The sequence below is a fragment of the Rhinolophus sinicus genome, linkage group LG07 (genome assembly GCF_036562045.2).
Source record: "Rhinolophus sinicus isolate RSC01 linkage group LG07, ASM3656204v1, whole genome shotgun sequence".
NCBI classification, from domain to species: Eukaryota; Metazoa; Chordata; class Mammalia; order Chiroptera; family Rhinolophidae; genus Rhinolophus; species Rhinolophus sinicus.
Genome location: NC_133757.1, coordinates 110,929,727 through 111,973,580, shown reverse-complemented (window position 1 = coordinate 111,973,580; position 1,043,854 = coordinate 110,929,727). Strand labels below are relative to the sequence as shown.

Genomic DNA, 1,043,854 nt, shown 5'->3' with positions numbered 1-1,043,854 from the left:
TTCAAATAAAGCATGAACATAATACTTGGGGTGGAAAATTATTTGTAGTTAAAGAAATCAAAACAGAATTTAAGCATGTATTTTTATTCCATATTTTGATTATTTTTTCTTCACACAATTCTATTCTGCTGTTTTGTTTGCTTTGCCCAGATGGCAAATGCACCATTAAGTTTATCCAGCCTGAATTAATTATCTTTTTACAGTATAAGAAAATCCTTTTCTTCTGACAAGTGAGATGTTTGTGCTGTATTTATGAATAAATAAAGGCAGTTGTTATATACAGCATTATTAATAGCATTGCTTTAGACATCTCAGCTGAAAAGAAATCCACTATTTTCAATATAATGTAAGCTCTTGGTGTCCCAGAGTTTATTAAAGAGTGAAAACCACAGACCTGTTATCTACACTGCAGTCTAATAAGAAAAAAAATCACACTTTCTGTTGAAGAAGCATTCAATTCAAAATTGCAGACGTAAGGCTGTACTCTTTTAAATAGTTATTGTCTGTGCTAGTCATTTGGCTCTGATTTTCAGTGCTTCACAGGTTAAGAGTGGAGGTCAGTGAAGTGGCTTTCTCTGGAAACAGAAGGTTAACAGGCAAGCACAGACATTATCTAAATGACCACAATCGTGCTATTACTGCTTTTCAGTTGAATGGCTTTTTGATGGGTGTCACCGGCATTATAGAAGGGATTTTTCCTCTGCTAAGAGAGAGTAGGTGTGCAAAGCACAAGACCACTTTCCCCTCCCAGAAAGGTCTTCTGAACTCTGAGCCAGAAAAGGGAAGACAAAGAACCTCCGTAAGAACCTCTCTTGGAGGCGTCTGGTTGGGTTTCAGACTTGCCCTTTTTGAAGGAACTTGGTTTCCCACGAGGCCACAGTTTCTCAGAAGAGCTGGCTTGTCCCTCAGGATTTATTTCATTTCTTAGTCATCTTTATTTTATTTCCAACAACAAACATAAGATATGCTCAAAGGAATGCATATTTGCAAACAGTGGTATGCTGAGGGTTGGCAGCGGGAGCCCCAGGTGTAGTCTTCAAGGAGATGCATTGTCTGTAGAGAATTGAAAAACAATAATAAAACTGACTGAAGGTCTGTCTGTCTTTATGATCACTATGTGTCAACCATTCTAAATAATGCCAGTGGTAAAATACGACTTCGATGATTTTTTTTTTTTTAACTTTACTGTGGTATGAAAGTGATATGCATTCATGTAGAAACCACACTTCAAATTTTGAATTTTGATCCTTCGCTGGGCTAACAATATGTGGTACAATACTCTCTCATGATGCAGAACAGAGCATGTTTTTCACTTTCCAAACTCTTTATACTGCTTTGATTTCTCTGTTACCTTAATCACCTGTCAAAAACTTTCTAACCTGGAGTCTACAGATAAATAGTTTGTCCATGCATAGGTTTCAGGGGGTCTCTAACCCTCAGGAAGTAAATATAAGTGTGAATGTCATTGTGCATATAATGTATTTCAGAAGAGGGTCCATAGTTTTCATCAGATTCTTAGGGTGATACGTGAATCAAAAGGATTTAATTATGCCTCTCTAGGAATCCCCTTTTCTCCCTATTAAGTTGAAGCGTCAGTCAGTGTTGTATCTTTTGAGACTTGAATCATACTTTAATGTACATCTGAGGGTCCTGTTAAAATGCAGATTCTGTCTCATAACTTCCCAGGAAATGTATTGCTGTCGCTCCTTTAATCACACTTTGAGCCACAAAAATGCAAAACTCATAAAGATTGGCATTTGAGAGCTTTTGCCTCTGAGCTGTCCCAGGAGGCCACAGCCAGTAGACACCACCCAGAGACATGAAACCAAATGTGGTTTCAGTCATCAGATCCTGGGCAAACTGCCTAACTACTCTGAGCCGGTTCGCTTGTCTGTAAAAAGGCAATTATGATATTTAACAATCTCATTACCAGGATTGTTGTGAGTTAAATTAGATGCCAACTACTGTTCTCAGTACAGAGTAGGTACTAAATAACTTTCTTCCCTATTCCTCTTCTCTGAGCACTTTTTTGTTTCCTTTTACTGTATTGAGGTGATTACTGAGGAGTTATAACCAGCAAAACTGAGGATAGCCTCACGTTAAAACAAGTACAGTATTTCATATGCCCAGAGTTTCCTTGAAAAAGTTCTCTCTATTTTAGTACTTCCTGATCTCAAGCAGAATTAGATTTCTAGCCTTTCTACACATCAATTTTCACCAATCAACTGCCAAAACAAATTGTCTGTTAGCTGGGCCTTTTGGCTTAGCACCTGGTTGCCCTGGGAATGCTGCCTTTAAGCTAATTGATCACTGTCTTCTCTCACCCTCATCCCAACGTTAACACTTTTTTGCACCAATTCCACTGGTTGATTGTCACCTACTACAGCGGATACTACAATATTCCCAAATTCTTATCCTCTCTCCCAACTCACTTTAAGTCATTCCATCTGCTGAATTTCACCTATCTCATCACAATAAAAACTGTAATTTTACCCTATTACTGCTCCTGAATGCAATAGCTTATATTATTGATATTAATTATTGATTGGCTGTATGACCTTGGTTACTCATTGTCTTATTTTCTTGTCCTTCTCAGATTGTCAAGAATCAAATATGGCTAGGTTGCATGCATCCCAACTCCCAAGTGTCAGGTGAAGCTGGGGCACGTGTTTCGGAATAGGTTATGGTTATTTCTTCTGATAGTTTATATCACTGCCTTTGCTAGTGAATGATTTCATGCTCTCATTAAGCTACAAAGGCAGGATAATTTGGTCACTACTTTTTTATTAGCAAAGTATCAAGGTCATGATTAATATGGAACTTACACTAATTTGACCTACTATCAAATTCTCCTCATTGGTAAATTCTCTGAATACATGGTAGTAAACAAATGTAGTAGAAAACAGAGGTCCTAATCTATAATTTTTCCATTTTTAAAGTTACCACTTGGAGAAAGAGATCACAATGTAAGAAACAGAGAGAAAGAATGACTCTTGTGTTATTCCTGAAAAACTATTAGGCTCAAGGTTACCAGCCAAGCATAATGCTTGTTTAATTTTCCCATTACCACCTGATCCTGTTTATGTCAGGAACACCTTTAATAGAATGTCACTTCAAATCACTGTGATACACAGGCAGGCACTGTAATTTACATTAGCTACAAAATGAATACGCTTTCCACGGAGACCCGTGAGCTAGCAAGTGTATCAGTGACGATGCATGTTGCCTCTGAGATCTCCCTGCAAGCCACAACCATGAACTTGATGGATACCGTCCCCAAAAGGTCACTTCCTTTTTTCTGAGACATAGGTCCAAATGCTCTTCTCCCTCTTTCTGAAGGAGGTTCTGGGTACTGCTCCAGGGAAAAACAAAGACTTGTGGTTTCTAACACTATTATTAAATTTTAGAATCTCTGTCTAAAAAGGGAAGATTTGACTTATCTACCGAATTACTGGAAGTTAGTTTTGGAGTCTGGAGTGTTTCAGTGTTTTCAAGGGCCTATGGCTATTTTCAGTGAGTAGTGTGACCCCATGAGAGGAATTCCCCAAATGTTTGATTGCTCAGATGTAATTGAGGAAATCTGTACTAGTCTCTTTAACACTGTACTGGTCCTAATATATATATATATATGGAGGCCATGTATGTGGTTGGTCATTGGCAGCTGGAGACCAGAAAATGCAATAGAGTGAAGTTCATTAACAGAACCTCAAAAAGACAATTTGAAGAACCCAGCTCTAAAGATAAAACTCCTTATAGAAATATCATCTGTTCTTTTTTTCCCCCAGAAACTCTATTATTACATCGATAAAGCAAGGATATAAATTGATGGCCATGCCATTTGGTGACAAGAACAACCCTGATGATTGTTCTTAGCCATAATTGGGACAGTGGAATATTCTTTCATTCTAGAAGTAATTGAAGTTTATGGAAACCATTGTTAGGATAGCTAATAGCATTTGTTGCATGGCCAAAAATTCCCACAGCAAAGTCACCATCTTATAGATAACTTACCATTGGACATACTTTGCAAGTGCAAAACCACAGCAATATTCCCCTTAGTCTCTTTGATGTGTTTTGCAGAACTTTGGGTCATGACTCTGAGTTTTCCGCCTTTCAGAGCTACATTGCTCAGACCTCACGGAGGGCAAGGTGGGGGAAGAGGAGGCAGAATCACACTTGTATTTCTGACTTACAAAGTACTAAATGGAAGCACACTAGCATTAGAGATATTCTTGGGAGTGTTATAGGAACTCGAGTCTTGAAAGGAGTCTGGCAGAGGTTAAAGCGTGTCTCTCAAAGGAGCTAAGAGCAACAATTTAATGGATGAAGAGAAGTTTACCAAAGGGGGTGGGTGGACAAGGCCATTCCAGTATCTTTGCTATGACCTCAGGGTTTTCTGCTGTTGCCACTTTGCTTGTCATTGTAACCTCTCGGGCACTCTCCCCTGTCCACTGTGACCATCTCAACCTCCCTCACCCTCACAGAAGAGTGGAGGAAGGCAAGCGCCCTGTTCAGTGCATGCATCTCATTCCAGGCTCACTCTCGAGTAAAGTTTTTACTGTCTTTTGACCGTAAGTGCTGCACAGATTATTCTCTGTTAGAATAGGGGATAAAACTAGATTTTATTTTCTACCCACCATCACTTTCCCCAAGGACTTAATAATTTGAGCTTTACTGTACAGCTATTTCCCCAAATAATTTAAGAACAAAATTGTTACTCTGGAGGGTCTGGCTTTAATGTCGCAGCCATCACACACAGAAAAAATAATCGCCCAAAATTATGATTGGTATTTGAAAAAGAAAGCAGGGCTCACAGAGCTTACGTCATCTGCCAGAGAATTCTGGTGGCTCATCCCGCATGGAAGCTGTTATAGTCTGGGAATTATCAAGAGTTTATGACCCCTGGCTTTTCTAGTAACCTTTGAGATTTACTTAGATTCTTTTGTGAGTAGTGGCATTTCTGAGAGATTCTGGTGACATTTTGAGGTCACTTTATGGTTCTACGTAATACTCCACTTAGTCCAATGTCTCATATCAATGGGACAGGCACTCTGTAGTCACAGGTCCCACTATACCTGCCTGGTTTGCACATCTGTGTAACTCCCTGGTCTTGTGGCCATTGGATTGCTAACTACTGAAAGACCTTGACACATGTTTCCCGTCTAGGTGTCGTCTTAGAAACCGTAGAATCAGAGTTTCAAATCCAGGCTGTCAAAGCCATCTCATCCAGAGAGTTTTCTGAGAAAGATCTATGTACAAAAGAAGGCAGACAGGAACTTGCATTAATAGCTATCACAGCTTGGGTTTGGTACCTCCAAGCCCACGTGTGAGATCTCCGCCAGCTACTCTTGATGACAGGACTACGGTCCCTCTTGCCTTTGACACTGTAAGCCCACTCCCGGAATCTCAGTGCTCAGCGCCAAGGTCAAGAGAGTTTTTGAAAAGTAAGTGAGGAAAAGCAAAGAATGGACATTTTCTTCATACTGAGAGGACAGTTAGCCTGGCTACACAGCCCAAGATTCCTTACGGTTGCTTACATTGCCAACTCCTCTAGAAGAGGAGAGTCCCTAGAGAAAAAAAGTGTCAAAAAGAACCCACACACACACACACACACACACACACACACACACACTGACTCAGACCTTTAATCCCTTCCCCAATCAAATCACCTTCCAGTCTTATTTAGCACAATGGTCCGATGGGACATCTTTAAGCCTAACCGTACTATGTCTGAGAGTTTACGGGGTGTTTCTGCATGGCTGAAGAAAGGTGTTTAGGGTTCATCTTGCACAGGTTCCTGGAAGGGTCTTGTTGGTTGGGGGTGATATTGCCTGGGAATGGCAAAATGGAGAAGGAACAGCCTTCAGCCCCCTGCGAGTGTTCAACTTGGGCTCCATAGAAAATTTGCAGGAGAATTATGGAGATTTGAAGTTTTGAGGCCAGTTCAAAAATTGTTCTTCATTTTTGAAGTGAAATAAAAATTCTCCAGTCTGGACTCTGAAACTTGACATAAAATGGGCCCCTGTTATTTTTCTAACTTCATCTCTCTCTTTCCTTAAAGATTACCCCTCCCCTAACCTCATCAGCTGTGCCCTCCTGTAATAACGGGGTCCTCCCGCTCTGCAAGTCTACATCCCATGTGCTCTAAGCTCAGGTAAGCTGGTCCTTCTCCAAGAATCTTTCACCACCACGGTGCCCTAGGACATCCACAGCTGTCCCACTCTTCCTAATCCTTGGTAAAAATCTGTGCTTCACGTAACATTGTCATATTGTACTCAAGTCATTTTTCAAACAGGTATTATTTGTTTCTCAAAATCGGCATCACGTTTGCAGCAAGTTTCTCTCAGGAAAAATCTTTTACTTTTTTGCATTCTCAGGACACTAGTAAATCATTCATTCGTTCTCCTTATAAACATATGTGACCAGATGGACAGATGAGTGAATCTGCTTATCTCCAAAATTAGTCCACTTACTGGTGACAGTGAATAATGTAAGGTCAAAAAGGAAAAGGTAAAATCAAGTCACATTTAGTGCTTTAGAAGAAGACCATTTGAGAGAGACTGGTAACAATTTCTAAGAGGAAGCCCAGATTAAGCTTTTTGAGTCATGGTTTCTATGTAAACTAGATGTTTACAATGTTCCTCAACTCCTGACACAGCTATGCCTTTCATTTTAATTGACTCAGTTAACTTGTTTCAATATTATTTTTTTAATTATCCAAGCTCTACATTTTTGTTACGGGAAGATTAGATAATTCAGATTTTAATAAAGAAAGAATTAAAATTAAAATCATGCATAGCACTACCACTTAGAAATACTCACTGTGAACAGTTATTTTTGAAATAATTTGACCCTTTCAGTTCATTATTTCCCCCAAAAGTTAATCAATTGCATTTTATGAAATGATTATTCTTCCATACATATATACACTTAAATCCCTTTCTAGACTCTCTCTATTTTTTTCATCTGCCTGTTAATCTTTTTATTTGAGCAGACCAAAACATTCCACTGGTATTGTGATATTAACAAGGAACTACGTGGAAAAATAACTTTAAAGGTTAGATTTGAAACAAAATATAAGGGAAAAATTTTACCCTGCACAGAATGGTGAATTTCAAGTTTTGCCAAGTCTTTTAAAAGAGGCAATGAGAATAGGACTGTGTAGGTAGAGTTAATATAACTATAAAAGGAGTGTGTCCATGATAAGAAGCTTTGATCATAAATGGAACATAGATAAAGGAGAGTCATGGAAGCAAACAAACATAGGGGAAGGTTTATGTTTGTTCCTTGGAAAAAGGGTGTTTCAGCTCAAGATTTGAATTATTGCTTGCTGAGACAGCTATACTCCTCTCCCAGTGACCCGGGCGCCAGCCTCTCAGAGCCTGACCATCACTAAACAACGTTTGCATTTTGCTTGTTCCCTTCGCTCTGGCTTGTCGCTCATTGAGCTAATCTCTGAGTGAAAGCTGGCTTCCCATTGTCTTGCTGACAGGGAGAGAAGGTGCTGGCTTTAGGATGCAGGACGCATGTGTCTAGTCCCTTGACAGTTATTCATCTCATTATTAATTTTGAAATTGCCATTCTCTTGGGAGTTTGTGTATATTGTAGTCACTGAGATGGGTCAGCACATGTGGAAGCAGTACAATGACTCTAAAATAATTTTTCTCTGAGACCAACCAGACTTAGGTAACCAATAGTATTCAACCTTGGTTTCAACCGAACCAAACAATTTAGATACCTAAAAGTATACTTTCTGTATTTCCATAAATTGGTGTTCACTTTCACTTGTTTTGTATTTTAAATAGGGAGAAAAGAGGGCCTCTGGGACTCCCATTTTAAAGTTTATTGGGGAAGGGGAACAGGACTTTATTGGGGAACAGTGTGTACTTCCAGGGCTTCTTTTTTCCAAGTCAAGTTGTTGTCCTTTCAGTCTTAGTTGTGGAGGGCGCAGCTCAGCTCCAGGTCCAGTTGCCATTGCTAGTTGCAGGGGGCACAGCCCACCATCCCTTGCGTGAGTCGAACCGGCAACCTTGTGGTTGAGAGGACGCATTCCAACCAACTGAGCTATCTGAGAGCTCAGCAGCAGCTCAGCTCAAGGTGCCGTGTTCAATCTTAGTTGCAGGGGGCAGAGCCCACCATCCCTTGCGGGACTCAAGGAATTGAACAGGCAACCTTGTGGTTGAGAGCCCACTGGCCCATGTGGGAATTGAACTGGCAGCCTTAGGAGTTAGGAGCACGGAGCTCCAACCGCCCGAGCCACTGGGCCGGCCCGGGACTCCCATTTTAATGTCAAATGATTTTAAGGAAGATTGAAGATAAAGACTTACAGATATTAATTATTTACCCCAAGAAAGCATAGTCAGGTTAAAAATGTGTTAACTCCTCTTAAAATGAAACCCACGTGGTAATGGCCACTTGTATTACACCAACTCAGAGAAATCCTCAAGTCTAAGTAAAAGTTTGTGGACTGCTCAAAGACACACAAAAAAAGTTGAAGTCAATGTGTGGACAGATCCTATCTCATTTGTTTTTCAAATCCCGAAAAACAAGTGGATGGCATTGCGTAGCCATTCTCTGTTTATCACGTAGGACGAGTTGAGAAAAAAAGGAAATTTCGTTGCAAGTCTGTTTCTTTTCTTAGAACCATCTAATTCGAAGTGATTGCTCAAAAAGTACTTGCCTTCTCTCACATTCATTAATCTGTGATCCAAAAATGGTGGAAATTATTTTTTAAAGATTTTTTATGAGGGTAAAGAAATGCGGTGTATTTCTTTTGGTCTTAAACTTTGAGGAGGGGAATGGTGTTTGGTAACAAGGTGGCAGTTTCAGAAGATGCTAAAAGGTCTCTAACTAGATCATAAACTATCCCACCTCTTCCTTTCTTCTCTCATTCTCTCCAACCCATTTAATTTCCTTCCTTACTTAATCAAAGGGAATTGGACTGTCCTCCTCCTTCAGTGTGTGTCTTTTCCACTAACAGGATGACTTATTTTCCCTCTAGTGTTGCCATTAATGATGTTTTTGCCTGTACAAAATATAGAAAGAGGGGATCACTGTGTTTCCCCGAAAATAAGACCTAGCCGACCATCAGCTCTAATGCGTCTTTTGGAGCAAAAATTAATATAAGACCCGGTCCGGGTCTTATATAATATGATATGATATGACATGATATGATACGATATCATACAGGGTCTTATATTAATTTTTGCTCCAAAAGATGCATTAGGGCTGATGGTCCGGCTAGGTCTTATTTTCGGGGAAACACAGCATTTATTTGGAGCGATATGTTACTTGTGATTATTTAAACTTGGGTGTTGGTATTACAAAGTAAAGCATGTTTCAGCTTGTTCATGAGGTTTTTTATTTGTTTTTTTTTTGTTTGTTTTTGTACAGAGTTGTCCTCTCCTATCTTAAAAATTACTAAAATCTCACTATTATTCATAATTGAAAAATTATGTTTTGCCATGAAATCAGGGAGGAAAGGTAATTTTGTACAGACTTGTCTATACACGACGGTTGCTCTATTACATTTGTTTCTTGTTTATTTCTTTTATCATAATAATCTATGTACATACTTTTTCACAAGCCAAACAACACACAGAGTCTTATGATTGAAGTAAAAGCAGCCCCACACCGCACACCTGAATCCTGCTCCAGTCAATATCCGTTATCAATAATTTTAACACATTCATCTTTCTCTTCATATTTCTAAATACTGAGCTTATACTTTATTTTTAAATAGAATGCATTTTTTAATCTTAGATATAATCTGTTGACTCTCTTGTTTGGCAGATGAGATTTTGCACTTTCATTTACCTCTGTTCCCACCACACACTTTCCCTCATGACAATATCCAATACCAAAATGTAGGGTTAAATTAATACTCAGGGTTTGATTGTTATTACTATGTAAAAATTGTTCATTAATGAGCCAATTGTGCAATCTATTCTGTTAAAGAGCATGTTTGTTGTTGTTTGTTTTAGGATGAATTAACTCAAATAACATTGGTAACTGGGAAATGATGTCAGTGTAATTCAAGTCATCTTGGTTCATATGATGCTTGTTACTGTATGTTAATATTTTGAGGCCATCAGGGGAAAACAAAGTGACCTTACAATTAAAACAAAGCCTTAGTATTCTACTAAGTACTTTACAAAACTGCTGAAAATCCTATAAAATACTTTCTTTTAGAACAAGAACTTGCTGGTTTAGTGGCTGCAAGACTACTATACTTTCCACAGTTTTAAACAGTATATGTTAAATATTTTCGGAGGCCAAGTGCAGAAGACATTTCCTCTGGTGTTAAACAATTACTGATGGTGAAGGCTATCCCTTTACCATATCTTTAATTTTGATGAAATTGATCACTCACAACATGAGAACAAGCCAGGTAATCTTAAAAAAAGAAAAAAAAAGGAAAAAAAAAGAAATATATATATAATTTGAAACCCATCAAAGACCTGAGTGCTCATAGTAACATAATGAATTAAAATATGAGAAATGCCAAGTTCTCTTAGGAGAGATGAAACCCCTGGATATGTTCATCTTCAGCAAAGCAGCGAGGAGAAAGGGAAACTGTGATAGACCTAGAAGGAGGAAAACAGGCGAACGTCTAAGGATTTGTAAAGACTGAGTATAGGCTGGTGTAAGAGTTCAGAAATCCTGAAGGTCCCATACATGGGGGAGTGTACACTACCTGCCTCCTCAACACAGGACTTTGCTGAGTGCTCACCAGAGAGATTGGTGGCAAGGCAGGAAGACTGAGAGACCCTTCCGAGGTGCAAATGTCCCAACCTGCTGTAGGCTGAGGGCAGGGCAGAAGAACTGAGAGAAACCCTCCGGCCCTCCATGCTTTATACTGAATATGAGATGGCAGCAGTCTGTGACTGGGGATGGGGCAAAATAGCTGAAACTCTTCTGAGGCACACACACATGGCGCCTGCCTAACTATGGTGGAAGGAAGGAGATATGAGAGAAACTTCACAGGAACTCCGAGCCTTCCACCGAGTGCTATGTAATGGGAGTCAGTCACTGGAGGAGGACCCCGGGCTGAGAGAAACCCTCCACACAGGTGCAGAGGCATTGCGGCTGAGAAGGAAAACTGAGGGGAATCGCTAGCACCCCAGGTTTTATACCAGAGATCAGGCAGTGTCTTCTACCACCTGGAGTCTGGAAACAGACCTGCATATATAAAGTGAAATGGTTTCAAACAAGGATACCAAAGCAATTCAATAGAGAAATCAAAATCGTTTCAACAAATAATGCTTGAAAACCTGGATATCTATATAGAAAAAAGGAACAACTTACAGCATAAATGAAAACTACTTTGAAATGATTTTTTTCTTAGACCTGAAGCTAAAACTATAAAACTTCTAGAAGATAACATAGGAAAACCTTCATTAATTGAGGCAAAGTTTTCTTAGACCAGACTCAGAAAGCATTAACCATAAAAGAGAAGCATTGATAAACTGCATGTCACCAAAACTAAAACTTGTGCTCATGAAAATTTAAGAAAACAGGTGAGCCTCAGACTAGAAAAAAAGTATTCTTAACACAAGTATCTAAGAAAGGATCTCTTTCCCCAGAATATGTAAAGAACTCTTACAACTTAATAATAAAAAGACAAAGAACCCGATGTATGAATGACTTGACAGATACCTAGCCAGAGAAGATACACCAATAAGCAAATGAAAAGGCTCTCAACATCATGAGTCACCAGGGAAATGCAATTCAAAACCCCAGTGAGAATCTGCTACATACCAACTAGAATGGTTACAATGAAAAAGACTGACAACACAAAATGTTGCAGAGGCTGTGGAGCCACTAGAACTCTTGTGCATTGCTTCTGGATGTTTTAAATAGTGGAACAACTTTGAAAAACAGTTTGGCAATTTTTTTATGAAGTTAAGCATGCACTTACCATATAACTCAGCAACTGCACTCATAGGTACAAAAATTTTTATAGCTGTTTTATTCATAATTGCCCGAAATTGGAAACTGACCAGGTTTACACCAACAAGAGCATGGATTCACAAAATGTGGTATAGTCGTACAATTAAATACTACTCAATAATAAAAAGGAACAAATTCCTAAAACATACAACAATATGGGTGGATGTTGAAATTCACTATTAAAAAATTCACCAATATCATTATGCTAACTAAGAGAGACCCAACAGAGTACTACTTATTGTAAGATTCCAGAAAAGGCAAAACAAATCTATGGTATTTACTTCAAGTGTTGTTTAAACTGGAAAGGACGTAAGGAAACTTCCTGTGGTGATAAAACATTCTCTGCCTTGATGGAGGTGTGGATTACGCGAGAGTATGTATTTGTCAAAACTCTTGACATGTACACTTAAGACTTCTGTATTCACTGTAAATCATATTCAACAATTTTTTTTTAAGTTTTTCAATCTTATTTTTTATCAAATACACATGACTTACACATTTTCTCCATTGTAGAGTAAATGTAGCCAAATTTGATTTTATCTTTTAAAAAAGTTTTAAAGACTGTATTTTTCCTCCTAAGACTTTGGGGATATACATAATTCATGTCCACAGATATGAACCCAACCTTACATTGAGCTCAGCGAGTGAAGTTCACTCACGAGCAGGTGTAAGGCAGCTTGCTCAGTGGGGAAGTGTCTGAGCATTACAAGCAGTCTGACTAATGGATTCATTATCACACGGAGCATGATTTTACAGTGTTGCAGATGTGTTAAAATTTGGAAGTCAGTGGTCTTAATCTCTATTTTGCTGTGATGTCTTAAACAATGGGCTATTCCAAAACATTTAGTCAATAAACATTTTCTAAGAACTCACAGGAGACACAGTCCTACCCAGAGCTGCTTTGCAAATATCAGTAGAGCGCTGAGACTAATTTGTTAACAAGCATTGCAATCTCATTTATCTAAGTCAGCAATGTCCCTGAAAGTCCTTGGGTCTAGGTCCTCATTTAAATGATTGTTTTTTTCTTAAAACGTTAAGAGCTAATTGTTAAAATAATGGAAAAACATTCATTACAGATTTCTTAAAATCATTTAATTAATTCTTTATTCACATATAGTTCCAAATTACAGTTGATTATTATTTTTTTAAATTCTATCCTCAAAAGATGGTGATTTGCTACCATTACGAACATTTAAGAGCCCCATTTGTAGGCCCTGGCATCATTTCTAAGAACTACCTCTTATGTAGCTGAAAAATAGTGAAGGAGCACTTTCCAGGTAATTGGCACATGATGAGTGCTAGAAAAATAATATGAAAAACATGCAACTTTAACCTGTTCCTGCTCCAACCCTCAAGAGACTCAGAAACACCTCATGATACTGTCTGTGCTAGAATTATGTAAAAGTTGCTATGTGGACAGTGAAGGAGTAAATAACTTCACCTGAGATAGGCTTTAGAGAGGCAGTAACAAAGAAGGAATCTGAGTTTGGTAGGCAAACAAGGCAGGAGGATGTATCCCCGATAGAAAGAACGGCATGTGTGGTAGCAGAAGGCACAGAGCTGAGAAAGATACTCTGCTGTATGTAGAGATTTGCAAGCACTCCAAAAGCACAGAAAAGTAGTTAGGGCATCATGATGAAAAAGGCCTTAAAGGACATGTTAGAAGTTTTGGCTTTATCCTACAGAAGTGCAGAAATCAAAGATTCTTTATCACGGAACTGATATGTTCGTATCTCTACTTCAGAAAGATTCCTTTGCTGCCTGCGACGAGGCCTTCAAGTTTCCTGCAGCTTGACTAAAAGATCAATGTCTTGAAACGTGGTGTTGGAGGAGAGCTCGACGAATACTCTGGCGCGCCAGAAAGATGGACAAGTGCGTCCTAGAGCAGATTAAGGCTGGAGGCAGAAATGACAGAACTGAAAGTGTCCTACTTCCCGCACATTGTGAGAAGACAGTGTTCTTTGGAAAAGACAATAATGCTGGGGAAAACAGAAGGCAGCAGGAAAAGATGAAGACCAAATGTGTGATGGATTGACTCCATCACACAAGCCGTAGGCGTGAGTCTCCAGGAGCTGAGCAGGGCTGTTGAGGACATTGTGGATGTCACTCCTTCAGAGGGCATGTACCACACAGGGGCCCCTGACCTCCCTTTTCTTAGAGCATTTACTTCAAAAAACTTGTCATTGCAAATTTTTCCTCTGTCCTTATGAAATGTATGTAAATCTCCTTAAAAGCATATTGCTAGTTTTACAACCCAGGGAATGTTTTTCTCAAGGACCTTTGAAATGTAAGCATCAAGGAAGATAGCTCCCCTATTTCTCAGTCTCTGTGGGTGGTAGGAACCTAATTACCTTGAGCTACTTTTCCAAGTTGTAAAACTACCTCCTATCATGGAGATGGTAGGAAATTTACTTTTCCTTTGGGTAAGGCCATTTGGCAAACCTGGGTGGCATACAGTCCATCTCACCCAGGCTCTTAAAAAATTTCCAGCCTTTTGTTTTAGCAGAGTTGAGTTGAGTCTCTCTTCACTTTTGCAATAGTCTTAAAGTCAATAGAAGTAATAGAAATAAAGTCATCCTTCCCTGTTTAATTTTATCCAGTGCATTTTTTTTCTTTTTTTTTTTCTTTTCACTTTGACACCAGTTTGGACAATGGTTTTACAGGTAACAGATAAGGGGGAAGAGGCATTAAGTGCAGGTGATTAATTATGAATCTATTGCTGTAATGCAAGGAGAGCTACTGAGATTCTATGAGAAATTAGCAGAGGAAGAGACAGAAATAAGAAACATTTAGAGAGTAGAGTCTACAGGACTCGATGACCATGGATTTTTAGATATGAATGGAGAATGATTCTCAGCTTGTTGTTGCTGTTGATTTTCAAGAATCAAAACGTTTGACTGGGTGAATGGAGCTAAGACTCACTGATGAAGAGTATAAAATCTCATATATGAGAATGGCAATGAGTAAGTACATTTTCCTCACCCCACCTTCCTGGGTTGGTATTTGGAGGACTGTACAAACTATATATCTCAGACAAAGTTCTATGTGTATTGAAGGCACACAGTCCACAGAGAAAACAATGTGGTAGTCGGTGATGGTGGCAGACTTCATACTGAGAAAATGGAATTTCTCTCACATAGTTCTTCCTTTCAGTGCCCATCGTGAGTTCTCGTAAATACCTTGAGGGTTGTAAATACATCAGGACTGTTAGGGGATAGATACTGTGTTTACCCAAAAATTAGATCATGCCGGACAATCAGATCTAATGAATCTTTTGGAACAAAAATTAATATAAGACCCAGTCTTATTTTACTGTAATATAAGACCGGATCTTTATAATATAATATAACATGATATGATATGACATGACATGACATAATATAATATAATATACCAGGTGATATGATATGATATGATATGATATGATATGATACCAGGTCTTATATTAATTTTTGCTCCAAAAGATGCATTAGAGCCGATTGTCTGGCTAGGTCTTATTTTTGGGGAAACAGGGTAGGCATCTTGCATCTGACCTCAAAATTGATCAAGGCCATCTCATCCCTTCTATTACTTGATTAGATTTAATGCTGGAACAAAGAGGCCATTTGAGAGATATTGGCAAATAATAGCATTGAACAGATTCAGATTTTCTGCATATTTTCAACCAGAACATAAAACTCTGTCTCCAGGGCCATTCTCCACATTTCATCAACAGACGGTGTCCCAGTCAATTGCTGTGCTCTTGTACCAGCATATAAAATCTGAAGCAGCTATCCAAGGGTGCATTAAATATAAAACGCCTGAATCATTCTGTCTTACAAGGAAACATATGGGAACCTTTGCTTCCTAATAAAGAAAACAATGGGGGTGGAGGCAGTCGCCACGGGATTAGTCTGCATCGCAAAGCTCCCAGACTCAGCAAACAGCTTGAAATGTGCAAGTTTTCGGCTGCTAACTTTCAAGCATAATGGAATTTTGGAGGGGAGGTATTCATTTCCCCAAATTTCCAATAAACTCAATCCCTCATTGGGTCCAAAAGGCCTAGGTGAGCTTCCTCAGCTTCGTATTAAGCTTCTCTAGACAATACTTTATTAATCATGTTCAGTACACACTTCGTTTCTCTGAGTATAATCCCAGTTTACTCCCAAATGTGAGCCGTCCTCTCACCACAAAAAAGCCAGAATGAACATGCTGGGTCTCATCATCCCACAAAGCCTTGGAGTGAAGTCAGGCTGATGTGGGTGAGGCTGTTTGGCTTTGTCACTGGGATAACTTGTACTTGGAATGACGACAGCAACACAAGAACAAAGAACAGTTGTTTGAAACTGGGATGATTCTAAAATTCCAGAAGTCCTGTCATTGCCTTAGGGACCACTGAAATGGTTGCATCACCGTTCATGGAATTGGAATTGAGCAGTAGCGTGATGAGCTATGCTGTTCCTACTTGGAAACGTGCGGAGAAGAGAAAGAATACTTTTGCCTTCCCGGACGTAAATTTACGGAAGCGTACCCTCGGTGATAATTCCGTGAATTTAACGTGTGCTCAATATTAAACCCATAGGTTAGAGGATGGAGCTGCTTTGTACACGTGGGTCATCTCTCCTTCCCTCCCTCCCTTTTTCTTTTCTTCTGTCTGAACTTTTGTCTATCCTTCCTTCCTGAGAAACCACGAAGGCACCCTACAGCTGCTTGATGCTGTTGGCAAATCATTGAGGCCTTGAAACAGTTTTGACTTTATGGCCTAAAAATTTCATTTCTCACTAAAATCAAGATGAGACTTGAAAGCTTCTAGTAGAAATACCCTATCTTTGAAGGTCTAGACATAAATCATATTGATGGTATTATTTACTATGTTCTAGTTCTAAAGTATTGAGAAATCGTTTATTTTTGTGTCAGTAGTCATGTAACCAGTGGGCTCTGATGAAATAGAAAATTCTTATTCTTTCCTTCATTGTTCTGTTTCATAATTCAAAACAACAGAACTCCAAATGATTGGGTCTCAAGGATATATTTAGGCAGAAAGAATGTGCAATTCTAAGTTGGAGTATGAAAAATGTTAGCTAATTTTACAACACAATTTAAAATACATATTTTAAAACAATTTATTTTGAACAATTAAAACTAATAAAATAAAGATTAAATGAGAATTTTCTTTCCACACAATCTTCCTGATCTTTCTCCCCTCCCCCCACTTTCTGAAGGTCCCGTGGTTACTCACTGACCACTTTTCCTCCAAGCATCTCCCTGCAAGGGAGGTCAGATTCCCTCCTAACTAGACCTCTGTGTCTTTCAGAGTCTTTTTGCTCCTTGGGGACAGAGATACAGAACTCCAAGTCTGTGATAGATCTTGAACTTCCTTCTTCCACAGCAAATGTCTGGGTATCACGTTTACAGAAATCTCAGGTTAGCAAAATGCCTCATGTTTTTCCTCAGGAAACATTAGTAGAGTATTTCAGCTGTTCAGCAAATGTTAATAACCCAGTCTGCTTATTCAGAAATTTTGTATTTTCTCCAGTGAATGTGTTTTCAGTCAGTTCTCTATTAATTATCACTGGTTCCTAATTTGAATTTTATCTCAGTTTTTTTGAGGTTATATTTTTACTTTCTTAAACAAGAAAACAATAGAAATGTTGCGATGCTGAACGAAATGTTAATTTTGTGATTTATGAAAGATTACTAAGACTATTATTTCCTTTTAGAATTTTTTTAATGTGATTCTTTTTTCCCCCTCTAAAATCTACTTTTGCAAACCGTTTATCTTTATTCTGTCTGAGTGACATCATATGGTGACTATAATATGAGTTAATTCCAGGAAGCAAGGAAAAGATGACTATACACCCAAATCAGCAATCTGGCCCTCTTTTATAGCGCATCCTTTCAATATTACTCTCTTTTCAGCCTTATACCTCTGGGTATGGCATGCTGATTTCACTACTACCACTTACAGCGTGAGGCGCCGGGGGGTGCAAAAAACGTTTTCCCAAATGATTTCCAAACTCAATCCATTCTTCAGTAATTACATTTGTAGATAATGGAAAAGAAGCCATTTACGTAGAGTGCTTTTAAATCATAATTAATTGCACATGCAAATGCACTGCTAAATTGGGATGCTCAATTAGACAGCTAATTGCATCAAAAATGAAAGCGTGCCCTTAAACTGTGACATGGGCTCTGGCCCACCATGTGCAACCTCACACTTAAAGAAGCAACTATCTCCTTTCTTGATGTACTTGTAGGTATGGAAAGGGAAAAAAAGTGCCACCTGCAGAAGGTGGAAGTCGTGGCCAATCGTCACTGTCCCGCAGTTTAGATCTGTAATACAGATGGTCTATTTTAAGCCAGATCCTCTGAAGATGAGACACCCTGGAGATGCCAGGAGTTTTAGAGCTCTCTAAAAACATTTTACTCATGAAGCAAGTACTATGCTTCTACAAATAGCTCATTTTTGAAAACACAGGAAATATTTTCCTATAGGCCTTTAACTCCTATAACATTTAGTATCTTGAAGCTCTGAGATGAGTAACTAGTAGTTAAATTGGAACATTTAGATGCTCATAACCAACATTATTGCCAATAGATACATTGTCTCGTATTTGTATAGAAATGACAATATTTTAGTATATATTTGCCCATCTCATAACTCCACGAGATGAGCAGAAAATGTACAATTATCCTCATGTTATAAGCAGGAAACTACCCTTCAGAGAAGTGAGGTGATTTGTCCCAGAAAGTCAATTGTAGAAAGGGAACTACAATTACCATTTTAAAAATCAGTATGGTGGTATTTCATGAAACTGGTGGTGAGTAGTAAAAAATATACTTTGTGAAATAAGTGAGTCTAAAATCTCTAGCATTCTCAGATAAGTTTGCAAAACTTGAGATGATTTTGTAATTTAAATAATAAACAGTCTTAAGAGCAAAAGCACTGTGTTAGGCAGAATAATGGCTCCCAAAGATGTGCTAATCCCCAAACCTGTGAATATGTTAGGGTTACATCACAAAGGGGAATTAAAGTTACTAATCAGCTAATCTTAAAATAATAGGACCTGAAAATAGGTCCTGGATTATATGGGTGGGTCCCAAGTACCATATTTCCTCGAAAATAAGACCTAGCGGGACCATCAGCTCTAAGGCATCTTTTGGAGCAAAAATTAATATAAGACCCGGTCTTATTTTAATATAAGACCGGGTCTTTATAATATAATACAGTATAATATAATATAATATAATATAATATAATATAATATAATATAATATATACCGGGTCTTATATTAATTTTTGCTCCAAAAGATGCCTTAGAGCTGATGGTCCGGCTACGTCTTATTACATCTGTAATACAGTTGGTCTATTTTAAACCAGATCCTCTGAAGATGAGGCACCCTGGAGATTCCAAGAGTTTTAGAGCTCTCTGAAAACATTTTACTCATGAAGGAAGTGCTGTGCTTCTACAATAACTCATTTTTTGAAAACGCAGGAAATCTTTTCCTATAGGCCTTTAACTCCTATAACATTGAAGTGGCAGAGGGAAATGGAAGCAGAGAGTCAGAGGGAGCTGTGACCCGAGGAGAAAGGCACAGGCAAATGCAACATGGCCGGCTTTGGAGATGGAGAAAGGAAGCTATGAGCCAGGAAACATGGGTGACTTCTAGGACCTAGAAAAGGCCAGGACATCAGTTCTCCCCTAGAGGTACCAGAAAGGAGCACAGCCCTGCTGACACCTTGGTGTCGGCCCCATGAGCTCTGGCTCAGACTTTGGACATCCAGAATTATAAGATAAAAATCTGTGTTGTTTCAAGGCACTTAGCTGGTGGTAATTAGTTATCACAGCAAGTAGGAAACGAAGACAAATTGTGTCTAAACTGTATACAGCTGAATGGCAAATACTTGTAAAATAAATGAAAGATGTCTCCTAAATGTTGTGACTATACCAGGGTGATGTAACTAAACATGGCATTTGCCTCTCAATCCATCTCACTCCATTAGATCTCAAAAACCATTCCTGACTGTTCCTGAGAGTGCACTCACATTACTGCTATTGCTGGTTACAGGAGATTCACAAGCTTTGCAAACACTTTTGTGTGTGTGTGTTTTTGTTTTGTTTTGTTTTTCTCCATTTTACCCAGATAAGGCTCATCAAGCTCAGTCAGTAAGGATCCACTGCATGTTGATGTAAACTGTTTTGAGGGCTGACTCTCTAACTCTTTTATGGACATCAGACTTAGTATTTTGAATTGATTTCTTGATAAATGTAAAATAACATAAAAGTTGCGTGAAGGTATAACAAGTGAGGGGAAAGAGCCTGATTTGGTTTTAGTTAGATCAAATTGCACCTTGAAATGAACCAGGTTGTGTCCCACACAACTACTGTCAGAGTAAAACTTGGCCAGTAACAGAACTTGATCAATTCCGAGACAGTTAGGTTTTCATATTAACATATTAGAAACCAACATTCATCATAGAACCAATGGCGTTTTACCACCACTCCCAGCCTGGTGCATGTGTACAACTTGGCCATAACTGGTCTTATTTTCATCGCTTGTATTAACTTACTAAGATGTGCAATGTTCCTACTGCAGGTCACATGTAACTGGCATCAAATGAAAAGTGAAAATGTAAGCAAAAAGGCAAAGATACTGTGCAGCAGGGCATAAGTTTCTTCTCAGTGAAACAAATATTAATTGCTGGCAGAAAAACTGAAATTATACATTTCTTTTTTTGGCAAAGTAGTAACCAAGGAAGTGAGAAAGAAAATACTGACAAATTGTGAAGCTCTATTATGTTTTCTTAATGGGATGTATGCAAAAGGATAGCCTATTATATTCCAAGCAATGTAATTGAAGGCAGGGGAAATTGACAAGTTCCTCAGAAGAAATGAAAGAAATTTCAAGGCAATGCGACTAATTCATGAATTGTGCAGGACATTCATTAAATCATTGTGTCATAATTTAATCAGTAGAATTATTTCCTGGTATAATTATTGATATCTCAGATTAGGTAAACAATAATAACAAGTAGACAAATGGATGAACAAGATGGGTGATTTAGTTTATATCTTGCTCCTATAGCATGAGACAGAGGCAGTTTAAAATAGAATATGGAATCATTTGCAATCATTATAGATTAGGTTCTCCTCAGCCTTATTACATAGTAAATAGAGCAAGGTAACTTTTCTGAACCTCTGTTCTGACATATAACATGAGATAATAATATTTACTTAAAGCTATGATGAAACGCTCACATTTAGAGCTCTTGATCTGCAGCCAAAAGGAAAGTCTATGGGTCAGTCTGACCTTCCAAGGAATTCAGAGTCAGAGCCAGTCCCACTCTGTGACCCTACGCTTGTTAGCTAACTTCTCAGTTCCTGTGGTAGTCAGTCCCCAAAGGCCCTCAGTGAGCCCTTGTGTAATCCCCTCCCTCACTGGACAAGGTTTCATCTGTGTGACCAGTGGTGTACGGCAGACAAGATGTTAGGTCGCCTTTGAAAACCACAGCTTCTGTCTTAGGCAACATGTGCTTTGGGGGAAGTCGGCCTGCCTTGTTTTGGGGGTCCCCAGGCAAGCCTGTGGAGAGGCCCACATGCAAGAAACTGAGGCTTCCAGGCAATAGCCATCCGAGTGAGTCTTCTGAGAAGCAGAACGTGCAATTCCAGTTGAAATATAATACAACCCCAGGTGATTAAAACCCCGTGAGAGACGCTGAGCCAAAATCATCTAGCTAAGCCACTCTGGGGTTCCTGACTCATAAATCATGAGACAACACTTGTTTTTTGCATTAATCCAGTGAATTTTGAGGTAATTCTTTTACATAGTACTAAATAACTAATACAGTGTCATCTAAAAAGTGAGGCTAAAGAGAGAGCCTGTTGTAAACTATCAAATATCAATACACATTCTGATTACTATGATTTTTTCCCAAGTCCATTTCCTCAGGTAACCTGAGTGCTCTTAGACTTGTTATTAATTCAGAATAAGCCACCAAGAGGAATTGTATCGAGGTCTCCAAGATTAACCCCCACGTTTAATGATTTGCTGGAAGGGCTCACAGAACTCAGATAAGCTTCCATACTCGTGGTTATGGTTTATTACAGTGAAAGCTTAGAGATTAAAATCAGCAAAGGTAGAAGGTGCGTAAGGCAGAACCCAGGAGACACCAGACGCAAACTTCTGGTTGTCCTCGCCCAGTGGAGTTGTATGGATAGCACTTAATTCCCCCAGTAACAATGTGAAATAAGATGTACACAGTATTGTCAAACAGGGAACCTTCTCTGAGTCCTGGTGTTCAGAGGTTTAATGGGAGAGCAGTCCCGGAGGCACAGAGCACTCATGTGGCTGACCTTAGCTACTCTCCAGCTTCTTCAGAAGTCAAACTGGTACAGTATGGCCCAAGGCCCCTGCCAGATATGACATTGTTAGCATAAACTCTCTGGCGTGGGGCAAGGCTCAAAGCCCCTACAAAGATATCTTATCAGGGAAGATATTCCTAGGGCTTTGACGTAATCTCCCAGGAGCTGGCAAAGACCAGCCCTTTATTTGGAATGTACAGGGTTTGATCTCTCCAACCCTGTTGAGTTAACACTTGACTTCAAAGATATGGTCCTATAGATTCATAGGTCTGCATTTATTCCTTCATCTATGCTACATCCTCACCAGGCACTCTGGTCTACCTCTTATTTCTAAATATGATGGGGGCAACTTGGAATTATGCTATTTTCATGCCTTAAGGAAACATCTGGGTGGCTTTGGTATGCAATGGAATGAAATTACCAAAAAAACTCCATCTTTTTGCAGAGAACCACTGGGAAAGGTCCAGGTGTCATATGTATAGCCTCAGTAGTGCTGGGGTGGTGAGCTGGTTTCAGTAGCCCAGCAGAAGGAAGGAACACACTCTAGTGCGAAAGCTGCAAGCATCAAAGTCAGGGCTTGGCGTTCTTTTCTTTTTTCTCCCCTGGTTAGTTGTAATTTTGCGGCTTTGTTTGAAAATTAATCATGGTTGCAAATTAAAAAAAAAAAAAATAGGCTCACCGTATATTACATTTAATGCACTATGCTTTCGGTGAGAAAAAAAATGATGACGCATGCTTTAAATATTTTTCTTAGGAACTGGAGAAAGCTTTGCAGATTTTTGAGTCAGACACTGGTGCGATTAAATCTGATCTTTGAATGGAGTAACATATGGAATGGATTGGAAGTGGGAGAAAGTGAATAAGCCAAACTGTTAGGTCAGTACCACCCTCAGTGAGATTGTGCCAGTGAGAAAGAAGGTAGGAACGGATTCTGGGTAGGCAACCGGAAAGGATGGCTAGTTTCACTGTGAAATCATGAGGTTAGAGTTTTAGCAGCCCTAGTTTAGGAAATTGCAAACTCAGTCAGTTCCATGTCTAAGTTATTAGACATTTTTAAGGAAACACACATTGGTCTCAAATCAAAGGAAAAGGAAACATGTACCCCCCACCGCTGACCTTTTTTTCCCTTTAGCCTAAATAATTCAATTCATCTACCGTGTTTCCCCGAAAATAAGACCTAGCCGGACCATCAGCTCTAATGCATCTTTTGGAGCCAAAATTAATATGAGACCCCGTCTTATTTTACTATAAGACCAGGTATAATATAATACAATAATATAATATAATATGATATAATATAATACAATACTGGATCTTATATAAGACTGGGTCTTATATAATATGATATGATATGACATGATATAATATGATATAACATAATATAGTATAATGTGATACCGGGTCTTATATTAATTTTTGCTCCAAAAGATGCATTAGATGGTCCAGCTAGGTCTTATTTTTGGGTAAACACGGTAAACTCAGTCTTTTCATCCGATTGTATTTTGTTTCCAATCTCTGTATTGCTACCTTTTAACCTCGCTGCTTTTTCTGTCCCTTTTTATCCTCATCTTCCTATTTGGACTTTATCTTCAGCATTTTTTCTGTGCTGGCTCTTCTCAACAATCGATCCATATTTTCCCACTGTTCCTATATGTCCACTGCATGCCTCCCCAGGTAAACGCCTCAGCTCTCTCATTTCCAGGCCCCTCTTCCTTGGACTGCTGACAAATCCATGTGATTTATACCAACTATACGGGGCACGGCCTTAAATCTTGAGACAATCCACTTTGTATTTGAAGGTATTTGTTTCTTCTGTTCCCATCAGGTGAACTCTCCTGCCTTTAGGTGTGTCTCTACAGAGGCTTTATTAGGATGAGGAAACTGACTTGTGGCCAGAGGCCCTACGTGGCCCCCACACGAAACTTATTTATAGGAGTGATTCACTTCCCATCTTCCAGATTCCTGTTCTGCTAGCATAGACTTTACATCATATGTTTCAACCTTTGGCCACAAAAAATGCCTCTTATCAGCTGCACAAAGAATGCACGGTTATCCCCACAAATGGGGCTTATGTATGGATGCAGGAAGAGATAAAGCAGAGACTAACTGGTGCTGCCCCAGTGCAGCCTGAATGAAATGTCACAAGGAGCCGCGTGACTCGCAGGTCAGTGGGGCGGCTGGCTTTCTCCCTGGGAGAGGAGTCCAATGTCCATTGTGCCACATGCCTGTCAGGGGCCCACCTTCCCCCCTGCTCCAGCAGTGTCTCCTTTTCTGGGCAAAGCCTGGATGCCTTCCTGTGTTTTGGTTCAGGAAAATGTAAAGCAACTGTGGTGGTTTTCAAAGATAAGCAGTCACCCTGTCAGGGGCTTCAGATGGCATAAAACTAAACGTGGTGTCATCTGTTGCAAAGAGGTAGCCACTTTGAGCATCTAGAGCTCCCTTGAGTATAGTCCTTTAAGAGATCAGCTCATCTTCCCTGACCACACGCTTTGTCTTAAGTTGTCTCCTTGGTTGCTGGATCACTGCTTCCAACACGAACGTACTTTCCTCCCTCTTGTAATATACCCTCTCTGATACCCCTAAAGTTATTAAGTAGAACAATCCTTAGAATTCCAAATAATTTACTGCTTGATTTGAGGTACAGCCAGGAAGCAGAGTACTGAGATCAATGGACTCTACTCCTCGCCTCATTTTAACAGAGCACACCTCCACGAAATAAATGGCAAAGCTATCTCACCAGAGCTATAAAGGAAAGCTCTAGACACTTGAGAAGGAAGAAAACACGGACCTTTAGCCTCTTAAAAAATGGTTAAGAAGCTTGATTAGAGCGAGCTTAGGTCCTGATTTGCTTAGGACAGAATCTGCTTATAACTATTGCACTGGATTGATTACTTCAAGCACCTCCTTTACTCTAAGAAGTATCCTGATTCAGATGATAAGTTATGTGGTTCCCCTAAGCTTATCTAGCAGGTGGCCCAAGTGGTCACTCTCAGAGAACTGAAAAGCAGGCGGAGAGCTCTGAGAAGACGCAGAGGTGTGAGACCCAGAAGTCCCTGAATGCTGCAGGGTGAGACTTGGCAAGTAAGGTCAATGCTGCAGAAAGAGCAGGAATTCTGATTGGGAAGACACGATCAAATGGAGTAATTAGGAGGTCACTGGTGACTTCCAGGGAGCAGCTTCTGAGCATTTGTGAGGCAGAGGTTGTAATTTCAATGGAAAGGAAAGTGAGTTAGAGGTTCCACACTGGCCAACTACACTTTAGAAAAATATGAGTTAAAGGGAAGAAAGGAATAAAAAGTGGGACAAGTATATAAATGAATTGATCCTAAAAAAAGAGAAACAGAAATGCGAAAGGCTGTTAAACATACACGGAAAAGCTTAGCATAAAAAAGTAATTGAAATTAGAATTATGCTATAATATTTTTAACTGTCATACTGGCAAGAGTGAGAGGAAAGAGGCACTGTCATATCACTGTTGGTAGAGAATAAATGATTATAAACTGAATGGAGAGTGGCTTGGCAATATGTATGAATATTTAAAATGGAAGTTCCATTTGACCTAGAAATTTCTATTTCAGAAATTGTCCTACAGATATTCTTGCATCAGTACAGAATGAGTTTATATGAGGATATTTCTTATAGAATTATTTGTGATATCAAAATCTTGGAAATCACTTAATGCCTTTCAATAGGGAACTGGATAAATAATAATAGAAAGTGTTGAGTGCTTAGTATGTATCAGATGCCGTTTTAAGTCTTTTATTTGTATTGACCATTTTATTTTCTCTCAATAAACCTGTTAGGTCAAATGACAATTACCCTCCTTTTATCGACGAGGAAATTGTAGCACAAAGAGGTAAGTAACTTGCCCAGGGTAATATAGCTCAGTAAATGGTAGATCTGGGATTTGAACTCAGAGCTTAGTCTTATAACCATCAGTATAGACAAGACTTGCTCTCCAAAAGAATGAGGTCTTTTATTGTTTGCCTTAAAAATAATGAGGAAGACCTATATGTACTTCCATGGAATGATCTCCAAGGCACAATTTTAAGTTAAAAGAGGATGGTGCAAAACACTGTGTTTAATATACTCTCATTTGCATGAAAACAATGCGTTTATATTTATGCAGAGACTCCATCTGGAAGACTATGCAAGAAGTAGGGGTTGTCTTCGAGAAGACAGTTGGTGGCTGCAAGATAGAGGACACTTACATTTTGCTGTACACTCTTGTATCTTTTGGATTTTATACTGTGTTTCTACTACTTCTTTAATTTTTAAAAATTATAGTTGACATATAATATTATATTGGTTTCAGGTGTACACCACAGCGATTCGACACTTATATACCTTATGAAGTGATCACCACCATCAGTCTAGTAACCATCTGCCACTGTACAAAATTATTATGATGAAATTGACTGGATTCCTATGCTTACATTGTACCCTTGTGACTCATTTCTTTTATAACTGGGAGTTTGTATCTCTTAATCCCCTTCACCTTTTTCGCCCAACCTTCCACTTCCCTCCCTTCTGACAACCACCAGTTTATTCTCTGTATCTGTTTTGTTTTGTTTGTTCACTTGTTTTGTTTTTCTAGATAAAATTATTTTAAGAGTAAAAAGAAAATAATGGTGATACAGAAACAATAAAATAAGATATAGATAATAATGACAAAATATAGGGGAAAGTTGAACAAACCTAGGCTGGAATAGGACATGGGCTTAAAGGAAAGAAACACATTGGAGCAACATGAGGCTTTATAGAAATACCACTACATTTTTTAAAATTGAGTAAGATACATATAAGATGAGGTCTGCTCTCTTCACACATTTTTAAGTATACAGTATAGTATTGTTAACTAGATGCACATTTTTACAGCAGATTTCTAGAACTTATTTATCTTGCATGACTGCAACGCAACACCTATTTGTGTTAGTCAGTTCAGTCTTCCATAACAAATTACATTGGATGGGATGGCTTAAACAACAGACACTGATTTTCCCATAGTTGTGGAGGCTGAAGGTCTCAGATCAGGGAGCAAGAAGCATCATGGGTTTCTGGTGAGGTCTCTCTTCCTGGCTTATAGGTGACTGCTGTCAAGCTCACATGACTTCTTGGGGGTGGGGACTGAAAGAGAGAGAGAGAGAAAGAGAGAGAGAGAGGGAGAGAGATGTCTTTGGTCTCTTCTTACAGGGCATCAATCCCATCAGATCAGCCCTCATTTAACCTTAAATATCTCCTTAAAGTCTCTGTCTCCAAAGTAGTCACACAGGGGTTAGGATTTCAACATGTGAATTTGAGGGGGACACGATTCAGCCCATAACACCACTGAATGACAACACTCCATTTCCTCTTCCCCTTAGTCCCTGGTAACCACCATTCTACTTTCTGCTTCTGTGAGTTTGACTACTATGGGTACCTCAGATAAATGGAATCATGCAGTATTTGTCCTTCTGTGGCTGGGTTATTTCACATCCTATAATGTCCTCAAGATTCATCCATGTTGTAGGTAGCATGTGCCAGGATTTCTTTTTTAAGGCTGAATGATATTCCAATGTTTTTATATCCCACATTTGTTTATCCATTCGTCTATCTAAGGACATTTAGGTTGATTCCATATCTTGGCTGTTGGGTATAATGCTGCCATGCAAATGGATGCATTTTCCCTGGATTTAGGAGGGTAAATTCCCACCTAGAGGGGTTTGCCGATTTCTTTTTTAGGAGCTCGTAGTCACTCGAGCCTTCTGGCGTCTCCAGTACCGCAGAAGAGGTAAACGCCTATGTCTTTATGTTTCTTGTGAGTTTTCTGGAGCAGCTGTAGGCCGGCCACTTCTCTCTTGTTGGTGGTCTCCAGGCTTCTAGAGTACGCTGGTCCCATCAGCTCCTTGGGTTGGGAAAGACAGAAATTAGTGCCCCCAGCAGTCCGTGAAAAGTTGGAACATTGGACACATGTCCTAACTCTTTTCCTACCCAAGGAGAAGCTGGGAGTGGGGTTTTCTCTCCCACTCTTCCCCGGTGGAGCAGGGAGGGCTCTAGTGAGGGAGCGTGCGTTAGTCCAAACCTTTGCCTTTTTTCCCAGGAGCTCCCAACCTGATGCTCCGTTCCTGTCAGCACTTCGATGCAGGCCAAATAAACACATCCCTTGGGCATAGAAATTCTGAAAATTCTCAGAAAAAGAATGAAATAAATCCAAAAATATTGCAAAGGACTCACTGTCCTAGTACTGACCTTTGCACACAGAGAATCTATAATAATGATGAGGATGTCTTAAAGTTGAAGAGAGAAGTTGTGAAATCATTGGAAGCAGAGTAAACAACTGGAAATAGCAGGTGGGAATAAGGCTATCTCCTCTTAAGTTTTTGATGCGTAAGAATTGGGGTGGGGAGAATGTCCATTTCAAAATGTCTTTAAAGGTTAAGGAGAAGTGATTTTCTCAAATCTTGTTTGAGTCAATGTGTGTTCCACTGACTCCAGAGGGCTCAGAGCAAGTGGCCATGGAGTGTATTTAAGGAAGCAGGGAATACATTGATGAGGAAATACGAAAGTGGTGAGAGTTAGGAATGAGACCACCAAGAGCAAAAATGATGTGTAGAAGTTCCTTGGTGCTAGTAATCGTGGGTCATGAATTGCTAGAGGTTACAAGCTGGGAGGAGGCTGAAAGGGTAGGATTGCTGAGTTGAAGACTATTTAGATATATGTGTGAAATGGACTCATCCCAAGGTACCCATTGGAAATAATGCTCCTCAAAGAGTTACAATGCTGGTGCTGACTTCTTAGTACTTAAGATTTCTTGGGCTTCAGTAATGGTGATTTTGATGGGGCAAGCTGACGGAAGCTTAACACATTTTTGTTCACCGAAAGTAGAAATAATATGAAGGAACTGACCTGGCCTGCCTGCTTCAGCATTAAAGTGGGACCTTCCCCTCAGCCTCCTCAGTGTAGGCTGTCTCCCCAGCCACCGTGATGTTGAATCTACCTCCATCCACTAATCGCCAATGCTCTAAAGCCAGCTCCGAGAACTTTCTTGTGTTACCATTCCAGGCTTTCAGATCTCAAATTACGATGATAGGGTTCCTGGTAAAATTTTTATTTGTGAAAGGAATATGACTACGTCATAGAAATTCTAAAAAAACAGAGGAAACAACACCTCTGATTTATTCATAATCTACTATCTTGAGAATCACTGATATAATTTTGGCATACTTTTTCTGGACATTCATATTTTTATATATTTTTGATTATACAGTAAATTTAGCTTTGTAATTTGCTTTTTTGTGTGTTAACTTATGGTCATCATTTTCCATCATTGCATAAAATTGCCTTTATTTACCACTCTTTAACAGTTCTCTAACATTACACATCATTATAGGTTTTCACTTCTGTTAATATCAACACTGAATATCTTTGTACATAGGAATTTTTCTATATGTTAGGTTATTTCTCTAGGGCAGTATCTCAAAAGCAGATTATTGTTTAAACAGTGTAACATAATGCTATTTTTTAAATTCTTATTAGTGGTTCTGGTAAACACTGTAGGCACTTTTTTTTTTTTTTTTTTTTTTTTTTTTAAATACTCACTATCTCTATATCTGAGGCTGGCATTTTAACCCCAATTCTGGATAGAGAATTGTAAGCTTAGACCGGTGAACTAGCTTACTCAAGACCACACAGCTGACAGATGGATGAAATTGGGTATGGAACCCAGAGTAGAGAACCAGAGTAGAGAAGCTAAAACCTTGTACAAGTTGCAACCCCGTAAAGAAGGTGGACATGGAGTTTGCTGTTGAGATCTGCCGTTTCAACGCTCTTTAAAGGGGAAAGCCAGCCTTTTGACCTCAGTGCCATTCTGCTCTGTATAAGGAACTTAATAGACTCTATATGCCCCTAGAATAATATCAAAACATTCACTTTATCATTCATTCATTTTAACTGACAAGATTGTGCATAATATTAACAGCTGAAATAGACGTATTAGCCATTAAGGTAGATTTAATTATTGGTTTAATGGATGATGATGTATGTCAAACCGAAAGCTTTAAGGACTGCATCTCGGGCTCACTTAATTCACTGATGTCCTTTTTAATCATAGATATCTGAAAGATGTAGTTCCTTCTAGAATTAAACTTCTGCCCATAAGCGGAACTAAATAATAATGATAGATTTCAACAATGGATCCCAACCAGTGTAAATGTTAAAGTGCCATGGTTAAAATTAAGCAAAAATGTTGAAGGATATGGTCAAGAAAAATGATATATCTACTTTTAAATGGGGGCCTCATCATATAGCTGTGGATAGGTAAATCAAAATTCCAGAAGTGCATTATGGATAGCGAACAAAAGGACCCAGGATTTTTTTTCTATAGAAACCATTATCTGTACGTTAGTTACAAAGCAGAGTCTTTGCCCAAGAATCTGTTTCATTCTGTTTAATCTCTAACCAGTATTCCATACATTAGTGATGAGTCCAAAAATATGATCTGAAACCAAGCCTATAGACTTTCAGGTGTTTTTTTTTCTTTTTTCTGATTTCTCAGAGGGATTCAGCCGAAACAGAATGAAATTCAATCTTATAAAAAGGATTTTAGAAGCATCTGCAGTGGACTGAAATAATATGAGAGGAATGAAAAAAAAATAAATCATTCACCAGAAAAAAAGAAAGAATAGGCTTTTAAAATCCTAACAGGAAAATATCCTGCTGCTACCTAAGAAATGGATCATTGAGCCGGTACCCACTCATGGGGATGTTATTCCTTTGTCTTTCTAGAACATATGAGCCTGAGGTAGACTTTTTTCTTTCTTTAGCAGACCTGATGTAATTCTGTTTAAGTCTAGAAGAGACTAAGCTTTCTCTGCTGTTTGCTAGCTTCTTTCTCAAGGTGCCTTGACTTTAATTTGCTTACTTGAGATTTTTATAAGATTGTACAGGTAAACATTAAGGAACAAAGTTTGAAGAAAAGGAATCCATAATGCTCATGAACATTTAAATAAAGATATGTATCCTATATCAAATACAATGAAAAGTCTTTGCTATTTAAAGTGGATACACAGCAAATGTCCCTTTAGAAAATACATGTGCTCTGCAAGAAGCTTTTCCAATACATTGAACTTTGAACTCATATTTATCAGAACTGACTGAACACTCTGGGTTTGACTTTGTCACTTCACAGGCATACTTCTAAGCATAGAAATATAGCTGCTGATGTATTTCGAACAGATCACAGAAGTTTATATCGTTAGAGGGAGTGAGTAGCAAGGCCTGGAGGAAGTGTGGGAATCAAGCTGACTATAGGCCAACCCACAAGAAGGCATATCGCAGCCAGAAAAGTAATCCAAGTGGGAAGTTCCCTCCCATCGTTAGCCAGCCTGATATACGAGGCCAGGACTGGGCATAAGAAATAAAGGAGAACTGACAGCTTCTGTGCCATCCACTCAGTCCATGTTCAATTGTTCATTTGGGGTTGATTTGACTTGTTGGTGCAATGCATTGACTTTTAATGATTAAAAGAACTAGGTTCATATGACATATACCCAGGTATAAACCATGCTAAAAAAACACACAAAAAACTGAGGCTCACTGAGTTAATGATAAGAGATATAGAAATCTTTTCTGTCACGGTAAATGTAGGTAAAATTCAAAGCTTAATGTCAGGAACCAAATGATTTTGAAGGATAAATCTTCTTTCCTTTCTCTGTACTCGGTCTAATCACTGGAGAACTTCACCACTTACAAACAGTCAGGTTGGGTAAGGTGTACACAAACCCATGGCCCTGAAGCCCGGTCATCCCACACAATTGGACTATTAGTGGTGGACGCCAACAGTGCTTGATTGGTTGTATACATAGCTTTGTTTCTATGACAATTTTACATAAAGGAGCTTCTGTGTTAAGCTCTGTATCAATTAATATTGATATTACTTAAATGCCATTGAAATGGGGGAGGGAATAAACTATTTTATTGAGATACTCTGCCAAATGTAAGGTTAATTTTATCCCATGTGTCAATTCTTGATTTCTGGAAATAGGATGCTAGAGACAGAATTAGAAGTTTGAGATGCTGATTGGGAAAACACCTATGAAGGCTACGGGGAGAGAGAGGACGGAAAGAAAACAGAAGTAGGCAGAGAAAGCCATCAGATGACATTCAAGTATGATGCTTGCCAACGGCGACAGGAAAGAAAGGACAGCTGGGTAAGAAGAGTCTCTGACTGCAGTGCATCTCCGAGAAAGTCTAGGTCAGGCCAGTGAGGAGCCCCCCAAGGCAAAGATTGCTCCTTATAAGAGATTCACATCAAGTAGGACCTGCCTGGCCCTAGGTTAGAGCCATTCTCATTCATTAGCTGGGAGCAGCCAGGGCGCTCAAGGCTTCAGTGTAAACACTGCAGTGGATCCTAAAACTGGCAGCTGGGTCACTCTTGAAGGGAGTTCATGTATCTCCGTGACTGACTGTGTCATGTGGGGTTTCTGCTCCCGCTCCCCAAACAAGAACACAAGATATGGTGAGGCCAAAAAGGAACACCCACGGAGCCATAGATATGGGAGTCATATCACTATATTCTTGCTGGCAGCTGGGCTGGAGACACAGGAAGCAGGAGCCACATGACCCTCAATCCACCCTCCGCTTCTCTGCCAACCAACCAATCCCCTTGTGAACAGCAATCCGCACTTGCTAGCTCAGCCACCATCCTCTGCTAGCATAGCCACGGCAGGTATATTAGTGGCTAATGGCTGACCGGTATCAGCGGATGGCCAACTAGTCACAGCTGATGGCCATCTACTACCCAAGCCAGCACCTTGCCACATGAGGCCAAAAGCCTGGAAACTGCTGTCTGAGATTCTGTCCCCACAGACTGCCACACCACTTCCATCTCCCCTGAATTACAAACCCACCCCCTCCATCTATTTTCCAAACTTTGGCCCAGAACAGAAATGAAAAACTCATAGTAAAGTTTTCCCTTGTGTGCCATGATAGACATCACTGACCAATCAGTGTAATCTTTCCTGCTGATCTCAGACACAGATGCATAATTCTCCTCAACATAGCTCTCCAGGAAGTCACTCTCCTAGACTTGGGATCTGAGATAAAACCTAATTGCTACTTCTGGTTATGTCTCTGAACTTTATGGACAGGAGCAGGGATATCGGTTAGCGTGAAATAATGCAAAAGTGATATTTGGTCTCCCTAACGAGACAAGTGTCCATCTGATACCCTACAAAATCTTTACAACATTATTGATTACATTCCCTAAATTAAATTTCATAACCCCGTGGCTATCTTGTGGTTACTGACTGTGCTTTCTAATCCCCTCACCTTCCCCCTTATCCCCACCCCCCACAACTAGCAAACATTAGTTTTTCCTCTATGTCTCTGAGACTTTTTCTGATTAGTTCATTCATTTATTATTTTCTTTAGATTCCACATGTAAGTGAGATCATACGGTATTTGTCTTTCTCTGTCTGACTTATTTCACTTAACATAATGTTCTCTAGGTCCATCCATGTTGTTGCAAATGGTAAGATTTCTTTCTTCTTTATGGCTGCGTGATACTCCATTGTATAAATGTACCACAGTTTCTTAATCCAGTCATCTACCGATGGGCATTTCGGTTGTTTCCATGTCTTGGCTATTGTGTATAGTGCTGCAAAAAACATAGGGGTGCATAAATTTTTTTGAATTAGAGTTTTGGATTTCTCCGGATAGATACCTAGGAGTGGAATTGCTGGATCATAAGGTAGTTCCATTTTCAGATTTTTGAGATACCTCCATACTGTTTTCCATAGTGGCTGCACCAATCTGCAATCCCACCAACAGTGCACAAGGGTTCCCTTTTCTCCACATCCGCGCCAGCACTTGTTGTTTGTTGATTTATTGATGATAGGGATGCTGTAGATGCCTGATCACTGCACTGTACACCTGAAGCTGAAGCTGAACAATAATGCATGGCAACTACATTCATTATTATATATATGAATTATACATATGAAGCTGAACAATAATGCACGGCAACTACATTGAGCTACAAGAAGCAAAGTACAGCATTAGGAATAGAGACAGTGGAAATGTAATGTCTGTGTGTGATGTCAGAGGAGTAGTGGGGGGGGAGGGGTTTGACACTGTGTGAGGGATATAAATGATAAACGTCTAGCTATTACATTGTTTTATGCACCTGAAACCAAAAAAAAAAAAAAAAAAAAAAAGTGCTATTTGGGCTTTCGTGTATGGATGGCTCTGCTGGACAGCAACACATTTTCAGTGGCTCAACATGACTCATCTCAAAAGATACATACACTATGCTAAAAAATATATATGTATATATGTGTATATATATATATATATATATATATATATATATATATATATATATAGTTCTATCTTTCTATCTCTTTATATATGTATGAGATACATATTTTTTTCCATTAAGGAAGCTAAATTTATAACCATTTCATACTTTCAGTATACCCATACCCATCTGGGAGACAAACTCTTTAACCTCCCAGCAATAGTGTGTATATACAGGGGGTGCCAAAAAAATGTATACACATTTTAAGCGATGTTAATACTTTGGTTAACGATGCTCAAGCAGCAGTTCACCATAATCAGAAGTGTCTGGATATGATGGTAACCACTTTGAGTACCTCTTGTCATTGCAGAAATCAAACGTGACTTGTATTCATCTTTTGTTATCGATATATATTAATACAGTTTTTTCCTTTCTGAGGATGTGCTTACATTTTTTTTTGGCACCGTGCGTGCGTGTGTGTGTGTGTGTGTGTGTGTGTGTGTGTTGCTTTCTGAATTTTGGGGGTAGGACTCAGCTACCTATTTCTTCAAACTGCCACCTGCAAATGGTTTGCTGACACTGCAGTTCTCAACAGACGAGTATCTTTGTGTGTGTCGTTCCAAGCACAGTTGGAAGCAAGTCAGAGATGACTGCCTCAAGGTTTGTATCCTTTTATAGAGTACTTGGCATAATCTTCACATTACAGATATTATTCTTTAATGCAAAAATGCAATAATACCATTACAGTGGAGATCAAATTGGGTTTTGCCCATCTACTTCTAACATCTCTGAAATTTTTCATTTCCTCAAGTTCCCCTTGGTTGGGGGGTGGGGGACCCTGGAGCAGGAGCTCTCTAAAGAGTTATGCTTATGTATTAAATTCTTGCCACTGGGCAAATCTCCTGACCCAGAAAGATTTATTCTAAAAGTTTTATAAATAATCCTATCCCCTTTTATATGTTTCTCCCTGCATTCTAATTACGCTTTTGAGAAAGGGGAGAGAACAAATTTGATTGCCACTATTCTTATAAGAGATGACGCTGGTTTAACCTGAGCTGAGTACAGACCCATTGTCCTTCTCAGTATTTCCCCCCCAAAATCTTTATCAATGTGTCAAGCAGAATTTATTTGTCCTGATTTGATAGGATTTTTGAAAGGAAGAGGATTTGGAAATATTGAATTACTCATTTATGACTCAGTGGGGGGTTATTCTGAAACTACACATTGTGGTTCACGCAGGTCCAAGGCTGAACTCCAATTTCAATTGGGTTGACTGAGAAGTGAATTCGGCCCCTGGTCACCATAATTAGAGGCACTTAAAATTTGCATTTGAATGTGTGTTGAATTCTTAACAAATTAAGCAAGATGTGTCCTAAATTAATTCCTGACCAAGTAATTAGGCAGAAAAGAGGGAGTAGAAAATGATATACATTGATAGGAGGGATAGAAACCGGTGGGCCAAAGCCATGTCCTTGACATGAAAACACCAAGAAAAACAGAATCAATGCAATATGTGCTTGATTAATTGCATCTAAACTTACTGAATTGCTGTGTCCCACATTTATTGGAGAGATGCCAAATGTGTGTCAAGGCTTCCTGTCGTGTACAGCACATCTAGGAAAGCGCAAGGGGTGGGGGTGGTTATGTTGAGAGAAGTTAGTACCTCTCACTTTTGCATTAGGTCTTCTCTTCTGTGGTCTGCCCAGTTCCCTTTATGTTCACGTGCATTCATGGATTACACCGAAAGCAGAGAGGCTCCTACAATTGGAATAAAACAAAGATCTGGATTTTGTTTTAGATGAAGCTTTAAACATACAGACACAACCCTTTAAGGTGTGGTTAGTGACATCCTTATCCAATTATAGAAGGGACTGCAGAAGAGGGGAACATGTTTTACAGGCAGAGCCAGCCTCTGTCACGAGCCCTGAGCTGGGGTAGGAAGATTGGTCTCAGATATGTGTGGTTGATACTGGAACCAGGGCCAGCTCCGTGGCTATGCAACCTAGGTGTAGTCACACAGGGACCCAGGCTCAGAAGATTTAGTGCTCTGCTGTCACTGTCTTCAATTTTTGAACAAGAGGCTCTGCATTTTCGGTTACACTGAGCCCCGCAAATTATGAAGTCAGTTCTGACAGCAACTGTTTTTCTAGTTCCTCCCTCGTTTCTATCTATTTGAAATAGGTCTAAACTGGTTCCTCCCTCAGAGGAAATACTGTATGGCGGGGATAGGGTTGGAAGTTGAGTTTTACTGGCTTATTACTTCCTATAACGTAGTCAGAAAAAAAGGATAATTGCTCAGGGGTTGGGAGAAGAACTGACTGAATTACTATTGGATAACTGTTTTGATCTTTCATAAGAAAAATGACATAATTAAAACTAATAACAATTTTCTCACCAGGTTGTATTGACCAGTACAAAAGGAACCATTTTTCATTTTAAATTAAGGAACACAATTAAATTCTCTGAAATACCCTCTCCAGAACAAGAACGTCTCACTTCTTCTACTGAGCCTAAGTTGTCAGTATGTCCTCTTGACGTCCATTTCCAAGAGGAGAAAAATGTAATAATCTGCAACTGTAGAATAAGAAAGTAGGCTTGAGAATTCTGAATTGGGCCTAAGTTTGGACAAAGTATGAAATGAAATTTAATCTTCACATTCCCCAATAGGAGGCATGGCTGGTAAAAGAATGTTTTGAGTAAATGTCTAGATACCTGACATTTTGAATGCAAACATTTTGAACTTGGAGTTTTAGCTTCTATAGATTTGCAAGTTTCCCCTCACATTTGAAAGTTCGCATTATGCCACTTTGTTTTTAGGAAAGACCTATATTAGTACTTGCTTTCGATAACTGAAAGAAATCCAAAGATTTTCACTTTTAGGGGGAAGAAAAGGGAAAAAGCTGAAAGATGGTTCCCCGTTTGTTTTGCACGAACCATTATAAAGCCAGCATGCACAGCAAGAGGGGCCCCACCAAGTTCCTTCCCCGGGAACCATACTCAGCATCAGGCCACCAGAGCCTTGAATTGCGTCTGTGAGCATCTGTGCTTTATGTTGATTTATTTTGTGCATCTGTTAGCAAGATGTGTCCTAAGTTAATTCCTTCTTCGGCGTACACCATTTTGGCTCTGGAAAGGTTGCATAGGAACACTGTACTTTTGGAGAGTGAGGGAAACCTGCAGTCTGATCCAGGCTTTGTTCGTGTATGGACAAAGTCTGTACCTACTGCTTCAGTTTGCACTGTCACCCGGCTGTCTCTCTGGGTTTTTCAATATTCTCTGTTTAGCTTTTCTGAGGCAAGGACTGTCTAAATTGTTTAGTTTTGTACACATGTTCCAACACCACAGGTTAATACGAAGTGATGTGAATCCATATTCCGCCTCAGGCCAGGCTTTACTTTGATTATTTATAAAAGCAGTTATAAAAAGAATAAATACAAATCGTTAATAAAATTGAAAATACTGTATATGATATCTTTGTCAAATTTAAGCCGGATGAATATTTTTCTTAGAGTTTTCAGTGGAAGGATTTCACACATGAAGGGTACCGAGTGCAATAACCGTAAATGAAACATTTGTTTTGAAGGAAAGACATTGTCGAGAACTTGGGAGTCAGTCTAAGAGATGTCACCAACAATGGTGTCAGGTTCTGAAGGTGTCATAGCAGCAGCTATGAAATTAGAAGCACCCATATGATTATTTAGTCACATGCATAGTGCAGGAATTCCTTCTTTAAAATCACAAAATCTTGTGAACACAAAATTCCTCTGACATTGTTTCATGAACAAATACTCATTTAATATTTTAGACTTTGGCTGAATATGTAAGCATGAGTAATTGTGGAAGAGCTATAGAAAATGTTGTGTTTCTTTTTTTTATTGCTTGAGATGAGAACCAAAGAAAGCAAGATACTTTGAATATAAATCAGAAGCTTATTTAAAACCGTGAAGTTAAAATCTCTGTAGTACTTGAGAAAGTATGTATAGTGTCAGATGGATACTAGACTTATTGGCAGTAATCACTTCATAAATTATATAAATGTCTAACCACTACACTGTACACCTTAAACTAATATAAAATAATAATATTGAGTGTCAATTATAATAAAAAAATAGTCACGGAGATATAAAAAGCAGCATAGGGGATACAGTCAATATTGTAATAAGTGTATACAGTGTCAGATGGGTAATAGTTTCATTGGGATTAAATGTCTAATCAGTAGGTTGCTTTGTACACCTGAAACTAATAATAAAAAATAGTTAAAAAAAAAAAATGAAAGTAACTACAGATGCAAATTTAAAGTTTTCCCCAAATTATCTTCTGCTTTTTCTAAGTCTGTAAAGTAGGAATGCAGATTATAAGAACAATTTGCATCACCTCATTCTTAAATCCTTTCTTCTGGCTTCCTATGCTCCCCGGGGAGAAGTTCTTGTGTGGGAGAGGGTAGTTCAGAGAATTTAAGTGTATTCCTTAGCGGTAAATCAGACTGGTCTGCAACACTTCAGAACAATTAGCAAATTGTCATCCATTTTCCTCTTCTTATGCACTGGCCCCCAGGGAAAAATGGAGAACTGCCACAGTGGTAATCACAGGCATTCTTTTCCCTTTACCTTTTCCTGCTGACTCCTAATCCAAGGCTCCTGCAAAAACAGTTTTAGGGCTTATAGAAGAGCAGCAAATTTAGCCCTAAAGAGACCAACTTATTTTCCGGTTGCATGGTGTCCTCCCTCTTGGTACTTCGCATGGCAGCAGACTTTCATTTCAGACCCCTGGGAAAGACAATTATCACATCGTCAGGAAGGACTGAATAGCTCCTGTTATCCCTGAGGTCGCCTATTGGAATGTATCCTTGCTGGTCTTAGAGCTGGAGCTGCTGGGGAAGAGTGAGGCCAGGCAGTGAACAAAGAGTTACCTAGTGTCCATTGGAGGACACAAAACATGACTATACTTGGATCCCTGGAAAGAGAAGTCATTTCATGCCAAATAACGTTTACCCTGTGATCTGAATCTTTTATAATTTGTTATTATTTCTGAGAGCCAACGTTTTTGAGAAAGATCAGTACCCCTCACTTTTCAGCTTTCTACATTAGGTTGACTCAAAGGCCTGGGGGAAATAGTTCAGTAATCATTGCCTCTAGTTGTTTCATGGAAGAGCCTCTCATCTTCTTTCTTTCCCTACACATTTCGTTTTTTTCTGCCTAGGTTCTGTTTGGGCCAATGTCAGTCACAAGGGCTGGAAGTGTGTTACTTTCAAGCTAGCAAGGTAGGCCGAGTTAACACAGCAAGTCTGAGCCCGTGACCCTTTGGATAGCAAGTTAGAGCCGCTTGTGAGGTTGGCCCTTGGCTGACGTCTGAGACCTTGGATTTAGAGAGGGTTCCCATCAATTCCGAGAACTGATCAAACTAACTCACTGTGCCTAAAGTATTTGTATAAATAATGTGGTTTATGTTGAACACCTACTGTCTTTCAAGGTATCTAGAATTTTGGCATGTGCTAGGCAGAGGGTGCATATATGGCCAGCCCCCAATAAAAGCTTTGGGCACCGAATCTCTAATGAGCTTCACTGGTGGACAAGGCCAGTGAATTAAGATGTACTACTAGAGAAATTAAGTGAATCCTATGGGAATCCGCTGGGGGACGACTCTTGGGAGCTTGTATCTTGTTTCCTCCAGACCTCACCCCATGTGCCTCATCCTTTGCTTTGTATCCTTTCACTGCAGTAGAGTCACAGCCATGAGTACAATTATCTGCTGGGCCCTGTGAGTCCTTCTAACGAACCATTAAATCTGGGGGGCGGTCTTGGGGACCCATCAACACATAAGGTATAATAAAAAGGATGCTCGCTCCATTTTTCTCCTAGACTTTTAAAATTAAAGACTTATGATCTTTTTTATTACTTGCTATCACTTTAGAGAACTTGTAAAAGAACTCAAACACAGCATTGTGATTTCTGAGAAAGCTTCAGTACAGGCTATAATCTTCAAAATAAGACATAATTATTGATTCTATATTTAAATAAGTTATTTCCATAACAGTGTGCTGTACTCTACTCAAATTGGATATTGTGGTTGCTTTTATTTTTAAAAAAGTTATCTTATGAAAAAAAATATTTCCTCAGTGACATCACTGGTTCCTGGAGTGCTACACTAAAAAGAATAGGGGTTTTGACGAATTAGTGTCCCTGGAGAAGTTGAGGTTGAATTTTCTGAGAAATAGAAATAAAAATATTATGTGTGAGAAAATATATTAGAAACCAGAAGCTGTAACACTCCCAGGATATTTTTTTATGTTGTCTGATATAAAGAACGATAGATTTAAGTGGTTATATTAAACGTTACATTAGGTTATGTCAAAATCCTTCATAAATTCTCCAGATGGCCATGGATATTACTTAAAGTTTTAATAAAATTTAAGTTCAATAGAACGGGTGAGGGGATATTAGATTAAGTTGGCTACACAGCAAGTGGGGCAAAACTGGGAAAATGAGAATTCTCCTAAGAATCGTCCACTACCCAATTCTTTTCCACTTGTGGGCATGCTGTATTGAGGGGCACAAGAATCCAAGGGACCTCTTGGAGGCCAACACCATGTGAATAAATGCAAAGCTAGGGCATTTTGCTAACTCATAGTTCCAGACCCAAAGTCCTATTTCCACAAAACTGACTCCTCTAGAGTCAGAATGGATTGTTTCTACTATAGGCACGCAGTATTATGCTTCAACCCTCCTCTAAACAGAACTCTATCTAGATTACTTACTAGAATCAATGTGCTTAGAAGCTTGAAATTTGGAGCCAAATACCAACTCTGCTTACTAACCACAGGATGGGACTTAGGTCACATTTTTTAAGTCTTGTTTTTGTAATCCATAGAATGAGAATGATACCACCTAATGCACAGGGCTGTAGGAATAGCCAGATGAAAGACCAGTATGTAAGTACAGAACCTACGTGTGTGGAACACAGTGGGAGGCATTAAATAAATGGTGGCTTATCTCTTGTTGTTGGGGAGAACCATAACCTTTGACAAACAGACCGTGAAGGAAGCATAAATAAATAAACTACATTTCTACTCACTCACCCTAGAGCAATTAATTAAGAGAAGCAATTTGATTGAAAAATCACAGTTTGGAACTCAAAGACTTCCTCTCTTGACTTGTGGTTGGAAGCCCATTTTTCTCTACTACACACGATTTTAACACCATGGCATGTTTCTCCTGATTAATAATCGTGTGGGCCTGTACTAAACCTATCTTAATGAGAAAAGGAAAGCCTATTTCTTCATGATTCCTCCCATCCCTAAATAATGTCATGGCACCTCATATTCCATACTGTAGGTCAGCCCAAATTTGGTGAAAACTCATTCAATCATTTCCTTGGAATGTAACAACAGATAAACAGGTAGATGTAAATTTCATTTAATTTTCATTGGAGATAATAACGACAGACACCGATGCTTCCTCTTCCCCTGTCTCTATCAGACATACTGACAGTGCTAATACCTGTTGGACGTCACTGGTGCTCAAGCACAATATGGTCCAGAGTATGGATTTAAAAGTTTCTTTGGAAACTTCACATCATATAAAAATGTTTGGAGGTAGAAAATTTACAAAACAAGGCAAGCCTTAGATAACAGAATTAGGGCAAGTAAGGGTTAAGAAGTGAAGGGAATGGGTTTGTGGGCAAGCTGAAGAGTTTGTGGAAAGTCAGACAAAACATTTCATAGCACTAACATGGGAATGTGAAAGAAGAGAGTTGGAGAGATGTGAAACCAAAGAGAAAAGGCAACTTTGCTTTGAGAATGCTGCAAAGAAGTTCTTCAGACTCTCAGTAAGCCAGACTTCTCACCTGTCATAGGCTTCCTGTACCCTTGTCATACTGAAGGATGTGTGGTGCCCTTGATCTGCCATGTTGACATTGCCAAGCTATTGATCACATTACTCCCTCAACCCAGGAGAATCTTTACTATTGGTCTGCTTACCAGGCATGTGTTCATCATTGAAGACTCAACTCATGCTTCACTCTCTCTAGGAACTTTCTGACCCCAATCCAGGTAAAACTGATCAGTTATTCCTTTGGATCTCCTCTGTACTAATAATACTTACATCAGAGTACCCGTAACATACTCTTGCATTTGTTCATGTGGCTCTTTTCTTCCTGTAGATTGTAATCTTCTTATGGACTAAGAACCGAATTCATCTTTGTATGTGCCTGACACAAAATATATTTCAGATTAATGGCAATTTGCATGAACAAACACAGCAAGAAAGGAAGGAACTGAGAAATGAAATAGAAATGCCAAAAATCTCATTAATTTAATAAAATGGTAGAAAAGCGGTGTTATTCTCACCTAGGTTTCCTTAAGCTATGATACAAAAGTGTCTCCTTTCAGGCCAGTGTTTAAAGATGTCTGATTACAAAAAGATTTGAAAAATTAAAAGAGAGAACCAAATACAAAATTTTTGTTTACTAAAGTATTTATAGAAAAATTGCAGCTCAGGGGCCTAAGTAACACCATGAACACAGACGAAAAAAAACAAACAAAAAAAAACACTAAAACCCAAGTACTGGCATTCACATTTTTTTAACAGCAAAACCTTTCAAACTGAAGATAATTCTCAGGATTTCAGTTGAAACGTTCAAAAACCAGGTGGACACATACGCTAACGTTTGGCAAAACGTTAGGAGACGCTTTGCTTTCCTCAAGGTCATAAGTAGCCCCCAGAGTATTACCTTAGTGTTGTCTACCTCTTTCACCTGTTTATTTTTCTACTCTGAAGTTGCATTTTAGGCACCAGTGATTTTCCACGATATTAAAGTATGGGCTTGGCAATCACGGTTCCTAAGGCCATCAGAGCTCTACATTCCAGCATCAATCACATGAGAAGTTTATTGGCACCGAGACATTTTCTCATTATGAGACACCCATGAGAAAATGTTTCTTAATGAATGTGAGCCAGAGCTGGCAGTGTTAGTCTTGAAGAAAACAACAAACTTTCAGCAGCCTCATTATATGTAATTATCGATTTTGAAGTTATGATATTAAGGTCTTCCATTGGGCATAACCAAACATATGGATTTGCTAGCTGCTGAGGCTGGGGGTTTTGACACCCAACCACACCTGCTCTTATCAGATGGCCCTTGTGTTCAGACTTGTTATTTAACTCTTTGTGAGGCTGTCAAACTCTGGTTTTCTAAAGTAAAACTTGAACAAATATTTTATGTGTAGAGCATGTCCCTTAATTTACCACACCAAATGTACATTATATATAACTGAACAAGAAAAGGGAGATGAAATGTATATTTATTTAATTTAAATATACTCATATTAAATACCTATTAAATGCCAGAAAGTATAGTGAGAACTTAAAGCAATATAAAGATGACTATTAACCCTGTTTCTGCTCTTAAGAACATGCAAATAATGGCAGAGGGAGGGAAAGATAACAGTGAAACATGTAACTAAAGCAAGAAGGAAAATGATCATTTAGAGTTATAACTATTTCTGTAGGGGTTCAAAGAAACAGAAATTCTCATCAATCTGAGGATGAAGGCAAAGGATGAAAAGTAAGTAATAGTCTATGGAAAATGTGAGATGGAGGTTCAGGGCGAACAACAGATTTGAAAAGCCAAAAGAAAGCTTCAAAAGGGCCTAGTATGAGCGTGGAGACTGGGAACTATGTGATTCACTTTGGATGAGTAATGGGGATTTGAAGACTGAAGGAAGGAAAGATGGGTTGAGTCACGTAGTGGAGGACAACAATTCTAAGTAGAGGAAGCTGCATTCACTTTAGCATTCAAAAGGGATTTTTTGGTGGGTTTTGAGACACCTGATAACATGTAATAACATGATCAGAGTTGCATTCAGAAAGATTAATCTAAAATTGGGATCACTGGAAGGTGAGAAGTTGATTGTAAAAGTCAAGGTAAAACCTAATAAAAGCCTGAACTTGATACTTGAAAGTGAAATTGGGAAGGAGGAATAGCAGTAGAGGAATCTAATATTTGTCAAATTATTGGATATTAAGAATAAGAAAGGAGTCAAGGATCAATCTGAGATCTTTTTTTCTTGCCTAATGAGGATAACAGTAACAGAAGTAGGACCAGAGGAATTCTGGGGGTGGAGAATGGCGTAGCCGTGACATTAGATTAGGTTTTAGATGTGCTGATTTTAAGATAATGTTGGATGCTTCAGGTAAGGGTCTATAAAAGTTCATGAGATACATGGGTAGCAATTTTGAAAAGTATACAGGGGAGAAATAAAATCTGGGTTCACTGGCCTACCAGTGATAAAACTGTTGGAGTTGGTGAGTTCACCCGCGGAAAGAGTGTAGTGACGGAAGAGAGGCCCGAAACAGGGAACTTTGGAAAAGAAGGCGACATGAAGGAAGGAACAGATGGGTACTGTAAGCAGAGAGATGGAAATTTTAAGACAAACACAAAGGAAATGCTAGAAATCAAAAACACTTCAACAACAATGAAAATACCTTTCATGGGCTGAGCAGGAAGCTGGGCACAGCCCAAGAAGGAATAAGGGAGCTTGAAGATAGGTCCATAGAAACTTCCCAAAACTAAATGCAAAGAGAAAAAAGAATGAAACACACACACACACAGACACACACACACACACACACACACACACACACACACACACACACAAAACCCAAACCAAAACAGAATCCAAAAACTGTGTGGCAATTTCAAAGGCATTCTCTCCCTGTGTTTAAATTTCCTCATCTGTAAAATGGCAATAAATACTAACATTTCTCTCATACGAGTGTCAGGAGGACTGATGGGCTAATACTGGAGAAGAGTACTTAGAACATTGTCTGGCAGAGACAATTCACCATCACCATTGTCATCAAATAAATTATAGACTGCAAACTTGAACACGTGAGTATTACATGTGCAGTCTTCTCCGTACTCTTTGAAACTGAGCGATGGTTTTCCTCACCCTTCAGGCTTCTGTTAGGCACCTTTCACAGACAAGGGCTGTGCCTCAGCCCATCGGGCATGAGCAAAACTGGGGGCATTGGGATCTTCTCTGTTCTTCTGTACAGTCACTACCATGTTTTCCTTCTGCTGTTTCTTTGGGACCTGTTATTTCTGAGAGGAAGGAGAAAACCATGTACAATATAAATAAGCTTCAGGTTGGGTTAAGGTATGAAGGGACGAAAGTATCCTTCTGACAGTAATGCAGGGCGATAGGAATTTTGGCTTGAATTTTCGCTCTCTGCTCTCAGACAGGGACAAAGCTTAAAAGGACATCTTTTATCCAGGGCATGATAGCTGTTCTCCAAAGATGAGCTATTAGTGTGACATCCCTTTCCAGTTGTCACTTTTCTTTGTGTCACCTCCACACAAGCTGACAGAATCACTTAAACTATTCGATTCAAGCATTCAAATATTGAATTAGCTAAGTTTAAGATGTCTTCAAATTCTGGGGTTTTATGATTTCAGCCAATGAAGGTAATGTGGAGAGAGAGTTTATTAAATTTTATGTTTCTGTGATAGTAACCAGAGTCATTTTTCAAACAATGATAATGTCATAATTAGGAAAACCAATCCTTATATTCATTAGAGATGGGTCTAATATTCTGAGGTATCATTTAGCATTTTCTTTTTGTGTCAATGCCTTTTCTAAATGCAAGAACAATATTTGATGCTTATAGGAGAAAAATTTTTATAGAGCAGGTGGTAATTTTGAAGGTTTAGATACAAAATATACATGTATATGCATATATATGTACACGTGTGTATGTATCTATACGTATATATTTGAGTTAAGTGGAAAAACAAGTAATAATACATTTATTAATAGTCATTAACTATCTTAAGATTAGAATGATGATTAGTTGTTGTTCCTCAATGAATCCAGGACAAGAGGCAATAATTGTTAACAAACCATTGGAGATTTCAATTTAGTATCTGTAAAAAAAAAATTTCTAGAAAACTGATGACAGTAAAATCAGTGCCAATGTAGAGATAATTTTATGTAGAGATAATATGAAATTGGAGTGGATGTCTTGGGTGATCAAATGAGAGTTTGAAGGATGGGCTGACTGTCCCATCTACAATTTGAGACTTATTCAAATACGTGTCAGCATCTGAATTGTAACAACTAAATCCTTTTTTAAATCCCTTGTGAGCTGGAGAAAATATAAATAAAATAAATACAGTCTAGGTTAAACATAATGCTACATGCAAATGTCGTAATTTTTGGTGGCTTCTCATTTCCAACTGTCACCATATCAGCATGGAAAGTACAGGTGTATTTATTTCAAAGCTCATTGTGTTTTGATCCTATGTGATTGCTTTTTACTAACTAGGTAATCCAATAAACACTTACTGACTCCCCTCTCTATGGCAAGTACTTCTCCAGATACTGGAAATATAGCAGTGAAGAAACCAAACAGTGTTGCCTGTAGGCAGATTACATTTTAGTGAAGGGATGAGGCTAAGAATAAAAAAAAAAATAAAAAAAGTAAAACACATAGTATGTTAGAGGATGATAAATGTTGTGAGTAAAAGAAGGCCTGGAAGGGGAATAAGTTTGCGTGTGTGTGTGTGGGGGGAGGTGCTATTACAATTTTAACCAAGGTAATGAAGGAAGGTCTTGCTAAATATGCAGTATGGAAGGTTTATTAAGACATTTTATCATACAAGAAATGAAAACACATTTCAGAGACACCATATACTATAAAGACCATGAGAGCTAATGACAGCACAATTAAGTTAGAAGTTATTTTTTAAAAGACACAAGAACAAAATGTTCTGTATATTTGAATTGTTTTAGACAACAGCGAAATCATCCATGATGTACAAATGAGAGTAAGAGAAATAAATAATCCCTAGGCTTGTATGATAATAGAAGGTAATGAAGAACTTGTAAAGCAAAACCTATGAGCTGTGGTCAAAGTGGTCCTTTGAGAGAGATTCATTGCTTTCGATATTTATATTAGAAGAGAATATGTGACATCAATTGTGCCAATATTTATTTTTAGAATTTAGAAAATAAATCCTGGAGTCAACCCAAAGAAAATGGACAAAAAAAGAGCAAGAGTTGTAATTACGAAAACAAAGCTGCAATTTTCACTAGAACATGGTTATAAGGAAAGTATATCAAACAAAAGGAAACAATGATCTGAAAAACTGAGCTTTTCTCTTAATCTTTCTCTTCGGAAGATGAATTCCATGTCTCCCTCCCCCTACTGTCAGCTCTCTCCTCTGCTTTAAACTGCAGGGTCTGCTACCACAGGAAAGGTGAGCACCAATTTGTGACAAGAGTGGCCACCGTGGGAGGTGAGAAGCATTTGCCCACAGCGACCCACAGGCCCCGTGGGAATCACTCCCCCTGAGGGTTTAACTTGCCCACACAATACCTCATTTTTTTTTCAGAGAAAAAGGAAATCTGGGGAATCAGAAGTGATCAAACACAAGCACTCAGAAGGTTGGGCACTGCTGGCGCTGGGCAGCCTCGCAAAGGCGGTCTGACCTGTACCATCTTCCTGCAGCTTTTGCCAGCAGCGTAGTCTCAGCTCATCACTGAACGAGCTTCTCACACTCCCTCTGTTTGCAGGGACTGAAGAAAAAGTTTATCCTACGTGACCATACCTCTAAGTTGTGTTAAATATAAACTCTGGCAGGCTCCCTTATTTTCCACCCTATTAATGCATTACATGACTCAACAGTGCCGACGTTACCCTGGCGCCCTGATTATGGTAATGTGAATGCTGGCTCGTGCTGCTGTTCATAAATGTCCTGTTCTGTGTCGGATCCAAACGTCTGAAACAGTCTCACATTGTTGTGAGCAATGGAGGGGGGTGTGGGAAATGTATATGTATATATTCACGTATATGTATGTGTATGTATGTGTGTGTATGTGTGTGTATATGTGTATATGTATATGAGGTGTATATGCATATGTGTATGTACGTAAATTAAATGAGGAAATCTCTCCTAGGAAGAGTAACTAGAGCACCAAGAGTTAATTGTTCTTTGTGCACACTAAGGGACACAGGAAGGACGTATTCCTCCCATCTCCAGACAGTCTGGGGTTTTTTTAAGATGAAATGTGTCCTGGCTCAGTGTTTCCCAAACTTGCTCATCACTAAGAGTCATCTAAGTGCTACTTAAAAACACAGATTCCCAAACCTTCTATGTGAGATGTCTAGGAGACAGCCTGGGCTTCTGTATTTTCAATGTGTGCCCCCAACGTGACTTTATGATTGGACACACTTGGGAAACATTCCTCTACCTAGTTCCAAGGAATAACAATTTTAAAACATATGCACACACAGTCTTTTGGGGTTGTTTTAATTGTTTTCTATATGACTTATTTGACTTAACCAATTACCTCAACAGAAGACAGGGACATTCATTAATCTGCCACTATCATTTAGTACACCTCAATTCCTTAAGCAGTCTAAGCCTCCGTTTTTTCACCTGAATTGTGGAGATAACATTAATAATAACATCTACCTTCAAGGGGTTTTTAGAGAATGCAATAAACTAATGCCTAAAAAATACTTAGCAGGAGACTCGGAACAGAGGAAGCCTCCAATAATGTTAGCTATGAGTATTATTATTTTACGTAGCAATCTTTTGCTTATCTAATGTGATAAATCATTTAGCAAACTGTTGCAATTATTCTCCTTCCTGAAGTAAGTCTCTACACACTGTGGCTTCTTCCTTGCAAGGTCATGAGCTGATAACGGCTGCAGTCCTGTGCCAAAGGTCACATCTGCTGGGCAGCTGTCCCCTCAGCTGTCTCAGAACTACAATTCTCTCCACTTCCCAGGAACAATGCCTTCCCGTGTCCATGCTGCCAGCCGCTGACGCTCAATCATCCCCTCTGAGGTTCCTTAATTCTGCCCCCACCATGGGAAAAAATGATCCTCTCCAATCTCTCCCCTTTTTTATTTAAAGGAATAATCATTTTATTGAAATGTAATTCACAAATCATACAATTCACACATTTTAAGTATATAACTCAATGATTTGTAATATATTCACAGACTTGTGCAACCATCACCACAATCAATTTTAGAATATTTTCATCACCCTCCCAAAAAACCTTGTGTCATTTAACATCATCTCCCTATTTCCTTCCCCCGCCCCCCCCCTCCAGGCCCAAGCAGCCACTAATCTATGTTCTATCTATTTTCGATCTGTATTTGCTTAATATTGAAATTTCATAAATGAAATCATATAACATGTGGCCTTTTTGTGAGTGGCTTCTTTCACTTAATGTATGTTTTCAAGTTTCATCCATGTTGCAGCATTTATCAGTATTTCATTCCTATTACTTGCCAGATAATATTTTCTTCAGAGATGTACCACATTTTATTTATCCATTTATCAGTTGATTGATATTTGGGGTGTTTCCACTTTTTTGGCTATTATGGATAATGTTGCTGTGAACATGTGTGCACCCATTTTTACATGGACATACATTTTCATTTCTCTGAGTATGTATCTAGGATTGACAACTCTATGTTTAAACTTTTTTGAGGAACTACCATTTTATAAACTGTTTTATAAATGAATATACCATTTTACCTTCCCACCTGCAATATAGGAGGGTTCCTGTTTTCCACATACTCCCTAACACTTAACTGTCTTTTTTTAATTACAGTCATCTTAATGTGTTTGAAGTGATAGCTCATTGAGGTTTTGATTTGCATTTCACCAATGAGTAATGATGTTGAGCATCTTTTTATGTGTTTATTAATTATTTGTCTTTTTTGGAGAAGTTTCTATTCAGATATTTTTGCCCATCTTAAACTCCCAATCTCTTATAAACTTCATTTGTTATTGCCTGGATTGCTGTGAGGATCCCACCTGATATGGACTGCGGGACCATCCAGATTTATAGGGCACGCCCTACTTCAATTTAGTGAAAGATTCAGGGCAACCCACTTGTGCTAGTTGTACAAACAAAAAGAAAATTTCCGTATTACTACAGTGACTTCATCAATTTCTTTTTAATTGACGCTATATCTCAATATAATCTCTCAATGATCTACTTTTCATTTGAATCACTTATTGCTAAACCATTCTAAAAACACAAGACTTGGTCCCATTAGGTCCAAGTCATAGGAAGTGAAATTTTTGGGTTCCAATTTTGTCAAAGCAAATGTTCCCAGAAAAAGTCCTGGCATTTGAAACATCTTAATAAGAAAAGCTACAGATTGAAGATGGCCTCTTCTTGTCAAAATAATTCAGACTTTGGTAAAAACCCAAAGCTCCAATAAAGTTGGGGTTTGGGGCCACACAGAGCTGGGCTTGAATATCTATTATTAATTGGCTACAAGACTTTGGGCAATTTACTTGACCATATCAGCCTCAGTTTCTTCATCGGGAAAATTAGGATAATAGTATTACTATATATAAAATAGTTGTGATATGTAGGTAAAATAATGCAAATGAGACCCTGGAAAGATTAATGATAAATAATTATTGCCTTCCCCACTATTCTTGCATCACTATTTCATGTTAGCTGGCTCTGGCTCTGAAAATTATCTCTCCTCCGTAATGCTAAGCTTGTGACAAACAAATTTATGCATTATGTTCCAAAAGACACATTTATCTATTTATAAAATTATAGACCGAAAAAAAAATTGTGCTTAGGGGTCTCTCCACCAACCTATAAGCTTCAGAAATAGCCTTGTTATTTATCTACAATATGGATGAGGTCACGAGGTTGGGAAATGTAGCATAATATCCTCTGTTGATAATTTTCAGCATGTTAATATCTTGTACTAATGAAATGCCAAGTAAAACAGAGCAGTTTTCCTTTTTAATTCATTTCCCTGAGCTGATGAATTATGAATATGAAGTGAGGGGCTTGTCTTAGGATACTAATGTTATATCTCAAGGAAGCAAGAGAAAAAGCTCTGACCTTTAGGAACACAATGAATTTATAGAAAACCAGTCCTTCAGGCATCCACCCTGAAAAGTGCAGTCTTATCTGTGAACCACAGAGAAGAGGTACCTTCTTAACTCAAAGAATAGCCGTGTCTCCCTCCTAAAAATTGTGGAACTATTCTTGGACTATATAAAAGAGTCTAATTGTGCAAAGAGCTATGGAGGAAAAAGCTACACAAGCATTTAGACTGGACCCTGCAAGGAGAGATATTGCTTGCCTGAGTGCAAATGGAACATCAAAAACAGGCACATTTTAAGTACCGAGGACATTGGCAGTTGCTGAACCTGGGTCTGCATGCTTTTGTCCTTAAATTATATATAACTACTTTATTAAAGTGAGTCAGTTTGAACTCAATAGGATACTTTATTCTTTCTTGCCAGTCCTGACTAAATTCACTGTGGAATGTTTTTTCCTCCCCCTGGATTAAAATTCATGTAAATTCCATAGCTTTCCCAATCACTCTCAGATGATAACATCAATCTCTCTTTCTCTCTCTTTCAGCTACGAGAATTTCCAGTCAGGTTAACTGTCACGTCCATCAAGCCTGCACAAATGTTATCTTCCTTGACCATCTTTTTACAATTTCAAAGCTCACTTCCACCCCAGTGTTCCATATTCTCCTCTGAGCTGTTTTTTTTCCGCCTTCTAATAAATAATCTACTGATATTACTTATTTTCTGTCTTCCTTCTCCAGTAAGTCCTTGAGGTCTAAAAAGTCCTTGAGGTCAAAGACTTTTTTTTCCTATATGTGTCATGCGGTTACTGATTTATTCCTTGAACCTAAAACAGTGGCAAGCACATTGTAGGCCCTCACTCAATATTTGTTGAAAGGGAGAGTGAATCAGAAATCCAAATTCTCATCCAGTTTAAAGCTTTTCTCCTCCCCCAGCATGGGCTCACCTCAAGTGGGAGTGTCATGGACAGGGAAGTTGCAGGCGGCTTCTCTATTTTTCACTCCTTCACTTTCCCCCACCAATCAGCTGCTACTTGTGGCTGCAAGAGGCAGGAAGGGAGGTAAGAAAATACAAAATTACTTATGGTTTTAATTCGTCATCAGGCACACTTTAATAACAACTGTGACAGATACACAATTTACTGATACTTTCCTTTGTGGTTCTGTAGGAGATACCACATGGCTAAGGTTCTCTCACTTTCTTGACATAGGTGATGTCTTGATCAGTTGGTGGGCTGCTTGTGACATTACTTAGCTTCTGCAGCCAAATGGTTTATTTATTGTGCTTCCAATTTAAATAATATAAGCTTGTAATAACAAGTAAAATACTAATGTAACATAAAGGCAAAACAAAACCTCTCTCTTTATTCTCCAAATAAACCAAGTAATCAATGCCAATAACTTTTTTCCATAACTTTCTGCTTGTTTGTATATACGAAGTTCGGACAATTAAGTTCTCGAACTTGCTGCTATGGTGTTGCTAACCTTTTTTGATATCAGAGGGATGATTCATTATGAATTTGTACCAATTAGACAAACAGTTAACCAAGTTTACTATTTGGAAGTGCTGAAAAGGCTGCATGAAAAAGTTAGCCGACCTGAACTTTTTGCCAACAGTTCATGATTTTTGCATCACGATAATGCACCAGCTCACACGGCACTGTCTGTGAGGGAGTTTTTAGCCAGTGAACTAATAACTGTATTGGAACACCCTCCCTAGTCACCTGATCTGGCCCCCAATTACTTCTTTCTTTACCCAAAGATAAAGGAACTATTGAAAGGAAGACATTTTGATGACATTCAGGACATCCAGGGTAATATGACGACAGCTCTGATGGCCATTCCAGAAAGAGTTCCAAAATTGCTTTGAAAGGTGGACAAGGCACTGGCATCAGTGCATAGCTTCCCAAGGAGAGGACTTCAAAGGTGACCCTAGTGATATTCAGCAATGAGGTATGTAGCACTTTTTCTAGGATGAGTGCACAAACTTAATTGTCTAACCATGTATGTACAATCATACGTGCAAACATGGGATGTCTTTTTGTGTGTATTTATTTTTACTTAATTACAACCATGCTCTGATCATTACGTTGGTAAATTGTACAGAGCATGGCTCCAGCTTTTTTTTTAACGCCTTTATTCAGATAAAATCAGTATAATGAACAAGCATGATTAATGACACAATCAAACTTTGCTTTCTGTCTCTTGTCTCTCACTCTTCTTTATCAATTACTTAGGGTGTTTAATCTTTCTTTGCCCCTGGAATGAAGACTAAGGTCGCTTTAAGTCTCAAATACAGACTGAATTATATATATATATATATATATATATATATATATATATATATATATATATATATATATATATAATTATTCCTAGATATTAATCAGACATTCAGACCTAATTTAACATTAAAATCCTCTTCCTTTTCCCTGTGTGGATCCACCTTATCACCTTATTTTAATGAAACTTTCTAATACAGGTGGAATTATTGCATGTTCTGTGAGAAGGCTTCCAAGCAGGATCACGCATGGGGCTGTACCTGGGGACAGGTGACAGCAAGCTGGAACTGTAGAAGTAGGCAAATGGGAAGAGGAAAGCTAGGTTTCCTGGGCTTTCTGGCAATTGGCTAGTTTGAAAAATCACACAATCTCTGGGGCATAGAAGCTATCCCTAGTTGTTTGGTACCTGGCCCAGGGAGCAAGCGGGATGCGTGCCTCATAGCCCCTGAGTTTGGGAGCCTGATAAAGGAAGTGGTTGGGGTGGGGGCTTAGCAAACTGCCCACAAAGGGGAATTGAGAGTTTTAGCCACAACTTTAATACTGGGTCACGACAGCACTTGTGAAATATCATATTACCAGAGACATCAGCTTTCTAACACAGCAGTGACAAAAGTGTAATTTTGGAGTCAGATTGTGTCCCCTAAACCTGATTTTCTGGCCCTCCTAGAGATTCTCAGCGACACCCTGTGTTAAGTTAGGGTTCTCCACATATACAAAGAGGTTTATAATAAGGCATGGCTCATTCAATATGGAGGCTGGCAAGTTCCAAGACCTGCAGGGTGAGTCAGCAAGCTGGAGACCCAGCAGAGCCAATGGTTTAGTTCCAATCTGAATCCAAAGGCCTGAGAACCATGACAGCCGATGCTGTAGTTCTAGTGAAAAAGCCAGCAGGCTCGAGACCCAGGAAGAGCCAATGTTTCAGTTAGAACCTGAAAACAGGAAAAACCAATGTCCCTGTTCAAAGGCAGTCAGGCAGAAGGGATTCTCTACTACAGCCTTTTGTTCTAGTCAGGTCTTCAACTGACTGGAGGAGACCCACCACCGTGCTTTGCTTAGTCTACTGATTTAAACGTGAACCTCATCCAGAAACACCTTCATCAAAACACCCAGAATAATGCGTAACCAGATATTGGACCCTATGGCCCAGTCAAGTTGACACATAAACTTAATCCTCACACATTCTTTGATATATTCATTTTCTATTTATTAGAAATAGGTTCTGTGAATCCTTTTGATTTTTGCTAAAAATCTTGACCGATACAAGTACTATTTTTATTTTAATATTTAATCTTTTATCTTTAATAATGTAAGTATTTAAGTCTAACATTATATGTTTTTCTCTGAGATGAACTTTTGATAGATCCAATAGAGTTTTGTATAACCATTTCTCCTTTTTATTATTTTTTGATAGCTTGTCCTTTTAAAGTTTAAATTTCTCTTCAATTTAACCACTATTTCAAAGTTAATTTTCTAATTTTTATGTAATAAAAGTTTTCCCCTAAACCTTATGTCTAGAATGAGAGAATTTTCCTGTAAATTTTATACTTTTTTTAATTTAAGGTTTTATTGTGTTTGAGTTGGTAAACAGGATTTTTAGAAGCTCAATCAACATACACAAAATAATTTTTACTCAAGATATTTGAAGTTCTATGTATCACTAGAAAATTTGAATATTACTTATTTCTTATTTATAAAATCTGATATGAAGCAATATATTGAAATCTATTGTTTCTAATAAGTTCTCCTTGCTTTCTAAATTGTTTTTTATTTTATATATGTATAAGGTTCATTCAGATATATGATTGTTTCATAAATTTTGCTTTTTAATATCTCTCTCTATTCTGGTAAGTGAATTTAATTTTAAACTCCTCTCTGCATGTTAATATAGCTGTTTCTGCTTTTTTAGTGATTGCAACTACAGTTAAAATTTTTTAAAATTATTATCTTTTTTCAGTTACAGTTGACATTCAACATTATTTTATATTAGTTTCATGAGTACAGTATAGTGGCTAAACATTTACATAATTTACGAAGTGCTCCCTAGTACGCAACTGGCACCATACACAGTTATTATAATATTATTGACTATATTCCCTATGCTGTACTTTACATCCCCACGTAGCTACCAATTTGTACTTAATAATCCCTTCACCTTTTTCACCCAGTCCCCCAATTCCCTTCCATCTGGCAACAATTAGTTGGCTCTCTGTATCTGTGAGTCTTTCTGTTTTGTTTGTTTGTTTATTTTGTTCTTTAGATTCCACATATAAGTGAGATCATATGGCATTTGTCTTTCTCTGTCTGACCTATTTCACTTAGAATATACCCTCTAGGGTCCATCCATGTTGTTGCTAATGGTAAGATTTCATTCTTTTTTATGGCCAAGTAATATTCCATTGCCATTCCATCAAAGTTTGTATCTTTTGTGATATCCATACACGTCTCTAGTATTATATAAAAAGAAGAAAACTAATAATTCCATATAGGATACTTTAACCTCCCCAATCTCTATCTCTCTTTCCCTTCCTACTTACTCTATCTCTCCACTTTCCTTTTTCTGCCCAGTATCCATTAATTTCAAAGTTTTGCTGAGCTAGCTTTCTACTCAGACCTATTTTTTAAATTCTCTTGCAGTTTCTCATATCTAAGCATTCCTATTTAAATCATTTATATTTTGCACTTCACTTTGGTGATATTTAACCCAAAATATTTTATTGCAGTTTTGCAAAGGCAAAGGCCAGAGAAGTCAGTAAAGAGTTAGACCAAAAGCACTTGATTCCTGCAGAATTTGCAGAATCTGTGTTGACCAGAACACCAAGCTAGGTCAAGGAGAGGCCTCCAAGTGAAAAGGTACAGCAGGGTGAGTTACTGTAGCTGTCGTTCAGCACACACTTGCACATTTCAACCCTGCTTCTTGACGGGAAGTGGATGGAGTTTTTGATAAATCCTGGCCATGGGGTATAAAGGCAGGAGCATGGGATTTATAGCCACGTAGATCTGGTTGCCAATGACTCCTCTACCACTACTTTGCAGGTGAGAACAGACAGTCACTAACCTCTACAGCTTCAGTTTCCTATCTGTGTAAAGGAAATGATAATAACCATCTCACAAATTGCTAAGACCACAGCCCTCTTAGGCAGGTACTATTAGGCACTCAAGTAAGATTGGGTCTCTCTTTTTCCCTTAGACACACTGTATGCTGATGTTTGCCTCAAGATAGTAAAACTAATTTGAAATGCAAGCCTCACCTCCCTCCTGCTGAGAAGAGTAGCAAGTGGAAAAAGAACACCTCTCCCCTCCAGCCAAGCATGTCTGTTTCCATTTTTGCGTTAGCTCTCTGTCTTTGTCCAGACACAAATATAGAGAGTTGGAAGTACCTTGAAGTGGCAGATTTGTGTCTTACAAAAATATTCTTTTGTCTTTGATAGGCAGATACTTTTTTGGCTTACCTCTTTCTAGTAAGAGATGTTTATAAATCACTAGAGTTTTCGATTTGAACCCAGGCTCTCCTCAACTACAAAGTAAAACAAAAACTCAAGATAGCTGAAGGACAACATTAAATTTTGATTAATCCAGTATCTTAGAGTGTCTCTAGGCAATGCTAACATCCTTAAAAAATGATTTATTGCCTGACATGTCAGCTTGGGAAATATACAAGTTTTCAGCTGAAAGGGACTTTCATAGGGTAACAGGCCCACACTCTGCCTCCAGGCACAAAGGTTTCTAACACTGTCACTAAGTTCTCTCAATTTTTTTTCCCCCTTTCATAGACCTCAGGTTTGAAAAACTTTTTCTGGACATAGGTTAAATAAAAGCTCATTTCTCTAATGTAATTTACCAAGGAGCCTTTGGTTAACCTCATTTAACCAGTTATCGATGTAAACATTCTCTTTTCGCTATGAAAAGGAAATAAACACTGAATTCTGGTTTACCTTATCACAGCTGTGTTATAAATAAATATACAATTCTTGAATTATTTTTAAACTTTGCAGTACACAGCTGTCATGCAGGGTCTCAGCTCCTGCTCCCCGCACAAGAACGCAGAATATGGTGAGGCCAAAAAGGACCAATGGAGCCATAGATATGGGACTCATACCACTATAGTCTCGCTGACGACTGCGTTGGAGACACAGGAAACAGGAACCACACTATACGCAGCCCGCCGTCCACTTCTCTGCCAACCAAGCAACCCCCTAACGTAGCCACGGCAGGTATATCAGTAGCTAATGTCTTAACCGGTAACAGCTGATGGCCAACTTGTCACAGTTGATGTAGGTACTACCCGAGCCAGCAGCTTTCCACGGAAACTGCTCTCCGGGACTCTGCCCCCACAACAGCCTTGTGTTAGAATCACCTCCTCCCGTTGTTATGTGTGTGACCTTGTCCTAGGCATGTAATTGGGAGAACTCCACATAAGGACACAGAGGTTCTCAAATTGTGGTCTCTAGATAAGCATTATCAGCATCACCTGAGACTTACTAGAAATTTTCAGACCCCACCACAGAACCTACTGAGTTAGAAATTCTGCATTCTGTCTTCAAACGCTCTCCAGGTAATTGTGATCCATGTGAAAATTTGAGAACCCATGGATTAGAGGACAAACCATCATAGTTTTAGGGTTTATCATAGAATCAATGAAAAGTGCATACAAAGCAACAAACATATTGTACGGCACATGGTAGGTACACCAAAATGTCAGGTAGTAACACTGTCATTGACAATCATCTAGAGATCTTCCCTGTCTCCTTTTGCACATCCTAGGTTGGGAATCACTGATGTAAGCCAACAAGGTAGAAAGTGCTAGCCATTGTTTCATAAATTAATTTTTTTCAGTGTCACTAATATAGACTGCAAGAATCCAGGGATGCTTGTGAGGAAAAGCACAGGGTCTGAGATAGGAATTCCAGTCACTAGAACTGTATTCCCAAATTCTGGAACGCAAGTTACCTGGCCTCTCTACCTAAGAAGTCATCAATTTGGGAAATCAAATAGAATTCTCTTTGTCCATGGACTCTTCCAGTTGTTCTCCAACTCCAGTGTGGACAGAATGTCATTTGAAAAACATACTCCCGGATCATATCTCCAGAAATTGCATTTTTAACAAATACCGAGGAAATGTGGCTACAGCATCCCAAACCATATTTTGATAAACATTACTAACTCTACCACCTCTATCTATTCTTCCTGTGATGCCAGGGCACTCATTCTATAGTGCAAACTTGACCATGTCAATCTCCTCCAAAAAAAAAAGGTTCATAATGTTCCAATGCCTTGATGAATGATGTCCAGACCCCTAGCTAGCAAGAGTTCCTATCTTTGTATATGTGTGAATGCTTGCCTGATCTTTTCCCAGAAAGTATTTAAAGTGAATTACAAAAGCATAGATGCTGTAATAAAATGATGACAGGTGTGGAAATCTTTACAGACAAAGATACAAGTGGGAAAAATAATATAAAGTCAAGAGTGAGGGCAATGCCCAGATGAGATATACCCAGTGAGGCCTTGTATAATTGCTTTGAGTGAGCCCCAAATTTGGTTCAAAATGGTCTAGCAGAAAATGCAGAGACATACATAACTGGCTAAATAAGCCACAGCTTCCAGAAGAGGAAATATATCTAGTTAATGAGGAGAACTGTGGGTTGTCTTGATATTGAGACCAAAGAGAATTTGTTCGTGTGAGGCCTGAGAAAAGGGACAACTTGCAATGTAATGAATGCTCTCCTTATGATAACTATAGCAATGGGTTGCCTAGGGTTGTTTCTTATGTTCTTACAAGTTGATCAGTTGTATAATGCCTGACACAAAGCGTGGGTCTATCAATGCCTTGGACAGATGGGGTGTTCACACCTCTGTTTTGATCAAGGGATAACATTTTAAAGTGTCTAGAGTAAAGATCCACAAAATTTACTAGGAGTGGGGCATGAGTTGAACAAATAAGATATTAAATTTTCATCTAGCAGCTGTAAAACATCACCTCCCTCCACTGAGCTTTAGGAAAGTATTAGGCAGCAATAAATTTCAGGTTGTACGCAGAAAAATGCCGGCAGTACAGTCCTTGTACAATGTTGTTGAAATGCATGTAAACATATTTAACCGTCTTTGAGTCTAGGTCAGGGTCGCCATTCTCTTGTGAAAATCGAGTAGCCTAACAACAAAGACACCTGCTTGACAAGCCCTGCTGCGAGGTGGGCCAATGCAGTGGGAATGATTACGCTCAAGAAGTAATGTGTGCTCTTCCCAGCACAGAGACCTAACGAACACCCATTCCCATGATTGACTTGGAGCATTTATAAAGTAGAACAATTTAAATCTCTGTGGAGAGTACAGTTATCCTCATTTTATGATAACAAAATGAAACTGAAGAGAAGTATCACGTAGCTCAGCTATGTGACAGCTTTGTATCCCTATGTGACAAACCTGGGATACAAAGGCAGACCTAGTTGACTGCCAGACCCATCTTGTTAACCCCCACTCTATACTAACTCTTTGTCAAAAAGACCCTTCCTTTCAACCCTGATTCCCATGGTATTAAGGTAGATCATTAATGGGAGAAGTTCGTATTGAGCTGATTCACCTAGTCCATAACCAACTTCTCTCTCTAGAACCAAAAGCCTGGAGAATTTTAACACAGTATGTGAGGCTGTCATAGCTTAGCTAGTACTGCCTACCCTGTCAGTCCTACACTTTTACCTGAGTCTCACGATATCAAGCCACCTGTGCCATGCTTTTTCTCTGCTCTGTACCTCAGCCTGCCATTTATTCTACAAAGAATGCTTTCCCTATTCCAGTGTAACGGGCAGGCTCCTACTCACCCTTCAAGTCTCAGTTCAAATACAACATCGACTTTACTGCCTGTGGGATAATATACTTTATATAAAAGTAAGATGCGTGTGCTTGTCTAGGATATCTCTAATCTATATCATAGGGGTGGTTAGCATTCTAAAGTGCCCTAATAAATAAATGACACTATAGAGGTAGGTATTTAGCACTTCATAGATACGGGAATTATTTGAATCTATACCATAGAGTTTATAAAGCAGCATAAAGGATAGTAGAAATATATATTTTTTCATGATATCAGTGCATCTCAAGATAGGTGGTGAGTGAGGACAATTTCTAAAGGCCACACTGCACTTTCATGAAGGTAGAAGAAAAAGTTTGGCGCTCTTGTAGACCAGACCAATATCATTGGTGCCCACTTGGTCTTGCGTCCCTCCACCTTTTGGAGGCTGGCTAGTCCTGAGAACAGAAGCGATTTGTAGCGTCCTTCAGAGTGAAACTTTCTTACATGCCAAGGACTTGCCTGAGCCATAAGAACAAGCTGTATTATTATTTTGTCCTACTTGTCAATAAATATTCCCACAATCAAAAGAATTGAGTCTGAGATCTGTTTTCATCAGAATGTGCCACCTGGTAGGGTGGTAGAGGGTGAGGGGAGTTATAGGCCCTACATATCCCAAATCAACTAAAGTCTACTAGATAGTTACCCAAATAACCAAACTTCACTGTGGGGCCAAAGTAGCTAACATTTGATTTTTGTTACATCATCTTCGTTGGAGCCTTTGTGAATTTCCCAAATGGATATACTCTATTTCTACTCCATATTTCTATCTTGTTTTTATCCCATTAAACCAATGATTGTAACATATTACAAGAAAATTTCTTGGCCTTTTCATATTGATAACTTATCAATGCCATGAAGATTTTTGTTGAACTTATTAAAACGTAGCTATTTTTAAAAATTATAAATATAATGGAACACAATATTACGTATGCTTTTTAAACCTCTATGCATTATTACTCTCAACATATTCTGCTATACTTATTATATTAGATATCTTTAGATTCCTTGCTAGACTTACACATACACACACACTTTCTGACAAATTTTAATCAGAAATGCTTTACGATCAATAGGCTTGCCATACATCTGTTATTCAGGTGACTAGGTCTAGCGCAGGCAATGAGCAGGTAAATAAAAGTATCTGATGCCACGAAACTTATAACTTAGACAGTTGCAGTGAGTGTGAAGAAGAAGGGGAAAGAAGAATAGTTGCCCGAAAGTAGGTTGTAGTACATTAGCTGGATGATTAAAATCTTGAAATATCTCACATGAACTACATGAGTGAACTGTCAGGGAGCTGCTGTACATGCAGTGGTTTTCAAGCTTTGCTATCTTGAAAAGACCTGGTGTTCTGACTGCACCCTAGAAAATATATCAGTATCTCAGGGACTCAGCCTTCGTATTATTTTTTTAATTCCTCGGATGATTTCAAGGTATAGCAAAGGTTTCACCCCACTGCTATTATTGAAACTGACCTAAATACAAAACTTTGGACTTGTGAGAAAAGCATATGGTGGTAACATATTAGTATGGCTCTGATATCAATCCTCAAGAGGCTGAAATCTCTCTTATGACAGGAGCTAAAGTTTTAAACCCTACTAATGGTAAAATGTTTGCATCACAGAGTTTATCTGGTTTAGGCTGAAAAAAAAAAAAAAAGATCTGGTTTGGGATGCAAAGAAGGAACACTTGGAAGTGAGTTAGACGCCTCTAAGGGCGTGACAGCTCCCTTCCCTTTGTGGTGGGAACAGGGAGACTTTTCTTCCAGATAGCCAGGTAGAAGAGAAAACACAACAGATGTAGTTTGCATTGAATAAAGATCACACATTCTCCTTAATCACCACCTTTCCTTTCTAAGAAGTAAGTGTAAATTATTGTCAGCTTTACCATTTGTAATCAGAGCCTGAAACAGATGCTGAAGGTTTAGTTTAAAATGATATGTGTGTCTTATAACAACCTGCAATATGCTCCCCAAGGACTATTTACCTCCTACATTCCATAAACTCAGCACCGGGGAGCTTATTCTTAAAAGCATTTGAGGTAAATTAAGCACAATGAATGCACTTTCTTTAGAGCTAGCATTTAGTGGAGTTATTATAGGGCTTCCTGTGTCTGCTTTGAGTGGGCATTTGCCTTAATGACTTTGTTTAACAAGCTTTCATTTCCTTGCTTATGTGATTTAAAGTGCTCTTAACAACTGTTTGTCCTTAGGAGTTTCCGCGACCAACATGTGGCAATCACAATTTGACTTTCTTGATATTTAAACATATCAACAGCTTTATATCAGCTATAATCAATTAAAATCAAATAGTAAGTCATAATAAAATGTTGACTAAAATATGAAATAGGACCAATCATTATAAGAACCATATGGCGCACAAGAAAAAAAACAACACTGAAGTTTTACTGAATACACAGAGAGTGCCATACCGCATTTCTTGATGGCAAAACAATATTTCAAAGAAGCACATTCATCCCAAATTAATGTTTTGATTTAATGTAATTATAATTAAATCTTAGCTAAATTTATTTAGACTTTAACACAATAACCAATTGAAAGAATAAACAAGAAAGGCTAAGAAAAAAGAGATTAATATTGGAAAGATTTAAAATCAAAACTGTATAATACTGGTAAAAAAAATCAATTGCTCAATAAGACAAAATAGGTAACCCTATCATTCATAACAATTTTGTTTAGAGAATGGAGGGCTATTTATAAAATGGTTGCAGATTATAGATGATTATTTAGAAAATTATAACATTTGATATTTAGTTCATACCATATATCAAAGGAAGTTCTAGATATACTGAAAGTTGATATAAAAAATAATACAAAATGCTACATATAATCAAAATTTATATGAACATTCTTCTGATCTCTGACTAGAGAAGAACTTCCTAAACATACCAGTTATATGTTTTTTAATTATAAAGGAAAATCCTTATATTTTTCTTCATAAAAATAAAACATTTTTGTTCATAGTAACATTGATGTAGATGAAAAGATGTTTCCAGGACAATATTTGTTATAAACACAATGGATATGGTTTTTATCCTCAATGTTGTAAAGGAGATGTTATTTTTGCTCTTGTTAATTCCTATATGAGTGCTGGCAGTTCCCCCAAATACTCAGGCATGAATCATGAAGTCCTCGAGGACAAAAGGGAGATATTCTTTTGTAGAGAGAGGATATGTACGTGCCTTTTGGCCCAAGGAATTGTGGAGATGGAAAAGAAGATATACGTGGCGAAGGAAGGTAGACTTGTGTATTATTGACCACTATCTTCCATCCTATACCCACATCCCTTGAGTCTACTTCTTGGGGAGCTGGTTTTAAAACATCCAAAAAGTTATGGAGTAGACCAGGTGGAGAGTGACTTGTAATACGCTAGGAGAATTACATGTGGCTGCTTCCATCATGATACTGGAGTGATGGCTCAGAGGTGACATTGGACAGAGAGAGAGCCACTCAGGAAGTGCTTCTGGTTCCCACCAGCTTGTGTGTGTCAAGCAAGGGACACAGAGGTGCCCATGTGCCTGTTGAGGAAACAGAGAAGTACTTGGATCCCGGTGAAGAGGCCACGGTGGGCAAGGGTTTAGAAACCAGAAGCAAATGGGCAGAATCAGGGACATCCATGAAGGGTGCCAACACATAGAGTTCAAACTGCTAATCACACTCAGCAGTTACTGGTCCAGCCCAACAACTCCCCAGTGCAGACTGGGGAGGACCCTGAGAAGTCAGAGCCAACTTGATGACTGTCCCCTCTGAGGCTGTGAGGTCATAAAAGGGGGAGATGGTAGAGTGCACAAAAGGAAAATGACTTGTGAAGATCAGAGTATTTGTAGGTAAAATTAGGGGCTTACCATTTCTTCCTCTATCTGTAACATGAGCAAATTTCTGGCCTAATTACATGTGTTGCTTATCTGTATATTTCTAAAGACAAAAGCATTACTCTCCCGGAAAGTGATTCTCTGAGGGTCTGGAGTGAGGGATAGACCCCCTTCTCCCTCCTTCTCTCTCCTTTACTGCTCTATCCCTTCTTTTCCACATCAGTCTTGTCCAGGAGGGGAAGGTTCTTTCGTTCTCTCTGTCATATCCTCCTATGCTATGGCAACAAGCCTCCTGGGTTAGCTTTCATATGGAAGGGGAAGGTGGAAAAACTCTCCAAAGACCATGGAATAAACACGTGCTTTCACGTCCTCCAGGTGTATCTAACTGGAAGCTCTGGAGTACGAAGGAAGTAGGGATCTCTGGGAATGAAAATGATTTGATTTACTAGCTTCTGAATATTGTCTCCATTAAATATAGCCTTAAAGAACGCATACCAACTGATGATAAGAATCCCCCCAAAAAAGCTGATCAAGGAATTCTCAACAGAAGGAATAAGCATATTAAATCACAAATAATTTTGTGTTCTCCATTTCATCTCCTTCAATCATATTTTTTTGTGTGTGTGTGATTAGAAAAGAAAATAAATATGCATCTAAACAAAGTTAAGTAACTTTTACTGGCATCAGTCATTATTGACCATAGTTGCCTGAGTGGGGTTGGTGTCTTCCATCTGGAATTTCAGAGTCCTTAGCTGCATCCACTAGGCATTTACATCGGTAGCTGATGACAGGCCGCCAGAGAGAGGGATGTTGTAATAAGAGCTAAGTAGCCCTAGTTTTTCTGCTCTGACTGAAATTCTATGCATTTTTTTTCAAATATGTACATAGTCAAACACAAAGTAAATCAATGCATTGAGTTGGAAATAAGAATGATAAAATCATTTTCATCAAGAATATTTAAACTTAGTAAGTAAATGAATGGTAGCAGACAAAATCTTTCCTTAAAGATCTAGTAATGTGTTGCACATATGAAAGCTCATGAGGCAAATTTTGTAAAAGAACCTAACAGTAACAGTGACATGAAAAATTATCAAAATACAGATGAAATCCCAGATTAAAGTGGCAAATGTTTAAGTAAATCACTGTCTTCCCTGACAGGTGACTGACTTTCTAGCATCTTAGAAAAGCAAGTAGATGTCCCTTCTTTCTTCAATTCCATGTTTTCTCACTAGGGAATTGGTACAAAATTACTATCATATATACACACAATTCAGAAAGACCGAACAGAGCCAGAAAAATACTAGTATCTTTATACCTTTAACCTTTCTCCAGGAAACTTGATATATATACACGAATATATATATATATATATATATATATATATATATATATATATACACATATATGTATGTATATGATCAACTTTTTAAAAATTATAAAGGTACTTTTTTTCTTATATAAAGCTAAGTAATGGGGCCTAGCAGAAGAAGTGTACATTTATCTGCAATGTAGATGTGACCAAGAGAACTCTTATTCCAAAGCTGGATTCCTTTAAGCTAAACAAAGAGATATTCTTTCTCTTTCGTTCTACATTTTTCTAGAAAACATGCATTGGTTCTCCAGTGTAGGATTTTTCTGAAGTGAAGAACGAGTCTTAAAAAACACTTTATTTTCAAACGTGAGAAATATTTTCTAAGAAGCTCTTATGTGTGGGATTAGCAGAATGCTGGAGGTCACGTCAATGCCTTTATTTTACAGGTGAGCGCTCAGAGCCTCAGGAAGCACAAGCCACATTTGGGAGGTTAGATAGCTAGTCACTGCCAGGAGATCTTAGCAGAGCTGTGACTGTAGCTCATTCCCTTGCATCAGTCGCCTAGGAGTATCTACAATGTCTTTCCTTGAAGTTTGCCGATTGCCAGGCAGTGATGCACGTGGGGCACGTGACTGTAAGGTTAATAAACGGGGGGTTGAAAGTGCAGAGTACAGTGTTTCAGGACATTTGCTCCTCTCTCCACTCCCTCCATTTCTCTGTCCTGAGACCACTGATTTGCTACAGCGTCTGTTACTTGAAGCCTCGGATCCTGGTTGCAGCTTTGTATCTTATCCAAGTTTGTTGGGTAATTCCACGGAATGAGATTATTTGGGGGGGGAAAAAACCACCTCAAATGAAGTCAAATCTTTCTGCGACTTTTTCTCAGCACACAGCCTTTAACAGCTAATATTCCACGAGATAATACATATACAAGAGCTAACACAGTGCCTGTTGAACAGATATAAACCCAGCTGAGTGAGGATAATATGCATTGATTTTAGAATTCCGGTTCTTCTTCTCATGGCCCTGGAACTTTGGAGTCTCCCACGGTGTTTATAATCCAGACCAGGAAGTTCTCATGACATAACGCTTAAAATCCTAAGAGGGTTGAGAGATTATTTTATTTTTTACTCATCCATCCTAAGCACCTGCAGCAGTACTGGGCACAGTGTAGACTCTCAAAAAATAAATCTGAATGAAGAAATAGCAGAGTGTGGGCAGAGGAACCACTGCCTAACATTCACGGTGAGTCGACCAGCTCACAGGTAAAGCAGCTGCCCAGGTTGGCAAAGATAAAACTTATTATTTAGGAACGAAGAGTCTGATTAAGAAACACATCTCGTGAGAGTGTTTCCTTTCACAGTCTAAGAGGGGTATGTAGGAAGATAAGAAATGTCAGTAAGGATATTTACGATATCGCTTCCATTGTGAGAATTTTTCGGATTAATTCCTATTCCAGCCAAGATGACTTTTCTTATATTTTGGGCTGAATTTTTTCAGGGATATTATTTCAAGAAGAGTTGAATAATACTGGCCTCAAAACCAATGCAGCACTTTTGGTACAGCTGCATTGACTTGAAACTCTCACCAAATTTGAACAATTTCTCCAATGGACAGCATACATTTTTCTTTAAAATTTTTTTTTACAAGAAGTCCTTAAGGAACAGAGACATCATCTTTTATTTATTTATTTTTTAAAACACACCAGTATTTAATTTACGAATGTGATTCAGATTTTTTAGAAATAAACTCTAATGAGTGGTAGTCCTAGAAACTTGCCTTCAGATAATTTAAAAAGTAATGACTAGATTTACTAAGTTAATTTGAATTCTTTGAGTTAATTGAAAACCTGTTATTAATGGATATTAACAAGAAGGTATTTCTAATTTCCATAAATGTTTCTAAGTACTAATTTTGGTTTTGGTCAAAACCTGTGAGATTGTTAATGATGACGATATTGTCTGCATTATGGATCTTTATAAAAGGTAGTGTTATATAGAGTAATGCTGCCCATGGAACAGTAATGTGAGCTACACATACCATTATTGAATTTAAAATTTTCCTGTAGCTACATTAAAACAATGAGATTAACTTTAGTATTTTAAAAAATACCCTAAATACTATTTTTTCATCCGGCAGTCAATATAAAAAAAATATTTGTCTTAATCTGTTCAGGCTGCTGTAACAAAATACCATATACTTATAGGGCTTCTAGACAACAGAAATGTGTTTATTCCTCACAATCCTGGAGGCTGGAAGTCAGAAATCAGGTTGGTAGTGTGGTTAGGTGAAGGCCCTCTTCCAGGTTGCAGAGTTTTCCTTGGATCCGCACATGGCCCGGGGGCAAGGAAGCCTGGTGGAGTCTCTTTCATAAAGACACTGATCCCACTCATGAGGGCTCCACACTGATGATGTGAGTACCTCCCAAGGGCCCCACCTTCCAATACCATCACACTGGGCATTAGGGTTTCAACATATGAATTGTGGGGGACACAAACATTCAGACCACAGCCCTATTGATGAGATCTCCTACGTTTTGTAGTTGGAAGCCTTTAAAATCCCACGTTAAGTCAAATGTTAGGTACTCAAAAGCCATCTGTGACTAGTGGCTACCATCATGGACTACACAGGTTAAGAGATGGAAAGATTTTGGATTTAGACAGTTCTGGATATATTTCCCAGTTCAATCACTTACTAACTGAGAGACACTGAAGAAATTTAAACTTTCCAAGTGCCAGCTCCAGCAACTATAAAACAGGAATAATTTATAGCTCCACCATTTTTGTGAAGATTAGAAATACTATATATAAAACGTCTACTACAGGGCTGGGATCTCAGGAGCTATTACTTCCTAAAGAAACTGAAGTTTCAGTATTTGAAACATAATTTCTATTAAATGTAGCTGCTATTACCATCGTTACTTTATACCTTTGAAATTGCAGAAAAATTCTCTCAGCTTAACTTTCTTCACCAAGAAGCCAATATCGCATAGATAGGTGGAATGAAGCTCCTGGTTGTGAAACATCTGAGAGGTGACCTCATTAGCATACAATAATAGAGATAATACTGGTGTCACTTATTGTTAATATGCATTTACCTTGAGGCAGTTCACTTCATTATAGATCATAAGAAAAGTGATAGGTGATATATTCATTTTGGGGATGTTATCGTTATTACGAGGCACATAATGCCTTAGTAAAATAATACAATTCATTCTGAAATAAATTAAAATATTTCTATGCACTCTGAAAATTCATTTCCTTTTGTTTCAATTCACTGTCATACCTCAATCATTTCAGTCTAGATATATAAGCCTGATTTCTTGGGGCCACCATTTTTAAGAATATCCTTGAGGGGACCAATTCTGAGTTCCTCTGGAAGAAGAGTGTGAATTTACACTTCTAGAAATGGTGGGGGCAGACTCTGGAGGGAAAGAGACTGAAGATTTAGTTTGAAAACATAATGGCAAAAGAAAGCATATTTTCTAGTCATACTTGAGTACCAGGTGACTTGGTCAACATCACAGAATGGTAACAAATTCAATAAAATCAAATATAATATGTTACTTTTTAAATCATGCAAAATGTTCTCATGTCAATTTTACTGAATCAGAAGGATATGTGTGTGTATATATATATATATATATATATATATACATACATATATATATTCAGTTAATATTTATCCATATAATCGGTTAATATTTATCCATATATACATATCCATATATATATATATATGGATAAATATTAACTGAATTATGGTAAAACTTGCTTGTTTGGTCTGCATTACCCAAATAGTTAGCTCTATGCAGAGGAAATTTTTTTTTCTATGAGGATGCAAAGGCAGATGGCAGATTTTAGAAAAGTCTGCCATTATTATAAAATAATTCAAAGGAAAGTAGGCTTTGTTTGTTTGTTTTAGAAAGTAGATTTGTAAAATGGATTTTGATCACTCAGCCTAAGGGAATTCAATGTTAACAACTTCGGTTTTGAAATAGAGACAAACATTCTGGATACTTAATTGAAGCCTACAGTTAGAAGCTTCCTCCTTAAAAAGATAAAATAGAATTACAGAATCATAGGAGCAGTTGGAAGTCCTGGTCATCCCATCTTCCTCACCTTCTAGGTGAGACCCACAGAAATGGAGTGGCTAGGGACAGAAGGACAGTAGTCTGATGCTTAATCCAGAACTCCTTTCATGGCAGGAAGTTGCCTCTAAGGAAAATGACACACAGGCTGGGCTGGGGTGGGAGATGACTAAGCAGAGCAAATGGGATATTTCTTGACATTTTATCCCTTTGGCTGAATGTGTTCACACATGAAATAAAGAAAATAATTTTTGTGACAACATGGATGGATCTTGAGATTATAATGACAAGCGAAATAAGTCAGACAGAAAAAGTAGAGAACCATGTGATTTCACTGATATGTGATATATAAACCAAAAACAACAAAAGAACAAGAGAAGCAAATGAGAAACAAAAACTCATAGACACAGACAATAGTTTAGTGGTTACCAGAGGGTAAGGGCGGAGGAGGGTGGTAGGTGAGGGTAAAGGGGATCAAATATATGGTGATGGAAGGAGAACTGACTCTGGGTGGTGAACACACAATGTGATTTATAGAGGATGTAATACAGAATTGTATACCTGAAATTTATGTAACTTTACTAAAAATTGTCATCCCAATAAACTTTAATTAAAAAAAAAGAAAAGAATTAAATGTTTTATTCTCAAGTACTACAAAGCTTCAAACTGAGCTATGGAAAACATGGGTATTTTTTAGAGGGGAGAGTTGTGATTCATTCAAATAATTATTTCAAAGCCATGCTTTATTTTGACTAGAGATGCCACTGTAATATTTCCAGTCTGACTTTCACTTTCAATTGTTTTGTTATTCATGGATCACAGGCAGAGGAAAACAAGTTGTTACTCCTGAAGCATCTCTAGGAAATTCTCCTGGGCAATTAAGCAACCATATTCTCCCTCATGAATTGCTGCAAAACCACAATGCTTAGGAAATGGATTAGATGAACCCTAGAAAAGAAAAAGATGGACAATATAGGTTCCTGACCACTGCAGTGTACACCTGAAGCTGAAGCTGAATAATAATGAATGTCAACTATAATGTAATATATATATATATATATATATATATATAGTCACAGGATATAGAGGACAGTATAAGGAATAGAGTCAGTGGAACTATACAGCTATATACGATGTCAGAGGGTGTCATGCAGGGACTCTGGTCCTGCTCCCCGCACAAGAACGCAGGATATGGTGAGTACAAAAAGGGACAGCAACGGAGCCATAGACAGGGAAGTCATACCATTATGTTCTCACTGGTGGCTGGGTTGGAGACACAGGAAGCAGGCTCCACATGATGTGCTATCCACCGTCTGCTTCTCTGCCAACCAACCAACCCCACTTGCTACCTGCAATCCATGCTTGCTAGCTCAGCCACCATGCTCTGCTAGCTTAGCCACGGCAATTATATCAGTGGCTAATGGCTAACCGGTAACATCTGATGATGGCCAACTAGTCACAGCTGATGGCCATCTACCACCTGAGCCAGCACCTTTCCATGTGAGGCCGAGAGCCTGGAAACTGCTCTCTGGGACTCTGTCCCCACAATGGCATTGTGTCTATGAGCAGCAATTCCTTTTATTATTGTTGTATCTTTTATTACTGTTTCTTTTGTTACTGACATATCTCTCAGCCTATACTCTCTATTATTATACACTTCTTCAGCAATACTTATATGAACCCTCTCTAGGCTCTCTAGTTCAGCTGCCATACATATCCTTTTGATTAGTAGAATGAGTGTTGGTCAAAATTAAATTTTATACAATATCCCTCTCTGGTATTCTTTTGTCTTTTTAAGCTATAAGACTAGGTCACTAAGCAAGCCTCCTAGCCCCTCCCAAGATTCTGGAATTCTTCGTGACTACAGAGAAAGAGGAAACATAAGAATACCAAAGTCAAGAGCCTTTAGAGTCAATTCAGTACAAGCCTTTCTAATTCTTTTCCTACTTCTCGTTCCTCAGTGTGGCAAGTATTGGCTAATCACCCACTGGAGCCCTGTTTTCCTCCTCCTGGGTACACAGTTGGGTCACATTCCACTTTAGTTTTGTCATGGCTGATGTTCCATTTCCTACTTAGCCTTGGCCATGCCACCGAGTTCTGGCCAGAGCTGTGTGATTGAAGGTATGCGGTCACTTCCATCCTTGGCCCATGAAAATCTCTTACTCGTGATCCCTTCATTCATTTCCTCTCTCCTGGCTGCTGTGTGCAGATGGGTGTGACAATCTTGGAATCCTCATGATAAAACTGACGGTCTTCAGATGGAAAGAGTATGGCTTTCTGAATCATTGCCTGGAGGAGAGAGAGTCGTTAATCAGAAACATTCTTTTAAAACTTAAGTAGAAAATAAAGTAATATATAAAACCTCACTAGTATTTGGTGATTTATATACTACAATGGCTATAACTATCTTATTAATATCAAGGCACACAGTCCTACAATAAATTCCAGCTCTAATAACTTGGTCCCTGCCTTGTCCCTGTTTCCTGGCCCTCAATCTCAATTGCTCTGTGGGGCCCTGCCTTCTCTCTCAGTCCTTCCCCAAACTGAGCTCTGCTCTGGAAACCAGATCCATGTAACAGGCATTGGACAGACCTTCTAGAGTGAGGAACAGACTGACTTAGGTGCTCTCTCTTAAGCCATAGTTAGGCCAGGAGCAGAAACCTTATCTTAAAAGCCATCTTGTCTTGATCCTGTCCTGCTTTATCTCCTAGGGGCCTGTGATCAGCTGGCCTGGGCGGTCTGGATGCCGACCTGGGGCCAGAGTGGAGCTGGAGGGCTTGTCATGCCCTGAAACTCTTTGCCAACAAAAACCCCCTGAAGCATCGTTTACCCCTTCCTATGAAACTCCATACCCCTCTTTCCCCGGGGAGGTTATGGTCTTTTCTAGCCTGACCTCCCACAGCTCAAACACGCCAAATAAATTCTAATAGACCAATTTTGGTCTTCGCGACTCATTCCTCCAGCTGTGCCTAGCACTCTCTTCTTCCTGGAACTCAGGTCCAGGAACGCCATCTGCTCTTCCAGGGTTCTACTCTGGAATCCTTTGTGCACATGCCTGGCTCTAGAGAGTGTCACAGCACCCCCCAACTCGTTATTACCATCTCTTTGTGGTCATATAAGCATTTTACATTTTTAAGGTTTTCCTGCTATGGAAGAAATGGATTCTATGTTGTGCTTTAAAAATAAATTGGCAGAATTATTTAGTAAGACTGAAAAATAACACATACAAGGAAGAAAGTTTCTCATATAGTTTTGAAAATGGAAAAAGAATTAAACTCATTGAATAAATTATGATATGTGAGATGAAATCATCATAATCAGCAGTTATTATCATAAGATTGGTCAGGAGATTTCCTCTTCCTATGACAAGCAATTACAAATTCAGGTGAACAAATATATTTCTCTCTAATAAACATCTGCATAAAGTTTCCTATAACAAACATTCATGTTTTCCACATTACAGGTTGTGGCTAACTCTCCCACGTTCAGTGTACCCAGGTCCCTGGAATTGGCGTCCTTGTTAGTCCTGAAGCAGGGCCTGGTTGGGACCCCTGTAATAGAGGCTTTGCAAAGCCCCAGCCTCACCTTTCCTTGACCTATAGTTTAAGGAAAGATCATCCTCCTGCGGCTTGAGCTGGGAATGTCACCTGTCCCACCCAGTTTGGTTTCCTTTTTTAGAAAATTACCCTGAAACTGTTTAAGTTTATTGATCACAATCTCTCTGGTCTAGCATTCTTTCTGGGCTACTCCCATCATTATTCCTGAGTTACTGATGCCACCGGAGAAAAGGCTCCATGCAGACCCCCTGAACAATCATAGCCTGAGGAGGAATGCCCAGATTTTCCCTTAAATACCCCAAGCCTGTCTGAAAATGTTAAGGCAGTGTTTTGAAGGTCTTCTCAGACCACTGGTGCTCTGATAATAAACGCTCATTCTATAACCCAACTCCTGTATCAGTCTATTGGCTGAGCGGCGCAGGCAGCACAAGCCCTGGACTCAGTTGCCCTCCGGTTTTAGTCTCTCCTACGTTGAATTTAGACTGTCCCCACATACTCTGTAGAATGCAGCAGAAATGATGCTTTATGACTTTCAAACCTAGGTCAGAAGAAGACTTACTGTATCAGTCTGGCTCTCTTAAAACTGTGGATGGAAAAGGGGCCACATAGTAAACCTGACAAGCTCAGGAGACTGAAAATAACCACACAAAGTGGCGTGAGCATATTTTATAAGTAAGTGGGCCATGGCGGGAAGTCCTATCTTCAGCCAAAAGCTTCCTTTATAAAGTTAATCTCTGCCTTTAAGTGGGCCTGTCTATTGTCTTTTTGCACCTAAAATGACATCCTTGGAAAGTCAGTAATCCCCTTTTCCAGGACCAGAGCAGGATAGTACAGAATCCCTCATTATTATTCTTGTCCCTTGATTAACATCTCTGTGTGAACTATTAACTACCCTATACCCATCTATGTGAAAGAAGGACCTGTCTCTCCAATTTACTGTTATCCAATCCCAGAGATTTCTTCTGCTTTGCTTTCTCCCACCCCCTTAATCTGTCACCAGTGGGTTTCATGTAATCCTCCTTTGATTCTATGTATAAAGTAAGCAGCAAACTGTCATTTCGCGGAACATGTTCTCAATCTTTGAGATTTTGCTTCCTAGCAATTGTCAGTTTGGCTCAAATGAACTCGTATAAACTTTCTCTTAGGCTGGATATTTTTCGTCAACAGAACACATATACTGGGAGAAGCCAAGCACCAAGGGAAGTCTAACTACCATGAGACCCCCACTTCCTCTTATGTGAGGAAGCCCCCAGACTGTGTAGAAGGAGCTCATGGAGAAAGAGAAGTGATCTTGCCATCTCTGCTGACTTCTGAGTCATTTTACACATCCAGCCCTAGCCACCCTCTGACTACAACTGTATGAGAAATGCTAGGCAAGACCTGCCCCACTGAGCCAAGTCAATGCAGAGAATCGTCACAGATAATAATAAATCATTTTAAGCCACTGAGTTTTTTTTTAATTAAAATTTATTTTTATTGGGGAACAGTGTGTTTCTCCAGGGCCCATCAGCTCCAAGTCATTGTTCTGCAATCTAGTTGTAGAGGGCGCAGCTCAGCTCTGAGTCCAGTCGCCATTTTCAATCTTCCGTTGCAGAGCGTGAACTGGCAACCTTGTTGAGAGCTCGCGCTCTAACCAGCTAAGCCATCGGGCTGCTCCTCCGGCAGCTCAGCAGCAACTCATTTTCTTCAATCTAGTTGTGGAGGGTGCAGCTCACTGGTCCATGTAGGAATCGAACCGGCAACCCTGTTGTTCAGAGCTCACACTCTAACCAACTGAGCCATACGGCCGCCCCCAAGCCACTGAGTTTTGAGGTCTTTTGTTACACAGAAGTGGATAACAGGCCAACAATTCTTTTAAAATACCAAAGGAAACTTACAAATATAGACAAGGTCTTTGTTATTCAGCAAATGTTGGTGGGATTCTTTTCCTCCCTGTCTCTATAGGAATTCTGAATAAATAGGGGGGAAAAGTAGCAAGTAGAGTCCGGTATATCACCTTCATTATTAATAAAGGCAAAGGTGGAAATTGCTTGGGAGCCAGATGAATTTCATGATACTTAACAGCTAAATAATCAGAATTATCTACCTTGTCACAGGCAACCATCTCCACCTGGAGGGGACTGCCTGAGTATGTTTCATGGCACAGAAAACAGAAGAGAACCTGTAAGAAGATTTGCTTTCAAGAGGAATAAAGAGCAATTTGTACTTCCCAAGTTACCACTCAGATAATTTAATCACCTCATCCAGTTCACTCCTTCCACATGGAGGGTCAACTAGGAGGGAGGAAAAGTTTCTCTAACAGTAAACAGATTTGACAAAAACTGGCCATGAATAAGCATTGTTGTAACTGAAATTTTTGACATAAAAGGATGTAAATATTTTCTCATTGTCTCCATTTTCTTAAGTAGCATAATGGCTACTTCAGTGCTTTGCACTCTCAAAGTCACTTGTGACAATTTCTTTACTTAAATTTTCTAATTAATTACCTTTAACACTTGTGCCTATGGTTTTATTTATAATTTTATCCAGTGCCATACCCAAGATCTGGGGCTCATAATTTTTATTTCTTCATTGCTCATTACCAAGTGCAAACAGGCTATAAAAAATGCAAATGATAAGTAACAAAGGCTTGTAAATATTCCAAGGTTCTTGCCATCTTCGATCAATTTTATAACTTCAGTGCACATAATCTCCATATCATAAACACAACTTCAAGAAATTCAAGGGGCTGGGGAAAATGGGAGAATCTAAGATTCTATTTAGGTTACAATAGAGAATATACCTTTGTGGTGCCATAAATGAGTGGAAAATAAGATATAAAAACAATTTGGCTTGGAAAATAGGTTTTCCTAGGGCCACCGAGAATGTAAAATTTAACTAGGTGGCCATTAGTACTGCACGAATAGAAATGATTTACTGAAGTATTTTAAGAAATTGAGACTTGGGGTATAGTTATGCCTTAGGTTGTAAGGTTTTAAAAAAATTATATGAAAATCAGAAATATGTGCCCATTAGCCATTTATCCAAATGCAAATTATACATTACCTAACAGTAAGTACACATTGTCTTTGTGGAGGAAGAAAGATAAGAATGATAAGAGGTATTACAAGGACATCTGTAACCTGCGTCATGCAGGGACTCAGTTCCTGCTCCCCTCCCCGCACAAGAACATAGGATACGGTGAGGCCAAAAAGGAACACTGGCAGAGCCACAGATATTGGAGTCATACCACTATATTCTCGCTGGCAGCTGGGTTGGAGACACAGGAATCAGGAGCCACAATCTGCCATATGCTTCTCTGCCAACCAACCAACCAACCAATCCCCCTAGCGTAGCCATGGCAGTTATATTAGTGGCTCATGGCTAACTGGTTACAGCTGATGGCCAGCTAGTCATAGCTGATGACCATTTACTACCCGAGCCGGCACCTTTCCACGTGAAGCTAAGAGCCTGGAAACTGCTCTCTGGGACTCTGACTGTCCCCATAGCCTGTGAAGATAGAAGAGAGCAATTTCCATTTTACATATGCCCATGATTAAGATGCACTTAAAGGAAAGGTGCTGCCTTTGCTCTTGAACCTTTCACATGGATCTTTCACCCTTGATTTTCATCAGTATTACAGATTTGATCAGTTCTTTAACAAGCAAACCTCTTTCAAGCTGTAGCTTTATTTAACACACTGTAGGTTTATTTAACTTCCCATAGCTGTATTTTACTCAACAATATACTTATATTTCATCATATAAATGACTGCTCTGATAGTTCTCTTACTCCCTCATGGCTAACAGGAAATGTAACATTACTGACACGGTTTGTAGTTAGAAAGGATAGTTAAGGACCAACTACTTACAGCTTGAGTATTGTTTTTACTGCTCCCAGGCCAAGCATAAAAACTGAGCAGTGAGAGCCTCTTCAGGAGTATTTAAAAGAAAGGAATGAGAGAAAGAGAGAAAGAGATAGAGACAGAGAGAGGGAGGGAGGGAGGGAGGGAAGGAAGGAAGGAAGGAAGGAAGGAAGGAAGGAAGGAAGGAAGGAAGGAAGGAAAGAAGGAAAGAAGGAAAGAAGGAAAGAAGGAAAGAAGGAAAGAAGGAAAGAAGGAAAGAAGGAAAGAAAGAAAGAAAGAAAGAAAGAAAGAAAGAAAGAAAAAGACTGAGCCATGATGTCTGAATAGCATGTGGATCTGGGAACAGTGATGAGGATGACCTTAGAGACCTTGGGGCCACTGTGGACCAGATAATATGACAATAAATATATTAGAAGTGGTGAGATGGACAAATCAAACTATCGCCATATGTAGACGCTAGATAGCAGTAACCCGTCTTTAAGCAGTGAATCCTGGAGGAGATACAGAGTTACAGTGAAGACTCCATGAATTAGCCTGTGTACTAAACGTTGTCTGTATGCCTAAATAATTAGAATTAGTCATACATGCATTTACATTCCAAAAAACATAGATCTTACTTGGATTAATAAATACATTTATACTTTTTAACATCTTTTAAAATTTATAATACACTTTAACACGAGTATTATGCTTTTTCTCAATCAAGGAATTCTAAAATCTAGCTGTTACAAATGAAAATCTGTGGAACTGTTTAATGTGAGACAGGAAAAACAGTCTCCATACTCAAAAGTATCTATATTTTTTTCTTCCTAACTTTTAGTACGCTGCTCATCCCAAACACTTTTACATCCACAGACCAGGTTAACACTCTATGCAACAAAAGCATATTTTTCTTGAGGGAGAATGGTGACTCAAGGGGAGCACCATTAAGCTTGAAATGAAGCCCTAAGGGGGAAAAAAAAAGTTCTCAATTCCAGGACCGAGCTGTGTGACTTCACTTGAGTCTGCAGAAAGCAGGTGTGTCTGTTTTGGACAACCTATAAACAGAAAAAAACAAATGCATTAAGACTTCCAAGAGACCCTCAAGGAGTGATTATTTCTCTTGGCTGAATATTAGAATTACTCAGGGTGTTTTTAAAACTCTGGATACTCAAGCTCTACAGTAGGTCAATTAAATCAGAAGCTGGGGGTTGAATGGGGATGGTGGTGGCTAAGGGTGGGAACAAGGCCTCAGTCATTTTGACAGCTTCCAAGGGATTTCAGTGTGTTCCCAAGGCTGGATGTAGTTGGCTGCTCTGAGGTCTTAGAGATTGGGGAGCCATTACCTTACGTGGTGCCTGATAAGCTCCTCAAAGGGAAAACAAGCTTAAAGGTTTCACATCTGCAGCCTGTTAATCATCTAATCTCTCAAGAGACAAGATAACAGAATTTGTTGATTTGGCAAGAGGAGTTGTTAGCGCCTCTGAGGAAATAGGCACATCTCACTGTGTTTCCATAATCACTTTGCCTAGGCTCCATTCCAAACACGTTCCCACTATTTTAACTCCCATCAGAGGCAATGTGCCAGAGCCTCATCGAAATCTGCTTCTTTATGGAATATGGTGTTATTTTTAAGTCTTCCATAACTGCCTTATTGACCCACCGCATGACCATGGTATGAAATTACCTCATTGCATGTATCTGTGCGCGTTGTTTTTCTCCTATTTTCGGGAATTATTTCATTGGTATACAATCCAGTTGTCTAGAAAAAGTTTCCGTATGGTAGAATCTTGCTATCAATAAATCTTTAATGAGTGCTCAGTGTCTGCAAGGCACGCATGTGTGTACATGATAAAAACTTGAATTAAGATGACATGACTCTTCTTCTTAAGTGGGTTACACTGTCACGGGGGAGACCAAAGGGTAAAACACATACGCCGAATAAAACAAAATAAAATACACTGAAACAAGTTCTCGTGAGTTTCATGAAGTCATTCTGTAAAAAGAAAAGAGTAACTTATGCGGAAAGGAGAAGGAGACAGGACACAAGTTATGGTGACAAGTGAACTTAGTCTTTTTAACACCGTAACTTTTTACTGGTTAATGAATTTACATAGAAAAAAATTGAAAATATAAAAATGTGTAAAGAAGATAAATCAAATATTACCTGTAATCCCATGATCCAGATGAAACAAATATATTTCATATGTATGTATTTATATGTCTTTGAACTTGTGGATGTATGTATTGTTATCTACCATGTGTATATATCATATATAGGTATACATATATCAAATATTAACATATGTGTATATATACATACACGTGCACAAATATAGTATATTTGAACACATACTTGTGTATTATATATACATATATACTTATTTATTTATATATGTGCATAAAAATTCATGTATTACACATGCAAATACACTACTGTGATATTATCCAAGAAGAGCTAAATAATGACACCCCTCTTCACTGCCCAGGTTCTTAACTGAAAAATAAAAAGTAGAAGATGAAGCTTATTGAAATGTCTGTATTATTGATAAAGACTATGTTAAAGAGCACAGCTTTGTGTGAGAAACCAAAGGTTCAGCTAACTCAAGTCCAAAATTATGCACTTACACCCCCCCACACCCCGCCCACCGCCCACTACAGGCAATTGTGGATGCAGGGAGACCAAGCTCCACTCGGGTATGGCTGGGCCCTGGAGGAGCACAGCAGAACTAAAGCTCTCTGCAAGTAGGCTGCTTCCCAAAGATGAGAAAAATGGGAGCCAAGTTTAGTCTTTATAAATTTACAGATATATGAATAATTATGCACTATATATGTAATAACATTACATATACTATATGTGACATATGTAATTACAAATGATGTAGAGAGTCAACATAGTATTGTTATTATTGCCATTTTCAAACTAAAGTCCATCTAGCCAGGTTGTTCTGTAGAGGATATCAGAAGTTTAGCAATGAGATTAGGTGGCAACAGTATGTTACTTCAATCATAAAACGCAACGAAGACCTTCTATTCATAAAATTCCAATGATAAAGATGCCCTAAATTTATCTTTAAGCCTTCTGCCCATATGAAATTTCCAGGGGGAAAAAATTAAAGTTTCAAAGAATAAATACTCTTGCAAGTTAAATCCAAATGATACAAAGTCCAAAATCAAATACCTTTGACTTTCAAAAGTAAAGTCCAAAAGTCTTCCTTCCCAATTTCTATTTCTGTTCAGTTCAGTCAGAGGAGTTTACCACTCCTGGGTAGAGTTGAATTTTTTTCACAGCCTGGGATGGGTGAGGATCTTTTAGGGTCTCAGAAATTCCTAGTTCAGTGTCAATATAATCATTTCTCATTCCAATTGGACTCTACAACAGGACTCAGAAAATAACCGTAACTAAATTCAGAATATAAGCCAAATTTAGAATATAAGCCAAACCCTAACTCCTAGAGCAATGAGCCACGGAAACAATCCTCAGCCCTACACCCAGTATGTGGTGTTATCAAAGGCCATCCACAGGTGTCTGAGAAATAAAGGTAGATGGGAGATGATGCGTATCTTGGCTTCTGCTTGACTCCTTTGCCAGCCAGTCTACTTTTCTGGTATCCACATCCTGTGAATTTAATTGGTAGGAGCCTCCCAGCAAGTGATCAATTCTGTCACTGTAAGTTTGCCATATGTGGGGTGGGTGAAGGGCATCCAAAAGCTTGCTGTCTCCACAGGGGGATGGATGTAAGATGATATTGACATCTTTCTGTGCAGTGGCAGCAGCCCCTCCCCCAAACCAGGTGTTATTGGAGAATCCTTTCTTTCTCACCCAACCTGTTCGAAACCTCCTAACTCCCATTTCCATTTAAGCACTTCCTTCCTGAGGATGAGCTCCACTGTTAGTACTGACTCCTTGATATTCTATGAGGTACTGTGCGCCTGTGTATAACAACATACTTCCTTCGATTCTCAGAATGGAATTAATTCGGCCTCAAGAAACACTGCCTTCCCCAAAAAGACTTCACCTTAGAGATACATGTGTTTTAGCTGAAAAAGCTCCTTCAGAATGTCTGAACTGAAGCTGCTTTTGAGACTGTTGGAGGCGTGTGCCCCTGAGGTCCTAGTGACAGCTGGTGGCTCAGCCATGTGGTCTAGACAATCACCTTCATCTTCGTTTCCATCCCATAACTTGCTTGGGCACTGTGATACCCATGTGCCCAGCTACAATAATTATCATTTTGAAACTCACCCAAACATTTTTTTTCTGCTATTTTCATTTTCTATGATTGAGCCTTTGGATGAGACATGAATTTAAGGTCAAGTGCTTCACCGTTTCAACCTGTGCCCTGAATGCACAATGGAGTGTCACTTACAGCCACCGCAGGCAAAAAACCTTAAGCCTGAGCCACATGATATTCTAACAGTTTAAAGCTAGGAGCCCTGTACTGTTCTGTGGCGCATGTGTAACTTTGCTGACTTGCCATACATGCAGGTAACAGTCCCACTTTGGCCTAGCCAGTGATACCAGGCCAAGCTGTGCCTGCATCATGATAAACTACAGCAGCTTGCTGCCTGAGGCCTTAGCACCAGCCAAAGGTGCTGCTTTGCTAAAAAGCCCTTGCTTTGTACTACAAGTTCAAGTTCACTCTGTAGTAAAAGGCACTCTCCAGGGCGTGTTGACCAGAGGCCTTTGGTCCTATCTCAAAGACAAAAGGTCTTTTAGGGTCAAAACTACAATAAGTTACAGCCTTCTGGGAAAGTCAGAAATATTTAGTGACTAATGTTTAAGGACTCTTAGCTAGATAGATGTCAGCAGTTAAAAGCTAACTTTGCAAGTTAAAAATCTACCTGGCCTCCTATAAACTCTACAGACCACCAATGTCAAAACTTACCACTTAGACACTAAATACTAAGGTTGTTCAGAAGTTCATTCCACATGAAATTTGCTTTCCAAATTCTTCTTGTCTCCTTTCTCAATATTCTCAGTCACCAAATATGGCTTAAAAAATATATCTATATATATATATATCTCCAAATTAGTAAAATACATATTATATATCAAATTTAGTAAAAAATATATAATACATAGACATACTAAATTTAATAAATTATAGTAAGTAAAACAAATACCTGACATATAAAAGAAAAACATATATCAAGTGTTTATTTTACTAAGTTTTGATCATACTATACAGAGAATATGTATTCTGTGTTCATATATCAAAAGTATTTAAACATATATCCTAATATTACAAATTTTAAATATTAGAAATTTTTAATCACACTACCCCACGATCCTGGTGAAAACACCAAGTAATACAATAAAGTTCTATGAAAAGGTACATGCTCCTCCTCAGTCCCCGCCCCCTCCCAGTTTGACTGTCTAGAAGCAACTAGTTTCATTTTTTTTAGCTGATTCTTGTATTTATTTTTATTTATTAAATTGGAATATAATTGACATATTACATTAGTTTCAGGTATACAACATAATGAATCGACTTTTGTGTGTATTGATCATAATAACAAGTCTAGTTAACATCCGTCACCCCACATAGTTATACATTCTTTTTTTTTTTTTTTATGAGAACTTTCAAGATCTACTCTCATAGCAATTTTTAAATATGCAATTCAGTATTATTAACTATAGTCAGTATGTTGTACATTACATCCCCAGGACTTATTTATTTTATAACTGGGAGCTTATATCTTTTGATTTATAACTTGATTCTTAACTAATTCTTTTTGTTGTTCTTTCCATAATCCCTAAATACTATCAAGTACTGCTATTTTTCAGTGATTCAGTTTTAGGAGTTATTTGTTACTCCTTTGGCTCAATCCACCAATCTCCTAGATTAGTTAAATCATTACGTTGAATTAAGTCAATAAACTATGTAAGTGTAGTTTACTTGAAAGTCAAATAGCTTATTCTTTCGTAGCTTTTTCATTTACTAAGAGTTTCTGATTTTCTTTTTTTACCCACTATGTCCTTTTATCCTAATACTATATTTAATCTGTTTATTTTATCAGACATTCTATGGAGAGTTCATTTGTTTCCTTTACAGAATTCCCCCTGGAACACTCTAACCTTCATCTTTCATGTGGACAAGTCACTGTTTAGGAGAGCTTGGAGGTCGTCAGCCTGGGATTTCCTCTTGGGTAGCAGACTTCCTTTCCTGGAACTTGTTGTCTCTCGTGAATTACTATCTTATTTTGCTAAAGTGAAAAATGCGTGGCAAGTGATGTTTCTGAACACTTATATGTCAGAGACTGTGTTTATTGCAAACATTTGCCTGAAAATTTGGCTAGACATAGAATTTTAGTCTAAAATCTGTTTCTTTCAGATCTCAAAAGCTTTGCTCCAGGACTAACGTAAGTATTATTGATAAAATGGCTGGCACCAATCTGATCATTCCTCTGTGCATGACCAACTCTTTCTCTCTGGAAACTGTTAGAACCTTGTTTTTATTCCTTTGGTTCTAAAATTATACAAATAGTTATCTAGGAATGGAACTTTCTCATGCATTTATTTGGCACTTAGTTGCTTTCAATCTGGAAACTCATGTCCTTCAAACTTGGCAAGTTCTCTTGAATTCATTTATTTTACAACCTTCTCTTTTCTATGCCTTCTCCTTATGAATTGCTGTTAATCAGATCAATACTGATTATTTGTTATTCAATGAATGATTTCAATGACAAGGTGCAAGAGCTTGGTTTGAATGATTACCTGTGTCTGTAGAAATAAATTAACAGTTCATCGAGTGTCAAATTTTCAGACATTCCCTTAGACAAGGTCACAGAACCAGTAGCTGAACTCCTCTTCTCAGTGGTCACATGGATACCAACACCCTTGTTGTGTAGGTGGAGACACCTGGATAATTTAGGTAAAATTTTCAAGGTCTTATAGCCAGTTAGTGGCAGAGCCTGGATTAGACTGAAAGATTCTTGTTTTCTAGCTAGGTTCCTTTTCCATTGCATAATGTTCCCTACTCTGTCACAATCTAGTGGCTTGACGCACAAATTCACACATCTTAGTTCAAATATTATGGGTACAGTTTCAGGAAATTCTAGAGACCGTTATAAAAACAGGAAACAAACAAACAAACAAAGAACAGAGAAAGGCTACTGAGATGGTAGAGACTGAAGACATCCTTCAGAGGACTGGATTTTAATTCCCTTTCTGCATCAATCACGCTGACTCCTCCTTCTGCAACTGCTTATGGAGCCATTTGCTAAGACACACAGTGGACATTACGTATATTTAATATTTAAATATAATATTGCTTCCTTGGAAATGATTGTCAAAAAAATTGTTTAAATTATATAAAGTTTTAAATGCATATAGAAAATGTTTGTAGTAGGACAGGGATCTTAGAATAAGCATCAAGGCTGAATAGTGGTGTTAAAGCAAACCCCAGTGGAGCCCACAGTTGAAGTATACTGTTAATCCAACCCCTAGAGCCACAAAACCAAAACTTAAACTGTCCTGATTTCCCCGAAATGCTAACTCTGACCTCAAACAATCTTTCTTCATGTGAATGTCACCATATCCACAACTGGAATGTAAGTTTCTAGTAACCAACCACAATAGAAAACAATGTACTTATTATACTTCCTCATTCCAGAGCTGGAACTGCTGAGAATGGTGCACTTTTGGTTTTGAAGTCTCCCTGTTTGTAAACAGTTTGCTTCTTGCTCAATAAAAAATTCACATCAAATAAAGTGCTCTGAATTATTTTTGACAGTTTCTACCACACCTGCTATGTATGCTACTATGGATAAGTTAGTTAAACTCTGCAAGTTTCTTCATTAGTAAAATGTGGAAATGATGCTAAGATTTATTGGAATAGTCTAAACATTGGATGAAATTATGCATATAACTTAACAAGCATAGTGGCTGGTACATGGAGTGTACTCAAAAAATGTTGTTAAATCAATGTTAGTTTATGTTTTTTGTCATATGGACTTCCCATAAGATTTCTCATGCATATAATTATTTGATAAATTGTACATATGTCCACTAAATGTTAAAGGGTCTGGAGAATTACATTCACATTCAAAGTTGCTCACAAGCAGTGTTATCTCACTTGACTTGCTTATAAGCAAGTAAGAAAAAAGCTGCAAATGACTAATACAAACCGAAAGGACAGTTCGGGATATATATCATTTTTGATATTGTAAGGTTAGAATATTTTGCACTAGGCTTGAGGGGTGTCTTCACTGAATATAAATATTTTCTTCTCTAACTGTATATTCACAAGATTATGGGATGTATAGGTACTCAAACTATACTCTAATAATTGGTCATCAGTGATAAAGATTAAATGTTTACATGTGTGATTTAGGTGCTGCTCAATATATCAATTCATTCAAATGATCACTCAACTCATATGTTCATTTCTTTATCATATATTTATTTAGTTCCAAATCAACAATGTTGAAGCTATGAAAAGACAGTCACTGTCCCAATGCTAACGGTCTTATCTCCATTACCTAATTCATTTGGAAAAATAAGGAACTATATGGGAAATTAGAACAGAAATAGGTAAATGTTCCTTGCTGCTCCTGTGTACTTAAAATTAGTCCCTCATTTTCTAAGAACTAAAGTCAAGGCTGTAAACCACACTGTCCAATAGAAATAAAATACAAACCATTTGGGTAATTTCAAATTTTCTAGTAATATTTTAAAGGTTAAAAAAAGGAAGTTCATTTTAATAATATATTTTCACATCTTATTTTCAAAATATTACCATTTCATCACATAACTGATACTAAGGTTATTAATAAAATAGTTTAAAATGTTTTTTTTCGCACTAAGTCTTTGAGATCTGATGCGTATTTCGCCCTTAAGACATATCTCAGTTGGGATTAGCCATATTTCTAATACTCGGCAGGCACATGTGACTAGTAGCTGCTATATTGTGTAGACTATAGACAAGGTGTAGTGTACGGACACACCTTTTTGGAGGTCACCATTCAACACACTATACTCCCCTAGAGTCTCTAGAAGGAATGCAACTTCACCAACACCTTGATTTTAACCCAGTGATACACATTGTGGACTTCTAACCTCTAATACTGTAAGATAAAAAAAATGTGTATTATTTTAAGTAAGTTTATGGTAATTTGTTACAGCAGCCATAGGAAACTACTAGAGTTCACTTCAAATTTTGTTTCCTCCAGCCAATACTTTTGATTGAAACCACTGAGGAAGAAGCACTCTAGTAATCTACGAGTAGGAAAGGAGGATGTGACGATATCCCCGACAAATGGAATTCTGGTTTGGAACTTGGGAGCAAAGTAATCGTTATGAAACCAAGTAACTGACTCACGAATGGTAATGATCCAGACACTTGCAGTAAGAGTTGCAGCAAGGCTTGGACTAAAAGGTTAGTTGGTCAGTATATTCCGTCTTCTGATACATTTTTGTATCCAGCCATTGTCCTGCTAGGGCAGCAAATGGCCCCAGTCTGAGGCTTCCTGAAGGAGGGGATCAATGAGTTTGCTTAACCAGGGGAATTACATGGGATAGGAAGGAAGGAAGGAAGGAAGGAAGGAAGGAAGGAAGGAAGGAAGGAAGGAAGGAAGGGACAAAGGGAAGGAAGATGAATCTGTGAAAATTCAGGAGAATTCATCAAAACAGTAACCTAACAATCAAGTTATTATTTCTCATTATCCAATGTCGGCTAAATAATGAGGAACCATGTGGCCCTGGGACCATATGATATCAAACTTTTAACCCTATAAAACAATATTAAAATAAATAACATTTAGATGGTACTTACTAGAAAAATAAGATAAGCTTCATTTGCAATATTCTTAATGTCAGTATCAGATGGGTTGCTTAATTCAATTTTGCTGAAAATATAACAAAAGACTCCCAGGGACACACATTTGCTGAATGTTTCTGTGACTATAAATTTCCTATTGTCAATTTTGCTACAGAAAGTATATTAAAAGAATATAATGTAAGGTATACTTACGAATTAGCAAAAAGAACCTAGACCAATAAATAAGACCCTAGAGCTCATTATTAAACAAAACTCTTCCTGTTTTTCAGTGTACTGGAAACATCAGAGACAACATAAGAAAGCTTTTGGTGTTTCTACTGTCACTCAACAATTGTTGAGAGTCAGTCACCTCACAAGAGGGCAGAAAGGACTTTGTTAGATGAAAATAACCAATGGGCCACTCTAAAGGGATGCTAAGTAAACAGAAAGAAAGCGATTCAGAGGATTATACGGTTAATACATCTCTAATAATAGATAAACTTGTGGATGGAATTACCATTGATATATATTGTAATTGTTTTTTGGGAATAAAAATCTTACAGTAGAATAAAATTAATTTGTGAATTTTGATAATACTATCTTTACCGTATAAAATGTGAAATAATGAACATACATTTTCTTTAATAAACTTCTTCCCAAAGTGGAAAAAATAGATTAAGATTTTTACATTCATAATGTTTAAAGTGTTTGCATATTGATATTCATTGGCTTTTCCCAAAATAATTTCAAAAGCTTCATAATATATTAGAATGTCCAACTCTCTCTTTCCAGACATTGATTACCAAAGATATTTAAGCTTGACATATATAGCATTGACAATTTTTACAACCTAAGAATATTTTAATCATAAGCATAGAAAAGTGCAAAATGAAGAGAACTTTAGTCCAATTAATTCTGACAGAAATAAACCAATGGGTACAGGTTTATAAGAAAATGTTTTAATAGCACATGTTTTGTGTTTATTTTGTTTTACAAACATCAATAGTTTTTAGATGTGATGTTGGAAGATGTTTTTAAATTTGGCAGAGTATACATGTCTTTTAGTAAGATTGATCTAAGAATATTCTATTGCTGCCACAATTCAGCCCTTTATTGCAAAAACAAATCCACTCAATTTATTTGCTCAGTTGTTAGCAAGAGACAACATAAAGAAGGCAGGAGTGAAAAATTCCATCTCATTCATTGGAACAACAACAAAAAAGCTGTGCACTGTTCACCTTTCTTTTCATATCAAGGTAATTATATATTTTTGTTTTTCTTCCAATTTTCTTAGAGTTTTACCATTTTATCTACTTCCAAAGGCGGAAATTTATTCTAAGTCATGGTATTTCTCTATTTGAATGATTTATGCCAACAGGTACCTATTTCTTCATTTCTTATATAAACATCAGTTCACTTTTCAGATAATTGAGTGAGATGGATATAACAATGGCTATTGACACAGGTTTAGGCAGAGATAAGCAACTTGCCTGAAATAGTAGGCAGGAGTTTCAGGATTTGAATCCACTTTCTATTGTACGGCAATAAGTCTACCTCCATCACAATTGCCGCTGTCAGTCTTAGACATACTCTGTAGAAAAGATTATACAGGAGTTCCCTGTCACCCTACTATAGCAGAGGTGGGCAGAGTATGGAACTATTTGAGTGTTACCTTTAAATAAGATATTTGTCTCATGTATTAAGCTCTGATTATTAAAAAACAAATATATTTAAATATATTTAAAAATTCAAATATTCAAATATTTAAAAATTCCTGAGTACACTCTCTCCTACCATTATATTGTATGGTTCTGATAGTCTCTCGTAGTATCTACTGTTAAACTCAACGCAGTATCTGTTTCTTCTAGCTGACTGAAATGGAGAATGGCCATAACACTGAGGAAAAAAGTATTTAAAACGTGTTAGGAATGAATTACATTTTCATCATTTTGTAACTTTCATTAAGTCAGAAATTGGAAATGCTTGTGTATAGATGGTATCGTTTTTACTGAAGCCAATCACCTTGCCTTCAAAATAAGTAACGGCAATGTCAGTGCTGAAGACATTTTCAAAATTATCATTATTTCCCTTCCCTTCCCTTCCTTCCTTCCTTCCTTCCTTCTTCCTTCCTTCCTTCCTTCCTTCCTTCCTTCCTTCCTTCTTTCCTTCCTTCCTTCCTTCCTTCCTTCCTTCCTTCCTTCCTTCCTTCCTTCCTTCCTCCCTCCTTCCTTCCCTTCCCTTCCCTTCCCTTCCCTTCCCTTTTCGATTATCCATAAATTGTGACAGGCTGACTTCTCAACTCTTTTGATTAAATGCCCACTAACTCATGTAGGAAAATTAAAATGTTCTTAATAGGAAGCCAGTTTATTAGGTAACACCATGTGATTTTGTTTCTGAAATTCCACAAAAATGGATACACCAATTAAAACTTAACATTTGTGTAGTGTAGCCTAAAGGAAAGAGTGTTCTCTGTCAAAAAAGACTGTAGTTCCTTGGTACCTACACAGATTCAGTCTCTTACCCTAGATTTGTCTCTGTGATTTAATATTTTGCCTTCTTAGCAATATGTTGGAACGAGTAGCAGATGATTTTTGTTAGAAAAACTTTCATGAAAATAATTAAGCATAATTTGGAAAGGAAAGAAATAATCTATGCTGCTAAAAAGGCTGAGGTTGCTTTTGTATGATTACATAGTCTTAGCAGTTTAAATTTAGAAAACATTTGTCAAAAAGTCAACATTCAGCATGCTTAAACATTTCTATTAACTCTGGTTAACCCTATTAACTACTTCAATAAAAATAAAAACAACCTATGCTCTCATGAAGCCAAGAAAAATGAGACTTGGTCTACATAGAAGGTCTTTTGAATGCATTAGTGCCTAAACCTTTTATAGAATTGAAAATAATTAGGTCTGCATAAAAAAGTCAGTGTCATAACAAAAATTTGCCTGCAAACTGATGGAATAAGCTGTGCATTGTAAAACTACTTAACATATTTTTATTTTATTAGTTGACTAATTAAATGAATTACAGAGATAATAAAATTGACTTTAAAATTTTACATTAACATATGCCCTGAAGTCTTTCTTAAAAATCCATTATGGTGTAAAATATATCTATCTAAAGGAAAGATATCAAGTAGGCAACTTACCCTTTAAAATAGGTGCTGTTTGACTGACAAACAAAAACAAAAATAAACAAAAACAAAAATCTGTAACCTAGAATGTGGAATGTGCAGGCAGCAAATCCAGAGAGATTACCAGGTGGGAGACAATTCCAACTTTAAAGGTGGTTATTATTAGAAACAAGATACAAGTTTATATTTTAGCAAATAAATGATCTCCCACACTGAATGGCAACCCCATTTAAGGTGCTGAAGAAAAGGGCCGAGTTCTCTATAGCATGAGCCCTAGTGGTAACTAATCAAAACAATCAATGAATTGGAATGACACCTGTCATATTGTGTGCAATGATCCACCTGGGCTGCAGATGAGAAGAAGCAACTGAATATCGAGGCATGGCTAGCTGGGTGTAAGTATAACAAAGAAATCTGGGATTCACCACGGGTCAAAAGTCAACATGTGCATAGGCAGTGTGGTAGTGTGGTGCTGTTTTCAAAACAAGCAAAATAATAGGCTGGATGTAGTGGGATAGAGCCCACAGGAAATTTACCAGGCTCGTAAAGGAGGAATACAGAAGGTCAGTTAATAATGTAGAAGAAATTAAAAGATTACCTAATTGTCATTTTGGAAGCCCCTCGTGATATCATTGATCCAGGTAAGGATTATCACCTAAAACAATTAAGTGAATGGTTGATAGGGAACACGCAAAACTGAAGTGGAACACCATTCTGAATATCTCTGGCGTGCAAAGGAGGAAAAATAACTCTACAGTGAAACAACTGGTCTGTCAGCCCCTTAGCCCAATGTTTAATCTTCACACACCAATGGCGGATCAACCAGAACATACATTTTCTGATGTGATACAATGTAGTATTCAACATTACTTATTATGCATACTCAACCCAAAAGAAGTTCTAATTTCTGATTTGTAGGCATTACAGGCGATAGAGGAAGAAGCCAGACAAAGAGAGAGCTGAGAAAATCCTTTGTTGTAAAACTGGGCAGGATGTGGCACGGCTACGCTTTTGGAAAATTTAGACGAGTGAAGTTTTGAAGAGATTGACATTATAGAACCACTTAAGCTGAAGTCAAGAGTTTCTTCACGACACAGCTCAGCTCCATTTTACAGACAAGGAAAGTTAAGTTAAAAGGCCACCTAAGACAGTAAGACCCAGTCGGTATTATACTCCAGATCCTAAATGAAGAGCTTTTGCATGGCCTCATGCTATTCTCCAAGGGTGTGGCAGGACCTCACAGATACTGCAGAGAAGGCTGGAGGATAATTTGCAAATGTTGCTACGTACAGAGAAAATTAAATATCACACTTGAGCCTGGACTAGGCAAACCTCTTTAAGGTCTTCTCTGAGAGTGCACGGTTGTATGAATAACTTATAGCTAATCTAGCAGGTTTTAGTTGAATAATTTAGAAATCCTACCCTCATTTGTACTCTTGTCTTTGAGTGTAAATTTTGCACAGGGAGTAATTTTAAGAAATGTCTGACCGCCATGGACAATTACATAAAATAGCGAATTTTTTTTTTTCAGATCCCTAGGAATGGATAAAGAAAGCATGATTGTTGTTTATTTTTCATTACCTTCAGATAATATTCACATAGAAAAATGTATTTCCATTCTGCTGTCAAATTCAATTACGTACTCACTTCATTTGTACTTCTTTTATGAAGAAAAATAAATATCACATTAAAAATATCTGCAATCAATCTAATTTATAACACGGCAGCTACATACCTTTCCAATGTGGAAGACTTTTTTTTTTGCAAACTGTAAATTGCAACACAAATATTAGTAATTATTGCATTCACTTCTATAATGACCTTCATAACTCTTTTGTACTACAGCATGCTGGGTAGCTCTAGTTTCCAAATGGAGTTAAAACAAAGGACCGAAGTTAACATATTCCTCGTCAGGATAATGGGAATCAGTGCCAAAGATGGGCTCTGCATGAAGACACAAAAATGGTTTTAACAGATTAGGTCATGAGTTTCCTTATGAGATTATTACAGCCTTTTAAAGCAAACTGTTGTTGGACATGGCCCTTTAAGCCCTGCTGGTAAATCAATAGCCTAACAATTTTATTCCCTGTCTTTTACTCCAAGTATATTGAAGATCTGTCCTCAAGAAAGGACTCTTGGAGAGGTGGTTCTTATATCCGCAGAGTAGAGGAGTGTGCTATTGATCTGTTTATTAAGAGAAGAATAGGGCCTAAAAACTTTGGATATAAGGTCTGTATTCCATTTTCTGATCCAGCCAAGAGGAACAAAATAGGATAGAGGAAACCACAAACCACAACCGCAAGGACAAAAACCCTTATTTTCTACATTAATTGTAATCTCTCCTTTTTTGTTGTAACTATAATTACAACACAGTTTCGATGGGTAAAATGCTAATAAACAATTAAAACTCCTTTTCAGGGCAGGGGAAATTTAAAAAAAGAAAACAAAAACCAAGAACATGGATAGTCTACAGTCAGACAATGAACAGTTTTTCTGCCCGACTTCCTTTTACAAACCCAGGACACTCATTTCTACACTCAGAACAAAGAACAGTATTGGACTATTAAGCCTTTTGAATTGTAGGTCTTACTTTACCCCTTATTTAGAATAAAAAGTACTAACATCTTATTCTATTTTTATTTTTAAAATCATCCTGATAATAAATATGATAATTCCTATTTTATAGCTATCTCTTAAGTGCCAAGAACATGTTTGTTATTACAATCTCTTAAGTGCCAAGAACATGTTGTTTGTTATTACAATTAATCCACCACTCCATGACATACATGTTTCCCCGAAAATAAGACCTAGCCGGACAATAAGCTCTAATGCGTCTTTTGGAGCAAAAATTAATATAAGACCCAGTCTTATATTACAGTAAAATAAGACACCTGGTACTATATTATATTATATTATATTATATTATATTATATTATATTATATTATATTATATTATACCCGGTCTTATAGTAAAATAAGACTGGGTATTATATTATATTATAGCAAAATAAGACCTGGTCTTATATTAATATTTGCTCTAAAAGATGCATTAGAGCTGATTGTCCGGCTAGGTCTTATTTTGGAGGAAACACGATAGACATTATTATCTTCATTTCACAGATAACGGAACAGATTTTGCTTTGACAGGGTGTCCAAGTTCACACACTAAGAAAGTGGAAAACCGAGATTTGATTTCAGGTCTATTTGACTCCATAGTTTCTTTTCTTTTGTCTATACCATAGTCTTATTTCCTTAAGAAAACTAGATGAGGTGTAGTTTACAAATGGGTTAGATTCTTACTCTCTTTTAACTCTTAAGAAAGTGTCAATACTGTTTCCTTTGAATCTTAAGTTCTTGAAGTTGTATAAATGAATATTTTAGACTGTATGTGATTATAACTAGGAAGAGCTTACTAAATAGGTAATGTGGAATTTTAAGTAAACAAAAAAATCTCCTCCAACTCTTTGATGATCAGGTATTCTATAAAAATATATGACATGAATCCTAATTCATGGTTTATAAAATGTTGTTCGAATGAAAAAATGAAAACTATCTGTAACTTTCTAGTTTCCCATTCACATATACTGTCTGAGAGGGTTGCTCACTCCCAGGGTTGCTCACAATTGCAAGATTTCAAGTGGAAGGAAGTTTGGGCATAGGCTGCAAAAGAGCTAGTTGGAAGCAAAGCAGGTTCTGGGCTCCCTCTCAGGGCAAACCTCATATTTTTCTCTCATTGGTATAATAGTCAACCCCATACAATTATCTTGAGAGTTAAATGAGATAATTGGCGTCAAGCATTTAGCACAGGCCTGACACACAGTAAACAGTCTAAACTTGTTTACAAAACAAATATTTAGACTTCCCATTCAAATTCCTTTAAAATACAAATATCTTCTAATTTTTGTAGCTCATAAACTGGGGTTTTCACAAATTTTATCCTCTTGTGGGAGCAGCTCAAGCATATTACCATCATTCACCCTTCCCAGGGGTGTAATTGCTCAAAGTGACAGTGAGGCAGCCGTGTACACAGCACTCTGGGCCGGACTCAGAAACCCTGATTTGAATTCTTGCGGTGTGACTGACAATAGACTGTTTTCTCTTTCTGAGCCTTATTTTTTCACCTTCCAGTGGTGTTCTGAAAAATGAGGTATAACAAAATGCCTATCGCTGAGCCAGCATATAATAGATGTTCAATCAATAATAGGTGATTCTCCCCTTCTGAAGAATATATTTCTGGGGCATAGGAAGTATGATTTGGATTTCTCCGTATCCCTTGGAGCTCATTCATTGATCTGCACACCCTTGGTGTCTACTTAATAATTAAATAGTCCCAGATATCATGGGTAGAATGTATTTCCACCTTCATTTGACTGTGTGACCAAAGAGCTGAGGATGTGAATGTATTTGATTGTTTTCTCACTGAACGGTCTGATAGACTCCTCTGCATCTTACAATTTCCAGGATGTTATTTTCTTTGTTAATGATGTCCAAGAAATACAATGTTAAAAATAAACTGCAGGAAAACACAATGGGAAATGCAATTTACCAGGTGGAAGATCAGGCGGGATAAAGTGCCAATGCTCCAGCCCACATCCTGCAAAACTGATTCACTTAACGCTGGTAGAGTTGTGTTGTGTTGTATACACACACACACACACACACACACACACACACTCACACGCACCTTTAACCATATGAGCACATCTTGCTGTTGCCCATTTAGAATTCTCATGAATAAATAAATATAAATAGGCTGTTTTCATTTTTCAAGATCAGCTTTTTATTTGACATTTAAAGCTGAGCATATACTCGTGTATGAACAGACTTTAAAAAACATGGTAAATTGGGGAATGCCAAAAGGCAGCTCTGGATTGCCATACTCTTCCGGGAAAAGAAGGACTTTATCTCGTGTCTCATCTTCTTGATTAAACGTGTTTGTTTTTTACCCTTCGTGTACATCATTTTGTTGCAACCACCACTAGATGTAAAGCGTGGAGCTGCTAGTAATCACACCAATTTTTCACTCCAAGGCTTTGCTAGGTGATTTGGTGCAAAACGTTTCAGGCTGTTCTCCCAGCTAACGCTGAATATCTTTCAGGATTGAACTTCGGTGTTCTCCAACAAGATTTCCTTTATCCCTTCTTCCTATTCAGGACTAGCACAATATCCTTCCTCTGTGCTCTGAAATCGCTCTGCATAATATTAAAAGTGTAGCTTTCTTGTTGGTCTCACCCACCGCCTTGTGAAAACCTTGTTTACTCTTGAATCCAATCCCTTACCACTGTACCCAGAAGACAGGACATGGTCAATAGGTATCTGTTGAACTGACATGAATCTATTCATGGACTCCTTTGTGTATCTAAGTTTATTTCAAAGTGACCCCCAAATTTCCACTAGCCGAAGAAGAATGCTTCTTTACATACAACTTATCTGAAGGAGGCATTGATATGTACTAGTATTATGAAAGCAAATTCTGATTTGTGTTGCAGTGATGGGTTTCCAGCTTTGTACTCTGTTACCGGGGAGAGAGATACATACTCAGATCATGAAAGTTGGAACACACAACTTGCAATGGGCTGAGTGCAGTGGTGTGAGCTCTGTACACATGGGATTAGTTCCACTCTCTGTTTTTGGTTTTCTGCTTTGCAAAATAAAAATAACGATTACTTCGTTCTTCCTCACAGAAGGGACCATACCCAATCAGGTAAATAAAATGATTTCTTAAATGATCACAGACCATCCTCTCTGAGAGGGTTCTTTCACTTACCTGATGGTCCCAATTATCAATATGGCAACTCTGCAACATAAAGGTCGAAATAACATGATCTGAAGAACTATGATTTGGTAATAACGTATAAAGGGTGGTTAACAGGAGAGAGAAGAATGCCAGCAAAGGTAAATATATAACTCCAAGTTAATAAAAGTCCATCAAAGATTCAATAGGATTTTGTTCTTTTAGGATAGCTAAAATCTTAAGGACAATTATTTCTAGTTATTTTGTAGAGCTAGAAAAAGAAGATGCATTTTTATCCTTTTATTAGGAAAATGAAAAATCAGAAAACAATTTCACTCAAGTTGATATAGATCTCATCTATCAAAAATACCACGGAAAAATAATTCACGATACTAATACTATCTTATCCATAAATGATACCCAAGATCCCAGGGCTCCAGATCTTTTTAAATATTATATTCATAGAAAAACAAACAAACAAAAACAAAAAAAACAAATCACTGTTTTCTGTATGCTTGGATAGATAGTATTGACTCCATGTAAAAATGGAGGAAACTAAATAAAAGAAAAAATACCTTTTCTGACATAGGAACACTAGTAAGCCAATAGAATTAACTTACGTCACATTTTTACTCCTTGTATCTCTGGTTTTCATTTTTCTAATATGTTTATTTTAAAATAACACTCAGAATAAAAACCAGCAAAAATGGGTTCCATTTTTAGTGGAACATTATCTTTTTCAGATAAAGTAATACCTGCATCATTTTAGGCAGATGGCTGCCGGTCCAAGATAAAACAAAAACACACACATAAACAAATGCAAGATAAACAAAAACTAGGAACAATATTTCACAAACCCCTATAATTAAAAGGAACATTATAGAGAGTTGCTGTACAATAATCATCACTCAACAGAAAAGGGTGTGGTGGTGGTAAAAACAAGACTACAGGTCCAACATGGAGTCGCTTCTCCTAAGCCCCATGCTACCAAAGCAAGACCTAACTAACTTAAGATTTCAGTACTCTCAGAAGTGGAATCTTAAACCAGTCAATCAAAAATCACCTGATTAGCACTAGTTAGCTAATCTGCCTGACTGACCCCTGCCATGCCCTAACAGAATGTGACTTTGCAATAGCCAACCTGCTTTTTTGTCTAGTATAAACTTCCTTATTCCCACTCCCTTCTGCCTGTAAAAGTCTTTCATTTTGCACCACTCCTCAGAGCTCCTTTCTATCTGCTAGTATGGATGCTGCCCGATTCATAAATCATTGAATAAAGCCAATAAGATCTTCAAAATGTACTCAGTTGAATTTTGTTTTTTAACAATTAATTTATTGCCTTTATCCCACTAAAGAAGAGATATATTTTACCTTATACCATAACACTAACACAGCCTTCTCTGATCAAAGGTCAATTCAACTCACTAAGTAGTTCTTGAATACCAATAATGTATTAAAATTTACATCAAAATCCAGGTTGAACCTACTAGTTAAAATTGTATTGTGTAAGGAAGTAATCTCTCTTTGCTCATCTCCTTGCCTCTGGATTTAATGAAAGCAGAATGACTATGGATCAGCAGCAGGTGCCTTTTAGCTTCCTTGATGACTGACTCCATCTCCCACAAATGTTTTTCTAGTGCGGCATCTGTGAGAAAAATCAATTGCACATTCCAGGTAGGTTATTATTATTATTTTTTTCTCTTCTTGAAAATTCATTATGTATCTTAATATATTTAAAACGTTTTTCTTTCTTTTTATTTTTATTACCCTATTGGTTTTGGGTTAGATTATAGAGTCAGATTGTATGTTCACTTGCTTACATTTGTCTAAGTGCTCCCCCCACCCTGTCCAGAACATTTTTTTGCATTTGGTCTAAGCTGATCTAAAGATTTAAAACTATTGTATATGCAACATCTGTGAAATTTGAATTAATTTATATAGGAAAGCTTTTTCAAATCCTCTCAGCTCTAAATGTCAAATGCTCACATTCTTTCAATGGAGAAAAATCCATGCTAGAAAATATATTAATATAAAAACAATGTAAAGGCAGAACAAACAAATGTGTGTTTGTTTATGTTAAACATATAGAGTTAAAAAGTAATTTCTATTGTTATCCCTCAGGTATAGAACAAAATCATTCAATATTCTTGTAGTTTTGTTCCTCAGAAGAATATTCTAGGAACTATTAATTTCAAGAAATGCCTTAAAATAGAAATTTCTCATAAGCCATATTCATACATTAAGAATTTTTAAATCATATTTAAACTATTAGTTTTTTCTCTGTATATATTATCTTTTGCTCCAGCCACTCCATAAAGCAATCGATTTAGAAAAGATATTTACTAAAAAGATTTTCCAAAGAGTGAAACAATTCAAATAAAATCCTCATAAACAATCTTCTTAGGTGTTCTGACAGTTTTTAAAAAGATGAGTGGTAAAGGTTGGACCAGAAAAATCCCTTAATCTATTATCCATCATTACATTACGTAGTTTCAAACTAATAAATCCTATAAAAGTTATTTTTTAAGGGAGATTTTAGGGAATTCATCTATAGTATCTCATTTTCCTTTCTATGTTATGAACAAATTAGGAGGTGGACAAGGAGTAAGGCTGCCGGAAATGAAGACGTAAGCATTTTTATTTTTTTTATTTTGTGACAATTTTAGACTTACAGAAGAGTTGTAAAGATAGTCCAGGGAGCTTCTGTACACCTTCCCCTGGCTTCTCCGAGTATCAACAATTTACATAACCATTGGTACAATACCATTATCTAAACTACAGAATTTATTTAGATTTCACAGATTTCCCCACTAATGTTCTTTTTCTGTTCCAAGACCCAATCCAGGGTCCCACGTTGCATTTAATTGTCATGTCTTCTTTGTCTCCTCCAATCTGTCACAGTTCCTCAGTATTTCTTTATAACTTAAGACCTTGGCAATTTTGAAAAGTACTGGTTAGGTATTTTGTGATTACTCCTCAATTTGGATCTGCCTGATGGTTTTTCATTATTAGACTGAGCTTATAGTAGATTTGGAGGAATGCCAAAGAGGTGATGTGCTCATCTTATTACATTATAACAGAGGGTACATGACATCAATATATTTTATTACTAGTGATCTTTGGAGTAATTTTAATAAGGGTGATTTTCTACTCTTATTCTTTCTACACTCATTAACTGGAATTCTATGTAAGGGTAAGTTGTCTCATTTCTCTCATTTATTTATTTATATGGTCATTTATTTTTATCACAGGTGCTAATTTTATTTTTTGGTTAACAAATCAATGCTATTGTTATTTATTTTGTGGCACTAATTGTTCTAGCTGTGGACATTGGAGGCTCTTTCAAGTTGACCCTTGTAATCTTTTGACATGTTCTCTTTGTACTTTGTTTTGATTTTTTCTTGCTTTCTTGATTTTTTCCTTTTTATTTTTTTATCGTATTTATTTTGTCTTTACTTTCTGACACCTCAATTTGATCTAGATTTATCTTTTGTTTTCTCTAACCTCACCTTGGAATAAAGCATTTATCTAAATAATCTTGGTTCCTTGTATTGTTCAACTTATTCAACTTTGCCTTGTTTTTTTGGTACTTTTTGCATTCCATATAAATTTTAGAACCAATTTGCCAATGTTCACCAAAATAATCTTCTAGGATTTTGTCTGGGATTGCTTTGAATTTATAGATGGATTTGGGAAGAATTGGCATCTTTACCATACTGTGTCTTATTAGCCATAATAATATGTCCTCCATTTAAATATTCTTTAATTTCTTTCACTAATGCTTTATAACTTTTGGCATTGATGTAGTGCATTTTTTATTAAATTGATTCTATTACATTTGATATTTTATACAATTGAAAATTGTGTACTTTTAAAAGTTGCATTTTCTAATTATTACCTACTAGTATATGCAAATGGAATTGCTTTCTCTAAGCTTCGCTTAAATTTAATGACTAGTTAAATTTATTTCTTAATTGTAATGTTTTATCTCTAATTTAAAATTTTCACATTAAAAATCATGTTGCCTATGTATAATGAGTTTTATTTCACCATTCATGATTCTTACACATACATTTTTTTCTTTTCTTAAGGTACTAAGACATTTCCAAGTGACTGATATGAATATTTTACCCTTCAGTATGCTGTACGTTTTCAATATATCTCTTTATCAGGTAAAAGTAGTTCCCTTCTACTTCTAGTTTATGGAATTTTGTCCTATACTTTTTTGGGGGCATCTTTTGAGAAAATCATATAATTTTAGTCTTTTGTTCTCTACATGTCGTTCATGATACTGATTGAAACCTGACTGTTATGCCAACCATGAATTCCTGGAATAAACTCAAGTTGTTTGCGATACATAATTTTTTATATCTAATAGATTCAGTTGCTAATATTTTATGTAGATATTTATATTTATATTAATAAGGATAATTGACCAGGGATCTTTTTCCTTCCTTGTAATTTTTTATCAAGTATTTTAATCAAGATTATGCTGGTATCATAAACTACATTGGAAAGTGTCCTCCATTTTTATATACTTTGAAAAAATTTTTGTAAGATTGGTGTTTTTTTCTTTCATTTTAAAACATTATTATTGAGTATAAATTTCATACAATATATGGCACTTGAAGTGTACAATTTGATGAGTATCATTTATAATCTATATATTATCCATCTATATCTATTATCTATCATCTATCTATCAGTCATTGATATCTATCTATCTATCATCTATGTACCGTGTTTTTTGGAGCAAAAATTAATATAAGACATGGTATTATATTATATTATAGTATAGTATAGTATAATTATATATTACGCGGTCTTATATTATAGTAAAATAAGACCGGGTCTTATATTAATTTTTGCTCCAAAAGATGCACTAGAGCTGATTGTCCAGCTAGGTCTTATTTTCGGGGGAACACAGTATATATCATGAGTCATATCTCTCTATCTATTATCTATCTATCTATCTATCTATCTATCTATCTATCTATCTATCATCTATCATCTATCATCATCTCTATTTACCTAGCTATATCACAAAGCCATCAGCATAATCAAGGTAATTCATTGCCACCAAAAGTTTTCTTGTGGCCTTTTATAATCCATTTCTCCATTCCCAAATTCCAGACAAGCACTGTTCTACTTATATCACTATAGATTAGCTGGTATTTACATAACTATAATCATACAGTATGTACTCTTATTTTGTCTGCCTTCTTTCACTCAACAATTACGTTGAGATTTATCCACATTCTTTTCAACACTTGGTATAGTAAGTCTTTTCAATTTTGGCCATTCTAGTGGGTGTGTAGTGCTATCTCTTTGTAGTTTTAATTTGCATTTTATTCTTTTTTATTTTAAAATTTTAATTAATTTTAAAGTAGGTCAGTTTAGTCCCCTACTTGGAACCTTGCAATTGCTTCTAATTTCACATAAAATAAAATTGAATTTCTTTTCCTGGTCTAAAAGACTTTTACTAACTCTAATCTCATCTCTCCCCCAGCTTCATACTCTGTGGCCCATCCACTGGCCCCACAAACACTGTCTGTCCCCTCCCTTCCTTTGCTGGATGATTCTTTTTCCTAACAGCTTAAGCTAAGTGACATCTCCTCAGAGAGATGACCCCTGAGCACCCCATCTAAAGCAAGAAACACCCCCTCCCATCCTATACCATGATTCTCTGCTCAAATTCCTAGATCATTTACTTCATATCATACATGGTAATTAATAATTACTTGTTTGTTTTGTTTTGTTTTTCATGTCTGTCTCCATCGCTAGACTGGACTGTGAACTCCATGAATGGAAGAATCAGGCCACTTGTTAACTCTAAACATCCTGTTTCTAACTGCCTGCCAGCAACATACTCAAAAGTATCTGCTGAATAAATGAAAGAATAAAAAATGAATGTACAAATGAATGAATTATAAAGTGTATAATATGGAAGAATTAGAATAGTGGAGACTAATTCCACTTAGAGTGATGGAAAGATTTCTTTGGAACAAGAAACATATGAGTTCAACTTGGAGAGTTTTGTGTGTGTGTGTGTAAGAGACATGCTCTGCGTATGCAGATTCCGCATGTGGGTGTGTGTGGAGGATAGACTTGCAGGAGATGCGAAGTACACCTTGATAGAAAAGGGAAGGCCAAATTGTGGATTTGATCGCATACTTATCTTTATTTAGTTTGGATGGAGCTTTAGTTACAGGGGTAATAAAGGATGCATATGAAAGAAACAGCTGTGGCAATGAAAGGGGGAGAAGTAACAGATATGAGGTGAAGTGGTAGTAAAATTTACAGACCTAGTGACACAAGAAATATTATATGTCAATAGAGATGGAAGAGTTAAAGCTGATTCAAGCTTGTAAACCTATGTAATAGAATGTGTATTCCATTAACAGAGCCAGGAAACCTAGGAGGAGAAAGGCAATGAAAGTATGACTATCATAAAACATACATATTAAAAAATAGCCAGTAGATACCTGGAAAGGTGGTGCTAAAACCCAGCTGAAATATCAAAGATAAATAAGATAATCAGCAACGATTACCAAAAAGAAATTTATCGAGGATGTCCTATCAGCGGAGGGCATCAGTCAGGATTATGTGCAGAAAACAGAATCCAGTCAAGTTATTTCTAGCAGAAAACACTTTAGCACAAGTAACAGGGGGGGAATTAGATGGTTACACAATCATTGTAAAGATTGGAGGAACTTCCTTTAAGAAGTGGACCCTTATCAGGCTCTGGCTTCAAGCTCCTCTGTCTCACTCAGTTGTCAGGAACTACTATTGCTGCCCAAAGGTTAGGAAAATGCTGCTGCTGTGGCTTCCACTACTGCTCAAGCCACAGCCACCCCCTAGCAAGCTGAGGAATTGACAATAGATATGGGAGTCTACCTGCTGCTTATACGCTACTGCAATATGCCTGTCTGCACCACAGTGGTGCAGAGGGGTGCACACCTCCCAACCCTTGTCGCCCTTCTAAATATGGCATAGGTGGGTCTCATTGGCAGAACCTATATAATATCCCGAACTCTCACGGTATGTGTGCCAAGCAAACATAACTTTCAGTCTTCAGCCCTTAAGTTCTAAGAGGTTGGAGGACTTCAGGGTACTAAACCATGGTGGCAATGGATGCTGAGTGCTACCAAATAAGTCCAGCACCATGGGCATTGGACAAAGGGCTATACACACAAATTTTCTTTTATTTTTTCATCAAGAAATACTAAGTCATACTACTATCCTCCTTTGACAAATAAGAATGTAACGACATTGAAACATTGGGTAACTTGACATATGACTGCATGTAGTAAAGTGGGGCAACCATGATTTGAATCTAGGTATTCTGACTCAGAAGTCTACCTTCCTTAGCCCCGTACTGGAGTCTTCTACTTAGTAACAATGGTTAAAAACCTCGAAAGAGAACATATCAAATGAGAAAGGAAGAATGCTGAGTCTAGACTTTTGGGCTATTCTTGAATGTAAGGAGTAGGCTGAGGAAGCAGCAGCTGTAGGTTGAAACTAAAGAATGTTTAGAAAGGAATCAGGGTGATGGAAAGGAGCACCATCAAAGTCAAAGGAAGAGAAGCATCACCAAGAAGATTTACGGTCAGTTGGTTTAAAAACTGACAAGCCACGATACCAAGCAAAAAGCATATCATTATCATCATTGTTATTATTTAATTCTGAAACTTAGGGCTGTCATGACAAAGTCATATGTAGTTAGGAGACAGAAGGTAGCTTTTAGTAGTTGAGTTCCAAATCTTAGTAGTCTACTCAAATGAGCTTCTGCCCTCCCCTCCACTTTTCACTTAACATTTATTTAAAAACTTGTTCCTGAGTCAACCTTGTTCATCAGAAATGTTGAGAGAACAGAGAACTTAGTGCTTGGGATTATAAGAAGCCACAGAATCAAGTCCACGGGGCTCCTTTGGCTTCGAATGGGTGTGACTTGACATGTTCCAACTACATCAACCCACCGTCCTGCTTCCACTCCCTGGAGATACCAAAATACAGTCCTGGAGCAAATGTCCTGAGACCCTTACTCTGACTTTGAGTGGGAGTGTTATCCCCTTACAACACACAAAGAACCATCGCATTGATATTTAAGATGACAGAGTCCTACCACTTCCTGCAGGCTGCTCTTCTGGTTTGATGGAGGCAGCATTTTGCTATAATTCACTGTACATTGTTTCATCACAGGATTATCTGATCTGAACATTGTTCCTGCTCAGATGTAGAAAGACACGTTAGCACGAACAAATACTGACGATGATGTCACAGAAGGGGAATGTTTCTTGCTGCAGGATCAGATGTGTTCTTGAAATTCTCCAGGTGGCAAAACTTTATTCTTTCTTTACATAAAAGCAGGGGCTTCACTTGGTTAACGCCTTTGCAACAAGATCTAATTAAAACCCTCTGAGATTTGCTTTCTACTATCAACTGCTATAATGAATTATAAATGATCAGATCCAAATAGCTATACAGAAAAGTTATCGCCTGTACTCAGTTGACTCGACATATATTCTTCACCACAAAGATCAGTAATTTGCCCAGTGTTGAAGCATTGGTATTTGGTTCTTGAACTTTTCAGAAAATTGTGGTTGATATGGCTCTCACACAATAGCCACTCTGAAGGTGCATTCTGCTAGTAACGATGAGACTAAAATTGTACTCATGTAAAATTTGCACTGTTATTGTAGTCCTGCATTCAATTATTCTGTTCTTTATGAAATATTGTTTGGTCTAAACTTCTAATATTTTCATTAATTTTTGGACATCGCTATATTGATGATAATGGAAAAAATGTATAACAGGGAGAAAAAGACAGAAACATAAAAAATAAAAATCACATTTATTTAAACAAAAAATATACACACAGTGTACAATGAATATGGTGTCCACAGAACAATAAAACAAAATGATATTTCTCCCAATGCCAACATAAAATGATCTAACCTATTTGTGCCTCAATTCTTAGGAATACACATTAGTTCATCTATAATATATATTTAATATAAAAAGAAAACAAGTGGCAACACTTCAGATAAGTAAATAGATAAGAAAACAAGATAAGAAACAGATAAGAAAACAAGTGGTGACATTTCAGATCACGAGAATCTGAAAATTAGCTGTTAGGTTAAATAAAATAATAAATAGTCGCATAAGAAGTATATTGGGCAGAGGAGTACATACACAAGTACAGTGAAATGGGTGTCTATACAGTGTTATAGATACATGGAATCTACCTTTTAAAAATATGAAGTTCTTTGATGGGAAATATTTTTTAATGACAGTGATATAAAAGCATCACAGATCTATATAGATAATATAGCAATCTTGCCAATAGTTGAGTTAATATTGCTTGCCAGTTAACAAAACCACATCATTAAAAATGTACTGTTGGATTGTGTGCCCTTCAGAATAATTTAGATGATTTTAAGAAGACTATGAATCTATTCAGACTTTGTGTGTGAAAATGCAACATCTTCTTAAATAACTCTTTTTACCAAAAGATAAGCCAGAAAGGGTTTATCAGGCAGTGTCACTGGTATTACGTCTTCTCTCCCTTGACATTCACTCTCTCTGGGTACTACACTTAATTGTGAGCCTTGTTTTACTTTTTTAATTTAAAATTATAAATGTTCATGTAACCCATACCAATTCAAGGTCAGGAGGAATGAGGGCATGTACATTGTTTTGTGTTAATATTACCTCACAATTTTTTCTGCCTCTTTGTTACTAATAGCCAAATATGATTTGTTTCTTTGACATCAGAGATGCTTTAGGCTTTCTCTTACTTTCTTAGAAACAAAATTCAAAGAGTGACTAACGTCCATTATGACTCAAAAAGTAAAAATCCAAATTTCCATACCTTGGCTCTATATCTAATAGGCTTGCAGTATTTTATGTGAACCAATTTTATTTTCCTGTTCTGAAAGACAGCTTCTGTTTGGTGAGAAGGTTCTAATTTAAAACTGCCAAAGAAATAAAAGATATTAACATAGTGGGATTTCCTTTATAAAGCAATGAAACATAAACATGAGGAAAAAAGCATAGCCTTTGCAGTTTACAGCTGGGCTAAACGAAGGTGAATTCACACTAAAATTGTCAATCAATGACACAACTCCCAGCAAATCATTCTCTCCAGTAGTTTTTAATTTGTAAAGTCTCTAGCTCTTAAGAACAACTTGTGTTCAATATGTTTGCTTCCCTCCGTAACTGCTGATCACAGTTTTTCTCAGACCAGCTTCTTAAATGTGTGGTAAAAGTTAATTTATTTCCTCCACAATTACAAAAGGAGCCCTGTATATGGAACTAAACAATTGATACACCATCCTGTTTGGAAATCAAACACCTAAAACAGCAGCAGTGATTTAGCACACTGCCAGAGTTTAATTTGTTTAACCTAACAGTTTGAGTTTCCATGGAGCTATATTTATTAGAAACAGGGTACAGTAATATGTTACTGTTTGTGTTTTTTCTTGTGTTTAGCAAATGCTAAAATTATAAACTAAAAAATTGATACTGAAGCACATTTTCAGTGATACTCTAATTAAGCTAACATCTCCCTGAATTTAGCCTGGAGTTGTTATTGCTTACACTGAAGTTGCATTGCCAAGATTTTGCTTGCCAAACATCATAGAGAGATGCGGTTTTAAATGCATCTCTGTGATTAAATTATTTAATTATGAATAAAATATGAACATCAAATGTTACTTATAGTCCAATCGGAGTCTTTAAAGAGGGTAAAAACTAGAACAAAATTGCAGCCATCTGAAGATGAGTGATTGCATTTAATTTCATTTTAAATACTGTATACGGCTTCCAATGATCTTCTGGAGAAAAAGTAATGGTGGCATTCAATTGTATGCCAATAAATACTGAACAATGGGATTTCCAGGAATTAAAGGCCCTGGTTGGTAGCAGTGGTCAATTTCCAGCTGCCAACGTGTTGTTACTGAACATGGAGCCAGCGGGGGTGTGCAGGGACATGCTATACAATACAGCGTGCAGATACAATGGACATAAATGACCTCAAGAGCAGAGGTACATTGTAAGATGTAGTAAAATAATTAGAATGTGTAGTTTTGATTACAACCTTTGCCTTTAATAAAATGCGGTCAATTGTATTTGAATATTTAATGATGGTTGTGTTTAGCAAGTGGCTTATAGAATTGCTGATAATTTACTGATCCGCTGTCGGGAGTCAGTTCCCATCAGTGCCAGCACACCACAGGTACAGCCTCTTCTCGGCACCTGTCAAACTTTACATTGGGAGGGGTTTGATATACTTGGCAAGAAAAGCAGTGCTTTGTAATAAATAGCTTTCTTTTCTATCTGTTAATCTTATGAAGTAAGGACTGGAGGTTAGGTACATGGTATACTGCTCTAACTGAGCTGTTGGTCATTTTAGTCCAATTTGTCAGCTGGGTCAAATGGTTGCTCTGATTCACCAGCTTATTGGACTGACCAGACTATTTACATCAAATGACTGTTTTGGCAGGCTGGAGACAAACTCAAGGCAATATTTACAAGAAAAAAACAACCACATGAGAAATAAACAAATGGTTGCCTGTAAGGGTGGGGCTATTTCAATAAAATATTTCAAATGTTTACGCTCAGCTGCTCTGGGGAGCACTCCCGGGTGCTGGATCTTTTGTCATTGGGCCAAACATGACCTGGATTCCACCTTCCCTTGTTTTTAAATATGCTCTCTGTAGGACTGTAAATAGCGAATACAGAATTGATATCTACATTTGATGACATTAAGGGAAACATTTTTGAGCAAAAAAAGAAAAATTTCTTGTTTGGAAATGTCATTTTCTTGGTTCACTTTCTGGCTCGACATGATCTCTTAAAATAGGACTGCTGATGTATCTTTCAAATGAAAATATAGACAGAAAAGCATTACAAGCTGTGTCTGTACAAAGGAGATTTTACACTTATTGTTAAACTTTGGCTCTTTGATTTAGAAAGCCTTAATAACTTCAGAAATAGTGATTTTTCAAGGATACATGGAATATCTCTCAGGAAAGGGGAAATATTGTCGACATGAAACACGAATTTCCTTGATAAAAATCCACTTTTAACTATATGAATAAATATAGGATTCCTGTAAGGAAATGCCGATGACTATGTTAATAATAAACAGAAAACTTTTATGCATTTGTACTACAGTAAGTTCTACACTTTGAAACATCTATTTAGTAGTTACTATAAAAGAAAAAAAAAATCTTTGAAATGTATTCCCCAAATTAAAAACCCTATTGGTGGCTTTCTACTTAATACATATTTTTCCACATGTGAGTCAAGAGGTTTCATTTTTACAAATGCAAACAAAAATTCTTGTTTATAAGAGTATTTACAGAATAAGTCACTTAAAGTCTCTTGGAACTCAGATGACCATTTGATATACTGAAGAAGGCTTCACAGTTATTCAAGGAAACCTCTGTCATCCCAACCTCTTTACCTTAAATCCAGTGGAATAATGAAAATAACCACAAATCTTACCGTTATCAAATGTAATTGAGCAATTCAAAGATTATACTTAATCACTGAAATGGAGACTGAGGTATAAGGGAGAACACCAACATAACTTTATCCATGAATAGACATACTACATAGCCCCTTTTATTAAAAAGATAGTTTAGCAGCTGCCTCAAATATAATGCCTACAGCCATTAGCTAAAATAATAGATTGATAATTCTAGTATTAAAAGTCCCAAAGAGTTATCTAAAATTTAATTTGAAAAACCCAACACGAACTTAGAGATCGTTATGGAATCCTTATCTCAACAGGCGTCTTAGTGAAGGAGCTATCACATTAGCTATGGAAAAAGCCTCATAGTGTCACCATTGAATATGATCATAGCTGAGAGATGTCTATATAACAAGCCTCTGGCATTTCCAAGGGAGATTTATGCTTTGGATGACATGCTTCTCTAATGAGAAAGGAAAAATAACAAATCCTTAAAATTTGGAGAAAATAGGTTTCATTTGTCCAGGCTGTTGTAATCTAAGCTTTAATTCCAGCAATAAATGTCAATTTATATTTAACTAACTAGCATTATCCCCTAACTTTCATGTTTACTTGGCAAAGGAATTTGGAGAAGAGACAAAGCTAGGAAGGTAAGGAGAGATTGTAATCATGGCTTTAAAATTATCCAGCTGGCTGTTTAGGGGCATATCTTCCCTGTGCTTTATTTCACCCATTTACAATCGTGTTATACAAGATAATTTCTAAGGCAACTTCTAATTTGGGATTTAGGATAATTTATGGTGTTATTTTACTACGTAAGGACAAATTTGAAATTCAGATTAACAGAAATAATTGTTTTGCTTTACCATTAGTCACGGTTGCATATGTTTTAAAATGTTTATTCACATATATTAATCTATGCTAGATAATGCATACTTACACCATCTACATTATATACCAAGATGGCTGCTAGAAAACATCTCAAGGATATCTTATTGACTTTCATGGGCTTGACTACAAGGTTCAGGCTGATGGGAATTTCATTCTGAACATCAACAGGCTGATTATCTTTAGTTTCCTTGCAGGTTCAACTCCTTACCGTGCTTTGCTTATTACACTACTAAACTTCCTCTGTTGCTACTTCTACAACTGAGCCATACAACCCAAGTCAGAGTTTTGAAAGGATACTGTTGTGCAGGAGACCCTGCTCTCTGTGCCATTTGTTGTGCGGGGCAGCCTGAGGGGTCTCCGGTCCCTCTCCCCACATAAGAACACAGGATATGGTGAGGCCAAAAAGGAACACCCACGGAGCCATAGATATGGGAGTCATACTACTATAGTCTCACTGGAGGCTGAAGTCACACGACCTGCAACCTGCCCTCTGCTTCTCTGCCTGCCAACCGACCGACTCTCAGCTCTCTGACTCCCCTCGACTCACTCACCAACCAGCGCAGCCCCGGCAGTTGTATCAGTGGCTAATTGACTAACTGGTAACAGCAGAGGGTCAATTAGCCACAGCCTACGGCCACCTACTACTCGAGTGAGCACCCCTCAACGTGAGGCCGAGAGCCTGGAAACTGCTCTCTGGGACTCTGTCCTCACAGATACCATGTTTTTGAAAAGTATTTTTATGGCTTTACTAACACTGTTTAGCTGCCTGTTTAGGAGGAGTAGTCACATTTCAGCTGGAGGGCAAAAGTCTTGACGAGCATACCTGTAAACTGTTCTTTAATTGAGATCATGAGTTAATGTTACCTACTTTCAATTCACTAGAAAAATTGTTTTGTAAATCTCAAAAAGGGGCTCCGAGGTTATCTGTGAGAAAGAAATATGAAATAATACCACAAGGTCCCTCTCCCCTTTAAACACTCCTATCTTCCTTATGGAGGGAGAGAGCCACCGTAACTCACCTTGAGTCTTCTGTGGCACCGATGTTTTCTCAGAACGTCTTTTCATTAAAATACTCCATGAATGAAAGTTACAATTTTTGAGCTGATCTCAACCAGCAAGAGTCAACACTTAGAAATTTAGGACTAGAAAGGGCAATATTACATAAGTTTTTTAAATGGGTTTCGTTCAGAGTAATACGCTCATAACTGATTCAAGTAATTCCTAGATTTGGGCAAACATCCTTGATCATCTCGCTCCACCAATTCACAACAATAAAAAAAATAAAAATAAAAAAGGTAGAGATTATCCCACTGAAGCGAATTTGTGTTCCTGTTTATTTACATGTTGGTAAAGTTAGGTGTCAGCTTTTCCGTAAGTCCCCTCTGGAGGTCTGTAGTACTTGGGGAAAGCCATCAGCTGTAGCATGTTGAAAGCATACTTTCTGCATTTGATATTCTTCAGTACATTCTCTATGCGGCATCCTTCTCTGGTGAAAGGGGAAAAAGTACAACTTCATGAAACACAGAATAAATAAATATGCTTTATTTGTTCAATGCAGAGTTGCGGCAACAGTCCAAGTAAAAATAACAAAGATTCAACTCTACATTTTTTTTTTTTCCACAAATGATGATACATCTTACAAAATTAAATCCTAGGCCAGGCCCAATACCATTATTGCCTTCGGAAAGAGATGGTTCAAGTCTCTTTGCTCTCAACAGACATTTAAGGTTTAATAAACTCTTTAAATATAATTTGCTCCACAATACAGTTTCACTTTAATTTCATAAATATATCTGCCTTTTTATAACGTTTCCACAAATTAATTTCTTAGTCTCTTTAAAACACATTAAAATCTATACGTAGCCCTAAGGATACAGGTTCTAGGAATAAGGCATTTAATTTATTAAGTCTGGCCCTATAGATTTTTAAAGGAAAGTTCAATTTCTAGTTTACTTCATTATGTTAGCTGTGCAATGAAGAGAAAAATGGCTTTCGGAACAGCCTGGTCCAAGTCTCTGCTTTATAAAGGAAGAGTGCTTGTGCACAGACAGTACAGAAGTCACAGGTGCTGAAAAAGGGGCATCGAGACACAAACAAGACCTTGTTAAGAAGAATAGAAAAGTACTCTGAAAGCCAAATCAACCCAAACAATATTACAAACAGGTTAATTTAATTACAAAACATAAATGCCATTCTCTCCATAAAGTTACTTGACAGAAAGGGGTTAATTGCAGCAAAGAAATAACAAAACCAACAGGTTAAGAAATCAAACAGCAGATTCTGTCAGCTGATGGCAACAATGACATTAGCACAGTGGAAATAAAGTCTGGAACCTCCCACATATTTAGGACTTGTATTAGGGTTTCAGGGTGTTGTGCAAATTCCATCTTAATTTCTTTAATAAATTTAATGGGAAGAGGAACAGGAGGTGCAGAACGTCAAGCTTTCAGGATTCTGTTCTTTGTCTTAGGCCAAAGACATTAATTTAAAAATTCTTCTTGAGCTAGTTGACAGTGGGAAACACTTTTCCATGAACAAAAGAGCAACATAATTCACTGAATGCATAGTACTTCTTTTTCTTTCTTTCTTTCTTTTTTTTTTTTTTTAGATTTTAGGAAAAACAAATGAAACACAATTCGAACATTTGTTTGTTTTAAATTCTGTGACTCTTAAAATGTAGAAATATTACAGCATTGTCCCCATAATTTAAAGTCCATTGTCATTTGTAGAAAAGAAAGGAACACAACGTAAATCTTATTGGTATTTGGCTAATAGTAATGCGAGACTTAAAATGAGCCACACAACTAGCAGGTGTGAGCTGACAAGTAGCAAGGCGACAGGATAGAAGTGTCGAGAAGTTGGCTTGTTATCAGACAGACAGCCTGTTTCAGGATCATCGGATTCATTCAGTGCTCCCTGGGTTTGTCTGCTGTTAAACAGGGTAGGGGAGTTAGGGGAGAAAAGAAAATAGTAGAGCATTCACACAGTAAAGAAACTCAACCTTAAATATTCTGAACTAGAACACATTATCTTATACAGGGGAGCTGTTTCAGAGGCAGTCGTGTGCTAAATAGCTCCCAAAGCATCCTATCTCTTGTTGTCTCTCACTGACAAACGTATTTCTCATAGACAGATGTATTAAAAAAGGAAATTCCTTTTGCTTTTGGTGTAAGAAGGAAGAAAGACATACTATGATGACAGTCACATGGGTTGAATCTGTATGTACAAGAAAGGATCCAATAAGCGTCAAAGCACCAGCAAACACGACTGCGTGAATAAAACTAAAATATGGATCAGCCCATAAAAAATAATCGGTTAAGTACATCGTTGGAAAATGAAATGAGAAACACACTATGTAGCAAAGCAAACGAACATGTCTGACACATTTAAGCACACCCTCCATTGGTATTGTACCTATATAATGTATTTAACATTATAAAAATGATTTATGGAAATGGTTTGGTATTTAAAATGAATGAAACATCTGACATGTCATCCTTGCCAGCCATAAGATTAGTTTAACAAAACCCGACTCAGCATCCTTCTGTTACTTCAGCTTATAAATTACATTGTCTCCTGCTCATCTTACTTAAATGAGGCCAAATCTATGTCATATGGACTCCTTATCTTAAAAGAGATAACATATTTGCAGAATGACACTTTGGACAATAAAAGATTCTAAATTTCCAGGTTGTGTAGGTTAAAAGTAAGCCTTGGTAATTGGGCTTAAAAGCAGCTCCAATTATGGCAAATCTGAAATATGCCATACTACTATTCATTGGAAATAAAAATTATTTTCTATGATCTATCTCATGAATATTCACAGTATTCAGAATTTCAATCACACTCAGTTGTCAAGGGGTGGTTTGATCTCTATCAGTTCCTCCAGGTTTTAAGGCAGAAAACTGGTTATTGCTCACAGTCTTATGAAAAGTGCCCTGTAAAGGTCACGTCAGTTTTAAAGAAGCTCCATAGCTTCCAGGGCCTCCTTTCAACCAACTGCAGCCCCTGAAAACCTCCTATACTGAAACTGTTGACCAGGCGTTGACCACATCAGTGGCCAAATCCAGACAAACAACAGTCATAATTGTTTCGCACAACAATCTTAGTTTAAAAGACCAAATCGTTTAAAACACCAAGCGTTTCCTATTGTTTGGTAAGACCTACAGGACTTAAAAGGACTGTAAAGCCAGTGACAAAGTGAAGTAGAAGCTTGTCTGGAAGACAAATGATTAACTGAGCAAAAGGGAGCCTTACATAATTTCTATTGTCAATTGTACAAGTAATTTGTCTACTTGTTGAACTTTGTGCTGCACATTAAGTAGGAAATACACAGTAGATTTTAAGATATTGATAACTTAATGTGACTAAGAAAAGTCTCCTTGTCCTATGTTATTTCTTCTATTGGCTTGTCAGAGTGCTTGAAATCCCTACACTGCTCATCCCAGAGAAATATTTTATTCGTTTGTTCCATCAATTATTACCAATGTGTATCTCATTCTTTTAAAATTCCTATTTTTCATATATTCCATAAAGTATATATTAGTAGAGTAACACATGTTACTCTGAGTCAGACTCTGAGTCTGAGTAACTGGCTCAGAGTGTGGGCTCTGGAGTCAGAACACCCAGCTTCCAGTTTGGTTCAGGCTTTCAACTTCAGTGGCCCACGGAAAATTATTTAATATTTAATGTCTCAATTTCCTTATCTCTACATGGTGTTAATCATAATAATACCTCCTTCAAAGAACTGCTATGAAGTGTTGTAAGTCAACATTTACAAAGTTCTTAGAACAGAGAGTGGCCTATAGGAAACATTTAATAATGGTTATGATTGTTGTATTGTTTGTATATAAAGATATAGACATATCTTGGTTGTGTAGTCTGAACCTTTCTAAGTAGTAGGGATAATATATAATCAAACAAGGTTACAAACCACTGATCTAGCCGATTGATCAACCGTGGACATGCCATGAGGGTGGTGTTGGAGGCACAGAGGGCTGATCAGAGCAGTTTGCTTTGGTCGGTGTTAAAAGAAATTCTGCAAAAGAATGTCTTTGTGTACCACCCAGTGGCCACATATGGACAAACGACACTCATAATTATTTCAAAGAGACCACATAGCAATCTGATTTAGTTTAAAACACCTAATCAATCATGCTGCGGTTGAAAAGAATAGTTGAAAATAACTGGTCTGCCTCATGATTGAAGAATTCTGGGAACGAGGAAAAAACACTTCCGAAGAGGTCCATTCCCGACACTGGTAGCTGTGGAGGGGGTTCAGTCATACAACGTGTGTGTGTGTGTGTGTGTGTGTGTGTGTGTCTGTGTGTGTGTTGGGGGGCCCTGGGATAAAGGGCCGTGGGGGGCTGAATAGGTGACTATAAGGTCCCCTTGGATTTTCAGATGCACAAAGTAAAGAGAAAGGCTCTGAAGTAATGCTTGCTTTTTTTCCTCCGCCCAGTTTCAGCCCCTACTAGCTGCATAAACTTTAGCAGATACTCCATCTCTTCCCATTACAATTTCTCCATATGAACAAGAACAACGAGATTGTTATAAGGATTAAGTAAGATGATTCATGCAAAAAACTTAGCACAGTACAAGTCATAAACAAGTCCTGGATAAATGTCAGCTATTGTTATTACTATTATCACCAATATCATCCTCACTAACACTCCCTCCTGTCCCGTTTTAAGGTGAAGGTTATCTGCAGCAAATCTTAACAACTTTGTTGAAATCTTGGTTCCTCTCCAATGTTCCCCATTAGGAGGGAAGTACTGAGTCCTCTATCTATCTATCTATCTATCTATCTATCTATCTATCTATCTATCATCTAATTATTTATCTATCACAGTGTAAATATTACATGTGATCACAAATTTAGGTTAAATATTAACCACAATCTATCAACATAATACTATAGAAATACTCTCTTTCCCAGAGGCCACATATAGGTTGGCTCTGGCTGAGGAGTAGACCACTGGCCGAAACGACCTTGTAACAGTCCTTACTCCAAGTACAGGAGACTAACTTATGCCAGATGCCTTTCCCCCTACAATTACCACAGTACATTTAACAGTTCCCAGTCTGTTTGTTGTATAGGCTTTCTAAGCAAAAAATTACTACATTAAAAGCTTGTCTTTTTTGGGGGGAGGGGGGTCAGTTTTATAATTGAATTAATTTGTTATATACTAACTTTAATCTCTGGAGATCACAATAATACATTAAAAATACCTCACACACAGAGTGGCCGGTTAGCTCAGCTGGTTAGAGCGCGGTGCTCATAACATGAGGGTTGCCAGTTTGATCCCCACATGGGCCACTGTGAACTACGCCCTCCACAACTAGGTTGAAACAACTATTTGACTTGGAGCTGATGGGTCCTGGAAAAACACACTTAAATAAATAAAAGTTTGAAAAACATGCTTCACACATAATCCTTCTATGATTCAGCTGGAATTAAAAGCAACATGGCCTATGAGGCAGCCAGAAAACTTTGAGCTGGAGGCCCCTGACTGTGTCAGAGTGTGGACACAGGTGCTCTTGGGGCTGTTTACTTGCTTCCTGCTAAGAATAGAACAAATGGTCATTTCTTCATGACCACAAATGAATTTTTAAGCACCCTGTATGTGCAAACTGCAAAGGATGTGTTCAGTAATATTAGTAATTTCCTCACTGGGAGATTATGACAAATCATTAATTAGTGGCTGCCTTGCAAGGTACCCTGACAATTCAATGTTACTGGTCTCAGCCATCGCTGGCAGGTAGATCACCATGGAAGCAAATCACAATGTTGTTGTCCCCACTGAAAACGTGACATAATCAGACATTTAAGGGCAGTTACTGAATCTGCAGGAAGGAAAATGATTTTTTCTTCAAAGACCTGTCAAAGCAATCACTTAAAATAGAAACAAGTAAAGGAAATGTCTCACTTTTAAACACATCACTGCCTACATGAGGTGACATTTCCTTAAATAAAACCCAACGTGCGTGACTTGATATTTGCTTATTCTTCCCACCCCGCCCTTTTCTGTCACTGATAACTACTGTATCCTGGATCACAAGTCCCCCACTGCAGGCGTCCTGTCAAATCATTCAGGCCTCTAAAAATAAAAGTTAGAGTCCTCCTAGCTCTCTCTGCTGGGTGGTTATTTATTAACGGTATTGCCATTTAATATTTTATTCTTTTAACTACTATAGCTCTTCAAACTCCCACAAAGGGAAATTACCAACTAAAAGTAAATAGACAATGGAATACTACTCGGCCATAAGAAAAGATGAAACACGCCATTTGCAATAATATAGATGGATCTTGAGATTATCATGCTAAGTGAAATAAGTCAGACGGAAAAAGATAAGAACCACATGATTTCACTCATATGTGGGATATAAAACAAAGCAACAAATGAACAAACAAAACAAAACAAATAAACCTCATTGACACAGACAACAGAAAGGTGGTTACCAGAGAGGAAGGGAGTAGGGGGAGGTGGAAGAGGGTAAAGGGGTCAAATATATGGTGATGGAAGGAGACTAAACTTTGAGTGACGAGTACACAATGCAATGTATAGATGACGTATTATAGAATTGTACACTTGAAACTTGTATAATCTTATTAACCAATGTCATCCCAATAAATCTAATTTTAAAAAAAACTTAATAGGAAATCTTTCCTTTTGATCAAAAAGCTGATTTCCTCCCATGCTAAACTGAGACCATTTCACATTTAATTACATCTAACTTCAGCACTATGGGCATACCATCTTGAAATTATGAGCCAAGGTTTTATAGCTAATATCTTGCAGAGCTTTATTAGACTCTACAGTCATCTGATGAATTGATCTTAACAGAACATCATTTTTCAGGCCATAGACTGCTGGACTGTGTCAGATTTTAAACCGGCAGGTCTGTGTAAAAATGAATATAATGTAAGTATGGTGTCAATAAGAGCTTTGAGAGTAGTACAGAAATCACAGAATCATAGATTTTGCAGACGTAAAAGTGACTTTAAAAAATCTTCAAGTTGAATTATACATTTTATAGATGAGAAAATAAATTCAGAGGAATTTATAAATTCAGAAGCACAGACCTTGCCTGTGCTTCTACAACAGCAAGTTACAAGAAAAGGATGACGTGAAGGTAGTTTCATTGGTTCACAGTCGGCTGATATCATAGGCTGGTAAGATAAAGGGAGGACTGTGGGCTTTCAGTTTAGATCAAGGTCCACGAAATTTAACGACTCAAAATACTCTTAGATGACAAAACACCTACCAAATTTTTTCAAAAATTCAATTTATAATTAGAATAAGAAAAGTAGATTTCCAGGACTTTTAAAAACCTGTACAACTATTTAAATATAGGGAAAATTTTAATAAAGCATGTCAAGTGTGGGATAATTTCCAGTGGCATAGAATTAAGATTAGACTTTTTGCCCACTGCATCACTAGCCACATTTAAAATGCTTCTTTATTCTAATTGGATTTCAGAATCTAAGTCAAAACACGCTATGTCAACCACAGAAAAGCTCCAAAATGAAGAAAGGACTTAAAAGATGTAAGACTATGTTGCCTCTTTGAGTGACCAGGTCACAGAGTGTTTCTAATAATCCTGTATAAGTTTGCTATATAAGAAAGAACAGTATTAAGCAACATATGCACTCAGAGGAAGGATGAGTCCTCTCCACGGGACACTACATGCATTTCTGGACATGCCATCCTAAAAGGAGGGTTATGGTGAACTCGAGGGTACCAGAGCATGGTAACCAGGAAGATGACGGTAGGTAGGCCTGGGTATCTGGCACATCGGGAAAGACAGAAGACAGTGAGAATGAGAAGAATTCCACCTGCTTAGAGAGGAGAAAAATTTATGGTTACAGGGTTGTCGATTTCAATTGTCAAAGGTTCTATAGTTTCAAAGTCTGGGTTACCTTAAAAAGCAGTGTAAGTATTTGAAGTAAAGAAGGAAGTCTCCTATGTACACGCCGTGCCCTATCTAGTGATGGCTGTTTTATAGATGTTATCTCATTCATTCCTTACAAAAGGTCAAACTGGTTGGGTGTGATTATCTCCACAGGCTCAACAGGGCTACAAAACTTGCTCAAGTAGCAGACAGGGGATTTTTATCCCTGTCTGTCTAATGGAAAAAACATATTCCTTTCACTTGATGATTGGGATCTTCTAAGCATAGGTTTCATGCCATGTATCAGAAAATGGCAGGTATACTTTCTTGCTAGTTGTTAGAGTAGGTTAAGTGACTTCTAAAATTACTTTCATCTCTACCTTCCTGTGGTCCTTTGATTCAATTAAAACATAACTGCAGTGCTCTAGAGATGCATATATATATATATATACACACATACATATGTATATATGTATATAATTTGTTTTTATTTTTAATTTTTTTCTACTAATGGAATAGGTGGCAATTCAATAAGAAATAGTTGGGGTAGGGTGCAAAAATCAGAGATTGCAAAACCATGTTGACATTGTATTTGGTCTAAACTTGTTCTTGCTCATTCTTATCTATTTTCATATTCTAGTTTCAGAATTAAAAAAAAAAAAAAAAGAAAGAAAAACCTGACCTATTTTACTGTTTTAATTTAATTTCTCCCTGGTATCACTTTCCGCACTTTTTCTCATTTCATTCTTTTAGTTTTATAAAGTGACTGGACAATAGAAATATCTTCTTGTCAGTAGAAGCAAGGTTCCAGCAGTGACACTTTACGATAATATCTAAACACTGCTTTGAAGAGAAAATAAGTACATACGCCCAGAAAAAACAACTCAGTGAAAGATAGGAAAGTGGCCTGGTATCAAATCTAAATGTGTTTTATAATTTTTTTTTTTAAGAAAAAAAGAAAGGAGAGGGAGAGAGACATAATGAGTTGAAAATATAATTGCTGCCATCAGATCATTATCAGAGAACTGATTCCAGTTTTGATCTTTGAATTTTAGAAAGGAGAATATTTGGATGAAGTCCAGAAAGAAATATCATAAATGATTAAAGGACTGAAGAAAAAAGCTTATGAGGAAGTATTTAAGGTTCATTTTGTTTGGATTAAAGAAGGCTAATATGCAATGTGCTTGCTATATTTAAATGTATGCAAGACAGTGGTAAAATAATTTTTGAGATATTAATTTGTGTTTTGCTCTCTTATATTTTTGGCTGTAGTATAAAGCTCTGTGCCTCAATGATTTTAGTAGTGCATAAAACAAGAGGTGCCTGAACGAAATAGATTTGCCCTTCTTTAATCTCATGATAGAGAAAATGTGAGGTGTCCATTGAGGGGGAAACGACCTTTGAGGTTCGAGAGAGAAAAGAGAAGGTAGGAAAGAGAGGAAAAGGGAGAGGAGAGGGAGACGGGGGTGGGGGAGAGAGAGAGAAAGAGAGAGAATCTTGAAGTATAAGCAGTGAGTGGGGAGAACAAATGGACAAAGGTTGATGCCAAGAGGGTGAGGGAGTCTTGTGCATTGTTATGTGCCTGTGCCTGGTGAGGGAGGACCACCGAGGTGGGGGTGCTGTGAGATGCACCCAGGGAGGCTGGCCCTGGGTCATGGGTCAGCTTCACCCAAGATTCCGTTGGTTGGAGCTTGGCTTGGATACAAAGAAATGGAGGGGTTTAAAGGAACGGTAAGCAATAGGAAATGGCTACATTAGTGGCTGATGACTGATACAGGCAAGCTTTCTAGAAGTTACAGTGTAAGACAGGCCTGTGGCAGGAAGAGAGCTCAAAACAATAAAGATTGGCTTTCCATCAGCCTGGCTGGATAGGAGCTGAAACATCAGATGAAGATTGTTTAAAGAAATTTTGAAAAAAGAAACAAAACAAAAACCAAAAACACATTGCACCTTACACACCTTAGTTAGTGGGCAGATAAATAGAGCAGTTCTCTACAAAGAAATGAGTACATATGTAGATGCAGATATACACCTGTAACTCATTTTCTATTTCCCATACAGTGCAATTAGCTTTTCTTTGTACAGTAGCGCCACCGAGATCAATGAGATGATTCAGTTTTCATTGTTTCAAAATAGCAGTCAGAGAGAAAAAAGGAGACTAGCTGTGAAAACATTGTATAAGTGGCTATTGCTGAGGTACTTAAAAGTATAAACAACCATTGTCTCACTGCTCCAGTTGTCACTTTCCTGGAGCTGGGGATAACTTTTATCCCCCAGTTAAGAGGAAATTAGCATGTAAAACCGTAAGACTTCTGATTCTAGTCTCCATAAGCACCAGACAGAGTAATGAAGCAGGGGACCTCGCAGAGCAGGGGTGTCCAAACTTTTTTCAACGTTTTTTACCACGGGCCATATGCGGTAAAATACACAAATAGCTGGGCCACTCACTCGAGGTGAAGTACGTATTGCCTCACCTGGTTTATTTAAGTAAACTAAATCTATTTTTGGAATTTGTTGTGGGCCAATTAACAATGGATCGCGGGCCGCAGTTGGCCCGCAGGCCGCAGTTCGGACACCCCTGTTGTAGAGCCTGACTCGGAGGACAGGTCTTAAGCTTTAAAATGAAAGTAAAAGTCCACATATACTGAGAGACCATGGCCTGTGTGATTCTGAAAGTGGCCTGGGAAACGTGGCAGGGATCAGTAACAACGAAGAAATATTTGGACATGTGTAACATGAGAGAAAATCAATTCAGCTCCCCATTATCTGTTTGATTAGGGTCAAGTCTTCTCTTTGAAAGTGAGAATGTTAACATCTATCCTACAGGATTATTGTGAGATTATGTAAAGGCAACTACCACATTCTCAGTAGTAAAAAAAAAAAAAGTAAATAAGCAAATAAATAATTCCTTCTCTTTCCCCCATTGCTACATCTCAGTTTTTGTGCAGACTCCTTGACCAGACGTGCCCAGCTCTTTCTCCTCTCATTCTAATCCTGAAGTGTCCAGGTAAGGACAACACGTTAGCTTCTTATACGAGATGTACTCTCTCCAGGTCATTGCAACCAGCCCCAGGACTTTCGTATCATTTTATGCTGACGAACCTTACATTTCTCTATCTAGTTCAGATCGCTTCTCTGAATGACAGGCACGTATACCACATCTTCACTCGAATGCCTAATAGACATTTTAAGGTAGTGAAGGGTGGCAGGACATGCCACTGCAAAGTACGCCACATTGGCAAACGGATTATTTTGAGCTAAAGACACTTGAAAAACAGCAGGTACAGAAGGGGCTCGGACCTCCCCTTTCCTTCCGGAAAGCAGGAGATAAAAATCCCATGTAAAAATGTCCTCCCTGTACCTGGATGAACGGAACATTCTTATCACCAGAGACAGGAAGTCAATGCTGAGAGAATTCTACATGCACAGACTTTGTTAAAATAACTCCTATCTTCCTTTAGCTCTCTTCCCCCTCCCCTATATATTTTAGTTACTTTTCCATAATTGCCTCTCTTTGTTCACCCTTATATAAAAGCATTTGGGTGTTGATGATTCGTTGGGTCTTCATTTTCTTGTGGAGATTTCCATGAACAGGTGAAATTTGTATGCTTTTTTCCTGTTAATCTTGTCTTATGCCAATTTAATTTTCAGGCCCAGCCATCTATCCTAATAGGGTTGAGGACAAGTTTGACCTCCCCTACAATTTCAAGGCCAAATCTTAACTTCAGTCTATCTCCTCTGCCACATTTCCAAATCTGCTCCCCCTTCCTTTCCATACGGAAATGACACTCACCCACGCTCAGGCATTCATCTGAAGCAGCTAAGTTCTCCTGGGTTCTTCTGCATTCTTTATACCCTCACCTCCATCCATTAACCAGTCAGAAACTTCCCACCATCTTTACTGCTACAACCTGAATGCGACCCACTGTCACCTTGATCTTGTACTAACAGAAGAGGTTTCCTGCCTTTACCACTCTTATGTGTCTATTAAGTTGCACTAAATCCTAATGGATCCATTTAACACATGACAAAGCCATCAATGCACAATTCTAGTTGCATTCGAAAACCATTTCCTGAAGAGTCTTATGGAATAAAAATCCAGTTGATCCCAGTTGCCCACAGAGAGCCAAATGTGGTTTTTCTTCATCTGCAGGGAGATGGAAATATGTACAACTGTTCATCACTGAGACCAAAGCTCCTGAATCTCAGGGAGGAAATGCAGCTACGCCCTGTTGCTCCACAATCTCTCAGACTTTCAACCCTCTCCCAGCACTGCCATTTCTATGGTATCGCAGTAAACTAGATGATCCTGCCAACCTTTACAGAAATAGTATCCTGCTCTTGGCCTTTTTGTTGCATCTGAAATGGATGGAGTTCAGTGTGAATCAGCTCAACATCAGACAGCACCATTCAGTGTTGCATATTCTCAAACATTCACTCCAGCCACTCTTTGAATAGGACCCTCCAAAAGACTCAATTCAGAGTTTGGCCCTGGAAATGTTAGAGTATTCACCCTCTTCTCCACAAGGACACAACCTCTCTCTTTTCCCCATCTTCCAATCTTTCCCCATTTCTGTTTCCTAATTCTTCTTTTACTCCCACCATTGCATGCAAACAGCATGATGCTACAATTAATATGTTATCAATGCCTGGAAATAAAGGCTGAAAATCTTAGGGAAAAAGATACACTCAAGAATATGAGAGTTTAGGTTTGGATACAAGTACATGGCTAAAAATAACAATAGTTACACAACTATGAAAGAGGCAGAATATAAAATATGAAATACACCGAGGAGGAATGACTCCACAGTGTAACTTATAGTACTTTACACATATTTATCACTAATCTCTTCTACAAGAAAGGTATCTTAGAGAAATAGAGTTTTGTGATGGACAGTAAAGACTGAATAGAATTTCAATGGCTAGAAACTGGGTGGGGGTTTGGGAGCATGTAAATCACATGGAAACAGGAAAATGTCAGATGCACTTGGGAATGACCCACAGTCTGCTTTGGTTATAAAAATGAGGAAGCAAGGAAATAAATGAAGGCAGGAATATTAAAGGTTAGGATATTTTCTTTTTAGTTGCTTATATATGTTAGACATTTTCTAAAATAAACATATTTTGCAATTATAAATGCAACCACATTGTTTTAAAATGAGGTGGGGTTACATTGCACATGTTTGTGGTTGATTGCACAAGCACTATACCAAAAAAACTCTCACAAAAGTGTGAATGGCTACGTGCTGTAGCACAGTGCCTAGCCACAACGGGTAGGATGGTTTGAGCTAGGACTGCAGCAGGAATGGAATAAACTAGAGATACAGAGACTAATCAGGAGGCTATTATAATAGTCAGGCAAAAAAACGATCAGGTCTTGAACTTGGAATGAAGGGCCAGGGCAAAGAAGTGACATGCTCTAAAATAGAAGTAATTTGAAAGAGAAAGTATATGCTGAATTTAAATATTGGGAGATCAGGAAGAGAAAAAAGTAAAAACAGTGATGTTCAGATTTTAGGGGAAAATACATTCTAGTTAACTATACTATGTTTGATGTAGGACTTTGGTCAGATATGTACAATAGAAGGAAGATCTAGACAGACTTTATACCATAGTTCTACACCCTAAATTTGGAAGTTTCCTGGAAAAAAAAGTGGGCTAGTTACCGTAGTTGAGGTGACCCATGTAGAAAATATATGGTGAGCAGAGACGAGGGCTGAGGGGAAGCGTCCTGGGAGATGCCTGTATCGGTGAGGCCCGTGAGGAAGGAAGCAAAAAGCAGAGAGTCACATAGAAACTAGCCACAGATTCAAAGAAACCACAGTGACAGCTGCTGCAGCAGGAACGAGGAGGTGGCAAAGTAAATAAATGTCACTGGACTTGATGATTACACAATGATTATGTCACTGGTAGCCATTGCCTTTCAGTAGAATTTTAGGGATGGAAGTTCTTTCAAACGGCTGATGAATGAGTGGTGAAGCATGGGAGGTAGAATTCTCTTCTATTTCAACTACGATGCCCAGAGCTTTGACATAGTAAAGGAAGAAGAAAGGCAGTACAGAGCCTCAAAGAGTCAATCGGGCTGATGAAACACTTTTAGAATGAATGAGATATGCATGTTTGGAGGCACAGAGGAAAGAAGAAATGGGGGAAGATTCAAGGCTGTGGGATAGTTGGCCATCTTATGCTTTTTCAGAGAAAAGTAGATATTTACAGGTTGAGGATTAGCTATAAAGTAGGGTGCTTTCCCTATTTATCAAAAAGTCTTTACTAAATAGGAATCCACTAACCTCAAAGCATCACCTGACTCTTCAGTTAATAGAACATGGAACTGAAGATAAAGGTGTCTGGGTACTGGGACTTAGGGAATGTGGGAAAGTAACCTAATTAGAAGCTTAACCTCTTGAAATTTTTGGGACATAATCACAACTTTTTGCAATATGGTCTTAGCGGTTTAGTAAGAAAATAGAGCCAAGACTGACTATCTGATCACCTAACCATTAATTCACAGTAAATGAGAACACCTGTGTTGATGCTAGTGTGTTGGTGGAACATCTCTACATATCATTTTGAAGTCCAATGTCAAGTACATCCCTAGAGTTTACACTTTACATTCACATACACATTTCAAACCAGTACACTTCTCCTGAACTGATTCCTTTTTCATATGATTACCTGGATGGAAGCCTTCCAATGATCCTATAAACACTACTAGCTAGAATCTCTTTATCAACACAGATGACTATTCTAAAATTCGTTGTTCCGCTTCCTTTTTAATTTCTAATACTGCTATTAACATTTAATTATCTGGCACTAGATTTTGTGTCCAACATACTATTCTTGGTCATGGTTCTTGGGAAAGCCTTACATCTGGCTTCCCAGAACTTCAGTATCTACTCGGGATGAATCAGTGATCTTAAAAGACACCTAGCTGTTTTCTACAGACCAGATGGATACTTCCTCTTATTTTTCTTTTTAATGCTGAGTATTTTCTTTCCATTTTTTTAAATTGGTACTGTCCCGATAAGTTATAATCAACTGATCGTGGATCTTGATTAATTTCTCTTTTTGATCTGTACCTCTCAGCCCCTCTAAGGATATACAATACAACTCCATGAAAATAGTATTTCCCAAGACATCTGTGATGAAGTAATTGGGGGTTAAGAACTCAAATGGAATTTTTTTATTTACTTATTTATTCAAGGACTATTTTTTTTAGTACCTACTTTGTGCCTTCACTAGTCCAAACTGACTACAGTTTAAGAGTGATAAGAAAGAAGAGGGGGTGATGATGTAGGAAATGTTGATTGATCCCGAAATAATGGAGGTCCCTAAATTCCAGGCTAAAGAATTAGCATTACTCTCTATGCAATGGGGGGGCGGTAACATGGTTAATGTTGAACTTCAGGAAAAACTCTGGGAGGAAGCTATAAAGTAGATTGGAAGGTAAGGGACTAGAGAAAAGAAAACATTTAAGAGGTCATAGCAGTGGACCAGCTGACATGTAATAAAGGTCAGGAATAAAGCAAAAGAAAGAGGAATGAATGGAAGTTCATAAATTAAAGATGGGAGTGGAGTGGATTGACATCTTGGAGAAAATGCCTTAGAAGAGTTATAGACCGAGGTAGCAATTATAAATTGTAAGACATAGGAAAGGGCATTTTATCGTAAATGCATTTTTTTCTTCTCTCTTCCCTTTTGTAACTACACTGATACAGATAATCAGAGTCTAACAGAATCATCATTTCTGACACTTGTAACAATTTCTGCAATAATTCTGAAAATATCTGTGTTGTTTGCCAAATAGATGGCTATCAGCAAGAGTACAATAGAGCACTCAGAGCCAACTGAGGTAATTGCTTGGAGTTAACTTTTTTGATTAAAATTAAAAAAAAAAAAAATGTGTCAGTAGTTTCATTCCAGTGGAACCAAAAGAATTCTGAGGGCACTGCAGTTTCTTTTACTATCCATTCGGTTTGTGCTTTGTTGCACATCAATCAGAAACCCTATTCTGTATCGACTCTCCTCTGTTCAATTGAGTAAAACATAAAGACACAGAACTTAGAAAAAGAGTATTTTTTCCACTACTTTTCTTTTGTTTTGGCTACCTCTAAATTGCTTAAAGCTTTTCTTCAGCTTGATTGTTGGAGTTAGAAGGGAACCTTTGAGATCATCAGGTCCAACCCCTTCATTTTTCAGATGAGAAAGCTGAGGCCTCCCGAGAACCAGGATCGTATTAGTAGCCCAGAGGTGTAGACTTGGGATTGTGTGCAGAACAATTAAATGAATGGTATTCTTCTGCTCCCACACATGAAACAACCTCCTCTCACACCCCACCGCTAACAGAGAAGTAGTCACTTTCTCACTCCTCAGCTTTTACACATTGTGAGGACAATTCTTGTGGGAAAATGCTCCTGGGGATTAAGAGGGAGCAAAGCTGGAGACCACGCATATATGACTCATTATGATCTCTTTGTTCCTCAGCAATCCCTATGGCTTTTGGTTCCTTTTCCTAGACAATTATGATGTGAAATTAGCCTTTTTGAACTTGCTGCTCTGGCTGCTCCTGCTCTGACTTAGAAACCACGGAGAATTCCAGGAAGGAAAAAAATTAATGGCTGGGTTCATACAGCCCTCATTCATAAAGCATCAACTAAGCTTACGGGAAGTTAATTGATAAAAGTTGCCTTTCACTGAGTACTGACTATTTCACAATTGCCGTTCACTGTACCCCAGGGATCTTTAACTTTCACACCACGACTGTGAGGTAGGAAGAAAGACCCATCTTGCAAATGGGAAAACTCAGAGAGATGAGGTAAAATATCCACATGTACACTGGTACTAAGAGACAGAGATGGCATTTGAATCTGGCTCCTTCTGTCCCCTAAGTCTGTGCTCTGAACAATTGCGTGATACTTTTTCTGCATTCTTCACTGTGCAAGAAACTATGTAGATTATAGTGCTTGCATAGATGGCCTTACACTCTAACCTAGGACAGCTCCACATACTCAGAATATGTAGAGAAAAACATGTAGCATCACCGTAATTGAAATGAAGGTTTTCAATCTAAAGAGTTCTCAGTGTGGGCTTAGGCTCAGAATGCCTGCACACCTGGTTTACCCCAGTTTATTCCTATTGCTCCAGCAGGATTTCGATGGAGATAAGAGGAAGGGCATGTAGGTAAAAGGGTTTAGTACGAAAAAGGAAATGAAGAGAAAGAAGACAGAGGCGAGGATTTGTGGTGTTTGTTACATGTTTGCTGCAGGAGTGTGTAAGGGGTGCGTTTTTTGTAAAGAGATGAGGGGGAGAGAGAAACAGAGAGGGTATGGTCTGACAAAGAAGTAAGGAGGAGATGAAATGATTACTACAAGATCATATGATTCTACATGATATAGTTGGGTTTTAGAGAAACTAGTTTGAAAATACTCTGCAGGGTAGATTGGAGTAGAGAGATTAGAAGCAGGAAAATCAGTGAGGAGCATATTGAAATAACCAAGGTGTTAGGCAAATAACCTAGGCACAGGAGGGCAGCAAGAACTTGTCAAAGCCAAAAGACACAGTGAGGGGAAGAAATGGCAGAACTTCCATCAACGGACCAGTAATTGAGACTTGCATCATTGTTTATGGTTCCATTGGCCCCAACTTTTAGATGCTATCGCCATGGGAAGTGAGCGAACAATAGAAGTTGGCTGAATTCACTCATGGAGCTAAGTGATGGGAGCCAAAATGTTTTTATACTTGTCAAAAAAACAAACAAAAAAGTGATGGGAGAATTGCATCACATACCACAGAAAGTACAGGTAAATTGTACTGTGGTCACATGCAATTTAACTTCGGCAAAACAGTATCATACCATAGTAAATGAATTATGCTAACTCACATTTTGTTGTTTTTCTTCTGAGTAATTTGTACATTTGTTTTTACACTTGTACAAGAGCTAAAAGCATAGGGAGTTTATGCCTGGTTTTATGTTTGGGAATATCTATGAAACATTACACTAAAAAATAGTTTATGTCAGAAAGGAAGGCATGTAATAATTATTTCTTCTTAAAGAGGTCAACACATGACTCAAGTTTGAGAAACAACAATGTCTACAAATAAGATTGTTTTTCACATTCCCAGCTTTGACAAGGAGGTAGTTATTAGTGATCTGCCACTGAACAGTTTAAGTGGACCCATGGATTGGAAGTCAAACTGCAAAGGGATAGGAAGAAAACATGGGACTGAAAAGTAACCTCAACCTCAGCAGTTGAGACAACATCAAGAAGAATATATTGTGCATTATAAATTATAAGGGCAGAACATAAAATGAAAAAATAATAAAACCAATCACATAAGCTTTGATTGATACTCAAGACTTAGTACAATAGCTGCACTTGGCTAAAATGTGAGTTTGTGGTTATGTGGTGAACAGTAAATATATTTCCTGCCAAAAAGGTGAATATATCAATAGGCAGGAATTTATTTTATGGCCAGATTAATAAATGACAATTTTCAAGATGCATTAAAAGACGAAGCATCGAGAAACATTGAAAACAGTCCAGTTGTCATATTTAATTATCCAAAACCACAAATCAATTAACAAATGGTCCATGGGTCACATCCATTGACTTAAGGAGCTGATTTTAGATTTCAAGTCAGGTGGTGTTATTGAGCTTCAAAACCACATAGCTCAAATACTTACTTTTATTTAATCCCTTTTTCTAAATAAAAACAAGTAATTCATTGAAAACCAGCTGTCAAGAAGTTGGTTAGGGGATCATGAAGAACTGACTTTGTAGAAATACGATTCCAAAGCCAATCTAATAGTGATCTAAGACATTCTTAAATAGATACATTAAATTAAATGGATCAGGTTTAGGTGCTTATCCTTTCATTTCAGAGAATTGTATTCCAATGGTTCCAATCTAGTAGAAGAGAAATTAGCTGTCATTCACATTACCTTAAAATACTTCCCATTGGAGAAACATTAATAAAAAGTCAACAGTTCATTAAAAACCAAAATACAGATACTTACCCTATACTTTTCTATTAATTATATAAATTATCAGTCTTTTTAAAGATTCCCCGTAGATCGTACCATGCATCATATAAAGAGATCCTATATCTATCTATATATAGCATGGCACTTATGTACTAGAGAGTCAGACATCCCTAGATTTGAATTTGACTTTGCCTCTTGCTACCTGTGTTAATTGGACAAGATACATCATTTTGATAAACTTTCATTTTGTCATCTTTAAAATGGAGATGATGTACATAGGTTGACATGAAAGTTATTGGGTTGGTGCAAAAGTAATTGTGGTTTTTGCAATTTTTAACCTTTTAAACCGCAATTACTTTTGCACCAACATAATAAACACATACACACACACACACAAACAAGCATACATGTATATAGTATGTTTAGCATCCCTGGCATGTATTACACACTCAGTAGATGGTAGCTATAATTATTAGTGTCACTATAAACATAGATAATTATTTATTAAATAAATGACAATAAATGAAATAATCTACAAGAATTCTCTACCAATGGCTAATCAATTTTGAAAAACATACAATGTAACATAGAATTATCTCCATAAAAGTCATAGTTCACAGCAATGATTTCAAGAAAAGAGTTTTTAGCTATGATTCCTAATGCTTTGTTCTTATGATTTATGTAAAGGAACAATGAATATTATATTACTCTAACTATTTTTCTAAACTTTACAAATCAAAATTTGATGGGATGTTGAACAGAGTTTGATTCTTTCTAACCAAAAAGATGTTTTACTTATAGAATACTGCTTGCTTACTTTTTAATTGCACATTTTATGGTACTTATTTCTCTTATGTTATTATTTCATCTCTAATTTAATCATATGTATAACAAAAGAACGGAGTAATTCAACCTTATAATTCATTTTAGTCTACCTGAAATAATCATTTAACTTTGATAATGTTTTGTTACAATATTTTCAATCAAAAATTATTTATATTGGAATTTTTGTTCAAATATTTATACCTTGAATAATTATAAGTATTTAATCTCTTATAATAGAGATAATGATAATTAGAGAGGTTGGATACAGACTGAATTATTAAAATGCATAATGATTTCTAAAGAGAAATAATGTTTCTCTTTTATTGCTAAACTAGCTATTTATTCCCTAGGCATTACTTATTTAAAATTTAATTCTGTAGAAATTGCTACCTAATTACTTAAGTATAACCCATGTTCTTCTATATTAATAAATATAAACTAGAACAATTGCACATAGGTATAAATTAAAAACTACATAGGTTTAGTTTTCTTCCCTCTACTCCTCAATAAGCAGGCACATATTCATAAAATAACATTAATTCTCTGAAAAATTCTAGTAAAAAATATAAAGAACACTTCTTTTGAATACAATACCTTTATTTTATCTACAGGTCAAAATTTACAGTGCTTAAATTACCTAGCTTCCTAAGACACAATTTCCCATGTTGTGTTCCACGAGTATTGATAGATCTATAGTGCTGAGTTAACAAAAGTCCAGTTTCTTTATTGTGGAATTTTTCCTAAGACTTTAATATATAAATGTGTTGGGTGCTTTTAGGAGTTGGCAACATGTGATTTCTTGGACTTGGGTGATCATTTCTCAGGTATTCATTTTATAATTATTTGTTGAAATGTACAATTCTGTTTTATTCACTTTAATATCAAAAAAATTAAGAATAGAATTACCATATGACCCTCTCCTGGGTATATATCCAAAAATTCTGAAAGCATTTATCCTTAAAGATATATGTGCTCTGATGTTCATTCCAGCTTTATCTACGGTGGCCAAGATATGGAAACAACCAAAGTGTCCGTTGATAGATGATTGGATAAAGAAGATGTGGTATATATACACAATGGAATGCTATTCTGCCATAAGAAAAGATGAAATAGTGTCATCCGTGACAACAAGGATGGATCTTGAGATTATTATGTTGAACAAAATAAGTCAGACAGAAAAAGTTGAGAACCATATGATTTCACTGATATGTGGGATATAAAACTGAAACCAACAAAGGAACAAGATAAGCAAATAAACAAAGAAAAACTCATAGACACAGACAATATTTGAATAGTTACCAGAGGGTAAGGGGGAAAAGGGATGGTCAATGCACTGAGAGGGTAAACTGGATCCTATATGCGGTGATGGAAGGAGAACTGATTCTGGGTTGTGAACACACAATGAGATATATAGATAATGCATTACAGAATTGTACACCTGAAACTTATGCAACTTTACTAACCATTGTCACCCAAATAAACTTTAATTAAGAAAAAAAAAAGTACCTAAATTTAGGTCTTTCTTGTGTTGATTTTTACCGGGGGCATAGACTCCAGTCACCATTTTCTGATCCTCTGGAGGCTTAACTTATCCCTACTTGAATTTTAGCCCATAAAATGGATAAGTAGGCACAATCATTCATTCATGTCCATGGAATATAATTTAGTACTTTAGTAATAAAATACTAATGATGCCTAGGATAGCCCAAGGAAAGAACCTGTCTTCCTAAAAGCCTAAATGGTTTAGGGAGTTATTTGGCTACTGGGAGAACTGCTCTTTTTCTTAGAAATATTTCATAAGTCTACTCAACATATCACTTAATATGTTTAGTTATATATTATCATACATTATCAACTTTTGCCTTCCTATATTTCCTTTAAATAATACCGCTGACATTATATGAATTGAGAAATGTCTTGCAGAAATGTTGTTCTACAGGTCATGTAAAAAAAATTCTCTGATTGTCCTATATGCTGTTCTGTCATCCTCTGCTATGTATAAGGTAAAATACATTAAAATCTGGCTGACTTCCCTGTGCTCAAGGTAATAATATGCTAAGCCATAATATTCTGTTTTGCATCTGTTTCTGTGGAACGGAATGACTTCAGAGTAGCATCTGGAAACACCACTCCTGCATCTGAACACTTTTATATGCATGTATGTATGAGATAATCACCCCTGCAAGTTCAAGTTCCTTACAGCCTCATTTCAAGTTCCAGCTGGGAAATAAACTTAAATTGAGATGAAATGGGTTTTGTTATCCCTATTGTGATGGGGAGAGTGATTGACTCTGGGGCTGAAAACACAGTTTGAAATAGTTTACAACATACACCCCTACTCACGCTAATCTAAAAATCAGATAATTCCACAGATAGTCCAGAGGGTCTTTTTCTTTTTTTTAATTGAGAACTGACTTAATCATGGGTGATCGGTTAGATTGCTTAGATTATGGACCTTTAACATTTATTTTAATATTTTCCGATCTATTACTGAAACGAGTGCTGTGATTATAGGAGCTGGAGAGTCACAAAGGATTCCTCAAACATCCTTAAATAGATCCTCAAACAGATAATGACATGGTTGGGCATCAAGAATTTAAGAGATGGAGATAATATACACAAGGGACACAATCTTTAGTATGTACTGTCTGTAAAAGGGAATAGATGAAGGTCTCTATAGCTGTGGTAACTTATTCAGAATAATCTGTTCTACTGAGCTGGTACAGATGCTTTAAAATCAGCTAATTTAAACTATAATCATTAGCTAAAGATTGGCCACTGAGGCATTTTATGACGTAAGAGTGACCAATACGTACGTGTGTGTGTGTGTGTGTGTGTGTGTGTGTGTGTGTGTTAAGACCCCATTCACTAGTTTGAATCTTCTAGATTCTTGTCTTTGGTTCATTAATTCAATAGATAGTTTTTGTGAACTTATTCTGTGTATTTGTAATTCCAAAGTTACAGGAACCATGGTGTTGTTATGCATCTCTTTTCAATAACATAGTGAATTAAAGTTGGTTTGATGGTTAAATAGACCACTGTTAATACTAATAATCACTCATTTCTAAGAAGCACTTAAAGAGATTCAAACTCTGCATTCCTTCTTTTCATTTATAGTGATACACCTGATCCTGGGGTACAGATGGACTCTGGATCTCTCCTACTGAAGAGGCCATGATCTATACAGCCATCAACCCCAAATTCATAAAATATAGCAGGTCTTTGTCAAGCAGCAAAGTTATTTTCTATCCCTTATCTGATTCTCACATATGCATTAAGGATAGATGAGCGAAATGATGCACATTAAATTATTAAACAGCACAAACAGGGACTGGTGTTGGTGTTTGTGTTCCCTCAAGAGACTGTTATATACATCATATCCTGCGTCATTAGGATCTGTGATCATAAAATAGTCATTTTAAATCAAAATTTTTGTAAATAGCATTTGTTCAATGTTGTAAAAATCTTATTTAATTTTCTACAAAATGTCTCTTTTTTTACAGAAAGTTTTATTCTATGGAAGGTAATATGAATCCTTTAACAAAAAGAATAAGAAAAACAATTAGAACATGAATAGTTTATGAGAAGGAAATGCTTTCTTTTAAATGGGAGAGATTTAAACTATAAACATTGCTACTGTAAGTAAATTTGATTAAAAAAAATTCAAGCTACAGAAGATAAAATGTTATATGGTGTCTCTCTTTTCCAAAATATTACATTTTCAAGGAAACCTTTGATTAGTAAATTAGATACAATGGTTTATGGAACCGAGACTATATAAATAGAACAAGATGATGTGGTATCTGTAAAAACCTAATGTCACTAAGGAACTGATAGGAAGATGAAGAAAGCCAGCTAGAAGGACTTTTAATTCCCAGGACAACCGAAGCTCCAGGCCCCAGAAAGAAGCTGCTATTGGATGTTTTGGTGGTTCACAAAGTTTCAAAGATGACTGGAAGCCACTTAGCCTAAAGACACACAAATATTTTACAAGGGAATGAAAAGCCTCAAGTGCTAAATTGGCAAATCTAAATCTGCAAAGGGTTGGTAACATTAATATTTTATGTTCATGGTTATAATAGGATATTGATTAAATTGGAAGTCTACTGTCCTCTAGTCTCCTCTGGAAATCTCAACAACACTAGTTGACAAGAGGAAATTAAGGAGACACGTCAATTTTGTGCTGAATTTTGCAACTAAAGTATACCTTTGGTTTTGTCCTGGTTACTTGGGAACCTTGAAGGCTCTGATAGGAGAATTTTCTCATCGCTTACTTGTCAACCACACAAATGACTGAGATGAAAAATGCTAAGGAGGCAATTTTTTCTCTCAAATTTTATTATACTCTGTGATGTCAGGGTACCCATATTCCAAACAGACAGGCACCATGGAAATCATTAATTACTGATGGGAACCTATGAATACATCCTCACATAACAAACCTACAATTAGAAAATGGAGCACATTTCATAGGAACGTTTATAATGATAAAAATATTCCATTTTAATATGAGAACATTAAAAAAAAAACTGCCATAAGCTTTTTCTATCTGCATTATTTTTATCTGTTTATTTCATGCCAAAGTTACAGAAACTTAATTCTATAATTAAATTTTTCATTGGCTTCCACTAATACAATTCTTCCTTTCCAGGGTTGGTTAGGGTTTGAAGGTGAGAACTAAAGCAAAGCCAAGTTCAACCAAGTAGCTGCATTGATCTCTTTCCACCTAAGATTAAAAAAGGTAGTCTCAGTAGCTACTCCGTGTGTTGTGGACATTTTGACACATACACTCCCAGTATTGAACTTGAAATTAAGAACATGGACAAAGACTCCAGAAAGAAATCTGCCTGGACATAAAGATCATGGACATTCTTACCTACCCACAGGCAAAAGATGGAGGCATAAAATTCAGAATGGGTAACATTCTTTTTCCTTGAGCTACCGATGCTTAAAATGATATCAAACTTTGCTTTCTTATTCCCTAAAACTTTCTGCAAGTTTCCTCTGTCTTTGTGCAGTGCTTCCTTTGCTTCTTATTGAACATTTCTAGAGTCCATTATTCCCAAAGATATAATACAAATAAAATACATATATATGTTATCAGTCCACTATTCCTCAACTCAAGTGCTCCAGGCAAAGTGAGTATCAGAGGCTGTTACTCTCCTGGGTGCACTTCCAGTACTTTCTGGATCCAGCCAGATGGCATTCACCACATGCAGCCCTGCATTTTCTTTATTTGTGTATGTCTTGCTTCTCCTACCAGACTGGAGCTATTTTAGGATAAGGAACATACTTTACCTACCTAACGTGCCTTATACTAAAGAACAGTATATAAAAATACCACTTCAGTCAAGGCCCCCTAGAGAGCCAAGCATTGCTCTCGCTGACAAGTATACTGCATTTCGGTCATGTTCATGCTAGTTATGACATAAGAGAGTATTCAGAGCTACGTGTTCCTTATGGTAAATGGTTTCTGCCATGGGGTAATAATGATCCAGAATAAAACAAAGGGGTTTTAGTAGAAACAATTAATAGGGCTGTGATCAACCACGGTCAGCCTATGCAGACGCTATGAAACAGAACACAGGAGTAGGTCATCATTGTGCTGCAAACTGCCTTTTGTGATGGGATGTAGACCCTTGAAGCAGACATGGCCCCAAGGGTTATACCAGCCATGGCTCCCCCCCACAATGGTATAAAATAGAACTAGCTCAGGGGTCTGACTTCCCACCTCACTTTCCCACCCTGGTACTTAGTGTGGGCCTTCATAGGGAAAATCAGGTCTAAGGTAACTGTAACTCCTCACTGATATCCTGTTCTCTCTGACATCATTGCACCGTTCAGTGGGGAACCAAAGTGAACTTGAACCAATCCAAATTGTCTGTTTCACAAATTTTCAAACTTGGTAGACTTTGTGGTCCAGTCTAGTCTAAGAATCAACACAAATTGGTTCCAGTGTAGCTATATGCTATGTACACATGACTAAATTTTGGTTTTGCACCTCCCATGATTTTTCAATGTATTTCATCATGCTCAAAGAACTTGACCCATAAAATTTATCTTTAAATATGCATTTACTTACTTATCTATAAAAATGTTTGGTGCAAGATCCCTTAAATTACCTATTAATTTGATATCATTATGTAGAAGTACATTCTATTATAAAACTCAGCGCATTTCTTAAAGCACAGAAAATATATAATGTGGCCACCATATTTATTTAGGTCACCCATACTTATGTCAGCGATAAGGTTGACAAGAATAAAAATATATACATTTATATTTCATTGCAAAATATCAATTATCCCAGTGTAGCTCAGGGGAAACCTTCTTAGATAGCAGTATATATGACAAAGGACCACATGTTTCAATTTATTATGTAGTAAAACAAAGTTCTTTCATAAAAGTCATACCATGTATGGATCCAAGAACAAAGAAATAAATATAGATCAAGAGAGGCTGCCTAGGCTCATAGAAGCATGGACTTGGTACAGTGAGATGACCTCACCCCATTTCCTAGTTGTGAGGCCTTGAGCAAGGCATTTAAACCCTCTGTGGCTGTTTCCTCATTTTAAGACCTAATTTTTAGGATTAAAATAAAGTGTAGGGGAGATGATATTTGTAAAGTGCTTAGAAAAGTAGCTGGTGCAGAGTAAGCATTATATAATGGGAGGGAAGAAGGAAGAGGGAGGAAAGCAGGGTGGGAGAGACACACAGACTTTTGTCCTATATTTTACTTTGTGTTTTCATATTACATTCAGATCGTGGTGTCCAATTTTGCTTGCAATTATTTATAAAGGGCATTGAAAATGAAGAATTCATTGAGAGAAGGCAGAAATAGCTTTTAGGAAGGGCGGCAGCTGTATCTACTTTTACGTTTTAAACAATTAAATAGAACACAGCAACCATCTTCAAGTACTTGCAGGTTGACAGAAGGAAAGAGATGCTGACTTACTCTCTGTTGCTCTAGACAGATGAGTGGATTAATGTCTAGACGGTACAGGGTGACACATTTCAGCTTCACATGAAGGGAAGTTTTATAAAACATATAGCTGTCCAGTCACGGGACGGGCTGATACACAAGATCGCTGCTATTGGACACACGCAAGTAAAGGTTACCTGACAATCTGTCAGCGATGTTGTATAAAGAATTCTTGCCTTAGTTGGCAGGGTCACAGATAATCTCTGAGGTCCTCTCCAAATGTTGCAGTTTTAAAATACCATTAATATGAGAAGTTACAAGTGCAAAGAAATGGAAATAGTTTCAAAACTGACTTTTAGGAGAATAACAATCAAATCTCGAGAAAAACATCTTATTCTGTACCAAAAGCTTGTGGTCCTTAACAACCCATAAAAATAATGAGCTAAGTTATCAGTCTGGCATATTTGGGGGAAGTTGATCTGTCAACTTAGTAATTATTTTCTCAATTTGTCTCATTTAAATGAGATAACATAATGTTGGATTTCTTCTGTTTACTTAATATTAAACTTAGTGGCTGAAACAAAAGTGTAAGAATAAGCACATCTCTCACAAGTCATAATAATTGGGTCACCTGAATAAAAGGGCCATTTACAAACAAGATCAGATTAGGTCTAAGCAAAACAAACATTAAAATTATACATATATATGTGTGTATGTATATATATCATATATACACATACAATTTTCCTTAGTACCTATAACTTTGGCCTCCAAAGCAAGTCAAAGAGTAATATTAAAAAGGCTCATTGCAATCCACTTTTCCTTTTCAGTTACTTTACTTGGATCATAAGTCTTACAAGGCTGCCAAAGTCATTTTGTTGGGGAAAAAAAATGTGGCTTTATACCATTTTCTCAAGTGGCTTTAGATTATTTTCTCAAACACAGAGAGCTAACCTTGCTCTAGTAAGTAATTCCATATAAATTTTCACTCTTGCTCAGAGAAGCATATCTGCTCACAGCTGAATCATTTCTGACTCAGGAAGACACTGTTCGATTGCACCCAGCATGTCTGCGCTTGCCCACCATCACGTTAGATTCAAAGGATAGAATGTTCAGCTGAAAACCTTCCATAAGACCTAACTGAAGGGCTAGTATAACTTTAAGAACACTATGTAGATTTTTAAAACATTGCTTTATTAAACGTGGTATTCATTAACATAAGCTATTGTGAGGCGGTGGGCCAGAAGAAATCTAGCTTCCTTTCCAGCACTGACTCAACAGGAAAACATATTCATAGACCTCGGGTATATGTATCCTGACAGAAATGGGAAAAACAAGGTTGACTACATTTGCTCAGACTCTTCAGTAACACTTTTGGGCTAAGTTGAAATACGAGTATTACATTTTACCTTAAGTTATCTTGGTACCTATGGAGATGAAAGGCCACATGATGACAATGATGCAAAAGTTTTCTTTTATATGTGAATAAGAACGCTGCTTCAACACTCATGTATGTTATTTTACATTTTTTTTTCTTTTTTTGCAGGTGCGTGGCAAGAATATCAGATAGCCAAGCATTTTCCTTAGAAATCAACATCGATTGGGACTGCAGACTACCTTCCTTGTAGCAACTATCTCTTTTAGCTGCTGGGGGAAATATCCAGCCCACGTGGTCTGTGCAAGCAGAAGGTTTTGCCAATACAGGGGAGAGCAAGCCCTGCCTGCCTGGAAGACACTCACCATACACCCTGGCCACGCGAGTTAGAGATGAAACCTGACACATGCCTTTACCTTGACAAATCCCATATTAATTAGAAAACTGCTTTCTTCTCTCCCATCCTCCCCAGACATAGATCCAGATTCTTTCAAGATTGTTTTAGTTTTGTTTTCTTCTTGATTGTGATAAAATTAGTTATGTGAAAATTTTGCTTCCACTGCTAATCAAACTCCAGGAGGAAATTAGTGGAGTTCAATAACTGGCAAAATGTACTAATACCATTTTTACATTTAGTTGGAGATAAGAATATTCAAGAACAATTACTAACTTTCAAAGTCAGTTTAAAAATTTAAAACACACACACAAATGAATTCAATAAATTCATTTTCATTAACACAAATATTTTAACATCCCAACATTCTTAAGGATTTTCAAAATATTGAATGTTTTTCATTTTCGCTTCATCCAGCATCCAATGCCAAGACTGTCAATGTACTCTACTTTTGTTCAATGGATGTGGGCAAAGGTGGCAAAATAAACATGCACACATTTATCATAAACTTATATAAAGCAGATTGCAGAGAAACATGACTGTCTTTTACCTTTTCACAAACAGAAATGCAACACAGTTTCCATTAGGGTCTGAAACCATGACTGAGGAGGAATATGAATTTTAACTTATAAAAGAACTTTAAGGATTGTGTTTTGAGGAGGTTGCAACTGACAACATAAATATCAAATCGTATTGTTTTCTAAAAGTATTTACTTAACCCCTAAATAAAGCCACATGATTGAGAATTATTTCTAATTATGTATAGTATCTCTCTGTTCAGGAAGTACACAATGCATTAACAACTTTAAAGTTACTAAAATGCACAAAAAAACATATTCATGTAGTTAAATCACAGATGTGGCAAATGCTTACTGGAGTTCAGGTTTTCAGAGGCTGTCAACCACACATTTCTTATGTGCTCACACTAAAACCAGGGAGGGTCTTCACAGCTGCCTCGGTTGCTTTTTGACTTTATGACCATATAATATTTAATCATATGTACCTTGCATATATGCATGAGAGATTTTCATTCTATAGGAAAAATGATTTTTCTTTTTTTATAGTGACTACAGATAGTAGGAGTTTTCAATAAATGTATCTATTTCAAGAGCAACAGCTGTAAAATCAGTGCAGTCTTATGAAAAGGAGGGCATTTTCCCCCTCCTTTTCTGGCAAAAAGAATATCTCTTGACAGCTCTAATATCCTTTTTTCTCACTTTTGTTCTACTCTTTCCAAGAGAAAAAATAAATCATTATCACAAAATCTAATAAAACTATCTGTGTTATAAAAATTCCATCTTTGAATTTATGTTATAAAATTAAATTATGAAACAGAAACTGAACAAAAGATGATATCTATTGTATTCCTGTTTTCTAAAGAAAAAGAGCAGTCACGGTGATTTGTAAACTCTAAAGCATATGAACATATAATGCTATTATTTTCTCAAAGAGTTGACAAGGGGGCATCATTTGAAAACATAAGTGCACATGTAAGACACTAATTTTTTAATTTTTTTTTTGCATTTTGCAAAAAACTATAAGTCAATATTATCCAACTTGATTCGACACAGGCTGAGAGCAGATTTCAGAAGGGCTCTGAGCATAGGATAGAGAGAATGCTCCATGTGATTTTATTTTTAAGTATTTAAATCCTGCCTTGTTTTAAAAATAATTTAAGGCAGTTTAAATGGATACATAAAATTCAGTAAGATATCAAAAATGGAAAGTGAGAATGAAAGAGTAAAGGCAAAGGTTATGCCATAAAATGGAACTAGGAATGAGGCCGCTGTATTAAAAAAGAAAAATTACAGAAAGCTGTACATTTGAAGTAGATGGATCACAAAATTGGCCTTAAGCTTTTCAGTAGTCTCTAAAAAAGGGAAAGTGAAAAATTAAAACATGCACATACATAATCACACCCACCTCTCTCACCCCCAACCCCAACCCCTCCACCTGTGCACACCTGTACCCGAGTTTTTCTGGAGAATCAAAAGCAAGCCTCATATTAAAGCCATAGAAATGAATGCAAAGAATCTTCACAAAGAGGGAACTTTACAAGGTAATGAAAATTGTCTGACAACATAGATGAACTTTGAAAATATGCTAAGTGAAAGAAGTCACTCACAAAAGACCTCACGTTATATGATTCTATTTATATGGAATGTCCAGAATAGGAGGGATGGAGGTTACAGAGAGATCGCTAATGGATATGGGGTTTCTTTTAAGGTTCTAACAGGTTCCGACATTAGGTTGTGTTGATGGTTGCACAACTCTGTGAATATACTAAAAACTATTGCCTTGTATACTTTAAATGGGTGAACTATATGGCAATGAAGGTGTATGTACGTTAGTTATTTCTTAATAAAACTGTTAGCAATACAACACTATCCTTACCCTCAACCAGTAGTTATCAAAATTACATTTGCATCACTATCATCTGAATAAAAGCACTGATTGCTGAGCCCCTACTCGAATTTCTGATGCAGTAGGTGTGCGGTGAGGCCCGAGAATCTACATTTCTAGCAAGTTCTTAGGGGAAGCTGATGCTGCTGGCTGGGGGAACACTGTTTGAGGACTAGTGCACAGATATTATGAATAGCTGAAAAGGCTGTTCCTTTTACCTTCTTCAATACAGTTTGAGGATATCACACTAAGGCACAGTGCAGTAAAAACAACTCAATGGAAAGCCATTATGACAAAGAAGGTAGCATCAATAATTGTAATAATAGTAATAATAATAATAATAATAATGACAATTGTCACCACAATAACATCCATGATAGCCGTGGCAGCATTTAATAGCTACTGATCCTTACAAGTACTGGGTTAAGGGCTTCGATGATCACTGTTTAGTTTAATTCTCACAAAACCATGAGATGACAACGCTGGTGAAATGACCACAATGACAGTTACTTTATCAAGTTTTTACTGTATATTATATTCTGGTATCAATTTCCTTATATACACTTTTCACCATACAGATAAAGAACCTAAGCTCTTAGCATTTCATCCTACTGGTAGGAAGTGGAGAACCTGGTCTAATGACAAACTCCGTGCTCTTAACCATTGCACAGTACCAATCTGCTCTCTGCTGAGCTGGCTTAGGTGTTAGATTTTAGAGGATTCAAAGCAGTGGCGCTGCCAAAACAATGTCAGGATACTTGAGAATGATTTGTTACTACGAATAGACTGCTAATATTGCAAACGATATGCTTTACAAATGAAACTCTTGGCCCCTATAATGACGTCATTCACACTCATGAGTTTCGTTAGGCTCAATGAATGGAAAAGGATGGAGTCTAACTGTGCATAATCTATTTTTGCCCATAGGACTTGAGACCATGGTCCTTCGGGCATAAATGTATTATCCCCTGGCATTCGAACTTTTCTGTCATCTGTGATCTTCCAATCAGGAGAAAAGTTTGCAATATTTTGGCTGTTTTCCCATAAATACTATTGGCTCCTGGACCAGTTTTCACTAGAGAGTGGCCTGTGAAGACATCTAGTTTGTTCTCCTGGGCTAGAGACTGGAGCACTACAACAAAATCCAGGTTAGACAGGGGCTTTGACAGTGTTTATCAGAGGACAGTAGCACTCGGATGAAGGCAAAGTGTGACACTGAGCGTACGTCAGTTTTAACATGGTACACTGTGAGTACAGTGATTTCAATAGTTTGGGATTTATTCTCATGTGCATGAGGATAAACATAGCAGGGACATCAAGTGCATAAATCTATGCTGGCTAAAAGAAATGATTATTCACATGACACTTATTAGATGGTTAAATGAATGACTGAGATTTGGGAAGCATTCTTATATGGGAAAGGAACGCCTTAACAAGCTGCAAACTTTCAAAGTCAGGAAGATTTGAAGTAAAGCCTCGATATTTGTTCCACATCCACATGTTTAATTTTGTGTTGCTTTTCTCTTTGAACGAGGGATTCAGGTTCACCTTGATTCTTGTGTCTCAGCCTTCCACGAGCATAAACAAACTTCCTGGGTTTCGGCATAACTGCTCTCCGCAGATCACCCAGGCCCGCGCTGCCGGAATCTCAAGCTTCTTTAATGAGAGAGAACAAGCCCTTTCTAAGACTAGTTCCTGTTACACCTCACTTTCCACGTGCAAAGGCATCAATCATGTCCCTAATGTCCTACAGGCTTTTGTTCATGTCTCAGCAGGAAGTTTCTTTCCCTCGTCTGTAAAGGTCCTTCGGCCCACTCTCTGCTACAAAGCTCATATCCTGTCACAGGCTCCTGTTAAAACCTGGCATTTTTCTACCCAAACCTGAGACCCTTATGTCCTAATCCATCATGCTTCCATTTTTTAAAATATAAAACAAATAAAAAAAACATTTTTAGAAAACCACCACTCCTGAAACTCTCTTTTCTAGAATTTCACTTAAACACAATAACCCAGTATCCTTTCTTAACTTGCAATTATGGGCAAACTCCTAAAATATAAAGCACACAAATGAGGTACTGGAAGTGGAAACCTAGATGGCCAATCAATGTTTAGAAAGATGTTCAATATTGCTTATCATGGGGAAAATGCGAATTTAACCAAGATCTTACTTTTTACCCATCGTATTGGTAAAAACTCATACAGTGCAAATATTTAGGCATGTGGAAAAATGAGACCACATGTGCCTGGCTTTTGGGATATAAATTAGTACAGCTATTTTGAAGAGCAATCTGGTAGCACCTAGAAGAGCAATCTGGTAGTAAAATTGAAAATATAAATACCCTACCACCCATTCCACTTGAAGAAACTCTCCTACTTGTATTCACGGAAATACATGTGAGAATGTCTTACACCATTGCTTGTAATAGTATCAGACAACCTAAAACTCAACAGAGGACTAGATAAATTGTGGTCTATTCATACAATGGAACGCTATACAGTAGTTAAAAGGAGAGGGCTAGACCCCATGTATGAACAGAGGTCTCAAAACCATGCTTTCAGCTAAAGAATATGTTGTTGAATGTGACACACATTCATGTACACAAAACACTTAACAAATGTGATGAATTAATAAACACTACTCAGCTATAACCACTTACCCTGTTCCCCTGAAAATAAGACCTAGCCAGATAATCAGCTCCAATGCATCTTTTGGAGCAAAAATTAATATAAGACTGGGTATTATATCATATTATATTTTAAGACCCGGTCTTATAGTAAAATAAGACTGGGTCTTATATTAATTTTTGCTCCAAAAGATGCCCTAGAGCTGATTGTCCGGCTAGGTTTTATTTTCGGGAATACATGGTGGATATTCCTACTCAAGAACTCCTAACTCCTTTCAACTTACGAATATCATACTCAGTTTCCATGCCCTCTCTCCCCCCCAGGACCACCCCAGGCCACAGTGATTCATTCCTTTTCTCCTCTCAGCCACTCTACTAACTCTTACTTCCTAGGTATGTGGCCTCATCTACTTCATACGAGCACTGTGAGCATTAATAGAGGTTCCTCACACAGAAGGCTTAGTGGAATTTCAGTGAACAGAAAGCACTCATTGACTGTTAGCTGCTGCCACTATTATAATTTATTTCTCCCTTTGTTCAGCATGGCATTCTGCCACAGTAAATACTCAATAAATGTTTACTTTTGACTATGAATATGACGACGACGTATTTCTGCTAATAATATATTTGCCCAGGTTGTCTCCTGAGAAGGGGTTCCTGGCTCGTTATTTATTGGATATCCTGAATTGCTAATGAAGTCTGTGGGCATTCAAGAGTTGGACACCCAGAATTCTTCTACCTGAGTGCTAAGGCACTGCTGTCTGCGGACCACAGATAAGCCCCCGTTCCAGGCTCAGCTGCTCCTATAGTCCCAAACCTTTCATGCCATCATCACGGAGACATAGGTTAAGCCTTTTTTGGAACCAAGTATTAATCCTGGGACTTGGAAGAGCTTGAAGACCTGGGAATCTCCTCAATTTCAGGAGTTTCAGAGGAGGCACTTATAAGAAACATGGGGTAGGGAAGGATACTCAGGATAGAGCAATGGGGAGAGCATGGGAGAGTAAGGGTAACATTTGTTAAGCAGAGTACCTAATACCCCCAGCACAGAGACTTTAAATAAGGATCTCATTGAACAATACCGACAGGACAGAAAGATATTGTTATCCCTAGTTTACAGGTTAGGAAACTGTGGCCTGGAGATTAATTAACTTGTCCAAAGCCACACAGAAACTAAGTGTTACAATAAGGATTTAACCCCAGGTCTTCCTGATGATAGAAACCGGTATTTGTGGCAGAAGTTACATCTATTTATTTTAACTAGATTCATTTATATTTATATTTGTTTTCAGCAAATTAAATAAAAACATATATTCCATACACTTATATGTCTAGGTCCTCAGTTAATAATTTCAAGAATTGACAGAAATGACTTATTTGGAAAGCTGTGTGTAAAGTTGGCAGGTGTTCTGGATGACACGCTCCAAACTCACAGGGTGTCAAGTCTACCACCAGAAAACAAATATCCCATACCAAACAATGTAGGGAGAAGAAATCGACCTACAAACCATCACTTTGATGGTAATAAAATAGTATAACACACAGAAACGGAAGAAGATTGCCTAAAATCAGCACGTATATTTTGTTCAGGAAGTTGAAAGTTTTTGCAGGTTATTTTTTGATTTGTCTAGTAAGATCGGTTCTCTGTCAGTGGTTCATCTGTGGCTATCTTGTTAAGAGATACTTGTTCCAATATGATTTCTAAAGAAGTATATTCTTTGCAGTATCTTGTACCTTACCATCAGCTGAATCAAAAATACATCCTAAACAAGGTTGGTTTTCACATTATTAGCAACCCTAACATGATGGTGACTCCATCTGGGCTTATTACTGTTATTTGTCACAGGTAAGAACTGAAGTAATGTAGCAAAGATAGCACTGAAAGAGGTGACACTTAGTGATAATGGGAAAACTGTTCCCGCTTACGCTGCTTCATGCAAACACATCCTTTTCAAGTAGTCAAGAGATTACAGAAAGCTTCAATTACCTATTCTACAATGCCTATTTACACACTTTAATATTTGAAATAGGGGAAAATATGAAATAATAGCAACTCTTCTCCAACGAGGACAATCAAACAAAAGCAACGAAAAATAAGCCAAAATGGAAACAAGACTAAGGAAAGAAGGAAGAAGTTTTTCTATTTCAACAGGAATGCACTACATCATTCAAAAGTGACACCAACAAAAGAGTACGCCATGAGAAATAAAAAAAATAAAACCGTTACTGATATCAGTTAAGGGTCACTGATTTATAAAGCAGAACATTTCATAAATTATGCTCCCCTGAGATATATATTTCCGGTGCAAGACGTTGGGAATGTGACATTCAACGAGATAGTAAAACTCAAGAGGGCTGATGGACCTTTTTGTCTCTCTCTTACAAATTAAATATTTACTAAAATGGAATTGTGTGTTAAATAGGTTGTAGTCTGAAATGTACCCTGATTAATTTTACTAATAACCTATCAACTATCTTAATTTTAAAAATGCATTATAGAAGGACAGATTTCAGAGTAATATAGCATAAGGAAAATAAAAGCTAGACGGATAACTAGGCAGAATGTTACACTGTATACACACATTATCCCAGACTTCCTGTAAAGGAAGTAACAGTGCACTGACATGTTCATTTTAATTTACTTTTTAGTGGCAATTAAGTTTCCCAACACAATTATTTTTTGATAAAACATGACATTTTATAATCCCGTCAAATTTAAAATTTTAAATTACAATCCTCGTCATCTATTAACCAAATAGAAGTTTGAAAGTCCCAACCAAAAATGCTTTCTGCAAATGCACTGGGAAGAGATGGCGCGTAGCATTCAATGGAGATTCCATAACTGAAAATGGGAGTGCTGATACTGCATTCTCCCTTTCTTTGAAAAACAATCTGTCGATTATGGAGCTGCTACTTTGTAAATTTCTGTTATAGGTGATGAAGGGAGAATTTGGCAATACACATACATACACACCAAAACTCAAAGAAAGGAAATATAGACCAGGCTTAGAGTCTTACCACAAAGCCATTAAAATCAATTATTGATGGGTTGTTGGTTAAATGAGGCAGACTTTAGTCAAGTGGTTTTCTATGGGACTCCTTCCCAGAGGCGTATCAGTGGTGGGACTCCTGCTGTTCCCCCCCATCCCTGGCCCCTAGGCTATCAAATGGGCAGTGAGGGTTGAGAATCATTGCTTTGGTCTTGCAAGATAGGCAACTACCAAGGGCTCCTTACAGAGTCAGATCTACCAGATGCCTTGCTAACTCTCTAATCTGAAGAGGGTCTTTGCAGTTTAGATCAAACAGATTGTAACTATAGGTGCTTGTCGGGAGTGTGCAGCTGCAAATAAATATTGGGTATGTAGGAAAAGAGAGAATTAAATTTTTGAAAATTGTCCGAAGGGTGGATTCAGACTGTGAGTTAAGGCAGGCCCTATGTGCCCTGTTTCTTTTTGAATTTGTATTTTGAATTTGTATCATAACTTCTCCAAAGCTTTCACTTTCATCTTATGGAACTTTGGGCTTACAAATATCTTATAATTGAGTAATATGTGATATATTGAATTCCAAATGCCTACGTATGTATAAAACTTCCCAAAATATAGAACTTGAACATTTTAAAAACCTATGTTATTCATTCATTCATCCATCTGTCCACCCATGCATTCATTCATTGAATAATAGCTGAGAATCCAGTATACAGGAGGCTTTGTTCTAGATACTGGTGACCCTGCAGTGAACAAAGGAAAACACAAATCCCTACTCCCATGAAGCTTATGTGGGTGAGGATGTTTCTGAATAAGCAGCTAGATGAAGCTTTCTTTCTTTACATCAATAACATTGTGCTCATCTATATGTAATAATTTGAAACTCTTACAGAGATAAGGGCAATTAAAATGGAAAATTTTAATACAGATACAGGAAAAAAAAACAACCTAGGAAAACCGATGATATTATAACCTTGGTGAACTCTAAAATCATCCAGAGTAAACAGCCTGAAAGGTGGTTAGAATAATTCAAAAGTAAAATAAATTGCAACTGATGTTAAATAAAATTAAACACTTCAATTAAGTACATTCAAATAAATAAAACTCAAACTCCTTTAAAACACTGATTTTTTTTTTTTTTAATTGATGGTTGTGTTTCAGAATATTTGTGAAGTCCTTAAAACATTTAGATCCCTGGGTCTCAATTATAAACCACGTGGGGTCCAAATATATGTAGATTCACGAGCCCTAGAAGTGGTTCTGATGTGGATTTTAAAGCCACTGTCTGGGGGTAGGGCGAGGTGGGGTGGGGGGGTGTCCCCAGGTGGTGGAGTGAAAAGCTCTGCAAATCCTCTTCCTTTCTAAAAAACTATGACACTAGAAAACATTGTCAAAAACCACCATTACCTCCACCTTAAACAAACAAGTAAAAATTTTGCCTTCCAGATAATTTATGTTCGTTGAAGCGTTTTAGTGCTCTGGTGTCTCTGGCCTGTAATAATGCCATGTGTTCCTGCTCTCTTCTCCCAGCCCCTTTGTTCATCCACAGTGACACTTTTACTCTTTTTATGCACGTTAGAAAATTTCAGACTCAGATTCTGAATTTCCCCCATTAGTGCTGAGATTATTTTTGAAAGAGAGACTTTTTGAAAGAAGATTTTTTTTTTATCAACCAGACGTGTTTATATGGCTGAGATGTTCATGTCAGGCTCCTCAGACATCCTCATACATCTATCAAAAAATTATGATAGAACTCCACTGAACAATGGAAATGCCAAGAGACATGAAATGGGGTAAAACAGAGGACTTCAGAAACCTCTCGTTAGTGGGGAAAACATACAGGCACAAGAACACGCACAGGCAAGCATCGACGTCTCCAAAGACGTGGCAGTTAAAAGAAAAGTGGAAGCTAATGACATGGCAGATAAGAGGCAGCCCTCTCAAGAGCATCACATGATGTGCCTTTCTGGGAACAAGGAGCCTGTCCCGTGCTTCCGGTGTGCTTCTGAACCAGTCTTTGTAGCAAAGAGACAATTTGGCTAACATTTTTTTTTTTTGGCTAATTTTTTAATTAACGTGTGTCCTTGCTAAGAGACATTGTGAATGGGCCACTTTTTCCTTCCCATTTTGGCTTAGACTTTAGATTTAATTACTGTGGAAATGAATCAGGAAACATGACTTCAGGCATTGCGTTTTAAATGTCAGCACAGTGACAATGTTAATTCTCTATTGCAAAGTATCAGTGTCATCCCATCTTTATGATGAGTGATGTGGAAATAATTTTAGGAAGGAGGTTACTGACCCAGAGACCCTGCAAGCCACAGGAAGATCACCGGGTAGTTGTAATTTGGAAAGGTTTTGTTTGGATAATGACTTCGTTTTATTTTGTGCATACTTATAACTACTTATATATTAATATAAAGAAACAGTGCTCTTCAAGTGTTAGATATGAAAGAACCAGAGCCCGTTAACTTGGGTCGAGATGAGCTAATGAAAGTTATCCTCTATGCATATTATCATATCCAGCCACATTCTCTTCTACGGTCTAAAATGAGTAGGGGGAATATGTACAATTATTTTATCTTTCATGTCATGAGCTATAAGCCATGGAAATACAGTGAAGTTACTAAGTGGTTAGTCCTCTAGTAAAATGTGCATTTGGAAAACCAACAAAGTAAAAACAACTAAAACCTTACAATGACCTGCAAAGAAAGAAAGGTGAAGACAAGTGGGGTACCTTCTCATACAGTCCAGTGCTCGGATAAAGAAGTCCTTGTGCAGCTGGTGCTCGTCTCTCAAGATGGCACACTGTTCAAGCGTCACGGACATGGACGTCCTGTCTTTGGCACTTTTACAGCAGGTGAAACGGATACCATTTAGTTTGCGACAAATCTGTAACACAGACATATACACGGTGTATTGTGCATTTGTAGGTTACTCTCCAGTATGGGGCTCCTCTAGACTCTTCTTCTCTAAACACGCCCAATCTATGGGAATCTATGATTGTCAGTGGGTTCAATCTGCCCTGTTGGATGTAAAAACATTACCTTTTCATTTCGAAAGCTAGTGGAATATGTTTAATTTAGTTAGTTCTGTGGACAGTGTGAGGCGTGGGACTGTTGAAGCCATGTGAGATGATAAATATCCAGAAGAGGCAGGGGGCCTGAATGGCCATGGGTGAGATAACGCTCACAGTTCAGGAAGAAATGCCTTAACTGTGAACGGGAAACCCATCTGTATATCCTGGATCAGACACTTTATTTGAATTCTACATTACTAATATTTTCTTACTTTACATTTTTAAGCCACCTTTGCTAGTCTTGGTTTCATGCTGTGAGATTTCAAACAGCCACATGGTGCCAGCACAGGAAATAAGCGAATCACTAACCACTCATTAACACAACTAATAAGAATAAGGAACCCCAAGATGGCCTAAGGGCATATCTGCTAAGTGCATAGTGCATATCTACTCTGTACCAGGTACCCTGCGAATAAATTTCATGTAGATTTGCTCTTTTCATTAACTGCACATGAACCGTGGAGGAAGGTATAATTATTCTCACTTTACAGGTGAGGATTTTCAGGTGTAGATTAAGTAGCTTGTGTGTTAAAGAGCAAAGCCAGGATGCTAATGTAAGTCTGCCCAACTCTTTGACTTCTGTCCCATCCTGTTTCTCTCTGGAATTCTTTCTTTTTGCTCTTCTGATGAAAATCAGGATAAGACTGAGCACCAAGAATCTCTTTTCTCATTGCCTATGGTTGGCAGGTGAGTCTTTCCACTCCTTCCTCGTCCCTATCCCATGGTAGGGCTCTGATATGAGATACCAATAATCAAATTCAGCATCAACAAAGTTAATCAACATGCACTTAAAATAAATCTACTGTGACATAATACATCTCTGCTTCATAGCTGCCATTAAGGAGGTCTTAACAGTTGTCTGTTTTGAGGAGAGGATATAACAATAAAATTTATGAAGGGTTTTTACCATGTTTTAACTGTGATTCTAATACTTAGACTAAGATTTCCAAGTCCCTATTAGACCTTTGGTACTTTCTCACCACTTCCCATACAAGTGACTAGAGAAATGAGAGAGTGGTATTTCACTGTATAATTTTTTTTTCATCTAGAGAAGTCTAATCCTTTCAAATAATCAGTATCTCAAATTTTTTAATATAAAATAACAAAGGCTTGACTATGTGTAGAGTGATAAAATACAGACCTCAATGATTTTTTAAAAGACATTATTTTTTAAAAGATATGATTTTAAAAAAAGATACGATTTTTTAAAAAGAATGAATATTTAAAAATATATTGTCACCATTATATGCAATATCCTACTAAGGATATTTAGGGTTCTAAATTTAAAATCAAGAGGCAGCAGGGGCAATTCCATCAGAGTAGATAGGCTAGATCTTGCTTTCTGCATTTCCACCACTCTTTTAAACTACATGAGCTTAATTTAATATACTTGTTTGGCTTTTGGTCTCCAGATTCTTATTTTTATTTCATTTTTTTTAAATTCAGTTAAGATAAAACTAAATAGCTTTATATTTCTCAATTAGGATGTATTAATAAAACTTTAGCAAAAGCAGTATTTCATTAATAGATTTAAAGAAGAGGGGAAAATGAAATAGAGAGAGAAATAAATGCTTTTTGGTAAATGCCAAAAGGGATTTCTATATTTCTTCATTTTAAGAGTATTATTATGGTCCTTGGTTTACAAAGAGGATTTTCGAAAAGGAGATATCAGCCTACAGAAATGCTACTAAAAATAAAGTCAATGTTCCCAAGAAATGCAAAATTTGCACCTTATGGGTGTTGTGTATTCATCAAGGCAGGCTCTCATCCATTCAATGGCAGTTGTAAGCCATATTTGGTCGGTACACACATTTCAGTAAAATATTTCAGAGATATAGAGGAGGTATGGGAAAATTTTTTAACAAATATATTCAAGTGAAAAAAGTTCACATACTAAGAATAAATATGTGTTTGTGTTTGCATGTGTAAACCCTTCCTTTTCCTATTACATAACTGCACGATATGTATATAACAACATGTATATAGTCCCAAGGTCTTGGTAAATGATCACACTTCCTTCATGCTACCACATTATTAGTAAAATAACAACAATAACTTACAACCTGCCTTGGCGAAAGTTTTGTGAGAATTAACAACCATAGCAGTCTTTGAAGATATAAAGAGCAGCTACACTGAGGAAAGAACTATTAAAAACCACCTTCATGTAATGCAATATGGCGCTAAACGGGACCAGTGTAAATGAACTGCCTGAAAGACACATTTCATGTTGTTACTTTGATGTTCTTTCCCGGGGCTCCAAGAGTGTAAGAAGGGGAACTAAAGCAGTTTTCCTCTGCCTTGCTTTGGGTCAATTATTTTATATCTAGACTCATGGTAAATTATCCATTCCTTTTTTTCCCGGAAGAGAGAAAATAATATTGGGTTATAATTGAAGCACTGTCAGGAGGGCGAAAGGCTCTGTTTTAAATGCTATTGACAGAGAATGAATAGAGTATGCTAGAAGATTGGTTTACCTAACTCGAAATTACATGAGCAATGCTGAGAAGTAACTACAAACATGCAATTCCTCATAGAGATCTCCAATGTGTGCCTTTCCTGATGCAAAGATCTGTACCTTAGGGTCTAATATATAACAAATTTGTTAAGTTCATGTGAGTTAGGCCTGAATGGTTGCCAGATAAGAATTAAAAAACACAGGCAAGATTCTCTCCCTCATTCTTGTAGAAATCCTGGGTGGGAAAGCAGGAAGATCTGCTACCCTAAGGGTGCCATTAAATAAGAAAGAACCACACAAAATATAGCTAATTAGTACAAGAGCAACCCATGAGGAATAAATTATATGCCAATATCCAGTATTAAAAACAACCTTCATGTAATGCAGCATTAACAAACACATTTACAAACTCATTCATTGAAATATGTCCAGGAGCCTTACTGAGGCTGTGAGTCAGAGATCTGATAACCACATTCCGTTGAAATCATATATCTGTAGAACAGAACTTCAAATTCCTGGCAGATATGGGTGGTTGACATTGCAACATGCAATATCAGGAAAATGACAGACACTTCATTTTTACTCAAAGTGTCAAACACATCCAGGATTTAAGAGAAAAGCCAAAATTCTTTCTCATGGAGTCATCTTCCAATTTGTGTTCTAGTTTATTGACAGAACTACCAACAACACTGAAAACACCTAATTTCCTGGATAATGGAGGATGATATCTGGTAACTAAAAGGGCAGTGGGTGGCCCTTGCCGAGGCGACACCCATTATGCTTGCTGGTCCTGAAGGTGATAGCGAGTACGATCTGACAGGACAGTGCTTACCGTTGCGGCCAGCCACATGATTTCTACATTCTTCCTTTTTTTGGCTTGGATATTTTGATGGAGATTTTCTAGTAATCCTTTTAAATCATGTTGTTCCTGAAATTGTGAAATGTCTGAAAAAAAGGAGAGAAAAAAGGAAACGCTGTCAAATATTAAGCTGCTCATGAAATTTTCCTTAATATATGTGCAAAAACAATCTCTATAACAACGAATGCTATTTGGAGCAGACTATCTGAGGACAATCATGCTTATTAATCCCTCCAGTTTTATTCTTTACTTCAAAATATACCTCAGTTTCCTCCATGTCCTATTCTGTGTCATTGTGATAATGTCAACTGGTCCTATAATATTACTATTATACTAACAAGGGAAACATTCTTAATGATGATAGCTGCTATCTCACTTCAACCAAAGCATGACATAGATGAGACATGAGCTATAACCTTCCATTTTCTACTACTCAGTAGCTTTGAATCAAGAGAATACACAGGGTTAACAAATCACTCATACAGGGCAACCCCTTGTCCAAAATCTTAGGTGACTTTTTCGCAAGGTTCATAGTCAGAGTTATAGTCATTTCAAAACTTAGTATCCCAACTCCTATGCCAATAGTTTTCCCAAAATCTGTGCTAGTGTCCTCACAATTAGCTGGTGGTACTAAAAAGCAGTTCCAGTATTAACACAATGGACCAGCTTCTTCAGAAGATTGAGACTCCAGAATAAAGTATAATGATTTTTCAAAATAATTTAGTTCATGGTTGACAAGGAAATTTTTTTAAATCAGCCATTTAAAACAAACTATAACTCTTAAACATGAATCAACCATTCTTTTGACCATTCCTACCCGATAAAGATAGTGCTGTAGGATAGACAGACATGGTATTCCTTAGCAATTTCACCCCCTCTCCCCATGACATGCTTTTCAGAAGGAAATCATTTTGATGTGCTTAAAAATTTCAGGCCACTATTTCTATTTCTGTAATGATAAAACTTGCTTTATTCAGAGCACGTCCCTATCAATCCAACACTTTGCTTGCTGACATTTTTTTCTTTTTCTTTTTTTTAACCCTGACAAAAATCTTGCAGGCCACAGAAATTCAGGTTTGGTTCTGGAAAAGAAGTATCATTAATAATGACTAGTTTGTGGATTACTAGGTGTGATTTCAAGATATGATAGATCCTGATATATCAACTGAAAATCGTGGTATACATAGAACATGGATTAGTTGCCTCAAATGTAAATATAGCCAATAAGTCTTGTTTCTGCTACTTACCCTTCATTACTCTAAAATCAAATTTAGACAGGGCTATTAAAACTCTATGCCTATCTCCATAGGGGTATTCTTTTTATAAATGGGGTTGAGGAAAGTAATCAAAAGGTGAGAAGTACAAGACTGCTCACTGTATTATTGTTTATATTAAATAACAGCAATAAAACTTAAATGTAATAAAGAGAACAGTAAACTCATATATTGATGGAATGTACTATTATATAATATGTAAGATGGATAAACAAATGCTATACGTATCAACATGGACATTCCCTAAAAACGATGTTGAGAAAAAAAAATGCAAGTTACAGGAGAATTGATACAAGATAACAGCAATCACGTAAAGCTAAATGTGCAAAACTATACCACATTTCTATGGTTACATACATTTGGAATAAAAATGTGTATGAGAATGTAAAATACCAAATTTGGTGTATTGTTTTTATCCGAGGAGGGAAGGCTACAAGCAGGGCTTCTCCTCTATTTGAAAATACTTTCTTACAAAATTTGTGAGGCTGAGTGATGGGTTCCTGAGCGTTTGTTGTTTTATGATCTGTTCTTTTCTGTTTGTTTAAAACTTTCATAATTCTTATTAAAGAAAGCACTGAGCCAAGCTTCCAGGAAAACAATTTCTCATGCCAAATCTGCCCCGGCTTTGACGCGTGGTCTTAGGTGATTTGCTTAACCCTCTGTTCCTATTTTCTTAACTGCAAAATGAGGACAATAACCTTGTCAAGCTTCATCGACTTGCAGTGGAAAACAATTAATAAAAGTCTTGACAGAAGAGGCTACATTATTAAATTCTGTGTCAACTCTGAAAAAGCAGAGGGAGACATTAGTTGCTGTTAAGAGAGTTCACAGCCTGAGATAGGAGGCCTACTTTCTCAGGCAAAAGTTAGAATTTATCCAAAATTGAAAACATTCTCTCTCACACACATTGGCGCACACAGCAGACATTCACCAACCCACTGACTGTATTCCCACCACTTCTTGATGGACCAGAATAGCCAAATTCAGAGTCACTTTTTAGTACCCACTTCCTCCTTGTTTTGTCAAATGGACTTGCTTCAATAACGAGCGTCGTGAATATGACATTGACATATATCAAAGACCGGATGCTGACAAATGAACAGGATTGGGACTCCGAACTCTCAGCTGATTGAACAGTGATGCTAATGAGGCCGAGGCAATAGCCTCATCACTTCATGGTCAATGACTTTAGGTTGCCAAGAGAGTGTTCCAAGATGAAATGGAAATTATGGCTGCCTTCCCAGCACCTATCCCACCCGTTCCCACTGCGTGGCAGGCATAAATATGTTTACACGGGATCAATCACATTCTCACTGGGAGTCAGTGCCATCCCGTCAGCCTTGAAATCAGAACTTGTTCAAGGATGTACATCTAAATCGAAGCCAATCAGAACTTGACTCTACCACAGCAATTGTTTCAGGGGTATGCAAGTGACCTAGGCTGTTCCAGCTCAGTGAAGCTCAGGACTCTGAAGAATGGAAGGGAAAAGAAAAACTTTTTATCTCTGTGGTTCAGCATGGGAATAGTTCATGCCAGCCATCCTTCAGTCATGAGAAGACTGGATGTAGGATGAAGTCAACACTAAGAGTAGCAGAGTGATGCAATGGGGTGTGTGTGGGTGGGGGGGGCTCTTTTCAATATTTCTGAGCCGCTACACCAACTATTTATAGGGCAGGGATATCAAATATTGCAAAGATAGTTTATAATAGTTAGCTCCCTGACTGATTTTCCTTTTTAGCTCACAATGCTAGACAGCTCACTCTTATAGTGCTATCACAGGAATCAGTAAGTGGGCGTACTCCAATAGACCTATATGATAATATCTTTCTCTTCTGTTTTGAAAAAAGGCTAAGAGATGGACATTATTATCAAGAAAGAACAGAGATATTTGAGACAATACATTGACACTTGGTCACTCATTTAAAGGATACATACTGAAGCATTTCATCTGCTTCCAATCACAGTCAAGAGCTCCAAATCATGTATGAAATGTGATGGTGACTCTAAAACATGGAACACTTTGTGCTAGTGATTTATAGAAGTGCATTTTATTTTTTTATTTTATTTTATTTTATTTTATTTTACTAACCCCAAATTTAAGTGTCTTAATGCTTTACGTGGGCATGAAAGGGGCTTTGAAAGGTTTCTGAGATCATAAAACCCAATGAGAAGATCAGAGCAAGAAGAGAGAGAAGCATTCGTATTTGCCCCACTGGAGTTTCCACAGTTGATGAAAGAGGCCAGGTATGGTTTGAGGGGAAGTAGATCTTGATGATTTATTGTGCCTTAGAGCCAAAGCAGACAGAACAACTGTCTGAGGGCTTCATTGCTATACAAAGAAAATGTGGAGGGAGAAATCCACAACACATAGTACCCAAAACAGAGCAAACGGACTTCACAATCATCAACAGCTCTATCTGAGACCAATTTCAGATATTTACTTCTTGATTCAGATGAAGATTCAGCAAAGAGTTACAGGAAAGGGATTTTCCATTCTGGGGATCTCCATACTTGGCTCAATAAATCCTTTTGTCATTAATTACTAATGCAAAATAGCTTTGTTTATATTATTAACTTTTCAAGTAATTAACAAATTTGAAATCTATAAGTATGCTGGCTGCCAAAGAATCTCCCTGCACTTAATTTCATTTTAGCATTAAAAAATATTTTAGGTGAAATAAAATAATAAAACTATAGCTGAAATGTTCTAACTATACACACATGGACATGTATATGCCATTGTAATATTTTGAGGTAAGATCCACTGCGTTATGAAAAGACCTACACACTCTGCCACCTAAGATAGCTCAAACTGAGTATCAGAATATAAGCCAGTGAACCACTTCCCAGTGGTTTGGTGACAGGTAGATTTTTTATTACAGCTTTTGGTTAAAAAAATATTAAAATATTTCATACTTTAGTAAAACCTAGTTTCATATTATTGTGACTATTGCAACATATTTATACTACTTATGGGTAAACTCCAAACACAGTCTTGATTCTCTAACTTTGGACTGATCAAATATTAGGTGCTTTATTTTGTGGGAAAAAGAACTACAGAACTGAAAAATGCCGCCCCCACCCCCCATGTCCAAAAAAAAAAAATATCCAAAAGTTTAAAATACACTTCGATAGGCTTGGATGAATTAACATTTTCACATAAATATTGCAATATGTATATTTGATAAATTGGTTCCTTACTTTATATCATTTTATATTCCCTATAGAACTTGAATGTGATCTGTCTCTCTGTATGTGTGATGCAGCTGATGTAGCTTATAAATCAGAAACCTAAACCTTTATTAAAGTCTTTTATATGATTAAGACTGTACAGAATGTCTTTTGAACTCAATTGAGATTTCTAGCGATAAGTTCCTTATTTTAACTTTTGGCATTTTCCAGAGGCACTGAAATTAATGTCCTAGCATGAGCAACAGGACACGTTCAAGACAGCAGTCAGGGCAATGAGGCAGGTGTCGGCCATGCCCCCTCGGCAATCAGTCTTTTGGGTTCAGATAATCTCAAAATCACTCTCACACTGCCATGCCTCCTTCTTCCATCAACCTCTACGGCTGACCTCTCCTGAAGATTTATAATCAAGAAATTATTGTTGTTTTCGGTAACTCGCCTACTTACAATCAGGGGGCATCTTTTCCATAAATGTTGTGTAATATTCTTTCAGAAGTTCAAAATTTTCCTGATTAATACTTTCTTGCAAAGAGACATCTCCAAACCTAAAAAGAGAAAAAAGAAAATCGTTATAGGTTATAAAATAGCACCTGAAAGTAATGCGTTTTATCTCTCCTTTTTAAATAGATGGCAATAGTTTCCTTAAAGAGTTTAAGCAACGTTGCACAATGGTGATTTCAAAATGCTCCAGTCCCCACGGGCCCTGATTCCACCAGTGCTTTTGGCACACCAAAATACTCTCACAATCAGCAAATGTAAATTTGAATGAAATAACAAGTCTAAAACAGCAACCCCTGTGTACAGAACTGATATTCAGTTAATGTCAGTCTCCCCACCTTTGCTGGGCTGTATCTCTGAGATATAAAAAAAACTTTCCCTGTCTCTTTTTTCCCCTCCAATCTTTCTGCTCACTCAAGCTGTCTGAGAGGAGGTCCCGAAGACCAGCACTGAACACTAGGCTGGAAACAATCTCCTACACACTGTCAAGTACTGTGGCCCATGCAGAGCCCTGCAATCTCCCAGGGAGTAGTTCTGCCAACATTTTTTTCTGTCCACAGGAGAAAGGCTTATAGCCTCTGCACAGGTGCTCTTCTGCCTTTCTCAAGATAAAACTTTCTACCTGTCTATTACCAACCTTGTGTTTTCTTTAATATTTTAATATTAGTAAAATATTACTCCTAAATTGCACAGCATATATAACGGGTAGACATTGTCTGCTAAAGCTCAAAATTTAGAATCAGAAAAATGAGGCTCAGAGAACAGAGAATAAGTGATTAACTCAGTGCTTGATATCAGAGAGCCAGCCTTCCCGCTTCTCTACGTGTTTTTCTCTACTTTGCCATTTTGCGTCCTTTTCAAGCCTTACGTGTCTTACACAGCTTTCAAGTGTGAAATAATTCATTTGTTGATATCTGAGAGAAGAGAGAGAAACGAAGCGACATTTTTAAAAAATAAAGTGACTAACAACTGAAATAGTCACAATGACATGAATGATGTAAATAACCGAATCTAGACGGCTTGAAAATACCATGCTAACTATTCTGTGAAAAGTCTGCAAATGGAGAGTCTCAAATCTTTCTCAAGACCACACTCACAGGCCTCAACTTATCAATGAAAACCCCAAACACTCTGTACCCTAGTGTACCAAAGAAAACATAATTTGCTTGCTGGTTCTTTTCCCCCCAAAATTGTATGTTATGTTAAAAAGTGTCATCCACCTCAACCACTGAACTTGTTGTCAGACAAATATGTCAAGATGACTGGAATATAAACTGATCTTCTATACTGATTTGCAAAAGTGCTTAATTATCAAAGAAAACTTCTTGTACACTACAATGAATAAAATCATATTCTGATTTATGCATACTGTAAGAAAAGAGAGTAATAGCTTCTACATAGCTTGAATTTCAACATGCAATACAAAGCTGCCATCTAATTTTGTAACTGACAAGTGAGAATTACAAAACCTATACTGTCCAGGAAATATCTCTTGGATAAGAGAGAGAAAATGAGAAATCGTTGGAAAATAAGCGATAAAAATAGGTGCGCTGACCATCTTTGAAATTCAAGAGGACAAACAATGTAGTGGTATTTTCAGCTTAGTAAATAACATCAGTAAAGGCCTAACACTTATTTACCATGTCATGGCAAAGAATATGCTAGAACATGGGGGAAGGAGACATTTAGAGACGAAATTATAGACAAGAAAGCACTTTAAATATAAAAAACTACCAAACTCTCCAAAAGCTTTTGCCTGTGGGGGTACTTCTCCAGTCAGGCTTTCCAGCAAGATGGTAACTATTTCCTCTAAAATCTTTTAAAAATGTGTTCTAAGAACCTTACCTCTGATCCACATTTTCGATAATCTCTACATGTCAACCCTGTAGCTACAAAAGTACTTCCTCTCTCTGCTCCAAAGAGCATTTCTGACAGTGACTCGTGGGATACAAAGAATCACCAGTTCTCTGACCGAGCAAGTTACTGTGAAGAGATGTGTTAACATCCCCCAATTACAACTATTTTAATAAATAAAACAATAGGGGAAAATGGACTGTGATTTAGGTCCAGAAAATTTTGATACAATTAGTTACATTTATGATGTTGAAGTGCGTAGGAGCATAAAAAACTCTAACTTTGATGTACACATAGGTGTTTGGAAATATGAAAAAAGTTAATCTATGTGACTACATTAATGTTGGCAACAATATGTTGATCGGTGTTTTGCCACATTTAACTTTGATGTTGGGCCAGGAATCTTTAAATATGAGTATTTCTCCTTGCTGCATCAAATAACTTGGTACTGATAAAACGAAAAATGTTAATCATGAATCTACTGTGTTTCCCTGAAAATAAGACCTAGCCAGACAATCGGCTCTAATGCATCTTTTGGAGCAAAAATTAATATAAGACCTGGTATTATATTATATTATATTATATTATATTATATTATATTATACCTGATCTTATAGTAAAATAAGACCGGGTCTTATATTAATTTTTGCTCCAAAAGACGCCATTAGAGCTGATTGTCCGGCTAGGTCTTACTTTTGGGGAAACACGGTAAGTTCTTTGTGTTAGATCATGTGGACTTGCTCAGCACATACGTAACAATTAGAAAGAAACAACCAAAGTGCCAGTCTAACACTTGAGGGTTACCTCTCAGCCAGAGTCTGCTGCTCATTGATTCCCACGTTAAAAAGGACTGGATACACATGAAGCAATTGTCCTTCTTTAATCTGCAGAGGCAGCGACTCAAACATTCTCGCTGGAAGCTTCACCTCTACCACATAATGCTCACTGTAGAAAGTGGAGGACAAAGAGAAGAAGCATTACTTGTTTCATTCGTTTTTATATTCTTTCAGATTCACTGGAAATAAAGAGTAAAGCAGTTGGAATACAGCGCTGATTTGTTTTTTTTTGGCTGCTATCTGCTTATTTTCTGTTATTAGTTCATTCAATAATCATTTCATTCACTTCACTATTAAATTACTTGGCATAAAGAATTGTTTGCACGTAGGATTTCTCTCCATTTACTCTGAGCTCCTTTAGGAAAGAAAGAATGTTTAGTTAATTTTTGTATACCAAGGCCGTGTGCATAGTAAGAGCCTCAATATTTATTTTCTTGATTTCGTTATTTTTAAAACCCAACTAGTCTCAAGAATAAGTAGTTTAATGACAAATTTTTCAATCTAGAGACACTAATACACCTGATCATTTACAACCTTTTTTAACAGTTATGACCTCTGTTGTTATTAGCTTTGGTGAACCTCCCTGTTTGCGATGGCCTGATGAAAAGGTAATGGTTTCATTATTGAAGGTTAACCTTGGGGAATTCCTGATCATTTGGCAACATTAGCATATCACAGGTATATTTTCTGGAAATTGGAAATTTCCATCAGAAATTACCCCTAGTGTTTAATGTTGAAATGTTAAATTAGGATCCACAAAATATGATCCCCAAGAAGAGTTGCTTGTAATATTTGAAGCTTGACATCTTCTGATGCAGTATGAATTGAGTATAGAAATAGAGTTTCACCCAGGATTTAGGAAAATGCATGTGTTTTCAGAACTACATAGAACGCTGGGGTTGTAATACATGTATTGGGAAAAGAAGCACAGGGCAATTAGAGAGTTTCTTTGTGAAAATCTTTTTAGTTTCTCCTATGCATATGGATAACCAATTGTCAGAGCAACATTTTTTTTTTTTTTTTTTTTTTAAAGCAAACAAATTTCTTTGTGGATGTAAATTTTCATTTGTGGAGGGGATAAATGCTCAGGAGTACAATTGTATGGTAAGTACCTCCCATTTTCTTTTTTTGAGTTTTCACTTCTTTTTTTTCTTTTTTTAATTTTAGGTGTACAAAACAACATAGGGACTAAACATTTATATACCTCACAAAGTGACAGTCCCAATAAGTCTACTACCCACCTGACACTAAACACAGTTATTACAATATTATTGAATACACTCCCTATGCTGTACTGTATCAAACTAAGAAGTTTTTCCACAGCAAAGGAAACCGTCAACAAAACGAAAAGACATTTTACTGAATGAGAGAAGATATTTGCCAATGACACATCTAATCAGGGGTTAACATCCAAAATTTATAAAAAACTCATACAACTCAACACCAAAAAAAACAAAAAAACAAAACAAAACAAAAAAAACCCAAAACAATCCAATTGAAAAATGGGCAGAGGACCTGAATAGACATTTCTCCAAAGAGGACATACAGATGGTCAATAGACACATGAAAAAATGCTCAATGCCACTAATCACCAGAGAAATGCAAATAAAAACAATGAGATGTCACTTTGCACCTCTCAGAATTATCATCAACAAACAAGTGTTGATGAGAATGTGGAGAAAAGAGAACCCTTGTACACTGTTGGTGGGATTGCAAATTTGTGCAGCCACCATGGAAAACAGTATGAGGGTTCCTCAAAAAATAAAAAATAGAACTACCTTATGATCCAGCAATTCCACTCCTGGGTATTTATCCAAAGAAATCCAAAACACTAATTTGGAAAGATATATGCACCCCTATAATCACTGCAGTGTTATTTATTTACAATAGCCAAGATATGGAAGCAACCTAAGTGTCCATCAATAGACAACGGGATAAAGAAGCAGTACAACTATAAAATGGAATACTACACTGCCATAAAAAAGAATGAAATCTTATTATTTGTGACAACATGGATGGACCTAGAGGGTATTATGCTAAGTGAAATAAGTCAGACAGAGAAAGACAAATACCATATGATCTCAATTACACGTGGAATCTAAAGAACAGAGTAAATGAACTAAAGAAACAGACTCATAGATAGACAGAACACAAACTGATGTTTACTAGATGGGAGGGGGGTTGGGGAGCTGGGTGAGAAAGGTGAAGTAGAAGAGATACAAATTACAAGTTACAAAAGAGTCACAGAGATGTAAAGTCACAGCAACATTATTGGAAAAGACCATCCATTCTTCATTGAATTATCTTGGCACCTTTGTTGATAATGATTGACCCTAAAGGTAAGAGTTTATTTCTGGACTCTAAATTCTGTTCCACTGATCTCTATGTATATATACTTATGCTGGTACTATATGGGCTTAATTATTGTAGTTTTATAGTAAGTTTTGAAATCAGAAAGTATAAGCCCTCTTAGTTCCTTTTTAAAAAAATTGTTTTTGGCATTATGGGTTCTTTGCATTTTCATGTAAATTTCAGATTTAGCTTGTGAATTTCTGAAAAAACTATAACAGAGTTAGATAGTGAATGATTACATTGAATCCATAGATCAATTTGTGGAGAAATTGCCATCTAAATAATATTGAGAATGTCAATTTGTGAACATGGATGGTATTTCCATTTATTGGATCTTATTAATTTCTTTAAGCAATATTTTGTGTGTCCTGTGTTCATTTCTTTGAACACAAAAGAAATGAGAATGCAAAATAAAGTGAGGGGGAGCTTACCATACAATGCAAAATTAGAGTACTTTGCTGAATTTAGAATGTAATTACTCTCTTTGATGCTATTGTGAATGAAATTATCTAAATCACCACCGCTTCTGACAACTTCATGAATGTGCTTTTTTCTGCTCTCCAATCCAAATCAAGTCAGCCTCCTCCAGTCGTGAATCTGCTGGTTTTCATGGAGTCTCTTGCCCTAATGAAACTGTGCTAACAGAGCTGGGGTTGGTGGGGGCAACCCTTGGCAAAAATGTCACAGGCTCCAAATGGTTTTAGCCAATGCTCTCCGGTTTTCCATGAGTAAGCACTTCTAAATTTGTGTGTGCGTTATTCCCTTAGCCCTAACACATGACTGTCTTAGACAATTCTGTCCAACTGTAATGCTGTTTTCTGGAGAGGATTTGCCCAAACTGCTCACTTCGCTGTCCTACAAGTCCCATTCCCATCAGTGTGATAACCTTTGAAAGTAGATACAGACTGAATTCCCTCCGAAATCGCATCCTGTACTTTGCCTATATCGAATTGCCTGCCTGATAAACATCCCTTATAAAATGTGATAAAAGTATCCGTTTCTCACTTTTGATAATAATCTACATAGTAATGTAGAGTGGTACAATTTTCCAGGTGTGTGTATGGGCAATTTTACTCCTCTTTCTTCCCATGAATGGTAAATTCAGCATTAGTTTGAAGAAGAAATATTTAGTAATATACGGATGTGGTTTTTCTTTATGTATAAGAAGCAGTCACCTTTCAATCAACCATGTATCTTGGGGTATCCTTCACACAAAATTTAAAATAATTATATGTTTACCATGTGAAGAAAACAAGTTTAGTATGAACTTTTATACTAAGTCTCTCTCTCTAGTATGAACGGGGCTCTCTTTTTAGTATAACACTCATATTTATTCATTGTGGTCTGAGAATTTTTCACATTTCAAATATCCTCAGGCAGCACTGAAAAGTGCTAACACTAGGATGGTTAAAATTTGGAGGATTTCTGATTGAAATGATTTACCATACGATGTAATTCTTCGATTGGAGGTCCATACAACACACCATCATTTTTCTTGATTATTTTTGATATTCTGCCCATCATACATTGACCTTTGAAGCTACTTATTTAAAGCCATTCTCGGAAATCTCAGTCTGGGAGTAAATGGTCAAAAATAATTAAGAAAAACAGTGGTATATGCCCCTGACATAGAAATACATCTTTTCTAAAATGTTGCTGCTTTTAAGAGAATTTAATATAAAGTCATTTCAAGAATTATGATGCTATTAACCAAATGATTCCAGCAAAAGTAAAAAGAGTCAGAGCTTTAGAGTAGATAGTAATAAAGAGAAAAAAGTTCTCCTCATGCAGGCTGTTACTGTGAATTCCTCATATTTCAAGGGGAAGCGTTACCATAGTCACCTGACTAGAGTATAAGTTACAAACATTGATGAGACTTCTAGGAGTTTTTTCAGGATTTCCCCCCGGCATGTCACCTACATTTATTTCTCACCAAAAATGAAGAGAGAACAACAACAATAAAAAAGTTTCCAAACCAAGCCTGAGTTCTCCTTGGTTTCTTGGTCAGGATTCAATACGAATATCTAACAAAGTTCGAGCTTTAGGGAATGGGCACCACTTACCGCCTTCCTGTTATAACTGGCAAGACGTCATTGGATTTGGCTTCGATGATTTTAAATGCCACTTTCTTCAAATCTGAAACGCCAACAGCCATGTCCTCTAGCATTCCGATTTCATCACCTAAACAAAGAAAAGGAGCCTTGTTACTAACACACTGTTTGAAGAAAATGTCACCCCTGGAACTTGTCCTAGCATTTTAGTCAACGAGGATGTGAAAGCAGTGAATGCATTCTAAATGCTTTTCCTCAGAGGCTGAAGGTTTTCAGTGTGAAGTAAAAGCCATTCCAATGGCCTCCAGCGGCTCCTGTGCCCTTCGAGGGATGGAAGAAACTATACATTTGCAGGGAGGCTAGAGAGACATTTTAACTCCTTTATGAAACTGTCGGGCTGATCTCTTTCCATTGGCAGGACTGATATTCAATCTTAAAGATAATAGATTGGTTATTATCTATTAATAATTGAAGATCACTGACCTAGGCTCATGCCACTTTTATTTCTTACTACACTGACAACTAAAGCCTAAGGCGGAGGGAGTTAAGCACGCTTTCTAGTTCAGCACTGTGCAACGGAAGTATAATGCGAGCCACATATATATATCATTTTCAATTTTCCGGCATATTTTTGAGAGTAAAATAAAAGGTAAATTTAAGATTAATAATATATTTTACTTTCACTCAATATATCTAAAATATCATTTCACCTATTATAAATCAATGTAAGATAATTATTAATATAATAGTTGTTTTTACTAGTGTTTGAAATCTGGTATATGTGTATAGTACATATTTATGTGGACTAGATACATTTCACGTGCTCAATAGCCATACGACGCTGTGTATTGAACTGTGCCGCTGTAGACATTACAGGGTTGAGACTTTAAAAATCCAGTCATTGAAACTATGTTGGCAAAGAGCCTTTTATATTAAAAAAGCCAGATGGCTTCTCAGGACTCCACTATGAACTAATCTATAATTCCATTTTCATAACATAATGGGAGTGAAAGTATAGTTACAAGGTGAATGCAAAGAACTACAAGTCACATGGTTTCTGTAAAGCTGGATGAAATCAAGTTTTACTTCTCATTTTTAACAGAAGAATCTATGGATCAAATACCCTTATGAAGAGGGATATGATTTGAACGTGTATTAAAGCCATACTCACTGTAGGTACTTAGCAGTCCTTCATATTGTACTATCAACCCCACCGTGTGAAGCTGCTGTAGGAATCCAGGGTCATGCAGACTTGTGTGTAATTTGATGATAAAACCACAAACCAATCCAGCAAGCTAAAAAAATAAAATAAATAAACAAATCACTGAAGAAATTGATGGGGGTCAGCAAACTTTAATTTAAAAATATTGAAGACTTCTGAGGCATCAGATTTAATAAAAAATTTTCAAGTATGTGTAACAAAGCTCTAACTATTTTTATATGTATTTTGAAACCAGTTGACAGTCTTTGATCTGGTAAAGCTTGTGGAAGGCAGCATTGTGAAGTGGAAAGAGCATAGACTCTTGAGTCACGTTGTTATGTCTGCAAATTCTGTCTCTACCATTTCTAGCAGTGAAACCATAAAACCTTATTGAACACTTCCCAATATTATTTAAAAAATTCTTTTTGCACACGTAGACTAGAGATGAGAATACTCATTTCATAGAATCATTGGAGAAATGTGTACCAGGCAGAGCATAATGCCTGACACATCGTTAGCTCCATCTGTCACTGGACCATCCATGAAATAGTGAGGGATGGGGACAGTTTGGTTAAAAGATTCCCTTTGCCTGGAAAGTTTGGAAAAAGAGGACTTCTGTCTCTTTCCCTCCCTTTGTCTGTCTATAAAACTCAATCATCAGGGTGAGGCAGGAGAGGAGGAGGAAGGCCCCAGCACGGCCTCTGACGGACGCTCGCCGTGGTGTCGTCGAATTGGGCTGGGTGCAGGCAAAGGAGGGAGTCCTGTCAAACCTCCCATTCAAGCCTTCCTGCTGGCAAATTCATTTCATAAACAAAAGAAAGCATCATTATGAGGCCTGGCCTGGGATTTGTGAGAGAGGTGTATAAATCGGAAGTTGGAAACAGGGCCCTTTGCCAGTCCCTGCAGGCCACCTGCAGTGCAAGGCAGCTGTCCCTTTCCTTCCACTGTACACTGTGCGGGGACCTCAAGACATAACACGATGATAGGATGGGTGACCCTTTCCTTCACAGACGCTCCCTTCTGTGAAACAGAATGCACATTTCAGAGATTTGGCTGCCTCTTGGCAGAAATAAATACATAAGGTTTTATACACTATTTCCATATAATAATCGGTTCATATTTATTATGAATAAGAAAAACTGGGTCCCAACAGTAAGGAAAGGATCCCTTTAACAATAAAACTGCTCAAGGAAGATGTCTACCCTCACCAAGGCGAGCATTGCACAACCCAGCAGTGCTATGCTTGCAACAACAAGGGCACCTACTGCTTGGCTGAAGACGACGTCTCTTCTCAAGGTCAGCATCAGACACTGGGGCAAGCTGTATGCTAGTTCCTGAAGGAGCACGAAGGTCAGGGACTGCTTGGCTCGGCTCACCACTTCTCCCATGCAATCCTTCAGGGTAAGGATGAGGGGATACAACTGTTCATACCAGTCCTCTGGGAGGGGAAAATGGAGTGTAAGAATAGCAGGATAAATGAATGAGAGAAGGTCTTGGAGAATAGAAAACCAATTTATTACTGTTTCAGTCAAGTTATATATATTATTAAGGATTCACAAAGACTTGATTCGAAGACCTCCGATGCACATCTCTCCTCTGACCTCCAGATGTCTGTAATCAGTCACCCATCAGACCTTTCCACTTGGGTGTATTTAAGATATTTACATTAGAACCCCGCTCCTCTCTGCTCATCTCGATCTGTGCACTGCCCTTATATTAGTGGATGGTGCCCCCAAAGTCTTCCCATGCCGGAAACAGAAGTTTTCCTGAACTTCTACAGTCTTCACAATTACTAGGGCATTAAATGACGCCTACTACTGTAGTCCCCATCAAACCTTCATCTTCTCCTTGCCCTCTCCAACCAGCACTTATGCTCTTCTTGGATCCTTTCTATCCCACTGCCTAACTGACCTACCTCCTTCCAGCCATACTCCACTCAACTCCTTCTCAAGAGTTGCTAGAGGCAGCTTTCTAATCAGTTTGAATGCCATCCCATCACTCACTCTCTTGCTTAAAATCTTTCAAAAACACTAAAGAGTTCAGAATAAAGTTAAAATGCATAACAGATCCCCCATTATCTGACCTCTGCCTACTTGTCTGGTCTGGTCTCATCTCTCAGAACTTCTTCACTTTCAGTGTTGAGTCCCAGGGCACTGAACAAAACCTATTTCCCAAAACCTAACCTGCGCTCTCATCTCAGTGTCTCTGCTAATCCTATCTCCAACCCCTGGAACACCCTTCCTCTACTTAGTTTCCTGAAGGACACTTTATCTTATCTGAAGACTCAGTTCAGATTTTCTCTCTACTCTTTTATTTAGTTATTGGTCTCAAATCTTCTAGGATTTCCCCCCTAACTAACCTAAGTAATGTAACACATTTACTAAAGTTTGGGTTGATTTCACTCCCTTTCCTGTCCACAGCTCCTTTCTCTTACTGTTCTAGGACTATCTACGCACTGTTTGCTCTGCAAGAATGGCAGCTCACTGAGGGCAAGAAACTTATGTTTTAGTTACCGACTCTCCAGAACCCAGCACAGTGTCTAATATATAGCAGGTATGCAATCAGTGTTAATTGAATGAGTAAAGTTACAATATATATAACAAAAGTCTTTTAAGATACAGACAAGTCTGAGAAAATCAATCATGTTTTTTTTGGCAGTATTTAGAATTTGAATAGGTCTCGCTTCAAACCAAGATATAAAATTGAAACTATCTGTACTTTTTGTATGTCTAGATTGCTAACATGTTTCAATTATATAATTATGACTTTGGCATAGGATATATAAACAATGTATATTCTATTTCAGTTTATTTGAAAATCAAAGCCCTGAAAAATGTGAAGTATTATAAATTCCAGACTGTGTGACATGCCATTAAAATATAAATAAATTGTGTGACAGATAGGATTTAATAGAAATGAGTGCATGCAGAAAAATTAATTATGAGTCAGGATGTGAAATGATATGAACTTCTCAGCATAAAAGTGTAAGCTTCATCATGAGTAATGTGAGTGGTCAATCACCAGTTAAGACCTTGGAAGAGTTATAGGGAACGATAAAAAGAATCATAATCACTATTGTACCATGTCTACTGTCACTTATTTGTTTTATGTTGTGGTATAATAAACAGATGAAATAAACCAAAATTGTTAATACTCTACGTAAATGTTGATGTGATGCTATAATGAAAAATACATTAGGAACGTTAGGAGTTAGTATTCAAAATATTGTAGAGTTAAGTGTTATGATAGGAATAGAAAACACCAGAGAAAGGGACATTCAATGAAGTCCTGTTAAATCTGTAATCATTTGATGAAGGACTCGTGCGTAGTTTAAACACGCTTGGGTTAACTATTGGTTCTATGTCATTATTACAAGTAAAAAGGCAAATGGAGGTACACCAGACTTAGTTTCAGAATAAAGACCTATCAATAGACACAAAGAACTAATACTCTGCGTTCCTAGTTTTTTTCATGTTTATATTCTTTTATCTCCCCTTCTCTTCTACTCTTTTATTTAGTTATTGGTCTCAATATGAATGTATAGACTGACACATGCACATACGAAGAAAACACATATTTCAATAAATTGATCCAGATGTAGATCTTAAAAGAAAACAGACTACAGACCGATTTTTTTTGCTTAGGTCGGTAGAGATCAGTTTCTCCTGAAGAATTCTCAAACATAAAATAAAGCTTGTGTGCAGTAGATGGCGCTGCTTTATCAGGCTGAAGTAGAACTACTGTGTCATTCCATTCAAGTAACTGATTTAAAATTTTTCATACATGTGCATAGTCCCCTAACAGCGTTTATATATTGTTTAGGCATCTTGCATCATGATATCCTGTGTCCACCATTGGCTAAAAACTCAGTGATGAGTGTGATACAGTTTTTCTAGTTAGAAAATGGAAATTTAACTTGTGTCCACTTTTTTCCCTTGAGAAAAAGTGACAGCTCAAATTAAATATAGCTGTTGGTTTTTCTTGAATGTACTTAAAAGAGAAATCATCACAGGTTTGTTCGTTAGCATCAGAATAATTTCTTTACTCACCTCTAAATCTACTCTGACACTTATTTAACCAGTTGATTCTTAATCATAAATTACAATCAGATAGTCAAAAACAAACAAACAAAAAAGAGTCTGATTTCTAATCCTACTAGAATAAAAGCAAAAACCTGGGATAAAAAGAAACACAGTGCTATTCTAAACCTACGAGCATTGATAGATACTTATCTGATACTAACAATATTCCAGTCTCCATTTCTATCATTATACATACTTTTTAATGGCTAAAATTTAAGGAAAATGACAGTATAAGAAAACATTAATAAAGAATGAGAAAACTATAAGTTTTTGAGCAAGGTAGACTGTCTTAAAGACAGTAAGTAGTAAGTTTCTTATGGAGAAGCATACATGAGGGTTAAAAATGCATTTTTTATTTATTTATTTTTTTTTTTGGTCTAGAAAAGACATAATTTAAGTTTAGCAGGTAAAGGAAAATGGCACTGGCAAATGTAAATTGCAGTGATGACACATTTTGTTCCATTAATGTTCACTGGGTGTAAATCTCAGGTTCTGAAATAAACACAATGTGGGATGACAGGCCAAAGGAAGAACGAAGTCGGTTCATAAATGGTCTTTTTGCTCCAATGAGCAATCCAAATCACTCTCTCAAAGGAAGAGTAAATGCTTTAGTTTTCTCATGAAAAATATTTTTGGGAAAAGAACAAAGCTGCTGCAGTGCTTGACACTCTTGTGACTGTTGTCACTCCCCCTTCATCTTCGTGTCTCTGTCTCTCCAGACCTCACAACTGACATGGTGTTTATACTGTCCTCAGGATCAAGCCATTTCCTAATAGGGACGGAGGTGGTATTCATTCTGTATGCTTCAGTCAGGGTAAGAAATCCTGAAACGCACACGTCCACTCTTCTGAGTTCAGTTTCTTCGTTTCAGCTGAGATTTTACACACACACACACACACACACACACACACACACACACACACACTGTATCCAGTGAAGCACGTAGCTAAGGGCTCACCAGTCCAGTCACTGCACCAACACATGTCCAGGAGCTAACTGACTGCCCAGTCGGCACTCCCACACTGCTGATTCTATCCCTGGGATCTTTCCAGTGACAGAGCAAAATATGGAAAGCATGTTTCAGTGTCTTTACAAAAACTTGCTGAAACGCCTTAGCCCTGAGACCAACAAGCAGTCTTTTCTCAGGAAAACAAAATGTGCATGGCTTAGCTGAGCTTTTCCTGAGCTTTGTGAAGTGTGTTGGAAGCCATCCAACAGAGCCTGTTTTCTGGCCGTTTATTCATTTCTCTAGCAGAACACACTCAAGTGAATCTCACGGAAGGATTCCAAGGACAACTGCTGGGTGCCCCACGCACCCCCTCCACACACCACCCACTTCCTGTACAGGATATCCATGTCCCCTGAGCTCAGTGGCACTTCCGTGACTCAGGAGGAAAATAAAGGAGCCAAATACCAGCCAACGATCACAGAGCATAATGCTTGCTGTCCAATTTCTGAGCCATTATCTTCGCAGGGGCTTGGTCTTCTTTGCTCATTTAAAATGATTACCTTCACGTGAGCTTGTGGCCATTGTACTTTTGTTATCACAACTTTTTAGACAGAGCAAAAAAGAGAAGCTAAAAGATTACATGCCCATTAAACTCTATGCAAAGCGATAAGCGAAGAAGTGAACCCAGCGTGGAGGATTCACCTAAGTTAAGAAGACGGCCTGTGACGCCAACCAATTAGACTGGCCTTTAAGGAGGATGATAAAATCGCCATGGCTGTGAGAAGAACAGAGGCCAAACTCATGGCCAACAGCACTTTCACAGGATGCCCAAACCTCAGGTAGCACAGAACAACTGCCAGTGGGTCCACGGTTCAGGGCTGGAGGTGAGGGATAATGATATTTCTGCCCACAGAGTGCTTGCTGCTTGAGAAGGGCCTGTGCCCCACATCAACCGAGATACGGCCGTCTACGTGCCCCTCTGAGTGAAGGCCCCACCTTTCAGTTACATCATGAACATCGCAACTGATTAATGATAAGTCTTCTTCTCCAGGTGCCTTATAGCCAAACTCCTTTGGATGAGTGTGATGTGTGTGGCCAACTTCGGTCATAGACCCTAGACACCTGCCCACAGGATGCCTCCAAATGTCTGGAGCTATCCCAGGTTTATGGAGCACCGAAACCAGGCTGATGCAGACAACAGACAACTAATCAGGGAAAGACAAGTACCTTCTGAAGCTTGGCTGCCTAGACTGTCTTCCCTGGTCACTCTGAATGTCCTCCTCTGAGTCTTCCTAACTCCAGGCCCATCTTTATCATCCATCTCCTGACTTTAGTCTAGGAATCTAAAAATCAACCTGCATTCATCTTTCTTTAAAAAAATACTAACCTATCTTCCATATATCACTTTCCCCCTCTTTTTTCACTACCACTATATTTCTCATATAGTATATGAGAAATATACTCCTTCGATAGACAGACAGAGCCTCCTAGCTGTGAGGTCCTATGGGGTGATACTGATATTGATAACTCATGGCCCCTGCCCTCAAGTAGCATAACATATAGAAGGGAAGGTAAGAGGTATAACGTAACACCTACAATATCAGGGTGTAAGGTTAGTGCTAGAAAAGCTCGGACAGGGACAAGACACATTTCATTGTGAAGAGTTCAGAGGCCAGAGAGGACGTGTCTGGTGAGCAGCAGATCATATTCCTTCCTCGTTGTGTTGTTCACTGGACACCGAAGGGTTCCTGTGTGGAGGGAGTACAGTGGAGCTGAGGGCCTGCAGGTAGTAATTACCTGTAAGTGAGGCTTTGTAGGAATAGTCTGGAAGGGTGCCTGGTGTGATGATACCAACTGCCATAAACAGATGCCATAAACTGCCTGGAGGGGCCAGAAGGGGGGCTAGAAGGGAGGAAGGAGGGAGTTGAGATGACTCAGGACTTGGAAAAGGCTGAATAAAGTATTATAGAAACAAATACTGAGCCTGAAGCTAGGGGGGAACAAACAAACAAAAAACAAAAATTAAAAAAACAAAAGTTAAAAAAACAACGGAACGCTAGGTGGGCAAGCACCGCCGCAGGGATAGAGGATGGGGAAAGTACGGGTGGGGGGAAAGAGGGAGGTGCAGAGTAAGGGTGAGCAGAGAGCCAAAAGCTAAAGCAAGACCAAGGCTAGAGATCGTAGGGATCAAGCAGGGCAAATGGAACAAGCTTTATGGTGACGAGGCAGGGAAGCTGCACGTGAATGTTCCACCTTCCTTGGCTTCTACCTCAGGGCCGTCTTAAAAGCACCGACAGTATTCGCACAAAGGACAACATGTATCTTCAAATGTACTTGTCGTCGTGTCCACTGAGCTATGACCAAGGTAAGTAAGGGATTGATGGCGGCACCCTCCAGATGTATTAAAAAATGAGTGTACTGCTCAACTTGAGACACACGGCTACAAGAAGAACAAAGGCGACCTTTTACTCATGTCACGGGAACCTTGTTTGTTTAAACCCTGCCAGCCTGTGAACAGTGTCATAAAACTTTCCAGTCTTGCTCTTAGAAAAATAGCCAAGGAAATGCATCCACTGATAGACTGGTTGAACTTCTCATTTCGTAACACAAAGTTGGAAGCCTTGAGTAAATCCTGCTAAGACAGTATTCAGGAACTAAGTCCATTCATCAAACAAGCTCTGTATTTGGTGTAGCACAAAGTTTTGAATTGGGGGTGCTGCTGGAGCGGGAGTCACCCACTCACATTCACTGGGCTTAGTTTGCCTTTTGACCTTCAAAAAAACTGCATCCTACCAATATGCTGAGCATTTAAGAATAAGCTGCATAGGTCATTGAGCAACCTGCAATCACCAAGACACCTACATCAGAAAGCTCCTGTCATTTAACTTTGTCCAGTAACTAAGATGGAGAAGACAGAGGGAGTGGATACTGAGTTGACTGAAGTCTGACTGGAGCCCAGGCAGCCGGAGGAGGGAAGAGGGGATATATTTTATCCTGAAGGGAACTAGGGGAGTTCAGTTGTTTTCTAGTAGAGTTCAAGGCCAGTGGAATAAAGTGTACCATTCAAAAAAAAAAAAGTTTCTACAAATACAACAAAGCCTCATATAAATAGATTTAACTTGTAAGTGCTGAGTAAGCAAGTAACCAAACATAATGTAAACGGTACCATTTCTCAGGCCACTCCATTCTACAATCAGATGCCCCAAAGTTCCCAGATGGGAGACAGGAATCTCTGTTCTCTGTCTATCCTAGTTTCTCTGTGGGTGTGAGCGTCAGCAGAGGTATGAGAAAGTGAAGTAATGCTTCAAGAGTAACTATGAATATGTGGCAATTCTTCTGCCATGCATAAGGTACAATTCCATAGAAAACCTTTAAGAGATACCTACAGGATTGATTTTCAAGAAGTTATCTCATCATTAGACTAATTTGTGTCCGATAAAACTTAACATTTTGTTAAAAGGGTGATAGCTAAACATTATTTGTACAGAATAAGATTAGAGATGCTTTTCCCTGGAAAGAACAGAAGCAGCATAGTGAAATGGCTAAGATGGCAGGCTCTCAACTCAGACGGGTAGGGTCGGAATCTGGGTGCTGCCACTAGTCTAGGCGTGATAGGGCTCAGGTAGCTTCAACTCTCCGCTTCTAAGTCCACTAAATGTATAGAAACACTCCTGTAAGTGTTGCAAGAATTAAATAATACAGGCAATATTTTAAAAACTTTTTAGCACACGTTATGCCACCCCAAAATGTTAGCTACTATCTTAAAACACTTGAAACAATCATAAAGTAATTTACATGTGACCCAATGTCCACGCACCTATCGGCCTTATTTTCTTATGCTCTTCCTTGTCTCCCATTTCTGAGAGAAGCCCCATAAACTTCTCTAAGACCAGCTCCTCTGTCCGCACACCAGATTCTCATCTCTCACCTATTTGAGTATCACTCAAGCAATTCTCTCCCCTTCCTCCCACATTATCAATATTTCCTTTGTTGCTGGATCATTCCCACTACCACACAAACATGCTGTTATCTCCCCGTCTGCAAAAAATAACCCTCTCTTGACTCTCTGTCCCTCTACAGTTTCCACCCTATTTCTCTGCTTCCTTTCACAATGAAACTCATCAAGATTTGTCTATACACGCTTTCTCCAGTTCCTTTCCTTCCTCTTCCTCAACCCACTCCACTTGGGTATGAATTCCTATCCACTCTAGTAAAGCTACTCTGTCGATGTCACCAATGGCCTCCCCACTGCCAAGTGTAAAGTGATTTCTCAGTCCTCATTTCACTTGACCTGTTGGCAGCATTAGGCATGTCAATCACTTCCTCACGGAATTCTTTCTAACCCTGGATATCAGGATATCGTAGTCTCTCGGTATCCTCCAACCTTACTGGCCATTCCTTATCCAACTTTGTTGCTGGTTCCTCCATGTCTTTTGGAGCCACTAACATTGGGATGTCATTGGTTATCACCTGTAGGTCATTTCTCTTTTCTCTGAACACTCAGTTCTTTGTTGACATTGTTCAGTTTCATGGCTTTAAGTACCATCTCTATGTTGACAATTTTCAAATTTATATCTTTAACCTGAACCTCTCTCTTGAATTCCAGATTCTTATATCTAACTGCATACTTGATATTTCCATGTAAACATGGCATGTTCCAAATGAACTGCCATTCCTGAACACAAAAGCTATCCTATCCAGAGTCTTCCTGAATAAACACATGGCCCTCCAGCGTTGCTCAGGTCAAAAATTGTTGAATCATTCCTAACGCCTACTTTTCTCTCACTCTCCCATTCCAATCACCAGAAAATTCTGTTGCCATTACCTTCAGCATAAGTATAGGGTCCATTCCATCACCCCCCACTGCCACCTTTCTTAGTCCAAGCCACCATTAGGTCTCACTGAGATAATTATATTAGCTTTCTAACTGGTCTATACCGGTTTGACAGTCTAATCTCAACACAACAGCCTGTTAAAATCTAAGTCAAATAAGGCTAAGCCTCTGCTCAGGATGACTCTCTTCCTCCCCCCCCAATTGCTTCTTATTTTTCTCAGGGTAAAAGCCAAAGTCAATACAAAGATCCTACATGATCCTTCGCCCACGTTCTCTCTTTAAATTCATTGTCTACTTTCTCCCCTTCAGTTTCTCTATTCAAACCAAAGCAGCTTCCTTGCTGTTTCATGATCATGGCAGGCACATTTCTGCCTTTTGCACCTCCTGTTTTCTATACCCAGGATGTCCTTCCCTCAGGATCCATATGGCTCACTTCCTTACCTCCTGTATCTTTGCTCAGACATCAACTTCTCAATGGCGCTTACATTGACTACTCCACTAAACTTCAATGCCTGCCCCCCAACAATATTCCCAAACTCTCTTAGTTTGCTCTGTATTTTTCCCACAGTATTTGTCACCATTAACTTGTTATGCAATGCCCTTATTTCTTATGTTATTTTTTCATGTCTTTCTGCTACAAGAATAGAAACTTTAGGAGGGCAGGTGTTGTCCCCAATGTCTAGAATAGTGCCGGACACATAATAGGTGCTCAATTAAAATACGTTAAAAGACTGAGGGAAAAGAAAAATATAACTTCAAATAATATGGCACCTTTACTTTAGAACTGGAAGAGATTTTACAATTTTGCAGGTGATATTTGTTTTACCAACAAAGTGAGTTGAAGTTCGCAGATAATTTAAGTGATCTGCCAAAGGTCATGTACCAAATAAAGAAACTGTGGACTTGCCAAGTATTTTGGCTCTGAGTCAAGGTTGTTTTGTTACATCATAATTAATTGCACAGTTTTAAGGGAAACATTAGTTTTCCGATAAGACTGGACATTCAAAAATGTCATAGTGTATAATTATTATTAGAACTCTAAGTTTATAATAAAGATATTTGTGGTATCTTTTGATGATTTTTTACTAGGTTTTTAAACTTGTAAGTATACTTTAAAAGTTATTTCACCTGATGACCTATGAGTTTTAAAAAGCCTGTTTCTTTCCAATGAAATTCTTAACATTCATGTGTAGAAATTCATGGAATTCAGAAGTGTTAATATTTAAGCCATTTGATGAAATGATACCTTGTGCTTCAATCTTTGCACTTTACAAAATAAAACAGAGTTGTTACATATTATGAAATCACTGAAATAATCATCTAGTAGTAAGTATAAGTTCTGGAGTATAATGATTTTTATGCAATTATTCATAAATATACACATGTTGAAGATATTCACTTAATATCAAGAAAACCTGCCAAAATGAAATAAATAAGCCATGGAGATACAGTACACAGCACAACAAATATAGTCAATAGCATTATAATAACTTTGCCCAGTGACAGATGGTTATTAGACTTACTGTGGTGATCATATCATAAGGTATATAAGTGTTGAATCACTATGTAATACACCTGAAATTAACATAATATTGTATGCCAACTATAATTAAAAAACAAAACAAAACAAAACAAAGCACTTCTCGTCATGGCTTACAGCCGGGTAGATTAGAAAAAAAGTATTCAGTTATAATGGGTATTTGGTCTTTCCACAGGGCATTTCATGCTATTCTTGTGAAAGACAGAAATACAGGGCATGTAATAACATGAATGAGTGAATATATAGCTGGTTGAACACATATTCTCAAAGAGTAGTGATTAACAAGTGTATTTCAATGCATACAGTTTTTTAGTGATGTGCCCCAAGGATTTGTATGTATCTCTGTATTCCCATCATTTTTATCCATTACTTCTGTGGATGGAGAGGAAATATTCATAAAATGTGAATAAAATGAACTTGGGTAGCACAGTAGATATGATGATGGAGAAACAGGTATTTACTAGCGTGTACTCGAAAGTGTATTATACTGCAGTCATGGGCTTAGACATCTATCTTTTGTGTAGAATTGAGACAGACTGTGTCTTAATCTCCTGGTGCCCCTAATGTTTCACAATGTCTAACACACAGTGCTTAAATATCACTTGCATTTTGAGAAGCCTGAAGGATAGGTCAAATTTAGCACGGATTATGGCTATCAGTGGAGTTCATAATAGTATGTGTCTGTCAGAGCAGCTACTATGAACTTAGATGTCATTAACAGAAGAATAGCATCGAAAGATAAGGAGGTGGTCCTCCTATGTTACTCTGCATTGGATGCTACTTTGAAAAATGACCCAAAATGTGGCAATTCACAAAGGGCATGATGATTGCTTTCAGATATGTTAGGCTATAATGTGGAAAAAGGAAAGTAAAATTTTTCTGTTTGTGCCAAAGGACTGGATCTGGGCCAGTGGGTGAAATTAAATGAAACATATTGAGATCAACATCTGGAGTATGCAACTCTAGAAAATAAAAATGGTTTTCTATCAGCGGAGATGTGTAACACAGGTTGGGAGAAAAGTGGCAGAGAACCTGGAGGTAAGCTTCTTAACATAATTTAGGAGATTTAATTATATAATATTTAAGAGCACATCGAAATCTAAGATTCTAACATTTGCTGATTTTATCCTTGAGTCCTCCATTTATTATGAAGTTGAAGGCATGCGTACTATACACAGAGTAGGTGCTTGTAAGTATGTTTACGTGTATGGAAAACAGAAGGACAATCTTGTTCATTAAGAAAATGCAAGTATGTATAAGCCATGAACATTTGGAACAGTTATTCCATTATTTGTGTTCAGTACAGTGGAGAAGGTTTCACCTCTTTCAGTACTATTGTAGTAATCCTGAAAACAAATGTATGAAATAAGATACATTGTAAAATCCTGGACCTAAAAACAAACAAACAAAAACCCTTCAAAACTACAGACTTCAAACATTATTAAATACATGTAAAAGGAAAATCTGCAGCCTGAAAAGAAAAAAAAAAATCTGCAGGTTATAGAGGAACACAAAATATGGATAAAGGTAGTGACAATTCAGAAGACCGTCTATTTAAACAGTGTTAGATATATACCAGCAAAACAAACACAGATCACAGCTAAAATGTAAAGGTAAACGATGGTGATGAAGAAAGAAAAACTGACTGTCCAAGGGTTGATTTACCCTATGAGATTTCAAAATGTGCCTCAATATAAAACATAAATGAATCAAAATTCCAGAAATTGACTAAAAATATTTGCAGGACTTAATATGTAAAGAAAAAACAAAATTAAACAAAGCCGATAGAACATAAGGAGAGGAATCACTAATAAAAAATGGTAACAAATGTCAACCAGTATTTACCCCACCATGCATTCCAATAAATTCTAGATGACTCAAAGAATTCACTGACTCAGTTCATTAATTAATGACAGAAAGAAAAGAATGAAATGGCTTTCCCACCCCACCTATGGTCTGGGGATAAATTTGGGGCTATTGGAGAAATGAATTTTACTATCACAAAAAGTATTTTGAAACATAGTATTAAGTTATAGAATGTCAACCTCCACAAATAACCAGAAATTACAACATGATATTTTTCATCAAAAGTGGCATGAAATCAGTGAAAATACTTATGGCTGGAAAGACTGTAGTTAAAAGGGTGCTTGTAGATACTGATGGTAAGAACACCTATTGTCAAAAAGAACCATCAAAATAGAACCTACCAACTCAAAGGTTAGTTTTTAAATGCTATTCTGTAATGGAAGAAACCAGGTTCCTTGAAAAGGGCTGAACCGAGGGCCAGGGGCAGGGAAAATACAGATGAGCCTAGAATATTTCATGGCGTCAGAGGATAAAGGAGTGAGTAAAAAAAGTAAGAAAATAAGTAAGGGAGAAAGACAGAAAGACAGAAAGAGAGAAAGAGAAAGAGAGAAGGAGAGAAAGAAGAGAGGGAGGGAAGAAGGGAGGGAGGGAATAAATAATTAAAGTATCAGATTATAAACCAAACAATAAAGTAAGTATTCATGAGACCACACTGATATAAACAAATAATTGTATAAATAAATACATGGGAGAGAAGAGATAACTCTTTCCTATAAAATAATTCTATTTCTGCAATCTAACTTAGGGGAAAATAGCTGAGATATAGTTAAAAATTTAGATGTTCCAAGATGCTTATGGGTTAATTGCAACACTGAATTAAATATAAATAAAATAGTGGTTTCTCTTTTGATAAATTAGTGTACAGTCACTATAATCTCACATCCAGAGACTGTTTATAGGAAATATTCAGAATATAATGATGTGCAGGATAGCAAGAAGTACATCTGTATTTACAATGCGAACTCCAGGTTGGTACTTTGTGTGTGTGTTTGTGTGTATATAAACATACGAAATGTTCAAAATGGTTACGTCTGATTGAAATAAGAAAATAAAAATCATACATAATCTTATTTTTCTTTGCAAATTTTCTAAATCATTATTTTTCTAATAAAAATAGTTTAGTGGTTACCAGAGGGTAAGGGGGGAGGGGGGTGGGAGACAAGGGTAAGGGGGATCAAATATATGGTGATGGAAGGAGAACTGACTGGGTGGTGAACACACAATGGGATTTATAGATGATGTATTACAGAATTGTACACCTGAAATCTATGTAATTTTACTAACAATTGTCACCCCAATAAACTTAAAAAAAAATTAAAATACAGGTAAATTGGGGCACACCTCAGTGAATGTATATCCCAAATACCTTTATCTGAAATAGTTTGGAAATTAGTGTAAGTAAATATGTGACTTTAGGTAACTCATTTACTTTTTATTAGTTCAAAATGCCACTATTTATTTCTCTACCACATTGCTTTATCTGACAAAAGTCAGGGTAGAAACTTAAAGTGTTCTTTTTTCCTAATTAAAGAGGAAGAAAAAATTGTTACTCTACTAAGTATTATCATTTTTATTAAATAATAAACTTTTATTCAATAATCAAGTTAATTAATCTCACTCCAATGTACTTATAAGTATGTTGAAGTGTATGGATGCAATAGCCATATATAAGTATTTAATACCATATAATAGGTAATATTATTAAATAGGTAATACTGTAACAGGTAATGATACCATATATAGGTATTTAAGTATATTTGAGCACAGATTCATTTGTAAAACATCTACTTATATATGTAAAGCATCTCTTTTACATACTAATATCCTCTTCAAAATATGCACTCAATATGCAATTGTCGAACACATAAAATGTTTAAACTTTGATATTGTTTGACAATATTTATTGTTAAATAATTACTGACCAAAGTATATATTTTATTTTACCTATTTAACTAGCATCTTATCACCTAAAAATGTTTATAACAAACACACACACACACAGACAAATGGAAGAAACAGACATGGATAATAAAATAAAAATTATAAAATCAATTAGAGGGCTTTATGTTGTAATTAATCTGACTCTAACCATCTACAAAGCTGATCTAGTTGTGAATTCTACATTGGCAGCAACTTCTATCTGGTTTTAGACTCTATCCAAACACTGCCTCACATTCAAATAAAAGTGATTCATCTAATCTTAGATTATTTATCTGCCAAATATTTTTACTTTTTAAAATGTAATTTTGATCACACAGATACAATCTTCAGATAAAACACAAGATATGGATAAAATACATAATTTCAAATATTTTAGAACTCTGTTTTCATCAAAGAGAAGTTTTGGGAACATCAAAACAAAACAAAAGTGGCAAAATCTAGTATCCCTTATCTAATTTCCAAAATCTACTATCCCTTATCTAACTTCTACTAAAAAATATTATTTGAAAACATCTCAATGAACACAACAAGTCACTAAAATGGATTCTGCCTCCTTACATCACTTTGCAGATAATGTCTGGCTTATACTTGATAGTCAATGTTCAGTTAAAGAAAATAGAACTATATGATTTTCTTTATGACATATGTCATGTCAAGCTTTCATTTTGATTCATATAAAGTTACGGAACTGGAGTAGATACATTAACTAATAAAACTGATATTATTAAAAAAGAAAATTCCCATATACACTTAGACCAAGTAGGTGTGAACATAAAGAACATTAGTGTAGACTTTCCACGTATGTGAATGTGCTGTAGAAGGTGAGGACCACTTACAATAAGAAAACTCTAGAAAGCCATAGTTTCCCAAATGATTTAGAAATGGTTCTACTGTTACGCGATGAAAGATTGATATTTTACATAATTAAATTGCTGATGAAAATGTGAGTAATGAAAAAATCAAGAAAATAAATTGGAAAAACATAAATTCAATTTTATAAGCATTCATATTTTCTTATAATTCACTTTCTTCAAGTAAAAGGAAAAGCAGATTTCAGAAGAGGATAGAGAGACACTATTTATTTTCTCTGAAGACTTAAGATATCAAACAAAAGGGTTGGGGAAACTCTAACAGAAGTTCTTACTACCATAAAAAATATAGATATCCATCTTGGTTTTTGTTGTTAAGATTTAACAAATTAACAACAACAAAAAAGCCATTTATAGGGACACAACCATAATTAAAATTTTGATTATATTTGCTAGTCAATCTTGTAATAAGCCATATATTTGAAAGTATCTATTATATATCTGTCTATCTATAGACACACACACATATATATATATATACCCACAAGTGTATGCACATATATGCATGAGTGTATATGTGTGTGTGTGTATCCATGGATCCATGAAAATCTACACTTACCAATATGTCTTTGGAATAATGCACAAACATATTCTTCTTATATGAAATCAAATCTTATATGTTTTTTAGATAATTCACAAAAATATTCCTCAGAATAAGGCAAAAAGCATTTTATCATATTGCATTCTTTTCAGGAACCATTATGAGATACTGTGTTCTGATATCCCTCAGTTTATAAGACTTGTAAGAGCAGATGCTTGTTTTTCTTCCTAATAAAATTTTGGAGGAATGCGTAAAAGTAGATTAAACTATGTCAGACTCTTTAAAAGAAAACACTGTTCTTCTTTCAAGAAGGTTGTTATGTAGCAAAAGAAAAAAAAAAAGAGCATTGCAAGCAGTTCTGAAAACACAACTGAGATGCAATTTGATAAATAGCCTTCCATCATCCAAGCCAGAGCGGTGGAAAAGCATGCTATCAGCACTTTCATCAAAGGCACTATTGACTCCTCTTTTTCTATCTCGTTTTATCATGACTTTCTCATTTTGTTTACTAAATCAATGATTGGGGGGAAAAAAGATTCCTTACCCCTTGGATGAGATATAACGGAGTCCACCACAGAAGGCTGCTTTTCTCCATCTCTGCTGCTGCCACTGCTGCCTTCACTGGCGCCATCCCTGTCAATCAGCTTGTCCACCATGGCAATGACGCAGTTCAGGCTCTTCCCCACGTTGGCCCACACTCTGTCCTGCAAAGAGCATGAGCATCACTGCACATTCTTATTGTACAAACAGGATAAGGCAGAAGCTGATAAATCCATTTCAGAGAAGCAGGGAGAGGAATAGACATAAGAATGCAGACTGAGTGACTAAGTCTATCACTCCCATTAATTTGGCCAGACGATGGCTATACAAGAAATCTATTTTCTCTTAATAAAGCAAAATTTAAGTGTTCAGAATCTTTTTATTTAGTTCATTATTTTTCTCTGTCATAAAGCAATGATGAATTACCATACACGATGAATCCATAATTGAGCTCAAAGTGTGAAATTTTAAACTGGATATATCTATTTATCCTTATCAGTACTAAGAAAGCGAAGACACGCCAATATTTTTAAAGACTGGCCACCACTTGCACTAGAAATTTTTGTTTTTCTTTTTGCTGAGATAACATATACATAACCTAAGCTTAGCCTTTTAATCATTTTTAACTGTACAGTTAGTTCAGTGGCATTAAGTATATTCACATTGTTGTGTAACCATCACCACCATCCATCTCCAGAACTTTTTCATCTTCTCCAACTGAAACTGTGTACCATTTAAACATGAACTCCCCATTCTTCCCTCCCTCAGCCCCTGGCAACCATCATTCTACTTTCTGTGTCTATGAATTTGACTAGTCTTAAAGTAGAGTAAAGAAAAAGTAACGTTTCTAGCGAGTAGAGAGATCTTTATTGGCATGAGTAAAGCACGTTCATTGATGACAAACAACCATATAGTAAGAGGTTATGTGGTAAACAGCAAAACAACATCTAACGCATTAAATGCTTAGAGGACACGGGCTGGGAGGGTGTTTGTTGGGGGTTAGAAATTGAGCAGTTTATTATGCAATACTAATACACAATGCATACATAATCAAATATTTTATTAAAGGCACACTGAACAGCTGACCCTGAGCAGACTCATCTTATTCTTTATCTTTTGGGGAGGTGATCCTGACTAGCTGGTGGTGAGAATGCTGAACTGTTCTGGTCATGCTTCCTTCTCTGTTACGGCGTCTACAAAGTAAGTTAAAGTTATCAATTTGATTTGCACTTCTGTCTCTAATACTAGACTATGAGTTACTTGGGAGCCGTGTCCTCAGTATATTGTGCATGGCCTGAAAGAAAGGCAGAGAGAGGGGAGGGAGCAAAGGAGGGAAGAGGAGAGAGAGGACTCCACACAGAGACAGATGAAGACTGCTTTTATATCACCTGGCATATGAACACGAGCTAGTTTAACCTCAGACACCATCAAATATGTTTAGTGTTCCTGATTCAGTTTAAGAGATGAGGGGGTATCAGGTAAAAGATGGTGAATAACATTTGATATTAAAACATTGTAACCAGACTAGAAGTTCCATTTGACTGCAAAGACTTGACTCTTCCCCTGCGATTTCCCATGAAACTGAGGCACACAGCAGGAATTCCTCTTTGTGAAATTACCAGAACTCCAGGGACAAGCTAGACAAAGGAAGGTGAGGAGAGGACGCCCAGGAGGGGTCCGGGAGAGGTGTGTGTCACCTCACAGGAGCAAGATTCCGTTTCAGTTATCTAAGACTTGAAAATGAGCCCAATGGCAGGCTCTGGATGAAGAGACGACTCTGCACAAAGGACGGGGTGGTCACGTGTACTCTTAAGTCTCGAAGAAAGAATGTCATATAATCAGGAATGGAGCAACCACTTGGCTAAAGGGTCAAGGGACATTAGTGGCCAACATTAATAGAGGACAGTGTCAGTATCAAGGCCCAAAATCCATTCATGTGACCGGGATATAAAACAGGGAGGAGAGATGACAATTCAATTCCTACGAGAGTGGGGTGCAAGATAATTATTTTGGAACTGGGAAGCTAAAAATGGGTGGGTAAGATTCTGAAGAGGAGTTTTGAATATCGGATTTCTCTCCTAAATTCGCCATTTTCTGTATGAGCTCTGGGAAAACATATACACAAAGGAAAACAACCAGCCAAAACAATCTTGTTCTGATGATTATTTCTCACTGGGTTGGTTCATGGGGTAAATTCTTTTTGCTTAGATTGCTTCTACAGCTGGGTCCTACTCCACTTTCTTCCGTAACTGAAATCACACAAAGTATTTTAGACTCTTCCCATCAAGAAGAAAGGCTGGTTAGTAGGGAGAAGAGAATGGCAACATAAGAATGCCGCAGCAGTACCTGGGGCTTCCAAACCCCTTCCCTTCCAGGCCTGGGGAACAGCCTCCAGACGCAGTTCCGCTCCTCAGCCACAGGAGAGGTTTAGAAACAAAACACAACAGTAAACAACAACCACCTGTCAGAATAACAGCTTGCTAGGCCTTTTCCCCTTAAAACAGTAGCCATTATTCTACTATGTCCCCTGCTGTATGAAGGAAATAATGGAACATCGGAGGGTAGGCTCCTTTATTAAATGGAGTCTAACTGGTGTCCTTGACCTTAATGGAGGCTTCAGACAACCCAACTTCTTAGAAGTGAAGTAGCGATAAACTCTTGCAATGAGGGGGACCTAGCAGCAATCTTCATTCCATTCTGAGTCAGGTGTTGATCTGGGTCCATATTTATTTCTGGGTTAGGATCTAAGATAACATGCAGGTCAAGTTCAGTAGCAATGGATGCAGAAATGTGATGGATGTAGCAGTGAGTAGCCAAGAGGAAATTACACGTGGCAGAGTGATCCATGAGGGCAGGGGCCATGGTGCTTACTCAGCACACCACACATTTATGATCTTGGTAGCATTAAGACAAATCCCAACTCCTTTGAATCAGCAGTTAACTTACTAAAAAAAAAAAAAAAGTTCAGCATTACTTAGCTGATCAATTTTTCTAGGGCAAATTTTTGATTAGCAAGAATGAGAAGACTAAACCAGAGCTGATATGGGGGGGAGGGCGGGGGGGGTGTCCAAAGTACCCCTGTCATTATCTATAGCTCCATGTACAATTCCCCACTTGTCATTGCCAATTTCTGAGGGCTTTTGATTAGATCCAGCTGCTGAATTAACAAGGCCAACTGCCGTCTTTATAAAGAAGCTTCAATTTATCCTTGAGTTGACTGAGCGCAATTTGCACTATACTGGCCTAGTTCAATACTGCAAACCTATCTTTACCTAGACTGTTAGATGAAAGAAGTTGTACTTAAAATACTCCATGGCACAAACTGGCACATGTATGGCCCAAGCTACATAATACACACACATCTGCACACACGCACACATCATGTCCACTAAAAATAGCCAGACAGTGACATCCATCCGGATTAAGTGAGGTTCCCCAACCTTTGCTTCCTATTGATCTTCCTGTTTAACTTCACCTATGCACTCAGGTAACAATCCCTGACCTTCCTTTCCCAGTAGCCAGACTGCTGGCCTTACCCTGAAATTCAGTCCCTGGACACACAAGGATTCAGATAACCGCTAGCGTTTCTCCAGAATTGACCTCTCGATGTTCCGCTGGTTTGGATCTTGCCCAGACTGATATATCAGCTATCACACCAACAGGTCTATACAGGACGGCCACATTTATCTTCATCGATCAACGTGCTCGTGTGATCAGGCCTCTGATCAAAAGCAGGCCAGTACTGCAGCAAGCACTCCCTCTTCTCTCAGCACAGAGGCAAGTCTATGCTTGGGTCGTCCTAGATAATTCTCCTTATTTCTCGTTGGTCTTCAAAATGAAAACTTCACCCAGGTCCATCTCCTAATATTTGTATCTTGACACATGCTGCTCTGTAGGCGTAGAATGCCTTCTCCCTTCTCCTCCATCAATCCCAAACCTCACCCCTTCAATTCTCACCATCTCCACGAACAGTTCATGCTACTTCCCTCTGCCTAACAGCCTAACACATTTTTCCTTTCTAAAGTGGGTTCTATGAGGGGAATGACTATTATATATATATTAATCCTTTTATTCTCGGGTCCTAATACTCATCAGGTGATAAATAAAAGAATAAATGAATGAATGAATGAATGAATGAATTAAAGAAAGAAGTTCTTTTTTTTCATCTTCACTACCCTTCATATAACTTCCATCTGAATCTTTTTGGCATTTTTAATGACGATCACACAACCAGCTCCATTCTGGGAATCTCTCTCTTTACCTCTGCTTGTTTTATGAGTGCTGGCCATTCACTTGAATTGAATGCTATGGGTGTTGAGGTCAGGATCCATATTACATCCTTCATGTGTTCTTCCCCAAGTACCTATAGCTTTGCTGTGTAACATGCACGTTTAATTAACATCTGTGGGTGGACTGAATAACCTGATACTTAAGAATAAAAAGAAATTAAGATACAATGATGGCCACATGCTTCTTGAATTAAAGTGAGAACTAAGCTCATACTCTGAATGGCTGAGTTCACCCTAATAAATGCCCCATCAGGCTAAAGCTTTCAATTCAGTGAAAATATTAAATAAAGCATTTTGTTTAATAACAAGTAAAAAAAATTCCACTGACAGACTAAGGCTTTCAATTTTGAATTGGTAATTGGTAATTGGATGTTATCTGTACACCATTAGATAGTTGCAAAACTGGGTGAATTATATGATGTTATTAGTTAGCGTGCTACGTACAACCAATTTCCAGGATTGATAATTTTTTTTAAAACTCAATATACCCTGATATATCAATAGTCTGCCTGTATATACCTCAACATTTCTTTCAACAATTCATTAAGTTTGGGGGATTTAAAATTTCTGCCTGGAAAGTAATGTCTCACTATTCACATTAGAATGTATTCAAGTTTAAGGACACTTCATCTAAATGTAATCATAGATTTCTAAAGTGAGTGTATGCAAGTTTGCATTTTTATTACATACAGACACATCCAAATATCTGACATTGTAACAGGCATCGTAAGAGTCGGGAAAGTATCCAAGGAGGTGATGGTATCCAATTTAAAAGTACAGGAAAATCACCATCACATTAATAAAAATAAAATATGTCTGTGAAAAACACTGGTTTGACTTGAAGAATGAACTACTGATTCAGCAGATCTATCCATTCACTTATTCCTACATTCACTCTGGAAAAAAATACCTGGAACCGATATAGACAAAACACTGTGTTAGGTACTATTATAAAAACCGGGACTGAAGGTGAATGTATAAACTGCATGTGGGGAAATCTAGAAATTGGCAGGATTTCATGAATATGCATGCACATAAAGATCTCATTTGGGGTTTCTCTTCTTTAATAGAACATTTGTGCATTTTAATGGGCAGCCATGAACTTTGCTTAATCACCTTTTGCGGACTTTAATATCAAATAAGTATTCAAAGCACATTTTTCTTCGGTGAAATGGACTGGAGAAGTTCAGGAATGTTCTCATCCATCAAAAAAAACAGATGATAGAACACAGTCAGTTGCCATAAAGGGAACTGGCCTCATTCTCCCTGTCTTTGCCTGCCCTTCCTGATGGGGAGAATGGGTGCTTTCAATGTCCTCTCTTCATTATAAGATTAACAAATTCACACAACTTAGCGATAAAAAAGAAAAGGCTGGGACAAGGGATAAATAGTTGCTTACAACTCATATTTGATGAGAAAAATCTAAAATTATTTCTTTGTAACTAGGACCTTTGTAATTGGCACATGAATAATCCAATGAAGCTAAAATTACCAGCATTGGGTTTCTGGAAGCTTCTGGAGGCCTCAACTCACCATGTCCTTAACTTTGGTCATCTCTGAGTTCTGTGTCCATCTTGACTTTTACCACTTTCTAGGGAGATATTCTGAAGATGACTTGAACAGTCACCACAAAGTGGATTATGACACTGGTAAATATGCACTAAGGAGGAAATGATATAATGGTACTTTTGACTGGAAAAGAGAAACAAAATCCTCAAAAGAATTCATGAATTCTAGTGGGGAAAAAGGTACCTCACCTAGTACAGAGATATATTAAATTTAAATACTCTATGCTTCAAGTAGAAAGGTAAGTACAAACAATAATCTGAGGGCAAATTTCAAAGTCATTAATATATTCTACAAATGAGTATTGAGCACCTTTTGATGTGCAGGTATTCTGCTAACTGTGGAGATACAATAGTAAACATGGTCTTGTTTTTGCCCTTTAGGAGATGATAAAACTTATGAACACATGGAAGAAACAGATCTATAAACAACTGATTGCAATTCAGTGTTCATGAGGCTGAGTGATCATGGAATGCAAGAATAATGCTTTAATACACAAAATGTTTTGGAGCTAAATGCATATATATATTACATTATCTATCTATTTATCATCTATCTATCTATCTAGCTATCTAGCTATCTATCCATCCATCTATCATATAAAATTTGGAAATAAATGGCCATAGTTTAGTGGACATTTTACTCATTTAGATAACTAAGCTATAAGGTGTTGCTTTAGAAAAGTTAAATCATAGGTTAGGATTGAGTTGTCTGTGACAATTACCCCCCCAAAATGAGAATAATTTATTTCCTTCTTATTAAGATCAGGTCAATGATTTCACATACCTGAACTGAATGTCAATTTACGCAGGTACTTCTGCATTATGCACGGCCTGAACAATTTTCCCTACAGGTAAGGTCTAAGATGGAGACAGAAGCTGGCAAGGATGTGGAGAATACGGATCACTGCAGATTGCCTGTGGAGGTATCTGGCAAAATATCTTTTATCCTCAACAGTTAGTAGTATTTTGTAATTGTCTCTGCTCACTGCTACCACTTACGGTGATATAAATGACTCTATCAATACTCCTGTCAATCTCAAGCAGTCCTATGTGTTCTAGACATCGTTAGAGAAAGGTATAGTGCCAAGAGAACGGTGAGACGTTGATAAAGAATACATCAGAAAGGGGTTCATGTAAATCATACTCCAAAATGCAATCTTTGGGAATACTGAGTTACGGAGGAGCCTCATTTTGTTCATATTATATGTGGACTTTAGTAACAGGATGCCTGACATAACTATTGCTGTGAATTTGTGCACTTGTTTCTATAATCTATAAAATTATTGAAAAATCATTATGGATGATTGTGGCTCATCTATTTTTTATGTGACATAAAGGCATTTTACCTTAATAAGGCATAGCAAATGTTCTCCTCCCTTAAGAATGGAAAATACAATTTAAAATTTGATCCCACTGTTCTAGAGAACAGTTTAATTACTGGAAGTCACAAAAACTGGGTCAACTTAATACTTTGGTTGGATAACATGCTTTCATAGTTGGGAACAAACTAATCTTGGAATCCCAGCTGTTGGAAGCATCTGCTATAGAAATGTAGAGGGAAAAAAGCAATATGTAATCTTTACCAGCTAAAAGATGAAAAATGCTATATTAGCCTATTTCTTTGCTCAGATTATCATAAAATCCCAATATTCCTTTGGAATTTAATTGTTTATTAACTTTTTAGGAAAATCAACCTTTAAATAACTCAATCATTTAATAAGTAAAATTCAGCAAATAACAGACTTTTTCTGTCAGTGATCATTTGAGTTTCAATCTCTTCCATATTGACTAGATAATTACTGTCTAGATTCATGTCGTCAATTTTGCACCAAAATAAGTTTAAAAGAGGAATGCTTTACACTGATTTAGAATTAATATTCTTTCTTGTGACCTCAAAATGAAAGATTTTTACATGTATCAGCAGAGTAGAATTCAAGAGTAATTTACTAACATACATTTACTTTCCCAATATTTATTATAAGAAGCTACATGCAATTGTTAACATTAGGCAATTGTTAAAACTGTAGTTATTGTAGGAAATGAAATAAAACAAACAGATTTTTTAAATGGAGCTTGTGCAAACCTAAACCAATCTAAATGATCAGAGAATATTTTCACATGATATCACAGAAACCCAATTAAATTAATTTAAAACACTGAATTATTTCAGGAAGTTGACTGGACTTGTAATCAGTGCTGAAACTTTTCTAACACCTAATTAACTGAAAAAGTGGTAACAAAATTATGTTTCCAATTCATTTGAAGCACAATCTCTAAAGGCATTTTCAATTACCTACATTTTCTTTGAATTTACTCAACTTTTAAAAGTTAGATAAAGCTTTCAAAATAATGTTAAATGGTTATAACTTTGGTGAATTTTTTTTTCTGTAATTTTAAAAGGGATTTTCATCTCTTGACAAAAAAGTCTTTTGAATAGAAAGTAGTTACTAAGGAAAATTAATAAGCATGTTATGTAACAATCAAACTTGTTTACCGTTGGCAAATAGAGTAAAATTATATTAGGAGGAGAGAGTTACAAGTAACTTTTCTGATTGGGAAAGATTTTCCTTATAATTGTAAATTTAGACAAAGCATTGATATGCTTTCTAGAAACAGTGGGTTCTGGAGGAAATACGGGAATTATATGAAAGTAGATGAAGTGAGAAATGCAGATCTTCATTATTACATTTCTGTTTGCCTTTGAAGGAAACCAAGAAAAGCTGAGAAACTGAGAAGACACTCCTGCATCACCTAGAAGAAAACAATCAGGACGACTTTGTCCTGTGTCAAAACTACCAAAGTATTCCCATGAGAAAGATGGAGGGTGAGCCAATAACCTTACAGACTCCTGCAGCGACCTGGCTGGCCGGCCCTTCACAAGGACGGAAATTCTTCCTGATTTTTTCAAATCTTGCATAAGCTCCTTCACCCATTTTCTTTGATGCCTATTTGAAACTTTAATCAGTCTCCTCTGCCCATTCTCCCTGTTCCTTTCTCTTTGTACATGATTCTACTTTAAGGATAAAAGACACCATCCAGGTTAGTATTTAATATACAAAGAACTCATACAACTCAATAGAAAAAAATAAAAACGTGTAGAGGAACTGAATAAACATTTTTGCAAAGAAGAAATACAAATGGTCAACAGGGCAGTGAATAGGTGCTCAACATCACTAATCACAAGGGAAATGCAAATCAAAACCACAATGAGCTATCTTGTCACACCTGTCCTCAAAAAGACAAGAGACAGCAGGTGTTGGCAATGATGTGGAAAAAAGAGAACCCTCATACACTGTTGGTAGGATTATAAACTGATGCAGCCACTATGGAAAACAGTATGGAGGTTCCTCAAAAAACTAAAAATAGAACTACCTTATGAACCAGCAATTCCATCCTGGGTATTAAACCAAAGAAAACAAAAATACCAATTCAAAAAGATACATGCACCCCCATGTTCATTACAACATTTTCACAATAGTCAAGGTATGGAAAAAAAACCCCAAAACCTAAGTGTCCATTGAAAGGTGAACGGATAAAGAAAATGTGATATATATATATTTGAACACACACATATATATACACACACACATATGTATATGTACACATACACACACACCACACACAATGGATATTATTCAGCCATAAAAAAAGAAGAAAATCCTGCCATTTGCAACAACATGGATGGAGCTTGAGGGCATTACGCTAAGTGAAATAAGACAAATGGAGAAAGACAAATACCATATGATTTCACTTGGAATCTGATAAAACAAAACATAGAAACAAAGAACAGATTGGTGTTTGCTAGAAGTGGGAGGGTGGGAAAAATGAGTAAAGGGGGTCAAAAGGTACAAACTTCTAGTGATAAGATAGGTAAGTTCTGGGATATAATATATAGCATTGTGATTATAGTTAACAATACTATATTGTATATTTAAAGTTGCTAAGAGAGTAGATCTTAAAAGTTCTCATCACAAGAAAAAAATGTGTAACCATGTGAGGGGATGAATGTTAACTAAATTAATTGTGGTGATCATTTCCCAATATATATCAAATCATTATGTTATATACCTAAAACTAATACAACGGTGTATGTCAATTATATGTCAATCAAACTGGAAAAATATTTTAAACAAACAAAAATAAGCCCACCAACCCTACCCACTCTCACAAAACTCCATCTTTACAGCTTCCCTGCAGTCGCAGAAAAAAAACAACTTCTGCCTCGGACTTGTTTTCTACCTGCATACTAGAATTAATTCTCTTCTCTCCTTACTCTATTGGTCTTCTCTTCTCTGACTCTCAAATGGCTTTTGGAGTATACACAGGCCCAATTTTCACCACCTTTAAACCAAAACAAGTAAACAAAGAATAATAACACCTCTCTTCCCCCCCTCCCCCACCCTCTGCCAGTTAATACGTCTAAAAGGCCAACTTATACTCTTTCTGGAATGGTTAACTTCTATTCACATTTTAATCTTAAGAATTATTTCTGGAAATTCCACCATGACTACCAGACTCCTACTTGATTCTGTGTACAACCCACCGTGCACGGCAACTGCCATTTGTCTTGCAAGGCTGTGGAGAGGGTGGTTCACCTCTGTGCCCTTATGAAAAGTGGACATTTGGAGATAGCGTGGGACACCAGGAGACCGTCCCGTGAACATGTACATTGTTGGTTCCCAGTAAACCTCCTCAGCTCACAGTATGTTTCCCACACTCTTCCATCGTTTTCCATCACTAGAGGGTTCTGTATAGAAGATGTTGAGTTGACGTCATATTGTAGAGCCTATCTTCTACCATCTGTCTCTCTCCATCCTTTGTACAAAATGTCACAACATTTTGTAGCTATTTCTTAACATGTTTTTATCTACAACTAGACTCTGAGCTCTAGGACCTAAAAAGACCTAGTGTTCCTTCCCTTCACATCTGGAACACCTACGATTTAGAAGTCTCAAAATTACCTGAAGAAAAGGAAATAAGGAAGGAGGGAAGGAGAGGGACATTTTGCGTAGCAGGAGGAAGGTGAGGTGTGGGGAGGGTTTGCATAACACAGTAAGGGAAAAATTATGAAAACAAGAGACACCCAATTCGAAAATTCTCACTTGATTTAATATAAAATGGTGGTTGTTTGTCAAAAGTTGAATGCTTTATGTTTGGTGAAATGAAATACAAATTCTTTTCTGCATTTACCTAAATTCTTAAAATTCACAATACTCATTTTATGAGAAATCGATTTTTCCCATTTCCCTCAAGGGATCGTATTGATCCTCATAGTAAGATTATATAATCTACATATCCTGAAAAGGAAAACATACAGCAATAATACTAAAGTCATCCGATGCATGTGCCCAGGCCTCTCCAGGTAACGGAGCATTATCACCCAGGTACATCATTAATCTCACGACCACCCTAAGAGCGAAGCAGAACAGCTGCTGTTATTTTCACTCTACAATTGAGAAAATTGAACTTCAGAGAGGTTAAGAGGTGCGAACGCCTCGGAGCTGTGAATAAATTGAAGAAGGTGAGGTAAAAGGGAGAAATATTAGATTTGCTCTTTTGAAAATGCTTCAGTGAGAGAAATGCAATCTTAATCAGCAACAACAAACACTTATTCAGCATTTACCTCTTGGAACCCGGCTCTGTTTTTCCTGTGATAGAAATTTTATCAGAAGAAAGAGCAGGCATCACTTCATGGTCCTTCAGACTGCAATTTTTTCTTGAGAGATCTGGGCCTTTCAAATAATTTACTCCCTGAGCATTTTTAAATTTTAGGGTGGCAGGAAAAGTAATTGTTAACTGTTTAACATCGAATACAGCTAGCATACATATTCTTGGTTAAACATGATACTGTAGAGAGTTTCCTTCTGTGTCTGCGTAGGACTTACAGAGACCTTGGATAATTAACAGGTATTGACTCAGGAATAACAAACACCCTGTTCCCCCTCACTTTCACATTTCTTCTGTCTTATTCTGACCAACTAGAGTTCCAATCCACCCTGGCTTCTTTTGTTTACCTGGCTTTACTAGCTCTTTTTTCAGATGCTTTTATGTGGCTATGCTTCTGCCAATTTTAGAGGACCTGAAGCAACATATTTTAAATCATAGAATCATGAATGAGAGGGATTTAAGAGATCTCGATGTCCACAGCCATTTAAATGTTAATAAAATCTGCAGTGTGCCCAGAAATAAAACACTGGATTGCCACAATGAAAATACTTGTTGCATTCAAGTAGTGCATTATGGATAATTTCTGACTCTTTCTAAAAAACAATTTTAATGGATTATATTACCTTGGCAATAAATAAGAAAAAAAGCATTATAGTCTTGCAATTGTGACATCTTTGCTTTGATGGCATATTCTTGGTTATGTATATATGATTTATTTGACAGCAAATAAATTTTTATGTCAAAAAAATGCGATCAGGAATAAAACTTCCATTTATAATTTGCCCCTAAGGAAAAATGTGGTCTGTATAGCCACAATTTGTATTGTGATGGCTTTCCACCTTGTTTTGATGAAAAGCAGAGATTCTTATCATTCTGGCTTTCCTTCTCAGGACTGAACGTTGGGAGGCAAACAATGTGAAGAGACTCACCCACTCTTCCTCATCGTAGTCTGAATGATGGGGTATGGAGTCCTGCCTCCTCATTGGCGGGGGTGGGTCCTGGGGACAGCTCTCCTCCGTGCTGTTTTTAGGAGAGGGTGGCTTGTTCAGGACGCCTCCTGGCCTGGCAGTGTAAAGTGCTAAAAGAGCGCTTCTCACCAGCTGATCCTTAAAGGCATGTACAAAAAGCTCTGTCTGGAAAGAAATTGACAAAGATTAGAAACACCATGGTAGGCATCTCAGCACAGCGCTAGGGAAAGCTCAGCTGCAGATTTGTCGGTACTTCAGTGGCACGGTTGGTGGAAACAGACAGAAGGAATGGTTTACACCAACCAGGGGAACACAGTTCGGTTCTGGGACGCTGCCAAGGCCACGTCCTCCTGCTCTAAAGTTAATAGCGAGATTCTAAGTACACTGTCAGCACCGTCTGTGTTCTTGGCCCCCTTTCCTTCAGTTCCACATCCTGTCTGTGGAGATGGACTTCACTGGGGATAATCCTCTGAATACCATCTACCTTTCAAGTCATTCCAAATATACCTTAAAAGAAGATGTGATCGGACTATGGCTATTCTCCATTTTAAACAGAGGTAAAGGCCAAAGAAAGAAAGACATGTCTTCAAAAAGAAACTAGAGGCAGGAGACTTTTCTCTTTTCAGCAGCCTGGACAGATGCCAACAGTAGACAGGATATAGGCAGTCTTCCCCATGAAAACATTTGGCTTTTATTCTTATTATCACCCTCTAGCTGTCTCCTCCACCAAATGGTTTCAGTAATGCTCAGTGTTAACGAGGTTACTGTAAAACTTGCCACTGTAGATTTTACAAGCTGATGGTAAATACCTAGTAAGTACTAGAGTAACGATGGCTTCTCAACAATAAAGAACTTTACAGCTGTCCTTTGCAATTTCCTGATGAAATGTTTAGTAGCTTCACCCTGTAATACTGGAGGGTTCAGTAATTGATTTTCTGTGTTATAGTACACTTAACAGGCACGTGGCCTAACAATCTGTTTCAAGAGCAGAGAAATAACTCAAGCATTGACCGATATTGTTATCATATTCATATTTTGTAATCTGTTAGGAAGGGGCCCTTTAACTCATAGCATTATTTTCAATAGCAGATAATAGAATCACCATTTAATGAGACACTCTTGGAGGTAAAGCTGTAACTCAAGGTAATCATTTATTGGTGTACTCTCCACACGCAGTCAACAGTACAATGCCAAACGTGTGGTTACTAAATTGTCTCTAAATCATGCAATTAAAGAAAACCAATTAAACCATGTGCGAAACAAGTGACTCATACAATAATGTCCTATCTGCATAGTTACTTCTTTGCAATAGATCATAAAATTCTACTACAGGAAGGGACCTTAAAGTAGATAAGGAGACCAAAAAAGAAGTGTGGTGACCTCTCCGAGGGCAGTCGGCTTATTGGCAGCACACATGGAACAGATCCTGTTTTCTAACAAATCCAGTAGCTTCTTCCCTTACTCTATACTACCTACCAGCCACTAGCAGACTAATTGTTTTTGTCTTTCTTCCCCTTCTTCCCAACCCAACTCCTCAAGTGTTTTGAATAGCTACCAGCACTCATAATTAATTGTGTCCACAATTGCCCATGTAACTATCTTCACTGTTAAACTTTATTGGAGAAAACATAAAAAAAAACCCACAACCCTTTTTTAATCTATTAGTTATATTGAAGTCACGTTCAAGGTAAATAGTAAGAAGTATGAGAAATATATAAGAATAAAATGTTGGGAAATATTTTGATAAAAATTAGGAAATCAAAAGACAGCATTTTTATTAAAAAACAACAACAACTGATGGAAAAGTTGGCTAGACACTACTCAGACAAGTCAGTATCGTTATAGCAAAATGGGGAAATGTGTTGTTTACATAATTTTCCATATAACATGCATGTGTCCACTGATGTGAATTTAAGTATTAAAAATGTGAATTTATTTCCATTCAGCTTAACTGAACTGTTTCTCTGTTGATAGATTCAATAAAATCTTTTGATTCATTTTTAAAGCAAAACAGCTTGCCTTCTTTGAATTCCTGCTACTACAGCTCCAGTCTCCCTAACATTCACATTATTACTATGTAGCTGAGTATCACACCTAATGAAATCTTCTACGGTTCTTATAATTGTAATCATTTGCTTCCCATAGCATGCACACACAGAGATTCTACTTCATTTATTCAAATCTTATTTGCGGTGATTTATTACCAAGATATGGGAGATAATACAGTAGATTATTACAGTTTTAAAACCCTGAAGTTTTTTTTTGGGGGGGTAGCTGAATATAATACACGAAATCTTAAATGCAATAATTGCTGATCTTTTACTTTGGATCTATACTGAAACATTTATCTGACACCTTGGAAACTCTCTAGCTCACCTAGATCCTTTGCATAGAAATCACATTCTTTTAGAAAATTAAAAAAATTCCACCACGTGATCTGGAAAAATCTTAATTTTCTTGACCACATTACTTAGTAAAATGTAGATCAGTGTAGAATCTGATGTTTTATAGTCAAAATAAATCAGCTTGAAGAGATTAATATAGTTGGTGAATCCTGACTCATCTGTATGTTGCTGTGCTTGCAAGTGAGATGGTACCAGGAAGTTAAAAGTCATGGCAAGGATACGAGCATGTCTCTGAGTTGCCTGTCGAGTCATAGTTCTGAAAACCTTTTTCCTTTTCTGACTCAGCTCACACTACAGAAAATGCAAAAAAAAAAAAAAAAAAAAATTGTCTAAATGTTACTGTACGGGTAGGCAACACAATTCATTTAAAATACCAGTGTAATACTGTACTAAAAAGCATACATTGAACAAAGGCAGATCGATTTCATTTGTTTGATATTAAAGAGAGAAATGTTATCAGAAAAATGAAATGCTTTCTTGCCTTACTGACATCTCTCCAATCCATATTCTCATACATTCACTTTCCAAAGTAACTTACAGAATTATCTGCAAGTATTAAAATACTAAAAAGTACTTCTCCTGGGAATGAATTTCCCAGTTTCCTGAATATTAATGGCAGAGGAATAGTTAGGATATGTTCATTGAAAACCACTCTTTCAAAGCAGAGAACTCAGCAAATTAAGCAAAGCCCCATTCTATCTAGAATCTCTTTATTGTCACTGAAAAAATTCAAAGCTATGCCTAATCCCACGCACAGTACAGAAATAGCCAATGTCATAAACAAGTGATTATAATTTTAGTAGTCATATAGATGGCAAGAAAACATCTTCTTTATTTTTAAATTTGATATGCTTAATTATTTCATAGGGCAATAATGCTATGCTCTGACTTTGGTGTACTGATGTATATTTACATATCCCATATTATATAACACATAACATTCCCTGAAGGAAAGAACATTGAACTTTCAGCCAAGAGTTATCTGACATCTGGGTAGCTCATATAAATTATTCTCTTGACCTCGGATAAATCACACAACCACTTTTTCCCAGTTTGTACAAAATTATAAGGCCTACCTGTGAAACCCTTCTGGGAGTTCATTGTAAACTGTAAAGTGCACTCTGCTATTTATGCTTCTCCTTTTTGACTGACCTTTTCAGTTTCCTTTGTTGATTCATAATCCCCTGATCACTCAGGGGACCCTAAGGAACCTTAAACTACTTTCTTTAAAGTATTTTTTTCCATTGGTAATGTAACCTCTTCTTCCATAACTCCAAGTATCATTTATGCGCCACGGTCTTTAAAATTCATTTCTACCCACCTCTTGGACCAGCACTGTCAACTGTTTTCACTTGAAAGTCTTTTGAGTTTAGAAGTCCCAGCCTGATTTCAAAAAAATTTTTTTTGTAATAAATGTGTTTTCCCCACTCTTCCATCTAAGTGATATCATTACTATCCAGCAACTCAGAATCCAAACATCTGGATCATCTGTAATAACACTTGTCTTTTGAATTAGTGATCAATTTCTACTAGCTATACCTTTTTAACAATGTCAAAGATTGACCCTTACTTTACATTCCCACAGTTAATCCCAGTTAAGATCCTTTCTATATTCCATGTGGGTAATTTCCATAGTTTCCTTACCAGCTGATATACTTTAATTTCTCTTTTTTTTCCCAGGGTGTTAACCAAGGCCACCGGTGTTAAAATCCAGAGTTCGGAGTCCCAGGTTAGAACTGCTGCATCAAAATCTGCTGCAGCTCCCCAAGCTCCTTTTAGCAAGCTCCCCAAGGAACAATGCTGACAGTTTGCGATGCTCAATAATTCAATAATTCAAATCCTCTGTCCTAGCTCACCCTACCTATTGCTATCGAGGAGAATTTCACAGAGCATGCCTCCAGTCCTTCCATACACAACAAACTTCTTGGTACCTACAGAACAGACATTCTCTTGGGTAAATAACTAGGAATGAAATGACTAGATCACATTTTTTAAAACTTGAGATACTGTTGAACAGTTTTCCCAAATGTGCAAATAATGGTGTCCCCATCAGTGATATATGAAAGTTCTAGCTGTCCCATATCCTCCCCAACTCTTCATAAGCTCATTCATTTTGATCTTAGCTATTCTAGTGGGTTGTTAGCTGTACCACATTTTAACTTATATTTTCATTTCCAAATAACAAAGGACGATGAACATCTTTTCACGTCCTTATTTGCCAACCATCTTTGGTGAAATGTCTTTTCAACATATTTGCCCATTTTTAATTGAGTCGTTTGTCTTATTAAGTTGTAGGAACACTTTATATATTCTGATACAAGTCTTTTGTCAGATAAATATTTTAGAAATACTTTCTCCTGGCCCATGACTTTCCTTTTCATTTTCTTCATAGTGTCTTTTGAAAACTTTAATGAAATTTTAAATTTGGTGAAGTCTTACATATCATTTGTTTTCTTTGTTTTGGGTCATGCTTTTTGTGTCCTATCTAAGAAATCTTTGCCTAACCCAAGACAGCAAAAATGTTTCTCCTATCTTGTATTCTAAAAGTTTGTTTGATTTTTTTCTTTTAGCGTGTATATTAAGGTCTATATTCCACTTTTAAATAATTTTATATATATGTAAGGTAAAGATCAAAGTTCATTTATTTTGCCTATGGATATCCATCCAATTGTTCTGCATTATATGTTAAAAAGATATCCTTTCCCCAATACATTTCCTTTGCACTTCTGTGTGAAGTTATTTAAATGTGTATGTATGGATCTATTTCTAGATACTTTAGAATCCCTACTTTCTAGAATCTCCCAGATTCCATTTCATTTGATCTACATGTCTATACTTATACCAGTATGTTACAAACATTGTAATGAATTGGTATTTTTTAAAGAGTAAATATGTTTAAGTAAATTAAACATTTGGATTTTTTATTCTGTCCACATATTTACCATTCCTGGCACTCTATTCTTTTGTGTAGCTCCAAATTTTCCATGGTATCATTTCCTTTTGCCTAAGATTTTCCTTTAAAATTTGTTATAAGTCTGCTATTAAATTTGATTTTATTTGTCTAAAATAGTCTTTGCCGTTATTTTCCAGACATCTTTTGTAGATCTGGAATACCTTTTAATGTATGTCAGTATTTTGAAGATATCACTCCACTGTCTTCTGGTTTGCATAGTGTCTAATAAGAAGTCTGTTATAATTCTCATCTGTGTTCCTTTGCACCTAACGTGTCTTTTTTCTTCTTTCCTGGTGCTTCACAGTTTTCTTTTTTATCTATTTCTCAGCAACTTGATAATTATGTATTTATTTATTTATTTATTTTTAAATGTTTATTCTGCTGGAGTACGTTTTGCTCCATGAATCTGTAGATTCATTGTTTGACAAAATTTTGGTGACCATTTCAGCAGTATTTTTCTGTTCCCCTCTTCTTTTCTTCTGGGACTTTAATTACACGTATGTTAGATTTCTTGGTATTTTCCTATAAGTCATTCATGTTGTGGTTTATCTTTTACAGTCTTTTGTTCTGTGCTTCCTTTGAATGAATGCTGAGTTTACAAGTTCACTACAAAGTAACCAACCTGCTAATTCCACCCAGTACATACTATTTCAGAAATTGTATTTAACACTTTTCTGAGTTCTTTGTGATTTTGTTAATCTTCCATTTTTCTCCTCATCCTATTCATCTATCTACTAGCTGTATCATTTCTCATTTTGGGTCTGTTTCTATTGCTTAATTTTTCTTCAGGTTAGGAGTCATAATTTCTTCTTCATTGAATGCTTGCTATATACTTATTAAATGCTATTTTGTATTTTCCATTCTTGGTTGCTGGATTTTATTGTATTCTTTAAATAATGTTGGATTTTGTTCTGATGTGAAGTTATGTTACTTGGAATTGGTAAGGTCCTTTTACAAGACTTATTTTTAAGCCTGTTAGAGTGGAATCAGAGTAGCCTTTAATCAAGACTGATTTATTCCCACTACGGGGGCCACATCCTTTTGAGGGCTCTACATATGCTGTATGTGTTACAAAGTCTTTTCCTCTGCTGGTGGGAAGATCAGCTATTCCCAGATCAGTGTGGCCAGCAGGGATTTTGCCTGCTTATTTCTGGTATTTCTTTCCCTGCTTTTGGGTAGTTTACTCTTATGCATACATATATCAGTACTTAAAGATTTAAAAGTACCCATTTATAGATCTCCAAAGCTCTCTGTGTGTGAAGCTCCCTCCTTTCTGGTACTGCATTCTGTGAAGTCCAGCCATCTTGGCATTCCCAAATTCCAATCTCTATCTCCTCAACTTGAGAAATTACTGTGTGGCTCCCCACACCTGGGTGACAGCCTGGAAACTGCCACCAGGGAGTAAGCTAGATGATCATAAAAATCACATCATTTTGTTATCTTTCCATGCTGCCTATTTTCCAACGCCTACAAATTAATTATTTGAAACATTTTGTTCAGTTTTCCTGTTTTTTCAGGTGAGAGGATCCATGTTACTCCATCATGGCCAGAAACAAGACGTTCTAATTCCATGTATTTTAGTGGACAAGTCTCATTTTTAATATGATTTTTCTTTCTTATCTTTACTTTTCCAATTATTTATGATTCTAATGAACACAGTTTTGTTTTCTAGATAATATTACTTATTTCATCAGTTAAATATTTACCATATGAGGGAGAGTCTGAACAAAAAAGAGAAAAAGAAGTTCTATTCTGAGGTTACACCATCATTTATACCAGTTCTTTTCAAATTCCTTAGAACACATACATCTATGTAAAACTAAGAGTGATTAAAGTGAATAAACAAATAGAAATTCCTTCTCAGCTCTGTAGGAGTATCTTCAACTTAACATACTGACTTCCTGGCATCTTTATTAAGGAAAATAGGGCATTTAAGAAAATCCTGAATTAAGTTTTAGAAAATGCTGTTACTTTTATTTGAATACATTAGAAGGCTTTGGTATACTATGTTAAAGCTGAACTTGACTAGGAATTGTGACAAAATCCTTTTTGTTGTTGTTTACCATTTCACAATTCTAATATGCTAAGGTACTCCATTCTTTTAAAAACCACTTAAGTTGTAAAAGTTAAGGACCAAGTCTACGTAGCATTAATTCATTAATTCTATAGCATCGAGTATACTACCACACACAATTAGGTGCTCACTATTGCTTTTTGATGAGCAAGAGAATGATGACTATCTCAACAAGGTCTGTAAATCTCTGTAGAATGAAGAATGCAATATATTTTTTTAGTTTGTATTTTCTTACATTATCCCTTTCTTTCCTTCTCTCCCTTCTTTTCTCCCTCCCTCCCTCCCTCCCTCCCTCCCTCCCTCCCTCCCTCCCTCCCTCCCCCCTTCCCACAGATTTGCACACTATTAGTCTAGGGAAAAGGAAAATGCATTTTTATCCAACTTTATTATTAACCTTTCACATCTTATGTTAGAAAGTTGGCCTATGCTTTGTCTGTTGAAACCATTCGGATAAACTCAGAGTATGCCTTTGTAATGACCCTATATCATAAGATTAAAAAAAATTAAATATTTTCATAAACTAACATGTAGCAAACAAGCCTAGTTATCCATCAGGAGATATACTAAGAATGGAAGTATTAGAATAATTTAATTTAGTTTGTGCACTTTAGGCCATGAAACATTTATAGACAACTTTTTCTCATGAAATTTCAGTTATGTCCTCCACACCCCCACCCCACCTCCCCACTTGTTTCCTTACTTCTATATAGTGCCCATCTTAGCACTCATGGGACATTTGACAATACGAGGTGTGGTCAAAAAATATTGTGAATGTTTAATTTAAAAAACATTTTTATAGTAAAAGACATATTTCCATTAACTTCTCGCAAAATACTCTCCCTGGCTTTGAACTCATGTATTCCATCATTCTTGCCACTTTCTGAAGCTGTTCTGGAAATCCTCTTTTGTGAGTGTCTTTAGATGCACTGTCGTCACTGCCCTGATGTCCTGAATTGATTCAAAACATTTACCTTTCATGGTTATTTTGACTTTGGGGAAGAGCCAGAAGTTGCACAGTGCCAGATCGGTGAAAAAGGTGGATGTGAACACACCATAATGGTTTTATTTGACAGAAATTGCCATATACAAGAAGCTATGTGTGACATGGAGCGTTGTCATGATAGAGAATGGAGTAAAGACACTCACGAAAGAGAACTTCCAGAACTACTTCAGAAAGTAGCGAGAATGATGGGATAAGTGTGTTCGAAGCAAGGGGGACTATTTTGAGGGGGATTAACGGCAATGTGTCTTTTACTGTAATAATTTTTTTTATTTAAACATTCACCGTGTTTTTTGATACCTCATATAGTATAGTGGTTAAGTTCACAGAATCTGGAGCCAGATGCACAAGGTGGGTGATTTTTGGCTCATTATATACATTCTGTACCTCAGTTTCCTTTACTGTATAAAGTGAGAATATTAAAAGTACCTACTGCACAGAATTAGGAAGATTAAATGTTGAAAATTTTGGTACCCTCTCATGAACTTGTGAACAGTTAAGACCTTATAATAGTATCTCAAAATTAGTAAACTTCCAATAAATACTAGCTATTATCATCATCATTAGCATCGTAACCATTATCATCAAGAAACTTGACTCTCTTGGGAAGACCGAGCCTGTGTCTTATTGAGTTTTGTGCCCCCAAATAGTATGCATTCACTAAACAGTTTTACTTTTTTATAAATTGTGGGGTTTTGTTTGTTTGCTTGTTTCTTCCATCAGTACACATTTAGCAGGATATTATTTTCCTGGGGAGTCTTAGTCCTGTGGTTTGGTTATCAGCAGCAACAGAGATAACATGAATTTCCTTTGGATCTACAAATATTGCTTTGTCTGAGACTCTGACTATGTCCTATTGGTGAGTTATATTTCTCTGTTGCCCCTTCCATTTCCCCCCGATTCTGAGTATATATTTAAGTGATGATGCATTCATTGCTATTATCTCTAGATGCAATAGCTTACCTAAGAGGAGAGACGCCATCTCATTACAGAATTGAATGCCTCCTTCCCTACGACCCATGGGCTTCCCTCAGCTTTCCCCAGCTCCCCAGTCTACCACAGCAGACTGTGTGGAATTCTCCCACATTCGGCTGCTCAAGGACTATATGACCTTCAGAGTTCTCTGATAAATGGGAATAACAAATTCCTATTATATACTGAATATCCTATATAAATGAATCCCTAAGAAAACAACTCAAGTACTTATGTTCCAAACATACCAGTTCAGATTCAATAAAAGAAACGAGATTATCAGTGAAGAAAGGATTTTTATTCTCTAATCCAGTGTGTAAGACCCTGATCTTAAAAGTTTTTAAGCTAGATTGTGCTAATATTAAATTATACTAAAATGTAAGATAGCACTACAACTATTTACAACTATTTACCCTTTATGCTAAATTTTTGGATCATGTTTTATTTTAAACCATGAGCACTGTCTTCACAGACTACGCAAAACTCTGTTACTTCAGAGAATTCTTTGAAATTCCAGGCGTACCTGGCAAACTTAACTTTAAAAAGATCCTCCTGATTTCAAGGGCTGACAGATTTATTAGTATATGCAGTAGAAAAATATAGGGGAACAGTTGGAGCACTGCTGAATTAAAGGAGGAGAAAGTACATGCCCTGTCCCCCTACCCAAATCACTGCAGCAAGTTGTAAATGATACATTTGAAATGACGAGTCCCTGCCAAATACACAGGAAGTTCCTGCCCAATAAACCCTGCTCTGTGATCACTGCAGTGACGTGCTACTGTGTTTCCCCGAAAATAAGACCTAACTGGAAAATAAGTCCTAGCATGATTTTTCAGGATGACATCCCCTGAACACAAGCCCTAAATGCGTCTTTTAGAGCAAAAAGTAATATAAGACCTGGTCTTATTTTGGGGGAAACATGGTATTTGCTCATATTTAGTACTTAGGTGAATCCAGAAAACTTCACCTCATCTACAAATCCAAAACAGAAATGTACCAAAATGAAACTGTTTTACTGGGTGCAACTCTCCTCTTTTTGTCCTTTATCCTGGCCACAACATATTTATTATTAGACATATCCATTGACTACTGGAATACTTAAGTGTTGCTGAGGAGTTGATCTATTTTTATTTTTTAAGGAAGTGTCAAAACACATATATTACACCGAGGATACCAGAAAGTTTCCACACCAGAGTCAACCAGACCCAGATGTAAACCCTGGTTTTTTCGGAATCCTGGGTTTGACTCTAGCCACATGATTTTTGCACGTTTCTTAACTTCTCTGAGCGTCAATCTTTTTCTTTGTGACATGCAGATAATATGCACCCGCCGCTGGAAGATTATATGAAATAACATCAGTCATGAAGCTCCTAGCATAATATTTGACAACATTGGTACTTGTGAAATTTGGGTCAATTTTTCCCTTTCTTGTCATGATGGAGACACCTGTTCTGACACGGAGAGGATGCTGCATTTTGAACTGGAGCTCTTAGGTTATAATTGTTCACTTTTTAGTTTATTAGACAATTCATTTGACCTTTCTGAATAGATATTAGCTGATTTTTAATGAAAACAGATATTAAGTTATATCCTATGAGAAAAATATGCGATAATGTACATTGTAAACTAAAATGTTAAAAAAGTTCAAGGTATTATTATTATTACACATTAGCATATCTGAATCAAAAATATATACATATGTAGTATTCAGGTTCCTATTATCTGTTCTTCAGGGTCCTGAAGAACTATATTGCTATTTGATTGTAAAATAATACCACAAGAATTTTATTTGGTCAGTTTCTTCAAGGGCATATTTATTGGAAATATCTCATAATAAATGGCAAGGTGTCCTCAGAATGCAGAAGCTATGGATGAGTGTGTTGGAACTTGACTCCAGGACATCTGGTTTTACATAAAAATCGAGCTGCAATTTGTCTTGTTCTATCTTGGTTCTCTCAGCTTCTCTAATTAGTTATGGACGTTGATGTTGAATATCTATGACCCGCCACACTACCTTTCCCCCTCTGTATATAAGGTGCAAGTCACCTTTGGAAAAATTAAGGCTAATGTCCCACTATATTTCAGATAATAATGAATACTTTTGGACAATTTTAGAACCTTCTCTCAGTAAATAATGTTGAAAGGAAATTCAGGCAGAGGAATTACACCACACTGCCCCGATATGAATCCACATCAAAGTCCTGCGTTCAAATGAAGTCACATTCTTATTCAAATGTATAGCTTTACATGCATAAAAATTAGATGATCACCAGAAGAAAGTCAAGTAATTTTTAAAATCTAATTTAATTCATTTTATAAGACCATGAACCAAAGAAAACGAAGGATGTCCAGGAGAGGAAAAAATATATACCAACCAATAGTAGGTTTCATTTCCTACTAGGAAAAAAAAAAAAATTAGTGCTCAGTAAGATTTGGAAAGAGAATTGAGGCCAATTCATTTTGATCCTGTGGCAATACTTTGAAGCTTACTTTTTAACTTAGTCAATTTTATACTTGCAGATGCTATGAAAGGCAGTGTGTGCAGAAAGCAACACCAATGGGAATAGGGGTGTTTCGTTTTCCCCACTGTAGGGATGATTTGGATCTTACTTTTTCTGAAAGCATCTTTAAAGAATTCTTCAAGCTGTCTGGAGAATGCTGGCTTGCAGAATTAAGCAGTAGGTCTGCATGGGTTGCTATCAGAGGTTGTAGTTGATTGATGTTGCTGAGAACTTCTTTTGCTTTGGCTGTGTTTTCAGGTGAATAGTAAATAAACTGGTATCCAGTACTGCAACAACACAGATAAAGGCGAGTTAAACACGAGGCAGAAAGAATTTGCAGCCCTTAACATCAGATAGCAAATGATAAACATAACTCCAAATATCATTACTTCCTGTTGAACTGTTCCAAGAGATGTTTACGATGTCCTAAGAGATTTTTGAGTAAAATAACCAAGATATCTTTTAAGAGTTGGTAAAATAAATGCAGTCCTTATGCAACCACTAGGAATATTCTTTATGATTACATCCATCAAGTATTAGTCATCAAAGCAGATTAGTATTAATATTAGTTACTAATGAACTTGAGGTCACACAGTGTGGAGCTTTATACATGGGGGTATTCGAATATAAATCCTGGCTCTGGCACTTACTAGCTAGGTGACTTGGGCAGCCTTCTGTTTCCTCATGAGGAAGGTGGGACTAATTATCAAAATAATTCTAAGAGGTGGGTAAGACTGATGATCGTTCATGTGAGGTGCCTAAAAGAGTGCTTAACACAGAGCAAACATTCAATCTCTACAACCTATATTTTCTCCCACGATACTTGGAGCAAGGGAGTAAATTTTAATAGCTGAGAAAAGGGGATAAGAGAAATCAATGCCAAGTGGCCACATGGGGAATTTTATTGGCTAGAAAAAGGACTTTTTCAGCAGAAAAAAATGTCATCATACTATTTTATCACCACCCTTTTTGTTCCTTGTGGTTTTTTAATTTAACTTGTTAAAAAAATCTAAAGTTGATTACTTGTTACAATTACTGACTTTCACAACCATCATGTAGGAATTGTTCAAGCATGTTATGGGGGTAAGGATTCCACAGAGGGAAACAATCTTTGGCCAATTTCATTAGGAAAGACCAAGGAGGCATTCTAGCATGGAAAGAATAAAACCGCAAAACACCAAAATGAAAGAAAAGAGCAGCCACGGGTGGTGCATTCACATGGTTGCTGCAAAGCTTGCTGACATCCCTTTACATCCAACTGTCAAAGCACTTTGCATCATATGTTGCAACCTGTGTTGAGTATTTATTGAATATTTTCTCTATATTTACCAGCTAAATTAGTAAAACTCCCATCATTCCATTTCTTATTTTCAAACTGTAGCATTCACTCAGAAAAGTTAACATACAGGAAGCCCTCTCCTTACATCAATGATTTTCAGGGGAAAGTGTCAGTTTCCTCAAAGAGACAATATTCTTACAAACATATAATGTATATTTCATCTACCTATCTATTATTTATTTATTTATGCATAGTGATTAAAAGAAATGTCCTTAGTTGCTCGGGCTATTCATAAGACAGGACAAGAAGCCAAGCCGGGGTAGGTTTATGAAGAAACACATTGTTTGTCTGCAACGCTTAGAATTTGCTCTCAGTTTTGTACTGTAGACTTTCAAATGTCAGAAGCTGGCACTGAAAAATAAAACACACATTAACTACTTATTGTATATTTTAATGAAAATTGAAGTACATGATGAATAATGATGGCGAGAAAGAGAAAGGAAACAATAGCTTCTGCCAATGATATATGTCTCCTTCTGACTTATCTGCTCTTATGCAGGGGTGTGTTAAGACCTTTAACAAAAACCATGAACTGGGATGTCCCCTACTCATCTGTACTCAGACTTGGTACAAAGTTCCATCCACTAGTCTTCAGTAACTCAAACAACCTTGCAAAGAAGATGATTATTTAAAGATATTGGTGCATCGCCAGGGTGGAGACAATGCTGGACGCCCAGCAGCTCTGGGGCAGAGTAGGACTTCCTACAGACCTGACACAGAAAGCAGTCAGGAGTAGCTGCTCTGCGATTCCTTTTCACTGATCTGTTCTTCTGTCATTATAATGCTTTCTGGTGTCATTTTATGGGTACTGACAGGCCTCCCACGGCTCAGCTCTTGGAAAGCTAGCGTTCTCAAGGCCATGTGTAGTCTCTCATCTTTCTCTTCACATGACCGTCTTCTCTGAGTATGTCATTCCTGGCCTCTCACACACTTACTCCCATGCATTCTTTGATTTATGTCACCACTGTCATCCTTCTTTAGTAACATCACGCTTTCCTGGTGGTTCACTGTCACTTTATTCCCAAACATTATCTACTATCATTATTTTTTTCCTACACATTTCTTATTCTTCAAATTCCCTTAGTCTCTTCTCCATTTGAGTTGAACACATACATTTTCAAGATTTATTTCTCACATGCTCTTTCCTTTTATCCCAGTTCAGCTATGCTCAAATTTTAACAGCCATAAGAGGTACTTGAGGATGGGGACAGGCCCTAGGTATTAATTTTTTTAAGAATGCAGATTCCCTGGCAACACCAGGAAATTCGGCTTCAGTACGTTGTGGTATCTGAAACAAGCAGGTCAGGAAATCCTGATGCTGGTGGAAAGTAGAGCACTTTCCGAAATGCCTGTTGTCACTGTTTTGACTGCGATTCCCTCTAAACCCTTGATCATTCTGCACAAGGACTCTGAAAAAAGTTCACTATTCTTATTCTAACTTATCCTAATTTTCATGAATGGTTTCCAAGGCTACTTTCGTACTCCATCATTATATTTGCACAAGATGCTTCGGTTCCCACCTCATTCCCAGCGTTGCCTCCCCTCACCTTTCCCATCATCCTTCCATCTTTTCTCTCCCACTATACTCCCTACCCTCTTCCTCTCCTCCCCCGACACATTCTTCAATCACCATCATGGGACATAAGCATAACTCCTGCCCCCTGCTCCTAAGTCACTCTCTGTTGGAGTGGAGTTATAGAGCAGGCATCGGTTCTCCTGATTAAGTCTTTTAAAGATGAGCACCTTGCCTAGTGAGGCTGAAAGATTCATTTTCCACAATAAAAGCCACTGTTGGTGTCCAGGATGAAATATCATGGTACGGAAAAAAAAAATATCGCCACCACAAAATAATTTTAAGTATACATAAATTCCATCTACCTATTCAGGGCCTTACTCTTTAAACATGTCATATATTTTAACAGTTATAGCTTCTTAAATGGAAGGTTATGTGTATAATTTAATTATCGAGATAAAAAGAATATAGCTAAACTATTCAATAGTGGTCTAAAATTTAAACTGAATTTAGACACTTGAGTCAACTATCAATCAGACAAAAACAGCAGAAGGACAAAATATTTGCTTGGACAAAACCAGTTCATAGGATATATACAATAGAGCAAATTATAGATAATAAAAATTGAAATTGGTTTCATAATAGTTTTCTATTGATGAAACAAAGTGTATATATGCACATATACACATTTTAACTTAATTTGTTTATTTAAATTCTTTAATATCAATTAATTAGAATACACACACACACACACACACACACACACACACACCTGCTCATATCTGAGTGTGTGCATGTTGTCACTGGGGTGTCATATTTAGGAGATATAAAAAAAAAATAAAGCACATAGTTAAATAATATTCATATTCATGTACTCTAAATTGCTAAACACAGTTAAAATACAATCAAAAAATGCTTATACAGTCTTTTTATCTTTGAAACTTCTATTTTTAAAAACATATTAGTTTCATGTTAATTCTAGAATCAATGTTTCGAACAAGGCTGATTCTGCCATTTATTAGCTCTGACCAGGAATGCCAAGTAAGAGGGATAAAACCTCAAATTCATTGTGGTTCAACTTGCCCTCAGAGGAAATTTACTTACTGAGTCTGATCACAGTGGCCCCTACTATCCCACTATTTAGTTTGCAAGCCCTTACTTGCAATTTCTTGGCCATTAAACTTATCTCTATATAACCTTAGGCCTATTCTTGTTCTGATAAAGATTTCCCAAGCACTCTAATAGGGCCTTTACATAAACAAAGTCCAGTGTGGTTTCACTTCCTGCCATGGCCTATTCCCATTTACCCCTGAATTCATGTGCTCTGATTTCCTTCGCCAACTTCCAAGGGGCTGGCTGGTTCTATTTCTCCTAATTTGGCTTCTGGTATTTTCATGCTCACTCCTCTGCGAAGGTGTGATGGAGTTAACACCCAAATCAGGTCTTCCAATTCCTCCCATCTAAAGAATATCTCAAGTCCATCGTGGACTTTATCCACTCCTTGCCTAATCAAAGTATAGAGGAAGATAAGGAACAACAATAGAAACCATTCCCAAATATCTTACAAAAGCAAATATTCCCTGGACTGCAAATGCGCATAGGGACATTTACAGGTGATGGAAATGTCTTAAAGTTGGATTGTGAGGATGACTGCACAACTCTATAAATTTATTAAAAATCACTTAATTGTACACTTAGAAGAGGTCAGTTGTATGGTATGCAAATTACACTATAGATGCAGAGAGTTGAATGGTGGTTGCTAGGAGCTGGGGGGAGGGAAAATGAGGAGATGTTGGTCAAGGGGTACAAAGTTTCAGTTATGCAGGATGTGTAAGTTCTGGGAAGCTACAGCATGGTGACTACAGTTAACACCACCATATTGTTGTATATTTGAAATTTGCTAGGGTAGATCATAAGTGTTCTCACCACAAAAACAAATAAAAACAAAAAAAGGAAAATGGTAACTATGTGAGATGATAGACAGGCTAATTATTGATTGTGCTGATTATTTCACAATGTAAACATATATCAAAACATCAAGTTATACACCTTGAATATATAAAAATGTCATTTGCCAGTTATACCTCAGTGAGACTGAGGAAAAACAAAAACAAATGTGCCCAGTGCATGATATTATAGTGCTGGTGATTATGATTCTGGGATACAGAAAAGCAGAAGGGATATTTAGGAGCCATTTAAATTTTTGTCCCTGTTAAATCTGATGATATTTTTGGGGAGGGTATCTAATAAAACCAATAATTTACACTGTAGAATTAACCAGAATATCTCTCTCTCTCTCTCTCTCTCTCTCTCTCTCTCTCTCTCTCTCTCTCCCCTTCTCCTTTCTCTCATTTCAATAGCTAATAATTATTGGTCTATGCTATAGGACAAGCATTATGCTAAATTCTTTTCAGGGACTATTTTATTTAATCTTGATAACAATTCTTTAAAGAACAAATATTATTCCATTATACAGATATGGAAATTGAAGTCTGGAAAGGTTAAGTAACTTGGCCTGGATCACACACCTAGTATGGATGGTAGAACCAGGGTTTAAACCCAGGTCTTTATTACTGCACAGTTTGAACTCTTATGTTTTACAACCTCATGAACATGGTATTGACCCATTTTAAATTTGGAAAAGATATGAGAATTAACACAGACAACAACTTTTATTTAGTAACATAATGGTAAGTACAGACAATAAATATTAAAATAAAATACAAATAACTTCTCATTAAAACAAAGCTCATTAGAGAAGATGCAGGATTCTATTTTATAACACAGATTAGACTAAAGAAAGAATTTGAAAATCATCTTGCAGTAAATTGCTTCCAGCAACTATTTAATGACTGCTACTTCCTCAATGCATTGAGGAAAGCAAGAGGCCAGAGCCAGCCAGCAAGGCAATCAGTGGCTGAGTGAGATGGTATCTGTCCTCTAAATGCCACAGCCAGGGCTGGTGGCAAAGAAGAGAAAGGGGATAGCATTTTGGCCTCATCTTCTTCCCACAAGACTTTGCAAACCTAAGGCTCTATATTTTTGATGCGGGCAAACATCCTCGAGATGCTACAGTTGCAAGGCTGCTTACTAATCACTCAGTACTACAGCTCCTTACATTACCGAGAGCTCACAGTCTTTGAAAAGCAGTGTACAAGGGTGTCACCTTGCATCCAACTTTTCTAGGTATTTATAGTTGATTTTTTTTCATGTTACCTGGTTTTCCATATTTGCTGGAAGTTGTAGCAGCAGAAAGGTTTTACAAAGACATTTCTCTTATTCTACAACTAGATAAAAAGGAGATAGAAAACAAAACTATCCTACAGAGAACTCTGTATCTGTCTGCACCACTCTAAGTAAACGTGTTACCTTTCCGAAAACATTCACCAATATGTTTAGATTGATGTCTTCTGTATACTTATAATTTCATGTTTACTTTTAGGTACCCATGAAATTTTTTTATACATCCCTACATACCTCATAGGTCATCACATACTAATTGAAATGACTACACGGTGTTCTACTCTGGTGATGCAGAATAGTTTGCTTATTCATTCAGAATGTTTCTAATATTTTACTATTATGAATAGAATCTATAAACATTTCTGAAAAATTATTTTTTCTTTTATCATTTTTATTGTAGGTATATTCCTAAATAAATGGTTTTCTTCACTTGATATTAGCCAAAAGGCTGAGAAGCAATTTCAAGCAGTGTTCTTAGGGTGTATGTGAGAGAGCTATAGAGAACCAATAAGGCTAAAAATGTTAGAAATATTTTTACTGACTCTGTACAGAGCAATTTTAGGCAGATTAAAATACTAACTGATCTGAGTGCAAATCACCTATCGATTCATGTGTTGTTGTTTTTAAGTAGTACAGAAAAAGTAATTTACTTTTAAAATTATATTCGCATAAAAGCCGAAAGGAATTGGTTGGAATAACTTTCTAAATCTTCTATCTGGTGAGTAGCAAAATCAATTCCTAGAAAGGTCATCTGTAACTAATATTATTAGTTAATTAGTTACAACCAACATTGTTCATTTATTAAGAGCATGTGTTTTGTGATGAATATATACTGATTGCTGGAGGGTAAATGAGTACGGAAGACGAATTTGAGAGTGGGGGCAGAACTATTATTTTGTAGCTCTGGCTCTATCATTGTCAGTATGGATGATTCAGTGTTTGGACCTCAGCATTTTCATCGATCAAGTAAATAGGGGAATTTGTGATCTCTGAGATTCCCTGTTACTTCTAATAGTTAAAAAATTCTTTACTGAGAAAAAAAGCACAGACTCAACAAACTAATTTTATTTCCCCAAACTCCTTTTCATATTGAATATAGACAACTGATTTTTTTAATAAGCGATGAAAACAAATGGTTTATGTCCTGTACTGCCTTTCCCAGTGGCCTTGGAATTTACCCAATTATAGAAACCAAAAACCTAAGAATCCTTCAACCTTGCCCAGTTTCCCTCAAGCCTTCATCCAGCTGGATTTAAATCCTATAAATATTTCCTAAAAATCTTCTTTAACTCAATAGTCACCATTTGTTCATACTGTTACTATTATAATAGTCTATCTAATTGTTTACCCCCCCCCTTTTTTTTTTCATTTTCGAAGTCCTTTATTGTAAAGACTATTGTTTCATTATGATGACAAACACCACCCACATTGTCAGTGCTTATTCTGGACCTCCAAATTGGATAAATTCGATTTCTTCTTGAGATACAAATTTCCTTCTGTATTTCTGAGGTAATCTTTTTATTACTTCTGCAGTGTCTGGTGGACCCTGATGCATCAGCCAATCTGGTGATTTACTTCCCTTAGAATGCTGGGAAATTGAAGAAGAGTGAGATGGTTGATCTCAACACTTCTGATACATTGGGCTTAGGATTGTCTCCTCTGTCAGGGAATCTTATTAATGGAGTATGTGGCTTGACCACCTGAACGACACTGCTGGCAGACGCCATCTTGCTGCCCATCGTCTATTTACCCTTCTTAAGTTCTCTCCACACTGTCACTCAAAATGCAAATCTGATTGTCAGGTGGGGTCTCTGGTCCTGCTCACTGCATAAGAACGCAGGATATGGTGAGGCCGAAAAGGAACACCCACGGAGCCACAGGTGGGAGAGTCATACCATTATATTCTCGATGGCGGCTGGTCGAGACACAAAAGCAAACATCCACCAGTACCCCAATGAGAGATCTTTCTGCACCCTGGTCTCACTGGCAGCTGGGTCAGACATAGGAAGTAGGATCAACACGATCTTCAATCCGCTTCTCTGCCAACCAACCAACTCCCTAGTGTAGCCACAGCAGTTATATTAGTGGCTAATGGCTAACCAGTAACAGCTAATGGCAACCTAGCCACAGCAGATGGCCATCTGATTACAGCTGATGACCATCTACTACCTGCTCTCTGGGTCTCTCTCTCTCTCTGTCTCTCTGTCTCTTTCTCTCTCTGTCTCTCTCTCTCTCTCTCTCTCTCTCTCTCTCTCTCTCTCTCTCTCTCTCGATTTTTACCTCCCACTCCAAACAAACACACAGAATCCAAACAATTGCCAAGCCCTCCTAAACATCTCCTAACCAATCTTTTTCTCTCCACCGGTGTTGATACCATCTCGGGCCATGCTATCTTTCTCCTCACAAGCTCATTGCAATGACTACTGATTTTCACAAGAGCCTCATGAGCGGGAAGAGGACAGTGGAATTGTTCAGGCAAGTTCCTATCTAACAAAGATTTTGCAATAACACCATTTTTTCCCTCATATTACACAAGCCAATTGTGAAATTTTCCCATGACACACATCTCACACATACATATTTTTTTTAAGTTAGTACCTTTACTATAATCTTGCAAAGAATGAGATACTCTCTAGTTAGCTTCCAAAGTCTGGAAAATAGAGTAGTTTTAATGTTCTGAATATTTGTTTGTAGATGACTTTTTTCTTGCTGTTTGCTGCCTTTGGAATGATGGATACTAAATATCTAAGCAAGCTAATAGAGAGCTTTAAAAAATATGCTGTTTAATCTGAGTACAAACTTCTTCCTTGGATTAAATGCATACTAGTTGAAAAGACATAACTGTGCCATGGTTTAAAATACTTTTTATTAGTTCAAGGTGAAGGAGAAATGAACTCCTGATTTATAGAAAATAAGTCATCAAACCATATTATCTTTTCATATTTAGCTGTTGAAGTAAGCAGAAAAAAGGTTTCTTTCTGTAATTTGCTTATTCAATTTAACACTTTATTTTTTAAATCCTAATCTTCCTGTTGATTAACTTTTTCTTCTGAGATAAAACCAGAAGTTATACCTTAATAACTGTGTGAAATTAAAACATTTAATTATAAAGTGAAATTATCTTCCTAAGAAATAGTGATGTTATACTTAATAAGTCTTTCCTCAAAAATCTAAAGATTTTAACCATTCTTTCTAACAATCTAATCATTTGATAAACCAATCACATCGATAGTGCAAATAAGGAAACTGAAGGCTTTCTAAAACCCCACAATTAAGACTGATCATGTGTTTTATTTTCATACACTATTCTCTTCATTGTCACTATAAATTCTAGGTCATTTAGCAAACTAATTTTCATTTATAATTAAAATCAATGTCTTTAAAATAAAAGATTTTAAGAGTTCTGAAATGTCACAGTATACACTATGCTTCTTGACTAACCTTCAGACCACACTCTGCTTTACAAGTTTTTGGGTAGGTGAATGGAAGACTGTCCCCAGCTTTTCAATGTTTAACTCACCATTGCATTACTAATATTGAACCAGATTTTAGGTTGGCTATTTTTATAAAAATTATCAACGTGCTCCTTTCAGAACACACAATTTTTTTTTCTTAATGTGAGTAGCAAACAAACACTAACATTCTAGTACCTGATAAATGGCTGTTTTTAAAGCCTATAAGACATTTTCAACAAATGCCTATTTACTAATTTCGCAAACATTCCCTATATTTCTGTTACCTAATTCAGTCACACTGGTCTCCTCAGGCAGGGAGGTGATTCTCCCATGACAAGCAATCCTTCCACTGCTTTCATTCTCTCCCTCAGATACTTAGTAGCTCAACAAACACTTCTCCAGTTACTTCCTGGGGATACTGTGGTAACCCAGGTAGACCCAGCCCATACCTCACACTACACACAGTCTGGAGGGGCAGACAGACCCGTAGGGATGCATGTACTCCAGAGGCAAAAGCAGATGTGGTCTAGCCAAGGACTCGGAGAAGGCTGTGGGCAGAACTAAAACTGAGGAAGTTCAGTTTGGTTCACTATGGAGGGTGGTGTGAGAGGAAGAGATGATGGTGTGAGCAGTGAGACGAAGCTGGAGAAGACATCAGGGTCAGAGTACATATGAATATATTATGTACCTTGGACTTTATACTCCAGGGAAGAGGCAGCTGAAAGTGTTTGAAATTATGAAATCACTAGATTGGATCTGCCTTTTAGAAATATTATTCTAACCAAGGTGAGAAAAATGGTTTGGATGAGAGCCAGCTCGGAGAGAATGATTAAGAGATTTGGTGTAGACATTTAAAAGATGGTGCTGCTAAGGGTTAGGGTTAGCCTAAGCCATAATTCATTATTGAAACAAAAGATTTCCTGAGAAATAGGAAGGTAGAACTGACAGAACTGATTTTTTTTTTTTGGAAGTGGAAGCAAGGGAAGAAAAGTTACCACATTTTCTAGTGTCTAAATTGAACATCTGGGTGAATGGCTGCGACTTTTGTTAAGAAAAAGAATCCTAAAGAGAGGTGTGAGGGTAAGGGAATGAAAGATGACATAATGTGTTGACTTTGAAGTGTTTGGATGATACCATTAATGGGGAGCTTTTTGCTAGATGGTTGTAAATATGTGTCTGGATCCCATGAGCCATACCTGGGCTTAACACAGAGTGGTAGCTAAAGCACTGTGCTCAAGAATTTGTGGGCTATTAGGCATCTTACACACATTGGTACCACTTTTTTTGACGGATAATACGGTAGCATCTCTAAAATTGAACAACCTCAACTAAGAAATTCCGCCTTTAAGAATTTATCAGAAAGAAACAAATTTGCAGGGACATAAGAATAAGGGTGTGCCTTGCAAACACAGGTGGTTGTAACAAAAAAATAGAAACAATGTAAATGATCATCAATATTATACTGATCAGATAATTATTCAATCAATAAAATCCTGCTTAGCTTTTGGAAAAAAATTAGGTCTACATATATTGAAATTAAAAGTTGTCAAAATGTTTTTGAGTGAAAATATACTTGTTTCCATAGTTTGCATAAATGATAGCTAATATCTATTAAGCTTTCATTATGTTTCCGGTAGCTTTAGAAAATTTTTGATGTATATGAAGTCGTTAAATCTTCAGAACAACCCTATGAGGTAAGTAATATTTCCATGCTACAAATGAGGAAACTAAGGTACAGAGAGGGGAGGTAATTTGACTAAGATCCCAAAGCCAGTAAGTGGCCAAGCCAGGATTTAATCCACACAGGGAGTAGAGTCTATGAATTTTCTGAGATAAAAGTTTCTGCCTTGCCCCAAAATGGGGGCCAGAAAAATTAAACTGAGCTATAGGAAAGTCAAGAACATTACATTCCCATGACCTGAGTTTGTGGATTAATAGTCATAACCACTGAAAACTCAAATGGTTGAATACCTAGAAAAAAAAATTGCTCAGGGAAATATATTCAGCTATTCCAACTGGTTTATTCTGGGGAGGGAGAATGGGAAGGCAGGCTTTTCACTTGATCTGCTTTTATTCCTTTAATTTGTATGCTACAAGCACATTTTATTTGTGTAGTTAAAAAGGGAATGAAGAAGGAGAAAAGCTGCATTACAAAATCATTAAGGATCATATGTAACTTAGCCAAAACCCTTCCATTCCTTTGTATCACATTCAGTTCAGTGCTTTGAAAGCCTGAACACCATTTAAACAGTATACCTGAGTCTCAACATGACTATTTAATTACAAACATTTTCCTCTCTCCCTACTCTGAGCTATAGGTGTATAAGAGCTAAAACCCACTTATTCTCGAAGATTTGCTGTTGTGTACATGGAACTGCATGCAGTGTCGTGCTCACACAAACTGGCAGCCGGGTACACAGCCTGGCAGACCTAGCTGTGTATTTGCTCAAATATGAACTGAGCTGAGAGCTAAGAGCCTCCGAGGAGAAAATGACTCAGGAAGAAAAAAATGTACCTCCAGGGAATCAAATTATAATCTACACAGAGATTTAAATTTCTATTTCCCTGAAAATGACATATTGTTAGCTACTGAACATAGTTTAAAAGAGAAAAAAGAACAGAATGGACAGGGCTTTTATTTATACTTATGCTTATATCCATCAGTCTGAGGGATACTTTTTTTATGTGTGATATAAAGTGTTTTTCAAAAGGAAAGAGAATGTATCTGAATGTGAGTGGGACGTAAATTTTTAGCTATAAGACGGATGTTTTTATACACGAGTTTGGGTGTATGTATTGAGACTTTCAAAGGACCACAAACACAGATATTTTTTAATGGAACACACCCGATTTATATACTTTGAAGAATTAGTTGTGTTAAGCTATTTAAAATTTTTGAATTTATAAGAAAAAATAATAAAAGTGTAGATTCTAAATGGAAAAACAAACTAGGAGAGACTGAACCAGGACTCCACCAGTAATGGTCTTGTTGATGAGGAGGATCAGGAGTCATTTTAGTCTCTTTGTTTGACTTTTCTACATTATCTTATAAACATATTTGCAAAATTGGAAAATGATCAATAGAGTATTTATTAAATATATATACCACTGAAAAATCAAACATATTTCTACTGAAAAGATATATGACATGATCTCAGATTAAACTGCTCTGCCAAGTTTCTGAGAGAAATCTAGAGATCAGGCTAGAGACAGAGAAAGCCCTCCAAGTAGGAAAAAAAAAAAAAAATTTGGCTCCCTCAAAATCAAATTATAGATGCAGTCTCATTGCTTTCACTAAACGTATTTGAATCACTCATTCTCTTTCATAAAAAACAAAACAAAACAAAAAACTCTTTAGTTTTAAGCATGAAAGTGAAGATTTTTAAACAAATATATTTGTAACTACTTCCTAGTTTGCTCACATGTTACTGAACAGAGTATATAAAGGGAAATATTGAAAAACTCTGACGGTTTTGCTTAGATACGTTAGCACTATATTACTAAATAAAAATGTTAACTTATGTTTCATCTCCCCCAGCTTGAGCAGTGGTTAGTGATTCTATCAGAAGAATATATTTCAAAGGTTTCGCATCTGGTTCTTCCATTTGTGGTTTACTGGCTGCCTGCTACACTGAAGGCTACAGAGTGCTCCCTGATGCAATATTTTTCCCTTTTATCTACGAAGGCTCATATTTATAATAGAGAATGAGGAAATATAAACTTGTATTTCTCCTTACAACAGTAAGGAAAACATGCCTTAGAGTTTTCGCCATGTGATTGTGTAACCACTGATCTCATAAAAGGTAGGACTGGTCTGTTCAACTCTGTATGATTGGTTTACTTACCTTCAGAAAATTCCCCTAAATTCTAGTATAGACTCAAGTTCTTACAGGTTCAAGGACAGCCTAAAATATTTCTATTAGTAAAATTTTAGTTCATTTTCTTTATGTCTTTTCCAAATGGTTTTTTCTTTCTGATTTCACTTGAAATTGTGGGGTAGTGAATGTTGATGATTGTCATCTGAACAGAATGGGGTGGGGGTAGGTGGTAAAACCAGGGTGGATATTGAAGGCAGGCATGTGATCTTAGGATCCTTTGCAGGGAGTCAGTTCTGAGTTTGTTCCAAATGAATAGGCAGATCACAGGGAATTAATATTCCCAAGGAGGAGTTAACACTGTCTCTCATTGGCTATTTTTTTTCCTCTGCAAAGATTCTTGGCTTTCATGAGGTGCCTTTTTATCTTAATGTAAGGGCTATGCTTTGAGGTCATGATCCTACTCAGTGAAAGGTCTGGATGAATTGAAGTTCCTGCTGAAATTTGAAAATGATAAAAGCAGGTAAAACAAGTGTTGTGGTAATTTTCCACTTCCTTTTAAATAATACCAAAAGTAAAAGAGGAAGAAATAATTTGAGGAAGAAATTCAGAAGCTTTCAAATACTGTCATAGGAAATTCACTGACTCCAGATGTTCAATGTAACAGATAAATACATGGGTTACAAACGTCTTGGTCTTTAAATAAAATATACATGTAATTAGGGGGTGGATTCTCCTAGAAAAGGCTCATCTTTACAGCATAAAAGCCTCTATAACATGCTCAATTTTATTTGTTTAGATGTTACTCAGGTCCCAATTTTCCCAGATCAAACTTCTTATAGCTTTACTCCCATCTTTCGTTTCATTTTGCAACTGTTTAATGAGTTTGAGATTCTTTATACAAAAATTTCCAGTAGGCGAGTTGTAACACTTTTCTTCATTTCAGCAAATATCCCTTTACATAGATTTTCTTTTCTCCTGATACATACCAATTGATGTTCTATACATTTTTCAAATTCAACGCATCTGTGTCACTATTCCTGTTTCTGTTCTCCACACATTCATCTATCTGCTCCTAGAACTAGTCACTTACATCTATGTCAGTGGTTCTCAACCCTAGCGATCTATACATTAGTCTCACCCAGGAAGCTTTTAAAACATACCAAGTCCTGGGCTCCATTCCCAGGACTTTCACTTAATTTGTCTCAGGTGATATCCTGGCACAGATAAAATGTTTTAAAGCTTCAAAGGTGATTCTAATCTGCAACCAAGGTTGAGAATCCCTGCTCTATATATTGATTTTATTATATTATGAGAACTTGTGAAACTTTATCACCGGAGTTTTCAGTACTTTAAATCGGAGAGTATATCTGATTCATCTGTGAATTCCAATGCCTGTTAAATTTGATCTATGGAATGCTTGTATGCTAAGTATTCTGTGGAACACTCCAGAAGATCCACAGTTCAAGAGAACGTCATCTTTCACTCATGGATATCACAAATTGTTATGGAAATATCGAACAAGAACAAACCTAAGACACTGCAATTGTGACCTAATATGGCTTTAAGAGAAATAAAAATAAAATATTAGGACAGAGAGTCACATCAACTTGAGAAATCAGGAAGACATAATGGAGAGTGTGGGATCTTAGGATGGACCATGTGAAAATTTTTGAATAGGATTATATATATGGTTTTGACAGAAAGAAATGAAAATAGTGGGGAGATGACAACAGAAGAATTTCCTGTGAAAGGGAACAGAGTGTGGAAAGGGGAAGAGATGGAAAAGTGTGAAGCCCTTTCAAGAAACAGTTTTACAGCCTCCAGTGAACATCTACAGGAGAAGGAGGTGATGAAAAGAGAAAGCTGATGGGGTGAGATCACAGACGCTTTGAATGTCCCGTGGATGAGCACGGACTCCTTGATGGTTTCTGAACAGGGGAGTAATGTACTCAGATATTTGTGCTTTAAAATAATCAGTCTTCTATATTAATTATCTTGTAGCTTCTAAAATAAGTTTTGTTGTGATCTGAATTACACTTTGTGAATCCTCTAAGCAAGCTTTTCTTATGTTAAAATCCTTTTCATTATGTGGTCAGTGCATTCATCAAACAATAGATTACTAAGGAACAGACACATAAATTACATCTGTTCTCAGATAACAGAATTTCACTAGCTTAGCTGAGAAGAAAATAAATTAAGGTGAAGAAGTACAATGGCTGTGGTAGTCTCCCCCAAAAACTGGCCTAAGAGATTTGGCTATCTTTTGGGGGGGCTACAAACGAAAAAAGAGGCAAAGAAAATTTCCTTTACCTACGTGATTTTCTGCACTGCCAAATGTAAATGTGTACGTGTAAGTTACTCATTTCATACAGTCATATTACTTCTATATGACTGCTCTTGAGCAACACATGAGATATTTGTGGCTCAAAAAGCTTGCATAAAAATGATTTGCATAGTGTGATATCACTCCAGGCATGAAATCTTTGCTCAGATCATCTGTTAACTTGATAGACAGGCTGATACCATGCTCATCTGTGAATTGCTTCAGCAAGCCCTATTTGTCCCATACCATTGCCCTATGGAGCGTTCTTTTAACATCCACACCAACTTATTTTTCTAATTAAAAAAGTATTGCATTTTATCAATAAAGTTATCAATAAAGCAATAGGATATATATAACATATGAAAACCTGAAGCAAATCAATGTTTACAAGTATCGGACACACTTTTCTCTCTATTGTAAATTTGAACCTACAGCTGTGTGTCTCTCTGTGTGTATATAAATATCTAAATAGAAAACACTGAAGAATTCAGATATTCATGCAGATATTTAAAACTCAAGGAATTTTACTCACAGTCTAACCACACAACTTAACTTAACAGTATATGCCAGGAGCATATACTGACATCTTACGAAATGACAAGATAGGATCCATGTTTCACATACCGATGTGTTATATGCTCAAGGAGTCTATGTGCCCTGTGAATAGTTTTCAGTCTTCTAATTGTATTATGCCCTTTAAAATTTAATTGAGCAAACAAATAGATTAAGTGAATTCTGAGTGTAGAGACTTCCAGTTCAGACAAGATGGAGTTAACACAATCTATTTTACTTCTGCTAATCACACACACACACACACACACACACACGTTCTAGATACAACATGTAAGTCATTTATCAGATGATCTAAGAAGTAGAGAAAAGAAGGCAGATTGGCTAGGAGTCTCAGTCCTTAATGACAATGAGTTCCATTTTTTTTTCTTGTCACCTATATATATCCCAACTTGGCTGCTAGAGAAGTCCTTAATACAGTAAAATGCTGGTTAACAGTAGTACCTCAGAAAAGGCAAAGGACTAGTAAAAGGGTGCCCTAACAGAACAGAAAACTTTTAATCATATCTGGTTATTCTGTTTTGAGTGAATATCACAAAAACAGCAGTGTCCCTTTCCTACTCAAAGGAGGGTGCATCAGGGGGTCAGTGGGGACACCACCCCTTGTAGAGCTCATGTGCAGAAACCTATAGTATACACCCATTCCATTTCAGGAAAGAAGATGGCATCCCTTTCCCATGAGGTCTGTGACTGAGCTGATTCCCAGACCCCATAAATTCAATAGGAGGTGCCTCACCCCTCAGAGCCCCTGGTTGGAATTCTGACTGCCACTTCCTGTGGCAATAATAAGGCAACACAACAGCTTTCTGCAGCAGAAGGGTTTGGGGGAAAGATGTGACTATTGAGAATGACCTGAAGAACTTTCTTTGTGGTAATGGATCAATTCTTTATGATGATTATGATCATGGTTACTTTAATCTACACCTGTGATACCATTTTGCAGAATTATATATCTTCTCAAACCACAAAAAAGAGAATAAATAAAAACCACAACCACCTAAACATCTGGAAAAATCTGAATAGGGACTTTAGCTGAGTCAATAGTATTCTACCAAAGTCAATTTCTTTAAAACAAGACAGAAAAATAAATATGCATTGTTAGCTTATATATTTATATAGCAGTGTATCAGTTATTCAATTCTAACTTTCTTTTAATGATTTGGTCTTGAACATCTAGACATCTAATAACAAATGCTTTATGTGATAATGTGATAAAACATTAAAAGAAAAGTTCTAGTTTTGTTATTCAGATTTTCTAATACTACTACTAAACCAACTATGACTACAGAATAATGATTTACCCCTAACTTTCAAAATGTGGGTTCTTGATCTAAGAAGAGTAACTACTTGAAAAAAAAAAATGTAAAGTTACCCTTCATACCTGGATAAGACTCTATGGTTCACACGAGTGTAGTCATAGCCAGAGGATATTACAGGATAAACGTAATTGGTTGGTACATGGGGGATAAACTGCTGATGCAATATTTTAAAGTAGGCAGAAACAAACAAACAAAAAATTGAGAGAGTATATCAAAATTATAAATAACAGTCATAGTACTTGGGGTTTTGTGTCATGCCTATTCCCTAAGGAATAGAACGTTTTCCCTTTTAATCTCGTCGCTTAACTCAAAGAATTCTGTACTGATGTCTCTTTTTCAAATGGCACGATCAAGTGACGGCAGTGATGAGCCTTGCCTCTGACCATGGTAGGAATCACAAGGAGGGTCAGAGTCATATATTAGAACTCATGATAACCATTAAGTGTCTTTGGCTTTACAGTTACAGTATGTCTGCTGCTAAATCTCTATCTGAACATCATCCCTCTGAATCAGCAATAGGTGATACTAGAACACTACCTATTTTTTTGTAGCTTGGTTTCCAGAAAATATTTTTTTGCCAGCACAGTGCCCCTCTATAAGCAGCATATTCAGGCATCTCATCTATTCTAATTTAATTCCGGCTCAAATATTTCTGGGAAATTCAACAACTTGAAGTTATTATGTGGGTTGAGATGCAAGGACTATTCATTGTGACAGACCAAGCTTTTTTCTTCTAATCGTGCCTACAAACTCCCCGAAGGGAAGATCATATCATTAATGTGTCCTGTCGTCACTTACTTTCTTCTTTCGGTTTCAAATCTGTGGAGTAGTTTCCGAAGACCACCATTTTTAAATCCCTGAAAATGGGCAGCTGGGGCTCCCACAGTGATGACATCGTAGAGAGCATCTGGAATAGAAACGGACAAGGAGTTGAACACTTTGCAAACATTCCTCTCGAGCACACTGTTTGCACTGGAGCATCCACAGTGTCTGAAGTTGGAGGCATTATTCTGCGTAATTTTTCAGGAATAACTATGAACTCACATCTCAAGGGGGCAAGAGGAGCTAATCAGTCATCTTAAAAGCCACCTGTGCACCTAAACAAGTTATAATAGTTCCTTGATTTATGACTACATCTTAATTATATGCTACTGTGTAGAACAGGATGTTCTCTCATTCTTCCGTATACTTACTGAGATAACATGTTAATTGGTCTTTTGTGTATTTTACTTTATTGAGTTTTGCATCATTTAATTTGCAATCAGATTGAAATTCAACAATAATGAACAATCTTTTACTGAAATTTACAGAGAAAAGAACCAACATATTAATGCATTTTGGTTCAAGGGCAGAAAAGTACTAGTGCATTTAAAAAAAAAAATCTACATAGAACAGTTTCCTGCCTATGTATACTAAATCTTACACAATTTTAATGCATGCTTTTGCAATTTCCTTAGGTGGCATAAAAAAGAATACACAAAATGTCTCTTGATCTATTTTCCAGCAAGATACTTTGTTTTTTAACAAAAAATCCATACATTTAAATTGAAATTCAATCCTTTGAGCTTGAAAGTCATCAAGTTTCCTACAAATTAAGTTTACGCCTTCAAAACAAGCTATCATTTTTACATTCTAATAAAAAGTATCCCTACAAGAGGGAAGGCAGAGTGAATGCCCTCTTATTCAACTACATTTTATTTGAGAAACCTAATTTTGCAGTAGATCCTTTTCAAATTGATTTTGGTATTGACACATTGGCTGTTTTTAAGATCTGATTTATAGGGAAAATAAATTATTTTATTAGCTTCAGGTAAACACCATAACTTCACCATAGTGCTTCAATCTAAATGTGCCTGTACTATTTTTCTCAATACAGAAAGTCTACAAGTGAAAGACCTCAGTAGCATTCAGAGGACTCAAGGTCACAAAAAAAGCAGAATACAACCCAAACCACCCATCAATGAGGCAGATACTGAACAATCACCCAATATATTGCTGGAATAGTAATCTCTTGCACTTTTAAAAAGTCACTAATAAACTTGCAGTCAGCTTTTCTTAAAATAGCAAAATGTTGGACTTGTACAAAATTTAAAGATTTTTTTTGTGCAGGAGATTTTAACCTAGGGCTAAGAAAAAGGTTTCAGGGTATCCATGAAGCTATACAAATTGTATGAGTGCATCTGTCCTACTTCACGGAAAGGGGTCACAGCTTTCTCAACTGCTCATGAGATCGCCCAAAGGTCAACAACGCTAACTTCTAGCCCATCTTCATTTATCTGACGAGAAACTTGAAGACCTTGAGAAATTACCTACTTTGTTTAAAGTCCAAAGACCTTACACCCAAGGTCTTCATGAATTCTACTGGAAGGATGGATAGCAATGGCGTAGGTGACTTACATGGATCTTTAGTCCATGGCCACCTAGAAATTGCGTGGCATTGGGCAAATCACTTAACCTCTCTATACCTTAGTTTCCTCAGCTATAAAATGAAGTTGAAAGTATTTAAAAGTGATAAGCATTCAGAAAGTATTATCTATGATTATTTTTCTATAAGAAGCAATCCCATCAACTAAGCAAAGAAAGGCAGTATTTTAACTTTCGAGAAGCAAAAGTAAACTTTTCAGTCTGAATAGGAAAGTGATCCTGAGGAATTGATTGGTTCAGAAAATTGGTTTAAATTTTCTGAACCAATCAATTCCTATGTTAATTTAAACTAAATGCAAAAAGGGAAATCATCATGACACTGCAGGGAAATAAGCTGCATTTCTGCTAAAACCTGGGTGACCAGTAATACCAACAATAGACCAAAGGGACTAAAAACTATACATATGTCCCACTAAGACCAAACTAAATGCATTCCTAACTCAATTAAAAAAAAAAAGTCTTAGATTCGCTGAATCCAAAATGTTTGTGGTCTCTCCAACCCTACCCAGCAAAAGAAGAAGAAGGAAGGAAGGGGAAATCTGAGTGGAAAGAGAAAGCATTCTTAATTGGAGGTTCAAATATCACACTTTTGCAAAACTGTCTGACCATGGATATGTGGCTCAGGCCCTTCCCAGGGTGTTTTAAGAGGCCCACGCACATGAAGGGCGCTGAACGTAAACTTTGTTAGATTCATGGTGAATCTATCTAGTTTCAACATTTTCGAGGCACAGAAACTTTCTCTTTCTTTTTTCACCTCACTGCTCTTGGGAATTCTAGTCATCTATGAAGGAAACAAGAAACTCTGAAGTGGCAGGTAAAGAAAGAGTAGCACGTTGCTCAAATACTCTCCACTTCTCATAATAAAGAGCTGATTATTTATTTTTAAATCTAAATGTAGGAGTTTGTGATCCTTGAATCTATCTATGTAAAAAACTTCCAAAGTTATGAACAAGCTCTTACATATCCAAAGTTGGGACTTTTACTTATTTCCATTCTCCTTTCTATTTACGAACTCATCCCTTTTAGGGTTTTGACACTACATTTTTACTGAAGCCTATAAAATACCCATCTCTGGCTAGTTCTGACCTCTTCCACACTAAATAATCCAATTCCTAACTGAATGTCAACACGCTGTTAAACTTAACTTGTTCTCTTTTAAACTGCTCTTCCATCACATTCCTTAAAAATCTTCCAGACAAAAATTCTCAAGATCGTTTTCAATTCCTCTCTTTCCCTCAACATTTTATCTGATCAGTTCTAACAACTCTGCTACTAAAATTTCATTCTCTCTTATCACCGTGAACTATCTTTACGCTAATACTGACCTTCCTCGTTGCCTGTCAGGATGATTTCTGCCTCCATTTTAGCCTCCCTGCATCTACAGCGTAGTAGATTGCTTCTCCTACGTGGGTGGCCACGCAGTCACACTGCACAAAACACAGCTTCAATATTTATATTTCTCCTCAAATAGTTCAAACGTGAATAAAGAACACTCAACTATCTCAATGTCATGCAGGTGGTAGGTGCTCAATAAATGTTAATAAACAAATATTTTGAGTCTGAATTCAGTGTTTCTTATTTGTCTTTAGATTATGTAGGAAATTACTATTCTTCATTGAAGAATAAGTTTAGATACACTATCCAGAAAAAAAAAAAAAAATGGAATCTAGAATATACATATCTCCAGGGGATGAAGACAACTATATACTCATCTATGAATCCTATTCAATAAAAGAATAGAGAACTTTTGATTATATACATGAAAAGAATGAAAGTAGACCCTTCTCTTACAGCATGCACAAAAGTCAATTCAAAATGCATTAAAGACTTAAACAAAAGACCTAAAACTGCAAAACACTCAGGAAAAAACATAGGGAAAATGTTTTCATAATATTGGTCTTAATAGTGATTTCATAGGTATTACACTAAAAGCACAAGCAACAAAAATAAAAATAAACAAGTGTGACTACATCACACTAAAAAGTTTCTGCATAGCTAAGGAAAGTCAACATACAGAATAGGAGAAAACATTTGCAAACCATATGTCTAATGAGGGGTTAATCTCCAAAATATGGCATGAACTCCTATAACTCAATAGAATACTCCATGGAGTTTTAATATTTTGCAATTGTTATTTTATAATTATTAGTTATCAATATTACTATATTAGAACAGCTATCTCTTTGGCCCTTTCAGCTTTGAATTTCACTTGCAATTAACACCTACAAAAATAGTAGATGGATCTATGCACCATGGGATATCCTGTTTCTTAGTTTAGTTAATGAAGAATTGTATGCATGTATTTAAAGTACCTTGTCCATTCTTGGCTGGAGCAGTTTTACTCCTTTAAATTTAGTTAGAATTAACTGCAATTGATTGTTTTCCTCTAGGAGAGAGGAGATATACAAATTTTTTTTTTTCAATAAAAAATTTAAAATTCTAAGATAATAGTCTGATCAGTAATGTTTGTCTCATTTAAAGAATTCTTCCCGTTTTACCCTGCTCTTTAAATTAGGTATATTTGTGATATGAATAGCCCTTAACTGTACATATTAAAAGCTTTCAGATTTTTGGTAGTAAGGAACAATTGTAAAAATCTAGATGGGCATTTTATTTTATAGAAAATTCAGCAAGAAAAGCTAAAATAAATTTTTTTCTTTCTTAAAAAATATAATATGTGTGTCTTCTTTCTTTGATGTTTTATACATCAGAAAGTGTCCTTGGTTTTGTGAAAATGGCATAGTATACAATATAAAAGGGAAGTGGAATTCAAGTTGAGTCTCATCAAGCTAAAGATACTAGATTGGTTTGAAATTTAATAACAGGGCTGCCTCATAGCCTTTTAAAAGCCATTTAATAATAGAAATGAGATAATAAGTCTATTTTTTTCCCAGAAGATCTCTTTAAAATTCCTACAACTATAAAAATAGTGTTAATAAAAACAATGTAGGCATGCTGATCTCATTTCAAGGATCAATTTCAGCCTAATCCCTGACTTCAAAATGGGCCACACTACGTCTTTGACATGAATCACAAGACCACAGGGATTTTTAAGGGAAATCTGCTTCAAAATAGTCCACGCAATTTGGCATCATCATTAAACATCTCTAAAGATAATTATGCTTGATTGATGATGTGATACATCCAGACTCTTGAGATGCAGAAATCAGGGAGCTCTGAATAGTTCCTCTTGTTTGCTCCTTCCTTCAGTGCAGGGATTAGGAGACTAAGAGGCAGAGAGGTCAGCTGATTCATCCAGAGTCACACAGAAAATTCTGGCTGATGGACCTGATTTTCCAACTACAGTTTTACGATATCATATAATAGGTTCTTTCTTTCACTTTTTTTCTTTCCTTCCTTCCTCCCCCTCTCTCCCTCTGTCTCTCTTTTTTCCCTATGTGCTATAATATGCTATTATGTATCTATAATAGATAAAATAACTTAAACAGAATATTATAATATCACAAAAATCCTTATTTTATAGTACACACAACTGCTTTTCCAAGAAAATAAAATTGACTGAGATGCATTGAAGCGGGAAATTTTACTCTTCATTTCAGGGTTTGTTTTTGTTATTGTCACGGCTGTATAAGATGTGTATTGTGGTGGACAATCTATTTGTTGCATTTACTTTAAGTAATGAATAAGGATGAAGAATTAACTTAATGGGTCTGGGGGCACCCGTAGTTAAATGGAGGTAATTTCATTTGTCAGTATGAGACATGACAACATTAGTTCTGCTCAGTTACTTGTTTCAAGAGCTAGACATTAGCCTTGTATTTGGTAAATCTGCCTGCCATTGTTTGCAAAGCTGCCTCTCCAAATATAGCAGGCATATTAATCAAACGTGAATAGATGCAATTTTACTAATAGTACGGATTAAAATAAATGTAGACTATATCCAAATAACTCACCAGTGAAATACCAAGACTTGGCCAATCTTACTTGCATCATTACCTTGCAAAATGTTTGTAATTCAGCTAAACATTTAAATCAGTAACCATGGATCTTTAATAAATGTAACTGCAATTCAAAATCTGCTAAATATATGTTATATAAGCAAGTAGAAAATTTGATTGACAACCATCTACAACTTTTAACTCTTTTATTTTGCAAATAAGTAAACAAACGCTCTGAGAGGTTACCTTGGTCAAAGTCAAAGAAATTGGTGGTAAGCCCTAAAAATTCAGTCAAGCTTCCAATGTCTATTATAACATTTAGTTGGTGATCTAGTCTATAAATACCTATGTTATCTGAATCCTGAATTCAGGTAATAACTTTCAAACTTATTGTAAAAACATAAATATTTTTAAAATACATAAATCGCTATTTAGTGTTGTGAATATGATCTGTATACATGATCTACATGAGTAGCCTTGGGGGAAAAATCAGTGTGCAATAGAATTCAGTACCTTCACATTAATTCTTGGCTGTTAAGATATCTAGTCCTTTCCCACATTTCCTCCTTAGGTCTTCAAAGAGAGGAACCCGTCTTTCTGAAAACTACTATGTCAAAAATCCTCTAGTTTATAAGTTGTACCTTAGTTCTATAACATCAAAATCTTGTTTGTCTCTCTTCTCCTTGATATTTGTTATCACAAATTAAAAAAAAAAAAATCCTTCATATATCCTATTATAGGTTGAACTGTGTCTCCCTGAGAAAGACATCTGAGAATCTGACCTTATTTGGACATAGGCTCTTTACAGATGTAATCAAGTTGAAATCAGACCATTCAGATGGGTCCTAATCCAATATGACTGGTGTCTTTTGGACACAGACAGACACACACACAGGGAAGATGATGTAAAGACACACAGGGGAAGATCCTGTGAAGATGAAGGATCAGTGTGATGCTCCAACCAAAGCAAACCAAAGATTGCCAGCAGACACTCAGAAGCTGGGAAGAAGCAAGGAAGGATTTCCCTATAGGGTCCAGAGGGTGCTTGGCTCTGCCAACACTTTGATTCACACTTCTGGCTTCGAGACTGTAAGACAGTAAGCTTCTGTTGTTTAAGCCACCCAGTTTGTGATGCTTTGTTATGGCAGCCCTGGAAATTGATCAATATCCCAAACCAAACCAATTAGGAGAAATTTTGTTTGCTTTCTAAATTTCTTTCTTTTAGTTGACAGTTTCTTCCTTTCAAATTGGAGAAACGGAAACTAAATGCATTGTTTTCATCCCAGCTCACTCTAGTCTATTTTTCAGATAGTACCTTGGAAAAAAACAAATGAAAAAAAACAAAACAAAACAACACAAAAAACCCAGCAAATTGTAAATGGTTCTGTCATTTCAAGAAATTAATATGAACTAAAAGGCCACTTAGATAATAATTCATCTTTGTTTGGTAGAAATATTTTAAGGATCACCACCAAATATTTGAATGCATATTTAAACATAAATTCTTATCAATTTAGCCCCAACAAACTACCTGTGATTTTATTATACTGCTATTTATCCATGGCTGTAACCCCAGGTCATCCTTTTCTCCTGTTTCCTCATTCTGTCAGTCATTAAGTACTCGCATATGGTGATTTTTCCATAATGCCTTTCTAAATCATCTTTCCTCTAAATCTGGCCCCTTCCTTAGTTCAAGATTTCTTTGTTTCTTAATAGGCTGTTAACTGATCACTTTTATCAATTCTAACAGCCCTGATAAAACTGACATCCATTTTTTTTATAATGATGGCAAAGGCCATATGTATCACAGAAACTCTTACTGTTCAGTCTAGATATTTTACATACTCTAATCCACTTAATCAGGAAAAGAAGAACACTGCTTAGAAAAATTAAATAACAGGCTTAAAGTCAGATAAAAAGTAGTAAAGCTGCAATTCTGTTCCATTCTACTTCAAAATATATAAAGTTTTTACTGTATCATAAAAGTTTCTTCATATTGGACATTAGAGAAAAATTATGTTGGTTGTCAGATAGCTTTTAAGTATTTTAGCTTCTTTATTTCTTGTTGATACTCTGGTATCAACAAGTAATAAAGATTTGATGATTTCGAAAACCATTACATGTTTTGTTCAAACCACTAACAGACACTCAGCATACAAAGAGTTCCTAAATGTCTTGGGCCAATCTATGTAATTTTTATCTTAGTTCTTTCATTTGACATAATTTTTGATTAAAAGAATCTAAGCTAAAATTTCAGATAACTGATAAAAGTTCCCAAAGATAAAATTACATGTCAGAATGATTACAACTCTACTGAAACTTGCATGCCAGCTGATTGTGCAGGCACAATCAGTATGAACAAGCTTGAAAAACTGTTTGACTTTTCTATTTATAAAACTTCAGGCTAAAGCAGAACAGAGATTTCGTTTTAAATGTTAAAACCTATATATTGTGACAATGGCTACACAATAGGGTGTTAGAACGCATGTTTGGATGTATCTGTGTATGTTGGCAGAAGTTGGTGATCTAAAGCAACTTGGCTCCCTAGGAAGATGGGTCCTAGGAAGGATGACCAGATCATTTATCATTCAACCAGGGAGAATTCTGGGAGGGAAGGAGGTAGAGGGCATTATTAAACAATGCTGGGACAACCGGCATAATATGGCACTCTGCTGGTAAATACGGGCACTTAGTTACCCTAAATACGCATACAAATTGATGTTGCAGAAAAAGTAAGATGAGAAGAATATTGCAAAATGTATATTATTAAAGAATTGCAAGGAATTATGTAAAAAGGCAATAAATGGAACACTGTATTGTTCATTTGGGACCCTATTCAGGTATATGAAAACCTATACATTTTTCCTGGATTCCTATAACTGAGTACATCAAAATACTCTTATCACCTTCTATTTGATAAACCTTGTCACAGGGAAGGGGATGATTTTGTTGATAGTCACCACTAAGTCAGAGGAACAGTACGAATTCGGGCTTTGGTTTCTCAAGATAGGTACACAGTGAACAAGTCTTGTTTTCCTCTTCTTCTAATTCAAACAACATAACTGCTAGCTATTAGCTATCACTGATGGTATGTAAGGTAGCTAATACTCAATTTTGCGTATCCACCTGTAACTCAATTCAGGGGCCGTGTTTACAAAGTATTGCCCAGAAACGCAGCAACAAAACTATAATAGTCCCTTTTGTAGTATTTAGTTATTATCTGCTTCAACTGTTTCATCTTTACCTTTATATAACTGCAAAAATTGTAAATTCTGCCTATAGCCAAGATTTTTAAAGAAGTACACGTAAACATAATCTGCCCATTAAAAAAAAAGAATACTACATATTACCTTTCAATTGAGGGGTATGAACATGCATTCTCTGCAGATGTAAATTTATGGGCACAAATTCTAATGTTTTCTCTCCTTTGCTGCTACTGGATTTGAAAGAGGACCCTAGGTGGAAAAAATGGAATATTATTAGTAAATAAATAAGTGTGTGTGTGTTTGTGTGTGTGAACACATGTATGATGAAAAGTATCTTTGACATAAAAAAATGTTACAAAAATTTCAGAAAGAAAAATATAACTATGGGTTGATTTTCTTCTCAGAAATTTAATTTTTGAAAAAATTCCCAGTTATGCTTATAATAATACCACGAGATCAAATAGTCCCATTTTTCCTTTGTTATTTTTCATGCCAAGGTGATAGAGTTAGAAATGAAATGTGTGTGTGTGTTGTTGTTTTTTTTTAAATCATGGCTTTTCGGTGTTAATAACAATGTTTACTATTGTTTTCACATAACGTACATGAAGTGCAGTTCAGTTTGAATACGTAAAGTTATTGTTTTCCCACCTGTTTCCTTGCTAAGTTCTGTCAGAATGTCTTGGTACATATTCACCATTTGATCACAGTGAGTAAGGACATTTTTCCGTAGATTGTCCCAGTGTGGAGAAAGTTCACCAAGTTCTTTTAGCTCCTGGTTTCTGTTAAGAACGGAAAAGAGGAGAAAGTATTTATTATTGTTAGTATTAGTATTAGTATTTTGATCTTAAATCCACAGACACAGAGTGCTTGATCAGGGATGCCAAAGTAATAAGAAATCGATTCACCATCCCTTTCAGAAAAGCTCTATGTGCATTTTAATGGGAAAAATCATTTTAACACAAAGAAAGATATGAATTTGCTAGGCCACACGAACATTAAACATTCTGTGTGTTAAAGAGAAAAAAATACAGGTTGAATTCATTAGTAAAAATTTCACAAAGATGGCAAAAACTTAGTATCCTTAGTGTACGTAAAGGACATTCAGTTAAAAAACAAACTTAAAGCTCAACAGAAAAATGGCTAAGTTCTAGGCTCTAACCATCCAAAATGAAGTAATGTGGGAAGAGTTATGTGACTATGTCCGAGGGTAACACAAAATATTCGAGTAATCTAGTTTATGTACAATAAAACTATATATAATTTTTAAGTCCATAAATGGTGTGATCAGGTATGATTTTATTGGCCTCAGTTTCTCCCAAGAAGATAATTTAAGGAAATACTGCATATGTTTTGTCTCTTCATTATCAAAGGAAGAGATAATCATGCCATTTAGGTTTTAATTATTAACTTTTATCTAATTCTCTACCCTTTAGCCAAGTTAATTTAAATCATCAGTATTCCTATTTAAATTATAATGATAAATGGTTTAATATGCTGCTTGGTTAGATCTCTTATTCATTTCTGTAACCTTTTACCAACAACATTTTCATGAGGCTAATTTAACCAGCAATAATGAACCTTCTTTTCTATTTTGGCTGTGAAACATGCTAAATACCAAGCTAATAAATTCAGAAGATGTAGAATATTTAACATTCTGTTAGATGCAAGAGTAATGGATGGTGGGCAAAAATGTGACTTGGTTTCAAATGTTTGTAGTTGCCTTGGTCTTGTTTCAATGGGAAGGCAGTGTTGTATTGCTGTATCTTTCATGTGAGATCTTTACAATTTTTGTGAATATTAGTCTCACTCTCAACTTTCCCACAGATGAACTTTCATCACACACCATTCATGGGAGAAGTAATTAATAAATAGGCAATGAGAGTAAAGAAAATTCATGGATCAAAATGGGAGTAGGAGGGGAGGTTGAAAAAATGGGGAGTCAAGTTCCTCATATACGCTCAAATGGCAGGGAACTTAAATTCAGGACAACACAACAACAAGCAAAACACACAGGTAATTCCAACAACTTGAGATATTTAAGTCTAGAAGGACCTGGGCAAGTAGGTCAAATCTAAGATGGATAGCAGGTGTGGTATATCAACAATGTAAGGTTTTAGGCTGGACTTCTAATATACACTTATAATAGAACTATTAGTTAAATATTCCTGCTTAATACTAATAGATGCACTGATAGATGTGTAATGCAAATAGGTTTACAATTTGTATTGTCTTTGATCCTTATCAGAAATAATACTTAAAAGATAGAGATGGTGAGGAAGTAAAAGATGGTGAGAGTAAAACCCCTGACTGGTGTGGGATCCTGGGGTGGTGTACATCTCCTGCCTAAGAGAAGCCTGGCAATGTGTGGTCAGAAAAGTTTCATGTACAGTGGGGAGTGACTGGGATGAGTCCATAAACTATTGTTGAAAATTTACTACACTCCTCCAGTATGTCAAAATTTATATACAGGGATACGTAGATGAAACCTGGTGTTCACTGCTTGTTTTTTCTAAGGGATGGCATTGAAAAGACCCACATTCTGAAAGAGACTAATAACCAATATAAGGTGTTTATGCATTAAAAACATTAAAATATAGGAGAACTACATAATAAAGGTGTAATAAACCAAAATAATGAAAAAGTTGTAAAACAAAGTGGGGCAGAGTAAGAAAGTATAAGTTTAAAAAAAAAATGAAAGACTTTCGTTACATTAATACATTAAAGTAGATGAAGAGAAGATAATTGGATGCACCAAAATTAGTAAACTTTTCCACTGGGATGCTTAGGGCTCTGTTTATACTATATTTTAATTTGTTACTCAGTGAACAAAAAGTTTGCAGATTAAGAGTCTTGCTTTGTATGTCAATAAGTTCTCTAGAATGCAGGGCCTGAAATCCTGCAATCCCAGGTAAGCATGAGGGAGCTAAAAAGAGAAATGCTGCAGGAAAAAACAGAAGCAGACAGAGGTGGTATGCTACTGATCTGGGCAGAATGTCACAAGAAAACATGGCTGGTTACCAAGTCATGTGGAACAACTCTAGTGACGTCAAATGGAATCTTTGCACCTTGGAACAGTTTGTTACATGGAAGAGGAGATGCCCGTTCCTTATCATCATCTATATTTTACTGGTAAAGATTCATCTGATGGGACATTAACTCCTTCATACTTATACAACTTCCGGTTGTATAATCTGTCTCCTTTGGGAAGCCACGGGGGGAGCAATATCCCAGTGGAGCCAGAACTTTCCTAGGTCTAGTCTGATAAGACACAGGTGCCAAAGCCATTCTGGATCTTTCCATGGTAGATGCTATTGGGGCATGCTAATACCTGGTCTGCATCTTGAGGGAGGATGATATAGCTGATGGCGTTAAAAGATAATGTGACAATGATGGCAATATCTTCCCCAAGAGGGAAGTTCAAGTGTAATCTTTCAAAGTGGTGACCAGTTGCAATTCCCCAAAGACTTAAAGACAGTTAGTGAACAAACCTACAATATGTAATACTCCATCTGATCCTTGGGTCCTAAATTGATATTCATCACCAATCTCTACGACTCAATCTAGATTTTCTTCATATTCCACTGGCACTTCAGCCAGTCTGGGTTGCTGCCTTGTGAGGTCACCCAGGCCTTAATCCAAAGGGATTAGGCCCTTAGTTTCCTTGCTCCTATCTGCGTATGGTCACCTTTGAGTTCCAGGCATACTTCTTTTTGTTCAGATTGTGAAACAGCAGCCCTGTTTTCTCATGGTGATGTGTGTGGTAGCTCCTACTATCTTTGTTGGTTCACTGTAGTGAGGAATGCATGGTAACCAGATCACAGATGAAATCAATCACAGCTTCTAGTTAAATGGGATTGTTACTGGGTCCCCTGACAGAACTGCCAATACCCATACTCCAAGAACCAGGATTCTAACTGGCAAAGTCTAAGGTTGTAGGAAAAGGAAGCACAAATCCATAAGCACGGCATTATGAGTGTAACAAAGGCCCACCCTTATTCCCAGAGCTGTGTGTTCGCGCTGTGGTGAGCACAACGTCCTCTATCAAGTGTTGGATTAGCATATAAACTTCACCCTTGAAGATGGTGCCCCAATCCTAAGGTTTCCCCTTAGCCTGGGCTCTCATGATGAATATTCCACTGTCAGGTCTTCTATCAGGTCTGTGGCTACCAGGTGGGTGGGGCATCAGTGACCACAAGCTCAATGGCGCACCTCCTTTGACGTATCAAGTGCCCTTTGATTGCAGCAATGTCATGTGGGATGCCATATCACTGGATCAAGCATTCTGTAGGCCTTCAGATGTGGGTGCCACAGTGGCACTGGGAGCAGAAAAGGCAAACACACATTCGGACTGTTTCACCTACTCAGGATGAATCACTGCCCTCTCCAAGGTCACAGGGACCCAACTTAATAGATTAGCCACCAACTAGCTATCGCTCCCCCAAGGAATGGTACCTTATTAGTGTCCCCTGTCAGTCTATTTCTGGCAGTCTATTTCTGGCATTTAGACAGTGCCAGTAGCTATATCAGCTTGGAGAGGAAGGCTGTGTTCTCTGGCCCACGCATAGTCCCCAAGTTTGCCGCCAAGGCCTTTCTCTTTGTGGGTGTATTGTACAAACTCTGGGGTATTCAAGAAAGAAGACCGGCCAATATCCCCAGGCAGGTGATAATGTCCATCTGGTCCAGAAAGCCTCCTCGAGTATTTGCTTTCTGATGGGCATGGCTCTGAGATATAAAAGTGCTTTGTGCTCACTTCTGTAAGCTCATCCACATAGCCCTTGGCCAGACCCCTTGTATCCAATCTTCTAGTCTTATTTCTTCCAGGCCCTGAAGCCATTCACTGTGTCAATACTCCATGTACCTCTGTGCCTCAGGTCATTTGTCCCTCTAAATGAGTAACAATTATACTGTTTTGCAGATCTGCCCACTGGGTGGATTTCCTTTACTATTGACCTTCAGTTCCCCCGAACACTTCAGGCTGACCTATCTTTATACCAGTTTGAGTTCTTCCGTCTTTCCACAAGTTAGTCATATGAAAATTCCAATGTGGTTATAGGTGTGAGATGAGAGAGAAGCACCACGCAATAGAAGTATTGCACAAAGTCCATGACTGAGACTCTGGGATCTCTCTCTCTCTCTCTCTCTCTCTCTCTCTCTCTCTCTCTCTCTCTCACACACACACACACACACACACGTCCCTTCCTGATCTTCTGGAGCCCAATTCCAAATGCAGCACTCCAATCTAATAGTACATTACTCCTACACTATACAATGTGATCAAGTCAATACCCAGTTCATAATGGGCAGCTCCAGTGCCAGAGAGTCACTTTGTGTCCCGTCATCAGGGGTCCAGTTTTTATTAGGATCCAGTACCTTACTAGGGTCTATCATTATTACTTTTTTAAATAAAAAGTAGTTTCCTGATGGTGGCAGGAGCCACCAGTACATTTCAGAACCCAAAAGCTCTGTACTGAAACATTCCTATTTGGATTTTTCAAAGATTCCACATGGCATTATTTCTCATCATGGATATTTTCAGCCTTACTGGATCTCTTTGGTCATGTACCCAAGGGCCTGCGACACAGTCAGGATATTTTGAAGTGTCCCTCTTGCTTGTACTGCATTTGACACACTCACTCTGCTTCTCCACTAATGGCTTAGCATATATCTACCTACCTCTATCCATCTACTTATTTCTCTATCAATCATCCATCTATCAGATGGCTAGTGGCTGGTTAAGTACTAGAGAAAAAGTCTTAATGATATGTGCATCATAAATATACTTTAAAAACAATACTTATACACATAGATGAAAAAGGTCTTTTTGTGTATGTGTTATTTTACTGATTTCCCCTATTATTTGTCATTGTACCAATGTATGTTAGAGGTAGACCAACCATATGTGCCATTTTACACCTTATTCCACTGTAATTATTAACACCTCCTCCATTCTCAAAATATCCTATTAGCTTATCCACATTACAAGATACCAGAATTAATATATCCTTTTTGATATAGATAAGGAAAATGACAACTATGAACTCACAGACTATTACAGTTGGAAGGAAGTTCAGAGAATAATTTGAAACCTCCTCTTTCACAGGTGGAAGAATGTAAATGAAACTGTTAGTCTCAGAGTCACTAGAATACCATATAGCTTTCTGACTATAATCGCCATGTCCACTCTTTCCTCACCCCATATAATTCTCCACTCTAAAAACAAAGAAACACAAAACAAAATAACAAACAACAGAGTGCCTTGTTTGTTGAAGGTACTTAATGAACATACTCGTATGTTGAGTGGGTGGGGTTTAGCACCATAACCTATTGACTTTTAGAATTAACATTTGTGAACTTTCATGTACTGTTAACATCAAACCTGAACAAAGGATAAATTATAATTTAGGATTTTCACTGCTGAATCTCTCAGTTTGAATGACACAGTTACTAGGTATGCAGTGCCTGGTAAATGATATTCTCGAAAATATTTTCAAGTGCATAGTGGTGTCCAGTATTACGAGACTCATAGATATGGCTCCTGTGGTCCAGTCTGCGTGTCACTGCATTTATCTTAACAGAAATCTGGCATCAGCATTATAATTAAATAGTTACACATCTTTGCTAAGACTTTGGTGTGAATGGCCAAGTAGATGAGTTGGAGAAATGCATTTTTAATCCACAGAACAATAATTTAAAAATAGTCCTTCTCTATCTATAAATATTCTCATTTACTCACAGGAACAACAGCTTCTGCTTTCAAAAGATGTTTCCTGCAATCGCTACCTGATAACAGTAAAAACAGAAATTTCTTTCTGAAAAATTCACTGCCCTGCTAAACACATAAATCTCTTACGAATTCATTGCTTTACTCTCACAGGAGTTCTATCTCTAAAACAAATCTTCTAGCCTGTCTCCAACTCCTAATTTTCCAAGAGTCCAACAGACAGACATAGGAAGTTGGGAAGAACAGAGTGAATATTCAAATTTTTGAGTTAGGCCTCTTACACGTTAAACATTTTTTGGCACTTACTGCCAGCTATCCCCTTTTGCTCTGCTACCTACAAAAATAAAAGGCAAATTATATAAAATAAATCACAGAGGAGACAAATTGCTAAGGCCTACTTGAGAAATAGCTAATGCTCTATGGATCTTGGCATTCCACCCATTAAGTAGGACGTTCTTACTAATACTTGAAGTAAATCTTATGGCATATTTTTAGTCTATATGACTTGTTTTGTCTTACCTTGTTTAACTATTTCAAAACTAGATGTTTTTCTCTTCAGTAAAATTACAAGTTATTGGAGGTCATTACGATCCTCTGAACCTTCCATAACACAAAACACACTACTAAGTATATGACAAGTTGGAAACACAGACTATGGAATAACATAAAGATAAAATGAGATTAAAAAAAAACACATAAAAAATGCTGTGTGAAGAATGAAGAGAGCTAATTGAACACAAAACGGGTCATAGGGAAACTGGAAAATAAATAGCCAAACCTGCTTTAAAATGTTTACATATATTACGTAAGACATTAGCAAGAATATTAAATAGATAAATTGTTTTTTAACTGTGTTCCTTACACCCTTGGGGGTGTTGTGACTAGAGGGACAGGGGAGGGTGTTGTACAAAAGGTAAGTCTAGTAATGGATAGGCATTGAGCCTTTTTCCTTATATGAGACACCCACCAGACCCACCAGCTCCAACTGAATCTCTTTGATTCATATTGGAATTCCATCACAGTTCTGTTCATTAAAAAAAAGAAAAAAAAGTTTCTGCTGAAAAGACATAAAACTAGGCTCAAAACTACCAAAATAGAACATAGCAAAAAAGAAGAGAAAGTTTAGCTTCTGTTTAAAGCTTCTATTTAAAATATAGTTTTAAAGTCTACTGATGATGTATTCAAGGGGGGGAATTCCAACATGGGAAAAATTTGTTCTGAGTCTGTGAGAGGCAGAGACTTGTGTTAGTCACATTTTTGTCCTACCACAGTCCTTAGTTGATGGGAAGTGTTCAATATAGGCTGCTGACTGAATGAATTAAAGATTTTCTTGGAGAGTATTGTGTGGAGATTTTCTTGATTTAACATAGAGTCAGAATATAAACTAAACCCAACATAGAATGCTGAGCTCTGCCCTAGTTAAAATGGACAGAGACAATAGATAAAGGAGCCATTGTTGAGTCCTCTAATCTTGTATGATGTAGGTATGTAACCCTGGATTGGTCAAGTGTTTTTTAGGGATAGAGAAAGATTTGAAAATATATCTTCACAGGAAATTTCTTACTGTGATGGTTGATTTTATGTGTCAACTTGACCATAGGGTGTTCAGACATTTGGTCAAATGTTATTGTAGATTTCTATGCGGGTGTTTCTAGATAAAATAAACATTTGAATTGGTAGGCTGAGTAAAGCTGATTGACCTCCTTTCTTTGGGTGGGCCTCATGCAAATCAGTTGAAAGTCTGAATAGAGCAAAAAGGCTGACCCTCTCTCAATTAATAGAGAATTCTGCCTGTCAATCTGCCATACTGACTTTGAACTCAGACATTGGATTTTTTCCTGCCTTTGGACTCGAACTGAAACACTGGCTTTTCCTGCGTCTCAAATCTGCTTACCTTTGGACTAGGGCTATAGCATCAGCTCTCATGGGTCTCTAGCTTGCCAGCTCACCTTGAAGATCTTAGAACTTGTCAGCCATCATAATTTCTCTCTCTCTCTCTCTCTCTCTCTCTCTCTCTCTCTCTCCACACACACACACACACACACACACACACACACACAATCACATCTTACTGTTTCTGTTTCTCTGGGGAACCCTAATATGCAACTATAGGCAGCAATTCCATCACAAAAATTTCTCTCTGCTTGGTGCAAAAGAATTTGGGAGGTGAATTGAGACGAAACATCTAGAGGATCATGTAGGTGCTTTCATGGCTTTTTATTCCTCTCACCACATTTTACAAATACTCCATAGACTTTTTCCAAAAGAAAAATGACTATAGAGATGCTTAGCTTGTCTAAGGGACATGAACAAGAAATCTCTCTAGTTCTGAGGCCAAAGTTCCACATCTGAGCACCTATTTTAATATAAGTCTGAACCCAGAATGGTAAACTTTAAAAACTTGGGTATGTAAATTCAAGAATTCCTGAAATTATTAAAATTTTTGTAATAAAGAATGCCTGAATATATAATAGTTAATTCTTTCACAAGAATTTTGTAAGACCAACTACTCTGATGAAAGCTTAGATACAAAAGGATAAGATAAGAGTAATAAAGACATTAAAATGTTATTTTGTAGAATAAAAATAACTATACAATTTAAATAGAACCTTTTGGTAGCTATCACAATCTAAAACTTCACATGGGTATACATGGATGGAAAGTTTAATAGCCAAGCTGCTTTCATTCACTATGCAAAATTAGACATTAAGTCAAACCCAAAAGAAGTCATAAAAAAGTACCCATTAGGGAAAAAAAAATACTAAATAGTCAATGAAGAATAGACTACATAAATGACTTGTGGGTGGCTTCAATTTCATAAAGTGATTGGGTGACACCATAAAACTGAACAAAGTTCAACTTGATGTCAGATCTCGTAGTATTTTCAACCCACCATTCAAACTGTCTGTGCTTTCACCCATACAGGAATAAAAATGACATCCATAAATCACAGCCTTTTTTTTATTAAAAAAATGCATTTTTGAAAATGACAATGTGCTTAATGTTGCAATCCACGAGCCACAATTTCACTGAAAAATGACTGGATATTCTGAGTAGTAATTCACTCTGATTTTCACTTGACATTAAAATAAGTGAATTTTGTAGTACAACACACTTAAGGAGGTTTCAAGTTCTAGGCTAAGACTAAGAATTGGAGAACAGTATGTACAGGATTTAGTTGCAATCACAGAATCTGTTTGCATCTGACAAACAGCCAAATTCTATAATTTAATTTTAGGTAACTGCATTAGAAACAAAATGAGGAATCATAAGCAGGTCTTATTCCATCCTAAGAGTCTATTTGCTTTTCCTGATAAAGGTGATTTGGTGTTTATTTACTTCTAACTAATGTCTTATTTATCCTTTGGAGTTTGTTTTAAAGTTATCAGATATGGACAACATCTATCTTTTTAAATCATAAAGCTCAGTGTTCCACTTACGTTTAAAATGGTGGCATGTTATATGAAGTTTCTCCTAAGTCCACATACATTGATCACCTGCCTTTTCATCCTAGGTCGCCATGATTACTAACCCCTGACGAAAGGCTGGTGGAGCACGAAAGTGTGCGAGCACACTCATTCCTTTTCATTATTCCTGTCCATACTTTTAGCCATTGCAAACATTTCTGGGTATTTTCTCTTCCAATGCTCACCCCTGGACCTGCAGTGAGAATGTCACCGAGTTATACTTCGCAAGTAGATGGAATTCAGGACGCGCCCCAAATGCTTGGCCGTAGGGCTCTCTGGTGGTCAGCATAAGACTTTCCGGGTGATCAAGGTTACTTTTGTATAGAATGTATCTCTTTTTTATTTACAAAACTATCCTCAGAGATAATTGTTCAGAGCTGGACCAAGCAAAATTAAAAATTCCGTCGCAGCAGGCACATTTCAAGTGCACAATAGCCGCAAAGCTCTCATACTAGACAGTGCAGTTTAGAAGATTTCCATCATTATGGAAAGTTCTATTGAATAACATTGCTCTGGACAAGTGAGAAAAATATAATTGAGAAGTAGGGTGACTTGTTTAATGCTATATTACTTGCTAGTAAGTAGCGGAATCTAGACTCACATTCAGGTGATGTGACTACAAATCTTATTCTCTTTTTTATTTTAATTCCTGATGAGTATAGTTTCTTCAAAGATAAGGTAGTATTCTTGAATAGGAGGACGGGACTAGAATCTGACCTCAGGGAGTCATCTGAATGTACCTTCCACCGAGGTCAACAGAGAGCTGGTTCAAATATTTGGCTCAAGTATACCCTTACCAGACAGTCTTGGCTATCATAACTGCTGGAATGTCAAACAACAAAACAAAATTCTTATTTATTATCTAGTCACTTAATGAATGTGAATGCAGGCGTATCATGCTGCCTTATGCCCGGCACTGGAGTAAGAACTTTGAGAACATTCAATCATTCACTGTGTACAATAGCCCACTGAACTAGCTATCGCTATTATTATCATCCTTATTTTACAAATGATGAAACTGAAACTCAGAGAAGATAATAATCTATCCAAGAGCACCCAGATAGTGAGTAACAGAGTTGGGATAAGCCTAAGGGGTTTGTGTTTGGTGTCACGCTTTAAACTACTACACTAGATGGACTCGCCATTAGAAATATAACACAATCTCACTCCCACTAGAAATCACAGCACAGAACATATATGTTGATACTATCCACTTGGGAAGAAAAAAACAAAAGTTATTCTATCTTTTGCCTATAAGGGTAAACTAGAAAGGTGGATGTCAGCCTTCTCATTGTCCATATTAAATTCCAATGGGCAGGGAGAAAGGACAGTTGTATGTTACTATATCTCTCTCTTTTTTTTTTTTCAATTTATAGATGTCACTAATGGTTATCTTAGATCAGTGCTGGTCAAAGAGCTCTCTGTACTGATGGAAATGTTCTGGAGTCATGCTATTTAATATGATGGCTACTAGCCATATAGGGCTATTGAGCACTTAAAATGTGACTAAGGTGACTGAGGAACTAACTTTTTAATTTCATTGAATTTGAACGAATTTTAACCTAAGTCTAAAGAGTCACATGGGGCAAATAGCTAATGTACTGGATAACACAGACCTAGATGGTTCCACTAAAAGTCAAAGAGGGCTCCTTTGTCTTCTAAACCTGCGACTTTCCCACTATTTCATGTACCAATTAATGAAACTTATCTCCTTAGTTACGCACGTCAGAATGCTTCTCATCCTGAGCACTTTACTTCCAGATGGAATCCATCCCCAAGTCCTGTTGATTTTAGCTCCTTAAAAAATCTCAAATGTATGTACATTTCTCTATTTCCCACCACCACCACCAACCTGGTCTAAGCCACCATCATCATTTGCCTAGGCAACTACAATATCTCCTAAATTGTTTTATCTTTCCACACTTGCCTCCCTTTTTCTAAATGTAATCATGCCATCCTCTACTCACAATTCCAGTTGTTCTTAGGAAAGGATTTTATTACTGAGTGCTTATTACATGCCATGTGTTATGCGAGAGTCTAGGAAGAGTACAACAACAGCAAAAGACAATTGACAAGTTTGGCTCAGAAGGCCCTAACCAATCTGAAGCCTATCATTCCAAAATCACTCTCAGCACCAAACACTTGGTGGGAGAAGACATGCCTAGTCTGCTTTTCTGGCTGCCTAGAATTTGTGGGACCATATAGTAGGGTTGCGTACTTATGAGGTGTGCTAGGTTAGTAAGCTAAAGGAGGTTAAAATGAATTATAGACCTTTTTGTCTGAAACACTGTCAACATTCAGCTAAGATGAACAACAACAACAACAACAGCTGTGATATGTCGAGTGTCTCCTGTTTACATGATTCTTTACATAAATGGTAAGAGAGGTTTCCACATAGAAAAGGCCTATGCATGTATGCACCAGGTGTTTTCATCATTAGCTCACAATAACCATATGCATGTTTATTTAATCCCTTCTTTACAGCTGAGGAAACTGAAGATTAAAACTCTTAAATTGTGCCATATCACATAGGTATTAAGTAGAGTTGGGGGAGCCAGGTTTCAAACCCAGAGTTGCACTTACACACACACACACACACACACACACACACACACACCCCTCAAGACAAAACCCTATCGTCATGTTAGAGTCTTCTGATTGTTCATTTAAATACTATAATAGCCCTGCAGGATAAATGATAATGTTATTACCTAAAAAAGTAAATATATTTATATATATGTATATATATTGAAATTGAGTGATTACATAATTTAAAAAAATTACCAGTATATATCAAGTGGCAGATACAGTTTCTGAACACAGGTCAATAATTATTCCAGTCCTGTGATTTTAGCATTACAACACACTCTCCCTTAGTCAATTCATTTTAAACAAGAATCTTGGCACAATAGGAAAAAAAATGTGCTTCTGGATGAGTTTTGCCTTATTTGTTCCTGTGGGGATATTGTAATACCCAAACAGCAAAATCAAACACATATTTCTATCACCAGCTTGGTGATACTAAGCGCTCGACAGGACCTCTCATTAAATGAGACCAAGAATCCATAATGATGGACTTAATGGCACACAGCATCTGCCCTCAGTGCTAGGAGTTGGTAGGGCAAATGCGCTTCCCATGATAAATAGCATGCCATGCCGTCCTCCAACTGTGCATCAACATTGTATGAAGAAAAATGCACAGAAGAAATAACACCAATCAGGTATGAATCAACAGTGGCGTCCTGATGTGATCTTGTTATGTATCCTTTTTGGATCTCTAGGACTTAAGATTTCTCTCAGATAGAGCAAGCACGAGAGATAGAGAAAGAAACACAAAGAGAAATAAAGTGGAAGAGACACAACGTTATAAAAACATCTATGAGATTCATCAGTTTGAGGTTCATTTGATATATAAAATGCCTAAATAGAATAGCTGGCTCCCTATTACTTTTCCCCACTAATCAAGGTTTCTTTAAGGTCAGTAAAGATTTTCAGTGAGCCTTTATTTTATCTAAGTATGGGAATGCTGATAGAGATCTCAAAAAGCATGTGTTTCCGCCATGCCAAAATAAACAAGGCAGAAGATGAGGCTGGAAAAGTAGGTCTACTTGCCTTGTAGCCCATGAGACACGGAAATCTTGTCTGGTAATACATAATTTGAAAACAGAACATAAATTATATTTCAGAATGTCAAAACATATTAAATGGACCGGCTGGGTCACAATATTGTAAAAACCTACTGTATATCTTTTTTTGTATAATGAGGATGTTTTTGAAATAGAATTTACCTGAATATATTCTACTCTTTTAGTTTATAATTCTTAATCCATACTTTTAACATTTTTAAAAAGGCACTCTTGTGGTATTATCAGTTTGAAATAAAATGAACCCATTTTTTTAATGAAAGTCACGAAATGCTTTAAGGTACAAGATCAGAAAATTAAGTATCTTCTGCATTTTTCTCAAAGTAGATATAGTGGTTAGAAAAGCAAGTTAACAGTATATGATACTATTAAAGTGAACATGTAGAAGATGTTTCTGAAACATAGATCTCCGGGCAGCAACTAGACTTTCAACCTGGGATTTCAAAATATCTTACTGACCGTCTTTTTCTTAGATAAGAATACACTGCGTTCAAGAAATAGATTGATATATAGACACGTTTATCATAGTTCTACAATATAGTTCTAAAATATAGAAAACAGAATATTTGAACTATATAGTGTTCAACAAGTGTCTGTCTTCAAGTATTTTATCATCACAAATTCAGTACATGCACAACATTTACAAATACGAATATCGAAGACAAAGTGTGTACATTCTATCAAAGAAGTGGTAATAAAACTTTTATTTAAAGTTCATATGTCCCAAACTCTATCACATTTTCCCTACTAAAGTATTTTGGTTGAGATTTTTTATATTTTATTTACAAGATTGTTTCTCTGCATGATAAACACAAATATATATAGAGAGAGATAGATAGATATATCTATATATATCTATATATATTATAAATATATATAATATATACATATATACATTATATATACATATATTATATGTATACATATACATATATACAAATATGTATATACATATATATATTATAAAACCTAAGAAAACCTTCAAGTTAATTGTTATAAAATATTCTTATCTTTTCTTCTAAACTACCAACGCTATGCCACGGAGTTTCTCTCTTTCCCCAACCTTGGGTTCACTGAAGAAAAATATGTATAGGAAAGAAATGAAGAAAGAAAAAAAGATAAAAATACATCATATAAATCAAACTAATGTTTTCCCGGGGAGTTTTATTGACCATGAGGTTCATTTTCCCTGAAATATTTCATTTCTTTAAAACTTTTTGTACCATTATAGGTTTTCAAACATCGTTTTATAGTGTAGACATGTATGCCTTTTTGATAAAGCCAAATGTTATATAGCCACCAGAACCTCCCATCTAAACATATATGTGTGCACACTGTGATTTAATACCGTGTTTGTAGTTGTCATGGAGCTTCAAGGCTATGGGTATAATCATTTTACCTAATAACTAACATATTTCAATGTAAACTGAGCATAGCAGAACTTCGTAGTAGTACAAAAGCTGAAGAAAATTCTCAACATAAACAAAATATGTGGCAACACTAAAACAAACTATAAAAATTTTATAGGTTGTAGTCTGGCAAGACCTACATAACTTGTCTGCATGCAACCCAAGTTGAAGAATTGCAAAGCCTGAAGTATTATAAACACAGGCAAAGACACACACACACACACACACACACACACCCCTTCTATGTATTTAGGAACTCTCAGCTGTCCTCAACATGTCACTCCCCCTTTCCTTCCATTATAATAACTCCATAATAAACCAGTCCCCATTTCCCCATCCTTCAAGTATGCTAGATCAAATAATTGGTCTGCTTTCCAATGCTAAATCCCCTATGCATGATTGTGGAGTAATTCAGTAAAATTTTCAGAAGCAAGGTGCTATACTGAGGACTTTGTAAGCCGAACCTCTCCCTCTTCCCTTCCCAACACATAATTCTAGTATAGTTCTCAAGAGGTTAAATAACAAGACTGTCTCCAGAAAGCTCCTACTGGAAATCTGCATTTTATAACATTTTCAATCAAATTGTGGGAATCTGTAAGTGAGCCCTGGATTTTGAGGAAGTAAGGCCATTGCAGAAAAGTCATCAGTAGACTGTTGTGTCACAGGCTAGAAATAATGGTGGCCGGGATTAGAGTAGATGGAATGAAAATGTGAAAAACAAATGAGTTAGAGAGAAAGTGTGGGGTTGGGAAGGAGGCTGTGGGAAGTTACATACTTTCTGGGATTTGAATAAGACTAGGGTTAAAAGATGCTGAAAAAAAGAACTTTAGAGTACAGATCTGTCCAAGTTTTCCACTCAACCAAGAAAAAAACCATTTCAAGTCCTTTTGCAGGACAATGTCCTGTTCTTATAATCTTAACTTAAATTACTGTGTTTCCCCAAAAATAAGACCTAGCCAGACAATCAGCTCTAAAGCATCTTTTGGAGCAAAAATTAATATAAGACCTGGTCTTATTTTAATATAATATAGGACCGAGTCTCATAATATAATATAATATAATATAATATAATATAATATAATACTGGGTCTTATATTAATTTTTGTTCCAAAAGATGCATTAGAGCTGATTGTCCAGCTAGGTCTTATTTTTGGGGAAACACAATATGTTATATCATGTGAATTTTATATTATAATTTAGTTTTATATGATATTAATTTATATTACATTATAAAAATAATTCTTAAATTATTTTTTCAGTTGGATGGCATATATATCTTCAAGTAGATTTTCTAAGAAAGTTTTGTGGGTGACATTTTCTGAGCTCCTGCATATTTAAATATGTAGTTTCCATTGCCTTCATTCATAGAAAATTCATAACCTGACCCTATATAATAAAGTAGGGTCACAGCCTTTACCTCTCAAAAATCAGCAGATGTTATTCAATGGGCTTCTGCAGACAAGTGAATGATTAGCCTGATTTTAGCATACAAAAGAAAAAAAACTGCATAAGTTTTCACTATTTTTGTTTCTTTGTTTTCTTCTGCAAACTTTTTGCACTAATTATTCTTCCCCAAGAACACTTAAAATCATTTGGTAGTTTCTAACTCTGTGTCCTGCACATCTAACATCTCTCACCGTTTTAAACTTTTTTCACCTGTTTGGCATTTGAGACGAGCTCATCATGTTTTATGTTCCACACTACTGATACTATTTTCAGTGCCATATCTGTTCTCTTCTGCTGCCTCTGTGGATTTAATTTGGCTGCTGCAATTTAAAGTTTCATTATTCCCTCCGTTATCCTTTTCTTCTTGGCATTTTCCCTAAAGGATGATGGTTCTTTTCTTTGACTTTCTGATTCTGTTTCATAACAACCACACCTTCATATGCTCTACTGAGATGGCTAGTCAATTCTCCTATAATATTTTTCTATTTCCCTTTTGGGTCTTCAGTGTGATTTTTTTCTCCTTTTCTTCATAACATTTTAAGGATTCATTGTTAAATTTTTTAAAAAACATTCTAATGATGGGACATTTACACAGAAAAGGAGTTGGAGAAAGCAAAAGGTATATGTAACAGGATGGTCATTACAGAGCTTAGCCAATTTTCAGAATCTATCAGGTTTTTATATAGCTTAGTTACATAAGATTGAAATAGGATTTTCTCCCCTGAACAATTCTCAGTGCATACTGATGACAGTTTCTAGTTTTGTCCCTTGCAAGGGAACTTTCCATTTGAAGGCACTGTTCCTTTGTCTCCATCAAAACTTCCCCTTCCATGTGAGTTTGCTTTTTTTTTTTTTTGCTGCGAATACATAGGAAAATAGAGATACAGAGAAGAGAAAGGCAAGAGAACAGGATGGGTGGACGCCACTATTAACACAAGATGGGTGTTAAAAAAAATAGTAAAACAGTAATTACAGAGGATATACATACGTACAAAAATGCAATGGTTTAATGGCTGCTTTTTCCTTATTCCCTCCTCATCATTTCCCCCCTGGTATTTACTATCAGAGAATGGACTGACGAGAGATGTGAATGGGAGTGGGAGTGGAGGTAGGGGTGCAGGAGGGCACAGGGAGGCCTCAGAAGTGGTAGACATGCGCAAGTCAGCTGCCTTGCCTTGAGGGGGTTCCTAAACTGATGACCAAAGACAGATTGGGGCAGCAATAGGGGTCTTTCTCTTCACTTTCTTTCTCATGAGCTTGCTGTATTTTTAGATGAAATAGCATTAGTGGTCCATTAACTACGATTTTCAATCCCAAAACAATAGCCTAATGGTTAGCCATTGGGTTCTGTAGCATACCATAGTATGATGTTAATCGAGTTCAGATAATAGGAAACATCATTTTCCATTTTCTGGGTCTTGATAGATATTTTAGTGGGGAATTTAGAACGGCTAAATTAGATGTAGCTTTCAGGTGTCATTTTATAGGGTAAGGCTGAGCCCTAACTTCTTACATCTGCAACTCCTCTTCGGTGGTTCTCAGCTGAAAAAAAGGGGCGAGGTTCTGCCTGACACCTCTAACTTAGGCTTGTCTACTGGGAGCCCTTCCTTGTCCTATAACTGCTGCGGGGAACAATTGTTCTTCCCATATGAATTTCCCTATGTTCACATTTCTGTATGAAATGTGACCTTTATGGGACTCTAGTAGGAGTGGTTCTTAGTGTCCAAACGTCAGAATACAATGGTGAAAATGATCATTCTTTTATGACTCAGGAGATCCAAACTCCATGCTCCTCTAGTCTAACGCATGCGCCTGCTTACCCTCCCTGGGAATTTGTTTTGCTTATCACCTACTCTTTGTACTAGTTCTAAGTGGGGACAGTACTGAATAACTTGGCTTACATTAATTCCTTCTTGCAGCAGGCGCTTTTAAGTAGCCTGTTTAGGTTCCTGTGCATCTTATAGCTTCTCTTGGTCTGAGTCAATACCTGTTGTCTGCTTTCTGTGGCCTGGTTATCCTCAATCTGCTACTCTCAAATATCCACTTTCTTGTCCCTCTTTCCAACTTTAGTTCCCTAGATCCAGGTTGTTTTATTATAATCCAGTTTTCTGTCTGATTTTCCCTAAAATCCAGCTTCTGTTTTCTTTTTCTTTTCTCCTCATTTGGATATATACTATTTTGGCAGGCATTCCTACCTAACAAATACGGTCACGCACCACTTAACTACAGGAATACATTCTGAGAAATATGTCATTAGGTGATTTTGTCATTGAGTGAACATCATAGAGCGCACGTACACAGACCTAGATGGTACAGCCTACTACACACCCGGCCATATGGCCTGGACTATTGCTCCTAGGCTACAAGCCTGTACAGCACGTTACTGCACAAAACAACATGAGATTAAATCAAGCACAAGAGAAAATGATGCAATCAATAGGTGCGGCAAACACAAGATATATGGGCTGCTGTTGGCAAAGCCCGGCTTCTGTTTTATAGCAAACTTTTTTAAAAAGGAAGTACACTCTAAAATAACAATAAAAGTACAGTATAGTAAATACACAAATTAGTAACATATTTATTTATTATCATTACCAAGTATTAAGGACTGTACGTGATTGTAAGTGATGCACTTTTATAGGATGGGCAGAACAGTAGTTTTATTTACACCAGTGTCACCACAAACACGTGAGCAATGCTTTATGTTGCTATGAGTTCCTGGCTGCTATGACATCAGTAGGCAATAGAAATTTTTCAGCTCCATTATAATTTTATGGGACCACAATTGCATATGCAGTCTGTCATTGACCAAAATGTTGTTAAGAGGCTTATAATTGTATTGTCCACGCTGCCAGTTTGCCCTGCCCTGTCCATGGTGGGCTCACTGGTTTGGGTCAATGTGGCATTCCTGGGGACAGCAGAGTCTACCAAAGGGGCACAACACTAGTAAGTACTTTAGCGTACTAATGTGAGTCTAAGGCAGAAATCCAAATTTTGGACATTTCACACTCTGTTGTATATTGCAGTAATTACAAAATGTTAACTATTAACAAGATTTGTTAATTGTCTGAGATTTAGGGCCTTAACAGTGTCCAGCGTAATGTAGAATCCAGCACTTTTAAAGTCACTGGAGGTGTATAAGGCAGAGAAACAAATCGTTCGATTAGTTGTGGCTCAGAGAAATTCTCATCAACAACCAGTTCTCACATGCTTCTGCTTTACTATAAAAGTGGATTTAATTTTGATGCATGACAATATTGTCCATTCACATAGCATACTTTATAAATCATCTCAAAGAGTTTTCAGACCACTAAGTTAACTATCTGAGAGTCTTGTTACAGATGAGTGGTCCAAAGAAGAGCCAAGTAGGAATTTCTTACAGAAATGACAACCAAAATCAGATGATGTAAAGACACACAGACACAAGGTCAAATCTCAGGTTATTGGCTATACGCCAAGTTTTTCAATAGAAATATAAAGCAAGCCACAAAGGAGTCACACATGCAATTAAAATTTTTCTAGTAGTCATATTTAAAGAGAAAAAAAAAAGCAGCAGAAATTAATAATATTTTTCATTTAATCCCAACTATAAAATCAGTCTTTTTTTATCGTTGTTGTTTATGTACTAATAATTCAAAATCTGATGTGTATTTTACATTTACAGAACATCTCCAATTAGACTAGTTATATTTTAAGTGATTAATAGCCACACAGGGCTAATGGCCTCCATACTGGACAGTGCAGATCTAAAATTTTATGCTATCATCATACTTTAAGAAAAAAGATGTTTTATAGAAGAAAATAAATAATGTGAGAGACAATCATAAATTATGTTCTCTTACCTACACAAATCTTCTTTTATGTGAAGAGAGATCAATTCCTTAGGAATATGAAAAGAAAGTATGCTCTCGGACATCTGCTCCCGGATTCGCATCCACTTATTGTCAGATGTGGGAAATCTATATAATTTACACACTGGGTTCTTCAACACTGAGGAAAAAGGGAAAAATAAAAGCTTAATGGTTAAATGATAAAGAAACGCACATTAGGTGAAGGTCAATTAACAAAATCATTAATCAGGGTACCATTCTAATTATTTAATCAAAATTTGTTTTTTATCATAAGCTATTAGTGTATTTGAATTTCTAAAAATTTTGTTCTTACATCTTATTTTGTCAGTAGTTTCTGGGACATATAGTCTTTATTAAATTAAAAATGACACATCAAATTCTAATTCATAAATGTGGCTGGCTACTGTGGTTCTTTAACTTACCACCTATTAATTCCTTTCTCGTCTAAAGATTTTCTTAAAGCATATATACTTATAAATATAGATGAAAATATAGGCATTGATACATAACACACACTTTGAAAAATTATATTTCTGAATTTCTTCTCATCACTCTTAGTTAACTTATAGTAGGTGACAAGTGATAAATTATTTCAGAGGTTTTAAATGGTCCTACTACTAAAAGTTATTTATTTCTTAAATGTCAGAAAAGTTTATTCCTTGGCTTATGATCTATTACAATTCAATATCATACATACAGTGGTGCCAATGAGCCAATAACACATTTTCTTGAAACCACATATTATCAGAAGAAAGACAGGGAGACTATAAACAAACTGTGCATTTAGGGTGGGTGGACAGTGATTCGGGGAGAAGCAATAAGGCCACACCATGAAGGGCTTTCAAGAGTTAAACAGAAAGTATAGGGCCAGATATTAAAATAATACTTGATACCTTTTTTTGTGAGGAAAACACTTTTACCATATTTCCAAGCCATGTATTTCAGGGTAGAATTTTATTTCCATTGTTATTAGGCTCTCATAGACCAAAGCTTAATGGGAAAAATATATCAGATCAATCACCAATCAAGTATCTAAGACTATTTGGCTCCAGTTTACCAAGAAAGCCGAATAAAAACAGAATTTGCTATTGAAGTGGATGTAAGCTTGAAATAATACTGAGCATGGGTGTGGGTCCATGTCTCCCCAATGTACAAGGTAAAATGCCTTTCAAAATGTTAGGGTTCTATAAGACTGTATCTCATTCACTACGTGGGTAAACATATAATATTTTTCTGAACGTTAAAATGAGGATCCGTTTACCCACTCCTCTGTAACCATTCATTCTTTGAGGTACAGTTTATAAATTATTATCAGAATTGATATTACATTGGAAATCTTGATTTCAAAGATTCCACTCTTCAACAACCAGATTCAAAGCTTCCAGTGCACTTACCTACCCCATGCTAAGAAGTAGCCAGTGTTCACTTTTCAAAAGCACCAAAAGAAACCAGAAAACAGTAGAATATACTGACAGACAGTATTTAAAATCTAGAGTTGTGTGTCCAATGAGATTATATTATTAACATAAATATGATCTTTAAGTTTTGTCAATTAGATTATATCACAGATCCAAATATAAAATTAACTATATGTAGTTTCTTTTTTATTGAGGTATAATAGTCATATAACATTATATTTCAGGCATATAATGTGATGACTCAACATTTTATATATTATTAAATGATTACCACAGTAAGTGGTGTATATATATATATATATATATATATATATATATATAGATATATAATATATAATTATATATTATATATATTATTCATTATATATTAAATTATATAATATACATTATATAAATAATGTATATAAATAATATATTTAATAAATATATATAATATATTTATATATTATATATATATATATTATATATAATAGGCCTCATCTGTCACCACACATAGTTGCACATTATTTTTCTTGTGATGAGAACACTCAAGATCTATTCTTTTAGTAACTTTCAGATATGCAATACAGTATTATTAATCAGAGTCACCATGTTATATATTATACCCGCATGACTTATTTATTTTATAATTGGATATTTGTAGTTTTTGACTCCCTTCACCCATTTCACTCCCCTACCCCTGCCTCTGGCAACCACCAACCTGCTCTCTGTATCTATGAGTTTGGCATTTTTCTTTCTTTTCTTTCTTTCTTTCTTTCTTTCTTTCTTTCTTTCTTTCTTTCTTTCTTTCTTTCTCTCTCTCTCTCTCTCTCTCTCTCTCTCTCTCTCCCTCCCTCCCTCCCTCCCTCCCTCCCTCCCTCCCTCCCTCCCTCCCTCCTTCCTTCCTTCCTTTTCACATATAAGTCAGTCCACATGGTGTCTTTCTCTGTCTAACATATTTCACTTAGCATAATGCCCTCAAGGTCCGTCCATGTTGTTACAAATGGTAAGATTTTATTTTTTTAATAACTGAATAATATTCCATATATATTATATATAATACTATATATTATATATATGAAATATATATTTATATATATCACATCGTCTTTATCCATTCATTCATTGATGGGCACTTAAGTTGTTTCCATGTCTTGGCCATTGAAAATAATACCGCAATGAACATGGAGGTGTATATATATTTTTGAAGTAGTGTTTTCATTTTCTTTGCATAAATACTCAGAAGTGAAATTGCTGATTTACATAGTTCTATTTTTAATTATTTTGAGGAACTTTCATGCTGTTTTCCATAGCAGCTATACCAATTTACATTTCCAACAACAGTGCACAAGGGTTCCCTTTCCTCCACATCCTGGCCAAGATTTGCTATTTCTTGTCCTTTTGCTAATAGCCATGCTAGTAGGTGTGAGGAGATATCTCACTGTGGTTTTGATTTGCATCTCCCTGATTATTAGTCATGTTGAGCATATTTGCATGTACCCGTTGGCCATCTGTATGTTTTCTTTGGGAAAAAATGTCTATTCAGAGCCTCTACCATTTTTTTTTTAAACTGGATTATTTATTTCTTTTGCTATTGAGTTATATGAGTTCTTTATACATTTTGGATAGTAGGCCTTATCAGATGTATTTTCTTTCATCTGTAATATAAGAATTTACAGATAGCCAGTGAAAGAAACACGGTATTTCATTCATTTTTAATGTGACAATGTTTGAAAGATATAAAGAATTTTTCTATACCCTCTATTGTCATAACTCTAGAGTCAGAGAAAAAAAAAAGTATGTGTTGAATTCAATATAGTGTCAGTCAGGTTAAACCATTCATAAACTCTCATGAATTCTAATATAGTTAACATGATCAGGAATATAAATGTATCCTTTTGTAGTAAGACAAAAAAAAAAATCTCCAAAATGTCCTTAGTAACCTAAATAAATATTCAATTACTTGGTTTATCGCTACTCAGTATATGCGTGCTGCCTTTTAACCTTTTTTTTTTTTTTAAATACATAGAATCTTTGTACCTTTCAAACCATGGTTTAAATCCTTGGATTTTTCTTGTCTTTTTAAAAACAATAATAATTTTTTAGAAAATCTGTATTTTTGAATTAAGTTACAAATTACAAAATTCTTAATTTTCTGTTATCACAGAACTAGTCCTTCAACTTTTGGTTTTATTGTTTTCATTTTAATGTTTTTCAATGCATTCTAAATATAAACTTTTTTTTTTTAGCAGAAATCAAGGGCAGTTCGATTAATGAGCTCCAGAACTTTCCTCTGACCACCCCACCATACACAACATCCAAGGATTCTATGAGAATACTGCTGTTTTTAAGGGAAACAATTGGAACAAATAATTTTAAAAATCAGACAACTTGATCATCCAAAAAAAAAAAAAAAATCCCCAATAATGTCTTCTATCTAACTTTCATGATACAATTCTGATCTTTTAAAACTCATAGGTCTCTAAACATTAGTACTAAATCATGTATGAGTGTATTTATCAGGATCTCAATGTAGATACAGAGAGATCCACTTTGCAACCTAATTTGATCCAGCAGGATTCTTACTCTGTATCCTAAAGTACCATATATTGGAGTATAATTTTAAAAATGAAAAACAAATATGGTCTGACTTTTAACTACCATGTAAATTTGTTGCACTGTTTACAAAAATGACCAGATAAGATGTTCTCAACTCAAAATTCTTGCCGGATTAATAGTGGGGAGATTTTGTCAATCTCACATAAAAGAAATGCATGGTACTCATGCATCAAATATTGAACAATGGACCATAAATGATGAATATTTTTGTCAATTTTTTAATGCTTCTCCCTTATAGCAGAGATAAAATTTTGACAGTTCTGCACATACACTTCAGCTGTGCAAATGAATCTGTCACTTTAAGCTCTGCCTCTCCACTGATGCCAAATTTTTCTTCATATAAGAGATGCATTTCTGACCACACAATAGTTTCAACTCAGCAACAATAACTATCTAACATCTATTACAAGTTCCTTTTAAGGACAGACTTGTGTTTATTCTCTTCATTTTTTTCCCCACTGTTTTTGCCAAAACAATTATTAAAAATATCACGTAACAGATTCTACCAAGAGAAAAGTAGTGGAGATATTTGGACCACATCGTGGTCTTGTGATGACTTAAGAAGGGTAAAGTTCTAAGGTGGTCCACCTGTTGATACATTCCCTTAGGCCTACCCCATAGGTGAACATGTGGATAGAAAGGAAATAACAGATTTACCTCCCAAACTGCAGCACAACTCAAATCTCTATATTGTCTCTCCCAGACACTGTAACAGGGTCTCTTTAACAAGATAGTATGCCGCCTGCTATTTTGTGGGATTCAGCAATTGTGAAAGCCAAGCTGCTCCAATTTTGAATGATCAAAGTAAAGACCCCAAGGAAATGGTCAACGAAGCCAACACACAGACAACACACACAAAAAGATGACTGCTCAAGCAACCCAGGGCAGAAAAGATAAACCAGAGAGATATCACAGGGTGATTTTTCTCTTTTCTGTGTCTCTGTTAGGGATGTCAGTGGATTGGACAAAAAATTTTGGAAATCTGGATTCTGGGTAGAGGGAATCATCAAAAAGCTTTATTCTATCAGGTAGTGTTTAATGTATTTCTCCAGTGGATGGTCATTTGTGATTATCTTCATGTACATTCTTGCTTTTGGGAGGTGATAGGAGTTACATATTTAAATGGAATCTGACTTTAATGTACTGCAGATTCTTGTAGAGAATCTATTCATTCTGTAGCTTTTAATTATGCAGTTGTTCAATAGTTTAATTATTCAGATGAATGTACATACATTGCCTATTCTCCAAATGCTACATTATACTTACCATAGATAAGTCTGTGTAATCCAATTAGATACTGACAGACCCTTATTTGTACTTGAAAATATCTTAGATTTATATACATTTTAAATGTCTGTTGGCTCTTTTTAAGACTGGGTGAGAAATGAAATCTCACTAAAACACTATACTAAGCGTGGCTAATAGAAAAGAGGGTAAGAAAACATGAGAAGGACTCCAAAAATACAGTAAAGAGGTATCTCTTTAAAAGTAATGAAGATAAAATTAATTGCTAAAAAAAAAAAAGAAAGAAAAGAAAAACAAACTTCCAAGAAATTTTTAGTTACTATTCTCTAGCTTTGTTATAAAATCCAAATTGTGTTACTGTTTGTGTGGTGTTGCAAAATAATAAAAAAAGAACACAAATAGGATATAAGTTGAGTTAGACAAAGTGCTAGTCTAGCCAAACCCACAAACTCTTGACCTGACCCTCCATCTTCAATTCAAGGCCAACGATAAGAAAACCTATAACAGATATCAGAATAAAACATAAAAATAATATTTGTGGGCCTTTAGTCACTAAATGGTGATGATTGGTAAATTTAATGTGTAGAATTTGGATTTTAGATTTGGGGTGGTCAAAAAAAATGATTTGCTTCACTTATTCTAGTTTGATTTGCCCTGTTTATTCCAGTTCAGTCATTAAAGGACAAAACTAGAGAACATAGAAGCTGGCTCATATTTCGTGCTAAGTGACCTGTAGTTCACTGAATTCAAGTTGTTTCTTGCCAATTTGCCTCTGATCAAGGCATTCCCTAGAACTCAAAGGAGCACCCCTCTTTCCTATATAGGTCATCATCCTATAAACTCAGCTCTGCCAGCACCTCCTCCAGGAATTCTGCCTTGACTTCCACCCCATCTCCCCACTGGTGTCCCTCCTTTGTATTTCCCATCCCCATCCCTAGCATGGTTCTTGCCAGCTGTGCTACAATCGTTTGTTTACTGTTTAGTGGCCCCCATGAGAATGACAGCTTTGTGAAAGCCAGGACTGTTCTGCTTTCCTCATTCTCATTTTATCTCCTGTACTTAGCACAGTGACCACTACATACAAACATCCCACAGAAATGAGCTTAAACCTTGCAAATCAGATATTTCCCACCACTCCTTTCCTCAGGAGGAGAACAGCTAGAGTACCCAAAACTGTGTACACTGAGAAGGGGAAATACAGGAGGCAAGGACGCAATTAAAAAACCATACTTCAAGGGAGAGCACAGAACATGAGAACAAAGAAAGGAAAAATCATACGTGAGAGAAAGGTCTCCTCACGTTCATCCACAAAATATTAACTTTTTGACTATATCATCTTGTCTGAATTTTTCTTCTAGTTTACCTAAAGTGGGCAGTGGAGGAGGAAATGTACGTACAACAGAAAGATAGTGGAAGCATTTAAAGGTGTCTAAGAGATGATTCCCTTGATTATTAGTGAATTTCATTCTTCCATTGAAACTACTTAACATCTTAAATATATTAGCGCACAGTAATGAGACTATATGGAAATTCCAAAGAGCAAGGTTAATGGACTCCACTGCATTTGTTAAAACAGCAAAGGACAAAGATATCTGGTGATAAGTATACAAGTATAGGATCAAGCGCCAATGTTATAAGCCAAAATGACTCCCAACTGTATATATCAGAGAGTTATAAATACAAGGGTAAAATCTATATGAACTAGTATGGAGAAAATACATCAGAAATGTCGTCGTTAATATAAAATGATATCATCCAAAATTTGACAAGATAGTAGATTTAGTATCATGTGAATGAAAATTTAAAAAAAAGGGGGGGGGAACTGGGATGTGCTTTTTGTCTAGAATTCATCAGGACTCAAATAAGTATAGAAGGGAACATTTTTGACAATCTCTTAAAATATTCTGAGTCATGCGTTGCTTTGGATGTTGGTGGTGGTGAGGAGAATGTGACCCCAATATTTAGCTCAGTTATGTGACATTATAAAAGGCACTTAAAATCTATGGTACACTGTAAGGAAGAAAACATTTAAAAATGATAATTTGGTAATAATTTTTAAGGAAAGTAATAAATTATTTTACTTCAAACTTAATTAAACTTGAACATTTTTTCTCATGGAGAGAATAACAATGTGGTTTTCTGTTACCTGAACCATAAATTCAAATGATAAGATATACCTGTTGTCAGCCATTTGGCAAAAAATGTATTGAGTTTCTATTGTATTCTGGTCCTGGAGATACAGAAATAAATAAGCAATGTTCCTTCTTTTTAAATAGCTTATAACCTAGCATGTTCTGCAAAGCAACAGTAGTAGATGGCTATTTGGAGAGAAAAAGAATGAAAAATACAGTGGCCTATTTTGAGAAAAGGTGTGATTGATCTGTGAAGCAAGAAATACAGACATTAATAAATTCTCCAAACAGGGCAAACTGTATGCCTTTAGGACTGACAGCAGGACAGTCTCTGCTCAGACTTCAGCTGGCAGGGTCATGGAAATCACCGCTGTCAGATACACCCTTTGTGAACATGAAAGGCAGTATACATGTTGATATACAGCATGAAAGTGGTCATTAAAGAATATAGAGGATAATTTCGTGAATCAAGAAGTATGAATTCAATCAAGGAAGATGCTGCACCAGATCCAATGCTTACTGACAGGGGGAAACTCACTCAAAATGTGAAGATAATGGAAAGCTTAGTGACAGAGCCCATGAGTGCCACAGATTTGGCATAGTATCTAAGGGTTCGGTGAAATACTCTAGCAGTATACTTTTACAAGGACAATTGGGAGAGTAAAGAAATAGAGAAAGAATTGTCTTCCTGACAAAAATTTTAAAAGGTGTATCTGTGGTCAGGCTAATTACACAGAAATAACTCCTAAGACCACAGCAAATGACAAAGAAGTGATATGTGACTCCATGTGAAACAGATTAAAATGAAAACTTTTATGAAACATTTCTAAAGTGAAGGAAAAAATAATAAAAGCTAAACTAAGCTATGTCACCTTCAAACATTTGAGAGCCAAAAAGAAGTCAGAGACTGTTCAGGTTAATTTGCTCATTTAGAAGAACCGATGTCCACATTGGCTAAACTGTCTGTCAGGGTCACAAGGCTGGTTGGCACATCGAGGCTTTGACACCAGATCTGCCCGTTGTTAGTGCCCTTACGTTAATGCCACAAGATCCCACTCATTATTGTCCTGCTATAGACAAGGTGCCTCATGAAGTGATTTAGCAGGACATAGGAGAGACCTAAACGTCTGCACCTCTCTCAGATCAAAATTAACTTCCCCTATGCCCGCCCCCAACAACAAGCAAAAGTGTTCTTACCTCCATTTTGTTTAAATCAATAAGCAAAGAGTCAAAGAGGTGCATCTACTATTTGAACTTTATTGTATGAGTTATATACTTATATAATTAGAAAGTAAACTAAGTAAGAGCTTCGCATTTCTAATACTTACTGTGTCTTCTAGTGTGTCTGTTTCAGAGAATATAAAACCCAACAGCAAAAAGGAATTTGGTTATCTTTCTTCTGGAATTGTAAATTATGCTCCCCACCCCCACTCCCATCCCCTACACACACTTCTAGTTCTTTCTCTCCTTCTGCTCTCAATTCCCCAGACTCCCAACATACACATTAAACTCGCAAGGCAAAACAGGGCGTGGAAAAAGTGAGACCTTAGGGGGAAGAGATTTTTCTTTTTTAGTTTTACAACAGATAAGTGAATTTCCTGAATTATAAATTAAACCTCTAGAGATATAAATAGAATAGGGAAGAGCTGCTATGAGATATGGCATTCTCTTACACTCACTCAATAAGTACTTCATAACTCACTTGATGCTGGCAAGTTCCATATAATACATTAATTCAAAGACTTGGGAAGAATGTCAATAGCTCCTTTTGCCTACAGATTAAAAAAAAAAAAAAAGCCACCTGGGAATATAATGGATTAATTCCAAAGTTGCTGAGTTTAGACAGATAAATAAATAGAACAAAAGAAAAAGGTACACATAAGCCAATGTCACACGTCTTCTCTATCTACACAATACACTTTTATGTTTTGAACAGAAACATTTCGTAAGTAGTACTTTAGCTGCACTTTTTTTTTTAAGTCTAGCTTTTATAACACTTGACTGTTACTTAGTCTTGTCTTTCCCAAATAGAAGAAGGTTCAAAGGTATATTTGTGGCAAATATCCTAGGTTCCGAGTGCTCCTCCTTGGTGCCCAGACTAAGGAGAGTGGAAAAGTGTCATTGGAGCTAAGGGGAGTATCACCGCCAAAACAACTGTCACCTCCATGAAAGCAGGAAAGCAGTAAGCAATCACCTCTCACCACACTACGTAAGTCTATTTTAATTGCAGAGTGCAATTGCATGTCAGTTGTTTTTGTCATATTACAATTTACACAATAAGAATAGTACCCTAGTAAGCCAGAAGAGTTAGTACACTTCCAAGCATGTGGTACAGGTCTTATGGCACAAGTGTTAGGAGCTGCAGATTTATTTTTCACTATATTCCCTCCGTCTCTGCTTCCTTAGGTAATATATTCTCATACTTACAGAGCCATTTCTCTCTTTGTCTTTGAAATTTATTTTATATTAAGCCAATCAGAATTTTAAAAATGGTACTTCTTTTTGTGTGCATAAAAAATTACAAGGTTCATATGAGTGAATCATTACAAAATTATCTCGTAGTATAAGTGATTTTGGTGATAACCTGATTCATTCAAACTGTATTTAAAATGAATGTAACATCGCCTACACTCAAAATTATTTCTCAAAACTGACAGTTAGTAAATTAAATAGATTATTTAGATGTATTAAAATAAATGACTAAAAGTTTGGTCAACTTTCACGTGGAAAAATAAATGTGAGGAGGACATTTAGAGGATACAGTAGATATTTTAACCACACTGATAACTTATCAAGTCCTTTTATGGTACGTGGCTGGTCCAACTGTCTGGGTCGACCCTTCACTGTTTAATGCACATTTTTCCAATATTACGTGCTTAATAAATTTTTTAAAAACATATTATTTGGTATAAATTGAGAAGAAGCTGCTCTTCATTGGTATAATCCCTCATTCTACACAAGTATAGCTACTGTTTTGTTGTGTTGTTAAATTTTATTTTCCATTCCTGTAGGTATTAACACAAAGAGCTGCCTTCCCTTTTTCCACTCCCTTTTCCTATTATCAGTGGATTCCTTCAGGGAAAAATGGTTAATAGTTTAGGGGTTATGTGTTAGTAAGCCTTTAAAATTTGGTATCATTCATTAAGCTGATTATTATGCTATCTATTTCTTTGTTTAAATGCACAACGTGGCAGGGCTAAAAAAATTTTACAGCTTATTCTGTTGGTACATTAGCGTATTAATTAATGGCTTTTTAGTAATAGCACAGCCTAGTAATTAAAAGCAAAGGCCTTGAGATAAAAACTGGATTTAAATTCTGAACCTGTTACATGCTAGGTAGATGACCTTGACCAATTGCTTCATCTGTCACCCAGGGATAATGACAGTGCCTTCACAGCACTCATCAGATCTCAGAAAGCAAGGTAAGATAAGGGATGTAAGGCATTAAGCATATCACCTGTCACTGTAATAGTTATCATTCACAATATTATTATTGGTACCATAATTTATATTATTCAAAATGTTAACTCCATAATTTACATATACGTATTATCACACATTTTTAACTGTACCTTATGTCTCAATTTTACTCACAAGGTCATCATCTAACACACTGTTTAATGCCTTGTTGAAATGCAAATATATTACTATAAGAAACATAGTATATACATACATATCCAGAAATGTACAAATATGTGTGCGAATTTTTCCTACTGGACCCATAAATCTACTGTTTTAACAACTTTATTTTGAGTTCTATAATGAGAAAGTCAAACTAAATAAAAGTTTCACATTTCTAATACTTACTCAGTCTTCCAGTGGGTCTTGCTTCAAATCATATAAAATCCAACAGCTAACAGGAATTTGTTTTGCCATACAGCCAAAGTATTTCCTTCTCTTTCTTACGGAATTGTCAAATCTACCCCCACTTTATTGGCTCCTCATTATTACCAATTATTAAGTGTTCACACTTGATTCTGTTAGAATGCTGTTGAGATTCAGTGTTGAGTTTGGAGGAAATCAAAATGTATCTCATGTAAGTTTCTAGAACTGAGGTACATACCTGCATTCAAAAAAGGTAAGTTGTCTTTTCCGCTCACACTTTCTGGGGCTGTACATTCACATACCAGTGCACACTAGGAAAGCACAAAAGGAAAAGAAAACATATTTGAAAGAAATCAAAATATGAAAATTCTTTTATTTTGTTTACAAAATAGGAGGCAATGCACATGATTTCAAAAAATTTTGAGCAAGACATTTTTGTACAACTATTTGCAGCTTTATCTTTACTAGGAAGCTTGTTTAACTTGTGATTATTTACTTATATTTATATATAATATGATTGTATTATATAATTATAGACTGCATTTCGGTTCTAGTTAAAGACTATGTAGGAAAGAAAATGAAAAGTGGGAAGGGATTGTTCCCACATGCTAGAGAGATATGTTCGTAGTACAGCAAATCACATCTGACAAGCTGAATGAAGAGTTTTATATTTCTGACAGCTGGGATGATTTTCAATCAATAAAAAGCAAATTATTTTCTAGAAATTATTCTGAATCAATACAAAGAAAATTATTTTTAAGTAAAGGCAACTGTAAATAAAAAAAAATTATACTGTAGCATCTAATTACATAAGAAAAAAGGAGAGTTTGTGTCCAGCAAAACAATGCAAACACTTGCTCATAAAGTATGAGGGCAATGTATAAAGATGCTGAGCCAGAGATCACACGCTCATGAGCCTTTACAGAACTGACACTTCTCCAGCCAGAAAGACAGAAGAAACACAGAAGAGCACATCGACAAGTTCTAAGAAAGTGAACCACGAGCGGGAGACCATATCCCGGATAACCTATCACTACGTGGGGACTCTCCTTCAGCTTCCCAGGAAACTGTAACTAACAGAGGAAGCAAAACTCTTCTGGCCCCAGGAGGTTGACAAAGGACCTATTTTCACACAGCCAGTAATTTTTTCTTCAAATGAGTTCCTTTCTCTCTCTAGCCAAAAAACAAAAACAAAAACAAAACAAAACAAAAAACAAAACAAAACAAAAAAGGAGGAAGGCTGAGGAAGGAGAGTGAATTTTTTAGAGGAACTATATCAGACATAAACTAATAAACACAAATACAAACAAAACAAACAAAACCCCAGAAAGTTCTTTTGGTGATGAGTTCTGAGAGAAACAGCCATCCTTGAGGAGCATGCATGGCTCTGCTCACGAGGCACTAGGGCCCAGACCACCCTCCCTAGGAGAGTGCATCAGAACTGCACTCTCTGTCTGTCTCCCTCCACCCTTCCTCCTCCAGGCACTGGCCTACTTTGAGAATGTTACTCTCTGTATTCTAATGGTCCACTACTTATTCCTCTATCATCACATTCATCACATTACTCAGAATCTTTTTTAATGGGGAAAAATGTGCTTTATAACTTTTCCAGGGCTTATATTTGAGGTCCTAGTAGAGTGAAAGAATGAATAACTGCAAACAGCTCTTAAAATTTGATGTTCTCTAAATCTTTGTCCTGACCAACTGGAAGTCAGAGGGGATCCCTTCTTATAATCCACAGCTATTTTAGAAACGCCCTTCCTAAATCACCAGAGCAATGTGCAGGGATGCTTGGCCATACTTAAAATTCTTTATTTCTCCTATTTCCAGTATTACCTCTACTCCTGTCAGCCTATATGGGCTGATAAAATAGTCTTTTGTAAACATTACATTCATCACATCCATGTTCTGTTCCAGAATGGATAACGGTTATTTGCTGCCCAATCAAATCCTGTGTTCTCAGACTGGTCTTCAAATCCTTTCCTGATTTGCCCCTGATATCCTTCCACCTAATAACGAGGTATATAGCTATGGTCCACCCTCCTTTCCATCTACAATATCACTTATAGGAATGGTTTAGATTAAACCTTTTCAGTGAAGACGCCGTTATTCATAGGGATCAGGCTATTATCCTAAGAAACTGCTTCCCTACATGGAGGCCACCCTGTCTCTGTGTCATTAAAGACAACTCTCTGTTTCCTAAAAGAAGGCCTTGATTATTTAACAAATAGATACAGAAATATAACTTTCATACAGTCGTAATTCCCATCCACACTGGGAATGTCCACACAGGTACTTAGGACAATTTTAACATTCTTATTTTGCAATGTTTGTATTGTCTTTAAAGGTTTACTATTCAAAATGCTCTCCTGATTTAAATGCATGAAACCAACAGAAAACACCCAATAAATATTTTAATATTTACTAAATTACTCGATATTTTCATATTTGTACTCGGTAATTCTTTTTTTCAATTGTTTCCTGAGTGTACCTTCTATCTTTATCTAGCGAAACACAACATTTCTTATTTTTTTGGCTAATTTAATTTATTTATTTACAACTGACCCTAGAATCATTTTTGCACTTGCTAGATGCTACAGAAAATGCAAAGATTAAAAGAAATGTGGACTCTGTACTTAAGGAGGCTTAAGCTACGTATACCGTTCATGGCTACCACTATGAAGGATAGCTGCCGCATTACACACTTACATGGTGGGTGCTCTCAGCGTAATGACTTCCCATTTGTGATTCTGAGCAGGAATAACAAACATCACACACTTTTTATGCCACAAGGAGCACCCTATGCCTATCGATTTTAATGAATACTTTAAAAAATGTCATGTGATGGAAATTGTGGCCAAGGAGAAGAAACAAGATATGTAAAATTCTTGAAGCTAGCTTAATGATTTTGAATATCAACTAATATATCAATTTTCCATGCATTGGGCTAGAAAATTGGACAAATTGTAAGAACAATGATCATAAAGCTCAGTATGAATTCATCCAAGACAAATACTTCTTGGCAACGCTCTTTCACATCTGTTAGTGTATTCCTTAAATCATGGTTTGCTAAGTTGGGTCTGGAGTCTCCTGGAAGTCACTGATAACTTTTGTCTTTGCATCGTCTGTAGCATCTAGCAGGGGGCGAAGATGAAATTATTTCCATAGTAATACTGAAACATCTGTTTGCCTCTCCCTCTCTTACAAGCCTATATGGAATTTTCTGGAGACCATAGGGCATAATCATGTAACAGCTAATGGTATGTGTGCCTGTGTACTCTTCTGTTTTAATATTTCTTGTTTGAATCAAATATGATCAATTTCTATAGACATAAGCCACATAAGCAAAGTCTCTAATACAGTACATATCGATGGATGAAATCCACATAAATACTCGTATGTCATTAACCCACATGACTATGGTGCTAAGAGTAGTTCCATTTCTTTCTCCCCAATTCATGCAAACCAGTGAGAGGGATGTGGTTTTAGGGATAACCTCTATTTCAGTGACTTTGTCTTCTCATATGTTCCAATCATTCACTAACTTCAGGACTTAAATCACCTTTAGTAATAAACTGTGTTAATGTATTTCATAGGGATTTTGATTTAGCAGATATGCAAAAGGGTCCTTGTATTTGCATTTCTAACAAACACTCGGGTAATTCTGACCACACTTTGAAAAACACTGAGATAAAGTTATTTCCGGGTAACTCTTCTAAATATCATGCATAGTGGACCTACCATGTGTTCTTCCTTCAATCATGCATATTCCTAGGGAGTGCCATCAGAGTTTATAGCAACTTTATAAAAAACTTTGCAAAAGGTCAAGGTTCACTAAGAATTCAGACAGGAAGAAGGTAATGCCAACATACTTGTGACTCGTACACAGTTTGCGCTGACACTGCCACCTCCTATTTCTAGGACAGCTCAGTTAAGTCTTTTTTTAAGTTCACATTACTAAGCCAGAAACATAAATTATGACTTGGGTGGGGCATATTCCTGCGTATCGAGTTCTCCATTTACGAAAAGAGTGTGACTCAATTTGCGCTACCTCATAATAGCAACATGGTAAAGGAGTCCAGGGGTGGACGAGCTCTGAGGAGAATAGGGAGGTGGCCAGTAATATTAGGTTGGTGCAAAAGTAAGTGTGGTTTTTGCAATTATTTTTAACCTTTTAAACCGCAATTACTTTTGTACCAACTAATAGCTTCAGAGGCAGGGAAAGTAGCCCTACTTAGAATTGGAAAGTGTTTCTGCTCCTGGTCTCCTGGTACACTGCCACCGATTCAGGCACGATTATCTGCCTATTCCCACTCTCAGTTCCCACTTAGCTTCTCATTCTTCCCTCTGCCATCTTGACACAAGCATCCACATGGTGGTGACTAAAATGGGTGTAATATCAAACTCCAAAGGACACAAGGACTGAATGAAGCCCCAAGACATGGGTCTTGATTATTAGGATTTGCTGCACAACTTTACCGCGGCCCCAATATTTGCAAAGAACCGGACTCAAACTCTGGGCCTCCTCAGAATATTTTCATGATCTGGGATACATTCTGAGGGAAAGGAGGGGATCAGACAGGAACAATCCTTGAGGATGCAGGTAAGATCTTAGCCTATTCTGGGGAAAGGACAATGTGTTTTTGAAAAGCAATGTTAGACATATTTTGTAAAGTTAATTATTTGTTAAGTGTTACGTAAACATCTTCCACACAGACATTTCCTTACTACCAAAAATTCAAATGTTCCCAGATAAGAGACACTAAGCCAGAAAATAAGTCACAGTAGGCCTTCTCATTAAAAAAAATGTTCATTTCTGAAAAGGCAGGAATTATAGTGTACATACAAACTCATTTTCCTGAAAACAAAACAAAACAAACCAAAAAAACTGTTAGCAGTTTTAAGTCTGTCCTTTGTGCCTCAATAAAATAGGCAACTGATTTCCTAAGGCAGGAATTTAGGCTAATGCTTATATCAAGATTCTCTTTCCTGGAGAAAAGAAAGTGGAAAGAAAGTATAACTCCTGGACATGTGCTGATATGCTGGAAGCCTTTATCCTGGGCACGAGGAAGTTGTTTTGTCTCCAAGTGACTTTGCCCTTCCAGAGCTCTCTGCTGTATACTAGTTCCTGCTTCTCTCTCTGCAGTTTCATAAGGCAAAACATTATTAAATCGACACTCCTTCACATAAAAATGAAATCTAAATTCAAACTGCATCTTTTTCCAAAGACAGCTCTGAGAGTAGGAGAGTGATTACTTTTGGCAATAGCCCTCCCAGAATCTTCTGTGCATCTCACATAGGGTTAATTATGGCAGAATGCAACAGTGATCAACACTTTTGTTCCAGCTGAGAAGAGGCAAAGTCAACACAGGAGCCAACAGTGGAGAGGAATGTGTTTCTGAATGGCATGTGGCTTTGCGTCGTTCCATGCAAATAGGTCCTCTGGTTCAGAGGATGAAACACTGCGAGACTCAAAATCCAGAGCTGATTTCTCATTTGGCTCGTGAATAATGAGATTTCATACCCTACAGAGGTGTTGGTGATTCGGGCATCTGTCAAAACTGATCATTTCTAATTTAATTTGCGTGATGAGCTGGCTGAGACCCTACCTTTTGTGCCTGTACATCTGTCGTGATGTGGTCAGCTTCTCCATCCTCAATCTCCCCCATCTTCACGACACTGACCTCTATGGTGCCAACAACTTTGCCACCATCTGAAGTTCTGCAACCGAAAATAAATGAGATGCAAAGGTAAGACTCTTCCCTCTCCTTAAATTACAGTGGTACCCCCATCACCCGCGATTTCGCAGTCTGTGGTTTCAGTTACCCGCGAGCACTGCAGTCCGAAAATATTAAATGGGAAATCCGAGAAATAAACAATTCTTAAGTTTTAAAAATGTGCGCCGTTCTGAGTGGCATAATGAAATCTCACCCAGTCCTGCTCCATCCTGCCTGGAACTTGAATCATCCCTTTGTCCAGCAAATCTATGCCGTATGTACAATACATACAGTAAGATATTTTGAAAGAGAAAGAGGGACACAGGCCACACTCACATGACTTTTACTACAGTATATTGTTATAACTGTCCTATTTTATTATTGGTTAGTGTTGTTAATCTCTTACTGTGCTAAATTATTAATTAGTTTTATGATAGGTATATAAGTATAGGAAAACTCAGGCATCCATTCGGGTTCTTGAAAAGTATCCCTCACATATACAGGTGGACTACTGTATGTCCAAACATGTTTGTTTCAGAAAACCACTCACCCTGCTGTTTATTTCATTGGTTTTAATTAAACAAATCTGCTTAAAACACATCACAACATATTCATGTTGGTGTCGTTTTTAATTTCAAAAGAAAATTAGCAATGTAAGTGCACGGACTGTCAAAAACGACTTCATGAAGGTGAAAGCTCCTTGTGGCTATTCTGAGTGGCCTCAGATATCGCGGATCAGTGCCCTGTTTGCAACCTCCACCTCTCGACAACAGCATATACACGGCCCCTCTAAGCCAATTGCATGGGATATTGTGCACATCTATTACAGAAACTACAGCAGAGTAAAACAGAAAAAGAGTGTAAACATCCCTATATTCCTTTATGACCGGGTCATTGGCTACAAAATCTGATTTTGTACCTTTTCCCTAACCTCATTTTTCTCTCTAAGAGACTAGGTCAAGAAGATTTTCTCCCAGCAGACATGAGAAAGTTAAGGTACATGAAGAGAAGAAATTAATCATAGGGCTCATTTAGTACAACCCATAACTTTTTCAGATAAAGAAAACAGGACCCCAAAGGATGGAAAACTTGCCCCTAGGAAATGAAGTGGCAAAACCAGAAACCCCGATTTCTATCTTCTTCAAATCTGTTGGTTACTGAATGACTTTTCTCTATTTAATGATGATGATAATTTTATTATTAAGATTTTTATCATCATTATTGCCGTTAGCATATAAATTTTATGGTTGACAATAATAATGAAAGCTAAGAATAAAATTAACAACCACCACCCTTTGAGATTCTCTAAGTTCTTCTTCTTGACAACAAAATACACAGAATAAATGATGCCAACCAACACTGTCACACATAATATTTTTCCCTGAGCCTTCTTTTGAAAATAGGTAGCAAAGTCACCCCATAGTTATGATGTGTTGCTGTAACTTCTGTCTAAATCTAATTGACTAATAATAGTCACATGACACTTAGTTTTCTTTATTTAGCCATGTTCTTTTCTGAAATTTGTTTTTAATTTTAACTGAATACCAAAACTGTCTTTCTTTCAACGAATTCCTTCTAAATGTCATTGTTTTTTATTAGAGGTGTCAGAAAAAAGAATGGGAAAATTAGTATGAGTCGTTTATCAAAATGCTAGTTAAAATAATGAATAAGTTAAGTAACAATTATATTACTAGATCATGAATTATGCTTTTAAGAAAACTGAAACAGAAAATTGATATACATAGCTAATGTCATAATGTAATAAGATTATATACATAAAAAGTGATTTACTTATTAAATAGCATATTAAGATTTCTTACTAAAATATAAAACAAAATGCTTCTTGGCAATTTTTAAATCAGTATAAATCATACTAGTGACTCAATTATCTGAAATTAATATAGAAAACTTAATCACTCATCACAAAGAAGATATGTATATGGATGACAGTATGATCTGTGATTTTGTGGAACTGTATTAGCTCCAATTCTGGGATGGTTTTAGATAATTCATTGTGCCATTTACCAGTTGAAAACGACATAATAACTTGTCATAAGTTATGATGTGACATATCTCTGTACAATTCTTCAGTACCTGATAGTTAAATAAAGACTTTACCAATAAGAACCCTCCTTGGCACTACTCATAATTTTTTCTAAGAGATTTGTAGACTTCTTTTCCCCCCAAATGGATCACTGATAACAATTGAAGATACCTGTCTCTTCTCATAAGAATTATGTAAAAAATTGTGCTTAAGCAAACTGAGCTAGCTTAATGCAAAGCCTACATATAACCGTCTAAATGTTTTCCTTGAACTACACCAAATAAAGCATGTGATCTGAAACAGAAGATAGGGGTTCTACAGCCTCTCCCAGGACTGACTGATAAACTAATATATGCCATAATGGTGAGAAGTATGAACACAGGAGTTTGAGCTATCTGCTAGGTGCATGACCTTGGGCAAGGAACTTAGTCACATGAAACTTCCTTCATAAAATGGAGATGACAATAACTGTGTTGTAAGGATTACATTAAGTGCCATGATTTATGCAAAGTGCTTGGCACAATGCCTTATACAAGATAAGTGCTTCTTCCTGCTCCCCCTTCTTCATCCTAGTAGCAGTAGCAATAGCAGCAGCAGCAACAGAATTACTGCTGTCCTTAATGCATTATATTATATTTAATTTGAGTCTCTCCAGAAATATTTCACTAAAATAGGCATCAAAGATTATAGAACAGGATTATAGGACCTCATGGCATACGCATTTCAACAATGATTAAGTGCTCATTAGCGATACAAATCCTTAGTAATAACAGATGATGTTATAAAGCTTACATTCCAAATAATGCAAAGAACACAAGTGTAGAAATAATTACAATGACAGCGATCATTTCAAAAGTGCCAAAGTAGATGACTGACCCAATGCACTGTAGGGGTAAGCTTCTGAACCATAGTTCTATCTATCCCCTTTTAAAAAAGTATCTGGCTACTTTTTCAATAATTTTTATGCCATTTGGATTTCTACTTCTTTTTATCTCCTATAAGCTTCCAGTTAGTCCCAGAGCAGAATCAAAGCAAAGAATTTGGTTAATCTATTGACACTAGACGGATTCTAGAATCAATTTTTTCCCTCATAAACCATTTTGGAAAGGACACTCTGAGTCCCCTAAAGCATGCCTCTTCATCTTAGATTTGTGGGAGACAGAATGGGGAATCCAGGTTATAAACTAAAGCCTTGAACCCAAGACACCCAGAAGCATGCTTCACCCTGTCAATGAACTGGTACTTAAACTGTAGAGCAGTTTCTCATTTATTTTGTATCAATTTACCACACACGGAGAATGGATAATTGACACTTCTCTCCAATTAGGACAGTCATGATTGAAATATTTATTCCACGGCCCCAAAGTCTGTTTCAAAGATCACTTCATAGCAATTCAGAAAAAAAAAAAAAAAGAAATCATTCTTAAATGCTTAACAATGCTTTCAACCCAACAGGTTAGGGAGGCTAGTAATAATAGCTTAGCCATTATTCATCACCCAAATTCTACTGAATTTTACGTAATGAAAATTCATTACATCTGTATAAGATATTTTGAAGAGAGTTCTGGACTCAGAACCAAGAAATCCAAATATTACTTCCAGCTTAGCTGCTCGTTAGCTATGTGACCAAGGACTTCAGTTCTCTGGATTTCAGTCTCCTTTACTGCAAAACAAAGGGTCAGTCTTTCACAGCTCCTACAGTATCAGTATCCTCTAACCACCCCTATGATTCCATCAGATCATGGTATCATAGGCTGGAATTCCATCATAGGTGCCATAGGCCATCAGAGGCGGCTACATCCTTGGGAAAACTCTCAGACACATTCTAGCCTCTTGTCCTCACTCCCCACCTTCCTGTGTAACCTTCCCCCAAACTAAACCAAACAAACAAAATGCATGCTCGACGTGGGAAGAAACTTAAAACTTATAGTCCAATAAAAGAGCTAGTTTTTCTTTGTATATCCAATGTATACATATATATTTTACTGGCATTACGGCAACATACCTTGGTATTTTTATAAGGATACAAATTTGACTGAACCAAGAAACACTTTTCTAAAAATTTATATGGCAATAAGAACAGGTTGTAGTAATAAAAAACTATCTCTATATGAAGAATAAAACAACAAAGCCATTTCAAATAGTCTATTGCCAGGTCATTACCACCAGTTAATGCAGACAGCCGTAAGAGAAGTAAAAGATGGATAGTTCATAGCCGCTTTAGTATTTCAATGCCAACATCAAGTTCCTATTTCCTTCAGCAGATACACTTAAATATTTAACCATGCCAACAAGATAAAAGACAAAGAAGAATAAAATTTTAGCAACACAAATCTACACTTCCTTCTCATTTAGGTTTTCAGCATGTATCACACATTAGTGATTAAGATTGTTTAAAATCTGCCTTTAAAATAAGTCCCCTGCTGCTTCCTAATGAAATATTCAATCTTACATGTTGAAGCATACAAACATTTCTAGAAGACTGAAGGAAAGGGGGCAGAAGGCAGTCTTCCAACAAAGGACAATTTAATGACACTCTTCCTCTAAACTTCATCACCACCTACTGTACCATTCTTAGTCCAAGAAAAGGAAAAAAACAATAAAATCACCTCTAGAAATGTTAAACATGTAAATATCTCCTCTACTTTGGAAATGCCACATACAAACCAACAAATGACTGTAAACCTGCAGGGAAATCCATCATTAGCACTGTCGGTCTCTGTGAATATAAAGCATGTTTGTTGCCATCAGGAATCTTCAGCTGTGAGATATGCCTCGCATTTAGACTGTCTAGACAGGTTTATAGGGAAACAAAAACCTCACCTGGACAGGAAAACCAAGGCCATAAGTAAACACACTGAGTCAGTGAGTGAGTGTGCCCTGATGGTCCTTCTGGTGAATACATTTATCCGGCAATGCTAGGGTTACACAGGGCTCATAAGAGTGAGAGTTCTATTTAAGTATGTATGACTAAACATAAATGTAAGAAGCCATGCAATACTTTCAAGCTGGAACTTGAATAAAACTTTTCAGTAGTTTTTAATGTTAGAACTTACACAGGCTAAGGTTCAGGCCTTGATTTTCTCATCTTTTCTTATTATATGCTGGCCTTCAGAAATTCCATCCATTATTATGGGATTCAACTACCTCTTCTATGAGAATCTGTCACAATTCTATATGCCCTGCTCTGTCCTGATTTCCTGATGTAGAAACCCCATTTCCTTTTGTCCTAAAATCCACAATTCACATTCTATCAGCTTGAATCCTAAGTTTTCCTTTCCTCAAACCCAGCTCACTCACATCAACAGCATGCCATTCTCCAAAGGTCAAAACCACAGAATAGCATATTCCAGCTCTACTTTTGCCTTGCCCCTACCTTCCGGTAAGTCACCCCATCCTACCGATTCTTCTTTTATTATTTTTTTAACATGTGTTCTTCTCCATGAAAACATCCCAATTAGTTTCATCACCTGTTACGTGGCACTTGAAAAATCAACTTCCCATCTTCCAGTATCTTTCTCTCCCATTCCATCCACATCAGGTTTTCTTCTTAAAGCCCTGTTGTCATTATTTTATTCGCTTTCCTATGTTAAAAGTCCTTAGATGTTGCCGAATGCCTACCCAGAGAGTCTGAAGTAGAGCCTGTCTTTTGAGGCTTTCTATCGGGACTTGTCATGAGTTATGGACAGCTCAGTATCTTTGGTTCAAACGGATCCGTACCATCATCACACACCATTAAATAATGGAGTATGCTTTAGTGGAAAATGCAGTGGACTTTCATAAAGTTCTTGGTTTATGGTGTTAGCTCTTTATAGTAAACAGCTATGTGACCATGAGCAGACAACTCAGCCTCTATAAAAGTTCCCCAGCTATAAAATGTGAAGATTGTAAACTATTGTACTTATCTCACAAGATTTATGTGACCAAAAAGAAAATACCTTAAGTTGAAATACAAAACTGCTTTCGTGTACAGTAATGAGCACTACAGTTCGATAGTCTGGGCCGAAAAGTTTCAAGAGCCTGTCATGGATATATGTTGACTATCCATTTTTCACTAATTGGCTTGTGGATAAATTCCTCTTAAGTGCTAAATACAGTACTATCCAAATAGAAGTAATTCCCCCAATACAATTAGCTAAAGCAAATCTTTCCGTTCATGTGACTCTATTAAAAATACATACATAGTAAGTTATATTTGGAAACGTCTTGTTTCAGAATTAAATGTTAAATTACCATCTCTGTGAATGTAAGAAATATCCATTCAGCAAGGTGAGAAAACGAGATTCGCATCTTGTAAATATTTTTGTCAGGATTTAGAGGTGACCAAAATCATATTAAGATGAAAAGGACACCATGACGAGCCCATCGGCAGGTAAGATGTTGCAGCTAACAGGTAACAAACACACTTCACCCTGCGCTGCCCGCTGAAGGCAGCTATAAAATCTTCACAGAACGCTCACAGCTGCTGCTTGAGGACTCAAAGTAATTAGCACCGGGCACACTGAGGAAGAAAAGCAGAATTTTACTTAAACAGCACTGAAAGAGCAGTGAGTTTACCATTTCCCCTCCTGATCTGCTGAGCACAGCCCCAAGCCCAGGGGTGGGACCTGGGATAGACAAACAGCTCCAGGAAAAGTCCTTTAGTTCTGGCTCAAAGACCAGGAAACAGGTCTTCTAACATTCAGAAGAATGGAGAAATCCATTTTCTTTTCTCCAGTCTTACATGCCGTAGGCCCCTCAGGGGGATGGAGGGTGGGGTGAGGGGCGGGTAGAAACAAGGGCCTGCACGAGCCTAAAACTATGAAGGAGGAGTTTCCTCTCTGAGCTCTGATCCCAAGGATGTGGATTGAATGTCCTTATTTTTTCTCTCTCTCTGTTCTCCTGCCTCTTGACCCCAGAAGAGGGTGCAGCTGCACAACAGAGGGAGAAATAAAATCCCAGCTTTCCAGATGGAGGATCAAAAAGGGAAGCCATAGGAAATTGAATGTGCTGAGAGCGTGTGGAGAGGAAGGAGCTGAGGAAATGGACTTTTTAATGGTGTTCATGAACTCCTTGGCTCACCCCACGCTGTGCATCTGTGGATCTACACAGCATATCGGAGACTTTGGGAAATAATCTACAGACTAGACTACCCCCCAGGTCCCAGACTGCACCTGGGTGACAAACATGAGGGACAGGTCCGAACGACACTACAAAAGTTTCGAAAACAGAAGTGATATTGAAACTACAAGGTTTCATAGGACACAAGATCAACACACAAATATCTAGTATTGAATAACTGGAAACTGAAATTATATGTAATTTATTAGGTCCCAAACAAATACACGTATTAGGTGTAAATCTAAGAAAATGTACAAGATCTATATGCTGAAAACTACAAATGCTGATGGAAGAAATCAATATAGGTCTAAACAAATGGAGACCTTCCTGTATTAGAAGACTCAACTTTATAAAGGTGTCAATTCTTCCCAAATTGATCTATAGACTTAACGCAATATTAATCAGAGTACCAGCAAGATTTTTGTAGATATTGACAAGCTGATTCAAAAAGTTGGAAGGAATGGCAAAAGAAATAGAATAGCCAAAACCATTTTGAGAAGCACAAAAATAGAGGAATTGTATCTACTGATTTTAAGGCTTACTATAAATCTACAGTAATTAAAAATATGTGGTATTAGTGAAATGAAAGATATGTTGATTGAGACAGAAGAGAGAGGCAATATGACCAATTGTCTTTTCACAAAGTTACACTCAGTTCAATGGAAAAAGAATCGTTCTTTCAATAAATTGTATTGAAACAATTAAACATCCATTAGGGAAAAGACTGAAACTTTGCTTAAACTTCACAACTGAAACAAAGGTTAAAATGGTTCATAGACCTGAATGTAAAACATCAAAGTATAAAACTTTAAAGAGAAGATAAAGGTGGAAAGTCTGCATGAACTGTGCCTCGTCAAAGTGTTCTTAAATATGACACCAAAAGCATGAACTGAACAAATAATGGTAAGTTGAACTTCATCAAAATTGACTTGCTCTGTCAAAGATACCTCCACGTGAATGAAAAACAGCTACTGACTAGAAGACAATGTTTGCAAATCATGTATCTGACAAAGAACTTGCACCCAACATATAAAAAGAGTCTTCAAAACTCAAAAGCAAGAAGATGGACACTGTGATTAATAAATGGGCAAACAAAGTTGAACAGACATGTCTCAGAAGAGGATATACAGATAGCAAATAGCCCATGGAACACTGTTCAACATCACTGGTCATTAGGGAAATGAAAATTGAAAGCACTGTGAGATGCCACTACATACCTTAGAATGGCTGATGATGATATAGAGTCACTGAAACTCGTCGCTGCTGGTGGGGAAAACAGCACCGTGGTTTCTTTTAGAACACACATCTCATATGACCCAGAGATTCCCATCCTAGGTATTTACCATAGAGAAATGAAAATGTGCGGTCTCAGAAAAATGTACACATGAGTATTTTAGCAGCTCCATTAATAATCACTGCAAACTGGAAACAATCGAAACATAACGTGAATGGTTAAAAAACGGTGGTACATCCAGGCCGTGGAATACTACTCAGCGATGTAAGAAAACTGTTGCTACACACCATAACATGGATGAATTTCAAGGGCATTAGACCGCATGAATGAAGCCGGTCTCAAAAGAATATATACTGTTTGATTCAATTCATCTGACTTTCTCAAAAGAGAAAAAAACTGTGGTGATGGAGAACAGATGTTGGTTGCCAGGGGTTGGCATGGGTGGAGGAGGCATGAATCAAAGGGGTAGCAGAGAAGCATGTCTTTGTAGTGATGAAACAGTTCTGTATCCTAATTATGGTGGTGGGTTTAAGAATCTGTATTAAAATTCATAAGCAAGTGCTACAATAAAAAAATTCAATTTTACTTATGTTAATTTACAAAATAGAGCAAATGAAAAAGGACACAGGCATTTTCTCTGATAATGAATTAACGGCAAACAAAAACAGCCATTTAGTCTAGGAATACAGAAATCAAATTATTAAAAGGGTATCTTCTTCCATGTGAACCAATCTTCTAATTTCTGGCAACGTTTATTTGCAATAGCAAAGTCAGTGTCAATTTATTCCATGCCCTGTGCTTTCAAAATATCTGTCAACATAGAAATGCCATTTATGAGAGAAAAATGTTCCACCTGAACAATGGGGTGCATTTCATCAGAGATTAGAGAAGAAAATGCTCATGCAGCAGGTGTGATGAATTTCATAAGCCAATGATAGCTGTTCATGAGATAAACCCACGGGCCACCTACTGCCTCTATCACTCACATTTAGACATACAAAGAGAAATTACTGTTCAGGCTTTTTGTTGGGTTATTTTATTATATTTATTTGCTTGAATTTTTATTTTGAGTAAGAGAATTAAAAAGATTAAGAAGAAAAGAGCCACTGTACACACAAAGCAGAACCCCTTTGGAGAGAAAGTGAATAGTAGAAAGAAAGAAATTATAAGAGTTCGTACATAGATTTGTCTGACTCAATGCAGACATTTTTTTAAAAGCAAAAAAAAAGCCTTTTAAGACCAGGTGCAAACAATCTTAGTAGACAGTTCAGCAAAACTTTGTTTCTTACTAAAAATGGACATGATACTACAGCAGAAACTCTTTTTGTGAATAGTTTGCAAATGTCATGAAACCAATCAACATGCTCTTAGATGTTTAAATAACAGGCAGGGAGATTTAAAACATTTAACTATTAAATAATTCGCATTAAATACTAGTGGTGGGTCAATATTTAATATTTAAATTTTGAATTATGTATATTTTTATCAGAGCTTTATGTTTTTGAGTTTATGTCAGATTTTTAATAATAGAAATAGTGCAGAGGTTTTGTTTAAAAAGCTAGCATTAAAAGGTCAAAGTTATACAGTGTATGAACATAATTTTGAGCATGATGTATTTCAAACCAGTATAGTAAGAAAGTCACTATGCTTTAAATTGCACAATGAGGCATGCACTATTAAACTGAGCAATTCTCAGTGCCTATATTTTTATGCCTAATTGCATTTGGAGTTGTTATTCAGTTAGAAAACCTTGCGGTTTTTAAAACATGTTTTTCTTTATTTTCCTTTAATATGACAACATTTTTAACCAAAAAAGGAGTTTCCAAATCATAATCTTCCATAGAAACATAAAAATAAAATCAAAATAACTTTATTCAATACATTAATTCAATTACAAACATTTAGTAAGTACCTACTATGTTGTCAAGCACTATCCCATACACAAGAATACAACAGAGAGCACAAAAATCCGTGCAGTCATGGAGCTGGAATTCTAGAGACAAATAAATGACACATCAGAACATGGTAAATGCCATGCAGAAAAATTAAGCAGGGTAAGAGGGTGGGTGAGTGCTGCTTTGGGGTTGCTACTTTATATTCAGTGGTTTTGAAAGACCTCTCTGATAAGATACTATTTGAATAATAACATAAAGAAGATAAGGAAGTGAACTATACATCTTTTGGGGGGGAGGGTGATCTTTTCTGACAGCTGAAGCAGATTGTCCAAAGGCTTTGTAGGGAAACATGGTCCTTATATTCAAGAGAAAGACACTAATGTGGCTAAAGCAGGGTAGGTGGGGAAGAGAGTACTAGATGACTAAGTCAGAGATGTATGCATTAGCTTTATATTGCTGCATAACAAGTGACCATAAATTCAGTGACTTAAAATTATACCATTTATTTTCTCACAGTTTCTATAGATCAAATGTCTGGGCCGGTTCCTCTACTCAGGGTCTCGCAAGTGTGAAATAGAGATATAGGCTATTCTCATATACAGGCTCCAGGAAAGAATCCCCTTATTTCCTAGATCGTTGAAATTGTTGGTAGAATGTATTTCCTCATGGCTGTAGGACTGAGGTTAGTTATCAGCTTTAACTATCTTTGTTATTTAGTTAACTATCTTTGTTAGTTATCAGCTGGGATGTCACTCAGCTCTTAGAAGCCACCCTCAGGTTCTCACCATGTGGCCCTCTCCATAGGCAGTTCACAAAATGGCAGTGTGCTTTTTCAAGACCAGAAGGAAAATTTCCTTCTCCAATGGACAAAGATAGTGTTAGTCTGTTTCATCAGACACCCAGTGAAGAATGTGTTTTAAGGAGGGAGGGACGCACTGTGCAGAGAAGCCAAGGAAGAGGAACATCGAGAATTGTCCACTGGATTTAACAACATGGAAGCCATTCACTCCTGATCATGACAAGAGCTATTCAGGTGACATGACAGGGATGAAACCTGATGAGAATGGGTTCAAAAGACAATCATAAGAATTAAGTGGAGACAGCTCCTAAAATGGTTCTTCTATCAGGAAGAGCAGGGAAAAGGAGCAGAAGGTAGAAGGAGATTTGGGAGATTCGGCGGCACTTTTTCTGCTAATAGACATGATCTAGTGGTGAGGAAATACTTTATGATACAGGAGTAAAGGGGGATAATTGCTGGAGTAATGTCTTGGACAGGTGAGAAAAGATGGAATCCAAAAGACAAGGAGAGGGATTGACTTTACACATGAAGCAGAGTTCATCTATAATAACAGGAAGGAAGGCAGACAAGATGCTGGTAGGGTGGTAAATAAGGCATGGGAAATTATCAAATTCCTCTTCTCAGTGAAACAGAAACCTGATAAATCAGCTGAGAATGAGGAAGAGGGGAGATATTTTGGAGGTTCTGGGAACCAAATAATGGTCCAGGAGAGTGGAAGGGCAAATGGACCAGGGAAATCTAGGACAATAGAGTGTTAGTGAGGATACCCATGAAGTTAGGGGTCATGAACCCTAATGAAACCTATAAGCATGGATATCAGGTTATCCTAGCCCACACAGCTGCAAGGATACAAATATGAAGCAGATGAACAAAAGGTTGGATTTAACCACTAGTAAAAAAAGAGGGACATGGGAGTTGAGGATGTATGCAAGGAGATTGTTTTATGATTTCCCAGTGATGGACCATGCAACCTCAACTGGATAAGAAGCAAAGAGTAGATATGGGGCAGAGGGCTGTGAAGGGTAAAGACATGATTTTAGGATCGAGGACGTGGTATAATCAAGGAGCAACAATAAGGAGCATACTGGAAAGATAGCAGATGGAAATCAGAAAATAGAATACTTAAAATTAAGACTCTGGAGTGGTGGCATTAACAGCATAATCTAGGGAATGAGCACGGGAGTGGGTTGCAAAGTATGTTAGAGAAAAGCCTGAAAGGCCAATGAACTGCAAAGATCACCTACGTGGCTATGGAATCACAAAGTGTATAAGAGGAATAGTGCTGAAGAGAAACACAATGAATTGCAAGTTAAAATCCTCATGAGATGATAGAAGGTGACATCTTTTGGTCAACACAAGAATGCGGAAATCCAATGGAATGTCTGAAGCCATGAGCCTAATCCAGGGGAATTTTGAGAGGCTATTAATTGTACAGCAGGTATAACAGGCAGCCACTTGGCAGGGCTGCAGGAGAGACAGCCAGATTCCAGTTAAATAAAAGGAAATGATTGAGGATAGGGGATGGGTCTGAGGAGGGACCTCGGGTATCAGAAGAGAGTCTGGGGAGCAGAAGGCACTAGGGCCAGAGTAGGGAGTGGACAAACAAGGAAAATGATGGGCAGCCATGTAGATGCAGTATTTCTGCGTGGTGACCAATCACCCAAGAATGAGTAATGGTTATTGCCACAATAAGGAAACCCAGTTTAGCTAAGCAATGTATACACAGGCAGACAGGAAGTACAGATTTTAAAATACTATAAAACCTAAAATTTTCCATTTCTGATTTTAACTTGTTTGGCTACACAGTCTTGACACGGCATTACTAAATCACCCGGTAATTATTTTAGAGGTCAAATGTGACTGATTCACAGCTAAAGCAGTCTAGCTAGAACCATAAAGATTCCTACAGAAATTTTTGTTAAAAGAAAGAAAAGCAATTAAAGAAAAATTCAAGACATTCTGCTATATGGAAATAGCATGCTGCTTTTATTCATGCTAAATAGAATCTGAATATCAACAGGAATAAGTCAAATGTCCTACACCAGTTTTTCAACACAAAGTGCATGAGAAAGCCATACTTTTTATCCAAATATCTCCCCTTGAAGCACTGTTTTAAAATTTCTGATTATAAGAGAGCATATCTATTAGTAATTAAACGGTCTTTATCACATCTCTAACAAAGAATCCGTATAAGAAAAATAACAGATTTTGGTATTTGGCAGGCTGAGGGTCTCACAGGAAGTAAAAACAGTAAAAATTAAAAGTCACAGGATTAAAATGTTCAGTTCAAGAGTGATTGCTATCACTCTTGTAAATTTTATCGTTCTGTAAATGTTTTGAGAACTAAGCTGAAGTTTGTGTTCCAAATAAAAATTTTACTAGCTTTAAAATAAACTTGGATGCAGCTATCTTCTCTTTTATTCTATTCTAAGATTAACTCCTCTGACCTCAGTATTAGGATTGAATAAAATTGGAGAATGCTTAAGCAGAAAGTAACCTTAACTCATCCAATTCATTGTGTAGAAACCCAGAGAGGTTAGGTGAAAGGCTCAAGGCCACCTCACGAGTCATCAGCAGTGCTGGGATTTGTCCAAGAACAGTAATAATCACAAGGTCCATCTAATTTTTTTAAAAACTTACTTCTGAAAACCAAAAGATGAAATAGTGGTAATTTACTGTATGATTGATGGACTGATTGACTGCTTGGTCAATAAGTAGTAAGGTTACCCAACTTCTGTCTGACTTTGCCACAAATCAGAGGTTCCCATGACCCTCGTCTTGGATTTGATCATTTGCTAGAACAGCCACAGAACTCAGGAAAGCACTCATGTTCACCAGTTTATTACATTACAAAGGGTATCATAAGGGATACAGATGGACACGTAGGTGAAAAGATATACAAGGTGAGCTCTGGAAGGGTCCTCAGTGCAAGAGCTTCTGTCCTATAGAGATGGTATAGTGGCCCTCTCACTACATGAACGTGTGCCCCAACCAGAAGCTATCTGAAACCCGCACTTCGGAGATTTTTATGGAGGGTTCATCACATAGACATGATCAATCGATCATTCACTCAATTTCCAGCCCCTCTCCCCTTCACGGAAGACAGAGTGTAGAGCTGAAAGTTCCAAGCTTCTAAACATGCCTTGGTCTTTCTGGTGACCAGCTGCCATCCAGGAGCCCAAATGTCTCTTGCTCAGAAGAAAGATCAGGTAGCTCAGAAAGCAAGTTTCCTCAGAGCTTTGGAGCAGGCTGTTGGGAGCTGAACGAAACCATCACAATTCTATGAAGATTTTTCAGATAAGGATAATATACTTATTGACCAAAATTGAAGTACAAAACAATCTACTTTCTGGAATCATATGTCCAGTTAATGGTAGAATTTGGACCTCAGTTCTTAGGAGTGATATGACTTGGTTTCCAGTCCCAGCTAATGTAACAGGTACACTGTTACACGGCCATCCTACAGCCTGCACTGAAACTTCATGAATAAGCTTTGTGCACTGATTATTAACATGCATGATTCCAAATAGAAAGGGAAACTCTTTCCCAGAGGGAATAACCATGTGCAGGTATAAAATGTTACTTGTTCTCCATCCTGAGCCTCTCCTCTCGCTTCAGAGTTGCCCAGGAATCTATTCTTAAAATTAGTTCCAGAAGGAAACTCTCATTATCACTTGGAAATTCATTACCCTGCCTCTCTGGCTGCATCTCTCTGTAGGGAAGGCATTAGGTAGAACACTTGTAAAGATTTCATTGAGGAATGAACCTGTAGGGTGTAAAAAAGGAATAACACTCTCCAGGAAATATCTATATACATTCCTGTTATTTATTCATCTTAGCTCTAAAACTCAAAGAAAATTATGCTGCTTCATTTTATGTCCAAGGCTAGCATTTTTGAATTCAAAGAATTTATAAAAACAATCTCTGAGGAAAAAAATATGATTTCACAACAAATATTATGAACCCAGTTATATGTATTTTCACCATTTTCCCCTCACTGGAGCCTTCATATATCTTTTATTATCTCAATATACTTTTCAAATGAACTTGGCAGGAAAGATAACATCACTCAAATAGTACTTCTTTCAAGGACTAGCGGGGGTTTGAGGGAAGAAGCGGTGGCATTAAAAAAAAAAAAGAGTAGGTAGTAAACTTTTTGTTACTATTCAAGTATAAAGGGAACCTTTACTTAAAATCTGGTTTATGAACCCATACTTTAAGCTCATCTCAGTGGTATTATTTTCATTAGTAGACAGATGGGGAAATTTAAGCAAAGTAATTAACTCCTGGTGACAGTAATGAAACCAGTTTCCTCCAATGCTACATTCACAGGCTTATCCTTAAAGTGCTTTAAAGGCTCTGTCACTTGGTCACAGAAAGAATTCATTTCTGCTAGCACTAGAAATAAGAGTCAATAGCTGAGAAATTTAGAGTTTGTTGGCAGTTTGCCCAACAAACAAGCAAATCCAAGAATCTTTAGAAAATGTCTGTTCTAGTTACTGTGTAAATCCCTGGAAAATCTTCAATTTGATTCTAGATAAGAGAAAAATAATCCCCAGTACACACCATTTCAAAGTTGAGGATTGAAACTTTTAATCCTGCTTTGAATTAGAGAGAATGCATCAATGTTGGGGAAGATAAAAATAAATTAAGTTTATCTGCTCAAGTCTTCAATGGATGGATGAGGATTAGACCTTTTATTATGGCACCTTCAATTTGATTTTATCAATCAATTTTTATATTAAGTTTTAAAAGAATGTGTTTGTTTACTTTCCAATTTACATATACAGACATTAGAAGGCAGTAACATTCAGCATGTATTTACAAGCGTATGTGGTGATTTCACCTGATTTTGTAATAATGTACTTTGGGCCCAGCAGCACTTAGGTCAGGTCCAATTAAGCCTGCCTTCAATTATTTCAGTGAATTTTAAAAACATTCTATGTGAGATGGCAAAATTGTCCCATGATATAACAAACTCATCAGTGCCACACAATGTTATAAAGAAGAATCCTTAATGACCTAATAGTTTCTATTGAATTCTAATAAGCGTAAGTACATTGATCAACAGACCCAACGGATCACCCAGAATACAGGCTGGGCCCACTGCTAGAAGCAACCACCCCTCATTGTAGCACAGCCTAGAGAGACACACTTCGCTTATATTAGTGCAAAATGAAATTAAATAAAGCAAAATAAACTTGCCTATTCTCGTCTTTCTTATCTCTTATCATCTTATCTTTGATCCCATCTTTCCCTTCTGCCTTCATAAAATAGTTTTAAGATGACTTTTTGTGTCTTTTGTTTCCCTATCTTTCCTTCATAAAATAGTATTCTTCATCCTTTTCCTGACTCAACGCTTTATCTTACTGAAGTCTTATTGCAAACAACCTCTTTCAAGCACACTGTTACTATAAGCTAGTCATGCTATGCCGCAGAACAAGAGGCATCAGTGAATTTCACTTCACGGGTTAGGGTAGAAAATCCTGGGCTAGAGCCTGCTGTTAGAGGAAATACATTGTCAAGTAGAAGGTAACTCTCTATATTTTCTCAGGCATGATACCTCCAACACAGCTCATTTATTAAGTAGAACTGACAATGTGTAAATGGAAAAGCAAAGTCAAACCTCATTGGAAACACAGTTGAAACACGGTGACCTTCTAGGGATGATTAGCCTGTTAGCTGGAGCAGGAATGATGAGCTCTGACCTGCTTCTTTGGGCCCCCACTGGGAAGCCTGATGATAGAAACATGGTCCTTTTGTCTTAGGAAATTGAGGAGCTAACGGTAAGCTGTGGTGGGGTATGGCGACCAGACCTTTTCACTTGGAGATGGCTGCCTCTCTGTTTTTGGTGAGAATAAATTGGGAGAATACCAGGGTCTTCTGGATATACTTATTCTTTGGGCAAGGGATAGAAAAATCCTTTGGAGGACACATGGAGGAAAAATCTTTGGAAGACAGTGTGGGGAAGAATCTAACTTGCATCATCTACATATACAGACATTGTTGTGCTCTCTTGCTGTCCAAAGTTGAAAATGAGCTCAAATACCTTGGAGAGAGGGTTTTTGGAGAAACCCAGGACTCTGACTCCACTTTTAGAAAGTGTACAGTGCACAGAAGTCGCTACAAATGAGGGAAGAAGTGGTGATTCGTGTCCAGAGTAATGTGTGTGGCTACAGATGAGGCTGCAAAGCAGACTTGCTGTCTTGTGTGTGTCGGCCAAGGTGCTGGAGGTTGTCCGTGTTCATTGAGAGGAATATAAAGTACGAAATAGGAAAAGAGCATAATCCGGTAAGAATTTTAGAAAGGATGAGTTGAAAATGATGGTTCTTAGTTTAACCAAAAAAGGAAAAGCACCAAAAGGCAGAGTCTTCAGAGGGTTGAGCTAAGTTAAGTTTGGGGTAGTTATGATACTAGCTGATTGTGAAAATTAGAGCATGTCCACTTCTCCAAGCCTGAAAACAGTCTGTCAATGAAGGTCAAAAATACAGCATGTATTTTATCACTCTTTCCCCATGCATTTTGTACCAATTTCCCAAATTGGTATCTGTATAGGACCTGGCCTGAGTGTAAATTGCTACCTGCCAGTGGACCTGTGATGGGACTGGAATGGGCATGATGCGTGGGTGAGGAAGGTGTGTTTGTAAGAGCCAGTGTTCATTTGGATGAAGACCACATGCCTGCCTACAGATGGGCATGTTAAAAAATATGCTTATGGGGGGAAAAGTGGACAGATACATACAGTCACTCAAGTATTTCCTTGGAAAACAAGTTGTTCTTGTTTTAAATCAGTGCTTTCTAAACTATGCAGCTGTGATTCTTGGGACACAGTGCCTGCTAAGCTGTGAATAGGTGTTCCATGAAGAAAGCTTCTTGTGTTCAAATTAATTTGGGAAAAGCTGTAGGCAACAACTGTCCTCTGAGAGTCCCTTGAAGGCTAATGAAGGTTCTGAGAAGTCTTACAGCAAGGAAACCCACCTCACTTCTTTTATAGAGCATTTTCAAACTTATTTGGTCATAAATGTCTTCATTCAGAGAACATATACATAATAACTGAAGGGATACCAGTGTTTCAAAAAATACTGTTTTTAGAAGCTGACATAAATGTGTCCAGAGTAGCAGAAACACAGGGTGATAATGATGGAAGTGATTTTGGTAAATATGACCAAATCCAATACAAAATTTTCAGGTCAAATATAATTCCTTGCAGGCCTAATCACTCCTGAAAATTATCTTCAAAGCTAAATGAGCTCTCAAGCTTCTTAGGTAGGTAGGCCTTTGTGTATAGCTATTAACTCGACATGATTTGCATTTTAAAAGAGGAAAGATTTCAAGCTTTTCTATACAAAGGGAGGAGCTATTGAAGTGGACTCTAGGTAGAGCTGTCCCTTCAGTGACTGAAAATTCTGCTTTGCAATCTGACAAAGGCTACGTCTTTTGAATAATGCAAGCTAAGACGGTATTAATTGGTTTCCATGGTCATACCTTCAGCCTCATAAAAATAGATCAGGAACATAAAGAAAAAATGCAGACTATATAACTGCAGAGCCATTTACATTATAAATGACAGTCTAGTTGAATGAAATGGAAAATAATAATACTGATGATAATAATTTTGATAACAGGTAATGAATATGATGAGCCCCTGTTTTGCATCAGATACCATTTCAGATAGGTTGTGTACCATGGGTCTAGTCCTCACCTGAAAACACACACACACACACACACACACACACACACACACAGCCTTAAGGCTAAAAAAAACAGTCAATAAAAGAAGATAAAATAAAAGTACAGCTAGCGCTTACTGAGCACTTACTACGTGTTGGGCACTGTTGTAAACATATCACATGAATAACTCATGTGGGAATCAGAACAACCCTGTGAGGTGGGCACCGCTGGTGTCTGCATTTCACAGGTAAGAAAACGGTCTCAGAGCCATCAGCCATCCTACTAAGCAACAGGAGAGCCAAGATTTGGGCTCAGGTATGTCTCTAAATAACCTGCATTGTCTATTTTTCTACTGTCTTAGTCCGATAATGTCTATATACTTTGTATTCTCTGATTTTATAATAAATTGATGTAATTTGAACAGTTGTGACAAAGTGGCTCATGTTAGAGCCTTTTGACAACTTCAGGCAATTGTGTTCCTAAAGGATATGAACACAGTTACAGAAAAGGACATAAAATCTGTTTCAGCAGCAAATGCCCCTACTTCTGTGCTTGATGTCTCTCTTCATTCTCACAGTCCAACCCTGAGAGACGTTACTTGAATTTACTTCTGTAGACAGTTGTTGATATATTCAGCAGTAAAATGCGTCAGTAAACTCTAAAAGCAATTGACACTTTGTGTTGCATTTATGAATTTCTGTCCTGATTTCAATGCTATATTGCTAAAGTTTTTAAGTCAAAACAATTTTGTTTTCCCCAACTCTACTGGGATGCTGCCTGTTTCAACCCAACTGCTCTCCATATGCTCTTGTTGGTACCTGCATACGATACAAAGCAAAATCTGATGTTAGAATGATTAAAGCCAAAGTGTAGGTTTCAGGTGAGTATCCATTCCTCAGAAAATAGAAATGGTATGTCCAGATCAAAGGTTAAATCAACTTCTCTGCCATTAACCAATTTGGAGAACTGTGGATGTCACATTTTAAGATAGAACCTCAATAAACTAAGCAAGAAAACTAAGAAGAAAGAAAACAATATTTATTAGAACGTTTTTCTCTAATGCAAAGGAGTGCATGGAATGTCACTACATTTATTAATTGCCCAGAATCGCCCTGGGAGGGAGTTTAGTACTACTTCCATTAACAGATATTAAAGAGTAGACATGTCTGGGGTGACATAGTTCGTGACAGAGCTAGGACTTGAACCCAAGTCTGGTCTGAAAAGTCTGGTGTTCTTTCTATTACCTTACATTCCTTCCTGTGTGGAGGGGAGGGGGATAGAAGATGTATAGTTGGACAAAGTAGCTGCTTTCAAATGTGAGAAAAGGAATGAACATATTCTATGCAACTCCACGAGGGACACCTGGGCCCAAGACAAGATGATAAAACTTGGGATAAAACAGGGAATACTTTCCTAAGAGTGACCTGCTTGAAAATGGGAAAATGAATGTCCCCCTGAGTTTGAGTCCCTACCACTACAGGGGTCCAGCCTGAAGCTAAAGTGCCAAGGTCTCTTCTGGTCTCTCAAATGATTTAATGCTAAGAGTCTAAACAAAACATATATTCTCTAGGAAATCCTGGATATCAAGACCCCTTCTCTCCCAGTCTCCATCTTTCCATCCTATCCCAGCTGTGTGACCTTAGGAAGTCCAACTGCTCTTCCTCAATTTGCATATTTGTAAAATAAGAATAGCATCCACTTCCAGGCAAGGTTATTAGAAGATCAATATGACAGGATAGTTGAAATGCTTATCCTTCATAAAGCTCAAATAGTGTTAGTTACCTCTTCCTACATGTCTGAGGTGTGAGTCTGTCAGAGGAGGTGTGCTGGAGAGCTTCCTGTCATCTTCACTTGAATCATACCAAAAGCACAGGGAAGGAAACACTCCAGGATGAGAGGGTCTCCCCTTATATGTGTGTCTGGATCCATCATGCATTTGCTATGGACTTGTGTGTTTTCCTGCTTGTTCACTCCCAAAGTGAAAAACACAGTGTTACTATGCATTGCTTTCAGGGTTTACGATGTGTATTTTTAATTATTCCTATGCAAAAACATCAATTAAGTTAGCTTATTACATGCCATGCACATTCCCTAACTTTTCCATTGGTGCGTTCCATAAAGTATAATACTATTCTGTTTTATAGTTAATCATGAATATTCTATTCTCTCTCAAAGAGGGGCTGTTGGCCACCAGTCAATATCTACTGCCCTTATTTAAAATAGAAAATGTTTTAGACATAACATAAGAATTAGTGTTGTGAAACCATCAGAATTTTCCACCGCAACCCTACTTCCTGGTACCTAAAAAAGCTAACTGGAAGGCTTTTAAAAGAGAATGAAATGTACTCAAAATATACATGACTAATAAGATGCGTGGATGTGATTTTTTAAGTCATCTCTGAAGTTCAAGTAGCTATAGATAAGAAAAGGTGTTGTCACTGGAGTATTTAATCATACATACAATTTTAAAGAATATGTCTGCTGTTTAAAGTAAGAAGACTTGCATAACCTTTTTGTGTGTGTGCAGGAATAGACTAGTGGTAGGAAATTAAAACTCTAAGCAAGTTTAATTTTATTTGAATAGAAACATATTATCATTTAGAACTCTATCGTCAGTCTATGGCCAAGGTTGGTTCCAGGTTACTGTAGGGGTTCAGACTTATTCACAGGTTTCTAGGAACAAACTTATTCTGATCTATTGCCCTGTGGCCTACAGAACATGCCTGGACCCCCAACATGGGAGATGCTAGTGACAATTCGTCTCTTTATCACTCTGAACACTCTTGTGGAGAAAACTATGACACAGCTTAAGGAGCCTTTCCTTATCATTACACTTCCAGCTCTCAAGTTACATAAGAACATGCCTCTGGGAGATTAAGTTTAAAACTATGTGGGTTTTTATGCTATTCTTTTAGTTTTAGAAACAAAAAATTGGTGTGTGTGTGTGTGTGTGTGTGTGTGTGTGTGTGTGTGTTTAAGGAGGTTAAACTGATAAAACACCCAAAAAATAAAAAGTTAAAGACCTCATAATTTGAATCTTTCCTTCTCTAAACACAAATATTTGACAATAGAAAATAAGTATTCATGTTTTGTGAGAAAGCAAAAGTCTTAAAATCATATAGATGAACAAACACATATCCAGTAACACAATCTATGATATATGTGTATATGCATAAATATGTACACATATAAATTACATAAAATGGGAAAAAATTTACACAGAAGTCTAATGTTTCTTTCTTTAATGGCCTCTCTCATACGTCTGTATATTACAAAACATAACACTGAGAATTCTATTGCTTTAAAAATGACTGGATTGTAAAAGGAATAAAAATCAGATATTATCAGTGCAAAGGAATATTTAAAACAAAACTAAACAAGACAAACAACCAAAGAAACGCTTCTTATTCCTGACCTAATGTTCTTCCGACTCAGTAGCTCAGACTACGAAGTCAGTAGAGGAAGATAAATTATATCAGAAGTAAAAAACATGAAGCACCAGAAATCAAAGGCTATGATAAGTCTCTCTTAGTGTCTGCTTCATAGGGAGAGAAATGCACAAATTTGGAAAGCACAAAAGGGAAAAATAATAACCTAGCCATTTCAAAAACGGTTTTTAAAATCATTTTTTTTGTAGAAAATGCATTTCTTTGTTGTTAAATTTGTTTTTCTTAAACACAATCAAAATCAAATGAGTAGGAATCAGGGGTATTAAAATCAAAAGTGGAAATTTATCTTGATATCCTTTATTATCTTCCTATTTTCTTCCAACAGCCGGACTCTAAGTTTGACCCTTATCTTCCTATTCTCCCTCTAAGACATTGTATGAGTTCACTAATTTTCATTTCACTAAGAATTTCTGGGCCCCTGATTTCTGTTTCAAAGGCAGTGTCTAAATGTTGTGTAGTGTGCTGCCGTTCATGACAGTTATGATAAAAACAATATTGCGGCTTGTGAGTCAGCACAAGGAGAAATAAAGTGCTATGCATCTCATCTAGAAAACACATGGCCTGCTAGTAGGGCTAAGTTAGCTCGATGTTTGTCATCTCATATGAATCCAGCCTCACTCGGGTCAGATCTATCCACCATGCAAGGTTCATAATCAGTATTTTCTAGGATATCAGTGACATTGAAAGCTAGACTTTTTAGCTCACCCTTACACACTTGAAACTGAAAACAGCTGCAACAAAATTTTGTGGGGAATAACACTACAGAACTATGAAGATATTTAAATGTATTCCCAAGTAAAGTACAACAACAAAATAAGAGATGGTTAAGAGACATAGCCCAAAGGAAGCGAGAGAGAAGACGGTGGCCTCATTAGAACCCACCAACACTTACTTTGCTACATGAATACAGATTACTTAAAATTATTTTGTACTATCTCTTAAGTTGAAAGGTAAAACTGTAAGGATCAGGACAAATCAGAAAAGACGTCAGGCCGCAGTACAGATTACAGCATAAGGCACAGGATCTTTAGTAAAATAAATTGTTGGTTTACAAGTGGACCCTTGGGGGCTGGGTCAGATGGCAAACAAGCTTAGGATATTGTCTCTTCTCTGAGAGTCGCCTCTCTGTTTTATCAAAAGAAGGACATCTTAGGATTGCGAATAAGGTTCTATACCATTTTCATATTCATGACTACTATACAAATATTGCCAGATAGTATTTTCCATGTTTACATAACTATAAAAGTTATTATACAGTTAGAAAACAACATACTATTATTTCAAATTTATAATGAAGTTAAAAAAGAAATATTTATTCTATTTAATATTCTTATTAGTATTCAAACACTATGCAACTTCCTAAAGATTTTTGTCTCATCTTCCATAGCAAAACAAATTGTATACATACTCAAAATTAGCATTTATCTATTGTCTGTTTCAATATGAAGTCTATTTTAACTTTCATTTTATATTTAATTGTATAGCAACAAAATAAGCTTTAAAAAAGAGAATAATCAACTTATCCTCTAGTATCACAGACCTGCAATGTTGCCTCCAACCAACATATTTCAATCCTAGAAATGTACTTGATTTAAAAAGTACCATCCTGTTAAGCAACAAAAATTATTTAATTATACACTCATCATTTCTATTTTCTTTCCTACTTTCAAAGAATGTCATCGCCTCAATGAGAATGTCCTATTTTTCTCCTACAACGGCAGGTAAACTTTGACAATCTGAAACATGAACTTAAATGTGAACTTGAATAATTGCTGTGTGAATATACGAGTAACTTGTTGCAATGGAGAATGGAAGGCATTTGAGAGCTGACATCTAAACATCTACAAGAATTGTGACTTTCACACCCAACCAGCCTTTAGTAAATACCTCGGGCGATTAACTTTAACAGCGTTGCTGCAGACAGACCCACCTCAGGCTCAGAGCTAGCAGTTGCTCCTTTGACTTCAGTAGTTCCCCCACTTTAAAACTGGCATAGCCCAGGAAGCTTCGCTGCAAACGAGAGAAGAAATGGTTTTCATTAACTTCGAGGTTCCTAATATTTTGGCTGTCAAACCAATCACACAAAATTAGCCTTTAGACGTATGAAATGTTAAATCTATCAGCCTGACAAATATTGCACTGACAGATAGAATCCTCACTAATATATCTACCTCATGGAGTGAAGTTGGGGGTGCAAATGCATCCTTTTCATTAAAAAAACAGACAAATGGCCTGGAAAAGATCAAAATGTATAATACAGAAGCCAGTACTTTCCCACTAACTATTTTCTCCTCAAAGGAAAGCTGGGGTGAAAGAAAGATGATACACTTTCAATATTTACCAATGCCGTTGTCGTTCTTATTAGAATTTCTCAAGTCACTGGCAGCAACAACTTTGTGTTCCAGATATGAGCAAATCTGCTGGTTTGAGCTATTTTTATGTGGGACTCTGTGCAAGTTATAAATAGAAATGCTGTATTTCTCCCCCATCACAGCACTGTTTAAAAGCATTTGTTTCCTTTGTTATTTCTATACTAGCATGGGACAGTTTCATTTTGACACACAAGAAAGGATGGTATTTATTCAGTTACATTTTCTAAAATTGTGTTTTTAACCTATCATACTGGGTATTGCCTATCAATGAATATCTACTGTCTATACTCTGACTCATAATATAAAGAATACAACTTTAAATTGGTTTTTCTTTTCTAGGATAAAAAACTTTCATCTCTTTTTAACATTCCTGGCTACTTCTGATTTTAAAGTCACAATATTATGGGAATATCATAAATAGGATTTCTCATTCTCTCCCCAAAATCAAGAAGTAAACATGGAAATACCAAACCCATATTTTTACCGATACCATTGCTGCCTAACACACTGTAATAAGCTACAAGAAGTCAGCACTACGTTTTCCAGAACAGTCTTTCTTCTTAGGTGTGTTGCCAGGCTGTACAAGAATGAGAGACTGAAGGCCAATTGGGTCTTTTCAGAGGAAAGTTTGCACTTATCCTATACATAAAAGGCTGCATCTACACAGAGCAATTGTTAAGAATCAGAGAGAAAAGGCTTCTGGTCAGAATTTTTCTCCCTCTTTTCAAAGTTCTAACTTAGAAGAACTGTCCCCAAAGGCTTAAAGGCAAACATTTGAAATGCAACTCAGTTCTAAAGTTGGAGATATCTCTATGTTGGTAACGATAAAACCAATTCATTCATTTGAAACTCAAAGAGCTATTTAGACACTAAGTCATCAAAGCAAGAAGAACAGGAAACTAAATTATTAGGTGAAGAACATTAGGTGAAAATAGAGGATTTCTGGAAACAAGCTCTGATGACAGGTCAATGAGTGGTGATATGAAAGTAAATCAAGGCAGAAAAGAAAGTCCAAGAGCTGTGTGAATAAAACTTGCAGAAATTTAGGGTGACTTTTCAGCATGGGGCAGAGAGCGAGCCTAGGAGAGATTCACCTGAACAAAAGCATTGATGTGACCTCAGAGATCTCTCCTAGAACTTTTTTATATAAAAGAATACCCTTTCCCCACATATACACTTTGCTATTCATAATCCTTGTCCTGTTGGATTTTTCTCTATTGGCACATATCACCAACACACACACACACACACACACACACACACACACACACACACACTTACTTACTTATTTTGTACCCCCCCCCAAAAAAAAAAAACAATTGAGATCTGAAGCTTCACAAGGACCTTTATTTTGTTTTCTGATAAATCCCCACTGCCTAGCATGCCGTAGGCATATAATAAATATTTCCTGACGATGAATGAATGAGTGAATCAACGGCAGGCACAAGCTTCAAGTAAGTTATTGTATTAGATATAGGAAAAATGCTCTTTCCGCAGATATTTATAAACAACTGCAATTCACTGAAATACAGTAAATCAAAACAATTTTTAGCGTGCAGATTGTATATTGTTGTAGTGAATTTCATTGTAGCATTTTGTATTTTAAAGAGATGTCTCTCTCACTTCCTCTTCCACTGATAATCAGGGTTTTCAATGTACATTCACACCCCTCATTATCCTCATTCAAAGAAAACTCTTAACTGATCAGAAGTTTCATGAGGCCTCAAAATGTCACAATCGTTTTTCTTTTCCTTTTGAGGTTTTGAAGGTATGAATGGATTTAGAATTAATATAACAAACTATACATGTCATTAATGTTATTGTGGCATATTCACAACAAGAAAAGCAGCAGCAAATGCCCCAGACTGGAGAGACAGGTGGAGTAGCTATTTGCAGACATGGGCTACAGACACACCATAAGTCACAGCTGCAAGTAGCATTTGTGACTATAAGCCATTGAATATCTCTCGTGTCCACCAGCCCAGAGCTCCTGGGGAAGCAGCATCTTGGCTAGACCCTCCTTAAGCCAAGCCCAGGGCATGCTGCCCCGACTGCCACACCATGAGTCCTTGCGATGTGCCAACAACACTGCCCATGAGTCAATCTTTTCCATCACAACTGTCAGCCACGTGCTTAATCTCAAAGGATAATAGGGGAGTTGACAGAAATCATACAGCATGTTAAAAATCAATTTGGGAAATGGCCTCATAGCATTACATTAGGAAAATGCATCAAGCCAGTCAAACCAGAAGAGGTGTTATTTAGGTATCAATATTATTGCATTTATTCTAAAAATAACTGGACATGGGGACTACATGTTGTATAAAATGCATTAATAAAATTCCCAGATTTCAAGACAATGTCTAAGTGTTTCATACTATGACAGTAACAATGAAATTGCCTATATATTTACTATTTAGCAGGTTTTTATGTATTTGCTTCACCTCAATATAAACAAAAGTAGGACTCTTCACACCCCTAAAGCTGGAAACATATCATTCATTTACATGAATATTCACTGGATTCCTGTAAAAGAATGAATTAGAGGGAAACAATCTTATCGATTTCTAAACCCTGAATTCCCGTGGAGGGAAAAGAACACACAAGAAGGTAAAATGAATGACTCTGTTCCAGAGAATGCAAAAGAATAATGTAATATTAAGCGATTTCATCGTTGCTCTCACTATAATCATAATTACAGAATTTAAGAGAATTGTTTAAAAAATGTTTTTGTTATTTCAAATACAACTCAAGGGAAAATATTTTCCATCTCTCCTTTGTTGCTGTTTCTAAAATTCTCATCTGAAAGATTTTAAACTGAGAGCTCCAAGATCTGGGGAAAATAAGAAAGACAAACAAAACATATAAAGCCTCACTAGAGGTGGAGCTCAGAGGTCTCAAGTATAATCCTAAATGAGTTATTCTATTTTAAAAAAGGAATATGGGCAATTGAATCCCTCCTCCCAGCTCCCAAGCTGGCTCTCCATTGATGAGCGCTGCCAGGCTTGTTTCTCTGTCTTCTCTCTTACAAATCTGTGGTCTTGGACAAGTTACTCCACCACGCTAGGCCTTAGAGTCCATATGAAAAAGTTGCAGTAGTTATTGCTATTACAGTCAAAATTATGCAGGAAAGCTGGGAAAACAGGAAGTAGTCCATGAATATTAGTTTGCACAGTGATTAATGTAATACACCCAGAAGTCAGGTGACTTAAAAGTATTATAAGTCAACCTTAAGTAATTTTTAGAAAAGGCAGAGCATTTAAAAATATAACCTATGAGAAACTCCTGCAATAAAACACACACACACACACACACACACACACACACACAAATTTCTCTCTCTCTGTATATATATACACATATATATATATGTGTGTATATATATATATATATATATATATATATATTTCCTTATTTAAAAAAATAGATTCAGGAAAAATATAAATTAGAAGAAATTCTCGGTAAAAAGTAAAAAAAAAAAAAAGATACAGAGGTTATACCTATGCAGTCATTATTGTTGAGCACCTATAATTCCTTATACCTCACGTTTTTATCAGAACATGTGCAATGTTTATCAGGGCCCAAGAAATGCCTACCTGGACTCAAAGAATGCTAAGGCTTGTTAAGGCACTGCCAGTCTGTAGATGAAGAAACTGGGTCCCAAAGGGATTAACTGGTTCACACCTGGTCACAGAACTAGTTACTACAGTAGGCAGAGGTCAAGTTCAAATCCAGGCATCTTGCCATTTGGTCCCGCATTCTTTCATCCCCATCATGCTGTGCCTCATTTCCAGGACAGCTGGTGATTCCCTTTCCTTCTACAGGTTCTCTGCCTGCACAACATGTGGCCCTGTCCCTCTCTCTTACCTGCGCATGACAGTGCAACACTCATAATTATCATTCCGGTCCAAGCACCCAAAGCAGATGATCATTAAATTGCTCGATGCACGATTTCAATCACTCACATGGCTGGAGAGTGATATCAAGCAGGGTGGAAAAACTAAGGCACCTGCCTCAATCCCTGGCCGCTCTCTATGGGGAGTGTACACATAAACAGTTTATCTTCCCAGACCTTGCAGGAACTCTGAGGCAAGTCACAGATATCCAGAAGGTTCACCGGGGTTGTACACCTCCCTGTAGCAGGTGTCAGTGGTCCCCTGGTTGAGCAGCACTACATAAGGAGCCAGGTCATACAACCACAGACACGCTGCCATGAGCTGAGCAAAGCCCCGCTCACGTATGCTCATCCCACAAAGTCTTTATCCAAAGTACAGGCTTCCTTTATACTGCAATGTGCATGGACCTCCTAAGTTTCCCCAAGTACTGCCCAGAGCTGTGCTGCCCAGTGGGGAGACTCGCTGGAGTCCTAGAGCTTGTGCCTGCTCTAAATTGAGAAGCGCTCTCTTACGCATCCTAAGTACACATCAAATTTATAAGACGTGGTATGAAAAAAGGAGTGGGAGTCATTATTTATTATATACTAATAATTCCATTGATTACATTCTGAAATGATTATATCGTGCATATCATACTGGATTAAATGAAATTTAATTCATCTCACCTGTTTCTTTTTACTTTTTTAAAAGCCTAGACTACGAGAAAATTTAAAATTACATATGTGGCACACATTCATGGCACACAGTATATTTCTGTTTTAGAGGTTAAACCATTATATTAAAAATATTTTGACCTAGTCTTGTAAAACTACATACAGGACCTGGGGTGTAAGTTTTCAAAGTCTTGGAAGAGTGGAAGTTGACAGTATGAGGCTGATACACAACGTGTCCCTCACATAACCTACAGGACAGGACCTTTTTCACAGCCCAGGTCCTTTTTTTTCACTGTCAAAACTAACAGTTATGGTTTTCCTACCCCGTAGGAAGGGAACGTGGATATATGAACTATTCGTACTGAAAAAGGACATCATACCTATATTTGTGCTCACAGGAGAGCCAGCATTTCAGTATCTGCCACACAGAGGGCTCTGGTGGCAGTGTTAGCCTGAGAAGCATCAAAACCAGTAGAAAGGGAACCTCACCCTCATGGGGCAAGCACAGAAGGAACCTCTACCCTCTCCTTTCTCCTCACCACAACACTGAACAGTAGGGGGAGGAAAAGGTAGGACATGACAATCAAACTATGCTCTGCCTCCACCACGAGTCGCTAGGGGCACAGAGAGGTCCAGCCTGCAGTGAAAAGTGGTGGGAGAAGAGGATGGAAGAAAAAATGTAAAATTAGAGAAGAAATTCAAGTTTTAAAATGAATAAGATATATTCCAAGAACCTGAATGAGAAGAGAAAAGAAAAGAAAGGGGGGGGGGATTTTACACAATTAGGTCAAGATGTCATGTCATTAAATCTTCAGACCAGGGGATATAATTAACATAGAGCAACTGGGGGGGGGGGTGCAAGCATTTAGAGAAGAAAAAAATTAAACAACCTCATCTTTCTTGAACCTCAAATATTAAATGGAATTCCATATAAACAATGTAATAACTTATCAATAGTTACAAATTTCAAAAGGTCTTCCATTTTCTGAAGGATGTGTAAAGGGTAAGACGAGAGCATGCCATGGAGGGCCTGGTTTGGCGGAAGGTGCCTGGGATGGTCACAGGCAAAAGGTGTTGGACCTGAGCTCTGGGTAGGGGGCGGGGTAGCAGGGAGCAGTGGCCCAGGCATGGAGAGGGTCCTGTGGCCTGGGCGATGAAGGCCTGGGGCTGGGAGCAACTTGCTAGTCTCTCTGGAGAAACTAAACGAAGCCCGCGTAGTTTGGGCATAGAGATTGGAGGTGGAAGTGAGAGCAGCACAAGAGGTTAAAGGGAAGGCAGAAAACAAAGCATAGAGATTCATGTGAGTCAAAGAGAAGTATTTGACCTGTCCCCAGGAAGAAACCAGAAGCGTGTGCGAGGCATGAGAGAACACCAAGTGCTGTTGTCCTTCCACTCTATTAGATGCAGAGATGGCTGACATTCTTCTCAGCCAACTCAACTTAAATTTTGGTGCATATTGTTGAAGGGCGCCATTGACAGGTTTGGATGGCGGTGGGTATCAATGAGGTAAGGAAGGGTACCTAGTACAGCGCTCCACACTCAGACTGGAGAAGGCTGTCAACTGACTGTGGGATTTCAGGAAATTTCAAACAGGCCTTCAGTTGGCTCAGCCCCAGGGCCTCTTAGATCCAACTTGTTTCTGGACTTTTCTCCTCTGAATGCACAGATCCCTTTCAGCCTGCTGGGCTGTCTTTGCAGGAGCTGCCACTGCCTACTCTAGTCTCGTCACCTATGTAAAAGTCACCTATGACCACTTTGCTCTTCCAAGTTCTACAGGCTGAAGATGCAATGATTCAGATGCTGCAGGCAAACCTCAGCAGGGCTTTCCAACACTGGACTGCACGTAGGTGGCAGCTTCTGTTTTGACCTGCCTCACTGTTTTGACGTGTTTAAGCTGCAGGAAACAGAAATACATCCAGTTTTATGGCTGCTTGGTTCTCCGCCTCCTTCCCAAGGAGGTAGAGCTCAGATGTGCAATTTCCCTAGCCTCCTGTTGGTCCAGGAATGCTGGCACTGAATCACATCTCAGCTACCTGCAGGACAATTTCTAGACTCCTCTCTGACCAGCTGAATGAAACAAGGATTCATCTGAGGATGATTTTCTGGAGACAAGAAATGAATTCCATACAATTCAGCAAATACGTGACAACGCCTCCTCACATAGTCACACCCTGTTAACGCCATTTGTCAGCTATCCAGGAAATGATTAATTTAGAAGTGATGTGTGTGCCTTTTGGAAATATAAGAAACACTTACCCCAATCTCTGGCAGAGGATCCTTATGTTCATGTAGGACACTGGTTCGAACCTATGGAGAAAAACAAACATTTTCTGTGCAACTCTGGAGTAGAAACCAGTGCTGAACCTCCACACAGGTGCTGGCTTTTACTTTGCTTCATCTGGTGTCAAGGCAAACTCTGGTTAATCATTACTGAAGCATCTGTGTGCAGCATCCACTGCAGGGCAAGAAAGCTGTAGTTCCTACACTTCTGCTTTTCCTAAGTACACAGAACTGCCTGGATCCTCACTCTATCACCACCTGTCAAATACAGAGCTATCTAGCCTTCCGGTGAATCACCTTTCATTTCCTCAAGAAGCAACCCTCCTTCAACATTCAAGAGTAGGGGCAGAATTGGTGTAGAGGAAGTTATTCCATGTCTGCCCAATAATTATTTATTCTCTGGATGCGCCCCCAAACCCACTGTCCTTATAAGTTATTCCTCCCACTTGAGAATTCTCCGCCAAATTTTCAGATGCCATTCTCTAGATTCACTTGAAAATGAATTCTCAGGTTGGGGAGAGGGAAACTGTGTAAAATAATCAGTCATCTGGGGAGGCTTTTCGTATGTTTGAAAAGCATCCCAAGTAAAATATCAGCACCTTAGATAAAAAGAAGAAGTAAACCTACTGAGCAGTGCGCCTCAATCCTGGCTGCATTGAATTACCTGGGGACCTCTGCAAGCTTTTGATGTTCTTTCCCGCCCCCAGGTGTTGATTGTAATGTGCCGCTGCTGCTGAGCCTATAGTTCTCTCTGCTGACGTAAGAACACCCAGCCTAAGAAAAATCTTACACGAGTTTGAGCCAAACTGATGACAATTGCCAGGAAACAAAATCTCAATGGATTGAGAAAATGCTCCAGAGAATGGCAGTTTTGCAGCTTATTTTATACATTAGACTCAAAGGAGGAAACGTAAGGAGGGTTGCATGACATCCATTGGTGGTAGATTAAGAGGGAGGGAGACAGCAAAGTGGAGAATCTCTGGGACTGGATAAAAAGCAAACCGGAGGGACACTTCTTTTACACTGGTGGGTACAGGACAGTTAACATTTACAGCATAGAAATGGCATGTGGGCAACAAGATAACACTGTGGTCCCGTGCTCTGGTGCTGGTTGTTCTACCTTCGATGGGGCTAGGAAAGAAAATTACTCTGACATTTCAAAGGTATGTTACCTTAGATGCACAAAGACAATAGACAACTTCAAAGGTAAAAACTGACCTTTGTCAAGGAAGCTACAGGCCTAGGAAGGGACTACGCACGATGACCTACTTTTAGTTATGACTTTTTATGGTCAGACCACGCTGTGTGGTTATTCGGTCTCTGAGTTTGTGAGGCCCACCATGGAGACCTCCCCTGAGCTGTCAGGTATAGCCCCATTTTTTTGTCCACATCGATTTAAGGAAAAAAAAATGTTTCAAATGAAATCACGATTATCTTTCTCACTTAAGAAAAAGCTAGTAAAAGCAAGAAAAACATAGAGCCTAAATCTAGTACATCTTAATTTGAAGTAAGGATGAGATAAACAAGTGACTACAGATCAATATACAAGCACATTCTGTTTAACTGGAGAGCAAAAGGCCTGGGGGATGGATGGGAGAAAGGGACCCAGAAACATACATGGACAGACATCGTAGGGCTCAATTTAACAAAATCCCTTTGGAGGTGCAGCACTGCCAATCACACTTTGCTTCAAATCCTTTAAATCCTGACATACCTGACCCCACCAGGTCAATTCTCCCAGGTTGAAGGGAGGCTTAAAAGAACCCTCATAAATGTTGAAAGATATGAACCTGCTCCTAATATCCAGCTAATCTTTAACATTTCCTCGGAAAAAAACCCTCAAGCCCTAGTAAAACAGCGCATTTTAACTTCCAGCTTAACACTCTTTCTTTCTTTATAACAGATCTAGCGCTATCACTTGCACAATTTCTCAGTAATTATGACACAAAATTGTTCACCAGAGCACAAAATAAATGACAGGAGAGATGCAGCAGAGTAAACAACACAATTTGCAGAACTCATTCAACTCAGGATTTCATGACACAGCGCTCACTGGCTCAGAGCATTTGCAGTTTGGTAGCTGCATCAATGTTCTTGAGCGCAGAATGCTCAGCCGTATCATTCAGTCTCATTATCTGGAAATCATTAGCTGGCCTCAAAGGATGAGGAAAGTATGTATTAATAGTGGGCTGTAATGGACCATATCGTGTGTGTGTGTTTGTGCATGTGTGTGTGTGTGTATTTCTCTCTCTCTCTCTCTCTCTCTCTCTCTCTCTCTCTATATATATATATATATATATATATATATATACACACACACACAAAGGGTGCCAAAAAATGTATACACATATTAAGAAAGGAAAAAACTGTATTAAAATTATAATACTCAATATATCCTGACAACAAAAGATGAATACAAGTCATGTGTATACACTTTTTTGGCACCCCGGTATATATAACATATAATATATAATATATATATATATATATATATATATATATATATATATATGGACTACATAGTGTGTGCATGTACATCTGTATATATACACATACATACATATATATGTGGCCTATATATACAGTGAATAAATATTCACACACATGCAACCCATACACACACACATATATGTGCATTTATAAAGCATTTTAAGGAAACATTTCACATTCAAATAATATTATCCAAAGAGATATGCTTGAATTTAGAAATAAAGCGAAAAGTCAGCAATTGGTGTGTAAACACATATAGGATGCCATATAAAGTGTGTGTGTGTGTGTGTGTGTGTGTGTGTGAGTATAAATTATAATATAATGTTTGACAAAATTAGAATTAATACTGGTAACTCCTGCAACATGGTCATTAACCCCCTAAATTTATATTGTATTTTATCAGCGGAACACTATTCCTTATAAACATGAATAAACTACAAAGAAAATAAAGACTCTTAATCTGAAATTATATACTATGAGAAAAACCTAAAGATAATCACATACAAGTTTGCCATATCCAACGTGTGTGTGTGTGTGTGTGTGTGTGTGTGTGTGTGTGAAGAAGAGAGGGAGAGAGAAAATGTGCTTTATGTTACATGATAAAAGTATTTTTGGAAAGTTCACATGTCATATTTTCCTAAATTTAGGCATTTTCAAATCACTAGCAAAGCTCCTGATTTAGAGGAATTAAAAGACAGAACTTCTGGAAACCAATTTTAAATTTTATAAAGTAAGATTTTCATTTGAAACATTTGTAAAATTAGTATATATGTATAATTCTAAAACTTTTATATTTAAGGTCAACACTACTGATATTATGGTATACAGGCTATACATCAATGATGCATCTCTTATGTAATATATATCCCTCACAGTGAACACAAACGTGGTGGCAAGCACTGGGTTTGCTAGTGAATAAGGTCCCATTCCTTCTGGTTGGGACTTCAGAGTCCAGTGGGTTGGGCAAATGTATGAACAATCCAGTACAAGGTAATAAATGCTATAATGGAAATGTAAGCATTTTTCTATGGGCATTCAGAGTGAGTAGTAACTAATTCACTTACTACTGAGTGTCAGAAGAGGCTTCACAGAAAAAGTGGTATGGGTTCTGAAGGATGAGTAGGAGCTTCAGGCAAGGAAGCATATGACAAAGCAAGTGAGTTGTTTATATAACAGGCATGCATCATAGAGTTATAAAAGTCCGTTTGTGTTTGCGAAAGAGTATTGTGATGATGCTATAACATGGGGACCTTCAGGGAAGTGGCAAGAGGTAAATATATTTGAAGAGAGTGGTTGGGACCGTTTGCTGTGGAGGGCCATCTATCACGTTATGGACTTGGAGTTTTATGCAATTTATAGGCAAGAAGAAATCATGGAGTGCATTTGGGTAGAGGAGCGACATGATTAGAGCCCTTTCGATGATCCCAACTCTGCTGTCACGTTGGGAGAATTATTTAACCTCTTTATGCCAGTTGCCTTTTGCCTTGATGTCAGTTATCTTTACAATGGGGTTCATAATAGACCCCACAGGTTGTTGCATTAAGCCTTTTGAGGACTTAGAACAATACCTGACAGAGACAGGAAGGATGGAAGAAAGTGAGAGAAAGAAAGAGAAGGAGGAAGAGAGGAAATGAGAAAGGAAGGGAGGAAAAGAAAGAAGAAAGGAAGAGGGAACAGAAGACAGAGGAAAGAAGGGAGGAAGACTGAGAGACAGGGAGATAAAGAAGAAGGGAGGAATATCACACACACACAAACACACACAAAGCCCTGGACAGATTAGATGAGACCTCTTGATGAGGAAGGGATGAAGCAATGGCTGTCACTGTGGGGTTTGGACTATTCCAGGGCATTGGCAACGTCATGCCTCCTGAGGATTACTGGCCTTCCTCAGGAATTCATTTTCCCTTTTTTGGTCTCATTAGCAGTTCTCTCTGTTCTGCTTCACCATACCACTCCCTGTCCTTTTCTGGAACATAAGAATGTCTGTCTGATGACACATTTAAAGTTCTTATAACTTCCTTTCGTCTAGACTTTTATGGTATCAAATAAAGCAAGATGGATCAATTAACAAGAGTGATTGTGTAGAAGATGATATATTCTATCTTGAATACTTCTTCAGGTTCACATAAAACAAATCAATTTCCTTCTCTGTCAACTTCGTAAGTTCAAAATTCTAAATACTTAATTTACGTTAAAAAAAGAAAACAAAAACAAAAAGGAAAGGAAATCAGGTAGCATACTCGTATAGCGAGTTATACTCACTGCTTCATCGAATCCCTACAGACTGGTTGATAAACTTTAGTTGTTCCCCAACAAAAGGCTGCTTGGGGTACCACTGCCGCCACTGAAGGTAGCAGTCCAATGCTCAAATCCATGGAGAACTCCTTAAACTAGTCAACCTAGTTACAAACAGCATGAGCACATACCCCTGAGGGTGGGAGCAGGGAGAGAAGTGCTGCGTTTTTCACAGGTAAGTAACTAAGAATGAGGTGGTAGCGTTACCTCAAAGGCCAGGACATCAGTGGCTGTCCAGATCCAGAGAAGGGAAGGTCGTGCTGCCGTGACTCTGCCCATCAGGATGTCTGTGCCCGGGCCTCGTGCAAATGCATCTCCTCAACTGTCAGTGAGGAAGGAGCAACCTTTCCCTGGACACTCAGCTGGAAGGCAGAGGGGTTGGTGCTGGCAATTGTGGAGGAGCACCCCAGACCTTCTCCTTAAATGAGTGTCACATCCGGTAAGGTCTTTGATAATCAATGTGTCATTGAAATTCATCCTCCTTTTTTTTTTCCCTAATTAAAATGTTACTCTAAGTCTCTGTGTATGTCAAATTAGAATATATATCATCATCATATTTACTTGAAATGAAACACAGAACTGACTGTTCAAACATATGAAAACTTGACTGGGATAGAAATGTTTAGTCCCCTTTACAGTGTGGATTTTCTGGAAGGAAGCTGCTCACTCAGTATTGTATTTTCTAGGATGCCTTGTATTGAGAGATAGCCAAAATGTTTTGTTCTTTTTAAAACAAAGCAAAGAACAAAACAAAACAAAAAATACGGTTAACAGAATCTCAGAGCTGGAAGAAGTCTTAGACATTATCAGGTGATGTTTCTTAAACTTCAGTGTGCATACTCGCCACCTACTCGTCTGCAGCTGGTCAGGAGGATGGTGTGAGGACTATCCCCTAGAAGCTTGTTCTAGAAAGGCAAATCTCAGGCTCACTCCAGACTAACTAAATTAGAGTCTTCATTTTAACAAGGTTCCCAAGTAATTCCTGTGCACGTTCAAGTTTGCAAAGGTTTGACCTTGAACAGTACTTAAGACTGAAATAGGTCACAGGTGAGAATGGTAGACAGTCAATTGCACATAAACATGATGGAGATAAGGAATGGGGTTTATTCTTCTGGTTATGAAAGTATTTAGTAATTTTTTTTTCAATGTGAGGTATCTATAAAGCACCAGATAATATTTTCAATCAGAGTTGCCATTTCCTCTATGCAAATGGGGGGATTGCTCCAGTTGTCAAGTCAGAGATTGATTTGGGTCAGAGCTGGTCTAGAATTTTGGTGAGACTCAGTGTTGAGCGCTAAATCTCTACCTCCCCAACCTCTCCACCTCCCCACTCACCCAATTCCAAATGTATACGCTGAAGCCTAACTGCTACTAGTACCTCAGATTGTGACTGTATTTGGAGATAGGGTGATTACATTAAAATGAGGCCTTAGAGTGGGACCCTAAAGCAATAATAGCACTAGTGTCCTGATAAGAAGAGGAAGAGACACAGGGGAGCAAACACAAAGGGATGACCATATGAAGGGTCAGTGAGAGGTTGGCCATTTGAAAGTGATAGAAAGGGGCCTCAAAAGAACTCATCCCTGCCAATACTTTGATCTTGGACTTCCACACTCCAGACCCGTGAGAAAATAAATTCCTGTTACTTAGACCACCCAGTCTGTGGCCCTTTGCTACAGCAGCCCTAGCAGACTAAGACAGGCAGTCTCTCAGTGTGGTAGGGTGTGACCCCTGGGACTTCTAACTGAGAGCCCAACTGTTCTTTCCTCCTCAACCCAGAAAGAATGCCCGAGACTCTCAGATGTCTCAGAGCATTTTGCAGTATTCCCCACACTGCTTCAAAATCTAGCAAATGTCTTTATAGGCAGACCAGCTGAATTGGAGTCCCCTTTAGTCTCCAAACCTGTCATTTTAGCTACATATGAAAACCAAAATCTTGCTGGGTTCTCTGTCTGCCAGCTGCCACCTTGGGTTTAGCAGAGCCTTGATACTCAGACTTCTGCTAAAGGGAGAATCTGTAAATGCCCTCAGGTGAACAATGGCTTTTCATCCCCAGTGTCGATTCAGCAGCCCTTCCTAGGGTTTTGTCTCTTGCTTGTTTTCTCCATCCCTCTCCCTGGTTTCCTAAGCACTGTGAAACAGTGGGAGGTTCCAGTGTTATAAGCCTTTAGCCTGGTTCTTTAGCATCCTGCAAAGCTCAGAATTCAGCAAGTCTCTTCTGAGAAAAAAAATGGCCATTGACTTCAGGCCCCTGAAGTCTCCATTTCTCACTTCATTCAACAAAACTGCTTGAAAGCTTTTCTGATTCTCTTTCTCTGAGTAGCAACAGCCCTGAGTCCAGGCGAAGGCCTGTTTTGCAGCCCTCTCTCCAAGTGAGCAAATGTCCGAAGAGGAAAAATCACAGGCTCCTGGTCACTCGATTCCCAAAGGGCTTCCTTTCTCTGGAATTTTACTTTATCTCATCATTATTATTTTCACAGCTTCATGACATTTTCAAACGTGATTGTCTAAACATGTCTAACATGTTACTAGGTGTCGTCCAAGGGTGCACTGATTGCCCTAACTACCACATTCTACCCAAACTGAACTTTGCAATATATGGAAGTTATTGGAAAGTTAAGAAATCTTCCAAATGTGGCTATGAGATGAAACATAATGTTTATCGTAATGTGGCTAAATATGATTGGCGAGAGGGAAAATGCCACTGTCTGTTAGTCTGTCAATGAAGTCTTCGATAAACCAGTTACAAATGTATGAACTACAAGTAGTTCTCAGTAAAAGCAGAATACTCTGAAGCCCAAGCTCTATCAAAAACTAATCCAGTAATATTGAGTATGACATACTGTTTTGGTCTTTACTAGGTAAATGTGATTATCTCTTATATGTCAAAACATTATGCAAAATTATGCACAGAAGAACATTCTATAGCCTTCCAAGCAAAAAAGAGATAACAGAAAGACAAATGCAAGCCCTCCTTTAAGTTTGAATGCATCTAAACTTAGAGGTTTTCTATTTCTCTAAGGCAGTGAGGTTCACAGCACAGCCCTTGAGTCACACGGGGCCCTTTATGTTTAATTAGTGGCTCTTTAAGACTTCTAATTTCACTACATGAATGCATCATTATACTCGATTTTACCAATCATACAGGAGTCATGTGGTTCTTTAGGTTAATGGTGACTGCAAATGTGGCCCCAGAGTCTCATAACTCTAAGGATCCCTGCCATTAGGCACATTTTATTCTATTTCCCTTTGCAACTATTACAGAGATCATTACAGGCAGGTGAAAAATTACTGCACAGCAAAAATATCTTTAGACATTCCCTTCCATTGTCAGAGTGTCTCTGAAAGGAACAGGCTCTGCTGAAAATAAGAGGTGCTGACACCGAAGTTTGTTTTTCATGGAAGTCAAAGAGGTCTCTACTGCTGTTCTGAGGGTAAACCCTCTGCCTTTCAAACTCTTGACTCCTGCATCTTCCTGAATGCGACACGAGGCGGGGAAGGTAGTGTTGTTCAGACCCGCAGGTTTCCCGACTGCGTTTGTGGGCCAAAGCCTGTCCTGGGTACTTACCTAAAGCAAAAAGGACAAACTTCGGAAAAGCTGTATAATTTAAGACCACAGACTTTTTCTTAAGTGTTAGGAGATGTTGAGGTGTTTTAAAAATTGGAAATACAGAAGAAAGGATCTTTTTGCACTGCAAAAGCACAATCTTAAAATGTGTTTTATAGACACTGAAGACATTAGCACTCCATTCCTGCTGACTTTCAAAGCCCCGCATGAGGAAATTATTAACATATGAAGTATGTGCAGGGCTCAAATCAAATACTGTATCTGTGTTAAAAGTTTTTTGTCTCAAACCTCCATTATTGCTTCCATCTCCCTCCGTCTCCTCTGATATACAATCAGAATTGTGCCATCACTCAGAAACGTAGAAACAAAGTCATTGGGGTTGATCCTTGGATCCTAATACCTGACCTGGATTAAGTATGTAGTACTCTAGAGAAAAATAATATAAAGCTTATAATTGGTAACTAAGGATAATGGCGTCAAAGGAAATAACTCTACTTCCTTGATCTATGGATAGGTTAATTATTTCAGAGGCACGTGTACTGATTTTTTCACTTGTATTATTTTATCTAATTCCTATAGTTCTGAATTGTGTTGTTATTGCTCTACCCATTTTACAGATGAGAAAACTCAGTTGCAGAAAACTGGAGTTATTTGTCCAGGATAACTTCAATAGCAAGCTGCAGATCCGACATTAAATGGTCTGCTTTTTAAGTCTGTGCCCCGTCCTGGGCAGTGTGCCTCCTTCTGAGCCCACAATGATGGTGACTTTAATCTCTTCCTTAGGGCTGCTTAATGAGAGTTTCAAAAACCAACAATCTATTAGCCTCAGGGAATAGAAACAGACACCCTTGATCACATTGCCAGACTCAAAAACACCATCCTTCTGTATTAACAATTAAGACCACAGTCATGAGTTAATGAACAAGCTATTAGACAGAGAACAGTAATATCAGCATGTACACGTCTCTTAATCTGTCATTTCCTGAAAGTCATTAGTCCCAACACTATAAGGATAAATAATTTCCAGGTAGCTTTAAAACAAAACAAAATCATTGTGATATTATGAAGTATTTTAAATCACTTACAACCCAGGCTTTTGTAACCCCAGTCAAAAGATCACCAAGCTCTGGGTAAAGATCAACTGACTTATATAATCAACCCACAACATACAGTTTTTGATAAATTGGGGGGAAAATGGCGTAGAGGGCAATGCCTTTCCATGTATCTATCCAATGAAGTATTATGTAAGAGGTGTATTCAAACAATATGGTGAATGTTTAAATAAATAAAAAATTATTACAGTAAAAGACACATTGCCATCGATCTCCCTCAAAATACTCCTCCTTGCTTCGAACACTCTTATCCCATCATTCTTGCCACTTTCTGAAGCAGTTCTGGAAGTCCTCTTTTGTGAGTGTCTTTACCTCATCCTCCATCATAACAACGCTCCATGTCACACATTGCTTCTGGTACAGCAATTTCTGTCAAATAAAAACATTATGGTGTGTCCTCATCCACCTTATTCACCGGGTCTGGCATCATGTGACTTCTGGCTCGTCCCCAAAGTCAAAATGACCATGAAAGGTAAACATTTTGAATCAATTCAGGACATGGAGGCAGCCATGACAGCACAACTAAAGACACTCACAAAAGAGGACTTCCAGAACTGCTTCAGAAAGTGGCAAGAACGAAGGGATAAGTGTGTTCAAAGCAAGGGCGGGTATTTTGAGGAGTATTAATGGCAATGTGCCTTTTACAGTAATAGTTTTGTTTTGTTTTTTAAATTTAAACATTCACCATATTTTATGATCACACCTCATATGTCTCCAGGCAAAAATGGGACAACCCCAGAAGCTCTATTCTATTATCACACTCATTTCTCTCCCTATGGAATCCTACCAAAGTTTCTAATAATTTAATCAATGGGTTTCAACATTGGGTGCACATTAGAATCACCTGGAGATGCTTTAAAAATTGCCTGATGCCAGGGCCCTACTTGTTTATGTTCCTTTAATTGACCTGTTTAGAATCACTCAGAATTTTGTCTCACTGCTTTCGCTTCCCATTGAATTTTCAAAACAACCTTAAGAAGAAACTGAGGCTCAGACTTTAAGTTGCTTTCAACCTGCAAGAAGACAAACTCAAGATAAGTAACTTTCTCCCCAGGTTATGTGACTCATCAGTACAGCAGCTAATGTTTCAGCTTGAATCTGCTTTACTCCATAACCGACTCTTTCAACCCCTCTGTTTTGTTGCCTGCAGCTTGGGCTGAAATAATAGTACATTCCATTCCACCAAGACAATGGGGGGGCACTGAGGCCAAGTTTCCAGTTCCCCTGCAGAAGAAGGAAATGTGATTGTGCCATCTCAAACAGGAATAAGGGATGACCCTTCTCAAAGGAACACTGTTATGAAGTGGCCAGGGTCTACTGCAGGGCTCACTCAGTGTTGTTCTAAAAGACCAAAGGTGTTCAATTCAATGCTGTAAACTCTTACCGGGACAGTAATGACAATACTGAATCCTGTAACACGTGAGTAGCATCTGGGACACAAAATGCCTGTAACTTATAGTTTATTAAAACCATAGATGAACAGTTTTCTCGTGTGGTTCAGTCAGAGGTCAAAACTACTTTCATAATAATTTTAAGATGGTATTTTCCTTTATCACTTTTATTTATTCACAAGTGCACAGTGGAGTTCTCCAGAGTCTACAGCAAATGTGATTTCATCATTTTGTATACAGAAGCTGACATGACAATGCAGGTTTCTCCTATCAATTGGACATTAAAGAGATTTGCAAAAATGTAAAACAATGCCACTCTCTCAGTGTATTATTTTCAGTTTTCTAAAAAGCAGTAATTTTTAAAACATGTTATTTCTGTTGACATATAATGGATTTATTATTTGCTACTTTATAACAAATGTTTTAAAATTTTCTGAGTTTTAATTTCTAATGTGGTAAACACCATAGTTATTAAAACCCACACAGACAAAAGCTGTTTAGGATTCTTGATGATTTTTAAGAATGTAGAAGGGTCCTGAGACCAAAAATTAAAAAAACACTGCTTTGGGTGATCCTCAACATTTGGTATTTATCTTTCATATTTACTAGGTCAGTCTTACCATTTTTTTAAGATTTTCATTGCACAGTCTCTTTCAGAGATGGATGGAATGTTTCCTGTGTGCACCCACTCGTCCAGCCACTCTGAATCACTGTGGGTCCCTAAACTTGCCTTGCTGTTATATCCCTTCATGCCTTTGCATATGTTGATCTTCTGTCATTATAACTGTGAGGGATACAGTAGTGAACAAGGAATAATCACTTCCCAGACTTACATTCTAGCACCAGGAAGAGATGGTAAATATCAACATGGAAGCAAAATAGAGTGGGTGGAATAAAGTGTTAACTGGATGGGTGCACTTTACCTAAAGTGGCAAGAGTGGGTTTCTCTGAGCAGGTGACTTTGAATAAGATGTTCATAAAGAAAAGGAGACAGCCCAGGAAAAAATAAGAGGGAATTGTATTCCAGGCCAAGACAACATCAAACGCAAAGGCCCTGAGGCCAGAGTGGGCTGATAAAACTGGTTGACTTCAAGAGATAGAAGTGGGAGGTAGAGTCAAAGACATGCAGGACTCTAGTAATATAGGACCTATATTCTAATTACAATGGAAAAATCTAGCAGGGTTATGGACCAAGAAGTGATACGATATTTTTCATGCTTTAAAAATAGTACTCTGATTCTATGTGAAGAACAGACTGCAGAAGGTCAAGAGTGGAAAGGATGAACAATTAGGAGACATTTGCAAATTACAGTTTTATTATCATTACAATCTACTTTTTCTAGATTTAAGATCAAGCTAGGTATTTAGATTTTATAGAGATAATTGTTGGATAGCCTTGAGTCATTTAATTTGTTCCTGAATATTTATAGGAAGCACTTTTATAGTGACATAGAAATAAAGTTAGTACATAAATTTCCTATATGTATAATTACATTAATCTATGTAATAGGATAATAATGCTCCACTGGTCACAATAATATGTGTGGATGAATAATTATTTAAGTCCATTTAGTGATAAATAAGAAATGCTGTATTATTTGTATCCCATTTACATTTCAGAAATTGAAAAATAGCACAGCTTTTGAAACACAAGAATATTCAGAAGAAGTGTGGTACCTTAAAGCATGAGGGAACTCAATTTACTGAAAAAAAATGTATAAACAAACTGAGTGATGATAACAGAATTATAATTACTAAAGAAAGCCCTATGAATAGACTGTTTATTGATGGATTCAGCACTCCTGTCAGGTACCTGTGACAGTAGTATTTAGAAAATACCTTCATTGTTACATCTTTTCATTTGAGCCGTATCAGCAAGCAATGATTTGAAAACCCATGAATAGCAAATAATGATGCACACATTAAAGAATATAAAAGGAAAGAAGAGCACCTTTAAATTTTCAACCAAATTCCCTCTTTCTAGCACAAGAGACCTATTAGCAGGATTTCTAAAAAGAATCTTTCCACATGGGCACAATTTTGCACATCATTGGGCCTGAATAAAATACACCTTGGAAATCCAAGTCTGGGATCTTGAAGTCAAGGTTGTGGAACATTCTACATCTGCATTGGGGCAGTAGCTGCCTGGGAGATGGCTCTTTTATTTTCTAATCAAAGTTTTTTCTGTCTGTTTTACAAAGTAAACTGTCAGTCAGAACTAAGTGCGGGCACACACGTACGCAGACACACACGTGTGCACGTACACACACTTAAGTATTCAGTAAAGTGATTCAATTCCATCAAACTATAACCATTCAACAAATGCCAAAATATTCCCAGTCCCTCAAACCATTTGAAACTTTTAAATTATAATCTTCTCGAATGTCTAAGAACTTTCCTGTCTGAAGAAAACATCTGAAACCTAGAATCTTCACACTTAAAATTCTTAATAGTGGGACTATCTCTGTCATTTATAATGCATGTTTTGTACTTAAGAGTTCAAACGTGGTGTTCTTGCTGTCTCGGTCTCAAACATGCAGGTAAAATTGGAGCTAATGGGTTCAGACATTTGCAAGGAAACTATTTAAAACTATGTGCACTGAGCAAAGTCCATGCACAGGGATAAGAGAAACAAGGGGCATTTTCATAAGCTCTGCTTATGAAATGCTGTATTTTGACTGTTTCCATTTACACTGAGTTCTTCTTTGATGCTGTCAGGAAGAAACTTTCAACTATTCTCCAATAAAGGTGCTCATTCTTGCACAGACTGGATGAGCCACCAGTAAGGAAATTCAGGGGCTTTAATCTCATCATGTTGATGGGATTCTATCTTTAAGGACAGTGAATGTTTAAGCACTGAGAGGTCATGTCAGGGGGAGCTATGATTGCAGTGTGGGACAATTCATGTTGTGTAAATACTGCCAGCCTGGCTCCTTTAAACCTACAGACTGGAGACTGCCCACTGCGGAGGTGGGAAGACATGGGTCAGATCAGCTCTCCAGGGCTAACAGAGGCGACTCCAGCCTGTCACCACTGGGTCACGTGGAGAAGCCACACAGTAGAGGGGCTTCGGATCCAGACCTCCCGGGACCCCATGTATTGTGAGCCTGGCTGTGGCTAGCTCAGGCAACTGCTTCAGAAAGGACTTAATATAACATAACTCTATTCCCAACAGTAATTTGAAAATAAAACCATCTTTAGTCTCACATCTCAGGGGATAAGACCATCTCTCAAAAATCGATGCTTTTAATTAATTTTAAATGCAGTGGAATTCAGGTATCTGTCTAAGAGGTGACCAGCACTGTCTATTCAATCGGATTGCCGGTAACCGCTGAGAAATTCTTTTCAAATTAATGGAAACTTTGGCCATGGGAAAGATGCAGAAGCACACAAACAATCTGGCTCACCAGAATCGGTCTCATGACATATCTGAGCTCCAGGGTCAGGTTTAAGTGCCCTGGCAGCTAGTGTGGGATGCTTCAAAGTTTTCTCTATCTTCAGAGCCTTCGATTGCAGTCTTTACAGGCAACCGACCATGTAATGCATCAATGTTTAGAGAAGTATTTTCACGGAATGTACCATAAAGCTAGAAAAAATCCGAGGTTGTCAGTATATCCCTTGGTCCATAAATAAACTTATTTACAACCAAGACTTCTAGATTGGATTCTAAATTCCTAGGAAGCCGTCTATTAAGGAATTTTGAAAAAAATGTTCCAAATTAAGCAAACAAAAATCTTCAAAGGGAATTAACCATGGCGATAATTTTGCCTGATTAAGAAAAGCTAATTTTTAGAATAGCTGTCTTGTACAAGTTTTATCTCACAGCTTGTTCCAAACTTATGTAATATAATCGTTTATGCTTATAGTATCACGTTTCAGGGACTTCAAACAATTTTATACTTAAAAAAAGAAATTTATGAGACTTTATTCTTGGCTTTTTTTTTTTCCTTACTTCAAATAAAACATAAGAGGAGTAGACATAGCTAGATGTTTGGTGTAGGTTTTGTAATAATAAATTACTAGGCTTCATAGACACATCAATATTCATTAAAAGAGCAATGGAAGAGTGTTAAATGCTATTCTTAAGGCAAAAAGGAAATATTTATCAATGACTTTGGGAAACATATAGGTAAACTTTTTGCAGGGGGAGTAAAAGAAAAAACACATATCGTAAGAAAGTGAAAAAAAAAAAGAAAGACAGGACCACCTTCAGCATCATGAAAACCCACATCAGAATGTTCTACCATTTATAAGCTGAGGAGTATTATGGCTAGCAGAGACATTAGAACTGATTTAATCAAACACCTTAAAAAATTGTAAAATAAATATTCTATGTTTTTCACTGAGGTTTAAATAAAAAGAACAAAACAAGATTTGCATATATTTAAGGCGTACAGTGTGATGATATACGTGTATGTATACCATGTGAAATGGTTACCACAATCAATATCACTAACACATCTACTCGCACAGTAGCTACCTTTTGGAGTGTGGTGAGAGCAGGTAACATCTACTCTCACAGCGTCGTTCAAGCACACAATACTGTGCTGTGAATTACGCTCATCATGCTATGTGTGAAGTCCCCAGCACTTCATCTTATGGCTGTCCATGGGCAGCCTGTGACCAACCTCTCTCTGGTCTCACTAACAAGTAGCTCAGAGCAGAATTAGGCCTAGACTCGATGTTTCATTTTTCCTTTAAAAACGTACAAGACCACAGACAGGCACCCACAAGAAAACCTTGAAACAAGAGACAGAGCACAGGGAAGAACCCACTTCGGGCACATCGCGCCCAGGGGCGAGGAGGGCACGTGGGTCTGTCTGAATTAGCTGGGACCACAGGTTTGAATTCCATCTTCTGTCTCCTCAAAGTTAGGTCCTTGGACGGCAGCATTGGGATCTCTTGGGAACTTGTTAGAAATGCAGACTCTTAGGTCCTGCCCTAGATTGCTGCATTTCACAAAATCCTCAGCTGGTGCCTAAAGACATGAAAGTTTGAGAAGTCGGATGCAAAGGATGCATTCTTTCAAAATGAACAGCGAGTTTGCTAATGGACCAAATCTTTCCTTTCTATCCTTTATTTTTTCAAATTCTGTGTTGTAAAAATCAGGAAGACCAGGAAATAACAGCACATTTAGTACATCTAGTACAAATATATAAAGATAATGTTTTATGATGTTACATCAAATAGGGTTCTCATATGAAAAAAGGAAGGACTTGTACATAGATGCCATATAATTCAACAGCTAACTTCACTGCATGATCTTGTCATTATTATAGGTACTAAATTCACCTGTTTTTGTTTGGCTTATTTTTGTTTGTCTGTTTGTTTGTTTTTTAATACATACCACACTTAGGCAGTAGGTGAACTGCCCTTAAATACTAAATGTATATATTGCGTAGGAAGCAACCACACTTGTGGCAAATGCTCCCCTGAAATTCCTCTACAATTTTGGCCACCTATGATCTCCCAAGAATAATGCTTACAACTCAAGTTCTGTCTGCTACTTCCTGGGAAAAATGCAGGGGAAAAAAAAAAAAAACACAATGGAAAAGTCTCTGTAAAGATCCAAATTTCCCAAAGAAGCTGGAGGAGTTATAAAAAGAAAGGCATGTGTCCATTTCCATGAGAGCTTCTTCACTTCTCCCATTTTCTTTATTAATAGTAACTCAGATTAAACCTTTCAACAACAACAACAAAAAGCTCTCATGAACTGGGTTCTAACACTTGCTTGCGGTCCAGAATGATTCTCATCCCTAGCTTCAGCTCCAGTCTTGTTATTTTTCTAGTCCAAACTACGTTGTGCTAACTTCTCAGCACACCCCCTCAACTGTCTTACCATTTAGAATTTGGCCATTAATAACAGCATTGATTTTCTTCCTCACAACCCCAAGCTTCCCATGTATGCCTTACAGATCTCTTTGCTTTCCATATGCCAGAAGGAAAGAAATATGGGTGCAAACCTAACGGATATTTATTGTATATTCACATTTCCTGTTATGGTATTCATGTTTAAATTCTCAACCACTAAAATGCAATCTGAAATTTAAAAATAGTGGCTTTCAACACCGTTGGGAGACATGCAGAATCAATCATAAAATGGCAGAACATGAAGAAAGGAGAGTCAATTGACTTTTAAAAGTTGTTAAGCTACTTTTATCAGAAAGAAAACTACATAATCATTTGGGTACAGCTTAGTAAGCACAAATTAACACCAGTGTAACCACCATCTGTGGAAGAAATGAAACTTAGCCAGCATCCTAGAAAACCTCCATTTTGAGCGCTTTCCCCCATACAACCTCCACCTTCTCCACCAGGGATAACCATTATCTTTTTGTAATGATTTCCTTTCTTTTGAGTATTACCACCACAGAATGCACTCCAAAACAAAAGACTGTGGGTTTTCTTTTTGCCTACCTTTAACTCAACCTAAAATACAGAAATATTGTATGTATTCCTTTGTCATGCTTTGTTTACTGAACATTTTTCTGAGATTTATCCAAGTTTTTGCATATAGCTAAGGTTTAATTATTTTCATTGCCAGATAGTAATTTATTGCCTGACTATACCACAATTTATTTATCCCTATTACTTGTGATGGCTAGTTGGACTATTTCCATGTACAGGCTGGAATGAACTAGAATGAACTGCTGCTCTGAAATTCTTGCACATGCATTCTGCAGCACACATGCAAATTACTTTCTAGGGTAATTACCCAGGAGAAGAATTAGACATCATGTTTTCAACTGGATTAGAATGCAAAATTGTTTCTCAAAATGGTTATATTATTTACCTCCAACCATATCACAATCACATATATTTATCGATACTTGAAATTATTTGACTTTTTAACTTTTGTTAACTGTTGGTATGTAAGTGTATCTCATCCTAGTTTTAATTAACATTTCTCTGAATACTAATGAGGTTGACTCTCAAGTTTATTGGTCACTTGAATTTTGTTGTTGGTGAAGTGTTGGTTTAAATAGTCTGCCCTTTTATTCTATAGTTATTTATCTTATTTTTGTTTATTTGTATGGGTGCTATATACATTTTATATATACAATGAATGTTAATCCTTTGTAATTTATATATATTGCAAATATCTTCCCCTACTTTTTAACTTGTCTTTTCACTCTTTTTATGGTGTCTTTGTCACCTGACTATCTTAATATCCATAGTTGAAAGCATATGACAAGGTGAGGGGAAAGGTGTATATAATCATACACCTTTTAAAAGAGTGCATCTCAAGACTGTACCCAATATCATCTCCAATTTTGCATTCTAGAAGTCACCCATTGGCATTTACATTCCTGCTTTCAACTATATCATCCTAAAATTGCCTATGTGTTATTTTACAAATGCTTGCAAGACTCTCCATATGTGTCTGAAACCTTTCCTTCCATAGAAACCTAACACCTATATACTGACCTATATCTAACAAATAATTCACTAAAAAAAACAAGAAAACAAAAACAGTTGATTAAGTGTCACATGGTTAAGTGTCACATTAAGATGGCTACAACTGGCCATCCAACTGTCCTGGTAGTTTATAATCAAAGGTGACGTAGAAAGAAAGTCGCATACCCTGCATGTAGAAATCCGCTCATTTGCCCTAATATAAGCCCAATAAGATAATAAGTAAATTTGGTTTTGTTTTTGTTTGTTTATCCTGCCTTTCAAATTCAACAAAGTAAGGCTCTCAAGGCCTTTACAAGTACTAAATATTTGCTACTAATTTATTCTGATTATCACAAGCCATAAAAAACTTGCATTTCAAACATTCTAATTTCCATACTTGGAATGTGTGCCAAATGCACCAACTCCTACTTACTCCTCCGGATGCCACACCCCACCCCACCCTGTTCCACCTGGCCTGCTGCTTCTGGAGGCGGGGCTCCATGCACCACCTGGAGGGGCTTCCTTGTACTCTGGCTTTCACCTGGGTTCTGACAGCAGGGGCCCTCGCAGCAGTTTGGAGGGCCCACAGGGGAGAGGGAGGTGCGGACAGACAAGCCCTTGGTTCTCTTCCTGCCAGGTAGCTTCTGGCGAGGCATATCTCTCCACCAAACTGGTCTTCGCTACTCAAGTCTGTTTTCTGGAAACTTTCCCCTATTCTCTCTTTCAGGCCAACAGTGATAATAGCTCTACCATTATTAAACCAGGTTATTGCGGTTACCCTTTGTGGTTCTACTTTGCAAATAGTCCCTTTGTAAATAAACCCTCCTGGAATTATCCTAATTTGCGAGTGCCATCTGTTTCCTATTGGGACTGTGACTGATACAGGCTTAATAGCCATGTTTGTGCGCAAAAAGAGAAGCAAAACAAAACATTAAGGTAGATTCCTGTAATGGCTGTTTTTCTGGACTCATATATAAAGCACACAGAAGCACAAGTACTCTTTTCTATGGAGCTAAAAGAATAACGAGGGAGCACAAAAATTATGCTGGGCCCTGGGAACATAATAAACAATGAAGAACAAAATTATCCTTCTTGGAAGGATGGGTTCCTTTTACCAGGGCTAAGTTGTAGACCCCAACCACTATGTGCCAGCTGGATGGCATTCTGTGGGTTGGTGAAAAGCACTTCCCTCACACAACAATACTTTGCACCCTCTGGCTTGACTTATTCATTTTCACTACCACATGTGAAACTGAAAGGGGACATCAGAGTGCAAGAAAGTGAATTATGTTTCAAGCGACCCCATGAATCCTGGCTCTGAATGTCATTCAGTTTTTCCCTTGCTGTTTTTATTTCTCTTTCCCTAAAGAAAAAAAGGCAGTTCAGTTGATACTTATTTATCTATTCCCCATTGTGTAGATCTCTTATTTTCTCATGCTTTGATATAATATTAAACAACAAATTTTTCTCTTTTTATTTGTAGTTCATGCAAAGCTAAAAAGCAATTACCAAACTGGAAAAAAAGAAACAAATTATAATTAGCTACATAAATAAATACCTCAGGATGCTACAAAGATGTATATTTATTTCTCGGCTACAAGACTGTCTTCTTAAGGAAAAGCCTTATTATTGGGATACAAGAGAAATGAACATCCCTCTAAACTAGGGTATGTTTATTACCACAAAAAGCACATCAAAAGGAGAGATTTTTTATTAACTGAAATTACTACCTCAGATACATAAGGTGTATCTGATGGAGGAAATGCAAAGAGGACCTCTCCCCACCTGTTCACATACAGGGAAGCCAGCCTCATTTCTATAGGAAAAAGACAGGAAGACTTAGTTTGAGGATATCTTGCTCCCCAACTTACAAGGAGCAACAGTGCATAAGAGAGCCAGCCCCTCTCTCCTCTCTGAGTGAGGATCTTCCTTCCTTAAAAACATGACCCCATGCAGGGTCCTTCTCTTTAACCTGCCATTTCCAAGGAGCCTCTGGCTTTATGCTTCCCCTCGTCAGCCATCAATGCTAAGACTAATCAGGAAGTGATCTGAAGGCCCCAAAAAGAGGCATCAAATCATGGAGGAGCTTTTTCTACTAGGCATTTAAAGACCATCTGGAGAAAAAGAGAACGGTTGATATCCATGTTTTCACCTCCAGTCTTAAGACAGGACTTCGCCAACTGAAATCATACTCAGGAACTTAGCACAATTCATGGTGTGCTTGCCATTATTTTACCAGAGACCCTTACAATAAAAATTAAGGTATACTTTTAAACAGAAAACTACTACACAGGTTTCTCTGAGCTTACTAGTATAAATATACTAATTTGATTGCTTTCCTCTGCCCCCTGACCCCACCCATTACCTTTTTGAAAGCAAAAGGAAGTCTTTTTATGGCAATGTTACTCGGTGCCTAATTCAACACTTACTATTTTTCTAAACAGATGTGAAAACACATACACGTATTTTATTCGAAGGGGTAAATTGGGATTAAGAAAGCCCCCAAGTGAAATTGCATCACTTAGTTGTACTTTAAGAACATTACCAAAGTACATGCAGACAGTACTCTTACATAACTGTATTTCATTTCATTTGTATCCCACGTAAATGAAAAACACAGTAGTTAACACATGGGCATTGAGGTCAGTAAATCCAGCTGTGAGTCCTAGGAGCTGTGTGACCTTGGTGAATCTGCTTCATGTGCAGACAGACCTCAGGGTGGACCTCATGCTCCCTGCTTCCCCCTGCCTCCTGTTCCTGACCTGTGTCTGCCTCTTGCCTTGAGTATGGACAAGACCTGTGACTTGCTTCTAATCTAGAATATGGCACAGGCAATAGAATGCTACTCTTATGATTGCTGTATTACATGGCAAAGGTGACAAGATGCCACCCTGTGATCGTATTATGCACATAAGACGTTTTGGGCAGACAGGAGCCAGGCAACCTCCTTGTATACTTGACGATGAAGTAAAGGTCACGTGGGGGAAGCCCACAGGGCAAGAATCTGCTGGCAGCCTCCAGGACACGTGGCAGCCTCAAGTTGAGAGCTGGCAAAAATCGAAGGCCCACAGGCATACAGCCTCAAGGATTTGAGTTTTGCCAGGAACCAGAATAAACAGGGAAACAGATTCTGCCCTACTTGAGGTTCCAGGTGAGATGGCGACCTTAATTTCAAAGGACTCAGCGAAGCCCAAGTCCTGACCCAGACAATTATGTACTGTGGTAAGGTGCTACTGTGTTCTCCAAAAATAAGACCTAACTGGAAAATTAGTCCTAGCATGATTTTTCAGGATGACATCCCTTGAACATAAGCCCTAACACAGCTTTTGGAGCAAAAATTAATATAAGACCTGGTCTTATTTTTAGTGAAACACAGTAAATGTGTGATGATTTGTTATACATTTCTCTACTCCTCAGATTCCTGACATGCAAACTAGAAACCATAGAACCTCTCAGAGTTCTTGCGAATGATAAATGCAACACTGTTTACAACGCACACATCCCTTGCTCACAGAAAGCTCTCAATAATTGGTAGTAACATGGTAGTATACTTGACAGGTAAATCTCAGAAGAGTGGATAAAAGATAAGGCCTTAGGAAGAGGGGAGTTCGACTAATGTTAATAGTGAAGATGCAATCAAATAGAGTACTAGTTAACCAAGAACTTGACAAATTTAGTTTTATTACATCTGATTTTTGGAACAGTACCAAACAAAATTGAGAAATGGAAGAAATTGGTCTTGAGCGCCCTCCCCTCTTCTTTTTAGCCCTCCCCACCTTCTTCCCACACTCAGCTCTCAGGTACTCAGTTTCTCTTAGTAGGTGTGTTATGTTGAAGATCAGGGAATCTGTTTTAAGGTGGGGAATTTTATAATAGCTTGAACTGCACCAGAAACACAATTGCCTCTTCTGCCCGAATATTAAAATTGTTGCATATTTGCACAAGGAGTTCAATTAAAATGTTTATAAGAATATGAATATTTTTACAACATATAACAATTTCAAAACAGACTTCATACATTTTGTATAAAGAAATTTTCCCGAGAAAGCAGTCATGTTCCTTAATAGCAGGCTGAACTATTTTGCTTACTACTGTCTTGATTCCTGAAACCGAGCTTTATTTATTATTCTCATTCTGATTTCAGATCATTTTAATTACCAATAAAAAGCAAGTACCAACACTGAATAGGTTATTACTTGTGTGGATGCTTTTAAAGCTAAAATAGATAGTGGCCTCATTCCAAAGGTCCTATAAACCATTTCGATAAGTGAATGGTAATATAAAAAATTTTGGATAGAAAACCTATTATTAGTGGAGAAACACAAAGCAAAGAATCACTAGTACTTTAAGAGTGCCGAGTACAAATCAACGTCATTAACTTAAAAGTATAAAATTTAATGTACCCCTCATTTTCATTAGAAGAAAAATCATCAGTGAGAAGATGAAGGATTTCATTTCTATCCTGTCAGTTCAAATACCTAAATTAGAAGAAATCTGAATATGAATAGCATAGTAGCTGGTGTGAAACAATTTTGTGGTCTCAGTTTATTCCTATAGAGCAAACAAGATGTTTTCCAATATAACCACTCAAACAGGAACCACCGAACTTGATATCCTAACTCGTCAATTAACCAAGGATCTCAAGAACTGAGTAGACTATATAGCCCATTGGAAAGAAGTTATATTTCATATTTTGTAGTGACACAGATATTGATATTCTAGAGAGGAAGGGATAGACAGATATAGGACATTTATTTAATGTATGTAAGAATATCCTTTGCTTCTGAGTTCACATAAATCCCTGTAATTTTGAAGGCTTTAAAAACACCTACAAGTTTATAATAAATCAAACTAATATAAATTGGCCTTTCACTAAACTGGGGAATTAGAGTTCTGCCTGTTTTGTTTGTTTGTTTGTTTGCTTTGGTTTGTTTGTTTTTTGTTTTTTAATATGAGTTTCATAATAAGAATTCCTAGCTAATCAGATAGAATAATGACTAATATCTCCAAACCACTCCAAATATCATTTATGCCTACTTTTATTTACCTTATCCTGATTTATTTCCCTCCTCCTCAAGATTATATAGTTGGTTATTAGTGATAGCTTAGCCACTGATTAACTGTAAATTTGATGAAACCACTTCATTTCTATGACCCTATTTCTATTACCCTTTGTTTATCTGTAGGAAAAGAGAGGAACCATTTCCTTTCCTCTTTTCCTTTGTTCAGGGGCTCAGAAACCATAATACATGTGAAAACACATTGAAAACAGCAAAGCACTATACAAATTTAACATAAAATTACTATAAACATTAATATTACATTTCTGGCCCATCGATAGCTCATTGAGTATCACTTTTCCTAAGTAATAGGTGCAACTTAATAACATTTATTAACAATGAGATTTCCTGTGCTTTTAAGATGTCATCATTTAGCTGTTTTTAATATTGAGTATACCTTATCTTTCTAATAATCGCCATATATAGATATATAGATATATAGATATATATATAAAATTTTATATACTGTATTTTTTTATATGAAGTGTTTTAGGCCTGTCCCCAAACTACAAGGTTTAGCAAAAAGGATGGTACCATAATGGGAAAGTAAATGTGGCAAGTTTTCCTGTTTTCTTCATGCCCATTTCCAGCACAACCATAGAGTTCAGAATCAATGGATTCTACATGGTGTATATTTACTTGAATGGAAAACGGTATCAGATAGAGCAAGAAAATCAACTCTTTTCCCAGTAATACATTCATCCGTCATCCAAGAAACAAGGACATAACTTTCTCGGACAAGATGACAAATACTCACATCACTTAAGATGTTGATAGTTTTTCTTTAAAACATAAAGATGTACAATAATCCTTAATTTCCACATTTTTATACCATTTTTGAGTCATTCAGTTAGTACACGACACTATTTTCTCTAGGTGGAATACTTTAACATAAAACATTGTTCTCTTGGTGTCTATCACCTCACTTGATTTGTATAAAAGTGCTTTATAAGCTCTCCTTAAATTATTCTAAGCTAAGTTTGCTTGGTTCTGCTTATTTCTATGCAGTCTTAAATTCACAACTTAATACCACCAAAGTGCACCTAAATCACTTATATTTGGGGAAATATGCACAATAATAAATTCTTTATGGAGGCATCTATGCATTGCAGAGTCATAATATTATTCTTTAGTAGAAAAAGAGACGTTATATAGCCACAGACGTACTCATAACTAATTAGGTTCTATTACAAGACACACTAAAGGTGACAAATCTCTAGAAAAAGAAGGCATTTCTTGATGAGAAGGATCTGTATTCACTATCTGCTAACTATTTCCTACTTTAAGAAAAAGCCAGAGTTGGGGGGAAAACATTGTAAAAAAAAACCTTTGAAAAATAGTGACAAAAACATCTAGAGAAAAATGTATACCATACATTCATAGAGGTGTGACGAAGGCCAGGTATGGATAAAGGGATAAAGTTACATTATTCAATGCACATGGCCTTTTGGACTAGAAATAATGCACATGCGTGCAAACACAGACTTGATGGGACATCAAAACATGAATGACAGCCACAGTAATTAGAAAGTGTAGAATCTGAGCAGAGGTAGATAATTCATTTAATTCAAGTCACACTTGAATAGCCCAGTTCCAATAAATCTCAGTGGTCTTCATAAGAAAACAGAGTCACAGTAATCCATATTTGATTTAGTCTAACAATGATCAAAAGAAGCAGAACAACCAAATAAAACAGAAAGCGTATGCTTACTAAATTTAGGGCTTACAATTGTCCATTTTCCCTACAATTGCTAATACTTCACCTTCTTCAGTGTATACCTAGCCTAGGGAGTGAATCTTTGGGTAAATGGCCTCTAGATCCTATCTTCCTGTCACTTGATTGTGGCAATTTAGGCAAGCTGTTTTTCATCTCCGCTGTCCACCTCAGTTTGCTGAGGCAAACATACAGTTGCAACTCATTAAGTCATGCATTTGTAGTCACAACAACAAAGAAATGGAATTGCAGAAAGAAACAAACGACAGTAGAAATAGCTCTAATTTATCAGACAACATTATCATATTACAGGGTGCTGAGCTGGGCACTTAATTTAAATAGACACGGTCTCTGCAGCCTAGGAATTTATGAACTAAAACATAAATAACACACTCTTGTTCCTTTCCAAGAGGAGGAAAACAGAGATCTGCCCTGTGGACTTCCTAATTAAATCCAAGCATTAGGGCACTAAAATAAACTGGTCATTAGCTTTATTCTATTTCACTTTTCTCCTTTTTTGACTCTTGCTCTCTATCATTCCATAATTTACGGAGACTTTGGGAACAAGAAGGCTTATAGAAGGACTCACAAAGGCAAATATCCTCAAACATTAAATAACATGAAGAGAAGAAGCCAAAATGAGACTAGAAAAAAGTGACATATTGATGATGTGAAAAAGGATGAAAGTCTCTTTCACAAACCAAACTAGCACCCTGATAAACAAAAAGGAGGTAAGAGCGATTATCTGGATGAATGATAGTAATCAAAAAGTGTAAATTAAAGCCAAGGACAGAAGAGGAATAACAAATATTTTAAAAATAAACTAAAAGAGAGGGCTTGGGAGCTGTTTAGCAAAATAAATTTTCCTAAATGGAATCATGGCTCTAGCAACTCAGCAAAAAAAGACCAAATGAAGACAAATATTAAGTAATTCAAGCCTATACTATATAAATAATTGAAATAGTTGGTTTAAATTGGAATCTTTTAACATTTTTATACAAAGGTGCAACACTGAGTAGCAGTAGCATAAAATAAATAATGACAGGCAGAGCAAGTTCCCCAAATGGAGGTTTCCCCCCTTGAAGGGACATAAAAGGTAGGGCCCGGTCGTGCTTACCATAGCGTTTAACGGGCTTAGTTTCACGACTGACCCAGATGCAACAGGTAAAGACACCAGGCTTAATTATATTCTACAACTGTTTTAATTTTTCATTTCACTTTGTGTAGGTAGAGTCTGTTCTTCCCTTAGAAGAACGTTGAAGCAACCTGTTAACAAACGTGTAGTCTTGAAATGCCTAGGTAAGCCTCCATGTCTTTAAAATGTGAAAGACTGAGTTAGGATATTTGATTCATCACATTTAATGTCATTCCCTTGTATGCTCATACGGTAAATAATAAAATTGCCAAATTAACCAAATGCGGGCTTCAACGAAAGATTGATATCACTTTAATTTCAAATTGAATATATATTCAATAAATGTCTAATGTGTGTCAGCCACTAGGCCCAAAATTCTTCACCTAACTGCTTAATAGGGATAACATAGAGTCTTAAAGAGTCAGCGCTAGTAGGCATTAGTGTTTCAATTGAAAGTGCTGCATACATTCCAATTATCTGATTATTATTTGGCTAGTGCTCTGAGGGGCTCTTGTCATTAGGAAACACTTGAAGTGTTGCACCACGGCCGACACCAAGGGAAGGATGGAGTAAGCCAAATCAATATTGGTGTGAGCACCTGCCTCAGGGATCAAAAAATCCATAATAAAGTTAATGTAGTCACCTATAGCTTAATTAGCTATTATGTTATTATGTTCCTTTAATTTTCAAATTGGAAAAATCCCAATAAAAATATCAACATTTAATAAAAACATTATTATAAATAATCCATTAATTAAAACAGCGGAACAAATACTTTCCGTGTGAACTTTTCTCCTAAGATCTTTCTGATACCATAATATGGAAGACTGAAAATGATATAGGAAAGCATCTACGAGATGGGGAAAGAGTCCACTAGGTGAATATTTGTTTTCTAGATTTAGGTGCATGTATGACAGCAGTGATGCTCCGGAAAAGGGGGACAATCTCCCATAAAGAGTAGAGAGGGTCACAGTGCCTCAACCTCACGGTTAAATATTGCCACCCTACGTCACAACAATGTCATGATAACCGGAAGGAAAGAGAGGAGAAGTCAGGGAACTGTAATTGTCAGAAATAGCTAAACATGATAATCTAAAATCTCTGCTATATAATTATAAGACAAAATCATAGCTGCATTAGGTGACTGCATACATCCACACGTTTTGATAAAATACACATCAATAACAAAAATAAAATATGAGCTCCATCGTGTGAATAACACTCTTCCATCTTGAAGCCTTTGCTTATGCAATACCATGGAGGTGGGGCCAGGGAATTAATCTGAGGAGGGGGCATTGGAAAGAGACCTGTCCCAACCCTGCTACTGAACAGAAGTCTCCCCAAGGAAGAGCCTTGGTTTCCACTAGCTCCTAAATGAATTGCTCCAATATTAAATCTCTTGGCAGAGGATAAGAAATAGATTGACTTTTTAATGAAGTTAAGGCATTCAACATCCAGTCACTTCAATGTTTGGTCTTGGTTAAGGAAAATCTTTTATTTCTGGGATATTTTACCTTAGAGGAAGAATCATTAGCCAGTCAATTATGAACCCAAATCAGGTGAATTCTGGAGTCCCAGGATCAGCCACCTACCCCGCCTCCTAATTCTTCCTCAACATAGATGACTGAGGAGACACTGGGAATCACTAGCCTGTGGGAAGCCCTTTCTATTCTCTTTTGTCCATCCTCACAATTGACAAGCGCAAACCAGGGATAAAGGGAAGTGAAAGAACATTTTCCTCGATATGAGCCTGGTGACACACTAATCTAAAGTAACATAGCTCCAGGGCTGCAAACTAGAATGGGCTCAACCTAGGGCCATGATTGAAATATCCCTAGCGAACAATTTGAAGTCAGACTGTTTCGTCTACAGCCACAGAAGATTAGCAGAGCAAAGTCTTATAGGAGTAAGAATCCCCCGTGTCCACTTCAGTAAACGCCTACTCCCAAGAGCGGTTCTGCTGGAGGGAAGAGTGATTTCCTGCACTTCACAGCCAGCTCAGTGCAGGGAGCTGGAGGCGGCTGCTCTGGGAAGCTGGTGTTTACAGCTCAGCCTTGCCAGCACCAGGGAGGACCACAGAACAGATGCTATTTTCCTTGTGTTTTCACACTCCTTTGGAAAGAAAGAGTCCACTTTCTCTTCCAAACGCCTACCATATTTGGCTCTTTATTAGCTATTGCTGCATACTCTGTCTAGTAGCCAAGGCCACTATGGCGATAGCCTTTTATTTACAACCCGAGTAAAAATGAATTAATTTGGGTCCATTTTCAGGAATACATCCTGAATTAGACATAAACTCTGACGTCACAGAAGATAATCCGTTCTCAACATGCCTCTTTTTATTTCCCCTCAGAAAATAAAAGCAACAAATACACAAGAGATAAGAGACATTGTAAATCACTTTCTAAATGAGGGTTAGAAAAGAAAGATGACACAGAAGGGAAGCTATATTTTGCATTGTCTGCTGGGCTCCCTGTAAGTTAGAATATTGGGAAGAAAGATCTACTTTTTTATAGTAGCTTAGCACTAAATGGTCCTCTAAGAGAATGAAAGTCAAACTACTCTCTTAGCAAATAGCTTAAAACTAGAGAGTGATTTGGACACAAGGAAAATTTCACGGATCAGCTTTTCCATTTTCTGGCAGAGGCGTAAGAATATATATTTCTTTGAAAATATAAAATACAGGCTTTTATTCAACATCAAAAATTTATGAAAATAAAATATTTTATAAAGATGTACTCTATATCAACACAATACTCTCTGAAGTAGAAAATTTTGTGAGGGGGGTAAAAGAAAAAAAATAGTAACCACTCTATCTGAATATAATATCAAGAATTGTCCTCTATTAAAATCCCATCATTTGATACCCCCTCCCACTCCTCCTACCAAGATTCAAGGAATCACACATCACTTTATTTTTCTATAGTTAAAAATAGTCAAACTGAGAATTTTACACTCAGATAATTCCAGATCTTTCTGAAATCAATATTGTCAAAGGAGTTGTAAAAGGAAAGCTATCATCATCACTATCTGACCAGAGTATCTGTTTATTTTCTTCAATGTAAGACAGAAATAATTTTTGTTTTGTTTTGTTTTGTTTAAGCTACTCAGTGCACTCTAAAAATAATCTGCTCTAGGACGCAGAACATGATCACGGCAATCAAAGCCACTTCTTATGCTCTTAGATGCAATAAGCCATAGAAAGCAAATTACCATGAGATGTGAGGCTGAAGAACTTGGGTTGGATGTTGCTTTCCACTGTTAAGCACAGCCCACCCTATTCGCCTTTCTCAGAGCATTCAGGGATATGTCACATCAAGAACATACAGTACTCCCTTGCTTTATTTAATTAAGCAAAATAATAAAAGTGGAATCATTGTGGTCACATTCTCTATTCCATGATTGGTGTTCATGTTTCAACTGCCATTTGTCTAAGATAATTTAAATGCAAACCAGAGCACATGATGCATAACATTCAACATCACCTTTCTTGGTGACCATTCTTCCAAGCGTTTTTCTTAGCAAAAGAAACAGAAACCTGAAACGTAAGTTAGTTTGTCTTACACATCACCAATTCTAAGGTAATTCAAATTCTCACCCCACTTACCCTACATGTACCTCAGTCTGCGTCCATGTTCTCATTCTTTATTATAGCAGAATAAACATGTTACTCACAAGCCATTGAGTCTCAACCATAAGAGGGCCTCATGTGGTATAAATATTAAGTATCCTGCTACGTATTGGTAAGATGCACGACAATATGGAAGTCATTTAAGAATATCTAAACCACTATTATTTTTCAAGATTTAATAGAGGAAATATGTTAATGATTATAAAATTCTACCTTTACACTGCAAAATCATACTCTTATGCTTGTATCTCCATTTTCAAAGCAGTTTTACATACAATGGTGCCAATGATTAGCTCACAGCTCCAGATCCATTGTCTACACTCTGCCTTGTGATGCTGGGGGTGAGACTCTCGAAACCACACTTCTGCTTTCCCAGCTGGCTTATGTTAGGCTCTACTAACAGGGCTGCCAGATGAAGACTGAAAAGGCTGGAAGAGGAAGAAGAAACACATCCCTTCCTGGGGGCTAACTGCCAGTCTTCTTGCTGTTCCTAAGATCGTCACCCTTGCTATAGTTCTTTACTCCAGGAGCAGCTGTTTCTCTCTGTAGCACAAGCCCAAACCAGTCTGCAATATTTCCAACACATGCAGCCCTGTTGCACCCCTGTCAGAGACACAGGCACTCGCCTGCTTGTGTTCCTTTTGCAGAGTGGGTCTCAGGACTAAGGGACTTTTGGTCCAAGCCCATCAACAGAGAGCTAAATTTGAGCTTGACTGGTCCTTTCCTCCAAGGTGCTAAATTTTCTTAATTCCCAACTCTTCCCTTTGTTCCTCCAGCTCTAGAGGTGATAGCCATGTTTTATAGTTGCCATCTTTGTGATAATTTTACTTCGTTAAAACTGTTATGCCTACTTAATTACTTACATTCAATATCCATGTTCAAATAACTGAGACCGTTTCTGTCTCCTCACTGGGCCCTCATTGAGTTAATAACTATACAGGGGCAACTGGGGCAAGTATTACTGTCCCCATTTCACGAATGCTCACAAAGTTATATTCTAACCCTGGAAAAGGAAAACCGGGGATTGAACTCAGTCTTCAAAGCCCAACCCTAGCATTCTTTCCTTGGAAACCACTTCTATGTGTAATCTGAATGAAGCATTTCTCATAGATATTCTACATGTGCAATCAAGAACCATTCAAGAAACATATATAAGGCAGCCCAGATAAGCATGGCTGTTTAAAGTCAGATTTTTGTACAAAGCTCCAGCTTAATTTTTACATAAAAGTGCTTTAATTTCAATCCATCCTAATAGTTTTAAGGGTTTGGGTTAAGACGTATTCTTATTCCTGTAGTGTAATAAATAGTCATGGTCTATTAAATTTGAGACCACTGGAGAATGTCAAAACCATACTCATGAGCTCATTATTTCCTACACAGTTTTAAAAGTGGAATTTAAAAAGCAAAAGTAAAATATCAAATAAAACGTAGCTCTCAGTATATTTGCTTGCTGCCAGATATTCTATAAATATGAAAACAGATCTTGGGAGCTGAGGTTTAAAATGAAAGTAATGAGTATTTCCGGAGAAGGGGTGTTCAGAAAGATTTTCCAGACATGGGCTTCCTTACTCTTGTTGGCAAAGCAGTATGTTTTTTCCTCCTGTCTGCTCAGTGAATGTGTTTCTAAAGGCTGCTTTGTGTTCCTGTAAATCACAGGAATTCCTTTACAGTACAACTGGAGGACCTGGCAGCAAAGCCTAATCAAGTTGAAGAAAGCTGCAAATACTTCCCCAATGGCCTTCATTCACAATTGGCAGCATGAAGACTACAACAAAAAAGTGAAAACAGAAACTACAAAAGCAAATACATCAACTCTTATTCTTCTCCCCTCATTTCTTCTTTCTAGATCCTCAGGACTGAAACACAGGAAAAACAGACTAAAGGTCCACTCACATATGTAATACCCCTATGCTATGTAAACATATTACATATATCCTGTATGACACAGAAGGAACAAGTTTACTCTTAAGATATACGTGTATGTATATATATATATATATATATATATATATATATATATATATATGTATATATATATATATATAGAGAGAGAGAGAGAGAGAAATATAGATATTATTTTTCTATACTAGACAATATTCCCAAACTATATCCGATGTCTCACCGGGAATTAAACAAATTCACCTACTAATTTAAATGGATCCAACTTCAATTCCCTTTCGGAGGCTTAAAGTACATCACAGAAAACAAAGTAAGAAATCAGAAAACAAATAAAATAAACCCTCCCACCTCTACTAATTATTGTCTATTAATTAAACATCTACGAAAGAGCAACCCCCCACTTTTATAGCCACAACATTATCCAGATTTGCCATTGAGAACAATGTTAAATGACATCATTTGAATTCTCTCTCTTTGTTGCTGAATATAGCCTGCTGTTAGAGGCAATATCCTACAACAGCAACGTGTCAAATTATCCATGGAAGCTTTAGCTGATGACAAGTGGGCTATCCAGTTATGAATAGAGTAACTTAGAAATATCGGGTGGTGTCATCCCAACTCACGACTCAGAAAATTAAACCCCTATGCACTTGATTTTGGAAGTCGTCTGTGACTTTGGATCACAGAACCCAAATGTGTTACCACAGGATATAAATTAAAAGGTGAAAAGTCACTAAATGTATTGTTTAAATGTATTGTTTATATCCTTAACAATACTTATATCCTGTAGCAACACATCCATCATAAAAGAGGCACTATCTATGTCTTCACTCTTTAACTAAGGAGATACAACTCTGAATATTCTCCTTCCATTCTGTGAAAATTTGTAAAGGTACTGCATAGAAATCATGCTAATATATTCGTTAGGAAATTGTCAACATGTTGAAAACACTAAGATCCTCATTGGGCAGTGGTTTTTATGTTGCGTGTGTAAATATCAGCCTGTAGGGGGAACTCTACGCTGTTCGCCTTAATATTCCTAACCGGCTGTGAGGAAATCGCTGTTCCCCTAAGAGGGAATGAACGATCTGGTGGGCAGATTCCAGGACGTTGACTGGACCACGTTTTGTATGGCTGGAGCATTCAAAGGGTTTAAAAATCAGAATAAGTGATTTCTTTTCTCTTCATGTTCTCTATTCCTTCCATATGGCTGGCTGGCTGAATCACTGTCCTGGCAAACTCCTCTCTCTGTATATCTACATATATTTACATCTGTATGTATATCAATATCTGTATTTAACTATATCTATATTTAACTATGTCTATAGCTATATACATATATGGATATATATGTGTGTGCATGTGTGTACACACACACACACACGCATTTTCAAATGTACCCAAGATTATCTGATTGTTGCCTTTGTTCAGCCATCCATGCCCATGTTCTTCAGGGCAAATACTGTGCAAAGAATATCTGGCATTCCTGATTCACTGGCCATGATATCACAGCACCCTCATCTTCTTCTGATTTCTAATAGTATTCAGGACTAGTATAGAGTGCTTATTTTTAAACTGCACAGAATACCATTAGCTAGTTTTGTGACTTTGGGCATATCTTGCTCTGTGAGTTTAGAAACATAAATGGTTTTTAAAGTGTTTTCTGGCTCCAAAATTCTGTGCATTTTATCTCCATCAGTTTCTTTCCAATGCTAAGTGAAATTTTGTTCAACAACTCTTGGCAGTCTAAGTAATTTCCCCACTGGGTGATTTCATTGACATAATGCCACTCAAGGTCGTGCAGCAAAACCCAAAACATCCAGCAAAGCACATAAGAACTCAAGTCAAATGCATATGACCAGTTGGCTACAGAGACTTGGAACACAGCAGCCATAACCAACCTACACAGACGAATCTCAACAGCAAAGTTGCAATCTGCCTTTAATCCAGCATATTGGGGAACATGTGCGGCAAGCTCCTTCGAGTCCTGGGACATGGGCTCAGCAAATGTGCAGGCTGACTCTTACCCCGAAAAATTCAGTGGCATGCACAGACATTTTGCATAAATCATCTTCCTGACTGTGCCAGCAACTTTTCCCCCTCTCATTACGTGGCAATTCAGAAGAGGTTTGGATGAGCACAACCCATAAATGTAAGGGGAAGAAGGGGCTCTCACCCATTTCCATTTTGTATATTTTATCTATCTGGACACTCAAGGAATAAAGTGGCCAGAACAGTTCAGGTGGAGGACAAAGACAATAAAAATTAGAATCACGAATTCCTGGTCTTCCAGAGAACCCAACTATCAAATTGAACTGGCATTATGGAAGGTAGATAGACCAAAGAAAAATCTTAAATGCATTCTATCCAATATCCTCACTTTACACATTAGAAGACTAACTCAAAGAGGACCAAGACTTTAGTGGAATAATTTTCATTTTGGGTTTACCTTAGATGCTATTATGCAAATTGGAAATTCTGCTTGTGCACCTTTCAGAATTTAGAGAATCAAGTGAAATATACCCAACTAACAGAAGCCTAATGCATTGGTGATCTATTACTGCATAATGAAATCTGGATATTTAATTGCTTAAAACAGTAATAATGTATTATTCTTCATAATCCTGTGAGTTAACTGGGCAGTTCTGCTCATTTCATCTCAGCCTACTCAGGGGGCACAGTCAGCTTCTGGCTTGGCTGGGGCCAGATGCTCTAAAACGGCCGCACTCCCATGCGTGGGGCTACAGCCAGGATGGCTGGAGCAGCTCTGACATCTAGGACTCTCTCGCCATGAAGTCTTTCATCTGGGCTTTTAACACGATGCTGGAAGTATTCCAAGAGGACAAAAGTAGAATTTACAAGGTCTCTAGAAACAGAGGCTCAGAAGTCTTCTGTTATGTCACTTCTGCTGCTTTCTGCAGGTCAAAGTAAGTCCAAGGACTGGCCCAATTCAAACGGCAGGGAAGAAGACCCCACTTCTTCATAGGAGTTGTTGCAAAGAGTCTGTGGGCATAAATAATCTACCATACCCAGACAAAACAGAGGAGTCAGCAGGTTAAATGAGAGGCAAGTCGGATTTCTTTTGTTTTCAACAGAATATATCCTTATGGACAAAGGTGCTTGCCACTCAAGGTCACTATTTATGCTTTCAGATCATTCATGATTTTGAATCCTAACAAATAGAAACCTCACCAACGCTATGTTTCTGTACAATGTCGATATCATAACTGGCACTCACTGAACCCATAACCATAATAATGGGAACAGAAGTAGGCACAGGCATGGTTCACAGGAACTAAATTAGATTAGTCAGTTTATGTGGTAAGTGCATATTCTTAACTACTATAAAACGTCATGACCTTCTCAGCTGAGGAAAGCAATTCCTTAAAAAAAAAAAAAAAATTGGATCCACTAAACTCCCATGGTAGCTTCATTCTTTGCATGTACTCTTTTGCACAGAGAATCATCATATAAGAACACAAAGGAAACCAAAAGTTACCGCTTTCTGGCAAGACTAAGGCATCCGAGGCTGGTAGTGTCTATGCAAACTTTGTGAAGCAATTCAGCTAATCAGAACATGGAGCGAATGAAGTCAGAGTTTTGATCCTCAGATAGGCCAATTAATTTCAGGGAGAGAAACACCTCTTTTTTATATAAGGATCATCTTGATCACTCCTCACCCTACTGAATTCTTTCTTAATCTCAGTGGAAATGAACACTATTATTCAATAAAATGCATTTTTTAAGGCCACATATTCTGACAGATGCTACAGGGCTGCAAAAATGAGAACTATGTCATTTTATCCTTCCAGGATTTTTAAGATTGGTAAAGGGACAAAAATATGACTATTCAAGCAATTAATTTACAATGTATAAAATGAGAAAGTACTGGAAAGGAGGGACATATTACAATCCAAGTTCGAAGGAGGAAGATATTAAATTAGGGGATCTAAAAAGTGTACAAAGGGGTGATATTTGCCCTCTACCTTTACATGGAGGGCAAGATTTTTCCAGGACAGATGTAGAGGAAGGCATCCTAGATAGAAGGGAGAGGGAAGACCAGTGAGTACGTACTCATTGAACAAAAATTGATCCAGGTTTGTGAGAATGTAGGATCTAAAAAGAGAAAGTTCATGAGAAACAAGAGTATAAATGTAGCTCAGAGCCTGATTAAACAGAACTGACCTTGCTTTAGAAGGTATCAGGGAGCTAGTGACATGAAATAACCAGAGGGGTATTTTTAGGGAGATTCTTCTGGCAGCAATGAACGTGGTTGATCACAGAGGAGATGAGTGGTTAGGAGAGAGGTTAGGAATCCACTGCAATGAACTACATGAGAACCCTGGCCAGAACCATGGGGGGGAAAGTCAAGAGCACAGTTTACACTGGTAAGGACCTGTGTGGTGTACTTTCCTCAGAGAAAGGAGTGAAGTAAGGAAGAAATATAAACCTTACATACATGTTGGAAACGAGGAGGAGAAAATGTGAGGAGAACATGGATAGCCTCACTATCTTCAGGTATCAAGACTCTAGCTTCTAGAGAATAATGATCTACTTTGATGGAGCCCCTGGAGAGTCTGGGGACTTCACCCTGATCGGTGCCCTGGGCCCACAACAAGGAAGGAGGAAAAATGCAAACGGCCGGAAGACAGCATCTGAGCTAAGACACACAACTTTGTTGGGAGGATCTAGTCTGCAGGACGTGGCAGATTTCTCCAGCCATACGCAGTCCTCTTGGAAGGTGAAAGTAATTGGCCAATGGAAATGATCCAGGATGAATCGAGTGAAGGAGGTGAGGGGATCTAGGTTTTTGCTGAGTCCATTTCTAAAAATTCTCGTTCTGTGGTTCTGGCTGAGAAAGGCGACAAGGGAAGCCAAACTGGGAGGGGTGGATGGACAAGGGCAGGGGGGTGGAAGTACTCTGGGGCCTGGGCAGGAAACAAAGACCAGGGGATGGGGAGCTGGGAGGATGAAGGTGGCTGTGGAGCTACTCGAGTTCCATGGCAACGCATGGCCTCTCTTGAGGGGGCAGGCGGCACCCCAGCCTCCTCATTCTCTTCGGACAAACCTCAAAAACAATGTGATCTCTGGATAACGAGAAGACCTCACCTACCACTAGGAAGGCCCCCATATTCATGAACCTTTTGGGTACTGAATGAGATGATCTTTGCATTTTGCATTAGCATTTTATGATTTTGTATAGTAATTCTCATTTCCTGACCTCTTACTAATTTGCAATTAATTTCAAACAGATGAACAACTACAGAGAATAACAAAACAGAATATAACAAACATCCATATGCCTACCATTAATCTAATCATAACATTTTGTCATAATCTCTTTAGTTCTACTTTTAAAGAAACATATAAAGAAATATAGTAAGCCTTTTGTGTGTCCTTTCTTGATCCCGTCCTTTTCCTCTAATTCTAAAAACAGTAACTGTCCTGAATTTAGTTTTTATTGTCCCCATGCCTATTTTACATCTTCAATAAAGCTGTATGCATCCATAGCTTATTATTTTAAAATGTCTTATTTTTTGTACTCTATATAAAGAGTTCATTCATTTTAACAGCTCTAAATGTATGAATATATAATTTATTCATTTTGCACGATATTAATGAGCACTTAGATCTCTTGAAATTTTGTACTGATACAAAAAAAAAATGTTGTGAAGAAATTTTAGGAGACTGGGTGGCAACCCTGTCTGAACATTACAATTGTCTAGAGGGTTTTTTAAAAACTCCAGATGCCCTATTCTTGGGCTAGGCATGCCTTTCGGTTTTACATCATTACAGACCTCCAAGATGATAATATTTATAAGGTGCATTGGAGTAAAGAGAAAAGGTTACTCATAGATAATCAAAGGGGACAAGCCACTTCTGCCTTACCAAGCACACCCAGACACCCCAAGGGCTCAGAAGAATCAAATCTCAACAGAATGAAAGCATTTCCCAATTTCCAGCACGACGATGTGCAGGTAACACTGGCTCGGTTAGTTCTGTTCTGGAGCCGAGATTCTCAAATCTGGCTGCACATTAGAATCTACAGGGGAGCTTTAAAAAATATGGCTATGACCAGGCTGTACCCCAAATCAATTAGATTAGAATATCCAGCAGTAAGATCACATCAGTGCTTTTGAAATATCCCAGATGATTTCAACATGCAGCTCAGGTTGAGAATCATGTTGATTAGTGTCTCCCAAACTCCCCCGATTCTGAGAATCACCGGAAGCGCTTGTGACTAATGCATTTCCCCAGGCCCCAGATGTTTTAGTGGCTGGTCTGGGAAGCTGTATACACCTAGAAGCGAATTGCTCTGTCTCAGCTGAACAGTGGTGGGAAGTGGTGGCTCTATTCCAGCGCCACTTGGAAGCCCCTATTCATTGGAGCAATCAATCCAAGCAATGAATGTTGTCTTTCCACATAACTCCCATGTCTGAGTGGCCATTCTGACCTATTTACTGCAGTGGTCGGACAGGCTGGAATTGGAAAAATCAGTTCAGATCCTTCAGAAAAGGCTCCTATGGGGGTGGGGGGTTGTCTCAGTAGCCTTCTGAAGGGCTTCGTATAGTAGCTATTGTGGGGGTTGTCACACCACTCCACGTACATGTCTCATATCATCCATCATGCCAGAAAAAAACCTTTGAGATTCCAGCCACAGAACTCTTTCTTACCTTTGTGGAACACTGGTGCAGAGAACAGGTGCTGGAACCAGACTGCTCGGGGAAACCCTAGCTTCACTAGCAACAGCGTATGCAACCTTGGGCCACACACTTAATCTAACCACACCTTGGTTCCTCCATTTGTAAAAATAGTTCCTGCCTTCATGTTGTTATGAAGATTAACTAGATAAATAATTACAAATGTCTACAATTTATGTATTTGAAAAAGATGTTTTAAAATTATTACTATTACCACTTTACATTTCCCAGTTATGCCTTCATTCAGGTATTCTGGCAAGTTTATCATCTAGCTTTCTTCCCATCTTCCTGCCCAAATTCCTTTATTTACATAGATTATAGCAAAGGAAAAATAGAGTGGTAAAAATACCAAAGTATTAAACTTTTTATCAGATAACAGATTCTGCATGTTTCCCAAAATATATTAAGTACCACTCTCTCCTTTTTCGCCACCATTATCAATATATAATGGTGAGAGATATTAATTTAAAAATACTACCTTGATTGTATCTACTTTAGTTTAATTCTTTGTGTTATTCTGATTCAATTTTTTTCAAGGATCTCTAGGTCTTGGTATCTCATAAGCCACTTTAATAACTTGTCGTAGAGTTAAAATAACTCTTTTGGGCAGGAAATTCTTTTTCACGTCAAAGTTTATTTGGTCATGCTGAACTTTTAAGCCCATTTTCTCTAGATTTGGCTTTTGTGCCCATTTAAAAAAATGGGACTTGTGATAACAATTATTACTCAGTATTTATTGTAGAAAGAACTTCAAATCTTTAAAACATTACACTAGAATATCACAATATGTTTCCTTTTGAGTTAAATTTCATATATAAGAGGGACTCTTAAAGAAATACTAAAGGAAATGTTATTTGAGATAATTTTAACCATAAAATGGCCCCTACCATAGACCCTTTGGTCAGGATTCTGGTAACATGTATATAAATTCTGACCCTAATGTTAATATAAACATATTACACACATACTAGTAATTAAGATAATTTCAAAGGCCACTGTCTAGAAGGGTGAATGAACAGCCAATATGGCAGATATAAAAATATTGTCAAATTATAAAATTTGCTCATTTGTGATTTTTAACGATATTCAGTGCTTTGTCTTGTCCCTGAGAAGCAGCTGGTCATCTGAAACCATCTGCTCTTTTGTGCTGGATAGAAAGACGTCAAGGTGTTTCAAAGTCATCACTGCAGAAGCAAACATATTTGAGATTCAGGAAATTGACAGAAAGGTATCCTGAAAATAGATCTCAAGCATTTTTATTTTCAAACGACTACTTCATATTACAAAGCCAAGTGTAGTTACTGATATATCGAGAATAATTAATGAGAAATTCCCTCTGTAGGCTGTGAAGAATTTAGGTCATTTCAGGGATGGGATAATGTCTATGTTAATTCAGCAAATCCCACAGGGTCCATCCAGGTCAGAGATTTATCTACTGCAGGGAAGAAAACTATAATTTTAACTAATGGTTGAAGATGATGATTGTGGTAACTACAATGATGGAATGTCTTTTAATTATGTTAATTCACAAAAAAGTGATTATCATTTGTAAAATGTTAGGTGGAAAAAGTAGATCCAATGGCTATGGAAACAGTTTGAAAAAAATCTACGAGAGTGACTCAAAATCTGTATCAGTACTTTCCTTGTAGGAGCTAAGTTTGCACCCGGGGTAAATAGTTATATATATACATGTATGTAATTGTTATTTTATATAGTTTTTGTACATACGCTAATTTTTGTGTATATTCTTTGGGTATCATCCTCGATGCTTTCTCTTTACCTCAATTACAATGACTTTCTCCTATTGCACACCGAGTCTAGTTGATTTTTTTTACTCCTGAGTACACCTAAAATCCAACCACTTCTATCCATTCCACTGCCAATATGCTGGTCAGCAACCATCATCTGTTCTACTTACTTACCCCAACCGCTTTATTCCATAGCTACAGAGTAGTCAGAATGATCATTTGAAAATAGGAGTATGCCTCTTCCCTACTTAAAGCTATTCAGTGGTTTCCTAAGTCAGATAAAATTAAATGATTCTGTCAGATAAAGTTAAATTAAAATATCTTCAAGATCCCGCATAAGCTGACCCTACCTAAACCAACAGACTAATCTCTAACAAAGGTCATGAATAGTGTTAGTAGGTGGGAGAGGCATTGCTATTTATCCAACCCTTGTCAATTTGCCACTTCTTCCTTACTACCAGAACCCCAATTTTGTTAGGATTGGCAATTTCCCTAGTTTTCCTTGTAGTTAGAGTTGGCCACCAGATTTCAGTCAATGAGATGTAAGTGGATGTATATGCTGAGGGACTTTCTTCAAGTGTCCAACTGACTATCACCTACTCAAAGACGCTTTCCCTAAATACCCTTTATAAAATTAAATTCTCTCCTGTTAATTTCTGTCTCAAAACCCCATTTCTTCACAGCACTGGCTGCAATTTGGAATTATATTATGAATGTGTTGGTTGGTTTGTGTCTCTTTGACTCCTCTGCAAGTTCTGTGAGAGTAATGGATTTACAGCTGCATACTGTCCCCTCTCACAGTAATAAGCAAATATCAGTGGACAAGATAAATATTAGTGGACAAGAGAATTAATAAAATAATAAATTTCATTTGCAAGTATTTACCTACATTATAAACTGTACTATAAATCCATTATGTCAACAGACATTTGTCTCATTTTATTTTGTTTAAAGTATCGTGCTTGGTGATGTGGGAAATATAACAGTAAACACAACATGCCCGTAAGACATGCACAGACGAGTGCAGAAGAAAAACATGTATACAGATAACCATAGAGGGTAGCAGGTAATATAAACATGGAACGGATGCTATGGGATTTCCGGAGTGAGAGAAATCCCTAACGACTAGAGTGTTAGGAAGGTATCCTGGGAGACTAAGTTGACCATGAAGTTGAGTGTTATTTCAATAAAGATAGAAGATGAGGGTGAGTGGATGAGAACAAAAGCAGCTCAAAGGCACTTCCCAAAAGTGCAGGTTGATGAGGAACAAAGAGTAGTCCACCAAAAAACAAACAAACAAACGAGCAAACAAAAGATGCAAAGCAAACATACCGTTCCTATTTGTCTGCTTCATATAACGCTTTACTTGAGGCAGCACCTGGGGAGGACCCAGTTTGGTCTTAGGAATAAGAGTAACTGCTTGAATAAGGCTGATTGAAGTAAACACACCCTAGAGGTGGAAAAGAGAGAAATGCGGGAAACAGGATACAGTGCCCTGCACAAATTCTATCAAAATCTTCAGTGGGTATTGGGGTTATGTGAGAGGTTGGAGTAGCTAACACAAAAATTATACAAGTCCAAATTGGGAATCAGAAAAGACAGAGAAGAAAGAAATCAGTTATAAGGATAAGAACACAGATGATCAGACATTTAACAGAAAGGTAAAAGAAGAAAAATGAAGAAAGTATAGTTTTAGGATCAATTTTAGTTACCTGTGAGAGAGTCTGATATTATACACATAAAGACACACACACACGAGCATTTGTGACAAATTTTCAAATCATTACAAAAATATTTTGCAGTGAATTGTCTACTTCATGTGTATGTATCAATTTAAGAAACTCCAATGGTTGCTCCTCTAATTTTTTCATGTAATTAACATAAATAGAAGGAATTGATGTGATATGCATGTGTATATATGGAAAGATCTAAGGGTATATTATATGTAATTACATGGAGCTATATTATTTTATATGTATATATTCATACACAGACACTCATATATTTCAAAATGCATTATATGTCTCAGAGACTACTCTTGTGTATTTGACCCTCACAGTGCCTCTGAGGGATAAATAATATTATTCTGCTGCAGATTTTATAGATATGGAGGTAAATGTAAAGAGATGACATAACTTGCCTAAAGAAATAGAGTCAGTTAGTGCTCAACACGAAGCAGAACCAGGATTTCAAAACTCATTGAGTCTGGGGTTCTTCCTATTACATTCAGAAAAGCACGATGACATGTTGTCTTGTAGAGGGTGGAAGAATGATTAAGGTCGTGTCTCATATATAATGCCGCCCTAGATTTATACATCACATTTCTTCCAAAGGCTTTTCAGATATTATCTCATTTGTCTTCCAGCAGCACTGAAAGATAAGCAGGGGCAGGTGGGTTCATCTGCATTCTCCAAGATGGATTATCTTAGGGAGGGAAGGGTGAAATCACAGTGAACTGCTGAGCTCTGCAACAATCAGACTGGAATCCTAGTGGCTGTTTCCCTCCCAGCCTCTGTCTACGGACCTGGGTAACAGAATCCCCTGAGTGAAAGGGCATGGGGGAGTGTGAGGTTGGGGAGATTCCAAAACAGGGATATAGTTCTGTCATGTCACTGTTCTTCTTTCCAATATCTCTCTGCCTTGTGCTTCTGCTCACCTGAAATATGGAAGGACTGGTAACAGGATCTTAAATGGCACTTTTTCTGTTGCTCCAAATTGATGATTAATGCAAAGAATGGAAAGAATGTAAATGCCCCATATTCTAAAGAGAACTGCAAACAATAAGGGCTCCTCATCTTCAGAGCTTCCTAAGGAAGCTGAAGTAACCCTAGTATCCCCAAACATTAGTCTCTTGACTTCTCTAACCTGTCTATTAAAAATAATGGGAAAAGAGAGAGGAAAGCAGTCATTGAGAACCAAAGATTCTTGGCCTAATGGGAAGTAAAATCTCCCCCTGTGAAACAAGCTAAATAAAGGGATCCGAGAGAACCCTTAATAGAAATTGGGATTCCGGTGCCCCACTGGTTTCCCTTAGTGCAGAGTATTCCTGATCTTCGCTGTATCTATCTAAGTAAAGGGCACTGACAACAACAGAAGGCAGAGGGAGGTGATTACAGTTTTGCAGCTTGTACTTCCAGTATGTGGTTGCCATCATCAGGTGGGCATCTTGAAAGACAACTGGACTGGAACCACCTTACCAGCACCCCACTAAAAGAACTGCTAGCCGGGAGAGGGGCCTCAGGTAGCAAGAGGCTGCAGGGTACCTGGCGAGGATCAGGTTCAGGAGATTGTGTAGCAGGGAACCCTCCCATGAATTCATGCATGCCGCCCTGAGAGAGCCAGCGCTGCAACAGCCTGGGGAGCAGCCATAATCAACAAAAAGGAAATTCCAACAGCTCCAGTCAGGTAAGAGACAACTGTTCGTTTGCCTTTTTCTTCTTATCTCAGCACAGAAGGAAAAGTGAGAGGAAAAATGCCGGCCAACCAATCCTCCTCTGGGCTCCCAGTTGAAGAACCGGTCAGAGATTAGACTAGGAACCCAGGATGATTAGAACCCCCTACCCTGTCCCTGATGTTGGAAGGGGAAGTTTTGTAAAAGAAATGAGATTAGCATTCTCAACTGGCCGGAATCAGAGGAATGGGAAATGACTTGAGAGAGATGGTATTCGCCTAGGATGTCCTTAGGGATCTGCTACCCATCTGGGAAGAGGAATCTGACATAACAAAATAGGGGACCAAAGACTGGTGAAAAATAAAACCATTTCATGTTTGTTCTCCACTGAGTTCAGCCTTCTCAATAAACTAGACACACGCAGATGCAAAACTCAACTGAGACCATGGAGGCTTTAGCAATGAAAGAAGAACATTCTTTATGCTTCTCTACGGAGATGATTTACTAGAATAAAAACACTCCATAAGTAACAGGCGGAAGGGGAAGTACAAAGAAGGGAACCTTCACAACCCACTCTCTCAGCACAACCTGCAGTTTTCCGATTCCTACGTTTACAGTCAGACATGAGCGGTGCACAGTGAAGAATCTAAAAAGGTTTACACTACAAGGAACATTTACTTCAGACACGTGGCTACATCAATTAGATATGATGAGTATTCACAACATTACTCATTTCACACAACAGCTCATTATAATGCACTTGCCTTGCAAAAGGAGGCAAGATTCCGTGAGGCATAAAACCACAAAGCATGCATCACTATATTTTTAAAAAATATTAATTTTTTACAGTAGTTTTCTTCTCCAAATTACTAATACTGGTCAAAATAATCAATTATTTTCCCACTTACTCAGGGTCACCTCCATTTGAACTTGCATCCTGATTATAGAAATTGATTCTACAATTACCTTAATTCAATCATCATTTAAAAAAGTGTTTTCCCACATTATAAAACGACAACCATAATTTTGCCATAAAATATTAAAGAATAACTGGCTCTAATAAAATATTATTAGAGACAGCTATTTTTTTAAATGTAAAAGGCTCATTAAGTTTCTGCATGACAATTAGGTCAATCACATGAAAAAGGAGAAATAAAATGCAAGATGATTATATAAATGACTGTTTTCAAGTTATGTAGGAAAACTGTCCCTCAATCTATGTGCAGCTCAGCATTTTTATGGTGCCTGATGCAATACAAATAAGATAATTTCATGTGAATTCAATTCACAACTGAACAAAGATTTTCTTAATGCATCCTATGAGGGACATAATGTGGCGAGGGTTGATGTAGACTGAGAAACGCAAAGACACATAAGACATAGTGAAGGAGGAGAAAAGAGTGGAACAGATATAAATGTCCTAAAATTCGAAGGGATCACCAACAGCAAAATGCCAGGTAATGAACCATATTCTTCCTGACTAAAGCAAGTCGTATTTGCTGTATCAGTCAGGGCCTAATAAGAAACAGATGGCACCCTCAGAATGATTTACCTGAGGAGGATTAAAGAAGCGGACCACTTACAGAGGCATAGGAGGTTCAAGAGACACCAGAAGGGCCCCAGGAAGCATCCGGGTGTGTAGCTACAGCAGCTGCTCCTCCCCAGCACTAGTGGGAAGGGATAAGGGTCCACATTTACTGGGGACCTGCTAAGAGATGGAGCCGGAAGTAGTGGCTGCAGGGCTAGAGGGGAACTGTGGCAAGAGAGAAAACAAGCAATTCCAGGACCTAAGCAAGTGTTACAAGTGGGAATGGGGGCTGCAAATGTCAGATTTCTCTCTCCTCCGGTGCTCTGATCTCTGGCAGGACCTCAAACTGGCTAGACACCGTGGAAACCTGAAAGCAGGCCAGTGCAGGAAGGAGGAGGGGGGAGAAGAATGGCTGTGGGGTGGGGAAGACAGAGGCGGGACAAACCAAGGAACCAGCTTATTTGTCAATATGGAATTTAAGACATAGTAAACAAGACCATTCTTAGTCAACAGTTTGAGGTTTCAAAAAGCTGCTTTGACAATGAAATGAGGTACAATATAGAAAACTTAGAAATTTCAAAGAATGTATTAAAACACTGCAGTCTTCCAAATATCTGACATCCCGACACTGAAAGTCCACATTACAAATCATAAATTAAAAAAGAAATGACCAACAACGTAAACTTCCTTTTTTCTGCTGCTTGGAACAGGATACATAGATCTAAACTTCTTTGGTACAACAGGCACGTTGTCACATTTAACTGACAAATCACTCTACGTACTTGAGGTTGATTCCGGAAACATATAGAAGGACATTTAGAGAGCTAGAAAGTGTAATGTATAATTCTGATTAAATGAAATATTTTTGTTAAGGACAAGTGATGGTGAAGTGTACCTAGGATTAGGGAAATGAGAGTGAATCTTGAGAGCTGCACCTTTGAGGCACGGAGGGATTCACTTCCAACATGTACATCCCATAGCGCTGTTCAAGGAAGATTTGGTGGAGAGGATGAAATGTTAAGAGCTATTTAATTGAAGACCTGGAAGAATTTCTTGATATTAACACTTGCCCATGAACAGATCTTTCTCAATAACTCTTGGCTTTTGTGATACCACTGAATTCCGGGAGCTGATATCCATCGTTCCCTTCACTACTCAGCTCCTTGCTCTCCTCGTTTCTCATGACTCCATTCAAAAGAGGGATTGCGTTTTTAATTGTAAAGGGAAAATTGTGAAGGCTTTTGCTAATGGGGAATGAGCAAGACGGTGGTTCCTCTCATGAATGAGCCATGATAATAAAGGCTAAATACAGGGCTCCCCTCTGAGTAAACTAAATACATCTCTATCTCAGAGAAACAAGGAACAAAAGCGATCCTCCCAGGATTCTTGGGAGGATCCTGTCATACTGGCCGCTTGACTGTATCAATTTATTTCATGAGACTTGATTCTCTGGGGATAATATGTATATGCTGCAGAATATAAAGAGGCAGAAAAAGAATTACTCTGACACCATAGTATTGGTTAAAATTATTAGCTCTTAATTGTAATCTGGGTATATGAAAATAAGACAAATGTCTATCTTTTAGGTGATTCAATCTAAACAGAAACCATCCTAGAAACACAAAGTTTAAATATTAACAGGACAGTTATGTTGGATGGAGGTCTTCATGCCTAACAAGGCCTACTAATCAGTTCGGCACAATTCATAAAGAGCAATGAATAAGCCAACAATTTGCAGTGGCAATAGATACTATAGAAACACATGTAGAAACAAAAAGAATGGCCACAGGGACCATTTAGAAGGTTGGAAATAAAAAAGACCTCTTTTGTGGATTTGTCACATAAATACTGTCTTCAACCCTTGCAGCATCCCAGTGCCGTAGGCGGCTGTCATTTAAAACCATGTTATCAGAAAAGTAGTGATGGATGACTACCTTGAATTCCTAACTCAGAGAAATACAGGGTATGGATGCAGCAAATGTGAATTAAACTAAACAAACAAACAAACAAAAACTTTGGAACAATCCTTAAACCAGCAATATACTTGTGAATTAAACCAGCAATATACTTGTTAACACAAGGATTCATATATTTATGTTTTCTCTCAGGGAATACAGATTGGACAACAAATAACCCTCCTCAAGCAACCTTTTCTTCTGAATACCTGTGAGGAAATTCCGTTTGCACCATGCTTTTCCCAAGGTCCCTGGTTTTGGATTCAATAAATGCTATTCATTTGTTCTTGTATCACCAGAACCGAAGAGGTGACATGATGTTTCAGGTCATAAAACAGAATTATCTACATTTGGAATGCTTCTAACTTGATTCTCTAGGATGAATGTCCTATATCTGTTTATTGATTAACATTTCAGATTAGTTTGTTTATCTACACGTATATACAATATACACATATGCAGTTATTAGACATCTAATTTGACTTCATTACATCCTTTTCTCCCACTAGTTATTTCCATCTCCATCTATAACTCAGAGCTCAATAGCTCTTAGATAGTTAATAACTACATGCCTTTTCCTACCTTTATTCAAGTACGTTAAAGATGAAAGAGTGAATTTTCTTTAGGACACAACTTCCTGGAACTTCCCCTATTTCTCTAACTCATCCTTTATGTACAGAAATTGTGAAATGTTGATTAGCAGTAACAAAAACAATGACATGGGTGGAAGCCTGTATGCCAGAAACTCTGCTATGGGCTCAGCAGGACAGATTTAATACACCTAACCTATGAGGAGGCTTCTACTCCTGTCTCCATGTCACAGAAGAAGAAACTGAAGCTTTAGTGATGTTAATGACCTTGCTAAAGGTCACATGGTTAGTAACTAGCAGTGCCAGAATGCAAACTCAGATCTGCTTGTCACCAGGGTTTGTGTTCTTAATCTTATGCTCTACTGTCCCCTATGAATGCATAAATAACAAACATCACTTAGTCACACTAGAGATGCTCGACTGAAAGTTTGAGAATTTGTGCCAGGTTCATGGCTCTGTCAGTACAATAGGATTAGAGATTTACTCTTGTAATGCAATTGTGTACAGTTTATGCATTTGGCTACATCCCAGTGTGCTCTCTGGGCAGGGGAGGGGTATCCTCATGGATTTAATCTTGGGTTAATAACAGTAAACCAGAGCAACGGGAAACAGAGAGATTGAAATACTGCATGTTAGTCCTGTCGAATGAATAAAGGAGAAGCCTAACACTCACCCAATATATCTCCTGTCCCTCTCTATCAAAATACCCAAACATACAAAAGATCACCACTGTCTGAAGTAACCCTTCTACTTAGCCATGCTGCCTTTGCAACCACACAAGCTCTCCAAAACCAAAGTCAAGTACAAATAAAAAATATCCCATTAAAACAAAGATAACTGTCCTTGCTTCTGGAATTAAAAAATAGCTAATTCATTTCTCATACATCTTCCAACTAACATTGTTAAGTTATAATTATAATAACAAATTATTTGATATCAAGCGATGATTCTCCTCTGTATCTCTAATTCCAAACACTGAGTTCAATTCTGGTATTTTCAACAGTATCATTATCGACTTAAATTCAATGTCTTCAAACCCCCCAAATTTCTTTCTTTCCTAATATCTAACATTTTAGATAATGACATCCCTATTCCTCCAGTCATGAAATATTAGTAATTAATGTCTTTTTCTTTTATGTTCTGTATAACTGATGCCTATATAGCATGTAACCGTTTACTAAAACAAAGTTTTGCGTATTCATTTATTTGTTCATTCCAAAACCACATAATCTAAGAGACACTAAGGCTACAGAGTGGAAAATATACTACCTATAATTCAAAAGCATAGGTATGATAAAAAAATACAGTGAATGTTCAAATTAAAAAAAATTATTACAGTAAAATACACGTTGCCATTAATCCCCCTCAGAATATTCCCCATTGCTTCAAACACACTTATCCCTTCATTGTTGCCACTTTCTGAAACAGTTCTGGAAGTCCTCTTTTGTGAGTGTCTTTACTTGTGCTGTCGTGGCTGCCTCGAGGTCCTTAGTTAATTCATAACGTTTTCCTTTCATGGTTATTTTGACTTTGGGGAAGAGACAGAAGTTGCACAGTGCCAGATTCAGTGAATGAGGTATATGAGGATACGCCATAATGTTTTTATTTGACATAAATCACCATACCAGAAACAATGTGTGACATGGAGCCCTTCCCGTTATGATTAGAAAATATGGTGACTGCTGCTGCCGGGTGCCAACCAGCGGAAAGGCAGGGATCTTCAATATGGGAAGTGGTGCATCAAACCTTAGTAATAGTGTGTGACAAGTTTCAACTTGTTCGGTGCAATTAGTCAGATGTAAGCTATGGTTGAGGGAAGGTGTGTTTTAAACTGTGCCATAAATCATCCTCCTTCATGACAATGCTCCATGTTACACATCACTTCTGGTATATGGCAATTTCTGTCAAATAAAAACATTATAGTGTATCCTCATCCACCCTATTCACCGGATCTGGCACCATGTGACTTCTTGCTCTTCCCCAAAGTCAAAATGATTCAGGACATCAAAGCAGCCATGACAGCACAACTAGAGACACTCACAAAAGAGGACTTCATTCTGATTCTTCCCAAGAGATAGCAAAACTGCTGAGAACCTCACCTTATATCCTAAGAAGGAGGGCTTCTTCCTCCAATGTTTCCAGGAAAAACAAAATCCTGGTGAATCACATAATGTCTCCTTGGCCTGGCTTAGGCGCATGTAGGACACTTACAGTAGAACAAGTTGATGTGCTACTAGTAACAGACATACTGATTACTTAGACAATATTGGAGTTTATGTTCATGCTGTCATTTATATCTCCCTTTACAAATGAGAAGACTTGATACACAGGGTTAAATGTTCAAGGTCTCTGACAGCCAATATTCAAACCCAAATCTGTTCATCCCCAATGTCCATGTTCCAAATATTTAAAAAAAATGCTTTCATTATAGTCAATTATCAGCTTGGGACAATGTCCAGCAGCGTGCTTTGAAAAATCACCCACTGTCATGAAGCACACTAACCACTACCCAATGAGTCTCCATGGATTTTGTCGAGAGTTATAAATTCATTTAGATGTTCTTAAAAGTAAATCACCCCAGTAAAAGTAGTTCAGGCCAAATAGATTCCCCAAGTCTAATATCTACATAATATAATATGATGCATTAAGAAAAAGGAAATTTTAAATAATATAATGAATACAGGAAACATCACCTGGACTTGGTTCCTCAATGAAAAAGTGTAGAGAGGTTTGGAAGGTATTTCTGTCGTGGGCAGATTTCCCCTCTCATGTCTTTATTTTGTTTCCAGTCTGACTTCTGACAGTTGGTAAGAATGTGTGCCTCTGACTGAAGCACCTGATACATTCATCAGGACAAAAAATAAGGTTGATGACATCCTTTCCATTCTATCATCAGCAAGAGTGTTTCTTCTCCCAGAAGGAGTATTACCACCGTCTCCGGGTACTGGAAGTGAATACCCAAGTAGCTTTACTACACTGACTCCTGCTGCCTTGATGTCACCACAAATAATGTCTCACATGACGGCTTGGGTAGATTTTACTTCAGTCTGGGCCCTGAACCAAGGACTTATCCTCTGTATCTGCCTACAAATAAATAAATACATACAAGGGCACGCAGTGCACTTCTCTTCTGGACTTGAAATATAGAGGGTTTTAAACAGAACCATTTCTTTTCTTTGTCAACACAGGGATCAGTCTCCAATAGCTGCCGGCTCTAACAATTACTATTTTGAAAATCAGACTCTGTGTTATGCAGCATAGTGGAAAGAGCTCTGATTGAAGAGCCAAGACCTGTATGTGTCATAAATTCTATTTTCGCATCTATATTGAATAAATTGGTGCCCTTTCATAAAGCAGAAAGTGTTTGAAAAGATGAATACAGTAACAACATTTGACCTTTGAAGGTTCTGAAAACCCAAGATCATAAATCTCAAATACTTAGAGAAAAATATGTCTTAGTGAAATTGTTAGAATTGCTCCTTTTGCGGCCTAAAATATACAAAGTAAAAGCACCCTTGTGGTAAAGTATAATAGGTAATAAGTGTTATTTATGATCATTTAAAATGTACTGATTAAGAAGAGCACAGACTCATAGACTCCTGGTTCACACCTAAGCACTTCCACTTAAGGGTTTTTAACTTCCCCGTGCCTCAGTTTTCTCATCTGGAAAATGGAGGTGATACTAATAGCATCTATCTCTTAGTCTTTTGTGAAGATTAAATGAACAGATGTGTAAAGCCTAGCGAATAGTATGTGATGCAGAGCAGTGCTGTTAAGGAATTACTGTTATTATGATAAGGATGCTGATGATTATCATACTCAAAATATAAATAAGACATATTTAAACATAAACATGTAAGGTAAAGAGTCATTTAGGGAACACCATCTTTTATCATATTGACAGTTGGGAGTCTTTCTGCAGTCATTATTAAAACAAACAAAAAAATAAAATAAAACAAAACTTTTCTAAAGTTCATTATGGTATAAATATATAAATATTAGCACCGTCACAGTAATAGTAAGACCAGCATCCATTGCGGCTAGCATCACTGAGCAGCTGTTATCCATCAGGCTTATACTACAAGATTGACAACCACCACCTAATTGCATCCTTAAAACCGCCGTATGTAATATTTTCTTTTATTATCACTGTTTTATGGCTGAATGAACTGAGGCCCAGAAAGATTAAGTCATCAGCCCACGCTTACAGAATTAGTAAGTGTTGGAACCTGGAAATAAACCCTGGTTCTGATGGCCACGGCTCATAATCTGAAGCATAATTTCAGAGACTATTGTTCTAAACAAAGATGCGTTTTTCATTCTAATATTTTTCCTTATAACTTTTTTGAATGATCTGGATTTCTTAGTAAAAATCACTTGGGTAAGTATTTTGGAAGATGTAGAATACAGAAGATTCCTTTCTCTCCCTCAAAAAAGGGGGGGGTGCAGCTTTCTATCCTGCATTATTTTTGAGATGGTATGAGGAAAGCATAAGCCATAACTGAATATAATTTCATATATATTCTTGCTCTCATTCTTCCACATGATTTCCTTTTATCTTATTAATTTATTTGTTTTTATTTCATCTTGAATTCCTGGGTCTCGTCAAACTAGCTAAAATAATATTTTACTGATATAGTAATAAATATTAAGAAATGATTAGACAACACTCATGTTCTTTGAGGAAGTCATATTCCTGGTGATCTTCACATAACAGAATTTCTTTCCCATCACAAGCTCCAAACACATAAAAATAATTATCGATTCCACTTGCTACCCAAGTCAGAGAGGTTCAAGCCAAGATTTCATTTTTCATTGGTAAACTAATCCATGGAAGAGACTATAACATAAGTATTGTTGCAGAAGACATTTTATAATTTAAAAAGTAATAAATCAGGAATTTCTAGAAAAGGCAAGACCAGTTACCAAGAATTCTCCAGCTCTCTGTTCTGGAACCTATACTACCCACTACCCCAGAGTTCCTGGGGACTTTAGGTGGCCTAGATCTTCTCTACAAACATGTTCAAACTTACCCTAAACTAAAACACCTCTCTGTATATTTACCCACACTCTTCCTTGTTTTTGCTACCCAGTATCTCAGCACTCATGTATTCCTCAACCCCTTGGACTCTAGCTTTCTGTAAGCACTTATTTTTTGAAAGGCTAGTGACCTCGTAGTCATGAAATCCAGTAATCTTTTCTCATCTTCCCTGATATCTCTGTGGGACTTGGCAGCACTACTTGTCTCTCTATCTTAAAACTCTCCTCTAATTTGGTTTCTAGGACACTACATTATCTGGTTCCCTGTTATTTATTTTTCCTTAGTGCTTTTTCTCTCCCCCCGCCTTTTTAATTTATTCAACACAAAGAGTGGGTTAGAACCTGGGGACATAAAGATAAACAAGAAGGTCCCGGTTCCAGGAGTTCAGTCTGAAGGAGACCTAGACGTGTAAACAGAGCATTATGGTCTCGAGTGATATGTCTCACGTTAGAGCAGTGATTCCCAAAGTATGATCAGTGGCCAAGCAGTAGCAGCATCACCTGGGAACTTGTTAGAAGTTCAATTTTGTGGGCTCCAGCCCAAACCTAGCAAAACAAAAAGCTCAGATAGCTTCTTTTTATTTTTTAATTGTGGCAATACAACACAAAATTTAACTTCTTAACCATTTGAAGTGTACAGTTCAGTAGTGTTAAGCATAATCTCCACAACTTTTTCATGTTGCAAAACTGAAACTCAATACCCATGAAACAACAACTTCCCTTTTCCCACTCTCTCCAACCCCCGGTAACCACTGTTGCAGTTTCTGTTTCTATGAATTTGACTATTGTAGATAACTCATTATGTGAGATCATACAGTATTTGTCTTTTTGTATGACTGGCTTGTTTCACGTAGCATAATGCCCTCGAGGTTCATCCAGTTGTAGCATGTGACAGAATTTCCTCCCTTTTTAAGGCTGAGTAATATTCTGTCACATGTACACACCACATTTTGTTTATCTGCTCATCCACTGACAGACTTTTGTGTTGCTTTCACCTCTTGGTTATTTTTGAATAGTGTTGCTTTGAACACGGATCCTGATGTCTCTTTGAGATCCTGACTTCAACTTTTTGGATGTATTCTCAGAATTGAGATTGCTGGGTCATATAATGATTTTATTTTTAATTCCTTGAGGAACCTCCATACTGTTTTCCATAGCAATTGCACCATTTTGCACTTCTACCAGCAGTACACAAGGGTCACAATTTCCTCACATCCTCGTCATGAAGAAACAATAACATTTGTTATTTTCTGTTGTCTGCACAGTAGCCATCTTAACTGGTGTCAAGTTGCTCTTTATCATTTTAATGAAACCTGATTAGCTCTCATTCCCCATATGTCAAGTACTTCCCAAGGTTTTGACTTTGGTCATTTCCTCCAATTTTTCTTTCCTGAGTCTCTCATTTTGAAAGATGGCTCCTGTAAGGATGTTTTCAAATCTTTATTCCAACTACTGTGACTACTGGTCCAATTCAAAAGTCATTTCCAACTTGCTTCCTTTTTGCACATTCCAATACAGAAAGTTTGGAAGAAAAAACATACTTGATTTATCAGCTTCCCTTGCTATTATTGGTGACCATGTGATACAATTCTAGCCAATGAGATGCAAAAAAGTGTCTAGGACAAGTTCACTTTCCTGAGTACAAAGGACAGAATTGATGATACTAGTCCTTTCCCTTCTGCTGAGTGAGAGAAAATAAGAAATAATTATTTAAACTACTGTTAGACACAGGTTTCTAGGCAACATAAGTCCTGTCACTTTCCCCAAATTCCACACACTTATTTCCGAATGGCTGCTTAGATATTTCCACATGGGTAGCCTATCTGCATGCCAAATTTATCATAACAAAAATCAAATTGATATAAAGAAGACTGTATATTTGTCATCTCGTTATGCTTTCTAAATACATGCAATATTTTACAGAATAAGTATAAAATATTTAAGTGAATTAATAACTTGTGATGAGATTTAAACATGGTATAGGAAATAATCTCTAAGAACTCCATTAGAGAAAATAGTATGTGTATGTCTATATATATACCTTCTCCTCCCTTGACTATTTTTATCTTGACGTTATCATTATCAGCATTCAGGGATAGGATCTTATGATGACTTGACAACATGGCTTCACTCCTCCTGGATGTCAGTTCATCAACACTGAAGTCTCTCATATGCTGTAACTCAGCAAACCTGAGACAGGTACCAAAAAATACTAACATATAATTATCATAGCAATTATACAGCAAGCTCAGGGAGGCTCATCCAAATTAAAATGAACAATACAAAGGCCACCAAGGCGTTTTAACACCTATACGCGGATACACTGATCCCATAAGCAAGGTGCCTTATTTAAGGCAGTTACTCTAGATATCCACAGAGCCTCCTAAAAGTGAACTCCCCCTCTTTCCATTACTAAAGGTCAACTTAAAGAGGAAGTTCTTGACCACATTTACAAGTGTGGTTATCCTCAGTAGTGGACTGATTGAAAGTCATGATCAAAGTAAACTTATTAATAAAGTTAGAGACCTTCATACTGTTCCTGAGAAACTTCCTACAGTCCAGTGGATTCAGCAGCAGCAGACCTAGATTCTGGTCAATGTTTCAATATGAGCTTGAGCAAATTATTTAAATACACTTTCCAGCTTTCTAATACAACAGAGGTACAACATAGAAAATACAGTCAATAATGTTGCAACAACTATGTATAGTGCCAGGGGGATACCAGACTAATTAGGGATCATTGCATAAATTATATAACTGTCTAACCACTATTCTATACACCTGAAACAAATAAAGAAATAAAGTGACATAAGATTGTAAGGAAGGTAGAAAAGAATTCTTCATTCACTACTTTAAGGTTCTGCTATAACCAAGTGCAAAGAATCCTATGAAAGCCTTTCATTTGGGGCATTTTAAATGATGTCTTAAAAATCAAACTGGACGATGACTCAGAATTGGAAGAGTGAAAAAGAGAGACAGTGATTCGCTGGTCAGTCTGTCAGGTATTAGTATGATCTGAAAGAGAATCTTAAGAAAGAGGGCTCTTTTCTTCTCTTATTTTTTTCCTGTGTGGCTTCAGAAGACAGGGCCATTGACAGACTGCTGTTTGTAACCCAAGGAAGAAAATGAGAATCAGGTATCAAAATGACTTTACAATGGAAAATGTGGGCATGAGTTGCAGTCATCATCTTTTTCAGTTTTTCTCCCCTTCTGGAAAGAAATACTCACTCAGGAAATGAATGCTGGAAGATCAGAATGCAGAGTATCAGAGTAATGAAATACAAAACAAACAAACAAACAAAAACAGAGAAAACAGGTCCTTATTCATGACTGTTCACATGTTGCAAAGGGAAACATCTCTGGTATACCAACACAGGCTCTGCACCCAGCCACAGCTCAGCTGACAAGAGCATAGAGGAGGTATATGGTCAACCTTGAGAAGTCTGATGTCATGAAACCACTATTCCTTCTCTGGGAAATATACAAGTATCACTCAGAGAAGAATGTCCTGAGTCCATAGTAAATGATGATGATACCTGTATTTCTATGGCATTTTTAGTTTCCCAAACACGTGTATAGGTGTTAGCCTATTTTCCTTCTTCCAGTAGTAGGCAGAGCAGATATTATGGTCTCCATTGAGAGCTGGGGAAATTGAGACCCCAAAAATACAACTTATCCAAAGTCGCACAACGAAGTGGCAGATCCGAGATTAGAGCTTCTGGCTCTAAACTTTACGTTCTTTGCCCTTGATGCAGCTTCACACTTGAGAGGAATTCTTGAGGGGATACAGAGTTGTATCCTTGATCCCAAGTTTGAACATGTCCTTGCCACAGTTATTTCCAGCACTTTACATACCTGATTTTCCCACAGCGGCATTCAGAAACCATGGTCTAACATCACTGGTGAGGATTTCAAATGCCTCATATGGTCTATGGCAATCCTCCACCTCCCGTTTGGTATTGTCTTTTCTCAGATACATGTTCAGGTTGCAAGTTCAAAGTCAAAGAAATTAAAACCAAGGGCAAGCAGCTATTTATTCCACATGTGTGCTGGGGAAAGCAGAATACGGAATGCAAGAAAACAGAATCTGAAAGATGTGTTTCTGCCTTTAAGCCTACACGAACAGAAAAGGTTCTCTTTTCAGAGAGAAGAAAATTTCTCCGAAGATTAACATGGCCCTAAGGATATTTTTGGCTTTTGGGGGGCAACAAATGAACTGGATCCTGGAATTTAAAGTTTAAAGCCTTCCCAAATGTACACATATAGACAAATTTGTGAATATTACTCGGTGTACATATTCATACTTAAAACTGTGTATTTATGTAAGTGTGAATACATGCGCGCGTGTCTAGTGTTTCTGGTATGTGGCCCCAGTGATTTTGTTGCTCTGAGCTTCATTATACCTCAACTTAAATTCAGGAATGAAAAGCTGGTGCAGAAGCTATGACATACGCTTCAAGTTCCCTGAGTGGGGTGGGGTGGGCTGGGGTTTGAGGTGGATGAGCTCTTGTTTATATTTAAATCCTATACAATTAATATTTTCTTGGGAAACTGTTCTCACACATTCCAAAAACACTATTATGACTATCAGTGCCCTTTTCAAAAACAACAAAAAACCCACAACAAAACAGAAAACAAAAGAGCAGTTTAAAAACTATTAGTATATTCTTTAAAATTTTTAAATATCACTATGAGCCCCTTAACCGATTAAACGAATCTCTATAGTGCTTATAAAAAACTGCTTTCTCTATCATAATTAAAAACTATTACCCAAGTTTGTGTGAAAGACCAATATCTTTTGAATTCACACACTGAATTCCTTAGGACATGATATGAGGAACAGCTGCCACCGTAGCATTTAGCTCCACCCTCAATGAGCACATCTTAAAGCAGCTTGACTTAATGCCATGAAACTTAAGTAACCTGGCTCAGAGCAACATGAAAAGAAAATCTCCGTGATGTGGAAACAGATGTCCCTTTACATTCTTCAGAATATGACATCACCTCTTCCTTGGTATACACAACTTTTCTCAGTTAAGTTTAAAAATAATTCTCACATGAATTTAAATACCAACCCGAACCTAGTTGTAATTACCATTCCATTCAAATGACTCTAAGAAAAGCCTATGTTTCTGAGAATTTCCTTTTGTTCTTTCTGTGCAGAGTATATAAACTTATGGTAATTAAAAGCTATTCCTAGCTGAAGCAGACTAACCTTCTAAATCACTAGTTTCTGCTCCTTTCTACACAGAAGACATGTTTTGGCAACACATCACATTTCAGTTTTGCAAAACCAAGCAGGAATGGGAAGCCAGCGCAAGGCACGTGTCCTCACTGCCCACGTCGGTCTGTTTCAGGGATCACCCCATCAGACAGTGTTCATTAAGCTTCCACCTGCTGGGCCAAGAAAGCTGCTGAAGAAACAAGACAAAGCTGGCCAGCCAGGTGCCAAAGGACTAAGCCACTGGACAAATGGTCAAAAATTGGGGAATACTTAAAAACAGCAAGAATGAGGTAAATATCCCAGACTCAATGGCAGTAAGTTAAAGCAGAAATAACTCTCAGTACAGGTAGGTTCCAAGTTAGACTCACAAATCTCAGTTCTTAGATCATTTCATTGGTGTTAGGAGGTAAAAAGATATGTGCTCCAAGGTCTACCTTGAAGCATGAATTCATTACCCAGTTTACTGATTGTACCAGCACAAGAAGATGCTCCCATTTGTGATAAGAGATCCTAGAGTCCCCCCTGTGTCCCCCCTGGCTATTTCAAGGGGCTTCACCAAGTATTGCACATGGTTGACATTTTCTTCTTCTGCTGCTCTGAACAGCTCGGTGATGTTTTCATCTGCTGCCCTCATTCCCTACAGATGACCCCTGACAGTAGGTCCCTCACTGAAGTCCCTACCCCACACCTACTAGCATTCCTCCAGGCTGTCACTTGCTTCTAGCAGTTCCCTCCCTTCCGGGCCCACTGACAGCCCTCCTGCATTGAATCAATACTATGGTTCAAATACTTCAATTCAAATACTCCAGATACTCCGCTCAATTTTTTCACTTTCTTCAAAACTTGGAAGAATTCTTTAAATATTATAGAAATTAATCCACAATCACTGACTTGCATATAACTTTCTGTATCTACTTTTTCTTTCTTGTTTATACCATATTTTCTCATGTAAAATGCATAGATTTTCATATAGTCAAATTCCAGCCTTTTCTTCAGTTTTCTTAAGAAAACTTTCCCCTGATAGTCACTTAACCAGCACTTTTTTACATATAAGTAGCCCATTCTTCACCCGCTGAGTTAAAACCATCTAAGCCATAGAGCTAATTATCGTGTATCCTGGAATTTGCTTCAGGATTTGATATTCTGCCACACGTTTCTATCTGTCCATTCTTATGAACAAACCATACAGATCTGACTGTAGTTGGCTTTATGCTGTTTTGATGCCTGCAAGTCTTACTCATTATTTTTAAAAATGTCCTGGGCTATTCTCAGATGCTGATTTTTTTAAATAAACTTTAAAACCATTTTATCCAATCCCCAACATCCCTCTTCACAAAACACAAATACTTTTGATATTTTATTTGGAATTATATTAAATTTATAGATTGAATTTGGGACAATTTCTATTTTATAATAGACTTTTCTTCCAACACAAGTATGTTTTCCCATCTGTAAAGATCTTATTTTATATTTTTCAATAAGATTTTATACTTTTCTATGTAATTTACGCTATAATAAAAAATAGAAGCCATTGATTTTTAAATATATTTATCTTGTAACCAACCAACTTACCAAATTATCATATTTGGACTTTATTTACTAAAGTCTCTTAGGCTTTCTATATATTTTAATCATATCAATAGATAAATTGTTTTGTTTCTTGCCTTCCAAATTTTATACAATTTTTTCATTGTATTTTCTATAGCCTCCAAGAAAATGCTGAATAATAATGATAGTGGTTAATTTGGTGTCTAGTTGAAATGATTTTATAATTTCATTGTTTAGAACATTTATATTATCTTATTAGACTTTTATTTTATTCCTATAATATTATCTATTTTATAGTACATGTGGCAGATAGATTTATTAAATGTCTCTCTGGCATCTAATGACATAATCAAATGAGTTTTCTCCATTAATAAAATGGATTATGTTGATAAATGTACTGATATTGAGCCATTCTTGCTTTCCTAAAATAAACTCTACTTGGGCAGAGCATATTTCCTTCTTCCACATAGGTACATTCTCTTGAATACTATTTCATTTATAATTTCTGTACCTATGTTTTTCATTGAAATTTGGTTATAGCTTTAAAAAAAAAAAATTCAAAAGATTTTTGGTATTGAACCTATCTGGCTCTAATGTAGTTTATTTCGATTTTTTCATCCTTATGGCCAGGGTATATTGTTCATGTACCAATGATTCACAGAGATTTCTAATACTATAGCCACAAAGGGCGCCTGAAGGAGTAACTGCTCCCTACTTAGGCTGTGTTCCTGTGTTAAACTTAACTGCCTAAATTTCTGCTCCCTTATGGTAAGGGATCAGAGAGTGTCCTAAAATTTCTTGGCAGACATCCATCAAACTAGATTTATGTAGACATGACTAAATTCTAATCTATGGACAAAAGGCTCAAACTAGAATCATCCTGCGACAATCCCAGCCACTCAGTCTTCTCAATGATCTCATGATGCTTCAAAATAAAAGTGCTCACTGCTCAAAAACTTACGAGAGTAAAAAATTAAAAGCCATTCTTGAGTGTTCCATGGAGGTAGGGCTAAGGAAGAAGAGTCTGGCATTCCATTAGGAAACACAAAGTGGCTTAGGCTTTTCTATGTTTGTGAATAACAATAAAGTTACCCAGGTTTGAATGGGAAATGGCCTTACCTAATCATTTCCATTTTCAGGGGTAAAAAGCAAATTAAATCCAGGTATTATTTTTTTCTTTAAGCTGGATTAAACAATGTTTCTATAGCTTACACATTTGTAGACAGTGAAGGGTGACTATACTGAAACCACAGTTCGGCTGATCTCAATGAATTAAGGATGTGGCTGCCTCAGAGTCAAGCAGCTGCTCTGCTATGGCCAAAGAGTTTTGTAGGAAACATATTTAGCTTCATGAGTAAATTCGTTTTCGTATTTATCTGTCAAAGAGCCAGTCTTTCTCATGTAAACAGCATTATTTTCTTGTGGGAAGTCAGGAGATATTGATGACTCCCCTTTCTTCTTCCATGGAGCCCAAACAAAAACGACAACAAAAAACTAACAAAAGCCCTGAACAGGTGATACAGAACAAGTACTGTACCAATGGCAGGAGCACAAAGGGAGGACAGGAATATGAGCAAAGGATAAACAATGTAAAGAGCAGCATAGAGTGTAACGCACTGGGTAAGCAAACAACAGACAAGGAGAAATAAAGACAGAGATGGAAATGCAAATATATAGGGAGTAGCATAAATGCTAAAGGGAAGAATTTAAATATGTAGCACTTCGGCTTCTGGTTAAGATGCAAAAAATTACAAAGGGGTGTCACCCCTACTGTAACACTGAGAAGACGTCAGATACAATACCAAATCATAGCTTTTGTTAAACCCACCAGAAAACTGAGGGTGTCAATAAACCAAAATGGAATGAAGTCCAGGGAGTGACAGACCCTTCCTAGAGGAACAAACACCCATGGCTGGTATTCCTGGTCGAGCAGCAGGAAGACCAGGGTCCTCCCCCGAAACCAGCGGACTTGTAATGACCCTTTAATGAGCACATGTGACCTGGCACTAGAGGTCCGGATCCTGAGTAGCCCCAACCACAGCGTGAGTTTCACCCATTCCCACAGGACTTTGCATCATGAACAAGGGTACTCTGATGTGCAGCAGGGCTGAGATGCACCACTCAGCTGCACAAGGCTTTCCCCAATGCTGCTGGCAGAGGAGTAGGGGTTGGTTTGCTCATGCAGTAGGCTGAAGCTTGGGAGACAGAAGGGGGTGAGCTGCGAGTTGAAAAATATTGCTCTAGGAATCTAAGGTTGGTTTAACATACAAAAATGAATTAACGAATTCACTACATTAACAAAATAAATAAGAAAAACATTTAAGCATCTCAATACATACCAAAACAATCACTTGACAATGTTAATCAGCTTAAGCTTCTGCACAGCAAAAGAAACCATCGACAAAATAAAGAGGCAACCAACTGAATGGGAGAAGATTTTTGCAAACAGTGCCTCCGGTAAGGGGCTAATATCCAAAATATACAAGGAACTCATGAAACTCAACAACAAAAAAACAAATAACCCAATTGAAAAATGGGCAGAGGACCTGAAGAGACATTTCTCCAAAGAAGACATACAAATGGCAAATAGACATATGAAAAAATGCTCAAAATCACTCATCATCAGAGAAATGCAAATAAAAACCACAATGAGATATCACCTCACCCCAGTCAGAATGGCTATCATCAACAAAACAAATAGTAACAAGTGTTGGAGAGGCTGTGGAGAAAAAGGAACCCTCATACACTGTTGGTGGGAATGCAAACTGGTGCAGCCGTTATGGAAGGCAGTGTGGAGGTTCCTCAAAAAATTACGAATAGAATTACCATATGACCCAGCAATCACTCTCCTGGGTATCTACCCAAGAAGTCTGAAGACATTTATCCATAAAGACACGTGTGCTCCAATGTTCATTGCAGCTTTGTTTACAGTGGCCAAGACATGGAAACAACCAAAATGTCCTTCGATAGATGAATGGATGAAGAAGTTGTGGTATATATACACAATGGAATACTATTCGGCGGTAAGAAAAGATGATATAGGAACATTTGTGACAATATGGATGGATCTTGAGAGTATAATGCTAAGCGAAATAAGTCAGACAGAAAAAGCAGAGAACCATATGATTTCCCTGATATGTGGTATGCAAACCAAAAACAACAAAAGAATAAGACAAACAAATGAGAAACAGAAACTCATAGACACAGACAATAGTTTAGTGGTTACCAGAGGGTAAGGGGGGTGGAGGGTGGGAGATGAGGGTAAGGGGGATCAAATATATGGTGATGGAAGGAGAACTGACTCTGGGTGGTGAACACACAATGGGATTTATAGATGCTGTAATACAGAATTGTACACCTGAAATCTATGTAATTTCACTAACAATTGTCACCCCAATAAATTAAAAAACAAAAAAAATCACTTGACTAAATTGAACACCCTTCACATTAAAAACTCACAGTAAATTAGGGATAGAGGGTAATTCCTCAATCTGATAAAAGGCATTTTGAAAAACCTATAGTTAAGATGATAGTAAATGGTGAAATATTACACACTTTTCCCCTACGTTTGGGAACAAAACCAGGATTTCCACTGTTCCCACTTCCATCAGTATTAAACTGAAGTTCTATTACACCGAGCCAGTTCAATAAGGAAAAATAAAATGCACAATGGCTGGAAAGGGAAGCATAAATCTTTCATTACTCACAGATAACATGATTGTGTATTTACAAAACCCTATGGAATCTAAAAAAAAAAAAATTCCTTTAGAACTAAGATGTGAATTTAAGACTGCAGGATACACAATCAATATACAAAACAAATACATTTCTACCTATTAGCAAACAAGAGTTGAAAACTGTATTTTTTAAAATACTGTGCATGTTAGCATAAAAAAAAAATAAACCTAGAAATAAGTCTATTATGACCACACACAAATGATCTGGACACAAATGCTTTGCTGATAAAATTTAAAGATCTAAATAAATGGAATCATATAACTACCATATTTATAGATCAATAGACTCAGTATTGTTAAGATGTTCATTCTCTCCAAATTGATCTATAGATTCAAAACAATTGCAATCAAAATCCCAACAGACTTTTTGAAGAAACCGGCAAGCTGTTCTAAAATTTATGTGGGAAGATAAAGGCTCTAGAATAGACAAAATAAAAACAGAAACTTCAATAAAAAGAAAGAGCTGGCAAAGACAAAGGATTTCAATTACGTGATTTCAGGACTTACTATAAAGCTACAATAATCATGTTGTTGTCACAAAGCAAAACAAACAGATCAATGAGACAGAAAGAGCATCTAGAAATAGACCCACAAGTATCAGTAGACAATTGATTTTACAATCAAGGGACCAACTAAATTCAGTGGAGAAAAAAGTATTTTTAACAAATGGAGCTGTAATAACTAGGTATCTACATAGGGAAAAATAACTCTGATGCCTACCTTGTTTCTATCACAGCAATTAATTTGAAATGGATCTTAGACCTAAATGTAAAGGTTAGAATTATAAAGTGTTTTGAAGGAAGACAGTGAAGAATATTCTAATGGCCTGAGGTAGGAAGATTTGTTAGGGCACGAAAAGCATTAACTACGAATGAAAAATTGATAAATTGGACTTAATCAGAATTAAAAATTTCTAATCAATAAAATACATCATTAAGGGAATTATAAGGCAAGCTGAGGGCTAACAAACTTATAACAAGTATATTCAATAAGAGCACTCATACCACCTATATGAAGAATCTTAGAAATCAACAAAAAGAAAACTATTTTTTTAAAAATAGTCAAAAAGACTTGAGCAGACACTACATTAGAAAAAAAAAAGATAGGCAAATGATCAAAAAGCACAGGGAAAGGTGCTCAACACAATTAATCATCAGGAAAATGCAAATTAAGACCACAATGAGATACCATGTCCCACCCACTAGAATGCTAAATGAAAAAGACTGTCAATATCATTGCTGCTAGAGGGACTGGAACTCTCATACAGAACTAAGAGAAGGAGAATAAAGTCACACAAGAACTTTGAAGAACAATTTGACAGTTTCTAGAAAAGTTAAGCATCTGCTTAACTTTTTATGCATCTGCCCTATGAACTAATAACTCCTCTGTGCTTACCCCCTAAAACAAAACTAAATATCCACACAAATATTTGTGCTCAACTGTTCACAGAAACTTTATTCATTGTTGTCAAAAGTTGGGAGCCATGAAATATTCATTGAGAGAATGAATATCACTGTAATAGAATACCATTCAGAAATTTAAAAAAAAAAAAAAGAGTAACTATTGAGTCATTCAGCAACAAAATGAATGCCAAAAACATTGTTAAGTAAAAGATACCAGATACAAGAGAGCACATATTATATGATTTCATTCATGTACATTTCAACAAACAAAACAAATCTATGTTGGTATATATGAGAAAGTGGTTGCCTCCAGGTGTGTGGGGTAGCCCTTGACTAGAAGGGGGTACAAGGAAATTTTCTGGAATGATGGCAATGTTCTGTATCTTGCCTTTGGAGAGTTTAAGTGGTCATAGGCAATTGTCAACTCATGGGATTGAACACTTAAGATCAGTTTGTGTTATTGTATGTAAATTATACATCATCAAAATATAAATATGTTCGTTGTAAATATATACCATTTATCAACAGGTACAAAGAAAGTGAAGTTATTCACAAAGGATAGTGACGTTCTGGAACTCTGCACTACTTCTAAATGAAATTGGTGACTCCCCTAGCAAACTCTGTCACCACAGACAGAAGCATTTCAGAAGGCCGAGACCGAGGGTACGCGAAGGATGAGAGGACAAATATAGCACAAGACAAAAAAAACAAAAAAACACACACCAAAAAACAGGGAAATAAGAGTCCAGGGGACAACAACAAAAGTGTGAACCATAAACTTAACCATTTCATAACAGGAGACAACAGCTGTTTCTTCATGAATAGCTCGCAGTTGGCCACTTCATTATAAAATTTAGTCAGACATTTGCAATTAGCTATACATGGTTAATTTAAGTGCTTAAACTTTTAGATATGAATTTTTTCCTATATTTGAATACTGACATTTTTCTCAATGAATAATTTTTAAGTTCCAAATGAAGAATGCTTTTAAACTATCAGTTGAAGTAAAAAGATCATATTATGGGAGTGAAAATAAGGAAAATCCTTTAAATCATGTTTGTATCATAGCGTAGCCTGGAAAAAATAAAGGACCTTTGACTTGGCCTATTTATATTTTCAGAATCCCAGTTTCTTCATCTTTAAAATGGGCATCACAGTTCCTCCCTCAGAGAAGTTTTATGAAGCTTAAAGAAGAAACTACACATAACATATTAAACACAGTGTATGTGTACTTAGTGATCAGTAATCTCATATTTTTTTCCTTACCCACTGCACCACATCTTCTAGACAGAGAGGAAGGCCAGCTCACAGAATCTGTATCTCCACAGGTATAGTTAGACTTCAACTTCCAAGACGTCAAAGTATACTAAATGTAAGTCATTTTCTTTTCCATACAAAAACATAAAAACTGAACTGGCCACATCTCTGTAGGAAATTATTCTAGAACTAAACTGCCTGGGCAAATAGCACACACAGCGCAATAAATTTACATCTAATCTTCATAAGGTCACTTTTTCTGAAAGGTACAAATGGGAGGATTGCTAGTAACTAGTAGTAAAAAAATGTACTAGAACATGTATCCTCACCTGAGAAATGTCCAGTGTCTCCTGGACATGGGACTCTGCCCTACAAGCTGAACAGCTGACAAGTCGGGGATAGATTTACTCCAAGAGCAAATGAAATGGAGCAATGTGCACTCTGCAAAATACATTAGAAATTCAAATTTCTACCTCGGGCAAAACGATTTTGTGACCTAATCATGTTTGCAGATTGATGGCTGTCCTAAGCTGGGTATTGCAAGAGCACTTGTTCAGTACCTTCCAAAACGCCAGTTACGTGGGAAAGAAAGACAATGTTTGATGATGTTCTTTTCCTTCATAAATTTCTCCTTCCTCTGAGTTTTTTCTGTAACTTTTAAAAGACTCAGGTCGATTCCCTAAGGCTGAACAGTGTAAATGATATGCTAAAAACAGTTCTATCCATGCTGTTTCAGTTTCCAGGAGTTTTTAAATGGAGCACACAACCAATGTGTATCCAGAAGATACCAACTTCACTTAGAACTGGGCTCTCGAATCCTAACATTGGGCTTCAATCTGAAGCTTTGAAGGCCCCCATCAAACAGCTGGATATTAGAGTGGCCCATTCTCAGAAAATAATTTCCTCATGGTGAGGAAAATAACAAAAGCATCACTCTACTTCTCATAATGATGTGATCCCTCTCATACCCCACCTCCCCATCTGTCAGAGAGGCAGACCCACTGCAATGAATGGGAAGGATGAAGGATGGAGTAGGAGGAAACAACAGTCATTCTGAATCAACAGTTAGACTCCGCATTTGTTATAATGATTAATTGCATTTCTGCGAACGTTACTAAGGAAGACAATCAATCTTAGGTCCAGTTGTTCAGAGGAATGCAAGAACAACAACTAGTTAGAAAATGGCTGCTGCATCAAGGGCACAGATGAAAAGTTATCATTTCTCTTTAAAAATATCTAATAGGTATATAAACGAACATGAAATGGAAATGTAACACATTCGACTGGTTAACCTCAAGTAATGATAAACTCAATAGGAAAAAACAAACAACTTAGTCATCTGACAGTCAACTAACTCCTACTCAGCCAGTAATCAACAAAGAGCTAATTATCCTGTGTCTGCCTAAGATGATCAATGGTTAATAGGATCAAATATCACAACTAATTTTAAATACATGCATACAATTCACTAATTTTCTAAAACATGCAAATACCCAGTCTCATTTCTTAAGCCTTAAAAATATTAGGATCTTAAAATATTAAGTGTTCATAATTATAAACTGTATTTTAAAACTACCTCCTGCCTCCCCCTTCACCACCACCCCTGACCCCAAAGAAAAAACTTAAGAAATGAGAGAAAAAGTGCCAAGATAAAGACTTTTGTCCAAGGGGACTATTAGCATATTAATGAACTGTGTTTCTATTTACACTTCCATCACCAGATCTAATTGTTAGGTATTTTTAGGAAGAGGTTATTCCTTAATTAACAGCACTTGGTAAATGAAAGCTGGTGGCATTTCTTAAGTTATGTTCAAATTTCACAAGTCTTATTTCACAGCAGGGATTCCAGTTCATCCAACACTTTTATTTAATAACACCTCTGATGAAGGAAGAAAGTCTTTAACAGACCCTAAATAGTTTCCAGAAATAGAAGCCAATGAAAAGCATAATTAATGAATAAGCTACTTATTTATCCCTAAGGCATTAACATACATACACATTTCAAATGAGAGAAATTGAAAGGAATGTAGAAACACCTTTGGTGTGTAATATTTCTAATGCTAATATTTCTAAGGACTTAACAAACCCAAGAGTTTAGGGGCAACATTTTCAGTGCTGTGGCACAATGTTTCTATAACTGCCTCTCCCATAGTCTCTGTCCTGTCTATGCCTTGGGTTTGGAGGGAGGATTTGAGTTTGATCATGAACTTGGAAGAACATGAGACCCAGTAGTCACTGCTTTGCTTCACTGTCATTCTGATTGTTTCTCTGCTTATTACTCCTCTGCACAGTTGTATCAGCAACTCCCACCATCCGTTTGAACCATCTCTCTCTCCTCCCCGACTTTTTGATTTCTCCTGTTTTCTGTCATTTCTCTCTCTTTTCTGGCAAAAGCCAAAAAAAAAAAAAAAGAAGAAAAAAAAAGCCAGGCCTTGAGGCCTTGTGCGTAGTCTACCAAACCTGGTCCAGATCTCCAATTCACACTCCACTTCTTTTACACATGGTACCTCAAACATCAAGGAAAATGGAAAGGCAGAAACCAAACTCCCAAGCAAATACTTCTTAGTGCCCAGTTGTAACCTCAATTTTTTGTTGTAAAATAGTTTTTCATTTTACTTCTCCTTTTCTTCGAAGAAGTCAGAAATAACAAATTTCGTACCACTCAAGAAAAAAAAAAGTCAAGGAAAGAAAAAGACTTTAGTTAATATTCCCTTATTTGAATTTTACTACTTAGGCGGGACGGTGAGGCACCAGCCAAACCAATAACCATAAAAACATGCAGCAACTTATACTTATGAATTAATCTCTAACAGTCTTCTAAATATTTTACTCATATTAACTTATTGAATCCTCACAACAATCCCACGAGGTAAATATTATAAAAATGAAGAAACAGAGGCACTGAGCATTAACCCTCCCAAGGTCACAAAGCCAGTAAACATAACAGGAACCAACAGTCTGCCTTCTTTGCAAACCTGCCAGACCACCCTAACTATTACCATTCCACATATATGCTCTGCATTTCACTGGGCATTTCTTCTGCAATTCTAAAGAAATTAGCTTTTCTGGAACTATGATGAGTGGAAATCTCTTCGATATAAAATATTTTTCTCTCTATGAAATACCCCCACCATCCATCTATGTTATATATTTTGTGGTAAAGAATGGAAAGGAAAGGAAAGTGTCATGAGCAAGACAGAAATGCCTCAGTGAAGCATGGTTTCAAGTTCAGTTTTCCCTAGACGAGGCACTGTGGGGTTCTCCAGGTGCAGCAGCATCCCGGAACTTCATCCTGAATTCTCTTGAGACATACTGGCCGACCTGCCTTTAACATGTCTCCTGGTTTGTCCTTCACTGCTGACCACCAAGACTCCCATAACTCCCCTGCCTTGAAAACACACCAAAATGCATGTGAAAGGGAGAGAGTTAAAGGGGAGGGCTCGTTTTAAATCTTCCCTTTCTCGATGCCTATCCTATAGCATTCTCTCTACTCCAGAAATGTTAAGAATGGCTGTGGAGATATTGCCTGGGTACTTAATTGTCTAACCAGGAGGTCTGGTTCAAGTGGAGGAAAAGTCAGATCAGGTAGGAAGACTGAAGAATTCAGGACAAAAGACCACTGGAACTTGACATGACTTTCATCAAAGAGGCCAATTAAAGCTTTTGACTAGGGCTTCCAGTTACCTCCTCTGTTTGCTTTGGTGCTAGGAAACAATTCAGGAAAAATAGAGGGGATTCCTGTCTAGTTAGTATGTAAAGGAACAAATTGTGAAATTAGAGCACTGTGTCAGTCCTGGATTTTAGAGTAATTGCAATATCTAGAAAGTTTTGAACCATCATTTAATCTCTTCCACTTGCTTTCTACCTACAGTATTAGTATTCCTTCAGTAACTTCTTAAAACAACAACAACAAAAATATATGCCAAGAGATCAGGCTAGCTTTCCAGAAAAAGAAAAAAATCTGTTCTGGGAGCTGTTGCTCCTACCCAGTTGCCAATTTGGCACTAAGCCAAAAAAAAATCCTAGCAAACTATAAACATAACACAAGCATAAACACAATACGAATACCCTCTTAGAAAAATGCCAGTGTCACCAAAAACCCAATGGTTGGGAAAAGCATAACTCCTTTTCCCAAAGGAAAGAAGAAGTACAAGGACTTACGGTGTCATGAGACTTATCCTTGACATCGTAGACTGTGAGTTTTATTTTGGTCTCCTCATAGATGGGATACTCAGATGGGAATGTGACGCCGGTCAAAAACAGTGGGTCTCTTGTTCCCTGTAACAGCGCAAGCAGAAAACTTTGATTCAATAAGGCAGCAAATGCAGCGGGCAGCGTGCAGTGACACATGAGAAAGCAGAAAGCGTGTCTGGGTCTGTTTGTTTTTTCTAGGAAATAGTTCTATTAGAAGAAAGATCTGAGTTACCAAATGATGCTCATAGAAACCAACATGGCCCAGGGCCCATAAGTCTGATATAGCTATTGATAGTAAATGGCTCTGCATCATTGTCAGAGCTGCTAAATAGTCTTGAAATACAATTTATTTTCATTATATATAGAACCCTTCTTTAGGGTCAGTTATCAGTTGATTCAGAATACATTTAATAAATACAACCTTTAATTTATGCATATAAACTAAAATTTTTGACTGATCAAATTAAAATGAAGCAATTTTCTCATAAAGGACCATTTGGTAAGCGTATGCTGTCCATTTGTTTCCTTTCTGTAATGATTCAATTGAAAGCCATGCTCTGATAGTGCCCATTTGTTTAGCTGTTTAGATGTTTAGCTGTGTTCTTTCTCAGATCAATTAGAAAGCTAATAAAAGAAACTAAATATGATAGATTTGGGGCTATGAGATTACTAGCTCAGAATACTGGACACAGGATATTTCAATGTCTCAGAATTCATTTTCAGAGAGTTGACAGCCAACATTTAATTTTATATCTATATTTAAATACCTATATTGCTGAATAGAATTTAAATTTTTGCTAGAGCTCTGTAAACGAGTTGTCTGTGGAAGTTTCTGAAAGCTCAAGTTATTCATGTATTCAGCAAATACTACTGTTTGTTCATCACTGTATTACACTTTGGAACAGGAAGTGAATAAGACAGCCAAAAACAACTGTATATGTTCAAATATAAAATTTGAAGTATGTCAAAATGTGTGATTTCTTTTATGTTTTGGCAATATTTTAAAAAGAAGTAAGTTGGAATAATACCTGAAAAATTTTTTTTTCATATAAAGGAACCATTTTACAATTTCAGTCAAGTTTTCTTGATATGAATAAGACAATTTTTGTTTGTTCAACTACAGCCTGAACTACAAATTATACCAACATTGGAACCCAGATTTTCCATAGGGCAGACTCAGGGATGTGTGCAAGATCTGGGTCATTCCCATTAGAGAAATGAGTGGAGTTCAGTCTGAATCATTTCTTCCACCAACTGCATCAAGACCCAGGGCAGCACTGAGTCCGCAGGGTCTGGGGTAGGTTGTTACAGAGAAACTCATCCTTCAAAACAGACAGGGCTCACAGGTCTAAGAAAAGCAGGCACAACCCAGGGAGTTTATTTAGAGTGTACTTTCATTAGTCCCGGATGTTCAAATAAGTATCTCCCATCACCTAAGGTTGTGAAATATGTGTGATAAGAACAAAATAATCAAAAGGGGAACATTTCCTCTTTTGAATCGGATCCAACAGAATAACAAGTTTCCTCTCAACATATACTGAACATTATATTAGTAACAATAAGTGTAACTAGGAAATCTCTCATCTGAGGAGTAATGTTTGCACCTTTGGCCTTGAAACATCACAGTTTCTCCAATTAATCACCAACCTCCCTTTGATAAAAGACAGACACACACGGCTGAGAATATAGTTTCCACAGACAGGCTGAAGAACACAGGAGCAAATGAAAAGAACAAACACACGGACCATGTTTAAAATTTCGCTGGGTGCGTTACGACTTTCCTTTTCTCCCCCAAAGCAATATTCATTCCGTTTCATTTAAAATTTGTATATATATTTTTTCTGTATTTGGTACTCTATTCAAAGATTCAAAATGGGAATTTTCCTTTGTATTTACTAAAGAAAAATAAGGTCTTTTATGAAAAAGGCAAGTTCTTCCCCCATTTGTTTATTCTGGGAAATTACCAATGCATATTTAATAATCCATCAGGTATGCTTTCCTAAGTGACAGAGGACAGTAACACAGCATGGCCACAGGCCAAGAGCTAACTTATTTCAGCTGCTTGCTCAAATTGAGAGAGAGAGAGAGATAGAGACAGAGAGAGAGAGACAGAGACAGAGAGAGACACAGAGAGACAGACATGCAAGCACACAGCATGCTCACCTCCACAATTTCCGTGCTGGAGTATCTTGTCAGCCCCTGCTCGGCGGGGTGGATTACTGAGATCTGCACCAGAGTATTCAGCTTCCTATCTCGGACGGGAGCCACCAGATCCTTGCACGCTGGCAATGGCAGCGCAAAGAGAAAGAAAAGAAATTGATACCATATCTCAGGGAAAACTTCGGTCCCGGGCTGGAAGTAAGCTGAGCTATCACGCTGAATGAAATCTCCGGAGACGGGCTGATTTTACAGAGGAAGTCCCTTGGAAGTACCTTACAGAAATAGGAAGTCACGTGCTAAAGAGCTGAATTGAGAGTTCATTTCCACTGACCACATTTGCAGCTCTTGCAAGTCTCGACTGTCCTGGGATCCCAGCTCTAATGTGTGACTTGGCACACACAGTTCAGGGACTTCAGTGGCTTTAAAGAGTCATTAAGCCCTGGGCTTTAAATCACACTCAGTAAACTGAGTCGGGCCATATCCGGAAACCACGCTGTTTCACTTTGACACTGGCTGGATTAGTTCTAGCATTCCAATGCATACTTGCTCCTTACCTAGCTATTCACTAGGGCTGGCCTCCTACAGTCACACACAGGGACACACCCTGGGAGAGAGAGGACCTCCCTACCACAGCAGCTCACAAGCCACCGAGAAAGGCAGAGAAGGCAGAGGAGGGGTTAAAAACGACCTCCGTCTGGGATTCCAGCCAAGTCTGGGAGAGAGAAATGTGGAATACGGGTGGGTTAAATTCTTGCCCAGGGGCCACAAAAGTAAGAACTTTCCCTTGACACACCAGGCTCATATTACAGACTCTCATCACCATACCATATTTCCTTGAATATTTTCTCCTCCCATATATCATTGCCACAATTTGGGGAAGAAAAAAGAAAACCAAACAAATAACAACAACTATATAAATGTATATATTCCTTTTTAGCAAGTCCAACTTCTCACTGTGTTTCCACCCTGGCATCGAAATAGTAATTTTGCTACCTACAGTTGGATCCTTAAGTATGATCACAAGTGTCCTCACCAGAGGGGACTCAAATTAGGCTCAGGAGGTGAGGCTGGAGCTGTGGTGGGGGGGACTGAGAAGCAGCCCTGGTCTTGGATTCAAAGTGACAGTGTGCTGGGCTCTGCACGCCCCTACCCCACGCCTCTGAGCAGCCAGTGCAGAAAAGGAAGGAAGGACAGGTGCATTTGAGCTACTGGGACAGAGGAGCCACGACTTAAATCTGAAACTTGAAAGCAAAGAAAATTATAAAGGTAATTATCACCTTTCAGTCATTTATAGGTCATCTCATTTTATAGAAGCAGGATGGGATACAGAAAAAAAAAACAGGCGTTTTGGAACAAAACAGGCCAGGTTTTCCTCAAGTTATACTGGCTAAGCAATGCGGGGCAAATGATTTAACTTAACTCCTTCTTGCCAGACTTTGAGATCCTTTTACTCCTGGATGGTATCCTGTCCTAAGTTTTCTTTATTTAAACCACATGCTCTAGCTTAGGAAAGCATGTGTGGAAAAAATAACAGCTACAGTTTATTTAGCCTTCACTATTTTTGAGGCATTGCGCTATTTATCTCTTTATTTCTCAAAACTGTGCTTTGAATTATTTCAGTTTTACATATGAAGAACTAGTGGCTTAGAAATATTAAGTACTAACATTTACACGACGAGCACTCTCTGGTAGTTTGCTTACATCACACACCCTGAGCTCCATTTCTTCTCCTGGTACCCCAAATCTCTGCCCTGGCACACCAAATCTCTGACACTTCTCTTTGGAAGACCCATTACCAAGACTCTTCTCAACCCGAGAAACCGACAGTTTTACAAAATTCTAATGTGGGGTTTCACTAATGTCAACATAGCACCGGAAGGAAAAAAAAAGTTAGATGTAGACATCACTGTTTTTTGGTGGTTGTCTTGATCATTTCCTCTACTTGCCTTATGAGTGTAATTTTATCATTCTCTTGGTTTTGTGCTCACAGTGTACATATAACTCTCTCTGTCCACTGAGAGTGACATGTATGTGTCCTTAGATTTTTAAAGCTGGAATCAATTTATTTCAAACACATGCATCTTGACCACTTTCTGCTTCCAGCCTCATCGCTACTTTATAAGCTTATGACACATTTGCTCGAAAAAAAGTTACTCCTTTGCTGATTTCTTATCAGGTTCCATTGTGGGCTGTGGTTATTTCCCAGAAGTGAGCATCTGTTCTCCATTTTACCAGAGAAATCCTCAGCCTCACTCCTGATAAAAACAGAGAAAAGCTCCATTACATTGAAATATCCTGTCCAAACCAATTTGCAGACCCCCCAATACTGATGAAGTAAAAACAATAACAATGACACTATTTCTTTATGTTCTATGTCTAAAAACAGGCATAGGAAACAACACCTGTAGTCATATCTTGGCTGCATATACCTCTTTTCTTCTCAACAGCCCAGAGAATTTGCTGTTCCCTAATGTTTATGCAGCAAGATGTCATGCAAAGACCCCGAGTCAGTCAGAATCCCTGAGCTGTACTCCCAGGTTCCCTTTCCTAGTTATATGACATTAAGTCACAAACCCTAAGACACTCAGTTTCCTCATCTCTCTACCTATTTCTCAGGATGGAGGTGAGGAGGAAATTATACCCTTTTTATGAATGGATTTTGTTTTCTATGCAAAATAAAATTTACTAATATCATGATACTAATATTTACCAATATGAATACCAACATTTACCAATATTTAGTGTTGTGTTAATTTGTAAGTTTTTTTTAATTGACTCAGTCATATTCAGACAGCTCCATAAAAGCTGTCAACCAGGTCTCATATTTCTTTGTAAACACCAAACCCAGTACATGAGTCATTGCATTTCATAAAGTGAAACCCATACACACCACTGAGCTACACATACTGAAACTGCCCCACTGGAGGGGTGATAAATGATGAGCGATTGCATTGCTTCATGGGGTAATTACTCGTCTGGTCACTGTAAAGTCTAACATAGGAATTACTCAGTAGACAATAAAGAAGACTGAAAACTCTGTTCACCACTGCCCATTCCCCAAACAAAACTCTGCTCTCAGAGTGGCCCGCGTGGCCTTCCTCAACTCATAAGACTGAAAGAATGCTTTGGGGTTTTGCTTCTGCTGTTTTGTTTTGTTTATTTAAGAATTCTTGACTCAAATGGGTAGTAATAAATTAATGCCTCTTGGCAATCGTTCATTCATTAGTAGATTTTTACTTTTATGTCTGCCTTGTTACTGGCTTTGTTTTGGACTGAGCTATTTAAAAGTATTCTCAGAGCCCAGAAGAGTTTAAATATACAAGATATTGATAGGTTGGGATTCAAATGTGCTTGTGTCCACTAAATTGACAGTTCGTTTTTTTGTTTTTTTAAAATTTTGTTTAATATACTGAGAAGAGGAAAAATAACAATATAGTACAGTAATAATAAAAATAAATAAAAAGCCCTATAATTTGAAACTTTTCTTTAGGAAACGTGAGAGCTAGGAGTGTCTATTTTTCCTGTTAACTTTGCTATAGTAACTAAAAATGTGAGGATTCGCTTTCTGTTCTTAGTGGTTGTGAGTGAGATGCCCATGGGTGTCTCTAGCTCAGATTTGTATGGGAGCCCAGGGACTCTCACTCTCCTAGAAGGGAACCCTCAGTAGAAGAGCAATGATTAAAATAAATGGAGCTTCCACATCTCAGGGGAGATTGGGGGCAGGCTAGGCACTGAGCAAATGGGAAAGCCTAAACTGCATCAAAAGAGGGGCCTCTATTCAAATCCATTGCCTAAAGGAATGAAAGCCCACTGGCTTGATTTGAGGATTTGTTCAAAGCTTGAAATCCCAGTCAGTGTGTAGGGAGAAGCTAGAAGAGCCACAGAAAGTACACCTGCAACTAAATTCCAGGCCAAAGAACTGGAAATTGCCAACCTCTGGTCTCGATGCTTAAAAATACTACTTGGATCCTTCGGAAGAGAGCACAGATCATCCTTTGCTCCTGCCATTCTAATATTTGAGAGTCCAGAAGTTAAGGGGCAGGAGTCTCCTGGGTTTTTGTTGTTAATGTTCTGTCTACCCCAAACTACAGTTTTTATAAAAGGTCAATTTTTGTTTCATTCAGCCACTTCCCTAAAGCTATGGGTAAGACTCTTGCAACCCAGAACAGCGCTGTATTTACTTTTCAAATTCTAAATGTTTGGTCAGGTTTCTCAGAAATGTCACATACATATCTTGCTCCCTACACTTCAGAAAATTAGATGCCACCAATCAACTGATATGTTAATTTGGATTATACTTCCAGCCCAATCAATTAGTGGACTTCATTATGTGGTTTTACAGTTACTATTCTATACCAGTGATTACATCTAGATTAAATCAATTTACATCATACACTAAAAGGTATATGTAGCACTTAAGAAGCCTAATAGCCCCTTTCTCCCTACTTACTTTGCCATTATAAAACATTTTCCTATTTTCAGTTCCTTTTGCCTTTTTGTTCTTTATTCTCCCTTTTTCTCAGGAATTTTAAGACAGCAATCTTCTGAAGACTAGGATCTTCAGACTCCTGAGCGGATTCAGACAACACTGTCTCATTCCCAGGGCACTGCATTCCATGATAACTGCGTGTTAGTAAAGGACAGAAAACACACTGTGCCCGCCTCATACTAACCTCCACACGATGAGAATTTCATAAATCGTTAGGAATGCTATTGACTTTTGAATATTTTCTTAAGGCTATTTGTTAGAAAAATGTGACTGCATATCATGCTGAGCTGATTTATGGCCATTAAATATATGTCCTTTGATGTCCATTCTGTATTCTCTGTCGAATCTTTAATGGTTTCTAATAGCTCTTCATTTGAGTTAATGATCATTATTATGAGAGTTTGGAATGAGTAGGCCCCAGGAGGAGAATGAGAGGGCCCAACAGCGTGGCAGAGTAGAGAAGAAGATGACCAAGAATATTCTGGAAGTGAGAATAGCTGAGGGACCTTGAGAAGAGTGATGTCTGTTATGTAGCTTTAAACTGTTGGCCAGGATATACATTCCATGGGTTTCTTTTAAACCTAATATTAACCTAATATTAAAATTAGTTTCTAGCTGTCACTTAGCACATGACAACTGCTAGTTAGGTATGCCCCCAAAATACATTCATTACCAGCCTCAAAAAAAAAAAAAAAATACGTTTTAGGATCTATGTTCCCCAAATACCTCAAGAGTTAGCAGCATTTAGTTTGGCACTTTGGGACGATTCTTTTTTTTATTTTACCAAACTGTCACCCCTTGCAGGTGGGGCCTTTCTCTTATTCACTAGTCTAACCCTTGCATTAGTAAAGAGGAGGTACTCAATAAATGTTTGCTGAATTGAAAAAAAAAAGTCTCTGATTGACTCTAGTGTCACACCTTGCCCCTGTTCATTTTAGCTTATTTTCCATGGATCAAGCCTATTTTCTATAATTTTTCTCATTGGGTATTGTTCTTTTGTGTTCTCTTCTCTGCTGTCTCAGACATCCTAACATGATGCTCTCATCACTCTGAAAGGTGAGGTTGTGGAAGTCATCATTTGCATATTCATTAGACTTTGGACTATGGGTCAGGAATACAACCCTCTTAACAAACCACAGCTTCTCCCTTCAGTTAAGTAACCATTTTTAAAGTCTTTATATAAATACAATAAAAATGTGTTATTTCCCCTTTAATTGTTATGTGGGAGATTTTAATTAACACACATTCCCCTAAAGAATACGTGAACGATGCATAGCTGCCAACATAAGCAATGCTTTCTTTTTTGGGAAAATGAAAAAGATTGGGGTGGAAAACATGATTAAAAAACTTGGAATTGTTATTTTTTTCTTTGTTAATTTTTCTTCTGTTTTATTCAAGTCACTGAGTTCAAAATATTAATGTTCCACATTCAAAATTAGGGTCTTTCAAGGAGAATAAGTATATCCACATAACTTGAACAAACAGCATTCATTTTAAGTTTCCAGAAAGTCAGGGGATAAAAAGTAATTCAGTGGTTAACGTTGGAAGATAAGAAATCAACCCAAGGAATCAACACACACACACACACACACACACACACACACACGAAATAAACAAACAAATAAATAAAGCCATCCTAAAGGAAAGAATTCCTTAGACATACTAAAACGATGCTAGATTTTTTTGGTCCTATACTACAACAATAAAATGCTAATTTCGTACAGATGTTTAGGTTGTTCTCATTTAAGATTATACATGAAGCTGGCCAAGAAGATGGGGGTGGGAGCAGGAAGCACGATTTACTGCGTACTTGCCACGTGCCAGGTGGCATTCTATTTACCCTTGTGTGAGCTCACGTCCACAGCAACAATGTGTCTATTGCTGCCTCATGGCTCCATTAGTTCTATACCCATGTTTTAAACTAATCAGTTAAATTTGTAGGTCACAACATATGGTTCAATGATGAAGACTATTTTTTATTTATTTATCTTTTACCAATAGCTCAGCATTTGGCAGCCTGAGTGAATATTTCATCAATAACACCATCCCGCTCCCTCTGGTCTTCTGCACGATCCGTGGTGATTTAGCTTTGTAACAAGAATTTTAAGACTCTCAACACTCTGATAATAGAATTCAAATAAAATTTGAGGAAAGGATGAGACTAATGCCATAGGGAGGAAGCAGATGACAGAGTTATTGAGGAATATAGGTAATAATTTGCCAGAGGAAATTTAAGAGATTTTGTTACAGCAATATTGCCTCAGAATTCTTGCTACACTGAGAGCTGAGCACGACTGCTCCTAAATTTCATTACAATGGATTCACGTATAAATTAAACTGATTTCTTTGATGTAAAAAGCTAGATTCAGATTGTTGGGAAATAGGTTCTGAAATAAAATGTGTCACTTTTTTCCCCAAATAACAGAACAATATAAAAACATGCCACCATATTTTATAGGTATCTGTATATGTTAAATAAAAATATGCTGGCCTTTTACAAGAAAAAAAAAAAGTGGCTCAGAAGATTACATTGACTTCTTTAGTTGGGAACATCATACGTATGAAAATAAACTACCCACTCAGTACCGTTTGTCAATTTAAGTATCGTTGAAGAATCTAGAGAGAGAGAAAGGCGGAACCTCTGCCTGGAACAATGGTGCTCTGGGAAATACTCTTTGATTATCCCTGTTCCCGAGATGCCAGCTGTACAGAAGACAGCATATTTACATATGAAAAGAACAGATTTGGTTTAAATCACTATTGTCAGTAGGAGAAGACTCCCATTCTCCAGCATGGCCCATTCCCTCTGTTTGTCTCATGTCAAGCCTCAGAAAATTCTGTTTTGTCTTATTTTCATGAATATTGTCTACGCGGCTGAGAATTCATCCTCAAGCCACTGAATTAAAATCAAATCTGTGCTTGTGTCTCTTCTGGTTTGATATCCCGCACTGGATGCTGTACACCCCAAACTGGCCTGGCAGCATCTCCTAACACTGCATGCAGACTTGGCTGTCTGTGTGCAGCCTCCAAAGCCACGTTCCACTTCACAAATAACAAGTGCTCGCAGCACTCTGCTGTTCTTTTCAGCAAGAACATATGTGCTGCTTAAGAAAGAATGAAAATGTCATTCCAATAATGGGAGCGGGTCCTTCTGAATACTAAAAGAAATAACGTGAGTCAGTTAATGGAAATCTGTAGTGTCAGAACCAGGATCGCAGAAGGAGGAGGAAGAAACACAGGAACAACCTGAAGGCTATTACCTGCCCAGAAGCCAAGATGACGACATTTTTTCCAGAACTACCAGTTTGACATGAGAGGCAACAGTATCTCCATTCAGGACAAGCATAGAGCCCATCAGTGCATGTGGGTTAGTGGGATGGGGCTGATTCCTTGATTTACTTCGGAAACTAAAAATGAGGCCATTGTGGCTGATGGGGGCAATGACAGGAGGGGCAGCAAGAAAGTCAGGGCCTGAGTCACCAAAGGTGGGAGGCTAAGAGAAGCACGCCCAGAGTTGTGGAACTCCAACTGAGGACACAGATGATGTCTAGGAGGTATTTGGAAGTTTGAGGAAGAGTGAAGGAAATAGGGATCTGGAAGCTTGCCTTCAGGGGTTGACAGTCTCCTGAGGGAATCTGAGGTCCATTTGTAAGGGGGAAGTAGCAAACAATCTAGAAAGCAGTTGTTCAATTCTGATGATTTCATGTACAACACATTGACTCATGGTCTGGGTTTCACCAAACCCTGACTGAGGCACTTTTTAGACATGCTTTCCCAAACCAAAATGTTTTAAAAGAATTGTGTTGTATATATTGCACCTAAGGACTTACATTTTAGAAGATGGTGCTTAAAGTTTTTTGTTTTGTTTTTTTAATTTCAGAGACGTTTTTTCCCTATAAATGTATTGAGCTTAGTAATTAACTGTGGCATTAATAGCATTTTTTTTAAATGAAATTACTGCCCGGCTGATGCCACGTATTTTAGAAGTCAATTGAAAGTATTAAATCAAAGCCATGGATAGAGTAGGAAATAGGGGGGAAAGGGAAGAATGGGAGTAATAGATGATTTTGGGGGGGTAATTAGCATCTCATTTTATTGTTTCTGTCTAGAACATGTTTGGAGGAGGACAAGTTTTGAAGAGCTTGATGGAGATAACTCCCATTTTTCTTGAGTCTCTTGAGTCGTCATATGTCTGATTCTCCTGTAGACAAAAGAAAATCTCAATTTTCATGTTCAGTGTACGGCTTTAAGGGTGTCATTTCTTCCATCATAAGATGGTTGACTCACAGGAAATAAAACAAAGTTGGTACAGATAAGCTAAAGCTAGAAATGACTAGTGACCCAGGAGACATGAAACAAGCGGAGGAGGAAGAGTAAGTCTGTAGGTGGGAAAACAGATACGGGCTCGCTGGAGGGCAGAGAGGGTCTAATTATTCAGAGCAAAACCCACAAGTTTAACACTACGTTGAAACAATGTAGATCAGACAAGTTGAAAGTGGTTCTAGGAGAACCAGAGTTTGAAGGGAACAAACAGCATATGTTTGAGAATAGCTGGGGTTTCCAAAAAGAGCAGTTGCAACCTAAAGCTCAGCCGAGTGCCTGCTAGGTGGAGAATGCTTCACAGCCCTAGCTATACAGGAAGTGGTGTCAGGGCAAAGCAGTGGTTTACATTACCCACATTCAATTAAAGAAGAACCACCTTCTCAGCTCTCCCAGGACACGTGGTTGACTAGGTGAGGTAAGAATATGGAACGCCTTCTATTTGAAGGTCTCTGCTGCACTTCTTACTTGTCTGTGTAAACAGCCAAAGGATCAGGGTCATAGGTTTCAGTCCTGACTGGGAACAGTACAGCCCAGGCCCTTGCACCACTGCCTTCTCCCAGGGTTACGTGGTGGAGGGTGAAACGTGAGCTCAAATCTCTGGACCCCTGTCCATGCCTACTGTTTTGGTTACCTGCTATGCTTCTTGCTATCTGTGTGTGTATGTTCTTAAGATCACCTCTGTAAGAAAATTGCTTGCTTTCTGATGCTGTCATAATATAGAAATCTTGAAGTTCCTTTGTGAAGAATTTGGGGCATAAAATTCGACACAGGTAAGCAATCGTCAGCTACACAGTCTAGTTACAGAACTCATTTGTTCAGTTCAGCCTATGACTGATTCTTCCTCTCAGTTCCTTCTAGAAGAACCTCAAGGGCAGTAAAGCTCTATCTTTCGTAATAGAATTTACTAACAACAAAATATCAATGGTCAAATAATTTTATTCATTGGAAATTTTTAAATGAATTGCTTTTTACAAACAACTGTATTAGTAATAATTACAGAACATTGCAAAGGAATAGATAAATACATAAATTTATTTTATGAAGAAATGTGAGAGGGAAAAAGCAATGGCATCCATGCATGCGTTCAATTCATGGATTTTACTGACTGTCTAAATATGCCCAACGTGATTCTAGGTGACAGTTTCATAGCAGTGAACGAGATGACAAGCTTCCTATTTTATGGATCTTATAGTCTAGTGTTCTAATGGGACGTGAAGTTTAAAAAAATAGTGAGAATTTTAAACAGGGTGATTAAATTGAGAGATTTGGGGGGAGCACGTATGAATCAGGAAAAGCTTCTCTGATGAGTGACTTTGAGCTGTGAGCTAAAACATACCAAGGAGCCAGCTTGGGGTGGGGGTTGGGGGCGGGCAACAAATGAAAAGACTCAAATGTTTGGCCTGTTTGAGAAGCAAAAAGACAACCAAGGAAGTCGATGGAGAGTGAGCTAGCCATTTAGCACACAGGTAAGGTGATAATGGCCTGAGCAATGTCCTTCTGGAATGTGATGAGGCATTTTGATTTTATTCTGAGTGAATGGAAGCCATTGGAGGATTTTAACGAGGGAAGTGAAGAAATCACGGTTATATTTTTAAAACATCATTGTGGCTCTTCTGTCAGGAGGGGACTATGCTGGGGCAAGAGCTGAGGCAAGGAGACCCACGAGGACATCCCTACCTGGCCTGGGTGAGAGCTGAGAGCAGTTTAGAGTTGAATGACAGCAGTGGCAATGAGACAGGTGGTCAAATTCAGAATACTTTTTTCAACATAGAAGTGATAGGACTTGATGGATTTGATGTGAGGTTTGGGGAAAAGATGAGTCAAGAAAATCACAGTTTGGGGATCGGCGTACCTGAATGAATGGCAATGTGTTTTACGGAGATGGGCATCAAGAGGAAATAAAATGCTTTGAGGGGCAAGAATGGGAATAAAAAAATCAGGTTTTAACTATCATAAGTTTAAAATACCTCCGAGATGAGCAATTGGAGATATCTATTAGCCAGTTGAAGATGGGAGTAGGGAGCTCCATGGAAAAACGAGGGCAAGAGTTACAAATTTTGGAAACAGGCTCATAAACGTTATTTAAAGCCACAGACTTTGAAATTGCTTAGAGCGAGAGGGTGTTTAAGCTTTATGAGTACTGGGATAATTCTGAATTTGGACAAGTTTTGACCTGGGAATGCCTTTTTGCTCAAACTTACTTCTGCCACCTAACCGCTGAAAGTAACAGCCGAGAGCAATCTCTGTCTTGAGTAAAGCAGAGGTGATGCAGGAGTAAGGGGCAGAGGACTTGAAAAGCTTTGGGCTTTCTAGTACCAGACACAGGACCGCAGACAAGTCACTTAACCCCTCTGAGAGTCCGTTTCTTCTGTTGTGACATAGGGAGAGCACCACCTTTGCCAGCTGCAAAAGGTCAAAACCCAAGTAAAAAAGCATTTGGGAAAAGACTGTTCTGGACAATGGACATGACAAGGGACTTTTTTTTTTTTTTTTTTAAATCCTGTGCTCCTAGGTGTCTTCTCTTGCCCGTGGAATGGTTTCCAGGTAGCCTAGGATACATTCAGATGCCATCTGCTCAAAATGAAGGTTGGCTGACAAATTTCAGTGACACAGACAGCAGCATCATAACCTCAGTGGCTTTTGACTTTACACAGGCAAAGCCACCTAATGAACAAAGCCCCTAGGTAGTCCCGACTCCTCAGTTACCCATCCATAGCAACAGACGCTAGAAAGGTAGATCCAGTGACCAGAAGCTCTCAGTAATTAGACAACGGAGGGAAGAAAGTAATTAGGTGAATCACACAGAGAGAGAAGGAAACTGGATGGGGCATGTTGATTATAGATAAAAGACACAAATTAAGAAGTTAGAAAGTGAACGTTAAAAAAACAAAACAAAACTCTAACAAATAATTTGCTAAACCTATGTGGAACAATCAGTTTCAGTCTATGAAGTTAAACCTGGTTACTGACCTACTTTAATGAAAAGTTCCTATGATACGTTGTTCAGAAAAAAAAGTGACAAAAAGAATAGATATAATTTACCGCAGCAAAATTCAGTTAAATGATACAGTCATGACAAAAAGGAAGTGGGAGGAAGAGAAGTTTGAGATCGTATATACTTCTCATTTATTAGCTGATGTCAGGTATCTCAACCTCTTCAAAAAGTGCCAAGCTAGAATTTAGACCAGTGACAATAAGGAGACTACCTTCCAACAGCAGCACACATTAAATTGTGAGTGCCCAGAAACCACTATCCACATGAAAGACCTATTAAGAAGCTCTAATTGGTTCATTTTCTCATCTTTCAATTAAATCTCTATTTATTTCAGCAGTACAAAAACATTATGCTGGTCTTAGATAACTTTTTGTTGTCTTCCCTTTTCCATTCCTGTACTGTTAATAATCAACCACAAAGGACATGGTCTTGGGAGTTAAAATCTGTATTTCTCTACTTCCTACCCTTATGCCCTTGGGCAAGTGACTGAATTGATCTGTGAAATATGAATAGTGGGAAGTCTGTTGTAGGAGCAGAGATAAAAAGTGAAATCGGTACAGCCTAATACCTGGCCGTCAGAGGAGTTCAATAAGTGAATGCAATTATTATGAACAAAAATACAGTGTCAAGAACCCCTGCTCAAGGAAGTATTCCCTGAGTGTGATGAAGTGATTCACTCAAGGGTATATTCAAAACGATGAAGGTTAACCGATCATTAAGCGTATGTCAGATACTAGTTTAAGTGCTTTATGTATATTAACTCATTTAATCTTAACAAGAACCTTATAAGGTAGATATTGATACTCTTCCCATTTTATAGATAAGAAAACAGAGATTTGGAGACATTGTATAATTTTTCTAAGGCCACGTGTCTGGGTAGAAACAAAGACGAGATTCAAATGCTACATAGCAGTAAGCTTCACACTCCCATCTTTAGCTGGCCAGCTATATTGCCTTCCTACTCCGATTATAGACTGAAATCTGAGCCTGAAATGCAAATCCATTTCTATTAGTTGACTATTATTTTTGTTGTGCAGTTAATAAATGGTTCTGAAAAATGTCTCCTCAAAAGTAGTCGGCCTTCCATATCAGCAGTTTTCACATCTGCAGATTCAACCAACTGCAGGTTGAAAACAGTATTTTCTTTTTGGGGGCTGGGAATCTGTGGAGGGCCAATAGTATGCATTATTCTACACCATTTCATATAAAGGACTTGAGAATCCATGGATTTTTGGTATCCAAGGGGATCCTGGAACCAATACCCTATGGATACTGAGGGATGGCTGTATCAACCTGATACTAGTTACCTGACATTGTCAAAATTAGGATAGCTCAAAGACAGACAGATTCTTGTGTGTGCAAACTCTGCATAGATAGGCAATTGTCAGGGACACAGCATGGCTACGAGCCTTCTCTGAGTTTCATCTAGCATAGCTCCAATGCCAGTAGGACTCAATTCATCCTGACCCTAAATATAATTTACTAGCAGTAAGACAATGTTTACAGGCTTGTGTTCACTTAGAATTTTAAAATAAATTCCTAATACGTGTGCAACTGTAAAATATTGCAAGAGGATTTCTAGAGACATAATTTATTTTTAGAGCAAGATAAGTAATAAAGCAGGAAGTTTAAATGAGCATTAAATGCATCAACTTGGAAATCAAGCTCTAGGATTTTGTTTCATGTACTTAGGATTTTTCCTGAATTATCTCTGTACACCTCCTAAACGGACTGAAATCCTGCTCATCCTTTCCGACCTGGTCCAAACGCTACTTCCTCTAAGATGTTGTTTCTGATGCCACTGTTATATTGAATCACTGCTTGCTCAGTACTTGCATAGGTCTTGGCTTATGCCGTTATTTTGCCCTGATCACAATCTGCCTGGCTTTCGAGCTATTTGTCTCCACCACCTCCTGGAAATGCTGGGAAAGAGGGAATCAATAAGGAAGGGGTTCAGCCTGATGGTTACAAGCAGGAGCCTCAGAATCAGACACAACTCAACTTGGATCCTGACTGCCATTCAACTTCCATCAGACTTTTGGAAAGTTGACCATCGGGAATCTTAGATTTGTCATCCCTTGAATAAATATAATACGGGAGAGCATGTTCTGTACTCAGGTTCTTTGGTTCAAATTTTGGGCTCATTACTTTATCAATTCATGTCTAAGTCGCTTTTCCAATCAAACAAGGATGATAGAGCAATTATCTCATAGTGAAAATTAAAGTAATTAATTTATGTAAATTATTTAGAACAAATAAGCTCTCAATAAATGTTAGTTATTTTTAATGTGACTATGCTGTAGAGTTGTGGTGAGGAAAACATAGCTTTCTATTTGTAAAGAGGTAAATATGTAGAAGATGTTAAAAGAAAAAGAAAATGGTACCTATTACTGCTCTCCCAGTACTTAGCACAAGGTCTTGTCTTTAGAAGACCCCCCGCCCCAAATTACTGTTCAGTGAAATGTATACTGTAAGAATCCAGAGCACGGCAACAAATTTATAATGAGGCATCAAGATAGGGTCAGCACAGGCCTTGTCTAATTTTTAGCTGTTGCTTCTCTTATTGATTAAAGATGATCTGGCAGCTCATATGAAGAATATTTTTATCAATAGATTAAGTATAAAAATATACCTCTGTTCTTGATATTCCCTGTAGCTGGCCTTGCATACCATTAGAGAGTAAAAATACTCAAGAAAACATACTAAAATCTTCCATTCTCCCACTGGAGTTCTACACAAGTCAGAACTTTATCATCATTTATAGAACACAGGCCAGCAGAAGGGTAGAAGTGTGAACAGGGGAGAATTGGTTAGTTTGGCCTCCTAAGACTTTGTTCTTTCCGAGAGACACATAAAACAATGGCTGATTTATAGCAATTCATAAAGTCTAAATGGACCTGACATGCAGGTTAATGAAGGCCCTAGAAAGCTATAAAGGCTGTGTCTATAAATAGATGAGACTGTTGGTGCAGCTCAGCAATTTCGGCACAGTTTTACATACATTCTCAAATTCTGAACACAGAAAACTGGTCACGTGATTTACATGACTTCATTTTTTCTAACCGGGCTATTAGAAATAAAGCAGCTCTATCTACAAAATCCAAACTCAAAACACATAATCTAATATGTGATCCCAGAGAAGAATAAACTATTTAGAATCAGCATTCTCCTAGACAAAGCCTTAACAACCAAAGAGGATAACCTCTCCTATTTAAAGCCCCTCTAATATTTGTAGTAACCTAAGGACATCCTGTCATTGTGCCATGACACAGTGTGATAAAACTGAATTTTAATCATTGAAATCTGGGATAGTACATATAACATTAGTGCTTATTGTTTTGAATCTATGATGCACGTGGTGTCATTATAAAAAATATGTAAATATATCCTTATAAGCATTTTACTGACTCTGGACATAGTAAATGAAGGTACATGACAATAAACATTATAAGCATAATCAGGGGGATGAACTTAAGATATATTCATAGAAATTTCTTTTGTATCACTGTCAATATTAGTCTTCTCTATTCATTTTCAATAATGGTTTCAAGAAAGAAATGCACCCAGATTTTTAAGAAACAATCCCTCTTCTTAAATGCCAACTTTGTTGAAATGAAAACAATTTTATTAAGCTGTAAGCAAAATAAGCATTCTCTGGGGGTTTTGATTATTTCTCTTTGTCAAAATAAAAAGAGTTTCAATACACTCATATGAAACAATGAAAGAAATGTGGAAGCAGAGTTGCAGTTGTTAAGGGAGAAATTATATAATTTAAATGCAGTCAACCATTAGAAAAATAGTTGACAATGGACATGAGATACTCATTTTTCTAGTACATGCCTATCTTTTGCTAGCAAGATATTTTTAGCTAATTAGTTAGCTCAAATGACTCTCTTTCCCCATTTGCTTGAATAAAGATGTAGCAGGGGAACTTCAGCAAAATATAGTGATTTTATAGTGGCATACAGGCAAGGCAGAAACAAATTCCTTGATGGAAAAGAGCTTACTCAAAGCAATATGACACCTAGCAAAATTAGTGAGGCTATTTTCCCAATGTAAAAAGAAAAGCCATTGAAATTCTCAGTTTATTTGAATACTGTGGTAAAGACTCAAGAATAAAATATTAAAAAATTAGTTGGAAAATTAAATGGAAAAAGCACCCTACCTTATTTATTCTATTTTTTGCTAATTTTTTTAAATTTTTGTTTTAAGAGGTTTTGCTTTTTTTCTAATTAATTAAATAAGCACATTCTTTAGCAATGATAAAAATACTTAAGAAATTATTATTCTCTCATTCTTCATTATGAAATGAAGTTAACTACATAACAGGTGAAATGTTGAAGAATTTGAGGGATTAAAAACTGAAAGAAAAAAAGTAACAAAAATAAAAAATATGCAGTAAAACCAATAGTGCCCTTGAAGAGTAGTTCAAAAAAATATATTTTTTCAAGAAATAATACAGTTGAGGATCTTAAAGTGCTAACAAGGAGGTCAACAACTCAATCCCCTGAAGACTCTAAATAACTTTCTTTTGTTTAATTGTCAGGGATTTCTTGCCCTATGATAACATAAAGTTATCTATTATTAAGAATTCTAGTGCATTTTTTGAATGAATACGAAAAAAGATATTTGAAGTTTTTTTGTTTTGTTTGCTTTTTGTTTTTTAATGGGAGGACTATTATTATGAATCAATTCTTGCGGCTGCTCATCTCTTATATCTATGATTCAAAGCCAGAAATACAAGTGATGACAGCATTATTACTGAACTTGAATGGGCTTTCAAAACAAATAGTATAGTCAGGTCTTTAACCAAGACTGATCACTTTAATTGAAATAGAAGACGTGTTTAGCCCAGACATCCTGTCTTTTGACAGTTGGCCACCATGTTTGCCTAATATCCTCTACTCTATTGCTTCTGCCTCCTTCAGATACCCCCTGTTGTTCAGGATGCAAATAGGAAGACTTTATCTGTATTTTGAAATATACAAACCACTCAAACAAACTTTCACTTTTCAGAAGTCCTGTCAAAAAGGTAAAAAAAATAAATAAATAAAATAATTTTTTTTCCCCCTTAAAAATGAAAGATGGCTAGATGAAGGGTCAAGTGGTAAGCCTTAGAGTCAGTGAGTCAAAAGGTGCTGGGCCTCTTTTGCACCTCAGCTCCCTTTTCTGAAAACAAGTTCTTTCTATATCTGAGAACCTTCTAGAAAAGAAAAAAAAAGTATAACTTCAGGTGTAACCATAGAATTTTCTTGAGTTTTGACATTTCTGCCTGTTTGTCAGTATCTGGGAAAATGAAAAATCTGGAATCCTTAATTTATAGCACCTTTTAGCTATATTTGCAACAAAAATGAAATATTAAAAAAAAATTATACCCAAATCAGAAACACTGATAACACTAAAAACTAGTGAGGCTATGGAGCAACAGGAACCTTCATACATTGCTGGTAGGAATGCAAAATGGTACAGCTGCTTTGGATGACAGTTTGGTAATTTCTTACAAAACTAAATATACTCTTTGCCTATGATCCAGCAATTGTGCTCCTTGGTATTTACCCAATGTGTTGAAAACTTATGTCTACACAAAAACTTGCACACAGATGTTTATAGGAGCTTCATTCAAAATTGTCAAAACTTGGAAGAAACCAAGATGTCCTTCAATGGGAAAATGGATAAATAAACTATGGCACATCCAGATAATGAAATATTATTCAGTGCAAAAAAGAAATGAGCTTTCAAGCCATGAAAATATAGAGAGGAAACTTAAATGCATATAACAAAGTGAAAGAGGCCAATCGTAAAAGGCTACATACTTTATGATTCTAACTATCTGACATTCTGGAAAAGGCAAAATTATGGAGACAGTAAAAAGATCACTGGTTGCCAGGGGTTAGGGGAGAGGGATGAATAGGTGGGGCACAAAAGATATTTAGGGCAGTGACAATACTCTGTGTGATATGATAATGATAGATACATGCCATTATACATTGCCCAAACACATAGAATGCGTAATACCAAGAGAGAATCCTATGGACTTTGGGTGGTAATGATGTGTCAATGTAGGTTGATCAATTGTAACAAATGTACCACTCTCGCAAGGGATATTGAAAATGAAGGAGGATATGTATTTGTAGGTGTAGAAGGTAGATAGGAAATCTCTACGCGTTCTACTCAATTTTTCAGTGAACCTAAAACTTCTCTAAAAGTAAAGTCTACTAGAAATAGAAAACAAAAAATTAATATATATATATATATATATATATTTAATATTTAATTATTTTCTCAATAAATTATGCCTCAAAATGAAAGCATACTTCCATCTCCAAGATGGAAGAATAAGAAGATATTCTTAAGTGAGTGAAACTAAAAGGGGCAAGAACCTTGTAAGTGCCATAAAGGAAAATAAACAAACAACAACAACAAAAAACTCCCCATGAGGTCAATCTCCAGCCCCAGGAGTAAATAATTAGGCACATGGATTTCCAAAACTGCTGATTGGCAACAACATCCAGCCATTGTATGAGATGAGTGCTGGACCCTGGATTTGTGGTCAGCAGACCAAGTTGAGAGGCACGACACTGTCACCACTGAACTTTAGGTCTTTGGCTGGTGCACTGACCTACTCCCTGACTTACAAATTTGGGAAAATAACACTTACCTTATAGAATGAAATTGTTTTCTAGAACAATATCCATAAAAGTTAGTAAGCTATATAATGACACAAGTAGTGTACACACAACTTGTAATCTCTATATACAAAATATTATTATATTTATCCATGTAAGTAAGATGGAATTTCTTACCAAGGATGAATTCCAACTGTGGTTCATTTGGAGTCTTCTGAATACCTATAAATGATAGGTGAGAATTCAGATGAAAGATATTTAACTCATTATCAAAAATACATCAATGAATATTATGCTTCCCCTTGCCCAGAATGTACTAATACATTATTTAGCAGAATGAATAAACTCAGTTAATCAGACTTATAAGCAGTGGGGTTCTCAGGGTAGGACATAATATTTGTAGCAGAACTAGAAATGACTAAAGATTTGATTGCTCTATTTAGCTCCATGGCCATAAAGAATCTCAGAAATATTGTAAGTCATGTCAAATACAAAACATTTTTCAACTGTGTCTGTTTCTTTTGGATGCATGTAGACAGAGGTGGAACTTTCAAAAAGGGTGATCTCAGTAGAGTACACTCCTAGATGGATTTTTCTTTCAAACCACTCCAACCTGCTATAAATAGTAAATTATTAATTAAAGGATATCTCTAGTTAAGGTATAAAGGACATTATGCTGGTGGTTATACTGCCAACTTAAAGATAGCTCAACATTCTATTAAATGTTTCTATTTCTTTTGTTTTGAGATTTGTTTAAATTTAATAACATGGCTAAATGATTTAAGATGAAGTGGAAAGGAAAGTGAGTCTGAGCAAAGGTAAGGAAATGGGAACATTTAAAGGTTAAAAGGTAAAAAAGCAGGCTGTGGTAAGTGATAATGTGGTAGATGCCCGAAGACCACATACAGTGCAGGGGCTTCCTAAGCAAGAGTGTATATGGGGACCCGGATGCCATTTGTTACCAATCATGGGTGGCCAAAGAAGCAAAACTAAACTTACAGAAAAGTAAACCAGCTGGCAATACATGAAAGAATATTACACAAATCCTTTCCTTGTTTAGTTTTATTGTTGCATTCATCAGGTACAATTTAAATTTACTAGCATCTGGTCACTAATATATTGTTAGAACTACCTCTTTGTATAAAAATCACCTGTTCTTTTATTTACGGAGTTCACAGTTTTTGTATAGTAACCATTTATTTTTTTTCTCCTGCTGATATTTAACAATGCTACGGTTCACAATTTTAGACTTTCCAGAAGAGATTTGAATAACAGTCACTACGTAGGTCTTTGAGCATTTTAAATTGTGTGGATTTTGTTAAAGGTTATTAACAATTAACTCCACTGTTAAGTACTGACGACCAAATTTCTCAAAACACGCATCCAACAAATACCATTTTCTAAAGATTATTTTTATAATGTAAATTAAATAAGAGGTCAGGCATATGTTTGCCAGTGTTAATAATTGGGCAACAGGAATCTTCTGAAAAAAAAAAAAAAGAAAATGACACAATTCATACTAAACAATAAAACCCAAACTCTAGAATTTTAAACATGAGAGAAAACATACAATTCTTCCAATGATTTTAATTATGTGAGTAGCACAAAACCCAATTGTGACATTCAAATGTAAATCTTGGCCAAATCTCCAAGCTCGCTCTATTTATGTAGCTAGCGCTTTCAGGTAGGGCAGTGACAGTCTAGGCAGGCAGTGCAGCCATTTTGCCCTGATGCTTTCCATTTAAATGTCTTAAGTTTTAAAGAGAAAATGTCTATGTTCTAAAAAATACCTCCGCAGGAGATTATACAAATGCTAAATAGAAAGCATACTTAAAAAGTATTTGTTAGTATCTTAATACACATTCAAGAACTCTGATTCTACCATTAGATATATTTAATGGTTTCATGGACTATCATCTGTTTCACCCAAGAGAAAAGATCACAGCATCATAGAGTCACAGAGCCAAAATAAGTCATGCAAAGGAGAAACATTTAGTTAATCTCATGCCATTTGTTAGAATGCACATTTCTGTGAATACACACGCATGTGTGGGTTTCGTTAACCCAATCTACATTGGCCGAGTTCCAGCAGAGGCACGCGGTACTTACTTGTCAACTGGAAGTCCCCAGTGTCATTTGCCTGGGGTGTGGGAAGGAAGTGCTGGCCTTCTTCTGATGCGCCTTCCTCTTTGATTTCCATGATCAACTTTCACAGTTGTTCAATCTTCCAAGTCTTCGTGCCCAAACGTCACTGCCAATGATTCCTGGTTTTAAATAGATGTGTCTCCACTCTGAAGACCAGATATCCCACTCTGAAATTCTGCATTTAGGAAACATCGACAACAAAAAACCTCGGTTACTTCAGAGTTCAGTATAAAGCTCCGATTTAAAGGTGGGTAGACTCTAGGTACCTTCATATGAACTTGATGCCTGCCTATCCCACTTCTACTTTCAGGACCAATCCATGCAGTTAATGTATCACAAACTCGGGATTAAATGGATATTCTCTCTACCGTAATTTTATGGTCCTATGAGGGCCTTCTAAGTCCTGAAATATATACACTTTCTCTTCTAGTTGATTCCGTAAAATGGCACATAGCTATAGGGGCTGCTAACATATGCACCTCATTTAGCAGCGAGAGCAGATAGCATCTTATCAAGGCATTAGCATGCTTTGCCAAGATGACTATTACCATCATTCCTTCCTTTACACTCATCTCTCCATCCACCCTTGTTAGGACATTATTCATGAGCATAGAAAGATAACTTGGCATGACATTCTCCTTCCAAGATGAACCAACAGGTTGTGCAGGGGAGTTTCCAACCTCATCATTATCCACAGAATCTCTTGCTGCTCTGCCTGAGGAAGGTTTAATTGTTTAACGATTGGGGTAGATGGTGAAAAGAATGAATAATAATTCTTAAAAGCTCAAGGGGGAATGAAAGCAACAGCAAAATGATGAAAATTAACATGGAGAAAGGAAGCCTCTCCAAGAATGTAATACCCTGTTATACAGACAGCCTTAAATAGTTTCAAAATTCATTTTGATATTTAGCGTGATGTACATGCCCAAGAATGAATTAGGGAAAAAAAAATCAATGTAGTTTTAAATCAAGTGATCAGCTGAATTAAAATGTATAAAAATCTTTAAATGTCTACCCAATGCTGTTTAATGAGATAGCAGCAATAGAGTTTGGGTTTGGAATACTGATTTGATCTTCAACTTCACAAATCTATAGCCTTATTCTTTGTTGTTCTTAACAAAGCAGTTTCATTTATAATTCAGCTCTAGTTTTTAAAGATCATCAGGCAAAAATTAAACAGAAAGCATCTTGACTCTTTAGAAAATAGTATAATAAAGTTGCAGATAAATGCAAATAAAATTGGCTTCTAAGGATATAACCCGGAATACTTACTGGGGTAAAGGGCCACTGCAGCATATATTAGACAATATCTTTCAAAAATTGTATTTTGAATTAAGATAATGCTTTCTAATTCCTTTTTTGACTATTTAAATTTGGAAGTTTTTTGTGATAAAAACAGACATATTCATTGCATCACATTCTCTCAAGAATCTATGACAAATGCACTAGCATTAGTGGGGTACTATCTGTGGAAGACTGCCACAGATGTAGGACTTGGATACAGGATTTGGTTAACTTCACTGTATTTCTTGACCGAAGACTCAACCCCTAATCCTGATCAGTCACCTTAAAAACGGAAAAGGAGACCTAAATAAGGCAATATGAATGAATCCTAACAAAATCAAAACTCTGCACACTAATGATGAGTAATTAATAAAATAAATGCCAACTCTATTGCGTGGGTGTGCATGCACTTGTGTGATTTGGAGGTGAATGGAGAGGAATGAAGCAAAAGGACTCATTCACAACGTCCCATTTTAAGCATACTGTCATCCATTCAAAACTTGTTCACTGACTGAGAAATAACCACTTTTGGAGAGAATGGAGCCACATATACAAAACAAGGATTATATGACAACTTTTTATAATTCTACTCATTTTCACTCTACTTTTGTTGCATTTGAAGACAATTTTCAGAGTTGATACTTGCTACCAAGGCACACACCTCAGAAAGAATCAGTTGCATTATTAGTAAATTTCTAGAATACTACTGCATTTCTAGTTGGTGAATACAACATTTATCTGCGGTTATAGTTAGGTACAATACTTCCTTTTCTGTGTCTCTATGGGAATTTTTTTGGTTTGAAAACCATGCACAGGAATAGACTGAGGTTTTTGCACACCCACAACATATTTAAAACAGACAGCAACAGAGACTAAAGTTAATTCTTAGAGCATAAAGAAGCCATATTACGTATACTTTAAGAAGGAGAGTGACATAATCGTATTTGATTTTTAGAAAGTTTACTGTTGTCAACATAGAGAATGTAGTGCAAGGTGGCCACTCGATAAGGCTACAAATTCTTTGGAGGTTATTTTAATATTCTAGGGAGATAAAATAAAAATGAGGGTTGAAACCAAAATAAAAGCAGATGACTAGAGAAGAGAATCTGGATTCCAAAGGAAATTATTACATAGAATTACCTGGCCTTGGTGATGGCAATACATGTGATATTAGAATTGAGAAAAATAGGAATTCAGGTGAAACATGGTAAATTATTGACCAATGAACTACGTGTATTCGGAGACTAAAGAAAGAGGAACTGTAGTCAAGAATGTTGAGTTTAGTTTTAATCGTGTTGTTTCTGAGCGACATCTTTACGTTTCTGAAAGAAGAAAAACTGTCCACCCAGGATTTCCATACAAAGTAAAAAATAACATGTGAAAAATAAGAGAAATAAAGACCTTTATCCAGACAGACAAAAAAAAAATAGCAAACTCATTATCAGCAGACCTGCAACTATAAAAAATATTAAAGGAAGTTCTTCAAGCGTTACCTAACAGACAGACACTTGGATCTACGAAAGAAACGAAGACCACTATAAATGGCATAAAGGAAAGTAAATGCTAATTTCATCTTTTCTTGCTTATAGTGACTATAAAAGGCTGTGATTGGCACACTTGTTTTCTGCTAAGGGCAGACAGTAATTATTGTAGGCTTTTGGGGCTATCCAGCTTTGTCACAAGTTCTGCTGAGTTCTGCTGCTGTAGTAGGAAAGTACTATTGACAATACATAAACAAATAGGCATGGCCAAGTTACAATAATACTTTTTTTGCAAAACTAACTGGTATTCAGGATTTGTTCTACAGGCCACAGTTTGCAAACGACTGGTCTAGAGCACAAATAGTAGTGATGTATTGTATGCTTATAGCATATATAAAAGAATAATACGTAACATCAATAGTAAAAAGGATGGGAAGGAAGAATGAGAGTTATTGTTGTGTAGTCCTTACACCAAAAGTATAGTATAGAGTTATATCACTAAAGTATTGGAAGGTAGACTGTGATTAATTAAATGTATATAGTAATTCCTAGCATAAGCACTAATAATTTTAAAAAGTATAAATAATAAGTCAATAGTGGAGATAAAATGTAATTACAAAATATGTAAATAATAAAAGCAGGGGAAAAAACAAAAACACATGAAATAAATAGAAAGCTAGCAAAATGTTTTTTATCCAACCACATCAATAATTATATTAAATGCTACCAGTCTTTATGCAGGCACATGCACACACATATGCACCAAGTGAAAAACAGATATTATCAGCTTGGATTGAAAAAACAAGACCTGACTATCTGCAGCATAGTTATATTTAAATATAATGACATAGATAGGTTAAAAGTAAAAGGATGGAAAATATGTACAATGTAAATATAAATCAAAAGAAAACTGAAGTGGCTATATTAATATCAGACAAAATATATTTCACATCAAAGAATATCAGGAGGATATTATATAATAGTAAAATGGTTAATTCACCAAAATCCTAAATGTAGAAGCACCCATAACAGAGCTTCATAATACATGAAGCAAAAACTTAAAGAACTGAAAGGAGAAATAGACAAATCTGCAATGCTCTACCTGGAGACATCAACATTTGCTCTCAGTAATGGATAAAATGAGTAGACAGAAAATCAGTGAGGATGTAGAAGACTGAACAACACTACCAACTACTTGACCTAATTGACACTTATAACACAATTCATCCAACAACAGAATACTGAACTTTTGTCAAAATACACATGGAAGTTTTACTAACATTATATCCTAGCTCTAAAACAAACCTTAACAAATTTAAAAGAATTGAAATAAAAACAAGTATATTTTCTGACCACAATGAAATTAAACAAGTGCAAAATCCCTAAATATTTGAAAATTAAACAATACCATTCCGAATAATTATATATATACATATATGTATGTATGTGTGTGTGTGTGTGTATATATATACACTCTTGTGATTCAGAGGTTATTTATAGGATACACACACACACACACACAGACACACACATACTTGAATCAGAATAAAATCACTACACTACAATGCTTATATTCAGAAATAAGTTCTTAAATCAATGATCTAAACTTTTACCTTATAACTAAAGAAAGACCGAATTAAACCTAAAACAAGTAGAGAAAGGAAATAATGTGTGTAATAAACATAACTGATGAAGACTTAGTTTCCAGAATATATTAAAAATGTTAGCAAAAAAAAAACCCAATGGAAAAAAACTATCAAAATATGTATACAAGTAATTCAAAAATATCAAACACAAATTGCCAAGAAACGTATTTTTATGAGACCTTTTTTCCCAGTATAAGCATTGTAGTATAGTGATTTCATTCTGATTTAAATATGTGTGTGTATATTCAGAGATTCTCAACTTCGCTAGTTATCATGGAAATGAAAATTAAAACCAAATGAAATGAAAGTGTATAACATTTCAATAAGTAAACATTTCAAGTCTCAAAACCTTCAATATTGATAAGAATTTAGAGCAATACTTCTGTGCACTGGCGGTGTTCTAACCATAATGGAAAATAATTTGGTAATGTTTAGTAACGTTGAAAAGCAATTCTACTTCTAAGCTATATTCTAGAGAAATTCTTGCAATGCATACCAAAAGACATAAGAATGTTCATAGCAAATCAACTTCTAATAAGAAAATATTGAAAACAGCTAAATGTCCATCAATAAGAAAGTAGTTAAATATATTTTTGTCTATTCATTGTATATAGTGGATCTTCATTTCATATATCAATATTGATTAATTTCACAAACCAAGTATAGAGAAAAAAGGAGAAAGAGTGAGGAGGGGGGACAGAAAGAGAGAGAAAGATATGATGGCAATATTAGAAAATTTGAAAACATGTAAAATAACACTCTAATTTTGTATTGCATAGGGGTACATACACAAGAGGTACAATCACAGAGAAATGCATGATAAACATTAAAATCAGAGCAGATATAATGTCAGGGAGGAGGGTTTGGGGAGATGTGATCAGGGAGGGGGACACAGGGATCTTCAACTGCATTGGGAAAGTGATTTATTAAACTGCGTAATAGGTACAAAATAGTTACTATATTTCTCTTTATACCTATGTCCTAAATACTCATTATGAATTTAATTAACTAGAAAGAGGCAAAGGTGAGTTGAGAGGAAATAGGAAAGAAGAGGACAGGAGCTTTTAGACAAAGGATGGAGTTTTGAGCTGACCTTTAAGAGCACTGGATGACAGAACAAGTAGCAGCAGTTGTGTGGGTCCAGCTGGACCTGGAGACCACTGATTTGTGGGGTCTCAGTCCGGCGAGCTGTGTGGTTCTCTCCAGCAGTGCTCAGCAGCTTGGTGGAGGACAGTTCAGCTGACAGTTTAGTTGGGGTTTCATCTGCTGATGCAGTGACAGAAGAGTGAAGCCAAGAATATAATACTACAAATGTGACGTAACAGCTTCGCGGCTGTATTGGACAGTCATTAAGGGGAAAGATAGAGCATATTGGGAGATGAGAGAAGGATTGTAACGAGAAGTCCAGGAACAGCCATGGGGTGAATGGGTGGTGAAATGGAGTGGTATTAAGGGTCACTAGAGCCAGTAAGCCAAAAAACTGTGCATCAAGGATGTTAGATGGCTTAGTCCTATGGAAATTGAAACTTTCCAACAGGATACGTAGCAGGCAGGACCTGGATACCTGCAGACGAAGTGCCTGCTAGAAAAGTCTGAAGGGAGCAGGAGTTTGGCTAAGGAGCATGATAAATTGGGTAGTGATATGGTAGAGCCAGACATTGCAATCTTAAACGAGGTCATGACCGTTTAGGTGGCCCCTTGTGGCACTAGGAAAACTGTAACCCTGTCTCCAGGCTCTGTGGTATGGGGCCAATCTACACTAGAGTGGGCAGCAAAAAACAGAAAACAAGGTTTCTACCAAGATAAAGAAACAAAGGAAACATTTCTCAAGAGATAGAAGGTGAAATTTTTTTTCACCCCATGGACAGTATATAATATTTTAAAAGTGAGAAGATCAAGGTGAGATTGAGTCACGGCCAAGTAAGCCCAGAGCAAAATGGGATGACACAGTGGGCAAGGATAAATGACAGGAGGAGCTTGTGGTTTAGGTGGCAACCCAGGATGACAGGGAAGTGATGCATCATAGGATGGGCTGTTGCTGGGGTCTAAGTTAACCTCTGTTTAAAGATGTTTCCTGGCCTGTGTAGGCTGAGGCCCAGGCAGGGAGTGTGGGAGGCGTGACGACGCTATGTACGTATGGCTTTTGTTTAGGTTTCCAAATAGAGCTTTGATAGGAAGTGCTGAATCAGTTATTATTTCCCATCCACCTCTAAAAGAAACAGACAGCAAGTCTGTGTTATGTTGATGGTGTAGCCTTTCAGTAACTAGACACTAACCTTGCTCAATGCACATCAACGTCCCAAAATGTCTGAAGCCAAGACATTCTGATAAACCAGATATAAGTCACGATGCCCAATGACTCGAAAACCTCCTAAACACCTGAAGATGGTATGTGGATGGGCAGGGCTTCCGAGAATCAGTTGAATGCTACATAATGCCAAGAAGAGCTAAAACCAGGAATATGATCCAGGAGGGGATTTACCTCTGCCTTCTCTGATTTTTGTCTCGCGTGGGAAATGTTAGGGTACTTCGAAGGCTACCATCATTATAGGATAATTATAGTCAAAGTTTTGCAACTACTGTGTTTCCCCCAAAATAAGACCTAACCGGAAAATAAGCCATAGCATGATTTTTCAGGATGACATCCCCCAAACATAAGCCCTAACACGTCTTTTGGAGCAAGAAATTAATATAATACCCGTTCTTACTTTGGGGGAAACACGATAGGCTCCTATTCTCAGTAACAGGTTTAGTCTTATTTTATACCATTCAAAATAGCAAAATTAAAATAAAAAAAAAGATTTCAGAAAAAGGTTTCTTTTGAGAAAAATGGCATACATCGGCAAATTTGATATTTTACTTGAAACAACAATCAGGCACTTTTTAAGGTCAAGGCCCTCCTGCCTTCTCACGAGGCCCCTGACCAGGAAGAGAATAACTTCCATCAGAGCAATGGATTAGCATTCAGGGGCAACGTGTCTGCCCAGGAAAACCAATTGTGTCAGAGACAATTGAATTCTCCAGGCCTTCAGGATGGTTTTGTTGCCAATATTAAATTCAATGAAGACCTGCTTTGTCACTGAAGAAAAAAGATGAGAGTTGTCAGGGCTCCAGTTTGATCAAAAAGTCCAGCTGCTGGGGCTCAGTATTGAACGAGCCAGTGATGTTCTTCTCATCTTTACCCTGAGGAAGCAGCACTGACATGAGACAGAACAGAAGACCCGTGGATGGAGCAAGATCAAAGAGCAGCAGTCTTTCAGGGCTTTGACACTTGAAATGTGGTGGTCTCTGGACCAGCCGTGCCTGCATAATCTGCCAGCTTGTTAGAAATGCAGACCCTGAGCCAGACCCCCTTCTAAGTTAGAATCTGCACTGTACCCTAGGTGATTCCTCTGCCCACTTAAGCTTGAGAAGCACCACCTTATGGCACAGAAGACCATGCACATTCCAGGCTCTGAACTGGGAGAGGTGAATAGGGAGTCTCAGCAGACAGAAAGTCAATATGGGCTAAAGGCCCATGCCACTTAAGCCAGGTGCTAGGATAAGTCCTGGCCTGGACTTCAGTCCTTTCAGCCATTGGCTCATGTCCTGCCTCCAGTGCTTCCTGTCTTCCCAGGATCTCAATCTGGTTACCTGCCCCGGGCCCTACCTATCCTCACACTCACCTATTTTACTTGACCTCTTTGTGATGGACTCTTCCTAGTGATCTGTCTTAACCCAGCCTTGATTCTATTCCCAGTCTTATTTTCTTTCATCTTTGCTCTCTCCAGCCTCAGCTCTGCTCCCTGACTCTTGGCAGTCCACACAGCTCTTGGCAGGGTCAGACCAAGGTGCCTCTGGGGCTGAACACAGCCAGGTCATGGCATGCCACACTATGAAAAGTGTTGGAGGCTGGCGAGGACACTTATATGACAGCTCACAATAAGTACTACTGTCTTAATGCCATCCATGGAGGACCATCTAGAGTCTAGCAATGAAAATGTCTGGACTATAGGTTTTAGGGCCCATAGCGGTTCAAAGAATTGTGCCACAATGAAAAAGGGAGGAGGAGGTAGGGTAGAGACAAGAGAAGCAATCCAGTAAAATATAACTGACCAGAATGACATACTTCCCTTTCATCCGTGTAAATCCTGTATCAAAGGAGGCTCTACTAATATCCACCCACAGTGTTCACAAAGTTCTACCGTGTTTCCCTGAAAATAAGACCTAGCTAGACAATCAGCTCTAATGCATCTTTTGGAGCAAAAATTAATATAGTAAAATAAGACTGGGTCTTATATCATATCATATCATATATGTCTTATATCATATATATCATATCATATAATACTGGATCTTATATTAATTTTTGCCCAAAAGATGCAATAGAGCTGATTGTCTGGCTAGGTCTTATTTTCGGGGAAATAGGGTATCTTTACCACTGCTTCTAAAATTCATTTTAGCCAAGTTTTCTATGTGCCTTTTCTGAATTCATAGTATGTGCCATGCTCTGTGTCATCACTCTATATGCATTAATCTTTATAACAAATTTAAGATGTAGTAATGTAGTCTAGCACCCACCTAGTAATTGGAGAAACAAAGATGTGAATTTGAGTGTCTGATTTCAGCGGCTTATGTCTAGTCTACTTACTGTATCTTTTAATTTTACCATACAAAGATTTACAAGCTTCTAATTTCCCTTAAGAAAGAAACTAGGGCAATGTGTAGAGATAAAGAAGGGAGGTCTAAGAGACATTTATTTATGCTTTTATTTACATCATTTTATTTTTTAAAAATAAAAATCTCTGGAAAATCTATAGCTTATCAAAATAGCATTTAATGCCTTGGGGTCAAAATCCCCAGGAAAGAGAAAACCAGGCGATGACACATATTTTTATAATTCTATTTATAATACCCTGTCTGATTGAGACATACTCATCTCTGGTTCTTTTACTTGGTCCTGGTGTGAATATATATTCAGTAGACAAGGCAGCATTGAAAAAAAAATCAGAATGAAAATTCTAAATCATTGACGTTTGAAAATAGAACCTGACAATTGAACACATGCAATTCTCCAGATCCAGCATTCTGGTTACTTAACAGAGGAGAAAGATTTTCTTCCTTTGCTTCTTTGAAACCCAGGGCTCCCTTTTGGAGATCACAACCCAGTAAAGAAATAATCTCAAACCACAATTAGTATTAGATGATCATTGAAACTAGCAAAATCTTGATGTTCAAAAGGACAGAACACAAAGCACCAATGCAGAGACCGCCATTCAGCAAGCAGAGGTTCCGTATAAACCAGAGGTCAGTCTGTTGCCCAGAGATTTCAAGTTAGGATGAGAACAATGCTGGTCTCCACTGTATACCAGGTCAAAAAGCGAGGCTCTGCTGAACCTGTGACAAGGCCCCCTTAATCCTGAGAACTCAGAGGGCTTTGCCTCCACAGCACATCAGTGGGAGCCAGAATTTACATAATCTCCCATGGTGACCTGATGTCCTCAGGGGGAATACTTGGACCCACATTGGGAACATAGCTAGTCAGCCATCTGATGTGTTAGGAATTGTTCTGGTAGTCATAAAGAGGAAAGCAACCTGAAGAATTACAAGATATCGTGAGGATGTGAAACACGCTTCATTTAATCTCAATCATCTCTCTGCAACGGGTTGGTTACATATGTCTGACTAGCATCACTCTTTACACTACTGGGATAAAAATATTTTAAAATAATATAGACTTGAAGAGATTTAAACAAACTAGGTGTCTTCCCATTTAAGAGATGAGAACACTGGGGGCCGGCCCGGTGGCTCAGGCAGTTAGAGCTCTGTGCTCCTAACTCCGAAGGCTGCCGGTTCGATTCCCACATGGGCCAGTGGGCTCTCAACCACAAGGTTGCCAGTTCAATTCCTCGAGTCCCGCAAGGGATGGTGGGCTCTGCCCCCTGCAACTAAGATTGAACATGGCACCTTGAGCTGAGCTGCCACTGAGCTCCCGGATGGCTCAGTTGGTTGGAGCGCGTCCTCTCAACCACAAGGTTGTCGGTTCGACTCCCACAAGGGATAGTGGGCTGTGCCCCCTGCAACTAGAAAACGGCAACTGGACCTGGAGCTGAGCTGTGCCCTCCACAACTAAGATGGAAAGGACAACAACTTGACTTGGAAAAAAGTCCTGGAAGTACACACTGTTCCCCAATAAAGTCCTGTTCCCCTTCCCCAATAAAATCTTTAAAAAAAAAAAAAAAAAGAGATGAGAACACTGAGGCCCAGAAATGGGACAGAAGAGCCTCGTGTACCCAGCTGGCTAATAGCCACACTGGGATTGGAAAGAAGGTCTTGTGTTCTGAGGTGAACTTTTTATCCTTCTCTCCAGAGTGTGACACTTGTCGTTGCTTCTCACATGTCATCCAAAGGATAACGAAAATTGGATGTTCTGGAAAAGACTGAAATCTCATGGAAACTTTTTTCTTCTATAAATACTTCATGTGATACATTGGGTTTTGCATACTTAACAAAAAAAACTGGTCTTGAGCCCCAAATCTACTTTTAAAAAGAAAAGTTGCTCTCACACAGCAAAGGTTTTTTTAAAAAAACAGTACAAAGGGTTAGCTAGCACCGCACTAAGTGCTTGGGTATTTTTTATTGGCCTTGTCTGTCATCTGAAAAATGAAATAAAGGGCAGGAGTTTATTGTCCACACTTAAGATCACAGGATTTTGCTTTCTTTCCCCCCTGATACTTTTTATTTAACAATTGCATATTCCAAATATAATGCCACCTAGCAGCCCATTTCAAGCCTATCTCAGGAAACAGAGATGTATAGAGAGAATATTAATTTGGCTGGAGGGTGATTTTTTTTCACATGTACTAAAGACTGAGGAAATGCTGCCTCAATAACGTCAAACGTCTCAAAATCCTTATGAATACTGTCACACACATATATCCAAGGCCCGTTAAATACCATGTGCTCAAGCAAAACCAAAACTGAAGCTTTGATTATATCCTTAGGGCATTTCTAATACAGACATCAGACGCTATTAATTCACAGAGCTGATTGAATGCCTTACGATAATGCATTTCAGGTTCAAATTAGTATTAACTAAATTATCTATAGTTTCTGATGATTAATTGCTCATTTTCTTCTGAAATTTGAAATTTCAAAGTAAGACAGATAATGAATTTAATTAAAATTTTATCGCCTGCTTTTCATTATGACAGGCAAGAATAAATGTATAGATGTGATTATTATTTCACTTTAGCTTTCCAGAGAAGTTCATCGAGTGCCTGAGGTTATCTATAAAGAACATAATATGGCATAACTGAGTTTTCTCATTCATACTGCTGACTGCATACAGATAATGAATTTTAATTCTTTCGCTACAAGCAGTTTCCTTCCACTCCAATATGCACACAATCACACATTCTACCTTAAAATGTTTACTCAATAAAATCACATTACCATGTAAGTCAGAGCAAACAATATATAATAAAAAAAGAAAGAAAGAAAATTCATTTGATAAATTTGAATTGGGCAGAATGTCTACAAAAAGAATGAGGCTGAGCAGCGAAGTTCCAAGCCATGGTTCCATCTGCAAATCCATCTCACATTTCTCGGCGGCCTCTCATGGAACTAAAGAGAAGCATGGATTTAACAAATCTCCATTATAATGTGGGTTGATCTTTTGTGATCATCTGGAGTACATGAAGGATTGCCACCGAGACAGTATGAGATTCAAGCTCAGGTTTTATGTGAAAAGAATGTCATTGATTTATGTCTGCATACCGAATAAAACCACATGTATGGACTTTCTTGCCTATCTTCTCCATCTCAGGCTGAAGCTCTCCGACTTTTAAGATTGCTTTGATCCCACATGGATGGAGACATAAGCAAAGGAAATAACATAATCATTCATTCATGTGACATGTCACTGAGTATCTACTATATGGAATATACTGTTGTAAATGAAAAAGTTTCCTTTTATATTGTCATTGTCAGAATACTAGTTTTCAATCCTTAAACAGCACAGTGAATGTTAACACCCACTTCCACACCTTTCTCTCCCTCCTGCTTCCCCCCTTGCCACCCTCTTTCCCCCCAACACACACATTTTGGCACATAACACTACCGGGTTCTTTTTCTTTTAGTGAACTACTTTGAGAATTTCTTCATCAGTTTTTGTTCCCTTGTCTGGCAAGTTAATAAATGTGTCTTTGTTTGACATTTCTTGTGTTGTTTGGGGGTCTTTCTTTTATAATCTAACTCTGTTAGTCTAGTATGAATATCTGATTTATCATGAGTAATTATCAACAGTAATTTATCATGAGAGAGGTGATACAGCGATGTGGTTATGAGACCTATTATGAATCCCCACGACCTAGCCTCTGCCTCTTACTCTGGAAACTTGAGCAATTGATTTAACTATATTATGCCTTAGTTTCCTCATCAGAAATGGAGAAAAATGCTAATACCTATCTAGTTAATCGTGGAGAGAAATAAATTAATATATGAAAAGGTTTTGTGTGTTCCATTTCTAGCAAGAGATGCACCAAGGCAACTAAACCTATATCTCCCATCGATTAGAAGTAAACTCAAAAGGCAAACTGCCGGACGATGTTGAAAAATAAACAAAAGCAGGAAAATTGTGAGAAGGAGCTAAAACGTGGAGAAATTTTAAATAACATGAGGGTGCATTTTTCATTTTCCCCTCTGAGTTTCTCATGGTTTTGATCTGAAGGCAGCCCCATTCTTTTGACATGGGCCATAAAACTGACAAATTTAAAATAATTAACATTATATGTGTGTTTTCAGAACATAATGGTGAATCTAAAGCACATTATGGTAAGTAAAAGAAGCCAAACTCAAAGGGCTACACACTGTATGATTCAATTTACATGGTATTGTGGAAAGGGCAAATTATAGACACAGAAAACTGACTAGTGGTTTCTAATGGTTGGAGTTAGGCAAGAGAGGCTGCACATAAAGGAGTAGAAGAGAGAAGATTTTGGGGTGATATATGTGTACTGAATCTTGATTGCGAAGGTCAATATATGACTTGACAATTGTCAAATATTTTAAAACTGCACATCCAAAAGTATGAATTTTACTGTATAATTTTAAACAATGAATATAAAACAGAAAAGATACTAGAAGTTATAGCAAGTTGTCAATAAATATTACTCGCATTATTACTTTTAATAACATTTGCTATTATTAGACATGGCTAAACACAGGGAAAAAGGCCCAAGAGAGGTATCATTGGAATGCTTTGATAATAACTAATGTGAATCAACAAGAATGCAGACATAAAAGGAAGCAAGAAGAAATCTGTTCCATGAAGGAGTAGGAAGAATAAGCTGAGAAATAAATATTTATTTATAAAAGAGTCCAAATTACTAAGATTTAATTGATAAACAAGTTTGATCCAAATGGGCATCAATAAATAAGGCCTCCCTTGAGCTTGGCGTTGGGGACACAGAAGCAGGAAGGAACTTCTGTGAAGGAATAGTTCCCAGTATCATGAGTGCACCCACATCACAAATCAGGGAGGGTACCCAACGTAAGGTAAGGCCACAGGGAAAGGGATGCAGGCAGGTGTCCTGAGAACCAGGGCACCTACATAATTGGTTCAGAGCCAAGCTCCTGACTTCAGGGGACATGGCAGGCAAAACTCAGGATGCATTCAGAAGGCCGATGGGTTCCGGCAACTGATGTAACAGCAGCCTGCTGCTCATGGCCTAAATTCATCGCACCAGTAACCCAGACACCAGTGTGGGAGCAAGTAGCAAACCATCAGATGTTCACTCCCTTGGTGAGATTTTCGGTAAAAGGTAACAGGATGGATGGAGTAGAGGATAGAAGGAAAGAGCCATTAACATATGTGGCTGAGCTTTCACTGGCTCTGGGTCAGGGTCACTTTCCACAGATGGGGAATAGGGACAGTGGCTGAAAACAACAACAGCAGCAAAAGTCAAAGGGGGTAAGATAATCTCAGGAGATACATGAGACTGCTTCATGGAAGACAGGATATTGGATTGGGCATGAGGAGATTTGTACATCAAAAATGTGGGGATAGATGAAAGGAAGGGAGAAGAGGAGAGAGGGAAAAAAAGGCAGCATGAAAAACAACAGGGCAAATACTGAAAATAGAGGCAATGCAAGCAAAGGCAGAAAGCCACAATGTGGAATAGGCACAAATATTAATAACAGGAAATTAACTAATCCGATGGGAGCAGAATGCAAGGAGAGGTAGCAGGAAGTGGGTGCGTGATCATTGAATGACATCATTCACAGGAGGCATAACCACGCCTGCTTTGGGTGTTGGATACAGTGTTTGTAAACCGGGAAATAGAACAATCTGGGTTATCCAACTTCTTGGCGCCACTAGTTCACAGCTTCACTCAGTCAAAAAAGTGTTAACTGAGCAACGATCATGCCTAACAGCATGGAAAGTACTGTGATTCAGAAACACCACGTCACTATTATGCCTTGAAGTGAGATTTACAACCTGCAGAGTGGAGTCCAAAATGTCTACAAGAAAAAAAGAGCTTGAGTAAAAGGATGAATGAATCTGTCTTTGAGTTTTTGCCTCCAGAGTACAGAATCCATAAGCACTTTCTGAATGTTTAGAATTTGCGATATTCTGTGCTAGATAGTACGATATATAGTCTCAAAATTAGCTTTGCTTCCTTTTCACTTTCTTCTCTCCCTTCCTCCCTTTCTAGAACTTAGTGTGTAAGTCAAGAGGCAAATAAGAAACCGCAAGGCAAAATTGTATTTAGAAATTCTATTTTAGAGATGGGTAAATTGAGACTGAGAAGAGTTAGAAACTTTTTTCTGGGTTAGACAGGGGACAAATGATGAGGGTTGGGGGACTTAACCCAGGCCTCAAAACCTTAAAACCATTGTTTCTACACTAAACAAAATCTACATCTAAACCCTGAAAATTACAATGTATAGAGATGAAAAGATGTCACTTGGTTGAGAAAATTTCTCCTGGAAGAGGAAACAGTCAAGTTAAATTTCATGCAGAATAACATGTTCCCCAGAGGCCAACTCATTTTAAAACAAGTGATTATTCAATCTGGCTGGAATATTACCATTTCTATTTTTCTCCTTACTTCTATGTTTCCATGTTGATGTATTTTCCTGGTTCTCCTGTTTTTTTTCAGCCATTTTCAATTAAGATTTCTAATTAGATTCCAAATTTAAGACACAGCTCTAGTAGAAAGCAAATGGCAAGGGTAGTAATTAAGGGACAGCTGTCTCTTGTCTTTCTGGGGATGAAAGAAGGCTTTTTGTTTCATATCCTAGGGAATTTTTCGTGATGTTTTTCTTTTTCTTAATAATCGCTAACTGAATTGAAAGACACTAAATTGATCTTAAAATGTCAATGGCCTTCCTTCCATCACAGATGCTGAGAACCTCTCTTCTGAAATAAGCATAGACTAACTCTGATACTTTGGGTTCTTGAAACATTTACTGCTGCAAATACAAAACTCCAAATTTTATATAAAATTAAATCGGTCTTTTGGTGCTAAAGTAGGTATTACCCGAAGTCATTTTTCTCACTTTAAGACTTTTTTTCAATTATGGGAATTTTACAAATAAAGGAGAATAAGCATTTTCAGCAGAAAGGAATGATTCAGAGCAGCTGAGATGGAAACAGTATTTTTTGTGGTTTCCCTTTGATTTAAGAGAAAAAAACATTACTAATACTGATATTGAAAATTACTTAGTAAGCTCTTAGTCCAGTGCTCCTTATTGGTACTGAAGGTCCTATTTTCACACGTAAAGTTTCATCAGAATTTGAAGCAATTAACCATATAATTCAGGTCAAGAAAAATCTCTGCCTGAAAAAGTGGAACTATTGACACAAACAGATTGTTTTTTCTGGATTGAACTGAATTTAGAATCTAGAGATTCCAAAAAATTATTATTATAATTCAATGTGCAGAGCTATAAACTAAGCGAAGTTACCTAAAGAAAAGCCAGCCTCAGGAATATGTGGAACCTATTAAAATGCACACTTCCAAGAAAGAAACTTTTGAAATATTGCCTGTTAACTTGGAAATAGCTCTGGGAAATACCAAGTTAACTTATGGTTCATACATATACACATATGTAGACATATACACATATATGTATTTACTACAGAATTCCTGAAACCTGTAACATGTTAATGTGAATTTAAAGCTCCTGAGAATGTTACAGTAGTCAGACATTTTCAAAATTCCTTGACCCCCAAACCATTTTCTGCAGAACATATCATTGAAGTAGTAGTCACAGGAATGAACATGGTGAGAACCTCTTTGCACAGATATAAGGCAGATGTGGAGGGTGGGGTTAGGTGATAGATTTGAAAGCATCTATTACAGTGTTTCCCCAAAAATAAGACCTAGCCGGACCATCAGCTCTAATGAGTCTTTTGGAGCAAAAATTACTATAAGGCCCAGTATTACATTATATTACATTATATTACATTATATTACATTATATTACATTATATTACATTATATTACATTATATTACATTATATTACATTATATTACATTATATTACATTATATTATATTATATTATATTATATTATATTATATTATATTATATTATTATACCTGGTCTTATATTAAAATAAGACTGGGCCTTATGTTAATTTTTGCTCCAAAAGACGCATTAGAGCTGATGGTCTGGCTAGGTCTTATTTTCAGGGAAACACGGTATATATCCAGGGTACCAGGAGAGAAGACCATGTGACATTGCACAGAAATGCCAAGGACAGAGAGTGCCAGGCAAAGCTAGTCCTAAGATCACCTTACAATGGCCATTGTGGCCCCATGGGACTGGACCAGTTTCCATATTCATTGTCATCCTATTTTCAATCCAGCTTCATCTTATGTCATTCTACACCTCTGTGGCTTTGCTACAGACAGCTTACCCTTTCATCAGTCATTTTCTTTATTTACTGCTCTCTGGGCCTCTCTTCCTCACAGTTCAGCTCTTAGTTCAACTATCATCTTCCAGAGAAAGACCCTCTATTTAGTCAGTCCCCAGTAGATTTCCTCCCTTGCTTCTCAAAATGTTCCCCCAAAGCACTCTGCTATTTCTCTCCACAGCATTTATCATAGCTTTTATTCATATATTGACACTTGCTTATTTATTTCATGTCATCTCCACTGGATTCCAAGCACCATGAGGACAGGAATGGATTATGCCAGCTTTGTTCAATTCTGTAACATCACCCAAGTCATAGCTGACTATTTGCCATATAATTGGACTTTAATAAATGTGTGTTGATTTAATAATAAAAAATACTAATTACTTAGTTAATTCTTCACATTCATGATAGGCCTGGCCTAACTGAAATTCTCAAAGTTGATTTAATGTAGATATAGAAATCAATTCCTCTTTCGGATATGGTCAGCCATGATAGCATGCAATCACACATATTCTCAGACAACAAACTGGCATTTTGTAAAATATTTTTTAACAACAGGGGCTATAAGTTTGAATTAATCATTGATCTAAATGAATATTATGTGTTAATTACTGAGGATCACTCTTGTACCTGCTTTCTTGTTGTATTCCTCAAACAGCTCTGCTCTTTGATTTTTTGCTTTGTGGATTTCAGAGCTCTGTAAAGAAAAAAAAGGACAAAATGTTAGCATTTAGTGTTTCACTGGGAACTTCTCTGACTAAAGAACCCCTGGCAAATAGATTTAATATGCTTGTAATGCCCATTATTTCAAACTTGAGGACTTATGTCATCATAGTAAAATGCATGGAACATAGCTATTTCTTCTTTGTATTCCAAACCCATCTGCTTCATTCAGCTCACAGAGCTCCGCCAGAAGGAACTATAGCTGACCCTTATTAATTTGCTTACGTGAGCCAGGCACTATTCTAAGCAACATGGATTAACTTCATTTATTCCTCGTAACTACTGAGCAGGCAAGGGTTAGCTCAGCAGGCCTGAGTCAGGCAAACCCTGCACATTCCAAAGAAAGGTCTGTCTTCAGGACTGGCCTGGGCCAGCTCCTAGAAGACAACCTCTGGAATAGTCTGCCAGGTAGTTATCATAGGCCTGAGGCCTTGGTCTATGCTGTCCCACATGACCAGATACCGTTATGATGAACACCTATTTTTGCTCGAGGAGCAGGGGAATCTGAAGTCTGAACAGCTGGGGTCAGCCATCTGGTGCTGCATTCTTATGTGATTGAGTCCTAATGAAACTGCATGACTGACCCCAATAAAACTAGAGACCAAAGCTCGGCCGAGCTTTCCTGGCTGACCACACTTCACACATGTTGTCAGACATTGCTGCTGGGAGAATTAAGCACATCCCCATGTGACTCCCCTGGGACACCTGGATGTTGGCAGCTGGGCTTGCCTCATGAGCCATTTCCTTTTGCTGATTTTCATCTATATCCTTTCACTATAGTAAACTGTGACTGTAAGTATAACAGCTTTTCTGAGTCTTGGTAGCATTTAAATTTGAATCCATTTAAATCTGGTTCTAGATTTTGGGCATTTTACCAATGTGCTATGTGGTTTATCAAAATATCTTAATATATTTTGTATCAAAAAATGCCACCTGGTTATTTTTCCTATTTTATAATCAGAATGATAATTTTCAAACTGTAGATTTACTGTCAACTACCAAGATTTCATTTTATCTGTCAAAAAGAGAACAATAACACTTATTGAATTAAAGTGGTTCTTTAAATACTGTACTTTATTCAAAACAAACTTTCCTCCAACGCAGATGCGACATAAGATTTTTCGCATCCACATTCTCATACATCTCTCCCCATTCTATGTGATTTTTTATCTAGGAGGATGAAAACTCCAGAGTCACCTTTAAACCACACAAGGTCTTATTTGATTTGGGGAAAGTAAAACACTGTACCATGATTTTTCTTAAGATTTCTAATTTTTGAGTCTGATAAATCCAGAGTTACTTTTAAGATAAGTGTTAGAAAAAATAGTTTTTTCTAACTATAGGAGAAAGCATGAAACTAATCACTCGGTGCTACTAAAGAAAATACAAACCATTTATTGATTTCTAAACACAAAAGAGAAAAAGAATATACTAGTTACATGTAAAAGTCATGTTTGCTATGACAAGCTTTTATTCAGGTAGACTTTGCAAAAAATATTTTGGTCTAATTAGTTATTGTCATTAGGTGTGTGAGGTAGTAGCTTTATTCTAACACTTGAACAAAACCGCAATTCATTCTCTTATGATTTTTTTAATCCACCCAGAACTAAGGATTGTACTCTGTTGTACATACAATGGACGACAGTGTTTTATTCTCATCACCCAAACAGACTGCATATCTCTTTGATATTCTGAAGTGTCATTATATCTGCAAAGGTAATTAAATCTACCTTTCAGTGTGGATGTTCAGAGATCAGTGTAGTCTCATATGGTCCATTGTGTTCAAACAAGTCCTTGAAATAACTTTCAAAAATACATCTAAAGCATGTAGAGGAAGAACACTTCACACAGTGGTAATGAAATATGTTGAATGTAAACTGGATAACTGTGCAAGTCCAAAGAATAAAAGTTTATGATGCAGAAGGATCAACTGTATTATGCGAGCCTGAGTCTTTCACACTTGTTTTGTCCCCATTGTTTTGTCAGCTCCCAACATATAGAAAGAACCGATATTGATCCAAACCCACCAAAGTGCATGGTAACCTTAAATAAATATTCCAGAGTTAATGCAAACAAAAAATCTTATTTAACTCATATCATTACCATTTCTTTCACAATAAATGATCAACTGGAATGTTTGCCTTATTTAGGATATGTTTTCTTTAAATAGAAAATACAAAATTCCATTTCAAACAACTTCAAAATATTAAATTGAATTGAAAATTATTGATTAGGGTTAAAATATGGAATATTAAAAAATTGGTATAGGCTCTACTGAACATAACTTACGCTATACAGATTGATGCCCTCTTTCTTTGGTTCCTATACCCATTCCCTTTGGGGCCCTGACTGGGGCCCCATCACTCACATTCTGTCTCTCCTTCTACCCCAGAGTCCTGATCTGATGAGGATATTGCTAAAGTCAAAGCTGGCTGTTTACCTTTCCCACGTTGCCCATGAAAGAAAGCTGGGCTTGAGATTCCTTATTGTTGATCCCTGACAGCCTAGGTGATTTCAGGTCAAGAGCTCACATCAGTGAGAGGTTTGGAGGTATTACATCAAAGGCAGGAGCTGAGTGGGGTGGTGTTTACAAAAGATCGGGGAGAGAGCATGCTATGTGTGTCAGGAAGTTCTGTGGTATGGAGGTCCTCATGGGTTCTGAAAACCTAACCCATCTGTCCTCTAAAAGATTCAGCAGTTAAAGCCTGCATCACAGATGACATACATATAGTTATTAGAATCTATTACAATCAACTGTCTCTAAAATAGATGTGAAAATCCAATCCTATCTCCAAAAGCAGGTTTTAAAAATATTACTTTGTTCCCTAATTCCCATTCCTTACTGTAAAGGCAAAGTGAATTTACAGCTGACAATCAGAGTATTCTCAACATGATCTTCACATCAATTAAAAACCTATTAAAAATTCTATTAGAATTAATAAAATAATTCAAGAAAAGGCTCAGGATGCAAAGTAAATTTATAACAATATCTTTACTATATAATATAAATAAACAGGAAGTACAATTTTCAAAATAAATGAATGTAACTCTCAATAGCCTCAATAACAACCTGAACAACTACAGATGTAATAACAAAATCAATAAACTACTTATGAGTAACTCTGTATAGAAAATTATAAAAAGCTATAAAGAGAAATAAGAAACTATAACACATACATGATTGAGAAAATATTTACAATATAAAAATCATTTCTTCCCAAACTAATTTATATTTTCAGCATAAGTCCAAACAAAATTCTAATGTAAGTAATTTTAAAGCCTGTTAAGACTTTCCAAAATGCATTTGAAGAATGAATCGTGAATCACAAAGAAAATTCTGAATGTGTATTAGCAAGAGGTTTTTCTCTATCTGATGTTAAAATACACACGTATTGTCATGACACAACATTTATCAGTGAAGAACTGACTTAGAAACTGATATACAGATCAGTGGGAAATACAGGTATCTCAGAAACATCCCACTTTATGCATTCACTCAACAAATATTTAATGCCTGTCATATGCTAAATACTATGCTAGTAATTAAAGGGATAACACAATTCCTGCACTCAGAAAGTGTGATGGGAAAAAATTAATAGCTCTTTTAATTATGATATAAATTGATACAAATGGGCATAGGCCTTTATGGATACGTATAAAAAGGGAACTTAAATTCAGTGTATGATAAAATGAGTAGCACAAATTAATTGGAATGAAAGGAATTGTTTAATAAATAATGTTGAGATAATTGCCTAGCTTTTGGGAGTAAAATCAAATATGGCCCATAAGTCATAGGTATAAATTCCAGATGTACTACAGAATTAAATATAAATAAAACACAACAAAAAATGAAGAAAAATATAATTGATTATTTTTGTTTTTTGGAGAGGTCAAGTACATTTCTGAAGCTTGTAAGTTCTAAAAGATTAGGAAGAAAAGGCCTGGCAGATTGGGCTATAAAAAGAGAAAATAAAAACTTCTCTAAGTTAAAAATAAAATTTAAACAAAGGATATATGAAATTATTTGCAACATGTGTAGTACATTAAAATCTATATTATATAAATACTAAGTACCAAAATATCAAAGGATACTTCACAATGAAGAAACAACTCATGAATGAACACAAGTTTAAAATGTTCAAGCTTATTAGTACTCAAGGAAATAACCATTAAAACAATGATCAACAATATTTCATCTAACAGATTGACAAACAAGAAAAAATGCCCATGCTTGATGCCATTTTGATAATGCTTTGAGTGTCGCTTTCCTATAACCCCTAAGAACTCTAAAAGTATTCCTACCCTGTTGCGGAAAACCTAGGAAGCATTCTCACCATATATAATTCACACAAAATGCACATTTCAGGCATACCCTATTTTAACACCCACTAAGCCATAGTACCCTTTAGGCAAGTGACTGTCAAACATTCATCATGGCATTACCGATACCAAACCTACTATGTAGGAGAAATGCAATAAATGTGTTCAATGTATAGATGAATTAATGAGCTTTCTTCTTTGTCATCAGAGTAAATAAAAGTGTAGTGCTGGCTTCTCAAAAAATATGTTTTCATGCCCTTAATCTAGTAATGCTAATTCTGAGATGCTATCCTAGGGGAATAATATTAAATACAGAAAAACTTCTATGCACAAAGAATTACTGAAATAGGACTTAAAATAGGAAACATGTAGAAACAGCTTAAATACAATAGAGGAATGTTTGAAGATATTGTTATATAATTTGATGGAATATTGTGTCACCGTTAAAAAGAAGAGTTTAAAGTTCAGATTTGAAAAGACTTATCCCGAAATGTTAAATGTATAAAGTAGGATTTAAAGTTGTATATCTCATATATAACAGGTGTAGTAAAAGCACAGAAGATTCTGCATAAAATCCCATCTTCACTAATACTTTATATCTTATGAACAAGTTACTTAACCTCCTTAAACCTCAGTTTCCTCAATTATAAAATAAAAAAAAATATAGTAACAATATCACCTATCTCAAAATGCTATTTTAATTAAAAATCAAATTAGATAATCCAAATAGTGTTAACATTACCTATGATATAATAAGTATTCAATTGTAACTATAGCTTACATGTGAACTATTAAACAAAAACAAAACCTATGCATGCCAGATAGTATAGGTGCTAATATATCAATGCATGGGCAGTAGATTTTTTGCTGCTCAAAACCTTTGGAACGTCTCCCCTATGTTTGGGAAATATTCTACCTGACAAATTTACACATCACCAGGATGGATGCTAGAAATCTACTTCTCAGTCTTCATTACATGTTCAGAGTCTAAATTATCCCTACAGGGACATATGGTGAGAATGCTAGGGTGAAACCATGTGACCTAGGATTTGCTAGTAAGATTCTGTTGTACAAGACTTCAATTCAGAAAAACATGCTTCACAGAATCCATCTGACAATCCATTCTGAAAGCTGACATCAGACACATTCGAGGCAGAATATCTTCAGGCCCTTGTCAGCAACGTGGGCTGTGGAGGCTATGCCAGCGGCAGTAACTGGGGGTTTGTCCTAGAGCAGGGCTCATATTTGGTTAAGCTTGAGCTTCTGAGCAGGCAGCCTCCAAGCCTGAGCCTCTGTTCATTAAGACTTTAATGGATCCTATGCATTTTTGCCTTCATCAGCCCCTTTCTCCATGAAACACAGACACACACACACACACACACACACACACACACCAATATATGTATGAAGTGTGATCAAACAATATGGTGAATGTTTAAATTTAAAAAAAAATTATTACAGTAAAAGAAACATTGCCATTAATCCCCTTCAAAATACCCTTCCGCCCTACTTCAAACACACTTATCCTATCGCTCTTGCCCCTTTCTGAAGCAGTTCTGGAAGTCCTCTTTCATGAGTGTTTTTAGTTGTGCTGTCATGGCTGCCTCGATGTCCTGAATCAATTCAAAACATTTACCTTTCATGGTTATTTTGACTTTGGGGAAGAGCCAGAAGTCGCACAGTGCCAGATCCAGTGAATAAGGTGGATGACGACACACAGTAATGTTTTTATTTGACAGAAATGGCCATACCAGAGCGATGTGTGACATGGAGTGTTGTCATGACGGAGGATGATTTATGGCACACTTTAAAACACACCTTCTCTCAACCATAGCTCACATCCGATTGACTGCACCAAACAAGTTGAAACTTGTCACACTCTGTTACTAAGGTTTGATGCACCACTTCCCATATTGAAGATCCCTGCCTTTCCATTGGATGGCACTCAGCAGCAGCATTCACTGTATTTTGTGATCACAATGGAAAGGCTCTGTGTCACACATCGCTTCCGGTACGGCAATTTCAGTTAAATAAAAACTTTATGGTGTGTCCTCATCTATCTTATTCACTGGGTCTGGCACCAAGCGACTTCTGGCTCGTCCCCAAAGTCAAAATGACCATGAAACGTAAATGTTTTGAATCGATTCAGGTCATTGAGGCAGCCACAACAATGCAACTAAAGACACTCATGAAAGAGGACTTCCAGAACTGCTTCAGAAAGTGGTGAGAACGATGGGATAAGTGTGTTTGAAGTGAGGGGGAGTATTTTGAGGGAGATTAATGGCAATGTGTCTTTTACTGTATTTTTTTAATTTAAACATTCACCGTATTGTTTCATCACAATTTCAAGCTAGAAGGGGACTGCAAAGATCATAGAGGAAAACATGTCATTGAATCCAATTATCCACCTGCCATTTCAATCACATCTACCTCATACCCTTACCAAGTTCTTTTGGTCAGTGATACAGAACTCAATAGTTCACTATCTCGGGCAGAAAAATCAGACAGTCTATCTCTTGATAGCTTTGACTGCTAGAAAGCTCTTCTTTAATGCTAAGTCAAAACAGCTGTTTCTGAAACAATATTTTTTCCCTGAATGCATCTCCAACATCTGAGTATTCTTTATGCTCCCATTTTTAGATACCCAATATCAGTGCCTTGGAATCATTGCACAGCAGCTCAATTCAAACGGTCTTTATATCAACTCCACACAATTGTTACTTTGATTCTGCTTCAGTCTATCACCTCCCAGGATAACCTGTTGCTCCAAAGCAGAGATGTCAATTGCTAAATCAAAGGCACTGTCTCTTCTTTCTCTTCAGATCACAAACTCATCTTTTCTTTGACTCCCACCAGAGGAAAACAAAATTGCATTGGGCCATAGTTTTAAAAGAAATTTGGAATCCAGTACAAAATGTAGACGTTAGTGTTTTGGAAAGGAAAGCTCTTCTACTTCTGTGCTTTCCTTGAAGCGGCTAGCCAACATGGAATAGTTATATGGACATAAATGAAGATGATATCTGTGTCTATATTAACTGAATGTCCTTTCTCATGATTCACTTGCTCAAAAAATACTAGGTTCTTGTATAAGTTATGGTAATACTAGGCTTTGTGATAAGCATGAAATTGCAGTCACTTGTTTGTTTAAGTTATTAACCCACTGACACAATTTTTGGCTGAGGGGACAAAGAAGGAGTTCTGTTGTATGAAGTTATTCAGCAACCAGGTTGAGAGACCCCACCATCTTGTGGCAAGTGGCTTAGTCACCATAAATATGGACATCCAGCAAGAGGATGAGGGAAGAGAGAGAATGAGGATGATGTGCCCTTTATGAGGCAGGTCTGGAAGTGTCACATGATCGGCCTGGATGCCCAAATAGCCCTAGCTCTATACCTCGGAAAGGAGCCAGGATCTCTGATGGACTGTTGGCCAGCTCCATCACAGTCACAGATAGTTAGAGATTTTGTGAGGCTCAGTTAGTCCAAGGCAGGTTGCATACATTTGTCTATGCCAATGCTAGATGCCTAAATAATAAAGTAGGTAAAATAGATGATTTGGTAATAAAAGCTTTGGTAAAACTGGCATCAGAAATAGATGAAGACAAAAAGATAATCAGAAGAATGTGGTAATTATAAGCTGTAAGCATTTTGGGGAAGATAGACAACCGGAGTCCAGAAAAAAATGTAGTTCTGGATGCGAATATCAGAAATACCTTCAGGACAAAATTCATATTAAAAAGGAGAGTTTATAGGGGTGTGATTTTCATAGACATATAATAAAAGATAAAAAATACTCCTCAGGCTGACAATCAGAATATTTTATGATCTGCCACTTTCCAATCTTCTTTACTAGTTCTCTACATGGATTTGTCTCAGCCATTTCCAAAATGGCTTGTTTTGTGGCCTCTGCAATTTCCTCTGTCTGGAGGTACCTTTCATCAGGTTGCTACCACTGGAACTCCACCAACCCTAAAGCCTCCTCATATATGCACCATGAAGAATATTGTTCCCCCTTGGAATTCCCACATTATTTATGTTACGGTGGCTTGTTGTATGATTATTTATTGTATGTTGTCACATGAATCTGCTTTTTGATTCTTGACACTATTGTATCTCTTTTTATATATTAAGAGATTAAAATGTTATTGAGTGATTGAAAATGTAAACAGATTTACACATTAGTGTTTGTAAACATTTTGCATACCAGAATTCCTTGGAGACTCAAGAGTGTCAGTCAGTATAATCGGGGTATTCTTCATTTCTAAAAAGCTGCTGATGACTTGATTTCATTAGCTTTGGGGAAAACAGAAGACTAATTCTGCTGAATCTGAGGTAAAACCTCGTCTCAGACAAAAACACAATGAGCTCCGTGGTTTTAATTACCCAAACGTAGGCCTATGATGTAGCACTGGAAAGTTCAGAGAGAACTGGGATCCCCTTCTTAGAACAAGTAGTTAAAGCAGCTCAAGAAGGGCACATCCATTCCATTTCGTGTGGTTTTAGTGCATAGGAAGTAGTAAAAGAAATGACTGCGAGTGAACCATAATCATAACCGTCGCAATAGTATTACCTTTAGTACCCTCATGAGAGTGAGGAAACAAAAGAAATAGTTAAATATTAGAGAAGAAGACATATGGCAGCAATATGTGGATATTAGCTGAGAAATCATTTTAAATTAAAATAGAGAAAGTCAACAGCCTACCAGAATTCTAGCGATTGCTTACCAAATCCTGTACTACCAGCCCAGGAAAAATGCCTGCTGTGGATCAAAACCAGTCATGGCTACGTAATGGGAAACAATGATATTATCGTACGGGAAAAGTACCTATTTTTACCCGTTTAAAGTTCAACCAGCTCTCACTTTGAGATAATATAGCTTTGAAATCTTGCTCTTTTGAGTAATTTCGTGCACAAGCAGTAAATAGTACCAGTCAAATGCCATAATCTGTCACCTGTTAAAAATCATCTTTCAAAATATGAAAAGACAGGCAAAGTGAAGATGACAGGAAAACCTTCAAAATAGCCTATAGATCAAGTGCTATCTAAAAATAAAATGTTTTCCCCAAAAACACTTGTAAGATTATCTTTCAAGGAATGTCAAAACAAATAAAAACACATTTTTTTCTCAATTTATCAAAGGAAAGGAGGCAACTGGAGACTGACTGAACTGATGGTTATGGTCCTCCAAAGAGAACACTTAGGATTTAGGGTCCTGAAATAAAAAAGACTAAATCTGATGGGCTGACAGGTTGCTTTCTTTGAAAGGAGAGATTTTAGGAGACACTACATATTGTCCCCTAAAATGGAAGAAGTGCAGAATAAAATAATTATACAAAAATCCAACCATAAAAGTTAACATATTTGAGGATTTACTATATTCAAGACCTGTGCCTAAAACTACTATCTCATAATCATCCTTGCTTTAGATGTTTCTACATTAGAAAGGCAGATTAAGGCCCAAAAACATTGAAGCCAAAACAAAAAGAAGGTCAAGAACTAAGAACAGACCAGAATGGCTTTTCAGGAAGATGGGATCTAGGAAGCTACTGAAACAGATGGTTTTGCAGAGTTCATAATGTGTGCAATAGGGAGACCACAACTTGAAAATCTAGAAGGCTCTAGAAAGAGATTTCTGAAACTAGGGTTATATTTGAGCAATCAAGACACAAAGATCGGTGTCAAAAACTCAGAACGTTATTACGGTAGGTCCGCCTCAGTGTGGCTCGATAATGGCAGATGACAGGGAGTGCTCCGAGCACTGCTGTGCTGTAGCAGCTAATCCAGTCCAGGAGACTCGCCTCTCCCCCAAATCTGCACCCAGTGACATCCCATTAGTAGAATGAAATGCGCTGTGGTGGTAGTATTTATACCCAGAAAATGGGCAAACACGATAACTCAGAACTTTGTTTTGTTTTCTTTGTTTTCTACAGAGCCAGTTTGGCAGCACAGCACTGCCCTGAAGGAACGTGTCAAGACATGTGTGAACTATGACTCCAAAAGAAGGAACAATACAGAGGAGATGTACTAAAGAAAACACAAGGAGGATAATGACACAGCTCCAGGCCTGGGTTAGAGTTGTTGAATCAGATGACAAAATATCTCTGAGATAATATTATCCCATTCAGGGAGGTGAAGATAAGTAAAATTCCTATGACTATTAGATGCTCTTGGCATATCCAGAAATGGATGATTTTATATTTCTCACTATAGGAGCCCCTCTAAAAAAAAAAAAAAAAAAAAAAAATTCGGAAGAGTATGTTAGAAAGTGAAATGCCTGAACTAAAATAAAAAAAGAAAGATACTCAGGTGGCAGCAAACTGTACCTGAGCTACATGAAGCAGAGAACAAAAGGGGCCAATTTAAGAAGCATTTAAAGGATTTAATCTTCTCCTGAGCCTTCTTCCAATGTGTGAGGAAACAGCAGGTGGGAATGATCACTAAAAGCAGACCATTCTCCTTTAGAAAACATGAGGAAGAAGAAAATATTTCCACTGTCCCTAAAGAGATGAAAGGTACTTAAAGCCTGAAAAATGTGAAAGAGGAGACCAGAAAAAAACTTGTCAGGCAGAGCGTACAATCCTCATTAAACAGACCATTACAACCACGAAGGAACCCAACTCTACCCAAGCTTCTGAGTGGACCGCCCCCTAGCTGAGATCGAACAGAGTCAGAAATCCAGGGAAGGGAAATTTGGAAGTTTAATTTCTTTGGTTTATCTTTATATATAATTTCCCTTTTGTTAGTGGTTTTATAACATTAAAATAATTTATTGATGTATTATTGTTGGAGCATCTTATGATTGTCACATGTTATAATTGCATAACTGCTGATGAAACATATTGGACACGTGGCTAGGTGTAACTGGGGATGAAAAACCAAAACCTGAGTGGATTTTTGGTTCAGGGTACTGCAAGGTTCATCCTAACTCATTTCAATACCCTCTAGAGTAGTGTCCAATAGCTGGTTATATGATGATGCAAATTCATTCTCCTCTGTTCTGTCCTGGGGTATCAACTAGACACATGTGGCTATGAGCACTTGAAAGGTGTCTAGTGTTACTAAGGAACTGAGTTTGATTAATTTAATAATAGTTCATTTGAACTTAAATAGTCATATGTAGCTAATGGATACTGTATTGGAGAATGCAGCTTTAGAAGTAAAAATTAAGTTTCCCACCAGATACACAAAGGAGCAGGGTCCTACTTAGCGTTGTAAGTAAGGAGCAGGACTTCCTGGGACCCAACAATGTCTAGGGGCCAGACTAACTCTGGGGAACTGTGGGACTCATCGCTAAAGCTAAATGTGTTAAGGGTACAAAGAGAACATGGATGGGGTGGGGTGGGGGCTGCCATCCCTCAGGACTCTGATTTCTAATAGAATCTTTCTCCTCCCTCCTCACTCACTGGAGCTTCTCACTCCATTTTAAATGAGAAGAAACTGTGCCTTCTTTTCTGCTTCCTACCTTGTGGTAAGCCTGTAATAGTGGGCTCTGTCCCTTGCAGGTACCCTGCATTTGTCCAGATCTACCAGATGGGGAGGCTAAATTTAATGACATAGTGCACAGTGGAAGTTCAGTCTGGCATCGAGTATATCATATCATCCAATCAAGCTGTTAGCAGTAATAAGGCTGTTATTTAGAGCTCCATTTGTCCATTTCCGTGCCTGCCAATCAGCTCCTTCCAAAGCATGGAGGGGAAAGAAGAACAAGTTATTGACCAGGTCCCTCCCCTTCCTCAGAACTTCCACACTCAATATTTCTGATCATTTAATGGCTTCAAAAGCAAAAGGTAGAATTTGTCTTTGGGGTGAACTGTTCTGAGAGAGTTCTAAGAGAGGGAGTTCTGAGAGAGACAATGTGGATGATACTTTTAGGCATATATACAAGCTATGTAGGTATTATACTAGCTTGTATTAAGGCAGACATAAGCCAGAGGAGCAAATCGTGTGAAAGTGCTCTGTACTGGGATCAAAGCCTTTCCTGACCTCCTTGGGTTGGTCCAATTCCGCATTATTTACTTTTATAGCATCTATTACTTCTCCTTTGTGACACATCATATCTTAATCTGTGCTATTCATTAATGAATAGTGTACAATTCCCATTAGATTGTAAACTGTAGAGCTTCATAAAGGAAGAGACTATGTGACTCTTTGGATCATCACTTTATTTCCAGCACTTGGAATGATGACTGGCACATGGATGATATACTCAATAAATGAATAATGCAATATTTTATTTAATGACATAAAAGATTATCTTTAGTATGAGCAGAGATTATGATGGAAATTTAATTTTCGACTTCTTTTATACATTGTCTCCAGAAATAAGGGTCTTGTGAAAGGACAACTCTTATTTGGAGGAATGTAATAGTCTCCAGGAATACAAAACTAATAATGGTCATAATGATAGAAACCAATAATAATGCCTGAACTCATGCCATGCTTCTGCTTTCATTCCACAGATCAATGTCAAGGGTCTGACCACAGAGTTATCTTGATAATTCAAAGTACATAATCATAGTGCTCAGGCCGCAAAAACAGTTTCCATTTGTTGAGTGTCATTATGTCCAGACACTGCTGAGCACTCGAGAAAATGTGATAGAGTCAGAATAGGAACAGCTTTGTGAGCCAGTTTTTTTGTATTTTTTTTTTTTTTTTTTTTTACCGCACTGCCAGAATGCCTCCTTTTCATGGCATTCTTTAGGTTCATAGAGCAAAGGCCAAAGGGAACTCTGTGAGTGGATATTACTAATAGACGCAAGAAACAGTGATAGCTGATACTTCTAGGATTTCACTTTTGCATCACAGTTTCCCGAGGCCTTAATCAAGTTTGTAAACTTGAAATCTTGTGCTTTATGGACTAATAATGTAGAGGCTGTGTGTATATTTTGCATCAAACTGGAAAGCCAGGAGCTAAGACAGGATTGGTGCAGCTGTACGATTACAGGCAGTGGGAAGACAGCTGGTGAGCAGCGGCCAGAATAGATCTGTGGAATTCAAGAACACCAGCAGAGATTCTCAGAAATTCTTGGGGAGAGACCTAGATTTCTTGCCATTGTAGAGAGGGAAGATTCAAAATTATTGCTAGTTGGGCATTAAAGGAAAATATGGTACTGAAAAGGTGACCTACCCAAAAGGCCTCTAAACTAATTAGGAAAGGTGGGGATGGGGTCTGAAAATCTTTAGTCTGCTGCTTCAGAGCATGGATCTTAGTGATGAAACAGTTGATAAGAACTGAAAAAAGAAAAAGAAAAAAAAAGGTGGTGCATCATGAGAGGGTTACGATAAAAATATCAGAAAATGTTTCCTGCCCTGAAACACCATGTATAGTTCTTATCACTGTAACTTCAGATGAGTATTTAAAACTTAAGGAGATCCAGGAAACAGCACCTAAAACCATCAGGTGAATGAAGTACGAAGGCTGCCATATACAGTCAGATTAAAATAGAAAACTTGGCTAGCTTGAAAACAGACATGGAGGAATAGCATCAACATAAAAACGAGCATATTAAAAATCAATATAGTTACACATTTAATAAAGATTCGTTCAACAAATGTCAATGCATTAGGGCAAAGGAGTATGCCTTACGGAAACAAGGTCATCAATATTTTATTAACACCAATTAGAAATGCATTCTGGAAATATACATGTATCTGACCAGAATCCGTCAAATTTATTGAAAACTAATCCATAAACTCATTAAAGGAAACCTTGAAAATGGCCTATATTTAGGGTTGACAGCCACAACTTCCAATAACCATACCTGAAATCATCCAATGGCAATCAAACATTAGAATTAGAAGGGTATGAGTGTATCGTCAATTAAGTTCCAGAATATTTAGGGGGGAAAAAAAAGCTGCTTAAACAACAGCTGATGCCTAAGTTTCTGAAAGGAAACATCTGTAAATTAAGGAATTACTCAGGAAAAAAAGAAGGGTCTCTTTGTTCAGATATTATTAAAACAATTGCAGTTAGGAATCTTGTATTTAATTTTTGATTAATAATAATTTCTATTTTTAAAATATCTCTGCAATCAAGGGGGACTGACATTATCAGAACCTTAATTTGTCGTTTGGGGCATTAGAGCACTGACTACTGATCAGAGAATCCTTGCTCTGTGTGGGATTTTAGGAGATTAGTCGCTTCTTTCTGGGGAATGGAAATAGCTTTCAGGGAAGGCATGCACAGATACATTTTTTAACTTGACACTAAGGGAGATATAAAGTTACTTTGATAGAGGAGACTTTGATCTTAGGCCAAAAAGCTGAGAGAAGAGAACAAAGCAATCAGAATGGAGGCGCAGTCTCAATCTTCACTTAAGTGTTTTTACGAACACCTCACTGGAGTGGAAATTTTCTCATTAAAAAAAAAACACGAAAAAAAAAAAAAAACTTCTGTATTTAAGTTTTAGATTGATAGTCTATCTCTGAGCTACAAAAAAACAAAAAACAAACAAAAAAAAACACAGTAAATGACATTCAGAAAGGACGCTGTTTTATGTTTTATGTAAACATCATAGAGATCAATACTCCTTTGCCAGCTAAGAAGGAAAATAATTTATATTTCATAACATACTTCAGAGACACTATCTCATTTGATCTTCAGGACAATGGCAGAGTGTACACGAGCGGGTATCATGATTTCTATATGACCACACAGAAAAAATACTGTTTCATACTCTCGACAGCCAAGTATGAGAATTCCAGTTGCTCCACGTTCTTACCAACATTTGGTGGTGGTATTAATCTCATTAGTATTAGATATTTAGTCCAGATGTAGTGACAATTGTTTCTTTAATTTATTTTCTTGATGACTTATAATTTTAAGCACTTTCCACGTGTTTATCATTTGTTACATGTTCATTTGAGACTATTCCAATCTTTTTCCCATTCTTAATTGCGAAGTTTATCTTTCTCTTATTGTGTGATAGCAGTGTTTATATTGTGGATACAATCTTTTGTCAAATATATTTTTGCTGGAATACATTTTGTTAGGACAATTTTCTGTGGTTTGCCATTTCATTTTCCTAATGGTGTCTTTCAAAGAGAAGTTTTACATATTTATAAATGCCAATTATCATTTTTTTCTTTTTATGGTTTGTACTTTTTTTTTACTCTATATTAGAAATCATTTCCTGCACAAGTTCAAGAGAACAGTCTACTCTGTTTGCTTTTAGCAGGTGTATATTTTAGCACTTGCAATTTGGAATAGAGTTCATCTAATGAGAGTAAGAGCTGGTATTCATTTTGTTACACAGATTTATCCAATCCAAGCAACATTTATGGCAAATAATTTCCTCAATGATTGCCCTTGGTGCCTACATCAAAAATCAATTGACCATTAAATGTAGGTCTATTTCTGGACACTATTTTCATCCATTGACCTATTTGTCTTTACTTATGCCACTACCACACTGTCTGAATTAGAATAGCATTACAGTAACATCTGTGCATTTCCATATAATTTTAGTATTAGCTTGTCAATTTCTACGACCATTCCTAAATAAAGTCTGCTGGGGTTTTGATTTGGATTGCATTAAATGTATAGATCAATTTTGGGAGAACTGACATCTTAATAAAATTAAGTTACTGAAGCCATAAATATGGATTAACGATCTTTAAATTCTCAAAGTAAAATTTTATAATTTTCATTGTAGAAGCCTTGCACGTATTTCATCAAACCTCCGGGAGTATTTTATATTCGGGGGATGTTTTTATAAATAATATATCTAAAATGAATTTTCTAATGGTTTCTGTATGTATATAGAAATAGATATGTGTAAAATTGGCCTTGTGTCTTATGACTGTTCTATATTCACTTATTTCTAGTAGTTGCATTTTAGATTTGGCAAGATTTCCTACATACATATATCTTCTATGAATAACGACAGTTTTACATATATATATATATATATATATATATATATATATATATATATATATATATATATATATATATATATATATATTGGTTTTTTTTCCAATTACACTTGACATACAATATTATATTAGTTTTAGGTGTGTAACATAATGACTAGACATTTGTATAATTTACAAAGTGGTCACCCCAATAAATCTACTATCCATCTGACCCCATACACAGTTATTACAATATTATTGACTATATTCCTTATGCTGTACTTTACATCTCCATTTTAGCACTTGCAATTTGGAACTTCCAATTTGTACTTCTTAATCCCCTCATCTTTTTTACCCATTCCAACATCTGGTAACCATGAAAATGTTCTCTGTATCTTTAAGTTTGTTTCTGTTTTGTTTGTTCATTTAATTTGTTCTTTAGATTCAACATATAAATGAAATCATATGGCATTTGTCTTTGTCTGACTTAGCAAGCATAATATCCTCTAGGTCCATCCATGTTGTTCTACATGGCAGGATTTCATTCTTTTGTATGATGAGTAATTAATAGTCCACGGTGTATATGTACCACTTCTTCTTTATTCATTCATTTATTGACACCCAGGTTGCCTCCATATCTCGGCTATTGAAAACAATGCTGCAATGAACATATGGATGCACATGTCCCCTCGATGTAGTGTTCTGGTTTCTTCGATACATACCCAGAAGTAGGATTACTGGGTCACTCTTTGTCTTTTGTTATAGCCTTTATTTTAAAGTTTATTTTGTCTGGTATAAATATTGCTACCCCATACTAAATATAGGCTTTCATATTTACAATATATTTATATTCATAAATTCTAGTGCTCTTCATTCTTTCCTGTCGATACAAGTTCTTGTCTGGTTTAGGTGGCAGGACCTACTTTAACTTGTAATACAATTCTGCAAAGAATTCTCTCAAATTGAAAATGTTATTTCAACCTCAGTTTTGTTGCATATATTCATTGGATTTGAGTTTTTGTTTCCTTTTTAAAACCTTTAAGGTAGTGTTTTATTGTTTTCTAGTTGCCATTATGTCTGACAAAAAATCATCCATAATTTGTATCATGGTTTTCCTATATGTAATGTGAACTTTTTCTCTGGATGCTCTCAATATTTTTGCTTTATCTTTGTTTTTCAGCACTTTACTATGATATGACTAAGAGTGATTTCTTTTGTATCCACCCCACTTGTGGTCTTTTGAGTTTCTAGATGTTGTAGACTACTTGTGTTATTTTTTAAAAAATTGGTAAGTTTTTGGCCATTATTTATTTAGACATTTTTATTGCCCCATCCATTCCTCCTATGTTTCTGGAACTCTATTTTTACATATTAGACCTTTTGACATTACTTACCATGTAACTGAGACTGTGTTTATTTAAAATAATTTTTTCCTTTGCTCTTCAAGTCGGGCAATTTCTGTTGATCTGATCATGTCCACTCACCCTTTCTTCTGCCGTTTCATCCCACTTTTAATTACACCCAGTAATGTACTTAAAGTTCACATTTTGTACTTTTCAATTCTGGAATTTCAATATGAGTTTTTTAATAGCTTCCATTTCTCTGCTGAGAATCTCTACCTGTTCACTCATTTTTCATAGTTGCTTTAAACTCTTGAACATATTTATGATAACTATTTTAAATAGTTCCTATAAATAACCTGTTATAAGAGCTGATTTTAGTATTTTATTTTCAACATCTTAGTCATCTAGGTTTTTGTTTCTGTTGACTATTTTTTCTTTTGGTTTTGGAACACATTTCCTTCCTTCTGCACATGAACAGTAATTTTTATTTTGTTTTGTTTTACGCTAGACATTATAAATCGTACATTGAAAGGAGTCCTGGGTATGGTGTTTTACTTTAAATAATATTGAGTTCAATTTTCACAGGCAGATAAATAGAACCTGCTCAATCCCACCAGGCTTCGTTTTGTTTTGTTTGTTTGTTTGTTCTTTGTTAGGAAAGATTTACTTTGGTTTTGTTTAGACCTAGGATGTGTCCCTTACTCTATGGTCATTATTTGCAAAGCATGACTGACCAAACATAATATGTAAATATATTTAGGTTGATCATACTTTGAATTATTCACACATCTACTTCAGTCCATTAGAGTAAATAATTAAGTCTTAACTTTATCACTACAATGAATTCCTTATCAACAGATTTACCTGACACTATTCAATATAATGATGTGAAATACAACTTTAAGACAGACATTTAAAACATGGATTGGAATTATGTAGATTCACTGCTACTCTTTAGGGAGACAGAAGTATAAACTGGTAAACAGCAAAACAAACAAACAAACAAACAAACAAAAAATCCCAAACCAAAAAAACAAAAAGGAAGAACAAGGGATGTCTGTATTTAAAAAAAAAAAAGTTTATAGGTATATAATTGGAGTAAAATGAATCTATAATTAATAAGGTGAGACATTTTGTGTGTTTGTTTGTTTGGTTTTTTTTTGGTTTTTTTTTTTGCCTCATTTTGGCCTTCCATAAAATATCACATATGAATGTATATGTCCACCGTGTTTCTCTAGCATGCTCATCTAAAACAGGTCTTTTTAACTGATATTTTATTAGCCATGTCACATCTGTTACTCCAGTTGTGACTGATACCAGGTGATGAATAAACATTTTTTTATCCCAGCTTTCCTAGCCTAACTATATAACTAACGCCAAACCAACAAGCAATACAATATGCCCAAATTATGTTTATCTTGACATTTAGTAAAACCAATTTCCAACCTAATATGTTTTTGTAACAGTTTTCTGGAGAATTTACATTTTAAAAAAAGTACAATAGAGAATCAAGGTGACAGCTGTTAATGATGAAAACCTCAAATTAATACAGAAGAGAGTAATAAGCTCCAAGACTTCCAAAGAGGCTTTTAAACCCACAAAATGTGTCATAGTGTTTAATCTCTGCCTCACCTAAACTATATTTTAAGGAAATGCTTTACTGGCTACACACAGGATAAATAAACCAAAGATCAAAGCTGTAAATAATTATATCCACAAACAGTACTTACAGGAACAAAACTATCTAAATTTTTGTTTTGCTTTCAATGTCATTGACTTTTTCAGCATTACCCTGAAACAACAATATTTTTCAGTAGTAGTAGATTTCATCTTCTCCTGCCAGTGTGTGATCACTGGCTTCAGTCATTGCATTGAAGCCTATGGCATTTTTTGGTGTATTGCCAAATAGAACGATGCCAAGCTTTATCTCTATTATGTGCCACCCCTATCCACCTGAAACATGTAGAGAATATGAAAAGAAAAAAAAAAAACACTTCAAAATAAACTTAAGTAGATGACTACTTGTAGTTACATGATCTGAGCCTTATTTGGCACAGAAAATAAGAAAAGTGTTTACAAATGAAAAGACAAAATTATAGTCAAATAATATATTATTTTATGAGCCATTAAAAGTACTTGAAATCATGACATAACCAGCTTATTTCTATCTGACAACTTTTTTTTGGTATCTTTATATTGACTTTTCTTGGGTGATTTCATCAGGGGAAAAAGTTGGTGTCCAAAAATGTCACGCCAAGCAACATAGGACCTCAACTCAGATCAACCAGCCTTTACCAATCACATCATTCTTCTAATGGGTAAAAATCACTTCCCACAAAGTAATGTGACACAGAAATAAACTGAGAGACTTATAGCTACCTTAAAAATTGAAGCTGACTGTGATTTTGTGAGAAAGCCAACTGTCATTACAAAGAATCTACCCATTTAAAAAGTCCTATTTAAAGAGGAGTTAATTTGAAATGATCTGGTTTAGATGAGAAGATAATCTTTACAATGTATTATTGGAATACTAGAACATAAAACTGTGAGTTAGAATTGACAAATACAGACAGACTGACCCAAAGGCAAACTTGTGGTCTTTGTAAATATCTAGTCTCAGATTTTAAGACAGGGAAGCAATTTTCCAAAACCTACAAAGCATTTTGAAAAGTAATTTGTAAAGACGTCTCTCCCTGTAAAGACTGGTTATCAGCATCTTTGTAGTTGGATAATGCAAAAGCTGTTCCTTTATTCCCATGATCTGCCTTGGATCTTTGAGGATAAATAAAAATATCTGTTCCATAAAAAACATTCAACCTTTCTAGGGAGCTGTAACTGAGGTTTAATACCACTCAGAAAAGCTCTGGTTATATTTACTTATCAAGAAACAGACAACCCAGCATTCTGAGAGAGAGAAACATTCAATAGAGACCTCAACCAAGCAAAAATCACAAGAACCAAATACTTGAGAAAAAGGAGTTATTTTAAGCATATGCCACCTGATTAAAAGGTAGTTTAATCAGGAAACACAGTGATTTAAATTAATGCAAAATAAAATTTAGAATAAACTTTAACTGTGTTGATCTAAACATATATATAACCAATAGTCTGCTATGTTGGACAGACTCACGGAGGCCAACTAATATTTCATTATATTACTCGGGTTATGAGATAATTTGGCTTTTAGCTATCTTTTGCCTAAGGTATACTGCATAGGAATTTGAATTGCTGTTACCAGGAAACTGAATATGTGACTGTTGAGGCATGTCATGGAATTAGTTATCCTGAGAATGTTTTATCCATCAACCCACAAGGGTCACTATAGCTAAAATGTACCACTTACCAATTCAAGAGTCCTCCAGGCATTCTTCCCTGTAACCAATAAGAACAGATCAAACCTGCGGCTGTTAAGAAATTATTTAAATCTTACTATATTTTGAATGAGTAATCTATACACTCCCTACCTTTATTTCTGACCAAAACCCTATCACTCCATAATGTGACTTTCACTGAGGTCACTTATAAGAGTCTAAAGCCCAAATCCCCTGCCTGGTCCCAGGTGTCCCAAACTCTGTAGACTTAGAACATGTTATCCTCTTTGGGAAGCAGACTGGATTCTGGAAACATAGCAAACTAAACTCAGGAGCAACCTTTCCCTCACAACAAGTTCTAAGATTTCTGTCAGTTCTGAGTCAAATCAATAGCTAGCTCTCTAGAAACTAAGTCGGCCAAGCATGGGAGAAGATGCACGAGCTTTCCTCCCTCAAGAGTAGGGCTTGGAAAGATTGTGAAGAACTTCGTTGAAGCCCAAGGGCACAACACAATCAACTGTACTTTGCAGACAAACTCGGAACTTACAAGCCTACACACTCCTGATAAGGTTGACTTCATGAACTCCTGTTTCTCCTGTTTACTATGGGGTAGAGAAAGTACATCACGAGGGTGAATCTTCCTACTCTTGAGGTCAGAAGATTACAGAGAGACTGGAGAACTGAGTAGGTTTCTAAGAAGCAATTGTAAGTGTAAATTCTTGCAGCTGCAAATTCATTCTCTACTACTTTAACATATAAATCTTCCCCCAGTCTCCGCCTATGTTTACAACCCAGGAATGCCATTCCTTTGACACATAACCATTAAGAAAGACAGCGTATATCCCAGTCTCTGTGGGAAGGTAGGAGCCTAACTTCTAAAAGCATCAATTAGCAAACACGGATGGCCTAAATACATTGCACATGGATCGACCTCCCTAGTAATGCCTTCTAGTACTTTTCCACTAGCTCACCAGCGTGCTTAGAAACTCTTCTGCCTTTTGACTCAGTCGAGGTGAGTTCAATCTCTCCCCCATTGCCACAGTCCTCACTAAAGTCTGCCTTGCCTGTTTAACTTTGTCCAGTCGATTTTTCTTTGACAAACTTGGTATAGCACTTCAAGCTTAATATAGTGGTGCTGATAGTTATGGTTAGTAAAATATTCAATAAAATTTCTTGACCCTATAAAGCAGCAGTTCTCGACCAAGGGAAATTTTGCACGACAGGGGACATCTGATAGTCTAGAGACATTCTTGGTTGTCGCAATTAGGGAGGGGGGAAGTTTGCTTTTGGCATCTAATGAGTAGAGGTCAGGGTGCTGCTCAACATTTATTATGCACAGGGAAGCACCTAAACAAAGGATAATGCAATGCAAATGTTATTAATGCATGATTGGAAAACCCTGCTATAAACAATTAGGATCCTAAGAGCACTCTGCCGTATGTCTCAGCCTGGCCAAGGAAATTAGGTTATGTCAAAGAGCCTGGGCCAGAATAAGTTAGATTATAGTTCCTAAAACAACAAGAGCAGGCAACTGAAAAATAACTATAAATAGCTCTCAGAGAGCACATCAATGGAGAAAACGAGTAGAAGCAACAGCATTTCTAGAATACTGAATTATTACTTTAACACTGAATGAGTCCATATTTTGCATTGCTATAGAACACAGTTCGCTTGCTGATGATGTGCCGGTTCTACCTCTTCCCAACTGTGGCAACAGGGACCAGTGACTTAGTTCTCAGGCTCCGTTTTCTCATCGGTATAAAAGAGGAATAACGGCCCCTGCCTCTCGGTGCCACGGTGAGGATTCACCAGCATGATGCATGCTCACTGCTTAGTTTGGTGTCTGACTTACAGTAAGCTCTCAGTAGATGATGCTCATTTTAAAACAGCAAGAAGAAAGGAAAATGGGGATCCCAGAATTGACTACTTAATTAATAAATGAGGAAATAAATGACATCTAATTAAGCCCTAAGTTTATCATGTAATATTTTGAGACCGAGCGAACTCTTCAAATATCATTACTTTTATGAGAATTTAAGATCCGGATAATTCAATTTGTGGGCTCACTGAGTAACTTCGGACTCACAGTCACATAAAGGTATTTCCTAGTAAGAATCTAATTAGATGTTTAATTAGTCTGTATAGGCTAATGAGCTGCCACTCTGCAATGTCTCCTTTCGAGGCTCATCTCAGTGAATTTGTGTACACAATAATAACTATGATTAATCCAGTATAGATTGCCACCATCTATCACACTGACAAGAGTGGCTCTTCAGTTAGCCCACAGCCCCTTTAGAAAAATTACTAAATTTTCAGATACTCTCTCAGTAGCTGGTGAGTTAACTGAAACAGGTCACCGGATTTCCTTTTCACTTACTCAAAAAGTGGTTATTGCAGCAATAATAAAGAACAAGCATAGATTTAATTCACACATTGATCTCATTTTATTTGGCAAGCACACAATAAAAAAATTAAACACCTTTCCTCTTACCCTTTTGCACACAGCTAGAAAGTCCGTATCAGGGCAAACTGATTTAAAAGGGTTCTATGTAGTTCAGATACACAAGTAAATGAACTTGGCTTGTTTTGTAATGTTAGGCTCTGGTGCATTCTCAACTACACACTGAGTAATAGACCTCAGATACTGTCTTATTTTTACTTGGCCCACATTTAGAGTTCCTATAATGTGTATTTGTCTCATGCCTTTTTGGCAACATGCTAAAGATAATCTGTCAAGAGTTATATTTTAAATTGAAAATTGCATTAGTATATAAGAAGTAAAAAACATGAAATCCCTTAAATCTCCACTCAATAATTCACTACAAAATCAATATACAGAGTGTTTTTAATCCACCAAACTAAAGGAAACAAAGTTCAAAAACAATGGCTATCTTTCCCCACAATTTTCAAATAATTTTTTCTTCAGCTAGACTTGTCAGCTCCAAATTGAACTTGACTTGCATGTCTGTGATCCTGAGAAATGAAGAATAATAATCTTGCTTCATTTTCTATTCTATTTAAAACAGAATTGTATTAAAATTTTCAAATTTCTTCCCTCTTTATGAGTTCTAGAGAGTATATTTTGGTGAGTTCAATATGCTATTCCTACTGTAACTTTCTCATTTTTCAATTTTATCCTAAAATTTTGAGTCAAATAATAAAATCTTCCAAGCGTTCGTCCTCTTTAACGTACTTTTGAAAAGGGAAACATTAAGTGTAACCCTAATGAGGTACAGATCAGAACACGATGCTAAGAATTAAAGAAAAAAGAATTATGAAGGGAGGTAAAGCTGCAGAATTACCCTTTACAATAACCCTAACATTAAGGCAAATGAGCTGTTGGACATTCCATCTAAAACAGAAAACTTATTCTCAGCTAGAAATCTTCTACGGATATTGTTTGAAAAGACATTTTCTTTAAGTCAGTTAGTACCAGTTATAGATCCTGAGCTAACAAAAGTCAGCACGTTTGTTTGGAAAGCAATATCATTGTATAATGAGGTAAGTTCTTTAACAGCTTAATCAGGGGCTCTCAGCGTTGCTTGCACATTACAATCACCTCTGGAGCTTTTAAATTCTAGGGTGCCCAGACGGCCCCCAGATCAATTAGATCAGACTATCTAGGCTGGGAAACAGGCCTCAGCATTTTCTAATGCCTCCCAGGAGATTTCAATATGCAGCCCAAGTTGAGAATCAATGCTTTAAAGAAATGAAAGGTTTCATAACAATTGCCATGATAGCACAGAGTTAAAAGGAATATTTGGATATATTTCCATAATTGAAAATATAATTGGTTAGAGAATAAGAATTACCTCTCCAGCCTCTCAAATAACATTGAGAATGAGGTTTAAAGCCACTACCAAAATAGGTTTATAAATGCTTGTGCTTTTTCTGACAATACTCCAGCAAAACACTGAGATCATTCCTACATGTATATGAGTATTTAAGTTTATGCAGTGTCATGCAAGGACTCTGGTCCTGCTCCCCGCACCACAACACAGGATATGGTGAGGCCAAAAAGGAACACCAACGGAGGCATAGCTAGGGGAGTCATACCACTATATTCTCCATGGTGGCTGGGTTGGAGATACAGGAAGCAGACATCCTCCAGTACCCCAATGAGGGGTCTTCCTGCACCCCAGTTTCGTGGGTGGCCGGGCGAGACACAGGAAGTAGGATCCACACTATCCACAATCTGCCATCCACGCTTGCTAACCCCATTTGCTAGCTGCAATCCGCCATCCGCCTCTTTGCCAACCAACAAACCAACCCCTTGCTAACTGCAATCCCCTCTTGCTAGCGCAGCCACGGCAGTTATATCACTGGTCAAAGGCTAACTTGTTACAGCTGATGAGCTGATGGTCAACTAATTATAGCTGATGGCCATCTACTACCCGAGGCAGCACCTTTCCACATAAGGCCAAGAACCTGGAAACTGCTCTCTGGGAATCTGCCCCCACAGGCAGTTTGATTTGACAAAGCCATTTATAAGACTCTAAAATATGAAGCTAAATATTACCAACTGTTTCAACTGACTCTCAGTAAAACAGAAAATTCAGTCAGTTGGTTAGGCAACATTTTTCCTCAAAAGCAGAATAGTCATATGGCATTTAGCATAAGAATATCATAATATAACAGAAGAAATAACTATATATTAAATCTTGTTTAAAAAATACCATGACAAGTATATTAACTTATTAAAGAAATAGGTGAGCACCTTTTAGGTGCATGGCACCACACCTGGCCCTGGGGATATAAGGTATCTGAAAAGACACAGCTCCTGCCCTCACTGTCTACAGCCAAGCTAGTTGACGTGTAAATCAGGTCAAAGACATTGACCCGTTATTCACCCACCATAAACCCAAGATATCATTAAACATCAGTAATATATCAAGTTCTAAATGAATTGTCATTTGTCGATATAGCACATTTTCAGATCATCTTCATTGATAGTCTATTGAGTCCCTTTACCCCATCTTCTAAAAGATCAAGAAAAGACTGACGATCCAAACATTGGTAATAGAGCTTGTACAGGTTTATGCAAAAAAGAAAGAAAGTAAGCAATCCTTGTAACTCTACTTCCCCCAGGTTTTCTGTTCCTTCCTTGCTGTCTTACTGTCTCTCATTTTCATCATCATCACCATCAATGTTGTCACAACTCTCTAGGCAGAATCTCTAATATAGAATTTAAAAATATTTCTGAAAGCAAAAACTATGGCATTGAAAAATTATTGTTGATCTACTTAGAATTTTTTCAGTTCTCAATTATTTTATATGTTCCTTATCAAAGTAATTTGTGCTCATTCTACTGTTATATAAGTACAAGAGAAAATTATTCCTAACCCACCACCACAGCAAGCATATTTAACATTTGACATCTTTACAAGCTTTTCTCTATCAAGCTTTTACAGTTAAAGTCATACTGAATTTAAAATTCTGAATGAAGCTTTTAAAATTTCTTCACATTATATTTTAAGAATTTTTAAATCTCATTAAGAACTCTCTTTAAACCTCATTTGAAATGGTATATGGCTGAAACTCTTAATATTACAGAGCACTTCCAAGAGCTTCAGAAAATTAATTTAATGAGCAAATATTGACACACTGTCTCCTAGTTCTGAGGACACAGAAGGGAACAAAGACAAGATTCCTTCTCTGTGGAGTTGAAATTTGAGTGGGGGAAAAACAGAGACTGAAAAATAAACAAATCAAAAAGAGAATTTCAGATAGTGAGTCTTGTTGTAATAGTGGTCGGATTCTGACTCTGGAGAGGGGGCGGATTGGGAGGGGGTGCTCAGGAAGATCCATCTCCAAATAGACAGTGTTTGATCTGAGTTTGGAATAAGCAGGACTCAGTCAGGTGAAACTATTAAGGCAGATGCAAATGTAAGAAGAGTAGAATAATGCCACCTTCCTGGAAATTCTTAATTACCTGGAATAGATCTTCATGAAGACACAAAGAGTAAACAAGCCATAAAAAGGTCCATTCCTTGCCAGTCCTCACATGCTTTCTTTTGAGTCAGCTCTCAATCTTCATTTACCCTTTCCTGAGAAGCCACTTAGAGACCAATTCCTTTGTTACATCACTCAACAATCACAAGAGAACTGATAGGACCAAATTCCTCCTTAAACTTCTAACCAAAGACATAGTGAACATGTATAATGTAATCTGATTAAAATTTTTGCTGTCCTTTATTTTTACCATAAATTTACCCTGATTCTTGATATTTCAAATTTCTATTGCTGTTACTGTTCTTGTCAATTTAAGGAGTGAAATGTTTCAGGCTTATACAAGTGATTCAGTATTGCAGTTAATAGCATGGGCTGTGGACAGATTCTACTGGTAACACTGACCTAAGCTACTTAGGCCAGCCACAACTTCCTTATCACGATAACAATACTGTGAGTTTTAAAAGAAATGGTAGAGAGAACTCAGCTTAGAGCCTGACACACATAAGCCTTTAGTGAATAGATAGGGTAGATAGAAAGAAAGAGATAGCTAAGATGTATAATGCATACATGCACACACACAAACACACACCCCTTGAGATTATTTCAACTATTGCATGTGTAGAAGTAAGACTTAATTTAGTGATGCTATATTGCTCTGTGAATGTCCTCTTGAAACTCTATTGCTTAGAAGACTGTACGTAGTCTGCTGACTAAAAAGGGCCGTCTACCAATTTTCACTTGGATGAATTATTTAATGTGGAATTTGGGGTACCTAAAATCCCAAACTCCACTAACCATTTGTGGCAGACATCACATCAAATTTCAAACACAATCTGGGTGGGGCATGGAAAAGCGATGCGAAGGGTCTTCTCGGATTTCCTGTGTTTCCTTCCATTCTAAAAGTCCTCATTAGGTGACTTCCTTCACACTAACACAGATATTTTCAGAGGAGGCTGGCTTGAGGCCCAGCACTCTGCATTTGGAATAGAATTCCAAAAGGAGGCGGGTGACTGAGTCCTCACCGAAGGAAGGGAGGGAATTCAGAAAGCAGCAAAGTAACTTTCACATTGTCTTCCTCAGAAAGCACCCTTCCACCATAGTTCCCTCAGAGCAGGGCTGACCAGGTGGGCTTGAGCCAGAAAGTCCATTCTCATGTGACATACGTGTACAGAAAGACATGATGTGTAAAGGGCTCCGTGGCTAAAACAAAAGCTTAAAACCCAGAGCCAGTAAATGTGGCCCTTGGTAAACTGCAGTGTGATTTACAAATGCTAGTTTATAGTATTATCACTGCTGTTTCTTGGTTCCTGTGAAAATTTAAAAGCTTGTTTCCTTGGGAAATTGCTTAATTAGATAATAAATCTCAAGAGAAGGCACTGTTCCAAGTCAAAGGTTCACTTTTGTTTCTACCATTCTGTGCAATAAGCACATTTAAAATGCTTCCGAAAGGAATTCCTAAAGGGATGCATGCAGTGGAGAAAGCGGGAGCAGTGGAGTAAACTTTTCCATCACAAATTTAATTCACACAGGGTGAACTCAGCCACCCATCATCTGCAGTAAAGAAACTTCCAGCACTTCCTGATGGTGATGAGGGTATTCGGGGAAATAGGCCCTGCCTTCTTTGGTTGGAACTGAGAGCCCTAAGAATCTCAGTTCAATTATTGCAACCTGGATATTTGATGCCTGTTACAGCCAAATGCTAAAGGAATATTGAAAAAAAAAAAATAACAATAGGAATCCAACTTAACTCAGTGTACATTATTTGTCCTAAAAAAGAGCAACAGAACTGCAGGATACTGTAAGGCTCTTAAATAAATAATAATAGCTAAGATGCATAATGTTGACTGTGTGCCAGGAGCCGGTCTCAGTGTTTTATGTGCATCCGTTCCTGCATTCTTCACAACCTTATGGGCTCAGTACCATGATTATCATCTTCTTTGACAGACGATGCCCAGAGAGAGTAAGTCACCTGCCCAAGGTCAGGGTTGAAGCTAAGATTCTAACCGAGGCAATCAAGCTCCAGAGATCACCATACAACGTTTTAGTTTTCAGTTACAATGAAGTTAGGAAAAAGACTATATATTTTTATCGGAATTCTGCCAATTATAAGTATGCCTTTGTGCTTGATATCTTTCTTTTGCCCCTCCTAATCCACACCCCACACTTTTCTACCTTGCTCTGTGTGCTGGCATCTGGCCTATATGGATAGCATCCAATAGGCTTCCAGTTGGGTTTGGCATTTGCTGGAGATTCGAGGTCAAAGGGAGAGTAAGGTCAGGGTATTTATTTTCCTGGTTCCCTCAGACAGGCCTCTATTGGTTAGCTCCTGTCAAATGACTCACTTCACTCTAGATCCTCTGCCTTTCCCTTCCTCTGCCCTTAGGGACCCAGAGATAACAATAGCTCTCTATTGTTACAATTGCTGGGGCACTGACCTATATTTGTTATTTTCCCTAAACCTTGCCTATATCTTTGTAAATAGTCCCTTTATGACACTTTCCTCAAATCACCATTCCAAGAATCTGAGCAGAGAATGCATTTCTGTACCTAGTGTAATTACTTAGGACTGGACGACAACAACAACAAAAACAGCATAACCCTCACTATTCCTAGCCTCTTCACAACAAGCCCAGGAAATAAATTTGACAGCTGTCCGAAAAGAGCTCCGTGACTGCTACTAAAAGCCTATGTGAAAAATGAAAATTTTTTATTTTTCCTTTTTAGTTTTCGTAAGAAGCCAGGAATTGAGGTCTACAAATAGAACAACATCTTTCTTCTAATAATAGTCACATAAGGGTCTGATAAGCATCTGCCTGTCCAGCATCCGGGCACTAACAGACTGATCCACCCTGGGTGAATGACCTTACTGAAGTCTTGACTCAAGTACATATCATAAATCAGACACTTGGCCTAATTAAATACAAAAATATCTGATGCTCTGCATCTGATAATACCAGACAGTTGGCTTCCTGGATCCAGGTATTAAAATATCTCTAGGAAATGTCATCCCATGGTATAGAAAGACACCAGGTGTATCCTTGTTTTCCCTTCAATCCAATTAGCCCTTCATCAGAAACAATGCGTTCTTATGAGCATGTCTCAAAGACATGCATCAGAACTGCCTTCACATCTCTTCTTCAAAACATCTCACGTTGATCTTGGCATTTACTTTACCAGCCCACCCTGTGATGAGAATGGAGGTCGTTTTCACTGAAAAGGATGTAAGAATATACCCTGTGCCAGAATCCCCAAAAGCATGGTTACCTACCCACTCATCTCCTCTAATCCACCTTAATAGTACTGATGACTCTCTCTGCTTCACTCCTGGTTCTCATGTTGAAAGGCTGGCCTTATAGGCCCAATTCAGTGGGCTTGATTAGAAAGACACATTTCCTTTGACCATGACTTGATGTTTGCAAAGTTCAATGTGTGTGGAGGTAAATTACTGTCTTTGCTTACAGACCTCATTGTTTCATCATCTGTGTCACAAAGGTCTTAAAACTTATTGAGCATGTAAAATTACCAGTGGGATGTGTGTATCATGTGCCATAAAGTCAGCTCTGACTCCTGGTGACTCTATATATGAGTGCTGTCCACAATATCCTGTCCTCAACAGCCGTGGAGGCTTCAGTTTTGTCATTTTTGCCACCAGTGATGTCTCAGGCTTAATTTGCTTTAGGACCCACTTGTTCATCTTTGACCAGTGGGATAAATACAACCAATTGACATATCTCTAAATTATAGTTTCATAGAACAATGGCTGGAGATGATGCATAATACATTGACTGATGAGAGCAATAATTATTTGGGGAATCTCTTGGGGGTACTTCGGGACTAGAAGAAAGCAGTGTCCATGACCAAAGGTTAAAAGACAGGAATCCTGGATCTTCTCAAATTTTAGCTCTGCTGCCATGTTGGTGTGTGACAACTGAGATCCCCCGCTCTAAAATCACAACTATCTGTACGACCTATCTTTTAGAATCATCGGCATGAACAAAAGTGATTTATACGTACACAACAGTGATATCAAAAAACCTCGTGCTATTTTACCTTGCAGAAATGAGTCAGAAATTAACTTAAGTGATTGAGATCCTCACTGTACAAAAACAAAGCCAAGACACAGTGTTTCTTTCAAATTATACATGCTATTTCTTTTACTCCTCACCTAGAGTAGCCAGTTTCTAATGGTCTCCTTCAGTGACCATTGCCTTCTGGTAGTCACACATTCACATAGTTCTCTCCCACACTGATTAGGAATAAACTGTGTATCCAAAAAGATATTTCGTAAATGGCAGGGCATGTGCTCTAACATCAGTTCGTAAAAGTCATTTAGCTTCAGCCTTGTTCTTGTATCACTCACTCTGGGAGAAACCAGGAGCAATGTGAAGAGTACGCTCAAGCCCACATGATGACGAACTGAGGCCTCCTACCGAGAGCCAGCACCAACTGCCAGCCATATGAGTAAGCCGTCTTAGAAGCACATCTTCACATTCCAGTCAAGCCTTAAGATGAATGTAACTCCAGCGGATATCTTGACTGTAATCTCATGAGAGATCCCAAGCCACAATCACTGTATGCTACTCCTAAATTCTGGATCCACAGAAACTATGAGATAATAACTGTTTGCTGGCATACTCCACAAAGTTTTGGGGGGTAATTTGCTACATAGCAATAGGTAACTAAAATACACTTCTTGCTGATTTTATACTCTATACAAGGTTTATCTTGTATGTATATCCTTTCCCCAACCCTAACACACACACACACACACACACACACACACACACACACACACACACACACACATATATTCCAAGGAAGCCCTCTATACAGGAGTAGTGCAAAACGTCTAGGAGCAACAGAAGGTCACACACACTTTGATAATGACACAATACTACAGAATTAATGCTCTAAGACATCCATGTGCATAGCTGCATGGTTCATAGTACAAACAATGAAGACCTATCTGAAAAATGTCTTCATCCAAGAAATTATTTACAAAAATAAATACCACGTTTGATTTTCATAATGTATATAACCCTAATTTATTTGCAACAAAGTAGATTATTCTATTGTCTGTGGTAGCATAAATGGAATACTGGTGATATCATTTTATTACCCAGACAGTTATAAGTAGTGAGTTACTCTCCTGCCATTAATTCCTGCTAACTGCGGGAATTGAGTCATATTATCTCATTGATACCGAAACAAGTAAGTTAGATGATTACGAGGGGCATCTGGCTGAAAAACTGCAGAGGTCTGGTAGTACATTTAAACCAAGTATGAGTTTCTTAAGCTGCAGTAAAATTTCAAACAATTATTCATTGTAACTTTACATGATAACATTATACAGAGTGCTAAAATACTAACAATACCAGAAGAACCCAAAGCAGATAAATATATCATTCTTCCCCATCTGTCTGCTACTCTGTATGAAATCAATTTTCATTAACATTTCAGATCAATATTAAAATGTAATAAAATTAGAGAAAAATACATTTATTACCCAGAGTCAGTTCTCCTTCCATCATCATATATTTGATCACTTTTACCCTCATCTAACACCTCCCTTCCCCTGGGTGGTGACCACACAACGTGATATATGGATGATGTATTACAGAATTGTACACCTGAAGCCTATGTAATTTTACTAACAATCGTCACCCCAATAAACTTTAATTAAAAAAAGAACACATTTGCTGTTTTATATTACAATATTTCTAAGACTAAAATAACGAAAGAGATGAAAAGTCACATTTCCAAATACATCTAGACACCTGTAGAATTTTTGAGTAAAACCACTTAAAAACTGTTTTCAGCATGTGATTCCAACACACTAAGAGGTCTGGAAACACAGATTACATTCTTAATGTTGATGTGACTTTCTCTTAGAAAACTCAGGATTCTAAATTTACCTAAATAATATTAAAAGTACTGAATTGTACTTCAAATGAGAATTTATTCTATATAAACTTAGCTTCTTCAAAGGACAAGAATCTTCTTTTATGCAAGTCCATAAAACACTTTTTTTTAGAGCTGTAAGAATTCAGAGAAAAATTAAAACATTAAAAAAGAATGAAGTTCAAATGTTTTACCTTTAAACAAATAGCAGCAGAATCTTACCAAATAAAAAAATGGTATGAAGGGTAATGGTTATGGAATGAGAATTGCTTTTCTGCAAAAGTCAAATGATCAAAGGCCAACTCGTTAACTCTTGGTTCTAGAACTTGCATACCTAATTCTAAAATTTTATTTAATATTTCCACTTAATACTTGTATTTAATACATTTATAAATTATCAAAGTGTGAAAACAAGGAACATTTACTTCTGTTTATTAAGTTGACTGAGAGAGCCTTATGTGTGGGGCAATGGAAAAATAAATAAAGTGTAAGTCAACAAATGTTTTAAATTAACTTTACGTATTGTTGTATCACAATTATACTCTTGTGAACCAAGGAATTTAAGATATACCTAGATCTTTAAATGATTAATTCTTTAAATAAAATTGTGAATGGATGTATGCTTAGGATAATTTCAAAAGGGTTATTTTAACTCTGAGAAATCGATGATTTAATTCTGAGAATTTTATGCATTGGATTGTATCTACTTCTGATACATTATAAAGCTATTATTTATCCTTAGGTACCTCATATTATCTGTTGAATGAGATAAATGAACAAGTGAAGAAGAGTTTAGCAATTCGTTCTAGCAATGTTTTGACATCAATGTACTCCATTTGTTTGAAAACTACTGTTTTCCTTATGTTGATCTTTGTGTTGTTGACTTTGGTTTTTTACTTACATATAAAGTTATTTGCAAGGACTACATTTACTACTTCCACCCCCTTAAAACCCACATTGAGTATAATCTGCACAAGAATTTCTCAGAAAACTCAAAGTGATACTTGCACATCTACTATATAACCAGCTAAAAGGAGTGAGACTTACTTCCTGACATCAAGGAGATAGGAAATATAACCAGAGAAATCAAGTTAAATTATATGAAACGATTAGGGGGAATTAAGTGTTCTGATGTATAGCAGCATTTCCCAAAAGAGCCATGAGATATTAACAGATGTTTTATTAAAAAAAAAAAAAAAAAAGTCTTCCATGGTCAAATAAATTTGGGAAATAGTTCTTAAGACATTATCTTCTTGGCAATTCACAATGTCCAGTAACATATTAATGACTGAAAAGTTTTTCAGCAAAGAAAATGGCTGTACTTCAATTAATCCAGAATATTCAAAATTTCTTTAACCAGGGAAGCCTTAAAATGTAGTTCTATTTTTGATCATTAAAATTTAATAAATGAAGAGAAAAATAACACAAGTATTTGACTCATTATTTTAACAAGTATTAGCATTTTGCCATACTTGGTTCAGATTTTTAAAATCTAAATAATAATAGAAGATTCCTTATAACAAGTAAGGCCACCCCCAGACCCCCTTCCCCTTTTCCTCCCTCCTTCCCCAGCGGTTACTATCATCCTAAGATTGGTATATATTCTTTTTGTTCATATATTTACTTTGACTCTATGTTTGTATCCACGGGTAATATATAGGATTTGTGGGTTTTACATTTACAAAAATAGTATCATTTTTGTACACATAGTGATTTACTAATTTTGTCCATCATCATGTTTATGAGCTAGATCCATGATAATGCATATAGATTTAGTTCATCTGTTTTAATGGAGGAATTGTGTTTTTTGTATGAATAGACCACAAAAATTAATTATCTGATAACCTATTAAGGACATGTGGCTTGTTCCCAGTGTATTCCTATTGCAAATAATGTTGTGGGGAACAACCTTGTACATACATCCTTGTATGTCTGTTGAAGAGAGATTCTAAAGTATATGCCTAGAAGTAGGATTGTTAGATACGCAAAATCAGGACCACCTGATTTCAGACACTCTGACTGGCCACTGGCTCAGTAATCTATGTTTTAACAACACCTCCACCCCCCACCCCAAGGTAATTATGATGCATGTTCAAGTTTGCTACCTACTGGTTTGGAACATGATGAGTTACGAGGTGATGATGAGAAACCAGGTGAACAAGGTGTACGAGGAAAGGTCAGAGCTAAAGACGTAGATGTCTCATTTAAAGGACTGAAATTCTCCTTTTCTGATGTCTTTACTTGCTTCCAGTTATTGGTTTTCTTTTCCTGAATGGCTTCCTAATTTCAGAATCACTTCTCAGCTTTCCAGTTCTCCCTGCAGCCCATCTACTCTGCAAAGCAATGCCAAGTTTGCAACCCTTAATCACCCTCCATCCTTCCCACAACCTCCCTCCTGCACTGTTCTCCTCCTGCTTTCAGCTCGGAGTCTCCACAGGGAAAGCAATTTGTCTGGCACAATTTCATTGAACATTAAATGCTATGTACATTTCCAGAGGTTTATAAATAATAAATGAAGGTAGGAATAGCCTAGAACCCAGCTTTTAATAGTAGGAAGCACTGGCCATTAAATATAAAACAGCAACAGTATACATATATCTAACGACCCTTCCCCGGTCCCCAAAACACAGAAGCCTGCGAAGAACACACTCTTATCTGTACTACTGAAGAGCATTTCCATTTCAAAAACCAATTTCATCTTCACTCCAAGAGGTGTTAGTATAAAAAAAGAGATAAGCAGTCACCAGCCACAGAAAACGTTTACCTATTTTCAGATTTCTCCATTGTGTTTTGGGGGGAGTTTCATTGATTCTTTTGGTAGAAACAGAGATGGAGAAATAATAAGAGATCTCATTATAATAACCTGCCAGAGACCTGAGCAGTGTATTAATTTTGGCCGTAATGGGTCAATTCCAGCTGCAATTCCAGGATCAGCTCCTCCCTGGAAACAAGGACCAATTGTGTAGACCTCTGAGATCAGTAAGTCTACCATGACATGCTCTGGAGCAGGGTGCATATGGGAGTACCGCCTGCATTTTACACTGGTGCTGACTGTCTTGTAACATCTGGGAATCCATGTTTAATAACGCAAAAGCAATCTCCTGAGACTTGAAACATGGCACTCCTATTATTAATAAATACAAAATAATTCTGGTGTGTTTCTTATTGTGTTTTTCCTTTTGATTTATAATTTGTACATCACATGTATGAACATGTAAAGGAGACCAATAAAATGCATCTTTCATTATCACTTTACGGAGGGAAAGAAGGAAACAAGCCACCAGGAAGACGTCTCCACCCAGCCTTCCCAGTTGAAATATTTTTTGCATGAGGATGAAGAGGTTTTCCTGGAAAATTAATTCTGTGACTTAGGGAAGTCCTTGGCTATCACTCAAAAGGATGATGAATCTTATATAAGCAAAACATGATTATTTAGCATCAAAAACCTGAAATGGCACGAGGCCAATCTGCCACATGTAGCTGCTTGTCACATCTGCAGTCTAGGACAAGTAATTTCTCTTTTATGAGTCCAAGCTGATGATGTAGCTTTCGACATTATTACAACATGATTTACTATTATCTAATCCACACCTGAGTAAAATGGCACTGTCCTTCTCTGAACAGAATAAAATTTCTCTTCAGTCGATTTTTTTAACAAGCCTGTATGGAGGTCACATTTGCTGTCAATTCCACCATCTCAGGCTAAGGGCAAGATAAACCAAATAAACCAAGATATTAGGCAGAGGTGGACTGTTTATCCACAAAGGAGCAAGAATTTGCTAGTGCCATCTACAAAGGCCAGTTCTCAGTGTCTGTTCAAAATATTAAAGCACTGATTGAGCTGAATAGAACTAATAAACAGATACATTATTCACCCACTGTTTAACACATGAGAACATTTGAAATAAATACTATTTTTGTTTTAATTTACTGTTGTTTTCATAGCCAGACATTACATCCTGAGTCAGGCTGTACTGAGAACAGACATCAGAAAATCTTGTGATGGCCTTGTTCCAGATCTTAGGGGGAACACATCGTCTCTCACTATTGAGTATGATGTTAGTCGTTGGATTTTTGTAGATTTTTAAAAATAAAATTGACAAAGTTTCCCTCAAAGAGAAGATAATGTTGTTATAGACACCAATTTCTATTTTCAATGCATCGCCATGTTAATTTTATTTTCTGGTTATTGTCAAGATATATCCACCCGTGCCCACTACAACCTCCATCCTGATCCAAGCTAGAGTCTTCTGTAGCCCAGGAGTAACATCTCACACCTGATCTCTGTGTCAGGCTTGCTTAGCTCCCATCCTTTCTCTGCAGAGCACTCAGAATAATCTTCTTCAAAACTTCAATTGCATAATATCTTCCCTTGGCGGAAGAACTTTCAAAGGCTTCTGAATGGTTCTCAGGAAAGTGAAGAACTACTGAGGACCTGTACGTGACTGTGATCAGCCTCTCCATCCTCTGCAGCACGAGGACCCTCATGCTCTTACTGTTCTTGGCTCTGCCTTTTCCAACACTAGCTCTGGACCCCCTGGCAGAACACTCTTCTATCCCATCCTTTCTCAGTTCATCTTCCATCGTCAGGTCTCTAGCCAGTCTGCTTTACCTTGCCTGGGAACATTTCCCTGACCATCCCACTCCACCCCAATGAAGTCAGATCGCCCCGTTATATGATCTGATCACCCCCAAGGTCCTCTAGTTCATAGCACTTACGAAGGTAGCAACTTTGAACTGCAATTATTTGATGAATGGCTGTCTCCCTCACCAGAAGGCAAGCCTCAAGAGGGTGGGGCCCATGTAGTGGAAGCTCACCAACCTGCCCCAGAGTAAGAGTCACCCAGTATTTGGTAGGTAGTAAATGCATATATAAATTCTTCACAAGACAAAATCTAGGAAACATTGAATAACACAGAAGAATAAGAGTGAAAGTAGAATATGTCAAAATATTTGAGTAAGATATACTTGGACAACTAGAAATTTAAATAATCCACTGTAATTATGCAATGGATAATTGGAGGAAAAGAGGCTTGGGAAACTCAACTCTTTCGATTTTACTCAGAGGCCATTCATCTGTTGACCTGCTGCCTCGTGGGCTTTCAGAACACCTTACAATTTTGCTTTGCTGTATGTTAGCAATTGTAACTCATATGGTATTAGTTATATATATATATATATATATATATATATATATATATATATATATATATATATATATGTATATGTATATATATGTGTATATATATATATATATATGTATGTATATATCTATATATACACATAAATGCTAAGAAAGAGATTCAGATGCCACTAATTAACGCACTTACAAATGAAACGCATGTCAAAAACAGAACCTCAAGAAATATGTGAATTGGAAAATCATTTCAGTGCTATGATGCCCCAAATAACAGATCTAGAAAGTCATTGTGCCATTCCCCCTTTTAATTTTTGAAGATCAATGTTCAAACTGTATTGTAACTATATCATCGAGCTCATACTGTGGATGAGCTCAGTTTCAGTGGCATGAACATGTACTATATAACACAAATGTTCTCACTGCTCCACCCCAAGGCTCTCCTTAGACAGCCTGCTTACAAAAGTGTGTAGGACAGATTTGTGCAGGGTCCTAGGGGGATAGTACAGTGACTCTTCATCTCATCTTTATCTGGATTCAAGATTCAAAACAATAAGCTCTCAACCATTTATCTTGATTTTTAAGAAGTAGAAACCAATGTTGCCCTGGAGTCTAAAATGTACAAAAGTAGTTCTGAAAAAAAAATCAAATAATGCAAATAACGTTGAGCTTTAAAATCCAAGTTGACCCAACAACTCCCTATGAATATTATAAGGATTGTTTTTGACATTTTTAAGAAGGCATAAATCCATTTTCAATCACTCACCCCTATTCCCATATTACGCTTTTTAATAGACTAGACCTAGAAAAACAGTTTGACTTCCAGGAACAAAGTGAGGTGAAGCGGGGCCAAAAGGTGATACAAATGTCACCATGACTCCATTAGTAAATGCCTGACCAAAGGAAATAATGTGTTCATAAGAAGTGGAAGGAATATGGCCCACTTTTAAAAGTTGTGAAGACAACTGATGAACATTCAAATCCCCCATTTGCCTTTTTGAACACACAGAGAAACAGGCTAGTGTGGTAGTCACAGGGCCAGTCACCAAATATTTCCTTTTTGCTTTCCTTTCTGTGCGCAGAGTAGCTTTGCATTTAATTAGGATGGGACGGCCATGAACTGGCTTCGGCCAATGAAATGCTAGAAGTTATGGGTGTCACTTGGGGTAGAAGCTGTAACAGCTAGTGTACATTTGCAAGGCTCCTTTTCCAATGCCACTGCACTGGCATTGCTGCAGACGGTACAGACTCCTTCATCCTGGGCCTCTCATTGTAAAGATGTGGATTCGAGCCACAGTCAACCCACTGTGGACGTGCATCTTGAGTGAGAAATACACGCCTTTGCTCTTTTAAGCTTTTAAAAGCTGAAGTTGTTCATTTCTCTAGCATAACCTAGCCCATCCTGAAGGATATATGTTTGCATACACGAGTTATCAAAAATAATTTTAAATTTTATACTATGATGCATTTTATTGATCGAGTGTAGCATTTGTTGTACTCTTTTTCACAGCTACAGCACAATTTACTTGCTATCAAAACAGTACCATTTGTTCTTAAAATACATTCCCTGGGGAAGTAAGGGTTCATCCTCTCATGTTTTCTAACCTAATGTTCATATTAAAATATCTAAAATATCAGTTTTCATACATTATCAAAAGCAGTATATATCATCTTGAGGGATTGTACAAATGACTATATTCATGCACAATTTGTTTAGCAATGCCAAATATCAGCGACATCCTGAGTCAGTTGATGATTCAACAAAAGTCCCCAAGAGCCTAGAAATGCAAATTTTATCTGCTGTCTGATGATGTCCTTTGAGTTAAATAAGAACTCAGAGACAGAGAGAAACCAAGGGAGAGTTTAGTTCATCCACCTACACAGAGTGGGGCAAATGTGTTTCTCTTGCTTCCAGATAATGTCAACAATTGTTATGTCATTTCAACAAAAACAAAGTTCCAAGCAGGGATTTCAGGCACTTCAGGCAATCTATTACCTATTTCTGTGTCCATGGCAGATCTCTAGACTTTTCTTGGAAGGACCTGTACATAAAAGAGAATAGCTATGTGGCAGTGAAGCAAAAGTGAGCAGTTTGCTTTGCCATGGCCACTATTCTTGATTTGTTAAGAAGAAATACAAGAAAAGTAATTGAGCTATAGCAGTTCTGTCATCTGTACCATAGAGCTAATAATATCACTTACTTCAGGGGATTATGAAGATAACATGTGTTAATCCATATAAATTGCCTGGCATATAGTAGTGGCTCCATAAGTTATAATTGTTATTATAGTAATAATAATTTTCAAAGTTATTATTATTATCTAAATCAATAAATTACGTGTGTGTGTATTTCCCAAGTTCAATTCTCAATCATCCTCCTTTTCCTATTCCATACTCTTTTTTCCATGGAAATCTCATTTAATTTATAGCCCATTATCAACTCTAAAATAAGATTCTTGAATTTACATATTCACCCCAGATTTCCAGGCTGATATTTCCAATTTCATCTAGAACATTTTCGACGGGATGTTCCATTGTGTTCTCAAACTCCTTATGTCTTCATCATGTACCATATCCCCACTCCAGTACTGGTGTTACACTGGGGTGAGGATGGCCCCTGTTTTAGGGCCTGACTTTGTTGGGAGTTTTCTCTGGCACTTCTCTGACTGTACCCCTCCCCACAGAGCAAGGATCTGCAGAACCAAAAGGTCTTATCACTATATAGTTATGCTATAATCGTCCTGTTTTTACAAGGGCAAGTAAAATTACTGACAGATCAATGGCATAAAACTAAATTTCCCAACTATCTGTATAAGAATTAAAATATACATTCACTACTTGATTCATGAAATCTAACAAAGTCTTATATTTAATATTTCTATAAACAATGCTAGCTGACTTGCTAACTCTCATGTCTGTGTGACTTGATAATTAGCTGCCCCCTCCTCTCCATTTTCTACTTCAGAAAGCATTTCTGCTTTAACTTCTAAAATCTGGAACTGAACTATTTCTAAGCAGGGAAAAGATAAATGACCATTAATTCAGCTGATAATTAACCACCTGAAAATCAACAAAAGACTATCTCATCATCATTTTCTGCCTTTCTACAACTGAGGATTTTATTTCCCTCTAAGTGGAAAAAATATTTCCTCAAATCACAAGAAGTGGCAGCTGCACACAGAGTAGTGTGTCCTGGCATCTCTCGAGCTGAAGTTGCCTCTTTCTACACTTCACCAAACAGCTCCTATCAGAACTAACTGAATGTAGACAACACCGAGCATGAGGGGAAGGGGCTGTGGCAGAACCTGAAAGCTGGGAACTTTCCTTTTATTATCACTGGGCTTGACTCTAAACAGGTGAAATAACTGGGGGAAGCTGGCACTGATTTTTTCTTTTTTATTTATTATTTATTTATTTATTTATTTATTCTATGCCTCTGGCAAGGATCTGTCAGGTTAATTGGGCAGGTCACTTGAACTATTTTAGACTTCACTTTCCTTATCTCGCAAATGCATAGACCTCTCACATCTAAAACTCTGCTCCTATATAAGTGAGCTCTCACTTGTGGGAACTTGAAACACGCTCCGAATTGCATTTTTAGAAATAAGTGCTTGATATGCTTCTCTTCATTTGCATGTGTGTTATGATTCATGAGTTCACCTGATTTGGGGAAACATGAGAAAGACAGACAAAAACAAAAACAGCAGCTAACCAAGTAAAATCACTTGAGTGATGAAATGACATGGGGCGGGGGGGCGTGAAAGAACTGATCCACTGCTTACAGATAAGACCTAACCAAGGCAGCAGGTGACATGGCATACCAGGCCTTGGTCGTCTCCAATCACTGTCTGTAAAAGTCTGCATTTGAGCTGATCAGAGTGCACTGTCCAGGACACCTCATGTTCTTTCTCATCTACGATTTTCCAAATATTCTCTTTCTTTCCTCAGAGTTGCACCATTTGTCTAAAACATTCTTATACCTATTTGAAGACGCAGTTCACCTCCTTCTAAGAGCCCACTCTGAGCACTTCCTGGAAAGATTAAGTATATATATGATTGTTTTGGTAATTATTTATATACCTGTCTATCCTGCTAGACTGTAAGAATCTCTGTATTTCCAGAACACAGTGTTGGGCATAAAGACAGAATTTAATGCAATGTAATAAATAATATATAATTACTCTTAGTGAAAATATTTCTAAAACCTGTTTTTGTTTTTTTCTAATACTTTGACATGTCATTGCTGTTCCATGAAATTTCTAAAGGTTAACTTTTCATCTCACTTGTGCTCCTATATGTCATTATGATCTAAAAACTGTGCCACCACAAAAAGTAAATGGCCGGGCATTACTGCTATTTATATTTGAAATCAGTATGTACAGTTTTATCTAATGTGTTTTCTGCGTTGGCCCAAGTACCCAAGATAAGGTCCAGCCACACTTGACATTTCACACAAAACTTGCATCTTCCCTTGAATCTTCTGTTGATGTTAAAAAACAAATTCTGGTACCCAAATGTAACTTAGAATTGAATCTGATGTTTCTATTTATAGTGTGTACTCTTATAGATCATAGTAGTCAATAATTAACATCTGTAAGATAAATTTTACAGATAAAGTTGGAGGTGAAAACATTCACCATCTAGAAAGTATAATGTGTTTTTTTAAGTGATTAATTGTGGAGGCTTGGTGAATACTACCAGGTTGTAAATGTCATCAGCTACCTAAAGATACATTCTTTTTAAAACCAAGCATCCGGCTTTAATGTAAGATTTAAGGTAAAGGCCATGAGCCACTTCCTCAACACTGAAATTAATTTTTAAAAAACTACATTGGAATTCCTCTATCGCTCCTTGAACTTGGTTATGCTGAACTCCAGAGAGAGGAGAGGAAATGAAACAGCCTGTTTCCCACACAGCCACAGATGCCTACAGAAATGAGGCCCTCTCGTAAAGTGACATTCCACTTCTGCTTCCCACTCTCTCTCTGAAACCATCCCAAACAATCCCAAGTAACTTTCCAGGGGTTTACTAGTCGTAAGTCCCAGTAAATAGGGGATGATTATGGTAATTATGCTTAATTAACAGGACAATAAATGGGACTTATAGGCAGTAAGGGAAAACTTTTAAACTAAGCACAGTGGTGTATATTCAAACTGAAAGCTGTGATAAATAGGTGTAGATTTCTAGATTCCTAGGAAATGAAGAGTGGGAGAAATAGAACCTAGGGAGGGTGTGAGAGCGTGTGGATAAGGTTCTTAAAGGGATATGAAGGTATATACCTGAGATGGAGGCTAAGTACATATGTCTAAGATGTTGCCTAAATGAACAAAACAGAAGAATAAGCAGTTTCAGAGGGCAGAGGTTATGCGCGCCCCCACACGCACACCTATAGAGACAGAGACAGAGAAGTAATGAAAACTACCTTACCACATGAAGCCTAGAAATGTTTAATAATTATTCCAAAATTTATCTACGTTTTTCAAATCTTAGTTACAAAGGAAACACAATGGAACACTGAAATAAGCTAGAGTTCAGGATGTATAAGTTCTCATCTAAAAAAAAAAGATCATTTCCCATACTTTCTTGAAAACTTGTTGTACCTTTAAAAACAACAACAAAACCTTTATCTAAACTTGAAGATTCTGGGAAATGATCATCACGAATGACCTTTATAGGAGAGGCACCAAAAGCATCACTTAGTTTTGACTGCCAATCAACCACCTAAATCCTAATGTAAGTGGCTTCCCATACTCCGCCTGTGTAAGCATTAGTTTTTGAATGTGAACATATTCAACACCAACTGCTAAACTGGTTAGCTCCACATGGCAAGAAGGGCAGCCCACGATCTAGTGTGTGTTAAAATGGTAATACATTTAAAATAATTTCTTGCAAATTCTGTGATAGGGCAAAAATTTATAAAAATAATGTTCGACATTCTAATTATGTTCTAGTAAACTCATCAGGATTGTATGCATGAGAGTATACATACATATTAAAAACAGATATAACAGGAATTTACATAACCATGAAGTTAAGTACTTGAGCTATAATCTTTTGCGCAAACTCACATTTATTTTGCCTGAATATCTTTAACACTGGGTATCATAATTCTTTGTGATTTCATAAAAAGAAACCTTGAATGACTACGCCAGCTGAAGAAAATGTGACTCACATTAAGTATAACCCTAAAGAATGTGAAGGGTTCTCTTATTATAAACATTGAGAAGCATATAAATTCCAGCTTGGTGAACAAGCCACTTTGAAATTATAATATTTCCAAGATGAGGATCTATTTACATACCCATATTGCAGGCACAGGCCTGGAGGTTAAGGGAGGTAAAAATAGTACTTGCGCCAGAATCGTTTTAGCAAAATAATTTCCCTATTGAAATAAGACTTCCTTCAACTTCCTTCAGAAAAACCTTTTTGTGATGAACCACACATTCTTCTACCAATGAACATAAAAAGAGTATCAGTTAAAAAAAGGCGGGGGAGACTGAGAGACAAAGCGCTGAGGTTAGAAATTATATGAACTTGATCCTGGCCCTGTTCAGGCCTCTTTTTGCACACACACACACACACACACACACACACACACACACACACACCACACACGGAGACATTCATTTATTAATCACAGCTCTAAGATAGCAGATGTGGACCACAACTGTTCCTTCCTTCTCAAACCAGCAAGTTTGGATGATGTCCAGGTGGAGAACACAAGAACCACTTCAGGCTGCTCACACCACCTGCTAGATGTTTGCTATACTTGTCACCCAGATACCTGAGTGTCTGGGGAAGTTATAAAACAGCCAGACAACATTTATTTTGCATATCTACATGACAACATAACAATAACAACAACAACACCAAAAAACGTATTCTACTGAAGCAGAACATGTTTGGAAGTATATTATTTGAATGAAGCATTTTACCAGGCAGAATGATGCTGCTTTTTAAAGATTCATCTGTATTAAGTCAACCAGTGTGTCAATGAGGTTAATTCTAATACGTAGGTCATCAGTTCAATAGAAGGCACAGTAGGTGAGCTCATCTGCACTGAGTGATGGAACTGACCAGCCAGTTCAGTCAAAACATTTGATCAGTAGCCTGGGGAAGAACACAATTTAAATTACTGCTGCCTCCATCCCCTTGCTTTAATTCATTATCTCTGAAACAGGGTCTTGCTGACGTGAGAACAAAACCTATATTATTTTACATAGATCAGTGAGTCTCCAAGTTTCTTCCTGGCTTTCCCTGTAAGGTTGCCTGTGACAGCCCGGTGAATAAGAGACAGGCCAGATTCAATCAACTCCCACATCATTCCCCAGCGCCAGTGTTAAAATTCCCCTTTTGAATCTGTTTTATATTTGGTGCTTCTGTTTAGGATATCTGACTAAAGAATTCTTCGGGGAAAAGGTAACTGACAGGGAGAGGTGGGCTGTATATTTATGATAAAATGAATGGTACGTTTTAGATGACTTTTAGAACTACTAACATAATAGGTAGTAGAAAAAAAATTACTAAGCTTTTCATAAAATGAGCAATTTCAAGGGGAAAAAAGCATGGACTATGAAAATGAAACGTCTATGGTAGATGATGGATGAACACCCATCCCTTCTTCTGTTCTGATCCTTGTCAGAATTGCTGAACACAGAGGGCAAACACGAAACTTTCTCAATTCCCTTGCTGTGATGTTGTGGATGCAGTTTAGTTTCTGCCAAGGTGATGCCTCCTCCTGAGGTCTAGGAAACGCAAGGGAGATGGTGACACTCAGAGGGGCAGATGGGCTCCAACAGATGTAGGTGTCAGCAGCAGCTGGAAACCATGTTTTCCACTTGCTCAGTGTGTATGGGCAGGCTGTGGCTTTGGCAACAGCAGTTCCTAACCTCTTGGGGGGTGTAAAAACTTTGATGCCCAAAGTCATGTGGTGGCATCCTGACTGCCACTCCTCCGGCTTGTTGAAGATTTTGTAAGTACTTAATCCTTTGATTTAATCCATTTTTGCCTAAAGTACCTAGATCTGTTTCTGTTTCTTGCACTGAATCTAATTTTTTTAAAAAAAAGCCATTATATAGGAAAAACAGTGTAAATACTATGCAAGCATTTTTGATGATACTGAAATGTTTACAGAGTGTAACCCTCATATTAATGCCTCTCTTCCCTTGCTTCTGTCCTGTACCAACTCTACTTGTATCTCGTGCCAAACACAGAGCTAAACATTACTTCAAATTCTAAAACAGATTCTCTCTCTCTCTCTCTCTCTCTCTCTCTCTCAGCCCATTCTTTGGGTATTCCTCTTAGATTTTTCTAATTTCCAAAGGCTTCCTGCAGTCATACCTAAAGATCTAGGAATTTCGGTTTTCTCTCTTCTTTCTCATTCAGAATAATTTGGCGGAGCTAGCTTCTACCCCCAACTTGAGTAAGCAGATTCATGTCAATAATCAGTAGCAGAAAGGACATCCTTAGAACTTTTAAGGTGTTTCTGTTCCTTTGTTTTTATTAGCGTTTTCCTGATATCTTACTCTTTGCCTCAAATAGCTTTTCCATTTTTTTCTTTCAAGTAAGTATAATTCTCTTCCGAGTCAGAGCTCTGCTACAAAACAACAGCAACAACAAAAAATCCTTTTCTTCACTATAGTGGAAATGACTAACTGACTATCCGAGATTTATTCTTTCTTTTTATAGAATGGAGTTGTTGAAGGGAAATAGTGCTCAGACAGGGGTGACCTTTCCTGGTTCTCTTTTATCAGCCTTATAACAAGTTTTGGTCAATGGGATGTAAGATGCAGTGATCTGTGGGCTAAGGTGGTTATGTATTTGTGAGCCTCCTCTGTTTACTTCTGAAATGACCTTGAAGGCCATGGGTTGAAGATGAATGCATTCGAGACTGAAGATGGCAGGAATCCTGAATGACTCTGTGGAGCAGAGTTCTCACCATCCATAAGCTTATTTTCTTCACAGAGAAAAATGCAAAAAAAAAAAAAAAAAATTATCTACTAGATGCCTCATATTTTAAAATGCTAATATGTTATTTGAGTCTAAATAAAGCAAATTATCTTGAAATTCTCACTTCTCAGACCAATGAATAGTATCTTTTGAATTAGAAAACTTTGGGGGAAACAATGAGCTTTTAGTATTAGAGTTCTCTTGTCAATGGAATTGAAGGAAAGACTAAAATCATAATCTGTCCACAATTAGGGGGAAACACTTCTTTAAAACTAGTGAGCATAAGAGTAATGTAGATGTTCTTATACAACAGGTTTTGTCAACAGAAAACCTAGTGATATGTTGGCACTGTTGATATTTTGGCTTGCATAGTTTTTGCTTGTGGGCACTGTCCTGTGCATTAAAGAATGTTTAGCAGTGTGACTGGCCTCTACCCACTCGATGCCAGTTATACCCCCCACAAGTTGTGGCAATCCCAAACACCTGCAGACTCTGCTAAATGTCCCCAGGGGGTAATGGGGTAAGAGTGCAGAATCATCCTCAGTTGAGAACCGCTGTTACACAAGATTAACATTATTTGAATATAAACAATGAACAAAAAAGTTAGCATTTTTCTCACTTTATTATCTCTCTTGATAATAGCTCTTGCTAATACAGCTTATTCTTAATAATAAGACTGCATTAAAATGTCTCACTCAACAATACCTGATTCTGTCTATAGTTCAAGTTACACAACATCTGGCCTGGGCCTATTTAAATGATTTGAATACAAACATAGATAATAAGTTTCTTATATTTACAGAAAACATCAAGTTACGTGAAACAGAAAAGGAATTAAAGGACTGAGCTACATATTCCAAAGGTTTTAAAAGGTATTACGGTGGGTTATTTAACAATTAATATTGGGATCCATGCATTGGTTCTAATATTCAATAGCATATGTGTGAGTAGGGAAGCAATTTATAAGGGAAAATGTATGGATGTAAGTTCTCCAAAATTTTAATGAGCCAATATTTGAGGCAGCTGCTGATATTAATGCAGTATTAGGCTATATTAATAAACATGTACTCTTCAAATCATGGGCTATTAGTCTCATTTGATTCTCCCTTACTAGATCTGGAGTATTTGATTTGCTTCAGTACAGCAGATTTTAGAGGAATGCTAAAAAATTAGAATTTGTGATCAAGGAGAATGATTAAGAGTGAGAGGGATACAGGAATTATATTTAATAGGCTGGCTTAGAGACTTATCTTGCCTCAAAAAGGAGTTGCCATGATACAACCAAAGGCAAAGCCATAAAATGTGTGAATTTATGTTTTTAAAACAATTACTGCCCCAAGGATTAAAAAACAAAGAGTTGGGAAAATAAGTAAGAGAAGGTTGGTTTTGTTGTTGTTGTTGTTTGTTTTTGTTTTTGTTCTTAAGTTCTTGACCCTGTTCAATCTTTAAGTCCAGATATATTGGGGAAACTGAAAATAGAGGAGATCAGTACCCAGCATCTTACCTGGAATCCTTGGGGGTAATAGGTGCATGAGGACACCCACCTTACACTGGCATAGGCATTACAAGGTGGAGGTGATTCTGAGGAATATCAGGAACAAAGTTGTCTGCAGTTGCCTAAACCCAAAAGCTTCCTGCAGCAAAAAATGGTGTGGGAGAATATCCAAATATTTCTGTGCACCATGAATTATGTAGATCTTAGGGAAGAGGGAAGGAGAGAGGGAGGGAAGGAGAAACTGAAGGAGAGAAGAGGAGCCAGGGAGGTAAGGAAGGATGGAGAGAGAGAGACAGAGAGAGAGAGAGAGCAACAGAGAGCAAGAGAGAGAGAGAGAGAGATTATGAACCCCAAAAGGGGGGGTTGGACCATGACAACTGATGCTAAAGCAGAAAGTGACACTGGCCATATGGCCCTCACCTGGCAGAAAAATAATCAGGAGATGCCATAAATAAGCTTAGGACCTGGAGCCCAAGGACTTTGTTCATGGTCAGGTCAAAGGCTATATGAGGAGCAAGTCCCCTTTTTCCCCACTCTTTATTCTAGAATGTGATAGAAGCCCTTCAGGACTTAAGTGTCACTGAGAGTGGGGAAAAAGGGAGTGACTCTGAACTGATTGAGTTCAAATTAAAATAAGAGTTCATGCAGAACTGACAGTGATAACGTTTACTTCCTTAAGGAGGAACAGATTCAAGGGGCTCGAAATAGATTGGTATAGAAAGATAAAGTCACAGTTTTGCACCCCTAAATTCTGTGACCTATAAAACTTAGACCCTCCGCTTGAAAGCAAGGGGCGCTCTCTCTGCCCCTTACTTTCAATTGGTCCCTTGCACTTATATCCATTTACTAGCTAAGAACAGAATTCTGGATAAGCTTGGCATCAAAGCACATCTAGGTGGGTTTCAACCTTTTCTAGAATATACCCAGGCATTTTCTTTAACATATAACAAGTAACTTATAACCTGGCACATGCAATATAAAATTGCAACCATCAATAGAATTGTTAACATTTTTATCACATTTTCCTTTCAACATTTCAACTTTGGGTTCCTGGTCCTCTGTCCTTCTTAATTTCAAAACCCTTTTATTTTGGGAAGAAAAACTGTTTCACAGAATCCCCCTATTACCAGACAAGCTTCAGTTATTATTTTAATACAAATGGGATGGAATGAAAAGAACTCCATGACACCATTTTATCATTCCGGGATAAAACAAAACAAAACAAAACAAAACAAAAAAACAAAAACCCACTATGTGAACACATCACCTTTTTGTCTCAGGCAGAGATAAAAGTGGAGACCCTGAAAAAGAAAAAGAACACTCCTTTCATTTACTGAGCCCAACCTATGTAATTTCCAAAGAGTGGGGTCAAACTCGTGAGAAAAGGAGTAACATGTTTTGTTTCTGACTCAGCAAAAGTTCCCAGGGGAGACTTGAACACATGGTGCCAAGAAGAACAAAACCTCTCAGTGGCTACAGCAGCACCGGTGGGAAGATTCTGAACTGGAGTTAAAAAGCCCAGAAATCCTGCTTCTTGACTTTCTATTCTCCAAACTAGGGCCGCTGCTCCTTTGTCTGCCTTTCCCACCGGTGCTCGAGTTCAACAGCAACCTGTGCACAGAAAACTCTGCCGTCCAGGTAAAGCCTGAGGCAGTCTGCCTGGGTTCAGGAAGTTTTACTTTATACTAAATGTAACTAAATTGTGTTGAATATCTTTGTTTTGCTAGGAATGATGTTTAATACTTTATATACACCATCTTGTTTAATGCACCATAAGATTTATGTGTGTGTGTATACACAAATACACACACAAGGCATGTTCCTCCTTTGTGCGTGTGTAAATATACAGAGGGTGCCAAAAAACTGTACACACATTTTAAGATAACATCTCTTAAAATGTGACACATTTTTTTGGCACCCCCAGTTCATATATATATATAAATAAAATACATTACATTATTATATTATATTATATTATATATACACAAATTATACATAATTTATTTACATTATGTGTAATTTATTTATATATATTTCATTTTACACATAGGAACTCACTTTGTGGAGGAAAAAATTGAGGTTAAGTAATTTGACAAAGGTCAATCATACAGCTATAATAATAACAATAATAATGATTGAAGAAGCCCAGTTTGGAAGATGGGTGTTCTAGCCACAAAGTCATTATTTTTCCATTAAGGAGTGTTCTTTTTCTTTCCCATCTCTCTAATATTTCGTTTAAATGAAGAAGGATGATTTACCACTAGACTAGGCAATAAGACATGGCAGTCATAGTTTTGTGATGCTAACAGTTCACATTCTATGGAGCTCTAGAAACTTCCTAAAGCCAGCATATGTTTAGGCCAAGAGCAACAACGCTTACTAATATTAATAACTAATATTTATATTAATAGCTAATATTTACAGAGCACATGGCAAATTCCATGGTGACAACCTTAGCTTGAATTAATTAGTTCATGCAATCCTTAGAACAGCGAAAACAATGAGATGGGTACCAATGTCACTGCCACTTCTGAAGAAGGAAACTGAAGCACAGAGGAATCATCACATAACTGTACGTCAGATTTTAGCCCAGAAAGTTGTTGAGAAAGAACCAAGAAATATCTCTCCAAATGAGGATGTTAGGTAGTCCTGAATGTCTACGGGGCTCTGGTTGGCTATCAGACCTGGCTAACTCCCCCAATTTACTTTGAATTACGTACAGGTTTGTAGGCTGGCGGCCAGAGAAGACAGGGGCCAGGGCACACACCCTTATAGACCAGCAGAGCCAGTCTAATTCAGGACCATAAGACTACAGGCACTTTTTTCTTTTAATTTTACTTGTGCCAGCTATCAACATACTGCCTCAGAGCCCCAAATCCACCCTTGAATAATGCCTGCTCTGGGAAAATGGAGGTGAGCTCTTTAAATATATCTTTTTTGTTGTTTTTGCTTTGTCACTGGGGAAGATATTAAGTTTAGTGAGTAGAGAGCCCTGCAGAGACACTGCTGGAGAAGAGTTTCCTCCTGGTTCCTGCGCGCTTGCTCAGCTGGCTCCTGCAGCACGACAGGCTTTGCAGTCACTCAACTGTGTGTCCCCAGCCTCTAGCTTCTGCAGTGCATGTGGCTTCCCCAGTGTCCAGTTCCTCCAGGAGCTGCACAACTGGCTGCTTCTCCAGTGTCCAGCACCAGAGAACACGACAGCCAACAGCACTCACCATCTAGTAGCTTCCCCTGGCATACCTCTCAGGTGGTTTGGGGGCAGAGTGCCTCTGGGGATTTATCACCCTGGAAACAGAATGTGAATTTCCCCCAAGCTCCAGAAGGCACATTTCCAGGACGCTCTGCCAGAGTGACACCACAGCAACTTCTCTGCCATCCTGTGACCAGGGCTTTGCCTGTTCCAACAAGTTCTGGATTTCAGGCTTGGAGGCAGGAGGGAGGAAGCCCTCCTTGAGTGCTATACCTCAGGCCTAGAGGAAGTGACTGCTCCATACAGCTGCTAGTTCTATATTAGTTACTCTAATCTTCTGTTTTAGTTGACACTTCTTTATGTAAACTTTCTCTGTCCAAGTTAAAGTGTGGTTCCCATCTGTTGATTAGGCCTTGACTGAAAGAACAATCAAAATCTTTCTTCCCCGTCATAGGAAAAGAGAATGTTCTTTATCAGAAAGTGAATAAATTGTGTCATTTTTCATTTATGGAAAATGTCTAACAAGAAAAACTAGCAGGCAATTTAGAATCTCATCTCTGATACAATATTTAAATTTCTGCTAATCCTTAAATATTTTTTCTTGCCGTTACTTAATTAATACACATGAAGCAATTGCTTAGGATGGTATCTGAACTTAATTCAGGACTATGGGGTCAAATATTAAAGAATTAAATTTTATGAAATGATTTTCCCTTCTTGGGTTGTAAATTAATCTTGGCTTCCAGGGCCACAGCTCTATGATACTTGGTTTTTTAAATAACCAATTTCATATGAAGCTCATTTCCCTCTCCAATTAGGAATACTGTAAACCAATAAAGCCCTTTTCTTCAGATCAATAATACTTAGATTGTTTTCTTCTAATGCATAACTCTGAACTAAGATGCTCTATATACCAATGAAAACTCACTGAATAAATTCGTCTTTTACACAGTGTAAACACTGTAAATCTTCCTTGTTCAAAATGAGCATCAATTAGGTTTGATTGTGTAATAAAAAAAGGTAGCAGATGTTCAGAGAAAAGAAAAAAATGCATATTTACATGCTCAAAACAGTATCTTTCTCATTATCATGGGTGGAAAAAAAAACCCTCCAGAAATATCATACTTCTTGGGTCTAAAAATCTCATTAATAGAAAGTGGAAGCCCGTTTCTCAAAGTTTTATGCATGGGCATAATTCAAAATGCATCTTGTTTACACTTACAAATTAAAGTATAATATTCTTACATTTAAATGTATTAATCTCAACAGAAACCTTACATTACTGTTGTTCACATTTTCATTCGCTACATAAATGCTGTTTTCAATTAAGTTTAGTGGCGCACTTTGTTCGATGGTTTAACTCCATTGTTACTGTACCACTTCTTAGCTAACTGCAAATTTGGTACATATGAGTGATTCTATTTTCAAGTAAATGAATTTTATGCAAACTCATTTCCACTGTCACACGATTAATTCCCCTTTAGCATTATAATCTGTTAGATTTGTGGATGATAGGCAGAAAATGAAATGGAACTTTTCTTTCTGATGGAGCTAAATCCATTAGTGAAACTTTAAACGATGTAGCTAAAAGGTCATTTTACTTCATCGTAACATAAGTGTTCTTTTTGTTCTTAATCTTAGAATTCAATTGTAGAGTCAGCATTAAAAAAAAACAAAGCCCTCTCTATGATGCTCAGTATTGTTTGTTCTCCTTTATTGCAGTGCATTTTTTTCCTCCACAAAGTTTAAATTGCATAAGCTTTTAGGGGACCTTAGTTATTTTTAACTTGAAATCTTGACAGATTATATGTTGTAGAAAATTATCAAAACGTTTCCGAAATATTTTTAAATTATATGAAAAAGTCCGATCTGTTCCATAAAAATGGATTTTAAATCTGATGTTGCAAATGAGATGCCAAGATGCTAAAGATAATAGGCATCAAAGTAAAGTGTGGGCATGTCCACCAGGAGCCTGCAGCATGGCTAATGTAGCACCTTCTCAGCGTGACAGTCTAAAACAAGGCAGAAGTGGAACACTGTGAAGAAAAGTCTGAGCGAACTTGTCTTGAGAAAGTTGTACCCTGTCACTGAGAGCTAGTGAGGAGCCTACTCAGAAAGTGTATGTGTGACTGCTGCAGGGAGTGTGTGTGTGTGCGTGTGTGTGAACACAGTGCACTGAGGGCTGATTTCTTCCTCTAAAGTCTACAGAGTGAGAGATGGAATGACTAACTGATCTGGCAGCATAACCAGAGCATTGCTAATGTGTTGGAGTCAACCTAGCTCTCAAGTGTTCACCAGAACAAATCTATGTTTTCTGCAGATCAGATGTGGGAACCCATGGGACAGCAAGCTGGCCTAGAGGTGCTTTCACTTCTCAAGGGGAAAAAGACTTAGGAAAGACAATGGAAAGAGGTCACGTGGAAGGGCCCACCACAAAACCACAGGTGGAGTGGATTGCCACAGTTGGATGGAACAGCTTAGAAGCCTTTTTCCCAAGTCACACAGATTGCCATCAGAGGAGACCTTCCAAAGAACCTCTGGAAGCATACATGGGGAAATATATATATATATATATATATATATATATATATATATATATATATATATATTTTAAACATCCCTCCTAGGATGAGAAAGAACAAAACAGATTATAAAATTATCATTCAAGAATGATTTTTATGCCCTTATATTCCTCCCTCCCACCGTGCTTTGACTCTGGTAGGGTTGGAAGTAACAGCTCCAGAGAGGGAATGAGGGAGGGAGAGACCACTGTGAAGACAGAAGGGGCTGATCAGACTTGATTCCTGCAGGTTGGTGGTCCCTGAAACTGTGCCTCAGTTGGAGGAGGGACCCGAAGGAAGACTGAGTGTGGACTAATATACTAGACTAGACAGCCTGTTTTCTGAATCGAGACTGTATTTTGTGTATAAAGTGACCTTAGGACTTTCTGTTACTCAAGAGTAAGGAACTTGTTGAAGTTTCCATCCAATAATAGAGGAAAAATTTCTACTGAATAAATTTTACATGGACACTGGAAAACAGAAATCAAATGGATTTTATGGTTGCATGCCGGGATTTGTATTTTTTCAATTACATATATTATTTGTACAAATCTATATTTTGAATCTCAGGGACTCAGATTATAGGTGTGTATAGAAAAAAACCAGAAATTATTGGTTTATATAAATGTGTCTATATTAATATCCAAAGTGTTAATGGGTACTGCTACATTAGAATCTAACATATCAAGGAAACAGCACGTATACTAATTCTAGACACAGTGAGGTCAAGATTCACTGTAGTTGCAGTGCAGTGGTTTTATACTTAATGATAATAATGATAATGATAATGGCTAATATGTACGAAGCACTTATTTTGGGCCAAACACTATCCTGAGAGCTTAACAGTGGGAACATGCATGACGCTGTCTTCAGTCCTAGGAAGTAGGTAATTCTATTACTCTCACTGTAAAAAGAAGGAAACTGACACACAAAGGAAACTGAGTAACTCACTCAGTGTCACTGAGTAAATACTAAGTGATAGCGAAGGATCAGAAATGAGACCCTTAACCAATCTCTATGATAACCAGAGAAACAGAGGCAAAGAAGACCCTGGGGGTCTACTGCAGAACCCCGTGCCTGAAAGACAAGCTCCTGTGCAGACAACCACTATCCATTCTTTAACTCTCAGAAAGCCTCCTTTACCCTCAATGACATTCATTTTCACAGACTATTTTATCTTGCCTGAGCAAAGATCAAGAGATAGTAGATCAAACACAGATACATAAATGGCTTGTAGTTCAAATAATTTGGGATGTAAATTTCAGAATAAAATGACCGAGATATTCATCTTTCAGAATCAGTTTTCTTCATTATAGCTAATGTTTATTTGATAGTGTAAAATACCACCAATGAGTCCTCTTGACCAAAGTACCGTATTTTGTCACGTTTTTGCCCAAATTTGTGAGGGAAAAATAAGGATGTGCATTATACATGGGGGGTACTAATTCCATATCTATATAAATGTTTTTAATTTTTTTATTTATGCTTATGAGTTCAAAGTGTAACTCTAGAAATCAACAATGATATCCGTATGCAAAATAATACCCTGGAATACGATAATTGGTTTTGTTGAACAAACAACAACGAACTTACAATGAGGAAGAGTTCTTGGCCTTCTCTGATGTGTAAATATAGTAAATTTGTTACTGGTACATAAAATTTCTTGTATCTTGTTTCTGTTCTTGTGTTTTGCAATTATTTGTTACATAAAATTTCTTGTACCATACTATGTTAAAAAAATAAATGCTAAAATTCCTTAATAATACAAAAAAACAAGTTTTTTTTTGTTTTTTTTTGCATATAATAAATGCAAACAAATAAAAATAAAATTTGAATTAAAAATTAAAACAAACAATGTTTTCCCATGAAAATTTGGACCAAAAATGTCGGGGCGCATTATACACAGGAGCGCATCATACACGTCAAAATACAGTATATGTCCCAAACTGAGAAGCCTAGGGGTCTCAGGTAACACAGTGACAGGTATCATCAGATAACACGCCATTTGTGAGTTAGGAGGACTGTACTGTTATGTTACCACAGAGATGTCTGAAGAGTCAAAATAGATAGTGAAAGTGGACATGGTTAAAAGCTGTTCAGTAACAATTTGTAAGTTATTATTGTTAATTAGAAATATAGGAATTCTCAAACAATGATTTAAAGTTATTATATCCTTCGTTAATTGAAAAAAACAAAAAAAAGCAAAACAAACAAAAAAAGGCCACACCACTCAGCAGCAATTCACCTTGGACAACATACTCCCTTGAGGACATAGAAGTGGCAGTTCAAGGGGAAGCTGAATTGCCAGTGCCTTTGATTTTCCAATTTATAGAAGCATTTTAAGACTTTGTGAATAATATTAAAATACTACATCAAAAAGCTGAGCAGTTACTTCCTGCAAAATCAAGAGCTTACCCCCAAATCAATATTTTGCAAATAGTATTTCTGGAGTCTCAGAAGTCTGAGAATACTAGCCAGACCCTTTTTAATAACAATCATCTGAGAAAACAGTGAGTATGCTCTAACCCACCCACCAAGCTCTGGGGCTCTTCAGATGGATAGAAGGCCCTTTCTTCAGCTTCTGAACCCGCAGATCCTTGCAAGATTGCCTGGGCAACTAGTTAAACATTAACTACTTACAAGTGGCTCCAATACTGTGCACTCATTTTCTGCAACCCAATTAACAGCATTTGGCAAAAGAAAAATGACCTTCACCTTGTGGATCACTGGCAAATAAGAAAGTGAAAGAGCCAACTGGGCCATCGAATGTCACTGAGTTTATACCTCATTTTATATCTCAGGAAAACTAAAGAGCATAAAGGTTAAGTCAATTGACTGAAGTGACAGTGTGCTGGGCCAGTCTGAAACTGTAGACGGCAGAAAAGACTGCTTTTGCCTTTCCTGAAAGGAAAACACCATCTCTAATGATTCACGTTGAATAATGAAATATGAAAAATGACTCCTTACTTTGAATTTTGTTATATTTCCTTATCTGCGGAAAACAGATTTGGGGACCAGTTTAGCATGCGATATATTATATTTGGTCTTTTCTTGAGACAAAAATTTTACGAGAACCCGTAAGAGATCATTGGTTCTGCAATATTTAGGTAACAACAGCCTAATTCATGCATTAACCAACGCTATTTGAGAGCCTGAATGTTTCCAGATTGAGAAAAAAAGGCTAAAACCCTTCAATGTTCTTAGAGAGAGAGATAAGCTAAGGATAGTTATCAACATAAGTCACATTTGGGGTGGGGGTGGAACGGGACAGGCTCTGACACTGGTCAATGGTGAATTGGAGAGAGGCCCAAAGGAACAGCTTTGGAAGGTAAACACATCTCTCAAAGTCCTCGCCAATGGCTGTGAAGATATCTCCTTGCAATGTTTAAATGATGGAGAGCCAAGTCGCCAAGTGCCTGTCACTACAGAGCAATGTTTCCAGCAAGGATGAAAACTGAGAGAGTCATGAGCTTCATGGCAAATGAGTGGAAACTGTAAGTAGTAATCTGAGCATTTTAAGCTTTTCTATCAGTAATGGAACAATAGCCAAAACATTCCAAAGAATATAAATATCCAAACAGAACCAAAAAATGTCATCAAAGAAAAAGTCTATTTCCTGGAATATAATTGATAAGAACAATATATAAATCAGTAGAAGAGGCTAACTCGGATGGATGGTACTGTCTTATAGAGGAAAAACAATATGACACGAGGTGAACATATTACAATTTAAAATGCATATTAATGGGGAAGGAAACCTAAAACTGCCTCCATAACAGTCCATCTAAATTGTTTAACTTGGAACATTTTTCTGGTATTGACAAACACTTTAGTATGAAGTAGCTATTTTGATCAAATGCTTTATAGATATACTAACGCTTCACTCTACAGAATCCTTGACATTTTAGTCATTCTAGATTGCATATTTTCCACATAACAGAGGGGTTATCTTTCTAACTTCAAAATACAGTATATACTTTTTTCATTTAACATTCCGACAGAAAATCATTCTAAAATGTATTAAACTTTATGAGACCTCCCTTAAAAGTACATTGGGCATAATGTAATTTTCTGTGATGACCCATCATTGTAAATATTAATTATTATATTGTGTGATAATGAAATTATGTCTGTGAAGCCCTCAGAAATGTATCCTCTGCATTGCCCTTAGAACTGCAGAATGTCAGAATTAAACAGGACATAAGGCCTTGTGCAGCTTTCTCAATTACAGATGAAGCAAGTAATGTCAAGAGGAGAGTCAGGTGATTTAATTAAGGGGACATAAACAGGGACCTACCCCAGGTCTCCCATTATCTTATTCAGAGTCCTTTCAATTACCTCACATTGCACATCACAATCTATGCTTTTCATTAGATCTTCTGCCTTTTACTTTTTCTTTTTTTTTTTTTAATAATTCTTCTCTCTCCTCTTTGTTGTAGTCTTTGCTCACCCTCCTCACTGTTGCTGGTGATTCAAACTCCCCCACCCCACAACGCATTTTTTTCAATGCATCTGATAATGAAGTGTGTCATTCTGGCCGAGGGGGTGGGCCCAAGCTCACCAGAAGGCGATGGCTAGAAGTCAGGTTCTGGGGAGTGCCAGGTAAAATGTAGGAGAGTGAACTAAAATTTAGAGAATAAATTAAGTTGGATCTCAATTAACAGATCTACCTGATACCACAAGCAGGAAGAAGAGGGTTACAGGGGACAGGATATAAAAGGAAGGAGGAGGCAAGTCAGCAGGTAAGGAAAAAGCCTACTACAATCCGGCGAGTACTGGATTTTGGCAGCCGGAGAGAGAATCAGGATGCCATCTTGCCCCATAAGATGAACTTTAGTTGATTATAATGGATTAGAATTCTATTAGCATGGCAGCCAGGAAAAATCTCCACCTAGTGTCACCACGACAGTTCCAAGAGAGCCAAATAAGGACAAAGATGGCCCCTCCTGACAGACCCGCCTAAGAACGCCTATAATACCACCCGTAAGTCCTGAATATTCCACTCTTTCATTTTAAGTGTAATAAATTCCCAAACCCACTTCTCTTGGGGGCAGCTACACTTCTCTGAGCCTGCCTCCTGTCACCATCTTGAAAGCATACTATCTCTCTAACAAATCTACTGCTTGCTTGGCTTACTTGGTGTGTCCTTGAATTCTTTCCTGCAGCGAATACCAAGAACCCATTTTCCAACAGCATACAAATATTGAAGGGGAAGATACAGAGCCAAAGTGGGGAAAGGGATCAGAAACCAAAAAAGCCAGGGAGGAGGCACAAAAAGAAGCAAGCCCTGGGAGGTAGTTTATGTGAATTCCCATGACAAAGATGCCTTCTTTATCCCCATTCCAGGGTGATTGTATTTTGAAAATACATACAATGGGAGGGAGAGAGGGTGCCTGCTTCTTTTTATAGCCCCTCAACCAATCTTAATTTGAAAGTGGGTTAGAAAAGAACTCATCCCCTGTATGGTTAGATGTAGGGGTTATAGAGATCTGAGTGGGTAACCTGCTGGACTTAACCAGGGATACTAGACACTGGTTATAAGTCCTGGAGCCTAGGCTGCTTCAGAAGTCTTGTTTGTTTGTCTCCTGGTAACAGTTTTTTCTGGCTTTGTCCCAGAGCCTCTGAGGTTTCAGAACAATTAAATTCCAGGTAGGTGAGGTGTCACCACTGGTTTCCATGTCAATAAATAGATAAGGCAATGACCCAATGCAGCAGGAAGAGAGGAAAAGAGCTGCATTTGCCCCTGTCCTAGCAGCATGGGGAATTCTCCCTTTCTGAAAGAATTGCCCCCTTCTCTAAAATGACGTGACTGGGGCTCCCAAGGGGGTAAATGACGTCCAGGATAACACAAGGACAAGGCCATTGCCTCTGATTAAAACGATCCAGTAATACAGCCCGTGCTCCAAGTGGGGGTTATAGGCCAGGCTCTTCTTATCTCAGAGAGGAAACCCTTCCCTACACTGTGGCCAGAGGAGAATCTGCTGTGCTTTCTCCCTCACTCTTTTCTGCCATGGCAGAAGGAAGATTTGCTTTGCTGCATAGTCTGGAAGACAAATTAGTATTCTCTGTAGGAACAGACAGGATGATTCATGCTCTGTGGTACATAATTAAGGTCTGTGAACTCAAAATGAGCAAACCAGGATGTTAGTAATCTTGGTAGAGGTGTGGCTTAAGAGGGCAGCCATACCTCATTCTTTTTGTTTTCAATGCCTTTGAGGTAGGAGAGTTAAAATTCTCTGAGATAAGGGAATTTACCCAGAACAGTTCTTTGCAAGTTTTTTCTTCCCTGCCTCTTGATCTCTCACTTCTATCATGAAAAAAAAAAAAAAAGTATACACATATATATGAATCTTTTATTTCACTGCCAAGAAACTAGGTTTTCCTCTCATCCCCTGTGCTTTGAAGTGTTCATTCAATGCAATTATTGGGGCTCTACAATATACCAGAGGATCAAGCATCAAAGCCACATGTTAAGACAATGTGGTTCTTGTTTTCATAAAAGCCCACAGTCTAGGTGAAGAGACAGAGATGTAAATAAATTACATGGGTACTTACCTGGCTCTGTCACTATGGCGAAAACACTTAAATTCTGTAATCCCAGTCTCTTCAAGTGTAAAGTGATAACAACACTTATCTTGCCAATGGTGTTATGACTTTGAAAGATGTCAATGTGTAGAAATCACTGAGTATATGCTTGGCACTTATTCAGTACTTCATAACAATTAGTAAGTGACAACATGGACTGGCAAGTGTTCCAATCAGGGAATGCAGACTAGGAAACACAAAGGAAAGCGGAGAGGCTACTCATCCCACAAGTGGACATTTGTTGCTTGCTGGTTGCCCAGCCAATTTCCTGCTCAGCTGTGTGTTTCTGGGGCTGTTTACTCCATTTTCGGTTCCATGACCGGGCAAGTAGCCTTTTCAAAACTTCAACAGAGTCTGTGCTACAAAGGGAGCCTAAATACTAAATTATAGTGCCTTACAAAATGGAAAGAATTAGTGGGGCTTTTTCCTTTTGTGTTTTCCTTACTGAGATTGCGCAGAAGTGAGAGGGAGGAAAGAGGAGAGGATGGAAAGACAAGGCAGGAGTGGATCCCAAGCTGTAAAAATGACCAAGGGGCATTTTACAGCATGGATTGGCTAATAGTCTACCATTAAATTATTGGCACATAAGTGATGTAAGTCCTTTCTATCCTGTCAAACCTGTTATAATGTGTCCCACATACAAAGGTGTCATGTGAGTGTTTCTGTTTCAGTGCTTTTCTGAAAAGGGAGACAAGTGTTAAGACCCGTATAGGTGTTGGCACAGAGTAGAAGTGTAACACGCAAGGACTGGCGCGCTGATCTGCAAACTAAACCAGCTCAGGTGAAGCAGAAGCTCAGAGTGACATGTGGCCAAGAGAAGGTCAATTTCATGAAGTAAACTTCAACCAAATGCATGGCCAACGGGCACAAGACTTTCCTAGGGCAGAATAGTGACGTGAGCCAATTTTATCTATTGTTGAAGGAAGGGACGCCCTAGCTGATGCTGGGGTTTTATTTTAACTCCTGTTCAGGTTCATTTGAATTCTGATGCAATAGACAGTTTGCGTCCCTTATTTAAATCCTCGCCCTGGTTCTAAACCAGGAGCAGATGATAACACTGTGGGGTGCCTATTGCCAGGGGAGCAGCAATTGACACAGATGAACCAATTAGGTCATGGGATTTCTACCACAAAGTCAAAGGGAACTTGTGGAAAGGAACTGAAATCACTCTTGCAGAATATAGGTAAGGAAGCTATTGGGGGTTGAATGTCTGTGGCAAAAAAACCAAGCGTGTACAATGGGCTCTAAAGAGCACGCTGCTTAAGTTATGATGGGCACGTGAACCACCCCAAAATTTTGTTAAAATGTAGAGTCTGTCTAGTAGGTAGGGGGTAGAAGCTGGGATTCTGCATTCCTAACCAGCTCTGACATGAGTGGAGGGCTGTTGGTCTGGGGTCCATACCAGGGAACAGCTGAGGCTAAATTCCCTCATGAAATAACAAACAATAGAGGAGACTGGCACTTACTAAATCAGTTATCTTCATCAGAGATAGGATGCCTCGCTACTAGGAGTCTCTGGGGGAGAAAAAAGAAGGTACTTACTGGAACCCTGCACCAACTATCAGAGCAGGGTTCAGAGAAACTGGATTCCAACAGTAGGTAGAGATTAGACCGGCTTTTGAGCCTTTGGTAGTCCTCACGTATTACCAAAAATGAGGGATCTTCTTGGAAAGTGTAATCTCAAGGACTAGAGAGAATTCAGAGAAGGGGCCACACTGACTCTCAGAGAAATAAACAGAACATAAAGACTAGAACTAACCATTGCTACTTCTTGTTTAATGTTTATCATCTGTCAGGCACTGTTTTAAATATTTTATCACTGAATTCTTAATATTGTACTCATTCTAGGAAGTAGGGACAATTGTTATCTCTAGAGATGAGGAAATGAAGACTCAGAGAGGGGAAGTTACTTGCCCAAGGTCACACAGCTACTAGTTAGCAGGGCAGGTGTTTGAACACAGGTAGTCCTGCCCTATAGTCCACACTCATAACCACTACGCTCTCTCCATCTTCTATCTCCGTAGCTCCACCCAAATAGTTTTTGTTATGGAGACCAATCATAGCCATAATGCAAGATGCAATGCACATTTTCGGTCCTCTAAGCAACAGTAGAGGCTGCAGACCTCATCTTCTTTCTCTGAGTATTACCTTCCCCTAGTGTTCAGGGCATAGACTCTCCTGGTTTCTGTTCTATTTTTCTAGAATCCCTCTCAGTTTTCTTTTCAGTATCCTTTTTGCTTATCTGACATTTAAACACTGGGATTCCTCAGGGCTGAGGCAGAGTCTCCCATGTTTTCCCACTCTGCAGTTTCTTCCAATAGACAATATCAATCCCTTCTTTGATTATCAACTCTACTCAGATGACTCGAGGTCTCCACTCTCTTCTGAAGTCCAGGCTCAAATATCCAAGTTGACATCTCTATTTGTGTGTCTGAAAGCAAGATCAAAATGCAGCAGACCTACAGCTGGTTACAAGACTGCTGCCTCCACCTGCCCTGTCCACATACCTTGTAGCAGAAGCTGCTGTCTGTGACCTCTCCGTATCCCCTTGGCTTTCCTACTTTAGTTCATACCCCTAACTTCCAACCTCCAGTACTTGAATTTCTTGTCTGCAGGTTTTCCCTGGCCACCAGAGTCTGTCCTCTCTGCCTACCCTACATGGTAAGCAGGAAGTGCTAGGAATAGATGCCCACTTGCCAACTAGTGACCGACAGGAGAGGAGCTGAGCATAAGTACCTTCCGGTGGGGTAATGCTGAGGCACATGCTTCATACTGCCTTCTGGAGTTCCCCAACAGGCGTAAGCTCCTGTACTGCATAGCAGTCAGCCCTCAAAAATGCACCTTTTATGGCCTACGTTCCCTTCTCTGTCCCACTTCCTCACTTCCCTGTGCGTTCCCTGGGATCAACTCTCAAATACACCACCTGTCTTTAAACCTGTCTTAGGGTCTGCCTCTGGAGAAGCCCACACCAAGATGAACCCTCCACGTAATTTTATTTGAGTCTTTGCTTCTCCGTGACTGGGTGCCCTGTCAGCCTAATCCCACGGGCTAGCCACGCAGTGTCATCCTTCACCTCTTCTGCTCCCTTCCACTCCAGACCCACTATCAGCAAGCCCTACAACTTCTCTCCCCTCCTTAGCTTTAAAGTGTCTATTTCTCATTTCCTCTACCACCTTCTAGTCCAGTCTCTATCATTTCTCATCTAGAATAGTAATAATATCTCTCACTGGTGTCCCACACCCACTCTTGACTCCCTCAAATCAGCTGGCAGTAAGAATATTATACAAATCTTTTCATGTCACACTCCCCAAGGACCCCCAACGTAAACCCTTTCTATGCCTTTTAGGCTATCAATGGACAAGCGTATCCAGCAGACAAGGCACTACCAGATTTGTTTTGCTTTGCTTTCCAGCTTCATCTTGCATCAAACTATCCCTCACACCCTGGGCTCCACCTAGTCTGGACTGTAAACCAGCATTTTTGTACTTTCAACCCCACTAATGGATTTTAGTGAAGTGTGAAAACAATTTAATTGGTCGAGATCAGCATTTTATTTCAATGAAATGGGAGAAGAGAAACACGTCAGAGTGCTATTTGTCATAACTTTTTGTTTTCAATTATATGTGTACGGCATTGTGATGAAAAACCTATTTATAACCAAATATCACAGTCAAAAGGAGTTTGCAAAATGGTGCCTTAAATACACCGTGTTCTCTCCTGCCAGGGAGCCTGGGCAGGTGCAGTTCCCTCGGCCAGAAAGCTCTGCCCCAACCTCTTTGCCTACGAGTTCCTATACACGCTCCTGATGTCAACCGTACTCACACTGGGGTCCCAAAGGCCTGGAGGGGGTGTGGGAGACCGGTTAGACCAGGGTCTGAAAGGCTGTCCCCCAGGCAGAGCCACATGGAGCTGAGGAGAATGCAACACTCCTAATTGGAGAAGATTAAAAGTAAAAGCCAGCAAGAGTCCAAATATTAGATTGGATTCCAACCATATCTAGTCATCTAAAAGATGCCTGCTGGGAGAGAGGGTGGGAAGTGGAGCCCGCTGGAGTTCCTCAGGCCATCAGGGGGTAGTCATGGGGACTTTTACAGGACACTCTGACACACTGTGAAGGACGAATCTGAGGTTGACAAAATATGGCCAAGATATCTTATTTAGAATGCTAGTTCAGCAGCCCGGGGGAGAGCCGGTAAGCATATTTATAAAGACAGCAGCTGTCGGTGGAGAAAAGGGACAAGCCTGAAAGGTAAGGAGGGGAACCCGTGTGACTTAGTTACAAGGCAGCCGATAGCATGTATTTATTAGACACAAAATAATTGTAAATGAGCGTTTTACAGTTGGTTTATAGTCTCCAGAGCCAACTTTAATCGGGTGAGGACCCTAAGGCTGGTTGAAAAAACAGGTTAAAAAGCATTTCTATGCTTCTGCCTACTAGCAGAAAGTATATATACTTATGTTTTTCCTATTCACTGAGAGAGGAGAGACCTGAGGGAACACAGAGGCAGGACTGTGGAGACGGCATGAATTTAAACCTCTTAATTGGTAGGTAAAGAAACAGGCTCGGCATTTCATTGTCCTACAAGCTAAGATCACAGCTGCAATCAGGGCCCAGGTCTGTCCATGATACCACATGGGGCCAAGGTGAATTAACGGACAGGAACCCCTTAAGCCTCCATGGCCCACACCAGCAAGACCAAGAAATGTCTCTGACCCAGGAAAGCTCTGTTCTTGCCAGCAACTGTGGGTGCCGGGCGGGGCTTGGGGAGGGGTGGACACCACCATATACATCACCCCTGCCTCACTGAGGCAGGGCATTGCTGGGGTCCCTGACCCCAGACAGGAGTTTAATACATATATAAGTGGAGAAATCGCTATTGGTTTTTTAAACGAGGATGTGGATTAGGGTCATGGTAAATGAAATAGAATAAAAGGGCAAATACTAGAGACAGTTTGGGGGAAAGGTGAAAGAACTTAATGTCTGACTCAGTATAAGGGATAAAGAGGAAAGAAGCACTAAGGATGAAGCTAAGCCTTGGAGGCTGGAAAGAAAGCTGGTACCACTGCCCAGAAGGGGTCACTTGGGAAGGAGAGGCATCTCAGGTCACAGGAAGAGTTCAGTCTGGGGTAAGTTAACTTTGACAAGAGGGCAGGATATGCATGTGGAGATTTCCTGCTGATGTGTTATTTGGGGGAAATGTTTTTTATCACTTAAGACAGTTGTATTTCCACTTTGAGTCAGAAAGATGAACTTGGCTGTTCTAGCAAGAAGGATGGGGGCCTGAAGAGGTGCACAGATTGCAGGGGAAAGTAACCCTGGCAGTTTGGTCACCTAAGTGGATACCTGGGAAACCTGCACTATCTCCCCATATATTCACACAAGAGAATAAAAGACAGGGGTCTGACAGGAGCTCTTTCGTGTCTTTTTCTGATGCCTCAACTCTGATACATCACAAAGCTGCTCCTCAAAACTGCCCTGCCCTGCTGCGACCACTGGGGCCAGGAGCCAGCCCCCCAACATCATACCCCAAGTCAGGTTTTCACACAGCTGCTCAGCCTCAGAGACGCTTTCAAAGAGGCTGTCTGGAGAAGTTTGCTGGAAGGCTGGCCATTTGCCAAGGTTAGGCTACCGACAGGAAATTGGGGGAAAGGGTTGTGGAGAGGAGAAAATAAAGAATGGATCAAAGTTGGACCTGAATTTATGGTCAAACATTAAGATAAACATGGGTGAGAGGCGAAGAGGAAGAGTATGTAACACTCCTTTGGTTCCCAGAAATGGACCTTCTGTGAAAGTCAGCCTTACCGCAGAGAATTACTTCAGAGAACTGAAGAGATACAAAGGCCGTGAAGTTCACGGAGTCCGCCAGCCCCCACCTCCCACAAACACACAGACACACGGACTCCACCCAGGAGGAAACCGAGCCAGATAAGGTACACGACCTGCTGGCAGTCACACAGGCAGAATCCGGTTGTAGACTCGAGACTGCAGACACATGAGCTCCAGGTGTCCTCCTTCCTGTTCATTCCACCCTACATGACACACCCTGCCAAAGATGTGGTCAGGGTAAACATAACCCCCAAATCATGGGGCGTCAGGATAGGCATGTAGTAGGTAGTAGAATAAATGAGAGAGGTAGTAAGTAACAGGGAATATCTGTGAGGAAACAGAAGATGGAGTTGAGATCACTTATATTCCATATAAAATATAAAATGGAATTGAGATCCCAAAAGTAGGTCCATTGGAAATGGCAGGGCTGCCCCCAGACAACAGTCTCTAACCTCTGTCCTTGCAGAGCTTCTGGTTTCCTCTGTAAGCTCGGTCCTCTGCTTCCCCTTCCAGGGTCTGGCCCTCCCGCAGAGCCACACGGACCCCAAACAAGCATTTCAGTGACAAAGTCAGTCCTGTTTTTAAACTCTGCGTTTGAAGCATGGTTGCTTCGGGCTAGGTCTGACCTCCCCACTTGTTCCTCTGCATCCGAGGCTCTTCTTCCTTGGCAGGCTCTTGCCTAACAGCCCTGGTACCAACCAAGGCAACCACTCTTTTCAACCCTAAAACGCAGGCCTCAGTCTCTCCTTCTGAATTCTATACCCCCGCTGTCATCTCAAACCTCTGAAAAAGCCCAAGGCTCAAATCAAGGCATCATTGCTCTAGCTGAGCCTTCTTCACAAACTCGACCCCAAATTCTGTGCCCAGCCTGTGTACTCAGGTCACTTGTTACCCATTTTGTCTGTTGTGCCTTGATATCCAGACTGACTCTTCTCTGCCCTCTGGTTTCACAGCATTGATTTGTGCTGCACCCCCTTCCTTACACCCTCACTCTTCCAAATGTCATTATCCTGGCCCAAATGAGACACAATTTGATTTTGGCAACAGAAAATAAGGAAAGAAGAGAGATGAAAGTTAAAAGTTAAGAAGGAACTAGGGCTTCTTTTAGAAACAATCATTACTAATACACCTAAATATGAAGCTTAAAGGTAAGAAAATCGTACAATCCATAGGAATTATTCAGAGTAGGCTAGGCTATGCTGCTGTTAACAAATTTACTTGGAAATCTCAGTGTATTAACACGAAAAAGATTTATTTTTCCATCTTGGTATATATTCAGTGGCTGTCGGGAGGTGGGGAAGAATTTGCTCCATGTAGGAACTAGACTAAAGGTGTCTCAACGTCTCGAAGCTTCTTCATCAGGAACAAATCTCTTTCTTGAGTTCCTGGAAAGTGAGGAGAGACTGATGGAACACAGGGGGGTTTTCACAGCCTCAGCCTGGAAGTAACACATACCACTTCCTCTCACAGCCCATCAAATAGAGGTGGGTGCAGGGTTCTGTCCACCTGCAAGGAGGTTGAGAAGCCCCACTTCTCCATGTGGACAAAGGACAGGGGAACTGCAGGCTGGGAATGCTAGTAACGTGGAGGCACAGTGATTCCAGCGGATGCAGCTGAAATCCTAAAATTCTTGCCATTGTTGCACTAGCAAAAGGTCTAATGCTCTGGCAGTTGTGATACTTCTTATTTTTAGTTGACAATAAACAAAGTAGTTTAAGTTTGATAAAAAGGAAATGATAGTGCATGTGTTAAAAGCTGAAAAAAACCTAAGGTATCAGAAAATGGTTATGCTGCTATATTTTTATTTCACTGTTGTTTTTTATATGTTTTAATTTTGTGGCTTGAACAGTTTTTTTTAATGTTGGTTTTTAATGTGTACCTTGTTTTTAATGAACCAAAATTTAAAATGGAACATTTACCTCTCATTTTTCTATGGGTAATCATTTTTCTATGGTTTCACATATGTATTCAAAAGTATAAAATAGCAAAACTGTCTTGTTAAAAGCAACTTTTAGTGTTTTAATGACAGCTAGCTTGCAAATAGTAAAATCATATACCCCAGTTATCAATATTATGATTTAACTCTAGAGTGTCACCTGCACTTCTACACATATTTCAACTTGTAATGATAGCCTTTAACAGATGAAACCGGGATAATTCAATACATGTATTAATCATGGTACAGTTTACCTTGACCTGGCATTAAAACAGTTTAAATTCTCAGTGTCTAAAGTGAACATTTTGCCAAAAGTAGGCAAAAAATAATGAGAAAAGAAATCTGTTGAATTAACCTCTATTGTTGCTTGCTCTTCTTCCTTATCTGTTGAAAATTTTTTGAGTTATTTATTTACATTGAACTCATGGACATGGCTTCTATACGCTTTAAAACTGTACAGTAGGATTAGGGTGGCTGTAAATCTGTCCATCCGATTCGCCTGGAGCCATCTGAGAGGTGGGCAAGGACTGGACTCTAGGGCCTCATCACATCTCACGACAACCCATCCCATAAGCAGCAGGAAATACGAAGAAACAAATATTTCTCCTCTCATTTCACAAAATGGGGTTTATCAAGCAATGTTTCCTCTACTGAGACGACCACAGAAGCGACATGTTTTGGCAAGATCTAATCCTCAACACCAGAAGCCAACAGTTTGTGAGGCATTTCTGCAAGCCTCCTCTGCCACAGCCACACGCCTCTTTTGTGTACACCTAGGCCCCCAGGAGAGGGATGAATTTGACCTGGTCCTCTCTTTCTGCAGCCGTGAGGGTGTAGGGCCTCAAAGCACAAACCAGCCCTGTCTGTGGAATTTAAGATACTTCTTAATCCTGAAAGCTCATAAATGCTAGTATTGATTTAAAGAAAAAAATCAGTCTCACACAGGTTGATAAAACCTTTACTGTCATGTTGGTCAAAACTGAAGTAACCCTTTTATTGTTGTGTTTCTGCAGGAAATAGTTGCTAAACCAGCATTATAAATTCCTGAGAAAAAATATTTAACAAGACCATACTTAAATTTAACAGAATGTATATGTTAGAGCTAAATTCACTAATAACATAACTCACAAATTTGCAGCAGATTAGAACTAAAATATATTTTTTTAATCCGATCTGCTGGAAGACCAAAAAATAAAAATTAAGTCAGACAGAAAAAGTCGAGAACCATACGATTTCACTGATATGTTGTATATAAAACTGAAAACAACAAAGGAACAAGACATGCAAATAAAGAAACAAAAACTCATAGACACAGACAATAGTTTAGTGGTTACCAGAGGGTAAGGGGGGCGGGGTGGTAGATGAAGTAAAGAGGATCAAATATACGGTGATGGAAGGAGAACTGACTCTGGGAGGTGAACACACAATGTGAATATATAGATGATGTAATACAGAACTGTACACTTGAAACCTATGTAATTTTACTAACCATTGTCACCCCAATAAGCTTTAATTAAAAAAAAAATTCTCTACTCACTGACTTTCCTAGATATATTATCAGATATATTATTTGTTGGGGAAGAATAAAATATACTACTGCTTGAAAAAGACTTGAGATGAAAATATTTTTTTGAAGTAAAAATCAATTCACAAATTTATTTCACTTGAATAGATATACATTTCATATATCTATTCGAAATGGAAAAACTGAAGGGAAAAAGATTCTATGACTTGCTCAAGTTTCTAAAGGTGATTTATAAATGGAGCAAGAAATAGAATGTTTTCCTCCTAATTTTAATTCAAATATCTGATTTGAGGTTTTTTGGTACTTCTTCTAAAGATCTGTAGACTGAAATGTTTACACACATTGTAAGAAAGATTCTAACTAAAGTTTAAAAAACATCTTTAAAAAAAACATTCTATGTACATTTCAAGTTTCCAGCATCATGTCTAGATTTTTTTCTTTCTCTTCTTTTTTTTCCTTGAGACTCTCACATGGGGAAAAAAAAGAGAGAAAATGAGAGTTAATCAGAGGACAGTTCTGAGCTAGAAAGAGCAAAAGAAGACCCTTAACACAGAGAAAATCTGAGACAGCTCTTTAAAGAGGGGGGTAGGGAGATGTTACTACATTATTTTGCTTTATATGGATGTAAAGAAAAGTTACCAAGTTTTGTGTTGCTTGAACAAGGACAGAGATTTTCTTATGAGGCTCTGAAAGGTTTTATAGTTGAAAAGTAATGCGAAAAACAATCACTTCTGCCACTGAATGATTGTTATAAGGCTCAGCACCTTCAATAAAAAGATGCTTCTGTTCAATTTCCAGTCACATCAAATTCTCATTACAAGCAGCTAAATCCCATCTCTCCATGAGCCAGACTGTATCAAAAGCAGCCGCTTTATGCATTAAGTTTTGTAACACACACTTATATCCCATATCCCAGGTCACAAAGCAAATTCTAGGACATTTTTCCCTCAGTTAATGACAGGCTTGGATGCTAAACTTCAATGAGACCGGACGCAGAGAAACACTGGTGACCAAAGTGCCCTCGAAGATAAGGAAGAAATTCTGCAGCTGTTTGTAAACCAAATTGTCCAGTTCCCAAGTGTTTGCATAAAATCCATCTTTGTCTTAAAGAAAACTTGCTGAGAGTTTAATTGAGAATCCCTAAGGAGGGAAATTAGAAAGGCAATAAGCCCCCTACCTACCACCTCCACCCAGAAAAAGAAAGTCCTGGGGTAGAAAACTCAAAAACCTACTTAATAATTTCCCAGTCATTCTCTCTTTTCATGTTATTTGCAAATATTAGACATCGCTATATTTCCTTCTAAGGTCTGGTGAGAAAATGAAATTCAAGGCCAATGAGGTTCAAGTTCCCAGACTAACCATGGCAATCAGGATAGGAAGGTGCAGACTCTAATAATGAACGCTAGGGGTCAGGGCAGAGCACGAAGTCAAAGCATGACTCACCTCACCAGTCGAGAGGCCAAGGGCCTTGACCTTAGACAGCTATGCCCTTTAAAGAAAGCTGTTTTTTCGCAGTGAAGAGCTGTTCAAGTAGGCAGGAAGATGAATATTGGTTTCAAAATGGAAAATAGGTCACCTAACATGACAGAATGAAACCTGGATACTGTCAATTTTTCTAAGGCAGTAAAGCTGAAAATAAAAGGTAAAATTCAAGGGCATGAGAAAGATGTTTTCTTATTGGCAGCATGTCCATTCTCACACTTGGAGTTTATTGTTTGCCATGCCCAGGAATGTTGGCTTCGTTTTACGATGTAACCAACTCCAAGTCATTAACTAAATGGTGCATGTTTATTTATACTGCTCATGAATACATGCAAAGGGTACTCCAGAATCGGCTCATTGAAGAGGAGTTAGGTGACAGAGCTGGAAAAGAAACAGCAACATTTGGCAATGGGATGATTTGAAGATAAAATGAAATAACGCTATTCATAAGGCAAGAGCAGTGATAGTGATTTTTAAAAAGTCAGAATCCAGTTTATAGTTACATTACAAATGACAATTATGAATTCATATACATTAGACCCAGGGAGTAGATTGCAAAAATGGCCATAATACTCTGTAGTGCCTCTGATAAAAAACTGGAGTCTATTTGCTCATCCTCCAATTAGAGTTAGTGCTGTAACTTGCTTTGGCTAATAAAAAGGGGCAGAAATGATACTGTGCCAGCTCTGAGAATAAGCCTCAAAAGAACTTTCAAGCTTTCCTCCCACCCCTTTCTCCGTCTCTCTTTCTCTCAGAATCTGTCACCTCCATTTGAACAAACCCCTAGCCTGGTGGGTCTAGCCTTCTGCATAATGAGGGAGTCACTGCATAGCTATCGCCAATGCCCCAGCCAACAGTCCACCAATCCCAGAAGCAGAACCACCTACCTACCCCAACCAGCAGCTGACCACAGACCCATGAGGAACCCTATCAGCAGAAGAACTGTCTGGCTCATCCCAGACCAAATTGCCAACCCACAGAATTATGAGCTAAATAAGAAGTTGTTATTTTCAGCCACAAAGTTTTGTGGCGATTTGTTGTGCAGCAAGATAATGGATGGAGTTCATATATTCTAAAAAGCTTCATATGTCTATTATTAACTCAATTTGTCAAACCTTTCTTGACTGGTAACTATGTGCCAGGCAGGCTGACAAAGCTCAGTTGTAGTACCCTGGGGAGACAGAGCCTTCTAGTGCCCCGTCCATCATGGGGATGCCAGGCTTGCAGAGGCAGATACCTGAGTGAGAACTTGAAATAGATTTATGAGTAGGAGAGGTATTTCAGTCAGAGGAAATGGTAAAGGTAAACAGAAGTGAGACAGCAAGGTATAAGCAGGAAGGTGCAGGAATTTATATTATAGGAGCAGGATGTAAAGTTTTAGTCAGGAAATGGCCAGAAATGAGACTAGAGAAGTCAGTAAGAACCAGACGATGGAAGACTTCGGATGCTCTCATAAATATCTTGGAACAGGGTATGTATACCAATGGAGACCCAGGCCCATAGTTCTCAGACATTATGGCACATAAAAACAATCCAGTGGTGGTAAGAACAGAAATTTCTAGAGCTCTATCCGTAAATTCTAATCCAGTAATTCTGTAATGGAGACCAGACTTGGGGCTTCAAATTTTTAAATGTTACATGTTTCACATGTAAGCCAAAATGGTCTGTGCACATTGTTCATGGACCACACTTTGAAAAACATCACTAGGCAATGTGAGATCCCCTGAAGTGATTATAATAAAAGGGTGACTCGGGCATTCCCTGTGCTAGTTTCAGGTTGGCATTCAAGGCTGATTTTTCTAGTTGCAGTCTGATAGGTAAATTGAACGCACCTAGGAAAAGAGGCAAGAATGAGAGAATCTGAATTAGGACCGTGCTAATAAGGACAGGGACCAATGTGTGAAATAATGTAGAGGTTAAATTGCCACGGAGTTTTGATGATTAGAAGGATGGAGGGGGTGGGAGGGGAAGTGTCAAGGATGGCCCTCTGAGGATGTTAGATTTTTAGATACCTTAAAAGTCCAGAAAGCAGTGGGTTTGGAAGTTAGAGGTACTGATTGAGGAGTCATCAGTATACTGGTATAAACTAAACCATGGGGAGTTGGGGAGATTTCCCGGGAGAGTGAACAGAGAAGGGACAAGGCCAATGACAGAACCCAGAGGTCCAGGAACACTTAAAGGATCTCTAAAAGATGAATAGCAGCTTAGGAGGCTGAGAAGAACTGCCAGAGAGTTAAGAGAAAAACATGGCTATAGTGACATTATATCCCAATAGATATAAACCAGCACTGTTCAGACCAACTGTGATATACAGTCGCCCTAGTGGCAGAAAAACAGACACACAGACCAATGGAATAGAATTGAAAACCCAGAGATAAACCCACATAAATATGGACAGAAAATTTTTGACAAAGGAGCCAAAAAACAGACAATGGAGAAAAGAAAGTCTCTTCTATAAATAGTTCTGGGAGAATTGGCAAGCCACATGCAAACAAATAAAACTAGACTGCTATCTGTCACTATATACCAACATTAACTCAAAATGGATCAAAGACCTAAACATAAGACCTGAAAAACTAAACTGCATAGAAGAAAGTATAGGTACTAAACTTACGGACCTTGGGTTCAAAGAGGATTTTATGAATTTGACCTCAAAGGCAAGGGAAATAAAAGCTAAAATAAATGAATGGGACGATATCAAACTAAAAAGCTTCTGCAGAGCAAAAGAAACCATCAACAAAACAAAGAGACAACCAACTGAATGTGAGAAGATATTTGCAAACAACACCTCTGATAAGGAGCTAATACCCAAAATACATAAGGAACTCACACAACTCAACAACAAAAAGACAAACAATCATTAAAAAACAGGCAGAGGACATGAACAAAAACTTCTCCCAAGAGGACATACAAACAGCTAATAGATATATGAAAAAATGTTCAACTTCACTAGCTATTAGGGAAATGCAAATCAAAACCACAATGAGATATCGCCTCACACCTGTTAGAATGGCCGTCATTAACAAGTCAAATAATAAGTATTGGAGAGGCTGTGGAGAAAAAGGAACCCTCATACACTGTTGGTGGGAATGCAGATTGTTGCAACCACTATGGAAGGCAGTACGGAGGTTCCTCAAAAAATTAAGAATAGAATTACATATGACCCAGCAATCCCTTTCCTGGGTATATACAAAACAAATCTGAAAACATTTATCCATAAAGATATGTACTCCGATGTCTTTGCAGCTTTATTTACAGTGGCCAAAACATGGAAACAACTAGTGTCCTTCCATAGATGATTAGATAAAGAAGATGTGATATATATACACAATAGAATAATACTACTCTGCCATCAGAACAGATGAAATACTGCTATTTGCAACAACATAGATGGATCTTGAGATTATTATGCTAAACGAAATAAGTCAGACAGAAAAGTTGAGAACCATATCACTTACTCATATGTGGAATATAAAACTGAAAGCAACAAAGGAACAAGACAAACAAATAGAAAAACAAAAACTCATAGACACAGACAACAGTTTAGTGGTTACTAGAAGGTGACAGAGGAAGGGGGTTGGTAGATAAGGGTAAAGGGGATCAAATATATGGTGATTGAAAGAGAACTGAGTTTGTGTGTTGAGCACATAATGTAATATACAGATAATATATTATAGAATTGTACACTTGAAACCTACGTAATTTTACTAACCATTGTCACCCCAATAAATTTAATTTAAAAAAAATTAAAACATGTCTCTCAATGTCTCCTGTGATTATTGCCAGTCCCTTTCCACTAGAGTTTGGAGTGCAGAAGGCAGAATAGAGTGGTTTGAGTACTTAGCTTGAGGTAAAAATATGAAAACAGAATTTATACAACCCTTTTAAGAATGTAAGCGGTGCATAAAATTATGAATAAAATATATAAAATATGTATCTACTTAAGCACTTTGGTGAACAATCTTGCAGAGCTTCTCTGTCCATATATCATTTTAAATAAATAGCATCTTTGAATTATATATACCCATATATATTATAGTACATGTAATGAAACGTGTCTCTTAAACTCCACAATACTGTCCTCCTGTATGTTAATAATCTATACCAGGACTGGAAAATTTTTTTTCTGTAATGGGCCAGACAGTAAATATTTTGGTTTCCTGTTGCAACCACTCAGCTCTGTCTAGGCATTGCGGTGTGCAAGCAGCCTCAGACAACATGTCAATGAATGGGTGTTCGTGATCTGGCCCACGGGCTGCAGTTCGCCAAATGCTGATCTATGTCATAATTTTTTAAATGATTTCATACTGCTTGTGGCTGTACCATAAATTATTTAACCAACCTCACTTCAAGAAACATACCCCAAAGAGATTTTCAAATGTTTGAAAATGTATGTACAAATATGTTTAATAGAGCGTCTATATTGTCATGGAAAAATATAAACACTGTAAATTTTCATCAGAAGGAGATTAATTAGATAATTTTGAGTATACAGAATAATTCATTTCAAAAGTCCTAAATGGTAAAAGTAGAGCACTAAGTACATTTTCATTTCTTTTCTGAATCCTCTGGCCCCAAGCTCAGATCAGTTTCTTCAGTTGCAGAGATGTGAATTTTTTTTTTTCCAAAATCAATTATAATGCAGATGGTCATGTTATTTTGACTTGACCATGACAGAAAGATAAATATATAAAATTATAATGCAACATACGATACTATTTAACCAACAGAATTTGCTCAGAAGTCTCCAACTGTCCCATTAATGTTCTTTTTGGTCCAGCATTCAATCCAAAAACCACACTTTGCATCGAGTGTACTTAGTTAGTCTCCTTTAATATGGAGCAGGTCTTCATCTTTTTTTGTTTTACATGACTTTGATAATTTTCAGGAGTACTAGTCAGGGATTATGATACCCCAGCACCCATGAACCCACCTACTGCCCAAATCTTGGTTTCTAAATACCGTGTTCTGATAAAAGAAAACTGAGTCCTTGAGGAAATGGTTGCAGGACTGGAGCAAGGAAAGTACAAGATGAGTCTGAAATATCTTGTGGTGCCAGAAAATATGGAAGTGCTTAAAAAGGGGGGTGCATGTTCTAAAAAGATATAGAAGCCAACTTGAAGGGGAGTCCAAAGGCCAAATCTGGGAAAACCGACTAACAAAATGAATAATGATTGTGATAGATTATAACCCATAGAATAAAATAAGAATTCATTTGTCCCTACTAATATAAACAATGAATGAACAAATGAATAGATGAATAAATAAATAGAGTAAACTTTCCCTTACCACAAATTTCCAACTAGTATCTGTAGATTAAGGAATGATTAAAAAATTAAAAAGAAAAAAACAAAACCACCATTTGGCAAATACCACAGTATTGTTTCAGGTAGAACTCATCCATGGATGCTAAAATTAGTGGTAAAGTTGTGATAAATAACAAGATGCTTCAATACTCTCAGTTTTTCCCCCATAAGAGCCTTATCGTACACAAAGAAATACAGTAACTTTGCAGTGGAGAAATCCAGCATTCATCACCTTCACCAAGTGATCAAAGTTAACCATTTTCAGTAAGGGAATAAATCAACATCAAATGCCTTCACATATGATGTATTGAGAAGGTCACAACCTCACTTTCTGGTATCTTTGCCAAAAATGCAAAAACCTCAATTTAAATATGAAGAAACAGCAGAGAAAATGCATTGATTGCCAGAGCCTAGCTGACCTAGTGACAGACAAGCTAGGGTACACCATGTGTTAGATGTACTTTCAGGTTGGTCTTTATTCAGTTCACAGAGAGATCCATTTAAAGACTTTTAAGAAGAAAAATTACAGGATGAGAGCCGGGCCTCAAGAAGATTAAACTGGCAGCAAGGATAAGATACAATATGAAGGGGGTAAAAATGAAAGCTGCAGAAGGCATCCATGCCTATTAGGGATCTGTTACATTATTTCAGGCACACTGTCATAATAATCTCAACTAGGGTAATGGCCATAGAAATGGAAGAGAGGAGAGTAAGCCTAGAAATAATATGATGAAGAATCAAAATGAATTTTTCCACTCATTGAAGGTGAAGGAACTGGAAAAGAAGTGAAAGGATGGTCCTTATTTATCAGACTGAAGTGGCAGCAGGAACAGTCAGTCTGCTCTTGGTAAAGGAATGAAACTCATAGGAACGATTGCATTTTCCATTAAGAAACTGAGTTTGAAGAGAACATGTAACTTGTGCAGAGCTGCAGCGCCAGGAAAGGGCAGAACCAGAACTGAAATCCAAATCTTCTAAGTTCAGAAATTTCTATGGGCTACATGAAGTTCTGGGTATACTGAGATTCCCTAAGGCAGGGGTGTCAAAACTGCGGCCCACGGGCCAACTGCGGTCCACAATCCATTGTTAATTGGCCCGCAGCAAATTCCAAAAATATATTTAAGTTTACCTAAATAAACCAGGTAAGGCAATACGTACTTCACCTCAAGTGAGGGGCCCGGCTGTTTGTGTATTTTACCGCATATGGCCCTTGGTAAAAAACGTTGAAAAAAGTTTGGACACCCCCGCTCTAAGGGATTAAAAAGAACTGCCAACTTCTGCAACTGTCAGTTTCTAAGTGTACAATCAGACTTCTGTGCGAAGTTATAAGTAACTCATAAAATAACGTAAAAGAGTAAGTGACGTTCTCTTTTTATCGGTGAGTCCCGTTGGGCTTTGTAGAGAAGTAAGGACCATGTCCACAGCCTCCTAGGGCTTTCAACCCTCCTCTGACTGGCTCCCAGGGCCCAGTCGGCCTCAGCGATCACTCAGTCCAGTGCTATCATTTTACAGACCAGGTATCTCATCCTGAACGTTCCATAGTTACATATAGGTAACAAGGAAGGACGCTGGTGGAAGTCATTTAATTCGCACTAGGTCTCTCAGCCTATTTCAAGGGCAGACAGGAGTTAGAGTTTTAGGGTCCCATTCCTTATATGAAGTGTTGCATTCTGAATAACTACCCTGAAGAAGAGTATCATCCTTCAAATACATTTGAATCCACAAACAGCAACATAACTGAGTTCGGCTCTGAGGGTGGGCAGGAGACGTCACTCAGCCCACTGGGGTCTAGGGTATACCTTGCCCTGACAGGAAATGAGGGCCGGGCAGAAGACACTGACCAGTCACTAACTATAACTACTTATATGTAGTCATTCTTCCAGTAGTTCCCTCCTGGTAGGGAGAGGTGCTGCTAAGCCCAGGATCCACGCCCCTCCAGCCATCCGTTAAAGCGAGAAAATGAGGCTAAAAGACACAGCGTGCTCATCCTCTCTGCAGAAAGCGTAGAATGAATGAGAAAAAACTCTTCATTTGAGCTACTACATTAAGGTTGAATGAATATGTGCTGAAATAAGTCAATGTATTTTCATTAAATATGTGTCGTGTTTCTGACACCTGTAATAACAGTGAAATACACATTGGGAAAAGTACAGAAAAAAAAGCACATCCCTTACAGAAACACAGCGCTTGTCTTAAATTACCACAGCCAAAGTAATCACATTTTTAAATCCTCCTCTACATAGTTCATTACATACTCTAAAGAACAATTTTTTTTTCTTCCATTATGGCCGTTTATTTGTTTACACTCCTGACACAATTCAGCACTACTCAGGATGGAAGCAGAAGTGCCTCTCAGTTGGAAAAAATATCAAATAGATATTTTTGAATTTCTCAGTAGGTGATAATCCCGTAACTCTGAGAAATATTTTATAGGCACATGGAACAAATTATTATGGTAATTGCAAAAGGATTATTAATACTTATAGGTCAATAATCTTGACCTTTTCAAATGTAACTGTTTTACTGAGACTAGAACTTAAAAATAAACTAAATTGTTGTGATATTTACCAAAAAAACCTTTTAAGAGAATGAGATAGCAGATTAAGGAATCATTTAAATATACCATCCACATTTTTAGTCTGTATTTGGGCATGAATGAGAAAGCGTATTTTTTGCATTGCAAGGGGCTGCACACACATACAAATTCTGTCCCTCTGCTTTATAAATTCTAGATAGCAACTGGATGGCAAGAAGGAAAGGGAAAACTACCTACTCTTCCTTTATTTATCTCAATTTTGACCTTTATATTTAGAAAAGGTGAAGGATAATTCTGGCCAGTGTTTCTTCAATTCTATAGCCTTCTAGAACAGACAATATCAATTTCATAGCAATGTCATAACCATTTATTCCCATCACAGCAGGGCCGCTTGCCTGATGAAAACATAATTGGAAAAAGAGTCCTTCTCATGTGGCATTGTAAACCATCTGCCATATTCTGGTTTTATAATATGTAGCAAACTCAAAGAGAAAAAAGTAGAAACAGAAGTTTCTGGGATAATATCAGTACCTAAGAGCTACGAATAGATCACATTATTAGGGAAAAACACACAAAAATGTACAGCATAGGAACATGCAAAAATACGCAGCACTGCAAATAAGTATGGATTTTTATCGCTTTCTACATATTCCTCTGGAGGCTGTAATAGATTTCCAACTTATGAAGGCGTGATCTACTTTGTGTATTACCAACAGCATTGCGCTGTGTGCCAAATCTGTTCTAAGTGACTAATAAATATTAAGTCAGTCAGCGTGCATAACAACCAACTTTAAACGGTGAGCACTGCTATCATGCCCATTTTACAGATGGGAGAAACCCAGTGAAAGCGCCAGGACTGAAACTCAGGCTGTCACTAGCTAGACCTCTCCTCTTAACCACTGCACTGTGCTGCTGACTCTTCTTTTCTCTGTTAGAGTCATGAAACGTTCTCTAAAATATAGGGAACACTTAAAAAACAAGGGTGATATTCTAAGATTAATTTCCAAGTTAGCACTAACAACCAAATTCACATTCTGGTAGTCTGTAGTTCATGGGATATGTGTTTTCTGTCTTGAAAGGCTTTCCTAGAAAACATAGGTCGACATAAAAGATGAAAGATGCTTTCATCTCACCACTGATGAATAGTGATTCAACCACCAAAATAAATAAATAAACACACACACACACACACACACACACACACACACACGGGAGCCAAAAAAAGTAAACACATTTTAAGAAAGGAAAAAACTATATTAAAATTGTAATACTCAATATACTTGTATACCAATAATAAAAGATGAATATAAGTCATGTGTACACATTTTTGGTTCCCTCGTTTTATATATACATATATGTGTATATATATAAAACAAATGCCACCTCTCATACATAAATTTTCTCTATATAAGAAATACATAGATAAGAAAATAAAAACATTATTTTTCTTTCCTACCCCTCCAAAATATGATTTATTGTTTTGGGTGAGTAGCTAGGTATAAGATTCAATAAGACCCTCCCAGTCCTCCCCCCAAAAAAGTAGGAAAATGTAGAAAATCAATAAAACTCAGAAAAAATTAGTTTGTGTCTCCCATGAAGAATGTATACTACTAAAGAAGTCACATTGATTTTCAGTGCTGTGAAAGAATGGAAAGAAACCAAAATTGCTTCTTTATGTATTTTGTTTCACACCAAGTAATGAAGCAATTTTCAATGACATTAATGTGTTCCTTTGTTAAACAACCACGTCCCAGGAGCCCCACACTTTTTCTTCTCTTTTTTTTTTAATCCCTGAATACTCATTTGAAAATTAAGTTAGTGCCCTCATTATATTTGCTTCTTTATCCACTGAAATTTTTCAACACATTATGAAAATTAATTAAGTAATATTTTACTGCATTTTTTCATTATGAAATTATAGCACTAACATTTATCAAGGTGTCATAATTTAGGGGAGGGATAAAATACAAACTTACAGTTTGGTAAAAATAATTTTGAGCTAATTTGAGTGGGGAGAAGACTGAGTACCATACAATTGACTATAAGCTCCCCGAAGGCAGGCTGTGCATTGATTCTGAACTTGGTAGGAAACCTGACACCCAGAAGATAATCTACAATTAAGCCATTTTAAACTCTATTTAAAAAAAGAAAAGAAACATACTAGCACTTTTTAAACAGTATGTCATTCCAACATTTCTGCATATAAATAAATGCTTTTACAGACCTCAGATAAACTGTTGTTAATCATAGATTTCACCACCTGCAGCATATATGTAGCACACACAACCGAATTGTTTATGAATTGTATTTCCTTCTCCTTCCATTTCAGGCCTCATTTTTCTTATCTCATCATACACACACCCACCCCTGAAGAAAGACACACCCTCTTCCAACCTGTAACACCAAGTTCCTCATCAGCTCTCTCTTATGCTAAAGTTGCACCTTATAATTACCTGCCTGTTTTTTCTACCTGGCTCCCATTAAAATATTTCTGTTCACTAACCCTGCCCCACTTACCCAAACATTTCTAGGAGTCCTCAGCCAGTCCTTTGCAGTCTTCCAGAAACGGAACAGTACAAAGTGGGGCAGGAGGTGGAGGGGGCCTGGCACCCCCAGCTGGAAACATTATGCATTCAGAAAAGCTTCAGATCCACCCAACTCCCATCTGCCTCACTTTCTTTTTCCTTCTCTTCCTCCCTCTCATTTTTCATTTTAACCCTACACCTTGAGTTCTCACCCCACCACCTGGGTAACCTGAGCAATGTTTGATTTGGTTATGTTAAAGTAGATAGCTAACCATTTTTCACTTATACTAACATTTATATTTAAAGTAGTCCAATAACTATTTGTGTAACCAGAAAATGCGTAAGAATTTTTTTGTGAGTTTCATTTAATAGCAAAACTCCATTCTTATCACATATGCTAAGTCTTTATAAATTCTTACATAAGTAGCATAATTATCTCCTTGCAAAAAAAAAAATCAAAGAAGTATTATTTCACAACTTTCTAAAAATTGAAAACATTAGCCTGACAAGTGGAAAAGTTTTATTAACAGCCATGGAATTAAATAAAATGATACTTTGAGGGTTTGGGCAAAAGGATGGCAAAGAGCTAATTCAAATCAGATTATTCCAAAAGTAAAGAGAATACCAGTTAGTTAAATAACATGCAAACCTATACTTTAGCCCAGTGGAATTTTTAAAGGCTATGCTGATTAATAGTGCTTAACAGTGCCTGATATATAGAAAGCATGCAGCACATATTAACTAATTGAATAAATGAGTGAGTGAATGAATGAATTGCTTTTCTGGTTTATAACAAGCTGTTAAAATAAATTTGAAAATATTTAGCTGTTTTCTACATTCTTCAGTTATATATTACTGCTTCACAGCCAGTCAACACTAAAGATTTAGTTTTCTTGGATTGTCAGTAATAGATCCCATTAATTTTATCTTCTCTTTCCAAAGCCCTTTCTGTCTCTGAAGATTGCCTGTCACACTGCCCTGTTGTTGTTGTTGTATTCAATTAGATCTAAAAAGCTCTATGTCACTGGCACATAAAACTATGAAATTCTGCTTGACAGCTGGAATTGCAAGGGAATGATGCTGCCTCATCTCCTGAGAGGTGATGGGCACTGGCATGTATATACCCCAGGGAAGGCCTGAGAGCAAGATGGACCTAGCAGACGAGCTCTGAGGTATCTCCACCCCTGACCTGTTCTCCGGTAACAAGGGACAAGCTACGCTGGTGTGGTAGCGGTGGGCCACTCAGTCACTTCGCTAGATGACGAGTTGGTGGGAAGTTGGAAAGACATCAAAATACAACGTTGTTTCTAATAACTACACCATATTCCAGCAAAAGCACAAGTCAGTGAGAAATTTACAGAAAAGGACAGTCTCTGCTCCTTTGCTTGTGGGATTAGAATGGATTCAGAGAAATAAACAGGAGTTTAGTGACTTAAAGTTTTTTTAGTATGAATTTTTTTTATCTGGATGAGAATGTTCAACTCCTTCTCATGTTAACTCTTTGATCTAAGATGAGATTCTTATACTCCCTGCACCTGCCCCTCTCTTTTCTCTATTGTAAAATGTGAGAGAATAATGCTTACATTGTGAGTGCCATGGTTGGGACTTAGTAAATATTCAATGAACGGCTGGCAAGCATTAAACAGATAGTCAATAAATGCAAATATATATGTATACATATAACACATTTACATAATTTTATATAATCATATATGTATTATATTATATTATACATTATATAATATGATATATTTTGTTTGTATTATATATTATACATTTATATTATATGTAACATACATTTATATACCTGTATCTACCTATATGTACAGTTGACTCTTGAACAACACAGTGGTTAGGGGTGCTGACACCCCTCACAGTCAAAAATCTATGTATAACTTTTGACCACCCCAAAATTTAACTACTATTAGCCTATTGTTGTCAGGAAGCCTTACCTATAATATAAACAGTCAATTAACACATATTTTGTATGTTATATGTATTATACAATACAGTAAGCTAGAGAAAAGAAAACGTCATTAAGAAAATCGTAAGAGAAAATACATTTATAATGTTTATTGAAATAAATCCATGTTTAAGTGGACCCACACAGTACAAGCTTGTGCTATTCAAGGGTCAACTGTATTTTAAAGAATTACAGTGGGAGGGAGGGCAGATTGGTTTGAGGGGGTTACACAAGATGTGGCCCTCCTCCACCAACCACTGTCTCCACCTATCACCATTCTTACTCAAATACTCTGGTTCCTGCAGGAAGAAAGGAAATAGAAATACCGACGTCAGAGCCAAGGTCCCTATCACAGAAATGATGGTAAATAAAGCTAACCCACAGAGAGCGTTGGATCATTTGCTGGATCACTTGCCCCTTCTGCTGCTCTCTGTATCCTCTTGCAGCCCACAGTGGAGAACTACATATTTATGTGCTAGTGACTGGAAGTGGGGAGGTGGCTCCGTGGGATGGCCAGCCAAGCACATACGTGGAAACCTGAAGACTAATTAATTCTTGTATCGGGGAAAGTGGTATAAGCCAACCCACAGACAGCCATCAAGGGGATGGGAATTCAAAAATGGCTTCTTCTGTCTGTCTGGTGTATTCTGAGCGCTTTCAGCATGGCCTGAGCTCTCAGGACACACCACAAGGCCACCACCTTTACGGACAGAAAGCATTCCTCTTGTATCTTCTTGCCTGAATCTTGTGCTACCCAGTTCTTTTGTTCTTTTAAAAAGCCCTTCCCTCTGTTCCACACCCAAGGCCTCACGTCCATTTATGGCTTACCTCTGGCATGGGTGGGAAGCAATTTTTTGTTCCTTAATACAGCATAGGAGCACATGGAGCATATTGTTCCTGAGACAAGCCATCCTGGTACTCCGGCCTAAAAACCAATCATACACCTGGCTAGAGGAGGCTTATCTCCACCAGCCTGTTTCTAAACCTTACTGCACTAAAAAGAATATCTGTCACCGTCTCACTCTCAATTTCCATTTTTAAAAACCTCCACCTATCACCTTTGGCTTGGGCCATATTAGTTTGGTGAAAAGGATGTGTGTGTGCGGTGGGGGTTTCATCACACCATGATAGATGCCTTGTGCTAAATCACATGTTGACCAAGTTTAGCTTGAAAATGGCCACAACTGATACAGGCAGGCATTCATAGTGGACCACTACCAACACCACCTATTTTTTAAAATTACTTTAACCTCCTCATTATCAAATTTATCTTGAATTGCACTATTTACATTCTCCAATTTTATTATGTCACTCTACTTATAAGTTCTTGGCTATACATGTACCTATTTATTTGACTAGAATACTGCAATTATATATATATATATATATATATATATAATTACTTTTATATATATTCTTTCAGTTGATTATTTTAAACAAATGGAAAGAGAAACTGGTATTATCTACATCTTATAGGTGAATAAAGCTTAGAGAAATTAGGAGACATGACTGAGACAACATAACTAAAAAGCGCCGTAGCTACAATTCTAAACTAAACCATTCAGCTCTTAGACAGCTACTACCGTTAATGCCAAATACCTTAATATGACACTGATGGTATTACAAAATCTGAACCCATCCATTTCAACATTATAACCAGATGTTTACAGCTAACCTTTCTGCTCCAGCAAAGCTAGTCTTCTCACTCTTGCCCAACTTGATTTGGAGAGCTGGTTCCCTCCCTTGTAGTCTATATCTCCCAACTTGGAAGACACTTAGGCCTTCTTATTCTCTGGGTTTTTGATCAGGAATCTCTGCTTACCGTCTAGTTCAAATCCAACCCCTCCTCCAAGCTTTCACCCATTGCAACAGCCTAGCATGGTCTCTCCTCCTTCAAAATCCTGTGCAGTTCTTTTCTGTCTCTCTACGTGGACATTCTGAACAGGCCCTCCTGGCATTAAATGCTGTCCTGACAGTAATTCTCACCCTGGTTGGAGAAACGTACTGAAAGCACAGAGAATTAGAGTATCCCTGAGATGTCATGTTCTCATGTCACCTTCTGTTATGCTGTCACTGGACACAGAAAATCACCAATTTATCAACACAGCACTTTTCAAAACTGTCAGAATACAACTTAAATATCCTCTCATAAGGGCTTCCCTCTTTTAGTCGGAATTTAGCAAGCTTTCTCATACCCTCATAATACCTATTACATGCTTCTCATATAGCACTTAGTACAACACGCTGGTAAATTTTTTGTTCGTTAATTTATACAGCAGTCCCCTGCCTCCAGTTGCATAGCTGCCTGGACATGAGGAAAGTGACACTCCCTGGGACCCACTATGCCATTGGCTCCAGGTAGGCAGCACTCATTAAATATTATGTAGCTGGATGAATGAATGAATGAATGAATGAATGAATGAATGAAAAGGCAGAAATGTAGATTTAGTGAAACCAGAACAGTTTCCGCCAATGTCATCTGGCTAGCAATGAGAGCCTCAAGCTATCCAGCAAAAGCCTTGTTAATCCTTAATTTGGCTGAAATAACTTCCAACTCTGATAAGGGTCAAAAGAAGATAAATTTACTGTGAACTATGACTTCCCTTAGGAAGTGTTAGCCTTGTTATTTTGGCTTTCAGTTCAACCCCAAATCCCATTTGACCCGTAAAACAGCAGAATCATGATGAGACACCAAACAAAAGAGAAAAAATATAGAAAGAAAAGGAGAAAAGACAAAACAAGAAGAATTTCCACTGAACAGAAACAATAGGTGGGTTCACTCAAGGAACAAATCAAAACAAGAATTACAGCAACTTTTTTAAAAAAACTGCAGAGGATTTTGAAGACCTACACTAATGTAACAGATGAGATAACCGAGGCCCAGAGTGGGTTGTGGGGTGACCAAGAGTAATTAAGTGAATTAAGGTTTTCTACCAACCATCTACTTTCTCCACCATCCCTCACTGCCTTTCTAATATATTTCTCTTACTGCTATATTATGAATTTAAATGTCCTACAGTAAAACATAACAACATAAACATATAATAACAATATAAACACCTTTCAACCCCTATTTCCTCATCAATAAGATGGAATGATTGGAATAGCTAATTCACAGAAGCTTGGTCAGCATTAAATGAGACAATGAGTATAAAGTGCTTAGAACAGAGATGGCAGAGCGGAAACACTCAATATATATTACTATTACCAGCAACTATCAGCTGCCTCAAACTCACGCCTGTTTCAGTGTAGATCTTCCTGGAAAAGATGGCATGAAAACAGAACTAGTACACACGACATATTGGATGCCATCTCGCAAAAATGAAGCTTATGACAATTGCTCTTCCACTACACCCTGTCCTTGTGGTTACTCCTGTGTGTATCAGCTGCCTGGATGCTCCAATGATTCCAGGTGCTGTGTGCAAAATTACATATTATGTGCACCCAGGTTACATTTAAGGAATTGAATCCCTGACTGCCCTCGCACAGCTGTTATAAATCCACGAAGTTGTGGGTGGGAGCTCACACGCTTTTCAGCTAGCCTGGATACCAGTGATACGATTTCCTAATGGTCCACATGTAACACAGCTCCAGTTCCACTCAGTATCCAGCTGGGGCTAATTTGTTTAGTTAACAAATCTTGTTTGAGCTTCTAATATGCAGCAGGCATTTACTTGGTGCTGGGATACAGCAGAGAACAAAGCAGGCAAAAAACCTCCCTTACTTATTAGAACTAGTACATTCTAGTGGAAAATTTACCCAGAATAATAAAGGGCAGAAACAAAAGTGTTTAGTCTTTGGAAATGCCATCTATTAAGCTCAAAGATAAGCTGTCCTTACATTTAAAACAAAGGGACTTTTTAATAAAAAATTTTTCTTTCACCTTGGCATTGTGCAATCTATTGAGTAAGATCTCAGATATGGCTTCTATGTTATGACCAATTGTTTTACCTGATATGTCTTTAACTTCCTCATTTGCACAAGGAATACCAAATGAAAATAATATATCAAAAGATGTAATGTGAGAAAAAGTATCAGTGATGAGGATAATAATTATAGATAAAGCAGAAATACCAAAGCTTTAAAAGGAATGCATAAATCATGTCACCTAGGGAAAGAAAGGCACAAAAATTACTTTGAGGGCCCATCTAGCGAATCTCTAACATCTCCATTTTCTTCTCTGACTCTGGTGTGACTTTTAAGCCAAAAGCACCACTTATGTAGTTTGGAATCACACTCAAGGGTTTGCACTGCAAAATAGCACCGTCTCTCTCCAGACCTGCTACAACAGAAATATCAAATCCAAATCTAGAATTATTAAATACAGAGACTAATTCAAACATAACACCTTTAATTTGTAAATCAGTGACTGTACAGAATTTAATAGAGCATTGCATATTTTATTATTTGTAAACTGTCTGCCACCTTTACATATATTCATGCACATGTGTGTACACAATATATACTAGACATACCTACACATACGTGTGCAAGAGGGCGAACAGCCATCAGTTAACCTTCACCAGATACTGCTGTTTCGAATAGAGGAGGCCAGTGCAGGAACAAGGAGTGGAAAGGAAGGGGAAACTGCAATGGAGCATACTAAGCGGTACGGCAAGGGTTTGCCATCCCTTGATGATGAAGGGCAAAAATGGATACCTAATCCAGTCTTAGACAAAAGAATGGTCAGGGAAGACATCCCAGAAAAAGTATCACCTGAGCTAGGTTTTGTTGCTGTTGTTTTTCTCTTTTTATTTATTTTTTTAAATTAAAGTTTATTGGTGTGACAATGGTAATAAAGTTACATGGGTTTCAGGTGTACAACTCTGTAATACACCATCTATATATCACATTGTGTGTTCACCATCCAGAGTCAGTTCTCCTTCCTTCACCATATATTTGATCCCGTTTACTCTCACCTGAGCTAGTTTTGATGAATGGACAGAAGCCAGCCAAGAAAATGTTGGTAGGTGGAGGGGTTGGGGGGGTGGGGGGAAGGAATGCAAAGACACAGAGGACATAAGAGAATGTGTGGCACTATGAAAAACTAAGAGTCATTCAGAATACCTCTAGAGGAGCATTATATGAGGCATAATAAGAATCGTGTCCCTTTTTATTTCTCTTCATTGTGACCAGGGGCCACCTGTCACTCATCTAGTACGTCCCACAGTACATAACACAGTGCCTTATACGTTGGAGATATCCAACAAATGCTTCAGGAATTTAATAGCACATATTCAGTAATACTTTGTCAAGTAATAGTAAAATCCAATCATAAATATCTCATTTAATACTTAGTTTTTATATTTTCTTACACTATTTCAATTTGTCACTGAAAAGAAAAAAGTACATAAGGAAACTATTATGGATATTTCTTAGTGCTGTTTATCATTAACTAGAAAGTCGTGCTAGATTTTGAGGGTCTAAGCAGTAACTTTACAAAGTGATCACATGAATTATTTTATCTATAAACTAGACAATCCACTGAAATTAAACAATAACTAGTTTACCTCATTACAGGAATAATTGGCTCACCTAATTGTCCTGCTTTGGGTCATTTTAGTTTAATTACCAAAATTACAGTCAAGGATAGCTAATATTAATATTCCCATAAAGACTTGTTTTTTGTTTGTTTGTTTTGTTTTCCTCCCACAGGTTGGAACATCAGGAATATACAAGCATTCTGATTTAAAGTTGTTCAACATGTAAATATAAATAGGGAAATATCAATATGAAAAGGCCCTCTCGGTAGTTGATGGTACAGAAAGGAGGTCCATTCAGAAGGCAGTGGAGGTCTCCAAAAAAAGACCCTCAAAGTAGTATGTGTTGTCTGGATGAGGCCATGTTCTATTATTTCATGAAGGCTAGATCTACCTCTTAGGAGCTGACTCATAATCACTAAGCTTATGGTGAAAACCAAAATGACAATCAATTAATCTGCAATGAGAACTATAGTGGATACATGAACAGGAATAATAATGAAAACATGACTAACCCAATTTTTTTCCAGTAAATAAACATCCATGCATGCTAAATAACGTTAGAATGCTCACTTATTTACTTATAATGAGAAATCACTATCATATGGATGAAAATCCTTATCATTAGTTTAACCAATGAATTATTTTCCTATAGAGGAGCCTATCTGGGAATGAAGTATATTAGTTATTTACTACTGTCTAACAACACTACCAGTAACTTAGTTGATTTTTAAAAACACTCATTTATTATTTCATAGTTCCTATGGGCCAGGAATCCAGGCACATCTCATTTGGGTCCTCTGTTGAGAATGTCACAAGGCTGCAAACAACGTGTTGGCCCATGCTGTGATCTCATCTGAGGCTCGACTAGGGAAGGATCCCCTTCCAAGCTCACTCTGGTTGTCTTTTCTGAAATTGAGCACTTCAGTTGAGGGTAGGGGCTTTACTGCCTTATCGGCAGTTGGCCAGGGGCTGCCCTTAGCTCCTACCTTCACCTGCATTTCTAGTCATATGGAGTTCTCCAACATGGCTGCTTACTTTCTCAAAGCTAGCAGACAAGATGGATGCAAAAATCTTATGTAAAATAAACACATAATGTTACATAGCATGTAATATACATGTAATTGTGTATATCCTGTCATCTCGGCCATGTTCCGTTGGTTAGAAGCAAGACACAGGTCCCATCCAAACTGTAGGAGAGGAGATTTCTCAAGGGTATGAATGCCAGTGGTTGAGAATCGCGAGGGCCACCTTAAAAGTCTGTTTGCTATATCACAGAATAATGTTTGTTTTGTGAATGATACAAGAATTGAATACGTGATGGCATCAGACCAAGACAGACTGATGAATCCATCTGTCTCATCTCTACCACAGAAAGTCTTACCAACGAGATGAGAATACATAGCATCTGGGGGCTCTTCTTCCTTGAGTGATACTTAAGCAGCAAAGGTTTGCCTTTGTGACTATCTTATCTCCATCATTGGATGTCCAACTTTCCCCTGATTCTTAGATGGTGCATTCATTTGCTAAGGCTATTTAACAAAATATCACAGACTGGGGAAGTTAAACAACAGAAGCTTATTTTTCCACAGTTCTGGAGGCTAGAAGGCCAATATCAAAGGATTGGCAGGTCTGGTTTCTCTTGTAGCCTTTGACCTTGGCCGCCTTCTCCCAGCCTCCTCACATGGTCTTTCCTCTATGCACACACTGTCTTTTAGAGATGTTGCAACATCAATCAGCTTACCATCGGGTCTCACTCGCCTATAACCTCTTTAAAGTGATTTACCCATCTTGACTGTGATCTATTAAGTGTTCATGTGAAACTTTAACTCTCAGAAAGAAATATGTCCCTCTTAAGTTCCCAGGGAATTTGTGACTGTAGACTCCTGTAACTGCAAAGTAAACCTGCCTTAGTTTTTTTATCTATCCGTACCAAAAAGACAAACGTACACAAGCAACTGTAATTTTGCTACATCCAATGTGTTAGGTATGGTATTGAACATCTGCCTTAATTCATCTAGCACAATTTATTGAGTCCCTGAAACAAAGCTACAGGGGTCTCTGCATTCGTGGAGCCAATATTTGAGTGGGGAACACTGGGGGATGTAGGACAGGGGAAAGCCAATGATAATAATAAGCAAGCAGATAAGCACGTGTCACACTTGTCATGTGAATTGGAAAAGTGATGAATGCTAGGAAGGGGTAGTAAATGTGAATGCTGGTGAGATGTGGATGCTGGTGGGTTGGGGAGGAGAAACCTACTTTATGTTGGGTGGAAAGGGATGGCCTCTCAGAGGTAGAGACATCTATGCGAGGCCGTAAGGATAAGAACAAGCCAACCACATAAAGGGTGATGGAAGAGTGGTTCCCACCAAGCACTAGCAAATATTATACAAAACCCTCAAAGCAAGACAGACTTTAGGGTGTGTGAGGCCCTAAGGAGAACACAGAAAGCAAGGGGGACAGGAATGAAGAATCCAGCTCTTGCTTATGCTGTCTAGTTGCTCACACACATACAAGTACTGTGGTCAAGAAAGCAAAGACTGTGGGTGTAGATGAGATGCTTGGGGCCCCTCTCTGCCACTTACTGGCTATGTTAACTTTCAACTTGGCAACGTCAAAAGCAGCAAGGGGTTGTAGCTTGTGCAGGTCACTGCAAAGACTACATGAGTTAAACAATGTAAAACAGTGTCTGGCACATAGTCTGTGTTCAGCAAATATTAGCTATCTTCACATGAAACAAGCCCAACATACTACTTTCTCTCTTTATGTTACTTCCTGTATTAAACCTGTATCTGAAGATACTTCTAATAGGTACAAGGTTTTTTTTGTTTTTGTTTTTCTTTTTCTTTATTAAGGACCTCTAATTTAGAGATATAGTTAATTTGGGAAAACTGAGACTTAAAGACTTCATGTGATAGCTGTGGTTAAAATACAGGTGTTAATTCTCCCAAGAGAAAATATCCCAGTGCAAGTTACAAACAATGTGCTTGGGTAGTCCATTTTTGTGTTAAAATATTAAAAGACAAAAAAATGTATTGAATACTCAATTGTCTCCCTTTTGATTCCCCCACCCTACAAAAATGGCTGAAATATTTTGGTGTGTTTAGAAAAGGCAGAATCTATTCCATTTTATGGGATAAAGTTAAACCACTGAGAGAGATACATTACACAAATTGGGTCAAAATCATTTAATCCAACTTTCATACAATTTCAACTTCTGGGGCAGATTAGAAGGTGCTGTTTCATAAGTTAGCAGCCTGATACATTCGTTGTTATTTGGGATTTTATGTTATTATATGGCATCTGGCCCAGCTTCAGGATATTTCCTAATTGTGCAATATGTGTAGGATTCATTCTTAGATCAAAGAGGAGTTCAGGACTCTTTTCTTTCACTTCACCACTAGGAGATTTCTGGAAAAAATATGTCTGGAATAAGTGTAGAATATGGGCTAGAAAGGGCAGATAGCGGCATGTCTTGTAATGATTTGGGGTATAAAGAACAAGACCAAAGAAAAGAGAGTTGAGAAAAATCTATCAGGTTTAGAAAAATATCCTTTTGTTTACTCTTTGAAAAAAGAATAGGAAATCTGGAAGGACAAAAATAAGGACATATTTTATATTTCTCTAAGAGCTTTGGGGACTTTTTCTCCAAGTTTTGTACTGTAAAAGAGAAGCACTCAAGTAGTTCTACAGAGCACTTATCTCTCAGATCCAGCTTTCCAAGTCCTATTGGAAATCAAGGGCAAGCAAACAAACTGATTTACCAATTTCCTGTCAGATTAACAACTTATTGATCAATATGCTATCTTTCAAACAACTGAGCTCAGCAGAAACCAATGCTCCACAATTTTGGGTTACAAGAAAATAGCTGTTCTTTCCACAACAATTATTTCCAATAATTCATCTCCCTGCAGCTTACCTGATGGGAAAAGAGACCATTCTAATTATTCTAAATTGGGCATCAGTGTAGGCATATTGTTCTTTGTCTGACTGTCCCAGAGTCCTGCAACAATGTACCTGTATTTTGCTGTGTATGAAGTGCACTCTTTTGCCCAAATGTGTGAGAGAAAAATAAGGATGTGCATTATACATGGGTAGTATTAATTCTGTATCTATAAAAATGTTTTAAATTATTTTATTTATGCTTATGAGTTAAAAGTGTAACTCTAGAAATCAATAACAATATCCATATGCAAAACAATACCCCGGAATACAATAATCGGTTTTGTTGAACTTACAACAACGAACTAACTTACAACAACAAGGAGTTCTTGCCCTTCTATGATGCATAAATATTGTAAATTTGTTACCGGTACATAAAATTTCTTATACCTTGTGCCTGTGTTCTTATGTTTTGCAATTATTTGTTTCACAAAACTTTTTGTACCATAATATGTTAAAAAAATAAATGCTAAAATTCATTTATAATACAAAAGAAAGTACCAAATTATAAACAAATAAAAATTTGAATTAAAAAATTAAAACAAAAGATTTCTCCCCCTGAAAGTTTGGACCAAAAATGTGGATGCGCATTATGCACGACAACATACGGTAACTGCTGCACCAGCTGGTCTTGGATATACAAGGGTTGAGCTTGGCAGTGCAGTGAATGCTACTCAGAAATTACTACAGGTAATGGCTGGCATGAGAAAAGCTCACCGCCTCTTGCAATTGTGTGAAAATGAAAGGATATTACTTATGCCAAGGAAAAAGCCTACTTTAAAAATATAGAAAGATATGCCACCGCTGTGCATTGTGGGAGCCAGCAACCACTGTATTATCCAGCAATTTGGCGTGTACGTGCTGTACATGCCGCTTCTCCTCCCCAACATGTTAAGCTGCCGCTGCCAGTTTGTTCTTGCTGTAGAGGCCCTGGTGGTCTCAAATACCTTCTCCACGCACCTCCCTCGTCTCCTGAAAACAGAAGCGTCCAATGGCTAAGAAACTAAATATACTCACAGATGGCTACAGGTTGTGCAAAACAGATGTCACAAAATTAAAGATTCTCTGGGAAAGACCCAAGACTGGACCTCGGATTTGTACCCACCCTCCATTTATTAAAGCTGTCCAGGGACAGCCACACAAAAATATATGAGAAGGAAAAGGAGCACGTGACCTTTCATTTGCTTTACCTGTGTCTGTTCAAGTGGGTGGAAAGAAACCCAGGTAGCCAGAAGTGTATGAAACTTTATGCATAAACAGTATTGTTGCTGTATGTGTGGGAGAAGCTGGGCAAAAAAGATGCAAATTGGAACTTATGTCACCTGGCACTAGAGATGTTCCAGAAAGAATTAAATGACTCATAAAAGGGATCGTGCTAGTTATTAATAGCAGCACAATCAATTTGCTAGCTATTAATAGCAGCAAATACCTGTTTGTGTGTGGATGCATTCATTTATCCAGGAAATATTTAACTTAACAAGCTTATTGAATTAGCTCGATTTGTAGAGAAAAGCCAAGAAGATGATCTGCCAAAGAGAAAAGGTGTTCTTTTGGAAGAAGCTTTTTTCATAGCAAGTACAGTGAGTGTGAAATAAGACTCTTTATAAAATGGGCATGGGCCAGCTCACCTGTGGGAGGAATGGCACAGCTTCCCTACCCAGCATCCTTTACACCTGTTGATCTGTGATTGCTAAGTGAAAATCAGGGAAACATCAACTTGTCCCATAACTTCCCTATAAAACCAAAATGAATGATATGTACAGCCTGCATGATCATGTCATAACAAACACAATAAGAACTTACTGGTTGTTTACTGCACATTTTGCTATTGATGTTCAGTTGATGTACAATTTCTCCTAACAAGAGATGAATTGCCATTTACATTGGGTGATACATACACGATGCAGAAAATAAATTACTAAGATTGAGTCACACTTTTACTAGTTTATTATCTGTGTGTCCTACTCTGAACTCATCATTTTCTCATTTTCTTACCTGGAAAATGGATATAAGAATAATATTGGTAACTCTTACCTCTAAGGATCAAATTAAGTATATGTGTATCTCTAGGTAGCCATGCTGACTTTTTACTCTGAATAAGGTTATATTTACTTTTAGGCCCAAATTACAATGATTCTGAGACCCTATTTCCCTGAGGAAGAAATCAGGCCCTGTCAAAAATGTTATCAATTATTTTATTTTTTTAATTTTTCAATTACAGTTGATTTTCAATATTATTTTATATTAGTTGTATAGTGTAGTGGTTAGACATTTATATACTTTATGAAGTCATTCCCCCCATAATTCTACTATCTACCTGACATCATACATACAAGTTCTGACAATTACATTTGCGAACTTGTTGCAATGATTTTGCTAACTTTTTTTGATATCAGAAGGATTATTCATGATGAATTTGTACCAACTGGACAAATGGTTAACCAAGTTGACTATTTGGAAGTGCTGAACAGGCTGCATGAAAAAGTTAGATGACCTGAACTTTTCTCCAACAATTCATGGCTCTTGCATCATGACAATGCATCAGTTGTTTTTAGCCAGTAAACAAATAACTGTATTGGAACACCTCCCCCACTCACCTGATCTGGCTCCCAATGACTAGCTTTCTAGTTCCAAAAGCTAGAAAGCCTCACCTTTCTCCTAGAATCTCATTCTCCCGAAGAGAGTCTTTATTTGGAAACTTCCCTCTCCTTCCACAGGGTATCGCACAGTACTGGGAACTAAAGAGAGAAGAGATGCCTTCTCTTCCCTTCCAACCATCTGTTCCTACCCCTCACCTCATACAAAATCTCTGCAAAGATTTTCCAGTTTCCAGACATAGAGCCCTGAGCAAACACATGAATGTAAAACAAATGCCAGTGATGATTGTAAGGTGGGTGGGATATACACACAGCATGTGACACTCAGCTCAAACATTTGAAATGCCTGTTTGTGTGTGGATGCATTCATTTATCCAGGAAATGTTTAACTTAACAAGTTTATTGAATTAGCTGGATTTATAGAGAGAAGTCAAGAAATATTATTTGTGTCATATAGTAGCTTTCAAATCCACTCTTTCAGATAACCCTTTCTTCCCATGAATAATAAAGGTCCCATAACCTTTTCTGGTTGTTTCCATGTATTAACAATTACATTATTAGATATTAAACAATTATATTCCAATCAAAATTAAAACTTTACTCTCTTGGTCAGTTTAAAGCTTCCCTTCATCCCCCAACCCCAGCGGTTGCCTCAGCTCTTTTCTTTGGTTCTGTTCTTTATGCCTAAAATAATGACAAGACGTGCCACTCTTTTTCCCTTCTAACCCATATTCTACATTTATTTCACATGTATTTCTTCCATAGTCTGGTTTCAGGATTATTGCACTTAATTTTTGCCTCTCATTGATCAATTACATATGTTATTTCAGACATTTAGATATTATAATTTTGACAGGCAAAAAGAGGGGAGCATCAATAGCATACAATATTATGTCAAGATGGCTTTATTTTTATTTCTTTGGCTTTTAGTTATGATGACTTTCCCATGTTTTTGTTGTTGTTATTATTTTGCTTCATTTATATTTTCCTTTAAGTGAAATGCCTATTTAGACATATTTTTGCAATAATTAGTTGAAATGACTATTTGAAGTTAGAATGTGTAAGATTTGGCACATTATCTGATTTCTGGTGGTAAGGAGATGGATATTGAGTCTTTGCTCTCTTGGTGGTATCTGCTCTCTGCCTATTTCTTTCTGATTCTTGTACTCAGATGAAGTCAGCCCTTGGGCAGCTCCAACAAAGAGTCTCACTCAACAGGCACCTTCCTGCTAACAGTTTCCACAGCTATAAACCAGTATGTCAGTAAGAGAAGTCTCTCACATGGAGAACTTTTTCTAATTTCCCTTCTCCGGATATATCCCTCCTCCAAAGTGTCCACTATGCAGAAAGTTCAGAGGTTAGTCAAAGTGATTTTTATCATAGCATGATAGAATCTCAAAGTACAAAATGTACAGTTGAACTACATTTAATGTGAATATAAAATATATTAACCAACGTTGGATATGTTGCAAGGGAGAGGGAGAGCTATTTTTATTTTTACTCTGTGCCAGCAGACATAAAAATAAAAGTAAATAAAATAAAAAAAGAAACACTTTCCTGAACAAACATGGACATATAATCATCCTAGTTACGGAAAACAATCAACTTGACAATGTACTAGTGACTAGACAGTCATTTGAGGAAGCTCTGTGCTTCCCTATATTGGTTCTATATTGATCACCTAGCATTACTTTCCTTAAATCTACCTTATTTCTCCCTATGAAATGCTGAAGTACACTTTTCTTTCTTCTTCTTTGTTTTTTAATGGCCACCACAATTACTCTCATATTTGTTGGCCATGTCATCCTTCCATTTACTCCATTAAGAGGTAGAGTTTATTTTTCCTTTCCCCTCTTTTGAGTTTGGAGTGGCCTGCTCACTTGCCTTGATCAGTAACATGTGGAGGAAGTGATGTTATGTGCTGTCGGAGGCCTTAGCCTCAGCTGCCCCTTTGCCCTTTTGGAACTGTGCCCTGAGACCCACCACCTTCATGTGAAGAAGCTCAGGGTCAAAGCTTCAGGAGCCATGCAAATCCACCCCGGCAGAGGCCAGCCATCTCTGACCTACCCCTGACTGAGTCCCACAAAGACCAGCAGAATGCTATCCAGGAGCCCGTAGACTGTGAGAAATAATGTGTCACATATTGTTTTAAGCCAGGACATTTTGGGTTGGTATGTTATACAACAGAGGGTAACTATAACAAATACTTAAAATAAATATTTCCCCTCCATAGTTTGTAGACTTGTGCAGTTTAATAACTACAAACTACAATAAAGCTATTTGGGATTCCTCCAAGGCACCAAGTTTTAAATATGTGTGTGCTTTAAAACACCACAACCTTTGCAAATTGGCATCTCTGATACCAGCTAAAGCAGGCAGCTTGCCCACAACAGCATCTGGTATAAAGAGGAAACCAATGAAGTGGGGTTTAGTTTGTACCAAGTCAGGGATCACTCACATTCCTGCCATTACAGTCTTCACAACTGTGCAAGTTAAAGGTTATTATTTCCTGCTTTTTGTCTGGCCTCCCAAATTAATGTCGTCTCAGTTATCCTTAAATAAGTCACATCTTTTCCTGCCTGCGCTCCAGGGCCACTGTTCATTCACGAAAATCTCCCATTATGATGAGCCAAGTATTGAGTGGGAGGAATTATATCATGTCATTCAACCCTTACAACCTCAACATGTAGGTGTCACTGGAGAGAGAATAACTTCCTTGCTCCTGTTTCCCCAAATAGTAAGTGAGAAGGTCAGGCCTCCAATTCAAGGACTATCTTATACCAGGACTTGTGGGACTTCCTGTTTACTTGTATCTACTTTAATGTCCAAATTAAGAGGGGTCTGATTTCTTGACAGGGCCATTCCAATATGCAGAGTCCATGATTCCACATATGGAAAACTTTGTAAACCGATGGTGCCGCCATTTACTGGAGCTAGGTCTTTGATGAGGATAATGTCAGTTCTTAAACATTTCACAATAAAATTTATAACCTTTTCAGATGAAATGATAATTGAAATAAATGTGCAAATTCAGATGACTGAGACCTAGATAATTTTTCACTTGAATGACTTTGAACCACTCAGAAGTCTCCTTTACCCTAGAAAATTCCCTCTGAGATAGGATTATATCCTGGAAGGTAATTGTCAGGAGGTTTTAAAAGCAGACTGGCTGCCATAAAAATCCCTTTATCTGTAGGCATCTATCCTGTGGAGAAATTGAATCAATAACATGATAAGTGTTATTTAAGAATCAGTGGTAACTCATTAACAATCTGTATTCACCGTGGCAAAATATCTACTATCTCTCTCTATGGTTTTTGTGACTTTTTCTGGAACACCAAGAGTTGTAACAGGCAACGTTAACTAAAGTACCACCAAGCTGAGAGCTAACTCCTTTTTATAAACAAGAATCCACATCTTTTCCTATGGCCAAGCAATATTCCATAAGAAAAGATGAAATACTGCCATTTGCGACAACATGGATGAATCTTGAGATTATCATGCTAGCGAAATAAGAGTGAAAAAGTTGAGAACAATATGACTTCACTCATATGTGGGCTATAAAACTGAAAGCAACAAGCAAACAAAAACTCATAAACACAGAGAACAGTTTAATGGTTACCAGAGTGTAAGAAGGGAAGGGAAGTAGTAGAAGAAGAAGAGGGTCAAATATATAATGATGGAAGGAGGACCCTGGGTGGTGAACACACAGTGCAATATATTGATGATATAATAGAATTATACACTTGAAACCTATATAATTTTACTAACCAATGTTACCCCAATAAATTTAATAAAGATTTAAAAAATAATAAAAGAGAAAGAATCCACAGTTTGATAAACAACTGCCCCTAACTCCACAGTAAACTTGTTCTGGAAATACCTACTACTCTAATAAGAAAAAAAAAGACCAAGACAATTTTTCTTCATCAAAAAGACCTAAATAAACAATTTTAAAATATCAGATTAAAACACAGCTGTTCAAATACATATTTTGAAATATTTTGGATCATAAGAATATTTGCCTAAAGGAATTTTTCAGTCTTTTGAAAATTTCAGAACATGCAACATTCTTTCTGGCCTTGAAAGTGCTAAAATTCCACAAGGAAGCTGCTGGCAATATTTCTGTTTCACTAGAGAAACGAGTACTGAAATCAGTTTACTCTGAACCCAGATCAAATTATAAAATGAGGAGTACTGAAAATGACAATTTCAACTCTCTGTGGCATATATATAACTCTTTTAAGTGAAAATCAGAGGCAAATTCTTTAAAACACAAATAAAAGTGATGATAAAAAATATTTTTAAATTCTAGTTTTGCTTTTTTTCTTTTCATGAGATTGTATACCCCGTATAGAGAACTGCAAAAGCTAAACATATAAACAAATAAATATATCTAAAATATAAATAAAGCTACAAAACATTATAGTAACAAGATTATTAACACTTTTTTATATTCTTTTCACTTTTACATATATAACGTAATAAAGAAAATATAATAACTTGATTTTTTTTACTCAGCATTTTAGCATGAGTATGTCCCCAGGCCCTTCAATATTTTATTTTTTTTTAAAAAGGGAAAAAACACAAATTTTAATGCTATACAAATTTCACCTTATCATTCAGTTTTTGTTGTATGTTGTGGAAATAATATAGAAAGCAGGTAAGTATTTTATTTAAATACAAAACTAACTACAAAATTGATCCTATATGAACATAAATAAACTATACTAAAGGTTATAGTGGTAGCTTACTACTACACACTGAGTACTCTCTACTTGGTTAATACACAGCATTTGTAAATTGTTATGTGTGTGTTTATATGTGTGTGATGTAGCGTCACATGTTTTTGAATTGATGGCTGACCCCAATCTTGACACCAACATCGGGCCGGCATTCGAATCCCTTGATCTCTAGAGAATGTGCGTTGGATTCTGGTCTGTCAATCTGATCCAAAATAAAAACTCAGAAAACCCTGAAGTTGTTTTCTCAGATATGTCTATGTATAAAACAAGCTTAAAATGTAATGTATTAAGCCTCTGTGTACATATTTACTTTCATTTTTATTTCTGTACATGACATTAAATTTGTTCTATAGAATAATTATAGAGAAGATACACAAATTTATAGAGAAGATATACTTTACTTTTTTAAAAAAAGAACGTGTTAGCTTTCAGGATCAGGAGGGTTTAAGCCACCTATTTTGCTAGGAATGGAAGGAAGAAAAGATCCATCCACTATTGCCCTCGGTCGTTTGATAACGTGTTTGAAAACCTAGATGGTTGATGCTGCTCTAGGATGCACATGGCAGCAGTACCCTCTACAGACAAGGACACCATAGAACATGCAGGGGGCGGGGGGGGTGCGGGGGGCATCAGATCAGACTTGGTTGTACGTGCCCCAAACACACTCCACCAGATACTTCCCATATCTATTTACCACTGTGTCCTCAGGGCACAAGGGAAGCATTTAAGAAGCTGGGGGGCGGGGGTTGTTTTGTTTTGTTGGATGAATGAATAAATCATTGAGGGCCTGTTACCTTCTAATTATATACAGCTATACCTGCCATTAGTGTCCAGTTAACTGCAACACCTGCCCATTAGATATACTAAAAATAAACGCATATATTTCCTTTTGTGGTTTTCTACCAGAATTACCAGGACCTCCCCTCATTGATCTCCTAGCACAAGGCAAAAGCCAATAAAAGTAGTTACTCCTCTCTCACCTCCGTGGACATATGGCACCTTCAACATTATAATGAGTCTGGAGAAAACAGGAATTACAAACATGCATGATAATATAAATGGTCTTAAAAAAATCTCTCTTTTTTGATGCCAATATTCTGGAATATGAGGGATGAATAAGCCTCTTCTAACTACTGTCTCCTTTCCTAATCCCTGTAATCTTCCACTCAATGCTCTCGCAGTCAGGCTTTGACTTGTCTCAGTCGTACCCCCAGTGCATAGAACAATGCCTGGAAGACAGTAGGCTCTCCGTAAATATCGGTGCACCTGCTAGGTCATAGCAATACCCTCTGATCTGACTGATGCTCTCCATCTGTCCGATCGTCCTCGAACAACACCCTCTAGGCCTGACTGTCTTAAAGACCAGTTTGGTAGCAGCCTTCTCCCACCAAGAATCAACAGAAGCCACCTTTGATAACAGCATCTGTAGCCAACACCCCTGATTTGAAGCTTCTTTGTCTCCTTGTTAAATCGTACTTCACTAGCCAATGCCATCACCAACTTCAAACATGCACTTCCTGTTAGTGCCAGGCCTTCTCACGGCCTGTTCCCAACTGCCACCCTCGCCCAAATGTGGGCACATTCTCATCTTCAGGATGGATCATCATTGACTCAGGAGAGCCTACCTTTCTTTCTCCCTCTCAAAATCCCATTTATGCTTCAAAGGAAGTTCAAATCTTGCTTTGTGAAATGTCTTTTCTCTTCTCACTCTGTACCAAGACTTCCTGTCTTTGAATTCATATTTACTCTCCATTTCTTTCCTTTATTGTTTTTCTCCAAGTAGATCCCCACCTCAAAGATCCCAACAACTTCCCAGTAGTGTCTTAATGTAATTAACATTAAGGCTGTGAAGCTGTCTATGGAAGGGTCAGAGATCCTCGAGGCTGCCGAATAATTGGTGAGAGGCTAATTTAATTCAATATCCAGGTCCTGTCCAATGCACAATATTGCCATGTAAAAGTCATAAAAATGAATCTTAATGTTTCAACTCAATCAGAACAAAGGCCTATGAGTATATGATTGTGTGTGAGTAAGTTAAATGTATGCTTTTATCCTAAAAGAGAGAACCCAGCTATTTCGCCTATTCTTCTCTGGGTACTTCATGTCAATTCAAAATGTTTAAAACTTTAGGGTTTAAAACTTCACTGATAGGTATCTGAAATGAACACTGTCCCCAAAATGCTTTATCACTGACGAAAATTATGATCCAACATGTTTCCCCACAAAAAGTTTATCTAGGGTACCATCTGTAAACACCCACTGTGCTCATGACTTCCTAAAAACCATTTATCTGCTCAGTTGTACTTATCATCATTTCACAGACACTCATTTCTCTCTTGAATAGGAAAAATGTTTCTTGAAGAGCCAACTTATTTTCTAAGCCCTTTTGATATTGCTAGTTTGTTCACTCTTTCTGCCAGCCCCATGCACTGGCTGAAATAAGAATGGAACCATAGTTCATCAATAAGTACTGAACATGATAGCCTTCTAGCATAGCATTGTCCGGTAGAACATTCCATGATGATGGAAATGCTATATAATTTTCACTGTCAGATAGAGTAACTACTAGCCACGATTGGCTATTGAGCATTTGAAGTACGGCTCGTGAATCTGAGCAACTGAACTTCTCATTTTAGTTAATTTACAGCCACATGTAGCTAATGACTACAATTATTGGACAGAGTAATTCTAGTATACTCGTAATCAATACTGTTAAGATTATGCATGTACTGAAATTACAGGGAACAAGTAAACAATATTCAGGATAAAATGCCATTAATTTTAAAAGTAAATGCTTCTCATACTTGCAGATGACATCTCTGGGTAAATAAAAATAATAATAATTAGAAAGAATATTTCCCAGGAATTGGAAGATGTGTGTTTGCAGCTATATTTTTAACTAATAGTGTGGCACTGGAATAATTGCTTTATTACTTGGGACCTTAAAAGTTCAGAATATGTGATCAGCAACTTTGGAAAAAAGTATCACTATATAGATGTTAATGATTGGCTAGATTCACTCATCAGTTAATGACTTAGTCTCACGCATCAGTCTCATAGTCCGTATTATTCAAATCCATACCTCATATTACTTTAAAACACTCATATGATCTTTAGGGTTGACTGTAAGTGGTTGAAGCCTCCAAAACTGAATCCACAAATATCAAAGGTTTGTTGTATTAAATAATCAGTCTCCTCCCGCCTCCCGCCATGCTATTGAAAAATTCTTGGTTATTAGAAGCTCATGCTTAAACTCAGTAGTGATGGTCAACAGAGACCCTCAATTGGCCTAAGCATACTCAAGGCGAGGGCCCTTACACTCCTAACTCATAATCATCCATTCCTCGCATACTCAGTATCAGGAGCTTCTAGCCTACCAGAAGGCTCTATGCCTACAGCCATTTTTCTACTGACAAACTGACACTAAAAACAGGTAGATCCCACCATTTCCTGGCTGTGGAGACATGAACATAGCTGATACACATTCACTCCAGCTTGCACACATTCACAGTATCTGCCTTACCTTCCCGAGGGGTCACCCCCTCTCTGTGATGGCAGCTGTGGGGAGTGGAGGATGCCTGCAGACGTAGACCACTGCTCACTGGCCAGAGTGTGCTCTCCCCTCGCTGCAGCAAGACAGGCCCAGCATCAAGGGCCAGTCCACAGCAGGGAGCTGCCTTCCAGCCAGATCTTCACACCCAGAGGGGATGCTAAATGGCCATCAGGGAAAATGATTTTTAGTGACATAATGAGGGAAGGTTCTGGCACTAATCTCATAAAGTTTAGCCTGTGAAGTAATAAACAAAAAGCTGGCACTATTCCAGGCTCTGAGTGTCTACTTTCCAAGCACAGTGTCTCCTGGAAGTCAGAGGAAATGACACAGATGAAAGGGGAAATGGCCCTCATTAAAGCATCTGTTAAGAGTCAGCCCCACATCAATCCTACAGAAAACCCTGGATGGAGGACTCTTATTTGCCTTCACCTTGCCTTGCCAAGGTAGATCAAATTAACACAACTTCCACGAAATACAATAGAGAGAACAGCTCGAAAGTGGGCATTTCTGATGTCACCTGTCATGCCTCAGGTTTCATCTTCTTTTGTTAAAGATGGGCTATAATTTATCAATCGAAGTATCATATGGCAAATGTCATGCGGCAAAATGTCTTTACAATGATGGACCCACAATTCAAATCATACATTTTAGAGGGAATTAAAGAAAATGTGATCTTATATACTTTATGTGCTGCAGTAATCTTTCCAATGGGTAGATTAAGAAATAGATATAAACATGAGATTAAAGGCTATGTCTCAGAAGAAGTCATAGAAAGGAATGGAGGAAATATACAGAGGGTGCCAAAAACACGTATACACATTTTAAGAAAGGAAAACTGTATTAAAATTGTAATACTCAAACATATACTGATAACAAAAGATGAATACAAGTCACGTTTCACTTCTGCAATTACAACAAGTGCTCAAAGTGGTTCCCATCAGCATCCAGACACTTCTGATTACAGCAAACTACTGCTTGAGTAATGCTGACCAAAGTGTTAACATCTCTTAAAATGTGGATACATTTTTTTGGTATCCACAGTATTTATTTAGCAAATAAAGTAAGCATTGTTTCTGAAATTTTTGGGTTCACTTTGGTAACACAGAATACTAATTCTAGAATTTGAAACCCAGTAAGGATAGTAGGATTCATTTAGCCTAACTTATTTTAAAGATGAAGAAACTGGGGCTTAAAAAAGTTAAGGAGGTCCACAAAATTACACAATTAACAGCAAAGTCAGGAGAAGAATTCAGGTCTTCAGATTTTGTTCAAGTGTTTAATCTTTTTTTTTTTTTTTCCATTATTTTTTCACTTGTTCTTTTATCTCTAAGTTTAACCTTTTTATATCCTTTTTTTCCCCCCAAGACTCATTTAAAATATAACCTTTGAGGGAGCTTTTGTGGGATGATGGAATTGCTCTATATCCTGAGTATACAGGTATTTACACAAGTCAATGCATATATTAAAATTTATAGAACTGTACACAACAAAAAGTAAATTAGAAACATTTACAAAATATCTTCAGTGTTATTGAAGGAGCTGAATTTTTTTCTCTAGTGTATCTGAATTTTTCATACTACAATTTCTTATTTATTTCCAATAGAACCAATAATAAAATGCAGGACATTTTAACTCCTTTGTCTATCATTCATTGATTTTGTTGTATTTGGTGGTGTACTATTTTGCCATATGCAATTTCTCTCTTATTAAATATAAATGTAAAATAAGGAAATAAGAACAAAGTGTAAATCCTTCTCCAAATCTGGAGAGAGAGAGGGAACGTGCGCGTGAGAGAGAGAGGGAACTTTCTGTGTGTGCAAGAAACTAACCAGTGGCGGGATAAGCTATGTGGATCTACTGAAAATTTAGAAAATTATATCCATTTAGGTTAGACCTAAATAAATAGCTCATGATGAAATAGAAAATAATTACAACTACCCACCATTTATGGAGCCCCTGTGCATCAGACACTGCATTAAATGGGTGTCAATTATGTATAGTCCATAACAATAATTCAGGAGAAAGAGAAAAACATTTATGTCAATCATCTGTATTTAATGCAAACATAGAGGATAAATCCAGAAGATCATGGTCGAGTGGAAAGGATATGGTTGCCAGAATCACTCAATGGGATTCAAAGTGAAATTTCGCTCTTTCTCACTCTGAGATATTTGATAAATTTATTTGTTTGCTTGTTTATTTGTTTTTTTAACATCTCTGAGTCTCAATTTTCTCACAGATCAATAGAAAAATATCCCCTACCTTGCTGGATAATTGTGTGGGTTAAATATTATGATGCATATAAATAATAACAGTTGACATTTATGTTGTGTTGGTCATGCACAAGACACTATTAAAAGTGCTTTGAATAGTATAATTCACCTGTCTGCAGAAAAAGTCTAGGGACAAGGGCTATTATCCTCATCTTATAGATAGGAAAACTGAGACACAGAAGGTCAAGCAAGTTACTGACAATCTTACAGTTAGTAAGTTGAAAACTGAGATTTGGACCCAAACATTCTGCTTCCAGAGCCCCTTTGCTGAAACAACTTCACCATTATTGCCTCCTGTATAAATGACTTGGCACAGAGTAGATGCTTAATTAATAGTTGCTGCTGTAACTGCAGCTTTTTATTTTTATTGCAAACTAATCTCACTGGACTCCCAGAAGCTCAAAGTGGGAAAGGGCTCCAAATGTTAATGATGTAAATAAAACCATTTTGCTAACACTGTGAGACGTTTCATTACATTTTCCCTTACCAATGCATTAAAATCAGAGATTTCTTTTAAATGCTGATGTTAATCAAAAGTGAAGGCTTACATTTTTAAAATAAAATGGTCCCCAGCCCCTTAACCTCTGGACCCAGATGCCCAACTACTCTCAAACATCGCCATGTACATACATGTCATACCTGTTCACCATGGTTAGAACAACAGGAAACTCGGGGTAGAGAAAGAGATGGGACATGAAATGGAGGAAATTATTTTGAAATGGAGAAAATAATGCACTTCAGTCCTGGCAAATGAATTGCTTTACTTTGAGAAGAGAGAACATGAGACTGCCTGAATGGAGAAGGAGAAAGGAACTGATTGGGAAAACTCTCTGGACCAAGAGAAGATAGGTAAGGGAACAAAGAAGGGAAACATCCACGAAGAGCAATGGTGATGCAAGAGAACAAGACTGGCACAGCATATCATGCCTCTGCAGAAAACACAGGCTACGATGAGATATGGGCAACACCTCAAAACCCTTCATTTCATTAAAAAATTTTGTATTAAGCCCACGGAAATTAATTTCTGCCAAAAGGGATGCTTTGACCTATGCGACTCCTCTATGGTTTCCTAAATATATCCTCATGCCCTAGACTCTTGGACACTTTTGATTTCCTGAGGCAGCCTGTGGAAGTTGCCTGAATACGATGTTCCAGAAACATCTTCATTTCTCCCTGTGATTTCCTGGTCTGAGGTCTCTCACAGCCTCATGGTGTGAATATCTTCTACATAGTCTCCACTCCTACTGTACCTGCTCTGATTCAGGCTGACATTGTCTATTTCCAGGACTACCTGGAGACCCCCTAAAAGTCAAGGGAGGTACGTGCACAGTGCACTCGCTGCCTCTCCCCTCTTCTTTGCTCAGTCATGAGGATGTTCCCATCTTGGTGAGTCCTCAGCACCATGCCCTAGAAAGCCCCACTGTGTGACTGGAGTTGGTACACAAGGTGACACTTACAGGCTATATATTCATACCTTTCTAATCTATCCTTGATACCTCATCAGAGTCACCCTCATACAACAGAAATCCACTGTGGTGGCAGAATTCACAGACGGCCTCCAATACCCCCATCCCCTGGTACACATGACTTATATAGTGCCCTCCTTTTGAATGTGGATAGAACTGTGAATATGATGGACTATCATCCCCATGATTAAGTTAACAATCAGTTGGCTTTGAATTATTGAAAAGTGTCCTTATCAGGTAAATCCTTTAAAGGGATAGGGTCCTTCCTAAAGTCAGAGAATTGATGTGAGAGTCTCCAGTGCTGGCTTTGAAGACGGAGAAAGTCACATAGGACTGAGAGCAGCCCCAAAGAGCTGAGAACATCCCCCAGCCGACAGCCAGGAAGGAAGCAGGAACCACAGCTCTACAACCTCAACTAACTGGATTCTGCCAACAACCCTGTGAGCTTTGAAGAAGACTCTGAGATCTAGGTAGAAATTCAGCTCAGCTCACACTTTGATTTCAGTCTTGTGAGACCATGAACAGAGAACGTAGTTACACCACACCCAGACTTCTAGCCTACAGAACTGGGAAGGAATAAAGTAACACTTTTTTAAGTCACTGAGTTTGGAAAAACGTGTTACACAACAATAAAAAAACTAATACACCCACCCTGTCTTTTTTCATTTGAAAAACATAACTGTCTCCCCAAAAGGGCAGAATAAAGTTCACTGTTCTTAACACTTAATGAAATTTCCTCAAATATTATTTGATGTTATAAGATAAATATGTCTTCCATTCTGTGGTACATATTTCCATCCAAAATCACTCATAAAGCTATGTTTCCTTGATGCGTGTCTCTTCCAAATGAAAGCCCCACACAGCTGAGGTATTTTTAAAGGATTCTGCTGAGGCAACTTTTGCAAGTGGCTATACATGCTGCCACTGAAAGTTTTAATATACAGCACCCTGTTACAAGAGCCCTTCACGGGGACAGTACAGCATCACCTAAATGACACTCTTCTCCTTGGAACCTCTGTGGGATGTCAGTGCACTTCAGCCAATGGCACCTCTCTCAAGATGTGTTTTTTGAATGTGTCAGTTGCTATAGCACTACTTTTGTTTGTTTTCCTGATTCATCTTTTTGACGGGCATTTCATGAGCTAGAGACCCACTATATTTTGGAGTTCCTAATGTTTCATTTCTTTGCAGAGAAAATATATTCATTCTCTACGACAGGTGGATTCGTCCCAAGGAGTTCCCTAAAAATGATCAACACAAATAAGTACCTCTGCTGCAGAGCAGGAAAGACAGGCTTTGGAGAAGTGCAAATGGAACAGCAGAGAGACTACACAACAATGCCTTCCTAAGAAATAATCCATTACTGTACAGTCACAGTATGTCCATAAGAGGCAAAAAGGAAATCTACCTTTCTCACATTTCATTTATTCATCTCTCTTTTCACACATACCCCTTTTTATGGAAGCACGATCTAAGCCATTTTTCCTGTAATTGATAGCCCGGCAAACAGAACATACTGCTACACAGATGAGAGTAGTACGCTGTTGTCTTCCAGAGCTAAGGAAGTAAACAAAGGTCATTAATGGCTGCAGAGCATGCCCAGTGGTTCTTCTCTCACCCCTAGTCCGCTAGAAAGGGAGGAGGTTCTTAGGCATCTATTAGATCTGCTTCCTGGGAGCATAGACAATCAATCAGTACTGACTGATTATTGGGGTGAGCTCTTAACCTTGGAGGACGTTGAATTTCATTTACTCATTGAACAAATGTTTATGGGTTGTTTCTGATGTGACATAATGTAATAGCATATAAGTATAAGAAAGAAATGGCAAATGAAGTGGAGTTGATCAGAGCATGGTGTAACAGAATATACATCACAAGATTGGTTTCAACAGGAGGAATGCAGAGGGTGGGGCTGTTTCAGGAAGGAGAGATTATTTATTCACAGATGAGTTGAAGGAAACTCCACAATGGGTGAATGTATGGGCGTGTGTGTGTGTGTGTGTGTGTGTGTGTGTGTGTGTTTGTGTTTGAGTGAGGAGTTTGTGAGAGAGAACATGAGAACATGCAGAGGTTATCCTTCAGCTGTGTCTTGAAAAATGTTTAGGCAATGACAAGTTGTGTAACAAGACATTTCTAGGCAAACATGGCAACATGGAGTCATGAATAGACATGGCACATTTGGAAGAAAGAGTGAAAAAGTCTACTGTGACAAAAATAAAGATATGAGCTAAATGATAGTAAAATATGATGTTAGAAGCAGGATTTGACTTGTTTCCGAAAGGTTTTATGTGGAACAATACAGGAGTAATTGTTTTCCTCTGTCCAGTTGTCCTTCTCTCCCATACACAGACCTCAATCCCATGACTAACAACTGCTGTGGCCAATCAGAATAACCCCTTCTAGAGAAACTGACCATAGTGATGGCTCCAAGGACTGGCACAGGATCTAAGCCAAGCTTTAAAAACTGACTATAATGATCCAAAGACTGGCAGAGGACCTAAGCCAGCATTTTCTAGGCATTTCCTAGGATTCTTCTTATTAGATATTGGTGGGAGGAAAGGAAGGGGTAGAGGAAATCCCCCTTTCTCCTTTTGGCAGCAAGATTTAAGGATGTAAACTCAACATTATCACTAGTTGTGGTCCCTGTCATGATGATAAAGCTTGTCTGCAGTAGGGTAAAGTCAACACTTAAAGAACAGGAGAGACACAAGAGCCAATGGCGGTATCATTCTCACAGTGTTTTGCATTTTACTAGTCATTCCTGAAGGAAGCTCTATCATACCCCTTTCAATAATTGCTGTGGCTTTATAGTAACTCTTGAAGTAACGTAGTGTCAGTTCTCTACTTGGTTCCTCTCCTTCAATATTAAGTTGGTAATTCTAGGATCATTTAGGTCTTTTGCCTCTCTATATAAGCTTTATTTTTTTATTCAGATGTAACTGACATACAACTTTATATTAGTTTCAGGTGTATAGTATAATGATTCAATTTTTGTATATGTTGCAAAATGGTCACCACAATGTCTAGTTAACATCCGTCACCATTCATATAAGTTTAGAATCAGTTTTTCCACAAAATATGTTGCTGGAGTTTTAATTGCAATTGCCTTAAATCTATAGGTCAAGTTCAGAGGAACTAATGTCTTGACAATATTGAGTCTTTCTATCCATGAACATAAAATATCTCTCCATTTATTTAGTTGTTTAACTTCTTTCCTCAAAGTTTTGTAGTTTTCCACATAGAGATCTTGTACCTATTGTGTGACATTTATACCTAAGAATTTCATTGTTTGATTGGTAATGTATGTTTTTAATTTCAAATTACACTTGTTCACTTGTATATAGGAAAGTGATTTATTTTGTATATTAACCTTGTATCCTGCCACCATGCCACAAGTATTTTTTTTTTCTGATTCTTTAGTATTTTCTACATAGGTGATCATGTCATCTGTGAAGAAAGACAGTTTTATTTCTTCTTCCTCAATCTGTACACCATTTAGATCCTTTTCTTTTCTTATTAGATTAACCAAAACTTTCTATACAACATTAAAAAGCCATCCTTGCCTTGTTCCTGATCATAGTGGTACAGAGCTTCTATTTTCTCAACATTAAGTATGATGTTAGCTATAGGCTTTTTTTATAGACGTTCTTTATCAAGTTGAAGAAGTTCCCCTCTATTCCTAATTTGCTGAGAGTTTTTGCCATGATGGAAGCTGCATTTGTCAAATGATTTTTTATGTCTATTAGTATGATGACAGATTTTTTTCCTGTTTAGCTTGTTGATGTGATTGATTACATTAAGTGATTTTTTAATGTTTAACCAGGCTTGTATACCTAGAATCCATCTGCTTGGCCGTAGTGTATAATTCTTTTTATATATTGTTGGATTTGATTTACTAATACTTTGTCAAGGATTTTACATCCATATTCATGAGAGATATTCGTCTGTAGTTTTCTTGTACTGTTTTTGACTGAAAAGAGATCATTGGATTCATCAAACAGGATGTAGAGGTGATCTTGGGATGGACAATTTATATATAGTAGCAGAAGCACAAATCAGGAAAAAAAAAAAAAACTGAGTGGGAATCAAGGCAGTTGAGATAGTTATTCATTTCCAAATATCCCTTCTTCCTTTAGTATAAAACACCCAAACTTAGCTGGCTATGCAGCTATCATAGTAAAACTATATTTCTCACCATTCCTTGCAGTTGCACGTGTGACCATGAGTCTAAATTTTGGCCAATGGGATGTGATTTTGCAACTTCTGTGCTCTCTCTGGGTTCTCCTCCCTCTCCCACTGTTAGAAAAGCAAACATGACAGTCAAGGTAGAGAACCGTTTTTAGATCATGAAGTGGAAGCCAGGTGTTAAGGCTGGCAAAACAATAAGATAAGAGGCGTCTGGGTCCCTGCCACCGAAATGCCATATTAGCTCTGGACTGCTTGCTCAGATTGTTGCATCAGCCAAAAATATACTCCATCTTTCAACCCACTGCCATTTTGGTCTTTTCTTCAGCAGTGAAACCTGTCCTAATTAACACTGCAAACATTTACTCTAAGGAAAATGGAAAGATTTAGAAGCAATGAAATTGTAATACACTAGGCGGCTCAGCTGTGAGCAACATGGAAAACTGTAAACACAGCACGTTGATTTCACCAAAGATTGCAATTATAACTTTTATTGGTGGATAGGAAGAAGGGATTGTGTAGGTAAAGATTTGAGAACTAAATCCTCAACTTCTATGGAGAGCAGTTAATAGAAAATGCTTAAAATTAAATGTGTAAATAAAGATGTAGTTATGTGGGTCTGTTATGAAGAAAAAAAAGAGAGAAAAAGAAATGGCTAAAACCAGTTAAAGGTATTTGCCTCTCAGAAGTAGGATTCAGGAGCCAGGAGGGGTGGGCAGAAGCCTGCTGTTTTTGTTGTTGAACTTGATACATATTTTGGCTATGTGCATGTATTATTTCTTCAAATAAAAACAGTTTAAGAACAAAATGCAGTTAATGCAGGAACTGAAATTCTATACTTATAATGCCTGACACCAACACTTTCCTGTTTTTATTGGTATACGGAAGACAGACAGAGGATCTGAAGGAAGAGATGCCAAGAAAAGAAGTGGAAAGGTCAACAATGATAGGATAAGAGACAATATTCATTTACATCACAATTCTGTCTAAAGCCTGCCCAGTTGTGTGCAGAGAAAAAGACGCTGACATCAGAGATGGTTTATCTCTTTTCTGGCCTCTGGTGTGTGCAGCTCAAGTGAAATCCTGCTGATAACTGTGCATCATGTCAGTAAATCCCTTCCAGCACAGTGGAGTTGAAAGAGCATGGACTGAAGAGAATAGTTCTGAATTCTAATCCTCTCTCTTCCCCTTATCACCACAGTCACCTTAAGCAAGTTACTTCACCAAGCCCCAGATTCCTCCTGGGTTGTGGAGGTGATAATATCTCCCATCTGGACTGATGTGAGCATCAAATGAGAGAGGGAATAACAGCATTAACCTAAGAGCCTTGCCCGAAGCAGGTCCTGATAAACGTTCATCTTGTCCTTCATTGTTATATTGTTTCCTATCATTTGTAGCAAGTGATTTGCTGATCAGTAAATCCTAAATAAATACCTGTTGATTGTGCATGAAAATGTTCTCTCGCCCTCTTCTCTCTCTCATCCAAGTTAAGTTCAACTCTGAACTTCCAAATGTCTCAAAATTTGAAACAAGATAGAATCCATTTCTTATAAAGGAACTCACTACTTCTCTACATCATCCCCTCTACAAAAAAGTGTTTTCTCGATTAGTTTGCCTAATGACCACACTGCTAAACTGGAACACTTACCTTTACTGCAAGGCTATGAAACTGAATTGGCTCAGATTAGAAGCAAAATACATAAAATAAGTTAGTGGATGGAGACCAGAAAGGGCACTGTTCTTTTAGCTCTCTGCTCCACACAGCTCCTTGCAAATACAATGAAAATGAAAAAGAAAAAAAAAATTAAGGGGATGCACAAATTCAAAACTATTATAGAATCATATCATTTCAAGAGAATGTCAAAGGGTTTGCTTGATTAAATTTTCCTAGTTTCCTATTGCACATCCTTCTGAATTTTCTAAAGTTCTTGTTTTCAAAGTCAGACTCCCCTCCTTCCCTGAATAGCCTTTCCTACCTAATATTACAAAGGAGAAGACAGAGTCAGAGCTATGGTTTTATTTTCATTTGAAATTCAATTGAGCAATTAAAGTAAAAAAATATGTGTTTGAGGGCATCTTACAAGAACTGTGGTCAACCACCGACTGGATAAAATAGTGAGTAAGGAAGAGACCCTGTCCTCAAAACCATGTTCAAAGCACAAAGTGATACAAATATCCAACGAAGTACAATTCACAGCAAATCAATCCCAGTGCTCACAGCAACTGTATGTAGGATAAAACGTTGCAACTGTGGTCTAGAATTCAGGTGTTCTATCTTCTAATCCACTGTATCTCAGCATGGTTTCAGGCCTTAATGCTCATTACAAAACACCACCAATAAATGAAAAACAAAACAAAACAAAAAAAGAACAAACCTCTGTTGAATCGATTCATCATTGCTATGTGGCATCAATTTTCCTGGTTAAAATGATATTTATGAACATCATCTTGCCTGGTGGTCCACCTCAGTAGGTGAGCTCCATTATTGCCACAGCCGTACAGTTCCTGTCATTTTATTTTCTAAACTTCATTTACAGGGAGTACTAGATTAACAATTTCTGTCCTCAGTAAACTCCCATTTAGTAATGGAACACCCCATGATTTCAATGAATTGCACTCTCAGGCTTGGCCCAAGTCTCAGCGATGGGGTTTTCTACATGCTCATTTTTAATATCTAGTATGAAAATTATCTGACAAGTGCAGCTAATTTTGTCTACCCTGTATGTTAAGTGCTTTAAGTCACCTGAATGAATCATATTTCTTTTTTAAAAAAAGTATTTTGCCTTACATTTTCCACAATTAACTAGCATGGGACTATAGGTAAGTAAAAAGACTTAAAAGGATTCTGTAAAGTTAATGAGTAGCACAGTTAATTATACGAGTATAAAAATTTGAATCTGTGGTTATAAACTTAATTTAATTTGGTTTTCCTCATTTACGTACATTATTTTTTTGAAAGTCCACCTGAAGGGCACAGGGACCTTCCCAAAAGGCTAATCTATTGCTATTATCACTTGTCCTCGTGCTAGCTTCCTGTGTTTTTGTTGGTTTATAAATGTAAGACTTACTGTCAATTAGAAAGCTAATATTAGTCCTTAAATATTGACAGCGATATGATATAGAGCATATCTGATTAATTCTGAAATGCAAAATATAGGTAGACTCAACACTGAAGATTGAGGGCAAAATTAAATAATAATCCTGGAGAAGATTTAAAAATTATCCATAAAAGAATAAAAACATATGGGTAATGATAAAATTAAATCCAATATGCCGAATGTCATAACCAACAATTGTTTCTTTTCAGTGAGACATTAGCACATGAGGAAATGAGCATAAGTACACCGTGAAGAATTTAATCAGACACTGTATGGATTCCTGATATTCAGTCCTTAAAAAAGGTATCAACAAGGTGTGGTAGAATTTGAAAAATGGATTACAATCGCAATACTAGGTAAAGCTTGAGAGTCTTTCCACTAGCAATATTACATCTTTTGTGATAGTTAAGCCATGGGGGCTTCTTCATTTATCAATCATTTTGGGATTAAAAAAATCCTATAAACACAACTAGATCTTTCATGTTCTGTCAGATCTTAAGGATGGTTATTTAAAACAGGAATCTTTTAACTCCATACACCAGTAATGCACCAGCTACTGACTAGTGGGGCTAGATCTTCTCCATCTGAATTAACAGATGACAGAGGCTTTCCCTCAAAGCAGGAGGCAGTCCAGCTGAAGCTCTTAGTAGATGCATATGGGACACAGGAAGTGCTGCCTTGAGCTCAAGTTTTCTTGACGATCAGATGGGGATTGAGGTGAACAGAATTCTAAATCTCTGATCAATCCTAAAGCCCCCTCATTATTGCCTCATTAATAAATAGGATCACATGTGATCTTTGAGGTAGTCATAGTTTTAATCCTCTGTGGCATGTATGGCTAACTGTCCACCAAAAATTGGCCCTCTCTATTTTATATCATGGTGTTCATGCTGGGTGGCAACTGCATAATCAGAGATACATTTCAAGTTTGTCCATGTGACTACTTCCCACCAAAGGAATGTGAGAAGAAGGGATTATGTCACTTCCATCCTGAAGCTTTTAAGAAGCAGGTGGACCTGAGGTACCAAACTCAGCGGATGGTGGAATCAAAAGGTGGAAAGAGTCTGAGTTCCATGAACAACCCCATGAAAGAAAACTGCCCTACTAATCAGGATTACTCATACTGGACTCTTACAGACATGAGAAAAAAAAAAATTAATGGTGTTTGTTAATTGGAGCAGCTAGAGCAACTCTACAACTTCAAATCCTAAAATTAAATAAAATAAAAATATAGATATATAATTTTTCTTAATTCCTGCTATAGAAATGTCATAAATAATTACAATCTTAAAAGAGACAGGTTAGTCTCAACATTGAAAAGTGGTAAAAGGTGAAAGACATTTCATTACTCTAGAACATGTAATAAGTATTAGCAGTCACTTTTTTAGTAAGGATTGAAAAGTTATTAGAATATATTGGGGCCTCTTGTTGAGATAAATTACCAAAATGAAGGAAACATTGATTTTAGTAACTGAGAAATTGACAAAGATTAAAAACATAGATGGGAGTGGGAATGTGACATGGGTGCAAAGGACAATTGGTGTTTTTCTAGTCTAGAAGTAGTTGAACAATATATTCTATCTCAAGTTTATCTTCCTTGACATGGTAAGTATCTATCTTACTTTTTTTGTTAAAATATCAAGTCAGATAAAAGATGTGACAGCAATTTTAAAACCGCTAAGTACTAAAAAAGGTAAAAAAATACCATTGCTAATTAATCAGAACAGCTCTGTGGATAGAAAGGATAATGAAACTACATTAATTTCATTTATCTTTCTGATTATATTTGCAAGTTCAAGGATATTTGGAATCATACATTTTAATGTAAGAAACAGAAGTCTAGAAATAAAATGAAAGTGAGAATTAACGGGTAATATATTTAAGAATGAATTAAGTTGACATTTTAACACAAATAATATTATATTTTTAAGAAAATAAGAATATTTAGACAATTAGATTTTTTTCAGTACAGTGAGTGAGGTTATTTTAAAACATAGCCACTTAATTGTGTATTTTAAAAAGATCTATCCAATTTGCTGAAAAGATTATAGTTAATATTTTAAAACAGACTATTATTATTCCACAAGCAAAAACTAACAGATTTGAGATTTGTATTTGTTTACAAGTTAAAATACTATTTTGATTGCTTTGATCTGCTTCTAAGAATTTCTATAGCAACTGTCCCCAGATTTTTAGATTTTTAGATAAAGTTATTTTAAAAAAATAGAAACTATTCAGTCAATGAAAATTTTCACTCTGATAAAATTAAAGATTATGGAATATGAGAAGAAAGTGAAACAAGATGTATTTTTTTAAAAAAACAGTTTGCTTAAGTGAATTAATTACCTTGAGAAAATAGTTCCAGATATTCCAAAAACATGAAAAAGGACTAAGATGTATCAGAGAAATGGCTTAGTTATACATGTTCTTGGAGGTAATTATGTATAGGAGGAATGTCGGGTACCTAACTTTCTGGTCTGATGACTCACTGTCTACCTGAGTGGTCACCTGGCTCAATTAGCAGTTTCAGTTTGGCCTGAATAGGAAGGCACAAGAAGGCCCTGCCAGCAGACATTAACTCAGCATCCTGACTTTCACTATCCACTACCATCCATGCCAGGACTTTGATGATAGCAGGCTAAGCCATGCCCTATAAAAATATTTTCATCAAGGCTCTTGGAGCCTCGCTTGAGACTGATCTACTGAATTCCACTGTGTCTGAGGTGCAGCCTGCTGCTTAGTCTGACCCAGGTCTCCCTACCTCTGCACCAAGCTATTTGCCTGACTGGCTTGGCTCCTGGATCTCTCTGCCATTTCTACTGCCCACTGAGACCGTGTCAACTATGTCCCTTTTCAGCTTTGTGTCTAATATCAACCAAAGTCTACCCAATCCTGACAAAGATTCTTTCTGGGCCTGGACCACATTGTAACCATCATACCTGGTGCCATAACATATACAAACTGCAAGGGTCCAAGGTGAGAAATCAGACCGTTTTTGATATTTTCATTGCCAAAATCAACTTGATCCTCTTTCATAAAGAAACATGAACAAAGACAACAAGTAACATTAAATTAATAATAATTAGTTTCACACTTGATGTTTATAACTAGAAAAAAATAAGTTTTAAGAATTACTGTAAAGGAAAATACTAATAGAAATGGGATATAAGCATCTCAATTCACTAAGAGAAAACAAAAAATAGAGGGTTAAGAGCAAAAATATATACAAAAAAGGAAGGAAAACTGAAGATAACTGAAGTAAAAAACCAAGGTAATTGAAGTAAAAAATTAACTCTTATTTTTTGAACCAAAATCCCTCCATTTCATATATCTTTGGCTCACAAATTTTGCTTCTAGAATTGCATTCTAAAGAAATACTAGTTGATGTGTCAAAGACTTAGCTACAAGTTTATTCTAGTTTTGTTTGTTAATGCAAAAAAATGAAAATAATGTAAATGGTCAAAGGAACTGATTTTAAAAATATGATACAGTGATACAGTGGGATACTATCTGCCATGAAAATATTTCTGTAAACTATATGAAATGATGTGAAAATTTTAGAATATTATATTAAGTGATAAAGAGCACTATAAAAATTCCCACATCTTCGGAATATTTATTTTGCTTAATAAATATATGTGTGTGCATATATGAAAAATTAAAATATTAACAGTTAATGGGATGAAATTGCTGATTTACATATAACTAATCAATAATCCCTAATTATTCAGCAAGAAACATACCTTTACTTCTATAATAAAAGAAAAATGCCTACATAATCTCAGATTAGGTTTATGAAAATCTTAGAAACCTATTTACAAGAGACACACCTAAACAAAATGATTTTTTTAAAGTTTAAAAATACAAAGATGAGGAAGAATTTAGAAGTTTAAATTAAAACAAAAAGTAATCAGAGATAAAATCATCACTTTCACACACACACAGAAAAAAATTAAATGAGTTAAGAAACATTTAACAGTATCATACAGCCATTAAAATCAAGTTTTCACTCAATATTTCATTATATTAATGAATATCTTATGATACAATATTAAATAAGAAAAATAAGACACCAAGCAGTGTGTATATTACAAGCTCAATTAATAAAATATGCAATAGACATGATATATTACACTAAACTATTAAATGCATATATAACAAAGTTATATATGACTATATTATATATAAAATACATCATTATGGCAAATGCACTAAGTGAAAAAAATGGAAGAAATAAAGAAAACATTCATAGTAACTTCCCTAGGTGATTCATGTTAAATAATTATTTTAAAACATTCATAGTATACCTTCATATTTATATACAATTGTGTTGTTTTCATAATCAGAAAAAATATTTTTAAATATAAAAAAAAATGCATCAGTTATTGAAACTGGTCATTTTAAGTAGTATCCAAAGACATAGACTGGAAGAGGGAAATAATAAAAAGGTAACAAAAATTAAGCTTTTCTTCTGTTTCTTTAAAACGAATTCATTAGTGTCATTGCTCAGAATCTAGAAACAGAGAGAAGGATTATATTTTTAACATGATGTTAATATTTTTAACATCAATCGCATGAATTTCTTTTTCTAACATTTTTGAGATTGTTCAAAGATTCAGCTCTTGGAAATAAAACATGTTAACATGAGATTGATAGTGTGTGTGTGTGTACAAGTACACATGTGCGCTTACTTTCCTTGCTGCTAAACACCCAAAACTTATTAATATCCAATGATATCATCAGCCTTGGGAACAAAAGGGTGAAGACAAGTGCTATCTATCAACCTTTCAATTTGCTAAAATCCCTTAATGAGGACTAATAACCCTTAATATTCATTTGCTTGATAAACGGGCCACTTTATATGAATGGTAGATCACACGGCCTGAGGCTACTTTCGTGCTATTCTGTCAGATTTTAATGGCTGCTGGGGTTCAGTTGCTATAAATACACACACAGAATGTCCTCCCACATTTTAAAGCATGGATTGATTTTATAAATAAAGGAAATCACTGAATCTGACATATGTTTGTCAACACATATCTTCCTGAGCCTGGACCAATCATTTCAGTCTGGCACTTGAAAGTCTAAATTCCAGAGCAGTGCAGATCGTAATGACAGCATAATGGGCTCAAGAACCACAGCCAAATGGTGTCATCAGTGAGACTTGTGGCCTAAATGGTATAACAAAAGATACTTTTCCGAACCTGCGTGCCTGCCTGACGATAGCCCTTTTTCTCGGTCTCTGCTATGCTTGTCCAGTCTTTGTGTTTTGCTTTTTCTTGTTTCTTGAACTGTCTTCCAGTTTGTTTCCCCAGAGTCCTGATCCACGCGGCTAGGACCTGGATGTCCATATTTTGGGGGACAGGTAGTGATCGTGATGCTGACAGAATCTAGCTCCACAAAATGCAGATCACCAAGCCCAGTAACTGTAATGTACCCTATTGGGCTGTCTGACTATGGCCTCCACCTGGACATTAGAGGGTTAGGAGTATGGGTTCTGGAGTCAGGTGACTGGGTTACAGTCCTGTCTCATTTGCTTACCAACTACATGAACAAGAATGAGTCACTTCTTTAAGCCTGTGTCTCCTGAGACAGCATTTCCAAGGGATTACTTAGGAATTAAATGCAATTCCATTTTAGGAGCAGGCATATGGCCAATCCACTTGGTATGTGGATTTAGGAGCAAGCTATCTGTGGAGCAAGAGCAAGAAGAATGACTGACAAGAGCCCGCAGGCCCTTCTGTCCAACAAGGAAGTCTCAGAGTGGGTAATTAGGTAGCGATCATTGTTCAGAGCAATACCATTCAGGAACGAACGGTCTGTTAAAGATGTGGTGTGTATAAGGAAAGACTCTTGCCACGTTGAGATCAGTTAATGGTGACAACGTGAATTTACCTTTTCAGGAGAAATACAGGCATGAAGGCAGACCACTGTAATATACTTCATAGAAGACTATGGTGACGGGCTCCTGAATTAACCTGGCAAGATTTGCCAACTGGCCATTGGGAATATAATAGGAAGTGAGTCACCCCGGGGTGAGCCCCATCAGACCTCCTCTAGTCCGACAACACTCTGGTTCCTGCCGGTTAGTAAACCCAATCTTGTTTTGCTAGAAGAAATATTTCGTTCTAAGTATCTGATACTTTTCAAAATAGACACAAAGATTTAAGTTCCTCTTAGAAGGGGATTTTTTTTAGATGGTATTGACTCTGTCGTTGTATGTGTTTCTCAGTAGACAACTGATGTTGTGTATGACCGTGGGCAAATCACTTTACATCTCTAAGCTTTCTTTCCATATTTTCAAGTTTTAGATGTTGCAATAGGTGTTCTTTAGGTTTCTTTGAAATAAGATATTGATTCTATGATGTACTACTCCAAAAAAGAAGACTAAATATAAGAGATCTGACACGTAACATAAGAAGATACAAAAAAGGGGCCGTGAAAGGAAAATCGTACATGTCGCATATCCGTTCATGAGAAAAAATTTTAATCTATAGTTTCCACTTGAAACAATGTTAGAGAACCTGTCCTCAAATGGCTTTATTTTAAACACGAGTAGCTGATCTGAAGTTAGAGCAGCATTTAGCAAGTTGAATACCTCAACCACTCAAACATTTGTTATTTCCTTTAGCTGTGCAATGACAAATTGTATTAGGTTGGTGCAAAAGTAATTGTGGTTTAAAAGGTTAAAAACAATTGTGAAAACCACAATTACTTTTGCACCAACCTAATATAAACCATCCCTGAGACATCTTCCCAAGAGACATTCATTTAATTTCTCTAATCCTAAAAAATCCCTTTCAACAGTAAGGCTGAGAGAATTGGTCTATTGTTCTAATTAAAAAAAAAAAAAAAAAAAAAAAAAGGGAAAATTTAAGGAAGAAGTCATTTCCGAACAGATTTCCTTTCATCTACTTCAACTTATTTTTAGCTCTCAAGGTGTCACTGACACGATCAGATATCGAGACTCACTGACCTGTGGTGCCTCAGCGACAACCACTGTGGTGGACAGAAGTGGGAAGAACTTTTATCTGCAGTATATACTGCTTATATATACACCTCTGCATTTGATTTCTTAAGGAGATAGAGTCCTGCTGCTTTAGCAAGTCAGAAAAGCATCTATCTGGAATCCAAAGGCTTGACAAGACACTTAAAATACTTTCTTTAAAGCAGAGATCCTAATAGATCAGCCCTGCCCCGAACAGTTTCTTGGAAACAGAATGGCAATAGAAACTGCGGAGCTACCTTTTGTTCTCTGGTAAAGTCTGACCTGAGTGTTTACCTATTGTGAGGCATGATTTTATAATAACTTATTTTTCTTTTTATTTCTCCCATTATGTCATTAGATTGATTTTTTTAAAAATTATGTATATAGGTAAATTGCATTATTTCTAAATTTTACTTCAGGGTAGTAATGCAGGTATACCCAAAGAGTTGTCATAGAAAGGTTGAGAAGGACAAATTAAAATAACTCCCATTAGAGGGGTCATGCGCAGTTGGCATGTGTTTAAACACATGCAGTCTCTTCTCTGGCATCATCAGTGCCTCAAACCTATGCACAGGTTTGAGAAGAGTTCAAGAAGATGAAGAGTTGACAAGCCCTTATCTAGCAGAAAACATATTCTACGAAAGAACCCTTCAGGCTATCTACATAGGATTCAATTCTTATCCAGAAAACACTAATGATCATCCTCAATGCACCAAAAGAACATTCTTCTTAGTCAGTTAAGTGGTAAATAAGAGCTGTAAACCCTTCAACAGTATTCCCTGTAAAAATACATTTTAAAAAAATAGATACACTATAGGCTTATCTAGACATTAGAGACTTGACCAATTGGATTTAGAACTAGATGGCGGGTGGGGGAGGATGAAGAGGGTAAAGGGGGTCAAATATTTTGTGACAGTGACAGAGGTAGACTAAACTTTGGGTGGCGAGCATACAATGCAATATATAGATGATATATTTTAGAATGTACACTTGAAACTTATACAATGTTATTAACTAATATAACCCTAATAAATTAATTTAAAAAAAGAAATGGGTGCCGACTCTTAATGAAGATGTAGCTTGTTTTGTGTCTCTTCCACTTTATTTTCAGCACTGGACAAGCTGTCTGGTTTCAGTGAGCCTTACTCTTCACTCACTTTGAGCTCTGGTTTGAAGCTAAAATATCACACTGCATAAATCTAATTACAGGTCTTAGTGGGTGAATTCAAACTAGACTTGATTATTTTTAGACTAATTTTAAAATGGCATTTTAACATAAAATATTAAAACTTCACCTATTCCTATTAATTTGATTTCCTCACTTTGTGCCAAATACCCCAGCCAAGAAAGCAACAGGAAAGCAAATCAAAATATTTCTTAGCTACAATGCATTCTAAAATTACCTACTCCCTGCCAAATCCTATTGCCCCTTCTTACCTATCACATATCTCCAAGGGAAGCACTTCAGCTCACATGATCATTTATTTTAGGTTTGCTTCCAAATTAAAAATGTATTTAGCTCCTCCTGTAAAGTACCTATTGCTAAACAACCTGAATCTTTGTTTATAGTAGACTATCCATCCCTATATAACCATGAGAAATAAAAAGATGGAAAACCATAGAATCAAAGACTCGTGCTTGACTAGAATCAGTGTCCAACAAGTACATAATTTAAGCCTCTTTATTTAAACGCGTTACCAGCAAGCTATTTAGGAATTGAAGTCACTAGAAAGAAAAGTATCTTTTGTACTAATTATTTTTACTAGTGAGGTGCCAGTTCACCACACACAGTGCTAGAATTGGGCTGTCAATGTCTGCTCAACCATCTTCCTCTTTCCATTTCCCAGGCATCTCATTTGGGTTTTAGGCTTAGGACTCGGGAGAGGTGTTTGAACTACCAGGCAAACTAGAGCTGACCAAGGTGCCATGATTCTCTTCTCTCACTCATGGTCTACCCAAGTGCTCCAGTGGCTGTTTGTCAGACTACCAGGTGTGCTCTGACATATACCTACAACCCAAAGGTGAGCCAGACGCTCTTCGCAGCCATTCATGAGAGTCAGAAAATCCAAGTATCATTTACTCTTTGGTAATTTTCCCTGAACATCCCTTCTCAGGACCCAAGGGGAAAAATCTTATCCAGTCTCAAATACACATTCATATGGAAAGGCTGTTGGGTTGACTGAGTTTTCATTCAAGTCCATATACAATGCATGAAATTACATTGTATCAGGTTGCTTTCATATATCCCACTTTCCTGAAGTTGTGCTTAGTATATACACATATTGAGTGTAATTACATGGCTCTTTAAACAGTCTAAAACACATATTTATGTTTGCATCATTTTTTCTAAACTCTTTACAGTCTTTTAATGAGCCATGGATCTGAAGTCAATATCCTTTCCCAACACAGGCATTATATCCTTACTATCATGTAAATAAGGGAAACATCCTGTTCAGAGCAAGATTCCACTTAACCTGGGGATGCCATGTCTTAACAAACATCAAAGAGCCCACAGAACCAAACCAGATGTCTGGAAATTCTAAATGCAATTCAATAGTGAGATAAAAGGAATTTCAGGCTAGTGCAACTCTTTTCTCCTCTGCTGTGGTTGCTAATTAATTATCTGCCCTTGACTATGGGGTACAGCTGAAGGAAAAAGAGATTAAATAGGCAGGAAAGGTCAGATGTCTAAAACTTAAACTAAAAAGTAAATTTAAACGTATCATTAATTTTGGCATGAAAGCAAACATGTGGATAATAGAAGGCAGGGAAAGAGAAAGCAGGGAGGGAAAGAAGGAGGGAGGGAGAGATAGAGATAGAGATAGAGATAGAGATAGAGATAGAGAGAGAGAGAGAGAGAGAGAGAGAGAGAGAGAGAGAGAGGTTTTCCAAGAAGGTGGATGTCTGCAAATGCCAAAGAAATGAAGGTTGTTAATGAAAAGAGAAAAACGATAATGGAAAGATTTATAGCAGAAGGCAAAGACAGACGATTTGTTCTAATGTCTTTTTTTTAATCTGATTTAAAATGTCTTAAAATTCAACATAACAAATTGCATTGTACGGCATTTTAATGCTCCATGTGCTTTCGATCTTAATAAATATGATTGGCAGATATCATTGTCTATCCTTTACAATATTTCATCATGTATAATTATCCCAAATCCATGCAGAAACAACTCAAAAGTTCAGTCATTTTCTTCTGCTCAGTGTGCAATTTAATCTGAGTGCACACCTTCGGAAGATTTTGTATCCTCCATTGTTCTAGAGCTGTGAGTTTTAGCCTCATCTTTGAAGCAATATCTGTAGTAAAATGATTTCATCTGTTTCTGACATTTGAAAACAAATGTTTTAATGATGTGGAAAATGATTTTACAAGAAGTTAATTTACTCTATCAATTTCCACAACTTCTCTAGTCTTTTGACACTTTTTTCCCCGAGAGAATACTTAATGTAATTACTTAGCAAAATCTCTCTCTCTCTCCCTCTCTCTCTCCCTCTCTCTCTCTTTCTCTCTCATTCATAAAACAATATCTACCTAATTTAACCTTGAATAAGGGTTGTAAAAAAATGACATCTTACCTGAGGTGTCATCATCTCCTTTTTTGAAGACTGACATTAATGTCAATAAAAAATAAAAAATGGAAAGGGAGTAATATTCCTACAATATGTAGCAAAAATAACAATGCTTAAGAGTCATTATGTCACTGATAATATAATTACAACATTCTATTTTTCATTAAAATAGCATCACTAACTCCATAACAATCCTACCTAAAACAGTCACTTTCATATAAGGAAACGACTGAGATGATTTGCAAAGCAAGCCTTACAGGAAGGATTTGGGCACCTAGATCATTGGGTTATTACCCTGACACCCTCATACATATCACTGTTATGGAATAACTTCCTCATCTAACTAATCAGGATTCAGTGACAGATGAAAATCAAACTTTGAAATGATTAATAGGACAAATTCAGTGACTTACTTTATTGAATAATATAAAGTTGTTATCCAGGATAAATAATGCAGCTTAAGAAAATGAATACTAATTTTATGGTATGAAAGAAGGTCAAATCAGGATGACAGGTTCAGTATTTTTAATTATCTTAATGTACAAATGTACACAAATTACTATCATTTACTCTGTCATAATTTTATTCAGACTAAATAAACATCTAGCATCATCACTTTAGTTATGTAGACAAAAAACAAGATTTGGAAGATGAAATAATTTCTTAACATATAGAAATATTATATCAATGCAGATTAAAATACTGTTTTCATGCAATGAATGAAAAATAAGGAAAAACAAGTTGATGATAATTTTATGCTATGGTAATTATTAATTGGAGAGGAAATAATCAGACATGCATAAAAGATAGCCTCATAATTTTGTGAACATTTTAAATATTTGATATTTGTTTTGGAACAACATGCATTGCCTTGCTTCAGTACAAAAGCTACCTTCATACACACCATTATTTTGTGTATATTTATCCAATACGATATTGATTTTTCCTCCCAATAGCACCTAGCATTTGCCATGCACAGAAATGGCAATAAATAGTTGTTAGATCAATTAAATTGTATGCACAGACATCTTTGTGAAGAAAATGCCAATAACCTGTATTTCCAAGAGCTGCTCCGAACTCCTAGGTTCGTCATCAGCAAAGGGAGGTTAAACTCCAGCTGTCGCCTAATCTAACGTAGACGTTTCAAAATAAACTCAGGTTCCTCAACACTGAATCAATAACTCATTACTCACTAAGAGCACTTGTCTCGGGGATGAAAAGCAGTGACTATTCATATTTTCTCTGTTTGTCCTTCCATTTCTCTTAAAATTACTTCGAATCCAATTTAACATTTTAAAATGTTAATTTTATATTTTTATCATCATTTCTAAACATATTTGCAAAGGTCTCTAATGAAAACACCAGGTAATTAATCATAAATTTGTGAATTACGCATAAGAATAACTTTTCTATGAGCTTGAATCCTGAGCTTTGGAGGTCTGGATGTCTGAGGTTCAGCACAGCGCAATCCAGATGCATAATTTCTTCCTAATTCGTTAGTACTGCTCTACATCTGATTTACCGAAACATGGGCAACTTCTGCAGAAACAGTGATAACTCACTCACTGACAGTCTACAGTTCCCCTGTAGGCCGTGGGCCCATATCTAAGATTATGCCAGCACTGTAATTCTAACAGATATTGCATTGTTGAACCTCTTTCCGGAAGCCATGCTGACGCTTTCCTCCTGTTTTAAGAAAGCTGGCAAGGCCCCTTCCTATGTGCAGAAGAGAGAGGTTCTTTAAGGCACAGTTGCCATGCTGCTGGGTAAAGCAAAACGTGTGCAGCAATGAGAATACCTGATCCCACTGAGTTGCTAGGTGCAGCCAGACCCTCCTTCTGCATCAGGGTCAGCGTGGGAGTGGAGTGGGGACAGGTCAGTTGCACTGCAGCATGCTTTGAAGCACAAGGTAAGACAAAAAGAGGACTCTCCACATCCCCACCTTAAAAAGCTGTTGTTTCCTTACATGTCTACCTACTTCAGTTATCTTTTGTTTGATATTGAAACCTGGAACCACATCTGTGATCAAAAGCACTAGGTGCTGATACGTATTTCTGCAGCATTTGTATTTGTAATTGCTGAGAATAGCTTGGCTACTTTTTTTTTTTTTATGCTGTCCTTAGGTCTTGTGCACCATTTCATGGATATGAAAATTTGAAGATGATTTTAAGCTCATAAAAAGTGGCTTTAGCAGATGAGACTGGGATAGGTAGTTAGGAAATTAAAAAGCCAATTTAAAGGAGGAATAAAAACAATGTTATATGCTGCTTTAAAGATTTACCTTAACTAAAAATACAGACACATATTTGCCAATCTCCTGAAATTCAAACAAGGCCTTCTCTCTGAGTACAGCTACTCTGACTGGCAAACGAGACGGTCTTTGTTAAATAAAATCCAACTATAGTGCCTCATTTCAGCTTGGGTGTCTCCAAAGACAAGTGTGCAATATAGAGTTTACTGAACAGACTCCAGGTGGTCAAACCCCGCACATTCCAAGAAAGAGCTAGTTCTTGACTGGCTTCTGAGGAATAATCTCTAAGCCCTTAGAATATCTTGTCTGATAAGACTGTCTTTGTATACCTGGGGGCTTGGGCCATTGGAAATAGTTTATGCTAACAATGTCATATGGTGAATGCTTGTTTGGGGTTTTGTTTTGTTTATCACCTGGGGTCCTGGATCACCACATCAGTTTGACATCTGCGAGAGCTGGAGACAATAGTTATGGTCAGCCACATGGTCCCTCCAGGCCTACGGGAATGACCCCTGAAAGAAACTCTGGACAGAAGGTGGAAGTGAGCTTCCCCGGTTGGTACTACTTTATATGTGTCACCTATAATTACTGGGAGAATTAACGACTCTCCATGCTGTCCATATGACTCTACTACGAGAGGAAAACTGAAACTCATACCTGGTATCTCCTAGAAACTGCCTTATGTACCTTTCACCTTTACTGATTTGAATCGGTCTCCTTTTCAATAAACTGTAACTATGAGTATAACAGTTTTTTCTGAGTTCTGTGAGCCCTTTTAGAGAACCATTGAACCTAAGGATGGTCTTTGGGATCCCCAACACAAAAAACGAGAATTTAAAGAGACTTGTAAAATGATGTGATATGGAATAAATCTAGGTTTTAAAAAAAAATTTCTTTATCTATTGAAATTGTCTTCCCACAGTAGTTTTGGCAGCCGTTATGAACTTTTCAAAAGATTCAAAATAATTTTAATTAATTTGGTTAATTAAAAGTAAAGACCAATTCTCTTTACTTTTACATTCATATTTTACCAATTTACAAAACCCTTGATTTGCTTTCTTGGTGATTATAACAGCCAAATTCTAAACAACGAGTCTCTTTCCCTATTGGGGACTACAAAATATCCCCACAGAGTATTGGTGAATGAAGTTAAAAAGATCTTCCTCCCAGGGACTCTGACCATGAGACTCTAAAAGACTGACGAGAGACTGATATCTGACATTTCATCATCAAAAGGAACTGAGTTGTGTGAGTTCTGTTTTTGAAGTTCGACGTTATAAAATACTTCATAGAAAATAATGTTGATACCTATAAAATATCGATCAGTAGGGTTGGGGGGAAAAGCCAAAAACAAGAGTATTTTAGCTTTTTCGAATGGCAACAAGTAGCGTGTTCTGAAATATAGATATTTCAATGATTATATATTATGTTTATATGTACACATACATATGTGATAAATGGAAAGCCTCTCCGAAGAGTTTATCTCTTAAAACTTGATACGGATATTTTTCTAGGTAAGTCAAGGTTAATTCAGTTAAATTTTTTCTTATTCATATTTGGGTTCTCTAGCAATACTGCTCTTGGACTCCTAAGTCATTTTTAATAGAGTACATGCATATTACATACACAAATAGCCTCCTATGCTTAAATGCCACAGCCCTGGTAAAAAGGGACATCTTTTCTCAGTGTACTTTGTGTGTCCATAGTAGAAGAAGAGGGGTATTAGAAGAATTATTTTATCAAAACTCCATAAAGCACTGAGAGCACAAAACAGGACTTCTTGGTGACTGGGACAGTCCACAGGATCAGAGGAAATGAAAGGACACTCCCCATCAGAGAGGCTTTTGAAGGACACTGGTGTACAGAACGAGCATGGTGATCTAAACGAAACACAAGACCAGCCTCCAGATGGAGGAGAAAAGATAAAGCAAAGTGTATTGGACTCTGGTGACTTCCAAGGGACATCAGTGGAACACTGTATAGAAGAGAAAAATGCTACCTACCACTTGGAAACTGAGAGAATTATAACAGATTCATACAAAACAATCTCATGAATACCAACTTTGGGGAAATAAGCCAGCCACATGCCTTTTTGTCAAGTTATTGTGATCCTATGTTTTACTCTCCAGGTTGGGAAGACCTGAGGATATATAAATAACACATATAAGCAAACTAGCAAATCTTAAAACAATCTATTAAGTATACAACAGGTGTAAGTATAGTGTGATTGAAAAAAGGTGGACCAAAGCCAATCTGTGCTGAGGAAAGGGAGGAAAACTTGGGAAGGCTTCACAGAGTAACTGATGTTTAAATCAAGGCAGGAAAACTAAGTATACATTTACCAGACAGCAACAGGCTATGGGCATTGTAGGCAAACACAACGAGGCAAAAGGAGTACAGTGTGTTACAGGACCAGCCGTGATTTGGGGAGGCTACAGCATGTTGTATATATGGAGGTGAAATGACCACAAATAATTCTGAAAAGGCATAACTTGGATTTTACCATTGCAAAACCCCTTCAGTTTATAGGCTTTTTAAAGCTTTCTTTGGGATCTTTGTGGTTAGCATGCTTGCAAGCGGGGGTGTTGCTGACAGCCAACATGGCTGCCCAGCAGAGAGGTTTGCCAAGATTTCAGGTGGGTTTTGGGAAACAATACAAAATGGAACATTCTTAGAAGGTGATCTGGACCTTTATGAATGACTCTACCAAAAGGATTGCACATGTGATCCCTTTGTGAAGACTGAAACTATTAAGACCAAAAGTTTCCTATAACTTGTCCAAGAGCATGTGGTTGGTTGTTTGCCAAGCTATCAGTATGGCCATATTCTCAGATTGGAGATCAGTCTAAGTTAAAACAATGTGAAGTCCACTTAAAAACGTCTTCCTCTCTGCCTTCACTCCTACTTAGGCAGAAAAGCTCAACTACAGTACGTCCCATAGTTTAACAGCCACAAAACTGAGAAAGGCCTCAGAATTCAGAAGAGTGGTAGAAAGGGAGTTTGATAACTTAAAAATAAAAAAGCTTATCATTGAATTATGACTTTGTATATGCCTTTATCATTTCATTGCACTTTCCTAGGTGTTCAGAGACATTATTTTTGAAAACGTATAGTCGTGATATTCAGCAACAACCAGTTTGGCTTGAAATAGATTTCATTATATATACCTTGGTCACATGATTCCTTCGAAACAAAAGACACGTCTACATTACTAATTATTTGGCAAAATTATAATTGGACTAAATTGGCATAAGACTAAAAAAATTAGCCAGAGTGATAATCCAAACCCCAAATGTCAGTTTGAACATTGCACACTGATTATACATTAATAAAAGGGAATAAATCAATGAACATATGTGTGACTTTGAACACTTCTAAAATTTGATATATTTTAAACTGCTGCCAAAAAAGTGGATATTTATTTTCTCTGACATTATTTTCTGATTCAAACTTAAGTATGTCTTCCATAATTCTGAAAGGCATAACAGTCAGTGATTTATCTAAAGAATGCTGCAGCTTCAGATACGGTGCTTCCAAATCTTACGAGCCATAGCAATATTACTTAATGAGCAGAAGCTGACTTCTGCCAACACAGTCCTCCACTTGCCTGAGACAGGGAAATATATAGTACTTTACAAAAAGAACATCTGAATATTTACCATTTTATAGATCTTCCCTGGTTTCAGAGAAGAAGAAGAAGAACAAAAAAAAAGCCAATTGCACTCTAGAATAATCCTTCATTGGGGAGACATTTTTAGTGAGTGATATTTCAAAGACTGTTCAACGTTGGAAAAAATGTTTTCTAAACAATAAATATTTTAGTGATTGCCATGGTGAAAATTTCATAGTATGGTTTTTGATATGGTGTACTGTCATTATGCTGAAACTCTACTGTCTGCAATCATTTCTGAAAATACAAATCGTCAAGAGTTTCCCTACCAAACTAGTCATGTTTAAATTTCCACACCAACTATACTTTCTCTAAAATCAAATAGGTTTCTACATGCAAATATATAGCATTTAAAAATATTTATTAAGACAACTGAGTTAAATAGGTAAGACTATAAAAATTATCCAGTGCTGTACAATAACAAAAGATTAGCTGCATAGAATGTATGAGCCACAAATAGATATTTGACTTGAAAAACTAGATTACTAAAGTTATTGCCAAACTACAAGGCACGGGTTTACAAATCTTCGGAGGCTTATTTTCAGCATTGGATACAACTGAACCCCTAGGCTGTTGATCAGATTTTCTAAACTAGAATCAGGTTGGAATTGAGACTAGAAATGATTTCAAGACACTAAGACTATGGTTTTTACTCCCTAGATTGCCTATAAGGATTTATTACATTCTCCAGAATGCTACAGTTTAAATGCTTAAATAATGTAAACTACTATTCCAGTTCTTAATTAACAGAGAGTGAAAGTTAAGACAAGCTTAGGGAGGAAATGACAGTCACCAATTGTAGGTAAACCCTGCATAGGTAGAAGTCTGATTCTAATAACTTTGGTTACCAACTTGAATAAGCAATATATAGTTGTATCTTGAATCAAAGCTAAAAAATAAAGTCCAAGTTGAGAACCACACACAAGAGTCTCTTAGATGGCCCTCCTGCCCTGACATTCAGTGGTCAGGATTCATAATAAAGGCTGGAGGACAGAAGAGGTCAAAGTAGCAATAAAACACAGGGCAACAATCTCACCACACTATTTTCATGCAGAGAGGATCAGTGATCCTCAAAATATTGCTCATCTTTGACAATTCTTATCAGCCATTCTGAACTTTGCCGTAGTATAAAATGTGTTTCAAAGATTGTTTACATGATCCAACAACAACTTCAATTATAAACGAAAATCTTCATTTATTTCTGGGTTCCATATGTGATTTAAAATTTGGAAAGAACAAATCTTTGTTAGGAGAAAATAACTCCAACAGAGAGATTATGTGTCCCTTTATCTTCACTCTCTAGAAATTAGAAAGCAAACCATCCAACCCAAGAAAAATCAAAGAGCAGAAAATATCCATTCTATAGGAGAGAGGGATAATGACCAAGACTTGTTATTAAGAATAAAGTCGTTTAGCGAAGAAAAAAAAAAAGTTGTATGGAAAGGTTTTCTTTCCTGTTTGCAGGAAATAGTGATGATTTTTGGAGGAAGGGGGGAGAAATGTCAGGATTCTTGAGAAAACGGAATAAACAAAGTTTCGCCACCAGTAAGATGGAAGCCATTATTATTATTATTATTATTATTATTATTATTATGAGTTCTGAGAGTTACTAAGAAAGAACATCAGCTAGAAGATGTGAAATTGATCCACTGACAAGAAATCAAGAACATGCTCCAAGGCAGAGAAGAACTGGAAGGATTATATCAAAGGACGCATGAGATGAGAAAGTATTTGATTATTTTTACTATTATTTTTCAATTCATTGCACAAGGGCTTCAAAGGACTTTCTAAAATAGCTACAATCCCAGAGCACAAAATTAGTCAATGAAAAAAAAATTGAGAAAGAGAGAAAATAATGACTGAAAATCCAGTAAAGCTCTGACTGGGATTCGTACACAGAAATACACAGCATAAGGTCTTCCAGAGTTCCTGGAACTGGGAAACAAATTCGGCTTTAATTTTTCCAGGATTCAAAGCAAAAAGGGATACAGGGACAGTGAGTTTGCCAATTCTTATCTTATGCAATCATCCTTCCTAAGGAAAACCCTTGAAGGAAAAACAAAAGCCTTGGGCTAGTCCAGGTCTGAGCTGTGAGGCCAGGCAGGGAGATGACAGGCAGAAATAGCAAGCTAGTGGGAGGCATGGAGAACACCAGGGCCTGGTGATGGCCACATTTAAATAGCCAGGAATAGAAGACACAGTTGGTGACTAGGAACGATACGGATGATATTTGCTGAGACACTCCAAACACAGTGGGATGCTGTGGGACTCGCAACCACCATATGTACACCCCAGGTCCCACACCCTCATCCCTGTCACGCTCAGGCAACACCTACACTGCCAGTATGACAATGGCCTTGTCCCCATCCCAATGTCTGCTTGTCCCTCCCTCATCCTTATCTGTTTCCCTCTCCACCCAAGTCCTTTCTACCCTGTCCTGTGGAACCCCTGGCCCACTGTGACAGACTTGACTAAACTTCATTCTGTGCTTTTTTTGCCTCAAAGAAACACAACTCTTGCCTGATGGCACCATCTGCCTTCCTCATTCTCTCATGAGCCACAGTCCACAGACACCAAAGCTGCACTCAGCTTTCTCCTACTGATACCTGTAGCTTTCAGATCGTCATTTTTTTCTTATCTTAGAGCACAACATTTTAGAAAATTTTGTCTTTGGAACATTTTCCTGATTCATTCTATCACCAGAACGAACCGTGTGATCAATACTAAGTCATCCTCTTTAGTAGCTAACTGAAGGCCATTTCCTTGTCTTACGTATCTCACATCTGCTGCAGAAAATCCAATTTGTTTTCTTTATGAATACTAAAATGAAAGCAAGATTCTGACAGGAAACACTGCAGGACTACCCAAAATACGCTGAGCTATTTCTTGCCTCCACAACTCTACACGTTATCATTATTTTTTTTCTAGAATGCCTTCCCATAACATTTTTATCTGGAAAATATTCCTCCTCCAAGAGTTCCCTCACTTCTGTACATGTCCTGAGCCGTCTCCATCAGCCAATGGTCCACTTTCATGTCACTGCTGTAGTGTGTATATACACTAATACAAAGGAATCTCTCACAGCAATTACGTCACGTACATGTGTGTTCGATATGCCTCCTTAGAAAGAGGACTAGAACCCAGGACCAAATGAAGGTCCCAGCACATTGTCAGACATTAAGTATTTGTGAAATGAATGAAATTTTCTGAAATTACAATCTCTTACTCAAAAAATAAAAATATGTTCAGGCTGATTTCAATAAACAGGCCAAGCTGTTCATGATAATCTATTTGGTTAGGTTTAAACCAAAAGAATAATGATTCTTTCAACAGAGTTACACAGACTCTTTGTTTCAAGGTCATTTGGGAACAAAAAGCCACAGAATGTTTGAAGAGCTGGTGACATTTCTCTACTCAGTGGTGTTAATTCTCAAGATCTGTATCCTTCTTAAAGAAGTAGCCCAAGCTGATAACATAGAATGGGCCACAGTACAGTTCACATTAAAGCACTAAAAAGCCTCACAGTTGTTACAGATGAACATTTGTGAGTAAACAAACTCTGCATCACATAAAGGCATGTGTTCATACACAGCTGAGTAATTCTTTGAAAAATAATATTCATCTTCCTCCTTTGCTATAGAGCTAAGTTCACAAGTAAATACTCAGTTTTGGTGTCATGCAATTTTAAAAGTCAAACAAATCTTTATCTTGCAAAACAGATAGCTATAAAGATAGACAGATGATAGAAGATAGATAGATAGATAGATAGATAGATAGATAGATAGATAGATAGATAGATGGCAGTTACCATCTGCATAACAAAATGAATTGGCATTTATATATTTAATAATCTTTTCCATGATGCACTATCTTGTATATTGCTTTGGTGTTTTATTAAGAAACTGAGTGACATGCTTAGCTATATTTTGCTGATAAGAGATCGAGTCACCATCAACACCATCTGGTTCTTAATATCCTTTTAAGACACAGTAGGTCATCTTGTATTGATCCATTAATATCTGACTCAGGTATGTTGCAAAGCACAAAGACACTGTCTAAGAGCTTGAGCCAACAAGGTGTCATGCAGGTAGATAAAGGATGATTAGTGGTGTCTTGGCCTAAATGCAACACGAGACAAATGCTTAAATGTAATTTTTGTTCTTTTAAACTAAAGAAAAATATTCACCATGTAAAACACATAATATAAGAAGATGCAGTGAGGAAAGACTGCATACAAGGAGAGAAAGACATATATTTAATTAAATATAAAAACCTATTAATTTTGACTTGCTAATCCCCAACTTCGTCAGTGGTTTTATCTGCTGTCTCCCCACTTCTGCATCAGATCCCCACAGGAGACCCGGCTACCTTCAAAATTGTCTTCACTTAAAAAGACAAGGTTGGGGGCTGACTGTGCCCTTGATGTAGTGTCGATTTAACATTGAAACAATCTTGAAAGGAACCTGGCTCTCCTGCAGGGAACTGCTGGAGAATTGGCAAAAAAGACCAGAAAAGGAATTGTAAATGGCCGCCTCCCGTTCCTCCAAGAGAGCCTCCCCTGGTGCCTTCAACTTCATTAGAAAAGCCAATTTAGACTTTTAAAATGGCTCCGAATACTGACTTTTCTATTCCAGTGAATAGAGATATTGACCTCTCTGTAAAGCACAGCAAGAGGTTAGAAACTAGACTAGAGGCCCCCAGCACCTCTCTCCTGACCCACCGCCAGACACCAGGAGCCATGGGTCCAGGACCTTTTCGCTGGAATCTATTTTTAGAAAAGCATATCCAAAAGCTGTTTATGGCCAGCAACGGGTCTCTTTTTTACCCCATTGTTTCAAGTTCTGAATGTAATCCTCAGTTATCATGAAGTATACGATCCAGTCTGGCATGACCACCTGACCTGCAGGACTTGACAGAACTCAGAACTCGGTGGGAACCATCTATTTAAATCCATCACCACGAGACTATGAAGCTCTAAGCACACCTCAGCCCTCCAACTGGTCTGTTTCCTTCTCATCTTAACACTATCTTTAGCTATAACCGTCATCACATTTTCTGACAAACTCTAAAACTCCACTGAAAAAACTCAGAGGGGAATGATAGCCTTCTGACACCAAGACCTGAATGTGATTTTTAAGCATTTTGGAAGAAAGAAGAAAAAAAAAGCAGTGAGTCCAAAATGTCTACAAGGGCAGCCTTTTTTGTTGTTGTTAATTTTAGTTTCTTAGGATCCACATATACAACATATGTCACAAAGTCCATATTTGGAACCCAGATGCTACTAGAAAAATGTCCCCTGATTAATGCTGTAATTATTCAGGTTGTACCTTTTAAGGTTGAACCATGATGTACATTTATTAGAATCAGGCACGGGTAGGAAGACCATTGAGTAAAATGTCAGGACAGATACCCTGTGTCTCAAAACCATTAATAAGATTGCACCTACTTAGCCATCGACAACCCAGATTTAAAAACAGCACCATCTCAGCATTCTAGTTAAATGACACAGATAGCCTCAACTTATCCTCTGACCCCTGAGTCATCTTTGTGTGTTCTCTCTTCTCTATCCTTCCTGAGGCTAATTACCCAGAAAACAGGTGGATACTTCTCAACTACAAAGTCCCTAAGCTATTGACCTTGGATTACTAAGACCCCTTTGTTCATGCCTCCCCCCGCCCCCCAGGGGCTATGTGGAAGCTCCACATTAAAAAATGTAGGGGAGAACCAGAAGGCCTGAGTTCTATTTATGACTCTGTCACTCACCAGAATCAAGCAGACCCTTCAATTTGGGGGGCCTCATTATGTCCTCTGAAATGAAGGGGATGGATTAGATAACCTTGAGACATAAAATCAATGAAGAACTACTCACTGTTTGCAAAACAGATTAACACTGAATCTTCATATAGAAAAGAAAGCTTATGGGCCATGTGAAATGATTTCTCTGTCCCATTAAAGACTTCTATTCAGAAGCCACATATAGAATGAATCAGGCCAGCTTCTCACCTGCAATATCATTAATTTAAAGACATTACTAGTAACAAACAAACAAACAAAAATTACTAGAAGAGAGATAAATATTAAAGGCAAAAACTACATGGTATTAATAGGCAGTAAGTATCCCTCCCACCATTTCATAATTCACTTCCTTCTATTTGCCAACAAAATTTACAGCGAACCTAAAAATGTTCTCGGCTTAAATTTACCAAAATGTTTTCTGATTAAATTACTTAACATTCTTGAAAATACATTTGCTTTGATTATATGTACAGGGGTACCAGTTACAGTCCCTCATGGAAATCTTTTTCTCTACTAGGAGCAAAAACCTAAGAAGCAACCAACTTATTAACTAAAAACGACCCTTCACTATTGGTCCAGTCATAACAGAACGATCTTTGTAAGTTGGAAGGGGAGGAGTAATTTGCAAAAATTGCAATGCAATTTATTGTGCCTAGAACACCTTAATCATCTACTATTTTTGAGTGTCAACACCTATGCCTGTGGGGTAAAAATAAGAAGATCATCCACAAATTGTACAAAACATTACCGGAGAGAATAATCTCCGTTATGAAGACATCAAAATCACTGACCGTATTTCGGGATTGCAGAAAGATATGAAGTTCTGAAATGGAGGTCCTACAATGAACCAGGAAACAGAAGAGTCCAAACATGGAGCTAATTCTCAAACAGCCCTGCCAAAGTTGACGCATGTGTTCTGTTAGCCAGAAAGCCCAAAACAAATGATTCTGCTCAACTGAAGAGCTATTTTTTCCCTAAAAATAAATTTAAAAAAATTAATACACTGAAATGAATTTTAATAATGCTGAAAACCTTCTTTCCCATGCCAAAGATCTGAATGTATTTTTTAAGCAGAGAATCAAGTATAATGCAGCCGTCACTTTCCGCATGCAATTATCTGTAAATTAGTAGTGTATTTTTAAAATAGTGTGCACAAGTCTATGATTGAAAATAACTGGTTGAAGGAAAAATAAGATGTTGTATAGTGTTGTTAGCAGCATGCCTCAAAGGCAGGAATCTGTCCAACACATATGATTTAATAAACTGTGCAATAGAATTTAAATCAGTTATAGAATGCTCACTCAGACAGCAACAGTAGTCTTTCCAGCAGAACCCTAAGATATCCATCCATAGGGTCAATTGTAACCAAATCTTAACTGTCAGGCATAGGTCTCCGTGGTCATATACATGTCATTCACTCAAACGAAGGCAATGTTTCTTATCAGGACATTGGATTGCAAGGGATAGGATGGGCCAAAAACAACCAAAACCTAGATACTTTTCATCAGGCCAGAGGTCGAGTTCCAGGAGAGCCGGCTGGGGCTATGAGAATTAGACAGATACCCCAGGTCAAGTCAGAAAATGCTGAGTGTCAAAGGAGCTCTCAGAGGATGAGAAGGTTACAAAGATATTAGGGGTCAAGAAAGACAGTGTTTAGGGTCCAGGAAGTCCCATGGTGACACTGGCTTAATGAATGAACTGAAGTTTATTCCGATCTTAAAATGAGTCATTTCCTCTCTGCCCTGTGCCATGTTCTCTTGTTCTCTACTTAGACAGAGAGAGTCTCTGGGCCTCCTAGCTCTTCCTGTAGACCTGAAGAGATTGGAAAGTCACAAGAAAACTTCACAAGAGAGCCTCATGCAACAACCAGCCTCATTCCATAACTGTGCCCAGGAGCTTGAGGAGCCATCCTCAAAAAGCATAAAATCTAGCCGAGGGGACACAAATTACAGGACCACTTAACGTTGTCAATAGGTCCTATGACTTTAAGCAAAATGACATATAATGAAAGCAATTTTACATGGGCAGATTAATATAAATAAGAGTTACGTTCCCACAGCATCTCATCAACATTGTAACAAGAAAACATTGAACAAAACGACATTATTCGAGGACACGCTGTGCACACATTATCAGTGCAAGGCAATAACTGACCCAGTGCTTAATTTTGTGGCACAAATACTCCCTATCCCCACCTTGTCCTAACATCTGCCTCCTGTACAAACTTCCCCAATGTTGTCACTTACTTAGCTGTTTAAACCCAGTTAATCCAGCTTAACCTGGCATCTGCAGTGCCCGCTCAACCCCTGTATTCCTGCCTTCCATCAGCTACTATTTACATAGCTCTCTGAACATCTCTGAGTATTTCAAGACTAGGCATTACACAGCCATCCACCTCCATACTTCCCAATTCCCCAACCTTTCTGCCAGCCAGACAGTTGAGAGGCCGAGTGAGGAGGTAAATTGGATAACACCAAGGATGACTAAGTAGAAGTAGGTTTATAATTCTACTCTTTTTTTGTTCAATAACTTATTATATTACTTTCCTTTGCATGTTTTACTTGTTTTTATAAAAGTACTTTCCTCCAGCAAGGAAGTTGATAAAACCTCAGCGTGCAGCCCAGCACACTCCATTGTATGCATTTATTCTTAACGTGGTAAGTCAGAGGGAGTCAAACACAATACGGATGTTGGCAAGCTTTTACTTTCTTTTAGTTTAAAAGTATGTCAATTATAGTTTATTATACCAATAATGAATACAAAAAAAACCTTCTTGGAATCACATCTTACACATGTTGATGTCAGTGGCAAGCAGCCTAAGTTATATTGTGAAATTATCTGTTGTGCAGCGCTTCATAATTTCCAGGGAAAGGAGACATCTGAATAATAGACTTCCTATGAAAAGATACCTGTCACTAAACACAGGGCAAGTTGTTGCGTCCAGCGCAACACGGGCAGTGAGGGTGCGAGAAGGGGCGGTTTGGGTTAAGTTTTTAAGAAAGAAACAAAGAGACTTAATGCAGTTAAATCTCTCAGAAGGCCAGGGTCTCTCAGTCTCAGAGGACTGGAGCCCAGAATAAGGTATACAAAAACAAGAAAGTAACATTGTTTCTTACACGGTCTGTGAGACTCGTACATCATAACAGAAAAACGTTTATTCCAATCACCCTTTGTCTATAAACAGACGAAGGACAAGGTCCTTATCTAAGGTATGTATCTTTTCAGGGTCAAGTCTCTCATATTGTAACAGTTCCATTGAGATAAGTGGAGATAACTGATCTTTGTTGTCTTTAAGACTTCTCTCACAAACAGGTGCCAGGGAAAAGCCAGAGTCGGCAACAGCTTTTCCCAGGCAGGGGGAAGAAGAGGCAAGGCTCCTTCCCATAGTTTTCTAAGGCAGCTCATTGGGGGTCCCCACTCGGTTCTGCCTTGCTTAGGTTGTATCTCCCGTGAGATATCTTACCCGTCTTTGGCTGCAAACCATCTTTTGTGGACCAGACAGAGAGACATAAGGTATAAACACAAGGATGGAACAGAGTCCCAGAAAGGCACAGTCTCACAGACTCTTCTTTCCTTAAGGAAAAACACGGGGGGACAGCTGGCTAGGCTGTTGTGTGACTACAGCAAGTAACCCTAATTTTGCCCCTTTCTCTGATAGTCTTAAGCTTTCCTCAACCGATGCCATCTACCTCACTCCTGGATAAGCTGCCTAAATTTATGGAGTTGTCATTAATAAAAAAGGAAGAATCTGGTATCAGCTGTAAAAGTGAACTATTATATTATTTCTATTTATATTAGCATATAAATCAAAATAAGACTCTAACAAAATACGGAAGCCAAGTTTACTGTTTCTGGCAGTAGGTTTTAATCACATGGTAATGTTCTGTTCATCTTCTCTTAAAAATCCTATCCAATTATATAAAATTGTCAATCTCAGCTGAAAAAGGTTGGGACAACATATTCTTAGTGAGCTTTTCTATATGATTAAATGTAAATGCTTTCTATATGATTAAATGCTTTTCATTACGTTTTGTGACCAGAGCATATACTGGGAACCTACAAGAAAAACAGAAGACAAAGGTGAGAGATGTGCAAGGAATTCAGCCAGCAGAATTTCCCAGGATCATGGGTTAAACTTATTCAGATCCCTGAACTGCAATTAAGTATAAATCTCAGATCACTAAGCAGGGGGAAAAGCTCTTACGTAGGGGTAAGACATTACAAGAACATTCTAGGCACTGACTTACTTAAATGCCTTTTTTCTCCTGCATTCATATATAAATAATAATATTAACAATGAAACAGCCTTACCAAATAAACTTATAAAGATTCTATTTAGGAATTTCAAATTCCCAGAATACTGAACATTGAACAAAATTAAGGGCTATGTAATTTAAGACTAGGTTCTCAGAATGTGACACCTGCTTGATTTACAAAGAAGGCAGCGCTTGATGAAAATTTCTATCCTGTTAAAATTCTGGTCTGTTCATAAAACACTAGCAGGCTGACCTGCAGAATGGGTGAAAATATTAGCAAACTATATTATCCTGTAGGGGGTTAATATCTAAAATGTATAAAGAACTCGTACAACTCAATAGCAAAATAGCAAATAATGCAATTTAAAAATGGGCAAAGGACCTGAAATTGACATTTTCCAAAGAAGACATCCAAATGGTCAATGGATACGTGAAAAGGTTCTCAACATTTCTAATCATCAGGGAAATGCAAATCAAAACCACAATGAGCTATCACCTCACACCTGTTAGGAATGCTATTATAAAAAAATAAAAAATAAAGGAGAGATAACAAATGTTGGCCAGGATATGGAGAAAAAAGAACCTTACATGCTGTTGGTGGGAATGCAAATTGGTAGTCATTGTGGAAAACAGTACGGCAGTCCCTCAAAAAATTTCAAATAGAACTACCATATGCTCTAGCAAGCCCACTCCTAGGTATATAGCTGAAGAAAATTAAATCAGTATGTTGGGGAGATACCTGCAGTCCCTTTGCTATAGCATTATAGTGGTAAACATCACTAATCATCAGGGAAACTGCAGGAACCTTTTGTACAGGGATCCCTCAGCAGTAAAGCAAGTCCTCACATCCATGCGGACCCACTGGACCCTCAGTAGGCACTGCTCCATAGGAAAAAAATGGTTCAGGGACTGTCACTGCTTTCTCTGGGTTAGCTTCTGGATTACACTATCACAGTAAGTGATGAAAGCCTTGACTGCTTATTTCTATTTTGGCTTATTGTCTTACTTAGCTGGTCTGACATCTGGCCGTGCAGTTCAGTTCTCTCCATCTCAGCTTGGCCCCTGATATCTACAATCCATTATGCTACCTGTCTCCTCATGTCCTCATTTCCATTCTTACCCAGCTGAAATGTCATGGTTGGTTCTTACATTCAGCCTCTTGTTTACACCCCAAACTACCGTCATGTCCTTGCACTTCAGTATCTCCCTTGGGAAATCCACACACTTGGTAAAAAAAAATCATCTCCCCACATACTCCCTAATTCTTCCTGTGCAGTTGAATGTGTCGGAAAAAAACCCCACAACTGTGATGACTGGTGTCAGTTAATTTCCATGATCTCTAAGCTCAGTGGGCTCTTACGACAGCCTGGCAACCATACTATACACATCCCTGGCCCATTCATGCTTCCACATGCCTCATGGATTATTAAATACCATTGTTCCTATTAAAGGTCTGAAACCTCCTCCATCAGTGTGCTTCTCTGATGCACCTGCTTCATACTTCAATAAGAAAATATAAGCAATTAGAAGGTATGCAAGCTCCCACATTATATCCACCATCAACTTCATCTGTGCCTCTGTATTCTGCATTTTCCTCATCATTAGAGTCAACTCTATTAGGTTGGCTAAAATCAACCCTTCTGCTGCATACTAGATCTCAACCCCTCTTGACTACTCAAGGACATCACTTTAGTATTTCTTCCTTTTCTTTTCTACACAGTTATCCCCTCTCAACTGGGTGTTTTCATCAGTATAAAAACATGTTGTTACCCATCCTACCTTAAGAAAACAAAACAAAAAATACTTTATTCAGCAACCACCCTCTTTCTCCCCCTCCCTACAGTAAAGTATCTTAACGGATTTGCCTGTACTCTTGATCCTCAAATTATCTTTCCCATCCTTCCTTGAAACCGTTCCAATCAAACTTTTGCTCTCATTATTCTATTGAAACTTCTGTTGTCATTATCACCAATGACATTCTTGTTGCATAACCAATGATCATGTAACCATGATCTAAAGCTAAACTATCAGCAAAGTTTCCAGCAATGGAATAGTGATTTGCCTCTCTTGTTAAGGTAGGATGCAAGGGTCTGAGGTTGTCTTTAGCCCATGGTCATGGTGATGCCAAGTAGTAACTGCTAAAGCCACAAAGGGTGGGGCAGAGGGTGGGAAATTAGGCTCAATAAATGAGGAATCTGGCTTCAGTCATGTGTATTTGTATAGACCTTTTATTATTTTAAATGAAATCTATCATTTAAAATGAAGACATTTAATTATGAGCTGCCATTTTTAACTTAAAAAATGTACTAGATGGAGAGATTGCATGGTTCCTCTTTCCCATAAAAACACAATACTGAGTTGAATATGATTTTAATAATTCTTCTCTGTGGTGTATCCGGTATTCCCTCAACTCAACCCACAGGGAATCATCTTCAAAGGTGGGACCAGTCAGTCAGATTCCTATAGCACTTTATTTCTGTATCCCTTCCCACTGTAGGATAGAGACTTTCTTTTCTTCTAAATATCTGTTCCAAATTCTATTAACCCCTTCCTTATTTATTTTAAAAAATTAAGAATATTCCCATTAAGAAAAAAACTAGACATTGCATATTTGTCTAATTTACTAATCCTTTATTTTTGCCCTATGTCATTCCCATGGAACTAATATCTTTAATTCTGGCAGCAGATGTTTTTACCTACCTCAGTTTATAATGTTTTCTTAGAATCAAGTCGCATGACCTTTCTCTGAAATGTCTGGATTTGTGTTTAAGCATCAGTCAAATGTCTTGAATTCATATTTTCATGACAAATTTCAATATAAAAACTATCTGGGCAAAGAATACTTAATTTTTATTGCACTTAAAATATTACAAAATATTGAAACTCAGGTGAGTTAAGCATTTTTTATCTCAGAAAATGTTAAGATCATATATCAGAATTACAGGCTGAGAACACAGATTAGCTCTGGCTACCTTAAACCATAAAAGAATTTATTGGGAAGATTTCAGGGCTGATAAGAAGCTAGAGAGCCAGTCTTGGAGAACTCGTGGGAATAAGGGAGACCCAAGAAGACAGCCGGAAACTCAGAAAAAGTCACAGAGCTAGAACAATCTGCTCTGCGTGCTATTGTTAGTACAGCTTCTGCATGAAAGTGTGAGAAATGTGCAGATGATAGTCAAGCTATGTCACGATTACCCCTTTTCCTGGAGGGCTGTAAGACAAGGGAAGAGGAAATCACACCCATTCATTGCCATAGTGGTTAGTGGACACGCCCTCATACCCAGTGTCTGCACAGAAGGGGGTGCCCTAAAGGGGTATGGTATGGCCAAGACAATCACAAAGGTCACCTCCAGGCCATCCTTGAAGGAACACCACACAGATCTAATCACATCAAGGGCAGCCATACCCCAACAGGTGCAATTAAGCTGAAGCTGTCATCAGAAATACCCCCAGAATGAAAAATGGTAACAAATGCATTAAATAACCAGGAAAAAGGTGAGGTTCCAAGGAAAGGAAAAGGGATCTTCCTTCTCTTTCACCAAACATATCGATATATGTGAAATTGTGGATCCTGTTATAAACAGCAGCTGGAAAGCTACCATTTCTCCATCAGATGCTTTCAGGAATTATTGCATATATTCAAAGCTCCCAAATGTCAGGGGCTGGTATCTCCATCTGATGTGCAGAGAACAGAGTCACCTGTGGCGAGCCTGAAAGTCTGGCACTGTGAAAGATAGATCTTTCCAAATGTCGTCAACACCTGGGTTGGTCGAGATTTTCAAACATGAGTAAATACAAGGAATATCTAGAGCTTGTGAGAGCTCAGCATAAAATGAACTACATCAAATCAGGTAATTGGAAAGAGGCTTCTACTCACACTGAAAGCCCACCTAAGTCATGGTTCAGTTCAGAGTTTGAGAGATCTGTGAGCAGCCCAGACTGTTCATGATTTCCCTGACTTGTAACTTTACACATCCCCTGTCATCTTTTCTATGTTTTCATAGCTTCAGCCTTTTTAAGCCCTAGTTTATTTTATTTTTTTAATTAAATGTATTGGGGTGACAATGGTTAGTAAAATTACATAGGTTTCAAGTGTACAATTCTGTAATACATCATCTATACATCACATTGTATGCTCACCACCCAGAGTCAATTCTCCTTCCATCAACATATATCTGACCCCCTTTGCCCTCATTTACCATCCCCTCTCCCCCCTTACCCTCTGGTAACCACTAAACTGTTGTCTGTGACTATGAATTGTTGTTTCTTTATTACTTTGTCTTGTTCCTTTGTTGCTTTCAGTTTTATATCCCACAGATGAGTGAAGTCATATGGTTCTCGACTTTTTCAGTGTCTTCCCATAGATGATTGGATAAAGAAGATGTGGTATATATACACAATGGAATACTACTTTGCCATAAGAAAAGATGAAATAACTGCCATTTGCAACAACATGGATGGATCTTGAGATTGTTATGCTAAGTGAAATAAGTCAGACAGGAGAAGCTTTAGTTTCTTAATAGAGGTATCCTTTAAATTCAAATTATTACCATTAGACATGAGAGACTTCAAACTGGCATTGGTAGAATTTATTTCAGGTATGTGCCTCACAGAATTCTTATTGATGGGGCCATCTTTAAAATAATCTTTTTTTCTTTATCTTTGTCTTAATCCAGAAAGCTAAGTTACTTATTCCAAACTATAGAAAAATAGACCATTTTTTTCAATAGATGATTGCTTAAAAACATGATGTTTGGATTTACTTTGGGTTGATAAAATATAAGACTTTTTGGATAAAGATTGATATTTTAAATAATTTTTTCCCTTATTTGGTTCCACACAATTACGGATCTTGGTGTGGGCTCCATATAAAGTTCCATGACACTGAAGAAGGTCTTTTTCTAGAGAAGTGTTTATATCTAGTCATACTGGAGAAAAACTAGTATCTTTCTCTAGGGCACTTGCTTTGGAATCATAAAGATGTGGTTTCCGTTCAGAAACTTGTTAGCAGTATTAGTTTGGAAAAGTTATTTAACTCTTTTAGCATGGACCCCCTTACCTGCAAAAGGCAGATAATAATATATAATGATTAAAAGGGAGAACTTGTGAAAAAACTTGACAGTACCTATTGTTCTCTCTCCTGATTTCTTTGTGAGCCTTTCAAAGGCGTTCCCATTCTCTAATTCACATACATGGATAGGCTTTATGTCCTCACCTGCCAACAAGTGGTGACAGAAGGGACTCTATCAGCTCTATATCCTGAGATAATGCATTTAAACCCAAGATGTTTCATGAATCCCTGTGGTACTGGTCCTTCCAAACAAAGTCACTCTCGCACACAACAAATCTGTATTTGAAATCTCAGGTTTTAAATTCATAAATGGTTTTCACTTTTTAAAAAGATGAGTAAAGACCTCACAGTGATAACAATGCATTTTGCAGTTAGTTACATTCAATAATCAGGCCACAATACTATGGTAGCCGGATTTACTGTTTAGGGGACATCGTGAGGGGCAAAGGTGACAGGATTAAACAGCTTGTTAAGAAGGTTAGGGAGAACAAGAGCTTCAGGAGAAAAAAAAGTAAAACATGCTCCCAAATGTAGCCAGGAATCCAGTGAGTTGCATTAAACAAACTAGTACCGGGTTTGCTGCATAGGGGTTGGTGTGCATGGGAATAGTAGATATATAGCTTGTGTTCTCTGGGGCAGTTTAATTCCCTACATCATGTCCCATTATCCCTGAAAGAAAGAAATGTTGCAATCATCAGTATTGCTCAGAATTAGTCCTGAAGTAGTAAGTGGCTCTTCTCTTTGAGGACAGAAGGCATTGGTGCCAAACACAGGAAACTGCAGAAGTTCTAGCGGTGAAAGGGAGATGCCCTCAGCTACAAATGAATGGACAAACACAGTGTCTGCTTTAGTCCAGCAGCACCGAAGTAGCAATGCAGAAGAGTGGCCAATTTCTGGAGTTCGACCATTCAGAGCAGCCCAATATGAGAATATTTTCTTTAGGGTGTAGAAGGAGGTGGTGTATCTGAAATCTAGCAGTCAACCAGCAACAGCAGTGCTTGGAACAAAGGGAGGGTAGTGCCCCTGCCCACAGCCAATGAGGGTGCATCAGAAGGAATAACTAATAGAGGGAGCTGTGCGTCACAGTGCAGAGGACACAAGTCCTCATTCATCAGCAGCACAGGACGCAACTGGACGGCTAGATAAGGAGGCCAGAATGGACGGACCACAGGGAGCCATTCCAGAACACACAGAAGCAACTTAAAGTAGCACCAGAAGGGACTGCCAAGATGGGGGAGGGGATAACTGTGGGGGTGGGTGATGAACAGCATAGTGAACATACTTTGAGAGCTCGCTCTCTCTCTTTCTCTCTGTCTCCCATGTAAGGAGTAGAAGGCCACCATCCACATGCCAGGAAGAGGGCTCCTACCAGAAACCAAATCAGTGGCACAATGATCTTGGACTTCCCAGCCTCCAGAACTGAGAGAAAGAAATGTTTGTTGTATAAGTCTGTGGCATGTTTGTTACAGCAGCCCAAGCAGAGTAAGATAATTGCTCTGGGAGAATTAAATTTAAAAGTAATCCTCCATCAGCTCTCTGTGCGTTACCCCTTCTTACTTGCTAAATAGTTCAATGGCTTGAATATCCTTTCCTGCGTCACCTACCTCCTCCTTTTCTATTTACTTGGTTCTATCAGCAGGTAAACACGCTGATGATTGTTTTTCTTAACAAGCAAGGACACCTCTCTCTTTCAAATCTCTACTCCTCACAGTCACTGCCCTCATTCCTTCCACTCACAAACCTCTTTAAATAAATACATGCCCATGCTCTATATACGATTCACTCCCCAGTTGTTCTTCAATCCATAGTAATCTGGCTTCTCTCCCTACTTTCCCCCAAAAAGTGTCTTCCTCACTGTCACTTTGTGACTTGATTAATCACTAAATCTACTTTTTTTTTTAGTTGTTCTTATATTATTTAGCATTTCGGAAATCATTACTATTACTGCCCATCATTTCCTTCTTCAAAGTCACCATACTCTCCTGGGCTCTCTCCGATTCTTGCTCTCAATGTCCTTTACTGTTCTTTCTTCCTCTGACCATTCCTGAGACTAGTCCTATTCCTGCCTCTCCTAGGTCATCTCATAGTCCCCATCTGCATATAGTTTCTGGGCAGTATCCTACATTCCCCTGAATTTGGTGGCTGCTTTGGTGTTTAGGACGATGAGTTTTCTCTTGCTAATCCAAGTCTCGCTCCTGTGCTGGAAAGCTCCTTACAGGTGCGCCCACAGCACCTTAAATCTAACACATTCAAATGAATTTATCCTCATCTCCCACAAACTGGCTCATCATGAACTTAATTGATGTAGTCAAAAGCTTAGATATTATCCTTGCCTCCTTTGAGCCCTCACCAAACACCCCCTCTGCACCCCCACACAAAAACAAGTCAATCATGTTCTCACTTCCAAAAGCAGTCTGCTTCTCTTCAGCCCGTTCCCCTGCCCTAGACAACATATCACACCTGGGTAGCTGCACTTGGAGGTGATGTAACCTAAATTTTCTTGGCAGGGATTGAATCCTAACTCTGCAACTTATTTATTGCGCTACTTTCAACAATGCACTTAATCTCTCTAGGCTTTTATTTCTTCATCTTTACAACGGGAGCAATTATAATGGCCAGCCTCACAGAATTATTGTAAGACTCGAGTGAGATAATGCCCAAGATTTTGCCATGGTGTTGGCAAATAGCTAGCTACTCAGTAGGTACCAGAAGTGTTTCCAAGCTGCCTGCCTTACTCCTTGGTGTGTATTCTCCACAATGCAATCTGAGAGATCTTCCTAACTAGAAATCTAATGAAGTCACTTCTCAAAGAAAAAACATTTGGTGGCTCCTGTTGCACGTGGCCTAAAATCTGAATCCCTTAAGACGGTTTCCCAGCTTGTTCATGACCGGGCCTCTGGCACACTCTGTCTTACCTCTCAACCTTTATTCTGCCCTCTATGTTATAGTCACAGGAAATTTCCTTCAGCCTCCGCCCTCACCCCCCAATCTCATGTTTTCACATCTCCAAACTTTGCAAATGAAATGCCTCTCCTTTGAACACCCCTGCCCACTCCTCTTCGCCTGGCAATGAATACTCACAGCACCTTGGATACCCAGAGCAGGGCACTGCTGTAATTGCGAAATGGGCTGTCTGCCTCTCTGGGTTTTAAGCTCTACGAGGAAGGGAGCATATGTAGCCATATATATCTTGTTTGCCTTTGTAAACCCAGAAACTAGCATACTCCTTGACTCGGGGTAGGTACTTAACAACAATGCTGAGAGACTGTATTAGAAAATAAATAAATAATTTAGGCTATTAAATGGGCTTGCACACAGGAAAGGGGTGCCCTGCTCATCATCTAGTCTGGTCAGGAGTATGTGGTTGTTTACAAATCTGTCTCCTAGGTGTTACTCACATGAATCAATACCCAGAGCTCAGTGAGCAGACCTTAAAACCCATTAATTCACTGAGCTGCATCCACCCTAGGCTGAGGCTAAATAAGGAAGCCTAGCCTTACTACTTATTTCAAAGACACATCCCATAGGCTGAGGTTTAAAGTGGGGATTCCACAGGGACCAGAGAAGCATCGTAAGTGAGGGTCATGGGTAAATGCATATTGTGGACCGATAGGGGCTGGGCTGAAAGAAGAATGCAGGCCTTTTCTAAAGGGACAGACATTATCCAGTAGCAGTGAATTACTCCCAGATCTTTGGGCTGCTTTATTTTTCAACCTGGAAATCTAAAACGTGCATGTGAAGCTACTTATGTTTTAAATCTGGCTTATCAAAATAATGGAAAACAAACAAAACAAATCTGTGGGCCCTATCCAGCTGTTGTGTGTGGTCAATTCATGACCTTAGCTTTAAGCCAATGAGAAAGAAACAGAATTTGAGAGTGCCCAAAAGTTAAGTACTAATCCATCACGCCCATCAATGCCCTTACCTTGGATCAACAACTTCTACCCCGTGGCAACTCCAGACTTCGATGCTGTCCTCAAACACCCTCCTAACATACGCCCTTGCACTCTCAGTAGAAGATCTTGATTCCTAATTCATAAAGAAAACCCACAGACATTAGTAAAGAACCTCCTCAACTGCCTACTTTCAGTCTACAAACTTAACTATATCGGAACCTCCAACATCAAAGGAGAGCAAACCTTCCTCCTCTTTAAAGGGAATCCTCCAACCATTTCCCCTAATACATTCCTCCCTTGATTATCCTCTTCTCTCTAAGACCTGCAACTTCATCCTTCTGTCCAACTTAGTAACGTTCCCATCTCTGGAAGGCAGGGGACCTAATGCCTACTGTCCCCTCCTTTAAATTTCCTTTAAAATAAAGCATAATTTTCAGTGTCCTATAAGCTTTACTCTTGTATTAGGATGGATTTCCAGAACAGGCACAAATCATTTTTACTGACCTACTCTAAGTTTCCTGACTTTCCAAAATATATAGTACTTAATGCCATTTGCTTATTTGACAAATACTTATTAGCCTCGTACATTCAAGAATGGTCCATTCTAAATCCCACGTGACGTCAAAATTCCTCGGCACAGTTCACCCACTCTGCCACGGGTCATGGGTCTCTAGCTCTCATGTCAGAGAGACAGGACAAAATCAAAGTGGGAATCGAGCCTATACTGTTTAGTTGGCAAGAAACACTTAACTGTGAGCACAGCCAATGTCTTTACTGCACACTGAGTCTTAACGATATTTAAATCAGTTTGGATTAGCCATTCTGTTGATTTACGGTTTGTGACTACAGATGGAAGGGTAAAAGCTCCATATTAAGGGAGAGATTATGTTTCTGAAAGTTTCAACCCAAGTGTCAAGATAGGAGATTGATGGCATGCAGGGATTGTGGGAGGGGTTCTGAGGGGCAATCTTTTACCTTGATTGCTGCCCATGACCATGCTTCCCAAATCATGAGTCAAGACTCTAGAGTGGGTTATAAAATCAACTTAGTGGGTTGTGGCAAACATTTTTTAAAAGAAGTTCTATGGAAGAGACTAGAAAATAGAGTGTGTGGCATATATAAAAAGTAATAATTACGCCACGAAAAATGATAGATATTGGTGTGTGTGTGTGTGTGTGTGTGTGTGTGTGTGTGTTGTGGATCACAGTATAAAATGTATTTCTTACTGTGGGTTGTGGATATACAAGGTCTGACAATTAAGTTTGCGAACTGATCCTAGAAAAAGTGCTACATGCCTCATTGCTGAATATCACTACGGTCACCTTTGAAGTACTCCCCTTGGGAAGCTATGCACTGCCGCCAGTGCCTAGTCCACACTTCAAAGCAATTTTGGAACTCTTTTTCTGGAATGGCCATCAGAGCTGTCATTGTATTACCCTTGATGCCCTGAATGTCATCAAAATGTCTTCCTTTTAATATTTCCTTTATCTTTGGATAGAGAAAGAAGTCATTGGGGGCCAGATTAGGTGAGTAGGGAGGGTGTTCCAATATAGTTATTTGTTAACTGGCTAAAAACTCCCTCACAGACAGTGCCGTGTAAGCTGGTGCATTGTCATAATGCAAGAGCCATGAATTGTTGGTGAAAACTTTACCAACTTTTTCACGCAGCCTTTTCAGCACTTCCAAATAGTAAATTTGATTAACTGTTTGTCCAGTTGGTACAAATTCATAATGAATAATCCCTCTGATATCAAAATAGGTTAGCAGCATCGTTGCAACAAGTTTGCAAACTTAATTGTCAGACCTCGTGTGTATACACACACACACACACACACACACACACACACACACACACACACCACTGGCCTGTGTTTATCAAGCTTCACAAATGAGTAATCTAAATTCTCTGTGTCTGCCTTTACACTTCCCAATCTCTATCTGGTGTTTCTGCTTCAGCAAACCCACTAAAATTGCTCTGGAAAATGTTACCAATGGCCTTCTATTTGTCGGATTTGATGTACCTCCCTTCAGATACATTCATAGTTGAATTCTCTGTAGTGCTAAACATTGATCACAACTCCTTCTTAAAACTTGCATTGCCTTTGGTTTCTGTGACATCACTTTCTAATGATTCTCCTGCCATCTCCCTGGTGTTTCTCTCTAGGTTTTGATCTCTGGTTCCTCTTCCTCAGTCTTCCCCTGAAATCCTGGCATTTCTGCAAAATAGAGCATGGGCCTCAGACATGCCACATAAATTAAGACTGAACTCTATCTCTGCCACTTATCACCTCCAATACGACCTCTCCGGCCCCATTTGCTACCATCTCTTGCCTGAATTATTGCAACAGCCTAGTGACTGGTCTCCCCGTCTGTCTAGTCTCAAAGGTTGGCCAGGTTGACGCTGATGAAGGGAAAGTCAGATCACCTCATTCCTTTGACCAGAACCACTCACTGGTCCTGTGATCTCCTTCATGTCTTTATTCAAATAACATCTTCTTAGAGAGGACTTCCAGGCCTCTCTCTTTAATCATAAAATTCTACTGCCACTGCAAGATGCCCTGTATCCCATTCCAGCTTTACTTTTCACCCTAGCCCTTGTCTAAAATACTATACAAGTATGTATTTTGTCTAGTGTCTATCTCCTCTTACGGCGACATAAGATCCAGAAGGACAAGGATTTCTCATTTTCAGACAATATATGCCCAGCCTCCAAAATGGGTGGTCCATACTAGGAGGCCAGTAATGTTATTCAAAGAACGAATGACTATCATCAATCACATAGTTTTATGATGAAGGTAACCCTGAGTACACGTGGCTATGTAACTCCGACACTATTCTATACAGTTCTATGTGTAATGTGATTTTAAAGGTGGCTTTTAGCTATTAAGCAAGTAATAAGAGAGAGTTACAGGAAACTGTCTGAAACTCACACCCAGGTCTTAATCCTATGTTAGCAGGGGTCCTGCTGGCCCACTGTCTAAGATGCAGACACTGGAATACTGCCTGCTGGAACAGATGATACCAATTTCTGAGGGTTGCTGCTCTTGGCTCCTTCCTTTTTTATATCTACTTCAGCACACACACAATCACTTTTGTTGGCCAAAAGCATGGTCAAGATGGTTCAATTTCCTTTATTTTCTTTTCAGTAGTCCATAATTGTGTAATAAAAGGAGAAAAAATAGTAATACATTATTTTCTCCATGCAGTATAACCAGGTCACCATCTTATTTTTTTATGCACTACAATAGCATTTTAAAAGATATTTGCTCCTGTAAAAACACTAACTAATCCATTAAGATTTTCCCCTTAATAACAAACAAGTACTTTTTTCCCTCCACAGGGAGACAAAAAAGAGATGGAATGAAAAGAGATGGGGATTATGGAACAGAGGAGATATCTTGAGACACATGATTGATTGTGAGGGAGCTAAGAGCAAAAACAGGACACAAAGATGACTCCCAGGTTTCTGGCTTGGGTGACAGTGAATGATGGTTCTTGCAATAAGCTGCAGAAGGAAGAGGTTTAGCATACAAGCTTATCAAATCAATTTTGGATGTAAGTTCAAGGTTCCTGTGGGAACACAATTTGGAAGCTCAGAATTATGTCCTGGGCTGAAGATACAAATGTGGAACTCAAAAGCATTTTGGTACAGTCCAAAATCACAGAATCAAATCAGTTCACCCAGGAAGAGTTCACTGCATTTAGCAAATAGAAACTAGCTGGTTATCTGAGATAGAGGAGTTTTACTAGCATGAGAGAGTGAATGAAAGATTATCGTAAGTCAAAAACTGAAAGGTGGGTGAGGAAGCAGAAACAGTGAGAGTAATCTACTCTTTGGAGAAATAATTAATAATTTTGAAAGGGAAGAAAGTGATTGAACACTATCTGGAAGTCACAGGAGCTATTAAAATTTTCTTCAGCTAATCATCTCCCTTTTGATGCCTTCTGCAATCAACCTTCCTAGAAACACAGCTCTGAAAGAATCATGTCCAGGGAAAGACCTTGCTGGAGATGGCCGGCCATCCTCCGACTTGCTAGGAATCCTCCTGAAAACAGACCCCTTCAGGAAGCACTCCATGTCATGGCCTCTCCCATGCCGTCAGAGTCTTAGGTTTCTGCTCGTTTAGGAAAATGAACCTCTATGTCTGGAAACTAAAGGCTAAAGTATTCCTCTAACCAGGTAAATTTTGTGTCGTAAAACAAGCCCTCTTGGGATTCCAAGTTTTATTTTAAAGCAGCATTTCACAAAGTATGCTTCACTGAAAACTAGTACTACTAGGTGCAATGAGTATTACATAAAAATATACTAAAGTATAAAAGGTTTTATAGCCCACTAATTTTAGGCAATGCTGGGTTAAAAAAATTAAACAGATTTCTTTACAGCAGGATTTTCAGAGGCTAATATTCTAATGTGTATCATAAAACTACAGAAGAAGGATATAAAATTCAGAATTTTCCAAAATTACCTGATTCTAGGACTTTTTAAAAGTGTCATAACCTGGGTCAGACATTTAGAGAGATGACTTCCTATGGGAACGATGTTATATGTTAATGATGTTAATGAAGGTTATTTGGGGCAATGTGACAGACTGATTCAAGATCAAAATCAGTACCATTTTAATTGTACCAGGTTTCATCCCATTGAGGAGGCACATTTTCTTCAGTTCACCCCACTTTCCATACTCTCCTCACACAATGACATTAATTTGGGCACAATCACTTTTAATGGGAATGGACCCTTGCTTGAAAGTTTAAGTGTTTGCTTTCTCTTTTCATCAACTAAATTCTATGAACTCCATAATAAAAACTGGAATGGGGCATAAGGTGCTTTTTATTGCACAGCCCTGTGTAATTGACTACACATGAGATAAAGCTGATGAATAAACTTGATCACTGATATTATTTCCTTGCTTCCATTTACGTTTTGTTTTAGTGTTTTTTTTTCTTTCTTTTTTTTTTCTTTCTCTTTTCTTTATCTCTTGCAAGCTCAGTTGTTACGAGGAAAATCGATAAACAAGCTTTCAAGGAAACTTATACCCAGGGAGAAAAAAGGCCCTTTTGCCTTGAAGTTATTCTCTTTCTTTTTTCAGGGAGTAATATCTAATCCACAGCCAGAGTTCACTTTCAAGTCAACAAAGCCCTATGTGCTCGTGAGAACTGTCTGCTGGAAGAACAGGGCCCCAGTGTATTTCCACAGGGATATCTTTTGTTAGTAGGATAACTTCTGTGAAATGGATTGTTACAAAAGTCAGGCAAAATTGAAGAAAGGAAACTAATGTAGCCAAAAAAATAAAGCATTATCCACCTGTCCAGGGGCTAGAAAAGAACGTAGGTCCTGAGAAGTGAAGCCCCACTGAGTGCAGGTAAAGTTGGCGAGTCCACCCTAGCGGGAAGTCCTTTACTCTCTGCATTTCCGTTTTGTCACGTACGGAATGGAGATTCTGGTCAATGGACTGCAAACATGACTCCAGTTCTCCCCTGTCCTATAGCCAACCAATTGCAACGTGATTTTGCAGCTCCTTCCATGCAGTGGTGGAGCCTATTCCCTGATCCTGTGATTCCAGGCTAGCCCTGAGATTTGCTTTGGCCAACAGCATGTGGTAGAAGGGGCTTTGTACCAGTTCTAAGCCTAGGACTCAAGAACCCTTCAGCATTTCTGCTCTTCTTCTCTCGGAACTTGGATACCACCATGAGGACAAGCTCAGTTTGGACTGCTGGGGAAGAGAGATCGTGTAAAGCCAAGTCAGCCCATTTGTCCCAGCCAGAGTCACAGACACGAGAGGGTTTAGCGAAGAACAGCAGCACCAACCTACAGCTGCCCTTCCAGCCGACTGCAGACACATGAGCAAACCCAGCTAAGGCCCATGGGAACCATCTACACAGTCTGCAAATTTGTGCCAATTGAGTTTTTCTCATTGGGTGTCTGTTACACACTATTATTATGGCGAAATTGAAACAGAGATAACAATGGGCTCTAATGCTTAGTACTGTGTTTAGAATAACACCTGGCATTGCTTAAGTAATCAATAAATATTTGCTGTTATTTTTATCCATCACTTGTCAATACCACACGGAATGTGAGTAGCTTCCTAAAGAAAAAGTTTCCCAAACTAAATTCCATAAACAAACAAAATTAAAAATGAGATACCTACCACAAGTTTCGTGAGCCTAATAAAGACAGAATACTGATCTATTAAATTTTTAGCAATTTTAATACATTCATAAGAAAAAGTAAGCATATTTTCATAATGGGAAGAAACTCACATATTTTCAGTACAGTAAAAAGAGACAATCTCCAAAGCCCTTCACATATCCTGTATAAATATCTAATATCTGATCTATACCTAGCTATCATATCACCAATTAGATCAAATACCAAACTTCTTCCTTGCAAAATGGACAGTAACATTTTTATTACATAAATAATTGCTGTTGTTAATGACACCTATATCAGGTCAAAAAAAATCAGGACATGAGTCATTTTATCTGTCCGACTGTTTTTCAGACATAATAATTTTATGGCTGATCCTATTTTAGACTTTGGACTTTAACAGGATAAATGCATTAGCTCCAAGAAAACATTATTATACTTTACCTTTACAAAAACTGGAGACACACGTCTCTGAGCCTCACGTGTGTGTGTGTGTGTGTGTGTGTGTGGTGGGGTTGTCTCTCATGGCTACTCTCCTCTGTTTGTACTCTTGCTCAGATACGCCATTCACTCACTTATTCAACTTCAAATTCTATGACAGTTTACAAAGTCCATCTCAGATTATAACTTCTCTTTGGAACCCAACTCTATATTTTCATTCTGTTGGATTTTGTACTTGGATGTTCTGCCATCTCCGAGTCCTCAATAGGTCGCAATGTGGGCGTGTTGCCTCCCTGTCCATCACGGACCAAACACGTGTATGGTATAAAATGATAACGCACTGTAAGTGAAGCTTCTAGTTCAGTTCCTCACACATAACAAAAGCAGGATAAATAGTAATCACCACCAATCCTGTTGTCACTCTTATTTTCTAATTTTCCATGGCAAATATTATCATCCTATTTTATTGACGAGGAAAATAATATACCAAGAGGTTGAGATGTAGCCACACAGAAAAGTGGGGTTGCAGGGAGAGCTACAAACACACACCAAGGAGATTAATAAAGCCTCTATGAAGCATAAGTCTGAGGTTCAATTTTATGGAAGTGAATTTTGAGACTGACTTGACAAAATTAATGGTAGTTGATATATTAAGACATATTAAGTAGTTGATATATTCCAGTAACTATTGTCAGTTAATATCAATATCCTCTGTTAATATTAACTTAACAATGTAAGTATTTTTTTCTCACGGTTGTGTAGAAGAAACCAATATGAGACCCCATAGGTTAAATAGCTTACGTTAGATCAGGCAGCAATAAGCTAATAAACCATCAACAGTCAGGAATTTGAATTCAGACCGTCTGGCTCCCAGGAAGTGTCCCAACTACATTCTGCTGTCTTTGAAAGAAGAGTAAGAAGTTGAGGAGGCAAGATGAAAGTAATAATACCCTCAAAGTCATCAAGGTAGAAATAAATAAATCAAAAATGGGGGTGGGGGGGTCAACCAGGTTGTATGGGCTACAAAGTAGCTTCCGGATGAGGCATCAGGTTGAAAATGAGGTTGGGAAGACTTGGGCTGCAGCAGCGGAGAAGTGGTCTTTGCATGTCAGGCTGAGGTGTCTGAATTTCTGGAACAGCCCGAAGGTAACCTGACCCTCTCTCTATTTTAACTTAATCCATGTCAACCCATAGGCAAATATGTTGAAGAGACATGCACTGGAGCATATGGAAGTGGGAGTTAGTTTCTCAATGTGGAGCTCTAACAGTTTGCTTAAAATTGGCATCTCTAATCCAAAATACTTTACGAACCTCTGTGTCATTTAACTATTTGTAAATGATACAGAAAAGTGACAGACTGAAGACGGATGCTCCGGTCACATTCCAGCCCAGACCCCTCCTAGGGGTTAAGTACCAGAAGCACAGGATGGACTGTCTTAGATCAAGCAAGCCGTAGGATCCCACACCAGCTTCAATGTGGAGGGTACCCTAACTGAACATCTGGCTGATAACGTCCTTCCATTTATGAGTGGCACTGACTCACTGCGCCTGCTCCACATGAGATTACATGGGTCATGTAACGGCAGCATGACTTCACATGTTTGCCTCACCACCTACGAACATTACTAAAGAATAACCACAGTCTGGGGGAAAATGTTGAAAAGTCCTTTTTACTGATAGTTCTAAAATAGAAAGCCACAAAATAGAAACTTGATAATTTCTGGAATAATTCTCAAATATAACAACTTCGGTATGAAGGGAACTATTTCGTGAGCTCATGTACTAGTTGAGTTAGCCCCCACTCCACTGCAGCAACAAAAACAATTTTTAAAAATCTTAATAGTTATAAGGTTATATAACATTAGCATTTTCTTTGAACAGGTTTCAGAAAAGAAAATGTTTTTATATTCTCTTTTCCAGAGATAATTTTTAAATGCGTTGAAAGCAGAATTTTTCCATGGAAGACAAATAGGATCAACTCTACCTTTGTAATAATCATTTAAAAATCTGTTTGATATTTGGTCAGTTCATAGCCAATCACCTACTACTGAATTCTAGCTGATGACAAAAATCTGACATACAAGTCTGAATCTTCCTGCTAATGTAAATCTGATTTGACCAGATCAGTATATTATTTATAAAATAATATTACTAGTTCTATAATATTACTAGTTCCTATTGAACATTGGCCAATACTACAATTTTCTTATTAATTTCCGGGGAAAAAATTTGAGATACTTTTACCTGATGTTTTAAGGACTAAACAATTGTATGTATTATAATTCAGGGAAATTTTTTTTTTTCCTATTCCTAGATTATTTTCTTTGTCAACCTGTGAGCAAACACCCATAATACTTTTTGGCATCTATCAAAATGTTCTGAGTATCTTGAGACAACAGAGCACAGATCCAGGAAAGTTTAGACATTTCTAAGTAAACAGTGCACAGATGTAGATGCTGAAAAATTAATCCCACACAATCTTCTGATGGGCTGTAGCACCAAAAATGCTCCTTTTACAAAAACAGAATGAAACAAACCCCAAGCATAAATACTCATGCAGTGGTGGCATAAATGAATCATAAAGTACTGCAACAGAAGTTTAGAGCTCTGGTGTCAGGTACAATTTGTGACAAGTTTCTCGGTCTCGCACATAGTTCTTCATGCCGTTGGTAGACAGAATACTGGAAGTAAAAGCAACTTATTATATGTGAACAGAAATCCCGGTTTAAAAAATAATTTCCAAATATTTTAAGATGTTTGTAATCCTCTTCCTTACATCTCAAAAATACTTCTTATACTTTCAAAATAAGTATTTATTATTCTTAGAGAAGGTGTTCTAATAAAGTATCCTTTTTTTTATTGTTTTTACAAATTAAGGCCACAGGAACCCTAGGAGGTTGCTGCTGACATCTAGTGGCATATTTTTTAAATGCCAAATGCATTAAAAATACATCTAAAGAGAGAAGGAACAAACACACGTATACATATATGCATTTGGAAAGTCTACTGGCCATCTAATGTTACAAATGATTTGCCTCTGCCCTCACCACTCTGCCTCCAGTGACTTGCATCCCTTCCAAAGTAATGCTAATACTGCAAAACCGAAGAAATGAAAACTAAATAATCTGCTAAAGTCTTAAAGGAACCAATTCTCTCAATGTCCTTAGTCCTCTACTGGGAGTTGCCAGTTCCCTGGGAGCCCCAATTCTCGAAGGCCCTGTCCCAACTCCAAGAGTCTTAATTTCATCTCAACTTCCCAAATAACTGTAGCTTTTCCCCAGTATCCACACCTAGTATGTAGGTACTTTTAGGGTCCTAGCCTAAAAGACTTTTCTGGAGAGCTGGGAATATGTTATTGCTGCATATCCACAAACATATATGCACATTCAAAATGGCCACGACTTTCCTAGACATGGTATTCAACAATTATGGAAAACTCCAAAGTATGATCGCATTCAGGGACTGCTGTAATGATTTCTAACCATCCATGATGCATGATGCATGATGACGTACAGAAGAACAGGGAAGGCAAATGATAAGAAGCATGGAGATAAGTTTACAAGCATATAAAAGCATTTATTTTGTAGCCTCTGTACGTGTGTCTGTCTGTATGTATGCATGTATGTATGTATGCATGTATGGTGTGTGTGTGCATGCACACGCGCGTGTGTGTGTAAGGGGTGTGTGTGTGTGTGTGTGTGTGTGTGTATACAATAACAGAGACTCTCAAATTCTGCATGTAATCCCACTCCAGCTTGGCACCTGTGAATACACTAGGTAAATACTAAATTGATGAATGAATCCACAAAAGAAAAAGGTGGCAAACTGCAATATAACATTTTCACTGTTGATGCTAAGGTAAGTTATGCAATAAGCAGTGTCCTCATAAGGCAGTGTTTTGCTCTTAGGCAAAAGTGCCTTTGTTGAGTAGTTCAGGTTAGATTTTTCTCCAATGACATGTACAAAGTGGCACAAAGCCAATGGGTGATAGAATTAGACAATCTCCCTTTGGCAAAGGGAGTGTGTTTCAATCATTGAAAATAATTTGCTGTATAAATTAGTATATTTGAGTTTAGATTTTATTCTCATTGAAGAGATATGATAAAGGGAAAGTAGGTTCTCAAGGTAGACCTAATTAATACAAAACATAGTTAAACTCTCATAGTACAAAGGAATCTTTTAGCCTTTTAAATATTCCTTCAATAGAAATCCTGGAGATGGAAGGAGCTCATCCATTTAAATTTGTCTATTTTACTCACAAATGAGAGTAAAAGTGGATGACAAGGATCTTCTGTACAGTCATATTGAAGGAAAGGAAATCCTATATCTCCATGTGTACCTTTATATATAATAAATATATACATACATACATAATAAAATATAACATACATACATGCACACATGAGAACTACTGCATAGCCAACCAGTGACAGACAGTGTGGCAGTATCTAGATCCTGGGTAAATACGGGTTAAGGGAGAGAAACAGTAGTAATACGGAGGAATTCAGAAGGCTCTGTGAAGAGAAGGTTTAAGGTTATGCAGAGTTGGAAGAAGGGAGAAAGAAGATTGGGCATTCAGCATGGAGTTTTCAGCATAAGGAAAGATGGAATGTTTGGAGTAAATAATGGAGCGGGAGAGAAACAAATAAGGTAAGAAACATAGGTGGGCAACTGATGGAAGAACTTGAATATTAGCAGAAGCTGACTGCAGATGATATTATGGCTTATAGTTTTGGAGGTTTTCCTGTAAGTTTAAAAAAAGATGAAGTATCCCACAGACTCTAATACTCAGAAAAGTAAAAATACCAAGAACTTTTGCAAATAACAAAAATCATAAAAACCGAAAGGGCAAATTCATAAAAATTATCATAATAACTCTTTCTCGGGTAAATTCCTCTTTAAAAATTACTTTTTAACCACATCTCCATAAAAATGTTCAATGATTTAGTCTCTTTCAGTTTTAGCTCTCTTTGGGAACATGTTTTACCTGACATTATAGCCATATTTCTGTAAAGCATTGCATATATCATATATGGACTCTAATACAGACCAAGGGACAATTACATCACACCTTTTATCATAAGCTGTAGCAGTATTTCTAACTCTCATTTAAATTCATGGCCATTAACTTACTAATCAACCTGCAAGTTTCAATGCTTTACTTTCCATTGTTATGTTATAGTAGGTATGTAACAAATAATATAAAATATAATTTGTAGTAAGTTCTTAAAATATTAGAAGACTTTTATCTTTTTAAATCTCAACAACTATTACATCCACAACATTTTCTACAACCTGTAGTAACAAAACTCAATGAAACAAACCTCTAAACAACATATTTATAACCTATTTCTTACTGGTCTTTAACAAAAGCAATACTATACACTAGCCTTATGACAATTTATTTTCAATTCTCAAAATTGTGTTTATACTAAGCCTAGATTTCAACCTACAGTACATCAAAAAATTGCTGAATCCTTAATATGGCATTATAGTTTCCTACATGAAAAGTTGGATATCTGTTTGAATAAAACTTAATATTCCTACATAATAAAAATAAATTACAGACATGACATTTTCTTAATTGAAGTTCAATCTATTTCCAGGACATATAAACCTATATAAAAATGTAACAGAATTAACAGTCTCTATTTTTCTTCATAATCTTACACGTTTATAGAAGGATATTTTGACCTGATTGGTTCAAGTTGCCTCTCTCTTTGGATGACAAAATTAAGACTATTGTGACTAATAGACATAACTTCACATAATAAAACACTACACAAAGAGCTATTTAAATGCCCCTTTAAAAGAGGCAGATGTAGAGCTTTCAGGTATCTGCGCACAGAAATACCTGTTAATCCAATAGATAGCTCTCTGAGCTCCACTGCTGGAGTTAATCCTACATAAAATGAGGTTAGTCATCATGTGCAACTGAGAAAAGCTGAACAGTCCCATTTGTCTAAAAATAGCACCTTCACTAGCGTGTCTTGAAAATCTGCTACTTCAACGTTGAAATTTAAATGAACATGTGGCATCTGGGATAGAGACAGAGCATCCGTCTATTAGCACTCTGTATCTTATTCACAGGAACTGTTTATCAGATGCACACACCCCTACGGTATTTCACAGAATCCAAAGGACCAGTCTAGAGAGATGATGTCATAAACACCATTTTTCCCATCCTAAGTCACTCCTACACACACCCCAGTCCCATCACCCACACAAACACACACACCCTGGCACATCATTTCTGTGGGAGTTTTACCAGAACAAAGCAGAAGCACTTGGATTCTAGCAAGATACAGAACTGTTCCTTTATTCTCATGTTGGGAGGAAACAAAGTTTGTACTCTGGTACACAGGCTGGAAATTCTACCATGTTAATGGAAATTTCCCTCCTTCCACCTCAACTCTCCTTTTCCTACATCAGTTCGAAGTAAGTTTATCCACATCTTAAACAATAAACCTAATAAAATTGAACACATTAGTATGTACATACCTCTGAAAAATGTAATTTCACATGAAAGCATTCTGGATAGTCTGTGTTCCCATTATTCTTTAACCTGTTATTCTAAAGGGCATGGATCCTTGACCCTTCTCATTGGTTTGATCTTCTTCGGTGTGTTTCTTTCTCTCTCTTTCCTGTGACATCTTCCATCAATTCTCCGTTCAACAGTGACTTTTCTACCCCTTATTTCCCATGCCTATGTCACATAGCTCCGCTTCGACCTCTTCCACATATTGTCTAGGTACTAGTTCTTATTATAATATCTCTCTTTAAGGAGTCACAGTTGATAGTTCTGTGCAAAAGGCAGTCCTCCATTGATGTAATTAACCATTTAAAAGTATTTTCTAGTTCCCGCTAACATGTTAGGATGTTGAAAACCTGAATTGAGTGCCTACAATTCCAAATCCCATTTAAAGAAGAGAAGTCGCTTCCTTAAGAGGTTTACACCTCCTTTGAAGAGTCAACGGAAATCCAGAAATAAGCAGAAAACCCCAATTTGTAATTCAACCTCACAATTTACTTTTGCTCAACTGTAAATTCAAATTCAGAGAAAAGTTTTCTGCTGATGTCCATTAAATTTAAATGTCCCCTTTGTTTCAGCACTCGTTTTTAGGAATTCAACAATTTGTCAAAAGTAAAACCCAATCAGTTCTAGTTAGTATGCACTCTCATCTACATTTCAATAAATCGATTATGCATATACATACAGTGACGTCATATCCTCATAGCTATATAAATAGATACTACTGAATAGATGGGTGCAGTTCCCATCACAGTTCTAACCTTTCAGAAACGTTTCTGAAAAAACTCTTTTAGATAGTAGCTTTATTCATAAAATATACACACTGTATATCTCTATCTTAGTCACACTTTGTTTACATGTACATCTCATTAGAATATTTGCATTCTTAAGCCAACATATGTAAATAAATCACATAGCAATTTGGAAATTTAGCAACTAAATATGCAACTGTTAAGCATAATCAGGCATGCTATTCAACAACTGTATGATATAATTCCATCTTTCCAAAGAAAACATATGTTTTGTATGAGGGTATCTTCATAAAACTCAATGAAGCTTTAGAGGAATTTGCACTGAAATTTTTGCATATCAAAAAATAACACGAAAAACCTCTGACTAATGCTTAAATAAAAAGAAATATCTTATCATTCTACCATTACAGGAATCTAATTCTCTTATTGTCTATCTATCATTGTAACTATGGTACACTAATTGGAGTAATTTTCCAAACAAAGAGAATAGAATCTTCTAGTCAAAATCCTATTCACATATTAACATAAATGAAAGAGTAGTGTCAGAAAATTAACCATTATCCACAATGTTTTGAGAAGCTAAAGTATATTTTAAATTTTACTGTTCACTTCATAAATATGGTGATCATCATAAACTATTCCCTCTATTTTTCAGATAATCATTTATTTTTTTGATGGGTTCTTCAATAGCTAAAACCAGCAATCAAGAAAAGCCAACTAGCTTAATGTATCAGAGCTGAAGAGACTAAAAATATATCAATCCAAAATAAGTATTACCTTGGTCTGATTTTTCATAAAAGAGAGCAGATCTCTTGCCAGGTAACACCATTTCTTTGGGTTCTGTGGGCAAAGAGAAAAAAGATTAATAAAAACAACCTTTCTTTTTACTCTTTAAGGACTTCTTAAAGAAGATTCATTAGTAAGAAAGGTCAGAGAAGAAAATCATTTAACAAAATATTCAGCAGCTGCCTTGGGAACCACTTGCTTAAATGCCAAATAACTTCCCCAAAGGTCCTTTCTGCCCTGCGGCTGAGAATGTGGGTAACTGCGGGGACACTCAGCCGTTTTCTTTGCTTTTCTCTCTTTGCTCACATGGGAACAAGACTAGCGCTGGAGCAAGGAAAAGGATTAGCTTCCATCATCTGAAAGGATACGATGTAAGCCATGTTGAGACTGAACATTTACTTGGAATACAAGTGACTGAAATGGAATTTGCAATTATCTAAACTTACTTTCTTCCCTCCCCCAGTGAGTGTGGGTTTTAAAGTATTCATGAAAGTTGGGGTGTTTTTCTATTCTGTCTTTCCACAAAAGGGATAAAATGAGATATTGTGAGATGACTCTGTAAATAATTGCAGATTACCCTCCTCGTGAGATGCAATTTTAGAGCTTTTCCATGCGCAACGAGGAGGAGAGTACTTTGTAGAAGTCAAAATTTATGAAAATATATCTTATTCCCTCCCTTCGCGTATAACAATCTTGAGGAGTGTCCCATAAAACATTTTATTGCATCATTATCTTAATGTTCAGATTGAAGGATAAAAAATTCAAGTCTGAGCAATAGCTTTCCAAAACGGACTGTCACATAGATAGGTAAGAATTTTAAATTCACCCCTTAAGAAAATTATTTGAAGAAATGTTAACAGTTAAAAGCAACACTGATTAATTGGCTATAACATTCATTATGAGAATAGTCATATAAATGCAATCACCACAATATCTTACTTGCTGTGTAAACTTGGGCAAGTAAATTAAACTCTGTAAGCCTTCATTTTTTTATCTGTAATATCAGAACAATAATTGTTTTTACTCCGCAGAGCCGATGGGATAAATAAATGAGATAAATACATATAAAGGACATAGAACTAATGAATGCTAGCTAATATAGTTACAACATAATTTTTATTCCTTTTTATCATCATTCTCCTTTAAAAAAATATTGTACCTCATTGAAAATCACTGCTGTAGTCAGCCACGTTTCATACTGGACGTTATCTAATTTGCCTATTTAATAATCTGACTCTGTGATGACAAAGGAAATAAAGAGTCACTTTAGGTCTTTGGGCAGATGAGGGAAAAAGACTGACTAGCATTCCAGGAAGATGAGTAAGCAGCCACCCGTTCCAACGCAGTGGCTGCCTTTATTTTGCCTCGGAGTGGCTGGCAGCTTCCACTGAATTTCCCCAATTCAGCATCTCCTATTTGGTCCATCACAAATTGCTCCCTGGCTCATATCTTGGCCTTTAGATTCATCAAAAACCAGCCCAGTGTTTCTACAATCACCCCAAAACTTCAAGGACACAGATCACACTCTCACCGAGTCTCCTTGAAGCATGACTTTCTAGCAATGAAAGGGGACATGACCTACAGCTTTGTGGACATGTCCTAGTGGACCCTCAGTTCACCCCAAAGAAATCTGCCTTTAATCACCAGATAGTCCACCTCTTTTGGAATAGGAATGTAAAAGTTATCTAAAAGCTCATGTTCCTACTGAGGAACTTCTACAAGGTGATCTATTTCATAAATCTCTTTGATACCTGATAGTTTACTGCCTTAAGAGGTCAAAATTTTCCAATTTTACATCCTGTGATATTAGTTTTTACAATTTGAGCTTTAAGAGACCCCTGAGGAAACAGCTTAAAGAAAATGCACACGGTGTCTACTGGATCCACTAATATTTTTTTAAGTTTCCTGAGCATTCCATGAATTTTACATCGTTCTTCAATATAATTTCTCCTGTTGAGTCAGGCCGAGTGCCTAATGGCTCCCTTGTTGTTCTCTCCCAGTTCCATTCTCCATGTCGCTTCCCCTTGGCTGTGGTTCAATTCTTACTTTTCAGCACCTTCCAAATTTACCACCCTATCAAAGCTTTAATGCCAACTTCTCCACAAACTGATCCCCAGGTACTTTGGACTCTGTTGATTTATCATTCTCTGACCTTGTATAGCAATTATAGTTAATGCCAATAATTTATATTGCCTTCTTGGGTTGTCTTATGCTGTTATGTCTCCCTAACTACATTTTAAGTTCCTCAAGGACAGTTACTGTATTTTGTGCCTCTCACTTATCCCCTTCAGTACTTAATTCAATTCAATGTTGAGCACATAGAATGGTTCCAAATAAGTACACACCCACTTGCTATGTATTAAATGTCTATTAACGAAGATAAAACAGAGCTAACTTATGTGGCATAAATGTCTTACCTATGACAGGAATTGCATAACATGTCCTTTTACCATATCAAATTTAAAGAACATTTGAACAAACTGAAATGTCAGGTAGAAAAGAGTCAGAAGACAAAGGAATATGAGAGAGGTGACAAGCTATCATATAACAAGGGTACAAAAAGTTGGAAATATATCTACATGCAATGCTTTTGCATTTCTGTGTTTGACCTTGCCTTTCTGCCAGGGGTAGCACTTGCCTCAAGGTGTATTAGGGTTGTTACAAGATAAATAAGAAAGGAGAAGTCTAGAGTTTGACATCCACCAAGAACTGTGGATCCATAGCAAGACAATGGTCTTGAATATCAGGCTTTCCTTAGAGAGAAAAGGCTTTTTAAAAACACAATCTTAGCTTCCGTTAACATACTATTAGAAGTCAGACCTAGAGAACTAGGTCGTGGAGTGTTGTGATTCCAAGAGTGGAGAAAACATAGTTTATGATGTAAAAGATTAAAACAACCTCAGGCGTAAGAGTTGGATGGATAAAAAGAAAGACGGGGGAAGAGGTCAAACAGGAAGTCCTCACTTCCCTTCTCTAATTAAATCCCCACATGAACATGGGAATAAGAGTATCAGGTCTAGCCGACTACTTTCAGGGCATAGACTGGAGAGAACTCAAGATGCTCTGAGAAAACCGGGATTCACTATTTAACATGACATACGAGCAGTTAGGGGGCATTAGGGACAGAGGGAAGTGTCTAAAGAGATGAACTTAGAATCCAATTACTCCCAGAGCCAGTGTGTAGTGTCCATGGGAGACAGAAGTTCCCAAGTGTCCTGAGCAGGAAACAGAAGAGTGTCAAGTGGGCATGGTCCCACCTATTACTCTCCCCCAAAATGATATCACAGGAGGCCCACTTCCCCTATATTTGCAAAGCCAAAAGGGAAGAGCAGAAGAAAGGAGAAAAGAATCCAAAAGCACAACAACTTACCCAAAAGGAACCTGAGTCATTCACCCCGATTCCAAGGAACTAAAATTTATCGAGTCTAATATCATCATTTTATAGATGTGAAAACTAAAGACCAGAGTGGCAGACTCATTTACTTAAGACTATTATGCAAGTGAGGATAGAGAAGTAATAATTCCAATTTTTCTGCAACGTAATAAAATGCTAACACACTGTCCTATATTCTCATCTAGAGTCCAGCTTTCCTTTATATTATAAATATTTATTAATGCTATTTAATATTTAAAAGTAAAAACTCCAATTTTATTTTTAAATAAAATACAATAGAGACAATAATTTTAAATTCACTTATTTCACTAAATAATGAAATATATTTAAAATTAAAATAATAAATAATGATTTTACAGAAAAACTATTGGCTTTATTTAATTAGTAAATTTAGCAAGGATACTGAGTTTAGGATCATACAAAAATCAATTGTGCAACTATATAACAAATTTAAAAATAGAAATTATAAATTAAAAATATAATTAAAAATATCAAATACTCTGCAATAAATCTAACAAAGATGTTCATGAGATGTTCATGACCGCTACACCAACACCTACAAAACACTATTTAGAGAAAACAAAGCAGACAAGTAAATGGAAAGAGATATATACATGCTCATAGATTGGAAAACTCAATATTATAAAGATGTCAATTCTCAAATTGATTTCATGTATTCAGTGTAATCACAATGAAAATCCCAACAGTTTGCTTTTTAATTTTAAGTTAACAGCTAACATTTATACAGAAATGCAAAGGGCCAAGATTAGCCACGGTGATATTAAAAGAGAAGAAAGCCAGAAGTCTTCAATTATCAGATATCGAATTCATTATAATGCTTTTGTAATTAACACAGAACAGTTGATACAAAAACAAACAGATATATGGAATGAAACAGAGAGTCCAGACACAAACCCACACAAATTAGGACAACTAATTATACAAGTAAATGATGGCAAGTTTGACGGTACAGAGGAGTGGGGAAAGGACAATCTCTCTGCTACATAATACTGAATGAATTATATGTGCATTTGAGATAAAAAGTGAATCTTTACTCCAACACATAAAAAAATCTGTTTCAGAGGGTTATATATCTGAATGTGGGTGGCAGAAAACATTAAAGCTTTTAGAAGAGAATATCTTCCCTTTGGGGTAGGAAATAATTCCTTAAACAGCATAGAAATAGAAAAGGTAACCACAAAGGGAAAAATGATAAGTTTGTCCGCATTTAAATTAAGAACTTCTGTTCATCAAAGGACATCAAGTAGAGAATGAAAAGCCACAGAGTATAAGGAGAAACTTGCAATACATATATCATATAATGACTCTTATTCAGAATATTCAAATAAACTCCTCCAAATCAATAAGAACAAGGCAGACAACTCAATAGAAAAATGGTCAAAAGACAAATAGAAATTTCACTCAGAGGGCATTCCAATTTTCAACAAACATTAAAATTTCCTCAACTTCATTATCCTTTGGAAATGCAAATTAAAATCACAATAAGATACCACTACATGCATACAAATGTGGCTAAAACAAACAGATAATATCAAGAGTTGAAAGGGATAAAGAGCAAAGGATACCGTCATACCCTGCTTGAGGGTGACAAATGGGGGAAAGTGGTGTAATTTTAGAAAACAGTTCAGTAGTATCTACTAAAGGTGGATTATAGCTGTGCAAATTCCATTCCTAGGTTTATAACCACTATAAAGGCATACAATGGTTGCCAAAATGTATGTGCAAGAAGATTCTTTGCAGCACTCTTCACAGTAGGGACAAACTAGAAACAGCCCAAATATCCATTAACAGTAGAACTAATTAACAAATTAAGATCTAGTCAATCAATGAAATGCTATACATTAATGAGAATGAACAAACCAGAGTTACATAAACAACATGGATGAATATCACAAACAATGTTTAGGGTAAGAACTCATATCCAAAAAAGCTACACACTACATGACAACATTTATCTTAAAATATGGGGTGGGAGAGACCCCTTGCTGGGTATAAGTGACTGGGAGAGGACATAAAGGGGAGCTTTGGAGTTACTAATATTATTTCTTGATCTGGGTCTTGGATCTTCAGATGTGTTCACTTTGCAAAATATTATCAAGCTGTACACTTCAGATTTGCTTACTTTTCCATATGCATGTTATACTCTAATAGTTTATTTTTTTAAAGGGGCACTGCAATGCCCACCCATCTGTCTGTACCACTTGAAAAACAGATACAGAGATATTTTTAAAGATGATCCCTGGTTTTAAAGATAATCAAGAAGAAATAAAGAGGTTTCAATCAGCAGATGGTCATCCACAGATCTACAGGGTCAGTGATAATTCAAAACAACACCTGGAGACAGAACATTAGTGTTTTCCCTCGGACACAGCCATTTTCCATATTTACAACATGTAATATTCCTACTCAAATTACTTATTCATTGTTGGCTTTGTTTAATAAAAGGAAATCTAGCATAAAATGCATGTATATTCCATTTTAAAGCACATTTGTATGTTTAACAGTACATATGTTTGACAAATTTTTAAGATTTAGGCTACATTAGCCAGAAAACACTTAGAATCAGATGTTAAGCAATATACCTGACCTTTGAAATTATTTCCTTTTGCAAATACTAAAATTACCCCCAATTGAATTCTTTTCTTTTTCCCCGTTTATTATTTTACGAAGCAATTATTTCAGAAAGGAAAAACACAAACAAAACAAAGGTTTAGAATTGTAGGTTTTTACAAATGTCTGCATTTAAACGTTGGAAAGAAAACACAGATAGACAAAAGCAATACAATAAACCCCTGTTTATCTCTGTCTGCAAGCAATAAGATAGAAAAAAACTTTTCTTCTCTAAATTATAATTATACCTAGATTAAGCATCAATAACGACAAATCACAAAGGTAATAATCAAGGCTCAGGCATTTTGAAATGTATGCTTAATCTAAGACAGAGGAAAGGTAGATATAAAATAACGGCAAAAAAGCCATATCTCATGTTTAAAGCATACAAAAAACTGAATACTAGAATCATTATTTCCTACCCTTTTATTTTTAACAATCAGACTTTTTATTTAATTGACAAAAACATTCTTCTCTAAATGATAAACTCTAATTTCACTGATAACTTTATTTACTTAATCATAAGTTTTCAGTCTCTGTTGTTTATTCAGATAATCAAAACATTTTTCCATAGGTAACTTAGCAATAATATGGACTCAAGGAAACTTCTACTTTCTGAAACTATTTTTTAAATCTCTTAATCTGAATTATTTTAGAAGTACTTTATTGTTATTATTGTAATAATAAAAATAAGTATCTAGTATTGCCAAATATAAACCAGGCATTGTTCTGAGCCGCTATCTTATAAATACTCATAACAACCTTAACAGCTGGGTACACTATTATCCCATTTTATAGAAGAGGAAACGGAAGCACAGTTTGGTTACCGAAGTTACCTGAGCCACAGAGCCAGTAAGCAAAGGCAGGATTGGAAAGCAGGTAAGTGTCACCAATCCCGTTCCCTTGACTCCAGAGCTAATGTGCCTCTGCTATTTCCATGTAATCCCCTGTTACTGTAGCACATATTCTATCCTTACGTCTTATAATTTAAATATATTCCTTAATTCTTATTGCGAAGTCTCCCATTTTACTTTAAATGTATCTTTTATTTAAACATTCTATTCTGTGTTATGTCTTTGCTATTTTCTATATTTTTCATGTATTCATTAGAATTGTAAACACACTATACTTTGAATTCAGAGCAGGGACTAGCTCCTAAGAGTATAAAACAATTTACATACATCATGCCATTTATATTTAAGCACATATACTCATCCAGCACTGTTTTCTGAATTGATTTTCATACGGTTTATTGTATATTTTCTCACCTTCTATCTCATGCTGTTGCCAAAGTCAGAGTCGAGACCCTTTATTCTCAAAGGCTGGTCCATAAACCAGCAGCATCGCCATTACCTGGGAGCTCGTTAGAAAGACAGAGTTCCAGGCACCACTCTAGACCAACAACAGAGTCAGTCTTCATTTGGACAACAACCTCAGGTGATCTGTAGGCATATTAAAGTTTAAGAAACCTGTTTTAATGATATATTCCTCTAAAGCCTTTCTTAATCCTAGCTTCAGCTAATTTATTTCCGTAGGTGCCATGAAAGATATTCTTATCAATTTTACCACTAACTGTTTTAGTCTGTTAAAATTATTATTGAGTGTTTCACTATCAGCTTCACTGCCTGCAGTGTTAGTAAATTTTACTAAATTAAGTACTGAGGACTCAAAACAGAAGCTTCCCTATCTGAAAAGCTATTTGTTTGCAAGTGCTGTATCCTCCACAAGTGACTACAAATGCCATCAATTGGAAAAAGGCAGAGCCGACATGCTTTAGCTCTGGTGTGTAGCCTTGTAAATGTCTGAGTGTTCCTAAGTTAAAAGATCAATAATAGAGTAGCTACTGTTTTCTCAAGATCCTGGGAGACTTTATGCTGTATTATAGCCCAGTGCTGATCTCAACTCCTTTGTGAATTCTTCGCAGGTTTCTTAGTTCCCAGGTATTCACTTATAAGTTGCCCCAGGGTGTTCCAGCTTTTTATATTAGTTGACCTGAAAAGGTTCCAGTAAGATATCTTAGTAGTAATACTGGGTTTTGCTTCTGGCTAAAACAACCACTATCAACAATGACCAAAACCAAACATAACAACTAATAAAATCCTCAAAGACAAATATCCATATTGAAAACCATCAAAATAAGCTTCAAAAACAGTAAATTAATACAAAAGAAAATCAATCTTAAAATATAAGAGAAAATTCTGTGCTGGTAAGTGCTTTTTACCATTTTAATGAAGCACCAATACTCAGATCTCGAAAAAAATTGTATCAAATTTATTGTACACCTTATCTCTTTGCATTGGCTCCTGAATAGATTTACAACATATTAACGGGGAAAGAAGACTGATTTACTTGAGCAAGGAAGATCATTCTTTAAAATTTTGCCAATAGGAAAATAAAGAATATTTGAGTATGGTCTGGGTATTAGATAGTAAAAGGGAATTAATTCTGTGATAGGTGTGATAACAATATTGTGGTAATGTAAGATGAACAGCCTATCTTTTAGATAAGTAAATTGCACTTAAGTAAATTGAGCTGAAATGTCAAAACATTTGCCAATAGGATATACAGGTACACACCGCCACCACTAAAGATGAAATAAAAGTACCACTAACAATAACAGAGAAAAAGACAGATATTAGCAATCCAGAAAATACACCAATAATAGAGAAATTTTAATATCAATGCAGGAGGCTTAAGTAAGATATTAGTCCATTAGATTAAAAGTGATGAAAAAAAAAGTAGGTTTTTAAATTTTTAATATTCATAATGTCACTGAACTAACACATTATATTTGAAAAATGCTATGGAACATTTTATGGACTGCTTGTTCACTAATTACTTTGATAACTTATATATATGCGATAACTCATACATATATAACATGTATAACATATATAACATATATAACATATATGTATGTTATCATAGTAATGTGCAAAAAATGTATAACATGACTTGTTTTCATCTTTTGCTATTGGTATATATTGAATATTACAATTTTAATAGCTTTTTTAATTCAAGTTTATTGGGGTGACAATGGTTAATAAAATACATAGGTTTCAAGTATACAATTTTGTAATACATCATCTATATATCACATTGTGTGTTCACCACCCAGAGTCAGTTCTCCTTCCATCACCATATATTTGCTCCCGTTTACCCTCATCTACCTTTCTTAAAAAGTGCATACATTTTTTTTGGCACTGTGTGTGTGTGTGTGTGTGTGTGTGTGTGTGTGTGTGTAATTGCTTATAATCTTTAAAAATAGTATTTAAAAGAGACATAAAGAACACTGCCCGCTTTCACAACTTTTTTGGCTTGGCCCACAAGGGAGAGAAGTTTTGTTCCCTTTACAGACTTTTGATTCTATCTTATACTTACTCTACCCTATAGAATAAGGAAACATAATTTGATGAGTCAGATAGCCATATTTTATTAGTAGGCACTTTCTATGCCTAAATGCATTTTGCAAGTGTAAAACTTAATCCAAATACTTGGAAACTAACTAACTTAAAATGTTGGTTTTTTTAAGTAAATTAACTCTTACTTTCCATCCCCATTCTAGGAAACAACAATTTTGGTGGAGGATATAAACCACAAAACTAACATAGCAAAAAAATATTTTTGCAATGCTGAGCTATACATGCACAGAAAAACACATAATATCTAAATGCAAGAAATATAAACAATCTAAGAAAATGGAATTATAGTTGAATGAGACCATAGCTCACTATCAAAGTATGACAGAAAATGGGGACAAAAACATTCACTCAGGGAATTTCTGCTTTTGATAACACAGACACTAGTAAGTTTAAATAGTCCTCTGCTTCAATATATCTAGAAATGCTTAATAAAACACAACAGACATACTTTAAAATGCATTGTTGGAAAAGCTATAGAGAAAAAGGAACCCTCATACACTATAAGTGGCAATGTAGATTGGCACAGCCTCTATGGAAGGCAGTGTGGAGATTCCTCAAAAAATTAAGAATAGAATTACCTTATGACCCAGCAATCCCCCTACTGGGTATCTACCCCCCAAAATACATGAAAACATTTATCCATAAAGATATATGTACTCCAACGTTCATTGCAGCATTATTTACAGTGGCCAAGACATGGAAATAACCAAAGTGTCCTTCGATAGATGAATGAATAAAGAAGATGTTGTATATATACACAATGGAATACTACTCTGCCATCAGAACAGATGAAATACTGCCATTGCAACAACATGGATGGATATTAGGATTATTATACTCAGCGAAATAAGTCAGGCAGAAAAGGTCAAGAAACATATGACTTCACTCATATGAGAGATATCAAACTGAAAGCAACAAAGGAACAAGACAAACAAACAAAGGAACAAAAACTCACAGACGCAGACAACAGTTTAGTGGTTATTTGAGGGTAAGCGGGGAGAGGGGATGGTAGAAGACGGTAAAGGAGGTCAAATATATGGTGATAGAAGGAGAACTGACTCTGGGTGGTGAACACACAATGTGATATATAGATGATGTATTACAGAATTGTATACCTGAAACCTATGTAGCTTTACTAAGCATTGTCACCCCAATAAATTCAATCTAAAAAAATTTAAATGCATTGTTGAACATTTACTAATACTAGGTGAAGTTTACTAATATTAGGATCTTGAAGTCTTGAATTTTAACAGCTTGCCAGGAAACAGTGGATGAGAATTTAGGTTTGAGAAAGATGGGTAGTTGGAAATATGAACATCCAAAAGTCCAAAAGATGTGCAGTTTTTTAACAATGCCTTCTACCAAGGGGAAGTAACAATGGAAAAATTATATGTGACATCTTTTGCTAGGAATAGAGAAAAATCTATCTTCTAAAAATTCATAAACCGTCATTTTTTCCTCATGTCTTTTCATTTTATACACTGATTATAAATCCTGAAAAACTTCAAGCAGAGAATTTAACTTGAAGCCAATTAAATCCACTCCAAAGTAATATAACCTCATCTCAGACCTCTCAGTATCCCTAGAATGTTCAAAAAGCCACAGATGAGCTCACAATCCAAAACTACACAATGTACAAGAAAACCGGCCTGCCTAAAGGAGAGTGCAAAGAAGCAAAAAAGCAGAATTAGACTGCCAAGGACTTCAGACTTTGTAACTGTCAGACACACAACATAAAATAAATATGCTAAAAAGCTCTAACCACACAAAAGAGGGAACTAAAACAACATAGGGAACAATAGGATTTAAAAACCAATTGGAATTTTAAAAGATTAAAGGTAACTTCTAGAAAAAATAAATAAATAAAATTATAATTTCAGTAGATGTACTGAATAGAAAATTAAGTACTACTTCAGAAAGAGTTAATAAACTGAACGATACACTTAAAATACAGGAAGAATACAACAAAGAAAGAAAAGGTGATGAAACATAAGTAAGATGGATGATAGAATGGAAAGTTCTAACATGTGACCAGATTCCCTGAAGGAGAAATAAGAAAGAATGGAGGATAGACCAGGGCCAGGCCTCAGATGAAGCAAGTGACTCAGCTAGGGCAAAAAAACTAAGGAGATTTAATCTTTTTAAATTATGTGACCAGGAAGAAGCAATATCAAGAAAGATAATTGGCTAAATGTTTTCGAGAATTAACACTTGAGATCCAGGAACTCAGTATTTTCCAAGCAGAATAAACAAAAAGAAATTTATGCCTGGAGACAATAGTAAAACTATGGAATATCAAAGATAAAGAGGTCTTAAAAGCATCCAGAAATATATGGTTGACTACTTAAGTAGATACTTTTGACACCCTGCTATATCCTCTTTACCAGTGCACGCATACCTACTCTTCTCTTGATAATCATCTTCAGTTTATTGGAAATGTCTCTGAATTTCCATACCCCTTCTGCAGGCAGCCCACTGCCAAAGAGTGACATCTAAAAGGATACCAACGGCCAGTCCCCTTGCATCGGCAGGGGACTCTTCTGTGGTACCCTCAGGACGCAGAGCTTCTTGTAGAATCAGGCTGATCTTCCACTAAATCCACATCTTTGACTAGTTGCTTTTGCTATCCTATACTGCTTTCCTAATTTTCTTTTCCTGATTTCAACAAAGAAAGCTGAGAATCTCCATCTTGGGTTTGACTCTAGGAAGTACAGTTACCAATAAGCAAATTGACAAATAGATCAGCAGCAGATTCTCAAAACAACAACAGATGCCAGAAGACTGTTGAATAATACATTCTAAGCACTGAGAAAAGTAACTGTCTGTTAAGATCCCTATCCCCAAACTATAATTTGAGACAGAAGTAAAATATCTAGTCAGATGTATCAAAACAGAGTTCATCACCAACCCACACCAAAAATAAATAAATAAATAAATAAATAAATAAATAAATAAATAAATAAATAAATAAAAATTAAAAATTACAGAAAGAATTTTGGGCAGAAAGAAAACCATCCCAGAAGGGAAATCTGAGATTCAAGAGAAACTGGGGATGAGAGGGTGGGGGTAGGGAGAGTAATCAGTGACCCTGTGGGTAAACTTAAATCAATAATTGTATTTAAAATAATATTAATAAAAATGCTCAATTCAGTGAGCTTAGTTCAACAAAATCAGGTTGAACTAAGTTATTTTACAGAAAAAGCAGGAAGGTGATTGAATTTAAATTGTAATATCTTGCATTGTTGAGGAGAAGATAATAAAGGTTAAATTTAGATTTTAAGTATGCATGCAAAGATTTTAAGGTCAATTTCTAACAAATCGAAATCAGATATATGAACTTCAAACCAGCAAAGAAGGGATGAAAAAATAGAAAACTTCAATCGAAAGAAGACTTGAAAAACTTCTGTTTCTGGCTACAATGGAGTAACTGGGCCTGGATTAGTTTACTCACTATAAACAACCATAAAGTTGGGCAAAAAATATAGGGCAAATACTTTGGGGCATTATACAACATGCTGCACAAAACTGCACTTTATGAGTAAAGGGAAAGCTCCATAACTTCCCCAACTCTCTCCTTAGAAAACAATTTTCCAACCTCAGTAAAGAAAGCTAGGATCCAAGGAAAGCACATGGTCCTGCTGCACTTAGAAGGCAGAGATTAGGGTTCAAGGAAGCTTAGTAGATGGAATATACAAGGCTAGGAGTCAGAAAGGCAGGTGCTGTGCAGAAGGCAGGTCTCAACTATCTGAGTATTGTTCCCTATAAGTTGTCAGGCAAGAACTGGGCTATACACATGGGCAAGGATATAGGAGGCATTTTAAAGAGTCACTGCTACTAGTTGAGAATGAAACAGAGATATTAGACATATCAGAGGTCAAGTAGTGACAGTGGACATTGGAGTGCATGGCAGCCAGAATGGAGATAGCTCATTAACATGTCCTAATATTGTAACTTTTTTTTTTTACAATGTCAGTATACATTAATTACTAGGTATACAAAGAAAGTGGGAAAATGTGACACATAGTAAAGAAAATGCATCAAAATAAACTGATCCAGAGATGACACAGGTCTTGCATTTAGCAGATAATGACTTTAAAGCAGCTATTTTATCGATAAGTAATGTTCCCTTGTCTGAATGTACCACCATTTTATTCTTAACCCATTCACTTACTGAAGGACATTTGTGTTGCTTCCATATTTTGGCAATTATGACTAATTATGTGTGTGTGTGTGTGTGTATAATATATTATATATTGTATATTATATATTATACATAATATATATACAACATGTATATTATATATATATATATACACACACACATATATATTCAAAGATCCAAGAAAATGTGTTCAGTGAGTTAAAAGAAAATATGGTCTTAATGAGAAAACAGATAGTGAATATCCAAAGAGAAATGAAAGCTATTTAAAAATGCAAATGAAATTCTAAAACTGAAAAGAATAACAAATAAAATTTAAAATTCACTGGATGGGCTTATAGCTAGTTGGAGATGATAAAATAGTCAGTGAAATTGAAGAGAAATCAATAGAAATTATGCAGTGTGAGAAACAGAGACAAAATGTTTGAAGAAAAATGAATAGAGTTCTAGAGATCTGAATGACAATATCAAATAAAGTATATGTATACTAGGAGTCTCAGAAAGAAAAGAAAATAGGACATGAGAGCATTTAAAGAAATAATGGCTAAAAAATATGTTAAATTTGATACGAAAAAAATAAACTTAAGCCAAGAATTTGAGGAAACCCCTCAAAAGATAAAATTAAAGAAAAATACACCAAAGTACATTATAGTCAAACTGCTGAAAAGAAACGATAGCGCAGTCAGAGAAAAAGGCACATTACTACAGGAAACAATGATAAAAATAACTGCTGACTTCTTATCTGAACAATGCAGTCCAGATAAGAATGGAACATCAACTTTAACATGCTAAAAGAAAAAAATGTATTATTCAAGAACTTTATATCTAGCAAAAATATACTTTAAAAATAAGGTAAAATAAAGGCATTTTATTATAAACAAAAGTGAAAATTATTTGGAGCAAACACATACTATAAGAAATGTTTTACTAGAAGGGAAACCATACCACATGAAATGGCAGACAAACTCTGAGAAAAATAAATAATGTAGAGTATGAGATTATATTTTCCTCCTTATTTCTTTAATAACTGTTTTTTAAAAGCAATGAATATAAAATTGTAAGGTAGAGTTTATTATATATGAACAAATAGAGGATGTGTGAACAACACAATAAAGGTAAGTTAATGGAATCCTATTGTTGAATGGCTATAACACTTTGGAAATGGAAAGTAGGAGTGGGAAGCATAAAATGTGAAGTAATAATGTGGAACTATGAAGGATCAGGTGTTAAATAGAATAATAATAATAATATTAACTCAAAATAGACTTTAAGTATTAAGGATAGGATATTATTAATCCTACAGTAAACTCTACATAAATTAAAAAGAAAGAGTAAAGCAGTCAAGAAATGAAATAAAACAGAATATTAATATTCAACTAGCCCTCAATAGTCAGGAAAGGAGCAACAAAAAACAAACAAAAAAGTAAAAGAATAATGAAAAACAAATAAAACGAAGACAGACTTAAACACAATGTCAATAATTACATAATTAAATATAGTAATTTATTATATAATTAAATAAAGTAAGAAGAGCAAACAGATTAAACAAGGGGTTGAGAAACTATGACTTACAGAACAAATCTTGCCCATTTATTTTGTAAATATTTATTGTCTGCGGCTGCTTTTGTGCTACAATGGTAGAGTTCAGTACTTGTGACAGAAACCAGATGACTCTCAAAGCCTAAAATGTTTACTATCTGGCCCTTAACAGAAAAATGTTTGCCAACCCTTGAACTAAACTCCAATTATATAGATTTTACAAGATTGAATTAAAAAGCCAGATCCAACTATATGCAACAAAAGATTCAATTTAAATTTAAATAAACAAGTTGAAAATAAAAGGATGAAAATATTTATACAACGTAAACAGGAAGCATAAGAGAGCTGGTGTGGTTATATTAATATGAGTCTAAGTAGACTTCAAGACAAAATATATTCCAAGAGATAAACATAGATATTTCATAATAAGATTGCAAAACATAACAATCTTTAAAATGTGTGTATCTAATAAAATGTAAGGCACATAAGAACATGTTTCAAACTGTATGACAATAAGAATATAGTATAATATTTATGGGACATAACTAAAGCAGTGATTAGAAAGAGATTTATAGCTTTAAATGCCTATATTAGAAAATAAGATCTAAGTTTTTGACTTACCAACCTGAAAAAGGGAGAGCAAATTAAACTCAAAGTAAGAAAAAGGAAACAAATATTAAAAATCAGAACAGAAACAAAAAAACATTAAACAGATAAATTTAAAAATTTAAAAAACACAAGTCGGTTCTTCTAAAGTTTAATGAAATTGATAAAACCCTAGGAAACTAGTCAGGAAAAAAGGAGGGGAAAAACAAATTAAGAAAATTAGTAATTAAATGATAGATATTGCTAGAGATCCTATAAGCATTAAAGGAAAAAAGTAAATATTATGAACTATATGCCAATTAATTCAATAACTTAGATGAAAATGGCATATTCCCTGAGCAACTCAACTTACCAAAACTGAGTCAAGGAGAAATAAAAAATTGAATAGTATCCTTCCCTCTGTTAAAGAATTGGAATTAATAATCAGAAACTTTTTCACAGAGAAAGAAGGCATACAAAGAGGAGAAAAATAAACAGAAGAGGAAAAAAAAGCAAATTGGAAGCACAAAATAAAAGCAATTAGGATTCAAATATATTAGGAAAAGCAATACATAAAAATACACTGTCTCAATTAAAAAACAAGTGTTCAACTGGATAAAAATAACCAAATGACTCTAACAATATGGTCTTTAAAAGTTGCAAACTTACGATGGGAAACTAGATATAAAAGAATGGGTCAAAAGAGTAAAAGCTGTTAAATGAAGTAAAAGAAAATGGTATAGCCATCTTGCTACCTGATAAGAGACAAAATGCATTTTAAGTCAAAAAGAAAAAAAATTGGGGATAAAGTAGTCTCTACCTAATAATAAAACATTCAATTCGCTTGAAAATATAACAATGAACAATTCTAAAATTATGTTAGCATTGCTATATAAAACAAAAATTGATAGAATTACAAAGACAAAATGAAATATTTCTTATCACACCATCTTAATAGGAGATTTTAGTATACTTAATGTATTTTAAGTATTTATTTGACTACTTAATTTAACAAAGAAACAAAAATTAATAAATATGCCAAATATTTGAACATAAATGATAGACGTATATAATATATATTTAATTACATATAAATGATAAAAATGATAGGACCCTCTATCCAACAAAAAACATATTCTTCTCAAGTATATGTGAAATATTTACCCAAACTGACTAAATATTAAGCTCTTTTCAGACAATTGCTCTAATCACAATAAAAATGAATTAAGATCAATCATAAAGATATCCAAACAATTAAGGAAAGACTCCAAAACAGAATTTGACTTGTGTATCATCTTTAAAAAATCCTTTGACCTTGTGGTTTAACATTGATTTCTTCTTGACATCATATTAAGCTCTCTGCATACACTACAAATATTAATGATAAAAGGATGATCTAGAAACGAATGAGAAAACAGGAAGAGGTTGAGAAGACAAGAAAATTAAACCTAGAATGTAATTCTGAACTGACTCTTGTTTGAGGAGGGGGAAAAATGCTTTAAAGAACTTTATTGGGACTATTAATGGAACTGAAATAAGGATTGAGATTAAAGAAAAATATCAATACTAAATTTCCTGAATTTGATAATTGCATTATAAATATATAACAGAATATTCTTATTCTTAGTAAATATCAATTGAAGCATTATGAAGTTAAGGGCCATGATATATGCAACCTATCTCAATAAAACATGTGCATGTACACACATGTGCACAAAAGTGTGTGTGTAATAATGAAGCAAATGCAACAAAATGTTTTAAAAACTGAATTAAAAATGAAATGTTTAAAAAAAATCATCTAAGTACAGAACAGTGGTATGCGTGGTTTTTTTTTACTTTTTTGGTCAACTTTTCTATAAATTTGAAATTATTTCAAAATAAAATGTGTTTAAAGAGAAAGAACAATATAAAGTAGCTTTCTTCACCACCACTTCCACTTAACACATTACAAGAAATGTGAGTGACATATTCAATTATAAAAGGAGTCTGTAATTTAAAAAAATAGGAAAAATTTGAATTCATAAGTTTTACACATAGAAAACCAGAATATTATCCTCTAATTATAACTGAGTTCAGAAAAGTTGTACTATATAAGCTACATCGGAACTACCAACAGTACTTCTAAGAGAGACAGTGTAAAAAATTCAGCTTTGGAGGCAGACAAGTATGGACTTGAATATGGGATGTACTGTTGACCATTCACCTAGCCTTGAGTAACTTCCTTAATCTCTGAGTTTCAGTGGCTTCATCTATAAAATAGGGATAATGGGCCTACCTATTAGCCTAAATTAAACACAATACATGGCAGCTGCCATTACCATGCAGTAGTGACACACAGCTAGAAATATACGAGAATTATTCCACTTACAACCCCAATATATTCAGCCTATGGTATTAATCCCAATTATAATACAAAAGAGTTATTGAAACACATGGAATAATCATAACCAAAAAATATAGGAAGATAGAAATCAATGTAAAGACTTGTACTTTCCCTGGGTAGGATTATTAAGTAAAATGTAGATTGATCCCTAAGCAAGCATTTAACGGCAGACTTCAGACAATCCCATAATGACAGTATTACGAAGTGGTGATATAATTCATTTGGAAGAAGCAAGATAAAATTATATAAGAATAGTATTAACGCCCTGATGCTCTTACCTTATGAGATGTTAACCTATGTTATAAAGTGAAAATTCCTGAAATCACATAGAAGTTAGCACAGAAAAATAATAGAATAGGAAAATCAAAAAAAGGAATCAAATTATTATAAGATCTTAAGAAATGCCAAATTACAGTAACACAAAAATGGATGAAAGAATTGCTATATATTATTAATAACTACTAATGAAGATGTCAGTGTGGAAAAGAATTATATAAATCTATAATTCACAACTTCATGGCTTTACATTTCAAAAAGATCAATAATTTGAAATAATTTTAATATAAAAGACAGTATTTCTTCCCATCTTAATGAGATAAAAACTTTTGACTATTAAAGATATAAAGGAAAGTCATTAGACACGAGCGAGATTAATTAAATACATTTTAAAATTGCATAAACTGTAGTAAAATGAATATAAAACTATAATAGAATGCCAATACATATGTGGAAAAAGTTATTTTTCAAAATATTTAGGAAATTTGTAAGTGATCGATGGCCAAACTTCTCCAGATAAATGACAAAGCAGATGAACTAATATTATAAAGACTGAAAAATACAAAACAGAAATTACCTCCCAGCTTGTAAGTCATGTGTACACCACCACCATAATTAAAAGTATTCAGAAATAACCCACTGCCCAAAGACGGGAATGATTAAGAACGCTATCATTTATCAAATTGATGGAATATATCATTTTTTTACATGAAAAGTGTCAGGAACAATTCTCCTTTCTCCTTAGCTCTTATACCACCATTAACTCTCATGCTCATCGTCTGTGACGTGTGGCAACCAAAGTGTATTTGTATGCTGCCTAAATAAACATGTCTTTAAAAGTACCCCCTATCTTCCTTTCTCCAAATTTTCCTCATTCCTGCTTTTTAAAAACTTTCTTTCCCTTGTTTTCTCAAAATAAATGTATTTTCTTTACTCTGAGTGTTTCAAATCATTAAACAATATCACTGAAACATATCACCTCAAACAGATAACCTCCTATGAAATTGTCCCTGAGGCCTAGAGGGTTAGGCGCACTGTCCAAAAGAGAATTAGTTGGAAACTCAGGTTGCCTCATCCCTGATCTAGATGCTGATTCACTCTGCACATCTTCTATTTTCCATGTTTCCGTGTACTTCAGGAGTTATTTCCTTCATTCTCCACAGGGCATATCATATCCTGTTATGGACTGAATGCTTGTGTCCCTCCAAAATTCCCATGTTGAAATCTAACCCCCATGTGACGGTATCTGGACGTAGGGCCTTTGGGAGGTGATTAGATCATGGTAGTGGAATTCTCATGAATGGGATTAGCACTTTGTAAAAAGGAGCCAGAGAGCTACACAGCTCACTCTCTTTCTGCCATGTGAAGATACAACAAGGTGCCAGTCTCCAATCGGGACGACGGCCCTCGCCAGAACCCAACTGTGCTGGCACCGCAATCTCAGACTTCCAGCCTCCAGAGTTGTGAGATAGAAATTTCCGCTGTGTATAAGCTACCAACTTTTGTTATAGCATCCCAAACTAAGACACCTCTGCTTTACAAAAAAACAACAACACACAAATAGATTCCCATTTTCAACAACCTAATGTTTTAGGATGTGGGATTCTTCTTCCTTCCTCGCTGGGAACCTGCCTCATGATATATATAAGGCGAAAACACAAGCACTGCAAGCCTTAGACACCAAAGCTGAGGTTTCTTCTAAGACGTACTTAAAGAAATAGACACTTTTCAGAGCTGTAGAATGGAAATGGGCCACGTATGGTAAGGATCAGAGAATCACATCATATGTGGCTGAAAAAGAAAACTAAATTGCTTCATATGGAGAGCAGAGGTTGAGGCCCAAGTTGCTCTGTAGCCAGGGGAATGTCGGCCTGGGAAATGACATTCTAATCCAGGAGGATGCTGTCCTGGTCATCTTCTCCTAAAGATCAGCATTAAATCTCAGGTTCAGAGAGTCCAACGCCCACCTGTTTTCCTTAGTTTCCCTCTCTCTAGGTCTTTTCCAGCTGTAACTTGCCTAGATTCAAGAATCACAGGCAGAATTTCTGCCCAAGGCCCTGTCCCTGAGGCTGGGAACTATCTGTCTTTCATGTGTCAGAAGTGAACACCCTGCTGGTTGCTGGAGGAGAAGGAGGCTTTGCCCTTCTGCAGTTTTACTGTTTGATTCTAAGCAACTAGCTGGGAAAATTCTGGACTTAATGAGCCCTTTTCTTGCCCTTGGAAGAGTCATAGAAAGCAGCTGTCTGGCAACAAGAGTTGCACAGGAGTCTCACAGATCCTCTGTAATTCTTCAGATAACATCATATTTTACGTTATCAGTTACCCACAGCCTGGCAGCTGAGACTCTACCACCTATACAGTCCCCAACAAAGGAGGACCAGGTGTGTCTTCTTTATTGGCCACATGCACCTGCACATCCTGAGAAGTCTTTGAAGAAAAGCAAATTTCCCTTTTTTCCCAATATAAAAGCGGAAGGAACCGCATGCATGAATAGATAAGTTCCCAGAATCCAGTGACTCAGGAAGCGCTTTCTGAGTATCTCCTTCCAGCCAGGCACCGAGCTAAGTTCTACAGATCTTAGAAGTTCAGAAGACTAAATAATTCCCGCCACGTTCTTCCCTGGGGGACATAGCTCTAAGTGGAAGATAGTTCTAACCCTCAGGACTGATGACCCAGCCTTTACTCTGACAGACCTAGGAATGTCTAAGTCAGGACGTTTTCGAATAAACGCTTTACTGAGATGTAATGGTTCCAAAACATCACAGCAACCATGCTGACAACTGTCAGGGTTGGCCTCACATCAGCTGTTTATATCTTGCTCGAAAACAGTGAGATCAATTTTTATTTCAAATCCTTACGTTTTTCAAGGTTAAACTTTTAAATGTACATTGGGGGGCAACCAGGAGGATGCAGTCATGGCTTCATCATTCTCGTCGTCATAAAATATTTAAGCATAGCCAAGGTTACTTGGTAGCTGGCTTGAGGCCGTGGGATGACTTATGCTACCAGCTTTGGCACCCACGTCAGAGCGAATCCTAAATCGATTTGTTGTCAACCTGCTCATCATCATCCTGACATGAAGCACTCCGGCTAGTATGACAAAGCCCAGGTCAGCCCAGGGGACCCTCTCAAAGCAAATTTGCATATTGGTTCCCAGCTCTCTCTATCCCTTTTTGACTATATTTGAGATTTGCTGTCATCTAGGGACACTTGGGAGTTTATGTCTTTCCAAAGAGAGAAAACCTCAAATCTCTCACAAATTTGTTTTCAGGATTAATGTTACTGTTGAAAGCTCATCTATAGTAGAATATTCTTCTCAAAGAGGAAATGAAATATTTTTTCAATAAATTGTCCCCCCTCCCATGAAAATAAAAGAGACCAGCTTTATGTCAGCCCTCTATGACAAAGAAAACATGTAAGGACTTTATCAGAATAGTTTTCTGTTTGTACAAACTGCTACCAAAACAATCTAAGGTGCTTATTATGTGTAATGTTACTGAAAAACTCTGAAGATGGCTTGTTACCACCTGCCCGAAATCCCAAGTATAATTCTCCTTCCTTTCCTTTATTCCTTTTATTCACAAATGTCCAGTCCAGATTTTACTCATTCCTAAGAAAACACTACAAGGTATTACCTTGGTGACTGATTTGCACCTCCAACAACAAAACTAAGAACAGCAACGGTACGATTCCAAGTAAGGTCATATTTAATGGCACATGTGGAAATTGGGCTCATTTCCAAACTAGCTGATGTGGAATAAAGAAGAGTGTGAATTTTTCATTCAGAATTCCCCTTTATACTTCTCATAATTCCCCTGCAACTCTTCGCTTCTCAAAAATAACTCCCAAGTATTATTAGCTAGGGGTTTCTTTTGCCTTCGATTTCTCAAGTAAATGAGTCATGCTGTTCTCTAGGACATCTTTTACTAATGAGCTTCTTTATTTGGGTTGAAACAATGGTGACCCTGACTGCTGACAAGCAGTGAAAATAATTGCTTGGAACCCAAACAGAGCTTTTGTATGTGAATAAGCCGAGTGCACTTTCACGTACAAACTTGCTTTCTCTCTCCTTCTACATCCCGACCTTGTCCACACCAATATTTATCATCAGGTTGTATTTTTTTTTCCAGAGTTATGCCCTATCCAAGCTTAAAAATTATTGGGACGGTATTTTTTAAATGCAAATCTATGCTAATCAGCAAGACGTATCTTTTACCAAAACCGAAAGAATTTTTTTTTAAACTTCAAAGTTATTGAAGTAATCCAGGAGGGGGTTTCTACTACACAGCGCACATATAGATATACATATCCAGAGGGGTTTTTTGACTACATATAGAAGATATACATTCACTTTGCCAACCTAAAAATATATGTACATCTGCAATATGAAATAATTCAGTCTCAAGATGAATGGCTGGTGAATTTGATTTTGTAACTCTTTCGTGTTTTACTGAATTTCCAAAATACAATGAGGCTCTGAGAGTAGGTATCAGGTAAAATTGCTTAATAATTCTCATACTGCTAACCATTCACCTTAGAACGGAGATGAGCCAGTATGCCCAACAAAAGCCTAACATGCATGCAGAAAAACATGGACTAAAAGTACCTTGTATTTGCATGGCACATTACAAGTTAAAACTACATAATTCTTCATGATTATACCTGCCTCATATTGCAACTGCCTCAATGAGCTGGAAGGATTAAATGAAATAATGCAGTGACATTCTTGACACATACACAGGTCACAGTAAATGGCAACTCTTGTTCCTGTTACTGACTTAATTTTCTTCTGTGGATGACACACATTTCTACTCTATATGTTCTCATAAATCTGTTAGTGTTTTCTTCACGTTAGCATTGAAATCAAGTAATAGCCACAGACTTTCATTTACCTCGGGTTTTCTTTCTAACAGAGCATTGAGTAATTCACAGCACATTAATTCTTCAGACTCTATTCTATGTCTTCACAGCGCATGAATTCTTCAGACTCTACTCTATGTCTATACCCATTTCTCTCAGTCCCCTAACTAGACTTCCCCGGGATCAACGAGAAATAATACTATAGTGACTTTTTATGAACTTTTTCAAGCAAATTTTTAATTTGTGTTTAATTACCCAGCTCTTCGAAAATTTCTCTCCCAGATACTTACTCCTCGGTCAGTGGTCTCAATTAGTCCTTTTTTCCCATCACTTCCCAATTGAAAAGCTATAATTTAACTCCTTTTAAAAGAGTTGTAAGACTGTCAGACGGGAAAAGATTAAAAATAAAGGAGCTGTTCCTTCTAAGAGCTGAAGGTCCTTTCTTCTCAGCAAGGATGGAGCATATGTACACAGGGCCAACAAACACAACCAGAAAAGTAATCTGCAGCCACACAGAAATTATTTTTAAAAGTTAGGCTTTAATTAATTTGCTTTAGAGAGAAAATAAATGTCACCCTGTGGTCAGCAGAATAGTTTATCCTGTTACCTTTGTCCTGTGAAATGGTTGCTTGATCTTCAGCAACCAGCCACTGCCAGCATCTCACAATTTTGATAACACTTCCAGTGGCATAATAACAAAATCAACCTCTGAAGGAGGAAAACGTTATTGAGCTTTCATAGTATAATGAACACTGGGAGTTGCCCATCCAGAAGTTATTTCCCCACACCCACCTTTTTCCTCACTGACAGAATCCCACTTTTGTTCAGGTATTGCTCATTAAACCCCAATTTTTACCAGGTATCAAACCTTCCATCAGCTTCAGGGGAGGTGGTCCCACTTCTTGATCTAACCCCAAAACTAGATCGGGGTGCATCACAATTTGTCTGGTTCCCTTCACCAGTGACTGGTCTATGCTGGGACAGGTGACACAGCTCAGGTAAAGGAAGCAGGAGAGGACATCTAAGCAGAGGATTCTAAGGCGAGATGAAGAAGAGAGGGCTCTTCATCTGCTCCTGGATATTGTCACGTCTGTGGGTTGTCACAAAACTGCAGCACCCATCTTGGGACCTTGAAGAACGTTAGCCTACAAGGAGATGCTGAGGATGGCAGAGCAGAAAGATGAATGTAAAGTAGGATTGTGACATTAGAAAATTGTTGAATTAAGTAACTGGGACTGTCCTACCTCTGGAGCCTTTGCTATGTAAGATAATGAATCCCCTCATTATTTTAGACATTTTAAGTTGGGGTTCCTGATACTTGCAGCCAAAATCAGCCTAACTAAGCTACAGCATTATTATATTTTATGAGATGCTTGCAAAGGGCTAAAAGATGTCCACTGCTTTAGTGCTAGGTGGGGAGGCCCTGTCTTTATTTTATAGCATTCTAAGACCTAGTCTCTCTCCACTTCCAATTCTACAGGCATGTGTTATTATAACTCAGAAAGGAAAGGTGACTCAAAACATTAGGCAAAATAACAAATATGTCAAGTATGAAAAAGTGAAAGCAATATATAACACTCACCAGAGAAGAGTAGTGATCAATATAAAGGACAGACCTGAATCTGAAGCTTCCTTATATTTATCCGGAATGCCTACCCTGAGCACATGGATCCTTAAAGGTTATCTAAATAAGACACATGAGACTGCAAACAATATGGGATTCTCCCAAACAGAGTGATGGCCAGAAATGCCCAAGATGAAATGTAATAGGAATAAATGTAAAGTCTTAGATCTAGGTCCTAGAAAATGCAAGTGTACAAATTTAGGAAAGAGCTAAAAGGAAGCCCTAGCGGTTTTAATTGTTCCTAAATTTGGCACATACAAATAGTGTTGTTTGTTTGTTTTATTGGGAAATATTGGGGAACAGTGTGTTTCTTCAGGGCCCATCAGCTCCAAGTCGTTACCCTTCAATCTAGTTGTGGAGGGCAGCTCAGCTCCAGTCCAGTCACCATTTTCAATCTTAGTTGCAGGGGGAGCAGCCCACCATCCCATGTGGGAATTGAACTGGCAACCCTGTTGCTCAGAGCTCACTCTCTAACCAACTGAGCCATCTGGCTGCCCCTACAAACAGTGTTTTGTGGCCACCATAAACCTTATGATATTTTCCTTCATTAATTGAGCATAGTGTCTAGATAGGTGATTTTCAGCCCCAACAAGATATCAGAATCATCTGTGTCCTTTTAAGAATGCAAACATCTGGGCTCAACTCCAGAGCCACTGAAGTGTAATACTTTGGAGTTAGACCTGACTTGTTCATTTTGTAAAATTCCACAGGCTACAGCCAATGAACTGGTCAAAACTCGAGACAAGCAAGATCTGCTGAACTTGTCTCCAGTTGGTCTCATCAGTGCGACTTTAGTTACTTCTGGGAACCACAGATTCAAAAGACATTTAAAAGTTGGAATGCACACATAGAAAGCCAACCAAGAGGGTGAGGAGTCTTGTAATTATGTCATATGATGAGCAGATGAAAGACCCCAGGATCTAGAAATGAAAGAACTCAGAAGGAATCCTTAAAAGGAAACTATAGACGCATGTTGGATGGTTAAGATTTGACATGTGAAGAAGGTACTACTGTTTGATAACTCTGATATAACAGATTAGAGGAGTAATTTGTGAAGTCAGAAGATGACAGATTTTTAGATCAAGATAAAGAAAAGTTTTCATGCCATGACAGGGTTCAGCAAAGGAAAGGACTGCTTTGAAAACATAGCAATTTTCTCATAATTGCAAGTCCCCCCAAGAAGCCAGATGACTGGCATTCTAGAACACAATCAGGAAGGCTGCAATGGGGACACCTGCCCTCAATTGGGAGTGAACTAAAACAACTTCAAGGGTACCTCTGACTCTAAGATTTTATAATACTCTGAGCAAATATGTTACATTAAAATCACAGAAACAGCACAAAAGGCAACCTTGGAACTTGCCAGTTAAAGGTCCTTCATTCTAGCAATATCAATTGTTAACACTTAGCGAACAACTACTACATGTCAGATATTACATACACTTTATCCCTAATTCTTACAGCAACCCAGAAAGATCACATTGTTAGTCTTATTTTAAAGTTGAAGAAACCAATTTTCTGAGGTCTCTAACTTCCCTGAAGCATTTAAATATTAAGTAGAAGAGATGAAACTTAAAACCAAACCTTACCAACACCCTCATTTTTGTTTAATGACAATCTCCAATGTCTTCTCAAGGTTTACAAAACAAACTCACTCTGTTTCGTATTCAAGAACTTCTACGATCTTTCACCAATTTATATCTTCAACCTTATCTTTCATTATTACCCTGAATTCAACTTATGATCCAATTAAATTGAACTACTTGCTTCCTTCTGAGCCCAAGGTCTCCTGACTACACTAAGGCTTATGTTAAAGTTGTTCCTTCCAATATCATTTATTCTATTCTCCTAATCCCTCGAAACTCAAATTCTATTCAAGGACCAGTTCAAATACTCCCTCCCTAAAATATTCCCTCTTCCCTCCCTCAAACATTCCCTCTTCCTCAAGCCAAAGTAAGTTTTCCATCCTGAGAAGCCCCACTGCATTCTATACTAGCTTTCCTGAAAGTATTAACATTTTCTGCTTTGCATTTTGTGTGTGTTATGTGTATGTGTGTATATGATGTGCATTATAACGATTTTTGTACGTCTAATTTCTCCTAATTTCTAAAACTTCCCCCCACTGACTCTCCTCCAAAATGGAATGTACCACCATGCACATGGTATATAGTCAACACCCTTCGATTAAATAGATGAATGAAAAAACTTAAGCCACAAAGAATTTAAGTGATTTGCCAGGATCACCAAAGTAATTTCTATCAGAACCTGAGCCTACATCTTCTATAGAGCTGCTTTATTATATTATTATTATTATTATTATTATTATTATTTAATTATATCATAAAGTGATTCTGCTACAAACTTATACCACTAGAAACAAGAAAATATGTGGATTTTTCATTCAAATTTCCAAGTGGAAGAAAAAAAAGCGGGCAAAAATTTTTAGGAAAAGTCTTCTGTTTTCTTCTCTGGGAAAAGAAAAGCAGAAAATCTATTTGTTGTCATATTTTTTAATGATATTTTACCTTAAATAATTAAAGCCAAATTGAAGTATTTGAAACTGAGATCTGTCAGGGCAGTCACTAAATATTCAACTGCCAAAGTTCACAAATATCCAGAAACCTACATTTCTAATTAAGTAGATAGTACTGTAGAGTTGAGAATACATTCCCTGAACAAATAAATCTGGAAAATGCTGTTCTTATGCCATCATATTAAGAAACAGCAATAAATCACTTCAACAGCCTCTCTGCATATCACACATGGAAAAGACAATGTATTTCAACTCACAAAAGAGATACATGGAAAAAAATGTAAAATCAGAGAACTTGATAGAAAAATTCAGCTCTCTTACTCTCTCTCTCTCTCTCTCTCTATATATATATATATATATATATACACACACACACACACACACACACACACACTGTTTCCCCGAAAATAAGACCAGGTCTTATATTAATTTTTGCTCCAAAAGACACATTAGGGCTTATATTCAGGGGGCATCATCCTGAAAAATCATGCTGGGGCTTATTTTCCGGTGAGGTCTTATTTTGGGGGAAACATGGTGTAGCTATACATACACACACACACATACACACACACACACACACACACACACACACACACATCGATACATACATATAAAATGAAAGGTTATTGTTTTATATAAAGTGGCAATTTACGTGAATGACCAGCAGTGTACTTGAAGTTAATGTCAACATTTATAAAAAGCTTTCACAGCCAGTTCCAGAGAGGAAATCCATTATGCTGAAGAGCAAAGGTACTCTTAAGGAGCAATAAATTATGCTGAAAGTTTTTTCAACGATTGATTCAAAAAAATGCGATCGTCACGCTATAAAGAAGCTCAATATATTAGAACTGTTAATTGTAAGAACTAAAGGAGAATCTTATTTTAATTATTCCAACTGTTCTTGTCGTAAATTTGGTAGAACAACCACTGAAAATAAGTTTTTATGAGGGAAAAGTTTCCCTGATCACCCTGTGCACTCCCTTTGCCTTCAGACAAGCAGTGGTGTAACCACATCCAGGACCACCATTGCCTATCACCCCTTTCCGATTCCAATTCTTCTCCTCCGCGTAAACTGCACTCATTCTTTAGGATTCAGGTGACATTATTACCTTCTTGGATTCTTCCCTGAACATCCTCCCCAAAGCTGGGTTGAATGTCCCCCCAAAATGAACACCAGCCTTAGCACCCTATGCAGACCCCTAATATAGCATAAAGCACGTCTCGTCAGTTCTTATGCATTTGTACTCCCCCCATCTTGCAGTGTGTGCACACGCATGCAGGCGTTCACACACACACACACACACACACACACACACACACGGACTGGAAGTTCCTTTTAGGCTGGGACACAGCATCTAGTTTCTTTCCAAGAGCAGAGTATTTACTTAACATAATTTTCATGAAATGAATGCACTGTCATAAAAAGAAGTAATTTTTTTGCCATTGGCTAAAAAACATCCAAGCTTCGCGAACATTTTTTATTGGATTCTGCAACATTCCCCATTTTATCTCCTGGCCATGGCAGCAGGAGTCCTCAGTCCTGCCACAAGTTGGGAAAATGGTTGAAGTTTTGTCCATGAGTCCCTTTTGATAGTTTTGCCTACTGATTTCCCACTTTGAAAACAGAGAAAATGTATAATATTTCATACAATTTATTTAAAATCATTACCATGAAAGCCTGTCTACACACAAAAAAATATCACAATAGCATGTGGTCAAGATTGAGAAATGTGCCCATTTTAGCATTCATAACAATATACTCAGGTGACAGGGTCACCTTTTTTCGATTAATTTTGCATTTAAAAGAATATGCTCACAGTGGGTCTCACTGTAATCACTGTTGTGAAAGATTTTTGAATCCTATTCTATATTAGGAAAATTCACTTGGAAGTCATTGTTAAGCTGATCAAACACGTGTGATATTTGTCATTTTCTGTTTCTCACACATTGACAGAAGTAGAAAGATGCACAGCCGATTTTGTCATATATTAAGTGGACTCTCTGTTACAATAGAACATTGGGGTAGCTCTGACTTGTCCATTCAAAAATGAATTAGTCACACGTAGGGACGTTAAGACATGATAACAGTCTTAGCCAAGGGTGGAGCATAAGCCACTTTAAAATCTTTGAGAACACAAGATCAACTGTGTAAATGTGGAAGCTGGCCAAATTCAGCTTGCTAATCAACAATGACCATTTCTGATCTTCTAGATTCAACATGAAATCCTGACACGACTGAATTTAAAACAAAAATGTGTGACATAACTTGAGCCCATGGCGTAGGGGTTGTTGCCCTTAATTGTCTCATACAGAAACAGTAGTCTGTAACCATATGCCAAGTGCACACATGCACGCCACACTTATTTCCCTTTATTTGCTCTGATGCACTCTGTATTTCTGTGTTACTACTCTGACCCTCATTCTGCATTCCCCTGGCGTTCTGGAAGCACTCTAGAGCCTGTGGGGCTCCTAGAAACACTCTAATTGATATCAGAGCCGAGCAATAGAAATCCATGACCACACTTACGTCAGTTCTCCAACTAACTTCTACACACACACACACACACACACACACACACACACACACACACAAAGTTTGTTAAAGTTTAGAAGAAGAATCTCGGGAAGGTAAATCATCTAATGATTTATAATCTCAGGGAGATTTTAACTCGGAGAGATACCATAATCCTGTGAGGTGAGTTTCCTCAAGAGTTAAAAATAGCTGCCATGAGCTAACCCTTCTCTGGTTAAAGCTGGCTTATGGCACACTGCCAATAGTAAAGCAATTCTACAGAAGCACTTTGCAGTAAACCAGCCCAAATTTTTCCATGATTTTCCTTGCTTGGTTTGCCTGGAACTAATCCACTGTACCATATTTTTTGTTCTAAGAGACAAGGAAAACAAGATATTATCTTTAATCATTCCAGTAGAATGCAATGTATATGCACTATGCGGGTAGGGGTGGGGCACCATACACTTGAAGAGGTGTGAGCCAAAGGAAAGAATGTCAGAGTGAGAGTATCTTAGACTCTAGCTTCACCCTCTTGGAAAAGTCATTCAAATTCGCTAAGTATAAATTTCTACCTGCTTGTAACTACATTCTTACTTGAACTTTACATAAATACTGTGAATTTTGGTTAAAAGCCTACAATTAAATATATTATAAGTCTTTTTCAAAATAAATGAACTTGTCAGCACTCATGGAAGCCTTTCATAATTTTATAAAACTCTTTAACACATTTCACTTATGAATTAAAAATGATAGCTTCAAGAAAAATAGACCTCGATATACATTAATTCCCCCCTTCCTTGGCTTTAACCCCAAACAGCAAGATGTAATACCAAGAAACAAACACCAGAATACATTATAGAACATGAAGGTAATTCCCTGACAAACACAGATGGACCACAGAAATCGACACGATTGAGAAGGGAAACTGAGCTTAAGAATTACAATACAATATAATGTCGTATCTTAAGGAAGAACTAAAAACCATAAATTATTCAACTTGGACCTGTTGCTTTTCTAAAAGAAGAATAAAAAAATGCCATGAAATAAGAAACCAGTAACCACAAATCAATGTAATAGCTATACCACCAGAGTAAAAGTGATGCCAGACCAATTTTAACTAAGATTCAATTGTTATGCTTACACCTCTCTGCAACTAGGAAATTTTCCCAAGACAATAACAAATTTTGCTTAGCTTAGTAAAGGGGCATTTTAAATGGAAAAAAATAATCAGCAAGAAAGCAGTGTAAATAGTCAGGATTCCAGCTCTTACACGAAGAAAACAGAAAATTATGTAGGAAATTAATGATTAAACATATTCATTGACAGCTTCCTAAAAGCTCTAATCTCCTATTTGATATTCTTTGAGCTTGTTCAGTTTTAAGATGTTTTATTTCAAGTTCAAAAAGTTATGACAAAAATGCTAATTTTATTACTTAATTTATGAGAGCATAAATTTTTCCTTAAAAAAGTTTTATTACATTTCTCAAGATAGTTTCTCTCCCTTTTTAATGTGTCAGACAAAATTACTTATGTATGTGCAATAAAAATATATGTATACATAATTTACATCCAAAATAGAAACTGCATTTAATCTGTACTTTGTAAGTCAAAACTTATAAACCAACCAAAAACAACAATAAAAGCTCCTTTCTGACTAAAACCATTATGTTTATTTCTTGACCCTTTTAAAATGGTTGTTGAAAAGGTGTATGAATGAACACATACATCAAACAGATACTGAAATCTTCAAAGGTCATTTCTTGCTTTATGTAGTGATGAAAAATTCAAGGTAACTGTCAGAAAATAGCTGGCACAGCATCACGCTGGGCTCACATCAAAGAAGCTGTTGATGTTATAGTTACTTTCAAACAAAAAAATAATAACGTAGTTGGGGCTCTCATAATACTGGGATCCCACCTTGTAAACATAACCATCTTATGTTGACAACAACACAGAGGAACCAGCTGTTCTCCTAGGACCATAATAGAATCCAGAGAGCCATTATTCTTCAAGAAAGGTTCTTAAGAGACACCCTAGATCTCTCAGGGTTTTTTGTTTGTTTGTTTGTTTTTTGTATGCAAAACCCAGAGTCATACCCATCCTCTCTATTCCTATGCTTCTGCCTCTTGCCATCAATGATAAGGAGAATCTACCCCTGAGAACAAGAGTTTCTCAGGAAACTTAAGAAACTGGAGACCTTCAGATACACACACAGGAGCATGGAGGCTGGGTCCCGTGCACGGAGGGTCTTGAACATGAAGATAAGAACTTAGACTTGGTAGAAAGGTCATAAGGGACCACGAACTCATTAAAGCAAGGGAAGTACGCGTTCTCAATAGAGTAAGTCATCTACTTTGGGGGTGGTTGACTAATCAAGTGTTTGAAAATAGTGAAAAAGACTCGGTGCAATGATTTTCAGTAATATTCTAGAAAGTCTGTAAGAGATAAACAGACAATTAAGCCACATTGAGGACATAGCAGAGAGGAGAGAGCATGATACTACACAGACCTCAGTCGAAAAATTTTCATGACATCCTACAGCAGAGCTTGGTTGCCAGCTAGTGAAGGAAGCTGGTCATGGGGTGACCCAACATTAGAGATTAGCAAGGTGATGACAGTGGGGTTGAAATGACTAACCATCGTTCAGAGGGCCAAGCAAGAGAAGTGAAATCTATAAGGTGCTCATGAGCCAAGATGCTATAGGAGGGAGCAGGCGGAAGGGCTGCATCTGTAATGCTGTGAAAAACAATGTAAGAGTCACAGGCATCTAATATGTCCTGAGCCCTAAGGCTCACTGAGTGACTGTACTGCACCAAAACACTCTCTCCAAATACAGCACAGAAAGTCCGAGCGGACCCACCACTATGGTTGTATTTAGAGAAAGAGCCATCAGTAGAACGATGGCAGGTAATCCCTATGGTTGGTGTAGATGGATGTCCTCACCTTCTTCCAATCAAGTACCTGAGGGCCAGTGTGGTTCAAAACAAAATTAACAAAATCAAATTAGTTTTGATTGGATTTAGAAAACTGTACTGGATTTTAATTACTAATGTCACCATAATTCCTATAATTCCCAAGAGAAACATTAACTAAACCAGTACAATAGCATAGTATGCAAACATCTTTCTTTTATTTATGTAACCTAGATTAAGATCGAGCATTGTGGGGTTTTTTTGATCATCATTATCTCTCTTTTATAAGCTAGGCTTTCAACTCATAAAAAAATGTACCGAAAACTGTCAGCAAAAGGCAGTGGCTTTATGATAATACAGTACAAATATGGTGTCAATCAAAGCTACCGTTATTTTCCAGCTAACAAGGGACTGTATGCTTTTCAATAAATATATTAGTTCATTGAAGTTGGTCTGTTAGTTTTTTCCAGCCCATTACATTCTCACTTAATAAAACATTTTCTCTAAAAACAAAACAAAACAAAAAAACAGAGATATTAAATCAATATAGACTCCTGTAGAAAAGTACAGACTAATCTAACATCTGCATAAATATCCTAATTGTAGACACTGGAATCAGTAATAGGAATATCTGGTAATACCTATCCATTTAATTGGCCCATGTCCTTAATACTTTTCATTTTATTTATATTGTGCAGCAAACATTTATAGGGCATAGCATCAGTCAGTCGTTTACATAATCCACTGACATGGTTTAAAAAGATATTCAAACATAGACTAATAACAGAATAAGATTCCAGTAAAATATACATGTTTCTTTTCACTAATGTCTATTTAAAAGTCACCTGTCTGTTATTAAATGATTCATTTATGGTGAGTCAGTAGTTAGCAAAAGGCATAAATTCTATTCTCGTAGAAAAATCCTAAGCAGAATGAATTCAGTGAGCGCTTCCTTTCCTAAGGCCCACAGAAGCCTAGAGTTGGAATGGAATTTAGAGATCAAGTTCATGGGCTCTTAAACCTAGAAGATCCACAGATGATAACAGCCCCTAAAATTACACAGGAAATCACTGGTGCATGCGCATTTGGGGTCAGGAAGAGACAGTGGTTATGATATACAGAGATTTCAGCAGATTCTTAAGTGATTCAATGACACTGAAAGAAAGTAAGAATATCCACTTTCTCTTTATGTTACACATTAGATTTCGTCTCTACATTCTACACGTGTACAATTAACTCTTTCTTCTACACATTAGGAAACCGAGACCTAAGTTGGGGAAGGGAGCTACCCAAACACATGGGCCAGTTAGTGGTTCAGATGACACTGGTCTCCCAGATTATGATCTAAATGCTCATTCCTCTTCCCACACTGACACAACTCAGATGCCTCCACTGTGAAATCTTAAATTAGAGCTTTTAAGAATGGAAGTTACAACACCTTACATCTCCCCTGTCTCTTCTATACTCTTCTTCCTCTGGAACAAACACTTTGGAAATTAAAATTCAGATTTATTTGGAGGGGAAAAAATTCAAAGAAGCAATATACCTTTGTATTCTAAACCTAGGAGAGAAATATGGATGGATTTTAATCTGGCAAATACAAGTTTTAAACACAATTAGGATAGGTTGCTTATATAATGCAATTTGAGACCCCTACATCTGTTATAGTATTTATTCAGTATGGAGTGGCAGTCAAGAAAATGGGCTCTGCAGCCAAACTGAGTTCAAACCCAGTATCCCTTACTTTCCAGCTGTAAGACCTTAGGGGACATAGTTAGAGCTCCTGTGCCTCTGTTTCTGATACAACAGGGATAACAGTAGTACTTGTCTTAATTTGGGTTTCCCCAAAACAGAACCTGATGGAATCTTGGTGTGTATATAGTTCACCTGGAAGATGCCTCCAGAAAGAACAAGGACTGATACGAGTGTGACAGAGCTACATAGGTATAAATTATCGAAACTGCTTCTATAAGCAATGGCAGCCTGATTCATCTGGGACGACTGAGCGTACAGAATACCTCTTAGAACTGTAGATCCAAAGCGGGACAAGTTGCAGCATCAACCTACCACCTCTTGTGCATCTTCGGTTGAGGGTTGCTCTGAGAATGTTAAACCTTCACTTTTGTGCCAGGCTTACAAACAGATTCTAGTGACTTCCTACAGCTTTGTAGAAGGCCTGAGACAGAAAACAGGTTGACACAGTGTGTTTGAGGTGAGACACTCAGCATGAGTCTGAGCTTGCACAAAACTATCTTCCACAGAGATGACTGAGATCAGAGTTGAATTAAAGGGCAGTGGCACAAGGCACTGAAAGCATTAGCTATATATTTTACTTCAAATCATTATTGTGGGTAATTCAAGTGAAAATGGTTAGAACCAACCTGGCATCTGATAAGGGATCAATTCATATTAGCTGTGATTATTATTCTTTTCATATTTATTGAGTGTCTACCAGGTGCCAAGCACATTGTACCAGGTGATACAAAAATAATAACAACAAATAAATAACACAGACTCTACTCTCAATCTCTTCACAGTCTACTAGAGACAGCAAAGACTCAAGCATTTGCCAACCAAAGCAGCAAATTTTATGATACAGCCATACCTTGGGTCTAATTGCTACAGAAAGTAGAGAGAAACACACTCTGCCTAGAGATCACAGCGATCAGAAAGGTCTCATAGAGGATGTTGTATCTGCACAAAACCCTGACAGGTAAGTAGGAATACCCTCAGGTTGGGGTAACATTTCAGTAGTGACAGCAGCATATACAAAAGCATGTCACAGGGGCAAGAAAACATGGAGCTCTTAAAGAGTAGCAAGGGGCTCAAGGGGCTGGCTGGAACATAGAATTCCATGGGTGAATGTCAGGAAACAAAACTGTATCATGAAGAGGCAAAGCACTATCATGAAGGATAATGCATTGGCCTTGGTTATGAATTCATTCCACAAGCAATGGGGAATGATGGAAGCATTCATATTTTAGGAACTTGTTAGAAATATAGGAGATGGATTGGTGGAGAACACCACTGGATATCGAAAAAATCAGATAAATCACAGGCTATTGCATGTGATTTATCTGAGGTAAATATGATGAAGGCCAAAACTAATCTAGAAGAGTGGCAGTGAGGATAAGAGGCAGATAAGTTTCAGTGACTGGATACATATGGAAGTTGAGGAAGAATAATGTTTCTGAGATGACCTCCAGGTTCTGGCATAAGTAACTCATTGTTTAGTAATGTTTTCAACCAACACAGGAAATAGAGAAGAGACTACATCTCAGAGAAAGGAAGAAAATAATGAGTTCATATTGGATATGTTGACTCTGAGGGATCTGCCAAGCTCATGCTTGTTTCCATGGTAAAGTCAGCCAGAGGGACCAGCTGAAGTGAGGAAGGCACAGAGAGGTCCCCATGATGCTCTGCAAGGCACTCTGAAATACTATTCTGGGCCCCAGACTGAAACTACACCTTAATAAGCAAAGCTGTGGCTTTTTAGTAAACTAGAAGCTATATACAACCATTTTTAACTCCAATAATGACTAGATCATCATTAGAATAGACATTAGGTACATGATGGGATATAATGTGGATTGACGTTGTGTCTGAAATTCCACTACTGATGAGTTATGACTCTTAATATATTGCTCAATTCCAGGAATTATTTTTAAAAGCGCAAATACCTTTGGATCCACTCATTGAGGTGTTATCACTCATGATAAATCTATGTTTGTCTTCATTAATCTAGTTGGAAACAAGGCACTGGGGGAATGGGAGCTTTGATGTGGGGATAGAGAAATGGGATCATTGGAAGCACAGATGGGGAAGACAGGATGGAAAGAGACTCATTTTTCTTAGGGATCATCCAGGAACCTAGTCCCTGTTGGCAGGGAAAGTGGACTTGGGTTGTGGAGCGGTTCACAGGAAGTGGAGAATAATTAAAGGCCAACTCCATTATTTTAGCAATTTGGGGTCAACTTCAAAATCTGGTACAGTGTGTGGTGTGAGAGAACTAGAGTGGAAACCTAGAAAACAGACTGAGTCATGCTTGCATAATTCTGATAGCAGCTTGTGTGCTTGTGGTTTGTTTGTTTGTTTGTTTGTTTGTTTGTTTTTATAAAATCAGATTGTTTCTTGATAATGAGAATTTTCCAAGGGACCTGAAGGATCTTGTTGCTTGGGAGTGAAGCTAGCAAACGAGGTCCAATACCAGCCTTCAGTCTAGAATATTAAGTTATATAAACTAAAATTTTATAATAAAGATAAATCTTTATTTAATCATCTTAACCTAAGTAAAAGGGCTGTAATTTGCGAGGAGGCCTAAGCCGGTTTCTCAGCCTGTAGAGCAGATGAACTTTTCTGACAGATCATTTTTTCAGTGAATTAATAGCATTGGTTTTCCTGCCTAATAAACTGGTACCATGAACATCAAATCTTCATCTCCTCTATTAAGTGAAACTATTCCCACTGCCCTCTTACCACATTCTTTCATTAGGCAAGTACCTTAGGTCAGTTTCTTTTACCAATTATAGGCCTCATCAATTCCCCAATCTCAATTTTAAAAGACTCTAATAGGAATTTAAGTTTCCTATAACTAACAAGCAATTCCATTAGGAAAAAAATGAGGGAGGAAAGAGTACAGAATTAAAGGGAAAACACACACGCTCATCTATTCAGTATTCCTGTATGCCAAGTCCTCCGAGAAGCGGTGGGGACATAAGCGTGGTGTCTACTTCTAAGGGGCTCACAGGGAAACATAAGAAACAGCTGTGAGGTGCATCGATAGCTGCAAGACAGGGCAAAAATCCTCAACCCCAGAGAAAGGAACCAACTACCTAGAGAAGCAAGACGGGCTGCTAATGAAATGACAGTTAGTCTATCAGCCAGTCAGTAGATAAACACCTACTAAGACAGGTGTTATTTTAGATGCTAGAGATCACATTCTAGCTGTAAGTGGGAGAACAAATGCGCCTTGCACCTATAAGGGCTAGAAAGAAGATGCAATCATGGAAGAGGATGACGGAGGGTGCTCAGCTACCAAGGTGATCCTTTCAGGACTAGGAGGAGTTGGTCCCACGAAGCTCTAAGCTGGAACCACAGCAAGAACAAAATTCCTAGCTAGGAACAAAGTAGTTTGCCATGTTTTGGGGACAGGAAAGGGGCCAATGGCACTGGAACACAGTGAATAAAGGGTTGAGGGAAAGAAGGAACGTCATAGGTTACTGGGGTCAGATTACACCTACGTGGGCCTTTGGATGATGTGGTCAGAAACTTACATTTAATTGTAAGTAGAGGCCATAGGGGAGCTTTACAGTGGGACTGCTGTGCTGTGATGTGGGTCATACAGAGTTTCCTCTGGCAACTGTGTGGAGAACTGATTTTAGCGGAGTAATAATGGAGGCCAGAAGGCTGATTAGGGGGCTGTGGCTGTAGTTCAGGTAAAACGATGGTGGTACCAACCCAGGGGAGACATGATGACGGCTTGGCGCAGAGCTATGGATATGAAGATGGGGAAAATGAGTAAGATGCAGGATGCATTTTGGTCATGAACAGACAAGATCTATTAATGAACTTGATATGGAATATGTAGAAAAGGGAAATCAAGGCTTAGTTTCAGGTGTGGCCTGAGCAGCACTATAAATGGTACCCACTTTTACTGAAATAAGAAAGGCTTAGTGAGGGGAGAAAAAAAGAAACTAGACTTTGCTGGCCATGCTAAAGTTGAGATTTTAATTAGAAAGCCAACTGGAGATAAGCAGATACCTGGATATAGGAATATAAGAGAGGTAAGGGGAGGTCCAGCCCAGCCAGGCTGGGTACAGAAATGGAAACCATCAGAGAATAGGTGGTTCTGAAACTATAACAAGACCCTGAAGTATGTTATTCAACTCACATTTAGGAGGCATCTGCAACGTGTGAAGTAGGTGCTAACTAGTCCTTTTGTTGGGATAAACAGGATGGCTGTCTTTAACGGGCTTACGGCAGAGTGTGTGCACGTGTAGGTCTCTGGGGAGGGCGTGAGACATAAATAAGTAAAATGCAGAGCTGAAGGAAACAGCTATAACAGAGACCAAAGCAAAGTGGAGTAGGAATACAGGGAACGCTGTGATTAATTCCAACTAAACGGTCTGTTTCTCAGAGGCTATGACATTTCCGGGGACCCTTACATAACATGTTGATCTAAGTAGTGGATGAAGAGGGAGAGGGCTGAAGGTCCAGTGTGAGCAGGACGTGCAAAAGCGAATACAAAACACATTGTGGAGCAGGAAGGAAGGAACAGATAAACAACACAGTCCCCAACAGGAAAGGAGCATAAAGTCTACAGAAAGAGACCGACATGTACACAAATAAGGACAGTGGCTATTGTAGGGGGTCAGAGAGGAGCGTGGATGCAGTAGGAGAGCAAACTGATACCATGAAATCTGATGCCTTAGAGACCTAGCCCAGCAGTACAATTGCTCTCAGGGTCTGAATCCAGGAAATGGATACTCTTAGCAATGGACGCTAGACTTAGTATTGATATGTGGTATATAAACCAAAAACAACAAAAGAACAAGACAAACAAATGAGAAACAAAAACTCATAGACACAGACAATAGTTTAGTGGTTACCAGAGGGTAAGGGGGGTGGGGGGTGGGAGATGAGGGTAAGGGGATCAAATACATGGTGATGGAAGGAGAACTGACTCTGGGTGGTGAACACACAATGGGATTTATAGATGATGTGATACAGAATTGTACACCTGAAATCTATGTAACTTTACTAACAATTGTCACCCCAATAAACTTTAATTTTAAAAAAAAGAAAGAAAGAAAGAAAAAATGAATGCTAGAGAGTAAAAATGAAGAGCCTCCTCTTAACTGGAGACAAGAGACAGGCCAGAGAGACTAGGCTGTTATGCCTACAAATCATCAATAAAAATCAGGCTTGTGCTCTCTCTTGCACTTTGTCATGCACCATAGCATTAATTTGACTATAATTAAGATCAGCAAAAAAATTAGAACACTAATGTGGTATGGCCATAAACATAAAGTTCAAAGGTCTGGGTCTCCTGACCAGCCAACTAAAAAATTACCTTATTTACATTTACTATTGCATGCAAACTATTGCCAAGGAATATGGAGCCTAAAATGACAGATTTGCTACTCATAAGTACATGGTAAGTACGAGGTGGCCGAACTAACTGAACACACATTTTTTATTATTAAAAATCACATGAGCTACACACACGCAGGCACACAAATGTACATATGTAGTTGTGACTCTTGCTATATTAAATGTACTGAGATATTTCTTGATCTGAGATCGACTGACTAAACTCTCTCTTACTGGAACAGCTAAAATTTGCCTGAGCTTTGATGGATATACACTTGTCAGACGACAGACATGATAGAAGATACCTCCATTTCGTATTCATTTCAGTATTCCTGAAGTTCCGTAACTTTTAGAGCATGAATCGGAAAGTAGAGATACATGAAAAGGAAATGTATAAGCGTGGAAACTCGTAAGCCAAACAATATTCTTTTGCCAGTAGTAGCAGAATGGCAGTGACCAAAATTTCTGCTGGTGCTGTTTTCCCAGAAAATGAAATTGATGTGGATTTCCAGAGGGTAAGAGACATCTGGTCCTATGGCTAACAGTCACGGATGCCTACCCTCCAAAAGTTAATCCTATCCACTGGAGTTGGCCTCAAGCATCATTAGACCAGACAGTATTTAAAACTGAGATGGTAATATCCAGTAGGAAACCCCTGTGGGGTTTTGTTTCATGTCGTCATTCCGTTTTCCTTAACTTTGTTTTGTTTTTAAGAGAAAAGAAGTGTGCATGTGCATAAATATAATCTCAGAGGCTTTTCTTAAACCCCTCACAGTTCTCAACAATTATTCCTCCCTTCCTATCTGGAGTGTGTCATTTCAAGACGATCAGAGAAAAACTTGCCATCTGGACATCGTAAGAAAATAGCTAGTTTCTGAGGCCTGCCTGCAGCCACCTGAACCAATGCAACGGCAGTGGAGTTGAATAAGATGCACGCAACCACTGCCTCTGTGATGAAGACACCTTCGGGCTCATTCCCATCCGACTGTTCCTCATGGTGACATTCCTGCAGCCTGGGCTTGAACGTCAGGAAGGAAGTGCTCTGCCTCCCTCCAAACGCAGACTAGTCCCATCTGTATGGCTCGAATAATCATCAAAATGCTCCTTCCAATCTGAGTGGAAATCTGCTGCCATGTAACTTGGATTAATTTGTTCTAGTTCAGTCAGTGGAAAATACCCTGAGCATGATGACTCTACATTCAACATCTGAAATATTTGAAGGCAAAAATTCTAAGTACTCCAATTATAACTACTTCATAAGCATTTACTGAAGTCTAAGTACCTCATAAATACTGTTTTTTTTTAATTAATCATTCCATCTATAACCTGGTTGCCAGAGTCACTCATTGATTTTGTGTTCTGCACTTTCTGTTTGTCTTTTTAAAATAAATTCTTTATCTTAAGTAATTTTGACTTACCAAAAAATTGCAAGACAGGAGAGTTTCCATATGGTATGCATACCCAGTTTCCCGTTATCTTACATTAATGTGGGACATTTGTCACAATAAATGAGCCTACACTGATACATTATATATATATACACATATGTATTATTATATGTATATTGATACATTATATACAATATATATAACTAAAGTCCATACTTTATTCAGATTTCCTTAGTTTTTACCTAATGTCCAGGACCCTATCTAGATAGATATAACAAACATTACATTAGGTTCCTCTTGACTGTGACAATTTCTCAGGCTTTCCTTGTTTTTAATGACCTTGATACTTTTGAGGAATATGGGTCAAGTGTTTTGTAGAATGTCCTTCGGTCAGGATTGTCTGATGTTTTTCTCATGATTAGACTGGGGTTATAAGCTTAGGGAGAGAGAGCACAGAGGCAAAGAGACATTTTCAACACATCGTATTAAAAGTATGGACTGTGAACATGACGACATCACTGTTGATGCTGACCTTGATCGCCTGGTGAGGTAGTGTTTGTCTCTGAAGTTACTCTCCTCTCACTCCTCTTTCCATACAGTATTCTTTGGAACAATGTCACTATGCAGAGCCCATAGTTAAAGAGTGGGTAGTTACATTGCATCTCCTTGAGGGTAGAGTATCAACATACATTATTTGGAATTAATTTGTGTGGAACATTTGTCTCTGTCCGCTATTTAATCAGCTAGTATCTAAAAATAGATAACTGGGATTTTTGTTGGGATTGCAGTGAATGTATAGATCAAATAGGAAAGAGGTGACACCGTAAAAACATTGAGCATTCCAATCCACCAACACTGAATAACTCTGCATTCCTTTAGACATTCTTCGATGCATTTCATCAGTGTTTTGTGGTTATCCACATATAGACCCTGTACATATTTTGCTAGATGTGTATCTAAGTACTTTAATTTTTGGTGCTGGTATAAATCTGTTGTGATTTTTTTAAAATTTCAAATTCAAATTGTTAACTGCTGGAATGTAAGGAAAAAAAAACTGACTACTGTATAGTAACCGTGGATCCTGGTAAATTGCTATACTTGGTTATTTCTTCCGGGACTTTTGTCAATTCTTTGGGATTTGTACATACACCATCATGCCATCTGCAAATAATCTGTATACCTGTCATTTCCTTTCACCGTCTTACTCCATTAGTTAGTCTTCTGGTAGATGGTTGAGTAGGAGAGCTAAGAGTAGACATCCTACCTTGTTCCAAATCTTGGGAGGAAATAATCCAGTTTCTCACGATTATGAATGACATTATTCGTAGGGTTTTTTGTAGCTGTTCTTTATCAAGTTGAGGAGGTTCCCCTCTATTCATAGTTTGGTGAGAGTTTTTTTATCATAAATGAGTATTGGATTTTGTCAAATGCATTTTTTACATCCATTGATATGATCCTACACTTTTTCTTCAGCCTGTTGATGTGATGGCTCTTCGTCTTTTAGAACTATGGTACCTCTTGCCCCTCCATATAGAGCACAATGTGCATATTACCTTGTTTGTTTCTATATAAATAAAACATGTATTCATTTTCCAATTTGACTGGAAATTTGTGCTTGCTATCAACAAAAGCCCCAAGCTTGTTTCTTCTCATGAATTATTTTTAATTTAGATATTTTCCATTCTCTTCTTATGCAGCTGGGTTTTTATTCCTCAACATATGATGCTACATTTATTATTAAATTTCACTATAGATTCATTCAACAACTATCTATTGAGTACTTTGTATGTGCCAGTCTATTCTAGGTGCTGGGGACTGAGCATTGAACAAAACAGGCAACGCCCTTGCTCTCATGGAGCATGCATTCTGGTGGAGATGACAAACATAAATAAACCAATAACAACATACAACAAATCCTAGTAAGTACCATGGAAAAATAGAGCAAGGTCTCTGAATCTATAGGGATATGGGAGGCTGAGATGCTAGGTCATGGAGCATAGTCAAGAAGGGTCTCTCACATTTAACATGATATTTGAAGGATGAAAAATCAGTTTATTGAGATTTTCCTTGAATCCTGCCATCCAGCATGTGTTGTCATTCACAGCTCTGCATTGTTAAAAACAATCAACAGAACAAGACTAAGAAGAGAGCTTCGTGGCTACACTAACTTTGAACTGTGTCAACTCAACTAAGAAGGAACTACTTTTCCCAGAATTCCTTTCCCTCATGGTTCTGAGCTAGCTTGGCCACAAGAGAACTTTGGGTGAGACTGGAAAGCAATCATGAAGCAGCAGCCATATTTAAACTTGGAAGGTTGACATTGGACCATGTGCTCTTGCATCTTCTACAGATCAGTTGTGAATCTGCTGGCTGACCTCACTGGCATGCAGCAGCTCTGCCAGGGACATACTCCTTCAGCTTCTCCAACTCCTGGGTCAGGTGCATGTTTGGGCCTCAGCTTCTCCTGCCAGATACCTGCATCATCGGAATCGGAAACTCAGAGGCTAAAGCAGGATCCAAACCATCCTCCTCACACGTTCCAGTTTGTCCCTGCCATCCCCTCTTCACATCCATCTTTTCTTCCCGACTTTCTGCCATACTGACTTCAGGCCCAGCAAAAGCAGCAGCCTTCCATCAACGTTTCAACCAGTTCCCACAATTAATTACATAAGGTCAAATCTCTGTAACCAATGCCTTATTTCATATCAACCCTAGGGGTTCCACTTCTATAACTGAATCCTGATTGATATGGGGCCCCACTATCATCAGTTCTTTTCCTCATACTATTTGTGATTCAACTTAGAGAAGATAATCGATCAACCAACAATGAATTCATTTAGCTGTGCTTATTATCAGCACCACATTTCTGCATATGATCTAAAAGAATATCATTAGAAGATTTGTAAATACCTATCAAAAATCAAAACCATCATACCTATAGCTTTGCCTGGGCCTCCCCATCTAGAAACATAAGAAAAAAACAAATGAAGTTAATTTGGTATGATTCCTAGTAATCATCATTTTATTTCTAAGAGCTGACAAGTTACCTGTTTAAAAATTCCTTCCAGAATCTTATAGGAAATTGCTGTCAGATTCACTAACTGGTAATTTTCAGAATTTATCTTTTTGTTTCTTTGAAAAGAATGGCACCTCTCTGGTTCCCTGTGATTCTTCAGAGATTACTGGCAGTGCTTCTCTAATCACAGCTATAAATTTTTCTCTGTACCCCAAGGATATAATTTGTCTGACCCTGGTGACTTGTATTAATTTAAAGCAGTTTGACGAGCATTCTTACTATTTCTTGTCAGGACTGTTACCAGCTGTGGGCTAAGGGTTATTACCCTTGCTCTAGCCAAGCAAAACAGGTTGGGTGCAACCCCAAGAGGAAGCAGTGCTGCTCAGTATGTGGTATATTGTGGTGCTTCTCAAACACTAATGTGCACATAAATTATCCAGGATCTTGCTAAAATGCAGGATTTTCTTCAGAAGGTATGGACGGGGCTGAGATTCTGCATTTTAACAAGCTCCCAGATGTGGTGAGGCTGTTGATCCAAGAACCACTTGTTGAGTAGCAAGACTACAGTGAGAAGCAGAGGCACATTTCCTGGGAAGCTAATGAAACTTCAAGGACCATCACTTGCACTGCCTCCCTTGGGTTTTGGAAGTTGCCAGGAGCTACAGAATATTCTAGATTAATGGGAGGAAACTAGGCTGAAGTTAGAGTGTGTTTCCATGTAAGCATTTCTGGCAAAGTACTTAGAGATCTCAGGGAAAAAGAAGACCTAAATCTCCAAGATTTGAGTAATCTGTTGTGATTATTCTCTCATTCTAAATACTCAACTTGCATCTAATCTTGTAAATTATTATTTTGTATTCTCTTACTCAAAATGGGCCCCTCAAAATGTATAAATTTCAGATGCCAGAAGGTCTGAATATATCCCAATGAAGGGCATGAAATGCAGAGCCACACAAACCCAGACCTGCCCGTTAACAGCGAGCTCGGGCTGGCACAGATTCTAGCTCGGGTTGGAGGATGATCACGAAGAGTGACTGAAACTCAGTTCAAGGTTGCTTTTAATCTGACTTATTCTTGAAGTCGCAAAAAGCTATGAAAAAAATATACAAAATACCACTATAGATATTATACAAGTATAAATATCTACACTGCTTTTCTTATATCTCATGGATATATGTCCAAAGTCTGGTGGTCTTAGCAATCCATTTAAATGGAGAGGCCCACCTAGGCAAAGTGGAATTTCTACAACTGTGGGATTTCATACGTAGTGAACAGACCCTCAGAAGACTCCCAATATCCCCAGCTCCTAGTGTTAAGGTCTTTGTGTAAACTCCTGCCCTGTGACTTGCTTCTAATCAATAGAATATGGCAGAGGTAATAGAAGTCACTCTCATAATTACATTACAGCAGACTGGGGAGAGACCGTCAGTTAGTCAGTCAGTCAGTCACACAGACTCTCCCATTAGCCTTGCAAAAGCAGTCATGTGTGCACTGCCTATAGACAGAGCCACATGTCAAAGAACGGCGGGTGGCCACTAGGAGGCCTAGTCAATTCTAGTCTAGTCTCTAGGACCTCAGTCCTACAATTTGAAACAACTGAATTCTGCCAACAAGCATGTGAGCTTGGATGAGGACCCTGAGGTCCAGATAGGAATGCATCCTGGCCAACACCTTAATTGCATTTTGGTGACACTGAGCAGAGGACCCAGCTAAGCCATGCCCAGACTCTCACCCACAGAAACTGTGGGCAAATAATTATGTGTTGACTTAAGTCACTAAGTTTGTAGTAATTTGTTACAGAGCAGTAGGAAATTAATATAAAGCATCAAGCCACACTGACACCCAGAAACCACTTATACTATCATCAGAGACAATGATTCTTCTTTGGAGAGGTATGCCCACCAAGCCCAATAGCCTGATTCCAGAACACAAACCTCTTACTGTCCAGGCCCCTGAAGCTACCCTTCCTTCTCTTGTCTGCCTTACAAGGCTGAGGAGTTTCCAGTGGATGTCTTTAGGGACCTCCATGGAAGACGCCGGCATAGCCTACCAGAAAGACTGTCTATGTAATTTTTTAGACCCAGTGCAAAATGAAAAAGTGAAGCCCCCTGTTCAAAATGTTTTTAAGAATTTCAGGATGGTGACAGCAGAGCATTAAACCAAACGTGGGGCCCTTCTAAGAACAGGACCCTGCACAACTGCTCATGAAGCTGGCCTTGAGCAAATGATTTAAACTGGGTCTCAGTGTACTCAGCCACAGAAAAAGGCACACAGTCACTGGCAGCACTCAATAGTGTGAAATGTATGTATGTGGCAGTTCCTGGGCTGGTTTAGGTATTCAAGAAATGCTCACTTTTTTATCTGCCTTTTGGTCTGCCTACTATTAAACCATCAGCCTCACACACACACACATCCTTTCTTATCCTTCTTTTTCTCCAAACACAGATAATACAGTAACTTTAGTTGTCCGGAGACACACTGGTCACAGGTAAAACCAAAAGGTGATGAATTTTTTGAGGCTTGTTACTTGTTTTCAGATCCTTCTTCCTGCTTTATTAGTTTTGTTTTTTTAAATTGGCAAGTTGTATAAAGATGTACAGCACAGATTCAGAACTAGCTCAAGATTTTTCAACATATCTGGCATCTTATTACCCTACTCTTAAAAGCCACTAGAGAGCTACCTCTCAGCCAGTATTCCTAAGCAACATGGCGCACTCCGCCCAATCAATACCAGAGATGCCACAATGGAAAGTCTCAGCTGGATAAGTGTTGGAAGGAGAAGCTATAAGAATCCAAGCAGGTAGATAAAGTGGAAAAGACTCTGGTTATTCTGACAAGGCAAGTATACAACTCATCACCATTACTTTGTTCAGAATCATTATTTTAGAAAAGATTTCCATATAGTTGACCTTCTAGGGGTGAACAGGGATATGTTTGTTTTCAATATAGTTATTTTCTGAGTCTGCAGCTTTTTACAAATCACAACTCCATAACCTCTCCATCATGTAAATTTTCCTTCAGGCAATATATGACTTTTAATATCGGATAAGACATCTGTTCATATAAAGAAGACGACGACTGAAGGTCTAAATTCAGAGAATTTATACTTGTCCACCCCTCTGAGGGTAAGAACCAATGCAGCTACAGAGTAAAGCTGAATTGCCAACTTATTTTATGCAAACAGGAAAGGTAACTTTCCAAATGCATAAGTAGAGTTAATATGCCCCTGATTTTCAGGTGACCACTGAAACTGCCTATTCCAACTCAGTCACTAACAGAATCACAGCCAAAAATGTCCCTGACATCTTAGAATGAAGTTCAGATTTTTTTTCTGAAACAATATTTAAAATGCCAGTTATAAGTATTGTAATTATTAAAATTATAACTTAAATTCATTATAATGGATTGAATGGTATTTTGTGGGCTAACCTAGCACCCTAAACATTGGTAACAGTGTTTCCATTATATAAAGTCCCAAACAAGTCCTTCATAAACAAACTTTTGGAATACAAATACCACATAATTTGGAGTCCACAGGAATCTATAACATTAAAAACCATCATAGTGCAGATCAAAGAAAGTTTTGAAAAAAGACAATGAGGCATTAGTGATATGTTTACTATCCTATCAGAATTTTTTTCTTTCTATTCTTCCTATGAATCTATGATTCCCAGCTATTATTATTATTAATTTTTTGTACCAAAAGGGTACATGAGGTCACTATGGGTGTGTCATCTCTCCCTCTTTACCTATATTTCATGTTCATAGAATAAAAAGTAGTGGTTGAAACCATGAGAGGTTGGTCCATGGTCCATCTAAGAGGTCAGGAGGCTATATTCAGCTTTTAAAGAACAGAAACGTAGACTTTGACTATAAGGAGATAAAAATGAACATATAACAGAAGGAAAGCAGGAAGGATGGAAAGAAAGCTAGAACATCATTAAAACCATGTGGTGACATCGGGTCCCAGTGCAGACAGCCCAAAAGGGAGTAAAACAAAAGAAGAGACTAGACACGAGGGAGTTCAGCCAGAAACTAAGCCTACAGCAGGTCTGAGGAGAGGTGTCCACAACTCCTTAGAGAAATGAGCTCATATTCATTAAATCAATCTCAGTATTTTTATATTCACAGCAGGGAACGAAAGAATAGGGTAACTTCTGGCACCTCAATGACAGCTTAAATGAGTTCAGGTTCAATTCAGAGAGAGAATTAGATCTTTTCTTTAAAGTGAACATTATTTTCACAGTTTATTAAAGTCAATCCCAAGAAGCTAAGTACTGGCATCTTCACATACGATAAAATCCAGTAGGGTTTCTCGTCTCTGACCTTCAACAAAACTCCAAAAGAGCGGTAATCAGAGTTTCAACTAAGGTCAAATATCAGAGGGAACTGACAGAGGGGGTGGATTCAAATGAATTTTCAGAGGAAAGAATCAATACGGACATATTCAAAATCCAAAGTGGTGAGGGGAATAGGACAGAAAAGCAAAGTTGTTATGTTTGACTTGATACATGCTGAGGACATATATATTTAGCACTAAGGAATTAAGGCATTAATAAATTCTAGAAAAACAATTTTCAATTTAACCCAAAATTCGATTCTGTCTAGACTGAACCTGATCTTAATGGACTTCTCATAAAGGTGTCAGAAGCGATGTGATGGTTTCTTTTTTGGTTGCAAATATAAAATTAATGAGACTATAGAGAGTGCCTCTAAGCTCATTTATCTCAAGACCTTAGAGGCTTTAGAGAAATCAATCTCATAATACTCACTGAATTTGAGAGCTAAAAAGTGCTTTTAAAAAATGCAGGTTATCATTGCCGTGGTTCTTTATCTGCATATGAGACAGTCTTAAAACTTGGTAGATTTTCAACAAGACAGTGGTGGGTTGCGTATTGGTATAAGAGTGGGTGTTAGGAAAGCAGGAGCAGGGTGAAGTTGTTCATTTAGATTTATTCTACAGGGACAACTAGGTGGGCACTTCTCCCTCCAAATCACGAAGGAGGAGGAGGGAGGGGGAGGGGAGAGGGAGGGGGATGGGAGGGGGAGGGGGAGGGGAGGGGGAGGAGAAATATGTGCTGCCTGTCCCTCACGAGTTCTCCTCTGATGACTCATCTTCCTACGACTGATCCTATTCCTATAGGCAGGGCTCACCTCCTCCCCACTGGTTGTCCTGCTGTGAACAAACCCTCACTCTGTATGGATCAAAACAGCAGGCAACACCTCTCAATCCTTCTATGAAGGAACCTCCTAATAGCCAGCATTGTTCCATATGGAATGGCAGCTGGCAGCTGGGATTTTGCATTCCTTCTTTTTGTCTTGTTAACCTTTTTTAAAATTATGTTATTTTAAATTAAGTTGGGTATCTTCCATATTAGTAATATTTGTATTGGAGGGCGGACTCAAGCAGCGTGCATAGACAATTTTTTCTGACTTGGCTTCCTTCCTCTTCTTCTCAGTTTTTAGTTCCCAGTTTCATTTTCGGGCATCTGTTGTCGAAGATGAATTTTTTTAACCCCACATTTTGCTACACTGAGATTGTGATAAACAGAAATACAGACCTCTCTGTGTATTCTGAGAAACATTAAAATGACAGAAAATAGGCATTAGACATACAGAGTGTACTAATGCTTCATGTTGCATGTTACCTGCTCTCTCCATCTCTTTCTTACCAGTTACTGAGGTGGGCTCAGCGCCTAAAGTACTAGGGTCTGAGCGGCAAATAGTGTAGAGTGGGGTGAGAGGAATAGAAGAATGGTTGAGAGCTGGTAAAGGCGCATCGTTGGACTATAAAGAATAAAAGATAGGTTGCTTTCTAAGAAGAAGAGATTCCAAGATTTTAAGGCTAAAAAAAAAATGACAAAAGTTTGGGGTTTTAGTTTCTGTATCAAAAGAGTTTAGAAGCCATGATTCCTATGCTTATAGCAAGAAAGAAAGCTTAACTGAAAATCAACAACTATTCTTAGACCAATCAGAATTGAGGTCTCAGGGCAAACCACCACCCAAAAATCTGTAAAGACAGGCAAATACAGAGAATCAAATCAAAAACAGCTCACCTGGAACAAAAACTGCTGGAGTCATAAACTGCTAGAAACACCTGAAGTGCATCCTGCTAAGTTAAACAATCCAGCCTGAAAAGGTAACATACTATATGATTCTAATTATGTGATATTCTTCAAAAGGCAAAAAAATAAAATAAAATAAAATAAAATAAAATCAGGGCAGCCGGATGGCTCAGCTGGTTAGAGTGGCAGCTCTCAACAAGGCTGCCAGTTCAATTCCCGCATGGGATGATGGGCTGTGCCCCCTGCAACTAAAAATTGAAAACGGCAACTGGACTTGGAGCTGATGGGCCCTGGAGAAGTGCACTGTTCCCCAATATTCCCCAATAAAATATTAAAAAAAAAAAAAATCAGTGGTTGCGGCGAGTTCACCTGGCCAAGCCCAGTCAACTCCAGCTTCACGAGCAAAGTAATATGACTTTTTTTCCTACGCCTCTGTTATAGAGTAGTTTATTACTCAGCAATAAATTACTGGAACATGAGCACAAAAATAAAATTAAATTTAGAAATAAAAATGAAATATAAATCAGTGGTTGTCAGGGGTCCAGAAGGGAGCAGGGAGGGATAAACAGATGAAGTACATAGGATTTTTAGGGTGATTAAACTATTCTGTATAATACTATGATGGTGGATTTATGACATACCTTTCTCAAAACCGACATAACATATAGCACAAAGACAGACACAAAATTTTTAAATAAATTATTTTTGAGATCAAGAAAGATCCAAGGAAGTAACACACACTGTGACAAAAGAATAAAAATGTATCAGAAACGTATGAAACATTCACTGAATGTGGAGAAATGATGCTGACCCAATAACTCTGGAAATGAGTGGCATCTGTAAGACTAAAGCAAAAGGAAGTGCACATAAACACTGCACTCTAACTGGTAGTTATTTCTCACAGGGGGACAAGTTAACACTTCTGACAATGTACACATATGCCAGAACTCAATAATTAAGTTGATGGTGGCAGACGATGGGAGCCAGGTTTCTCACTGTGAGAGTGGGAATTTACAGACAAGCAAGAGGAAGAGGTTGGAATCATTCACAGCGCAATGGATTAGAGTTGGAGTCATTGGTAAGAAATTATGTTTAGCTTAATACAGATAAAAGCGCTTATGTATGGAAATATGTGTGTACACGGGTTAGTATGCACGCATTTCTTTGCTATGTCAACAGAGAGGGCCTACACGAAACAAACATACGTAGCACGCTTTCTAATACCATTCAGTAAAAAGAATATACCTTGGGCTACTATAGCATTTTGGAACATTTATTTTATCTAAATATGTTAACATTTATACTAAAATTATGTGAAAACCAAGATTCATCTTACATGTTATTTAAAATTCATTTGATTATGTTTGGATTCTATAGGAACCAGAGATGGAGTTTTGATTTTTCAATTTTATTATAAATACTTATGTTGCCAAGTTTCATTATCTCTCATTATGACTTAAAAGAAAAGACTTTACTGGGGTCCTCCAATTTATCCAGGAAAGGAGTCCTGTTGCTAACCTTCATGACACACACACGTACACACACACTCACAGACACACACACACACACACCCCCCAAAACAAAAAACAGCAAAACAAGCCATCCACCTACCAACCAGATTCTTCCTTCAGGGCGGAGTAGTTTTTCTTTATCTTGTTTTATTTTACCAAATAACCAATGTTGAAAAGAATTACCAAATAGGGTTTCACAGCAGGTGAAACTTTCTGGGACTCTTGCTTAAAGGTTTTTAAATTGGAAGTAAAAATGCAGAAAATTCACAAGGCTTCTCCAATTGTAAGTTAAATAAAGATATGTAAAAGAAAATGACATAAAGTCTCTCAGGGAATTTAAGACTCACAGAATCATGCAGTCAGAAGGAAAACAATATACAGCCTTTAATTAGAAATATAACCTAATCCCAACTGTACCCATTTTTTTTTTCAGTGCAACAAGACTATTCCACTTTAGATGAATATGCATAATTAATAAGAATATAAATGGAGTACATTAGGAGATAGTAATGCCATAGAAGCTAGAATTTAGAGATGTTTTACTTGGAAACAGCCTTTGACAATGCAAACATAAATCCCCCATTCTCTATGTTCATCCAACTAATTCATGTTCAGAACACTAACAGAAATTGCTACATAAGAAATATTTTTTTCAGAATGCTTTATTTTTTGATGTTGTCACAATATTTATTTATATAACTATTTAAAATAGTGACGATTTTGAAAAGTCAGAAAATTGCAGAATGAAAATCAATATTGTTACCCTAAATATTCATCAATGTGTTAATATAATACAGTATTTGAAAATTAAGAACCAAATATTCAGATTGGTTAGTGAAGAGGACACAAGGAATTTTACTTTTTTTATTTTTCAGAAATATTTGCATATGAAGTGATTTCACCAGTTGTCCTAGATAAAATCTTATTACTAAAGAAAGTTTAATCCTATCAGTGAATAAAATTTTTTTTTATCACTGAAATGTGTTCTGGAATCTAGTGCATGTTGAAATCTTAATGTTAAAAAAAAAAGCATAAAAAGGAAAACTGGTCAACAATTCCATTTTAAGAAAAAGACGTGAAACTTTTAAGATTTCAAAACATAATCATATTCCTTCACATTTAATTTCCATTCGTGTAATGTAAGAAAAGATGTTTAATAGGACTTAATAGTGGTACTAAATTCTCATCATGACTTTGAATATTGCCTAAATACCTAGTAGTTAATAGTCATTCCACTCTTTGAAAAACCAAGGTCTTCTAAAAATCCAGCTATTCCAAGAAGCACTCCAGAACTCCATTAGTCTCTGACACCTTCAACATTATATTCAGGGCAAATGTTTGATCAATTAATACATTTCTTAGCCAGCTCTATGTATCTCTAAAGTAATAGATACCAGGCAGTGCCTGTTTGGTGTAAATACAGATTACTGAGGATGGATTCATAGACTGAATTTCCATTTAGAAACTATTAATAATATTCTGTTGTCGTTAAGCAAGTAATGACCCAAATGCAAAGAAAAAAATGTACAAATATCCTAGAATATATACGAGGATTTATTTCAAACTAATGAAGGTTGCCCCAAGTTATCCATTTTCTTCCCTCCTATATCCCCCTTATGACTGATATTCTTGGGTCAACAAGACTCGGTTAAATAGCAGTAAGCAACTCTTAAAAAGATTTGGTTCTCGCATGTTTAAAAATAAATACATAAATAAATACCTACAGGCTATTACATGACTTTGGTCTTAATCAGAATTTCTCATCAAGTTGCACAACAATGTGAAAGTACTTAATGCCACATTTAAAAATGGTTAAAATGGTAAATTGTTATGCATATTTTACCACAAATTAGAAAAAATTTATCATCAAAACATGTATTAATAATGTTGTTGTTTATCATTTAATTATAAAGTAATATATTCCACATTTGTTCACTATGTATCCACATATAAAGCCGTGTTCCTATTTACTAGCTTCTTTTATTCATAATCGTGAACTATATCTTGATCCATCAGAACTATTTTTTCATTGAAACAGAATATAAATACTTCACTGCCATAAATGTGAGCAGTAATCGACTGATATTAACATTTCAGTTATGGGGCACCAGCTAACATATACAATCACATTTTCAGTACTGTGGTTTCACAGAATCAGCTCAACTAATATTTCCTGCATTCCTACAGAGCACACAGGACTCTCCTTAACACTTTTATTGTCATCTCAGCATATAGTCGATGAGCTTGTAAACTTTACACTCATACTATGTATGGAAGGCTGTTATTAACCCCACATTGTGATTATTATGGAAATTTTCTAAGACCAAATTTTGTTATCATGTGTATCCTACATGTATATCTGACCCCTAATCCTCTTGGCACAAAAGGAAAAAAAAAATGCCTTGCATACAAATTGATATTCAACAAAAATACATACATTAGTTAACAGTATTTCTTTCTGATTCTACTAATTTTACATGTCCAGACAGAAGAAGGCTCTGTTCCAGCAATTTAAAATTTAAAGAAATTAAATGGCAGTGGACAACGCTGCCATTTTTCTGCACTGGTTGTTAAAATGCTAATCTACTTTGAATCCAACTGTTGAATTCTACACTTATGGCCTTGTCTGGAGTTCCCCTAGAATGCTGTGGGGCGCCGGGGCAGTGGAAGCTGGGAATGGGGTGGGGTGCAGTGCTGGTGAGTATGTGGCCCCTACCTTTGCCTGCACATCTACCTAGTACACCAAGGGTGAACTAGATAGATGACCATGGCAGCGGAGTCAGGGGCAATGGCTGTCACTGCCTCAGAGCAGTACAACACAGGCAGGGTGGGTAGGGTGTGGATGACGGGCAGGGTGTGGGTGACAGGCCAGGCAGCACTGTGCAGGTGCTGACAGGGCCAATCCCGAGTCTCCTTGGTCCACGTGTGGATCCTGCCCTGAGCCAAAGGCTTCGTGCCAGCTGCCCTCCTACTACATAGTCAGCGCTGATGACAGGAGGCCTGAGGAGAAGCTCATTGGAAAAGGGTGATGTCATTCACCATGTCGTGACTGTGAAAGGGGCATCGTAGCTATTAACCACCTCCTCAAACAAAAGATCACATTGATACTATTTAAAACGACCAATGATTCGGAAATTGTTGGAATATTTGATAAATTCAAAAGACTTTGAAGTATAGCTTCAAACTCTTGACAAACTTTCTTAATAATACATGCCAATTAAGTTACAAAATACTTTTTTTCAAACTTTTCTTGTGCATTGATTCATGTGTCAATTCATCTGATCATCTGGTTAATAATATGTTGAGTATTGTTTGTTTCCTTTTACTCTTATCACCCCCACTGCATGAAGATGAGGCCTACGTCTACCTTTATCAATATCTCCCCAAAGAGAAACACGGTGCTGGCACACAACAGGCCTCAAAATATTATCCAATGAATGATTAAATCATTGAATAAATAGATACTCAATCAGCAGTTTTCATTTCCCAATTCCCCTTCAAACCTATATCAACAATTTAATTTCACAAAAATATTCTTGAGAATCTACTGTGTAGGACACCATGGGAATTCTGTGGGGGGTATGAAGATGAACTCCGTCCCTGCTCTCAAACAACTTAAAATCTAATGAAAAAAAGAGAGCTTCTTGATAAAAACTAAAATCTCTACTACTGTGTTTCCCAGAAAATAAGACCTAACCAGAAAATAAGCCCTAGCATGATTTTTCAGGATGACATCCCCTGAACATAAGCCCTAATGTGTCTTTTGGAGCAAAAATTAATATAAGACCTGGTCTTATTTTCAGGGCAACACGGTAATGACAGCAGGCTCTTCAGGAAACGATATACCTAACAGCATGCACGTTGCCATGCACCTGTGGTATTTTAACCTTGGCAGTGGCTAAAGGATTTGGGCTTTCAGGATGGTGCCTGCCCCACATTGCCCCGGAAGTACCTCATAGTTGTGCTTGTCAAGTGAAAAAGATACTGCACTCTCTAAAGGCTCTATAGGCCATGACTGCTGCTTTAACATCAACTTTCCTGTTGTTCCTCTTTTTTCCCCCTTTAAAGTTAGAAAATTATACTATGCTTTTTAAATAAATACAGATGTTTCATTAATTCCACTAAATTCTATTCAGTCTCATCCTTGCAAACATGTTGGTCTTCTTGCCTAATGTGTGGTAATGAATGTACATATTTGTTCATTTTGAGAAGCAACCAGCATGGATGCTTAAAGGGTCTAAACAATAACCTACCACTGAGGAAAAATAGAAACAATTACCTCACTGGTATATATACTTATTTATAACAAAATAAGGTTTAAAAGAGACATCAGAACACGTGATTTTAATGAAATACTTTGGGCCAAAAACAATTCTAGAATCCATAGACTATTTCCAACTTCTTCAGCTATATGGATTTGACAGGTTGCATCTATAAAAGCATGACAATCCTTTACAATTATTAGAACACCCTTCTGGAACATCCCAGGAGTCACAGATGGAGGACTTTCATCTACCCTTTAGATACCAAAAAATAAAAGGTTTTACTATGATCAACGTCATATGTATAAGGCACATTCAAGTATCTAATGCTATATGCCCTGACTCAGTTTCTCCTCAAATTGTGATCTAACTCCTAAAATTGTGGAAAGTGAAACTTAAAAACAGTCTCGCTGTAGAAGGAGTTTCTTCCACTCCACTCTGGTGCCACTTAAAGCCTCCTTAAACCCAGCAAAGAGAATTAATACATGCACTCTTCAGATCCCAAGACAATAATAAGAAAAAAAATAATACTACCTTGCAACCTTATAAACCTTTCATAAACATTATGTCAGTCCAGAACGGAAATTAACATCTTTTTCTGAACATTTTGATAGCAACCTGTTCTGTCATTCCTCGCCATTCATTTGATAAACGATAAAGAAAGGCCAATGGGTCTTTTAGGAAAAACCTCTCCACATACATCATCGCATAGAGCTAAGAAAAAAATCTCTGGATGAATAGAGCCGAGAGTTTACTTCGGTTGGGTTAATGCAGTTAAGTATAACACAGCGTTTCTCTAGTATCTATTTCTTCACGTCTTCTTTTCACCTCCTAAGCTATGCAGTGGTGTTTTGTGTTATTTAGTGGAGCTTTGCTCTATGCCTTGTCACTGGCAAGGAAAAGATAAAGAAATAAACAATAACATGTAAAAGAAGTTGGCAATGCTTTCTAGAACAGATTATAAAGTCAAGCTAATAAAGTTTCATTTTAAAAGATCATAGTGCCAACACACAATGGGATTTATAGATGATGTAATATAGAATTGTACACCTGAAATCTATGTAACGTTACTAACAATTGTCACTCCAATAAACTTTAACTAAAAAAAAAGATCATAGTGCCAACAACAAAATAAATGAATATTAAATCAATAATTTACAATATATTAGTGTCCTATATAGTATAAAACCACAAAGTGACTGAGGACCTCCATCTCATATCTCTCACTTCCTTTTATTATGCTGTATTTTGTGTCTTTGGGAAGCATTTAAATTCTGAACTGAAATTGTAGTACCAAATAAAACACAGTGGTGACTACTTTAAAAATCATGATGCCAATTTCTCTATAAAACCTAAAACCACTCCACTCCAAACCATCCGACTGCTCCCAACTTGGTGTTGTCCCTGAGAGGAGGGAAAAAATCACCAAAACAAAGTCTGAACCTTTCCCCAGGTGTAACCAGATAGGAAAGTGCTTTCAGCTACAGACCGAACAGGCACTGTACCTGTGCAGTGGCAGGAGAATGGGACATAATCCTTGCCTTGCAGAGTGCTTCCCCGTCATTGTGCAAAAAGCAAAAGGGAAGGAATGGTAAGAAAGCAGGTAAGTGGAATAAGTAAGAACCACACATCTCTCTCTACAGAAATGATCGTATTTTAAGTACAATATCTTCAAGCAAAAGTAAAATGTCAGTGGGAGACAAGGGAATTGTGCTGGGGGAATGGGGTTCCTTCACCACCCATGTCCCCAGTTTTTTCCCAACACCCAAGATTTATAAAAAAACTACTTAGAACATGAACTGGCAAACATATATTAACAAACTGCAAAACATAAGTCTATTTTTCCTGAGACAGTATAAATTAACAAAATGCTAAGACAAAAATGAAAACAAAATTAGGAAATATATTATACTCTCTGGTCAAGCAACCTACTAACCGTGTTTCCCCAAAAATAAGACCTAGCCGGACCATCAGCTTTAATGCATCTTTTGGAGCAAAAATTAATATAAGACCCAGTATTATATTACATTATAATATAATTACAATATAGTATTATAATATATTATAGTTATATATTATATTAAAATAAGACTGGATCTTATATTAAGTTTTGCTCCAAAAGACACATTAGAGCTGATGCTCTGGCTAGGTCTTATTTTGAGGGAAACATGGTACTACTATGGCCAAATAATGTGTCCTCTTCTCCACAATTATTTTATATGGTTACTGTGTGAAGAGGGAACAAGATGTCATGGACTAGGAAAACTCAATTTGTCCAACGTAAAAACTATACACAGTAAACAGGAGTCAACTGAGAGAGTTCCCAGTGGCCAAAGCTGGAACCATTTCAGCAAAAACATTCTTAAAGTAGTAGAGGATTATAATCCAAATCATAAATGAATAGCCATAAATTCACACTGATATAAATTAATGATTGAATAGATCAATACATAGAGAAGAGACCCTTCTTTTGTATAGAAGGACTCCACCCTCAAGGAGCTGGAGCACAACCCCGCCCCCCAGGGACTCCTTACTTGTGCGCTGTGCACAGTCACTCCATTCCCAGGAGTATAGTATGGAGGCAGGAGTAACTGTACAGTGGAGAAATCTGACAAACGCTACCTCACCAAGTGATCAAGATTAACCTCAACAGCGATAACATACGTAGATAGAATGTACTTCTGATATGATGAGATGAAATGGCATTTTACTTCTGTGGTCTTCCTCCCAAGATCCCATAAACTTGGTCAAATCATGAGAAAAGATCAAATTCCAACAGAACAGTATCTTACAATATCCCCAACTAGTGTTCCTCAAAGCTGTCAAGGTCGTCAAAAACAAGTCAAGTCTGAGAAAACTGTCACAGCCAAGAGGAGCCTCAGGAGACATTACAACTAAAACGTCCTCCTGGAGGGGATCTTGGAACAGAAAAAGAACAGTAGATAAAAATGAAGGAAATCTAAATCAAGTATGGACTTAGTTAATAATAATGAATCAAGATTGGTTCATTAATCTTAGCAAACGTACAATAATAAGGTAAGATATTAATAAGGGAAACTGGGTATGGGGTCCGTGGGAATTCTGTGTTACCTTGTAATTTTTCTGTAAATCCAAAATTGTTCTAAAATAGAACATTTATTTTAACAAAAGCAAAAGCTTTGCAAATATAAATCTATTGTGCCACTCATAATTTTCAGTTTAAGAAAACAATTACCTTTCACGCTACTCATTCTATTAAATGTAAGCTGTCATGAGAAAAACAAATCTGACATCTTTGCAGGCATTTAGTTGTCATACGATTCTTAACCTTATGAAGACAAATTAGGTAAGTAAGCTGGACAAAAAACATTAACTTAATTCTATATATATTTATATATTTATATGCATTAGATTCATTCTGTATGTATTTTTTTATTACAAATTAGGTGTATTGTTTGCAGATATAATTTAGATGTCCCGCTATAAAGGATAGGTGAAAATCTAGAGCAGAAAACCCCATTTTTCTTCCATAGGTAGGTACTAATTTTCTCTTCACTTTTGTAAATTGGTGGCTTTCCAAACACGATGCTTTTTTCCCTTCACAGTCGATCTTGTCCACTTCTTGGGTAAAGGAGGAAAGTTCTACTTTTCATTGAGAAGTCATAATGCTAAATTTGTGTCACCATCTTTGTTTCCGTGGCAACAGACTGATGTCAGAAAAGTGAACAGACCACTCCAAGGCCAGAGCATGTCTTCTGCTACCCCTCTGGGTAGGCCCTCTTAGGGAAATACCTCCATCTTTGTACCCATGATTGAGTCTTTAACCAAAGGTATCTTATTGAAGGAATATGTTGCCACTCTCCATTCTTAGGGTAACTTGCAGAGAAAGAGATAATTCTCAGCATAGATTAAAGCAGATTTAACTCCAAGTTCCCAATCTTTATTTCGTAAGAAATTATTTCATCAAGAACATGGCAATGATACTCTTTAAACATTTAATTGAGTGTCTGTTTATACTTTCCATACTTGTATGTCAAATATGCCATTACAGGAAAAGCTAAGAGTTAGGGGGAGAAAAAACAGTCCACTTAGTCCTTTCCTTCAGACTTAAACTATGTTCTATCCTGAAAAGACAAATAGTAACAATACTCCATGGTGCCTAACATCTTTAGAAAATCATATATAAAAAGATACATGCATACATATGTGTGTATTATATAGAGAGAAAGGTTCTTAGATACCATTTGCATCTCTGGTTATTTTTTCCTTATAGTACATTTGAATGTTCAAAGTAAAATCTTCATTTTATTTAACAACCATTTATTAAGCATCTACTGTGTTCCAAGTGCCACTGTAGACGTATATAAACAAGGCATTGTCGCGTCTTTCAAAAAAGTCAACAATCTAGTGGGAGGGGGAGGTACTGAGTTCAATAGTATCCCCCTGAAAATTCATGTCTACCTGGACTTCTCAATGTGAAACTTAGTTGAAAATAGGTCTTTGCAGATTTAATCAGTGACTTTAAGATGAGGTCATACTGGATTAGGTGGGCCCTCATCCATGACTGCTGTCTTTATAAGAAGAGAAAACAGAGACACACATGGGGAGACTGTCAAGTGATAATGGAGGTAGTGATGCATCTATAAGTCAAGGAATGCCAAGACTACCAGCATTACCAGACGCAAGGAGGGAGGCAAAGGAGGACCCTCCTCTAGAGACTTTAGAGAGAGCTGGTGGTCTTGGCATTCCTTGCCCAAAACCTTGATTTCAAACTTCTGGCCTCCAGAACTGCGAGAGAATCGATTTCTGTTCTTCTGTATCTCCAAGTTTGTGGTACTTTGTTACAGCAGCCCTAGGAAACTAATCCATGGGATGAGTCAGCTATACATACAAACAAGGATTTCTAAAAGAATGGATTCAGTTTAAATAGAACCCTTGAAAATACACACCATGCCTTCCATATCAAAACGGTTGTTCTAAACGTAAAATTATAAAGTACAAACAACTGAGATGGGGAATCAGGGAAGAAACGGGATTTAATTATGTTCTCAGTTGCTTATAGGCCTGTTGCGATACCTTGCATGACACTCATTCATTCAGCAAGGTGGCTGATCATTCCGCTTAGAGGATTCAAGTGTCTGAGGGAGGTCTCCAGCCATGGCTAACAAGCAACATAAAACTGAAGATGCATGAAATGAAATTATCGGTCACAGACCTGCTAGGTTTCCAAAACACACGCGAGCTGCCTTCTACAAGCCCCTTCATTCCCCTGCTTTCCTCTTGATTATTCAGTCTTTTCGAAGTCAAACAACAGATGAAATGCTTTAATCTGGGAACAGCTGCTTCAGACTTTCCCCAGCCCTTTTACATTTTTCATGCCGCCAATTCATCTCCATTCCAAGGGGCATGTTCAGGGAGGTGACAGGCCAACTATTAACGCCTGGGCCACAGCAGGCCCTTGGAAGGGTGGCTGGTGACTAACTGATTAAATGTTTAGCATGCCAACCACATAAGCCATGGAGCCAGGGATTAAGCTGCATCCCTCGCGGCACATCACCCAGGAAATCAGCCTTCAAGTAGAATTAAATCCATTTTAAATAACATTAACATTTCTTGGGTCTCTTCTATATTCCGGATGTAGTTGAAGTGAAAACACAAAAACCTCTAAACCTACTTTACGACTGCTATATATTGACATACAAAGGAAACCAAAATAACAACAAAAGACTCCAGGAAATTAGAACGTCTTAGATAAACTTCCCTGGGTGGTTTTGTGGTTTCCTTTCACTAGAATTAGAAAAATAAACAGCCAGCTTTCTAAGAAGGGAGAAGGAAAGGGGGAGAAAGGAAAAAAAAATAGTGAGAGAGTTTAAATGACAAGAAAGCAACAGGAGTCAAAAATAGTAAGAAAACGGAACTTCAGGGATGTTAAAGAATGAAAAGATGGTTAGAAAGCAGCTCCTCCTGGCTTTTTATGGAAAAATGTGAGAGAAGCACCCCGAACTACATGGCACCCCCAAGTCCACCGTCCATTCCCTTGCCAGCATTTCATTTCCTCTCTGCTATCAGCCCAATTTCCAGACTATCAGTTCACTGAGTAAAGCCTGTTTTTCCCACAAACAACATGAGACCAACTTTTTATTCCATTAGTGTCATTTGTACCAAAGTACAATTTCCGTGCCTTTTTCTTATCAGAGGCTATGTGTAGGCTAGGTTTTTCCATGAAAAAAAAGAAGGCAATTGAAATATACATAACTGTGTGTGTGTGTGTGTGTGTGTGTGTGTGTGTATGTGTGTGTGTGTGTCATGCAGGGTGACAGGCGGGGTCTCTGCTCCCGTTCCCCACATAAGAACTCAGGATGTCGCTAGGCCAAAAAGGAACACCCACGGAGCCATAGGAAGGGGAGTCATACCACTATAGTCTCACTGGAGGCTGGGTTCACATGACGTGCGACCTGCTGTCCGCTTTTCTGCCAACCGACCAACCGACTCGATTCTCCTCCCCAGTGCAGCCACGGCAGTTATACTAGTGGCCAACGGCTCAATGGTTACAGCTGATGGCCAACTAGCCACAGCTGACAGCCATCTACTACCCAAGCCAGTACCTTTACACGTGAGGCCGAGAGCCTGGAAACTGCCCTCTGGGGCTCTGTCCCCACAAGCTCTCTTCTCTCCCCCTGCTCCATGGCTCTAGTGGTCACTGCTCAATTGTTCCTCTATCAGAGAGACCCCTCACACACACTCGTCTAAAATATCGACCATCCAACATTCCTGAACGCCTCATCCTGTTTTATTTCTCTCTATATGTATCGCTCCTGCTGATACACTATTATACTTGCTTGTGAGGTTTCGGTCTACCCACCCGTCACTGCCATGAGAAAAGGGACTTGGCCAGCTGGGCTCAGTGCCACATACCGGCACCCAGAGCAGCTCCTGGCTGTCACAGGCTCACCATGAGTTTCCATGAGGAATGATGACGCTCAGCCTGGCGCTGTGCCCTGGGATTACCTTGCTGTGTTTACTCTAGAAGAAAGAGTGAGTCAGACACTCATGTGCCCAGCCTTCCTGGATTCAAGTGCTTTGGAGGAGAAGAACGATCAAGAATTGAGGAGGGAGAACATAGTGATGAAAGTAAGCAGATTCATCAATAAACAACTTTATTTTCAAACATTAAGAGGCCACAGGGGCTGAATCCGGGGCTCTCCTTCATCTTATCACATGGCCTGGGGAAAATGTGCTGAGATGTTTGATTCATTTCTTTCAAACCAACTTGTAAAGGCTTGTACCCCGCTGACAGCCAAACATAGGGTCTGGTTAGCATTTGAGTCACTCTCGAAGCAACAGGGAAAGAAACTAAGCACACAAAGTGGGAGGTCTTAGAATGGCAACGGAAAATTCAAAGAGATTCTCAGGGAACTATGAAAGCGGAATCCTAAATGAAGACGTTTACCCTCTTCATCTAAATCAACAGCTATCTTCCAATCTGGGTAAAACACCAGTATAATTTTTAGGCTACAAATTCCATCTGCATTCCTCCTCCCTCCAGCAAGATATTTAAAAACGGTAATTCTGAAGGCCTTCAAGTTGGTGAAAGCAAAACTCAAAGGTACATTGGTAGAGGCTGTGATGATGCCCTGTCCAGAATTCCCTGTGCTCACCACATGCTCCTTAGCTCCCTCACGCATATCCCACAGGTACACATGTGCACATACACACGCGTGCGCGTGCACACACCGCCCACAGCCTATGACTGACGGACATCCTTGGGGGACAAGGTATGGTTTATGCTTCCACAGTCCCTTCCTTTAACCCTCCCAGCAAATGTACATAGAGCCAAGGCTGGAATTCACTCCACTTCTAGCCAAGACTACAGTTTACCTAAAACCACATCCTTGCTCACTTCTGCCTTCCCCAGCCTACATCACGTCTTCCCTGATAGCCTCTTCCTGAAGAGCATCCCCACCACAACTGATGGCACCTGAACCCATCTGAGGCTCTGCTTCTGAAAAGCCAACATGAAACGGTATACATCCGGATTAGGCTATTGATTTAAACTCCAAAGTTAGAATGGCTCCAATTAGATTAAATCGGAATAAATCCTACCTCATTTTAAGGCCACTTGAATGTAACAGACTCGAAGTTCATAGAGCTAGGAAAATATTGAATGCAGAGGAAGAACGTTTCCTATTTCAGTTGACAAGTTCATTGCCCATCCCTGCTGAGACAGTATTAGGGAGGAGAATGTTCAATTCAAAAGAATGTTGCAATATACTGTAAGTAACCTTTTTCTTTTGCTCCTTTTCTGTATGTATAGTGGGTACGTTTAGTTTTAAGTATTTGTTTCTAAACTTTTAATGTAGAAAACTTGACTCTGGAGCCTAAAGAATTTATTTAGCCAACTCAAGTCCCTTTTTCTAACTTAAATTTGTTGTTTTATGAAGTTGGGCTTGTGTATTTGCTGGATTTTAAGAGGACTCTACCTCGTGGTTTCTATTATAACTTTATATTGGTTATAGTCTGTTAAGAATTTAATCGGTCTCCTGCATTTTATTAGCAAACTGTATGAATTATCTTCACAATATGCTCCCATCGGGTCAGTAATTTCTCTTAGGAAATATAATGCCTCTTGAGAACTTGGTCAATGGCTTTTTTATTTTTAGTACACATTTTTCAGTAATAACATTATAAAAAACTTCAGTGAAGATACAGTATTTATTACATTCTCTCAAACCTAAATTCTCTTGAGTATATTTATTTATTTGATTTATATACTATTTTCTCATGGAACAGTGAGATTTATAATTCAGTCAGTTTTCTGTTTTCACACATTATGTTAAAAATACATAGTGCCTTAATTAAAAGGACACCACAAAGTGGCTATAAATTTTTTTGGAGGATAATGTTCTTTCTTATTTATTTATTTATTTATTTATTTACTTACTTTTATTATTTTCAGGTGCACAAGACAAAGTAATATTTAGACGTTTATCATTTATATCCCTCACATTGTGTGAACCTCCCTCCCCCCATCCACTACCCCTCTGACATCGCACAGAGCCATTACAGCTCCACTGTCTCCATTCCTAATACTGTACTCCGCTTCTTATAAGTATATACATACATACATATATATATATGTGTGTGTGTGTGTGTGTGTATATATATATATATATTGTTGGCATTCATTATTGTTCAGCTTCAGGAGTACAGTGCAGTGATCAGGCATCCACATCATCCCTGAGGTGGTCTCCCAAAGGGGACAAGTGTCCATCGGATACCCTACAAAATCTTTACATTATTCATTACGTTCCCCAAATTAATTTTCAAAACCCCGTGGCCATCTTGTGGTTACTGACTGTTTTCTAATCCCCTCACCTTCCCCCTTATCCCCACCCCTCCCATCTAGCAACCTCAGTTTTTCCTCTATGTCTCCAAAACTGTTTCTGATTAGTTCATTCACTTATTCTTTTCTTTAGATTCCACGTATAAGTGAGATCATATGGGATTTGTCTTTCTCTGTCTGACTTATTTCACTTAACATAATGTTCTCTAGGTCCATCCATGTTGTTGCAAATGGTAAGATTTCTTTCTTCTTTATGGATGCGTAATACTCCACTGTATAAATGTACCACCGTTTCTTAATCCAGTCGTCTACCGATGGGCATTTCGGTTGTTTCCATGTCTTGGCTATTGTGCATAGTGCTGCTATAAACATAGGAATGCATAAAGATTTTTGAATTGGAGTTTTGGATTTCTCCGTATAGATACCTAGGAGTGGAATTGCTGGATCATAAGGTAGTTCCATTTTCAGATTTTTGAGATACCTCCATACTGTTTTCCATAGTGGCTACACAAATCTGCAATCCCATCAACAGTGCACAAGCGTTCCCTTTTCTCCACATCCACGCCAGCACTTGTTGTTTGTTGATTTATTGATGATAGCCATTTTGACTGGGGTGAGGTGGTATCTCATTGTGGTTTTTATTTGCATTTCTCTGATGATTAGTGAGGTTGAGCATTTCTTCATTTGTCTGTTTGCCATTTTTATGTCCTTTTTAGAAAAATGTCTCTTCATGTCTTCTGCCCATTTTCTAATTGGGTTGTTTGTTTTTTTGGAGTTGAGTGAGTTTTTTATAAATTTGTGATATTAACCCCTTATCAGATATGTCATTGGCAAATATCTTTTCCCATTCAGTAGGATCCCTTTTTGTTTTATTGATGGTTTCCTTTGCTGTGAAAAAACTTTTTAGTTTGACGTAATCCCACATGTTTATTTTTTCTCTTACTTTCCTTGCACAAGGGGATATATCAGTAAAAATCTTACTCTGGGTAATGTCTGTGAAGTTTCTTCCTATATTTTCTTCTAGGAATTTTATGGTTTCAGATCTTATATTTAAGTCTTTAAGCCATTTTGAATTTATTTTTGTATATGGTGTAAGGAGGTGGTCCAGCTTCATTTTTTTTGCATGTGTCTGTCCAGGTTTCCCAGCACCATTTATTGAATACACTATCTTTACCCCACCGTACATTCTTACTTCCATTGTCGTAGATTAAATGGCCATATAGGCATGGATTTATTTCTGGACTCTCTATTCTGTTCCATTGATCTATGTGTCTGTTTTTATGCCAGTACCATGCTGTTTTGATTACTGTAGGCTTGTAGTATAATTTGATGTCAGGTATTGTTATACCTCCCACTTTGTTCTTATTTCTCAAGATTGCTGAGGCTATCCGTGGTCTTTTATGGTCCCATATAAATTTTAGGATTATATGTTCTATTTCTGTGAAAAACGTCGTTGGTAGTTTGATAGGAATTGCGTTGAATATGTATATTGCCTTAGGCAGTATGGACATTTTAACTATATTAATTCTTCCTATCCATGAACATGGTGTGTGTTTCCATCTATTTGTATCTTCTTTCATTTCTTTCTTCAGTGTCTTATAATTTTCTGAGTACAGATCTTTTACTTCTTTGGTTAAATTTATTCCCAGGTATTTTATAGTCTTTGGAGCAATTGTAAATGGGATTGTTTTTTAAATTTCTCCTTCTGATGTTTTATTATTGGTATATACAAATGCAACTGATTTCTGAATATTAATTTTGTATCCTGCTACTTTACTAAATTCATCTATCAGCTCTAATAGTTTCTTGGTGGAGTCTTTAGGGTTCTCTATATATAGTATCATATCATCTGCATATAATGACAATTTTACTTCCTCCTTACCGATTTGGATGCCTTTTATTTCTTTTTCTTGTCTGATTGCTGTGGCTAGAACTTCCAGCACTATGTTGAATAGAAGTGGAGAAAGTGGGCAACCTTGCCTTGTTCCTGATCTTAAGGGGAATGGTTTTAGCTTTTCCCCATTGAGTATGATGTTAGCTGTGGGTTTATCATATATGGCCTTTATTATGTTGAGATATGATCCCTCTATTCCCACTTTCTTAAGGGTTTTTATCATAAATGGCTGCTGCATTTTATCAAATGCTTTTTCTACGTCTATTGATATGATCATGTGATTTTTTATTTTATTAATGTGGTGTATCACATTAATTGATTTGTGGATGTTGAACCACCCTTGCATACCAGGGATGAATCCCACTTGATCATGGTGTATGATCTTTTGAATGTATTGCCGAATTCTGTTCGCTAATATTTTGTTGAGGATTTTTGCATCTGTGTTCATTAGCGATATCGGCCTGTAGTTTTCTTTTTTTGTGGTGTCTTTGTCTGATTTTTGGATCAGGGTGATAGTAGCTTCGTAAAAATGTTTGGGGGGTCTTCCCTCCTTCTGGATTTTTTGGAAGAGCTTGAGGAGAACAGGTGATAATTCTTTTTTGAACGTTTTGTAAAATTCACTGGTAAAGCCATCTGGTCCAGGGCTTTTGTTTGTTGGGAGATTGTTGATTACTGATTCAATCTCCCTGGTGGTAATCAGTCTATTCAGGTTTTCTGTTTCTTCTTGAGTTAGCCTTGGAAGGTTGTAGGCCTCTAGAAAATTGTCCATTTCTTCCAGATTGTCAAATTTGTTGGCATATACTTTCTCATAGTAATTTCTTAATTTTTTTTTTGTATTTCTGCAGTGTCTGTTGTCACTTCTCCTCTTTTGTTTCTGATTTTATTAATTTGGGTCCTCTCTTTTTTTTAATGAGTCTGGCTAAAGGTTTGTCAATTTTGTTTATCTTCTCTAAGAACCAACTCTGGGATTCATTGATCTTTTGTTTTGTTTTTCTGGTTTCTATTTCATTTATTTCCACTCTGATCTTTATTATCGCCTTCCTTGTACCCCCTTTGGGCTTATTTTGCTGTTCTTTTTCCAGATCCCTTAAGCGTGAAGGTAAACTGTTGATTAGTGATGTTTCCTGTTTCTTTAAGTAGACCTGCAATGCTATGAATTTCCCTCTTAGGACTGCTTTCATGGCATCCCATAGATTTTGGGTTGTCGTGTTGTTATTTTCGTTTGTATCGAGATATCTTTTGATTTCTTCCTTGATCTGCTTGACCCATTCATTATTTAGTAAAATGTTATTCAGCCTCCATGAATTTGTGTGTCTTCCAGTTTTTTTCCTGTAGTTCATTTCTAATTTCATAGTACTGTGGTCAGAGAAGACAATTGGTATGATTTCTATTTTCTTAAATTTATCAACACTTGTTTTGTGGCCTAACATATGGTCTATCTTGGAAAATGTTCCATATGCGCTTGAGAAGAACGTGTATTCTGCAGCTTCGGAGTACAATGCTCTGAAAATATCGATTAAATTCAAGTGGTCCAATGTGTCATTTAAAGCTGTTGTTTCCATATTGATTTTCTGTCTGGAAGACCTGTCCCTTGTTGTCAAAGGTGTGTTGAAGTCCCCTACTATGATAGTATTACTGTTGATCTCTGTCTTTATGTCAGTCAATATCTGTTTCATATATTTAGGTGCTCCTATGTTGGGTGCATAGAGGTATACTAGGGTTATGTCCTCTTGTCGGATTGATCCCTTTATTATTATATAGTGCCCATCTTTGTCTTTTAATATGTTCTTCATTTTAAAGTCTATTTTGTCAGATATAAGTATTGCAACTCCAGCTTTTTTTCTCATTTCCATTTGCATGAAATATCTTACTCCAACCCTTCACTTTCAGCCTGTGTGTGTCTTTTGATCTGAGGTGAGTCTCTTGTATACAGCATATACAAAGGTCTTGCTTTCTTATCCACTCAGCCACCCTATGTCTCTTGATTGGAGCATTTAATCCGTTTACATTTAAAGTGATTATTGATAGGTACATAGTTATTGCCATTTTTAAATTTGTAGTTAGATTGTTTTCATCTTTCTTTTATTTACAGAAGTCCTTTTCATGTTTCTTGCAATGCTGGCTTGGTGGTAATAAATTCCTGTAGATAAGCTCTTTATCTCTCCATCAACTTTAAATGATAGCCCTGCTGGATAAAGCAATCTAGGTTGTAGGCGTTTGTTTTCCGTCACTTTGAGTATCTCCTGCCACTCCCTCCTGGCCTTCAATGTTTCTGCAGAAAAGTCATTTGATAGTCTTATGGGAGTTCCCTTGTATGTAACCCTCTGTCTTTCTCTTGCTGCTTTTAGGATTCTCTCTTTGTCTTTAACCTTTGCCATTTTAACTATAATGTGTCTTGGTGTGGACCTGTTTGGGTTTATCCTGGTTGGAACTCTCTGCACTTCCTGGGCTTGTATGTTGGTTTCCTTCATCAGGTTAGGGAAGTTTTCGGACATTATTACTTCAAATATGTTCTCAATCCCTTGCTTCCTCTCTTCACCTTCTGGTATTCCTATGATGCATGTTGTTGCACTTGATGTTATCCCAGAGGTCTCTTAAACCATCTTCATTGTTTTTTATTCTTTTTTCTTTCTGTTGTTCTGTTTGGGTGATCTCTGCTAACTTGTCTTCTAAGTCGCTGATTCGATCCTCTGCTTCATCTAACCTGCTGTTAATTCCTTCAAGTGAGTTCTTTATTTCGGTAATTGTGTTCTTTAGTTCTAACTGGTTGTTCGTTATGATTTCTACATCCTTCTTGATGTCATCTCTAAGCTCCTTAAACATTCTTATCATCAGTGTTCTGAACTCTGTCTCTGATAGGTTGGTTACCTCTGTTTCATTTGGTTCCACTTCTGGAGGTTTCTTCTGTTCTTTTATTTGGGACATGTTTCTTTGTTTCCCCATTCTGGCTGACTCTCTCTGTTTGCTTCGATGTATCAGGTAGATTCCCTAGAGTTCTTAGTTCTTGCTGGGTTATCTTATGTAGTATGTGTCCTTTATATTTGACTTGCACTACTTTGTTCTTCTCCTCTGCGTGTGCTCCAAAGGTGACTCTTGTGTTGTGTATATTGTCCTGTTAAAGAAGATCTTTAGTTGTTTTTCGCTTGTGAGTAGGTGGGGTTAACTCCTAGGCTGACTAGTTCTGAGACTTGGCTCTGCCCACCGCAGGGTGTTCTGCTGCGTGAGGGTTGACCGCTTAAATGTGGTTTGGCCTCTATGGGCTCTTGTGCCTGTAGAGAATTCCCTCTGTCACTTGTAGGTGTGTCACTTGTAGGTCAAACCCAGTAGTACTCTGGTTTGGTCTGGAGTTGGCCTCTGGATATGTTGAATCTTGTGCCTCTTAAGCTGGGCCCTGGTAGGGCAATTTCAGAACAAAGCAAATCACCAAGCACAACAACAACAACAACAACAACAAAGAAAAAATCAAATACATTCACATGTAAAAACAACCGACAACCCCCACTCAATACAGGTAAAGATATCAAAGATATAAAGACAAAACAAAACAAAACAAAACAAAACAAAACAAAATGCAGCACCAGTCTTGGCTTAAGCCCACCAACTAATCTCCAGGTTGTCCTCTGCTGTACCAAAGAGTCCCCTGCATATTGTGCAGGCAGAACCGGTCACCTGGTGACCAGAGTGACATTGGGACTGCAGATTTAGATGCATGGCGCTGAGGGGTCTGGATGGTAGTTTTTACAAAGTCAGTGCAGTTTCTGCCCTTGCCTGCACATATGCACACTAAGAGTAGCACCACCAGCCCTGTGTCCAGTTCTCCTGAGTCTTAGGGCACTTCTTCCGTGTGTGTGTGTGTGTGTGTGTGTGTGTGTGTGTGGCAGGCGGGAGATTTCTGAGCAGCTGAAAGCCTGGAGCTGTGTCTGCCGCTTACTGCTGATCCCTGGGGGTGCCTCCGCAGATGTAATTGCCCGCCCTAGGCACGCCAGAAAGGGTGGGGGCTGGGGATGGAGGGGTCTTCTCTCTCCCAGCCCAGCTGTGTCACACTCTTCCCGCAGGCCAGAAAAGGTGGTGGCTGGGGGTGGAGGAGTCTCTTCTCTCCCAGCCCAGCAAAAATCACACTCTTCCCAGCGTCTTCCCTGGGTCAGAGCTGCCCGCCAGTCTTCCCAGAGCCTGCGCACTAAGGATCCTCTGTAATCTGACACTACTCCTCAGTTCAGGGGCCAGTTCAAGTCTCTGGAAGGGTGGGGGTAGGATTGGAAGAGTCGGGGTGGGGGGGTGCCCAGGTATGGAGTTTGTGTCCTTTGTCCGACCTAGGGCCCAACTGGAGGTATCAGCTGAGGTCATTGCCTCAAATGCTGGATGTGCTGCCCCCTCGGCAGGAGAGATCAGCTGTGGGACGCAGGGAAAGAGCCCACCTCCTGGCTTTTGTGTTCTCTGTTCCGTCCTGGGATCCCCTGTGTCTCTGCAGCTGCAGATGCCAGCCGTGTTTCCACCGCCGCAGATGTGGGCCGCATCTCCACTCCGCTCCCACCTCTCTTCCTCTGCTTGCCCAATTTGCCCACCTGCAAGTAATCTTTGCACAAGTCTCTTAGCTGTTCTGCGTGATGAGCAGAGAGTCCTTTGATGGGTTATATGTCCCGTTTGTGATAAGATCCAGAGGAGAACTCAAAAAGTGTGCCCCGCTGCCGCCATTCCTATGACGTCACTCTGATAATGCTCTTTCTTTGTTGCTTAGAGTAATCCAAAAAGTTACTAATAAGGCTGATAAAAACACACATTTCCTGCATTATATAATTAGTTTATCTGATTAACATATTGTTATCATCATATTTTTTCAAATTGCCATCAACTCTATATCTTATTTAAAGTGTGTTTTTTTTCACTTTACAGATTACTCTGTAAATTTCAAGTTATAACTATATATACAAGTATCTTCCTATGTATCCAACTATCTTATTAATAAACAGGCAGAATGATACATTTTTCACTTTTCTCAGTTTCTTAAATACAAAATGGAGATAATAAAACTTGCCTCATAGAATTCTGGCGAGGACACAGCCTGGCAGGCAGTGAGCACTCACTAAATGCCAGCTGGACTGTTTCGCACACAGCGGAACTGGCTCGGCAGTCCTGTGTTTGTTTTGGTCTAGACCCACCGTATCCATGGGTCACTGACACATGAAGAAGTGCAGGCATCTACGAGTGTCATCACCTAAAGATTGGCTGAAGGAACTGGTACTACTCTGTGCAAGGAAGATTAGGTTTTGTTCCAGGTGCTCATAAAGGAGAACAGATAGGTGGGAGATACCTACCCATAGGGACAAACAAAGCCTTTGTTTCCACAGATGGAAGAAGCACTGCCTGTCCCAGAAGGTCGTGAAGGCCCTGTCACTGGAGACTCCAAGTCAAAGCAGGGTAACAACCTGTCAGAGACCTTGTAAAAGTGACTCCTCAACTGGCTGGGAGGTTTGCCAGAAGAATTCAAGATTCCTAACAACTGTAATAATGAAAAACAATAAAAACTAAAGCTCGCTGCATGTTCACTGCATGACAGTATGTGAGGCACTTTAAGTGCATTGTCTCATTTAATCACCACCACAACTCCAGGAGGTTAAATACTAGGTGATCACTCCCATTTCAGAGACGGGGAAACGGGGCCTAGACTGTTTGTCCTAGAGGACATGGCAGCCCCTAGCTGTTAGGTCATGCTGCCTCCCGGGACGTGCTAAAGCTGACTCGGGTCCCCTCAGTAATACACACCAGTGCAGTTGGACATCCTATCTTTTCTTCTGTTACAGTCTCCTAACTTGGTCCTACAGTGTGGAATGCCTTCTGTATCAGTTAAAACATGCACACAACCCCTAAATCTTCCTTTGCTCTTACAAAGGTTTCTTTCTCAGTCACTCACACCTTCATCATGGATTGGTTTGGCAGCTGGCTCCCCAGCTCCTAATACTGGGTTTGGGTTGATGGAACAGCCGCCATCTGAAAGGATGTCAGTGAGCATAGCAAAGGGAGAAAAGAGGGCTCGGAAGGCTGCCACACTGGCAGTTAAATGCTCAGGTAAAGAAGTGACACAGATGCCATGTTGACTCACAAGTCACTGGTCAGAACTTGTCACCTGTCCATCCAAACACAAAGGAGCAGTCTGTGCCATCCTGTGACAGCTCAGAAGGCAGAGAGCCAGAAGCATTTGGTCAACAGAACAAACGACAACCACATTTTCTCGACAAAGTTTCCAAGCATTCTCTCACTCAAAAGCTGCTAATGTCTTCTCAAAATGTTTTTTCCCAAGTAATTAATGAGAGGGAGGAAACTTTCTGTGGTAGCACACTACAGGGATGCTACTGCCCCTTTGTTGCTCTTTCACAGCATTTATATCTCTCCCCAAAGTGAAGGGTTTCTTCTAACAGGAATAAATAAAAAATAATTAAGAGGTGAAATTCCACAAGAACGTGACAATATCTATTCACTCCCCAAACAATCACTGGAGTAAACAGAATAACGCAATTTTCATATGTAGGCTTTTTAAAAACATAGTCTGAACTTCTATCATTATCATTTTAAATGATGTATATTTTTCATTAACGTGCTTTATTGTTGTTAATAGATCAATTAAATCACTAAATATCTTCTCTCTCAAATGACCTTCACTTTCAACACTAATTCACCAAGACTGGATGGGCTGCTGGTTGTTCCAGTTGGGCTGACGGGGCTCTAGGATAAAAGCTGTTCCTCTACCCTGAAGTCTATCCAACGAGAAGGCAGAGGCTGTACTATGTAGCAGCAGTCAGTCCTCTAGGCTCTTTTCCTAAACCACGCCTTCTTTCCTCTAAACCCTCCTGGCTTTAACATTCTTAGAAGAGTCTAAGAATAGCTATCTTGAACACAAATCAGTGATTCCTTAGAAATTTAAAATTGGACATAACTCAAACTCCAAATGCTCTGGCTTTTCTTGTATGAATTACCACCTCCTATGGCACAATTCAAAAGCTTTCTTCTCTCCACAATATCAGAAGAGTGAATTTCTTTGGTTTTGAGCTGTCATAGCAGCATCACGCTCATTTATTTTCCCCAGTCCTTTATTCGGATACAGGGTCTCAATGACTCCCTCTCAAAAAAATAGTTTGATTACCTTAATATTATTCCACTTTATATAAATGAATTTTTAAAATAAAGAGTATCCTTTCAAAAAAAAAAAAAAAAAACCCACAAAAGAAAATACACCTTAATGTTAATGACATAAATTAGAAATTGTTCAAAATGGAAATCTTTGTCTTTGGGTTTAGAGATACATTTCCTGACAAAGTACTGAGGACTTCTTTAAAGTCATTTCCATTTTAGCAGCAGAGAACTTAAAGCTGGGAAATATACTGGAGGGGGAAACAATGGCAATTCTGTATAATAACTAAAACCTTGGATTTGTATGCTAATCTCTTTGATGAGCTAAATAAAGTATATGTCAAACTTTTCTAGTAACCATGCTCCTTTTGACATATTTTAAAGGGTGCATTATTTGCCTTTTGTGAACAGAATAGGTTTTCTTTTTTTTTTTTTTGTACTGTGCCGATAATCTAACTTCTGCTAATTGAGAGTCAAAAATGATCCCATTCACTTGTTTTACTCTAGATTATAAAAGTTGCTTATTTTCACTCAATCAATGTATTACATAAATTTAATATTTTACTGTCACTTTATCTGGCTGGCTTTACTCTACCAGCAAATTATTTTGTTTACTTAACTTTCAATTCAATGTATAAACAGAAAGCACCTATCATGTGCAAAGCATGGTGCTACGCATTCCTGGGAATGTATTGATCCAAACCCTGACTGCTGGAAGTTCACAATCTAGTAGAGTTAAGAATGGGCAGGTAAACAAGCCTGTGGACAGTATGTAACCACATGCGTTTTGGTGCACAGCACCTGGAGGTCGCTTTCAGCTGGGGAACCTGGGGACAGCTTTGTGGCATTTAACCTGGATTAGACCTTGAAGCATGGGTAGAATTTTGAGAGACAAAATTGGGAAAGAAGCGTACTCTTAAAGGTGAAAATTTAAACAAGCAGCGAGTGCATTTGGCAAAAATCAAGTAGTCTTGTTTGGCTATAGTGTAGAGCACAGCAAAGAAAAATAGGGGGAAAAAATGCAAACTGTAGCTTCTCAGAGCCATATCATGCTCAAGCTAGAAGGGAGCTCAGAGACCTTTTGTCCAATCTCTTATTTTTACAGATGTGGAAAATAAAAGCCCCTTTTCATATGTTTCATTGTTTATATACCCTGTTCTAGACACTTCTTTTCAATTTAATGCCATTGCCCATTTTCCATTGACCACCTTAAATGTAATTTCAATGCAACTAGTTAGAAAGTTAACAAATTAACCTGTGAAATACACATGAGCAACAACTACCATATCTTTCTTCTTCAGGTCTAACAACCAAAATTTGAAGATACCTTCCCCTAAGCTTTAGTTGGTTTAGTTCAAGTTCCATACATGGATTTCACTAGGGGGGCGATGAGGTTCATATCCCTTAAATTTCATGGAAACAGTCCTTCATTTTCAATATTCTTATATTTCAAGACAATGCCACAAAAGAATTAGTAGCATGCGTTCCAGCATTTTACCTGAGTAGCTGCTGTCATTTAGGTTTGCTCCTGGAGATTTTGCCTGCTGTCCCGAAATCTCCAGTCCTAGTAGGCACTGCCCTATCCTCTTTTTCATTCTCCTAATGCTGAATTGTCTCCTTAAACTCAAACACACAAACAAAACCAACAGAAAACTTTTCCCACGCATCTCTTAAAACTGCACACTCTCTCTCCCCCTGCACAGGCTCTGCCTTTCTGATATTTTGTTGGCATCTATAATGCTGTTCTTTTCAACCAGTGTTTCTCTGGGGAAACTCAGACTGTGAGGCCTGTGTCCCTATTCACTTTGACAAGATCTCTCTCCACTATGGTCTTCACAACCTCAGCTCGCCAGCTTCTGACGTACCAGGAAAATGAATAACCCAGCAAGCTCTCCAAAATAGCCAAGATAAAGCACAATGCCCATTTTCATCTTTAAAAGTTCTTGGAAGCTTGTCACTGTGGTTGAAATCGCTTTTCCTTTGTAGCTACTGAAATGTGCAGCGGCGTTTCTTTGTCCATAGGCCTATTGGTGACGTTCTGCAGTATCTATTATTCCTGAAGTCATCTCCCCCATCATTGTTGTCAAGGCTTACTGAAAATCACAAATCCGGCCTTGCCTTACCGCTCCTAGTAGCCACCTGCTTTCAAGGTCAGTCACCTGTTGTTTGGAAAAGCCAGGAGTTCTTTATTTTGAGAGTCAGTCTCTGGTTTTCCTCTACCCAGCAGTAGCTCGTTCTCCATGCTCTTCTTTGAGAAAAGAACCTTACAGACATGAGCCAGTCCCATGCTGTTGGCATAAGAGCTGTGCAATATTAATAAAGACCGATTTCACGCTAGTCCTCCACCCCTCTGCACTGAAAGTGCTTTCCCATATGTACTCAGGTGTTGCATGCTCTGAATACTAGCAGAAGTTAATTTCATTTTACCTGCTCCACTTGAAGCTAAGTCTTCCAGCCCAACCATCAAATTTAATAAAGTCACACGCGAACTAGAAGGTCCTCATATTAACTGGAAAAAATGCCAATAATAATTTGTTGCTATTCACGAGGAGAGATGCAATAACATCCCCCTCAGCAGATAGAAAAACCCCATTACCAACTGAAGATGTTTAGAATTCTACATGTTCACATGCATTACAGGTATATATACTGTGCTTCCCTGAAAATAAGACCTAGCCAGACAATCAGCTCTAATGTGTCTTTTGCAGCAAAAAATTAATGAAAGACCCGGTATTAAGTTATATTATATTACATAAGACCCAGTCTTATATTATATTTTATTATATTATATAAGACCTGGTCTTATATTAGAGTAAAATAAGACTGGGTCTTATATTAATTTCTACTCCAAAAGATGCATTAGAGCTGATGGTCCAGCTAGGTCTTATTTGGGGGGAAACATGGTATATATATTCTTAAAGGAAGGGTGAAAAACAATTAACACTGCCTGTAGCATGAAGTAGTGACAAATCCAAAGGCACAGACATATTTCCTGAAGAGAAGTGAAGTAAACAAAGTATTTATCCATTAAGGTACCATCACTGTTCCATCCCCCCACCTACAATACAACAACTAACCATTCTCTATTGAGACACATTAACAGTTCTTCCATTCACTCAACAAATATGAACTGGAGACTTACTGTGTGCTAAACCTTAGGGAGATATTGGTGAAAAACATCAACCCAATCCCTGTCCACATGGAGATTACAACAGGTGGTGAATTAATGTAATAATTGATTTGTAAGTATAAGATGATACAGGAAAAGTGAAGTAGACAGAACTCTGAAGTACATCAAATTTAAAGGACAGGCAGGGAATAACACTGAGAAGGACGACAGGGCAAGACAAGAGTAAAAAACAGAAGAACTGATGATTTGCTTTCACACCAATGTCCTAGATTTCCAATAAATTGCAATAACACATACAATGCTGAGTCCACAAGAAATTAAAGGAAATCCCTCAATGGCAAATTAAAATGAACAATAAATCAAGACAGGGCAGGACAAACGTTAAAATTAGGAAACTAGACCTTGAGGAGTTCCAGTATAAGAGAATAGGTGTGAAGGCTTTGGGCCTGTGTCCTGAGGGGAGGATGACCCTGACCCCCCACTCCAGGGCAGTACTATTTATAAATGGTGAGGCTGTAAAACTTCCATCAACAAAGGGAACAGATGAGGAAACCCGCCTGCCTCCATCGTAGCTCTGAGCTGGGAAAACAATGAAAGCCTTTTCTGAAAACCTGTATATGTAGTTATTCTTTCACAGGAGTCGTAGGTTTAAGCGGCACTGCTCATACACAGAAGGCTGTGGAGGTCCCTGGTATGTTGCCGAAATAACTGCAAATTCTCTTTGGAGAAAAGGATCTTCAACTCAGAATTGCACAGATTAATTTTAGCCAAAAATGTGCTCACATTAACAAGTGAACATAAACTCAAGAAAACAGGCCATCATGGCAAGAGTCAGCAGAAACACCAAAAAGTTAAAACCTCTACACTTAAGATACCAGACCTAACAGGTACAATATAAATCACTATGCATGAGATGCCCAAAGAAGTTAAGAGGGGATATAAGTTTGAGAAAAGGCCAAGAATGATCAAAATAAAATTGAAAAGAAAATTAGGTAGAATAGGCTAAAGATATGATGTCGAACCCTCCAGATCTACTCTTTCCACCCTTTCACACCATGCTCTCCACCCTCTATTTATGTCTGCCCTCTATCTATCACCATATCAATCATATCATGGCCCCTGACTTCTGATTGGGTTTGCCCAAGGAGGAGCACAGGCACGAGACAAGAGAGAGGAGGGGGCGAGTGAGTCCAAGTGTCTCTAACCTTGGCTCCTTCTCTGTGAGGTCCCCAGGGCAGATGTGTCCCTTGACAGACGGTCACTCACTGCTCCCGCTCTACACAGCCATCCCTTCCAGTTTCCAGTAACCTCTCCCTCTCTGGCAGTTCTGTTGCTATTATTCCTGAATTTCTGCACTCTTCCTTGTGGCTCCCCTTTATCTCAATGAGAAAGAAAAGACAGATCACTACAAAGAAATGGCTATTAGACTGACAGCTAAATTCTCAATAGTAACAGTAGAAGCCAGAAAACTGTGGAACCGTATCTTCAAAATGCTGAGAGGAAAGCTGTCAACTTGGAATTGTATAACAGTATTATTCAATAGGAGCCCAAAACAAAGGCAGTTTAAGATAAATAGAACCAAGAGTGTTTACTAAGAATGAACTCTCATAATACATACACTTAGAAAACAGCAAAGGAAAAAAAAAAAGAAAATGTCAGACTAAGAGAATTTAGTAAAGTGGTTGATTATAAGATCAATACACTAAAATCAATAATATTTCTATACAATATTAACACATAGTAAGAAAATGTAATTTTAAAATAGATACTATTTTAAATTACTACAATAAAAATGAGGTGCCAAAGAATAAAATTAACACAGGATGCAGAGGACCTTTATAGAACAAATATTTAAACTGTACTGAAAGTCAATAAGACAGAAATACATTGTTCATGGATACAACAATTATAATCAACATTGTAAGGGATCAAATCTACCCAAATTAATCGAAAGGTTCAGTGTAATCCCAATCAAAGAGAGGGGCGAAAACATGTTTGATGATTTTTTTCTTATACTATACAACCATTTTATATATTTTTTATCCAAGATATTTTATATTCAGAAGTTAAATTTAAGAAAAGAATTCAGTATCAAGAAAAACAGGGAGAATTTTTTAACAGAACAGTTAACACGATCTGATGTTGCCAGGCAGTCAAGTAAGAGCGAGAACTGGCTGTGTAACATACCACCAAGAAGCTTAGTGACCTTGGCAGAAGCAGTTTCATGGGCGCTGTGGGGGTAGAGTGCAGGCTACAATGAAACAAGAAAGCATGGGAAATGCAAATCTCTTCCCAAGATGCTTGGCTCTCGCGTGGAAGACAAATCAAGGTAGCTGGAGTGGAATATGCAGTAGAGAGGATGGTTTATTCTTTTTAACATGTGAAAATCTTGAGTATGTTCACTGCTCGTTGGAAGGAGACAGAGGAGCAGTGGAGATACAGGCAATAAGGAAGGCCATGTAGAGATCCCTGAAATTTCAGGAGGCCACACAGGAAAGAAGACAGGATGACGATGAGATGCATGAGTGCCATATGCTGGTGGCGTGGCATTAAAGGTAATGCTTTCGTCAGCCTCTACTTTCACTGGAAATTAGAGGTAAGAGGGTCTAGGATACAACCTCCACCATCACCATCTCCTAGTGCCTAACTCTGATGCCAGTAAATCAAGTAGGAAACTCACATAGATGAGCAGGAAAATCTCCATACCTTCACAAAGATATTTGTTCTACCAGATCTAGGTCACAAATTGCTTGGTGGTTCCACGTAGTAGAGTCCTTGGTATTAGTGGCTGTATTTTACTCCACAAACATTTTTTGTTTTTCATATTTTATTATTAAATTTATGGTTGTGACATTGGTTAGTAAAATTACATAGATTTCAAGTGTACAAGTACAGTTCTATATAATACATCTTCTATATATTGCATTGTGTGTTCACCACCCAGAGACAGTTCTCCTTCCATCACCATATATTTGACCCCCTTTTCCTTCTTCTACTACCCCCTCTCCCCCTTACCATCTGGTAACTACTAAAATATTATCTGTGCCACTAAAATTTTTGTTTGTTTGTTTGTGTTGTTCATTTGTTGCTTTCAGTATTATACATCACATATGAGTGAAATCATATGGTTCTCTACTTTTTCTGTCGGCCTTATTTCGCTTAGGACGATAAGCTCAAGATCCACAAAAGTTTTCAGGAAGACAAGCTATAAGGGGAAAACAAAGCAGTAAGACTGTGCAGCGGAGTGCCTGAGCAAAGGAATTGTGAGGTGTCTGCTTTTGCATATTAAAACATGAATCTCCCCACAGGGGAGCAGCTCCAGTAATTTCTCTGCAAATGTCTTCTACAAGGATTCACCAGGGTGAAGAAAGACTTCTCACTGCCCATTAATTTAAAGAACATGGTTCATACAGATCCCCCTGTGCTTTCACTGAATTATGATCAGGCTGAATATACCAATTCCTCTAGTGTTTTCCAAAAAGCATTTTTCCTCTTCCCAAGATTAAGCCTCTGTGTTGGGTGATCTGCAACTGAACCTCCCCACAGAGACCAGCAAACAAATCTGCAATGGTCAGGCAATGCTAGATTGCAACACTGTCTTCCATTAAGAGATAGAGGACTCTTCGTAGAATGAGATTTAAAGCATGCTTATCCTAATGAAGAGTTGTCACCCAAGGTGTGTTCATTTTCTGCAAATATATTGGTCTTAACGGAGTGGATAAAGTCCCACAGTAGCTGTAGCCATGGCACAAATAAACCTTAGCATCATTGGCACCATACGGTGTAAACAAATCTTTCCTAAAGACAAAATACATTTTGTGTCCATGATTTATCTTCTAAGACAGCAGGAGGGAAAAATAATCTAGTCTGTACAGTGGTTTTTCTACATTTAGCTTCCAACTTCACGGCTTTAACCCAGGGATTTTACAGAGGTTAACATTTATTTCATATACTCATGTGGAAGGTACTAAGTAGAACATTTAGTGACAGGTAAAAATGTTAAGTGTGCCCAATGCATGTAAAATGACCGTGTAAATAAAGCGTATCAGATTCCACAGCTCTCATGAAAAGCACAGCAGATGTTTCCTTCTACCTATGATGTTTTCAGGCCACAAAAAAATTTGGCTAGAATGTTCAAAGTGCATGATTAAAGGTTTCCAGTTGCTCAGCAACTTGATGCTCATAATTATCACAGGGTCTCCAGATATTACATACACACATTTTCTTTTCAGGATATACTTTTTCAACCAACTGATCCAACCAGAGCTCAATAATCAGTTTTCCCAACTTAAAGAAACAAATGGCAAAGGAAAGGACCCTACAGACACCTACATTGTTTTTATCCAGCCTCCCTCCTGGTTTGGAATAATCACCTACCCCCTTCCGGACCACGACAGGCAGACAGCACATCTGGCCCCTGGTACCACGGCTGCAAACCACCCACAAGGGAGCCATCTTTTCCTTTGCCATCAATTGAAGCTCAAATGAAGAACCCTCAACATGGAACTGGCAAGAATATAAGGCTTCCTCTTACTTTAGCTGCCGATATTCAGAGTCAGATTGTAAGCGTAGGTCCTGAGTGGTGGGTGCTTAATTAAGGAATTTGCTCTGAATCCTGGATCTGCCACTTCCTAAATATGCAACTAGAGCACATTACATTTCCTCTCTTTTCCTCAATTTCTTCACCTGTAAAATGGGGTAACATCAGGGCATACCTCATTCAATTGTGAGGAATACAAGAGTTGATGGGAGTAAAGTATTTATTGTGTTCAATAAATGCTACATAGCTATTGTTATGTTCATCAGAATAGAGTGGGTGAGTTCCCATGAGTATACATTTTTCATCCATTTACTTTAATCTTTTATTGCTAGTTCTCATGGATAAGACGGGTGAGAATGAACTCAGCAAATTAGTCAGCCTCAAGAAGACAGAAGTCGACCCCACAGTTCTATAGATAGTTTTTAATTATTTTCCATAGTCAACCTGTCAAAGGGTGTTAAACATTTCAATGGGCATATATTAACAGGTTCTAATGCTGCAAAAATCCTCAAGAAGGGTAAGCCATATTCAAGGCAATGTGCTTAGCAAGTGCCTGACACATGGCAGGCCCTCCACAAATGTTCTTCCCCCCCCCCCTATTTCCTTCATTCTGTCCCACAGGAATCCTCGTAAACCCACATGCAGGCAAGAGGACGCATATGCTTGCATGCGAGCACGAACGCACGCGAACTTTTCAAAGACCAGACTCTTCCCTGGTTTACCATGAGCTTAACTAATAGATAAAAGTTTTTCTAGATCCTCATTAATTATTTTATTACGTAATTTTCTGTCCTTTCCAAGCTCTAATGCCTTTACATACCAACTGACCTTAAGAAACAGTGATTTCACTCAGGTGGAAAGAAAACATTTTTAGGCCTACCACACGCACGCATTCTACTGGACACTGGGTCCAAAAGATGATTTGGAGACGCTCCCCATCCTTGAGAAATTTGCAATCTAGAGGAGCAAACCCTGTAAACCAAATGAAGACGCAAAATAAAAGCGCCAAATAAAGCAAAATCAAATAAAGACACCAAATTAAAAAATGAAGAAACCAAATAAAACGAAAAGTAAATTGTATGATAGAGGTGGTATAATTGTGCAAATATTATCTATTAGTCCAAACTTTACATATTTCTGTTCAGAAAAAAAGGAACCTTCTTGCTTTCAGTGACTGACCCTATCAATAAGTATATTTTTTAAATGTAGATTTACAAAATGCATTTATACTCATATGGTTTTTATATCTACTTTGCAAACTGAGATATCATTTAAAATTCTACTGTTAAAGTTTAGAAAATACCATGATTAGCTCAATTCCATTCATTCATATCATAATAAAAAGTATTAACCATAATAACAAAATAGCTTGAAGAGTTACTAGTCACCGAAGAATTATTATGGTCTGACACCATATACTTTACATCCCTTATTGTATTTCATCGTCATAACATCTGTGAAAGGTGGGTGTTAATGAACCAGGTTACAGATAAGGAGGCTATGGCCTAAAATTCATCAGAGGGGACTTGAATTGTTTCCTAAAACATTTCTTAGCCTTACTCCCAGATAACCCCTTGGCCCTCCTCCATCTGGCATTAGGAAATGACTACATATTTGGATGAGATTCTATATTAGGTTCTTAAATTTCACACACGAAATGCCAAGTTTACCACCGTGTTTTAACTCAAGGTTGAAACCTTAAGAAGCTATAGAGTATATTCAAACAAAAACATTGCCAGAAAACTTAACATTGAAGTATGTGTTGCTCACCTTTTACTGGAGCCTTGTTTTGTGTGATAATATACATGAAGGATAGTTTGAGAAATATGTAACCTACTGATTTTTGCTAGTTTAGAAGATATAAGCTCAAATGTTTGCAAGGATCAGGTAAGTAATATAAGTGAAGAAGGTCAGGTGAGAGGGAGGAGACACTATGACCTTCTGAGTAGACATACCGTCTAAAGACAGTTAAACTCAATATTTTTTTAAATGTGTTTTCTTGCCCTAAGGCAGTTTAAATTTCGTTTTTAAAACATACTTATGTTTTTGTCACCTCTTCTAGAAACTCTAGGTTGATACTATACAAAATGTAGCAATTTCATTTATGTTACCCAGGAAGTCAACTGACTGCATTTGTAATTCAAAATTTTAACTAACTTGGGTAAATTATAATCAGTATACATCTCTCTATTAAATATACTTGGCCACCCACCCCCATCCAAGATGAATCTGTCTAGTTTTCTTGATTATAATTTAAAACTGTAATGGAGTCCTAAGTGAGCATTCTGAGTATAGGATAAAACAGAACCATAATATTAATGGTTGTCCATAATCTTAATACTCAATAATAAATTCTATTTTTATTGCATAAGTCATTTTTTATATACAATCACTTAATTTTCACTACAAATCTGGGATAATTATTACTATCTCTACTTAATAGATGAGAAAACAGTCTCTGGTAAATTACAATAACTTTCTCCAAACCACAATAGTCTAGAATTGAAAGAACAAAGGTTTATAGTAATTGTTTAAAAAAAAAAATGGAACAGTCTTTTCACAGCAATACAATTGCATCTAAACATAGACTTTGTGGACCCAGAATCGAAAATATGCTAGTGAAAGAAAGCTTCCATTCGTGTTTGGATGGGCCAGACAGTCTCTATGTTGTGTCCCACCTCAATAGCTCGCCCAGACTGTCTGATGGGAATCTTGTAACATCAAACAATTGCTCAAATAATTGCTACATTTTTATCCAAAATCATGGGATTTAGGTAGTGATTTTAAACATCCCAATATATTTTTCTACCTAGAAGACCTTCAGTCTTGCACTGGGTAGTATTCATATCAACAAATTTAATTTTTAAGACATACTACTTTGAGTCAAGCTCCAGAATATATATTTTACATTATTATTGAATTGCTATAGACACAGTACTTTGTAGGTATGTTTTACTGTAAGCTATCTCAAATAATTTTTAGAAGTATGCAAGGTATAAATTATAAATAAATAAATACATAAACAAAAAATATCCAGTTTCTGGCAGCAAAAGACCTGATTCCATATTTTGTAACATCTCTGAGGTGCTTATTATTTGTAGGATGTTCACGTAACACTTTCATAACCAAAACTGTCTCTTTTTTCTACTGAGGACAATAGATTATCTGAAAACTTTTACCTATTACTCTCCCTATGTTTTTCAAACGTGTTTTTGGACACAAGGTGATCAACCAAGTCTTTCCTGGTTTTAGCACTGAAACTACCCCGTCCTGAGCAAATCAAGACATTGGTCATCCTAAAACAGAGCATGGAAAAAAATTAAACTGGAGGTCTTTGAAGACACCTTCTCAAACTAAGACTTTTTCAGTGAATTTTTATCATTTTTTATTGTAATTAATGTTTATGTGCTAGAATCAGAAAACATAGAAATATAAGTGTATATGAGTTAGAACCCCAAATTAAATATGTGATTTATAATCCCGGTGCAATTTCCTTTCTGTGTGCACTGTCTACACTAGTTCTATATTTTTCTCCCTCTCTCATGCTCTTTCTCAGCATCATATCACCCAAGAGATTTTGACAGGGAAATTTAAACAAGTAGGAGAAAAATTCTCCAGGCTTTGAGAGAATTTTCATCACTGCTAGTGCATTGTTGCTTCAAGCATTCAACTGAAGAGAAATATATAAACCTAAGCATGAAAATTAGAAACTCTTAACAGAAGCAAATTAGAAGCATCTCACTTATTTTCATGCATTGTTGAGCTCAGTTATCTAGCCTATGAAATGGAAAGTGAATGTTGGTAGAATCTGACACCTGTCCCATCCATGGGGAAGCCCTTACTGTCATAGACAGGGAGATGAACGTGGTTCTTATCACACCACAATACCTATAACTCATATATGACTAACATGTACTACACAGAAGAATTGCCCTTGAAAATAATATAACTGGAATTGGAGATACCGGAGACTAGGCCTGAAGACCCTCCCACACAATACTGCTCCTATTTGAGCATTTGCAGCTTCCTGTGACAGGGCACCAGCAGAGGGTTGGTTCACTAGCTTCAAATAAGCAAGTCTCAGCTTCAAGAAAACATGGAGGACTCATGTTATTAAAAGCAAAGCTTTCATTCTTTTTTTTTCCCTAGAGAGTATTATACTAAGTGAAATAAGTCAGACTGCGAAAGCAAATACCATATTATCTCACTTATATGTAATATCTAAAGAACAGAATAAATGAGCAAACAAAACAAAAATAGACTCAGAGATACAGAGAAAAACAATGGTTGCTAGATGGGAGGGGGATGGGGGGAGAAGGTAAAAGGATTAGAAAGTACAAATTAGTAGTCACAATATAGTCACAGGGATATGAAATATAGTATGGGAATATAATCAATAATGTTGTAAAGATTATGTAAGGTGCCAAATGGGCACTGGACTTATCAGGGGGATCACTTCATAGACTGTAGATGCCTGACCACTGTGCTGTACACCTGAAGCTGAAGTAGAATAGTATTGAATGTCAATTATAACTATATATGGTTACGAGATGTTAAGTACAGCATAGAGAATGTAGTCAATGGAATTGTAACAGCTACATATGATGTCAAAGGGGTAGTAGATTGGGGGTGTTATCACTTTGTGAGGGGTGTAAATGTCTAACTATTACATTGCTTTGTACACCTGAAATTAACAATAAAAGAAAAAAGGTTTTTCTGCTGTGTGATTTCAATAAGCAAACTTTTCTATATACCAGGGTCAATGGAAGAGAGAGAGAATATATCACTCTGTAGCATTGAAAAAAGACACAAATTGTGTATGAAAATATTTCTGGATTTTCACTTTAAAAATCTCTGCAACTGGAATACAGACCCAAATAATAAGGTGTAGCTTCAGGCTAGTTACCCAGCTCTGCCACTCCATTGTAAAAGGTCGAAATCCATGATCTTAGAGGTAATTTCATCAGAGCTGACAATTGGAAACTAAGCATCAAGCTAAGCAATGTTTGCTGCTTTGTATTTTGTTGATATACAAAGTAACACATATACATGTATTTGGATAATTTTATGACATCTCATTAGTGAGCTGTTGAAATTGAACTATTGTTCATACTGATGTTTTAAATATTTATACTGAATGTATCTTTTTACTGAATGTAAAGAAAATGATTTAATATAAATATATGTTGAGAGCCAGTAATGAGAAGTGAAGCTTTCGGGCCTCATGGGCCCCTCCCTCTCATAGACAATGGATGCCATTAGGCCAAACCAGTCGACATGAATGAGCAAAGCTAATGTGGGCCCATGGTGCATAGGGCATGCTATATAATTTTTTGAGTGAATCACGAAAAAGGAAAATATTTACACAAAATGACTGATGTCCAACATAGGTCCTTAGAGATAGCATGAAAAATTCCCCAAATCAAAACTTACTGAGAGACACACCAGGTTCCTGGATAAGAGTAAATCTAGTAAATTTGCCAATTCTCCTCAATGCTCTTTATATACTCAATGACATTTCAATTAAAATCCAAAAACATTTTGTGGTAGCTTTACCAAATTATTCTAAAATGAGTCTGGAAGAAATATCAGTGAGAGTATCTTAAAAGTTACACACAAACACAGAGAAAAATCAACGTTATCAATCCTCTCAGAGATTAAGCAAATAACATTTAAACCTGTGATATTAATGAAAGAACACAGAATAAAGTAAGTATACCAGAACCAGAAACTTACCCTGTGGGGAGGGGGTGGGGTGGCTGGAGGGAGGGAAGGGGAGGGAGGATAGAGAGAGAGACAGAGAGAGATAGTTTACCTCTAGAATAAGATATATGATGTGTTAGAATCACAAATAAGTGACAAATGGATGGATGATTCAAAAACTTCTGCTGGAAAATGCTTAACTATTTTTCGGAAAAAATCTATTTCATTTATCTCACACCATACACCAAAACAACGACAGGCAGACTAGGGAGGGTGGGAAATCATTAAAGAATTAGATGTAAACTGCTTTCAAGGAAGAATAATTTAGGTAAATTTTAGTCTTTTCTGTGAATGAGAAAGCATTGTTTAAGCAAAAAGAGTAATGAAAGAAATATGACATTCAACTTAACTACACACACATTGTCAACTTTCATATGTGAAAAAAAGATAAGAAAGGAATCAATATATAACATAAATTTATGGCAAAAGGGCCTGTATCCCGAATACACTAAAATTGATGGGGGAAAAACCAAGCCCCAATATACACGAATAGGCTAAACAGGAATGAATATTTAAAAATGAAGCACAAATGAAAATAAGCATTTCAAAAATGTTCAGTCTCACTAATCAAACAACAGTAGAAGAATGTAGTACTTTAAAGCCTAAGACTTTAAAGTAAAATCAATCTTGGTCCAAGACCCAATTCAACAATTTATCAGTTGTGTTACCTTGGGGAAGTCACTTACCCTCTCAAAAAATGTTTTCTAACCTTTAAAACGGATGATAATATTGTCCTCCTGTTCAGCTGTTGTAAAGATTAAATGAGATAATATAAAGATCTTGCACAATGAATGGCCTGCAAGAGGTGATCAATAAATACTGTTGTCGTGATTGATGATAATGATGTTATTGTTGTTACTGATGTCGTTACGATCATCTTCACCTTTCCAATTAACAAACACTTTAAAAAATAATATCTCTCAATTCTGGTGAGGATAGAGATATGATTTATGTACTTTCAGGGAGAATGAAAATAGGTGCAGTCTTTCTGGAAAGAAATCTGACAGTACCGATAAGGAGTTTTTAAAAAAAGGTCATACCCTTTATTTAGTACACTAATTCTAGGAATCTCTGCAAAAAAAAAAAAAAAAAAAAAAAAATAGTGGAAAATATAAGCAAGGAATAACAGAAAATGGGGTCATACAGAAAATAGTTATCACAGTATGATAACAGGAAAAAAATGCCAATAATGTAAAAGTGTAAGTTGAGAGGATGGCTAAACAAATGATAATGACCCATATGCTTGACTACCAGAGAGCAATAAAAACAAAAAGTTAGAAAAGTGTTTCCATACATGGAAAAAGTGATTTTCTTTTGTATTCATTGCTGTAAACCAGAACAAAGGTTAGCATTGTACTTGACACATAGTAGGGGTTCAAGCAGTATCTACACTTAATTGAACAACTGAATTGAAAGTGAAAACAAAATGAGAACGCTCATTTCTCACACACACACACACACACACACACACACAATAATCTTAACTTTTAAAAAAGACTCACAAGAAATCCTAGAAAGAAATATGATAAAATACTAACAGTCTTGTATTTGGGTGATTTTTTAATTCCTCTTTAGGCTTTTCTCCACTTGCCAAATTTTCTTCAGTGAAGATTTATTACATTTATAATTAGGAAAAAATAAGTAAGAATGAAAGAAATCAACTAGAAGCCAACTGGCTTGATTATTTCTCATTACACTATTCTGAGTATGTACCAGTCTTCACTCCCACCCAAAATATAAAATGGGAAATGAGAGTACGAATAACATGAATAAATTGGGAGGCAGTCTTTAAAACACAGCCCAGGGAGGAAAACATTATGGTAAATTTCAAGAAAGTCAAAAAACTGTGTGTCTAATATTAAGAAAATTATACATGGGTTTTGCTCCCTATATAATTTATACATATTAAAATATAGGACGGCATAAACCCTTCAGATACAAATTACTTATTTTCTCTATAGTGGAATTATGTTTACTCTTAGACACATACTGTCACAAAGATTTATACATAGTAGTTACTGTCAAATTTTTGAAATCTGAAACACTATTACTCATTCACAATTTCAACTCTACACAAAATCTATAAGGTCTATTTTGGGAGATCCATGACATTCTCAAAGGGAGAACCAAACAATTTCTCAGATTCCCAAATTCTCAAACACATTCACCAGGGATCATTAGCCCTAGAAAGTGAAATGTCATGTCACCTAGAGCATAAAATCACCTGGAAGTGTGACTGCTGGCCACTGGCTGGCCTCACGAACTGAAAGGCCAGTTTCCAGGACTGTGAGATTTAAGTTTACACCTCAGCAAGATTTCAGATTACTACATGTCATGTACTTTTAAGACAGATGGTGAAATCTTGGATTCACACAAACTAAATTCTTTCATGCAAAGGGTCAGCCATCTCTATGTGTATCTCTGTAGAAGGAAAAGGTTATATAAGAGAACTGTGGTGATAAGGTATGCAAGACAGTTAACATTTTTTTTTTAATCTAAGAAACTTAATATAGTCATCGGTTTATCAAGCAGGTACTAACTACCTAACATGTTCAAAGGGCACAGCTGCATACTTCGGGTGATTAAGAAATAGGACATACACGTCATAGAACTTAAAAGGAAATGCATTCCTTAATTATATCAAGTCTGCCATATTTTCCAGAAACAAATTCAAGTGCTTAATTTACCTAATGCTAAGATTTCTGATTTTTTAAATATTTAGTGTTTTAAAAATATTTAGTGTTTTTACTGTAGTCATTACCCTATTTTTGTCAATAACTGTTTCATAAATATATTTCCTTTGGTATAATTTCTAGAATTTGCTTCCCAAAACTCCAGAGAGGGGAAAGTGAGTGGGATTGTGGATGAAACAAAAATGGCCATGATTTGACAATTATTGAAACTGGCTGATGGGTACATGGGAGTTCATCGTACTATACTATTTTTTTATTACTATGTTTGAAATGTTACACAGTAAAAAGTTCTTTGTTAAAAGAAGTGTGTTTCTGAATTACGCCAATTTATGTTCATTACCTTTTCATTTGGCTCCACTCCCACAGCAGCCACACTTAGTGAACAAGGTCGAAACGCCTGCCATATGGATCTTGAGGAGATTCCAATCCAGTGGCCAGACAATGCCGAGGTCCTGTTCCCGTGCACAGATGATGGAATACATTGATTAACTCTCCCATGACCCATAATTTAATCATTCAGCCGAAGACAGGGATTCCAGATTAACCAAGAAAAAATGGTTTAGACAAATTTCCACTGTCACAATTATCAGTAAATTATAGTGCTACGTGGCTAATCCAATTTGGTCACTGTGGTGGCCAAGCCATAACTATTACAGAGGACATTAAGGGATCTGCTGAAGTGTCAGTGAGACAGTCTGCACTTTTTTCCCCCCCCACATTGTCTCAAGGGAAATAGATCAAGAAAAATTAACAATTATAGGCTTCAAGTCCGAGAAAGAATTTTTTTAGCCTGTGTAGTGACAGGATTAGGCTTTAAGTGCAAATGGTAAATACAATGTCTATTTTAGAATGGCCATATTTTTTTTCCTACCACATTCACTTAATTTTCCCTTTTGCTTTCTCTTCCCTAGTCATAAGCAGAATTTTGGCACGTTTAATTCAATTAATTCCTAACAATTCCTCACATAAGCAGACCCTGCTCTAAAGCAGAATATGTTAAATATTACAATCAAATCTTTCAAGTATTACAAACAATAGATCTTCTAAATACTGCTAAGGATTTAGCTGCCCGTTGATTTTAATTTCATTAACTCATTCATGATATAAATAAATTGGGTTTAAAATAAAAGTTTTAATAATAAATCCATTGCAATTAAAATGACCCAAGGCTACTAAGCATTGCACACTGCCATCTAGTGCTAAATGCCTCTTTAGTTCCCAAGGCACAATGGACGTCTTCCGGAAAGTAGAAATGCTCTATTTTAAAGCAAATTCATTCAGAAAGACAGGCCTAAATTATATTTATTGATAATTGCTTCAAGATAAAAAAAAAAAAACTATTAGAAATAAATGAAATTTTTTAAACGGTGTTTTTTTAATACTGGGCATCAAGTATGTCACATATTCTATGATGAATGTGATGTATGCTGATGCTATAGTGCAATGTGTGGTTTTCCACCAAGTTTGGCACATGAAGATGTTAAATAGGATATTAAATAATCACTAACGATAATTTCAAGCTTTCTTAAGAATTTAGCTGTAATGTCCCCTTATCTACAGCTTATAATTTCAATTTAAGATGCCACTGGTTTTTAGTTTATTTACCCAGCAGTGAATAATTTTTGTGTTTTGGTTGTGCTAATCGCTACAGCTCATCCCTGATCTTTAGGCTTTGAGAAAAGTAAATCCCCACGATAATGAAATGAGAACCATGTAAAAGAGTAGATTAAGGAAAGGATTGCTGTAGATGATTTTGCTCTTGTTGGGGAGTATATTTTATCTGCTTCATTGTATTCTACAATGGAAGTTCCCAGCTTGGTCTACTTAATGCACTGTAACTACCTATTTTAAGAACTAAGGTGAGAGGTGAAAGACATTATTTCTGTCCATTAGGTTTTTCAGTAAAAAGTATTAAGACGATTCTCTTTAAACCACTATTGCATCACTTTTTAAAAATCACATTCTTTTTTGGAGAAACAAAAAAATTTCAGGTTCTTCTTTTAAAGTACTTAAAATTTATAAGTAAACGATATTAAAAACATTTTCTATGGAAAATGCAGACCATTGTTCAGTAATTTCAACACTAGGCCTGTTGCATTGCTTCATTTGGATAATCAGAAGGGCAGGTAAAAACAGTCAGATGATAGACAAATGGATGAAAGGAAGGGAGGGAGGGTTTGTTTCTCCTTTAAGGGAAGTGTTGCCTCCATCCTCTTGGATTCATTAATTAAGATAATTCCCAAAGGAATTGCAAACCAAAGCCACATGATCTGGAAAACTTCTCAAGATTTCCTTTAATCAGCTTAACCAAATGACTACTGACAAATCTATTTCACTTAGTTCTGCTAAGGGCTATTTTGAGGCCTCCTTCACACAACTAGGATACTACGTTGGTATGGCTACCCAATGCAGAAGACAGAATTTACTCACAATGTTGCAATTGAAGACACTCAGTTTGGAAAATATGATTTAGAAACACATATTATATTGAAATCCAACTCTTCACCCTATGTTGGGATTACATCTCTCATGATAGCTGAACGTTTGGTAAAATTACAAAGTCAATTATAAAAAAGTCTAAAGTTGCAACTCCTAGATATTTAATTGGCCTTACGGTATACCGTCTATAACAAGATACTTCTAGGAAATAAGAGAGTGGCTACAACTCCACCTTATATAAGAAAAAAAAAACCCCACTGTAGTTATATATACACCAGCGGTGCCAAAAAATGTATACAAGTGGACGCTTTGGTCAACGTTGCTCAAGCAGTAGCTCATCATAATCACAAGTGTCTGGACGCTGATGGTAACCACTTTGAGCACCTCTTGTAATTGCGGAAGTCAAATTAACTTGTATTCATCTTTTGTGATCAGTATATACTGAATATTACAATTTTAATATAGTTTTCCTTTCTTAAAATGTGTATATATTTCTTTGGCACCATATGCATATTACATTACATTACATTATGTTACATCATATCATATTATATTTTATAAAGAGAGTTATAATAAAATTTCATAAGCATTTTTAAAATGCTCCCATTAATCTGCAAGGGAGTAAAAATGTATAGCACAAGTGAACAAACAAGTGTTGATTCAAATGACAATTGTGCCTGAGACTCTGAAGATTCCTTAAAATAGTCTCACATATCTTAATGTGTTTCCTAGGTCCATACTGCATTTAAAGTTTTGAAAAACAAAGGCTGTGTGCATCTGACACACAAAAATGCAATCATCATTTTAAAATAAATGTTTAAATGGAAATTATTTGTCTAATAACCTTATTTCTTAGGCCTGAATATGAAAGCATGTGTACTTATGAGTATATCCTAAGGAGCATTATAATCAAGGATTTCTAACTCAACATAAAAAAGTAGTAACAAAATGGCCTATAAAGCAGAATCCCTGGGGTTTTAGAAAGAGACAAGACGTTGAAAACTTAAGGTACAACATACTGAAGGGACAGACACAGCTTTCAACTGAACATTAACATTTAACTTGAGATTGTTTAAAACAGCACGTTTCTATCTAGTAAAATCCCCATGGTTCTGAAAGACAAGAATTTACTCCATACAGATTACAAAAATTATGATATTTATATACCTAATATTAATACTGACTAGGGATTATGTACTGTGAAATAAGAAAACGTAATAGATATTCAGCAAGCATTTCACTCACTAATTATGATTTTGTATTTTTTTTAACTTTGTATTCTCAGATGTCAGGTACTTACCTGGAAACTGACATCCATTTGGTTGCTAAGAGATATGAAATCAGTTTGCACTGTTTTTTCCTGTCTTTTAGAGAATTGCCCTCTTGGGTTTTGCCTCAAAGTAGTGAAAGTTAACTCTCTTACCCATGTGGACATTGATGTTACTTGTACTAGAAGAAATTCCCAGGTCTCAGAAAAGAAATGAATTACTTTCAATTTGTCCAATTTAGAACAAATATCTGGCTTTTCCATAAACTTAATGATTTTCCATTTCACACAACTGAAATATAATAGCATTATTTTATAATCAAATTTAATAGATGAGTCTATGTTATGAGTATTTTGACAGAAACCTTATGAGAAATGAAGTTATTCAGTCAATTTGCATCCCCAAAATGAAGTTCAAACCCAACATTTTCAAAGTATTTTCTGCCTATAACTTTGTGTGCTTCTTTAAACAGCTGGAGGGACAAGACTATACTTGATCTATCTGGTTTTTCTTATACTTTATCAAAGGATCACAAGCAAAACGCAGTTATAAATATGTACATTCTAACTGGTCATTAGTTTGTCACAAATATAAATATTGATTTGCCTAATCAAAGAACACGTTCTTCTAAAATAAGTGCGGTTCTTAAATCACCACGTTTCCTAATGACACTGGACATCTAGACTCTCTTACATGCACATTTCATAACCTTTCAAGGACAATCCTCTAAATCACATTTTAAAGAAATACGCTGAAAAGGCAATCCATTGCAGCAGCATTTTGTATTACTACAAATCCAAGTGGTTCAATTTTTAAGGCCCAGGTACTTATCACATGTACTCTCATTTCATATCAGTACTTTACTGGAGTATATCACAAAGGAACACAAGATAATGCATTTCTTTGTCTACTAAGTAAGACAATGCCCATTTGCCTATTCCTCTTGTTACTCAACTTCTTGCACACTGTCAGCCAGCTGCCCTGTTGGTGATTCCTTGCATCTTATATGCTGTTTTAGCATTAAGTCAGATCACTACCATTTCTGGTCCAGAACCCATTAAGAAAATCCCTGTTTACAAGCAAGGTCTTTGAAATGTAGTTGTACACTTACAAAAGGGTTGTCTAGTGCCCATTTTGAAGGGAAGAAGATAAATTTATCCTCTGTCTTCTAGGCTTTTAGTTTCTAGAGCCACACATTTCTAAACAAGTTCCATCATACTGGGAGAAAGGAGATATGCACAATGTAACACCTGGAGTCTTAAAATGTAATGACCTCAAATAACATCTGAAAAAGAGGGAGGAAACCTGCTCCAGGGAAGAAAAACCAGAGGCAAAGGAGCGAGTCTGCATCATTAAACGAAGAGTAATAGAAAACCCTCCCGGGTTTTTCCAGTAAGTTTTTGCAGCAGCAGCAGCAGCAGAAAGAACCTAATCAATATGCACACCCTCACCCTTCGAAACCTCTTGTCCCCAAACAGAAACTGTAGATCCCTCTCAACCTTGTCCGAGGAGGACAGAAAGGGAGGCGATTTCAGAGGAGTGGGGAGGGGCAAACACAGCTGTGTGGCTCCAGCATCCTCATCCTTCCAAGCTGCCAGCCTGGAAGTCCGCGCAGGCACCAGCGCCGGGCTCCTAGACCTCCTCGGGCCTGGGCCCTCCCTGCCAGAGGTGCGGGCGAGCTGGCAGCGCAGTTTTCAGACGCCAAACAACGATCTCCCCCCAGCCCGAGGCCCTCTCTTTCTAACCCCTTAGTGAGAGACCTCTTGGAGGTAGGACAGGAGACGCTTTGGTGGCTAAGAGGAGACGTGTGGGGCTTCTCTAGAGGAATGAGTTGCTGCGGGTGAGATGGAGGTGGTCACCGAGAGGGGCTCTTTAGTAAAAGCCAGGACTTGGGGCAACTGAGACCCCAGGGTCACCCTCACTCCCACTCACCCCCACTCCTCACCTTAAAGACGACTTCCGACCCCCCACCTCCGAGGCGGGGTGGGGGAGGGGGTGCGCGGGCGGAGGGCGGCGGCAGTTTTGCGGCCGGGATAGGGGTGAGAGCGAGCCCCTGGGCCAACGCAGCTGCTCCGAAGAAACCACACAGGTGGGCGCAGCCTTGGAAGGTCAGTGAGGCCGAAGCTCAGAGTTCGCCGGGCCCAGACAGTGGGAGTGGGAGAGGGTGACCAGGCGCGCTGGCCGGGCCGAGGGGGGCTCTGGGCGAGAGGGTACGTGGGGCTGCAGAGGTTCCCCAGCCACCAAGGAGACACAGCGCACCCCACCCCTTAGGCAACAGGGCTGGAGGGGCTATCTGCGCTACAAGACCGAGAAACTTCAGGCAAAACACACAGGCTGCCCCCGCCAGGACGTACCCCCGCGCTCGCAGCCCCGCTCCAACGCCTAGCAAATCACCCACTGTCACCCACCCCACCCACCCTGCAGAAAGCCCAGGCGGGTAATTACCTCTCCCGGAGGTGGCGTGGCGGGCAGCGGCGGCAGCAGCAGGCACTTTGAGCCTGACTTTCCGGCGTTCGCGATGAGCGTGTGCGCGCGGAGCAGAGCCGGAACGAGCTATTTATAGACCAGAGCGAGCCTCGGCGCCGGGGGCTGCGAACCTAGAGGCGGCGAGCGGCTGCGTTGGCGGCGCGGGGCACGGGCAGCGGCTCGGCTCGGCTCCCGCCGCGCTTCCCGCTGGCTCCCGGCTCGCCCGCCCTGCCGCGCGCGCCCCAGAGAAGTTGCCACCAGCGCGGCTGCCTCTCCCGCTGCTCACACGCCCCCTAGCACAATTGCTACTTTCTCCCCCCACCCCCACCCTCCCTGCACTCTTCCTCCTCCTCTGCACGTTTCAAGCGGTCTCCTCCCAATGTCACCAGCGGCCGAATAGAGGCAGCGGCGGCGGTGACAGTCGCGCAACTGGCGCAGCTCGCTCCCCGCTACTGATGGAATGGAGTTGATGGCCCAGCCGCCCAGCCCGAAATGACCAAAACACGCTTGCTCCGTGAGCCCACACCCCCTGCCCCAAACCTCTTCTGAGCCCCTCGGCGAGCGGGGCCGGTTGCCCAGCCTGGGCTGTGGGAGCACTGCTGCGGAGCGGTGGTGAGGGGTGACCCGGGGCCGCCACGGGGAAGCCGGGACCAGAGAAACCACGGGGTTCGTTAATTCTCTGGAGGCCACCACTGGCAGCGTCGGCCCAGACCCGGGAGGGGTTGGGAATGGGAGGCAGTGTCCCCCGTTCCCCAGACTTTTGCCTGCCACCACCTTGGGACCCGTCTCTCTTGCCACTCCCCTCCGCTGTGGCCCGGGTTGAGGTCTAGCGGTGTAAACCTGGGCACCGGCTCAAAGCAGCACAGGGCCACCCACCACCAGCCCCCACGTCGCGGCTGATGACTGAGGCCGAGCTACTCTCGACAAGCGTGTGTGCCTTTAGCAGCCCGAGTGTGTGAGGATATAAAAGCGCTCTGCGTGTTTGCAGTATCTGGAAAACGGGGTGCGTAATCACACAGTCTGAGCACAAGCTAAAACTCCGCCACTTCCTCGCCACCATGCCCACGGGGAAGGCTCGCAGGCTGGTTATTCCCGGCTGTGGGGTGTGGGGCAAATAACAATCCCCATCTGCGCCTTACAGGTGCCACCTGGCGGTTCTCTTGGAGAGGTTTTAACTGAGCTGCTTAAAGGTAATGGCTATGCTGGTAATGCTGAGCGCCAGTCCGTCCACACAGGCGCCCCAGTCTCTTCTCTCCCCAAGGGTACTTGAAATTCACACTTCAAATAAAATAGAGTGGATTTGCTAGTACACACGGGTTACATTTGACGGCAGAGAGACTGGAATCCCAACATTAGGATGGTGACTTTGATTTGGGTTAAGTCAGTATTTACAGTGACACAAAGTGGGAAGCTGTAGCTGCCCCCCAGCTGTCACCCCTGTTGTCACTTCCTGTATCTAGACATCCATTCACTCCACAAACATTTAACTGCCACTAGGTTATAAGCTTTATCAATGAGAGCACAGACTTGGGTGTTTTGTTTTTCCATCACTCTTCCTCAGAGATTGAAACAATGCCTAACCTGCTGTAGTTGCAATCAATGTCTATAGAATGAATTAACAAACACTATGGGCCAAAACCTGTGCTTGTCCCATTTTATCTCTTAGTCCCTGAAGCCCTTCCCTTTCCTTCTCTCCAAGCTTTTTCTACTGTGCTCAGCCACCGTCACAGGAGAGCTGGATCATGAGAAGGAGGGTGAGTGGCCAAGAGTCCAGGAAGGGCTGTGGGGATGGGATCCCACTTGAGGAACCCATTATACAGATTTCTCCTCCATGGGGCAATGCTGACACACCCGTTTTGGAAAAAACACCTGTGTCATACTTGGGACTTGAAGCAATGGGTAACTCCTGTTTGTAGAGATCTACTGACAAGATGATGCAACTTTCTCATTGGGCAACAGTTTCAGCCTTTTCTTAAAGTACAGTAGGATTGAAAGAGTACTAGAACATCAGAGTGCCAGACTTTTGCCACTAAATTGTAAACACATATCTGTATATCTGTCCTCTAACTTTAAATGGAGCTGTGTGTGTGTGTGTGTGTGTGTGTGAAGATTGCGACAGCACTGGAAGTACTAAACCATGTCTTCTAAAAGACAGAGTTGTAAAATAGATACAGCTGTCTTTATGGAAATGAACACTCAAAGTGAAATACCCAGAAAACCCTCTTAAAATGAAAATCTAGACATCATGCTGACCAAGACCTTTTACAGGGTTGCTGAGGAAAATGTGATGTACCTGTATCCATCATCTAGGAAGTTTAAATTCCGGGGAGGAAAGCAGGATGGAGAGAAGAAGGGGTGGGGGGGGGGATCAAATGCGTTTACCACATAGCATTTTGAAAATCCACCAATCAGCCTGGCATTTACCATTTTTAGTTATTTGACAGAGTTTCCTTGAATAAGCCTAGAGGATTTACATGCTTCGATGGTTTATTAAACTCATTCAGCATCCATTTTTATAAACCCTGAATGCTTAGCCACTTGTGCTACCAAAACATAACTCCATTTGCCAGTGAAGGACAAAATACTTTTCATTTCCTTTTGAAATATGTTTGCAGGACCAAAGGTCAAAGGTGATTCCCACAAGTTACCTTGCTGTCTAAAGCGATAAAATCAAGCCAGGATCCAGAGGGCTGGCGTCCCACCCTCCTTTTTAGTGAAGTAGCTCATACTTTTTCATTGTATAAATTCATTGTTCCCGGAGACTTTTATTTCAGGTGAGACTGGTATCACAAAAGGAGGACTCTATACTTTCGTGATCCTTCACTAATCTCTTCTAAAATACAGCACCAAGCATGACGTAGGCTTTTTTTTTTTCACCACATTTATATGAATGATAATTTTGTAGATCAAGTCATTGTTTTCATTCCAGTTTTTAAAAACCTGACATTGGAAGAGTTAAGCTTTGACATTGATACATTAAGATCATCTCTTGCATATGCACGTGTGTGTATGTGTGTTTCTAAATTAATGGGGAATGTTCTTAGAAATACAAATGTCACCCAACTTAACTAAAGGGGGGAACTATTGTCAAGTAGCTGGCTGTTCCTAGAACCTAAGAACAGGAATGCAGTTGGGCATCAGTGACAACTGGAAACAGGGACATGCCATTGGGACTTGCTCTCCCCCTTTTCCCTATTACACTGGCTGCTGCATCCTTCTCTCCCCACCCCCAACCCCGGCTCCCATACAAACTTCCTCTGCTTCTCGGGTGTGCACAAAGTTGCATCGTTACTTGAACTTCATAGCCTATGGGCCAGTTCCAAATTCTAAAAAGTACCATGAGCTTTCAAATCCTTAATCAAACAACCATGGCCTGGGGGTGAAGGTCAAGCCATAGCAGCTACTCTGGTAACCAGGTGGACAGTGGCGGTAGACTGGGACAGGAGAGAAGGATTAAAAATTCCCAGAATGTGGGGCGTTATAGGTCGCTCTCGACCACTATTACCTCTTATCCTTGTTCCGTGAACACTAGCACCAAAGGCAGAAGGAGGCAGGGCGGAGAAACACAAGGAGCAATGATGTGTGTGTGTGTGATGTGTGTGCATGTTTAAATGCTGGGTGAGGCAGAATGCCCCTTGTGGATGGTGCTCCGAGATGGCTAGTCCCAGCAGAAGTATCAACGTGATTTTATGATCAATCGACATGGGACTGGATGCGCATGAGGAAGGAATCAAGGACTTCACAGTTTGCTTTAGCTTCTTTTTTCATGGCAAATTAAATAAGATTTTTTTTAATGAAGGAAATGAGTGTGATACCATTTACATGTATTGAAGATAAACATTCTGTTCTCATTTACATAATAGTTACATTTCTAAGGTATATATAAGTTATGTATTTGAGAATGAATCATGTTTCAAAAATAATAGGGTGGTAAATCTTAACATTTCTGTAGCCATAAATCCCTATGAGAATTTGAAGAAAGCTACAGACTCTCCCCAGAAAAAAATAAGAACAGATGCACACACACTTATGGTGGGACATTATGTGACATATTTACTTGAGATCTGGAACTTCAAACATCATGTTTCTTTCATCTTCCTCCAATCACTCCCATTTGAACAAGTGAAACAAAGACTACAGATTCTTGAACAAAAGATTCAAAATGCCAAGTAGGTTAAAGCCAAAAAATTGGTTGGGGATAGAGACGCTGGAGCATATGTGAACCTGGGGAACAATTTCCCCTCCCACCCACAGCTGCCCTGAATGAAATGAGCAGTAGGTAGAAGAAGAAGGCAGAGCTCTTAGAAGGATGGGAGAAAGATGTTGTATTTATTTGCCAAGACTACTGTAACGAAATACCACAGACTGGATGGTATAAACAACAGAAATGTATTCCTCACAGTTCTAGAGATTGGAAGTCCAAGATCAAGGTGCTGGCAGTATTGGTTTCTCTTGAGGCCCCTCTCCTTAGCCTGGAGATGACCACCTTTCTCTGTGTCCTCACATGGCCTTTCCTCTTGTGTACAAACACCACTGGTGTCTAAATTTCCCCTTCTTATAAGAATAGCAGTTAGATTGGGTTGGGGCCCACCTTAACAGCCTCATTTTAACCTAATCACCTCTTTAGAGACCCTATCTCCAAATACAGTCACATTCTGAAGTACTGGGGTTGGGGACTTCATCATATAAATTTGGGGGACACAACTCAGCCCGTTACATACATGCACTGCATCAAACTCCAGAAAGAGTCTGGGTTGGAAGTGAGATATAGATTCCCCACTTATGTTCAGAGGGCCCAAGCATAAAGAAATTTATATCCAGTTTTCCCAATGGAGTATTTTGGAAAACTCAGTCTTACTAAAAGAACCCAGAACACAAGGGTGTGAAGTGGAAATATAAATGGTAGCATGCCTTATATAGATCCTAAAGGGCTGAAGACGATGGCCTGTCCAGCCCCTGGGCTTTCCCGTGGTGTCTAAGTGCTAAGGAAGGGGACCCTGTGAGCTGCAGGAGGGCCTGGAAATGAGTCAGGAAAGAGAGCCAGGGGACATGAAAGAAGCGACCTGAGAGGGCAAGCAGATGAAAGACGAAGGAACGGGGTGGCCTGTGGACCATTATGCAGAGATGTGGCAGGCACTGCACCTACCAGGCATTAGGCCAACCAGTGACTTCAGAATAGTCAGTGGCTGTGCATTAGAGCAATGTGATGCTTCACACACACGTGGATAACAGAGGTGAAATCACCTCTCTAGAAAATGAGAGGTCAGCAACATCCAGACATGTCCCCAATGTCGTGATGCTTCGTAGGTCTCACCTGGACCAACAAGCGACCCCAGAGGTGAGGGTGAAAGCAAAGAGAGGTTTCAAACCAGGATAGGCTTGGCTTCAATTACTGGATAGGACTAAGAAACTAAGTTTTCTGCTGCTGAGTACAAATGGGCACTTATAAGTTAACTTTATTTTACAAAAATTATGTTTCATTTTTTGTACCTGCGATTTAGAGACTCTGCTGACTCCCCCCCCTCCCCCTTTTTCAAGGAGGGTGCAGCTCACAGCAGTCCATGCGAGGATTGAACCAGCAACCTTGGTGTTATCAGCACCACGCTCTAACCAACTGAGCTAACCAGCCATCCCCTGCTGACTTTTAACAATTAGGATATTTTAAGAGACCTCTGAGACAATATCAAGTGTAACAACTTTCGCTTCATAAGGGTGCCGGAAGGAGAAAACAGAAAGCAAGAGATTGAGAACCTATTTGAAGAAATAATGACTGGAAACTTTCCTAACCTGGTGAAGGAAACAGACATACAAACCCAATAAGTGCAGAGTCCCAAACAAGATAAAACCAAACAGGCCCACACCAAGACACCTTATAATTAAAATTGCAAAGGTTAAAAAGAGAGAATCCTAAAAGCAGCAAGAAAAAGGCAACTAGTAACTTATAAGGGAGCTCCCTAAGACTGTCAGCTGATTTCTAAACAGAAACTTTCCACACCAGAAAGGATTGGCAGGAAATACTCAAAGTGATGAAGAGCAAGGACCTACAACCAAGACTACCCAGCAAGGCTATCATTTAAAATCATAGGACAGATAAAGAGCTTCCCAGAAAGAAAGCTAAAGGAGTTCATCACCACCAAACCAGTCTTACAAAGAATATCAAAGGGACTTCTTTAAGATGGCGGGGGGGGGGGGGGGGTGTAAAAAATATAAATAATAAAATGGAAATAACTAGATATCGATCAATAATTACTTTCAATGTAAATGGATTAAATGCTCTAATCAAAAACATAGGGTGACTGAATGGATAAGAAAACAAGATCCTTACATATGCTGCCTACAAGAGACTCGCTTCACATTGAAAGACACATACAGACTGAAAATAAAGACATGGAAAAAATTATTTCATGAAAATGGAAATGGGAAAAAAGCTGGGTTAGCAATACTGGTAATAGACAAAATAGACTTTAAAACAAAAGCTATGTGTATAACAAGAGACAAGGAGCCAGTAATTACACTTCTGGGTGGTTACCTGAAGAAACCCAAAATGCTACTTTGATGGGATGTGTGCATCCATATGTTCATTGCAGCTTTGCTTTCAACGGCCAAGATGTGGGAGGCAGCCTGGATGTCTGTCGATGGAAGAATGGATAAAGAGGAGGGGTACATATATACAATGGAATATTGCTGGGCCAGGGAAGGGAATGGGTTCTTGCCATCTGCGGTGGCAGCATGGATGGACCTGGAGGGTATTGTGCCTGAGTGGAGTATGTCAGACAGAGAAAGACAGATGCAATGTGATTTCACTTATATGTGGAATCTAAAGAACAAAATAAACAAACAATACAGAAACACATTCATGGATACAGAGAGCATTTTGATGGTTGCCAGATCGGAGGGGGGGTTGAGCAGGTGGGTGAAATGGGAAGGGATAAAGAAGTACAAATTGGTTGTTACACAGTAGTCATGGGGATGTAGGATACAGCATAAGGAATATAGTCAATAATATTGTAATAACTATGTGTGGTGTCGGAGGCTAGATTTGTTGAGGTGGTAGATGGGAGGGAGTTGGGGGGCAGAGTGAAAAAGGTGAAGGGATTAAGAAGCACAAACTGGTGTTTACAAAAAAAGTCATGGGGATGTAAAGTAAAGCATAGGGAATATAGTCAATGATACAGACAGAACTATGTATAGTGCCAGGTGTGAACTAAGTGAGTCAGGGGAATCACTTCTTAAATTGTATACATTTCTAACAACTATGCTATACACCTGAAATTAATATCAAATAATATTGAATGTCAACTGTAATTGAAAATTTTAAAAAGGGGGAAAAGGTGAAGGGGAGGTCCAAATTTCCAGATATAAAGCAAATAAGTCACAGGGATATAATGTACAGCATGGGGAAAACAGTCAATAATATTGTGATAGCAGGTACGGTGTCAGATGGTTGCTGGACTTACAGTGATCACTTCTTTAGGCATGTAAATATTGAATAACTATGGTGTACCTCTGAAACTAACATAATATTGTATGTTAGCTATATTTTTAATAAATATCTGAAATAGATATATATTATATACTACACTTCACATTTTTAATGCATTTTCAGGACATACATAGATCACTGGAATACCATCTACGAATCCAGATTCAGAATATTTGCCTTAGGGGATCTGACACTTTATACATGGTTGTGTGAAGAATCTTTTTAACTGAAAAATACCTACTAATGTATATAATTTTCTGCTAATGTATTATTTGAAACTCTATTTTCTTCAAGAGCGTGGTATCTATAAGTTACAACACAATAGCTCACATGATGTTTAGTAAATGCCAGAAAAATAGAATCATAAATGGAAAAATTATAGACAATCACTGGGTAAAGAGAGCTATTTTCAAGGAATAGAGGGCTTGAAGGTGACAGTATTATGCTGCTTCCCTTCAAGTAATAGAAAGCTTTTTTTAACAGAAATCATCAAAAGCGAAAACATCAGAGTTGTTTTTCTTCCTGTCCCCATTTTCAACCAAACACTTTTTTATTGCCTGATTATATCACTAAATGGCATAAAATGAAGGAGAAATGTATGTATCAGGCACATTTGTGGAAAATGTCTGTGGTAATCAATAGCATTGATTGGAGCAACCAGGTCTGTCCAGAGGGATGCCCACTATCTCTGAATATTTTGTTATATTTTGTTCATCAATGTGTCTATCTTGCATTCCACAGTTAAGCACACAAATATATCCTCCTCACCCTATTTTCAAAACTTCGTCTACATCTAATCCCCCTGTCAACTTACCCTCCTGGGTCTCTTTTTCTGTGGTATGACCAAGCCCTACCATCACCTGGTGGTCTGATTTAGGCGCAATGGAGCAATTCTGATCACCAGAGGAAGTGAGAAGAATTGGGCCTGACTCTGCCTCCCAGTTGAACCTGTATCTCTGGAGACCCCTCTCTATCAAGACTTCATCTGTTCACTAAAACAAGATTTGTGCTTTGGAATCAGGCAGATTAGGGCACCAATCATGGTCCTCCCCTTCACCAGCTCTGTGACCTTTGACAAGTGCCTTAATATTTCTGAGTCTGTTTCCTGACTTGTAAAATGGGGATAATGATACCTACCTGACAGAGTGGCTCTGGGAATCCTCTGAGACCCTCCCTGTAGGGACACGACATGCACAGACCTCCATCTTGCACAACTTAGCTATTCAATATCCCCCTTGTTAAGACTGAAGATGGGCATAGAAGGGGCAAAATCTCTTTCATTCATGAAACTCTCTGATGTATGTGTTCTAGGCTACCTATTTCACCACTACCTATGACTCCAAACATTTGTCACAGAGATATTGGTCAGCACCTGAGAAAACTAACACAGCTCTGAAGAATCTGGCTAAGGTCTGTGCCGTCTGACAGGAAATTTTTCCAGATAGTTTGAAATGAAAACTCTCACAGACCCACTTCCTCTAACTCTCAGTTTATCTTCACAACTCTTTCCTAGTCAATTCTAACAAGTATTCACTGAGTACCTTGCCAGGAGTTGTGCTAAAATCTGGGAATAAAAAGGTGAAGAAGGCATAAACTTTGTCTTTAGAGAGCACGTTGTTTAGTAGATTTAGAGTTGATTTTTCCTAAATGTATTTATTTAGTACTCAGTTTACTTTCACATTGTATTTATTGAGTGTCTGGAACATACAAGGTATAGGGACATGGCGACACAGGGATAAGCACCTAATTTAGTTGAGGGAAGATGGCAAGTGTATGAACGGGTACAAAACAAGGAGAGATATTAAGCAAAAGAGCCATGAAAATGAGAAGACAAGGAGAAATCAAACCTAGTGGGAAGGATCAGAAAAACCTTCCTGAAGGAAGTGGTGTTTGATATGTGAGGGACTTCAGGGGACATAATTGGCATGAATTCCACTGGGAGGCATGTCAGTACAGGGACAGGGGAAGGCTACTCATCCTTCAGGGTCTGATTCCAACATCACCTACTCTGAGCAGACAATCGATTTAATGCCCTTCCATGCTTCCCCAGCACTGTGAAGTTGGCTCAGTTGCATCCACTTCTGCATTGGATTTGTTTACCCATTTGTATAGCTCACTGAGTCCAAGCTCCTACTGAGAATAGAAACCATGTTTTATTTAGCTTTATGTAACAGATGCAAAGGTTCCAGAAAACTCTGAGAACTTGGAGCCTAGGGAATTTTGCACTTATTCATTTTTAAATGAAATTATGTCCAATGTGAACCTCTCACCACACTTGCTGAAAAATCTATCAGTCTGTTCCTGGGGTCTGCTTTTACCTCTTTTGGACCTTCTGCTTGGATGGGGGTTGACTCTGTCCTGAGGCATCTTCTGTATCTACTCTCTCTCCCTTGAAGAAAAACCTCTGAGGGGGAAGGGAAAAACAATCACATCGATGTTCCTGCCCTTTTCTCATTTCCTGCCCTTTCTCCCCTCCGTTTTCTACTTCCCTACCCAGTCACCAAAGCTCCTATATCATATCCTGTTCCTTCTAAGGTGGCAATTGTGCTTCCCTTTCTTGGAGCAATAATACCAGAGAAGATACAGATAAAGATACAGTTACCACAGGGAGAAAATTCATCTAGGTTATTTCCAAAATATCCCATGTTACACAAATAGATGAATGAGTCTGTGCATGCATGCATGTATGTTTGTGTGTGTGATCATTAACTTTTTTGAAGTTCCAGAGTAACTTTTTTAGATATACACTAGTGTATTGATTTCTTCAACATATCCAGAAAAATATACAGTTACAGATATTTTTCTTTGTAAATAGAATGTAAGCTTCTCACACAGAACACATTGCAATGTTCTCCAAGGTAAAAGCTGAGAAATCATTATAGATAGCTCAAAAATGTTCTTCCTTTGAAACAGAACACTTATGGGCAAATAGGATCATTTGAAACCTTAGGAAAAGGCTGAGGAAATTTATCAATGTGAAAAGACAACCATTTTATTTGGTCTAAAAGGAAGTAACATTTTCTAGGACTGAATTTCAGTTTCATGAAAGTTATAATGAAAACAAATGAGTGATTCATTTCATGCTTTCTATAATATGAAAACAAAAACCTCCCTAAGTTAGCCTTTTCTGGTTTTGTAAGCATAAGAGCTCTGAGAGTGGACTCCAGTGTTTTTTCAGAAAACAACATTGACAGACAGGGTGCTCAGCTGAGTGGGAGAGGGAGCAGGTGAAGACCACTACGTTAAAACTGTGAACATTTTTATCAAGTTCTCCAAATGTAGGGTTAACTTGAACCATGTGATCAGAGTGCGTTTAATTTGCGGGGGAGGGGGGGTACGTACTTTGGTGGGTTTTTGTAGTGGTAAAGCCAAAAAGAATGGTTTTTACATTGAGATGTTCAAAATAGTGACGAGCAAACACCCCCACATAATAATGAAGAGGTTGTCTTTCCTCTAGACCCTATTAAGTCTCTGAAAGCGATTGTTTCTTTGAGGCAGGTTTTGACTTGGGGGTTCAGAGCAGTGAATGAGAGAGAAACTGGATCTGACTTGGCTTAAACCTGAAAAGATCTAGGGCAACTCAACTCCAGGCAGGGAGCCAATGTCAAAGACAAGTCTCTTGTAAGGCTGCAAAATGCTCCCTGCATCATGTTTACAGACCAGGTAGCGTCCCTTCTCTACCCCCATTATGTTGCTGTCCCCACCTCCCAGCTACCTTCATAGAAGGGCATGGATGTTCTACCTTAAATAGAGGTCCTAAGAAGTCACCTTGTTCTTTGCTTGTTCTTCCTCATTGCCATTCCTTCCTGTGCCCACCATTCATTTGTGAAGTACCATTAAACGCAGTATCAGCTCGTAGCTGAGCCCTGGGGACTCTCTTCCCGCCCAGCATGGTCAGGAGGGCAGCAACAGTGTGGAGAAACCCGCCTAGAGTTGGAACCAGAAGATGATTGATTGAGAGCACACTCTAAACTGGAGCAAACTGGTACAACACATAAGCATTATTTGGATTAAAAAAAAAAAAAATACTAGACTTCCAAAAATCAAAAGTGATGCCAGCTCCAACAATTTTTACTTGTTTATCACAGGAAAGTGTCATCCCTGAAGGCTGGAGACACCACACACATTTGTTGGATAGTTACAACCAGAAGGAGACACACTAGGCAGACATGAAGTACTAGAAATCTAGAAATCTCTGTGTTGGCCTATCTACTGGGTCCCCTCTCTCTGTAGCTCTCATTTCTTCTGCCAGAGAAGCCACTGGCATTGCTGTTCCTGGGGTCCTACTCACCTTATCCTGGACACCTATGAGTGGAGGGATGAAGGAAACTTGGGGGACAATGCCATTGAGAACCACAGTTTGGCTCTCTTCTGAATCCTTCCCTCTGATCGTTAATACTTCTCAGCAAGTTTCATTGTCTGTACTTCTTTCTGGAGGTTCCCCTTTCTCCTCTCCAAGCTCCTCAGTCCAAATTGCAAAGCAGAGCATGAGATTGATGGAGGCAATGAATCTCTCTCCCATTAAGTCAGCCTCTTGCAGCAGGTTATCTCGTGCATGGGTAGGCTAGCCTTAGACCAGGGGACCATGCTTCTCTACAGAGTATGAAGGGCAGCCTAGCACTGTTTCTGAGAGCAGGGAACCGAGAGAGAGCTGGGGGGTTTAGCTTGAAAGAGATATCGGGCACCGGGCTAGTAAAAGCCCTTAATGAAACAAATGCAGTTCAGATATGTAAGAGAACAGCATCTGGTGAAAACACACACACATCCAGTGAAATACGTTTCTGCTAAAGGTCATGAAATCAAAGAAAGAGGTTCAAGTATTTGTCACTACTACAGACCACACTTACAGATGAGGTTAAGCCAACATGGCAACAAGAAAGTCAAATCTCTTACTATTCAGGTCAAATTCCTAATATGTTATTCATTGTTGAGCTTTGTCTTTCTAAAATAAGGAAAACACTGCCCCGTTTTTGTTCTGCTTGTTATAATAAAGCATGCAGTTGTGGCTTTTATTAGTTCCAAAAGAGAAGGCATACCATGTGAAATAGTAAACCACCGCCTAGCTGTCCCTTGATAATGTATATTCCAGGGAGGCCACAGTTTATTTATTCAAGTATTGATGAAAGGCTAAATTTTTATTATGCACAAAGCAATTTAAACTGTTCTTAAAATGAATAAAGAAGAAAAGTCATCTCTGCTTGCTCAATTACACAATTACATGGTTTTCAGCAATCTCTGAATGTTTCTTTCTTTGAAATTACCTTGGAACATAGCTATTTTTATATTACCTATAGATGGATTTTTTTTTTTCTGGAAATATGAGGAACAAAATTAAAAGTCAAATTTTGACTTGCATCTATCTCAATGTCATACAATACCCCCAATCAAAATGGCTTATTAGTGAAAGAGGCAGGGATTTAAATATTGGCTACCACCGTACCCACATTTCTATCCAAGAGTCAATATACTCAAGTGGGCATATTGAACCCAGGATCTCTGGCAAATGTACCCAATGCAAAATAATCAACCTGATCCAAAATTATACTACTCTCTTTTTGATCTGACACCCTGGGAATCCATTCCCACACATACTGCTAGTTTTTGCCATCACAAATGAGCAAAATTGTGTGATTCTTTTTGTTGTGTAAGCCTTTTCCCTCCAGCTTTGACTTTGTGTTTGCCACCACCTGGCATGCTGGGAATTGATTCTAGTTATGGCTCTGAAGACAACACTGGGGTGTGGGGCATGTGGAGGGAGGCATCTCCTGCTGACTTACCTCCCTCGGGCGAAGTCATCACAGAGCCTTCTGGCAAGAAAGGAACAGCCACACAAAACAGGAAAACAAGCTTGCTTCTTCTTTCAAGGAATGATTGGTGGAATTTGGGCTTTTGAGGTGCTGAGAGACATAGGAATCTACCAAGTTCCCTATTTCTGTTTTCCTGGTCTCGTTCTTTCCTATACATGCCCGAGTGTCCACATAAGAGACGTGAAGTCTACGGACCCACACTGCGCTGCAGTTCAGAACCTTGAAGGATCAGGCCCTGGGTTCTATGCTTTGACTTGGTCAGTTCAACAGCTACGAGACAGAAGACAGTCCTGGCAGGCAGTCACGGATGTTCCCTGATTCTCTGACCATAACTTAAGCAGAACACTTTAAATCTCATTCTATCATTGGTCCTTTAAGTTCCCTGGAACAGGCAGAAAAAAATCCACCCCACATCCCCACAACAGTCCTTGTGTTCCTGATTCTTCCCATGATGACCAACATCATTTAAGCCACCAAAACCTTGTCAGTAATAACCTTCTTATTCTAAACAACCCTAGGCAATGATTATGGGATAGTAAATGACTCCTAAAATTGTTTATAAACTGAAGAGATGTTAGCCGGATTTTCCAGGAAAAAAAAACAAACCTTAAGGACGATGAATCAAGAAGTCATGATGACAGCTGCTAGATCAAAGCACTTCCACTTTAATCTACACCAGTGAAAATCAGAGCCTCGTGCCATGTTTCCTTCCACTCATTTCAGTTCTTATGTAAAGGCATCTAGTTGCCAGAACAAAAGTCACGTCCAGAAATGTGTGAAAAGGAGATTTTAGGTCACCAGCCAGGCTCTGCAGTATAGGAAGCCACACCAGAAAGAGGTGGGATTGAATTTTAAGCAAGCCAGTCTGCAATATCCATCCCCGTCCTCCTCTACATGGCTTCCTGTAACGGAACTCTGCTACCTGCTGACAGGATTTCCAGATGCCAACCTACCTGTCTTGCCACAACTGTGTGCCTAGACTGCCCATCTCCATCTCGTAGACAAATATCACGCCCCCCCCCCCCCTTATTTGGTATTAAAACTCCTCCTCACTATGAACTACTTTCCTGGAGTATTGTTACCATGTCATGCTCTTTACATGCTGATTTTTGCTTATTAGGTTGACCTTTTCCTACCACTGCTGCTGTCTTCTTTGCAACGCCTACTCCACAGAAGGATCTACAACTCTGCCAACATATCCAAAACCAACGCAGTGTACTTGGACACGTTGCATCAAATACCAATGTATATTGATAAAAAAAAAAAAAAAATTTAATGGCATCAATCTAAATAGACTTCTATTCCAAATTCTCAGAGATTCATATCATCTCTTACATAACTTACTAATAATTAATCAAGCTCACGTGTAGGAACTAAATATCTCGAGTCTTCCTTTTAACTCAGGTACACATATAAGACAGTATAATTTTTCTGATTCAAATATTTCCTCTCGTTCCCAGGAGAATGTTAATTATCCGATCAGTCATACTCTGTTAACCAGATTTACTCTAATTAGCTCATCTCTTTTCTTTCAAACTCCTTGACTCTGGAGGCTTTATGTTTGAACTTAACATTTTTCTGAAGAATCTAGTACAAAATAAATTATGTAGCTTCTATCTGCACATAATTAGAATTCAAAAAGATTTTTTTTTCTATCAGTGAATCACATAAGGATCACATTTCCCGAACTACCCCATGACCTTTCTATACTGGTCACAGCAGAATGTAAAAGCAGCTCATAGATATTGGTAGCTTTGACCACCTGTGTTGCATCTTCCTAATAACTCCTCTGTTACAGCATTTTATTCCTGGTCTTGTACACATTTTACATCTGGTTGACTAGAGTATGGGAATGGAGTTCTGTTTTATTTTTAGTTGAGATTTTTGTAGCCTTGCTAACTCGTGCCACCAATAAATAGACATTTTGTTCTACAACAACCCTTATATACTTTTTGGAGATTAGGTATCTGGCATATAGTTCCAAGGTTTCTATCTTTGATGAGTTAGGAAATTGGTTTTGTGTAAACGTATCTGACACGTCTGATTCTAAAAGTACATTTTGGATTGCTCCCAGGTTGGCCTTCTGAAATTACATTAATTCTCACAAGTTATTAATATCACTCAGAATTTCTCTTTCCATGCTGTTTTTACAATCCACACATTGCCTCCCCCACTATCGCCACCATCCCTAAATCATTATTTTTTCCTTTTAAGGGGGTCCTAATGAGGAGAGGTGTGAACTGACTCTTTCTGACCAGTAGTAATAGAAAATATGGGCCCCTCACAAGCTTGACTCCCAAACCTGTCCCATGTACTTTCAAACCTTTACAAACAGACATTTCTATTTTTTTCTGAATTCCCTTTTTAATTGCTGTCACACTCTTTCGATGAAGAAGCAAACAACGTGGCAGACAGCGATATTCCCCAATATTTACATCCAGGTCTACACACAGTTAACAAAGCATGCCACAGCAGGCACAGTCGATGGCTTTGGTTCTCTGCAACCTGTCTTCGTGATCGATGGATTATTGCAGCTGGGCTAATTATGCAGCGATTTATATCGATTGTTTAGAGCAGCAGCGGTGAATCCTAGTGACTACACTTGCCATAGTAAGATTTGCAACTTCTTGGATTGTACAAAGTCAAGATAATTCAAACACCTCGTGAATCTACATAATTTTTAGGGGTCCATAATCCCATGTGGTCTAAACAAACCAGAGAAGGGACTTAGCTTTCTAAGCACTTACATATGGCTTTAAAATGTGACTGAGAGACTGAGATGGAAGTAACAAAATATTTTCTTATCAATTTTCAATTATAATCCTATTTATTTTTCCTTTTAAAATAAAAATGCAGAGATTATTCATTCACTTAATTTTATATATGAGCAAGCTGGGTAAGCCGGTATCATTGTGCTTACAGAGTTGATTTAATATCAAATAGACCTTAAGCCATTTTTTTTCACATTTAAACATTGAATTAGATGAATCCCCAAAGCTCTAAGTATTGTACATTTAGAGTCAATTTTTGAATGACTGCTCAGTTTTGAAGACTATGTACTTTGAATTGGAGGAGGAGGAAGATTTTCACACCTGAGGGTACTGTTCTTTATGACTAGCTCACCAGTGCCTGTGCTGTAGTCATGTAGGTGTGTGTGTGTGTGTGTGTGTGTTGTGCATTCAAATTGCTAGCTAAAAGCCACTGATGTTTTAAAGACAAGCACAATAGCTTTCTAAATGGAAAACGTTATAAAAGACTATTGACTGGCAAGTTGTAGGTGACTCCAGTTGTTCTTGAATTACTGAAAATAGGCAATGCTCCATTTGCTCTTTACCTAAAATAAATGAAATTCTTCTGACTCATGAATGCTGCAATAAAAGGTCAAAATCTTTTATTCCCATCTCAAAAGCAATGTCTCTAAAAGATACCGTGCCCTGTGCCTTGCTGAGCAAAACAACTAAAAGGATGGTAATTTTTAATTATAGGATATAAGGCTTTTCTAACAACCTTGTGACTTTGGGACATTAAAAAGCCTGTTCAAGGAAAAAAAGGGGAAAAAAGCCTGTTCACTACTAACAAGACACAGAAACAGAAGAAACCTGAGTGAAAATGTCAATTTAAATGTTACAGAGGACTTCGTTTAATGGTATATGAATGAAAGAAAAATAAGTTGTATGTCTTTTGCAAGAAGAAAATTACTTACACATATCTGAATTTCTTTTATGCTCCTTATTTATATTATTTTCATCTAAATATGTGAATGTGTACTTTTTCTTTTTACACAACTGAAATTACTACTAGAACGACCTGTGGTTTTGATAAAGTAATATTAGGTCTGTGTGAAACTTTGGTTACAGTAATAGAATAGGTATTTCCTAGAAGAAGAAAGATAAATGTTTTTACTCATTGGGTCACCACTGGTGACAGTGAATTTCGGGATGAACTATTAGGTAAACAAAAGTATCCCATGTAGTACAGTCCACACTGAATTATTTTGTGGCACTTTCAAACATTTTTTTTTCTAATTATAAAAGTATTAACACTCATTTAGAAAACTCATAAAAGTACTTTTTATAAAAATATCTATAATAACCTATCCAGAGATATTTACTACTAATATTTTGATGGATTTTATTCCAAAATTAAGAGGTCAAGAGCATGGTATCTAGAGCTAGTTCGAATTACTACTGTCATCTATGTGCATTGAGACTTTATGTGAGTACCTTAACTGTCTGTGACTCAGTTTCCATATCAATAAAATGGGCATGATAATAGACATAATTCATGAAGTCATTGAGAAGTTTGAGAAGTTTAAATGAGGTGATACATGTAAAAATTCCTGGTACCTGATAAGAATCTAATATATAATAGGGTTAATTATTATTAAGGTTTTCCTTTTCATTTTTTTTCTTTTTTTATATTGGTGATTTTATTATGTTCGGGTGCATCACCAACTTAAAAGCAGATACATGAACCTTCTGGAAAAGCTGGAAAACATATACAAAAGTTAATATAAAAGTACACCTATTATTACATTATCAGGCATAATCACTGCAGATATCTGGGTTTGCAGTTTTAAAACGATCTCTGATCATGATAGACCCCAAATACTTGGGTGAGATTTAAAATATATATAATACATAGGAATAAATTTTTAAACAGTAGTGGAAGAATTGTAAACTAAAAATTACAAACATTGTTCAGGAAAATTAATTTCTAAATGATTAGAAAGACATGCCATGTGTACGTATGGGAACACTCAGGAATGTTAAGATGGCAATTCTCCACAAGTAGATCTATAGATTCAACACAATACCTATCATAATTTCTGTAGGTCTTTTTTTGAAACTGGCAGATATTGATAAGATGTTCCTAAAATGTAATGGAATTGGAAGGCCTAGAATAGCCACATAATTTTGAAAAGAAGAGTAAAGTGGGAAGATTTTGATTTCCAAATTTCAAAACATAATATTAAACTGCAGTTATCAAGACAATGTCGGATTGGTATAAGGACAGAAACATTTTTTATAGAGAGAAAAGTCATTTTTGTTTTTAACAAATGAGTCATGGACAAGTGGAAATTCACATGCAAAAAACAAAAAAGAGCTTAGCACCTGATTTCACTTCACACACAAAAATTAACACAAAATGTGTCACAGAATATTATGATCCATAAAAGATTTAATAAATTAGACTTTCTCAAAATTCCAAATTTTTGCGCTTCAAAATACACCATCAACAAAATGAAAAAACAAGCCACAGACAGAAGGAAAACATTTGCAAAACACATATCTGAGAAATAGTGTGCATCCAGAATATACAAAGCACCCTTATAATTCAACCACAAAACATACAACCCAATCAAAACATGGACAAAAGATTTGAATAGGCATTTCACCAAAAATTATATATAAATGGCTGATGAGCCCATGAAAAAATGTTTCATGTTATTAATCAGTAGGAAAATGCAAATTAAAACCACAATGAGATACCATATTATACCCACTAGAAAACCTATAATCAAAAAGACAGACAATAACAGGTGTTGGCTAGAATGTTACATTCCCCACATGCCTCCTACACTGTGTAGGGAATGTAAAATGGTGCATAGCCAATTTGAAAACATTTGGCAGTTTCTGATAATGTTAAATAAAAATTTACTGTAAGGCCCAGCAATTCCACTCTTAGGTATCTACCCAAGAAAAAAGAAAAAAATATCTATCTATATCTATATCTATATATCTATAGATATAGATATATATTTGCATATATACATATTTGCACATGAATATCAACTGACAAATGGATAGACAAAATATAATACACCCATTCAGTAGAGTACCATTTAGCAATAAAAAGAAACGAGCCACTGATACATGGCATGGCATGGCTATTCTGGGTCTTCATTCACTTATAATTGACATTCAGCTCTTAAACAACCAACTGTCAAATATTCTAATAAGTGAGGGAAGCCAGACCAAAGAGACCACATATTGTATAATTCCATTTTGTAATGTTCAGAAAAGTCAAATCTATAGAAGTAGAAAGTAGATTAGTGGTTACCTAGGGCAGAGTGTGTAGGATGGAAATGGAGATTAGCAGCACATAGACACTGGCAGTAAATGGACATGAGAGATATTATCAGGATGATGGAAATGTTCTAAAACTGATTGATGTTGATGGTTGCACCACTTGGTAAATTTAATTTTAAAAAAATCACTGGGTTCTATGCTCTAAATAGGTGAATTACATGATTGGTCAAATATGCCTCCATAAAGTATGTTAAAAAATACTCGGATGGATTCCATCTTCAGCAGTGTATTTCTGGGTATTGAAAACACTATGTGGTCTACATACTACACATGAGCTGTGATCAAAAGCTACAGGGAATGTTTAAATAAAAAACTTTATTCCACTAAAACACACATTGTCATTAATCCCCCTCAAAATACTCCCCCTAGCTTTGAACACACTTATCCCATCGTTTTTGCCACTTTCTGAAACAGTTCTGAAAGACTTCTTTTGTAAGTGTCTTTACTTCATCTTCTATCATGGCAACGCTCCATGTCACACATCGCTTCTGGTACGGCAATTTCTGTCAAGTAAAAACATGATGGTGTTTCCTCATCCCCCTTATTCACTGGATCTGGCACCATGAGACTTCTGGCTCTTCCCCAAAGTCAAAATGATTCAGGACATGGAGGCAGCCATGACAGCGCAACTATAGACACGCATGAAAAAGGACGATGGGATAAGTGAGTTCAAAGTGAGGGGAATTAATGGCAATATGTCTTTTACTGCAATATTTTTTTTTATTTAAACATTCACCATATGTTTTGATCATACCTCGTACACAGACCCATCATTGGAGTTTTTCAAAATCACTTATTATTAAGCCACCCATTAGGAGTCTTATAGGTAAGACATAGAAATTTACATTTTCAGCAAGTTCCCATATTATTAGTATGTAATCAATTCTTAATCAGAATCTATCAGAGAATTACTATGCTAAAAGTAATGTAGCAAATGGCATCACTGGCCAGAACAAAGCAAAAATCTAGACAATAGGAGGTCAGTGAAACAAAAGTGGCTTATGAAACTGAAGGCAGGCATATTCCAGAGGGTAGAAATCCTTGAGGATGTATGGTTTGACCTGATATCTGAAATATGAGTATGAGAAATTTAGGAAAGGATTACATTTCATTTGTAACATGGTAATTAGCTATGTTTTAGGAAGGTTCTATTCAACTTCTAGCTGACAAGGGTATAATCTGCCCTGAGCCCACAGCTGTATCCTGAAACTAATGAGCTAGTTTGTTGGTGAGTAGAAATGTGTTCTGATGGAGGCCGGGAACCATCAGGAGTTGGGGACCATCAAGATCACATAAAAGTTCTAACAACAATAAATCCAAGTGGATATTAAGATGACATACATATTTAGATTTTACTTGTTTTAATCGTTCACATATCTTTTTTCAACAAATTTATGGAGGTAGGATTTACTTACTGTAAAATTCACCCACTTTAATTGTATAATGATTTTAGTAAATTCATTGCGTTGTGCAACCATCATTATAATCCAATTTGAGAATATTTTCATCACACCAATAATATCCCTTATGACAATTTAGCTGTTAATCCCTGTCACCACCCCACATCTCATCACCCAAGCAGCCAGTAATCTACTTTGTATCTTCATATATTTCTTCTTGCTGGATTATTTTATATAAATACAATCACATATTTGGGAGTATGATTTATTTCACTTAGCATAATGTTTATGAGATTCATCCATGTTGTATCATGTATCAGTATTTCATTTCTTTTTATTGCTAAATAGTATTCCATCATATGAATATACCACATTTTCTTCATTCACCACTTGAAAGGCATTTGTGCTGTTTCCACTTTTTGGTTATTATAAATAATGATGCTATGAACATTTGCCTGCAATTTTTTTAACATGGATTATAAGATCTGACAGTGAGGTTCGCGAACTCATCCTAGAAAAAGTGCTACATACCTCATTGCTGAATATCACTACGGTCACCTTTGAAGTACTCCCCTTGGGAAGCTATGCACCGACGCCAGTGCCTAGTCCACCCTTCAAAGCAATTTTGAAACTCTTTTTCTGGAATGGCCATCAGAGCTGTCATTGTATTACCCTTGATGTCCTGAATGTCATCAAAATGTCTTCCTTTCAATATTTCCTTTATCTTCAGGTAAAGAAAGAAGTCATTGAGGGCCCGATCAGGTGAGTAGGGAGGGTGTTCCAATACAGTTATTTGTTTACTGGCTAAAAAATCCCTTACAGACAGTGCCATGTGAGCTGGTGCATTGTCATGATACAAGAGCCATGAATTGTTGGCAAAAAGTTCAGGTCATCTAACGTTTTCACACAGCCTTTTCAGCACTTCCAAATAATAAATTTGGTTAACTGTTTGTCCAGTTGGTACAAATTCATAATGAATAATCAATCCCTCTGATATCAAAAAAGGTTAGCAACATTGCTACAAGTTCTCGAACTTAATTGTCAGACCTCATATGTGAGCATGAAACATTTATTTTATTTTAAAAAAGTCATATATACTAGTACCACATCATTGAGAAAAGAGTATAGAAACATTTCTGGTAAACATGTGAATATGAAATGTTAGGGCAGAAATATCCCATTTCAGTTACTTTGCTGTTAATTCCTCATCTTTCTCATAGCATTAAGATGTTTTCCATATATTGTTGAAGATAACATTACAAAATAATCAACTATGCAAGAAATCTTTGTCATAAGTACCAATTAATCCATCAAAACAAGTTAAAATAGCTTTGCAAACTGTTATGACTGCTGAAAAGATGCAGCAGTATCTCTTGGTAAATGTGTTTCTTTTATGTTTGATACATTTTTTTAGGAAATATGCTAAGAAGGGAACACAATTATAATAAAAATCGGCATGTGTTTCTTCATGTGATCAATAATATCAAATGTTTACCACTTATTTATGAATATACTATCCAATAAATCTTTAATGACTTTTTTATGTGTCAGAAAAACCAAATGAACATAGCAATCTCAGCAGGCCAGAAATATACAGCTACTAAGAACAAGATAGCAATTTCTAGAATCAAATCTGGCCTGATGATTTCTGGGCAGAGTCTGCTTTTACAAACCTATCAAGGGGTAGCCGGTTAGCTCAATTGGTTGGAGCGTGGTGCTGATAACACCAAGGTTGGCGATTTGATGCCTGCATGGGGCACTGTGAGCTGCGCCCGCCTTAAAAAAAATAAATAAATAAAACCTATCGACCACATTTATACACAATCATATCAGTAACCTGCACCAGCTCCGTTAACACAAAGCATCCTGAAGTTGTGGGAAATTTCTTGGCTATTTTTCACGTGGAAAGGAAATTCCTCATACAACCCTGCACTAACATTTACAATGCTGAACGGTATTACTCATTATGAGGGATGATGGGAGATTTCCTTCTACGTGGAGCTTCAAGGCAGGTAATAAAATAGGACTTTCCGTAAAATTTGTCATCTGATGGTTCCTGAAATAGAAACTTTTAAGCAGCACCAATCAGTCCTGGGCTAGATTCTAGTGGTTTCCCTCAGGTTCCTCAGTCACGTGTGAACCAGCTGTGGCATGCCCCTGAATCACTGCACATATCAAGCCTCACTCCCCATTGTTCACAAGAAAGATGGTTATAGCAGGGAACACACTTTGTGAGTCCTTTTTAAAAACGTGTTTAAGGTCTTTATCTAACATACAGATCACTGCCCACTGTAGGGACACGCATGAAACCCAGCTGCCTGGTCTTTCTCAAGTAGCACAGCCCTGTACCAAGTCCTCTATAATATTAAGATCAGCTCATTAACAAAGGAAACAGCTCGACTTTACATGTCGTAAAACCATCTGGCAAAAGCCACCTGTTACTCCCATCATTTCCCACATCCATTCTCTCAGCTATGCTTTTCATGTTCAGTGACAAAGAAATAATAATATCAAATAACACACGTTAAATTAACTGGCAAACCCCTTCACTTCCTGAACAAAGCATTTCTAAATCCCCCAATACTAAACATATTCTTGCTAACATCGAATCAATTTGAAGCACATTCTTTTTCTTCAGTAATAAATCAACCAGGATGAACAAAGCCGACCAGAACCAACTGTAAGGTGGCTGCACTCTTAGGCCATAACTCTCCGTCACGTGAACAGGGAGGCACAACAGCTCTTTCTGGCCCTCTGAGTAAGGGTTGTGGAACAGAGCGTCTCAAATTTTAATGTGCTTACAAATCACATGGGATCTTGTTAAAATGCAGATTCTCATCCAGTGTGTCTGGAGTGGGGTCTGGAATTCTATTTCTAACAAGCTCCCAGGTGACACTGAGGCTGCCAGACTGTGGCCCACATGGAGAAGTACACAGGTGAGCTCTCGAGTGAAGGCCACACAGCTGTAAGCAGGAAAATATTCACATCCAGAATGCATCCATTCTTTCAACAGATCATATAGAATCACTTTAGGAGCAAGAATATCATCGAGAAGTAGGACGTTAGAGAAAAAAAAAAAATGGTAGGAGACATTTGTAAGCCTAGACATTATTATTCCCCAGTGCAGCGCTTTGAAACCACAAGCTCATTCCTTTTGTTCACATCTTGTCCATCAGCAAATCTTACCTTCAAAATCACAAGGTTGCCAAAAAAATGTATACACATGACTTGTATTCATCTTGTTATCGGTATCTATTGAGTATTACAATTTTAATACAGTTTTTTTTTCTTTCTTAAAATGTGTACACAGTTTTTTGCACCCTCCGTATAGTCCTAATTTTAGTGCTTCTTACCACCCCTCCTGCCACCACCTTGGCCCCAGCCAGCATTGTTTATACCTGCAGGATTTCAGCAGCATACTACTGATCTCCCAGTTTTTGCACTCATGATTTTTTTCCACACAGCAACCATGGTGACCTTGTTAGGTCAGATCATGCCACTCCTCAAAACCCTATAGCTTCTTCCTATTTCACACCGGACTTCCTAAACACAAAGTCCTTCCGACGCTCCATAGTCCTCCAAATTTGGGTGAAATGGGGTCTGTCCCCATTTTCCAATGAAAAGCATCCTATGATTTTAGTATTTAAAGTACTTTTCTAAATTTCATCTCACATCAAAAACAGAAATCAAAAGACAACTAATCAAAAAGAATGAAATCTTAACATTTGCAACAACATGGATGGACCTTGAAATTATTATGCTAATACTGAGAAAGACAAATACCATATGATCTTACTTATATGTGGAATCTAAAGAACAGGATAAATGAGCAAGCAGAACAGAAATAGACTCAGAGATACAGAAAAAAAATGTTGGTTGCTAGAGGGGAAGGATGGGATAGGGGAGAAGGTGAAGGGATTAGAAAGTGCAAATTAGTAGACACAATATAGTCATGGGGATTTGAAATACAGAAAGGGGAATATAATCAACAATTTGTAAAGATTATGTAGGATGCCAGATGGGCACTGGACTTATCAGGGGTGTCACTTCTTGGACTGTGTAGATGCCTGACCAATGCGCTGTACACCTGAAGCTGAGATAGAATAATATTAAATGTCAACTATAATTTTATATATATATTCACGGGATGTGGAGTATAGCGTAAGGAAAATAGTCAATGGTATTGAAACAGCTATATAGATGTCAGAAAGGTAGTAGCCTGGGGGAGGGGCTTATCACTTGGTGAGGTGTATAAATAACTATTACGTTGCTTGTACACCTGAAACTAATTTTAAAAATTGAAAGGAAAAAAAGACAACTAATCAGCAAAAATCCAGGATATCTTCTTTTTTACTTATAGTTTCTGAATGGCAGTATCAGAGCAATTGAATGGAAATAGATTTACTATCTTTTAGAAATACCTTGAAAAATCCTAGTTCATTGTCCTTTAAAGGATACTGCGAGTCCATTTATATAGACTTCCAGAATCTGTTCCTATTTAGGCAACATCAGAGTTGCAAGGTAATCAGCTGGAACAGAGATTTAAAGAAAGGGAAAAAGCCTACTTCAGCTGATAAAGTTCAAAAAGCATTACTTAAGTCAATCTCAGCAAAAATTTTTGTGTGCTATTTATTTCCTCTTATTGTTTCATGAACAAATCACAGAGTTCTTCATTGCTAACTTATTTATTAATTACCTCATGCTAAATAAGAATCTTATTTTCAACTCTGATCTCAGACTAGAATGAGTGTGTATGTCTGCTTTTACATATCTTACAGACAGAAATAAAGAGACAGAGAGAGAAAAAAAATGAATCCAGAGCACAATAAGGTGGTCGGCTAGACTAGTGATTGTACAGGAGCAACAGTCAGCCACCAAAAGGCCAACTGGGGGGCCATGACAGAGCTAAAACCATTCTACTCACTAAAACCCATAGAAAACAACAAAGATTAAAAACAGAAAGAAAAATATATATTTGGTAATACTAGAAAACACCACAGCCTCAACCGAGCATCTACTTAAAATGGCCACCAAGTCTAAGACCAAGTCAAGAAAGGATTTTGAGAGTGAAGCTCTCAGGCACCCAAGGAGCTCTCCAAAAGGGGCAAACCAAGAGGACGCTAGCCAATGACCCCTGTGGGGAGCTGGGAATATGGGAAGACTAGGTGAGCATCCCTGTACCCAATTCCACAGCCAGAGTGGCAGAAGAGGCACAGAGAAGCAAGGGGCCAGAGAGACATGCCACCTTTGTAGGAAGCAGGTGCAGTAGGATGGAAGAGAGAAAAAAGCTGACAATCAGGAATGTAGCTGCTGACCCAGGTCTGCTGAAAGAGAGCAAATGCCACATCAGTATGTGAAAGACCTGGGACACTCAGGCTTCTCTCTGTTCCCACTTGATACAGTCGGTGATCTCTAGACATCCAGCAGAGCCTGTGCCCTTGCTCTGAGCTACTAGCACAGAAGGTCTCTCCCTGAAGCTGCTGTGTGTGTCTCAAAGGCAGTGGCACAGGCCCCAGTACAGCTGACAGGCACACCAAATGGCCAGCAGAGGCAGCAGCAAAGAGCATTTCACCCACCACCACCCGACACCCAGTGGACTTGGTTATTCCAACTCTTCACGTTTGCATGTGCTCCAACAGCACGTGCTCTGCATAATGAACTTGGATGGGAGGTGTTATTGGGTTGTGTCTGGAAAAGGTCAAGGTAAAAGAGACAGGTTATTGCTGGTCAACTTTTAGATTTCGCAGCCTGTTAAACTCTGCTCACTGTACATACAGAACTAGCAGGTTTCAGGGTGGAGGCTGGAGGTACAGAGTGAAGATTTATCAAGTACACCAAGGTTTATTATAGTGCAACTATATATAAAATACTTGCTTTTTTTTAAAATATGGAAAATCTGGAGCAAATGCAAAATGAGAGATTCCAGGGCAGAAGACACTCTTCTATGGCAAACGTGAAGGCATAAAAGCAAAACAGTCAATTTACTTTTAAGGGAGACAATTAGGCTGGCCTTAAAATTATTCATAGCAACATCAGTTCCAGAACATAGGCAAGTGTTTAACAAAGTTGCCATAGAAATAGTGTATAACACAAAGAACTTCATAAAGGCAAACAATTTCAAATATAAAGAATTTGAGGAATACAGCACCCATGAGCTATTTCTGAAAATGCTACTTGATGATAAAATCCAACCAAACCAGTAATGGATGGAGAAGCCAATGAAAAAGGCCTGGATGGGGACAGTGAATTCATGGAATTACATAGCATTAAACAAGGCATGGTAGGCAGTTTATAATATAAAAGATACAATACAAAATGAACTGTCATGAATTTGTGCATCATATATATATATATATATATGATTCTAACCACTTTGAGCATCTCTTGTAATTGTAGAAGTCAAACATGATTTGTATTCATCTTTTGTTGTCAGTATATATTGAATATTACAATTTTAATACAGTTTTTCCTTTCTTAAAATGTGTACACATTTTTTGGTACCCTCTGTTTGTATTAAACACACACACACACACACACACACACACACACACACACACGGCACCAAACCAAAAAAGAAAAACTATAGGAAATACAAGGAAAAATATATAAAAAAAATGAATTTTAACTTTCCCATACCATGAGAAATTAAAGAGATAAAAAAAGTAAAAATATGAAGAATCTAAATATCAATAAATAAGATAGCTCTGATAAATTACTCAACAGTATTTGAGAAGTTCACATACTCTTCTCAAATGCCCAAGGAAATTTCTAAAGCTGCACATGTACTGAACCACAGAGAAAAAGCACGCCTGCAGACTGTGTGTTAAAATAAAGATCTGGGGGGGCCGGCCCAGTGGCTCAGGTGGTTGGAGCTCCATGCTCCTAACTCTGAAGGCTGCCAGTTCGATTCCCACATGGGCCAGTGGGCTCTCAACCACAAGGTTGCTCAGTTCAATTCCTCGAGTCCCGCAAGGGATGGTGGGCAGCGCCCCCTGCAACTAAGATTGAACACGGCACCTTGAGCTGAGCTGCCGCTGAGCTCCTGGATGGCTCAGTTGGTTGGAGCGCGTCCTCTCAACCACAAGGTTGCCGGTTCGACTCCCACAAGGGATGGTGGGCTGTGCCCCCTGCAACTAGCAATGGCAACTGGACCTGGAGCTGAGCTGCGCCCTCCACAACTAAGACTGAAAGGACAACAACTTGGCTTGGAGAAAAAGGCCTGGAAATATACACTGTTCCCCAATAAGTCCTGTTCCCCTTCCCCAATAAAATCTTTTAAAAATCTGGGTTAGGTAGATGGGGAACTACCTATCTATTTTGAAGAACTGCCAAACTATTTTCCAAAACACTACACCATTTTATATTCACACCAGCAATGGAGGAGGATTCTAGTTTCTCCACAACCTCACCAATACTTGTCATTAGCTCTCTTTTTGAATAATGGCATCCTAGTAAATTTGAAGTGTCTCAAATTTTTTTAAAGTTATTTATATATTTAGAAATATTAGTTGTTTTTCTAAATATGTTTTGTTATCTTCCTATCTATCATGTATTTTAAGTTAGTGGTGGTTTTGGCCATGCCAAAGTTATCTATTTTTTATGTAACCAAATGTATCAGTCTTTTCTCTATTGCACTAGATTTTGAGCCACAGTTAGAAAGCCTTTCCTAGATTATGGAGAAAGTCACCCATGTTCCTTCTGGTACTTATATGGTTTCATTTTTTACACTTAGATCTCCCATCCATTTGGAGTTTTTCCTAGTGTGACATATGGATTAAACTACATCTTTTCCCAGATGTCTACACAGTTGTCCTGGTACCCATGATTAACAAGTCCATCTTTGCTCCAGTGGCCGAAAGTTAATCCTGATTTTGCTTTCATAATAAAATGGAGTTGACCAGGAAGGGTATCAAGTGTAGAATTTAAAAACAACTTGCAGAATTGAGAGTTAAGAAACAAAATTTAAGATAACTGAATCCAACTTTTCCATTTTATAGAAACCAAGGCCCAGAATATTTGTACAGGACATCTAAAGTTATACAACTAAGCCAGTTTCATTTGATTCCAAATCCAGACTTCTTCCTGTTCTCTACAATAAAGCTGTGATTTATATTGCAGGTTCTTGTTCACTGTCTGAACTGAATACTAGTCTGCCAGGAATGAGAGTCCACACCTAAACACAGACCTCAATCCAACACTCAGTCCAATTCATATTCCTGTGAACCACCCGCTGTATGACAAGCCCAGCTAACGATACTGGACGTACTTGTAGAGCGTTCCATTCCCTGTTGCTTATTTGTAGCCATATGCATTTCTGATAAGGCTTTACACATCCAAAAAGTGCATTTCACACTTTTTTTTCTTTATAAGAATCTAATTACAAACTTCCCCGTTCATTGGTAGACTCAGTTGTTCAATAATTAACCTTGGCATCTGCTACATAATCTTTCTTACAATGAAATGTGCAGAGATTATGGTTTAATTAGATCCTATAATTGAAACAAATAAAAAATAAGTCCAGCATTCTAGAGTCAGCAAAGCTGTGATTTGTGTGTGCTTTTTTCCTGAAAATATACCATTCTTTTTCAAAATTCTGTGTAAGAAGAGCTTTTGAAAATAAGATCTATGTTTCTGAAGTATAGATATGTCATTTGTGAAAAAAACAGACAAATGGCACATAAATCACATACAAATCCAGGATGACTTTCTTATGATGAGGAGCTATTATTACAGATTTGAACGTGGTGGTGAGAGCCACTGTGTTTAACAAGGGATAACAACAACTACCCAAGTTGTCATCGGTACACTGCCCCTCTCTTGGTGTCTTCAGTTTTTTGCCCTTTATATTCTGATTCTTAAAAAATTATCTATTGTCGTTCCACTGTATTTTCTAAGACCCCAATATTTCTTTTACCTTTCTTTCACTTAAATTGTATTTTCAAAGATACTGGTTTCATTCTGTTCTCTTGCACATTCTTCAGAAACCTCACTTTTTGCTAACAAAGCCATTGGTTCATGTTTGACCTTTAATTGTGGCCACATATATGTATATAAGTCAAAGCACTCGAGTTTTTCATATTTTCCCTAGTTATCAGCTTCTTTTATAACCGCTTAAGCTCTGCTACCAATTTGCATAAGAGCCTTAAAAACTGCCAGCTAATTCCATGAGGATTTATTTTATTTCTTTAAGAGAGTAAAGTAGCAGTCAATGTTTTAATGAAATGGAAATAAAGGCTCTTTCCCTCACCACTGAGCAACAAGAAGTTTGATTGGCTAGTGAATTTTCTGATTTTACTGTTATCAAGTGTAACTGCATGAATTGGTGCTCACTATTTCAGTACATAAAATAAGGTAAAATGAAATAAATAAGTCAGCTTGTGAAAGCTCCAGAAAGTGAGATAACACGAAAGCTATATTCCTGTAGTTGAGAGAAGATATTTATCTTTACGTTTGAATCTTTTAACCCATAGAGCTTGAATACAGTAAGTACTTATCATATTGAGTGATGAGGCAGAAAGACGATATTAAGGTTTGACTGTTATAACAGATCTGCAATGCTTGAGCAGAGCCTTTGTTAAACATCTACTTTTAAAACCAGCCATTAATGGAATAAAATTGTATACATTTTCTCAGTCTCAACTTCATTTTAGTTTAGATCTATAATAACAAAGTCAAGTGGAATGTTGAAATAACTAGTTACATCAAGACACAATTCTATCACCACAATAAGTTTTGGGAGCCTGAATTTTCTACCAGAATTTAGATTTTCAATAAAAATTATGTAATTTCTTAGCCATCCATTCTGAAGATATAGGCAGTGAAATGCTCTGCTTGACTTTCAGCGGGCACATGTCTCCAGAGCCCAATCGAAGGATGGTAAGCCCTCACCTTTGGTGTCTTCCTCCCCTAGACTCAAGAACCAATGTTATTCTTATTTGGCAAGAATTAAAGCTTCTCTGTATTAGTAGATAACCAGCCTAAAATCAAAGGAAGCTTTCCTTAGTCTCTCATTAGAATACAAGTATATATTTTGAGAACAGGGATTTTGTCAGTCTTGTTCAGCCCTGAGAATTCTGCACCTAACTTTTGGCACATAGTAGGTGCTCAGTAAATATGTATTGAATGAGTTAAAATGGATGAACAAGTAAATGAATGAACTAATGGATTCTCTGGTGTCCTAGGTGAGCCATAGGCACCAAGCCGTTCTTGTAACTGAATTGGAGTTAGTGAATCTGATGTATTGCCTGCTATTCCTGAGCTCTCGCCTTGCTCTGCAATGGTCCCGGGAGGGAGAGCTCCTGACCTATGGTCCTGTGGTTGAGTTCCTCCCCCATCTGCTCCCTTATCTCCTCTGTGCTAAACAAATCTTGATTTTTCTCATATTGCCTCTTTCAGACTCCATGACACAATGCCCATTCCTAACCTGGACCTTCTCTCTGCTGCTCCACTCAGCATGGTCTACTACTCTTCTAATGGTCCTTTTTAGGTAGTGAAGACAAAATAAAAGGGGTTGTCAAGCTTGTATGTGATTACGAACAATTTTCTGCTGGAATATTTGAGAAGCTGAAATGTTTCTTTAAAGCAATACCTACACTTCACTGAATGCTACAAATGATTAGTATAATAGTTTGGTGATAAAATCTCTGTTTATTTGATTCTATAAATATCATTTAAAAACATAAAGAATGATGATGACCAATTTGTAATTACAAAAGCTTGACCAAGAGTCAGGGGAGTGGAAACTGTAAGAACAGGGTTACTTTCAGCTGATCTGTTGCAACCCTATGTTTATTTCCAGACATGCTTGGAGTCATGTGCTGACCCTCGGCCAAATCTGAATGAAATGTACTCACTAGTGATGAATATAGTCCTCAGCTATAGTCCAAGAAAGGCCGGGGACAACCTGTGCCAGCTTATCAGCTCCTTTATAGAAAACGTACAGCTGGAAGACTGGCACCTGGTTTCTGTGTGTTCTCTTGGTGTCTGTCACTGAGCTTTGTCATATAGCTTGTTTTGAGCTACATGGCCAGGGGGGAATAAAAGACACCTTCTCACACAGGACTCTGACTTCCCTGAAATCAAGACAGCATGCATACATATCAGTGGCTCATAATCCAAAGACAAGGCACATCATAAGTGACTATAGATATACATCATGAGTGTGTATCTTTGTGCAGAATCATTCCTATAAAGTTAGAACAATCCATTAAAAGCAAGTATCAAAATAAACTGAAATTAGACCAATCCTTTTTAATCATTGTATCACAAAATTTTGATCATGGTTTTCAAAAATAAGAAAGTATATTTAACAATACAAAGCACACTAAAATAGTATCAATATTAAAAATTATGTTTTTATGTCATTAATGTAGTTATTTAAAAAGATAATAATGTACTTTGTCTTTTCTATTTTGTACTTTTGTGTAGGCTTTAAGTGCACATAAAATTCTGGAAGAGAAGTGAATGTATATAATGTATCATTAATAGATAAACATTTATAGTCAAGATTTTACTGTAAAAGGTATATGGTTTAAAAAGTATGGAAACCACTCTTCCAATCCAAGGTTTCTCAACTGTGGTTTTCAAAATGCCCCGATGGCTTACCAAATGATCTACAGTTGACATGGTGATTTCAGAGGAAAAATCGTTTGCATTTGTATACATTTCACAAAGATTAAATGCAATATTACTTATAAATTCCAAGGCAATTATTTTAAGTTCTTACCAATCATTACATCACTAAGTGTGCATATACACTATACAGATTACACTGATTAGTCACCATAATTAATATCCAGTTAACAGGCTGTAATTTAGCTCAACTAACATGTTGTTAGCATTTGTGTGCTTATTACTTGCATTTGTTATTATTGGGTTTTTATTGTTTCTATTGTACTTTATCATGACTATTGCCTAATGCCAAGTTGCTAAGCCACAAGAGCAGAAAATATAGAGTTGGTTTATTGAAGCATAATAGTACTAAAGAAAATATTAATTTAAATATTGTAACTTACAATCACATAATTTCACTCCTCTGTGAAATGGAAACAGTAATATCCTCATGATACCACATGAAAAGTAAATAAGGTAGCAAGCAGTATGTACATGGTAAAGTAATCTTAAAATACTGCTGACTTTTCCACATAATTTCTCAAGTCTTCACTCTACTCAGCCTAGAGAAATAAGATTTAAAATATGTTTTTAATCTTCTAAAAAGACTAACCTTTTATCTTACCCTCCAGAATTAAAATTAAGGAAGAGCAGCATCATCAGATGATAATGTCAAGTAGATTCAATGCATCATTCTTATAATATTTCAAGTGTCAGAATTAATCTCCTTTGGCTCCATTCCTAACATCAGCCAGAAATGATAATGTCAAAGACACCATTGCACTTTTTATCGTGGTGCATGCTATACTTTTAATATTGCCTTCATTTCAAACTCTTATCAAATTATTGTGAATTACCAACAGCATTTGCATGAATAGGCGTAAATACATTTCCCCACTATTTGATTAAAGGCAAAATATGAGACCTTGAGACCTATTATAAGGACATAATAAAGCTCTTTTCAGAGCTTAACAATATTACCCATGTTGAATGAAGTAAAATACACTTGTCTAATACCAATCATACTTCTAGACTGTTTGTCCTTTCATCAGTGCAGATCTTAATTGAAAAGGCTGACCAAAATAAGAGATAAGCTCACTAAAATAAATGATGACTAGACAAGATCACATATTAAGAAAAATGAATTATGTGTGCCTCAATGAGCTTCAATAACAATAACAACAACAAACAACACTTACTGTAGAATTGCTCTCTGATCAATAAATGTACTTCAGGTTATCAAATATTCACATCAAAATCCTACACCAAATGAATCCATGAACCAACTTACAAATTCATCCCAAAACTAACTCCCCCCAGCATACAGGATTTATGAGTCCAGGGCCATCATCTCATACTTCCATGTGTCCTTATAATTATTGCCTGTGGGATGTCTACCTTCGATACCTTATTTGAGGCAGTAACAACAAATTATCACCCAGTATATCTCCCTTTCTTCCTCTTAGTAATAACATCCACATTTCTGCTTGGCACATGACCACCCAGAGGGTAGCTACATTCCCAGCCTTCTTGAAAGGATGTGTGGCTAGTGACACGCTGACTGATGAGATAGGAGCAGAAATGATATCTGCAGTGTGCAGGTCATCTCCAGGGAGTCAACACCGCTTGCCCTGTCCTTTCCTTTTGCTCTTTCTCATTTCCTTAGAAAAATGGAGGTGATGCGGACAGTGTTGAAAGTCACAGGTTGAGTCAAGTGTAACAGAGAAAATAAAACTCCCTCTGGACTAGGTCAGAGCAGTGGCAAATGGGAATGAGGGAAGTGAGGATATGGGTAAAGGAAGAGTATCATTTACATTACAAAAATAGATACTAGCATTTTGGAGACAGTTGACACAAAGGTCTCCAAATTTCCTTTCATCATCAGCAAAACACACTTCTGCAAACATAACAGGCCACAGTTTTCTCCAAGCTCTCATTAATGTTTGACTTCCAACAGAATGCCAGGTATAAACCACAATGAAATGCCATCTTTAACAACATAATAAGATTTAAAATCCTACAGAATGTCTACATGATGGATTAAGCTCTATATGAAATCTCTTCTATAACAATGTTCTGTATAATAGTGTATATTTTGTACTCCACAAACAGCGTAACACACAGGTAGAACCAAAAATAGCATCAGCAGTCAGAAAAATAGTAAAAACATTGCCAAACACTAAATTTTTCTGGAAACGAACACCCTCATTTATTATCAAAATTAATCCCCACGCCTCCAACACAAGGATTGGAAGAAGGCTACTCACGTAAGGATGGGCAACTAGACATCAGGTCCCACCTCTCTTCTCCCTGGAGTCACCTTCTCTCTCTCTCTCTTTTTTTTTTCCTTAAATTCCAGTGCCACCACTATCCTGTGCTGGGGTAGAGAATATTGTTGTTCCCCATTTAATGCTCTTGTCCAAACCACAACTCAAATTGCACTAGAACAGTTAAATAAAAATTTTATGAAAGTTGAGGATCACAAAAGGGAAATCTACTCAAAAAAGCAATATTAACCTAGATATATATGCAATGACTATAATATTTTGAAAATAATATAACCATGCATTTTTAATTCCCTATGGCTCTCTCAGGCATTGATTACTTTAAGGGAAGAGCCTGTAATACCTAGAAAAAAAGGAATTGCTCAGATTTGAGTATTAAATCAGATTCGTTAAATTCGGAGTAAGAAAATAGCCCTGAAAACCTGGTTTCCCTGAGCAGGAGCACACACACACCGTAATTTCTAAAAGCTTCTTTTTAAATATCAACAAATGAAATTTAGAGGATTTTCTACATAGTAAATAATCAAGCAGAGAAGCCAAGATATGTACTAAGGAAAACTCCCACCCAATAACTAAGTCTCTTTTTGAGTAAAGAGGAGAGAGAGAGAGAGAGAGAGAGAGAGAGAGAGAGAGAGAGAGAGAAATGCAGGATCAATAAATCCAAAGGGGTTTCCTGTCCTCCCCCTACCACTAGGACCAAATTCACCCCTGCAGAAAAGTCCTTACCGTATTTCCCCGAAAATAAGAATCGGTTTTATATTAATTTTTGCTCCAAAAGACACATTAAGGCTTATTTTCAGGAGATGTCTTATTTTTTCATGTACAACAATCTACATTTATTTATGTACAAAAATCTACATTTATTCAAATACAGTCATGTCATCTTCTTCTGGAACATCGTCATAACTCTCCAAACTCCAAATTCTGGCTTGAATTTCTTGCGACTCCATTTCCTGTAGAACAATGGGCCCCAATCTCTCATGTCCAGCAATAGAGCTCTCCTTAAATGAGCACTTCTTGTCCATGTAGCCTCTCGCACTGCATTGGCAACACAGCTGTCAGTGATTTTATCCCATGAATTCTTCACCCAAGTCACGACCTCTTGCAGGCTAGGCTTCACAAAGTTTCCACGCTCTCCATTCTGTTTTCAGTGTCGTCATTGATTTCCATGCGCAAATTGTCCTTGAATTGCTTGTTTACTGCAATATCAAGAGTCAGGAGATAGGCAGTCATTCCTGTGGGAATTATTATTTGATCTATTCTTCTCTCTGCAAGAAGTTCTTCATGTCTTTAGCACACGTGGTGAGTGCTGGCTGAATCCCAGACTAGCAGACCTCTTTGGCCACCTCGCAAAACAAGTGACAGCATTAAATCGACCCACTTCTTTATAACTGTTTGTGTGCACCAGGCTTTTTTGGTTTCAAGAACATAAACGTCTGAAACACATGCGTTGAACCTTATCTTTCTTACCCTTAGTGATAACTAGAGGGGCTTTGCTTCCATCCAAGTTGCCAAAACACAGGTAACAGGTGCACTTTCATAGCCAGTGGCAGAAATGTAGATTGACGAGGCACCCCTCTGATCAAGTGTCGTTTAAGATCTTTTGCCCATAAGCACTGCAGTTTCATCCACAGCAATTAGGTTGGAGAGTTGGTATTTAGAAAAGTCGATGCCATCAACAAAAGACTTGAATGCAAGTGCACGTTTAATAACTTCAGTATCTTCCAGCTTGAACAGTGTTGTCGATCTTAGAGACAGTTCATATCGCTGAAGGAAGCCATCCAGCCAGTGTTGGGATGCTTTGAATTCTTCTGGGGATATTTCTAACTGTGGTGCCATTGCAAGGGCAAATGCTTGAGTATCAGCCCTACACACAACCAAAACCTTTGTTCTTCTGTTAGCAATCCATTGACAGATGATTCTTCCAGCTCAGGAAATAAGGGTTGCCAAACTGATCTACACTTGCGCTTCTTAGCATTTCCCTCATCCACCTGTTGACTGAGGTTATCGTACTCTGCTCGCCATTTTCGGACCATTTGGAGATCCAACTTCTTCTCATTGCAGAAAGCCATAAGATTCTTGCCCCAGGAGTCCTCCACGATTCCTTTCTTGTACTCGATGGAATAGCTCTTTCTTTTTGCACTCATCTTGTGTGGGGGTCAAAATATTATTCCCTTTAAACCTAACATTAAATTAAGTGTTAATTGAAGACTTACGAGACAGGAGTGGCAACAAAAATGATGACAGTTAAGAATGATGGTCCACACAAAAGTGACAAAAAATTGCAGGCACCAAAATTCAGAAAACATTTCTTTATTTCACACGTGTGCATTAAGCATGTCCATTACAACACTCGACGTATTGAATTATGAAGATTCATGTTAGACACAACCACGTCCATTCGTTATCAAGTGCACATGTTATCCGTGCATTGTGTCTGTGCTCCAATTGGTCATTCGGCAATAAGTCCCGAATTCATCTGTTTACATAGGCATTTACCTCTCGTCCAGTTGGGTATCTAGAAATATTTAATTATAATTTATATTATAATTTATTTTAAGTATTAAAGTCAATAATATTATTTATTTATATTTAATTATATATTAATATTATTTTATAATTCAATACATCTGTCATGTGTCGCAACGGATGTACTAAACGTGTCCATCTGGCTGATGATCTTAACTAGAGCTTATTTTTGGGGTAGGGCTTATATTATGAACATCCTGAAAAATCATGCTAGAGCTTATTTTCCGGTTAGGTCTTATTTTCAGGGAAATATGGTAGGTAAGGGGGGGAAGGTTAGGGGGAGTGCCTGAAATATGCAGGCTCTTTGTAGGACCTCTCAGAGCAGGAGGCATCTCTGCATTCCCTGCTGTGCAAGACTCTCAGAGAAACCCTTACCTACACAGTGCGGCTCCCAACATGGTTCCAAAGCCAAAGTGTAGAAATGATTGAGGGAAGTGCCAGCAGAGCCCCCGTAGTTCTAAGTGGTGGGAAGTGGATGCAGAAGTTCTCACACCCTGAGGAAGAGGGAAAATCACTGAGGATGCTAACTGGTATGCTTGTTGCAGGGGGAGTAGAGAGTGGTCCCTTTTTTAAAGAATAAGTCCCCCTAGAGCAGATGCCCAGGGTAAACTGCCCAGGGATTAAATAGCATCCCTGACCATGCTGACCCAGAGGGTCAGCCACCATGGGGGACAAGTGAAGAGGCTGAGTCAGCGAGGGAGGAGTAATGAGGCCCCCGAGGTGCCCCAGCCAGAGACCTGCAGCAGAGGGGTCAGTCTGCTGCCTCACCGCCCTGAGGATACCCAAACTTACGACTTTGGGAAGCAAAGGGGAAAAATACTTTTGACAGGATGGAAGCAGCTTTTTACAGGAAGTTTGAACTTTGAATCAAATGAATATTCACCCAAAAGAGGCTGTTGTAAAGTAGAAGACACTGGGTGGGACTTTAGTTGGCAGAGGCAAGATGTCTGCCATTACCCACCATTAACAGGAATGAGGGCTGGCGAGAGGTTGGGCTCAGATACAGGAAACCAAGCTCCATTGTTTGCACAGTCTTATTTGTGACTGTTCAATTTCAACCCTGTGACATAAAGAGCATGGGTTAATAATTTTCAGCTTACATGCTACAGAAAACATGGTCATCTCCTCAGGCCATGACGGGCAGTGCTTGGCTGCCCTGGCCTCTCTCTGTGACCACTGGCTGCCCTGGCCTCTCTCTGTGACCACTGTTTGCCCTGGCCTCTCTCTAGCACAATGGCTAAGGGCATTGGTTTTGGAGCCAGGCAGATTTGGGTCCAAACGCTGGTATACCTCTTACCAGCTGTTTGATCCTGACTCACCCACACCTTAGATTCTTCATCTTCAAATTGAAGATAATAATTGGGCTTGCCTGCCAGGATTGTCCTAAGTGAAATTCTACATGTAAAGGGCTTGACAGAATGTGTGTCATGCAGTAAGAGCTAATGTTAGTGTGTGTGTGTGTGTGTGTGCATGTCCCACAAAAATGCCCTAAAATATTATCGAGCTGTGCAGGATTTGTGTAGCCTGGCACTAAGGCCTCCAATAGCTTCATGTTCTCTTGAAGGTGATCTGCTTTCAGTCTGGCGATTCTTCAAATGCAGAGATGCACTCAAGGACTGTTGCAGGTCTGCACACTCTGCAGCCCATGGCTTGTGTGCAGTGCGGCGGGCGTTCAAGGTGAGGCCGTGATGTATTCAGGCACTGTGTGAGAACATTTATCACTGGGACTAACAAAGGCTCAAACTTACTGAGCAACTTTACTATGTGCTTCCTGATGTTCTAAATGCTCCACCTTATTCACTTATATAATCTCACCAAAACCCTCATCAGTGAAGACTATTATTATTACCATTTTACAGATGAGGAAATTGAGGCAAGTGGGGGGAAGGGGTAAATAACTTCCCCAAGGTCATGAGAGCTGGGATTTGAAACCGAGCAGTCTGGCTTAATTCACCCACCTCATATCCACTTCACATTCTGCTCCGGAAATGTTTCTTCTCTTCACTTTGTGTCATCTTAGCTCCTGTCTATGAAGTTTTCACTTCCTCATCGAGAAGACTGCTTCTTTTTACTCTCTTTTTCCTTTACCGTTTTCCTAACCTTGCTGTGCCAGCAGCACTGCCAGCCAATGAGGACATCACTTCTTTGAGTAAATGAACCAATTACATTCCATCTACATTAATTGTCGGGTCTGGGTCTTTTCAGAATTAAAAAGGCATGTGCTCTGAGACTTCTTTGGTTACAGTTGAGTACACTGAGTACACAGCTGCCCAAACAGCTGAGCCAGCCACATATCCCCGTGGGGATGACTCATAAACAAATGCAGAGGTGCAGATAGATGTAACTTGATCCTGAAGTTCAGGGGCGGCCTGGGGGCTTTGCTCAAGCTCCTCCCTTTCAGTGGACTCCATGCAGGTCTCTGCAGCGCTGCCCAGATGGCTCTGGCCACTTCAGTTTGTTTCCAAGGCCATTGTGGTGATCAAGTGGGCACCTGGAGCTAAAACAGACTTGCCTCATGGATTCTGAGGAACCAGAACGGTGCTATTTTGCATATCTGCGCGACAGTTAGTGTGCTTTATTTATTATAATTTGTAGAGACACCACAGACTGTAACTGGAATGTTTCAGTACAGATCATTTTACAGTTTCAGCAGGTGGTGATGCCGAGTCCTGGCCTGGTCCTTGACTTGTGTGCTGTGCACAGATCATCTGTAGGTAACTGAAACAATAAAGATAAAACAATTTAAGGTCATAACCTTTGAGGAAAAGTGAAGCCCAAACTTGGATGCTCTAAATATTTTATATGGAAATGAAAGATATTCCTGGATTATCTGAGTAATTCAAGTCACTTTTCCTGAGATCTACCTTCAGAGGGACTAACTATTGACAGAAAATTCTGAGGGGCATTAACTCAGTTTATACTAAAAAAGAAAGAAAAAAACAAAAACCCATGTATGTAGAGACTAAGGAAGGTGCAGTTCTCCACTAACTCTTCTTATGGATGGCTACTGAAGAAACATTTGTTTCCCTGAAAAGCTAAATTTGTGCCAATACAAATGGCCAAGTTTTTCTATGTATAAAAGTGCTTTAAAAACTGAATATCTATAAATTCATTTTATGCTTTAATTTTTGAGACAAGGTAATTTCAAAGAATAATTCTATAAATACATGTAAGTACTAAGGTCTTATTAATTAATATTTCCATATTTCCCTAAGTGGCTTTTAATCCTTACTTCAGTATTACGATTTTTATTACCAATAAAAAATGTACACATTAAATATCTAACATAATTATGATTTAAATAAACTATAAAGTGTTTATTATGATATTATAAATTCAAATAAAAATCAAAATAGTTTGAATAAACAGATCTATGGACAATATTTGTTTCCTATTAAAATACACAATTTATGGAAACTAACGTTAAATATCTTTCAGGAAAAAGACCACATGTCATACACCTTTTTTAGTGAAATTTCAATAAATCCCAGAGCAGGAAAAAGATATGGGAGGAGAGAGAAAACTGGGATTTGTGGGCATCCTGGTGGTAGCTGAAGCCATGGGCCTGATTGAGAGGCCCCAGAGATAGTGTGGACAAATGCAGGCTAGAACTGGAGACACCAACGTTGGAAAGACAGGAAGAGGAGGGAGGCAGGAAGTCCATAAAACAAACTGATAAAAAGTATTCAGAGTTTTATAGGGAACACCAAGAGAAAATGGTGCCATTAGGGAAAGAAAATGGCTGAGAAAAACAAGGACAAGACACAGGATAAATAAGAAGGCTCTTTACGGTGCTGAAAAGACAGAGTGGAAGGGTTGTGTGCCTGCCTGCCATGCCCACGTGGGTGGCTATGAGACCAGCCTGCTGCCCTGTGCTAGGCTGTGCTTAAGGTCATTTTGCAACTCACATAGTGGGAAGTGACTGAACTACGACAGGGCCTCTTATGTGTGAGCTAGAGGGCGCCACCACCACCCTGGGGAGGGGCAGGGCTACCCACCCCCCGTGACACTCAGTCAAGACAGGAGAACTTCTGTTCCTTCTCCACAGCACAGTTCAGATCAGGCTGTAAGCTTTCACAAGGCTCCACAGACAGCGTGGAGATGACTGAGAGTCCAATACAGAGCTAAATGGATGACTTCCCCTGCTGTGGCTCCCCCTGAGGAACACAAGGCCACCTTGTTTTCAGGATATCAAGATTTCTCAATGTCTCTACATGGCAGGAGCACCGTGTGTCTCTAGGCTGTGGAATCCCAGCCCAACTTTCACAGTCCTAGAATGAGGAAGGGTTAAACCTGCCATCCAGTCCATGCTTCACCTTCTCAGTAAAATCCCTTGCAAAGATGGCTGTCCTTCTCTAGTAATCTTTTCCTAGAATGTAGGGACCATGTGCTTTATCCAAAGCACATGTGCACTCAAGGCAGAAGAACAAAAGATGGTATTTCACAGGCACTGAAGAGTATGGGAAGAATTTGTTCCTGGCGTTCCAGGGAGTGGGCATAGGATCTGGGCAGGCAGAAGTCTCTCAGCCCCTGCTTCTCTGGGGACTCTCTTCACTGACCTTCCTCTGGCCCTTGGATTGAAACCAGGATGTATAGAATGGCATCCTCTGCCAACCCTCATTTAAGTGGCGTAGGCACAGCTAGCTCTTCCTCATCCCTTCCTCAATCACCTAGTTCATGGTCGCTTCTTCATCCTCTTTCCAGGGACTCATCCACTTGGATCAGCTTGAGGGGCACTGTGACTGATCTCAATAGTCCCCACAGAGTTTCCCACACTCTCTCAGAAAATGGCCGCGTCCCTATGGCCAAGACAAAATGGTGGATATTTTCCTTTCCTAGGAAGAACCTTAGAAGCTCTTGTCTTTAGGTGTTGAGCACGGCCACTCCAGACAGGGATAAACATTGAGGGTCCATCCTGAGCAGCTATAATCACTGGCTGAAGTTCTGCTAGGAGTCTTGCGGAGCTTCTCACTCCTGCTCTCAAGGAAGGTCTCCTCCCTCCTTGTCTTTAGCTCTGGGACATCAGGAAGATGGCTTTGGTGTGCCTGCAGATGAGCCTGTCCTGGAACACCCCCCTAGAGAGAGCCCCAAACATGGGCCAGCTGGAAGTGCTTGGAATAAAGCCAACTGTGTGAGCACACTCTATGAGCAGCAGATTGGACCTTCAGGAGCAGAAACCACAAGCTAAAACTAATTTTCATAAAAGTGATACTGGAAGGGAGGAAGGAAATAAAACAATCACTTCAAATACACATGCATTTTAGGATAAGGGATAGTTCACTCATTTCTTCATTCCTTCCACAAATGCTTCCTACGAATGTACTATGTTCCAGGCACTGAGCCAGGCACTGGGGGACAATTGTTAGCAACAGAAGGTGCCCCAGTCCTCACATGGCTAGAGTCAGTCTAGACTGGGGGAGAGGCCGACATTAACTAAGTAATCACACGAAGAAATACAACATTACAGTTGTTAGAAGTGCTGTGATGGAGGGTTAAAAGGCGCTAAAAGATCTTATAACAATCGTTCCTGACCTGATCTGGGCATTCAGAGAAAGGTTCTCTAAGGAAGTAAGGCTTGAACTAAGATACAAAGGTTGGACAGAAGAGGAGGAAAGGAGAAAAAGAGGGAACACAAAAGCTACACATTGCTTGAAGAAATCATGTCTGAGTCTGGAGAAACATCTTATGACTACATGTGCATGTGTATTATGATGGATGTTATCACCACGTGTGTCCCTGAAAATATATTTGCACATTGCATATCAGCGGAAATACCTTGTTTTAAAAATAACCTATAATGATATTTTCGAATAGTTTAAAAAATAATTTAGAACCAACAGGACTTGTGAAGGTGAGGGTACTTGAAGTCAATATATGGGTTGGAAAGCACTTAGAATCTGGCTTCTGAATGCCCAGCATTGGCTTTCCTTGAATTAAATGGCCTTCGTCCTTTGGAGTCTCATTCATCATGCCCTAAAATGGAGACTATTATAACAAGATAGTTATAATAAGCTCTCTTGAATGTTCTTTCAAATCATAAAATTCCATATTTCTGTAATTATTGTCTGTTAAGATAAAATAATTATCCAAAGACTGCTGCAGTGTGAATAGCTATGTAAGATGGCAAGGGGAAAAAAATTAGTTCAATCCTACTTGGGGTTAAGAATAGCTTATACTTTAAATTAGGTACCTTAGAAAAGTAGAATAGGAATAAAATCTTTCACTAAGCTCCTTGTTAAAAATTATCCATTTTGGGAAATAGAATTAATTTTGAAAGTCTGACAGAAATATATGCTGACGGAGTCAAGGAAGTAAAGGAACTAGAAACATCTTGCAGCATTGCAACTCATTAAAGCACTTACTAGACCATAGAGTACAACATCTGAGAAGCAAACACGGCTCGGAAAGCTGTTTTCTTGATTAAAATTCTCTACTTAATCCACTTGAAATATATAGACAAAATAAATAAAAAGAAAATTGAAAAGCAGAACCATCTCTGGGAAAGACTGCTCTAAGTCCTGGCTATTTGGTTTTCAACTTGCAGGGTAGTTCAAGTTATATGATCATGGTGCAGTTAAAAATACATAACGAGGAACTGGCACTGGTAGTTTTACAGGGTTTGAAGATTGATTTTCATGCAGCACGCTGTTTTGTTATTTAAGCTTTGTTACTGTCATCCTTTTTCTAGCTGGTGCATTTAACCTTTGTACGCCACAGGCTGTTGGACCATAAAGTGTGCTCACAACAAATGAAAAGTGTTCCTGGGGCCAGTGATCCACAGGGCATGTCATTCCACAGTGAGAGTTGCATGAAACGAGGCCTCTTTATTTGTCCATGTTTTTAAGCCAGGCATAAAATGCTGAACAATAAACCACTGTCTATGATTTTAGTTATATGACTTCTAATACCAAAAAATAAAATAAAAACAAAATCATGTAAAGACTGCCTTTACACACAAAGTAGAGAATTAAATTATTTGAATAACCATAAAATTTAAGGACTGGACCAGATCTCAAGGTCTTCTAGATTGATGTTTCTCAAACTCACCCAAAAACAAGAATCACTGGGAATCTTATGAATTTTTTTAAAAAAATAAAAAGTGGAAAAAGATTATTGGACCTCACCCCAGCAAAAACGAATTAGAATTCCCAGTGGGAAAAGCCCTGACTAAATAGTTACAGGTACTCTCGCGTGATATCTGAGAAAGGCTGATCTGGTCCAACTTTCTATCTGAAATTTGAATCCCAGCATTATGTGGTTCAAATACTTTATGAACATGAGACTCACATGGGGAGCTGTTTGGTTTTCAGTATGGAGTCCAGTGCTTCCACTGATAGACCTCCAGGATGGAGTTTTGTGACCTGTTCTTTGTTTGTTCTCGGGGTTTTTTTGGAATGGTTGTTTGCTTGTTTATCGATGTCCCCAGATGATGCTGATGCCTAGGCTGGTTTAGGAATAGCTGCCAGCTTTGATGGCCCTTATGGGGTTTATCCTCTTGCTGCTCGAACGCCTCCAAGCCAAGAGCCCAAACCACTTCCACCTAAAGTAATTCCAAACATTTTGCTTTCTCTACCTAGGAAAATTCGTATTTTTTCCACTTCCCTTTACAAATATACACACCCAATCTATGAAAGGAAGTAGACCATTTGATTACTGTTATCAATAGATTGCTAGTGAGTAGCAGGTAAGATTTTTGTGCTGGGACAACATCCTCTCCAGGGCAAAATGGGAGGGAAGGAAAGCAGAGGAGGGAAATTTAGTCAAAACCTTTCTTTGGCAGCACACACACACAAAACAATTAGTTGACTGGCTAAATCGTTAATGCCAACTGATAAATCCATCAGAAATGGGGCATTATGTATGTTGAATACTGTAAAACTCAGCTATTTAGAAATTGCTTTGAAGAAAAGTACTGTCCACTTAATGAGAACATTTCTTATTCTAAATTGATGTTTGGAATCTCTCTAATATTACAGGACATCACTAGAAATACACCAGACTGGATTTTTACATTTTTCTTTCAACAAACACACATATTGAGGGCTTACTCTGTGCAGGCACTGTTCTTAACACCGGGGATAGAGCAGGAAACAAGACCATTCCAACATCCTACCCCCTGTACCCTCTGTTTAGTAGAGCCTAGGAAGGAAACAATCTATAACAAAATAAATAAATATAATAAAATATCCGGCAAAGAGAGGCTGTGAAGAAAATAAATCAGGATAAGCAGATAGAGCAAGACTTTTATGGAACACAGCACTCAGTGCGTTGCCATTAGCTGGCATTCATTAGTATGATTTATGGACGTGCATCTTCCTTCATATATGATTATAATGATGATGGCAATATTACTTTCCACAGTTATGGATATGGCTTTTGAAAAAAACTGCAAGCTGCTCCAAACAGAGAGCTTAGCCGGTCAAGCCCTGCCTCTGCCTGCAGGCACCAGTGGAGGGCCTGTCACTGTTTGCTGATCTTCTTAGCTTCACAGGCTTCTCAATACCTGGAATCAAAAATGAGCTGCCTCTGTCACACTGCCATGTGCCATGTCTGCCCACAGACAATACCCCTCATTCATCACCGAAGGCAGCTCCTGGCTGTCACATCAACACTTCTGATGGGCTCCTCAGTGAACGCCTGATGAAGGTTTCTTTGCGTGTCTTGTTACAGAGCAGCTGCGCTGGGTCCTGCTGCCATCCGTCCTCAGCCAGTGCTCAGCCAAGCAGAGAGCTGCATGCACACAGCTTCGTCATTGGCAGACTGGCTGCTTTCCAGGGCAGCTGGGAAAGGCCAGTGTGACGCTGTGTGGCTATGTATTTATATAGTGATTATCACCCTTACGGCAGGGCTACAGGCTGATCAAACAGTATGTCCGAACTAAACCAGGACAAATTCGTTACCTCTCTCAACCTCTTATTGAAGAGGAAAACAGGGGAAAGTGAGCCACAAACAGGCCATAGAAATGACTAGTTTATAAAAACAAAGAGTTAGCAAGCTTAAAATATCTTTTATAGTATTAATGTGGGAGCTGACCAACGTGGTGACGCTGAGTCCTGGCCAAGTTTCCTCCTTATTTTTTCAAATGAATGAGCAATAGCTACCACATGTCACATATACAAACCACATCTTTTATTTCCATGGTTTGTTTAGATCAAGAGCTCTTTTATATACATTACATCATTGTCTGTTAACTGGGTTTTTATAGAAAATATTTTTCAAATATACCACAGAAATAAAATTTTAATGAAATGACATTTTGAAAATGTGTTTAGAAAATTTCCCTTTACTACCCAGAAACAGACCATGTCTAGAGTTAACTCATAATTATCCATATGGATGGATGGAAACAATGGAATAAATTGTAGAAAATCTAAAGGAATCCAAAAGCCACAATTGTACCACAGAATTCAATGAACTGCATGTATCAAGCATGTATTCTCTTTTCCCATTTCACCTTTGACTCTTGCTTCCCCACTAATTACAACTGCCCTCTCATCTTGAAACTTTCTTAATCCATAACTTCCGTGACACCATTCTAACTCCTTTCCTTCCTCTCTCCCTCTATAGAAGCACATGCTTTCTCCTTCCCTGTATCTACTCCCTTCTCCCAATATATCACCTGCCTTCACATTTCAACTTTCATCTCTTTGTGGATGACTCAAAAATCTTTATCTTCTACCTTAAGATGGGCTTACATAGATCCCATATGGATTGTTCCATAAATAATATTGGAATAACTGATGATCCATTTGAAAAAAAAATACAGATTCTACTTTCACATCATATACAAAATTCAAATCTAGATGGATTAAATAGATAAACATTAAAAAAAATTTTTTCTACAAAAGTACAGGATGGTCATAAAGCTAGTCATTCTATTTATATTTAATATATTAACATTTAGTATATTAAATAAAGATTTATATAATAGAGTAAATATATATTTATAACGTAATGTAAATATATTTACAAATTGAACCTCTGATGAAATCATTTGAGATGTACTAAAGGCACAGATTTATCCAGTGAAAATCAGAGATATAAATCAATGCATCACAGATGGATAGAAAGGGACTTGTGGAAATTCCATGTCAATGTGTCACATTTGTTGCAACTTTGTAGTGCATTGAACTACGGGGCACTAATGAGGGACAATGCACTGAACCTATCACAAATGCCAGTGAACACATTTATTGTAACACAAAATCTATAAACCACTTATTATGGCTATTTGCTTAGGCTTTCAGAACTTCTGGTCACCCTGTTTAAGGATAAAGTATATGATTATTTTATTTAAAATCACAGGACATGATTATTTAAAATCAAGGGAGGTCTTTATACATATGTAAGAAAACTCAACAGCCAAAAAGTAAATATTTTGAAATATATTTCTTAAAGGCCTCCAAAGAATGCAAACTATTAACAAAGATGATCTTCAATGAGGGGTAAATTTTTATTTTTTTATTCTAAAAATTTCTGAATTATTTCATTTTTTAATAATGAGCATATTTTCATAGAATATTTATATAAATTTTTAAATGATAAAAATGAAAAGTACTATATAGTTCATGGCTAAGCTATTAATAATCAATGTATTTACTGGATTGATAAATTTCTCTGTCAACGTACTCTTTAAAACTGTTGATAAAAGTACAAAATTTAACTTGCCTCTCATGTCTTGAACTAAACAAGAACCAACATACTGAGAAGAATAAATTCCTTTCCCTAAGTTTTCCTCAAATTAGCCAGCTCTAGAGGTCTACACAAAATGATAGAAATTATCTTGATTTAACATGTCAGAAACAAGAAGTGGCTCTCAAAAACAATGGGAAAGTAAATTATGGGTTGAAATAGTTGTTTCCCAAACTTTTTCTCTTAGAACACTAGCACTTCAGAATACAAACGTTCTATAAGGGAAACCAACCCGCTTCATCATCCGAAAAGTCTGGAAGAAATCTAGGCTAAGCATGAACAGATGTCTTAACTTCCAGACTTCTTGAAGGCCTTCACATACGTTCATGCACGGGGTGAATCACTAACAGACAGAGCTGTGACCAAGGTACCCCACACTGACTTGAGCACAAGTCCTTTGTCCCACGATAGCTATTAACGGCTCATGGTGTGCAAAACGTTTATCAATACATCAAGGAAGTTACTAAATTTAAAATAATTAGTTCCAAAAATAGAAACTACAAGTTTTTCCAGATTCCATAGCTAACCAAATAATTCTAGACCACAGGTAGACTGCGCTGCGTTTTTCCTTAGACTAAAATGGCAGCAGAAAATAATATTCTTGGGAAATAATAGCCTATCTCTATTCACCCTAATGTACTCCAGATATTTGAATTCATATTCTATTTACCACAGCTGTATCTGGGCTTAGTACTTTCCCCATCCCTATTAATCCTCTTGCATTATTTGTAATTAAAACATATGCAAAGTTTTAAATGATTGACAAAGTTGTCCTTCTTATGTTTAAAAGCTTCATATCAATAGCTTTTGAGTTCAGAACTTTGTATCTTCTAGATGTAATTATCCTAAAACACTGCACACAAAAGAATGTGTAGCAAGATTCCCATCATTCAAATTATTTGTACTGATTAATAGTGTCTACGTTCCCAAATAAGTCAAATATAATAAGTGCATTATGGAATTATATTCAAAAAGAAGAGAAGAATTAGCTCTCAAAGCATTTATGCCAACAAAAGCATATGTGATATGTAAGAGAATTTCTATTGTATATTAATGCAAGCAAAATATACATATACACACACACACACACACACACACACACACGAATATGCATATACATTAGAGATCTTGTTTTCCTTCCCCACTTCATTGAAGAAAAAATCAGTAAAAATCCTTAGTGCAATATGGTCAAGAAATAGTCTGTTCTTGCTGGGATTTATTTCTCCTTTAGAACAGCCTGCAAACACTATGAGGTCTGGAACCAAATTACCCATTTGGGTAGAGACGTAGATGTTTTTATACTTTTTAAATAACATTAAACATCCTTCCTTGTTGCAATGACTCAGAGGCTCACCATTTAACCATTCCATACTCATAATTAAATGGACTACATAGCTATTGCAATCATTTCTAAGCTGTGCCCTAAAACAAAAGGCCAGCAAACTATAGCCCTTGGACCAAATTCAGCCACCACCTGATTTGTCAGTAAAATTTTATTGGAATGCTGATGCATCCCATATATTTAAATATTGTCCAATTTTTTTTTCATGCCACGAAAGCAGAATAGAACACTTGCTACAAAATTTCCTTTATGACCAACAAAGCCTAAAATATTTGCTATCTGGCTCTTTAAAAAATACTCCTAAGTTTGCCAACCCCTGGTATAGACTTCTAAACAGGCCAATTCTCTTGTTGTCAGTGTAATTGCTATTAGATTTCGTTTTGGAATTAAGTTTGTCCATATATTTGAATACTGACTGAACTCTCTAATTTTCTGAGCATTCACAATTTTTTTTTATTCACAATTTTTATGAATGAAAATATATTTTAAATCTCTGACTGAGGAATTTAGAAATGCTATGTCTTCTTAATCCTGCCTCCTGGTTATTAATCTCCAAGTTAAAGATTAATTTTTTAAAAAAATGTTTCAACTACATAGAAAACTACTGGTTCACTTCCTAGCAAAACAAACCTAATGAATGATATGAAAAAGTTGTACACAGAAATCTATAAGACAGTACAGAGATAAATTTTTGAAGACAGACAGGAGGGGGGGAGGAAGGAGGAAGAGGAGGGGAAGGAGAAGAAGATGGCACTTCCATGAATTGAAAACGCTCAATTTTTAAAGTTACCAATTCCCTTCAGACTGATCTAAAAATTTAATGAACTATCACTAAAAATCCCACTAGAGATTTTTGTAGAAACTGACAAGCTGATTCTATGATTTATATAGAAACACAAAAAACAAAGGATAGCTAAGACAAACTTAAAGAACAAATTTGGAGGATTTACTCTTCCCAGATACCAGGATGTATTATAAACTTAAGTAACAAAAAGTGTGATTTTGACACACTATAGATAAATAGGTCAATTAACAGAAATCAGAATCCAGAAAAATAAACAAGCACATACATTCATTTGATGTATGCCAAATAAATTGTACTGGGTCATTTGTTAATTCACATAAAATAAAAATGAATCTTAACCTCTACCTCACATAAAAATCAATTCCAAGTAAATTATGAGAGTAAATGTGCAATGTAAAATAGTAAAAATTCTAGAAGTTAAAACTAAAAACGTCTTCCAGATTGTGGGACAGAACTTAGGGTGGCTCATGATTCCTGATCTTAGTGCTCACATCCCCTCTGAGTTGGATGGGGCCTGTGATTTGCTTCTAACCACCAAACTATGACAAAGGTGAAAGGATTTCAAATGTAACAACTTAAGCATCTAGGTTAGTTGATCTAGAGGTACAGTTGACCCTTGAACAACACAGGTGTGAACTGCGCCAGTCCACTTATAGGTGAGTTGTTTTCAATAAATATCATCAGCCTTCCAAATCCCTGGGTTTCGCCTCTGAGAATTCAAGCAAGAGCAGATTGAAGAGTATTTTCCATCTGTGGTTGGGATTCCACAGATGCAGAGGGCTGGCTGTTCCATGCCATTTTGTATATGGGACTTGAGTATCCTTGAATTTTAGTATCCATGGGGGCGGTACTGGAACCAAACCCCCACAGATACCAACAATCTGCTCTAGTTAAGCTTTGGGGGAGTCAAAAGTTATGTGAAGATTTTTGACTGCATGGGGGTGGGTGTCCCTAACCCCCACATTGTTTAAGGGTCAACTGTATTATCAAAAGAGAGATCATCCTATATGGATTTGACCTAATCAAGGGAAAGCCATTAAAAGGGACTCAGGCCTCCCTGAAAGAGGGACTCTCCTTGTAGGCCTGATTAAGTAAGACACCATGTCGAAGGAGACCACATGATGAACTGCAGGCAGCCTCCAGGAACTATGAGTGGCCTGTCCAACCAGAGGCTAGCCACCAGCCACCAGCCAGCAAAAATCCCAGGTCCTCAGTCAGACAGATACAGAGAAATTAATTCTGCCAAAAACCTGAATATTCTTAGAAGTGATTCTTCCCAGTTGAGTCTCCAAAAGATAACAGCCCAGCCAATCAATACCTTGATTTCAACCTTCTGAGACCCTAATCAGAGGACCAAGTAAAGCCATGCTCAGACTTCTGACCCATAGAGACTATGAAATCATGTTATTTAAGCTGCCAAGGTTATTGTAATTTGTTCAGCAGCAATAGAAAACTAATACAATGACTGTGAGGTGGGCAAATATTTCTTTAAAAGGGTGCAGAACGGCACTAACTATAAAGGAAGAGATTGACACATCAGACTTCATTATAATTAAGAGCTCTAGTGTATTCACCAAAATCACCATTAAGAGAGCAAAAAGGCAAGCTATAAAGCGTGAGAATATGTTTGCAACCATGTTTTCAAAGAAAGGACTCAATTCCATAATACTCCTATAAATCAGTAAGAAACATATAGACAACTCAATTTTTTAATGGAAAAAAATTTAAACAGGCACTTCACAGAAAGGGTATCAAACGGCTACAAACACATGAATACATGTCTAATATCATCCTTTTTCATGAAAATGAATATTAATACCATAATAAAAAGGCACTACACATCTACCAGAATAGCTAACAGTTTAAACAAACAAACAAAAACCTAAACCAAATAGTGATGATCAACATGTGATACAGCTGGAACTCTCACGCGCTGCTAGTAAATGCGTAATTGGCACAATTACTACTGAAATTGGCTTGAAAGTATCTACCACAGCAGAACATAAACATATTCCATGATTCTTTAATTCCACTTCAAGCAATATGCCAAACAAAAATGTGTACATGGGCACTAGAATATTCATATTCTTGAATATTAATATTTGACTCAAAACCTATAGACATTTCAAATGTTTAATAATTGAATGGATGAATAAATTGTGATATATCCATAGAGTGGGAATCTATACCACAACTACAATGAATACACAAATGCTACATATACATCATAGACAAACATCACAAACAGAAAGTTGAATGAAAGCATCCAAACAAAAGGATAATACTGTATGAATCCATTTATAAAAAGTTCAAAACAGTCAAAACTAATCTATGATTATAAACGTCAAAATGCTGGTTGCTTTGGGGTAATGAGTGGAGGCCTGGCAAGAGGAGGGCTTCTGGGTACTACTAAATGTTCTATTTCTTGATCTTGGTGGAAGTTACACAGGTGTTTATTTTGTGAAGATTCATAGAGCACACAAGTTTGATGTGCTTTTCTCTAGGTATGCTCGTCTTTAATAAAAATTAACAAAGAAAATAAAAATAAAAGGACCAATGAGGAAGACACATAGAGAAAGAAGACTGAAGGGGTTGCGTGATTTGGACACCAGGATGGACAAACAGAACAATGGAACAGAATAGAGTCCAACATCAGAAACACAGTTTTAGGGTTACTTGATTTATGCTGATGATTTATGACTTGGAAATTTTCAGAGCCCAAAGAAATAGAAAAAAGAGGTAGTGAAAGTACTATGTAAAACAGTTAACAGAAGAAAGTCTGCAGGTGATGACACATGAAAGCAACAGCGATAAGTAGAATCATGGAGCAGCCCTGTTCTCTGGGGAAAAGGCTGTTTCCCTGACAATAGGTCACAATGGTTAAACTTGTGTCAGTAGGCAAAATGGGACGGAACAGAAATTAAATTCTGTTGTATAAAAATAAAGTCATATTTTTGAACTCCTAAACTTGTGGGCAACTAAATTAATACCTATATAATTACGTTAAGCTGTCATTCCTCTTGGTTTGACCATCTCAATTATTCATATACTGCAATTCAGGAATCGCTAACTCTGATGAGTAATCTTTCTATTTCATTTTTCCTGAAATTTTTATATTCTTCTCATGCTCTCATAGAAAATAATGAACTGTCTTATTATGTCCTTCAATCCCATAGTTTGATGACTTTTAAAATCCAATTTGTCTTAGACATAAAATATTTACTATTTTAAACATTTAGTTAAGGTCTATTGACTCATGCTCTTCTAAATGTTTCTCTCCCGAGATTGTCTAGTCTATTACTCCTGGAGGAGCCACTAACATAATACCTTTCCTGGTTCATCATTATTTGTTTTTTGGGAAGCTTTTGTCCTTGAGCATTTACAATATTTCTTCAGAGACACTTGCGTAAATATTCACTAAGATAAGATACCAGATATAACTGAAGAAAAAAAATACTTTTCCAGTACAGGCAGAACTTCAAAGAACAGAATTTTAAGGGGTAAAGATAAATTCACAATTGCAGATTTACCTACCATAAACCAACAAAAAGTTCATAAAGTCAGCAAACTCTCACCAACAACCAAGGCAGACACAAACATACTATAGTCTCTCCACAAAAAAATTCTGGGTCATCTTTTCAACTGTCGCTTCCCTTTGTACTCCACCCAAAACTCTTATGCTTTCCAGCCATAAAGAAGTTCTACTCCTACTCAAATGATCTACCCACTTACACGCTTGCTCCCCTTCAGTTTATTCCCAACTAAGAGTCATATGTTGAACTATGATGTCATGATGGCTACAGTAGCGTTACATGATAGGAATTATTCAGCTCCATTATAATTTTATGGGACCACCATCGTATACGTGGTCCATCTTTGACTGAAACGTCGATATGCGGTGCATGCCTGTACATTATAGAGAGTTGCAGAACTTGAATCTTCTTTCTTCCATGAACATCCTGATCCAAATTTAAGGAAAAACCAGAGAGCAGGCAAGGAAAAAGACCCAACAAAAAAAAAATGAAGACATCTTAGTGTCTTATGACACTAAAACCAGTGGCTACAGGTAACTGTAAAACACCAAAATCAATACAAACAATAAGAATAGTAAACCACAGGTTAAACAAAGTCTCAGAGTATAAACTAAAACAGCAGGTAACTTAAGAGATAACATACATAGCCAATGACCCAGAGCATTACATGGGGCTAATGTCAGATTTCTTAAAGTTTCTATATGAGAGAATTCTTCAAAAATCAAGAATTCTTGGAGAAATGTTTGGTGAACACAACCAAATATCCTGTGATGTATAAGCAAACTGACCATTCTTTATACTTGGATGAGCTAAGGGGCAAAAAAAAAAAAAAAAAAAAAAAAGCTGCCTGCAAAAGGGTGAACTAAAGTATGCTCAGTGTCCTATTACCACGCCTCAACACACAAACTCACAACCTTTTACTCTTTTGAGAAAACCAAAATTAAAGTGTTTTGAAAAAGAGGTCTTCCTACTGTTTCAAGGGAGCATGCAGAAATAGAACATGCAGGTGAGACTACCAGGAGTACACAATATTCCAACAATACCCCCTGTATTTTCTCTTAAGTGACCTGGCACATTCTAAGGTTAATGTAGAAATATTTTTCCTTGCATAAAACTCTCATAGAAAAGGCAGCAGTTCTTCCCCACCCATTGCCTGCTTGTACGTCAAGATTAGCTAGCTGGTAATTACAGTGTCCATGTTTTCATGGTCATAACAAGGAGGCAAGAGTTTGGAAGCAGATTTAATTAGTCCCTATATAATCTGGTAATGGGCTAAAGAAAAATGGGAGTAGTATGCAAAGTCAAGAAGCTGATAAAACAGAGACCCTCTGGATCAAAGATCTAAGTTAGCAAACCTCTCTAGATTCAACGCTCTTAGCAATCAGTCAGTAAGGACTGTAAGAGCTTCCTGAGGCAAAAAAAAAAGGTGATGGGGAGGGTCCTGGGAGGAGGATTTGCTCCTAAGCCCTGCAGTTCTCATGCCCACCATAATGGTAAAAATTAAAAAGACTAACAACACTATGTGTTGCAAAGGTGTGGAGCAACTGGCAATCTCATATATTGTTGATAGGAATGTAAAATAATACAAACACTTTGGAAAGAGGTTTGACAGTTTCTTATAAAACTAAAACTCCTTGTATCCCATGACCTAGCAATTCCACTTTGAGATAATTACCTAAGATAAATGAAAACACGTTCACACAAAGCACTTGTATAATATTCATAGCATTCTTATGCATAATGACCCCAAACTAGAAAAGTCCAGGGTCCATCAAGAAAATGAATAAACAATCTTTGGTATATCTATATAATGAAATACTACTCTGCAATAAAAAGGATTGAACTTCTGATACATGCAACAACTTGGATGGATCGCAAAAGAAGTATGTTAAGTGAAAAATTCTAAAAAGCCACAAACAAAAGACTACATATTTCACTATTTCATTTGTATGACATTCTACAATAGGAAAAACAAATCTATTGTGGAAGAAATCAAAAGACTATTTTCCTCTGAGGATAGAGGTAGGGTTTCACTGGGGAAGCTTGTGAGGGAGTTTTTTGGAGTGGTGGTGATGTTCTGCATCTTGAAATTGGTTTGATTTAAACAAATGTATTCATTGGTCAACACTCACTGAATGTGCTGGTAATGTTTTTGTATTTTATTTTATGTAAATTTTATATCAAAAGAAAAACAGTAATCCGACACTAAATTCTAGTTAATGATATGCATGCTGAAATATTTAGGGAGAAGTAATCTGTAATTTACTTTGAAATGCATCAAAAAGATAAAATGGATTAAAGGATGGATAAAGGGATGTATAAATATGTGACAAAGCACATATACCACAATATAATAGAATTTGGGTTGTGGTTATATATAGTGTGGTTTTTCACTGTAAAGTCCTTTAAACTTTACTGTATGTTTGAAAAATATCATAATAAAATGTTTCAAAACTCAGCATCTTCACCCCTACTTCACCTGATAGGATAAACCCCTCTGGACTCAAGACTCTTGCAATCAGTTGCATCTTCTGCGGATAAATGAGCATGAAGAAATACCTTAAGGCTGTTGAAGGCTGTGGCCAGGAACCTCAGCAGCTTCTGGCCCATCTCTGATGACTTATTTTAGGGTTGGACTGGAGTTTGGGTCATAGGTATCCTGGCATCTTGGCAACTTTGACAAGAACAGAAATATACTTTACCCAAAAAGGAATGAAATATAAATAGATCTTTAGACTCATTGACTTGTGATCACAAAGTTTTACATAAACTCATATACATGAATGTTTAGATAAAAGAATTATTTCAGCCCACTGCAATTTATGTTTTTGTTCTCCCTGTAGAAAATGCACTGAAATTTATTGCAAGCATCCTATAAAAGTAATAAAATAATGTAGAATGATAATAAAACCAATCACATGTTTTATAGAAAATAACAGAATAAAATCACTTTTTTGTGAGATGTCAAATCCAAAGAAATTTATCACTTAAGAAAAGACAACTTTCTGCTACTGTTGAGCTAATCTAATCTAATCTGTTCCATTGGTGGTGCCCTTGCAAGACTGGAAAGCCTTTTTATGACCATCGATTTTAAAAGATTCCACTGATTATTGGCCATCTTTGTGGAAACCTTCAGTGTGAATTCTGTTAATCAAAAAAAAAAAAAAATCTTTTCAATAATTGTCTTTGAAAATCATAGATACAGACAACAGAATGGTGGTTATTGGAAGGGGAAATGGGTGGGGGCAGGGAGAAGTAGGTAGAAGGGGTTAAATACATGGTAACAGAAGGAAATTTGACTTCGGGAGGTGAGCAAGCAATAGAGTATACAGATATTGAATTACAATGTTGTACACCTGAAAATTATATAATGTTATTAACCCAATCTTACCTCAATAAATTTAATTTAAAAAATAATAGTTGTCTTCGTCTTGCTTTTTCCATCATGTTCACTCAGACTCTATCCCTCTACCCAAAACCAAAAGAACAAAACAAAGCAAAATACGCATGTTTCCTGTAACCATATCCTTTGAAACCAGCTGCTATGATGATGTGGTAAGATCTACTAACTTTGGCCTATGCAGAAATGTAAACAAAAGCAATCCAAAGATCACAGGGCACCACAAATTGAATGTGATCCAGGAATTCAGTATGCTCTAAATAAACAAGTGTGATATAGGAATGAATTAATAAAAGCACAATAAGGCCAAATGAAGCATTACATTAGCTCAATTCAATTAGTGGGACTCTATCAAGATAAAGGTTCGATAAGGCCTTTAGAGAAATAAAAAGCTAGAATGTATTGCTAAGAAGGCTCACAAAATAATCTATAAAAGAATGGAATTTAATGGAAAACAGTGAAAAAATATAGTAGGCAAGAAAAGTGAGAAAGATGGTTACCTTCTGCTCTCCATCGTCATGGAAAAAGAACAAGATGGAACAATCTACAATAGGTTAAGGAAGATAGAAGACTCACTCAATGGTCCCTTTTCAGTCTTCAGTCAACTTAATGTTTGTGAGACATTGCACATTGTCAGTTACTCCCTTCCTTATGAAGAATCTCTTCTCTTTCCTAAAGAACTACTTTCTTTCCTTATCCTACCTTGCTAAGCACTCTTTTTGTATCCATGGTCTCCACGGTTTCAATGTCATAAAAGGAAGGCAGGAGTTTGGAAATGGACTGGGTTAGTCTCCACATAATTTTTTACTTTTACTATTTACTTTTGCATTTACTTTTAGTGGCTCTGCTTCTGACTACCTGCAAAAGGTGGATGTTATTGACAATAACATCCTTTCGGGCGCCTTTTTCTTTTTATTCTCTCTTTCTCCTTCCTGGGTAATCTCACCCATACATGCTAGTGATTCTTAAAATTATATTCCAACTTTAATGTCTTCCCAAAGCTCCAAACTGAATTTTTCTCTTTACAGGTGTCTTGCAGGTGCATAAAACTTTACCATGTGGAAAATCAAACCTATTATTTCTGCCTAAAACCTTCTCCTTTTCTTCTATTTTCTATTAATAGCATTTCTATGAAAGCAATCCTCCAAGTTAGCAACTATGAAATGACCTTTAGCTCTTCCCTCTTCTTCTCTGTCTCCCACATGGTAGATATTTTGGGATGTCTCCCTTTTCTATACCAATGCTTCTTGAAAGTAAGGATATATATTATTCATGTTCCTTATTCCAGTGTCTAGAAGAGTATCAAGTGTATAAGACAGGAAGGAAAAAAGAAGACAGGAAAGGAGGAAGAGAAGAAAGGAATAATAAAAGAAAAATGGGAAGAAAGAGAGAGAAAATGAGGCAAACAGGTCCATGACTATACACTCACCCCTACGACTTTCAAATCTTCAATCATTTCTAGGAAATTCATTAAAAGGTTGGCATGAGTGGGTATTTTCATTCTTGCAATGCAGTGAAGCAATGGAATTTAGAATCTAGGTTTACATGGGGGTAAAAAAAATGATACAAAACTCATGGACACAAAAGCCAGAGGACACAGAATCAGGCCAGATCTGGGTTTACCTTCACAGGCGCATGTTCTAGTGAAAGTACTTAGCCTTGCCATGAAGGATTCTGACAGCTGAAGCATGACCACAGTGTCTGACAGGGAATTTGATACAGAGGTTCAAAGCAAATGGACAAATGAGCCTATCCAAAAGATCTAACCAAAATGACAAAAATCAAGGGCTCAAGGTGTACAAGACATTGTCTTATTCCAAATTCAAAGAGACGAGGCTAACTCAGCTTGAAATTCTACTAGGAACTCAAGAAATCGAAGCTAGCACAGCCTTGAAAATAGGCACTGGCCCATAATGCTTGAATTTAAGGAAATCTGTATCAGTTAAGAGATACTTTGGCAGTAGGCCAACAATCAACTTCACTACACTGCACCATTTTCCCCCCCGAGGGGCTGTGTGTTCATCAAGGTATACTTTGTTCTCATAGCTGAGTGAGACAATGAGCTGAAGAAGCAGCTAGGAACGTCTAGTAGTTTGAAGTAGAAATATTTATATCTGCCAATATCAGGTTCTAGAAGTAAAACAATTTCTTATCACTAGGTCACTACACCCTCCATAGTCATTTTGATGTTATACAGACTAGTTTATTTCCTTTTTATGCTTCAGTCCAAGTTTTAGAACTTGTAATTATGTGTTGTTATATAAAAAATGAATGAAACTACTCATTTTGACAGGCTAATGAGGTACAGGAGTGCAAAATGCTAGAAGTATGTGATTTTTATAGAAAAATCCTATTATCATGCTTGTTTTGTAATAAACCAAATTGTGGACCTCTGAACTATGCTGCTTTCTTATAATACCATTCACAGCAATAGCTAAGAGAAAAGACCTCTTACTTTTCAATCAGTGATAGCCACCTCTGCTATAAAAAAAAAAAAAAAAGTGCTCTGGGTTGTTTTTGAAACACAAAAATGAGTAAATACGCAAGAAACACTCCAAAACCTGATGTTAGTCATCGAAATAAATTAGCAAAGCCTCAAAGTCATTTGAAAATATCAATCTTGTGGAGGTTATAACAATCTCAGATCGTGCTGCCTATGCCGTCAGCATTTATAAAACATTTTTTCACTTTACTTCTTTTCTTGGTGATTGGCATTGTCCTAGATCATATCTTCTCACTTTAAGACACTCTATGCCACAGTCACACATTAAGCGAAAAACAATGCCCAGATAATTAAATTGCATTTTTCAAATACATATTTTTTTCCAAAGTACCAACTTTCCACATAAGGTAGATACCATTGGCCTTGACCAAGAAATAATCTTTTTTTAAAAAATCAATCATGTTTATAAACATGATTGTATGTTCTATATTTAGCACCAAAGAAAAACATAGGTGACATTCTCTAGACTTTTTATTTCCTCCTTTGACACTTTCCCTCTGACATCCTGGTGACAGGAACTGTCAATATGTAGAACAGGTGTCTCACGCATATTCCAAATCAAGAACCATTCAATAGTTTGGCCACTGTGAAAAAGAGAATTAGTGGGCTTCTCATGACAGTGACGTCAAATGTAGAAGAGAAGAAACACTTGATTTCACCTCTGATCCCCTGTTTTAGAACTGACCTACTTTGCACGGTGTGGAATAAGCTCCCTCGCTGCTTTCTGACATAACTGCCCAAATTAAAGCTGCCATATTACCTCACCTATGTGGAACTTGTCTATCTTTTGATTCAATCTGCATGTAACAGAGCGAGGAGAGAATGCTCTGAAGACCAAAAATGCTATTTATACAAGAGTGCCTCTCTCTCTTTCAGAATCTATTTATTCTTTGTTTGAATAGAATTCAAAGAAGCCTGAAGGCAGTACAGTGTAATTACTAAGAGAACAGACTACGGAGTTAGACTGTCTGAGTTGAATACTGGCTCTGCTATTTACTAGCACTGTGACCTTGGGCAAGTTACTTAAACTCAGTGCTCTGTTGAATCACCTTAAGAGGACAAAATAATAATATTTTGTGTAGAGTTGTTATACAATGAAATTAATTAAAATATGTAAAACATCTAGAACTGTGCCAGGCACACCGTTTTATTTTTCTTTTTATTTCTTCATCAATAAATTATTATAAATGGCAAGAAAGAAGAGGAACAAGAGCTTCTGTAGGCATTTGCACTGATATCAGCAAGTCTAATAGTAAGGGGAGGGAGTGGGGCTATGGTCTAAAAATAGACATTAGAACTGGGGACATTGAGTATGGGAATAAAAGTCTGGTGAGTATCCAAGGTTATCACTGTATTACATCACAACTTTGTAGTGAAAGTTTATAAAGAGGAACTTGAACCATCATGTCCAAGGACATCTATTTCAGCTCAGTAAAATAGTTAATTTTTATTAAGATGACCCCTAACATCTAACAAATAACTAAGAAATAATTAAAATAGGCTCAGTAATTGAAGATACAATAAATTTTGAAATATTTCTGTTCAAAAAAGCCAAATAAACATTTCAGTGCCTTAATACATACTCAGCTATCCAAAACACTGTTATTCACAATGATTTTATCTCTAAGTGATCTTGTTAGAAGGAAATACGGAAAGTAAAAACAAAATATGACATAGCAAATTATTTCATGAGGAAGTGTGGCAAAGGCTACTAATTGTGCCCTACCTTTCATTCTCCAAGTCTATTTTTTAGAAATAGAAATGTCTTGAGTATAGGGGGATATGACTACCCACTTGCCTGGAGACTGTCTGTCCTCGTCCCCCTTGCAGCTCAGCGCGGCCATATGACTACTCTCTCATCACTGTAATGTGAATGGCATCTGTTGTGTAACTTATGTGGTGCTCCCTACAAGAAAATTGCTTGCCTTCTGCTTCCTCTTCCTCTCCCCACAAGCTGTGCTGAGAACATGAAGCAGTGAAGGGAGCTTCTTCCGTGCAGATGAGGGTGCAACCAAGAAAATGGCTGAAGAAAAAGACAGAGGAAACTGGGTCTCCAGGTCAACTTGTGCAGGAAGTAGAGGGCCCTACCTTCCTCAGACTCCATACCTCTGTATTAATTTCTGTCTTATTAGAACATAGCGATTTGGGGTCTTTTTGCTGTAGCTGACTTTTATCTTAATAAATTTAGAGAAAGATAATAGAAACTAAATTCAAGTGTATATTGAGTGCAAGTATAGTGCAAGTTACTATGTTAGGCTCTATTAAGATGCTGAATTAATTAGATGCAAGTTCTGCCCTCAGAGACTTTATAATCCAGAAAAGATGAGCTAAGTACCCAGACAATTACATTACCATGTAGTCTACATTGTTTTTATCTGAGAGTTATGAACAAGGTGTCACAGGGTTATAGTAAGAAATTCTATCAACATATACCAATAAATCTTGAATCAGGAAAAATCTTCATGAAGATGGCCTTTGAGAAAAACCTACAATTGAAAGGATTTCAAAAGCAGAGATACAAGTACACAATGACGGGAAAGGAAAACAGTATGAATAAAAGCACTACAGCAGGACAGTGCATATGTGTTCATGCATCCTGTTAGAATAGAGAGCAGGGTTCAATATGTAAGCTGGAACGGTAAGTTTCCCACATTGTGAAGAGCACTGAAATATTATAATTATAAAGTATGTATTGAGCGCTCTCTCTATGCAAACATTGTGCTAAATGCTCTATGTGTACTTTCTCAATTTATCCTCAGCATGAACTCTAATTTTTTATGTATCCCCTCTAGTGTGTACTAATTCAACAGGAAACAGAAATTCTGAAGAATTATGAGAAAGTGAATGACACCTTCCAACTGGGGTTCGGGACAGCTAATCACCATGTAGGAGTGTGCAGTGCAAATGCAAAAGGGAGCAATGAGAACATTTTGGTTGCAAGAGATAAGGCAACACATGGCAGCACTGAGACTAGAAAAGAATTTGGCAAGTAATTTTACGTGACTGTGTGAAGAGTCCCATGAACAAGAAAGTGGGAGGATAACCCTAAAGTTTAGAACCTAAGCACTGAAATCACAAAATAAGGAGTGAGATGTTGTTATGAAGAAAAATAGGAGGTAACGAAGTGCATTGGGCTATTGGGCTTATCGAGGTGTTGATGAAGTCCACGCAGAGCCTTTGCTTTCTCAGCAACATGACTTATTATGTGATGTTGCCAAATTGGCTTAATATTTTTAAGCCTGTTTTCTTCTCTGAAAAAATGGGAATAATATCCAACCCATAGATTTTACTTGAGGATTAAATAAGATAGTATTTTTTCAAGGCAAGAAAAGCACCTAGCACTGTATAGCACACTGCAGGCTCATAGATGATAGATTGATGATAGATAGATAGATAGATAGATAGATAGATAGATAGATAGATAGATAGATTTCTATATCTATATTTACGTATAGGTTGAAGATGTGAGAGTTGATGAAATCATCAAAGAAAAGAGAAAGTTTTCAGGTGAGAACCTTGGGCAACACCTTCATTTCAATACACAGTCAGAGAAACAGGAGCCACTGAAGGAGACGGGGAAATACTAATGAGGTAAGAATAAATGAAAGATGGGGGAAAAGAAAAGTCAAAGAGAGGATGGTCATGCTGTTTAGAGAACAAAAAGAGTTGAGATCTGAGAAAAATAGTATTGATTTTAGTGGCAAAGTCAAGAAAATGGAGTTTTTCAGAAGATGGTGTCCTAAATGTGTTTATCAACATATGGGAAAGAGTTGGTAAAGATTAAGTTTACAAAGGAAAAAGAAAAATTGAAGGAACACAATTTCAGAGGAAGAAAAAGATGTTAAATCAAGAGCACAGGTGGGAAGTTCAGCCGCTGCCAGGAATAGAGATGCACTTTCCTCATAGAGGAAAGGAGAGAAAGGAGGGGAGATGAGGAAATGAAGATATGGAAGGCAACTCTGCATTACAAGAGAGCGCATTTAAGCTGGCTTTTTAGTAAAGTAATAGGTTAAGGCTTCTACTGAGGGAAAGTGAAATGGATAAAAATTGGTATCTACTCAGAACTTCAGTATTTGACCTTGTTGAGATCTTTGCAGGTGAGTTTAGTTAAAATGGGTCATACTGGATTAGGGTCCACCCGAATCCAATATGACTGGTGTCCTTATCAGAAGAGAGAAATTTGGACACAGACACATAAATGGAAGGAAGACATGAGGACAGAGGCAGATAACGAAGTCATGTTACCACAAGCCGAGGAATGCCTGGGCTCTCAAAAGCTGGAAGACACAGGAAAGGATCTTCCTCTACAGGGGTGGGAGCCCTGCCCACATACTGATTTTGGACTTCTGGCCTCCAGAATTTAGGGAATACATTTCTGTTGTTTGAGTCACCTACTTCGCAGTGTTTGCTGTGGCAGCCCTAGGAAACTTACACACCTACCAAAAAGAAAAAAGGAAGTTATGCCCTGTGACTAATGGGTGCTTCCTATATTAGGTCTCATGAGGATCACTCAAAAATCAAAAGAACCATTTTCTACCGGAACTTAGCTTCGTTAAGCCTCTTCAGAAACAGCATGAAAATATTGCTTAAATTGTCATTATAAACAGAGTGGTAGCTTACCTGAAAGCCCAGAAAAAATGATGGGAAATAGACATAAGCAAAACACATTTTAAGATTCATTATATTAAAAATTACCCAAGCACTATTAGCCCCAAGATTCTATAATAGAGGTCAGTCAAATGAGAATGAGAACTAGTCACTCAGAATAATCAACTGGTAGAGAAAAAACAATAGCCTAAGGCCATAATACACGTCCCTTTAAAAGGAAAGACACCCAATTAGAACACTGAGCCTGGAGCAATGTACAGGGATGAAAGCAAAGTGTTAGGGTCCCATCTGAAACTCCTTGATAAGAAACACATCAGAAGGAATCACACGTGCCCGAACTGCCAGACGGAGCAGAAAGGAGAAAGGCCCATTCCGCGTTTGAAGACTGTGTTGCTGAATCTTTACGACATGTTTGGATAAAAAACAATCTGACTCTCTATGCATTGAGCCTATCTGATATCACAGAAGGAACTAAATCAAAATTTGGAGATCAGTGTCTCAGATTGTGGTGCAAAGACTCTAGAGAGGTAGTGAAAAGACACTACAAAGAGCCATAGAACAGCAAAAGAAAAACTTTAGACCTAAGCTTCTCCCTTTTCTTGAAACAATGAAACTAGTAGGAGATAAAAGGAGAAAACTATACCTCTTTTATTTAGAGAACGCCTGGGAAATATGCTGTTTATATGGACAACGTGAAAAAAAAAAAAATGTAATGAAGTAGAAAGGGCCATAGCAAGAAGTTATAAAGACCTGATTTGAAAATGGACTGAAATCATTGTAGTCTTCTAAGGATTGGAGAAGCAAGATCAAAATGACTCTTCAGAAAAATACTTTTCACTGCTGTGAACAGGGTAGTTTAGAGAACAGAGAAGACAATAAAAAGAATTTGAACATGAGGCAACTGAGTGCCCAGACTGGGTTATGTCTGTCAATGATCAGGACACAGAATTCAAAGTGGATTAGATGAAACAGACTGGCACTTAGAGCTGCGTTCCTTTCATAAACTCTTCAACCAAAACCTCCAATATTTTATTCTCCCACCCTCAAGAAGATATTCCATCAATGCTTTGCTTACAATCCATTGATCACAACAGCCTTTTAAACATCCCTCATCTCTATCATATCCTCACTTCCCTGCCTACACAAATTAAATAACATAGTTCATAATTATAATCACTCCTTTCTCCTTCCATTCTACTCACCTGGCTAAATCCCAGTGGTCATTAAGCCCAATTTCCCACCCTTGCACCTGGATGACTGAATGGCGATGAAGAAAAACACAAAAGCCGTGATCACCCTTCTTCCATATACTCCATAATCCCTAACCTCAGGAGGTCCCTTGCCCAGGAATCATTCTGACTTCCTTTCCCAGTCACTCTCCCACTCAGATAATTAGTCCAGGCCTTCTCTGTCCTCAAGTCTCCATCATGTCCCCTCAGCTGATGATCTTGTTCCCTATTTCTCTGAAGACAGATGAGATCCCAAGAAAAATGTCTCAAACTCCCATTATCATATCTGCTTTTGTATCAGCTTCTCTTCTTCATGCTAGAAATGCACAGCCCATGCTCTTCTTGAAGTCTAACCCTCCCTCTTGTCTCTTGGTTTGACCACTTCATACCGATGCAAAGATGGCACTCTAATATTTATCCTTCCTTTTTTCCATTATCATTTTTCCTCTCTCCTAGATTATTACCATTAGCATACAAATATATTATAATGTCTGTAAAAAATAGAAAAACCTGCCTTATTTACATACTCTTCAGTTATTGCCTCATTTCTCTATTCCAGACTGTTCAGAAACTTAATTTTATGTCCTGAACTTCATTCTCTCTTTCATCTACTTCACACAGGCTTTTGCCTACACCACTTAATGGAAACTGTTTATGTCAGGTCACCAATTGCCACAACACTGTTATAGGCAATGATAAATTCTTAGTCTTTACCTTACGTATCATTAGCTTTCACCAACTGATCACTCCCCCTTTAAAACACTTTCTTCACAAGGCTTCCAGGATGCCATTTTGTCTTGGTTCTCCTACTTTACTGGCAGTTTCTTCCATTTTTCTTCTCCTCCACTCTAGCCTATAAATATTGTACTGACGCGGGGCTCAGTCTTCAGACCTCTTCCCTCTTCTATCTACAATCTTTCAAAGGTGCTCAAATCCAGTCTAATGATTTTAAAAATCATCTATACATGCATAACTGCCAAATATATCTTCTTTACCAAGACCTCTCCTCTGAACTTCAAACCCATATGTCCTACTTTCATTATTGCATGTCTATAATTGGGTTGGGTAAACAATATGTGAGTATGGAATATTTACATTTTGATTAGATTATAATTGGTATTCTAAAATTGACATAACCAAAGGAGTCATTCATTCATCAAGAGGGTCTAACAATTGTCTTTTCAATATATAGCACTGGGGAAAAAGTGGATATTCATATGCAAAGGAATGAAATTGGACCCCTGTCTTATACCACTCACAAAAATTAACTCAAAATATATCAAAGACTTAAATTTAAGACTTGAAACCATAAAACTCCTAAAATAAAAGATAGGGGGAAAGCTCCAATTGGTATTGGTCTTATTGGTCTTGGCAATGTTATATTTGGATATAATATCAAAAGCATAAGTAACACAAGCAAAAATCAACAAGTGGGACTACATCAATGATCAGAATTGTACTATGTGCTATCCATCTTTATGAGATGATGGTGGGGGAGGGGATGTAAACATGATTGTTATTTGAAACCCAAGCTGTTGTATTTTTTGTCACCAATATCCTGCAAATATAATTCTGGCTGCAATTTTCTGGAACTATGTTTCTCCTTGGCATTCTTTTATTTTCATTATGTTGCCATATGTAGAGATTAGCCAATGAAGAAAAGTGGATGTGATTAAAAATTGCAAATCAAAATAGGCTTCAAAATACTAATCTAATAAACAATTCTTAATTTTCTTAGTGATCACAAAACAATTACATTTTTTTCATCTAACATTTAACTCAAAAACTGTTTCCCTCAAAAAGATGCCCCTAGAAATATACAAGGCAAAGGTATCTATGAAAAGATGTTTAATTTCACTAGCAATTTAGAAAATTCAAATTAAAGTGACTCACTATTTTTGGACATCAAATTAACATAGATGTTTATAAATAATGATACCTAGTGTTAGCAAGGCCATGGTGGGAGTATAAATTGGAGTAATGTTTCTACACAGAGATTGATTAAATAAATATATACATACAAACACACTAAAGGCCTTAAAAAGGATTCTTGATTAATCAATTCCAATTATTCAATGTATCCTAACAACATAGAGACGCACATAATAATTTAGCACCATTGTTTATCACCTTGAACATTTAGAAACCACCCAAAATTTCAACAATATGGAATTGGCTAAATAAGCACAGTATATCTCTACAATAAAACACCACAAATATTTTAGGTGAATATGCAATGACATGGAAAGATGTCCCCCTTCTACTGTTAAGTGGAAAAAATGTTATCGAACAGTATGTATAATGTATAGTTTGAGTCAGCGAAAGAGGGAAAGAAAAACTACATGCTCAAAATGGATCTCTCCAGTGTGCTATTATGTTTTTCCCCTTCTTTTTTCCTTATCTGTTTCCTACATTTTTGACAATGACAAATGCTTTTGTAAAAAGAGTATATTTTCTCTTTAATCTACTTTGCACTTTTAAAAGCTCACTGACTTCTACACATTTATAAATACTATTTGTAATGATCTAGCTGATACCTCTTCTTGCAAATATGTGCTTTGTTTCCCACATACATATTTCCTTGATTCATCAATTCTCGTGTGAACTTGTAAGTTTCAAATGTCAAGGACAATTGCATCTAATTCTTTAAACTTCTTGATGTTAATAAAGTAATGTACATAAAAATTATACATATTAGTATTTATTGAATACATGAATCAGGAATACATGATGGAAAGAGGCCTTAAAAATTAAAAGTACATAAGTGTTTGAAGTGCTGTTGTCTCTACTCTAAATATGTTTGATTAATATTAGCCAAATCCAACTGTCATCTATTTTACCCACAAATATTGTCCCTGCCTCAGAGCTATTACTCTTTGAGACTGTCTCAGCCTCAGTGTCTAAGTTCAAACCTTTGCTCAAGAAAGCATCCCCAGAGCTCTGAGTGCTGCCCACTATGTTGGCCTGCCTGCCAACTTATCACCACTGGAAATCATGGTTCAATGCACCTATTACGTTTCTGGAAATTTTTCCTATATATATGTTATACATGTGCTAAATAATGTAAGTAAAGTATATGTATTACAACATTGTTTATACTAGCAGAAGATTGGCCATAACTTAAATGTTTATTAATACATGTATGACGAAATAGATTATACTCCATGCATGTGATAGAATATATGCCACCTTTAAAAATTGTAACACAACTTTTTATATATACTGTTAAGGAAACGATCTTATAAAATGAACAAAGCAAAATACAGAACTACATATATACATATATATATATATATGATCGTAGTATGTGTTTATGTACATGTTTATACATGTATACAGTATCATTAAAGAATATACATATCTCTGGAAAGAAGAACTAAATGATCAAAGGACAGGATAAGAAAGAGATTTGTTTTTCAAAATAAACCTCTTTGAAGCTCTTTAATTGTGAATCCAGGGCATGTACTTCCTTTTTAATAAACACATAAACTTGGAGCATATCTTATTTATTGAGTGGATTTCTTAGTAATGTATATGCAAAGCAAGTGGGTACCCCAAGACTTGGGAGAAGGGTGCAGTACTACATTTATGTGACCAGATGAAAGCGACCGATTAATATACGCTGGTGTGGAGAGCTGTGTTCTATAGAAGAAGTGTGGGCAAAACTGCATAAGAGTTAAAGATTAAAGAACCCCCTGGGGAGATAGATATTGAGACCTTGACCTCATCTCTTTTGAGATGATTGTTATTAAAAACTTTATAATAAGACAATACAGCCATTCTCACCAATGAGAATGACTAGCAATAGTTCCACGGGGAACTTCACCATTAGGGCGAAAGCATCTGGACTGGTGAGCTGGATCAGCGCCAGGACCAAATGTTCATGGTGGGAGAGCTAATTACAGTAGAGCAGGCAGCTGTGACTTGACTCTGTCTCTGAGTTAGCTCCCTGAGAGGTGTCCATGTTTTGAATGTAATGTGAGTGTAAACCAAAGAGTTGAACTTGGCAGCCCAAGTCTGGAGCACCCTTACCACCATCCCACTGAGGGAGTGAGATCATCCCCTACAAGTACGTCTGCAGCCTCTTGGCATGTGCCCCCAGCCCGTGTTATTGGTCACAATACCAGTGTGAGCAGAGATAGGCTTAACACTATGGGGGGGCGACCTCTAGAACATCCTCTCCCTCTATGGAAAAGCTACTAGGACATCTGCAGTAGTGTCATTACAATGATTTGAACAACATAGGAAATTGCAAACGTTCCCTTTTTAGCAACAGCATGTGGCAGTGACAGAAACAAAATCATCAGAAGACAAAGACCGCCTCCTTCTTGATGAGAGTTTGGAAGTCTCACTATCCCTTGAACTAAGTAAGCCCCCAAAAGTTATGAGTGATTTTTAATTTGATGGAAGAGCTGAAAACCTCATAAATAAGGTATTGGACTTTCTAGCAACTTGGGCACATGAATGCTCAAGCCAGTATTAATTTGAAAGATAAAATAAATATGAACTCCATTGTACTCCAAGGTGGTGAAGGAGGCCATACTAGTAACATAAGAAAGAAGAACTGTGCCCATGGCCAACCTCGGGGACACCCAGGAAAAGACAGACCAGCTAGTCGGGCCTCAGGACTAGCAGGAAGAGCAGGACTGGAGAGCTGGCCTCTTTGAGGCTGGACCTGGAAGATGGCTCCAAATATAAGGCTGATGGGAAGCCGGCAGCAGGAATACGGCGCTCACCCCGGTGCCCCGTCAGTAATGCAACAGCTCCTCCCTCAATACTTCTTTCTTGTCCTGCTACCAGCCAACCTCTTCACCCTCCGTATAGCTTTGTTTCCTTCTCATAGCTCCTGTTTACTGTGACTTTGGCTCCATTGTGCCTATCGCATTTAGCTTTGGCTCCCTCTTCTGCCTCCGAACTTCCTAACTGACATTACCTACAACTAATTGACTTGCCGTGTTTCCCCGAAAATAAGACCTAGCCAGACAATCAGCTCTAATGAGTCTTTTGGAGCAAAAGTTAATATAAGACTGGTCTTATGTAATATAAGATCAGGTCTTATGTAATATAATATAAGACCAGGTCTTATTTTACTATAAGACTGGGTATATAATATCATATAATATAATATAATACTGGGTCTTATATTAATTTTTGCTCCAAAAGACGCATCAGAGCTGATGGTCTGGCGAGGTCTTATTTTTGGGGAAACAGGGTCGGTAGACTTTGCATGGGCCAAGCTTTCCACAAGGAACCATCTTCTAGTCACCTGCCAGCTTATTGTTTAACTGCCTTTGGGTTAGATGTCCATCAGTTCCAACCATTTTGGTTCTAAATGCCGTGTGGAAAAAGCCCAGGTTGGACTGGAGGAAGAACAGAGGAGAGTTGCTACAGAGGCAGGCTGCCCAGGGCTCCGTCAGCAGAGTCTGAGCTGTTTTCTTTAGTCGGGACTGTGGACCTTTGCAGAATCCCCTGCCAAGTTTTCATGCTAAAAAACTATGAGAACTTGGAAATTTTATGAAAACAAGGTCTACAGGAACTTGGTAAGCATTCTGTTTAAACACTAATTTTAACAAGGGATTAAAAATGTAGGCTATGAATCGCATGTTAAATTAAACTTGCTGTAACTTTGCATTGCTAAACAGAGTTCACTTAGAATTTAGGAAATTAATGCCTTAGTTCAAAACTTTACCAAAAGAAAAATACTCCATAAATTAATAGAATTAAGAGTTCAATGCATCTCTCTTCTTGCTCCTTGAAGCCACTTAACATGCCCAACCTCTTACTCCATGTATTACAGTACGTTACGATTAAACCAGAGTTTAATTTATGCTCTGCAGTGGTATACTCACAGCCCCTAATGAGACTACGAGTTGAATATATTAAATTTAAAACTATTATGTTGGGAACAGAACAAAAAAATCATTAGTTAGTATGCTAATGTGGTGATCTTTCAGACATAATCTGATTGCTGGACCAGCCTCCATTACAAAGCAAGGATTACACCTTGGTTTAATGGCTTCAGCGCTCCACCTGCCCAAGGGCACAGTAACAAACTCTATAGGGGTGGCTGGGCAAAGATAATAGGAAAGAATCCAGAAAGTCCACACAGTAGGAAGAACTCCAAAACATTTTTTTAAATCTTGGATGTAAAATCACAGGGCTTCAGCTGCTTACAAAAGGTAAAGATCACAGCCAAAATGCTTGGCGACAGCTTTGCTGTATGTTTACAAGTAGTGGCTTTATTTTGTGACTTTATTTGCTCTCTCAGGAGAATATTGTGACTGCAGCCATGTATAAATACCTTAAGTCAATTCTGGCACTGAAAATTGAATTAGTTTTTTTCAGACAAATTATGGAGAGTAATGCAAATTTAGATCTTTTTGGTTTTGTCCGCCCTGTTGTATGTTGAAGAATATCTTTAGAATTTTAAGTATATATGTTCTATCTCATGTTATGTTTCCTTCTCCTTATTCATTTAGTTTGCTCTGTAAAAAAATTTTACTGTACACAGAAGGAAGCTTGGAGGCTTTCTGTAAATCGAACATTATGTTTCTTTTACTAGCTGCCCCTAGGGTTTTGAGCTATAATGATTTTTCTTTTTATTACCTTATTATTTGGTAAGGAAATATATGAGATTATAAATATATTTTCCTATGCCTATTAGTACATACTGACACATCACCTTAAAGGATTAAAAGGTACATCACTTCTTCTCTGTAATAAGTAAATATTCAATGTGGCATTCTTGTCACTATGACATGAGGTGGGTACTTTGTGACCCTGTCATACTAGCAATCTTCCATGGAAGGCTTTTACCTCCATTAGTTAAGAACTGTCATAGCTAGTCAGGTATCATGAGTACTATGGAAAATGTCATATTCTAAGGTAGAAAGCTCTACCTCAAGCAGTTACTCGTCTTATTGGTATTTAACAACCACGTATATGAGAGCATGTATATAAAATACAAGATTCATCTCTCGTGCTACATTAATAATGAATGACAGAAATAAAGTTGGGAGATCACTGATAAATCAATTGAAATGAAGAAAATCCCAGTAACTGAATAAAGAAGGAGTACTGGAAAATAAAAAGACAAACTAAGCAAGAACAAAATGAAAAACATCCTAAAGCAAAAATGATAATTTTGTGATGTAAATAACTAAAGTTGATCCAACAGAAAGTAACTAACTTATCAAAATACAACACCAAGGAGGTCCAAACATGGGACCAGGAAGAACAACATTTCTGCACCAATTAGAAGTTTGTAAACATACACAAAGAGAGGAAGATTTTGAATTTTACTTAAAGCAAAATACAGAAGAACAGTTTAAATATTATCATACGTATGTATTTAAATTAAACTCACAATGATAGTTACGTTTCATAACAGTCACTATCCTTTTCCCGATGTTAATGCTCTCTACTCTGGCTTCTCCCCTTATACATTTGTAATAAACGTTGACTGTACAAGATAAAGGTCACCAATTTTTCTTCTTTTTCTTTCTTTTTGAATTGAATAAACTAGATGTGAAACATTGTAGAAGTTTAAAGTATATGTGTTTCTTTGATATATTTATATATTGTAATATGATACCAATATAACAATATTTATCACGTTACATAATTATAGTACAATATTCACCCACTATTAAATGTCCTCTACCTGTACCTTCATTACTCATTTGCTCACTAGAATATATTATCAACATTCCAAAAAGGAAATATATAAAATTGTCTTGTCCTCATACGTATTTTATGGGGGTGAAAAATTTTATGATGATAGAAAATATTAGTAACTTGTCTCATGACAAAAACCTGTCATTAGTCCCTGGAGACCATCTAAGCTTTCCTAACCCCCTTATTTCAAAGGGGGAAATAGGCTTATCCAGGTGAGAATGTAATTTCTTCAATACATCAGCTTCCCCAACACAAATATAATACCTTCCAATGCTCTTCTTTCTTACCCTCTCTCCCTCTACCTAATGACACTTGTAATTTGGTAGTTTTATTACTTCTCAGGCAGTGGAAGTGTAATATAACAAAGATAAAATATTCTTTAATAATCTCCAACTTGAAGAAGGAGATACATACCTGTGTGGTCTTGAGTTAGATCCTGTGATCACTCAGGCAGCTGGAAATGCAGAATCTTCTATTTCTGCAATATAGATACCTTTAAAGAATTTACTGAGTTTTTGGAAGTGACAGAGAGGAGAGCATGGCGGAAAAGTACTCCTGTATCTTTTCTTTTAATTTAAATGGTAGTTATTATTTGGACACAATTTAGGGAGTTTTATAATATCTACATTTTGTTAAATTGCAGTACAATCACATACACACACCTAAACACTAATACACATTAAATATGAATTTACCCATGGTTTTGTTATTCCAAAACTTTCAGCAGTTGAAAGCACAGAATTAAGAATGGGACCAAATTCAGATAACCGAAGGTACAACTTGGAGCAAAGTTAGAGGTCAGGAACTGGAAAATGTTAGTAACTGATTACCAGTTTGGAAGCTAGAGATCAAAACTATACACACAGTCAAAGATTAGAGAGAATGCAGTTGCCAAGGATTAAAACAAGTCATCATATTGAGAACCAGAACCTGTGAGAATGTGAAAGAGCACGGTGAGTAGGGGAGAACTAGAACCAGACCAACGAGGAAATGCCTGCTACTTCCTTCTAGAATAAAAGCCAGCTCTACACTCTGTTAATACATGGCCTAATACAGAAGAATTCACATCTGAAAGATGCTAAGTGGATTAATCTGATTAGATGAAGAATATGAATGCAGGCACACCTTGGACACATGGCGGGTTTGGTTCCACATCACCAGAATGAAGTAAAGATTGCAATGAGACAAGTCACATGAATTTTTTTATTTCCCAGTGCATATAAAAGATATGTTTACACTATACTATAGTCTATTAAGTGACCATAACATTATGTCTAAAAAAAAGTACATATCTTAATTTAAAAATACTTTATTGCTTAAAAATGCTAACCACCATCTGAGACTATTGGAAAAATGGCGCCAATAGACTTGTTCAATGTAGGGTTGCCACAAACCTTTAATTTGTAAAAACCGCAATGATCTGCAAAGCACAATAAAGTGAAATGCAATAAAATGAAGTATGCCTGTATGTGACTTCCAAAGCCAGGGAGAATACACCCTCTCAGTTCCTGGAAATCTTCTGCAAATCCTGTAAGAGGTTATACCTTGAGAGATTTCGTGCAAAAAGCATTTTAAAGTTTGAGGTAGAGAATGGATATGCATTATCATTAAGCTGCTAGAAATGTGTGTATTTTTCACAAGCTTCTATTTTTCACAACGCCTTAGAAATTTGTTTGAAGTCACTCTAAGTGACCATTTCTACACATTATGTACTTCTGGGTGGCCTAAGAAACAGTCTCCAGTATCCAGAGTGAGATGCAATATTGACTTTTATGAATTTTCATGAACATTCGGAGGATTTTCAGACAAAACAAGTCTTTCCACAGGCAATTAAGCACCTTGGGGAATGCCAATGACAGTTCTGCATGATTTTGAGCTTCAAGTTCACATCTATTCATTTTTTGTTTAGATCAAAAGAACTATTCTCCCCAAAGCACAAAAAGGCTTAAAACAAAATTGAGGTGAAATATTGAAACATTTAGGTCATGATAATGCTGACTAACTGAAATTGATACATACTTCCTTATCTTCCCGTAAAAAGAAAAAGGAAAAAGTGGTGAGAGTTGTAAAGAGCAATAGAAACATGCAAAAATCAATTATGGATGAATTATATACCCCTAATTATAGTTTATGTAGGTTATAAAATAACCGTTGACAAGACCTCTGATATAGCTATTAAGTTTTACAGAAATGAATTGGATAACATACCAGTTAACTACTTACTACTGCAGATTTTCCATCCTCACCTTTATTTCTCTTCCATTCAGGAAGCAACAACTTCTAGTGCTCAATATTTAGTAGAGGATAGGTGGTGATGCTTGCTTTTTGATGGTAAATTAAGGTCACTTAGATCAGAATGAAGCATAACCTCTAGAGGTTATACTGGTCGTATACCATCTGGTCATATATCTATAACAAATTATCCAAATTTCAAAATATATTTTGGAAAAAATTACAAAAATAAATTTACTTCCTCACACTTTAAGAAAAAGAAAAAGAAAAACTGAGAGCAGAAGAAATTTCTCACTGTAACAAAGCCATCCTAAATGAATGTCTGCTACGCCCCAGAAATGTGCCGGAGGTTGTACTCATGAAGTTGGTTGTCAGATTAAGAGCTGATAGGGGAATTCTAACAATAAAGGTATGGATAATATATAAACTCAAAGGGAAAGAAACTATCACATTACTTTACAAATACCAGACCCAGAGAATTAATACCTCATTCAAGTTTGAAAACTCAGAAAGAAAGTGGTAAAAGGGGACCTTTAAAATAAAACCCTCTATAATATATAAGACAGACTTTAGCTATTGCCTTAAAAATACATAGAGATATCTATCTCTAAGTGATAGCTATCCAAGAAATAAATGTTTATATTGTTTCTGTGTGTTTTTCTTTAATTTCAATGAAATATAAGAAAACATGGACTTAGTGAAATTAGAGACAAGACAGGATAGAGCTTGAGATTATTATGCTAGGCAAAACAAGTCAGGCAGAAAAAGTCGAGAACCATATGATTCCACTAATATGTGGGATATAAAACTGAAAGCAACAAAGGAACAGACAAACAAATAAAAAAACAAAAACTCATGGACATAGACAATAGTTTAGTGGTTACCAGAGGGCAAGGGGGGATGGGCGGTGGTAGATGAGGGTAAAAAGGATCAAATATATGGTGATGGAAGGAGAACTGCGTCTGGGTGGTGAACACACCATGTGATATATAGATAATGTATTACAGAATTGTACACTTGAAACCTATGTAATTTTACTAACCATTGTCACCCCGATAAATTTTAAGTAAATAAATAAATGAGCTACTGAGCTACCAAAGACTGGATGGATTGTAAAGGTGAAAAGAATAAATAATGGAAAACTGTATGACATTTTGGAAAAGGTAAAACTATAGAGATAAAAAAAATGTGTATCAGTGGTTGCCAACTGTTTGGGGACAAAAGAGAAGTGTTAAACGGGCGAAATACAGCAGATTTTTGGGGGGCCTTGAAACTATTCCATATGATACTATAGTGGTGAATACATGATACTATGTATTTGTCAATCCCATAAAAATGCACCTTAATATGCACAAATCTTTAAAAAATCATTTAGAAGGTTAGGAGAATCTCATAATGGAACAAAGAATGTGACAAAACAATCTACCTGTATTACAAATGTATGGAACAACCTCATTTAAGGGATGGGGGTGACAAAGGTGTTGACCTAAGTAACTCTGGAAATGAGTAGAAGCTGTACAACAAAAGCCAACATAAACTATACATAAGCACTGTGCTCTAGCTGATAATGCTGTTTGCCACAGAACCCAGATGAATCATTCCAATATTACTACGCATGTGTACTAAAGTGATTAAGTAAACAGATGGCAGATGGTGGAAGTCAGATTCCTCACTGTTAAAGCGTCAGGTTACACATAAGCAAGGGGAGGAGGTTAGAAGGATCCACATGGTAAACAATCAGGGTTGGAAACATCAGTATGAACTCATGTGTAGCTTAACATGGCACAGATGGTTACACAGAAATATTTCTATTTCTAGGTATTTGTATGTCTATATAAATCTGTAGATATTTGTAGAGGTATGTGTATACACACAGGTTAGTATACACCCATATATTCTCTTGCTTTGTCAGCTGACAGGGCCAAGAATCAATATCACCTCAGTATCAATGAGCATGTCTGGTGCCAGGTCTTAGTTTCTAATACTACTCTTCAAAAAGGGGAATCAGGGCTCTGTAGAGAAATGGCTGAGTCTAGGGCTGGTACAGAAAATATACACAATGAGCATGCAGTATTTTGTGTTTCCAGAAAGGAAGAAATTGCTATAAACACACACACACACACACATACACACACACATTGATTGAAGGATATATCAAAGGGAGGTATTTTAAATTCTAAAATATTATATATTATATTATTATCACTTAATTTGAGTATGAAGATAAACAATGAGCAATTTTATAATAAATAAAATTTTGATTTCTACAGAATGCAAGCTTCTAAGTTTCATCAAGGAGTTTGCTGGCATTATTCATTAACTTTAGTGACAACCTCTAAAGAAGATAGAAAGACTATCATCTGTAAAATCAAAACATTCATGGCAAAAGTGACTCAGTTTGCGCAACACAAAACTGAGAGCCAAATTTTCAATTACCAATCATTTGCCATCAGAATGACAGTTGAGGCTAATAGTCATTATATTTCAATTCTCCTTCCATAAAACTTTGTGTGCTTAAAAAAATTAGGAAGAGAGACACTCTTCCTGCTCAGTGCAAAATAGTGTTCAGATGTATCACGTTTAGAACATTTGGTTAGGATCCCTTAGTTAAAAAAAGAAAGGAAAGAGATCTTGGATATATTCCAAAATGTCTTAAAAGAAAACAAAAGTTAATTTTAATGAATAAGGACAGGCACTGCAATGTCTTTTTTTCCCCTACTATTAGAAATTATACAGGTTGGATTAATTTCACCAACAAATTTAAGGACTGGAAATGGGAAAATAGGAAAATCTTTCTACTGAAAATTCCCTTCTTCGCTCCCAGAATGGCTTTTACATTTTTAAAGGTTTGTAACCAAAAAAAAAATAAAGTTTATATTCTCATAGGTATAGAGACAGATATACAGATAGATAAATAAATAAAGAGATAGAGGTATACTTACATTAAAAAGAAACGGAGGAAGCAAAGGAGGTAGAGGAGCAGTAAGAAAAAGAGAAGGAGATGAAAGCTGTATGTGGCCCACAAAAACCCACAAATTTCACTATCTGGCCCCTTACAGAAAAATTTTCCAACTCCTACTCTAGAAGATTCTTTAGGAAGTGTTTCAGTCAGTGACTCAGTTGGATCTTCTGGGTTTCCATACAATTGGAAGTTAAGAGACACAAGGCTAACTTAAAAAATAATAATTTAACCAATGTCCAAGCACAGTGCTGAGAAACACACAAAGAAGAAAATTATATCTTGTGTCTGAGGTTAAGTGCAAAAAAAAAGCAACAGAACGTAAAGCCAAAATTTCAGGAATCAGATGAACAAAACAACCAGAATACAGAAAAGGAGCCGAGTTCGAGGACTTTTGCTGTATGTTGGTACATGATGTGTGGATGGATTAGCCCCAGCTAAAGGCAGTGTGAGCATGAGCTCAGTTCTCCAGACACTGGCTATGGGAGCCTTCCATTAACATCACACAAACAATGTAATGATGCTCAAAGAACCTACCTACAGAAAAAAAAAAAAAAAAAAGAATCAAGTACATATACAAAATAGGGACAATCATAAGATCCAGTTTTCTAATGTTATAAGTCATCTTTGATTTTCTGAATAGGAGTTTTTATACACACACTCAGTTATAAAAAGTAGGCTGCAGGGAGATGATTTCTCCTTCCAGCTTCATTATTTAGTGTGAGCTTATTCTTTGAGCACTGGTGTAAACATTAAGCTATTTTTGTGTTTTGTCACATACTTAGTATTTTTACCATTGAAAATGACAGAGGCTATAATCCTGAAAGCTATTTGATAATTTTAATTTCCAATTCCCGGGTTCAACTGAGAAATGGAAAAACCATAAAGTATTTAGAGAAAATAACTTTTTGGCTTTTCAAAAATATCCTTTGAGATACTAAGCAAAATTTGATGAACGTTTCTTATACTATCTGTTGTTTATCATATACCTTTAAGAGAACACTGGCATATTCTATTTTTCATGATATTTTCTCTAAAGTAAATAGATTTTTATGTAAGTGAAGAATCAGATTAATGTCTTTGATATATTATTTAATAAGTATAATTTAGATGAAATAGAGTACTCATGACCCAAGGTGAAAATCTTGAGACAAAAGATTTTGCCTGAAATTAACACTTAAGAATAGGAAGATAATAAAACAAAGACTCCTTATGTACTTCAAGTAATTTTGTAGTTTCATTTTTTTTATCATTTAAGTAATTCTTGTTTCCTTTGGTCATCCTTTTTATCTGTTCTTCAACTAAATAAATATTTATTAAAAACACATTCAGCCTCCTACTTTTACAGCTGCTTTTGTAATTCCAAATGATAGCTCTTTTTACAAAGTTTAATCAATCTCTTTACAGAATAAAATAGAAATTTGGGTAACATCCTCATTCTTCTGATTTCAAATTAATCAGTTTTAACAGTGTTCACTTAGTTCAGAGTCAGGAAATACCAATAACCACTGTACTGTTTCCAGAATCAGGCAGTTGAATGCTATTCAGTTGTAAGAGGAAAGGTCAAGAAATGCTGGCTGTCCCATTGGCCTCCTAACGTCATCCTGGAATGAAATAGTCTAGCTGATCCACAGTAGCTCAGGGTCCATGTCACAAGCTCATATCTCATGAAAGAAGAATCAGCCGCTTATGGGCTGCATCCAACACAAGTCCACTTTTTGCAGTTCTCAAAATACTACTAATGCACTGGGTACTGCCAGTGTTTCCCAGGACACAGTCCTGTCTATCTCAGTCAGAATGGCCTTCTAAAACCAGATTATCAAAAAGATTTCATTCTGCATGTGAACTCTGTTTATCTGGTGGTAGCTGCCTAGAGCAACTTCTTCAGAACATTCTAAGGCCACATGCAGACTCAGGAACAGAATGCCAAGCTAGATTAACAATGTCTGCCATGGATTCAGAAAGGAGGAAACAGCAACTTAAATGCCCATATTTACTGATCCTAATCTAAAAACGTCAGGGGGAAAATAGTTGAAATACCTAGCTCAGAAGTTCAAGTAAAATCTAAAGCATGATAAGAATAGATTACTTCTACGATCTGTACCTATCTCTCCCTAGTAAAAGAACTATCCAATCTCTATCAGTGTGTCCTTTTATGTGTTTCTCCCTGTCCTCCTTGATTTCCTAGTTCTTCCTTTTCTCTTCCACAAAATAGAATTATGGATTTATTTAATGGAGTAATTTTTTTCTTTTTTCTAAAAATTTGACATAGTGAACTTTTATATGGTATCTTCTCCCAACCACAAAAATTTCCAATCAAAATTAAAGTTGTGTTTTTAATTGTATGTGACAAATTATTATATTTAGTAGATCAATTCACCATGAGGAGAAAAACAAATACAAAGCGTTCTACTTCCTTTTGGAAGACCACAGATTAGAGGTTACTGGAGCTATACGGACATGTGTGTGCAGACCAGACACTGCCTTGCAGTCTGTCTGCTCAGCAACCGTGGTTCTGCTTCCTCCACCCCAGCTCACCTCCAACAGCTTCTTGACTCTTCTTTGGAAACTACAGTCCACCATCTTCAATCCCTATAATTTAGATGAAATGGTAGGAATGGCCCCACCACCAAAAATGTGCACATGTCATAGTTCTGACCAACCCAGTGGTCACAAAGATTGGTTCAAGAACGGGCATGTAACCCAACTTGATCCAACTGAAATCAAACCTGGGGCTTCTGCAAAAATCATTGCAATGTAGAAGAAACTTTCTGTCTGCTAAAGTCACTGAACTTAAAGAACATAAGTCTGGCACTGTAGCAAGAGGCAGGGCATTATAAAACCAGAACGTGTGTAGAGAAAGTAAGTATAATAGAGGTTACCAGGGTAGGGGGGAGGGGAAGGGGTGTTATTGTTTAATGGGTCCACATTTTTGTTTGGGATGATTAAAAAGTTCTGGAAAGTAATAATGGTGATGGTTGTACAACATGGTAAATGTACTTAATGCCAATGAATTGCACAATCAAAAATGGTTAAAATGGTAAATTTTATGTTAGGTACATTTTACCACAATAAAAAATAACAAGATACAAATCAACTCATTTAATCTCATAAAAATCTCCTAAGGCAAGTAACATTATTCCCACTTCACAGACTTAACATTTAACAGGATAAGAGACTTGCCAGGTCACACAGTTGGTCAGCAGCAGATCTAGGAGCCAAAGAATCTGTGACAAAAGGCCAACTTTGTAAAATTCCCGAATGTCACACATTAATGCTTTCAAAATACAATAAAAATAACCTAGAGAAACAAAATTTAAAAAAATAAAACCATACAAAACAAATAAAAACTAACAAACCAAAACAGAGCCTAACATGTAAATGAGACAATAATAATAGAAAAAGTAAGAACAAATAAGATAAAAACCTAGTCTTGATAAGATCACGGGGTTCCTGGATCTAACTCCAACTAGATCAATGTTACACTTGAATGCCTACGCTCCTCTAAGTCAATAAATTCCCATTCTCCTCTAGTGACGTTGAGTTTGGCTTCTGTCAAAATCAACTGAAAGATCTCTGATAAGAAGACTTTATCCATTTACAGAAAGCTTTATTCCCCTGAATTTGGGGGAAGCTGGGAAAAGATCTGGACTGATGAGGCTGTTCCCCACGAGAGCAGCTGAAATAGGAGACTGAACTCATTTCCGCACTGAGATGAGGACTGGTAAAAGGAATATTAAACATGAGGTAAGCAAGACGTTAGAAGGCTACATCCTTGGCTCTAGGGTCCCTAAAACCTTTGGCAAAGATATTGAAGTCATATGACATTAAATTGGAGTTGTCTGAAGAACTGAGAAAAATTTGGCTTCATCTTTAAATTTTATGTTTAAAAGAAAAAAGAGAAGCAAGCATGAACTCAAGAGCAAAGAAGCAGAGAGAGGCCTAAAGAATGTTGGTCAAAGGGTACAAACTTTCAGTTATAGGATGAATTTAAGTTCTAGGAATCGAACGCACAGCATGGTGACGACAGTTAGTAATACTGTACCGTATACTTCTGAAATTTAAGGATTTTCATCACCATAAAAAAAGGTAACTATGTGGTGACGTATGTGCTAATTAACTTGATTGTGGTCATCATCTGACAATATATACATACATTAAATCATCACATTTGTACACCACTTAGAAATCATGTACAACCTAAACTTAAAAAAAAGAAGTCACAGGAATCCACAGAAATCAGAGGAAAATTCTCTCATGCTATAAAACGGGGGGTTCAGGACATATTCAGCCAGATCTCTAAAGGGGCGGGGGGCTCCAGATAACATCTGTGTTATACGGTTTTGTAAGACATATTTACTACCATGATTACCCAATCTGGACCCAAAATTCCCCATTTAGTGACTTGATTCAGATCCAAACTTCTGTTTCTAATCTTTCAGTGGACATCAATATTCCAGAGGTTGGCATCCTAGTTTCAGGCAGGGCTCTAAGACCCAAAGGTTGGGCTTAGATTGAAACGAGGTATGAAAAGATGGACAGGATCACCAATCTGTACAGTCCTTCAAACACTCTTTTAAACAGGCTCCTCTGAAATCTACCGACCACTTCACTGGTTGTTTGTTGTTTTCTTAAAGGCGGAATAAATCCAAAAACTTCACTCAGTTTTTAACAGAATTAATTCAGCAATTTTCCTGCAAGCATGAGAAAAAAGCCAACCGATTAATATTGGTGAAGTGAAAATATAAGAAGAGTCATAGGACAGTGGTACCTCGGTTTTCGAACGTCTCCATTGACGAACATTTTGGTTTATGAATGCCGTAAACTCGGAAGTAAATGCTTCATTTTTCAAACACAACTCAGAAGTCAAACATCTCACACGGCTTCCGCTGAGTGCAAGATCCTGAGGCCTAGCTGCCGGCTGTTTTTGAACATTTGAGAACTGATGGATTATGTTCGAAAACCGAGGTACCACTGTATTTGATGACATCCCTGAATAATCAAACCTATGTAGACAATTGCCTGTGGTTTTCTTGTTATATGACTAAAACAAACCTATATTTTAAGCAACTCTTGGCCAGGTTTTTTGTTTCTTGCAAGAAATCCTAAATAATACACCTGGAAAAGGTAAAAAATTGAACATTGAAACAAAGACTTTTTAAATTTAGAAAAATCTTGAAGAAAAAAAACTACCAGTGAATTTGTGAATTACGTCCGTGTGTGTCCCCTACGCTACCTGGCGTGATGAAGATGCCAACAGGAATCAAAGGCAAAAAGGAATAAAATTAATGAAGATCTCATTCAGTGAAAAGCCATTTTTACAAAGAGTACTTGACATTCATGAGCCATCATCTGCAAAGCTCTTATGAGTTTGTAAACCACTCAGATAAATTCTCTTTTAAAGGAAACAGCCCTTATCTTGGAAGAGCTCATTCATGAAAGGGAATAGAAAGAGTACTTCAGTGCAGTCTCTGAGAAGGGAAAAGCCACAGGGTGTGTCTCTGGATGGGCTAGAGATGACAGCAGCAATGTTTTTCAGTGACAAGAAGGAAATGATACAAAATACCCATGATAAATATCTGACAGTGAAATCACCTTAGAGTTTTTTGGTGTTTTTTTTCAGAAGAAGAAAATGCTTTATAGGACCTAAAGATTTCTCACTCACTTGAGAATTATTCCAATTCCTCCTTTATTAAAAAAATCTGAAGAAAATGTCCAATCAGGAAGCAAAAAGTACAATGTAATAAATAAATTTTTAGAGAGTGTGCAAGCAAAACTCTTTAGCCAAGTGCTACTAAATCAGTACTATTCTTCAATTCCAACAGAGACATTTACCCTCAGTAGACCTCAATGTACTCACCTACAATGTACTCACCTACAAAAGGAAAAAAGGAGTTTGAACTAGGTAATATCTAGACACACTACAATCCTAAAATTCTAAAATACTACATTTTCTTATTACAGAAGTAATAATACATAATTATAAATACATATTAGTAAAACCGAGATAACATGGTTCTTGCCAAAATAAAATCTTTTCCAAACAATGGGATAGAGGTTTCAGGATACTGAGACAGAGCTCAATTAGAGATATTTGGGTTACATTTACCTAAACGGCTTCTCAACCACCTGCTGAAGAGACTTTCTCCTTCAAATATGCAAACTGTCTGGACGCTTCCCAGGACAAATATTTGGGCAAAAATGGGGGTTTCTTATAGTCAATCTTTGTAGGCATAACCTGGAAATTACTTCAAAGGAGAATGATATTTCCATCTAATCACAACTTTTTTCCTTGGCTCCACTGAGGCACTGAGAAGCAGTTTTTTGATCCCTAATAACATCATTTTAAAATCTATAAAACATACTTCCAGAAGAGAGAGCTCAAATACAGACTTTTAGATTATATATATATATATATATATATATATTTACATTTCTGTGGTACTGAGCTTAAGATATCTAAAGTCAATTCAGTGGTCCCATTTTCTCCCAAGAGAAGAAAGTTTTGTCACATGTCTAGTGTCAAAAATCTCCCCAGACTATAACGGATAGTATGACGATTTTCTGAGACAGTTGTATTGTAACTGTCTTTTTTTTTTTTGTCACTTTACATATTATAGACATCTTTCCATGTCATTAAATACATTTCAACATCATTATTTTTCTTAAGGAGAATTAACTTTCTTGTTATTTTCTAATTATAAATGTAATATATCCTCCATTGCTTATTAACTGCTTAATCTGGGACAACTTACATAAAATCAAGTCTTTAATTTCCTCTTAAGTAAAATGAGGATAATATAATTACTATCTTTTATTGTAAAACTTAAGAGAAAAGAAATAACATACAAGTTATTTATGGCAGTGCCAGATACATACTATTGTATTACAAGTGTCAGTGTTTTTATAAATTCAATCTTTAGAGAAAAATCATAAAAAGAAAGTGAAAATAATCTATAATCCTACAACCCATATTAACTCCTTTTGACATTTCCTATCACTCTTTTTAGAACTTCCTCTAGGCATCGATATATATAAGTGCTTATAGACACAAACTCATGCATTCTTTTGGTTTTTCACCATTGTATCCCTAATTCTTCACAGTATTAAAGAAATATTTGTGGAACGTTAAAAGTACTGAGGGATTAATTAGTAAAACAGATGATTTTATGAAAAATCTCCATTGTATTTAGCCCCTGCTAATAAAACATTTCTTTAATATAATGTTTGACAATAAAAGTCAGTACAGAAATAACTTTAATATTCTTTCACAGTATGTTATAACATGATTTAAATTTTAATTTCAAAAATACATGTGTGGGCTTATATCAGTTAAAACAACTTGCCTGCAAATAACAGAAATGTAATTCAGATTTAGTTCAACAATGAAGACATTTATACCTTCACACAACTAGAAAACCATGGAGAGGGCATTCTTTAAGGTGAGCTTGATCCAGCATTTTGGGGTCAATTTCTTTTGGCCTTGACCTCTCCCAGGTTTTAGATTCATCCCCATGCTAGCAACAAGATGCAAAAGTTCCTTGTATTAGATTCACACATGATAATGGCACAAGGAAAAATAATGGTTGGCTTCCAGTTGTTCTCTGGAAGTTCAGCCAAAATGGTGTCATAGCTATCAGATTTACCCTCCTGCAGTAAATAACAAAAAACAGAACAAATATGTGAAGAATGAGTTTTCAAGCACTGAGCAAAATAAAGCATGGGACCATGATCTTAAAGAGAACGGAAAAAGTTCTACTCTCACCTTGGCTTTTGTGGTGGGCACGCTTTCATACTGCCTCACAGAGAATTAGAGGCTAAATCACTCTCGGTATAGAATATAAATATTGGAATTGGGGTTGCTAAGACAGTAGAAATTTGCTAAACTAAGGGCCAGAGAGGAAGGAGCTATGCAAAGTAGGAAATACATATATCTGCATATAAGTTCTCTTGAATTTTAGCTGTGCATTCAGAGGGTGAAATTCTGCAAGACCTGTGGGTTTGTAAGCTGAATAGAAATTCCGGAGATCACATAATGCTAGTATTCTGACCACCCATAGATCTCACACAACTTTCAAAGCATTCAATATCATGTCAACTGTTTTCCCATGTGACCTCAGAGAGGCCAACTTAATAGTCGGGCATATCTAGCCATAATGTGGGGGCTATTATAGACCCATGGAAACAAAGCCAAAAACGATGCCTTTGAACTAATTCAAGCTAAAGAGACAACCTCAGTTTGCCTTCAGGTGTCTTTATTTTGTGCTCCTTCTGACCTTATTGCATCCTCATTACTTGCTACCTCTCTTCCCAAAGCAGAGTGGAAAATTACTACCATGTGGGCACCTTTTTACACCATTTATGAATCTTTTTATTTAATTGGGAAAAGGTTTCTCTGCTACTCTCATAGGAAAGAGAACTCGACCCCTTCCTTCTTCAAGGTCACTCAGCACATGAGAGGAAGAGAGAGAAAGTGGAAAGACACACCACTCTTCACTGCCTCAGCCTGGAAGTGATTTATTTCTCCTACTCGTGTTCTACTGGCAAAAACAAGTCATATAACCCACCAACAAGGCTAGAAAATTTGTTGAGTTTGTGCCCATGAAGTGAATGAAAGCTTGATGAGCATGTAACCAGTCTCTGCCACACTGGTTAATTCCATTTTTTTTTTTTTACTATTAAACACAATGCTATAATAAACACCTTCTAGATACATCTTGGCACACTTATGCCAGTATTTCTATAGGATAGATGTACAGACCAGGAATTTCTAAGCAAAAGATACGTTGAAAGTGTTTTCCAAATTCCTGTTTAAAATAAGAATATTTTAGTACACATTATCTTTCTAAAGTAACACATAATATTTAATTGAATTAAAACAGTCTTCTAGTATGCACTAAGTAGACACTAAAAAGCTGGCATTCAAAGTATCGCCCAATCTGGTCTTTATCATTAAAACTTTTCTCTCCATTACACCCCATGAGAACCCTCCACTTCTCCTAGACTGTTTACTTTCCAAACATTTCTTAACTATTCATTTCAAATCCTGGATCTGCAATTGACCAGCTCTCTGTCCTTGGGGATGTCACTTTGACCACACTGAGTGGTCATCATTATGAAAAAGAGGGAATATAAACCTCAACAGTTTCTTGAAATAAATAATGAGAAAATGGCACGTGGATAATGCTAAACCATAATAAACACTCTATGAGTGTTTGCTTCTACCCTTCTTCCTCTGATTCTCCCAGGCTGTAATAATTGTTATGATCACTGAATTCCTATGGTATCCATTTATATTACTTTTCTGTCACCTAGCATATATGACCTTGTATCATTGTTTACCTTTTCATGCAATATCTTATCTCCCCATCTCGATTATGAGGTGTGATCAAACAATGCGGTGAATGTTTAATAAAAAAAAATATTACAATGAAAGACACATTGCCATTAATCCCCCTCACGTCGAACACACTTAATCCCATCGTTTTTGCCACTTTCTGAAGCAGTTCTGGAAGTCCTCTTTCATGAGTGTCTTTAGTTGTGCTGTCATGACTGCCTCAACGTCCTGAATCATTTTGACTTTGGGAAAGAGCCAAAAGTCGCATGGTGTCAAATCCAGTGAATAAGGTGGATGAGGACATACCGTAATGTTTTTATTTGACAGAAATTGCCATATACCAGAGGCGATGTGTGACACAGAGCATTGTCATGATGGAGGATGATTTATGGCACACTTTAAAATACACCTTCTTTCAGCCATAGCTCACATCTGACTGACTGCACTGAACAAGTTGAAACTTCTCACACACTGTTACTAAGGTTCAAAGCGCCGCTTCCTGTATTGAAGATCCTTGCCTTTCTGTTAGATGACACTTGGCAGCAGCATTCCCCATATTTTGTGATCAAATGGAAAAAAAATTTTTTTAAACATTCACCATAATTTTTGATCGCACCTCATCATATGAGCAACTTGAGAACAAGAGCCATGCCATATTTTGTTTGGGTCCCTGTGCCCTTGCACAGTGCTTTGCAGTGTGGGCCCTACATAAACATTTGTGATGAAACCAATTAAATCAAGCATACCAGTGGGAGAGAGAAAGCAAAATGAAACAAAAATCTATCCTAGTTATTTAATTTTAGAAAAAGAACCTGAAAAAAAATCTATAGAGATTAGTTAGGGAGAAAATGAATAATAGCATTTAAAAATTCAGTAACCCACAGGAACCTACAAAGCATTCATGAACACTCCATTGAAAACCCAAGATAAATGTATGTCAAATTTTAAAATGCTGTGTGTGTGTGTGTGTGTGTGTGTGTGTGTGTGTGTGTGTCCACACTCAGACAAGGATAAAGAACTGTGGGAGCAGATTTTTCCATTTAAAACAGTTATTTGAGAATTATTTAAAGGAAAGATGGTAGGAAAGGAAGTGGGAGGGAAGGAAAATTGGGGAGAGAAAGAAAGGGAGAGGGAGAAGAGAAGAGAAATGAATCTTTCAAAGACTAGAAAGCTGGCTCAGCTAAAGAGAGCAGGGAAATTCGAGAAGGATGCCAGGTCAGGTACAAGCCTGAAATTAGGCAGATCAAAAAAGAATTGTGTGGAACTATTGAAGAATGTCCAAAAGCATCAGCAGAATTTGTGGCTGCTACCTATGGAGTCGATGTGACCACTTAAAAGGCCTGGTGTACATTTTCATCCACGAGCATGGAGAGGGCGGGGAGAGGGAGACAGACGCAGGAGCTAGAGAGGATTTGAGGAGCAGAGGTCATGGCAAAGGCTGATTCCGTCGGGCTTTGAGTGGGTGGTTTGAGAGGGACACTAGACAGGGTGAGCAAGAGGTAAAGGTCTTTACTGATCACTTAGTTTCCCCCGTGACCTCAAAATTCCTATGCATTTATCTATCATTCTCTCTTTCCCTTAAAGGATTCAACCCCAAAGATATATTGTGTATGAATCGCTCTAAGTTTCATACAAATCTGAAATAGATGTCAACATTTAAAAATAAGAAGACAATATTCCATATTTCAGATGCAACTTAAAAAGAAACTGAAGATCGGGCAACATAAGCCCTGGTTCCTAGGAATAAAGAGCTGGTACAGAGTAGCTTCAGCCCTTCTGGACAGGGGACATTCTGCATCCCCTCCGTCCCCATCCAGCCAGATTTCCCAGTAATGTTCTCTGCCAAGCATTCAGGATGGAAGTTTGCACCCCCTCAAGCATTCCTCTTCCTTTTCTTTCCTTTTCTTTTTGTGTGTGGAATGTCTTCCTTTCTTTTCCCTAGATATTTTTTTTCTTCTTAAATTTCCCTAAGCTGTAACTATAGTACATATGTTATTTATTTTTGTTGATTCTTAATGTTTAGCTGAACAAATAGAAACTTTCAGTTTTCTCTTTATTTCATACCATCGCCATACCAAATAATAAGTTTTTCAACTAGTCTGGGACTAAAGATAAAAGTATCCTTAGCATACATCCAAAAATAAATAAAATTACTTTGCTCTTGTTTTAGTTGCTATTTCAAAGCCAGAACAAGTGATAAGGTTTGCCAGTTTTATAGTAGTGAAAATAGCATAAATATTTTAACATATGTAAGTTTCTCTTTGACAACCATGAATGCAGAGGTGTTGCTTATTTGCTTTTTAACATAGTCACTGCTAGCCTCTGTTTCCATTCCCAGAGAAACAAAAATCACTTTATTGTTCCTGTATTCACTGTGGACCCACATTTAGTCTTCCTAGAATTTGTTTATGAGGAGCCTCCCAATGACCTGTCTACCTGGATGCGTTTATCATATTCAGTTGCTAATCTCTTCAGTCTCCCCCTGCACTAGCATCACACTTCCCTTCCCACTGAACCATGTCTTCATCTCTAAGAGACTCCTCATTTACATATTGTTTGCATATTTGAAATTCCTTGACATAATTCTGATAATTGTGCATTCTTCTTCTTTGTGCATATGTAGCATAATGATCCTGCATGCTTCTGAAGATGTCAGGTGAGAGTCATTGCTAGAATTTTATTCAGTTAGTTAACAAATACGTATTTATCGAGGGCCTGCTTGGGGCCACATATTGTTCCAGGTGTTGAGGATGCAACATGGAATATGACATCATCTCCACATTCCAGGAGCTTATAGTGAAATAAAGGAGTAAAAGGCATGAAAAGAGGCAATGAAAATCCAGTGGCTAAGACGTCCAATAAATGGCCTTCCTTTATTGTCTTCACAGCATGAAGTAGTTGAGCAAACCCTCATATATATAACAATTATAAAAACTAGACAGAATATTTTTAAAACAACCATAGACACTGAACACTAAAAGCCCACAGAAACCAATGGAGATATTGCTTTGAAGAATAAAGATCAAAGTTATGGCTTTTTTGTCTAAGGTTGGTCTTCAGTTTCCAGCAAACTTCTAAGAACCCATTGGTAACAAGAGAAATTAGAAAACATTTTTAACTGAATGACAAGAATATAACATATCGAAAGTTGTGGGATGGTTCTAAAGCAGTACTTAGAGGGAAATATACAAATTTAAATACCTATATTTTAAAAAGAGAGAGAGCAAACTCAATGATTTAAGATTCCACCTTAAGAAGCTAGGAAAAAAAGAGAAAAACTCAAATTAAGCATGAGGAATAAAATAACAAAGATAAGAGCAGAAATACTCATAAATAAAATATAAATTAGATAAGCAAGAGATAAACCAATATAACCTAAAGATCAAGAAAACTGAAAAACTTCTACCCAAAATGTTCAGGGGAAAAAAAGTAGAGGACACAAATTATCATTTCAATACCATTACAGATACCACAGACCATAAAACGTTTTAGTTTCCTGAAGCTGCTGAAACAAACTGCTACGAATTTTGTAGCTTAAAACAATAGAAATGAATTATCTCACATTTTTATCTCCCAGGCAAGAAGCCTGAAATCAAGGTGTCAGCAGGGCTGTATCCTCTCCAGAGGCTCTAGGGAAAAATCCCCTCCTTGCTTCTTTCAGCTTCTGGTCACTGCGTGCTTATGCGCTTGACCCCAATAAAAATGCTGAACACCAATGCTTAGCTGGGCTTTCCTGGCTGGTGACATATGCAGACATCATTGCTGGGAGAATTAAATAAACCATGTAACTCCACTAGGAGAGGATAGCGGAAAAATTGAGCTTAGTTTCTCCTGGGCTTCAACCCACATACCTTTCCTTTGTTGATTTTAATCTGTATCTATTCACTGCAATAAACTGTAACCAAGAGTGTAATATACAATAGTTTTCTGCGTCCTTTTCCTGTGAGTCCTAGTGAAGCATCAAGCCTGAAGGTGGTCTTGGGGATCCCCAACACACTTCCCAACTCATATAATACTCTGAGGGCAGTATTATCTTCATACCAAAAGCAAATGTATCAGAAGAAAATTATAGACCAATATTTCTCATGAATATACCATAGACGTAAAATTTCATTTAAAATATTAACAAAAAGAATCCAGCAATAGAGAAAAATGCTAATACACCATGAGGATGTGCGTTTTATTCTAGGAATACAAGATCGATTTAATATTTGTAAATCAATTCATGTAATTCTCCACATTAACATAATAAAAGAGAAAAGCCATATAATCCTCTCCATAGATGCAGAAAAAAACATTTGACAAAAAAACCACTACCCATTTGTGATAAGAGCGCTCAACAAATTAAGAATTAAAGGAAACTTCCTCAATTTGGTGAAGGACATCAGTGAAAAATGTATAACTAAAAGGACACTTAACAGTAACAACTGAATGCTTTCCCTCTAATTTGGGGATAAATCAAGAATTTGCACTATCCACAACATAATGACTATAGTTAACACTACTGTATGGTCTATTTGAAAGTTGCTAAGAGGTAGATCTAAAGGAAAAAAACATTTTTTCTTTTTTTTTTTAAAATCTATGAGATGATGGATGTGAACTTATTGTGGTAATCACATCACAATACATGTAAGTGAAGTCATTATTCTGTATACCTTAAGCTTATTTAGTGCTACATGTCAATTATATCTCAATAAAACTAAACTAAAAACTAAAAAAAAAATTTAAAAAAAGAATTTGCACTATCACGTCCTCCAGCATTGTACTAGAGGTCCTGCATAGTACAATAAATAACTACAGGGATAATGACAAAAAGAAACAGTAAAACTGTCTTTATCTATAGGTGACCTGGTGGTCTGTGTAGAAAATTTCAAGGAATCTAAAAGAAAACTGTTAGAACTACGTACTAAGTATATTTAACCAGGTAGAAGAATAACCAATCACTATGAAAACTTAATTTAATTTCCATATGCTGGGAACAAACAATTAGGAAATAAAATTTAAGAACAATTCAATTCACAGTAACATCCAAAAACATAAAATACTTAAGATATAAATTTGAAAAATACATGCAAGACTTCCGTGTTTTCCTGAAAATAAGACCTAGCCAGACAATTAGCTCTAATATGTCTTTTGGAGCAAAAATTCATATAAGACCAGGTATTATATTATATTACATTATATTATATTATATTATATAAGACCCAGTCTTATATTATAGTAAAATAAGACCGGGTCTTATATTAATTTTTGCTCCAAAAGATGCATTAGAGCTGATTGTCTGGCCAGGTTTTATTTTCGGGGAAATGCAGTTCTATACAGGAAACTATAAAACATTGCTGAGAGAAATTAAAGAATATTATAACAAATGGAGAAATGCTCCATATTTATGAATCAGAAGGCTCAGTATTATTAAGATGTCAATTTTGTACAAAATTATCTATAGATTCTGTGTATTACCATACAAATCATCCCAGGAGACATTTTTGACAAGCTGATTCTAAACTTTATATCATACGGTAAAAACCTAGAAAAGCCAAAATAATTTTGGGGAAAAAAAGGACAAATTTGGAGGGCTTACACAATCTGATTTTAGGCCATAATGTAAAGCTATAATAAGCAGGTGGTATTAGCAGAAAACTAAACAGATACATTATGGAAAGACAATAGAATCCAGAAACACACAAACATATGTAGTCAAGTGATTTCCTACAGCCATCTAAATCTAACTCAAGGGGTATAAAACACTCTTTTAAATCAATAGTGCTAGAACTATTAACTATCCATATTTATGGACAAAAATCAGCCTCATCCCTTGCCTCACACCACACAAATATTAACTGAAAAATAATTCGCAAACTTAACAGTAATAGCAAAAAATATAAAACTTCTAGAAGAAAACATGGGAGTAAATCACTACGACCTTGCAGTTGGCAAAGATTTCTTAGATAGTTCTAAAAAATAAACAAATCGAAAAGAAAATAATTGACAAATTAAACTTCATTGAAATTTAAAACTTTTGCTCTTCAAAAGACACTGTGAGGAAAGTAGAAAGGCAAACCACAAATTGGGGGAAATATTTGCAAAGCATTTATCTAATAAAAGACTTGTATCCAGATATATACAGAAATCACACAACTGAATAAGAAGAAAGCAAACAACCCAATATAAATATGTTAACTACCACTTCACCAAAGAAAATATGTGAATGGCAAAGAATCACTTGAAAAATTGTTCAATATTATTAATTATCAGTAAAATGCAAATTAGAACCACAATAAGATACCACCACATCTCCATTAGAGTGACTAAAAGTTAAAAGCCTGGCAATACTGGTGTTGATAACTGCAAAAGGGCAGGAAGTAGCTTGGGGGTGATGGAACTGTCCCATGTCTTGACTACAGAGGTGGTGAGTACCCACATTTATCAAAACACAGAGGACTGTATTTTAAATGGACACATTTTATTATATGCATATTATATCTCAATAAAGTCAATTTATTTTAAAAATGCAATGGACACTAGTAAAAGTGTTAGGCGTACTATAATTAATGAAATAAATATGTCCAAGGACTTCATTCCATTTGGGGGGAAAAATGTACTTATACCATATTCTTCTAAGCTACTTTCTAAAGCATTTAGACCTTTGTCCATGAATCCTGCATTTACATACATTCCAGTATCCACTGAAAAAACATTATGCTTATTCTCATTTTTATAGACAAAGAACCAAAGATAACTAAAGGTTTCATCAATATCCCTAATATCTAAAAGATCCAATATAACAGCAGGTCCAAATTTCTTAATGAATATATAATTCCTCTTTCCCAAGATTATGATGCCTATTTTTATTTATTTTTCCCCTTAAGGTCCTTGGTTTACTTTTCCTCCCTCTGTTTTCACCCCTACAGCTCATCCAACTGTCTGTCATTTATTAAACTCAATGATGATTGCATGCTCAGACCAAAAAAAAAAAAAAAGAGAGAAAACAGGTTAATTGTTGATCTAGTCAGATAGTACTAACTTCTGTGGCACATTTTCTGTACATTAATGAACGTGGGTGTTTGTGCAACTCAGGTCTCTTATTTTTACATTTAAAATTTTTCTTTTTTAAAAAAATCTATTTACTTTTTGCCCCCTCATCTCTGCAAACTGGAGTAAAAGACTTCCAAGCTATTGCAATATAGACTCCACAGGAAATTCAGACACAGTAATTACAGACACTGTGATATTCCTGCTTGTTTAAGCAGGTGTTTTTTAAAAAAATTGGCACAGCTTCATTTGCAATCATCCCTATTTTTGTTTTTTTAATAAGTTTTATTTCTGTCATATTTTTTCAGTCATAACACGTTTTAAAATTCACATTTCCAATATTTAAAGGCAGTGTCTTCTCACATTTTATTTCTATTCATGACTGACTTCTTTGAATAAGTATTTTTTCATATTTTAAATCTGAGGCCCAGGCAGAATATGTCAAAGTCCATTACTATCAGATAATTCTTTTGCTTTGGGCTCCTGGTAAAATCTTGGATATCCAGATTTCAATCACTAATAAAACTTGTAAATGATTTTTCTCAGAGTTGTAAAGCTTACTTCCAATTCTCTCATTGACACTAATTACCTGGGTCAATTGCAATCAGTAAAGAAACTTTCTGCATTGTGGACTAGTGATATTTTGTTTTTATTTCCTGAGGTCCAGATAAAATACTCCCCCTGAGGACATACTGATTTCTTCTGATTGCAGGTACACAAGCTACACTCCGATTAAGAGATCGGTTTCCTCGGTGCCAGGAAGGAAAGTGGCCTAAGAGAGCACAGCAAGCATCCCAGTTGCTACAAACACGTACACCCCATTGCAAGTTAAAAAGATGGCCTTCTGGTGTATCTATCAAAATCGTGGGAGTTTAGTCAGCTGAGTCAGCAATAGAGCAGCTGATGACCTGAGGATACTGCGAAGTTCCCATTTCTAGAGCTGTGAGGCTGAGGAATGGTCCCTGCCAGTAGAGGCACTGCTGAGAGACCTTGTCTGTCAGCAGCCAGCACTGTCACAGGCTCCCACCATCGGCAAAATGGAGCCTGGACTCAATGTGTGCCAAGTACCACACAAAGTTCTGTGGGGTGTGCAATGTGGGGCACTGCAGGGCTTTCAATCAGCCTGCATCGCCTTCCTTCAGTGCCCCTGTCTGTGCTAAACGGAACCTGTTGTAATATAGTTCAAGTAGGATACAAGAGATAAGGACAAGAGCGGTAGTGGCTAAAAGCACCACTAAGAACCGAGGCAGGGTAAAACCTGATTTTTACTATTTTTACCACAAGCCTGGACTAATGAGGGCAATTTCCCTTCCTGCACATACATAGATTAAAAGAACACCCAGGCAGCCTCACCCCAAAAAAAGATTAAATCGAATTATTAACTACCCAAGACAGGGATGGGGAAGACTCCATAATGAGAAGAGGCTCCCAAGCAACCAGAAAATCACCAATTTGAGGAAAGGGGTACCACCTGGATCTGACTGCACAGTCACCCTGCTTCTCCCCACCAAGGCACATAAAAATTCTCTACCCCGACTTTCTCACTAGAATCAATGAACAGTAAGCTCTTTGCTTCTCACAAAATGGGACCAGACTGTACTACCCACCTTTCTGATGTTTATGACACATTAAAGGGTTTAAACAGATAAGAAAAAAGAAAGAAAAAAAGAAAAAGAGACAGAGGGAGGAAGGGAGGGAAGGAGAGAGAGAGAGAGAGAGAGAGAGAGGGAGGGAGGGAGGGAGAGAGGGAGGGAGGGAGGGAGGGAGGGAGGGAGGAAGAAACCTGCTCTCAGGAAGCTAGCAATCTAAAGCTACATATGCTAATTTGTATAATGTCATATGCATTTTATAATGTCACACCCTCATTTCAACAATGGCTTTATTGGGGTGTGTGTGTGTGTGTGTGTGTGTGTATTCAGTTGTAAGACATACCCCGATTTCAGAAATATTAACTAAAAAGATGGTTTAATGGAGTATTAACAAATATTATCGTGGTGGTGATGGTGCAAATTAAACGTACGTTTAATTTCTTCCATTTGTAAAAATGTAAAAAGTAACTAAGCAACAAACTCAATTATTACAAGGATAAAAATGCAATGAGACAAACCTTTTTCTTGACCAAGATGGTTCTTTTAAAAAGAAATTATCAGTTAAAAAAAAAAGAACTGAAAAGTGCCCCCTCCCTGATGTGGGGCAGAACTCTGGGTCTGATGTAATTAGCAGCACCTTCTGGGAATTATCTAGTATGCATGATAAAATGCTGGAGCAATTTTCAGATAGATAAAAATGAGATTCCAACTCCTGAGAAATTAGAGTAACGTCATTCAGCTCACAGCCATGTTGCAATAAGCCTAATGATCTTTAAGTAGACATGCTTTTTAAAATTAATTTGATTACTTAATCATTTATTTCCCCCAAAAGACGTCTCTACCAAGAGGAAATCTTTGGGTTGGCTTTATTAGGTGCCTTCTCCCTATGGCAAGTTTGACATAAGACTTTGACACATGCTCAGAATCGGAGCAGTTGTCACAGAAGTATTAAATCACAAATGATAATGATAAATTAGATACGTCTCTATCTCCCCAAGGAAGGAAGACCACGACCTCTGGTTTGAGAGGCAGTAGTGCAATTGAAGGAAAAGCCAGAGAGGACAGAGTCTCCTTTAACTGGGGAAGAAAAAAGCTTAGGTTGAGATTTTTTAAAAAGCAGTTTGAAACTCAGGACACACAGACAGCTTCATTAGCAAAAGTTCAGCTTTGCCAGTTCTAAGAGAATATATATAGGGCAGGGGCAGTAAAACAAATCTAAATTGGGGGGATCTGGACAAAAGTATTCAAACTGGTAGAAAAATGAAACTTAACACTGGAAGTTCCTCCTACTGCTTGGATCCTCTGCCTGATGGTGTCACCTGAACTAGTTCCTCTGTATCCAACAAATTCCGATCTCAGATTAAACGTTACCTCCTTCTAGAAATCTTCCTAACTACCCAACCTAACGTATGTCCCTCCCATTATTCTCTCATAGCAACGTGCCCTATTTTCTTTATAGCACTTTTTTAAGTATAATTCTGTTACTTATTTGGTGTCTATGTCTCCCACTAGACAACAAGCTCAGTGAGAGCTGGTGTCAGGTCTGTTTTGTTCACCGTTATATAATATCAAGCACCTAGCTTATGCTCAACAAGTACATGATGAACAATTGAGTAAATAAATTAATTAAAACGTCTAAGCTGAGATGTACTATCCCCACTAACCAGAGGGCCTAAGCAGTTCTGGATCTGATTCACTGCATGAAATGTGACTCGTATCCAGGGAAACTGAGACAAATCCCGTTTAGCAGCTGACAAAAGTGCTACTGCATCCTTCTGAGCAACAAGCTAAACTTGTTTTGTGACGGTGGTCTCCATTGGCTAGAGACGAGGAATCCTTTCCATACTTAAACAGAACACAGAAGTATCCTCTTCAGAAAATGTATTTCATCGCCTCCAGGTGGCAGGTGTCTGTGAGTTAACACAAAGTGAATAGCTTGGCCTCATACACAAGCTGGACATTTGACTACTCGCCCATTCCCTTCTGGAACTGTACTTTGCAGTGCACTGGGAAATGCATTCTGGGCCTCAGCCTGTGTGGTAGCAACATACACAAAAAGACAACTCTTTCTGAGTCTCAGAACTATGCGTTTGAGAAGATCCAAATTATAAAGCAAAATTGGCACTCCTTGTATTTGGATCAGAAGGTTCCAGGTATGGTGTTGCAGTGAAAATGTTCTTCTGCAACTTACTGAACTTTGGGAAAATGGAAGGCTTGAGAGATCTGGGTTTAGAATAACTTGCCTTTGAAGGTTTTGTTGGAAACATATAAGTTCCAAAAGAAAAATAAGAAGGGAGATTTCATTTTAAGGAGTTTAATTTAATTGTGGAAACTTGATCGTAGAAACAGAAAGTATTCCGATTTCAAGCTTTTCATATTACTGGCATCTGTACATAATCCTCTCTAATTAGCTGAGTTGCATAATCTAAGACAGACTGTGAAGCAGAGTGAAGTTTTTCAGAGAGTGTAATCTAAGAATTAACATAAGCAATATCAAGTGGACTCATTTCAGAATCTCTTCTGATTATTATTTTTTTTTCCCATGTGAGATATCCCTGACCTTACATCTGGCTTTTAAACCCAATGGACTAACAGGCTACATAATAAAGGTAGGGGACATAGGCATTAGGAGAGGGAAAACAGCCTCTGTATTAATTGGGACTCTTTTAACTACAAGAAACAAACCTCAATATAAACTAAATTAAGCAAAAGAGAGATTTATTGGAAACAAACTCGGATAACTTATACACTCAAAGAGAAAACAAGACCTCGAGGAATAAAATCAAAGAGTAACTCACCTGGGTCATCTCTTTTTGCCTCTCATCAGTCTCTCAGTTTCTCAAAGTGGTGAGAGAGATAGAACCGGCAACTCTGAATCATATACTTGCAGCTTTCTTGCAACAAAGAAAGAAAGACAAATGTTCCCCCCCATGGAGCCACTTAGGAAAACAATCCCAGATAAGGATTGTGATGGGCCCAGCTTGGGTTAAATAGCCAATCACAATGTACATGTGAAAATGATCTAATTAGACAGCGGGCTGGGTAATGGGCACAGCCCTGAGGCAAGGAGGTAGAGGCTATTAGGATCGAAAACCCTGTAACAGAATGTCAGGATTAGAGTGGGAGAAAGAGGCCTCCCTTTCCCCACAAACGGCTAAGAGTGGGATATTTTTATGATCATACAAGGAGAAAAGAAGCTGAGTAGACAAAAGCACAGTGTTCATCTCACTTTCTTTCCTTATCTATCCCCCAGAGAAGAAAACTGGAGGAGAGGGGAGGGGAGGGAAAAGGAGAAGAGTTTTAACTGAAAACAGCAGGATTTCCATACAGGGAATTTACAGGAGTTACATGTATACATTTCTCAGTGCATCCTATTTTTTAAGAAAAGGGTATATGGCAGGCAAAATAATGGCCCCAGAGATGTCTACACCTTCATCCGTGGAACCTATGAATACATTAATTTACACGGTAAAAGGGGCTTTGACAGTGTGGTTATGGGTATGAATTTGAGGTGGGGAGATTTCCTGGATTATACAGGTGGGCCCATTGTCACTACATTAGCACTTAGAAGCAGAGAACCATTCCAGCCGTGGTTAGAGAGGAAAATGATGGTGGAGGAAAAGTAAGAGAGATGTGAAGTTCTTGGCTTTGACGATGGAGAAAGGGGATCGGGAGCTAGACAGTGCTGGTGGTTTCTAGAAGCTGGAAAAGGCAAGGAAACATTCTCCTCCAGAACCTCTAGAAAGGACCCGAGCGCTGCCAACAACACCTTGACTTTAGCCCAGTGAGACCCATTGTCAGACTTGCGGCCTCCAGAATTGTAAGATAATAAACATGTGTCGTTTTTATCTTTACACCACTAAGATTGTGCTAATGTGCTATTGCAGTAAGAAAACCTAATAAAAGGTGGTACGAAACCTAATATAAGGCGGCATGAAGCTAAAGAGTAGTCCCTACACATACATAGTCTGTTAATATAATTTGCTTCCAATGACAGAAAAATTGTAAAGGAGCTGTGCTTGGGGTGGGGAGTGTTTTTCAAGTTCTATTTAGAGGATTTTCCTATGAATTAGTGAGAGGTGAGGGCATAAATTACACCATATTCTCAAGTGATGCAGTCCCTTGTGTCAAAAGATCAGACAGTGTATGAATGTACAACGTCGTTTTTTGGGTTTTTTTGCCTGACTTTTCCTTCCAGGTAGCCTCAAATTACAGAATATTTTCAGAAAAGGAATTTGAGCCTATATATAATGAGACTCCCACTGGGTGGTAGTTTTCAGTCCCTGAGTGATAAGTTTCTGCTTCTCCAATAACAGACGTAAGGGGACAGAAACCATGAAGAAAGGCCCCTGACCTGATGGACAGAAGCTTGGGAGGGGGTGAACACTGCAAACATCTGTATTACAGAGCAGGACTATAGAAATAAGCCTTTGCACCTGTCAGGTTTCTAGTGTCAGGAATGCTCTGGATCTTTGTAGGCAGGAATCATTGGGACCACACCATCCCCAGGAGAATTCCCACTATTAAAAGAACCCAAGTGGGGCTGTGGTAGGAGAATAGAAATCCTGGCAATTGGTGCCACTTCCTCCTTTATTTGAATACCCAATAAGTGAGAGTTCTAAATTTAGTCCAATTGTGGGTGGACTAAAGGAATGGAAGTAAACCATGTAAATCACATGAGCCATTCTGTAACACCTGACCATGATGTCATGAAAATGTAAGTTCCTCGAGGGCAGGGACTGTTTTGTTCACTGCTTTATATTCAATGCCTGGCCGTACATACATGATATATACTTATCGACTAGATGAAGAACATTCATTCTGATCTCATCATGGCTTCAGCAGGTGCCAGGAAGTCCTGTTGAGCTTGGAGCCATCCTGATAGAATACAATCCTGACCCTGGTTAGAAAAGAACAGCCAGTTTCAGAACAGCTCTTCCTCCTGCCTGGTAGTACGTGCCAGACACTTAAAATGAGTAACAACCCTGTGGTTATCATCGTACAGACACACACCAGTGTCCACTTATCTCCAAAGGAAGGGGGATAGTAATGTCTAATATCAACTGTGTCAGACATGGTAGTGTTACTGGGTGACTCTATTAGTGCCACACAGCTTCGGTCTTCTTTGCAAACTGAGAGCAATAAACTGCCCCACCTTGGGCCTTTGTACCAGCTGTTCTTCCTACTTGGAAAACTCTTTCCCAGAACTTCACAAACCTGGCTTTCTTATCATTCCTGATTAGCTTCAATATCACCTCCTCCAAGAGGCCGTTCGATCGAAAGCCGGACCTCAGTCACTCTTTATCGCATCACTATGTTTTATCACTGGCTCATATTCTCTTGCGTCTTTATTTTTGCTTTTGATTTGTTTGATTTGTATCTATCCTCCCACTAAACTGTAGCTCTAGTTATCAGCTAGGTGACTTTGGCAAGCCTCAAACTCTCAGAGCCTTCGTTTGGTTTCCTCATCTGGTCAATAAATACCAAGTGGGATAACAACGTAGACTGGCCTGGCATAGAGTTAACTTTCAAGAAGCACTGGTTTAAAAAAAAGGGCTTTTCAATTTCATAAGATTAATCTTTTGAATGAAAACAAAGTGACAGATACCATTTTATACTCTAAGAAGAAATATAACTTACTATTCCATAAATAGCAAGACATGTATTTCAATTTATAGTAAGAAATATATGGGAAGAGTGATAAAAATAAAACCTTGATGCATTTTTCGAGCCACAAGAGGGAATAATAATTAAATAACACTATGCCATTTTTAAAATACGATTCTTTAGATGAATAAATAAATGACTCAATGTTGCCAGGATTTGTCACTAAAAGCAATTTAATTCCTTTTTAACATTTAGAAACATATGAAATTGTCCTCATTTTTGCAGAAAAAATGTTAATTTCATGATTCAGGAATGTTTCACCAACTTTCACAGTGTAATGAGCCCATCTTGTGGCCTTTTATAATATTGCTACTTTTAAAGTAAAACATATGTGTTAACCATAGGTTTAAACGGTGTCATTTATTCAACAAACAACTTTTGAGCACTTACTGGGTGCCTCGTGTTATGCTGACTGCTGGGGATACAGTGATAGAAAATGTAAGAAAAAACAAGTTTCTTGCTCTGAATTCAGATAAATCTAAAAGAGAAAGAGACTTTTGTGCAGAGATAATTACAGTAGGATAGTTCAGTGCTACTATACAAAAGAATAAACTTATTACAGCATAGTGAAGTGTCCCCAAAACTCAGAACAAAACTGGTATATCTCCATTTCCAGGAATAACTCTTTTGTAAAGAAATCATGTATCATTAGAATTTGGGTTAAATATTAATTTCCAGTCTGCCGTTCTATGAGGAAGTATTACAGATTTTATTTAACCTACAGAACCCAAAGAAACCTAAGTGTATCTGGCTCCCATCTAAATCACCCATTCTCAGAGTGTAGCAAGTATAACATTGTTTTGAATAGCTTCCTGTATAAGTTCCCTATTGGTAAACAGTTTCTCTCTCTCTCTCTCTCTCTCTCTCTCTCTCTCTCTATATATATACACACACACACACACACACACACACACACATCTATACCCACTCACAATCATAGCTCTTTAAATGTTAGATTTACATAAATCTAACATTTCTAAAATTCTGAGAAAATTAAGAAGTTGTACTCTAATACTTTCAATGTGCTCGACTTCTGTGTCCTACTAGAATTATTTTCAGTGCTTTGCGTTGGCTTTAGTTAACGGGAAAACTCAAAGAACAAAGCTGCAGGCCGTCTTTGACAAAGGAGTGTCTCAGAGCCTCATAGAAACAAACTCTAACAGATGCGTTAAACTGTTAACACTTCAAATGATTGACTTTTGGGTACAGGTTTCTGAGCTGACCTTGTTTATAAAACTACCAGTGGATGGATTTCCAGGACTTTTTTCATGAAGCAGAAGACTTCATGAAAGCAGATTTCTAACTTAAGATCTGGTGGAACAAGAACTACACAGAATGGAATAAAATGATGTACGAATTTTTATTGTAGTTATTTGTTTGGAATAGTGTCTTGTGATAATGTTCCATCCTCTGGATATATGAAGTGTGATTCTAGATTTGCAAAGCCAGCCCATGGAGGCATATATTAACACTCTGCTGCACCTCTGTAAAAAATTAGGATAAACCCAGTAAGACCAGCCCTTTGTACGTGCATGTGAGAGATTAAGAAGAATCTTTGAGATTATTGTGATCATCATGTGGGGGAATTGTGGGGAAAAATAGTGAAAGATATTGAAATGGGCAAACGAAGGTTAATGAGTATCTTTTCAGCAGAACACTCGGCATTGTCTAGTGCATGACTCCAGGTTATCTGATTGTATGGGAGTCTACCCTTTTCCTTATCTCTAACTGAGCTATTATACAACTCTGCCAATTAATAAAAAAAACGGAAAGCATGTAAATTATTCTTTTCCATAGAGATGAATTTTCTCCCACAGAAGTACAATTGATTTCACTACCACCATCACCCCCATTCCAAGGAAGAACCTGGTTGCATTTATTAGCAAATTTCTTTCAGAATTCTGTATTGCCACTCATTTTTGTTTTACATATTACTGGCTTCTTTATTAATTAAATACAATGTCTGACACATGTATATTTTATATTTGTAGAAGAGTCATGATGTTGCCTCTTTTTAAAAAATTATTTAGCATAAGCATGTTACAAATTGTTTTCTTTTAAATTTTATTTCAAACTTCCTATAAGAGAGAGAGCTTTCAAAGAGAGAACTAATTCAAAGATTTGTGTCTAGTTAGTGATATGTTATAGGATTTAAAAACAAAAAAAGGTTATGGATCATGCTTCCGTAATCATTGTGAGACCAAATATAGAAGCATACCCGATTAAAGATCATTAAATTCCTTGCAAGACTGGTTAAAAGTTGTTAGGGGGCTTCCAAGATTCATAATCAGGATGGGTGTCCCAGAAGAGGCTTTCAAATCCATCAGTAAAATTGTTTGAACATTTAACCAGAAATGTTCTCTACTTTCCAGAAAGCTTAGTGGGCTGCTTTGCTCCAGACTAAGTTTGGGAGCGATCCCTTCTCATCATGAACATTTTTACAGCCTGAGATTAGCTCTATTTCTAAGTTTAATTTATTGCATTTACAAGCGTTAAGTAATCCAGGGAGTGTGGCTTGAGAAAGTCATAGCATGTCGAGTCAGGCATTTGAAGTACTTAAAGGAAAAATCAAATATATTGAAATGTATTAAATGTGATTTAAAATGTTTCAAAAAAATGTAATTAAGTTTGTAAATGAGATTTATTGTTCAAGCAAGTTTAACCTAGTGAGCTGGATAAAATGACTATAAATCAAGTCTTCTAAAAGATGGTTATTTTATTTTGCATAAAAGTATTAGATTGAGAAATTTTAAAAAGTAAATTGCAAGTAAAATAAACAAGAAACGTTTTAGAAATATTTAAAATATAGTAAATGTAAATATTTTTAAAATAGGTAATCCTTTCCACGGTCAAAAACCAATCTTGGACAGCAGAGCTCAAAGTGATAGAGTCCAAAGCTGAAGGGCTTGGCATAGCAGAAGCCATGATCATCCATTATTAAAATGGACAATAGTACTGGTTTTTGACACTTCTGTTTCAGTTATGTGTGTGTTTGTGAATACGTATGTGTTACTCACAATACAAAATCTATTTTTTACTGACTATATTAGTCAGAAAACTTTGAAAGTCACTGATAAAGATACACCAGTACCTCCAAGTAGCTCAAATTCCCTGCCAAACTCTCTATTGGCTTCTGAAAGGCATTGGAATATCATGAAGTTTCATTTCAATTTATAAAATACTACTGAAGGGGGGGGAGCTATGTTTTCTTTAATTCTTCAGCCATAAATAATTCCTTAATCTAGGACTTAAAACCACTGTCTCCCTACTAAAAATCTAAGGCATCAAAGGCAGGACACACTGTATCTCTTCATATATTTGCTTACTGTATTCTTTTCCCATTCATTCCCTAATGCAGTGAAAATCCACTTATCCTGAGAACCTATTTCCGGACCTAAACCTCTTCTTGGAATATCACCAATGAGCTCCTGCTGCTTGGTCTCCTTTCAGTCTTTATCCTGTTTGGGCTCCAAGGTGTCTGAGTCTATTCATGGTCCCTTCATTCCGGGCACTATTGTGATCAACCTCCTCCCTCTTTCCCCATCTACCCAACTCTTCCTCATCTTCAAGGCTGAGTTTCAAGCTTCATTTCTTGTAAAGACTTTCAGAACCTTCCATACCACGCTAATCTTTTCTTTTTCTGAAGTATTATAACTCCTAATTGCATAGCATATTGTTAGCACATAGCTATTTGTTTCCTCATTCTGTATGTGGTAGAATTTTAAACTACAAAAACAGTTAATTAGGTCATAAGCATCTTACCACTAAGTCTCCTTCGCTGCACATTTCAATCATATCTTAGTGACCTTTTCTTTCCTTTTTTTTTTTTAATTTTTATTGGAGAATATTGGGGAACAGTGTTTTTCCAGGACCCACCAGCTCCATGTCACGTCGTTGTTTTCAATCTAGTTGTGGGGGGCGCAGCTCATCTCCAAGTCAAGTCATTGTTTCTCACTAGGCCATGTGGGAATCAAACCAGTGACCTTGGTGTTATGAGCACCACGCTCTAACCACTGAGCGAACTGGCCGGCCCCCAAGTGACCTTTTCTTGATGTTGCCCTTATTCCTAGGTGCTAAGGGCATTTGTTATCTTCATAATTTGTTTTCGTTTTGTTTTTTTGTTTTTTAAATGGTGAATTCCTAGTCAATCTTCAGGATTAGTTCATACTTCAGATTCTCAGTGAGGGCTTCCCTGCTACCACTTCCCCCAAATCATTCATTACTTCCTCTATGTTCCCAGCATGAATCACACTGCACTGTATTTGTTTAAATGTCTACCTTGCCTACTGGATGTGGGCTATTTGATGACAAAAAGAGTCTCTTATTCATTCCTGTACCACGGATGTCTGGCACTCTACCTGAAATTACTTTGTCAGAATTCCCCATCCAGAGAGATAACATCTATTTATGGTCCATCAGGGATGGTTATATAGCATTTACAGATGCCCGGATACCCAAGGGGCCTCCCTGAATCATTTAAAAAACAAAACAATACCAAACAAAATTTATCCTTTAAAACAAAACAAACAAAAAGCTCCATCTTTCTTTTTTGTTTTGTTTTTCAGAAAAATAAATCCTTGCTTGTTCTTTATTAATTTATGTGGTCTGAAACCAAACTATTCTGCAAATAAAGTCAGAAAAATTCATTCACAGAAAGGCATTGTTCATCTTGACATTTCATTCAGCTTTTATAACTTTTGTTTGCAACTGAGGAGTGCAACTGAACAATAGTTATAAGCTTTTCACAAAACTCAAGAGCAAAACACATAATAAAGCTCTCAGAATTTTACAACTTTAAAAGAACATTATAAATTTATCCGTTTCCAAAGTATAGATTTTTGAATCGCCGATGCTCATCCCAATGCCTGATACATATTAGATGTCCCATAAATATGTACTATATTTATATTGAATACATGAATAAAGAAGAGAATGAAGGAATGAATGAATATGAGAGACATTGCCTGGGGACAACATCCAGAGGGAACTAAGACTATTTTAAAATTCAAAGATTTAATTTGACCACAAAATCTTTTACACTTTATCATGAACTGGAGTTTGTTTTCCAAACCTTTGCATCAGGGCAGGCCTAGGACTTGCTTTGAACAATAGAATGTGGCAAGGTAATGCTAGTCACTTCGAAGCATTGAACTCAAACTTTAGAGCTCTATTCTAACTCTCATGAATGTATGCAGTTAACTATATAAGAAACTCAAATTATCCTACAAAAGAAGACCTGTAATTTTTTAAAAGCCCCCAGCCAACAGCCCAGTTAAGAGCCAGACATATTCCCAGTGAAGCAGCCATACCAGCGACCCCAAGAAAGACCAGCAGAAGAACCACCCAGCTGAACCTAGTCAAATTGCAAAATCATGAGTAAGAAAATGGGTGGTTGTATTAAGTCTCTAAGTTTTGGGGTGCTTTGTTATGCAGCAATAAATAACTGATACAGAAATTTGTAATTTGAAGTGAGGTGCTAACTTGTTCAAATTGAAAACAGGCCTCCAACTTTCTACAGCGATGGGCACTGCATTGTGCCCCAAAGATTCTCCTTCAGAAAGGCAGGATTTATTATCCAATTTTTAGTCACCCTAGGATGCATCCCCTTTTTGGGATTGCTATACCTAAAGAAAGCCACCTTGACCAAAGTCCTGTCTCTGTCTTAGAGTCCTGTATCCAATAAGTGTGTGTGTATAAAAGCCCGGGCCTTTCTCCCCAACTCATTACATTTTCACAACTCTCCACATGGTCAGTTGAGGCCTCCATTCAGACTTCATTACAGCAACTCAGCATTTCCTTCTGCCCCAGCCTACTTCCTTCCATTCTCATCCATAGACAACCATTAATCTCACAAGCCTTCCTAATAAGCCACCCACTCACTAATTCCATCTAGGACTCTACTTCCTGGAAAACCCAACCTGCAAATATTGGTACCAGGAGTAGAGAAAGACAAAGTAGGGATACGTCAATGGACATATAAGAGTGGACATGAAATGTGGAAGTCTTTGTTCTACATGTTAATTCCCACCAGAAAACCACCACCATACAATCGTCATTAGCAACCAGGTAAACAAAATTATTCAGTCAGGTAATGTCAACCATTCTCTATCATCTACATCCCAGTACTGGTGCAACGGGCACATGAATACAGTACATTTGGTGTCAGGGATAGACGCAGTGCATGAGTGCAGTATCATAAGCTCCCACTTACCAAGGCTTATTTAACTATCACTATTTAATATTCAACCTGCCAACAACAAAGACCAACAAAGTCCTTCATACGGTATCATTCCTTGAAGAGACCAACCAGCCACATGTTGGTGGCAAATTAGCTGCAATGAATCACTTTTACCCAGGAAGGGACAGCAATTCATTTTAATGAGAGAAAAGTCAAGTGGTGGGTACTGGTTTGCCTTTTCTACCTTTCGTGCTTACTTTCTCAGAGGATTGATGGAGTGATCCATCAGTGTAGGATCACATATAACATCTCATCAGACTGAAGGACCCAGTTTACAGCAAAGATGGTGTACGTACAGGTATATACTTACCTATATTTACATAAGGACCAAGGGGTCCACTGGTCATATCACACGTACCATACCATCCTAAATTTACTGTCCTCATAAAGCAATGGAATAGCCTGTTGAAGGCACAACTGAAGCATGTTTGAATGTGATAATTTTTTAACATAGGGCTCCAGAATGCAGTGTATTCTTCAAATCAACAAATTTTATACAGTTCCACGTCCCCAGTAGTAAGAATATTTTTGTCTGGAGAGCAAGAGGTTCCTGATTCTCATACTCCCAGTGACCCAGTAGGGAATGTATACATTCCATACCTTCAATTCTAGGCTCTGTGGAGAGGTCCTATTTACAATTAGGAGAATGTTTACACTAGGGTTTACAGCAAGAGTCCCACTGAACTATAAGACATGGCCATTTGGGTATTTCAGGCAATTTGTGTTAAGAGATCAGCAGGGAAGAAGTTACCATCTTGCAGGGATAGTTATCAAGGAGAAGTAGGACTGCTGTTATACAATAGGGGCAAGGAATAATATGTTTGACACTTGATGATACATTTGGGCATGTTGTACTCTTTCCCCAATTTTGATGGTAAGTAGACAAATGCATTAACTCTGTTGATCAGGGTCTCAAACATCCCAGGGATGAGGATTTGGGCCATGGCACCAAGTAAGCCAACTAGACCACAAATTCCAGCTGAGGGTGAGGATACTACAATATGGATAATAACAGAGGTAGAGAATGAGACTGAAGACCAGCTACAGTGGTAGGCGTTATAGTTCATCCCAGTAATCTTCACTTTCTCTGAAATTTTACCCACCAGAATCTTGGTGGAGCTACTTCCAAACCTTTTAGGAAGAAGTAGATCTGAGCATCACAAGGAGCAGACTGTTGTGGGTTCTGTTTCACCACTCAGCTTCCCCTTCAGGGATGAAGAATTCATTATCCCAGCCTCTGGGAGAGCTACTGATTGCAAGTTCTCAGCTATCAAGGCCCTTCTAGGACCACTTCACCTACAGAGAACCTCCTCATTCATAGGCATCCCCCCTTGGGATGGCCTACTTATAATGACTGATAACAATGGTTTAAAGGCCCAGTCTTCTTACCCCAACTCTGGGAAGCTTTGAGGAGTCATCCTACCTTTTGAATACTCTTCAGGGAGAGTGGAGGCTTCCATTGAGACAGCATCACTGCTTGAATAATCCCCTTGCCCAATCCTACTCCCTTCCCTTCCTTAAATAAGTGCTGATCCCAAGAACACTACTCAATAAATCTCCTGTACACTAATCTCCATCAAGGAATGTGTTTCCTAAGAAAGTCAACCTAATGGCAGATAGGACACAACCTGAGAAAGCTACTGAGCTGCAAACACCAGTCATTTCTTATAGACAATATACCATTTCAACCCAAACTGGGTGCACTTCAATTCAATCCTGGCACTAACCACCTTGACTTAGCTCAGATCCCACAGTTAACAGCTGTCTTCCACAAGATTGCCCTCACTTCAGATGCCAGCTGCAAGTTCAGGGGGGTCTCCAGAACACCCACACTTCTGACAAAATGGTTGCAAATCCAAGGGTTCTCATGTCCCCCTGAGGTTCTGTAATTCACTAGTACAACTCACAGAACTTGGGAAAACACTATATTTACTATTCTAGCATTATAATAACAGATACAACTCAAACTCCTCACAAATTTATAAAATAGAGAGTCCAAAATACTCAACCCTCATCAATTTATGTTCTAAAATGTCATTGTGCTTCCTAATATTCTGTTACATTATCTTTCCCTTTCAGTTCCAGATTATAATCTGGCACAAGTACCAAATTTTAGAAATTAATTTCAACTTTCATAATAAAATCAAAAGTTATGTTTCCATTTGTTTCTTTTGTTCACATACTCCCAGATTTTAAAAAATCATCCTTCCCACTCTCATATTAGGTATGATCATATCTTTCTGCAACATTAAAAATTTTTGATTTAGGTTTTACATCTATCTCTCAGAGTTACTGACATCAACAAAAATGGGTGTAAGAAACTCTACACCTTTCCTGATTTGCATTTTCATATATTCTTGATGTGGTCACATATGAAACTTCCTTCAGGAAATATCTTTCACATTCATTTATTCCTTCAATGGCATTTTCAATTATTCATTCAGCATGCACTTATTGGGCATACCTAATACATACAAGGTATTTGATGGACATTGTGGATGAAAAGATGTTAAATTTTCTCTAGTTTGAAAACAACTACCATTATAAAGTTCTGAAAGCTCCACTACGACTTCTTGTAAAGAAATAAAGGGTTAGCATTATAAATAACTTAAAATTTATTCATTCAAAGTATTAAATTACAAACCAATGCTTTTTGTCCCTTTAATTACCTAGGGCATGTTCTCCTAACATCATTTAATAATAACAATTTCCATCTAACAAGCTGAGCTTCTTTTGGTGTCAGTTAGGATTATGTTCATCTCCAAAAACACCAAAAGCTGGACTAACAGTTGTTTAAACCATAGGAACCATGAGATAAATGTTTATCTCATGAAACAAGAAGTCGGAGGGGTAGGCAGTCAAAAGGCCCAGTAATGTCGTCAAGTGAACAGACTCTTTCCATCTCCTGTGCCAGCAGCCTCCACAGGGAGTTTTCTTGTCCATACCTGCAGGCACCTGCTAGGAACCATCTCAGCCAGAAACAAAAGGGAAAAAACACACTTCTATTTCATTTACCATATCTGTGTCACACGGCTCATCCTACCTTCAAGCGAGTTTAAAGAACAAATCTTTAAGATTTTCAATAACAGAAGGCGATAAATGGAGGGGATCATAAAAGAGTCTGCCACAGTCTTCTCAAGCAGTAATTATCAATATATTCCATCCCTCCCCAACTCCACCTCACTGCCAATCAGAATCACTTTAACGTGTCATATTTCTCAGGTTAGCTGGAGTGAGAAAAGTTTGACAGACATATGTTATTCTGGAGAGAGACAGTAAAAAACCTAATTTTGGGTTTTTGGTTTTTTAAAAAAATATAATTTGAATACCTGATTCTTAATTTTGGAAGTGCAGAGAACTTAAACTCACCTCTCTGTGTTCTAGCTTATAAAGTACTCTTATGAAGAACTTGTATCCATAGAATCCATTTTATTCAAGCTAGACAAATGCCCAATCACTTTAAACTTCACGTCTTTCTATTAACAGCTGGATTTCAGAACAAGGATTGGACTTGAGACCTAAGTGGGCACCCTCCTAACACACTGAGTCTGGTCTTAAGAGCCACTCATGGAGAGAAGCAGAATCATAGAGTAGATTCTAAAGCCACTTGCCAGAGCTGCCAGGCGGTACAACTCCAGGGGGCTCCAGTCACATATACCATTATGCAGCGCGTAACACGCAAGGCACAAGAAAAGGCCTTGCAGAGAGTCGCAAGCTCCTCTTTGCACAGAGGAAAACACTGCCTAGTCTCTTTCAATTCTGCCACATAGTCAGGAATACAAGGAAAGGAAAGAGAATAAGAGCCTAAGGTAACTTAGCTCAGGGTGCATCCTATTTCCCCATTCTCCCATCCACTAAGCAAGAACCATCAGACTAAACAGAATTACCAGATTATCCCAAATAAATCAAATTATCTCCTTCAACTAACAAGGTGGAAAGAGGGATAGAAGCTTCTCGGCCAGCCAGTTACCCCTAGGGCAGGCATTGGCAAACTACAGCCTTTGGGTCAAATCCATCTAGGCTTCTGGTTTTGTAAAGCTGTATTGGAAACAGCCATGTCTAGTGGGTTACTTATTGCATTAGGCTTCTTTCCTGCTACAATGGCAGAGTTAAGTATTTTTATCCCATTTTACAAATAAGGAAAATACATTAAATAGCTCACTCAAGAGCACACTGAGAGTATGAAGAAATTGTGTGTGTAGCTCCTACATAGCATCAAAGAAGACATTCAGTTCCTCTTGAATATCAAAAACAAAATTCTAGTAGTCAAAGAATTTTTTCAAGTGTCTAATATGAATGTCTTTTCTTGAAATTTGATCATGTTCAAAGTGAAACTGGAAAAGTTGTTCACTAAAATACCTCTTAGTTGCATATTTCTACTTTGCTATTCATTCCACTAGCCTATTTTCCTTTATTACTGTTCTATTATTTATTGACAATAATAAAATGTAGGAAAAATTCACAACATGTGAAAAGTTATCTGCATCAAAAGAATACAAGAGCTGTAAAACTCTACAAAATCATGGAAATGTATTTATGGGGAATGGCAGTCAACAAATGATAATTGCATACTGATGATCTGGGTGAATACCTCATTTCCTAGATTCAGATTCTATTAATATTCTTGATAAGCTAGTCATTTAAGTGTGAAGCACTGGAGAATGCCTATAGTACATCAGCAGTCATCAGTTTAATTGGGAAAATGTTGTGAATAGGGTGAACAGTCTACGATGAAGAATTTGGCTGAAGATGAAGACTTCATTCAGCATTTAAACAACTGCAAATAAATCAAACATTAATTTTGCCCTTTGACAATCCTTAAAAATTCTGCTTCAGCTTACATACCCACCCACTGAAACTGCACTCTCTGAGTCGTAAATGACCTCCTAACTGTTGTATCCAGTAGGTACATGTCAGCCCCTGCTTTCGTGAGCAAGAATAGCACAGTGGTTTAAGAACATTATCTTTGCAGGGTTCACAGTATTGGCGCTGCCATTTTTACCTTAGGTAAGTTATTTCATCGCTCTGTTTTCTCATCCATAAGCATGATAACAACAGATTTGACTTGAAGAGCTAATACATATAAACTACTTAAAGCATTGCCTGACCTATAGTAAGTGCCATATACTGTTATCTGTCACTATTATTTTATAAAGCCTCTTTTTATGGCATTTAATAGTGTTAACAATATCTTTTTTGAAATTCTCTATCTTCTTGGCTTCTGTGATGTCATTCTTTTGAAGATATTGTCCTTCTCTGTCATCTTTTCAAGTTCCTCTTCTATCTGACTCTTAAGTACTGATGAGCCCCAGAGTTGTTCTCCTGGGTTCTCTTCTCTTTCCATCTGACACACTGTCCTTGGGCAATTTTATTCACTCCCATAGCCAACCAGTGCCAACGTACTCTTATAAGTACCTCTCCTTTCCTCTCTCCTCTCCCTTCCTTTCCCTTCCCTTCCCTTCCCTTCCCTTCCCTTCCCTTCCCTTCCCTTCCCTTCCCTTCCCTTCTCCTCTCCTCTCCTCTCCTCCCCTCCCTTTCTCTTCTCTTCTCTCTCTCTCTCTCAAGCACACATCTGTCTGTCATTTCATCCAACAAATATTCATTGACAGTTATTCCATGCCAGACATCAAGCCAAGCACTCTGGCCCAGGCTCCTGCCAGAGCTCCAGTTCCACATAACCAACTTGACTTCTCTATCTCAAAGGCGTCTCAAATTCAAGCTGTCCAGAAACTAAACATATTACTTTCTAATCCGCCAAACATGTTCCTCATTCTGTATTCCCTAACCCAGAGACAAGCATTACCATTCACCAGAGAGCCCACACCAGAATCCTAAGAGTCACATCTGAGCTCCCCATCATTACCCTCCCTGCTTCTAGCAGTTACTAAATTCTACATCTTAGATATTTCTGTCTGTATTGTGATTGTGTGTCGGGCTCTGGAGTCAAATCATAGGCTCTAGAGTTTATTTTTCTCACTGGTAAAATGAGGATGGAACCTACTTCACAGTCACATGGTATTAAATGAAACAACCCATATACAGTACACAGCACTGTGGCTCGGACATAGGAAGTATTCAATAGGTGCCAATCATTTCATGAACCTCATCTCTATGGACACTGTATCAGTTCAAGCCTCTGTCCTTTCTTGGCTAATGTCCTAACTGGACAGCAGTAGCATCCCAGCTGGTCTCCTTATGCCTCATTTTGTCCCTTCTCAGCCCATTCTCCATACCCCTGCCCAAGAATCTGATCTAAAACACATTCGCATAAAATAGAAATGCAGTGAACTAGGAAGTGAACGGTTCATAGCCTCTTAGTTAATCATATATGGAGGGGAAAGGCCTTCCCAAATTGGATTTAGCTGAGAATTAGTATCACGTCAGTGGCAAAGACAGAGGCTTGTAACCAACTTTCAGACACAAATCACATTTGCAAACCACTGGCAAACTTCCTCCCTGGTAAATTCTATTTGTACCCGTTAAGCTTGGTCTAACCAGAGCAAGTAGTTGAGGTCATTGTATTACAAGACTGTAGTTCCTGATTGTTTTGTTGATTGCCAAAATATAATGGACATGAATGTGTACAACTATCTTCAAAACCAAGGGAAGTCCACTTGGAAGAAGACCTAGATAGAGCTGTGTCGTGCAGGAGACCCTGCTCGCTCCGCCATTTGTCACGTGGGGCGGCCTGTGGGGTCTCTGCTCCCGCTCCCCACATAAGAACGCAGGATATGGTGAGGCCGAAAAGGAACACCCACAGAGCCATAGGTAGGGGAGTCATACCATTATAGTCTCACTGGAGGCTGGAGTCACACGACCAGCAACGTGCCATCTGCTTCTCTGCATCCCAACTGACCCCACTGGGCTCTCAACTTGACTCACCAGCGCAGCCACAGCAGTTATATCGGTGGTTAATGGCTAACTGTTTACAGCTGACGGCCAACTAGCCACAGCTGAGGGCCATCTAGTACCCGAGCCAGCACCTTTCTACGTGAGGCCGAGAGCCTGGAAACTGCTCTCTGGGACTCTGTCCCCACAAGTTGAATTTTTATAAGCATTTTAAAAACTATGAATTGTCAACAAACTAAAGAAATTTGGGGCTGAAAGGGATGCAGCATGAAAAGATTTAGTTGAAATTCATTGTTTTAACCTAAGAATTCAGCCATAAAAAATCTGGGTCATGTTAAATCATGGGTAAAATAGTTGTCATTTGATGAGTATGGAAAACTTGTTAAAGAACAAAATTAGCCATTGAATCCTGTGTCCCTATTGTAAAGTGGGAGAAACCTTACAGCAGGAGTTGAGAGAATTCCTCTTAATCTGATAGGCTGGAGCAGGCTAATATCATTTATATCCATAAATACTGACCTATTAGATGCTAGCCTACCTCTGATTGTATACTGCCAGTAACATTTTATCTTGTCTTGATTGAATCAACCTCCCCCATTTGTATCACTCAAACTGGAAAAATACTTCCCAAAAAAGGTATTGCTTAATTTAGCAAAGCAAAAGAACCTCAAAATGTGCAAATAACTAGTAAAAAATTAATCAACCTTTACACCATGTCCTAAAAAAAAAAAAAAATGCATGAAACAGCATTTTCTCTATTATTTATCTATTATTATTGATCTATTAGTTCCACATTTTTAGTCAAACACACACAAAATTAAAATTGTTCACTCTTTAAGCAAACAAGGTAATGTTATTCTTTTGCTTATCAACTCAAAAGAGCCAGAGGAAAGAAATATTCAGAACACGTCATTTTTTATGTTGAATCAGCTCTGCTTTGAAAAGCTTCTGCAGCATAGCAAACCTTATGCAGTAACTAATGTCTTCATTATTGCTTTCTTTGGAAGTAATTTCCTCTGTCATATAATCCCACCTTGAGCTATGTTATTAAAAAGTTATAAAAGATTGATATGAAGATCCAGACTAGTTCCTTCACAGATAAAACCACATTAATGAGGCAGCATTATTCATACAGAGACAAAAGGAAATGTACAGCTTTTACTGCTATTCTACCAAAAAATACGTTAAAAGGCACAGTTCTGTATCATCAGACAACAAATCCTGGTCACAAATTTATGTCATCGTGTGTACATGCATCTGGAGAGTTAGGAAAAGAACTAGTTCAGTGAAATTTTTTTTCTTCTTTTTTTTTTTAGTGGCGAAAGGCTAGAGACAATTCTAAAAAGAAAGGCAATTTTCAAATTCTGCCTCCATCCAAAATACAAAAATTTTATTTAAAAAAAAAATGTTGTTAGTAAACTATGCATTGGATTCTTTCTAAGTATTTGGGGCCCAAATTTATATCTTCTTCAACTGTGTCTACAACAAAAAGTGCACAGATCTTAAGATGCATCTATGTTTATTTTTTGTGGTAGTCAGGCTTTTCGTACATACAGGGAGAAGAGCTTGTATTTAATGCAAAGTAAATTTTAACAATGAATATGACTAACAATATGTTTAACTTTTTATCCTAACAGCAGCAGTCCCCTTAGGTGGTAACAGGAGAAAAACAGCAAGCAGAATGTGTTGAAAGAAATATACATGAATCCATTCCTGTTGCCTCTATAGAATTTGATGAAATTAACAATTCCCTACAAGGCCAATTAAAACTGCTGATGAAACTTTATGAAACATTGCATGAATCATTTTGAACCTTCCAGTTTGGGTCTATAGCTATTAACATTCTTCATAAAGTCCTTAGCAACAATCAACCATTTTCATCTTATTGAGAAAAGAATTTTTATAAGAAGCAGTGGTTTCATCTTTCATTTGATGTATAAAGTGAGTCTCTTTCAAGTGTACGCCCAATCTCTGGAGGTAAATTCAAAGGCATATTCTCAGGAACAGCCTCTCAGTCAGTCCTATTTTCAAACCAAAGATGACTGTGCTGCTGATATACTGCTGTTCTGAAAATGGCTAAGGTAACATATTACTCCCTTGAGTTAAACAGGCTCTACTCACCATGGGCCTCTAACTCTCTCCTTTGTATCCTTCACCGACATTGATGCCTTAGCAGAAACGTTGCTTTCCTTCACATTCTGCACAGTATGTGCTTGAGAACAAACATCCCATTTGCAGCACCATCATTATTGTCCCTACCTTACAATATCGTACAAGGGCAGTGTGGTGTAGTGGAAATTACGTGGGTTTTGAAGTAAGGCAGATCTTGGTTGGAATCCCCGGATCACTTTCTACGTATCTCATCTTGGGAAAATTACCTGACCCTCTACCTATCTCATTATCTGTAAAGTTTGGCATAACGTTAGTGATACATAAAGTTTAGCTATTATTACTAAGTTAAAATGGTACCATCTCATATATGAGGTCTGACAATTAAGTTCACGAACTTGTTGCACAGCTGTTACTAACCTTTTTTGACATCAGAAGGATTATTCATTATGAATTTGTACCAACTGGACAAACAGTTAAACAAGTTTACTATTTGGAAGCGCTGAAAAGGCTGCATGAAAAAGTTATACAATCTGAACTTTTGCCAACGATTCATGGCTCTTGCATCACGACAATGCACCAGCTCACACGGCACTGTCTGTGAGGGAGCTTTTAGTCAGTAAACAAATAACTGCATTGGAACACCCTCCCTACTCACCTGATCTGGATGCCAATGACTTCTTTCTTTACCCAAAGAGAAAGGAAATATTGAAAGGGAAACATTTTGATGACATTCAGGACATCAAGGGTCATATGATGACAGCTCTGATGGCCATTCCAGAAAAACAGTTCCAAAACTGCTTTGAAGGGTGGACTAGGCACTGGCGTCAGTGCATAGCTTCCCAAGGGGAGTACTTCAAAGGTGACCGTATCAATATGAGGTATGTAGCATTTTTTTCTAGGATGAGTTCGCAAACTTAATTGTTAGACCTCATATATACAGCATGCATATAGGTACTTATCTAAAAGCAACAGCTTCATATATCAGCTCCTCTAGATATATGGTAATTAGCCCCACTGACTGGTGCCCAAAATCCATTTTTATTCCATTTTTCTCTGTAGCAAAGTGTTATTTTTTTCATACATTCTACATATACTATTTATTGCATACTCACTATGTGCCAGACACTACGCTGGGAGCTGAGAATATAATGGCGAATAAAAATAGATACTGCCTCTCCTCTGGTGAAGCTTCTGAGCAGTGGGGGAGCGCACCACAAATCCAATAATCATAAAACAAATGGAAAACATTAACTATGAAAAATGCTACAAGGTGAGACACATGATGCTGTAAGAAGGCCAGTTTGCCAAAAATCAATTTGCACAAAGCCAATTTGCCAAAAGTCAATTTTCCCAATGACTGATTCTCTGAATTCCCTAACAGACAATTCACTGAAAGCTAGTTCGCCAAAAGCCAATTTCTAGAAAATCAATTTGACGAAGAGTAGTCTGCCAAATCATCATTTCACCCAATGACCAATTCACTGAGTTATTGAGGATTTTCTGAAGTCTTCATTTCACGGAAGTTGTGATACAATCCTTTCATCACAGCTCTTTAACCCCAAATTTGACCATCTGTTTGGGCTGAATGTCAATTTTACGTTTTCAAGTTTCAGATACCAAACCCTTCTCTGATGCCCAATGGCCCAGTTCTCCAATGTAAGTAAATGGTGGGCTTCTTCTTAAACGCAGTTTACTCTCTTTGACTACGCCTATACTTGTCTCTGCTCCTTCCAGGAAGAGAGCTGCAAAGAACTATCCTAGATCAGAATGCTGAACTAGTCTTCAGCAAATTGGCTTTCACCAAATTTATTTTTAGCCAAGTGGTCCTTTATGGAATTGATTCTAAATTAACTGTTTCTCAGTGAAATTACCTAGAGTTCATGCTGTGGGACTAGGGAATTTGGCCTTGTCAGACCGGTCAGAGAAGGAAGGCTTCATTAAGGAGAAAACATAACTGAACTGAGGTCAGAAGGATAAATTTTAAAAACCACCAAGCAAAAGGGAGAGGAAACTAAGGGAACAGCATATGCAAAAACTATTTGGAAGGAGGAGCCGCCAAATTACAAGAGTTTGCAAAATACCCACTGTGGCTGGAGTACAGAGAATATGGGGGCGGGGGGACAGCATGACCTAGAGCTAGACCGTGCTGTGTCTCACAGACCAGAATACAGACTTCCGCTCTTATTTTAAGAGAGGAATGACATAATCAGATTTGAATTTTAAAGATCACTTTGCAAGAGGTATGGAGACCATATTTTAAGATTATGCTGGTATAGGTTGTTTTCTTACCTGAAAATGTATCATTGTAATAGAAGACAGTACCTAGACGAGGGGGTGGGGGAAAGTGGAGTGAAGGAAATTGCTTACAGAGTTCTTTAGGAGGTAGGAACAACAGAATTTGTTATCAGGTACTGGATATGGGGCTGAAGAAGAGGAAAGTGTTCTCAGGCAAGTCCAAGACTTCTGGTTTATATAACTACATGGTGGTGCCACTCCCATAAAAGAAAAACTAGAAAACCAGGTTTGAACAATATTCTCTTTCAATTGCTATGTATTTGTATGTTTTATATATTGACTGGAATATCTTCTTTCAAATTTTAAGTTATTAAGAAATTAAATCTGAATTTGTTGGGGGATATTTACGCAATTTCGTGCCTCAAGTAGGAGGGAAGTCAGTAAACCATAATCTTTTTGATGCAGGCTTCATCATTTACTAGCTGGTTGACTTTATACACTAACACCTTAACCTCTCTGTGCCTCAATTTCTTCAACCTTAAAATAGGAATAATATTATGCCTGCCTGGAAAGAAACTAGCGAGCAGTATTCCTGCAACCCATTCTCTCCTTTTACTAAAGGGAGGCCCCCCAAGAAAGAAGGAAGTAGACCTAGTCAAATCTCCTTATGAAAATGACAATGGCAAACCTCCTGGGAAACTTGGAACAAAGTTAATTATGCCAAATCATCCTTTCACCAAATGATGCTATTGAAAGAGTCCTCATTATGGGCTGAACTGGGTCCCCCTAAAATTCATATGTTGAAGACCTAACCCCCCATGTGACTATGTTTTGAAATGGGGCCTATAAGGAGGTAATAAAAGTTAAGTGAAGTCATCAGGGTGGGATCTAAAGCTGATGGGACTATTGTCCTCATAAGAAGAAGAAGAGATACAAGCGAGATCGCTCTATTTCTCTGCATAGGCACAAAGGAAAGGCCATGTGAGGACACAGGAAGAAGACTGCGTCTACAAGACAGCAGGAATGACCTCATCAGAAACCAACGTTGACTGCACTTGGTCTTGGGACTTCCAGCCTCAAGAACTGAGAAAATAAATTTATGTTGTTTAAGCCTCCTAGTTTGTGGTGTCTTGTCAGGACAGTCCTAGCCGACTAATACAGGCCCTATCTATGGAAAGACTTTAGCGGGATATACGTGATCTGTTTTGATTGCTTAGAGTAGTCAAATCTTGAACCTAAGGCTTTATGGACCATGGTACTGGAAAATGTCGTGTAAAGTAGTAACTGTCTGAGTATAAAATAGAAATGTGTCATTACTGAAAAAGCTCCCTTTTGTGTAAGTAATATAGCAACTTGCATTACTTACTTAGAAACGTCATACATTAATCTGTGCCAGAGTGAATCTTGATGCAGCAAGAAAGGACTTGGAGATCTGTGATGGTGGTCTCAGAGCACTCCCTGCTAACCCTGGGCCATGATTACCTATGACGAATACTAGTAAAGCTTGATGCAGGGTAAGATCTGTGATTGTTGTGGGTCTGACTTGATAATACGGCCCTCTATGTGAAGATCATCATCTCAGATTGTGGTGAGAACTAAACAAATCAATGCTTGTGAAAATGCAGTGCCAAGTTCATCGCAAGCACTCATTAAGTATCACTATGATTAATATATTATATTATTGTAATCCCAAGAAATAATAAGAGTTCTCATTTATAGAATGAATATTAGGTGACAGGCACTTAAGCTAAGTGTTTTCCCTGGATTATCTCATTTAATCATCCCCAAATCCCCATATTCTATGTTTATTACCATCATATGAGAAGCCTAAAGCCTAGAGATTAAGTTTCCCAAGGTCAAATAGCTTGTAAATTGTGACACTGGGTTTTAATCCCAGGCAGTCTAACTTCCCAGTTGAGCTCATGTTTCTAATTCCAAATAACACTACCTTGCTATACTCCTCTGCCTCTGAAAGCCCAGTGGGATGTCCATCCAGATGCTATTTTAGTATGATGAAAGTATAATGTATTAGCTAGCACAAAAGTGGCCTTAAAATGTTAATGCAGTTTCTGGATATATGTAACTTCTATCCAGGGAGTTACTTATGACAGAAGTAAAAATAGAGAAGTAAAAATTTACTCCACTTCTTAAAATGTAATGACACTTTGATATTCCACTGGGCATAACCCCCCAAAAGGGATATACCTGGTCAATTCTGAATCAGCAAAATAAAACTGGAGTTTTAGAACAATTAGCATGAGGTGTGGTGAGTTTCTTAATTTCTCTCTGTGCTCACAGATAATGCAAGCTATTGTAAGTCCTCATTGCTTTCTAATAAACAACAGGAACAAGCAAAGAAAAGGAAGAGATGTAAGTCAATTCTATCAACTTTGCTAATAGCAATAATTAAATCAACATATGTGACTGAAATATTATTTTGGAGGACAAAAGAGTATTGATTTGATTCGAAATTATATAAGCATTCCACAGCCTTTATTACATAAATGTTAGTTATAAACTATGGGCACTCAATTTAGTTTTATCCCATTTTATTTAGTAAGGACATTCATTTTTATAAAATATCTGTAGATTGGATATCAAATCCGATTTCCATGCATTTTCACAACCCACACAATACTGAGAATAAATTATTAAATAACAATGTCCCTGGTACTGACACAGGTAAGTGGAAGATTATCTAATAATGTCACCCAGGAAGGATTAAGGAGGCCATGTTTCTGCCCACTGTGATTCTGTTTTCAGTATGAATATTAAACAGAAAGCAAGTTTTCCTGTCAAAGGGAGTAGACCATAGCCTTTGCCATCGCAGAAAACACGGCATGGCAAAGAAAACAAGGTACACAGCAATCATATGAGAAAAAGACCGTATTTGAAGTAAGCTCTAGGAACTGCAAATACACAGGTAAAGAAATTTCTGCAATTCCATACACCTGAAATCTATGTAATTTTACTAACAATTGTCACCCCAATAAACTTTAATTTAAAAAAAAACTGAAAACAACAAAGGAACAAGACAAACAAGTGAAGAAACAAAAACTCATAGACACAGACACTAGTTTAATGGTTACCAGAGGGTAAGGGGGAAAAGGGGTGGTAGATGAGGGTAAAAGGGATCAAATATATGGTGATGGAAGGAGAACTGGCTCTGGGTGGTGAACACACAGTGTGATATATAGATAATGTATTACAGAATTGTACACCTGAAACTTATGTAACTTTGCTAATAATTGTCACCCCAATAAACTTTAATTAAGAAAAAGAGAAAAGAAATTTCTGCAAATAGTAATAAGGTCTTCAATACAAAAAAAATGCCACCATTCCAGATTTGCATGGAACCATCCAAAAGAAGGTTAGGTGGACTTGGAAGAAAATAAATCTAGATTGGACCAAAATAGAGAAGAATACTTTATTAAGGAGGAAGTGGAAATTCACAGCAGTATGCCATTTGTAAAGAATTGATATTTAATTTTGTAGCCAACTGTGCATGAAAATGCATATTTGCTTTGTAGAAAGCCTTATGTGAAGAATGTCTTGCCCTAAGTATTGTTAGAAAGACAAACCAGCACCGAAAGGACCTATTCAGAGACGCAATCTGCCGTGAGCAGTTAGCATCCTGTACATTCTTGCAGGGTGAGCCAAGAATGCAAAGCCCTGACCACTACCCTTTGCCCAGTCCATTTCTGAGAGCCGTGTTCGCAGGGAATAATTTTGAGAGGGTAATGCACCCAACCCACACAAAGAACAGGCTTCCTTACTGCTTGCTATAAAAACAGTGGATTCCCAAGTTCAGTGTTCCTGTTTTATAATATATGGACTGCATGTGCAGGCTCCCAATTAGGCCTTCTGTGTACCCACACGTGACTGAGGGGCAACAGAACTGATGCAAGCACACTCGAAGCTCGTGCATCAATGAAACAATAACAGGTGAACTTATTCATCTGTAAGCATGGTAAAATTAAATCACAGAATCAACAGACCCTACAAGATGTTATAATAAAGATTCCAGGGCTGAGGATAGATGAATGAGGTAAATAACGTCTTTCAAAATGTGTTTGGTTTTTCTTAACAGGTGTTTTTAAGCAGTTTTAGGCTACACAAAAATTCCCCAGAAAGTTTTTTCATACTCCCTCACCCCCAATTTTTCCCTATTGTTAACAACTTGTATTTGTGTGGTACATTTGTTGCAATTGATGAACCAATATTGATACATTATAAAGTCCATAGTTTACATTAGAGCTTACTTTTTGTATTGTTTATTCTACAGGTATAAGAAATGCATTATGTGTCCATCATTATCATACAGAATAGTTTCATACAGAACAGTATCATACAGAATAGTTTCCCTGCCATAAAAATCCCCTATGCTCTACCTATTCAACCCTCCCTTCCCCCAACCACTGAATGATAAAAGAGGGGAAAGACATTTCCTGTGTGCCAATATATGATAGCTACTTGGTGTACACTAGATTATTTAAACCACACAAACATCCCTGAAAATAAGGGCTGTTCCTCATTTTGCAGACGAGGAAGCTGAGGTCCAAGTATGCACATGTAACTTACCTAAGGTCACAACATAAAAGAGGGAGTAGAGGCAATCAGTTTGGTTTGTTTTGAAAAACAGTAATATTTCTTCTTCATTAATCTGCAGCTAAAAGAAAAAAGGTCTACGCGATACTTAAAAAAAGAAAAGTAACTTGGCCTGCTTTGTTCCTAATACTTTCTTTGTTTACCACCACTACTGTCTACTTTTTAGAGCTAGAACGGACATTAAAATAAACATTCTGGCTTGCTCTTTTCATGAGAGTACTTTATAACTAAAGCCAACTCAAGCACCATCTTCCTAAACTACAAATACTTTCTATCACGTTGAAGCCTATAACAGACTATCACAGTTTGTTCTAAGAAATAAAATCCCCTGTTGATACATGCTTGAGAAGGAGTATGTACAAAACCTTGGAAATAAGGCAATAAAATATTATTTGAAATATTTAATGACCGACACATTGGTAATATCCACATCATCTTAAGAAAACTCTTCATCAGCTGTATATATATATATATATATATATACATATATACATATGTATATATATATTCCAGTTACAGTAAAGGAAGCTAACATGTATAATTGCTAAAGATTTATAATTCCACTAAAGAACTTATTTCTTGTCAAATCTCTTTTAAAATATTGATATATTCCAAACAAGCATATCTCCCAAAAGGATTTTTACTAAAATCAAAATTCATTATGTAATAATTATTGAGTGCTGCGTACTGCCTATTTATGTCCATTATTTAGGTTTGGAGTTCTCTGCCATTTTTTTTATTTTGAATTCATGTTAGCCAGTTACAACTCCTTTGATCTTTGGGATGTGTTAAATTTCAAGTTTCCAATTTTATTTGAATGTAATACTAGGTAAAGTGTCTATAAATCAACAAGATGCTACTGCTATCTAAACTCCTCTCAGGTGAGAGGGCAGAAACTTACTACCGAACTTTAGAGAAAGGTCCCTCTTATGATAATGAAAGTCTTTGAGTTAGCAACAATAGCTGCTGTATGATGTAAATTAAAGGTAATGAATAATAAACCGAGATTATCTTCAGCATCTCCAGATTCCTTCGTAAATTCACATACCACTCTGTGCCCTTTACAAGGCAGACATTTTGCCAACAGGCATTTCACTCATGACTAATCTGAAACCCAAGCTTGTCCTTGAATAGGCACTGAGGATGCACATTTGTTTCATTATAGCTTCAATTCTGAAAGCTTTTATCAAAGGTTTTCATCGAGATTAATCACACTATGCCCTTTATGCCTGTTGATTTCAGTTGGCACAAAAATCCAGTCAACTCTCATCTTCGGGACTCTAATTCCCATAAAACTCTGAACATCCCCTTTTCTGACCCTTTTCATAGCCTGTTCAACACCTGGAATCTTTCCGATGTGCCCTCTGAGACTCAATCATCAGCAAACTTGCCTTCTCGGAACATTCCCTTCACTTCTTGCTTTAAAACCTGATCAACCCTGCAGCCCTCACCTTTGCCTGAGTAGTAGCCCAAATTCTACGACTACTAGGCCACAGATGGAGATGACATTCTCGCTCCATTTTGCTCCTTCCAAACCATCTTACTCTCTCCTCCATAAACATGCCCATTTATATTTTATGACATCAAACTATAGAACTACCCCTTTTTCCTGCTGCAGTGCCCAAAGGATCCCCAGGCCATTCTCCATACCACTGCACTCCCATTCCTCAGAGATTTCAGTCCCTAACTCCCGGACACTGTCTCAAACCCTATCCCTGTCATAACTCTCAGTTGACTCATCTAATACATTGTCACTTAGTGCCTTGACCTCCTCTCCTCCACGATTTATCTTCCAACTTACTCCAGCTGCTTACTCACGTGGCCCTATGACTCCCAATAACTATTGCCTCTCAGTCATCTCAATTTGAGGCATTCCACTTTCTGACCACCATCACCTCTCTAGCTCACTACCTCTATGGGGAAACTGGAAAATTCCAACCCTCTGACCCCACCAGAACCTGCAATTCATTGATTCTAAAATCTTTTCATTGTCTCTCACCTCTAATATCTTAAATTTTATCCTTATCTAAATTGTATGGTCAATTATAATCACTTCTTTCCATACACTCAACTCTTGCCCTTCTTTTGTCTCCTTGTACTTGGCTCAACCACAACCCTGGTTATGTCCAACTCTCTTGCCTATTCCATGCTTGCACCAGTGCATGGAAATATGTCTGCAGGAAACAAATAAACACATTGTTCTCATGATCTCTAACTTCAAATGGGCCTTTAATGCTGCCTAGGAATCACACTGTATTTCCATTTTCCTAAACAACTATTATATAGCTCCACCTGTCTCCTGAAATCTCCAGCTGTTCTTTTAGTCTCGCTCTCAAGTGACGACCTTGCCTTCTATTTTACTGATAAAAAGAAGCAATCAGATGAGAACGTCTGCAGACTCCCACAACCACACTCACCCAGCTACCTGCAGCTGTTGTCTCCCCTGTTACTGAGTGAACTCGTTCATACTCCCAGCAAAAGGAAATCCCTCCATTTCTGTACTAGATCTTTTTCTATCTACTCAATGGCATTGTCTCAGCAGTTCTTCTTTCTCTCTCCAGAACCAATAATTTCCCCCTTCTTAGACTTTTTCTCCATTAGCCAACAAACATGCTTTTTCTCTTAAACCAAAAGTTTTGTTTGATCTTCCTTTGCTTTACAGCTACAACCCCATTTTTTTTTCCCTTTTCACTAGCAAATCTCCTTGAAAGAGTTGTTTATAGTTACTATCACCAATTTCTTTCCCATTTTCTTTTGAGTCTATCAGGATTCAATATTCATCATTCCATCTAACTGCTTAGCTTTATGCTGTTTAATCAAGTAGTCAGTTCTCAATCCTCATCTGATTAGACAACTTAGTCATAGGTGATACAGCTAAGTATTTTCTTCATGTGGCTTCCAGGATTCCATACTTTCTTGGGTTCCTTCTTTCTACACTAATAGCTTCTTCACAGCCTCTTTTCTTGTTCCCTCCTAGTCTTCCAAATATCTTAGTGTTGGAATGCCCAGCTTAGAGGTATTTCTCTTCTCCTATCTACACTTAATAATACCCATTGACCCACAGTGAGCAAATTAGAAATGCTAGACCTGTCTTGGTTTAATTTAGAGGAAGGGATTTAAAGGCTTACAGAGACTGAATTGTTAGAGAGGATTTGTCATTTATACACACCTATCCACATTAGGAGGGTCCAGAAAACATGACTTTCACCACTAGTGTGAGAAATCAATTTGTGAGGGGAGCCCCAACATCTTTGAAGAACTCAGTGATTGTTCTTCTCTATAGGCCAGAACTTTCAGCAGGGACTGAAGTCACTGAACTGAAAAACCTAAATGCAATGGGAGTAATTGGATCTTGGGGCATAAGGGGTCAAGAGGCAGTCCTCTGTTGCCAAGGCAAGGTAGGTGTTGTTACCATAATTGACATCAGTCAAAGCAGCAATCAAAATAGTCTGACTTGCAGAAATCTATGGAGTTGGCTAGTTGCTCGTGTTGTTCCTAGGAGTGAAATAGATAGGAAGCCTACTAAATTAGTACTTGATCTATATAAGCAGAAAAGTTCTAAGTTAAATGAACCAAATCTAATGCTAATCATAAAAAAGAGAGAGTCATAGCCCCTCAATCAATTCCCAGGCTTGACCCAGTTTATAGACTCAGAACTCCTTGAATGGAGGACGCTGGGTACTCTTGAGGAAGGATCCCAGTATACTGCCAAAACTTATACTGTTCATCGGTCTCCAGCCTCCCCCAAACTGACCTACAATCTTTTGCAAGGGTAACTATGCATTGGGGAGAAAAATTATCAGTGCCCCCAGGGACTACTGAATACTGACTCAGAACTGACACTAATTCCAGGAGATCCAAAACATCTTGCGATCCACCAGTCAGAGCACGGAGGCCAAATGATCAATGGAATTGTAGCTCAACTCTGTCTCTCAGTCGTGTCCCCTAACCTGTTCTGTGGTTATATCAGAACAGATATAGTCAGCAACTAGCAGAATCCCAACACTGGTTCCCTGATATGTGAAGTGAGGGCTATTAAAGTGGGAAAGACCAAGTGGAATCCATTAAAACTACCTCAATCCTGGAAAATAGTAAACAAAAAGAAATGCCATATTCCCAAGAGGATTGCAGAGATTAGTGGCATCATTCAGGACTTGAAAGATGCAGAAGTGGTGGGCATCCCCATTCAACTGACCTATTTAACCTGTGCAGAAGAGAGATGCATCTTGGAGAATGACAGTACATTATCATAAGCTTAACTAGGTGGAGACTCCAATGGCAGTGGCTCTACCAGATGCGGTTTCATTCCATGAGCAAATTAACACATCCTCTGGTTCCTAGCATGCAGCTATTGGTCCGGCAAATGCTTTCTTCCTTGATACCTATTAGTAAAGACCACCAGAAGCAGTTTGTTTCCAGCTAGCAAGGCCAGCAAGACACCTTCACTCTCCTACATCAGGGGACTATACCTCTCCAGCCCTAACTTGGACGTTATTATTTAATTCTTGGGTGTCTTGATTGTTTTCTTCCACAAGATAGCACACTGGTCCATTACATTGATGATGATATTGGACCCAGTGAGCAAAAGGTGTCCACTACTCTAGACTCTTTGGTAAGACATTCACAGCCAGATATACTTTTCTCCTTGTGTAAAATATCTCTTGGACCTTAGTAGAGACTGAATACATAACCATGAGCCACCAAGATACCATGTGACCTGAGTTGCTTATCCAGTTGCTTAACTGGATGTGATCTGACCCACCAGGCCTAAAATGTGGCGTGCACAGCATCACTCCATCATCAAATGGAAATTGTTTATACAAGTATGTGATCGGCCAAAGAGGGCCCTGAAGGCACAAGTAAGTTGCCTATAGAAGTGGCTCAAATGCCCATGATCCTCACTCCTGCCACACTGCCTTCAATCTCCCAGCCTGCACCGATGGCTTCATGGGGAGTTGGCCTACAATCAGTTGACTGAGGAAGAGAAGACTCTAGCCTGGTTTACAGATGGTCTTGGACCAAAGTTCTCCAGAACTCTGGGTATGCTCTCAATCAGCATCTGATATATGGTGCTGTTTCTCTCACAGCCAAGTTTCACTGGTCCAGAAACCAAGGAGTAGAAATGGGAGTGACATCACTCACCACTACCCCTAGTGACCTGTTAGCAAAATTTTTGTTCCCTATTCCCACGACCTTATATTCTACTGGCTTAGAAGTCGTAGTTGCAAAGGAAGGAACGCTTCCATCAGGAAACACAAAGATTCCATTGAACTGGGAGTTAAGAATGCCACTAGGCCACTTTGAACTCATACCTATGAATCAACAAGCAACGAAGGGAGTCACTGTGCTGGCAGGGGTGACTGATCCTATCAAGGGGAAACTGGACTGCTACTCCACAATGGAGGTAAGGAATGTACTGTCTGGATTACAAGAGATCCTTTAGGGCATCTCAGTATTACCACGCCCTGTGATTAATGTCAATGTAAATCTACAACAATCCAGTCTAGGCAGAACTACTAATGATCCAAGTTCTTCACGAATGAAGGTCTGCGTCACTCTGCAAGGCAGAGAACCACAACCAGCGGAGGTGCTTGCTGAAGGCAAAGGGAATACAGAATAGTGGCAAAGGGTTGTTATAAATACCACCTATAACCACACGACCAGTTACAAAAATGAAGACTGTAATTGTCATAAGTATTTCCTCATTTTGTTATGTTTATATGTGTAATATATTTGCTTAGTTTACATAACAAAAATATTTGCTTAGTATATAGTATATTAAATATATTTATATATGTATGTGTGTGTATATATATATCAAATGCTTTTGTGTTCTTTCCTCTCTTATTCCCTTATCATGTAACATAACATGTATTTAAGTAAATTTTACATCATAGTATTTAAGTTATAGGATATCAAGAGAAGAGTAAACATCACACAAAGGCTTTACCTCCTCTTCTGGGGAAGAGGTTAGTGTTTCTGGTTGTATGCAGGATAGTTAGGTGGAATTATGATCGTTATTGCCTTTATTTGGATATTAAATATGGTTTAAGGAGATGTGTATAGGTGCCAAGTTGACAAGGGGTGGAACTGTAATGGTTAATTTTATGTCACCTTGACTGGGTCACAGAGTCATAATATTTAAGGTCAGATATTTGCTTAAATATTATTTTCCGGAGTGTCTATGTTTCTGTATGAGATTAACATTTGACTAAGTAGACTGAGGAAAGCAGACTGCCGTACTCAATGTGTGTGGGCCTCATCCAACCCATTAAAAGACTGAATAGAACAAAAAGACAGTAAGAGAGAATCCATGCTTGGACAAAAACTATACCATAACTCTCTTGGGACTCCAGCTTGCTAACTGCACGTCCTCGTACTTCTCAGCCTCCATAACTATGTGAGCCAAATCCTTATAAAAAAGCTCACATGGTTCTGTTTCTATTTGTTCTATTTCTCTTGAGAACCCAACTGATAACCATACAAAACTATTTCATCACAAAGATCACACTCATGCTATCCCTTTCTAGTCATACCCATCATCCTCTTTCCCCCTACCTTCCCAAACCCTTGGCAACCACTAATATGTTCTTCATTTCTAAAATTTTCTTATTTCGAGCATGTTATATAAGTGGAATCCCACATTATGTGATCTTTGAGATTGGCTTTTTCTGCTTTACATATTTTTGAGATCCATCCAACTTGTCATGTCTATCAAGAGTTTGTTCCTTTTTATTTTGAGTAGTATTACCTGGCATAGATGTACCAGTTTGTTTAGTCATTTACCTATTGATAAACATTTTGGTTGACTCTTGTTATTGGCTATCACAAATAAAGCTGCTATGAACATTGGTATACATTTTTGTATGAACATAAATTCTCATTTCTCTGGAATAGAAACCTAGTTCAATTGTTCAACCATAAAATAATGCACATTTAATTTTTAAGAAACTGCCAACTAATTTCCCAGAGTAACTGAACCATTTTGCATTCCTACCAGAAATGTATGCAATCCAGTTTCTCTGCATCCTTCCCAGCATTGGTTTGTCACTATTTTTTATTTTAGCTGTTTTAATAGGTGTGTAATGATATCTGGTGGTCTCAATTTCAATTTGCTAGTGGTTAGTTATGTTGAACATCACATCCTGAGCTTATTTGCCACGTGTATATGCTCTTCAGTGAACTATATTTTCATGTCTTTTGCTCATTTCTATGCGTATTGGTTTTTGTTGATTTTCTATAAAAAATTGTGATAAAATATACACATAACACCATTTTAACCTTGTTTATGTGTACAGTTCAATGACATGAAGTATATTCATAATGCTGTTCAATCACCACCACTCTCCATATCCAAAATGTTCTATCCTCCCAAAGAGAAACTCGATTAAACAATAACTCCCCATTTTCTGCTTTCCCAAGTCTCTGGTAACCTCTATTCAACTTCCTGTTTGTATGAACTTGACCTCATATAAGTCGAATCATAAAATATTTGTCCTTTTGTGTCTGGTTTATTTCACTTTGCATAGTTTTCAACGTCCATCCATGTTGTAGCATGTGTTTCATTCCTTTTTACAGCTGAACAAATTTCTTTCATACATGTATAAAATTGTATCTCCCATATTTTGTTTATCCATTCATCTGCTGATGAACATTTGAGTGGTTTCCACCTTTTGAATATTGTGAATAATGCTGCTATGCACATTTGTGTATAAGTATCTATTTGAGTCCCTCCTTTCAATTATTTGGGGTATATACCTAGAATTGCTGGATTGGATCATACGGTAATTCTATGGTTAACTTTTTGAGGAACTACCAAATTGTTTCCCATCAGCTACGCCATTTCCATTCCCATCATCAATGCATAATTTCTCCACAGCCTCACCAACACTTGTTATTTTTCACCCTTAGAAAAAATAGTCATCCTAATATATATGAAGTGGTATCTCATTGTGGTTTTGATTTGCATCTTCCTAATGGTTAATACAGTTAAGCATATTTTGATGTGCTTATTAGCCATTTACATATCCATGTATCTTCTTTGGAGAACTATCTATTCAAGTCCTTTGCCCATTCTTGAATTGGGTTGTTTTGTTATTGTTGAGCTGTAGTTTTTATATATTCTGGATAGTAATCACTTATCAGATATAGGCTTTGTAAAAATTTTCTCCCATTCTATACATTTTCTTTCACTCTCTTGATGGTGTCCGTTGATATACGAGTCTTTTACTGTTTTTTGAGAGTTCTTTATTCTAGATACAAGTATTTTGTCAGATATCTGGTTTACAAATAGTTTCTCCCAGTCTGTAACTTGTTTTTCATTCATCCTTAACAGATTTTTTCACTAAGGAATAGTTTTAATTTTGATGAAGTCCAATTTATTTATTGCCAAGTTTTTAACCAACCAGTATCTTTTTCCTGTTTGCTTTGGAGTAATCACTTCACTACTGTTGTTCTCCAATCTTCATTCATTCTCAATTGGCTCCCTATCAAATCCTCCACAAAAGCTAATTCCAAATCGCTTCTGCATAATCATTCCTCTTAATCCTTTACTTTCTATGTTATTTTTTTCTTCCAATGTGGCACCGTTTCCAATAAAGTCAAACTTTTTTCTGTAGTTTTACTTTCCATCTATTTGAAAAGTTCCAAAGCTCTTCCTATGATCTAACATGGCTGTCTTTTAGATCCACCAACTACGGTACCTCATTTCTTTTATCTTCAAGCTCTTCCTACAAACTCAGTCTCAAGTTTCCTTTACCTAGCTCCTATCTGGTCTAGCTTGCCATTCTTTTTAAGATTACCCTAATTGATGTGTTAAGTATATTGGTGTCCTCATTTTGTAAATTGGTTAAAAAAAACACTATTAAGCAAAGTAAACAACTTACAGTTTTGTTCATTTTTCTACTGGACATTTCAAAGAAACCATTTCTTTAAAGTTTTGTCTGTATTACAGGCCATTAATGTCTGACTTCACAACTATTATTAGCTAAGCCTGTACAGGGTTATAATTAGGCAATATAAAGGCCTCTGGTTAAAACCAAAATTCTTATTGTGAATCTTCGGAATTTAACTTGAAAGAGTACAAGTATGATGACTACATCTGTTCTTCTTTATTATAAACTATCTTCAATGTCAGCTTACACATATATTAAACACTGAAATTTTCACCTAGTTTTCTATTTCCTATTTTCAAAATACTCTTTAATATGACACACACACACACACACACACACAGATCTATCATCTATCTATCTACCTATCTATCTATCTATCTATCTATCTATCTCCGACTTTCATTTGCTCACCTGTCATTTTCCAGTAACTCTCCTCCCATTTTTTGGATAGCTTATAAACTTTCCATATACCACAAAAGCTCACTAAAAAAGGTATTTGCTAGAGGCTGGATGAAACAAATCTCTACTGATACCGACCATCACTAAATGCAGCCGCAGCCAACATAGTCCTTACTTTATTAACCACAATGGAGGAAAAAGGCACCCTAGGAACCCTAGCTCATTTCTTGATGAATAAGCCAAGACCTTAAAGGAGTTCTCCTCAATCCCAGTTTTGAGGGCTTTTTCCTTACTTTCTCCCCAAGTGCTAGCGTTTCCAAAACTTTCGCCTTCACAAGATTTTACATAAACAGCACTTTCTCTGGATTTCACGAGTAACCTGACCTGACAGACCCTACAGAGAACGGTAGGTGGGAACCCTCGAGTCGAGGCCACTTCCTTAAAGCACGCTTCAAGCCGCTCCTCTCGGAAAGCCGCCTGTGACTTGACACACGAACCCCATGACGCTAGCGTCGCCTTGGACTCCGCTTGAGGCGGCCGCGCCTGCGCAGCAGCAAAGGGGTGGGTGGGGAGGACACCGAGCACAGCCCGAGGAAGCCGGGGAGTTGGGGCGCAGGACAGAGGGAAGAGCGGGAGGAAAGGAGTGTTGAGGAGCCGAGGGGCGGAGGAGCGGTGGCGCTGAGGGACGGAAGGGGCGGGCCTTTCCTACGTCATTCACTTCCTGTTTGCGGAAACTTCTGGATCCGGGTCAAGGGTGTTCATATCCCCTTCTCCCCGGCTGATCCGGCACCCTGGGTGACAGCGGCTCCAGACTCAGCCCGGGGCCCGTTTCATCTCACGATCTGCTGGAGCCCTGACGCCCACACCTGCCCCGCGACGCGGAGGCGCGCTTCCTCCACCTACAGGCTCGCCGTCCCGGGCCCTGAGCGCCCGCTGCCGCCGGCGGGGGGGCGTCCTGCTGGCCCCTCCGTGCTGATGCCGAGAAGGACCGCGGGCCCGGCGCGGCGGCCAAGTGCGGGCCTCGGGCTCATTAGGCCTGCTGCGGGCGGTGCCGGTTCTTACGCGCCCCAAGCTTACCATCTGCTGCCCGGACTTGGATGGACCCCTCTGCCCGATAAATGTGGCTGTTGAGGCGGCCGTGGCGGTGGTCGGTCCCGCTGCTGCTGCGCTCCAAGTTCACCTCCGCCCCGGGGCTCTCCTGCCCCAACTCGGGGCTGTCGCCGCCCGCTCCCCATCCCCTGGCGTTGCAGCGTGGCGACCATGGACAAGATCCTGGAGGGCCTGGTGAGTTCTTCGCACCCGCTGCCCCTAAAGCGGCTGATTGTGCGGAAAGTGGTGGAATCGGCGGAGCATTGGCTAGACGAGGCGCAGTGCGAGGCCATGTTTGACCTGACCACCCGGCTCATCCTGGACGGCCAGGACCCCTTTCAGCGACAAGTGGGGCACCAAGTGCTGGAGGCCTACGCACGATACCACAGGCCCGAGTTCGAGTCCTTCTTCAACAAGACGTTCGTGCTGGGCCTCCTTCAGCAGGGCTACCACTCACTGGACAGGAAGGACGTAGCCATCCTGGACTACATTCACAACGGCCTGAAGCTGATCATGAGCTGCCCGTCGGTGCTGGAACTCTTCAGCCTGCTGCAGGTGGAGGTGCTCCGTATGGTGTGTGAGCGGCCGGAGCCGCAGCTGTGTGCCCGCCTGAGCGACCTTCTGACCGACTTCGTGCAATGCATCCCTAAGGGGAAATTGTCCATCACCTTCTGTCAACAGCTGGTTCGAACGATAGGCCACTTCCAGTGCGTGTCCACTCAGGAGAAAGAGCTGCGAGAATATGTCTCTCAGGTGACAAAAGTGAGTAACTTGCTGCAAAACATCTGGAAGGCGGAGCCCTCCACACTGCTGCCTTCCCTGCAAGAAGTTTTTGCAAGCATTTCTTCCACAGGTAAGGGTCATTATATTCCAAGACACTCTATCTTGGAAATTCAGTATGTCTCTCCCATACACACACCATGTTTGCCTCCCTACCCTGAAAATATTGTTAATGGACAGCAAATCTTAGTACCCGCATCCAAAATTTTATTCCAATCCACTACCCTATTTAGGCTGTCACTTTGTACCTTGAAAAACAGACCGTGTTTTTATTTTAAAGGATGGGAACGTCAAGGTCTAAGACTTCTGGCCCTAAACAAGTTAATCACCCAGCCTCTGCTCCACTTAGGGAATGCTTTGAGGATGACAGCTCCTACATAAAGCTTCTATTTATTAGTGACTAATGGTAGTGTACTAAGGTTTACCATATTATTACTGTACTGTGACCCTATCATTTTGTTGTAATGAATTTTTATCCTGTTTTGTAATTTTGCCATTTTTTTTATTCATGGACTTTGCATTTTTATTGCTGGATTATCCTAGTTAACTATGTAGTTTTTGAATAATGACATTTTCTGTGTACAGTAGTGTTTGTGAGAAGGACACAGGTAGAATGAGGGAAGGGAAGGACTTAAATAGCTGTTTTTCCGCTAGGGATATGACCCACCAACTGCATCCTTACAAAGCGGTGAGGGGTCAAGTGATACTTGGCAAAAAAATGCTTTGTCACCCCAGAATTTTACCTGTGCCTTTACATTCCTTGTTCTCACATGGAGCTTCCAGCTCTGTACATTGTGAAACAATAGATCCAAAACTGTTCACTTCCTCTCTACTTGGTACAACCATTCTCCCTGGCTGTTATTGGAACTTGAACTTGTGAAGGAGGTGTCTGTCCTCCTTAATCTTGAGAACCAGAAATAAGAGTACAGTTTTAATAAGCTCCATGCGTTCTGATGAATTAAATGTAAATACATTTATGAAAGAATTACCAACTGTTTATTTGCTGTATCTGGGTTGATTTCTTTTTTTAATTGTAATTCTTGTATTGCCTGTGTTGCTAGAACTCTTAGATTTCCCCAGAACATTTTCAGCTGTAGCCATAAAGGTGCTCACCTTGGATTTGCTTAATTTTTATATAGTTTAAGTGAAGTCTCTCTCCAAAATTCACTTTAATTTCTACCTTTTTAATAAATTTTTAAAAATCTTTGTTAGAGCAATGTAATGACTCCTGTAATTAATACTTGTAAGTTAATTTGGAGGGTCTAAAGTGGGAATTTAAATGATACCTTGCATTTCTTTTCTGACTACTACTTTACAAATGAATATTTTTAGCACAATGATTTAATGTTAAAGGATGCAAGAAAATAAAGTAACGTGACTAAGCATGGCAATAGTGAACAATAGTTTTTATATTGGGATAGTTCTGTCTATAGCATGAGTAATCATTGCTACTCACTCTTAATCTCTAACTTCTATAATTTAACATCCCTTTTATGTTAGACTCTACCCATGAGGTGGAGCGTAACAACTGCTTCCTGATTAACACCTTTGCTGCAGTTACATTTTTTTTATTTTTTTTATTTTTTGGTTAATTGTTCTCTCAATACTTCACTTGAACCTTCTTGCAATATTCCTTTTTCTTTTTAATTAAAAAAAATAGATGCGTCATTTGAACCTTCTGTAGCATTGGCAAGCCTTGTGCAGCATATTCCTCTTCAGATGATTACAGTTCTCATCAGGAGCCTTACTACGGATCCAAATGTAAAAGATGCAAGTATGACCCAAGCTCTTTGCAGGTACTTCTTCATGACAATATAGACGGTAACTGTAGATTTGGGAGGAGGAAATAGTTTGTTGTATTTTGTCAATAATGAAAGACTGAAGAGAAGTGTTCAAAATTGAAATCATGGAATCAAATATAGAAAGATTCTCCAAATTAATTGTTTATCTTACTGTATGCGTGATAGGCATCCCAGTAATTCACAAATCCATTTTCAATTCAGTGTTTTTTTTTTAATTCCAAAAACATACACACATATACTCTCATTATATAGTCAGGAGTTGGTTGGATTGTCAATATATTTTTCTAACTTCTTTGCTCATTATTGTTTCTTGCAACCTATTTCTTCCCTCTGGGATCTTTTTTTTTCCTAGCTAATTTACTTTCATTCAGGATCTCTGGGTAATAGTTTGCATTTGTCTGTTTGAAATGTCTTTTTCTTCCTTATTTTTCTTTCTCATTATTCAACAATAGCTATTCCCGTGGCACCATGCTGTTAGGATCTTCTTCATAGTATCTGTTTTTATTTCCTTTTCCCTTTATTCTTATCACTTTATCAATTCTCATTTATACTCATATGTGGTTGATTTCCAAGTCCTTATGTAAAGTCCTCAGTATTCATTTGCTTTTAAGAAACACTCTTATCGCCCCCATCGCTCCATAATGAAACTCCTATGTCCTTGTTTAGCAGCAACTCTATCAGTGTGATTGTAACAGCACTAAAATTTCTTTCTTTTTGAGATGACTGTATCATAAATTATGTTGTCCTATGCATAAAATAGAATGAGATTCAGAGAATTATAGATTTCACAAGTGAAAGTGAAATTAGAAATCAGTTGGTCCATTGCCTAAGTATTAATAGCTAACATTTTCATTACATGCCTTAAGACCACCAGTCTGGATTCCAGCTGGTCTTTTGGCCAGGAGGGACTTAACTCTCTTCTCTCAGTCATCCTGACCTACTCATTTTTCCCTTCTGATGAAGAAACCACAGTGACTTCTACCACTTACTAAATCAAGTGCAAATTCTACTTCTTGGCATTTAGCGCTCCTGGTCTTAATTTTTCAGTCTTTTCAAAACAACCATGGTATCCAATTAGAACTTTTTTGTAGTTGTTTTTATAATATATTTGGAAATTAATTTTTACTTATTCACGTCTATGAGAAAAATTGTGATCCAGGTTTTATATTTCATTTCCAGTTTAGCTACATGATCATATTTAACCCATAATCTACCTAGAGTCATTATTCTTATTATATTACAAATGTAACTGAAAAGGATAGCAATGTTTATTTTTACCATACTCCCACCTTATACTTCCCCACACATAGCACTTATTATGTTTTACTGTTCATTTTTTATAATCCAAAGAAATGTAAATGCAAATGCCATACTAGGACCAGATAAGTAACATTAAAGTATGAAACAGGCCAGGTGCACTTGAAATAATAGGGAATGAGGCATACAAGCACCTTCTAAAAAAGAAAGCTGATCTTCAGCTGTCTTGTTGCTGCAAGGAAATTTGAGTTCCGTATTACTGATCTGATTTTTCAAAAGAAACCTTAAATTCAGTTTTTTTATGTGAAATTTCCCAATTTTTAAAACATTGGAACAAATAAAACTGAAGGCTGGATCTAGCCCTGAACCTGCCATCTAAAAGTGAAAATTGATTTCATTCTCCACAAATTAAGATTATATCAATTTTGTGGTCTTTCATAATGTTGCCAATTTTAATGTTAAGGTCTTCAAGTTTCATGTATTTTTTTTAGCTATAGAAAGAAATGGTTTCAATAAATTTGAGCCCCTTCTCAGTGCCACACACTATGCTAAGTATTGGGAATCCAAAGATTAAAGATTAAACAACAACAAAAAGCAAGATCACTGCTCTCAAGCGCACGGTCTAATGGAGGAAACAAGACTTCAAAGTACATAAATTACAGCTACAGTTAAATGTTCTTTAAATTCTTTAAATATTAAGAAATTAAATCGGTACATCAGGGTTAAGTGTCTTCAAAGTCAAATAGTAACCAATACCTGGTGGATAAGATTACTGTAGTTAACCATAAAAATAACTCGGCCTGCAGTGCCTGTGCCTGAGAGGATTTGGACATGCAAGTTCAATCAAATTGACGCAGAACTGGAATATAATTAAAATGTAGCCAAAAACATTGTATCACGCAGAACTGGAATATAATTAAAATGTAGCCGAAAACATTGTATCACTCGCCGGCAGAGCTGAGTTCAGATACCAGTACTGTTATTTATTAATTGCCTAACCATTGATACATTTTCTAACGTGTCTTACTAATTTAAGGGCAGAAACCATATCTTACTATTATATTCTCAGCACTTAACCCCGTACCAGCACCTAACACAGTACCTGTTACGTAATAGACACGCGAATATTTGTGGCTTCTAATTTGTGCTACTTCTGATTGAAGTTTCTTTAGGGTAATCAGGAGGTTGGGTACACATGGGATAAGGTAAATACTGAAATCCAGTTTTTTATATGAAATTTTCCCAATTTGGAACAATAAATAAAACTGAAGGCTGGAGCTAGCCCCTAGGCTGCCTTCTAAAAGTGAAAACTGGTTTTATTCTCCACAAATTAAGATTAATCTATTTTGTGGCTGTTCATAATATTTCCAATTTTAATGTTAAGGTTTGTAAGTTGCATTTTTTGGGGGGAGGAGGGTCTTTTTAGCTGTAGAAAGCAATGGTTTATAAGATTTATGAAATGGGATGCCAGAACTGGGGAGAATAGAGGAAAAGTCTGTTTGAGTGATCAGGGATAATGAAGGGACATGGCCAAGTACAATTTTCCACTCTGCCCACTCTCACCCTTTACCAGGACTCCCTTAGACGTGAGCTACAGGGGGTTCTGGCCGTAGGCCCTGTGTTCTAGGGAGCGCCGTCTGTTCCCTCTGTCAGTGCCACTCCCCATGGCACAGAGTCCACAGAGCCAAGGACATGTGCTCACACAATTCCTCCTCTAAACCACACCTTTTGTGTGTGTGTGTGTGTGTATTTATACTAAAAAAATATACACAGTGTACTCACATGATTTTCATTTAAACAAAAACAGCTTTTTCTTTTAAAAAGACTTACTCGTATTCTTGGTTTTTTTTCTTTTGTAATTCAACAATATCTCAGATCTTTCCATGCTAGAGCCCCATGGGTAGATTCATGTAGATCTTTCTCATTCTGTAAAACTCTACATGTTCCATAGTGTATTTAAGCCATTTCCTTATCGATGGACATTTAGATCGTTTGCATTTTTTCCATATCATAAACAGTGCTGCACTGAATATACTCTATGTACACAGATGCATGTGTCTCTGCTTTCTACTCCTGTATGTAGAGTGGCCACAGAGTTTTATGAACATCAGTCTAACTACAGTTGGCAGACGTAGAACAGCTGTCAGGGACTGCTTTAATGACTTACGACCATTATTGTTGGAAGAAGATGGCCAGAAAAACAAGAAGGGAAATACGATGTGTGTAGGGAACAGAGGGAACATACAGATAACTTGTAGTTAACATGCATTTGGACTTTGGGGCCCATTTTAATTTCTAATGGAACATAAAAATCTTACGAGCAAAAACCTTAATAAAGATAATACTCCAGTGTTACTGTAGATATAACATAGCTGTTGTGAAAATAACCAAATCAATTTATAAGTCAGTCTTTTTAATATTGAGTAGCTCTTTTGGTCATGTGTTAAAGTACTTAGTATTTATATTTTACATTTTGTATAATCGGTAGTTAGTTATTTATTGCCACATATATTAATATTTGGTGGAAGAGAGACATTCACAATGAGTGTTTCCAATGTCATATATTAACTCATTTACTCTTCATATCAGCCCTGTAAAATAAGCATGTTTTTCTGTAATCTACAAATGAGGAAACTGAGACATAAAGAGGTTAAATAATTTACATAAGTATTTAGGTTCGCCCAGCTAATAAATGGTGAATTGAAATTTTTAAACCACATCACTCTGACGTCAAAAACCTGTTTTTTTCACTACTATTTTCTTATTATATAATCCCCCAAATTGGATTACTGGATCAAATGATACGAACCTTTGGCCCAATTGCTTTCTAAGAGTCGTACCAGACTGCCTCGTGGTTGATATCTGACATCAGGGACAGTCTCCATCAGACCCCATATTACTTTGTCTTTATTCCCATTAAACTGGGTTGTTACTCAAGAAGAAAAACAATCACTAATGCAAAATGAGGCCATTTAGGATATTTACGCATTCAGTGCCCTTTTATCTATTTAAAGTTTCCTTTTGTTGTCTTTGTTTAGTAGGCTTTTGAAAAGGGATGAAGAAAACCTGTTTTACAATTCAAGATACAGTCTTTTTTAACAATGCATTTCATATTTATACTGTAACCATCAGAGGAAAAATTTTGATTTACATCCATATGTCTTAATTCAGGTTAGCTATATTTGAACTGCTCTTCTTAGAGTAAATTTGTCCAATGAATTCTTGATATCACTATATAGAATAAATTTAAAACTACGCAAAATGATAGTTTGTCAGAAGTTATTTTTATGGAAATGTGTCATACAAGAAACTCAGCTTACAATACACATTGGAAACTCCTTGCATACAAGCACCCATTAGACTCATTTCTACCTCTTGACCAGTGCTTTTCACAAGCAAGCGCAGTAAATATTGAGTCACGAAGTGAGTGTTTATCTACTGCAACTTATTATTCCTAGCGAAATAATGTTGACAATATTTTCAATACTGATAGCTTTGTTTTTCTTCAATTTTCAGAATGATTGACTGGCTGTCCTGGCCTTTGGCTCAGCATGTGGATACATGGGTGATTGCACTCTTGAAAGGACTGGCCGCTGTCCAAAAGTTTACTATTTTGATAGATGTTACTTTACTGAAAATAGAACTGGTAAGTGGGAGTACATAAATCTATTAGAATGCATGGACTTATATAATCTATCTTATTTTTATCTTTGGGTTGTCCCCTTTAAAGCATGTAATTTTGAATATGTTCTTGTTTGGTTTTGTTTTAAATAATAATTTTGAAAAGGTTTTAGAAATTCAAAATGCTATTTAAGTATGGGTAACTAAAATAATTTTGCTATTTTCAAAACTCTAATATGAAAACATATTTTTCCCATTATCTCTTGAATCCAACTAATCAAGCTTTTATTAGGATTATTCAACCAAAACTGCCTTTGACACCAGTGCTTTCCAATGTTGCTAAACCCAGGAGTTATTTTTCAGGCCTCCTCTTTTTTGACCTGTCAGCAGCTTTGACACAGTTGATCACTCCGTCTTGAAACATTTTCCTCACTTAGTTTCCAGAACATTATACTCTGCTAGTTCACTGGCATCTCAGTCTCCTGTAGTGGCTCTCCTGTAGTGGCCCTTTCTAACTTCAGAGTGCCGTAGAGCTTCGTCTTTGGTCCACTTTCCTCTCAGCCATACTTATCACGCATGTGTCCCATGGCTTTAAATAACATCTAAGTTAATGACTGCCAACTTTATTTATATTTCTAGTCCATTATTCTCCCATGAACTCCATATTCAGGTATCCAACTGTCTGTACTTGGATCTCAAATTCAACTTCTCCACTGTCTAACCCGATTTTTCCCTCCCAGACCTGGTCTTCCCTATCTCAGACGGCTGCTCCGTACGTCCCCTCGTTCAGGCCAAAAACCTTGAAGCTATTTTGGTCTCTTTTCACTCTTTCTCAGCCTGTATCCTACAAATCCTGTTATTCCCCTTTAAAATGTGTGCAGAAAGCTACCACTGTTAACCAGCCACATCACTACCACCCTGGTCCAAAGTCACCGTCATCCCTTGCTGTAATGGTGTCAGCAGCCTCCCTGCTCCTGCCCTTGGTCTCCTCCAGGTCTCATACAAGGTCCTACATGATCTGGCCCAGGCTGCTTCCCTCATCCAGTCTCCCAGTGTCATTGCCTCAGTTTCTGCTTTACACTGCCCTCCTTGCTACATCTCTAGTACACCAGGCTCAAGGCTTCAGGGCTTTGCAGTGCTAGCTTTGTCCTGCTTATTCTGCTCTTCTCCAAGGTACCTGCCAGGCTTACTCACATTCCCGTCAGTTTTTCATAGGCAGATGTCACCTTTTTCATGAGGCGTTTTTTAAATACCTTATATAATAAAATAGCAGACCCCTTTGTCACTCCATAGCCCCTGTCCATCACCCTGCTTTCAAAGCACTTATCTCCATGCACTTTTATTGTCTCTACCCACCCTCTAGGAAGTAAGCCCTGTAAGATCAGAGATTTTTCTTTGATACACTCATGTATCACCAGTGCCTAAAACAGTGCTGAGCATTAGTAGGTGCTCAATAAATATTTGGTGAATGAATTGAATGAATAATGGACCCGAGAGCTATCACCATATAAACATGATTTGACAGATTTGTATTTGATCAGTGGTATTTAAGAGTTGATTAGGCCATTATATTCCCTCAATCTCTGTCACGTTATCTCCCAACTGTCTCCTCCCAAAGTTTCATGACATATGTTATGGTAGGACTTTCCAGGAAGAGGGGCATACATGTATTCACATAAAAATTTGAGGCTCTAAGAAAATAACCATTGACTGGGTCAAAGGCTTCCTTACAAATCTTAAGATGGATATCTTGTCTCTTTTGAAGGTTTTTAATCGACTTTGGTTTCCTCTTGTGAGACCTGGTGCTCTTGCAGTTCTTTCCCACATGCTGCTTAGTTTTCAGCACTCCCCAGAGGCGTTCCATTTGGTAAGTTATGACACGAGCTTTCTACATTGAAAAACCTTGTCTTAAAATTTTAGTTTAATATTGAGTCACATTTGTATATAGTGGAAAGATTGTAGGTTAGTACTAAATCTATTTCCACGTAATTTTGTGATTTCTTAGAAATATGAGATTGTGGATATCTCTCCAAAGAATATATTTTCAGGATGTTTTGGGTTTCACCAAACTGCTGCACTTGTAACCACAATCAGCAATTGAAAATTACTATTCTACATGAGAGATGTCACATGTCAGTGTCACTGATGATTATCTGGTGCACATATGAACAGTTTAGAAGGAAAAAAATGGTTGAAACTATTGATTGCTTTAGAATTCCCAAAGCAAGAAAACATCAGCCCCAGAATTAGGAATTTTCATTCTCTCTCAATCCATATCCTTCAAATTCTATTGACTCCACCTTTAAAATATATCCAGAATCTTAACACCCCCTTTTTAAAATTTTTATTTTATTTTATTGGGGAACAGTGTATTTTTCCAGAGCCCATCAGCTGCAAGTCAAGTTGTTGTTTTACAAGCTAGTTGTGGAGGGCACAGCTCACTGGCCCATGTGGGAATCAAACCGGCAACCTTGGTGTTATGAGCTACTGCACTCTAACCAACTGAGCCAACCAGCCACCCTCAGAATCCTGACACTTTTAACCAGCTACATCACTGGTTTTGATTTGATTGGATTGGATTTCAGTAATTTGATTATCAGTTATTAATTATTGCAGGTGAGAAATGACAAAATTTATTTGGGGAACCTGTCCATTTGTCTCGGGCGTCACAGGAAAGCAGTGCTTTACCTGGTTACTCCCTTGCTCCAGGATCTGATCCTTAGTTTTACAGGACTAGAAGCTCATCATCAGTGCACCGCAATGTAAAAATCTTCGGAATACTGACCCGCCCCAAACACATTCAAAAGAGTGATAAAGAAGTGCAGAATTCCAGCTGTTGATTGTTTAGCTATATAACTAGCCTCAGAGAACTACATGCTCACATAGACTGCTCCGTGCCTCATTTCCACTGAAGGAACATTTGCAGGCTTTGTAGTAAGTAAGCCTTACTAACAAGTAATTACATTGTATGTTACCACTGAGGATGAATGATTTCTGCAGTTAATTGCCCTAATTGTGAACTTGATCATCAGTCAATAACCTTATGTCTGTTTGTCACACAAACAAAACTCAAACTTGAGCTAATATAGCAGGTGTACTAGCAGAATCTTCCAAGGGAAAAAAAACATCAATTATTTGTCCCTGTCTTCAGGCATAGTCATGTGTATGCCATTTGAGAAAAGGTTTATTTTCAGAATTTCTGGGAAAGAGATTCTCTAACATCATTTAATCATCCATTCTAAGGTTTATGACCGTTAGCCTGGAGCACATTCCTTAATCTCTAATTAGTCACTTACGCTATACTCTAAACCTCTTTCTTTGCTCACAATTTTTTGAAAGATGGAAGACATCTTACTTTTATTACTTTTTTCCTGAAAAAAAGTAGTTGAGATAACAAATAATTGACTTTGAATTATTTGGCTTATTGAAATAAACAAATATTAAATCATTCACTTAAGAAACAGATCTGAAATTGAAAATTGTGGTCTGGCCTAGTAAAGCCTAAAAACAAAGACCTAATTCCTGTCTGCACACTGTGTATAGCCTGACCTGCTACTCAACGAAAATTAACTTGGGCATCTAGTAGTGAGCAGGTCATGTGGTAGTTAAATCACCTATAACTAAATAACTCAGCAAAGAACTCGGGCTAGGAGTTACTAAGTATGAGGAATAATCTGGAATCACAAGCATCATTATTCATTATATTATACGTTTAAAGCATTTTTGAGCAAACCAAAATTAATGTTATAATGTGTTATTATGGACCAAGTTGCTTTTCATGTGCTTTCTATCATATAAGTGGAAAAGTATTTAAACAGAAGTAAAAGTATAAAAGCTTCTAATTAAATAAGTTATATACATTTTCTCAAGTAGTAACTTAAGTTTAATGGGTATTACAGTAATGTCTACAAATATTTAGATTTGATCATTCCAAAAAAAAAAAAAGTCAACTTGCAAGGATTTAGAAGTATAAATGCTTACTTAGATGTATATCTATAGTCCCATGAAGAACTTGGTCTCTGTGTCAGTGATAATATTGACCACATAGGATGTAATAATAGACAACTATATTACCTGATTGCAAAGACCAAATCTACACTAGGAAAGCTTTGGGAAGATACAGAATTGTATAATAAAGTAAATAATCATTTTAAAAATTCTTTCCTCTTTGTCTCTTCCCTCTCTCTCTCCCCCTTCACCTCTGAGGAAACAAAATAAATTTAGATATCTGACTATTTTAACAAGAGAATATCAAATAGAAATGCAGTAAAATTATAATTGAGATTTACGTAGAAATGAAGAAGTGATAGCCACAAAGTGAACTCATTAGGAACTGGTAGTTTCATGGTAGTAATGCTTTTTTTTTGATGGAGGTCAGATCAAAGAAGGTAGTGCAAAAGCTCAAATGTGATTTAATACCTCAAGCATAAGTGTAAGCCAGACAGCAGAATGGGAATAGTGGTGTTAATTTAAGAAGAGGTTGTTCTTTTTAGGGGGAAGGAAAGGGAGTTGATTGGGAGATTACTGTAATTATTGTGATTGCTGTTTGACCATAAGACCGTATTCTTTCAAGTGAAAGATTTAAAATTCACACTAGATGGAGCTCTTAAGCTAATTCTAGGTTTATCTTTTAAAAGTGTGTTCCTATTAAACAATCTGGTAGATACAACAGCCCTAACATTTTTCAACTTAAGGTGTTTTTGAGAATGGCAGCTGTGACTAAGTCTTGTTTGTGTTTTAGATGGAGTATAAGGATGAAAAGAGGGGTCTTACATGGAATTGCAATCATATGTGACTTTGAACACTGGCTTTACCTTGATATTCTATAAATTTTTAACTTCATAATTTTTTTAGAAAATGTCTGTGACTGAGCATAAAGTATTTGCTGATTGTGTAATAAATAATTACATTCCGTTTGTGGGCTAGAGAATTTGTTGCCAGTTTGCATAAATTGAGGAATGTTTATCTTTTTTTCTCTTCAGATTGTCCCTCATGTAGTTCATTTGGTTCACTCCTTCAAAAGCAATGGTCTGCCTTCCAGTAAAGCCTTCTTAGTGCAATTAACAGAACTGATACACTGTATGATGTATCATTATTCTGGATTTCCGGATCTTTACGAACCTATTTTGGAAGCAATAAAGGTATGATGATAGTTGCACCAGTGTTTGTGGTACTTCAGCCCACGATGTGATAGATCATTGTGAAACATTCCTGTAACTAGCTATTCAGTTTACTCCTTTGTGGTAATATGCTTTTTGTTTGAAAAATGCATTTAAAATCAGAATTCATTAATATTTAGGGGGTAATCTCTTATTTGCTGTAACTAATCTAAGTTAATAACCATATTGCTTTAGTTCTACAGCGCCATCAATTACAAGGCATATCTTTAAATTTACAACAGCTTATGGGGAACTTTGGTTAAAAAAAAAAAAAGGAATGGTACATTAAGTGACTACAAACATCGGAGTTGCATCCCAGTATCAAAAGTACAAAATATATAAGATGCATCTTAGAACCAAGAAAAAGCGATTTAATAAAGTATTTGACTTTGATTTCTTTCCTGTTTTTTGTTCCATTTTTGCTATGGACTTTTCATGAATTCCCATATTTCATAAATGCTTTACTTGAATTATTTGTGAATTTACCTGTTTTTCAACTTTGTATACATGTTGGATCTAAAAAGCACTGATTCTGTTTTTCTTGAAGAATGGGTCGCAATAAGTACACTTCCCTTCGTAAACTTCCTGCATAATCAGCACATAGCAAAAGAATTGGAGAACTTGCCTCAGTCGGACTTAATCAGAAGTTATTAGAAACCAGTTCTATTAACAGTATTTCTTTTTGAGGTCTGAAATACAATATAAGGTCTCATTATCTTTATTTCTTTTTAAATGAATACAAAACATTTTCTTCTTGCTACATAGTTAGCTAAATCAAGCTGATGTGGGTTGAGGCCAGAACACAGCATGGGTCAGCATACCACTGTTAAGACACTTGGACACTTCAGAAGTAAATGTCTTATGTAAAGAAGCTTTTTGTCATGGATTTGATAGTAATGTTAATCTCTATACTGTCACTGTGTCCATAGATGAAAGTTGGTATTGTTGTTAATTGATTGTCATTCTTCAGTGTTTTCCACATTGAAAATTCTAATAACTAAATTAGGCTCAGAAGAAGCAAGGGTCTCCGTCTTAACCCAATAGCTAGCTATCAACAACAACAACAAAATCAGATTAAAATTCCTTCAGAAAATGTTTGTATTCTAAAGTACAAGTACCAGATGGCAATAACAGTCCAAAAAAGCCTTAATGATTTTACCAGCTTTCCTTATTCTCCAGTGCTCTACTCATGCTTGAAATCACACTTAAATTTTTATCTCATATGTCACAAAGCGGCTCAGAGGAATCTGTATCTTGTAATAATTTTCAATATGGTTAAACATGAAATTGAGTTTTATTTTTCAAAGTCAGAGGTCTCTGTGCTTAGATGCTTTCATTTTTCATTTCCTGATTACTTTGAGCTTTTATTTCTATAGGTTAATACTGAATGAAAAGATATTTTAGCGAATGAAAAGATATTTCTTATTTTCGTTAGAAAATTTAAAAGAAAATTGTTTGTTTAGCTTATTAAATTGTGTGCATATTTAAATCCTCATTCTACTTCCTTTGAATAAGTGCTATTCAAGCACTAGGTTATACTCTGATCTCAAAGTTTTATTTTTAAAACATTTTGCTGGCAAATAGGAAGCATAAATCGTTCAAATGTGACTTGAATTCCTGGTTCACAAGTACTGCTCAACTTGATAAACTCTATCTTTAGGAGATACTTACTTGTTTTAGGAGACAATTATTTTTACATATAGTGCAATTTGATTTTTTTGATGACTGGTCAAGTACTCAATGATTTCAAAACTAAGTGGGAGGGGAAAAAAGGTTAAATGTCAGTGGAAGGATTTTCTTTATGGTGTTAATTTAGTAACAAAAATTGTTTATATTTTTAAACTATTTTTCCTCTTTATGATCTACAGGATTTTCCTAAGCCCAGTGAAGAGAAGATTAAATTGATTCTCAATCAAAGTGCCTGGACTTCGCAGTCCAATTCTTTGGCATCTTGCTTGTCTAGACTTTCTGGAAAATCTGAAACTGGGAAAACTGGTCTTATTAATCTAGGAAATACATGTTATATGAACAGTGTTATACAAGCATTGTTTATGGCCACAGAGTAAGTTTAAATTTGAAACCCCCCTTTTTTTTTCCATTTTAACTGTAGAAATTGATGCAGTCTGATGAGTTACAAGATGGTGGGACTGTCTTCACATTATTATAAATGGCAGAAATATGAATATTTTCATGTTATTACCTTATTCAGAAATAAAATTGCTTTTAGTGCTCAGGAACTACTAAAATGTTAACTTATATAAATTCTACTTTATATTTATATTGTGTGTTGTACTTAGAATTTTTTATATTAACTCTAACTTGATATTTATTAGTGTAACAAGAGGGAATGATTGAGCATATGCCAAAGAGTTTAAGTGTCCTCAAGTACTAATTTGTTATTATCCTATTAAGACAGTGTATTTTTTTTAACTTGTATATCTTTTGAGGGGACCTGTTTAGTTTTTTCTACTTGCAGATATTTTGCTGTTTATCAGATCAATAACTTCTTTTTAGCTGGTAAAGAAGTTTAAGCTCTACTTCCCACCCCAAGTTAATTGAGCATATGTGTAAACAGACGTGTTCCTTTGCATTATTACAGATTTACTTTCAAGTTTGTTCTTCTTGCAGCCAAGTGAATAGAAAATTAAAGGAAGTTAACTATATGAATGCCACCTGTAACAGTAAAAAAAAAATGATAAACTTTTCTTAAAGGCAAAAATGTAGTTGCATTTTTGTCTTCAATACCAATAGAGTATTCATAGAACTTGACCAAAGATGTTTACAATTGAGTTCCAAGTCTTTGTAAGTTTTTATGCCTACCTAGAGGAATCATAAATTAAAAGATGAAGAGTTGCTGTATTTTATTTTCTGGCCTCAAAATATACTATCAACTCTAAGGTGTTTTTTGTTTGGTTTAGTGTTTTCTTTTGTTTTTTGATATTTTTGTATTTGGGATTTTTTTGTTTGTTTTAAGAAAATGTGTATTCTTACACACAAGTGATACTAGGCATAAACCTGAAAGAATCCATATCTCACCACCAGAGGTCACCTAGTCCAGCTGTCTAACTGATGAGAGAGAAAACAGAGACCCAAAGCAGTTATAACTGACAACAGCAATTCGAAGAGCACATCTTACTGTACAGTGGCCAATAATACTATCTCAGAATAGGCAGACAACATATTTTATTTCTTTGGTAATATGTGAATTCTTCATGGTTTAAAAAAAATCTAGAAATATGTAATATAAAAATCAGATATAAAAATTTTTTTAATTAAAAAAAAAAATCAGACATTCCCATTACCAAAGAAAATTTAAGTTTTGTTCGCATTGTTCCAGACCTTTGTTGTAATTATAAATTTCAGCGACTACAAAAACAAATGTGTTGTTTTCTAAAAATATATTTATAGAGCATCTTATTTATATATTATTTTCCAGCCACTTGCTTTTGTTTTTATCTTTTAATGACTTATTTTGGAAATATCCCCATGTTAGGGCAATGACAGAGCTGACTAAATGAGTGTACCACAATTTATTTAGCCATCCTCCTATTGGTGAATATTAGGTTGTTTTGCTCATAATTAACACCCCTCTGCCCAGATGCAGAGATAGAGGACATGCCATATGCTCTCCAGAAAGGCTATAACATTTGAACTCGCATACTAATTAATACATGATTGCACCTATGACCCTATACGTTCAGCAGTAATTGATGCAATCAGTCTTAAAAACTTTTTCCAATCTGCAGGAAAATGTCTTTTTGTTTTAATTTGCTTGTTGCTGACCATTACAGAGTTTTTCCTGTCCATTCTTTGTTCATTTGTGTTTCTTTTCTGAATAACTTATTTTTTCCTTTGTGCAACTTTCTGTGGTGTTTTTTTCTTTTTCATGTTGATTTATATATACTCTGGATAATAATCCCTGGATGATTATGTATACTCTGGATGATTTATATATACTCTGGATGATATTCCCTTCTAGTCAGTGCAGTTCAAATTTGTAGAGTGTTTCATTTGCAGTCTTTTTAATTTTATATAGTCAAATCTGCTATTTTGCATTTATAGTGTCTGAATTTTAGGAAACCTTCCTCCTCTAAATTTCCCCCCCCTTTTTTTTTAACTATTTCTGTAGTTTTGTATTTTGCATTTAGCTCATTATTCCAAGTGGCATTTGTGATGATATAAAATTTTATCTAACTCCATCTTTTTCTAAATGGATACTCAATTGTTCCTATACTACTTTTTAAATAGTTTATCTTTTTTTCATCCTGTACTCACACCACAATCTTTAAATCACTCTAACTTTATAGTATGTTTTGATAATGGTATTTTTTAACTTCACACAGGTTTGAAAGAATTTAAAAATCGCTTATTTACGTTATTAATTAATAGCTTAACCTATTTGTACACGCTAACCCAGAAAATGATGATGATATCTGACAGTATATATTGCCAGGACACGTAGTATTTAGCATCATTCTCCCCTTCCTCCTTCACTACATTGTAAGTAGTAACTTTGCTGCTAGGTAAAGGGCCACCGGGTAAGTGAAGTTTTACTTTGAGGGTAATAAATGCTGGAACTAACTTCTTTGGTGCTTTTTAAAAATGCATGTGTGTGCACACAAGTATAAAATAATCACTATATTCTCTTTTAGTTTCAGGAGACGAGTGTTATCTTTAAATCTAAATGGGTGCAATTCATTAATGAAAAAATTACAGCATCTTTTTGCCTTTTTGGCTCACACACAGGTGAGTGTAAGTGTGTGTGCTATGTATATGTTAATATACATAACATGCATGTTAATATGATAATATTCTTTAAACTTCACATTATACCAAACTTGGTAGACCTTTTTAACTGATGGGATAATATATAGCTCACCCAACATAATAAATCCACTTAGAAATGCTAAAGAGATACTGTCTAAAGTCAGAATGCACCCTAAGTTTTTATTTCTTCCTCCTACTTTCTGTTCTTGTAGATGAATATTATACTGACCTCTTGTTCTAATTATAGATAACATCTGATTTTTCTATCCAATAAATAAGCTCCTTCATATTTTTAATGTTTTATAGATACTAATTGATAGATTTTTCACAGTAATTAAGTTCTACAGCTTAAAATTTTTTGATCATCTTTTATGTCCATAAATTAATCCAAGGAAATTAATTTATGCTAATGGCAAAAAAGTACCATATAGTAAATATTTATTCAACAGACATATTGATAGACATAATATGCAGTCGGATCAGCATTCAAAGAGGATTCCTTTGTTCAAAAAACTTAGAGTTCAACTTTTGAGCAGTACATATGAATAATATGTATCATTTATAATAATGTAATATTATTTTCTGGCTTCATTCTGATTGTCTGAGTCACAGAGGTCTAGAGTATGTAGTTAGAGCCAGAAGAGTGGACTCAGAATTGGTAGGATTGAGATGATGGGAATGCTACGTTCCTATCTACAAGGAGAGAAATACCTCAAGGGTAACTTCTTAAATGGAAGAATCGAGACAGGATTGACATGTGACATGACAGTGATGGCTTATGAGTAGTGATGGCTTAATATACATATGAGATGATAGTGAAGGCTTAATATACTCAAAGTGATAATTTTATTCTCTACCTGCAGAAAACAAATGCACAAATTAAATTTACTGTCTTAGAACCCAGGGAGATGAAATCTCCCTCCAACTCCCAAACAGTTTTTCCTAGTTTGACTTCTGCTCTGGCTTTATCACTAGTCTATATTTACTGTATAATATATATATAACATATGTGTTATATACATAACATATCTATATATATATATAAATACATTATATATGCTATATTAACTTACTAAATCAGAGCTATCGGAGAAAAAACTTTAGGAGGTTTCCATGCTTCCAAGAAAAGAATTAACAAGAGAACCTAACTGAAGTTCTGTCACAGTTGAGACACTGTCTGGTAGCAGGCCAACGAGGATTGTTTTAGGTAGGAAGATTTCCCTCTATAATTGAAAGGCTTATTTTTCTTACATTTAATAAAGGTAACATTTATTGAGCAGGTAAGTTTGTCTAGCTCCTGTGCTAAGTGGTTTACATGTATTACCTTTTTACTCCTCAGGACCAATCTATGAGGTAGTAAGGTAGTGTCCTCATCTTACAGATGAAGAAACTAGGCTCATGTTACCTGCTTTCAGGGTCATGCAAACAAGTAGCAAGATTGGGATAAGAACCAAATGACTCTGGTACCCATGCTCGACCAATACACTAAACTTCTTTCCTTCAAAATGCTATGAACACCCCTATTTTGCTAACATTTCCCTTAACTGAGAACTCTGTTATATATCACAAATATTCAAAATGTCAGGAGAATTGTAAATTTTCAGGTTATAATCACACCTTTTCAGATGCCTTTTCAGTTGATTTTTCATCATTGCAAAATTAGAATTTGAACGTACTTTGCTCCAAAGTCCATGAGCAACCACGTCACTAAGCTGCCTCTGTACTAAAAATAAAATTAGCAAGGTCCCTAACAATTGTGCTCACCTTTCTGTACATTTATGACATGTGTCCTCTGTCAAGGAAATGTTCACCTAACGTAGTTATGCTATGTATGTATGGCCCTGTAACATAGTCCCTTATTATTTTATCTAAAGTGTAGATTCATTAACATGTCTTTTTCAGATTTGGTTTCAAAAATTGTGGATTCAAACACATCACTGTCACAGAGGGATAATACCAGGAGCATTATAGTAAGAGTTAGATGTAATCCCCTCTGGGTTCTGATGTCATCCCCTCTGTATTTAGCTGTATGATCTTGGGCGAGTCACATAGTTTTATCTAGATCTTAATTGTCATTTGCAGAATGAGAAGTTATGACTGAAGGTTATCCAAATCTATTTCTAACTAATTTTATCTGCCCCCATGTTTAACACTTTGTAGTAAAAGTTAAGTGCAATGTAATTTTAAGTAATCTTTATTAAACATTATACATTCAGATTTCAGTTATTTGGTTCATTGTGTGAGAATCATTTCCTTGTATTTTCTCTACTGATATCAAAAGAGAGAAGCATATGCACCTCGGATATTCTTCGAAGCTTCCAGACCTCCATGGTTTACCGCCAGATCACAGCAAGACTGTTCTGAATACCTCAGGTTTCTGCTAGACAGGTAAAACGTATTTCTAAAGTTACGATTTGAATTGTGTTCTTTCATAACAGATTATTTCTAAATAATTTTTTTTAGCTTTAAAAACATATTTCAAGTGTTCGTCTTTAAAATACTTTGCATTTATTTTTTAAGTGTTCTTTTGTTTTTAATTTGGTTTCTTTTTTTTTTTTTTCCTTATTTGAGGCCAGCTGTTCTCAATGTGTGGTCCAAGGACCCCTAGGGGTTACCAAAACACTTTCAGGGGTCTTCTTTTCCAGCCACATATATGTGTATGTGTGGTTGAGGCCAGATTTTCTTCATATACTTCATCCAAAACACATCATGTTAGATTGAATGCAGAGCAGATATGAACATCCAGCTGTCTTCTTCTGTTAAGCCAATACTTGAAATATTTGCAAAATGCAAAGCAGTGCCGTTCTTCTCACTAAATTTTTTTGGCTTTTGAAAAATATAACTTTTTCATTTGAAAAGTTATATTAATAAGTAATGGGTTTATTATTGTTTTTACATATTTTATTACTTTCAGTATCAGTTTTAGAATGTGGCAAATATTTGATAGATATAATCACATAAATTAAAGCTCTTGAGTGCTTCAATTATTTTTAAGAATATAAAGGGGTCCTGAGACCAAAAAATGTAATAGCGTCTCCTGTAGACCAGTTCATAGTTGGGCGAATTTGGTATATTTTATTCTCTCCTTAGCACTTAGTTAATAAAACCTATTATCTTCTTTCATCTCCCTGTGTTTGTCTCCCTCCTGTTACATGAGTGACTGGTAAAGTCAGTTGAGCTCAACGTGTGCAACCTTCCTCCCACTCAACTAAGGATATGTTAAGTGTTTTCTTTGTGCCAGGCTTTCCATAAGATGCCAGACAGACGAAGATATATAAGAGCTTATGTAACTATATCATAATAAGTGCTATAAAATAGCAGTGTGAAGAAAATGTAATATAGGGTAGTAATAACCCGTAATTTCTATTCTAATCTGCATTCTCAAAGTGTTCCATACTCCTCTTGATTAAAAGAGGAAAAACTTGATTTTTTTAAATTAAGCATTATTTATATAAGCCACCAATATTTTTCAATAGAAATGACTTTTAACCTTAAGTGAAATAGCTATATAATGATATACTCTCCCACAGGCTCCATGAAGAAGAAAAGATCTTGAAAGTTCAGTCCTCTCACAGGCCTTCTGAAAGTCTGGGGTGCGTTGAAACTTCTTTACAGGAAGTAGCCAGTAAGGCAGCGGTACTAACAGAGACCCCTTACACAAGTGATGGTGAGAAGACTTTAATAGAAAAAATGTTTGGAGGAAAGCTACGAACTCACATATGTTGTTTGAACTGCAGGAGTACCTCACAGAAAGTGGAAGCCTTTACAGATCTTTCACTTGCCTTTTGTCCTTCCTCTTCTATGGAAAACTTGTCCTTTCAAGATCCAACATCATCACCCAACACACAGGATGATGGTCTAATGCAAGCCAATGTACCTGGTCCTTCAGAAGAACTAGGAGTTTATAATTCAGCAACAGCTGCCTTCATCTGTGACTCAGCTGTGAATGACAGAATGGTAGGCCGTCCTCCTGATGAGTTTTGCTGTACTGAAAACACTTCTGTCCCTAATGAATCTAGCAAGATTTTTGTTAATAAAGATGTACCTCAGAAACCAGGAGGTGAAACCACCCCTTCAGTAACTGACTTACTAAATTATTTTTTGGCTCCAGAGATTCTTACTGGCGACAACCAGTATTATTGTGAAAACTGTGCCTCTCTGCAGAATGCCGAGAAAACTATGCAAATCACAGAGGAACCTGAATACCTTATTCTTACTCTCCTGAGATTTTCATATGATCAGAAGTATCATGTGAGAAGAAAAATTTTAGACAATGTGTCACTGCCACTGGTCTTGGAGTTGCCAGTTAAAAGAACTACTTCTTTCTCTTCGTTGTCAGAAAGTTGGCCTATAGATGTTGACTTCACTGATATTAGTGAAAACCTAGCTAAAAAATTAAAGTCTTCTGGAACTGAAGAAGCTTGCTGCCCAAAACTGGTGCCCTATCTATTAAGTTCTGTTGTCGTTCACTCTGGTATATCCTCTGAAAGTGGGCATTACTATTCTTACGCCAGAAACATTACAGATACAGACTCCTCGTACCAGATGTGCCACCCGTCTGAACCCCTGGCGTTAGCTTCCTCCCAGAGTCAGGTACTAGCAAGAGACAGTCCCAGTGCCATTGTTGAACAGGATTTGGAAAATAAGGAAATGTCAAAAGAATGGTTTTTATTTAATGACAGCAGAGTGACGTTTACTTCATTTCAGTCAGTCCAGAAAATTACGAGTAGGTTTCCAAAGGACACAGCTTATGTGCTTTTGTATAAAAAACAGAACAGCACTAATGGTCTAAGTGGTAACAAGTCAAGCAGTGGACTCTGGGTAAATGGAGACCCACCTCTACAGAAAGAACTTATGGATGCTATAACAAAAGACAATAAACTATATTTACAGGTAAGTTGGAAATAGAAGAATCATCATTTGTGGAAAATATTTAAACAGGTGGTGCAATGAGCACCCATTTCAGTGAAATGAAATTCAACTTCTACATTTTCACATAATTTACAGAGTGATAATTCTGAAATTTGAGTCTGGGTTTATATGAATGGGTTCAATCTATATAACTAAATTGTCTTTCTAATGTTATGAATTAATCATGAAAAGTCCAAGTTAGATGCAGTATAGAAGACCTTACTTGTTTTTTATTACAAAAGATGTAATTATTATAAAATCACTACATATAGAAATACAGGAAGTTTAATAAAATGTGTTTTCCCTCTTCCCTTTAGTCCTACCTACCAGGGGAAACAACTGCTGAACTTGGTGTTTATTCCTTCTAGACCCTTGTATAAATATTTTAAGGGCTATTTGTTGACATTCAGGTAGATAAGATAAAAGGACACTAAAAGGTAGAATATGTAAAGAAAAGATATTTGTATTTTTTAAGGATCTGAGCAATAAAACCAAGGACATAATAGAACAATTAGTAAATAAAAGTCATGGAATAAAGGTAAGTTGAATTATAAATATACTTGTTGCAAGGAGTTAGTGTTTTTATTACTTTAAAGTTAATAAAGACCTTGCTCAAAATATTTTTCTTGGAAACCTGCCAACTTGCTATTAGCATGAAGGACCAACAGTAAATTATAGGTGAAATTGTCGGTGTATAAATTGGGTAATCCAAGTGATTTTATGAGTTTAAGTAAGTTTCTAAAAATTTTGCCTTTCAGTCACAACTCCTAAAAGATACAGAAAAGAGGAGAAAATAGGTCACTGTAGTACTGATTTTCAGAGGGAAGTTTTTTCAAAAGGTTTCAAATTTACTGTATTATAAAATAAACTGATACATTTTTATAGAAGTATAGCAATGTTCTAAAATGGCACAAAAACACTACATTTTACAGAAAAAAATTAGAAACTCAGAATATTTGTTAGAACTGATTCACTCACTACCAAGGATTCTCCTATGTAGTCAGAAGTCTTATGACCCAGAGAATAGAACCACATCCAATAAAGCTAAATATCAAATAAGCACAAGATACTAAGCATCACAATTCTTTAAAGAAGTGGAGTGAAGTTAAGAAGGTTTGGTTGAAATAGAAATTCTGTAATATAAAATATAGAAAATAAGGCCAAGTGCAATCTTGATTTTTAGAAATATGCAGGTTATTTATATATCAGTGATTGGGTGAAATAGTTTTCAAAGGGGAGACATGGGTTTTGAAAAGAGAAACTACTCTGATTTCTGTGATTGGAATGCTAAAAGCCGTAACAACTAATTGTATTGCAGCCTAGCTTTAAATGATTTTCTGTCTTGCCATTTACTCCATTATATCCTGATAAGATACTATTTGAGTATGATGAACCATTCTTTTTATTGTTTTAATGTCACTATAAAGGAAAACTGTTAATGTCCTTTATTTGTTTTTCAGTGTTGTGCAGTTGTTCTAAATTCCATCTTAAGTCTCCGCTTGGCAAGTTGTTTAAAGCAAAAAAGATACTGTTAAATTAAAATTTTATTTAAAAGTTACCTATTTTTTTTAAATTTATTTTTTAAGTATAGTTGGTATACAATCTTATATTGGTTATTAGTATCAGGTATACAATCAAGTGATGTGACATTTTTATACCTTACAGTCTGATCACTAATTCTAGTTAAGTGTTTAATTTCTAACTTAAAAAATATAGCTAGAACTTATATAATAATATTACTTTGCCAGACGGAGCAGAGTAACTGGGGTAACTGGGGTTTTCGTTTAAAATTCGGCAATAGTACAGTTTTTGTTATTAATGTTAACAGGGATTTTGAAAAGATTTTCAGGATGATTATGCCGAACAAGTATTATGCTCCCAGCAGTCGCTTTTAGACCTTGTTGACATCAACCTCATTGGAAACTTATACTCCCTTTCCTGAAAAGTGGGCGCATGCCAGGATAGTTTACGTATTCTTCCAAGGAGTTTGTGCCAGTTTTTAGAATCCACTTTATACCTCGCCAAATGAATTTGCCATTATTTATTCACTTTTTCTCCTTTTGTGGCTCAGTGCCTAATAGTGTTCTAATCGGAGATCACTAACATTTACTGAGCACCTAATATATGTTTGGCACATAGATGAATACGGCTCCTAATAAACTTTTTAATAATTTGGTAGAGAAAAGTTTTAGGTGATACAGTAAGGAGATAGGCTCCATTTTCCTTAGCAGTGTTTTTGAGATATTTTATTCCCTGAGAATTAGTCTAAAGAAAGAGTAGAAAAATCAGCCTTCTTTCATTATTTATTCATTTTACTATAATCACCCACTTCCAAAATAGCCTGTTGATAGAGAGTAGATAATCCATTATAACCTTTGAATTCTGCATCCTTTATATTAGAAAAGAAATCCATTCTTAACATATGTTGACGAGTGTTATAAGAACTATAATGTTTCTGTGGAGAAATTTTGGGATTGAGAGGCTTCTGTTTTCTTCTGTAAATTGAAGTAATGAAACAGAAAAGCCTTAGGCTCCATCATTCTATAGAGTTACACCAAGATTTTGTTCTCTATTTTCCCTGTTTCCCCAAAAATAAGACCTAGCCAGACAATCAGCTTTAATGCATCTTTTGGAGCAAAAATTAATATAACACCTGGTCTTATTTTACTATAAGACTGGGTATAATATAATGTAATATAACATAATACTGGGTATAATATAATACCAGGTCTTATATTAATTTTTGCTCCAAAAGACACATTAGAGCTGATTGTCTGGCTAGGTCTTATTTTCAGGGAAGCAACGGTTGTTTGCTCCATCAGTGATACACACTTTAGTAAGATTTGGAAAGGATTAGTGTAGTCAGTATTTTTAAAGTTACTGAGATTTGAAGGGTGCTTATTAAGGACTAAGGCAGTTTTAAAATATTTATATAGGTGATATATCCATCCATTGTATTTAGGATTTTAATTTCATAAAAATTATTTTGAATTGTAGGAACAAGAGTTGAATGCTCGAGCCCGGGCGCTACAAGCTGCATCTGCCTCCTGTTCATTTCGGCCAAATGGATTTGATGACAATGATCCACCAGGAAGCTGTGGACCAACTGGTGGAGGCGGGGGTGGAGGATTTAATACAGTTGGCAGACTCGTATTTTAATCCAGAGAGAGTCCAAAATGCACTGGTCACAAAACATCCAATGCTATGACTGTTAAAATGTCAGACTGTAACAAGTATTTTTTCTTTTCATTAGACCCTTGTACTTTAAGAAAACACACTCAGTGCTTATTTTTATTTTCTTGACAATACATTTATTAACAAAATGCATCATGGGAAAAAAAATCTACCTCTTAAAATTCCATTTGCTTTTATGGTTAGACATGCTTGACCAAAAATTTTCAGAGGAAAATATGTACCTGGTCCCTAATTAAGCTGCATTAAATTTAGTAGAGGCATTTAAATGATTCTATTCTCAGTTTTATGAACAAAAAATATTCATTTAGCATCCTTTGTAGAAGAATTGATGTTAGAGGTGAAGGGAATATTGTTTTAAAAAAAAGAAAATCCTTTATTTCCTGTGTAGTTACCCCATTATTAAATTTAAGTCTTTGAAAATACTGGAGATGATACAGTCTCTAATGAAGGCAATAACAGACTTTATCAAGCTGTAGTACTTTTCAAGTTTGTTTAGTGCTGTCTTCAGCATCACTGTATCTGCATTTCAAGTACAAATGTTTTAAAAAGGATTATTTATACATAAATGTGTTGAATTGATTTTAAGAAAGGTGCATGATCCTGTAGGAGCAACATTTTTACCTAAAAATTGCTAACTTTGTAGTATTTCTAATTGTTTAAGGATTTTAAAATTCTATTTCAGGGAGTCTATCTTCTGTGTTTTGAAGGAGGTGAGTTCTGTATGTGCCTTGCAGTACTGTAACTAAAAAATAGGATTCTTTGGCTGCGGAAAAGCTTTTTTAAAATGAAATGTTAGGAAGTAATTTTTTGTGCTAACATTAAAATTATAACTTTTTGAAAGGTATTAGATTTTCCTGAAGTAAAATATGATGGTTCTAAATCAATAGATGTTATAGTTCATTTTTAACTCTTAGAAGAATTCAGAGTAAATGAACCTAGTCAAGTAGAAAATCTTTATTGATTTTGTTACTTAATCCTCAGAATATTAAACATTGATCACATATTTTTAGAGTTGTACATCTGGGTTTGTTTGTTTGTTGTTGTTGTTTTCATTTGAGTGATACATTTTACACCATTTCATAGCTTCAGATAAAATGTTGAAATGTCAGACCCTACCATCCCACATTTTCTTTGCCAGGAAACTGAAACAAGTCATTTCTCCTGGGTCTTGATTATACAGCATTCAAGAGTTATCCCAATTGACCCCCTTCCTAAAGGTTTTAACTTATCCATGGCTGTACATTGTTCTAAAGATTGGTCTCATTTATTTTGAAAACGTTTTAAGGAAAGAATGTTCTTTGGTGATTTGGGGTTTATCTTTTTCCCAAGCTTTTAATGGCAGTGGTTGAAAACAATACTTCTCATCTTCATTCCACTACTTCCCACTTTTAACCTGTTTTCACTCACCAAGTTTAGGAAAACTGGATTACTTAAAAACTGGCAATTCTTTGCAGAATTAATCAAGATTTCTCTTCTCTATAAATAAATGAACCAGAAGGATTTTTATCGTACTTTCTTTACTGTGGGCTTCCACTTTTTCTAGTGGTGACTTTCTGAGCTACCTAATGTACTCAATTATCCACAGGTCAGGTAATGATTTATAAGCAGATTATATCAGTCTTAGCGTTTTCTGAAATTGATAAAGTCATTCTTGGTACTTGGTGAATTGATAGTGGGCTCAGCTACTTCTAGAAAATTCCATAGACAATTAGACCTTCACACAGTTTTATCTATGAATATCAAGTCATTCAAGGATTTCATATGTTGAGGCAATATATATCAAATTTTCAAAATAACAAAAAGGTGAAATTCTAGTTATATAATAATACTGAGAGTATTAAGATAACTTTATTCCAATACCAAAGATTTCTTTTAAAATTAAAAATATAGTAACATTAATTAATTGCTGAATTTAAAGTATTATACCTATGGAAGACTTGGAACCAGAAGAATCAGAAGCTTCATTCAAAAACCCATCCAAGTGAACTTTTTAAATAAGCTAATACTTAGGACTGCTCTGATTTTATTCCTCAGTCAGTGATTAGCATCCCTGTTACTTCCTTGCAGTTTTATTTGTTATGTTAGGTCGTTTCTTTCTCCCATACTCCTAAACTTTGTACTTTCCTCTGCCTCTTGCAAATGTTGTAAGGTCTTACTCTGGAGGCTGACTAGATCACTATTGCTATTTCTCTTTAGTTCAGTCCAAGGTAATCAGTTTAAATGAAGCTGCTCCTTGCAGCTAAAAAGAGCGTATCAGGCCTCACTACTGGAAATCTAAGTCTGTTCTCTTCAGAGATCTGTATTGACACATTGAGAAAAGTAGATTTTTTTCTTCACAGAGATATCCAAAGAAGAAAATAAATGTGAGGTGGTCAGTCATGCAAGCCTTTGTAACCCGTTCACAAAGCCGATTCCTGTGCAACTCTGACTCATGACTCATTATACAGCATTCAAGAGTTATCCCAACTGTCCCCCTTCCTAAAGGTTTTAACTTATCCATGGCTGTACATTGTTCTGAAGATTGGTCTCATTTATTTTGAAAACACTTTAAGGAAAGAATGTTCTTTGGTGATTTGGGGTTTATCTTTTTCCCTAGCTCACGTTGGAGAAGAGAATCCAGCTCATTCTCCATTCATGTATTTTCCCACCACCTCTCCTCCAGCTGAACAATCAGAAACAGGGCAGCACTGGGTTAGAGATCCCCGACTTTCATCTCAATACCATAAGATTCTAGAGGAATCCTTTGGATGTAGAACTAAAGATCCCTCATAATGTCTAGAGGAATTGAGGGACTTTGTGACAGGTTCAAAAAGCCTATTATATTTTTAACTCTCATTTAGAAAGAGAAATATTTCAAAAATAAGTCTTGAGCTGAAATCTAATGCTCTATCTCATTGAGTTCTTTTTATGATGTTATTTGCAAAAGTTGTTGTCTTTTCATATGCTATTTTTAAAAACCTTTTCCTACCCTCTTATAAGACTGGGTTGAATGCTTGTGTGCCCTGCAGAGTTTAAGGAAAACATAATTGGTATAGTCCAGTACACAGAGCTTAATGGCAATCACCATTTTGATGTGTACTTTTTCCCAGTTCTTAATCCTTAGTATATCTTTTCCTGTAATTGTGTACTTCATATAATATACTCTATACAGAGAGATTTTTAAATGAATATTTCAGAGGAAATAATACTGTACATTTACATACGGTATCTTTTCTCATAAGAATCCGGTACTTTGTATATCCTTTCATCCTGTTTTTTTCCTAAAGAGTTTAGATTTCTAAAACTAAATATTCCTGAAGTAGATAATAAGTTATTCATATTTTATGAAAACTTAGTAGGAAGTATTAACTTATTAATAACTCAGTAATATTATCTAGAAGAGTAAGGTTAAACATTGGATAACGTGATCCTGTAACTAAGAGTTTAAAGTGCAACAGCAAAGAAATTTGAATTTCCAATGAAGTGTAAAAATAAGTTCAAAATATAAGCTGTTCCATATATATTTATAAGTATTTACTAAATTGCCATATACCATCATAGTGTTAGCATTATTTTGTTTTACTATGTGAATTTTCTTACAGAGTCCTCTTTGGAAGTGAATGAACCTCAAAATAAATGGGGAATTTAAAAAAAATGATTTGGAGTAAACAGTGCTTTAAAACAAAAGTTAGCTTGTAAAGAAACTACATCTTTCCTGTATAAAAATAAATTTTGCTATACAAATAACTTTTAAAGAAATGAAGTAAAGATTTTTATAAAATTAACAATCTGGCTTTTACAAATGAAAAGAGATTTGTTATGTAAAACCTTTAGCTCCAATGTTACATAACCAGTGTGGATTTAACATTAAAAATAGAATCTAAAAGTCAGCCAAGTGTGTTGCCAGCTCTCATCCGTGTCAGTTATGGCCTGCAGTTGTTTTTCTCTTAATAGAGCTTATGTTTTCATGTTTTCTGTGCTAGACACAAACAGAGACACAGAGACCTTGATTTCAGAGGAATGAAAAGATTTGCCTTCCTTGGCTAGATAAGAGGTTTTAGGCCTTGCATTCATGTTAGAATCACTTCGAAGGCTTTTAAAACATGATACCATACTCAGGCCCTACCCCAGACCAATTAAATTATGTGGGGACTAGGCATCAATATTTTTTAAAGTTTCTCGTGATTTTACTGTGCAGCCTAGGTTGAGAACTTCGAAGCTAGGAGAGGTATTCTTCCTAGGGCTCTTATCCAAGGAGACTAACGTGTTGAATGTCTACCATGTGCTGGACACTGGTAGATATTTATATGTCTTTTTAACTTATTTCAATCCTGTAAGTGGATTCTTAATCTTTGCCCTCCCTTATTCATTTATGGGTAAAGAAAAGAAAGACTCAGATTAAGGAACTTAACTCAAAATCATGCAGCTGAAAAATCAGGAATTGAGATTTTTAAAAATCAGAACTGAGATTTTAACACAAGTCCTCAGAATTCCAAAGTCAGTGCTTTAATGGAGGGACAGTAACAAGTAGGATAAAAATGTGACACGAGATGCAAATTACATATTAATAAAGGCTTGCAATAAAGTTTATGAAACAAAATTTCTACAATCTGTTGTGCAGGAGACCCTGCTCGCTGTGCCATGTGTCATGCAGGGACTCATGCGGGGTGTCAGGCGGGGTCTCTGGTCCCGCTCCCCACATAAGAAGGCAGGACATGGTGAGGCCAAGAAGCAACACCCACGGAGCCATAGATAGGGGAGTCACACCACTATATTCTCGCTGGAGGCTGGATTGGAGACACAGGAAACAGGAGCCACACGATCTGCAACCCTCACCACCACTTGCTAGCTGCAATCCGCTCTTGCTAGCTCAGCCACCATCTTCTTGCTAGCCCCCATTTTCTGCTAGCGTAGCCACAGCAGTTATATTAGTGGCCAATGGCTCACTGGTTACAGCTGACGGCCATCCAATCACAGTTGATGGCCGTTTACTACCTGAGCCAGCACCTTTCTATGTGAGGCCGAGAGCCTGGAAACTGCTCTTTGGGGCTCTGTCCCCACAATCTGTTTCACTTACACTTTGCACTCCAAACATAGCTCCTAAAAAAAAAATTGTTTTTAATTCTGCTTTGTTAAAATTTGTAGGTATTGTTCTAAATGGTTGAGAAACATAGTCTTAGCAAATTTATTTGCTATACTTGTTTAATATCTGCTTACTTTACTAGTTTCATCTCTTTCATTCTTCCCTTTCTGTACTCTCGCAGTCACATTGGACCTTGCATAGTTCTTATTCAAACAACATGCACTTACCATCTCTAGGCTCTTACACGTGCAAGTCTCAGTATAGCATTCCCTTGACCCCACTTTTTCCTCCCTGCTTTCAATTGACTAATTCTTGCTTACCTTTCACTATGCTCAAAAGTTTTATACTAACCTCCCCTTTTATCCTGGGTTGTGTCTTATGCTTCTTGAAAAGGCCGTTGCTTAATAGTGGAGCTAAATTAGCCATAGAGTAAAGGCTAATCCTTTACACCTAACAAAGATTAAAAGCAGGCCTTGAAAGGATCAAACTCATTTGTAAGTAATTTAACCACATGCAAAATAAAGTCCAATATTAAAGGAATACAATAAACACAACATTTAAGAAACTCATGATATATCCAGCATCTGATCAAAAGTGATCAGGCATTCAAAGGAGGAAAATATAACTCATACCCTGGAGAAAATCCAACCAATAGAAACAGATTCAGAAATTATGGAATGGGAGGAATTAACAAGCTAGCATCTTAAAAAATGTAAAGATAAACATGAACACAATAAATAAAGAAACGGAAAATCCAAGAAACTCAACAAACGCCCCAGCAGAATAGACATAAAGGAAACCACACCAAGGCACATCATAATCAAATTAGTCAAAAACAGTGATAAAGAGGAACTTAAAAGCAACCAGAGAAAAAGAACACATTACATGTAGAACAGAGGTCAGCAAACTGCATACAGCCCTCAAGCCATATCCTTTTATTGTGTGTGTAAATATTTATTGAAACACTGCCACCCTATTTGTTTACCTATTGCCTATGGCTGTTGTCACTGCAATGGCAGTTGAGTAATTATGACAGAGACTATAAGGCCTGCAAAGCCAAAAAATATTTACTAGAGTGCTTTACACAAAAAGTTTGTGATCGACCTCCAATATGGAGAAAGACAGCAGTCTTATTAGAAAATATGCAAGCTAGAAGGCAATGGAATAACATCTAAAAAGTGCATGAAAAGTAATCTGTCAACCTAGTAAATGAATATTCACTGTATTATAACAAAATGTCATTCAAAATGAAGATGAAATAGGCATTTTTAGACAAAAGCTGAGAGAATTGTTTTCTTGAATACTTGTACTACATGAAATGTTAAAGAAAATTATTCACGCCAAAGAAAAATGATGCCAGATGGAAACTTGGATCTACACAAAGAAATGGAGTGCTGGAAATGGATTTGGCACCACTGACTCAATTTACAGAAAATCCAGGAAAGGAGGGACGCCTTTGGGAAGCTCAAGACACACTGTGCCCACGGGCAGCAATTTGGACCTCCTGCTGCATCCCCCATGCATCCAGCGCACTGTGCAGACAGACCAGAGACTCCCAGGAAAAGAAGTATAAATACGGACTACAGCAGGATTTGGCAAACTACAGCTTATGAGCCAGCCACCTGTTTATGTAGAAAATCCAAAGTAACATAAGAATGTTTAACTTACATATGAACTTTTAGAGTTGAGTTTAGCAAGTTCTCTGAATATAAAGCCAATATACAAATTCAAGTATATATCTATACACCAGAAGTATTAGAATATAAAATTTAATAATGATATACAATAATATGAAAAATCCGATTTTTAGAAATGTAACAATAGATGTACTCCACACAGAATACTACAAAACATTATTTAAGGAAATTGAAAACCTAAATCATGGCTTAGAAAGCTCAATATTATAAATATCTTATTTTCTTCCAACTGACCTATAGAACCAATGCCTTCCCCTAATCTTGAAATTCTTATTTGTATTAATAGAGATGCTGATTCTAAAATGAAAATGGAAAAATTCTAAAAATAGTCAAGACTGAAATGAAGAACAAGATAGAATGACTTTCCTTACAGGATAACAAGCCATATTATAAAGCTAAAATAATTAAGACAGAGTGGGTTTATTTTTTCTGTTCAAGAGAATCCAGAAATAGACCCATACTTATGTGCACACATGAGTTATGACAAAAATAAGATGACCATCCATCCTGATTTGCCTGAGACTGAAGCTGTTCCCAGGAGACAGCACTTTGAGAGCTAAAACCAGGAGAGTTCCAGGAAAATTAGGATGAGTTGGTCACCCTAAACAAAGGAGGCACTTTATGACAGTGAGGAAAGGATGATCTTTTCAAGAAATTATAGTGGGGCAATTGAATAATCACGTAAAATAAAAGAAACTTAGCCCTTATCCTCACACTATATACAAAAATGCACTTCAGGTCAATTGTAAATCTAAAAAGCAAAATAACACCTCTAAAAGATTACCCTTAGTATATCTTCAAACCTAGGAATATGGAAAGGTTTCTTAAATAGGACCCAAAAAAGTCTTTGTCATGAAGGAAAAAATGGTAACATAAAATGGAAAACTTCTGTTCATCAAAGACACCATCCAGAATGAAAACGACAGCCAGTGGAAGATATTTGAAACTCATAAGTGAATACATAAAGAACCGCTGCAAGTCAATAAAAGAGACAATCCATAGAAAAATGGGGAAAAGAACAGGCACAAATTTCTAATAAACATACAAAAAGATGCTACACTTCATTAATCAAGAAACATAAATAAAACCATAATGGTGCACCATTAAATGCTCATAAAATGAATAAGCTTTAAAAGATTGACAATACCAAATATTGATGAGGGTAGAGGACATAAACTCATACAATGCTCACAGGAGTGTGGATTGATAAAACTACTTTGCAAAACTGGCAAAGTGTCTTCTAACACCAGACATTTTCATACTCTATCACCCAGCAACTCATTGCTAGGAATGGATCCTACAGAAATGTGTGCACAAAACCCTTTATCATGTTCAAAGTATTATTCATAATAGCCTAAAACTTGAAATAACCAAAGTGTCTATGAAGAGATGAATAGATAAATAAATTGTGGTATATTCATATACTAAATTCCTGCACAGCGAGGAAAATAAACAAACTCCAGATAAGCATCACAATATGGATGAATTCCACAAGCATAATATTGAGGAAAACAAAGCAGACACAAGAAATGCATACTCATGATTCCGTTTATATAAAAGAGGCACTTTGTGGATGTGAGAAGTAAGGATGTCACCTTTGGAGAAAAGGGGGAAGTGATCAGAAAGGATCTTAAATGGGGGACTTCTGCAGTGTGATTAAGATTAATTAATGTTCTACTTTTTACCTGGTTGTTCATTTACCAGTTGTGTTCACTTTATGGTAACATATCAAACTGTATACTTATAATTTTTTACTGTTCTGTATGTCTATTATACTTCAAAAACAGTTTTAAAAGTTCATTATAAAACTGGCAGTTCTTTAGAGAATGGCCTGGCAGAGTGTAAGACCAGAGGCAAGAAAGCAGTTAAGCTAAGAGAGTTGCAGAAAATTGGGAGGATAAGAATGAATTGTTTGCATATATCTAAATTGAGTATTTTTTAATTTTAAATTAAAAGGTCAGTTCCCCAGGCACCCTAGCCAGATTTTAAGTGGTCACTGGCCCCATGTGGCTCATGGATGCCAAAATGAACAAGACAACTCTAAATAATGGTGATGAACCACAGTGGAGGTAAACTACATTTGTAATCTTATGCCTCCTTCCCATCCTGGTTACCCAGATAATACATACCTATTCTCTAATTATGAAATAAGTGCAAATGTTTAAGAAAACAAAATCCTGGGTACTCATCTTCCTGGAAATTTCAGGTTCAATTCTATTTAGAGAATGGACCATATGCAACTTCTGAAAGAGGAACTTACAATAGTAATGACTTCTCCATTATCAAGGCAACAGAGCAATAGACTCATTTTAATGCTATTGACCACTTATCAACCAGTCTGTCCATGGCTATAAAAAAAAAAAACACAAAAAAAAAACTCATAATGTTTACCAGCCCTAGTAGAATATCTTGTCTTCTTTTTAAGTTCAGTTCTTGGGTTTTGGGATATACTGTGTCCTCCACTTCCTAGCACTGACCCTAGTATCTTTAAACAGACAATAACAGAGGTGAATGTTTTTCAGGAAGTCTGCCTTGTGGTATGTGATCCTGATATCAAAATCCCACATTCCAGTAGAGAGTACTGCAGCCATTCAGTTGCTCCATGATCTGTACTCGGCTAAGTCCAAAGCAATGTTTATAAATACTATTCAAGCTGTGTTTTTGATGGGTTCTCTTTCCAGAGAACGCTGTCATTTGCAGGTGTGAAGGACAGGCTTGACCTTAGTTTGATTCTTTCTGGAGCAGTTTGTTCTTAGACATGGTCTAGAGTTAATGAGGAAAACACTGAAAACTAGGTTAAAAAACATGGAAAAGTAATTTGCTGTTGTAATTGATGTTACACTCTGTATGTCTGCTGAATAATTTCTTGCCTTGGATAATTTCCACCCTCGTGGCTTTCCGTAATAGCAGAGGCAATTGCATAGTCAAATTAGCCAACGGTCAGAGACAAGTTTGCGCCTTTCCTCACCCATGGCTAGGATGAACACAAAACTAAAAGTAAAATAATAATGATAATAATACAAAACTTGCTCCTCAATCTCCACTGCCTTTCCCTAAATCCCAACAAAATGGTAACAGAGAAAACATTCCAAGCTAACCTAAGAATCTTGCTTTGGGAAGTGATTGCCCAGAATGTTCTGTTGTGTGTCTTCAGCAAGGACACTGGCTGCCAATATAAATGGGTCAGCGATTGTCTGGAACAATGATTGAGTTTTCCACTATTCATCATAGTTAGACACTTATAAGTTTGTGTTACATACAAGAGACAAAAGAATAGATTGGCTGCTATCTGGCAAATAAGTTATCTCCCCAAATCTACCACTGACTCAGAGTAAGTGCCTTAAATTAAACAATCCATATCTTCATTTGCTAGGCAACCCAATGTCAATTAACAACACCTAGTCCACTGTAGGCTTGGTTTTGAGGGAAAACAAAGTGTAATACTATTTTTTTGTAAAGAGGATCTTCATAAAAAACATGTATGATTGCAGTTGGCAAGACTTCAGTGACGACCTCAAAGGCTCACATTAGTCAGTGACTTACTCTCCATAGAGATTCAACAGAGCTGCTAAGGAGCCACGTGACTAATGAGTATACTTGAGCATTGCTCTAGCCTTCATTTCCTGCCCCCTCCCATTCATCTTGAAGAGGGATTTTAATTTAACAATTAAGTGACCCAGAAGTAGGCAACAGAAAAATGGAAAAATTAAGGATCCGAATCATCTATTGATCCAATAACCAGGCACATGGAAGAGTGAGTTGGTTTCTTCATCACTAGGAAAATCTGTAACAAGTAGAGGAGTTGTTTTAATGGGTGTCAAATAACTTTAAACATTAGTCATTAAGGTACTGAGTTATTTGTAAACATTCTCCTCTGAAAAACCATTTCTAAGTGGAAAGTTTGTTTAAATTTTCATGCTTTAAATAAATTGATTAATGTGATTTTTTTGTGTGTGTGTGTGCCATTACATGTTCCAGAAAAAAGTATATTTAACACAACCTTCATTAAAGTGTTGAGTACAAGGGCCAGTCAACTGCTAATTCTGTGCATTTGTGAGTATGGCTGTCTGCAACTAGATTGAATTCCCTCTGAAGGAATGCCTTCTCCATCTTTAGCCCAGTGTCTGCCATAAGTACTTAATACTAGGTGCACATGGAAGTGAATTCTGAACCTTTGAATTCTGATCTCCTCAAAGGCTTTATCATTCTCTTGTGGCCTGAAAGAGTACACTATCTCTACCGATTTGAATCTCTTGGGAGAGAATACAGATACCCAAGTCTAAATTGGGTTAGAACTCAATTGTGCAAAGAAGACCTTACTCATATAACTTGCTAATGTACCATTCAAAGAGAATTTTATCTCACCTGCTGGCCTATATATAACTTACGTTTTAGACGGGAAAATTTCAAAGATACAAAAAGATAACATGTATCATGAACCTCCATGTACCTATCACCCACTTTTCCTCCCCCTGGGATTATTCTGAAGCAATCCCAGGCATCGTTTTGTCTTTAAATATGTCCATGTGTAACAGTAAGTCCTAAGAATTATTTTTAAAATAAAATATAACCATAAAAAATGTTCACACCTAAAATTAACAATAGTTTCTTAACATCAGGAAATTTCCAGTCAATATCCTGATTTCCCTAATTGTCTTAGAATGTTTTTGTTTGAATCAGAATCCAAATAAATTCCATACATTGCAATTGATTTAGACATACCTCTGAGACTTTTTAAGTTTATGAGTTTCCCTCGCAATCTCTCCCTCTTTTATTTTCCTTGCAAATGTGTTGTCATTGCTGAACAAACCACTTTCTTTGTTCTATAGTTTCCAATAGAGAATATCCCTCTAGAGATTACAATCAAATTACTGTTTTAAAGTCCCTTTAGAATAGCTGCTTACTCTATGATTATGCCTCTAACTTGATATCAAGTTAGATTCATTTGTCTTTTTCTTAATTTTGATTTTAGGAATTGTTCTTTTAATTTTTATTTTATAAATGTGTAAAACATATACATGATTCCAAAAATCAAAACTACAAAACAAAGTATATTTAAAGAAAATCAGCCTCTATCGCTTTCCCCATCTCACACCCTCCCCCATTAGTAAACATTGTGTTTAATTGTATAGTTTAAAAAAATACACACACACACACACACACACACACACACACACACGCATACATACATACACCGGGGGGTGCCAAAAAATGTATACACATGACTTGTATTCATCTGTTGTTATCGGTATATATTAAGTAATACAATTTTAGTTTTTTCCTTTCGTAAAATGTGTATACATTTTTTGGCACCCTCTGTATACCCACATATTTATTTATTTATATTTATATCTAATAAATGGTAGCACACTATACAGGATTTTATCCATCTTACTTTTTAAAAAGTAAACCTGGAGATCGCTCTGTAGTGGAACAGAGAGCTAGTCCTCCCTCCCTTATGGAGGGAGAATCATCCCATTGGGTGGATAGACATGGTTCATTAGACTCGTCCTCACGGATGGGCACTAAGTTGTTTGCCTGCTACCCCCTTTGGAAGTGCTAACTGTGGTTGTTTTTTTGCATTGCAGAGGGTTCGGGGCTCTACTGCCTTAGCACAAAGACCAGCTGTACTGGCAGTTCCTTTGACTTTTGTCATTCTTACATATGCCCTCTATTGCTCAGCTTTCTCCTTTCTCTGTTTTTGGGAGGCTTTTACTTCCTCTCTTTTCTCCTACTCTTTCCTGTTCTCCTGCATCATCTTCACTTCACTCTGTGTGGAGGGCATGCTGTACTCTGCCATCTCTTCAAGGACCTCATGTTTTCTCCTTTCTCTCTTGGTAGAAGGTTGAAGGAGTTCTTTATTTTCCTTGAGAACCTTATTATTTTGATAAAATAAATGAACTTTCAGGCAGGCATCAAGGAGAAAATCTCACAAAACCCTAATTTCCAGCACTTCCTCGTTCCTGAGAACATAAGTCATAAAGCATTCTTGTTTCAAACATTGCTAGTCACCGCTGCCCAACAGGTACCAAATGCACCACCGTGTCTCAAAGATTATGGACCACGAAACTATGGAAAAAATGGTATATATCTGCATCCTATGGGTCTTTCTTTAAAATTTACTTGACAACTGGTAAGAGTTGTAAAACAATTCACTGACACTGAAATACGATTGTGTTTGTGAGACAAATCGGCCATGTTGAAAGCTATAGCAGGACTCTATAAACACCTGGAGTTGAAGGGGTGGGGTTAAGGAAGGAAACAAGGAGGTAAAAGGCACGAGAAGGGTTGGGATGGGAGAGGAGGCTACACAAAACAAGTTGTGACTACTTCAGAGTCTCTCCCTATTAACCTTGACCTCCCTGGTCCCCTAAACACATATTCTAGGCCAATCTGGACCTGCCCCCTCATTCATTCATATATTCCTTCCTTTTCTACACAAGTATTAGCATACCCTGCACATTGCACTACTCATTGGTTTTTTCACTCAACAGTAACTCAGGGTTTTTTTCATATTAAGACAAAAAGAAACTTTCTCATTTTTTATTTCTAGTATTCTATTGTAAGTATGCATCTGTTCATGTGTATGGGGTTTTATATATTATGGAAATTTTTGTTCAGATTTTTTGTTCATTTTTCTATTGAGTTCTTTATAAACTGGTCAGAACTCTATATTACGGACATGAAATCCTCTGATTGTGATTTGAGTTGTGAGTATTTTTTCCCATTTTAATCTTTTCATCCATATTTTTACTTTACTCATGTGTTTTGTCAAGCAGAAGTTGTTCTTTTTAACGCAGCAAAATGTAACAATATTTTGTAATGGCTTGTACATTTTGTGTCTCTGTCAAAAAGATCTGTTGAAGAAGAAATTCAACTTTGAATGAAAAGATTCAGTAAGTCATGAGGAGAAGAAATATTTAGAAGACTGAGAAACACTGGCAGATTTTGGAGAGTTCAGAAAGACCGACCTTCAAAGTATTGCCATAATTAAAGTCTAGTGGGTCACACCATTCTTGTGCCAGGTTTGGGCAGGGATAGAAACTGTCAAGAAATTAAAAGCTAGGGTTTTTTTTAACTGGCATATAACACACATATTGAAAATTGTAAATTGAATAAAGTGCACTCATCTTAAGGATACAGCACAATAAATTTTCACATACAAAGATTTCCTGTGTAACTATCGCCCAGATCAACAAGGAAATGCCAAGTTCTTGATCACCTGGCAAATGGAGGAAGAAAGGATGTTTAGTTCTGAAGGTTAGAGAAATATACTTCCTAGTGCAATAGAGTGGGAGGAGTAAATGGAATGAAGAGTGATAGGCAATGGTCAGACAAGTATTGTTGGAAGGAGCCTACTTCTGTCTGTTCAAAGGGCCTGAAGGTCCATTCTCCCTGAATTCTCACTTGTAAAAATTGATTCACATGAAAGAAAACAAGGCTATTGAACATCCAAAAAAACAGGAGAGGGTGGCTGAGATGACATCTCAAGTCCATGTCTTAGTGAACAAAATAACCACTCTACAGAAGTAGATTGACGTGGGGCTTCCACGTTAGAGATGATATGGGTGGAAGATAAATACTCAGGAGAAATGACTGATGGTATCGAGCTGGCCTTGAGTCCTTTCTTTTTACTTTCTTGCCCCTGGGAACTGGAGTCTTAGGGGGGAGGCATTTTCTGCAGCTTTCCCAGGTGTGGATTCTTTCAGCAATACGGGAAGGGCTGCCCCAGTCCAGCATTTTTATAACTTCATGGACAAATTTCCTCTTCCTAGAGTGCATTAAACAAGCCTTTTAGCTCTCACAGTAAGCCATGTACTCCAACTTAGTCTAAATTAATAATAAAATTGAATTAAATCTGCCATCAACCTTGCTCCTTGTGTTATTCCCCAGTTTGTTCAGAAACTGGATGGCAAAGAGGGGCTCTATTGATTGGTACTCTAATTCCAACTACTTATGACTGTTTGGCATTTTAGTTAAAAACAATATACTTACATTTCTATGGCTTGATGTGTCAGCTTTTGAAGTAGCTTTTTGATCATTGTAAATAATGCCGGATCTAGTTCACCAACTAGCTCCTTTTCCTCCAAGAACTTAACATTTTTTATTTTTAGCTCTACTACTGGTAATCTTTGTAACTTTAAGGAACTGAATCTTTTATTTCCTAATCCATTCACCTCAGATAGTTATTTCTTAACTCTCCAATTTAGAAAATAAAGACTTTTTGCTCCAACTCTCCTCCTATACCGTCCTCAAGCTTATCGGCTCTACCTTTAACTTTTAGACTACTAAAGTTTACAATAATCTTATTTCATGTAGATTTACATACATGCAATTATTATAATTAAATGTTCTAAACTGGTTGAATTATGAAAACTGAAAAACAAGTATGAATACTTACAATAGATTAAGGAAATGCTATTCTCAGCAGAACAAACAGAGTAATTAGATTCACAGAGAAACATAATCCTATATCAATAAACCTGTACTGCTTCAAGGAACCTTTTCCAATGTCAGGGTCAAATGGGTATTCTTTCCTTACATTCTATCAATCACTCAATATGATGACACATTTTTTGTTTGCTTCGTATTTCGACAATGAGTTTTATACGGATGATTAGTCTGCTTGGGCTTCCATAACAAAATACCACAGACTGGGTGGCTTAAATGGCAGACATTTATTTTCTCACAGTTCTGAATGCTAGAAGTCCAAGATCAAGGTGTCAACAGAGTTGATTTCTGGTGAGACTGCTCTTCCTGGCTTGTAGATGGCCACTTTTTCACTGTGTCCTAACATGGCCTTTCCTCTGTGCACGGGGAAGATAGAAAGATCTCTAGTGAGATCTTCCTCCTCTTAGAAGGATACAAGTCCTATGGAATTGAGGCCCCACTTTTTGATCTTGTTTAACCCTAAAGACCCCATTTCCAAATATAATCATATTAGGAGTTAGGGCTTCAACATGAATTTTGGAAGGACAAATCCGTCCGTAACATCCATATTTGTTCAAAATCTACCCATCTAGTAAATACTAGAATAGGTATTCCACTATGTTCATAAACAAAGTATCATTTATCAAGTGTCTAGACACTAACCTGATGATGCCCTAAGACTAAACCATGAAGTTGTCTGCTTTGGAAAAAATATACGTATATAGTGGTAAAATTCCCAGGCCAAATTACTCTTGCTTTCAGAGGAAACTCAAATGTTTATCTAAGACGTAGAGCTCCCCCCATTAGATGATCGAGGACAGGGAAGTTGTTCCTGAAGGCACTGAGGACTCTGCCCTCTGCCCCAACCTCCTCTCCACCATGCCCACAGCCCAGTAAAGGTGAGTGATAGATATTTTGACCTACATCCAGGAATGAAGAGGTGATGACTCAGGCAAGCACTCTCTTTATAAAACTCGAGTAAGAGGCACCTTAGACATCCACTCGTCCAAAGTTCCTCATTGTATAGCTGAGAAAACTGAAACTTAGAAAATGTGCATGATGTTTTATGCCTAAACTACACAGCAAGATATATTGGAACCCAAGACTTCCTACATTTTGTTCTGTGTCCTATCCATGAAACCATGGTGCTTTTCAATTCCCCACAATGAGCAGGGGGACTCTGGAATTCAGGGAAGCTGCCGGATTGTTATGGATAAATACCCATTCAACCCTGAGTAAGAACTGCAAATTGTGTCTCTATCCCAAAGTTTAATATCTAATTGCTGTCAAGAGCTGAACTGGAGAAGGCTGAGCTCTCAGGTATTGAGGTAGTCAATCAAGACAAGCCAAACTGAAAATAACAACTAAGCCTTTATTCACCTACCATGATAGTATAATTGAGAGGCAGAAGAAGAAGAAGCACTGGCTGTGTTAGTGTTCCATTCCCTCCTCCCCACATCAGCTTTTAGGCAAGCGTCAGATGTGTCGGTACACACTGGGGGATTGTCTCACTGCTGAGGACGCCATGAGATGGGGGGGCGGGGTGCAAGGAGCAGAAAGGTACTGAACATTGAGTCAGAGCACAGAAGTATCTTGAAGGCCCTTGATCAGGAGGCCTCTGAATGGAGGCATTTGGCCTAGGAATGTAGGGATGTGTAAGAGCATGGCCAGCCTGTGTGGGGCTGAGTCTTTCACTGTAACTCCCTCCAGACGGTGTACCAGTGTAGACGGGCAGCTTTCCCTCAAAAGGTCTGCCAGATAAAGCTTTATAATTGCCTATGGTCTGGCTTGAAAGATCCCATTTTGGCCTGGAGCCAGACTCCTGGATTACAGCACCTTTTCATGTCCCTAGATATGTTTACAAATAGTCTATAACTCCCTCGACATGACTGTTGCTTAAGGCATATTTTGAATACCACAGTTAACTACAGCCATAATAAAGCTAATTACCACCAAATTTTCTCCACACCAAAGATGCTATAACTGGACATTGTTATACATCAATCTGAGTGTTTTTCTTTGTTCAAATGCAGAGCTGGGCATATTGCAAGAACTCACTCAATAAATACATGCGTATATTTCTTTTTTTGTCTTGTTTTGGTTACTATAAAGATCTGAATACAATTCACGGTCCATCATATTTTCTTTGCCTGTACTATACATGGCTTTTAAATTTACTTCCTAATGTTGTTATCCCATTCATTGTATATGGTTTTAATTATCATCTCAAATCTTTCTTGATAAGAATAAGTTTGCTGGAAATAATCTTAGTGAAATAAAGGGGAGAATAAGATGTTAAAGATATTTGAACTGGTTTGTAAAAGTTGTGGCTGCTCCCTGAGAGTTCATCCAAAGAAAAGATAGTCCAGATAATATGTACAAACCCCCCTCCCATATTCCTGCCTCCAGATCCCGCCCTCCTGCCCTCAACCCATTCCCTAAACCAGAACAGGGCACTTCTGGAGAAAAAGAAACGGAAAAGAGGAGAGATGGACAGCCTGAATCAGGCCAAAGCATGTTTCCACCCATTTGGTAGCACAGCTCAAAACTTGCTAAAATAAATTTTGGTCTATAAATGTGCATTTTAAAAGGTTGGATATTGAATGTGGAAGGGAAATTGAACTGCACAGCAAGATTGAAGTAGTGTGTGAAATTTCAGTAATTGCGCCCATTAACTGAAAAAAAATGTTTGCTTAGGATTTCTTTGCAGTACCGCTCCTTGGTTAGCCAACAGAATTGGAATGTGCTGGCCAGGGGCACTGTACCACATTTTCAAAGCTGGAATATCTCCAGCTATGCCTTCCTATATTTAGTGTATTTACATACCTTCCTCTATTTAAATAAATAATATGCAGAATGTTAATAGACAGGATTAAAGTGGAAATACACTACAAAATAGAGAAGAATCATTAAGCCTGATCTTTCTGTTTCTTCCCAGCTTTTCTTCAGGCTTAGTACACCATTTTTTCCCCAAGGTTTTAAAAACTTATTTATTATTATTATTATTATTTGACATAAGTAAAATTAACTTTTCTATTGGTATGTTGTCCTATGAGGTTTGGTCTTGGTTTGTTGTTTTTTTAAACATTTAAATAGACTTGGATGGAAAATGTATTAAAATTAGCTTTTAATTTCCTAATTTTTTGTTGATTTAAGACAATACACAGGCATTATTTAAAAGTAGGCCTCTAGTATTTCCTTTCCTTGTATTTTTTTATAACTGACTCAAAAGTCTTTCCCACTGCGTTTCTCTTTTTTTCTCTGCCCACTCCCTCTATAATTTGGGGGTTTTCTTTTGTTTCACTCAGTCTGCTTCTATATGCAAGCAGCCAACAGAATACACACTGTAAAAGTCATTTGGCCTAATTTGCTGTTTTCTATCTTCCTGTTGGGACATAGAGAATAAGAATCTAGAAGAGCATGTTTTCCATCTTCTGAAAAAATAATTCATGCTGTACTGATTGGCTTACATTTTTAAAATTCAATTTGACTTGGCGTATGTTATGACTTGGACACAGGTTCTTTTGAACGGAGCCAAATCCCAGCTGCCCAAACGTCTTCTGGGCTGGAAACAGGCAGTGTTGCTCTTCTGGCCAGATCAGCAGATCTCACCGCCTCCACTCCCAGCTCTGCCTTCCGCAGTGCTGGTCAGAGTATCACCCCTTCCACGGAAGGCAGGAAGCAGAGTCTGAAGAAGGAAATAAAGGCAAAGGTGCCTGAGACTATTCATCAACTAAAACCATTCACGGTTCCTGGTTTCCTTAAGGCCACTCTCTGGGCCCACCAAGAGGACAGTGACAGCTTCAGTCTCCTTTATTCATGACTAGAAATAAAATTACCCTCGATGACATTTGATACATTTTTCTCCCCATATATTAAATTCACTAAGAAGGACAAAACACATAGATGAAGTCCATACATTTCTGTCATTTACCCACAATTATATTACTTAGTATTTCAGAATGATGAGGGATTAGGATGAACTGTAGAGTTATCCTTTGCAAAGGAAATCTACCAAACTTAGTCATAAGCAAGGAGTCAGTCTCACCCCAGAAATCACTCAGAGCAGGCACATGAGCAAAGATAATGAAGACTTCTTCATCATGGAAATAGGCTAAAAACAAGGTATAGAATAAGAAAACACTCCAGACTATTTTATATCTAAATATAAACAATACAATAAGAACAATATTATAAACCATAGGCAAGAGAAAACTCAAACGAGAGTGCTACTAAATGTTATCCATCCCAGCAGAACAACAAATTGTCAAAGCTTGGGGAGAAAATGTGCCTCACTTCTACTGATACTAATCAAGATGAGGGAGTTTGGATTTTCACACAGGAAGAAATTTTATCCATATAGACATATGACATCAAGTAGTAAGAGAGACAGTCAGTGTCGTCCCTATATAAGGATTCCAGGAAGATGAGGTTCACAGACAGGGCCTTGACCTCTATGCTTCTTCCTAATATAAGGGATAAGTTTTCCATTTGGATCTGTAGTCAAGACACCTATTATCCCACCAAAAACAACTGTCTTAGTCACAGTGAGGCACTTAACACAAAGGAAGAAAGAACAGCCAATCTTAGGTTTTAAGAACAAATCAAAGCAGTGAGGTGCATAGGGTGGAGATTTCTGCCTATTTTGTTCCCTGATGTGTCCCAACTACTTAACAATTTCTGACACATAGTAGGTGACCAATAAATATTTACTGAATGAATGATTACACGTATAAATGAATAGGCAATGATTCAACATTGTTCATACTGAAGGATGAACCATTCCTTGGGACACATAAGCATCAGGTGTTTTTGTAAAATGTTGTGGAAGTGTAGTAGCGCGTTTGTTTGCTATTTAGCTACCAAATATTACATCTAAAATGATTTCAAAGCAAGGGCATAAGCATAGTTCATTTTTTACAGTTTTATTAAATTTATTGGGGTGACATTGGTTAGTAAAATTATATAGGTTTCAAGTGTATATTTCTATAACACATCATCTATATATTGCATTGTGTGTTCACCACCCAGAGTCAGTTCTCCTTCCATTTCCATATATTTGACCCCCTTTTCCCTCTTCTACGACCCCTATTCCCTGCTTACTCTCTGGTAACCATTAAACTATTGTCTGTGTCTGTGAGTTTTTGTTTCTTTGGTTGTCTTGTTCATTTGTTGCTTTCAGTTTTATATCCCACATATAAGTGAAGTCATATCAAATAAGTATCATGGACATACTGTGTGCAAACCATTGTAATATATAAGGATAAGAGCTCTTATATGAAAAGCAAGTCACAATACACGTATAAGACACAACAGGAGAGGAACACACAACAGAGGATCAGCAGTGTGGAGAGCATGAAAAAAAATGACTCTTGTTTTAATCATCTGAGTTTTGATGAGTAGTAACTAAAAGCTCATGTCAAAATCTACTCTTTAGCCCTTAATATCTCTTCTACTTGGTTATACAGATTGTGTCAGCCACAGATTGGTCAAGAAAACAGAAAACACTCTAGGTATTTCAAGCAGGAAGGAATTTAATACAAAGAATCAGAGCCCTTATACAAAACCACTGTAAGGATGAGGAGACTAAATGTCAGGGAAGCTCCTCATAGCATTCAGGAAACCAGAAGTTCACCTCTGCCAACGGTCTTGTCTTCCTGCAACACTGAAATAGGTGATTTCCAGAAGAATACCTAGAGACTTCTGGCAAAGCCTCACGTCTATACTTTTCCAAAGCTTACATGCTTGTGCATAGCTGCTGAGTCAATGATGGTTTCTTTTTCTCTTTTTCCTTCCGTTCTATTCTAAATCTCAAGGAATGTCTCCCATTCATGGGACCTAAACTATAAACCTGATGACAAAGCATTTTGGAAAATGTAGTTTCCAGGCTTTCAGACACTACAGTATGGGGGAGGTAGATGTGAGCTGGAAAGTTGCCAAGATCCTAACAGGAAATACAGCACAAAAATTTAAGTGTACAATCAAACGTGAAGGGTTTGCACTCACCATTGGACTTTGTCATTCTTCCCTTGTAGTTTTTTGTTTGTTTGTTTTGTTTTATTTTTGCTATTGTTGTTGTTATTGTCTTCCTAAAACAATCTCAGGTTCGAGAATCCCTGTAGGTACCATCACAGAAAACTACACGGACGGGGCAGACTCTATAGACTACTTCAGTTGCCCCAGAAGGAACAAAACCTGGTAAGCAGCTGGCCTGGGACTGCTGAGAGAATGATGCTTTAACAAAGCTTTGTTTCCAGCAGCGTATATAATTTGATTTACTGGGAGGGCATAACAACCTGGGGAGTCAGTGGGGAAGCTCTCAGGCAACGGAGGGTTGAAATGTTAGTGTCGGTCCTTGGAACAGACAAGAAAGCACTGGACATCCAAGTGAACAGAAACAGCATGTGATAAACCTCTACCAGAATTTACCAGAAAGGGGAAATGTGTCTCTCCTAACTACCTGGCGTGTTTTCTCATATCCACTCAGGAGACTTTCATTACAAACCCTCTTTAGTCTAGTGATATCTGTTGGGGAAAAATGGCATATGCCAGAGGTCAGGCTGAAGAGAAAATAAAGAGTGGAATACTATAATCATATCCCTCTCATTTAAAACAACACAGAACAAAGAAATTGTTTCTATTAGCCCTCCCAACTTGAGCTCCCCATGGCGGCCCCCTTGGGCAGTGTAAGGAAGAATAAGTTCAGACGCTCACCTGCCCTCTGGCTCAGCCGCTCCCTGACTCTCAGTTCATCCCTCCAGGAGACAGCTTCCCAGGCCACCCAGGCTGTGAGCAATGTTCTCTCAGAAAAGAATGCCTCTGGGAATGGGATTACAGCCTCCTAAACGGAGAGAAGCGCCCTGCCCTCCCACTTCTGATCTGTTTCCTTGGGTTAGGGAGTGCTGAAAAACATGGCCAAGTATCAGGTTCCTATTTTGATCTGTAAACTAAGAGAAACACTCTTTTATCTTTTTCTCTCCAGCCTCCAGAGAGTTTTTCTCCTGTAAGTGCAGTGGAAGTTCAGGCTCCAAAAAGCCACCTAGGAAGATGACCCACGGCCAGTCAAGATCCACACCCCTTCTCTCCAGTAGACTTAGCGGTAACCTTACCAGGAGACTTAGCCAAAAGCAACATGGCAGAAGCTGTGCAAGGAGAACCGGGAAGGGGTGAGGAAGTGTATTAAGGTTTTAAAGTTACTTCTACACGGGGTTCCATTATTCAGGACGGGTAAAGATAAAATACTTAGAGAATAAAAATACACTGAGAACCAGCCAAAGCCCTAGGATCCTTTTCACAAGAGAGGAAAGGAAGATGGAGGGGATTTTAATTTTTCTTTCAGGGAAATCAAATCTCTAAGATGAAGAAGGCTGGAATTAGGGTTACAAAAACTTTCACGTATATTAATAGTATATAGAAACTACTGAAAATAAGTTGATAATATTTCTCTTTTCAATGTGTTCACTTGCCCTCGGCCTGATGGGTGATGTGCTTCAACTTATGCTTTTCCCTATTATATAGTGTAGGATGCAATTACAGAAGGGTCATCAATAGACTAACCCTTCCCTCATATTAATCTTCTATAAATCATAGGGAAAAGGAGATTAAAATGTAAAGGTTTAGTCAAGTGGAGTAAACATAATTGCAGTTCTGTGATTACATAACTAGCTTTGCATGAAACTAACAGATAATGAAATATGTGTTACACAAACTTTCTATGCTCCATCAGTTCATCATGCAATAGTTTTAATTAAAAGTGTAAGCTTGGCTGGTTAGCTCAGTGGGTTAGAGCATGGTACTAATAAGAGTCTGTCATGCTGCATGGATAAACATATTAGCATAAACCTAACTATCCCCAAGCTGGAATGTATATATACCGTGTGTGTGTGTGTGTGTGTGTGTGTGTGTACACAAAAAACTATTGGATTGTTTTGAGTAAGAATTAGCCTCGAAATGAAAAATGTAAATGGAAAGTATTATTTCTATACCTCTTTAACTGATTGGCACTCTCTATCATCAGATTTACCATCCCAGAAGCCTAGATGAAATTATAATACAAAGCCTAGAAAAATTATAAAGGTGGATAAAAAAATCCAAGTATGTTTTTGAAACCTGATTTTTGTAAGCTCCTCTCTAAAATAATGTTACCACTTTCAGAATGCATCTAACTGGAGAATTCCAAAGTAGCTGGATTTTCGTGGGACAGTTTTGTATAAGAGTCTCCAATAAAGGCCTTTCCTCACATACTAGATGTATTCCTGAAATGCTGAATCACTACCATCAGAACAAAACCCAGTATTCAGAGAAGTATGTTTTTTCTTCTGTAATGCCCTACTCCTTCCATTCTTGATGATAATTTCAGATCATTCCCAGCTTTGATTTTCTAGTATTTTCCTACAGAAGCATGATTGGAATTTAATGGGGGATGATTCTTCACTGTTCAGGACAGTGTACAACATAATAGGAGATTAGTATGCCTAGCTCTGGTTCTCTAAATTGAATATCTCTTAGTCATGCTGGCATCACAGATTCTCCCCCACATTTCCAAATGCCTCATGGAGGTGTTACTCATGTGGTTAAGAACCACTACACCTCGAAAGTATAGACAACTGCTATTTCTCATAGCCCGCAAAGGCAATTTGCACTTCTTGTGGCTGGGATACCAGATTCTTACTCACAATGCAGAGCCTTCTCTCCAGGGGGGTATTCATCTCTGCTGAAGGCATGGTTCCTTCTGAACATGGCTCCATTCTGGCCACTGAGCATGACCATTGTTATTTAGTGTTTTCTGTTTAAAGTCATTAACAAATATGGAAGTAGAATTTAGTGTTTGCTTCACCTAGGAGTTTACTCACCCCCAGCACGCGTTCATCATATTTCTCTATTTTCTCATCTGAAAGGACAAATGAAAGCATTTTCTAGATGTTGCTATTGTACCAATTATATTCTTTTTGAGAAAATAACTATCAATTCTAGTAGGATAAACTACTTTTATTCATTGAGAGCTCTTCCTGGCAACATACATAGTATGTCCTTGAACCCAACCTCAGCCACATGAGTGAACTTCAGAAGACCTAGGAGAAGCCTTTTTAGGTTCAGAAACCTTTCCAAGAATAAGAGCTAAATAGCCTCCCAGTAGACAACAGGGAGAAATCATAGATTAGAAATAATGAGGCCATTCTGATTCCACGTTAGCTCCTATCTCAACAACCTGCTAAGGCCTTGAAGAGCTTTGTTTTGAACATTTGTGTCCCTTGTGATGGTGGTCCTGTCAGTTCTCAGCTCTATACCCCTCAGGAGTTTTCCATTATTGACATTATTCAACATAAGAACATAAAACAAGCCAATTCTTAAGTCCACATGATGCTTGGAGAGAGGGAAAACTTTTCTTTCTCTGTACATGTGATGATCTTGGCATGACACGATGCTTGGGCATGAATAATAAAACACATTCGAATAACACACAAAAAAACAATTTTAAGTTTTTCATATACCTTCCAGATCTCATCTATCATTGTAATCTTAGTTTACATATCATTATGTATTGTGCTTAGAAAAACATATCACAAATGTTTTCTGCATTCTTACCTTGCTGACATAATTATTATATTTAATGGTTGTATTACTGTCCCTCTTGTTGATATACTATAATTAACTCTACTATTCTCTTACTATTGAATAGCTAATGATTTTCTTTTTCAGTTGTTTTTTTTTTTAATTATTATAGATAGAAACATCTGTCCTACATCTGTCAAAATGTTTTCTTAGGCCAAATTCTCTAGTGTAGGGTTACTTGCCCAAAGGACATGAACATCTTTGTATCTTCTACTGAATGTTATCTTATCCCTTTAAAAAAGGAAATATGCTGATATGAAATGCTCTTTGCTACATATTTGTATCTAAACTTTCTGTCACCTCAGGTGACATAAAATGGTAACTGAATTACATTTCTTTAATTACTAGCAAAAGCACCTATCATTAATAAGTTATGCTCAAATTCTCTCATTTCCCTTTTATAATTCTTTCTCAAATCAGAGAGTGTAACAGCAACAGCAGTTTATAAGCTTTTTGTTGCTTTCATCCAGCATTAAGTCAAATTGCAGAGGAAAACACTCAAGGAAGTCAGGAAGTATCATTTACTCTTTGCATTTGGATGAATGTTTTCCTGACTTCCTCCTGTGATATAAAGAAAACACATTCAAATAACACAAATATTTTGTGGAAAGCCTATATAATAAATTATCAGCCTATATAATCTAATAAGTTAATGTTTCTTTGGCTGCACAAAATAGAGATTTACTGTCATTACCCAAGGGGGAAAAGAATCTATAGAAGTAAAATAGCAAATCTAATAGAATATAAGGAAGATCTGGGTCATATGGTCTATCCTTAAGGGTATATTTTATTGCAAATAACCAAAAGTCTGAATAAGAGTAGCTTTAGAAATAAACAGATTTAATATATGGCAAAATAACATTTCAGATATTCGAGGGTAGTTCTGCCATTGAGCAACGCCATCAAGGAGCCAGACTCTCTCCATCCTGTCATTTCAGCAGCTTCAGTGTGACAGCCATTCTTGTGCTTGGTTGCCTCATGGTTACAAGATGGCTGCCTTCACCAGGCACTCCAAAGGCAGGAAGCAAGAGAAAAGCTATGGCAGAGAGGAACTTATTGTCCTTTCTTTTTTTCTCAAGGAGCAATAAATATTTCTCAGAAGAGCCTCAGCAGACTTCCTATTATGTCTCATTAGATAGAACTGGGTTATAGGTTTATGACCATCCCTGGACTAGAAGTTGGGTCCATTTGCCATGAGATCAAGGAATCCTCAGTTGACACTATGGAAACCGTGGTGTTTGAGAGGGGATAAGAATGGAAGCTATGCTTGTGTGGAAGATGGCCAGAGCGTGTGCCACAAATGGAAACCAGGGACTCTGTGGACCTTTCTTTCTCCTATTACTGGGTTTCCATTAGCAAGAAACACAATGCCTTCTTTTTCCCTTAGATCACACTCCAAAGGCCTACGAGAAAAAATCTTATTGGCTCCATTTGGCCTACCAGGGAGAGCCTCAAAGTGAAGGCAGGGCTTCTGGTGCCTCCTCTGATGAGGTGGGAAACAGGTGGGAAACAGGAGAGTTATTGGTCCTCAAAAAAATGGGAATTCTCTTGAGCCGGAGATAAACACAATGGACATGCCTTGCAGCTAGGTTAAATGAAATGCCATCAAAAGGTATTTACTGACTTCCTAACTTACAGAAGGAATTGTGCCAGATCCTGTGGAGATGCAACGTATGAGCTTTGGTCCTTGCCCCTGAAGAGACTATAGTCTATTTGAGAAGCTGGAATAAGTAATCCTACAAGGAGTAGATGAGAGCTAATTATAAGGTACAGTAGAAAATAAAAGCATTGACCTTAACAAGCTTTGTTGAAGATAATGGGACATGAGCTAGTTCAGGTGGAGGAGGAAAGGCCTGGAAATGTTTAATTCAGTCAACCGTCCCTCAGGTAGTCAGCTATGCCACAGCTCTTTCTTGGTCACCTCTCACCGAGGGTCACAGCCTCTTCTGATGTTATGTTTTGGCCCATTTTGGTGGCGTGTGTCATTGGTGTGTGTGGCCTGAGAGATTGCCTCAAGAAATCCTGCTTCCCTCAGGCAGCCTTCATCTTCCCCACATTTTCTTGCCTTTTTCAGGACATTCATTTTAACTTCTTCATCCCCACCCCTTCATTTTCTGAGTGGTTAGTAAAAACTCTGTTATTAGGGGCAAAGGTTTTTTAAATCTCTTATAGCCACAAAACACGTACAGCTAATGATTCTATTCCTGGTCTTCTGTGCAATAAATAGCAAGTCACTTAACCTTTCTGTGCTGAAAAAAAACTCATTTTTAACAAAGTAATATGATTTGTATCTTTATCATCTTTTCAACCAGGTTCCCGGTGAAAATCAGTGAGATGGCCCTCAAAAATTTGGTCGTATTTTAGCAAAATATTTTATGAAAATGTTCAGTCCTTTTATAAGACAATAACAGAGTTCAAATGGATTTGTCATGTATTCTCTCTTCTTGAGAGAGTTAATAGCCCTTCAGTTGGAAAATCCAATTACTGAAGTCTATATAATTTCTCTTGGTCATCAGAGAATTCAGAAACACTACGAATCCACTTAAGAAAAAAATGTTCACACACTTAAATGAATTACAGTCAGCAGGACCAAGATCTAATTAGAAATGCTGCTACCATCTGAGATTACTTATGAGCCAAAAACAAATTACTTAAACCAAAACAGAGTGATTCCCATAGGCCCTGAAATAGTCCTGGGGTTGAAAATTTGGTTAATATTTTCCTTCCAGACTTAAGCACCCAGATCTGGATCCATCCATTATTATCACACAGAGGTGTTTGTTTTTAAATCATTGGCTGTTATTAAAAAGTTTCTGCAGGAAGCAGACCTTTAGTAACAGGAAGACTTTGTTACTCCTTTCAGGAAAAAGAATGGAAGTCAGAAAAGGAAGGATGCACTCTAGAGAAGGAATCTATCATAAACTAGATGCATTATTTCCAGAGGCAGTTGAAAACCACTTCCTTTGTAAAGCCTTCCTTGACTCCACAAATTAGCGACTAACTTCCCTGTGCTGTGGACTACCGGGGCTCATCATTTTAATCTCTCCCTAGCATTTATTTTACTGACTTACACTACTCTTAGTTACTTCCCCATTAATCTTCCTCCCCAAAGTTGTAAGTTCTTGGGGAAACAACCAGTTCTTTCACATTTTTTTACTCCTCCTCACCCTCACCAGTGTCTGGAATAGTTAATTATAAAATAATAACTTCTACTCTATGTCAGGCACTGTGTTAGCTACTACAGAGAAAATGGAAAGCAAAATTAGCACAGTTCTCAAATTAGTACAGTTCTCTTCACCCATTGCTTAAAGTCTAAAACGGTAAGAGTTACAATTGAATAAGCAATCATAACAAAATGCTATGCATCCTATATTAGGAGGTGAGGTGTTGAGTGAGGGTTCATTTTGATTACATGTCTGCATTATGAATACTTCAAGGACAGTGTTCCCCAGGTGAAAGGAAGTGTAGTGGTTTTTTTTTGTGTGTGTGTTTTTTTTGGTAGCATTCCATTTGAAGTTGGATATGAATTCTTGGAAAGCTGAATAAGTTCAGATGTCAGTTGCTAATCTTTGAGTTTTTGATAAGAATCATGTGAGCCTCACCCGAGTATATGCACTCAATTGAAAAGGGTCCCTGAAGGCATCCTGAGGCCGTAGGGTGGAAAGAAGGGAATTCTACCTCCTCTAACTCCCCAGCTTTGAGGTTTTATTTTTCCTTTAACTGAATATCTTCCTGTATATTCCTAAAGCCAATTGTTGGGTTATACTAATATGTACGTGAGCCTCATCACGCATGAGAAGTTCAGTAAACTAGACTGCACAGCCAAAGGACACAACCTAGTTGCAACATACAGTCAATTGAATTATGATTTAATGATTATCTAAACTTGAGAAAAAGGAGGATTCAGAGACATTAAGAAAATAAAAACGTAAATTGAAATTATGACTCCTTCATTCAATGGATAATTATTGATGACCTATTACATGTATGTTGTTTTACAACGATGAGCTCTGTAATTACTTTAGAGTTTGGGGATTGTTGAATCTGGTAAGTACTGAGGTTACTGTTGCTTCCTAGAAACTTTGCCTGCCACTTGGATGAGTGCAGGTAAAGGTGAAATGGGACAAGATATAAAAGCTAATTCTCACGGCTCAGCCCATCCTGTGATCTTCCAGTGTATTGTGAGATGAAGGACTACACAAATCTGTGCAAGGGCAAGAAAGGTTGCTTGGGAAAAAGAATGTTTTGAGGCAAATGAAGGGCAATTATCAGGAAATAAACTTACAAGAAGTAACTTACAAATTCTAAGCCAATAAGATGTAACTCTTCCCTTGCTCTAACTAATATAAGCCTGCTGCATCAAACAGTTTTATTTCTCTACATCCCAGCCCAACATTTTGAAGGAAGACAATAGAAGACGTAAAGTACACACACAGACTTCCAGTCTGGACAAGATGGCATAGAGTCACTTTTTTCCTGCTCAATTATACACTCTGGGAGAACCAATGGAGAACTCTGAAAAGAAAAAAGACAAGCGGGTTTGGGACCCTGGAAGAGAGGAACAGCACAGGACATCTTCCATCCCCCACCCACCCAACAGAAGGAAGCCGTCCAGACATGGTTTCCAACTGCTGACCTAGCAATGGAAGGCAGCGTGCCTAGGCTCATTCCTTCCCCCATATTGAACAGGAGTTCCCTTGTTGCAGAAAAATGTCGAGGACCAAGAGACTCAAGCAGCACGCAGAGATCAGGGAGAACACAGCTTTATTACTCCGGCAAGCTCAGCGGGATTATTCCCAAAGACTGAGCACTAACTGGGGTTGGGCGCTTTGCTTTATAGGATTAGGCCTCTGGGTTGGAGGGAAATCTGGCCGGGGTGCCAGGGAGGTCCATCCCTAGCAGCTGTGATTGCTCAACATTGTTTTGACAGGGAGGCCTCTAACTATGGTGCCCGTCGGAGACAGCTCCAATAAGGGAGAAGGAGGAGGGGGATGGAGCTGGAGCTCCTAACGGGACCCGCAGGAAAAAACCATCCCGAAACCCTCTGACAATATCAGGAAGGGATCAACTGAGAATTGGGAGCCCCAAACTAGGGGAGATAGTTTCCCTCCCTGCAGGGCCTGAGACTCCCCTTTTCTGTCACAAGAAACTGAGGCTGGTGGGCAGACGTGGCAGGAGAGACATGACTACAGCAAGTAGCCAGGTCCAAGAGGCTTCTTTATACCCATGGGCCCAACACTATCCTTTGCCCAGAAACTCTGAAGCAGACAGGCGGTATGGACAGGGACATCTTATTACACCCCTACTCACCAAGTCACCCAGCATCCAGGCCTGGGGACTACCCTTTCATCCCCTCAGCCAGCACCAGCAGGGAGCATGGGAATCCCTGTGGACTGATAAACCAAGCCAACTAAAATAACCCTGCAAAGGTTTTAGGAATTAAATGGCAATTGGAAACAAAGCCCACAAAAGTTGGCCAAACATGCAGGCTAAACCTAAGCAGGGTGAATGCACGCTAACATAAAATATTTCAATGGAACGCAGAGTACCTGAACATAATTGACAAAATTCCAGGATACAATTGAAAATCACCACCATCCCAAGAACCAAGAAAATCACAATGTGAATAAGAAAAGACTATCAACCATTGCCCACACCAAAACAAAGGTGGGAATTATCTGACAAGAATTTTAAAGCAGACACCATAAAAACATGCTTCAATAACAAATTCTCTTGAAACAAACGAAAAATAGGAAATCTCTGCCAAAAAAACAGAAGATATTAAAAAAAGAACCAAACAAAAATTATAGAACTGAAAAAAAAAAATACAATAATAGAAATAAAAACCCACTGAATAGGTTCAAGAGTAGAGTGAAGACAATAGAATGGAAGCAATGAACCTGAGACAACTACCTGTTTTGGGGGGGGCAGGGAATCTATGCATAAAGATTAACTGGTATTTCTGGTAAATGCAGTTTATATCAAAAGCAAAATTAGCACAACTGTTAAAGAAATATGAGCAACTAAGTGCTTTTCTCAGTTTTCCTTCTCTAATAATAATGACTACTTGGCTGAAATGTAATCACCCTCTCCAGGCTTGGTTTCTCCCTCACTGATCCTGAGTCTTCTTTCCATGGTAGGCCCACCCAGGGCTCTTGGTATCACTTTGGTGCCCAAAGCCGCTGTGTTTTCCTCCATACCACGGCCTCCATCCTTTACCCAGTGGTGCAGGTTGGTGGGCCTGAGGAGGTTCCTGGTCTACCAGATGTCCCTTTTCTAATGGCTGCTCTATTCCTGTGTTCCCTGAGGCTTCTGCACTTAGCCAGGCAGAGAAAGGAAGAGTCCACTTGGCAGTACAGTGATCTGCATTCTGGACATTTCTTTCTGGATTTTCCTCCCTTGACCCAGTCTGACAGTGGCCCTCTTCTAAACCTTTTGTTCTACAATGTTCTAGTTGGAGAACAGCCTGCCAGGAACCTCCTTTCCTTCTGTCTGACTGTTTAAAACATAAGCAAAGATGTTCTTATGACGCAACAGGTCACCAGCACTTTTTCATCTTGTTTTTGAAACTCTTTTAAAAGCTAACTATTGCTTAATTTGCCTTAGTAAAATTTCTTAACCTAACATTAAACATTACATTTAAATAAGCACAGAGTTTTTCATTTGGGTGGCTATTGGTTTACATATGGAAGTATAAAATTTGTAAAAGTATCTTCTTTAGTTTTTCCTTTAAATTGATAGATATTTATTTCTACTTTGTTTAAAATATTGGACTTTAACATTTATCTCTAAATTCTCTGGAAACAATTTTGATATATGACATAATTTATTTATGATAAAGGTTTCAAATCTTAGGTTTTTTTTAGTTATAAAAGCAATATATTCTTATTGTGAAATATAACACATAAAAAAGTTTACAAAGTAAAAAGGGAAGAATCCTCTTTTCTTCATCTATCAAAAATCCACAGCTAGAGAAAACAAATTTTAAGTTTCTTAAGTGGAGAAAAATCTTAAGTACACACAATTAGTTTTACTATAACTTTCACATTCAAAACATTTTCCTATTCATATACAAATGTATATAATGCCTATAAAAGTATATCTATGCATCCATTAAAATTTAAAATATGTATGCATATATAAAACATTGTAAACAACACAGGATTAGGCAATACATACTTAATATTTCATGAATAGCTTTTCTCATGGGTATTTTGAGAGCTACCTCATTTTACTCAACTGCAGAGTTTTTCATTTTGTGGATTTACCAAAATTTAATCACCACCTATGAATGTACCTTTATGTTGTTGATAATGTGGAACTATTACACATAATGTTATAATTACTATCTTTTTTACATATATCCTTATTCATTTGTACAAATATTTCTGTTAGAAAAATTCCTAAGTACAGAATTCTTAATCATACTAACAATTGTCACCTCAATGAACTTTAATTTTTTTAAAAAGAATTCTGAATCAAATAGTATATGTATTTTAAATTTTGATACTTCCAAAATTGTCCTCCAAAAAGATAACTTTATTATATACTACCAGCAACCATGTACGAGAATGCCTGAAAAATAAGGTTTTAAAACTGAGTCATAAAATAGTTTCTCTATAAAAACATACCAAAAACCAACTCCCTATACAGAATTCAGAATCTATCTAGTGGAAGAACACATAAGCGTAAAACAATGGGAGCTATTATAAAGCTATTTTTATACAAAATGACAGTATAAACAAAGATAAATACCATGATTTAAAAGGCTATAGTAAATATATACTTGAGTAAATATAAATTTCTTTTTAAAATAACAGGGGTACTATAGATCGTTTTGCCAGCAAGATATGTTTTTTGACCACTATAAAAATAGATGTTAGGAGTAAAACAGGACTGGGGAAGGCTACTGTTCTAGATTTTAAAAGACTGAAAATTAACCGCCAATTTCAATTCATAAAACTTGTTGGATCCTAGTTTTTAAGAAAAGCTATAAAAGACATTTTGGGTGTTTTTGGTGGCAACTGCGGAAATCTGAATACGAACTACATATTTGATTATAATATGGAGTGACTGTTAATTGCCTTAGGCATAATAATGATATGTTAGAAGAATGTCCTTAATTTTCAGGAAGTGAGAATTTTTTAATCTAGAAAAGAGGGTATACAAGGTGGTCACTGTCCTATTGTTTCAACTTTTCTGTGGGATTGAAAATTTTTTTAATAGAAAGTTGGAGGAAGGGAATAAAGCAGTGAAGCTGCAGATCTTGTGTTGACAATTGTATTTCATCATGTTAGAGTCTCTGAGTAAAAAGAAATCCACATTGATTTAGGTCTCTAAGTTTATTTACTTAAATTCCCATTTCTGTGTACTCAACATTAAGCCAGTTAGGCTTACAAGGGAAAAAATTTTCTTCTTGGCCACTGGCTATGTCTCACAAACACATGGCATTTATCCCCAAGGGAGTTGACTTAAGAATGTGAGAAACTTAAGAGAAACCCTCTTCACTGCTAGAAAGACACCCACGGCTCAGGCCTCAACAAAGGGGGGCCACTAGGGCTGTCATCACAGAGGCAGCACATTGCGATTTCTGACAACTACTATAAATGTCTAGCTGAACACCAAGGGAGTGGTATAAGCAGAGGATGAGCTAGCTCATTAGTACTCAGGCCAAAAGTATTAACTTGTCCAGACTATTTTAAATGCCCTTTTATTAGAGAATATGATGAAGTAATGGTTGCATCCAGTCCTAGCTGAGTCAACCGTTTTGGCTTTTCACACACTTACTCAGGGAAACAGAGTAGGAAGATGGCTCTCACAATAATATCCATGAGCAATTTATCACAAAATTAATAGTGTTCTGGGCCGGCCCGGTGGCTCAGGCGGTTAGAGCTCCATGCTCCTAACTCCGAAGGCTGCCGGTTCGATTCCCACATGGGCCAGTGGGCTCTCAACCACAAGGTTGCCAGTTCAATTCCTCAAGTCCTGCAAGGGATGGTGGGCTCTGCCCCCTGCAACTAAGATTGAACACGGCACCTTGAGCTGAGCTGCCTCCCGGATGGCTCAGTTGGTTGGAGCCGGGCTCTCAACCACAAGGTTGCCAGTTCAATTCCTCGACTCCCGCAAGGGATGGTGGGCTGTGCCCCCTGCAACTAGCAATGGCAACTGGACCTGCAACTGAGCTGTGCCCTCCACAACTAAGACTGAAAGGACAACAACTTTAAACTGAACAGCACCCTCCACAACTGAGATTGAAAGGACAACTTGACTTGGAAAAAAGGCCTGGAAGTACACACTGTTCCCCAATAAAGTCCTGTTCCCCTTCCCCAATAAAATCTTAAAAAAAAAAAATAGATCCCTAAAATAAAAAAAATAAAAAAAAAGTTAACAGCATTCTGTCATAAACCCAGGAATCAGATTTATTTTATATATGAACACATTATATATATATATATATATATATATATATACATATATAGAGATATAGATAATATAGATACATAAATACACATGTATATATATGTAGATGCACATGTGTATATACACATATATGTTATATTTTGCCTTTGCTAGCTTTATGTGACGATTATTTTATTGTTTTTTAATTTTTTTTAATTTTCAGGTAACTAGTTCATTCTTAATTATTTCAGTAATGGGAAAAGAATCAGAAATAGTCATACTGTTTAGTGATGACATTTTTGCCTAGCAGCTATTTTTTTTTAATTCAGAAAAATTTTAATTAGCTTCTTCTACTTAACCATCATTGCAGGTTGAAGAAGCAATAAAAGTTTTCGGCATTATCTCTAGACTTATCTTTAGCTAAGAACCTGGAGGGCTAAGAAGAAAAATGATTTGCCAAACAAAACGCTAGAGGAAGCCTGAACATCCAAAGCCAACTTGAAAACTCAGATATTTGTCCACATGACAGGAAATGACCAAATATGTAGACAAAGGCAGAAAAAGTGACTGGGTCCCATTTCTCTAGCTGCCATATGTATGCAGCATCATATGGGTACTAGGCTTTATCATATGTATTTTTTATCTGAAATAATGCAGTGTTCTTAATTCTCTTTAATATTATGTGAATTAAATTATACATGAATAACTCATAGAATATTTTTCTTGGGTCCCTTATTGTGTTATCTTTGGAGAACTCTCTGCTATGAGCCTACTTCGAGATATAATTATAACTAAAACACATTCTGGTTTAATAGCTGAACTTTACAGAGGTAGGAGTAGTATCATTAAGTAACATGTTCCTCTCTTCAAAACTGGTCTCTCAAGTAGAGAGAGTAGCCTTTGAGTCATGAGCCCCACAAGGCAAGGACTCCTTCTATTACTATATCTTCCATTCGATATCTCTTTCAAAGCCGATGGCCTGACATTAGAAGAAGCTCCCACCAGGTGCTTTCGGAGTGAGCTCTCATCTTGTTTATAGATCCACACAGCCAGACTCCCCATACATATCATTAATTTCATCTACAAAAACAGTAAAACTTTAGCTATTGAACGACAGCCTTCCAGTATCCTAAGGTTTTCAAAATGAATTTGAATCTGGAAGTAACTCCGACTTATTCTCACACACACAAAAATAATAATAAAACAGTAATAGTGAGAGTACCTAAGCATCTAGCAAAACAAATGAAACCCCCCCAAACTCCCTCAATCTATACATGTCACACCTGTCACACCTGATATTCTGATGTGCTGTATATGATTTATTCCTTCACTCACTATTGATTCATTCAACAAATGCTTACCATCTATGATGAGTTCTATTCGAGGGGATAAGGAGATGGCAGTAAATAAGACAGACAAGGCTTCTACTCTTAGGGAGTCTATGTTCTAGGGAGGTGGGGAAGACTGATGATAATGCAATAAATAAAACTAAGATAGAAAGATATTATAGAGAGTGAGTGGGCTTATTTGGATGTGAATACCAAAGGCCTTCAAGCTAAGACCTGGAGTGATGAGAGGATGCCCTCATGCAAAGATCCAAGGACAAACATCCCAAAGAGAGAAAATCCAAGAGCATGATCTCGGAGGTAAAAATATGCTTAGTGTGTTGATGAACAAAGACTACAGTGTGGGAGCAAGAAAGAAAGTGACAGGAGGCATGATTAGAGAAGAGCTTCATAGTCTTAAGAAGAAGTTTTGGTTTTATTCTCTGTGCAGTGGGATGCCACTGGAGGATTTCAAGCAGAAAAGTAATATTTTATTTATGTTTAAAAGATTGGCTGCTTTCAGAAGAATGGACTGTAGGAGGAAAGTTAGAAGCAGGGCACAAGTTAGGAGCCTATTTCAGAGTACAGCTTGGACCAAGCTTTTATGGCATAAATGATGTATTTTGATTGCCTGTAATAAGAGGTCAGACAATTAAGTTCGCAAACTCACCCTAGAAAAAGTGCTACATACCTCACTATCCCTATGGTCACCTCCAAAGTACTGCCCTTGGGAAGCTATGCACCAATGCCAGCACCTAGTCCACCCTTCAAAGCAATTCTGGAACTCTTTTTCTGGAATGGCCATCAGAGCTGTTTTATTACCCTTGATGTCCTGAATATCATCAAAATGTCTTCCTTTCAATATTTCCTTTATCTTCAGTAAAGAAAGAAGTCATTGGGGGCCAGATCAGGTGAGTAGGGGGGGAATTCCAAAACAGTTATTTGTTTCCTGGCTAAAAACTCCCTCACACACAGTGCCATGTGAGCTGGTGCATTATCGTGATGCAAGAGCCATGAATTGTTGGTTAAAAGTTAAGGTCGTCTAACTTTTTCAGGCAGCCTTTTCAGCACTTCCAAATAGTAAACTTGGTTAACTGTTTGTCCGGTTGGTACAAATTCATAATGAATAATCCCTCTGATATCAAAAAAAGGTTAGCAACATCATTGCAACAAGTTTGTGAACTTAATTGTCAAAACTCGTACGTATAAAAGACCACTATGTCATCAGCACAATCACTGAAGTAAATGAGAGAATCAAGGAAAACTAGAAAAAGTAAGAAGAGAAGATGAGGGAAGAAATTAGGAAAGATCTGAACCTACGAATGGGCAGTGTGTAACGAGCAGAGACAGAAGATCCTAAATAGGGTCCATGAGCCTGGGACATCTTGTTGTAGAAAAGCAAGGAAGTACTAGAAAGTAAGATAGTGCTTAAAACAAATGAGGGCATATCAAAAACTGTAGGGTTCAGCATGAAGGGGCAATAACTGGCAATATTCTAGACAGTGCATTCACTAGAATGAATACTGACTGGGATGGATATTGCACATTGAAGGAAAAGGATCCATGAAGTTGATACTGACACCGATAAAATTTATTTTAGAAAGTCCAACTGGAGGAGGAATTACTCTTTACAGAAAAAAATGCCAACTAATAAATGCAAACTTACGATAAAAGTAGAAAATCCCCATTTTTACAATCACTACTGTAATAACCAATTCAGGAAGAACCAAAAATGGGTGCCACACCTAATGGATAAATTATTTGAGAAAAATATATACACAGTCATAAAGTGTTATCCCAATACTAATTATTAATTTGAAAGAGAAAAGGTGTGTTATAGAGAACTCTGGCAGAAAATACCTTAAACAAATGATCAAATTCAACATTACCAATAATGGGACAAACTCAAATTGTGAGCCCAGGATGTGATTCATCAACAAGGAACCACATCACCTTTCAAAAATGTGCTCCTTTCAAAAATATTTTACCTGCATCTAATCATGAAGAAGCAATCCAACAAATTCAAATTAAGGGACAATCTGCAAAACTAACTGGCCTGGACTGGGGAAAAAAAAAAAAGTCAATGTCATGAAAGAAAACAGGGATAGGGAACTGCTCTATATTAGGGACTAAAGAAGTGTAACAAGTAAGTGTAATTAGTTACTTTGTATTGGATTCTTGGCTTAAAAAATAAAGCTATAAAGGCTACCATTCAGATAATTACAGAAATGTGATAATGGGCCATATATTAGATAAGGGAATATCTTTGTTCTTAGGAGATATCATCTGTATCTACTAAGGGATGAATGATTTATGACATCTGCAAATGGCTCAAAGACAGAGAAATAAAGAAGCAAAAGATTAAAAATCAGTAAATCTAGATGATGAATATATAAGTTGTTCATTATCCTCATCTTGCAAATTTTCTGTAGATTGGAAACCTTTCCAAATAGAAAGGGGATGAAATGAAAATAATACAAGTGCTCTGCTTCCAGAAAGGACAAGCAGTTCTCTCCACCGCCGTGTTCGACAGCACTGTAAAAGGCAGCATAGTGTGGGGTTGTAGGCATATGCTCTGCAGCCAAACTGCTTGGGCTCATATTCCAACTGTTTTACATGTTAACTGTGTGGCCTTGGGCAAGTTACCTACCTTTTTTGAACCTCAGTTTCCTAACTATAAAATGAAAGTAAAAATAACACCAACCACATAAAGTTTTTGTGAGGATGAAAGCATTTAAACTATGCTGGCAAATAGTAAGCACTCCATAAATAGAAGATGTTAGCTAGCATTTCACTTCGGGGGTCACTAAAGTCAAGACTGAATACCTCAAAAGATACCAGTGAGAGAACAGATCTTCTAAAATGTAATAATTGTGAATCTCACGCATAATCAACATTATCATCTGGGAATATTTTCATCATGTCTTACTCCCTGGTGCTCTCAGAAATTCATTTTAGTGTTTTGTGGTTTTTAAAAATGAGTAATCGCAATAATACCTGTTTTGTAGGATTATTGTTATAATTGGAAGTCCAAGAATACTCACAAAGACTATTTGAAGTAAGCAAAAAAAGTTAAATTATTCTTGGTATTCTCTATTAAAGATTACAGGGAAATACTGTAGAAATATTTTTACTTAAAACAGTTCAAATTTTAATATTTAAATTCTAAGCTAACAGTTAAATATTCAGGAAGAAGATTGTATCAAGTTATTCATTTCCTGAGATCTGTATAACTAAGGTATATTATATTTTTACTCTCAATTATGCTTTAAAAAATATTTCCTTCAAGACTTTTCTTTCTGTTAATACCAGAATGGGGGACTGCAATAAAAACCAAGGACAAGCAACCTAACAAAGCTAACAAAATATATTTCCTCCCCTCCCCAACATGACTCTGGGACCTAGAGAGCTATACTCTTAGTTTAAAACTAAACTGGAAATAAATACGTACTCAACTCCAAAGAATTGACTGATAAATCAATTATCTCAAAAGTGGCTCTCAAAAAAGAAGGAAAAAAAATGATGCTAAGAATTTGGATGCACAGTTTGGTCCTCACTGTAGGTTTGCACCTGAAATCACATAACATGTGCAGTATAAAAATCTCAAGCCAAGAATTCAGTGTAGTGTAATCCCTTACTGATAATATGCCAGGTTTCTGGAAGATGCAAATAAAAAAACACTCTGTGAAAATCCAACTTCGAAATAAACTTCCAAGAATTCCCACAAACAAAATTCTAAAAAGTGAAAAAATGAACAGCCCACAGTCAAAAATAAAATACATAAGGAAAAAGTTACCAAGAAAGAGAGCTAATGGAACAATATGGTTTTAAAAATAGTCCTATAATAAATTCAGATTGTGGAGTTGTCTCCAGTGGCTTTATAATCTGTCAACTTGGCTAGGCTGAAGAGATTTTCCCAGAATTCCCTTTCTTGAATCTTGCTCAGTGGGTAGACTACAAAGGAGGTCCTTGAGATTTTGAAGGCAGGAGGGAAGCAACAGCCATTTTGTAGTGTAAACATAATGCTGCTTTGCTGACTCACTTTGATGTGAAGCATCAGCTGGGCCTACAATTGTTCTACCTACCCCTTCATCCTTTATCTTTTCTGATTCCTGGGCAAAGTACATGTATACAGTTCTGTGAAAAAGGACCCCAGCTTCTGTGCTTCTGTAGACTACACCAATGACAGAAGCAAGAAGTTTCAGTGCACCCTCACGGGAGTCCAGCTCATGCTAGTAAGTTCCAGTCTGCTTATGATCTTCCATTCCTGCCCTGTAGACTTAAAGATCCAGATTCAGAAGCAAAGACAGCAGCCTTACAGACAGTGCTTAATCAGCTCCCCAAATTGCATGAGCCAATTCCCTGTAATCAATCTGTACCTGTGTTTGTGTGGGTGTGATATTTCCCAGCAAGGGACTTACATTTGTTTTTTGAAACTTGACTCATATCTTACCATACACAAATTATAAAATGACTATGTTTAAAATGTTTAAAGAAATGTGAGGGTGTTCTGCTTGTGCTTAGCAGTAAAAAAACTGCTAGAGGAAGTTGTTCCCATTCTAACAACAAGAAAAAACTGGATAATCAACACTGTAACTTTTCTTGAACTCATCAGAGAGGTGAGGTCACAAAGCAACAAAGTAAACTGAATTCCAAAGAGAAGCAGGACAGTTTTGCCTTTGAGAGGGCATGAGAAGAAAAGAGGACAGCCATAAAGGTGGAGAAGAAGAAATCAGCTAAGATTACTTAACAAATTTATAAAGGCTGAATATAGGTCAGTGTATCAGTTTAGAATAACTGGGAGCCCCCAACACAAAGAGAATCTGTACTGACTTGCAAGTTACTTTCAGCAGCCTTCCACTAGGTCTTCACAGGAAAGACTAAGCATAGGGCAGAAGACTCTAGAAAGTCCCTATTGATGGAACAGGTATGCAATGGTAATTGACTGATGCTGGAGGAAAAGGCAAGAAACACTCCCTGCTTCCCTAGACCCTTCTTTCATAGGAAGAAAGGCTTTGTGTCACTTGGATAAAGGCAGCAATCCCTTGTGCAAAGATTCACTGCTTAAAGGAAAGGTAGAAATAAAAGCCTTCTCTTCCTGGGGAAAGCACAGAAATACCTCTTGGGCTCAGATTTTTTTACTGATATAAATTAGAGGTCTGCTGTCACTAGAGGAGGGGTAAGACCATCATAAAAACAATAGAGTTTAGTTACCATGAGGGAATATGGGCAGAAATCCTGAGAAACCTCCATCTTCCAAGTTCCAGGGTCATAGGTGAGCCTAAGACTAAGGGTAGACCAGGATAACTGACAACCACCTTTGTCCTCATCACAATCACCAGGAGCCTATAACGGGTAACAATCAATAATAGTCTACCACTGAAAAGAAAGAGACTACCTCTTTGGTACAAATGTAAAAGGACTACTGAAATCTATGGGTAGAACAGGAACACTACCAGGTCACACACTAAGCACAAGGCTATTGCAAGCCACTGATGAATGAATTTAAGTCTTGTGGTATGCTGAAGGTAACAACAACAACAAAACCAAACTCTAGTTCAACCTATGACTAGATTGACTCAATACACCACCCTAATAGTCTGACAAAAGCAGCAGCATGCCCATTTCCAGGCATAAAGACTATTTGTCTCAGTGACCACTCTTCTTCAACACACAATGTTTGATATTCAATCAAATATTCAAGTCACACAGAAAGGCAAGAGAAAAACCACTAAGTTTTAAGAGATTAAGGAACCAATAGAAGCAGACTCAGAGATGACCCAGATGTTAGAACTATCAATCAGGGACAACAAGACAACAAGGCAACAAGAATTAATATGTTAAAGGATATAGTGGAAAAGGTGGATGAACATATGGGGACATTTCTGCGGAGAATTAGAAAATATTCAAAAGAGTCCAATGAAAGTGCTAAAAACTGTAAAATAGATATGAAGAAATCTTTTGATTGGCTTATTAGCAGAATGAACATAACTGAAGAAAGATTCAGCAAAAATGAAAGTAGGTCAGTAGAAATTATACAAACTGAAACAAAATACACACACAAAAAAAAAGAGTAAAAAAATATTAACAGAGCATCCAAGACCTGTGGGACAATATCAGTCTAACATATCTGTAACTGGAGTCTCTGAAGAAAGAAATAAAAGCGATGATGATGATGATGACGATGATGGCCAACCTCAGAGAATCCCAAACAGGATAAATACCAACACCACACACACACACAAGGCACATCATAGGCAAGCTGCTGAAAACCAAATATAGCATGAAAACATTGAAGTCAAGAAGAGGAAAAGAAAACTTTATATGTAGATGAACAAAGATAAGAAGTTACAGGAGACTTCTCATCAGAAACTACACAATGCAGAGGCTATCTTTAAAGCACTAAAAGAAAAAATATGTCAACCTAGGATTATATACCCAGTGAATATATGTTTCCAAAATGAAAGGAAAATAGAGACTCCTTTCAGACAAACAAAAGCTGAGAGAATTATTTGCCAGCAGACCTGATCTACTAGAAATGTTAAATAACATTCTTCAGGAAGATATGATACAAGGTGGTAATTTTTTGAACCTACACAAATCAATCAAAAGTACAAAAAAAATTAAAATGTAAATATAAAGAGACATTTGATCTTATTTGTAAACTCTTTTTTAAAAATCAGCTATCTAAAGTAGAAATGATAACAATGTGTTGTGGGTTTTATAACATTTGTAGAAGTAAAACGCATGACCAAAATAGTACAAGACATGGGAGGAAAGAATTTGAAATATAGCATCGTAAGATTCTTACTATATAGGAAGTAAGATAATATCAGTTGAAAATAAACTGTGATAATTGTGAATATTGTAAATCCCAGAGCAACCCTTAAAAAAATTAAAAAGAATGCAACTAATAAAGCAAATAGTAATGATAAAATGAAATCAGAATTATGTGACTCAATCCAAAAGAAGATGATAAAAGAGAAGGAAAAGGAACAAAGATCAGATGGAAAAAACAACTAGCAAGATGTTAGATTTTACTTTAATCACATCAATAATTACATTAAATATAAATACTCTAAATAACACAAATAAAGGTCAGAGATTGAGAGACTGGCTAAGAGGCAAGATCCAACTATAGGCTGTCTACTTCCTTTGCATAAAAAGAAATTTAAGACAACTATGAAAATGTTTGCATGGAAAAAGAATCTTTAAAAAGGAGCAAACATATTTGAAAATGAATCAAATAGACCTTCTACAAAGTAAAAATATAATCTTTTTAAAAAACAAAATGAATAGATTTTAACATATACACAATCAAGAAGAAAATTAGCAAACAGGAATAGATTGGAAAAATTATTCAGGAGTCATCATAAAGAAACAAAGGATAATTATGAAAGAGAAATTATAAGAACAGAGTAAGGAGTAACATAAATCTAATTAGAGTTCCCAAAAGAGATGAGAGAGAAAATTTGGCAGAGAAAATACATGATGACAGAACGGTTAAAAATTTCTTAAAATACAGCACTTACTGATTCAAGAAATCTTACAAATCCAAACAGGAGAAATCAAAAGAAACTATAACCAGATATTTCATAGTAAAACCACAGAAGACTGAAATCAGAGAGGCTTTTAAAGGTAGTCAAAGGAGTGAAAATTTGACAGATAACTGTTCATCTGGAAAAAAATATCATTTACAAGAGTTTTAAATATTTGGCTTTAAAAAAAAATGATTTCCTACAAAACCTTTTCCTTCTTCAAGAATGTTAATAAAATCTAGGTGCCTTAATGAAGCAATCCCTGAAGATAGCAGCACAGAACATCTCACAAGGTTTGATGGGATGACTGAATGAAGTCCCTAACTGAAGAATTGTGGTGTTGGGTATGGAGTGGGCCATCTCAAACCGAGCAGCACTAAAGTGATGTCCTTAATACAGTTCACTGGAATCATGAAACTAGATGCAAAATTTCACATTTTTGTTTGTGCAGTTTTCCTGGGAGTGGGGGTGGAGGCAGGTGGTGGGTGGGCTTTAACAACTTTCTTAGGATTCCCAAAGGAAGTCTATAATCCAGTCAAGATAAGGAAATTTTGCTCAATACTAGTAGTTCTCAGAAACTTTGGCTCAATACTAGTGGACCATCAGCAGCAGCAGCAGCAGTATCTGTGATCATATTAAAACTGCAAGTACTTAAACTTCACGCAGACCTGCGGAATCTGAAGGTAGGGCCCTGTGACGTGTGTTTTAATAAGCCCTCCAAGTAATTCTGATGCACGTGAAGGTTTGAGAACACTGCTCTATACTTCCCCTTGGGTTTAACTCAGAAAGCCAGTAGTTCTCATCTGGCAGAAAAAGGCTTCCCCACAAGTCCTCAGAGAACTCCCTTTTTCATGGTTTTGTTCAAGCTCATCTTTAATTCTACTTAACGCAGGAAGCTTTCCAAGTGTAAAGGAACTAAATTTGGTTTCTCCCATCATCTGGAAAGAGCCACCTCCCCCAACTCCCACCCTATCCTAGCACAGGATGTTCACATTGTTTCTTAAAAGAAAAATAAATACAGAAAACCAGAATCAAAACTTCAAACCAACCATAAAAAGCACTTGGTGTGTGTTTGGACAATATGTGATTAAACATGTGACATGTTTGTTTGACTGTTTTAGAGCTTAAACTTCTGGACTAAGGGAATTATAATATGCATACACTGTTGTGCATCAGGGGAGTAAATACATTTTTAACACTGGATATTAGTAAAACTACCCCCAAATCATGATTCTGCTCGATTATCTGCTATAGAACCAAAGGGCTGGATTTAATTCGTGTTAATGTAATTGTTTGCCTATTAAATTGTTCATCAGAGGTTCTATCCCCATGGTGCTCTGGCTACTGCATGGAATATATGAAAGCTCTGACCCTATTCCCATGGTCACTTCCCTGTGGCATTTTGTGCTTCTGGCTTAGCTTTCCCTGGGAAGAAAAACTGAAAACGTTTTTGGTACTGAGCCATGCTCCCATCTGGGATAAAGATTAAGAAAGAGGGAGGGAGCTTTTGTTCAGATTATAAATGCCAGATGCTGCCACATTAATGGTTCCACACATCCCAATGGTACTTACTTCAAATATTTGGTTTTCAAACCCTCCTCTCTAAAGAATGTGCTGGAAACTGTCAGGAATAGCCCACTACATTCATGCGCACTTACTCCAAGATTGCCACTGGTAGAAGAAAGGGAAATCCCTAGGCCGTACTGTGGTTTATCAGCTTTCACGTAGCGCAATGTTCCCCAGATTGGAGACTTCCATCCTCCAGGGAATCGTGAGAATTGTTAAAGAGGTCACCATGTCGGCTTCAAGCCAGGAGGACACAAGCCACTATCAGTGAAAGGCATCTTAGCCTTAGAATTAGTATTGACTTATAGGAAACCACTCCATTACTAGAAATGAAAGAGCTCTTTGACCATTTTCCTTTCAAAATCTGAGGAAATGGGTCAAGCTGATGTGCAGAAAGAAAGTAGGAAGAAAAAATAAAAAACAGTGAGTGATAACAGATTGAAAAGGAGAAAAGAATCGTCCAAGAATAGAATGTGAAAAGAGTGAAGAGAGGAAAACCGCAACACAACCCACTCAATTTTGAAGCCAGTGCTTTTAATTACAGTCATAATTTTAAGCACAGCCTCCAAGGGAGAAATAGTTATGAAGGAGTCTAAATAAGATCTAGAAACAGTCTATCTGTGCCATTTCAAGATCAGTATTACTGATTTCCCCCTTTGCCTTTAGCTCCAATAGGGCTTGGCCAGCACTGTTACTGGTCCTGTCTTTATTCAAAATTTTGAAATTTTGCTCATTATGAATTTTAATTTAAAAAAAAAATACTGCATTAAAATATCATTTATCTTGATTAGTGAGTTTTTTGGTACCCCTTAAATTTCGTACCCAGGGCGCATGTCTCACTTGCCTTACCCTAGTCCTGACCCCATAGATTATACCTTTCTTCAAATTTTGATTTGGTACTGTCAGAATAAGGGATGGAGAAAAAGAGGTATTCCTTTCTAACAGAAAGTCTAATTAAGTGTCTGGGTTCAGCTGAACGTAGATTTTGCGGCTGGAAGCTCTCTTGGGAAGCTATTTTCACAAAGTATGGGATTGGAGAAATGCTTGTACCTTGAGGAATAGATGTGAAGACTTATTCTGAATAAAGTTTCTTCCAAGTTCTCATTTACATCATCTCACCAAAGACATGTAAGTAATATTCTCATGGTTATCTCCTGCTCTGTCACAGACATAAGGACCTAAAAGTGAAACCAAAGACTCTTGTCCTGCCAAGTCTGTTGTGAAGGGCAAACCAGGAGCACAGCAACATCCAGGTTTAAATTGCTGTGTGAACCTGACAAGCTTCTCCCTAGAGCGATGTAAGAAGGTCCAGGAAAACGATGCTTTGACTGTTACATTATCTCTTTGTGTGGGAAAGGATATGTAGTTCATGGTTTAACGTATATTACATCTGGACTTGGAAACCCCTGCAGGGACTACAGAAAAGCATTTGGTTGGAGAAAATCCTTGTGGAATAAAACTAAAGTGACCAACTTGAAAAAATTCGATCTTAGATTACTTTTCGAAGAAACACACAATAATACGTTCATATTGCAAGTGTGGGTGACTCTAAAAGTTGTTACATGTTGTTAAAAATAATTTTTTTTTTATCATCTTGTTACCATTTGTTAAGGGAGAGAAGATAGAGGATTAGGTATTTTACTTATGGTACCTCTTTTAATACTCATACTAACCATGAATGGGAGACTTGACAACCCCCATTTCCTATAGAGGAAACTGAAACTTAGGAAAGTGATTTGCCCCCAGCCGAATTGAGCAGTGTGTTAGTCATGAGTGAAGCTAGATAGTTCGTTCACCTGAGTGTAATTCTAAAATCACACTGCTTTTCCTCTAAACGAGATTACTGACCATGCAACAACTCTGCTGTGCCACACCTCACGGTCTGCAAACTAAGAACAGTTTTTCACATCTTTAAATGGCTGGAAAAAATCCAAAGAAGAATGCGATTTTGTGACACACAGAAATTACATGAAATTCAAATTTCAGTGTCCATAAACAAAGTTTTATTGGAACACAGCCACGCCCATTCATTTTCTTATTTTCTGTGCTGCATTCACACTACAATGGCAAAGTTGAGTAATTGCTTCAGAGACCATATAGTCTACAGCCTAAAATACTTACTATTAAGCCCCTGAAGATAATGTTTGCCAAGCCCTGCTCTTTACCATCTTGCATTCTAATTTGGTAGCAGCAAATTTTTAAAAAATCCCAGAGGTAGCAACCTTTCCTTCCTCGCTATAGATATAACCAATATTCCTCAACCATATCTCTGCTCTTCTCCTACAAAAGCTATACATCTCCCTGCTTTTACCCCCAGCCTGCAAGGGAAGTCTCATTCCTATCTTAACATTATACCAATCAGATCAAACTACTTTGTTCTTTAACTAAATTAGTCTAAATGGAAGAGAAAAAGCTCAAGAAGCATGTCGATGTGACTGCTGATTTCCTGATCAGCCTTGAATTTCTGCCAAACCCATGACTGAGTAGAGAAATCACATGAAGCCAAGAGACATCACACTTAAGTTGCAGCAAAAGAATATTTTTTCAAGCTATATAATTCTATGGATGAAGAATAACAAAAACTATGGCAAGGTAAACACCACCACACCACAATGCAAACAAAATGAAGAAGCTATTGCAAAATTCTCTGTAAGTCTCTAGCTTTCAACATCTGCTTCCAATGGATTTCTGCTGCCTGCATTTCCTCTGACAGTCACTCTGCTGACCTGGCATCCCAGACATCACTGTGCAGAATGTTCTGGGAATCCAACAGGCAGTTCTCAGCACCCTCGGTCTTGTCCCCAAGCATCATTCATAATGCTAATGTCATCACCATGAGCCAACTGTATTCCCAGAATCCCCTTCAAACAATGGAAGGAAGAAAACTGGAGAAATGTCTATCCCAGGGACCTCAAAGTGAAGACAGAGAGCAATAGAGCAGTTCGCAACAACTGTGGGTAACCTGTTTCTCTGACTCTTGCCTCCGACTCTCACAGCGGTCTCCCTGGATCTCCCTTCAGTGCTTTCCAGTGGTGCCCTGCAGCTCACAATGTTGTTTATGAGTCTTGCCATTCCCTAGAGTCATTCATTGAATGAGTATGAAATATTCGTTCACAGGGCTGGTAGAATGCTCCTCCTTGGATAATGAGGTGGAGGTTTCTATGCCAAAATCAGTTTTCTTAGGTAGAAATTTTATTTCTTTGCCTAATCTTCAGTGTTTTAACTTCTTCCCTCCCCCACCCCCCCAATCTTTGGCCTTAGTTTAACTCATCTTTTCATAGGGAAAATATTGCCAGCAACCAAAGTACACAACCAACTTTCCATGAAAATAAACTCCATTTCTCCGTTCCCCTGGCCTCCCATTTTCTGACACATTTGATATTTTCTAGAGTCTGCCAAAGTCAAAGTACTTCTAAAAACGCCTCATGTACCAATCTGGTTTTCAGACCAGATATGATGCAGTTACATTTTGACAGGCGAGCAGAAAGGAAATGGTTTAAATCAGAAGCAGGCTTGGTGTAAAATTGTCTTGTCTGTGTGGTTGTTTTCTCTTTTCCTAGATGGTTCCAGAAAAAATAAATACAATTCTTGTGTCGACTTTGGAAGTTGTTTTTTCCCTTTGTCATTCTCTGTGTGACTCCCCAGGGGCCGCTGAAGAGAATTTTCCGGGAGCAAAAGGAGGGGAAGAGCCAGTGAAAAACTGTTTGCTCTTATTAACTTAACTCTTTTTCACTCATGGGCGAGCTGTGAAGTCCCCCAGCAATGGGCTCACTGTTAAGGGCTCACCTGGTCCCTTGACCTCAGGAAAATAAGTATCTTTTAGTCTGGAGGCAAGACCAGTTTGAAAGGATCTCTTTAAGAATCTTGATAATTATGCCAGCAATGGCTTAGAGAACTAGGTGGTGGAGGACCAAACCTTTAAAATGTAAAGTCCTTTAGGAAGGAAGACAGTCATTTAAAAAAAAAAAAAGGCAAACCCCAATGAGAACAAAGGTAACCCTTTAAAATATGGGAAGGAGCTGAGTCAGACCGTGTCAACAAGCTTCACTAAGGCCTGGGAACTTGTAGCAACATGATTTAAAAAAATTAAAAAAAAGACTTGTGCAGCAATTTTTATCCAAGGATCCTGAAGTAGTCAACAGAAGTAAAATTGCCTCACATTCCATCAGGGGGGTAGGTTCAGGATATTACCATTGTTTCTCTAAATCAGGGTTTCTCAATCTTGACACTATTGACTTCTTGAGCTGGATGATTCTTTGTTGTGGGGGCTGTCCTGTGCAACATAGATGTTTAGCAGCATCTCTGGTCTCTACTGACGAGATGCCAGTAGCACCACCTTCCCTTCCCAGGGTTGTGACAACAAAAATGTCTCCAGATATTGCCATATGTCCTTTGGCAGGCACCATGGCCCCAAGTTGAGAACCACTGTTCTAAAACCAAGGCACAGAACAGTCAATAAACTTACACGATAGTGCCCAGCTGAAAAGCACTCACTAAACTAGAAGAAGAAAATCGTAGCTCTGGGACGGCCAGATGGCTCAGTTGGTTAGCGCACGAGTTCTGAACAACAGCGTCACTGGTTCAATTCTCACATGGGCCAGTTAGCTGTGCCCTCCACAACTAGATTGAAGACAAGCTGCCAGTGGGGCAGCCGGATGGCTCAGTTGGTTAGAATGCAAGCTCTTAACAAGGTTGCCGGTTCAATTCCCACATGGGATGGTGGGCTGTGCTCCCTGTGACTGGACTTGGAGCTGAGCTGCACCCTCCACAACCAGATTGAAGGACAATGCTTTGACTTGGAGCTGATGGGCCCTGGAAAAACACACTGTTCCCCAATATTCCCCAATAAAAATTTTAAAAGAAAATGATGGCTCCTGAGTCCCAAGCATGTGACTCTTATTGCCACTGCTCCCTACCTCAGTGGAAACTCATCGGCGTCCCTGAGTTCCTAATTTATTCCTCAGCTTCATTATTTCTGAAAATTGATCCATTAAGTCTTAGTTGTCAGTATAATTTTGGCTGGGTTGAGTATGTCTGATTGGCGTTACTCTCCTGGGAGTCACTAAGCAGATCCTGAGACTAACTCATCTCTCAAAGCTGAAATGGACCCAAAGCAACCCTGTAACTAACTGTGCGTGCAGAATCACTCATAGCTTAAAGCCTTTACTAAGAGTAGAGCTGTTCACGGGCAGGAGGGGGTGGGATAAGAAGGCCACAGGACGATTTAGCCAAGCAAGTGAATGCTTTAAGATTTCGTGATCTAGTAAGTCTCTCAATTAATTCTTTTTCAGAGCCTTGCTTGGAAATGATTGCAACATGTACTTTTGTTAATTGATTTATTTAAATGGAACATTTCATTTGCATGCAAATTTTTCCTATATGTCAGTGCTTGTCTCTTGATAGATTAGAAAATGCCTGTCCCCTCCCTGTTGTTTGTTCACATCAGTAGATGAACCTGTTGATCTCTCCAAGTGAGTCAGCAAAGTCAGGCACAGATTCATTTGAGCAATGAACCACCTCAAGCATTTTGAGAATAGAGACAGGTGTAAAATATTATTTTTAAAACCTGAACTCTGGAGACACAAAAGAGAAGTAGGATGGCATGCTGGTGTAACTATTACACAAAGCTGGTTATAAACCCGGACCACTCAACTCTATACTTATTTAATGGACATGTTGGGTACCCACTGGCTCCAAGGTCCTGTACGGATACTATGGCCAATATAAAAATGCCCAGAGTCAGGATCAGCCTTGATTGTTTCTTTCTTTTTTCTTTTTGCATAGGCTAACAGAAAAACTATTATATATGCATATGCATGAGGAATTAATTACTCATATGCAGTGAGGAAGAAGCTAATCAGTGCTTTAAAGAGGAGTGGGCAAAGTGTGCGTTTCTGGCATTCACAATTTTTGGTCCCATGACATCATAAAGAATTAAGTTTTCATCATGAGAGGGAAGCTGGTATGGAGTACAGGGAGCCCTAAGTTTAGGGTTAAAAAGTCTGGGCTGAATCACAGTTCTTTCAATCTCTAGATGTGCATGTTACTTCTCTGAGCCTCCATTCCTTTGTCCACAAAAAGAGAACAATAGCACCTCAAAGGGTAACGGTGAAGAGATGACGTTTGTTAAACTTTCTGACAGATATACAATTTCTAATGTTAGGGTATAATCAGAGCTATACCTTTTTTACTACTTACTTTGTGGAACGTCCCTTAGCATATTTTCTTTAACCTGCCCAATAACCCTATTTTTCAGATTATAAAATTGAGGTGCAATGACCCTTGTGCTTTCCCAAGGTGTCCCTGGAGTAGTTGTTCGTGTTGCTTTATGAGACCTGACCACCTTCAACGGAAGGGGGTCCTCTCTGGCCCTACCTGGGCTGCGCGTGTTCCCTGAGCACAGACGAGACACACTTCCCACTTGCCTGCTTTGCATCCCTCTGCTCACCCTCCATCAGGTACACAAAGGGAACGCCAGCTGCTACAGAGAGCAGCACTGACGGTATTTCCAGTAGCTGGTGACCTTTGAACTGACCGACCAGCGTTTGACAGCCAACTCTCAATTATCTAGAAATGGCTTGCCCATCTCTTTGGAAAACTCCTGCCACCGAGGTGTATTCTCACAATACCAGGGAATAATTCCCGCAAGATAAGGGAATTTTCATCTTGACCTAAGCAAAAAATTAGGGAGGTAAATCTGTACATAAAAATGAAATCATATGAGGCCTCCAAAGCCAAAGAGAAATTCATTCTCTTTGGATCATCTATTGGTCTCCTCCATTAGGGCAGATAATTGGGGTTACCTGGAACCTCTAACCTTACATCACTGCTGAAAACTAGGTATTAGTCTATTTTTATAGATGATGAAAGTAAGTATCAGAGGTTGAGCAACTTGCCCGGGGCCTGACAGCTGGGAGGTGCCAGCACTGAGCATTTTTAACCTCACTTACCTTTGGTAAGACACTCCGCTCCCAATAAAACAAACAACAGAGTGAAATGAGGGGAAACACTCCTTCTCTTTAAAAGCATGATTAAAAACAGTTAAACCTTTGGCTCAATTATCCAGCCTTACACCTTGTCAGCTACCTACGGTGAATGTTCCCTTTTATTCTGGCCTTTCCCATATATCCAGTAACTTTCAGGTCCCTCTTAATGTACGCACTCATTAACTGAAGAGTAATATTAATATTAGTACCAAAACATGGCATTGCAAAAATAAAAGCAAAGTAGGAAAACAACATCAAGATATTTGATTCATTCCAAGTCAAACAGAAAAGACTTTCCAGCTTCAAAAAAGCTTAGATCTATCACTTTATTAATACCAACAATAAAAATTACCATTAAGCATTATGTTCACTCTAATTTAGAAAGCAGAAATTATTATCCCTATAGCAAGTTGACCAAACTAAAACTAAGCAACTTGCTCAAGACCACTGGCCTAGTGAGTGCTAGAACCTGGATTCAAATCTAGAACTTTCTTGCTTATAAGCCTATATTCTTCCTACTGCATAACATCTGTAACCAAGAGCTGTTTATATATACAGCTTAAGGCTTAGCCTAGAAGTAGGCTGAACAACCCTTCATATGATGACCTCTCTACTCTTCATAAATATTAGGTGGTAGAAAGTCACAAGACCAAGAAATCTGACTGGGTCCAGTGCCAGAAACCTTCACCACTGCACTGACTTAAGGCTTGAACTTGCGGTCAGCTGACTAGAACTAGTTAATTTTAAGAGCAAACTAGGTTGGATAGTATAATAACCAATTAACCTGGGAAAAAAGTCCTGAGAGATACTCAGCCAAAAGAGCTCTCAGCAAATCAGTGGCAACTTGAGGGCACTGAAACCCAGGCGAAGTAGAAAATGGCCTCACCACAAAGATCGTCCCAACTGTCGGACCTGTGTTTGCCCTGGCTAGAAGCACTCCCCATCTAATGCATGGAGAATGGCTTATAAAAGATCTTTTAACAAAAGCAATGGTTAAACCAATAAGGGAGCAGAGTGCTCAGCTGCTAGCACAGAAGATATATTTGGGAGACTGGCTGAGCATCTAAATTGTGTCTTCACGAAGCAAATTGAGTCAAAATCCTGATTCCTTGCCAGAAACCGTTGCTGCAGGTACCAAAAGGGCACATACAGAGTCATCCCATGTCCACATACTTTGTTACCCCAAATCTCTCCTCTGTTGAGCTGGGTAGGCACAGCCCCTCTAGCTTAATTAAGCCTTAGCTTAGAAGCAGGCTGAACTTTCCAAGGCCCATGAATCCACAACTTAAACTTGCACTAGCAAAACCTTGAGGGCTTGTTTTCAACATGGATTGATTACTGGGCTCCACCCACAGAGGTTCTGATTCAGTAGATCTGGGGTGGGAGCCTGGAAATTTGCATTTCTGGGGTGGGAGCCTGAGAATCTTGCATTTCTGGGGTAGGGTCTGAGAATTTGCATCCAAGTTCTCTGGAGATGCTGATACAGCCTGTCTGGGGACCATGTTTTGAGAATCACTATTACAGACGCACATTCAGACTGTGTGCCCAGGGTCCTACATCTCCAAAAGCAAGAGGAGACAAGACAAATTCAAGGAAAGAGTACTCCCACACCAGGGCAAGAACAGCTAGCTAATGCCACCCTTTCTCAGAGCCCTTCCACCCAAGGGGCCCTTCCAATTGACAGGCTACCTCAGTCCTATGTCTCTTTGAGGAAAAAAAAGAAAATAATTAATAGAATAATCTGAAGAGCAAAATAAGTCCCCCTCCCCTCCCAAAGGAGTTGGAAAAAATGTTAATCTTGCTCCTCTCCCAGAAATTCCACTTCTTATCACAAAGACCCAATTATTGATCTTTCTTTCTGTGGGGTATCCCGATTAAGCTTAGGTGTGCCACTAACAAGGTTTACAGTCTCAGGCTATATCAGATGAACTACATTTTGCAAAGATATTTACCATAAAATAAAGGAATTGACACATTACTAAAAATATCCTTCCAGAAATTTTATTCAACCATCGCAGAGAAACACACACTAAAATGAATCAACACATCAACACATGGTAACTCCCCAATTATTTTTTCTCTTTAGACCTATGGTTTCTGAAAGTGCTTTTAACTATGCAAATTAGAGAGGTTGGAGTTAATTCTATAACGTATTAAGTGGTTGCTGGGATGACTATTGATTTTTTTTTTTTCACCTCAAATGACATTCAATTAAGGAACATGTACAAATAAATCATCACTGCTTCCAGCTTGTGATAGTCATTTATAAAGTTTTAGGAGTTAGGACACATAAAATATTTTTAGCCTGGAAGATATGTTATAGGCTGGACTGTTTGTGGGAAATATCCCCTACATGAAGAATTCCTGCTCCAAAATGCCTGGATTAATTAACATAAACAGTTTTGAGGAGAAAGGGAATAGCATCTCGCGTCTGACAAGACCCTGGCAGTGCTCGTTGGAAACTCCAGTGCAAGCCAAGCAAGCACAGTGAAGCGAGGCCTCTTCCATTCCGAGCTGGTCCAGTTCCAGGGACACGCCTTGGGCTTAGGACAGCTCTGGAAAGGCTCTGCTCTAGTTGGCAGTGAACCAAAGACCATTTCTTCTGCTGCTTCCAGGTCCCCGAAGAGAATGAGTCAGCTCCAGGGCCCTGGAGGTGTGGGCTGCAGCTGAGGAGACCTGGAGGACCCTATCAAGAATAACCCCTGTGCCTGCCTGCTCTCCACTGGGAGACTGCCCTTCCAGAAGTATTATGGGAAAGAAGTGTAGTATTTACTGAAATTATCCTGCTGAGCTTTTTTTTTTTAACGTATATTATTTTATTTAGCTCTGACATTAACTCTGAAAGAGAGGAATTATTGCCTCTTCTATCATACATGGGAGCAAAAGGGGTGCTCAGGGAGATTAACTAAGACACCCAGCATCACACAACACATTAGTGACAAAACTAGGGTAAGGACCAGAGCCTGTTTCACTCCAAAGTAACCATCCTGTCTACCAGATCCTTCTAATTAACTACAGGAAGGGGAACAATGCAAAACAGCTCTACAATATTTACTTTAAGTCATTCAGACATTGAGAGGGAAACAAGTTGTTTGCAGGTTTTTATCAGTGTTAAGGAGGGATTCCCACCACCAGGTCTTTGGGCAACATTTCGAAGTAGGTGATGTTGTGTTTACAACCTTCTCACCTCCCAATCTCCCTCTTCTACCATCCAGGATTTGCTTTAATTCTCTCTATCAGAGTCTCCTCCAGCTAATGTTTTCCAGAACCCTGATGAGGTCTCTCATTTAATGTCATAAAGACAATGTAATTGTACTAGTGTCTACTGCTCTGTGTAGAAGAAGAAATCCATCAAGTAATAGCAGGGAGGCAAACATCCCTTGCTTAAAAATGAACCTTTCCTTTCCCACCATCAACCTCTTACCAATGCTTCCCACGCCTCATATATCTGGGCCCTACTTAGCATCAGAGCACATACAGCCACTGCCACATCAATTTTGAGAAACTGAAATGTTAAACTTGATATTTACTTCCAAAGCATAAGTTGCATAAAGTTGTCATTTACTTATTATGACGGAAAAATGGCTCATGTAGTTAAAAATCCAATGCTATATTTTCTGAAGCAGAATGGCTAGACTCCTTTACTGGTGTGGAAGGCCAAGATTGCTTCTTATAATAGTTGAAAGTAGAAGCGGAAATAGAAATATGTAGTGGGAAGAGGAAACGTAGGTAAGACTGTAGAAAAGCCTGCCATCTGCTCTTTATCACCTAATCTATATTCAATCTAACACTGGCTCCTAAGGCAGCTGCTATGGGGTCAGGCTGTGTTACATGTCAGAAGAGCAGATTATTGCAGACTGTTACTCCCTCTTTGAGCTTCTTCAGCACTGAGTATTTACTCAAAGGGTCTTGGATTACAGTTATTTGTGTTTAAGACTTGTCATATTCACGCTACTAGAACTCCCATAAGACAGCGCTTGTCCATCCTTGTACTTACTTTCAGGGATGCTTGACACAATGTCTTGAGCACAGGAATATTCAGTTAACGTGCTTTTTAATGGAAGTGAGAAGAAAATTACAGAACCGGTAAAGAAGATAAATCATCCTAGTATTCCCCTGTTTATCCCTTGGAAAAAGGAAAGGATACTTTTAAAACTCCATCTTCTAGGACTCTTGCCCTGCCTTGCTTTGAATATGAAATTCAGTTTATCGTTCTTGCATTTTTCCTTCAGGTGGTTGGGATCCAGCCCAGAGAGGAGAACACTCATCTGGAGGGATAAGAGCTGGCATAGGCCCGTGCTCACCATTCAGAAAAAGAAGTAATAGGAGACCCATTTCTGGAAAACCAGAATTGTTTGTTCATCTCCTGTTCTGACTCGCTTGGTGGCCTAGCAGGTCAATGTCTATATTAATGCTTTCTATTAGTCCAAAACATTCTAGCTTGTGACTTGTTTTACATCCAGGGACCCCAACAGACTAATAGCCTGTGGCTTTTTAGTCCTCTCCAAGCAATGGTATAGACCTAATTTTTTTAACCCCATTCAAACCATTTGTTTAGGTAGCAATCAGGAAAGATTCTCCATGATAAGTTTTTTTTAATGTTGCCTGATTACTCCTGGTGCATTTTAATTCTAAGTAACTCAGTAGTTGGAGTCACAGCAAGGGTGGATTTCCTCACCGTGCAGTTTCACCCGTGTTCTGCTGCTGGGGCCTTTTTTCCCACAACACCACTGCCCACCAGCGGTCAAGGGCCCAGCCTTCTGGATAGAGGGACAGAGCTCCCAAATGGCATGCACTACTCACAAGAAGAAGAAATCCATTTGGGGCAGAGCACATCGTTTCCAGGAGCCTTTGGCCCCTGTCCAGGGGTGATATGAGGTTAAGGAGAGGCCTGTCCTTGGCTCCCATGCTTCTATCCTGGACACTTCTGTGTAGTGTGTGCCAACACAGCCTCCCTCCTCTTCCTTCCCCTGCATCCTGTGCGCTCTGCCAACCTTGGCTCCGGCCAGGTAACTCTCGTCTCATCCCCCTTTGTTAAGGCACAAACTCCAGGGTAATCGATTTCCATTACGCAAGGTATCGCTTGGAAGTAGAAAACTGAACAGTACCTGTTTCTTCTTCGGCTTCTTCACGAACCAGTCCAGAGTTTGTTACTGCCTTCAACCTCTCGGTTTTCCTAGGGAAGAGGTCAGGTGGAGGCTTGGGGAGCAGAGCTGGGCGACGCAGATGATATGACTCACGCTCTCAGACTAGAGGGTGGGTCCTTCTCCAACCACGTGTCCCCAGGGGCACCTTCTAGTAGAATCAGAGCTGAGAAAAGAGAAACAGGTTGATTTTTAGCGAGCTTGCACATGAGCCTTTACTGCATACGTGCAGCCCCACCTTCCCATCCTGAACACACACCGGTATCAGGCTCTGAACTTTCCACTCATACTCTGTGACTCCCTGTCCCCATGGGTCCCCACGTTTGTCACCTAGCAACGAAAGCCTGTACAGCCAACAGCTGCCAGTTATCTACAGGTCAGTGAGAAGACACCCAACTCCCCACATCAGTGCACTTTCACCTATGAAAAGAGTGATGATACCCACGTGCTAGAAGGATGAACGAGAACGGAGGGGACCCCAGACAGTGTCTACCTACATAATCCTCAACAATTTGTCTTCAACTCTTTTCCAGTAATAAGGGCTGTTCACGGAGGCGCCATCCCAGGCACATCCCGTCACACATCAGCGGGAACGCTGGCTAGTATGCAGAGGTGTCTATGCTTTGAAGCTCCTCACACACATCTCCTGGGAATTTTTTCCAGGGGGAGGAGGAAGGGTAATAGATCTCTTCCCTGGCCATGTCTCTAACCTGACTTTCTTCGGCAAAATTGCAAGTCCAAAGGAGGAGGGTCAGTATAATACTTAAGTGCAGGGTCTTGATGTCAAAAAAGACTGGGTTCAAACTGGGACTGCAATTCGTGCGTTTTACGGTTTTGAGCCGATTTCTTTGGCTTTCCTGGCCTTCGTTTCCTCAAGTGACTAACACAGACAGCATTGAACTTGCCAGGCGCTATGAAGATACCACATGTCCTTAGCAAAGCAAGGACTCCACAATGGCAGCATCACCAGTGTGCGGTGAGGAGTCAGGTCCACTTGGTAAAACGTGAAGGGTGCTGCCTGGAATTGCTCTGTGATGCCTGTAGGGACATGTTACCCTGGAGCTCTGGGAAGATGCAAACAAAAAGGACCTTTAAAAGTCCACGTGAAGCAGAAGTTAGACAGCTAGCCGGCAATTCCCAGCAGCAGCAATTGCATTTTCAATTTTGCCTAAGTGGAAATTTGGTTCAGGGCAGTTCTGGAGCTAGAGAGGAGTTAACTCTTTTTTATTCATTTTTCTGTAAGTTTACATCAAGAAACACTAACTAGAATGTCTGATGTGCAATGGAGTATTAAGCACCACCAAGAGGGAGGTTATGCTGATTAGATGTTTAGGCATTACCATCAGACATAATCATTATCATCAAGGAGCTTCTAGTATCAAGAGCAGGGATTCTCAATCCTGAATGAGCTTCGGAGGACCCATGAACCTCCTGAAATTGCATATACAATTGTGTGTATATTTGTGGGCAATTTCTGGTCAGTAGGTCCAGTGCTTAATTCATGTCCTCAAAGGGATTTTTTTAAGGGGGAGGGGCTTAAGAAGCACAAATCGAGACTAAAGAATCATTTAATTGTATTGATTTTTCTGTGGAATGCCACAAAAATAGACTAACCAGTCACTAATTCTGGGTTTCTCACACTGGCTTAGATAAAGGACAAGCTTACTTCTTGGCCTGCTGACGTTAAGGATAGTCTTGAGTCTTTCATTCCTCTGTAAACATGTGATTTTTCAATATATTTGGATTTCTCAGAAATGGTTCACAAAACCTGGGCCAAGATCTATGGCCCCCTTGGTATTACATTTGGGCCGCTTTGAGCCGCACAATAATTTATGACCAGCCCGCTGTGTTGAGCCCTCCTCCCGGGATGACTAACAGGAAGAGAAGTTTGGCAGCAACACAGCCTTAATGAATGAAAAATGCAAACCTTGCAAATCCCTCTGCATTTAAATCCCCCAGAGTCCTGATGCAGACACATTTCCAAAAAGCCTGCATTTCCAAGATGCAATTTACTGCCCATAGAGGTTTGTTGTAGGCTACCCAAAGTACACTGGCCTTATTAAACCAGATTTTATCAGCCAAGCACATCCAGCGATTTTTATGATAAAATGGGGAAGTTTGTTGAAATGAGAAGCTTCAGTGAGAATAAGTCGTGGATTATCACTGCCTATTTCAGGCTGATTTGCACACAGGGTCGGGTGGCTGGCAGTGCTCTAAGTCCAACTGCTTCGCTGCTTTCCCAGCTCAGTATCCTGAAGAAGGAAGGAGCCTTTCAGCTAGTTGTGCCCTTGTACAGAGTTTTCTCATGAAGACTTTCAGCCAGCTGTGCCGAGGGAGAAGCTACCACTGAATTCTCCCACGTAGTAGCCAGTAATTTCTTTTCATTTGTGGACTTGAATTCAGTGAGGTGAAGACACTAGGGGGGTGCTGGATACCTAAAGGCTGCTTCTTTGTTAGCAGATGGAACACAGGCTTTCCTGGAGCAGGGGGACACCCTTCACCACAGGAACAGGATTTTAGTCCCCCAGGAAGAATACAAATTATACAACAGGTCCAGGATCCATTATTCAAAACCTCTGAGGCTAGATGTGGTTCCGAATTTGGAATCTTGCAGAGTTTTCAAAGGTTAATATGGCCCGTATTCTCTGCTCCACAGAGAAGATGGAGCCGCACCCCATAATCAAACCGATTTTGACTTTTTATCTTCTTCCAACATTAAAATCTCGATCATGTCTCTCCTCATGGTTAAAAGATGGGTACAACAACCACAAGAATATCGTTCTCATGCAATGACAATCAAGAACAGGAAGAGAGGGCCATGGGTTTCTCCTCATGTCTCTCTTTATTATCATGGAGAAAAAATTTTCTCTAGAAGCCCCAACGAGACTTTCCCCAGATACCATTGCCCAAGACATAATCTAATATAAATTCCAGGCAAAAAAATTCATTCCGACACTTGGGAGGGATATATCAGCCCTGAGCACAGTGCTGTCATAGCTGAACAAAAATGTCAAGGTTCTTATTCAAAGAATAAGGAACGAATAGTGTTGGCTATAAGGCAACTAATGGTGACTATCACCACCTAGATTGTATCAGAGAGTCAAGGCAGGGTCCTGGTTCCTAGGGAAGAAACAGCACAAATGACCTAAATGGCAACTAGTTAAAGTATTAACCATCTGGGACCCTATCTATTTGCCTCCTCTAAGAAGCTTCTGCGGGCAGTGAAACTTAGACTTGTTACTCAGGTATACAGACTAAATTTTACTGGTATAACCAGTGATAGTTGCGCCCTATCTTAAGATTTGACATTGAGGCATGATACTTTACTCTCAGCAAAACAAGGGAAGCAGATGAAGGTGGAGGAGATGGGAGTAAGAGAGTAGAAGATGAAGGAATAAAGACACAAGTTATAGACTAGACCAGGGATTAGCCAACAGTGCCCCTTGGCTCAAATCCAGCCTGTTGCCTGTTTTATAAATAAAGATTTATTGGTACACAGTCATGCCCTTTGGTTTACACATTTGGTTTACCAAAGTCATGCCCTTTAGTTTACACTGTTTACACAGTCATGCCTTCTGGTTGCTTGTATATGACTATAGCAGAGTTGCATAAATGCAAGAGACCATCGGACCTGCCAAGCCTAAACCTTTGCTATGTAGCCCTTTATGGAGAAGTTTGCTGACCCGAGCTGAACCAACTCGCCAAAACAAGGTAATAAATGAACAAATATGACACTGTCTGTTCTGAGATCAGGGGAGGGTCCCAGAAAAATTAACAGGGAACCCAAAAGATGGGCTAGCATAGCAATGGGGAATCTAAGCTAAGTGCCCTAAAACCTAGGCACAAGATCATAGGCACATGGAACTTGCATGGCCATGGCCACTGGGAAAAAGGAAACAGCCAGGACAAGGCCTGAGCCCAGGAATCACTGCAGGACCAGAGGATTAAATGAATGACTTGAATAGGAATTCAAAATGAAAGCCAAAATAGATGCATGATTCTTTCAAATGGACTTATGAACCAGGGAGTGAGGAAGGTTGTGTGTGTGCACATGTGTATGTGTGTGTGTGTGTGTGTGTGTGTGTGTGTGTGTGAGAGAATGTAAATTCAAAAATTTGAAGACAACAGCCCCATACTTGGGGTGAGAGCCCCGTAGATGAGCAAACTCCAAATCGGGACATTTGGTGGTCAGCGCAGACTTGTAGCACAGAGCTGAAGCTTGGATATTGTATTTGCAATAAACCTGCAGGGGAGTTACATAGCAATCTCTCACTGGTTTTAGAGAGCCTGGGGCTATTAGAATGATTCCTGCTTCAAGTCAGAATTGTTTTGGGAAGTGACCAGAACTGAGCCATATGGGGAGAAATCAGTAGCTCATCTGTGAGTCACTGAAGACAGTACACGCAGGGACACTGGGCAGCTGAAAAAAAAACTTATTTCCATTGGGGATAATTCCTGGAGACTGTTGATCTAGAATCACCACCCTCTACATTAGATAGCACTTAAAAAAAAAAAAAAAAAAAAAAAGGTTATTTTCCAATCTTTTTTCAAGATTCCTTTCTATTTGTTTGAGTACAAATATATCAGCTATATCCCCCTTCTCCACTCTGTACTTTAATGATGTTGGTGTAACATGATGCAAGATTATATTTTAGGTTAACGTTTCCTGGTCAGCTGGAAAGGCACCTTAACATCAACATTAAAAATACTTGTAAATTGTATTGTAAGATGGGCTTCCTGGAGACAGTGAATACACCCCACAGTGTGAGGATCCTTACAGCTCCATTAAAGAGGGTGTTCCTTTCCGTGAAGCAGTGTCCTTGGCTCTTCCTGTTCTTCTGCAGCCCAGATTTCATGGGACAGCCTCCCTCACCCTTGGAGATCGAGGTAAACTTGATTTGAACTCTCAGAGTGACAGATTGTAGGAGTTGAGGGCATACTAACATTTTCCCAAGATTTTCTGGCCTTTGAGCCTCTTGTATGTGTTTCGGTAATCTGGGTTTCATCCTGTTATGGGTTGAATTACATCTCCCCAGAAAGATCTGTTCAAGTTCTAACCCCCAGAACCTCAAATCTTATTTGGATAAAGGGTCTTTGCAGATACAGTCAAGTTAAGAGGAAGTCGTAAGGATGGGCCCTAATCCATAGGACTTGTGTCCTAAAAAGGGGAAGTTTGGTAACAGAGAAAGACACGCCCAGAGAAAAGATGAAGTGAAGACAACTGAGGAGAAGATAACCATTTAAAGATAAAGAATACTGAAGGCTACCAGAAGCTAGGAGAGATCCTTCCCTAGAAACACCTTAATTTCAAACTTCGGGGCTCTGTAACTGTGAGACAATATACTTCGGTTGTTCTAAGCCATCTAGTTTGTGGTATTTTGTTAAAGCAGCCCTAGGAAATGAATATGCTTGCCCTGTAGGCCTACGCTCAAAGCTCTGCCCCAGCCCAGGGAACACCAACGAATCTGCTCACATCAGGCCTGTCCTGAGCTTACCATTTAGGTAAGTCCCCAGAGAAGGGGATGCACAACGTCCCAAAACAGCCTCTGCCTTTCCTCGGCCGCTCCCCCACACTCCACCTTCAGGGACACCTCTCACTACACAAAGCCTCCTGGGAGGTGCAGGCTGGACCCCTAACCAGACCCACCTGCTGTCTCAAACACTCCTGGTTCTAGAAAAGAAAACTTCTCCATTTCATTTTACTGTCATAATGTTTAATGCTGGGATTCAGGTTACTGCTTAGATTTGCACCTTTAGACCTTTGTCCGTTCTCACCACAAAAGAGCAGCAAGAAGATCTGGGTGTTATAGTTACAGGTGGAAAGAGAGGTAAGGCTGGGGCCTTTTCTTTAACTCGGGACCTCTAATATGTGGTGCATTGGCTTGCCAACCACAGATGCAGCGGCTGGTCCTCAGCTTTCCCTGCAATTAATACTCAGCATGATCAGGTAGGCATAATTTTGAAACCAAATGGCTAAGCCAAGGGGCCTACTTAATTTGTAATATGAAATGTAATTGTCAAACACACTGATATACTCAGGTCCTCTCTTTTAAAAAGGTGTGGGTTTTTCCTTCTCTAAAGTGCATTGAGACAGGGTGAACCTTGTTATGATCTTGTTACTGATAAAGATCAAATCAGGATAATTACAGCCAGCATACCCTGGTATGGAGATCAACAGCAGGAGCTTTCGAGGCAGACAGAACTGGGTTTGAATCACAGCTCTACCACTTATTGGCTCTATAACCTTGGACAAGCTCCATAGCCTCGGTTTCTTCATCTATAAAATGAAAATAATAATGCTTAACTCATGGGATGATTATAAGAATTACATGAGTTGGTATATGTCAAGTGCTTAACAGAGGCCTTCCTAATCCTTCCATAAATTATCTATTACTCATATGAAAACATCAGCTCTCGGGGGGCCTGGTGGCTCAGGCGATTGGAGCTCCGTGCTCCTAACTCTGAAGGCTACTGATTCGATTCCCACATGGGCCAGTGGGCTCTCAACCACAAGGTTGCCAGGTTTGATTTCCCACAAGGGATGGTGGGCAGCACCCCCTGCAACTAATGATTGAACACGGCACCTTGAGCTGAGCTGCCACTGAGCTCCTGGATGGCTCAGTTGGTTGGGGTGTGTCCTCTCAACCACAAGGTTGCTGGTTCGACTCCCACAAGGGATGGTGGGCTGCGCCCCCTACAACTAGCAATGGCAACTGGACCTGGAGCTGAGCTGTGCCCTCCACAACTAAGACTGAAACGACAACAACTTGGAAAAAATCTTGGAAAAATCCACACTGTTCGCAAATAAAGTCCTGTTCCCCTTCCCCCAATAAAATCTAAAAAAATGGTTAAGATGGTAAATTAAAAAAACAACAACAACACATCAGCTCTCTAGGTCAAGTGGTTGGGACAGGTGGGGGTAGAGATGGGAAAGGGTATGGGGGCTGCCAGCTGTTAGCAGGAACTATGGCTGCTGATAACAAAGACTTGGAATACTAGGTTTTAAACAAAGCAGAATATTCTCTCTCCCATTCTCTCTCTCTCCCTCTCTTTCAAAGGAGCAATGGGCAGTCAGGACAAGTATTATGACTCACGGTCATGAGTGTCCCAGGATCCTTACTCTTCTTTGCTCAGGCCTCCTTATCGTGTTGCTTCCTTCCTCAGTCACTTCATAATACAAGATGGAGCTCCAGCCATTACATCTACATCACAGACACCTGTCTTTCTCCTTTAAAGAGCCTTCCCAGAGTCTCAACTACCAATTTCTGTTTACATGTCATTAGGCAAAACATAATTATATGGGCACACTTAGCTGCAAAGTGTTCTGGAAAAGGTAGTTTCTTAGCTGCGTGCTTTGCTTTTCCAGATAAAATGACAGTAGACCCCTTATTCAAGGGGGATATGTTCCAATCCCCCAGTGGATGCCTGAAACTGTGGACAGTCCTGAATCCTATATATAGTATATATACTATGTATTTTTCCTATGCATACATACCCTATGATAAAGTTTATTTTATAAATTAGGCATAGTAGGAGAGTAACAACAGTAACTAATAATGAACTAGAACAATTATAACCATATACTGTAATAAAAGTAATGCGAATGTAGTCTCTCAAAATATCTTATTGTGCTGTACTCACCTTTTCACTTAAAGCAAGCACTTTATAGCTAGCTTCTCTTTGGCATATCCGAACTGGTAGCACCTCTGTTTTTGTGCTTGGGGGCCATTATTAAGTCAAATAAGGGTGCCTTAAACGCAAGCCCTGCGATACCAGGAAACTCCAAGCCGGCTGCAACTCACTAAGGTCAGGAGCGTCTACAGCGTCTCAGGTCAGGAGAGTCACGCACCAGCGTGAGAAGCGCACTTCGCGAGATTTCATCTTGCTACTCAGAATGGCGTGCAATTTAAAACGTATGAATTATTTAGTTTTGGAATTTTCCATGCAATATTTTTGGACCCTGGTTAACTGCAGGTAACCGAAACCCTGAAAGCAAAACCGCGGGCAGTGGGGGGCATTGCTGTGGAGCTCTCTTACTGCGGAACATTGGGAAATGGATTTTGACAGGCAGCTCTGTTCTCTGGAACAAGAGCCTGTATTAAATTCTCACTTAATCTTCTCATAGGCTTGGAGCTGTAAAAGACTTGGGGTTCTGAGGTCCAAACAGAAAGAAGGGTCACCCTAAAAGGCCAAGAAGAGTGCTGTATCTAGGAGATCAGCCAGGAACTCTTGGGTCTAACAACACAGGTTATTTCTAGAGACAGAAGAGGGAGAGCACCAGGACGAAATGAAGAGCCTGATTTGGCAGGGCTTCTCGTCATTTTAGAGAATAAAACTTGAACAAGTCTCAATATCACTCCCCATTATGAGTTGGTGCTTTTTTTTTTTAATGCTTGTAAGGCAGATATTGAAAAATAAAGCCTGGACAAGGAAACGTTGGTCTGAGAACTGGCTGTAGTGCTCCCTCAGTGTGAGGCTTTGAATTAGTCCCTCTCCTCCTGAGGAAAGTCAGGAAAAGGAAGGAACATTTACAAAGTGCCTATTTTAAGGATGCTTTATATACTTTATATCAATTGATCCTAACAGTGGTAAGGTAGATATTCTTAATTTATGGTACAGACGAATAAACTAAGGATCAGAGAAGTTAGGTAACTTACCCAGGGTCATTCAGCTAGGAAATGGTAGAGCCAAGACTGGAGCCAAGGTCTGTCTTATTCTGTAGCCTCAGCTCGTACCTGCTGCCATGGGCCAGCTTCCATCCTCTTCAGCTGTCCCTGGGTGATGCAAAAATGAGAGTGAATGAACCAGAAAGGACCGGAACGATCAACTAACTTGGCAAAGACCCTGGAACCTTTTCTCTATCAGTTTTGTGCAGCCGCCTCTCTCCTATTTTCTGGTAGGTCTTGTCTCAGGCACCATTTTAGTTGATGTTGTTGATGATGATAATGACACAGTGACAATGCCTTGTGCCATTATTCATTCTCTTGAGAAAACAAGAAGGTGGTTTAATGGTCATCTGCCTTAGAATATACTGTGCAGTGTATCTACTTCCTTGATACTCTCAATGCATAAAATCCTGTAGTGAGTAACTTAGTTTAATCTAGCATGATTTAAATTATTCCCTGTTTTAGTAAATGGCATCTTATCTTCCATCCCGTTACCCATTTAAGAAACTGTCAGATTCACCATTCACCCACCCCCTGCCCCCCCCCACACACATTTCTGGCCATCTTTCCATTCTTCATGTTGCAGGATCTAAAGGGCCCAGGTAGACCCTTTAGGAATGAAGGACATCTTAGTAATAATCTATGCAAATACAACTAGAACAGTAGATGCCTTGTGGACAAACAATTCAAGGAACAGATGGAACTTTTCACAACATCTTGGCACTATTTACACAATCAAGAACTTAGACAACCTGGAGATTAACCCTCCTCGACTATAAGTTTCTTTTTTTTTAAAATTTATTTTTTAAATTTATTGGGGTGACAGTTGTTAGTAAAATTACATAGATTTCAGGTGTACAATTCTGTATCACATCATCTATAAATCCCATTGTGTGTTCACCACCCAGAGTCAGTTCTCCTTCCATCACCATATATTTGATCCCCTTTACCCTCATCTCCCACCCCCCACCCCCTTTACCCTCTGGTAACCACTAAACTATTGTCTGTGTCTATGAGTTTCTGTTTCTCATTTGTTTGTCTTGTTCTTTTGTTGTTTTTGGTTTATATACCACATAACAGTGAAATAGGTGGCTCTGTGGTGCAATGGATAGCGCATTGGACTTCCAGTGATCAGACTATAAGTTTCTTGATGGCGGAGATTTCACAAAATTTCTTTTTAGCATCTCCTCACACAGTGGTGTCTTTTATAAGAAAGGTAAATGGGCAACTGAATAAATCATGTTCCCTAGAAGGAAATTCCAATTCTCAAACGAGTCTGCAAGAAGAATATATTCCTCTAAGCCCACCTGGTAATGCCCTGAACTCAAGTTACTGCACAAAGAATATGGGCACTCAGGGAAAAAAACTGCTTCATTCCACTATGAAGAAAAAGGATATGCTAGCACTGAGAAGGCCCATTGTTTGCTCTATGAACCGAGGCTGGTGAATGGGTTTCTGAGGATCACATCTCACTTCATCATGATTGTGCCTTCATTATGGTGTCAACCATAAAACAAAAGTCAACTAGGCATTCCATCACCAGAAAGGATTTTTATTCAGGAAAAGGAAAGGACTGCAATCTCTTATGTGCAGAGATGGCAAGCCCCGTGCATGAACTGAACCAGACAAAGATGGACGAAGTACTTTACAGAGGGGAAGAAGAAGTCAAGGGAAGGAGCTGTAACAACCATAGAGCCAAACTGTTAACATAGAATTCTTCCTGTAGAGCTCTGATGATGACATAGAGTGTGAGAGCTCCTCCCATAGGCTCTTCCAATTTCTGTCCAGATCAAGGTCTCTGTTATAAATGTTAATAACAGATGGTAGGCCATGAAGTTCTTTGCAGTAATGGCCATCTCAAGTAGGCCTCGGAGATGCTACTTCTGTCCCAGGCACCAGAGGAAGTAGACCAAGTGTCTTTGTTGAATGTTCTCTGTCTTTCTCTCCTCTTGATAATGTGTGCATTTCCATTAATTTACTGAACATTTTTATTTAGGTATCTAAGTGCAGGGATAAAATAAAAGGAGAAAAAGAAGGATTTTTTTTTGGAATACATTAGTCCTTAGATCTAAATGACCTTAGAAAAAATTTTAAAAAGAAATCCTGAGAAAGTATGCACAGGTTATAATAGTTTTATACTCCACAAAAAATAGCATATATTTGTTTAATAATTGCATGAAAAATGTTTGAAAATAATAGAATAATAAAAGCAGAACTGGAAAACAATGCCATATTTGAAAATCACAAGTAGTGTATACATTTTGAACATGTTAATTTCCTTTTTATTGACCCCAAATAGCTCACAATGGTAATAGGATAATAACCATGGTTTTTGTCTTATGTTTTGCCTGTGGCCAGTTTCAACTTTTTGTCATGCAACTACCAATCTAAAAATAATTAATCACTTATTCAGGAATTCAAAGATGTAACTATTTGCAGATAAATACATCAATGTTTTCTAATGAGGACTTAAATCTCTGGACTTAACATTTCATGCAAAGAAAACCTACAATGAAACACGTGACGAAACCATTAGCTATAATTTGTGCAAAATAACTTTTATAATGAACACAGTTAGACACTGGGTTCAGGAAACCATGCTTTTTAAATCAGGACTTTGAGGGTGGGCAGATGTTGAAAGTCTGACGTGAAAGAGCTAGCACTCACAAGCCTCCCCACTGCGGCAAAACGCTGTCAGGGTCTCCTGTGTACATTTCTCAGACTTGAACCTTGGATTCTCATTCCTATTTAGAGTCAGCATTTCCTTTTCTTTCATGCTTCCGGGCCTCAGCTCTTTGTAGATTTAGAGGCCTAGCAGTATCCACGTCTTCAGTGGCTTTGTCTTTGATGCTATCCTGATCAGTGTTTTTATCAAACGTGAAGGAAGGCAGAGGTGAGGGAAAGGGCTGCTCCTGGTGACCAGGTCAGTAAAGCCAAGGAGGCACCGAAGGTCAATCACTCACAAAGACAAGAACAGTTCTGGGCTGAGCCCTCCATCGGTATAACTGGTTCCCCATCCTTCCCTCCTGGGTTATTGAAATTTATATCTGCAGTTGTCTCTAACATCCACTATTCCACTTGGTTTGCAATTCAGGTTGGCCCTGGCTGCAGATTCCTGACACCTCCCCAAACCCATCTCATTGCGTCACAGGAATACCTGTTGCCAACTCAGCTGTCTGACCACAGTCCGGCCTTCTAGATATTGGGCAACACACGATACCCAATTGAGACTCCAGTCACTGACTGAGTATGCCCCCGGACTGGGTTTCAGACAAGCCTAACCATGCTAGAGTATGACAGAGTCAAGTTTTCACATTTGTGGATGACACAAAGCTAGGAGAGATGGTTAATATGATGGAGACTTTTAAAAGCTCTTGAGAGGTTGGAAGTCTGATTCAAAAGCAACAGAAAGAGATTCCACAGCCCTGAGTTTGGGTTCCAAATACCATCTCATAAATATAGGTGATGGGAAGAATGGCTTGACTATTTTGTGTGAAAAGACTGGGGTGTTTTTGTAGATCAAAGTTCAGTGTGATGTGACTTAGCTGCTCTAAAAGCTAATCCTCTCATGGGCTGCATTAACAGGATCACGCAGGGCAATAATTTCAGTAGACTCACCTTCAACGGGTCAGACAACAGCTGACTATTCAGTTGTGACTGCCATTCTATAAGAGGGTCACAAAGAACCACAGACAAGCCCACCAGGATGACAAGGTCTTGGCTCTCCATTACACAGGGAGTCGTATGGACAACTGTTTAGCCAGAACAGTGGCTCTGTATCAGTTAAAACTCTTTTGGTTCAATAGAAAACTCAGCTGGTTTAGGCAAAGAGGGGGCCATGAATCCTAATGATATAGACAGGGCACCATTCAGATGAGATGCATAGGTATGGCTAAACTACTTGTTTGTCTCTGGCATCTGCTCTGATTCACTGGTTCCCATAGAGTACCGGCTTTAAATATTTTGAATATCACCCCTGGAAACAGGAGTGCCTTAGAATCCAAGGGGAGGAACACAGCCTAGCTTTAGGAAGGGCTAGAGCCAGGAAATGGAATGTCACTGGGAAAAGCGGGCGAGGTTGGCTCTCTGCTCCTCCCTCTACTTCATGATTCTTTCTCCGTGTGAGACAGCTTTCTCCAATCCCTAGTCCACTTGCCAGAAACTGGCTTTCTCTTGATCCCAGCTCCAAGTCCCCATAGAAGGAATTCTGCTTGGTGTAGTACAGGTTGAGTGCCTACCCCTGTTCCTGTCAGCTGTAACCAAGTGAATGGACTACATTAGACAAGCATGGCTACTAGAAAGCCACTCCTAAAAATTGAGATGGGGATGATGAATGAATCATTCTGTGACAGGCAAATACCCAAAAAGGTTTCTATCAGTTTCTTAACTTTCTTTGATGACACAGGCCCCTTTGGAAAGTTGGAGAAACTTATGCTTTCCGTTACATAAAAACACGTTTTGTTTATGCTTTCAAGATGCATTTTGTTTATGCTTTCAAGAGATTCCTAGGACCTTGGAATGTATCCATAGATTCCCAAATAAGAAACCCTGACCTAGAAAATGAAATAGTTAGGGGAGTACATATGAATATCTGCCTTTGGATAGCTGAAGAATTGTTGGAGAAGGAGATTAAAATATGTAAATGTACGCATAGTAAAAAGATCAGAATACTATATAAAATTGAAAATGTGGTTCTCTTTGGAGCTAGTATAATCAATGATTCTTACTTTTTTATGTCTTTCCCAATTATCCTACCAGGAATATGTATGGTTAGTTTTATAACCAGGTAAAGCATTTTTTAAAAAAAGTAATTACATATTCAAATGCTTCAGACTGAGTTTAGAATAGTGGATGGAATTGACAAGAACACAGATTTTTGACTGGATGCTGGTGGTTGCCTTGGGAATAATCACAGCGTCCCTGAATCTATCCTTCCCTTCTATAATCTATGCTCAAAACAGAAGCCATTTGTGTTCAAGCATAAGTCACAGTATGTCTCTCTGCCCAGGACTTCGCAATGGCTCCCTACCTTACTGAGAAATAGCCACAGTCCTTGCCTTTGTTTATAAGGCTCCGTTGGGCCTGGCCCCTCTGGCCTCCCACCTCATTTCCTACACCTGTCCCTCCAGCTCCTTCAATTCCGTCACCTCCTTAAGTCTCTGCAGATGGTATGTTCTCAGTGAGGCCCGCCCTGTTGTAAATTGCATTTTCCTGCCCCAGCACCACTGTTACTCTCCACGCCCCTCACTCTACTCTCTTTCTTTTTCTCACAGGACTTATCACCTTCTAACATACTACGTAAATTATTTGTACTCTTTCTTTTTTTTTTAACCATCTGTTTCTCCTCACTTAAATGTAAGCTCCGTGAAGGCAGAGGATTTTGTCTTATAATTTTTGGTCTGGTTTACCTAATCCTAAGCACCTAGAACAGTGCCTGGCTAATCGTGGACAAGTAATAGATACCTGTTGGAAGAAGGAAGAAAGAAAGGAGGAAGGGGAAAAAACTTGAAGCAGTCAAGCAAGACGGAGTGGCTCTCTCATAGAAGGACTTTCTGAAATGGGGGAGAAGTTTGGCTTGGACAGCTTCAAAGTTTCATTGCAAATCTGGGATTCTACCTGGTAGGACTCTTCTCTTCTGCTACCAAAACCCAGATTTCTACCCACTTAGATTTACTACTTGCCAAATTTCTTAAATAGGAAGCATTGGGAGGCAAGGAGTAGAAACCACTCAGGTTACACTAAATAAAAAAGGAAGTTTTAATTTAAGACTTGGGATCTCATGGATTCCAAGGGCAAGAACTCTAGGATGGCCCTTTGAGATGCTGAAACCAGGATTGCGTCTCTGCCTTTCTGGTATTTCGTGAACATTCGTTTTTTCCTCAGCCAACATCTCATTTCTCCTTACTGGAGAGCTGCAAGAGCTCCGAGCTCCAAGGTCCATCACTAACCACTTAGAGTTTCTGTCTCAAATCCACATTTTTCAAGAGTGAATCTGATTGGTTTGGCACAGCTTATGAATTGGTTTCCCATTTGTTAAATGGTGCCATCAGCTGTCACCAGACACATCATCATTGAAGAGTGCAACCATGACCAAAGGATCCACGCTGGTGGGCTTGGAAAGGAGGCAGTTCTCAGAGAAGCACATGAGCTAAATAGACAAATTGGCTAGCACACCAAGGCACCACCCCACTGGAATCTAACTGCATTAACATTCTGAACAATCTAATTTCATTTCCCCAGCAATTTCCTGTCTGGAAGAGGTTGCTGATTTCTTTGAAGCTAAAATAGGCACATCCCTCACTTATAACAATAATAAACAGCTTTCTGAGAAACTTCTGAGAAAATTTTTTTACCACCTGGAAAAGCACAGTGAGAGGATTCATCTTCCAGAATAAAAGTGGCAGAGACTTTATTCTGAAAACAGAGCTGTAACAAATGTCGCAAAATTCTGCACCACAATGACAGATGTATATATAATTGTTTTTATAATGTGTAAACTTTTTAAAAATTGAAGTGTAGCATACAGAAATATGCACAAATCATAAGTGTTCAGCTGGATGAATTTTCAAAAGTAAACACATCCATGTAACTAACACCCAGATCAAGAAATCAACATTACCGGCCTAGTAGAGGCAAGTTGTCTTCCCCCCCCAACACACCAAAGGTAACCATTCTCCTGATTTCCATAGGATAGATTTACCTAGGTGTAAATCTTTGGTGCCTTTTTTTCTATTGGGTTGGCTATCTTGTTGATTTTTTTTAAAGCACTTTATTGAGGTATAATTGACATGCAATAAAGTGCTCATATTTAAAGTATACAATTTGATAAATTTTGGCACATGTGCACACCATGAAACCATCTCCACAATCAAGAGAGTGAACATATCCATCCCCCCAACCCCAACCAAACACTGATACACCTTCTGTCTTATAGATTGTTTTGTAATTTCTAGAATTTTATATAAATAGTATCATACTGCATTGTCCTTATTTTTGCCTACCTTCTTTCACTCAGCATAATTATTTTAAGATCCATCCACATCTTACATGTATCTTTCCTAGCTCGTTCCTTTTTATTTCTGAGTGGTATCCCATAGTATAGTATGCATCTGCTACACTTTGTTTATCCATTAACCTATTGATGGGCATTTGAGTTGTTTCCAGCTTGGGGCTATTTAAAATATAGCTGATAAGAATATCTGTGCACATGTCTTTGAATGGACACATGCTTTCATTTATTTTGGGTAGATATTTAGAAGTGGAATATCAGCGTCATATGTTGTGTGTATGTTTATGTCATAAGAAACTGTTAAAATGCCTTCCATGTTACACTCTCACAAACAATGTATGAGTTTCAGTTGCTCAATCTCTCACTAACATTTGGTATGATCAGTCTTTCTAATTTTAGACATTACCATAGGTGTACAATGGTATCTCGGTGACTTTAATTTGCATTTCCCTAATGATTAATGATTTTGCACACATCTTTAGATACGCTTATTTGTTATCTGTGTGTCTTTCTTGTTTGTTTGTACAATTCTGCTCATGATTTAATTAGGTTGTTTGTTTTCTTTTTATCGAGTTCTGATAGTTCTTTGTAGTATCTGGATATGTGGCCTTTATCAAATATTTGATTTGCAAATATTTTCTCCCAGTCTGTGGCTTGTCTTTTCATTCCTTCAACAGTGTTTAAAAGCAGAGATTCTTAATTTTGATAAAGTCCAATTTGTCATTTTTTTTCTTTCATGGGTCATACTTTAGGTATTATATTTAAGAGATCTTTACCTAAGTCAAAGTCACACAGATTTTCTCCTATGTTTTCTTCCAGAAGTTTTATTTCTATCAGGTTTTACATTCAGGTTTACGATTTCTTGTGAGTACATTAGAGCACATGCTGCAGGGTGTGCAAGTTGTTTGTTTGTTGTTTTTGTTTTCTGCATTTTGATATCCAATTGTTTCGGCATGAATTTTTGAAAAGATTATCCTTTCTTCTTTGAATTGCCTGTACACCTTTGTCAAAAAATCAATTGACCATACGTGTGTGAGTCTATTTCTGGACTCTCCATTCTGTTCCATTAATCCATTTATCTATCTTGATGCCAATACTATACTGTCTTTATTATTGTGGCTTTATATGTCTTGAAGTCAGGTAGTATAAGTTCTCAATCTTCTTTTTCAGTTGTTCTAGCTAGTCTATGTTTTTGCATGTATTTCCATATGAACTTTAGAATTAGCTAATTTTTTTTTTTTTTGAAAAAAACGGTTCCTGAGTACTGATTGGGATTGTGTTGAATTTATAGATCGAACTGGGGAAAAACTGACAACTTAATTATATTGTCTTGTGATTCATAAACTCAGTGCATCTTATTTGGTCTTTAATTTCTCCCAGCAATGTTGTGTCTTGAATCTGTGGGTTTACAGTTGCAACAAATGTGGATAATTTTTGGCCATTATATCTTCAAATATTTTTCTGTGCCCCTCCTGGAGACTGCAATTACATGAGTATTAGGTCACTAGAAGTAATCACATTTCACTGATGCTTTGTTCATTATTTTCAATCTTTTGTTATCTCTCTGTTTCATGTTGCTATATGTTCAAATTCACTATCTGTTCTTTTGCAAAGTCTAATTTGCTGTTAATTGCATGCAGTATATTTTTCATGTCAGTCACTGTATTTTCTTCTCTAGAAGTTTTATTTAGGCCTTTGTAATATCTTCCATGTCTCTGCTTTATATGTTAAGTCATTCCTCTAGCGTCTTGAACATGGGGTATAGTTACAACAACTATTTTGTTTTTGTTAACTAATTTTAGTGTCATTTCTGGGTTGGCTTCAATTGATTTATCTCCTCATTTTGTGTCATACTTACTTGCTTTTTAAAATTTCTGATTGGATGTCAAATATTATACATTTTATCTTGTTAGGTGTTGGATATTTTTGTTTTCCTACAAATATATGTGAGCTCTTGTTTGGAACATGGTTAAATTACTTGGAAACAGTTTGATCCTGGGGGATCTTGCTGTTAAGATTTCTTAGGAAGGACCACAGCAGCGTTTAGTCTAGGGCTAGTTTTGCCCCACTATTGAGGCCAAATCCTTCAGGGTACTCTACAGTGCCCTGTGAATTATGATGTTTTTCACTCCGGCTGGGAGAATAGGAACTATTTCTACCCCGTGCCATCCCCTGGTGAGTTTTCCCTGTAATCCTTTTCAGTGGCTCTTTCCTTAATGTCAAGTAATTTCTTTACCTGCATCTGCTGAGTAGTATTCAGCTGAAGACTCAAGGGGTCCACTTGAGTGGGGATCTCCAGAGCTCTGATCTGAGAGCTGGGGAGAAGATCCTGATTCTGATCTTGTTAATTTTGTGGAGCCAAGTGCCATATCACGAAGACAGTTGGATTTACAGGTTGGTTGTTCAGAAGAGACAACTGAACTGGGGATGGGAATTTGTGAAATGTCTAGGTACAGATAAACACACAGATACCACCACACATGAAAAAGTAGAGAATGAGAAGAGAGGCGGGTTAGATTTCAGAATGCCAAGGGCCAGCAAAAGAAGAGCCTGCAAAGAAATCTAAGATGGAGCAAGGAAACAGGAAGGTTCAAAACTGCAATATCTCTGAGACCAAGGGTACTGAGAGTTTTAGGAAGGAGTGACTGAGAAATATAAAGACTGAAAATTATTGTTTGATTTAGTGATGTGGGGGTCAGAGTGACCTTTTCAAGTATAAGAGAAATTGGGATGATAGCCAGAAAGAAGCAGGCTGAGGAGTGAAGGGAGATGAGAACTAGGAACAGAAACTATAGCAACACTTAATAGAAATCTGGCTGTGAAAAAAGAGAGAAAAGCTGGTAGCTAAAAAGGAATATAAGATGTAGACGGTTTTTCACATTGTTTTGTTTTAAAGAAAAGAGGTATGTTTAAAATGATACTTTGACAGAAGAAATGTATGTTGAAAATGTATAATTTAACTCAGTTTTAGAGAACTGTAATCTATTATTGCTTACAATACTTTTCTCAAATACAGTGGAACCAACTTTTATTTTAATTTTTCAATAGTTTATGCAGAAGGATAGTGCTAACATTAGCGAAGAGCTAAATAATCTGCAACTACATGTTATCAGCAACTTCACATAAGATTCTCCCTCACAATAGCTACTTTAAAGGGCATTATTGTACACTTCCATTTTAAAAAACATGGGTGTGTGTGTGTGTGTGTGTGTGTGTGTGTGTGTGTATGTGTGAGTCTGTGTGTATGCACACCCAATCAGATCATGGTGGTATAAAGCAAAAATTGGCAAACTATGGCCCTTGGCCAAATCTGGCTCGCCACTTGTTTTTGTAAATAAAGTTTTATTTGAACACACACATGCACATGGTGATGGAAAGAATTACATTGAGAATGGAGTATTTAGATATAAAAAGATAATTTACAGGGTGAGGTTCTTGAGACAGTGCAATGGGATGAAATTCAAAGTATAAGTGGAGAGATTGGCCTTTCACAGGCGAAAAGCAATGTCCTTATTTGCCATAGGAAGTGGAAGAGTAAGAAGAGTGAAGATAGTATGTAGGTTTGCATGTTTGATGTTTGACGGCTAGAAGTCAAAGGAGTTTCCATTTGCACACTTTGGTTTTCTGGTGAAGCTATAAGATAGTCAGTTAATGGGAAAAGTAGAGGGTTTGAAAATTTGAGAAATCTGAAGAAAGTTTAAGAGTTATTGTAAGCATTATTCATTATAGCCAAAAAGTAGAAACAAGCCTAATGCCCATCAACTGATAAATGGGTAAATAAAATGTGTTGTATCTATACAATCGAATATTGTTTAACAATTGACAATGAAGTACTGATACATGCTACAACCTGGACAAACCTTTAAAACTTATGCTAACTGAAAGAAGCTAGTCACAAAATGTCACAAATTGTGTTTCCACTTATGTGAAATGTTCAAAAGAGGCACATCCATAGAAGCAGAAAGATTAGTGTTTCTCAGGGGCTGAGAGGGAATGGGGAATGGGAATGGAGTTTTTATTTGGGGCAATGAAATATTCTGAAATTAGTGGTGTGCTTGAAGAATTTTATGAACATACTAAAAACCATTGAATTGTACACTTGAAAAAATGTGAATTTTATGGCATATGAATTATACCTCAATAAAGCTGTTATTTAAAAAGAAAAGTTATTTCAGAGGGTAGACTAGTGAGTGTACTGTCCAAATTAAGGGAGTAGGATTGCTGAGTAGCAGAGACATCCACGAAGCTAATGAATCTTCAGCTCGGAGCCACTCATTGCACAGGCCCCCATGAGAGTAGGGAGCTGATGGGAGAGGTGCCGTGTGCTGTTTGGGAGGGGAAGCCAGGATGCACTCAGGAAACATATCCATGGGAGGATTCTGGTCAATCATCATAGAGATCTCAAAAGAAATGCATCTGTAGTCCTAGGCTCCAATCATTTACTTATTTTCTCATTCTAAATACACATTCATCCTAATTTTATATTTGTAATTGTATATTCTTTTCCTTTAAAAGAACTTCCCAAACCGTATAAGCTTCAGGTCCCAGAAAACCAAGATCTGCCTGTGCTGATAGCTGAGGCTCTATTGGAGGTCATTAAATGTGAATTTTTTAGTGGTGTCACTCAAGCTGTTGCATAACTTGCTCCAGCATCACTTGGTGCAGGAGAAAGCAGACTGGGGTTCATTCAGAGTTGGGGTTTTGTAAGTTTGGTGTATGTTATTAAAAATGTGGACCATAAAATTTAAACTGGATAAGGGGTGAAGAAAGGAGAGGTCTGATGGATCAGGAGAAAGCAGAGGTATCAACAGGCTGCAAAAGCTGTTGAGAAGAAAGATTATATTGGAAAAACTTGAAAGATCAAGTTGAAGACATATGGTTAAAGCGGGATGCTGAAGGTGAATAATAAAGCCCATGGAGGCAATTGTTGGAGGTGATTTGAAGGTCACAGGAAATGACATGGTCATTTGCTCTATGGAAAAGTCCAAACTCTGAGATCTCCAAGGGTCTGCACAATCTTTCCCTTGACACCCTCTCACCCAGTGTCCCCTCTCACTCGCCCCACTGCTGCTGTCTTTCAGGTACTCAGGAGCTCCTTCCAGCCTGATGACTTGTAACCTAGTAGTTTCTCTTTTGTCTGGAACACTCTTCTCCACAACGTGGCCAGGCCAACTTGTACTCATCCTGAGAACCTCAGTTTAAAGTCTTTTCCAAAGGAAATCTTTCCTAACCTGCTCACTCTCCTTCCTTGGGAGGGGGTAGATCCTGTAATACACCCAAATAAGACACTCTATTTTTTTTCTTTCATAGCATTTATTAATTGTATTGTAGAAGTTATGGGGTTAATTATCTTAAAACCTTCTTTTTCCAGGATAGAGGACTACGGGAACAGGTCTGGCTTTCCTCCCTATTGTATCTGTGGTCCTCAGGGACTTATACATACTAGGATATTCCATAAATGTTTGTTGTAGGAATGAAATTTAAAATACATATAATAGCTTTTTCCAGCATATCTTTTCGATATAAAATGTAACAGATAATCGAAAAATGGCATATAATGTAAAATAATGCAAATTTCCTTTCTAAAATACGTACATGGAGACGTATCTATTGTCAACCTCTCCTCAACCCTTATTTGTTCCCTAGAAATACTCATCTAAAACAGAGTCAATGATATGGAAAAATATTTAAAGATTTCTTATATAGAAATGACATAACTGAATCTCTTCTTTGAAATATATATATATATGTTTTTTAATTATTGGAACTTCCAAAAGCTAAATAGTACAAGATACATTACGATTTTTTCTTTCAAAATGACTTTATAACAGGAGTGGAGACAGGGGCAAATTTCCTAAAGCCAACAGTTAACTAAGCAAGGGTGGGCCTCTGTCTTACCAAAATTAATCCTAAATACTTTTGACTTGGTGTAGACACACTGCCTATGGGAGAAGTGAAAACAAATTCAATGATTTATTTTGAGTTGGACGACCTGTGGCAAAATTTGTGTTCACATACCATTTCCCTGAAAATAAGACCTAGCAGACCCAGTCTTATAGTAAAATAAGACCAGGTCTAATATTAATTTTTGCTCCAAAACACACATTAGAGCTGATTGTCCAGCTAGGTCTTATTTTCCGGGAAACACGGTACTTAAAAAGAAATTATTTTGGTTCATTAGCTGCCATAAAAATCACTCACTTGTGTTCTAAAAAACCCTTACAACAAACGTCTCGCTTGTTCTTTCTCTCTCAGTCCTCCTTATTCTTTTATTCTTCCACAAAACGAGTCTAGTTCTCGCTTTACAACATCTTTCAAATATCGGGCTAAATGCCTCCTCAAGGAATACTTACGTCTTAAACTATCTAACCTAGTTCCATTCCATTGTTCTTTCACCTTATCGGGTTTATTCCAATACCTCAGGGCACAACATTTATCACAATCTGTACTCCATAGACCTTTCACTTTTTTACTTTCCTATGCCACCATGGGAGTGTCACCTCCACGAGTGTAGGAACTTTTGTATATCGCCACCCCAGCACCTAATATCCTACTATAATTTTACATTTTCAAACTCAGAGGAAGTCCTGAATATGAACGTGTGTAAATAAGAAAACGCCTGAGGTTGTTTCCAGAAATGTTCACTTATCTCCTAATATTTTAGTACTTTTATCTGATTATTTATATTGCCTTCTAAAATTTGTGTTGGGGCTTAGTTTTTCATAAATAAGTTGGAAAATATATTTCTATTACAGGATCATGTTAATCTCAGGACCAGGTATTATAATTGTAAGACACATACAAGTAGGCAAATAGAACTAGGACATCCAGTAACTTTCCCTTTTCTCGTCCAACATCCCAAAGGGAGACTTTAAACAAATACAAAGTCAAGTGGAAGAAACTGGCAACAAATGGAGGCAGTGTGAGGCTTTACAGTGTCCCAGAGATTGACTCAGTGGAATCCTTTGGCCCCTCTAAGACATCCCACCAGTCTGGCAGGGCTGCTCAGGGGACCAGACCACGCTAGCCCGGTTGGGTCCCCTTCTGTCCTCCCCTTCAGGCAGGTATCTACGGCGCGCTCCCACGCGCCCTCCGCCCTCGGCCCTTCGGTCTCCCGGGCAGGAATCTGCGGGGTCGCTGCCTCCCCAAGGCTCTGCGGTCTCCCTACCGGTTCTTTTACTTTGCAGGCTGTCAAACAGAGAAAACTCCCCAAACTCCAGATCTCATGCAGTAGTACAAACTCCGAACTGACACCCGGGTGAGCCAAGATGGTAAACACTCGAACGTTCCTCACTCTCCCCGCGCCCAAGTCTCAACAGCGGTGCCCTTGCCGAGGCCTACGCCTCCCGTCCCCAGCACGGAGAGGGCTGGGGGCTCAGGCCGCCAACGCCACTGCGAGGCGGAGGACCCCGCTCCAGCTTCCAGAACTACAGATCCCAGGGTGCCTCTCGGACTCCCGTTCCCTCCCTCTCTCGCTCCCTCCTCCTTTCATCCCCTCCCCCCTGGCCCTTGTTGTTTTGGCTGGAAGCCCTCGGGCGGAGTTTCAGAGAAAGTCTGGGCAGAAACCGGAGCCGGCCCGAACGTGGGAAGGGGAGGAGGAAAGGGAGGAAGAGGGAGTCGGGAGCGGGAGGGATCGGGGCCGTGGGCCGGGCGGCTCAGAATCTGCCGCTGGCCCCGGGTGGGGGAGGCGGTGCCGAAGGAGCGCAAGGGGACGGGACAGTGGGATCCATCCCCAGAGCCGAGGAGCCGAGCGCCTTGTTCCTCCCCGCTCCCCGCCCTCTTCGGCGGCCGCGAGCGTGAACCCACCCTCCGGCGAAACCTGCTCGGTCCCTAGCGCCTGCCGCCCTGCGCTGCCCAGCGCTTGGCGGCCGACCCAGGACCTGCCCTGCGCCCACTGCCCACCGGACCCTCGCAGTTTTCCCTTTCCTCCCCGCTGCCCGGGCGTGCGGGGCAGTGACCCGCCCTCCTCCGACGAGGGCGAAGGAGAGGATTGTCCCGGGCGCACCGAAACCGAGAGCGGGCAAGCTGGAGTGGACGCTGCGCGGGGCATTGTGTGTGTGAGTGTGTGTGTGCGTGTGTGCGCGTGCAGCACAGTGTCTTTCGGAAAGCACTCTGGGGAGGTCCTGTCCCTAGGGGGCGGAGCGCAGGGGACCGAGGCTCCCGCTCCGGGCCGGGGCAGAGTCCCACGGATCCCGATCGCTGCTGAGGAGGCCGCGGGACGGGGCGCCTGGCTGGAAGGCGGACGCCGTGAAGGGAGGCCGGGGCGCCCTCGGTCCGGGGACGGCCCCTGCTCCGAGGTGTCGGCGTCCGCGGCGCAGCCCGTTTCTGTTCAAGTTCGCGGATCTGCGAGAGAGAGGCTCGGACGCGGAGAGCCGGCGCTCCTTGTAGCCCGTCCGCCCCGTCGGCCCGAGCTGCGCGACCGGAGAGCGAGGTCCCAGCGTCTGCACTACCGGCAGGCGTTGACTGTGTCGGGATCGCGCCCGCCCGCCCCTCTGCTGCCCGGGCCGGAGCCCGAGAGGCGCGCACCATGAGCGGCGGCGAAGTGGTCTGCTCGGGATGGCTCCGCAAGTCCCCCCCGGAGAAAAAGTTGAAGCGTTATGTAAGTACAGCTTCGGCGGGTGCTCCACGGGCCTCGGTGCCCACACCTCTCGCTGGCAGCTGCAGCTGGCCGCACGCGGGGCTGGTTAGACCCCATCTCTTTCCGCTCGGCCCCTTTGGGACCGAGTCTGTACACTCATGTTCTGGCCTCCACTTTGACGGGTAACTTTCTTCAGACTCCAGACGCCTTCTTTGCGGGCCTCTTCAGCCCAGAGGAGGGCCCGGCATTTCCAGCTAAACGCCCGCTGCATGTTTTTATTATTCCTTTTAGCAGCGGTGGGGGAAGAGCATTCTTCCTTTATATCCTATTAATCATTATGGGGCTGCTGTGTACTACATTTCCCGCACTAGGAAATTCGCTGAAAATGTAGAACTCATCAGCCCTCTCTTTGGTCCGTACACCCTCTTGCCTTCCTCTGGAGGTAGATTGCGGGAAGCGGGCTGTGGACCTGGATAGTTGGTTTAGAGTTAGACGCAAGCATCTCCAATCCGCGAAAAGAGGAAGAATGAAAAGTTATTACGCGCTCTACCGTTTGCTTTGCAGGGTTCACATTTTCGCGGTTTTGAATCCAGCAACATTGGAGTTTGGCCCAGGAGCCTTAGCAGCTTGCTGCGAGAGGAGGGCGCTGGGGGGAGCCTGGTGGCTGGTGTTTGGGTGCCTTGGACACGCTGTCAAGCCCTGCAGGAGGGGACAGCTGAGGCCAGGAAGGATTTCTGTGGTCCTTTTCCAGGCCACCAGAGTTGCTTAAATGGTATTTGTATAATTGGTACAAGATGCCGATTATGTGTTAAACCGTTTTAGGTGTTATGGAAAACATTCCTTGAAAGAACCAACCTTACTTTGGTGGAAATCTGTGTCCTCTTCCGGGGACTGGGATCTTATCCTTTTTTTCCCCGTTGGTCCTTTTGTCGCTGCCCCCCTGCTAAGGAAAGAAATGACACTATTGCCCTGGCATATGGAGCAAAGTTTTTTTTAGTCAAATGTATTTCAAAAGCAAAATTTATGCCCCCTTAAATATAAATTTACTACCAAGGGACCGACATGCTAATGGAACCTGTTTCTTGTTGAAGGATATTTAACCCAATATTTAGACTCAGGTTAATCCTGTTAGTCACTGTTTGCTTGCAAAGAATGGAGTGAAGTGCAGTATTTAGCTTCACCGAGAATTGACCAGTGAATTTCTGGTTTACTTTCTGCCATAACTGTTATAACAATTCTCATTTAAGGACTTGATACCACACATCCTAAGAAAATTTGCCAAAAGTTTTGAATCCTTCCAAATCCTGTCTCTCCACCGATCACAGTTTGCATTACTATCCTGGTAAAAATGCTAATTTCATTGCAAAAATTTGGGAGAGGCAGTGGATTTTTCCAGCTCTTAGTTTTAAACAGAAGGATGTATGTGTGTAAGAAGAGAGAGCAGGGAGATAGAAAGAGGTATTTGTTTTGAGAAGGCACAGTTTGGGAAAGATGTAAACCTAAGTGGTTGGGTTCTTGGGGGAACTAAAGTACATTTGCCGAAATAGGTAGTGGCTATAGAGGTTTAATGTATTCTTTCACATAGTTGGTCTGTGGTTCTCTCAAAAGATGCTGCGCACTGGGCTACGAATCATAAGATTAGGAAATACAGTAGGAGAAAAGCCCCATCTCTTGGACTTGCAATTTAATGTAATATAAACCAGAAAGAAAATCGGCCAAAAAAAATTATCTTAAAAGGGACAAAAAAAAAAAAAAAAAGGAAAGTCTAGATTAAAAAAATATATATTATTTCATTTAATTATCCCAAAGTTTTATGAGGTAGGTATTATCTCTGTTTTTCAGATAAGAAAACAGTCTGCATTACCAGAATGTGCCAGAGGCAGGATTTGAATCCAGATCTGCCTGACTGACTGGGCTGTAAGAGGTTAACGAGTCTCATCCAGTTCATTTCAAGTGGCGCTCAGACTAGATCATCTCTAAAGGTCCTCTCAGATTATAACTTTCTAGGAGTCTATGAATATTAAGAATACAAGGAGAAGGTCAGGTGTGGATCAGACGTGCACTGCTAATGACACATGAGACCCTTCAGGCAGCTTTCTGAGTCTTCAAGAAGATGAGACAAGTACAGTGTAAAGTGGTTTCTGATTGTGTGCCCACGCTGAATGCCGTGTTTTTTTGTGTGTTTTTTAATAGTTGTTTTGAGGAATAAGCTTTGTGTAGTTGGAAAATATAATACTTGAGAGAGAGATTAGGCTCCCTAAGTTGTGTTTTCAACAGGGAGAAGAATCTGCCTAACAGCTGGAGGGAGGCTGAGTTTTTCTTGCCCAGCCAAGTATTCGTGTTTTCTTTACATATTAGTGAAGCCTAGAAAGACAGTGGGCAGCGTGGCTCTCAGAATTGAGGGGTCCAAGAAGGCGACTGGGGGATTACAAGTTAAAATGAGGCTGATCGTATAGTTTCGCTGTCAAGTTGGTTGCCCAGAAGATTTTTGAAATTCCCAGCTTACTGATCTTGTGGCTTTGGTATACAGTTTAGATTGCTTTTGCTAAGCCAATTTCAACCCTCAAAGATATAGCCAATGAATTTATGCATTTCCTGTGCTTGTGTTTCTTTTCATCTAAAATCTTGATTTTCTGGATAGAAGGAAATATTGTTAGCCACCCAACAAGGCAAAATGTTGCTTGATAATGGTTTTTAATGAATGGATTCGCTGTGAAAAGATACTTGGATTCACGGTACTACAATTGTTAACTGAGACTTCAGAGAATTAGAGCGTTGATTCTGTTGGGAAACATTTGGTCCATGGGACTTTGACAGTTGTCTTGCTGTTTACAGTATTTATAGGGTAGTCCAAACATTCATTAAGATGATCCATAAGGGCTTTTAAGTGACAAAACAAAGTTTTAGTTTTATCTTTAAAGTCATCTCAAGTTATGGCCCCAGTGTGTTCCATTTACAACTCCATTTTATATTTACTGTTTGATAGTCTACTCAGGCAGCCTTGTTTTTGCATACTAGTGTGTTCATCTGATATGGAAGCTTTCCTTGAATTTCCTAAATAGAGTGAAAGTGGCATAAAAGAAAGTGAGAGAAAGACTGCAATGGTTAGCGGATTCCCCAGCCTTTTTGTCTCTTCTTAACTTTTTCTATATTTACTTGCAAAAGGGTAAGAAAGTACTTCTTTTTTTTTTTAAATTAAAGTTTATTGGGGTGACAATTGTTAGTAAAATTACATAGATTTCAGGTGTACAATTCTGTATTACATCATCTATAAATCCCATTGTGTGTTTACCACCCAGAGTCAGTTCTCCTTCCATCACCATGTATTTGATCCCCTTTACCCTCATCTACCACCTGAAAGTACTTCTTTTATGCGTTTCTGCCTGTGAATTTTTAAAAGTTTGACCTAAAATGGAGGTGAACATTTTCATGCTTTCTTTGCATTTTGCTCCTACGGTGTTGCTGGTTTTATCCTGTGTTGTATCTCAAACAGCTGCTTTTTCACTTTTGAGGATCTGAGTGGAATGATATACAGATCACCACCAGTAAGGATACAGAAAACAAGTAAACTCTTGGTAGTGTGCACACAACAGTCGTGCTCAGGTTTTTAAAGCATTATTTAAAGACAAGCTAGCCATTGGAAATAATGGTGGATTTTTCATCAGGACTTGAAATTTTAGCTGAGATAAAACGCAAGTCTGAAAACAAAGGATTGACTCAAGCCAGCAGGCTGTCACCACGTCTCTGCAGGAGGAACTTCCCTCTGGCCTGCCTCAAGCGTGGACACCAAGTTTGGGCTCCTCCATGGCCCAGCTGTCAGCGTTGGGCAGGTGTGCAATCTCAGCAGGAGAACCTGCTTCTGAGGCCAAAGCAAGGTGGTCTGTTAGCCGCCAGCCGGCCTGGGAGCAAGACCTCAGCCAGTTCTCGGGTGTGTAATCTGCGCCCAGCTTGGGATCTGCTCGTCAGCTGTCATTTAAGAGCATGGTTCTTGTCTGGACTTCCAGAACACACCCCCAGTTCTGGAAATGGGCCTAGAAACAGAAATAGCCTCTTCCTCTGCGTGAGCACCTGACATCTTACATGGAGAGGGGCACGGGCAGCCAGAGTAGCAGCGTCTCCTTGGTTCAAGGACAACGTGGGGATCTGTGCTGAGCATTACGTCTCTGCTCAACAGTGTCACTACAACAAAGGGCCCTGAGATGTCTGGAAGCTCTTCCCTTTGCAGAAGCAATCGATGGATTCTGAAGCTACTGCTTATAGTGACTCAAGTAGCAGAATTATCCTGTTGAAAAACATTTTTTTTTTCCTTGTAATCCTCATATTAGTAAACATCCCATTCAAATTCCTAATGTTTTCTTTTTACCTTTTCCAGTGAGGCAGGAACATTGCTTCTATTAACAAAGATCATCAACTACCAATTACATTAAACCTTTATGATAGTTAATGATAGCTAATACTTTCGTCGTGCCTGAACTTAATGATGGGTATAAAACTCTCCATGCAAAACTTGTTGAATTCCTAAATCTGCTTGTTGTCTTTGGAGATTCAAAATTACCATTAGGAAGATATCTCAGTTTGGAGGGTAATTTTAGAATTCTGTTTTAAAAATTTGTTTTTAAATTTTTTTAAAAGATCATCTTTCAACAAAATATAATATGGCAAGAGTCATACTTGGATAATCTGGTTGACAGCTGACTTGGCTATTTCAATGTGTTTTGTCATTATGTCTGCTTTAAAAATATGAAAGAAATAAAATGACAAAGCACTTTTTAAGACTAAGTAAAATTCCATATTTTGGAATCAACATGAAAAAAGGTAGATAAGGTCCTGCTAATTCGCAGATTAAGGAATTTTAAGATGTGGTAGATTCAAAACATTCAAGTACCAGCACTCCTAATTTTCATATAGGGACTAACACAGGAGAAGGAACATCGTAGCAGGTAGATTATTACTTTTTTTTGGAATGGTTTTGGGTAAATTGTGTTAGGGACCTTGGACTGAGTGTCAGGACCCAGGATTTGACTTGACTTGGCCACTACCCATGTGATCTACCCGCGTGATCTTTTTACCAAGTCTGATTCTCAGGTTTCTTATCTAGAAAATGGGGATGGGGTGGGCAATAGATCTCCATTCTAAACTCTTGCAGTTTTACATTCCTCTTCTCAGACATTTCCTTGGGGGGAAGAGGCAGAATGGGGAGCTTCTCAGTAGGCCTCCTTTTGGGGAAATAAATCTTAATTTATTGTTCATCTTAAATAGTTGAGTGACTATATTAGGAACTACTCAAGCAGAGTTCTTTGGGGACCTTCTGGTGTTTAGCCTAGCAGAATGCAAGCTCACTGAGCATAGGCTGTGGAGTTTCTGTGCTGGGTGCCGTGTCTTCAGCACCCAGTCAGTGCCAGGCTCAGAGCAGAAGTTCAGCACATCCCTGTTGACTGAATAAATAAACAAACTGCTATTTCTGGAGCTTTTGTAATGTGTCATATGTGGAACAGGATGGAGGGAAAGGCCCACTCCCTGTCCTTAAGGAGTTTCTAATCTAATTGTGAAGACAAGCTGTAAATGCACAGACATTTAAATTGTTTTACAAGACATATCATAAAGCCCTGTATGATTAATCACCCAATGAATGATGCAGACAGTAATTGCTTAAGAGTTCGGACTGAGAGGGGAGGGGGAAGGGGGCTGCCAGGGAAGAGGTCAGAAATGAACTGCTGGCAGAAATAGCAATATCATAAGGGAAGTCTGGTTTTTCACAGAAGAACGAAGACTTTGTGTTGAGTTTAGATAGCCCAGTGAAAAGAACAGCTTCCAAACACGTCAGTTTCATACATGGAGTTGGGATGTAGCTGTACTTCTGGTTGCAGAAGTTTCTTTTTCTGCCATGACTCAGTAATGCTCCTGATGAGGTCCTGGCCACAAGTGAGTTTTATGTCTCAGACTAGAAACAAATAAAGCAACTTGTTTGGTCACCTGAACTTATTAAAATTCCAAGGGACCTGTGTTATTTAAGATTTCTTTATGTCTGTTTTGAGCTAAATAATTCATTCTGGCAAGCATGTACTTTACAACAGAGAGGGAGCATGTTCTGGTGGGAGGGAGAATAAAAGAGTCTTTGATTCCCTTGCTTCTGAGTTCCAGCAGGAGGGCCAGCGCTGCCTTGGGCTCGCCTCTTATTTTGGACTTTGGAAGCCATCTTAGCCCAGCTGTGTGAGTGCCAGCTAGTGCTGGAGGAAGGAGAATAACACCATTGGATCACATTAAACCCCTTCTGACTGTTGATGGAGGGGTTTCTCTCATTTCACATTCCTTGCATTTACATGGTGGCTAATTTCCACGAAGTTAGAGCTCAGTCTGAATTTGCCATTTGAACTTGGACTGAAGTCACAGCATTTCTGTGACTGCTTTTATGTAATCAGCCTGTGGACTAAAAGGAAACTTACCAAGTCCAGGTCCTTTTTTCGTCCCTCTTGGGCTACAAGCACAAATAAAATTAGCATTCTCTTTAGATTACTCCTGGGGGAAGGTGGCTTATTGTACTGTGGATTTCCACATCCATTGAATAAGTAGCCCCTTCAGGTGCCAGCTCGATGGCTGGAGGAGCCTTAATGAATTGTAGACAGAATACAGGCTTGTGTAATTACTGGGAAAAGTCATTTTAGGAATTGGAAGGTTTTTTTGGCCATTCCAGGCTTGTATATGTGAGCACCTTAAATAATACAAGAATGCCTTACCTGGAAAAAAAATCTTTTATATTTTAAGCAATTCTGTTATTCATAGGACCAAAATTCTCCCTAACCGAAGAAAAAAACTCTCATTGTTGAATGCATATGAAGTAGAGCCTAGCAACTTTTGACCTTCTCACAGCCTGCTTATAAAAAACAGTAAAGACTGTGCACTGAAATGCATGTTAGGTCGTTATCTCTGTTACATTAGCTCTTGAAGCATTCTGATTACAACTTGTTGCTGCCAAGCCCCGTTCTGCAGTATTATCTGGAACAAAAATTTTCCATGTGGTTGTTTTTAGCAGAGCTACTATATGCAAACTTCACATGAAGACCTAAGTTGCAAAGAAAAGAGCTTCTAGAAGGGGAAATGTGAGTTATCTTAATTTTTTTCTACCATATAACTGTTCTTTCCTTTGTGTATGTTGCAGACATTTTTATCATATTTTTAAACTAGGTTTTATTTTTATATGCTGGAAAGAATGCCAAATTTACCATGAGATTTTCTTATGGCGGTGTGTGTTTTTTTCTCCCAGCTTTTTACTTTGAATTCATACTTGGCCTAGGTAATTCCCTATGTGTTCAAAAAAAACAATGTCCTAAAAGGAAAACAACATGTCTACATTGTTCTATGAATTAAAAACAATATATCGAGAGTCCAAAAATTTCTTTTAGATGTGAAAAAAACTTAGGTCATTTTTTTTTAAAGGAAGAAAAATACTAAACTTTAACTATCCTTGTCATTGTTTTTCTTTTCCCTTTTTAACTTATTTTCCTTTGTTTTGACTCATGTAGTTTAAAAGTTTTTGAAAACAATTTTATACATTCTTCTTTAACAATATCATACATGGAAAAAGAAAACATCAAAATTCCGTTTTACATTTCAAGAGAAAAGTGACAGGAGGATATCATCTGGTCTAAAGAGGGAAAAAAAATGTCAGTTAACACCAAGGCTTTGTAACACACTTTCATGTTGCTCGGTTGCCTTGAATATTTGTCATTATTGCCTAGAGCTACTTAGCTATTATATTAATACATGAAATGAGCAGGTGAATATAAATTTAGTTGAGACTTACTTTCGTGAAAAGCAAATGCAGGACATCAGGAAAAGGTTAAGAACGCAATCTATTTTTGTTGTCAGTTGTATTATTTATTTAATACATCAGTTAGCCAATTACTATAACATTTTATTTGCTAGCTTTTTTTTAAGTGGGAGAAAGGTAAAAGCACTCTTTGTCCATGGATCCCTACCCTCCAGCTCTTTTCCCCTTTGTTTCCACTTCTTCCTCTCTAACATAAGCTTAGCCACCAATACCACAAAGTAGTTGTGTCAGAATCTTTACACACACATTCTTTCACCTTTTCTCTAAAAAGGGGGAGTTATTTATATCTCTGGAATATGGTAATTGAGACTGAGAATAATAATGTTCCACCCAGCATGCAGATTGTTTTTCTCTCCTGAAATGCAGTTTTCAGTTACTACTGTGTTGGAAAATGTGGTTAGGCCACTTTCTGACTAGCAGAACTCCTCCCTAAGATGACTAGCTGATTAAAGAATTAAGTACCTGGTGTGCTTTCTGAGCTCCAGTCCATCACACATTCCCATCAGTGCCTTGGCCAGAGTCCTGGGAGCCAAGATGAAAGTGCTTCTGCTTGGAGGGATGACCATTTGATTAGCAGGAGAGAAGCACTTTAATCTTTGACTCTGGGAAGAGAAACACTTGGTAAAAGGCTGCCTCCTGTGTTTTGAATTCCAGTGGTGTTACATAGAGTTACATAGGAACAATCACCTCACTTCAGTTAGGGAGGTAGTATTTGAACCTCCTTCCCTCTGGCAAAAGTTACAGTTGACCCTAAAGCTGTGTAGCAGTGTTGGATTTTACAAGTGCTCCCTGACAATTTCAGGTTTAAATGTTTGAAGTGTTAAGAAAAGTTAAAAGGAAATACTGAACTAGTAAGAAGGCAACATATTTGGGAAGGTGATTAGTTTCTAGTGATGCTGTTACAGATAATCGAAGCTTTCTGAGTAACCTTCATTGGGTGTATGGGTCATTTATTTCCAAAGAAAGGGGCACAAAATTAAACCGGTGCCATTGAATAGTATTCTTTTTTCCTATCTCTTCATTTAAGCAAATAGTCAAAATACGAAAAGCAAGTTTAATATGTTTTTATATTTAATATATTTTTCTAGATGATTTTTATGAGTCGCAGTATACACAGTAGAAGGTGTATACACGTGATCTGTTTACAAAGAAAATTATGGCTTCATTTTCTTTTGGTGTTTGTTATAGGATATTAATTTCCAGAGGACAAAGACGGCATTTGTTTTCTGTATGGAAAATATACAGTGTGGTACCTTGCACAGTCTCTTGAACAGCATGACAAAATAATTGTAGAATTTTAAACCTAAAATTATAAATCATCTAATCCAATGTTTCTCAATCTCTTTTAACCCATTTGTCTCTTAGGTGTTGTTTGAATGTCCTTTGACTTGTAATCCAGTTTTACGTTCTATGATCTGCATTACCACAACAGCTATATTGAATATCTTTTCCGGTTACACATACCTTCTCCTCCTCCCCTAGTCAGGAGTCCAACCTCTTGGTTTTACAGGGAATAAAAATTAGCCTCTGGGAGACTAATTGATTTGTCCAGTGTCATACAAGTTAACCAGCTGTTCTGGCAGGGCCACATCTCTCACCTCTCAGGTGAGATCCTTTGGTCATTACAGCAATGCCCACTGTGAACAATGCACTGCGAAGAGTTCAGAAGAGGGCCAAGAAGGCACTGTCTCCACCATTTAGCAGTTTAATGCTACTAGGGACGTAGGATGCACTCAATACTGCAAACTGTATCATGATCAGTAATGTGTAAGACAAGGCTCTAGAAGAATTCAGCGGAGGGAGGTGGAGTCAGGGACTCTGAAGGCTGAATGAAGGTGGTGAGAGAGATTTCACCAGGACCTTAATAGGTAGCTTTACTTTTCAAAGATCGGGCTGGAGTGAGACTCTTTCTGTTGCTCCGTTTCCCATCCAGATTCTTGAGTGGGTTTTGTACACTTGGCTGTCCCCTCTTCCTCACCTGCCGCTCATTTCATACCAGAATACAGCCTGGATCTTTTTCCACCACATGTATGTAAACTCCAAGGCCCCCCGTGACCTCCTGATTGCCAAATCTAGTAGAACTAGATTTGAACTTTTTAGTTCTTATTTTTCATGGAACACCTGACTGCATTGATGGAGATGACTAACCCCTCCTCTCAAAATATGTTCTTTCTGTGCCTTCCTGAGACCAGGCTCTGGTTTCCTTAATTGCTGGAGTCCTATGGGTTCTAGTGCTAGCCCTGGATGGTGTCATCCCATCTCATAGTTAGTGCTTCTTCATCTATTGTGAGTTCATGAACTTCTTTGAACATTTGATAAAAGCTCTGGGCATTCAGTTTTCACGGTATCCTTACAAACTAGCACACAAATGTTATTATAATCTAGCATGTTTTTTCACCTTTAAAGACCGTCTATGGATCTTAAATGCCCCTGAATTATGTGCTGGTGATTCAGAGACTTATCTCGATCCATTTCTCACTCCACATCTATATGTCTTAACTGCTTCAATCCCTAATTGCTTACATACCCAAGAGCAATTCAGCGTGCCCACAGTAGGTCTGACCACCCTCTCCCTAAACCTGGTCCCTCACAGTCAATCGCACTGCCAGCCCTTGTCCTGTGGCTTAAGGTTTTCTTTGTTGTCCCTCCCCCCGTTCTCTGCATTCAGTGACCAAATCCTGTTGGTTTTAGCTCCCAAATATCTCTTGACTTATTGACCCTTCTGTTGCCTAAGCTACCTTTCCCTTTCTTCTGGATTGTTGCAATAGTCAGTTGGTCTCCCTCCTTCCATTCTTGGCCCCTACAGCTGTCCTTATCAAGGCAGCCAGAATGGCCTTTCTGAAACACAAATCTGATAATACCGTTCCCTGGTTTAACGTTGTTCTGCAGCGTTCCCTTGCTCTTGGGAATGCCCAACGCTCTAATGGCTTGTAGGGAAGGCTCTTTGTGATGTGCACCTGTACATTGCCACCTGGGGCGTCTGTCGCTGCCTCTCACTCATGCTCTTCACTTCAGCTGCACTGAACTTTCATGTCCCAGATCAGCCCTGTAACCTCTCACTCTGGCCTTTGTGTGTGCTCTTCCCTCCTCCAGGAATTCTTGGCCCTTCCTTCTCTGCTTGCACAACCAGCCTAACTTCTGCTTCTCCTCTGCTCTCTAGAAGCCTCCCCTGAGCTCCCACCACCACCATCACTCACACCTGTAGCCACAGTGGGCCAGGAGCATCTGTTGTGTCCTCCTTCGACACTCTGCCATGCCACACCTGATAATTCTTGCTTGTTTTAATTGCTATTTCTATCCCCTTTAGATCGCGGGGCCACTTTTGTGGACCTCAGGTACTTTGCGTTCATGAGCACCCCCTCCCTACAAAAGAGGAATGAAAACGATATTTTGCAACTGCGTCAGTATAAAGAAGAACATATCCCAAACTGGTTTTATTATTATATATTCATTATTTTAGGATGGGGATTTAGGATGGGGTTCTGTGCCAATAAACCCATAATTTGAAAATATCGTTAAATCGAAAATATGTTTAATATACCTAACCTACCGGACATCGTAGCTCAGCCTAGCCTACCAGAAACATGCTTAGCACACAATATCCAAAAAACACTGGCAACACAGCCCAATACAGTCCGGGGTGTTTACCTGGCAGATGGCCTGGCTGCCTGGGAGCTGCGCTCACTGCCGCTGTCCAGCATCATGAGCGAACATCGTACCGCTTATTGCCAGCCCGGGAAATGATCAAAATTCAAAGTACGGTTTCTACCGAGTATGGATTGCTTTTGCACTATAATAAAGTCAAAACATCATGTTGGACCCTCTGAAATTGGGGACTGTCTGTATTCATTGTTTTTATTCTAATTTTAAAAGAAATTAATATTAGGACACTTTTCATGGGCTCCTAAAAGTCTCATGAGCCCTAGCTCTCTGCCACTTGTGCCAGATGGATACGTTGCTCTGTGAAATGGACGTAAATACTTTGGAGATAAAGCTGACTTCAGCTGATTGACTGTGACCAGGAAAGGGGAGGAGCCACTTAATTATTTCGTTACTTGGTACTTTTGTAATGCCTTGGATAGCTTACCAAAACAATGTTACGATTTGGTATTTCAGTCCCTGGTAATGGAAAAATTTGTAGAAAAATAGGACGATATACTTAAAAGGTATATGTTATAGAAGAGCAAAAGTCATGAGATTTTTATGATGTTGAAAATACATTCTATGAGCTGTTTCACTAATATGGACATTTCTTCATGATGTTTCTGTGTAGAGCAGTGCGTTTTAGTGGGAGAAGGGAGGTGATTTCGCCCCCACAGGGGACATTGGGCAATGTGTGGAGACATTTCTGATTGTCACACTAGGGGTGCTATTCACTGTTAGTAGGCAGACGTCAGGGATGCTACTGAACATCCTACAGTGCACAGGACGGCCCCTCCAACAAAGAACTGTCGGGCCAAAACATCGATATTGCTGAAGTTGAAGAACCCTCATACTGAGAGATCCTTCATAAAGCCTGGTTCTTACATCTGCATTATTTACTTCGTTTATTTCCCTATGTTTCCATTAAAAGCCATAATTCATATAGCACTGGAACCAGACATTTATTTTTTTCTGACTTCGATAAGGTTGAGAAAAGCCGTCATAGAGATGGCTGAGCTTTTGAACACCAGAGGTTGGTGCTGTGTAACACTTCACAAGGGTTTATATGATAGACAGTCTCTCTCAAACGGTCTGTTGTCATTTAATCCATTACCCAAATGCTCACTTTGCTCTTACTAATTGTAGCTAGAGTACAACCAGTTGTTGCCTGGGTGGGGAGGAGGTGCGCAGTCATTTCTTCATGCTTTTTATTACCTCGTGGCTTGAATGTCACCATTCATTGTTCAAGAGCCGCCCAGCTTGTTTGCTTTTTATAAATGACGTGTAATCAGTCCTCTTGTAGGTCTGGCTCCTGTAATTTGCAGTAGCCACAGAGCAAGGCTGACGGGTCTGTATTTATGCTGATGTCTCAGATTCATTTCAGGTTCCACTCTCCTTGCTTTCTTGCCTCTTCCATCTGTGTTTTAAAAGGAAAGTGAAGACAGAACCACCACCATACTTTGTCTTCTCAGAGGCTCTGATGGTACTTATTTATAGCTTGGTAGAGTCCCTGTATCCTTTGGTTTGGGAAGAATCAAGGGTTTGGGGCAGTGCGTCCTCAAATTTCAGTTTAAACTTCAATATAACAATCACATGGGTAACTTCTAAAATGAAGGGTTTTTGTGTCGTCGTTTTTTTTACCAGTTCTTTCCATTCACTTTTTAAAAATTGAGGATAGTTGACATGCAATATTATATGAGTTTCAGGTGTACAACATACTCAACATTTATATACCTTTTGTGATCACCACGATACAGCTAGTAATCATCTGTCACTATGCAAAGTTATTGCAATACTATTGGCTATATTCCCTATGCTGTACATAAAATGAAGATTCTTGAGCCCTACTCACCTTCTGATATTTTTAGTAAATCTAGGTAGAGGTCCAGAAAACTGTATTTTCTGACCCAAACCCCTGCTAATTCTGATGTAGGTGGCCCTTAAATTAAACTTAGAGAGAGTCTGAGCTGGGTGTGGAGGAAGAAAGAGAGAAGGAAGAAAATCCGATGGAAGTAAATACGTACAAAGAGTGGGATAGAAAGGCAAGAACCAAAACTCAGAAAGTAGTTTAGCCTGTCTTCTGTGAGATAAGAGAAATATGCCACGATGCTTAAAAAGATAGATGCCTGGTGGTTTCTAGCGGTGATTTAGATCAAATTGTCCCCTAAAGACATATTTAGAGGATAACAAAAGTGAAAGGGAATTTTTAGAAAGGTTAGTCTATGAGAAAGTCCTAACCATTGCCAAGAAGCTCAAAAGACGTTATTAAATCAAGGGAAGTATTATGTAGGTATCGATTTAAAAAAGAGTGTGTGTTCCTGAATCAAGAGTTTATGAATGACTTGAAGATGAACAGGAAAAATGGAAGAGGATTAGCTCTTCACCAGAAGTTCTGGTTATTCTGGTTATTGAATGTGAAAGCATATTGTTGAAATACAGCCCAGATTTCCTGGACTAGTTCTGATTTCAAACATTCTTTCCCACTGTCTTTATAATACATGTCTGGTTTGCCCTAATTTTTGGTTAGTTGAGATGTTTTTGATTTGTGAAAGAGCACCAGAGTTGTTGACTAAAGAAGTTCCCTTGTCCCACACACCTGTGTGTGTGTGTGTGTGTGTGTGTGTGTGTGTGTGTGTGTCTTAATATATGTATTCTAATCTATTTTAACATGAACCTTGATTTTAAAATCCATTTTAGACAAAGAGAGCAAAAGAGAGAGACAGGTAAGACAGACTCTGTTTTAGAAAATTGGTAAAGAGGGGGACCAGGTGGGAATGATAATTTAATCCCAGCAAAGGACTGAAATACAAGATAGTTACCTACTGAATTTACTGTGTTTCTAGAAAGCTATAATTTTTTGACATAGTGTTTTCTTAGGGGAACTTTATGATTCCATTCAATTACCTTACAGAAAGATCTTGACACTCCCTCCCCTAAAGTAAGAGGAATTTGGGGAGTTACTTTTAAATATTGCTGTCATTAGTGTTAAATCATTCTTTACCCTGCTCTCTCTCTTCATCCAAGTGTTCGTGTTTGCATTTCCTCTACCCTAACCATCTCTGTGGCACAGGGTTCATTTTTCCATGGTTTCAATATACAGAACCCAGATTATACTGTAGAACTTCGCCACTCGCTTGCTTATCTTTCCTCCTTCCCTTCCTTTTCACCATCCTCCATGCTGTCTCCCTTCAACTCCGTATGTTTACTCAGGAATACTTCATTCTCTTAATACTATGCCCATCTGCCCACAAGATCTTACAGAACCTTCATATCTGCTCTGTAAGTGTTGAGTATCATTATTGTGATTATATGAAGTCTCTACCACACCCTCTCAGTGCACTGACAGTCCAAGTACGTTTGGTTAGTAGATCACTTCGCTCTTGAAGTGAATAATAGAAGGGCTGTTGCTGGATGGTGGTGGAGACCCAGAACCTACTTCTACCACTTACTCTGGCAGCTAAGAAAGGCTAGATTCCTGGGACTCCTATCTGCACAAAGGATGAAGGCTGGGCTCACAACTTGCTCTCTCCATTTCAGGTGACCTTATTCCTTTGCTTTCTTATGTTTTTACACCATACACTCAGTAAACCTTTCCTATGATTTTCTTAATGGTTCTAATTATTTTGTCAGACTTTTCCCCCCATAACTTATTCTAATCCATATGGTGTTTAACATGGTGGTAGGTGTTTCCCATGTATTTTTATTAAATTGGCTGAAAACAAGTATTAAATGCTCTTGGGGAGAACCATAACATTAAGTAGGCATCCAAGTGCAGCACAAAAGAATATATAGTTTATCAATTTTCAGTGGGAGTATTTTAATGTAACCTATTGATTTTGGTCTAACATACAGAAAATAAGTTACATAATATTAGTTAAGCAGATTTATTGCCTTTTGCTAAGTCACTAAAGCGAAATGTTTCTTTAATAATTATATAAGATTTATCATTCAAGTTAATGTATATATTTAGCCTTAGAATTTTATATTTACTTATATTTGAGTAGGAAATATACCTTGATTGACTTAAAATTCATGGTATGTTGGTACTTTGATTATTTCTATGTTTTAAGTTGTAATTTTTAATACTCGGAATATTTAAATGCTTAATATCTTCCTCCTTATTTCAGTGATTCTTAAACAAGAAAAAGATACTTTTTTATGATAGGTTTTATGCACACTAAATTTTTTAGCAATTGTGGTTTTGATTCCCAAGCTGGAGAAATAGTTGTATGTTAAGAAACCCATGTTCTTACTAAGGAAACTTGGAACATGGATATTGAACTATCTTTAATCTTTCAATTAAGGTTTTAGCCTTGAAAACAGTCATGTCTGTTTTCAGATAGAATCTGTTGTGTTTCTAAACCATATATTTCCAAACCAGAATAAGTTTTTATAACTTTGAGATGTTTATTGAAACACTTAAGGAGAAGAAAATGACTCAAGGAAGATAAAGACCAATTTTTCTTAAAGTAATTAAAGGAGAAGAACTTGTATTCTTGTTCCTATTCTGAAGGAGAAAAATGAGGCCCTAGGGAATTGAGGCCTGGGAAATACCCCACGCCCAGGTCCTGTTGGTTTCGGCAGGCAGAGGTAGACATGGATGCACACAGGCTTCCTGACGCCCAGCCTGGTGCCATTCCCAGGCTGCCACCTCCACCTCCTTCAGTTGGTGAAGTTTCTAAAATTCAAACACTTTGTCATTGTCAGAGCATTTTAGCTGCTCCTCAAAGCAATGACAATATAGTAAGTTCATCCCAGTCTCTCTCTTTTTAAAATTTTTAACTGTGGATAAAAAAAACACATCACATAAAATTTACCAACACCTCTTGGGAAGGCGTGCACCTCACCTGTATTTGCTCCTTCCCTGTAGTAGGAAGTTAATTATGTGGGATTTGCTTACCTGATCCACACAGAAGAGCCTACCTTAGTGCACATTTGCAAACCCCACACCCCTTTCTGCCCCTGAGGAAAAATTCTTTCCTGATCCTAGATCAGTGCTCAGTTTAATCTTGAGCATATGAGAATGAGTCACCCTGGGTAAGTATATAATCCCATTTATACCTCCCTTCCAACCTCCCTTTAATTTTGATTTCCTTCATAAGGGCTGGTGTTCTGGGGACTAATTTAGGAACTAGGAGATGTTGAGATTTTTTTTGGAACCAGCACTTTCTGTTCCACTGAAAATGACACTGCATGGCCTAAGTTTTAAGATGCAGACTATGTGTGGAATGTCTGTGTGGAGGAAGAAACAAGTTCATGCTTTTTTGGGAGGCAGGGAGAAAGAGGAAGGCTAATTTTAATCAGATAGTCTGATTTTGTGGGGAAAATACTGAGGTCTTTAGAATACGGACAGACCAAAGATGAGTAACTAGCTGCTTTGTGATTTCTTTGTGTACACAAAAGAAATACCTGATACTGGGCTAAACAAATATTGTTGAATAGGTATATTAACTAATAAAATAACCGCGTTCTGCTTCTGATTCTATTGCCATTATCTACACAGTGTGTAACCACTGCTACTATTTCTTCATTTGTAAACTGAAAAATGTTTTGCGGGGAATTTTAAAAAGAATACTTGTAAACTATCTTGGAATCTTTAAGGTACTTTGAATATGGTCACTTAAAAAAATGTAAATCACCAATGCTAATGTTTTTATACCGATAGAGAGCTATGGGGGCAGGAGTGACTTCAACATCAAAACATTCATTTTTAAGACAGCCTACATTTGAGCAAAGCCATTCTTCTTCAGTGCTTACTTTGAATTGGCAGTCATTGAGCCAGCAGTCAGTAATCTCACTTAGCAAGTGTTTGGCACGCCTGTTTTAACCTGCACAGGTTCAGTTCCCACAAAGAAAGACAGGGTGGGTTACGTGATGGGAGCACCGTGTTAGCTTCATTAACATATTTTGAATAACTGTATTTGAATATTTGCCAACCAAGCCAGGCAATTTGGAGGCCTGCCAGTGAGCACTGGGAATTTCTGAGAGGAGTGGAGAGTCCTGAGCCTGTGAAATGCTTACATTTCCTTCTTGGAGGGAGCACATTTTAGAAGATCCTATTGAGGATATTTTTCGTACTCTCCCAGCAGAACTTTTTTTTTTTTTAATTCTGCAGAAATTTTGGATTTTATCTTTTCTCCACGTTTTTGTATTTTTTTAGAACATTTACCATAGGACTTATCTCAAAAATAGCTTTTGGTAATCGCCCCTGATGAGGGTGAGTTCCCACTCAGCCTGTTTTTCCGTCTTTGCAGAATTAGACCTGAAGCTCTTTCTGTGAGCCTAGCTGGGGAACCTCTTCTGCAGGCTTATGGTGTGACACAAATGGTTGGAACTGGCCAGACAGGATAAACTAGGGTGCCTGTAGCATCAACTCCTACCTACCCAGTGGACGCTCAGATCCTAAAGCCAGCTTGGCTCACCTCTGAAGAGTAGAAGAAATAGTCTTTGTGAGGTTTTAGTTTCGTGGCCTGTATCCGTGTCTGTCAGAAATACTCTTTTGACTTTGCATGGACACCGGTCTGGCTGGTACCACAACTTTGGGCTCTAAAAGTAGTCCAGGGCATAAACTAGTTGAACCCAGGGGTTCCTACATATTTTGAGAACCCTGTATCAGGTTTTAAGGGTGAGAAGATGAGGCATGGCATATGCTTGGTTCTCTAGTTCTCATTTTGGGGGCAAGTCATGGGAATATGAGAATCACCGGGGAGCTTTTTAGAAACCACCTTGATTTTTTTTTTTTTTTTTCTGTTTTCCTATTGCAGGGATGACAATGTCATTAGGTGGCATTTGAATCTAGAATCTGTGGAAGCCCAGGGTACTTGCCTCCATTTAGTACTTTCCATAGTTTAGGCCTGTTTGCCACCCTGCCTCATGCTTGCTCTTTGGGATGGAAAGATACAGCCTGGTGATACTGATGCTCACTCCTCCCATCACAGATTTTGAAATGATATGTTAAATGTGCATTTAATAGGATCACCAAAAGGATTTTGCTTTTTCCCCCCATTGGAGCTTTGTTTTTGTCTCTAGCTCTTCGAAGGTGCTTCTTAAGACTGACTTTAAAAGCACCAATGTGGAGTATTAAAAACAGGAAAGAACAAATTTGATCATATCTATTTTAAAAAATAACTTTAAAAAATGAGAACCTAAGAAAGAACTCAGGACTTAAACCAAGCCCTAAATTTTTAACAGGTATCGCGGTCAGCATATATATTTATATTTTATATGCCAATCACATGTGTTTATAAATATAAAATAGCTTTTAAATTTCTAGACAGAAGTTATTAAATTTCAGCTAGCTTTTATTGAACTTCACTGATTAACTTGTAATTTTGTCAGTGTTGTGTGTGATTCTTATATTTACACAATCACCATCTACTCTTAACTGATTAGATAACTACAACTGATTCTTCCTAACTTTTCCCCCCAGTTGATTCATAACAGCCTGTATGCAAGAAAAATTTATAGGTGATTGTAGTCATGCGATTCATGAAGCAATATGGGGTTAATGAATACCTCTGATTACCATTTTAGCATTTTCAGTTTTTATTATAAAATGTTAAATATTGTATTTGTGGAGTTTCTCTTGTGTCAGTTTATCATATTACAAGAATATTTATGGATTGTTAACCAGTTTCCCTATTTAGTACCTCGTCACTATCTCTGAGGGTGGTAGATATAAAATCTGTTTCTCAAACAAGTACATGCATGAAACTAAAACAATTTATTCAAGTCATACAACAACACTAATGAAACTTGAATTCTGTCACTAGGCCCACATTTAAGCTGATAGCATTGTGTGTGGGAAGAAGATACTAATTACTGATATTCTTTACAATGCATTAATATTTGTAGGTCTGAATATGAGTTATTTAGTAGGTATGCCAGATTTTAAAAACTAAATGAAATGTAAATATTGACTTTTGTGTCCCTTTAATTAATTGTAGTGGCTTACTATTTGATATTTGTGAAAATACATATACGTGTTTCCCCGAAAATAAGACTGGGTCTTATATTATTTTTTGCTCCAAAAGATGCATTAGGGCTTATGTTCAGGGGATGTCATCCTGAAAAACCATGCTAGGGCTTATTTTCTGGTTCGGTCTTATTTTCAGGGAAACACGGTAGTAAACTTTATTATTGGTATTTCTCTATATTTTACTTAACGAAAATGTGAGGAGAGAAAAATGAATGAAGAGACTGCCTTCAGGTATAGTGAGGTTTAATTCATTTAACCATTGTTCCAGTTTGTCCTATCCGCTCACTCCCTGGCTCCCCGGCTTATTTACATATTATACAATGCAGACTGGCTTGTCCTGTCTGGTAGGTTTGTTATAAACTATAGAGTTAAGTAAATGTGTGATAACATTTTAAATGGCATTAGAAGTTAAACAGTACTTGAGGAGTGATGTAGCAGAGGGCCCCAGCTGTCAGGTGCCCCAGGGTCGGCCTGCTTTGGGGCCATTTCCGTTTTTTTCTGAGTAACAGGAAATAAACATGAAACCAAAGTAATGCCTGGCCAGAAGACCACTCCTTTATCCAGATGATATCTAGCATGCCATGTCTGATACTCAAAATATCTGATATTGAAAGCAGATGTCAACTGACCGTTGATGAGTTTTGTACATAGGCAGAAACCAGCAAACAAAACCAGTAGAACCATTTTCATCTATCTGTGCTCAATATGAAAACAGTGAAGGACCAAGGTAACTAGATGAGTCCTGTTCCCCTCCGACCTCAGTGTATAACAAGAGAGTGTTTCCATGTGCTTTGTGGTGATCATGTCTGTGTGCTGCACACTACTGGTTAAGCAGACATATGGCTCTTAACTCCTGCCCAGTTATAGGGTTATTGGGTTTCCTAAAGCATCCTCTGTCCTTACCTGTTTAACTTTAGGGTGTGCTAACCTCTCTGTAGGGCTATGGGCCCCCTTCAGTGTTAAGTATGTCCTTCTCATCTTCACATTTCCTCAGGCCCCACGCTGGAAATTGAGGTCTGACGTGGATGAGGAAGTCTTTCCAGGAATGCCTGTCTCCCACCTTGCAGAGCCTCTGTGAGATGTGTAGGGCTCTCTGTGCCAAAGGCTGTTTGTTAAACCTAGAATGATGGTGATGACCTCCTACTGCCATGTTATGCTCTGCAGTCTCTTACTCTCACCTGCCTCAATCCTCAGGGCTTCTCTTTGAACAAAAAGACTGGGGATCTCAGTTTAACAGCAACCTACTTTGCCCCCATGAATCACTCTGAATTCAAAATATCGTAAAAGAGGTTCTCATTTCTGTCGGTCAGGCAGGTTGCAGCCTGCTTGATTTTTTTTTTTTTTTTTTTTTTAGTATCTCAGGTTAATAATGATTTTAGAGAGTAGAGGAGGAAATGGCTTTTATGACTGTTGCATAAAACTGTATGACCTTGTGCAAATGATCTAACTTCATATGAATCCTGGCTTATAGACAGAAGCTTCATTTGTGTAAATAGATTCACCACTCTGTATCCTAGTCTGAAATAACTAGGGAGAGAATAACCCCACATATCACATACATTTTTTAAAAATCACAATTCAGAGTTGGGACAATTTTCAAACAGCCCACATTCTTCTGATTCTGATTTTCTTAAACTTCTTTGCTGTTTTACATTTGCTTTCATTGTTTGAAATCAAAAATACATTTTTCTATTCTAACTTTTTAGTTTTGAACTGAAAGTTAAAAACCTACATCCATAGAATTATCATCTTTTCAAGTGGTTAACTATTGGAGTTTATAACCAGAAGATTGTGATAACTTTAGAGGACAAAATGGAAAATGAAATTTGATTTAGGGCAAGGAATTCTACTTGGATATTGCAAAAATAGCAAAAAAAAAAATTTTTTTTTAAGTGAATGAGTAACTGGCAACACAAACTCTTTTTCCTGTAAGTTCCTTTTTCCCAAACCATTGCCATCATACTGAAAAAAAAAGTGTTCTTGTGAGTTGATTTTTCTCAGAATCCTGCTGCTTACTGTTAGTAAGGATTTTTTCATGTGCCAAAGTTTTGTTTTTCATGTGATTTCTGCAGCAGTTTGGGTCTTACTGAAAATATTTTTTTTAAGTATAGTGATAAAAGTTAATGATAACAAGCCAAAAGGAAAATTTAATACAAACTTCTATACAATTTAGTTGTAATGACTAGGGGAAATCAAATGCATTATCTGAGATGAATGAAGTTAGATTATTGTAAGAGAAATACTAATTTTAATTGAGGGAAGTATGGGTGCTTATTTCTGGTTTAAAAAAAAATTACATTTTTTAGTTCCTACCTGGTCTTTTCCCCGAGGATGCATATTTTTAAGATTTCTCTATCAGGCTAACATAAGGTGATACTACTGACAAAAGCCAGCTTAATGGAATGGCAACACAGTTTTTCGGGAATAATTAAGCAGGGAGATAAAAAAATTCAAGTCTTTTGAAGGGAACAATTGGATTTCTTGAGCAATAGGATACCTTGGAGCATGCAAGAAAATAACGATGTTTTTTAGAGGCTAGCCAGTGTTCTGTATCTCTCAGTCTGATGGGAAAAAAATAAATCACTTTAAATACTACTGTTGAAACAGCATGGTGAGGTATTCAGCCTATCATTCTTGTTAAGAAATACTTTCAGAAATGTTCAATAATGTCTTGTTGGGCAGCTCACTCTGACTCCCTGACTTACTGGGAGGATCTCACTGTATTTGTTTGCTCTGTAAATCTTACAGTGGCCTTTGACCAAAAGTCATAAAATGTTACCTGACTTGGTATACCAGTCTGGGTTCTCAGTCGTAAGCTATAGAAACCTCTGGCTAATTTCATCAGAAAAGGAATTTATTAAGGATATTAGGTACCTCACAGTCTTTCTGGGAAAGCCGAGAACGTCACTTGGAACGAAAGCCATGCCACTGAACTGGTCCCAGGAACATGTCAACTGCCTCATGGGTCGTGACCATGGGCCCTGCATCTCACGCTCCTAGAACCAGTGACACTGAACACTCCCACTGCTGCCTCTGGAGCCTGCATTCCCTGCCAACCACTGACCCAGGTGTCTGTATAGTTCTTGTTTCTTATAACTGCTCAAGATTGAAAATCTTGGACCCATCAGTTAGTTTGTTGGAGCCAGTGTAACTAATCATGAAACAATGATCTGGAGTTTTCTGCTTTTGTAATATTAGGCTTACTATAAAACATAGGAAGGGGACTTCGGATGCTGGACAACTGAAAAGAATCATGAGCCTACTCTCCCTGGCATGTTGGAGGTAGAGGTGGAAGGACTAAAACATAAGGACCACAGCCACCCTCCTACAGTACTTTAAAAAATGTCTGCTAATAATAGGTATGAGGAAAAATGTCATAACCAAACCCATAATTCCTCAACGTTCTCATAACAGCAACCTCCACAGTTATAAGAAACAGCAAGCACTGTTTATTGAACAGCTGTTACATGCTGGGTGTGGTGGGTTTTTTCTGTTTCGTTTTTCTGTTTGTTTTTATTTTTTTAACCTCTAATCCACACAGCAGCCTTGAAAAGTAGACATTATTGCCCTCATTTTTACCAGTAAAACTGATGCTCAGAGCACCTTCCCAAAATGACACAGCTGATGTATGGCATTGCTGAGATGCAGACCCATTTGTGTCTGTTTCAAAACCTCTGTTCTTTCTATTGTGCCAGGTGTCCTCCTCACAGAGATTTTGGAAAAGAGCACAGATCACCTCTGTGATTTAAACCAGAAAATGTTGTGGGAAATGCATCATTTCCCTTAATCAGCCATGACTTTGATCATGAGTTGGAGACCCTCCTGTGCTCAGGAGAATGACTGGGGCTCAAGCAACAGGTTCAGGAATGGTGAGACTGTGTCCCTGAGTGCTTCGGGCATCTGTGCAGTCTTCCAGGAGGAGTTTGTAGAGTAAGAGAAGAGATGGTGAGACCTTACGGAACACTAGTTTGGGGGATGGAGCAGGAGAGGAACCAGCAAAAGATAGTGGTTTTTACTTGGGAGGAGGAGATCCAGAGTAGGGGCCTGTGTGGGGAACCAAAGATCATAGCGTGAGACGGAGGGTGTAGTTGGGAGCCAAGTGCTTTGGGAAAAATTAGATGAGGTGGAAAATGGCAACTGGAGTGGATTGGCCAAGGAAGATGCTATGGCAGCCCTTTTGTAATTTGAAATAATATTCTCTGAATCGTACCCTTCTGTGTAAATCTACCATGAAGGACAGTGGTAGAAGCACTGCCCTGTATTTTAAGTTTATATACTCAGTGGAGACATACAATTTCCTGTTTAAATTTTTAATTACTTTCTTTAATGATGCTTCAGTTTGGGTCATCTTTGGGGCCACACCCATATTGTGAACAATCTAGATGGACTAGAGTATTTCCCACCTCCCATTCTAGAGTCACGTTTGTTGATTTAGACACCATCGTTCCTCAAGAATGACTGAGGTGAATTCCCACTCAGTCTGTTAGTTTTTGTCTGCCCACACGGAAGCCAGTCTGCCGCTTTCCTTCGCACTTACCTAGGTGGCCTTGTGAAATCTTCCTACCGCTTATACTGTTGGTTTGTTTTTTTGCAAACCAGAGAGCCTAATATCACCTTAAAGCATCCTTCTGGTTAAACTTCAGAAAGGATGAGTGATTAACTTTTAGCGATTTATAGTTTAATTCCTCTTTAAAGTACAGAGGCATAGAAGCAAAAGTATCTGTGAATGGATTATTTTATGGGGAAAACTGGAGAGGTGTTGGAATAGATTTTAATATCTACAAGGTTGTATGTACAGAGCAGTCTGTCCTGGATGGGCCCTGAGCAGGACGGCCTTTTCCTGGCTTAGATACAGCCTTGTCTTGTCTATTCCTGATCACAGCATAATTTTCTCCTCTGTTCTGGGGTGATGGGATTTCCCTGCTCTCAGTCCTTTCTCATCACTGCTGCAGCCCCAGTGTTTGCTGGTCCACTCTCCGCAGCCCACATCAACGCCAGTCATCTCTGTGCTACACTAGTGGGCACTGGGATCTGTAACAAGGAGTGGAAGTAGGAGTGGAAGTAAAAGCTCCCCCTGCATCTGCTTTTTAGTTTTTTTGTTTCTGTCGCTTATCTCACTCCAATGCAGATGGAGGAAGCACGAGGGGGAAATGATGCCTCATATTTCTAATATTCTTTTCCTTTTCTGCTCATCAAACCTCTTCTCACCCCTCCCCAGTCACCTGCACCCCTATTCTCCTTTTTAACCCTTCAGTTTCTACCTTTTCTGTTGGGCTATGAGCTCCAGAGGAGGAAAACCATATTGATTTTGGTCTCTGTTGTGCTTTCAATGCCCGGCGCAGGGCCTCAAGTGTAGAAGACCTCAAAATAGTCTTGCTTGGTGAATGAGTGAGGCATGGAAAGTGAGTCAGGGGAGTGAGCCGTTAGTTCTATGTCATTCTAGACAACTTTACCCTAGTCTGATTTCTTAGTCATCCCCCTCAGTCTCTAACTTTGAAGGAGACTGCCCCCCTTTTAGCAGCAAGAAGGGGGTTCCCACAATAGGTGCTAGACACATCACCCCATGGCGTAGTTTTCTGCATGGTGGTTAGTCTGTTGGAACTCTATATGCGTACTTAAGTTTTTGTGGGCTGGCCAGAGAAGTGAACCATTATGTACAACATTGTTTCTATGGGAAAATGGATTTTGAGTTCACATGAATCTACTTGCGTACAAAATTTTGGATTACAACCTTTATATTAGTTAGGGACCGCCATTACAGGATCTTCCATTCAGGCCTTTATTCATTACTAATATATAAATGAACAGTAAGCCATTTCTTTGTAGAAGGAGCAGAGCTAGAAGTCTTTCCTTCTGAGATGATAAACTATTACATTAAAATTAATTTTATTCATCCAACAAACATGGTAGTATATTTCAAATGTATTTATAGAGTACCTGGCACGTGCTAGGCTTTGTACGAAGGATTCACACATGAATAAACTAGGGTCTCTGTCTTGGTAAGCTCACAGTCAGGTTTCTAGCTGCATAGGAATGGGACTCCTAGCACACAAGGTCACTGCCAGCTCTGAAGTTCTGTACTTCTGTGGTCCTGAATTTCTCTATGCATTCACCCATTTTCCTTGCCATATGTGGTTCTGAGATGTATTTTTAGATCATAATGGAGGAAGCATATTTATATTCATCATGGGTAACAATTAATAGTAACAACCCCACCTTTACAGCTTTTAAGTAATTCTAAATTTGGTTTCTGTCTTTATTGTTAAGAACGCAAAATCCAGGAACAAATGATTTATTTTTCTTCTAGCTTTTTATCATAAAAAGAATGAAGCCAGACACATCATATAATTCACATAAAAATATAATGATAGGGGCTTTACTTTGACAGTAAAAGTATTCCGCAAAGATAATATATATGGGAGTTGGATTAACAAATATGTTTGTTTGTTTGTTTGTTTGTTTTTCTGAATGCTTTTCTGTAATTCTCCAGTTTTTCACAGCTTTTTCCAACGTTTTGTGTTACTGCCCACTGCCACACATACACACATGCACAATATTTCTTCAGATAAGTAAAAACATTTCAGTGAGGTATGCTTCTTTCCTCAAATCATTTATCCATGTGTCTGACTAAATATTTGATGAACAGAACCTAATTTATGGGAGCTGGAATGTGGGAAATCTGCATGTTTATGTAAAAAATTCTACAGACATTTATGAAATATGCTTAGAATTCCCTGAAATAAAAATAAAAGAAAAGACTTTCTGGAACTTTCTGAGTTGTGGCTTGGGTTGTGTGGAAATAATCTAATTCTGTCCTGAAACTTGGAAAAGTTACCTGGTTGTTAAGTTCAAATCTGTTTTGAACCACAAATTTATTTATTGATGGATCTCTTATTTTTATTAGTCTAATTCAAGTAATATATTAATGATTTCTGGCAAGTGAATTCATGACTGTTTCCTCCCAGGACTTGGAGAGAAGTAGGTATTATATCTAGCTTCTAAAATTTCATTTAGTGATCAGGGTAACAAGATAATCCCTGAATTAGTACTTCAACTTGAATTTGTAGATACAATTTAGAGTCTTACTTTTCTTCTGTACAGTAACTACTAATAAACTGCATATTCGGTTGCTTTGTTGGTTTCTTATTCATCATTTTAGCAGTTTCTTTCAATGTAAAAATCACTCTTTAGGTGGAATCTGTTCCCTGTAATTATGGGAAATTGAAAACCCACATATGAGGAGTAGTTCAGCTGTAGTGAAAGAACAATTCATGCATTATTTAGTAATTTGCTTCTGTGATCCTGTAAGTATTTTGTGCTGTTTTGTTTAATACAGAATGATAACTCATGCTGGTACACCTCACAGTTTTCTCCTGGCAGAAAGGGCTCATGATTTAGAGTTGGCAAGAATCTTGAATTATTAAAACAAACTGGAGTCATTAACTTGGTTGAATCAATGCTTATTATTGTTTCACCTTATACAAATTAAAAGTAGAGGCACTTTTGCAAGTTTATTGAGACTGTTTTTAACTAAAGTTTCCATTTTAGGAGAAAACCACATTATTGCAAAGTAATGACTTAAATTTAAAATGAGGGAAATGCTTTTTTTTATAACTGGTACACAATACATACAAATTTCATTTACGACAAAGAACATAAATATTTAGATTTAGAAGCTAAGGATCCCTCACATTCCACAGTGCTTCACATTGTGAGGCAAGTGTTTCCTTCCCTTTGTGCTTGGAGTGTGTGCACATGGGGCAGAATGTAAGCTTTTGATTGTTTTATGTGCAGTTGTATTACCTATTCACTTTCATTTGCTTTCACTCTGAAAATGAACAAATAATTAAGCTGTGTTTTTGCTTGTAATGAGCCAAGTTGTGCTTATGCTTAAGTTTTTTTCTAAGTTCATTGTGTATAGCAAAGTACAAAATCAGAAATTTATGGTAAAGTAGGATCCAAAAGAGGACACTGTTAGCGTTCCAACACCTCTGACCGTTTCTTGGAGGAAGACAGAATAAATTAAATACTAATATTAGGCCCACTTTGTATAATTAAGAACAAATAAATGAATCACCAACACAAAACAAAAGCCGGCATCTGAAAATGTGTGACTATTTTTTTTATATGGTTTTGGAAAACATACAATGGAATGCAGCCCCAGGTTTCCAAAAAAAAAGCCACTTGAAAATTAAACTTGATGCCATATAAAGGACACTAATTGCTTATACTAACCATTTTTCTTTGTGTTCAAATATTGAGCTTCATATAACTTGTGCTTATTTATCATTTATTTTTAATTTCTAAAGTGAACCTGATTGGGGGGCGGGGGTTAAGAAGATAGCAGATTCATTTCTTCTAGGAAAGTTCTAAGGCAATGCATCTTGAACTATTAAAAACATTTCAGCCTGTTGTTATGTCCTCTGTTCCGTATATATGTGGTATTCTCTGTACATAGTTAATACGTATGTCTAAGTAAAAAATATGTATAGTACACTAGCCTAGGTATTCAAATTCTACATAAACATAAATATTAAAATGTATTAATTTTATTTTTATAATAGCTTTTTTGAGATATAAATCACATACTATAAAGTACACCCTTTTATACTGTACAATTTAGTCGGTTTTTTCAATATAGTCACAGAGTTGTACATCCATCACCACTCTCTAATTCCAGAACGTTATCACTCCCCCAAAAGAAACCCCATATGTATTAGCAGTCACACCTCATATGCCCCAAGCACATCTCCCCACCAGCCTTAGCCGTCATTAATGTTTCTGTCTATATGGATTTACCTATTCTGGATATTTCATATAATGGAACATTAATATGTAGCCTTTTGTGTCGGCTTCTTTCCCTTGGCATAACGTTTGTAAAGTTCATCCATGTTGTGGCTTATATTAGAACTTCATTCTTGTTATTGTCAAGTAATATTCCTTTATATGGATATAGCACAATTTGTATTTATCCAAAATGGAGTAAATTTATTTCTGAATTAAAAATTTTATGATCTTCAAGACCCTCTGTAATTTTCCCAGGCTTCTTACTCTTACCTCTGTCCCTGTCCCACAGCTTTCATGGTTGGGCCTTCACTATTTCCTTGTTTGTGGACTATCTCACATGCAACTTCCTTTATGAATTCTTTCCCTTGAATCCTTGAGTAATAAGTAATGCCTCTTCCTTCAAATTCTCATAGTTTGTCTTTACCACAGTTTCAACTTGTGCTTTTGGTTAATTATATACTTATTTCTCATTTCAGATTTGAATGCATGAGATGGGCATTTCTGTTGCTATCAGAGCTAGCCTTGCAAATAACTAAAAATCAATAAATAGTTTTTAAAGTAATGAGTGAGATCATTGGAGATCACCTGGGTGTTATTAAGACTAAGGCTGTAATTCTTATGTCATGGGGATGCCAAAAACCTGTCAGGAATGAAGGAAGATAACTACATTTTTGGAAAAACCTGTCTTCTCGTTATCAGTGCAGTGATGTAGTTTCTGGCACGAAGTTGAAACTCAATCAATATTTGTTGAATTGGACCCAGTACCCAGTAGCAGGACTGGGGAAATTTTCAATGTTTCTAGAAAGTAAATTCTATAGTATTTATTTATAAATATATTTAGAAGCCCCAAGTTTAAAAGGAAGAGCGAGAGCATATGTCAGTCAAATGAGGAAAAGTGTCTGGAGAGTGTCTCCTCTGTAATAGCCCCAGAGCAGTTGCTTTTCACCTTTATATTGGATGCGTTGTATTTGGATATGTCAGTAAATGTTTGTTTGTTTTCTTTTCCCTTCCAGAAGAATAAGTTCCAGTTACCACTGAAGCCTTGATAAAACAGACTGTAATAAGTTCTCTCAGAGCAAGGGGAGCAAGGGCTTTTTTTCCTTTGATAAACTGCTTTTTTTTTTAATTAGTTTCAGGTGTACAAAACAATGTACTAGACGTTTATACCCCTCACAGAGTGATAACCCCCTCCCCCAATCTGCTACCCCTCTGACATCGTATACAGCTGTTACAGTTCCACTGACTCTATTCCTTATGCTGTACTCCACATCCTGTGACTATATATATACGCATATATACATATATATATGTGTATATATATATAAAATTATAGTTGACATTCATTATTATTCAGCTTCAGGTGTAGTTAGACCATCTCTCAGTCAGAGGTAGAATTGCAAATTCAGTTGAGGTTCTTTAAGTTCTGATGATGGGCCGTTGTCTAAGTGCTTCTCTTGGGTGCAGTGTGTGCTCTGATCCTGGGCTAGTGTTTTCAGCCACATCTGCAGGGCTTTGAGAAGAAAGAAAGATGTTATTGGTAAGGCCTATTTTTGGGGGGGAAGAAAGTGTACAGGAGTTCTGCTAGCATAGCGAAGAATTTATTATATTCTAGTGCTAATTACATTATGTGGTCAAAGATCAGAGAAGGGGCAGGACAGCAGCCCAGGGTTGGAAGAGGTCAGCACCAGAGACTTGGGGTTCTCTTAGTTTCTGTTTTTCTCATAAGACTTGTCTCCAAAACGGGACTGTGCTGTTTTTGGGGTAGGTGATGCTACTCCGTCACGTGATTGTCTAAGACTTGGATGCTTAAACAGTTTAAAAACTTGTTGCAGTAGGAATTATAAAAGTTTTGTGGCTTTCATTTTGATATTCTCCATTCCCACCTCTCTAAGTTACAGATATGCCAAATTTCTATAAATATGTAATTAAAAACATTTTAATCTTAGTAAGTTCTTAGCAGTAGATTCCTATGGAAGTTTTCTTCATATTTTGTACAGTTCTTCCTCTTTAGGTAAAAATTTATAAAATTGTCTTTATTGTCCTTTGTCTAAATTCATCTGGTTTTATATGTACTTTTCGCACATGATCTCTTGTTTGCTTAATGCTTTCCATGCTGCTAGGCCATATAAAGAAATACCAACCGTTACCAAATACTTTCATTCATTTTACACCACTCTGTCGGCAATGAGAAAAGACAGTATTTTCCCACTTGATACATTCTTTATAAGATAAAAATCAATGCAGGGTAAAAATATCCTGTTGCTCTAGTAATTTCCACGAAAGATCAGCCTCAATAATAAAAGATGAAAAAGAGAACTTTGGTGGTAGTTGCTCTTTCCAAACTCCTATCTAGAGAAAGAACATAATATAGACACGATTTCCTGATAACTGCCATTGGTGTCCAAAATCTGATATTGTTGCATGATAACTTCACATTGCTTCCTGTTTCTGAAGGAATGATTGGATGTGAAGCCAAATTGCTTGCTAAACCGGGAAACTGCTCTTACGGAATATACAGGAAATCAAGCTGCTTAAGCCAGGGTGCTGAGGACAGAAGACTAACTGTAAACTATGTAGCCTGCCTGTCTTCCCCTGGCATGGCTGGTTTTTAAAACTGGCTTCAAATAAGTGAAAGGCCTAGTGTTAATCATAATTGCACTAAAACTAATGAATAAGAATTATAGAGTTGGCCAAATATAAAGGAGACACGTCTGACAATTAGAGCTGTGCCACAGAGCTCTCCAAAACCTAGTGTGCTCCCTCCTAGTGTGTCCCTGGAAACATTCAAACAGAAACTGGATGAGTGCCCGCTTAGATGGTGCATTGGTCAGGGGCCCGATGGGAAACAGATGGCAATACTCAAGTTGGGTAATTTGAGGAACATGTAATAAGACTGTTTACCAAAATACAGAGTATAGCTAGCATATAAGGGCAAGTAAGAGGGGCGGGCGCTGACTAGTACCTATACCTGAAGAGGAAAGAGATGGGAATGTTACTAAACGCCAAGAGAGATGGCTGTGTAGAAATGGCTGCCTTGCAGAAGCTGAGGTCTTCAGTCCAAGGACGTTGCCGTCTATTGAGATCACATAGGGATGCAACCAGGAAATCAGTCCCTGACGTCAGTCTCCTTTCCCTATTACCCCCATTGGGCCAAACCCAGTCAAAAGCCAAAGCACAAGAGTTTGACGCAGTCCTTAACAGTCAGCCTCCGCAAGCTCAGAGTGGGCTAGAACTAGGAAGAACGTGGATCTGGACGGGGTCAATGGAAACTGTCCAGCACAGATGTTGTAAAAGAGATACCTGTATTGAATGGGACCTCCCTATCATTCCCATTGATACTATGGAACTCGTTTCTAAGAAGAATCACTGAGTCTCAAAAATACTTGAGTTCACCTCGTTCAAGTACCCAGAAATTGCAGATTTCCTGTTTATCCAACATCTAATTTCATATTTTCAGTTATAGAGAACAAAATCTTACTTGAAGAAGCAGGTTCTGTTGTTGATTGGCTCTAATTATTAGGAAGGTTTTCATGCATTGAAATCTGCCTACTGGCAGTAACTTGTAGTGGCTGCCAGTTCTTTCTTTCGGAGCCACGCAGAAGGAGACTATTTTCTTGCCCTTTTTTTTTTTTCTCCATGATAGCCTTTTTGTTGTTGCTTAATGGTCATTCATTTACTCAACATGTATTTATTGAATGTATATTATGGACCAGGACTTGTTCTAGGTCCTGGATATTCATCTGAGAACAAGGCAAAACTCCTGGTTTAATGAAGCTTCTTCTAGTGGGTAGAGACAGACACTGAGCAAACAAATATGTAATGTGATGTGCCGGGCTGATAACTGCTAACACTATCAGCTGCTAACCATCTTCAGAAAAGAAAACTATGGTTTAAGTTGCGTCTAAATTCATTATGAGTCATCTGTATGATGCAGTTGCCAAAAAGTCTAATTCCATCTTAGGCTGTGGAAATAGAATGCCCAGCGCTAGGGAGGCTGTGTTCCTTCTGCTTTCTTATTGTCCGGCTAGATGTGGAATATTGCATCTACATTCTAGAAGGACATTGACAAATGGAAACTTGTTCAGGGGATGACCCCAGTGTAGGCTTTGAAATAGTTGAAGAAAGCCATCAGATCCCCACGGAGTGTTTTTTAGGCCAAACCTTCCCAGTTTTGTCAATAGTTTATCACATGGTATGACATCTATACTCCTAATCATCCTGGTCTTTCTCACATTATTAATTTCCTCTTAAAATGCTACTCTCAGAGTTTAACTCAGTTCTCTAAATGTGGTTTCGACTTGTAATGCCTAGCAGACTGTTTCTTTCCTTGATCTGGTTATTTTAGTAATGCAGCTAAGGATTGGATTTCCTTTTTTTTTTTTTTTTTAAACAGCTGTGTTACTTCTGTCTCTCAGAATACTGTTAAGCCAGGTCCCCAGCATTTCTGTTTGTACAATTTATGTTTATCCTTAAATATGAGAGTCAATATCTATTCTATCTCTATTAAAATGTCATCTCATTGCTGTCCCTGCAGTATTCTACATTAAGATTCTCTTGAATATTGTCTTTCTTTGTGTCAAAATTAATAAGCATATTCTCAAACTTCATCTATGTGGTTAATATAATTGTTCAATTAAAAAAGAAGAATGACACCAGACCTTTCCTTCAGGTTACAGCCGTGCAATAATTAATACTCTTTTGGGATGGCATTTCAAAAAAAGTGGAAATACCTTAACTACGTCATCCATCTCACATTATTTTATCCAGTCATTTTTGATAAATAAAGATATATTCTGTTTATGGCATTTCTCTCTGATACCAGGCTTATCAAAAAATGTATTAGGATAACTGACGTGACACAGGAAATACAATAAGCCATCGCTGTTCCCTCCTACCCCCATGGTTTTCTAATCTATGGACTTGAAAACCCAAGGTAGAATTGTGTTTGAATCGATACAAGCTTACCTGTCTATGGTTTACCCTTTTTCTGGACCCTTTTCATCTTTTTCTGGAACCTCTACCTTCGTGTGTAGAGAGCTTGCCAGTAGTCACTCCCCTGGTTCCTGAGCATGAGGTGAGACTAAAATTTAAAAATGGCCTTTGTTCCCTCTTTTTGGGATGAGCTACCATTTCTAGTTTCAAGTCTCTTGATCAAATCTGGAACACTGAGGTAAAGTAGAAGTTGAATAACTTGGCCCTTTGACTTTTGTGAAGGTTGTATCATCTTCCCCAGGATTTTTATCTTGCTTCTCATAAGCTTAAAAGAGAGAGAAGGGCAGGGCGGCCTTGGTTGCGGCTGCTGGCCGTACCTGAGGTCTTCTGGCTCTCTCGCCTCCTGGTGCGCCTGCAGGCAGCGGAACTCTCGCATTCCGCCTTCCCTGGGTACCCAAAGTATTAGTCTGTGTTTTTAGTTTGCTTTTTCATTTGCGAACTCCCTGTAAGAGTACAGTGTTTTCTTTAGAGACCTCTTTATTTATGGGTTAGGAAAAAGAGTACTGACCTCATTCTCCCTGGGAATATTTTTGTTTTCCAAAGAGTTTGGTATCCCGTTTTCTAAGATTTTCTAGATTAAATGTGTAACATCTTGGCTCCCCTCAAATGTCGGTGAAGCCGTATACTTTTCTAGTAGTGGAAAGGGGAGAGTTCCTGAAGCCGTCTCTTGTCTCATCCAGAACTGTCCATGCAGCAGAATGTGGTTTAATATGCCAGACCTATAAAGTCAAATGACTTTTCACTGAGGGTTTGCAGTGACTGCAGGTTCCAGAAATGTGCTCGTGCCAGTTGGAGGAGCTGCATGTTAGGAGGCTCAGTACATTGGCGAAGCTTAAAGACCAGAAGCTGTTTACCAGTTTCCCTTGCTTTTCATGTGCCACAGAGAAAAGACTAAATTCCGTCTGGTGCTCACTGTTGTGACAATCTTATACTTTAGATTCATAAACAGAGTATGTTCAGGCTTTCCAGATTTGTCATTTGCTTGGATATGTTCTGTGTTGATTTTATACGGAGTATCAAATTTCTTTCCTTTTGACTATAACTGATTTTTCAGTGGACTAAAAAAAGTAGAAGTCTACATATGCCTAGTACCTGGGGCTATTCCAAGGTTCATGTATCATTGTCCACAATGTTCTGACATTGTTTCAGAAGTGCTGTTATAGCACCCATGGCTTCAGCAAACACCTGTCTTGCTTTATACTATTATTCTGGTGTAACTCACTCTCAAAAGTGTCTTGGTTTGGAAGCAAAATTACACGGTTCCCTTGGAGACACCCCAGAATATCCTAGAAAGCAGGTGGTGCCCACTCTGCAGTCATTGCCTGGACCTCTGGTCCTAATTTACTCATCTTTCTCTGCACAAAAGAATCCAGAATCACTTGTAAGACCAGAAAACCCAATGATCCTTGGAATACTGTTAGTCTTCTTGGAGGGACATTTGATTACACATTCCCTCAGCAGGACAGAGATGATATTCATGGCTGAAGAACAACTCTCATCACTTTGGTAGATTGAAAACATTTTCCTAATGTAAGTGAACTTTTCTAGCAGAATTGATCTATGTAAAAACTTGCCAATGAAGTCTTCTTCGTACTATCTGCTAATTAAATGAAGTTTTGATACCTAATGGGTCTTTTCAAGAACTTGTGGGCTTTTGCCAGCTGCAGTGCATCTGTAGTATCCAAGCCCTGACCATTTTGTCACTTTTTCTGTCTCCTTCACTGGATGGTAGCACCTGGAAGGCAGGGGCCATGGCTTATTCATCTCGCATCCCAGCATTGATCATTCAGGAGGCGTGGAGGAGAGGAAGAGGGAGAAAGGGGGAGAAAGGGAGCTGTGGAGAAGCCCTATTTGCTTTCTGCTTCCCTTTTAGGAGTTGAAGCCCCTGAGCTGCCTGTCTAGGAAAATGAAAGGTAGTCAATACTTAGGAAATGGCCTTCACAATTTTCGGAAGATGACAAGTCATTGCGTTTCCCAAGTTTGTGCCTCTACAGCGGGACATCTCAACCTCTGCATTGTTGACAGTGCTGGCCTGGGTGAGCCTAGTTGCAGGGCTGCTGGTGCATTGAAGGATGTTTAGTTAGCAGCTTCCTTGGTTTCCACCCATTAGATGCCAGGAGCACACCCCACCCCCAGATGTGGCAACCAGAAATGTACCCAGACATTGCCGAAGGTTTGGGGGCAAAACAACGCTCCCCACCTCTTAACCCTTGAGAACCACTGCTCCACAGCATTCAAGTGTGGGATAAATGCAGGCCAGAGAAACCAGCAAATGATAGCCATTTGGAGTCAGAAGGAAAGTTAGAAATCATGTAGCATGTTGTTTCTCCTGGTGCTGCCCACCCCACGCCTATTCCAGCACACACCACCATTTTGTACCAGAAGAAACTGTGACCCAGGGCAATTAGTGGATATAAAAAAGAAAAAAATTACATGTACTTGAGGTAATATTGATTTTGGACTGTAGGCTTCTTTGTTTTAAGTTTGTTTACAGATCATAAAACTCTGTCCACTTTCAGGCAACTCAAAATAAGAATACACAAGCTTATGGAAATAGAGAAGGAGGGGCTAAGAATTCCTGTCACAGAAAAACTAAAGGCAAGCACCACTAAAACAAGAATTTAACATGTATACTGACTGTTTTTCAGATTTAAAAAAATAGCGCAAACTCATTAGAATATGGCTGGATTTCTGGCACATCCCTGTGGAACTGTATAGGCTTCCTATTAGACTATTTTAAGTGCTTGTATCTAAAACAAAAAACAAAAAAAGTAAAGTACAAATAGTTTGCCTTTTTCAAAAAATGACTTGCTTTTTATATCTAGATCATCAAGATAATGGCCTACTTGATGAGATATCTCTACTGTAGGTTATGTTTTATAAGGACATTTTGTATCTTACTAGTAAGAATTCTCACAGAGAGGTAAGAACACTAAATTAAATATTAGCTGCTTGTGGTTATTTTAAGACTCATGTCAATAACGAAGAGAATGTGGTTTCTCACACTTTGTACCTTTTGATGACAAACAGCTTTAAGCAGGTTCTTGTCGTACTACATAAATTATAGAGGATCCACAGACTGAGACGTTTTGGGATTGAAATGAGGCAGTTCAGGGTTGCTCATGCATGTAAGCTGCCTTTTGTTTTGATCCTTTTGTTTTAGTCTGTCTTTTTCAAGATTCTGCTGGAAGGACTGTCCTGAGCGAGGACACAAGAGAAAATGGCAGGATATTGAGCCACCAGGTCCACACAATACCTGCTCTTCGAGGTAGAGTGAAATCCGACTGGCAGGCTTCTGTCAGAGCTGTAGGTGGGGAGTGTCTGACTGAGATGCCGTCTGATTATTCCTTCCTGTCGTTTGGTTTGGTTTGGTTTAAGCATAATACAGTCACCTCTGAACTTACACAATAGGAATGTTCTGAAAAACTGTGGACAAATCTACTTGTAATGAATCAAAAAGCATTAGGAGAACTGAATTGAATGTATCCTAATGTTCTGGTCACCTATGTGCTTTAATAGCCACAGTGGTCCCAAGCATGCTCCAACTTAGCTTTTATATATCAGCTGGAATTTTTTTTAATTTTAATCTTCTTAAACCTGGCACCTCGATCCTTAATGAAGAAACTTTCAACCATGTATGTTGATGATGTGTTGAAAATTCATAACTGAAAACCTGCCATCCTGCTTTTAAAAGCATTTGAAATCCCTTGGCTGCGAGATGTTTTTCTCAGAACAATTCTTTTGGAAGACCTCAAAAAGTTAATTATTCTGGCAAGACATCCTTTCTGAGCTTTTTGAATCATTACAATATTATGCTGATTTCTCTAAAGAGTGGATTCTGACTTGAGTAACTGTAGAATCTTGGCAGATGTGAGCCTGTCAGATGTCTTGGCACAGTTTAGGGGCAGAAGGGGACTTTCCCACTTCTTTATGTAATCCACAATCATAATATGTGGGAGTTTTATGAAATTTCTTCTGTTATACTGAAATGCTTAGCTTTTCATACCGTACGTGCAGCTCAGTGAAAACAGGCTCTGTGTGTGTCTGTATATATTTAAATGAAATGAGAAAGAAAAGTGAAATCCAAGAAATTCCTTCAGTTTGCAGTAGTGATTATTTTTAGGCCATGTTCATGTATTTCAAAAGATCTCTTTTAAGTCAGTTGATTGGAACTTGGAACGGAGCTCCCCATAGAAACAATAGTGCAGCATATGTGTAAGTTTCCAGGCCAGCCAGCCCTCAAACTTACTTAACACATCATCTGCTAACCTGCTTTGCAGTACAAGGGCAGTGATATGTAGCTTATCAAAACACTAATGATATTCAGCCTGGAACCTGTTTCATGCTAGATATTAAGTAAAATTGCACAATTGGTTAAAAACAAATCAACAATTCTATTTGTCTTAAAAGGTGGGTTTGGAGGGAAAGTAGTTTTAGAGACTTGGTGGAGGCGGGGGGTGGAAGAACCCCAGGTGGGCCTGATGATGTGCTGCTTAGCAGTTTGAGTGTCTTGGCCGATTATCTCAACCTCTCGAGCCTCAGTTTCTTCACATGTTATGAAGTTGTCATGAGGATCAGAGCAGAAAGTGCATGTGAAGGGGATTTGTAATCTGTAAAGTGCTATACAGATACATAGTGTAAGTTCTGATTCTTTCCTTAGTAATGAAACTCCTATGAACTGGCTTTTCTTTTTCTTGACAAACATGCATTAGTAGCAAAACTCTTTATGCTTAACAATAATTAATAAGGTCCCACTTAGCTCATAGACACAATAAATGTTATCCTAACTGAGTTTGAAGATAGTAACATTTGCTTTATTGAGACAGTTTGTTGGAATTTCCAAAGTAATCTCTCTCTCTCTCTCTCTCTCTCTCTCTCTCTCTCTCTCTGTCTCCCTCTCCTTTTCCTCCCTCTCCCTCTCCCCCTCTCCCTCTCTCATGCTCTCATTTTTCTTGTCTCCAGATCTCTCCTGTTCTTTCCTTGTCTCAGTATTTCTTTCTTAACCACCTTCTCAAGTTTTAGGTTACACATCGGGGCTCACTGCAGGCCGGCCTCCCTGTGGCCGTGGCCTGTCTCTGACCTGTGCCTCTGGCCTCAGACCAGCGCCATGCTCTCGGCAGACCCTGCAGTTGACAAGCTCCTACTAGGAGTCCCCTTCTGCACAAGGTCTCACCAGATACCAAACAGAGGCAGCCTGTCTGGGGGGACCACAGCCTTGCAACAGTATTTTTGATGTGACAGGATTAGCCTTGGGCCCTGATCCAGGAACAAAACTAGAAGTGTGATGGGCCTAATCCCCCCAAAACCCAAGGAGCTTTTCCGATAGAAGTAGTGTTAGGAAAGAAAATGAGGACTCGGTGGCCATCACAGAGGAGAGCTTTCCGACTCCCTGCCTCATTCTTTGTGGCAGGTGGGGGTGGGGACTACTTGTGTACATGTAAGATTGACAGTAACCCACCAAACACAGGCAGATTGCTTACTAAAATATTGTATTTGGTGTCAAAGGACTAAACAGAATAATAACATTTAATATTGGAGGGGGACTTAGCGATCAGGAAGTGCAAAGTATTCATTTTGCAGCAGAGGAATCTTAACCTGGACAGGTGAACTGATCTGCAAGGGTCTTGTGCCATCCAATCCTGAGTCCTGTCATAGCAGACCCTTATGACACTACATCTGGGTCTCGCCACCCCCTCTTTCTCTGTTAAGGTTGCCCTGATTTTGCACAGCTCTGTGCTGAGATTCTAGGATCTGCCTAACAAGCCACTAAAGACCAGAAAAGAAGTAGGAGGTAGCCTGCCTCACCACCTCTGATTCCATCTTCCCAACATGGGGGAGTTAGTAATATTGATTAAGCAAGGCAATTTGTAGGAGCTGCGAAAACAAGCCATACAACACAGTTCCTGCTCTTTTGGAACTTATGGTGCTATATTATCTTACATCATTCCAGGGAGCCAATTCTGGACCGTGAAGCACCCACTGGACTGGATATTAGTGCACTGGGTTCTAGTTGTGTTTCTTCCACTCGTTCTAGTTAAGACTAAGAAAAGAGCATTCAGTTCTTTGGCCTTAGTTTTCTTAGCCATAAAATGAGGACATTGAATTCTTAAGCCCTGTATCTGTACATTTTGTGCGTCACAGTTTCGTGATACTTTTTCATTTTGATCATCAGGCATTTGATCCCTGTTATTCTTTTTATTTCAAGAAATTCTTAGCCAAGATGTAAACACTAAATAGTTTATTTGCTGCTGTGATAGACAACTTAGCAATGTATTGAACCACAGGCTAATAAAGAAGAGTCTGGAAATGTGTAACGGTCCATTTTTTTTCAACTGTAAGGCAGAACTAGTTCCCAAATCTGTGTAAGATAACTTGGATTATTATACACCTCATTAGGTTTGTAAAATAGTATGTACCTGCTTTTGGATATTCAAAGACTTAAAAATAAATTAGAGGATGATTATTGTAAAAGAGCTTTTGACTTTACAAAGGGATTTGACCACAGAATTCTTTTCAATAGTGAGTTCCTGTAGTACATTTAAAATGTAACATGGTTTGCTGAGGCTTAGTTTACGTGTGTCAGAAATGCACAGTTGGTTACATTTATATCTCATGGTTCTCTGCAGCAGTGCTGAGCGTGTGCCCACCAAATGTGCTTTCTGTTACCTAAGTGGGAATTTCTATGGGTTTTGTTTTGTTCGTTTGTGTTTTGCTGTTATATTAGAATTTCACTGACCTTTCTTCCCTCACTCTCCATGTTTCTTCCATTTGTTTGTAAAACAGTTGGCTCAAATATGGGAGGTCATCTCTGGCGGTTGGATGAGTCGCACACTTAGGGCACGAACCTGTGACTGGGAGGTAGGATGCTTTGTGTAAAGGCAGGAACACAGACTCTGTACAAACAGACGGAGATTCAAATGCCAGCACTGCCTCTCACTAGTAGTCAGCAAGGTACTTCACCCATCAGAATCTCAGTTTTTCACCTGTAAATTGGGAATAATAATAATAATAATGCTGATACCACATGATAGATGAGAGCGTTGCTCTATTCTGAAGGAGCTGACAGAAAGCAGGCACGCAGTGAAAGGTAGCTTCCTGCCCTTCCCCTTCAATCCAGGGAACAGCCAGAAAGCAACAAAGTGATAGCCCTGGGAGTGGCAGTGACCACGGCGTCCCCAAAGGTTAGGCACACAGGGCTGTCTGCACTAGCAAGGCTTCTGTGGGGGGTAGCCGGTGTCATGATGAAGCCCTTGGCCTCCAGGTCCAGACGGCCTGTGTTCAACGCGACTAGTTACGTCATTTTCAAAAAGTCTTGTATCTGTTCGTGCCTCAGTTTCCTGATCTGTAAACTGAGGCAGATAGCACTTACCTCATTGGCTTGTTGGAGAGCCCCTGTATCAGTTTGCGTAAAGTGCTCAGAACAGCCCCTGGCACAGAAGTCTCTGTGTTTACTAGAGTCTGTCACAATGAAAACCTTTTTTTTGTTGTTCGAGTTTCATGCAGACTTTAAAAGCATGACATGGAAGGCTCTATAAAGAGAACTGATATTTTCCATTGAGGAGGCTGTTGTTTCTGACCATGCTTGGTGAGCTGCTTTACCAGGAGGTAGATTTTGCTCTTAGAAGTCTGCACCCGTCTTTCATCTCTTCCTCTCTCCCCGCATGTCCCCTCTGTGCAGCTTTTGTTATTAATGTGGAGCAGTTGAAGTCACTGAGTTGGGCGCAGGCCAGGCAGGCATTTCTGTGGGCACATATTACTTCCCTAGACTGGTCATGAGCAGGAGGATGGAAGTCAGAGGTACGGGGAAGCTGTCCTCGTAGGCAGCCTGCGTGAAAGGTGTGTTTGCCGTCCTCTTCACGTTCATGCTCAGAGATCAGAATCTTATTTATTATCATAGTGATGTTTTGTTCTCTTACCCTACAATCTTCATCTCTTTGGGCTTGCTCTTTAGTGAGACAGACTAATGCTGTTTTGTTACGTGTCTTTCTCCATTGTTGTTTCATTGTTGAAAATGTTCTCTTCAGTTAAATATTTATTTAGGGCAGGTACATTTTCTCCATAAAGCTGTATATTTCTGTAGGATGTGTGTGCATACACACACACACTCACACACTTACAGACAGACACACATACATTATTCAGTCTATGTTGTCTTTTTGTCTCTGTAAATAAAATAACCCTGTGGAGAAAATATTTGGTGAAAAATAGCAAGTGAAAGTGTGTTTCCCTTAGGAATAGTGTAATTGGAGAACACACTTTTATTTTCTGCTCTGCTTTTGTCTTTGGGGCTTGGGAAACTAGTTTTTGTTGTTTTGGAAAAGCAATGGAATTTTATCAGACATTTTCCTGAAACTCCCTACCTTCACCTTTTCCTGAAATGTTTCTTTCAAAATCCTGTTTTCTTCGGTTAAGAGGTTCAGTTCCATCATTTAAAAAGTAAAGGAGCTTGATGAGTTTAGGCGTTTTCGATAATCTGTTGACTTTCTAAAAGAAGAGGCTGTTTGTCTGAGAAATAGCACTTGGAGGGTCATGTGACCATTAGTGTGAAACTTGGGGCAAAGATTTCTTAGCTTGAGCCAATTATGAGTTTTTTTTCAATATCTGCAAATAAATACATAGCCTTGGACTCTATTGTGCCTTGGGACTGGGGGTAGGAGATACTTGCTCTGGTTTTAGACTTTATTCTGACTTTTATTCCCTAATTGTGAGAATTTTCTATGGTTTTAGTCACTCCTGTTGTGAAATAGAAACTGATTTCTAGTTGATTTGAGCTACTGCTAAATTGTGACGTGCGCGCATTTCCTTTTAATTTAACAGGTTTTTTGGTTTTTTTCTCTTTTCTCAATTTGAAAGCAGTAATTGTGAATTAGGGTTCCTGGAAATATTCTTCCATAATGATATCATAATGATATGTCACAGATGTCTGAGTGTTCCACACACTCCCTGCTCCGTTTTTAATGTCAATTTAGTAAAGATAAAACGTAGCTAATAGCTGTGTGTTGTAATGAGCCTGAACCCTGTCCCCAGTGGCTCTGTTTCTCCGTAGGCTGCGGTACTTCTCTGATCATTCTGAAATGTGCCCTGTCAGTCAGAACACTGAGACTTTCTGTGCCATTTAATGTGTGAGTTTCTGAGATTTGTATACACAATTTGGACATAAAATGGCTTGCATTGTGCAAACCCCATTCTGCATCCTCTTGCAGAACACAGTAAAAGGTGCCTTTAGTGTCACGATGTTCTTTATACAGTCTAGTTCCCTTAAAAATATATACTTTTACGGTGTGTTATAGAAGATTTTGAAAATGCTGAGAAGAAAATAAAAATCACCTGTAACTTTACCACTCAGATGAAAACTACTGTTAAAATGTTGAGGTATTTACTTCCAGACTAATTCTCGGTGCATATTTATATAGCTACATAGTCATTTTTTTTTATATAGTAAGAATGTCTATAAGCCTTTTTTGAAACCTGCTTTTTTTTTAACATAACAATATATGTGAGAACATTTTCCATATCTCAAAACATTTTTTGAAAATAGGATTTTAAATGTCTGCGTAGTTCAGCATCCATTACAGTTTGACTCTGGAAGTGCTTAGAGATATTCATTTTGGTGGTGAGGTCTTCCTTCCTAAATTTAAAAATAATTGGTTTTAAAAAGTAATTGAGAACGTGTTAATTTTGTGCTCCACTCAAGATAGACTTATTATTCTTTGCTACATTTCTGTAACAAAACTTAAAAAAAAATTAAAAAAATTGGGGAGCAGTGTGTATTTCCAGGACTTTATTGGGGGAACAGTGTGTTTTTCTCAGGACCCGTCAACTCCAAGTCAAGTTGTTGTCCTTTCAATCTTAGCTGTGGAGGGCGTCCATTTGCAGTTGTTCAATCTTATTTGCAGGGGGCGCAGCCCACCATCCCTTGCAGGAGTCGAACCAGCAAACTTGTGGTTGAGAGCATGTGCTCCAACCAACCTGGGAGCTGAGCAGCAGCTCAGTGGCATCTCGTTGTCTTCATTCTAGTTGCGGAGGATGCAGCTCGCTGGCCCATGTGGGAATCGAACTGGCAACCCTGTTGCCCAGAGCTCACATTTTAAAACAACTGAGCCACCCATCCTTCCCAAAACATTTTTTTAAATACACTATAATCTGTGGTATAGAAACAACTAAATATAATACATAATTTTTAATTAGCTATTCATAGCTGATTAAACAAGTGAAGTTTTCAAAAATCGATTTATGCTGTTAAAAAAAATCACACTATTTTTGAAGTAGCTCTTTCCTTTAAATTTGAAGTAGGTTAAAATTTTCACAAATGAATTTTGTGTTCATCTACCATTCTGTGGGTGCCATTGACTGTGCCGTAATTTCGGGGTGAATTTGACTTTCCTTGGCCTCCAGGCTGAACAGGACAGGAGAGGCCAGGCAGTCAGGGAAATGGAGCCAGATGGTCCCCATGATAGGTGCCAACCCCCAGCAGAGATGAATGCTACACCTGACAGCCTCGGGTCAATGGCAGATGTCGGTGGCCTTGCTCACCCTTTCCTGGAGAGAAAAGAGGCCCTTCCCCTCTGCTGGAGTATTTTGAAACTGCTTTGCAGGCTCTGTTCAGCCTGGGGTAGCAGGTGTCCAGGCCGTAAACTTGTAATGGGCCGTGGAGGAGGAGGTGGTGGCAAAGCTGGGGCCCAGTTGGCAGCCCCTGTGGCTGTCTCATGAAATCCACATTCTGGCATTCTCAAAGCCTTTCAAAGGAATCTGGGCAAGTCATGTAACCTTGTGTCGTTTGGTTTACTTGGCTTTTAGAGGGGAGTAGTAATTAAACCAAATGGAGCCATCAATCAGTGGATCTTAGTGGTGCTTTTCAGTTTGAAAATTGAAACCTGGAGTCACAGAGCCATCTCTAAATATCACCGTAGAATTGGCTCCTGTGGCTTGTCCTTGACTCGAGGGAGCTGATTTGGGGGAAAGATCATGCTTGAGCGTCATGTGTCCCTGAGTTTATATATTTGTGCAGCTATTTAGGAGCAGTATGGCTTTGGGCATATTAATCTCTCTGAACCTCATTGGTAAAAATTGATTGTAATAATAATTGCTTTCAAGGTAAGTAAGAGCTTGTATTTTATAAGTACATGACACAGAGTAAGCTTTCACTAGATATTAGTTCCCGTGATGATGATAGATTCGTGCAGAGTCATCTGACCACTGTGGGTTTGTGACTGATTGTGGATCATTCGATAGCCCTGCGACAATGTCTTTTCCCTTCTGAATCCAGCCTTGGACACTGAGCTACACTTGAAAATGCAGAGCTTTATAAAAAGGTGCCCCCAAATGTACTGACCTAAATTAAAAGTTGGGGGGCTTTTCATTTCTCTTTCTAACAAAATTCCAGATGGACTATTACTGGCCCAGAACTAGTATGGGATCTCAATGGATAAATTCCTTCCATTTTGTTTCTCTGCCATCCCGAGGGTGTTGCCCCATGTTCACAGTCAAAGATGACTCACCACAGTCTCTTTTCAGCCAAGAGGAGGGGGGTGATCTAGAACTTCTACAGGTCATTTTCACTCACATCCTCTTAGCCAGAACAGCGTCACATGACCGCAGCGAGCTGTATGCGAGGCTGGAAAACGTCATCTTTAGTAAACTAGACACCCTGTACAAGCTTCTGTTACTATAGAACAGCAGTTGGCAAACAATGATCAGAGCGCCAATCAGCCAGCTCCCTGTCGTTGTAAATAAAATGGTATTGGAACACAGCCACACCCATTCGTTGATGAATTGTCTGTGGCTGCTTTCACGTTACAGTGGAAGAGTTGAGTAGTTGTGACAGAGACCATATTGCCTGTGAAGCCTAAAGTAGTTACTCCCTGGCCCTTTACAGAAGTTTGCTGACCTCTATCATAGAAAAAGGGGAAATGAATATTAAGGGAGCAACTGGTAGTCTCTGCCACAGTAAGGGACTTGGTAAGCAGGTGAGTCACTGCCTTGGAAATGCAGAGTTAGGAGTTTGTTCTTAGGAAGACTAGTGACCCATGGGAGAGTGAGTTGGTATGCATGTGACTGTTGGAGAAGCAATGTTGAAGGAAAGATTTGAGGAGCCTGGTGGGGGTGAAGGGTGAGGGTACAGAAGGTTGCTTACTACAGTGAGTTTCCATCTTTAAAGTGGAGCATCGTAACACAATTACTTCCCCTCTCTCTGCAGCCCGCTCCTCTGTCTTGCTTTGACGCTTGCTGCAGCCCCACTGCTACAACTGTGGTCAGAGGCTCTTTGCCCACTGCCCTCTCACTGGTCTCCCAGACCTTCCAGGATAACTTCCTGTAGGTGTGGCTCTTACGTTACTCCCCTCTAAAGGACTTCCTGTGGGTCCCTATTATGTACTCAAGAAGGCCCAGCTCCTTGGTTTGCCATTCCAGGTCTAGCCCTCTTGGCCCTAATCATGATGTCCTATCCTGTTTCCTTCACAATCTGATACACATGCTGGGCTCCTGCCTTACAGAAACCCCTCCTGTCCCCTCGGCACTTTGTCATCTCCATGCATTTGCCACTGTTGCCTCCTTAGCCTTACTCTGTGGAAAGGCTTTGGAGACCGAGGACGGCAGCTGGCATAGGGTGGCACCTTCACAGCTGGGCACATGGGGTGCTGACTTCCTTTTGGTACCACCCACGTCTGTAATACTTCCTTTTCCAGCTGGGTCCCTTCTCCCAACCCCAGGGTAAGCTCTCCCTCCTTGACTGCTTATAGGGCTGTGTTTATCCGTTTGTGGAACTTGCTGCTTTCTGTGTTGTTAGAGTTATTCTTTGTATACTTCTAGTCATGCAGAGACTGTAAGGTCTCTGAGGCCGGGCGGAGAGCTGCCCGAGCTGTGTAGTCTTCCCTTTCATCGTTCACACATGAACATAGAGCTCTAATAATTGCGTTGAAAATGAGTGCCACTTAAGGTCTTAACCCAGAGCAATTTTTACTAGTTTTTTAGTGACAGAACGCTACATTTTAAAAATGTTTTATTAAGACCTGAAGCAGTATTTGAATGTAGTCACATTTGGAAGTTTTGAACAGTTCCTTGAAAAGCCCAGGCTGAGCCAGAAGCAGATAGCACTTTAGTGAGGCATAAGGAGGGGCATGTGGGCAGAACCCCAAGGGCAGGCGATGGGCCACCGCAGAAAAGCCAGGTCGTCCACTTCCAGCGAAGGACTGAAGCGTTTTCTAAACGCTGCTGCCGGAGACATACCCGACTACCTAGAAGAGCCACCTAAAATCACTCACGTTATACTCACAGGTGGTATTTTCACAGCTTCCTCTTCCCACAGTTGGTAATCAAATGTAAGAAGAGCTTTTCTTTTTATAGAAATGATTTGCCCTATGGAGTGCCAACTCCTTTTTCTTCCTCTGTCTTTTTAACCAAGCATGCAATGAGGAGACCAATCTAAATAACGAAATACCTGCTTATGCTGGCAAAGAATTCATGTTGTTTGCTCATCTCCTGTTAATTACTACCTAGTGCAGTTGGCGATGATGTTGGGAAGCAGATGGATACATATGAATTTTAAATGTACATTCAGACCTTCTGAAAGGATTGGAAGGGGAGCTGCTCTGTGGATACAGTGGTTAGGCTTCCCCTGTGAGTTCACAGGTGATGCTGAAAGCATAGACACAAACAGTGTTTATAACCCCCGCCCCCCTTTTGACAGAGGCCTGTCTGACAGGTAAGGACAGAAAGGGAAGGGCTTTCTTTTCTTACAGTCTATGTATTTTGCAATTGTTAAAGAATTTGACAATTTATTCTGGAAATTTTACCCAAGCTTCAGTTAGGATAAAAAACCATTACTGTTATGTGGAAGTTACTGCTTTATTCCCACCCCTTAACTCTAATTGTACTACTGTTCTCTGTGTATGCAACAGTACTCAACAGCCAGTAAGTGTTCAATATGTATTTGTTGAATGAACAAATAAATGGACTCCGGCACTTCATTGTAAGAGCTTTCTGGAAGAGTAAGTGGATTCTTAAGCAAAATGAGTTTTTTAAGGGATCAAATGTAAAAATTTTCAAAAGCTCACCTTTTCAATCCCCTTCCTCCCTTCACCTAGCCAAACCCCTCTAGTACATATATCCTGGCAACTCTCCTGGTTTGACTTTTAAAAGTTGGGGAGGAGTAAAGGTGTGTGGCCTCATGTTACTGAAAGGAAAACCCCAAGGTTATGTAAGTGTTTCATCGGCCCTTTCATAAACATAATATGAAACTCAGCCAAAATGAGTTGGTTTTGGATTAATCCTGTGTCTTACAGCACTCGGTTGACGTACAGACCTAGGCTTTGTGTGTGACATAATAGGATTTTAGAAAGGAAGTGAGAAGTTTCAACCAGAACGCTGCTTCAGCTTGGCCTGCTGTCTGATTCTGTCAGTTTGGGGGGCTTATACAATTTTAGATCTTCAACAAACAGTAGATTATGGTTGCTTCTGGACAAGCCAAATATAATTTATATCCCTTAATTTTGAACTCATAGTATTTCTGCTCTAGATACATAGGAGACAACACAAGAAAAATATGAATACGGCTGAGATTGCACAGTTGCCAGGTGATTAATAGGTTTCCTTTTAAGAAATCCTGTAGTTTAGTAGTTAGGCGTTTGAACTTTGCATCATCCAGACATGCTGTTGATCATTGCACTGTCCCTGGGAAAATCACTCAACCCTCCAAGTCTGTGTTTCTTCATCTGGAAAATGGGAATAATAACAGTATTTTCCTCAGAACCTCATTAATGAGACAATTCAGTGTAAAGCACTCAGAACAGTGCTACATATAGTGCTTATACCAATTATGACAAAGCCTACAATAAAGGTAAAGCTGCTGCAACAAAGAGACCCCAAAATACAGCGAATTATAGGAGATATAACTTTATTAATTGCACATATAGCACGGCGAGCGTTCCAGGCTTGCAAGGCAGTCATGTTCCTTGCAGAAATTCAGGGACCCAGGTTCCTTCTACCTTGTTTTTCTACCTTCCTTACGTGGCAGAGTCCATCTACATGCAAAGCAAGGTCATGGGCACTTCTGTGTCCCAGCTTGAGGGGAGGGTCTTTAGGCCTAAATCCAGAAAAGATACCCATCCCTGCCACTCACTGTCCGCTGAGGAGAACTATGTCACTTGGCTGCATCTGGAGGCTAGGAAGTATGATTTCTAGCTTGATGGCCATGTACCCAGTTACAGTGCATTCACTGTGGAAGAACGGACTTCCGTGAGCAGCTAAGGGTCCACAGCACAGTGGTTCATTAATTTTACCAAAAGATAATATTTATCAAATTATTTAGTCACAGATAATATTCCAAGTAAAGGTTTAAATATTGTTCTAGGGGAAGAGGAATTAAAGAGCTGATGCAGCACAATTTGTGTCTCCCATAATATGTTAGGAGGTTTTTTTTGGGGGGGGGCGGGTAGTCCTTTAAGTGTTGAACCCCAAATCCAGGTGAGCCTTGAGACAGAACAGAAAGGGTGGATAAAAAGCTGTGGGGGGTAGAGGGGGATGTGATAAAAGGAGTGAAGGCTGGATTAGCTATGGTCTTCCTTCCTCTTAGCCTACCACTAACAAGGAAGGTGTGCTCTGTAAATTAAACTTAACCCCTCTGTGACCTGGCAAGGACAAAGTACACTGGCTTCTAAAGAAAGAAACTTTTCCTATAGGAGAAAGGTAGTTTCCAAGCACAAAAAAGAGAGCAGAGAAGAGGGGAATTTCACAGGGAAAACATTCACCTTGATTTTCCTCTTTAAAGGATATACTTTGTACTATATAAAGGAGAAAAGTATTTACGTATTCATTGAGATTATCTCTGACTTGTCACTGTTGGCAAAGAAAAAAAACAAAGGCTAACTACACAACTTTTCTTCATTTAGAACTACTTCAGGTAAAAATTAACTAGGTAAGCAACTTTTCTCAACAGAAGAAATGCACAAATTCTTAAGGGCATCCAAGTTGGGGGTAAAAATCTAGTGTTACAGGAAATATTTTTAACTGCTTGTAAAAAAATTACCTCCTCACGTTATTTTATTCTTGTGTATTTAGCAATTGCTAAGAAACAATAAGAAGGAATGAAATGATGTCCTGAGTTGCTCCATAGTGTTTTTAAAAATCTACGGTTTCAGGCTTGGCGAGTAATATACACTGGACTCTTTGTGTGCAAGTCATGCTCATATATTTGATAACGGAGTGATCTAAAAGAGCAGGCATCTGTTTTTGTTTTTATATGTAACCCATTGCCTAACTGCTGAAAATAGCTCTAGTTATTTTAAACAGATGGTCCAAAGTTGATAGGAAAGAAAGTAGAAGTGAGTCTGTTTCTAGATTTCTATTTTTCCGCTAACAAAATGGCCAACATAATTAACAATATATACTCTAAACCAGATTTTGCCAAAATGTTTACTTCTAAGGAACAAATTATCTCAGAGGTGGGATTTGTAGATTGAGCTTTTGACTTTGAGGAGTCAAAAGCCAAAATAAAGTGCTTCACTTCCTACTTTCTGATTGGGTTTATCGAAATGATTGCGGCATTGTTGAAATAGAGCTTCTGATTTTTAAAAGAAAATTAAGTTGTGGTAAAATATATGGAACCTAACAAAAGCTTATTTCAAAAATTCAGGTGGTAAGTGGTTATGACATGTTAATATTTGTGTGAGTAGAATATTGCTAGAGGACCGGGAAGAAGACAGATGGATGAAGTTCATATTCTTATGATTTCCAAATTCAGCAGGAATCTTGAGCAACGTAGTAATTAGCTACTCTTCTTTGGTGTCTGACGTTGAAGATAATGGATATTTTGATAATGCAACAATGAACTCTAATTTATGAGGGCCGATGAAAAATAAAGCATTTCTTTAATATGCAGATACTGTTTTTAGACGTTAGTGAGCAGATTACAATAGTAATTCTAAGAAGCAAGGAAGATGTATTCCTTACTTGTGAAATACTGGGTTGTTGAAGCTCACTTAGATTTTTGTTTTTTATTAATTCCCATTCGTGATCATTGCTCCTGGTTTCTATCTATAAGTTGTATGTCCTACTGTGTGTCCATAAACCACCTACAATTCTTTAGTTTGATGTTTGCATTTTCTTTACCTTCACTGTGTTCATGGCAACCCACAATTGAGAGCTCTTGCCCATTCATGGCCTATGGATTATAAACCCACCTATGTGGAATCTTTCACTTTTGCTGTCTCAGTTTATCTAAGTGAAAATAGTGGACTGGCTCATAGCCTGTGGGCTTGATTATGTCTGAGAAGGTTCTTTCATTTGTAGAAGACTGAGAGAGAGAGAGAGAGAGAGAGAGAAAGAAAAAGACTATGAAACGAGACCATGTGTAGTCCATAAGTCCTAAACTATTTCTTACCTGGTCCTTTACAGAAAAGTTTGCCACCCCCTGTCATAGACAGTTAAGTGGTTAAGGGCACTGAGCTCTGGTGCCAGATTGCGTTGGTTCAAATCCTGTCTTTACCACTTCTAGTATGACCTTGGGCAAGTTGCTTAATCTCTGACCCATTTTCTCATCTATAAATACAAATTATTGCAGTGCCTACCTCATAGGATTGTGGTGAGAACTATGTTAATGTATAAAGTGCTTAAAACAATGCTTGGTACTTAGTGAGTACTCAGTAAATTATTGTTGTTGTTGTTGTTGTTGTTGTTAAAAACTTTTAGAGAAAATCTGAACTAGTCCTGGCTTTCAGCTGGTGAATGTCCAAATTATCCACGACCATTTTCTGTATTCCACATCAAGAAGGAAGGCGCATTTTCTTTTTAATAGTGCCTGCTTTATTGAAAAAAAGTCAAGACAGACCCATACTCACATGTAAAAAAAAATGCTTAAAAGCATAAAAGGAAATGATAAAGATATGTGCCTTTTAAGTTGAGAAAAGAACATTAAATGTGACACTGAAAAGCAAACCCAAATTCTTTGGTGTACTTTATAATACCGTGTAAGAAGAAATAAAGTGGAAATGAGAGGTAGGGAAGAGAGGATAATAGTTAGAGAAAGAAGAGGAATCAGGAATAAGAAAGGTAGTCAGCAGAGCAGGAGAAAGCTTTAGATCAAAAGGGCGGCTGGCGGATTCTCCAGGATGTCCAATGTTAGTATCCTTTCCTCTTTCCCTTGGGAGCCCGCCTCAGTTGTTCTGTGTCCAGTTGAATTGCTCCCATTTGAAAGAAAGTGTGTCTCCTTTGTTTGATTATTTTCTGCTACAGAAATTTCCAGCATCAAGTTAAGTAACGTTTATTGAACACACACTGTATGTAAGGTGTGTTTCTTCAGAAAACCTGTCACATAGTATATATACAAAATCATCGTATTTTGTATATTTAATTTTTGGGCCAAGTAATTGTATTACCTTTAGCCACCTGCCTTAATCATTATTGTTATCATTATAAAACATTTGTTGGATTCCTAAATACCTTTCTTCATCTTCTTTAATGCCTCTTTATTTGCTGCAGTTGGCTCATTTAAATAGGGGAAGAATAAACTTAGCTGTTTTACAAAATGCAGAAAACGTTTAAAAAGAGAGAGAGAAAACTTAATGAAATAATGAAGTATAATTATTCTCTCTTTTTTCTTCTTTTTTACCGAGTTGTTTGTTCTGTTTATGTATACTGTGTTTCCCCGAAAATAAGGCCGGGTCTTGTATTAAGTTTTGCTCCAAAAGATGCATTAGGGTTTATGTGCAGGGGATGTCATCCTGAAAAAGCATGCTAGGGCTTATTTTCCGTTCAGGTCTTATTTTAGGGGTAACACGGTATTGGACTAGAGAGATGAGCGTCCCGGGATTGGCATTTGATGATGTCCAGGGACTGAAGTAGTGGCCTCGCTTGGCGATGGCCCGGGAAGGCACCCGCTGATTGCCTACCTCTTGTTCTGAGCTGATGGAGACCTTTTGTGAAGACAAGTCTGTAGACCTTTCAGGCCTGCTGCTCCCTCGATCTGATCCTAAGAGCTTGATAACGGCCATTGTCCAGTGGGACTGTATTGAGAATAGCGGTGGCTTCGTGGACTAAAATACATTTTATGAGAGTGTTACAATTCCCCACATCCTTCGGATGGTTTCTGTAAGGTTCGGACTTTCAGATCAACTCGAGTTTTTCTTCATAGCAATACAGAATTCTAAAATCAGTCCTGCTTCTTGACTCCACTAGAGTTTATGTTCACTGAGGTTGGCAAATTTTTGTTTCTTGAACTACTTAGTATTCCTCCAGCATCTAGAACCGTGGCACATGTAGGTGTTCAATAAATACTTTTGGAGGAGTGAGTGGATGAATAAATTAAATATAGCTACTTGTCATTTCCACAGAAATATCCTTCCCAGATGCATATAGGTTGCCAGTGGATATCATCTTAGGTATCTTTATGCTGAGAACAATATTTTAATGGATGAATTCTGTTTAATAAAACTATTGTTGAGTACATAAAAGGTAAATTGAACATGAAATCCGTATTTTCATGGATTAATATTACCGTAACATAAATAGTGAACAATAAGATTGTTAGATGCACGTACCTCAGACAGTTAAGTCCTTTAGTTGCAACTCTCGACCCCCAAAAAGTGTTTGAGAGGGTTTTTAAAATATTGTTCCCTTTATTTTAAGAGAATAGTATAATAAATACTAATTTTTTTAAACTATTCTCTCAAATAGAAGTGAATTATAAAACATTATTAACCACTATGCTACGCCGCCTCCTTTAAAGCATACCTTCCGTGTACTCTTTCTTAGGATGTAGATGTAACAAAATGGGAAGTAAGCTAAGACAGAGGAAGGCATGGCATACAGGGGTCGGTGGACCTGCTCTGAGAAAGCAGTGTGGAAGGTGAATGACTGAAAGCCAGAAACAAGCCGGTCAGCACCCATTCCTGGTGAAGGCCAGGGTGAGGCAGAGGAGGGTTCCTGCGGGGTGCACCTAGTCAAAGGGAGGTGACGGATAAAATGGGAATTATAATGGGAGGCTTGGGAAGAGTTGAAGATGTGATCAAGGTAATTGGTAAGGTGGAAAACGGAATCCATTAGACCTCGACCCTACGAGCATTCTCCGTTGTGGGACCTGGGGGTATTGACACTGGACAAGCGGAGAAGCGAATGTAATCCAGCCCTTACTTGGGACAGCAGGAAACAACACATCCATGGTCATGATAGTAGAAATGCCCTTTATTTTTTTTAATCTCTTCCACTCAACCTTTGGGGGGGGGGACACAAAAAAAACAGAATTGAGGTGGTTTTAGAACAGAATGAAAATGTTACCAGCCTTCACAATGTAAAATATATGCACAGCAGATGAAAATTAGGCCGAGGAAGGGCTTGAGGGGAAATGGACGGAGATGAGAACTGACTCTTTCCAAAACAATTACAGGCTGTGACTGATGAACTAAAACAGCGGCTTAAATATGTGGCTTGAAGTCTGTGGTTGAGGGACTGCAATCGGTGGTATCATTACACTGGAGGAAGGAGGGAAGAGGCTGTGGGGGGAAATGAGCTGACTGTTAAGGCTGGACATCGATAGTTAATGTGTAAAAGTGATAAGCATAGAACTTGGAAGTATGAGGCGTCTCTTTTAGTGTCCTGATAAGAAATACAGACTTTTAATGAAGGGACTACTTATGGTGCTGTGGGCTGGTTTTAGATGAGGGTCCTTCCACCCTTAGGCTGGAGGGACAGAGGAAGACATTGTAAATGTGAATTTAAAAAACTGTGCACAAGAAAGACCAGTGAGCCCTGGAACAAAGGAGGGGTGACCACCAGGGGCGCTGTGGTCAGGAAATCGGCAACCACTGCTGGAAACCAGGAGTTAAGTTAAAGCCAGAAGAGAGGGAATACATTCACCTCTCCCCAAACACAGAAAAAGACAGAGAGTGGGGAGGGCTGGGGAAAAGAGGTGGGGTGGGGGAGTAAACCAAGAATAACCAGCAGAGGGTAACCACCAAGATGAGCCAAAACCAGGACATGCTTCTCTCTAGAGTAGAACTGGGGCGAAGATGCCCAGGTAAGGATTACTGTGTTGCCTATAAGCTTTTCTGTACAATCCACACCTCCTGCAGGTGTTAATTTAATAGAGCTTTTTAATATACTTATTTTTATTCAGCAATTATTATTTCACCTAATGTGCTAGGTGTTTGGTGACAGGAGTGACTCGGAGAGAATCTCTGTCCTGAAAATGTTTATGATCTGCTCTACTTGGAGAGAAAATGCTATAAACAAACCAGAAAAACAAACAAACCAAAAAACATAAACGTGATTACAAATTGTGCATAATACTGTTAAGTTTAATTTCATGGCACACCAAAAAGTTAATGTTGCTTGTATAAACTTAAGTCTTTAGTAATGACATGACACTAATTTTTAAAATATTGGTATTTGGGAGTGGAAACAATTCTTCGAGTAGCCTACTTTGCACTATTTAACTATAAATACACTACATGTTCCAAATCAGATATACAAATGCAACAGCTGCCTCTTCATTGTTTTGTTCCTTTGTCACTGAATTTGATGAATAATTTGAACAGACTCCAAAACATTAAATTGGATACATAAGCATGCTTTAAGAATTATGATATTAGTGTATTTAAAACTTAGTGATATCATTATCTAAATATAGTCAAGTTTAAGAAAGTCAATTATTTGAGCTGCTTTACCCTCTATAAATAGTTTGGCAGTACCACAGATGATATGAAAATTAACCCAAGGATTCGTGTCTAAGTATAGAGAGGGGGAAATTTCCCCCACTGTCCTCCTTCCTGACCTGTGAACCTTGATGATTGGAATAAATCTTTTGAAGTCCTCGGTTGAAATTTGCCTTTCCTTGCTTTTCTTGTCGAGATCTGAGCAAGGACAGAGAAGTTAGGGGAAACAGTACGAGCATAGTTTTATTCTGTCTTCCTTGATACTTTCTGTGGCTGACGGTTTTGTCCAAAGGGAAAAGATAAAGATACAGAGGAAGATGGATATCAACTGTCTTCTCATCGCTCCCACCTTTCATAGCATTCACAACGGTCTGAGAACAGAAAACTTTAAGTCCTGTGTTCCTATGTCCTGAGCATTTGCTTGTTAAAATAAACCTTTGTACACTTCATCTCCATTGAGGTTGTTCTGTTTCCTCCATGAAAAAGCTGGTAAGGGTGTTTTAAGCAGATACCACACACATGTGAAATGTAGTCATAAATCACTGGAAGCTAACTGCTTTTAGAACCTGCCAGAATGATCATACTAACGCGCTTCTACAAAAGATGTTAAAAATGGTAATTAAGTAAACTCTGTTTATCTTAGTCCCTTTATTCATCTCAATGTTTTTTGTATTAATTCTCTCGTGTGACTTTTATACAGTTCTGGGAGGCAGAATTCCTGCCGATGCAAGAGGAGTTTTATCTGTTCAAGTACTTAAACATGGGAGACAGTCTAGAATCACCTCTCTAGAAATCATTTTGTTTATAATAATGATTTATTATGCATTATCTTTGTGCTAGAAGTTAAGAAATGGAACCACTGGATTGCTGAAGCCCAGAAACTGCATCTAATACTTGTATTTCCTCTTAAGGGATCATTTTCTAATGTTTTGTTCAGTGAGTGTAGTTTGTATCATCCTGGCTGACAGCCTTGCAAATGTGTGTCACCAGTCACAAGGGGAGGAGGTGTCACGTGATTGGTTGTTTACGTAAGTCAGTAGCAGTGTCTGTCATCTTCGTATTTAACTGTACATGTTGGTGCAAAATGCTAGTATAAAATGGGCAGCCGGTTTAGAGGAGAGTCGGCTGTTGCTGCTGATGAGATCATAGACAAAACCCACACCCCTTTCTAGACAGAAAGATCCCCATGGAGATAAGCGTGCTTTCTGAGAGGAGTCATTCAGACACGCCTGCCATCACTGAACCACTGTCTCTGTTTCACTTTACCTGTTCCTTGACTCGGAAATGAATCTATAGATTTCCAGAATCTTCTTTATGGAAATGATTTTTTTTTCTCTCTTCATGCCTAAAACACCTGAAAACCAAAACTAAAGTGGCCATATCATGTCAACTTAGAAACTAGCAGTCAGTAAATTATTTGTCTTCTTAAATATTGAGAAAGCAGTATGCTACCTAGATGCAATCTAGAGATGCAGACTTCCTTAAAAGGCTATGATCAAAAGTCCAAAGGTGCGCAGGGGAATGGTGAATCTACCTAAGTTGATACAAAAGTTTTGTACTTGGGACAAAAGCTTTTAGTAGGAATTCATAAATTAACTCTTCTTTTCTTGAGTGACTGATTTGTAGAAGTCCAAAGTAAGTTGTTTGTGCTTTGTGTTTTGTTACGCTCTGTTCTGTTTTTCCTGATATTTATAGTGCCTGCCTTTTTTATATTTTCTTCACTCATAAGGACTCCACTAGGGGGCAGACAAAAGAATGGAGAAGAAAAGAAACCCATTGTGTTCACTGTAACTTCATGCCCTACGTTTGCTGCTCCTTCTACATACCTTTGGGGAAAGCTTTTCTGTTTAGTTGTATTCCACATAATAGAATTTAAAGTGGTTTTTAGTATGCTTATTTCTACATTTTAAGCGTAAATATAGTTATACAGATTTAATGGTTATTTTTTCAATTAATTCATTGTCATAATATTTCTTTGGCTTTTCTGGATGTTTCCACCATCAAACCACTTAATAATGAACACTTAATAATTGTTTATGGGTGACTGTAATGTTGATTCCTATAAGATTTCTCTAACACTGTACATCAAAGACTCTCATTCATTCATTCACATTCACTCAGTTAGTCACCACTTGCTGAGTCCCTACTTTTTATCAGGGATTGTGTGTGGAAAGTTTTGAGAATAGAACAGTGAAAAGAAAGAGCCTAGACAATGAGTATAAACAAATGGTTATTTATGGTGTCTTCTAAGCCATTTGGTGAGAGGATGAGGCTGAGAGGAACCAGAAGGGATTCTTGATGGCTACGATGCTGGATAGTTTTTATTTCTGATTATTCTTTTCAAACTGCTCATAAAGATTAGAATGCCATATGTTGGTGTGGGGACTTCAATTGGAAGTGAGAAAATTAGCCCCTCCCTATGCTGTACTTCACATCCTGGTGACTATTTTATAACTGCCAATTTGTACTTCTTAATTCCTTCACCCTTTTCACCCAGCTCCCCAACCCCCCTTCGACCTGGCAACCATCAGTTTGTTCTTTGTGCCTATGAGTTTGTTTCTGTTTTGTTTGTTTATTTTGTTTTTTAGATTACACATATAAGTGAAATCACATGGTATTTGTCTTTGACTGATTTCACTTAGCATAAGACCCTCTAGGTCCATCCATGTTGTCGCAAATGGTAAAATTTCATTCTTTTTTTTATGGTTGAGTAATGTTCCATTGCATATGTGTACCACATCTTCTTTATCCAGTTGTCTGTCAATGGACACTTGAGTCTTGTTTTCTTATGCATTTAGCCACCCTATGTCTTTTATATGAAGCATTTAATCCATTTACATTTAAAGTAATCATTGCCATTTTCTTATTAATACTTTTCTTCTTCTACTTCTTCTTTATTCTTCCTTTTTCGTCCCCCCTCCTCCTCTCATTCTCCCTTTAACATTTTTTGTAATACTAGTTTGGGGGTAATAAACTCCTTTAATTTTTTTCTTGTCTGGGAAGCTCTTTATCTTTCCTTCAATTCTAAATGATTGACTTGCTGGGTAGAGTAATCTTAGTTACAGATCTTTGATTTTCATTACTTTGAATATTTTGTGCCATTCCCTTCTGACCTACAAAGTTTCGGTTAAGAAATCAACTGACAGCCTTATGGGAGCTCCCTTGTAGATAACAAATTGCATTTCTCTTGCTGCTTCTAAGATGCTCTGTCTTTAATATTTGACATTCTAATTATGATGTATCTTGGTGTGAGCCGCTTTGGGTTCATCTTGTTCGGGACTCTGCACTTCCTGGGGCTTGTATGTCTATTTCCTTCACCAATTTGGGAAAGTTTTCAGTCATTATTTCTTCAAATAGATTCTCAATCCCTTGCTCTCTCTCTTTCCCCTCTGGTACCCCTATAATGCAAATGTTGGTATGTTTGATGTTGTCCCAGAGTCTTCATTTCTGACTCGTTCTTTTTTATGTTTTCTATCTCCATTTTTATGTTTCCTAACTCTGTCGACATTCTCACTAAGTTCATCTATTTTTCCCCTGACTTCACTAAGCATCCTTATAACCAGTGCTTTGAACTCTGTATCTGGTAGGTTGCTTGTCTCCATTTTGTTTAGTTCTTTTTCTGGGGTTTTGTACTGTTCTTTCACTTGGGACAACTTTCTTTCTTTCTCTCTCTCTCTTTTTTTTTTTTTTTTTTTTTTGGTTGCCTTCCGGTGTTTGTTTCTACTTATTAGATAGATCTGTTTCATCACTCAGTCTTGGCAGATGGGCCTTATGTATTAGACGCCCAGTGGTGCAGTCTCCCTGGTCACCTGAGCTGGATGTTCCAGGGGTGTTCCTTACGTGTGTTGTGTGTGCCCTCCAGTTGAGCCTTGATTGCTGTTGGCACATCAGACGGTGGAATTGACCCTTACTCTGACTGGCTGTGAGGACTGGCCGTGACTACAGTGGACGAGCTGTTGTGTGTGGGCTGGCCCCATAGAATGGGAGTCACTATAGCGGGGCTCTGGTGCCTGCTGAGTCCACCTTTTGTGTATGTCATTTGTGGAGCTAATTGGGTGCTGCTCTGGTGTGGTGTGAAGCCGATCACCAGGTATGTTGGTTCTGGGGCCTCTTGCAAGGAAGGGGTTCTGGTGCAGGCCCAGGGTAGCTGTCACCTGGTAGGAGCTACAAAGTGATCTGTGGTTGGTAGTTTCCTGTGCTGGGCTTGGAGTCACCTGGGAAAGGCTATGCTGCGAACCGAGGCCAGCTACCATTAATTCCAGGTTCGGGGCCACTTAGCAGGAGGTACAGGGCACACTGAGGCCAGCTGCTGTTTGTTTGCAGTTTGTGGACATTTCAGAGATTTTAGGGAAATTCTGACAGTGCGCAGAAGCCAGCCTCTTGTTGAGTAACAGCTGCTGAAAGAAGTTAGGGCCTATACATGAGTTGGGCGGGGCAGGTTCTCAGGGAATCACCAGGTTTGAGCGAGTTTGATTGAGACTCAGATTTGGCACCCGCCTGTGCCTTCAGGCTCTGGGGGCAGGGCTCGACAAAGGAACAAAATGGCAGAGAGAACTGCCCGTGCTGAAGCCAGATAAGACAGTTCGGTTCCTCCCCCATATCTGCAGCCAGATAAGACAGTTAAGTTCCTCTACCTTATCTCCCTAGCACTTTTCAAGCTGTTGCCCAGCACTAGAGCTCAGAGTGAGTGCGTCCTTCAGCGCATCAGTGAGTAAGTCCACGCACGGGCCCTTTAAGAGGAGCACCTGGGACTGCAGCAGCCCTTCTTTTCACCCAGACGGAATCCCTGCTGGATTTCACAACCAGAAGCCATGGGGGCTCCTCTGCGCGGCAGTGGTACTCCAGCCTGGGGAGTCAGGTATGGGGCTGGGAGCCCTCAGTCCTCAGTGGGGACCTCTGCAGCCACGATGTCCCTCCTTATTCTTAACCGCCATAGATGGGTGTGGAAGCTGCCTGTTTTGTGTTTCTGTCCCTCCTGTCAGTCTCCACGTGGTTTCTTCGTTCTATCGTTAGTTATAAGAGTTCTGTTCAGCCAGCTGTCAGGTAGTTCTCAATGGCGGTGGTTCTCTAATTTAGTTGTAATTTTGATGTCGTCATGGGAGGAGGTGAGTACAGCTTTTATGTTCTCCTCCATCTTGACCGGAAGTCTCTAAAGATGTATTTTTTAATTGTTTCTTTACCTTTGCTCCACCAAGAATTGGATCTAATTACCAAAAAGTCATTTACCTCTGCCAATCTAGGGTTATATAATCTTATTAATCTCTAAATGAAAATCTCATTGCTTTGCCTTTTCATGGTAAATTATTCAACAAAATACAGAGTAGTGCTTTTGTTTTTATTTATTTTTTAAAGCATACTCAAATTTTAACTAGAGATGCTTTGTTTCTTCTCAACTTTCCCTCTAATTTTGGAACAAACTGTCCTTTGTTCAGTGGCTAATCTATAAATAGATTGCCTAATCTTTTAATTTTTAAAGTATAAATACTTAAATGCCCAAGAAGTAGAAATATTTATTCTAAGAATGTCTTCAGGTTACAATGCCTAATGTAAGTTAAAATATCAAGATTTTTTTTCTGGAATAAATTCTTTATTTGATTTAATAAGTCATTCTATACAGTGTAAGATTGCAATTATTGGTAAACAAGTGATAACATTTCTGTTGAGAGGGTTATACACACAAGTAGTTCCCCCATATCCTCAGAGGCTATGTTCCAAGATCCCCAGTAGATATCTGAACCATATATGTGTATACTATATACATATGTACACACACAGACAGAAGCGAACCCTATATACACTTTTTTTTTTCCTATACATACATACCTTTTCACTTAAAGGAAGCACTTTATGGCTTCTCTTTGGCATATCTGAATTGCCAACATTACTACTTTTGCGTTAAGGGGACATTATTAAGTAAACTAGGGGTTATTTGAACACTAATCACTGCTATACCATGACAGTCCATCTGATAACCAAGACAGCTACTACTCGTCAGTGACTAACAGGCGGGAGTGTATTCAGTGTGGAGACTCTGTACAAAGGGATGATTCACGTCCCAGGTGGGATGGAGTGGGATAGTGCAAGATTTCATCACACTACTCGGAAAGGCATGCAATTTAAAACTTACAAATTGTTTACTTCTGGAATTTTCCATTTAATATTTTTCAGACCGTGGTTGACTACAGGTAACTGAAACCATGGCAAACAAAACCATGGATAAGGGAAGACTACTGTATTTGTTTGAGTCATTATGTGCTGAGAGCATCAACTGCCTACTGTACCAAATTGGGCGAGGCCTAACAGGACATTCTTTGAGTTAAATATTTTAATTGCTAGAATGTGTCTGGGATGCTGTGCTAAGTAAGAAAGCCCATGGTAAATAACTGTTTTATGGTTTAAAATCACCAGTGTATTTTCTTAATTAGGTTTCAGAAAGCATAAAAATGAGGGCTTCACCTTTATTTGTGTAATTCTAGCATGGTGAGCGAGACCTGGAGAGTCACAAAGTGAAATATTAATGCATTTAAATCTTAAACCTGAGAACTTTAAACCTCAGGAAGTTAAAAGTGTGACTCATAAAACCAAAGGTATAGTCATCTTTATTTGAAAAGTTAACAACTTAAAAAATCGTATATATATGAATAAAAATTAGATGAAAATATGGAAAACTATAGTTTTTGGTAGTGGTGGCATTATAAATAATTTTCCCTAAGTTTTCAGTTGAATTTGTTGTTCTTAGTAGTTTATTAAAAATAAATTTGTAAAGAAAATGCCCATATGACTTACATGGTTTTATTCTGGAGAATACGTCACTTGGATAATGGATAACCTCCAGAAATATAGATTCCACCACAGTACTTTAAATTAAGAGGCACAGACGTTTGATGTTTATGACATAGAAGTGTAGGGCTAAGTCTGTTGCTGCAGGTTTTTCTTTCTCTTATGTTTTTAATATGTTGCTAAATTTTTAAGATTTCTTAGAATTAAAGGCAGAGAAAATGGAAACCAATCCTATGCAAAAATTAACATAACAAATTATTTTACATAACTTATAGCAACCAAATAGACATTTTTTTCAAAATTAATGAAATACTCCTTGAATCCTTAATAGTCTTAGTACAACCGCCCCAGGCAGTTCCACTTGATGTGAGCATTATGGATTTTAGTTGGAAAATTTTCCCTGTGTTTGATTTAGAATGATCTCACTTGTCAGGAACAGGATAAGAATTAGAATTGTTGTCTTCAAAATGCATACACTCGTGTAGCAGTTGGGATGTGGGGACTTTGCATATATGTACGTATTCCATTTGACTTCCTGTCCACATTTATCTATTGTGACAGCATCTACAGATTTAGGAATGAGGAAGGGGAAAGGGACTGCTGCATTGGGGAGTAGACATGTGGAGTGGAAAACAGAGGCAGGATATCCCCTTTCAGAATTTCAAGAAGACCCTGTCCCGCCACAAAGAGTTGGGGGGTTGTGGTATTCTGAAAGCCCTCTTATTAAACGAGGGAAGAAGTACCATCTTTTCCTTTTCTGCCTGCCTTCCCCATTCCAAATCCATCCCTTCTTCACTCTAGTTAAATGCCACCAGTTGCGCATTTAAAGTAAAATACTGCAAATGTGAATTTCTGTGGTGAAGTATGGGATGTCTTGATGACATCTCTGAAAACCCAAAGCCAATCCCTGTACTCCCAACTCAAGGTTTATATTTAGAAGACAGTGTGGATCCTGTATTTTTAAAATGCTGTAAACATGTTTGCATGATTATTTTTAGCTTTTACAGACTTTAGTGAACTTCCAAGTTGGCAAGTCAGACACAGTCAGTTGTTGTCTGTTACCTCAGATGCCAGCACTTTGTGAATGACTGATTGTCTCACAGGGTTTCTGACATGTTTAACGCAGATAAGTGTATGTTACCTTGTGTCAACTGCATGTGTTGTGTCTGTATATTATTACATATGCTGTACATATTTCTCATTTAGCTTTTATGAACTGTGTAACGTGGGCAACAGTTTTGTTTGGAGTTCAAGATGAGTTGGGTCCTGCCAGATGGCACTCTTACTCCTCTGGCAGTGATAGCTAGCTAGTTATCTTCTCTTTCCCCCAACCCTTCTCTCCTAGTCCTCAAGCATTAAATGATGCATGCACAAATCCTTACAGTCACTGTTATTTTCAGTCCATTGTAGCTACTTCCTGTGGGTCAAAGGTTATAAGGCTTGGGTGATGTAGAGGGAGATGGAAAGCTGACAGGAAAAAGAAAGCTGGCCTCATTTTAGGACCAACACAGCTTAGAATGGGCAAAACAGCACTGGATGTGTTGAAAACAAAAAGAGGTAAATGGTCAACAGCTTTTCTTGTAGGATGAAGTTATTATCTGTATGTTACATGAATGAAAAAGCATTTTCCCCCAAAGAATCATGTTTACTAAAGGGTGGCACTCCCCTCTGTCGTGGAGGGGAAGGGGGAGGTCTGCAGCAGCCTTTGGGCTGAGTCTTCCACATTCTTATCAAAGATCTTCGTGATTGAATTATCTGTGGAGTCATTTTTGTATGGAGTTCAACTTTGTACTCAGTTCTCCTCTTTGGATGAGGTTATTCTTCCTTGCATCTTGAACTTAATGTGTTTTATACTCAATGACAGCAGAATGCATAATTTATCTCTTTGGAAGTATGTTTTTCGAAGGAAACCTTTCATTGCCACGTATCTTTTGTTCTGGAAGCTTTAGACTGAGTCTTATGTTCAGAAGAAAATCATACTAAGCATTATTTTGGCTTATTGCATATAAATGAAATTATGGAAATTTGAAATTTGTTTTTGTAACTCTTAAGTACTTTTCCTTTAGTTTTTATTGTGTATGTGTTGTTTTTGAACTGTGATCCAATCTCAATGTGTCAGTGTTTCACTTTATTGTAAATTGTGAATGTTCAAGAAGAAATTCAGAGGAGAAAGTGAGAATGTCTTTGTATGTTTTGCTGCAAACTCAAAACACTAGTTCTACCCTAGAATTATTTTAGATTGGATAGCTGAACAAGTATAGTTTAGAAATTTATTGGTTACATGGAAGATAAATTTTTATTTTAAAAATTCCAGATTACTAGTGTTGTGATTTTTGTAATCTCTATGTCAGCAAGCATTTTGTTTTCCAAAATATAATAATCACAGCAATATAAGTGACATGCATCTGTGGGCAAAGTAAATTTGTGAAACCCAATAAACTCAGGTCCACACAACTGTTAGCATCTCAGGCACAACAGCTTATAGTAGTACTACACTATTTAAACATTAATTTCATTTTATATTTTATTACCATTTGGAGCTACTGTTCTTTAGTGATTTGTCTGCTTCTCCCTCAAGTCACAAAAATGGCCTTTAAAACCGCACTGTCCATATGATAGCCCTAGCCACATGTGACTAAATTAAATAAAATAAATTAGAAAATCAATTCCAGCCACTTTTCAAGTTCTCTGTAGCCACATGTGGCTCGTGGCTACTGCGATGCCTAGCACAGCCGTTTCCGTCATTGCAGAGAGCCCCGTTGGACACCACTGCTCTAAAGCTGCTACGAGAATTTGCAGCTGTGCTGGAAAATTTTGTGACTTTAATTTGAGAGGTGATATCAATTTCCTAGCACTTAAACAAAAATATTTAAGTGAAGATCTCACATCTTCTTCTTCAGTTAAACATGTGCCTTAATATACCATACTTCATAGCACGTGGCATTTTGCCCTTCTTCTCTCTAAACACATCACATTCTAGCCTCAGAGCCTGGAATATCATTTTACATACACACACACACACACACACACACACACACACACGCACACACAAAACAATGTGAAAAAATATATATACATATATATTATTTATATATAATATATATGTATATATAGAAAATATTTATTTGAATATATACAGGGTGGCAAAAAAATGGATACAATGGATACAATGTTGCTCAAGCAATAGTTCGCTGTCACGTCATCAGAAGTGTCTGGACACTGATGGTAACCACTTTGAGCACCTCTTGTAATTGCAGAAGTCAAATGTGATTTGTGTTAGGTTGGTGCAAAAGTCATTGCGGTTTTTGTAATTATTTTTAACCTTTTAAACCGCAATGACTTTTGCACCAATCTAATAATTCTCTTGTTATCGGTATATATTAATACAGTTTTTTCCTTTCTTAAAATGTGTATACATTTTTTTGGCCCCCTCTGTATATCTGTGTCAGAATCTGGTTATAGAGAATATACAACTATGTATATATAAATTGATGTCTTATAAACATTATAAACGTCAGTAATGTTTTATAACTAAACGATATAGCCATTCTCAAAATGCTGGAGGCACTGTAGGTCTGAAGCTGTAGGTTCCTGATATTAGCAGATTGGCCTGGTTTCATATTGACTTGTCCCTTGATTAAGTTTCACTTTTTGTTGACTGAGCCGTGTGGAGGTGAAGGTTTGCAAGGTTTTATGGCAGACCTCACACAGCAATAGAAGGCCCACTGTTGGTTTGGCACGTCATCTGCTCACGGGAAGACTGCGTTAGCGAAAAATAGAGACAGCGTCGCAGGGTCACCAGCAGGCACCTGTTCAGGTAACGCACGAGCTTTCCAAGCCACCAGGTCCTTGCTCTGCGCTAGGCTAAGCACTGAAAGAGGGATGATAAGACAGGGTCTTGGGGAGGAAGGCAATTGTACGAGGGGTTGACTGACATACAAGAGCAGAGGACTCTGGTGGAGGTTTGCGCAAATGCTGTGGACACCCACAGGTGAAGGGGGGCCAGAAAGGGTAGGAAGCAGGGTGTGGCTGGGGTCCCTCCCTATCACGTTCCACTTACTCCAGATGGAAAAGATTAGCTCTTTGCCGAGATCTCTCAGTATTTTGGAACTTTTGCAAACCGTGGGGCTGGAGGGGAGGGAGGAGTGTCATTTTAGTGAATGTATAAGACTCCCTTATGAAGATGTATCATAATGTACTTACTCAGTTCCCTGCTGTCACCCATCATCCTGGTTTGCTGGGGACTGAGGGGTTTCCCAGGAGGCGGAACTTCCAGTGCTAAAACCACGACAGTCCTGGGAAAACTGGGATGGTGGGTCACCCTACCTACTGCTGAATGTTTAGACAGTAGCACCAACTATTTACTAATATAAACAACACTGAGTTGAGTATTTTGACACCTACATATTTAACTGCATTTTGCATTTCCTTAGGTGAGATTCCTAGAAATGGAATTAAAGGCTGGGCTCAGGACTCTGGGCTTGTTTGGAGTTCATGATGAAGCTCACAGCCGTTTACTGCACTTGTGCTGTTTTCATCTAGATTGGTGGAGTCTGCCTGGATGTTTATGCTACCTCTGCCTCCACAGGTTCTTAGGGAGACAGAGATGCAGAAGACAGGGCCCGGTAGTTACTTGCTCTATCACTAGCTGCAGCTCCCATTCTAAATCTCTAACTGGCCAGATTGCATATGACTCCAGTGACCTTTCGTCTGGGCCAGAGGCAAGCCGAAGCCGATTCCAAAAGATGGAGTGGACTCCCTGACCGCGTTTTCTTCTGACCACAAACTGATGTGAGCTCACAGACTCTTATTGCACATGGTAGTAAAGAAAGGTGCTATTAGAGGAAACCCAAGGCAGGTGGTCTTCCTTCCAAGTACAGGTTCAGCTGTAAGTCACCCTAGGTCTCCATCCCCAGTCACAGGACACTGTAAACCAGGCTCCTGCCTCCCTGCAGCCTCTTGGTCAGGGGAAGGAAGCCTGAAACCCCAGAGTTAGAGTGTGTCCCCACAGCCCTGACGACTGGGAATTTTGATGAGATGTGAACTGGTATAAGTATTTACAAGTAAAAATATACTCGACCTGCTCCACAGTGCTGTAGTGAGAGTTAATGCTCCGAGGTAATCTACTTTCCTGTGAAACTTGGGTAATGAAATTTCCCTGGTTGGTGGTCCAAGTCTCAAACTAAACTTTTCTGTGCAGTAAGAAGTATTAAAATGTAGTCCTATTTCAAGTGTTCTAACGTGTGCCATGGGAGTCCTATGAACCCCTGAAACTACGTACAATATTTTTGTGCCTTTTTCTAAGAAAAGGTTTTGTTGCATTTATCAAATTCTCAAAGCAGTCGACCAGAAAAAGGTGCAAGAACTATGTACTTTGTGTATGTTAAATACTAAGGAGCATTCGTCGTGGCTTTTTTTGTTTATTTGTTTTCTGTAGGACTTAGGCAGGGCTTTGGGATGGGCGTCAGTTTAACAATGATTTCAACAAGTATTAGGTTGGTGCAAAAGTAAGTGCAGTTTAAAAGTTTAAAAATAATTACAAAAACCGCAATTGCTTTTGCACCAACCTAATAAATTATATATACACTATTAAGTAATTGTTTTAACATTCCCAGAATTTTTTTTCCCACAGCTACTATAGTATTTCTAAATTAAATTTGACTGTTTCTTTTTTTATTATTATTAGTTTTGCTATTATGAAATTGTTTCAGGTGCAGCTAATTTGTTTTTGTCCAGGCCATGTATGTAAACTCCTATTTAAAAGGTTTGTGGATCAGATGTTAGCCTACATCTAGGCTTTGTTTTGCATTATTTTTGGTGTATTCGTTTGTTTATATTACTCAGCTAAAGTTAGCACAGATAGCACTAGGCTAGAAAATGGTGACAATGGTTTGAAAACAGGAAATTTTAGGCTTGTGTGTGTTTGGAACAGATGATCATAATGATAGAGCCAGCGGAGTGGAAACTTCCACCAAGCCTGTTTTTTCCTTATTTTGCTCTATGAGAAAAGATGGTGCTTCCTGGAAAACAACTCAAGTATTTTAAAGCAAAGTGTTTTCTTTTGTCCCTACTTCATGGTAATTTGTTTTTCTTTATATTATTTGCCCTGGTAGGATTATGATGGAAATTTAATATTTTTAACAGGTAATTTTCCAAAGTGCTCATTTTAGATATTTAAATATCTAAGTATATTATCGTTTACTGACATGATTTGTAAAGAAAATTAAAATAGTGTGAGTATTACAACCACTGGACTTTATGGGAAGAAGAAGAAAAATTTTTCTTCTATTTTAAGTGCTCCCAACTTTCCTTTTTTTCTTTAACCCCAGAATTCCAGTCTTTAAAACAAAGTAGTTATACTTTATTTGTCTAAACTATTTCCTGACTAAGACTCCTTCCAGATGTATCCTGGAATTCTATATTTTTTTAAAAAAAGGTTAAATTCATTCATTAGTTGCAGAATAAGAAGAAGATTATGCATTTCCATACATACATAAAATTTGGGGGTTTAAAAATATTAAAAGACTTTTTAAAGAGCATTTTTAGACAAGCTTTTTAAACATGTAATTTTTTAAAATTACAAGAGTAATACATAGAAGCTCCTTGGAAAATTCAGACTGTAAAAAAGTATATGAAATAAAAATATGAAACTTGTCATACCCTCCTAGTCCTATTCCTGGAATTACCACATTTAACACTTCCGGTATATCTCCTTCCAGACATGTTTCTCTAAACATAGTTTGTGTGTATTGTGTGTGTACAAAAACACAATCATTTCAGACAAGTGGAATCATATACGTACAATTCTGCAACTTGCTTTTTTCATTTAACAATTGTGGGCATTTTTCATATATATAGATCAATTTTGCTTTTTAAAGGTTTTACTTCGACTTATTATTGTATAGATGCCTTGTAATGTATTTAAATTTAACCTTACGCTGCTGATGAAATTTAGATTAAAACCTACCTTACTAAAACTAGCATTTTCATCTTGTGAAACACATATATTCAATCCTAACATTTTACAGATTTCTGAGATTATACATAAATTTTGAATTCTGAGGAACTCATTGTAATGGTCTTCTTTCCTTAAATATCAGTTGTGAAATACCTTTTAAGAGATTTCAAAATAAGAAAGTTCCACTGTGCTTTCTTTCCCAATTCCCTAGGATAATATACGGTTAGTCACATTACAGTGGTGATGTTCATGCTGTTGGCTCAAAAATGTAGAAAGTGTTGTTCTTCTTCAGGTTATCAGATAAAGGTCAACTTTAAAGTTCAGCCACTAGAGAGACCTCGGTGCAGTAGTTGTCAGAGTTCTTTCTGAAGTTTGTAAGGGAATAGGCTTGTTACGTGGCTACCTAGGGACCTGTGTGCTGACAACTCAGAGGAGCAGGAGCAGGTAGATGTCCTGACTCAGGGTGGGGGACAGAGGTGTTGAGGAAAACTTCAGAGAAGAGATCTTGACAGGGTCTTGTAGGAGGGAGTAGGAGCTCATTGGGTGAGAGAGACAGGGTGTATTAGACTAAAACCAAAACAACAAAATGGGAAGCCCTAGAGTAGGGAGGGAACCATGTGGGTGGTCACTGCAGTTGTCTGTGGAGGGGAGACATTGGAGAAGGCCATCTTGTGTAAGGACTTTGAACTTTACCCCAATAACAACTTTAGGCGTCTCTTTTCTGTCCCTGAGATCCTTTCATTCAAACCTACTGGCTCTCCACGATGATTCTGATGAACAGAAAACTTGAAAAGCACCCCATCCAGGCTTTGAGGGCTTCACAATGTTTGAAGTGCTGTCACAGATACAAAACGATTTTAAGGAATGGTCTCCGCTTTCAAGGAACTTGATGTCTTGCTGGGAAAACAATTCATAAGCATTTGGAACATTTGGAGATGTACATGGTAAAATAACAGATGGTTCTAACTGTCCCATAGCATTGCAAGAGACATTTCAGGGCAATAACTGGTGGGTTGCCAAGAGTCCAGAGGGAAGGTGTGGTGAGGAAAGGGGAAGGTTTGGACAGAATCTTGAAGAATGGATGAGGCTTCCAATAGTAGAGAGGAGTTGAACTCCAGTGGGATAAATACTGTGAACAAAAACAAGAAGGGATATATAAACCGCATTGGAAAGAGCAGGAGGGATGAGAAGATAAGGAATTAGACATACGCTTGAAAGGACCCCTCTTTTGTTTTGTTTTGTTTTTTTAATTCTATTTTAGGGAGCCACTTAATTTTGTCTGTTGATTGGATGGCGGTGCTTAGTCTTGATGGCACAGTAGAATCACCTGTTGAGCATTTAAAACTACATGTGTCTAGACCAGGGCTGAACGTCCAGAATAATATAATGGATCTCAGGTGAGGCCCCAGGTGTCTGTTTTTTAAAAAGTTCTCCAGACATTTGTTATGTCCAGCTAGAGTTGAGAATCACTGGGCCACCTCTTCTCTTTTGCCCAACCATACCTTGGCTATTCCCTCAATAATTAGCTCTTCCAGTAAAGGTGCAGGGAAGGGATTGTGAAATCTTGGCAAGCGTCACACCAGACATGTGCTCTGTCAGTTAACAGAACTCAGAGACAAGTGTGCAGCAGTTACCATGTTTTTCTTTATAACTGAGCCCATTTGCCATTTAGTCAAATAAGGCATATTGTGCATTTGTTAATATTATTGCAAGTAATGGTTTGGGGCTAATCCAGATTGAAAATTTTCTTCCTACTAGGGAAGATCTATATAGGGGGGATGGGACTCCATCCACACTTTCTGGCCAATACGTACACGTACACACGAACATACCCATACTCTGGAAGAGTGTGTGATGAGACCTTCCTTCGATGTGGCATGTGTGTCTTCAGTTTAATGTGTGCAATTTGCTTAAATACAGAGACTATTTAAAAGAACATTTCCTTTAAAATGAAGTTTAAAAATAGCCTTCATAGCTGTAGAGGTTTATTATTATTTTTATTCTTGATTTGTGCTTTATACGCTGCTACGTTGCCTGACAATTCTTGTCAGCCAAATTGCAAATTGGCTGCGCAGGTTGCGTTCATGTCAGTATCCCCGTAAAGCATAGATAGTGCGGGAACTTCCATATTTTTATCCTCGTCTCTTTGGTTGGCATGTTCAGCAAACCTTGAGCACCTCCTTGGGACTAGACAATGGGGAAAGAAAGATAAACAGGGAAAAGATGGCTCCAGTCCTTAAGGAACAGACTTGAAGGGATGTCAAACACTAGATAACTAGGAATGAGCCAGAAAGGGACGGAGAGCTTAGAGGGTCCTACTCAGGGATGGTTCCCCAACGAGGTGGGAGCCGAATCCATGAGGTAGATGATGTGCCGAGGGGCAGCATGTGTCAAGGCCAGAGGTAGGACAGAAGCAGAGTATTAGGGGAACTGCAGGCATTTCTAAGGTGGTTGGAAGGCAGAGACAAGAAGTGAGGCAGAGAGATAGGGAGACTTGGAGGGCCCCGTGTGCCCTGCCAGAGTTTGGGCTTTATCCTGCAGGCAGGGGGCTGAACGTAGGGCTTGGTAAATGGCAGTGCAGAGACTCCAAGCCTTATGGATATTTAGTTTGGCGTCTGATCTAAATATATTTCCAGTGGGATCCATGGACTACTCATGTATACGATTCTGTTTTGATGTTAATGTAGTAGCTAAAGTTAATCTTGAAACCCTGAAATGAGACACTGGTATCAGACTATAGTGCTTTTAGCTACCGTAGTTCAAAATGCAGACCTGCTGATGAAGTCTTATTTATGCATTATTTATTCAACTTACAATTACAGTGGCCATTGCGTTATAAGAAATGACAACAGCACAAATACACAAATTTTCGCAGCGCTCCTCTCTGCGAACATGCTAGTAATGGGAATTCATGCTAGTAATGCTAGTAATGGGAGTTCAGTAGTTAAAATGATTTTCACATGAATTTTGTTGAAAATTGCTTTGAGTGCTTGGTTTTGAAGGTTTCTAAGAAAGCTTGTCTTTTTTTTTTTTTTTTTGTCTCTGACTGCTCTGCAGGATCAGTGAGGCAATGTACAGCTTTCTCTGGGGCTACCAAGGCAGCAAGGATAAAAATAGGGCAAACTTGAAGAATCCCAGATATTTTCAGATAACAAAGACTGATTGATGTGAGCCCATTTTGTGCTCTGACAAAACATAGAGAAGCTTTTGTGCTGTGATTAGCAAGGGTGCTGATGTCAGTTCTCTTGTCAAGCATCAAGCTTTATTCTGTGGCTAAATTGTGCTTTGTACCATAATCCAGAGAACCTTTGTATCTGCCTTATTAAAGTGTGTAGTTTATGTAATTGCTTTTGTTTTCCAGTTTCATCCGTGCCAGATTCAATGAGAGTGACTCATTTTGTGACTGAGACAAACATTCACATTTGGACCATGTTAAAAATAACTAAATAAGTGGCAGGTGCTTTGGCTAAATTCTGTGTTTTAATGCTGTAATTTCCTGCTGTAAAGGGTTCGTTCGTCTGTTATATAATGTCTATCCAGCCTCTGTAATCACGAGCCCAGTCTATCTGGGGCACCTCAATTCATTGCTACTCATTTCTTGGCTATTTATTTTAGTTTCCAAGGGCCTTTTAAATTTTAACAATATCATTTCAATAGGGGAGCGATGAAATGGATGGAGGAGCCACAGTTAACCAGAAGACAGAGTGACACAATAAGCTGTAGCAAAAGGACACATTGCATTCTTTCTTCGTCATTTTCCCAAGCTTTGTGCAGGTGCTTTGGTAAAGCTGTCCTAGTTGTGTTTATTTTATTATGTATATGTTCAATATTGGAGCTCTTTTTCTCAAGTAGAAGAAGTTTTGAAAGCATGTCTTCCTCTTCAGTGTGGCCCATGTAGCTAATCTAATATTCTCGAAAAATGTACAACTTTATAGTCATAGGGGAATTTGTTTATTGTACACATATTTCTAGGTACCAGACACTGTGCTATTCATTGAGTACGTAATGGCAAATAAAGTAGACATGGTCACTGTTTCCTTGGACTTTATCTGCTTAGGGAGTTAGATACTAAACACATAAATGCAAAACAAATTGAGTTGCACAATAACAGAAATCACTACACAGGTAAGTCATAGAATCCCTAAAACTATGCCCTGCTTTACACCGGGGGTGGTTGGGTTGAGGGTGGTTAGGGAAGGGAGGGCCTGAAGGTCCAAGCCAGCCTGGTCAGCACTGGGGGAAGGAATGTACTGGACTTAGGAAATAGCATGTGCAAAGTCCCTGAGGCAGGAAACTGTTTGGCATCCTATACACCATATTATTAGAAGGGAGAAGTGAGCACTGATGAAACGATTATAGATGAACTATGCAAGCACAGCAGTATGGCACTCTTGAGCAGGGGCCAATGACCCATACAGTCCAACACTCAGACAGCTTCACTGAAGTGCAGCGTAGAAACTGATGCCTTGAATACCTAGTCTGAGTCACTGGGGGGTGAATGAAAGATGTTCAATACATTTATGTAGTCAGGCATTTTGGAAAGATTTCCATGTGGGACTTTGAAGTTTTAAAAAGTCATTTCTGTTTTGAAAGACGGACCCTTCACTATCTCGAGAAGTCACTTCCTAAAAAATACAGCTCTTGATGGCCCTGGATAAATGACAATACTATATTATCTTTTCTGTTTACTTCTCTTTTTTTCAAGCTTACTGCTCGGTAGGGAGGTATCCATAAAGGCATAATTTTACTAAGAGACGATATTCATTTATTTTGAAATAAACAGATGTCTTACATGTTAACTGAATGGATTTTTATAATCCAGAAGCCAGGGCTAAATTCACGTGAATTGAACACTTTGACTTCAATATTATCTAAAGCATCTATAGAATTCCACACTGCCGTCTCCTGAACACCAATCATCTATTTTTTCCTTTGAGTTGCAGTCAGATTGGAAATCAACTTAAAATCTTGATGATGTTAAAGAACTATGTAATATTTTTAGGCCTTTGTTACTTTTCTGCTAATCTTCTTGTTAAAGGATTGCATACGTGTTTCCATGAAGGAATGCCTGTCCATTTAGCAACAGTTCTGCAGATATTTTGCCAAGGTTCCTATAGTCTCAAATATTTTCTTTTATGGTAGGTATTTTCTTCATAATTAGTAAACTCCTTGAGATGCCTTCTCACATGTACCTAGCATGGTCTTTACAGTATAATCAATAACTTATTGACTGGGAAACTCATTAATTTACTTCTTCATGTATACAACTTTTATTGCATGGGTACAATTTAAAGAATCTATTATAATGTTCAACCTAAAGCTATCACCCAAGTTAATTCAGTTTTTGATAAAATTGTCCAAGTTACTAAACACCAGATGAGCTGGTTCATGGACCATTCAGGCCCCTTATTTTTCATTTTCTCTGTCTTTGCCTCAGACCATTGTCATGACTTAACTAGCACCTCCTTCTATGAACTACAAGTCAAATTGATTCATGTCAGAATTTATTGTAAAACTTAGTGAAGATGAAGACTCAGACCAAACATCTATTGAGAAGTATATGTGGCTTTTAGTTAATCCTCTTTTCTCTCTGGCCACATGGGTTTTTCAGGATAAAATGAAGCGGTTTTGTTTTTTGTTTTTTCGTTTTTTTCAGTTGATGCCTTTTGTGTTATATATATGCCAAATTTTGGAAAACAAAACATATAGAGACCCTCTTGTGTCGTACTAGTATTGCTTTTGGTGATTATAATTGGGCAGATTTTTAGAAGTAGACTGATATAGGTGTTAATGAAGAAATAGAAATAATATTGTAGAAACTGGCCTACGTGATGGTACCAACTTTGTGAGCATTCTTTGTCTAACTAGACTGTATGTAGAGCGAGCGCTCAACTTATTTACTATCATGAATACAATTTCTGAAAATGCCATAAGCATAACATGGCTGTTATTACCCTATGTTATCACTAGAAGAGACATAGTTTGTCTGGTTATGCTTTTCCAGAAATAAAGGATGGAGGTGTTGTGACTGGTGCTCCATCATGATCTCCACATGAGCATAATTGTACAGTAGCCGTTAAGAATGTTTGATTTCATTGGGGTTCACAAATTATCATGTTTCTCGGTTCTTCCACTTCCTAGAGTGTCTTCTTTGGGCAGTCATATTCGCATGTTCAGTCTGGAGTAGAGAATGTCGCTTAGTAGGTGGTTGAGATTTACTAAAACAGGCCTCTTTGTGATCTAGCCAACTGCCAGCTGAGGAAGACCTTCAAAGAGAAGTGAGGCATAATTTTGATTCTAGGTGGAGGTGTTAGGTTTAAAGACCGCTGAAGTCGACTGTTGCAGTCATTTGGTTCTGCTTCTATTATTTGATCAATGTAGATTTTAGGGAGGATACTGTTATGGAGGGGAGTACCTGATGAGTATATGTCCAGATTGCTAATATATGTTTGTTGGGAAGAGAAGGAGAAAGACTGAAAAAAAAGTTATATCTTATACTCAATTATGTAGCTCTTATCCATGTAGCCTGAACAGCATTCTAGCGGAAAGAAAGATACAGTGAGTCCATTTCTTTGCTTACTTTCCAGGTGAGAAACCAGGAAAGCTCCTATACCATTTTTACCCTCCCTACTCTTTGCCCCCACACGAGAGAGAGAGAGAGAGAGAGAGAGAGAGAGAGAGAGAGAGAGAGAGAGAGAGAGAGAGAGAGAAAAAAAACCCTATAGCTTAAAATATGAAGGAGCCTTTTGAAGAAGCACCTTTATGTTTATTCTTTATGGCATAGTATAAAGACATGAAAAAACATTGGTTTTTTAAAAAAAATTGTGATAAGATATACGTAACAAAATTTACCAGTTTAACCATTTGTATGTGTGCAGTTCAGTGGCATTATGTAGTTCACATTGTTGTGCAGCCATCACCATCATGCATCTCCAGAACTTTTTCATCTTCCCCAACTGAAACTGTACCCGTTGAACACTAACTCTCTATTCCTCCCTCCCCCGAACCCTGGCTTTCTGTTCTGTCATTATGAATTTGATTACTAAAGGTCCCTCATATAAGCAGAATCATACGGTTGTTGTCTTTTTGTGACTGGCTTATTTCACTCAGCATAACATCTCAAGATTCATCCATGTTGTAGCATGTGTTAGAATTTTCTTCCCTTTTAAGGCTGAATAATATTCCATGATATGTGTACACCACATTTTGTTTATTGCTTCGTTCATCAATGGATAGTTAGATTGCTTCCAGCTTTTGACTGTTGTGAATAATGCTGCTATGAATATGGGTGTACAAATACCCTTTTGAGACTTTGCTTTCAATTCTTTCGGATATATACCCACAACTGGAATTTTTTGAAGAACTGCCATACCATTTTCCACAGCAGTTACACCATTTTATATTTCTACCAGCAATGTACAGAGGTTCCAATTTCTCCATCTCCTGGCCAACACTTGTTATTTTCTGCTTTTTTGATAATAACCATTCTAATGTGTATGAAGTGCTATCTCATCATTGTGGTTTTGATTTGCGTTTCTCTAATGATAGTGATAATCGAACATCTTTTCGTGTGCTTATTGGCCAATTGTATATCTTCTTTGGAGAGTCTATTCAAGTCCTTTGCCCATTTTTTAATTGGGTGGTTTATTTTTGTTGTTGTTGACTTGTAGGAGTTCTTTATGTATTCTGGACATTAATTTCTTATAAGATATATGATTTGCAAATGTGTCCCCCCCATTCTGTGCATTGTTTTTTTTTTACTCTGTTGATCAATTCCTTCAATGTATAAAAGTTATACATTTTGACATAGTTCAGCTTACCTATTTTTTCTTTTGTTTCCTGCGCTCTTGTCATATCCAAGAAATCATTGCAGAATATAATGTCATGAAGCTTGTCTTTATGTTTTCTCCTAAGTTTTATAATGTTAGCTCCTGCATTTCAGTCTTTGATCTCTTTTGAGTTAATTTTTGTGTGTTGTATGATGTAAGGTAAGAACCTAGCTTCATTATGCTGTATGTAGATATCTACTTTTCCTAGCACCATTTGTTGAAACCACTGCTTTTTTATAGTTGGTAAAAACTAAATCTCCTTTCTTTTGTTAACTTGATATTTCATATCAGTGCAATATCTTCAATATCAATCAATATATAGAAAATAATAAATATGTATATACATACACATTATTAAGTGAATTGGGGCATCAGTAAAGTTTGCTGGCATGGTAGATAAATCTTTGGAAACAAAACATTGTATGCGACTCTAGATAATGTATTAGTAAAATTGATTTGATAAATGTGTATCTTCTTGAAAAATTTCTCAGATGAATGCTAGATGCATGTTTTTGTTTGTTTCTAGGCATGGAAGAGGAGGTGGTTTGTGCTGCGCAGTGGTCGTTTAACTGGGGATCCAGATGTCTTGGAATATTACAAAAATGATCATGCCAAGAAGCCTATCCGTATTATTGATTTAAATTTATGTCAGCAAGTTGATGCTGGGTTGACATTTAACAAAAAAGAGTTTGAAAACAGCTACATTTTTGATATCAACACCATTGACCGAATTTTCTACTTGGTGGCAGACAGTGAGGAAGAGATGAATAAGTGGGTTCGTTGTATTTGTGACATCTGTGGGTTTAATCCTACAGAAGAAGGTAAGTTCAAGATTTTATTATTCAGCATTTCTCCTTTATTATTACACTGTCAGAACTATTATACAAAAGGCTTTGTTATTTTGGTTACACAGTGTTATATTTTGGATTTTTCATACCTGTGACAACATTTGGAGAAACCAACTATACCCTTTAATCAGTTTGAGGAGAAACTCTTTTTAAGGTTTTGGGAAAAGAAACTTAACCATTGTGGGGCAGTGTCTAAATAAATGTCCTAAAGAAGAAGGTGACAAGAAGACATTCCGTTTAAGAGCATTTCTTGAGTTCCTATATAAATATTAAGTTGAACCTTATAACACTGCTGGTATTTTACTGTTTTTGATCTATTAAAAACAGCATTTTCATGTGGCTCAACTTAGTTCTTCAGGTGTTATTTTTAAAAATATGTTGGATTATGAAGTTATGAAACAGCCACAGTGATTATCAATACCTATGAAAAACAAATGGGATTCGGTCACAAAGCCTGAAAAAGTAAGCGAACAAATGCATTTACTTAATGCAGAGGTCCTAAAAAGAGCATGGAGGAAGAGGGGGGGCTCACCGTTTGAATAAGACATAGTGAAGAAAGCTTCTCAGAGGAAGACAGATTGTAAATTGTGGACTTTTGAAGGAAGCATTTCTACGAGGAATGCAGAACTCTTCAGGCTTAGGTGCTAAGTTGAGGTGGAATAGAATTCTGCTTGACTGGAGTAGAGGGCTGTGAGTGATAAAAGCAAGGGAAGAGTTGCTTGAGGATCTGAGATTTGGGGTTTCTATCCTGGGAAGAGCTGAGTGATTCTGGCTCTCAGGAAGAATTTTACACGTGGAATTCCTCTCCAGGTGCTTTTACATAGCTGTGCTGACAGGGACAGTTCTTCCCTGTCCACTTCTCTACTCTCTTCCTTTGTAAGCAAACATGAAGAACCTATATAGGGGACTCCAGTACGAATTTAGGTTTGGAGAGCCAAAAATCAGGAATAAGGTCTTTGACCTTATTGTCTTCATGGTTGTACTCACATTTGCAAGTGTGTATTTCCAAATATCTATATTTAGAAGTGCTGGAGATTCAGCAAGGGGTGGGAAAATTGTATTAACCATCAACATCAAGTTTTGGACTGAAGTGAAACAGTAATCATCTCTAATTAGCTCAGGTCAGCATGGTGCTTCCTCTCTGGCCGGTCAACAGCCCAGGAGAAGGTACTTCCAGGGCTGGGCTTGGCTTAGTGGGATGGGGAAAATCCCTTGGTGAGGAATCCAGAATCCCAGCAGCACTGAGAGAGGGAAGGAGGCATCCAGTTTAGACAGGAGGCACCTAATGAACTAGAGCTCTTTGACAGACCTCTATGATTAAAAGCCTCAAGAAATTGTTTCATGTGGGGAATGAAGGCTTCAGTTGTTTTTGTGAAGTTACTAAATATGTTCACATTTTAAGTAGGTGTGGGGTATTATTTCTAACTCCAGTTAAACGCCTTTCTTTTCTTGTTTGCACATACAGTGTATATTTGAGTGCAGTGGAGGATTGGAAAGTTCAAGTCACAAATGAGATAGCTTTCTAGTTAATGGTTACTTAATAACTACTCAGTAATGATAATTATTGGATTTAGACACCACATTAGTTTCGTTATGTGATGGACTTTCAGTTAAAATAAGTTAAGCCTTTGTATAATCTTTTTGTTGATATTGTTCTTTTGCCTGCTACGTTTTCAATTTAGAATTTGCTTTGGGGACATAAAGGCAGACTTCTCTCCCCATTGGTTGCCTGTATAGATTCAACTGATCGGAAGGACTAAGTAGGTGTTCTTCTGCCTCTCTTTGTTTTTTTTATAATTCTCCTAAATATTTAACAAAAGACGTGAGATGCCCTCTTAGAGGAGGTACACTCTGCAGTCAAAAGAATGTGAGTGTCTAATTTTTGGAATCCCATTCAAGGGTGAGTAAACTTGAGAACTTCTAATGCTCAAGTATCCCAGGTTAGCTTTGCAAGTTTTCAGGCACCGAGTCTGGGCCATTTGTCCACCTTAGAATGATTGTTATCATCTGGGAGCTTGATGAACACCCAGTCAGCTCTGCGAAGAAGAAAAAGTTTTGTCTGCTTTAGAAAGTTAATTCAATAATTTACCAGATTAGGTGAGTTTGCCAGCATTCTACTAGGCTTTGGGCATTTACTTAAGCAATATATATTAGGTGACTATTTAAGGAGACAAGTGGCAAACGTTACATAAATGGAATGGAGCATCTAATGGGAGAGGATTCGTACCCAAAATAATTCATTACAGTTATTGATAAGTGCAGGAGTGATATATATGTATATAATTGATAAATATATATCTGTATATATGTATGTAATAAATATATATATATACATGTATATGTATATATGTATTTATTACATATATGTAAAATTATACTTTAATATATGTTTAATTTATATACTATATTTTTGTTAAAGTATGATACTATGGGAGTGTATAAATACAGTTCTTACCCTCTGTAGAACTCATAGTTAGTCTAGTTGGAGACAGGCAAATAATTAGAATTATATACCGGTTGATAAGTGTTCTGCTAGAGAAAAAGTAAATAAGCATAGATAGCAGTTGATTTAGTCTTAAGAGCGTCAGGGAAAAACCTAGGTAGTTTTAAAAGGCTCTGTGATTATAATTGATAATGTCCTGAGAACTTTATTTTTGTACTTAGCACATCATTTTCTTTGATATTAGTAGTCAGAATTCATCACAATACCTATTCTTTTCACTTTATAAACTTACTAGTATAGGAAGAGGCGGAAGTTCCGAAACTTGAAAGCTACAGTGACCTTCTCAGTGGCAAAACTCCCAAATCCTTATAAAATAGAAGTATATTTGCCTTGAGTGAAACTCTCAATTTATGAGCTTTTTATCTTCACAATATCCATAAAAGGAGAGGTTGTAAGAAAATTGATAGTATGGTTAATCAAATTTGACATATATAACCTAAGTCAGTTACCAAGAACAGCTAAGCTAATCACAGACCACTTTTATTTGTTCATTAAAACAAGCCCCTAAGGACTTCAGTTTACCAGTGCTTTCTGTGTTTAGTTCGTGTGCTATATCTAAATGCAAGTGCGTTTATTTTTTAATATTCTACAATTTAGATTTTTTTTAATCAGTTCATCCCGGCCATCTCCCAAATAGCCCCAGTTAGAAATGTCTTACTATGTTATGTTGCAGACTTGAGTTTCTTCAAATAAATCAGTAAAAGTTGAGCAATCCTTGTTGTGGAGTATGAAGGAACCACAAAAATACTTTGTTTCACTCTGTAATTTTGGTTTTTGATGCATAGTAACAAAACTGTAAAAAGACTTTAAAGCCAACCACTCTATTTCCTTATTTATTTGTAGTAGCTGACTTTGCTAAATGGCTTTTTATAATAAATCCATTTAAAGATTTCCATCGAATTCTAAACCACCTAGAACTGCTATTATCCTTTGTGATCACATTCATACAGTTTAATACAAAAAGGTAAATATCAAAATGCCTTTGTTCTTTCATTGACTTTACTACCTGCTTTATAGTCTTTTGCTTCCAAATAGATCTTACTGCCAATCACTAAATGGGTGTTTTTGTTTTTACCGGGATCTGTCCCCTGAGCCCTGCGCTCTCCCCATTTCAAAGAGCTGAATTTGCTCCCACTCTTGGCTTAAAACTAATAACACGAAATGATATTTCATTAGACTCGTTTCAGGCTAGACGTGGGAAGAAATAGACTACGCTTGGGTATTACAGTCTGAGAAAATAACTAGTATCTCAAATCCCTATGAGAATAACTAACTTTCTCCTGAAAACAAAAGGAAAGGGGAAAAATCTGACCCATGTTTTGATTCCAGGAACCTCTCAAAATATCGTTACCATGTTATTTCCGCTGCCCCAGGTGACTCCTGCTATTACTAAATACTCAGAATGCTGGCAGGCTGAATCTGTTTTTCAATTCTAGCTCATTGACCTGTGTGTGGTTCCTATGAATGCTTTTATTTAGTAGAGTCAAGGGTAGAAACTAATTTCTTTTGTTTTTCTTGGAAATGTGCAGATTTATTTTTGTTTCTACATGGACTTGGAAGCTGTTAAATCTGCTAAACAAGTGCCGGGAAGCACAGCCTAAGGGTTGGATGCCGCTGACTAACTTGGAGCAGAGGCTCCTGACCTAATTTCAGGATGCAGGATTAAAAAGTTGCCTCTTATCAGTTGAGTTGCTTTTCTCAAAATGCCCAGATACTAATAGCTTAAAAAAAAAAAAAGTGTGATTCTCTGTTTGATTCTTCTTCCCTTTAGAAAAAGGGAGGTAAACTAAGATGTAAGAATATACATATGCACCTTTTCCTGCAAAACAGTGCTTCTTAATTAGGGAACTTTTAAATATCTTTTTATTTTTTATTTGTTTCAATTCAGGTATAACCTACTACTGTGAAAGGCACAGATCTTAAGTATAGTTTTATATGTCCCTCTATACACAAATAGAAATCTGTGTATCCACGACTCAGATCAAGAAATGGAACCTTTCTAGTCTAGAAGGTTTTCTCATGCTTCTTCCCAGTAAAAACCCAGAAGAAAAAAGCCCAAATGTAACCATTATTGTGCTTCTATCACTCTAGTAGTTCTGTCTATACTTGAACTTCATATAAATGCAACTATTGAATCAGGCTTCTTTTTCCCAATATTAAGTTTGTAGGATTCATCTATGTAGCGTGTAGCTTAAGTTCTTCACCCTGTGTAACATTCCATTGTGTGAATATATCACAAATTACTGATCCATTTGAATGTTGATTGGCATTTAGGTTGTTTTCAAATGTTTTTAGTTAATACAAGTAAAGCTGTTGTGAACATCCTTATATGTGCCTTTTGATGGATGTGAATACTTAGTTCTTTTGGGTGTGTGTATGTGTGTGTGTGTATTTAGCTTTCATAGATTTAGTAGCTTTAGTTTTCAAAAGTTGTTACACCAGTTGCACTCCTCCCAGCAGTATGAGATTTCCAACTTCTCTACCGTCTCACCAACATTTGGTACTGTTGGTCATTAATTTTCACCCTTCTAGGGAGTGTATAGTGGTGTCTCATTGTGATTTTAATTTGCATTTTCCTGAGGACCAATTCAAACCAGAGAGTTTGTTTTGTTTTGTTTTATTATACATTCTCAAACTACTGCCCCTGAGATCTTGATTTATTCAGTCTCCTAAGGTGGGGCCCCAGGCACCGAGATTTCTGAAATGCCCCATAAGTGATGCTATGCCATGACACCTCTGGATAAGAACTAAGGCACTTGTCAGCTCTTCCTAAGGATTTATTTTCAAAGTCTTCAAGAAAGTTTTCACAGTCTCTTAAAGACATAGGCATGACAAATATGATTTTAAAATTTTCTACTTCAAAACACATTAAATAAATAGATTGGGCTATGATTAAAGGTCTTCAATAGCTGATTAAATAAGTTGAAGAAACTGTAGGTTGCTTCACTGAAAATTGCAACTACTGCTGTTTGTATCCATTTGTTAGATTTACCTTTATAAAATGTTCTTTCATAAAAAATGGTGTGTTCAGAAGTGAGAAGATGGTTATTATAGCATTAATGATAACGCACCCTCTTTGTGGATTCTTATTTGCTAAGTTAATTAGACCTAGATGTATTAAAAATGCTTCTCTTTACAGAAAAAGAAATTCTATAACACAACAGGTAAATTCATAATCAATAAAAACAGAGTAACCTTGACCTATTTACCTTTAATTGTGAACATAAAGGTAAAACTTTTCTAATAGAAACCAAAAGAATATTCTCACCAGCAAATGTAGCCCATCTCAGAGACTAGGATCTCATCTGGTCTCCTGACACAGGAGCAACAAACACCACAGTGTTGTCACCACAGGCTCAGAGACCGTCTGTTAGTAGTTACAGAATCGGAGGACCTGTCACCTGAGCTTTGAAATATTCTACTTTACCAGTAAGAACGAATATGATTGCTTCCCTGGACTTAAGTTCTTACACCATTTGGATAGAAAAAATAATATTATTTGGAATGCTTAGAGGCATTATCTGCACACCCCAACTTCTGTGAGGGACACTAACTCCAGGGACTATGGTCCCAAGTAGGATAAAACTGCATTAAACTAGGGATCATGTGGACCAACTTCTTATTTGTGGTTCTCCTCACATAATGATCCACTTCCCTGCACCGAAAGCTGGTTAAGGCTTTCTTTAGCAGTATTTAGTAGTTTTCTAAGGAAAATTCCATTAGGAGTTTCTCCAGCAGCTTATTAGCCTTTCAGTGAATGCTAATTATGCTCTTTTTGCCTTCTGAATTAAGAGACAGGAAATAATTTTACATACATAAGCAAACCCTAAACTGATGTTTCCATTCTCAGAAACTTGGTTCCAGCATTACTTAGAAAGAACAGTAAGTTAGAAACCCAGGTGAGGCAGAAAGCAACAAACATGGACCCCTCAATTATCTGTAGTGTAGAATAGGGACAAATCACATGTCTTTCTGTGGTGGGACAGAAGTGTTTTGTTTTGTTTGTGTTTTTCCAGACTAGTTGCCTAACTTTGGCCAGAAATTTTATGTTAGAGAATATTGAGACACAAATACAATGCTTGGGTTAAAATATGCAAGCTGAGTATATAGTCAAATTAACATGAGTAAAATAATCCCAAAGACTAAAACTTTGAAAATACTGCATTATCTAAGCCAAAGTGATAGAGCAATGTCTCTTTTAAAGACCTTTGTGCATCATGTTTGAAATGACTGGGCTTGCTTTTCATGGATGTTTGAAGGTCTTTTCTTTCATGAGCTTGCTAGTGAACATAATGGAAGTTTGTCTCTGGTTCTTGCTTCCTAGAAGTACAATTGACCCCTGAACAACACGGGTGGGGGGCGGTTAGAGATGCCGACCCCTGCGCAGTCGAAAATTCTAGTATAATTTTTCACTCCTCAAAACTCAGTAGTCCCTTGGTACCTTCAGGGGATTGGTTCCAGAACCTTATGTAAAAGTCCCTCATATAAAACGGTGTAGAAAAATGCATGCAGTCGGCCCTTTGCATCCACGGATTCCCAATCACGGATGGAAAATACTGTTTTCCGACTCCTGCAAACATGGCTCTTGGAGGGGCACGGAGCGTGGGAGCGGCAGCCTGCAGCCTGGTGCCCATCGGGCCCTGCCTGCTGCGACCCTGGGGCCTGAGGGTGGGCCCGTCCCCAAGCTGCGCGCACACCCCACTTGGCTCTCGGTGTGTAAGTTCACAGAGAAACATGAATGGATAACAACAGAAAATGGTATTGGAACAGTGGGAATCGGCAATTTTGCACAGGAAGCTTTGGGAGATGTTTACTGTAGTTTGCCCGAAGTTGAGACAAAATGGAACAAACAAGATGAGTTTGGTGCTTTGGAAAGTGTGAAAGCTGCTAGAACTCTCCTCCTCTATCAGGAGAAGTAACTGAAATGAATGAAGCTCTCGCAGAAAACCCAGGACTTGTCAACAAATCTTGTTTGGCTGCTCAAGATGAGTGTGAGGAACCAACCCCCCAGAGCTAGAGGAGCTGATGAGGGAAGAAGCCTAGACGTAGAGTGAGAATGGAACCGGCTGAATCCAGCGGTGTGGACCGACTTACTCTAGCACCATTGTCTTCAGTTAGTGGTGGACAGGAGATTTAAAATAGCAGCCTTTAGTAACACCAATGGAACAAGAAACTACAGCAATGCTTCTGAAAGACAATCCTTAACTTTCTAATACTGGCAGATAAACACAATATGCATCTTCTTTGTGACACCCTATGATTTTTTTAGGCTAGGCTACAGTTATAGTATTCAGAATTCCTGAAATTATTTGTGGTAAAATCTAGTTTTAAAAATCATGTAATTCAACAAATAATGTTATTACCTTAAACCCTGTGTAATATTGTAACTTGCGTACACCCATCTCTGGATTTGGGTCAAAATACTTAATGATCTTTCCATTGGAAGTAACTGGCAGTGGAGAAAAGTTTTTGTTAGTTATTAACAGTGTCAGATGATGACCAATATTATCTTAATTTTGCAATATACTGCATTTGCTGGTGCTATTTTTATACAGTGAAGCAACAACCCTTCAGGAGGACAAAGTTTCATAATAAAACATTCAATTTCTTCATTAAAACAAAGAAAGAAAATACTGTTTTCCGATGGGTTTGTTTGAATCCCCGATGCAAAACTCAGGGATACAGAGGGCCGACTATATTTATTGAAAATAATCCACGTATAAGTGGACCCCTGGAGTTCAAATCTGTGTTGTTCAAGGATCAACTATATATGTAAGTCTTCCCCTATTGTGAACAAGATATTTAAGAAAAATAAAAAAAAGGAGCCTTTTAATCCCAGTCCTATTTTCAGAAAACTGATTGAATCTTGCAGCCATAAGGAGGGTAAAAACTTCCGTCATTCACAGGTGGGATAAATGGAAGGTTTAAAATGAGATTGTCCCATTGTGTTAATAAAACAGTCAAAGACAAATGTGATTGCCTGGCTGGGTGACTTTTTTCCCCTACGTAAGATGAATCACTCAGTTCACTTAGTGTATAGCCATCAAATTAGGAAAAAAATATTAAAGGAAAAGCGTATCTATAAAAATATCCATCTGCAAAAGTTATTCTAGGAGTTACAGTGGAAAACTAGAATTCATACTATTTTATATACCAGTGTGTTTCCAGTGTTTAGTTTCATTTTGTTTTGGTCAGAACTGAAAATTGAACTGGATTATATTATACAATTTTACCATGTCCGTATGGTAGAGGAAAGGAGAGTATGCAAAATATGCTTATGAATAGAGCCTATAGGATAGAGTAACTGTTTTCTAACCCCTCTACTCTTTTTATTTCTTCTCAATGTTGTATATATTTTTCTTAAGCTCTTCTTTAGTGGTAAACAGTTTTCATAGTTCTCTTAAGTTGAACAAATCACAAGGATTTACTCTGAGTCACTGACGAATCTGTGGCATTTTAAATCCCCTTAAATAAATCTCTATATTTGCAACTGAATCAAAACAGTAAAACTTTTTATAGGGTTTGTTATATATGCTATTGATAATCAACATCTATTAGACATGATGAAGTATTTATGGGTTCCCACTGAAATTATGTCATTATGTCGTATAAACGTCCAAAATTTTATTTTTTTATTCCAACCATTTTCTATTCTTGCCTTTCATAAATAAGAAAGAATTAACTCCTGGCATAAAGTGTTAGATTTTGTTAGATGAGCCTGTATGAAGACTTCACATTGCATGCAGCATAACCAAGGTAAATGTTAGAAATTAGCTCAGCTTCTGTTTACTCAGGCCAAATTCCCCAACCAAAAGAAGTTTTCAAACTTAATTAACATCTGTTAGGGCTCACAAATTTCTTGAGGAGAAAATTGCAAACTGCACATGCGGATGAATGGGTCTTGCGGATTTGGGAGTGCCCCTTGCTTTAATCTCAACTTAAGTAGGTAGAGTACTAAGTGAGTTTCTGCTGAGTGAATGAAACACTTTTGAGCTCTACCACATGTAAGGCACTTTGAAGCATAGTTCTGATCCTTTTTGTTCGTTTTAGGGATCCACAATTAAAAATAAACTGTTATGTTGACCCATGCTATGTGTCATTCAAGCTTTACAATTAGGATATGAGTTTCTGTGTCTAGGGAAACGTTATAACATGAGCTACGTAAAGTTTGCTCTGGTACATAGATGAATATTGAAGTTGAATGCATAAATATATGATCAAAAGCATGCTGACTTATTCTATAGTATCTAGAGGAGAGAGAGCTGACAGTATTTCCTGGTGAATTAATAGGCCAAATGTCCTGCATTTTGTTTTACTTGGTAAAACATATTAATATAATGAATAGAAAATGAATATATTAAAATAGAATTAATATGTTCTAATATAAATAGATAATAAACAAATTTGTTTATTCATATATGGGAATTTACCTTTTTCTGGGTTTATAGCCTTGTGTTCCTAACCAGACCAACAGAATTTTTCATTTGTTAAAAATGTACTTGGTTGTGTCAATAATTACAGTGGGATTTCATTTTAAGGTTTTCAACTCATTTCAAAATACTTCATTCTATACATTTAGCTATTTTCATGTCTTCTCAGAACATAGTTTAATGCTTAATAAACTACTTCTTTACTTGCTGACCCCTTTTGCATGAAAATACTTCAGAAATCTAATTAATGGTAAATGAAACTAGACTATGAGCTGGGGGAAGAGGTGATGCCTTAAAGTAACGCTCTTTCCCTGAATTTGAATCCTGGAATTAGAAATATTTTACCCTAGTCTGCTAAGGAGTAGAAAGAATGAACAGCAGACTAAAGATGGGGTGAAGAGCTGACCCTGGTATTAGCATCACGGCCTGTAGGGCTACGTAATAACATGGGTCTCCTGGGAAGGTTGGCTTAGCTTAGAAGGTACTGTATTATCATGGAAAAAAATCTGCCTCTTGTGCTAAGATTTGTAGAACAACTTCCTTCCCAGGAGCCTCAAAACTGAAGACTGTTCAAGGCAAGGTTAACCATGGCATTTTTAAAGCCTCTGGAAAAAAGGGCCCTACTCTTCAGATCCCTCTGACAAGAACCAATTATTTCCTGTATAAATGTTGCCATTTAGGTTGTATTTGTTTTAACTGCCATGGTCATGATTTACCCTGTTTTCCTGTGTTTAAACAACTTATTTCCAAATTTTCAAGTCGCTTTGTTTAAGAAAAAATTCTTAAAATAGGACAGAGAATGATCGTTGTACTTTGGTGTTGCAGATCCTGTGAAGCCCCCTGGCAACTCCTTACAAGCACCAGCAGATTTACCTTTAGCTGTAAATACAGCACCACCATCCACCCAGGTGGAGTCGTCCTCTGCAGCTCCACCTCCTCCATACCAGCTAATTAACCTTCCACCACATCTGGAAACTCTTGGCATCCAGGAGGATCCTCAAGACTACCTCTTGCTCATCAACTGTCAAAGCAAGAAGCCTGAACCTACCAGGTAAACCACATATGCGTGCGCACGCGCGCGCGCGTGTGTATGTATGTGTATGTGTGTACATTTAGAAATCTTACCTTGAAACTTTTTAAACCTGGATTTGAAGGCTCTAAAGAAATCAGCTATATAGGCTTATATTTCAGGTTTATATTTCTCCACTCCTGATTTCTGATATTCAGGAGATTTGATTGAAGAAACACATTCTCTAGCATCTTTGGCAAAGAACACTTGTAGTAAAAGGCTCTTTTGGAAACCTGTCTCCTGTTGCATAGTCTTTGTTACAGACTCACAGTATTACTTGCTTAACAGATTTCACTGATTTATAAATGGTGATCTTGCTCCATTTCTTATGTGATTGTAAACCAGCCAAGGGTCATCTTTTGTTTCTGAAGAAGGAGAGGAATACCTACTGCTAGAAGATTTTGAAAGCAAAACGATTCCATTGCAGTGAGTGTGTTGTGGTTGCTTTGGATCTGTGTGAGAAATTAATCATACAGGTGAAATCCCAATATAGCAAATTCTATGGAAAATACCAATTGGGCTTTAGTGAAATTTGATGAAATCAAATATATTGCTCAAAGCTATGAAACTTTCGAATTTTCACATCTACCAATTAAGCAGAGTTCATACCAAGCCTTGACTATAAATTTTTAAGTAGAAAGAGAAGTATATGGATTTCAGTGCTTGACCAGAGGTATCAGAAAGCCTTTCCCAAATCCTTGGTTTTACTGTCATCTCCATCCCTGCTTGAAGACCCCTCTCTTCTTCTAAGCTGTAAGATATTTTAATTTGATACTGAGTAATTGGAAGGTTTGAGGTAATGGTGAGAATTGAAATCAGAAACTTACCTGAAGGCCTGTCTCTAGCTGTCACAGCTGTGACAACTAGTGATATTTGGCATATTTGTTATCTTGATTTGCTGTATAAATGTGTGGGGGTGAATTGCATAAATAGATATGAAAGATATTTTTCAAACAGGGTTATTAGATATTAAATATTATTTTTATAACAAATATATTTTCATCCAGAAAGTGGCTGTTACTGCACTAGGAACATACAAAGCACGTGTTAAAAAAATTTACATAGAATTTGTTAAGATCCACAGATTAGTTTCTGAGAACCATTCCCAGAGATAATAGAAATAGCTCACAAACATTCCAAAGATAGATCTCTATATATTTGTTATAATGGGATTTTACCTGTAAGGGCAAAAAAAATTTTTGTAAATCAACACTAGTTAATAATACCAAATTCTAACTTGATTTTGCTTGTTTGCTGTGAGTATTTAAAATTATACACTCGCAACATTGTTACCTATGCTACTAACTGAGATTTTATTTTATGGAGATTCACAATTATTTTTTAGTATCAACTTTTTAAAAGCCAACAGCTAAGTGACAGTTTTCAGCACATGTTCTTTTTATATAGTGTCTTTCATTGACCTCACTAGTATCACAATTTTCCTGTTGTAGTAGAAATTATGCTTAGATATATTTTGTATCTATTTTTTTTGCAAAAGTGACAAATAAATATTTATGATGTGCCCACTATTTTGCTAGGTGCTACAGAGGTACAAACGAATTACATAAGTTATAGCCCCCTCAGATACAGTTACCTTCTGAGTTTACAGGTAAAGCTTGTGAAGAAGTCAAAACATGCAAGCATTAAGTGTTTCTAGATGGAGGCAAGATATGAGATTTGCCTTGCACCCTCTTGTTCATTCTGCAAGCCTCGGCTCCAACATGTGTTTCGCTAGGAAACATTCCCCCAAACTCCCAGGCTGGATTAAATGCCTCTGGATTTTCATAACATTGGGGTTGTGCCTCCATATCTGTTTTATCACCTAATCAGAAATACATTGATATTTTTATTCATTCTCCACTAAAATGTAAGCTAGTCTAGAGCAGAGAGTTTATTCCTCATTGTATTTCTAGCATCCTATTACTCACATGTTAGAATTAAATGGCGTGAAAATTTTAGAATCTGTGTAGATGTGTTGGAAATTGTTCCACTGGGGAGAAGAGTAGGATTTGAATTACACCTAGTTGGTAAGAGAAAAGGAGACTATCTTTAGTAATTTGCATAACAGTACCTTGAGGGAAAGGATCAGTGAGAATGAGAGTGAAGGAGCCAGTCAACGAAATAAGGGAATAATTACTGCAGAAGGAAAATCGGGATATCGCTATATAGGCTCTCTGATTCTAGAGAGGGAGAGTTCCAATGAATAAATTCAATGTACTGTGGCTGTTACTAAGAAATCAGCGAGGTTAAGCCCTTAAAAAAACTATCACAAGTTATTTTTTTCATTATTAAGTTCCTATAGGACTTTGGACAAAGAGGTAGTTAAGGCGTCTTGTTTAACATTAAGGAAGTGTAAGGATGCTTGTTAGTGTTAGCTTCTTTTTGGCTTGCACCCAAATTTTGTGATACCACCAACTACAGAGACTGAAAGTGTACCCAAAGCATACAATGTACTCTAATGAGATTCCTCAAGGTTAAGTATTGTTTAGAATTGGATAACTCTCTGGCTTGTATTTTGATTCTCTTTACCATATTGGCTAAATGCTTGTTAAAGAAAATTAGTAGAAAGGAAGATACACAAAACCTTTCAAGTCGTCACTTCTTCATAGATCACATTGAATTTATTCAATACCAGGTAATCATTAGACTTTTAGTTTTACCAGAAAACAAATCTGTCCCAGATAAGCTAAAGAACAGTGGATCACCTTGATAAACCATATTGGCACGAAGTTTTTGCATGCTCTTCAGAGGAAATGCTTTTCCTTGTTTCTTCTATGCCTTAATCATTTACCTTTCTCCAAGTTTTGTTCCTTTCTAATTTCAGTACTTCAGGGCTTGTGGTTTTATGTGTGGATTTAATAGGTGGAGTTGGGGGTGTGGGTAGGTCCAGGACAGGAATTATGGAAAGTGCTTTTGGTGGTTTTGTGGTGGCGGTTTTCTTGTCTGGCGTATAATCATAAAAATGAGGGATGTTGGTGCTTTGAATCTTATGGATCACACACACAAAAAAACCTCATGAAAAAACGATGGATTTTTATTGCTAAGCTATAGATACATGTATTAAAATGTAGTTTTATGTCTTCACTATTTTTATTTTCTGTCATTAACAATTTTCATTTAGAACACATGCGGATTCTACAAAATCCACCTCTTCGGACACAGACTGCAATGATAATGTCCCTTCTCATAAAAATCCTGCTTCCTCCCAGAGCAAACACGGAGTAAATGGCTTCTTCCAGCAGCAAATGATGTATGACTCTCCACCGTCTCGTGCTGTGTCTGTTTCTGTCGACTCCAGCCTTTACAACCTACCCAGGAGTTATTCCCACGATGTTTTACCAAAGGCGTCTCCGTCAAGCACCGAAGCAGATGGAGAGCTCTATGTTTTTAATACCCCGTCTGGGACATCGAGTGTAGAGACTCAGATGAGGCATGTATCTGTTAGTTATGACATTCCTCCAGCACCTGGTAATACTTACCAGATTCCACGAACATTTCCAGAAGGAACCTTGGGACAGACATCAAAGCTAGACACTATTCCAGATATTCCGCCACCACGGCCACCGAAACCACACCCGCCTCATGACCGTTCTCCTGTGGAAACGTGTAGCATCACACGCACGGCCTCAGACACTGACAGCAGTTACTGTATCCCCACCGCAGGAATGCCGCCGTCACGCAGCAATACCATTTCCACTGTGGATTTAAACAAACTGCGGAAAGGTCAGCTCTAGTTGGCTTCTACTCTATTAGAAGTTCATGATAGAAAATCTCTCTTTCTGAATATTTGTTCTTTTACGCAGAGGATGATGTTAAATGATTGTCCTTTGTTTCTTCAGCCCTGCAGTTACCCACTCATGGAGCAAAGATGTCATAGTCTCAGTAGATTCCTGGCAGGGTGTTTGTGCATGCGACATGTGTGTGCCTATATGTGTGTTCTGCTGGAAGGGAGAAAGAATTGGAGGTTTTCATCCCTGAGGAAGTACCGTGTTTCCCCGAAAATAAGAAGACCTAGCTGGACCATCAGCTCTAATGCGTCTTTTAGAACAAAAATTAATATAAGACCCGGTCTTATATTATATAAGACCTGGTGTTATGTTATGTTATGTTATGTTATGTTATGTTATGTTATGTTATGTTATGTTATGTTATGTTATGTTATGTTATGTTTGTGTGTCTTATTTTTGGGGAAACACGATATGGCCTTAGTAATCCTGTGCTGCCTCAGGAGGTGTGCACCCCCCTCTCCCATTTTCTATGTATCCTGGGTAGGTAGACGCTGATGGGTCAGAGAAGCAGGAAAGGGGCCAGCCAAAGCCTCTCCGAGTCATACCCTTTCCTGTATTTGTGTGCCATTATGGCAGCTTCTTTGTCACATCTATTGGGCTCCATTTCCTTCCTTCCTAGATAAACAACTTGTATGTTGTGTCTAACGGGTGACAGTCACTTCCACTCAAGCCATTCTTTTGGGTTTTTGGTGTTATTTACTTTTAAAGCTCTGTGTCTTCTCTCCCCGTATTCCTAACCACTTCACTTACTCCTATACCGTCTCCTAGAGCCTGACAAAACTTACAGACCTTGAGAGGAGAAAAATTGCGTCTGGGTTATACTCTGAGATTCTAAAAGTCCTAAAAATAGAAAACCAAAGTGTAAAATGCACATACCCTAGCGTTTCTGTGTATTGTGGTAGAATTTTCCAGCTGTCTTAAAGAACATAAAGATTTAGTGCATTATGGATGTCCTGATAGCATTAATCAATTAGCCATTCAATATCAATTTGTAACTCCTTTCTTGAAGTGTTTGTATAATCTGGTAATAAGTTAGTGAATTATAAGTTAGGCCCAAGGTGGTACAAAAGATGAGAAAATAGACGTATATCTTTCCTCCATTTTCAGATAACCTGTCTCATCTCAGGCTTAGACATTCATTCATTGTCGTAACATATATTGATACTGGCTAGCCTAGGAGCGAGTATCTGCATTTTCTAGTGGCGTAATGTGCCAGTTCAGGATATTATTCTGTGAGCATCCTTTTTAAAACCTGTGTGTGCATACGTAACTGCATGTGTGTGTATTTAAAGAGAGACAGAGACAATAGGTCCTTCCTGATTACCCTGAGAAATGGCAAAGGTGGGAAGAAATGTTGATAGTTTGTTCTTTATTTTAGATGCTAGTTCTCAAGACTGCTATGATATTCCACGAACATTTCCAAGTGATAGATCTAGTTCACTTGAAGGCTTCCATAACCACTTTGTAAGTATACTCGACCTTGGCATTGAGTGTGTTTCCTTGTCAAAATCTCACACTTAGTTCCCTGAGACTAAATGAGATCATGAAATAAAAGCCCCCTCAGATCCATGTGAATAGGTGTGACTTGCAATTGTGTTTTCCTGTTTGACAGTAGTTTTTGTTTATTAAAAGAAATGTATGTGTGTTTTAGAAAATCAAAAATGTATTGACAGTAGGAAGTGTATCAAGTGAAGAACTGGATGAAAATTACGTCCCAATGAATCCCAACTCTCCACCTCGAAAACATTCCAGCAGTTTTACGGAACCAATTCAGGAAGCCAATTATGTGCCGATGACTCCAGGGACATTTGATTTCTCTTCATTTGGAATGCAAGTTCCTCCTCCTGCTCATATGGGCTTCAGGTCCAGCCCCAAAACCCCTCCCAGAAGACCAGTTCCTGTTGCAGACTGTGAACCACCCCCCGTGGACAGGAACCTCAAGCCGGACAGAAAAGGTAAGGAGAGCCCAGCACAGGAAGAGGGTCGGGGTCTCCAGTTTGGACCTGCCTTTCAACTGTCATGAAATCCAAAACAGAATGGGGACTGTTTCGGATTTCTGAAGTATTTCATATTGTGTTAGTTGTTAACTTGTTTAAGTGGTATTGCTATTGATACATTAATAATTACTATATCGTGTGTTGATACCCAGCTGAGAGTTTTAAGTCTCCTATCTCTAGAGCAGAGGTTACAAACTAAAATACTCCCAGGGATTGGCATGGAACAGAAGAGAATGAGGAGAAATGGGAATGCCGTTGCCCTGTCTAGATGGGCTGACTCCCTGCTCCCTGCCAGGGCTGACTTGTGAAAATACTGTGGACCCGACAGGCAAAGCTTCTGATGTACCAAGAGATGCCAGAAATTTCAGATTTTATGCGTATTGTCTATGGATTTTTAAGTTCCATCAGCTAATTTAATTATTTTAAAAAACAAACATTGCAGACGAAACCAAACACATCTACAACCTAAATGTGGTCTTTGGCTGCTATGTTGTGACCTCTTCTCCAGAGTGTGTACTACGAGGCAGATTTGAGATATTTACTGCACCTGACATAATTCTTTAAGAACAGTGAGGTTGCTTGTATAATCTTTCAATTCTGTCCGTGTAACAAATTCTTTAAAATTATTCTTCCTTTGCTGGGGTGTAAATAAATGCTTCTTGTCTGTTCTTTCATACTGGCCTGCATAAGTAACGTTAAATTCTAAGGTGGCATGATTTGTTAAGAAATCGGTGTAAAAGAAACTTCTCAGCCAAATTGATAATATATACACAAGTTTTACAAAATCTGGGTTTGAGTGGTTAAAACCCAGTGTCTTGCAGCATGCTGTCAGTGTGATTTAATCTTGACAACCAAATAAGTTAATATATTAGCTGTGTGATGAGTCGCACAATTTCTAGGGTACTCAGCACGTTTGAAAAAGTCTCATGTGTGGTTTGTAGCTTTTTAAGAGCATGTAATGTTTGTGTATATTTCTCATTAACCTGAGCTTAGATCATTAATACTAATTCTAATTAAGTTCCAGTTGTGGGGAATAGTGACAGATTCACTCAGAGTATCTTAAGAAAATGAGTTTTGTTTCATTTTGCTTTTAAGTAAGGATATGAGAAAGCGATTGGGAACTGAAGCACTCCTAGGGAACTGTCCCTTTGTCCTGCTTTCGGCATGTCTGTCCTCTGGGAAGTCTGTGTCTGCTTTGTTTTCTCTCTGACATTCTTTTTGTTTCCTTCTACTCTGCATCGTCTCCTTTACATGGCTTCCACTTTCCCAGAGCTTTGGCCTTTTTTACGTGGCTCCTTTGACGTGCCCGTGCAGCCTCCACATCTGTTAATTAATTGTCTTGCTCACTCTTTACTCACTTCAGTTGCTCAGAGAGAATTTGATTGGTCTCATTGGTCTTTTCACACCAGGCCACATGATAGATCGTTGGCCAGCCCATAGATTGGCTGCTGTTGGGTCAAGTGCCCACCTTTGGTCCAACAACTGGAAAGAGAGTCATGTGTGACATCCTCGTCCACCAGACGGCCCCAGCAGCAGGGCCATAATCAGGATGGTTGTCCCAGAAAGGCTGTGAGCATCACCAGCTTTTCATTTGGTACCTTTTCTGTCTGTTACTCTTTGTCCTCATTAGTCTTTAAATCTATTTAGACATTATTAGTCATTTTCTTCTTTACATACAATATGCAAACGTATGTTTGGGCATGGATAGATTTATAATTGAGTTCACACATTGCTGAAGGATTAAGATGCAAGTGTCATAAAGCCTTTGAAATATTGAAATATTCATTTTAGTGCTAAGTTGGTTCTTATTTCCCTGTAATTAGTGCATTTAGCAGCAGATCTCCACTTTTTAACCCTAAATTTAACAGTTTTATATCTTGAGGTCTCCCATAAACATGGAGGTTGTATATTTTGGGTAAGCGTACGGGCTCTGAGTCCTAGCTGCTCTGTTCTCCTCCCCTTTCCTTCCTCCTCTCAGGCCGTTTGAAAATCCCCAGTATTTTTCAGTTAATGATTCTATGTTGTAAGCACACTCAGAAAAGATTCCCTATTTATGTTATAAAAGTTTAAAGATCATAATGATATGCCTCTGGTGCCATCTAGGTCTGACCCCATATTATAATATGTATATATCATAATAATATGACATATACTATATATGATATATACATTATATATCATATACATTATATATAATTACACCTCCCTGTGTATAGGGAAAGTACTATATATTCTAGTAGATGAGAGATTAATTGTCCTAGTCCTCTAACCACCTGAAAGTGACTTTACAATAAAACAGAACAACATAGTTTCCTGGCTTCTGGAGATTATATTCAGTCTTTTACAAATTAACTGAACTGTTGAGACAGAGTCCTGAGTCATTGTCTGGATTATTTATTTGGTATCTTTTCTTAGCTACAAAATGAACGGAGAAAGCACCCAGAATAAAATACCCACATAATTTTTGGCAAAATCAAGGAGAATGAGTTTAGCAAAACAGTAAAGAGTTTACTAAAATCATAGTAATAAGGAAAAAAAAGTTTTTGCTTTTCTTTGTACTGTTCTACTTTTTTAATAAATATGATATAAGAGAGAAGGCATGAAATAATATTTAATATGGCAAGGCAAACTTTGTCAACCACTTTAGAAAGTTATAACTATTAAAAAAAAAAACACATTTTAAAACCGAAATTTAAATCTTAGATCAGAGTTTTTATCCTTAAAAACTTAAACTGCAAAACAAGTGTCTTATTTGGTAATGAAATTCTCTCATTATGCGTATCATCAGATGAGTCTTTTAAATTTCTAATTTTGTGACATCAGATACGTGACTCAGTCTAATATTCTGGTATCTCTTATTAACTAAACTTCATTATAAGCAAACCTAATTCTATCAAATATGGCCTGAGTGGTTTCAGAGCCCAGTGTAACTAGTTCAGCCTCCAATATAGCCAGTTTCTGGAGTGTCTTCTTTGGAAGGGTCTACGACAAATGAGTGACATTCTAGTCTTGTTTATACCCCCAATTATAGATGTCAGCTGTTCTAGTTAGTAGATGAGTTTTTTGAATACTTATGAGTAATTGAAGCTGCAGAAATACATAGATATTCTAAACACTTGCATTTAATGTGTTTTCACGTATCCTTTTCCCATCACCCAGCTTGCGGTAGCTATGTTTTCACGTGTACTATTTCTGTCGTGTTAGTATTTGTTTTGAACCAAGTTTTGTGTATATTATTACTAGAACAGAAAAACATAATATACATGTGTTGTATTAAATATTCGGAAAGCAGATGAGTCATTAGAAATACAGCACAAGTCATGTTTTGATTTGCTTTCACTGAAACTTTCATATTGTAATGGAAAAGCAATTTTGTGAAGTTTGGTATATTTCAATAAGATACATATCATACCTTCTCTTAACGTCAGTCACTACATAAATCTACCATCTTTAACCACCAGACTTATCTAAGTCCCCCTACCCCCATCCAGTCTCCTTCTAACGTGATGTAGCAACTGTTTGAGCCTCAAATGCTGTCTTTCCTTTTTGTTTTGTTTGGCTTTATCCATTCACAGATTTCTGCAGCAGTTCTGACCATTAGTTATTGTATTGATTTTTAAAAGGCTGCTCGAGGTTTCTTCTGGTGTTTTGTACATTAGTTTGTTGAAAGTATCTTCAGTTCTGTGTCTTTATTTCGGTGTAGAAAGCATCCAGAAGACGTGTCGGGAGGCACTTCCTTCGGTGGGTCTTTTTTGGGCACAGGGATATATTTGTTCTAAACATTTTTCAGAGATCTTCTAAAGTTTTTGAATGTGATTAAAAATGAACATGTTTTCTTTAAATGGCTTTTAAACTATAATGTTTGGAAGATGGATGATTGATACCAGGAAATATAATTAGATTTTAATAAATGAATATTAAAGTTTGAACCTCAAGTCAGATTTTTGGTTTGGTGTTACAGTTTAAAGCAAGTCAGTTTGGAATGCATTTTTAGAGCATAACCTTTGCATGCGAGTTTTTTTTTCCCTAAATATTCTTGACCTTCCAATATGATTATAATTATTATATTTTTCTTTATACAGTGAGACCATTAAAACAAGCGTGAAAGTTTTTCAGTATGCTACCTTGATGAGTTTTTGAAATTGGCAGAGGATAATAATGTTGTGAATTATTTTCCTTCTTTCTTGAATTTTGAGATGCCTACTGGAAATAGTAGCATAATCTGTAAAACATAATAAAACTAAATAATTTAGGCTAAGTTAAACCCGTATATGGAAAATAAGTTTTCTACTTTGAGTTGAATGTGTGTAGACAGTACCTATTAAAATACTTCATAGTATACGGACTTTTCAAAAAACAGGATTGCATCTGCTTATTGGAAATGACCTCGTGTGACTGCCTTGACCATATTTGGGATGACCAACTTTTGAGACAACGTTTAGTTGCTCTTCTTCTTAAAGGACAAAAACTTATGCCATTGATCAGATTAAACAGCACCAGCTTTAAGAGAACTGCAGATCATCAGCACAGATTTAAATCCTACCAATTAACAGCATATACCCCTCTGGTAGGTCTTGGGTCTCCAAACACAAGGAAGAAAAGGTGACTACACCACTGTTTAGTGGAGGAGGTAGAAAAGTAAACACATTATTATCATAATTAACATGGGAGGGGTTGTGGTTGAGGTAAGATCTTGGCACTGTTAGCTAAGCTCCCCTGAGGAAAGTCTGAGTGGGTGAGTGGCAATTAAATGATGGTAGAGAAGGGGAAGATGGCAGAGGATCTTCTAGTCAGAATAAACAATATCCCCAGATCCTTCAGAAAGAGGGGAGAAGGGGCTGTCTGAGAGTCGTGGGTGGAAGGGAGGGAAGGAGATGGGGAAGGAGGCAGGGAAGTCTGAGTGGAGGAACCAATGCCAATTGCCTTGCAGGTACCTGCCCCTGAGGGGGTTATGATCCAAGCTAATGAGTCTGGGCTTTATTTTGAGAACATCCTTAAATGTTTTTTATGCAGGCAATAATAGAATCAGGTTGGCCCCTAAAAAGCTCATTCTAAGATGTAAAGATGTGGTAGAAAACAATTGTATTTTTAAATGTAAAATGCTACAAAATCAACACCTTCCTCAGAGAGCGCTTTGCCCTGTTTTCCAAATTCTGGGTTCTTGAAGCCTTGGTTTAGGCATGACCGCAAAGTCATGCCTAAGTACTTGAGTGATGACATTGGTTTGGGGGAGAGGTGGATGATGAGTTCAGGGTCAAGGGCTAGAAGGACAATTGGACAGTTCTTTCCCTGGCTCTCAGTTACTCCCTCGATGCGGGGCTTACAGTGATTTTGGAACTTTTGAGGGCACTTGGAGTGTGGGTGGAGACCCTTTAGCCGTGCAATGTGAGTTTATCACTTCCAGAAAAACCAGGTAAGTGTACATTAATGAAAGAAGGAAGGACCTTTTAGACTTGCAGATTTTTTTATTATCTTGGGCGAATGAAAACAAGCTACTATGTTGTCATTATAAATATAAAGTAAAATTGATATAGGGAGATTAGAGAGAAAGTGCAATCCAGAATGACTCCTAAGAGATCTGCTATGGGAACTTGTAGTATAGGAAACAAAGCAGGTTTGTGGTGAATCAAAGAGGATAAATTCCGTTTTGAACATGTAGTGTGAACGAACGCCTGTAGAACACCCATGTGGGTGGTTTTGTAGATGTGTAGATCAGGATGTCTGGAGAAAGATCTGAACCAGAGATTAAGATGTACCAAACTGTACTCCAAATTAGGGAGCAGATCACATGATCCAGAGACTGACAGTCCTGTGTGAGATAGTTTTAACCCATAAAGGTTAAAGCACAGTAGGAATTTCACCAGGGATCAGTGTTGTTTGCTAAATGAAAAAAACACACACATTGCTTTCTTTGTTGAAAACTAGTCTAGCTAAAGCCCAGTTATAACTTCCTTGGATTTAAAAGTTGAGGCTCAAATGAGTTCTTCTGTTTCCTCTCAGAATTTGAGAATTTGTGTATCTCTAGAGTTGGTTCATTTTGGCCCTTACGCTAGTATTCTTATTTCTTACTCTTTATTTTTACATTTTTCTTCAACAATCTGAAAAACATTCAAGTATTTGCCTACAGTCAGTAGAGAAGACAAGGCTAAGACCAAGCTACTTATACCTTGGACTTCTTTTTTTTCATTCTCACCTCTTCTGCAATATTCAGCTATCATTTGGGTGTGACTTTTATTTCTGTCTAGAACATAAATATTGAATTGAGTTTGGAAGGATATGAAAAAATAAAGCTAACAAAATGCCTAAGTGACTCAGTAAAATTCAGTGCAACATCTCCACATTCCGACTTTTATCCTAAAATCAACCTTAAGCTTTGGATGGAGTAGAAAATACATGTAAATTTTATAACATACTTAAAAAAATCTCACTCAATACAGTATTCTTCTATTAAGAAAACCAAGGAGTATCCTTGAAAGTACTTGAGTGATGACATTGGTTTGGGGGAGAGGTGGATGATGAGTTCAGGGTCAAGGGCTAGAAGGACAATTGGAAGAAACCTGTCAGACAACTGAAGTATGGAACTAGATTATAACGAGGTAGATTTAGCAGTCACACGACCTTGGTTATTTAACCATAAATATAGATACGATACCAAGGATGAAAAGTTGAGAAATGTAAAGAGTGACCACTGGTAGATAACTACAGTGAAAAACCAGGCAGAAGCTGAGAGCTAATGAAAGTGGGTCTTTTTAGAAAAGGAAGAGGACAGAGGGCAGACTGAATCAGCATCAACAAACCAAAAGTAGTTCTAAAAGCAATTTTTAATTATGAACCATTACATCACTCATGTGGTATTCAGGTAGATGTAAGATCTCAAACTGAGTTCAAAACTGAACTCTAAACACTGATTTCCTAAGATGCTCAATTTACCAGCCGGATCGAGAGGTACAGCAGAGTGGGGTAGAGAATCCCCCATGGCGCCAGCAAGTAGAAGGCTAGAGGAAGCCTTCATTTCGTCTCTGATTAATGTTATTATCTGAGCAAGTCACTTCACTTCTTTCGTTCTCCAGGGATATTTCACTCATAAAATGAAGAAGATGGATTTGTTCAGTGAGGTGCTTTCATCTCTAAAATAAATGTACTTTTCTATGGTAAAGCTTACTACCCTGTGCCTCTTCTTTTTTTGAAGGGAAGTACACTATCCGAGGGAGTTTTAAGAAGCTGACATCCTCCTTTGTTTTAGAAGAGTGCCCTTCCGGGTGACCCCAGTGTAGGTCAATATACAGGGTTTGGTCATGGCCCCAAATTTTAGCATTCATGTGTGTAAGTAGGCCTTCCTCATTTCTGAATTAACTCAGTGTATTAATTGCCTAACTTGGAAAATTAATTCGAGAATTTTCATGTTTTGTAATCGAGATAATCCCATTTTAAGAAACTTAGATTCCAAGAGATAAAGTGCTAGATATCAGCAGATTCTTATTTTGCCATCTAATACTAGATGTCAGCTCAGTTTTGTAAATGCAAGAACAAAGAAAATTTGGTGCCACTGAGAATAGAGTAGCTGAAATTCCTTATTCAAATGATGTTGGTATGCTGGCTTCCTGTAGGAAAAAGTCTGAGGCCAACTTCTGGGTGTTCACCTGGTATTTTTCGTAAGGTTTTTCAGCAGTATTTGTATGTGCCGGAGATTAAATGAAAAGAAAATGATGGCAAATGAATTTATGCTTTCCAGTACTTGCATGGAAGCTAGGCAATCAGTAGTTCCAAAATCTAGACATCTCATCCTTGCAAAATGATGTCACCGGACAGCCCTGAGTATCCAGGGGAAACAAATGTGGGTCTTGGGTTTGCTCTTGGATGAGTGAACACTGTAGCATCCACCTTCTTCTCTAGAAGTGTTTTGGTCAGAAAGTGAAGGAACAGTCAGATTAAGGTTGTTACAATACCTCCACCAAAGTAAGAAAGTAATATTAAGGAAGGAGGTGGGCCTTGGTACTTTCTTATGAGACACCAGACTTCAAAGAAAAGATGTACTTGAGATCTGAATGAGGGATTAAAAATTTTTTTATTTGACCCAGTTTTCTAAGGCATGTTAGAAGAACAACTAACATGGTACGTGTTTTTCCTCCGTCCTCCAAGTAAAGATAAGAACTAACAAGGCCGGTTATCCCACTAACACCCTACCGTTTTTTATAACACTTTGCTTATTATACTGTTGCATGCAGCTTCCTCCTGTCCAATGTACTGAGCATGTATGATACATAGCAAGATTCAAATAGTTTCCACAAAGAAACTGTTTATGCTTTTGAGATGTAACATTTCTGCTCAGGATTCTGTTGCCTTTTTTTTTCTTTTTCTTTTTTTTTACATAATCCATTATTCCATTAAAAAATAACATTATATTAAGAGAGTCTTCTTTTTACCAATTAGGTCAAAGTCCCAAAATTTTAAGACCCAAACCCCATGGTTTAGAGCGAACTGATTCACAAACCATAGGTGACTTTGCTACAAGAAGAAAGGGTATGTACTTTAGCATCGCATGCTGGATGGGACTTTGGGAATTTATTTTGTGATGCTTTTTTTAAAAAATAAAGAAGAGCCTTAAGTACTACTGCTATTGTAAAAAAAAAAAAGCTTCCCAGCATGTTATTTCTAAAGTGAATGCTTCCCATACTATACAATAAGTCTACTTGCTATACCATTAACAACAGCATGTTAAATATTTGATATGTGATATATGGTGTTCTTCTGCATTTCTGCTTTATTCCCTTTAACCCTTGAGACATCAATGCATTGTTTTCTTTAAGCTTGTGAGCTGCTTGTGAATTCTAGTTGTCTCCTATTTTTATATAGTATAATGTATGTGTTATGTCGTGGGAAAATGCGGACTCATTTCCATAGATTAATTATTTTATGCCATGACTTAGAATTTGACAGCCAAACTGCTATTAGCCGTTGTGTTTCAAAACAGGGAAACATAAGAGTTAAAGAAATCCTACCAGTCAGCACAATATTCTGTACATGCCCATTTTAAGTGTATAGATGAGCAAAATTACTTTAACATGAACTTTAATCTTCAGAAACTCACATAGAGTGTTTTGTATTTGAGTTGACAAAAATACTTCGTTAATAAGCCCCAGTGAATCTGCATAGTCCTTTAAAATGACCACCTATTGTATAGTTCAATGGTAATTGCAACATAATTCATTAAAAGTACACACAATGGACAAAGTCTAGAAGAAGGAAACCTAGAAAAATGAAAAAGTAATTTTAGAATGGCAGAATGAAATGTAACTAAAACATTCACCTATATGTTTAAATAGTCTCGTAAAATATAATTAATATTAAAGAATAGTTAGTTCTTTGCTCATTTTCATTAATTTCTGAAAAAATGTTTCAGTTAAGGAAAGGGCTGAGAGCTTTGTGGTATGTACTAGCATAGTAATTGTCTACCGCAATAATGAGGTAGATAAGCAAAGACCACCTGTAAATAAATACTAATATTCTTATTAGTATTTATTTTAATTTAATTTGGAAAAGGATATTGTTGGTTAAATTAGGCTGAAACTTTGAGATAATTGTTTAATTCTGGCCTTTTCTCACATCTGAGTTTGAGTCGAAAGATATAATTATTGCTCTGTTTTATTTGTTTCCAGATTGGGCATGAATTACTTTAGAAGACTTAACCATTAATTCTTGTTTTGGTTTTTGGTTTTAGTAAAGTTTTGTATTTAATACTTTCTATATATTATTTTATATGTATAGTTATATAACTGATATTTCAATATTAAAGAATCAGAACATTTTTCATGTAGAAGATTAAACCTGCGTATTTGAAGATAAAATTAGTAAAAAATGAAATAAGGAAATAATAAAGAGTATATACATCAAGTAACTGTAAAAGAATCGGGCCACATCACTCTTTTTTATTCTCACTTAGTTTATAGTCATAAAATATTTACTTAAATTAGCAAGCAACATATTGTAATAGAGCTTTAAGGCTTTGAGTCAGCAATCATGAAACATCTGATTCAGCTTGTGCCACTAATTTTTTAGCTGTGTAACCTTGGGCAAATCACATCACATCCATGAACCTCGTTTCCTCTGTGCAACGAGCTGGTCTTAGGTATATTTGGGCTACAACTTATCAATAGAGATATGGAGAGAGGACCTTGTTTTGCTTTCCAAATTTCTGTATGACAAAATCTGTTTTTCTCTCTTTTATTTCAGCCAAACCAGCACCTTTAGAAATAAAACCTTTACCAGAATGGGAAGAACTACAAGCCCCAGTTAGATCTCCCATCACTAGGAGCTTTGCTCGAGAGTAAGTCTTTGTTTCAACTATGTGGCTTGATTGTTCATTATAATGGAAAATATTTATCACAGTGGTTCCCAAAGGATGGTGTGGGGAGCCCCAGTGTTGGGGGTTCCGTGAAGTCAAAACTGTTTTCATGAAGATACTAATGCCATTTGCTTTTTCCACTCTTCTTCTCTCATGAATGTACACTGGAATTTTTCAGAGTCTACATGATATTTGATGATACATTGAGACAGATAATACAATGTATTTGTGTGCTCCTATGTTTAAAATATTTTTCTACTATTCGTAATATGGCAAATATCAATAGATAAACCCATGTAAACAAAAGTTCCTTGGGGTTCCTAATAATTTTTAAAAGTGTAAAGGGCTCATGAGGCTAGAAATTTCTAAGAACTGATCTGGAAAACATGGTACTTATTTAATCAGGATTTATTTAAATGTGTATAGGGAAATTAATATATGAAGTTACAAACCTGTGTGGAATATGTATAATATGCTTCATGTGGAATATGCTTCATGTATAGATACAGCTAATTTTTTTAATAGGAATTCTCAAATCTTTCTTTTTATATCTATCTGTGACTTTCTACTTAACCCTCAAATCACTAGCAATACTGTTTTCTTGTTCTATACAGGCAATTTGATGCCCCAAAATATACTTTTGCAATATAGCTATAAATACTGGTTGTGCATTTGAATGTGTACAATAAATTGTATTAGAGTAAATATGTATAATAAGTGATTGTAAACTTATGTGACTATTCCTGTAAGAATGTAAACTCTCATTTTTATTTTGGAAGTGAATTTAGAAGAATTTGTCAAGGTTTATGTTTGGAACGATCATTTCTGTCATTAGCTCCTCTAGGTTCCCCATGTCACCCCGACCGGACTCCGTGCACAGCACAACATCAAGCAGTGACTCTCACGACAGTGAAGAGAATTATGTCCCCATGAACCCAAACCTGTCCAGTGAAGACTCCGTATGTAAAGTCTTTATCTTTTCTCTCTCTTCCACTCTATAAATTTTACCCTTACATCTTTCTTTATATACTTAAGGGAAAAGGATAAAAGAAAACTTTTTTAAGTGCTTTGTAAAAATAGCATCTTAAAGTCTACAAGTCTAATAAAGGGTCAAAGTGTAATATCAATATCTATAAAGTAGGTATAAATTAGTTACACGTGATAAAATTTTCCAGTTTTATTTCTTTTAAGAGATATTTGATTTTTGAAGCAATCCAAGAAAATACCTTATACTGAACACTTCCTGTTCATTTATACAAAGATCTGAACTCAAGCATTCATGAAGTGAACCCTTAATGCGACTCCTGGAAATGCGAGTGATGGTCCATTACGAAAGACAAATATTGTTATATAATAGCAACAAAAAATATGTTCGATAATTTTACATGATTTTTAAAGAATTTTAGGACAGTCACTACTGTTGCTTTTATTTTATTTCATTTTATTTTTTAATTTGCAGAACATTCATAGTAACTCCTAGAATCTTACAGTTTTTCTAAACTGTTTTGGGAAAGTACTGGGTGAAAGGCTAGAACACTGAGACAGGCTGTTCCCAGTGGCAATTAGATCAAAAGCAAATAGACTTCCATGTAGGGACAAAAATTTTACCAGTACTTAAAGATGAAAAATTTCCAATTCTAGCAATAATTAGACAGAAAATGGTTTAACTAGCAATTCTGAGAAATTCTCTTTAGGAACAACTTATTGAGATTAAATGTATATATCATATGAACTCATGGATTCTTTTCATAGCCTTGCAATACTGTGAACAATTCGAGGTGTTTCCAGTTAGGGAAATTCTGGGTATGGGTTCTTGCATTGGTCACATTTGAATACAAAATATTTTCACACACATATACTCCTGCTTGATTTTTTATATGAGAATGAAATTTGGAGTCATTCAGAGAAAAAAATCAGTCTTTCCATGAATTAGAAAAAAAGGCAGCAGGGGAATGACTATTTGTATTAATTAAACACCAAAACTTGCTTACATTTTTTGTGCCCTACATGTTATTGTCAATAGTTTTTAATGTTTTATTAGCAGTAGTTGATACATTGGGTTTAAAAATCTGTTCCTACAAATAAGGCCATCACATTCAGTCATGCAGGTTGTTTACTGCATAAACATATTGCATACAGTATGTGGTATGTATGTACAGTAGACTGCACACATCCTGTATTTGTGAGTACTTGTAATCCAGACCATGTCCCGCTCAACAGCCGGTGGGCCCTGCACAGAGCTGTGTCACCCCAGAGGAAGGAGCACCTTTTTTCTAATTCACAAAAAACCGGGCTATCAGCAGCCCTGCTTACATATGAGGGAATAAATAAACTCTGTTTTTCTAGCAATTGTCTTTTCCCTGAATCACAGCTTACTATGTTTAACCTGAACAAAAATTGCTGTTCACTGTCTTCCTTTTTCCTTTACCCTTTTTTTAGAGAGTAGTCCTTCCATTGTACAATTCCTATTAGGACAGAAGGGAAGACAGGAAATTAAGTGGTGGTAAAAATTCCAGATGTTTGAAACAAAATAGATTTGTCAATCGAGTCGTCATTCATGGCCTTTGGCTAGCATACTTATTCTCAACTAATTTCAGTGGGAGAGTCTTTAAATAAAATATAAAAGTTTTTTTGAAAATTTAATTTGAAAGCATGGAGTATAAGGATCGTGTAGTTAAAAAATGTCATTGAGGACAGATATCGTTTTAATAATGTTCAAGTCGAGCTATCACAACTAACTGGAGCTGATGTCCCAGTCTTAGTTTGAACGTCTGAACTTAGTTTGAACTTAGTTTGACGTTTGAAACTACTTTTAGTTTGCTCTAAATGCAGTTTTAATCAATTTTTTAAACATTACTTATTTTCCCCTAATCCTAAAAGGTTATTTAATTTTCTGAGCAGACATTTCTTCAAGCTATGTCCTCTTTAAATAAATATTTAGGCGTTAGTAGATGGCAAGTGAGATAAGCAATGTGTCTCGTGAATAATTTGGCAGTTGATTTTGTTGTATTATACTTTCAGAATCTTTTTGGCAGTAACAGTCTTGATGGAGGAAGCAGCCCTATGATCAAGCCCAAAGGAGACAAACAAGTGGAATACCTCGATCTAGATTTAGATTCTGGGAAATCCACACCACCACGTAAGGTAAGTGAAACCTCATTCAATAAATACAATTAGATCACGTTTTAACCCTGAAGAATCATATCTCTTTGGGGGGAATTTTATTAGTCTGTTTAAGTTCATTAAAGTCTGTTGCCTGATGCTATTTCATAAATCACAAGTAACAAAGTTATGGAGACTAAGAAATTAATTTTTTTCCTTTCTAATGCTTTCGAAGTCATATACTTCGTGCTGTTTTAGTGGTTACATTGCAATGCTTACTTAACAAATTCTAAAGTTAATTATCATCTTTACTGTTTTCCAATGTTAGCTCAAATTACTCCCCTTCTGTCTTTTGTGCTATTTTTGTCCAAAATTTTAGTTTCTTTCCTCTAGTTAAATCCACAAATTAGACATTATTAGCAGTAGTATTCTTATTATATAGGCAATATTTATTTACACTTCCCTGCATGATTGCCAATTTTTTTATTATTATTCCTTTTTGTATCTTAAACCTTCTTTCTCTAAGCATTTTTCTTCCTCCTGAAATATATCCTTTAGAAGTTCCTTGGTGGAGGTATGTTAGTGGTAAATTCTTAGAATTTTGTTTAACTGAAATGTCTTTATTTTACCATCATTCTTGAAAGAAGAGTTTGAGTTCATAATTCTTGATTGACAGTAAGTTTCTCTCAACACTTAGATGATACTACTCGCTATCTGGCTTCCATTGTTCCTGTTGAAAAGTATGCTGTCAATCTAATTACAATTCCTTTGTAGGTAATGTGGCTTTTCTGTCTGGCTGGTGGTATCATCTTTTCTGTATCTTTGGTATTCTGCAGGTTTACTACAATGTGTCTAGATATCTATAGATTTCCTTTTTTTTAATCTTGCTTGGTGGAAGTTGTACTATTTTTATTTCTGGATTCGAATTTTTTATCAATTCTGGAAAAATGTCATTATCTCTCTAAATATTACTTTTCCAGTATTCTTTTTATTCTCTCCTTTGAGGTTTCTGATTAAACATTAGTTAGAATTTCTCATTCTATTTTTCGTACCTCTTACCAGTCTTTCATGTTTTCTCTTACTGTCTCTTTGTGCTTACTTGGATAATTTCTTTATCTCTATCACCAAGTTCACTAATTCTCAACTCTTCTGTTTAACCCATTTGTATAATTTTTAATTTCATTATTTTTTATTTCTAAAATGAATTTCTGCCTGGGGTTTTTTTGTTTGTTTGGTTTTTTCAAATATGCTTAGCTGATTTGAATAGCTTCTTATTCCTTATTTTGTTCCTTTTAGTTTTATTTTTAATTCCTTTAAACATATACATATATTTTTACATATATATTTTATACAGTTTATGTAATGATTTCAATATCTGAAGTCCTTAGAGGTCTGAATCTGTGCTTATTGTTTTGCTAACTCACACTCTTGATGGCTTGCTTTCTTGTGTGGTTTATGCACTTTTATTGAGAATTCATTTTGCTGAGGCTATCTATGGGAATCTTGCAGACCTACATTTTCTTCAGACAGCATTTGCATTTGCTTCTGCTAGAAAGCAGGTGATGCTACTACCCGAGAACCACCTCAGTTCCCTTCCAGGGCCCCTAGCATGTCCTCCCACTGGGGCCTCCTGAGTGCGTTGCTGAGATTGACATTCACGTTAAACACAGCACTGCCTTGACCATTTAGCAGCTCTCTGCTCCCTCTGGTTCCCTCCCCTTGGGGATTTCCCCTACTTTTTAGTGAGCCCAGCAATGCATTAATAATTATATTTGTTTTAAGTTAGCTAGTATCTAGTGGTAGTTCAGGAGTAAGAGGGGCCATCAGCCTATGTGAGTTGCCATTATTGAAATAGTATTTTTCAAGAAACATTTCTTAACTCTGAAAGTAAGCACTGATACGTGTTCTCAGGACTTGAAAAGGTTAAGCTTAATTTAAGCTAAAGGCTAAAGTGAGAAGCAAGTTGTGTATCTTAAGATGAACCAGGTGTCCGCTCTCACTACTTTGTAATAATTTCCTCTGTGATGGGGAGCATTAGTTTGAACTCTGATATGTAATAATTTTACATTTAAGGAAAAACAGTGTGCAGTTAGGAGAGAGACGACATTGTTAAATTGAGGTAATATTATTTTTTTGTGACCCAAAGGAATTTCAAGAGTTATTCATAGTGCGAATGTGTCTGTGTTTTAAGACTGAATTTCACTCAGAAGTATTCCTTTATATGTGGAACTTTATGGGCGGTTTTTTTATTTGCTTATTTTCAGCAAAAGAGCAGTGGCTCAGGAAGCAGTGTAGCAGATGAGAGAGTGGATTATGTTGTGGTTGACCAACAGAAGACCCTGGCTCTAAAGAGTACCCGAGAAGCCTGGACAGATGGGAGACAGTCCACAGAATCCGAAACACCAACCAAGAGTGTGAAATGAAAATAACTCTCTGCTGTGTCTGAACAAAAAAGAACTGAATTGTAAAGATAAGTCCTGTTTGACTGAAGATGACTTGACACTTCTACTCTAGATAGATCCTCAAATGAGTAGAGTTGAAGTCAAAGGACCTTTCAGACATAGTCAAGCAATTTAGACTGTCAACGGTGCTTTGTGGTATCTGAACAATTCATATGTGTAAATAATGTGGGAAAATACTATTGTTTAGCTCCCAGAGAAACATTGGTTCTGTAGTTAACACACTTGTAGTATTACTGTATTTATGCACTTTTTCATTTAAAACATTGGGGTATTCCCAGATGTACCTTAACACAATTCCTTTGGGAGTTCTTGTTTCTCCTCACACTACTCTATATAACAATACTAAGTTAACTAAGCTACTTTTAGATTTGGAAATTACTCTTTAAACTGCAGTCTAATGTTAAGATGAAAAGTAGATTCACAATTTACCTTTCGATGTGAAACTTTAGGTGGTAATCATTTAAAACTACAGAGTATAGTTGGAATCAATCATTCATTGCCTTCCAGGATGCTAAGGATAATATATGTACTAGGTATTAGGACATAGTTCTCTGGCTCGTGTACGGTGAGTTCTCAATGGTGGAACTTTATTATATTTTGTTAATTACAGTGTTCTTGGTTCATTGAGTGAAGATTCTGCAGGGTAGGATCTTGCACCTTGGAAAAACTGAATAATTATACTATCAAGTAAGCCTGCGAATCACGGATGGCGTGAGGTGATGATGTGCTCTCACACTTGTTAACATGTATTACACTTTACATTGTTTGTAAAACGTAGTTTATATAACTAATCAGGTACGTACCAGGCACTGATGTGCTAATACACTGATCAGGTTTAGACTGAGCTTTAGTTGTGTTCTTGCTAGTCCTAATATTTGGTTTCCAATATGGAATTAATGAAACAGTTGACATTCACTGTTAGTTATAGCAACATACTGTGATTTTTCATTAGACTGTAATTCAGATTTATTGCTCTAAGAACGATTCTGTCCTTTGACACCAGAGTGCCCTTTCTATGATTTTTTTAGACTTTACTTAATATTCTTCTTGGCCTTATATTTAAATCCCTATGCAATTAATATTTTATATCTGCATTTTTTTAAAAAAAAAACATAGATGTTCTATAAGGGATTCTCACATGTAGCACCTGTTGGCTTTTCCAGTAAAAGAATTAAGGATTTTGTACTGTGATTTATACTCACTGCCCCAATTCAAGAAATATTGGAGCCTTGATATAATGTGAAATCTTATAGTCATGGACCTCTTCCAACCAGATTTCTGAAACCACCAGAGGAATCGTATCATTCTGCTTCACTTATAACATGGTCCTGTGACACGGATATCAAGACCACAAATTATACTGAGGCTACAATTATATTGATCTGTCTTGGCTTTGCGACGTAATTTAGAAAACAGATATTGTTTGTTTGTTTGTTTGTTTGTTTTTGACTAAGTGACATGCAATCTCCTATGTATTGAATTGAGACCTACTAACAGTTTTTGGAGGGGGGCATAGAGATAGGAATGCCCATAGCTAGGCATAACTCCTTCTATTCAGACCTCTGTTGCCTGAGTTACACAGATGTGCCGATTTCTGGCCTCCTGGCTACAGTACTGTGCCTAATCAATGTAATGGGTATATTTCCCCAGTTCACAAACTAAAAATGTTCATAACAAGACAAATTGTAGATTAGTAACAGTTGATGCTTTTAAATGTTTGCTTCTTTTTAAACAAAAACTAAAACCCAGACGTGAATTTTGAGGTGAATTTTTAAATAAAAAAGATTGTTTGAGTTTGGCGTGTGCAAGCTGTTTTATAACGAAACCACAAAATAAAACCTAAAATCATTGAACTGTGCCTAAACATTTAAAACACACAACACAGTTGATGTGTGACAATGTTAAATTGTGTTATGTGGAGGATAAACATATTCTGAGATTTAGAACACAACACTGAATATTTTATTAATTCAAAAATGGAAATCTTGTTTAAAGCTGCCTATCAGAAGAGTGAAACTTTAAGTGTAATTTCTCCTTTACTACAAGTTACTCACCATTTTTTAAGTTCCGCAACACTCTAATTTGTAGAAATGTTCCCATTGTACAAAGTAATTTGAGAATTGAAATGTATTAGGTGCAAAAGTAATTGCGGCTTAAAAGGTTAAAAATAAAGGCAAAAACTGCAATTGTTTTTGCACCAACCTAATACTAAGTAGCTTGTTTCACACAATGAAATCACCTTTAACGTTGTATTAACAAATTAAAATAAAAGACAGTTTTTTATAGACCAGTATTTTCCAAACATTTTTTAGCACTAGGATCTTTTTTAAGTAAAATTTTGTGTAACTCCAATACATAAAGCCTGAAAAGTTCATTTTATCAGTATAAATGTATTTTCAGTTCACATTTATATTTATTTATTTTAGTCCATTACTAAGAATAAAATCTCTGAATAACACAAATATAAAATTGGGGTTGTTGATAGTTGGTGAAAAACTTCAGCAGCCAATTTATTTTTATACCTTGTTTCATTTGTATATTATTAAGAAGATTTTGATTCACACAAACATAAGTAAGTGCATACAATAACAGATTTTAAACACACATCTCAGGAGCTTTTTACTAATTAGAGATAGCCAAAGTTGTATTCCAAGGTTTATACAAAAATAACATCCTGGTTGTGGAAGTCAATACATAAGCAGTCTCCAGTATGGTAAAACTGAGGCATATAACAAATTAGAATGTGCATTTTTATTAAGTTTTTTTTAAATATGTACTTATAACAAAATTTGAACCAAACCCTTTTAATACCCCTAATGACCTCCAAGAAGCTGAGTTTTGGCCAGGCCTGGGTTGAAAACCACTGGGTATCGATGTAACAGTTATGTTATACATCAGAAGTCTTTTTCTCCCACTTGTTTGATGTTCTCTATTTTTAGTCCTTATTTTGGAAAACTAAAATTTTATGAAGGTTTGAATACCAAAGCACAGTTCTGTTTTCAAAAATGAAAATTCAAACTTGAATAATATAAGCTATTTAACCCACAGAGGGTATCACTTAGTAAGCTATAAATGATAGTTTTATCTGCACTCAAGTATGTACATTTCCATCTTTATTTCTATCAGTACTATATAAGCTACTGTGAGTGTTTTAGAGAATTCGATAAAGGTATTATGAGTTTGTGTGTGTGTGTGTGTGTGTGTGTGTGTGTGTGTGTGTGTGTGTAATTATATTTGGTCAAAGACTAAATTTAATTTGATATAGGAAACTTCTATACTTATACATTAAGGTCTTAAGTAATAATTTCTTCTGTACTCTTTAATTAATGAGGGTCACAATCTTCATAAATGAATTTAAACTGGAATTGAACCCCAGTATGTTTCTTTTTCTACTAGTGGGAAGTTGTCTATTTTCCCCCTTTAGTGAAATCTGTGTTTTTTATATTTTGTTATCCCAAACACTAAGAGTGCCTCTTTATTTGGACCATTAAAAGTATTGGTATTTTGAGTCAATGCAAAGTCTTTAGAATTTTAGAAACAATGAAGCAGGCCCATTCTTCCTATTCCTCTCTTTGGGTCATTCTGGTCGGCCTTGTTTGTCCTCCATTGTCAGATAAGTAGCAGGTCCGTGACAGGGATTGTACATATGACCAAATCAAGTGGATACACAGAGAAAGACATATCCCAGGATAAGAGTGATTGTTCATAACGTCTGATATTTGTAAATCGGTATAAAATTATAATACTGAAAACTATGAGATGAAAAGCCGTGGTATAAATGAATATTATAGACATCATGGACTTGATATAATGAAAAATCAATTGTCAGGTTGTGGAAATAATTGATTTTAGTCTGACTAAATATATAGTGCAGCTTGAAATAATTTAGTTTGTTTTTTCTTCCATAGACTTGTCTTTCTTTAGGTTTAATATAATATCTATTTTGAGTTTCAACAAACTATTTAGCTTCTGCTTCCTTGACATAAAAACACATGGCTTTACATGAGTTCTTGTAACCTAAATCAATAGTTGATAATCATCCCAAATTTTCAGGAAAATCTTAACGTGTAAATTTTATTTCTCCCCTCTTGCACATCTTTTGTAAAGATCCAAATATAGATATTTTCTGCTACCAAATAAACTTTTCAAACAATTTGGTTTCAAGACCTAAGTAGTCAATTTGGATACTGAAATTGTGAATCATTTAGGACATATGTATTTTCAACCCTGTCTTAGAGTCTTTCTAAATCAAAAATCCAACTCTGCCATTAACTATACTTTCCAATCCTATAGGGTCACTTATTTTCTGCAGCAAAGATCACACTAAATCATGCTAAAATACAGTAGTCACGCTCTAACTAAATAGGAAAAGCTCCTGAAACTGTTGCCACACCCATATGCCCTTGTTTTTCCTCTATCTAGGCAGTGCTACCAGCCTTTGTTGAGTAAAAGGCCAATAAATAAGGGTCTGCGTGCAAGCTTTACCATCAGAAGATAAGTTTTATACATAAATCATGACTTGGAAAATGGTAGGTGGCTGGGCTTTTTCACTTCCATGAGAGTTTTCAAACATCTCCAGCACTTCATAAAACCCAAGAATTACTCTCAGTCAGTCCTTTGGCCTACTCAGCCCAGTGCTTTGAAACTCTGACTTGCATTAAATCATACTTGAGAAGTTTGGGGAGGGGGAGGTTATCTTTGAGATCCTCTGTCTTTCTGTCATCTTGTAAATAATGAATCTTTTAGATACTTACATATAACTTCTTTGGGAAAAGAATCTTCTTTCTCTGATAGAGAAACACTTTTTGAATTATAGCTTTGTTAGTTTTATGGAGAATAACTTGGCAATTTTGTGAATGTTTTTTTGCATATTTAAAAGCTGAGTCAGTGATGGGAGGCGTCTTACTATAGTAATTTTTCTGATGGGTAACGTTCCTTAGATTCCGTTTTAAGGTTACAGAAAATTATTTTCTTAATAAAAGAAACGAACACCTATAGAATGAAGTTTATAATTAGACAGGATTTTATTACTGTTACTAGTGGTTATGTTGATGATTAGCTCTCAGCATAATGTCGCTCTGATTTTGTCATAAATGATACCCAAAATATTTTGAGTACTCAATGTGTGGGATGTATAGTGGTACAGAAAAGAAATAAAATCATCCCTCAAAATAAGCTACTTTCTCAAAGATGGTATTGTGATAGATGAGGTGTCAACTTGGCTAGGCCGTCATGCTTGTGTGACAGTGCCCGTGTGTGTGTTCAGACACTGGTCTACATGTTACGGTGACGGTATTCTGTAGATGTGACTACCATTTACAATTATTAGTTGACTTTAAGTGAGGCAGATCACCCTATAATGTGGATAGGCATCTTCCAACCAAGGTTGAAGGCCTTAAGAGCAAAAACTGAGGTTTCTCACAGAAGAAAAGAATTCTGCCTCAAGAATGTAATGTAGAATCCTGCCTGAATTTCCAGCCTGCTGGCCTGCCCTACAAATTTCAAATTTACCAGCCCCCACAATTGTGTGAGGCAGTTCCTTAAAGTAAATCTCGCCAATGGATGGATGGATAGATGGATGAATCAATCCTATTGGTCTGTTTCTCTGGAGAATGCTGACTGATACAAGTATTAATTCATTAATCCGAGTGCCTCTTACACATATATGAAGCAATGGTTTTGAGGTTTAATTTGAAATACATTGGCAGTCTCTATGCCAAAAATTTTTTCTCTCCTAAAAGTGTTGATGAATCTCTGAAGCCATATACAAACAATGAAACATGTTTCCACTTCTGGTGGCCATACCTTTTTTGTCTTTCAGGAACCATTAAATTGGCCTCTCCGATGAAGGAAACGATATGCTAAAGAGGAACAGAAAGATTATTGGATTCTTGCTAGATAGGGCACAATATCCTATTAAGAACAGAATTTCATTAGCTGTCCCTGGGGTTGTGTTATCTAATTATCCCTGCTTTAAATTTCTCCTTTGTGTGTAAAACACATATCCTGTATACCGTGTTTCCCAGAAAATAAGACCTAGCCGGACAATCAGCTCTAATGCGTCCTTTGGAGCAAAAATTAATATAAGACCTGGTATTATAGTATAGTATAGTATTATATTATTATAAAGACCCAGTCTTATAGAAAATAAGACCGAGTCTTATATTAATTTTTGCTCCAGAAGTCACATTAGAGCTGATTGTCTGGCTAGATCTTATTTTCGGGTAAACACGGTACCTCTAAAAGTATTTTTTAATCAACTCTGTAAAAACAATGAGTCTGGAGGTTGTTTATTCCAATCCTTAGACAAAGCAATAATTCTGGAATTCAGACTAAGAAGAGAGTACTGTTTTCTCAGGTTTTTAGTCTAGTGGATGATGGTCTATTTAAAATTAACTCATTTAACTAGAGTAGCTGCTACATGTGTGACAATATCCTAGGTGCTATGGGAAACAATGAAGAAACCTACATCTTTACAAATTAGTATGTGAAATAATAACAAACAATATGGGACAATAAATAATCACTTCTGAGGTACCAATGAGGAGGTACTGAAGGAAAGAGTGTCAAAGTACTGTAGTTAAGAAAAGCTTCATAGAGGTGGAGACTGAGCTGAACTTCAGAGGATTGGCAAGAAGGAAAAAGGAAAAATAACATGAATTATTTATTAGTTTGCTATTAGTTGTACGGAAAAGTATAAAACAGGAGAAACGAGGCAGAATATGGAGCGCTGTATATTGGGTAGACAGTTATAAATACTGTCTAACATTATATAACAAACCAAAATGTAATGGCTTAAAGAAAAAGAAGTCATGTATACTCATAGTTTCCATGGTCGGAAATGTAGGAGTGTCTTGGCAGGGCAGCCTCTGGCTCAGAATTCGAATGAAAGGACAGTCAAATCAGCTGATACTACTCATCTTAGGGGCTGCAGGATCTGTTTCCACTTCAGTTCAGCCCGTGGCAGGCAAATGGGCAGGAGCCCCGTGTGCCTCTTCATGTGGGTTTCTTCACAGAGCTGTTTGAATATGCTCCTGGCATGGTGGCCGGCTTCCCCCAAAGCTTGTGATCCCAGAGGCCAGGCAGAAGCTTCAGTGCCACACACTGTCATCACTACTGCACTCGAGCGATCATACGGTCCACTCCTGATTCATTGTGGAAGCAGAATTATGAGGCCATGAATGACCGGAAGGCTCACAGGGAGCGTCCTACAGGCTAGCTATCCCAAAGGCAGAGTTGAGTGTTAAGACATGAGGTGCTATATGTTCTGCACCCTCATGGTGCTATGAGCCCGTGATCCTGGCTTCAGTCATTGGTGTCTTTCCTGAACCCAGATTCCTGATTGTTCCTGTGTCTGGCAGTCTATGGCAGCGTTCTGAGAATCATTTCTAAAGGCCCTTCACACCCATCAGAGATTGTAAAACTCATAATTCTTTATATTAAATTCCTTTGTGTTTAAAATTATTAGAGTGGCTTAAGTCTGATAAAAATTGACACAGGCCAACCCTTTTGCATTCTGGAATATTTTATTTTCTTACTCTCATAAAACTGTAATTAAAGAAAATTTGGGGAGAAAGAAGAAAAATGCCCGCAAACTGTTACTTCCCTATCTTGACTGAATATGCAGTTGTATTCTGTTTTTTGCACTGACCTCTGTCAAATATTCTCCCAGGTGTTAAGGATCTGAATTGTCATCTTTAAAGGCTGCATAATATTCCTTCAAGTATTTAAAAATACTCAGTGATAGTATCCAATGCTGATACTGGTGTGGGAAGTAGAACACCATCAGGCCACCACTGGGAGCTTCCATTGTACGATGTTTTTAACAGCACGTGATCAATATAATCTTGAAGTCTTGATACTACTTAACCTTTAACGCAGCAATTGTATTTCAAGGAATTAATCCTAAAGCATTAATCAAAGATATGTACAAAAATTTATCACCAAGGAGCTAGAAGCGTATCCAACAATGGAGGGTGCTTAAATTTTATGTACATGTGTATGTAGCCATTTATAATATAGAACAATAATCTTTAAGTGCGGTTCTCCAACAGGAGAGACCTCTGAAACAAAAGGGAAGCCAAGTATTTGGGAGATCCAAACCCCTTTCATCTTGCTTTAATTAGGGAACCTCCACTTTTTCTACACTGGAAGATAATTGTAAGATTTTATTTGAAAAATTAGGTTTCACTACATGAAACCGTTGTAAGTGTTGCAGTAAAAGAATATGTGATGTCATGCTTTTTTAAAAAGCATGTAAAAATTCAGGCTATACAACTAAATATAGTATAATTCTATGTTTGCATGTAACTAACAGGATTAACATGGCAGGAATTACAGATATTACAGAGATTAAAATTATTAAAAAAAAGGTATGGACAACCTTAAGCCAATAAATTTGAAAATTACATAAAATGAACAAATTGGTAGAAAAAAACAACTGAAAAAAATTTGAATAGTTCTAATATCAAATAAAATGAATTTTATAATTAAACACCTTTTCACAAAGAAAACAGCTCAGATAAAATCAAGGAATTCTAGCAAACACTTAAGAAATACATAATGCCAATCTTACACAAGTGGGAATGCAAGGTAATCACCAAATCAATAAAGAAAAATAATTACATGATTATCTCAACTGATGCAGAACATTGGTGATAAATGTCAACATCTTTGCATGATTCAAAAAACAAAACTCAACAATATGAAGTAAAAAGTGAAATTTGTCACAAAAAAAAGAATACCTATTTCAAAAGTCTATCAGCAAACCTGACACTTAGTGGTGAAATATTGCAACTTTCTCTTTGAAACCTAAAACAAAACTAGTATGTCCAGTATTACCACTTCTATTCATTATTGTACTGAGGGACCCAGCCAGTATAATATTTGCACATAATAAAACTGTAATTACTCACAGATATGATTATGTGCATAGAAAATCCAAACAAATTTACAGGTTAAAGATTGCTAGAGACAGTCAATATGCAAAAATTAATTGTAGATTTATGTACCCACAACAATTTGAATATGAAATGTTTTTAAAAGATGGAAATTGAGATAGCATCAAAAATATTAAATACTTAGGAATATATTTAAGATAGGATGTACAAAACCTCTGCTGTAAAATATTGTTAAGAAACATTAAATAAAACAATATTTAAAGGGAGGAATATACAATGTGCTTGTGCTCGCTTCGGCAGCACATATACTAAAAATTGGAATATACAATGTGCCTGGACTGAGTAATGCAGTAAAGATACCGCGTTTCCCCGAAAGTAATTGTTAAATTCAATGCAATGTTATTTAAAATCTCAGGAGATTTTCATTTGTTTTTTAATGAACGCTAAAAACTGATTCTTAAATATATGTAGAAGTCCAAAGGACCAAGAATAACCAAACATGCTTGAGAAAAACAAGAATGGAACATGTACTATACAAAAGTCATGATTTATTATAAAGATAGAGCAATTAACGCTGTAATATTTGGTACAAGGAATGAAAAATACACCAATGGAACTCAAGAGAGAACAAAAACAGAACAACACACATATGCACACTTGATTTATGACAAGGTAGCTTTGCAAAGCAGTGGTAAAGTAATATGTTTTAATAAATTGTGGTGGACAAATTGTATATAAAGAACATTGACTTCTAATTCACATCATAAACAAATACCAATTCCCAGTAACCTGTAGACATTGTGAAAGGCAAAACAATAACAAAGCTAATCTAGGAGAATTTTATCATGATTGGAGTAAAAAGATTTCTTAAAAAGGACAAAAAAAGGAATTCGTCAAAAAAGAAATGGTCGATAGAATTACATCAAGATTAGTAATATGTGTTCATCAATAGACACTACTAAGAGTCAAAGGCAAAATACACAGTGGGTTATATCTGCAACACATATAATTGACAAAGGCTTTATAACCTAGATATATTTAGAACTCCTACAGATCAATTAGAAAAATTCAGGAATCCGAAAGGGGAGGAGGAAGATAGAAATGAACACAGTTTTCACAAAAACAAATTTCCTAGTAATGAGGAAATGCAAATTAAAACCACAATGTGATATTAGGGGAAATCCACCAGAATGATTAAAATTAAAAAGACCGCCAATACCATATGTTTGTTGGCAAGGATGTGTAGCAACAGTTATTCTCATACAGTGCTAGTGGGAGTTCAAACTGATACAACTACTTTGAAAGACTGTCATATCTTTACGGAAGGTGCACACATGCATACTCTATGGCTCCATGTTTATATTCCTAAGATAGGTCCCACTGACAGGCATGCTCATGTGTACAAAGAGACATACGCAAGAATGTTCATGGTAGCATTATTTATAAAAACCAAACGTGCCAAATAACCCAGATGCCTCTTAACAATGGGAAAGATAAATTGTTATATTCTTACAATTAATCTATGTAAATGATGAACTACAGCTAAGTCACCTGCTCACAAATGATCTCACAAATGCAATGTTGACTAAAAGAAGCAAGACACAAAAGAATGCTTAATATATGGTTTTACTCATAAAGTTCAAAAACAAAGAAAACAAAATTATAGCATTTAATGCATGTTTAAGTGGTAAAACTATAAAGAAAGAAATCAATTTCTATGAAAAGAAGAATAGTGATCATGTAGGATGGGGAGGGAGGGGTAAACAGATGTGAAGGGGTATATGGGGGATTTCTGGAGTGCTGGCCTGAATAGTATTTATATAGCCGTGTTTCTTTTGTAATAATTCATTGTGCTGCATATTTTGGTCTCGTGCACGGCTATATGTTTTGCTTCATAATAAAAATGTTAAAAATAAACTATTGTCAAACATTTTTAACCTGAATCTAACTTCCAGAGGACAGAGTAACAATTTAAATGATAGCACTAGGAAGCAATCAGACAAAATACAAAACATTCCGTATAAGACCATTTGCCTGGTCTCTACAAAGAATCAATCATTTAAAAAAAAAAATGAGGAAGTGCTCTAGAACAAAAGAGACTAGAGACACAACCACAATACTATGTGCAAACCTTGATGGGGGAAAAGAGTAACATCAGACATTTTAGGCACAAATAGAAATTTTTAAATGGACTAGATAATAAATTACATTAAAGAATTATCATTCATAATTTTCTCAAGTGTACTAACATTATTATGGCAATGTAGTTGAATATCTTTAATCAAATATAATAGATGCATGCTGAAATATTTAAATGATCTTTACCTAGAAGAAAGAAAAAGAAGGAAGGAGAGGCAGAGGGAGGGAAGGAAGGAGAGAGTAAGAGAGAGAACAGAATGGTAAAAATAAATAATACATCAGAAAATCCTTGAGTTCATCAGAAGAACGTGGTTTTTTTTAAAGCTAATAGTAGGGGGCTGGCCCGGTGGCTCAGGCGGTTAGAGCTCCATGCTCCTAACTCCAAAAGCTGCCAGTTTCCATTCCCACATGGGCCAGTGGGCTCTCAACCACAAGGTTGACGGTTCTTCAACTCCTCCAGTCCCGCAAGGGATGGTGGGCTGTGCCCCCTGCAACTAGCAATGGCAACTGCACCCGGATAATAGTATGAATTAACGACCATTTTAAAAAACATTTAAAAATAGTCTCTTTATATTTTGCATATATTCTCCACATCCTTTTAATCAAATTTATATATTAGTCTAAATAACACAAAATCATTTTCGTTACAAGGTATTTTTTCAATATAATTTGAATAAACAATGCAATCACATAGATCAAAACATAAAAAGCATAAAATATCAAAACATAAATAGCAAAAAGTATCCCTCTCACACATCCATGTTTGTCCTTCCAGATATCGTGCATTCATAAGCAAATTCATATATATTAATTTATATACATATTAGTGGTACTTGTAAATTTCAGTTGTTTTTGAGGATACTTTTTTCCTGAGATTATATTTGCATATTTCCAGCACCTATGAACAAGTTTATTTGGTGGACAGCGCCCTCTTGTGTATAAACGGAATCTGCAAGGCAAGTCCTCAAAAAGTGGAATAAATTTGAGTATTCTTTCACGGAATTGCGAGTGTAAAAGTTCCTTGAAGTCATGTAGTCTGTCACCACACCTTCAATTACTCGATTATGACTAGCCCCCAAATATTAGCCCTTTTCTTTAAGTCCTCAAAGAAGGTGTCCCCATACTTGTCTTAGTGATCTCATACATATTTGGTGCTTTTTTGGTCTCCAAAGAATTATTACATCCATATTTTGTTTGATTAAAACAGGAGTTATTATCTTGCTTTTCCCTTGATATATTTTTTCATATACCATACAATTTACCCACTTAAAGTGTACAGCTCAATGGTTTTTAGTATATTGCATGTTGTGCAACCATCATCACAATGTATTTTAGAATATTTTCATCACCCCCCCAAAAAAACTCTGCACCCATTTCTCCAACCCTACTCCCAGCCCTAGGCAATCTCTAGTCGACTACTGTCTCTATAGATTTCCCTTCACTAGACATTTAATATAAATGGAATCATACAATACGCGGTGTGGTCTTTTGTGACTTTCTTCTTTATTTGGCTTCATGTGTACAAGGTTCACCTGTGTTGTAAACATTTATCAGCATTTCGTTCCTTTTTATAGTTGAATAATATTAAATTGTAGGAATGCACCACATTTTAATTTGCCAGTTGATGGACATTTAGATCATTTCCACTCTGGTTATTATGAATAACACTGCTACAAACATTCAGTTGTATTCCTTTTACAAATGCAAAGTTGGAAGCCTTCTGAGCTGAAATGATAACCCCAAGGCTTACAATAGGAGAAAAGAAGTGTCCTCAGGACTTCACTTTGCCCGTTGCCAACATCACTCCAACCGCATTGGCAGCCACTGCACTAAGGGCATCTCACATCCACAGTCACCCCAACCTTTACCTGAAGTCCTGCCATCAATCATTTTCATTTCTTCAAACCCAAAATGATCATCCGATTAGCTGCCAGTCTCCCACCGCTTTTCCTTTCCCAAACCTTTCCTCTGGTTCTCTGAAAAACTATATCTTGACTTTATGCCCAATGTGCCTTGATGGAATGTGGCTTCCTCTGAAGACACCATTTCCTCAACTCTTTCAAGAGGAATTATTTCCTGTCCTACCCCAGGCCCTAGGAGCAGGAAGGGAGTCCCCTTCCTCTCCTACAAGTTCTTCCTGCTTCCTAAACTCTAGCAATTTGGAAGCTTCAGACACCACCTCTCTTGTCGCTGTAATCTGGTGACTCCTGGCCCCCCCTTCTCGTTCAGTGGTGACTCCCTCTCACTCCCCCGTGGCTCACCATCTTATCCTCTTCTCCATTGGGAGTTTTTAAGGTATTAATTTAATTTCCTAAGTAGTTAATAGTGCTATTCAAATTACTTCATGTCGTCTGAATTATGTTAGCTTGTATTTTTCAAGGAAACGGTCTATTTCATTTGTCAAATTTTTGTTTATAGTAGTCCCTTATTCTTTTGATGTTTTCAGGGTCTGTAGTGATAGGTCTTGTTTTATTCCTAATATTGGTGATTTGTGTCTTTTCTTTCTTTCTTTGTCAGTTTTCCCAGAACTCTGTCAATTTTACCTTTTCAAAGAGCCAGTTCTGTTTCATTTTATTTTTTTCTATGTTTTTCTGTTTTCAATTTCATTGATCTCTGCTCTTACCTTTATTATTTCCTTCCTTTTGGTTACTTTGGGTTTATTTTGTTCTTTTTCTAGGTTTCTGAGATGGACGCTTAGATTGGAGACTCTTCCCCCACCCCTTTATAAATGTAAGCACTTAGTATAAGCACTCTCAGCACTGCTTTAACTGTGCTCCATACATTTTAATATACTGTATTTTCATTGAGGTCAATGTACTTTTGTCTTGAAACCTCCTCTTTGACTCATGGATTATTTAGAAGTTTGTCATTTAATTTGGAGACATTCTTTGCAGCTTTTGGCTATCAATTTCTAGTTTGATTCCACTGTAGCTGAAGGACAGACCCACTGTACAATTTCAATTCTTTTAAATTTGTTGAGGTTTGTTTTATAGTCCGTATTGGTATATTTTTGGTGGATTCTTAAAAAGAATGTGTATCCTTCTATGGCTTTGTGGAGTGTTCTATAAACGCCAGTTAGGATCTATTGGTTGGTGGTGGTGGTGGGGAGTTCCTCTATATCCTTGCTGATTTTCTGCCTAGTTCTGTCAATTACTGAGAGAGGCTGTAGTTTTCACCTATAATTGTGGATTTGTTATTTCTCATTTCAGTCTGTCAGTTTTTGCTTCATATATTTCGCAGCTCTGTTGTTTGGTGCATACACATTTTGAATTATATTTTCTTGGTGGAATGACACTTTCATCATTATATAATGATTCTCTTTGTAATTTTCTTCGCTCTGAAGTCTACTTTATGTGATAATGATATAACCACTCCTGCTTTCTTTTGAATAATGTTTGAGGTGTATCTTTTCTATACCTTCTTAATTTCAATCATTTGAGCAAAGGCACCACCAAATTTCTTAACCATAGCTTTGGCAAACATTAATTCCTTTGAAAATATTTCAGGGGTGGTAGTAGTTAATATTTAACTTTGGTTCATAATATTTGGGTTCCTAGGAGTACTTAACCTAGAATCAATTCAAAAAAAGAAGAAAATATTTTTCAAAAGCAGAAGGGAAATGCACAGAGAACTTGAACTTTTTTAAGTTGTAAAGAATAAGGAAAAGGCAACTTTAATTGACAATATAAAAACATGTATATACACTCAACAGATGCAAACTCACCCACTGATGTGAGCTGGTGATCAATTATGACAGGAATGTATTTAAACCTTATTTATTTATAAGAGCATAATGTTTTTTCTTTAATTGAAATCCCCTTGCATGGCAAATAACCTATGTAGGAGGATCCTGAAAAATATACATAGAAGATGGGATCATTGGTATCTAGTGTTGGAAATTCTCATTCTTAGATTCAAACTCAATACTGTTTTATTGTTGCAATGTAGTAATTAGACTTCATATTCTTAGGCTTTTGCAAAATAAAATAAGTATGCAGGAAGAAAGGCCCAGCATTCCTACTTTGTCCTCGATTAACTTAACTTCTTTCTGTTACCATTCAAGGCCAAAATGCTGAGATAGTCCTGGCTCTTTGGCATCTTTTGTCCTCCAGCAATATCTCTTTGCCCCACTCTATTCAGTATAGCACATGCTGTTCTAGCACACTAAGTAGGAATTTTAGGTATAGACAATATATATTTGTATATTTGAGATAAAACACTAACACGGTTTCACATTAGCATTCTATTTCTGGGAACATACTTATAGCACTAATTCCTTCTAGTGTGTTCTTGACTTTATTCCCCTTACCCTTCTCCTTACTAAAAAACCACTAGGTTCCCTTTCCTCCAACGAGACTCTGATCCTTACTTAGGCTTATGACTTTTCAGGATAAGAATATCTAACACTTGAACCGAGAGCTCAGTCTATGTCAGGCACCGTATTAAACACCCTACGTGCACAATCTCATGTAATTCTTATGACATCATTGTAAGAATATTATCCCAATATAAAGTTGGGATAATATACAGGTATACCTTGTTTTATTGCAATTCACTTTATCACACTTTACAGATACTGCATTTTTTTACAATTGAGTGTCAAGCAAGCCTATTGGTGCCATTTTCCCAACAGCATTTACTTACATCATGCCTCTGTGTCACATTTTGGTATAACTCACAATATCTCAAACTTTTTCATTGTTAATATTTGTTATGGTGAATATTACATAAACATAGTTGATAAAGCAGCAGCAGGATTTTAGAGGATTGACTCCAATTATAAGAGAAGTTCAAAATTGGGTAAAATGCTATCAAACAGCATCACATACTACAGAGAAATTGTTCATGAAAGGAAGAGTCAATTGATAAGGCAAACTGCATTGTTCTCTTATTTTGAGAAATTGCTAGAACCACACCAACCTTCAGCAACCACCACTCTCTGATCAGTCAGCAGCCATCAACATTGAGGTAAAGACCTTCCACCAGCAAAAATGTCTGACTTGCTAAAGGCTCAGATAATGGTTAGCATTTTTTAGCAATAAAAAAAATTTAAGGTATGTACATTTTTTTTTTAGACATAATGCTACTTAATGCACACTTAAATAGACTACAGTATAGTGTAAACATAACTTTTACATACACTGGGAAACCAATGTGACTCACTTTATTGTGGTATTTGCTTTATTGTGGTCATCTGGAGCGTTCATGAACCCACAGTATCTCCAAGGTATGCCTGTAATAATAAAAAGATGAGACGATTTCAAATCAGTTATATAACTTACCTGAATTCACATAGCTACTAAATTCTGGAGCCTGCACTGGAACCTAGGTTTGCCCTGCTCCCCAGCCTACTCTCTTACCACATTAATCCTATATTATGCTATCAATTCCAGAACTACTTGTTAGTTTTAGCCTATTAGTCATTGAAGAAAAATAGGCCGTTGTGATTTGGCCACCCTGTAAGTACTACATCTGCCTAACTCAGCTAATGTCCCTGTAGCTCAGTTTCCAGGCGTCCTGTCTT

At 37.6% G+C, this 1,043,854-nt stretch overlaps 3 protein-coding genes, 3 long non-coding RNA genes and 4 pseudogenes across 23 annotated transcripts; 6 read left to right on the top strand and 4 right to left on the bottom strand.

Moving 5' to 3' along the window:
* Positions 1–26,375: 26,375 nt before the first annotated feature.
* On the bottom strand, positions 26,376–48,186 carry LOC141572749 (uncharacterized). 3 transcript variants are annotated; one of them, XR_012498208.1, is made up of 6 exons: positions 48,062–48,186; positions 42,672–42,777; positions 39,180–39,338; positions 36,236–36,330; positions 28,031–28,179; positions 26,376–27,422 (listed from the first exon to the last, which is right to left on the bottom strand). It is a non-coding gene; the product is annotated as an uncharacterized LOC141572749 (long non-coding RNA). The 3 variants fall into 3 exon arrangements; XR_012498206.1 differs by lacking the exons at positions 26,376–27,422; positions 28,031–28,179 and adding exons at positions 33,579–33,930; positions 34,053–34,217; XR_012498207.1 differs by having other exon boundaries at positions 26,376–28,179.
* Positions 48,187–104,653: 56,467 nt separating this feature from the next.
* Positions 104,654–714,507, bottom strand: INPP4B (inositol polyphosphate-4-phosphatase type II B). 9 transcript variants are annotated; one of them, XM_074338478.1, is made up of 26 exons: positions 676,556–676,861; positions 579,767–579,829; positions 414,479–414,545; positions 396,493–396,703; positions 394,561–394,605; positions 375,954–376,072; positions 373,758–373,874; positions 303,758–303,808; positions 296,511–296,590; positions 272,281–272,392; positions 266,910–266,982; positions 255,445–255,592; positions 235,564–235,694; positions 235,060–235,164; positions 226,185–226,293; positions 207,916–208,093; positions 195,863–196,066; positions 183,414–183,573; positions 167,513–167,685; positions 166,218–166,341; positions 165,059–165,176; positions 160,612–160,752; positions 157,903–158,000; positions 152,966–153,078; positions 149,337–149,491; positions 104,654–110,671 (listed from the first exon to the last, which is right to left on the bottom strand). In XM_074338478.1, the coding sequence occupies exons 4-26, from the start codon at positions 396,581–396,583 to the stop codon at positions 110,551–110,553; spliced, it is 2,766 nt and encodes a 921-aa protein (XP_074194579.1). In that variant the 5' UTR covers positions 396,584–396,703; positions 414,479–414,545; positions 579,767–579,829; positions 676,556–676,861; the 3' UTR covers positions 104,654–110,550. The 9 variants fall into 9 exon arrangements, with proteins under 9 accessions (XP_074194579.1, XP_019586340.2, XP_074194575.1 ...); XM_019730781.2 differs by having other exon boundaries at positions 104,654–110,676; positions 676,556–676,860; XM_074338474.1 differs by lacking the exons at positions 104,654–110,671; positions 676,556–676,861 and adding exons at positions 110,711–112,119; positions 714,158–714,507.
* LOC109446924 (alpha-ketoglutarate dehydrogenase component 4) lies at positions 215,264–215,699 on the bottom strand (annotated as a pseudogene).
* A 79,749-nt stretch (positions 714,508–794,256) lies between the features above and the next one.
* Positions 794,257–796,931, top strand: LOC141572828 (uncharacterized). The gene is made up of 3 exons (XR_012498320.1): positions 794,257–794,464; positions 795,194–795,242; positions 796,785–796,931. It is a non-coding gene; the product is annotated as an uncharacterized LOC141572828 (long non-coding RNA).
* A 1,730-nt stretch (positions 796,932–798,661) lies between these two features.
* On the top strand, positions 798,662–805,260 carry LOC141572864 (uncharacterized; annotated as a pseudogene).
* LOC141572863 (uncharacterized) lies at positions 805,234–806,105 on the top strand (annotated as a pseudogene).
* Positions 806,106–810,487: 4,382 nt separating this feature from the next.
* USP38 (ubiquitin specific peptidase 38) lies at positions 810,488–837,320 on the top strand. The gene is made up of 10 exons (XM_019730777.2): positions 810,488–811,664; positions 813,252–813,387; positions 818,167–818,296; positions 820,037–820,138; positions 823,254–823,412; positions 825,299–825,492; positions 828,083–828,176; positions 830,479–830,585; positions 831,728–833,090; positions 836,106–837,320. The coding sequence occupies exons 1-10, from the start codon at positions 810,983–810,985 to the stop codon at positions 836,265–836,267; spliced, it is 3,129 nt and encodes a 1,042-aa protein (XP_019586336.1). The 5' UTR covers positions 810,488–810,982; the 3' UTR covers positions 836,268–837,320.
* Positions 837,321–916,321: 79,001 nt separating this feature from the next.
* Positions 916,322–1,029,084, top strand: GAB1 (GRB2 associated binding protein 1). 8 transcript variants are annotated; one of them, XM_019730771.2, is made up of 12 exons: positions 916,923–917,336; positions 994,277–994,571; positions 1,005,357–1,005,582; positions 1,005,946–1,006,026; positions 1,008,722–1,009,323; positions 1,010,767–1,010,852; positions 1,011,040–1,011,343; positions 1,019,816–1,019,905; positions 1,021,616–1,021,709; positions 1,022,563–1,022,686; positions 1,024,749–1,024,871; positions 1,027,094–1,029,084. In XM_019730771.2, exons 1-12 carry the CDS (start codon positions 917,265–917,267, stop codon positions 1,027,250–1,027,252), a joined length of 2,256 nt encoding a protein of 751 aa, XP_019586330.1. In that variant the 5' UTR covers positions 916,923–917,264; the 3' UTR covers positions 1,027,253–1,029,084. The 8 variants fall into 8 exon arrangements, with proteins under 8 accessions (XP_019586333.1, XP_019586331.1, XP_019586330.1 ...); XM_074338479.1 differs by lacking the exon at positions 916,923–917,336 and adding an exon at positions 924,343–924,412; XM_074338480.1 differs by lacking the exon at positions 916,923–917,336 and adding an exon at positions 958,307–958,378.
* On the top strand, positions 999,513–1,004,398 carry LOC141572745 (glycine cleavage system H protein, mitochondrial-like; annotated as a pseudogene).
* A 10,727-nt stretch (positions 1,029,085–1,039,811) lies between the features above and the next one.
* LOC141572748 (uncharacterized) lies at positions 1,039,812–1,043,565 on the bottom strand. The gene is made up of 2 exons (XR_012498205.1): positions 1,043,494–1,043,565; positions 1,039,812–1,041,898 (listed from the first exon to the last, which is right to left on the bottom strand). It is a non-coding gene; the product is annotated as an uncharacterized LOC141572748 (long non-coding RNA).
* Between the last annotated feature and the right edge of the window lie 289 nt (positions 1,043,566–1,043,854).

Bases quoted from the DNA above. Each gene is read 5' to 3' on its own strand.
- INPP4B (XM_074338474.1), bottom strand. From the start codon at position 396,583: ATGGAAATCAAAGAGGAAGGCGCATCAGAAGAAGGCCAGCACTTCCTT. The intron at 373,875-375,953 runs GTGAGCATGCTG...GCGCTGTTACAG, and splicing joins CCAGCACGGAAATTGTGGAG to GGAACAAGAGACCCACTGTT. The intron at 235,695-255,444 runs GTAAGAGAACAT...CGTTCTTAACAG, and splicing joins ATAAAAGAAGATTTGTGTAG to AAACCAGGAGCTAAAAGAAC.
- USP38 (XM_019730777.2), top strand. From the start codon at position 810,983: ATGGACAAGATCCTGGAGGGCCTGGTGAGTTCTTCGCACCCGCTGCCC. The intron at 823,413-825,298 runs GTATGATGATAG...TATGATCTACAG, and splicing joins CTATTTTGGAAGCAATAAAG to GATTTTCCTAAGCCCAGTGA. The intron at 828,177-830,478 runs GTGAGTGTAAGT...TGATATCAAAAG, and splicing joins CCTTTTTGGCTCACACACAG to AGAGAAGCATATGCACCTCG.
- GAB1 (XM_019730771.2), top strand. From the start codon at position 917,265: ATGAGCGGCGGCGAAGTGGTCTGCTCGGGATGGCTCCGCAAGTCCCCC. The intron at 1,005,583-1,005,945 runs GTAAACCACATA...ATTGTAAACCAG, and splicing joins AAGAAGCCTGAACCTACCAG to CCAAGGGTCATCTTTTGTTT. The intron at 1,010,853-1,011,039 runs GTAAGTATACTC...TGTGTGTTTTAG, and splicing joins AAGGCTTCCATAACCACTTT to AAAATCAAAAATGTATTGAC.